This window comes from Diachasmimorpha longicaudata, chromosome 8 (genome assembly GCF_034640455.1).
Source record: "Diachasmimorpha longicaudata isolate KC_UGA_2023 chromosome 8, iyDiaLong2, whole genome shotgun sequence".
NCBI classification, from domain to species: Eukaryota; Metazoa; Arthropoda; class Insecta; order Hymenoptera; family Braconidae; genus Diachasmimorpha; species Diachasmimorpha longicaudata.
In genome coordinates this window covers 2,730,795-3,600,280 of record NC_087232.1, presented here as the reverse complement: position 1 = coordinate 3,600,280, position 869,486 = coordinate 2,730,795, and the positions used below count along the sequence as shown (strand labels likewise).

At 37.4% G+C, this 869,486-nt stretch overlaps 90 protein-coding genes, 6 long non-coding RNA genes and 3 other non-coding genes across 246 annotated transcripts; 54 read left to right on the top strand and 45 right to left on the bottom strand.

Moving 5' to 3' along the window:
• Positions 1-16,145: 16,145 nt before the first annotated feature.
• On the bottom strand, positions 16,146-24,919 carry LOC135165122 (regulator of G-protein signaling 17). 2 transcript variants are annotated; one of them, XM_064126097.1, is made up of 5 exons: positions 24,779-24,919; positions 24,302-24,609; positions 22,769-22,777; positions 21,849-22,263; positions 16,146-21,465 (listed from the first exon to the last, which is right to left on the bottom strand). In XM_064126097.1, exons 1-5 carry the CDS (start codon positions 24,785-24,787, stop codon positions 21,217-21,219), a joined length of 990 nt encoding a protein of 329 aa, XP_063982167.1. In that variant the 5' UTR covers positions 24,788-24,919; the 3' UTR covers positions 16,146-21,216. The 2 variants fall into 2 exon arrangements, with proteins under 2 accessions (XP_063982167.1, XP_063982168.1); XM_064126098.1 differs by lacking the exon at positions 22,769-22,777.
• A 424-nt stretch (positions 24,920-25,343) lies between these two features.
• On the top strand, positions 25,344-36,162 carry Chn (charlatan). Of its 5 annotated transcripts, none has more exons than XM_064126077.1 (9): positions 25,344-25,484; positions 29,368-29,388; positions 31,101-31,325; positions 31,405-31,587; positions 32,053-32,354; positions 32,817-33,343; positions 33,659-34,024; positions 34,349-34,438; positions 35,335-36,162. In XM_064126077.1, exons 3-9 carry the CDS (start codon positions 31,226-31,228, stop codon positions 35,633-35,635), a joined length of 1,869 nt encoding a protein of 622 aa, XP_063982147.1. In that variant the 5' UTR covers positions 25,344-25,484; positions 29,368-29,388; positions 31,101-31,225; the 3' UTR covers positions 35,636-36,162. The 5 variants fall into 5 exon arrangements, 3 of the variants coding, with proteins under 3 accessions (XP_063982147.1, XP_063982145.1, XP_063982144.1); XM_064126075.1 differs by having other exon boundaries at positions 25,358-25,484; positions 31,097-31,325; XR_010299428.1 differs by lacking the exon at positions 25,344-25,484 and adding an exon at positions 35,099-35,217 and having other exon boundaries at positions 29,146-29,388; positions 31,097-31,325; positions 35,335-35,474.
• Positions 36,057-44,364, bottom strand: LOC135165114 (putative fatty acyl-CoA reductase CG5065). 3 transcript variants are annotated; one of them, XM_064126080.1, is made up of 9 exons: positions 44,127-44,363; positions 42,338-42,656; positions 39,345-39,560; positions 38,782-39,176; positions 38,028-38,137; positions 37,558-37,756; positions 36,963-37,202; positions 36,586-36,843; positions 36,057-36,494 (listed from the first exon to the last, which is right to left on the bottom strand). In XM_064126080.1, exons 2-9 carry the CDS (start codon positions 42,338-42,340, stop codon positions 36,329-36,331), a joined length of 1,587 nt encoding a protein of 528 aa, XP_063982150.1. In that variant the 5' UTR covers positions 42,341-42,656; positions 44,127-44,363; the 3' UTR covers positions 36,057-36,328. The 3 variants fall into 3 exon arrangements, with proteins under 3 accessions (XP_063982150.1, XP_063982151.1, XP_063982152.1); XM_064126081.1 differs by lacking the exon at positions 42,338-42,656 and having other exon boundaries at positions 44,127-44,364; XM_064126082.1 differs by lacking the exons at positions 42,338-42,656; positions 44,127-44,363 and adding an exon at positions 40,942-41,156.
• A 6,059-nt stretch (positions 44,365-50,423) lies between these two features.
• On the top strand, positions 50,424-52,953 carry LOC135165111 (transcription factor TFIIIB component B'' homolog). Its single transcript, XM_064126073.1, has 2 exons — positions 50,424-51,270; positions 51,344-52,953. The coding sequence occupies exons 1-2, from the start codon at positions 50,425-50,427 to the stop codon at positions 52,454-52,456; spliced, it is 1,959 nt and encodes a 652-aa protein (XP_063982143.1). The 5' UTR covers position 50,424; the 3' UTR covers positions 52,457-52,953.
• A 924-nt stretch (positions 52,954-53,877) lies between these two features.
• On the top strand, positions 53,878-55,569 carry LOC135165125 (pleckstrin homology domain-containing family J member 1-like). The gene is made up of 2 exons (XM_064126103.1): positions 53,878-54,308; positions 54,463-55,569. Exons 1-2 carry the CDS (start codon positions 54,218-54,220, stop codon positions 54,942-54,944), a joined length of 573 nt encoding a protein of 190 aa, XP_063982173.1. The 5' UTR covers positions 53,878-54,217; the 3' UTR covers positions 54,945-55,569.
• On the bottom strand, positions 55,279-62,389 carry LOC135165107 (protein Aster-B-like). Of its 8 annotated transcripts, none has more exons than XM_064126062.1 (8): positions 61,921-62,389; positions 61,755-61,861; positions 60,132-60,498; positions 59,540-59,723; positions 59,028-59,308; positions 58,499-58,648; positions 57,629-58,275; positions 55,279-57,405 (listed from the first exon to the last, which is right to left on the bottom strand). In XM_064126062.1, the coding sequence occupies exons 2-8, from the start codon at positions 61,799-61,801 to the stop codon at positions 56,796-56,798; spliced, it is 2,286 nt and encodes a 761-aa protein (XP_063982132.1). In that variant the 5' UTR covers positions 61,802-61,861; positions 61,921-62,389; the 3' UTR covers positions 55,279-56,795. The 8 variants fall into 8 exon arrangements, with proteins under 8 accessions (XP_063982132.1, XP_063982133.1, XP_063982136.1 ...); XM_064126063.1 differs by having other exon boundaries at positions 61,948-62,389; XM_064126066.1 differs by having other exon boundaries at positions 60,132-60,450; positions 61,921-62,387.
• On the top strand, positions 61,886-64,548 carry LOC135165126 (succinate dehydrogenase [ubiquinone] cytochrome b small subunit, mitochondrial). The gene is made up of 5 exons (XM_064126104.1): positions 61,886-62,023; positions 62,480-62,716; positions 63,198-63,337; positions 63,441-63,628; positions 64,239-64,548. The coding sequence occupies exons 2-5, from the start codon at positions 62,665-62,667 to the stop codon at positions 64,423-64,425; spliced, it is 567 nt and encodes a 188-aa protein (XP_063982174.1). The 5' UTR covers positions 61,886-62,023; positions 62,480-62,664; the 3' UTR covers positions 64,426-64,548.
• Red (red Malpighian tubules) lies at positions 63,733-67,697 on the bottom strand. Its single transcript, XM_064126101.1, has 3 exons — positions 67,317-67,697; positions 66,818-67,092; positions 63,733-65,731 (listed from the first exon to the last, which is right to left on the bottom strand). Exons 1-3 carry the CDS (start codon positions 67,491-67,493, stop codon positions 65,488-65,490), a joined length of 696 nt encoding a protein of 231 aa, XP_063982171.1. The 5' UTR covers positions 67,494-67,697; the 3' UTR covers positions 63,733-65,487.
• Positions 67,698-68,102: 405 nt separating this feature from the next.
• LOC135165116 (F-box/LRR-repeat protein 14-like) lies at positions 68,103-73,665 on the bottom strand. Its single transcript, XM_064126085.1, has one exon. It carries the CDS (start codon positions 73,051-73,053, stop codon positions 71,635-71,637), a length of 1,419 nt encoding a protein of 472 aa, XP_063982155.1. The 5' UTR covers positions 73,054-73,665; the 3' UTR covers positions 68,103-71,634.
• A 1,834-nt stretch (positions 73,666-75,499) lies between these two features.
• Positions 75,500-78,959, top strand: LOC135165127 (ubiquitin-ribosomal protein eS31 fusion protein). Its single transcript, XM_064126105.1, has 3 exons — positions 75,500-75,619; positions 78,012-78,339; positions 78,742-78,959. The coding sequence occupies exons 2-3, from the start codon at positions 78,019-78,021 to the stop codon at positions 78,889-78,891; spliced, it is 471 nt and encodes a 156-aa protein (XP_063982175.1). The 5' UTR covers positions 75,500-75,619; positions 78,012-78,018; the 3' UTR covers positions 78,892-78,959.
• On the top strand, positions 75,502-77,658 carry LOC135165123 (ribosome biogenesis protein NSA2 homolog). Of its 2 annotated transcripts, none has more exons than XM_064126099.1 (2): positions 75,502-75,619; positions 76,783-77,658. In XM_064126099.1, the coding sequence occupies exon 2, from the start codon at positions 76,803-76,805 to the stop codon at positions 77,580-77,582; it is 780 nt and encodes a 259-aa protein (XP_063982169.1). In that variant the 5' UTR covers positions 75,502-75,619; positions 76,783-76,802; the 3' UTR covers positions 77,583-77,658. The 2 variants fall into 2 exon arrangements, with proteins under 2 accessions (XP_063982169.1, XP_063982170.1); XM_064126100.1 differs by lacking the exon at positions 75,502-75,619 and adding an exon at positions 76,670-76,691.
• Positions 78,960-79,182: 223 nt separating the features above from the next.
• On the bottom strand, positions 79,183-83,572 carry LOC135165113 (acetylcholine receptor subunit beta-like 2). 2 transcript variants are annotated; one of them, XM_064126079.1, is made up of 9 exons: positions 83,390-83,572; positions 82,727-82,984; positions 81,760-81,920; positions 81,620-81,664; positions 81,419-81,528; positions 80,740-81,205; positions 80,283-80,614; positions 79,915-80,158; positions 79,183-79,485 (listed from the first exon to the last, which is right to left on the bottom strand). In XM_064126079.1, exons 3-9 carry the CDS (start codon positions 81,898-81,900, stop codon positions 79,255-79,257), a joined length of 1,569 nt encoding a protein of 522 aa, XP_063982149.1. In that variant the 5' UTR covers positions 81,901-81,920; positions 82,727-82,984; positions 83,390-83,572; the 3' UTR covers positions 79,183-79,254. The 2 variants fall into 2 exon arrangements, with proteins under 2 accessions (XP_063982149.1, XP_063982148.1); XM_064126078.1 differs by lacking the exons at positions 82,727-82,984; positions 83,390-83,572 and adding an exon at positions 82,176-82,520.
• LOC135165117 (2-amino-3-ketobutyrate coenzyme A ligase, mitochondrial) lies at positions 82,811-85,086 on the top strand. The gene is made up of 5 exons (XM_064126086.1): positions 82,811-83,090; positions 83,434-83,720; positions 83,815-84,021; positions 84,312-84,682; positions 84,792-85,086. Exons 1-5 carry the CDS (start codon positions 82,869-82,871, stop codon positions 84,944-84,946), a joined length of 1,242 nt encoding a protein of 413 aa, XP_063982156.1. The 5' UTR covers positions 82,811-82,868; the 3' UTR covers positions 84,947-85,086.
• LOC135165109 (methylcrotonoyl-CoA carboxylase subunit alpha, mitochondrial) lies at positions 84,949-88,902 on the bottom strand. Of its 2 annotated transcripts, XM_064126070.1 has the most exons (9): positions 88,512-88,902; positions 88,383-88,452; positions 87,846-88,230; positions 87,301-87,635; positions 86,925-87,221; positions 86,521-86,730; positions 85,933-86,427; positions 85,341-85,526; positions 84,949-85,257 (listed from the first exon to the last, which is right to left on the bottom strand). In XM_064126070.1, exons 1-9 carry the CDS (start codon positions 88,547-88,549, stop codon positions 85,129-85,131), a joined length of 2,145 nt encoding a protein of 714 aa, XP_063982140.1. In that variant the 5' UTR covers positions 88,550-88,902; the 3' UTR covers positions 84,949-85,128. The 2 variants fall into 2 exon arrangements, with proteins under 2 accessions (XP_063982140.1, XP_063982141.1); XM_064126071.1 differs by lacking the exon at positions 86,521-86,730.
• LOC135165121 (odorant receptor 46a-like) lies at positions 88,879-91,751 on the top strand. Of its 2 annotated transcripts, XM_064126096.1 has the most exons (6): positions 88,879-89,569; positions 89,627-90,191; positions 90,335-90,730; positions 90,789-90,993; positions 91,065-91,220; positions 91,275-91,751. In XM_064126096.1, the coding sequence occupies exons 2-6, from the start codon at positions 89,827-89,829 to the stop codon at positions 91,326-91,328; spliced, it is 1,176 nt and encodes a 391-aa protein (XP_063982166.1). In that variant the 5' UTR covers positions 88,879-89,569; positions 89,627-89,826; the 3' UTR covers positions 91,329-91,751. The 2 variants fall into 2 exon arrangements, with proteins under 2 accessions (XP_063982166.1, XP_063982165.1); XM_064126095.1 differs by having other exon boundaries at positions 88,879-90,191.
• Positions 91,752-93,343: 1,592 nt separating this feature from the next.
• LOC135165120 (odorant receptor 46a-like) lies at positions 93,344-96,271 on the top strand. 4 transcript variants are annotated; one of them, XM_064126090.1, is made up of 6 exons: positions 93,344-94,422; positions 94,533-95,044; positions 95,186-95,581; positions 95,640-95,844; positions 95,920-96,075; positions 96,130-96,271. In XM_064126090.1, the coding sequence occupies exons 2-6, from the start codon at positions 94,680-94,682 to the stop codon at positions 96,181-96,183; spliced, it is 1,176 nt and encodes a 391-aa protein (XP_063982160.1). In that variant the 5' UTR covers positions 93,344-94,422; positions 94,533-94,679; the 3' UTR covers positions 96,184-96,271. The 4 variants fall into 4 exon arrangements, with proteins under 4 accessions (XP_063982160.1, XP_063982161.1, XP_063982162.1 ...); XM_064126091.1 differs by having other exon boundaries at positions 94,492-95,044; XM_064126092.1 differs by having other exon boundaries at positions 94,480-95,044.
• Positions 96,272-96,424: 153 nt separating this feature from the next.
• Positions 96,425-98,261, top strand: LOC135165411 (odorant receptor Or1-like). Its single transcript, XM_064126675.1, has 3 exons — positions 96,425-96,973; positions 97,231-97,626; positions 97,976-98,261. The coding sequence occupies exons 1-3, from the start codon at positions 96,438-96,440 to the stop codon at positions 98,259-98,261; spliced, it is 1,218 nt and encodes a 405-aa protein (XP_063982745.1). The 5' UTR covers positions 96,425-96,437.
• A 158-nt stretch (positions 98,262-98,419) lies between these two features.
• On the top strand, positions 98,420-108,693 carry LOC135165410 (uncharacterized). The gene is made up of 10 exons (XM_064126674.1): positions 98,420-98,853; positions 98,917-100,155; positions 100,238-100,612; positions 100,859-101,063; positions 101,588-101,750; positions 106,025-106,400; positions 106,901-107,296; positions 107,918-108,122; positions 108,179-108,334; positions 108,554-108,693. Exons 2-10 carry the CDS (start codon positions 99,791-99,793, stop codon positions 108,605-108,607), a joined length of 2,295 nt encoding a protein of 764 aa, XP_063982744.1. The 5' UTR covers positions 98,420-98,853; positions 98,917-99,790; the 3' UTR covers positions 108,608-108,693.
• On the top strand, positions 101,777-104,931 carry LOC135165118 (odorant receptor Or1-like). The gene is made up of 5 exons (XM_064126087.1): positions 101,777-102,938; positions 103,430-103,825; positions 104,154-104,358; positions 104,417-104,572; positions 104,705-104,931. Exons 1-5 carry the CDS (start codon positions 102,511-102,513, stop codon positions 104,756-104,758), a joined length of 1,239 nt encoding a protein of 412 aa, XP_063982157.1. The 5' UTR covers positions 101,777-102,510; the 3' UTR covers positions 104,759-104,931.
• Positions 108,694-109,397: 704 nt separating the features above from the next.
• Positions 109,398-112,498, top strand: LOC135165119 (odorant receptor Or1-like). Of its 2 annotated transcripts, XR_010299429.1 has the most exons (6): positions 109,398-109,802; positions 109,988-110,383; positions 111,401-111,605; positions 111,661-111,816; positions 112,170-112,293; positions 112,375-112,498. XR_010299429.1 is itself a non-coding variant. In XM_064126088.1 (5 exons), exons 1-5 carry the CDS (start codon positions 109,435-109,437, stop codon positions 112,221-112,223), a joined length of 1,179 nt encoding a protein of 392 aa, XP_063982158.1. In that variant the 5' UTR covers positions 109,398-109,434; the 3' UTR covers positions 112,224-112,356. The 2 variants fall into 2 exon arrangements, 1 of the variants encoding a protein (XP_063982158.1); XM_064126088.1 differs by lacking the exon at positions 112,375-112,498 and having other exon boundaries at positions 112,170-112,356.
• A 539-nt stretch (positions 112,499-113,037) lies between these two features.
• Positions 113,038-121,868, top strand: LOC135165106 (anillin-like). Of its 4 annotated transcripts, none has more exons than XM_064126058.1 (10): positions 113,038-113,316; positions 113,389-113,489; positions 113,983-114,112; positions 114,228-114,422; positions 114,949-115,304; positions 116,269-116,749; positions 116,867-117,144; positions 117,786-118,757; positions 119,141-120,042; positions 121,317-121,868. In XM_064126058.1, the coding sequence occupies exons 2-10, from the start codon at positions 113,472-113,474 to the stop codon at positions 121,426-121,428; spliced, it is 3,444 nt and encodes a 1,147-aa protein (XP_063982128.1). In that variant the 5' UTR covers positions 113,038-113,316; positions 113,389-113,471; the 3' UTR covers positions 121,429-121,868. The 4 variants fall into 4 exon arrangements, with proteins under 4 accessions (XP_063982128.1, XP_063982130.1, XP_063982129.1 ...); XM_064126060.1 differs by having other exon boundaries at positions 113,038-113,489; positions 116,269-116,495; positions 116,583-116,749; XM_064126059.1 differs by having other exon boundaries at positions 113,038-113,489; positions 116,338-116,749.
• Positions 121,869-123,311: 1,443 nt separating this feature from the next.
• Positions 123,312-124,735, bottom strand: LOC135165103 (endocuticle structural glycoprotein ABD-5-like). The gene is made up of 2 exons (XM_064126052.1): positions 124,588-124,735; positions 123,312-123,793 (listed from the first exon to the last, which is right to left on the bottom strand). The coding sequence occupies exons 1-2, from the start codon at positions 124,597-124,599 to the stop codon at positions 123,485-123,487; spliced, it is 321 nt and encodes a 106-aa protein (XP_063982122.1). The 5' UTR covers positions 124,600-124,735; the 3' UTR covers positions 123,312-123,484.
• Positions 124,736-125,641: 906 nt separating this feature from the next.
• LOC135165172 (uncharacterized) lies at positions 125,642-127,053 on the top strand. 2 transcript variants are annotated; one of them, XR_010299436.1, is made up of 4 exons: positions 125,642-125,849; positions 125,938-126,261; positions 126,412-126,637; positions 126,711-127,053. It is a non-coding gene; the product is annotated as an uncharacterized LOC135165172 (long non-coding RNA). The 2 variants fall into 2 exon arrangements; XR_010299435.1 differs by having other exon boundaries at positions 126,412-127,053.
• Positions 127,054-131,212: 4,159 nt separating this feature from the next.
• LOC135165096 (flexible cuticle protein 12-like) lies at positions 131,213-132,238 on the top strand. Its single transcript, XM_064126046.1, has 2 exons — positions 131,213-131,353; positions 131,836-132,238. Exons 1-2 carry the CDS (start codon positions 131,345-131,347, stop codon positions 132,172-132,174), a joined length of 348 nt encoding a protein of 115 aa, XP_063982116.1. The 5' UTR covers positions 131,213-131,344; the 3' UTR covers positions 132,175-132,238.
• A 3,731-nt stretch (positions 132,239-135,969) lies between these two features.
• LOC135165128 (larval cuticle protein 65Ag1-like) lies at positions 135,970-137,209 on the top strand. Its single transcript, XM_064126106.1, has 2 exons — positions 135,970-136,026; positions 136,731-137,209. The coding sequence occupies exons 1-2, from the start codon at positions 136,018-136,020 to the stop codon at positions 137,064-137,066; spliced, it is 345 nt and encodes a 114-aa protein (XP_063982176.1). The 5' UTR covers positions 135,970-136,017; the 3' UTR covers positions 137,067-137,209.
• A 1,999-nt stretch (positions 137,210-139,208) lies between these two features.
• Positions 139,209-140,017, top strand: LOC135165409 (larval cuticle protein 65Ag1-like). Its single transcript, XM_064126673.1, has 2 exons — positions 139,209-139,217; positions 139,703-140,017. Exons 1-2 carry the CDS (start codon positions 139,209-139,211, stop codon positions 140,015-140,017), a joined length of 324 nt encoding a protein of 107 aa, XP_063982743.1.
• Positions 140,018-140,255: 238 nt separating this feature from the next.
• LOC135165570 (uncharacterized) lies at positions 140,256-142,334 on the top strand. The gene is made up of 2 exons (XM_064126982.1): positions 140,256-140,370; positions 140,869-142,334. Exon 2 carries the CDS (start codon positions 140,957-140,959, stop codon positions 142,265-142,267), a length of 1,311 nt encoding a protein of 436 aa, XP_063983052.1. The 5' UTR covers positions 140,256-140,370; positions 140,869-140,956; the 3' UTR covers positions 142,268-142,334.
• Positions 142,335-142,388: 54 nt separating this feature from the next.
• On the bottom strand, positions 142,389-145,024 carry LOC135165571 (NSFL1 cofactor p47). 3 transcript variants are annotated; one of them, XM_064126984.1, is made up of 5 exons: positions 144,746-144,964; positions 144,544-144,661; positions 143,503-143,962; positions 143,110-143,395; positions 142,389-142,832 (listed from the first exon to the last, which is right to left on the bottom strand). In XM_064126984.1, the coding sequence occupies exons 2-5, from the start codon at positions 144,550-144,552 to the stop codon at positions 142,496-142,498; spliced, it is 1,092 nt and encodes a 363-aa protein (XP_063983054.1). In that variant the 5' UTR covers positions 144,553-144,661; positions 144,746-144,964; the 3' UTR covers positions 142,389-142,495. The 3 variants fall into 3 exon arrangements, with proteins under 3 accessions (XP_063983054.1, XP_063983056.1, XP_063983053.1); XM_064126986.1 differs by lacking the exon at positions 144,544-144,661 and having other exon boundaries at positions 144,888-145,024; XM_064126983.1 differs by lacking the exon at positions 144,544-144,661 and having other exon boundaries at positions 144,746-144,990.
• Positions 145,025-145,619: 595 nt separating this feature from the next.
• On the top strand, positions 145,620-147,234 carry LOC135165573 (probable ribosome biogenesis protein RLP24). 2 transcript variants are annotated; one of them, XM_064126988.1, is made up of 2 exons: positions 145,620-145,779; positions 146,651-147,234. In XM_064126988.1, the coding sequence occupies exons 1-2, from the start codon at positions 145,699-145,701 to the stop codon at positions 147,089-147,091; spliced, it is 522 nt and encodes a 173-aa protein (XP_063983058.1). In that variant the 5' UTR covers positions 145,620-145,698; the 3' UTR covers positions 147,092-147,234. The 2 variants fall into 2 exon arrangements, with proteins under 2 accessions (XP_063983058.1, XP_063983059.1); XM_064126989.1 differs by lacking the exon at positions 145,620-145,779 and adding an exon at positions 146,036-146,287.
• Positions 147,235-147,384: 150 nt separating this feature from the next.
• On the top strand, positions 147,385-150,248 carry LOC135165572 (3-ketodihydrosphingosine reductase). Its single transcript, XM_064126987.1, has 3 exons — positions 147,385-148,391; positions 148,987-149,416; positions 149,626-150,248. The coding sequence occupies exons 1-3, from the start codon at positions 148,275-148,277 to the stop codon at positions 150,078-150,080; spliced, it is 1,002 nt and encodes a 333-aa protein (XP_063983057.1). The 5' UTR covers positions 147,385-148,274; the 3' UTR covers positions 150,081-150,248.
• Positions 150,249-150,672: 424 nt separating this feature from the next.
• LOC135165569 (protein sidekick-2-like) lies at positions 150,673-163,662 on the top strand. The gene is made up of 18 exons (XM_064126981.1): positions 150,673-150,812; positions 151,132-151,284; positions 152,313-152,936; positions 153,291-153,440; positions 153,875-154,171; positions 154,454-155,083; positions 155,160-155,789; positions 155,866-156,495; positions 156,906-157,529; positions 157,801-158,097; positions 158,380-159,009; positions 159,525-159,632; positions 159,713-159,876; positions 160,257-160,431; positions 161,233-161,387; positions 161,822-161,990; positions 162,098-162,282; positions 163,104-163,662. The coding sequence occupies exons 1-18, from the start codon at positions 150,773-150,775 to the stop codon at positions 163,290-163,292; spliced, it is 5,850 nt and encodes a 1,949-aa protein (XP_063983051.1). The 5' UTR covers positions 150,673-150,772; the 3' UTR covers positions 163,293-163,662.
• Positions 163,663-163,907: 245 nt separating this feature from the next.
• LOC135164932 (lachesin-like) lies at positions 163,908-184,360 on the bottom strand. The gene is made up of 5 exons (XM_064125731.1): positions 183,796-184,360; positions 178,498-178,649; positions 175,413-175,623; positions 174,671-174,970; positions 163,908-172,941 (listed from the first exon to the last, which is right to left on the bottom strand). The coding sequence occupies exons 1-5, from the start codon at positions 183,881-183,883 to the stop codon at positions 172,751-172,753; spliced, it is 942 nt and encodes a 313-aa protein (XP_063981801.1). The 5' UTR covers positions 183,884-184,360; the 3' UTR covers positions 163,908-172,750.
• Positions 184,361-205,423: 21,063 nt separating this feature from the next.
• Positions 205,424-209,706, bottom strand: LOC135165102 (receptor-type tyrosine-protein phosphatase F-like). Of its 2 annotated transcripts, none has more exons than XM_064126051.1 (6): positions 209,554-209,706; positions 209,368-209,442; positions 208,311-208,940; positions 207,527-208,156; positions 206,123-206,298; positions 205,424-205,679 (listed from the first exon to the last, which is right to left on the bottom strand). In XM_064126051.1, exons 1-6 carry the CDS (start codon positions 209,600-209,602, stop codon positions 205,515-205,517), a joined length of 1,725 nt encoding a protein of 574 aa, XP_063982121.1. In that variant the 5' UTR covers positions 209,603-209,706; the 3' UTR covers positions 205,424-205,514. The 2 variants fall into 2 exon arrangements, with proteins under 2 accessions (XP_063982121.1, XP_063982120.1); XM_064126050.1 differs by having other exon boundaries at positions 206,123-206,301; positions 209,554-209,705.
• A 2,393-nt stretch (positions 209,707-212,099) lies between these two features.
• On the bottom strand, positions 212,100-218,829 carry LOC135165094 (fibronectin type III domain-containing protein 1-like). The gene is made up of 8 exons (XM_064126044.1): positions 218,693-218,829; positions 218,085-218,237; positions 217,309-217,620; positions 216,385-217,008; positions 214,529-214,764; positions 213,588-213,768; positions 212,621-212,740; positions 212,100-212,374 (listed from the first exon to the last, which is right to left on the bottom strand). Exons 1-8 carry the CDS (start codon positions 218,730-218,732, stop codon positions 212,313-212,315), a joined length of 1,728 nt encoding a protein of 575 aa, XP_063982114.1. The 5' UTR covers positions 218,733-218,829; the 3' UTR covers positions 212,100-212,312.
• An 8,999-nt stretch (positions 218,830-227,828) lies between these two features.
• LOC135165616 (unconventional myosin-IXa-like) lies at positions 227,829-243,528 on the bottom strand. Of its 12 annotated transcripts, XM_064127077.1 has the most exons (9): positions 242,736-242,880; positions 240,619-241,238; positions 239,680-239,983; positions 237,310-239,132; positions 237,002-237,062; positions 236,776-236,823; positions 235,351-235,536; positions 230,300-234,306; positions 227,829-230,064 (listed from the first exon to the last, which is right to left on the bottom strand). In XM_064127077.1, the coding sequence occupies exons 3-9, from the start codon at positions 239,970-239,972 to the stop codon at positions 229,967-229,969; spliced, it is 6,516 nt and encodes a 2,171-aa protein (XP_063983147.1). In that variant the 5' UTR covers positions 239,973-239,983; positions 240,619-241,238; positions 242,736-242,880; the 3' UTR covers positions 227,829-229,966. The 12 variants fall into 12 exon arrangements, with proteins under 12 accessions (XP_063983147.1, XP_063983139.1, XP_063983141.1 ...); XM_064127069.1 differs by lacking the exons at positions 236,776-236,823; positions 242,736-242,880 and adding an exon at positions 243,353-243,528 and having other exon boundaries at positions 235,351-235,686; XM_064127071.1 differs by lacking the exons at positions 236,776-236,823; positions 242,736-242,880 and adding an exon at positions 243,100-243,335 and having other exon boundaries at positions 235,351-235,686.
• A 640-nt stretch (positions 243,529-244,168) lies between these two features.
• Positions 244,169-245,916, top strand: LOC135165621 (enhancer of rudimentary homolog). Its single transcript, XM_064127088.1, has 3 exons — positions 244,169-244,397; positions 244,520-244,607; positions 245,553-245,916. Exons 1-3 carry the CDS (start codon positions 244,395-244,397, stop codon positions 245,771-245,773), a joined length of 312 nt encoding a protein of 103 aa, XP_063983158.1. The 5' UTR covers positions 244,169-244,394; the 3' UTR covers positions 245,774-245,916.
• On the bottom strand, positions 245,906-247,458 carry LOC135165622 (uncharacterized). 2 transcript variants are annotated; one of them, XR_010299549.1, is made up of 2 exons: positions 247,106-247,458; positions 245,906-247,044 (listed from the first exon to the last, which is right to left on the bottom strand). It is a non-coding gene; the product is annotated as an uncharacterized LOC135165622 (long non-coding RNA). The 2 variants fall into 2 exon arrangements; XR_010299548.1 differs by having other exon boundaries at positions 245,906-246,929.
• Positions 247,459-247,606: 148 nt separating this feature from the next.
• Positions 247,607-261,208, top strand: LOC135165619 (phospholipase DDHD1-like). 4 transcript variants are annotated; one of them, XM_064127084.1, is made up of 11 exons: positions 248,243-248,426; positions 248,536-248,686; positions 248,812-249,105; positions 252,546-252,719; positions 252,848-252,976; positions 253,186-253,327; positions 258,168-258,359; positions 258,913-259,110; positions 259,337-259,554; positions 259,634-259,872; positions 260,036-261,208. In XM_064127084.1, exons 3-11 carry the CDS (start codon positions 248,844-248,846, stop codon positions 260,297-260,299), a joined length of 1,818 nt encoding a protein of 605 aa, XP_063983154.1. In that variant the 5' UTR covers positions 248,243-248,426; positions 248,536-248,686; positions 248,812-248,843; the 3' UTR covers positions 260,300-261,208. The 4 variants fall into 4 exon arrangements, with proteins under 4 accessions (XP_063983152.1, XP_063983155.1, XP_063983154.1 ...); XM_064127082.1 differs by lacking the exons at positions 248,243-248,426; positions 248,536-248,686 and adding an exon at positions 247,607-248,008; XM_064127083.1 differs by lacking the exon at positions 248,536-248,686 and having other exon boundaries at positions 248,275-248,426.
• Positions 261,209-261,342: 134 nt separating this feature from the next.
• LOC135165620 (lysocardiolipin acyltransferase 1-like) lies at positions 261,343-264,894 on the top strand. 2 transcript variants are annotated; one of them, XM_064127087.1, is made up of 4 exons: positions 261,343-261,840; positions 262,285-262,504; positions 262,642-262,849; positions 263,104-264,894. In XM_064127087.1, exons 2-4 carry the CDS (start codon positions 262,331-262,333, stop codon positions 263,832-263,834), a joined length of 1,113 nt encoding a protein of 370 aa, XP_063983157.1. In that variant the 5' UTR covers positions 261,343-261,840; positions 262,285-262,330; the 3' UTR covers positions 263,835-264,894. The 2 variants fall into 2 exon arrangements, with proteins under 2 accessions (XP_063983157.1, XP_063983156.1); XM_064127086.1 differs by having other exon boundaries at positions 261,348-261,840; positions 262,325-262,504.
• Positions 264,895-264,926: 32 nt separating this feature from the next.
• Positions 264,927-268,620, bottom strand: LOC135165618 (ribosomal RNA processing protein 1 homolog). The gene is made up of 2 exons (XM_064127081.1): positions 267,923-268,620; positions 264,927-267,545 (listed from the first exon to the last, which is right to left on the bottom strand). Exons 1-2 carry the CDS (start codon positions 268,173-268,175, stop codon positions 265,801-265,803), a joined length of 1,998 nt encoding a protein of 665 aa, XP_063983151.1. The 5' UTR covers positions 268,176-268,620; the 3' UTR covers positions 264,927-265,800.
• Positions 268,621-269,082: 462 nt separating this feature from the next.
• On the bottom strand, positions 269,083-275,458 carry LOC135165593 (ATP-binding cassette sub-family C member 4-like). The gene is made up of 6 exons (XM_064127032.1): positions 275,363-275,458; positions 274,521-274,767; positions 274,323-274,433; positions 273,751-273,885; positions 273,244-273,671; positions 269,083-272,653 (listed from the first exon to the last, which is right to left on the bottom strand). The coding sequence occupies exons 2-6, from the start codon at positions 274,598-274,600 to the stop codon at positions 269,307-269,309; spliced, it is 4,101 nt and encodes a 1,366-aa protein (XP_063983102.1). The 5' UTR covers positions 274,601-274,767; positions 275,363-275,458; the 3' UTR covers positions 269,083-269,306.
• A 2,068-nt stretch (positions 275,459-277,526) lies between these two features.
• LOC135165598 (uncharacterized protein) lies at positions 277,527-340,858 on the bottom strand. 2 transcript variants are annotated; one of them, XM_064127038.1, is made up of 12 exons: positions 340,722-340,858; positions 339,141-339,279; positions 332,743-333,832; positions 288,768-289,051; positions 287,791-288,314; positions 287,034-287,296; positions 286,107-286,401; positions 283,909-284,040; positions 281,298-281,485; positions 279,813-279,956; positions 278,485-278,609; positions 277,527-278,361 (listed from the first exon to the last, which is right to left on the bottom strand). In XM_064127038.1, exons 3-12 carry the CDS (start codon positions 332,904-332,906, stop codon positions 278,258-278,260), a joined length of 2,223 nt encoding a protein of 740 aa, XP_063983108.1. In that variant the 5' UTR covers positions 332,907-333,832; positions 339,141-339,279; positions 340,722-340,858; the 3' UTR covers positions 277,527-278,257. The 2 variants fall into 2 exon arrangements, with proteins under 2 accessions (XP_063983108.1, XP_063983109.1); XM_064127039.1 differs by lacking the exon at positions 340,722-340,858 and adding an exon at positions 340,669-340,688.
• On the top strand, positions 318,401-318,593 carry LOC135165682 (U2 spliceosomal RNA). The gene has a single exon (XR_010299555.1). It is a non-coding gene; the product is annotated as a U2 spliceosomal RNA (small nuclear RNA).
• LOC135165615 (uncharacterized) lies at positions 321,812-330,701 on the top strand. 2 transcript variants are annotated; one of them, XR_010299547.1, is made up of 5 exons: positions 321,812-322,176; positions 322,285-323,839; positions 327,104-327,231; positions 328,306-328,967; positions 329,034-330,701. It is a non-coding gene; the product is annotated as an uncharacterized LOC135165615 (long non-coding RNA). The 2 variants fall into 2 exon arrangements; XR_010299546.1 differs by having other exon boundaries at positions 321,812-323,839.
• A 133-nt stretch (positions 340,859-340,991) lies between the features above and the next one.
• On the top strand, positions 340,992-358,425 carry LOC135165609 (uncharacterized protein KIAA2012 homolog). Its single transcript, XM_064127058.1, has 10 exons — positions 340,992-341,350; positions 341,409-341,502; positions 342,656-342,822; positions 344,850-344,951; positions 354,314-355,487; positions 356,113-356,421; positions 356,640-356,775; positions 357,096-357,245; positions 357,806-357,935; positions 358,003-358,425. Exons 6-10 carry the CDS (start codon positions 356,160-356,162, stop codon positions 358,198-358,200), a joined length of 876 nt encoding a protein of 291 aa, XP_063983128.1. The 5' UTR covers positions 340,992-341,350; positions 341,409-341,502; positions 342,656-342,822; positions 344,850-344,951; positions 354,314-355,487; positions 356,113-356,159; the 3' UTR covers positions 358,201-358,425.
• LOC135165597 (arginine-glutamic acid dipeptide repeats protein-like) lies at positions 346,797-354,333 on the bottom strand. The gene is made up of 9 exons (XM_064127037.1): positions 353,848-354,333; positions 352,122-353,296; positions 351,590-351,698; positions 349,376-349,563; positions 348,661-348,992; positions 348,193-348,517; positions 347,451-347,535; positions 347,247-347,376; positions 346,797-347,027 (listed from the first exon to the last, which is right to left on the bottom strand). The coding sequence occupies exons 1-9, from the start codon at positions 354,066-354,068 to the stop codon at positions 347,001-347,003; spliced, it is 2,592 nt and encodes an 863-aa protein (XP_063983107.1). The 5' UTR covers positions 354,069-354,333; the 3' UTR covers positions 346,797-347,000.
• A 443-nt stretch (positions 358,426-358,868) lies between the features above and the next one.
• Positions 358,869-365,938, top strand: LOC135165612 (uncharacterized). 7 transcript variants are annotated; one of them, XM_064127061.1, is made up of 6 exons: positions 359,138-359,286; positions 359,836-360,025; positions 360,560-360,839; positions 361,597-361,639; positions 362,161-362,265; positions 364,073-365,938. In XM_064127061.1, exons 3-6 carry the CDS (start codon positions 360,642-360,644, stop codon positions 364,117-364,119), a joined length of 393 nt encoding a protein of 130 aa, XP_063983131.1. In that variant the 5' UTR covers positions 359,138-359,286; positions 359,836-360,025; positions 360,560-360,641; the 3' UTR covers positions 364,120-365,938. The 7 variants fall into 7 exon arrangements, with proteins under 7 accessions (XP_063983134.1, XP_063983137.1, XP_063983135.1 ...); XM_064127064.1 differs by lacking the exons at positions 359,138-359,286; positions 359,836-360,025 and adding an exon at positions 358,869-359,004; XM_064127067.1 differs by lacking the exon at positions 359,836-360,025 and having other exon boundaries at positions 359,127-359,286; positions 361,597-361,615; positions 362,372-365,938.
• On the bottom strand, positions 364,826-371,198 carry LOC135165614 (uncharacterized). Of its 3 annotated transcripts, XR_010299545.1 has the most exons (5): positions 369,345-370,367; positions 369,112-369,257; positions 367,242-367,546; positions 366,861-367,133; positions 364,826-366,704 (listed from the first exon to the last, which is right to left on the bottom strand). It is a non-coding gene; the product is annotated as an uncharacterized LOC135165614 (long non-coding RNA). The 3 variants fall into 3 exon arrangements; XR_010299544.1 differs by lacking the exons at positions 369,112-369,257; positions 369,345-370,367 and adding an exon at positions 370,624-371,198; XR_010299543.1 differs by having other exon boundaries at positions 369,112-370,367.
• LOC135165592 (dynein axonemal heavy chain 7-like) lies at positions 366,548-385,076 on the top strand. The gene is made up of 21 exons (XM_064127031.1): positions 366,548-366,940; positions 367,671-368,115; positions 368,262-368,410; positions 368,620-368,773; positions 369,090-369,236; positions 369,570-369,758; positions 370,030-370,406; positions 370,648-370,869; positions 371,379-376,905; positions 377,016-377,245; positions 377,721-378,504; positions 378,596-378,768; positions 379,060-380,386; positions 380,888-381,068; positions 381,662-381,850; positions 382,099-382,696; positions 383,010-383,220; positions 383,640-383,877; positions 383,967-384,118; positions 384,226-384,507; positions 384,857-385,076. The coding sequence occupies exons 1-21, from the start codon at positions 366,729-366,731 to the stop codon at positions 385,061-385,063; spliced, it is 11,994 nt and encodes a 3,997-aa protein (XP_063983101.1). The 5' UTR covers positions 366,548-366,728; the 3' UTR covers positions 385,064-385,076.
• A 332-nt stretch (positions 385,077-385,408) lies between these two features.
• Positions 385,409-408,611, top strand: LOC135165590 (dmX-like protein 2). 5 transcript variants are annotated; one of them, XM_064127026.1, is made up of 20 exons: positions 385,409-385,670; positions 390,939-391,136; positions 391,261-391,414; positions 391,493-391,573; positions 392,538-392,750; positions 393,338-393,473; positions 393,663-394,042; positions 394,357-394,475; positions 394,588-394,681; positions 395,145-395,334; positions 395,701-401,192; positions 401,388-401,525; positions 401,772-402,854; positions 402,938-403,758; positions 403,840-403,938; positions 405,606-405,692; positions 406,886-406,946; positions 407,107-407,678; positions 407,868-407,951; positions 408,083-408,611. In XM_064127026.1, exons 1-20 carry the CDS (start codon positions 385,584-385,586, stop codon positions 408,197-408,199), a joined length of 10,206 nt encoding a protein of 3,401 aa, XP_063983096.1. In that variant the 5' UTR covers positions 385,409-385,583; the 3' UTR covers positions 408,200-408,611. The 5 variants fall into 5 exon arrangements, with proteins under 5 accessions (XP_063983096.1, XP_063983097.1, XP_063983100.1 ...); XM_064127027.1 differs by having other exon boundaries at positions 385,410-385,670; positions 395,184-395,334; XM_064127030.1 differs by lacking the exon at positions 391,493-391,573 and having other exon boundaries at positions 385,410-385,670; positions 395,184-395,334.
• LOC135165611 (uncharacterized) lies at positions 386,427-389,202 on the bottom strand. Of its 2 annotated transcripts, XR_010299541.1 has the most exons (5): positions 388,629-388,961; positions 388,340-388,508; positions 387,561-387,823; positions 387,252-387,376; positions 386,427-387,005 (listed from the first exon to the last, which is right to left on the bottom strand). XR_010299541.1 is itself a non-coding variant. In XM_064127059.1 (4 exons), exons 1-4 carry the CDS (start codon positions 388,697-388,699, stop codon positions 386,999-387,001), a joined length of 510 nt encoding a protein of 169 aa, XP_063983129.1. In that variant the 5' UTR covers positions 388,700-389,202; the 3' UTR covers positions 386,427-386,998. The 2 variants fall into 2 exon arrangements, 1 of the variants encoding a protein (XP_063983129.1); XM_064127059.1 differs by lacking the exon at positions 387,252-387,376 and having other exon boundaries at positions 388,629-389,202.
• A 2,502-nt stretch (positions 408,612-411,113) lies between the features above and the next one.
• Positions 411,114-414,133, bottom strand: LOC135165600 (asparagine--tRNA ligase, cytoplasmic). Its single transcript, XM_064127045.1, has 3 exons — positions 413,883-414,133; positions 412,584-413,319; positions 411,114-412,190 (listed from the first exon to the last, which is right to left on the bottom strand). Exons 1-3 carry the CDS (start codon positions 413,911-413,913, stop codon positions 411,290-411,292), a joined length of 1,668 nt encoding a protein of 555 aa, XP_063983115.1. The 5' UTR covers positions 413,914-414,133; the 3' UTR covers positions 411,114-411,289.
• A 178-nt stretch (positions 414,134-414,311) lies between these two features.
• LOC135165613 (uncharacterized) lies at positions 414,312-420,462 on the top strand. The gene is made up of 3 exons (XR_010299542.1): positions 414,312-414,835; positions 414,917-415,384; positions 420,024-420,462. It is a non-coding gene; the product is annotated as an uncharacterized LOC135165613 (long non-coding RNA).
• LOC135165594 (DNA repair protein RAD50-like) lies at positions 415,417-420,015 on the bottom strand. The gene is made up of 2 exons (XM_064127034.1): positions 419,855-420,015; positions 415,417-419,743 (listed from the first exon to the last, which is right to left on the bottom strand). Exon 2 carries the CDS (start codon positions 419,693-419,695, stop codon positions 415,607-415,609), a length of 4,089 nt encoding a protein of 1,362 aa, XP_063983104.1. The 5' UTR covers positions 419,696-419,743; positions 419,855-420,015; the 3' UTR covers positions 415,417-415,606.
• Positions 420,463-420,770: 308 nt separating the features above from the next.
• LOC135165608 (terpene synthase-like) lies at positions 420,771-422,923 on the bottom strand. The gene is made up of 8 exons (XM_064127057.1): positions 422,775-422,923; positions 422,457-422,657; positions 422,112-422,266; positions 421,810-421,954; positions 421,620-421,740; positions 421,365-421,504; positions 421,074-421,176; positions 420,771-420,970 (listed from the first exon to the last, which is right to left on the bottom strand). The coding sequence occupies exons 2-8, from the start codon at positions 422,514-422,516 to the stop codon at positions 420,771-420,773; spliced, it is 924 nt and encodes a 307-aa protein (XP_063983127.1). The 5' UTR covers positions 422,517-422,657; positions 422,775-422,923.
• A 124-nt stretch (positions 422,924-423,047) lies between these two features.
• Positions 423,048-427,938, bottom strand: LOC135165596 (nonsense-mediated mRNA decay factor SMG5). The gene is made up of 7 exons (XM_064127036.1): positions 427,491-427,938; positions 426,878-427,100; positions 426,494-426,658; positions 425,849-426,295; positions 424,086-425,694; positions 423,501-423,836; positions 423,048-423,373 (listed from the first exon to the last, which is right to left on the bottom strand). Exons 1-7 carry the CDS (start codon positions 427,559-427,561, stop codon positions 423,306-423,308), a joined length of 2,919 nt encoding a protein of 972 aa, XP_063983106.1. The 5' UTR covers positions 427,562-427,938; the 3' UTR covers positions 423,048-423,305.
• A 2,409-nt stretch (positions 427,939-430,347) lies between these two features.
• LOC135165604 (odorant receptor 22b-like) lies at positions 430,348-434,529 on the top strand. Of its 2 annotated transcripts, XM_064127052.1 has the most exons (7): positions 430,366-430,491; positions 431,344-431,794; positions 432,854-433,139; positions 433,196-433,297; positions 433,777-433,888; positions 434,002-434,157; positions 434,294-434,529. In XM_064127052.1, the coding sequence occupies exons 1-7, from the start codon at positions 430,459-430,461 to the stop codon at positions 434,342-434,344; spliced, it is 1,191 nt and encodes a 396-aa protein (XP_063983122.1). In that variant the 5' UTR covers positions 430,366-430,458; the 3' UTR covers positions 434,345-434,529. The 2 variants fall into 2 exon arrangements, 1 of the variants encoding a protein (XP_063983122.1); XR_010299536.1 differs by lacking the exon at positions 434,294-434,529 and having other exon boundaries at positions 430,348-430,491; positions 433,196-433,295; positions 433,782-433,888; positions 434,002-434,035.
• Positions 434,530-435,784: 1,255 nt separating this feature from the next.
• On the top strand, positions 435,785-438,837 carry LOC135165601 (uncharacterized). Of its 3 annotated transcripts, XM_064127048.1 has the most exons (7): positions 435,786-436,257; positions 436,477-436,927; positions 437,569-437,854; positions 437,909-438,017; positions 438,100-438,210; positions 438,481-438,636; positions 438,695-438,837. In XM_064127048.1, the coding sequence occupies exons 1-7, from the start codon at positions 436,234-436,236 to the stop codon at positions 438,743-438,745; spliced, it is 1,188 nt and encodes a 395-aa protein (XP_063983118.1). In that variant the 5' UTR covers positions 435,786-436,233; the 3' UTR covers positions 438,746-438,837. The 3 variants fall into 3 exon arrangements, with proteins under 3 accessions (XP_063983117.1, XP_063983116.1, XP_063983118.1); XM_064127047.1 differs by having other exon boundaries at positions 435,785-436,257; positions 437,918-438,017; positions 438,481-438,782; XM_064127046.1 differs by having other exon boundaries at positions 435,785-436,257; positions 438,481-438,782.
• An 878-nt stretch (positions 438,838-439,715) lies between these two features.
• Positions 439,716-448,621, top strand: LOC135165408 (uncharacterized). The gene is made up of 20 exons (XM_064126672.1): positions 439,716-439,846; positions 440,006-440,456; positions 440,842-441,127; positions 441,192-441,291; positions 441,375-441,485; positions 442,255-442,410; positions 442,467-442,477; positions 442,574-442,592; positions 443,080-443,530; positions 443,894-444,179; positions 444,249-444,350; positions 444,431-444,548; positions 444,734-445,028; positions 445,838-445,896; positions 446,440-446,890; positions 446,964-447,249; positions 447,418-447,517; positions 447,625-447,735; positions 447,794-447,949; positions 448,009-448,621. Exons 1-20 carry the CDS (start codon positions 439,811-439,813, stop codon positions 448,057-448,059), a joined length of 3,636 nt encoding a protein of 1,211 aa, XP_063982742.1. The 5' UTR covers positions 439,716-439,810; the 3' UTR covers positions 448,060-448,621.
• Positions 448,622-448,815: 194 nt separating this feature from the next.
• Positions 448,816-452,632, top strand: LOC135165605 (odorant receptor 94a-like). Of its 5 annotated transcripts, none has more exons than XR_010299538.1 (8): positions 448,816-449,388; positions 449,451-449,901; positions 450,317-450,545; positions 450,615-450,715; positions 450,796-450,914; positions 451,100-451,255; positions 451,317-451,967; positions 452,509-452,632. XR_010299538.1 is itself a non-coding variant. In XM_064127054.1 (7 exons), exons 1-7 carry the CDS (start codon positions 449,365-449,367, stop codon positions 451,365-451,367), a joined length of 1,188 nt encoding a protein of 395 aa, XP_063983124.1. In that variant the 5' UTR covers positions 448,816-449,364; the 3' UTR covers positions 451,368-452,055. The 5 variants fall into 5 exon arrangements, 1 of the variants encoding a protein (XP_063983124.1); XR_010299537.1 differs by having other exon boundaries at positions 450,260-450,545; XM_064127054.1 differs by lacking the exon at positions 452,509-452,632 and having other exon boundaries at positions 450,260-450,545; positions 451,317-452,055.
• Positions 452,633-452,777: 145 nt separating this feature from the next.
• On the top strand, positions 452,778-460,285 carry LOC135165406 (uncharacterized). Its single transcript, XM_064126671.1, has 12 exons — positions 452,778-453,329; positions 453,388-453,676; positions 453,730-453,829; positions 454,021-454,131; positions 454,238-454,393; positions 454,655-454,699; positions 458,350-458,785; positions 458,866-459,154; positions 459,213-459,312; positions 459,456-459,566; positions 459,642-459,797; positions 460,150-460,285. The coding sequence occupies exons 1-12, from the start codon at positions 452,789-452,791 to the stop codon at positions 460,198-460,200; spliced, it is 2,385 nt and encodes a 794-aa protein (XP_063982741.1). The 5' UTR covers positions 452,778-452,788; the 3' UTR covers positions 460,201-460,285.
• On the top strand, positions 454,719-458,275 carry LOC135165606 (uncharacterized). Of its 2 annotated transcripts, XM_064127055.1 has the most exons (8): positions 454,719-455,421; positions 455,503-455,611; positions 455,747-456,197; positions 456,274-456,559; positions 456,625-456,724; positions 456,812-456,922; positions 457,139-457,294; positions 457,357-458,054. In XM_064127055.1, the coding sequence occupies exons 2-8, from the start codon at positions 455,588-455,590 to the stop codon at positions 457,405-457,407; spliced, it is 1,179 nt and encodes a 392-aa protein (XP_063983125.1). In that variant the 5' UTR covers positions 454,719-455,421; positions 455,503-455,587; the 3' UTR covers positions 457,408-458,054. The 2 variants fall into 2 exon arrangements, with proteins under 2 accessions (XP_063983125.1, XP_063983126.1); XM_064127056.1 differs by lacking the exons at positions 457,139-457,294; positions 457,357-458,054 and adding an exon at positions 458,062-458,275.
• LOC135165603 (odorant receptor 13a-like) lies at positions 459,812-463,920 on the top strand. Of its 4 annotated transcripts, XR_010299535.1 has the most exons (9): positions 459,813-460,744; positions 461,271-461,715; positions 461,775-462,096; positions 462,159-462,258; positions 462,333-462,443; positions 462,762-462,917; positions 462,991-463,057; positions 463,129-463,661; positions 463,786-463,920. XR_010299535.1 is itself a non-coding variant. In XM_064127051.1 (8 exons), the coding sequence occupies exons 1-7, from the start codon at positions 460,736-460,738 to the stop codon at positions 463,039-463,041; spliced, it is 1,194 nt and encodes a 397-aa protein (XP_063983121.1). In that variant the 5' UTR covers positions 459,812-460,735; the 3' UTR covers positions 463,042-463,046; positions 463,129-463,724. The 4 variants fall into 4 exon arrangements, 3 of the variants coding, with proteins under 3 accessions (XP_063983121.1, XP_063983120.1, XP_063983119.1); XM_064127051.1 differs by lacking the exon at positions 463,786-463,920 and having other exon boundaries at positions 459,812-460,744; positions 462,991-463,046; positions 463,129-463,724; XM_064127050.1 differs by lacking the exon at positions 463,786-463,920 and having other exon boundaries at positions 459,812-460,744; positions 463,142-463,724.
• Positions 463,921-463,929: 9 nt separating this feature from the next.
• Positions 463,930-472,931, bottom strand: LOC135165595 (protein expanded). Its single transcript, XM_064127035.1, has 8 exons — positions 472,798-472,931; positions 471,934-472,033; positions 469,260-469,339; positions 469,108-469,187; positions 468,035-468,981; positions 467,453-467,728; positions 465,191-466,956; positions 463,930-464,899 (listed from the first exon to the last, which is right to left on the bottom strand). The coding sequence occupies exons 1-8, from the start codon at positions 472,909-472,911 to the stop codon at positions 464,432-464,434; spliced, it is 3,831 nt and encodes a 1,276-aa protein (XP_063983105.1). The 5' UTR covers positions 472,912-472,931; the 3' UTR covers positions 463,930-464,431.
• On the top strand, positions 467,611-489,803 carry LOC135165599 (putative sodium-dependent multivitamin transporter). Of its 7 annotated transcripts, XR_010299532.1 has the most exons (12): positions 472,949-475,651; positions 476,003-476,224; positions 476,669-477,009; positions 477,084-477,203; positions 477,938-478,252; positions 479,306-480,084; positions 481,613-481,755; positions 485,816-485,924; positions 486,975-487,118; positions 487,191-487,361; positions 487,496-487,592; positions 487,675-488,710. XR_010299532.1 is itself a non-coding variant. In XM_064127041.1 (7 exons), exons 2-7 carry the CDS (start codon positions 475,538-475,540, stop codon positions 479,871-479,873), a joined length of 1,680 nt encoding a protein of 559 aa, XP_063983111.1. In that variant the 5' UTR covers positions 467,729-467,746; positions 475,030-475,537; the 3' UTR covers positions 479,874-480,211. The 7 variants fall into 7 exon arrangements, 4 of the variants coding, with proteins under 4 accessions (XP_063983113.1, XP_063983111.1, XP_063983112.1 ...); XR_010299533.1 differs by lacking the exon at positions 481,613-481,755; XM_064127041.1 differs by lacking the exons at positions 481,613-481,755; positions 485,816-485,924; positions 486,975-487,118; ... (1 more) ...; positions 487,496-487,592; positions 487,675-488,710 and adding an exon at positions 467,729-467,746 and having other exon boundaries at positions 475,030-475,651; positions 479,306-480,211.
• Positions 489,804-490,211: 408 nt separating this feature from the next.
• On the top strand, positions 490,212-499,622 carry LOC135165416 (WD repeat-containing protein 26). The gene is made up of 7 exons (XM_064126684.1): positions 490,212-491,176; positions 493,063-493,293; positions 494,978-495,308; positions 495,505-496,131; positions 496,424-496,569; positions 496,663-497,063; positions 497,387-499,622. Exons 1-7 carry the CDS (start codon positions 491,163-491,165, stop codon positions 497,440-497,442), a joined length of 1,806 nt encoding a protein of 601 aa, XP_063982754.1. The 5' UTR covers positions 490,212-491,162; the 3' UTR covers positions 497,443-499,622.
• A 432-nt stretch (positions 499,623-500,054) lies between these two features.
• LOC135165419 (tubulin-specific chaperone C) lies at positions 500,055-504,656 on the top strand. Of its 4 annotated transcripts, none has more exons than XM_064126687.1 (3): positions 500,055-500,446; positions 501,295-501,454; positions 503,359-504,656. In XM_064126687.1, the coding sequence occupies exon 3, from the start codon at positions 503,477-503,479 to the stop codon at positions 504,512-504,514; it is 1,038 nt and encodes a 345-aa protein (XP_063982757.1). In that variant the 5' UTR covers positions 500,055-500,446; positions 501,295-501,454; positions 503,359-503,476; the 3' UTR covers positions 504,515-504,656. The 4 variants fall into 4 exon arrangements, with proteins under 4 accessions (XP_063982757.1, XP_063982759.1, XP_063982760.1 ...); XM_064126689.1 differs by lacking the exon at positions 500,055-500,446 and adding an exon at positions 500,687-500,706; XM_064126690.1 differs by lacking the exon at positions 500,055-500,446 and adding an exon at positions 501,005-501,020.
• A 1,089-nt stretch (positions 504,657-505,745) lies between these two features.
• Positions 505,746-535,389, bottom strand: LOC135165415 (protein numb). 4 transcript variants are annotated; one of them, XM_064126682.1, is made up of 11 exons: positions 534,894-535,389; positions 534,622-534,819; positions 513,295-513,462; positions 512,832-512,903; positions 512,191-512,409; positions 511,285-511,471; positions 510,259-510,513; positions 509,766-509,786; positions 509,349-509,525; positions 508,659-508,931; positions 505,746-508,474 (listed from the first exon to the last, which is right to left on the bottom strand). In XM_064126682.1, exons 3-11 carry the CDS (start codon positions 513,430-513,432, stop codon positions 507,999-508,001), a joined length of 1,818 nt encoding a protein of 605 aa, XP_063982752.1. In that variant the 5' UTR covers positions 513,433-513,462; positions 534,622-534,819; positions 534,894-535,389; the 3' UTR covers positions 505,746-507,998. The 4 variants fall into 4 exon arrangements, with proteins under 4 accessions (XP_063982752.1, XP_063982749.1, XP_063982751.1 ...); XM_064126679.1 differs by lacking the exons at positions 534,622-534,819; positions 534,894-535,389 and adding an exon at positions 521,331-521,739; XM_064126681.1 differs by lacking the exons at positions 534,622-534,819; positions 534,894-535,389 and adding an exon at positions 513,532-513,679.
• Positions 527,923-529,967, top strand: LOC135165421 (uncharacterized). Its single transcript, XM_064126695.1, has 4 exons — positions 527,923-528,271; positions 528,399-528,602; positions 528,991-529,278; positions 529,422-529,967. Exons 1-4 carry the CDS (start codon positions 528,230-528,232, stop codon positions 529,692-529,694), a joined length of 807 nt encoding a protein of 268 aa, XP_063982765.1. The 5' UTR covers positions 527,923-528,229; the 3' UTR covers positions 529,695-529,967.
• LOC135165681 (U1 spliceosomal RNA) lies at positions 530,821-530,987 on the bottom strand. Its single transcript, XR_010299554.1, has one exon. It is a non-coding gene; the product is annotated as a U1 spliceosomal RNA (small nuclear RNA).
• A 650-nt stretch (positions 535,390-536,039) lies between the features above and the next one.
• Positions 536,040-538,792, bottom strand: LOC135165420 (cytoplasmic dynein 2 light intermediate chain 1). Of its 3 annotated transcripts, XM_064126692.1 has the most exons (6): positions 538,644-538,792; positions 538,467-538,581; positions 538,084-538,185; positions 537,151-537,635; positions 536,595-536,838; positions 536,042-536,388 (listed from the first exon to the last, which is right to left on the bottom strand). In XM_064126692.1, exons 1-6 carry the CDS (start codon positions 538,658-538,660, stop codon positions 536,317-536,319), a joined length of 1,035 nt encoding a protein of 344 aa, XP_063982762.1. In that variant the 5' UTR covers positions 538,661-538,792; the 3' UTR covers positions 536,042-536,316. The 3 variants fall into 3 exon arrangements, with proteins under 3 accessions (XP_063982764.1, XP_063982762.1, XP_063982763.1); XM_064126694.1 differs by lacking the exons at positions 538,084-538,185; positions 538,467-538,581; positions 538,644-538,792 and adding an exon at positions 537,878-538,077 and having other exon boundaries at positions 536,040-536,388; XM_064126693.1 differs by lacking the exons at positions 538,084-538,185; positions 538,467-538,581; positions 538,644-538,792 and adding an exon at positions 537,878-538,077 and having other exon boundaries at positions 537,151-537,640.
• A 394-nt stretch (positions 538,793-539,186) lies between these two features.
• LOC135165412 (vacuolar protein sorting-associated protein 54) lies at positions 539,187-544,549 on the bottom strand. 2 transcript variants are annotated; one of them, XM_064126676.1, is made up of 5 exons: positions 544,302-544,549; positions 542,970-543,448; positions 540,973-542,787; positions 540,624-540,840; positions 539,187-540,411 (listed from the first exon to the last, which is right to left on the bottom strand). In XM_064126676.1, the coding sequence occupies exons 1-5, from the start codon at positions 544,394-544,396 to the stop codon at positions 540,150-540,152; spliced, it is 2,868 nt and encodes a 955-aa protein (XP_063982746.1). In that variant the 5' UTR covers positions 544,397-544,549; the 3' UTR covers positions 539,187-540,149. The 2 variants fall into 2 exon arrangements, with proteins under 2 accessions (XP_063982746.1, XP_063982747.1); XM_064126677.1 differs by having other exon boundaries at positions 544,414-544,533.
• A 533-nt stretch (positions 544,550-545,082) lies between these two features.
• LOC135165413 (kelch-like protein 10) lies at positions 545,083-547,743 on the bottom strand. Its single transcript, XM_064126678.1, has 6 exons — positions 547,523-547,743; positions 546,542-547,310; positions 546,094-546,457; positions 545,758-545,916; positions 545,429-545,633; positions 545,083-545,353 (listed from the first exon to the last, which is right to left on the bottom strand). Exons 1-6 carry the CDS (start codon positions 547,741-547,743, stop codon positions 545,083-545,085), a joined length of 1,989 nt encoding a protein of 662 aa, XP_063982748.1.
• On the top strand, positions 545,561-550,052 carry LOC135165422 (uncharacterized). Of its 5 annotated transcripts, none has more exons than XR_010299513.1 (5): positions 545,561-545,680; positions 545,764-545,979; positions 546,103-547,345; positions 547,493-549,804; positions 549,879-550,052. It is a non-coding gene; the product is annotated as an uncharacterized LOC135165422 (long non-coding RNA). The 5 variants fall into 5 exon arrangements; XR_010299516.1 differs by lacking the exon at positions 545,561-545,680 and having other exon boundaries at positions 545,692-545,979; positions 546,103-546,713; positions 546,788-547,345; XR_010299515.1 differs by lacking the exon at positions 545,561-545,680 and having other exon boundaries at positions 545,691-545,979; positions 547,493-549,808.
• On the bottom strand, positions 548,763-551,405 carry LOC135165418 (mitochondrial basic amino acids transporter-like). The gene is made up of 3 exons (XM_064126686.1): positions 551,263-551,405; positions 549,918-550,045; positions 548,763-549,714 (listed from the first exon to the last, which is right to left on the bottom strand). The coding sequence occupies exons 1-3, from the start codon at positions 551,294-551,296 to the stop codon at positions 548,833-548,835; spliced, it is 1,044 nt and encodes a 347-aa protein (XP_063982756.1). The 5' UTR covers positions 551,297-551,405; the 3' UTR covers positions 548,763-548,832.
• Positions 551,406-552,620: 1,215 nt separating this feature from the next.
• Positions 552,621-554,724, bottom strand: LOC135165417 (uncharacterized). The gene is made up of 5 exons (XM_064126685.1): positions 554,499-554,724; positions 553,819-554,354; positions 553,464-553,691; positions 553,018-553,388; positions 552,621-552,935 (listed from the first exon to the last, which is right to left on the bottom strand). The coding sequence occupies exons 1-5, from the start codon at positions 554,562-554,564 to the stop codon at positions 552,877-552,879; spliced, it is 1,260 nt and encodes a 419-aa protein (XP_063982755.1). The 5' UTR covers positions 554,565-554,724; the 3' UTR covers positions 552,621-552,876.
• A 1,146-nt stretch (positions 554,725-555,870) lies between these two features.
• LOC135165178 (amino acid transporter heavy chain SLC3A1-like) lies at positions 555,871-562,550 on the top strand. 3 transcript variants are annotated; one of them, XM_064126212.1, is made up of 8 exons: positions 555,871-556,105; positions 557,138-557,220; positions 557,715-557,928; positions 558,203-558,345; positions 560,044-560,237; positions 560,468-561,503; positions 561,576-561,844; positions 561,926-562,550. In XM_064126212.1, the coding sequence occupies exons 2-8, from the start codon at positions 557,146-557,148 to the stop codon at positions 562,149-562,151; spliced, it is 2,157 nt and encodes a 718-aa protein (XP_063982282.1). In that variant the 5' UTR covers positions 555,871-556,105; positions 557,138-557,145; the 3' UTR covers positions 562,152-562,550. The 3 variants fall into 3 exon arrangements, with proteins under 3 accessions (XP_063982282.1, XP_063982283.1, XP_063982281.1); XM_064126213.1 differs by having other exon boundaries at positions 555,871-556,457; positions 558,206-558,345; XM_064126211.1 differs by having other exon boundaries at positions 555,871-556,457.
• A 713-nt stretch (positions 562,551-563,263) lies between these two features.
• LOC135165405 (uncharacterized) lies at positions 563,264-568,825 on the bottom strand. Its single transcript, XM_064126669.1, is given in 12 exon segments — positions 563,264-563,777; positions 563,858-564,013; positions 564,077-564,187; positions 564,251-564,350; positions 564,419-564,704; positions 564,767-565,211; positions 565,458-565,591; positions 566,370-566,532; positions 566,854-566,964; positions 567,261-567,360; positions 567,423-568,213; positions 568,547-568,825. Coding segments are annotated over 12 exon segments (2,547 nt in total). The 5' UTR covers positions 568,643-568,825; the 3' UTR covers positions 563,264-563,723.
• A 139-nt stretch (positions 568,826-568,964) lies between these two features.
• Positions 568,965-576,975, bottom strand: LOC135165187 (odorant receptor 2a-like). 3 transcript variants are annotated; one of them, XR_010299447.1, is made up of 7 exons: positions 576,841-576,975; positions 570,841-571,285; positions 570,496-570,781; positions 570,332-570,431; positions 569,868-569,911; positions 569,156-569,311; positions 568,965-569,086 (listed from the first exon to the last, which is right to left on the bottom strand). XR_010299447.1 is itself a non-coding variant. In XM_064126245.1 (7 exons), exons 1-7 carry the CDS (start codon positions 576,853-576,855, stop codon positions 569,033-569,035), a joined length of 1,167 nt encoding a protein of 388 aa, XP_063982315.1. In that variant the 5' UTR covers positions 576,856-576,975; the 3' UTR covers positions 568,965-569,032. The 3 variants fall into 3 exon arrangements, 2 of the variants coding, with proteins under 2 accessions (XP_063982315.1, XP_063982316.1); XM_064126245.1 differs by having other exon boundaries at positions 569,801-569,911; XM_064126246.1 differs by having other exon boundaries at positions 568,965-569,311.
• LOC135165184 (odorant receptor 13a-like) lies at positions 571,164-576,345 on the bottom strand. 3 transcript variants are annotated; one of them, XM_064126243.1, is made up of 6 exons: positions 576,206-576,345; positions 573,544-573,829; positions 573,196-573,295; positions 572,881-572,991; positions 572,661-572,816; positions 571,164-572,506 (listed from the first exon to the last, which is right to left on the bottom strand). In XM_064126243.1, the coding sequence occupies exons 1-6, from the start codon at positions 576,222-576,224 to the stop codon at positions 572,453-572,455; spliced, it is 726 nt and encodes a 241-aa protein (XP_063982313.1). In that variant the 5' UTR covers positions 576,225-576,345; the 3' UTR covers positions 571,164-572,452. The 3 variants fall into 3 exon arrangements, with proteins under 3 accessions (XP_063982313.1, XP_063982311.1, XP_063982312.1); XM_064126241.1 differs by lacking the exon at positions 576,206-576,345 and adding an exon at positions 573,960-574,673; XM_064126242.1 differs by lacking the exons at positions 571,164-572,506; positions 576,206-576,345 and adding an exon at positions 573,960-574,673 and having other exon boundaries at positions 572,677-572,816; positions 572,881-573,011.
• LOC135165186 (odorant receptor 13a-like) lies at positions 574,888-576,717 on the top strand. The gene is made up of 6 exons (XM_064126244.1): positions 574,888-575,377; positions 575,451-575,736; positions 575,795-575,894; positions 575,951-576,061; positions 576,210-576,365; positions 576,571-576,717. Exons 1-6 carry the CDS (start codon positions 574,888-574,890, stop codon positions 576,622-576,624), a joined length of 1,197 nt encoding a protein of 398 aa, XP_063982314.1. The 3' UTR covers positions 576,625-576,717.
• Positions 576,976-578,347: 1,372 nt separating the features above from the next.
• Positions 578,348-581,112, top strand: LOC135165183 (odorant receptor 13a-like). 6 transcript variants are annotated; one of them, XR_010299445.1, is made up of 8 exons: positions 578,348-578,488; positions 578,551-578,679; positions 579,143-579,458; positions 579,535-579,832; positions 580,098-580,197; positions 580,256-580,360; positions 580,662-580,828; positions 580,955-581,112. XR_010299445.1 is itself a non-coding variant. In XM_064126239.1 (8 exons), exons 1-8 carry the CDS (start codon positions 578,462-578,464, stop codon positions 581,009-581,011), a joined length of 1,188 nt encoding a protein of 395 aa, XP_063982309.1. In that variant the 5' UTR covers positions 578,348-578,461; the 3' UTR covers positions 581,012-581,096. The 6 variants fall into 6 exon arrangements, 4 of the variants coding, with proteins under 4 accessions (XP_063982309.1, XP_063982310.1, XP_063982307.1 ...); XR_010299446.1 differs by having other exon boundaries at positions 580,098-580,210; positions 580,296-580,360; XM_064126239.1 differs by having other exon boundaries at positions 580,673-580,828; positions 580,955-581,096.
• Positions 581,113-581,270: 158 nt separating this feature from the next.
• On the top strand, positions 581,271-638,074 carry LOC135165182 (uncharacterized). 10 transcript variants are annotated; one of them, XR_010299442.1, is made up of 4 exons: positions 581,271-582,453; positions 588,190-588,254; positions 635,713-636,047; positions 637,882-638,074. XR_010299442.1 is itself a non-coding variant. In XM_064126234.1 (3 exons), exons 2-3 carry the CDS (start codon positions 588,233-588,235, stop codon positions 626,521-626,523), a joined length of 1,557 nt encoding a protein of 518 aa, XP_063982304.1. In that variant the 5' UTR covers positions 581,877-582,453; positions 588,190-588,232; the 3' UTR covers positions 626,524-626,899. The 10 variants fall into 10 exon arrangements, 4 of the variants coding, with proteins under 4 accessions (XP_063982304.1, XP_063982305.1, XP_063982303.1 ...); XR_010299444.1 differs by lacking the exon at positions 635,713-636,047 and having other exon boundaries at positions 581,274-582,453; XR_010299440.1 differs by lacking the exons at positions 635,713-636,047; positions 637,882-638,074 and adding an exon at positions 631,957-632,087 and having other exon boundaries at positions 581,274-582,453.
• On the bottom strand, positions 584,967-604,932 carry LOC135165177 (dystrobrevin beta). 12 transcript variants are annotated; one of them, XM_064126209.1, is made up of 17 exons: positions 604,779-604,932; positions 595,745-595,913; positions 595,415-595,631; positions 595,173-595,255; positions 594,935-595,086; positions 594,752-594,860; positions 594,206-594,372; positions 593,741-593,868; positions 593,492-593,672; positions 592,635-592,673; positions 592,410-592,531; positions 591,962-592,127; positions 591,376-591,698; positions 590,034-590,179; positions 589,117-589,153; positions 587,341-587,400; positions 586,404-586,544 (listed from the first exon to the last, which is right to left on the bottom strand). In XM_064126209.1, coding segments are annotated over exons 2-17 (2,091 nt in total). In that variant the 5' UTR covers positions 595,905-595,913; positions 604,779-604,932; the 3' UTR covers positions 586,404-586,543. The 12 variants fall into 12 exon arrangements, with proteins under 12 accessions (XP_063982268.1, XP_063982274.1, XP_063982272.1 ...); XM_064126198.1 differs by lacking the exon at positions 589,117-589,153 and having other exon boundaries at positions 584,967-586,544; XM_064126204.1 differs by lacking the exon at positions 589,117-589,153 and having other exon boundaries at positions 584,967-586,544; positions 590,034-590,167.
• On the bottom strand, positions 605,735-627,619 carry LOC135165179 (collagen alpha-1(IX) chain-like). Of its 12 annotated transcripts, none has more exons than XM_064126218.1 (18): positions 626,962-627,619; positions 621,802-621,891; positions 621,063-621,130; positions 620,514-620,796; positions 620,202-620,418; positions 619,653-619,826; positions 618,288-618,359; positions 618,146-618,223; positions 615,747-615,818; positions 615,559-615,666; positions 614,850-614,925; positions 614,364-614,534; positions 610,282-610,391; positions 610,043-610,184; positions 608,957-609,037; positions 608,716-608,874; positions 606,840-606,902; positions 605,739-606,493 (listed from the first exon to the last, which is right to left on the bottom strand). In XM_064126218.1, exons 2-18 carry the CDS (start codon positions 621,819-621,821, stop codon positions 606,387-606,389), a joined length of 2,001 nt encoding a protein of 666 aa, XP_063982288.1. In that variant the 5' UTR covers positions 621,822-621,891; positions 626,962-627,619; the 3' UTR covers positions 605,739-606,386. The 12 variants fall into 12 exon arrangements, 11 of the variants coding, with proteins under 11 accessions (XP_063982296.1, XP_063982290.1, XP_063982284.1 ...); XM_064126219.1 differs by having other exon boundaries at positions 626,966-627,619; XM_064126221.1 differs by having other exon boundaries at positions 605,741-606,493; positions 620,514-620,721.
• Positions 621,538-621,610, bottom strand: Trnar-acg (transfer RNA arginine (anticodon ACG)). Its single transcript has one exon. It is a non-coding gene; the product is annotated as a tRNA-Arg (tRNA).
• Positions 630,560-635,525, bottom strand: LOC135165181 (ATPase family AAA domain-containing protein 2-like). The gene is made up of 9 exons (XM_064126231.1): positions 635,372-635,525; positions 634,512-634,930; positions 634,026-634,217; positions 633,421-633,602; positions 633,167-633,353; positions 631,959-632,144; positions 631,744-631,885; positions 631,288-631,461; positions 630,560-630,855 (listed from the first exon to the last, which is right to left on the bottom strand). The coding sequence occupies exons 1-9, from the start codon at positions 635,523-635,525 to the stop codon at positions 630,560-630,562; spliced, it is 1,932 nt and encodes a 643-aa protein (XP_063982301.1).
• Positions 636,076-644,301, bottom strand: LOC135165174 (ATPase family AAA domain-containing protein 2-like). Of its 3 annotated transcripts, none has more exons than XM_064126192.1 (7): positions 643,830-644,301; positions 643,515-643,754; positions 640,419-642,927; positions 640,091-640,276; positions 639,552-639,587; positions 638,198-639,062; positions 636,076-637,964 (listed from the first exon to the last, which is right to left on the bottom strand). In XM_064126192.1, the coding sequence occupies exons 2-7, from the start codon at positions 643,687-643,689 to the stop codon at positions 637,884-637,886; spliced, it is 3,852 nt and encodes a 1,283-aa protein (XP_063982262.1). In that variant the 5' UTR covers positions 643,690-643,754; positions 643,830-644,301; the 3' UTR covers positions 636,076-637,883. The 3 variants fall into 3 exon arrangements, with proteins under 3 accessions (XP_063982262.1, XP_063982261.1, XP_063982263.1); XM_064126191.1 differs by having other exon boundaries at positions 643,515-643,695; positions 643,830-644,300; XM_064126193.1 differs by lacking the exon at positions 639,552-639,587 and having other exon boundaries at positions 643,515-643,695; positions 643,830-644,299.
• Positions 644,302-645,437: 1,136 nt separating this feature from the next.
• Positions 645,438-649,250, top strand: LOC135165189 (uncharacterized protein). Its single transcript, XM_064126250.1, has 5 exons — positions 645,438-645,990; positions 646,736-646,874; positions 647,150-647,244; positions 647,339-647,700; positions 648,020-649,250. Exons 1-5 carry the CDS (start codon positions 645,942-645,944, stop codon positions 648,338-648,340), a joined length of 966 nt encoding a protein of 321 aa, XP_063982320.1. The 5' UTR covers positions 645,438-645,941; the 3' UTR covers positions 648,341-649,250.
• Positions 649,251-650,045: 795 nt separating this feature from the next.
• Positions 650,046-660,386, top strand: LOC135165180 (bestrophin-4-like). Of its 3 annotated transcripts, none has more exons than XM_064126228.1 (8): positions 650,046-650,529; positions 654,430-654,798; positions 655,034-655,168; positions 656,051-656,375; positions 657,262-657,492; positions 657,569-657,801; positions 658,161-658,298; positions 658,691-660,386. In XM_064126228.1, the coding sequence occupies exons 2-8, from the start codon at positions 654,620-654,622 to the stop codon at positions 659,391-659,393; spliced, it is 1,944 nt and encodes a 647-aa protein (XP_063982298.1). In that variant the 5' UTR covers positions 650,046-650,529; positions 654,430-654,619; the 3' UTR covers positions 659,394-660,386. The 3 variants fall into 3 exon arrangements, with proteins under 3 accessions (XP_063982298.1, XP_063982299.1, XP_063982300.1); XM_064126229.1 differs by having other exon boundaries at positions 654,415-654,798; XM_064126230.1 differs by lacking the exons at positions 650,046-650,529; positions 654,430-654,798 and having other exon boundaries at positions 655,033-655,168; positions 656,038-656,375.
• Positions 660,387-660,401: 15 nt separating this feature from the next.
• On the bottom strand, positions 660,402-671,144 carry LOC135165176 (repetitive organellar protein-like). Of its 3 annotated transcripts, none has more exons than XM_064126197.1 (15): positions 671,054-671,144; positions 665,683-665,792; positions 665,381-665,548; positions 664,969-665,169; positions 664,634-664,738; positions 663,857-663,919; positions 663,634-663,780; positions 663,202-663,405; positions 662,886-663,120; positions 662,529-662,805; positions 661,472-662,318; positions 661,159-661,311; positions 660,837-661,036; positions 660,660-660,735; positions 660,402-660,532 (listed from the first exon to the last, which is right to left on the bottom strand). In XM_064126197.1, the coding sequence occupies exons 2-15, from the start codon at positions 665,755-665,757 to the stop codon at positions 660,464-660,466; spliced, it is 2,820 nt and encodes a 939-aa protein (XP_063982267.1). In that variant the 5' UTR covers positions 665,758-665,792; positions 671,054-671,144; the 3' UTR covers positions 660,402-660,463. The 3 variants fall into 3 exon arrangements, with proteins under 3 accessions (XP_063982267.1, XP_063982264.1, XP_063982265.1); XM_064126194.1 differs by lacking the exon at positions 671,054-671,144 and adding an exon at positions 666,148-667,080 and having other exon boundaries at positions 665,683-665,829; XM_064126195.1 differs by lacking the exons at positions 663,857-663,919; positions 671,054-671,144 and adding an exon at positions 666,148-667,080 and having other exon boundaries at positions 665,683-665,829.
• Positions 667,201-705,901, top strand: LOC135165188 (homeobox protein TGIF2-like). 3 transcript variants are annotated; one of them, XM_064126248.1, is made up of 5 exons: positions 667,201-667,223; positions 697,388-697,653; positions 699,321-699,556; positions 700,012-700,179; positions 700,822-705,901. In XM_064126248.1, exons 1-5 carry the CDS (start codon positions 667,208-667,210, stop codon positions 701,075-701,077), a joined length of 942 nt encoding a protein of 313 aa, XP_063982318.1. In that variant the 5' UTR covers positions 667,201-667,207; the 3' UTR covers positions 701,078-705,901. The 3 variants fall into 3 exon arrangements, with proteins under 3 accessions (XP_063982318.1, XP_063982317.1, XP_063982319.1); XM_064126247.1 differs by lacking the exon at positions 667,201-667,223 and adding an exon at positions 682,548-683,408; XM_064126249.1 differs by lacking the exon at positions 667,201-667,223 and adding an exon at positions 682,556-683,294.
• Positions 705,902-707,112: 1,211 nt separating this feature from the next.
• Positions 707,113-720,130, top strand: LOC135165191 (uncharacterized). Of its 3 annotated transcripts, XR_010299449.1 has the most exons (6): positions 707,113-707,554; positions 714,587-714,844; positions 715,394-715,736; positions 716,124-716,261; positions 716,345-717,351; positions 717,582-720,129. XR_010299449.1 is itself a non-coding variant. In XM_064126251.1 (5 exons), exons 2-5 carry the CDS (start codon positions 714,592-714,594, stop codon positions 716,460-716,462), a joined length of 852 nt encoding a protein of 283 aa, XP_063982321.1. In that variant the 5' UTR covers positions 707,113-707,554; positions 714,587-714,591; the 3' UTR covers positions 716,463-720,130. The 3 variants fall into 3 exon arrangements, 2 of the variants coding, with proteins under 2 accessions (XP_063982321.1, XP_063982322.1); XM_064126251.1 differs by having other exon boundaries at positions 716,345-720,130; XM_064126252.1 differs by lacking the exon at positions 707,113-707,554 and adding an exon at positions 712,508-713,816 and having other exon boundaries at positions 716,345-720,130.
• A 1,782-nt stretch (positions 720,131-721,912) lies between these two features.
• Positions 721,913-743,851, top strand: LOC135165623 (guanine nucleotide-binding protein G(o) subunit alpha). 2 transcript variants are annotated; one of them, XM_064127090.1, is made up of 10 exons: positions 721,913-722,497; positions 722,701-722,814; positions 724,829-725,330; positions 728,176-728,218; positions 729,154-729,295; positions 731,111-731,271; positions 733,989-734,117; positions 734,643-734,772; positions 736,588-736,741; positions 737,375-743,851. In XM_064127090.1, the coding sequence occupies exons 3-10, from the start codon at positions 725,213-725,215 to the stop codon at positions 737,560-737,562; spliced, it is 1,065 nt and encodes a 354-aa protein (XP_063983160.1). In that variant the 5' UTR covers positions 721,913-722,497; positions 722,701-722,814; positions 724,829-725,212; the 3' UTR covers positions 737,563-743,851. The 2 variants fall into 2 exon arrangements, with proteins under 2 accessions (XP_063983160.1, XP_063983159.1); XM_064127089.1 differs by having other exon boundaries at positions 721,913-722,814.
• Positions 743,852-747,389: 3,538 nt separating this feature from the next.
• LOC135165404 (uncharacterized) lies at positions 747,390-751,255 on the bottom strand. Its single transcript, XM_064126668.1, has 3 exons — positions 751,157-751,255; positions 750,845-751,064; positions 747,390-749,159 (listed from the first exon to the last, which is right to left on the bottom strand). Exons 1-3 carry the CDS (start codon positions 751,231-751,233, stop codon positions 747,390-747,392), a joined length of 2,067 nt encoding a protein of 688 aa, XP_063982738.1. The 5' UTR covers positions 751,234-751,255.
• A 3,812-nt stretch (positions 751,256-755,067) lies between these two features.
• On the bottom strand, positions 755,068-785,344 carry LOC135165309 (sushi, von Willebrand factor type A, EGF and pentraxin domain-containing protein 1). 2 transcript variants are annotated; one of them, XM_064126472.1, is made up of 13 exons: positions 785,206-785,344; positions 766,768-766,882; positions 766,064-766,212; positions 765,208-765,991; positions 764,122-764,369; positions 763,873-763,995; positions 763,128-763,385; positions 762,615-762,794; positions 761,534-761,659; positions 759,804-760,028; positions 758,288-758,539; positions 757,119-757,243; positions 755,068-756,026 (listed from the first exon to the last, which is right to left on the bottom strand). In XM_064126472.1, the coding sequence occupies exons 1-13, from the start codon at positions 785,282-785,284 to the stop codon at positions 755,916-755,918; spliced, it is 2,775 nt and encodes a 924-aa protein (XP_063982542.1). In that variant the 5' UTR covers positions 785,285-785,344; the 3' UTR covers positions 755,068-755,915. The 2 variants fall into 2 exon arrangements, with proteins under 2 accessions (XP_063982542.1, XP_063982543.1); XM_064126473.1 differs by lacking the exons at positions 766,064-766,212; positions 785,206-785,344 and having other exon boundaries at positions 766,768-766,873.
• Positions 785,345-791,411: 6,067 nt separating this feature from the next.
• Positions 791,412-797,570, top strand: LOC135165328 (protein henna). Of its 2 annotated transcripts, none has more exons than XM_064126524.1 (8): positions 791,412-791,601; positions 793,657-793,785; positions 793,874-794,028; positions 794,278-794,460; positions 794,789-794,985; positions 795,971-796,233; positions 796,700-796,929; positions 797,054-797,570. In XM_064126524.1, the coding sequence occupies exons 1-8, from the start codon at positions 791,518-791,520 to the stop codon at positions 797,214-797,216; spliced, it is 1,404 nt and encodes a 467-aa protein (XP_063982594.1). In that variant the 5' UTR covers positions 791,412-791,517; the 3' UTR covers positions 797,217-797,570. The 2 variants fall into 2 exon arrangements, with proteins under 2 accessions (XP_063982594.1, XP_063982595.1); XM_064126525.1 differs by lacking the exon at positions 791,412-791,601 and adding an exon at positions 791,960-792,696.
• Positions 797,571-798,313: 743 nt separating this feature from the next.
• On the bottom strand, positions 798,314-804,939 carry LOC135165313 (circadian locomoter output cycles protein kaput). Of its 2 annotated transcripts, none has more exons than XM_064126480.1 (5): positions 804,472-804,939; positions 802,335-802,379; positions 801,882-802,030; positions 801,710-801,801; positions 798,314-801,575 (listed from the first exon to the last, which is right to left on the bottom strand). In XM_064126480.1, the coding sequence occupies exons 3-5, from the start codon at positions 801,982-801,984 to the stop codon at positions 799,827-799,829; spliced, it is 1,944 nt and encodes a 647-aa protein (XP_063982550.1). In that variant the 5' UTR covers positions 801,985-802,030; positions 802,335-802,379; positions 804,472-804,939; the 3' UTR covers positions 798,314-799,826. The 2 variants fall into 2 exon arrangements, with proteins under 2 accessions (XP_063982550.1, XP_063982549.1); XM_064126479.1 differs by lacking the exon at positions 804,472-804,939 and adding an exon at positions 803,071-803,645.
• A 2,638-nt stretch (positions 804,940-807,577) lies between these two features.
• Positions 807,578-839,585, bottom strand: LOC135165312 (LON peptidase N-terminal domain and RING finger protein 3). Its single transcript, XM_064126478.1, has 9 exons — positions 838,416-839,585; positions 814,464-814,582; positions 813,703-813,825; positions 813,331-813,552; positions 812,846-812,945; positions 812,531-812,733; positions 811,997-812,298; positions 811,599-811,806; positions 807,578-810,903 (listed from the first exon to the last, which is right to left on the bottom strand). Exons 1-9 carry the CDS (start codon positions 838,969-838,971, stop codon positions 810,541-810,543), a joined length of 2,196 nt encoding a protein of 731 aa, XP_063982548.1. The 5' UTR covers positions 838,972-839,585; the 3' UTR covers positions 807,578-810,540.
• Between the last annotated feature and the right edge of the window lie 29,901 nt (positions 839,586-869,486).

Here is an 869,486-nt window from a genome sequence, read left to right as displayed (position 1 = left end):
AGTTGGGCTTCGCGATGGGAAAGGGACGAGGAGGGGCTGGGGAAACGTTCGATAAAAGGGAAATTTGGGTTTAAGTGGGTGGATTTTGTTGAACCTTCCAGATTATTTCTTGTCCAATTTATTTCGGTTAATTCTTGGATTGAACATGAAATCGATAGGCGAAGGTGATGGTGGGATTCCAGGGGTATGAAGGAGTGTGGAGAAGAATAGGTGGACAGTAAAGAGTAGGTGCATTACAATGTAAGGTTAGCAGATTCAAGATGGTGGTGATGTTATAAAACAGATCAGAGTGTAATCAGAGGATCGACTTTACTAGGTCATAGGCCTTATTGGTAATAACGACTGGAGTCAGTGGAATGTCAATATTCAGAGATGTTTTTACTATTGATGATTGATCATATGTCAGCTTAGTCTGAGTTAGAATCGAAGATTGAGATTGAGACGATCTCAACTTCAATTATTGGAGGCACAATCTCAAGTTGAAGATAAGGTTTTGGTAGGATGTACCTTGAATTTTTTATAAATAGTATTGACAATATTCGTCGGATTTTTTAAAAATTATAAGGAAGTGAACTTTACAATTTCCGAGATTCCTAACAATTAAAGATGAGGTGATTATTATTCTGCCAATTTTTTTTTAGAGAGAAAAGGTTGACTATAAACGAACAACTTGTAGGAAGTAAAGGCCAAGTTTGCAAAAACAAAATGTTTTTAATGAAAAAAATTATATCAGTACGTTTGTATGGCCTTGAATAAATTACGGTTTTTTCTCTTCCGAATAAATATAGAAATATAATTTCCCGAATAAGAATTTTATCGCAGGGGCTGTCCCACCCGAATATCTACAAGATTTTTAAAAAATGACTGGAGATTTGGTGAGTGTATACGGTGACCGTCAGAGAGGTGGAATTAAAAGCTGGAAGATGTGTTGGAGAAAACTACATACAAATGTGTGGCGCGAAGGATAGAGTGGGTGAGCCAAGTGATGAGGGCGATGGGAGGGGTGGAGGAGTGAGGGAGAACTGGTGAAAAATGGGTATCCAGTGAGAGAAGACAGCCTCGGGCTATGTCCGAGGCCTAATGCGGCTCTTCGCGGCAAGAGTCGGAATATCCTCGTGGAGAGGCAGGGAACCAAGCTGCTGATCGTGTGGAAAATTTTCAATTGAATTGGAAGGCCCCAGACTCCAGTGATCGGTATATTCGCGGGAGGATTTCATTCACTCGTTGGTTGCCGATGTGGGGCAATTTTATTATTAAATTTCTCTTGGATATGCCATGTAACTGCCAGCAACAAATCCAGAGTCATTTCAGTCATTTTAAGAAGACAATTTTCACTGGTTGTGGGGTATGTGAGAGGAGATTATTATTTTTTTTTTAATTTGAAAATTGAAAAGTTGGAACATTTTGAAAACATTGTTAAAACATTTGTAATGTTTAACTGACTAGTTATTGACCACATTTACTGTATATTAATTATTCTACAATATTTTTCTCCGTTTGAAGGAAATATTGACATCAACTATTTAGACTTTAAAAACTTAATTACAGAAATGTTGTCGTTGCGTTTGTGGAGGAAGAATAATCAACAATTTTTGAGGGGAGGGAATAATGATATCACATCTCTCTGCGGTTGACACGTTAACCCACTGGGGAATACTTGAGTGTCAAGGACACAGTGAGGTTAATGATTGGTCGTGATCATTCATTTTTCTCTCCATTTATTTATGGTATTGTTTTGAACAATTGTGTGATTGACATGAAAACCACATACGCTCTTGGCACACGGGATAGTATTGATGGACCGAGATTGTGAGGTATCTCAAGGTCATCTCAGCGTCTGGAAAATGTCATTTTTGAAATGATGGCCATTTCGGAGATGATATTGTTTGTGTAATTGTTGTTGAATGATGAGAGTGACTTCTGGTACCAACATTTAATCGAATTCAATGTGGCCTCAATGCACATTGCCTGTTCGCTCGTTCGAGTCCCTGAGTCTTTTTTCGGTCCCCCTCCCAGCGGTAACAGCCATACGGTTCTCAACCGCATTGAAACCCTTCATTCACGCCAATTCGTCTTATATTTTTCGTCTGTGTACACTAATACAATAGGCGAAACGATTCAGTTACTGTTGACGAGACTTCTTGGCTCTCATTATTAATATTAATATCCATCGACTGTTACTATTAATATTAATATTATTATTAACATTAATATTAATTGACTGTTAATATTAATATTAATATTAATATTAATCGACTCTTATTATTAATAACTGAAAAGTCTCACATGCAGAGAAAAATTCTTAAAAAATGACGTGTCGATTCCGTAATCTGTCAGTCAAAACAGTATCCAGCAAAAATTACGGAACAGTCACGCATTCTTTCGCTGAACGTTTTGGACTTTTTCCTGAAAGTTCACTGAAAAAGTACGTAATTCTTCAGTAATTTTCACTGAATATTGTTTTTACTGGCAGATTACGGAACAGACGCGTAATTTTTCAAGAATTTTTCTCTCCGTGCAGCAACAGCTAAATTCCCCGTTAATTACGGAAAACATTCCAAAATTGTTAATTACGGAAAACAGATGGAAATGATCGAATTTGTAAATCACTTTTTTTCCAATTTTGAGTCTTTTTCAATGACATAATTCATGACCTCGTCAACCGCTGATTGAGAATGGCCTCCAGAAAACTTCCCATAAGCTGATTGTTCAAAATTAGAGTAATCTAAATTCTCAGTCGATTTTCCAAAGGGTAAAAAAACAGACATCTCCCAGAACCCCTCGTCTTCACGTAAAATTCGAACAATCCACTTCCCCCTAAAAATAATCGTTAAACTAATTAATACTATTTCCTCCTGAAAATGGTCAATGTTCACATATCCATTTATCCCGGCCTGTGAACATTCCAGACTATACCTTTTTCCATTCCGAAGAGTCTGACCTGTGAATTTCGAGGCATCAAGGGGATGAATTCCATCTCCCCCTCCCCAAAGAAGATAGAAGACTCCCCCGATTTCTCAAGCTGAAAAAAGACGAAATATAAAAAACGTCTAGACCATTATGAGAATGCATCACAGTATGGGCCTGAGATCATGCCCGAGATACACCTGTCGGAGTCCTCCATCTGAAAAAAGAACCGTCAAGACCTTTCGGATAAATTTTTTTTCTTCTACCTGTCGTAAAGCCATCCCCCGATGGCCCATTCATTTGGAAAAAGGATTTTCCAAACGCCTTAAGTATCACATGTCAGTGCTGTAAAAAGCCAGTGGAAGGTGAAAAAAAGTCATAAAAAATAATCCCCCACCTCTCGGTACTAAATTGGGATGAAACTTTTGTGAGTTTATGGGCAGGATTTGAATGATATAGCCTGGTGGTATTCGATTGGTTTCGTCCCTGCAGTTTATTTCAAAATATGTCTAAAAATAGAATTCTACGCGGAGAGAAATATTCGGTAGTAATGCCCTAAGACCTTCAAAATTATCCGATATTTTCCGAGAGGGATAAGTTTTGCAGGTTGAAAATCCCGAGGGTTTTTCTGCGAAACTTATCCCGATCGGTACTACGCAGGGAAACTGGAGGAAAATATCCCATTAATTTTGAAGGTCGAGGGATATTTGGCTGGATTATTTTTTCATTCCAATTTCAAGCAATTAAATGTGTGGCATTTCACGTCATATCGTATGGTTTTTCACTGGTAGTTGTGGCTTCCAGCACATATTTTCTGTCTGCACAAAATGCCGAGAATAGTTTCCAAATTTTGGCTTATCTCTTCACCATATTATTAGGAACATTTTTTTTAATTTTTTGATCAATAATGTCCAAGGATTCTCCTCCAAATCTGCTCATGTCGAGGTAAAGTCTTTGAACTTGATTTTTTCTAACGACAGTTTTGGGGTTTGAAACGCGTACAAATTGTTTATCGGATATTTTCATTGCTTAGCAACAAACAGGGAAATATCCGAAAAATATCCGAAGTAAAACTCTCTTACTTGTACCACGTGACGGGAAATGCCACCATTTGATTGGTTGGAATTGGGATGAAAAAAATAATCAAGAAAAATTACGTATTTTTCCCGCAATTCCAGAGCGAAATAATCTCATCAGGAATTTTACGGAACTGCCCCGCAAATTTTGGCTGAATCAGTTCTGAAAAATTACGGTACTGTCGCATAAAACTTCCCGGTCTATTCCGTAATCACTGATTAAACTGCGAGTTCCGTAATTTTTACCGAATATTTCTCGCTGTGCATAATGAAAAGTCATAATGAAGATTCATAAAACTTTTAAAAATCATAAGGGCTGTAAATTCTATATTTCATGTCACCAATAAGATCTACAAGGGCTTCTTAAACATGAAACTCGAATGATTTCCGCCGCAAATTCTTTTGTTTTTGAAAAAGCATTTTTCAATCGCTTTAAATATAACATGTCAATGCCGTGAAAGCCATTAAAAACTATCCCCCGCCCAAGTATTAAATTAGGATGAAAGTTATGCGAATTTATGGCCGGCAATTGGATGATAGGCCAGTGGTATTCGATTGGTTTCGCTTGAGTTGGCATTGCCGATTGCACATATATACTGTGTTGTATATACAGCTAGTGCGGGGCGGGAGGGGGGGGGGTGGAATGGGCTTTCTACTATTTTGCGGTAGGTGGCACGACTCGATAAATCCCCGGTGTACCCGATTAAGACGAAATATTATATCTCGACATGTAGACTAATATCGAGAATCTGGTTGTTAAATGCGTAACTGGCAGCTCAATTTTATATTCTACACTTGTCTTAAAGAATCCTTACGATAAAGAATAAAAAATAGAAAATAAAAATCCGTATAAATAATTTTTCGTAATAATTTCTTTTTTCAATTCAATAAACATTTTTTTTTTTCGAGTGATCTCTGATAGTTGAAGATATTATAGTTTATGCATAAACTGAGCTGTTATTTTTAAAGAACAAAAACTCGAGAGTGCTCACAAGTGGACAGTAGTTATGTATAAACTAGTGCTATTAAATTCCATCGCTGTCTCGCTTATGCATTCTTAATCCTGAAGAAGACCCTGAAGATTCGCAAATATTATAATCTAAGAGATGAAGGCCAATATCGAGAGGCTGAATCAATTCAACACAAGTTTATCATTGCAATTTTGCAGTTTTGCAAAAGGACATTTCATAATTAATATTTGGTCTAGGGATTTTCCTTTTCCCTTGAAAATAAAAATCCAAATTATCTATGAAAATGCATCGTATCTAATCTGATTTTTAATGAAATTAAAAAAAACAACTTTTAGAGGCCTCACGGGCTTTATAAAAGCCCTTATGAAGGGATAAGGCCCTTAAACCTCATGGAAAAATAAAGGTTGCCTTAAAGGGTCCCGTAAACTTCGTAAAAGTCGTAGAAAAATCACAAAAATTGAGGTTTATGAAGCCCTAAAATGACCCCAACCCTCACAAGAATCATCCGCTTTATATGACGTCCGTCAGGTTCATAATAATTTCAAAATTACAGCCATTAATCCCAATCCTGGACGGAATTCGTAAATGTCTAACGCGTGATTAAAATATTTTTCAAAAATTGAGATACCAACAGCTTCGTCAAAATATATTTTTTTATTTACACATAAAGTATTGTATTTTATGCACAAAGTCATTCATTGCATAAAAAATGGCAAACACACGTATTCATACAGTAGTTATGTATAAACTAGTGTGTTTTATGCCATTAAATCCCCTCACTATCTCACTTATTCGTCCTTAATCCTCAACTTGAAGAGGATTCACACACATGTGTAGTATGTTCACAGCCTCAAGGATTATTTTTGTCCGAGTTGCTTTCTCGTCGGCTGATATCACATAGCCATATATATAGTCACACTGTGTGTATAATACACGCGACGAGATTGCGTCGAATGAGTTTTCTAATTTACCTCCTCCGGGCAGGAGGCGCACCATAACCGATCCTCACTGAGACTGTGCGTGGCGCCGATTTACCGGCAGATAAGAACCACCGTAGAGGAAAACGGCTTATCGTCACACCGCAACTTGTGTGCGAAAGGGGGGAGGGAGTGGTATTGGGAATACGCATGTATCAATTCCGCCTTTTTAGACATATTTACTGTTATTTTTTGTCCGTCATTATGACAATTTAATTACTCGTCTTAACGGTTATTTTTTATTTCTGTAAAAGGATTTCACGAACCTGATCAATTTTTTGGGTCTCATTGGGCCCACGCGGAGAGAAATTCATGGAAAATTACGCGGCTGTTCCGTAATCTTCCAGTAAAAACAATATTCGGTCAAAATTACGGAACAGTCGCGCACTTTTTCAGTGAAACTTCAGGAAAAAGTCCAAAACGAAACGAAACGCTCCCGAAAAATTATGGAACGTTCAGTAAAAAAAATGCGGACGTGTTCCCTAATTTATATTGAATACAGTTTCGACTGTCAGATTACGTAATTTTTCAAATAATTTTCTCTCCACCGAGTAATTTAAACCCCGTGAGGCTCTTTCGAGATCCGCCAAACTCGTGAAAATATTTTCAAGGACTTCACGGCCCTTACGAAGTTCGGTGAAGGCTGCATGAGAACCTCGGGGCTGAGAGGGCCCAAAGACGGGCCCATGAGCGACAAAGTCAATTATATCACAGGCTCATGCAGCCTAGCAGCCCCATGAGACCGAAAAACTTCATAAGGCCCCGTAGTCATCGACCTCACGACCATTGTGAGCACCGGAGTGACAAAGACTCCATCACCTTCATCACTATTTATTTAACAAATCTCCTTTGACTTGATTTTCGCCACTCGACTGAACCATTCGTTGACAGCCAACGAATTTCGTTTCGAATAAACAAATCGCTCTATTAGTGATAGGAGCCCCGAGGGCCTCCTCATAATTTTTTATTGCAACTAAAAATTTTTGGGTCTTACATTATGAGGACGGGGAGTGCGTGAATGTTTACATGCCGCACTCATCAAAGGCCATACTCCTCACGAGTGAGATAGAAAATATTCCTGTATTAATGAAATGTACCCTGCCGATACCAAACGAACGAGTTATGATCGGTAGCTGGGATTTCTCGGAAAACGACGCCCCGTGGAATCGTCTCGCATGCCTGATCATAATTAATAACGCCGCATGGCAATGCTCAGTATATTTGTATATAGTGAGTCCTATCCAATGCTCTCCTGGATATCACCCGGGGAAGAGACGTAGGCGCCCACAAAGCTGTCCACGCGGTTAAAATCCGCGTGAGCATGTCTCATGCCAATTCGAGATAGTGCATTTGCCGCCCTTACGCCGTATACGATATACCCTTGATGATGCTTGCTTTATTTATTTAGAGAATTACTTGGTTGACTTATTTTCAAGTAGTCAAAATGTAATTCATGGGGAAAATAAAAGGATTAACATGCCTCAGCGGAATTTATGGAGAAAAATGTGAGACTCATAATTATAACATTATTAATCATTAATTATTCAGGATTTTGAAGACTCGGGAGAAGCACAATGACTTTTAAATTCATCGATTTTTTGTCGACGTTTTTTTTGAGTGATATAAACATTAATTAGTTGTTTTATTCTTAGGATTTTGTGAATAGTTCATTACTACATTTGATTTCGAAGTCCTTGAGACACGGAGATATTTCAAATGCAGTGGGTACGAGATAAACATGAAATAAGGAAAAAAATAGTTATAAAATTGAAGATGAATCGCTCGAATCGTCCAAAACTTTCGCAACTTGTCATTAAATCCTAGAATTTCGCAGACGGTTATAAATTCGTATCTACGAGAGAATTTCGCCACGGGGTACGACCTTTTACATTTCATTAATTAGTGGAGAAAAATCTGAAGAAGCTTCGACGTCTGAATATTGCTTAAATTATTGATATTGAACTTGTTCAGTATTGAAAAATTACAGTGCGCTATTTTTGAATTTGGGATAAAAAAATATAAAGGTGAAAAGAGAATTGAAGTTTTTTGGGAATTTAAGTGATGCAGCACTTTTAAATTCATTTAAGTGGGGGTAATTAATTATTTTCATGTATTATATGGTACAGCCGAAATAGAAATCTCGTGGGGTGAAGAGGTGGAGATAAACCCAAACTTATCGAGTTGAGAATATATATTCTCAACTCGAGTTCAATATATATTGAACTCGAATGATCATAGAATCTCTCGCCGCAACGACATAGATTTCTGAATAGCTAATAAAACCATTTAATGCCGTGTTTTTATTTTTATATGCCTGTTTATGGGTTTTCTAGTGCCATTTCAGACTTTTTAGTGTTCCAACGAAACTGCTGGTGAGTGACGGATTGCACGTATTCGATATTTACTTATGAGGCGCTGTCATGGGGCGATGGAAATTATTTTTACGAATCTACTGATGGCCCTTGTATGTTGATGGGACTATCGGAAATTCCTTGGGGATGTGTCTAGGGAGCCATTACGTTCACGTTCACGCTTTTTACATTTGAGTGCTGGTGGCGCCTTCTAGTGAGTTAAAGACAAAGTCTAGGTAGATGTGACGTCACGTCAGAACATTTCGGAGGGAAAAACGTTATTAAATCTGAGCTGTTAATAGCGAGTAATTGGAGACCAAATTGGGCAGAGGTACTTGAACATCTGAAAGTGTGGGCATAGTTTAATATAGGGAGAGAAATAATTGTTTAAACATTACATACCTGTTCGGTGAGTTGCCAGTCAAAACAGTATTCAGTACAATATTTTTTTCATCCCAATTTCAACCAATCAAATGGTGGCATTTCTCGTCACGTGGTGCAAGTAAAACGGTTTTACTTCGGATATTTTCCGAATATTTCCCTGTTTGTTGCTGAGCAATGAAACTCTCGGAAAATATCCGATAATTTTGAAGGTCTTGGGGTATTACTACTGAAAATTCATTGAAAATGTGCGTAACTGTTCTGTAATTTTGACCAGATTACGGAACCAACACGTAATTTTTAAACAATTTTTCTCTCCGTGTAATAATATAATTTCATACCAGTGCGAAAATGCACTGTTAGGGGTTGGGATCGTAACAGGTTGATACATAACAATAAACCAATAATTTAAATTTTACTCGGAGCTAAGAGTCAATAAAAAACAAACGAATTTGTTGAAAATATGCCCATTACCTGAAACAGCGGGCATTAACCATAATTCTAATCTGAGACTCGGCACTCCGTCCAGTTCTCACCAAATAAAACTATTTAAAATCTCGAGGTTGAGGGGTGACAATATAATAAAATCCAAAAAGATCACGTACACCCATCACAACCCAAAGTCCTCACGGAAGACTCTGGACGCGGGACAGTGGTAACTCACCTGGTGCACGTAAAACTGACCACTAGATCCGGTTTAGCGAGTTTCCGGATTCCAGGGGTCAGGCTAACTCCCGCGGGCCAGGGCCTCCCCTTTTATTATTTCCCATATACGTCCTGGAACGGGGGAATCCTCCCGTTCGGTCACCAACGGGGCCACGACCTGCTACTGTCCACCAGTCCCAATGATGGTGTATATTTGGCCCTTGGAGCCAAAACGAGATTTTCTCTTCCTCCTTTTTTCCACTGTCCATTCTGCCCCCTCATTCAGCCCATCACACCTACCCCCATTTCAACATTCTGCGAATGCCCATTCGCATATATTATAAAATCCGGTTTTTTTTTTTATTTTGCGAACAGTGGAAAAAGAACGGGGACCATTCGTAGAATGGAATTCGCATCACCTTGCATTTTCACACAGGCTTACTTAGGGTTGATGTGTAAGTTTATCTTGATGGCCATTTGCGATAAATAGCTTTACACTTTTCAAATTTTTTGCTTAATTTATCAGAAGTCTTTTAAACGACTTCCGCGTGACAGCTTTTTGGTTCGTTGCGAAAATTCAAATTTGCAAAAATTTTTTTTTCTCAATCCAATATCTTCAAGGACAAATACTATTGTTTATATCGCTGAATGCAAAATTGTTGTTATCGAGGGGATATTTGTAAAATTGTGGAACGAAAAAGTGGGCTCAAGGAGAGAAAAGTTTTTGAAAATTGTTAAATGTTGAATGAAAAAAAATGATAATATTTTAGAATATGCAAATTAGCCATTGACCCAGGCACCTCATTCAGGTGTCCACCCCGTGCGCATCCCGTTAGAGGGGATGACCATCAGCCACTGTCCGAAGGGGGGCGCAAAACTTGTCCACGTTTTACTTGATGATATTTTTTTAAGCAACTGCCCTCTTCGATTTCCTGGTCTTGTCCGGTCGGTGGGAACGAAAACCTGATTTCTGGCAGTTTCGTTGTTGCTCGGTAATATGCAGAACATACAGTAAGTGAGCATGTATTCTTGAGAATGATGTCCGTTGAACGAGAACTAGATGGTATTATTTTTTTGAAAAACCCAAACGGTTTTTTAAAGACAAGGCGTAGGGGTCAGACGATGGGAAAAACAGGACTGGTCAACTTTAGCGGATGAATCCTGTTTTCTTTGAGTGAACATATTGCGCACCTCCATCTCACTATTTATCTCTGACAATGGATTGAATAAATCAGTTTAACCGACGGATTGTGTCCCATCCACTGACCGTTTTATATTTTCCCTGGGATTATTTTATTTATTTCTACATACCACGACGGGAGATAAAATTTAACTAAAGTTGGCAAAATTCAATCAAAGGTTTCCTATTTTCATTGTAATTTAAGCCCCACGGCCCAGTAAACGCTCAATATTTCGATAACTGAGGGAAAATTAATGCGTAAATTTCCAAATTACGCAATAACTTTCACAATCATGTGCATTCGAAAACAAAATATTCAGTACACCAAGACCTTCAAAATTATCGGATATTTCGGGAGAGTTTCGTTGCGTAGCAACGAGAGGGATAAATTTTGCAGGTTGAAAATCCCGAGGGTTTTTCTGCGAAACTTATCCCGCTCGGTGGTACGCAGGGAAACTGGAGGAAAATATCCAATTAATTTTGAAGGTCGGGAGCTATTTGGCTGGATTATTTTTTTCATTCCAATTTCAAACAATTAAATGTCTGGCATTTCACGTCATATGACATGGTTTTTCACTGGTAGTTGTGGCTTTCAGCGTATATTTTCTGTCTGCACAAAATGCAGAGAATTGTTTCCAAATTGTGGCTTTTCTCTTCACCGTATTATTAGGAACATTTTTATTAATTTTTTGATCAATAATCTCCAAGGATTCTCCTCGAAATCTGCTCATGTCGAGGTAAAGTCTTTGAACTTGATTTTTTCTAATGACAGTTTTGGGGTTTGAAACGCGTACAACTTGTTCATCGGATATTTTCATTGCTCAGCAACAAACAGGGAAATATTCGGAAAATATCCGCACTAAAACCGTTTTCCCTGTACCACGTGACGGGAAATGCCACCATTTGATTGGTTGAAATTGGGATGAAAAAAATAATCACCAAATATTCCCCAATTCAACCAAATTTTCATTACCCTAATAACATAATACGTAAACATTTTTTGTAAACTACCGATTTTCAAGAATTTCAGATTTTCATACTTGAAATTTACGGATAAATTTTCCATCAGTGTACAAATTACAGCAGTCGCTTCCCCATCGAGGCCGAACACTGTATCTCCCTCATTAAACCCTCTACCGATTTTCCATTAAAAAAAATAAATAAATCCCCGCAAAAGAGTAATAGTGCATAAAAGCGACCACACGGTAAATGTTAATTTTAATTGGTACTCCGTACACTATCCACTCAAAAGGTTACCTCATATATTTTCATTATAATATAAATAATGTCCCCCATCCAGGGGGAGGGGGCGGCCGGGGAGGACAAGAGAGAACACAGCGTCATTTACATTTGTCAAAGCGATGGAGTCTAGTGGAGTTGAAAAATTTTAATACGATCCAAATACGATAATCATTAACGATTACACGGGATGAGGATATGAGACCAGTTGATTTAACAAACTATCGAGTAGCCTGGCTTCGGTTAAGGGGTTGTTGACTTCCTCCGGTGGTTGGAAAAACCATACGACAGTATTCCAATGTTTTCTATTCAATAAAAGTGTGTGTGAGACGCACAGAGAGTAGTCAACACAGTCACGATATAACCAGTTCAGCGAATCGCCACGCGCGTCCTGATCTTTTAACCGTTTTGCTTCGACGGAGTTATCCATCGTCGTACGTCTCCAACTTCTGGTCGCGTGGTTGTGGATAATTCTCATCGGATGCTGCAACCCGAGGGGCTATTTTCCTTTACTACTTATGGTGCGCGGTCGTCATCTCAACGCACCGAGAATTCGATGAATTGGTGATCATATGGCGGGGCAGGGGGAGGGGGGGCGACGACGCACTGATATGGAGTGGCATTACTGCCCCCAGACAGGAGAACTGTCCTCTTGGATCGGACATTTTTCCGGGACTTTTAGTCAATTTACAGGGATGGAAATGGGGATAAGATAACTTTGATGCTGCGGAAATTTACCCGACGTCGGTGAATAAAATACTGCGGAGAAGGGAGAGAAAAATTCTTTAAAAATCACGATAATGATAATTACAAAGGATATTTGGTAATAATTACGGAACAGTTAGGCAGTTCCTTTAGTGAACCTTCAGGAAAAAGTCCGAATGGTTCCAGAAAACGTCTGGAACGTTCGGTGAAAAAATGCGTAACTGTTCCGTAATTTTTACCGATTATTTCGATTACGAAACAGGCACGTAATTTTTTAAGTGTTTTTCTCTTCGTGAATATTTACCGGAAATCTTTGGATGAAGCTTTTGAAGATTATTCCACAGAGCTTTTTGGCTTTTCGGTGACTTCAGAAAGACTTAAGAGCATTCTTCTTAAAATTATTTGTTGGATTGTCAGTAGTGATATGCTAAAAATATTGAGATGAAATTAATAATATCGAACGGATAATTACATTCAGGATCTAAATTTCAATTTCAATCCTGAACGTAAAGGTTTGAACAACGTTTAAGTTTACAACAGAGATGGAGCTATTTTAACGCACAAAATAATAAATAAAAATGTATGCTGTCGAAACATTTGATTGAACTCAGAAACAGTGGCATTTTCATGAAATTACGAAACCCAAAATCAACAAAAACAAAACTCGTTCGCCTGTCGCTCTGAAAAATCGCTCGTCCGTTAAATACCGTTTTTTCTCCTGCCAAAAACTTAATTAATAATTCCCTTATCTCCTCGCAATCTCGATAATTCCCCCGTAAATTCTCTCCGCCAGCACTAAATATCCCTTTTTTTTCATAATTATGACATTTGAATTCCGCAAGAGTATCTCCTCAATTCGGCCATCCCCTCAAAAACTTTAGATAATTTTTTTTTATCACCAGAGGACATTTCATGACGGCAAAGAGAAAACAAAAAAAATAATAATAATCTTGAAATTGATACGCATGTATGAGGGTTGTGCGTACCTTTCTCTTTCTCACTCGAGCTAAAGATCAAGCATATAAACCGAAGGCTAAAACCGACAGCCGCCGAATGGCTTGGGTGGAAGGCCGTCTTCGGGAGCAGAGACGCATAAGCGGGGCGTGGCTGCATCCACAGCCGCATTTATTTCGCGTTGCGAGAGATCCCACATACATTTATACAAATCTACAAGTGTGTGTACCTTCCTATACATGTGTTATAGCCCCCTTAAAGTCACATAACCCCGAGAATGTGTTGAGTATATATCTTACTGTACTTGCAACTGCGTATGTGTGAGTAGCGAATAATGTGCGTGTGATGTACATGTTTTTCTGCCTATGTACGCCTGCTATGTACGCTTGTGTACTCCCATTCATGTATTATTATGCTCGATTGTATGTGTTTAATTTCATATATTTTATTCTCATGTGGCGCATGTGTGTATCTGAATTACCGTGTGTGTGCGTTTTTCCAATACATGTGAGCATGTGCATGCGTTTGTGTGTGTGTGGATGTGTATATGGATGTTTCTGTGTGCGTGCACGTGTGTGCCTGTGTGTGTGTGTGTGTAGTTGCATCGTTACATGCCTCTTCTTATGCGTCGAAAGTTATTTAATGTATGTGTGAGTTTATATGGGTGTGTGTGTGTGTGTGTGCAACCCTCTCCTCTAGTGCACGTCCGCACTCTTTTTTACCTCTTCCCCCCTCTTCCGTAGTTTTCCAATCGGCGCTTAGAAGAGACCACGTCTCATCTCATCGTAAAGTCGTCTCACGCATTCTGTATTCGAGACGAGAACGGAAGCAGCAAAAAGCGCGTGCCCAGGCATCCCCTCTTAACTCCTCCCTCCACCCCCCCTTCCTCTCACTCGCCCTTATCGGTTCTGCCCCCCTGGTGGATAAGTCGTCGCTATTTTTATTTTTGATTCGATGGGGAATTTTTTTTTTTTTTACTGTTGGAACGTTCAGGTATTTTTACCCATTCGGACGTTTTTTTTTGTTTATTGGGGATTATTGCGGGGGGAAGAACATCTCGCGGGTACAGTTTCATGGATCGAATTTCACACCTTTACTTTGTGGCCGGGTGGGTGAGGGCAATAGCTTCGCGGTCGGATGGTGTTGGGTATGATGTGTTGAATTGCGGATTGAAGGAGTGAGAGGGGGGTGTGGGGGGAAGAATTTGAATGCGAATGAGATTCTTTAGTAAATTAATTTAATGTAACGATATGAATTGATGAAGAATTTTTAGAGGGAGAGGGAGCGACTTGGAAAATTACGTGCCGGTTCCGTAATCCGACAGTCAAAACAGTATTCAGTAATAATTAGGGAACAAGACCGCATTTTTTTACTGAACGTTTTGGATTTTTTCCGGAAAGTTCACTTAAAAAATGAGTAAGTGTTTAATCATTTTTACTGAATACTGTTTTGAGGGTAAGTTACGGCAGAGGCACGTAGTTTATAAACAATTTTTCTCTGCGTGTAGTCTTAAGATTATCAGTAAAAAATATTGATTTTTTTTAAAGTAACGGGATCATTTAAATTCCATGCAAAAGTATGAAATTTTTGTTACGACGAATTTATATGAAAATCGTCTGGATTTTGTCATTAATGGGCGTATGAGGAAGGAAATAATTAAAATATCAGGGAGCAATTAGAATATTAGGATTTTACATCCAGCTGTGATCAGAATTATTCAGAAGTCTAAATTACTCTGAGAAATTATTTTTTAACCATTTGTTTTTATTCCGTATGAACCCACCTCTGCTGTCTTACCCTCTGTCTATGAATTGCGCACAGTCGGTAAGGAAAGTCTCTGAGTATTATCACCGCCTGGAGAAAACGGAAACTCTCTATTCAGCGGCTCATAAAATTAATTGTTGACTTGAAAAATCCTGAATTATGACCCTCGGATAAACTAAAACATCAGAAGCATATTTTTTTCATTAAAAAAAATGTGGGCAGTCGAATGTTGAGGTGGATGGCAGCAGTTTTTTAGGCGAAAAAACTTAATCCCTCACCCTAATCGAGACATCGATTACTAGCCCTAAGCGTCACAGGGGTAGGAAATACATCTCCCCGACCACGTCCCTCTCCGTGCGTGACTACAGTCCCAAAGGGGAAGTTGGTTTTGGAATATAGAACTGGGGGCAAATTAGGCCACTTAGACGGCGAGAAGGGACAACCTCTAGCTATCTCTTTTTCCAATCTCCAGCCCTTATAGTTCCCCAGGACCACTCGAATAGTTGCTTCGGCAATCGTTACCGCATAATTCACTCCCTCATAAAATTCGAGTCAAACAAAAATACTCAATACCATTTGTTAACTATTAACAAATGAACATTCGGTTAGATCGAATCAATCCTCGCTTCCAACGAAATCCATTTGGCATTTATTTTCCAGCAGACCTGTACGTAAAGTTCAAGCTTTTCTGCCCAGGACGAAAGTACTCACTTTCCTTCCGCTCGTCACAGCGCACGAAAAATTACGAACTTTCTGCGCAGATATAGTGAAAATATAGATAGTTAACTCTCATAGACTGCCATAATTTATTGAAGAAAAAATGTGGGTGCAGTCGGTACCACAAAAAAAAAGATTACTCGCAGCCCCAATTCGTATGACTTTCAACTGATTGCATGAGTGCAATTGCCTGAAAAAATCACCATAATTCTCTAAAATCGTTCACATATTTTATTTGGAAAAGGCGCAAGGTGAATAATGAACAAATGGCGTTTCAGTTTTAATGTTAGATCTCACTTGATACTTGAACGTTTTTTTTTTCGTCATCAACTCTCAAATACATTCATTTACCATTTCTTCACAATTTCATTAATTACTCTTCAATTGATGTGGAATTTTTTTTTAACGCTGAGAAAGACAGGTCAACTATTTGCGCAATTTTTTCGTCTTTATCGTTAACAATATCTCACAGTTTATACGTAGGATTTCGTAATTACCATAGTTATTGTTTAATGATAGATAAATTTTTATTTATCCAGTGTATTATGATTATTTCAAGCCCTCGGAGTGCCGTTTATTGACGCTGGCAGGTGCTGCATATATTATACTAATTAGCTCTCTCATTAACGTGGAAAAATTTTACAAATAAATACAAACTTAGTGAATCTTACAATTTACTCATTTTCACTTTATTTATCTCATATTAATCGTGAATTTTAATCGTTCAAATCTCTTCATATCTGCATTTAATCGTTTATAATATACAATAATGACTAGTGCTTTTTTTAATCAAATGCATTGCATTCATTTGAAATTTCCATGAAGTCGAGTCATTCCTCATTAGTCAATCGATCATCGAAATTAATAGATGAATTAATTTATGACTTAGGTGTTCCCGTTGCTACTTGATTGATTTTAATATATCATTTATTATTAAAAAATGATTTTTTCCACGTATACAAACACCACTCGATTAATCAACTCTGATGGACAACAATTTTATGACCCCATGCATAACACTATAAACATTATAAATGGCTTTATACATTACCACTGGTATTTACACATGGGCATCGTACATATTTATGTATATATTTATATGTCTTTTGTCGGCCTAAACATCCAATAAGAAATAGAGTTGGTCCGTTTGGGAATTAATGGGAACTTAATAATGAAATGAGAAATTATAACTGAGAATTTTATGTTTTTCAGCGGCGAGTGATGCAGGGTGCGAGTGATGGCGTGTTGGACTGGGATGAGATGTGCAGAGACAGCTAAAACTGAGAGGAAATACTTACCTTTGGTGATAGTGAAGGTGTGGTGGCATCAAATTTTTTGGTTCTAGAGGGTGGGCAGAGGACAGCGGAAGGAGATTTTTTAGTGAGCATAAGAATATTTAAGATTAATTAGACTTCGAGAAACTGGCACGTGATGAATTTCAAAATTTCATTATTTTTTCTTTCACGATGAAAAATCAGTGAACTGTGATAGCATCAAAATTCTCAGAGGAATTAATGCGACGTTTCCGCCTAATTAATCTCAAAATAGTTCTTTGTTATTTACTGAACTGGATTATGAATTTACGAAATTTTGGAGAAATTCAACTTTCTGAAGACTCAATGATTAAGCCCAGTAATTGCATCATAGAAAAATTAACACAAAATGTTCTATTGGATATGAGAATATTTTGCGGATTTTTTCAGTTGAATATTTATTGGAATAAATTTTTTGCAGACTTCAGAAAGCTCAATACCCGAAAAATTTCGCAAAAGGGTTTCTCAGAGTCTTCACATGACAAAAATTGCAGGGAATATTCCCATTATAAAACTTTCATCAAACCACACTGCATTATCACTTCCAGGGAAATTAGGCCTAGTAAAAAAACCAAAAAATATCTCCCGTGCAGTTGTGAAAATTGACAATTTTTCTAAATAAATAAACGTGGGATCCAGAGTTGAGAAAAATTGTGCGTTTATTCAACGAAGACGTAGAGCTAGCATACGTATTTTTCATAAATCCCCAACCTCGATTAAATGAGATTCCCAGTCAGTGTTATTCACCAGAAAACTTGACAAAATTCATTGATTACTCATTACCCTTTATTATACCTCATTCTCTCACTCAACGAGTATTCGCACCCTGCACTCGGTGTGCCATTCAGTTTATATCCTCCCACCAGTTTCCACAATATATCTCTCACCAAACATCCTAGAGATAATTTATAATCCCGAGTGAATTCCCCAAAACCTTTCGAAATCAGAGAAAATACCTTCGCAATTTCGAAGATCGAGAGGCATCTCTCCACAATTTCACGTTAACCATCACTCAAGGCCGCACGACAAATTTCACGTAGTGAATACGTCACGCGACCTCGACTGTTGCCTCCGGATCGACCCGAAATTAGGAAGCCAAATAATTTAATTCTCATTAGCGACGTATTTTTACATGAACTTCCTGATTAAGGATATCCAAGTAGTTCAGACCATTTTTTACTGGATGAAATACTCTCCAGGGCATATCAATTACATCAAAAGTATTTTTCATTTTGCCCAGTAATTTTAATTTCAGGCCATTTTTCTGAGAAGAGGTTTAAAACATTCAGTTCAATAATCATAGTATCAGCACAGTTTTGCAACACAAGGCGGGATAAACAAATGAATGTGAAATTGGATAAAATAGTATTCTCAATATTAATGGGACAAATTGGCTAAAAATGTACTAGACAAAGAATGAGTTGAAAAATAATAAAAATGGGAAACTTTACAAATGAACTTGTTACTTGAAAAACAATGAACGAGGTGCTTGGATATCCTCAATTTTTTGTAACTGCTTGCACTCGCCTCACGCACTTCATTTCCCCTACGTTAAATATAATGAAATTGAAATGAAAACTTCATTTGTCCCAATAACGACAGCTTTATACCCTACCTATTATATCTACAAGGGCAGTAGTCCAAATTCTGACTGATACTGCAAGAATTACACGTTCTTCCACACCTGACATTTCATGTATTTGTTTAATGCCATATATAATATAGTAATTCGTGAACCGAGCGAGTTAAAACGTAACCGATGCGCAGCTTTTTCTTCATTTTAATTATCCCCCACTTTTAGTTTTTTTTTTATTGAAAATGTTTATAGATTTTTAGTTTATTAGTTTAGGGATAATTGGTTTTTTGGTTTTCTTATCACTCCTCCTTTTAGGGTTTAATCTAATCATTTGTTTATCAGTAGTAGTTTTAACGATAATATTTTATCAATATTCATTAGACTATTTTTATGCTGTTTTCATCATTTTTTTCACGGAGAGAAAATTCAACGAAGAATTTTAATAAAAATTATGAAATAACTATTTTTTCACAAAACATTACATCAAACGAGACAATTTAGCCTTCGCGCCATTTGTTTTCTTGATTTTAAATAAAATCTTTGGAATGCAATTTTATTCGTCATTTTTGGGCGATTTTCTCCCCGCGTGGGTTTTCGGTGTTTCTCGCTCTTAGACTTCACTCGTGCAATTTTTTATTACTTTTTGAATGTGTGGTGGAGGAGTGAACTGGGATGTCATTTTTTGTACCAGATCTCGTTCAATTTGATGAGACTCATCAACGACCAATGATATTTAATTTTATTTAGACATTTCAAATGAGCCTCTCAATAAATATTCGCGAAGCTATCGCAGATAACGAATTTTTTATAATATCTTTTTCGTAGTGGATTAAATTCTTTAAAAAAAATTTAAAACAAAATTTTAGCCATTTACGATTGCCGTCCAGGCAACCACGAGAATCAATATCAATTGAAGTCGACAATTAGAATATTTTATCAAGATAATTATCCAATTTCGTTAATTCTTACCGAAGAACATTTGAAACGAATGAAAGCAATTTGAAATCAATAGGTTTATTCCAGTGAAATATTCAATTTCTCTGGATGCATCCCAAATTCCCATCCACCACAAAATAAATTAATCATATAATTGCATTCACCTCGCACCATCATACTAGAAGAACGACTAGAAAGAAATTCGTGTGTTATCACACCCCTGGAGTATCATTGTACGTGCGCGAGTGTTAGGACGCGGGGGGCCGCGCCCCTCCAGGCGTCATAACCTCCTGTACCAGTCCCCCATCTCTGAGAGAGAGAGAGAGAGAGAATATTAGGCCTTTAGCACGGTAGCTCGCCTCTCCCCATCATATATTTATTAACCTTTTTTTTTATTTAATTCTCAGTTCTTTAGGACTTACATATCTTCCACTATCATTTAATTAAGTACTAATTCATGTAATAGCTTCTTCTCTCATAAACTTCCACTCTCACTATATCTCTCTTGCCATAAATTCGATAAAAACACAACGATCGCACGGTTGAGCTGAACGTTTACGTAAATGTGATTATTCTGAATATTTTATGAGTTCTTGTTGTTCATACCGGGCGGAGGGAAATACCCCAGTGAAAAATAAAAAATACTTTTTCAAAATTTGTGTGAAAAGTAGAAAAATGAAAATTGTGCCATAATAGCTTGCAAAGCGCATTCAGCTCGAATGCGATAATTGAAAAATCGATAAATCTGCAGTGTCATGTTTCACCCCGGGACATATACATCGGATTGTCAATGGTTTAATGCTTGGTATGAATTATCATTCTCCATTTTATGTTTTTTGTGAATTTTTTTTTTTTGGTATTTAAATCATTGAGCGACTTATTGGGGAGTGAATCTCGCTGGTCCTGATGTCAAGGAGTTCATGCGGGGTGAAGTGGGGTGGGATGAATTTCTTCGAGATATTTTGAAATTTCTAGGGTTGGTTTTTTGGGGTGATTTTTTAGAGCAAATGGAGGATTTAAAGACGAAAAACCAGAAGAGATGACTAGTCAACCCAATTTCGAAGACCTTTTGAGATTTAAAGGAGATTCAACGGACGTGGGAGGAGAGAATTAAATAATCGTAAAGGTCAAAGGGCAGGTTTTTTTACCTTTATCATTATGCCGTGATAAGTAGTCGTCAAACAACAGTTCATTGGACCCGGCATTCTTAACATTTTCAATACTTCTTTGGCCGTTGAATAAAGAGACCAAAAATCCGCAAAATCGATCAAATAGCTGTTTCTTCTGGTGTTCCATTTAGCCTCGACCTCCCGCAAATCAAGAAATACTCCCAAAGAAATTAGATGGACATCTCCTGTATTCCCACTTCACTGTGCTGAATTGTTACCCCCTCCCCGACCCAGGGACATAAATTTCCGTCATTGTTCGGTATTTTCATATCTTGAGTTTCTTCAAACGAGTATTCGTAATTACCAGCAATTGTTTATATTGAAAATTCAAGTTCTTAATTAAGTTCACGATTAATTACGTCACCGATTTCTTGGATTTGGATTTACCACTGGGTGGGCCATGATCGGATTCGGCGTTCGTTGGACTAGGTGGTCCACTGCCCAATCTAGCTACTCTACGGAATATATCACTGTTGACAAAACGTGGATAAGAGTCACGATGCATCAGTGTGTAGATTTGAAGTTGTGCTTCGTCGAATGTGTGCGGTGTTGGCTCTACCATATTCCTATTTACGATCTCACGGACTCGTGAGTCCAAACTCACCTGGAAACAGAATAATTACCTCATCAGCATAATTTTTTTTGAATTAGACATGATTGAACATGATGCCTAAACCTCCAATTTTGCCTGAATGACAATCTGTGCCTGAAGTTGTGCAATTGCAAGTTATATTTCAACTTGCAATTGTGTCTAACCAGGAAATTTAAATAATAATTACTTTAACATTTTTTTCACTTCTCGAAAAACTTTTTTGTAGCCCATAAAATTCTCTACAAAATAGTCGTGACAATAAATTCATCATCATTTCAATTTCATGAAAAAACTCTCCGAGAAATTGTATTGGCTCATTAAAGTTCAAAATTGTGCTTCTGAATTTCAAATTTTTGCTTTGAATAGTTAACAAATAATATAACAATTGCTCTTACTTCTTTAGGCGAAAGTATCGATATGTAATCCTCATAGATGTACCGTGCCTTCTCCTCAATTTTCTCTGGATTGCTTTCACGCTTTAATTGTTCGCACGCCAACCAAAATGCAATATTCTCCTCGCTGTATTCACTTATTAAAAATTCACGAAATAGTTTTCTACCAGCTCCACTTCTCATTAATTTATCGAAGGACGAGCCCCACGAACGTACTTCTTCTAGGCCACAACACTCGGGTGTACTATCGAGGCCATCCAACCCATCAAGACCATTACCAGCACTCGATACTGTCATATCACCACCATGACCACTTGTTACAATATCACCGCTCGCTATTCCACTGTTTCCCCGTTTTTTTCCGGCTTCACCACCACCACCCGAACCACCACCATTGCCAGTTCCAACAGCCGCCAAACTACACAAAACATTTGCATTTGTTAAAATTCTACTCTGAATCGACCAATTATTGATATTTCTTCGATTATTGAATTTCCCAGGGATTTAACGGGCCACAAAATATCGCCGTCATCCATATTCAGTAGTAACTCAATTAGTAACGGGGACTCATGTCATATAGTGATTTTAACAAGTACGAGAATTTGATTATTTATTCACATTTGAATTTTCATTTTATTTTTAAATGTCCATGGAAATATTTCCGAATTTTTTTTCCTCGTGTTATTCAATTACTGATGACGTTACTGACTACAAAATTTGTATAAATTTGCAACTAAACCAACCCACTGCCTATTGATATCACCTCCATCGTCCAACTCTACCAGAGAAACCTCCTTTCAATAACCAATAAACCAAAAATTAAGAAAAAATCTTTAATACCAAATTCCAGGAAAATATATAATGCGCAAGTATATTGATTCCCACAACCCAGAACCCCATATTACGACCTATAAAAGCCTCACCATTTGTTCCTGTATGCGGCATGAAACAAGTTGAAAAAAAAATTCAAATAGAATATAACATAAACGTATACAGCAAGAGTGCACTAAAACGTTGATATACATGCGACAAACAACATTTAGTTACAGAGCGCAAGCGTCCCACACGCCTCTCCCCGATTATCCACACTTCCTTTCAAAAATCCCCATCCCCCCATCACCCTTCCGCCCACAACCACCCCCAAACCCACCCCACGAATCTCGTTCGGCGACCCGAACGATTCCTGCCACGAAAACGGCCCGTTTACTCTCTCAACCGTCAGCTATTCATTCTCATGGAACAACTAAACATTGATCAAAGCCAGTTTTTTTCCAATTCGCTATTAAATAATAATAATACACAAAATAAATAAAAAACGTAGAAATGAAAGTAAAAAGTTTCCGATGACACGGATGGATTTTAAAATAAACTGAAAAGTAGTGCAGAAGAGAAAGGAACAATACCGTGGAAATAATTCCCATTTCCATTTGGAATTTTTTATAAACACGAAAATTGGACGGCCGATATGACAGATATTTTTAAAAAACGAGAAAAGGTGATTTCCATGAATATAATTGGTTTGCGCCTAATTTCCATAAAATCAGTCCTAATGACTTAACCGATCAGTTAACTTCGCTTATCTTAAACTGAAAACGACACGAACGGAAAAATTCGTTAAAAATTACGTGTTTGTTCCGTAATCTGCCACCCAAAACCATATTCGGTAAAAATTACGGAAAAGTTACGCACTTTTTCAGTGAACTTTCTGGAAAAAATCCAAAACATTCCAGAAATAGTAATTTTTTAAGAGTTTTCCTATCCCCACAGCCCTAGAAAGACCTAAATTGCAATTATGAGTATACGAACACGTAATTTAGCACGTGAATAAATTATTTATTGTAATGTGACAATATAGCACCTTTCAAATTGATGCATACGATTCCGATCGGCCCACTCGTTAATTCCAATAGCAACGATTGTGACTAGTTAATCTTCAAAGGGTATAAACACCCCCTGATGGCGCTGGTTGAAAAAAGTATGAAACCCGCGTGAGCTGCGACAATTTGAATGATTTTCCCACCATCGCCTGCAGGATAAAACCACTATTTTGCCCCTCCCCTAACGTTAAAAACCATTTCATCCAATTTATATCCATATTTTTTTTCTTATCATGCATCAGAAGGAAAAATGAGGACGAGTGCTTGGGCTTAATCCATCAACAGCCTTGACATGGCATTCAAATTCATCATGTGCAGCTCCATTGTGTACGATTTACGAGGGTATTCAGTTGTACGTAAAGAAAAGTGCTTGTACTTATTCATGAGTATTATTGAGAGGATCTTTACGAGGCAAATGAATTCAACCATAAAGTCGTGAAAAAGGATGAGATGATTTTTCGAAAAAGTCTTAAAATGAAATTACCCCATCCTACATCTCAATTCCACGATAAACCACATTAACACCCCTGACAACATGAACAATTCCACAGAAAGCTACTAAAAGAACGTCAATACCACGAGCAACTGCAGCAACAGCACCAGCACAAGCAGCAGTTATCCTTCTTCGATCTGCCACCGTGTCCAACCCTCTGTTGCTGTTGGCTCTGCTCCTGTTTAACTTGTTGCTGTGGCTGAACATCCTGTAACTGCGATGACTGCTGCTGTTGATCAGATTGCTGGCCACCGGTCGTTGATCCCTGATTGGTTGTTTGCTGTTGGGACACCTGTCCCTGACTCGATGCACGAAGACGACAACCACCCTCAGCTCCACTGCCACCGTGACTAACACTAATTCCCATTGCAGTCGCACCGAGTCCGCTCGACATCTGAAAATCCCAAAGCAATCACACCATGGTATCCCACCCCAAATCATCAAGAATCGAGGCCACTGATGAACCGATAGGCCAGTAAACATCACGATCATCAGTCGTCCTATTTACCTTACACCTGACCCCTTCGACAATCAGCTATTAATGATCAATAATTGATGCTCACCTCCAACATGATCCATCCGCTTGAGAGCGAGCTGTGCTCGCTTCTCGCCAAGATCTCACTCAATTATCCCAAATCCTCTTCCCCAACTCCTGATCCCTCCTTATCAGCAACCTTCTCCAGTAATCAGCGTGTTGCAGGTGCAGGTGCAGGTGGGGAGGGGGTGAGCATACGTAACACACTCCTTCGAAACAATGAAAGACCGAGCAAATCCAGATTTACATCAACCTGGGTCCAATGGGACCATCTAGCTGGGCCTCGCCCGAGCCCCGCATGCCCCCTGCACCCTCCGACTCTCGCCCTCCTCTTATCACTCAGCTCTATGACTCCCGATAATTCTCTTTGTTCTTTATTCCACTTTCTCAGTCCTGTCTTTGTGCACAGCAAAAATTCTCTTCCTCCTTGTGTCCTCTCTCTGTCGTTTTTTTTTTGTTTCTGTTACTCGCTTTCGTAATCTCCACCTACGCCACCTCACGATCACTGCACCAGCATCCCATAATAATTAACGATGATACTGGAGTCCTTCTGCGCATGCTTGTCTTCATTTCCCGCGCCCGATTTTTGGTGAAGATTAATTCCTTTTGTCGGATATTTTTGTTTATGAAATTCAGGTTGTGTCCAGGACTTTGTGATGGCCCAAGTGATGTACCTCAATGACTCAGGACAACAGATGGTCCAGGATGGGACAGTGAAAAGGCCGTGACTCAAGGTCTGCTCACAAATCACCTCAATGATACCTCTGGTTTAAAATTTCTAAATGACAATTTGGCATATGAACCCTAGTCGTCAATCAGCGATGCTGTCAAATGTCCCCGATAACATTTAATTGTTAAACAAATATCTCACTGAAAGGGAATGGGGTATTTTTGAACCCCATTCGTGTGCGTGCCAGACAATTTACCATTCAATACAGGACCGCAGTAAATCACTCAAAATGTTTCCAATGATATTTCAACGGATAAATATCTCACTGAAAATTGGAGACTCAAAGCGCAGTCATTTGGGTGCCAGATAAATAATTATTCAACAGACCACAGCATAAAATCTCTGACAATCTTGATTTCCTATTGTTAACCGGCTGTCCACTGACTTCCTCCTCGTAAAATGGATTTGATTTGAGTACAGGTGCTGCCACCCAGCGTAGAAACACCCCGTAAACGACTAGTGAGCTTGCGTCGAGATATATATATTGTATATATATATATAAAGTTTCGAGCTTGCGAATAGGAACTACCAAGAGTGGTCGGGGCCGTGCCGTATTGATTGGCGGGCGTACGACCTCGTATGGAGCCTCGAACTCACTCTACTTAAACTTTTTTTTTTCCACGTTTTTAATGATTTTTTTTGGTCTTTTTCTCACTGCACACAATCTTCAATTGATGATGAAAATGTACAAATTCCCATTGTCAATAGGCATTCACTCGTTCCACAAATGGATCGACTCACTGATTCGGCCGTGTTGAAGCTGCTGTACAAATACATTAAGCTCGACTTAAATGAGGGAAAAAAATCACTTTCACTTACACACCGAGTCAACACAGTGGCCCCCCAATCCCCTCACATGTTCAACAGAAATAATGGCATTGAACTAAAAAAAATGATCAACTGTATCAATGTTCCCTCATTGACACACTGGGGTTACTATCGGTGTCACTCGCATGATTATTCCTCAGTCGTATTTACCTTCAGTACGTTAAATTCAATTTTTTACTGAATCCATTATTACTATTTACCCTGTTACACGTAGTCATGGTGCTTGTACGGTCAGACCCACTGTCACTTGGGTGTCTTGTGTGCTCGAACTACCCTCATCGGTGAGGGCACTCTGTACGCCGATCGTTTCTCCTTTTTTCCCCTATTTCATGTAGTACAAATAACTCCAGGCCAATTGTTGTTAACTGAATTGCACAAAATAAAAATTTTCTCGTTCCTTCACTTGAGAATAAAAATAAATGATGGGCGAACGAAGCGAAAATATTGCCTACAAACTCTTTATTAAATATCTGCAACGTGACCAGATCATTTGATTGGCCTTTTATACTGTGAATGGTGTCGCCGATGATTATTTTGATGGTGAAACAATATTTTATCGCCCCGAAAACTGTTATTTTCCTTGAGCCCCTGGTTATCCTCGTGAAAAAGGTCTTGCGCGCGGGGACCAACCCAGGGCTCTTCTCTCTGGCAACACACTCGGCGCTTTTCTCCCTTCCTTTTTATTTCCTCCCTTCCGTTTCCTCGATGTGGTGGACACCGAAAATTGCCAATATGGCGGTCCGGCGGCACTGACGGCCTGGCCCTCCACTGTATGCTACTCTCTGATGGATCCCCCGCTAGGAAAAATAATAAAAGAAAAAGTGGGTGAGACTGTAGCGCCGACGCAGCTTGACGCTTTCCCACTCCAATTTTCTTTCATCTCTTTCCTTTATAGTCTGTCTTTATTGTGGTATGATTCTTATGTGTGTACGCAGAATTATCACTGCGCGCACGAGACGCTCATTCACTCGAGACTTCAGTGTTTTTACCCCCTCATTGGGGATCCATCAGGAGGGGGTTTATGCTTTTGACTCATGCTAACCTAATTTTCCGATGTGTTGGTTGGAATAAGTCATGATGTTGTTGGGAAATCAGTTGAATGTATCAATTTTTTGGCTTGGGGAAGAAAAAGCTCCGAATGAGGTCAAATTTCAACGCTCTGGTTCGAAACTATTTTTCATTAGCACCACCCTTTAGGGGTTACTGCTGATGCCTTCAAATTTCTTGACTTTTTTACTAATTTCTGAGAACCGGTTGATTAAATTCACGTGAAAAAATTGGGACATCAATTGGGATCAGTTCAACATCACAGCGAGACGACGAGGGTGATGATGTTGAAGTTGGCCGGGGTGCTACCCCTAGGACTAGCCGTGAAACACTATTTTGTGACAGCTGCTACGTTCAGACCGCGTCGAAAAGTACCTCTTAGTTTGCCTGTAGATGAAACTGAACATAACAGCACTGACAAAAGTATAATTGGAATATAAGGGTGAGGGGGTGGCATCGAAATAGATTATTTTATCACTTGTAAAATTCCCCATGCGTTCTTCAATCAACCCACTATTTTGGGCGACAATTATCTGTAAATATAGATCATAAGTAAATAATAAATGTTTATACATCATTGGGAACAACCCACCAATTCAAAAAGTGAACAACCCTCAGGCCACCTCCACTCACCCTATCTTACCCTTCGAAACCTAAAACTTCTGTTATCCTCAAAAAATTGGAGCTTTCCTCCCCCCTATGAGAAATCGAAAATTCCATCTCCCGTCAAAAACTCCCAGAAAAACCCAAACCATCTGCTAGCGACATCTCCCCTCCTCAGTTGGTAGACTACCGGCAGATATCCGGTAAACTAGCAACCTCCAACGCCACCCCCGCGTCGCCACTAGCGTCCTCTTCCCCACCAACCATTACGTCACACCCAGAACAAAGAATTCCATAAAAAAACCTCTCACCCCTTCCCCCACCCCCTTCAAAAAACCCAAATCCCCAGCACCCAAAACCCCTGAAAAGCCTTCAAAATTTCCCCCGCCTCCAACTAAAAACCCTCACTCATAGTATTCATACCCCTCCATCTCCCTCCCTCTCCCCATCGAAAAAAACCTCCACTACCATCCATTCTCGCTGGAACACGTGTGCGGGTGGCTGACGAGGCAAACTAAGAGGAGAGACAGAGAGAGAAACTAATTCCAACAAGGAAGGAATAGTCAAGAACAGCCGGCCCGGAGGAAAATTGCCAGGAGTGGGAGGTGGTCTGAAGGAGCGGCATCGGGCCAAAACAGCCGTCTGCGTGGGAGAGGCCGGGGGGGAGGAGGGGAGGGGAGGGGGATGCCAGAAGGTAGAGCTGTCTACGAGGAGGGGAGGGGGTCCAAGTACGACAGAGAGATGAAGAAGCTCAAATTTACTGAAGGATATCCCCTCCCCCCCCACACACACACACATTCACACGTGTATCGTCCACCTCTCGTGCTCGTCTATACCCCCCCCCCGCCCCACACGTGTAACCCTCCCCACCCCACCCACACATGTATAAAGCAGCCTAGGTATCCTCTTCAAAAAACTTCAGAGTCCAATTCCCTTTCCACGAATATAGCCTCATTGAATGGGAACAGAACAGAACACAAAAGCGTAGATGAAGGAAAAGAGGTGGGGGGGAGGGGTGGGGAAGGATTGGTCAGGGGACAGGGAGGAAGGAGGGCGGTTGGTGGAAGGGAGGTAGGCGAGGGGCGGAGGGTGGGGTGAGAGGGGCGGGGGGGAGGGGGAGCAAGCTCCCCTCACCCGTCTCCATCCCACCCACACTGAAATGTGCCCACCCGACACCACCCACTGGGGCCACCCGGCCACCCCGCCTGCCCACCCACTCGCCACCCGACAGCCGTCGAGGAAACAACCTGCAATTCCTCGGGCACAAACTAAAACCCGGCGTCAAATATTTTTCCCGTTATTTCGTTGATTTTTAATTGACGATATTGTTTAGGTATTTGTTGGCACGTGATTTGTTTTTGTGATTGTAAATTTTTTTTTTTCTCGCCCCTCGGAACACGTGAGGACAGGAGAGTGACGAAGAGCATTGGGTGAGTACTCTGGTTATTTATTTGTTTTGATGGAGTAACTGCACGATTTTGTCACTGGGTGGTACTTCCTGGGATTTTTTTTTTGGTGCACTGAATGTTTTTCGAGGGAGAAAAGCGCGAATTTGGGGGGGGAAAAATTGTAGGTGGAGGTGGTTTTTTGAGTGGTGGATTTTGGGAGAATTTAGTTTGATGAGAGTTAGTTTTTTAATTTTTTCAATAGAGATAAAAACGTGGTAACTGTGGAAGTAGTTTGTAGAACGGATGACGCTTGGGTTGAGACGGGCCACAACAGGGTTGGCTGTCTCTGACCTGAAACACAAACCGTTCGGGGGATAGCTCGCATCTCTCTTTTCATTTTGCCTTCATCTCTTTTTAGAGGCTGTTATGGGGATAAACTTGGGTTTCATTCTTTCTCACTCGGTGGGGGCTCCTGTGTGCGCATGCGTCGGGGGATTGAACAAGGGTGGCCCAAGGCCTCCCCTTTGTGGAATATATTCCAACAACAGCTGGGGGAGACTGAAAATTCCTCAACTGCGTTTCAAGTTTTCTCCGGACAATTTTATTTTTCGTCTTTTGATTTTTCTACTGCTGAGAAAATTAAAATTTTTTGAAACTTTTTTGTTTTCCTGAGAAATAGTTTTTGGAAAATTTTGCATGTGTTGAGGGGTTTGGGAAAGGAGGAGTACTCCACTCGGTCTATCGTTGAAGGGAAAATATTGATTTATCCGGCAGTTTAGACGACCCTCACCCCCCTGTCTTCGTCTTGCCGTGACCCCCCACCCCTTGTTACTCGAGTTCACTTCCCCTAACTAGTTGTGACGATGTTTCCTTCTCCATCGTGCTCTCGTTTTGGTTTACAAAGGCATGACAACGGAGGATTCAGGGAGAATATCGATGCCATGAGTTGGCTTTCAAATCTTGGATGGGTTTATTTATCTGGGGGGTTTTCATTCTTTAGGGAGGGCTGACGCTTGCGTACGGGGTGAGGCACTGATCGATAGGATATTGATCATTTAATTTTTTCGTCTTAGAAAGGAGTTTAGGGGCTCTTCTTCCAATTTAGGACTTCAGTATTTTTTGTTTTATATCCACGCGTGATCGAGACACACCGGGAATTGAATTTCTGATTGGTGCGAAATGAAGAACCTTTTTTGCACATTTCGTGCTCTCAGAACTACCATTTTATCACCAATATCATAAAATATCGAAAAACTGCACTCAACTCTGGGATCCTATCGTTACGTCGTTCCACCCCCACATCAACACTTGAAGGATTGAATGAAAAATTATTAAAAATGCTTTTGATTGTATTAACACTGAATATCTAATGGTTGAAGGCTCTCCAACGATACCCAGTTGAAAAAAAAACTATAATTAATATCTACCATTGCTTATGTGTACTAAAAAATTATCTACGCCATTTAATTATATATAAATGCATTCAATAAGGTAGTGAACCTCATTCTGAAACCCTTACACTTACCAAAAAATACTTTTTTTCATCTGCCATATAATGTACTTTTGAAAAAATTTCCAAAACCCGTGTTTCTGATTTTTTCCAAATTTTTTAATCTACAAGAAGCAGAAGCCACCCCTCAATTCCCCTATTACGTAGACCCCTAAATGATTCCTCATGGAATGGAAAATTCTTTAAAAAGGTCATAACGGTAAAGCAGTTTTAATCGTCAATTGTCCTTGAATGATTCAGGTAGTGAGCGCCAAAGATCGACCCTCGAAGGGGGTAGAACCCAGTGGCCTCGGTCCCTCCCAGGGGGCTGCCAGCTAAACGTCCCCATTGGATTTCACATTTTTCCTTCGCTTTACCGAGAAAAACACCATGGAAAGCGGTACAACAGGTATCGGCAGGCTGGATTGCTACGAGGATATGTTCAAAGAGATTACAAGAAAATTGTACGGCGACGATCCTGACCACAGAAGTAAGGATAATCATATTTTAACGACTTGAGTATTACTCATAATGCTCTTCTTCTTCATTTGGGCCTTTGTGTATTACAGCTTCTAGTGTACAGAACGAATTTGAGACTTCGGTTTCGTACAAAAATGATGAGGACACGGGAAATGGTACTGATTCGGACGATGGAAATTGGACTTGCGAAGAGGAGCCACTTAAAGGAACTGACGGTAGCCGGATAGCTTCTTATCACGCGGGAAAATCTACCTGGCGTTGTTACGAGTGTGGTAAATATTGTTTCTGTTTCATTCTATTAATTTCAAAGGGGAATTTGATAAATTCCTTGTTTTTAAATTTTGTACGAGGTTTTCAATTCAAAGCCAAATTCATTCTAGCAACGGATAATAAGAGAAATCATCCGTTTTGCTTCTCTAATTTGGAAATCCAAACCACAAACTTTAAGTTGTTTTCTTTTAAGTAATTCACGATTCAACTATTTTAGTTAATAAATCAAACTGAATGAGATTATCTTATTCCCCACAAAAATAGTGAAATACAAATATTGAAATATTTTTTTTTCATTATCGACAGAAATAATTAAAATTATATTTACTTCAATTTGCATGGAAATACAATTTAATCTGCCAGGAAAAGACCCATTTTTCCTTTTAAACTACGAACCCAAAAATATCACCCAGTTGCAATTTCGATAATAACCAATCCGCTATTTGTAAACTTAATTTTTATTTTAGGTGATTGTATGAACGGTGGACCGAGAGATATAGCAGAACATTTTATGGAGCTGCACTCGTCGAGAATTCTGGATGATTCACGGAACCGTCATCACTCGCCGAGAAAGGATTACCTGCAGAGCGATGTGAAGCTTGAGGATATTCTTATGTACCTGGAAAGAGTGCGTGACAGGGCAGAGAGGCAGGCACCACCCTCTCGAAGAACGCAGGAGACCCAAACAGTCCCAGCTGCGCTACTGCCTGCCACCACCCCCTTTCTCCTACAAGAGCTGCCGAGCACGCCACCACAGCATTTGCACACTGTGAGTATTTTGTGTTTCATTTTTTTCGTCCTTGTACATTCGATAGTAAAATAACTAGTCGCTTTACGGCGCAGTAAAGGCGCAGAAATATATCAAAACTATTATTTTTCAAATAATTTTCTATGATTCTATAGAATCTTAATGACCAATCTTCTGTCCAACAAATGAGGGTATCACAAAGGACGGACCGTTAACTTAATTTTTTTTTTAGTTATGAAAAAAAAACATTGTTCTGGTGTTTTCTTTTCAAACAAATAAAAATAAAAATTATCTTTATGTTGCTCTAAATCGCCAATGCATATATTTGTCATTTCCGGTAAATAAAATCGAAGAAAAGTCGTAATTTTGTCGGCTCCTGCATTACCTCTTAAAGCGCCCCGCATTTAATTTTCCTCCCCCCCCCCCCCCAACCATCGTCACCAATCGATAAACGAATGTTAAAAAAATAAAACGAATCTACAGAGCCCCCCAACAATGTCTACCTCTTCAACAACCTCATCAAGTGGCAAACGCTACACCTGCCCGTACTGCCCCTACGGCACTGACAGACGTGATCTCTACACACGTCACGAGAACATCCACCGAGAGGAGAAGCCCTTTCACTGTTACGTCTGCTATAAGCCCTTCAATCGTGCCGATCACGTGAAGAAGCACTTCCTCCGGATGCACAGGGAGCACACGTACGAATTGGCCAAGATAAGACGAAACCCGACTACCAATGGCATCAAGACAGTGCACGAGAGCAGTACCAACAGTACAGGTATCAATGGCACTTACACAACAAACTACAACAACAATAAGAGCTATCAGCTGCAGACGACACAGGCGACAGGTGTTGCTGGTGTGACACCAGCCATCTATCAGACTGCCAGTATGACAAGTGTTGTTGGGGTCATTCAGGATAGCAATTGCAGTAGAAGAATACAGAATACTGGTTGTAACAGTAAAAGTCATGTCAAAGCTGGCTCCAAAGGCGCTCAAGAGAGAAGGTAATATTTATTTTTTACTTTGACAGAGGGAGAAGGGGAAGATTTTATTTTTTCATTTTTATTTTTAACTCTATTTATTGCATATTCTCCCGAGAACTTGCCACTAGCCATCGCCCGTAGGCCTTCAGCCAATTATTTACATAATTTATTCGATTGATAATATCGAATCCACCTCTATTACGTTTCATTAAAACGTTCATTTAAATCCAATTTTATTGAGAGAAAATTGTTTATCCTCTCAAAGGAAATAATTCCAAAGACACTGCAGTGAACGATGGAACTGTGTGTGTTTATTTCTACGATTTTACTTGCCAGATATACCTGCTGCTACTGCTCGTGGAGTGGAGTCGACAATTGGTGTCTTAAACGTCACCTGAATACTCACCTGAAACCCTTCGCCTGTGCCCTGTGTGAATACAAAGCAGCTCGGGCTGAACGTTTGGCCACTCATGTACTCAAAGTCCATAACAAACGTCAGTGCTCGAGATGCTCGTTCCTCGGTGAAGATGCAGCACAGTTGCAGCTTCATCAGCTACATGTACATCGTATAAACACGGGGAATTCGTCAGGTGGTGCGTCGGCGCCGGTCACCTCAGCGCAATCACCAGCGATAGCCAGCCCAACTGCCCCAGCTACTACGCCTGCACCCGCTCCAACGATAAACAGACACGATTCTGTCCAGTAAGATATCACTCTTAATAAATTGATAGTTTAAAAATCTTCTCTAAATTTTCTGCAGCAAATTTTGGAGATTTTTACTGCATCGCAGACGTCAGTGTCATTAGAAACGGTTATTCAAGATGATTCATGAAAGATTAGAACAGTAATAGAAGCTGTATTTTAAACAATATTTTTTGCCATTTAATTCGGGACCTGTGAGTTGCTGAAGTGAAATAACCACAAACAGATTTTTATTATCAATTAAAATTAATGTCCCCTCAATCTACCTCTTTTAGCCAATTTATTTATGATGATAATAAACAATGTCAAAAATAATGTTTGCAGTCCTGCGGGCGGTGGCAGGCCTCCTCCCGGACCTCCAGTATTCCCAGCCCCTGCAGCCGCCGTTGTGCCACCACCGACGACAATCCTTGGGTAAGTAAATTCATCACAACTTAAAAAAAGAGGAAGAAAATAAGTTCATGTAGCACTCTAGTCACGTACAGCCGAGCTTGCTTGTTGGGTAGTTTACCTATATCCCATTCCAGGTTGTTCCTTCCCCCTCGAATATATTATTTGAACATTTCTTTTGTCTAGTTATTATGCACAATTTTATCCAATATTTACATGTTCGCGAGTTAATTTGAGTAATGCAACACTTGGTTTTTTTATTTTCGTTTTGTATGCGTTTTTATTTTATTTTCGCCTTTTTGATTATCATATTGTTGATCATTCATGTAAACAGCACGTTTGTTCAGAGTAATTATCTAATATTTTTTATCTACGTTTTGAAGGAGCATTGAATGATGAATCTGAGGAAAATTCATATATATATGGGATTTTCAAAATTATTAATCCTAAATATTAAGTAAGCTTTCTAAACAATAGATTTTCATCTTCAACAACTCATGAATTGATCATTTTGTTATTAGTTAAAATTATAAAACATGACTGAATAAATTATCTCACTGGATTTTTCTCAAATTCCGTATGATCTTCAATCATGAAGTCTCAATTTTTTTTCTTACGTACTCATGCTTACACGTTGAAAAAGTATATAACAAAGTAACTGTAGATTCTCAAATTATATGAAAGTTGTGTGAAAACAGTGCCGCAGTGGTAGCAGCCACGAGATGGTAATTGTGATAATCGCCGAATAAGGCTGTAAAGAGCAAACAACGTACACAAAACGAGGATAATTGGACATACATCAGGTGTGACAAAAATTACCTAAATTAACATCCTGAACAGCCTTAACTCAAAAATCCTCGATGTTCCCCAATTATGTCTCCCCTAAGCTAAGCATATCTAATAATTCCTCCCAAATCTAGTGAATCGAATGGCCGAAGCAGATCTCGGAAGCAGCGAGAACCTAGAAAGATCCTGACCCAAGCAGAAATCGAAGAGGAAGAAGAGGAAAAACGTAAAATTGAATTAAAGAAGCGGAAAAAACCCGCTTGCTGTGCTACCAAATATCTCAGGTGTTACCATTGTCCAGATGATGCCACAGCTCGAGCACACAAGCCCTATCACACGAAAGCATCACTAATGCTGCACATGCTCTGGCGACACAATCGTCAGATGAATAAATCTCACAAACATTTGAGTTCTAAGCGACTTCAAAAGAGATAACGATTAATTAGAAATTATTCGTCAATGTTTCACATCATTTTAATCGAGTCGTGCAATTTTCTTCTTGTCATTAGGCTCGATTAGCCGCGACTCTTCGAACCCAATAACACAAAATAGTGTACGTCATATGGTAATAAAAGTATCATCTCACTCTTGTAATTATGAACCACACTGGTCAGATGATACGTTTATCGTCTTGTGACATAATGTACGAGTTCAATGATGAAATACAAAGAGAAAATTATTGAAATTCAAAAAACCCACACCGAGGTCCAAAAGTTTTTCCATAATTTTTTATTCGTAACTAGAATTAAGGTATGAAATGACCAAGGATATTAGAATACAAGGATTACTCAGTGCGAGTGATATCCCATCAATGAGATTGCCCTAGTGTTTAAGGTAAATAAAGATAAATCACTCGTCAGGAGAAATTTTTTTATATTTCCTAAAGAATGAAAATACTTGTAATTTGTAAAGAAAATTATCTTGTTTACGTTGTCAACTTGAAATATATTATATCTATTATATTTGGAAGTAATTTCAATGTGTAAAATAGATGGTTTTGTACAGATACACTTTTGTCGATGGAGCAATTATTTTTATTATTGTTTTATTTGAAAATTTACTCGATAAATTTTGGTTTTACCTGGAATATTGTATGTCAATTAGAATTTCAGAAGTTGCGGCTGAATTTTATGCAGGAGCAGCTTTATCTACGAAACGGCCGAGAATCGGTAAGTATTTCATCTTTTCGGTGACTAGGTCGAGACAGTACCTAGTGAACTCAAAGTTTTTTATTATAGTTGAGAGAACGAGATAGTAGAAACCGTAGACTGCGATCAAGTGGATGACGTAGAGCCTAGAATAGAAGAAACGTCAGATTTTTTAAAGAATCTCTTCTATGAAATTAATTATTGACGAAGCTTCCTTGATTAATTTTCTTCACTCACAATTTCAAGTGCATTCGTGCTCTCGGCAGATTTTCCATCTTCTCCTTCATACAGTACTGTCTCGCTCCCAGAATTATTCTCTTTATGTACTCCAAATCATCAATACTGAGAAAATCTATATTAAACAGTTGTTTATCTCGCGGACTCATCTTCTCCCACAAATTGAGTAAATTCGTATTATGGAAAACCCAATCCCTCGTTGTGAAATATTGCAACACCTCGAGGCCGTCAGAAATTCTCCTCTGAATTCGTACCATACTGCAATAAAAATTAAAAAGTCATGAAAATATTTCTCACTGGATAATTAGGTTTTTTCTCAGCAAATGAAAAGACTGAAAATTGAAACGCCAATTTACAAATAACTCTGTAATACTTACAATCGTTTTTGCCTGAATATTAGCATGAGGAAATCAATGAAATACGCAGGAATAATGTGAAAAAAAAAGACAAATAAATTGTGCACAAATTTACTGCTCCGAATATCCCCGTCTGGATACCAAATTGCACCGTCGAATGGGAATTCGTATGCAACCGATTTTCCTTTCTCCAGCACGTCAGCCCATGTAACTGGAACCACTCGACTCTGAGTGATGTTGAATACAGGCATATTTGGAGATCTGAAACCCTCAATTACTTTAATTTCTTCATTTGGGGAAATTTCTTCATTCAGTAGCCATTCACAACTCCTCAAGAATGGAAAAATCTTTTTTCGTTTCCAACAATTTACAAACTATTTTGTTTAATGCCAATCTCGATTTTATTCACCCAGAGGAGGCCCTACATCTCTTCATCTGAATGAAGGGAAAGAATGTCCACTCTAGGTTTTTTCTTCTCATTGAAAAATCACCAATGGAACGTTAAAACTGATTGAACTAATTGTTGATGATAATAGATACTTTGACAATTTTGTAAAATACTTTATCCATTTATTTTTTATTTTCTAGTTGGCTGGCCCAAGTAGAGTTGCCATACCTGCTGCTGGCGCTTGCAACCCTATGTGCAATAGCAATAAGAGCATTAATGGCGAAATCAACGGAAACGACTTCAGCATGGTAATTTCCATTACAGTGCATTGATCTGATCACTCCTTTACCAGCGCCAACAATAAGTCCCACCGGGCCATTGAGACTGTCCACCCAGCCTGGAAGAGGTTCCTCCCATGCTGGTGTAACTGAAAATTCAATAATTATATTTATACCACTCCCATATAAATATGATTGTTGGGAACGCTAGGTAAAATGAATCCCTAATAAAAAGTAATATTTTGTATTGTTAATTTTTTTTTCTTCTTGTAACTTGAAATTTCATTTGAATAAATTCATTAAAAAATAATAAATGTGACTTTATTGTATCTCCTCTCTTCCTTTCCACGGAATAAGCAAAACGAAGAAAATTCTTGAATGACAGGATAATTCGAATCCTTCTTGACCTTGACCACTCACCGATTGAAGGTCTCGCGATTACGCAAGGCATATTCGGATACTCATTGGCCACCAATGTCTCTGCCAATCTCTTTGAATATGTATAGGTATTCGGATGGGGTTCCAAGAGTCTGTAAAGAACGAGACCATTAAATAAAGTAATAGGAGTTAAACGTTCTTCAGTGGAATATTTTTTGGAGCGATTAATGAGTGAATGACGCGGTATTTTAATTACTGATGAAACAAGAATGTCTCGTTATATTTATGAAGCTATAATGAAGTTCATGATCCTTGCGGGAACAGGTTTTTTTACTTCGTGTGACGTGTTCATTTTCCCTGTGTCACTAAACGTATAATTATCTCGAGAATGGGAAAATGATTTGTGAGGTACGCCGAGAAGCATATTAATTTTTGTGATTCATTTTTATACCATTTTAACATTGAAATTAAGTCTTTACAAGAAAATCAAACGACTGAGTGTTGTGTGAATCTTAAAAAAACTATTTAACCCACGACCACAAACATCCATTCCACTATTATATCAGAAAACGTCAACATAATTAAGGATCACGTTACTCTCAGGGCTACGTATTAAAGTTCACACCATCGTAAGATCCAACGATTTCTCCCCACATTATTATTTTACCAGACAAATCCTCAATAAACCAATTAAATAAATTTAGCTCTTCCACAATGACCTTGAAATTCATTGCTTCCCATAAAATAATGTTAATGACCAGTACCAAAACCGGGGAAAAAAAAATGAAGCACTAACTTGGGAGTGACAAGATCAAGAGCATCCTCTTTGAACCACCTAACGAGCCTCATGACCTCGTGTGGATTATCTGGAGCATCATAAACCCGCTCATGTAGCTCCTCCTGGTCTACATGACAGAATGCTGTGCTCAAATGTACAAAGACCTGGAGATGCTTCATACGTCTTGCCAGTTGTAGCATGGAATCCGTCCCAATGGTATTCATCTCAATGGCGTCCTTGAGCTTGGCCTCGAGTTTTAATGTCGCTGCACTGTGAAATACGATTTGCACTCTGTCCGCGAGTACATCACGTTGGGCTTCCGTGAGTCCGAGATTGGGTAGAGTGACGTCACCCGGTAATGGTATTAATTTATTGACAGCGTCTGGTTGAACTTTCCGAAGTCTCTCGAATAACTAACAACATTTTTTAATCGCTGTATTATCATAATTGTCAGTGCATCCAAGTATTATGATGTATTATTAATTATTGATCATCATGATTATTGATTATATTAATGATCTATTAGAATTCCATAGATAATTACTCGGAGATCGAGAGAAGCATCGGGACAATATACCTACAGGAAGTTTAAACATATCCTCGACTCGTTGCTCCGGTGTTCGACCCCGTTTCGAACGCAGGAGAATGTAGATGCGGTCTAGGCCACTGCAACTGTACAGAAGCTTCTCCAGGAGTACTTTCCCCATAAAACCCGAGGCCCCAGTTATAAATATCGTTTTGCCCTTGTAAAACGATTGGATCTCACTCAATTCACCATCGTCTTTGATGCCCGCCATCTGAAATTCATGGTGTCAATAGTGTTGAAGGTACTGATGAATAATGACTGCGATGGTCATCCAAATTTGATGAGCGTAAAGAAGAAATTTAATGTTCCATGTAATTTATTTATGAAAAATAAAATGAGAGGGATTGAATTACTGGTGGAGTTTATATTTATGAGGGTAATCCAGGGGGTGACGAGAACTATTATATCATTTGGGGGATAATTTTTACTAGTGGAGTGGGTTGAACCAGAAGCAAGAACTCTCATTCAAAGGAAGAACTCTGCATTATTTCCCCGGAACAAAAAGTCCTGTTTATTAAATACTAGATGGAAAAATATTTTAGGTAAAAACTACCCTCCCAAGTCTGATTTTTCCAACAAAACTTGACCTAAAGAGCGGTTGAATGTCATTTCATCCCACGTTTGGCCCTCTAGGGATCTAATTTTTATCCAAAATGTCTTTCCGTCTAGAACTTGAAATACAATCAAAGTGTTCGTTATTTTAATTTAATAATTCAGTAAAATACAATCGAAATATTGATTTGGATTTGAAAAATTGTAAAATAAACCGAGTCTACAAATAATCCTACTCCCAAGTCTCGATTAATCTTCGTCAATCAGAACTCGATATCGGTTGCAAAATTTCTACATTCGCCTCTCACTTGTCCTGAAAAAAATCATCAATGGAAAAATACCTCAGCCCCTGCAGAGATCGAATTTCTTCCGTGGAATATTCCCAAATCCCATTTCTAGATGTGACACCCATAGCAAACCCACGACATGACCCAACATTTACGTAATACCACCGACGAAGCCTGATAATGACACTAGATGACGAAAAACCCCAACGAAAACGGAGTAAAAATCTGCGCCCCTTGTCACATTCATCCAAGCACCCCTTTCCTATTTTTGCGAATAATCCTACCCCACATTAATATCCACCACCCACAGTTCAACTTTTATTGGAAAATCCCTAGGTTCACTTTTCGCTGCCCCCCAAACCCTCGACAAGATATTCCTGTCTCACCACACCTCCAATTCCTTCCTTGGAATATTCCCAAACCCCATTTCCACATATCCCACTCACATCAACCCCCCAACATGACTCAACATCCACGCAATATTCGCACCGAAGCAAGATAATGACAGTAGATTAGCCAGCGAAAATTTCAGCTGCACTTGTCATGTTGATCCAGTGAAACGCTTTCTGATTAATATCTGATTGCGTCTTGGGACGTGACCATTAAATAGCTGAATTCTTTCTACCCTAGATAGCACTTGCGTAATTGCAGCAGTTCAGGCGATATTTTAAATCAGGCATTGCACTGATATTAATATCCAGGTGAATTTATTCATCCAGTAATAGCTGCTGTTCGTCTAATGCTTGTACGTACATGGTGATTATGAGTCTAGCCTTTCGCTGCTACAACGAATCAACTTCACTGAACATTAATCAATTTTGTGTACAATATTTTCTAGGCGAGGGGGAGGAGCAGAGGGAGATCACTTGATTCTATCTGATAAAAATTTCTGGTACTTTCTCAGTAAGAGACGAGCGAAAAACCACAATCTTTGGGACAGAGACATTTTTCGACTGACAATGAAACATTTGATTCACCTCGACGCAACCAGGGGATCAACAGACCGTGGAATTGTAGTCTGTTATTCGTGAAAATCGGTTGAAATTGTCGGTGCAAAAGAAAATACCAGGGATGAGCTGGATTTTCTTTGCGAAAAATTGGATTTTTCTTCTGGTTTTATTGTGGTAGTGATGGGATTGATGTGGTATTGATGGAGGTGTTGAGTGTCGAATGGTTGATATTATGGAATATCGATGGTATTTCCGGATAGAGAAATATTTGCCAGTTATATATTTCATCTTATTTTTTATTATTTGGATTCAATTTTTATATTAACACTAGACTTGACGAGTCTCTGGCATTCACGAGGCTTTTAGTTAGCATAAGTGTACGTCAGGAAGGATAACATGACCTTCCACCCTTTATGTGCAATATGTCATTAATCACCAACTACATGTAGTTCTTAGAAAAATTGAATCCATTTGGTGTTTCGTTAATTCTTTTAAGGAATTGATACTGAGCGGATGTGTCTTCCGACCGCATTAGTACATAATAAAGTGTTAATTCAATTAATTCATCATCATTACATTAGTGAATTTAATTAATAATCTAAGTAAACCCACAGCTTGATAATTTTCCAACGAGAAATTCTCGGAAATTTGTTTGCGAAAACATCTTCTGGCATATGAATACTCATTGGATAAAAAAAGAATCTGCTGGTCTATAAGACTAACAAAAAACGCTAAGGAATTCCCGCTCTATTGCGGCAATAGAGAAAGGAAAATATAGAATAAAAATGCCAATATTTTCCACTAATCCCGACGAGTTCTTCGCCCATTCATCATCATTACCGTCATCACCATCGATAAGACCCTCCCAACAATTAAACTAAAAATACGTGAAGCAATTATCCCAAGGGGGCCAACTTCGTTGATGATTTCCTCAGCGAACCGTAAAACATCCCAGATCAGTCTTTCCTGAATATCTCGAAATCCGCAGCAGGTAGCAAAATTTTTGTCATCACCTCTTTTGTAGAGCTCCTTCGGAGCTTTAAATGTTGTTCTGACAAAAATTTCGCCATCTCTCATAGATTCGGAGATATTTCGCGAAAACTCATGTGAGAATTTAGTCGAGTTGAATAGGACTAGTGCTAATTTCACCGCTGATTATCCTCGCGGTCTAAAAAAGACGAGAGTCACTTGGCACTTACCATAATCGACTGCGTTTCTCGAGGTGGTCGTGCACTCACTAGTGTTGGTTCATCAGGAGTGACCACTGTTCAGATTGAAGTTAAGAACCTAGCACAATCCTGGCTCCCCACCTTTTATGAATTACATGTGTCCAGAGTTTAAAAACCCATCGGAGTGCGAGCGAGCGAGAGAGAGAGGGGGATAGAGGAAAGGTAGACGTGCCGGGATACTTTTTCTTCTTTCACCCGTTCACCTCGTATGTTTACGAAGCGCAACTGTTGTTACTGACCCACCTCTAGTCACCGGGCGATTCAACTCGGTGGACGAATTCGACCAATCCTTGAAATCAATTACGCGTCATTTTACGGCGATCAATCAGGGACTTTCTGAATAGATTTTTGAGGGTAATGATCTCTGTTAATTGGTTTGGTAGCACGGGTGAGTGGAAATTAATTATTTTATACTGTCAAAATACACATCGACTTCTGGTGAGAATAATCGCAAAGACGATTGCCACTTCATTACTGCGATTGCGGCAGATGAGCGCATCATTGGAAATATAAAAAATTAATTACTATTGAATGTAAATTAGCCGCCTAGGATTGGTGCAAATCAATGAGAAATAGTATCGATAATTATCCGTTTTAGGTGCATGATTTTTTTTAGAATAAGAAGGTTGTTATGTGTTATGCTGTGAATCGAGGTGGAGATTTCCAGAGGAAGTTGTTCAACGGGGAAAATCGAATTGTTTTTTTTTGGACAAATATTAGAGACACGTCTCTTTGCGTCCTGCGTTGGACTTCATGGTTGAATGGTTGGAGGACAAAGTCCTGGAAATTATTTAAATAACCGGATATATGCAGTGAAAAATGAAATTCTTCTTCTAATCCTAACTGGATGCAACAAAAACGGTCCAACCCTCCAGTTTCAACCGATAGATTTTCATTGGAGGCTGAAAAAATCATCAAAACATTGAAATTAAAAATGTTTTTCATGCTTTGACGAAATCCTGTTTTCTAAATTTAGCCATGAATATTGGTGAATTGATTCTCTCCGCGCATATTGCGTGTTTTTCCAAAGGAAATTAACACTCTCAAAATAAATACATATGAGGAATAAATTCTTTCGCAACGGTATTATGATAATTCTGATTCAATGTTGATACGTAAGTTAAAAAATTCCCCCCTCTGGCAAATTTGTGAAGATGGAATTGATGTGAATGGGAATAGTATCGTATAGAGAGTTGCAAAACTCATTAAATCAACTGGAGTTTTATGCATTTCTTTCACAAACGTCCTCTCACTTTTTTGTGTCCTACATTCTCGAATATTTTTCTTTACGCCGGATGAGAGTAGTACAAATGCGGAAAAGCCTCACAACAAGAATTCCGATCAATAGTTTTCAATGAATTTATATCAGACAGAGAAAGTGGGAATAATTTAACTAATTGCGATACGTTATTTCTTATTTTTCTTCACCGATTACTGACGACATAATTTTTTCATTCCAACATACGGATCCTCAAAATATAAATAATGAAATGATTCGATGATTTGTCAGTATTGCAGCAGTTGATTGACTGACCCACGTAGGAGATGAGAACTGGCCCAGTGTCGGCCAATACTGGCCGAGCCTCGGCCCACTGTTGGCCGTTCGTCATCTCCTACCAGGGAAGTGAATTGATTGAGTCTTCTGTTAATTTGTCCACGAATACCTCCAAATCTTAGGGGACAACCCGACAGAAAAGAAATCAGAAATCATAAATCATAAATCATAAAAATCCACGAAATTACAAAATTCCATCTTCACCTGACAAATCACTAAAACTGAAAAACAACACCAAATCAGCTGTCACCACTTTAATGTACACTTGTTAGCGCGTTCTCCATGAACTCTTCATTACCCCCCAGTCGTTAATCACCTCATTGTATTCCTCTGAAAAACACCGCGATTTACCGAGAATTTATTCGAACCGTCTAAAAGGACAGGTACGAGCATATCAAACATAAATAGCCTCTATCATAAAACGATCATTTCTACGTTTGAATGCATAGTCCACAGTCCGGTGAATCGGTAGAGGTCAGGTGCACCTTTAAAATCCTGTGCGTGCGCACATCCATTCATATCCCCTCCTTCCGTAAAGTGAATCCATTGGTTCTCCGGTACATAATCAAAATTAATAACAAGACAGCCGTTGTCATTTTTTCACTTTTATCCAGTATTTTCCTGGAATAATCAATGTCCCATCTAATACCCTGTTTACTGCACGCAGTGATGTAAAAATTGAATAAACAACCCCGAGAGAGAACGCGTACGGAGTACTGGGGTAGAATGGGCACTCATTAAAGGAAGGAATTTCTGGGGTTCCCGGTAGCTTAGTCGGTCAGGTGGGAATCCGGGAAACCCAGCTTCGGTTTCCGGTCTAGATTCAATCGAATTTTTTTCTCTTCAACTGCAATTCTTTTAGAATTTTTTTTCAACTTCACATTTACTCTCTTAATAATTACACACCTTCTCACAACATGTTTATCGCTTAAAATATATGAGGTTTCGCAGTTAAACTCCTTCTGGTTAACCGTCATTTTTTCACAATTAATAATAGCAAGGAACGACTCGTGGATAATTATCAACCGGATAAAATGACAATTTTTACGTTTGAATGCGCAGCCCGCGGGAGGTCACGTGTCCCTGATGAATCGTGTGCGTGCGCACATCCATTCACATCCCCCTTCCCTTCGGTAAGTGCATCCATCAGTCATATTGTCCGAGATGAAATCAAAATAAATGCCGGGACATCATCTGCTCTGATTTTCTCAATATCACTTTAATCATCATTACCGAGATAATTATTCCGTTCTTCTGTCTGACATTCACCAAATGTATTCACTCTAAATCAATCATGTTAAGGCTTCGAATCAACGGTCAGACAGTAATTATGGAAATGTGAGGTTCTAATTTGTTAACTACGTGGATTTCAACTGACTGATGATGTTTCGATGATTGTCGAGCCTCGATAATAGTGCAATTGAAGGAAAAATGTCGGATAATCGAGTGAAGAGTAATGTAAATGATAAGATGATTGCTGAGACGACGAGAGACTATGCGGCGTATCTTCAGGTGGATCTTCCTGGTCAGGTAAGCATTTGCTTATTCTTCCGAAATTTCCTCAGTCGCCCCAGGTCCTAAATAAATGATACCTAATTTTTAAAAACTATTATTTCCCATAACTTCCACATAATTATTATCCTCACACTCATTTATCGCTTGCCATTATTATCGCACAATATTATTATTGGAATTATTATTATTACAGGTATATATATTTATTCTTTCTTCCTTTTCAATTATCCATCAACACTGATGATAAATGATGGAAATCATCATGTTTTTATGCCGAATGGAATCATAACCTCTTGTACACCTGCTGGCAGACGAGAGGAGTGCACGAGGCTGTGGATGCGATGCTGATTCGTCTTGAGGAGTTTGAGTCGATCGTTGGAATGGTCAGTAAATGATGAGGGGCAACGGGAGGGGGGAGGGGGTCAAAGGTCTCGGTGAGCAAATATGTTGCAGAATAATTGATTTTTATGGAAATTCTAGTTGGTGAAGGGCATATGACATTTGCGGGAGCTCTTAAGAGTGTATTCCCGATTTTATTGCGTGGAATTTGAAAAATTGGAGGGAGTAATTGCCCGTTTTTTGAGTTTGAATAGCTCGTCCAGAAATCAGACAATTTGATGAGTCAGGCCTCGGTTTGAAAGTTACAAAAATGTCTTGAAAATGAAAAAAAACTCGGGTTTCACGTGTGGGCGTTGAATATCAATAGCTGATTATTCATAGATTTTTTTAGTTTCAAGGTTTTGTGTCATCTTGAAAATCATTATCACGATATTTAAGATAAGATGGATAAGCGATTAGTGAGCAGTAAGCAGTTGATTAGTACAATTCGTCGAAAAAGTCAGATTCAAGAATATAAGGAATTAGAAAAGTTGTCTATATTCACTTTTAAAGGGTGGAAAAATCGCCATCCCCTGCATTGAGAATTTATTTTACAATATATATTTGAACTAGATGGGTAAACAATATAAAAAATATTTCTTCACCAGTATTTAATGGACGTAATTAATGGAATAATGGCATGTTGATATTTAGAAGATTTTGTTGATGTTTTGGCTACCGAGATCAGTCAGTTTGCGGGTAGTCCCCAGCTATTCAAATGATACTCATTCATATTCACGAAATGATAATTAAAGGTGCAAAATTTACGAGCCGAATGCACGTTTGAACACCTGGTGCGCTTTCGTTCAGTTCATCCAGCCCTGATGGAGCTGTGCAAACGCATTGACGCACTCGAGCGCGTCGTGGCGAGAGCGAGCGTTGACCTGGTGAGCTTAGAAACGGCAGTGGAAGCAGCCGAGGCTGCATTAGGTGGCAACGTGACAGTTTCCGATCGTCTTTTTGGTATCCTCAATCCACTTTCACTCTTTGTACGTAATTTATATGTAATTGGTGAACTTCTGGAACACCCGATAGGTCCAGTATTGCTGAAAGTAGTTGTGGGAAACGGGGTGTAATTATTATTATGGAGTTGTTGATAGGACAGATTTCTAATAGTTTGCATTAATTTTTTGAATTTTTATAAAATATCTTTGATGTGAAACAATAGGTTTTAATGAGAGTCAATCTTAACTTAATTCTTTATCGATAAAATCAAATTACTGATTGTGTTTTCTTTATTGGATCTGGCAATGACGAAATATCTGTAGAACTTGTTTAACGCCAATGAAAGGCCCAAATTTATTCATCTATAGGTGAAAATTCAGCAGATTATTATCAATAACTCCTCTTCTTTCTGCATAAACAAAATGAAAACAAATCCGAGTCCAATGAACCCAGAATTCTGGATCAATCCCGTCTGGAAGATCATTATTCAAACTGATAGATTTTATACAGAAATCGAAGAATCAAGAAGCCCCTCTGTCACCCGCCGTCAGCCCTTCAGCGCCTAGACAAGAATCCCTTGAACTACCCACCATATACAGGACAGAGGACGTGTTTAACACGAGTCAATAATGACTCTGGAACAACACTTATGGAGAATCGTCTGAACAGTCAGAGAGATAGCATTGCTTGAGCTGCGCCTCCTTTTCCCCTGGAGCACAGCCTCCGGCCACACAATGACGCCATCGTGACACTTTTCCAGGTCCACAGGATGTGCTGCAGCACGACCACTGGCCCCACTGGTCCCAAATCTTCGGTTTACCATCTTCACCGAAGAACAAAAATTAATTTTTTGTTGTTAGATGCATAAAAATACTGAAGTTACGAGAAACATAATTTTTTCAGCTAAATCATAAGCTATTGAAGTGTAAAAATCAAACAACAATTCAATTATTTGATTAGCTTGCTACTTTATTGTCTTCGTGGAAATCCTTGTAAATATTTTTTTCCCGTCATTGATTATGTGAACTAAAAAATCTACAGTTTTGAATTTTCTGAATGAAGAATGATAAAAAAAATGAAGAAATAGAATGATTATTGAGTTGATATATTTGCAAGTTTTACTCTCGGTGACATAGAAATTTAGACTCTTGACCAATACATCAATTGAGTAGGTGCGATAAAGACATTAATTCGAAATGAATTGTTACAAGGCGAAATTCAAAGGTTGCAATTAACGATTCGTTCCGTTGACTAAAAACGACTATTTTCTGACGATAATGACGTCATTAACCAACCATAAAAATGGTTACTCAATATTTTTCTTTATTCTGTTGACAGAAAGATAGTGAAGAGTCCATGCAAATATTGAAGGATGAATAATTCATAGTTTTTTGTTTTCCAAATTCTGAGAATAGTTAATTATTTACGCTTCATAATACTTTAGGAGTTAATTGTTTTCTGCTATTTATCTTTCATCTCGTATGTTCTACAAAAGGGAAGATTTTTTGATAGACTTCCCTCACGATTAATTCCCTGTTGAATTTCACATTCGAGTAGTCGAATGTGAATTCCTTCAGGCATTTTATCTTTCTCTCAGTGTTAACTTCGTACTTTCTCCTTTTTATTTTTTTTTTATTCACTCAAAAATTCTTCGTGGAATTTGGTAATTGCTGAAAAACATGATTTTGTCATGAAGTTTTCCCTTTGAAGTCTTACATTTCGAAACTGAAATATATACGTCTCTGTTACATTTTATAAATACCGACACCTTCATATAAACAAGCTGGGAAAGTACAGGTTTTCAACTGCTGCTCCTTTTCCCCCTGGGAGCAACCGCCAGCAATGCAGTGTCGCCATCGAGACAATTTTCCAACACCGCAGGTCACGCTGCAGCCTGACCACTCACTCCACTGGTTCCACATCTTCGGGCCCTGGCGACCGACTCTGCGGCCTGGAGAGAATTAACGAAGCTCTCGATAATGAAGCGGAGGCTCCAAAAGGGAATATCATGGCTCATTAAACCGTCATTTATCTGGCACTGCCAGAACAAGCTAATTACGTCAGTCATACTTTAAGGTGATTTTTTTCAAGGTTTACACACCCAGACAAACCATTCCTTTGAATTTAATTAATTTTATCTGATTATAATGAGTCATGTCACGTTAATAAGCTGCACTAAAGCTTTTATTTAAATTTGATCTTGAATTTTTTTCCACAAAAATCTATTACTCACTATGACGGAATATTTTTTTGATTCATTAGTACGTAAAGTGAAATTGATGTAATACACTATTTCATACAACGTAATAAAATATGAAATGTGTCGTATTCAAAATGGTAAGAAATAAATCATGTCATAAGGGAATAATTTCTAAACTTGCCAATATCTTGACGACGGACGTCCAGGCTTCTTGGAGAGTGCTTAGTCCTTTCCAAACTGTGGCTTGATGAACTTACAGACAGATATACGAATGTCATGACTATCATCCAGCGATTCATACAAAAATATTAAATTTTATTTTTATTACTGAAGGATTGTTCATGAGGTTTGAGGAAATCGATGGTTATGCCAATTCACAAAATTTATCTATAATATGGGGCATATTGTCAACTATTCATTTGTTTGGGACATTCTATTTGAATTTGGAGCCTCGTTCTTAATCTAGCATTCATAATTATCCAATAATAAACGTAGGGAAGATCCTCTGGACTCAGAATAATCTCTGGATACATGTAAATTTAGTTAAACAAATTAAACCTCATGTTGGATCAAGGAAAATTTTCTACCGGAACGTCCACTATTTTTTATTACGACTCAGAGGATCAGTGTCACTTTTTTATTTGATTTATCCTGTGGAATTGTCATTTAAATATATGATAATGTAATGACTGTTATTTGTTATTGATTCTTTGGGTTAGAATGACAGTGAAGGAAGGAAGAATGGACGGTATTTGTGAATTTCGGCCTTGATCATGTTGACGTTATCAAGATAAGGCTTCCTACATCAGAGTTATTATTCAGATTGCCATCATCATCGTCAATACATCCATCGTCCTGACTAGATGCTTGGTCATGTGGCTGTCATCAACAGTTACATTTAACATCATGCGATGAGTTTGCAATATTTTTTCATATTCAAAAAAAATCACTAAACACATTGCTCTAGGGAAATTTTGATTCGTTCAGATGTTTCACCTGTTTTCTCCACCGATAAAAACTTCCAGCTTTTCTGTCAGTTGAACGGTGTTGAAAACAGCTGCTTTTGTTATCGTTCGTGATATGAACGAGGCATGGACCCGAGGGTGTCTAGTACCGAGCATTTGCCGTGAGTACCTTTCGTGACAGACTCAATGTTCTTTAATCTCCGGAAATAGCGAAAATCTATCATAAACGACCGCTGAATTTATTCACTAAAAACAATGGTTTTGTTTTACAGAGAGAAACAGAATTGTTTAATTCAACCTAACCTCACGAGACATTCGTCATGCAGACAAAACGCTCGGAAATTAATTATCAATAATTAATTATTGATAAATTCAATGATAGATTGATTGTTGGCTGTCAATTGATCATATTTCTGGCAGGAAATATTATTAATTATTCCCGATTACTTCATGATAATCTATTATATTCACTGATCTTGTGGTCAGATAAAAGATCACGATGAGACGTGCGAGAATTAAAGTCACTGCTTCAGTCCCTTTACGAAGAAAAGCTGTCAAAGTCGAGGATCCTGAGGAAATTTCGAAGGAGCCTGATGGGGTTAAGGAGCAAGTCCCTACAGAGGCACCTCAGGATGAGCTGAAACCAGAGATATTAAATGGGGAAAGGAAATTAACCTCTGGAATAACCCCCGGAGGAGAGCAAGTTGAGGATGGATCCCCTCATCTCAGGGAGAAAACACCTGAAGTGGAGAAGGATGGGGGTGAGAAGGCCCCCCTGGAAACTAGCCCAGAAGGCCAGAAACCGGTGGAGATTGTGAAGACTCCCGTTGAGGGCTTCTCTCGGAGAGCGAGGCTGATCTCGGAGTCTTCAGACAAGGGCCAACTCTCAGGCAGTGAAACATCACTAACAAAAGTCCACATCAATCGCTCGTTCACCCGTCCTACTCCACGTCTCGACGGTTCGACCCGAATACGCCGTAACAGCATCCAAGGTTCCGGAGCGAGTGCCAGCGAATCCGAGGACGATTCTCGTCGTCATCCACCTCCCCCTCATCGCCCACCCTCTCCTCATTCGTCCCAACCCTCGCAGAATTCATCTCATCCTCCTCCTCCTGGCCAGAATCCCAGTCAGAGTCACAGCCAGAATTCCAAACAAAAACGAAAGGTGCTCATTTCAGAATCCGCTAGGAAGCTGGCGGAATCCCGTCGGGAATTTTTCCTCAAGCACGAACACAAGCAGCCGGACAGAACAAAACTGACCATGTACGATTTAATCTATTACAACCCCGTTACAAACCCTATGAAGAAGACTGTGACTTCTGTAGTTCAAGACGAGCCGGAAGAGGTAATTAAATTAATAAAAATGCATGGATGAAATTAATTAGTTCATGATGATGGAGTTATTTATTCTATTGAAGGTTACTGAACCAGAAGAAGAGGATGAGGACTCTGCAATGCCAGTTCCCCAATTGAAAGTGGGGCCAAACGGAGAGCTCGTGGTGGATGAACGATCTCTGGTAATCGAAAACACTGCCCTGAAGAGAGATCGCGAGGCGGTGGCTAAACGTCGAGTTTTGGTGGACGAGGAAGGTGCGATCGGTGGGTTCTACAAGAAGCGAGTTAAGAGCAAAGACTGGACGTCAGTGGAGACCCTGAAATTCTACAAGGCCCTGAACACAGTGGGCACTGACTTCTCTCTCATGCAGACCGTCTTTCCGAAGCGAACGCGTCACGAGTTGAAAATGAAGTACAAGAAGGAGGAAAAGCTGAATAGAGCCCTTGTGGAGAAGGCCCTAATGTACCACCAGGAGTACGACATTGAGACACTGAGGAAGGAACTGGAGAGCTTTGAAAATATCGAGGAGAAGAACAAGAAGACGAGAAAGTCGACTGATGTCTATAGAAAGAGGATCGCAAAGAAGAGGAATGTGGCCACTAGTGTGAACATGCTGAGTGAGGATGAGGATGATCTTGAGGAGGTTGCGGATGATCCTGAAGAGAAATCAAAGGATCCGGAAATGAGTGACGCCGAGAGGGAAAATGTGCCCAGGGAGACGAAACGGAAGAGACCCAGAGGGAAAAAGATGACGGAGCCTCATTCATCGGAAGATTCACTCAGTGGCGATGACTTTGAGGTTTACAAGGTGAAGCCCACGAGATATGGACGACTCCCCAAGAGAAAGAGGCCGGTATTCAATGCTACCAATATTCTGGATGACATTTTTAGTGAGGAGAAAGAACAAGAAACAACTGCCGATGGTGAGAAAGAGAATGAGGAGAAGGGGACGAATGGACTGGGAGAACCCGTGGAGGGACTGCAGGATGTTGAACCTGGGTCTCTGGTAATTGTGTCCAAGGAGTCACCTGATGAACCTGGAAAGACGATTGTTCAGGTGTACATGGTAGGAAAGGACTTGAATGGAGGCGAGGAGAAAATGACACCGGTGAATCTTAGCTCAGAATTACTCTCTACCGTTACCAGTGGACTGAACAATCAGGATGTGTCGCCGATTAAATATACGCTGGAGTAGACTGCGATGGGGGATGATGAAATTACTGGGATCGTCTTGAGGTTATGATCTGTATGATAATGGAAAATTTTACGGTATAGCAAATTTATTGGAACCGGACTGCAAGATGTTGTATTAATAATTTGATGAATCTGAAAAATCTGTTTCCAAAAAATTTGTTTCCTATCAGAAGAACCAGGTGACATTTTGAATTTGATTTCTCAAGTATTTCCTTGATTTCAACAATTCGCTAGGTAAAATGAAATTCATTGAAAAATCATTTGCAGATCATTTCGGAAAGACATTAGTATGAAATCGGTATGAAGTGCTCACCGTTTCATGATTTAACTAGTAGAAAAATGTCTTGCTTTTTTACGTTGTAATAATTATAGTTGTATTTTTGTAAACGTTGAGATGATAACTATCTTAAGGTTAAGGAATAGCTTTTTTTTATAAAAATTGAAAATCTATGTATCACAAATTTTAATAAGATACATAAATATTTTCTCTTGTTTTCATTCTTGTCTTTTGTCGATTTTCAATGTTAACATTTTATTTCAACCCATCTTGTACATTTTACCATAGATATTTCAGAAGTGCGGGGAATAGTACTTAAAGGTGCTTCGATCGTCAATTTTGTGACCTGAAAATAATATCCATTATTAGTTTAGGAGTCAAATGGTTAAAAACTATGTCAATTAATTTCGACATTTTGGCACTCGTGGAATTCTCCATATTAAAAAAATGCTATGAAAGGGGTTAATTTTTTTTCTGATTTACAAAATCTTTTTTTAAATGACATGAACACACTGCGGATATTTAGGAAAAAAATTTTTTTTCACCAAAGAATCTCCATAATTAACCCTAGAGTTATCCAAATAACCTGACCTACTTCTCCCATTCTAATTTCCTAATTAAATGATAAATTTACCTGGTTCCATGAACCTCTCAGTGATCCTCGCTCCATAAACATACCATGCACAGAATATCATGAACACAATCGTCACCAGAACTGACACAAAAATCTTCAGCAGCTGCCACTGGAAGTAGTCAAACGCCAAAAATTCCGGAAATTGTCTGAAAAAATCATCGACCTCCAACAGCAGTGCATCACTCGGTTTTATCACACTCGTTAGATCCGAAACTCCAATTGTTTCAATAACATAATGTACTGCTGCCAACGAATATGTCTGAAGTACTTCGCCCACTCCTATTATCCAAGCATTCGTATTTTCAAATATATGTTCCATTCTCCGACCTTATCAATGTTTGTTATTCCATTAACATGGTTATTTCCATATTCGATGGAATTGTTTTATTCCATAAATTAAATATTTAATAACCTCCTTCCTTTATTTACTCCAATGTCCACTAATTTCCTTTTGTTTTGAAGTAACAGCTGATTCTAAAAAGGTTCAGGCGGTGGCGTAGTTGCTGATGACAAGGGGAAGGGGAAGATTTCATTGCGTCAGGAGCTCAAATGAAATTTCAAGAATTTCTGAGATTAATTTTGACATTACTTTCGATTGTTGTTGTTGAGACTAACCCAAAGTATCCTAAGGTATCATGAAGGATATTGAGTTATCATAAACTGAAGGGGAAGGCTTTATTTTCGAGGAAGAAGAATATTTAGTTTGAACGTTTTATTTTGGATTTAGACAGAACATATGACGATTATAGGTTATATTTACGAACGTGAAAGGTACGGTACGGAAAGTTGATGGGACTTTAGGGCATTGAGAGTCAATTTCAAGGGCTTAGGGTGATAATCAGGGGATAAAGATGAAGTGTAATGACAGAGAATTGGTGGATATAAGTCGAGGACTGCCGCAGATGGAGGGCAGGTTGCAGCACAAAAGGGCCCATAAATCTGGTGAGATTGGCCGTCTCTCGATTCACGCATGAAATAAGCTAATAAGAAAAAACGTAACGCTTTCTGTCAGAGATTTTTCTATGGGGTTTCTGTCGAAAGCCTGCAAGAACTCCCTTGAAACCCCCTCAATGAATTCTCAAATTATCTGCTTCAGTCTTCAAAGAACGCTGGTTCAAACTTCGTAGCAATCTCCTCTTCTACTTCAACATCACCGAGCTCGGTCAGCTTGATGACAGACAGCCAGCAGGAATAATAATTCTCGAGAACTGCAAGATAAACGCAGACGTCATATCCGAGGGTGCCTTTGCCTTCAGTATAGTATTTCGTGATGAGCACGAGAAGAGACACATCCTCACAGCGAGAACAGAGGGCCAAGTGAACCAGTGGGTGACAGCTCTGCGCCAGGCCAGCTACGAGTACTGGAGATCGCGGTTAATAACCCTTCAGGAGAGATTGTTCGTCAGAACTGGAACTGATCCTCTCCTCATATATCCTAGGAATCATGGAATCGTGAGGGACGAGGCCTGGGGTCACACATCGAATTTTCGATCTCACATTCGTGCATTCACCAGCACAGCCCCCACCATCCCCAGCATTGTAACAAAGGAAACTAAGAACCTCATAGAATTATTGTAGTAATCATGAAGTATTTTGATGTTTAATATATTTTTCATTGAAAATCCTGTATCATTAGAGCTTCAAAACCTTTTGAACTTCGATTACAAACTACGTAAGCATTCAGCCTTGAAAATGTTGAGTTGTAATCGTGTGAGGTCAGTATCACATAACCTTTAAATTCAGAATTGTTAAAGCTGTTTTGACGTTAAAGGCCCTGTCATCTTTATTTCCGCATAATTCTAAGGGTGGTTTGGCCCTCAGGGTCATTTGGTACTGAGATCCAAATGTTCTGATCCTCAACATGACGAGAACCTCAACTTAAACGTCATCGATAAAAATAAGTTATAACAAATTATTTTTCAACCCAAATATATTTATTTTTGTCGGCAATGCTGCATCATGTTTTCTACTGTGAATTCATTCCTCCTCGAGAATTGTGCGGATTTACATGATCCATAACTAATTTACATATATTTCACAACTTTTTCGTTTATTTTTGAAATTTTTTTTCAGCTCATAGGGAAATGGTAAAGGGGAAAAGGCTGAGGAATACTTTTGTAGGAAACTAAATGCCGGCAAAAATGTAAATAAAAATGTAAATATAAAAGGGGAACATTTTTTAATCCTCAAGTTTAATGTTTCATTCAATTTTTATCATTTATGTTGTAATTTTTTAGAATCTACTTGGTTTACGAGAACATATCAAGACTTTCTCATGAAAATTCAATTCTCTATAGAAAAAATTGATATTTTTTCTCAATTTTAATGATTATTTTTGTCACACATATTAACCAAAAATTCCTAAAATGCATTTTGGATATGCATGTTAATTTTTTTCTATCCTAGATATCTTATTTTGCGATGTTTTCGGATCTAAAGGCTTTGAAAGCAAATGCCACAAGTTATTTTTTATAAAAACATAAATTATTAAAAAGAAATAGCCAATCATGTTCCTTGAAACCTCATTCTTTTAGAAGTATAATCGAAAAAAATGCCTTCTGGTTTGTAATGGTTCGTATCTTCACCGATTATTTCTTAAATATTTAGACATCTAGTAGTTTCGGGCGGAAACGTCTTTAATTTTCAATTTGAAACACGCCCTGGGAATGCATTGAATTTAGACATTCATCTTTACCATTTCACTACAGTTTTTTCCTACCAATAAAGCAAAGAATAATTCACCATTTTTTCCTGAAGATAATTCTGCAGTAACCTACTACCGATGGTTTTCATTGAAGCTACCTAATGAAATCGTAGAATGTAAATTTATCAAAACAAAATATTTCAACTTACAAAAAATATCATCAGTGATTGTATCCTGAATCAAAATAAACGCAATTAACTTCATCCATCACTGAATAGCTGTACCCTAAACGAGGTAAAATTGATAGAAAAAGAATAATAATACTTAGAATTAATTAATTCGTTAAATAATTACAAATAATTACAAGTCACTCGGTGAAGTGGTGGAGTGCAATTTACTCGTAGACCTCTAGTGCATTTCTCGAAAAGATCTGTAATGATTTACCAAATTGCTGCACTGTCCACTTAAAATTAGAAAAATATTAGAAGAAACGACTGCTGAGTAAATTTCCAAAAACATTCTTGTCTTTGGTTGAGGACCAATTTGGGCCAGTTGACCCTCCACACTATTAGCTGCAAATCCAAATATCCTTAAGAATCCTTTGACCCTCACATATTCGATCCATCCCTAAGAAAATATGCAGACCAGTCATTTCTTGTAATACTTCAAGCCTCAAGAGACTTTTCCGATTTCTCCCCCAGGAAATGCTTCTTAAAATTTTGCCTTACACCTCGCCCTCTCCAAATGCTCTGATCCCCACCACTTCAAATACTACCCCCAGCCCCTCAGACCTCGTCGCGCTGTCTCTGGGCTCCCTCGCCACCGTACAACCCCTTCAAACTCGGTTTGAGCACCGAGAAAATCTTGTCAGTCGCCATGGGATGCATGCTCTTCTGCAATTCTGTAAGTGACTCCTCAGTCTGCTTCAGTAATTGCGCTGCAGTCTGTAGAATCCTCTGCCAGCGACGCATCTCCACATTATGCAGGCTCTCTTGCTGCTGAAGAAGGTGAACCCAGTCCTCTTCGGTCTTGGGAGTATTCCTCAACACATGAAGATCCATCACAGTGTAAGCAGCGGCATCCTCAAGGCCCCACAATTTATAGTAAAGCAGGCCATTAATAATCATCAAACACAGAACAGCAATCAGTAGAATCCAGTTGATGATGGAGATAGGCTCCTCTCGCGGCTTGATTATCCCAGAATTTAATGGTAATTCCGTAGCTGCAGATGTCAGATTGAGGGGCAAAAGATCTGGTGGATGTGCTTGAAGGACATTATTACCAGGTACAGCTCGTCGTCTCCGTTTCGTTTTCCTCTTTATTCCACTACCAGCTGAAGCTTCCTCGCAGTTGACACTCAATGCCTTCACGAGACTGGTGAAGTACTCATCCAATCTATGGGATTTGAAATGAAAATTTCATTATACTATTTAAATTGAAATTTTTTTGAGAATAAGATGATTAAGAGTCCTTTTCATCACAGAAAAACGTCGAAGTCTCCCCTTAAAATTTCCCAAAAATGAATTCCATAAAAATTTGTAAATTCAGTCAAAAACATTCAAAATCGTTTGCAGCAAATTAATAATATGAGGAAAGAAGAAGAAAATTTATTACAAACCCTGCCCAGCAGTTCTTTTCGATTAATCCTCTCATCACCGCCCACACGTGCTTCTTGAATTTAATTTCGGAAAATATCTGAAGACTTGTTTCGCATTCCGACATGTATGCAATGCAGAAATGGTTGAAAACACTGAAGGAGTCCGCATAGGGTATCCCTGCGTTGTTTGTCTCCACGTCAATGCAGTAACGGTGACCTGGACGACTGCAGGGCAGCATAATCTGAGTCTCAGTGACCTGAGACTTTCTGGGACCAACTGGCTGAGTCAGTGAGACTGTCAGAGAGACTGTTCTCATCTTCTTGTTGGTTTCGGAGTGTTGGGTCCACTCGGACTGAATGAGATCAGTGGTTTTTCGGGCTCTGTGGAAGTCGAGGAAGAACTTGGAGGTTGTAAAGAGAAGAGTGAATAGCTGGTCAATGTGGATAGGAAGGGCTGTGTTTATTATTGTTCGACCCTCGTGGGGCGAGGTGCAGACCGAAGGGGAACAAAGACCGAGACGAAGGTTTTGCTTTTCTGCGTCGCTCTCGGTCGTGTCACTCTGATCTGTTGCCTCTGGATTCAGGTCAGCGGTGGAAGTAGGCGGAAAGGATGGAGAAGTCGTGGGTACGGAGGGAGAGGTCGGCTGATCGGGGGTCGGTGGATCAGGCTGAAAATAGATGAGTGATTAATTTTATATAATTTTCGTTGGGTGTTCTAAATGAAGGTCTGACAGGGTCATAAGGATCAAACGGATCTTCATGACGTGGGGGCCACAAGAGTGAAATGACCCTTACAGTTAAAAATGGAATTGTAATTTCTAACTGCTCTACGCAGTTTGACATTTGACAGACTCAAATCTTTTACTTTAAAAATAATGAAAAGTTAATTACCTCTGAGAGCGACTCTATTGATAATCTCGACGGAATTTTCTCCTCTTCCTGTGCAGAAGGAGATATATAATCCTCATCGTCGGATGTCAGGCCCAATTCCTCTCCGTAACAAGTATGGACTAGCTGCCACATCTCAGTATTGCTCATGGGCTAAAATCGAAACAATAATTACCGACGTTGATTGCGAAATTCAATTAACATTGAATGACATTGAATGACATAGCGATAAAATGCTTGAAAATCAGACATAAACTTTTATTGCTTTCGCGTTTATTTGTAGAGAAATTAGTTTTACAAAAAAAAGTTCTCTGAACACAATCCAGTTTGTTATTAAAACTATATGTAACATTTTTTTCTTTTATCACACATTATCAAAAATATCACGTACAAGCATACGGAAAATAGTTAATTGTTAGAAATGGAAATTTCAACATTTTTAAAATTTTGGAAATTGTTTAGAAATGATTCATTTTACGAGGAGTGTTTTGAGTGTTATTTCTAATAATATAATATTATTTTTAATAGTTACCTGACCAATCAACGCGTTCTGCCAAATTTTAAACAACATCATATAGCTCTTATCCCTGGCGCCAAACGTAGTCAAGAAGAATTTATCGGTTTCTGTACATATTGATATTGCATTTGGTATAACGAGAGCTGTCTTTTCTTTGGTAATTGAGGCAACGTCTTTCCACCTGAGAGAAACGATTGTCTCCCACGTGAATATATTAGCATAGAAGCAAACGTAGTTTTGAGAGACATATAAGCGGCCATGAACCAATATTTCTCTTTGTAAGGCACAGGAATAATCTGAAAATTGAAAAAAATGATTGAAAAACGATTTAATTGCGCTGGCATACAAAGTTTTTCAATGATCCCATGACGATAATAAAAGAGTAAAGAGACAGCAGGGGATCAGGGGTCTCATAGACTCCCCAATCATATCATAAAAGGTAAAATTTGAAAAAGTGAATTAGCTTCGATATCCAATTCTGTCGCTAATTTTTGTTTTTGGTAATTATGGACTTGGATTTTACTGACCTACTACGAGACGTTCATCGTCTGGAACATCCTTGAAGATCCTCTTAAAGTCCTCAGATCGAGATTTGTACGTGGGATAGAGGACATTATACCAGGATGACTTTTTCTTTGAACGCTCGCTCTTGCGGACCTCGTTAACAGGGCGACTGTGCTCGGTAGAATCGGACGAACCCTTCGCAGTCTCCTTGATACAATTTCAATAATGTCCTCAGAAAGATATTTGGGGAAAATGAACGTCAACTCTTATTTTAATGGAAAGAGAAAAAAAAAATTTTTCACCTTCAATTTTTTGCAAATATTTAGAAATTGAACGGAAACAGCTAAAATTGACTGGATAATTTTTTTCGATCTGATATTGCCAATTACAAAACATTTCTTATCAAGATGTTAATATTTCTTGGATATTCAACATCCATGAAAAAAATTTCCCATTCATTCTGATTGTCCAATTACTCGATTAATCAGTGGTTTTGCAGGAAAATTGTACAAGACCTTTCTTGCCACCAATTTTCAAAAACATTTTCGTCAAAAACCTCTGGATACTGAGATTATCTCCCCCAAGGGGGAGACAAAAAGGGGAGTGATGACTCACCGTGGACTGATCGTCAGTCTTCGTCGAACTATCAGTGGGGTCATTGCTCCCCGACTTTCCACTGCTCGAGCCTTGACTTTTCCAAGGGAATTTCTTGCTCTTCGTGTTCTTGGGACTGGGCTGGGGCGATGCATTGGGACTCGCCCCATGATTTTTCTCGTGATCATTGTGGCCTCGACCGATGTTATCGTGACGACTGTCGTCCTCATTTCCATGATCGTTATGGGATTTTGATGATGAAACACTGCCCATGGAGGAAGAGTTGATCGAGCTCAATACTTCGTGGCTCGAGACCAACAGATTCTCGACAGATTTATTCCTTAATTCAGAGGAAAACCAGTAAAAATTGGGTTTTTCATAACTGTGTCTAAAATGAAAAATGGAATTTTCTTAGTGATGAGTGATTCTAAAAGAACATGTCACAAGATATTTTTCATCAGAAATTACCTCCTCCATCAAAAATCACGTTTATCTTTTTTCTCTACAATCAATCGTTTCTGGATAATTTTTAAATGAACCAAAAACAAAAAATTTTCCAAAGTGGTTGATCTAACATTTCGTTACTTTTTTTTTATTTTTCACAAAACTAATAGGTGTCTAAAGCTTAATAAGAGAATGTGAAACCTTTTCTTCTACAATAGGTTTACATTCTACATTTTATCAGGTAAAGAACTTATTGCCACTCAATACGCAATTGAACTTTGATTGCACAGACGTTTGAGAAAGTTAAAAACAACTTGAATACATTTTACAGATGATTAGACTGAAAAACGTTGGAAATTCGATCAAAAGAGCACACAACTTCTGGTAAAAAATATCATCAAAAATAGTTTCCCAAACTTCTTTCCTCTCCCAAGTTTCTCCCACTACTAACAATGCCTCGAGCCTTTTGGACCCCTGGAGCTCCCCCCTTCCCCACAAACATAGAACCCCAAAACCAGTTGCATTGTCAGTATTAGATCATCTCGAAGTTCCAAACGTTCCAAGAATTCCAAAATGGAGTCCACACAATATAGGACTTTTCTAAAAACGAGGGGTTTTAAGAGAAAATCACAGAATATTTTTTATCAAAAATTCCCTCCTCTACAACCAAAATCCCTGTCTTAAATGTGCAGAAGTCACCCCTACGTAACCACGAAAAACAGTGAGTTATTATAGGGGTGAGGTCTTTCTATTTACCATTTCTTTGGTCACTTTTTTGTAGTGTCTCCTGCTCTCACATTAATCACAAATAAATCAAAGCTCATTTTTTGGGCAGAATGAAATTTCCGATAAGAAATAAATTATTTTTTGAACGCTGTTGGGTTAGGAAAGAAATTAGAACCATCCTAGACTCCAAATTTCCATACCCATCCCTCGCTCGAGATCCATCTAATGATTAACAACTCCAAATCAATCATATCCAGCATCGCATCCTCCCCCTCTCAAAAAAACACTAAAATTACTCATCCTGATGACGGCAAGACACCTGAAAGACTCGACGTCAACAATCCCCTCCTCCATCTCATATTTTTCGTGACATTTACCCTTTCCCCCGCACCATTAACAAAGCTCTAACCGTCATGGACCCCTTGAAGATCCCCCAGCCACCAAAACAATGATGATACCCCCAAAAACACTCACATATTCGATATCGGATGGTCCGTAAGCGTCTCCTGCCCACAGTACATGTCCCTTCGCCAGGAACCGCAGTGAACGTTCGCTTTACTCTTTCAGAATCATTTCTTCACCTACATAATCAAATCCCAAATTAATTTCTCCAATTAATCACTGATAACCCGTCACCTACAACGCAACTAGAGTTGATAACCATTACAACTGAAGAGGAACGAAGGAAGAGGCCAATCACGCAAAGATCGAACGTTTGATATTCGCATGTAGACAGCCGATAGGTAATTGCTTTTCTCCGAATTGACTAATTCTATCGTTTGTACTACGTTTGTACCCGTTTGTACAAAGCTCAAAATGTTTCGTTATTTTCTCCTTAACTTTTAAATAAATTATTAAAAATCCACCATGAGGGTGGCCAACAGATTAGTCAAAATTGATATTTTTCAGTAGTTTGACTCCATATCGATAGAAAATTGTTTGTAGTTCATTAATTCATTTGTCTAATTACTGGTTGAAGTGAAAAAAGGCACACAGTAGTCACTAATTACATTATTTATTTGATAGTCAATGAGAAACTAACGAAACATGTTGAGCAGAGTACTAACGAGGACAACTCTAGTACAAACGATAAAATGAGTTAGTTCTGCGGAAAAAAATCACCCGTTGGCTGTCTACATACCGAAAATAAAATTTAATGTTTTCGATTGTTTTCATTACCTGTAAATATCGACGCTCAGGAGCCAATAGGCAGTCTGCGGCTCTCGATAGTCCTCGCTGATTGGCGGAAAGTTCGTTGGAAACGCACCTCGGAGAGATGTGATGGGAGATCAAAGCCGCATGGGAGCTGGATCTTATGGCGGTTTTTACATAATTCGCGATTGTATTGCACTTGACAAGTTTGTCGGAGGAATTTTCCGGGGTCATGGCTTATTTGGCGAGGTGTCAGGTGCCCAGGGGAGTTCCAGCTATCTCCAGTGAGTTGCTGAAAGTCTTTTTACTTGATGAAAATGCTGGGAGGGAATGTCTATGTTGGATTGTGAATTTTGAGGTTTTATAACCCAGGGATTACGTTTTGAAAACAACTTTCCATTCCAAGAAGCGATGGCTAATAGTAATTTATTGTATATGGAACGCCACACCAATTAAAATTTTCAGCTGATTTAAGGTCGTTGATTTTTCTATTTTCCCTACCAAAAAGATTGTCATGAAAATTTCGGCATTTCCTACAATTTTTGTGATGGTCATTGGAAAACAAGATTGCAGATAGGTTACCTGACCTCATTTCACCAGTTAATTGCAGAAATAATCAGTGACATTTGAAGAATTATGTGTGTGACAGTTGACAAAGATTTAGTTAATTAATCCTGACATTTATCGAATAAAAAACCAATGAAAACGTCCCAAAAAATTCTCAGAACGATTTATATGGCGTGAGTTTCTCAATTTTTCTAACAGAAATCATCAATGCAAGTAGTCCAGGAATTCTCGTGGGCCAAAGAAGCCTCCAAAATGTAGTAAAAACCTACTCATCGCTCGTTAGTAACGTGAGAAAATCCGGAGTCACCGCTCTGAGGCCTTTCAATCAAAATGGCAAGGTAAAGGAATTTTTTTTTTTAATAAAGTGGTAATACTTAGTTTATTTTAATTAGAATTTAGTTGTTCATTGTCTTCATTGAAAAGTTTGAGAATTTTTTTTAGATCGGAAAGGTATTGATACCTTTCGCCAATCAACTGAGAGCCTCTAGCACTGGAGATCATGTGAAATTATGGCAAATGGAGAGAGTTGTGGCTGCTGCCTTTATTGTTCTTCTCCCTGGAGTGCTAATGGTGCAGAATATCATCCTCGATGGGCTCTTTGCTGCTCTGTTGGTCATGCACGCCCATTGGTAAGTGTAAAGACTAAAATGGCAAGCAGGACTAAGGCCCAGAAATTTGATGATTTTACGATCGACTGAAGGGTGCGATGACAATGATTGGGAAATCTTGGGGGTATTCTCAATCAATCAATGATTTATTAACAGTCGATAAATATTCTGTATTTTATTGTACAGATAATGAGGGTAGAGGCTGACAAACTCAATTAGTTTAACAATTTCTTGATGACAACAAATTTTAAATTCCTCTGTCATTTTCAATAAGAAAAATACGCAAATAAATACTTTAACGTAACAAGCAAATGCTCCTCGCAGTGGTATTGCATAATTACAATAGCAGCTTTTTTTAAATAATGAGTGTTGGAGAAATCAGGAGCTGAGGGATAGAGAACCGAATCTAATAAGCTTAAAACAAACCCCATATAAATTATTTAGCAAATATCGTATAAAATGTCATGAAATTTCAGCTCAATCATTCGAAAGCTTCCGAAATTTTACAGAAAGAATCAGTTTTTCATACCAATAGAAAATTTGTAAAAATCTAGTTTGCAAGATATCTGTGAGATAATCTGCTCTCTACCTCTCCTCTACCCAAATAACAACTCACATTTTCAATTCTCAGGGGCCTTGAGGCAGTTATTTTGGATTACGCAAGGCCAGCTGTGGTGGGCCCACTTCTCCCGAAAATATTATTCGCTGCCCTCTATACAATGTCAATTGTAACACTGGCTGGACTCCTAGCTTTGGCCTACAACGGGCCTGGAGTTGGTGGTGCTGTTAAAAAATTTTGGGCTATCGGAAATAAGTAATTAAACATTAATTGACAAAAAAATTTGTCCCGCGATTTACTTAAGACTAATATAATCTAATGTATAAATTTTCTTCGTGGTGTTTCGAATTAATTAGAAAAATAAAACTAAGTAAAAACGAAAGATAGACGTTTGTCTCCTTTTTTTACTAGATCGATTAAAAAATAACATTTGTGTCTGTATATTCTCCCCTTGCTTTGTTCTTCCTTGTTCTGTCACTTTCATCATTTGCAAGTCGTCATGTTAAGCATGTCTCCAAGTGATACAATCCCTGCAGGGATTTTATTTGCATATATCGGAATGTGAATTATTGACCACAAAAGTTGTTAAGTATGCTTAAATGTACAAGAAAATCCATTAACAATAATTTGTTTTCTAACATACTTTTGCTAGTGAAATATTTGTGGCATTCTATTATTTGAAATCAATCATGTTTTCAAATCAGATGACTTTCCAAGCGCAATATTCAGTGAAACTAAAAATTACTGACATTAATTTCTGGGTGATCTAGGTAGCTAACAGGAATTTAAATGTCTTTGGAATACATTGTGCAATGATTATGAGCGTTCTATTAGTTGTACGCAACTTCGCTGCCAATTCCCTCCTTTCAGAGGTGTCTAATTTTTGTAAATTATATTATAAATTTCTATTTAAATTTAACAACGCATAGCACGACAATTATATAACAAATCCTATCAATCTTCCGCTTTACTCAACATTCGCAACGTGAACGCAACGATTATTTGAATCTCAAAAAGCCAAAACAATAATGTTAAATTGATGAAATCACATTCATTTACTTTCATCCAATATTTATTAAAATAGCAATACTATTCATTAAAACTTCAAAACACGAACGAATTTATGTTATCTACTCCTTCAAAATAGTAACACTGAAACAATGATTGAAAATCGGAAATTTCACGTAGTCTTTAATAAATGTTTATAGAAAATTCATTCGACTGCAGGGCTTGGACCGCTTGGAGACCCTCAATAAGTTGTAAAATTAAAATAAACTATACAAATGTCATTTGATATCATTCCAGTGAAATTGTTCATTAGCTACAATTGAAATATCTCATCCTGCTGCTGTTGTAGCTTCTGGAGGGATGTTTTCAATTTTTTTCCGTGTGTCGTGACAACGGCTGATGGAAGATCGCGAACGTCGTCCTCGGACGACGATCTCATGTGGTGGTTCATCGATGAATCTGTTGAATTTATTGGAGGGGATGAGTGGGTTAAACTGTGACGTAAACTCCGAGTTCCCGGTCTTCGTTGCACAAAGATTTCGTCGTCGGACATGAAGCTGAAAATAATACAGACAATCGTTAATTACATGTAATCAATATAATTAATACTAAATTGATCGAGTCGGACGATAATTCATTCTTTAAGGTTTTTGCAGGAAGATATTCCCATCACCTTAGAACTTCGTGAGCTATTAAATACTTATTCAGGAATAACGCGAAGAATATTAACAAATGGAAAATTATTATTGGAGAAAAAACCTCAAGTCTGTTATGAGCGCTCTACGCGCGGAACAATGAGCGGAGTTCTGTTTCACCTTGAAATTTCTTCTCTACGTATCACTCAATCATTATCACTCAATCCTTATCATAGAGTGTCGATAAGCCCCTAGGAATTCCAAAGCCTCCCAAAACTGACGTAATTTTTTCTAACTCATTCGAATTATCAATAATCAATGAATAAACGGTCGCGATAACAAAGAATCTCACAAGAACTTCTGAGTATATTTTTTTGTGGAAAAATTTGTGATTTACAAGACAGATTCAATAACATTTTTCGTTGACACCTTTGGATCTGTGATAATCATTTAATTAGCACCTTCAAAATCCAAATATTTAAGCTAAGTCGTCTTACAGTTTTATGTGATAATTAATTCCTTGAACTCGAGACAAACTGCATTGCATTCGTATTTTGTTTGTAAGAAATTCGCATAACAAATCGAATTGAATCCCTACAATGCCATATTGAATAATTCAGGGGAAGTAATAATGCAGGGGAAAAAATGACTCTTTTTACTCTTTAATAACTTCCGAATGCCTGCGTAGAATTTTAGAAAATCCAGATCATTTTTAAGATGATTTTTTACTTCGATATACGATGAAGATTCCCACAGTTACACTATTTGTTTAGAAAATACAGAGGATTTCAATGAAAATGCGAAAGTCCGCATCTTGATCCTGATGGAGTTACCGCCATTTGAGAACGTTCTCCGAAGGAAATTTCGTATTATTTCTTAATAAATACTAAAAGATATCTTGTTATTTTCGTTTGGTAACCTCTATTTATAAGATGACTTAAGAATTGCCAGTCACCTCCTCTCCTACCCTAAATTATAATTTTCCCATTAAAAGAGTCCTGTACTTACGAACTCTGGCCCTGGACCTTTTGAATCTCCCTCTTGACACTAGCAATAGACGAGTCCATTTTAGCTAAAAAATTGTCCACAGAACTATCATCCCTGCTTGTCGATGGTACATGCGTTGCACTTGCTACATCACAATCACCCCTCGAATTCTCCCTAACAATTCGCTCGCTAAATTGTTGCGTATTAAAGTCCTTGGGAACAGGTACTAATAAATATTCACGTAAAAATAGACTGTCAGAAGCCCACAATCGATTACTCCTCCTAATTTGTTCAGTCTGAAACAAAAAAATTTACACATCATGAGTCCTTGAACAGAAACGCCTCCTTCAGCGCCTTCAATCCTCAATATATCATGAACTAATGACCAGAGTAGCTGGAATACACGCAAATTTCAGAGTTAACTAATTAACAAAAAATATTGAAAATTTACTGTGCCAATTTCGAGATATCGACAATTAAGAAAAGACAATAGGTTTTCAAATATTCATTAATTACTTACTGTAACTCCGTATTTCAGGGCAATACCAGCTAGTGTATCACTTTCAGATACAAAATGTTTAATTAGATTTTCATTTCTTATCAAATGTTTCGAAGTGCTTCCGTATTTTTTCAACTTTCTACTCGTGTCACGAATTGAAATACGCTCTTCCATTTCTCTGCACAAACCCTGATCCATTATTTTATTGCGAATATTTGTAGTATTTATTATCTACACTGATATACATATAATTAGTGTCACCATTAATGAATGTGATCAGTTGTCACTTCTCTGGCCGACAAATCAAGTAATAATGAACAAATAAAGAAAAAAAACCGTCGAACGGTGGTTTATTTATGGATAACTCAGGATTGCTATTGAATTGTGCTAGGGGGTGACAAATTAATGCTCCAGAGCTAGAGGAATTCTCATGTAGCGATCTTATTGAAATATTTTCCGTTGGAGGGGGGCTATTCGCCCAATGGGAACTACTTGGGACCACGTGACGTCACATGTGTCCCAGTTACTCTCGTGACTCAATTTTGAATTAGGTAGATTTTTTTTAGCGATTGTTGTAAAGAAAAGGATGTCGATGCGAATTCATTTCCTTTTTTATGAAAAAAAAAATGCTTCACAATTTTGTTGTGCGGAATTCCTGGAGCATATTGAGAAAAGGAAGAGAAATGTGGGAATTGTTATGAGGAGGTAGCAAACTAAACAATTTGCAATAATTATTTTCCTACATTTTGAAGAATAATTCATAACAATTCTTCAACAGAGCAGTGAAATAATAAGACAGACCATCGATTTCTATTTTATAAAAATAATATATTTCAACAAGGAATTGTACACAAAAAATATTACATGGTTTATTTGCCGCACTTTTTTATGAATGCAATTCGATAGAATTCACTCCTCGAAAGATCATCGAGCATTTGTGAAACTTGAGAAAAATTTTCTTTTTCCCTTTCTTAGACAAAAAATGCGAGCACATCCCTTTCATGTTCGTGTTGAAATTTTCAGGCAACGAATTAATCAACAAATAAACGTCCCTTATTGTATTAAAAAAGAAGTAAATGTTCATACTTTTAAAAAAAAAACGTGATTTCTTGTTTCGTGACCTCAACATTTTCATTTCCACTTGTTTTAAAAATTGTTAAATGCACGCTATAGATTCAATGCGATAAGGCCACTTTTCTAGATGATATTATGTACGTGAGTTAAACCGTTTATCTATCATTTTTTAGTCTAAATTTCACTTACACTATTATAAAATTAAAAATTCATGTCGTCTTTATACACAGTTAAATCAAGATAGTGTTGTATGTTTTATACATAAAAAATTAGTCATCTATAATTATGGCAAAAATCAGAACAGTGATAATGATTTTCAGTGGTTTAAATGTTCCTGTTTTACTTGAAGAATTGAAATTTTAAAGGGGAAAAAATCAATTGTCACAGAAATCGGTGATTGCACATAATACACGATTTACATGCTAATTAATTAGTTCGATATTTAACAGTTTATTTGATTTTCCTGTGGAAAAAGTTAACGAAATGATCCAGTGAGGAAGCAGTGGTATGTAATGGTTAGAAGGAAATGTCCTTAGACACGGTTCGTGAGATAAATTAACTTTTTGCAAAGTGCAGTACTATTTATGAAAAATAAAATTCAATCTGATATTTTTACTAATGATGCATTAATGACGTGACTTTCCAGCAAAAGATATTAACTGACATTTTTTCGCAAGCTTACGTATTACGGACTTGATTTTGCATGTAAGATGTGAAAAGTCGACTTCCTCTATTTCACAACATATCACCACTTCCTGTGACCCCTGTTAATTTTATTTACTACCTTACAGTACTCATCGTGCATACAATACATACAGTATCATACAGAATAATCACTCCCCTCACTCGTGAGCGTCGGCTCTCAATGACTTAATGTTTCCCGTTACAATTATAAAAAATGTAGAAAAAATTACATTTAACCAAAATTACGCTTAATATCCCCAAATTCTATTCATAAACTTCACAACAATCCTTGGATGTGTGAAGTACCTCGTGAATTTGTTCATGGAGATCACATTCGACCTATGTTACAATTCGATTTTTCACATTGAGTTATAAAAAACGATCGTGAACAGTAAAAGTAGAGACATTTGTATTCATCTCTGTCGGTCAATTAAAGTCTGAAGAATCGAATGATTTTTATCAGTATTTTCATTCCTGGATTTCTCAATCAATCAATAAAAAAATTGTCTCCTTTAAATTTAGAAATATACTATTAAGAATCCAACTTGAGTGCAACGAGACTCGTATTTTCTATTTTTATCACAATCATTCATTTGTTGCAAACTGAGCAAATAATTTTTTTCTCATTTTTTTTTTGCAGTCAAAAGGTAAAAACGAATAATACAGGGAAAAAATTAATTACAAAACAAAATTGTATCACAATTCGTTATGTTGTGAGGACATTGTTCATTTCTTTCATGAGGATAAAATAATAAACGAGGTAGAAACGATTAATGTCTAGTTCATGGAAAGAACGAATGAACATTTATGATTCACATTTTTTTTATTCCTAATACGCAGTGTTTTTCAAGGATAAACAATGACTCCGCATTAACGATTCTTCAATCGTCTAGGAAACTATCTCTATAATTAATTAATAGATGAGAACTAACAGAATGATTTTTTTTCAACTTAAAGAGGATATGGGAAACAACGAGTAAAGAATGACGATTAACTAACAAAAAAGTGTTTTTTCCAAACAAAATTATCGTTGAAGCGTGGAGATGCTCAGTACGAGTGTCGTAAGTACAATATGTTGTCGGGGTTTTCGGGCGATGGGCGGATTTTCTCTTGATGGAGGTGAGACGAGTTCAGTAGACAAGTGGAGGTTCAGAGGATTTTTTTATCTCATCTGAAAATCTCTGGTGAAATTATTAGATGAAATTCTCATTAGAGTGAGAGATCAGATTAGATTTTCATGTGGCACTTGACAATGTCCTTGTAATTGCATTCTACCATTTTTAATTCGCGGATTCAAGGAAATTAATCAATGAAAAATGGCAAAGATACTTTTTCCAAAGGAGGAAATTCCTAATAAAAAAGATTTTCGACATTTTTCTACAGTTTTAAGGGGGGGAGCCTGCTTTAGAGGCCTCAAAAAATCGATTTTTTTTGCGTAAATCACTTCCTAAACTATCCAAGAATATGTCTCCAAAATTTCAGAACAAAATTCGGATTATTTCCGGAGATACAGACGAAATAGTGAGCAAGCGTCGAGCAGGTATACGAGCATCACGAAAACTTTGACACGCGATTTCTCGGATTTTCATTTTTATGATTTTTTCAAATTGGCGGGCAAGATAGGAAAAAAAGTAAACGTCCTATCGAAACGAATCAAAATGCGTTGTATTTGGAATTAAATCCTCTTCTAGGTGAACCTTACATATCTTAAGAAAGTTAACATTAATCCGGTTTTTAAACGATTTAAAGTAATTTTTTTTTCAATGTGCGAAAAATTGTTGAATATTTCATTTTTTGTTGAATTTTCGTCGTTCACCTAGGAATTACACTATTGAAAATTAAAAATTTCTTTTGTTTTTTTGTTTCACATGAAAATTGCGACCTGCATCTCGCCCGTCACACAGAAATTGCACACTCGAGGCGCCTCCGTAAATTTCTTCAAACATGAAAAATATCTAATGTATAATTAATAAAAAAATTTGAGAAGACTCTTGAAATATATAAGAATAAATCCTAAAAGTTTCATTTCAATCAGACATTTCTTTCCTTTTCAAAAAAATCCTTGAAAATATAGATTTTTTGAAGCCTCTAAAGCAGAATCCCCCCTTAAAAATGGAAATTTTGTGTTTGTACTACAACTTTCACCTGACATTTTCGTCAATCGCTATTGTATCTCGTGAACTAGTAATTTATGCCAAAATTTCAAAGATACAATACAATAGACGTCGTCTGACATTTGCACAAAAACAATTCCCTTATGAGATAATTCAGCGTTTTAAATGAAAAATTATTGTTTATTCAGTAATTATTTTTCGTTGAGCAACATCTCCCCCAAAACATGTCTCCTATCATTTACTGAATAAACAATTTCTTCATGAGATATTACATGCAATATCCCAAGAGATCTGCATGTGCATCGAGAAGAGCATCCACGATTTGTTGTTTTTTAACAACCACCCTCTACTGACGTCGCCTCCAACCACTCTCTTATCTACCACAATCCCTGCCATAAAAAACAACAACAAACATACCCTAAACCAATTCGCGATCGTCCCAACCTATATACACGAGTCCCCCCTCATCACCTCACATGCCACAATCCCAAATTCAACGTAGTGATATGCGGCATCTTCATGATGACGTCGAGCCCAGTAGTAGTGATCTTAGTGCATCCATAAAGATCGATGTACTTGAGTTGTCCCATGCTCTCACCAATGGTAAACAACGCCTTATCAGTGAGCCTGCTACACTGTCCAACATTCAGAATCTCCAACTCATGAAGTGTCTTGGCAATTTTGCATATTCCTTCATCATTAACTTGGCAAGCACTCAAAGAAAGACTTTTGAGATTGAAAAGCCCTTGAGAAATGTAAACCAGAGCAAGATCTCCAATTTTATCGCAGAACGAAACATCCAAAGACGATATTCGGCTTCCTCCTTCAGCCAAATAAGCCATTCCTACGTCGGAGATGTTGTCACAAGACCTCAGGTTGACTTCTCTCAGGCTGGACATCTTGGCGAGATGTTTGAGTCCAGCGTCAGTGATGGAAACACAGAAAGAGAGATTAGTCGACTTGAGACAAGTGAGTCCCACCGATATGTACCTGAGAGCTTCATCAGACACTCTCTGGCAGTCTTGAAGTCCAAGATGTTCGAGTGCGAGATTTCCAGCGGCAGTTTCTCGGCTCATACCAGCAAGATGACCGATACCAGCGTCAGATATGTGCCAGCAACTCCTCAAGTCCAATCTCTTGAGTTTCTTCAAGCCCCAAGCAACGAGCAAAAGCCCAGTATTTGTGATATTGCTACAGCCCCCGAGCTCCAATGATTCCAAATTCTTCAAGTACTGGGCAATTCTCCCCAGCGAGTTGTCAGTCACCTGTTTGCAGAGCGACAGATTGAGCTCTGTCAAGGAGGAGTACTCGGCGGAGATGGCGCTGGTCAGGCCAGTGTCTGTGATATTGTAGCAACCGGATAGATTCAGTGATTCCAAATTTGTTATTCCTTTGACAACGTCCCCCAAGCCCCTCCTCAGGGACAGTATCTGGACCCTCTTGACACCTCGTCTCACCAGGCTGGCAAAAACAGATGGTGCTTGTTTCCTCAGGTGCAGACGTGCCTCGATACCACGCCAAACGGATCTGTGATAAGCTGCGTCCCTCCAAGACACGCACACCTGGGCAGCCCTTCCCTTATCCCTGACACATAAATAAGTGAATATGTGGGCGAGGATTTCAGGGTAGAGGCTTGATATGTGCGTGCTTGTTGTCACATCTTCGATTGTTCTCAGGTCTGACAAGTGACGGGCAATGCCGTAATTACTGCAAAGCTTTTTCGTGCTCGGATGATAGTGGGGCACAGGTGTCTCGATTATTGTACTTGGGGGGTTGCCACCCAGCGCCAGGTGCGGCTGGTGCAGCTGGTAGTAATGACCGGACCTGTGGAGAATTCCTCCTGGCACTGGCAACGGTAGCTCCGTCATCAGGAGGTGATCCTCCATTTTTTACAAATAGGTCTCTGGATTTTCTTTACCTTTTGGTGGTGGCTCACGCAACCTCTAGTTTGATGATTACGTTTCTCGAAATTATTTCGAGCTCAAGAGATTATTGTACTCCATTTTGGCAAGAAGTCAGTCGTGAGGGTCCTCCGGCACTCGACGCACGAAACACTGGCGTTTTTATTTGTTTTTTTCGGTGGTTTTGAGGGGTTTTTGGGGGAATGGATAATCTAGGGGTTTAGCATCACTTTGGGCATCACTTGGCGGGGCAGGGGGAGGGACCTTGTTAGGGGGTGCAGGAATTTCGGAGATCGATGAGAGATTTTTGATGGGATTTAAGTTTTAGGACTGTTTTGGGAGGGACGAGTTCTCTTTGGGGGATTGGGCGTCTTCTGGGCGGCCGTAGGGACACTCGCGAACGAGGTGAGACACTTTTTTTTTGGCGATATCACACAATTGTCAGGAAGAGACCTGGCGCGCTTAGTGGTGCAGACTGCGGTGTAGCGTGTAAAGTTCTGCGGGAGGGGGGCAGAGGAGGTTATAGAGGGGAATATGTGTGAGACTTTTTCGTGTGGGATTTGGTTGCGTGGGAGCGTCACGAAGTTGGTTAGGCACTGGCCAATGAGAGGTGGCCGTTTTCGGGACGAGTGGAGGCGGCAGGGAAGGGGGTATGGAGACCCCAAGGAAACCGCTTAGGCCGCGTTCGCATGGAGCTGCGGGCAACAAATGAGAATTTTTGAGGGAAAATTCAATGAAGTCAATGAGGTTAAGGGGTTATTCTCATGTGAGCATTTCAAAAAATCGATTTTTTTTTTTTTTAATATTTTGACAGTAAAACCTATTGAAAACATGCTGTGAAAAATTCAGACCGAAATTCATAGTATTTGATAAGTTACAGCTCATAGTAGCCGACGCGTCGTAAGCGATTGTCTACCAGGCTTTAAACTTTAAACGCGTTTTTCTCGAATCATCATTTTCTGAAACGGTCAAGGTCCTACAAGAAAAAGTATTCAACCGATTGCTTTAAAGTTTACATATGTTGTTCTACTCATTTATAGTTATCGTCCCTACCACAATTGTTTATTTTCGACAATATCTTCATATTTTTTTTAAACGATTTGTAACGAAAAAGAACGAGATTTTCGTGATTTTTTTTTTGAAGTTCGATATTTTTTTTTGTTTTCAATGAAATTGATTATATTTGGTAGGGACGATAGCCACAGATCTACTGAATAATAATCCATTCGATTTTTTTATCTCAGACAACATGAACAGCCGTTATCATCTTGACCAGTGAACTACCTTTTTTGGTTGGGGACTACTTTGACTTAAAAAAAATATATGTTAAAAACGTAAAAAACGCCAAAAAAAAATTTTTTCGTATATTTCAAACTACAAATAAAAATATATTAAAAAATCAACATGATTGAAGGTTGTTGTCGCATAAAAAAAAAATTCCGAAAAAGTGGTAAAATATAGGCGTTCACATGAGAATAACCCCTTAATATAATTGGAGGCAAAATGCATTTTGAAGAATCGTTTATTTTCAGCAATGGAAATTAGTTATTCGTCAAAATTACATTGACTTTATTTTGAACGGAAATTATGGATTAATGAAAATTAAAAAGATAAATTTTTTGGCGTATGAAGATGAATAGAATTTCTCTTTTATTGTTAATTTATTCATTAATACTAATTTATATTAATTTTAATGAATGTTAATTTATATTTATATTAATTTATATACGGGCGCCAGGGGATAGTTTAATAACTTGTGTAAGAAACTGAGTTTATGCTGTCACGAAATATTCCCTTTTGGTTAATGTTGATCATTTTACAGAGTAACAACTTATAAAAATTCTTATTGTAATTTTTGAGTTACTGTCGATTTCAACCGATTTTATCTCCGTAAATGGCAGTTCTGCCCTTACATCTATCCTTGAAATTATTCCTAGTCTCGCTAAATTCTAATCTCATCCCGCTGAAAGACGGTGGGGGACCAATCAACATTCTCACGTGGTCAACGGGGTTGGTCTCACACCCCCACAGTGGATTACGCTGGCCCAGCCCCTGAGACTATGGGCTCACGTGATTTGAACAATAGGCCCAATCTGTGGTGACGAGTAGAGGGGGTAGATACTTGGATTACACTTCGGTAAAAAATAAACTGTCTCCAGGAAGAGACTTTATGATTTGAACGGTTTACAGTTGAGTTCTGATTGCAATGGAAAACCTATCAGAAAATTAATACGACAGGGGTGTCAGTTTCGGACGGTCCAACTACCCTAGGGTCAGCAATTTTATCAACGACTTGCTGTTTTCCCAAGTTTTCTCCAACAACGACAATAATAATGCGTAATAATAATAACCATATTACGACCGATTTGAATGCTAGTGATTTAATTTAATGAAAACATGACGGCCATAGGGACCCTATGTCCTTACTAGGGGAAAATGCGACAACAGGATGCTGGTGGCGTCATCTAGGGAGTCGTCGAAGCAGACGAGGCGATTTATCGCTTGTGGTGTTCGTGCACGATCTTTTCGCTGCCGCATGGTGTGACTAGAGGTAAGGAAAAATTTTGTACAGTGTTTTTTGGAAATTTCTAGCGTTTTTGGGACGCGGTAAGAGCATTTTTAGAGTGAATCGGGTACGATTAATATTCAGTAATTTATGGAAACAGTTTTTATACGCTTTTTTGGAAATTCGAAAGGTTTTTATCGACGATATGTAATCACGGCCTGACGCCACGTTTCTGCGACGTTTGGGAATTTTGACGTTAGTTTTTCTCTTAGTAACGGGAGAGATTGTGAAAGAATCTGTAATTTTTTACTGTTATAATTCTTGTGTCAAGAGAAAATTTGCGGTGGTTGGACTCAGTAAGGGCTCATGCTCGATCTCGTTTGAGGGATTTCGAGGGAGGGTTTGAGGTTATTTTGCCAGTGGAGGCACCACGCGAGATGATCCATTGACACCGAAAGTTTATTTTCGTTCTTAACAATTTAGTTGTGGATAAATCTTACGATATTGCTGATGATTTAAAGATTATGTTCGCGAATAAAACTATTTCTGAAATTTGGGAAAGAACATGTGAATCTTAGACTCACCAATTTCATTGATCATTTATCAATGAAATCGGTAGTTTATGATTAATCTCGTAAACAACAGATTTTTGCAGGAATTATGACACATTTGAAACTATTACACTATTAGTCCTTCGACGTGTTACAGCTCCTTATCGAAAGCTCAAATCGTTTAGCCCTTTAAGCTCGACGCAGACATATCTCCACATCTTTTTATAACGTCCACAATCTCCAAGAAATAAAAATGTCTATTCAAAATTTCCCTTCTCATGCTTATCTACCTTCCGAAGCCGCGAAAAATGAAAAACTCCACTTTTCTAACGCGCAATGCAAATACCCCCTTCCAAAAAGTGAACATGTGTGATCCCTAACGAAAAAGTTAACTTACGTCATTCATCTCTGTCATTATCCAAATGACGTCGGAAGAGTTTTGATAAAGCGAGAAGAGCCACGAAGAGATATCGTAATAATAAATTTCTTCAAAATGATGAACGCTTTGTCGTCATGTCTCCCGCCGTGATCGAGATTCGAGTCCAATTCGAAATATAATGAATGAGGTAAGTTGACTTTGGTTATCGCCCACCCTAGACGATCTCAAAGGCCCTTACATCATTCACTATATTTCACCTTGGCCTCATCTCGTTTCAGATTCCGCAAAAAGCCACAAAATGCCACAGAACGAATACATCGAACGTCACCGTAAACTGTACGGTCGGAGGCTCGATTATGAAGAGCGTAAACGTAAACGAGAGGCGCGTGAGCCCCACAAGAGGGCCGAGAAGGCACGCAGCCTTCGGGGTATCAAAGCCAAGATCTTCAACAAGGAGAGGCGAAATGAAAAGATCCAGATGAAGAAGAAGATCAAGGCTCACGAGGAGAAGAAGGTCAAGGAGAAGAGCGAAGCAGCACCTGAGGGTGCTCTTCCCGTTTATCTCCTGGATCGTGATGTCACACAGCGCTCGAAGGTCCTCTCCAACATGATCAAACAGAAGAGGAAGGAGAAGGCAGGCAAGTGGGACGTACCGATACCCAAAGTCAAGGCACAATCAGAGTCTGAGGTCTTCAAGGTTGTTAGGTCTGGAAAAACGAGACGAAAGTCGTGGAAGAGAATGGTCACAAAGGTGACGTATGTTGGAGAGAATTTCACGAGGAAACCACCGAAGTTTGAGAGGTTCATCAGGCCCATGGCGTTGAGATTCAAAAAAGCACACGTCACACATCCCGAGTTGAAAGCCACATTTTGTCTGCCGATTATTGGAGTGAAGAAGAATCCGAGCTCGGCGATGTATACGTCGTTGGGAGTTATTACTAAAGGAACTGTTATTGAAGTTAATATCTCGGAGTTGGGGTTGGTGACGCAGTCGGGGAAGGTCGTCTGGGGGAAGTTTGCCCAGGTTACGAATAATCCGGAGAATGATGGCTGTATTAATGCGGTTTTACTGGTTTAGAGATAAGGCTTTGTAGAATTTGAGTTTGTAATTAATGCGGAGTGATGGAGGTAATAAAAAGATGGTTTTATAAGAAGATGACTGTTTGGATTTCCTTTGACATCGTTGGAGCACCTCGAAGGACTAATGGTGTACTAGGTTTTAAGGTGTAATAACTACTGCAAAAATTTATTTAATACGAAATTGATGCATTTCGATCAAAATGGGTGAATCGTAGATTGTTGTCCAAAAAAATCTGCGAATCTTATTTTTGGTAAGAATTTCAAGTGTGGTGATTTGTTAGAACATTGTCCTCCAACAAACACTCGTTTTTATAACGTCACTTGAATGATTTTTGGAGTGGACATACTTAGAAAAATGTTCCGCAAAAAATGAAGTCAGTTTTGAAGAATTTCAATGAATAATTTTGTTATTTATTGTGGATTTCAGTTCCAATATGCAGATCTTCGTAAAAACCCTAACCGGGAAGACCATCACCCTTGAGGTGGAGGCTTCTGACACAATCGAAAATGTCAAAGCTAAAATTCAGGACAAGGAGGGTATTCCCCCAGATCAGCAGAGGCTGATTTTCGCTGGTAAACAGCTGGAGGATGGGCGCACCCTTTCTGACTACAATATTCAGAAAGAGTCGACACTCCACTTGGTCCTCAGATTACGTGGTGGTGCCAAGAAACGCAAGAAGAAGAATTACTCGACACCAAAGAAGATCAAGCACAAGAAGAAGAAGGTCAAGCTCGCTGTCCTCAAATTCTACAAGGTATAGTATTCCTTGACTCCCTTGGATAACAATAAACAATATCCCTCCATTAAAAAATTATCAATGAGGTGATGATAAAACTGGAAAGAGGTATTGACGAATGGTTTGCTATCTCCGTCACTTCTCGGGGTAGTCATCTAAAATCGATTCCGAAATAAATTTTTCCTGTTTCAAATTGTGGATTCACGAACTTTTTTTTCTAATAAACAACAACAAAATTATTTTTAAAAGTTCTTCAAGTGAAAAATGATTATTACAAATTCTGTATGAATCATTGGTGGCTCAATGAAATTATCACAAATCATTGAAATGGCTAAATGTGAGAATATTTTGGGCAAACTTTAGAAAAAAATTTTTCACAATACGAAGAATTTGATGATGAAATAATTTGTTTTGTTTAAGGTCGATGAGAATGGAAAAATCCATCGTTTGAGGCGAGAGTGCCCATCTGAGCAGTGCGGTGCAGGTGTCTTCATGGCAGCCATGGAAGATCGTCACTACTGCGGCAAATGCGGCTACACACTCGTCTTCAACAAGCCCGAAGACAAGTAACTGCGCAATTTGTTATTAAGGCTCATTGTACTGTGAATGGTACACATTAAAATATTATTTCCAACTGATCATTGCTTGTTTTATCATTGAAAAAACCTCACACCATTAAAACAATTTTAGGGAACAGAAGTTATGAAAATTTATGCAATTATTTCGATAGAGATGTTGGAAGAATCCCAAGATCATTTTGCAATTAATTTCAAGTTCATCGAAATAGACGGGAGTGTCCACTCGGAGGTCAGAATTTTTTGTAAGTTAATGAAATAAATACCTCGAAAATCACTCATTCAATGGCGGGGTCGCAACGTGGATTTTATTGAGGTAAATTATTATTGAAAACAATTATAAAATTGACAAATATCCTCATGTTTCATGAAAAATAATGTCGAGATCATTGACACCGAATGTTCGCACATCTCGTCCACCAGGTATCGGTATTCCTGGTGTTCGTTGTTCATCGAGTGAGGGTCGAGTGTCGTACAGACTTGGTGCTTGGAAGATTATTCCAATAGTGCCACCGGTGCAGGCCAGTGTGAACAGGCAGAGGAAAAACTTATCTAAAACCATTGCAGCAAATTTCCAGTCCTCTATCACCTGAAAATAATGCGTTTTCTTCAGGATCGAATACTCAGCGAATATACGGTACGATTTGAACGAGAGTGAGATTATTTTGAAAGTTATAAAAAAATTGAAAAATGAGAAAAAGGTCAAATTTCCTTCAGTTTAGCGGATTCGTGTCTTAAAAGTCTAAGGACCCTCAGAATCCTTTCAAACGCGGTCGAATAATTTTACGAATTGTTGGATTTGGATTCCAGTATTTGAAAAGTTAATTGACCCTTGAGGACAATCTGTAGCTGAGGTTCAATTAATTCTGAGTGTCAAACGACCTTTAACGTTCCTGAAACTGCGGGAAACAAATGATCCTCAAGTTTGAATGACCCTCAAACTCTTTCATAGTTGATCGTCGTAAAAAACAGCTAATCGTGAGTCATGAGGCTCGGAAGAGTACTTCGGGCAACTCACTTCGTTATCCTTGTCTGCGTCTTTAATGTGCTGGGCGATGAAGCATACGCCCTTAAGAGCGGAAATAACATCCGGGGAAGCGTGCCTCAGTAGAATATTGTCGTGCTCGTGGTCCGAAGAGACACGGTCGTGGTGATGATGCCCATTGTCATCCTCCATATTCTTGTACGCGAGAGTTACTCTGTCAAATTCGTCCGGATTCTCCTTCAAGTCTGATGTGTATTCGCTTACACTATCCCCATAGCTGAAATTTTTTTTAAAGCGACCCAAAATAATACCCATTTTTTGAAAATAACATTTATCAAACTTGAGAAATCAAAATCTGATCATCGAACAAAGAATCAAATGTAAAATTTCCTGTAGCTCACCTATAGTCGGCAATTTCGTTGGAATAACCAGTCTCCAAGAACATATCACTGTACTCAGGTGTTGAATAAGGGGTCCTGCGTATTCTCAACATGCGTGGCATCCAATTGAGAAAAACTACGCGAACCCAATGGGACATGAAATGTGTTGAGGGCGATCGAAAATGCACATTCAACACGACAACTGTTATCCAGATGGACAGAGTCACGAGGATCATGGTGAAGAGCAGATATTTTCCGAGGAGTGGTATAGCCAGTGATGTCGGTGGGATAATTTCGGCTAGTAGGAGGAAGAACACTGTGAGAGACAGTAGAATTGATGAACACAGTGAAACCTGAAAGTAATTACATTGATCATTAGTTTCAAATATGTAGATTAAATTTACTATTTGTTTTGTGAGATTGGAATAAAATAAATCGGAGTGGAATAAATCTAATAAGAGAACTGTGACTAACAAACCTTTTCACCGGAGTCACTTGGCAGATAGAACACCAGAACAGTGAGGAAAGTGATTCCCACACAGGGAATAATCAAATTAACCGTATAAAACAACGTTTTTCTTCTCATTGTAATGTTAAACGTAACGTCGGTATAGGGTTCAGTGCAACAAGGATAATACTCCTCATTTCTTGCTGCTGGCACCTCCAGGATGTCCCACTCCACGGACATGTAAAAATCGCTAAGATCGATCCCCTTCTCCACGAGATTGTTTCCACTGGCCTGCAGCATATGCCTCAAATCCACTTGGGCTCCGTTGTATGTCCAGGATCCGAACTTCATGAGGCAGGATTGCTCGTCGAAGGGAAAGTACTCAACGTTTATCTCACATGATGACTTGTAGATTGCCGGGGGCTTCCAGTAGACCTCACCCTCCCATGTCACTGTAGCTTTTGTCATGAGGGTCACTTCGTAATTGCCATCAGCGCTAGAATATAATGGTAAATTAATGAGGTTCGACGAGTATTCTTGTGGTGCGGTGTTGAACGCCCAAACGTTTCGAATGTTTAGAATTGAAGGCCGAAAGGATTGTTTGAATCTAAAAGTTGTCAAGGACTAAACCCTTTGACGTTCACGAATTTAATTTTTTCTAATGGATCTAAAGAAATTGATAAATGAATTAGTGGGTAATGAGACTTACTTATTATATAAAACAATATCTGGCAGCCAGATATTTTCTGAAGGAACATACAACATTTTTACACCACCGTATTCGTCAGGATTCCATTGAAGTTTGTAATCGAACCATTTCTATCGTAAGTAAAAAATGGATAAACAATTTATCTTCAATGATTACTTTGCTAATTGAAATAACGGGTACGAAAATGGTACAAGATGTTACCTGCTCGACCCAAACATTTGTTGTCATCACTTGATTCTTCAAATTCTGTAAAATAATTGTCAGCATTTTAGGATTTACATTTTTAATGTCAAGAAAATAATTGCATTTTATGTAATGTTTGATGTATATTATTCAGTTACCATTTCAATGAGCTGAGATAACTTTAATCCTAGCCAAACGATCAATGGCTGAGTATTATTAGCGACTGGTCGAATTAAACGATTGTAATTTGACAGTAGATCGTCGTAAAGTCTTTTAGTGTCTGGATTAGCTTCGAACATTTTTGGTCCTGGTCCTATTCCTGAAATTAATATTTCGGAATTAATATTATTCATTTGAGTTCGATTTCGGTGATAATTGATGTACAGAGAATTGTTATAAATCATTTTTTATTGAAAATTAGTTCAGCATGAAAAAAGATGATGTGATATTTCTTTATAGAATGTATAGCTTTCAAGTCTCGAGTGTAATTCAAAAGGAAAGAAAAGTCTTTTGATCTATTTGTTGTTACGCCCTTTCACTCTTCGAAGGAAATATGTTTTGATGTTGGACTCACCCTGTGAGGCAGTTTGCCACAATATCGTAAGTATTATAAAATTTATGAATTCACACTGCATCGTAATATCAATATATTTATAAAAACAAAAAAAATATGTGTTATAAAAAGTTTTTGGGTTTTAGAATTTATTATTTGAGCCTTTATGGTTTGTTTAACAATTCTCACACTGCAAATTTATGGTATGAGCTTTTGCGGTGGTCACTACATACTGCAGAGTATGTACTGCGCGAAAGAGCTTGCACAGCATCCGTATATTTACGAATTGGTAAATCGATAATCGGCGCACGCAATACTGTCTCGCCCTCCTTTGAACAGATACCGGGAAACTTTACTGAAATATTTTTATACCAATCATCCAATGACAAATCTGTCATCACAAATTTATTATTGCGGCTGAACTATTTCCTCGCATTTGTCTTAATTTTGTTATTCCCTGCGAAGCGAATCTCAAAGTTCTTGGGAATTTTCATGAAAATTGTGTTAACAGAGATATTTGTAATTTTTTTAATAAAGTTTTGTAAATTGAGACAAAATATTTTCAAACAAACCGGTAGTATCCTAGGATAGAATATCCCCCACTGATCCATTTTGAAGCCAAACCGGTTTCTACCTGGCGATCTCTAGTGCCTGCTGTCAGCAGTCATTCTATCGATACCAAACCTCTGGAGTCAGTATATCAGACATCAAAACATGTTCCGCATAAATTCGAGGCTCATTACCGCACGTAAAAATTGCTTTGTATCGCAATTTAGTTCTCTTCCGGAGATACTGACGTCTGAACTAGACGGAATCAAATCGGCCGGCACCTGGAAAAATGAGAGGGTCATAACATCTCCTCAGAGGACTGAAATTTCTCTGACGAGTGGACAGGAAGTGCTCAATTTTTGCGCTAATAATTATTTGGGACTGGCGGTAATTGAGTGAAAATTATAATGACATTTTCGTTAATTCATCATCATTCCATTTGTTGAGGATTTTTCGATACGAAATGGAATTCATTTTTTTCTGGCTAAGTCATTTTAATTTCAGGAGTGAAAGTATGATTTTTTTAAACTTTGGTCCATAATGACTTCGATTATGAAATGCGCTGGATCTGGTATCTGTTTTAAACAATTTTTTTAACCGAATGTTCAATTTTTAATTTAAAACTTATTGTCGTGAAAAATTCCATTGGAAATAAAATTGCTCATGTGTTATCACGAGTCTATTACCTGAATTACGATGAAAGTGAATTTTCTTCCGTTGTTGTTCTCAGAATAACAAAGAAGTGGTAGCAGCAGCGAAATCTGCCCTCGATAATTACGGAGCGGGTCTCAGCTCCGTGAGATTCATCTGTGGAACTCAGAGTATTCATCGGGACTTGGAGCGAAAAATCGCGGAGTTTCATGAACGTGAGGATGCAATTGTATACGCTTCTTGCTTCGATGCTAATGCCGGCTTATTTGAGATTCTTACGAGCCCCGAAGATGCTGTTATCAGTGATGAGTTGAATCATGCTTCGATCATCGATGGAATTCGTTTATGCAAAGCGAAAAAATTCAGGTAAAAAGAAAATTCGGAGTCATTAACACAATATTAACATTCTTGTGTCTAGAAGGGCTCATATCTCTCATTCTGAGGGTTTATTTTATCACAGGTATAAGCACAGAGATATGAAAGACTTGGAAACGAAACTCGAGGAGAGTAAATCCTGCAGAATGCGAGTGATAGCGACTGACGGAATTTTTTCTATGGACGGAAATATAGCACCTCTTCCTGAAATCATCCAATTAGCAAAGAAATACGACGCCATTACCTTCGTAGATGACTGTCATGCAACTGGATTTTTCGGAAGAACTGGAAGGTAACGGCTTAAGATCCTGAAACGATTGATAACGTCAAAAGAAAATTTCGAGTTACATCCGATTATTTTATTAATGATTAATCGAAAAAAACTTTATGTCAAAATTTTTAACTTACGAATTTGTCACTAAACATTGCGTATTTTTACGTTGAGAAAATTGTTTGTATTAACAAATTAAGAAGTTCAATATGTGAATTATAGGAATGACTTGCCAGTCATATATTGTCTTATGTCACATTTTACGACATAACATTGAAAAAATCTATAAAAAAAACTTTAAAAAAACCCAGAGGAACCGAGGAGTACTTCGACCACCTCGGGCAAGTCGACATAATAAACTCCACCCTGGGAAAGGCCCTGGGGGGCGCAGCCGGTGGATACACAACGAGCTCCAGCGCTCTGGTGGACTTGCTGCGCCAGAGAAGTCGTCCTTATTTGTTTTCAAACTCCCTCCCACCCCCAGTCGTAGCCTCGGGGATGAAGGCCCTTGAGCTAGTCATGAATAGTTCAGAACTCCTGGAGCAGTTGAAGGAGAATACCCAACGATTTAGGACAGCCATGACCACTGCAGGATTCGTCATCAGTGGGGAAAATCATCCAATTAGTCCTGTGATGATTGGAGATGCAAAATTGGCGTCTGACTTTGCTGACAAGATGCTCGGTATGTTATCATTTCCTTAGTAAATTTTTCTGAATCGATGATCAATTGAATGGAATTTTAATTCAATAGTGTTTAATTAATGTGTTGATTGGATTTTTCTCCTATTTAGAAAGAGGCATTTATGTGATTGGCTTCAGTTATCCAGTTGTACCCAAAGGAAAAGCGAGAATTCGTGTACAATTGAGTGCAGTTCATACGAGAGAGGATATTGACAGAGCTGTCAATGCATTCACCGAAATTGGCAAAGAACTGAACGTCATTTAATCACAGAATTCAATCGCAAAAGTCTTCTCTCCATTTTATAAAATGAGTTATTTGGGCTGTTTCATACAATTTTCCCCGGGTAATATGGCAAAAATGAGAAGTTACAGTCTTTGTAATCATAAAAGAAGATAAAAAATAAAGTCTGTCTTTATAATTCATCCAGTGGTTCATCATGATATGCATTAATCACTTTCACTATTTTCTGATTCAATGTTTGATATTCTTAGGAGGAGACGATCTTTTCCTACTGTACTACCAACAGAACATAAGATCTCTTCCACGGCTCCTGAGGACGGCGCTCTAATTACATGCTGTAACGATATAGGACAATGAATAGATTGCTCCTAAAGGTCTTTTATAGAATTCAATTGCTTAATTAATTTTAAGAACTTACCTCCATTTTCATAGCCACAATCACAACCAGAGGGTCCCCTTTGCTCACAATATCGCCTTGCGACACCAGAATTTTGTCTACAACACCTGGCATTGGTGAAACAGCAGCGCCAATTGAATCGTTACTTGCATTTGATAATTGTTTTATGTAATCGGGCTTTGGTATGATGAATTTCCATGCTCGATCCTGGAAAAATCCAAATTTCAGTGGATTAGTGCAGGAAAATCCGTTCAAATAAATATTCGAAGACAGATAAATAAAGAAATAATCAAAATAAAGGTCATTTCACGTAAATAATTTTCCCACTGTGAGCTAATTATCTAACATTACCATAAACAATTTTTTTTTATTTTCAAATTCTTATGAGATTTCAAATCATCCGACACTTGTGTTGCATTCGAATGTTTCAGTGGAACGGAAATTTGCGCGAAATAATTTCCATTGTTCAAACTCATCAAAATTGTTAAATAATACAATTAAGCAGAAAAAAAATATTTTCTTTCAATTTTACGAACAAATGAGTACAGCTCAATAGCTGAGTATTCAAAGCTAGGATAACAATTTAATAAAATAAATAAAGGGCCATAATTACATTAGTAAAGACATGAAGTTCATCGTCAAATCTACAGAGACAGGATTTATTTTTCATCTCCTCGACAACACTCCTGAGGACAAGATCATCTTTCTCCTGCGTCAAAGTTCCTTCGACCTTTCTCCATGGTCCGAGGTCATTAACCCTCATGAGATAGATATCAGGCTGTTCATACTTGACATCAACTACGAAATCCTCCTCCATAAAGTTCAATTTGAACCTCTTCGTCAGGGAGTGGTTTATTCTCATTCCCAGTTCTGTTTTGAAGGGATTAAAGGGGTCTTTGGTGTTAAGGGCAGCCTTCAAGGCAGCCATATCCTCAATGAGGATTAATCCGAGAACGCCCTGGGCGAGAACAGCACTTGGTGGCTTGAGTTTAGGAAATAATGAGTCCAGATTCTCGTCGATGAAGCCTGTGTGAACGTCACCAGCTTGAAACTTGGAATGACGAGACACATCTTTTACGAATTCTACGTTTGTTTCTACTCCAGCTATCTAGACATATGAATTATTAATACTTACTAATTAGTAAATAATAATTTAAAAAAATTAAAATAATTAGCAAGAATATTCTGATATATCATTTACATTATACTCTGACAATTTTGTTCGCAATATATCTAGTGCTTCAGTTCTGTTGCTCCCCCACACAACTAATTTTGCAATCATTGGATCGTAATGAACAGAAACTTCGTCTCCTTCCCTCACTCCAGTCTCTACTCTGATATTCTCAGATGTTTCTGGAGGACTTAGGTGTATCAGGGGACCAGCTCGTGGTAAAAATCCACCTCTTGGGTCCTTGAAAAAGACAATTTACCTCAGTTTTCCATGTTTCATGAAAGAATAATATTCTTCAATTACTTTGGAACGGAAAATGCCCCAGAAAACATTCTCAATTTCCAAAGTCTTTCGAATGAATGGTACATCTTCAACAAATTGTTCTGTCTTTCTTGCGAATTTTTTCACGATCGACTGAATGATTTTGGGAATACCTCAGCATAAATCCTAGCTTCAAAAGCGTGTCCATTGATGCTGATCTGATCCTGAGTAAGTGGAAGTTTCTCTCCAGCAGCGATGTTGAGCTGCCATTCGACCAAATCGAGTCCAGTGATGGCTTCTGTCACCGGATGCTCGACCTGCAGACGAGTATTCATCTCCATAAAATAGAAACTTTGATCGTTCCTATCATAGATGAATTCCACAGTGCCTGCACCAACGTAGCCCACTGCCTTAGCTGCTCTCACTGCTGCTTCCCCGATTTCTCTTCTGACTTTGTCAGACAATCCTGGCTAGAACATAAGGCATGGTCTTATGCACAGTAAAGGGACAATTTCAAAGAACTAAAATAAGCTTCAGAGAAGTGGATACCGCAGGTGCTTCTTCGATGACCTTTTGGTGTCTTCTCTGCACCGAGCAGTCCCTCTCGAATAAGTAGACAGCATTGCCATGCTGATCAGCGAAGATCTGAACCTCCACGTGCCTCGGGTTCTGCACGTATTTCTCTAACAGAACATCAGAGTCGCCAAAGGCCTTTTGTGATTCTGTCCGCGCTGACTCCAACGCTTCCATGAAACCCTCCTTATTGCTGGCTATTCTCATTCCTTTGCCGCCACCACCACGTACTGCCTTTATCATGAGAGGAAAGCCAATCTTTTCAGCCTCTGAGAGGAGAGTTCCGTTCGATTGATCACTAGAATGATATCCTAATAATAAAAAAAAGATTCCTTTTATTGTTGACGATGGTGATGTAATCATTTTTTTCAAAGTTGCATTTGTCAATGGATTTTTCTACTCAATAGAACCAATCATCACGTCTAAAGTTCACGTACTCGCGAGCATAAAATAAAGAATGCAAGAAAAATCGATATTTAATCTCCAAGCAATTAATGAATTTCCAATAGTGTGGTAAATACCAGTGATAATTGGGACCCCAGCGCGACTCATAATATCTTTCGAGGTGCTCTTAATCCCCATATCTCTAATAGCAGTGGCTGGAGGTCCAATGAAGATGATATTTTCTTTCCTGCACAGATCCGCGAATTCCATGTTCTCGGATAGGAAGCCATATCCGGGATGAATGGCCTGGCATTTTGCCTTTTTGGCAACATTTATTATTTTATCCTGCCTGAGGTAACTCTGGGTTGAGGCTGGGGGACCGATGTGGTAAGCTTCATCGGCGAAATCTACGTGCATTGAATTAGCGTCTGCATCGCTGTATACCGCCACAGTTTTCACTCCAAGTTTCTTCGCAGTTCTCTGAATTCGACAAGCTATTTCTCCCCTGTTGGCTATTAGCACCTATTTGTGTCAGACATATGGAAAATTTCTATTAAATAGGAGATTCTGTATCTGTAATTGAAGATTGTGAATGATATGTTCTAAAGTCCGCCAAGATTAGAATAAATGAGAAAAAGGAGGTAACAATGGAATGTAGCTTGACAACTATTTACCTTGTTTATTCTTTTGTTAAATGGCAATTGAGTAGCAAATCCACGTTCACTCAAAGGGCTGAAGTGATATCTACAAAAGAAAGGGAATGAGCAGTCTTCATGAATGATAAAGTCCACGAAATCTTTTACCTCTTGGCCAGACCTTTGCCCAGCTGATGGAACATCATGACAAGCAGATCAAGATCAATTTCGCCACATGAAAAATCCTACAATTATCCGCACTCACACCCAATGAGTTTATAATTTACAGTCAATCTGATTTGCAGATTGATGCGGCGTGAACAATACCTTTTTACATTCAATGTAAATGATGAAATCGCCATGGCGATAGCCCGATGTGGGCACTTGTTTACATAAAATTTTCGTAACTTGATAAGATATCACGAATATGCATGTGTGTATCGTGTGTTACAATCCCCCACTGTTTTACCAGCTGATGATCTATCGCTCGAGGAATCCGTCGATTATGATTAACAGGTCAGTGAACCCGCTTTATTCACACAGACTCATACTGAGTAAAGATTCCGTACCAATTTCGTACTTTTTATTGAACCCTTTGGAATTTTTATCGGACCTTTGGTTTCACTCGGGAATTATGGAACTTTCGCGTCAGTTTTATTGACCTGGTTCTCTCTGTGTACGACAATTTCTGCTGAATTTTTCTCTTCAGGGAGTTTGAGTGAACGCAGGTACAATAAAATGCTCTTCTTCGACTGTTGACTATTTTCGTCAACTGCATATTCGACAAGAAACTCTTCATCGTAACACAATGAGAGCAAAACGATGACATATTTATAATAGATTAGCAATTATGTCAGGACTTGAAAGGGGTATAAACGACAGCTCTTTGTCGTGAATATTTCTCCCCTTTTTCACTGATGGAGAGAGAAACCGGAAATGGACAATCGACGTCTACCGATAATAAGATAATGACAGTAGAATATCAAATGAAGCACGATGGAAGTGGTTCAATGTCCATTGCGTCATACTAGCAGGTTGAGTTGAGCAGTTCACATCATATGGTGGAGCGGTGCTTTTATGAACGAGGACGACTACCACACGTTGAAGGGAATTGAAACAACTGAGAGCTTCATTCACAAGCTGCAGTAGATGGCTTTCATTCGTAACGATATGCAATGTTGTGAGGGATAGAATTACGTCTCTAATGAGTACATCATAATCAACAGGTTATATTCCTCATCATCTTTTCATTAATATCTTTTCATTAATAATTTCGTGAAAAGTCTCTTGTGAAGGTCCTCGACAGCCAAATAATCAAACCAACAACTTTGGTCAACGACAGTGTCTGGCTTCGCTTGTTTTTCATATTCAGATGAAACTCTGGCTCGGGGAATCGCATAATACGCAGATATTTAATCTACAATAGCAGCCTGAAGTATGAAACGACATTACAATAGTGCATTCCATCAGAGGAGTTGAAAGAATGGGATTACTCCAAGAGAATTTCATTTACCTACGGGTGAACGGTCTCTGGTCACCAATTGAGTGGTCATCGAATAACTGGAAGTTACAAGTTTACCGGCTGTACACCACATTCCTAATTACCGCGACTTATTGGTTCGGCATAACCGAATCAATTAATTTGTTCATCATTGTCGACACGATCGAGGATTTTTCGGATAATTCTTTTATGCTGCTGACGACGATAGTTATTTGTGTCAAAGCAAACATGATTTTGTCAAAAAAGTGGGAAATAAGAGCATTGATTGCTGCATTTGAAGGGCATCCTCACAAGCCAATGAATACCGACGAGGAAATGATCCAGGCTACGTTCAATGCTCGCATCAGGTAAGTCACTCTCTCCATAGAAACCCATCAAGAATATTCAATAAAAATGACGTATATCTTTTACAGTATTTTAAAGCGAAATATGTAATCCTTTTAGACTTCCTTAGAAACTATCAAAACATTTTTAATTAAATTAATACCAGGTTGATCTCCTGCATTTTCGGTGCAGTTGCAGAAATTTCTGTACTGATAATGACAGTCTCCGTATTCTTCCAAGGAATACCTTATGGTGAATTACCGTATAAAGCTTGGATGCCCTACGATTATTCGGAACCTCTCATGTACTGGTCGACATTTTGTTTACAATTACTCGTTGTCATCTTTCTCGCTAACGCCACTATTGGCTTCGATACACTTCTCATAGGGATGTTCGTGCTGATATGCGCTCAGTTCAATATTTTGAAATATCGTTTGGAAAAAGCAATCGATGAAGTCGAGCGCACATCGATATTGACATCTGATGAGAGGATTTCGGATGTCATGGAAACATGCGAACGTCGAATTATCGAGTGTGTTAGATATCATCGAGAAATTCTTAGGTACGTTGATGTCATCGAGGTGATTTTGAGGCGCATGTAATATCCCAAATGATTTTAGAATTTCTAAGAAGATAAATTCTCTGTTCGCGCGGGTGATTATTGTCCAGTACGCAGCGAGTACAATTATCATATGCATCAGTGTCTTCATGATATCACAAGTGCCAGTCTTATCAACAAAAATCCTGTTCATCTCCTCTTATCTCTTTGGCATGCTGGTGGAAATTTTCTCTTTATGTATTGCTGCGCATCAAGCAACATTTGAAGTAATATTGACTATGAAATTACACAGAAGTTGATGAATTTATAATTGCACCTTCTTAAACATTTTGTTTAGTCTCAACAACTGTTGATCGGAATTTTCAATCTAAAATGGTACGTCTTGTCGAATCGTGCAAGGAGCTATTTAATACTAATGATGGTTCGTACTCTGAGACCTGTTGTTTTCACGAGTGGTCATATAGTCGTTCTTTCCGTGGAGTCTTTCGGCACTGTATGTTAATAACTTCTATAACTACGCACTTTGTTAATAAATGTTTATTTTCAGCTTCTGAAGACATCGTACACGGCTTATACAGTCCTCCAGAAGAGTAACAGCTAAAATAATTCATTATCTTATATGTTTAAACAAATGTTAAAATGTTGACGCATAGGTACGAGAAATACACCGCAGGGAATTGAATATCAAATGATGTTCATGGGCTTTTTGCTTCTTGACAACTGTCCATCATATGGGGAGGGATTGCACAGTCCCCACTAAGGGTCGCAGTAGGATATGATATATATTGAGACTAACTCTGTCAAAAAAATATCAGTTGCACTTCTGTCGTCGTTACTAGCCCTAAAAGGGCTGCAAAATGTCGTTTCATTTTCCGAATGTTCTCCTTTTCGGAGACAGGAAGGAGAAGTCGATATGGGAAATTGACATTTCCAAAAAGAGGATAATGAGCCTAGAATATTGAATGACATCCAACTAGGGTATGCCCCGTCGCAGTATACCGGTGCATACGGGCAAGGGGTGAATATCATGGTACTCCTTCGAGAGAACTTCATTCAACTTCAGTATGTCGGTCTCTGGCGGCTGCCTTGCTGGCCATCCGACATCAGATCGCGAGTTTATGGGTTCTACACAATGTATTTACTAATTATATTTCATTGTTTCACGCTGTCTGAGGCTCCTAGTTTGTTCACTGTCGTCGAGAGCATTGAGGACTTCTCGGACAATTGTTTTATGTTACTGACAGTGCTCGCTATATGTGTTAAATCAGTGGTAACACTTGCCAGGAGATCAGAAATTATAGATATTCTCACAACACTTGATACGTATCCATTTAAGCCGATGAACATTGATGAAGAGAGGATTCAGGAATATTTCAATAAGCGAATTAGGTGAGTCAATATTGTTTTAACGTTATACACTCTGGTATACGTTGCGACCGATTATTTTCAGAAGTGACTCTATCATTGTTCTTTCTATAAACTCCTTCAGCAATGTACGATAATCCGTAATTTCCTATGGGATAAAATTACGTAAAGCAAGCTAGGGAATTTTTTAGAAAATTGCACCAATTTTTTAATAAAATTAAAGTATTTCTTGAATTGACTTATATTGGAAGTTCGGAAAAACAAGAAATTAATTCATTTTCTACAGAATTCACCAGGTTGTTGGGTATAATTTTTTCATACTTGTGAACGCATTTCTGATCGTGAATTATTTCCAGCTCTTGAAACAATGCTACTCAGCTTACACTGTCATTCGTCAACAGACTTTGAAATAAGACTTGCCACTAACATTAAGTCGGTTAAGTTATACTAAGAATAATGGATTAAATATTCGGATGATCAGGTTGAATCACTTGATGGTGACCCATCTGACGACAATTTAAAGGATCACATTTTTTTAAAGAATGTGGAAAGTTCTGTGCAATTTTCTTGATAAATAATAAAATATGTTCCTTAATTTGAGTTGTTTACAAATAATGATGTACATTTTTATAATAAAAAAAGATTCCTATTATTTTTGACGATGGTGACGTAATCATTTTTTCCAAAGACGCATTTGTCAATGGAATTTTCTACTCAATAGAACTAATCATCACGTCTAAAGTTCACGTACTCGCGAGCATAAAATAAAGAATGCAAAAAAAATCGATATTTAATCTCCCAGCAATTGATGAGTTTCCAATAGTGTGGTAAATACCAGTGATAATTGGGACCCCAGTGCGACTCATAATATCTTTCGAGGTGCTCTTAATCCCCATATCTCTAATAGCAGTGGCTGGAGGTCCAATGAAGATGATATTTTCTTTCCTACACAGATCCGCGAATTCCATGTTCTCGGATAGGAAGCCATATCCGGGATGAATGGCCTGGCATTTTGCCTTCTTGGCAACATTTATTATTTTATCCTGCTTGAGGTAACTCTGGGTTGAGGCTGGGGGACCGATATGGTAAGCTTCATCAGCGAAATCTACGTGCATTGAATTAGCGTCTGCATCGCTGTATACCGCCACAGTTTTCACTCCAAGTTTTTTCGCAGTTCTCTGAATTCGACAAGCTATTTCTCCCCTGTTGGCTATTAGCACCTATTTGTGTCAGACATATGGAAAATTTCTATTAAATAGGAGATTCTGTATCTGTAATTGAAGATAGTGAATGATATGTTCTAAAGTCCGCCAAGATTAGAATAAATGAGAGAAAGGAGGTAACAATGGAATGTAGCTTGACAACTATTTACCTTGTTTATTCTTTTATTAAATGGCAAGTGAGTAGCAAATCCACGTTCACTCAAAGGGCTGAAGTGATATCTACAAAAGAAAGTCAATGAGCAGTCTTCATGAATGATAAAGTCCACGAAATCTTTTACCTCTTGGCCAGACCTTTGCCCAGCTGATGGAACATCATGACAAGCAGATCAAGATCAATTTCGCCACATGAAAAATCCTAAAATTATTCGCACTTACACGCAATGAGTTTATAATTTACAGTCAATCTGATTTGCAGATTGATGCAGCGTGAACAATACTGAGTAAAGATTCCGTACAAATTTCGTACTTTTTATGGAACCCTCTGGAGTTTTTATCGGACCTTTGGTTTCACTCGGGAATTATGGAACTTTCGCGTCAGTTTTATCGACCTGGTTCTCTCTGTGTACGGCAATTTCTGCTGAATTTTCTCTTCATGGAGTATGAGTGAACGCAGGTACAATAAAATGCTCTTCTTCGACTGTTGACTATTTTCAATTGCATAGTCGACAAGAAACTCTTCATCGTAACACAATGAGAGCAAAACGATGACATATTTATAATAGATTAGCAATTATGTCAGGACTTGAAAGGGGTATAAACGACAGCTCTTCGTCGTGAATATTTCTCCCCCTTTCACTGATGGAGAGAGAAACCGGAAATGGACAATCGACGTCTAGCGATAATAAGATAATGACAGTAGAATATCAAATGAAGCACGATGGAAGTGGTTCAATGTCCATTGCGTCATACTAGCAGGTTGAGTTGAGCAGTTCACATCATATGGTGGAGCGGTGGTTTTATGAACGAGGACGACTACCACACGTTGAAGGGAATTGAAACAACTGAGAGCTTCATTCACAAGCTGCAGTAGATGGCTTTCATTCGTAACGATATGCGATGTTGTGAGGGATAGAATTACGTCTCTAATGAGTACATCATAATCAACAGGTTATATTCTTCATCATCTTTTCATTAATATTTTTTCATTAATAATTTCGTGAAAAGTGTTTTGTGAAGGTCCTCGACAGCAAAATAGTCAAACCAACAACTTTGATCAGGGACAGTGTCTGGCTTCGCTTCTTTTTCATATTCAGATGAAGCTCTGACTTGGGGGATACCATAATACGCAGATATTTAATTTACAATAGCAGCGTGAAGTATGAAACGACATTGCAATAATACATTCAATCAGAGGAGTTGAAAGAATGGGATTACTCCAAGAGAATTTCATTTACCTACGGGTGAACGGTCTCTGGTCACCAATTGAGTGGTCATCGAATAATTGGAAGCTGCAAGTTTACCGGCTGTACACCACATTCCTAATTACCGCGACTTATTGGTTCGGCATAACCGAATCAATTAATTTGTTCATCATTGTCGACACGATCGAGGATTTTTCGGATAATTCTTTTATGCTGCTGACGACGATAGTTATTTGTGTCAAAGCAAACATGATTTTGTCAAAAAAATGGGAAATAAGAGCATTGATTGCTGCATTTGAAGGGCATCCTCACAAGCCGATGAATACCGACGAGGAAATGATCCAGGCTACGTTCAATGCTCGCATCAGGTAAGTCACTCTCTCCATAGAAACCCATCAAGAATATTCAATAAAAATGACGTATCTTTTACAGTATTTTAAAGCGAAATATGTAATCGAATTGGACTTTCTTAGAAACTATCAAAAATTTTTTATCTATATTAATACCAGGTTGATCTCCTGCATCTTCGGCGCAGTTGGAGAAATTTCTGTACTGATAATGACAGTCTCCGTATTCTTCCAAGGAATACCTTATGGTGAATTACCGTATAAAGCTTGGATGCCCTATGATTATTCGGAACCTCTCATGTACTGGTCTACATTTTGTTTACAATTACTCGTTGTCATCTTTCTCGCTAACGCCACTATTGGCTTCGATACACTTCTCGTAGGGATGTTCGTGTTGATATGCGCTCAGTTCAATATTTTGAAATATCGTTTGGAAAAAGCAATCGATGAAGTCGAGCGCACATCGATATTGACATCTGATGAGAGGATTTCGGATGTCATGAAAACATGCGAACGTCGAATTATCGAGTGTGTTAAATATCATCGAGAAATTCTTAGGTACGTTGATGTCATCCAGGTGATCTTGAGGTGCATGTAATATCCCAAATGATTTTAGAATTTCTGAGAAGATGAATTCTCTGTTCGCGGGGGTGATTTTTGTCCAGTACGCAGCGAGTACAATTGTCATATGCATCAGTGTCTTCATGATATCACAAGTGCCAGTCTTATCAACAAAAATCCTGTTCATCTTCTGCTATCTCTTATGCATGCTGGTGCAAATTTCCTCATTATGCATTGCAGCGCATCAAGCAACATTTGAAGTAATATTATTTGACTATGAAAGTACACAGAAGTCGATGAATTTATAATTGCACCTTCTTAAACATTTTGTTTAGTCTCAACAACTGTTGATCGGAATTTTTCATCTAAAATGGTACGTCTTGTCGAATCGTGCAAGGGGCTATTTAATACTAATGATGGTTCGTACTCTGAGACCTGTTGTTTTCACGAGTGGTCATATAGCCGTTCTTTCCGTGGAGTCTTTCGGCACTGTATGTTAATAACTCCTTTGACTACGCACTTTGTTAATAATTGTTTATTTTCAGCTTCTGAAGAGATCGTACACGGCTTATACAGTCCTCCAGAAGAGTAACAGCTAAAATAATTCATTATCTTATATGTTTAAACAAATGTTAAAATGTTGATGCATAGGTACGAGAAATACACCGCAGGGAATTGAATATCAAATGATGTTCATGTGCTTTTTGCTTCTTGACAACTGTCCATCATATGGGGAGGGATTGCACATTCCCCACTAGTCGCAGTAGGATATGATATATATCGAGACTAACTCTGTAAAAAAAATATCAGTTGCATATTTTGTCGTCATTATTAGCCCTGAAAGGGCTGGAAAATGTCGTTTCATTTTCCCCATTTTCTCCTTTCCGGAGCCGGGAAGCAGAAGTCGATATGGGCAATTGACATTTGGCGAAAAGAGGATAATGAGCCTAGAATATTGAATGACATCCAACTAGGGTATGCCCCGTCGCAGTATACCGGTGCACACGAGCAAGGGGTGAATATCATGGTACTCCTTCGAGAGAACTTCATTCAACTTCAGTATGTCGGTCTCTGGCGGCCACCTTGCTGGCCACCCAACGACATCAGATCGCGAGTTTATTGGTTCTATACAATGTATATACTAATTATAATTCATTGTTTCACGCTGTCTGAGGCTCTTAGTTTGTTCACTGTCATCGAGAGCATTGAGGACTTCTCGGACAATTGTTTTATGTTACTGACAGTGCTCGCTATATGTGTTAAATCAGTGGTGACACTTGCCAGGAGATCAGAGATTATAGATATTCTCACAGCACTTGATACGTATCCATTTAAGCCGATGAACATTGATGAAGAGAGGATTCAGGAATATTTCAATAAGCGAATTAGGTGAGTCAATATTGTTTTAACGTTATACGCTCTGGTAGAACGATTTATTTATTCCAAACGAAATTCGTTAGATTATTCGTTAAATAAGATTTAGCATATTTACAATTGTTAACTATTTAATGAACGTTTGGTGGAGTCAGTAGACCCCGACCTACAGCCAAAGTCCCTTCGTTTCTGATAAGTAATCGGTTGTATCAGTGCATCATATCAAGTTGATTTAGAAATTAATGAGATTATGGTGGTTGTGTGATTTAAAGAGTCTTTACGTACTTGTATGGTGGAACCGTAGAATTTTCCGTATGGATCATGAGTATTTCTGCTTTCTTCCAAGGAATACCTTTTGGTGTCTTGCCTTATAAAGCCTGGTTACCGTATGATTATTCAAAATCAACTGTTTATTGGTTTACATTTTGTGCGCAACTGGTCATTGTCATTACTGTAGCGAATATTTGCATTGGTTGTGATACCGTAATGCCTGGATTTTATACAATAGTCAGCGCTCAGTTTAACATTTTGAGGTGTCGATTGGAAAAGGTCATCGATGCATTTGATGCTGAATGTGCATTGAAACCGCGGGAGATGATTTCCATCCATCGAGAACGTTGTGAAAAACGAATCATCACTTGTGTTCAGTATCATAGAGCTATTATTGAGTAAGTTTTTTTGCTATTTATGATGAATGGGGTTTCGGTTGTTAGCGTAAAATATCATTATAATAAAATATTATTAAGAGCACATTTACATCAACTTAACGAGTTTAGTATTGTAGAAAAAAATAAACGATCTGAGTTTGCGATGAAATTTTCACACGAGAAAAAAGTTTCTGAAATAAAAAAAAATGAATCAATTTGAGAAACTTCTTTTCTGGACATGAATCATTCGTTCACTGATGATAAATGACTTTATTTATTTTTTAATTACCTATCGAATGTTGAATTAAATATAGAAGTATTTAAAAGGAAAGGGAATTTCTGAAATTTCATAATATTTGAATGATTTTAGAATTTCTCAGAAAATAAATTCCATCACAAGCAGTATAATTTTCGTCCAGTACCTGGCAAGTTCTATCATCATATGTCTGATTATCTTCATACTATCGCAAATGCCACTTTTTTCATCTCAGTTTCTCTATTTTGCTGTGTATCTGACGTGTATGCTGTTTCAAATTTTCTTGTTCTGCGCTTCAGCAAACGAAGCAACTACCGAAGTAATAAAATCATCACACGACCCTGAAAAAAAAACAACATTGAAGAATTTATTGGTTTCCTTTTCTAGTGCGAAAACTTGATAATGGGTATTTACAATACAAAATGGTATAATCTCAGTCATTCTGCCAAGACTTATCTGACTCTCATGATGGTTCGTACGTTGCGGCCAGTCATATTCAAGAGCGGTCATATAATTGTACTCTCACTCAGTTCTTTCAGTAATGTATGCTGTGAGTTGTAGCACATGATTTTTTATATATACTGATGAGGATTATTTTCAGCTTCTCAAACACTCCTATACCGCTTATAATGTGCTCCAGCAGAGCGCGAACTGATAACTGCAGTCAAAAAATAGTAATTATTTGTGAAGAGGTGATTTCAATTGCTGCCTAGTAATGTCCCTTAGTTATTTGCCACCAGCGTAAGTCACCTACACTTGTTTGGACGTCTCCTTCCTACTCATTCGAACCCCAATCAGCGATTCGTAATTACAGTATTTATTTGGATGTCATACACATTTCTTGATTAACATTTACTAATTACAGAAAAATTATCTAAATTTTTCGTACTCTTCGTAGTGGACTAGAAAATTAAATGATAGATTCAAAATTATCATCTTCCATTTCGGAAACTACCAAGGAATTTACACGCACTTACAGACTACGTAAATAGGTAGGTAATTTTTACTCATAATATTTCTTTGTGTATGGATTAAGCGACTCACCGAAATTGTAGGTTTTTGTTGTAGATTGTTCAACGTTTCGATTTCCAAGTTCCGTATCACATTTTGGAAAATTTGTATTTTGTTCGATTTCCACCACGAGGTCAGGACATCCTGGGATTGAAAAATGAAATATACCACTGCATTTCTGTTTAAATCTCCTAAAAACAAATAAAATATCTGATTATCTCGATCAATTATTCTGTGATAATTCAGAAAAATTCAGGGAACATCTGAAAATTCACATTACTTTTACTTTAAATATTCGTGTTCCACTAGGAATTCTGGGAAAGTGACAATTTTTCGTATGACTTCTGTTCAAAATTCATGGATTTTCTCAGATTGTTCCTGGATTGTTTCAAATTCAATTCATTCCCATAAGAATTATTGTCATAATTCGCAAGAAATTTTCATTCACTTCAAACCTGTATTAACTTTTTCTCACATCTCAAAGCGATGTTCCACTAAACCCCCGGCCAATATATGATGCACTTGTCTCTCTGGATATCTCTCTCCACCTCGTTCGCAGGGAAACATTTCACATGGAAATGAAAATAGCAGAGTTGCATAGGGGAACAAAAATCGAACAATTGAAACTGTCCGCTCGCAATTATGTGCAATTGGACTTGTTAAAGAATTCTACATTCACCACAGCAATCAGCTCCAGTCACTCCATCAATAATAGATGAATCACCCTTACGCTACCCGGAGAAGGGATGAAGAACACCGTTCACGTTTTATTTCGCAAACCGACACTGAAAATTCCTGTGGCATATCGACATCTGGCGAAAATAGGATAATGTCTCTAGAATATTTAATGACTTGAGTTGGCGACATTCTGCCGAGGGTGAGGAGTACACCACTTCGTAGAGTTAAGGGGTGAACATCATGGTATTACTTCGAGAGAATTTCATTCAACTCCAGTACTTTGGTCTTTGGAAGCCGCTTTGGTGGCCATCCAATAAATTTAAATCACGAGCTTACGGGCTCTACACCATTCAGATATTAATTATGATGTATTGCTTCACCATATCTGAAACACTGAGTCTCTTCGACTCCATTGATAATATCGAGGATTTCTCCAGCATTTGTTTTATGTTACTCACGATGATTGCTACTTGTGTGAAAGCCATGGTGATTCTACTGAGAAGATCCGAAATTATCGACATTCTCAAGACCCTCGAAGTCTATCCCCACAAGCCAATGACTGTCGAGGAGGACAGGATCCAGGAAAAAGTCAATCGACGTATCAGGTGAGTAATTTTTTTGCTTGCATTGAATTATTTTTAAATCATTAATAATTTGTGGAAATTATTAAGATAATTCCATGTGAAGATTCTTTACCCTTTTTTATGGTGGAGTCATAGAATGTTCGATCTGGACTATGAGCATCTCTGCCTTTTTCCAAGGGATACCCTTCGGTGTGTTACCATGCAAAGGATGGATCCCTTATGACTATGCAAAACCTGAGTTGTACTGGTTCACATTTTGCCTACAACTGTTCATCACAATTATTTCGGCGAATACTTGCATTGGAAGTGATACAGTTATGCCTGGATTTTACACCTTAATATGTGCGCAGTTTAACATTCTGAAGTGTCGATTGCAGAAGGCAGTTGATGAATCGGAGTCTGAAGTGAGCACAAAATCATCAGAAATTTGTGAGAAGAAAATAATCCATTGTATCCAGTATCATCGCGCCATTTTTGAGTACGTACCATGTTCATTTAGATTTTTTTCCAAATCGGGGCTTGAAAAATACCGCAGGTTTAAACATGTCATTTTATAAAAAATTCCAAATCCAGAAGCAATAGAAGAATTTTCATGGAGAAATTTTGTTCCCTACAAAAACGGTTATTATGAAAATTGTGTAATCAGCAGTAACTTTTTAACTCCTAAGTATTCGTTTAAAATTATTTGATAATGAATGCGTGTATAACTTACCAATCATTGCAGAATATCTGAGCGAATAAATTCCGTCTCCAGCGGCATAATCTTCGTTCAGTACTCAGCGAGTTCATTCATCATTTGTCTGAGTATCTTCATGGTATCACAAATGCCGCCTTTCTCCACCCAATGGCTGTATTTTACAGTATATCTCATGAGTATGATGCTGCAAATTTTCTTATTCTGCGCTTCGGCACATGAAGCAACTACGGAAGTAATATAGTTGTCTCACTGGGGGTAACAGAAAGCCACCCTCTTCTCAATATTGTCAAAAAATTTTGAAGTCAGCTTGACTGCTGGTCATCATCATCTTCTGGAGAATGATGTCCATTGATTTGTATAAATATTTCCGGCGTTCAGCCGGAAATTTGAAAAACCAGTTGCATTCTGTTACCTCCCAAGGGATGACCTGTGCAAATTTCGAAAGTCCTCGGTTGAGCTGATGGCACATTCAGCGAGTTGTTGCATAGATAGTCGTCAAATTTATTGATTCAATAGACCAATCGTAAAACAGAAACTTGTCTTCCTTTGTTGGAGTCTAACGTACAGTTCAGGAAGAACGAAAAGCCAATTCGATGAAATTTGAAAAAAGTTGTTCTTCGTATCTGACAAAATGTATTTGAGCGATCATCTGCAATCGTTTTATGAGCCTCTGAACTCTACCGATGACCTTGGAAATTCACCGACAAACGAATGAACGACGAACCACTGAATTTAAATATTTATGATTTGTTCTAGTGTCAAAGCATAATACTGAGTATTTACAGTACGAAATGGTACCATTTGGGTAGGCGCGCACGAAGCTATTTGAACCTCATGATGGTGCGCACGTTACGACCGGTGATTTTCAAAAGTGGCTCTATCATTGTTCTTTCTATAAACTCCTTCAGCAATGTACGATAATCCGTAATTTCCTATGGGATAAAATTACGTAAAGCAAGCTAGGGAATTTTTTAGAAAATTGCACCAATTTTTTAATAAAATTAAAGTATTTCTTGAATTGACTTATATTGGAAGTTCGGAAAAACAAGAAATTAATTCATTTTCTACAGAATTCACCAGGTTGTTGGGTATAATTTTTTCATACTTGTGAACGCATTTCTGATCGTGAATTATTTCCAGCTGTTGAAACAATCCTACTCAGCTTACACTGTCATTCGTCAACAGACTTTGAAATAAGACTTGCCACTAACATTAAGTCGGTTAAGTTATATGAAGAATAATGGATTAAGTATTCGGATGATCAGGTTGAATCACTTGATGGTGACCCATCTGACGACAATTTAAAGGATCACATTTTTTTAAAGAATGTGAGAAATTTTGTGCAATTTTCTTGATAAATAATAAAATATGTTCCTTAATCAGAGTTGTTTATAAATAATGATGTACATTTTTATGAACGAATCAATGAAGGACGATTTTTACTTCTTAAAAAGCTCCAAGCTTTTGCTGTCCATTTTCACTGCAAGAGAACTGAAAATGGTACGTCGTGGAAGAATTCTAAACCAGAATATTCCCAGTAAATTGGCCAATCATAAAATGGTCATAATGTTGTGTCACTTGTCATACAATTGTGGAAAATTGGATGGCAATATGAGAGGGAAAAGTTGCGGGGAAAATCGACATCTGGTTTAAACGACGTACACCGCCTCGAATATTAAATGAGATACGTCGACTTTACACGAAGCTCTCTGCACCATAGCACCAGGTGCACTCAGGAAGGCAACATGGAATCACTTCGAAATAGTTTCCTTCTCCTCCAGTACTGTGGGATGTGGCCGTCACATCATTGGTCTCCCAACAGTTTCAAATTCCGGATTTACAGCCTGTACACTTTTTGTATACTAGCTATGATCAATGCATTTGTCGTGTCTGAACTGTTTTGTTTGTCAGCAATCAGAAGCATTGAAGACTTCGCTGATAATTGTTTTATGCTCATGTCTATGGCAGCTGCAAGTGGAAAAGGTATTATCATTTTGATGATGAAAGATGAACTTATTACCGTACTCAATGCACTGGATCATTACCCACACAAACCTATGCATGTGGACGAAGAGAACATTCAGAATATGTTTACTCGACGTATCAGGTAAATACTGTACAACTTTTACGAAACTTTTTTTTTCAAATTTTGTTTCTTTCTTTCCTGTTAGTGCTTTCCTTCCTTTCATTTGTGGAGTGAATAGAGAATTGGACTAATTTCTTGATAAACTTTTGTTTACATAGTGTAGTGGTGTAGTGGTTATACAGACTGACAAAATTTATGTAATTAAATTAATATATTATATATATTAAATCCTTAAAAATTGAACTAGTCGCGTTGGATAACTTTTATTCCGGTGATGGTGAATCTGTTTGGGGAAATTGAAAAAAAAGTGGTAAATTTTCAAATCCCTCTATAACTACTAATTCGAAAGTTAATGAAATGATAATCTACACACCAATTGGATTAGAACCAAATTATAAAAAAATGGATTGTGATTCATAAACAAACAGCGAGAGCGGATTCAGATTTACACTAGTGAAGGGAAGGAAAAGTCAGAATTTTGTAGGGATGTCTTATTAGCGAATGTGATGGAGGTTGATTTTTATACTTTACGCTGGTCAATTGGAGATTGGAGTATGGTTTATGAGCATCTTCGTATATCTGCAAAAATTGCCCTTTGGAGTTTTACCGTACAAAGCATGGATACCCTGGGATTATTCAGCCCCCAAAATGTATTGGTTTCTCTATTGGTTTCAAATGATTTCTGTCATTATTGGAGCGAACGTTGTTAGCGCTTCTGATACTCTCATTTCCGGATTTATGATACTGATCTGTGGCCAGCTTAATATTCTAAAATGTCGATTGGAGAGGGTAATCGAGGAATTTGGGATCGAAGCAGACTCAAAATCGAAGAGAATTCGATCAGATTTAGAAAAAATCTGCGAAAGACGAATTACGGCTTGTGTCGAGTACCATTGTGCTATTTTTGAGTAAATCAGTTATAATTCGATATTTATTATTGTGTGCCCAACACACTGAGAGATTTCTTTTCCTGTCAACGAATAATATGCTCTGTCCAAAAATATTCGATGGAGTGGGATAGATCTACTTGAACTAAATTAATTCAATAGAATAACTAGTCTAGAATTAAATAACCATCAACAGAATTTTCTATAATTCGCCATATTTTTCTAATAATATTTTTCGTGTGGGTTTTATGCAAACTTTATTCTTTGGCAGAATTTTTTGGAAGAACAAATGGTTTCTCTCAATGTCTTCAATAGCCCAATGAAATTAATGTTTCAACAATGATTTCAGAATGGCCACTAAAATTAATTCCCTATTCAGTATCGTCATTTTCCTTCAGTACACGGCCAGTTCAATAATTTTGTGTGTCAGTGTTTTGATAATGTCGCAGATACCAGTGTCATCTCCAAAATTTATGTCCCTTTTTTCTTACGTCTGGTGCATGATCTTGGAAATTTTCATGTTATGTGCGTCCGGGAATACAGCAACTATAGAAGTAATATTTATTATTCTAAGCATCAAAATTTATAGCGACTTGAAAAGTACTATTTCAGTGCGAGAACTTGAACCAGGATCTTTACTGCACCAAGTGGCATCGGTTAACTAACCGGACGGAGAAATACCTGTTGCTCTTGATGGCCCGCACACTGCGACCGATAGTGTTTGTGAGTGGACACATTGTCGTTCTTTCGCTGGAGTCTTTTGCCAAAGTATGATAAAACCTAACGTGCCATTTTTTCACTTATCCGTCTTTCGAAAGAATCGAAATAAAAAAGAATTTTTGCATATACAAGAGTCTGTATTTTTATCATACAATTATATTGATGAAGAAATATTTCCAGCTCCTGAAACTCTCATATTCTGTTTATACTGTGCTTCAACATTCTATGAAGTAATGTTATTAAATAAGAACTCGTCATAGTTTGATAGGTGTGATTTGTTGTCCAAATGATAGTATCTCAATAGTGCAGTGTTAAGACGAGACGTTTGGGGTAAAATGAACCCCTACAGTCACAAATAAGAGAATAAATAATGGATTGAGAATATTTCCGCTGTATATTACGATGTAAAAAATAAAATAATGAAGAAAAAGCGATAGTGATGATGTGATGTTGTCCCTCGATACGATGGATTTCTAGGTCCTATTTTTATTAACACCTGGAAGGGTCCGCTTTATCGTCGGAAAATTTCGCGAATTTTTATATAAGTTGTATTAGAAATGGGAAAGTTATTATGATTCAAAAGTGTGAATGTTATTTTATTCTCTTTTATTTTATACGCTCGAAAGGCACAACCGCTCTGGTTCGTTTCCTTAGAGGAATTAACTAAAACGACTAAAGGACTACGACACCCTGGACTTGATGAGCCACATTAAGAATGGTCACACTTATGCACCTCTGTTTAGATCCGATAAAATTCAGCATACACATCAGGCCCCAAACTTATCAGAATTTTCACCAATAAAAATGTTTTCCAATCTCAAGTGGAAACACGAGAATAAAAGAAATACAAATCGTACAAAGACCTATTCAATCCACTATAAATTAATTTTTGATAAACGGTTTGAAATGTAAACTCCAATAAGTTGAAATAATTACTACTGTTATCGTATTGATCTTTGATCTCGATTACGAAACATTGGAACGAATTCTAAGAACTATCCTTCAAAGAACTCAGTACATGTTTTACGCTGATAAACCCAAGAAAAAGATGCAGAAAAAGAGCCGGAATTGTATTTAAAAAAAATGTTTGCAATAGTCGCAGCAAATAAGACAGTTTTTTTGTGCAATTTCAATTCATCCCTTGTACCAAGAAGATTTGCCACTAATTTCTTCCACCCCAAGTGCGCTAAAACCGATCTGTCGTACAAAGAACCGGGAAGTTGAATATTTCCATCAAAGTCTTCAGTAATGCACCCCCTTTTGTCCGCTGGAGCTTCACATTATGAGAGGACAGGCAGAGTTAAACGAAACTCCGTCAATAATACAATGAACGCGCCGTTGTGTCTCCTATTGCACAATGCCGATAAATTAGATGACAATATGATGGGAGAAATTTGCGTGGGATATCGACATGTGGTTTAAATGACATGTAGTGCCTCGAATATTAAATGAGGTGCGTTGGCTTTACACTGAGTTCCTCCCGTCATAGCTTCAGATGAGCTCAAGGGGAGAACATGGAAGCGCTTCAGGACAGTTTCACTCTACTTCAGTACTGTGGCATGTGGCCTCCACTTCATTGGTCCTCCAATAGTGTTAAATCCAAGATTTACCACCTCTACACCATTTGCATACTGGCTATGATCAATTGGTTCATCGTGACTGAAGTGTTTAGCTTGTCAGAGATTGGAAGTGTTGAGGATATCGCTGATAATTGTTTTATGCTTATGTCTATGATAGCCGCGAGTGGGAAAACAGCTATTATTTTAATCAAGCGAGAGGAAGTCATTGACATACTCAATGCACTCGATAACTATCCACACACATCTGTTCACGTGGATGAACAGAAAATTCAAAAGAAATTTAATCGGCGAATAAGGTAAGTACATTATAATTTGTCGGAAAATTGTGGAACATCACGCACGAAAGCATTTAATCGAAAAACTTGGTGAATTCGATGGAAAATTTTACTGGATTTCTAATGCACGTTTGTTGAAAATTATATTTTTTTCGGTATAGTTTAACACAAAATTCTACAGGTTCACAAAGTATTAGTTTTTTCACGAAAATATCGAGTATAAAAAATATTTTATGAAAAAAGCGAAAGTTAAAATAAAGAAAAACGTGTAAAACTTGAGCCAAAAAGTAAAATAAAAAAAATTCTATTTTTCTATAGAATGACATTGAATGTTTCAATGCGATCGACCGATAGCAAATGATACCTTCAAGAATTCAGTGTAATTATCGGTGAAATTATCTCTGGAAATAATAGTTATCGATAATTACTAGTAAAATTTTTTCGTGCGTCGAGGGCTCTATGAATAACGCTTGGCTTAATAGTAAATCAATGTACTGTATAGTCCATAAATTGTAATGGAGATTGATTTTTCTGTTCTATGCCGGACAATTTGAAATCGGAGTATGGTTCATGAGCACCCTCGTATACATGCAAAAATTGCCCTTTGGAGTTTTACCGTACAAAGCATGGATACCCTGGGATTATTCAGCCCCCAAAATGTATTGGTTCCTCTATTGGTTACAAATGACCACTGTTATTGTTGGAGCGAACGTTGTCAGTGCTTGTGACACTCTCATTTCCGGATTTATGGTACTGATCTGTGGCCAGTTCAATATTCTGAGATGTCGATTGGAAAGAACAATTGCGGAATTTAAGATAGAATTCAGCTCAAAGCCTGACAGCCTTCAAAGGAGAGCAGAAAACATCTTCGAAAGGCGGATTGTTGCTTGCACCAAGTACCACTACGCTATCCTTGAGTACATTAGTATTCAAATTTAATGTTGATCATTGTCCCCGCATATGAAATCCTGTAATTATGGGATTTTCCAGACGTGGGACGTGCGCAAAGCCCCATTTTTTACTCAGTGCAGAAAAATATCGTTTGATACTCTTGGAAAAAATTCCTTATGTAGTGGGAGCATATCACTCGCCCTCAGCTCATGCCATAAACCCTTCATGAGCTAAAAAGTATTTTACATCACTCCAGGCAGTAAACGGTGAATTACGCACCGTAGCACGTGCGTAATTCTTCTCTTACGCAGGGAATAATGTAATATTCTATATGAAACACATGTGCTATAGATTTTCTGACTCGTGTAATTGACAAACACATAAGCTCTTGCTTCGTAATGTGTTATTTTTTGCATTTGTATCGAAATGTATAATATTTGAGGACTGACTCACATTTCGAAATCCGGTGATTGTTCCCCAGACTGACAACAATGAAATTCACTATGAAAAAATATTGTACTGTCGCATTGCTACTGGGGTTTTCGATTTCTGTGATTGACATTGCACTTGTCGAAAAGTCCTGTGGCAAGTCGATGTAAATGCTATACTACATTCTAATGGTATTAATGCTTATCATGGTATTCCAGAATGGCACAGAAAATAAATTCCATATTCACCATCATAATTTTTATCCAATACACGGCAAGTTCAATAATTCTGTGTGTCAGTGTCTTGATAATGTCACAGATGCCAGTGACGTCTGCAAAATTTATGTCTCTTTTTACATACGTCTGGTGCATGGTACTGGAAATTTTCATGCTATGTGCATCGGCAAACGCAGCAACTGTCGAAGTAATCGTTGTTGGTAGTAACTGAAAAATTAACTGACACTAATGATAATATTTCAGTGCGAGTCTATGATCCAGAATATATACTACACCGTGTGGTACCGAGTTCCTGAAAAGGTGAAGAAATGTTTGCTTCTCATGATGGTCCGAACACTGAGACCGATCCTGTTCACGAGTGGATACATAATAGTTCTCTCCTTGCAATCTTTTACTAAAGTATGATGCATCGATCACCTGGCGAAAACTGTGAAACAAGACAAATGTATTTTTACACGTTAAGAAATTTTTGAAGAATCGTGTAATTTTTTAAAAACAAAACTCTAGAGAATTCTTCGATCTTTCAGATTTGTCGAGTTTTCAATAATTTTCCAGGATTATTTCTTTATGCTTCTGAAAAAATTAAATATAATGAGATTGATTAAATTTTATTTTCAGCTCCTGAAACTCTCCTACTCTATTTACACAGTGCTTCAACAATCCATGAAGTGATATTACGCATTAAGAACTCTAGTCTTAAACCAACATCACCGTAGGTGCAGTTCAGTTCCATTGGAACGAGATGATATTGATTTTCTAATTCATTGATTGTGATACATTTGTAAAGGTTACAATGAGGAAAAATAAAGTTCGAGGATAAATAGATTTTTTTCCTATCGTAATCCTAGACTAACCCTGCAGACAATTAGCATATTAACAAAAAAAAAACAAATTAGCACTGAATTACACTATTGAATCGACTTACATTTCGATTAAAATACTTGCACCTTAAATCTCCGCATTCCACATAAAAACAAATGTTTTTTGCACCTTCCCTGTGATATGTTTCATAGCCCCTCTACACGCCCTAAACCTGCTTCAGCACTGACCACTTGGACACTGGGGCTGAGCTCCAGTCAAGAAACCAGGCAAATTATTTCTGAGGAAATGTCTCAATTCCCTGTGCACCCCAGTCCCTGTCTATAGTCGCCAAAACAACAGCAACAAAAGGTAAACTACGAACCCAATGGGAACAATGAAAATCACCCCTTTGCTTGACCGGAAGTTCCCTCAATTTCCGAGTACCCGGTCTTTCTCCCCGAGGAAAACCCCCACTTATATTCTGAATATTTGCGAGACCATTGTCAACTCTTCTGTCCCCAGAGAATTCCCAATATCGAGCGTTATTATATCGACAATAAACAAAGGATTGAGCGTGGAAAACGAACACACGGGAAGAGTGACAATCGAGAGGGTTGGAGAATATTAAATGATGCCCCCAGACTTGGCGGAGACCGGCATTCCCTCATGCTGATGGCGGCACTGGAGAGGTGATTGTCATGGTACTCCTGCGCGATAGTTTCTTAGCACTTCAGTGTGTGGGTCTGTGGCCTTCCATTCTATGGGACTCCAGTGGCATCAAGACACGTATCTACGTAGCATACACCATCTTCATGGTGATCATTATCCACTGGTTCACATTTTCGGAATCCCTTAGCCTCGTGACCGAAGAAGTTGAGGATGTTCAGGACTTCTCCAATAATTGTTTCATGCTGTTGTCTATGATAAGTATTTGTGTGAAGGCCATTGTAATATTGTCCAGAAGATCTGAAATTATCGGATTGCTCACGGCTCTGGAGATGTATCCTCATAAGCCAATCAGCAGGGAGGAGGTGACGATACAAAATGATTTCAATCAGCAAATCAGGTATCGTAGCATTTTGATTAGGTCTTTGATTGTATTCAGATGGAAAATGGTTGCGTGGAATGAAGGATAATTCGACAGAAAATCCCATGTTTTCCAAAATAGAAAAAATGAAATGAGAAACTAATTTCCCAGACAATTTAAACCGAACGAAAATCTTTCGGTTCATAACGGTTTTTCTGTTGAAGGTTATACACACTCCTCTACGCTGGACACTTGGCAGTATTTGCTTGGCTCATCAGCATCCTGACGTTCTTTCAGGGAATACCCTTTGGGGTTTTACCGTACAAAGCCTGGATACCTTACGATTACTCAGATCCCATTGTGTACTGGTTCACGTTTAGCCTACAAGTGTTCAGTCTCTTCGCTGGTGCGAATATGAACATTGGTTTTGACACTGTTGTACCCGGATTCTTCATGCAGATCTGTGCGCAATTCAATATCTTAAAGTGCAGACTAAGAACGACTATTGATGAATTTGAAAATGTAGTTCTATCGGTTCCCGAGAAGACCACTTCAGAGTCAGCTGATGTTTACGAGAGGCGAATTATTGCTTGCGTGGATTTTTATCAGTCTGTTCTTGAGTATATATGCATACATTAATATTAATATTAATTTTGTTTCAGAGCATATTGTTTTTTAATTTCGATTTTTTCCTTTCGTTCGTAATCTGATGATTTTTTTGCGTTTTTATTTTAGAAGCCATTTGCTCGTCAATTTTTCGGTTTTATACACAACGATTTTGGAACGTTCTTTAACATTAACGTTGAAAGAAAAGGTAAACGGAAAAGATAGATCAGGAAAAAACAGGCCACACATCCAAAATGAGTTAAAATTCACAAAATGTAGCAGATTTCCCTTGATCTATTTTTGCGATGGTCAGTCCCCCGTCAGCCAAAATCAGGAGTTCTGCCTTACCACTGCCTACGGGGAACCTTTACCCTCAGTCCTGTGAGAGTCGACAGGAGATAATAAAAAGGTCCAATGTATGTACGTTGACAGTAGTAATAGGATTTATTTGAAGGGTCCGGAATTTATGAGGCGCAGTAAAACCCGTGACGACTAGTACTTCTATTATATATGCAAAAGACGTACCATGGGGTCCAGGTAGAACCCTTTTTAAAGAAAACACTTTTTTATTGCTCCTCACAATCGTCCGTTTGACAGTATTGGCTGACTGGGTCCATCCCTGACCCTCACGCTTTTTCTGTAGACGATTTTTGAATGTTCGAACAAAAAGTTATAGCTAAATAGCTAGAGCTTTTTTAAAGTGATGGGCAAATTCTGTTGGATTCCTCTAAATGGTTGGAAACGTCGGCTGTAACTTTTCAAATTCGAGTCATCTTTTTCATTCTTTTTGTCCCGAAAATCAAACAAAAAAATTAGCAAATTCAATTAACTTTTCTGTACACTAAAGAAAAGCACTGGTAGAAAGTCGAATAACAATCCAACAGAATAGTTTAGAGAACTCATTAGGTTTCTCTTAAATGTCTATAGGTTTTTATGACATGTCTTGTAATGACTGTCAATATTAAAAAATGTTATCACTACTGATGATAATTCTCAATTGACAATGTGTAAGTTTAGATTTTCTTCTTCAGGATGTCAGAAAAGGTAAATTCCATCTTCAATCCCATAATTTTCGTACAGTACTCGGCGAGTTCAATAATTATATGCGTCAGTGTTTTCATGATATCCCAAGTTCCACTTTTTTCACCGCAATTCATGTCTCTATTCATGTACGTTTCATCGATGCTCCTGCAGATTTTCATGCTCTGCGCATTTGGAAACGAAGTAACAATTGAAGTAATGTCATTACCATGGATGATTGGGGAAAGAGCATTAATTATTTATTTTTCAGTGTGAAAGCCTGACAGTCAGTATTTACAATACCAAGTGGTATACCTTGACGAATCGTGCCCAAAAATATCTAATTCTCATGATGGCTCGAACGCTGAAACCAGTCGTATTTATGAGCGGACATATCATCACTCTTTCATTGAACTCGTTCCGAAATGTAAGTAATAACATATGAAGCAAAATAACAATTAAAATTTTCACTTTCTCTGTCGATCTATTATTCTAATGCCTGCTATTTCCGCTATATGTTCTTAGCTTGATTAACGTATGCGATACATTTGATTCCAAAGTAAATGTTCTGATATGAAAGTATCGGACGATATATTTTTTAATAACAATTTTCCCAATGACTTTGTTCCCTGACTATTTTTTCCCGCGGTAAAATCGTTACCGACGAATTTCATTACACAAAAAAGAAGTTCATTAGAAATTGATCCTCTCGAACGTCAATTTTTTATGAACTTTTATTAAGAGATTGAAGTAATCATTAAATTAAAATGAATTTTTCAGCTCCTGAAACAATCCTACTCGGCTTATACGTTACTCCAACAATTTTCTGATTAATTATCACACGGGTTTGAAAAACTAGAGGGAGATATTGTTATTAATGAAACATAGACGAATAAATGCAGAAGTAACTGTTTAACAATTGATAAGTATTAATTAACACGTTAATTATTACGCAGTAATTTTTATAAGATCCTCAATCGATTAGACTCGTCATGTTTCCAAGTTATTCCCATGTTGTTATACAACAAACGACATAACAAATCGCAAGGTCCAGTGGCGAATTTTACATCAATGTATTTCTTCACCTTATCAGCTCTGCGTTTGAATCCCGATATCATAGGCAGACAACATTTAAGGAATCGGTTAAAATGTTAAGATCATTTTCAAAGGAAAATTGATGGAATAATTAAAAATAGTGTATCCTTTATCAAGGGCGGAAAGTCTTAACTTTTCAATTGATAAATTTGTTGATTGAAAATTATTGAATCGATGGTATGATCTATACCAAACCGTGAAAGACCCTCGACTACTTCTAAGTGTGTATGATCTTCAATCAATATTCATTCGAATTCTTGATTATTTTCCGGAAAATTTTTCAATTAATTTTGATGAACTAAAAAGGTCTATGCCGCTGGTAATAAAGGGATTAGTATTATCTCTCGTAATATTCCAGGGGAAGGTCACACACATTGGAGTAAAAAAAAATAGGATGTGGTTACACAGGAGGCGCGATGGTAAATATCTTTTGTGTACCCCTGCGCCCCTCGTACGGAAGGACCCGAGTCCCCCTCCCCGTTAAATCGTGCACACTCGTGAAATGCTGCGCGTTCGCTGTTGACAGTCTCGTACGCCACTCGCGGACGCTTGGTTTTTCATATTTAAAAAACCTTTGAATTTTCATCGATTTTCATCACTCTATCAGCCGCGAAAAATCTCACCGACTCCATAAATCTTTACTTTGATTTTTGTTCGGGTCTGGAGATCGGTTGAAAGGCGATTTTCAAGGGAAATCGGCGGGGTCTGCGAGATAAGGCCAAGTGGTCCTACAGATGAACTTTTGGCGTTGAATCGACATGGCGGTTGCATTTGAACGTAACGGTCGTCAACGGTGACAATTTCGGTTCTACCATTCAGTTGTCGTTCAAACGTAAGCCATTTCAGGTTGGACCGTTTCTCGGAGGAATTTATCTATTTGCAGTGTCTTTCCGAAATCCATTAGAAGCAGTTGGTGCACGTCAAGACAAGGAAACGGAGTGAAAGCTGGTGATTGCTGATTTACCCGAGATTTTGGAGTTTTTTGACATGGACCCATTCACGCAGGTAAGGCGTAGTTGTACTCTGTATTTTTCCGATTTTATTTCAGCAGCTTTGAGGGAGAAATTCTTTGGGGAAAACGTGGTGATGTAGTTTTGCTACAATTTGGCAGATGAGAGTAGAAAAAGGGGTGGAGATTCTTTTATTGGTTTTGATAACCAGATTTTTTTTGGGGGGTTTTGTAGGTATTGGGAGGAGGATTTTGGGTGTATTGGAGTCTGATCTAAATTGTGGACGTGATTAAATTTTTTTTTTGCGATTTAAAACAATACATTTTGCGGGACACTTGACGAAAAATAATTTTTTTCAAGACTAGGAATTTGGAAGGCAAATTTCGTGTGACCCGCACAATTCTGGATAAAAAATTCTGTACAATAATTTTTGGCAAATGGCTCATTAACAGTCCATTTAAATCGATGCAATAGAGCCATAAGAAGTTTCAGTCCGAGAGCCCTGAAACGAGAACTGTTCAAAAATACATCATCTCATTCAATTGCAGCGGATGCTAGAACGTGCGAAAGCACGAAGAGAAAAGTTGGACACGAAATTGTCGAACGCAGGTCACAATGTTCAGCCCAGGAGAAGTCCACTGAAGGACGCCAATGCCATCAGTGCTTTACAAGCTACGAGTAAGTTCATATACAAAAAAAAATCTCTTTTTTCTCCTGGTTTTCCACGATATCCATCTGACATTTTCTCCCTCTCATGATCAATTTTGTGAGTGTAATAAGGTTTATTCATCAGGAATTTCAGAAACAACAAAATCACATAAAGAAAGGACAAGTGAATCATCAGATTCAACAGTAAATGCCATTAAGTCAATGCACAGGGTCTCTGAGGAGATAAACAAACGTGATGTCACTCCTGATAAAGAAAATGGAAAAAATCAGCCGAAGAATGCCAAATCTAAGCTGCAGAGATTGGGAAAATTGTATTCAGGTAAGGTGAACTACTGAGTCATCGAGAAAAAACGAAAATGTACATGAACTCGTGCTGAAAGTCATATTGACAGTGAATTAATGATAGATAACATAAGATAAGATGTGCCTTTAAGATGTTTTCGGGTCCAGATGCAAACGATTAGGGGATTACGATCAGAGCTCAAAGAGTTTTCAGGCTCACACAGCTTGTGAGAACGTCGATTTGAGACTGAGATGATCTTTAAAAAAAATTGGCATTGAGGGTTATACCCGTCTTAAGAAAATTGAGGATCGAGATTCAATTGTCAGAGAGCCTCGTATTGAGGGCCAAAAAAAGGGGCCCTTGAAAAGTTCGCGATTAATTTTTGAATGGTCCTCCAGCCTCCATGTCTTCGAAAGTCGTTTTCAGGTTAACACAACCTCATTCTCAGCTGAAGGCAAAACAAATCTGTGAATTTTACTTTGGTTTTTCCCATTTTTCTAATATTATTTTCATAAAGATTTTATCTAAAATAATTCGTTTAAATCAATTCCACTCTTTACAGACGATAGTCGTGAACTGAGTTCTCCAATTCATCGAACAGAGGAGCAATTTTCAGCAGAGGATAACACAACAGAATCAAAGTACCCAAAGAGGGGAGCCAGATTGGACAGATTGGCCGCTCTAGCATCAGAGATAAACAATTGGGAGGACGATTTGTCCCATCCAACTTTAGTGAAAAAGGGTGAAAGTAAAGCTGAGAAGATTCAAGCGAAGATGAACGAGCAGGTGAAGGCTGTGCCCGATTCTCAACCCAGCACCAGTGGTTATGGAAAATGGAAGAGTAACACATATACGAAGAAGAAAACCGCGAGTCCCACGAGACAAATGAAATGGGATAAAAATGTTCTAGATAATTTGGTAATTATTAGTTTTATCATACACCCTTTATTGTAACTTTTATCTTCCATAATTCTCACATCTTTAATCATTTACACAGTCCGTGTAAATGATTTTTTGATAGAACGAACTAATACCGAAAATCGTACCATTTTAATTTCTAGCGGCACTATGACGTGAAAGAATTCACGATGAAAGTCGTAAAAGACGGTTTTTAGAGAAATCCTTACTAATGAATGAGCATTAATAATAATTTATTTAACATAAACTGTCACTGTCAACTAGTTCTTCGGGATATCGATTCAGTAAACATTCTCCCATTAGTATTTTCGTAATTAGTGTTTTGTGATTTATTCAATTTCAGTCTAATGAGTTCATGCGTTTCAGTATTTTAATGGTGAAATTATCTCTAAAATAACCACGGAGGGAGATAATGTCATAGGACCTTCTTTTTTTTATCAATTCTCTTCGAGATAATTGGCGTTATCAATGACAAATGATAGTGTATATTATTTCCTTCCCGAAAAAAATTACAATGCAAAATCATTCCTTTGTAATCGATGAGTAGAGAATCTTGTAAATACCATTTTTTTGCGAGAATCCGAATCGCGTGTGGGTTTTCCTCATTTTCGGGCGAAAAAATTTTACCGTTTATATGACGATAGTTGTGATGACTAATGGTGAGACCTAATAATATTCCAATTATCGTAAAACCGCGCTTCCGTCAGGAAGATATAATTTCCTCGAATCGAAAATTAATACTTTTGTCATTGAAAAATATCCCCGAACTGTAGCAGTCGTTCGTGTCCACAAAATTCTAATTAATTTGTGACAGAACTCCAAAAATCCCCGATGTCCTCTCAAACTGTCTGTTTCCCACTCAATCGACCAGTCGACCACTAATAATTATTCACAGAGGTGTAACACGAAAATATCCAAAAAAGCCTCAGCAGTAAATAAGAATCGTTCGAAAAAACTTTTCCAGGAGGCTCAAGGCTATACCCGTACAAAAAGCAATTCTCGCCTAGTGTATGACTACAACGCTTGTTCCCAGGAAAAGGAAGGATCTCCAAACCGCGAAAGCCCATTGAGAAAGGCACCCGGGGTAAGTTCCTCCAGTGAAAAGACGGCCTCGCCTTCAACGAAGGCCAACGGTTCGCCATCAACGAAGACTCCAGAGACGTCCAAGGGTATCACCAATGGGAGAAGCAGGTTTGGTGGTTACAATGGTTCTCCTAAAAGTACAGTACAATCTCCTGGTTCAGTTCTTAGCAAAGCTTCGTTATTTGAATCAAAAAGTGTAGCTAACAAGATCAAGGATCCCGCTGAGATGACACTTTCGGAGAGGATGGCACTGTTTGAGAAGAACAAGGGAGAGGCGCTCATTCCAAAGGCACCGTTGACGCTTTCGGTTCCTGCTAAGAAGCTGATGGAGAAAGAAAAATCATCGTCTAATGTCAGTTCAGGTGAGTGAAGGCGAATAGTAAAACTAGTAAATAGATGAGCAATGAAAATTATTCATTGTATTTTATTACATCAATGCATAAGTTTGAGTTCTCTTTTTACTATTCTTCTCCCTTCAGCTGTTTCAGACCAATCAAATCGTAATGGCGCTGGGAAACCTGCATTTGCAAATCGCCATATTTTTGAACAAGGTCCTCCTAAACAAGAATTGGAGAATGACATATTACGCGACAGTCAGGCCGAGAGAAAAAGGGAGTTGGAGATGTTAAGATCTCGGTTCAATCAAAATAAGGAAGTGGCCCAAGCAGCAGCTGGTTCCTGCATCCGTAAAAATTCCGAGTCCAATACATCGCCGAAGAATTCACCGGTTTGTCCTGTGAAACCCACTCCTGCTACGGTAAACCATACTTCAATGGTATTATCATGTACAGTCCCATGAATTATTCGTGTGCAAGTCCCATTTGCATCCAACTACATGAATTCATTCATTATAATCAAGAGTGAAAATGAGAGGTTTTTTTAAATGACGTGATAAATATTTTGTGGTCAATTGAATTTTGAGAACAAAATTTTATTTTACATTTCCGATCTATGAAATATTGAAAACCTCTACGTCAGAGGATTTAGGTGCTGTCAGTCGCTTTGAAATTTCGCAGAACTGCAATTGAAACTATTATGCTAACTGATAGCCCATCCTCACGTCGTTTAGCCTCAAAGTGATGAGGATAATTCTGCGAACCGCTCAGGGTAGATCACATTACAACACCGTGTGCACATAAATATTAAAGTGGTATATGATTTTATCTACCTCTCATTTCATCATCTTTATTCTTATACAGCTTGTGATATCTTCCATCATCACATGTGTTTATTTTGAGGCATACCTTCGAAATGATAACTTTCTGCCGGGAATTCATTCCAAAATTTGATAAGCTAATCGTATGCTATTACCCTTCAAGACAAACATTGTCTCTCCCCCTCTCCAATGCGACTAGTACCGGGGAAAGACCCCTAACTAACGGCTCTCATCTCCCACAGGAGCACGTGCCGCCAGCGCCTCCCTTTCCTTCTCCCAAAACGACCCCTCTCTCCAGCCGTGGGCCTCCCGCGAAGCGTCAACCACCTAACTCGCCCCCTCCATCTCACCCACTGCCCCCCAAGCCGATCTTCACAAACGTGAAACGGATAAAAGTATCCCCTCCTAAACCAGGTCACCTCTATCCCGACCTAACGAATCTCGAGTCCTCCGAGACAGAGACTACGGATACGGAGTACACTCTCGGCACATCAGAACAGGAAACTGCAACAGTTGATGAAACCTCCGATGACGAGGATGCGACTTACGAAGGCAACACAAGCTTCGAAACGAGTATCCTCCGTGTAGTGACGCAAAATACTCCTAAGAAACGAACAATCTCCTCAGATCTGGACTCCTCGACGTCCGACATATCGGTTTTAGAGGAAATGGATGAATATCTCGACGAGTGTCTAGCTCTCCAGGACTCCACACCAGGTCCTACCCCTCCAAAACAAAATCGTGGAATTGGGAGTCCCTCGATGACCTCCACCAGCTTCAAATACACAACTGGATCAGCCTTGAGATCACCTCTGAAGGTCACCCCCTCGCCGAAGCGTACAAACGATCCTTACATTGTCGATGGTGACAGTAAACTTCCCCTGATGCATTCAGTCAGCTTGTACCGAAAACAACAATCGCAAACCCCGAAAACACCCGCCAGAATGGTTACCAGGGTGATTGATTGCGATCAAGACTCGGAGAATTATGATTACAATAAACAAGAGGCTCTTCTCGTGCAGGAGAAGCTTAAACGACTGAAGGAGGAGGTGTGCAAGCAGAACACTATCATTGGACAGTCGAGTCAAGCATTGAATCTTTGTAATGCTACGGTTGAGTTCTGTGGATCCAGGGAACAGGTCGAGGGGGAAAGACTTCTCCTGGTGGCGACCCATCGCCGTCAGGCGGCTCACAACGAAATCCAGAGGCTTAAGGTAGGTAGATTTGGTAAATTTTATTGCACACCCGCTGTTCTTTATGAGTCTATAAATGTATTATCTCAATGCGCAATGGATACACATTTATTTGGCATGAGCCCACGAAAATTATATTTATGGACTGGGTCATCCCCTAGAAATTAATGACTCTAGTAATTAGAGAGTCATCATGGTCGCAGATTTGATTTTTGTATTTGGATTTGTCGCAATTTCGAGCATTCACGATAATTTAGTATCTGTTTAATTGCAATTCCTTATTAAGTCAGGATAAATTTTCTTACTGTTGTTAAACAACAAATTAATTCAGTTTCCTCCGAAAATTCAATGGAACGGTTACACTTATCTATTACCAATTGTTCTCGGATTGTTGTACATAATAGGTCGAGGGAACATTAAGACCGAGTGTACCTGGTGCTTCCGAGGTACAAGAGAGTGGATCCCTGACAATTTCCGCAATCACGCTTCCTCTGAACAAGGATCAGATCAGAAATATGGATTTATATGTTCGTCTTCACTTTTTATGTCTCGTCAAGCACCTCGATATCGTCATTGCCACGCAGGTGGTGCAAGTTGAGCCCGGTGACTCGTGCATCAGGTTCCCTTCAACGTTGAAACTCGAGGATCTTTACAGTGATTTTAAGATTAACGTAGAAGTTTATTCATTTCAAACGCGAGCTGAGATACTCCCCCATGAGGTGAAGTACCATATTCATGGGGGTTATTCTGGAGGTGGCAATGCAAAGAAGGGGATCAAGACCCCAAAGAAGTTCCTTAAACAGGAGAGCAGGCTGATAATGCCTTCTGTCCAGTCACCAGCTGGACCAAATGCGGTACGATCTCCATCCTTCGCCCTCACGGGATATGTTGTATTCAGTCTGAAGGAAGTTAGCAGACAACAATTCACCCTGAACAAAGCTCCCAGGAACTCAGTGCTTGAGGGCAAATTGCAGATGCATGTGGGATGTGAGTTGTCAGTGTCGGTAGACTACAGGGGCTTCTTGACAATGTTCGAGGATGTTTCTGGATTTGGGGCTTGGCATAGGAGATGGTGCCTGCTGAAAGGGGATACACTGTCTTATTGGAAGTATCCGGATGACGAGAAGAAGAAAACCCCCATTGGTAGTCTGGAACTGCAGGGGGTATCTACGCGAAATGTTGGTCTGGTTTCTCGGGATATTTGCGCCAGACCTCATACTTTTCTGCTGGAGACGGTCAGAGAGGCACAACCGGGAGATGTGGAGAGTCTGACAGTAGTGAGGAATGGAGCGTTGACAACTATTAGGTAAGTGTTTTTTCATTATCAAATTTTGCTTCAGAATAAAAGTTTTTTTTTATTCGTCATGGAAACTTTGGGAAGAAGATTTGTTTTCGGTGATGAAAGGTCGTTTCATGATGTTATTAAGACGGAAAAAATAACAAACATTTTATGTCGATCGAACCCAAGAAATAGATAACTCCTGAGGGTTTGGTTTTTTTCGTTTAGTTATCAATAGTAGCGCAATCATTTATCAAAGCTCTGACGGGGAAAATAGGATGTAAGCTCAGATAGTTTCGGAATTTTAGTAAATGAGTTTGTCTTGTGAAAGTTTTGACAGCGATTCTCCAGACCCCTAGTGCAATGTAAAGGTTAATAGTCTTTGAAGATAGCTCCATTCACATTAGTATTTACATTACCTACATTAGGAGAAGGAATTCGAAGGGTCATTATTCGAAAAATTAATTGTAAAACAATCTAACGCAGCAACTCCAAAGGAAAAATTTATAGAGCAAGAAATCAAATTATTTGTAAATTTTTCAGGTCTTTTTTTTTTGAATACGCATCACGGCGATGGTGTAGCTCATTACATGCATTGCATAATAGCACATATAACCGTCGTGATACAATATATATAAATAGTATCCACTATGGTAGATCCATGAATAAAACCATTAATTTTCAGATGTCATGTCCAGCTAATGAACCTCGTTATTCCCAATTTTCTATCCACGGCTGTCAAATCGTATCGAGGTAGAATCTATCTGATCAATAAATTTGAAACATGTTCCTTTCAGAAGTCTAATTCTCGTGGACATTAAGGAGAGGAGAGAATTCTAATTTTGAATTTAATTAAGTTTTTTGGACATAAAATACAGCCGTACTCATACGTTGTAGCTAAAAAAAAAACATTTAAAACGATAGATCTCCAAAAAATCGATGACAAGGGATCAACTTGTTTGTAAAATTTTCTCCTTTAATTTTTGAATCCTCACCGTAGCAACCGATTAGTTTATTACGAGCCTTGTCTAATAACACTTATTGTAGCCGTGATATAATCCATACAGTACTCACTGCTGTAAATGTGTTAATAAAACTTTCAATTACTTTGTTATCATGTCTCGCTAATGAGCCACATTACTACAAATTTTTTTTCCGAGGTTGTCAATGCTTCCTGAAACAAAGTCATTATCTGGTCGAGAAATGTGTAGGATTTTCCCTTCGTGAAGGAGAATTTATAATCAATTAATTGAACCCCCACGACAAACACTTAATCACCATATCGCTTCCATAAATTTCAGACACTTAATTTCTGCGGACACCAAGGAGGAGCGTCTGGAGTGGTGTTCGAAACTGAATCAGACTCTCAACTTGATACGTGCCTGGGGGGGGATGTCATCAGCAGTCCCATAAATCATCTCTCCAACGTAACACTTAAACAATTACTGATGAACTTTTGGTAGAAAAATACCATTATTATCACCATGGAAGTACATTTTTAACCGAATAGTAAATTAGAAAATTTTAGTCCATGACTTCCTTGATTACGATAAATAACAGATCAATGATAAATTACGATAATTTCTATTTTCTTTTTCCACTATCTTCGTCAATTCGTAACAGAATTGCCCCATTATGAGCAATTATTGTAAATATAAAAATCGTATGATTAATTATCTTATACACGTAACAGTATTTATCGTAGATTATGTACATGTGTTGTATCACCGGTACGTCTATTAACTATATATGACTATATAGATGCCTAACATTTTCTTACGATTTTTTATACTGCATTTATATTCTTGTATTGTGTTGAGCAATTAAAACAATAAATATTATCGTACCTCTTATTCGATGCGTATTTGTGATCCAATATCCAGTGAGAGATTAAATCACATCGTACTTTTATCCATCTTTGGTACATGATTTCATTAATTGACGAGGTGAGAGGTGAGTACAGGTGGGGGTAATGTGAGTGGAGATGGGAGAATGGTAGTCGAGTCCATTCAAGAAGGGATTAACAAAGTTCAGGTTTGACAGGCGTTAATAAATATTAGATTTATGGATAATGGGAGAAAAATTGTGCTTTTTTTCCAAAAACAATAATTATAAAGTTCTGCAAACTTGTCCATTCATCAATACATTTTTCAAATAATACATGAGTTATAAGTAATTATTATTTCATGCCAGTATTCTATCTTGCCTTAAAATTTAGTTCTAAATGAAGAAATACCATAATTTATTCATTTTTTTAAAAGGAGAAATGGATTTGTTTACCAGTTCCAATGCTCCTTGCTCAATTTCACCAGGAAATAATTGGAAAAATCTCTCGGAGACGACGATGTTGTAATAATATAGCCAGGGAAAACTCGTATTTTTCAAAACATAATTATAGAATTTCGTAAATCTCTCGATTCATCACTTCATTGGCCGAAGAATACACATGAAAAAACAACTCTTTAACATCATTTATTCATTAAACACGTTCCTTTATTTCTAATTAATTCATTCACATATCCAAAATGGAAAATTGATTTGTTTATCGTTAGAATTAATTGCTCAATTGCACCCGGAAATAATTGAAAATATATTTCAGGGACAATGATGTTGCAATGATAGAAGCCACAACAGAGAGAAGATATTCGACGATGGCCTGAGGCAACAGAATTATCCAATCATAAAAAAACAGATGAAGATAATCGCCCAAAGGTGTAAAATTGTGAAGAGAAACTACGAAAAAAAATAGTCTCATCGGTATTACATATTGCAGATATCTTTCATCGAGACATCATATCCCGTAACTTCTTACGTAATCAATTGAAATTTATCAGAAATTACCAAACTTCTGGATGCCTTCATCAATCACGACTATTATTACCGGTGAATCTATTTTACAACAAATAATTTCAATAAATCAATCAAGGTGTGAAGCATGTCAGTTGATTATGCAGCTGATGAAACGTCTCAAGAAAAAGTTTTCTCGATATTTTCAAATATCAGTAGCTCGTTTAAGTCAATTTTTACTATTTTAACAGTTTGGAATTTAACGGAGGTAGTAAATTTTCTATTACGCTCTTTTTTATGGCTCTTGATAGGCTCCAAAAACGGTAATTACATAAATTTTATTCTCTCCCATAGATCCGAAGATTTCTGTCGAAAGTCCCGCTCGATCTTACCCCTTTGCGACTAAAACTATAACTTCACTTGACATATATTCTCTCAAGAAAAAAAAATATGCATCAATAGTCAACGATTATAATTATTTGTGTAACAAACAATGAAACAAAACCACAAATAGCTCAAATTTTTTTAATGCCATCAACAGAGCCTCGCAGCTATTCTGTTCGACTCCATCAAAAAAAAAACAGATACAAAATACATCAGAGAAACTTCTTGATCCTTCGACCAATGGCATCGGGCCCGACGATTGCTCCAGAGCATGAAGCGGCGTCAATCAGACCCTAATTTATACGAGCGTAATTGTCGGGTGGAATCCATTTTCATCGGCTGTGTAATCTACCCTGTATGTCTTGCCATCGGGTCCCCTGTACTCAAAACTTCCAGTTACGGCCATTGCCTCATTCTCAGATCCCTCGTTCTTAAGTTCAGCAGTTTCCTCCCTCTTTTGTCCGTCACTCTGCTCATAACTGAAATGATAACCACCAACGCCAATACTGTTGTTCTCCTCAGCCCTGACAATCGTTATATCTTGGTTTGGATTGCCTTGTGGTGCAGCATATGCAGTTGCAGCTAGTGCAATCAGTAGAATCAATATCTGAAATTTGTTATTCATTTTGATAATGTTATACGGGTTTTTCGACATAATAGAAAAAAATATTGATATATCAACATCTGGATAAATATTCCGACGTGACAATTATTATTTCGATGCATTGATATGATATATTGATACGTTAATTCACACTATATTCTGGTATCGATATTCCGACGCTCTTCAAGTTGCGATGGAGTAGTTGTTATATTCTAAGTAGCGAATATATTCAATCTATTAGAAATATATTGGACGTGTTCATTTCGACGTTATTTCAATCGAATATGGATTTTTAAACTCGATAACTAACAGTTCGAGAAGAAAAATAAAACTAGTAATTAATATTAATGACCAGTAAAGTCCAATGAATGACATATTCGATTCATTAATATTTGAAGTACGAAAATTTTACAGAAAAATAGATTATAATATAAGTACGCAGGTGAAATTTTGATACCAATGAATTTGAAACATTAATCGCGGAAAAAAGTTGTCGTTGCAGAGATTTTCAACAAAAAATAATCCCAAAGACCGAATCACTAAATTTATGATAATTCCACTATCGATTGCCGTAAGCCTCCATGAAATTTAAACTTTAAAAATACGAGGAAGATGAAATAAGGCGTCTTCACTTTCACCATTGCGCAAAAAATGGGTTTTTTTATGACGGCCACTGAAGGGACCTTCTCGAAAACTTGCCCGAAGGACGACCATTCAATTTTTTTTTATGTATTTCTCTTTTTATTTTTCATCTGAGCAGAGCGGAAATTCCCGATGCAGGCGATAAGAGGACCCACCGTTTTATCCATGATTACACCTTTCGTTGAATCAATCAAATATACAGGGCAACAATTGTCGGTTTTTTTTTTCACTTTGTAAAAATATGTAGGCAGACCATCACTGTACAGAGGATTGCAGGCAATCGTTACCTTTATATACTCGGAAAATGCATAATCCCCACCATTGGGATGAGGTGAAGAGATTACGAGATGTACTCATCCCAGGTGCATCTTCCAACCGCTCGGGGATTACGGGTATGACGGTGTCGGTTGCTATTGGCGTGGTGGAGGTAACCCCTGGTCTTTCATTCCTCAGTGACGAAAAATATTAAACAAAACTTTTCGTCTCTGAGAGTTCTCATTGTCTTATATATAATTTTTTAAGCAAACTTATTTAAATGAGTGCGTAAGTAAATCAGTCCATATACTTCGATTTTGTTGTTTACCTAATTCTAGTGATATATTTTACAGAGAATTTCTGCGGCTCATAATTTCGAAGTTTTTTCATTCCTTTTGAGAGAAGAAAATGAAAATTGATGTGATGAAACCTCATGATTGTATATTGTTGGAAAATTATTGTCACTTATGAGTGATATAAACAATATATTTTTACGTTTCTAGAAAGGGATTGAAGGTATTTTTCCAGTCGGTTATCAATAGACTTCTTAATCACGTTTCTTCAGTTCAGTGCTAAATCATTCTTCGATTAATCGAAAACAATGATCGTAAACAAGTCATCAGACTTCCATCAATCTATCATCCCTTCCATCATCCGTTTCATAATGCATCTGAATGATGGCACATCTGCACGGTAAAATAATCATGAAATCCGAGTCATTAAAATGGGAAAAATGAATAATTAGAAGAAATTAAAATACTTAATAGTGTCGAGAAAGTGTCAAGACACATTTCTTGTCAGTAATTTACTCAACTTTAAACATCTTTCAACGACTTCTCATAAAATCGTGAGTTTCTGGGATATAGGACAATCACGAAAGCTATAAAAATCAAGTGTTTATCAGATCGTCGATTTTTTATTCTGTATTTCAGAAACAAAAAACAAATTGCTAAATTTCCATTAATCTGTCACTCATTGGGTTAGTAATGCCCGTAAATCATTACACATTTCCATTCCAGTCATCACCACATTGACAATGGTGAACTTGACACACAAATCAAAATAAAAATCTCCACCGACAGTTTGTATCGTTTTTCACATTTTGATTGATTCTAGAGAATGGAAATTGTTAAACCTTTCATCATTTACAAAGACTGCGTTTGTAAGGGAAAAATGTTATAAACAATTTTCTCGTAGATCCACTCGTTGCCGAGATAAATGTCTAATTACTGAATCTAAAAAATATCTAGAGCATCGATAAATTGGAAAAAGCCATCAAATTTCCACCCCTCACTCAACCGAGAGATCGATTAATCGTTCATCTTCTTCACGAAAATCACATCGTCGATGATTCTGAAAAAGCTGCAGTGCACCTCGACAAATGTCGAAAGAGGGAATTGTCGACGTTGGGTCAGGGCTCGACTTGGCGGAGGGAATCCACAGTAACCCCTGACCCGGGAAAGAGTATCGCTTTGACGCGCCTTAGAAAGTTTAAAAGCCGAGTAAACCATCACCAGGTCCTCCTTTCCTCTGACATATCAGCGATACCGGCGAGTCACTGGAACACCATTCAGGTGGGTATGACATAATTGATCAATTGATTGACGACACGTCTCTCCTCTTCCCTCATCTAGACGGTGAGATTAATAACGTGTACTGGGGTGAATTTTTTTTTTATTCCCTGTTATTCATGAATTTTTTTTTTCATTCTCTTATTTATTCAGGCAGAAGGCAAATCACGCTTACGTCCTTGCGCACTGTGACATTTGGATTTTACGGTGAATTCTCTTTTACCGCAGAGTGGAGCCCAGCGGGCACATTGGCAAAGCCACGAGGAAAGTTTGATGTTACGTAATTTTTCACCATACCGAGGCGATTGGTGACCTTGCCATTTGGAGATGCTACCGCTAGAGAGAAGGGGGAAGGAGGGAGGATGTTGGATGTAAAAAGGTGGAGGAATTCATGAAGACAAAATTTTTCACGACGTCACTTTTCATTTTTTACACGGAAATGTACGTTTCAGAAAAAAAAAAATGCCAAGGGCGGTTTGTTCCCCATCTCACCAGACAAATGTTGAAAAAATGACTCTTGACGTTTGCCATACAGATGTCCACCCCTTCGTAAAATGTCCTAGGACAATTTCTCCTCGTCGGACATCCTGAGACAACTAATGCAAAGAACTCTTGACATTTCTCCAGCAAAAATTCCCTCTGAAGCGCAATTTTGTTTGCATTCAAGTGAGCATTTATTGATGAATCTCGGACTAATGTAATGTAATTTGATTCTTTATTATGAAAGAAAAATAATAGCCGCTGGACTACTTAAATATGCCCCCAACAGATTTGCCCTTTTGGTGCAGATAAATAATTCAGAGGAGGTATCAATTCTTCTTTTACTCAAATGGGGGAATTATGCTAGGGGGTCGAGGGGGAGGGGGATTGCGTGCATGAAATTGGCCTAGTTGGAACAATGGTTGTGAATCGAGTTAGGATGAGGTGAAGCTGTAATTGAGAAGGCAGTGGACCTGGACGAGCTTCCGGAGGAGATTCTGCGGAGGTTTTCAGGGGATTGTGTAATATTCGGTGAGACCTTTGTGGGATGTTTGGGTTTTTGCGAGGAATGGGGTGATATTGGAGTTGATTTACTTCATGTTGACGCTGTGAACAAATGCGAATTATTTAGTCAAATTTTTTCGAAACAAATTTCTGATCAAAACAAGTTTTTTTGGTGGGACGAAAAAGGCAAAATAATTTTTTTTGTGCTTATTATTAATTATTTAATCGATATTTTCTTGCATAGGAGATAACAATCTTTTCAGATTTCCAATAGACTTTCTTGATTTTAAAAGGTCAAAACAGGGAATGAAGTTTCGGCCTTCAAAGTTCGAATAATAAAATCATTGAAAAATTGATTGCAATATTTGCAAATGTCATTTACAGATAAGTTTCTCTTATTTTTATTTCCACGTATGCATTATCATATAACGCAATCAATAAACATCTCAACAAATGGTTATAAGTCTCCATCGGTGCATCAGTCCGAATAAATCGTTGGAACTTGTCGATAAATGTCAAAAGGAACGCATTGAACTCAAGGGCAATGGAATCGAATGAAATGTGTCTTGAAAATAATTCCACAGACCGAATCATCAATGGCATTATCGAAAATGTTAATAGTGTACCATTAATGTTTGCATGTTCCTGATTTTTTAGTAAAAAGAAAATGTTCATTTCATCACGCCAGGGTCTGCAACTAATTTTCTTTCATTTTTTCAAATACCAGACTTTTCACGACCATTAAAACATTCTCTTTTCGGTAAAGGAATAAATGTCACTCGTTAATTCGGCCCTTCGACTTATCATTCAAATCATGCAAATAAATAAACCCCTCATCGGGATCGATGAGCTCGTTAGTGTTTAAACAATTATCCGATAATTACCACTTTTTACCGACCAATTTGCGACGCACACGTGTCAATGCATATAACCAATGCCTATAAATTAATTAATTATCCAATCTCAACCCCACATTTTTAATGTTTTCTCCACACAGTGTAAATTTATGTTGGAATAAAGTACGGTGACATCAGTGATTGCATCAAATTTATTCAAACCTCCATTTGGTAAAATCAAATTAAATAAATTTTCCCTCAACTATCGATTAACCCGCGAATAAAAACGAATTGAAACAAAGGTTAATTTCAAACTAAATGTTTATAGCGGTATATTCGATTAAATTTATCTCATTAAAGGCGACTTCATTTAATTGAAATAAATCATTCTTGAGTGTTTCACTCCAAGACGACGATGAATCCTCGAGTGAAGTTATCCCGCTAAAGGATACGAACTTATCCTTCTGCAAGCGGTTGAACCAATGGGTATAAGCGTCGCTGAATGGTGACATTTAACGCCGCAGTAGGGTAGACAGACGGTACAACAGGCCACCAACAATATTACGCAACATTACGGAATTCTTGGACGAACGGAGCGAGTTTACAAGTTTGAGAAACATAGCTCACCGATTTGAATATCGAACTCGCGCCCAGAACTCGGTCCAATCCGCCCCCTCCCCCCCTTCCATCCCCGAGAACCGGGAGAATTTGTATTTTTATTTTTTAGATAAAAGATTCATTTTTTCTTCATTCAGACGTGTTGACTTACCCTTTACCACCCGCGCGTCTGGACGCAGAAACGTTGAACTCTCACTTCAGAATATATCGATGGAGTCATTAGCATATTAGCGAGCTCATGGGGCCTTACGTAATATCTCTACTTTCTTTATCTTGCCCATGGACCAGAGATCCTCTTCTTCCTCGGCATCATCATCATCGTCCGATGCGTCTTTTAATGGTTTTATGTTTGCTTTAATGGCAGGAGGGTAGATGGCTGGCTGAGTGGGACAAGTTTTCTTTTAAATATGTCTGGAGTCCAAGAAGACGACGAAATTTCCGTGAGAAAGGTTTTGGATAATGGCATTGGGGTGGGAAAAAAATTTGAAAAATAAAAAGAATTTAATTACTCTGGGTTCCAAGATGTTTTGCAAAAATAGTTGTTAATGACGTGGTGACAGCTTTTTTCGAAGATGAAAAAAATATTCTGATGTGTTGCCACTGTCTTTGTCTTTTTTGTATAAAGAAATAAATTTGAGATATTCATAAGAAATTGAGACGTTCTTTTTATCCCTCGATGACTGATTAAATTTATTGTTCATTTACGTAAAGTTTTAAGGACTCACGGACAACTAGTCACTAATAATGCAATATAGAGAATTGATGGGACTGGTGCAACCGCTTTAATCATTTGTAAATGATTTTTAAGGTGAGTGGAGGACAACTGTTGCAAGAAAACTCGTTTGTTTGAATATGGTAGTCAAATGAGAAGGATGAAAGGGAAATTGTGATTACGAGGCCTTTTCTCATTTACTATTTATGGAAAAATTAATGCCGAATGTCGGATGGGATTTGTTTACGTTGCTGGTGGCATTCCTATGCATTTATTCTTATCGTTTTGTCGCGATGGTGTTTCGTTGCTGATTTATTGAAAAATTATGCTCATGTTCTAGAAAATTTACGGTTGGAAATTCGTTATGGGTAATGATGATTCTAATTCGGTTGGACTGAGTTACTGCATTGATTTGATGGCTAATATTTTTGCAATAAATGGAAAATAATTATTTTTCAGTCGCTACTGGCTAATAAATTTATTATTATGAAATATGGGTACATAACGACTATGTTTGTCGCGTCTATAGGTTGTGCATATCAAATGCAATTTTTTGATGATTCTCTATTACTTATGCGATGCATTTCACAAAAAAATATTTAAAAAATCAGCGATTTATTTGTTTCAAATGTCGTGAATTGATTCGAAAATTTCTGGAAAATTTGTGTTTAATTTTTTTAACGTCGAAAGATATTTTAATAGACATTGTAATTTATTTTAGTTGCATTGCAGTGTTAGTACGAGTATCATTTGATAATGAAATAGCTCAATTGAACAAAATAATTGATTCATCAATTAAGTAATAAAAATCCCTTTCTACTAAGCTAATTCCTCACTACGTCTCTCCACAAATCAATCTTGAGTTTTCTCTCTCAACACTCACATCAGACACCCATCGGGATTCATTCTAATGTTTTATGAGACATCTAATTTCCCCCATCTCTCATTAGATCGCAATTAGCGAATTACTTCACTCCTGCATCACGAACAATTTCCAATCCCAATCAAATTTTCAGCGACCTCAATTACGCAGGGCGTATTAATTTGCGAGTAAAAAAAACTGAAAATTCCGTGAATGACCACTCAACATTTCTCCCCGACTCTCATGACTTCGCGGAAGAAATATCTTGAATGGAATTTCTCCCAAACCGCGAGTATTCATTACGTGTCACACTTGACATTCACGGATGTATTGAAAGTTTTGTGTGCCCTAAAGAGGCTACGAATGAGAAATGGTTTGTCGATGGTCTAAAAATAGATTCTAAGATTGAACTTCAGACTAGATGACTGAACAATTAAATTAATTAGCAATTAAATTTCAACTCGAATTACATTTGAGGGCATCAAAAAATAATGTGTAACAATTGCAAGAACTGCAATTGTTTTTTAATTTTTTTCTATTTCGTGAGAAACGATATTGTTCGCTCTGGGTTTTTAAAAATATTTATAATTCTTCATTTGTTTGCAGTTCAGGCTTGCTTTTTTAATAGTAGCATGAGGGAGTCTGTGTCAAATGACATTTCATCACAATTGATAATAGGAAATTTAATTTCCATCTGATTTTTATCATATGCAACCATCGAATCTATCCTATTCCCTTAAGAGGAAGGAAATATGTTGTAAATATGCCGTAGGTTGTGTCGAATGATTTTGGTATTGTGTGTGATCAGATCCGTCCGCCAATCTGTTTTTTCACTCACTCCATTGGAAAGAGAGAGCTCTAGTGGGAGGTGACGGGCGGTATTTCGAAACATCTGAGAATTTCGGCAGAAGGCTCTTGGGAAGATGAGTGGAAGAAGGATTAAATAATGGGGGTATGAGTGGGGAACCCGATTAAATCGATTTTTTGGGACTATATAAGGTCCAGCCTCTGCCATCGAAAGACATCAGTTCTCTCTCGACTCAAGTTAGTCACATAAATTCACCAAAAATCAACATGAAGATGGTTTGTGCCTCGGAATAATTTTTATTACTGTTTTCATTAGAAAAGTGATAAATCGAGTTCTGAAGATTCATTATCAATTTTCGCTATCTGATTCTCGGGGTGATAAGTGGTACCAGCCGCTAGTTGTAGAGAATTGTTTTATCAGCGGGAATTCTATCAGTTGCACCAAAAATATTCTATTCGTCTCTAAAATCACTCGACACGGAGATATTTGTGGAATTAACAAATCAAGTGAACTGTCGATTCTTTTGTCACTTAGTGGTTCGAAAAAAATTTCACGGATATATTTATTGAAATATTTCCATATCCAGTGATTTTATGCGAATATATCACAGAAGATTTTTAGAGTTTAGTGCTACCACTCATATTTCTCGAGATATTCTCCAAAAAATCGAACATAACTGTTCTTCTCTATAATTTAATTTATCAATCGGTGACTAAATCGGTCCCCAGTGCTCATAGTTTTTTTTTTCATCCCCCAGATCATTGTCCTCGCTGCCCTCGTGGCCATCGCAACCGCTGCTCCCCAGCGTCCCCAACAATCGGAGGTTGTCATCGTGAAGCAAAGCGAACACAACAACGCCGGTCTCCCAGAGCCATACAACTACAATTATGAATTGTCTGACGGGAGCCAGAAACAGGAAGAGGCCTCATTCGAAAGCGCCACCAATGAGGAAGGCAAGCCCGTCCCAGCCATCGTCGTCAGGGGGAGCTACAGCTTCGTCGGCGAGGATGGAGTGACCTACACCGTTACTTACACCGCTGACAAGGACGGATTCCACCCAGTCGGTGATCATCTTCCTGTTGCCCCGGTTGCCTAAACTTGCTTGTGATGAAAATGGATAATGCATTTTAAATTTTAATAAATTACGTATTTTATCAAAATCACGAGTCTTATCTTTATTTTTTTCTCTGTGAAATTCATGATATTTGTTACCTTCTACCTGCAGATTAGTAAATAAGGAGTAATTAGGAGATAATGCTAATGCGTTGCTAGGAAATGCTGCCATTCAGCAGTGAAAATATTGAAAAATTTACTTTTTCACGTATCAAACCAAAATTCTTAAGATAAAGGGACCAGATTTAGGTCACAGGTTGTTTGGAATACTTTTCTGGTCATTTTTTAGGTGTAAAGGTCTTAAGACCTTTATGACGTAGTCAGGAAGAATTAGCAGAGGCAATGCATTGATGACTTTTTATGAATGTGATCTTTGATTCAGTGAAAAAGCACATAATAAAACTGAGGTAGCCCAGTGACCAGCTTATCACTGGTCACTGGCCCCACTGGAGATCGGAGCTGTATCCTGCTCAGTCCCAGTCCTCAGCCAGGTTTTTCGCAGGTAATCCCTCATAATATTCCTATGATTGTCCTCAGGAAAGAAGGAACTAGGATCCGAGTCGTGGAGGATGTCGACTCGAACCTAAATTTGGGAGATTGGGATTACCCAATCACGATTGTCCCTATGTGACCGGCTTTGCCAGTGTTGGGTCGACGTTTCGTAGGAACTAAAGACTAAGTGACGGTTCAGTAGTCGCAGAGATCAGGTACAAATGATTAAACCGATGCTCATAATGCTGATAAAATACCTAATTTATTTTAATTCAAGAAGACAATCAGCAGGTGAGCACTGCCCTCGTTGCTGGGCGAACTGACTCGATCTCCAGCCCTCCCTGGAGATGGTCAATGCTGCGTCTGCGTTGATCATTTGTTCAGACGAAAATCTGGCCCCACGACGCTGAAGACATCTGACACTTCACACTTGTTTATGGGATCACTCAGGTGGTCCAGGCGTACAGAGCCGTCTTTGTTTCGACTCTAAGAAAAAGCCTGTCATAAGACATCGAAAACATTGTCCCCCACATAATGAATATATCGAGAACTCGTTCTTTAGGGAAAAAATTGTGAAACTTGTCACAGTATTTTTTAATAAAGCTATCTAGTGTAAGAAATAAATGTCTCCCACTAATTAATTATATGACACGATCTTCATTCAGTTTTTAACATATGCGTTTTAGTGAAAGACTCGATATAATTCTAGCTGGATTGATAATCCGATGTGGTTAACTCGAGAGACCGTTCGAGAGTGACCCTAGCCCTTGGTTCGTCCAGGGTGAGAGGTATGAGCCAACGACAAGGCCCTTTTGTCTATTGGATTGTTTAGGTCATAAACGGCTGAATTGTTTGCTGTATTCTTCGGTGACGTTTATAATGGGCCGCTTGTTCGAGCTATTTCCAAAATATTCCCCATATTAGCGTTAAAGTATTAACAGTAATTAATAAAGGAATTGTAAGTCCCTCAATTTATGTGAATATTTTTCGAATATTTTTAATTGGCAATTATTGGATTATGGAATTAAAATAAATTGCACTTCAGTTTGTATTTTATTCACTATCGTTTATTCTCTTCTGCTTGACAAATGTTAATCAGACAAGCGAGTAATAAAACTTTTCCTCCTTTTTTATATATTCGGGGCCCTACCGCAATAAAACTCTAGAACATATTTCCAGAGGAGAAAGAGTGAATTTTGTACTTGGGGAAATCTCCAAAAATTCAACAGCAATCAATTCTAAGAATTCAATTAATCACTTTTATACTAAATTCAATAATAAGTCATCTCGAGGCACACACCATCTTCGTGTTGACGTTCGTTGAATTGAGGCATCTGACTTGAGTCAAGAAAGGGTTTGATGTCTTTCGATGGCACAGGCTGGACCTTATCCACTCGCAAAAAATCGATTCAATCGTGCTACTCAATCGTACCCTATTATTTAATCTTTCTTTCACTCATCTTCTCAAGAACATTCCGCCGAAATTCGCAGACGTGTCGAAATACTTGTCGTCGTCCCCTCCCCCCCCCCCTACTATCTGATCAAAAAATCCGGTCGGCTGCTGAAAATTTCGGAAATATCGTATTGATAATTGACTTGAGATTGGAGGAAGCGGCGCCAAACTCCAGATATTTTATTCCCACTTTCAACGAGAACTTTATGTCCTGGGGCTGATCATAACCGGCGAGTACGTGCCATTTCCGGATGACAATATCTCTCGAGAAGTGAAACTCAATGATAAATATTTCGCTCGAAGTCACAGAATAGCTTTCACAACGTCATTGTTATTATATTTAAAAATTCATTGCTTCTATTTGGGATTTTGAATGGGCGAAATGGCAAACAAATAGCCACTGTTGAATTATTCATGCAGATTTCTCGAGTCAAAAATATATTCATCTGGATTTTATATTTTATTTTCTGTTTGCATCCAACAAACATTTTTTGGGACCAAACAGGTATTCGAAGACATTGATTGTTCGGTAGGACCAAATGTTTGAGAATAGGGAAAGTGTGCGGTGAGGTCAGCAGGTAAATGTCTGAACGAGGGTGAGTTTCTCCACCGTTTCAATTTTTATTAAATTTCTTTTAACCGATGAAATGTCGTACAGGAAAAAACGGCCAAACTAAATTGGATTAAAATTCAATTTTTTCATAACGACTGTAAAAAATTATAGGAGTCACAATTTTTTGAGGAAACACACCACCATTGGCCTGTAATATCATAGGAAAATTCTAGTTTATTTGATTTTTTTTTCTGACAAAATCTCACTTTCAAAATTATTTAAACTTTAGCAATTCTCGGTTGATATTTAGTTTTTTTTTGGTCGGAAAATAATAATTTCTTAAAATGATGTCATTCATGTTGAGAAGGTTGTGGATTTCTCGTAAAAATGCTGCTGTTAGTAGTTCAGAAATTAAAAAAATGGTAAATTAATTCTAATTTGAAGGATCTCCAGAAGTCCCAGAAGAGAACTGCTTGGACTAGAAGGATCCTTTCTGAACTGAGAATATTTTCGCTGGATCGCAAGTGGATTTTCACCACTTGCACTACTACCCGATCTCCGGATGTTAATGAATCATCAGAATAAATTTCTGCGAGTGCATAATTCAATTTTACAACTCCGCACAGATAAATTCAACATTATTGACCCCAAATACCGGAAAATTCGATTCCACAAAACATTATCGGGATTTTTATTTGCGTTTAATGATCCTATTGATCTTTTAATCCGCCGAACGAAAGCATCGAACGATGAATTTGTGGAAAAATATGGTTACGGCTTTTTTTATGATTAAAAAAATTGTTTTCGATGGGAAACCAGAGTAACATAGTTACTGCCTTCGGAATGTGCATTTCTGGAAATTAAAGTCCCCGTAGAAGGTCATTATATTGATGACGGTGGCATCTTCAGGTATTAGACTTCAAGGCTCCCGGTGAAATATTCAAATGTTTCGTTTCGGTTTCGAAAATTGTTGACATTTTGGTGGGAAAAAAAACTGACATTTACCTGAAACTCTTGAACCCCCAAAATAATTCAAATCACGTGCTGACACCGTGTTGGCCCTAACGAACGTCTTCGTGTTTCGAAGATGAGCCGCATGTGGCCCTTTCATTTTCGTAGGTGGGCCGAAGAGGGAGGGGAAAGGGTGTCGAAATAGATGATAATTTTCCCGTAGAAATTTCTAATCATCATGGGCTCACGGTTGAGAATGTGATAAAAAATGGGTGGGGAATAAATCGATTTTTTGCAGTATATAAGCTCCGAGATGATGATCACTCAGCACCAGTTCCTCTCGACCCAAGTGTCTCACAAAAACTAGCAACGTCAACATGAAGATGGTGTGTGCTTCTAAATAATCAATTGAATACTAGAATCATAATTATTCATAATCATCGATTGATTATTCGGTTGATTAAATTTCAAACTCGATAAATTGAATTGTGACTAAAGATGAATTTACCGTCAATTACGGAATTGATAAGGATTTAACGAGTGTATCAATGAGTTGCTCAATTCATTAATTATCCAGTGAATAAATACAATAAATGATATAATTTTTAAGGCTTTTATGGCAATCGGGGAGAGTAAAAAACGGTTGAGATGTCGAGGATTTTCTATAAATATGATCTTTGATAGATCAGAAAACCACGTGATAAATCTGAGATCGTTCAGGAGAGTCGTATGAACTCTATTAATTTCTAAACTAGTCGGTCATGCATACCATAAAATAGGATATTGATAATTCTACCGTTTTCCCTACATTATCGACGTGTCGGCAATATAGGAAAAATCGCGGGTACGTCGATAATGTAGGAAAAATGCTAAAATTACGGCCGTCTCGTTAAAGCTCATGCATAAGTCGAAACTTTAGAAATTATTTTTATTATTATAATGCTCGTCGTCCTGGAAAAGTCCGAAAAATGTATTTACAAAAAATCAAAACTTCTGGATTTTATCAAATTTTCATTGATCACGTCATCAATACTTTAAGCAGCGGGAATCCCCACTTGCTTGGAATTTATAAAGCTGTTGATTTGTTCAGATCATTGTCCTCGCCGCCCTCGTGGCCGTGGCAGTCGCTGCCCCTCAACGCCAGCAGCAGGAAGTTACTGTTCTGGAGCAGACGGAGCACAACAACATCGGTCTCCCCCAGGATTACAACTACAAGTATGCACTGTCTGATGGAAGCAGGAAACAGGAGGCCGCCCGCTACGAGACCGCAACCGGTGAGGATGGCAAGCCCGTCCAGGCAATCGCCGTACAGGGGGAATACAGCTTTGTTGGAGACGACGGCGTCGAATACACCATCAAGTACGTCGCTGACCAGGGCGGTTTCCGTCCAGAGGGTGCTCATCTTCCCGTTGCTCCTACCGCCTAAATTACCATGTGATCAAGCGAATTCCCGTTAAATTAAATAAAAGACCATATTTTACTGACATGTTCTGTTTGACTTTTATTATTTATTGATGAAATTCATTACATCGAGAGGGGAATGGGAATTTTCGGTATAATTTTTATTTCTTCTGCGGCATGACGAGACATGATTAACACATTTAATTACTTTTTTTAATTATTTTTATACGAAATACTGTGGGGAATATTTTGACATTAACTCGAACAACTGACACAGTGTGAACGTCACCGAGGGATATGACAAACACTTCGGCCGTTTAGGACCTAAACAATTCAATAGACAAAAGGGCCTTATCGTTGGGTCAGACGTCTAACTCTGGACGAACCGAGGGCTAGCACTCAGGGTTTGCACTCTCGAACGATCTCTCGAATAAACCACATCGGATTATCAACTCAGAATTATATGGAATCGTTCACTAAATCGCATGTGTTAAAAACTGAATAAAGATCGTGTCGTATAATTAAATAGTGGAGATATTTATTTCCTGCAATACGAAATTGGTAATTTTTTTATTCTATTCCAATCCTCTTCCATCACTTCCTTCTGTTAGGCCCCTTGCCCATACAATTTGCAATGGGAAATCATTTTTCAGTTACTTTTCCAGGAATGAAAAAGATTAAATCTGAAACGTTGCTTGGTGCTTGGTATGTGTGGACAAAAATTAATTGTATGTCCATAGCTGTTCTCAGTCCATGTCAGTATTGTATATTTTTTCTGAGAATAGTACTGAAAGGTTTAGGATAGTTTTAATAAGCCGAAGCAAAGAGGAATGAATAAAGAAGGGCCTTTTGTTAAATGGGCCCAGAGTGTAAAAACTCTGGTCACTAAGAGTCAGTTGATCTGGAGACATAATAGGAAAAATTTACCTTCTGCGTGCGAATCGTTTTTATATTATTTAACAATCTCTGTTCATAATCCAATATCTGTGATAAATAACTTGGGATTTTTCATTGAGTCGAAAATGCCAGAAATATTATCATAAGACATATCTCCAACTACCTCACGTAGTTGATATATATGATCATTTTAGAGTTTGACCGGTTTCTTCATTTCAAGGCCTCATTGTAATTATTACCGGGATCATTTAAATTTGAAAGCATTCAGCTACTGCTCATTATACTCGGGAGATTCTTATCTTCATCCTGTTAGAGAACGATCCGTTTTTCTCCAAACTATAAGACCTGATGAAACTCCTCAGTAATTATCCTACCTTTTTATAAAAGTGTATCGAAAGTCATCGTTTCTCTATTTCAATCGTTACATCATGTGTCCATTTCCATATTTATGAGGTTGACGTTTCATGTAAAATTTCGTAGTAATTGTTAGGAGAGCGATGGTAAATTTGGTTTATGTAAGGGGAGGGGGCATAACTAGATTCCAAATTTTTTAGCCGCAGGAGAAGAAATTTCCAATCCACTTCAATTTTCAATTTCTATATTACATGAATTATAATTTTCATTCTAAATGGGAATATCCAGAACGTAATGATGCAGTATCTTCGATTTGTCAAAATATAATTTTTTTCTTATAAAAAAAAATTAATTGAAGATTTTTCTTAATTAAAATTATTTTTCATTATTTTCTAAAGTAAAATTATATAAATTGTTTTCTTCTTACTGAAAATTAAAAAAATTGATTTCCTCGAAATTCTTCGAAACGGTATCAAATTAATGTTTCGCACGTCAAATTTGATAATTTTTTTCTCAATATTTTATTCCCCAATTAATTGACCCATGATGATTCGCTGCAACAGCCAGCACGTCCTTGCATGACTAAATTATTCCCTCCTTATTGTTACTCGATCGAATTTTTCGGCATTTCGAGAACTTCTGAATGCCGAGAAGAAATAACGAGATGAGCAAGCACCTGTTCTATTCCTCACTCTCTCTGGGCAATAGATGGTATCGCATTACACAATAATGAATGTCCACCCATAGAAATTTGGTAGAATGTAAGGAAATGAAAAACTCATAATCATCCAAAAATAACGAGTGGGGAAATCATGTAATCATTTTTTAAAGGTATATAAAGTCCGTTGAGATACTTATTCGACATCAGTTCTCCTCGATTTAACAGTCAGTCAAGACTAATTCACAAGAACTCAACATGAAGATGGTGTGTGGATCTTAATTATTAAAATTTTAATCACTAGCTTGCGAATCATCTATCAAACACTAGACTAAAAGCAAACCCAGTTTTCGCAATCATCAGTGAAGTGCAAACATCATTTGGGAAAAAATCCAGTCCAACTGGTCTCGAGCCAAATCAGTTGCTATTTTTTAATTAAATAAAATTATTTTTTTAAAAAACACAAAAATTAATTACAATATTCACTTAAATAAAATCCTGTGGCTGATATTTTGTTAAAATATGCAAACTTTGATCAGACCTCTTGACTTTATTGATTATCAAATAATTTCCCATTTTATTAACGATAATTTTTGCCATTAGTGTCTATTAATTTCGAAAGACGTGTACCGACTGAACTGATCGATTCATTAGCTGTTGATTAATCCAATTGTTTGAAGAGTCGAGGAAATAATCTTTATTTAATGATTATCATCAGGACACATTGATTAATTCAGAGTTAATTTCTGCAGATCATTGCACTCGTCGCCCTCGTGGCCGTCGCCGCAGCTGCCCCCCAAGGTAATGTTTACGCAGTCCGGGAGAGTCTCCATGACAACATTGGTTTGCCCCTGGGGTACCAATACGGCTTCGAACTCTCCGACGGCACCGTAAAAGAGGAGCAGGCCGATTTCAATCAGGGCATTGACGAGGAAGGCAAACCCGCCAACATCATATCCGTCAAGGGCCGCTACAGCTTTGTCGCGGATGACGGCCAAGTGTACACAATCGAGTACATCGCCGACGAAAACGGTTTCCAACCACGTGGAGCTCATATCCCCGTATAATTAGCAATTAAGATCTTTATGTTTGACTATTGATAAGTTTCAAATAAAGTGACCAAATATTTTTTTTAATCGCTACTTTTATTTATCAGATTTATCGACCTTTAGTGTTATATTTAATGAAAAAACTTTAGTTGAATTGTCTTTAAAGGATTCACATAGTTTAGTTTTTTTTTGAGAATACGGCTTTCGCCAACAAACGAAATTCAAAACTCCACCCACGCATGCGCACATCGAATAGTGAATCACGAGAAAGAGAGGTTAGAATTCTCGCGACGCACAGGATCTGCCGCACAACAAAGGATGTTGCTCCACCACTGGGGCTTGTGATTACGCACCACAACCGGAGCACCGAGGTCAGTGATCACCCCACCCCACGCCCTATTCTATTGTTTTTTTTTTCGAATGACTTATGGTTTCATTGGATTGGGCTCTATCTAAAGAAAATATTAATATACCCAGAGTGACTTTTATCTTTTTGTGATTTCGGAGAAATTCGTTCTGATTCCCGAGAAATGATTTTTATGATCGAAAGTATATTGCTCATAAATTATTTATGGAAAGAGTCGTTAGAATTTTATCAATCTTTCTAATAAAGGGAATTTTCTAGTTCTTTTTCAGATTAAAAAAATGCTTTCTACAGGTTTAGTAAATAATAAGATCATTGTAAAATATTCGGGAAGCAAGTCAGCAACAAACACAGAAAAATGGAATCGTTAAAAATTGAATACTGTCCCTATTCCATTCTTCTAAAAATTTCTAAAAGATTCCAATAGAACTTCATGCGAGGGAATGATTTTCCCATTAATTTTCTCATCTACAGTTTCACAATTAATTCTCTTTTCCCTTTGCAGGTGAAACATCCAAACCACCCTGAACTCACTGCTGATAAGTCCCTTAAAACCTTAAGGAAAAGGAGAAAGTCCAAGCCAGTCCACAAAAATGAAGAAATACTATCAAGCAGCTCTAGCCCTGACGGCAGCACTCAGTCTTATCGCCCTTCTCTTCTACCGACATGAGTACAACAAGCTCAGATTCGTCCTCCAAGTGTTCAACTACTTCGGCACACCCTCGCAGAACCCAGCTAACGAAAGTTGTTCAATCTCTACAAGTAAATTCCGCTCGGACTTCTCTGAGCCCTCAGCAACGTGGCAGAGACTATCAGACGATCTCCACGTTTTCTCAGCCTACCACATCGACGAGGAAGTCCGAGCTATTGCATTCGGCAGCACTGATTACCTGAAGAACAACGTGCTCACCTGTGCCATCTCTACGAATGCAGAGAATCCCCGGAGAATTGTGGGAAATTTCGCGTACGAAATCACGTCTGAGAACGACTCCATCGACGTTGCCTACGTCAACGGACGTAAATTCTACGGTCTCGTTCTCTTATGCAATGGGGCAAACGTCTCGAAGCATGAGAAAATCACTGGAGTTCAGTTTTCCGGGGGTGAGAAATCAAAAGCGATCATAAAAGTCAGACGGATCGCCGAGACAGGGAATAAAAACGATTCAGTAATCTGTGTTGCGCCCCCCAATTTGAACAATGACGAGCCCCTGGGGAAGAGGATGGACATGATATCGTTCATAGCATTCCACAGGAACATTGGACTGGATAATTTTATCGTTTATGACTTTGGAATTCCCGACGTTTTTAATGTAGCGATGAAGTCCCTGTCTGGAGTTTTGAACATGAATTTCACGTACTCAACAGTTGCCTGGAATTTTCCTTACGAGGGGGTGGATTACAAGGTAATCAGGCACCTTGTCGAGTCTGACTGCCTGTACAGGACCTTTGGAAGGGCGAAACTGGCTGTGACCCTGACGTGGAACGAATACATCAATTTGAAGTACCATTGGACGTTGTCGAATGTCATTTCCGATTTCAATAAGGCAGCGGGGGGTTCCATGTCTGGGGACCCCTTCGGGGTTGAAACATTTGTATTTTGTGTCGACGGATCATCTGGAGACTCCCTGAATTTTTCTACTCCAATGATATTGTCGACGACCAAGAGACTCAGGGGGCAGGCTAATAAGGAGGATAGACACATTTATGAGCTTGAGGACAAGGGCAAGGTATTCAGGAAGAGAAACTTTCGGAGGAAGTTGGATGATTTGGTCGAGGTTTATAAGTACGAGGGATGCGGTGGAGATCAGGAAGTAGTAGAGAACCAGGTGCTGAGGTTTGCTGAGAATACTCCAGGTTCAACGGTCTTTCAGTATTATATCACTGGGGGGTTGTTCAGTGATTGAGATTATAGAGCATTGTATGCTTTAGAGATTTTTGTATCGAATAAAGTTTTTTTTGTTTTTAAATAATTATGAGCTTTTGGGATTGTTCATGCCCTTAAAATGCGCCAAATATTGGAAATGCTTTTTGTCGTTAACCAAATTCTATCTTTTTATTGTTTTACCGATGGAAACGTGAGCTTAATTACAATACGAATATTTTGATAGGTAGCAAATGTGAAAGATCAGTTTCTACTTAAGGCGTTGCATAAGAGCTGAATTTTTGAGACCAGCCTCCTCGATCGTCTTGTCCTCTTCAATAAGTTCCTTAGTTGGATAAGCAGTTAGAAGACTAAAATCCTGAATTGCGTAGTGCGGTCTCATAGTTGTAATGTACCTCCTGATGTCGCCGACTGTGTGAGTCAAGTTAAATTGCTCACGAATGTTCTGACCATCTGCTAGTCTTATTTGAATCGTTGTTGTGGGACTATTTGTGTCGAGATTCAGTTGACTACGAGCTTGGGACTCATTGGCTGCCTGATCTGCTGGATCTACTGGCACTGTCATCCCTACGGTGGCTGGTGATGGGCTAGAAACAATTTTTTTTATTCATTCAGTATTTCATTAAACTTCGTGACAATATTTCGAAGGATATCGTGATGATCATTCTATTTTTGCTGCCGAAAATAATCCGTAACTACAGCAAAAGTCGAGACACTCAAAACAAAATGCAACCGTTGTGATAATTATTTTCCATTCCCTGGGTAATAATCGACAGTAAACGCGTCACCTGACGTGTGTAAAAATCAAAAATTTTGATGATCTGGTTCATCGCCATAATATTGTAGTGAATTAAAAGTTATTACCTTCCCAACTTGTGTCCCTTGCCAGCAAAAGCCTTGACTTTGGGTTTCGGTGGGACATATTCCTCATGACGATGATCCTCCATAGCTAATCGTACCTCAACCCCCTGCACTTCCTCACGTATCTCAGGGGGTATTTCACCCCTCTTAATTGCATCCAAAAATTCGCGATTCTGGGGGTCAGTGTATGATCGTATTTCATGATCATTTATAGTGAAACCATCGCGCCACAGTTTCAGAGTTATCATGCCGGCGTTTCTGGACTGATTAGATGGTGATGCAGGAATTACTAATAATGCAAAAAAAAGAGTGAGATAACAATTACAAAAATCACATTGAATAGTTTTTTGACGATTAATTCTCGTGAATGTTGAAATAATTCGTGTTCGTAATTACCTTCAGTGTCATTACTAGTCTGTCCTAATTTATACCCAGTTCCACTGAACGTATTGGGTCTCTGCTGATGTGAACAGTGGCTCTGGGGCCTCTCCTCCTCAGGCACCGATTGGTCCTGGCAAGTCTTGAACATATCGCTGATGATGTCCGTCTTTTTCTTGTTGGGTCCCAAGATTTGCTGTCCACTGGTTGCAGAGCCCCCAGCGTAGAACGCCTGTCCCTCCTCGTCAGAGCTACTTTCCTGATTCTGGAGGGAGCTCAAGGTAGCAATGCGCGACGTTGATTTGGGCTTGGATTTAGGCTTCTGTTGAGAAGGATCCATAGTCGTTGATTCGGTCACTTCTGGTTGGGATATTTCTTCCGGAGAGGATCGCTCAGCTGCCACGTCCACGGGAATTATTTCTGAGGGTCCTTCTGGGGCACCTGACTCTCCGTACTCGTAGAAATTACCGAGAGCAACCTTCAACGTTTACGAATTGTAAGCAAATGAACTATTCGATATATTTAAAAGATTTCGAGTATTGAACAGATTAAAAGAAATCAATTAATAAGGTTTCGATGTTTTGGAGTGACTTTTTTATAATGAAAATGTGAAAGTGAAAAGTCACTGTTACATTGAGAAAATCCACATGAAATAATCATTACTAAGTGTTTTTTTAAATTAACGGTTGGATATCCAGAAAGCCTCACAAGGAATTTTCAATTTTTATAAATATAATTATTAACTTCTTTTCACAGGGGCATTTTTCATTTAAAAATATTTGAAAAATACAATTACATATTCTCTGATAGAATATAAAAATGCAAATCATTATAAAAATAAAATGGAAGATGATTGAACCCGCATTTTTAAGGAATACATTCAATTAAAAATGGATATTTCGAAAATGATGCTTTGAGTGATTTTTCTACATATTTAATCAAATTTACGATTTCATATTCACGAGAAAATCATGAAAATTCCACGGTTGAGATAAGCTCACCTGGTCAGATTCTCACTAAAATGATAAACAAACTATTCAAAAAAATTAAACTATTTACCACAAACATTGAAATTTTCCAATTTTATAATGCAAAAATGGCTTGGCAGACCACTTGAAACGGAGAAGACCCACGAAAATAGAGAAAATCAACCGAAAATCCACACAACAAAACCCTACTAAACAATTAAACATAAAAAAGCAGTTGAAATCGATGGATAATAAACTGATAGCTCTGGTTGTCTTTAAATATGCTGTCTCACCTCTAACTGCCAAGCTGACGAGGCGAGATAGAATTCGGCTCTTTCTCGTTCAACCCCGGTTATATCCATGAATTGTGATATAACATCATCCATGGTTATTAATTTATGAATTTAAAACAGAGGAATTTAATATGATTATCACCTTGTGTTGCTCCGGGACGTCTTCGTGAACGGAAACAAAATAATCAACTGAATAGTGCGAGTGGACGTTTTTTCGATGTCATAACCTGATAGGACAGTTCGAAGAAGTTTACAAAATCGTTTCATTGGCAAGTTTGCCTTTTCGGATACTAAAATCCCTAGGGGAATCGATGACGTCAAAAAATAAATCCGGGAGAAATTGAATTTCGTTGTGTAAAGTTAGTTTGTCGATCAATTTTGTGATTGAGGATATCGATGTATTATTTATAATTTGGTATAGACCAAATCAAATAATAATATCTAAACAATCCTTGCAAATCATCATATTTCTCAATTAAATTGCTTGAGAAAACATTAGAAAACCAGTAAATATTCATAGAGTCCTCAAATTACATGTGATAACACTATTATTAAATTAAAATTGTCTTTTGTTTTTTAAAATTATTATTGCTTATTTTCATTGTAAAATCTGCAAATCTTACAGATGTTCAAATGATTTTTATGGTTAACAATATTAATCAACACAAGATACCTGAGAATTATAGTTTTTCTGTTTAATTAATTTTAAGGAAATATGTTCTTCATTAAAATGATTAAATTTAAGAACAAAAATTTATGTTCTGATTTTTGCAAATTCTTCTGTAGTTACGCTGTGTACTGTGTGTTTTGCATGTGGCAAACAGAGGTCGCCACTTATAGAAACCCTGTGGCGAGCAAATTCCCCAGTTCAGGAAGAGAGTCAGAGAGGTCAGTGACTGACAGAGACAGAGAGCAGATTATTCCCTCACGTTTTTGTTTCATTCTTCATAAATATGAGGATTGAAACGTGTTATTTCTGTTCCTCCAGGATATATCCGGGACACGGAATCCAATTCGTCAGGAACGATTGCAAGGTAAAGTGTGATGAACCAAATTGGATGTTTTTTAGTCGGTTGTTTATAAGCACACGTGTTTGGTTGACAGCACTTTTAGGTTAGGATTGTTCATAATGTTCTATTTCAATTCACTCGACAATTTTATTACAGTAAAACATAATATATTGTATTCGAATATTCTTAGCCCGAATTTCAATTCTTTTGTTTGGTTTTCATGATGAAAAGGGAATAAACATTAAAAGAAAAGCACTTGGAAAATTTGAGTCCAGTAAATGTTATTGAATTTTCTCGCAGAACATTTGGCCTTAAATGTTTCAATAGAAACTGTCATAAGCTAATAACAAGTTCTATAACGATAGTTTTGTTGTCTAAAAATACAACAAAATTATCTCAGTTTTTCTATTAGGGGCGGGTGGGGTAAAACAAACATTTTATTATTTAAACTGGTATCCTAGGAATGAACACTAGTCAATGACTGTTTCGGACTACAGAACACCTATACAAAGGCAAAAATATGTTGTTGCAGGTGATTTAATTACCGTCACAGTAAATAAATAATGCACGGCTTCAAAACACCGACTGTTTACTAATAAAATAAATTTAGTAAAAAAAATGGAGTTGAAGCATAACCTAAAAAGAACTTTAATACACTACTTGAAGATGTGTTCCATCGTTGTCGAGTTCGTTACATATTTGTTTAAAAATCTACTAAATGTTAAATATCTACATCTATTTACATTCGTTCGACATCTACAAAATTAAAAAACTTGACAATGAAACCCTCTTTTAACTCACCTATACTTTGTCTTGAAAAGACAAATGGCAGTGTACGAATTTTCTCATTGGACTGAACTATATTAAAGAAATATTTCTCTGCTTTCCTTTCCAGATATTCAAATTCTGCAGATCAAAGTGTCATGCAGCGTTCAAGAAGAAGAAGAACCCAAGAAAGACCAAATGGACAAAAGCATACAGAAAAACCGTCGGCAAAGAATTGGCAGTGGATCCCGCTTTCGAGTTCGAGAAACGTAGAAATATTCCAGTTAAATACAACCGAGAGTTGTGGAGCAAGACGGTAGAGGCCATGAAGAAGGTCGAGGGCATAAGGCAGAAGCGATCCAACACTCATATCATGCAGAGATTGAGGAAGGGTCGTGTGCTGGAGCAGGAGAAGGACGTCAAGGAGGTGGAGAGAAATCTTTCTCTCATCAGATCACCAGCTGCTGGCTTGAAGGAGAGGAAGAAGATGGAGGAGGCAGCCCAGGATGACGAGAAGATGGAGGAGTCCGATGAGGAAATGGAGGCGGAGGAAATTGCCATTGAGAATTAATTTATTCGATCTTGATACTATAACGATTCACCATCAATAGATAATTCTCATATTATTGTTGTCTGTGGGTTTAGCGATTGGATCGGTGGAATCCCGGATGCTCTGAGTTTTTTTTGTAAATAAACGACTGTTCAATTTTTAAATTCATCTTCATTATTAGTAGGAACACGATGTTTTTGCACTGATACACCTTCTAGACAAAAAGGGACGAAATAGTCCGTCATATCGTACATAATTGCAGAGTATGTTGATTAAACATATAACAAACGAAGAAATGGTCTCGTATTGAATAAACTATAGTTATTTTTACTAATAAATTAGTAGTACACGTCTGAATGATTATTTAACACATGATTTCATTCAATTATTTCTAACGTATTGTTCATCTATTTTCATTGACTTAAGATTTAATTTCAATCCATTGTTTCAAATTCTCAGCTTAATTGACTGAATTATTATCATTATTTTTATTGTTTCTTTTCTGTACAAATTCTTATGGGTCTATCTCGACCCTTAATCGTTCAATGAACATTACCCCCAGTAATTTTGGTTGTTCAATTGCTCGAACCGTTCAAAAACTGCTCAACGAACTTTAGAACTTCTTTTATTCGTCACAAACACTAGTTGAGAAGATATGCGATTAGGATATAATAGAAAAATCGTAGTTTTTCACACAATAAACCTTGAACCATTGTCCGGCGAACATTCATTGTTGTTGCCTCCCACTCTGCATACGATATAAAAAAGTATCTCTCCTGTGTTGAATTAGTTCATACACTAGATGTGCTCTGATAATATTCCTCGATTACCAAATTTTTAAATAGAAATCTTTTGAATATCATTTCAATAATTTCATTGTTACTGTGGCATGGCGTTGGCAACAGTAATTGAATAATGTTTATTATTTTGATAGAAAAGATTGATGTCAACAGGTGCTTTTGCACCATTTAATAACTTTCTGGGTTAATTGATTTTTGATCACTGACTGCGTGTTTTTTAGATGTTTTGGGATAGTTGTCTTCGTCGGTATTTAATCAGCTGTCATTAAACGTTAATTATCGATTTTTGAGTTTGCCACGAGGACTTTCTAACCTCTGGCCACTCACGAACATGAGATACTGAATTTTGTTAGAATAAGTAGACAGTCGTTGGATTTGTACAGATTGTATTAGATTTATCCATTATGTCAGCAGTATTAGGAATTTGTTTAGTGGTTTTTGTACTTGTGCTGGTGATTTTGATTGCGAAACAGTTGTTGTGGAGGCGTCAATTGAGGAGTGTGGAGGGAAAACATGTTGTGGTAAATATAATTTGTTTCACTATTTGTAATATATTTTAAATTAAGTCCATTTGAAATTCGAATTTATTGGATTCCTTTCTTTCATTTCATTTTTTATGGAACGTTTCAATAGGATTAGTTGGAAATTAATAAAAAGTTCCATAGAAACTCCATAGAAATATTTTTAAAGAGTTCACTATTTTTTTTAAAGAAAGTATTGGATTATGGATAGGGATTGTCTCAATAATAAAAAAAACGATTTAACTATTAACTTTAATTCTTTATTATCGTACGCAGAAGGTACATCTTTCTCGTATGATGCCTCCAGATCAACTGACTCTCAGTGACCAAAGATTTGAGACTCTAGACCCATTTGACAAAAGGCCCTTGTTCATTAATTCCTTTCTGTTTCTGCTCTGGTTCTATTTATTAAAACCATTATAAACATTTCGGTACTGTTTGGAGAAAAACTATAAAAACTATAGCATACTGAGATGGACTGAAAAACAGTTATAGACAAATAATTCATTTTGGTCCACACGTATCAAGCACTTCCAATAGGAAGAATCGCTCATTAATTAGGCCCACTCAATGAAAAATATTTAACTAATTGTAGATCACTGGAGGCTCCAGTGGAATAGGAAGATCCATAGCCCTTCTAGCAGCAAAACATGGTGCTCATGTGACATTAATCGCTCGAAACACAAAGAAACTTGAGGCAACGAGGAATGAACTCGTCGAGGTTTCCAAAAATCGAGAAATTCAGAAACATGAAATTCTGTCATTGGATATAACTGTGGGCTACAATGCCGTCGAAAAGGCCTTGAGCGATGTAGAGAGAACAATGGGGCCTATTTATATGCTTGTGAATTGCGCGGGTACTGCCATTCCTGGTAAACTAGAGGACACAACTCCCGACAACTTGAAGTGGATGATGGATCTCAATTTCATGGGAACTTTCTATTGTATTAAAAGCGTTGTACCAAAGATGAAGAGCGCCAGGGAGGGAATCATTGTCCTAACTTCGTCACAAGCAGCATTACTTGGTAAATATATTGTTGGTATTTACGATTTGTTAATAATATCTGGTGAGAAAAAAAATGACAGAAACAATGTCCATAAAATTATGAAGGGGGGAATTTTATAAACTATATCATGTATCACACAATTACTTACATCATCAAAAGGGTCACAAGCTTCATCTGGATCTATACTGAGAGAAAAAAATTCCCTTATTAATTGAATTCATTTTCAGGAATTTTTGGATACAGTGGTTACTGCAGCACGAAATTCGCCCTCCGAGGTCTTGCAGAGAGTCTAGCGATGGAATTGAAACCCTACAATATTTTTGTTACCCTGTCAATGCCTCCTGACACTGACACTCCTGGTTTCGCGGTCGAGGAATTAACAAAACCTGTTGAGACGAAATTAATCTCAGGATCTTCGGGGGCAGTCAGTCCCGATACAGTAGCTAGTCAACTTTTTGAGGATGCTTTGTCTGGGAAATTCTTCTCTACAAGTGGAATCGACGGATTTATGCTGACTATGTTGTGCAGTGGAATGTCTCCAGTCTCATCATTCACACAATTGGTTCTCGAAGCACTGCTCATGGGCCCCTTCAGGCTCGTCGGCGCATGCTATTTGGCCTCTTTTGACAAGATTATCAAGGATTACATGAAACGTCGAGATCAAAATAAAAAATCTGAATGATTAGCAAATAAATAGAAAACAAGATGCATGTACTTGATGCTTTTTGTTATTTTTCGTCAATCTTAAATTCAGAATAAAATACCAATGAAGGCATTTGAACGATGACTGTACTCGTGAGAACTTGTGACGGAATTCGTTAAAAATAAATATAAATATGTCGTACCCATCCGCACGTATTTCTATCAGTGTTTATCAATAATCACTTAATGTATCTGCAACTTCACACATTGTCTTCATGTTATTGTTTATATGAATAAATCTCACTGATTGCAAATAATTTAGTATAGTACGATTAAAATATCAGTACAAAACGTAAATGGCAAATCATTTACTGATCTTTCGGTCAGGCACGCACGATTTCGCAAATATTGACATTAATGGTATCACAATGACTTCTCACATGTATATTCAACTAATCTTTCTCTTCTGAGTGTGTAACGACTATTTATCTGAAAATGCTGACATCGACAGAATCAACCGAATTCTTCAGATACACGTTAAATCACACTACATTCACTTCTTTTAAAATTGCAAACATAAATCGATATAAAATGAGCCAAGCGTGAGAAACAACACGTATAGACAGATTACATGGGTCATATACTTTATGAGAAGTGGGTTTTTCTTCAAAATTACTGTGAAATTAGGCGACTCCAGGCCTTAGTCAGATAAGTCATTGCAGGACCACGAAAATGTTTTACCAATGTATCGTTTTGGTTGTTCTCATCACGGGTGAGTTCACTATTGAGAATGTATCAATGTTACACTTATTATAATATTGAACACTCATCGAAATATCAATTTGATTTATTATTCCTAATTTAGGGAATTGTTGGAATTTTTCCCATTGAAATTTTACCCAATCAAAATGTATCTATTATCCATGTGCTTTTATCCATATAAATCCACATGGTCTTCAACTAATTTTTTTGTATAAGATTGCGAAATTTATGAAACTCCTCATCAAATCCGACAACGCTATGCATTCGAACAAAACCATGAACAAAACCAATCAATTCATATGAGCCCTATTCTCCATATCATTTTTCAGTGATGGAAATTGAAACACAGTGCAGCCCTGAGGGAACTTGCTCCTGCATTGATGTCGAAACAGCCGTGATAATGAGAAATAGATGTGATTGCTCACGACGTTGTGCCGTCAAGACACCTGAGCTATCGACCACACCTCCCCCATTACAACGAAGTGAGTTCCCATTACGAATAACTCCTCCATACGATGATCATGTTCAAATGTTGATGGTAAAATTCAATGCGACATTTATTGCCTCACCTCCTCCCGTAGGTGTTATCTATTCCTGAGAAAATCTGAAAAACCCTAAAAATTATGTCAAAATATCAATTGTAAGTGAGAATTTAATACACAATTCATACGTTTATTTGTTAATTTTGTTAAGACAATGGGTTATTTCGATCAGAAAGTTTTCTAAATCATAATTGAAAGCATTATTTATAACGATAATTACAATCTTTTTCCTATCCCTTCTGCAAATAGTGCCCTTTCTTTAAATTTACGTGAAAATTCTTTCTTCATATATCGCATATCAAATTATTATGGTATGTAAATTGTAACAAATTGATCATAGTTATCCTCACGAGAAACCCAATGTTATTAAAAATCTCTAGTCTATACCAGATGATGTCTATCCACTCCATAGAATTACATTCTCGTAAGCCCCTCCTTTGAGCTCTTGAGCTGTGTAAATATTGTACATATTGACTGTTTCTTTAAATAAAAATATGGAAAAAAAATAAGTGTAACATACCGTCAACCTGGAGGATATTGGTTCGACTCCCGTCTGCTCATATTAAATTTTCTTCGATAACTGATGTCCTTGAAATTATTAAATCTTCTTCGGTAGCTCATCATGTCTTCATAATCTTCCGGCTGTTGGGGTGAAACTCGACGTTTACTTCGAGTCTGAATACAGGCATTCCCAGAGGGAACACCCAGTTGCCAAATGCCGATTTTTCTGAAAGTCTTATTGATCTTCCACAATCAGTGTTGATGAAGTAAAGTCGAGAACGCGAATGATGAACTATTTCCAAATTAAATCATCGATATCTTATTAAAAATACGCTACGATGCATCATATCGTAAAAAAATTTTTGCCCAAAACTGCCATCTGTCAGGCACTAAGACAGTTCGAACGGAAGCCATTGGTGCAAAATATCAATTAGATTGTGAATTGTGATCGGTGATTTATGTTCCAGAACCACCGGATGCCCCCATTGACCTCAGGGTAACCGATGTCACGTCAACAAGTGTAGATCTGTCATTCACGCCGGGTTTTGATGGCAATAGTCCAATTCAGTGCTACACCGTTCAATATACTGCCTTGGGATGCATTGACTTTCCGACCAGCGTATACAAGACCAGAAGATTTGTGCTAGACCATTCGAATGTCATACACCTCGACGGCCTCGAGCCAAACGTCGAATACATATTCCAGGTATTCGCCACAAATGGTATAGGCAGTAGTGATTCAAGTCCTAGTTTGAGGGAGAAGACTGACGATGTACCACCACAAAAATCACCACACGGCATTTCGGTTGACAATTCACGCCGAAAGAAATTGCTTCTCGGATGGCAGCCACCACTTGTGGAGTCCTGTGCTGGCCAACCCCTTGGATACAATATCACGTGGTGGAAAACATGGGAATCGGTGGATGAGGTTGGTGAGAGGCAGTATGCATGGATTGTAGGAAAGAATAGGACTGAGTTTCTGATAAAGAGACTGAGCTACGCTACAGAGTATAATATTGCTGTAGCAGCGTGCAACGACATGGGTTGTGGGCCATTCAGCGTTGATGTCATTGCTACTACTAAGAGACGAGGTAGGTGCACAGATAAATCATACTTGTGAAAGTTTAGAGATAAACTGAAGGGGTGGGTTAGTGTGGGAATCCCCGTGCAAGCATATGCAGCATCTATGTCATCACTACAGCCAGTAAAATTTGTTTGAGAAACGTAGCAACATTTAAAAGTGTGGGCATTATCGAAACTGCTGGATAACTTTATAATAAATGAAAAACTATTTAGGCAGTACCTGGAGACTTCTGGGTATTGGATAATTTTGGAGATTTCTGTAGGAGATATTTATCCCTGTAAATTCTAATTCTGCCTATTATTGTGCATTGTAAAATCCAATAATCAATCATGTGCATGATATTCTGTATATTATTGTCCAGCGAAAAGGAAGAGATGCGACACTGAAACATGTGACAGTCAACAACTCACTGTAACCCAGAGGATTTCCACTGCCGACTGTAATCTCTCTAGTAGTGATGACAGCGGGGCAGGAACAGAATCGAAGACCGACACTCCACTACAGCAGCTAAGTAAGTTTTCCTTATTCGGATCTGATTCGTGGGAAAAAATCTTAAAAACAAGACAAATGTGATCTGCAACTTTATGATCTTCGGGGAACTTCCCCCTCCGGTAAATCAGCGATGTATGGGCTACATGTGTAACGATAGGAGTTGTGAAACATGAAGTAATAAAGGGAATCACAACAAAAATGAAAATAGCTTCAAGACAAAAAAATTATTTCTTCTATCATATCTAAGACAGACCAAGGCGGATATCACAAAAACAAGATGGGTTAAGCGTATGACAACTTAAACTTGGTGTATGTAGACAAAAACGGCCTATTATCTATATCAATTTAATAATTTACGTAATGGCCATTCATTAGTTGATGCATAACTGCATTACCGTGTCACTCCATGAATATTATTTGATAGTTGATGGCATCAATTCCTATTAATTTCAGAGCGACCGAAGATCACTACTCTAAATTCAGAAATCGTAATACATCTCGGGAGTCCACTGAAGATCAACTGTACGTTAAGTGATGATGATGAAGGGGCGTCATTATACTGGTTACAGAATAATCAGACTATGAATGGGACAAGTCTTCGTGTACATTTCAAAGAGTACACGAACCATACCCATTTAGTGTCTGAGTTGTTTATCCCGAACAGTCTTAGAGATGATGCAGGAACTTATCGGTGCATTGCTTCGACTGCCTACGGACAGACTGACTCTATGTTCAATGTTAAAATACAAGGTAAATATGTAGATTAAGTGGCCTCATGTGACCATTCAGTGGCTCAAGTGAATTCAGTCATGTACTAGTTAATTCCAAAAAACTGGCATCTCCCAATGCGCCCAAACTCACGACGAACGGCCGGATAATGATTCCATACTAATAAAACTTCATTGATAAAAACCCGAGAGTAATAATAAAATGGTCTGACTTCTCGTCTGGAAATCTCAGGAACCACTGAATGATTGAGAAACGACAATACCTCACATTCCGATGTATACTAGTTATTCATTGCTATTTCAGAATGTCCTGGTGTTCCCACCGATTTTATGGCAACATGGGCCACATCAACATCAATAGGACTATTTTGGAAGCAGCCTTTCGATGGCCACAGTCCAATCACAAATTACACCATTGCGCACACGGCCAAAGAGTGCAGTGTGCCCGGTATCTGGGAGAACTTCAGGACTGAAACGAAGGTCGTTACAATACCGAATTCAAATGATTCACCAATGAGTTATGCTATTGACAATCTTCAGCCAAATGTTAACTACGATATCACGATATTTGCAACAAATTCGTTGGGGAATAGTAATGTTAGTTATGTTATGGAGACGACTCAAGATGATCGACCCAACACGCCACCACACGATGTTCAGGTCTTTGTCGTAGGCCGTGGAGAGTTACACTTGAAATGGCAGCCACCATCTAGGTATTCCTGTGTTGGAAAATTCCTGGGATATACTGCTACCTGGTTTGAACTCTCATCATCTGGAACTGATCATGAAAATTCCGCTAAGATTGAGAGGGATGCCACGGATTTCACTTTGTCACAATTGAAAGACGACACACGATATAATATTTCTCTTTCTGTCTTCAATCACGTTGGTCATGGACCTGCTACTTCTGTCATTGAAACTACTTGGAGAATAGGTGAGTAGAGTCAAAATGACATAAGGTAATAAAATCGCACGTTCAGGTGTATACTTGTCATTCATTGCTATTTCAGAACGTCCTGGTGTCCCCATGAATTTTATGCAAACACAGAGCACCTCCACATCAATAGAAGTAGCTTGGAAGCAGCCTTTCGATGGCCACAGTCCAATCACATACTACACCATCGTGTACACGTCCAAAAAGTGCAGAGTGACCGGTACCTGGAAGGATTTCAGGTCTCAAAGGAAGTCCGTTACAATACCGAATTCAAATAATTCACTTATGATGTATACTATTGAGAATCTTCAGTCGAATGTTATTTATGATCTCGAGATATTTGCAACGAATTCTTTAGGGAATAGTAATGTTAATTATCTTGAGGGAACGACTCAAGATGATCGACCCAACACGCCACCACGCAATGTTCAGGTTTCGGCCGTAGGCCGTGGACAGTTACGCTTGGAATGGCAGCCGCCATCTAAGGAAGCCTGTGTTGGAGATTTCGTGGCATATACTGCTACCTGGTTTGAACTCTCGTCATCTGTAACTGATCATGGGAATTCCACTAAGATTGGGAAGGATGCCATGGATTTCACTTTGTCAAAATTGAAAGACGACACACGATATAATATTTCTCTTTCAGTCTGCAACAACATTGGTGATGGACCTGCAACTTCTGTCATTGGAACTACTTGGAGAATAGGTGAGTAGAGTCAAAATGACATAAGGTAATAAAATCGCACGTTCAGGTGTATACTTGTTATTCATTGCTATTTCAGAACGTCCTGGTGTCCCCATGAATTTTATGCAAACACAGAGCACCTCCACATCAATAGAAGTAGCTTGGAAGCAGCCTTTCGATGGCCACAGTCCAATCACATACTACACCATCGTGTACACGTCCAAAAAGTGCAGAGTGACCGGTACCTGGAAGGATTTCAGGTCTCAAAGGAAGTCCGTTACAATACCGAATTCAAATAATTCACTTATGATGTATACTGTTGAGAATCTTCAGTCGAATGTTATTTATGATCTCGAGATATTTGCAACGAATTCTTTAGGGAATAGTAATGTTAATTATCTTGAGGGAACGACTCAAGATGATCGACCCAACACGCCACCACGCAATGTTCAGGTTTCGGCCGTAGGCCGTGGACAGTTACGCTTGGAATGGCAGCCGCCATCTAAGGAAGCCTGTGTTGGAGATTTCGTGGCATATACTGCTACCTGGTTTGAACTCTCGTCATCTGTAACTGATCATGGGAATTCCACTAAGATTGGGAAGGATGCCATGGATTTCACTTTGTCAAAATTGAAAGACGACACACGATATAATATTTCTCTTTCAGTCTGCAACAACATTGGTGATGGACCTGCAACTTCTGTCATTGGAACTACTTGGAGAATAGGTGAGTAGAGTCAAAATGACATAAGGTGATGGACGCAAAAGATTATTCACGCTGCAATTCTGCCAATCAACGGTTGTTGTTCTATTTTCTTTAATTTCCTAAATTAATGAATTCTAGGTGTTTTTACATTTATTCAAATTTTTTACCTAACATCTGTTTTACTTGGATCTCTATTCATCTGAGGGCAGTCTTCATCACTCGAGTCGGGCAATGGGTTGAGAATTTTTCAGTTATAAGCGAGCAACAAGACGATCAATTTTTCATGAAGCGATACTACGATTGAAAAGAAAGCGATAGATGAAAAAATCGACAGCTAAATGTCTTATTTGCTTGAGGGTTATGCAAAAGCAATAGCAGAAAATGGGGAAGATTTCAGGCAAAGTTATTCTGAGCGTAAATTGATTTTTCAGATCCTCCTGACGCCCCAACCGATCTTACAATAACGCACATCACCGCAACAGCAGCTAATCTGTCATTCACGCCGCCTTTAGTTGGCCATATTCCGATTGACAACTACACCATTCAATATGTCACGTCCGGGTGTGACACCTCGAGGAAGACCGAATCGAAGAGGAAAACATTTGTTCTAAAAAATTCAAATTTGATCCATCTTGACGAGCTCAAACCAAATGCTGAATATATATTCAGTATATTCGCCACGAATTCGGTAGGTAGCAGCAGTTTCAGTCGTTCTGTAAGGAAGAAGACTAACGCTGTGGCACCGGAATATCCACCGAGAAATATTAGCGTTGAATCTACGGTCCGTGGGGCGCTGTACATAAGATGGGAACCACCATTTCCGGAATCCTGTGCTGGCTATCATGACGGATATAATATTATGCGGTCAGAACTCTCAACATCGACCTCCCAAGTCATTCAGACAAAGAATATCACGGTTGAAGGAAAGGATACGAGGTATTACACCGTATCATCATTGAACGACGGCACGCGATATAACATTTCTGTAGCGGCGCGCAATGACATTGGTATCGGACCGTATAGCCGCGGTATTATCGGGACTACTCAGAATGGAGGTGAGTTCAGTAAAGTCAATATGGAGTTTTCACTACGAGTATGTATCTATATTGTCTCACATTGGGATGATGAGGATTAACTAGCACAATCATGTAGGATCCAATATCTTGGGCCTCACACACGAGCAGTAGCCGAAGGAATTCAAAGAATCAACTTCCGTTATTTTGAATAAAAACGCACTATTTTCTTTGATACGAATACAACTGCGTTATCCTGTTTCTTCATGAATATTATTTGCGAATACTTGCGATTAATTCCGATTAATTTTAGAGCGACCGAAGATCACTACTCCAAATTCAGAAATCGTAATACATCTCGGGAGTCCACTGAAGATCAACTGTACGTTAAATGGTGATGATGAAGGGGCGACATTATACTGGTTACACAATAATCAGACTATGAATGGGACCAGTCTTCGTGTGCAGTCCAAAGAGTACCCGAATCGTACCCATTTAATGTCTGAGTTGTCTATCCCGAAAAGTCGTAGAGATCATGCAGGAACTTATCGGTGCATTGCTTCGAATGCCTACGGACAGAGTCACTCTATGTTCAATGTTAAAATACAAGGTAAATATGTAAATTAAGTAGCCTCATGTGACCATTCAATGGCTCAAATGAATTCAGTCATGCACTTTTTAATCCCAAAAAACTGGCGTCTCCCAATGCGCCCAAATTCACGACGAACGGCTGGGTAGCCATTCCATACTAATAAAACTTCATTGATAAAAATCCGAGAGGAATAATAAAATTGCTTAACTTCTCGTCTGCGAATCTCAGAAACCACTGAATGATTGAGAAGCGACAATATCTCACGTTCAGGTGTATACTTGTTATTCATTGCTATTTCAGAACGTCCTGGTGTCCCCACAAATTTTATGCAAACACAGAGCACCTCCACATCAATAGAAGTATCTTGGAAGCAGCCGTTTGATGGCCATAGTCCAATCACAAGTTACACCATTTCGTACACGTCCAAAAAGTGCAGCGTGTCTGGTACCTGGAAGAACTTCAGGTCTCAAAAGAAGTCCGTTATAATACCGAATTCAAATGATTCACTTATGATTTATACTATTAAGCATCTTCAGTCCAATGTTATTTATGATCTCAAGATATTTGCAACGAATTCTTTGGGGAATAGTAATGTTAATCATCTTGAGGCAACGACTCAAGATGATCGACCCAACACGCCACCACGCGATGTTCATGTTTGGGCCGTAGGCCGTGGAGCGTTGCGCTTGAAATGGCAGCCACCATTTAAGGAATCCTGTATTGGAGATTTCGTGGCATATAATGCTACCTGGTTGGAACTTCCGTACTCTGAATCTAATTATAAAAATTCCGCTAGGATTGAAAACAATGCCACGGATTTCATTTTGTCGAAATTGAAAGACGACACACGATATAATATTTCTCTTTCAGTTTTCAACAACATTGGTCATGGGCCCCCTATTTTTGTCATCGGAAATACTTCGAAACCAGGTGAGTAGAGTAAAAATGTCATAAGGTGATGGACACAATAGATTATTCGCGCTCATATTTTGTGTCTCGACGGGTACTACTTTTTTCCCCTCAATTCCTCACAAGACGAAGAGCGCTCCGCGGTGTAATACTAGCGATTACCTCTCCTCGAAATCTGTCGTTGGTATAGGCTCCACCAATGACTAGGTTGACCGTTCAGAGATATTCTAGGTTCCCCTAAGATACGAGAATGCGAAATGAGAGCTCTACAATGAAAACTGTGTCACTGTTGTGTAGCAAATTGGCTCATTGAAAAACAGGCGCTGTAATTTATGAAATGGAGGAACAGTAGAAAATAGTTCAAAGGTCAATGCATAAACCATTGGACCAGAACATAGACCCTCAGCATTCAATCGACCAAATTAAATAAACATCGTCACGCAAATTTCTACTATCTTTGATCTATTTGTTCTGAAAACCCTTCATAACGGCAGCGGGGAGTCATACATTTAGTTGATGCTACATCTGTTTTTCAGCTCAAGTTCCTGCAACGTCAAAAGTCGATAGTAACAATTCATCTCCGCCGAATCAACCAGACAGTCATATTCCCTCACATTGTGAGCCGAAATTCACAAAACCGGACCGTAAGAATTCCAATTTATATGCCAGATTTTGCAAAGTTTCTAATTATTCTGACCCTAAATGCATTTTATTCCATTTCCAGCAAAGCCCCCGTTTACAAAACCTCTCACAAATTTTCCTGTAGGCCGGGTCGGGGGTAGTGTTTCTGCTGACTGCATTGTGGACCTCACTAAGATAGACATTTGTTCCATTAAAGAGATCGCATGGTATAGGTGGGAAAACCATGTACGGCGACAGATAACTGAAGTAAGAGAATATTAATTTACTTCCATTTCAAAATAATTTATTTTTAATCCCATTTTTTTCTCCATTGATTCTAAATTAGTAATGCCAACAATAGCTCGTTATTGATTTCAACAGTTGTGATTACAGGGGATAAGAACCTAACACATTCAATTTTATCAGTATCAATTACTCATCTTGTGATTTCAAATTGTTTTAGTTCTACCCTTTCCGGCAGCATCGTCATCCCCCATCATAACGGCACGCAGCTGTGTAAAACGGAATGTTTGGCTTTTCCCTCTTTATACTCCCAACGATACGTTTCGCGACTTTGGTGTCGGAATGGGTTAATTGTTGATCCCTCTTATTTTCCTCTTTCAATTTTCTTCTTATCTCGTTTTCAGGGATATGGCAATAGTGGCAACCGAATCGAGTTGAGGTATGAGGTGGTAGACAATACTAAATATCGACGTATAGTGATTGCAAATCTGGCACTGTCAGATGCAGGAATGTATTCCTGTATCGTATCTACTGCGAATAACACGTATGCTGTGGGCAATATCACGCTATATGTGAAAGGTAAAAGTTCATACCTATTGATTATTATGTTTAAACTAAATGAAAACTGAACTATTCGGTGATGAACCTATTCCGGGTCGAGCGATTACAAATCAGATTTCATTAATTCGAACACTGGAATGATGAGGTTTTTTTAAAGTCATTATGTGGTGATTATTTGTAATAATCCCAGGGGGTGATATGCTTATTATAATCGAAATTGTTGGCCAACGTAAAAAAGAAAAGTAGATTATTTCGAAAAAGAGTTGCAAGTTAACGTATGATCCAAAGGAGACGGTCGAATTGGGTGGAATAAAGAGACCGATAACAAAAAATGTGGAACTGCTTTTTTAATAAAGGATAAATTTCGTCATTTAAATAATAAATTTTAATTATAATATATTTTTTATTAGTTTATACCTTAAACTTTCGTCAGCTTCCACGCAAAAAATCTTGTCCATTTTAGAGTCTAGAGAGATGTTTTGACTTCATATTCAGTAATTAATTCATATTAGAAAATTCTTTTATCGCATTGAAGGATTGTTGACACCTCTTTACTAGATATATGCATGCAGAGCACTTGGTGTTTTCTAGTTTGTTAAAATTTTGTTGAATAAAATAATCGATTTGAAAGAAATAGAGGGATCGACTTGCATGAGGGTAAACAGAATCCCACTCAAAGCAAAATACCGAGTTACTTCTCCCTACATGTGACTCAATTCCCACAGCCTGACTTGATTCAGAATGTTTTCTGTTGAGTTGTTGTTCGTCTCCTGTGAAGCTGTGATGAAAGATAATTATTCGTTATTATTGTTTTTTCAGACAGACAAGAACATCTATATATATACCTGAACAAGGCAGATAAAGGGTTAACTTGTGGCATACATACTGGCAAATCACCTGGCCGCAAAATAGATACCATCCGATGGTTCACATATAATAAGTATGGAGCGTCGGTAAACATCACGACCATTGCTGTAAGAACATATCTGTTTATACTTTTACAGTACGCTCATGAGGGAGGAGTAAATGCATCACAAACAATCAATAATGGAATGAAAATTGAAACACTTTACGATTAGAATGATCTATTGGGCACCAAGGGAGGAACACTGGACATTCTAGCTTGCCTGTTGATCACTTTGTTACTTGTTCAATAGATTATTCTGTCAAACGCAGCCATTTTTTCCTTTTCTTTCTTTCTCCTGCAGTTGTCAGGAATAAATTAAACTAGTACTGGTAGCGACACGAACAGGCTGATATATCCTGAACAGGAGGAAAGGGAACACTTCACGCCCGTGGGTGGAAAGTGTCCACTTTTCTCCTGCTCTGGATACAGCAAAATAACAACTTTCCTCTGCAGACTTGTTGAAAAATAAATTTCCTAATCGGTAATAATTTTATTTTCCAGGATGTTCGGGTCAAACAAGTCAATGAATATCAGGAACGATTGATCATTAACCAGTTCTATCATAATGATGCACGGCAATATTGCTGTCTTATAATAGCCCAAGGTGAAGATCAAGGTATTCGTAACCAAGTTTGTGAAGAAGTAGAGGCAACTGGACCGATACAAAACCGTAAACATTGATTTTATCTACCATTACAATTAAAACCGAAAACGAATGAAGTAGAGAGGTCATTACTTTCGTAATGCGTCTTTACATTTGCATTTTCTTTTTATCAGGTCCCAACACTCGGCCTGCTTTTATCATAGCAGGGAACCAACCTCAACCCCGAAAGGAAGGCCAATCATTGGAACTAGTTTGTGGTGTCAATCTCAAGATGATCAATGTGAAGAGAATAACCGGCATACAATGGTACAAGTGGATCAATAGCACCTCGGCATACACACAGATCGAGAATACTCCAGTAAGATATAAGTATTGTAGTCGTACAGATGTAGATGTGCAGCACTGACAGAAACCAATTTTCCTTTCCGGCGGGCAATAACATAAAGCGAGGAAAATCTGACTGCGCTTACGCCGGAGTGGAAAATGATGTTCTGACCACGGGATGTAAAATAAAGGATCTCTACCCGTGAGGTGATCCATCTCTGCACATGGATGGGGCTCCTTTATTTTCACTCCCTACCTGTCAGAAAAATACGCCTTGTCAACCAACACATGGCTGGTGATTTTCAATTGATCCTGGGTTGGAGTTAATATCTGTTATCTTCTCTCGAGACACATTTGAAAATGTCACTAGTTCAGGATTGTAGTTTTTATGGCTTGTTGTTATCATCTGTTCATTGATTTTATTCAAAATTTACAGTTATTCATAGAACTAAGAATCATTTGCAAGAATCACTTCTATTGCATGTTATTTGAAGTAGATTATTATTGAACGGATCATTTTTTACGGCCAATCAAGATGAATATTATTCGACGGGAAATTTTGAAATTCTAGTGAAACAGCATTCAGTTGAAAAAAAATCCTGTTTCGCCAGTTTCCTTCTTAGTATACAGCCTGAAAAGGTTCGATAAAATTTACGTGGTCTTTCCATAATTCGCATTCGTGAATGATGGTCTGATAAAAAGTAAGCAGTACTCCGCAAATGAGCCACAATCAAGTACGCAATTTTTACAGAGAGTTCGGTACTTTCAGCTAGACCCTCTTTATATTTATCGCACTTTTGTTCTCACAGATGAGTTATGGAAGTTTTATGTAATTTGTAAAATTTTATTTTTCAGGATTGCACAGCTGTCGATCGTCTGGATCTTGACCCCTATCGTGAACACAAAAGTACGTTGATCTTTAGGAGCCTGAACATCCTGGATAGTGGTCATTACAAATGTGACATTATGATGCACGACCATACAGATCATAGCGTAGGGTATGACATAAAAGTTGAAAAAGGGCGAAGCAGGTATCGCCAATGATGTATCTTGCGATTTTTTCGTCATGGCGCATACAACCGGAAGCGAAATCACGCGATGCAATTTTAATCTCTTCCCCCCGCCCCTTCTCGCCTTTATGTTATGATGGACTATTAAGTAATAGCACATCAGAAAACTGACGAACTTAATGATAAAAAAAATAGTTCATCACTAGGCCGAAAAGACTTTTTTGTCACTAGGGCGTAAGAAACTTTGCTGGTAATTGTAAGTTTGTAGTCCGAGGCAAATCCAAGGACTTCTGGCTCACAGTAATATGTGGTAGTACTCCAAATATGTAATTTCATTGGAATAATATATAGACCTCTTGTTGTTATTATGTTCATGAAAAATAAATTAATGGAAATTTCTTACATGTGAGTGTGTTCACAAATTATTGATATTAAACCACTGGAAAATTCTCATAGTCTTAAGGGCGCGTATGGACAACTGAATATGTTTTAGAATTCTAATTCATTTTTATCAAAAATTTTTTTAGCGATGGTCTCTTCATCATTGCATTACGTACGTGATATCTTAACGTGGTGCATCGTGAACGTGGATAGATTTAAAAAATGGATGTTTAGAAAACTTAAAAAGGGCTGAAATCATCAACTCATAAACAGTTTTGGCTTACTTTTATTAGTATTCCATAATTTTCCACTTTTTTTTCATTTCTTCTTGTTCATAGTATAATGTTCTTCATTAAGCAGTATGTTCTTACACATAGAATGGGCGTTCTTCTCCCTCCTCATGAATCTTCTTATATTTGCCACAATATTCCAAATAAAATCCAAGATATCCTCGATCGCTCATATTCAGTGTTAAGATATTTAACTCTTTAATAATTAAAAATATCAATCGACGAATCGAGTCTACCAGTCAAGCCACTCCATCGTTAATTTCAATTATTGTTTGCTCCTTCCTTTAAAAAAATTTAAGAAATTAAAAATCGCGATTAAAGGGGAACTTGCGATGGAGGAGAGGCTAAAGGTAGAGTCTTAATTCATTTAAAAAAATCACTCGATGTATCGAATATCAAATGGCATGGAAATTATTTTCAGGCTCTTAACAAAGTGAATGAAGTGAATATTTTCATTTTTCTTTAGCGAATGCAGTGATTTTCATTCAACAATAGATTCTCATCCATTCACTTCCTTCACACGTTACAAATTATTATTGTAATTTATAGTTCATTCTCTCCATTATTTCAATTTATTCTTCTTATATCATTCGCTAAAAACCGAGAGTCTCAGTGTCACCTCGTGAATTTAACCGTTAAAATCCACGAGGCAAGACCGCTTCGAGTAGCCAATCAACTGCATTAATTCATTATTCACTTAATCATTAGTTTATCAACAATTTTTCCCACATGATCGCCCACTTGACAATTTAATTCCATTTATGGTAAGGATTCTTCAATTGCTGGGAGGGGGGGGGGGGTGATTTTGGAATTTATTCAATTATTCGAATAATTAGTGAGAATAATCGAGCAAATCCTATCGTCAAACGGTCGAGGGTAGGAAAAATCTCTCGGTCAATGCAGATTAACGATGTTTTGAGTATCGTAAATATCGTCAACTATTAACTTCTCTCGTCTCGAAGCTCCAGACTCAGGATTCTGGGGGAATTTGATTTACTTTGTGACATTACACCTCGGTCAATGGTTTTGTGAGCCAGGGTGATATGATTTTTCGACGTATACTCGTCAACTGTACGAGGACACGTCGAATATTTGAATCTCATTAAGTCAGACTGGGTAATTAATGAAATCAGTATCCGGAGAGATCGAGTTACTTTGTGTATATTTTTACATCTCAGAATGGATGAATGATAGAGAAATTTTTGTACGGACTTTTTCTCAATCGATGAAGTTGTCAATAAAAGAGTTTTCAAGAAAATGTTTTCGCTTTCACCTCGCAGTGGATTTTTTTCGATAGATCATTTTGTTGAAAATTCTCAACGGACTCTCTTCATTCTAAAAAAATAAATAATACTCTTTGGTAGATACTTGTCTAGGAAAGTATGAAAAATTGAAGGAACTGGAGAAATTCAGTGGCTGAATGTGAAATTGTTAAGAGTTGATTTTTAATCCTTTCAAAGAGGAGGCCGGAGCGAAATTTTTCGAAAAATTTCATTTTAGGTAAAGTTCGAATGGTATGGAGGTGCCTCGATTCTTATGACTATTGTAAAGGTCACACAGACCTTGAGTTTAGGGTCAAATGATCCTCAGAATCATATGATCCACAACTTGTACATTTTTCACGGTCATTTGAACCGTGACTTCCTCTGAAAGATTTTTCACCGTAAACTTTTTCAATAGACCTTTCATTTTCAAAATCACGTGAGCCTGAATTGTACATGTTGGTATGGGTATTGTGGCCCTTATGATCGTTTAAAGCTCCACTCTCAATATTATTAAGCGTTTTTAACTTAAACGATTATCCAACATTCACCTTAAAACGTCCAGGCTCATTTGATTTTATATTTTTATGTAATTTCCATAAAATATTGAGGATCCTAAGGGCCATGTGACTTTGAGCACATCTTGTTTTTCAATTGACCTTTGACCGTCGATTGTAGAGCTCTTCAAGTTTCGTTTAATTCTCAAAGCCAAAAAAAAATCAACAAGTGCCTTTCATCTTAATTTTATATTTCGCTCCACCTTCTCGAAAATGTTGACTTGTCTTGATAACAAATAATTTTTGTTGAAAAATTGTCACCAGAAACGGCTCTAAGATATTTCCTGATGAAAAAAAAATCTCGAGAAAAATGGAAAATTATTTTTAAAAATCAGAATGTCTGCAATTACGCTTCCTCATTTCTAGAAATTGTTTTTCCAATAATTCATAAAGTATTACTGTACTCCATTTATTTACAATGATCTGCAATATTAATAATAGGTTTAAAATTATTGAAATACTCCCATTAACTAAAGCAATGCGCTTCTGTACAATTATCGAGGCAATCAGTGGAGCAATTTCGACGTATTCTCGCATACACACATTTTATTTTTACTTCTTAACTTCGTTATACTCTTGAGTATTCGTCGAAGAGCCTGCGACACAAGACGGATCGTAGTGCACGTGTTAAAGGGAAATAAATTTATCTTCAAATACATCAGTCGATCCCGAAACTTCGCACGACGATATGATTTTTTTACTCTTCACCATCTCTCTGTCACTCTCGTTTTTATTAACGTTTTGGGAGAAAACGAACGAGCGAGTTTCGAGCTCCAAGCACGCAGTAAAGAAAATTGAAAGAAATGAAGAAAATTGATTCGGGGGTAGGATTTTCACACTTGCTAATTGCTCATTTTTCTACATATTTAAATAATAAAATCATTCATTGACGAAGCATCGTTTGAATGGACAAACAACACAAAAGTGAATTTTCGCAAATGTATTTTTGTTATATTTGTTAGGTGTCAATTAGTCGTTAAAAGAGTAATTTTAGAGGAGAATTTTACAAGTTTTTTCACTCAACAGAAAATTTTCTTTAAATATTCCTTAACATTTTTTTCATAAAACTGAACTTTTTAGGGAGAAATAATAAGTCGAGGTGATAGATATTATTCACAGTCGATATTTTTCATTTTCGCCATTATATTATTATCTTGATGGTGAGTCGTTCTATGAGAAAATTTCATAAAATTCTCTACAGAAATGATTTAACGTATCGTCTCCTTAAATATTTCACCGCTGAGATGGGTTAACGTTTAAAATATCCCAAAAAGTGACAAAAACAATATACTATTTCCCTCCAGTTGTTAATCATCTCATGATAACTCACTCTCGGAGAGAGTTTTCTCATAGTTAACAAATTTTCCACAAATAATCTTACTTGTTCCATTCACCCCCGGAATCTCCTCAAATTTCTCTCAATTTTGTCATGTTATAAATTTTTCAATCAACAGAAGGCGGTTTTTAATAACTACAATAGACATTGGTACAAAAATTCAATGCTGCTACGATACCCTAGACGAATTGTTTATATATATATTATATATATTTTATTTATTCTTCATTAATTCGTTTCAAAGGAGTGACAAGGACGATTCACTGGTGTTTCCCAGGCGTTCTCGTGTGGCATACGCTGGGACACCATCCCACGGCCACCCAAGAAAGGGAAAACTCTGTGTAAATAAAGGGAAAATAATTGAATTGGTCCAGGTCACACCTTTTGTTCACATTGATGTGTCGTCATTCGACCAACGATGACGTCAGTCCAACAAACTTAGTTTTTTTTTACTCTTCCACTCTAGTCCATTATTTTTTCATCCTCTACTCTCATTTACTCACGCTGGGCAATATCGGACAGTATTCAGCATTTTCTCTAGTTTCTCTTGAGTTTTTATTTACTTAGGGACTAGGCTTTAATTAAGTGTTACGGCTAGAGTGTGTGGCCGGCCCGTGCTATCCTCAGTCGTTTTTTATGACATTTTAAATTTATTTTCTTCTCAATTTCTCTGAGAAATCGTGGAAATTTTGGGGAAATTCTCATTGAGGTTTACGATTTTTATTTAATTTTTGGACGCAATAATAATATTTTTTTAACAGAAATTTAATCAGCAAAATGAATCTGAATGTTCGTTAAACAATTCATCAATCGATTAAATTTCTATTTTTGTTATTAATTAGCAATAAAATTATATTTTGCAATTATATTAGTTTCACTCGCATTTGAAACCACTGAGCATCATCAAGAATTAAGTGAATTTCTATGTCATCGTGTCAATCATCAATCGCACCATCAAATCAATAACTCTCGAGTCGTTTGCATGGAGCAAAATACAAGCCACGTCTTGGAGACAAAATCTGATCAAACAATCACAACATACAATGTCATCTCCTCAAGTTGAAAATAAAAACCAAAATTTCCAAAATCATGAGCATGACCTCCTTTAACAACAATCAACAACAATCAATACTTCTCAAGAATAAACGTATCTATGAATAATTAAAACCTCACAATACTTTAAGCTGATATTATCGGTTAGCACAGGCGGCCAGACATATTTTCATTATTATTCCCATTTTACGTTATGATAGAATTATTATTATTTTTAGCCTCTCTCAAAGTTCATTTCCCCCCGAAAAAAAAACGTACGTTCACCTTTTATACGATTCAGAAATTACACATTAACATTAGATTTAGTGTAACACGTACGGTATATCGTAATTAAGTTAATGGTAGTTATAACTAATTATTTACAGACAATCACATGAATCCGTAGGTAATCTAAATATCGTTCGTATAATGTTCCTCATTTTTTTTTTTCATTTTTATTTCAGATGTTGTTCTTCCTTGATTATTTTCTGGCACGATTTCTACCTCCGAGGCACGCAAAACTCAATCCCTTTTTTTAATGGAGAATATTATTATCATTATTATATAAATTGGAGATTTTTCGTGGATTTTTCTCTATTTAAAGAGGTTTTTTCTCTTCTTAATTTACGTCTCTCGCGCATCTCTGAGCTGAAACTTGTTCAATTTTCCTGGTGGCACTCGACTTATATCTTTCAAATTCCTTCTCGCGATAATTAATTATTATGCAATAGGTTTTTGTATATATGATTTATCAAAAAATTCGCAAAATCTCGCGAATTGATGGTAATATCACGTTAAGTAAATAATGCAGGGAAGATTCGACGGTTTTTTGAGGGGGACGATGTACATTTGTGGAAGTGAATTTTTGAATAATTTTGTTTATTATTTTTCAGGCTCTTTTATACATCAAAGAACAAGTTGCGTAGTAGGAGATTGAAACAATACGATTCCGGAGAAGAAACATTCCCCTCCCGATTCGCGAAAAAATTTAAAATGGTTAGATGATTCATTTTTGAATAATTGACGATCAATTACTTGTTTTGATAATTTTTCAATTCTGCATCATTTGAAAGCCCTCAAAATTAATTCTCGACCCGAAACATCGATCGAAATCGTTTAACCCTCACCATCGTTTGACCGTGAATTAAAAAATGTAATAAAAAATTCTAACATTTGCTTCGATGTATTTCCCAAATAATTGACTACAATCACTTTGAACTAAATCGTAAATAAAATTACGGATATTCTCCACCCGCGAATAAACATTTATATTCATTACGTTCCTCCACAAATGCAACCCCCTTGTGCATCCCAAATCCTCTAGCATTATCCCGAATATCAATAATGAAATCCAAGTGTGTGACGTAATTAATGAATCAGGACTGTTGAATTACCATTAAACAAAAACCTGAATACAACTCAATACTTCATCCCCTATTTACGCTGGCGTCATTGACACCCACTTTCTCGCATATTCACCAGTTAATTCATCCCTCTGTGGACATTAATTCAATACAATGGTGTATAAATGCATAATGAGGATCAACGTGTGAGAATGTACATACTCAATGGTCATTTCATAAATGAAACATCGACCACAATTTAATGCTCATCGTCTCGAGTTTATTAATTATTCAATTAATCATATCTGAGAATTTTTATTGTCTCTGACGGTGATAAATTCCTCGAGATGTGATTAATTCGTATTTTTTAAATAATTTTATACTTCATTTATTCATATTTTCTGAATTCATTAATCAATTCAGTGGTGATTAATTTATTTTATTTTTCTTTTATTAATTACTAATTATTTATTCGGTCGAGACGACAAGCTAGGGTAGTGGACGTCGAGTAGGTACACTGCAATAGTTTTTTTTATATTTTCTACAACAATTATAATGTCAATTATTAATAATGATCGAACAAGTTTCAATTCTCCAACGAGAGATGATATTTTTATTTAGGGAATTTTATGATTCGTATATATCTGAAAATGTTTCATCGATAAAATATTATACTCTGTAAACAACCCCCTGGGCATAAGTATTTTTCCATCGGGTTATCTTGTTTATTTACAAGTGGACAGACTAGTAATTTTATTCATTTCGTCTCTGTTTATGTTGCTGTTGATTTTAGGGCGGAAATTTTTTATTTGAGGCGAATGCAAATGCCATCTTAAATTCGGCTTTCGGATCGATGTGAAGATTTTATAATCTAATTTAAATAAATTTAATTTTTTGCTGAATATCTCGAATTGCAAAAAATCATAGAATGGAGAGACAGAAGTATTTCACGAAGATTTTTCTGGCTAAAATTGATTTCGAGATATTGAAGATTGAGAAGTAACATTTTTATAACATTTATGTTTTTTATTTCCTCAATGTCCAAAGTGAGTTGCTCAAAGATAAATATCTCAGAATTTAAAGGCAATAGCGAGATCAACCAGCCCACATTTTTTGTATAGAATTTCGTGAGCTACGAAAAATATTTTGACACACGTTCGAGATATTCTGCAAAAATCAAATTGATTTTTTTTCTATTTCCATTAAATAATTTACAAATTAAATGGAAGATTTTTCAAACATTATCTCTTCCTCCATCAGATGATCAGCATAATTTTTTATGTATTCACGCCCAAAAAAATATTCGATTCAAATAAATCATTTCACTCCCCTATATTTGATATTCAGAAACACAATCTCTCCAGCTGGACTTCTCGATTATGCCGGTTTGTGATTCAGCAAATATGATAATAAAAAAAAAACCACCAAAGACGAACGTTGAGGGAATAATAAAGAATTGCAGAGGCGAGTAGATTGAATGTGAAGCAGCGCATGCGAGGGCAATATCAAAATGAAAAATTACACTCGGAAGACGAGGAGAGGTACTACAAGTAGAAAAAATCAACTGACGTTTCAGGATCAGAACCGAGGGGGAAGTAGCCTGCTGCGATTACGTCGAGACTCTGCACGCGAATCCCTTAATATCGATGAAATATCGAGACAGAGGAATGGGACATAATAAATGACCCACATGACAGCTTGTAAATGTTAAATAAACCGATGTAATTGCTTGACCAATGCTAAAATACGTGTCATCAAGTTTGAAATATTGCTTTATTTTCGAAAAAAAAATAATGGAGTGAAAAGAAAAAGTTTTTTGGTGAAAACGGATTTCTTTCCATGAAATTGAAATTTGGAAGATCAGGGTAAAATGGAATTGTCTGCGTTTACTTGACGAGCACGAATAACAAAACGATTAAAAAACATTGTTTGAAAATGGATGTAAATTATATAAAAAAAACAAAACTTGTCTTCCGTTTAAGTGATAAAAGATCTCGCCGAAAAATTGAAAAAAATAACAGAAATTCAGCTTTTCCCATGGGAAAGACATGCTTTATATTAAATTTTTGAGCACCTCCCCCCCCCTCCCCCTCAAATAAAAGTTTCATCGAAAAAACTTTTTAACCATTAAAACTTTCCCCGCTCAGGCATTCGCGATTTCTTATTCTATCTAGTCATTTTAACTTATTCCCAGGGATAATGTCCGAGGTCTCGAGTTTAAAACTGAAAGTAGTAAAGATCCCTTCCTCGTATTCCTTCTTTTTCGAGGAAGTGTAGGTGGAATTGAAATGCCCCCGGCGTGTAACGGAAGCCCGGCGCGCCCGATAGCAAAATCGATGCTGACTTGCGATGGTGGTTTCGTGAGAGCTAATGCCGGGGAAGACATTTTGAGATATAAATTGCGGGTGAGTTGGGACAGAAGATAATTTCAATGACTTCCTCCCTGAAATTTTGGATAAATTTGAATTTTCAATCGATTTTCAAAAATTTCCAAACTTTCATCTAAAAACCATCAGCACCATTTTCTCGTATGTTCAGCAGATATTTCCCTTTATTTCCTCTGCAATTAATTTTTTTCTCTTAATTACCGTCGGAGATTGCACTAACAAACGTTTTGGTCCAGCAAATATCCTGGTGACTGGGGGAATTTATTTCCAAAATCAAGTAAATGAATTTGAAAATTATAAAGGCCTTTTAAATGAATTTGCCACGTGGAAAGTTGTGACGATATTTTTTTTGAAGTTCGATACTTCGAAATCTGATCAAGATAATTCCAACAAATGATAATATTTCCTTCATTTTCAAGATATTTTTTCATACTTCAGAATCAGCCACGTGACTCATTCAAACCACATCACTAGTCCCGAAGTTACTGACAATTGAATCCATCTCCTCCTTAACAATTGAAAAACAAAATTCTCTCAACAACAACAAAATGATCTTCTGTCCCAAACTCATGATTGACACAATCATCTAGGAGTTTTGCATATTAACAGTATGTCGACGATAATTTCCAATGAAACAAAGAAATTCAGGGCTCCAAATCCCCATTGATCATTCAGCGAGCCTCGGCGACGTCATTAGTATCCAGAAAGGGAGGAGCGTGTCGAGGTGAATTTTCATCACGTACCTCCATCAATAACAACTCAACGAAAATTGTGGACTTTTTTTTTCTCCCTGATTACTCTCTTCCTTTCACCCCTCTTATTTTTCTTGTTCCTCTTTTTTCTTGAGTTTCTAAAGGTTCAATCGTGCAGGATTTATGGGGCGCAGGGGGAGGTGGGGGGATGATTATCGTGTGATATAGGCGAGCCGGATTGATCTCTGATAAGTGAAAAGGGCCAATGATAGGAGAACGAGGAGAACAAAGAGCCGTCTACCCTGGTTTGAGGAGAGACTCACGGATCCTGCTAGCCACCAAAGGGCACGACAACCACCTGGCGCTGCACTTATGCCTCTCTGGATCGCTGCAGGGTGCTCACCTGGAATTTATATGCGAATCCATCAGTTTTATTTTCTATTCGGAAAACTGGAGTACGTTCAGCGCCCTTCCACGCTCCGTTACTCTATAATAAATTTGAATTCCACATCATAAATTAATGTCAACCAATGAAGAATAATTTGGTGCCTTCCAGACGGTCACGTGATCGATTTTTTTTTCTAATTGCAGAGAAAATAATTCTTTGATTTCTATGAAACTCAAATTCGGACCCTCAGTTATGATGCCCACACATTGAAAATTATGTTTAATCAATATTAACTAATTATGTTGATGATGATTAGCAAAATCAATTTTTCTAATCATCATCAACATCAACATCAACATCAACATATCAACATATCATCATATCAAGAGTAGGTGTAAAACAAAGAAAACATTTGTAACATCAAAGAAATAAATTGAATTGAATGGAATTGAATAGAAAAATCAATCTGGTCATGTGACCCCTCTGGAAGACGGTTCTTAATATAGGATTAGTAGAAGGTTTCCTGTTACCAATCATTTCCGCCAAGACATTTCATGCTCATGGAATAAGAATTCTAATTTTAGCTGAGTAACAGCTCATTGGAAAATGGCCGGACATCTAATGTCAAATGGAACTCAAATGAAACGTGTGCTGTTCAGCGATAGAAGTAGAAAATCATTTTAAGAGCATATTTATATCATAAATTTCGAAGATGAAAATCTAAAGGAAATTTTAACCGGAAGTTGATATAAATAAACACATTCTAATTCACACTCTAATATTCGTGATTATTGTGAATTTATCAGTTCTAAAATAACACGTAGTGTTATGGAAAAATAAACATTTCCTTCACTGGAAATAACTGTTCAAACTGGAAATTAATATGACAATTTCATCCCTTGGCCATTAATTCTCTGCAATAGTTACTGAGACTTATTATGACTTGATGGTAATTTCTTGTCATCTCGTGAAAAATTGAACTTTTTTGTTTACCTCGTTTACAACGCTAATCTCCCAGTTCCCAAAATTCAACCTGTAATCCCTTTTTGAACTGACGCTCCCTTGAAACGGGGAAGTGAAACTTTTTCAAGCTCGGGAATTAACTTTTCAATTTCGCATTACGAATGACGATCAAATTGGACGAAATCCTACTGAATAATATCCTTGTAAATTGCTGGGCTGATAAATCACAGGATCTAACTGGAATGCTCATTTTCACTAGAGTCAAATGTTCCGTGAATTTCCGAAGAAACAAAGAGGCAATTAACTAGCTGAAGGTACCTCTTGCATTTTTTAAACATTAAGATTCATGAAAAACCTTATCCAAGGCATAAAATTCGAGATCAATTACGGTAAATTGATATTAAATTACTCCCTTTCCCTGGGCTGAGCGACGAATGTTGAATCTTGTGTTAGAAAATTTCTGTAAAATTTTATTCTTTCAGAGAAAACTATGTGATAATTTTCTATTATCGTAAAAAATCTCTGAACGTCCAACATCAAGCAAGACATATGGACAATTACGCGTCAGAAACTACCACATTAATCATTTCTGAAGGAAACACTTCCCCAGTATTTTCATTAAAAAACAATAAACTCTACGTTTTTTGAATAAATGAAAGTGCCCTCAGTGCACGATAATAATGGAGATGTATCACTGGCAGGACAGTTTGCCCATCCATCCATCGAATGTTATTTATGGCTGAATAATGTCTCCAATCCTCAATGAAAAATGAACAATTACCGTTGAGAACATGAAGGATGATACTGGCACTGTCGAGATTACTCGGACTGCAGGTATAATTTCCCGTGTCCTCGAGTCTCGCATTGTGTATAACGAGCTGACTGTCATAGCCGTTCTCGGTAGGCGTCGGCTGATGAATGACTAGTTTGCCATACGGATCATTCAGGAGCCTTTTGCCCCGGTGATACCAGAACACGTAGGACGGTGCCTCGACAGACTGATTTATCACACAGTGGAGTACTACTGTACTACCAGTCCTCACGAATCTCTCACGGTCACCCAATATTTCAATTTTTGGCACTGCAAATAATTTTTTACAGTCACATTAGGCTATTTGTTGTCCAGTATTTTTTGTAAAAGCTATCAATCTCCAAACCATTGCATAAATTACTTGATACTCGTCTGTTTCAACTGATTAACTTAATCATTATAAGTGCAAGCATTTAATCAGTGCTGCGGTTTTAATTTCCTGATTCAGCAATTTATTGTCAACAATTGCATATCTGTATAGATAAAAATTTTTATTTGCAAGTTAATATTTTTAATTTGTCAAATTGATTGAAATGTACGTTATCTGATGGGATAAAGCTTTTAATGGAATAACTGAATAAAGTTTTGTTCAAATATCTGACTTTTCCACTCGCCATTGTTGTCATCATCGTGATTGGGATGTCATTTGTAGGGAAAAGAATGTATGGTGGTATTTGAAATTTCATGAATAATTATAATTTTTTATGATTACCGATGACACTGAGATACACGACATGGCTCATCTTCTGTTCGGTGGATATCTGACACTCGTACTCCCCCTCGTCTCTCGCCTGTACATATTTGATCTGTAGTGTCCACGTATCAGATCCGTCGACATATATCGTCTGAAATCTCTCATCGGCGATGAACATTATCCTGTCAACTGACAATATGTGAGCATCTCTACGTCGAATCCATGATACCTGCAATTAATCATCAATGTGCGGATTAATTGTTGCAGGTCAACTTTATTTCAGCGTGAAAGCGAGCCTTAATTAATTATTCAATTTTTTTTTAATATTTCAAATGATCAATATTGAATAGACTTCAGAATAGAATATTCATTCATTTTTTACGTGATTCAGAATGAGCTATTCTGCTTCATATTGCGAGAATATTCATGAGTATCAAACTAACTCCGGATCCTATTCACTTCATTACCAAAAACCAACAAGGGAAATTCAATTTTCAAATTATCGAATCCGTTGAGACATTAGAACCCGAACGGACCCATTGAATACCCTTTTACCCAATTTAATTGAAAGAAGATGTCTAATGGATTGGAATAAAAGGATAATGGATTTATTCAGTTTTCCCTCCGTATTCTTGCATATTTTATGACCCGGGAGAACAAAGGAGCCCGAGGGAGTACGATGAAAACACCAGAACGTCTTTCAGCTCTGAATATCTTATGAAACAATTTCTGGCGACTCAAAAAATAAAGAGAAACGAATTGTTTCAGAATATCGAGAGTCCACTTTTTCTTCACCTGAATATTATTTACAATAAAATCGTTTGAATTTTTATGAGCAACAGTTTTTAAGGTGCCATGAAAATTAGTTGCATTTAAATATTCAAAATATGTCTTTATTCAAGCGAAGATTTTATTTATTGACATCAAATCACGCTTCGAAGATGGGTTAATTTATCGTCAACAATTATAAATAAAATAAATATTGGAAATGGGGTAATTTTAAATGATTAAATTTATAGGCTCAGGGTGGCACAACATTTTTGGTTCGTCTCCTTAGAGGAACTGACTAAAGGGATGCAGTGGACCCATTAATGTACCTCCTCTTAGACCCAAGAAAACAGAGCATATACACCATGCCTTAAACTTCCCCAAATTTCCACCCATAAAAATGTTTTTCGATTTCAAGTGAAAAAACAAGAATGAAACATATATAAATAGTTCAAAAACCTATTCAATCCAACCATAAATTAATTTTTGATAAACAGTTTGAAATATAAACTTGAATAATAAATATTTATAATACGAACATTAACTTTAATAATTAGTTCTACTGATATCAAATCGATGATTTATCTGAGTGATCCTAGTCTGATTGATCAACCAATTCATCATCAATCTTCATTGATTCCTTTTCCCTAAACCTTTGAGTTCTATAATTTAAACTATAAAAGTGACCCATCGAATTATCGATCCGCAAATTAGCCCTTAATTTGTCCCAATTAAATTGCGAGAATTTATCAACCAACCGGAAGCCATTAGTGTAATTGAGCCATCGTTTATGGCTAGTGTGGCATTTGTGTCACTGAGTTTATGGCAGTGACACGAACGACATTTCATTACCGCTGCATCCCCTCACCCCTTCCGCTCGTTATGAAAGTCAGATTAAAATCTAGGTGCATTCCCCAGCGGGGAAGACTATGAAAAGGAATCGGCGGTTAACAAAGCTCAATAGTGTTATTAATGAGATTGTCTTCAATCACTGGAAGTCTGCACTCATTCGGTGCAATAAAGCAAGATGATACTTTAGCTGAGATATTTGAAGGGCTGGGGAGGAATTGAAGGACCTTGACATGGAGGATTTTACTGTCACAGGGGGATGTGCCACCGACTCCAAAGGTCAAGGTTTTCCCTCTCAGGGGTCACCAATCGACAATCAATTAATTTATTGACTGGTTAATTTGGAAGTCAACAATAGCTTCAAATTAATTTAGATTTTTTTTCCAGTGAATTATTCAAAAATTAAATTCTCATTGTTATTAACTTGATTGAAGCCATTAATTTTCCCTGCAATATTACCGAGATAATCAATAAAAATAAGAAATGATGAGTTGTACTACCCCGCGACAGCCCTGGTCATGGGGGAAAAATCAAGGCTAAATTCATCATCAACTGGTCTAATCTCCCCATAAATAACCACACTTAAAATTCAATTTACAGTCCGGTTGTATAACTGAATCTAATAAACCAAATAGTCGACTTAAAAAAAGTCAAGAACGTGCTGGGTTGAAATAAAATACCCATGATAAATGTTTGAATATTAAGTAAAACAAATTAGTTGACTTGGAACTGTTTCAAATTACGGTTAAATTACGTTAGAGGAATAGCTGTTGTCACAGAGAACAGTCTCCACTGTTAGGCCAACTCGTTGTCTCACGCGATATTTCTAAGGGTGAATGTTGCACCATGCACGAAAACTTTTCGTTTCTAATTGCCATAACGTTCCCAATTGTCGGCAGTCGTTTGTACTCAGGGCTAAAGTGCTAAGAAGATACGAGAAGTTACTGGATAACTAATTTTCATTTCTCCCTATTTCGTGGCTCGCATTGTTGGAGTTATCTATTACAAAAATTTTATCTGATCATGAAATATCACTTTGACCTGAAGTATTCCAATGATCTTTGATAAATCGTCAAGGCATGTTCGTCAAGTATAAAATTTAAAAACTTGTCTGACCAAAGAAACAGTTTTCACTTGTTTAGGTGCGAGTTGGCATTCACAAGCCAGTGTCAGTTGTTCAGGTTTTTTAAAATTGTATAATTTTTTATTTCTTCATTCAATTTTTACAGCTGGAGTCCTTTTAATTAAAACATCCCAACTTTGAGGATTTATCTCACAAACGTGAGACGGAAGTTAAGAGACTGTTGGAGTTGATAGAAATAAAAAATATGGTGGGTAATAATGGAAGGAAGGAAGGAAGGGCAATGACAGGATGAAAAGGATGCAATTTGCCGGGAGAAAACGTGACATCGTGAAGGAGGTTCAGTGACAACTGGTGAGGATGGAGATATTGACAGAGTATTTGTTATTATATTTTTCAACTCACCGATTTGTTGCCCAGCTGGCGCACTTTGCAGGGTAAGAAGGCGTTTGTTCCCAATTGAGCGGTGCAATTTTTCGGGCTATTCTCGTCGAAATAGGGACCCGGGTATATGCCAGCAAATCTTCGCACTAGGGAATGCGATCTTGTGCTCACCCCTGCAATAAAAAATAATGACAACTTGCTGATGATTAGACATTGACGATGGCACTAATGCTGATGATGAGGGTTGAAGTGAATGCCATCATAATGCTCGCTCTGCCGATCATTTTGCGATTATCGTACGAGTCACCAAATTGTTGCCGCACTTGTTGCATAAGAATTATTGCAATATCTGCATATAAGGTGCATTTTTTATTAGTTTGGAATTTTTTCGCGCGTGAGAGACGAGAAAAAACCGAGGGGAAGCCGATGATGTCCAATATTGGGCCACTTTTAGCCAGTTTTGGCCCATTTCTCGCTTTCTGTTAGGCTTATACCTTCGTCCATGCAATCAACCCCTTTACCCCCACCCCGCTATTATTCTGAGCGAAAAGTTGAGCAGTTCGATAGACAGAATGAGTCACTTGTGCGTGCGAAAAAGGTGATCTTTACCCACTAATTCATTATATTTGTTTTTATTGTAGTGGGATAAAAGAAAAATTTTTGGACGCGTTTATTAAGTTTCGTACTCCACGATTAATTATGAGTGATTAGAATGAAATTTTGAACAGCTTTACGCAAAAATATGAAAAAAGTTTTTTTAAATTTGATTTCTAAAATCAAAATATTCTTAGGATTCAGTAGGAAATGATCTGAATTTTTTAAGAAGTTTAGACAGAAAATAATAGAGAATTTCTATGAAATTTTTCTATGAAAATAGAAGAAAAACAATTTTTTTTTAGCTGATTCTCAAAACTTGACTCTGAAAATCATCTACGAAAGCTTTTGCCTCAGTTCCCAGGTGAAAATAATTCAAGAAAAAGGAGATTTTCCAGTAAAAAAAGAATTAATTCGATCTTTCCGCAATAATAAAACAATTGACCTCATTAGATTCACCGGAAAAATTTCCGATCCTCCAGTGAATATAGTCTGAGGAACTTCTGAATGTCAGACCCTTTGTTCTTCCACCTCCTCCTCCTCACCCCATCTCACCCAACCGGTATCTGGAATAAGTGTCCTCTACACGCCCACCTAATGACCCTCATTCATTCAATCACCTTTTGCATCGCCCCCGAGTGACTGCACACACATCAAAGGTCACGTGGGCTATTTGAAGACGGAAAATCTCAGCAATAAAAACCGTAAATGCACGCTTTTAAATTACCCTCAAGCGGCACGTACACCTTCAGCATTACGTTGTTATTTATTTGTAAGTTTTTTTTTATCGGATATTTTTACATGCAGATAGGGAGCATTAATGTTGCTCAGCATTTATTTACTTCTTATCGGGAGAACAAAGTGAAACATTATCAAGATATGTGCACGCACTAAACGTCACTCGTAATAATCCGTAATTAAACTAATTTATTAGAGAATTTTTCAGAAAACTCGAGGGAAAAATATGATTTTTAATGATTACTTTACGTTAATGATGTTAAATGACTAGATATTGACCAATATATCTTGACGAAATGGTGAATTAATGTTTTTTGCTGTATTTCAATTTTAGGATATTACAATCAACATTCGTTAATTATTTTTAGCATATGTTAATGATGGGACAAGCGACTGTTGAATAAACTAGACACCAAAATTGCCTCCAATAATTTAATTACTTCTATGCATGTAATGTTTTATGGATTGATTATTGCAATTATTCTCAAAGGAATTTTATTTATAATTTTGAAAAGTCCTGTGAAACTCAGAAATTTTCTGTCATTTTTTCATTGAATATATTCCCATCTGAAAATGTTATAGGAAAATGGGCTCTGCGTCTCCATAAAACTTGTCAAAATCCTGACGGGACAATAACAATAAAAATCTGAATTTTATTGACATCCTATAAAATCATTAAAAAAAACAAAAACACTTCTCGTCAAATCATCAATTCATTCATATTTTAATCCTCAAACACATCGTCGTATTCGCAAAAGTCTCATTGAAAATTCGTAAATAATAGTGGGAAACAGATAATAACTATTTCTCAGTGGCGCATGTCTGTGAGTGAAAAACTTTTTGTTTGAAGTAGCGGGTGCCAGTGATATTGTTTGAACATTCAATGAAAGAATTCATCCAGGAAAACAATTGCATAACTCGGGAAACGAATACGTGGATGATACGTGACGAGAAGACAAATGACGGTCGAACGATATTGATTTTAACTTATTGGAGGCTTTCCATGAATTGTGAATTCGTCTAACTAATTTGCATTTGGAACTTCCTGTTTCACGCAGTCTGTTGTTGAATTTTTATTTTGGAAATGATTGCTGACTGAAAATTATAACATTTTGCGATTCTATTCATTGAAAATGAAAAATAGGTACAATTTTGCGAAGCGTAAAGAATTTTAAATTAACATTAATATGAAATATATTGTTTTAGAGATTTAAAACGACAAAATAATATAAAAATTGAATAAAAAATTTTTGCAATTTTTGAAAAATACTCGCAAAAATTATGAAAAAATGCCGGTTTAAGCCAATAAAATTTTTAGTGTTAACACTACTAATTGGGTGGGTTATAACATCCAAAACGTATCAAAATCCACCCCCATTAGCACATTTACTTTGGTCTATATTTCAAGGATTCCTTTTTCCCCACTAGCACCAGAATTTTTCTCCAAAATTTCTCCAAATTTCTCTCCCTGCGCTATATGCATAACATCCCCCGATTTCCCACCTATTTTTCCACAAAATAAATCCTGAGATATCCTCCGCAAATAAGTACAACCGAAATCGGCGATTCCCTTCGGCCCATCAAAATTCTCCTCGACTTCTAACTTCCAACCCCCAATCCTCCCTGTAAATAAACTTGCACTTCATCCAGTTTAATAACGACATCACAATTCCAAAAAAAAATCAAAATAACACAAGACCCGCTAATCAATTACCTCCCTGACAACCCATTCCCCAAACCCTCAAGTCATTCAAAAAAAAAGACCCGATAGGCATCAGAAAAAGCCAGACATTTGGCTACAACAATGTAAACTTCCCCCCAACTTTTTTTTCACTCTAAACATTAATCTGATACCAGAGGCCTTTCCCGGTCACCGGCCAAAACAAAAAGAACTCCAGGGTGTCACGGGAGTCGTGTTCTGCCTCATTCGCCAAATGAAAACACGAATAAAGAAGAACGACAAGGGGGTGCGAACACTTGACGGATCCGGGTCACTGGAATTATTGAAAAAAAAAAAGGGAAAAATTGATCTTGGACGAAATCAGTTGTTTGCCCTCCGGAAATAGTGGTTGATCTTTCAAGATGGGTGTGAGGGAGGAGTTGGAGGGGTGATCTGGCACCCCAATGCAGAGAAAAGAGTGTGGAATGATCAGTTGCACCCTCTGGTGTCGGTTTCACTTTGATACCTCACCTCTCCCATTGCTTTTCGTTTTGTGATTGAATACCTCCCCATGGAGTTGAGATGACAATGACAACGAAACGTTTGGCCCAGTGGAAAATGATGGGGAGTCCTCAGGACTGGAGAGCCGAGGCGGGTGAGCTTTTGATTTAGGGAGGGGTAGGAATGAAGAACTGCTTGGGTAATCAGTGGGGAGTAGTTTTTTAGGGGGCCAAGAAAGAGGGTGGAGGAGGAGATGGCGGTCGCTGGGCGGTCGGAAAATACGGAATAATTTTTTTAGGCAACTTCTGAGTGAGCTGAACTGGGGGAATGGGATTGCCAAGTGGCTGGGGTCATAGACGAAGTTGTTTTCATAGACGTGATTCGGAGGGCTTTGTGGACCGTGAGCAGTGGTAGTAGTTAGTACTACATATCTTTGATAATCCAAGGATTTACGAGTTGCATTGAGTGTGATCTGAATAGAGGGAAAGTACTTTTTCTAGCGAAAAAGTAAAACCAAGTTGATTCAAATTTTTGGTCAACTTTGGAACTTGATTATCCTCCGATTTTAGCCTGGAAAAAGTACAACTTTCATCAAATCCATTTTCTATCTATTTACAGATAATCTATAGAGAATGTTTATTAATAAACAATCAATTGAAAAAAGTTGGAGCAGAATGTCTGATGGAAATCAATTGATAAATTTTTTCAATTTATACGTAAATTCCCATGCACTCAACAACTACTTGTTCATACGATTTATTGGCTCTCACACCCCCCCCAATAAAAGTTCTCAAACTTGAATTTTCCCCTAGTCCCGGGATCACCACAAATCTGCGATTTTCACTTGAGATTAAACGTGCCCTCCCTGCATCCAGTCTTCCCAGCCCCCACCCCCTGAAAAGGTCATCACAAAGCTACCTCTCCCCCCATGTTGAGAACGACTGAACAACTGCCCCAAAAATCAACTTCCTCCATGCAATGTCGCATGCCACTCTTGAAAAAATAAATTATTTCAGCCCTTCACGAGCAAAATAAATAAACCGAACAGAGCTCACGGCACTTAATTTACCCTCACCCCATAAAAAACGCCAGTGGACGATTCAATTTGGGCGAATATAGAGGTACGAGGGGTAAAAGTAATTAAACCCATGGATTAAAACTGTCACCTCTATTACATTAATCTGTGATTATCTCCCATTAAAAATCCCTAAAATTCAAATTTTCAACTTCACGACAAATCGAAAATTATCACTGCGCCATATTTTCCCGAATTCTCCTGCAATTAAACAGATCTTTCTAAAAACAGCCCCTACCTATATTCAATGTGATCGACTTCTCAAAATTTCCGAAAATCGCGTGCCAAGAAAAATCCCTTGAACCCTCCATAATCCAAATAAATCAACTCAATGTAACTCACTAGTTCCAATTTACCCTTTTCCAGCCCTCAAAATGGCGCAACCCCGAACCTTCCCTGACCAGTTATTCCGTAAAAACCGATGGAAAACCCCTCCCAGCGATACGAAATGAATAAAGGGAATGTGACCTCTGGTAATAGGAATTGAAATGGACCCTATCGATCCACCGATAATACACCTTGTGACCCGTTACAAATTCGACAATCCAATTCTTCTGAGCCATTCACCTCACTCACTCGGTTATTTCCAGATCCACTTAGCACCTTTTAAATCCCATTTTCATAGCCTTCAAACAGCTGGAATTCTTATCATCGACAGCCACGCAATTTACCCCATCGCCCCTAGTAATTTTCAAACGAGACTGAAAAATTATTCACTTGTGGGTTAACGGTGAATCGGGAAATATCTTACCGGTTATTCCGAGGAGAATCCAACAGACAAGACATAAAACGTAATAGTTGACGTAGGAAGGTGTCCTCATGGTAACGACGAGGACCATGGCTGGGCTAACATCTCAGTGATAACACCAATGCCGACACATATTATCAATCCCCCACTGACACATCCGTTTCATCCGTGATTAAACATTAAATTCACTCGTATTTTCTTCCTCATATCATGACATCATGATAATCAACAATCACATAATCCTTGAGAGTAACGCATTGACATCCGTAACTTGTTATCTTGTGACACTACAATCATCACTTGCAGGTGAGAAAAAAAAATTTATTCGGATAATTTTAATGAGATATCAGACTTTAGTTTTACAACAATATTTTGGGGAATTTAGGGGAACAGTTGGGAGGAGGATTTTAACGGGATTTTTTCGGGAGAATTTGAAAAACTGTGGGCTTGTGGTGCTAGTCGTCCCGACGTCCCGGGCGAAGCTCTGACACAGGCCGGGCTCCAGTGGCACTGCCCGCGCCCGCCCGGGCTACGCGCAAGCGTTCTCTTCGTCTACACGAATCACTCAGTGCCCTCTTCTTTCTGGCCTTTTTCCGCGCGTCCTCACTTGTGCGACGATTCCTTCGAATACACTCCGCGTTTCACGACTTTGTTCGGGGCCTCGGGGAGTGGTGTGGGGGGTGGAGGGGTAGGAGGAGAGGGCTGGACGACAACCACGAGACGAACAAATTTCAGGGTTTTCTTGAGGGGCAAGGGACTGAAGGTGGAAGATGTTCGGATTTCAGGAGTTTAGAACTGAGGGAATTCGGTAATGGGCGGAAGGAATCGAGGGAAATTGATTGATTCGAAAGTTATTCATTGTAAATTATGGGGTACAGAAGGGAGTAATGGTGGAGACAGGGGATTCAGGAGGTGTGGAGTGCACAACTACTTTTCTGCACTGAGAAAAAAATTTTTTTCTGAAATATCTATTTACTTGAGGAAAATAATTATTTGTCAGTTCTTTATTTTAGCAATCGAGTTATTCCGTGATAATTCTGATGGGATTTGTGTTAATTATCGCATATAATACCACAAGAGCTCCGAAATTATCGGATATTTCCCGATAGGTTCGTTGCAAACAAATGAACGTGTCAAGTTTTCCAGTTTAAAAATCACGAGCGCGAAGCGCGAGTGATTTTTCTGGAAAACTTGACAAGCTTATTTGCTTGTAGGGAACCTTGAGGGAAATATCAGATAATTTCGAAGTTCGAGTGGTATTCGGGGGATTATTTTTTGGATCCAAATCTTGGCCGATAGAATTGCACCATGAGACATAATTGTCAACGAATTGCCATTTAATCTGTCAGATACAAGTGAGGGTTACTTCATCGTTTGTTTTTTTTTATATAGGCAACATGCAAAATTTCCAGTGAAATTTCCAAGAATATCCGCTGAAATACCGTGTTGACTATACAAAATAACGTCGAATGGTGCAATCCTATTGGCCAAGATTTGGATGGGAAAAATAATCGTGTTAATTATAGACTTGAGTGAACATCTGCAATAATTATGAGCATTAAACAATTCAGCGAAATTTTTCCCTCGAGAAAATCAGAACTTTAGAAAAATGAAATAATCGTGAATGGAGTTCGTTCACGATTACGTATAAAAACGTAAGTCGACATTCATCGAGGGTAATTAGACCGAAGATACGTCATTTAAAAAAATAAATACTTCTCTGAAGTAAATGGAACACTCGTAATTATGGAATTTTAAGGAATCAAGGATCTCTATAAATGCAGAGATGACTTGGAAGAGAGGAACGACGGAAATAAGTTTAAGAATTCATTGCCCCTCACTGTATGTGAGGGGGCGGGGCAGAGGGAAATAATGACACGGACATCCAGCAGATATAGTTGCGGATGTCAGTAATAACAGCAATATATATTTTCATGTACTCATTTGATCCTTTGAATCCCTGCGTTGACGGAACCGCCCGAGGAAATTATTCAAAAGTTCATCTTTCTGGTTTCCATAGGGCCATCCGGATGATTGGTGTTTCCGTTCGTTAAAATAAAGTCATAAAATATTCCTCCTATCGAGTCTGCGACACGAATCCATATAACGTATTTCTTTCAAACCATTTACTCGAGCCAGTTTTACCATTAAAAAAAATCACCGAAGTGTCCTCAATACCCAGAATTTTCTACAAATATTCCGGGGAAATAAAGTGAGACAGAAAAATGGAGTAATTTAAATGAGCATTACCTTGATTGAAGTTTAAACTGCACATGCACATAAATTTTCAGTTGAATTCCAGTCCATAATACAAGTCTTCAACAATTTTTGCAATTAACTATATCGAGAGTGCTTGATATGTGGGAACAAAAATGAATCGTCTGTCTATAGCTGTTTTCAGTCCATCTCAGAATGTTATAGTTTTTATATTTTTTCTTCGAACAGTACCGAAATGTTTATAATTGTTTAAATGGAGGGACATCATCCGAGACAGATATACCTTCTGCGTGCGATAATACATAATTAAAGTTAATAGTTAAATCCTTTTTATATTATTGAGACAATCCCTATCCATAATCCAATAAACTAATTATCATAGAGTAGAAGTGACGTTCGTCCAGTCAGACTTGAAAATTTTTCCTGGAGTACTGTCCTTCCCCCATTACGCAAAACGTCACGAAGTGTCTGTCACCCAGTTCGTGACGGGACAATCTCTGCCCTCATTTAAATTTCACTTACCCCTTCCTGAGCCCTCATAAAATCATTTTTCCATAGAATGAAAAATTGTAAAATTTCTTATTCATTACATTCACTCACACCAATGAAAGTGCCATCTCGAGATAAGAGCGGGACTGTTGTGGCGTTCGTACGTGCGAAAAAGATAAGAGTCCCCCCGCCCCTCCTGGTATCAGGTATACAAGTCCGTTGGAGGGGAAGTGAACAAGAGAAAGATGCAGATAGACGGGAATTGCATTCGCCGGCGAGGGTTATTGTCGACAGAGTTTGCCTCGTTGTAAAGAAAGAGTGCCGAAGAATAAAGGAAAAACAAGTAGATTGAATCGATAATCGATCGGCGAAGGGAGGGGGGACTTCTGGGGTATCAGTTGTCTCGGTTGTTCCCATTGTTTGCGTTGAAAGAGTGGACAGAGTGAGGGGGAAAAGACTTCTCTCTGCGTGCAACACGGCTATGGTAAATAGACCAGGCGATACGAACATTGTTACCGACATTTGCGATTTTCCATCGCGCTCTTTGATGGTAATCGCAAAAATTGTAGTGGAGAGAGAACAATCGGGCGGTGGGAATGAGGAGAAATTGTTTTGTCTGGAAAATTTTCTGGGATTTTCGAATTTGTTGATTGTCTTGGGAGTTGCTGAGTATCGCTTTCATAGAAAAAGCTCGATGTAACAGTTTGTTGAGCTGATCTAGGGTTACACTGTCCAGGGGTGAAGGCCGAGGGAACGTTAGAGCTTTTTAAAACTAGTTCGACGTAGCTCTCGTGCCCGAAATTGAATTTTGATAATTTGGGAATGACTCAGATGAGAGTTCAGGGAGAGAAATATTCAATAAAAATTATGGAATGTTCTAGAACAATTTACGGAAAAGATACTTAATTTTTATGGAATATTTTGGAGATGTAGGTTCCAAATGATGTTTTCTTCTGGTAAAATTATCAAACAAATATAAAAAATTGCGATTCAATTCGTGATTGAATGTGTTGCAACATCGATTGATTTTAGTACCAACATATTTTCACAAAAATAATTGAAAAATCAATGAACCACACCTGCTATACTTCCACCAATCAGGTAATTATTTACACACCCCAATTAAAATTATCGTTGAAGTGATTATTTCACCCAAAAACAACATGTGAATGAGAAATGCAAAAAGTCTGAATTATCACGCGTGCGCCGCCCCAGGGGTTTTATCAGCTCCGTGATTCTGCAGTGAATCGAGTTTCCGTTACGATTCCTGCTCGATTTGTCGTGAGCAATTAATCGTGGCCAACGATATCGGTTTCGCCGTTATCCTCTCCCTCATCCGCCCCATGCTCTCACCCACCGACCACCACTGCCAGAGGGCTGTAAGATGAATGACTGTGAGTTTCAGACAACTCTTATCCATCAGCATTCAAAAATGTATATTTTTCGAATTAATTCAGTGCGTCAGACGAAACTCATGTGTATTCCCCTCGATATTGGACCAACGCGCTCACAAATATACCGATATTACATACATTCATGCATGAATCACTGATAGATGTTGGAAAAAACAGGGAGAGTCGACGATGTACTTTTTAATTTCAAAATTTTTCACGTTTCCTATTCATAAGAATAACTCTTTCAAAATAGAGGTTGGGAGTGTTCGTACCTTCAATGATAAATATTCGCAAGTTCGAAACATTTTTCATTGACGTCAATACACGGAAATAAATTTTAGGTAGAAATTAGACCTCCAGGGGGTGAAACAAAGGGCGAAGGTTAGTTTTATCACAAAAATTGGCCTCCGAAGTCTGATTTTTCCAAAAAAACTTGACCTAAAACGTGACCGATTGTCATTTCGCCCCACCTTTCGTCCTCTAGAAGTCTAAGTTGTATCCAAAATTTTTTTCCGTGCAGTAATCAATATAATCGATTAATTCAATCGTATTAGCCATCAGAGATGACTGTGACTCATTAAAAAATAATTGTTTCATTAAAAAAATTGTGCATAATATTTCTAATTTAACAATTGTCCTTCCGATGAAGCTTTTTTTTAATTTGTGATACGAAGCAATTGCACTTCCGTCAAAATGAACATGTTCATTAACTTTTTTCCTACCACCTGTGATTTCATTTGGGTCCGTTCATCAAATGAGCAATTTCCATAATGGAAAATGCAGAGCCTGTGGCAATCAAGCTGTAACAGTTTTTTTTTATTCTCCAGGGATTCAGGAATTGCGGAGAGAAAATTGAAATGAAAGGGTCTCATCAGCCATTTATGCACCTCTGGACATTCAGTTGTTATTCTTTTCCGGTTGTTCTGTATAATTTTTATCGGACTTTTATTCTCGCTTTCGTGGAAAGGACAAATTACGCTTCAAGTCAATCACTTGCGTGCTACATTCCGCAAGACTTCTCAGCTAATAAATTATTATCATCTCCTTTGTTGTCGAGAAAAAGCACCAGCCGTTGCAACCCAACTTAATGGCTCGAAAAACGTCTGGTGTGTTGAACAAAGCGCGTGAAAAGTTTGTCAGGGCCCCTCCGTGTTACCGTAGGGTGTTATCGAATTAAATACGACTAGTGCTTCTGCCTCTCCATACTCCTGAAAACGTTAATGCTACTAATTGCGTTCAGCCCCATTCAACCGGGCGTCTGAAAGTCTGGTGAAACTTTCGATTGGCCGTTTGGAGGCACTCAAAATTTTATAACTCGGGGGATGAGACTCTACTTGTAAAAACGATTGAAATTTTTTTAAACAAAATCAGGAGCTTTCAATGAAGACCATGTGGAGCATAATCATTTTACATTTTAAAGTAATTGTAATACTTGAAAATGAACTCGGAGTACCTGGGGAAGACTGACCTGAAGAATTTCTGTTACTGATGAGTGAGGGTTGGAGTTCCAATGACGAGAATAATTTTTCATCGTTCGAAAAATGACTCATAACCTGTGGAGTCAACTATAAATTAACTGGTGGAAGGGGTTGTCAATAGAAAAATAGGAAAACATTTTTTGTTATAAGATAATCAGGTAGGGGAAGGTGTAATCTGCGACGAAGGTCTCAGAGAGAAAAACCCGGTTGTTTCGCACTTCCAAACAGAAGAAAATACCTGCACCCGAACTACCCCGACCACCCAAAAGTTTGTTATCGGAAATTGCCTTACGACACCCGTCTTCATCCGGTGAAAAATCTGCGAATCCCTGGGGATAACTCCGGAATAGGGAATAAAATATGCCGAAGTCCGGAGTATTCTTCCGGATTCCGGAATACAATATTGCGAATTTCCAAATCCATCTGAATCCGGTCTATTATAAAGCCGATTCAAGATTTTCGTTGTGTATTTTTTATTGAAAAAATTATGGCGTCCTGAAATATTGACTGGAATTACAATTTTCTCCAACTGTCTCCAAAATTGCAAATTTCGACAGAAGTTCGATGATCTTCCAATCCCAGAAGTCCTTCCCAACTCCCCCTCCTGAGGATAAAGTTAGCACGTCCTGATTTAACAAACAAAGAATTTCAGAATTAAAAAAATCGATTTGAAAGTAAAAAAAAATCCTCCATTTCCTGTCAATCTCCACAAAATTGTTCGTTAATAATCAAATAAAAGAAGAAAAATTGGAATATCTGAACTAGAAATAGTCAAGTAAAAGTAGTCTTGGATCCAATGAAATAATCATCCTCACCTCTAAATTTACAAATTACTGGTGTCTAAAAATAAGAATAAAAACCTGATAACCGTATTATCAGCCTTCTCTGCAACCGGTTACAATCGATTGAATGCAAAATTGTTAATTGAGCCTGCGCAAATTCATCGTACCCGGTGCCTAGGACTCTTTTGTAAAATGGGAACAGAGAAAAGTGAAGGGTAGAGAGACTTTGTTCTCTTGAATATAATGATCTTTCCATTATCCACCAATGTGCCTCATCTGACTGAGATTATCCACTCGGTCGTTCGCATTATCGTCCTCCTCCACCCTCACCCTCCCCCCCTCTCTCTTGCCGGGCCACTCTACTGTCTACTTTGGTGCCTATCCCTTCGATCGACTGAGCCTCCGGGTTCGCTTGTCTTTGGAACTTTTTTTTATTTATTCAAAGAAAAAATATCATTTTTTATCTATTTAAAGTAAAATTCCCAGACGTTTTATGGCACTGAACCTCCAGCATAAATGATTTACAGAAATCAGAAGTTATTTCTGAAAGTCATCGATATTGCAATAACAGATTCATTACAGATTATTAAATCCAACCCTTTCATTACCAAAATTGTGTGGTCGTAAATAAAGAATTATCTCTTAAACCAGACGTTCATAGCAATAAATTCTTTAACCTTTATAGAACAGACGAATTGTCAAATTCTAATGTTAATGTTTTTTGTCGTGTAAAGTCATAAAGACAGAAACAGACATATGTCAAAGAAGTCCGTATGTCAGAAAAGGAAAAATTGGTCAGACTTTGTCAATATTTAAACGAATGTAAGTTAACAATTGAGTATTACATCGACAGTGTAAGTCAATTTTATGAATAGATTTCAACACTTTAACTAATAATAAAAAAAAGACAGATTCATTCTGAAATGTCATGTGAATATTCAACATTGTATTGAATTGAATTTCCACTAAGTTAGTTCAACGAAATAACATTTATAAGTTAATTCAACCAGCAGTTGGTCAATCCTCAATTAACACGATTTGGAATTATTTATCAAATTCCAATTCAGTCATTCGATGGAGAATTTTAGGTTGAATGCTGGGGAAATTAAACACGCGAACCCGACAAATTTACCTCATCAATGTAGCCCGAGAACTGATGAATTATGTACCCAATTTTATCCACACCTTAAATTTCCCATGTCCACCGGATGGCCGTTCGCTTTTAAATTCCCGTTATTTCCTGTTTCACATTTTCGCTTGTAATTTTCATGTTTCATTCCGCTTGCATACCTCCAACCTTTGATGTGGAGTACCATCTACACACATAACCGAGGGCATTCACGTAAATACAACTAATTAGCTACAAACGTAATTACATACTTGATACATGAAAAATAAATTTCATAAATTTTCCGGAATTTTTCAAATGTAAATGTCATGCGTGATGAGTCGACATTCATATATCCTCCACGCTGCGATAAATTCATCGTGTTTTTGATCTCTTTTATTTCTAATTTATTACTGAACTACGTGAAGCTACGGGAAAATGTCTTTCACTTCGTGTCGTTCGGTTGTGCACCTCCCAGGAGGTGTATAACGCGGTGAAGATCGATATATTTACTTTGGCAAACGATTCCAGCAAGCTTGCCGCGCATTTTTCTCTGAATATGAAAGAAAATGGAAAAATATCATTTTCTGAATGACAATCTCAACTTTAACAATTGCATGAAATTTATGGTGTAATATGAAACAGCCAGGGATCAGGTTTTTATTGTGTGGTATTGATTTTTTTATTCTGTTGCTTATGAATCGGTCTAATTGCAATTTAATTTACCATACCAACCAACACAGCAATTAGAACCTGCAATTTTCCAGAAAAATTTTATTGGATTATGGACAGGGATTGTCTAATTAATATCAAAACAATTCACCTATTGTAGGAAATAAATATCTCCTACTATTTAATTATACGACACGAACTTTATTCAGCCCTCGCCCTCGGCTCGTCCAGGGTGAGGTTTGACCCAACGACAAGGCCCTTTTGTCTATTGGGTTGTTTAGGTCATAAACGGCCGAGGTGTTTGTCGTATTTCCTGGTGACGTTTACAATGAGTCGCTTGTTCGTGCTAATGTCAAAATATTCCCCAGACTATGAACTTTAATTCTTTATTTATAACACGCATTAGGTATATCTTTCTCCTATGATGTCTCCAGATCAACTGACTCTTGGTGACCAGAGTTTTTGCACTCTAGACCCATTTAAAAAAAGGCCCTTGTTTATTCATTCCTTTCTATTCCTTCTCTGGTTCTAGTTATTAAAACTATTCTAAACATTTCGGTACTGTTCGGAGAAAAACTATAAAATACTGAACTGAACTAAACACAGCTATGGACAGACGATTAATTTGTCTCCACACATACCAACCACTCTCAATAAATTCTCATCTTTTTCCTTTGTTTATAGTCATTAATGGATTACTCTCTACATGTGGGCGTTGACATCAAAAGGTTCCTCCTAGTCGATTTTAATCTCCAAGATATTCGAATAAAGACTAATATCTCTTATTCATCGCAAGATAAAATTCGCCAATTAGCCTGGTGATATTCACTAGCCAAAAACCTTTTTCATTTTATTCCCCATCGCGTTCACTCTTTTTCAACTTTCCCCCTCGGGCAAAATGCAAGCGTTCCCCCGTCGTCAACAGCGATTCGACGGGCGATTAACGTGACTTAGTCACGTAATGCTCTCGTTACGGACAAATCTCCTCGCTCATTCCTTTTTTTCTGTCGCTTTTGATTTTCTTTTGATTGGTTTCCATTTTAGGTCTTCAGTCGGTAATTAATGATGCAAGTTTTCTCGGAAGGCTAGAAATTTCATGTAAGATTCAATCAGCTAGATTGAACATCTGACTTAACCCATCGTGCCCCCACGTCAAATGAATAATTTTCAAAAATATATAAAAGTTAAAAATGTAGAAAATATGTACCAGAGAATAAAACTTAATAACAAATAACTGAAGAGTTTAATTTTCTGCTGTTGGTGATGTTTTCTAAATTACTACAGAAAAAATTAACTTAATTATCCGTAATGTCTAATTACCAATTTTACGATCACTGGTTTAAAGGTTATAGGAAGGTTGTGGGAGAAAAAAAAATGACGGATGACTGGACGAGAAGTGTCTGAGCTTCAACGATCTTTTTCCCTTTTTTTTTTTCGACCGACGAAGGAATGAATCGAATTTTTCTGCCCGTCCCAAGGCTGATCTCATTCACTTCATGAGGGGGCGAAGGAGTGGGCGACGTGAGAGTTGAGGGGAAAGTAATCCCGGTGAATGCGAAGATCACCAAGAGAATTCGGGTGAATCCAAATTTCCGGCCAATTGGCGTGAAACGCGAACGATTCCCCTGTAATCCAGTCTTTTCCCTCGCACTGGCAGAGAAAACGGATGACCATTTCGAAAACGGCTGAATAATCGATTGGCCTTCCATTTGGAGATCGGTATCGGATTGAGGGTGTTGATGGGAGTATTGTCAAGGGAACACTTGCAAATGCATTGCCGAAATTTAACGTTTGTTACTGGTGGTTTATTTGTTTATTTATTGGGATGTTGATTAGTGAGCGATATCGAAGCCCAGGTTGAGGGAGGATTTATCGGACGGAGATTAATATCGTTAATATTGGAGGTATTTGAAATGCTGATGGAGGAATTGATACTCATTTAAATGTGCCACATTGTTAAAATTAATGTGTAGTAATTTCGAATTAATAAATTGAGAAAATAATTTCTTTCTGTTGTTTCCTATTGAGAGTGCTTGGTATGTGTGAACAAACATTAATGGTTTGTCCATAGCTGTGTAGACCATGTCAGCGTTTTATGGTTTTTCTCCGAATAGTACCGAAATGTCTAGAATTGTTTTAATAAAAATAACAAGAAAAAGAACAGAGATGAGGGAATGAACAAGAGCCCTTTGTCAAATGGGTCTAGAGTGCAAAAACTTGGTCACCAAGAGTCAGTTGATCTGGAGACATCACAGGAGAGAGATATACCTTCTGCGTGTTATAAATAAAGGATTTAAGTTCATAGTCGGGAATATTTTGACATTAGCGCGAACAAGCGACCCATTGTAAACGTCACCGGAAAATACGGCAAACACTTCGGCCGTTTATGACCTAAACAACCCAATAGACAAAAAGGCCTTGTCGTTAGGTCAGACCTCTCACCCTGGACGAGCCAAGGGCGAGGGACACTCTCGAACGGTCTCTCGAGTGAACCACATCGGATTATCAAGCTAGAATTACATCGAGTCTTTCACTAAAACGTATATGTTATAAACTGGATAAAGATCGTGTCGTATAATTAAATAGTGGGAGATATTTATTTCCTACATTTCCATAATTATTTTTTATTATTTTTCAAATAGTCAATAATACTTCAAGAGCTGGTTTTTCAGGTGTACTAATTCGGAATAATTTAGAATGGTCTTTCTTGTTTGAATGCAGCGGACATTGTTCTGAAAATTTATTCCGAAATGTACTCCATTAAATGATTTAGCTTAAGCAGGTCGAGTGCATTAATTCCCGTGAATTGATCTGTTCTTAAAATTGAAAGCACTCCAAGGATTCATTCAAATTGATTTAACCCAATAACCTCCGCCTGATCATCATCGTCAATACCACTTGAAGTAATGCCCTCCCCCTGTCCCGAATATCGATGATTGTGACACACAATGGTTCCTTGAAACATTGGAAGAACCAACAAAGTTGGAAATCTTCTCTCCCTTCCAAATCTAATTGCGAGGAGCGGCGATAACTTTCTTCACGAAGTGAAACCAACTTTCTTTTCTCGAATTACTCAAGAGAAAAACGGATCGCAAATTTTCTTCGAGATTTTCTTGTTAAAGTAAAGATACAAACTGCGCCCAAGAATTTCCTTTATTTCCTAATGTTGTAAACTCCGATGGAAATCATCGAACTAAATACACTCCACCAGTGGACGGATACTTTCCGAAGAGATGCATTTCATACAGCGCAGAGGAAGGAAACGAATTGTCCCTCTCACACGGAAAGAAAAGTCTGAAAAAATTACTGTGCTCGGGACTAGAATCGAGACACAAAATGTTAAAATACTGCAATGTAAAAATTCCCATCAATACCATAAATTTTATAATACATTTTGTAATTAATGATAAGTAGCTTCCCAAAATTTTCAAAATACCACTATAAAATTTTAAGGTCTATCATTCTTTATTTGAAGTTGAATGAAAAACTGATAAAAATATTTGTTAAATTTGTTGCATTCCCGGATAGATGATCAGGGCGAATGGGACTGAGAAGTGATGAAGTTCGATGAGGGACAATGATTATTTCACACGTGATTTAGATGAGTGTCCTGATTTTATTTCAATATTACACACGTATGATCACTTCGCAGATAAAATATTATACAACTTGATTAGTGGACTGTATTGATAATTTTCACTGATGAGATTCCCGATTATTGTGATAACTTCCGATGGTTTTTCCGTTGAATTTCCTCGCGAGAATACGAAACACGTCTGAACCTGATGATTTTCCGTGATGTACTGACCACCGTAACGGTCCCTAAGACGATCGTGACCTCTCGTTACTGTTGTCAAAGATAATTGGTTGTTGTCATTGGGCAGTTGACCGCGAGATTTTGAACAATATTTTAAAAATTCCTAGGTGAGTTTATTTTATTTGATTTTATTTGTGGGTGAGTTTATTTTATTGGGCCTTACTTCATTTTTTACTGTCCCACACATCCATTTTTCGTTAGCTAATTACGATTGGTTAACGATGAACGCCGAACGTAGCAGATTATTGCCGACGTGGGACTTGCTCATGCGAAATGTTACATGAGACTTTGAATTTTTACGAGGCCGATATAGAAGTTTTCCTAAGCCGATTACGAAAATTTACTATGCAGCATAGTAATTATCCTCAGGCCTAAAGTTTGTGCCGCGATTGCAAGGCAGAACAGTAATTTTTATCGAAACAAAACTATAAAAATCTGCATTGATTTTGACGAGTTATTTTAGTTAAATGTTATCAACTCATGTTTCAATTCGATTATTGATTATTGATGCAACGAATAAAATCATGTGGACGGGGACGGCAACCGGGGAGGGAGAGGAGCGTGGGAGGGTGCACTGGAACGATAACATGACGAGTTGAGTGACATGAGTTCTTTCGTACACGTGGAAATTCACCTCAAAACTCGTATTTACCATTACTCAGCACTACATGACAAACATTTGCGCGTCGCTGGGTCCTATTTCGCTCGACTGAGATAACATTTAACCCATTATGTAAATGTTGATTTTCAAATTATTTTGACACGGAGGAATATCGCTTTCAGAGTTGAGAAAATTGTTTATGACTCGTACAAATGGGTTTCATTCGAGGAGCTAATGATATCATTTCGTGATAATTGTGAGGAACCTTGAGACCCGTCAGGGGAGCAATAGAATCCATTTTGAATGTGTCTGAGGGTTCAATCGCAATACAGTATTTAAAATTAGACGAATTTTAAATTAAAAGAAATTTCTATTTTTCTTACCCTTTAATATACATTTCCAAAGAGCTTTCAGATTCACAAATTTCGACCCTCGTGGCCCTCAAGTACAAGTGCACAAGTTAACACCTTCATGAAGATCTCAGTTGAAAGGATGGACTGCACGAGGGTTAAGAATAAACTCCCAGTGCTTGACCTTCAGAAAGAGTTGACCCTCATAATGATCGACTCCCCGAGGGCTTCCAAATCACAAGGGTTCGGCCCTCATAAGGACCACCCACTCTGTCATCTGACCCTTACCATATCCACAATTCAAATATCATGAAAACAAATGGTGGTTTTTAAAATAATTTTATGGTTACAACCTAGTATTGATGTTAACCCCTCCGTGATTTTAACGATAAGGGTTGAAGATTAGCCCGAGAATATAAACATCGTAAAACTTGATAAAGTGCCTATATCATTGCTATTGACCATTGAAATGTCAGTAACGACCCACTTCCGTGAAAATTTACTTGTCCCCTTTTGAAAGCTCCGTAAATAAAAAATATTCGTCAGCTACAACTAAATCATTTTGATGTGCCCATCACCACCAATAAATAAAATTCCCCTTTATCCCGTATTTAATTCAAATGTTATCCCCTCGAAATTCATCAATTTTTATCGGCCTCTTCTTTTTTTATTCCTTCATCATTGAATCCACGTCCTCGCCATAAAATCTCTCAAACCGCGAGTCTCCGTCGCAGAAATAAAGGCATAAAAAACAGGAGGAAAAAAAAAAAAGAATCTTTCGACGCTCTTAAATCTCACAATATGATCGTAAATTCGTCATCCTCGACATATACCAAGATTGTAACGGTAATTAAACCCGAGTAATTTTTCGTTCCTTTTTTTTCCCCTTGAAAAAATAGCTCGTATCGTTAAATTCGCCCTATCGGCTCGACTTCCGACGTTTCTACTGATGGAGGGTAACAAGGGGCTAGGGGAGTAAAAAAAAACATGAGTTGTTATTGTTGAAGAAACGGAATACGAGTGAATGGAGAATGAGAAAAATAAGATGCTTTGATTGTGAGAGAGAAGAGAGAGAAAGAGAGAGGAGGGGGCAGGGGGGGGCTTTTGTGCTTTCCAAAGTTCCCGGGTTTTATTCTCCTTTGGACTGTTCTCTTTAATCCGGCGAGTTCTGCAGGTCATGTGCCATTCCTGTATATCCGAAAATCCACCATCACTGAGAAATTCCCGGCAGTGGAGGAGAATAAACAGAATGCATTTATTTTAGCGATTTGGGACAAAAGGCTGCACTCTACTTGATAGAGAGCTACGAGTTTAGGATTATTTTTTTTAAGGGATGAACTCGAAGTGGCCAATAATTGAAAAGGTCGTACGGGGAGGTGTTGCTATGCATACATGTGTGACAAACAATAAGAAATGGCAAATTTATTTTTTCAACTTTGATATGGACTTAACGATCGCTATGAGGGTTATGCTTTTAAGTTGAAATGTCGGAAATTTCTCATCGTTAAAATTTTGATCCCTCGTGGACATCAAACGTACATTTTATGAGAGTTCACTCTCACATTACGATCTTAATGGTAACATTTCGATTCCCCTTAACATCTAGTGCTTGCATTTTAATTTTGAATCCTGCGGTGGTGAACTACCGCTAATGATTCATTCCAATCAACTATCATCATTATCATCCTCACCTGACATGTATTCTGACAAATTTGATTTTTTTCATCTGACACAAAGAGAAAAATTCTTGAAAAATTACGTGACTAGTTCGCAATCTACTAGTCAAAACGCTATTCAGTAAAAATTAGGGAACAGTTACGCATTTGTTCCCCGAACGTTCCATACTTTTCTGGAACGTTTCGGAATTTTTTCCGAAAGTTTAGGATTACGGAACAGGTACACAATTTTTAAATATTTTTTCTCTCCGGGGGAAGACAATCTCGATGTTCAGAAGTTATTGATACTCTTAACTGCATAATTACCGGAACGGTAACGCAAACTTTCTGAAATATAGTTTGCGCAGAAATAAAGGTGATTGATGGACAATTAACTAACGGTTTTACCAAAATAGCGGTCAACGCGTACAAAACTAGATATATCATATGATTTTGTCCACCGGCTCACGCAAGACAGCCACTTGAAGCCGAAAAAAACCCTCTTCCAATCCATTTTCCAATAATTAAAATTGAGGATATATCTGTCAGTCACTCGGTAAATCGATTATTCCCTTTGAAAGTGTCAATTTTCATGAACGTTCCACTGACCTCGTTACTCCCCATGACACATGAATAACTTCACCAGCAGAAAATATTTTCATTTTATTCCGTTTCTGTCGTCAACTTTTCACGAGTCTGATTAAACGAGGCAGTGACTACTTGGTGGGGCTGTCCAAGCAGTGTTGAGAGCATATTTCTCCACTTGATAGGTCGTTTGAGTGTAAAACGGTGAACCCCCCAAGTGTCTGGGGTTACTTCAGCTCGCATGGCTCCGCCTCGTGTGCCCCTGATACCTTAATGATGATATTTATCGTTATAATAACCATACTAAAGTCAAGTACAACGTTGGAGAAACGTATCGCTGTAATGATACGGTGCACGTGCATTTTACTGTGTAAACTACTGTGGAAAATTATTTTTTGAACTTTACGATTTAATGGGAAAGTTATTGTAATCGGCCGGAGGATCAAAAGTTTAAGGTACATCGTATCTTGCGTTTGACGACCTCCGGTGTCTTTTTCCAACGTTTTTCGAGAATGAAAAGTGGTGATAATTTTATATGGATCTTGTGACAGTCACATGAGGGGCCTCATGAAAGACAACCTTATTGCGTCAAAGGTTCAATGCCCTGGAATAATCATAGCTCTAGTCAAAAATTATGGACAAGGATTTTCTAAATAATATAAAAACCATTTGGTTATAAACTTTAATTCTTTATTATCGCACGCAGAAGGTACATCTTCTCCTATGATGTCTCCAGAGGAACTAACCCTTAGTGACCAAAGTTTTCACACTCTGGACCCATTCCACAAAAGGCCCTTGTTCATTCATTTCTTTCTTTTCCTTCTCTGTTTCTGTTTATCAAAACTATTCTAAACATTCCGACACTGTTCCGAGATAAACTATAAAATACTGACATGGACTTAACACAACTATGGACAGACCTTTAATCTTTGTCCACACACACCAAGCACTCTCAATAGTTCCAGTAATTTTTTCTCTTCTGAATTGATCCTCCTCCAGAAGGTAACTACCCCAACATCAGTAGGAAATTGCGGCTTTGTTCAATAAAGCATTCACAGTCCTCAAATTATCCACAATTTTCAAGTACTTTATTCATTCCCTTCCGGGGTGGCCACCTGCGATGCTCTGGAAAAATATCCAACCGCTGGAAGGAGGATTATGCAAAGGGAATGATTAGCAATCGAGCCACATTGACAATTGACCGCTCGACGTAACAGCGTCATTACTGAAATATGAGAAAAGACTCTACGGTACAGCTATTTCGGGGGGAAAAAAATTCATAAAAAGTTCATTGACGTACAAAATGGAAAAGCTGCACAGTATTTTTGTAGGGAGTACTGCAACTTCATTCGCGATTCCATCAAAAAACTTTCCAGGTAGACAATGACACGGAAATAAAATTTTTCCCTTTTTCACACGAGAATTTACTGGAGTGAATAGGAGTTTAATTGTTACTGTTGACGAAGAGCCTCTGTAATTTCACTTCAGTAGATGAAATTTGGGCTTTGACATGCGGAAAATACAAATGACCGGAGGAGTCACTCAGTCTTGAAGCATCGAAGCATCCGGAGTTATACATTTCCTAGCCGAAGTGTCACTAGCCTTGCACTACTTGCGTAGCTTAACTTTAATTGTAAAAGTATTTTAAAATAGTATTGTATAGCGCAATAAAATAGTGAGTGTTTACTATAAATGAAAGAAGAGCAGACCAGAGAAAATATATGACTACACAAATTGCTGACTAAAGTGTCAAATTCGATGATGAAATCGATTATGTTAATAATTCATCATTAATGGAGCTGCTACAAGCTGATTAATTTTTTAGCTGGAACCATTTTTTACATCGTCTTTGTCGACTCCATTCACCCACAGAAATAATTCTCCAACTCAACGAGTAAAAGAGGTTTCTTTACTCGTTTCCAGAGAGTATTATAAAGGTATTCTGTGTAAGCTGCCGTAGAGTGGAGTGTAGGATTGAATACTCGAAGGCACTCTTGACTACATCCTTGCCAACATACGTAGTATATATACATATTGCATGTCGAGTGGCTGGGGTTCCATTCCAGATGGCTCCTCGTTTTATTTTTAAATAGCTGGCACGGGGAGGGGAAAATATAAAGAGGGCAATGGAAGATGTCCTCCAGGTCAGGGAAAATTAATTCAGTTTGGATGAATTTAATTAAGACTTTAATTCATTCATGGAAATGATGGACTAATGACGTGAGTCTATGATAGTTTCATGAACTCTTTTCACCGAATACTCTGGCTTATTTTTTATTTACTGCCTGACCTTGTTCGAGTTTACAAACATTTTTAATAATTTGTGGTAATGATGATGATGATTTCATGTTCCAGGATTGAAAGGTGGTAGTCAATGATCAAGTAAATGGAGTATTTAAGTTTTTAGGAATAATATCGACATTTTATTCATTTCAATTGCCTTTAAGACATTCATTCATCTCATTCAGATAGAACATTAATGAATATTGGAAATGGGTTAGAAGAAATAATAATTCAATAAGTAATTTAAACTATTTTATTCTTTATTATTCAACTCGAATAATTATGCTCTCAAAGAGTCCTATTCATTGCACTTTGTATACATATTTAAATCAAGCCTAAATATCATACCTCACACTTCTCAGAATTCAAACCCATAAAATGTCTTTCAACACTCAGAAGAGAATAAAATTGTTCTTTATTTATTTCATGAAAAATCCAACAATAAATGAGGTATGATTTTTAATACGTTCGTACAACAATGTCTAGGCACTTCACTGTCCTGGCACTATTGACCATAAGGGCATACCTGAAATTCGTTCATTACAGAAATTGACCATCGCATTCGATTGTATCTTGAGGGCGTTGGATATTCTGGGGAATTATTGGTTAAATCGTGAAACAAGGTACAGCCCTATTCTTGACTATCGGCGTTTATTAGTCAAATTTATATTCACCAAGAAATAATTTATTGTTGGATTGAATAGGTCTTTGTACGGTTTCCATTTCATTCTCGTGTTTCCACTTGAACTCGGAAAACATTTGTATTAAGAGTGCATGGCATGTGTGGACAAAAATGAACTGTCTGTCCATAGCTGTGTTTAGCCCATGTCAGTATTTTATAGTTTTTCTCAGAACAGCGTCGGAATGTTTAGAATAGTTTTAATAAACAGAAACAGAGAAGGGAAGAAAGAAATGAGAGAACAAGAGCCTTTTGTTGAATGGGTCCAGAGTGGGAAAACTTTGGTCACTAAGGGTTAGTTCCTCTGGAGACATCATAGGAGAAAGATGTACCTTCTGCGTGCGATCATCAAGAATTAAAGTTTATAGTCAAATCGTTTTATATTATTTAGTAAATCCCTGTCAATCCAATAATTTCTTTGATGGAAATACTGAGAATTTTGACGTATGGTGTGTATGCTCTGTTTTCTTGGGTCTAAATCGAGGTACATGAATGGGCCCACTGGTAATTTGAGTCATCAAGGCCATTTGAGGTCCAGGGTGTCGTATCCCTGTTGTTACTTTAGTCAGTTCCGTTCCGAGCGCGTAATAAAATCAGTAAAACATTTATTCACAACTTTTAATCATTCAAAATTACCCCATGTCCAATATTAATATATATTTTCTTTATTCCATAAAAATATATTTCTTTCAAAGAACGTTATTGGTTTCTAATTTTCCCATACTTCTTCACAACGACAATTTTTCGAAAAAAATTATCCTACGGTTCTATACAACTATCCAAGCACGGGCTCCCAGAAGAACAAAAAAATCTCAACCCTGAGCTCATAAAATCCTGAAAAACCTCCTAAAACCCTAAAAAAAAAATTTAACGTCACCCGGAGGCATGAGCTTGATGTCTACGTCGTTAGAGCTGTAATGACACGACAAGTCGCCTTCCGTGAGTCAATTTGCCGTCGTAAACGATGTCTACGGGATATACAAGTGATTCGGGTCAACGAATGTGGCTGCATCTGCCCCCTCCGCCCTTTTGCGTACTATTCTCATCATTAGTCCGTCTAATTTTTCGTCTCCATTCGGGAATCCATAATTATAGCTCACACAAGTGACAATTGATTGGGCGGTATTGAATACAGACGAGCGAATAATAAGACAGTTGATATAAATAATTGGCCGGACACGTCCAGACACGCGCGCTAGGCAGTTTGCGTCAGAGCCACCACACAGTCATATCCATATATAAGTATATATATATATATATGCGCGCGTGTGTGTGTTGCTGGCCCCAATTCCTGTAAGGGATCGATGGAAAACGAGCTGCTGCGCGACGAGGTGAGAGTTTAGGTGACCGGGTGACGATCCACTCTCTTCTTTCCTCTCCATCTCACATACCTCTTTAGGTCTATTGACTTGAACTCGAGTAGATACTCAGAGAAATCACCCCTCATTCCTGCTTTCAGATGGTGAACTCTCTTGAGACAATACAGGAAAGATGAAAAGGTATTTTTAAGCTTTTTCACAATTCCTCCGTCGATTTGTGGATCCATACAAAGGGGGTAAACGTCACGATATGCGCGCCGACTGTAATTTTGATGACTCGGATAAGGGGGGGGGGGAGGGGAGGGGGGACGACACGGTCGTCATCGCGTGAATGTGTGGAGTGAATAATCCGGTTTAAAGGGTATTATGAATTTTTTAGGACACGTCGGGAAACCCTTGTGGAATATTTATTTTCGGGGAATTAAAGGGATATCTGATGGGAACTTTGTTGATTCACATGAATGAGGCGGAGAAATTCTTCAGCTTTACCTTTGGATTAATGCACTTGGTCACGGATAACGTGGCATTCAATTTTTTGTGTCAATGAATGATATGAAATGATGAATGTGCACTTCTCAAATTTCATCGTTTGAAATACCTAGGAGTTGATTGGTTGACTTGTAACTGACATATTATTGATCGACGATTCTCATGACGATGTAAATTCCATAATTATTTCGTTCTGATGACCTTTAAAATTTTAATTGCAACTTTAAAAATTATGATAGGGATAGTTAGGCATTTGGAAGGTCAATATTGCGATTCAGAAAATGGTTAAATCTATTGTATTGATGTGTAAGGCTTGTGAGGGCCAAGAGTTCGAGGTCCGCCACTGAGGGACAATATTGTTATATCGTCTAGTGATGATTATAAGGGTTGTTTTTATTATTTTAGGGGTCAACAGGGAAATTGCGATTGAAATGTATGTTAATAATCTTCATAATGGCCAAAGGGACATAATTGTTGTTGATTCTCACGATTGTATGACTTCATTGTGATAATTAGTGAACTTCGTTTTGAAAATTCATTCGAATTGCCCTTGGATTGATGATTTATTGCAGTCATATCAGTGGATGTAGTCAGACTAATTGACGTTTTCATCAAGCACAAAAAACAATTCATTGAAACTGATTGAAATTCATCAATGCTATTGTCAATGCTATTGTTCATGTGCAAAAGCCCTGCAGATGAGGATAATCCCCCAAAATAGAGATCTAACGTCACCAAATTAAATCAAATTCTCGGGCGAGCTTTTAAAACAAGAAAACGATCTTAAGAACATTGTGGAACTGTATCAGCAATTATATTGCTACACCCTCGAGTTCATTTAAGCCTAGAGTCAGAAATTAGATGCTCTCCATTGAATTTCATTGAAATTGCACACTCACAGGGATTACACAAAGGATTTAATGAATTTCCAGTATTCGTGGAGCTGAAAAAATGAATAACAAGGGTGGATTAAATAGTCCCGTGATTATTGGCAATTTATCAGGATATGTCAACACTGGATTTTTTTTATTTGCTTTTAGTAAACCGTGTCACCTACATTCTACTCTCGTTCCTTCCTCGAAGTTGGGATTCCCCTAATTATTTAATGGATATTATTTAATGGATGGATAAAGGACAATTTTCCAATCACGGAAAACTCCAGCTCAACAAATATCGAGGTTTATTAACAAATACTGCAGATATCTTACATTAAACATTTTTTGAATAAAAAAATGATTTAGATGGAATGGTACTCATTTGCGGAGAAAGTTGTCACCAGTTGTGTCCCTTGTTAGTAGATTTTATGTGCCTAACCCATACATTTAAAATGACTAATTAAATAATCATGGATGTACGTTAATTCAATCGGTGTGGCCCCCGCGTTTGGCCAGTTTATTGATCATTTATTTGAAGAGTACACGGAAAGAAAAATACAGTGAAAATTACAATACTCGTCCAGGAACATGGGCCCAGGCTTTTCCAGGAGGACAATACTCTCACCCCGTCGCACAGGAGCTTGTTTTCCATCGATTCCTTATAGGGATTGGGGACAAAAACGAAAACACACACACACACGCATACTCATTGTACCATGGATTTTTTTCTGCGTATAGTCTGATATGGAGCCCTTAGACTCGTCCCATGGCATCCTACTTCCAAAAACGTTAGACTCCGAATTGATGAAATCACTCATTAAATACCAAGTCAATGGAGTCTCATTTAAATCATTATTTTATTTTCATTGTAATTGAAACAAGGGTGATGTTCTAAGATTAATTCTGTAATTATTGATAAGAATAAAAATTTAAAGTGGGTGTTGTAATCCAACCTCTTTTTTGTAGAATTTTTCCTCCGACAGCATTGCGAGACATATATAATCTCGTGCATCTGACGGCTGGAAGTTAGTAATCGTCAGTGTGCTTGCATCCGGAGCAACTCGTGTGATGTAAATTGGCAACGATGGGTTGTTCTGTAACCGAAAGTTGATGATAATTTTGTAAGTATTTTATTATTAATTTATTCTACACGGAAAAAAATTTTGGATAAAAATTAGACTTCTAGAGAGCGAGGGGTGGGACGAAATGTCAATCAACAACTTTTTCGGGCAAGTTTTATTGAAAAAATCTGACTTGGGAGACTAATTTTTGGGGCAAAACTAAACTTCGTCCCTCGTTTCACACCCTGGAGGTCTAATTTTTACCTAAAATGTCTTTCTGTATACTTATTACGTTAAACAATTTTTTTCTATTGGATCGTAAACTTTGCAGGCAAGTCGAAAAATTACATCTATCTAGTGGTAAAAGTTTGAATCACACCTAGTGCGACTTGAAGGAAGACACAAAATCGTCTAATACTTCTATCTAACAATAGAAAGTTATGGACATGAAGGAAAATTGATAGACTTTTTCTTACTCTGTTTTCCGAAAGTTCTAAGGCCTCTCCATTGTCCTTGTACAGCCACCACACAAATACGATCGGATCGGTGGATTCGATCTGAGTGGTGTTCAGTCTACAATGCAATTTAACTGAGTCACCAACAACGAAGTGCCGTGGTGGTTGGACATAAATGTTTAAAGGATTGTCCGACTCTTCTGGAAGAAAAAACGACGAGAACTATTAGATTATAGACAGAAATTTACTAAATAATATAAAACGATTTGACTATAAACTTTAATTCTTGATTATCGCACGCAGATGGTACATCTTTCTCCTATGATGTCTCCAGAGGAACTAACCCTTAGTGACCAAAGTTTTCACATTCTGGACCCATTCAACTAAAGGCTCTTGTTCTCTCATTTCTTTCTTTCCTTCTCTGTTTCTGTTTATTAAAACTATTCAAAACATTCCGGGACTGTTCTGAGAAAAACTATAAAATACTGACATGGACTAAACACAGCTATTGACAGACGCTTAATTTTTGTCCACACCGACCATGCACTACCAATAAGACCGACTAATCGTATCTCCTAACAGTTGCATAAGTGAAGAAAAAATGGTGAAAAAAAAATCTCTTGAATCAAATTTAACAGAATCATGTAGGGAATCAATATATCCCGTATAATGATTGATCGCACCAATCGATTAGCACTTGGAGGGATCGTCGCTTGTTACGTTCGCTTAATCAGAGTTTGATTCAACTTGATTCACTGACATTTATCATAAAAGAGATTAACAGTGATTCATTGTGTCGATCGTTAATTTTTAATTTATCCTCCAATTAATCGACGGATTCCATCTATAGTTTTAGCGAATGGGAAATTATTTTGTGTTAAAAATTTTCATGTATATCCTATCTTATGTCTATGGTATGGAATCAAGGGAAGAATTATTCTGACGTGGAAAGGCGATTTTTAGGTGCCAGAGCGCCCTTATACTGAAGAAAAAAATCTTTACAGCTGACGCCCCTGTTCCTATTCCTGTACCTGTTTAAAATTTACGTGTAAAAATAGTATTCAGTAAAAATGAGGGAACAATTACGCATTTTTTCATTGAACGTTCCATACTTTCTATGAAACGTTTTGGACTTTTGCCTGAATGTTCTCTAAAAAAGTGCGCAACTGTTCCATAATTTTTACCAAATATTATGTTGACTGGCAGATTAGAGAACAGGCACATAATATTTAAACAATTTTTTTCTCTTCGTGTAGGAGGTGCTGCGTTATCGCCCCTGATCTTTTAGTTTTTTACACTGTCCTTTGAATCTAATGCCATTTGTTTATAAATTAATGAAAAAAACATGACAACTATTACTGATTACCGTAAACCACTGACCATACATTCACATGTGAATCAAATCAGCAGTTATCGTGCACTCACCACTTTTCCGAGTCGTTCCCCGCGTACGAAAGCTGAAGGGTCCTACACCCGCATCGTTATATGCAGCTATCACAATCTCATAGGTCGTAGAGCTTTCGAGCCCTGCTAAAATGTACTCGCCCCTACTGGATGTCTCGATTTTATCATCTTGGGAAAATCTATTGGATGTGACTTTCTTCCATAGTATCCGATATCCAAGGATTTCATGGACACCCATTCTCTCAAGTAGTGGGTCCCACGTGATCTTCAGCTCCCCAAACCCTGCAGGGCGAACCTGAATATTCTGAGGTGTCTCTGTCGGTAGCTCCATGTCAGTCATCACTACCACCATATTACTTGGCGGGCTACTGCCTGCATCATTTGTCACAAACATGCGAAACCGATATGATGTTCCTGGCTGAAGTCCGATGATGTTTATCTTCTCATGACTCGGCTCCGAATCGTGGGCCACTGTTAATTGTTCGGCCTGGGAAGATCGCCACTCTGGATCTAGATCATCGTATACGGGGTAGTATTGAATAGTGGAGTTCCGTATTTTTTTATCCTTTCCGAAAGGTATCTCCCACAATGCCTGTACAGTTCTTGAAGAGAGCGGAATTACTGCGAAGTTGATGGGGGCGACAGGAGGTTCTAAAACAGTAACCGGTGTTTATAATGGAATGGACCAGAGGTTAGAATTCTCCCCCTATTGCTCTACCGAGCTATAGCTAATTAGTAATTATCAGGCTAAACTACTGATTATACATTCACATGCGGATTAAATCTGCAATCATTGGATACTCACCAAGTTGGGTAGTGTTCAGCGATATGGGAAAGGTGGATGGTCCTAAACCCGCACTATTGTATGCGGCTATTGAAATTGTATACAGCGTAGAGGGTGCTAGCCCCGTCAAAGTGTACTTTGTGCTATGAGATATGTGTCTGACAATCGGAAAAGGGTGAATGTCGTCGATGGGACTTGTCTGGGGTAGTATTTGATATCCAAGAATTTGGTCCGGCCACAAGTAGTCAGATGGTAGGCGCCATGTGACCTCCCACTCCCTAAATCCTGAAGGGAGTACTTTAACATCCTCCACCTGTGGTGGTGGGTCTATCTCAGTCAGCACACGCACCATATCACTTGGCTGACTACTGCCTACTTGATTTGATGCCAGTATGCGAAAGCGGTATTCAGTTCCTTTCATTAAGTCGTCGATAACTGCACTCTCCTGTTCAACCGAATTCGTTGATATAAATGTTATGTTTTTAAAGTCCTGCAGGGCCTCCCCCTGATCCAATAGTCGGTTCGTTATGGGGTAATATTGAATAGTGTATGTCATTGCTTGATTATAGTCTTCTGGTGATACGCTCCAGAACGCAAATACTGAACTCGTAGAGATCGGGGTTACGATGAAGAGGGGGGTGTCAGGAATTTCTGAAACATTAACCGGTGGTTATAATTTAATTGACTAGATATTATAATTATACGGTTACAGATTTGTTAATGAGCATTCATGAAGAAGGATTTTTCTGATTTTGTTTGGGTTGGACGATTTTTTTTTCGAAAGATTTTGATAGATGTGGGGTACAGACAACTCGGTGGTAAAAATGATAATAAAAATCACATATCCTTTCAATCAATCAATCAATCAATTGGATCAATCAAATGGATCAATTTTTTGTGCACGAGTAATATTGTTAAGAGGGGAGACAAGCAATACAATTATCATTATTTGGGGCGTATTCAATGGTATTAAATCGTCGTTATTCAAAAATTCGCCCATTAATTTTACATTTTAACCTAATCCACCGATTTGTTTTTTAATGTCAACAATGTTTACTTGTTTATAAAGACAACTCACTCTGTCGTGGTGATTCCATCACGAGCTTATCGGACATCCCCGCATCACAAGTGGGCAGGAAAGAGGCTTCAATTGCTGAAAAATAATGTGTGAGAATTCATGTAAATGAGTAATTATTGATTTATTGGTATTGATAGTTACAAAGTTAATGATGATATACTTAAGTATTGTCGGTAGTACACTCACCTACGCTAACAGCAGCTAAAATGATGAGTCTATGCATTTTCAGTTCCATTACCCTGACGTTTAATTTCAGACGTGTTCGTTGGCACTGATTTATTTTTGAAAAATGTCATGGGTTATATTGCATACGTAATCTTGATGTACGTGTTAAACCTCATGTTTTAGGCAATTGATTTTATGATATGCTGACCCTTGTTTTCAATTTTACAGAAAAACAAATCCAGAGAAAGTATCAATTCATATTAAAACAATGCTAAATAGAAATTCGTATTGATCAGCATTTGTACGTGACGATAGGCTCTCTGATGGTCGTAATCATTAACATTTACTCTCTTCAGAATAATAATCTACCTGCTGACGATAACAGGCTGCATGTGCAGGCAAGAATTTCGTGGTGATACGAGAAATTGGGACATTTGTCAAAATTTTCGTGACTTCGATAACAATTAGCGAATGATTATGAAAAATTATCCGTGATGTTCGCGTTTTTATTATCATGCCAAATCGTGCGAAACAGCGTAATCTCTCGTAATCAGAATAACGCCCTATCACTGCGGAAAATTTGTCCACTGCTTGATAAAAGTTATCAAGACGGTTGAGAAAAGTTATCTGAGAATTTGGTAAACTTAACAAACATCTAAATACCCTTTACTAAGCGCTACGGTAATTTTCCGGGAGCAGTATTAGGTAATTTGTACTGAACTTTCCCCAGTCGGATTAACAAGATAAATTGCATTGGAGAGTAGAAAAACTTGAATTTTTCAAAAAAAAAATCATAGTTTCAGAAAAATCTTAATATGAAACTGAAGTGTTTGTATCAGTATTGGATGATGGACAGGGATTTTATAAATAATATCAAAACGAGTTGACTATAAACTTTAATTCTTTATTATCGCATACAAAAGGTATATCTTTCTCCCATGATATCTCCAAAGCAACAAACCCTTAGTGACAATAGTTTTCACACTCTGGACCCATTCCACAAAAGGCCCTTGTTCATTCATTCCATTCTTTTCTTTCTCTGTTTCTGTTTATTAAAATTAATTGACTATTCTAAACGTTTCGCCACTGTTCTGAGACAAACCATAAAATATTGACATGGACTAAACACAGCTATGGGCAGACGGTTAATTTTTATCCACACATACCAAGCACTCTAATAATCAACATCTATTACTCGCCGATAAACCTCTGCAAACCCTAGGGAAAAAATTAAAGTCCACTGGAAGGCAAAATCATGACCTTCACATCATCAAAGGGGTAACGACACGACAAATCACCTTCTGTGAGTCACTTTGCAGTCGTAATCGACGTTCACGGAATATATACTTCTGTGAATCACTAATATACCGATTGGGGTCACCGGGTGTGACTACCCCTCTACCCAACCCGGCCTCGCAGCCCCTATTTTTATTATTATTCTCCCTTAATTTTATTCTCCGGTCGTGAATTGGTAATCACAATTAAGTTACACAGATGTCAATGGATTGTGTGCTATCAAATTAAATGACGAACACCAAAACACCCGAGTAACGAGAATTCTGCCAACGTGGAATTGTATCGAAATCATCAATCGGATTAACTAATCATCAGTCTCTAACCTACTCAGTTAGAGGAGTATGAGTTGTGCAATACTGCCATGAAATAAGCTTATCAATTGACAAATCTGCCTCATTAGATTTTTTCCAGCGCTGCCCCAAATCTTGAAACTGACCCCAGTGGTCATTGTTTGCAATCAAAGTTTTAATCTTAATGTGCCATCCTCATGAGAGTCACAAGATTATTTGATTATTTCACGAATTGAACCAGGTTTTATTTATTATTAAAGACATTCGTATGATTTAATGGAACTTCCTCAAGTTAATTTTGTTCCACATTTGTTTTACGACATTCTGGATGCCCTTCTTCATTATTTACCTTAAATCATGTTATGATTCTCTGGTGACGATCATCTCCCCGTAAGAATTATCTGAAATCATCGAATTTCTGAACGATCTTTTAAAGAAAAAAAAAGGAGAAGAAGAAGACTGTAAATCGTCGCAGCAATTATGTCGTTACAACCTCAAGTTTAATTAACCCTAGAGTCAGGAATTAGCTGCTCTCCACCGGATTTAATTGAGACTGCGCACTCACCAGGATTACACCGAAGATTTACTGAAGTTCCATTATTTATGGAAATGAAGGATGAAATGAGAAACAACAGGGGATTAAATACTCACATGATTATTCTTTATTCATCACGAAATGTAAATCTTAAACGTTTCAATTTTTTCAGTGATTCGTAAGCTGCATCCTACTCTCTCCTTTCTGACATTGAAATGTCCTATTAGTGGGTGTTGAAATGAGAGATTGAGAAATAATTATCAGAAATTAATGCTCCGTTGAAAATTTCCATGAATCATTGATGAAATTCGAATTGCTGGCCTCGTTTCAAATTCGCATATCTGATTTTCAGTACCTGTACTTAATCCATTAATTTTATTTCTACTACTTATATAATAAGCGATGGAAATGCGATATAAAATAATGAAATCATTCTCGAGTAGAAGTCCCATGAAAACATCGGAATTTATTATAAATCAATACAGTTATTGTAAATTTTTTTTTACGAAAAAAAATAATTCAATTATTTATTTCATGATTAGCAGAGGAGTCACACATTTTTTTTCTATATTGCAGGTTACTACTGATACAATTGGAATCATTTATCAATTGAATAATCCATGATTTTTTATTATTTTACTTTGTCGAGCTTTATGCCTCTAAGTACATAATGCCTGTGGATTGTTAACACTTCCCGGAGGCGGATGCCGTGTGCCCGGTTCTAGAAAAAAGATATTAGGGATGAATATTTGGTGTTCCCACTGTCAATAATTTTTCATCATGACCGACCCAATGTTCGTGCACAAATTTTGTCTCTGGTTATCAAGGAGACAAATGCAACATTGCGCCCGTAAAACGACGAAAAATTGTTTTCCAAGACCGGAAGGTAAATAAAGGAGTCTTATTCATGGTCACACCTTGATTTTTTAGTTGTCAAGGTTAAAAATAACTTATTAAGCATACTCACTAATAGCGCTTGGAAATGGTGCACTAGGTTGAAATGAGTTCCCCTCACTTTGAGGCATTACACCTGCTGGAAATTGCGGTGGAACGGGCATCGGGTAGACTGGTGGTTCCTGCGGCGGAACTAGAAGAAAAAACAATGGATTAACGAAAAATTTGGTTGACCGATACTTGCAGAGAAAGAGAACACACTTATAAGAATTCGCGACAAGACGACTTTGATCACCTGCACGGTGCATCGCCGCCGGTGGTATTTCGACGGAAACGTTATTGGATTCCAAAACAAAAACGTAAAACATATTATCAAACTCAATCCGTGAGAGAAGTCGAATTCAATGAAAATTATAATACCGAAATGAACATTTATGTTTCCGTCATGTCAACTTTACGCAGTTTCCTAAACATGAGTCATTCATCCGATGACTCATGGCTGGAGGAAATGAAGCAAGATTTTTTTTTATTGAAAGCAATTGAATAAGTGGCAAAAAAGTATAATAAAATATAAGAAAGAAAAACAAGTGTATTTAAAAAGCCATTCTTGTTCTAATAATTTCAACACTTTTTTGGAATACCACACAACATTATTTCCCTCCAACAAAGCCAACGATCAGCTGCCCCCCCCTCACCTAGACAGCCCAAAAATGCTCGATCAGTCACGAGGAAGATATAGCCCGTTTATTCAAAAATTTATGTATCACGAAAGTTACGCGCCAGTTCCGTAAAAAGTATTCAGCGTCCAAGAATTCTTATATCTGGCACCAATGGCAATAATTCTACAACTCTCAGATAAATTTTACTGATTAAAAAAAAAACTGCGTATCTTTCTCGTTCTTTTTCAGTATGTCAAACCACTGGAATAGAAATAGACTAAGCATCGAGCGAAAATAGATCGTTATTAACTTAAATCAGTATTTTATTCGACTTTTGAGATGGATAGTCTTGAGTAATTGTCAATTATAATTAATTTTTACCTGGTTGGTCAACGAATTCATTGACCATTCCGTTTAATGTTACTTCTCTTGTATAGTCCTGGCCGTCAGCGTGGAGTTGACATATGTACAATCTCTGATCTCTGCTGTCAAAATTGTGGATCCTCAAGACCATTCCGTACGAGGTATCGTCCGTAAAGAACTTTACATCGAATTTGTCTGACTAGAAAAGAAAGTCATTGATCATGAATTATTTTCCATTTTTATCACCAGTATTTCTACCCTCTATATTCAACTCAGTACTCATAAAAACTAACAAATTAGTGACATTTTTTTAATGGAAACATGATAAACTTAATATGCAGCGATTTCAGTTGAATTTTAGATTTGAAAAATCGATTGCCAAACGATGTAAAAGGATTTCATTTGTATATAGAAATACAACAGTAAACTCAAACGCAAATATGAAAATAACGAATGGCTGTACCCATCCTCTATGTACAAATTCCTAAGTTATTTATATTGAAAACGTATAGAATAATAAAATAGTACATGAGCATTTAATTTATAAATTGTGATCTAGCAGTCACAACTTTACCATCGATTAATCTATTCACAATTGAAAGAAGCACTTTTCATTCATGACCCAACTAAAATTGAGATATTTCCAATTCGATGATGATTTACATTTCATTTGATTTTTGACTTAGAATAATACTCTTTTTTTATCCCAAAAATACACCGATCTCAGCTTCTGGGTGACCCCATAATTATTGAGGAATTGATAAATAAAATCGATCATGGTCATACGCAAGGACAAATATACGAATAGCGGCACCCCAAACGGACTTACATTTCTCGATTACCGAGAAAAAAGACACATATTCCTGTTTTCAAGAACTGGTAATCCTAACTTTGTGTAAATGCAAACATTCCATCCAAAAACAGAAAACAATGTAGTTGGATACTATAAAGTTTCTTACCGGAGGTACATCGTGAATGTTCCCGCTGTCATCGGACATCAACCACCGGAATTTACCTTTATTTTCCCGTGGTCTGTTCTGGTAATCAACGGTACAACTTAATGATACCAAGTCACCTGCTTTTATCGAATCAGGATATCTAATGTGTACTGCCCCCTCCGGGATGGAAACTGAACCGCTATCTTGATTGGGCCTCTGTGGAAAATCATCATTCGCTGGGTTTTCCTCGAAATCAACTGAAACACCGACGTTTACCTGATTCAATAAAACCAAAGTCTCTGTGGTAACATCACAGATCTCTTCTAAAAAATAATTATTTTATGATAGCCGCGGACGAGAAAAACAGGTGCCCTAAAAAAGTGTCTTAAATCAATTCAATAAATTGACCTGAACAGGACGGAAGAACGTAGGACAAAAATTCCCCTGCTGGCAGAGTAGAAATGTTTCGGTTTCAGGATTAAAGCACAGCGATAATTGTCAACTCGAAATCCGTATCAATGTAATCGTTTAACCAACTGCTTTAACTATATTCAGTCTAGTCCCAGTCTTAAATAAGACAATATTCGAAATCTATTATAGTTTTTTTTGTACAGACTCTAAAAACTCGAGAACCTCTATAGGCCCAAATTTTTCAAATGAAATTAAAAAATATCACAACCATTGTTTTTTATACTAGTGTTTAAGGCTGAAAATATTGGAAATTGACTATTTTTTTTTTAATAATAAAACTTGCTTTAAAAAACTATATTGAGTCTAGTCCTTGCTCTAGTATTCCTCCTTTACTCAATTATCAAATGATATCGAGTTGTCGATTAATTTTGAGATTATAATCTTGAAATTATGAAACGCAGTGGAAAAACTATTATCCACTTTAATAGTCAGCCGTTCAACGAACTACAGACCCTTAATTACCTGGGCACAAGGCCTCCACCACTAGCAAAGAGCATAATCAGGGTTTTTTGGGATCGGTGTGTTTATCAATTTCATCATTACATTATTACTTCTTCAACATTTATCGAGAGCCTTGAGGGCTATTGCAGAAGTCTTGACAAAAATTTGGAGACCCCCACTAGCTCAATTCAAATAGTAACAGACCGCCCTTCTGAACATATGCATCGGATTATTACGTGGGTCTTCACATTTCCTCAAAAATTGATTCCTTTGAAAATATATAAAAAAATTATTTCAAAGTGGGGGGTCGATATCTACATCTACCGAAATATTTCTGTAGTATCGCGACTAGTTATGGGAAAATCCCCATTGTAGAAATAATATTTTAGACAGATGTTTTAAGGATTTTGTTAAGATAGTCTAGAGCCATAAGTTTATATGATAGTTTTAGCGTAGGTGCTATTTGTCGGGAAACCCCGCAAATAGACATAGATTGGTACAGGAATGCAAGCCTGTACCATAAATGCACTTAGAGGGTCTGTGGGTTTATGAGGCCCACAGATGTGCCAGGCGGAGATCGGTGCTGCCAGCGTGGTCCAGGGATGCTAGGACCACGTGACTTGATTAGGGCCCAGTCCAGGGTTACGAAGACGGACAGGGTCAGACTCGTGTTTGGGCAGTGTTAGAGGATAGCCGTTGGACGTTAGACGTATTTTAGATAGACATAGAGTTAGACGTTTTTGGTGTAACTGTTTAAGAGTGAACCGTGAATTAAGAATAACGAATATAGTGAATTTAGTATTAGAATCATTTGTACACTTTTCATTAAAAATAAACTGTTAAATCTTTTAAAAAGTAACCCTACATTTCCTTGGGGAACGATTTACAGAAGGGGGAGGGGGTCATTAGTTATAAAAGTCGAAAAATCGTACATCATTATCCACCCAATGCTTTGCTCGACTCACCTGGTATCGGATAAAGATAACTGGGGGGGCCAAGACCCGCCTTATTGCGAGCCCTAACCGAAATAGTATAGTGGACGTCATGTTGCAGGTTAGTCAAAGAGTAGCTCGTCCCGTCCGTTAGGAATGTTTGTCTACAGACCAGAGTGTTGTCGTCCCGCACACCTTCGACGGTTATAGTATATCCAATAGGCTCTACATCCCCGGGATCCGTCCATGTGAACTCGAATGCGCCAGATTGACTCCAGGACCCGTCAAGATTCCGCGGTGGTAGTAGCGCCGGTTCTGGGGGAGTCCTTACTACCACGGAATTACTTGGCACACTTTGACCCCCCGGACTTGATGTAATCACACGAAACATGTATTCTGTGTTTGGTTCAAGGTCTTTAATATGTGTGTTCGCCTTATGGATGTGACCTTGAGCTCCGTGCATAAGTACATGATCCGTGGTGGAGAAGTATTCCCACTTCTGGGTAGTGTTGCTCTCTAAGACACGGTATTCAATGATGGCCTTTGTGATTGGATTCTCGGGACTGGAGGACATCGTCCAATTTAAAAATACTAATCTTGGACGGAGCGCAGTTGCTTGCAGGTCGGTTACCGCGTTAGGAGGTTGTGGAACAGAACCTAAATCCATCCCATCTTTGTTTATTTAAATTGCTGTAACGGCTATTAAAACCGTGGAACATCGTTCTCGAATCACAGAATAATTATTGAAAATATTGAGCGCATTATTGAAAATCATTTGATTGTTATCAAATGTAGTTGAAATTAATCTATAATGATTAATTTATATTCTAAGCTATAGAAATTTTATTGGAACGCACATTAAATTTGATCGAGTTAGTATTACTCATACAATTAACGAAAATTCTGGAAGAATTGGTTAATTTCCAATAATCGCCGTTATACCATTATTGCACTTACCTTCTGGTAGAGTTCTTCCAATAGCAGACACGGAAGGTCCGAAACCTTTCGCATATACCGTAGAAACATAAACTATATAGTCCGAATCTGCTAGGAGCTCTCGTAATATGTACTGCGTCGTCCTCCCTATATTTTCCAGTGCCCGCAGGTTTCCATCACCTGATAGCCCCCACGCAATAGAATATCCGCGAATATCTCTGTTCGCGGAGCTCCCAGCAGGCGGGTCCCATTTGACTAGCAGATCTCCGAACCCTGCAGCCTCGACCCTGAGGTTCCGCGGTAACCGTGAGTCATCTTCATCGGCGATCGGCTCTATAATTGGTCGAATCGCAATGTCCGTCACAAGTAAAAATAGATTAAAAACCCCAATAAAGTTATTAATCATCATTGATCATTTCAGATTAATTAAGTTTTTTCCATGAAATTCTGTTGTTATTTAAATATATATCTGCGGAGTTTCATGATAAATCTATAGCTCCAAAAATGTATGCGTCTTCATTTTTTTAACTATTTTTTTAAATTGAAGAATTAATTTATGCGGGCAAAGACATGGTAAATAATATACTGTACAATACTATACAGTTTATCTACATTGTTTGGTAAGAGAAAAAATTGAATTGTGCGGATTGTAAGTTCAAACAATAGAAAAATAAAATATAACAATAATTAGAATGAATTATTTTTGCCATCGTAATAGTCTACGAGGAACGAGACTGAACGAGACCGAACTTTTCGAGATGTGAAGGTATTTAAATTCATCTATGACAGAAACTCACCCCTCCTGGGCGGATTCACGGAGTCAGAAGTTGCTTTTGTGCTGGAGTTACAAAAACGATCGCAAGCGCAGCGGGGTACGATAATCACGTCGCATTTGTCCTTATCGCAGCAACACGTTTTCTCATGGTCGCATACTGACGTTGCCTCTATGACTGAAAAGTAATATGTAAAAAATTATATAAATGTTTGATGATTGAATTCGTCAATATATCGTAGTGGTATTTGGGAACAATTCAATAACAATAATCAGGGTGGTACATTATTTAACAAATGTGGTAAAGATATTCTGAGGACCGCGAGGATTGGCAAACAAGCCCAGACGAATTTTTTCATTAGACGAATCAGAAAATCTGTACCGCAAGGGTTTCGTACTCCGCGTATTAATTGTAAAACAAGAAAGGACGAGGATTGAATCATCAATGAATTAATCATCGTTAGAGTAGAGGAGAGTACGAGTTTTTAATAATTGATAACTGATTGAGGTATTGGAATTGATCATTGGAAAATTTATTTGATATCGAAAACTTAATCAAATTGAAAGTAATCGGGCGAGTCGACGTAACGATTATAATAATTGCAATATTGGAATATGCCTTAGTGAACTGACCCACAACGACAACAGCGAAAATGATGAATTTACGCATCATTTTCGACTTCGTTCAATAAATTTTTACTTATTGACCAACTGATCGATGTTTACTGTCGGATGTCTCTACTTACAGTTGTATATTTTCGAAAAATTGTCGTTGAATATATTTCCTATGTTATCGTCTCATACGTGTTTTATCTCGCCTTTCGACATTTTATTCCCTGACACATAACTCACGTATTCAAATTTTTAGGAAACATCAGCCAAGTGCGATTGCCAGTCAGCATTCGAAGAGTTTAATTCCACAGTTGGAACCTCTGAATTCCTTAGATATCAGCATTTACACGAGTCAATCTGTTTTCAAACAATCCTAATCAGCACGACCAGCTCATTGAAGAATGATAGGCTGCAAACACTTGTCAGAATATCATGTGATATGAGATTTATATATTTGTCAATTATTTCCTGGCTCTGCGAACACTTGTAAATGATTGTAAGAGTTATACGTGATGTTTAAATTATTAATATCAATTATACAAGATTCGGCATGAAGAAATCACCTTCAACTGGATAAGGACACTGAGAACAAAATTATTTTTGTCAGATAGCCATTTAAATACTTCAGAATTAATTTTTTTTATTTGGTCGAAATTCAAAATGCAAAATTCATCATCTCCCTAGAAAGACAAAATATTTCGAATATAACTCATTCAATACTTCCATTCAGAAGCAAATACTCTGAATAATGGACATCGACAGTCATCCCCTAAGGGTCGTCCACCCCATCCCCGTCAGATACATCGCGCAGACACCAACTTTTCCCAAGTTGCAAAAAAAAAACTCTGGAGAGTCTCGTCTAGTTGCGACGTAAACTTTATATTTCTTGACTTTAATAATTTCATGTTCGTCGTGTGGATAGTACGACCCTCTAGTTGCACTCAGCGGCGCCCTCGGGGTTGTAATTAGTTTGTGGCTGGCTTCACCGAGTCCGTCACCCCCGTCGACTGCACACCCACAGTCTATAGAGTTTCCATCATCCCTTCTTCCCCGCCTCCTGAGCTCCAGTTATTTTCGCGAAAGAGATAACGTCACACAATAATTTCGCCATTTTGCAAAGAATACGTGGACAGATTTCCGAGGATTCATGAAAGAATGATCGCATTGATGATGACTTAATGAAAGCAAGAAATTAGCTGAGTATACGTGCACTTGGAATGCAATTTAAAATTTATTTTTATCAATATAAACCTAATTAATGTATCCAAGTGTGTCGAATTTAATTAATGTAACGAAATGCTACTTGTTAATTGTATTTATCTTCAAATAAATCACCAGTTTTATCTCGTTAATTTTTAATTGGAATGGAAATTATAATGAAGTCATTATTTTATAAAAAATGGTAATCTATCAATAAGAAAGACAGCCCGATTGCAAAAAAATCGATCACTTGCATCAAGGTATTCCATTTTGCTCTATAAATAATGAATAATATTAATAAATAGTATTGATAGCAAACTACAAACATATGAGTATTCTTATCAATGATGGGAATGAAATTTTTGGTAAAAATTAGACTTTCAGGGGGCGAAACAAGGGACGAACGTTTGTTTTATCAGAAAAATTAGCCCTCCAAGTCTAATTTTTCCCCTAAAACTTGACCTAAAAAATAGTTGATTATTATTTCGTCTCACTTTTCACCCTCCAGAGGTCAAATTTTTATCCAAAATTTTTTCCGTATACCTGATTTCAAAAATCTATAACCGAAAATACAAATGTCAAACTAACCGAAGCGACATCGCTCAATCTCGCTGGCTGTGACCCCAGTCTATTGAGTTATCGTGCATAAAATCTCGTGGCTTATTGCCGAGTTGTCCAACGAAGTGACGATGATTGGCGGGATAGAAAATCGAAGTGCGTGGATAAAATTCACGGTGATAGTGCCCTTAGTATCCTATGAGAGTAAAGGCTACAACGTACGATGAATCACAGCTTATTTTCCCCACCATTGAATTTTTAAATTTCAAAACCACTTGATTTAGGGAATAAATAAAATTGTAGAATCACGAGGACAGCCCCTACAAAGCATCCCTGTGGGCTAGATACATGATAAATTTCCTTTGACAGATTGGCCCTTCCGTCTTCAATGATTTCCGCCTGCTGGGCACGAACCCCTCGTGTGTATTCACGCATGAGATAACGCAAAAAAGAACAATGAAAAACAATTTCTATTTAAGAAACAACAGAAAAATCGACAGTGAGACGGGGAAAACATCTTGGAATTTACGCATTCCAATACTGATTATAACACCTGGTTGGATAAGCCGTAATGTGGCAGCGTAAGGCGAATTTATCGGGCCCAGCGGCGTCAATTATTATGGTACACAGTAATAAAATAATTATCGCACTCATGCGATGAATGTTTCCATAATAAAGAGCTGAAAAATATTGAAAAATCGAATGTCACGTTCGTCAGATAATGTTTTTGTTGGATAACGAACTTTCGCGACAGTGATTGGACCTGTCAAGGCAACTGTAACAAATCATCCCCCTGCATTAAATTACCCTTGACTTTTTTTCGAAATTTTTCAATCCCCCTGTTCTCGTAAGCCCTTATCAAGCGATTTTAAACCGTACAAACTTGCCGGTTATATCGAACTGGTCTTTACGCTTTGCCTCACAAAGCACGGAATGGAAAGTTTCTCTCTCGGGTTTTATCCCAGCCAGGCGTGAAGCTGAAGTACAACGTGAAACGAAGGGTGGCAGGAAAGTGAGAGGTCACTTCTCTGTATGTGTGAGAACCGAGTTATATTCATGACGACAGAGCCAGATGTGCACGCCGGTACTCCCTGGACGTTCAACGTCCTGCTTTTGATATTTATGTTCCTTGGACGTTAAACTCTACGACAGCGAGTTGAGTTACTTCGAGTTGGAAGGAAAAAGTCTTTTCAAATCTTTTAAATTTGAATTTCTGGCCTGAAAAAAAAATTAGTGAAAATTGTTCCTAATGAATTATTCGACGAGAGAGGAATGGTATGAAATAAGAATTCATTTGATTTCAAAAGTTCAAATTTTACAGAAAATTGGTGGAAATGGTCATTTCCAACTGATGATTCCACGCAAAAAATTATATATATATATATATATATATATATATATTAGTCAATAGAATCGGTCCAAAACCTTTAACAACAATTTCTGCAATACTCGACAGATTGTTTTTTGCAAATAGTACATTACACTCATATTTGTGACATTTATTGTCGTCGAATTATCAATTAGTTGAAAACCGTTACACTATCAATTGAGTTTATTGCAAATGGGTCATTAGAAATAATAATTCTGTAGGTAATTTAAACTATTTTCTCTCTTTATTATGTAACTCAAATAATTGTGCTCGGAAGACACATCCGCTTTGTACCGATTCCTTAGAGGAACCAACTAGATCTACAAAGGGAAACAACACCCTAGACCTTCTAGTCACATGCTCTCAAAGAGTCCTATTCATTCCATTTTGTCTACATACTTAAAATAAAACCTAAATATCATACCTCACACTTCTCAGAATTCCAACCCATAAAAATGTTTTTCAATTTAAATGTAAACACTCAGAAGAGAATAAGATTAATTTTTGTTCTCTATTTATTTCATAAAAAATCCAACAGATTAATGTTTTTCCCAATCACTGCCAGTTAAAAATAGTGAATAGAACTCCGAGAAATTGCAATTTCGTCATTGACGAATAGCTCTCATGTCAGTTGAGGCTGTTTAGCAAAAAAAATAAATAAAATGCCCTCTCCAGTCTGAGACAGACGACCTACCCTCGAAAAATCCTCATCGAGTATCTCTCCGAGTGGTGTCTCTCCATTTACAAGTGAATGTCTGGCAATTTATTTCAAGGGCAAGGACAAGAGTGAAGACTAAAGTACCCAAAGTCTGAAACCAATCTGTTGAATTAGTCTTCAATTATTAAGTCGACTGCCGTCAAAACAAAACGCCGAAATCGAGGGAAAGCCGAGTGAGGGACGAGAATAAACCCGAGAGACAAGAGATTCAGGGCTTGTGGTGGTGAAGAAAAACCTCATGCTAGTTCTATCCCCCCATGAATCTCTCTTTATGGCCCTTTTGTCACGTATTTCTTGAAGTGCGAGAGGGGAAAACCTGCCCTCCAGCTAAGAAACATTGACTTGGCAGTGGCCACGCATGGACAACGCTGCAGGAACTACCCTCGTAGATTCACATCGAGACACGTGAGACGAATATCAGGTGCACGGAGAGAAAAATTATTTAAAAATTACGTCTATTGTAGGGAAATATTCCCTGAGTGTCAGGAGTTTGAAATAAACTAAAACCAATGCCTCTTATTTTAAGAAGTATTACATTAGTCGATTATATTAAATAAACGATTGAATACAGCAACTCCGATAAATTCCGGATTAAATGGAACAATGGATGTAAAAAGAAATAAGTTTGGCGATGTGCTCTCGGTTAAGTCGTGGAGCGAACTGTCCTCCACTTTTCGTAGCTCTAGGGACCTCAGGCCCACGTAGACCCCTTTTGTTTATGACCGGAAAACAGCCAACGTTGCCAGCGTCCTAATGTTTTCCAGATGAAAATCCGGGGTGTCGAGTGGTGTACACACAAGGGCCCCCTTGTCCTCTACTACGTCATGTTAGTTGGTCCAACGTATTATTGTTTTGAAAAATTCCCTCACACAAATCGTTTTATATTATTTAGTAAATTTCTGTCCATAATCCAGTGAATGCGGTAAATATTCTTTAATTATTGTGATGATTGGAAAGGGCACCGCATGCGATATTAATAACCACTCAGAAAGTATATTTTACATACATTACAGTAAATATTTTCTGACTTTCTCTCGAAAGAAATCCCATGGATTGAAAAATAAATTCTGAATCGTCTTTTTTTGAGAGGGAGAGAGAGAGAAATAGGGTGCTGACCGAGAGCGATTCACCTATGTTTTAATGGAACATTGTAAGCTTTAAAAATCGAAGTCTGCTCATACTCCTCCAATCCCCATTCCTCAGATAAAACGAAAATTCCGTTAGAACTGGAGGCAGAAACGTAAGGGGAACGATTGGAAACTTGATGTTAACCGTAAACCCGTGAGAGATTACACTGAATTACTCGAGTCGAGTGGAAAGCGAAGAAATTTCCTATAAAACGTGTGTCATCAAATTTCATGGCTTATATCCCTAAAGGGTACCTCCACAACTTCAACGGAAAGTTATCTGAGTAATTACAATTATCGATTCTGTACTTTCATCTTTATTTATTATTCTATACATAAGCAAGGCATCTTTTATTATCTCAACGATTTTTTTTTTCATCTGTAAAGAACGTTGAATTTTATTGTTTTCAATCCTCTACCATAGTATTTAATCCTCAACGGTCACAAGGGTCAATATTTTTATTTTATTATTAACAATCCATCGAGAATAACAAAAATATTCTGTACAAATTTCGGTGTCTTACTTCAAGGTTATCTGATGTTCACCGCAAAATCGAGCCCAAAAATCTAGTCTAAGAAAAAAAATCATCTCAAAAAGCCCACTCGACCTAATTCACCCATTTACCCCAGAAATGCACCATTAAAACGTAATAGTGACTAGCGAAGTGATCTCGAGCATCTGAGATTCTCGGTGGTAATTAATTCGTCGACACAGTGGGCCCACTGCACTTACACTTTCTCGAGTTACCCCCGAGGAGCCAAAACATCGAGCGATAGCCGCTTCTCCGCTCCCTCAACTTACTTTTATCACTGACGAAAGCCCAAGAGGTTTTTTCTACCCCGTCTCCACTGATTCTCATCCTTCTCTTCCCTCCCGTGTCATTTATCCTATATCAGTGAGAGGGAGAGAGAGGCCATCTAACTTTACTGGAGATTTAACTAGGACTTGTCTATCGACCTGACTCAGAACTATACCCTGTGCACACACAAACCGGTGTTCTACGTCTGCGTTCTTGCTCAAAGGTTCTGCCCATGCGCCCTGATCAATAGTTTCAGAATGTCGACTTCCAACACACCATATCACTCACACTTGAAGATCGAAAAAATCATTGCGAATAGCCATAGACGTTAAAAGCTCATTTCCCGGTGTTATATTTTTTCACTGACAATTATTTCAAATTAAAAATAAAAATTAATTGCAGGTTTATCGGGTTAACATGCCAATCAACTTGTGAATGTTGGTAGTGTTCTAATAACAATCAACGTCTTCGTTGATACGCCGGGTTACTACGGGTCCATCTCGTGTGTTGGACTACAATTTTTTGTTTAATTACTCAATAAAGTTAATGCGAAGACGTGAAATTGAAGTTTTTTCACACCATAATTTTTGTAAGGGGCTATTGATCATCACTTACACTTTCTGTTGACTTTGGGAAGCATCAAACACAGAATTGGGAGTGAAAGAATAATCCGCAGTATTTATTAATGAATTATTCATCACCAAATCGATATCGAGAAATTATAGAGGAAATAGAGGAAAATTCCAGTCAATACACATAAACGATGTCCTTGTCGCGGCAGTTATATAAATAATGGTTACAAATATCAACCGAAGGAAAGGCGAATAGAAAGTTAACAATCAAAACTAATTGTCATTAATTGTTGATTACATTTATGATGAAGGATATTAAAAAATATGAGAAATAAATCACAAAGAAGTTGAGGTATAATACCTATTATTTAATATCAGGTAGATTGTAAATAAGACTTCATCATTTCATATTTATCATCTTACAAATGTATCATATAAAATTACAGTCAATGGCAAAGAGTTTTCTCGTGTTCCATCATCTCTCATCTACCATTTCCCCGCCCCCTTCCTTCCTCCTTTATTTATTTCAAACTTTTGCAACACTTTGCAGGCTCGCATTATATAGAATCGAGACACGATATTATTCCCAGAGTTTTCACCCTCGCGTAAACCAAATGGAGGAAAAAAAAGAAACAAAGACATTGAAGGAAGAGGTGCGAGGAAATTTTTCCTTCATTCGCAGACACACACACAGACGTTCTATATATGTATTTTTTTTTTCATCTCTTGCCCCGACGCACATCGCTCTTCGCAACCGTGTGAAACTTTGGAAGACAGATCGGGTAATATCTACTGCAAATAAGTGGAAGAGGTCGGCTGCAGTCAGACAGGGGGGAAATTTTATGAAACGTCGGGTTTTCTCTCAGCTACTGGGGGGAATAAAAATCGAAGGGTTGGAAACTGAGGGTTCGAGACAGTTTTATGCATTGAGTCCTCGAGTTGAATATGTGGGGATGCGAAAGAATAGAAGAAGAGCGGGTGGTGCAGTTCGAAGATTCTACACAAGTGCATGAAAATTGAATTGAAATACGTTTTGTGGAGGTAGAGAATGAAATACCACGTGAAATTGTTATTTTCGGTCGGTTATTTTCACTAACTCAATGAAATTCACTCATCTGCATTATTAGAACTGAAGTGAAATGGTATTTTTAATAGAATTTACTGGGAGAAAGGTATAATTCTGCCCATCAGACATTCTTCTGATAAGAATTTAAAACCAGTTTTTACATAAAACTTTTGGGAATGGGATTATGCACGTGGAGTTATATGTTATCCTTAGTCGAGTATATTTTTGTAATGCAGAAGTAAATGAGTAAAAAGGATAAAAAATTACTCTATCGTTTCTAAATTCGGAGATATTACTTGAAAACTCAACTTATCTGCTTTTACCACGTCACTACTAATTTTATATTCAATAATTTTCAATGATTCAATTACCATTTCATTTCCAATGCTTTCTAAAAAAAATATAAATGTTCGAAATAGAATTGGCCTTTCTGGAAGTATTGAAGTGCAACTACAAAATTGAGAATGAAAAATCCGAGCAATGGATGAAGAATGAATAATGTGATTTAAATAACAATAAAAACCGGTCTTCCCCAACCTATACATATATCGCTCTCAACCCTCATCATCAAGATCATTAAAAAGATAGTATTCATTTTGTAAGCATAATATTTATACGTTTCGCATGTATTCGCTCTCCCGAAAAAAATAATAATTTTTTTATACACCTATGAGTGTTATCACTATCGTACTTACAATTAGTTCAACGCCGGTACAGAATCGAAAAGGGCATTAATTATTTTCATTTGAATTCTTGTCACATCCACCCATAATGTGATCAACGAGAAGGCGTATCTCCGACATACTTCGCAATTTATATTCTAAGAGTATGCAAGTATGTATTAAAAGTGATTACAGACTGCACTAGAGATTTAATCCTTATCAATCACCAAATTATTCGAGTAAAATGCGTGAAGAAATTTTTAAAAATTATTATATTGCAATTTTATAGATCTTTTAGCAATTGTTCAGTAACTTAAGTCATGAGGATAACATTTCACTGGAGGAAAAATACTCGAAATGTTTGGAAACCCTTAATTGAAAAAGTCATCGTAGAAACAGCAAATTTTGGATGTCTGAATAATGAGTACCTTAAGCGGTCTCTCGTCTATCTAGCGATTGAGAAAATTATACTCGACTTTTAACTCTATCAATAGTTTTGTAAATTCATCGTCCGCTGCCCTTTGCAATTCTTAAGATTAACACAAAAATAGGTTGAATCACTGCTCACACCTGATACTCATTTGAATAAAGCGTAATGTAGCACAATTGAAGCGTATGCGTTGTAGCACAATTGAGGCGTACGAATTATAAAGGGTTAATCCTCTACATCTCGCCCTTTACCACTACACTTCAATACAAGACTTCTCCTCTGGAGGAGTAATCTCAAATCAAGAATTCCATGGAATCCCTTCACATTGTTCCAAAACTCAATTCACCGCTCGAAAACCCATTTAATCAGGACATTTGCACCCTCGAAATCCAAAATATCCAATTGAATTCATGCATGCACGTCACACCCCATGAAAACGTGACACCGAACGTCTCCACAATTAAACGAAATCCACATAATCAAATTGCAAAAACTGCCAACTACTCATAATAAACTCCCATTAACTGAAAAACTACTTACAACTTCATCGCTCTAGAATCGTGTTGTAGCCCACCAGTACTCTAAATTTACCGTCTCCCATACAGAATAAAATGAGTACCTACCACATCAATGGCAAATAAAAAAAACACGTTGATTTTGTAATTGATTTGACATTTTATTAATCTCTAAAATCAATAGAAACGACTTAAAACATTGGCCGATTAAAAAAGAGCATAAAATCCATTATTTTCAGTCGACTCTGGTCGATTGACTATTCACACTAAATAAAAAAAAAAGTGATTTATATATAAGGAAAAATGTAAAAAATATATAAATACGCATTATATTGTTTATCAACGCGTGAATTATTATCAGATGAATATCGAAATTATTTAATCCCTGTTTTCGTAATGAATAAATCGATAATAAAGAGAAAAAAGGAATAAGCGAATAGAAAATAATAATAATCAATACGAATCGATGGCAGTATGAACAAAAAAAATTATTTGTATACAGTGTCAGTCGAATTCGCAGGAGAATATACATAAACCCGCTCGAAGAGAATAAAAGATGTATCAAAGCGCCTCTCCATAAACGTTTTGTTAACATACATTGGTAAATTATTATTAATGTTTTATCATCATTTGTACACCACTAATTTGTTCGATTAACTATAAATAGCACTGGGTAGTTATTAATCGTTATATTGGGACAGATTTACAGTAAACAAAATAATGTTATTATTAATTAATATTTTATCCTCTTTTCTCTCTAACTTTACGTGTCGTGTATTGTATTCTTTTTCAATCATTTTTTTTTCTTCCATCATGTGGCGAATTTCGAACGTCATGCGTTCATCGTCGACTTATTATAATTCATTACTTTATCTATTTAAATCTCTCAGACACAGGGTTGAATTAAATGCAATTAAAATGTTTCTTCCTTTTCTTCTGTACACATTACGTGTATCTAACTCTACTATTCAAGATTCATTTCCCCTCTTTTTGCTTAAGTTTAAAAAAAACAGAATTTGCAATATAATCATCATCTTTGATAGTGGAGAACGATATTTCGTACAAGTGAAATTGGCGCACGATTGCTTTCATTAGGAATATCGAATTAATTTTAGTTTCATTTTAATACCTAAAACGATATTACCAGCAAAAAATATAATCTTGGTAACGTATTTGATAAACGTAACAATAATAACAGATTAATTATCGGTAATAGTTTTGTTAAATATGTACAGGCTAAATTTTGGTTTTTATCGTAGTTTTTTTTTCATAATTTGAGTTCAATCATCATTTTTATCTCGATAAGGAAGTCAGAGAGGTCGAGTCGTTTCAGTGCAAAGATTTTTCGGGCTGTTGAAGCCAATCTATTCCCCAAATTTTGCTCGCTGTCAGTTCTATTATTATTAAATCATCCCATCTCCATTAAGCACTTCGTATTCACACATTTATATTCCTAACGAAATATACGATCAGTCGATCAGTAGGCGAGTAACAAAAATAACTTTCCAGTGCCTAAGACGGCACCACTTTATAATCCCCTTAAATTCCTTCTTTCAATATTTATCTGTTTCAATAAAAAAAAATGAGAGAATTAATTCATAAAATCACGTGTCGCTTGCCCTCGAATAAGGCGGAAAAACTAGTAATATGAACTAAAAAAACGTGAGACAATTTTTTGCTGGAATAAATCCGATACATCGAGATCTTGATATAAAATCAAAGATTTAAAATTGAAGAAAAATATAAAATCGAAGACTGACATTTAACAGTTCTCGATTGGGAATGCATGAGCCTGAACGTTAAATTATGATAATTCAATGGGCCAAGTCATGAGAGTGATCTTAAATATACCAGAAGAGAAAATAATAATCTATGAATTACCATTAATTAATCATTCAAATAAATAATATAATTGTTATTGTTGCGTTAAAATTTTGGTTAACGACGTGAGAATAAACTTTCTTTTTACTCAAATTATTCATCAGTATAATGATTGAGAAGAAAATTCACTTGTGAATAAAAAGAGAATATATTCAATGTATCGAAAACCGATAACTCTTTTTGTCCCTCCACACAGAGCTGAATCATTATATAATTGTCGTGAAAAATTGGTGGAATTGCTGAGACAATTTTTCAGTGCGAGGAAGTATCCCAAAGGTCTTCGTACAGATACACGTACACATTTACATACATTCGGCATTGCATGGGTGATTCACATGGAAAAAGTATTCTGTTTGAGGCACGGACTGACAGAAATTTCATGGGATCCTCTGACAGGTCATACCATCACCATGTCCTCATCCACGTTAATTATAGTTGGGAAGGAGTTGTCGGTGGAACTCTGTCGATGAACCGCCTTTTTTCGAGCCAAAGCATCTGAGAAATTAAAAAAAAAATTATTTGTCAAGTTGTTTTTATTTTTCGAGTATTCAATCAACTGAAGCAACATTTCCTGATATTTTTTCTCAACTCACTCAATTTATGTTCGATTTCATCATCTCAATCACTATTCATTCAAGAACAAAATATCAGAAGAAATATTCCTCACAATCATCGTCATTCATATCGAAAAATTTCCCCAAAATCGCCACAAAAATACCAATATGCTCACCAGCAGAAGTAGGCAGCAGATCATCAAGCGATCCATCATCGAGGTCTGTCGCTGACAGCAGCAAATCATCATCGGAAGAGGCCCTCGTCAAGCTCGGTAGGGTCGACGTCAACAGAGCCTTCTCCTTCTGAATCGTCTGAATGTGCCCCACTAAGAGTGCCTCCTCTTCATCCCCCCTATCCCCACCCCCCTCATTGGTACACCTTCCCAATGTGGTGCTCCCTACATTGAGTTCCTCAGGACTAAATATCTTGGAAGACCTCAAACTGGATAATCTATTCGTCGCCGCATGGCACGCGGATTCCAAAGTACTGATATCAGCAAGCGTTGTCTTAACAAACCTCAGCTTCTCCTGAACAATAGTCTCAATGCACTTGGTCTGCCTACCAACATCCTGAAGAGAATCCTGGGCAGGAAGTACCCGATTGGTTCTCAAAATACAAGGAGCAAAAACAATAGCCAGAGCAGAAGGTGACATTCTGTTATCAACCTCGTGCAAAGCAACCCTGGCTAAATGAACAATCAGCCTCTCCATAAGATCAAAATTGGGCTTCGGAAGTTTCTTCAATATCGCGAACAAAGTGCTAATTCTATCGTGAGGATCAGTGAGATTAGCAGCATGGAGAAAATCATCATAATATTCGAATGTCATTAAGGGTTCAGGCATGTCCCTGAAGAAGCTCTTCAGAACTGCCGCCAAGACATGCACCTGGTAATTTTCAAAGTCCACCTTTTCCAGATCTCCCTCATCCATCTTCACCTTGAGCTCTCGCACCTTGGAGCTAACACCGCTCTTCCTATAAAGCCCTTCTGTATACAAACCATGCATCTCAATAGTTGTGATGAGTCTGTCGACCACAAGGGGCACCTTTCCATCTCCACAATCGAGCTTGTACAGAGGAACATTGAAAACTTTTCGACAATTACTATCATTGATTCCGTCCTTGCCGCACTCAGCGACAGCCCTGGTGTAGCATTTTTTGTGACAAGTGAGCTTGCAATTCTGACAGACCAGACCTCTCTCTATGGGCCACATGAAGAACGATGTACAGACCTCGCAAGCCGTTGGAATGTTGATGATTGTCAATTGGAACATGTGATTACCATGTCTGATTGGTTCTTCCTGCTTTCGTTTTTTCTCTTTTTTCCGTTTGCTCTTGCTCGCCTTCTCCGGCGCTTCCGTCTTGACTAGTGTCATGAACTCATTCATAAAACCTCTGAAAGCATTAACTCCCATTGTTACCGGGAAATCCTCCCTAGTGTTCTCCTGCTTGCAGACAGTCTCCATGACATGAAGGAAGTTTGCAATGAGATCGGTGTACTTGATGTTACCTTCGACCCCCTGCTGAATAGCCAAACTATAAGTGATGACGAGATCGTCCTTGAATTTCCTGAGAGCTTGCTTGAACACCCGATCAACCTCACTCGGTTTTTTTCCTTCCTCCTGCACCTCCATCGCATAAATTTTCTTTGTTATGAAGTCCTGCATGAGTGCTAGCTCCTTGGCGTCGGAGATGATTTTGTCAGTGCTGTCCGAGAAAGCTGATGTACCAGTTAAACTGAACTTGGATTGAACTGTTTGCTTGACAGCTTCGTAGGGAGTTCTCATGGGCTTTCTGTTTTTTCTTCTGCTGGGGGTATTCGCCAGGGGACAAGGCATCTTCAGAACTCCACCATTTTGAATACACTTGACGTGATAAAGTTGTTTGCAGTCATTGCATTTGTATCCCTGGGTGACAAACGCGTCCATTTTCTCGTGACAACAAACACAGACATCTTCCTTCGTAAACCTAGCTATTTTTCTGAACCGGTGGCCAGCCAGGGTGAACAAATTATTGCTTTTCCACTCCAGCAAGTTCATACCAGGAGCCAGTTTCAGATCATTCGACGAATCTGATGATTTCTCGTCTAGGCCTGAGACCTTCGTAGCTGGATCAGAGTTTCGTCTCCTGAGCTCCAACGTTGTGATGGCATTAGATCGAACTCGTTTGCCAATAGCTTGGGGTTTGTAAGAGCCCTCAGACTTGACAGGCCAATCAGTGACTGTCCTCGATGACAGTTCATCCTTCTTCGACCATATCTGTGGTGTCTTCAAATCGGATTCCTTGATTGTCCCTAAAAAGATATTCCGAGCCTCAGGGGGATTATTTTCAGGGACTGATTCACCCATTGATCGACACTGTACCTCTCTCCCTGGGCGGTTCCTCCTGGCACTGCGCACCGGCACATCCGGTTCAGTCTTTTCCTTTAATTTCAGATCTTCATCCCTGATCTTGTCTAGAATGTCGATTTTCAAGGATGTATCTCCCTCAGAGTTCTGACGTTTCAAATAGTTGTATTCTTTGGACTCACGCAAATGTCTTGATGGTGAGCCAAGCGTATCATAGCGATCGCCAGTCGTTTCTGACAGTCTTCTGACTTCTCGAGGACCAAAGGATTCATTCTTGTTGTACCTGTCATTGGTTTCTAATTTTATATTCAAGTTTGTGGCTTCATTCAATCTGTCCAACTTGGCGTGCTCCAGAAGACTCTCAGTCAAATGCTTGCACTGAGTTATATTTGGAGATCTGGTGATCAGCGACTTGTGGGGAGGTGGATCCTGATAAGTAAAATCGGCCCTTCGCCTCCAGATTTCAGTCTGATGACTATTTGGAGGGCCTATATAATACTTCGTTTCCCGTGGACTCAAGGAGGCTAAGTTCGATGCTGAGAGACTATTGAAGATTGGCGAAGCACTTTGAATAACGTTAGGAGTTTCCCCATCGGTATCACCATCACTGAATCCAGTGGATGAACTGTCCGTTCTCTTGCTCACGGATGACGATCTGCTGGTCATATTCATGATGCTGTGGACAACGACAGTCTGATCCGTTCGTTTCGTTCTAGCTGAGGGAATGGGTTTAGAGTTGGAATTCTCCTGGGAAAAGTGGCTCTCCGCACTGTCGACACTCATTTGTGACTCATAACTTCGCAAAGAAGCCAGTGACTCTAGGCTTCCCTTTCTCGTCTCCTCTGTCTTAAATGTCTCCGTCTTTGTCTCCGGTGTTCGAGAGTTCAGAATTCGCTTGTTGGTCGTTAATTTTCGTTTCGAGTAGGAACTGCTCGTATCAAGATTTCCCTGAATCTCCAATCGAGTGAGTAATCGTGAATCGTCTTCAAACCTCAAATCTGATTTGCAGAACTCTCTTTTACGTTTCTTGAGCTCTAGGAATTCCTTTCGTGATTTGTTACCCCGAATTCTCGCTTGAAAGTGGATCAAAGAGATTCTAAATTTCTTAAACCAGGTCTGCTGTTTATAAGCTCGCCAGGTGGATTGAATGTGAGTTGCCGCATCTATTCTAGTTCTTAGATTGTGAGCCATCTTCTGGGCCATGACCATCCGCCAAAAAGACTGAATCAGTACTACTGCGTTCTTTATTCTGAGGAACTTTCGACGTTCGAGACAGGCTCGGAACCACTTTTGAATAGTGGTGATACTTGTGATGATTTGCTGATGAAGTTCGATATCCAATTTTATTTTTTCAGACTCTCGGAGGAAGACTTTTGTTTTTCCCAGTTGGTAGTTGTCCTTGTTGAGGTTGAGGGTAAGAAGAAAATCGCGAACGTCGTTTTGCGAGCTCAGTAGACCGTGTGGAAGGAGCATTCGATACAATTGAATGAATTCTTCGTAGGTCAGACGGACGTTGAAGCCTGCTTGACGAATCCTCACGGTCTCCAGCATTCCTGTGTAACGGAGCTGGCGCTGAACCGTCTCCTCATCAAATTCGTTGGGAATTTTGTTCGAGTTGGACTTGATACAACGAATGAAGAAGGGGTTTGCTTGATTCAGGGTGTCCATCAGGCTGTGGAGACTCTGTTGAAACTGTGCTGATACCGTCATAGGTTGCTTCCTTGCTTTTCCAGGACCTGTCCCATAACTCTGGGTTCGTCCAGCCAGAGTCTTCACAGTTTGAAGATTCTTGAGGCCCTTCTTTCCTCGCTCACGGGGACGAAATGATTTGTTCTTCCTGGAAAGGTCCCCAGTATTACAAATGGCTTCAGGAGAGGATCAGAGAAGGTTGAGCGAGAAATTTGCAAGTACTGGACTACAAGCGAGGCGAAGGTTGAAGAATTGACGCTTGCATCATTCTCGAAATTGAGGAGAACTGAATATCTTAGGTAATATGGATATTTTTTAAGAATTAAAGGGGTATGTCTCAGTACCAAGCTATTCTCCATTGGTTAGAGTTGGCTTTGTGTCATAATCCAATATTATCTGGCAATTTCACCTTCTGGAATGTTTTAAGAAGTTGAAAAAATTCTAACAATGTAATTTCACCGAATCGGTGCTCTCAAAACTTTAGGCATATACATCAAAATCTGTGTTGTGGATCGGAAATATTATGGGAATGATTTTCATCTTAATGTTTCAACATCGACATCAACTTGTAAGTTTGGCTACTGAGACATCCACTTAAAATAATTCTATACACGTAAGAACACAATTACCAGATGATAAAAATATTCAAATCTCCGCAACATCAGATAAATCGTAAATTAGCTCAAAGGCGAGATTCATAAATTAGCGAATATACAATGTAGTGTCTATGACCTTATATGTTCTTTCTTCCATGAATAATTACCTGCACCCAATTCCAGTGTTAGAAATATAGTATTGGTGATTTGAAGGATAAGAAAAGTGCAACCTCAGCAGTTATAAAGAGTAAAAGTAAACCACTATTAGTAGTTTAGTGAAAAAATCTAACTAACATTCACGTAAATCTATACAATTTGCATGCTCTCGTGAGATGATGACTTGATGATTTAATGAATCCAATGAGTGATTATGATTTTTCAATGATATCTTCTCGATTATCGGTTTAATTAATGAAAAATCCTTTTGTCAATTTAGAGAAAGTGTAAAAAAAAAAAACCTTTTACCCATCAGAAAATATTGTGAAAAGCCCCGCACACCTTGAATTGCAAAAAGTATTGAGTACATTTAACACTTGAATTATTCATATTATCTTTTTGATTGTGATTTTTTTGGGAATAATTGACACTTTACATACATGACGATCTGATTGGCACGTTCCATGACATTAGCCTCGTCTTTAGGAAGTACCCTCTCGAGTGGCGTATGTGTATCCCTTCTGAATCTATAATTACTATTTTGCTGCTCATCCCTTACTCTTAATACGTAACCCTTGGGCGTAGATATATTCGTCGTGTTGTGTTGTTGAGTCTGATTGACATTTCTAAATTGTGGCCATGATAATCGGTTGTTATTAACACTATCGGTGTTTTCAATTTGTGGTGGTGATAATGTGACAGTGGCTGATGTTGATGATGGTATACAGACACTTCTCTGCTTCTGATAACTTGGTGGACGTATTTGTTTTTGAGGGCTGGAAAATATTTCTATCATGCTTAGCCAATGATACCACTTGTTGTTTTTCTTATTATGGGGGAAATTCTATTACATTTTCAAAATTCAATGAATTTTTCTTATATTATTGAGATGTGAGGAACATCTGTGACGTGAATATTTCCAAGGCCGAGGAAATAAGTCTAGGAAGAAATATCAAAAGACCTTTTTCGTTGAAAATTTTATCTCCTGCACAGCAGGTAATTTTATATTTAAGATATTGGAACATGGTCCGCTCTTGAAAATCAGTAATTTCTTCGTGATCCCAGAATGGGATTGACAGTGGATTATTAGTCCATAAGAGGTAATTGTATCATCTCAATAATTTCCCGAAGGATTCAATAATTGGATATCAGACCAATATCTCCAAAAGTCAGAGATAGATAAACAATGGTCAGACAGCATTTATCCAGGAGAATTTAAAGTATCCTGTCTTTTTTCTCAAACCCCACCAATTCCGTAAATAATTACAACATAAGCTCCTGAAATTCCTTGAAAGATTATCATCCCTGCATACATTATACCTCACGAGTTGCCAGACGCACCGAATGATTTTATGAATTGATGATGAAATGGAAATGAAACCTCGACGATAAAAAAATACATTAAAGTTTGTAGTTAAGAGAAATAATTCTCTCAAATTTTTTTCTGAAGAAAAAAAAAATATTTTTTCGATCTTATCACTCTCGGGGTGAACTGAGACATTTCATTATTTCACTTGACTACATACCTCCGTTTGGGGTATGACAATGATCATGTAATTACACGTCAATTTTCAACATTGATAAATAAATTGTGCCAAAACATTACTGCAATTCAAACACTGAAACAATTCATTCATGGATTTACAAAATCCATGAAAACTTTTGGTTATATCCAACTGCGTAAACTCCAACTACTATTTATTCAGTGAAGTGACAGGTAAAAGTCGGGATTTGTCACATCGAGTCATTGTAAATCCATAATTCACAACAAACACAAGAATCGAAAAAATTGTTAATGAAAAATAAAACAATTCAATAGAATGAAAAATAGTAACATGTAATAGTGGATCATCAGGACCACTTACGCAATTCGGTTAATAGTTAGATTAACAGCCGATAACGTCACAAGATGGCTATAAACAGGGAGAAAAAATGATAATCCAACTAATTTTAAAAATTATCCTCAGGATTTTTTTTTTGTTTGCTGGTCGTCTGGCTTCGTTATCGGCCTCTTTAATTTTTCGATAATTTATCTTGTTAGTTTATCGGACAACATAACAAATTCAAGGCTTTAGCAACAGATAGACTTACCTAATTAAATTCTCGTTCGGCGTTCTATATCGGTTTTGCACTGAATTTTTGTTTCCATCAGCTGAAAGAAATAATTAAGATGAAATCGCAAGATTTTGATTTTGAAATTGTTATTGTTGTTAAATTTGAGAACTGAATTACTTTGCAATCTTTGTAACATGTGTGGACAACTTTCAATCCATGCTCTTCCACTCATAATTTTCACATCGAATATGTTCACAATAAAAGAATAATTTCTGCCCTGAGATTTTGAAAAATGTACCCAAGATTGATTAGCCCCCAAAAGAGGCCTTGATCAAGTGTCTTACCTCTTCCATGTCGATGTGCCCGCCCGGCCTCCTGAAACGCAAAATGTGCCCTGAAGAAGGCCCTCAGTATGGCCCACCTGAAGACAGCAACCGGATCAGCTCCCACCAGCTCTCTGACAAAAGCCAAACTCGAGTTCTTCAACACCCCAACTACTCCATCGGGTCTCATCAGATCAAGATTCTTCTCTCGCATATTGGCAGCCTGATACTTAACAGCCCCAGCATAATGCCTGACGACAAAAGCTGCTTCCCTCCTTTGAGGTGTCTCATAGAACTGATTCTCCTTATGCACAGAATTAAATTTCTGCAGCAAAGTCTCATTCGTGGCACCAGGAAAATTACACTGATCGTCAAGAAGACAAAGCAACCCATTGGGCTTGCCTTCGATGAGATTGAGACACCCAGAGTTATCACTGTATCCAATATCAGTCCACCTGATCCCCTGCTTCCTGTACTCCCTCTGTTCATACTGAAATACATGCTGATTGAAATAATGCTGCAACTGTTCATTAGCATAATTGATGCACAGCTGTTCAAAGCTATTGCACGTCTTGAAGTCCTCGAAGCCAAATATATCAAGTACTCCAATGCTGTGGCCCTGATGATCCCTCAGTGTGTCCTTCTTCGATAACAAAGCATGATTGACCTGAAGGACAATCCAATCGAATAGAGCGCCATAAAGGCACTTGGCCATTGCATCCCTGGCAGCAATGGCTTCAGGCAAACGATAGTTTATCACCAGAGTCTCGCCAGAAGCTCTCGCCCTCTTGGCTGTCAGTGCAGCAAGAAGGGTCTCCTGCTTCACCCTAAGCAACTCCGAAATAATGGCCACCACCTCGGGATTCTTCACCCCCACAGCTTCGTCGTGATGGTGATAAGACTTTCTCGGTTGAAACTCAACATTTCCTAACAGCAATACAGCTGAGAGGACTGCGAAGAGTCTTCTCTGTTTTTCAGGTGTAAATCCCACCATCTCCATTGACTGCTTCAGTCTCGAAAACTCATGGCGTTCATCTATATTCTCGAGACCGTAACAACCGCTCTTGTTTAGGTAATTGTAACGATCGGGTGACTCAAGGTGTAGGACTTGACGCTCTTGGTCATTAGCACCAGCGAGGAGGTAATAGAAGACATGATAGTTACGCTCATTTTTACCTTGAGAGACTATCCTAGACTTCTCGAGAAGATACTTCTGTACAACAGCACCATGGACCATTCCATTCTCCTTATAGTTGACTTGAATGAATTTACCAAATCTACTGCTGTTATTGTTGTGAGCTGTCTTGGCATTACCAAAGGCCTCAAGTACAGGACCTGCACTGAGAATCGTCTGCTCTACTCCACTTCCATGCGATCCTTTCTGGCTCAATGCTGTCAAATGATGCAGCAAAAAATTCGTAGATTCGGTTTTTCCTGATCCACTTTCACCACTTATTACAATACACTGATTCTTCTTTTCCTTCAACATCGAGTGATACGCAGCATCAGCTATCGCGAATATGTGAGGAGGAATGTCAGGGCCCAGTCTCCGGTTTTGGTATAGTTTTACGTATTTTGGATTATAGATGGGATAAAATTTAAAGGGATTCACGGCTATGAGAATGCTACCCACATAAGTGTAGATGTTACCAGCGAGAAAACGCGCCCGAAGATTGTCTAGAAGAGTTTGTTCGTTTAAATCAGGGAGCTGACAGAGGTCGGGATATTCCTTGTCACGGGGCTGGTACAGGAAGCGGTTGAAGTAGTCCTTCAGAAGTTGCGGGTCCATTGGAAAGCGGCTGTCCGACCAGAGGTAGTCCGGCTGCTTTTTTCGGAGGTAAAACCTGGGGGAGGGGCGAGGAAATTATTTTGGAGAATCGGTCACATTTCCCTGGAGACGACCTCTGAGATGTAATTTTCCCTCTTGAAAATATCTCGAAAAAAAATTCAAGGAAAATGTGGGGAAAGTAATTCAGTTCAAGTTAATTGAGCCTAACTCTCCGCTGATTTCATGAAGAAACTTTAAACATCTCCAGTCAATAGAGAAAATGCCACTATGGCATATTTGTTGAAGAAATTGAGAGTTATAAAAATATTTGTTGGAAATTCACCAAACCTGAATTCAACTGTAATTAATTATAACAGTTAGGGGTTGAATTTATCAATTTATAAGCACATAAATAAAAAATGGCCAGTTTACACATAATTTTCTTCAACTGTATAACATTTTGCGCGTCAAAAAACTAAAAATAGGATATACTATTTCAAGAATATTCTCTAAACTCTAGAATTACACACAAATTATTAATAATGAAGAACGTCATCCGTTACATTTCCTACAAAAAATGTCAGGCAAAAGAAAGATAAAAAAAGTGCGTTTGAAAAACTCACCTGTAATACTCCTGTTGTGCTGAATTTTTTGGCCACAGTAGCATGAGCGCAACAGGACACTCAGAGGGACCAAGCCTTCTCTCCTTGCACTCCTGTCCCACAGAATTGCCCACTACTTCAGCCAACTCATACCCATTCATGAGATTAGCATCTCCAAGACCCAATCTCTCAATGATACATTCAACAATTTCAGCTGATGTTGTTTGTTTTGTTGCTTTTATTGACAATGCCTCGTATTCCGGGCTCCATTCACCCACGAATACTTGGACGACACCAGATACACCAATCTCCATGTCGTTCAACCCTGGAAATTGATTTTTTTTTCGTATCTAATGAACATTGACTAATAAATGATCGGATCGAACTCAAAGTAGATGCGATTTTCGGAGATTCTTGATTCAACTGCGGATATTTCGCTTTTTTTTCCCTGTCATGTGAAATTTTAAGCAGCTGCGGAGGTAGTTAAAAATAAACTCACGACTAGGATACCAAAATTTTGAGCATAAACATAAATATAACGGGAGGAAAATAAGAATTCTGATCGAGAATATTCGTGGCTTCATTTAGGGCTTGAGACATGATTCATTTCGCTGAGATTAATTGTTTTGATGCGAAGTAATTAATGATCTGTCAAGTCACTGAATCACAAGACATTGATGAAGTCATTCATCGTAACTAAATGAATGCAGAGACTAATTCGGGTATTTATCGTGGATTTTAGGTAATTTTTTCGCATACAAGCTAACTATCAATGTTTTCGGGAAGAAATCAAATTTTCTCATAAAAACTCAAATTATTCGCAGAAAATTTTTTAATCTGAGTCCAAAATTTGTTTTTCAATGGTGATACATTGAACTGAGTTATTCATTCCATTCATTGAAGTTGTAAATATAACTCATCGAAATAACAAATGAGTAGTAAATTACTAGCTTTATTTACCTTTTTAATGGTAGGGTTAATAAGCCTGTCCTCTGTCGTCCATTGAACACTCAAAACCATCTCCATCCTTATCTCCCCATTTCGTTATCCTCACATTAAGCCATCCTCCCACATGTCTCAACCATTCTTCACACATTTTGATTTTAATACAATTTAGATTTGGTTTTTTGCTCCAATAAATCCCTAATAAAAGTCCTAATTAACAAGTCTTGCTTCATAAATCTCCCATTTGATTAGGCAAATAACAAAATACATTTCATCTAACAATGAAAAATGTATGAATCTCAGTGGTACGTCATCTCTCGATTTATCTCATAGTTTTGATCATCAGTTTCTATTTAATGGATTTTATTTGAAAAGTGTAATGAATGATTTTTCCGCTTAATCGAGTCGTTAATGAATTACAAATGTCGAGTTGTCGAGATTTCACTGCTGTTTAAACTATTGTCATGGCATTCATGTGAGTCCATTGAAAACGATATTCTATTATCAGAAGGCAGTAAGTTGCTTCAGTGGAGCTGAGGATATTTATAATTTCCAATAGTCTTCCAATTTTTTTCCTTCAACTTTCCCCACTGTCTTCGTATTCTTCAGATTTTTTAAAACTTGTCGTCAATAGTCTGGAACAGAATTAATGGAAATCAATTTAAATGGCTTTGTAGGAAACACTACGTGGGCGAACGATTACAATAAACGTCAACATCAATTATTGAATTGTTATTTACAAATGAGTGAAAATAAATTACTTCTGAAACTTTGTTATTTTAGATTTTCATGCATTTCTTGTCCTTAACATTAGTTTTTGTCAATTTGTTGATGTTCTTCTGTGACTATTCAAAGAGAAATTAATTATACAAAAGCTTAGATGTTCGAAAATTTCAATTAACAAATCTTTAAAGGAAAAAAAAACAAAATATTCCGGAAAATTCGCTCCTATTTATCAATCGAATGGTCAATCCCAATCTTCACAGTGCCACGGGCAACACGTTTGCCAATTTAAAATGAGTAATCAACAACTTCAAGGCTCCTCTATACCACCAGATTCCTTAATAGTATCAGATTACTCATCGCGAAAGGAAATAATCACCAAAACTGATAGTGTTACCCTCATTCTCAACAAATGGTCCCCATTTAGCACCAATAACTTTCCCCCCTCTCTCTCCCAATAGCGAAAAACTGAACCTCCAATTCCAAACCATTGAACTACACTAGATTGAATCAGAGCGTCATCATAGGTGCACCGGATCGACTTGGCACAATCATTTATGAATCACTTAGGGACCTCCAATAAAAAATTCCAATAAACCAACGTTCAAGTTCCTCGTCTTGAATTCCATTCAGATCAATCCCAAGGGACAAAGGAGTTCCAAAGATGCGGTTGACCATCGCAATATTCCAATATGATCTTTACTTTTTGGCAAATGTGATTCTGCATTCTGGTAGAAGATACCGAAAATTGACGCTTTTTTTGAAATGGGAAAAAATGAGAGCTGCAAGAAACCTCCCATGAAATTCTGTTAATCCTAAAGAATGGAAGAATAGCCCTAAAAAAATACCTACATTAATTACTGTGAATTTCTTTCTGAAACGATATCAGTGATATTTTAGTTAATCTTACTGATTGACAGGAAGCAGAAAATAGATTCTCAGAAGATTAGTTTCTCTCTAGCCCTCAAACGCTCTGCACATCCTCCAGAAATCTAACAGCTGAAAGTCCTCAACACGAGCCCTACCCCACTTGAATAATTCGCACACATCTACTGATTCAAACTATAACCCCTATCACCCTCAAATTCTATCTCCAGCAATCTCCCCAACCTCCCAAAGCCCTCGTCATCTAAAATAACCCTAAGAGTCACCCAGTCCTCACACAAATAAAAAAAAAACATCTCGCCAGCCTTTCCACCAACACCTGAACATCATCAACACGAGTTTTTCTTCCCCAAAATTCCTCGCATACACCTGATGCTCAAAGCCATGCCTAACCCCCCGTATACCCAGACCCATCTCCAACAACCTCTCCATCCTCCCAAAGCCCTCGGCATCCACAATAACCCCAAGAGTCGCCCAATGCCCCGGGACCTCTCAAAACCAAAAAAAAACCCTCAACAACTTACACAACACTCTCTCACACAACCTCACAAAAACCACCTAATCAATTAAATCCAGTCGCCTTCCTCATGTCCACGTTATCACTCGCGTATTCCTCGGTATCCCCATGTCCTGTTAATTCCATCCACCCCCCACCACTCACCAACACTAACCAACATACCCTGTGCAACAGTAATAATGACTGATAATCCCACTCGATCCACTGAATAAACTCATGAATCTTCAAAAACTCGACCAGATTTTTTCTCGCCTCTTCCACCACTGAAGAAACAGGCTCGAGGGGGTGGGGGCTCTTATCAATGCACTTCTGTTTTGTGAAAATTGTCACGAGGGGGGCGAAGAGAGGGGAGAGGTTTGTAACCCGCGTACCTGTTTTTCCTGTTTCACGAGGGCAACCAGGAGAAAAGGAGAGAAATTTCGGTTTCCGAGACTCTTGCACTCGGGAAAAAATCCGGAAAACTCACAAAATATTTACGAATTATTTTGGGTAGTTAATCCGTGAGGAAGGGAGGGAACAGGGAGGAGGGATGGCAAAAAATGGCATTCGAGAGGAGAGCGGATGTTGAGAAGAGGTACAGAGGGAATTTATTTTAATTGTTTTGACACTTAGGGAATAACTCACCGGCTGTCACGTTTTCGGATCGGTTAATCTCGGTGATGAGTGGGGAGGGGAGAGGAGGGGAAGCAATGGTGACGGTTATCACAGGGTGATAATTGATTGGGTCGGTGGGTTTGGCGTTTTTTTTATTCGAAAAATGCAGGCGACGAGCTGACGATATACGGGGTACAGCCTCAGTGAGAAGTTCCATGGATTTTTGGAGGGGGCGAGGCGTGGGGAATTTTTGAGGGGACTGTAGGGCGTGACGTGAAAATCCCTAGGTCTGGGGAGTTATCACGGCGGGATTTTGAAATTTTTGAGTGAACGGGTTCTGGGAAAAAATTATGGTCTTTCAATTAGTTTTATTATGTGATTTGACAATTCCATTATCAGTGAACTAGACAAAGTCGGCGCATTTTGAATAGAGAATTTTTATGCTGAATTAGAGAATGAAGAAGTCTTAGAGGAGGTTATAAACATATGACATCAATTTCCATTATATCGGATAATATTAATAATTTAACATAATTTATTGCAAGATAAATACGCTATAACTGTAGAAAATGAAAGCAATAAAATTACCAATTAAAAAAACCATAAAATTTTATTGCCATCACATAAAAATCTGAATAACTTTTTTAATTAAAATTATCTCATCTCTGTTATTTAACTTAAGCTTTTTATTTTATAAATAAATCGATTAAATCCTTTTGAATATTTATATTTTTGAAACATTGGTTAGAGAAAATACTATGCTTAACGCCAATAAAATAACTACTGCTGTTATCGCCACTCATGAAAATTCGACCAAACACGTCGACGAATCACAATAGTTCCAGTTTGTTGGTTCAAATGAATCGAGATCCGCCTCCCTCTGCGCCCCTCATTCACTTGTTTAGTTCCATCTTTGTGGTTAGAAATATCGTTTTGGAGCAGACATCCGAATTGTTATCAACACTTGGGTAACTGCAAATATCCCAGAAGTATATCAAAATATTCGAAGTAGGGGGTAATCTTCCTAAAGCGTCGAACAGTCTTTCGGAATTAGGAAGAATTCACGACCAAAATGGTGAGCAACCAATCGATATTTCCAGGACTGTAAACACATTTGACTGCGACCTTTCGAAGTCTGTTTACGTGTATCATTTTTCACTCACAATATGGAATTGTTTTTCATTTCATTTTTTTCAGGCACACACCATTCTGTTAATTCAACCTGGAAACAGACCAGAGACCAGGACTTACTCCGATTACGAAAGCGTCAATGAGTGTATGGAAGGTAGGATTTACCGGATCACTGTTTTGCTACATTTTTTCAGAATTTGTAAAAGATTTTTTTTATATTATACGTGAAATACAAATTGGTTTTGCAAATTAGACATTTTTATTAAACAAAATGTGTTTTGTCGCTGACAACGTTCTGTCGTGAAAGAGTGGAACGGCACATAATCCACTAAAAATAGATTATGGTAAAGATAATTAATGGTAAATGATAATTATTGGCAGTTAAGGGAAAATGGGATGTAATTTTACTTGTCACAATCTTGTGAACAAATGATATAACTTTCTTTCAGTAATTTTCAATTTTGAATGTTAATAAAATCTTTTGAAAATGTTGGAATATGAGGAACAAAATAATGGGAAAACACACACGCTTGATTTTAATAGTAAACTTTAATATATACTGTTTGGACTCTAATTGTCAAGAGGACACTGTACACTCTATGAAGTTTTAGAAGAGACTGAAAACTGAATTGTTCGTCAGGCCCCGATTCACCTCTACTTATAGAGGGCAATAAACTTTGCACCCCCTGAATCTCCATTACGAGATTCCACTTGGACCAGGTCTGGTCACCACATGGTTTTTGGGGAAATCCCTTTGGAAAAGTGCAGTAATGAAAGTCCCAACTAAAAGGCTCTAACCACAATTTACCAATAAAATGTTTCTTTAGTATTAAATATAAAAACTCTGGGACGAGTGAATTTTGTATCTGGGGAAAACCCCAAAATTCAACAGAAAATTATAAAAAACCCAGAATTGAACCAGTGACAATAAGAAAATGTAAAACTGCTAAAATTCGTTTGGAACAACGGCGGAACCGTGAATATGACTAGTTGAATTTACATGTCTTTCCCTCCGCACTGTCATCGGTGCTGATAAATCTGAAAAATGCCCCTGACATTTATCAGAACTAATTCTAATTTAACTCTAATATTTCGACAGGTGTATGCAAAATATACGAAGAGCATCTGAAGAACAGAAATCCAAACACCCCAACGATCACCTACGACATCAGCCAATTATTTGATTTTGTTGATCAACTGACAGATCTGTCCTGCCTGGTATATCAAAAATCAACAAATAGTTATGCGCCATACAATAAGGACTGGATCAAGGAAAAGATTTACGTTCTCCTGCGCCGGGCGGCGGGACACAGCGAGTAAGGTCTCGAATATCTGCCTAGGATCCAAAAAATATGAAAATACACAAGAATATCACTTCTAGATTACCTTTATCATACGTATTAAGTTAATGATAATTCATGGTGTCTCTACTGTTTATAAAATATAAATTGATTTAAGGATTACACCAGTTTTATTTGAATATTCTCGTAATAATCAGAAGCCGGTGATAAGCCACCCGGTCTTGGCTTATTTTCAAAATACAACTTAATAGAATTCAATTCTTCAGAGTCATAATTTTCACGTTTATATTTTGATTATTTATTTTAATTTATTTGCCCTGATATTATTGTTCTTTAGGCCATGTGAATGAATTGCATATTAGCTATTTCAATCTTTCGATTTCATATTACTTCTATAATTGAAAACCTATGTTGTATAGCATCATATGCAACGAATTGTAGATGATCCTTAGATACCCTTCAAAGCCTCGCTGTGAAATTCAATCGAGGAGAGAGGATTTTCCCGGTTGTTCTTCCAAATTTCACTCACTTCAGGGAATTTTCGGCTTCATTGGACGGCTTTCAAGATGATGAAAAGTGAGAACTCTCATCCTTCCAGGAGTTCGAGTTTTCTCTGATGTGGTCGACTGAAAAATTCACTTTTCCGCGGAATACTTCTCCTCACTTGTCGGCACGAGTGACTGGTGCCTGACGTCCTTTGTTCTAGTGTCTGTTCATTCAAGAAGATATTCAGACAGAAAGAGGAGAAAATTACCACTCCGTTGGTCGCACTAAAGTTCCAAACGCCGTTAGCTGTGCCGGCAGCATCTTTTCTCTGCCATCGAAAATGTTCCGAACGTGAAAAAAAAAGTTATTAACGAATCAATCATCAGTTTCTCTCATTCACATCTATTTTTTATATCCGCCGTGCTCCTCCTCGTGAATTGCGTATTGAAAAATCTCCAATGATCTCTTCCGAGAAAAAAACAAGTCTATCCCCGACATCTACTGATATGTCATCATTTTGATGCAACAGTCAGCGTCACGAACGTTGCAACAGGCACGTGTGTTCAATGCCCATGGTAATTGCTGAATTGGCATTAGATATCTCTCATTCATGACCCTTCTACTTCACTCTCGTTCCTCTCCTCCCGTCCTTGAGAACATTCGATAGAAAGAAACGAAGGAAACCAAAACTAGGAAAATAAGCAGGTGATGGTATTTTTGAATACGTGACGAGTATCACGGTCAACAAAAATGTGGAGAAAAACATTCCGAAAAAAGGTAAAACTTCCAGAACAATGATTCTTCCTAAAATAATTTTTTCTACCATTTAGATAAAAAAAACGATAAGTGTGCAGATAAAAATTACTTTTATGTTCGTCGAAACGTGAATTATTTCCATGTAAATTTTATCCCTTATTGACACCAATCACATTCTGATAGAATCAAGAGGGTATTCTTATCATTTCTTTACACCTCGAATAATTTCATTCTGATGACTATTTTATGACTGATTATAAAAAACTCATTTTTCTATATCAATTTCTTCGCATTTCTATGTTAAACTGAATTTTAATTAATTTCAACGATATCAGTTAATAATATCTATATACATGAAAGAACACAATGAAATTCCATTAGATATGTATTTATATATCCACACGAGTTCCTCTGGCAATAGAAAAAAATATGTTACATAAACGATAGAACTGCAGGCAATAGAAGGAGATGGAAATGATACATAACGTCCACGGAGGGGGTCACAGGAAGAGCACCGTCGTGGGTGGGGATGAGAGGGAACATCTGGGTGGAGGGGTTAGTCGTAAGTCCGTGCTTCAACCAAGTTTTGTATGCGTAAATAGCAGTTGCAGATAAGAGTCTGATTGTGAACGAGCTGCTGATCGAGTGAAAGCAATTTAAATGATTTCATGTTATTTTGATAAAAAATTGAATTGTTTAGAGTTGATTAAACGCATGGTGTGTGAGTGGTGTTTTAGGGACTGGGGGGAGTAAAAAGTGAAGTGCAATTGCAGAAGGTTTATCGCGCGTGACAGTTCTAGTTTTGCTTGTCGTTGGATATTCAAAGGGACAATCAGAGTACTGGGGACAGCCAGAGGATTTGTGGAGGATTATTTTCGGGTTTTTGCATTTGGTTGGAGTTTTTTGGAAATTGTTGAGACTTGATTGGGCTTTGGAGGAAAAATGTCGGGGAAATTGTTCACTGACGTCGAGCCATTCAGTGAAACAGCTCTGGAGAATCCGCGGATTGAAGGTATTTCGGTTTTTTGGTTGTTTATTTTTTAAGGAATTGTTGATGGGATTTAGCGGGGGTTTTACGAAATGGTGTGGGGTTGGGGGGTATTCAAAGTTTATTGTTCGGATTTTAGGTTAGTTTGCATTGTGGTATATCGAGACATGACATCACTCGAGTATTATTCACTCAGTTGGGGGGAAATAGAAGTTGATGCACTGATAGTTGACAATTGGTTTATTGTTGGGGATCGATTAGTCGATCGAGGGAAAATTCCACCTGCTAGTTGCTCGAGGTCTCAGCTGGGAGAGTTGACAGTTCTCACGTGCCGCACACGTGTTTGAATATTTTATTATTTGTTTTTGGGAATTGTTGGAAGGAGTTCTTTCTGCGGTGAGAGGCGGTTTAGACTACTCAATATCAATGAATATCTCAGCTGGTAAGGGAGATGGTGAATTTTTTGCGATAAACTTTTTTGTTGAACGCATTGAGACCTACGAGAAAAGTCATGAAAAAAAAATTCATTCTTATTTTTTTAATTAATTTAGAAGATACAAATGAGACAGAATCATTCGAGAGAACGATTTGTTACGCAAGAACATTGTTGTTGATGTGTCGTTACATAAATTTAAATCTCGAATTTGTTGCTCAAAAATGTTGATCCATCCTTATCGAGATCAAGACAGTAACAATTTTGAGGTAAAAAAATCTCCTACTGGTAAACATTCATCTTTTGGGCAGAATTAATTTTTGGTCTCGTTGTAGTCTATTGCTCAAACGCCCCTGATTTCCATCCCCCTCATATATTTTCCCTGATTCACCAGATATCGAGGCCGAAACCCTAGCGGAGAATGGAATGGACATTGGTGAAGAGGTACCCTATGCCGAGCCCCTTGCACCTGAAGAGATAAGATGGTTTTACAAGGACGGCGTCGACAAGAGATGGGTGGAATTTTGTGGATACGACAGTCTGAGGATTGAGGAAGCGTGGAGAAAAAAAATGGAAAAGGAGAGAAATGCCAACGAAACGAACGACGATTGCGAGAGGGTCGTTGTCAAAGGGGGAATGTATGACGTCAAACTCGATGACATGAAGTGTGTTTCCATATTCTGGGCAGGTAAGTTACCTTCACTTCTATTAAAAAATTCCGATTCTACGAATCAACAAATTGCGGTTGTGGAGTTATTCATTTGCTGCTAGCTTTGCTTAACATTATTGGAAATTCTTTTGATATTGAAGAAATGTAATATTAAGGGGGTACTCTCATGTGAACGCATACATTTTACCACTTTTTAGGAAATTTTTTTTTATGCGACAACAAAATTCAATCGTTTTAATTTTTTAATATATTTTTTTTTAAATCAAAGTAGTCCCCAACAAAAAAAGTAGTTCACTGGTCATGGTGATAGCGGCTGTTCATGTTGTCTGAGATAAAAAAATCGAATGGATTATTATTCAGTAGTTCTGCGGTTATCGTCCCTCCCAAATATAATCAATTTCATTAAAAAAAAAAAAAGTCGAGCTTCAACAAAAAGTCACGAAAATCTTGTTTTTTTTTTCGTTAAAAATCGTTTTAAAAAAATATGAAAATATTTTTGAAAATAAACAATTCTGGTAGGGACGATAACTATAGATGAGTAGAAGAACATATGTCAATTTTAAAGCAATCGGTTGAATAATTTTTTTTTTAGGACCATGACAGTTCCAGAAAATGATGATTCGAGAAAAATGCGTTTAAAGTTTAAAGCCTGATAGACAGTCGCTTACGACACGTCGGCGACTATGAGCTGTAACTTATCAAATACTATGAATTTCGGTCTGGATTTTTCACATCATGTTTTCAATAGGTTTTACTGTCAAAATATTAAAAAAAAAATCGATTTTTCGAAGTGATTACATGAGAGTACCCCCTTAAGGGATGTCTATAGTCAAACAACCCTCAACAATATTGAATGAGAAACAATCGAATTGATGAGTCAATGGACTGGGTGATTTATCAATTGGTGTCATCCCGAAGACACATTTTGTCTAGAATATTGCAAATTTAATTCAGTCTTTGAAATGTCAATGAGGTGGCTCGAGCCTTGGACTCACGCTATTGGGTCATAATTATCCATAATTTCAGTTAGATCAATGCGTGGAATGAAATAATGCGGAAAAATATTCATCCTCCTGAAATTTACATTTCACTTGGTATTTTCACTAGCCACACATGATGTCTGACTCGAGGCAATCGTACAAGCTGATAAGAGCTTTTATCGGACGGTGCTAGTGAGTGTGTGTGAATGTTTCTAAGAAATTAGTTTCTATTTCCTTGCACATCGCTTGGGCCCTATCTAGAGATTACTGTGCCCTTGAGGTTATTATTGTCAATTTCCTTCGGCGTGCGTTGGCTGTTGATATAACTCGGGTATTTATTTGACAAATGCACCGTTCCTTATTCATTGAGTTAAGAGACCGGTTCTTTTTTTGCCCGAATGGACGTTGAGATTTTCAAATGTCAATGACAATTTCTTGTGCGAGAGAAACAGGGAATAAAAGTATGCGTCGCACACGGTGGGTAAAAAAATCATATGACGTTTTTTACACGACGGAGTGGTATAATAAAAATATATCTAAGACGAAAAATAGTCAAAGGAAATAATGTCTATCTCGATCTGATGAGCATTCATATATATTCATAGTAGGCTTATGATTTATTGGTATCAGGTTATTGACAGATATTATTCGTTCAATATTGGAATTCTCATTTAATGGCCATTCATTCATTAACTGGTCTATTGTACTCTTTTTATGCTTGAAACCGGTGTTTTTCATTTGTCGTACGTCTAATGATTCTTGAGGAGGCGGTTGATGTTTCTGAGTTGATAAACACGAGGAGATAATCTCATGAAAGTATATTATGATTTCAGATTTTTTAATCTTATAATTGAGCGTAATTGACGGAACGTTATCAATAAATCCCTTGGAATCTTCTGGAATATTTTGTTTCGTGTAATTAAATATATTTGACTTAATATGTTTTTTCGTTCCATTTATTTGTTCTCAAGGGAAATTGAACTTGTTGAATTTTATCTCCCATCTGGGGAGAAAATGGATTATTAATTAAGTCGCTGTTCTCCACTGTCTCAATAAAAATGACACTGACAAAAAAGTCACCCTTTTTTTGGACTTGTGCCTTTGTGTAGAAAATGAGTTAATTCAAGGTGATTCAAGGAGAATGAGTCATGAGTCCCTCACGAAAATTGTCTTCTCAAATTATCGAATTTCGTTTATTAAAATTTCTCTAACCAAAACACCATCTCCACGGATCACTCAAAATATCTCGTAACAAATCGCTGAATTGATGAAAATTGAATGTCAAATTTTGTATAAAATTTTCACTAAAATGACAGAATAGACCTGAGGGACACTCCAGGGACCACTTAATGTCAATTTTTTTCCCTTGATCTCAGTTTTGGTCCGTCACTGAGAATAAATTATCATTTTTATGTATTCGAAATGGTAATTATTAAGTCGAGAATTAACTACAACATCAACATCCCTACAGATTATGAAGAACTCCACAAATTTATACCGAGTTTTGTTTTTATCTATCTCGTACTAAGGACGCGGTACGCCAGATATGTGAATGGTTTCTCTGAGCATCACATCTTATAAATTGTCTGACAAACGTAAAGGTCTTACGAATTCCATCCTTCCTTGATGAAAAAAAAAACTTGAGCAATATCTCGGGTCGAAGATGAGAGCTCGACCCTAACGGGTATCTTGAACGAATGGAGAAAGTGAAACGATTTTCATAAATACTAATAATAAATAATCTTGCGTCAAATTTCCATGAAAGTCGCTGGACAAATAGAAGAAAGTTGAACACCATTCCAGGAAACATGAATAAACTCAACCGAATTGTCCAGACTATTTAGGTCAGCGGAAAATAGAGTAATTCTACTTTCTTCAAACTCTGGTGATCGCTTTGTGTCACACCTTTAACAATTTTTAACATTAACCAGCAGTAAGGGCTCAGGAAAAATGGAAAAAATCCGTTTCATCTCGAAGGGTCTGAAAGTCTCATCAGACATTCACATATTCTTTTATAAATATCGCAAATTGTTGCACTTTCAAAATCTATTATAAGCAAAGACATATTTTTAGTTAGCCCCATAGGCCATTGACTAACTTCCTGCGTAAAAGTTTTTCCTCATTGGTCAATGCTTTCGAAGTGGAAAATTCAAATAGGGCACGTGGAGCACGCATTCGGTCTCGTTTTATTTATTCTAAAAGTTTGGGCTTAGCGATCTGTGCAAGGAGAATGTGGAGAAAAGCACTGCAAGTTTGCGTTTGAAGATACAGGATGTCTTAAAATGATTTGTACAATTTCGAGGAGGAGAGTAGAATAATAACACAATACAATTAATTCAATGATAAAAATGAAAACAAATAAAAACGAGCAAAAATTGCTTAAATTAATCTAGTGACAGATGAGAAGTACCAATTCGCATCTTAACAATAAATACTAAAATGATAAATCTTTAATGGGTTGATGTCGCATGATTCCAGGTGAAGAATGGGAGATAATGAGGGCAACATGGTATTACGAGGCGAGTTGGATACCTCTCGAGTTAGAACACTCGAGGGTAATAGAAGAGTCCCATCTGAAGCTCTTCGAGAAGCGAAAGGGTTCGACTGCCGGTTCCACCCCCGAAGAGGCATCCCCCTCTCACTCCTACAGAGGTAACAGCGCATTTCGACACGGCGCTAATTATCCTCACGCAATGGTTATCATTGACACGCAGCCAATGATCCAATTTTTTTCCATTTTTTATTTCTTTTTATTTTATTTTCCTTTTTCCATCTCGCAGTTCTACACACTGAGCGTTTTTCCGAGTTTCATGTCGACTGGCACGCGATTAACGATGTAGCACTTTACAGCGAGTACACAACTAGTAAATTAATGCGGAGTGTGACCTCCAGATTGGGATTCAGCAAGAGTAAGTAGTTATTTAACATCTTACGTAATCTTTGTGACAATCACAATTTTAGGAGGCATTACAACTCGTTAAAGTGATGCAGGATTTTTTTTTAAGGATTTGAATAGATTTTCATTAGTTAATTACTATTTTATAGTTTTCTTCTACTTATTTAAAAAGAGATCTCCCAATGCTTCATTTCAATATCCCTAACTTCCATTTAATTTCAGCAAGTGGTTACCAACTAAGAAGAGGCTATAAAGTCAACGCCTCAATATCCGACAAACCCAACGACATAGACCATCTGGTCTTCGTTGTCCATGGAATTGGACAGAAACGAGATACCCAAAAAATCATTCGCAATACTGCACTGTAAGTGATATTCTCGATTTAAGTCACCCGATCCACTTCAATTTTTTCTCGTCTCGATGTTACTTTTTGTTACTTTTAATTGATATATCAACCTATACTAGTCTAATTATCCTGGATCTAGTCTTAGACCTGGATCATCTTTGTTTTCTCAAAATTGAACAGCTCATTCATTATTATCCACTGCTCTCTGCACTGAAAGACTAAAATTTCACACAAGTCTATGTTTGGTTCATCAAAACAGCATAAATACATAAGCATAATTGCACAGTAATTGCTCTGCTCTCAAAAGAATAATTATTCGGTTTTTCCAGTAGCACATCCAATAACTTGAACGTTCTTTTTCTTGCGATGAGGGTCGTTATAATTCAATTGAAAAAATTGGTTCTGATAACAGTAGTTCATTCACTTCAAATAAATAATTCCACGATATCACCGAATTCCATCTCAAATCAAATAAGGCTTCTATCATTTCAATATCTAAGAGATGGAGAAAACTAATTAATTCGCTATTACTACACTCTTCAATGGCAAATTGATTTTTAATGAATTGTGGGAGTAGCCATCACTCAGATATTTCATCTGTAATTGAAAGTTATTGCGAAAGGTACTCCAATCATGTTAATAAATGCTGATAATCAAGGAAAATAGAAATTCGGTTTTGATCAGTCTTATAAACACGTTGGCGCACTTTCGGAATTGCATCAATCATTCAAATTGGTATTATGTGGACTTGTTGTAGTTGAACAGAATTTTTATGGAATGTAAATTGAGTTTTGTTCCTGAAAACATTTCCAGTTATTGAGAAAAATAGTCTAGTGGAAAATTGATTATTCAATCGCGATTGCTAATTCATATCTTCGAATTTGAGAAAGATAACAAAATGTTTGTGATGATTTTATTTGTATTTCCTAAATCGTTCTAAAAACGGAAATTTTTCACCATTAGATTTCGAGATATTCGTACAAAACCGGCGATAAGTAGAAATCCATGTAACTCTGACCAGCTATTTAATGAATTATCAGTTGAATAGCCTACATAATAGTCTTATCAAACAAAGTAGCATCTCCCCATCTCATGCCAGCAGCAGATATAAACCTAAGCTCATGATTCTCAAGGCTAACACGAGGAGATATTGAACAAAAAATCAGACTACCATGTCGAATTTCTAAACAATGTTTGGTATTTGACGTTTGATCTCTACAGGGGACGTTTACAAGATAGTTTATCAATAATCGAATCATTCTTATCAACATATTGAACGGAAGGGAAATATAAAAAGAGATAAATGACAGAGCTCCGAAACAATACTTATTTGTGAGGACAAAAACTATATTTAATTATTAAAAATTATTTTTTGACTCGTGTGAGCCTTAGAATACGAGCCAAAGGTGAATGATAATATTTTGCAAAGGTTTTCGGACATATCCCCAATGCCTTTTTCAGATTTCGTGATTGTGTAGATTGGTGTAGAGAAAAGTACTTCGCCTCAAGCTCCCATCGAGTTGAATTTTTCCCAGTGGAATGGCGTTCCTCGTTGAAACTTGATGGTGACATAGTAGATGCAATAACACCGTACAGTGTCCTGAGCATTCGCCACCTCCTCAACTCTTCTGCCATGGATATTCTGTACTATACAAGCCCCCTCTACGGTGGTGAGGTGCGAGCTGGTCTCCAGAGAGAGTTAAATCGTCTCTACTGTAAATTTATCAGCAGACATCCAGACTGGAAGGGCAAAGTATCTGTTCTCGCTCATTCCCTGGGCTGTGTTATTGTTTATGATATTGTAACTGGTTGGATGGGACCAGATACACGACCACCATCACCAGCTACTCAAGAGGTGGCCACTGATGGATTAAAATTCACTATTGAGAATATGTTCTGCCTTGGCTCGCCACTCTCAGTATTTCTAGCCCTCCGAACTCGTACACCCTCGAATAGGGTCGATGTTATGCCACCGGGCTTATGCAAGAGATTCTACAATATTTTTCACTGGTCTGACCCAGTTGCCTATAGGATGGAGCCACTGCTGGTGAGGGGCTACAGGAAAATTGATCCTGTTCTCATTCTTCCTTATGGTGGGGTCGATGGACAGCAGATTGATACACCACCTGCATCGTTGGCGAATGGAGAGGGAACCATACCTACTTCAGGTATTTTTTGAGAGTGTACTATTTTTGGTAATGATGGAACAAATGCCAATGAAAAAAATCGCGAATTGCAATGGGTCTCAAGAGCGCATGAATGCAATTATTGAATATCTCTTAATGTTTCCCTTCATAGATAATGAGGAGAGAGAAGTCGAGAGCCCTACGGAGACCCCTAACAGAAGTGTTGAGAGGGGTTGGAGCCTGTGGGGGCTGGTTAGGGCTGGATGGAACACTAGAGAAGTAGATACCACGGACATTAATCCAATCCGTCCTGACGAAGGTAATTTCCCGCATTATCTTTATAATCTGTTCTGTGTGTTGACATTTTTTCATTGACCCATTGAGATCGTAATTTTTTAAAAGGATCAATGTTTAAACTATATATTTTTTAAAATTTTTCTCCAAAAATCCTCAAGGTTTAGATAAAAAAATTATGGTAAAATTTTCGTTAAATAGAACTCGCATGAAGGCTCTGATGTTCGATTATTAATGTAAAGTATTTTATGGAAGAAAAAAGTAGACAAATTAATTGGTAAATTGAATTAATAATTTTTTATAAATTCATCGGAAATGTCCGCCACGAATTTCCAACAATTTTTCGAATAATCAATCAATGAAATGGATTACAGAATTGGAGCAACGACTTGATTACGTCCTGCGGGCAGGTGCGATGGGTCGAAACTACTTATACACAGTGAGAGCACACACAGCCTACTGGAATAACTACGACGTTGCCTATTTTGTTCTAACCCGCTTGTTCCCGAACCTGGAGACGTGATGTTGGCTTGACTTATCCAACACCGATAACAATCCCCCCGGATTGTAGTGCACAATTATCCCCTAGTCCGCGGTATTTGCGCCTTATTTACCCCCCTAATAAACTCTGTGAGAGGAGACAGTGGGTTTGTCGCCAAATGAGCTAGAATACAAACAAATAATTAACCATTTCAAAAAGCAGACGATGAAAAATTGATGAAAAAAAACCATCTGTGATAACGGAAAAACGATACAATAAGCTGATTACTTCGTAAGCCTAATCAATCGATTGTCGCGTAATTTTTGTATTTGAAAAAAAAAAAGTGTTAGGCGTTAGATTTTCAATTATACAATTTATCGAACGTTGATGAGAAATGCACTAATCGTGTCAAATTGTTTTTATTAATTAGTAACAAAAATTGTACTTTATTGGAAAGACTGTCCCTCCATTGATCGAACAATTTGTTCTCTTTCGCCTGGGGCATTTCATTGATGTGAAAATGACAAAGATTTTATTTCTTATTTCGAAAATCCACGAAGAACTATTAGAAGTTTTTTTTTCCTATTTCGCTTATTATGTGAATTTTCCATTCTTTAGTTGATCATTAGTTATGTCAGTTACAAGGGGCCCTAGGTGAACATGTTCATGAATTAATGAACATGTGTTCATGAATTAATTTTTAGTGTGTTAAGACTCACCTCACATTTCAATCTATTTAGATTTATTTTTAAAAAAAGATTAGTGAATAAATCGTTAATAGTCTATCTGAAAGTGTCATACCGTCACAAACTAGGAAAACATTAAGACAATTATCTTTATTTTTCAATGCAGATTTTTGCATGACAGCACCAACGTATACTTTGTTTATCATCGTTGGTTTGTTTCCGAATTAACTAGTGGAATCCAGTCATTTAGGGTAAGCGCGAGAACGAGAATGGGATGGAGTGATTAGAGAGAATTTTTTTCATATATTAATATCTTTGTAGAATCAATGATATGAGAAACGTGAAGTTTGAATGAAACTGTAGTTACAGCACATTGAAGGATCAATAAAAATGATCAATGAATTATTCAGTTGAGTCAATTTATTTTTTTGTTACGTCCTCTCGAGTGTCTCATACATCTTATCTTTGTTGATATTCGATATTTTTGGGATTACAATGATTTCAGATCGTTGAGTCGGTACCTCACACCGAAAAATCATCAAACAAGTGTCACATGTTTAACATGATCATGAGAATGAATCATCCCGATAATTCTCAAAATATTTCGTAATCTCCCGCGCTACCCTCTGCACCAGGTCGCGTGATCCCTGTCAGATGGCAGTCAGACATTGGCAGCTGTTTCAAACATTCCTCCTCGAATTAACCGTAATAAAATCCGCAATTGAAGGTCGAACAAAGCAAAGGCCATAAAATTGAAATTAAGAATCCCTCGTCGCATTTTGTCAATAATTGTTGTCCGTCAACTTGTCAATTCTGCATTCCAATTACTGTGATCAACTCAACACCTACCCTAACCTCAAACAAGGACTGCAGTGATCAGTGGTGACGATTCAAAGCAGTTCGTCTCCCCATAATTTATCAATTTTTCGTAGATAAATTCGTCACCCAAATTAATTACGACGACTAAAAATGATTTTCCCACCATTTATTTGACGATTGCCTGAGTGTATTTCATTAATAATTCACCTGTCCAACGTGTATGAGGATTACGGTAATATGCCAGTGATTTTAATACATATGTAAAGGGTTCTGTGCATTCTGAGTGACGAAGCAAGTCAAAGTTTAATGGTTATACATTAATTACTTGTTACTGCCTGAGTTTCCACATTAAAACGTAAGACAGCTCTTTATTTCGCACCAGAAGTCTTTGAGGTACTGTTCACTACAACTTTTTCTTTTATTGATTTAATTTCTCTTCCCATCTGCTCCAGGAAAATGAGTAATCTGCAGAATCCTCATGTGGTGGCTATCGCCCTGGGAGCGACAATCGGGGTAATTAGTGCTGCTAGTTTATTCATTTATCAGAAAGTCATCGAGCACAACGAAAGAACGACAATGTTGAATAATTTGGAGAGTGTTAACAGACGAGTCTCTGAATTGCAAGTAGAATTGGAAACTTTGAGGTAATTATTCGCATTATGCTTATATATAATGCATTAATTTATCCTGCACTGATGAGAATTTTGTCGATTTTTAAAACAATTTATTACGATCGTTTTTGCTATTAGTCGCAGTATTCGAAGATAAGATATTCGAATTCATTCAGAGAATTTGTGAAGAATTATTGGTATTGAAGATAAAAGCAATTTGTGGACTCTCAGCTGGTTATAACTATCAAGAGATCTTTAACCTTTTGGAGATGATTAAATGCAACAGTGACTACGATTCATTTCGTGTCCTCTTTACATTAGTTAAAATCAACCAATCATACGATCGCGTGGATTTATTTTAGTATGTGGTAGCCACAAACGTTATGGGAACAGTTTATGAGTATTTGACCATTGATTGTTTCCGAGAAATAATTTTCACCCAATGCGCACTTTTTTATGCCATTCGATTATGGCAATTGCAAAAATTTTGTTCCAATTGAATTTTTCCAAGCATTCAAACATCAACTACACCAAACTGTTATCAATCTTTGCTCTCAATTCGAAATAATGAATTACCTAATTTCAGAACTCAGCAGAATCAACTTAGAGCGAAGAAATCGAAAAATGTAACTCGCAGACGAGTGGCCTCCTCAGCAAGTCTGTATTCAGCAGCAGGAACCGACAATGAAATTGATGCTGTTTCTGTCACTGAAACCGATATGGACGATGAATTTTATGACTGCTCTGATGATGAAATCACTACTGTAGACTTTGAAATTAACGGGTTAGTTATGCTACTGCTTTCGTTATCAACCAGATCACAATGCAAATTACAGCTAAGGTTGACTATTAAGGACTTGAAAACATACCGACGATGCAAAATTGGGTTGTGGTATCATTTTCGATGTCTGTCTTCAATTCGTTTTGTTATTTATTTTATCATTTGCCATTATGATGTCTTCTCTCACTCACACCATGAAGAACAGATGAATATATTTGTAGTGATGCAGGACAGCTGGAGTAACGATGGAATTAACAAGACAACTCGATAGACTAGACTGTAACATGGAGAGCACTGAACTTCAGGAGGAGGTTCTCTGCGATTTGAGGGCACTGGCTATTTTTCATGAGAATAATATCGATGTTGCCTGGAGGCTGGCCAAAGCGTGCTTCAAAAATGCTTCTGCTTTGAGTGACACCTCTAAGCAGGATCCATTAATACTAGAGGGTAAATTTATTATCATAAAGAAATCAATCTGAAGTTATTTTGACTTGAAACAATATTGACCGAACCATGTAATTGACAGGTATGAAAATATGTGAAAACTTTCTCGAAGAGGAGCACGGAGAGCTCCACAGATGGTATGCCCTCCTCGCAGGTCTCAGATCTGAGTATTTACCCACGAAAGAGAGGCTCAAGGCTGGAAAAATCTTTGAGAAGCACTTGAAACTTGCTCTACATCTTACCCCCGATGATCCTGTGCTAAATCATCTGTTGGGGAGATTTCAATACACTGTCGCGAGCCTCACTTGGATCGAGAAGAAGGTTATTATTTACACAATTATTTTTCATTAATTACAGAAAATCAATTTTTATTCTAAGAATCAGTTCTATACAAAGAGAAAGTTTTTCATACCTTGATCGATAAATCAAGATGAACTAAATTTCATTGCTTTCATAGTTTTTCGAAATTTTCTATGTGATCCAGATTTGTGCCACACTTTTTGGTGAAGTTCCGACCTCAACATACGAAGAGGCAATAGAATCCCTCGAGAAAGCAGAGAAGCTCTCAAAAAGCCCCGATATCGAAAACAAGTACTTCCTCGGTCAGGCGTATGTGCAAGTGAAGGCCTACGAGAAGGGCGTGATCGTGCTAAACCAGATTCTGGATCTTAACCCTAAGACCGTGAAGCAGCGGGAAATGCAAAAGGAGTCACACGGCCTTGTAGCTAAATATTTAGCTCACTGGTGATAGATGATCCCTAAAAAGTCTTCGTTAAAAATTTAAGTAGTTTAGGAATTAAAATTCAGGGAAAGCGAATTAACAGAGGTAAAATTGACTCAAGAAATTGATGTGGGATGGAGCGCCTCAGGTTTGTCTACGGGACAGTCAGTGCCAATTTTCAAATTTCATCCGCCATTTAAATTTGTTACATAGTTTTTGAGCAGTAATCGTCTGTTTTGTGGAAATATTTCAATGTTTTTTTTTCTGGGTGAAACAAGAGTCTAACGATCTCGCGAAGTTTATTTTGAGAATATCTTGAACTCTAATCGATATGGAGAAAGAAGGCAAAAATATCTTTTGTTCATTATAAAATTTTCGACCACAGATATTTTCAAAAATTTCATTCTACTGTAATTTATTATCAAAATAATCAAATGTTAGTTGAGCAATGGACAATTGAAGAATTATATTGTACGTGTGGAAATATTTTTTTCTCATTTCTTCAAGAGATGTTCGCCAAGTAATTTGGGGAAACGTGATGGGCAACATTATGGGGCACCGTTTTTACAATTTGGACACATTCCGGTTTTTATCATATCAAGACGGTTTTGATTGCAATTGAATTTTATCCTTAAGTACAAAGAGAGTATATATATTTTAGCCAGACGATCGGGTGCAGCTGATGTTGCAATATTATGTATATTTTATTTAGCCGTTGTAAAATTCACTGTTATTTTAATTCGTGAGTGGCCAAGAAAATATCTACTAAGGTGCTGGTATAATGTGAGGGCATATTTTATGATGAAATGAATGGATCAATGCAAAGTTATGAATCATTGTAATTAATCGTTAGATGTGATGTGGAAGTCATAATTTGATAATGCGCAATGTGGTTCGAATAGTTCTTTTTATATTTCAATAAAGTGTTGTCCATTACTTTCTCTTCAATTCATTGATTTCCCAGTTAGAAGTCCAAGAATTTTCCCACAATTTTTATGACTGCATTTACTAAAAATGAAGGTTCCCATCGGGATTGGATAATTCATAAATTCATCATCATCATCGTTTGCTAGTCGCCGATGATACATTTGTTTTCATGTTTTTCCTTGCATTCTATTCTTTGCTCTTCTCATGATCAACATGAAAGTACATAATTTAGCTCATTTTAGCTGATTATTTTCTATAGAGATATTACGAGTCTCTAAAAATCTGCGCAAAACTTCTTGATGAATTACTATCATTATCAATTAAAAACCACTAAAAATCCGAGTTCATTCCCCCCATTCTTCCCCTCGTCCAAGGAGCCGTATGGCTGCTGTTTCCGACGTAGATCAATACCGGTACAGCCCAGCATCCCAGTGGGTCTCGTCATGAAGGGGCGAAAGTAGGAGGGAGGTAGTCAGAGAGAACTACAAAGGGTGGAGTTGAAACGTTAGATAAGGGTGTAGTCGGAGGGATGTCGAGACACGAGAAAGAAGCCCCGAGCGGTTGAAATGCTCGTACGGAAGCCAAATCAAGAGCATCATCTTGTCAGTCGGTTAGTCAACGCTCAGTGCTGGTAAAATGAGGTACAATCCTGACTGTTTAATACGCAAATCAATGATAAGATTACTTTCAATCAATAAAATATCAAAATTAATTATTTAATTCTTTACAATCGTTAAGACAAACGTGAAAGAAATAGTTCATTTTTTTACTGTGAAAATTTGTAGAATGATATTCATGAATAATTCGTTTGTGGAAACATGTCAAAACATTTATTCTAGACTTTAATGAAATTTTATTTTCGGATTAATTTTGTTTAAGAAGAATGCGAAATTAGAGAATTAGAGGGGTCGAGTTGAACTTTTTAGGCTTTCAGAGTTCATAGAGAAATTAATTTGACTTCGGTAAATTGTAGATTATCTTGATGATTAACGGGCGTACAAGAAAACACTAGAAAATATTTTTTAAAGGAAATGTTGAGAGTTTTAAAGAAGTTTTTGTCTGTTGACATCCTTCTTATTTTTTAGGGCGTAAAGAAAATTAATTTGATGATTTATTGTTGTTGAGGCTGGAATGCTGATGCGCGAGTTGGTCTGTGGCATTATTTACTGTGCCCTGTGGTACGGAAGTATCGTCGCTGGATTTCTCTTCATCGCTTGTCCCCTACTTCCACTTTTGATTTTATCACCTCCGAAATTCCGAAAATGTGGGGATCTGCTATTTTCGTATTGGGAGCTGTACCCCACAGTGAGTAGAGATTAATCATTTTATTGGAAATATCGGTTCATCTGTGATGAGTCTGATTGATTTTGATTTTATTGACTTTGATTTGTTTATTTTCGCCCCTCGAGAATGACATATAAACAATTAAAAATCATCCTCAGGCACTACTGAAGATGTTTGGGGTGAAGGTGATAGTATCGGGTGACCATATATCGCCCAATGAATCAGCCATCCTCGTTATGAATCATCGGACTCGCGTTGACTGGAACTTCCTCTGGGCGGCGATGTACCAGGCCTGCATGCCTAGCATCGCTGCCCATAAACTCAAGTTCATCCTCAAGGACCCCATTCGCCACATTCCAGGACCAGGTAACAAAAAAGAGAGCATCGTCCCGAAATGATAAATCATTTTTTAGTGATAAAATCGGACTATTTCCCTATTACATACACATTTATATCACCTACTGAATATGCAACGAGAATGGATAAAAATCTCAACAACTAGCCCTTGATCTAATAAACTCACTGAATCATCCCATCAACTTATAAATCCGCAGAAAGAGCCCAACATCCCTGTCACTCCCCCTTTCAACCGCCAATTTAACTTTATCCAATCCATTCAGGTTGGATAATGCAGATGAACGGTTTCCTTTACATAACTCGTCGCTGGGAGGAGGACAAAGGTCGACTGTCCCGAATACTCGACTACCTGGTGGCGCTCCAGCGTCGCACCCAGCTCCTCATCTTCCCCGAGGGGACAGACCTCACTCCCACTAGCAAGAAAAAATCCGACAAATTTGCAACTAAAAACAATTTCCCCCTTTACTCCCACACCCTTCACCCAAAGACAACAGGCTTCATCCACCTAGCTCGCCATCTTCAAGACTCCCAGTACTTGGACGCTATCTACGACCTGACCATAGGCTACCCCGACTACGTACCCCAATCGGAGATCGATCTAATCCGTGGACGAATGCCGAAGGAAGTCCACTTCAACGTGGAGAGAATTCCATCGCCTGATGTACCTAACGATGAAGAAGGACTGAGAAAGTGGCTAGAGGAACGGTGGAGTGCTAAGGAGAAGATGCTGTCAACATTCTCGGAGGAAAAGTATTTCGTCTCTGATCCCTGGAAATTCCCAATGACAATTTCCCTGAGGATTGCCTTTGGATTTTGGACGCTCTTGACCATCACGGCTGCCCTCATGCTGATCACCTCCACTTGGTTTCAATTGTGGACACTCGCACATACTATTTTCTTTGTCTGTCTATCGATATTCAGTACTGGGTTCAGTCAACTGGAGATCGGCTACTACTGGAAGTGGAAAAACTTTTCGAAGGCTAAGGAGAATTAGCTGGGGGGAGAATTAGTTCAACTGGGGTAAGTTGGTTTGGGAATTCCTAGGCAGCTGACAACAGATGCTGATAATTTTCATTTAACTGTCTATTTGAATTTGGTATCTTTTAAATCCTAACAAATTTAATCGTTTGACTCATCCCGTTACACTGGGCTAAGTTATTTTTGGTCATGAAATCCTACACCTGTAGGAGACCTTGTGGCATAGTAGCGTAGTATTGATGTACATAGTTATAGGTTTATGAACAGATATAGCAAGAAACGCCAGTACCCAAAATACTAAGTAAGGAAATTCATTTTTTAGTAAATGAAATTTCTATTTTCCTGTTGCACAGCGATTGTGATAATCGACAAAACCATTTGTTTAATCAATCAATCGTGCATTTTGATGCATAAAAAATATTATCCAATCCGTAATTCAAGAAAAATAATTTCTACAATAGAAAATGAATTAGAAGTAGAATCGATCCCTAGAATAGAAAGTGGCCACAAAATTTTTAATCGCAATTTCAATCAGTGAAATTTGTCTCCAGTCCCCCCTTTTCGTTAATATTTACACGATATTAACGATTGACTCTAAAATTAGTTGATAAAGAAATAAAGATGCTAGATTATATTTTTTCTGAATGTCTAGGAATAATTTAGAGTTAAGAAACATGAAACTGTGAATTCACGTGCCAAATGCATAAAAATTAAAAAAAACTTCTGATGAAGTTGTCGTCTCCAGACCGGAGATGTAATTTACGATTAACTTAATTAGTCTTATGTGATTAATAATGTCCCTATTGATAAATATATTTCCGTTTTAATCGGTATTGTAAATAATAAAAAGTACCTTTGATGTTAATTGAGAGGATAAAACTGTCGGAAACTATACAAATCACTATATGAAAACAATCCTATTGTCGATGTAATGAATAATCATCGTGTACCTTCTATAGACTCGTGTGACTGGAATAAGTACAAGTTAATTTAATTGTAGCCCAAATATCTGTCAATAGTGTAATCGTGTAATTATCAGGAAAAATGAAACAAATATATGAAATATTTAGAAGAAATTCATTTATATAATTAACATTTTCTCACATCGTATGGTCTGAAGTAGATATGGTTTTATTCAACTGTACCTTGTGAATGACAAAAAAAACCTTTTTCGTCTACAAGTATCTGGGAAATGTAGGAAATATCTGCAAATGCCCTTAAAGTATTTTTTATGACAAGATATAAGTTTTGGCGTTTGAAAATATTTTCGATAGAATGTTTTTCTAATTTTTTTAACGCCGATTTATGTTCGAGATTTTTATAAGATACCACTTTCCGTTAAGAAAATTTATTTTCCTTCCGAATAATACTCTATCTCGAGCATATGTCGAAAGATTCCTTTATGCAGAAAATTGTGTTGTGAAAAAAATTCCCTGTAGACTTTCCCAATACGCTCCAGTATTAACACCATTTTCTCATCTGGAGAGAATATTTTTGTTTTAAATAGGTCATGAAAGAAATTTCCTCATCTCAGGACTAACTTGCTATCTTCCTAATATTAAAATCAATTTCCCTAAATAACGAAACCTCAGAAAAAAAAGTTGACATTTTTCCCTGAGTGCCTACGTCTCATCTCTAAGAGTGAGAAAAAATCATTTCCCTCCAGGACCTCCCTCTCTTTTCACCCTAAAATCGTGCTCATAACGTCTTTTTTTCGAAGTCACCAATTCTGTCCATTAAAGTCTCACCATTGAAAAACTCTTCACTTTCTTGAATTTGTTAGCTTTTTTTTGTACCTTCCTCGATGACAATTTCTCTCAATGTTCGGAAGCTTCTTCAGCTTTGTAAAAACTTCCTTTAAGCACTTCTGTGAAGATTTTTCAATGGTAATTTCAGAACTCGATAGTCTTTCACTTTGAGAAAAATAATTTTCCTCCAGATTCGATCACTCCTTCACTTAGCAAAACCTCTTTACAACTCCCTCACAACTTCTTATAGAAGGGGTTCACAGGACTTGGCAGTGGGCTTGGTTTCAGCACTCCTGCTCCAGGTTTCTTATTAGCGTCGTAAGGAATTCCAGGACTCATCATCAACTGCTTGAAATATTCTGACGTGTGTTGAGCCGTGTTCTTCTGCAGCATGATTTTGACCCTCTTCTTCGTAGAAGAACTAACCTCAGGTGTCCCAGAGGTCTTAATGGGGGTCTTGACGTCATCTTCAAGTTTCTTCGTCACAGGCTGCAACCAAGGTATGTCCGTCACTCGAATATTCTCTATGATAGAAGGCTTCCCCGAATTTGAATTCAACTTTTTTCTTTCAGGAGACACCACCTTCGGGGACTTCGAAACCTTGGGAGTAACAGCTGGTGTCGGAGGAGCTGAAACTTCACTCGTCGACACGTCCCAACTGTCAACATCGCACTTAATGTCCTTGGATTTCTTGAAGTTGACAAAGTCATCGATTCCGTCCATCAATTCTCCATTCAAAGCTTTCTTCACTTTCTTCAGTTTTTTAGCTTTCGTTTTCGTTGTTTTCACTTTAAACTCCTTTTGCAATGACTTCTTTTTTGGTGATGATTTCTCTTTAATGTCGTGAGAGTTGTTGACCTTCTGAGAGACATTATCCGGGCCCTTTACTGACTCTTCTTCAGTGGAAGTCTCCAAATCCGACGATTTTGCTTCTTTGATTTTTAATTTCTTCGATTTCTTCTCGATGACATCATTTTTTCGTTTTTGCTTCCCTCGATTTCTCGCTGAATCTGCGTAAAGTTGATCTTCGAACGCAATGAACCTGGCGGCCGCTTTCTTTGGATTCGTTTCTGGGGACTTCCTACGGGGAATCTCGACCGTTTGAACCCCTAGAGGCATCGTACCCTTGGAGAGTTTAATAAATTCATTGATGAGCCTGGTGATTCGCTTACGAGTTTTGGTGGTGGACATTGGGTGGAACTTATACTGCTTGATGAGATCAGCGATTTGAAGAGAATCGAAGGGGATCTGGGGGAGATCGACGTTTACTCGACCCGCTCGAGGGTCCAGGGCTGATGACTCGGGAACTTCGTTTTCAAGTTCGTCTTCTGGTTCTGACACATCTTCATCTGAGACCTCTACTTTTTTCATCGCTTCAATACTACCCGTGGGGTATCCAGCCTTACTCCAAGCATCGAACTTCTCCGTGTAGTCAAGACCGACATCAGATTGGAATATTAAATGTCGAAAAATATGCTGAACGACATTTTTTATGTGCCTGTCGTCGTCTGTCGTAGCTAGGTAGACGGCGAAAGGTCTCAATAATTCGGTCACGAGAGCCTCTGGGATTTCCCCTCCAGAAACCTTAGCCAATTCCTCCATAAAAATCTCTGTGATATGGAATTTAAAGCCTAGAGATCCTTTAGTGTCCAATAAAAGCTCTTCAATAACTTTGGCAACTGCCTTCGTCCCCTCCTCATTCCAATCTCTCTTCTGACACATGACGAATGTTTGACGAAGAATCCGCCTTGCCAGCATTTGGAATTTATCGAGCCTGTAGTGGTCTATGCCGAACCACTCAGTGCTAAGTGTCTTCAACGCACATTGGGTGTAGAGAATAGCGGGTTCCATTAGCTCGAAGCAATGAACCAATTTGCTGATGGATTCTGCTAGTTCCTCCTGTACTAGAGGCTTGTCGGACATCCACATGCAGTAGAATAGACCTTTCCAGAGTCTCATGAAATCTGTCTCTGTAAATACTGAAATAAGAATAATAATTATTAAATTACTTTGGTTAGAAAATACAAGAGTTTGGTAACTCCAAGGCGAGGGTAAAACTTCTGTAAATTTTCAGCTAATTTGTTTGATTTGATTTGAAAAAAAATCAGTAAAAATGTTCTTGTCACAAATAGAGACCATAAACTGGGTACATTTTAGTACACTAAAGAGTTATAAAATATAATATTCGCATAAATAAACAATTTATCGTATTTTGTTTTGACTAGAATGTAAAAAAGGTTAAAGACCATGAAATGATAGAAAAATAATTTTTGTCATGATTATCAACGTGAACATAACTGGCAAATTTATACCGAAAAATATATAAGAAATAATAATAAACATTTTTAGCAATTACCAAATGAACTTTTGGAGCGTACAGTTATCCAAGCTGTAAGTTTCTTAAGCATCTTGGTCCTCGCCTTCTTATCATTGCTGGCTAACATCCTGGCAAATTTAATTTCTTGAGCAATGACAAGAGTCTTCTTTTGCTTTGGTCTCTTGACACTGTTGACTCCATCATTATTCACGAATTTTTTTGGGCTCCCAGGTGAACCCGCGTGTTTTTTGCGTGCACGTGTGCGCTTGAGGAGCTTCTTCACAGCCATCATTAAACCGATCACCACCACTAATTAATTAACAAACTCCTTGTCCTGTTCACTATTTATTAAATCGCAGGTGAAAATAACACTTTTGGAGATCAGTTCCTCATTTTATATGGACTTGGGTATAATTAATTGTGAGGTCAAGTGGAAGGAGGCACACTGGTCAACAGTTGGATTGTTGGGACATGCGTGTAGACCCTAACCTAACTCTCGAGCACGCCGTGCGTGGTTTCCCTCCCTCTGCAAAATTGATGATATCGTTTTCCATGGCGCTGACTGTGTTGTCTCGCAGCCGTTCGGGGGGGGGGGGGGGGCTCCGTTCGTACTTGTTCAACTGTACACAGAATTTTCAGACGATGAGAGCACCACTGTGCAGGCATTCAACTGTCGAGAAAAAAAAACTATCAATCTCTACCTTGTCCACGTGGTTTAATCGACCCTGCGCCGCATGTACAGATGTGATTCTGCCTAGTTTTTTCTCTCGACAGTTGAATTCCTGCACAGTGGGGCTCTCACCGTCTGAAAATTCTGTGTACAGTTGACCATTTGTATAGTTGAACAAGTACAAACGCACCCCCCCCCCCCCGCCGTGGTAGTACCTTACCGACAGGCACATTCACCGTCGTAGTTCATGCGCCACCTCTACGAAATGTTGCTGTTGAAGCCACTCCATAAGCGTCAGCAATCTCCCTTATAATTTCTGGCAGATAGTCGACATGCCATTTTTTGTCTCAAAATATTTAGTTTAAAATCTTGATAGGAACGTGCTATGTTCCATGTTCTATGTTATGCTATATGCATAAAATTTTTTTTTGCTCTTAGTTTCGTCTCTGAGCGCTTTGTTTATATTTATGGGGCCCCCAAATGCAACATAAACCCACTCAGCTGAAAAATTCGTTAGTAAGCAATTACGTTCTTTAAATTTTTTAAAATTTTCTCATCTTTTTACTCTGAGACAATGACAACAGTACAATCGACAACGATGAAACATTGGTTTAAAAATTGATATTGGAAAAATTATCCTATTATCCTATTCATAGCAACCTTCATAATGTGGCGTCAGAATCGCCATGCAATGGTTCCATCAAATAATTTACAATTTAAGTCCTACCCTATTATCAGTAAATCTAATGACATTTATGCATATCTTACATCCATTCCTTCAAATGATTGTTTCGCTATTTGTGCTAAGTTATCGCTCATCGCATGTCCAGTTTTCTGTACAAAAGAATAAAACTTTCCATGTCGATTTTTAAGTAACACGTAAGGATGATCAAATTCCACAATACGACCATTATCCATAACAATAATTTTATCACTATCCATAATTGTATTTAACCTATGTGCAATAGTTAGTACTGTACACGCCATGAATTTCGATCTAATAGTTTTTTGTATCAACATGTCTGTATGAGGATCGACATTGGCAGTAGCTTCATCAAGCACTAGGATTTTATTATTTCTCAGAATAGCCCTCGCAAGACAAACCAGTTGCCTCTGCCCAACACTAAAATTGCCGCCCTTATCCACCACTTTGCTGTCAAGTCCATTTGCTTCTTTCACCACTGTCTCCTTCAATTCGACTTGTTCCAGGGCAGTCCAAAGTGCATGATCGCTAAACTCGTTGAAAGGATCAAGATTCTTCCTCAGAGTGCCCGAGAATAGCACAGGCTCTTGAGGAATAATAGCAATATGACGTCGCAAGTCCTCCAAGGTGACAGTCGCTGTATCAATTCCATCAATCTCAATGACTCCTTCAACCTTCGTCAATCGAAAAAGAGCTGATATCATAGATGACTTTCCCGCTCCAGTTCGTCCAACGATTCCTATCTTTTCACGTGGTGCTATTACAAAATCCACATCATTTAATACAGCAGGCGTATCATCGCTGTACCTCATGAAGACATGTTTGAACACAATGGATCCTTCCGTCGGCCAATTGACCGGCTTCGACACTGTTGATTTCTCATTTTGTTTCGCCTCTTTTCGTATCTTTCCTCCCTTCGCAGAATCAACATGATCAGCAGTGTCTTCTGGTACCAGTAAAGAATACTCGAGAACTCTTTCAACGGACATCATCTGATTGAGTACTTCTGCATACTGACGAACCCCCCATTGCAAGAGACTCGTTATCGAAGTGATCGAGGTGATTGCCAAGCCAACCTCTGGCCCACTGTATCCACTGGCCAGCAAAAGACCAAACGTCACAATGATCGTCAGGATCAAGCAAAATACATCGAGTGAAAAACCAAAAGCAGAACTAGTCGCCATGAACATGAACCAGGCAGAAGTATGGCCGTCCTGGAATCGATCAAATTCACCCAACAACAGTTCCTGACCACTAAAAGCTCTGATTGTCATCAAACCATTCATGGTCAAGTTTAGGTGAGTGAAAACAGGGGCTTTCATCACAGCTTCGAGTCTCTTGAGATTTTTGCTAGTCTTCACGTAAATTTTGGCCATCCAATAAAGGGCGTACGTGATAACAGCGAATGGAGCGAGAAAGATTGGATTGATGGTGCAGGTGATGACAATAACACCGCAGGTTATAGTCATAGCAATAGCAGCATCCTGCAGGGTCTTCGGTAGGAGGTCGTCAATGGCATCGATGTCTTTTGAAAATCTGTTGAGAATTCTCCCACTTGGGTTCATACTGAAGAACTGCATGCCAGTTCTTATCAGAGCGCTGAAAGCGTTGTCATGCAAGCGTTGACTTGATTTTATACACACCACGTAAAAGAGTATCGATTGTGTCATACCGAAGACAAAAATTGATAAGGTGATTCCGGTGTACGTGAAAATTCCTGTGTAGGCAGGTTCGATATCATATTCATCTGCTTTTGCTGTCAATGAAGTGTTGCTGTCTATCATTTTCAAGTAGTCGTTGAAACGTTTTTCCTCAACGCTCACCAGTTTTGGGAAGAACATATCGTAGGAAGTAACGGCGACTTGGGTTACAATGAGACAAAATGCAACCGCCATAATTAGGAACCAACTGTTGCCACTTTTTAGGTAATTAATGAAGATCGAGCCTGCTACGGTGCCTCGTGATGTCTTCTCCAGGGAATTAGCGATCTCCATACCATTTTCATCGTCCTCCGCTGCGGAATCATCAGCAGGTATCTTTGGAATCTGACTAGCTGCAGTTTCTACATGCACCGATGCTTTTCTTTCTGCAATTTCCGGACTGTCAGTGTCAGGTACAGCGGTGGAGTTGCATGCCAGGAGCGTGGAATACTCCGATCGCGCTGACAATAATTCATCGTAATTTTTAAACTTCTCGAGCTTTCCATTTTCCACCAATAAAATCTCATTGGATCCACTAATATATTGCAGCTGATGGGTGACCAGAATTCGCGTTGTACCTTGTAAGTACTTCTCGATACACTCTTCGAAGAGATATTTGCCAACCTGGGTGTCGACGGCGCTCAAGGGATCATCGAAAATATAGATATCTGACTTTCGATAAACCGATCTCGCCAGGTTGATTCTGGCTTTTTGTCCTCCCGACAGTGAACTACCTCGCTCTCCTAGGATTGTTTCATCTCCCAAGGGAAATTGTTTGAAGTCATTCAACAAGGCACAGACTTTGACGACTTGCTGATATTTCTCAGGGTCATATGACTGCCCAAACAGAATATTCTGGCGTACAGTTGATCCGAATATCCAAGCTTCTTGACTTGCGTAACTGATACTTCCATTGACATCTACATGACCCTCAATGATTGAAATTTCTCCGAGGATCGCTGATATCAAGGAGCTTTTCCCAGCGCCAACAGCACCAATCACCACGTAAACTTTTCCTCGTTCGATTGTAGCATCAACATCTTGTAATGAATTACCGATTGCCTTATCATCCCATTTGGCTGTCAAATTGACTAGTTTTATAGAGACATTTTTTCTTGTATCAGGTACATACTTCGCGTTTCCTGCTTCTCCATCATTGCGGATAAATCTCTCTACAGACATGTCCTCATCCGCCTTCCCAACACCCAACTTCGAAATGCGTTTCGATGTCAGCATCTTCATGGCTGACCACTGCACATGAGTCCGAAATTCCTTTGTCATCAATAAACTTTCAAGTCTCTTCACTGTTACGATGCACTGAGCAATCTCGGATATACCTCGTGAAAACATGAAACCCATGACTTCAGCAAGAACCGAGTAGTACGCGAAGAAGACAAATACCTTTTCGGTGGACAGTTGTTGGCCAAATAAAATCATTCCAACTAGGGTACAATAGAGTGCTGTGCGAGGTACGAAGAGATAGAGGGTCATAAAAGCTCCGTGGATCCAAGCGTTATTGCGAATTATATTGAGCTCGAGCTTTCGAATGAATGCTATTTTTTCGCAGAAGGGCTTTTCCCAGGCGTACATTTTAATCACTTGAACACCCGAGATTATTTCATTCATTACACGAACACGTTCGTCTGTCTTCACCGTTGTTTGGAGACGGTATTTCGCTGATAGTCTGCCTGTGTATGCTGTAAGAAACATTGAAGAAAATGACAATTAGTAATTCATCGGTAATTAAATCCCCTGTGATTTGCATAAAATATTAGACCGAGTGCAAATTGAACTGGGACATTTTCTGCTGATGGTTAAGCACAGACTGAATATCGATTTGGCTATTCTGATGAGATATTATGAATTACGATCAGGTCAACTGATGCGAAGGTTGTCGCACCAATAAGTCTGATAATTCTGATTTTGTTCTGACCAGTTGCATTATCGTCTTAGAAATTTGAGGAGCCTTCGATCTAGATAAACGATTAATTTAATTATCTCTGAACTTGCTAACGTAACATAAAAAAATAAATATTCTGATGTTGCTACGTCAGCATTCGACATGATGAAGTAACAAAACAGAAAAATCATATCAATAATGAAAAGTTTCCATCCACGATTGATTGGTTTGTTAACAGCTTAACATCACGATATTCAAGTTCATGCTGATCTGAATGACGCTTGTTATTTTTGCTCCGCAGGATCAGGTATGATACAGCGGCCACCAATTCAGAGATCATTTCAATTTTCACTCGGTACATTCAATCGAAATGATCGTATAATTTACATTGAATTGGTACGATGATGGATATCACCGCGATGCCGATCAATCCGCTGTAACCAGCTTCAGTCCACAAGAAATATCCAACAATAATAGACGCCAATGGAGCTGACCATAAATAGTGAATGAACACAAGTATGAGATCAAATCTATTGACATCGTTAGCGAGAAGATTAACTATCTTTCCTGGTGTTGTCTCACTCAAGCTCGTGACATTCAGCCGCAGTGCCTTCCGGTAAACCAGTGAGCAAACAGCAATGCGAATTCTTCCACCAATGTGATAAACTTGATACAACCAGTGATTCGCGGCTATTGCATATAATGCTGTGGCTAAGCAGACACCAGCTGCATACATCAACGTTTCATCGTAACTGATGCCTTTATCTTCCCGGAAATAGCGCAGTAGTTGGCCAATCAACATTGGTGTTCCTAATCTGTTGTACAGAGCAAAAAGACATTAAATATTTGGTTGGAATTAGAGAACAACTGTTACGATTGTTTGGAATGATTTACCGTAGAAGGAATTCGTTTATTGTTTGCAGTATTCCGAGAAAAACCAACTCCCACCAGAAACATTTGAATAATACTTTTGTGAGACTCGGTGATCGACGATGCTTCGCTGCTTTCTCACATTCTCCTTCCCAATACCTATTTGTTTTGAGAATTTTTAGTTATGAGGATCACAATATATTGAACTTGAAGATTTAAATGAGGTTCAAGGTAAACTTGTGCTGTGTTGTTTGATTTAAGACAGTCAATATTGAGATTTTTCTATACAGTCTAGTGTCTGAAGAAGATATTTTTGTATAAGTCGAAAAAGGGTCTAGAAGTCGGTAGATATGAACTGAATTTCGAAAAGCTAAGAGAATTGTGAAGGAAATTAAATTCATTCATCAGTTTAATCTACGGGCTCGGGCGACCACCACGTCCTTTTCAGATATCTACGTCAATAGAAATGAAAAAAAAACCGGTGAAATTATGAAAAACTATCTGTTGAAAACCTCAACGACTTTATAAAATGAAACTTCACTTGTGCACTGGTTTTTCCTGAAATTTGAAGGGTAAAAAAACGCGACAAAATTTACTTGTCTATCCTGTCTCCCAATGAATTTGATTTGTCATCCTTCGGTGCGTTATAGAGGTCCTCCCTCGTTAAAATTTTGCTGTATCCCAATTTGAAGAACTTGATAGTCCACCTTGATCCATAGAATACATTCGAAACCGTAATTAATAACACTAAGAGACAGTGGATTAACGAAAGTGATTGATTATCAAAAACTCACGTCCAGAATATAACTCCAAATAAATTTGCAGTTTCCCGAGGATTCGCATAACTAGAATTTTTTAGCACAGACATTCCCATCAATTACTTGTCACTCTATCAGTGCAAAGTGAACATGAGTTCGATCAAAGTTATCAGCAAGTGATGCTCCTAGTTTACGACTGTAGTCTCTCTTACACGGAAATGGAATCACTGTGGCTTCGACGATGATTTATTAATTAATCCTCCACCATCACGTAATCATTGCCCTGTAAAACATTGAGTTAGCACGTGTAACTAATTATTGACGCGAGGAATAGAGATAACGAATGATTATAAATTCAGAACTATAGCTACGGGAAATAATTATTTTTATTTGATAATTTTTGGAGATGGGTTAATGACTCCATTGCTATTAAGTAGCACTAAATTTAGATAGAAAAACACTAAATTTCGGAGGAGTTATTTTTTCCTTATCTCCACAATTACTGATATAAAATAGACCGTCTGTTTCAGTCAAGTAAGGAAGAGAGCACAGTAATTTCTAGATGAATGATGAGTGCTCTGCACTTGGGGCAATATCTGAAGGACTCATATGCCAGGAGATGGACCGATGAACTCATGGATCACACGATCTCAAAATTTTGATTCCCTATGGAATAAACTGGTCCAAACCCCATACCGTACTCGTACCCCATAAAATGTCAAAATTTTTCCACCAATTTTCTTCACCACTGCCTGAGCATGTGCATAGCTGCACTTTTGCGTGTATAATCATTAATTAGATTTTGTGTAAATCCCTTTATTTTTATACCAACTGATAGGTCTACTCTTGATAAAATGTATGCGTTCTTAGATAAATACCGCAGATATCGAAGAAACATTGCGCTGATTTTGGGTTACGATTGTATGACTTATCCACGAGAACCGGGTGACACGGAATCCCGGAGGAGACTGAACACTTCAAACGGGTCTATAATACACTTATAATTATAAAGATACACACACACATCACCAAGGATGAACTACGCACATTCTAAGTGAAGCATCTATCTTCGTGCACGTGCTCCGTTTTTAAAAAATACAATCAAGTCTCCATACATGGGTAGAATGTACATGTATACATTTCGTTGGATTCACGATAAATAAATAATGAAAATTATTAGCTCGATATACATATAATTAGATTTTTAAAAGAATGTACGGTGGTGTCATCCCCCGTTTCTATCACAAGTCAACAAATTATTGTAATGAAGCTTATGCTCACAGCGATTGCATACATTCATGAAATAATCTGCTTTCTTTAATAGCATTGCTAATTGAAGCTAGGCATGTCCTCGGTGACAGAGACAAGGTTCTGATAATATATCAATTCTGAAGTGCCAGTCCCATTGAGAGTTGAATTTTTTCCCCTAAATTATTAGGAGAAATCGACCAATCAGCGTTGCACAATATTTACAACAATTTGTATTATTTCTCTCGACCTGCATGCTTGACAAAGTGATAAATCTTCATTGACCTGATAAGCCCCAGAAACTTGTTGATTCATCACAATTACGAGTACTGATTGATACTGATGGGTGAATTCCTCGTGCCTCCATCGACACCCTTCCCTCGTGTGATAGTTTTCCTTGAATTATCGTTGACATTGGATAGCTTTTCAATTGATGAAGAGTGTTTGTTCCCACAAAATTAAATTTTTAACAACGTCAATCATTATTATTATATTGGTAATGCGTATTGAGTTTGAAATTAACTAGCGACCACAAGAGACGCACAAAATTCATCCTTGACTTTTCAACTTGAAGCAGCAACTGTCATTGTACAAAACAAGTTTCTATCATCAATTAGGTCACTTCGAAGGCAGGAAAAAATTCGAATGATATTGCACAGAGAAAATTATTTGGTGAATTTTAACTAGCGGAAGATGAAGGTCTGTAGTGGATCACATTTTAGTTGACTTGATGGATTTCAGAACTCATTGATCATTGATAAGAATTGTAACATAATCTCTCGATGAACCAGAAATAATCTATTCCAATCGAGTGAACAATCAAACATTAGAATTTCAAGATTTATTACTTTATTTTACAAAAGATACATTAATGGCTCTTTTTACAACTTAAAGAAAACAGATACACTCATTGCGTGCTTATGTTATGTACAAATTGCAGTTAAAATCGATGTTAAGAGATACAATATACAATTTGGAATGGAATTTCATAATCCAGGTGTGTCGTGTAGTTCCATTAATCCCTAGAATTGATGACACGATTGGGACCAAAATTCTATTGCATAAATTTGGTTCACAATGCACGCATAATTTTGAATGAAATGACGAGGTAATTTTCACCAAGTCATGATCATGGAGTATTCTTAAATGTAATACAATTTTTAGAATATACATAAGGTGTTATTGTTTCGTATGCAACCATCCAAGGAGTAATGTATCTGGGGCCTTTCTTCATCGCTGGTTACATTGTTTAATGAAGTGGAACGAGACGACAAAATTCAATTTCTTTGAAGAATATTTCGAAATATTTTCGAAAATATCACGAGATGGGGGAATTTAGTCTGCACCATTGGACAGTGAGAAACATTTCCAGTTCACAACGCTGATAGTAATTTGTTCCAATCAAATAATTGAAAAATAAGAATCAGACGAGAATCCTCAGGTTCCCTTCACCTGTGCTGAAGGATTTCTTAGCCCTCACCGCCATTTGACCCTTAACTACACCCAAAAAAATGTGTAAATTACTATAAATAGTCGTGTTTATCGATACCTCGAAAATATCGGGTGAAATGTGTTCTTAATCCGCTTTTTGAATCGGAAATTTCCTCAGTTTTCTGGTGTGATCATTTTTATTCAATTGTATTAATTTTATAGTAATTATAAAATCTAGCGTCCGCAATCCTTGGAATGGGAGTCCAATGGACATTGCATCATTGTCCCATAGCCTCATATAGATTCTCTAACATTAAAAAATTACGAATTAAAGCATAGTAGTCAATGGAATCCATCAGCCAATTTATAAGGTCAAATTCAACAATTTAATAACGATTATAATACACGGAATGGTAATTTTACATATCAATCACTTATTTGACGGATTTAAATGACAGGAACCTCGCATGATTTTTTAAAATTCATTTCTCAAGTTTATGATCAGAAAGAGACATTTTTTCTTCATGAACGTTCAAAAAATTTATAAATCAATAATTAATTTTAAAAACCCATCTTTCAAACGCTATGACGTCAATGACGTCATAATATCGGTGTGAATGTTGAATGAATCACAGAACGTGTTCGAACTAAACTAATCTAATCTGTAAATACGACTTGGCACCCACGCAGCCAATGGCGAATTAGTATTCTGTGACGTTCGTGACGTCATGATCATGTTAATCTCAAGAATGAATGATATGTACGTATTGTTATACATTAGGCCAACAATTCTTCATATTATTTTTGCTCTTCATAAGAAAGAACGTATAAATAAGGGATTTTGAGAAAAATATTCTGCATGCAGGTTCCCTGTCATTACGATTTACTTGAATAGAGAAGAAAAGAAATTACTCTAAGAATTATTTTGTTCGATCAACGTTAAAATACTGCGTATTCTTCGTACCCCTTTTCAATAAATTTTCATCGCAAAATTCTAGGCAATTCGTCATGGCAGTTTCGAAGGAGAGATAATCTCAAAATTTAAAATATTTTCGATTCTCAGTTTGGGCGCTTTATTGTCAAGAATTATTTCTTTATTGTTGAGGTTGTGAGATTGATACTAAGCTTCTGGGTTTTATCATCATTGTTGCCTTCTTCAGAGTGTAGTCCCATCCTCTCCAGCGGAACCAGACGATTCCTGCGACGAAATAAAAAGAATTGAAAAATTTTATGAGTGTTCACATATTTTCCATTAAATGTTTCATGAATTTAAAAAAATGACATTTTTGTGAAATTTAGTTTTATTAAACGTTAGATCTACCTTGCCGAGCAGTCAAATCTTGAGGATCGTGGAGGTAGAGACCGTTGAGTCCTCTCCCGCACGATTTCCACCACCAACCGCCCTTCAGCATCGATGCACAGTTCAATGATGATCGATCGTTATCTCTGGAAAAAGGAATAATAGAGGAAATTGATATTGAAAACCGTCATTTTCATGACAATCGCTATCGACGATTGTGCTATTTAATTATTAGAACTGTTTATAAAAATAATTTACTAATGATATTTACTAATAATTAAAACATTAGGGATCGGTCTCTTGTAAATTATGTTATCGAAGGACTTTCTCTAGGTTTTCGTCAATTATTTTAGCGCCTGATACATCGACAAAATTGCAACTGATAATTAATATTCAGATCACGAAAAGCTGAGAACATTACAAATTTCGACTGCTTAAAATTAGTAGCGATACAACACATGAGATAAATCGATAGGATGTGAACGAAACGTTTATGTGAACCCATTATCTGATGCTTTCAACCTCTGAGAAATTGAGACTTCATTAACAATAGGCAAAAGTCCGTACTGACAGCCACAAATTATTACGCTTTACCACAACAATGCCCCAGTAATAGCGGAAAAATGATCTTCTTCTTGCATATGCATATTGCCTCCGCGTTTCACAGGTCTTTGTTCATTGCATAATGTGCCTGTAAGACATCCTATAATTTTTCTAACCGATCCCGGAAGTCAGAACTGGTGCTCAAGAACTGAGTTTTTTTAATGGGACCAATGGGTAGCGGTTGTTTAGATTTTCTTGGACAGATGGACATTCCAAGAGGATTGATCCAGCAATAGTTGTTAATGATATTCTTCGATTGCGGTGGACCACGTAGTATACGGTCCATTCAGCAATGGAATTAATTTATATACCATGATAAGACAATTTTTAATGAAATTGGAATGAAACTCCAATGAAATTCCATTGGAATCTATGCCTTTTGGAGCAGACGTAATGTCGATAAATACGATGGGACTTTGTTCGACATTTGCGAACCATGAGAAAAATATTTCCATAGTTCAATTTCCTTACTAATGCACAAATGGATCGAACGTCTTTTTTAAAATAATTGTTCCTCTGTAAATTATTGTCACATATGGTGAACAAACAAAAAAGTAAAAATGAAAAAAAGAAAGATAATCAATAATCATTGATTATAGTAGAAATAATTCTTGGTGGTTAATGAATATTTATAAAACTGGTGTGTGACATTCCGAGATTTATTTTCACTGTGGAGTTGCTTGTTAAATTTTCATGCTTTTGCAAAATCAAGCAGGATTTTTCCTTCATATTCATGAATTTCTCACCTGTTGTATGTGGAGAACGGACTGTTATTGGAGCCATACCAGGGGTCATTCAGTGAATCGCCAGCATTGCCCTCGTATCCGTCAATCTCGAGTTTATAGTATTCCCCTTCTGAATATATTTTAAAGTGAGAGTACTGAGCGTACCTGGAACAATGAAATCATAAACTTGTCATTGAAGATTAGAGAGCGATCGATTGTATTCAACTACTGACTGAAAGTAATGGTTTTCTCGAATACAAGCAAGTCGTCCCAAGAAGTATGAACGAGGTTTTCCAGTTTTTATTAATGGAATTGAGAACCTCTGTTGTATGTCTTTTAATTTATATAATAAATTTTTCACTCAGAACTGAGAAAATAAATTTCAAAATGAGAAGTACAGATTTTTGCAGAATAGAATATGATAGACTAGAATCATCTGGCTTAAACCAAATTCAAAATTCCTATTCCATGACCATAACATGACTGGAAGGAATAGATCGTTAACAATAAACGTTTTCTCAATTTTTTTACTAGTTAGTAAGTCTTGTTTGACACAAACGAATCTGAAATAACAAAATTTATCGGAAAAAATGTAAAAATTGACTTGGATTAAAGACAATTGTGTTCCCTGTACAAGGAAACCAATAATTCATGTTTGAAACTTTCGAGCTGAAGTTGAACGAATTTTCGGAAATAATTTTTAATTTGTAACTTTTTTGATCCAACAAGAATTGTTGAAGAGCATATTCGCTTTTTCGTCCAATGCTGTATGGCAACACAAGTTCAAAACCAGTTTCTCATTTTGGTAAAAATCAATGCGTGGGAATATTTTATTCACTCATTGTATTATTTTTATCTCACAAATTGTATCACACACGATGATTCCACCTCGAGTGGGGAAAGTATAATCACAGGTGACTTTCGAGCCTCGTATACCTGACTCGAGGCGATGAATCCATCGTCACACATATACATGCATTAAACAACCCAAAAATAAAGATAAAAAGAATTGGTTTCACGTGTAACACAGCCTGGCGTTTCGCATGCTACGATCTCATTTATCAAAAACCTGATCTCTGCCTGTGTTATTTATGTAATAAAGGCTCTTTCGTTCACAACTTCACCACCTTCCTGGATTCAATGGTTTTTCAATCTTTCATTATGGACAATTGCCGATTATTTTGAATTAACCCTAGAGTGACTACCATCCCGAGGAAAACGCAGCAGCAGATCGTTTTCCTTCAATTGCCATCGGTTGACTACCAGGAAAAATGGAAGAATGAATTTTTCTCTTTCAATTGAAGTGTCTAAAAAATTACGATAGTGCTCTGAACGACATAATTTTCAAAATTTGTGAGAAAATAAATAAACTATTTCAGACGGATTATTTTTTCGCACTTGATGTGAATCTTTCGGCACTTTACAACGGTCTATCTCGTATACTCAATCAAGAAGTTCTTAATTTACGTGAAGGACGATTTAGTAATAATTTTGTGAATTAATTACCTTTTATTGCCCTCGAAATCTTCCAGTTCAACTCTCAACGAATAATCCTCGTTATTAGTTAACATGTAAATATTCTCATTTCCAAGCCAAAACTCTCGGGCAGGGTCACCAAATCCATTTTTATAGTCAGCCCAGTCTCGGTTGAAGTTTTCTCTCGGCTCTCCAAAATCATCACGTCTTTGAATTACCTGAAAATTGAGTTCTATAATGGTAGAAATGTAATCTTGAACAAAATTGAACTAGGTCACCCGATACTAAGGACAATTAGAATGTCTCGGATGCCCTACAAGGTTATTACATCAGTATTTGAACGAGAAATATTTTTAGTAGAATGAAATTTCATAAAACTAAGTGTTCATTTTTTTGAAAATATATAGAAATTTTTGGAACGTTCGACACAAGAATAGAGTACTCTCTTAAAACATCAGTGATCATCTGGAAAGCTCCCAGATTTGGCCAGTTAAACTGAAGCAATAAATAAGGAAACATTGATAATTTATTTTCTTTAGATATTTTCTATGAATTTCGTTGGCTAAATTTTTCAATTTTTTTTCGTTCGATTTTTCGTTTAATACAAATCGCGTGGGGTCCATTACAGCAGTTTTCGTGAAAATTTTTTGGAGAGCAGTGATTAAAATAAAAGGTTGAATCTCAATGAACCCGTTGTCCGTCCACCTGAACCATTCCGTCCTACTCCACTCGAGTAATTCTTTTTCTTTTCTCATTTTTTTACGCATTATTACGCGAATAACCTTCGGACAAGTTATATCCCACTGCGTTCCACAAAATGCAAAAATCCCTTTCACCGATATACTTTACAGCAGCGGTATATCAAAGTAGAACGATGACGTTTTTCATTTAATGGGAATAATTGCATACCTATTTTTTACATGATAATTTTAACATCTCTTTCTGTACCTGACACTTCACCTCCTTCCCAAAGCTATGAGAATCAAAACCCTTGAGAATATTCAAGTACTTGAGCTTTAACTCTTGAATGGCATTTTCAACTTTCAAAGAAAAAAGAAAAAGGATTTATTTCTCTTGGATTCTGGAACATGTCTAGAAAATTAATAACCACTCCAAATAGGCAGGATTTTTTTTTTCGCTTCGCTTCTGAATTAGAAATTCAATTTTGTAACGCAACAAAAAAAAATGACACAATTACACCCTCACAGCGTCCTGTCGTTGAGTAATCTCTCCTGGTAATGCTACATACTTGACAATTACGAGAATAATAACAGTAGAACTAACAGCGATCACACTTTCAAGGTTTTTGAATCCTCACAGAAAGATAGTCTGATCCCAATTGATATTTCCACTTCCTCGAGAATTTATTGACGTGAATATTCATAGTGCCCTGGACTTGATGATCAATAAAGCGTGTAGTTATTTCAAAATGGAATGCGGTTGATATCAGATGGAGAGGAAAATTTCTAATGTAGAATGATCGACAAAATTGTTCGTAGGACATTTTTTTCCCTCGGGGAAACCGTATTTTTCACGCATTTTTCGACACGAGAGATAATATCCTTAGGATCCTATCTATACTCATTCGATAAATTGTTAATTCATGCTGTTGTGATGAAAAGTAACTGATAAAATATGTACAGGTACGTTCTCCACGAATTATTTGATTGTGATGAATGTGTGTGAATCTCCCTAACTGCTTCAGTCAAAAAAAAAAGTCTAGGATTGTGACATTCTATCAGCCTGCATTGTTGCCACTTTCTTTTCATTCAATTTTTTCTTCATTCCTTTCTCCGATGACTTCCTGGGTTCAGCTAAATGCCCACACGAATTAACTCGAAATGAAAGTGACACAAAACACTCGACACTAATTTCCTGATATCTGAGTAACAATAATTTCAGCCATATTCATTTATCGTTTGATGAAAAAATCATTATTTACAGAGGATTGAGTGAAAATTGTCGGCGATTCGGTTGTCGCAAGACATGTTGTGACATCAATCTGGACGTGTAATTGGTGGTTGTGACGATTGTCATTCAGAGAAACTTGGAAGTGATGGGTAAAAGTTACCGGTTAAGAGCTTTATGTTGTATTAGGTGATGAGACGTGACAATTGGGTAGCTGTCCAAATTTCAATGACCATCAAAGTGCTATCACACTGGTAAAATTGTTTATTGTAATCTACTTCGAATTCAACATTCCCTGATTGAAAGTCCTCGGGTGATGGCCGCGTTGATAAGTTAAATCTTGCACCAAAAAATCGGTGAAATTTGGAATTTTTTAGCTTTGAAACGAAAAGAGATATTAATATAAAAAATTGGTCTCGACTTTGCTCCATCCAGACCCGATTACTATTGATCGTGATTAATGAGAAGGGGGAAAATAACCATTTTATGAGAAAAATAATATTATAAAGTTCAAGTGAACATTCGTATCTACAGCTGCCACCAAAAATGATAAAAAAATTAATATTCTGTACTTGATATGAAAATTATAATCTGAGTTAAACTTTTGTAATGAATAAGGAACGTTCAAAGGCTCTTAAACAATAACAGATCGTCAACAACTGTTTTTGTTTCACGAAAAATGTTTTTAAAAAATGGGTTTGATGTTGAGAAAGAAATAATAGTATTTAATTACCGTCCATCCTCCCTCAACGATTTCCTGCTCGCAGAAGACCTTCAGGAACCAATAGGTTGTTCCTCTTATTTGGAGATAGTACACCCCGCTCTCTCTCATTCCTGCGTTGAGTAAATCTACACACGAGTAACCCTGAAAAAAATAATATCAATATTTATTTCTATTCCTTTTTCTCCATGTAAAGAATGTATGGAACTATGAGGAACCTAAATTCGTCCTTCAGTCTAGGTCTCACATGTAACACGACTGCTTATCATAATTTATTTCCTTCTAAATTGTGCACTACAAACAGCTGAAATTTGTCTCATTGTCAGTATCTGGGGAAATAATTCGAAGAGAATTAAAATTAGAGAGAAAAAAAATAGTATAAGTATTGGCCTCGAAAAAGACGAGGACAATCGTCCGAAAAGTCTGGATTCTACGTATATTTTTTATTAAGATAAGAATAAAAGAGCGGCATGAGGCGCAAAGGAGGAAATAAATTTCATGGACAGTGTGTAAGGGAGAAGTCTTGGAGACGTGATATCGAAGCCGATCGACACGCGCAGCAATTTTGCGGTCAGATACAAAGCGACGCCCATGGGTATATGTTTATTAAGAGTACCTACGGTACCATCACCAATGTTACTCCCCCGGGGGATTCTCACACGACACCCATAAACCAGAACAGAAAAAAAACTCCTTTCTCCCTAGAGCTTCACTGTCCATTCATATTTAATTTCTCTGATTGGGAAAAAAGTTGCTCTTGATGTCTTATCGCTGGTCCTTCTATTGTACCCAGAAGGCGCAATCCCACGAGTGACAGCTGCCGGCAAAACTTTGATTCCCCTCCTGGCGTCATGTCATGACTTTCACCACTAGTACAAAAAGAATCGATATACGTATGTCAAGTGACAATACATCAGCCCACAGGAAGAAAAGTCAATAGAATTTAACGGAAGTTCTGGGCCCGTGACATTTGACTATTTTCGACGATAATTCACTACCGAGTGAACACTATGTTTCGAACCCCGGAGGTGATAAATACTTTCGATTTTTGATTTCACTTCTGAAGATGTAGAATAAAAAATTATGCATCCGACCAGAAAAACTGGAGATTGGTGAGATTAATATCCCAATCATTTTCCCACCTCTCTTCTTTCAGATGATTAATTCATTCGAATTCACCCGAGTTTTTTGAATTAACGGCTTTCTTAATGAGTCGTTAATCAAAATTGACGATGCATTGCATTTTTTTTTTCACTGCAGGAAGCAAAAAGTAGTTCTGCTCCCTGCAACAATTGACTAGCGCATTCACAAGGTTCCCCATGGCCTTGATATTTTCGTCATAATAAAATTGATCGAAAAGTGAAATAAAATATTGTATTGAAGTCCTCGATATGAAATGAAAGTTGGCATTTTGAATCACACATCGACATTGATAAATTACCATGGAATTATATTTCTTCAAATTTAATTGGCAAAAGTACATCTCGTCGAGTAAAACTGATGATATAGAAGGAAAATTATAAACCATCATCCGAAATATACCAGGAATACGTAGTGGGGGGGATTGCATATCGTTTCAGATGCTGTTTGTGAGCTCTGTAACGAGTGAAAATTCAACATGAAAGGCCGTGGCACCGACCGCCTGTACAAGCGGCTTCTATAATGTTTCGATGTCTGTCTCATTCTTCCAGTGGTCTTTATCTCCTACCTTTTCCCCCCTTCTCTTATTGCCTTATATACAATCTCAAATGCACGCACGACTGTCGGGCATGAACGTGGATATGTACTCGAGCACATATTAATTCACTTGGGCAATTACTGAAGTCATAACTCATATTCATGAGGATGATGAACATGGGCTTTTGGGTGAGAATATTTACAAGGTTTTTTGCGATGATTTAGGTGAATTTAGGGGTATTTTCATTTCTTTTACTCCCACCCTTTATGATTGGTTCTTAGTAATGTTGCCAAACAAATCAGAAAAGATTTCACAATTTCATTATTTTTTTCATTAAAAAAAATGTTGGAATTTCCGATTCTATTGATTGAATGAAAATTAATTAATATCATCGATTATCGTGAGTTCTTACACGTCACAGTTGAAAGTATGTTTTATTGATCAACCCCGTAGGTGAAGGGTTGCGGTCAGCGCACGCGGTACAGTATAACAGACTAATGAATTCCAAAGTAACCCTAGAATCCCGACTTACCTTGACGTCTCTGTAGTTAACCAGCAATGAGTCAGTGGTGAATGTGGAATTTGCAGGGCTGGGTTTGTTCTTAACGCTGGGAAATATGACACCCCGATTGCGCGTTGCTGATCGCTGCGAGGAAGTACCGGGGCTCTGTGTTGAAGTCGATGAAGTGGATGATGTTGTCATGGGACTGGTAGCAGGTGGATTAACGGAGGACGACGCCTGTAGTGATGATGTTGTTGGTAATGGTGTTGTTGTGGTGGATGGAGGTGGTGTTTCCGTTGTGTATTCCTCGTTCAGAGCAATGTAACTAGAACAATTTTTAATTCAATTATTTTCATTGGTACTACCTTCCAGTGATGGATTATGTTGAATAAAACATCTGCATTCTCTGTTTGCCAGATTTTTTTAGATAAAAAATGTGTAAATCTGTGTTATATCATCTCTCACTTCCAGAATATCTCTATGATCCACGAAATCATCACTAGTGATGTGGCGAGAGACACCACAAGATATCGCGAAAGACTATTTTCCAGGAATTGTTTTCGTCTCAGTAAATACGGGAATTTGATGTCTCATTTCAATTTCGAAATACCCAGTAAACGACTCCTGTCGTGATGACGGGGAGTCAATTTATTTCATCTTGGTTACCAGTTTTTCGGATTTTTTTTTATATATAGAAGACCGAGGGAAGACGACAGGAGACAGAAAATGAGATTTTTAATTTTATTACAAGAAAAATTTTCCTCCCACGTGAGATAAATTGAACTGGACTCATCGCGAGTGTCTCAGGGCAACACTAATCTTCTCCAGATAATTACTTGAATTTTGAGTGTATCATGGAAATATAATTGGCTTATGAACTTATTCGTCCGTTGATTATCTGTTTCATATATCCTTTATAAAGGACGAAATGCAACGCAAAGGGAGAAATATACTCACCGGCTTGGATCGTACTCAACAAGCCGATCAATCGTAGGATCCAACAACAATTCCGCTGGTATCGGACGCTGAGCGAGATTGGCCACGTCATCCTCCTGCTTCTTGAGCCTACTCTCCACTCCCTCGAGATTCTCAATTATCTTGTTAGTCTTGGATCTGAGATCCGCGCCTATCTCATTAATCGCTCTCTCCTGGCGTTGTGTCTGCGTCAGCAATGCATCGGACTTCGGCAGGAGATGATCGACTGAGCTCTTGGTACCCACCTGCAGGTACAACATAACGGAATTCATCAAATAACGTTCTTCCCTCTTGTTGAGACTGACAAGATTTTTCTACTCATTAGTTACAGGAAGATTAATGTTGTGGATGTTCGTAGGTCTGAAAAATCATATTTTATATCACTAGCACAGAAAAATCACGATTTTCCCTTCACCTGTACTAAATTTCCTCGTGTCCAAATGGTTATTTCCTCAGTTATTCATCAGATAGTGGCATGATTACATATATTTTAGGTACATGATTACATACATATTTATTTGGGTAAATAACCACGACTAGAATATCATCATTAATAATATGTTTAAATCGAATATAATTAGTTGCGAGGCAAATGCGATTTTTTTCGCATATAAGTAAAATAAATAAACGTATTAGATCAGTACTAATTGAAAACAGCTAAAAAAGAAAGTCAGCAGTTAGCAGGGAACTTAGTGGGCCAGTTGTTGAACCAAAATGAGCAAAAAATACAACTACTTACAACAACATTCCAAACCTGGTCCATCTTCTCCGAAACAGTTAGCATGGGATGAATCTTTTCGACAAGTCGATCGATCTTACTCTTCCTGGTAACCTGAGGCGCTTGAGTGCTCGTTGTCGTCTGATTTTGGTTTGAAAGTTGGCCCTTGTCAACAATCGCTTCGTGAATGTCTCGAGTAAGCGTATAAACAGTTCCCAAAGTGTCAGCCACCAAATTCATGTGAAATTGAAGCTTCCTGTCAACGTTACCCGTCGCTTGACGTAGATTTTCTATCTCTATTGACACATGATTCATGACTTCGTTGCTCATTGCTTTTGTTATTTCTATGACATTCATGCTTATGGGTTTTTTCTCGCTCGCTTCGGCATTTATATCATCACTTGGTAGGAAATTATTGTCAAGTTGATTCTTCAGGTTCACGAGTTTGTCGTCAATGTCAGAGACCTTTTGATCCAGAGATAGGAGTTTATCACCGAGGTATTCTGGATTCGGTCCGTCGTGATGGATCAGACGAATCACGGGCACTGAATTGTTGAGTTAATTAGTTGTAATTAAAGTCATTGTGCAGGGAGACATTCTTTTATAATTGGACAGGATTATCATTTCGCTAATTGGACATTTGTTTTTTTTCAGGGAAATTTTCAAGGACAGTCTTTACATTGTAATTACTTGTTGAAGAATGCGAAAATAGTTTTTAGCATTGAAAACTTTCGAGGAGAAATATTATGAGGACAAATGCAGTAAAAAATTCGTCATATTGAAATTTTCCAATTTGTTCAATGACAAGTGGGATATTTTTCTCATTTGCTAAATTGCAACGTTCAAGAATGGGAGCAGTGAGAATTTATTCAAATTAAAGGATAAATGTAATTTGTGCTCAATCAGTCTCAGAAGATCTTGAAGGTAATGATTTTTTTATAGTTTGCTTGTCTTCTGAAGGAACATTGGAATAGGGATAATGAAAGAATAGTAATTACCAGTATCGTCATCTTCATTACCGGTACTACTGTCTACCGATCGTGCACTCTGCCCTAGCACTTCCGGAGGAAGTGTTGGCTGTGCGTGAAACAACTTCAGGTCCAAGGTCCTCAGTTTCGTTATAACTGCATCAGTTTTATCGATATTATCGTTGACACGAGAATCCAGAGCCTCAACCCTTCTCATCAGGTGCTCCACAGCCTTGTCCAGGTTCTCGATACGCTGGAGCTTCGACTCCAGGGTCGATACGATGACATCGAAGACATTGAACAAATATTGTTCCCTACAACAGAAAAAAACGACCAAAATTTAGTTCTAACTATTTTCAATAAAAAAAATTCAGATGTTACTCCAGGACAAGAGGCCCAAAGTCATGCTTTAGAAAAAATTCCAGCGCTGGTACTGGAAAATATCTCCCCATGCACCAACGTCGGCCACTAAGATTGGGGCAATGTCGGCTTCAATCATAGAAATTAACTTTATTATCGTAGAAATTCCATTCCAAAGGAAATTGTTGATTTTTTAGCCAACACATGTTAAATGTGTTTCTCTCGCAGGAATAATCTCCTCTTTTTTTTTATTAATGACAACAATTTTTCGGTGGATTTTGTAGTATTAGTGATCTTTATTCCCATTGAAATTCACGAATGAAAGTGAAATTTGGCTATTACCTAACGGGTCCACCGAGCTGAACCAGTTCATTCGCTTGAGTGCGGTGGCCCCCGGAGATGTAACGAAATAAGAAATGAAAAAAAAAAATTGGCAAAAGAGAACTGGGCGGAGTTGCGGTGTGCAAGCAAGAGAGTAATACACGTGGCGGTAAAGAATGAAAGCAGATATGCCAGCATGAATGGAATGTTCGGGAACAGTTCTTATTTAACTCCTTGGAATCAATTCGTCCAGGGTACAATTAATCCATCATTCCATTTTTGAGGGATCGATTGGCAAATCCAATTAGTTTATATAATTATTACCCAGTTGATATTATTACTCCCTCTATTCTTCATCAACAACCTCCTTAAGAACAAGTCACAGCAACTACACAATGGTTTTCGAAGAAAGTTCCATTTTTGGTTCAGATGATTTTGGAAAATCATGACAGCGAACGAGGGGTAAAATACATGAGTCTCATTACTGAGAATATTTTCAGTAAAATCCGTATTTTCAGGCTAATGAGCTATCGACATTTCAAAAGAAGACAGAATGTCTAATTGTGTGTGCCGGAGCAAACAGTAGCGCATTGGAGGATAAACTGTATAAGGAATAAGACGAGAAAGTACACGACCCAGAGACCCGCAGCTCCAAGCTCACGACGGTCACGCGACATCCACGACCTCCATCAATTATCAAGTAACCAGCCTATTCCACAATTTATCTAGCTATTAAATACTTCGAGCGATGAAATCTTTGATTTTTGTAATTATCTGGTAGCGTTTCACATGCCACTCAGCAATTATTCCGTGTGAACAATATCATTGTTAAGGTGTGTGGATCGATAAACTCAAGTTGAGTCATTGATGTTAGAAGAAAAAATGCCCTAAAAAATCCTATCTATCACCGATCATTTTTTTTCCAAAAAAGATAACTTTGATGAGTTTCAGTTCAATTATTGAGTTAATGATTTTCTTAAAAAAATCTCTTTCGCATAGGATGTCACTTAAAAGTTTCCATTTGATTTCAATCAGTGAGTGAATTATGGGCTTTTTAACTTTTACATATATTTTTTATTTTTTTATTTGCGAGATGGGACACGAGTACTCAAAAAGAACGTTTTTTAGTCTCTAGAATTTGTGTACATAAATTTCGAGAATTCTCTCCAATAAAAATGTCCTCAACTGTTGCCAGAATCCTTGAAGCGTGACAACTCACACCTTAATTATCCTCTGTATTCATCGGTGTCACTGAACCCCAAGGATTAATTAAAAATATATATCCACGTTAATTTACCATTCTGAGCGACGTAAACAGGTTAACACCCCAGTATTTATCTCCTTTTATTTTTAACAACTTGTCCAGTATTTATGGTAATTTGAACAACACTTTTTGTTCTCACGAAAATTACCCAGCGTCAATCTCAGGTGGGATTTATTTGTGATCCATTGTCAAGGTAGATTGGAGGAATTGTTTGAGTCTCGAGGGAGAGCGATAGCATTTTCAAGACTCGACAGAGCGTAAATATCTTTCTAAACCACGAGGTTGACCATTAACTTGTTTTCATATGGTTAAATTCATTGCGCTTCAAGTGCTACTCCAGTTGTGATCTATTACGTTGTCTTTAAATACACCACACAATTCAGTCTTAAACATAAATTATATTTACGGTTACAAAATTTGTGAGAATGTGCTCTCATTGAACTCTCATTGAATTATTATCCATTTTGCAGAGGAAAAAATTTCTCCACTTCGCTCTAAAGCTCTAAAGTGAATAAAATGAATGTAAAACCCATTGCAATTTGCGCTTTAGAGTTTTTTATGGTGGAAATATACCTTAAGTGGGGAAAAAATCGTTCAGACCCCCCATGACGAAACGTAAAACATATTCTGTTTAAAATAATGTGACGAATACAACATAAGGAAGTGTCACAATTTTTTTTCCTCAAAATTCCAAATTTACCAAGAAAACTTTTATATTTTTATTTACGAGATAACTGTTATTGTCAATTTCATTCACTTAAGTTCATTCTAGGTGGTGTGAGGTTCTAGTTATGAAAGAGGCAACAAAATTTTTATGCGGACGAGAAAGAACATGAGTTAAAAATAAATATGTCTTGTGAATAAATTGAACGTTTAGAATTCCTGGTGAAATTCCACGTGTATCTTGCTATTTTCCGTTTCCTGATATTTATCCAGTGCCCACCAGTGTTATCATGAAAGTAAACTGCTACTTCTTGTTCCATGCAATCGACTCGATCCATCGATTCCACTAATTTCTTAGTGCTGATGAACGTCGGATTATCGTTGTGAATGACTGGAATTTATCAGTCTGATTTTTTAGAAACAATTCTCGTTGATAAATGAGTTGTTATGTAATGATAGGCGTGGTGATACACGTTCAATATTATTAAGGATTTCCAAGTACACTGGATAGTTTTTTTTGCAACAAAGTAGTTTTATAGTTTTGCAATCGAAGGAAAGCTTTTCATTTTCCATACCTTAATTCATTTTTTGTTTTGGGTGTGCGACAAATGGAATGTGATGAGGTCTGAATGATACAAAACAGTTATTGTAATAATAGCATATTCATATTTTCTATTTTTTATTTAATCATTTCAAAGGTTGCAACACAAAACGAAAAAATATATTCTAGTGAAATTTTTATTGTTTCTCGAACAAAATAAATTTTCAGCAGTAATTGATTCACACAATTGATAAAATAATGATGTTCCAGGGAGACTTGTCTTTTGGGTATTGTAAATGGAATGATTTTCATAATGAAGATCACAAAATGTACAAAAATCCAACACGAGAATGTGTAGGTCAGCAGTTTAATCAGTAAATCAAAAAAAAATATTCAGAAGTTTTGTAGATGTATTTTCTCCATTTAGACATCAATAATTCTATCTCTGATCGTAAAAAAGTAGAAAAACGACGAATTAATCTGCCGGAGAATACTCACAGTGAGCCAATGGAATAATTCAACGATTTCTTTTTTTTTCCTTTATAAGAAATATCAGCGTCGCGCTGTCTGATCATAAAGATCAGCGGCCAATGAACCCACACGTGATATTGTCCACCCACAGTGGTCCCTCGTCACTGAACGACTATTTGAGGTCAATAGGTGAGACTGCGGTTGAATAATAAATTAACGATTTTTTAATGTGAGCAAAAATTGCTAAAAGGTTCATTATTTATTATGATAATTTATTTTATTGATAGAGAGAAAAATCGCAGCCAAGTTCAAGAATTATCTGGGTTTCAGGTCACGTTTGAAAAAAAAGTGTTAAATGTGGTTTGCAATTTTTCACGGAAAAAAAATTAATAGTCACAATTGCAATGTATAAATTACATGTACATTTGTGGCTTCGATATTAACTTTTGTACGTAAAATAATAAAGTCACTTTCACTGAGAATATACCCTGTACTCCACTTCCGCTACACTTCAGTAAATCACGATTAGGCCTGCACGACTGCCTTCCAGCAGATGTCAAACGAAAACCCACACTCGTATAACAGTTACTTTACAAATGTATCGAGATAAATTTTTTATCGTGACTTTTTTATTTTCAATTCCCTCGGGATTTAATCTAAGTGGGATTCTGGGTCCCTGGGAGGAGTGAAGACGCACCTTTTCGATTCATTTCACTGCATTTTGGCGATGATAAGGTGCTGGGAATTGTGGGTAGAGGCCCTGATGGATAAAATTGTTCAATATTTTTTTTTTACTTCCGATTTGAATTATTAATCGTTTTAACCCGTAGAAATTTATACTGGAACAACGAAAAACTTTTTAACATTTCGAAAACATTGATTTTAAGGGAATTTTTCCCTTCAGAATCATTTGTGATATGAAATAGCGTTTTTGCAACGAGTTGAACAACTTCAGCAGTTCTGTAAACCTTTTGAATAATACGTCAAAATGATAAACAATTAAAGTTGAAAGAAAAAACTCATTCTAACGAATAGAAAAAACTATGTCAACAAAAGCGTTAAAAATTATTTTTCACAACTGTAATGCTTTTGTATTAAAAAATTGTTTATAAGAAAGAGGATTTAACAGTTTATTGAAATTGCATACCAGCATGATTATTGAATTCCTCACTAATTTTATTGTAAACAGTCGGTAAAAAGTTTTGTGTAATTAAAATTATAATTGAAAAAATTATTCAAATGAACTCATAAATATCTCTGCTTGAATCTAGACGAGTAAGTCGTTGGTCGTGAAAAGGTCTTCAGTTAGCGACAAAAAATATTTTGCCAAAAAAAAATAAATGTTCACCGCAAAACTTTCTCGACTGGGCTCCAGTCGGCAGTTTATAGCGAATTATTGTGTGTGGGTTGATTGTGGAGACCTAATACCGGTCTATGGTGCTTCCGATAGGACTGCGATTGAGATTGCAAATGGGAAAGTCCTTGAATATTTGTATTGTCATGCGAGGAATATCGATCTGCAACGTTCTTTGAGAACGTGTGTTCGGCCGGATTTTCTTTCTTAGAAAGCTGACAGATTGTGTCAATTGACGAATTAAATTCTCGTCCCGTGTTCCCCCATTCTCCAAAAATTTACAGCATCTTCATAATTACAAATTAATGAATAGAAAATTATTCTCGGCGTTAAGACCTCGTGTTCTATTGGCAAATACGTTCCTAAATAAGGCACCTGTAATTGAAAAAGGCAGAATAATTTTTTATTCCAGTTAAATACTCATAAAAATGAGAAAGTTCGCTACTATCCATTTTTAGTCATCCCTACCGATACGAATCAGAAGCCAATCGGGTCTATTATCCAGCGTTACTTTCTTCACAAGTCACTGTACGTTAGACAACAATCGAAATCGAAAAATACAATGAAAATAAGCCTAAAAGGAGCGATTGAAAATAAATTGACTATTGAATAACAGTTCTTCGAAGTCTCAACGGCCATAAAAAAAACTGTAAAATTTTATTGAAATTGCATACGAGTATGATTATTGAATTCCTCACTAATTTTATTGTAAATAGTCGGTAAAATGTTTTGCGTAATTAAACTTATGATGATAATCATACCAATTTCTATTTGGTTACGATAGATAATTGACGAATTAAGAATATGCAAGAATCTTTTATTGGTGGGTATAGACTGCGTTAGGGACCACTTTTAATCATCAAATTTGCTAATTGACTTGCGTAAAAAAAAAATTTACTTGCGTAATTCAATTTATGATGATGATTATACAAATTTCTGTTTCAGTCAGTTAATTGACGAATTACGGATATTTAATTATGTGTTAGTGTTTGATACGGACCACACGGAGAGAAAAATTGTTGAAAAATTACGTTCCGTAATCTTCCGGTCAGAACAATATTCGGTAAAAATTACGGAACAGTTACGCACTTTTTCCATGAACTTTCAGGGAAAATTCAAGAAAAGTTTTACTGAATCTTGTTTTCACTGGTAGATTATGGAGCAGGTGCGTAATTTTTCAAGAATTTTTCGCTCTTTGCACATAACAGATTGCCTCCGTTTTAATCAGTAAATATGTCAATTGAATTGTATTTGTTTATGACTTGCTAATTAACATTGTTCAGAGTTTTACGGAGTTGTTGGCAAATTTTCAATAAATCTGAATCGAATACTCTGAAATGAATATTCTGATGTTAACTGTGAAAAGGAAAAAGTTTTTTTCTAATCGGAAGGTCTTTTCTAATTTTTTCAAATGTTCTTTTTTATCCCACAAATTGCGGATTTTTTAATCGGCAATTTGTGGAATTGCGGATTTTTAAATCGGTAATTAGTGGGATAAAAAAGCACATTTGACGATTTATAAGTGATTCTGTGATGGATTATGGCAGGAGCCGAGGGCGACTCCAAAAATCTAGAAAATAACGAGTTTCCTTCAGGACGTACCGTGATTATTACATGAATTGTGTGAAAAATTGCGATTCTCCAACTTAAATTTTGCGAATCGATTACGTAATCAGTGAGAGGCCCTCGTACTCCGTAATATTTACTGGACATTCCCTGTCTCCCGATCTCCCTGTAATATCGAGCAATCATTCACGATCACGAAAATAATGGCGAACAAAGTTTTGGCATAAACTATCCTCTGGTTCAGAAAAAATTTCCCAGGCTAATGGGAAAAAATCCCTATTCGTCCCGCAATTCCTCCCCGACATAGGGTGCAAAAGTAGTGACTACCGAGTTCGTGTTTTTTCACTCGACTTATGCAGCAATTTTTGTTCAGCTTTTTGTTCCCGCGGAGGGGAAAATCTCTAGAAACTCCGAGAAAAAACTATAATAGCAGGAGAACGAAAAAAGAGGTAAAGACCGGGCGGAGACCGGTTTATGTACACCGAGAGGCGAACAGCCTTTTTCCATCGTCAAGATACTATTACAAATACTTCCGTTTATATATTGTTTTTCTCTCCCTAGTCGGGATCGCAAATTCGGTTATCATTTCTTTACTTGTTATTTATTTCAATAATAACGGATATTAATCGGCAAGAAATATTCCATAATTTTTACGAGAAATATTCCAAAATTTTACGAAATATTCCGTAATTTTTACGGAATATTTCTCGCCACGTAATTCGTAATTTTCCGCCGTAATATTTCACCATAATAGCCAGGAATATTCCGTAAAAATTACAAAAATATTCCGTAAATTTACCAAAATATTCCGTAAAAATTACGGAAATATTCCGTAAAAATTACGGAAATATTCCGGAAAAATTACGGAATATTCCGTAAAAATACGGAAATATTTCGTAAAAATTACGGAATCGATTGGAGAATTTGACGCGACAGCATCGAAATTTTTCACAGTCGATTCAGCGAAAAATTTCGGAAATGTAAAAAAAAATTCCGTTGCAGTTTCCTAAACTTCCGGACTACCGTATTTCGCCCCAGAATTAGGCAAAAGATACGTAATTTCTCCTGAATATTTCTCTCCGTATAACTGTCCCGTAATTTTTACCGAATATTGTTTTGACTGGCAAATTACAGAACACCCACATAATTGTTCAACAATTTTTCCCTCCGCGTAGAATTCCCCGCGAAGTCGACGAATCCAATATCGAATGACTTCTCGACGATCAGTTGGGTCAATCAACAGTGCCCTCGTTACTTAGAGACGCGCTTTGTGACGACTCGCAATTTTGGAAGCCTCGATCCTTAGACCAATCACAACGGAGTTAACGCATTTTAACCGGTGGTAAAATTTCCACCAGAGGCAAAAGCGATTGCAGTGAATACGAGTGAATTGTTCCCATAAAGGCATCAATCCCTTTGAACGATTTTAGCGAAAAACGGATTGTATAATACCATACAATCCACTCCCAACACCATTTTCGTAGTTGCTTTAGATGAAATACACCTGAGTCGAGTATCTCAACAGCCGCCTTAGATGGACGCCCGAGAAAATTTCCTCGTATCAGGGAAAGTATCGGAATTGAAGGTGCAATCGTGAATTTGTAAACTCTGGTAGTTGAGGTTTTTCCTCGAGATCAAGTATTACTCACACATAACATAACCAAAACAGCCCATTCTCCAATCGATAAAAACGCAAAATCAGCACCAGACAATTTGAAATAAACCGACAATTCCATATTTCAATGAATGACTTAATTACGATTAATTGAGAAAAGTTATTAATTTGTTCCGAAATATTTTTATTAATTCTGAGTTCACCTGCTCTATTTTTTAATTACTATTGCGTAAAATAAATCATTCTCCTACTTCATAATTACGCAACAGCTTCAGTAAACAATATCTTTGTGACGTAGGGTCATAGAAGAAGAGGAATAAAATATTTTCTTTTTATTCCGAATGGAAGCATTGTTCGATCGTTTAAATTTAAGTGGAGATTTTCTTTGTGTTATAACAACCTAAGAGGTTCAATAAATTCATGGAAAATTTCAAGTATCGCAAGTTTTTACGAATTTATTAGCAAAAGTAACTACACAGTATACAATAGAACACTAATTGGCGAGTTTTTTAGACAAAAATAATTGAGAAGCCATTTAAATATTATTTCGGAATTACATCTTGTGAAGAATATAATAAACAACTCAATGAAAATATTACTCCATTATTGCAACTCCCATGACATAATACCGTACACCTGTACAACTCGATTATGATCATTGTCGAGCAGTGATAAAAAGCAAAGTGTGTCGCATAAAGTTTCACTTGACTTTGAATCGTGCACAAGAGTGAGATTCTTACATGCTCGGGCAGTGACATAACCCCTCGGGTAAACACGTTTGGTGACCAAAGGAGAATAAAAAAAAAAATAAGAAGGGAAAAAGTCAAGCCACATCGTAATCGCAAAAACGGAAATCGCGTGAACGCTCTCCTCTTCGAGAGGGTGAATCTGTTTTTGACAGATTTAGATCAATCGAACGCCTCGCCATAAATATTTCGGTCAATCTGACTTTTAAATAATCTATAACCAATATATTGAAAAGAGAAAAGTTCTTGAAAAATTACGTGCCTGTCCTGTAATCTGCCAGTCAAAACAATATTCGATAAAAATTACGAAACAGAAACGCACTTTTTGGGTGAACTGGACTTCTGAACGTTCTGGAGTTTCGGGATAAGGTCCAGAACGTTCAAGAAAAGGTATGGAACGTTCAGTAAAAAAATGCGTAACTCTTCCGTAATTTATACTGAGTACTATTTCGACTGGCAGATTACAAAAATCGGCCGTACTTTCCGTATGAACCTCGAGTTCCTCTTTCTCGTGTTTGGTTCATATACAAATAGTCTTTAACAATATTGAGTCAATAGACTCAATTTTATGAAGGACGTTAAAGATTCTACAAAGATTTATATACTCTATCTGAAGGACGGAGATCTACTCAGCGATATTGTAATTAGTTTGCATTTCTAATTTAATTGAAGAATGTCAAAGGCCGAGTAGACTATACATGACAATCCCTAAAATAAAATAAAAATAGAAGAATTTTCGTCGAGACTTTATTAACGTAAAAGAATTATTATGAAGATTTTGTTGTTTCCTCTAGTTTTTAAAAATATTCATCAGAAAACTGGGCTAGAGATCCATCAACTTATCGATCTTATCTCATTTTAAGTGACTTTGATCCGAATCAATGCTCGATATGGAAAATTTTGACTCGTAACACCCTCAACTTTTTTAGTTAAAAATGATTTGATTGGGCAAACCAGGAAACATCAGTTCTCCAAATTCCTCTCACCAGGATCGAAAAACAAGGCTCAGGCACCTGGTGAACCCCATGGAGATATTCATTTAAACTCTGAAAAGGATCTATTACAAGTCTGACACTGAGAGAGAGAGAGCTAGAGTGAAAGAAAGATGAAAATTGCTCAACTGCAGTCGTCTGTAATCACAGAGTCACGCTGAGCTAAAAATCCTCTTCAACATCTGAACCCGAGGCATTAGAATCTTCAACAAATCAATCATTGCCTCGGCTATTCATCTTTTAAATGCGAAAAATTCCCCTAACACTTTTCACTTTTCATGCTGCCTTTATATTTCCACTCACCTGGAAATCAATTAGAAGTGCATTCAGTGAATTACAACTCGACCATTTACATGAATTGCGAGTTCAAGGCGCCTTTCGTTGGCACATCATCATGTCATGAGCTATTTCCTCCAATGGACGAGATCCCAATTCTTTTTCAGATAGACGTGGGGATATTAATCTGTCGAGGTCGAGATGAAAGACTGATAACTTCCTTCCACAACGTTCGTTAATAATTATTGACACAAAAGAAGGTAAAAAATTTCGTAGGCTAAATCAATTTTTGTTGAAGAGTTCAGTTAGTCAAATCGCTATTTTCATGGCTATTACCTGCTTTGATTTTTAATTGTGTATTTTCATTCGAAATTTGTAATCAGTGGTTCCAGAATATTTTTTATCACGTCCCAACATCCAGCGATTTCGGTCGAGGCCACCACCGATACTGTTACACCATTCTAACTCATTAATTATAATTGCCTGCTACCCACGTCTATCTGAGTATCCTAAGGACCCATTAGACGAGGATAGCTCACCAGGACTTCAGATAACGTACCAGGGTCCATGGTAATGCATGATCCTACTGCTAGTAGGTCTAAAAAATTCTAATGATTTAGCATTCTCGGATTAATTGCATTTTTCAGGCCGAAAAATCCTTTGTTGGGGAAAGATAATCTTAATAAGATCAATGACTATTCTTGATACATAATTAGGAAGGCGAGGCCAATGGATATTTCAAGATATTTACCTCAATATTTTAAACAAAAAAAATTGACATAAACTTTTTTTTTCTCAGTGAATTACCAAAGGGTAAAAACAATAATGAGTGGAAAAAAATGTTTACACCCCCACATTAAAGTATTCAGTAAAATCCCTGTTATTGCATATATCTGTCAACTGACATTCCATTTTCTTTCCAGTTGTGCTTCATGAAGAGCGAAGAGACTGGCATCATTTCAATCTCTGTCCTTCCTCCAACATTTTGATGGCTATAACCCTCGTGACGAGAAAGCATTGAATTATCCCGGGTTCAATATATTTAAAATGAATCTAGTAAAAAGTGAGAAATAAAAAATTCTTCTCTCACGATCTCACGGGGATAACAATAAAGGAAAGGGAAAATACAATTTGCGCATTCGTGGCCGTCGATTCGGTCCATTTGAGCTGAACGAAGCACACAAGTGTTGGACGGACAAGTGAGGACTGCGGTTTTCCATAGTGATTTACTTTCAACTACACCATAACACGCCTATTTTCGACTCATCATATGTTTTTTCCCATGATGACTCGAGGGGAAAATGCAAAATAATCGAAGTGAGCGGCAGGTGACGAGGATGGTAATCATTCCCACCTTTCCTCGTTTCTCTTCCTCGATTGTCAGGTTTCAAGTGATACTTAAGATGTTTGAGTTTAGGCGAACAATTTGTCTTAGTCATAATGATAATTTTTTCAAAATTTCCGGGTACAACTTATTTTTAAAAATCGTTTCTCGTCTCGATTAATTTTCCGGCTTCGCAACGTCCCCTCGAAATTTCGATTAATCGTCTGTTACTAATGTAGCACGTTCAAGTTCGGAAGGACGAGTTAAACAACTTAAAACTTAAACAAAAAACGGAAATGATCCATCAAAAAAAATATCCAACCACGTCCTTCAGAGCTAACGTGAAGACAATTCAAATCGCACTATCAATTTCCCAACTTCCAGAAAATTTCAATCAACTTCGATGACTCCATAGGAACCTCCCACTCCAATTAATAATCAATTACGTGATGAAAAAACAAAATGGAAATTAGTCAGTCTCTTTGACGAATCCCGTATCCCTTGGTGAGACTCATTCTCTGGATAAAAAAATCCCAGTCATCCGGTGAATGTCCAGAGACAATTAAAATATATCGTAAACCCACCAATCGATTACAAAAGCACACAACCATACTTCAAACCTTCGAGAATGCTCACCTGAATATTCGACTCCTCGTGTTCTCAATCTGCCGAAGAAATTAACGCCAATGTTACTTGACTCTGGCGATCAAATGTTGCAACCCTGGACTACCACTGTTGCGTAATATATCTATAGACATGGTGAGACCGCGCCTTATTTTCGTGAGATAATGATCTTCATTCCGGTGTATTTAAAAAAAAAACAATATACATGGCATGACAAAGCATTTCATTCCGATTCTCTATCAAATATTTTTACAGATTTAGCATTTTTATGTCATTTGGGACAATAAACGCGGCTTTCGGGCCCAATAACACGAGATAGTCTGTCATACGGTGATAAAAGTGTCATTTGAAGAATGTGGCTTTGTAATCCGAGCCGAAGACCAGGATTATAATCACATGAATCAAGTCACGACACTTTTGTCGCCTAATGGCATGATCAACATATTATTTTTTAATTGTTATTTTTGATTGTCATTCTATTGTGGGGAACATTTGATATTAGTTCGAACAAGCGACCCATTGTAAACGTCACCGAGCATGCGGCAAACACTTCGGTGGTTTATGACCTAAAGAATCCAATAGACAAAAGGGCCTTGTCGTTGGGTCAGACCTCTCATCCTGGATGAACCGAGGGCTAGGGACACTCTCCAACGGTCTCTCGAGTGAACCACATCGGATTATCAATTCAGCTAGAATTATATGGAGTCTTTCACTAAATCGCATATGTTAAAAAGTGAATAAAGATCGTGTCGTATAGTTAAATAGTGGGAGATATTTATTTTCTATACTAGGTTGTTTTAAGATTACTTAACGTATCTGAAAAGTTTCATGTATAGAATTAATACACGAAGAGAATAATCTGACAATTTTTGTAGGGTGATTCCGGTAAGAATTACTGTCCTGCTTTACAATTTCGGCGCAAATTGCAGGCCTGAGAAAAATTACTATGTCGTCTAGTAAAGTTTTTTTATGGGCTTGAGAAAATTCCTATATCGGTCTCGTCAAAATTTGAGGTTGATTGATGACAACATTTCCCATGACAAAGTCCAACGTCGGCAATAATCGGATACTTTCGGCGCTCATCGTTAACAATGACAATGAGGCACCCAAAAATTACTGTGTGGCAGAGTAAAAAATGCGGTAAGGCCTAATAAAATAAACTGACCTAGATAGGAATTTTTTTAATATTTCCATCAATTTTTAATTTAACCTCAAATAAAAAAATGCTAGATCTTCAAATTTTATAGTGCTGTTTAGTTAATTTTACGAAGCTACATATCGTTAATTCCAAAATTTATTATAAAATTTACGGTATTGATAATAATTTTTATGTGTGAGTAAACCACGTTTCAGTATTTTATCATTTTGCACCTCGATTCTAGTGCCGGCGCAGTAATTTTTTTTCAGGCTTTATTTCCGTGTAACGTGTGATTTTTAATCAGAAACCCAAGAAAAATGTCGCGAAAAATTCTCAATAACTCACGAAAAAATTACTGCAGAACGGGAAACCTTCGAAAAAATCAGCAGAATCTCCAAGTAAAATTTTCTAGGTTTCATTTTCCATAATAAATTTCAATAGCATTATTTAAATGGCACCATAAATATCTATCCCATAAAAAAGCATATCTCCATTAGACGGCGCACGAAGTTTCCAATGAAAGTAGACGTCTGTCGCTCGGAAAATCGGTAAGTACACGAGTTCATCAGTGAAATACATATAAATGTAAATGTACAAACTCCTGTCGCCCGATACCTTTCACCCTGGCGTTCCTGATGCTCGTACAGACGTCCTCCCGGGGGCGGTCTGATAATATCTTGATCTACCACGCAGGCGTGCGCGTGAATCCCCCCTCCCATCGATCGATTGATGATCATTGGTGTATAATCCATCGATACACAGGTCGTAGGCCAGGTGTCTGCACTTCATCATCCGTAGTAATTCTCAGTAATTACTAAATGAAATGTTTACAACTGTTGAACAAAAATTTTCACCTTTATAGGAGGTCTCGTCCCCCCCCCCCCGCCCCGCCAGCTCCCTGAATGTTCAAAAAAATTTCTTCCAGCCTCTCTTTCTGAATAAAATATATGTCAAAGGTCAAATATCCTATTTATAATTCATTAAGAAATTGGTATTGATATCTCGGAATATTTCACAATTCAGATGATCGATTATCACTTTCATTAGTGACACGGTTAACGTGATTTTGCCCTATTAATTAAAGTTATTTTATTGCTGAGGGGCTTTAAAATGCAAAGACAAAATGTCGACGAGTATTTTTATGAAATATATGTATATGTATATCTGTGGCCATCAGAATAATTAGATTGAGAAAGAATAATTAAATAATTAGTTTTAAATGCGTAAGTTTTTGATAAATGCTAATAATCTCGTTATTCCATACATTCTTTAGTCCATCCACCATTGGCTTCTTTGATATTGAGACGAAAGTCCATCTACTGTGACTGCAGTCAATTTTTTATAATTTAAATGACTAAATTGCTGGATTTTTCATTATTCAAATCTGTCTTCGTTGACAGTGCGCCGGTCCAAACTCGTTAGCATCTAAATTTTGAAGAATTGTGAAGGACTAATGAGCGCGTTCTTTTATTACAACGAAATCATAATTTAGAGGGTCACCTTTCTTAGTGAGATGTCCGAATCTCATTACTAAATCCAGATGATTGATTACTTATTCAAGATCAATATTTTCATGATGAAGTGATGTTACCGTAAATACCATTGAGATCAGTTCGTTCATGAACCGTCAATTTCCTGGACGTTCCTCCAGGATATCAAGGAGATTCCAAGGAAATGTTTCATGACATCAGGTTGCCAAATCACATGACAACATGATTGTCTATGCATCTTCATTCATGTTTGGAATCAATATGGAGGGAATAATTCTTGAAAAATTATATGTTTGTTCCGTTATCTGCCATTCAAAACAATATTCGGTAAAAATTGCGGAACAGTTACACATATTCTCACTGAACTTTCAGGAAAAAGTCCAAAACGTTCCAGAAAAGATGTGGAACGTTCAGTTAAAAAATACATAACTGGTTTTACTGAATATTGTTTTGACTAGCAGATTATGGGACAGGCAGGTAATTCTTAGAGAATTTTTCGCTCCGTGGAAATACCTTTCAAATTCATTTAGATGTACACGGAGAGATAAATATGAGAATTTTTATAGTCTGATTCCGGTAAAAATTACTGTGCTGCCTTACAACCTCAGCGCAAACTGCAGACCTGCGAAAAATTACTATGTCGCATAGTAAAACTTCCATATACTTCTCGTCAAAATTTTAAGTCTGATTCATGACAACATTTCCCATGACAAAGTCCAACGTCGGCAATAATCGGATACGTTCGACGCTCATCGTTAACCAATCACAATTAGTTACCGACAAATTGCTGTGTGGCATAGTAAAAAATGAAGAACGGCTCAATAAAATGAACTGACCTAGATAGGAATTTTAAAAATATTTCTATCAATTTTTAATTAGACCTCAAATAAAAAATGATAGATCTTCAAATTTTATAGTGCTACTTAGTCAATTTTACGAAGCCGCATATTATTAATTACAAAATTTAATGTATTGATAGGATATTTTATGTGTGAGTAAAACACATTTCACTATTCTACCATTTTGCACCTCGATTCTAGTCCCCGGTACAGTAATTTTCCAGACTTTTCTCCTCGTATCAAGTCTGAAAAATATCTACAAAATGTGTTTGTAATTGAGGCACTCGTTTTTACTGTTAATTACACCAAAATATATTCATCATCAAAACCTCAATCCTACCTAGCAATTACATCGAGTAAAGTCATCCAGATTGCATGATGCAACCCTCGACTTCCGCATCAGGATTAGAAACAAATTCGCCCCTCCCAACCGCCATAAACAATTTACAACCCGATTTCAATCCACGAATGAGATAAATAAAACCGCGCAACACTCATAACCCCGTGCAAGAAAACGTTACCAGTTGTACAACCTTGATGCCATTCTTTTTTTCCCATTTTTCTCTCAAAAGAGCCTTTCTATCCGGACCTTTTTTCCACCCGACAATAATATTTCGATTATGAAATAGAGATTCAGATGTTGTATTATTTCACGGCTATCGCTAAGCAGGATGATCCACACATTTTTTTTCCACTCTTGCATGTTCAATTCATCGAAGTGATGTACATGTACAATTTCATCTTTTCAAGAATAAGGACGTATTGTTCATTGTGTGAAGCACCTGTTCTACCGGAACGAAATACAATTGTTGACTTGAGACTCGGTACATCCGTTGAGGTATCACCTCCGCGTGTTTCGAGATTTTTTTAATCGCATTAGGTTCGGCTCTCGGAAGAATTATCCATAGCTGTCCTGCTGCTCCCTCTTCTGGATCACAAAAGGATCTGGAGCGGTTGACAGTCTCCATTTGTCGGTGGTAAGGATTAAAATGGTAGTTCAATATTCATGGGGTCAAGAATTTTATGCCTTTTAACTCTAGATTGATTGTACTACGAGTGATTTATATGAATTGCCTGGAATTGACTGATCGAAAAAATATAAAAAGGACTTTTCTAATTAAAGTGTCTAGAAAATGAGCGACTTTAGAACAACATAAATTTTTAAATACCAAATATTGGAGTTTACATTTCGAATGTTTATCAAGAATTAATTTACAGATGTATTGAATAGGCCTTTGTACGATTAGTATTTATTTTGTTAGGGTGTTTCCACTTGAGATTGGAAAACATTTTTATGAGAGAAAATTGCTCTGTTTTCTTGAATGTATACAGAGGTGCATGAGTGGGACCTTGTTGATGAGAGACATCAGGCCCAGGGTGTTGTAACCCTTTAGTCTTTTAGTTAGTTCCTCTAAGGAAAGGAAGCAGAGTCGTTGTGCCTTTCCAGCGTATAAAATAATAAAAGAATAAAACGGGAGTCACACGTATAAATCATTTACAATTATCCCATTTTCAATACCAAAGAAAATAACAATTGTTTCGGAGAATGGATTTTTTCCTATGCTAAGTGATTGATCCTAAGCTGCGACGTAGGTCTAGTCGTGATAGGAATGATATTAAACAATCTATTGAAAAACGAACATCGAATCTGACAGAAAAAACGTATCGACACTTCAGACACTTGCGGCGGTCGTACACAGAGAGAAAAGTCTGTGAAAAATTACTGTGTTGAGCACTAGAATCGAGGTGCAAAATGGTAGAATAGGGAAATGTGTTTTACTCACACATAAAAATTCCTATCAATACATTAAATTTTGTAATTAATAATATGTGGCTTCGTAAAGTTTCCTATACACCACTATAAAATTTCAAGGTCTATCGTTTTTTATTTGAGGGTAAATGAAAAATTGATGGAAATATTTTAAAAATTCCTATCTAGGTCAGTTTATTTAATTGCGCCTTACTTCATTTTTTACTATGCCACACAGCAATTTATCGTTAACTAATTGTGATTAGTTAACGATGAACGCCGAACGTATCCGATTATTGCCGACGTTGGACTTTGTCATGGGACATGTTGTCATCAATCAGACTTAAAATTTTGACGAGACCGATATGGAAGTTTTACTATGCGGCATAGTAATTTTTCGCAGGTCTGCAGTTTGCGCTGAGATTGTAATGTAGCACATTAATTTTTACCGGAATCGTACTATAAAAATTCTCATATTTTTCGCTCCATGTAGGACTCACACGTTGATGTGAGTCAAGTCATACCTTGTAAGTATGAAAAATCATATTTGACATGGATTTTTCTATAAAACGATATAAAAGAACTTCATCAAGATCCTTTTGAACGACCTCGAAAGTACGTACACTCGAGTAATCCTTTCCCAACCGACCGTTCACCGGAGTCTCAATGTCAGGTCGACTCTGCTGAAGTACTTGGAGCCGACAGTCTTAAGTACAACTGTGATGACATTGCCGAGACACAAAGATCTGTAAATAGAGCTCAATGCCTCTCTACCCGATCAAATAAATAAAAAAAACTAAAAGCGAGAATTATAAGTTACCGCACTTTGCATGAGGAAACTCTCATCAGTCCTCGAGATCCTGAGGAATTTATGCGTTTTACGCTCTGAAGTGAGGAACCTCCTGCATTATTAATGAGGTGACACCTCAGCTATTCTTCGGAGAAGTGAAAAAATTGATCGAGAAGAATAAAATTCTAGAATTATTCTTCGTTCGGTCGTTTGTCATTCAATTTGAGAGCATAGTTATCCCTGATAAACCATCACTTTCTCCGATAGCTTCCAACTCAAATAAATTCGCAACACCGCACCTGATACAGAACCTGTTTTCCATTACAAATGAGAGAATAAAAGAGCAATAAATATTCTGAAATTATTCAGCGAATTTTTCATATTTAGAATAAGAGCAACCGGAAATTAATAACTGGTGATTAATGTTGAGAGATGTCAATAGTCTGAACCGGGTCATTACACGATTTTATTAAATTAATTAGACGATTCTTTGGGTTATCTGATTTGAAGTACGAGTGACTGATTTCGATCAGTCATTTCGATTGGAAGGTGCCAATGGTAATTCATGAGTTATTGTGGAATTGAAAACAAAATTATGAGTGCGGATAGAGGAATAATGTTAATTGATGACGACAAGTTGATATTTTTGACAAATTTGACCTCAGAAAATGTAAAAATTACCAATTTTCCATATCTCACATAAAAGAAAAAGAACCCCAGATTTCCAAATTTGATATTTGTCCTAAAAATCAGGAAAATTTGTTAATATCAAGAAAACCACTTTTTAAGTCAATTGAAGTGATTTCTCTTTTATCACTCGAGAGGTCTAAGCGAGACAATCGATTGGTGCTCAGAGACCCTTCATAACTCTCAAACTTTATTATCCGGATAGTCATCAATTTAGCCTCACCAATCGCGACTATTACAAGGAAGAGTGTGCCAAAATGGACCAACGGGGCAAGATGAAACAATGAAAAGTGACTACTTGACATAATCCAAGCGGAAAGGAAAACATTTTTCTCACATCTCGTTTAAATGACCTTCTGTTGATTTATTGTCTCATTTATTTATTCTGTTTTGTTAATTATAATTTAATTGTATTATAATTTACGTTTATTGTAGATGTGAGTCCCATACCACTATCCGAAAACATGGAGACCAAAATATTTAGGAGATCATGAAGAGGGCAGAATATTTTTCAGGAGTACAAAGAAGCTAAAATCCAGGTTCTAATCGATTAAGGACTTCTTCAATCCTCGTATTAGAGTTCCAAATCGACTCTGGGGCCTGAACGTAGACTAAACAAGAGTATTAAGGGCTAGTGAGGCGCAGAAATGTCAACTCGAATGATTAAATTAAATTTCTCTTCACATAAAAAATTGTTTCCTTGTCATCACAAAATTATTTTTGTCCTTGAGACAATCTCAGAACTTCTCAGCATTATTTTTTTTCAATTGTAACATAATTTTTAAACTGTTTACGATTTTTAACAGAAGAATGATTTCAACGAATGAAGCAGGGACTAGACTGAATGATCAACAATACTACAGCTGAAAAGGTTAATCAGTGATGGATAAATATAATTATACGCAGCTGAAGGGCAACAAAAAAAAATCACTACCCATACCAGGTAGTTGAAATCCACCAACAACGTGCCAGTTTAGATAACTAGTTAAACTATTACTCAACATGTTCATGTTCACCTTTGAGTACGTCCGGTGGACACGTTGCAGTGTATGCAGATTGGAGAGCAACGGACTTGGATAATTCTGGGTCTAGTGGTGCGGTGAAAGGTGACAACCTCAAAAAATACAGACAAAAAATTGTCTTCCAAAGCTAGTCTGGTCTCTCCACACGACCTCGCAACCGACTATCTCAGGTCTCAGAGTTGCCGAATTCACTCTGTGTAATACCCGGGTAATTTGATTTAGCACGTTGAGCAAACAAGAGTCTCTTGAGCCATAAGGTTTTAGGTGAATCGAGAAAATTTATAGCTTGGAAATTTCCATGCATAGTGTATCTCATACTGAGGGAACTAATGTCTATATATTTACATTAATATACGCTATACTTGTCCGAAAGGACGAGGTCAATTAATTGATATCAAGAGACCGAGTTTTCAAGTGAAACGAGCGATTTTTGCATTTTAATATTTTGTAATTGAGAATCGATTGCGATTGAATAAATTCTATTGAGAGTGCTTGATACGTGTGGACAAGAATAAATCATCTGTCTATAGCTGTTTTCAGTCCACCCAAACCGTACCGAAATGTTTATAATGGTTTTAATGAATATAACTAGAGAACAAACAGAAAAGAATTAATGAACAAGAGTCTTTTGTCAAATGGGTCTAGAGTGTGATATCTTTGGTCACTAAGAGTCAGTTGGTCTGGAGACATTATACGAGAAAGATATACCTTCTGTGTGCGATAATAAAGTATTAAAGTTAATAGTTAAATCGTTTTTATATTATTGATCCAACCCCTATCCATAATCCAATAAATTCATTCAATTGAAATCTTCATGAGAAATTGTGCTCGTGTCATTATGAAACTGTCAGAGATTCTTTTTCTTTGAGATGTAGATTTCCCTCATGAAAATTTTGAAGGCACCATATCGTTGATCGCAGCCATTTTCTGTTGAAAATAATTTCAAAGCAAAAATGAAATCCTCATTCTTATAATTTTAACAGGAAATAAAATTCGTTGCTCTTTGGGGAATATTTACATCACAAGTAGATATTGTAGACAAATTAAGAATGCGTTTATAGTCCGGGAAATTTTCTTTAAACAAATTCAACAGTGTGTTCTTCTAATCGTCATCCTTTCAACGATATTTCCACAGTAGTAATTAAATCCCCACCCCCTCGATTTCCATAAAAATAAAACACGTTGGCATTTCACTTTCATCAAATCTGAATGAAGAATTTTTGTTGATCACCCGTTTAATCACCGATTTACCCACTAAAAAATGACTAACACGACTGTCAATTGACTTTCAATGTCCCACATGTTTTAGACTGGTTTTCCGATTGAAAATAAAATGAATTTTCGAATAAAAAAAATGTCACACACTTTCGACAAGTTTTACGACAGTCGGAATAGAAATCCATGCTGATGATTCTATTTACAGACCACCGATAATTAAGGATGAAATAAAAATCGTCAGATCCACAGACAGTTTCACCCGGCGACAGTTAACCGCAATGTCAAATATTTCAATTGCAATCTATTGTGTTATTTCTTCGCAGAATATTTTCCTGCAAATGGCTTTTGACGAGAGGTGGATGCCAATGCTGTACAGCAGAAGAAAGAGGATTCTGAAGAGACATCGCAGACTGGAAATTCCGACTCCTTCTGGTCTTGAAGATGACAATTAAATGGAAACCTGGCGAAGTTGATTCGACCTTGAGATGCCACTGACATTGTTGAAGGTTTTACTGATATTTCCATTTTAATGTACGAGTAATTCGATGCACTAATTACTCGTCATTAATACTAATGTCATTCATTTTTCTGGGTATAGCATTGCCCATGAAAAACCCATTGAACCAATCGAAGTGATAATATTTCTCAGCTCTATAATTTTGAAAATAAATTCTGCATCTAATGCAACTGCTCAAGGCCACTCATAATTATTCAGATTGATTCAGGTATCACTGATGATAATCTGACTGGTCGATAACGATCGGCCTTTCATTTGCCCTCCGAGAAAAGCCGGGTCTCACCCAGCCTCGATCCAGGGCGAACATCTAACGCTGGAATTAGCCTGAGAAGTGAAAAGCCAATAAAACGCTTCAGTTATAATTTATCTAATCAGCTATATCCACAGTGGAATGCACTGATGCTCGTGATTCAAGTGAAATCATTTTGCTGGTGGTTCCCGGTTTTATTGGATTTTTGGAATGGTGATTTCTCACCCTGCTCACTGCTATTTGCATAATGAGGATTGCGATGCGTCGGAGAGGGGAGTTGCAACATCAGAATGAGAGAGGGTTTGATGTTTTAGCCAGTCACGACTCTGGGTATTGATCCAATTCCAGAGATTGGGAATTGCAGACGTAAATCAAAACTTGTGAATTATTGCCAACGTTCATTTGCATCAGAATTAGCGAAAAAATAAAACAAATAAGGAAAACGGTTCAAATGAAATAAAATGTTATTTGTTGTTCGCACAAAAAAAATTTTTTGCAAATATATTCTTGCACTTTGAGGATAGGAACACTGAATGCTATTTGATCCCAAGAAATTCTGAAGTGTTCAGTTTTCGTGAGGAGTCAAGTTCAGTGAAATTTCCAATTGAGAAAAAAATTTTTGCTCTCAAAATTACGGATCATAGAAAATTAATTTAGATATATTTTTCGCGGAAGAAATTCTGCAACGAATTGTTTAACGAATACTCAACATTTTTTCCCCCCAAATTAGAATTCATTATTTCCCTTAACTCTTAGAGCGAAAGCCAGTGTTGTTAGTTCTAAATATCCCATACAATTACTTCCCAACTACACCCAGTAATTTCTGTACCAACGCCTCTAATAGGTTCTGCTCCATCGCCCCGTGATGAATCAATTAGGGAGAGAGACATCGGTTCTTTATGTTCCTCACCAATTTAGTGGACATAAAAACGTTCGGTTTCGTCACTTCATAAAACAAGAAAGTCATTATATTAATTAAATTCTTCCTGCAGGTATGCCATTGTAAGATCAATTTAGATCACTAAATTGGCAGGTATTAATCAGCTACATATTGCGTTGATTCAAACCATTTTCCCATTTTTCTTCATTAATTCAATTTATAAAAATGAACGTTCCCACACGGAGAGAAAAATTCTTGAAAAATTACGTCTGTTCCATAAGTTGCCAGTCAAAACAATATTCAGTCAAAATTCCAGAACAATTACACATTTTTTCACTGAACCTTTTGGACTTTTCCTGAACATTCACTGAATAACTGCGTAACTGTTCCGTAATTTTAACTGAATACAGTTTTAACTGGCAGATGATGGGATAGACACGTAATTTTTCAATAATTTTTCTCTCTGAACATAAAAAAACATTTTCAACTTTGGAATGATTTGTATTCATCAACCGTCATCCACAAAATCCCGAGTGATTAATGATATTGACATCAAACAGATGCCCACGCAAAAAATCATGAGTTCCAATAACTCATGAGGTCCACTGATTTTCCAATATTTTCACGTGGGACTCGGTTTTGTCATGGTAAACTCTACTTCTCACCGGAGCATTCATCTGTATGAGAATAATAAACGCACTCGGGGCACGGGTTAAGTGAATTGTTCCTAATTGATGCTGGTGATTTAAAAGTAATTATTCTTTTCGTTATAAAACGAATTCTCCGCGGCTAATGAAAATCACTTCCTGTATTCGGAGAGATGCTCGGGCTTATGTGTGAGGATCAATAATTAAAGTAAAAATATAGGAATATTAAAAAATTTGTGGTTTCTTAATTGAGACTTTTACTTTTGCGGCATTATGTGAACTTTCACCGGAATTGATGATTTATGCTTAGTTTTTAACTTATTTATGCGAATATTTTATCGGACTTATTATAATTTTTTAACTGTTGAGTGGTATTTCAAACATTCCTCATCATTAATTGAGGATTATTTAAACAATGTAGCCTTCACGTCTTGTTAAATATTTATTGAATTAGGGGGATATGAAGGATTTGAATGGTAAATCTGACGGATACATCGCGAGAAATATTCCGTAAAGATGACGCTCACCGATTACGGAATCAACGAGGGAATTTGACGCGATAGTATCGATATTTTTCACAGTCGATTCAGCGAAAAATTACAGAACTTTCAGGAAAAATTTCCTGGAAGTTCCGAAAATTTCTGGAACATCGTATTTTGCTCCAGAATTAGGGAAAAGTTAGGGAAAAGTAAAAGATCACAAATATTTACCGATACATTAAATTAACTATTAATTTTGTGCGATTGAAATGTCGCGTTAATTAAAAGTAATTTATTGAATTTATTGATTTACGACTGCAAAATTAAGTTACTACAATAAAAATTATAGTCTCATAATAGTAATAATAATTTCCTTTCTATTATAATTATCGCAGTAAATAAATGGATCCATTTTTAACGTTTCATTAAACATTGAATAACATCGATAATGAGTCATTTTAGGGAGTAATCGGAAATAATAATTAGAGAATAATCATGAATTACGAATCCCAATAAATGACTACGTAAAAGCAGTTTTTCTAAACAATGCAATGACGTAATGAACCATTATGTAATTGATTTAATTATGGGATTTTGAAAAAAACGTTTCTACGAAGAGAAAAATTTCAAAAACATTTCACAATAACAAAAATTAATGCCAAATGAGAATTCCACTTTCCCATAACGACTGATGTACCCCATAAAAATTATGACCTCACGATCGTGATAATAAGCCTCTCTCCACAATAGCAGTAGCTCTCACAAAAAGCCTTAGAAGTGCCTTAAAGGGCTGGGGAACCTTGATCGTCCAGACATATGAATGAGCCATTAATTATCGAACTGATCAAACAACAGCATCAGTGGTAATATCCTAGCCCCAACAGATGAATAAAAAAATGGAAAAAAAAACTTCTGAGAATTCGAATAAATCTCCTATTGTTCCTTCCAATATATTCGTTCATCGAATAAAACCGATTTTTAGTGGCTCTCGAGCCTTAAACTGCGGTTGAATATCAGGAAGTTGGCTCTGGTGACATGTTATTACGACTTTCCCCAGACAATTTTGATAGATAGGGAAAAAATAATGGTTTTTTTACGAGATATTATGAACGTCAGTGTGCGATCAGAAGCTGTACCGATGGATCCATAAGGCTCTACTTGGAAATTAGTGTCAACTGTTGGTTTTCTGTGGCACTTTCAGTCCATTCTCGTGTTTTCTGCCGTTCACTTTCTCACGAACGCGGCTCGCCCCGTAATTTATGGAGTGCTCTTAGAAAGAACAAATTATTGTCCTACGGTGGACTATCCGTGCTAACCGATTATGATTTTTGTTGATTGGTTGAAGTCACTGAGGAAAATTAATTCTAGCTCCAGTGAGCCATGGGAGTCAGAATGCACGCAACAATTACTATTCATCATGACGGGTGAATTAATAGTAAGTGATGGTTTCGAGTTGTTTACAAAGAGGCGGATTGAAATAATTCGGTCTGGAGTTCTTCAGTTTAAAAAATACCTCAGAAGGTTTTTTTCGATCCAGTAAATTCAGTTGAGCATCGTAGAACTGATATTTGCTGTGGTTGGGAAAAAAAATTCAATTCCAGGGACAGTTGACTTGGAATTGTCAGGAGGGTGGCATTGAATGTGATTTAGGGATTAAAAAATCATAATTTGTGATTTTGTGATTTATGATATTTTCCATTCAAAATGTGAAACTGATATCATTCGAACTGAAAAAGTGTATCACGTTAATTCTCTAATTGATCTGATGCTTTAATAAATTAATGAATAAATAGAAAATAAAGAAATTAAGTTGAAAAATACGGAGGAAGAAAGTCTCGTTTAATTTTCTCTTGAGATCGTTCACAATATTCCAATTAAAAATTCAAGACGTAGCTTGTCTTAAATTGGCCTTGTCAATTATTCCAAGCAGGAAATTATGCTGCTCCATGCAAGGACATTTATTTACAATGGGCCGAAATCAATGCAACTAAAATATTAACAACATCAATTACAGTAATTTGCGAATCATCAATCTCCCGCATGAAGTGCACCATTTTTCCAGTATTTTTTTTATAAATTAATAGAGAAGAATGGAGTGATAGAGGATTGAATGGACTCCTGAGACTCGGAGGTCTGATTTATTGATTTTCTTATTGACTCTCGGTCTTGTATCACGGGTGTGTCATTGAACACACGGTAATCCGATCCCATTGACGTCCTTCGGGGTTTATCCTTTTGTTTACGTGACACTTATTCGCAAGTCACACTTGCAGGTGGAATGAGAATAAATTCTGTGGTTGGACGGAGTTTTGACTTTTATGAGTTACTGCAGCAGCAGATATTTATCTTTATGGACTACAATCGTCATTAGGATTCATTGTTATTGGAGTAATTGCAAGCTTAAGTAGACGGAGCTCCAATTATGGGGTATTGTGAGTTGAAAAGTGGCTTGACGCATCCTCCCTTCACTTTTATTGAATAATTTAATTAATTTCCAGGTATAACTTTCATCATTTCCAAGAAGAAAAAATTAATGAAACTCAGTTCACGAAATTTTCAGTCAATTTAAACAATACGAGTCGTAAATTTTACGAAGATTTGCGTTATTGGAGTAGACATTTTGTTAACATTCGGAAAATTCCAAAAGTACAAAAATTGCTGGTTTTTTTTTGCGTGAAAAAAGTGAATAAATGGGAAATATTAAGTGTATCAATTAAAAACGAATGATACAAATTTAATTTTCATTTACTTTCTCATGTTCTTGAAATAATGACTATGCAAAAACCAAATTATTTTCCTCAATTAGACCCGGCCGCCAGAGCCAATTTTTTTTCTCAAAAGAAACAAAGAAATTCAGGAATAAATTTCTTTTCCCATCAAAGACACATCAAGAGAATTCTCCTCCCACTTCTAAATTAATAATCCTCCTCCAGTGCCTCTCAATTTTTTCATATTTACTTTGAATGAAAAAAAAAATGAACTGGAGTGAAACTAAAGCCATCAATCATCATTACCCCATTGTTCAGCGTGATAATTATTTCACACCTCCCGTTGAATATTCATCGCAGGAAATGTCTCAATTTTTTTTCTCTTCCCTTTCATCTTCGTAATAATGACATTGACCTCATCTTCAAATATTAATACAACCCATAATTTGCTGTGGAAATCATCCAGTGGATTTCGCATACAATCACCCATTCAACTCGAGAAGATATAAAAAATTTCGAATTATCCTCGATAAACAGCAAATTGCTCGAGTGAATTATTTTTTCTGAAGTGAAAATTGTGGATTCACTGGTAAGTTACAGGAAGGAAATAATCAGTGTGTAGTAAAATTATTATGGAATACTTTCCATCACGTTTGGAGGTAAGATATAATGCTGCAGTGCATTTTGATGCGTCGGTGTACGTAATAATGAAATTGAGGTACCTCGTGAGCTCGGGGGCATTTTCTTTCTGTTGGGAAGTTCTACGTGTCAGGCAATGACACATTAATGACAATGAAAATATTAAATATTTAATTACCGGGCGAATTTTCTATTTTTTCATCAATAGTGTGGAAAAATGTAATATTTAAAAGAATTTATAACTTTTTGATCGAGAGTAAAGTTATTTCTTCCTTATTCCATCAAACTTTACTTCCTAGGATTGGAAAACACTCTCATTTAATACAACCAGAATAATTTCAATAATAATATTCTACATTAAAATATGATTATTATTATTTATTATTATAGGATTGAAGAAAATGTTCTCACGGAGATATACCTAATGTGTTTTCTCCCCCACATAATCTCAGGAATTTAATAATAATAAAGATCTACCACTTCTCGCGTAACATCAAAACGCGTGGTTAATGAACTGCACAACTAATTAATCCATAATGGATTGTGAAGTGTCGGCGCTTCCTACGGAGCCGGTGCAGGTGGAATTATTCAACGTTTAAAATGCGTATGCAGAGAACGTTTCCTTGGAAATTCCACCGACAGTCTCTTGGGAGTGTTGGGGCGAGGGATTTTTTTTTTCACGTAGATTATTGTATTTCTGAGGGGCTGTGGTTTGGCATACTAATACAGGGGGAGGGGAAAATCATGCGAAAAGTATTCTTCAAGATCCCCTCAGGTAAATGTTGAATTTGCATTGGATATTTACACGAAACAGAGCCAGACCACGATGGACCCTGATTAATTGAGAATTCACTCCGTAGATCAATTAATCTGATTAACCCCCATGCAGTATTTTTTTTTCGAAAATCTAATAACTCGGTCCTCTATATGGAGAGAAATATTCAAGAAAAATTACGTATCTTTTCCGTAATTCTGGAGCGAAATACGGATGTCCGTAATTTTTACGGAACTGCTTAGGAATTTTTCCTGTAAGTTTCGTAATTTTTCGCCGGATCGACAGCGAAAAATTTCGATATTGTCGCGTCAAATTCCCCAGTCGATTCCGTAATCGGTGAGCGAACAGAGAAATATTCGGTAATTTTTACGGAGGATTCCGTACAGGAAATATTCCGTAAAAATTCCGTACAGGAAATATTCCCTATATTTTTACGGAATATTTCCCTATATTTTTACGGAATATTCCGTAATTTTTATGGAATATTTCCTACAAATTACGGAATATTTCCTAAAAATTACGGAATATTTCTCGTCATGTGATCTAAATTTATGAAATATAACCATTTCAATATTTTCGACATCAGAAACTCCCCAGATTTTCCAGTTGGTCCGATAAGGGTTAGCAGAATAACAGCGTTTATAGACAAACCAGTGTTAGAAGACTAGAGCAACAACGTTCTATTTCACTGAGCACATTTCCTCACGTGTATTTGTCTTTACCGGCATGCACGGTTCACTTTCACTATCGGTGATTCCGTTTCGGTTCAAACTCGCTAAAGTTTAATGTATAAATTATTGTAGTTTCTAAACCCGAACAAATTATCAAAGGCCTTGTGGACTGAAAAATCCCCGCGACAATCGTAATGACTAGACAGAACTTGAGAATTATCGCAGAATTTAGAAGATGAATGAAAATTATAATATTTGAATTTCTCTCAGCTGTGTAAATAATTCAATGTGTAGCGTCCTTATCTCTCCGTCAATATGGGCACTCCCTCGGAGTCGATTGAATACGCAAGGGAGATAGGGAACACGTCGACGAGTGAATTAATCCGGTATTCCCATGCGTTTATTGATTCAATGTTACTACGATTGCATATGAATTCGATATCGCACATGTTGCGACGGCAAATCGCTTGAAAAATTGGGATATCAACGGCGTTATCACCGCTCTTCTCCCTACATTCTACTTTATCATTCAAAAAACCTTAGTTTCGCACGCCTGCGCAGCCGTCACCAGATTATAGCAGTTACGCGCAACAGTATTACGTAGCTGCGCGGTGGGTACCCCTAAGCTATACTTGGATAGACGACGATTAGAAAATGTTGATAAGTTGTTCTTTTTCGATCGCTTTTATCATTCCTGATTCTTCTATATCTCCTACCAATTATGCAAATCCTGCCCCTCGTAACTAATTGATCCAATCGAAAAAGGAAGACAATGAAAAAAAAATTCAATGTCTCGAATGCAAAAGAATTTTTTTCAATTTAAAAAAAATGTTTTGCTAAATATGAGAATCGTATTAATGGGATATTACGGATTACTTCTAATAGAGTGGCTCAATTGAAGACGGGGGTTGCGCGTCATACGGTGAACACTTCGCGGTCAATCATTAAATTTTAGTTTCCGTGCTCGCCGGTAGATGTCATCAAGTTTCTCCAAGTGACATATCATTTAAAAACTGATAAATACTCGTTGAAAACGTGGCAAAGGCATCGCTTCTCGGCTCATTGAGCTAAGATCAAAGTGTAGTATCTGTTCTTATCAGCTTAATATCTGATACGCACTCCATTGGAGTGCCAGAATATTAAACTGATTTTTGGAAATAGGTGGATGCACGGAGCTTGCTCCGTTTCTACCGCAGGTCGACCCGGCATTGCAGTACCGCCGGGACTGGCCTAATAAACTTTATTCTAAACATAATTTTTTTTTTATTAAGAAGGTCTAATCCCTGGGAATTCTACACAATTTTTTTTAATAAAAAAATTATTATGTTTCCAATGTAATTCATTCGCAAAAATCTTTCACCACATCCCCACCGATGCCTCCCGCACCCAGTGATCACCAGACACTGATATCTCATACGACTGGAAGGTCATGGATATACTGATGAACAATTACGATTTAACTGACTTGACCTCCCCTTTTCGGCGGTTCTTTTATCAAACTTTCATTCTTTCACTTTTAAACTCCTCTCACTGATATTTTTTTGGAATATCCGCAGTGTAACCATAATTTCTTTTCGATTTCATATTTAAATGAAGGAAAAAAATGGTTTGAAAACAACGATCTGACAAATAAATAAATAATAAATAGTTCGATTAACTTCCTAGGTATTGACCATCGATGGATAATGAATGGATCAATGAACAGTCATCAGGAAAATTGAGTTAAAAACTCGTATCAAAGATGTTTCCGAATGAATCATAAAATGTGGAGGAAATTATGCTCAGGTCATCATTATTACAGTAGTTCAACGATCGCATAATTTTTTATATCTTCACAACAGGTCATTCACCAACCATTCACAACTCTAAGATGTATGTGTGGCTAACCACGTGGATTTTCCGTTGGTTGTCGACCAAGTATAAACAACAGAACGTAAACTCTCTCCAGAAAAGAGAAAAGTTTCAAACAGTCAAGACAGTAAAAAAGAAAACGGAAGGAAACCTGAGAATCCGCAAAAACTAAACAAAACACTGGAATCGTCAGGGCGAAAGGAGAACAGATACTCCAGTATTTAAAGGAAGAAACGATCGGATTAGATCTCAACGAGAAAAAAATCAGTATTTGTTTCCTCGGGTGTTGTAAATTTTTTTCTCAATCATTTTACGCATTCGAAGATTGTTAAACAAGACCCTTTTGATACTTTTGTATTTCTCCTTAATGTGAAACCAAATTTCTACACATTAACTCACTTAAACTACGAAAAACGGCTAATGAATTGGCAATTTTCTCAGCCATCAAGATAATTTTGGGCCATAAGATTGTTCTTGTGATCCTAATAATGACGTATTTGTTGTAATTTGAGGATAATATAATTGTGTTGTATTTTTCATGCACGTACTCGAGAAAGGCTATACAAATTTAATGCTTCATAAAATTGAAAGAAATTGTTGGAATATTGTGCCATTACGTTTTTCCTTCAATTGAAGACATAACCGTAATGTTAAATGGTGAGAATTCAACTTCAATGCAAAGTCGAGTCGTCCATTAAATGTTGTATTCCTCTAGTAAATCAAACAAACTCTTATTTATAAATTTAATCGAAACGTCGTGGTGTTAGAAACACGTGAAAAATACATTTTTGAAGGATCACCATCTCCTAAATTAGTCCATTAAATCAAACGATATTCCACTCTCAGGAAAAATCCCCTGTCCTGCAATCCGTGAAAAAGAAAACATTTAAAGAATTCAATTAAAAGTCGAAAGAGAGGTCCCACGAAAAAAATAACAGTTGCACAAAGAAACCGACACGTAATTAACATTTTTTTAAAGCGAATTTTTTTCCAGAAATCGAAATTCCGGCCACGGGATCGACTAAGGGTTAATGAACTTCAAATAAGGGTCACAGAGGTCAAAGTGCGAGTGTAGTTGAGGGCCGATCAATATTTTATCATCTCCCTTGAACCGCCTGAGTGAATTCCAATTATATATTTGCCCTTTCCAATTTGCTACTATAATCACCACTCAGCGCAATAAATGCGATAATACACGGGCACAACTCATTAAAATTCTCTCCGTCCAGACGGATTCCAAACAAGTCGAAAAAAAAAAAACATTCGTCCCGAGACAAGCAGAAAAGTCAACTATATTCCGCTGGTATTATCACGAATTGAGTAACATCTTCAAATGCTAACGGTCCCCGCATCAATAATATTCGAACGCAACTGCAATTTTGTCAATTTTCTGAACGCAAAGTTCACATGATTATCAAGATGATTCGAAGCAAGTGAAGCAGAAGGCGTTCGATAATTTGGATTCTTCATCGAATATTCGTGATGATAATTAATCTCGGGATTATACATCCTCACAACTGTCTTATGAACTTTTCGATAAGATTCAGTGATCATCAGGTGGTCGAACTTAGTTACGTAAATGAAATGAACTTTAACTATTAGCGTGAAGTTATACTGCATGAAGTGGACTGTAATGATAGGTCAATGGATCGTGTGGATGAGAGACTGTTCACCAAACTCGGCTAATCATCGGGGGAGTTGGTGCCCTGTTCCTGGGGAAATTATGGCGCTAGGTGATTTCGTAACACGTATTCGGAGTGAGATAATTACATATTTCCAAGTAGCAATAGGTTTTCCGTCATGAGAGTATTTACGCATATCCTAGCACTTCAGTCCCTTTTTCTCCAGTGGTGCGCACTTCTAGCTATTGTAGTCTGACATTGGAGCTGTCATTCCAGTTATTTGCACCCGGGTAGACATTTCTGGGTGTCACTAGACCTCAATGCTCTCGTTTAGTCTTAATTCAAGCCTCAGAATCGATTTGGAACTCAAATACGAGGATTGAAAGAGTCCTTAACCGGTTAGAACCGAGATTTTAACTCTTTGTGCCCCTGAAAAATATTCTGCCCTCTTCATGGTAAATATTTTGGTCTCCATGTTTTGGGATAGTGGTATGAGACTCACATCTACAATAAACGTAAATTATAATACAATTGTATTGTGAATAACAAAACAGAATAAATAAATGAGACAATAAATCAACAGAAGGTCATTTAAACGAGATGTGAGAAAAATGTTTTCCTTTCCGCTTGGATTATGTCAAGTAGTCACTTTTCATTGTTTCATCTTGCCCCAGTGGTCCATTTTGGCACACTCTTCCTTGGAATAGTCGCGATTGGTGAGGCTAAATTGAGGAGTATCCGGATAATAAAGTTTGAGAGCTATGAGGGCTCCCTGAGCACCAATCGATTGTCTCGCTTCGACCTCCTGAATGATAAAAGGGAAATAACTATTTGCAGGTCTTTTTGAGGCTTAAAATCTAATATATTTCTTCGGTCCAATGGAAGATAAATATGTTGACTCGGGTAGTGACCTCTGTACTCAACCCCAAAGCTATTTAGGTATTCTGTCATTGGAATTTCATGGACAACTGATATTGTCAGCAAATGATATTTCAAATTTTAAGGCATTTGAACTTCGACGTTGAATTGAGAAAACGTTTAACGAATGTATTATAACATTTATTTTATTTAGCATTTCATCGCAAAAGGGTTTCATGCGTATGAAGAATATTTTTAGTAAAGAAAACTAATTTTTTTAATCCTGTGGAATGTGTGCCATCTGATATTGCTCCGGGGGCAACCACTTGACGGCCAAAGAAAGCATCAAGATGCGTTATGTAATGACCACCTTGTTTCAGGTATATTTTTTTGCTTACTCCTCTGATTCCTCCGACGCGTTATTGATTATAAAACTCGATACAGGCGCATGTCGCGTTCGATGACCACCGAGCAGTTACGTACACCGAAAGGTCAGTGAAATTTATCGATAAACTGTGATATTCACACGAAATGATAGTTATTCATAAAATTAGAAAAATCATAGAGATAATATGTATATTTCGTCACTACATTGATAGAAACTTCTCTGGCAAATATGAGTTTGAAGCTCGAACTGGAGACGACAGATGCAATAGGAGTTGGACATAGGCCACGAAACACCACTTCCACCGAGAGTGACAATACAAAGAGAAAAATTCGGTAAAAATTACGTGTTGTATACCCCATTATTTTAATTATCCTTAATTATTCTGTTCCCATGTAATTCGCTAGGGTTCTCCAAATAATCCCATGGACTTCACCCAAACCATTTAATTGTTATTTCCGACATCTGTTCGACACTTGGGACAATCTACACGATCATAAATGAACTTTTGGGTTCTTCAGTACTTCAAAATATCCAGATCATTTTATTCTCTCCCATCACTTCCTTCAAATTTGGTCTTTAGAGCTAATTCCCGCCACTAACAGAAATTCCTGGGTCTGCCAAAATCGTAATAAACCCTCGGAAAATCTGCAGAAACTTCCCCATGAACTCACAACACAACCTTCATGCTTCCTTCAGCCCCTCCTTTTTCCTCGCACCCTCCGGTGCCTCAAAGTGCACCGGCCACTTTGAGGCAAAAAAGACGTGATTTTTGTACATCTCAACTTCGTTCCTTGAAGAGAAATGCATTTATTATTCCTCGGAAAATTCTGATTTAGACAAAGAAAATAGATTGAATGATTCAACAGGTGTACACCTATCTCAATGAGGTAATCTTGGTGGAACATCACACATGCACAGACAGGAGAAAGAGTATTTATAATACCGAAACATGCATAGGTATGCAATAGTTGCATCAAACATTTGGATTCCAATCGGAGATTTGCTAGGCGATAATTTTCGCATCCCTGTCATTCGGTATTATTCAAAACATCATGGACACGATTCCAAGAAACCGAATAATACAGAGACTACAACAGATGTAAAATACATTTGGAAAATAAATGGCGAATACATGTAATAAAATTTAATGAAGGAAAAGCAATTCGTGTCGTGCCAAATAGCGAATGTTACGTGAAATTCCATAAATCTACATTGAGTTCTCACAAAAATACCTTTATGAAATAAATACATAAATAGAATAAATCATGTCCGTTTATGTAACTGGAATGTAAGAAAAACAATAATTCGAAATGTTAGGAATTTCGAAGAATAATTCTATCTATTGTTATTTTATTTATTTTTCCAACAATCCTTGGTGTTGTTTATTCCCTTAACTCATGAAACTAGGAACCGTTTACTCCGACGAATGGATGAATGAGAAAGCAGTAAATAAGAGTGATGAATTTCTTTGAATTATGAAACTGAATTAGTTCAATAAAAAATAGTAATTCCTCAATTACAGGAATTGAGGTCGGAAGGCTATCCCCACTGATCCAGACAGATCATGCATCCAGTATTCGTAATAGAGAGTAATAGTAGCTCATCTATATCAGACTTGAGGGGTCGTGCATTGCAGAAATACTCGTCTGCCTCCTCTTCATGTTCGACAAAAATTACAATCACTATCTCCAGTCTTTCCTAACTCATTCACCCAAGTACATCGATATTTCACCGTTGGCGGGATCGTTTATTTATGGGTACAAAAGGTGGATCGATTGAGTTACTGTTAACGAGACTTTGTGTGTAAAAGAAATGAAATAGAAAAACTTAAAGAATTAGTTGGAAAAATCTTTAGAAACTTCCTGGAAAGTTTATTCAAATTCTATTAAAATTTGAGGGAAACTCAACTGAAATTTTTTTTTATTGCATTTTTTATTGGAGAAGGCTAAACTGTTGATTTTTCTATTTGTATTTTCTATTCTCTAGTGTTGTTTTTCATAGGAATGCACATGGAGAGAAAAGTCTATGAAAAATTACTGTGTCCGGTAGTAGAATCAAAGTGCAACGTGCTAGAATACTGAAATGTGTTTTACTCACACATAAAAATTCCTATCAATACCGTAAATTTTGTAATTAATGATATGTGGCTTCGTGAAATTTACAAAACAGCACTATAAAATTCGAAGGTCTATCATTTTTTATTTGAGGTTAAATGAAAAATTGATAGAATTCTTTTAAAATTTCCTATCCAGGTCAGTTTATTTTATTGACCCTTCCTGCATTTTTTACTGTACCACATAGCAATTTTTCGGTAATTCATTGCTATTGGTTAACGATGAACGCCGGTTATTGCCGACGTTGGACTTCGTCTTCAGAAATGTTGGATTAGATTTATAATTTTTACGAGACCGATAAACAAATTTTACTATGTGGTATAGTAATTTTTCTCAGACCTGCAGTTTGTACAGAGACTGTAAGGCAGCACAGTAATTTTTATCTGTCAATTACACTATAAAAATTGTCAGATTTTTCTCTCCGCGCAAGAACCTAAATTTTCCAAGTTAGTTCCACTCATTTTACACTCAATAACAGAATACAGCAGGAAAAAATAGAAAATTAAGGTCCAGCAACAGTAATTGAAATGTAGCATGTCAAAATATCAAGAATTACTGCTTCGAAATAATCTGAAATGATTTATTACCCGACCATATTTGAATATGGAACAGTTTTCAATATTTTAATTTGATGAAATCTCATTCAATGGTATGATTTCTGGAACCCAAACAATTATTAAAAAACGGAAATGGAAGTAAAATGATAATTTTCAGGTAATCAACGATGGTAATTTCCTCAGTGATTAGGTAATCCATTTTGTATAAAGTACTCAGGAAATTGGGGGCTGCTCTCATAATACTCTAGAAACAAAGTTTCCTGTCATAAGTTATACATCAGAGCGGAAAGACATGAGTGACACTCATCAGCTTTTATAACAGATCCAGTGCCCTTTCACGAGGGAAAAAGTAAAAGGGGGAAAAAAGCCGGACAGTAAGTCGTTTTTTCCTGTAGTGCAAGAAACTAGCGCTCGAAGGCAAAAGTTAACAAAAACTTTCTGAAAAATAGTAGCTCCAGGAAACGTAACTCGGGGGCATTGGAGCCATTTAATACCGGAAACATTCAACTGGACTTTCTTTATTCCAAATTAACAATATTTCGTGATCACCAATAGTATTTGTACAATTGTGGAAATTCAGGTGGAAAATTATTCTGGCAAACATGAATTTTTGCAGAAAATAAATGTTTGTTAAAAACAAAGTCCCCTTCATCCTGGGGGCGCGAACTGAACAGAGGGGCCTCAACCCTCCCCCACAGTTAATGAGTAAAGCGAAGGAAGGAAATCTTTGGTTTTAACGAACAAAGTGATCACAACTATTGAACATTCTTTAAAGCAATTTTTATCGTAAATTATTTTAAAAATTATCTTTAAGATGCTCATCGTACCTAAAGAAAATATTAAATTATAATTTATAATGTGAAGGTAGTAATGGAGAACCGAACTGAAACAATTGTAAAATTTGATTTATCGCAGCCAAATTCTTACTCCTGACTAATTAAATTTTAATTTAAATCTGCCCCGTTTTATGCCAACGATTCGCAATTTTTACGGTGTTCAACGGTAAATCCTGAGCGTAGAACGTATCGTCCTCGATTATTATGAATCGGCCACTTCAGACCTGACATAAATTGTTTTAAAATTTATATGTAATTAAATACAGTTAACCACCCTTGGCTTTAACGAGAGAAGTTGATCCGAGGGATGAAGTCTCCATGGGTTTAGCGAACGAAGAAAGAACAATCTAATTATCTCCTGCTGATTGTTGTCAGTAAATGTCAACGTGGTAATGGTCATGTGTTGTGTGTAAATGTTGAAAGTCGTCAACGTAACAATATAAAAATAATAAAATGTTAATCATATCCACTGGCATAATTAAATCACAATGTTTTCGATGTATCTCATAATAGTAAATAGGACCTATTACAGAATTACCTCATTTGAATTCTCATGCGTTTGTGTACATGACGCGAAGGTCGAGCGAATCAATTCCCGGAGGACTTTTCCGCTCACGACGTTACCACTATCTGATCTCCAAGAAGGCGGGAGGGGGGGTTGTGCCTCTATTATGTGACATTCGTATCCACCAGGTTTATGTATTAACGTGGGCATGTACCGGTGCCCTAAAAACTGTAGACTAGCAGGAGCGAATACAACAGATTTTCCCTTCAATTTCTGATTTCATGTTTTTACTGGCAGACTCGACATTTGTTGACTATTTTTCTTTGAAAAATTCGATTGATAAATATTGAAAATGAGTTATTAGAAATAATGATATCCTGGAAATAATTGTAACTATTTTTTTTCTTTATTATTTAACTCAAATAATTGTACTCGGAAGACACATCCGCTCTGTACCGATTCCTTAGAGGAACTAACTAGGTTTACAAAGGGAAACAACACCCTGGACCTTTTAGTCACATGCTCTCAAAGAGTCCTGGTCGTTCTCAGAATTCCAATCCATAAAAATGTTTTTGTATTTAAAGTACGAACTCAGAAGAGAATAAGATTAATTTTTGTTTTCTATTTATTTCATGAAAAATCCAACAATAAAAATTTTCAAAATTAAATTTGACAAATTCAAAAATCAGTCGTTTGGTTTATCGTAAAAAATTCAATTTCCATAAACCACTCTGTGGATGCAATAGAGAGGATAATATTATTCACGTTATGCAATAAAAATAGCTCTTTTTGTATTTTCTTGCATATTCCAGACTATTTAGAGTGATGGAAAAAATTACAGTGGAACGAAATGAATCGCAATGTCTTAAAATTTTTTGTTCCTCCCCAGAATTGAAATAACTGCATTTTCCTTGTACGGTATATGTCTGTCGAATTCTCTAGAGAACTATTAAATACAAAATAAAATCTCGGGTGACTTTCGCAATGGACAATTAGCAATGTTTTTTGAATGTTTCAGATGGAAAACACTTCGCTTTCATCAATCTGACGTTTTTTTTGCACCCCAGCGTGTGCAGTATGGGCGCAAATAACTCGGTAAATAAGGAAGTAGAAACTGGTGTCCAGGGGCTTTTGTGTTGAGTGATGGTGAGTTTACGTGGTTATTCAAGTTGAGTTTACGATAATTGTTTGTCTCTCCAGGGCATTTAGACAGCTGAATAGAAACTCGGAAATATTTCGTTTTGTTGTTAAAAAGGGAGAGATTTTTTTGTGTTGAGCGATATTTATCGAAAAGTTTCAACAATTTTTTCGTGAGATTACTCATTGTTTTTCATTTTTAATAGCTAATATCACAATTATTAATTCAGGAATTAAATATAGAAAGAACAATTTCAATCGAAACAGAATTATTAGTTCTAAAAAAAACTAAAACCATTTAAATTAAATCCATTGTAGTGAGCAGACAAAATGAGATGAATTTTTCTCTGAGTGATAAATCTATTTGTATTTCTTTATTATTACAACCGCGATGAAAGATAAAAACCATCTCCAAGGTAGTACGTTAGAAATTGAATGGAGAAAGAACAACGCACATTCACTGTAGACTACAACTTGTAAAAGAACCACATTTCATGAAAAAATTGATTGTCTTCAATAATATTTATGTAGTAATTGTGCAACTAGTCAGTAAAATGCAAAAACATTGTGAATGAATGAATAAAATATAGGCGATGAATCGGGGGGAAATTCAAAAAAATGTTTGTCTACATCACTTGTCCATAAAATCTCCTTTCCACTATATTACTGGGACATATACTCAGAGAAATGACTCATTTCAATCAAACAAATGGGTGTATCTAATGGGTCTAAGTATCTCGAAATAAAATTTTTATTCGTACTTAAACTTTACTTTTATTTGTCTTTTTATTCGCATCAAATGAACAGTTTTTCAAACTAAAAACAAATTTACCATTCATTCCAACAAAAACTTGAAAGTCAGAGATAGACCGAGGCTTTACGATCACAGTTAGAGATGAAATCATTGTTTAGTTCCAGAAAAAGGTGAATTCTTTATACCATTAAAATATCGATAAGTGAATTTATTTATTCCCACGAAAAATACTATTGGACTTGTTGGAAAGAAGCGAAGTCATTTTATTTATAATAAAAAAGGGACCATTTTCCTTGAAGAAATCAAAAATCATTTTTAACGAATTTCAGACGCAGACAAGTAGCAGAGAAGAATGAGTTCTAATTTCTCCGTTGTCCCAAATCTTGTAGAACAATTGGGAAAAGGATAAAAAACAACATCTGAAAAAGCACTGATTCCGCAACAGAATTACTGTTATCACCCTAAACATACCAACCACGTCGATTCCCTGTCAACCATGACATGAACTGGAGCATTACAACTGTGATGACCAGTTGTCCAAGAGAATTGAAAGGAGGAAGTTAAACATTCGTTTTTCCTCATGAATTTGTATTTGCTTTTTCGAAATAACTATCATTGGTAACATTATTATTTTTTTGGTGTAGGGCATGAGCATTTATTCGCAATGATTTTCCAATAATTATCACCCTCCAGTACTCCATGACGAATTTGTTATTCCACATTAACTATTTGCAACTGTTCAAGTACGATAATTTTTCCAGCAGATTAAACCCCACAATTAATTCGAAATTTTATTCATTAACAACAAACTGAAAGTGGCACAATGCGTGGCAGTGACAGTTATTGGAATATTGACGGTATCAGCTGTCACGAGAATATTGGAAAAAATTGTCTACCCAGAACTTCACGGGTTCAGCGTAACTAGAAAAAGCATCAGAACCCACCAACTTTCTACTCGCAGAGAAGATCACCTTTCGTCCAGAGTATTTTGGTATTTATTTTTATCTCAACGTTGCGCGAATATGTAGAAAATATTGAAAAAAAAACTTTCTTTCAGCACTGAATATCAAGTCTTAATTTGCATTCAGGGGACAAGTCATTGTGGGAACAGTCCCCCGGAGCACTTCAAATTATGACAAAAAGAAATGGTAACGTAATGTGTCATTCCGGAACCGGTTATAACGATCCAACACGCAGGAAAGAAATTTATAGAAAAACCTAGCGAATTTTATTGGAAATTCTATTGAATATCGCTAGGAGCCATTTTTGCGGGATTCTATCGAAAATTTTGACAGCTTTATTAACGTTTCTTTTTTTTATGTGCCACAGAGTGGATTTATATAGAAGGCCGACAAAAATCCATTTTTAACACTTTTTGCTTCCGAATAAAAGCATTGGATTCATCAAATTCTAAATTTTCAATTTTTTATTACTCAGAATTACTATTTCAATCAAAATTCATAAATAATCATGCGAATTCGATCGATTTTCATTTATTTTCACTAAACAAAACTTGATATTTCAATCAATTTAGCTATTGCTAGACTGAACTGCACTAGAATCCTGTCAATTTTTCCTTTCCCCATGAGTCAATTGTTTAGTCTACGCCAATAGTTCTATTCTTCTCGATGATATCAAGAAATCTGTCTTTTTTATAAAACTAAATCTCGTTTGAGGAAATATAAATACCCTCATTAATCTTTCTTTTCTTTTATTTATTTTTATATTTTTTTCTTGCAATTATCGTTGTGCTTTTTTTTAACACTAACCGTTAATTTAATTAATGTTTAGCACAATAATAATTTACATTTTATGTGCAAATAGTGATGAAAACTCCCTCAATCTTAACAAAAACCAAAAAGATGATTTTCTAATTTGTAATACTTTAAAAACTCAAATTTTCATTATTATTAAAATAGCATAAATCATTATCTTTTTTATACTATTTTTTATGGTTCCAAATATTGCAAATACTGTTTGTTTATAAACAAAGAAAAACCTGGTTAAAAAAAAATTTTTCTCGATGACAAAATTCAAAGGATCGAATCGACTAATGATAATGAGAAATTTCGATGGTTCATTTGAACCCTCAGTGAAATGCCGCTGACCACATAAAACTGAAAGGTCATCTTGATGCTGAGAATCCTAAAAACCTCATAAATGGAATTTCGAGCAAAACAATGCATAATTATGGGAATCTCGAAGGATGAAAGTAATTATTAATGAAAGGACAAGAGGAGACTTGATGATTCGTTTGATCTCAAGAATTATTGATCCTGAATGGACCATTAGCCATTGATCGCCCTCACTTAATTGATTCCACATGAATCATTGATTGAGATTAAATTAACGAAGAGCAAAATACATTGATAAATGAATTTTCTTCAATGATCAGCCAATTTATTCAATATAAGTTGTAACGACTCATAAACTAACTATCGTCCAGAATTTTACTTGTCGACCCTATCCATGAGGATAGGAGTGAAAAAAGCTGGATTCACGTAAGAGGTCAATCGATTCACGATGACATATGATGAAAATATTCAACGAAAATCATATTTACAGTAATGCTTTCACAAAATCAAGCGCCTTATCAGCAATCACAGTCATTGATTCATAAATTATGTCAATATGAGGAAATCTCTTCACAAGTAAATTGATTCCAATAGCCGCGCCATATGGTCACTGCACATGATTCGTATCGGGGTATTTAACATATCCCTTATCACGAGTCCCTCATGATTTTTCATAAAAATCTATAAATATAAAATTTTAATGAAAAACATGAGTGACTCTGATGAGTTTTAAATGATTTGCAAAATCAATTCTGTAGTTAAAAAATGAGAGAACCTGGACTATTCCAACATTTCAAAATCAACATTTTTTTGTGCTAATCATTCGTTTCGAGATCTATATAATCAATCGTCACTGGAGAAGAACTCTCCCTGCGATATCCTCCATGGAGAGAAATATTTAAGAACAATTATGTATATTTTCCGTAATTCCGGAGCGACATTGGATTATCGGAAATTTTACGGAACTGTCACGGAATTTTTCCTGAAAATCGTAATTTTTCACATTCGATTCGAACCAAAAATTACGGAATTTTCAGGAAAAAATAATTAATTACGTAATTTTTGATTGAATCGACTGTGAAAAATTACGATTTTCAGGAAAAATGGCGTAATTGTTGATTGAATCAACTGTGAAAAATTACGATACTATCATATCAACCTAAAATCGTCGATTCAACCAAAAATTACAGAATTTTCAGGAAAAACTTCATAATTTTTGATTGAATCGACTGTAAAAAATTACGATACTGTCGCGAAAAATGTCCCCGTCAATTCCGTAATCGATGAGCACACTACAAGTTCCGTAATTTTTACGGAATATTTCTCGCCCTTTATGAGTTTAAAATTCCGTAGGAGTCTCCCCCCCTCCCCCCGCCCAATTCAACAATTAACAACATACAATTCCCAATGCACCTAGTACCACAAAATGTTAATTACCCATCAAACGCACCAATCTTCCACTGCCCCCGCGAAAACAATTACGTGACAATATTCCAAAGGAAACCGATCGAAATAAAAACCTCAGTACGTGCTCACCAACAAGACACCCCGACTAACACAATCCGTCGAGGCTGAAGAGTCAACACGAGTGAAGAAGGCAAAGATAAAGCTTTTTGCACAAGAGCCAGAAGACCGAGAGGGACTAGTCATCGCCTCTTATCCATCGGGTTTCGTCTCTTTTTTTCGCAAACGATAAAAATATCGATATATTCGGTCTAAAGCCGAGAGTCTTGAGCAACAACTCCTCTCCTCCCGGGTTGTCTTTTGAGGCCAACGAGGGTTTTTTCGCTTCCCTAACGAGGCAACAACGTCTGTAACCATTGGCAATTTCACCGCGAGTTGGGACAAACAAAAGGAGACCCTCGGAGGTATTACGAGACAGTTTTATATAGGTGTAAAATGTGAGCTGAGGATCTTGAAGTTGGTACAATTGGAAATTGCACTTCGGTGGTGATCGTTGGATGGAAGTACAGCCAGAATTGACGTTCAATGGAGAGCCTTTAATCAAGGGGGCCGGTCCTTGGTAAATCTGTCGGCTGAATTGAAACACCTCTTGGTAGTGGGAACAGATCAGAGTCATTTGACTTTTATCGGTTTTTTGGTTGAAGTCAATGCTGATGGTTTTATGAATGCAACTTTCTTGCCAATCGCTGGGAAAAATAATGCGGACACGCCTACGTCGTTATTCATGTGCGGGTGTAATAACGTGGTCGACGGCCATGGGTCAGACATCACCTAGACGTTTGCTGGATAATCCTGAATCGATCTCTATACAATTTCTCCACAATTACCAATAATTGACTCGCGGAAATATCGGAAAAATTGACGTTTTAACTTTTATTTCAATTGAATTGAATTTAATTTGTTGGGAGTTCGGAGTTATAATGTCGCAAGGGCGGAATGGTATCGATGAGATTAGCAATAATTAAGTTTAATGGAAGGAAAGGATAAAAAATCTGTTAAATTGAAAAGTCTGAAATAAAACGTAATGGAGTTGTAATGTTCAGGACAATTTTCGATTTTCCTGAATTTTCAATCCACTGAGTACGAGAGAACTGCAATTTCCCAGTAAATGCTCCGATATAATAGATATACCAGTGGTGATATACTCGAAAACCTATTGCTTTAATGGTTTATAAAAACGTTTCATTTGGTAACGAAAACCCCCTAAAAATGGAATGACCAACTCACCGATTTCTCTGGGAGCCTCTCGTAACAGGTGGCAGTAGATTCCCCGTGGTATTGATGTTCTGAGCATTCCTTATACTCCTCTGATCCGCGGAAGTCCTCGGCAGCCTTGGGCTACCACCCACAGCGAAGCCCAAGAGGCAAGCGGTCAACACCGCCGCTCTCATTATCAACGAATTTTCCACACTTTGTTAACAAACTCCACTATTCACACTTTATTACACACCTTTCTCCCGCAGCACACGACTGCAACCACTTTTAATCTGTCCGATGGTCCAGTTTGTCAAAGTGAAACAAAGTCAAATAGTTTGATTTAAATCACCTCACTTTTTTCAGAATCGTAAGAATTAATGAATTACTTCCAACCTTTTTCCCTGGTTTATTTTATTGACCTTATCTAGATGTTAATCTGTCGTTAAAAAGATATGTGGTCCATGACAGAGTTGAACCGTTAACTAGTCTCCTGCCGATTAAACAAAATAGAACTCTCACGTTCTCCACAAAACCGTTGTCTTGCAGCTGACCCACTAGTCAACTTTAAAAGAATATCCACTGATGTCTCAATCTCCTAATTTTCGATGAATAATTAATTCGCACCAATAATTTTATGTAAATCACTTGAACGATCTTCCAAATTTTTCTTTCTATTGAAAAATTGTCACCGAAATTTCACTCATTTAGGCCCGAATGCTAATTATAACTTGGTGAACAATCGTGAATATTTTCAGTGAATGATAAATCGATGATTTTTGCATTTGACGTTTACATTAATTCAAAAATACCGAACGCCGGTCCCGCGTCCGCACTATGACTTGGCTGTTGGTGGAGTGTCGGTAGGTGGTGGAACGTTTGCGGTGTTGAGGCCCTGCCAAAGGCCCCGTACCACCACCCCATTCCGTACCGGTAACCGGGAGAGGCACGCGTTGCCAGTCATACCTCACAGCTGTCCCACAATCCAAAGACCAGTGAGAAATTAGTAAAAAAAAATTCCGCTTCCCAGTAGTCGCAGCCAATAGTTGCTTTCCTTATCCATTCAGAGTCAAAATCACTTGACAACAGTCTGTTCTTCATAAAATTTTTTCTTGCCCTGAAACTGAAAGAATTGAAGAAATTGAAGTGCGAGATTCGTACTTTCTTCGTCGATAGTAAGAAGTTTACTTTCACATGGAAAAAGCCTAACCGAGTGATCGTCCAGCATTCGTGTTATGGATATTGCCGGTTCACCAGTCGATGAGGACAAATGACCGCTGGAATAATTATTGAGAAGAAGAAAGGATCAATGCGAGGATCACGTGTTCGTAGATAGATTTGTCCCAATAACGCGATGGCTTTACGATTTTTCGTCCAACTTTTGCCATTGATCACAATTCAATATTTTAAGTTTATAATAATAATGTAATAACAGTAATATTTTTCATATGACAGGGATCAGTATTTTAATTTTCATATTCTGTTGAATAATTGAAAGAAAAATTGTTTTCAACGCCTATCGAATTTTATAAAACTAAATATGAGAAGAAGTTTTCTTGCTGTTCTATATAAGCCAAACATTTCCAATGTCGATACAGCGTTTTTTCGTAGGTGTTCCCAGCAGTCACCACTTCACTTAGTGACCACCAATGCTGCTCAACTTTCCAGAGCTCTAACGAGACTGCAATATGCATACACTAGCCCCAGGGACTACTTCAGTGCTTACCATTTTTCTTATTTCTAGTATCAGTCGCAAGACTATCTCGAGAGTGCAAAAGAATGTTATGACAACTGTAATTGTGTTTAGAAGCAATAAATTATGGGTTTCTGGGTCATGCTCCGTATGTTATTATTCGCCATTTTATGGATATTGGAAGAAATTAGTTAGTACAAAAATTGAAAAAAAAAACTATAAGTGGGAAGGGTGGAGCAGCATTGTTTCCATTTAATATTCAGTAATTCCAAGTCGTCAACTTGAATTTTTTACTGTTCAATTATAAAATTATCCACTCAATTATTGATTTCGAAAAAATAAAAAAACCTAAGTATTTATATCAGACGCCGAAGTTTTTGAATGGAAATGACTCAAAGCAGAGTGAGGATAGAAAAAAATGTTTAAGTACTTCATCGTAAAGAAAATTTACTCTGCTGTAAAAACCGTTTACCGATATTTTGCTCGAGAATAATAAATAATGGTCCGCTGATCTTTTCACTTTTACAGAAACTTGCATTTTATCATCAGTTATTTTCTTCCTGTTATAGATCTTCGTTGATTAGCGGATGAATAATTATTAGAGCCATAATTTCGATATTTTTAATATTTCCCTTCACAATAAATCACATTGTCAATAAATATTTAGTACTAAACTCGAATCTATGTCGTCATGATTTATATTTCCTATTCTGCAATTTAAATTACTGATTCGAATAGGAGTATCAAGAGTTACTGACGCGAACATATAATCATAAAAAAATATATTTCCCGAGCTATGAATGTTTAAAAAAATCTATTGTTCATGACCTCAAAATTACGAGACAGTATAGTTAAATGTAAGTGGACAATTGCAGTTTTTTTCCAAATGAGTATAATAATTTTTGCTCATAAATCAGCAGTTTGTTGCAGAATGGCGTCTCTTTTTGAATTTTTCACTAAAGAGTTATTCAATTATACTATTCTACAATTTACTTCAACTATTATTTTTTAATCATTCAATCAACTATTCCCTTATTGCGGAAAATAATTGCATAATTAGGGGGCGGTTTATAGACTATTACTATTGACAATGAACTTAATCCCCCCTAATTAAAGTGATTTTCTATTGTTGCGATTGCGCTGTCGATTAAGCGGGGAATATCGGGACAATGACAGTTTTAACACCCACGGCTGGGCGAGATATGGAGTACCTTTCCATACCGCACTCGCGCCAACATTTCCCACTCGCCCAGACGTCAAGGCGAACGTTCTCGTATTACCGTTTAACTCAGTCCGAATGGATTGTAACTATTATAATTCCTCATTTAACGAATGCCTCGTGTCCAGGATCGACGCCCTCCTTTTAATCTGTCCGAGGTGGACGTGAGTATGCGATTCAAGTTATGCAAGCGATTGATTAATTAATCGGATGATTAAAGTGTTTCATCAACCGAGCTAATGAAACACGAAAAGGTAACGTTTGCTTTCTGTGGATTGGATCATTCGTAATCTTTCTAGCTCAAGTTTTTGTTTGAGTTTATCATTCTGTGTTGTATAACATGGGCAGAGGATAAATTTGCAAAAAGTGTAAAATCGTAATAGTCAATGTAATAGACATTTAGGTAATTTTTGATGATGTTATTAATAATTTTTCACATTGCTTGTAGTTAAAAAATAAAATATCGGTTGACCCATGTAAAGTTGTATCGAATATGACAGATTGAATAAATATCAATCAATTAAAATTTTATGAATAATTAATCCCTCATAGGATTATCAATTGTTACCATTGATAATAATCCTATAAAATAGTTGTTTAAGTGTCTTTAAGTGTAAAATATGCTTGGCAATGGCCGACTTTGATCATGGTATTAAAAGCATCAGGTAATGTAGTCCTTTAGTTAATTATGTATAATTGTCCTCATTCCAAGAAGCGATATGGCTGATAAAAATCACATGTTTCAATTTATTAACTGATGCATTTTAATATCACAATGCATGATTCTAATAAAGATTATAATTCCATTTGTTCTAGATCACCACCAAGAGTGTGAGTTCCTGAAATTCAACCTTCCTCAATATTTCGATAAACGTGGATTATTTTTTTTCGATTGAAGGCAAATGCTTTGAAGACAAATAACACACCCTCACTACCCGAACAAATTCTGTACAAATTTGTATGATCTGCTCTCGGTAATGTCCGAGTAGTGAGAGAGGGCTCTCGCAGGTCATCGCATATATGTCAACTGGCTTCATTGACCATGACAGCTTATGTGGGTACCTCACAAAATATTTAATGGGGCAAAAGTCTAAATGACAGTATTTCTTACAAAATATTGAGTCACAACTTCCTTTTAGTTGAATCAAAAAATTTATCCCGGGGTAATAACGTTGTTTTATCAAAATGAAAACATCGATTATGAGTTCAATATATCGAATTTAGATTATCTGACTGTTAATATAAAAGATGTTCGATAATATCACATATCCAGCGATTAAATCTAATCAACTTCATTCGATGAAAACGTTAGTAAACGGAACATTAGGAAAGTTGAATTAATTTATTTTCCTCTGACCTGAATGATCTGGACACTTATGCCTTGTTCATTCATGCTTCATGGAATGCTATTCAATTCGAGTTTGATCAGTAGGTGGGCTTCGTGAAAATTTGACCCAAGATGATTGTACCCATGAAAACCGTCTTACTTTCTCTCTCCAGTTGAGGTCTTATTTCAGGCCTAACGTGTCCATGTTTGCTTTTTAGAAAGACAAAAGTTGACACTGAAGATATATCTCGTAATAGAATATATATTCTCTCAGTGTAGAGTGAAGTCCCCAGTTCCAATGTTCAAAGTCAAAACTTCATGGCACTTTAATGATCAATAAATTCGGGTATTGCAATTGTGCAAGGCCAAAATCATCGAATCATGGAGTGTCCAGGCACTTTACGATCCATCGCTTATGAATTATGCGCTGGTTGAGCCGCATTTTCGAAATGACAATTATGTCATTTGGAGTGTGCTACTGCAGGTTGGAAACCTGCTGAGCATGACAATGCGTTGGGGAATAAAGAAGAGGGCGTTAATGCGCGTTCGACCCCATCCAAGTGAAATTGTGTTCTCCTTTGAGCGTCAGATTCATTGAAACTCGTGATCGAGCAATAAATGGGCTTGTCTGTTCTGTGGCCTTTGCCTTATACTCCAACTCTTTGTTGGTCTCCTCTCGGCGCTCTGCCTCTTGACAAGTGTACTCACGGCCTCCAGACACTAACCGCCGAGGTCAGGGTCCTACTTCTTCGGTTGTATTTCTACGCGATGAATAAACGGAAATCATCTTGTTCATGTTAGTTTTATATCTGCAATTGGGGAAATTCTTACGCTTCCGAAGGTAATGAGATTATTCCGCTGGACTTTGTTCCTTCCAAATGAGAATTTTCTTTCGCTCAAATTGGAGTTCAGCATTTTTGAGTTCTCATGATGTCAAAGCTTTCTTCAATCAACTTTCTTGATTCTCTTCTATTCAGCCCTTTTTCCCAAACCGACATTCCTTTTGTAATTAATTATTGAAATTGTGCTGTTTCATTATTCACATAATTTCAATAATTTAATTATTTAAAAAATTCATTGGCGTGACCCACACAATAGTTTTACTTCTCACAATGTCTTTATGTCTGAATCAACTAATATTTGTTACTATAATAAAAAATATATATTCGTTGTGAATAAAAAGAATTATATAACCCGATGAGAAACTATTTCACCAAAGTCGAATCAATTACAATTAAATTTAGATAAAAACTGTTCTGTGTGTATACGCGTTTTATTCCCTACATTCTCCGCGAGAAAAAGCGTGGAAAAGATGTCATGACAGTCACATTGCACCTGTAAACCTCTACTTGATTAATTCGGAATTCCTCGTTGACCTTTCCCAACTTTTGATTTATCAAGTCTCCGAGTTGTTCAGACATCAAGAAATTGAGAACACATTGACACAATCTCCTCTATCGTGATAAAATATAGTGCTTAAAGTGAAAAGAAAATATTTTAATTACCAAAAATCACGGCGGCAGAAAATTGTTTTCAGTTCCATGATATCAAAATTCAAGATCTTTTAGCATTCGAAAATGAGAAATTTTGGAATACTAAAGGGCTCTCTGACTTATCGCCTCACATTCACATTTAATCACCGATGAATCTCAGTGAGTTCGAATAATTAACACACCTGTTTCACCTAATTTAATTCGAACACTAACGATTCAGGATGTGCAGTCAAAATCTTGATGATTACTTTTACCGCATAAAACTACTGAAAATTATATTTATGTAATGTGAAGCGATCGTAGAGAATTTTTTCTTGAGAAATAGTGAAATAGTGAAGAACATCTTAAATCAGAAAATGTAAATGTCAGAATTTTTAAATTGTCACCGTGATAGATAATAAATAACCGCTTCTGGAAAATTCCGTGAGAAGTAATTTTTTGCGCATTTGAAGAAATCAAAATATACAACAGAATTTTTTTCAATTGCATCGAATCGAAAAAAGAGAACGTCAATGGAATTTGTTTGCAAGTGCGTTTAAATTTTTTATAAAATATTTACGAACGTGTAATAACGCATTTTCGGTAGCCCCTCCCCTACTAAATTTCAGTAAAAGCCACCTGGAGAAAGGGTGTTACGTGGTAATTGGGTATGACGAAAATTCTAACGACACTAAATAAAAGTTAAGTAATAAGGTGTACCTATGGGTTCTCTTTCTAATGCCGACGTGCGTTGTTTTCCCGTCATTCAATTGAGGGTAGATTATACTCCTCGTTGTACAGTACAGGAATCTAGGATAACGTGTGTGGTAAGTTGTTTTTCTATCGGATGGGTATACACCTGGAAATGCAAAAATCGTTGTTAATTCTAGGAATAAGATGCGTAATTCATGTCACACCAAGATAGTAATTTTTACTAACAAAAGAATAATAAATTTTCAATTTGTGATTTTCTTTTACTACAAAAAATTAAAGCTTCATTTACTTCTACTAAATTAAATGATGCTATTTTTCAATTAATTTTTTCCAATTTTAGCCTTAGTCTTACTATTCATAACTATGAATAGTATTTATTATACTAATGGGATATTTTTTGTTATCCAGGATTAAGTTCTTCCGTTTTGTTTAACTCTTTTCTAATTGTAACTTCATGGAAAATTCCGGACTACGCCTCATAATTAAGACCAAACTTCTGAAAATGAAAACTTTCTTTCGATATAGAATTCCAAAAGTTCTGTACAACTGTAACTAATAATGACATTCTGAATAATTCCGGAAGTATTTGAATAATCAATTTATTCACGAAATTAGAAAAGTGTTGATATCATTAGACTTTTTAATTTTTAAAATATCGGCAGTAGACTCATGATTCCCCCATTAAGTGATTATGTGAATGACATTATCCTCATCGATAAAATCTCATTCATATTCTTCAAATTAATTCCGAATATCTCCTAAATGATTATAAAACAAAATTTTGGAAAATCTCTTCGCTTGGAAATCTCCTCAGGCACTCTAACACTTTCACTCTTCCTCTCTTCCAAAAAACCATCGCAATTGCGTTTTGTAAATAAATATGTTACCAATGGGACTCCCGACTGAAGCTTCGAGTGTGTTCTCCACTGGGGTTTAATGAAGGTTCCACTGAGGTTCAATCAGAGCACATCCAGGATGTGATCAGGGTTCAGAGCCCGTTAAAAGTTCATGGGGATGAGAAATTAATATGAATACGTACACGGAAAAAATACACTAGAAAATGGCGGAAGGCCCTTGCGCGACAGCGTATTATGAGGGAGTGATTTGCATGTTCCTTGCAATATATCTATGACCTGACTTAACCTACTTGACAAAAAATGGCGCACAACCCCACGCAAAAAGGACATGATGTCCATTTCCTTGGAGTCCATTTTAAAAATGGACTCCAAGGGTCTCGAGGATGCCTGTTTAACGTATTTTTTAAATAAATAAAGACTAGGGAAAAAAGTATCCAAAAAGTTCGATCTAAATGATGTCGGCAAGTCCAAGTCCTCCCGCCCCCCTATTCCCCAACTCAGATTTCAGATTGCCTCGATCCTTTCCCATGTCATTTCCTTAAGACTCCACCGTCTTCATTTGTTCAAAATAAAAAATCGATTAAATTCATAAAAAATGTGAATCCAGTTTCATGTCTCGCCAATGGATTTCGAAATACCAGATAAATACCTTCCATTGGCATGAAAAATCTACCCACCATGAAACAGTTTTCCTTTCATTTTTCACATCGCGAAAATACCTATTTCATACCGTGTGAATTTTTACAGCAACACCACCACCGCACAACGTTGTGTTACAACCATGCAGAAGGTAAAATAAAAAAAAAACAGTTCCCTCTCGTCCGCAGAACGACCGGATCACGACAATGAGAAAAAGATATGCCCGATTGTTGTTGTTATGTAATTCACCGTGCGGTTATTATTGTGTCCACGGAGTATGAGTAACGCCATCTCACTTTATGACACCGAAGAAAGAGTGGAGATGGAGAGCCATGTGATATGCTGGATCACATCAGGTGAGAGTGCGCCCCCCTCTTTGCCCTCTGGCCTCCACTGCGCACCACCGTGCAGCCCGCTATTTCCTTCTGAGGAGGTGCAACGGTTTTATGACGTTTTTATGAGCCGAGAGAGAGAGAGAGAGGAAGGAGTGGGAGAGCGAGATAATATGTGAATGGGGGATTGTGTCTCAAATGTGGCATTAAAAAACGCCATGTATATGGTGTGTCTGAGAGCAAGGGGTCGTACTTGTGCCAAAAATACTGAGGCCAAAGGTCAAGTCTGCCAGCCAGAGGTTCGGAAAAATCGACAAATTGTGTTAAGGTAACGATAAATCCGGTCAAATAGGAGTGACAATCCTCTTGGAGTCAGGTAGTAGGTCAGGTAAGCGAGATAATAAATTTATTCAGTAAAAAAATTGACAAAAAATAACGTTCATTAGGTGTCGATCACTGCTGTCAACAGAAGGGATGATCGAGTGGTGGAAATTAGCCCTTGGTAACGTGGCAAGTGGAATTTCTCAAAAAAGCAAAAACGTAGGTATCGCAAAAAATCGGTGCCACTAAAGGTTAACAATTGTGTTACACTATTTTTCAACGGCGTTTTTTCAGTTGTTAAAAATGACGTTATTTATTCATATGCTATGATGAAAATGAAATGATTCGTTCGGAAAAATTAGACTCGGCCTGTTTTGCCCCAGACATCTTCCGAAAACGTTACTTCGCACTACAAAGGCGTCGTAAATCATCTCGCCCCTTTTTTACCAAAATGATCACCTGCTGGATCCATTTTGAAATGTACTCCACCCATTTGCACGTTGTAAATTTTAATGGTGGGTGTTAATGCAATTGCTAAATCATAATGCCCATCGTCTCTTTTTTAATATTGCCGTTAAAAAAACGATAGTTCTAATGTGAATTTAATTACCAGAATCTCCGTTTTACATGACGTTTCATAAAATGTTTTCCATAATTAATGTGACGAATAGGAAATGTCAAGTAATTTTGGTTAATACAGAATTCTTCTGGAGTTGCATTACATGAAAAACAATTATTATTATTTACGAAACCTTGACCAGTCTATTTCGACGAGTTTCATGAGCAATTTAATTACAAAACTCTATGATTATAGTGAGAGAGATAATTACCTCTATCGAATTTTGGGTTTCTGTAGAACTAATATACTTATCCAAAAATAGGCAGTTCATAGTAAATTGAAAAATTAATGTTTGAAAATATTTTTTAATGTAGTTTAGAGTGAGGGAATCTATGAGTTTTTTACAGTACATAGATTACATAATTTTTGAACCAAAGTGATATTACGTTACATATAACAGCAATTAAATTTTCAATTTACAATTTTGGAAATAAATGTGTCCGCACTCTGCTACTCTGGCATGAGATTTGGCATTCCGTTGGTCCTATTGTCAACGATAGGCCGAGACTCGCCCAGTTCTGGCACATCCCTGGTTGATCATCGGTGATTCACTCACCTTCTGTCAGGGTAGTTCGGGAAAAAATTAAATTATCAACCATTTTATTATTTTTAAAATTTCGATGAAGATAAACAAATCTTAATTATTGTAAAATCCAATTCTTTATAATATTGTAATTATAGTGATTCATGTCAACTACTGAATGCTTCACGAGAACGATTACGGAAATTACTACAAAAATGATTATGTTTCAGGGGAAACTTTCTTTTTTCTCGAGAAGTAAACTGATTCAATGCGGCAAAGGTCTCTTTAGAGGAACATGGAATTTTTCAGCAGAACTAGTTTTTTCTCTGTGTAGAAATCTCCGAATTTATCGTGTGATCGGTACGAAGCTCGTAAAGCCATCACAATAAATCATCAGGTAATTCTGAGTTGACGCTTTCCACAATTAGTAGAAAAATTCTAATAATTTCTTCTAAACGTAGCCATTAATTATCGTTTGACAGCTAAATAAACGACCTCCCATATCTCTTCACGAACTCTAGGAAAAGTTTCAAGTGTCAATCCCGATCATTGATCGTCTAGAGCTCCATCCAGCGCAGCACTTTCCTAAAACTTCCAATTTATTCGTCATAAATTCGTCAAAAAAAAAAATAACCAATGATTTTTGAAAAGCGAAAGCTCTGTAGTGGGTATCACCCAAGTTTCACTCATGCGAATAATTCATCCTGTGTGTTGAACGGATAGTGCCTACTGACTCGACCCGATAACCGAGGGATGACCGTAATATACTACAAGTTTATCAGAGCGTAAAAAGCCGTCAAACTACGTTTCCCAGATACCTCTCATCCAATGAGTGGCTTCTCAGTGTATCGCATAAATGCACTTGTTACATTTCATGTAGACATTTTAGCTTTTGATATTTATCCGTTATAATATTGACGTCACCTGGGATCTAGAGTAAAAATTTACCAATAGAGTTAATTCAATTTCAATTTTCAATAATTTCCTAGTTAATATTCTTGTAACTATTCAAGTCTTTTTGGAGACAGCGTGAAATGTCATGAACAGCTGACTATTAATGTTCAGGACAGTAGAATGCGATTTGAGATGCAGATTACATTAAATTGTCAACATACATGGTCCCCTTATTTTTCATATATATATGCTTATGTTACCGCGGATGAAAAACCTAGCTGCATTACAAAGTTTACGAGATAATAAATTATGAAATGCGGCCTTCTAACACGCGAAGCATAGACCAAACGGCTTATAGGTCCTCTCGAACTCGATTTTTTTTCTCTTACGACCAAACGTTTTTTAGAACATTTTAAAGTAATTACCGTACATTTTGTATAAAATTCTGTACATGTCGTGTACAATTATCTTCAGATGGTGTCTGTCACGTGTGGCCCTAAAAATGCAAATTTCCTGAAATGATTTCCAAATACTCATTTTTTTCCGAAATTTTTTCCTTATAAATAAACTAGAAGGCTAAGAAAGGGAAGGCGCCGTGCTCAGCCGCTCACCAAATCCAAAATCTTCATGTTCGTGCGCCTAAAAAAATATCCTTGAACCCATTTTCGCATAATCACCACCGGATGCAATGAAACATGTGATGCATCCAACGAGTTGAATGGTCTTGTGAATCTTCATCTTCTTCCCCAAGAATCGTGACTAACTCTTGGATTCATTCCAAATAACATTGCAGGATATTCATGAACCGATGTATGAGTACGATACCAACAAGGCACCGTACAATTTATTCTTCACCCAGTGTCTTAACACTTTCATTGGCTAACATGTGCCCCCCTCTTGTCGAGCGATCCGATTCCACCGGTGCAAATGCAACTATCGAAAACCATTTGATCATATTCTTAACGCGTAGGAGAGAACGTTAAGTGCGTTTATACATTTATATATGGCGCATTGAAAGTCAAACGCGTTGTAATGTGATATCATATCGAATTAAACTACCTTGAGCATACCAGCACGACTTCAAGTTATAGATTTTTATTTACTCAGTTAATTCCCTATTTCTATTGCTTCTTGATCTCTAACAGATTTTTAAACGATTTCAGTTATGCTCGATGTTCTTAATTCGGAGAAACGCTAATATCTTGTTTTATAATTAGTCTTCTGTGGATATTAATGATTATCACTTGTTGGAAAGGATATTTCATTTAATGATACTCAGTTGAGCGTGTCAAAGTATCTTGCAAATTGCCCTAAACGATCCTATAAATTCACCCATTTTCGATCCTGAAATTTGTCACTTAGTGGACAACTTATTCTATTGAGATAATTTCTACGAAATTTCTCCGACTCAACATCTCCATCTACCTCTGTATTTTTTATCGTTTCTCAGACCTATTGTTCCCCAATCTGTTTCACAAAGTTATAACTCACTCATCGCTATATAATTTTACATAGAGCGTTCATTTTCAGGTAACTGAAAATCAAAATGCGCACCTTCACTGCCACAGATGCGGACGTGAAAAAAAAATCTACAAAAAATTTTGTAACAGGTGAAAGGCGAGAAAAATTAAGGTAAATAGTGAACATACGTTACTGCATTGAGCAATTTTTTGTATATATCTTGAATGTATTTTTTGCCCCAGCATTTTTTTTGCCCCCGAGGTACCCTGCCACGAAAAATGGATCAGTTTTACCGGAAATAGCGTTTCACGTTTGTTCTTGATAAACGTACAAGACACACACATACATAAGTATTGGCTACTTTAATTGGAGAAACGATTACCTCGGTCCTGCTTAACTGGTATTTTCTCATATTTGTGCCACAACCAATGTTTTTAACAACCCGAGTGAAGCATTCGAACAACGAGGGGCTATTTAAATCGTAGTCCGTGGCTTGTTTACCGGACTTCACGCTATATTATTCTCAACAAATTTCAGCTGCTTAAAAAAACTTCAACTGTTTGTGTTGGCTTTTGGATGGGTAATTCTGTAATAAAGTATAATGTTCATATTAATTGTGGAGTAAGGGTTGTTAGAATTGTGGATGAAAGGATAGGTAAATTATTGTAATCAAATAGGATGCCTTGCTAACTTAATCTTCATTTAATTTCGTAGTAAAACAGCTGTACTTACCGGAGGGGACTGTAATTTTGTTTTTATTTCACACTTTTACTGACATTTTGGGAACTCTCTTTGTTTTCTCTCTGCCAGCGGAGAGATCTCGGTGTCACTAGTTGAAAGTGAGAGCCAAAGACTAGAGCGTAATATGTTTAAACTAAACATTAAAAATAATTGACTAGTCTTTTAAAAGATTCTGCTAACCACGTATTAAGACATGTAAGACTGAAAAAATTAAAAAACATATTTCTTAACGTGTAATATATTTGTATTCACACGTTAAAAATTCAGATATTCATGACTCCATTGATTCATTAGCGAACAATTGAAGGAAAAGTCTGTCACGCACCGCGCGGATGCGAAATGAAAAATTATATTTTTGAACATTTTGTGTAATAAAGGGCTAATTCCCTAACTCACAAAACTATAATCCTAAATGATTAGGAAACCTTCATTCAACAGGAAAAAAGAGCAAAATGAATTATTACGGTTCCTTAGTCCAATATATTAACTTCAGCTTTGCATTCACTTAAAAGTAATGTTTGAATTAAAAGTAATAAAGGTATGTTTACATTCAAATTTTCCACGTCTCCCAACGGAAAAAGAAATTCTCGAGGTAAATTCACATGAGACTCTCCATATTAAATTTTTATAACTTACAGTGGAGGCGATGAAATTAAGAAATCTTAACGAGCTCGTTAGGGATTGAATGGGAACCACTCTACACTTAAAATGTCGAAGGTTCTCATAATTGTTAGAAATCAGAATGATCTTGAACTGCTGGTTGTCAAGGTACGGAGCGACGCGCAGATTAATTGAAATACACGACAATTAGTGGGGTTAGTCATTGACCTAGAAAAAGAGTGCGTTTATAATTAGTGAAGAATTGTCTTGCAACTTTCTATTTCTTGGGGGATCCTGATAGATTATACATGAGAAATTGGGAGAAGAAAACTTCATTCCAAGATTTGAAATTTAATCCGTGTCATCGACCTCCCTCTATTAATCACCTCATTTACTCTTGTTTTAATTTTCATTTCATTGCCATTGCGGGACGTAATGAGGCAGATAATTGATGACATAAACCATCGAGAATGAATGAGTGTCAGCGACCCTTTTCATGTGTTCATCAACTGAATTACATCTATTCACATGGAACTAAAGCAATTAATGTGATGGGAATTATGGAGTTTTCTTGGAATTTTTCATTGATAGACATTTTTGATGATTTTCGTGATATCCATTGATACTAGTATCAATCAGGGTATTATTGCGATCAGTGACGGATTGAAATCACCGTTTTATAAACAAATTCATGTATTTGACAACTTGCGAGTTGTCAACAACATAGATAATACGATACAATTCTTTAAAATGAACAGATTCAAATCATAAGATATATATAAAATAGCATTGTCTCACTTTGATTCTTTGATAGAAAATTTGATACTCGCGAACGAATTTATCATACAAAAATTCACGACCGTGTGATGCTGGATTGGATCAGTAGTAAGGCCTTCGAGGATTATTCTGCAACAAATGGAAAAATAATGAGATTAAAAATTGTGATCTCTCAATTCAAAAACAAATTCAATTCTCTATAAAAAAATGTAGTTTTCTAAAAATCAATAGTTTTTTTTTTTTTGTAGTATTTCATGTGTTTTAACCATCATAATGGAATTTTCATGGTTGAAATAGCATATGCATCGAGAATATTGATGAATATCAATGAAAAAAGTCATTAATCACCAGCGGATTCGGTCTAAATCGATATGCGAGCATCATTCTCTTCCTATATGCATCAAATTCATCATCATCCCGTGATATGTTGTCCGGTCTTTCAGACCCTAGCCCAGCGCTGTCCAGTCTACTAGTTGCCCTAGAAAACGTGCCTTTATTAGATTCCAGACCCTTCACTCATTGCATTGAGAAACAATAAAATTGAGAACGTACTTATTTACTGGTTCCACACGTCCACTCCCCTCACTGCCCAATCCTTGACCTTCACTCCAGCCCAGTTTCTGTAACATCTGAAAACCTGGACAAAAAATGAGCACAAATTAATTTCAAGTCGATCGATAAATAAATTCAGTAAAAAGTAGAGGGAAACGAGGCTAACTGTCTTCACTGGCCAATACTTCGAGATAGAGTGAAAGCCAATCCTTTTTTTTTCTTTTCAAAGAATCTTTTTCAACTTTACAATGAAAAGAAACTTGTGAGCAGGCATTCGAGATTGTAAAGTATGAAATAGTGGAATAGAATAAAAGAATGAACGTATCAGTATCATTCTACAATGAATTTTCGTGAGAATGAGTCTTAACAACAAAATTTTCACTGATGTTTCTTGTGAAATATTACTTCTCTACTATAAAACTATTTCGTTTTCAAAACAATTTCATTCCGTTTATTTTTTTTTTGAATTTACGTCTCCAAAACTGCTCTTCATCAATAATATGATTTACTAAAACAGAATATTAACGCTCTTAAGGCATAATACATCGCTTTGAAGTTGGAAAATCCATTACGACGTAATTAATATCATCATAACCATGGCTTTACAGATAAATGACACTTCAAGTTCTGGAAATTATCCTAAATATGGCAAGAAAAACTCGACGTAACGAGCTAAGGCAGAACATGACCCTAGAATTAATCTAATGGTTTCATAATATGGCATAATACTTCTCATCATTACCTATATTATCTTCCTTAAGTTTGTACTCCTTGTAATCACTAAGATCAGGCTCCTTTCCTTGCTTGAGGGCACTGTACTGTTCCATAAACTTCTTGAGCTCATCTGGCGGCAAGAAATCGCCAATATGATGTTTACCCTCTGCCTGAGCTGTCAGCTCGTCAGCCCATATTTGCGTCGCCTCCATCTCAGCTGATCTTATTTTATGCTCCCATGTACCACCTTCAGTCTCCTCATCACTGTCGTATTCATATTTATGCTTTCCCTGGGATTCTAAGCGTTTAACTTCTTCTCGTTTTTTCAATAAATTTTGATATAGGAGATTGATCTGGAAATACAATTGCAAAAAATCAATATAAAGATGGTTGAATTTGATAATTAAGACTGACAACTTATGGCAATCATCAATTCAGTTCGTATCAACTCAACTTTTCGGAAGGATATTAATAAACTGAAAATGTTGGCAATTACCTTGTAATGATCCTCAGCTTTTTTCCACTGCTCTTCACCCAGATCCAATGTTCCAAAGGTTTGTCTGGCGTACTGTATCAATGCAGGATCATTCCTACATATTTTCGTGAGCATGGGATTCTTCCCTTTGGCATTCTGTCCTTTTGGTGGCATAACAGATAACCCTTGCCCCGGGACTACCAACCCCGGTGGGCGAATAGGTATTGTGGGAGGTACTCCAGGGATAACTGATGGAACAATCACCCTGGGAATAGAAATTTTATTATCTGGCTCACTCCAGCGACTCCGTCGCTTTCGTTTCCGTTCCTCTCTGCTTTCTTCTTTTGAAATATCTAAATCCAAACACAAAATATTTTTTAACGAACGTGAAGAACGAAGAAAGATAATTAATTGATACATTACACCTTCATTCCGTTATAAACGTGACATACGATGAGTAAAAAACAGTGAAAACAATATTTCTTTTATATAAATGAAGACTATGTCAATTAGAAATGAATTAGTTCTTTCGATACTGAAGAGGACTCGTTACTTTGGATACAATCAATTAATTACGTTTAAAATGAACAAATAAATTTGAAATAAAATCGTCTCATGCTGGAGACGAGCTCCTGAGAAGACCATGCAGGAATAGGGGTTTAAAATAAATAACGAATAGGACAAATGAAGAACAAAAGTGCAATGACCGAGTAATAATGAAAAAGGTATTCCTCACCGTTCTGCGATAAACCTCTAATAGTTGTTTTATCAATATCATCATTGTCACTGAGTGCCTCTTCCGGGCAGTATGGCTCTGCACCAGGACCCTTCTTACTCCCATCTTTATCAGCCTTTTCAGCACGAAATTTGGCCACCAACCCCCTGTACTGCAGATACGCTGCACTTTGCTTTTGGTGCAGAAACCTTGATTAAAACAATACTTAAAACTCTGTCGAGTGAAATTTACGCCTAATGAAGTATCCAAATTACTGATTTTATTCTTTATCAATCATACGATTACGAGAAAATGCCAAAATTTGATTACTGTACCAGAGAATATTATAAAAAATTTTAAGTACAAAACGATACATAAATTAATTATATGAGGCCCAAGTTAATGATCTTTCGAACTCTATCTCAGTTACTTTCTTCATTTCGATAATCTGATATGTTCTTCAACTTCCAATTTGCTTCATGAACATATTCAATGGATTTTTTTATGAATAATATAAGGAAATAAACTGGCTCATTCTTATCTCATTGTATCTAATTGCTGTTATAGTATTAGTAGCCATGACAAGTTATACATTTAGAATTCCCTCTCTATCGAACACATTTCCTAATTGTCTCTCAAAACGCTCTTTGGGAATATTTAATTTTATTTGATTTTCGCTTCCAAGTGGGAGCCTAATTTCACCTAGAAATTGTATATGATTTCATGAAACGTGAGATTATAATCTCCATATTTATCCAACAGTTCATTGTTTCCGACAAAAGATATTATTTTGACAAAATGTTTGTATGTATGTCTGAATGCCTCTGCAAATTTGTCGGCATTTTTCAAATAAATTTACATAAGAAAACGAAAAAAGTTGAAACGCTAAATCTGGAATTCCCTCACATAATTGATTCTACCGGTCAAGTATTTTATAAGATACAGCAATTTCTCAATAACTTTTTTCCTTCAATATATCTAGCACTGCGTGACTGAATTGAATTATTTTAACGTCAACATATTCCTTGTGATAATATCTATCAAATGAAATCAGTCGTGTGTTTTAGGGACTCTTGCGTGACGTAAAATGCTATGGAAAACGTGATATATTTCAGATTACGAAGATAGAAAAATAATCGAGATACCGTTCGAAAGACAACCCACCTAAGGGTCAAAATACGGAATGGAATGGTTTTTTTATGAATCAATTCTCGAGTCATTCTTTTAATTATTTACGTGAGTGGTGAATATAATGAGAACAATTTAAGGAAAAAATGGAAATAATTCATACAAAAAACGAAAATAATAAACAACTTCATTATAAAAATTTGAAAAACACTTGAGTTTCTAAAAACTTATTTTTTAGCAATACAATCAGCGATCTTCCAATGAAAATTGACTGGAATACTAATTCAGACTTGATTTTCTGAACCTCTGGAAACCTTGGACAGGCCCCAATTACATAATTGTACTAAAATACCGTCTAACAGTAGCAAAAACGTTTCATTATCTAATTGAGGTCGCAAAAAAGCTTAACAAGTAAAGTAAGCAAGAAGCTTAGAAATAAATTCGGTGTGAAGTCAGTGGGTATACAGACGTATGAAGAGAGTGACATTAGAAGCAATGAATGAATGTGGAATAAAGGATCGTGAGCGATAAATCATCATTCCAATTAATCCATTAAAGACGACTTTTTGCTCAGAATAATATCTAATTGGACGTCTTTACAATGTCATAATTTTTTTTGACATTCTATCCTTTCCTTAATTAGGAAGAGTAACAAATATCATCCAATCATCAATTTTATTGATGTGTTTTTAAATTTTGGTTGTCAAGATGGGAAAAGTAAGACAAAATTCTCCCATTTTATTGTTCAAAATAGTTCTCATCAATTTTAAGTAGGAAAAATAAAAGCAATTGTCGATTAATTTTGATCTAATAAATTTAGATATTAGTAGAGAAAGGAAGACAGCCATTTAAACATAAATACGTTTTTTTTTTCAAAATAATAAGAACTACGAGGAATGAAGATTCTTGAAATGAGAATTAATGAGAAAAGATGGTGTTCAAAGACCATTCATAATGCCTTATTCGAGGAAGTGGCAATTTACAAATACATTGTGCATTCTGTGGATTTAACTTGTTAGTTGAACGTGAAGTAATCCGTGTGTTAAGCACAAGAGGAAATGAGGAATTTTAATTCATGCTGAAGGAGTCAGTGAGGACAGTAGTTACCATAGCTTGGGATCTTGGGCATTCTTCTCGCGTACTTCTTGCTCAATGGCATCACCACAATCAGCCACTATTCTCGCCAATTGTTCAGCTTCTACCGGAAAATTACGACCTAAAGACAGTACCAAAATTCTCAATAATTCAGTAGAAACGCTGCTTTTTGCAAAGCAATTTGTTAGTAAAAAAAATAATTATTTGACGCCAATAATTTAGATTACTGGCAGTCTCGATAAAATCATTAGATGTAGAGAATATGGAACGTTGTACTTCAACGTTTTATATAATTCTACTTTTCCAATTTTTTCACACTATAGTACTATCACCAATGGAAATCTCATCAAAACTCAATCGATTGTTGACTTAATTTTTAAATAATAAATACAAGTTGACAGATTGACGTTTTTCTACATTTGAACAGAATAACTTTGTCTCTCAATTGGAAAAGGAACAAATTTTTTCAAATCCATATTTTCGAGTTTAAATAAACATCCTCAAAACTACCATTGAGCAGTGAGACCTAAGAACAGTAATTTACCTGCAATGCCTCCACTAATATTGGCCGCCGGTGCTCTTGCCGGTGGTGGAACCTGAACATTAGCCACCGGGAATCCCGGCCCTATCATACAGCTAGCACTTCCATTCCCTTGAATGATTCCGGGTGGCACACTGGGCGGTGGAACATTGAGATTGGGTGGTGGTACTGTTGGAACAGCATTCATCCCCCCAACTCCATGGACGGGTGGAGGTGCCGAAATGATAATCGGTGGCATAACTGGTGGTGGAATATTAGGGACACTAGGAACACTGGGAACACTTGTCACTCCGATGGTGCCGGACGTTGTTACCAGGGGATTCAGCCCCACCATGTTCGGTGGCATTTGAGTCATGGGTGGTAGAAGCCCTGGAGGAGGAACATTGGTGGGAATATTCGGTGGAATTGGTCCCGGGAGCCCTAAATTACTCATTCCCCCGCGGGTTTGAGGGACTAGGTGTTGAGGTGTTGGTGGAACTTGTGTCAGATTTTGCATGGGAATGCTCGGTGGTGGAATCGTGGTATTGGGAACAGCTGGAGGGAGCCTTATGGGTGGAGGTGGTGGTCTAATCATGTGAGGAGGCGGAAGAGACATCTTCGGGGCCTCCACGGAGAAGCCCTCGGTTTTCATGGGCATCTGAACGAGAGGAGCCCTTGGAACATTGACGGGATTGATGTGCCTGAGAGTTGGAGGTGGAACTTTAGTCATCTGGATCATGGCGGGAGGCACGAGGGGGGCCATCGCCTGTGACTGCAGGCTCTGGTGACAAGGAGGAGGAAATTGGGGACGGGGACCGTTCATTTGATGATAAGAGGGCCTTCTAGGATCTGGAGATGGTGAGGATCTGTGCCTAGGGGGCGATGGGCTCGAGGAAGAGCTTCTTCGACGCTCAGAACTCCTACCCCAGCGGCTCTCGTTTCTTCGTCTGTCTCTTCTCTCCCAGTCTCGGTTTTTGTCACCGTTCCATCGTCTCTCGCGGGTTTCGTAGAGTTTTTCGGTTCTCTCGGTTCTGTCTCCCCGGTCCGATCTGTCTTCTCGCTTTTCTTCCGGCTTTTGGGAAACTTCGGGCTTTGTTGATGGAGCTTTATGCGCTATTTTCTTGAATTGGTCTAGGAAGCTACCGTCGTTGGCGAATAAATTGACGGTGGGCTGGGACGGTGGCTTCTCGTCCTCTTTCCTATAAATAAAACTTATCTCTAATCGCTGGTGACCTAGAGGCTACGAGGGAATCAGCTGAGTGATTCATTTCGAGGGGGTTGAGTAGGTGGGTTGGATTCACGATTGGAGGTGGATTATTTTTAGGAGGTAATAGCCTGTTATCGTGACATTGGGGGGGCGGGGGGGTCTGGAGTCGGCTGGTTTCTGCGGTATGAATGCCATTTTATTGCTTAAGGTATTGGAAATGGCAATGAAATAGTTGACTGAAGCTGTACATGAATCAGAAAATATAAATATCGTTCATTATCCACATAATGTCACAGGAAAAAAAATTTTGCAAGTTGTAAAATGATATAATTCGTTAATGACGAGTTATTGAATATTTAGGTTAATCCACTGTTAACCTCATCTCCTCTCAAAGTAAAATGGGTAAAGAAAAATAAATAATAAGTTATGAATGAACCATGACACGTTAAAAATTCGCTAATTTGTTGACTATCTTCATCGACCCATCGAATCGGCATTGAAAGCTTCAAAAAAGCGAATCGAATGCAGAAAAAAATCACTCACTTGACAGCAGAATTATTTTCCCCAGCAGGATTTTCACTGTTCGTCGACGATTTTTTAACAGTCTCACTGGCCTGTTTGCTCTTCATCTCCTGCATTTTTGCCTGTATTTCCATTTTCTTCTGCTGTATAATTTGCTCCTGCTTGGACATTTGCGCAAAACGCTCATTCCTGGAGGTTTTTGACACAAATGGGTCGGAGCCCTTCACCCCACGATACGCCATGTTTCGTATTTTTTTTTTCACTGATTTTTATATTTCCATCAAATGTTTTGGATGTTTTTCGTAGTCTATCAGGTGACGATTGTGGAGACCATTGATTGGATTGGTGTGAACTCAGTCACTGCCCATTTAGGTCTCGTACCTCATGAGTCGCACTTAATAATCTCGTCATTGTGCAGTTGTTCTCTGATTACTTTTTTCGAGTGAATGAAAATGTTGAAAACTTAGTTTTATTTTTGTCTCAATAGCACGGATGGCAGGTTACGTACTGCAATGAGGATCACTGATAACCACCGTAATGCTTTTTGGCCCTGGGAGAAGACGCGCATGCTCTCCGGGGCAGCACTGGTCACGTGACCTGTAGGCGCATGCGCCATTGATCGGCGCGGTGAAAACTTTGACGGGGGCTCTGGTAAATTCACCGGAGGAGCTATTTTATTTTCTGTTTTTGGGGCTGGAACGGGGAGCTTTCTTCCGGAAAATGAGGTGAGATGGAATTAATTGGACGAGTGCTGAGGTAATTAGGGAGGCGCTGTATTTTTTAAGCTGGAACAGGGGAGGGGTTGATTCTCATTGAGAACATAAAATATTTTGAGAAAGTTTATGATTTTTTTTTACGAATTTGAGGCCAACGGAAATACTGATTTTTTCTTTTGAAAGGATTTTTATTATGTGAGAAATTGGGTCTTTTGGGAAATTGATTTATTTTCATTTGATTCTAGGATTCGTTAATTACGTAGAATTGTTTGTGGAACTTAGATTGTATATTGATTGATTAATGGGTTAGGTCGATTTGTTTCCGGTTGAGAATATTGCAGAATGGAAACTGGAGAATAGCTCTGTTTTGGTGATTGGACAGGAAGAAAATGAGAAGGTGGAGGATTCAGGATTTTGGTAATGAATAAAAATTTATGATTATAATTTTTTGTTAATTTTTGCTAACACTGGAGGAGGCGAATGCTCAGGACTTCAGTTTTGGCGATATAGGAGGGACTTTTATGGAAGAGAAAATGATTTTGAGAAGCAAAGCAATTAATCATTTTTTATTCTAGATAATTTTCATCACAAGAAAATCTTTGTTTGGTGAATTAAAAATTCATTCGGGAAAATCCAGGAATTCTGAAATAAAGCAAAAATGCAATGATTATTAGCGACGCATGAGGCATAGATCTATGACATAGATTATGAATATTTGACGAGACCACAGTATGTCCCACCCACATCACGGAAACTACACTTATGTCCGACAAACCAGGCATGGCCACTTGTTTGATCGTTAATGCTACTACTGAAGGCAGTAACTGTACGTCCCAATGTAATCACCTCCAGTATTGAATATGCACCGGTCACATCAATATCAAGTTCATATCCCTGGTGCTAGGTAAAGGATCTAGGAAAAGGACAGGAAACGCAGTTGGTAAGGTAATGAATAATTAAGACTTTCAGAAATGGGCAAAGTCTTCAGGTACTTTAGTTTACACTGCGTATCGCTTGGGAATGATTAGGTGATTTTAGGGGACAATTACCTGACAGTTTGTTACTATCGACAAAAATATCTGACAGCTCCATAAAATTTTTTACAATCAAACTTTACTCGAGAATTATGAAAAACATATATTGGATTAGGGAGAGGGATGATCTAAATAATATTAAGACGATTTGACTACGAACTTTAATCGTTTATTTATCTTTTATCTTTTATTTATCGCACGCAGAAGGGATATCTTTCTCGTATGATGCCTCCAGATCAACTGATGACTCTTAGTGACCAAAGATTTCACCCTCTAGACCCATTTGACAAAAAGAGCCCTTGTTCATTCATTTCTTTCTGTTTCTTCTCTGGTTCTATTTATTACAACCGTTATAAACATTTCGGTGCTGTTTGGAGAAAAACTACAAAAACTATAACATACTGAGATGGACTGGAAACAGCTATAGACAGATGATTCATTTGTATCCATACATATTAAGCACTCTCGATATAAAAAAAATACAAATCGTACAAAGACCTATTCAGTCCAACTGTAAATTAATTTTTGATAAACAGTTTGAAATGTAAACTCCAATACTAATGATCTCGGGTGGGAATACAATATGGACCGTGACGTATCAATATGCAGAATGCGAACAATTATCACAAATTTGACATCCCGAGTCCTCGAATCAGTCAATACATGCGGTCATGAATATACCAAAGAGGATACGACAGATTTAGCGAATTTGATCCAGAGTTTGAGACAGTTGAGTCGTATCATTGAGACCCGAATGAGAACATCACCCCGAGAGGAACGTGAGCGAGCAACTAATTTGGCAGCTGCCCTCGTGAATGAGAGGAAAGCTCTCCAGGAAGCTGAGGGTGAGTTTATACTCGTATAAATCGATTCTTCGAAAATTCCATTGGATTTTATTTTCCGACACGTTTCATTAAAAAATTCTTAGATCATCTCAAAAATCAGATAATTCTTCATTCTATTCGAACGTTAATATTCTGTTGAAAATTAGTGCTTCTCTATCAAATGAATTAGATGTCTAATTATGTTTCCTTATAAATTGTTCGTGGGTATTTTCTCAAAGTTTTGAGAGGAACTCTAGAAGACACGCGGCGAGAACACCGAACCTCGGTAGACCGAGTTAAGGAAGAAATTAACAGAGAGAGGGAGTTGTTAGAGAGAATTGAGTTGCAGCAGAAAGTGAAAATGACAAAGAGAAGGTAAGTTTTATACTGTTCTAATTGAAACATTAATCAAGAAATTCAGTAGAAATTCACTTGGAGGAGATCCAAGTGGAGCAGTCCTTGGAGTTGAACAAATTTGCAAACTTCTATTAATATAAAATCTTTTACTGCGAGAGTTTTATCTTTTGCAAAAAAAGGCATGATATATTCTCCTAAAATTACCGAATAGCTTGTCCCCACAGTGATGAGTCATCCGACGAGAGTGAATTTTTACGAAATAAATTATAGAATTTACCTTATGCAGGAACTATTTGCGTTCTATTTTCAATTCAATAGTTTTATATCCTTTACGTCAGAGAAGCATTGGAGGTACAGATGAGGGCGATAATGGATGAGACACTAATTGAGAAGCAACAGATAGCGGCTGAGATTGAATTCAGAGAGATTGAATACCGTAGAACTTGTGCAGAAAATTTGAAACGGGAGAAGGATGTCTACGTTACGAGGTGAGTTGGATCATTAAAGTGCTTTATCTCTTATTTTTTTATTAAGGTGCGAGCGTTCCCCTGGGTAACTCAACCGGAGAGGTACATTATTTCTCCCGAATGGATTCATCCGAGACGGGGGATACATCCCACATATCCTTCGACAAAATCTTGATTTGGTTTCCAAGACACTGACAAAAGAATAGAAATTTATTGATGAAAGTGCAGACATATAGAACGTTATATGCACTGAATTGAATTAATTTACTTGAGACTTTAATAGATTCTATTCATTGGCATAAATTGAAATGTAGTTTCCTTCTATTTAAAGTGTTGAAACCTGTATATTAGATTTATTTACACTGTTGAGATCATACTAAATTTTCAACTTACATTCTCTGAAATATTGACAACCTTTTGTGTATGTTTATAGTATGTTCCATTTGCAAATTGTTTACTGTGCAAAGAGGCGTAACGTTATTTGCCTTTCCTGAATGAAGATTATTTTTCCCATCGCAAGCTCTAGGATTATATGTTCTCTACTACTCCCTTCAATTGATTCTTTTATCCTCCGATCTCAGAAAAGAAGCGGAGCGATGTTACCTCAGTATATTATCTAAATACGACAGCGAAGTAGGTGGATTGCATCGAACAATGGAGTCTCTGATAACGGAATCGGATTTGTTGGCAAATAAACTGAAGAATCTCCAGGTACTCCCTGATGCACTCTGAAATTGAACTAAAAACAATAATAATAATATTTTTTTGTCGACAATAGGAAACCCTCAGAATTCAAGAGATAGAGTACGTAGAAATGAAGAATGAACGAGAGACAACATTGCGCAAAGCTTTCATGGAGAGTCTCAACGGTTTTATGAGACAACGTGCGGCAAAGCGGATTCAGAGGACGTGGAGAGCTTATTGGGAGCGTCAGCAATTGCGAAAGAAGAAAAAATCGAAAAAGAAGAAGCAATAGATTGTCATAAATTTTGTCAACAATTTTTAATATTGCTCAGAAACACAACCAGTCTAGTCGAGATATAAAAACAGAAAAAGCTCTTCACCAAATCTAAATTGTTTTCTTTTAATAAGTAATATATTCCAAAATACAATCGTAAAGATAAGTATTTTAATTGCACAATTCAACAAACACATGTCAATTTAACAGTAACATCTATATACACAAATTTTCATTGGCAAGAATAAATTCAATCGATTTTATCTACATCGAATAGCCCCATAAACCCATCACACCCAATCGATAGAACAACCCCTCTCCTGCAAGAAATAAACGAACCACTTCGCCTCACCCCCGAAAAATTGGATTCCCCAATTCCTCAATTCCATAAAAAAAACGCCTGACGCAGACAACACGCAATAAGCTTCTTCTTGTTCATTTTTTTTACACTGACTGAACTCAGTAATGAACCGGTAAGCCGAAATAAGCCGATTTATCTCTCAGTCGAGTTTTCGAGCAATGTCTGCGAATCTAAGGTGGAGAGGGAAATTTTCATAATTACATTTGTTGCAGAATTGAAGGTGCTGTAGAAAACAGGGCATAATGAAATTTTGATGGATTCGAACGAATCAGGTCTTTCAGGAGCAACTTGTTTTTGAAGGCAGACTTGCTGCTAAGCCGAGGATCGCACCAGCAACAAGCTGTCTGCAGCCTCACGTACCTACTCCACTCAGCACCGCGTCATCACTCCCCCTGCACGCAGCACCCCCCACCAAGGCGAACAAAAGATCGCGGAAGAGTATAAAAAAAAATAGAGAAACAGTGAGTGCAAAAAAATAAACTACTCGATTCCCCGACACATCGGTATCATGATTGCGCATGCTCGGTAAATATATCTGCGGGTGAGTTAGAGAGGGGGTGAGATATTCAGTCGGGCAATGCCAGGCTCGAGGCGGCCGATCATTACAAGGTATCCGGGTCGCCGGGAGTTTTCCTCCAAACAAAAACGAAAATTCGCGATTTTTTGACTGAAACGAAAAACATTGTTTGAGCTTTTTTTTTCTCAATTGGGAGTCTCATTGGCGGGTGGAATTCAGTGGAGAGGTGCGTATTGCTGGCTTGTGGAGGTCTTGACATTGTCCCAGAAGGGAGATGGAGTGGGTAATCTTCTTTGTTTGACATGTGAGCCGGTCTGTCAGGTGTTAATACATGTGGTCTATTGCGTTTTTTAAAATTCTAATTCCGCTGTTCCCGTCGGCAAATAAATGTGTGCCACCTGTGGCTGAGTTTCTCGGGCTGTTGCCACTATTGGCAATGGACCAGATCAGGAGAATAAGGGGGAGAGAACGATTGTTCAGCAGTGAATTTAGGGAATCGGGATTCGGTGGAGACTTTTTCACGATAATTACCGTAACGTGAACAGTTTAGTCGGCATTTTCGGGAAAGACTTTGACAAACAACCAAACAATGACATTGTTAATAAAGGAGTGTAGCTATTACTGATAATGAATTGACAATTAGCTCGATAATGACTTCTTTTTCTAATTTATTTAATTATTCTTTTCTTTCATTTAGCCCTGTCATATTGTCAAAACTGTCGTTAACTGAATTGTCACTCAAATTTGAGGGATTATTTACTAATTTCTGTTGCAGTTTGCGTTTAATGAAAGGTTCACCTCGAAATACGATGTACATCGAAATTTTAATCAAATTGTCACTTTTAATTTGACGCTTTACCGATAATTGAAATCCCGCTGAACTTTGCAGCATTTGGGGCATAAAAATTCTGTTCGACTTCCTAAGAAACGAAGCACAACAGTTTCCTCCACTAGTTAATTCATAGGTAAAGTGGTAAAGCCCGATAAGCCCAAAACTCACTTGAATATCATTTTGCAAATATCTCCGGGGGTTCTCCCAGACGGTTCTCCCTCAAGAGACCATTTTTATCGTCAATCTCAAGGTCTATGAATAAAAACGACTAAGGAAATTCTCGAAAAGGGAATAAGTACGTGAATTCATCTTTTCAACCGATAGTCAAGAAAAAATTGAACTATTAAAATAAAATAAAATTTTTTATAAAAATAAATATGAGGGCAAAACGTCCCATAATAGTTTGTCATGATGGTTCCAACAAATACTAATCCCTACTATAATTGCCGGATATAAGTTCCTATAGACTAATGAAATTTCAACTACTCTGCATGGTAATAATGACGATAAAAGTTAAATTAAAAAGTCATTCGGCTAATTGTTATGGTAAAGTTCACTATATTATAACAATCTAGATCATTCACCTCGGTCTGCGTCCAGTATCTTCAAACTATTCGTGTCTGCATCCAGTATCTCCAAACCATTTCGATGTATAATTTCATTTCAGACTTTCACTAGAAAAAATATTCGGAAATCTGAAGATGAAAAGCTAAGGATTTGACAGCCCTGGTATCGAGAAGCCGGCGGGTATGAGTCGAAAAATGACACTGTCATTTCATTCACCGGTGATGGAGGAGCACGAGAGTAAACTGATGACCGGGAATCTCGAGGAGAGGAAGCTGGCTTTTAAGAGCGATGAAGAGCTCATGAGAGAAACGACTAAGTTTGTTACAGAAGTGATAGAGACGGCAGCAACTGAGGCGAACAGGAGAAAAGTTCAGGGCCAGGTTTGTTTGCCACATAAAGCTCCTTTCAATTTGACGTTTAGCGTCAAATAAGAAGATTCATAGCGTGTTCATGACCTCCCATGTTGGTAGAAAACATTTCATATTTTTTTAGCGCTCGCTACGTGGACGGGTGATTAACATTAACATAATTTTCAAAATTTTTCACCCAAAGTGAGTGGATTCTGGAGTGTCTGGGGCATTTCTTACCACAATTTTATCTGAGGTATACTCCTCCAATTTCGAGATAACTAATTAAGATAAATTGACCGCTCGATGGGTTCCGGAAACTAGAATTTCCCTAACCACTCAAGGTGATGATTTTCAATACCCTCACTCTTCCCCTCTCTTCAGCCCTCAACGAATCTTCTTATTTAATGAATCTCCGGACGTAGAAATTTAATTTAATTTCAAAATCAACGAGCATTGATGAGTGAAAAGATAGTGATACCTTTTTTAAGACAGTGTGGTCGTCATCTTTTCTTATAATAATGTGTTTCCTTCGGATCGCAAACACCTACAGCAATTCATCCCACGTTAATGATCACTCGTTGATGCTCACTGATTCGACCCATTAGTGCCATCAGAATGACTCAATGTTTGTACCCTAGTTTAAAAAAAAATCCACGCTTCATTGATCGCTTTGTTCAGGCACTAATGAGTCATCCCTGCGAATCGCTGCTGTAGGAATTATTATTTCCAACGCTTGGACCCACTAGGCTCATCCCCGTAACATTTTTCCTATTCACATGTGTTTCAGGATGGCGCTAATAGTGAAGGTAATTTAGAGCAGCTTCATATAGGTAGGCTGTACCAATTCTGCTATTTTCGATTTTTTTATTTATTCATCAGTGTTTTATCCTGGCGCTTAACGAGTAGATCAATTTGTTAATTTTCCAGGGCCAACAAGTTTTACCTCACGGCCAATTATTCTCGAGTCGTTATTAATTTTAATCAGATTTGTTCCTCATTATTTTTGGTTTCATTGAATTATTTTTCATTTCTCCATTTCCGTTGTTTTACGCGCAAAATAACACCAGAGATATCTCCCTAAATCAGGTGGAATTGAATGCACTTCTGTTGTTGTTTCCTCATTGTTTTTTTTTTCTGTTGAAATTGGAGCCAAGAGTCAGATTGAAACAGTCGGACTAGTTTGACCGAAGGCAATCTATATTTGCACTAAATACAAAAAAAGCTTACACTACCGGAAATGATAACTTTCATGCCTGAATGACAAAAAAATCAGATTAAATCCTGGAGTTATTGTAGTCTAGGGGGACTGCACGTCCATAAATTAACAAAATGCGAATGCATGTTACTGCAGGCAGTAGATTGAAAGGTGGAGATATCATCACCGGCTGGAACAACCGTGCCCGTGGCTTCTGCAACCGGATACTGAACGCTCTGTGTCCGTGCTTCACCAATACCGGTAAATCGTAGAGACTGATTGTGAAAATTATTACCTTTCATTTTGCTACACTATTTTATTATTCTTTAATATTTTATTTATTACTGATGTTGCTACGTTATGGCAGTTGACGTTCAAATAGTTGACGCGCAAACTAGTGTATAATGCAACTGCCAAAAGAGACTGCTGGCTGTCTCACAATTGGTCCGCAGTCTCTCATTATCCAACCATCATCATCATCATCATCATCATCATCATCATCATCGGCATTCCATGATCGTCACATATCACTTCCCGTCACTTTGAGGAGATTCTTATCACATTTTACGTCTTGTAATGATAATAAACACTCAAATTTCAGCACTTTTTCTCACCATGTATATATTTTTGAAAAATACGAAATGAAATCATTAATTTTCAACTGTGAAAAATGGAAATTTCGCCAAATTCTTTCTTGTTGATTCAAGTAAATGGTAAGAGGAAATTTCTTATCGCATTTGAACAACTATTGTTACCTTGATTACAATTCATTACGTGAGACTATCGTTCGGATGACATTATTGTGTGGGAATATACCTGAACTATTACCTGAATTTAGTAATTGGCCGTCGTCAATAAAACTATTAGAATGTGGAATTATGTGGATAACTGTATAATGTCATTTTATTTCTACGTAACAAAGTGAAGCCCTTGATTTATTAAGTATCGATACGTATCAGTATCACCACTGCCATATTCACCACATCATGCAACAGAGGTCACGTACATATAAAATAGAACTATTGTCAACTTTCACATCCTCTGTCTCGTATTCCACGGCATGATCCACTGTTATACAACAACGAAAAATGAATGATGCAACGGCAATGCAATTTTACGGGCCATAATTTTTGATTTATAGTTGAAAAAATGGAGTGGAAAGTTGGAGAGGAAAAATTATCGTTTTACATTTTTGCATTTGTATGAATAATTCTAGTGGATGACGTGAAAAATATATTGATTCGAAGCTACTATTTTAGGGATTGATGCGCCCATGAACAGCTCCAATATAAAATTTAATTTTGTTCCTCTCCCAATGTAAATTACTCTGAAATTTTTACTCATATTCGAAATTTTTTTAACTCGTTGATGAAAATATTCGTTTGGGGAATTATTTAATAGTTCGGTAATTTTTCGTGAGTGGATACATTAGAACGGGATTATCAAACAGGTCATTTCTACTGAACTTTTCCCTCGTTGTACATTTCTTTCGACATAAAACGTACAACTGTATTGATCATTTTTCCGAGTGCAATGCACTGGAAAAAGTGATGAAACGGCGGTTAAAAATTGTGATAAAAATACACACCGAGAAAAATTCAATAAAATTTGCGCAAAATGTTTGCCAATTCTCGCGTCGAGTGTCATTCAGATAAAAATCAGGAAATGAATGAAATTTTAATATGATATTGCAGAAAAATTCTGTGACTTTCGCGTTATTTTTCTCCAACGTCCCATAAAAATTGATGTTCGTTTGGTGAATTACTCTCAATGACATTTCGCTGATCAACTTTTTCGGTAATTTTTGTGGAACTTTTCCCTCCGCCTGTAACAACAACAGTCTTAGTTTGCTTTTCTGCCCATATTATTTTGCGACAGCTTACAGTACAGATAGATCACACTCCAGATCCGTCTACCAGCACAATCATGCAAAGCAAAAAAAAAAATTGCGTGGCTTCCAACAGTTCAACCTAGAAAATTTTTGCATGTAGATTAGATCAGTAGTGTTTGGGTTAAATCGTTAAAATTCGGTTGATAGTGACAACCATTTATGTATTTATTTTCATAGAGTTATTCGCCTGGACACCGTACCGGTATCGCTTCACGAGACCTTAGCCCGATGAGTAGTCGTCGCGATAACTTGTAAAGAATTATCTGCGATGCGCATAAAATAAAATAAAATATGGAGGCTAAAATTATTTATCTTTCGTGTAAAAAATGGAGTGGAATGGAATGAAAATGAGATGCTTCCATCGTATGCAAGTACGCCGAACATACATCACAACCAAAGGGTCATAAAAAATCCCATTAGTAACTTAAATTATGTAAGGCGAAACAAAAATTAATTGTGCGAATGAATAAGCAACTCAACAATCTCAAAAAATACTTAATATATGTGTACATTTTTTTTACTATTTTTTGTTATGAATATAGTTTTAAAAATCAAGGGAATATCAAAGTAATAGATAAAATGAGTAATGAATGTCATTCCATAATCATTGTTAGGAGAATTAATGTAATTTGATGGGTTTTACTGATTCATCAGTGAAGTTAGACATTTCTTCGACTTATACATATAAAGCTCGGTCGAGTTTCCCTGAGTATTTTCTAAAGTTCTATTCTTACGGGTGGAATCATTAAAAGTTTCGAAAAAAAAATTCTAAAGTGATTGTTTATATGTCAAAATTATTGAAATCTGTTGTACAAGTCATGAGCATAGTAAGATAGAATACCTCATCCTCTAAATTTACATGTCATTCGGAAAAGTGTTTTTGTTGTTCTGAGGGTAGAAGAGGGCATTATGGACTGTTTCTAGCCGATGTCATAAAAATATTCTTCATTGTACGACATGAAAAAATTTTTCTGGCGCCTATGTTCGTAACGAGAAAAGCTTTTTTCGGTTTAGTAACGAAATATACTATCTACAGATTTAGAAATAATCAATTCGAAAAGCAGGCGTTCAGAGTCGTATGAGTCGGTGTGACGCATCGACTCGATAGAGAAGTGGTCAAGAAATGGATGGATGGCCATGAAGAAACGTGTCAGGAGAAGAATTTTGTCTGAAAAAATCGAAAGAAAGTACTTGGAAAAAAATATGGCAAAAATGCGGAATCATAAACGTCGAAGTTTACAGTGGAATGGAATACAGTAGAACAGTAGAAAAATCATGGAAAATTGTTAAAAATTTGGGAAAATTAAAGATCATGAGATAATGAAATACAATGCTCCACTTTATACGTGAGAGAATGAAAAAACAGGTGAAGCACCGAGTTAAAAAGGGTGACCAAGGAAATCGATAATTCGGCATTTCAAGTTATTCACCGGTGGTCACTGGAGCTCACTGCTTGTCTATTGTCCTACATATTCTCACAATCGAATAAATCTTTACCTCCAGCGGTATTTACTTCCATAAATACGTGATTTAAACAAATTTATTGAATGATAATCCCATGGATGACAGTTTAAAAATAAACGAGCGAATGAGAAAGAACTGAATAATCGAGAAAATTAGGCACTTTTTTTTCTCATTTTTATTAACATTCTGTACGTATAGCTAAGATGATGGTATGTGTGTAAATATGTATTTACCCCGATTGCTGTAATATTTGTCATATAGTTTATACACAAAGCGTTATATTCCTAGACCATATGGAGAGAGAATGAACCGATAAATATATCGCGAAAAAATTAGAGAATTTTTAATTATACGTGTCGATTTAAGTCAAGGGATCAAGGATTGTTATATCATATTGTAAACGTGACAATCAATGTTATTGGAGAGAATTATCAAATCCCTTCACAAGTATTGACACTGCATGTAATTGGAATCGGGGGACGAGAATTAATCGAATGGCAGAGAAAACGTTGATGGAAGCTGTGTGGACATTTTTGTGTATAAATCGATGTACAATATACAAATTTATTAATATAAACATTTGAATGTAATTAATGCATTTTCATTTACTATCCTGAACCTACAACTACTTTTTTTAGTTAACTATTGTTTATTTCTGCATTTTTTAATGATGAAAAATTGAATTAGAGTTACTATGACAACCAAAAACTTTCTAATATTGAACTTTCCAAGCGGATTAAAAAAATTATGAACAAAAGGCGTTCTAGTGAAGGGAATAATACATATTTAGTTCATTGTTTGGGTGACTAGGCGACGGACAGGCGATAAACAGTCAATTTAGACACTAATTTTGAGGCATATATGATCAATCGTGAATTAATGCCAAATCTTGCTCCAATAGTCAGTGTCTTTAAAAGCTCATGACAGTGAAATCCTTCCTTTAACTACATATCAACGCTGTTGACGAAGTTAATATTGAACGACCCCTGGTTAAGTCCACCAGCTAATTAATCCCGTGAATAATTGAATGTCCATCGATCGATATTAACCACCAAACAGCGGTTAATTCTGGAATAACCGAAGCACATTCAATTCAAATACATTCATACCCCTGGCAACCGATGAACAATGCCGCTATGGAAACCAAGTCGGTAAGATCAAACTCCAAGAGCCCTTCGTCGAGTAATTTTCATTCAACTCCTCCTTCACTCCGAGTTGACGCAAGCCGTTGTCAGCTGTGAAGTTGCCACGCTGATTAATTACCTCGGGAAATTCAAATTTAATTTTCATCAGCAGATTAAAGCGGATGAGTTGGAGCATTTTCGTGTCCCACTGGAGATGAATTCTTTGGGCAGATAAATATTGAGTTATGAGTGAGGGCTTTAGGGGTAAGAAGTTAACGGTTAGGTACCGTGACAGTTTGAGTCATGAGAAAAGGGAGAGCGAAAGGGGAAACAAGAGCAGGGAGATTGTGCAAAGTAAAAGGAGGAAAATTACTCACCGGGGAGGCGGATTTTATGGAGATGGAGAGAGTGTTCTGGCTCCCCCGACATCAATATTGGATGATCCTAGGAAGGAAAGGTAATTTTAAGGGTGTTTATGGCTTTTAAGAATGCCCAAGTACTTTAGCCATTTTTCTCTGGTGCAACGCTCTCTTACTTTTATGGAGAAACATTGGAGCGTTTCCTTGGGCCTCATTTTACACCGAGGTCCCAAACATTTTGCAATGCACAGAGAAAAAAAATTGACTTCTTCAACAATATTAGCTCCATGCCTAAAAATCATAATAATAATAATTTATTTTCTTTGGTGTTACCATCATATGTTTTACACCTCCTTCTACTCCTTTCTTAAAATAGGTAATAGACTATAAATAACTGACCAAACTTATTACTGATATTCTAATATTCTGGTAGTGTAGATATTCTCTGGGACACTTGGTGGTAGTACGCTATTTGCTTATTTATTTATTTGTTTGATTTTATTTTGCACCTCACACTTTCTCCATTGGCTCTCCTTTTCTCTTGTCCCTACTAACACAGACCATCCCTCCCCACGTCCTCCTGAGTATTTATAATTATTCAGTCTATTCGCTGAGTTCCTATGAGCTCCTCTCGTCCCTCTGTCCTCTCTTCTCCTTTCTGCTTCAGGATCCTTTTTGTCTCCAGTAGTTTCGTGCACCATCTTCTGTTCCAATGCCAAAGATTTTTTTTTTCTTTTTAATATCTGCGACTAACCTTCTTTGCGATTTGTAAGAGTAATCTCTATGTGTTTATCAATCTCCATAACCAAACATTGGTATATGTATCAGAAGGCGAAAGCTTTCGCCCATGAAATTACGTCGAGAAAAGGAGGAGGCGTTCAAGATGAACTGCTACACAACCCTCCGAAAAAAACGAGAGCAATTTCGTCGGAATCTGGTGAAAATGATTCTCGAGCAAGAGTTGGAAGAAGACCCGGGATCGGATATCAATGAGTACAAAATAACTCATGCTGAGGGCACTGAGGATCTCCTAAAATACTATTATTACATTATGCTGGGGATTGATGACGTTCATGTAGCACCCATAGATTCGGATTTGCTCGATAAAATTCTTAATTTGGTACCAGCAAAATGGAAGTCCCGGTTCAAAGATACCCTGTCTACTGTTATTGAAAATGCGAGGGAGGATTATGCCATGAGCTTGAAGAAATCTATTGTCGATTTTGTACTGCAGGATCCGTTGGAAGATGGAATAAAATATCATGACGAACAGGTATTACGATGTGAATAATCATCAAGGAAATAAAGCAATTCAAAGTTTCACTTACAGTATGAATTGTATATTTGCTTTAGATAAAATTACAATATTCATGAAGAATCGTTCTTCACTTTAATCCCAAAAATTATGACTTTTTCCAGGATATGACACAAGAGAAGTACGAAATCAAGAATTTCCCTCCAGCATTCTCAGTTAGATACAAAAAATCGAGGTTAAAACTGCAGAAAAATTTGTACCTCTACCATCCATGCATGAGAAAGGCTCTAGAACTCTGGCATCAGGATTTTCGGTGAGTGAATCCCTCATCGTAATTTATACTCAAATATTTTCGCTGAATAATCCACCTACCTTATAAAAATGAATTTTTGCTCAATGTTTGCGTCAATATTTCCACTGTAGCATCTCCTGGGCATTTGATTGTTTGAAGTATATTTTTTGATCATAAGAAATTTTTTCCTCAAGGATTAAATATTTTTCTCTGCAAATGTACTTGTTCAGGACCCTGAGATTGATCGATAAAAAGGAATTGCTAGCCTCGGTGGAGCCCTACGACCTCTCGACTTTTGAGTCTATATTCAATTCGATGGTAAAAAGGACAATAAATACATTGTGTAGAGTTTGGCTGCCGAAGTTGAGGAACATCGTTACCGTGGTAGGTAAGAATCCGTTGGCTTTTTGAAAGTATATTTCCTTTCAATTTATCATCGATATGATGATCAATTAAATTAGTAAGAATAAACGTGAAATTTTATAGATTAAATTCTAAATTGAATGTGATTTAACTGATTGAAAATCCCAATCAAACAAGACTGAATTGCATTTTTCCATTTGTCAAAGGCAGACAAGTGATTATTGCTCTAAAAAACATCGATGAAATTTTTGTTTTATTTCTAAAAAGCATCTTATATATATATTTTCCCTTCCCATGTTCAACGCTTTAACTGAAGTAAATTCGTACGACTTTAAAGGCAAGAAGAAGAGGGCAATTACCAAGTGATAGCGATGAAGCTAGAATCACCAAGTTCTTTAATTGTCTCGCCATTGTCATGGAGAGTCAGCTGTGCAGTCTATGCCTTAATTCGATGGAGGATTACCTGGAGTTTCTTGAGAAAGTAGCCGTGAGTAAAACTTTATGACTAAAAAATAATAAAATCATAATGAAGGATTATTCATTAACTAACTCAGTACACAATCACCTGATGCATTTAAATTATAAATCTTACCTAATCAGAAATGATTAAATGTCAAATGTATAATTTTATGCAGACTAGAGGATCTAGGCAACAATTAAGCGTAAGTAAAGGAGTATAAACCAGTGGGGTATACGTAAATATAAAAGCACTTTGATGAAAGTTTGATGCACTCGAATGAACTGAAACGAAGTCTGTTTGAATAATATAATTAAATCGAGGGAATGATGGTTTCATTTCTTCGTTTTCTGATTTAAGCACATGAAATGCAGTTTTAACGTGAACGTGGTGGTCAGGAGTAAAACCGTTGGATTTGATCCGTCGTTCAAAGCATTCGCGGATACATTTCTCTCATTGCTGGCATCTCTCTATCAAGCTGTTTGCGGATATCCACGTATAGAGCGGAAGCTGTATGACAAATCTACTCTCGCCAGAGGAATTCTCAAGGTCTTTCAATTACCCCATAATAAACTTGTATAAATTAATTTCTATTCAATTATACACAACCTGTGAATTCATGAGATACTATTATTTATGAAAAATCTTCTGTTTGAAGCACGAAAATTTCGGAAAGTTCAAACACTGTAATTATTGGTTGCCTAATTGTTAATTTATTCGCATCACGTCTTCCTCTCTGAATTTTCATGCATCCTGTATTGTCCTTCGGTCAATAATCTCGCACCAGAGTTAACAATCGATATTTATGATACATTTATAGCCAATGATCCTCGACGACATCTTGAACAAGTACAAAAACCAAATAACGGAATTGATTCAAGAACACAGAATAGGTCCCGAATTGCAGATTCAGAATTTCGACAAATACGTGACATTAATCAATGAGAGTGACGAGGACTTGGTGAAAAAGTTTCTGGCAGTAGATCCGCCACGTCCCTTCGACGAATACGCCCAGCTCATTGAAAAATACGACAAACTCTCGAAAAACATTCCCGTTGAGTTCGATCGCACATTTTTCAGTGGAATTTTCGATGTCCATCGGGAGGATTTCATGGAGTACATGGCGAAAATTGCGAATTTACTCAAGACCAACTTGGTCGCCCGGATGATTGAGGATTATCAATGTAAATCGAGAATGTAAGTAATCCAAACAAGTGAAATAGTTATTAATCGCCCACTATTAAAGTATTATTTGGTGAATATTCTCATCTTTGGAAAGTTGGCGTTCGTCTCCTGCAACTCTTAGTATTTAATATAAAAATCAACTTTTTCAAGATACATTAAATTTTTCAAGAAAGAATATATTGGCGCACTCGGCCATAATCTCTATTGGCTCGTAAAACGTTGTATTTACCGAACAAATCCTTTTATGACACAGTATTGGTGAGGATTACGAGAATATAGCGGAGAGAGCTCTCGGCGTTCCTGCTAACACAAAAGAACTAATGGCGCTGAAAGAATTTGTCGCGAAAGCTCAAACCGAGATGCTTCTCGACTTGGAAAATCGATTGAGGGGAGTGATAAAATACGTTCAATTTCTGTCGGATTATACACTGCTGACTCCCGTTGAATTGAAGACCAATAACTTCGCATTCGGGTGGTAATGACTCATCGATATCTACACGGAGAAAAAGTTTGAGAAAAATTACTGCACAGGGACTTTCTTTTTCTATATCGGGGGAAAATTGCCAGATGAATATGAAGGTAAATTGTGGGGAAGGGATAAAATTGATCTTGCGGTTCGATACAGGGGTATGCCAGTCACGGAAAGTGTTTTTTTACTTTTCCTAATTCTCGATCAACTGACTACAAGAAAAAAAAACCAGTAAGTGCAGGCAATCTCACTGTACAGACAAATAATTTTTACGTTCATACATATACTTTTTATTGATGAAAACATGCAATATCCTCTGCAAACATAAATTTTTATTGTCACTATACCGTAGATTTCAACGTAATTTTTATCAAACTTTCCTCTCTATGTGGACAATCCAATCAAAAGTCGTCATATTTTCATAAGAAATATCGAGGAAACTTTTCCTGGGAAGCGAAAAGCGGTTTCATTTTCCGTGTTATCACCTCAGATCGATCTCACCATTGAATTTCCAGGTATCACCGTATGTCCTCCATATTCGAAGACCACTTGAAGATAATCGAATCGAAAAAAAGTGAGTACCAAGAGGCTCTCCTGACTCGTATCGAAAAGTTTCACAATGACTTAAAAATCTGGGAGAAATACTGCGATGAGATGCAGTACTGGGGGAACGTGGGTGAGATATTCCGTTACAAGAAAAAGGCAACGAATCTGGAGAACCGTCTGATAGGCGCCATGGATACAATCGACTCGTTCAACGAAGAGGAACAGATGTTTGGCTGGGAATTATCGCAATATCCCCTTCGAAAAAAAATATCTGACAAGTTGTCGCCCTACAAGAAGTTCTACGACGTGGCATGTGAGTTCATATCGCAGCATGAAACTTGGATGAGTTCGATGATAGGTAGTCATGATCCGGAGGCAATCGAAACCGATTCTGGCGCCGCTCACAGAACAGTCCTGAAGCTGGAGAAGATCTTCCAAGAGCCAGCTGTACGAAAGCTAGCGGAAACCGTCCGAATCCAAATCGAGGAATTCCGGGAGCACATGGCATTGATAGCGAATCTGGGAAATCCAGGAATGAAGAGCCGACACTGGACCCAGGTTTCGGAAATTGTGGGATTTCCAATCAAAGTCGACGAGAACATGACACTGGCAAAAATTATAGATTTTGGTCTTGACGAATACGTCTCCAAATTCGAGGGAATATCCGAAGCTGCGACCAAGGAGAGCAATCTTGAGAAGGCTCTCCTCAAGATGCATGACGACTGGACGACAATCGAATTTGTCGTCAATCCATACAGAGACACTGGGACCTACGTGATAGCAAGTGTCGATGAGATCCAGCTACTTCTGGACGACCACCTGACGAAGGCCCAGACTATGAAAAACTCCCTCTATATTAAGCCATTCGAGAAGGAGACGTTAGAGTGGGAAGCAAAATTGTACTTACTCCAAGACATAATGGACTATTGGCTGAAAGTTCAGGCAACGTGGATGTATTTAGAGCCTATATTCTCATCCCCAGACATCCAGCAACAAATGCCAGAAGAGGGTCGCCGGTTCAGCGCTGTCGACAAGATATGGCGTGATATAATGAATTCAGTCATGCACGACCCGAGAGTAATGTCCGTTGTGGAGATCGATAAGATGTTGGATCGTCTGAAAAAGTGCACAGGTCTCCTTGACCTCATCCAAAAAGGTCTCAATGACTACTTAGAGAAAAAACGACTCTTCTTTCCGAGATTCTTTTTCCTATCGAACGACGAACTGCTTGAGATTTTGTCCGAGACAAAAGATCCAACGAGAGTTCAACCGCACTTGAAAAAGTGCTTCGAGGGCATTGCAAAATTAGCATTCACGGAAGATATGGAGGTGACGACAATGGAGTCCTCGGAGGGAGAATCGATAGTACTTGAAGACAAAATTGATACGGCTAGTGCGCGTGGGCAAGTGGAGAAGTGGCTTGTGGAGTTGGAAACGGATATGAAAAAGAGCATTAAGGCTCAAGTAATTCGGGCAAAAGGTGCATACCTTGGGAAGAAACGGTCTGAGTGGGTGCTTGAGTGGCCTGGACAGACAATCCTGTGCGTTGGTCAGCTTTACTGGACGTCTGATGTCACTGAAGCTTTTCCTAAGGGGTTGGACGCATTGAAGGCTTACGTCGACGTTTGCAATGAAGAACTGAATAAAATAATTGTTCTCGTACGGGGAAAGCTCTCGACTCAGAACCGAACGACGTTGGAAGCATTGGTGACGTTGGATGTCCACTCACGGGATGTGACGGTTGACCTTTGGGAGAAGAACGTGACGAAGGCAACTGACTTCAAATGGTTGTGTCAACTGAGGTACTACTGGATGGAAGACAACATGATAACGATGATGATAAACTCATCTTTGAAATACGGTTATGAATACCTGGGTAACAGTGGACGTTTGGTCATCACACCCCTGACTGATCGATGCTACAGAACTCTCTTTGGTGCATTGGCTTTAAACCTGGGAGGCGCCCCAGAGGGGCCTGCTGGCACCGGAAAGACGGAGACAACGAAAGACTTGGCAAAAGCCATTGCAAAGCAATGCGTCGTTTTCAACTGCTCCGATGGTCTCGACTATATCGCCCTGGGGAAATTCTTTAAAGGTCTCGCTGCCTCGGGGGCTTGGTCCTGCTTCGACGAATTCAATCGTATCGATCTGGAAGTTCTCTCGGTGGTTGCACAACAAATTTTGACCATTCAACGGGCCATTCAAGCGAAAAAAACACAACTTATTTTCGAAGGAACGGAACTGAATTTGGATCCCACTTGTGCTGTATTTATCACGATGAATCCTGGGTACGCTGGACGGTCTGAGTTACCGGATAATCTGAAGGCATTATTCCGATCAGTTGCAATGATGGTACCAGATTATGGATTGATAGCAGAAAATACTCTGTATTCTTATGGGTTTTACAATGCTCGTCCCCTCTCGGTGAAAATCGTGATGGCGTACAGATTGTGTTCAGAGCAACTATCGAGCCAGAGTCACTATGACTATGGAATGAGAGCCGTCAAGTCGGTCTTGGTAGCAGCAGGAAATCTCAAATTGAAATATCCGCAGGAGAGCGAGGACATTCTGATGCTCCGCAGCATCAAAGACGTCAATCTCCCTAAATTTCTGAGCCACGACTTGCCTTTGTTCCAGGGGATTACGTCAGATCTCTTTCCCAACGTCGTCCTCCCGGAGTCCGATTATACCGACCTCAATAGCTGCATCTTCGAGGCCTGCAAAGCCGCCAACATCCAGTGTGTTCCGGTATTTCTGGAGAAGATCCAGCAGATCTACGAGATGATGATTGTCCGGCATGGGTTCATGATAGTTGGCCATCCCTTTGGTGGTAAGACAGAAGCTTACAAGATGCTTGCAGCCGCTCTAGAACTCTGTGAACAAAGAAATCTCATCGACGAGCACAAAGTAGAGATTACGGTTATTAATCCTAAGGCCATAACAATGGGCCAACTTTATGGACAATTCGATCCGGCTTCTCATGAATGGAGTGATGGTGTCCTAGCGATAAGCTACCGAGCATTTGCTGTGTCGACAAACACCAACAGAAAATGGCTGATATTCGACGGACCGATCGACGCAGTCTGGATCGAAAATATGAATACTGTTCTTGATGATAACAAGAAACTTTGCTTGATGAGTGGTGAGATTATTCAACTAGCTAAGACTACAAATTTAATCTTCGAACCGATGGATCTGGAAGCAGCTTCACCCGCTACAGTGTCTCGTTGTGGTATGATTTATATGGAGCCAATCGCTCTCGGCTGGGAGCCACTGCTGCAATCCTGGTTGGAGACTCTTCCGCCTCTTGTCACCGATTTTTTAAAAACATTTCTCTACGAGTCCTTATTTCTCCGGTTCTGCAAACCACTGTTTCATCTTCTGCGGAGGGGCGGATTAAAGGAGATGTGTCCCATGCCAGACTCGAATCTTCTGCGATCAATAACGTACCTGATGGATTGCTTCATTGATGACTATCGAGAAGACGATCCGGAGAAGGAAACAGCGCTTCCTAACGAGCTTGATCTGAGAGCCCAGCTAGAGGGATCATTCTTTTTCTCTTGTATATGGGCAATGGGCGGAACCCTCGAGGCAAATCATCGGGAAAAGTTCAGTATATTATTCAGAGGACTTCTCGAGAAGGAGTTCCCCCCAAGTTTATCAGAATTATTCCAACTTCCAGACACCGTTCAACCCCCAGCAAAGCCTTATATATTCGTAATGCCGAAAGATGGGATGGTGTTTGATTATCGATTTATTCGAGAAGGAAAAGGCAAATGGAAGTTGTGGTCCGATGAATTAATGAATGCACCCCCCATCCCCCGTGACGTACCCGTGAATCAGATTATTGTGCCGACGGTGGAGACTATCAGATATACCACACTGTTCCAATTACTCGTACAACATGGGAAACCTGTGTTGTTTGTCGGTCCAACTGGCACCGGAAAGTCGGTCTACATTATTGATTTCCTGCTCAAGAGAAATGATACTGTAAAGTTTAAACCACTATTCATTAACTTCTCGGCGCAGACGTCTGCAAATCAAACGCAGGATATCGTTATGAGTAAATTGGATAAAAGGAGGAAGGGGGTTTACGGTCCTCCAATTGGAAAACGATGGGTTGTCTTTGTGGATGACGTATCTATGCCGTTGAAGGAGACGTACGGAGCGCAACCGCCGATCGAACTTCTCCGGCAATTGCTGGATCATGGACAGTGGTACGATCGGAAGGAGAAAAATCCTCTGAAACTCATTGAGGTACAATTGATGTGCGCGATGGGTCCTCCCGTCAGTGGAGGTAAGGACGTCACTCCGCGGTTCAAGAGGCACTTTTTCACACTCGCCATTTCAGAGTTCGAGGAGCAAGTGATGATCACTATCTTCAGTAAGATTGTGCTCTGGCATTTGGATACGAGAGGCTTCAGCAAGGAGTTTGACCCGTGCATCGATCAAGTTGTGATGGCTACACTGGATATTTACAAGGAGAGTCTGATCAATCTTCTACCGACACCATCCAAGTCTCATTATCTATTTAATATGAGGGATTTCTCCAGAGTTGTCCAAGGTGTCCTGCTGTCCGTCCCAGAATCTATGCCGACGCTGGCGAACATGAAGCGATTATGGGTTCATGAGATTCTGAGGGTATTTGGAGACAGACTGGTTGACGAAACCGACACTCAATGGTTAATCAAACAATTGAGAACAACCGTGGAGACTCGAATGGATGCCAACTTCGACGGCCTCTTCGAAGATTTGGGTCAAGCACCTGTTGGAGAAGTTGAACTGAGAAAGCTAGTTTTCTGTGACTTTTTGGATCCTAAGGCGGACACTAGGCTCTACCAAGAGATCCCCGACCTTGAGCTTCTTCGATCAATCGTCGAGGGATATCTCATAGAATACAACTCGATGACGAAGAAGCCGATGAATCTGGTGCTCTTCAGGTTTGCTATAGAGCATTTATCGAAAATTGCGAGGATCATCAAGCAGCCGAGGAGTCACGCACTTCTGGTCGGCGTTGGTGGCTCTGGGAGACAGTCATTATCGAAATTAGCTTCTCACATCTGCGAATACGACCTCTTCCAGGTGGAGATCAGTAAACAATATGGTATTCATGAGTGGCACGAGGACCTCAAGATGATCCTGAAGAAGACCACAGCAACCGAACTCCACTCGACCTTTCTGTTCACCGACAGTCAGCTGAAGAAGGAAAGCTTTCTCGAAGACATCAGTAATATGTTGAATTCTGGTGAAGTTCCCAATCTCTTCAACGCAGACGAAAAAGCCGAGATTTGTGAAAAGATGCGACAGATAGATCGTCAACGAGAGAGAGCAAACCAAACGGACGGCAGTCTCGTCGCTCTATTTAATTTATTCGTGCAAATAGCACGTGATCAATTGCATATAGTTGTCGCCATGTCACCGATTGGTGACGGCTTTCGAAATCGAGTGAGAACGTTCCCCGCTCTTGTCAACTGTTGCACAATCGATTGGCTCCAGGTAAACCCCTCTCATCCCCTAATCCAATAAGACATGTTTACATTATATTTCTTCCAATGCTGGAATGTTCCAGTCGATATAACACTCATTGTTTATTGGAATTGTGATAGCCATGGCCGGAGGATGCACTGTTGGCAGTTGCGACGAGATTCCTGGGGGAAATTAAACTGTCGGATCATGAGAGAAAGGCCGGCATCGATATGTGTCAGTTCTTCCATGTGTCTACACAGACATTGAGTGAGGAGTTTCGAATTAGATTGGGGAGATTTAATTATGTCACTCCCACTTCGTACCTAGAGATGATCAATACTTTTAAGGATCTTTTGCATAATAAAAGGAAGTGAGTGGAAATTACTAATCAATCCTGTGAATAGAAATGCCCACCTCACACCCTAGTGCCTGGTGGAGTTCTTTTTGCCCACTTTTATTTCCACGTTTCGTTATTTTGTATTGGTGGGTGTCAGGAAGATAACAAAATGATTTTGCTTGCACGATAAAATTGGCTCATTTTGACAGTGCCAGACAAAGTCATAAGTCAACACCGAAATTTATGGTGTGTGAACGTGTTACAGCGTTCGTGCAGATGCACGATTATGCATTATGGTGTGCGAACGTGCACATGCAGACGATTGTCAACATTAGTATTCGGTTGAGTTAGAACAGCGAAAAAAATCGAAATGTTCTTAGCGAGAGAAAAACTATAATATGATTTCTTAATACACAATTCACTTTATTGTATGAATTTCCTTGATTACTGAGTTTTTAATTTCATTTTCTCGTCGATTCACACAATTTTAACTTGTCTTTGTCTTCAGAGAAATCATGCTGGCCAAAACACGATATGAAGGTGGCTTAGATCGTCTGGGCTCAACTCAACACCAGGTAACCGAGATGCAAGAGACACTGAAAGGTCTCCAACCGCTCCTGGTTACAGCCGCTCAAGACGTTCAGCGAAGTGTGGCCACCGTCGAGAAAGAATCATCCGAGGTGGCAGCAGCGGAGAAAGTCGTCAAGGTAGACGAAGAAGCAGCAACGGAGGTAGCAAATGCTGCTGAAGAAATAAAAGCAGATTGCGATGCCAAATTGGCTGATGCCTTGCCGATTCTCAATGCAGCCCAAGCTGCCTTGAATACCTTGACTCCTGCGGACATTTCCATTGTGAAGACGATGAAAAATCCACCAGCCAATGTCAAACTCGTCATGGAGAGTATCTGCATTCTGAAGGAGATGAAGCCCGAGAAGGTTCAAGGACCCGATGGCAAGTCAATCGATGACTATTGGAAGGTTTCGATGAAGATCTTAAGTGACGCCAAATTCCTGGACTCCCTCATCAACTTTGACAAGGACAACATCCCTGAGAAGGTGATTGATAGGATCAAGAAAGATTATCTGACAAATCCCAACTTTGATCCAGAAAAAATTAAAACATCGTCGACAGCTTGCGAGGGCTTATGTAAGTGGGTATACGCCATTACGGAGTATGATAAAGTTGCGAGAGTGGTTGCGCCCAAGAAAATAGCTCTTGCCGAAGCTCAAGTGGTTCTCAATGAAGCTACGGATAAACTGAATGCCAAACGGGCGCAGTTGGCTGAAGTTCAGGTATTTTACCCCAAAAGTGAAAGAATTAAAGGAGAAGCTCAAAAGGTAATTTAATGAATCCAATTTGCTCAGTGATATTTGTATGTCATAGGCAAAACTTGCTGTCCTTAAAGAAAATTTGGCGGTGAAGAAGGCTGATCATCAGAAAATGATTGATAAAGCTGCGGATTGCGAGCAGAAACTTAAACGAGCTGAAGAACTGATTGGGGGGCTCGGGGGAGAGAGGACGAGGTGGTCAGAGAGTGCTAAAGAGTTAGGAGAAAGGTAACAAAAGATACTAATTATTCGATCAATAAATTGAGTTGAGGGAAGAGATAAGTAATTTTTGGTACCGTTATCTTGGCACACATGAAACGACTTTAGTAATTAAAAAAATCTTAAAAATATTTGTTTCCATCTATCTAAATTTAAAATATAAAGCATAAACCTAATATTTCTCCTTGGATGAGTGCTACATGCATACCCTCTCCCATTGGTCTGTATTACTTTTCGAAATCTAGGTCGTTACGAGAAACTTTGTTGCACATGTTTCAACAATGACCAATAATTTCACAGATACGAAAAGTTGACGGGTGACGTTATAATAGCTTCAGGCATTGTAGCTTACCTAGGGGTCTTCACAACTCCGTACCGCATAAAACAGATAAAAATCTGGGTCTCCCGCTGCAAAAACCTAGATGTCGTATGCACCGAAGATTTCTCCCTGAAAGATGTCTTAGGGGACCAAGTGCTAATTCGCTCCTGGATCATTGCGGGTCTCCCGAGCGACAGCTTCTCCATAGACAACGGTATAATCATAAAGAATGCCCGACGATGGCCCCTGATGATAGATCCCCAGAGTCAAGCCAACAAATGGGTGAAGAATATGGAGAAAACCAACAACATGAGCATTATAAGACTGACCCAACCAGACTACCCTAGAGTCTTGGAGAACGCCATCCAATTCGGACAACCGATTCTCCTGGAAAACATCCCGGAGGACCTGGATGCCATGCTAGAGCCGGTTCTTCTTAAGCAGACGTTCAAACAGGGCGGCGCCCTCTGCATAAAGCTAGGTGATTCTGTAGTCGAGTACAGCATGAATTTTCGTCTCTACATAACAACGAAGCTGGGGAATCCCCATTATCTTCCGGAGATCGCTGTCAAGGTGACGCTCCTTAATTTTGTTATAACTCCCAGTGGTCTTGAAGACCAACTTCTGGGAATTGTTGTGGCAAAGGAGAGACCTGACCTGGAGGCAGAAAAAAATTCCTTGATAATTCAAGGAGCAGCGAACAAGAAACTCCTGAAAGAAACCGAGGACAAGATTCTCGAGGTCCTCTCGGTCTCCGAGGGCAACATCCTCGAGGATGAGGAAGCAATCGGTGTCCTAACTTCCTCCAAAATCCTCAGCAATGATATTCAGGCTAAACAAGCAGCTGCTGAAGTCACAGAGAAGTCCATCGACGCAACGAGGTTGCAGTACACCCCAATCGCTGAATACTCGACAATTCTCTTCTTTGCTATCGCCGTTCTTTCGAACATCGATCCCATGTATCAGTACTCGCTGGTCTGGTTTGTCAATCTCTTTAAAGCCTCCATTGATAACACTGGACAATCGGAGACCGTCGAGTTGAGGCTGGCAGATCTACGGAAGCACTTCACATACTCGCTGTATGTTAATGTATGTCGATCCCTCTTTGAGAAGGATAAGCTACTGTTCTCCATGCTCTTGGCGATTAATCTTCTGGATAAATTGGGATCTGGGATTCCCCCCGTTCAGTGGATGTTTCTACTGACTGGTGGCGTCGGGCTGGATAATCCACATGCTAATCCCAGTAGTTGGTTGCCGGTTAAACTGTGGGATGAGCTGTGTCGCCTGGATGACGTTCAAGGGTTCAAGGTGAATATTGATATTCGTATTCAATGACGTGATTTCAGTAATCATCCCAATGAAGATTGATAACTGATGTACCACGATTTAATGTGTTTGTCCCTAATAATGTATTTCGATGCAACACTGATTTTGATATTTGTATTCTTGACAGATTATTAATTTGTTATGTCCTGATTTATTGACAACGACAGTGAGTTCCCATGCAATTTAAAAGGAAAAAAATTAACCATCAGGTTTATAACAATTCGAGAACTACAATTGATGATTGAAAATTTCTAAAATTCTTTTTGTGAACCATAAATAATAGTTATTTACATGTTGCATTAAATGTATTCAGAATATACAGTAGTGACTTAATCTCTTGTGACATCTTCAACGCTAGTTCGATCAATACCTAGAATACATTATGCTATTATTAACCATATTCCAAGACTCTCGCGTACTTTGCCATTTTAAGGAACTGAAAATATATTTCATAAATATTTAAATTTACGAATTTATCCTCAGGGAATCCGAGAGTCATTTATCAAGAATAATAACGCTTGGAAAGTTTTCTTCGACGCTAAAGAGCCACAAACGGCCCCAATTCCTCCCCCTTTCGATGAGTTAACGGGGTTGGAAAAGCTTCTGGTGCTGCGCTGTGTGCGACCCGATAAAGTTGTGCCCGCAGTGCAGACATTTGTGGAGAGTGAGTTGATTGATGGAGATATTGGGTCAAGCTGAAACAATATGACATCAGCTACTAATTATTAGTATTTGTCTGGGGTTTTTACAGTCAAGAAAACGTGTTGTAATCCATCATCTTTACCTTTCCATTTTTTGGGGGTTGCGGTAATTAAATGTGATCTCGAAAAATTGAAATTCTCCAAGAATTTTGTTAAAAGGTCGCGCACACACAATTTTGGATTTTTTCCAATAGTTGAGGCGACAAATCGCATCAGTATGAGCAGTGGAGATTCACATCTCCTCAAATCCAGAAAATTGCGTTCATTTTTTTTACAAAATGAATGGAACAGGATGGATCAGGTATTTTCTAGAACAAAAAAATCTATTGAACTTTCCCATATGAGGATTTCCTGATGAATGTATTAGGTTTCTTAAATTAAATGTCATTGATTATATTGAGAGCCCATATGATTAAGAGCCCATATGAGCCGCAAAGAAATTCCTATTGCATAGCGACCAGTTAAAAATTTAATATCATAGTCATTGGGATTCAGTTTGATCGAAGTTGGAGGAGACATTAGAGAGAAAATGTGCATTGAATAAAATTCGTTTCAGCGGAGCTCGGCCCTCGATTCATCGACCCACCACCGTTCGATTTGGTGTCATCCTACGCAGATTCAAACTGCGCTGTCCCTTTGATATTTATATTAACCCCGGGGGCTGATCCCGCCCAAGTGTTATTGAAATTTGCTGATGACCAGGGATTTGGGTCAAGTCGATTGTTTTCGTTGTCGCTGGGTCAAGGTATGCAAAATAATTCTTCACATTTTATTTGAATTTTTTTCAAACAATCTTCTCCAGATGAATTCGCCTTTCCATGGACCCATGGAATTGACTTTAATTCGCAAAACAATAACATTGTTCTTAGCCCAGAAAATTTATTATCTTTGTTTCAATATATGCCAGGAAAGACTCCACTTATCACCAGAAATTTTATAATTTTATTGTAAAGAAAAATCGTACAATTAACAAAAGTGGACTCTCTCCGATAGGTCAAGGCCCAATCGCAGAAGAACTAATAAACAATGGAGTCCGTTACGGTCACTGGATAGTCCTCCAGAACTGTCACTTAGCGAAAAGTTGGATGGGAACGCTGGAGAAAATATGTGAGGGTCTTGTACCCGACACAATTCATCCAGACTTTCGATTATGGCTGACGAGTTACCCAGCCGATCACTTCCCAGTAACCGTCCTCCAGAACAGCATAAAAATGACCAACGAACCCCCAAAGGGATTACGAGCCAACATCATTAGGTCATACCTCAGTGACCCAATATGTGAACCTGATTTCTTCGAGTCCTGCAAGCAATCGATGGAGTTCAAGAAACTGCTGTACAGTTTGTGCTTTTTCCATGGTATTGTGCAGGAGCGACGAAAGTTTGGGCCCATTGGGTGGAACACACCCTATGAATTCAATGAGACCGACCTCAGGATCAGCGTATTGCAGTTGAATATCTTTCTGAATCAGTACGATGATGTGCAGTTTGAGGCACTCAGGTACTTGACGGGAGAGTGCAACTATGGGGGAAGGGTCACTGATGCCTGGGACAGAAGGACTTTGAATACGATCCTAGGGAGATATTACTGCGAGTAAGTTATATCATTTCAGTCTATCAGGATTAGGGTTCCACATGAACGTTTTTCTCGTGTTAGATATGAAAGTCGTAAAATTAACGAGTTCAGGGGGATTAAAAATCAATCACCAGGACATTTTTTATTTTTATTTTTTGTTTCAAAATGAAAAAAATTAGTATGTGGTTTTTTTATAAAACTTTTTATATTTTATCAGCTCTTCGAATGAAACAATTCATGTAACAACCCCCTGTATATTCATCATATTAAAATTTTTATTTTCCTATCGCGATAAACTCGCGATTTTATTGGACTTTTTTTTTTATTTTAGTGAAGTTGTTGGTGAAGATAAATATTATTTCGACGAAACAACAGACGTCTACTACTGCCCGACAAGTAAAGAATACGACGCGTACATCGATTACACGAAGAAATTGCCTCTAATCACGGCACCAAGTGTTTTCGGGATGAACGAGAATGCGGATATTGTCAAGGATCAACAGGAGACTGATTTGTTGTTCTCGTCGCTCCTTCTCACTCAGGTAATCTTCCTCATCCACCTGTCAAGTTGGTCTACATTTTCAAACCGCTATTTCAATTCTTTAATTTATGTTTTTAAATGCGACGGATAGGAACGCTCGGTAAGATAATTAAATTTCTAATTTTATTTATCAAATTGACGAATTTAATGATTAAATACTTTTTTTACACAAATTACACTATACTAGGATTTATGGGAAATTAAGGTAATTATTCTAACTCAAGGTGACACATTTCATTGCGTCTCTCAATGTTATTGTGACAACAAGTAAATTAATTTTTACAATCTGAAACTTTGTTCTAACGCTTTCTGAAATATTAGTTGAAAAAGGTGAGATGGAGTTTTTTCGTAATTAATTAGTGATGGATTATGAACGACGAGTGAAAAGGGAAATTTTAACATACCATACTTGCCATTCAGGAAACATCGAAAGCCACTGGAAGTGGTGAGATGTCTCCCGACGAGGTGATATTTGCTGTAGCTGGTGATGTACTCGGTAAACTCCCTGAGAACTTCGATTTAGTCGAGGCACTCGAGAAATATCCGACTTCGTACAATCAAAGCATGAATACAGTATTAGTTCAGGAGATGGGGCGGTTCAATAAGTTGCTGAGTTGCATCAGAACCAGTCTTGCGAACGTGCAAAAGGCCATCAAAGGCAATCATCTATCATTTTAGTCCGGCTTATTCAAATATTTCATAATTCACTCGAGTCAGTCACAAAAATGGAGAATTGATTGCTTTCAGGGTTGATTGTCATGTCGTTGGAGTTGGAGGAAGTGGCGGATGCTATTTTAAAGGGAAAAATCTCAACTCTGTGGATGAAAAATTCTTACCCGTCTCTGAAACCCCTAGGAAGTTACGTCAATGATTTTCTGCAGAGATTGTATTTTTTGCAGGTGAGTTTCTCACGTGACACTTTTTTCAGTCGGTGATGTTCATTTCTAAATCCACTGACTCGCTATTTATTGTTTATTTATTGTTCAAAATTGTTCTTTCTTGTTAGAAATGGTTTGAAGAAGGACCTCCAGCCTCCTATTGGGTCTCAGGATTTTACTTCACCCAAGCGTTTCTCACAGGAGCCATACAAAACTTCGCGAGGAAATATCACATACCAATTGATCTACTGGTTTACGATTTTGTGTTCCTCAAGGAAACTTCCTTCGATAAGCCACCAGAAGACGGTGTGTACGTTTATGGTCTATTTCTGGATGGTGCCAGGTTCGATAGAGAGAAAATGGTAATCGAGGAAAGTTTCCCGAAGATACTCTACGATGATGTTCCTTTTGTGAGTACAAGATTTTCTCTTGTGAGGGTCAGGTCAGTAGTAAACCGAGAGAATGTCGTAACTTGCTTCTACCGACCCTTCAGCTTTTATTGATAAAATGTTTGTCATTGCTTTATGGGGCTGTGAACACGTCAGATGTAAACAACTGAGATAAAAGACCAAATTGAAAGATTATTTCAAACTGTAAAAAAATGCACATAACCCGGCTGTAATCGAAATCAATTTTTTTTCTCAATTAAATTATTATTTTGGTTTTCTGATGACATTCTTTGAAACCTAAAAAAATATGATTCGATCTCGGTAGTTTATCAATGGAAATTGATGGTTTAATATTCTTCTTTATGAACAGATTTGGCTGGTGCCTATGAAACGCGGAGACCTTCCACCTAATCAGACCTACACAAGTCCAGTATACAAAACCAGTGAGAGGAGAGGTGTTCTATCGACCACCGGACACTCGACGAATTTTGTTATTGCAGTGCGAGTGCCTACCGTGAAGTCAGAGGAGCATTGGATTATTCGGGGGGTAGCGATGCTTTGTCAACTGTCTCAATAAATTTTTCCATCTCAAAAAACTTTTACATTCTCTTCTGCATTATCTACGTGACTTAATTTTCCAACTGTTCGAATCAGTCTTTGATCAGAATGCTTGAAGAGATTGAATAAAGGCACTTTCCTAAGTCGATAATATTAACCAAACAACTCTCCCTCCTCCTACGCCCCTTATTTTTAATGAAATTGAGAAATGATTGTTTCACGCATTCGAGTAATCCGCCAGAAGATTCTTGCGTCACCATCTTCCTCAGAACCCTGGAATTCTACTTTACCGGCATCGAGCATCAATCTCTCCCCTCGGTACTGCAGATCGCCACCTCCTACAACCTCCCATTCGTTAGGCTTGATTCCATTTAAAGATGGCCGCTGCCCGACCGCTGGATCACTGTGTCACGTCAATTTTCACGAGTCCTTGAAAAAGTGTATCACACGGATGTTGGTGATTGTGTCCCAGAGTGATTAAAACAGTTAAAACCTTTCAGTAGTATAACTTCAATGATAGAATAATGAACTAGGGAATAATGAATTGTCATCAGATATTGAGTGGTGCCTGCAACGCAGGCGACCGCTGCTACGCTGTCGGCTCCGTCGAGGGAATATCGTTCACCGTGAGTTTATTGAACGTTTTCACACGTTTTTTTACACGGAATTGTCCAATATCGGGTGCTGTTCTCGATCACCCTCAGCCGATTTCTCCTTCGAGAAGTATTTCTGGGGGAATCATTCATTATTGCAGTCAATCGAATTTGATGCACGAGATCGTCCGCGCGTGCTACGCACGCGCCATCTTTTCCAAATCATAAGAATTGAAAACTCTAGAAAATGAATGCTCTTATTCTATCTTCGAAGTTAAAATTAAAACTCATGGAAAAAGACAATTGGGAAAATCTTAATATATTTCGATTGCTCTAAGATTGCATATACTATACAGTGCGAGGCAGCATACGGTATACAGAATCGAGAACATTTCCGCAAATTCGAGATTTAGTTATAATAGCGACAGCAATCAGTCAAGTCAGGAAGAGGGCGTTCTTAGTCTCATAATAATCTAATCTAATAATTAAAGATTTTCTAATTATTTGTGAACATCAAATTATGCGATTGAGATTATTTATTCCCTTCACATAACCAAGAACATCGCTGCTTGCGAATTTTTTTTCGTGAGTAGTAGTGCAGGAGACATTGTTGCCGCACCAAGGTGTATACCTGCGACTTACAACCGTAGGGAAGGTTCAAACTGAATGTCTGCAAAAAAATCGCGTTTTAAATTTTTATTAATGAAACCATTAACTCCAAATCTATGCCACTTGCGTTCAATAAACATTTACAGGAGTGGGACGGATTTTGAAATGAAAACAAAAATAATGTTCCAACAATTATAATTGACATTACAACATATGTTAAGAAATATGAACAAACATTAACATGAATACATCCTTTGTATCACTTATCTGTGATTCCGGAGAGCTTTATCTACTTTAATCATAAAATTAATTAGTCTTCAGTTTTCTCTGTTATATATAAAAAATACAAATGTTTAGTAATACTTTTTCTTCAAAAACAGGGCCATATATTGAAATAAATTCTGAATAAATACTAATGTTCATGAATAGATTATTATAATTCCATCTGTTTTGGTTGTTAAAGCTAAATGAGTATTAACCTTACTGCTATGAAGTTGGCAGTCTTTAAAAGTAAAAAATCAGATTCTTAAAGAGCTCAAGCTTGTCAATGTTTCATTTTTGTGTAAAAAAATAACAGTATTAAACTTGTTATAGAATTAAATTTTTGCGTAAAAAAATAACAGTGTTAAACTTGTTATAGAACTCAATTTTTGTGTGAAAAAATAACAGTCTAGAACTTGTTATAGAAAAAATTTTCAATTTTGCAATTGAACTTCCAGAGTAAATAGCACGTCATTAAAGCTATTCAGCTTTCAGTTTCTGAAACAAAAAAGATTATCTGTTCTTAATAACTGTTTAATGAATGATTCAATGCATTTTCATTTATATTTCCATAGAAAATTTGTTTTATTAATGTTCTAATGAAAATATTATACTGAATTCTGCTTGAAACTAAGCCAACATTAGATGAAAATATTGCAATATTCTCTTGCATTGAAGGGAGAATAGTGAAAAATTAAAAGTAATTAAATTTGGATAACCATAACCATTAATAAAAAAAAGTACCTTATTCGCGACGTCCATCGCCTCTCCAGATGCAGATTCAGCTGCCCCTCGTTTGAGAATGAGAGGAGGTGCTTCGACAGCATCATCCAACTCATCTTCATTGAGGGCTACATCCTCAGTCAGGACTGCAATGTCATCCATGCTGTTAATATTCAGAACAAAACCATCCCCACGACAATCAACTCGACCTTTAATGGTCATTTTGATTCCCTCGATCAAATCTTCTCTCGGGATGTATGTTACCACGTGAATGGTCATGCGATGGACCCTTGTGCAAAACATGCCAGATCCATAACTCGAACCACTTACCGTGGTAATGCTTCTGAATGGCTCTTTGAGCCATCCAGTGATCTGGACTGGCCCGCGAGCAGCACAAACGTTCTCCATCTCAATTTTTTATATGAGATGACCTTCGACCTTCCATTGTCAGCTCCATTCGTAATGTTAAATGTGCCAAAGATGTCGAAAGTGCTCCTACGTGCAAATTGAAATTCTTTGTCGCTCACAGTGTCCGTTGATCGCCGATACTGTGGATTGGCCGCTTTAATAATCCCTCCAGTGATTTTTATTATCTAAAAAGTAAAATTTCAAATTTTTCATATATTCTCATAGATATTCATTCAGATATTCGCATAGATATTCATATAGATATTCATTTTGTTTCCAAAACAGAAAACTGACCTAGAAAACTGAACTGGGCATTTATGTTATTTATTCGTTGATATTTTTTTTCCCTCAAGGTTCCCTACAAATAAATAACGTACGTTCTTACGTTCATTTGTTTGCAACGAACCTATCGGGAAATATTCGATAATTTCGGAGCTCTTGTGGTATTATATGCGATAATTTTTTCATAATTCTGCCGGTAGGCTATATATAAAAAAAACAAACGATAACTTAACCAAATAAACCTCTCTTCATTTCATGGCACAATTCTCTTTGCCGAAATTTGGATAGGAAAAATAATCTCCTGAATACCACTCGATCTTCAACATTATCGAGTATTTCCCTCTAGGTTCCCTACCACTCTTGTGGTATTATATGTGACAATTTCACTTTTTTTCTTTTTGAATGGAAATCACCTGTACCTGATACATCTTGATCTCATCCTTGTATTTGAGAGCATCATCCCCCGAGCAAAGTATGCGAACCCTTCTGCCATCATTGTTATTTAAAATGCACTTGTAAATCCACTTAGATGGAGACTTTGGCAACTCTCTCAGGTCTTCAATGCTGTCGACGTAGCCGATGATTTTCCTAAGAAAAAAAAATGAAATTACTCTCCGAACACGTGTCAATGATAGGTTATGATGATTGAATGCATAATAAATTTTTGAAATATGTTCATTTTTTAAAAATAATAATAGGAATACTTACATGAGTATAGCTGCAACATTGAAATGATCAATGGCTCTGTTGGTCGTATATTTAATAGGTGGAGATGTCATGATGTTTCACGATTATAAATTATCTCCTTTTTATAATAGGATAAAAACACTCAAACACGTTGCCAAATGTGATGGTTTTTACCGGTTCATTTGTTCCAGCCCAATGTGCGACTAATATAATCGACAGATGTCGCTTCGGTTTCTGTCTTACGCTTACGCATTTTCGAGATATTTCTTCGAGAAATATCGATATCGATCTGTACACGGGTCTCCTTTTTATAATAGGATTAAGTCAGCTGATTAAATGACACTTTCGTACACATCAGACTTCACTATTTATACTTAACAGCCTCCACTTGTCGTATGGGACTCGTGCAGGTGTGCGTTGTTCTCGTGCATTATCAGTGGTGATGGATATTATTCTTTTTTCATTTTATGCATTTTTTTCATTTAGCTCGGTGGAAAAATTGATTATCTGCGAGTTAGAGTGATCTATTTTTAGGGGAAATAAATGATTATCTTCGGTGAATAAAGCCTTATTAATTGTAAAATGTGTGGGTAGTTGGGAAAAGAACAACAATTTATCAAAAATGTAATATTCTCTTTCATTTTGAATAAAACTTTTCAGAAGTTATCATTATGCTGGCCCAAGCCTCTTGGAAATATTATCGATTGAAGAATATTTTATCGTCTTGTTGTGGGGAACGGTTTTATGCTCGACACACACATTTTATTTGTTTCTTTTTTCTAGAACATCCAGCTAATTCTTCTCGTTCCGTGTAACTCTGTTAATCGAATAAATGATTAAGTAAGAGTTGATGCAATGGATTTTGAGAAAATGACAGGGGACTGTCGTCGGTGAATAATAGGCTATCGATTCTAAAATAAGTTCGCTGAGAACGAAATTTGCATTTATGGGGGTTGAGGAAAGACCAAGAATTTTAATCAATGAAAATTTTTTTCGTAGTTTGTTAAAGGAGAATTATCTAAAGGGGAATATTTTATTATTCAGTTATGGGGAGGTTTTATTGGGGTTGATGAATAGATTTCGTTCATTTTTATCAAGACCACCCAACAATGTTCACTTGTCGCATACAACTGTTATTATTCTTTCGATAAAAAGTGATTAATGCTCATGCCATCAATTTAGTGGGGAAAATACGGAATTATTTTCGGGGAACAAGTCGTTGTGGACTGCCAAATAGAAAATATTCCCGAAAATTTCAGCTTAAATTACGATCACTCAAAAATGTTCCAATTTTTCTTTAAAGAGAATTGTTTTGCAGCCCTTAAATATGCCTGTCTTATAAAAAGGTCGTTTTAGAGTGAAATATCGTCGATTACCTCGAACGGCTTTAAGGATCAAAAACGCATGACCCACAAGCGCATTTCCCTTTTATTTAAAGAGAAATGGAAATAACTATCCGCATTTCTTTGTTATCTCAAATCCCTTTTCATGAACATTCTTAATTGTCATGAAACACCAATTGAATAATTATATTAATTGACTAATTAGAATAATTACTTTAACTGCACAATCAATTGCAAACATTGTCTTCATCGATAGTAGCACTTCACTACTCGATAATTGTTTCGACTCATAAATAAGAAAAATGAACAGGGGAAATATTGAAACTCGCTTCCAGTTTCCGTCGAACGCTCGTTGCAAACTCCATCACGAGATGAATTTTCTCAATTTTTTTTCAGCCTGGTAATCAATACACATACAATAAATGCAGTAGAAATTGACTGACAGGGGTATTGTTTTATTCGCGATGCTCTTTTCTCATTTCCCTTCCCACAACCCATCACTCTTCAACCCATTAATAACACTGCGTTAATGAGATCAGATAGTGATATCTCAAAATTGCACCTAAAAATACTTAGCACTCGTTAGTCATAAATTTTTACATGGACGATGTTTTTAAATTGTTGATGGTGGCACTCGTTGGAATGTTTATAGGTCGTTGCGACGGTTCTACCTGATTGCATTATGTAACTCTTGTAGCAAGTACTGACTAATGTGTTGCATGCTGACGATTATTTGAGATGTTAAATAAACTGTTTTCGGTAGAGCAGTAAAATTCAGGGTACAATTGAGAGAACTTTTTTTCCTTCATTTGAGGATCGATGAACGATTGCTGATGTTCGTTTAAGGGTCAAACGATGATTCGCCCCTATGATTCTCAAGGCCCTTCAGTATATCTCACCTCGTTTCACCCTCAGACTCATTTGAGCATCAACTCCACACTGAATGCTTACGTGTGTTTGACGCGAATATGTTGGTATTTATGTGCAGGCCTATGCTGCTGGCTGCAACATTGTCATTCTCGCCAGCAACTTTGAAAGAGTTCAAATAATACCTGGAGCTGTTCACAATTATATCAGAATCAGCTGCTTGGACTGCAGCACTGACACAGGGAAGATTGCTGCGGCGTATGAGAATCAAATATGCATATTTGAGCCAACTCCGCTCATCCACAGTACTTGCTCACACGTGAGTAGATCCATGTGTCAGCATTTCACATAATCCTTACTAATAATGATGTTTGAAATAATAAGTTTTTGTTGAAAAGTTGGATTCATAATTCGTTCCCATAATTTTCCCATTTTTTTTAAAGCAATTGGAGTACAGATGGGTTCAAACCGGGAGTTTACAGACAGAATTCAATATCACGTCTCTGTCATGGAATCTAGAGGGAACTCGTTTGTTAACTGGTGGGGAACTACTGCAGTTGTGGCACCAGAACATCCAACCGTTTCAGGAAGAAACCAGTAAGTGAGAATGAAATTTATGATTTTTTCCTACAACTTCAAGAATTGTAAAAAAACATTGTGAAAAAAATTGTACAGCAAAGACGAAAAATCCACCCACAGAAGAAACTCCAGCGCCAGTGGTTGAGCAGAATCCACCAGGAAACTCCTCCCAAGATCGTGAGTTCATTCCTATTGAGAATGAACATTTATTGGAAATATTGTTGTGCACGATTTATTCTGTTTATTTTATCTCACAAGAGCTTATTTATTAATTTTAATGAGGCATTTTTGAGGACCACAATGTCGACCAAGGCGATTGATATTGTCTGCTTTGTGAATTGTCTAATCACTTGTTATTTCTTTTATTTTTCTTCTACTCTTAATGCGGTTCTCTGATTTAATCATTACCATTGTCATTTTTTCAAACAGGAAGCTTCACCAGGGCTCCACCATCGCAACTGACTTTTTATTATAATTAATTGTTATGATTTCTCATTTATTTTTGAAGATATTGGTATGCTACAAACATTGACAAAATCCATTATCGAATCTAGTTTTCCCATCGCTGAGCAGTCATTATCTTCAGTAATTGTAATGATTCATTTGCAGAAACTGCTTATAATAGACAAAAAATTCTCCTAAAATCTTGTCACATCAATCAATCAATGTAAAGCATCATCATTTGGATGATGATTCACCAACATCTTTCAGCGAAATGTCTTAAGAATCAGAACAGCTAGTGAACATCGTCAAAATATTTTTTTTGTAAATAATTTCATGGTCTGTAAAAAATTTCATACCACATTTTCTGGTAAATTCACTGATTCTTGAAATATTCGCAAAATTTTCAACCACTTTCTTGATTTTTTTGGGCTTGTAAAAGTGTTTAAAAGTGAATAGCTTTTAATTTTCTCTAACTCTCGAAACAATTCTATAATTTAAACATTTTCATCATTATTTATTCACACAGGAAGCTTCAACACCATTCCATCATCGCTAATAATATTCTATGACAATTAATTGTTATGATTTATAAACCATTTGTGCAATCATTTGTTCGCTGCGACCACTGAAAAAAAAACAATTATCGAGTTTAATTTTCCAATACTCCTGCGCTAATTATTATCTCTGATGGTTGTAGCTGGGGTGGTGACGTTTTCCATCGGCGGAGAGGCGGAGAGTCCCGGTCCAGGGGACTCCAACTCAACTAATGAGCCTGGGGGCTGGAATTGCGTTTGGAAATGTCGAACGGCCACACCGGTTCATTTGATGAGCTTCAGCCCTGATGGTACTCTGTTCGCTACTACGGGACTCAATGATAGACTCGTTAAAATATGGTTTGAGAACAAACAATGTGAGTGCAACCTCATTAATACAAGAATACCATTAATTGGCACTTATGTAATGAAACATCATTATAGTATTTTTCTAAATTTTTGTCACAATTCATCTAATAAGATTCTTAATTTTTGTGTGATCATTTTTTTTCCAATCCTGGCCTGCAAACCACACAATTATTTCGTCCGAAATAATTATTGAAGTTACTTGCTGCAAAACATTAACAATGAAAATTCCCGGTAATAACATTAAATCCTCTGCAACACAGTTCGCTCATCTGGATAATGAATCCCGCACGTAAAATCCCTCAATAATTTCTGAATCATTTCAAAACGTATTCCATACCTCAATGCAGCCTGAAATTTCCGATTCAATAAGCAGCTTTCATCGCTTTCTACTAAATCCCACATAAAACTTCAAAGCTGTATCAACAGTGCTGCATAAAAAAATGTATATTCGTGCTATATTTATCCTGAATTTTCCCTGGCTCTCGAAACTCTCGAGACTACACCACTTAAGCTCCTCAAAAGCTTTTTGAATATTTCAGAAGCCCCTCGAGAGATGGTAAATTAATGTTGAGTGAACTGTTTAAACATTTTACAGTATTTCCAATCAGGAGCATGGATCAGACGGGCTTTGGGCAGTCGATACCCAACGATAGCTACGGTTTCGTTTATGTGGCACATCCTCGAGCTGTAACGCACTTGTCCTGGAGAAAAACTAGTAAATACATGCCGAAGTGAGTGCATTTATTACTTGTATAAGGAATATTGGTAGAAAATTAAGCATCAGGAAGAATTGCAAATTAGTGGAAGAAATTTTATTCAGGACAGTTTTCAAATTGAGAATATAAATATACAATAGGCAGCAACAGATCAGTTTTCCAGTTGTTTCATTCGAAGTTTCATGAATATAATTATATTTTTAGGGGATCAGTATCAAACATGCTAGTGACATCGTGTCGTGACAATATCTGTCGAGTGTGGGCTGAGACAATACCCCCGGAAATCGAGGGACTGGCCAACATGAGCCAGTTTGAAGGCTCAGACAGACATGGTCACCATGGAAAACATCGTCACCACAGTATGCATAAACACAGATTTATGCAACGACTCAAACACATGAAGACATGTTTTCACATTCGACGCCATGCTAAACAACAACAGCATCAGAATGGCCATACTGCACCCACACTTCCAACTCTACCCTCTACATACTCCGTACATGATTTTCACAATAATTATCAGGGCGCTGGACATTATCCTGGGATGCATTTTCATCTTGCTGCGAGTATTAATGCGGAGACTGGTGAGTACACCTTTTTTTTTCAATTATTACGGAGTGCTACTTTTTTGCGTATGATTTTTCATTAACGTGATTAAAAAAAAAACATGTGTTAAACACTGAATTGGATGGAACTATAATTTTATTAAAGTTTTTTTTCGTTCTTTCGTAATTTTTTTCTCTGGACGGATTATTAATATATAGTTTCCAAGTCCTGACTTAATTATTGGTGTTAGTGGTGTTCTGGGTGCACTTGCACCCAGGAGTATTTCTTTCCATTCGTTTTTAATGCTGAAAACAATCATAATTGACAAACGTAGTATACATTTATATCATAGATATTCCCTTGGTACCGAGTCTGGTCACTGGAGACCCTGAGAGAGAACCTAATTTCATTCTCCACTGGTTGAATAACAAGGAAATGCATTTCACAATGCAAGCTGAGAATATTCTTCAGGTAAGAGAAAATACAAGAAAATTGAAGATCACCGATCGCCCACGTCTATTCTCAGAGAGGAGTAAATTAATGTATTATAAAATTTGTTTATTTTTCCTTCATAAATCACCAGGAACTAACCAGAAAAGTAGTGGAAAAAGAGGAGAGCCTGCAGCATCACGATTCCGACCACGCTGAACACGATTCAGAGGACGAACATACACCAAGTACGTTCATTAATTTTCACAATCGTTGAAATGAGAGCCATTCAATCATTAGGTAGATGTAGTGAAGCATCAACTTACTAGTTAAGTAGCTACTAACGAGCAATACATCATTAGTTGTTGATAATAATTCTCGCGAGGGAATCGCAATGATGTGATATTATTATTTGGAGAAAGCACCATCACCCTTAACAACCGTTTATTCATTAATTCACCCAAATCTCCACTAATAGGCAATCACTTAGAATTTATTTTCTAGTATATCAATTTCTTTGAAGAAGAATCTAACAAATTTATTTCAAGTACTCTAGAATTTCTGTTCCTTTCCATTAATTTCCATTAATTTAGTTTCCATTAATTTTTGACGAATTCTACTGGAAAAAATCTGCGTTCAGGAAATTAGTTAATAAAATAGTTTAGTATTCGTAAGGCATGATTGCATGGCTAGCATTGTTATATTCATCAGGCAGCGTCTTATCATGTTATGGTCTGGCGCGTCCTACAGAGAAAGCCCCAAGGCATCAACCCAACATGAGATCAGGAGTTGGTCGTGGTATGAGTCAGGAGGACCACAGCAGTGATGAGCATCACACACCTCACACGGGATCTTCTCATCACAGTCTGCCGCACAGTGGTCACTCCCACCAGAGTTTAAGGTGAGTGAAATCTTTTATTTCCATCGAATAAATTACGTTCTGAAAAAATAAGATCTGATATGTCCAGAGGCCCATTTCGCCATTTTTTCCGTCCAATAATTTAATTGTTGTTGGACGCAATCTTCGGTCAGTGTGAGTTCTGCAGGAATAAAAGTAAGAGACCTGCTCCGCTACTGACATAATTCTCGAAACAAGTCCCTCATCGATTTGCCTAATCTATCTGTCTATTGAAAAAATGTTAGAAGAGTTCTACATGATATGTCGTCGTTTCTCATAAATTGTGAAACTAAAATTTCTATGTCAAAATTGATTTGTTACTTGCACAAAAATCCGGTCTCTCATCAATGAACATTCTCCAATTTTCAGTAATACAACCTCAATCAACTCAATAGCCACCGACGCCACATCGACTATAAACCACGCGCCCGATTCACTTGACACAAAAATCGAGACCCTCCTTCGAGATTGGCACCACAATCCCGACCTTCTCTTCTCAATCCACCCAATAGACGGATCATTCCTCATCTGGCATATTGAATGGTTAGATGAGTACCATCCGGGTTCCTTCCGTCAGGCTCAAATTTCATTTTCCACGCGCATTCCCAACGCCTTTCCCCTAGGAGATGCTTCCACAATGAGCCACAACGTGTCCATGTACTCTCATAATACTGGTGGTCCTCTCTTGAGCATACGCGAGGTTGCCAAATCCTCGACAAAATCAAATGATCATCTGGGCAATGAAGTACCCACCCCTCTCCCGAGTCTGATCGAACAGGACGAAGACCAATCAACCCTAACGTCGAAGGCAGGCCAAGAACTTCTGCAAAGTGTGCAAAATTCTACAGATCAGAAGCCCAATTTTCCAAATCAAAATGGTCCAGTTACAGGAGCAGATCATGCTAAATCTACTCAAGAAGCAGTTCACGACCTCCTTGCACACCCCAGCCCTATGGTCTCCATGGTTTCCAAACACTCCAACGGAACCCTCAATCTCTGGCAGTTAACATTTGCGGACCGTACAAAGTTCTCGCAAGTTTTGTCTATCGGTCACGCCTGCCGAGCCTCAGGCCATCGCTTCCGAGTGAATGACATCACCTGTCACCCAGTTCTACCACTCTTAGTCACAACTTCTCATCACAATATTCCAGAGTACAATCCAAAGAACTCAACCTCCCGTAACCCAGAACACTCCGATCATCACAATGATTCGGCTTACAAGAAAGAGATAATGTCAGCTACTGGATTCTGCAGTGAACTCATCCTCTGGCGAGTGGACGCAGTTGGTCCATTGTCCAAGAGTGGTGGAGTCTCAGAATTGGCGAGAATAAATTCACCAGAGATATCAGCGTTCAGTAATGTAGCATGGATTCCGACATTACTCCCTTCAACGACTCTTGGAAATCTTTCTAATTCACCAAGCGCCTGTTTCGTTGCCAGTGATGGCCAATGCCTCCGGGTGTACCAGGCAGTGATCGATGCAAGGACATTATTAGCAGAAATATCGATATCAGAAAGAAGAAGTAGAATGATGGACTCTATGGCGAGCCTGTCGACAGATATATCTTCGGACGATGAAGTCCGACATTCATTACACGACCGAATTAAGATCGTATCACAACAATCAACAGCTCGCCCAGGCTGCATCATTCAGTTGGATGCTATATCAGATGCCACTCATGACTGGCAAAACACCCAATTTCTGCACGTGTTCCAAGAGCAATTGATAACAGGAGAGAGAAATGATGAGAAGCAAACTGGAGTGGACAGTTCAGCCAAGGATTTAGGCCTGATGGAATCCACTTTGGATGCCATGGTCGATCTTCAGCAGTCCGCCATATTTGAAGAACCCTTTTACATTGTTGTCCTTGAAAGAACAGCAAAAGGCACCACTGTACATATGTGGAGATTAGTCATAGCTTCTCAACCAGAAACAACAGATCTGACTGGCTCGATGATGTACGTTCCAGATTCTCATTTAGTGCAGGATGAGGATGAGGAAGGTACACCCGGCAGACACTCTGATGGCAGAAGATCTAGACGACCGAGCCAAACTGGTGGTGGACGAAGTAGAAGATCGTCACAAGCTGATTATGACTCCACTTACCTCCATCGAAGACATCACAACAGTCACGTCTTGATAAAAACAACGAAAGTATGTACTCAAGAGTTAGGTCTGCCTGATGGTGTTGAGGTTGTTCATGCTGCACCGGCTGCTGGCCATCTGAGCAGTTCATCGATCTATCCCGCATGTTTTGCGCCATATATCGTTGTAACTGCTTGCAGTGACAGCACAGTGCGTTTTTGGAAATGCAAGGTAACGAAAGGTGAGGATGATCAACTTCAGTACGAATGGAGGGAGTGGGAGATGATCAGAAAGGATCAAGAGTCGACTATTGATATATCCGGACAGCCTTTGAACATCAGTGCTGCTTACAGTGGACGAATAGCTTGTGCTTACAAATATGGAAAATCATTCACAAGACCTGGGAAAAACGATCCTGACTCGAGGTATGTGAATCTATGCGTGGCTATTTACGAGTGTGAGAGCACTGGGGGAAGCGAGTGGATTCTTGAAGACACGATTCATCTAAAAAATATCCATCTACCGAGGGTTCAAGTAGATCAGCACTTGGATCTGAGTTATCTTTACGACAGTAGATACCTTCAGAAGAAACAGAGATTGACTCAAGTGCTTCAGACCCTGTCTCATGAAGATATAAGATCTCCTAGAAATGGAGAGAATGGAGAAACTAAGACGAACGCTGGCCTGCTTGCCGTACCATCCTTCAGTACACTTCAATCACTTCGGAAATCTATAATAGAGAATGGAAACACTTGTCCACTGACGCAAAAACATCTTGTTCAACTTGATTGGGTATCTAAAGAAGATGGTTCTCATATCTTGACGGTTGGTGTTGGTTCAAAGGTTATGTTGTTCACACCGGTCTGTTCAGATCTCGCTCAAGCCAACATGAAAGCTATGAAGGAGTCTCAAAGTACCAATCGGCCGATTCTGAGGAAGATGTCATCATTAGCTCAGCCTCAATTTGTTGATGAAATTCGGTGGATGAAGTTGAGAAAAATACGATTGACCACTGCTGATGGTCTCCCACCACTTCCTATGCAAATATCTTGGGTGAGAGATGGTATTTTAGTCGTGGGGATGGACTCTGAAATGCACGTGTACTCACAATGGAAACCAAATCCTAAGAACGAATGCTTTCATTCGAATCTCCAGCATCAAGAGTCTGATGAGTTTCAAGCCAGTAGAAATCTTCGGGATGAGGATCTCAGGACTCTGGCCCAAGAAACGTCTCAGAGGAGGTTAACTAATGTCTCCTCAATGCCTCATCTTTCTAGGGTCAGCAGCATAAACTTAACGATGTTGGATGCTAAGAAGAAACGAGGTATGCAGAATGATTCAGTGAGCTTCGACTACATGCCAGATTATGGTCTTTTCGAAGCATCTCGAATCGCCTGCCCAGTTCTCCCTCAATACCATCCAAAGCAGCTGATGGAGCTACTCAACTCCGGGAAGATCCGATGGGTCAAGGCAATCCTCGCTCATCTCGTCAGATGTATCACAAGTTCATGTTCAGTGAGAGCTGATGACGAGAATCTAATGAAACAGCGAAGTGGTTGGACCAGATCTCGAACAATGTCAGTGAGCTATACTGGAACAACATCGCCGTTGGAGCCTAGAGGTTCTACCACTCAAATACCTGAGGAGTTAACACTAGATTATGCGGAGATCACTTCGATATCTCCTCTCCCATTATGGACTCTACTCATTGCGGATAAAGAAACCAGTGCCGCACAGATTCAGAATGAGGATAAGCAGGATTATAATGAGCTCTTTGATGGCCACATGGACGAGGGTGAATCTCTCGATGACATGTTGGACGATAATTACGAAGGCTCACGTCAGAAAGACAGAAGAGCCTCAGTACCAGAGCGTCAGGGAATCTCTCATTTCGGTCCTCGTCAAGGAAGACTCCTGTCACGATTGCTGACCCATACTCATTTACCTGGACTATCATCCCTCGACCAGATGCACCTTCTCGCTCTAGCTGACACAGTATCTACTTGTAACGTAGATTTTGCTGAGCGATTTGCCATTGATGCTGCTAAAACAGCAATCGCCAAAGAGAATCTCACGGGAATTCCTGACGGAGAAACCGTCTCCACGGACTCCCTCGACGATTGTGGACTCCGATTCTTACTAGCTATGAAGCATTACAACTATCTCATCAAGTGTTTGCCTTTAGTCCAGCGTGCACAATTCCAGAAACAAGGAGTTTCTACTAACAATCTAGTATGGGCTTTCCATTCAGAATCTGAAGAAGAACTCTTAGCTCTGATTCCTTCATACGCCAAGGGACAGCCAAAGTGGTCGATCCTGAAGGAACTGGGTGTTGGCTGGTGGATCAGAAGCAATACAGCACTGAAGACTTGTGTCGAAAAGATCGCCAAAGCTGCTTTCCAACAGGACCAAGATCCTTTAGACGCTGCTATCTATTATCTGGCCATGAAGAAGAAGAACATCGTCTGGGGGCTCTTCAGGAACAAGAGGGACGAGAGAATGACTGCATTTTTCTCTAACAACTTCACCGAGGATCGGTGGCGGAAAGCAGCTCTCAAAAATGCTTACGCATTACTAGGAAAACAGAGATTCGCACATGCTGCTGCCTTCTTCCTACTAGCTGGAGCTCTTCGAGATGCCATCGACATTTGCCTCCATAAATTGAATGATATCCAACTCGCTATGATCATAGCCAGACTCTACGAGGACGATATGACGTCTCCGAACTTCAAGCGATTACTCTGGGAGGAAATCCTGGGGTGTGATGAAAATGGAGAAAATCCTGACACCAATGCTGCTCACCCTGACCCATTCTTGAGAAGCATGGCTTTATGGCTCTTGAAGGATTACTCTGGTTCATTGAATACTCTGCTGTTGACCAATGTCGGTAGTCTTCATCCACAATATAATGATGAATCTGAAAAGCCTGAGGGTACAACAGCAAATCCTAACGTCTTTAACTTCTACGTTTATCTGCGGACTCATCCCCTTCTGATAAGACAATACATAGCATCAACTGCGCAGGACAAGAAGAAAGGAACTTCAGTTATGTTATCAGGATTTAGTTATGGAACCGAGGGAAAAGGACAACCTGATAAGCAACTGTTGTTGGAGGACAGCATAACTCCTTTGGAGAGACAATTGTACTTTACCACCGCCCATGCACATTTCAAAGCCGGATGTCCAGCTCTAGCTCTCGAAGTACTATCAAAACTTCCGAATAAGGTGATGGATACCAATGGTGAAGATTCTCCCAGTATTTTGAACAGTCCCGTTAAATCAAGAACGAAGGATGTCCAGATTGATACTGGAATGATTAATTGGGATGTGCAGGATAGTGGAAAGGAAAGTGCTAAAACAGATTCTGGGATGGATTGGGGTTCATCGGCAATAGATTGGTCACAACCCGTCAAGAGAGAGGAGGATGAGTTGAAGTTGGATTGGGATGATGATGAACCTGCGGAAGAGCTTGACTCACCACCGTTGAGCATGAAAATGGATAGGAAAGAGGAGAAGAGTGATAAAATTGAGGAGAAAGAGGGAGAGGGGGTTAAGCCTATGGCACAATTGGATATTATGGCGCAGCAGTTGAAGTTTGTGGCTTGTCTGAAGATTCTCATGGAGGAATTGTCGACTTTGGCCACTGGATTTGAAGTGGACGGTGGTCAACTGAGGTATCAACTTTATGTCTGGCTTGAGAGAGAAGTTGACGCTCTGAGACAATTGTGCAGCTACAGTGTTAATTCAGATGGAGATGTCACCAACGTGATCGAATGTAAGTGATATATACGATTTTTCAGATTTTTCTTAATGATTTTAATGATGATTTGAGAGTTGATAATGATGTTTTCATTATTTGGCATTAACTAAGCTAAATGTTTTCACTTTAATAACTGGAAAATCTCGGTTTTATCGTGCTGATACCGTTATTGTCTGTGTTACGATTTTTTTTTTCAATGTGCATTTTCAGACGAAGGTGGTATGGTTGATGACGTTGCTCCGTACAGACCTGGTGAGCAGCCAACGTTGCATGAGATTTTAGTTGCTGAAAAGCTAGATTTTGAAGCTAAAGTGCAGAGAGCCGCTAGACGGAAGAAGTGGCTTAAAGGTAACTAACAAAAATATCTTTAACGTTAAAATTCATGTTTTTATCCCATGAATAAACTTAAGAGTGGTTGTCTTACTTGAACGAGCAGAAACATTCAATAACCTTATTTGTTTACATTGTTTGGTGGAAATTTAATTAACCAAACCAGTTGATATTTACTGTCTGTCATAAATCCATCACCATTATAATGGAGTTCATCAACATTTTTTTTATTACAACTAATTTTATAATTCGCTCTTCCCCCAGCAAACGAGACACTCCTCCGCACTCTGCTCTCCTACTGTTCTCTTCACGGTGCATCAGGCGGTGGTCTAGCATCGGTTCGCATGGAGCTCGTGCTCCTACTCCAGGAACTCCAGCAAGAGAAAACCCAACAACAGCTTCTCTCTCCACTTCCCTTCCCCACCACCCTTCCACTTTTGTCTGCCAGCGTTGCTTGCAACAAAACAGTTGTAGCAGATCCTGTCCGCCATCTCCAGTCCCTGGCCCACGATATGCTGCAGACCCTCGTGGAATTGCGCTCTCCACCGACACCCAATCGTAACACTCACTACTGCGAGGTCTTCATAATGCGCGACCTAGCAGTGGCCCTGAGCGCTTGCATTTACCAGTCATTGTGCGATTCTGATACCTTTGTGATGAAGCATCACCAGCCAGACAGCTTTCCAGCAGTTGCTGAAGTCGAATCTTTCTCGGGTGGTCATCTAGTCGCTTCTAATCGTTACCACCGTCGTTATTCCACTGATGAGGGAGTGATAATTACAACTCTTCCCGCCAAATGGCCGGGAGTTACAAATCTTCGAGCCCTTTTAGCTAGAGAAAAGGACGAGGACACACCTAAACTTAATATTCTCCTGTGCGAGGCTTTCGTTGCAACATTTATGAGCCTATTTGTTTATGCTTTATCGAGCTGTGACAGTCACATACTCTACCGGCTTGTGGGTCACAGATTTGACAATAATACATGGGCCACTCTGTATGGTGGTGGTGTTAAGAAATTAGTTAGGATAGCGAGCACATCGAGTAGACCATCGAATATTGTGGTTGAACGTGCTGATAGTTTTTCGGGTGAGCTACAAGCTGCAGCTGGTGGTGTGTGGAATACTATGACATCGTTGACTAAGCAACGAGTCAAGTTGAATATGAAATTATTAGGGCAATTCACTGGACAACAGCCCAATATCAAGGAGGATAAACCGACTTATCGAGAACAATTTGTCTCACCTCAGATGAGCATGGTATCATATTTTCTAATGAAACCGAGGATTCAAAGCGAATATGCCGATGAAATAGATTACGATTCTTCGGATTCTGCTGTTTCAGATTTAGGTGGGTAAATTTTATATTTCATTGTGTAAAAAAAATCTTCCTTTATTGTGTGGTAACTCATAAATGTCTTCAATTATCACCAGGTTCATCTGAGGACGAAGAGGATGTTTTTGATACAAATGTTAAACCAAAGAGTAAGCCAAAGGATAACACAGAGCACTCAAATCCTACGTCATACAGTTGGTGCATTATGAGATTAGCTATTGTTAAGATACTCCAGCAACAGCTCCAAGATTTTCTAACTGTTGCTGGTATTGAGATGCAGGAGTTGCCAGTGAGTAGTCCATTGATTCATGGAACATTGGGAATAGCTGCGCAGTGGCAAGAGACATTGAGAGATGAATTGGAGTCCAAAGGGCCACCACCTATTCATTTTATTCCTGGTTGTGCGCCTGATCCTACACCAACGCCAGGAAAGCCAGCAATTCACAAGTACAGGTCACTATTGGAAAAGGAGAATACACCTTTTAACACGAGATTAGCTTCAGCTGCTCCTGCCAATAGACTCTGGTCCTATTTAGTGAGACAAGAGACTGTTCAGGATATCTTCATTCGTGCTGTCTTTGGGAAGAGGAGATCGTTATCAGCTGTTCTTGAGAATCAATCGAATGTTGATGGAAATACTAGGGGAGAGGATAAGGGCAGTGATTCTGGAACAACCAGTCTTCCTGAGCCAGTTAGGATTATTCATAAAGAGCAGGATAGTATTAGTGCCTTCTGTCTCAATCAGGTTAATCCTGGTTTGATGGCTCTCGCTACACCGAGAGAAGTACAGGAAATGGATATATCATTGCTGCTGGAGCTACCGAGCTGGCTGGAGGATGAGTGCGAGTTTGATATTATTAATTTGAATAAACAGGTTGATGCGGAGCCTATACCACCGACAAGTTTTCTAGTCATACAGGTGCGTTTTTTAAATTTTCAATTTTTGTAAAAAATCGAATTTAATGAATATAAACAAATTGTCTTGTTCGTCTTATTTCAGACTGCTGCTGATAGACCACTATTAGCTCAGAGTCCCCAATCAAATAGCCCTCAGCCCCAATCCGGAATAGCGAGTCAAAGTGGACGTGGTGCAAGTGTCGTAAGTCATCCCATTTATTCTCTAAATATTAATAATTATAAATATTGTCTGAGAAAGTTCATATGAGGAATTTTGTGTGTAATTACTCACGTTTATGGTGACTCGTGGATAAACGCTTTACACGATATAAAGAAGCTTAACGCGATGATATTCCCCACGTTGTATTCAATGAACGAAAATTTTCTATTGATTAATCATCCTAAGGTTTTCAAAATTTATCTATCTATTCAATATTCTGTATTTATCATCGAAGAATACCCCGTAGGAGTAATACAGGATAATTATAATTAATAACTGTAATCCATAGTGGCTTTAAATTTCTGTTTAGACCCATCACACCATATCTATCAATTTATTTGAATCGACAAATGAGCACCTCTCAGTGACGTTATTTGTCTCAATCATTAACAGCACTAATTACACTAACTAATATGTAATATAACACGGAAAAAAATTAAGTGAATGATACGTTAGTAATCGTTATTCTCCATCAGAGTAAAAATCTTTTATAGTTGAGAAAATAGAATTCTGTACTGATGTGATGAATTGTATTCATTTCTATTTTGTTTTAGTTAATTAAGGTTATCTCAAAGACCAGAAAAATCCGAAAATATATTTCATTTTATTTAGAGCGTGAAATCATCACCAGAATCTTGTGACCACCGTCACTCGAGGGTCTTCGGCCCGATAGAGATATTTTTTTTGCTTATGAATTTATTTCGGAAAAAGTCTTTCCATGAATTTTTTTAATACTTTTTCGAGTTTAAATAAGCGAAATTACGAGATTTGATGTACTTTATTTTTTTCCGTGTCCCTTCCAATTGACGACCTCTCTCTTTCTCTTTCTTGCTCTCTTTCTGTACTAATTACATTTTGATTTAACGTTTTTAATCAAGATCATGTGTATTGCAACGGGTATGAGATTAATGAAAAGAAATAATCTTGTAAAAAATAATATTCATTCATCTCTGGAGAGTTGCATAAACACTCGGGAGAGGTTTCAGCTCCTGGGGTTAATTATCGTTTCCTTTCATTGGTTAAAAGTCTAGCATTACAAAAGTAGGTAATTATGGAATTATAGGAGTGTTAGGTAGGGGTGCACTGTTAGAAATTACATTTTATTTTTTTAATGAAAATTTGAATCGTTAGAAAATTAATTTTGAAATCCTATATTGTATTTTCTCTTCATCATGTTATGGTCAATATTTTTTTTTGCAAATAATATATAATCATAAGTGGAGATGATTCTGGTGAAATTAGAAGAATCTTAAAGAAGAAAACAAAAAACAAGAATTCAATTTTATTTGTTTTTTTTTCCTGAATTTTTTTAATGAAAAATTAAGAAAATGTAATACTTTTCTTTCATCCAATTATTCAACTAAAATTCCAGATTCATTTTTTCTTGTCTCATAATCTTTTTCATTTCATATTCCGGATTTAGAAATTTTATTGTTTGTTTTGAAAAATTGTACATTTTCGATCGTACCGGGGTAGTAAAAAAAATATACGAAATTTCTAACAGTGTTACTTTTTGTTTATTACTTTAAATAAATGTGTTTGGGGGTAACGCACAAGTGGTGACGGAGACAATGTTGCTTGTTCAATGCTTGCCTAACATCCATAACTTGGTCTGCGTCACTGACCTGATGGCTCACGCGCTCGTACAGATGAAGGGGATGCCCGCTTTTCCTGGCTCCCACGACCTGCGCTTCTGTCAGTTTGTCGCTGATAGGAGTAAACACTTGTTGAAGCCGGTGAGACTAACAATCTAACGAAACAAACAAGAAAAAATAACAAACAAGATGAAGATAAAAAAACATTAGAAATATTTTTGATACTCATTAATTATTTGTTATCACTCCTTTATTTATTACTCTTAATTGAAAACGAGAATCAGTTATTCGATTAATTGACTCTGAATATGAATCAGTGAACATTATTCCTATAATATTGCTGGTGCAGATGCAATTTTTCACAACAAAAGGTATCTTGATATTTACTTTAAAGTTGCAGTCAATGAAAATTCAACATAATCGATTTTTCGAGTTTTTTTTTCAATTCTTTCTGAAATTAACTGATTGTTTCAACAAAATATTACGATAAATGTTTATGAATTGTGGAATTTCAGACAAAAAAAATCTTTGAAGATTTTTTTCTTCCGGACAAATTAAAAAGTCACAGATCCTTCTGAAATTTTTATAAAAAACGTGAAAACTGAGAGAGTCACATGTTTACCTCACAATTCTTCAATGCACCATGAAATTTTGAAGGATAATAGATTAATTACCTCATGTTGGCATTAAAATGAAACGATATGAGCCAGCAAAAAATACAAAAACGCTCGCCTTTCTATTATTATTATCACTAATTAAATTAAAAACTGGGCGATATTAGTTCAATATCTCGGAGTCAACTAATGGAGAATACAACTGATTTTTTATTAATTTCTCAAGTTCAAAGTTAAATAAGAACAATTCATAGCAATTTCATACCGCTACACATTCACATGTACAGTAAATAATAAAATTCAGTAGCTTGATTAATGTTGATTTCTGTCTTTTGTATTATATTCCTTCAGCATGAATGTTTGGTTTTATAATTTCTGTGACACTGTCTTATTTTGCATGCTCTGTGGGTCATCTTGCTAGTTTAAAAAGTCACTCACAGCTGATATCATATTTCCGTGGATAACTGCCTCGTTCTCGATGAAATCTGTTGAATTACCAATTACGATATATTTTTATCATTAAGCATGAGCTCAATAAGTGGTCATTAATCACAAATTATATTCGAACATTCGTTCCCTTCACTAGTGAATTTCGTATTTGGTCGAGTTTCCTGTTACATTCCCGTTTATTTTTTCAAGTTTAATATTTTAAATGTTTAGCGTTATAATGAATTTGCATCAACAATTGATAATAATTACGCTGTTTGTTTTTCTGAGCAGATCCTGAAACATAAAATCGACGGCATTAGGAGAGTATCTGCGCATCCACTTCTACCTTTGTGTAAGTCATTCTCTTTTTCTTGTTTCCCTAATATTTTTTCCATTGATCAAATGGAACGAAAATTGCAATTTTTTCAAATTCGCAAGCATTTATCAGACATTTAACTCTCCACTACCTTGTGGGGTCTCTCACAAACTCTATAACTTGGCTCGTGTTTCAGACTTAACTGGATCTCAAGATGGCTCAGTCTCTCTTTGGGAGTGGGGCCACCAAACAGCCGTGGCAACCCCTCGTCCTCCAGGAACTTTTGCTAAAGTTACCAGAGTCCGTTTCGCTCAGCACGGAAATAAATTTGGTGTGGCTGATTCTGACGGTCACCTCTCGCTCTTCCAAGTCGCATGCAGAGAGGGCACAGCCAGGCCCTTCTTCAATTATCAATGCCATAGCAAAGTAACCGCAGACTTTGTGTTCCTGGGTGCTTGCAGTCTTGTAGCAACAGCTGGTCATGGCTCCGAGGGCCGAAATGTTGCTCTTTGGGACACCCTATTGCCCCAGAATAAGTCTCTTGTTCAGGGATTTACGTGTCACGATCAGGGAGCGAGCTCGGTTATTCTGGCTCCACAGCATCAGTTGTTGATCAGCGGGGGGAAGAAGGGGGATATTAATATATTTGATGTGAGACAGAGACAACAGAGGCACAGGTTCCAAGCCCATGAATCGGCTATCAAGTGCCTGGCGCTTGATCCTCACGAGGAATTTTTCGTGAGCGGAGCTGGCGATGGTGATATCAAGGTGAGACGTTACATTTACTGTAGCTTTACCCAGCGAGGTGAATTAAACGATTGTTAAAAATTTTCGAAAAAAACAGGCAACGAAATTGCAGTTGCAATCGTATTTTTTCCGAATTTAATTGCTCTTCGATTTTCCGAGGAAAATTAACAGTTAAATACCGACCATCAATTTTTAATGTTTTTCGTTCAGGTTTGGGGCCTTACTGTCCATTCTCTGTTGTATTCCTTCCCTGGTGAGCATCCGAGATCCAGTTTCTTCAAAAATATTGGTCAAGTGAGTATTCTGAGATTTGAACTTCTTAATAAAAGAATTGACCGCTTGAGTTGAAAAAAAATGTCAAGATATTCTTCAACTGAATTATCGAATGTCAACCCATTTGTAATCCCGAAAATCCGTCATTCCAGGGGGTGACACAATTGCACGTAGATTCAGCAGGTAGACTGTTCTCGTGCGGTGCAGACGGTTCGATGAAGGTGCGTCAGCTTCCCGAGCGTGACTGTGTCGTCCACACCCTCTATTAATACCTATAAAAAAATGGAGCAAAAACCCCCAGAATAATTCTCCCATTTTAGTAAGTAATTGACCCGCAACCAAAGTCACGCATTAACGCCGAGCAATGGTTACACTCTCCACGTCAATGTACTCGCACAAATCCTCATTTCAAAGTCCCTTCTTATTATTTTTGCCGAAATATTGACGACAATTTCTTCCTTTGATTAAATCCAAACGTCACTGCCAACCTGTTTCCACGTCGAGCAGACGAATAATTCCCACAATTAAACTGACACATTGTCTATAATTTTTTTAAGAGTACATTTGTGGAATGCAATCTTGAGTGAAACCATTGCTTATCGACATAATAAATGCTATTCGCTAGCTTCTTAGGGGCGAAAAAAAATGTTACGAGTATTTCAATGAAGGAGTGCAGGCGAATTTATCTTTCCAAGCTCTAGAATTCAGTGAAGAAGTGGTTAAAAGTGCATTGATCTAAGAGAATCGGTTTTTATTTTATCGACTGAAATTGTTTACATACTTTCAAAAAAATCAGAAGCCAATGCAAATGTTTCTGTTAATTATCGCTGAATTTAAGGGGAATAGCAGAATTGTTCAGACCCTTTTGTAGAAGTTGATATTGAAAAAATTCAGGTATTCCGAAGAAAAATTAAATGTATAGGACATTGATTATGGAATTTTAACCGCATCTTGCCTGAGTATTTTTGTTATTCAACATTCTGCTTAGAGGAATATTATTTTTTCAAATATAAAAACCAATAGAGTAATTAATACCTCATCACTGTGAAGAAATAAAAAAAAAAGAGTTATTTTTCTTCGAACTTTCAAGCGCATTTGAGCTAAATCGAATGGCCTATTTTATCAATCTCTCCACTGAATCTTTATCCTAGACATAGCTTTTTACTCTACTCCCCTTGTTTTTCTCTCAATATTTCTATTATGAATAAATAATATATGTCAACGTTAACTCGTTTTCGTATTGACTTTGTATAAATAAACGTACAGAAGCATATGGAAATACGATAATAATGTGTGTTGAATAATCGTGCATTCTCGTGGAAAACCAGTCGACGTTCCCAAAAAAAAAGATATTGAAGATATTAATTAGCTTTCTTATCGGCAAGAATGCTACAATTGATTAATCTAAATAAATCTCATGTTTATCACAAATCTCAATGAAAGTTACGACATGCGTCTGTCCGTTCACTAGCTTCAAACGAATGATTAATATATATTATACTACCGAAAGCTCCCCTATACGTGCACATATAATTTACAAATATTGAATGGAATATTTAAAGCAAAAGAATTGATAAAAACATCGTCTGATGTGCAATGGGAATTTTCCCCCGAATTTCATTTTTTGATTAATTTTGATTAATTCCGGCGATATCAAGTTTTTTTACACTGAAGAACGTTATTTACGGTTTGTTGTGATAATTAATTATTGTGCTACTTAGATATACTGAAATGGTGAATTCGGCGGTGTCTCAGCAGCCAGCGATTTTGAGCAACTAAATTCCCTGAGTGTCTCAATATTAACGAAAGTAAATATAAAAAATAGTGAATGTATGGATTTTTAGTCCCTCAAAATTGAACAGACATCGCCGAATTGTATATTCGCTTGCTTGTGCAATCAATCACTTCATTGATTCATATCCGTGCTGTTTAATATTGTGGAAAATTATGTGATTGAAATATTCGGTGTTGGAGTTGGGAAATTAGTCCATTCCTAACACTTTGATCTTTTACAATTAAATATTTGGCAAAAATAACTGACCATTTGAAGTCATGCCCTTTCAGAAAACTCCATTCAAGTGAGAGAGAAGAAAAAATACAAAAATTCTTTTCGACATAAGAAAATTCTTTTGGAATACAATTTTAATTAATAAAAAATACGTTTTTCTTCGAATGGAAGATCTTTCATTAAATTTCATCATTGAATCTCTAAATCATTTTAAAATATGGGATTCACTCCTTCATCACTGAATAATTCCCGCATAGATTGTAATAATTTTCCACTTTGCTTTATTTATTTTTCATTCAATGAACGAAAATCTGAGAGCCACAGGCAGGCAATCCAAACGACAAAAACTACCACAATCATTACGCTTACATCATCAATTAATAGTAGACTAATAAAAATTATGAACTAAAAAACAAAATTAGTAGAGAATTAATCGAAGCATTACTGCAACGCAGATCAATCGTGGAGGGGGGGTAGGGAGGGGATGGTATAACGAGGTATGAAGATTAAAGCACCGACTCGGCGAAACAATAATTCAATGATCGATTGAGAGAGGACAAATCATTAGAATATCTGCACTCGGTCTTGATCAGTGATTGATGAAGGCAATCCTATTATTCAGGTAATAAATTGTTGATGATGTTATACAAGGTTATTTACATGTTAATAAATATATCTGTGTATGTATATAATATAAATATTATGTAGAAATGAATAATTCATGTAACAGAAGGAGTAACGAAAATAAAAAGTGCAGTATGGTATCATAATATATTGTTAATTATAAAGAAATAAGTAATAAATGCAATTGAGAAAATTGAACACAAATGAATTATGTAAAACGTTGATAGGTAATAGTCAATTCACAGTATTGTACACATTTATTTCGGATTTTTATTTAAATATGTGGAAATATTTTAGTGATTTTGGTTGTTTTGCTTTGGGTGAAATAATCGGCATAAATCACGATTAAAATTTATGACTCCTTTGGAGAATTATTGGACTGTGGAGGTATAAGAGCATGCAGCGCGTTGTATACTTGACTATTCAATTAATGATTAATTGTATGTAAATTGTAACTATTGAAAATGAAAATGAAAATTCAATCCAATTTGCGTAATTTATTTCCTGAAATTCTATCAGTCAAAGTTCTGGGGAAAAATTATGGCGAAAAATAAATTTTTACATTTTATTATTGTAATTCCCAGTACATAAGTATTTTCACATGTCTAGATCTGATCGTAGGCATTTAAATGCATGGGTAACTATTATTAGGTTACGAAAGAGATAAAAACCTAAAGAATAATGCAGCCCAAATGAATATTGCAAAATACATGAAAAAATATTTCTTTTAAGGACGACAGCGTTCCAGGAAACGTGGATAGAGACAAGTCTCACGTATATGATATCTGTTCAACAGCCAACAGGCAAATCTCTCGAGTCCTAGACCATATCCACCATGCGGGCAGGTGCCATATTTACGTTGATCAGTGTACCAATAATAGGCGGTAGGATCGATGCCCTCTCTCTTATATCCCTCCAGCAACTCGTCATAATCCCAGATACGCATAGAGCCTCCGACAATCTCTCCAACATTTGGAAGGAGAACATCCACAGATTCAGTGAGACGTTTGTCCTCTGGGCACTTCGACATGTAGAAGGATTTTATTGCCACTGGGAAGCGACAGAGCATAATGGGCTCGTTGATTTGATCCGTCATCTTTCGTTCTGGCATCTCTGGTATGTCCTCACCAAACTCATAAAAGCTCCCGTCTTCCTTCGTAATGCCATGTTCCTTCAGATAATCAATAGCCTCACTATAATTCATCCTCTTGAAAGGCCTCTTGGGTGGTTGGAACCCAGGGTTGAGCTCGTGCACCATGTAGCCAAAAGGAGACTTCAATACCCTGTCAACAACATCGCACACGAGATCCTCGAGCCGATCTAACAAATCATCAAAAGTGATGAAGGGGCACTCAGCTTCTACATGGCTGTACTCAGCCAGATGCCTTCTGGTCCTGGACTGTTCAGCCCTGTATGACTGTGCAACGCAAAAGACATCCCCCATTGCAGGAATACAAGTCTCCAGATACAGCTGAGAGCTTTGAGTTAAGAAAGCTTCTTCACCAAAATAATCAAGCTTGAAGAGGGTGGATCCTCCCTCCACCTGTGTCTGCACCAGAGTTGGAGGTGTCACTTCGCAATATCCTCGAGCCGAATAATGATCCCTGAACGCTTGCAGGAGAACAGATCTGTGGGAATTTGAAAATATTAAGTAAGTAAATATTTTTTATGTGAATCTAGTCAATTGTATGTGGTAAAAGAGGGCGTATTGTTTCTCATAGGTTCTCGAATATTGTTACCCCTTCTCCTTATTTTTCTCTCAATGATAATACAGGAAAAATTAATAGTATCACCAAATTGTTTTACATCGAGAATTGAATCGATGAATAATTTATGCAAAATTGTCCTGATTCATCTTTTTCCTTGTTCCTCAGATGCTTTTTGCGTTGGTTTTATTTTTAACTTATAATCCTGCTAAGCCGATCGTGACCTTGGCTAGATAATTTGCTGATCAAAAATGTATCGCCTACTTTTTTATAGAGGATCTCTTAATAAATTAAATATTAAAAATTGTTACAAACCTCATGATGAGCACCTTGGAGGTATTCTCTCCTCGAATCATGATGTGCCTGTTGTCCAGTTGCACGTCAGGATGAGCTTCTTCATTAAGAATGGAATCAGCCCCCCCTGGAGGGGCATTTCCAATCAACCTCCAGTAGTCAACAGCCAATTCATGGCCACCAGGTGCTGTTTTCCCTTCAGGTACTATCATCAAGGTGCCGAATAGCTCGACAGAGGCTTCAGTATTCAAAGTCACTGCATCGTAAGTCTGGCACAATTGATCGTTCAGGACACACTGGAGAAAACCAGTACCATCCCTGAGGGTTATGAACATCAGAGATTTCCCCTGTCGTCTCAATCTGTGGACCCAACCGTAAATCTTGATTCTTTTGTCTCTGAAGTCCTTCCCTGATTGAATCTTTATTCGTGTGGCTGGTGCGAGGGACTTGTTCTCCTCGATGACAATGGACTTGGCTTCCTCTAGGTTTTTCAAGCGTTTTTCGTCATCCTCCTGCAGCTTCTTCTCTTTATCTTGATTCTTGTATTGCTCCCGCTGCCAGATTTTCTGAATCTTCTTGAGTTGGGACTTTGCCGCGGGCTCGTACTTCTTGGAGTCATCCTTTGAATCCTGGAAAATTGTGGGGAATGGCTCTTTCTTAGCGGAGCGCATCGCCTGGAGAATTGTCTTGAAAGGCTTTTCCTCGGTGCCATCTCCAGTCTCGTCGTCCCCAGTTTTTTCGGAGGTGTAGATACCACCTGTTGACACAGAAAATTTTTATTTTCTTTGCAACACAATTATTTGATAATTAAATAGTTTTTATTTCTGGAGTCTTCCTGAGCTCTTAACACGTGAAATCAAAAGGGACGTCGAAAATTAATGACTGCCCCTCCATTATCGACCTATCAGAAATGAGGAAAAAATACTGAAATTGTCAATGACTCTTTTTTGATCTTCCATTGGGTAATCACCTCTTTTTAAGATAAACGAACGATTAATGTGGAAATTTTGGAGGGACTACTGATTATTCTGTGGGGACTTCGTAAACTGGGAGATTCAATCACAAAAGTCCCAATATCTAAGAGAAATTATATTTTATTAGTAACCTTATAAATTGTATTTATGAAGTCAAGGGAAAGCAAGTGATGTCTTGCAGTAATTAATTAATCATTAGATGATATTCCACTTTGATTTGTTATTCTATAGAATGAAACTTAATATCAGCATATCATATCATGAGGTCAGCACATATTGATTGAATGCCCTTATTTCCCTTGAATTATACAGGCTGAAATGAATATATTTGACATATTAATATTACCTAACGTCAATTTTGAGATGTCTTCCGGCATTTTTTCACAATACACTGGAAAGTGCACTGAAATATGGTTCAGGCTGAACTTATCACTTGGAAATATTCGTGACTATTAGGGGTCTTGTAATCTAGCAGTTTGACAACGGTACCGGCTGTTACAGATATAAATGAAGAGCACGCGGGGCCCTCAATCACTTCTTACTCAAACAATGTAATTTTCTGATGTAATTGTGTTCCACAATATCGACAGTAGAGTGAAGTGAGTGATGCCGATGCACCGCACGATTAATTGGCAAGGTGAGGTTATGTATTTCGTATGTGCATAGATAGCCGACAGGTGATTTCAGCCAAATGAACGAATTATTTCGTTTGTATTAGATTTGTACCCGTTTGAAATCAGCTTAAAAGATTTCGTTAATAGAAACTAGTTCATCCACGTGCTATTATATTCAGCAGTCAAGGGCTGCTTTCGCATTTGTTCAACTTATATATAAGTTCCCTAACTTGCATGCAGCCCAGATTTGAGAAATAAATGTATTAATAAATAGTTTGACGCCTATGGAATACTCTCCAATGAAAAATGCATTCTAACTCATTGCAGTTTCTTTTTAACAATCAATCGAAAATTGCATAATTTTGAACCACGTCTTAACGCTCGTGACGTCATCAGGCGGTGACTCCGGGTTCTTATCGGAGTCGCTAGATGACAGCAGTGATGTTTTTCTAAATGCAGCCGGTGTCAACATACAGCAGAGGTTATATTGTTAAATATAAATAAATAACAGTTTTTACGTGAAGTGAATTTCTTTGGTGCTGTGAAAAATGAGATCGACAATGGAAGGGAATTTTGAAACAGCGTCTTCTCAGAATCTACCAAAAGTGGATGTTGAAATGCTCGCAGTTTTTTTAAGATCAAATTTGTGTCTGAGTGCGGAAAACAGAGGTGTCAAAGCCGGCAGGTACGTTTCGAGGATTAAATAACTCATTGCTAAAAATACTAAAAATGTAATTATACGTTCAATTTGATATACCGACGGTAGGAGTCTATGATCCGGTGGATGGCACCACATGAGGAAGTATAGGACCCACCTGATGACGTCATGAGAGCTTTTGGAGCATTTGAAAAAAAAATTAAAATTTTTTTTAATTTTTTGAAAAATCGATAATTAATTGTTCAACGATTTTTTAAATGTTTTTTCATGAAAAATCTATTATTAGGACCATTAACTATGTAAAAAAAATTTTTAAAAATCATGCAAGTTCGGGAAATGACACTAAGTCTATTCAAATCAAAGCTGAGGCTACTTCCACGAGTGGAGTTACTGACAAGAGACAATTTAACTACAAGTTGGTGTAGATCAAGCATGGTGTCGAGATGGAAATGAGAGGCCGGTGCAGTGCTGGTCAGAGGGTACTCGCCTCTATCATTATTCGATTGGCTTTGGCTGAAACACTGTCCTAACAATGTGGAATCCTCGCCCTCGACGAACCAACGACTAATTATGAAGGTAAGAATGAATGCCATAAGAACTGAAGAAAGTTAAGAATAGAATTACAAATATTTATTATTTACTTTGTAGATATACAAACGAAAATTAATATCAATATACAAATTATTCAGTTCAGAATGCTTTGATGATGAAAAGGCACTGCCTCTTCTCAAAACAAACATCTCCCTTTCGATTTCTCAATAGAAATACAAAATTCAGTGACAAAAATAATAGGTATTTTTAGAAATCAAGTTCAAAGTTGTACGGCTTAGTTCGTGTCTGGGTGCGTCCATCGCCAGCGATGGCTCTCGTCCTGGATCCTGATGGCTGCGTCTCAGGTCCATTCTCAGGTTCCTCCTGTCTTCCTACTCCCTCGACCTCGTTCTCCCTGTTTAGCAGCGTCCTTTTCACACTAGTCAACCCATTATCCATCCTGTAGAGTTCCTGAGCAAAACTCTGTGACGTCAATTCACTCAAATCCCTGATAAAATTTTCATCATGGGTGATAACAATCAGCTGGAAGTTCTTCTCATATTTTGCCCTGTAGGTGACATATTTGTAAAGAGCATCAGCGAGTTTTGCCGAATTAATGGCATCCAAATTAGTCGTGGGTTCATCGAGAGCGAGGATTCCACATTGTTGGGACAGTGTTTCAGCCAAAGCCAATCGAAGAATGATAGAGGCGAGTACCCTCTGACCAGCACTGCACCGGCCTCTCATTTCCATTTCGACACCATGCTTGATCTGCACTAACTTGTAGTTAAATTGTCTCTTATCAGTAACTCCACTCGTGGAAGTAGCCTCAGCTTTGATTTGAATAGACTTAGTGTCGTTTCCCGAATAAATGAGCTTCCAGAGCTTCTTCATTGCCGAATTAATGGTATTTAGTCTCTCCTCGTGAACCTCTGCTGTGGCTACGTCCAGTACTCTTGCATACGCTATGACATCATTAATAGCTTGTCTGGTAACAAGGACCTCGATATTTTTGCGTCGGTGAGCTGTGCGAGCTGTTTTGCACTCTTCGGTATTCAGATCCTCATTCAACTGATCTATATTTTTCATAATCTCTCCTCTGATCCCAGAGGCCCTGTTTATCTCTCCCTCTGACTCCTGGATGTCCCTCACTAACTCCTCCTGCTCTCTCATGACCTCCTCGTAGTTCAGGCGATTAATTTGTTCCTCTCGGTGTTTACGAGTCTGTTTGAGCTGTGCAAGAGTCTTCTGGTATTTTCGCAGTTCTACGTTGTCAGTGAGATTCCTCTTCTTCGTCTCGTGGCATGAAATGTCCTCTTTAATCTGGATCAACTGGTTCTCCTTCTTAGATCTCTCTTGTCGCTTCTCCTCACAATCCTTTTGCTGAACTTTCACCTCATGATCGAGATTCTCCAACTGGCTCTTCACATTGCGAGAGTCGAAGAGGGCGATCTTTTCCTGGAGAGAGTTGAGAGAATCCCATTGCTTTTCGTAATCTTTCATCAGCTTCCTGTCTTTCTCCTGGTCGTTTTGATTTGTGAATTTCAAATCATCTAGTTCTCTCACAACCTCGCTGCGCTGCTCGTCAGCTACCATCAGCTGCTGGCGAAGTTCTCGAACTGACGACTTCAAAGCGCCTTCCTTAGTAATCATGTCGTTGAGGTCGGCCTTCAGGTTTTGCAGCTGCTGAGCTTCTTTGTGAATTCGTAGTTGTTCCTCCAGGCACTTAGTTCTCATTGCCGTTGCTTTGCGAAGCTGTTCATTCCTACTCTCGAGGGTACTTGTCAATTCAGCGATCTTCTCACGCGTTTCTTTCATAGATGTTTTCAAGGACTCTCTCTCTGCCTGAATCTCTCCCATCGTTTTGGTGCTAGTGTGTCCTCGAGAGGACATCTCCTCCTGGAGATCGTTAATGCCAAAATCAATCTGTAGGAGATCCTGAGAATAACGATCCCAAATTGTCACATCTGGGATCATCAATTTCGCCAGTTCAATTCTCCTCTCAGGCTTTCGTTTCGATTCCTCCAGTTCTGTTATTTTTCGCTTTAGTTCGAAGGCATCCTGCTCCTTCAACTTGATTTTTTTAACCATATCTTCTTTGTCAACTGCTTCGAATTTAATAATTGCTTCAACCGTCGATTTTATTGAGAGAAGAGTATTATATTTCTCCTGTTCGATGCTTAATTCTCTGTCACATTCTCTCAATAAGCTTGGGTGGTCCTCTATTCCCTTTTTCAATTTATTCAGGAGCTTCTGGGCTTCTGAATGCGAGTCAAAGTCCCTCTCACATAAGGCACAGCAAGAGTTCCTGTTGAACTCCTTAATATAGGTCTGGTATGCTAATCCCTGGTGCGCAATCACCCCTCTCTTATCCTGTAACTCCTTCAGTTTTGTCTGCTGATCTAGAAGGACTTCATCGTACTTCGTGTAATTCTCGCAGTGAGCTTTCATCTTTTCTTTCTCACATTCGTTGTTTGTGATTTTTACATTCAGTTCCTTCTTGGCGTGGGTCAGGGCTGTCTCCACCGTCATCAATTCGTACTCTTTTGTTTTAATCTCTTTGGATAATCGTTCCACCCTCTCTGAAAAAACTTTCTGGGCCTCCTCGATGGTCTCTTTGAGGTTGTACTCTGGTACTCGATCCGTTTTCAATAATTTTTTTATATTCTCCTCGTGCTGTGACTTCAGTTGTTCAATATCTTTACTCTTCGCCTGAAAATTTGATTTCAATGATTCCAGTTTCGCGTTTAGGGCACTTTGATTCTGCACCACCATCATATCCTCCTCAAGCTTTGTATATCTCTCCTCGATCTCCTCGAGCTGCCTCGCCTCCTTCGTGATTTTATCGTGAAGATCCTCAGACCCCATCAACTCATTGATTTCCTTGATCTCCTTATCCATCTCTGCGAGCTTAGCATCAACAGAATCGAGTCGTTTGACAGAGTCACCAGATTGTTCAATCTTCAATCGAGCCTCCGTAATCGTCCTTCTAATCTCCTGTACTTCTTTCTCACTCCTCTCCAATTCGGAATTAATGGCCGATCGTTTGTCACGAGCAGCTTCTACTTTCTTCTCCAGCGCATTCTCCTTCTGATTTTGCTGCATTCGTTTATCGGTAATAGACTTCTCAAACTCCTTTGTTTTAGTTTCAATAGAATCGATCCTTCTTTGAACGTCACCATCAGACTCAAAATCCTCCATGGTCTCCAAGCCCCAAATGGTGAGTGCTGTGTTCAGGACTTGATTCCTCTCCTTTATCTTCTTCCCCTGATCCTCCATTTGTTGTCGCAGAGTCCCCATGCGCATCCTGTGATCTCCTAGGACTTTTGAAATACTCTGTTCCCTTCTCAAAAGATCCTTAATCTCCTCCTCGATCCCAGCGATCCTACGAGTCTTCTGTTGAACTGTACTCCAGTAAGACTCTATTTCTTTATTCAACTCCGCGTCATTCCCCTCGTAAATCTCTTTCACCCTCGACTCCAATGATTCGCACTGCTCATGAGCCATTTTGTACGCTATTTTATCCTTCTCATCTTCAGCTCTCAGTCTTGTGAATTCAGTCTCAATTTTCCTAATCTTCCGCAGTCTTTCGTTTATCGGTTCCAACTGAGAGTTTATCCCCTTTATCCTCTTATCAATTTCACTCTTCCTCTTGTTAAATTCATTCAGCTTCTCCTCCTTGGCCATGATCTCAGCAACTTTGTCAGCACATCTTGCTTCCTCGATTTGCGCGATCTTCAGGGCGGTTTCTTTGGACTTGGCCAGCTTTCGAAGATTTTCTAAAGCTTTATTGTAGTTGGTCGTCTCCAGGATGGCATCGAATCGCTCCTTGATTATCTTATTTTCATCCAATGGCCAATTGGCGTCATCTTGATGACAGAAGATCACGTGGTTCAATATCGCTTTTGACACCCCCAGAGAGTTCATCACTTCGACGTCAACGTCGGCACAACGATTCGTCAGCTGCGTCTCCTTTCCAGTCTTCGGATTGAGAACGCTGACAGCATTGTCGAGGGTCTTGAATTTCAGTTGCTTCTCGTATCGAGAGCACTCGATTGTTCTCGTCACGGTGACAATTTTGCCCTCGTGATCAATTATTTGCCCTTTTACACAACCTCGTACTTGCACTGATGTCTGGTTCTTCAAAATAGGGTCGTGAATAAAAGACTTGCCCCTGTCTGAGCCTGGGGGAAATTCTCCAGTTGTTATGTAGCGGAGACACTCGATAACAGTTGTTTTACCAACGCCATTGAGACCTGTGATAAGGGTCAGGGGACAGCTGAATTTTATCGTGCATTCCTCTGTATCAGAGAAATTGCGAATTCCACGGATCGAGAGTTTGCGAATTTTCGACATGTTTGGTGAAAATTTTAACTAGGAGGCAGTCAGTGAATAGTCTCTTATCTGAAAATAATGAGAAAAAAAAACACAATAAAATAGCTTATTACCGTAGGTTATAATGGTCCATGAAAACCAAGGATAATAGAAAAAAAAAATCTCAAAAATGGTAAGAACCTGATAAAAATTTCTACACATCGGAAATCTCAAATCTAGAAGTTTCCTCAGGCAAATATTCGAAGGACTCTCTGCTGCTACTATTACTGTATTGAAGACACCGTTACGAACCATATAGAATCGTTTGTATGATGAAACGGCTAATTTTTCTTTTTCTTGCAATTTCTAGCAATTTCGTGAGTGAGATAAAGTAGTGACCGATTTGATCGACCCCTTTCAATGGCGCCACCAGAAACTTCTTGTAAGGTTTCCATTGGACGGTTGAAGCTGCTCCATAAGTGTCAGCAATCTCCCTTATAATCTCTGGTACTATACATGGGTAAAGTTTACCCATGTCAACAGGACCGCACCGGTATCAACAGAAACTTGTTCCTGTTGACAGCGGTAAGACAGAAGTCGTGATTTTGCCTAACTGAAAATTATTTCAGGTACGAAGACTTTGAAGAGATGATGTCAATAGTGTAAAAATGTCTTTCTTCTTATTCAAGTTACGAATGTTGAGACATATTGCATGTCAGAAGAATTGACACTTGCATTTTCCAGAATCGAGGATAAAACCATGAGGATTAGAAGAGGAAGAGAAGTATAAATTATCCAAAAAGACATAATCAGAGATTTATTTTCTATATATATTTGTTATTACATATTTCTCGGTGGTCAATCAAACATTACATTATCCGAAATCTATCCAGAACTTTAGCGACTGTAATGACAATATTTAATGACTCATCTAGCATTCAAGGCCATGATATAAAAATTTTAGTGTGCAATTAAGCTTGATTGATCACCCTCCACTGCTCCGCTATCCCATCATCCTACGGGGAGGATAACTTGGACATCGTGTGGTATTTTAGTGACAGAAACGTCGTCAATTACACTTTGCAAGACCTATTTATCTTTCTCAGTGCCCCCGGCACTAAGATTCTCGCCAATCGAGTGATTCGTCAAGCAGTTCAATTAACAGCGGATTTCCACCCAATCTCTCCACCTCGTCGCGAATTTTTTTGTTGACGTCCTCGAGGACCCCTCTCGTGTACGTGAATGCGCCACATTTTTGAAGGAGTGACAGGCCGCGTTGCTTCGTTTCTCGGTTTCGCGTCCTTTGAGACAGTATATCTGTTAATAACTACTAAGAAACTATTTTAAGATTCAATCTACTGGATTACTACTAAATTAACGATGTTGGTCATATTCATTATATTATTTGGTAAAAGGATACTCATAATTTCTTTGCCCTCCGGTCCACTCTGGATGGCGTAGATTATAGGAAAACTAAATTTACCTTCTGTTAAATCTTCGGCGAAGCCCTTCTGGTCTTGAAACTAGAGAAATCAAATTCATCAATTTTTTAAGGCCTAAGAAGATTATTTCTACATTAGCTTTTGATGAATTCTCTGGAAACATTTTTTTCTACTACTGATTGTTACAATAGTTTTAGCTACATTAAATTATTCCATCAATGAATTCAATTTAAAAATACCTGATATGCCCAAACATTCTTTAGTTTTACCTCTTGCATGCACAGACTACCGTAGTCATCTCTGATCTGAAAATAAAGTCCGAGAAGTTCAGTGAGCGTGGAAAAGTCTTGCTTGCAATTTGAAAACATTTGTTTGAGTCTAGCATCCAGTTTGAACAAAGCTCCGAGTTCTACAAAGGAGAGAATATTCATTGTACCAATGATAAATTTGTAGATTCACAAAGAATCAACGTACAAATAGTATTTTGTGTAATTTTTTCTGTATCAACTAGATGTTATAATTACTTTGTACAGCCATATGTCTGTACTCATCCTCAGACGGACAGATGCAGTTGTCACGCCAGTATATCTCGATTCCTTGTCCTCTGGCCAGTTGTAATAATTCCTCTACAAACACATGAATTGCCTGCAAGCAACAAAGACACCAAGAGGATTACATTCTTGTTTTGAGATGACACCAGAGTCTTCCACTTACCTCGGGTTTATTAAGAGCTAGTACTCTTTCGATTGCCATGAATAAAGCATAAAAAGACGCGTTAATTGTATTACCAACACCAAAGATCGTGTGAGCAGTTGCGATTCCTCCACGTAAGGTCGCGTTGTCTTGAATATCATCTACTCTGCCACCAAATAGTTCACATTGTCACTGGATTTTTCTCAATTTTTTGTCCGTAATCACATGCAAATGGTAGTAAAGGACAGAAGTTTCAGAAGTCATACAACAAAAATTTTTGAGTTTTCATGAAATGTCTTATATACATTTGTGTTTCTACTTACAGTAGACTGGAATAGTGCATTATCTTCATTATATCACTAATCGCCTCGAGCTTTTCCATTGGAACGTTCAACCAATAGTTCATAGCAAGCGTCAGTTTTTCACGTGGGTGCCCACCCGCTGCTTTGTGTAAGTATGTTACTGGTTGGAGAAGGACCTGAAAGCAATGGTCTTCTTTGATTCGTTCTAATACTTGGAACTGGGACTTTTTCAATTATTTCAACCACATTTTTTGGTGAAAAATTTATTCATTCGACACCACTGATGACTCTGGTCATTTCCCTGGTGAAGCAGCGATTTTCAAGGGGAGTAAAAATGGTTTATTCAATTGATGTTCGGTGACTCACCTCGTCGTGATCCTTGTTACCGTGCAATAAATGCAGAATACAATTTTTTTTTGATGTCATTGTGCTTTTTACGTGACAAATGTGAACACACCGAACGAAATTTCTACTGTCATCTGCCAATTGGTGTCGAGAGATCAGTCTTTTAATGCACCGTCAACAGCAAATGGTAATGGGTTGCCATATGATTGATTCTAAATGACCCTGAGTAATTAAAAATAAATTATGCGATGGAATTCTTTCACAATCGTGAATCGTTTCTACATTGTCTTAAACAGAAAAAGTGGAGGCTATACTTCGAACTTCCGTGATTGTTATTACCGTTACTAGTGTTTTTCTTCGCATTTCTCGTCTTTGATTCGGACGCCAATGCTACACGAAAAAAATATCGCATCGTAGCAACCTGGACCGGTCTATCCCTCTGGATATAATATATAACACAAAATTTGAAATAGTAAATTTGGTTCGATGTTGACGGTTTTGGGCTCGCTTGGATTTCACGACAGTGAACACAGTGAAACGTTTACCGCAGTCTTCGGGGATTGAATGCTAGTCATCTACTTATTTGATGAAGAATCAGTTGAATGCAAAAAATCCATCAAAAAAATATTTTATTATATCCGTAGAGAGAAACACAAACAGAATAATCAAAAAATTATTTCCACCGAAGATCGTTGGTTGATTCCCCTTGGGTTTCCAACCCACTGAACCCATGCGTCGTTACCAATGTATCACCATCGCGCGTGATATCTTTCAACGAATGATTCAGTTGCTCATAGCCCTCTTGGTTGTTTTTCCAGGACTTCTTCACATTAATTGTAGCCAGAACACCGAACTGTTGATAGAATTTCTTCAACCGTGGCGTTTGCTCCATGTTTTCCATTTCATATGAAAGGATTCGATGTGTTCCAGATTTATTCCTGAAAGATTAACAATGCACATTAAAAAACCTAAATATAGAAGGGTAAAATAGTCAAGACAAATGAGAATTCTTCGTATAAACTACGTAATGATTTTCTCGCTGTTGTCAATAGCAATGAACCTTACCGGCTGTTTTAGCAAGCCCATCACTGCTGAAACTCGTTGATTTTCTCTCTTCGACACTGGTCCCTGTCAAAAATGTAACAACAGGTGATCCAGCTCCAGCACTAAATCCCACATTACTTTGTTGCGTTAGATAGTGACAGCACTCGATGATCTGAAAGAACGACCAGGCATCTTTGTCCTTGGGCTTTGGTCCCTTGATATAAGGTAGGGCTAGCTGTTCGTGAGGTCTCTGGGCTCGAAGGAACCTAGATCCCTTGCGAAATTGCGACTCTAGCCATCTAGTAGCTTCACGCGCTTGACTGCTAGTTCGTTTCATCTCGTCCAATGCTTGAACAACTGTAAAATCACTTCATTTAATAATGATTCAATGACAATGAATGAAGAAAGGCCAATATGTAAATAATAACTAAATAAAATAATTTTATCTAGCCGGTAATTTATTAGTGTGAATACTCCATTAAAATAAGAAAACATTAGTAATCTGAAGGTACCATTTATTGTGATATCACAACAAATTGTACCTTTTGTAATAAAAAATAAAAGTCTGAATTTAAAAAGACAGTAATTCAACCCAGAAATACTCACCGATAGATGGGATGACAATAATGAACTTCTTCGCATACACGAGCCGCTTCAGTATGGGTGTGAATTTGGCAAGAGCCTCATGATCAGGCACCAGATATGCCGACATCAGCTTAGACCTGAGACTACTCTCCAACGCCCGGACTTCGGCCTTCAACCACAATTTTCCCATATGTCTCATCAATTTACCCTTCGACTGATCCTCGTTTCCATTCTCCTTCTCCTTTTCACAGCTCCTCCGCTCCTCCTCCTCCTCTATCACCTCTAGAATCTTGGGATCACCTACCAAGAAGACCTTTTGAATCTCATCGAAGCTTACCCCTGCCTCCTCCACTCTCGTCAGATCTTCACTGAAGGAAATAATCTTTTGAGTTCTGAGTAACACCTGCTCAGTCCTGGTGAGGTGGAAATTCTTCAAAATTCTCCAGTCTAAATTCTCGTGCGAACGTGTCAGCACGTCAAGACCCTTCAAATCGCAATCCTCTGGCAGTGGAATTATCCCCACATACTTTTGAAATTCACTTTGCTCTCTCAGAACTCCAGAATCCTTCTTCAGGTCGATCAATTCAGAAACATCGATTGTCAATAAATTCGATAGAGCGACAATCCTGTGTAAAAGTGTCCTCGAGCTCTTTGATATAATTTTGATGATCTCTGGGTGACTTTTTACCCAGTCGAAGCAGATTTTAATCGATTGCAGCAATTCCTCTTTGCAGAAGATCCCCAAAAGCTCCCTAGCATTGAGGTTTTGCTTCTTCAATTGAGCAATGAATTCCCGATCCGGAGATTTCCTATCACCATTGCAAATATTGTTCTCATTTTCTTCAGCAATTTGGTTTATCGGTGGGTTATTCTCATCTGGCAAACATTTGTCGCCCCCCTGATCTTTTTCATGACCATTTGTCTCGATAATGGGGTCTTTGGAATTCTCGTTCTCGGTAATTGGATCATTTTCGAACTCCTCTTCTGATGGATCGTCTTGTCCCTGGCTCAACTCATCCTCCTCTTCAGTCTCAGAAATGTCGGAATTGAGTTCATCACTGGAAGAGGCTAACTCAAGAGGATCCATGTCACTCCCGTCTGAATCTGAACTATTGAATCTTTTTCTAGGTCTTCTTAATTTGTGCAATAAATATTTCGACTTGTCTCGGGATTTCTTCGCATTTTCCTTGACATTTCCATTTTTTTTATCTTGTGGTGGTGATAATGGTCGCGTATTGTCGTTGAGATCTAATCCCTTGAGATCATTAATCTCAATTTTTTCGATGGTCTCTAAGGAAATTATGAGGTCGCCAACTTCACCATTTGATGATGCCTCGATAATGGACTGTTGAAGATGAACGATCGTAATTTGAATCAATTTTGATAGGAGGGAGAGAATAAAAGCGATCGCACTCTGGACGTGGAGAGACTCCTTGGACTGCAGTTTTGAGATGGACATGAGACAAATCGCAACCATTTTGAAGACGACATTTTCAGTTAGGTGGGGCGACTCTTCGGTTTTGGTATTCAGAAGAAATTCTTCAATAGTGTCGCCTTTCACCGGTGGATTTCGGGATGGAGACTCAGTTTTTTCAAGGTTCAAGCAATTTTCCATCTCGATTAACAGATTCTGTAAGAAAAGAGCGTTTGACAACGATATTCTATTTTAAAATCAAATATTTATTAATTTTGGGGGAAATTTATTTACTGTTCAGCCACTAAAATGTAGCAAACATTATTTTCCAGAACAAACAATCTCACTCTCTGAAAATTAATCTATTTACCTCGCAATCTTCATTTATCCGTTCTACACTCGAGGAATCCTTATCCCACTTCTGCAATAATGTAAATAGTCTAGCAGCGCAGCGTTGTGATGGCAATTTCTCTTTGCCATAATAAAAATGAGTAGAAATGACTCTCTTAAGATTGCCCTCAGTTCCTTCGAAGGGTTCTGAACAGAGAGTGCATCTCAAATAGTGATAAACAGCATCGATTCCGTAATTTCTATTGCCTGCCAATGTGCCCAACTGATTGTGGGACATTCCAATATTTGGATCTACTGCTATTGCCATTTTGTAGTATCTCGTTGCGACCATGGGATCCCAGTTGGGGTCTAAATCCAATTTGTAACGGGCCAAATCGCCCAAACATATCAAACTTCTATGAACTATTTTCATGGCACATTGACGTGATTCTTCTGAGTGTAGCTTCAGTGGTGGATTCTTTTCTCTCTATGATAAAATTAAACAGATGATTACCTTGTTATCATGATACTGTAGAAGGAAAATTAAAATTTGGTGGATACTTGTAGTGATCAATATCAAAAAAGCAAAATTAAAATTCTATTAAAAAAAAAGTAACAAAATAAATTCGTCTAGTGAATTAAATTTTCGATGGAATTAAATGAAAATAATTATGTCATGTCTTACAATCACTGTGATATCTTTTCTCTGAGGAAATGCAAAGTCCACGACCCCCGGTAAATCCAGACCGCATTCCTCTTGTAATCTGAATATCAAATGATGGTAAAATCCAACACCCACGTTAATATGAGTGAAGAGCAAAGCTTTTTCCGTATCACTCCAGACATTTCCCTGTAGAACGATCAGAAAACTATATAAACTCTCACATGTAACAAAATCCACACGTCTTTTACAACTAAATATAACAAATATGCAAATTACTCGACGAACGTCATTCCTGAGACCTTCGAGTACAAGATTCTATTATGCTTTTCATTACGTGATTTTTCCCAAAGGAAAACATTATTGCAAAGCCATTCAAATTATCAGTACAGTGAAAAAAATGATTACTTTTCTTAGTTTTTTGGCAGCAGCAACGACATCGTAAAATCCCCTTCTCCAAAGCAACTCTTCAATTTTCCTAGCATGACTCACGGGATCCTTCAAGACGAGTCGTTCGCAATAATCCTTCAATTTAGCCCTGAGAACCTCTCCCGCAGGTGTAAAAACATCAGATACTGTCAGGGCACAGCTTTTCTGCTCGTCCAGTCTCTTCGCAATATCTGTTGCTCCCCTGAATCAAACAAATGAGTGGAAAATTATTTGTCTATTGTATAAAGTCTAGTTTTTTTCCTGATACATCAGGAATATGTGTTTATGGATTTCTTTTTAATTTAAGTTTGTTAGATTTCCAAGTAAATTTGATAACTTTCATTATTATTATTATTTTGCTTTACTACCATCATATACACTTCATGATAGTATATGCTATATTATATAACATTAAATCATCGAATTAAATTTTATTTACACATCTCCAATTCAGAAGCGAAGTGACAAAAAAATTATAGGTTATGTCATTATCTGATACCGAAATTTAACTCGTGTCAACCATGAAAGTGTTCAACAGCCTCAAGGAATGATATTCATAAGAAAAAAAAAATATTCAGTGTATTTAGTTCACCTGTACAATCGTCTCGTATCTTCGAGACTATCATTACTCCTGTCGGCAGAGTTACCGTATGATCTTTTCATTTTAATCACTCAACTAACATTCACCTTTCCTCGTCGTATCAACTCATCTCTCCATTCATGCAATTTACTCGTCTCCTTGCATTTAACATTATTACTCATCTGCCCGCTGCCTCCTGACCTGCGTATCTTCGTCTCAGTAGATTTGTCAAACACGACATTCGACCTTGTGCCCACTTTCTCATGTAGAATTATTCTTTTTAAAAATATAATCGACCGTCTATTTTTTAATCACTTTTATTCAATGGCAAGTTGACGTAATTATTGTGCGCATGCACTGTGGAGGTAACTGTGTGCAACTGCGTGAACAGCGAAGATGTATGGGGAGTGATAAAAATTTTCTGTCGATTACACCTGGAGGAAATACCAATTACACGATCTGCGGGCGGTTGACCACGGCGCCATGTGTTTTTCGAGTCGTCATGACCGCCGGCCATCTTGTGCGAACGCACGTTGAGGGGACTGCCGCAAGACGGTAGCGCCATGACACAAGGCGGGAAAGTTCAAATGCTGGAGTTGATGGTTTAAATTTGAAGATCAATTAATTTGGTGATGAGCTGCTTTGCTGATGCTTTCGGTGGGTGATTTGAAGGGCATGTGACCCATTACACGTTAAACTGCCGGAGAAGAAATTAAATAGCGGAGGATCGAAGATTTTGTCGCATACAAGAAAAGAAAGAAAATAAAGAAACCGTTTCACTCATTTCGTAATGGAAATTTATGGGCCTTAATGACATAAATTCAATCTTTCAGGTTCAGCGTGACTTGTGTTCTGGTAAAACGTCAGAGACCAATGGGCCTGCCATAAGAACCGCTATCGCGTCGGCGGTTGCGACCCAACTAACTCGGGGATTCCCCTTCAGTAAACGCAGACCCCCACTACTGCGCGAATCTATTATTAAATCAATTTTCACTGAAGTTCATGCGATTTTCCTAGCACTTTGCTCTTGGATTTAGTTTCAAACTTGCTATCTATAATCGCAAGCTCAGCTCCGTTGACGGAACTCACCCCTCCAGAGACAAAGGGACAATAATATTTACTGTCCCGCCTCCAGGTGTTATTTTCTCACACGTCGGCTGCGTGTCTCGCGCCGAAGAAAACTTTTGATCTGTGGGGGAAAAATAAAAAGGGAAACCTCAGGGGAGATTCGTGGCGCTTTTATTCATCTAGGGTGCATAATCGAGAGGAAAAAGTTTTTCCTATATTTACAACAGCGGACAATGTTTCATCGAAGCATCGATGAAACATTCTCCCCTCCATACATTACAACTTTTAGAGTTTGAAAAGTTTTTTTTTTCCAGGAGTTTGTCTCCAACTTTTTTTCTACAATTTCACCGAACTAAGTAATTTTTTTTTGTGCAACAGTAGCTAGGGGAAAGATAATAATATTTACTGTCCCGCCTCCAGATGTTATTTTCCCGGACGACGTCTGAGTGTTCCTCGCAGGGGAAAATTCGTGATCCCTGATCGAGGGATAAAAAAAACTTGCGAGTGATTCGCATTGATTTTCCTCACCGAGGGTGCATAAGCTAGAGGGAGGAGTTTATGTCACGTCTACGCTGTGAGTACGTCAATTTTCTATAGACGTGTCCCTCTGTGTACAGCAACAAATCCTCCAATAACAGAAGTTTTTTTTTCAGCAATTCCTTCCCAACTTTTGTTGCTGTGATTCTACGCAAGTGTGCAGGTGCTGACTGCGGTAATACAGGGGTGAAAGAGGGGTGTTATTTTTAGATGTATTGTCATAGTCACTCGTGAAAGAAAACTTTTGATCTCTGACCGTACGGTAAAAAAAAATCTCAAAGTTTAGGCGCCTTATTTTTCATTGAGGGTGCAACATCGAGGGAGTTTGCTACTTTACATTTTCTCCACAACGAAGAAACTTTTCAAAATAAAAGTCTGAGAATTTTTATGGGGGTATTTCATGGTTTGTATGATTTCAAAGTTCATTTAAAAAAGTCACAATCTCTCGGTTGTGAAAAAATTTCATGTTAAATTTCTGAGAAACTTTCATAGAAGTTTCACATTCACAATTGCAAAAAAAAAATTACATTCAAACTGATGGATATTCCAGTGTCCAGTGAATTTCCAGAATTCTGATGTGGTCATTACTTTGCACGTCTCCCCTTCTCCCCTCCCCGCTCTGGCACCAAAATTTTTCATAAAAATTTTTCTTTTTTAGTATTTGTTGGAAATTTAGAACATAGCTCTTCTGTTTTTCAACAAAAATCACTCCACCAGGTTTATGATGTGTTTGAAGGAGTCTCCAGAAAGCGACTGATTTATGATCTGCTGTGCTATGAACTTGAGAGCATTGTAATCCTTATCAGATGTGGTATTCAAAGGAAATTCTGTCCTCTGTAATTATAAACGTTCTATTGTTTTTTCTGTTAGTAAAGATTTTTCATAAGAAGTTGGTCTCTGAACACCAGTCCTCTAGGTCAGTCGTGCCTTCCTCGTGCCAGTAATAAAGAGTTCTATTAAAAGTAATTGATTGTATTGCTACATTTATTTATTTACTTCTACCCATATCCCATATCCATAGTACTAAAAAAAATGTCTACAAAAGGTATGTGAAATCGAACCATTGGCTGTCTTGGCTGTTCAGCTCGATCTCATTATGTTCTCCAAGTATTGGAGATGGCAGACCTCTTCACTGGTCACTCCCTCATCATCAACTATTCTGTTTCAATGACTCGACCCGTGCGCATGACTAAATTTTGATCGATATTCGCGGTAAGTTTTTGAACCGCAATTATCGATTACTAATGCATGCCTAATATCGGCAATTGGCCATCATTATACTCCCCAAGCTGCGCAAGAGCGAATTCAGGAGGCACCCCAATTCTGTTTATGTAGTTTTATTGTAGTTTTTACTGTAGTTGTAATCGACTCCACGATGCTATCGGATACTGAACTGGAGCCTATAAAAGTATCGTGAAGGTTTTTTTTAATGAGAAAATAATTCTTCATAATGATTTCTTTTGTATATAAACAATTATCAACGAGGAATATTGTTTTACCCATCTCAAAACGTCTTTTACGCACATTAAAAAATTGAATAGAAAAATCTAACGGATTCGATAGAAAATTCTATCAGATTTCTGTCGAATGTTCTGAAAATATCTCGATATAATAAATTCTATGGGAACACATGGAGAGAAAAATTATTGAAAAATTACGTTACTGTTCTGTAATCAGCCAGTCAAAACACTATTCACTCAAAATTACGGTACAGTTACCCATTTTTATCCAACGTTGTGAACTTTTTCTGGAAATTTTACTGAAAAAATGGGTAATTATTCCGTAATTTGTACCGAATATTATTGTGTACATATTATTACCTATTATTTTATTTATTATTATTATATTAGTACATATTATTGGATACGTAATTTTTAAAGAACTTTTCTCTTCGTGCACAAAATTCAATTCAAATCAATTCAATTTATTCATCTTTGATGTTACAAATGTTTTTCATTTTACATTTTAATATTTTAATATTTTAAATTTGATTAAATTTCAATATTTCAACAATTTGATATTAATAAATTAACAACGTATACGGTTTACACTGGGTTTACGTGGATCCAATTCTTTTGAGTCCTCCCATTAAATATTATCCACTGACTGTTCCAACATAATCGCTTTTAAATTATTAGAAAATTCACAAAATTAAAATCGAATTGTCTAACGAAGTTGGAAGATTTTCCTATTCAGTTGGTCTCATTTGTCAACATCGTGTCTGAATAATTTTATTTTATCGAGAATTGTTTATTTATAGGAGAGATTCATCAGAGCGCAGAATGTTTTTAATTATGTCAGTCAGCCAATTGCATTTATGGGAATGTGGCCAGTCAATGTCACCACTGGCACTCGAATAAGAACTTTATTTTACTATATCTATCATCTTTATCGGATTGGAATGGAGTTGTTTGAGTTTTTCATGGTCTTTCCGAATCTTGGACTTGTCATCGAAAATCTTGCAATGACAGGTGTACAAATAGGACTCGTGTTGAGGCTGTCATTGATAAGATTCTCCGCAGGGATGCACCGGCTGCTCCACATATTCAAAGATTTACGTCAACTTGATAAGTTCAATGATATGAGGGAAATTGAAATATTTCTCGACTACAGCGAGAGCTGCGAAAAATTGTACAGAATTGTTCTGTGGCCAGCTGCTGTTGCTTGTAGCTCGTGGTGGTTTACACCCTTTCAGAATTATCTTATTGCTAGTGAGTAATAGTTTCAGATAGGATTATTATTAAAAATGGGGAACGGAGTAGATCCATCCAACTTGGTCTGTAGGGAGAGAAAAGTCCCCGGCGCGATACTGGGAGACGAGGGTTTGATTCCTGGTGGAACCTGGTTGAAGCGAAATTTTTGTCTAATTATAATTTTCATTCGCATAAATCTGAGAATTTTTATATTGTTTTCGATAAACAATACTGTGCTGCCTTACAATCTCGGTGCAAACTGCAGACGTGAGACAAATTACTCCGCCACCTGGTAAATTTTCTTTATTCGAAAAAGAAAATTTATTTAGTTATTTATTTGGTTTTATTTGTTTTTTTTCTTTATTGGGAATTTCTATAACGACCTCGTCAAAATTGAAAGTCTGACGCAACATTTCCCATGACGAAGTCCAACACCGGCAATTACAATAAGTTACCGAAAAATTGTTGTGTGATAATAAAAAATGAAGGAAGGGCCATAAACTAAACTGACGTAAACAGGAATTTTTAAAGGATTTCTATCAATTTTTCATTTACCCTTAAATAAAAAATGATAGAGCTTCAAATTTTATAGTGGTGTTTAGTCAATTTTACGAAGTCACATATTATTAATTACAAAATTTATTACAAAATTTGAGGTATTGATAGACATTTTTATGTGTGAGTAGAATACATTTTTAATATAATATCATTTAATCATAATTTTAATTTAATCATAATTTTTCAAACTTTTCTCTCCGTGTCGATGGGATTAAATAATTTGATGAAAAAAAAAATAATATTCACTGTGGGAATCTATTTATATTTTCCTAGGTAATGATCAGGTACTATAATAATTATGTTAATTATTTCGGTCTAGACCATGATCATCTTCCTGTCATATCGAGTGACATCGTTCAATAATCACGAACATTAAGAAATTCATTTAAATTATTCCTTGTAGGAAATCAGAAAGTTAGAATTAAAGAATGATCATTAATGGAATTTCTCGAAAGTTCTGATTGTCATAATTAAAAGCTTCCTATTCCTGTTATTAATAGACAATCTATCCTTTCTAAGGGTTTCGCAACCGCACATTTGTATACGAATCTCCTTGGCGGATGCCACCGATTGAAGCTATGGAAAGGACCGACGTAATTGTGATAGTTCATGTCATTGAATTGCCAGTAGTGTACATTTCGTTCTGTTACATGATGACATACTGCATATATTTTTCGCTGGTGAATCAAATTCGCTGTCAATTGGTTATAATTAATCACAAAGTACGGAATCTTCGAGTTGATCAGGGGACCAATGTGGAGGGAGTATTCAAGCCCATTGTTGAAAGACATGTCACAATATTTGAGTAAGTGCCATGATATCAGTCAGGAAGACCAATAATAATCGAATATATTATCTCAGACTGGTAAAATCGCTAAATGATTGGTCTCAAATTACCCTTATGTGTGAACTTCTTGTCGTAAGCCTCACACTTGGATTACTTATATACAACATAATGGTGGTAATACAATTTTACATATTACTATTAGTCACCCTTTTCATCCGCGAAAAATTCTACGATAAAATAAAAAAAAAACAGATAATTTTCATTGGTAATTTCATTTTTTGACAGCTGATTTCTTGACAGTGTATCCTTCAGACATTATATCTGTCGATCCATTAGATAATAGTTCATTTATATATGTTCGGATGAGAAATAATAGTCAACGAGAATTTCCGATAATTCCTGGGGTGAATTATAAACCTCATTTTTTTTTATGTTTCATTTGACAATGAAAATGGAAAATTTAATGACGAAGATTTTATGGCTCGAGAATAATGGGTCTGAGGAGACTGTCAATGAAAAAATTATGGAAAGTTAATTATTTCGTTTAACATTTATCCGCGGATGAAATATTGCGAACTCATTATTATTATTATTAGCTGATTCGAAATTGTAAGTTTTGTTTCTCATAACAAATTTGTTTTGTTAAAAAACATGTTTCAGAAAGTTCACAAGACTTCTCTAAAGTCATGAACTTTGGGTTCTACGTATTTAATATGCTTTCCATCATGTTCACAAATTGTTATATGGGTCAGTCCTTGGAAGACGAGGTACATTTATTAATAATTAATTTATTTGATGATATTACGTACAATGTAGCTTTCTACGTCCTGCATCATCTCCAAGAGTTCAGCTCCACTTTGTCTTACGGTTATTATTTTAGGCTCTGAACCTGGCTGATGCATTTTATGATCATGATTGGACCCATTTACCGATCACATGTCAAAAATCGTTCGTGATATGCATGATACGGTCCCAAAGACCGTTGCAATTAACAGCCGGAGGCTTTTACAAATTCTCGTTGAATGGTTTCACAAGTGTGAGTATTTTTTTTTTAATTGACGAATTGGTTTTACAAGTGTGAGTATTTTTTTTAATTGACGAATTGGTTTCACAAGTGTGAATATTTTTTTTAATTGACGAATTGCCGATCTACTTCTGAGTATTTATTACAGATAATTAAATCAATAGCGGGATTCTACTCAATGCTGAGGGCAACGACTTGAACTCAGTGTGTTATCGCCACATTGTTCACTAAAAGTTTAAAATACTATATTATATAAACTCACCGAAGGTATCCGACCTGATTATGACGATTGTAACTAATATGATTTATTCTCATCTTATACACTAAAGATGTCATGCAAAATGTTAAAAATAGAGCACATATTTTCCTGAAGAAGAGCCGACTTGACTCAACATTCCTTGTCTAGATAATTAACGATTATTTTTCACATGACTTCAGGACCTTTTCTCAACTTTATCAAAGTAGATTTATCGAATCTATTCAATCCACTCGGCGTTGATGGAGTCCTCGTCAGGAATTTTGAATCCGTTGAAAATCGATTAGACTTAATTTGATGTTTAATTAGACTAGTCAATTTCTATATCGGGGAACCTCCTTCATAATTCGAATCCAATAATTTAATTTATCGTTGATCGATGACGGGTTTTCAATTGCTTCAAGAAGATTCTTCTAGTTCTTTGTCTGAAAAAAATCATACGATGAGTTGTCGACTGAATACATCAAAAACGAATGTGAATTTCAAACATAAATGAACAGGTTTAACGGTCGTTTATTTAAAATGCTTTGGTTTCACGTGTAAGTAAAATCAGCATGTCGCCTAGTTAAAAAGAAATAAATGTCAGCCAGTTCGTCAGTCTGGGCCCAGGACTGGTGGAGACACTATGAACCGAGGCTGAATGAACCAGACTTTTCCCAAGCTTGGCACAAGCTTGGTACCTATGTTTGATATCAGGGAAGGATCCAAGCCTGGCTTTCTCTGGTGTGACTAAGATACCAAACCTGGTGGAGTCTAGGATTACCAAAGCTTGGTCAGCCAGGTCTAACCCACAGTTGGCCCGGGCGTGAAGCTTGGCGATTCCTACCTGGCATGACATGGCATTGACATTCATAGGCATGACATGCCATTGACATTCATAGAACGTGATCCTATCCGAGGAGATTGCTAATTTGCATAATATATACTCAATCTCCTCTGACGATGACAGCAGGATAATTCTACAAATTCTCGTTGGAGGGTGAATATGTAAAAAGTTGACAATTTCTAACCCAAAATTTTCTTACACTCGTCTTTGCAGGTGTTAAAATCATCGATGGATGTTATCTCAATGTTAAGGACAACAATATAAAATAAAAAAATCATCAATATCCTGTGTGTCAAACGAAAATGAAAATAATAGTTGCAAAGGTTTCACTGTAATTTCATAATCAACTCGATGAAGAAATACAAACAAAAATGATACGATAATATCAAACGAAGTTGCAATTGACAAAATTAGCATTTGTTGTTTTCTGTCTAATTCCGAGAACTATCAGATGACTTTTTTATGACTCACTAAAATCCCCCAATTGGATGCTGTGGACACCCGAAGCATGATGAAGCTTCACTAACAATCGATTGTTTTCTGACCTCTTTTTATTTGCATGACTCAAAATGATAATTTTCATCATAAGTTCTGCAACACATTCTCCAACGCATCTGCATGTGTTGTAATAAGACTCAGAGGCGATTTTTTAAAACAATTCACAGGGTTTAGTGACAATAAAAACTTCAGTGTGAACATGGAATACAAGACGAACATTGTTCTGCTCAAAATGTTCAATGGAATTTGAATTCTTAACTGTTCACATTCCCATGAACAACTGACGGGTGCACAAAGCCCCTGATTTTGTGCGCATGTCTTCACTTGGTCGTTGAGGGAACGTTGTGACCAGGAACTCAATTGCTAATGCAGGAGATTTGCAGGAAATGAAATGCATAAATAATGAACTTTTGGGAACTCTATATCACGCAGGTGCCGAGACTAGATTCCTGTACTGTCTGCCTACATCGGCATTTCTGTTACTACTTCAGCTGCTATTCACTTCACGATGACACCAGATGCTGAGTTAGAGGTAGGACTCTCACGAATCATAAATCGATTGATAAATTGTATCACATGAAATGATCAATATTTCAAGTGAGCTTAGAAATTTAAATTTCCATTCGAAACTCAGGAAATTCAAATGCAGAACATTGAAAAATCCGAGGACATTGGAACCTAAATTTCCATAAATTTCTAATGGTGCTGATTGTCCTGTCATGTGAATTTAAAAAATTTGTCTGTTCTCTAGAGGAGATTCCTGAAGGCGCAGAATGTTTTGCATTACGTGAGTCGTCCAGTTGCCTTTTTGGGAATGTGGCCAGTGAATGTAACCACTGGCGACCGAATAAGAATGTTTTTATACTTCACATATCACATTTATCGAATGGGGATGGAGTTCATCGATCTCGTCATGGTTTTCGGAAATCTTGGACAAGTCATTGAAAATCTCATGATAACAGGTACCCAAGTAGCCCTCATGATGAGACTCACATTTCCAAGGTTCACTACGAGTATGCGTCGAGTGCTGGACGGATTGGCTGACTTGCATCAACGTAACAAGTTCAATGACACCAGAGAAATGGAGATCTTCATCAAATACAGCGAAATTTGTGAGAGATGTTACAAGATTGTCTTGTGGCCAGCGACCTTCACTTGTGTCTCGTGGTATCTCACGCCCATTCAAACCTACTTCATCGTGAGTGAGTAATAATTGTAATGATGGTTTAATCTTGCTGCATCCTTCACCATCTCCAGTGCTTCCTGATATCCAACTAAAAAACTAGCGTCCAGTCTTTAAGAGACCGTAAATAGGCTCATGAAGGGTGTCTCAGAATGTTTTTCGGTTTTAGATGTTAAATAAAATTTAAAAACGAAAATCATTCTGAGACACCCTTTATATTGAAGAATATTCAAGGGTTGCTAACCGGTTGAGACAGACCCTACTGTTGACTCCTTCACTCTCAGTAATTATAATTCGTTAATGACATTGCGTGAGAAACCTGAGAAAAGTAATGAATATCGTATGTCATTCAAATTACATTTTCTATATAATTATTATTTTCATTAGAATTTTCGGGTTTCAAATTTAAATATTTCTCTTAATTGAAAATATTAAAATATTAAATTTTCAAAGACCTTTTTTCATTAACTATGAAATCGATTTTTGAGAACATTTTCTACATAAATGAGTCATTAAAAAAAATCCTTGTAATTGCGTACCAATTCATCGATGCTCACAGAATATCGAAACTGGATCAGGAAATATTTGTGATGGATGTCAGGAGCAGATAATTTATCTAAGATCATTATGGCTCCTAACGATTTTTTTTTCTATTGAAAGAAATACAGAATGGAACATTCGTCTATGCATCCCCATGGCGAATGCCTTCGTTCGAAGCTATGGAGAAACCTGAAGTAGCAATCCTTCTACATCTTATCGAAATACCAGTGACGTATTTGACTGCTTGCTATTTGTTAACTTATTGCATATATTTCACTCTCGTAAATCATATCCGAGGTCAACTAGTCATCATGAGTTATAAAGTCAAGAATCTCAAAATAGATGGTGCAAAAAATATCAGAGAAGTGATCAGTCCCATTGTGGAAAAACATATCGCAATTCTTCAGTAAGTGATACTGTTTATGGTACAGAACTAAAAACAATAAAAAAAATGATAAAGCTTTTCCAGTGTAGCAAAATCCTTGGACGACTGCTCCCACTTTTTCCTGCTTTACGAACTCCTCAACACGACTCTCACTCTCGCATTATTATTGTACAACATAATGGCGGTAATATACACCTTCGGACGTCATAGAACAATCAAAAATCCTTAATGAGCGATGAAAAATTAATCTTAAAAATATTTTTCAGAACATTAGCTTGAGTGAAACAGCTTTGATCATCAATTTCTCATTTTATATGTTTAACATGACTGTGCTTGTGTTTGCCAACTGCTACATGAGTCAATGTTTGGAGAATGAGGTGCATTTTTTAATCAATTAATCGCATTGATGAAGTTATGTTTATCCAGCGCCAGAAATAATTAATTCTGTGAGAAATTTAATGCTTCAGGAGACACTAAAGGAAAAGTACTTTGAAAAAATAACAGGCTCTGCTCAGTGATACAGCCATAATTACTGTGCTCCCCTAATCAATTGATTTATCACAACCAAAAATCTTTTGAGGGCACCATATCAATTGCCCGCAAAATTTTTCTTTTCCAAGTATCACTTTCTATAATTATTATTTCAGGCTGCGAACCTGTTTCATGCATTTTACGAGCACAATTGGAACGACCTGCCATTGCCATATCAGAAAGCATTGATAATATGTATGTTACGTGCTCAAACACCTCTGCACATCACAGCCGGAAAATTCTACAAATTTTCATTGAGTGGTTTTACAAGTGTTAGAATTTTATCTCTTGCCATCCTCAATTCCCAATTCAATCAAATTTTTTTTCCAGATCATGAAATCATCCATGGCCTTTGTATCAATGTTGAGAGCAACGCTTTGAAGTCCATTTACGATTTACTCTATGAGTACTAAAACATTTAGTATAATTATGCAATAATGAGTGTGGAATCAGAACTGACTGTTAGAATTGTAATAAACATAAACGAACAAACAGGTATGACATGAACTATGAAGTAGATCAGTCTCCAGCCCTCGGAAGTGACTGGATTATGAGTAACTGTCGCTCAATCCTATCAAGATCCATGACAGTTCCTTCAGCCTTCCCATACCTGACTTCCCCCTGTGTACAGTATTTATAACATCAAGTGGACATCACTGTCAAATGATTTATCATCTCCAAAATTTAATTGTTCTAATATTTTAATTAAAAATGGGATCGACTATAGTCTGCTCAGAAAATAGTGTCTACTGATAATCCCATGATCAACTGCTAATAATTTAATTCGAGGAGTTCACCTGTAGTTTTTTAAATCACTTACAGTTTTCTGAGCGTATAAACACCGAAATCTAATTAGATGAAACGAGATTGAACTCGTGGGTTTAGAATCTACGAGCAAAAACGTTTATATTGTTAATGTAGAACAGAGAAATGGTATTATTATGCATCTTAAAAAGTACCTTACACAAAGAGAAAAATTTTTGAAAAATAATGTTGTTGAAAAATAATGTTCCGTAAAATGACGGAACAGTCTCACGCACTTTTTCAGTGAGCTTTCAGGAAAAAGTCCAAAACGTTCCAGAAAAATTATCGAACATTCACTGCAAAATTCCGTAACTGTTCCATAATTTTTATTGAATACTGTTTTCACTGGGAAATTATAGAACAGACACGTAATTTTCCAAGAATTTTTCTCGCAGTGTCTTCTGAAAACCAGACCATTCATGGTTACATGAGCAACTGACGAGCTTTCAAAAGCTCTGAAGTTGTGCGCATGAATGGTTTTCCGTCAGCTGTGGAAGGGGAGTTACGAGTGAAAATTCAATTGTTAATGCAACACATTTCTGGGGAATCCAGTACATAAACCATGGGGCTTCGGGAACTCCGTACGGCGCAGGAACCAGAGGGCTGTCCGCCTATAACGGTATCTCTATCACTTCAGATAGAATGCAGTTCGCAATGACAGCAGACTCTGAGTTAGAGGTAGGATTCCCCGCTAACAGTTGCTCTTTTTTCCTGCTGAGAATTGTCCACCAAACTCAGACGAGATTTCATCTTGAAATATATATGTATAACAAAATGAATGAACTTATTCTGCATAAAAAATCATGTGTCATTTTTCCATAATTTTCTGTTATTCAGGAGAGATTTCGTAAGGCCCAGAATGTTTTGCATTACGTGAGTAGGCCAGTTGCCTTTTTGGGAATGTGGCCCGTGAACGTAACTACTGGCAGTCGAATAAGAATGATATTGTACTTCACATACCACATTTATCGAATGGGAATGGAATTCATCGACCTCTTCATGGTTTTTGGGGATCTTGAACAAGTCATTGAAAACCTTATGATAACTGGAACCCAAGTTGCTATCATGATGAGACTCACATTTCCAAGATTCACTACGAGCATGCGTCGAGTGCTGGACGGATTGGCTGACTTGCATCAACGCAACAAGTTCAATGACACCAGAGAAATGGAGATCTTCATCGAATACAGCGATCTTTGCGAAAAATGTTACAGAATAGTGGTGTGGGCGGCTACTTTTGCGTGCATCTCTTGGTACATGCTACCGGTTCAAACATATCTCATCGTAAGTAAGTAATATGTACAGAAATATTTATTGGTGATCACTCTAGCCTCGCAATCAGACACCAAAGTCTATTACTAAGGTGCCTGAATATTAATTAATTGAGGACCACCAACTGTTAAACGAATTTATTTTCAATTCCCCATTTTTCTATCGATCGGCGATCGACTGGGTGTCGATCAACAATCTATGAAGATTGACAGATTAATTGAGGGTTCACTAAACATCACCTACTAGGTGGTGGTCAACGAATAGTCAGACAATGTCGATTCTTTTGAGATGATAAACAATATTTAAAAGACATTGTTATTTGACGCTATATCGGAGACTTATTATCGTCTTAGGAGACAATTTCTCAGGCTAATAATCTATATTGAATTTTTTTATTGAAGAAATTCGCAATGGAACATTCACATACGAATCACCTTGGCGAATGCCTCCGTTCCAGGGGATGGACAAGCCCGAGGTGATAATGTTACTTCATCTTATCGAGATACCAGCGGCATATTTGACTGCTTGTTATTCATTGACTTACTGCATATACTTTACCCTCGTAAATCATATCCGGAGTCAACTTGTCATCATGAGTTATAAAATCAGGAATCTGAAAGTTGATGGTGTGACAACAATGAGGGAGTTGTTTAATTCAATAGTCGAAAAACATATCGAAATACTCCAGTAAGTCAGAGTCACCGTGAAGTCATTCGAAAGAACCAGAAAATAATGAAAAGTATTTTCACAGTATATCAAAATCGTTAGACGATTGTTCTCATATTTATCTGCTATTTGAACTCCTCAATACCATTCTCACACTTGCATTACTATCGTACAACATAATGATGGTAATATAAACTTCCAGATATGAGACATTGTTTTGAAATTGTGGCTGATACCACGATGAAATAATCTTAAAAACCTGTTCCAGAACATTAGTCTGAGTGAAACAGCTTTAATCATTAATTTTTTCGTCTACATGTATTTCATGACAGTCCTCGTATTTGCCAATTGCTACATGAGTCAGTGTTTAGAGAAAGAGGTATTATCTGTCAATTAACTGCGGATGCCTTATCAACTGGGTGATGTTTCAACTCCCAAATGTTCAGCCGATGCAACCGAGGGGCTACAAACTTTTTCATGGTGTCAGTCGATGATGAAATCAATTAGAAGTCGATTTGAAATCAAGCGTAGTCGCTAAAATCAGGTGATTTCAATTGATGAATTTGACTTTGAAGTCATTCCTGACATCAATTAAAATCAGTCAAATCAATTGAACTCACTGAAATTACTTTCAGTCAGTGAAGTCAAGTATCGATTCTATATCGAATGATTAGGAGAACAAAAGAAACCCTCTCATGTGATTCCAATGACTTCATTTCAATTGGAATCAAATGAGCTCATGTGAAGTCATAAAGTCATTGGTTTTGTAGTTTGAAGTCACTGAAATCGTGTCCTCGTTCCAATCACCGAAATCATGACTCGATTCATCTGAAATCGACTTCAAAATGAAGTTGTGGTGTCACTCAATGTGGGACTGAGTAGTCCCTCGGCTGCAATGAAGAAAAATATATTTTTGACAAATAACCATTGACTTCCGAGAAGTAATTATTTTTTTAATTCGCTCTAAAAAATATCACTGAAATGTCGTGAGATTTCTCAAAATATACTGATTTTACTAAAATCGTTGGTACGTCGTATGAAAATTGATGACTTTGGTAAAGACAAGTTCAAATATCGCAGTTGAAATGCTACCTAGTTGAAACATTGGAACACCTTATCCATCGATTAATTGTGATGCATTAATGAAGGCTGTGAATCTATTTTATGCGTTCTACGAACACGATTGGAGTAATCTACCTCTGCCATATCAGAAAGCATTTATAATCTGCATGCTGCGTGCTCAAACACCCCTGCACATCACAGCCGGAAAATTCTACGAGTTCTCCTTGAGTGGTTTCACGAGTGTAAGAATTTTAACGTTATTTCAAATTAACGCTCCTTAATTTCTGATATTTTACAGATCATGAAATCGTCAATGGCCTTTGTCTCGATGTTGAGGGCAACAATTTAGAAGCCGGAAATTCTAGTGTCACCCATAATATAAGAATGCAAAATCTCTGGATTCAGCTGTGCAACAAAAATTGAAGTTGAGTGCTAGAATTTTTATAAATTGTGATTATTTTGTAAAATTGTTAAAATGAAAGCAGTCCCCAATCGGAGGTTTATATCTTTGAATTGTTCTTCGGCAACGAATACAAGGGGAACCTACGTGTCCTTCGCTGATGGGTATCATTACACTTATCAAAAGGTTCAAACTAAAGCACTCTCACTGTTCACATGCTCGCAATGAACTGAAGATTGTTTAAAAAACTGAATTTACGCGCATGATCGAATTTCGATCGAGGGTTGAGAAGTTTTTCAACAGCAATTATCGATTATTCATGCAGTGGAATACCAAATACAGGGTAGTTCTTGTGACCCCACAACTCGCATTGCGCACAAGCTGAATAGCATTTCTATTCTGTTGAAGTTGTCCTTTACTGCACAATGTTATCGGACACAGATTTAGAGGTGAAGTTCTATTGCTGTTGGAGTATCAATCGGTTTCATGTTATAAACATTACTCTTCTTAGGGGAGATTCATCAAGGCGCAGAATATTTTGGATTATGTGAGTCGACCTTTATGGCTGTTAGGAATGTGGCCAGTAAATGTAACGATGGGCAGTCGCATTAGAATGGTTATGTATTTTATCTATCATTTTTATCGAATTGGAATGGAGTTGATTGAGTTTGTCATGGTTTTTGGGAATCTTGACCTAGTCATTGAAAATCTTATGATGACCGGTTTACAAATAGCTATGGTCTTGAGGCTGGCTTTACCAAGATTAGCTGGCAGTATGCGTCGAGTACTCGAAACATTGAAGGACTTGCATCAGCGGAATAAGTTCAAGGACACGGGGGAGATGGAAATATTTATTGAATTCAGTGAACGCAGCGAGAGATGTTACAAAGTTGTATTATGGTGCGCTACCATTGCTTGTGTCTCCTGGTACGTGTCACCCATTCAGAACTATCTTCTTGCTGGTAAGTGCCAATTAAGTAAATGACTTGGATTAATTTACCTTATCATCATACCCAAGAAAACACTTTATTATACATAATCTGCATTTAATGAGGCGCAGTGTCTTCCCTACGCGAAGGGCTGAAAAAATTTATTTACCTTTAAAATTTAGTCTCATTTATTGAAATTAATTTATGAATTCCATTTCACTAGAACACCACTCATTCGCTGAATATTCTCCAGTTATTTTCTTAAAAGTTTTGCAGAATTTGATTTGAACTGTTGATAAAATTGAAATATTCCATTTCACAATTATCACGCTATTTCTCTTAAAAGTTGTTCCGCTAGAAAAACTCTGTGATTGTGTCCAATTTACCATCTCCAAGGAGTTCGCAACGAAACATTCATATATGAAGCTCCTTGGCGAATGCCTGAATTTGTGGCTACCGAAAGACCCGCGGTGGCATTAATAGTTCATATCATGGAACTACCGGCGGTGTACATCTCCTATTGCTACATGATATCCTACTCTGTATATCTCACGCTGATAAATCACATTCGATGCCAATTAGCCATTGTAAGTTACGAAGTGAGGAATTTTAAGGTCGATAGAATGGGTCATACGAAGGAGGTGCTCAGTCCCATTGTTGAACGACATATCACAGCACTTCAGTAAGTAAACCATCATATTGCGTCATGATATTACACTGAATAATCCATAATAGCTAAATTATTTTTCAGTGTAGCAAAATCATTGAGTGATTGTACTCATATTTCCCTTCTGGCTGAGCTGTTCGCCGTAAGTGTCACGCTTGCATTGCTGATGTACAACATAATGGTGGTAATACAATTAGAAAGAAGTGCTTAATTGCTCATTATAAATTTTATATCTCATCCAATATTTCCCTCTTTAAAAAACATGTTTCAGAAAGTGCCAGCTCCCAGAACCGCATTAAAATGATAAACTTTGGAATGTACGTTGTGAATATGCTCCTTATCATGTTTGCAAATTGCTATATGGGTCAGAGTTTGGAAGATGAGGTATAATATAATAAGTATAATACTTATATGTGGCACTGGATTTTAAGCTGCAATTATATTTTACGAATATAACAGATATATCTCGAATATATGAGATTTTTTATTTGCTTCGCCTCAATAAATTGATTAACATCGTAAGCCAGTATTAATTAGCGGATGATCTACTGTTGTGATTATTATTTCAGGGGCTGAATCTATCCGATGCATTTTATAACAACGATTGGACCAATCTGCCAGTCTCAGTTCAGAAATCATTTGTAATATGTATCATACATTCTCAAAGACGATTACAACTTACTGCTGGAAAATTCTATAAGTTTTCTCTGAATGGTTTCACAAAGGTTAATATTTATATTATTGCTTTCATAATGAATTCCCTCGACTCATTGCCATTCTTTACAGACCATGAAATCAATCATTGCGTTTTACTCAATGCTGAGGACAACGACTTAAACTCAGTGGATTATTGTCTTCGCGTGTGTTAAATGTCATATGCTAAATTCTGAAAATGTAATGATATAAAAATACGAGCAACGGGTTATAGCTCGGTTATAAAGATTATAATGAATTATGAATAGCAGGGTAATAATGTAATAAATATTTTCTTGAGTACGAACTGATGCATCGAGGGAGAGAGTAGAGTGAGAAAAAAATTATTTTTGTCAAATATTCATTTACTCGAAAAAAGGGCTTTTTTTCAAAACTCAGAGGGTCTGAGATTATTATTCATTACTATTGTTCATGAGAATGACTATATTTCACATGAACTTGAATCAACCCCGTTACCGATTATTTCTTTTTCCTAAATTTCTTATTCTTCAATGGGAGAATTTCGATGAATGTTTTAACTTTCATGGAAGGACTTCACTCGTTTAAATAAAATCTTTGAATGGGGCCTCATTCCAATAATTTTATGAAACTGAACTCACTCAAGATATTGTAAAATATATACTCCCTGGGTGTTGGAACCATTCCCATTCCCGTTAACTATTAAAGCACCTCGGGTCCTTCCTTGTCTCTCCTTTTTCTCGCATCTCGCAGATGATTCCCCAGCTAATGTAGTAATTTTCCATCGTCTTTACTGTTGGAAGATTCCTCTATGACTGATAGGTTTTCCACAGCACGAAAAATTTGTGCGCATGCCAGCTGATCGATCATTGATCAGTATCTCCCCACTATAGCTACCTGAGATTGCAGATTGTTAATGCAAAAGACGTTTCAGAAAATGGTCTGCATAAACTATGGGCTTTCAGCAACAACTAGTCACCCAGGCATTTGAGTTTTCCCAGTGTTCCCCCTGTTTTCAGTCTTCATTCAATCGACAATGACACCGGATAGTGAACTAGAGGTGAATCTCTGCCGGAGAATATTGACGATGTCGGAAGAGAATTTGGGAAATAAATATTTTCAAATTATTTATACAATATTTCGTAATCGGAAAAATTATCCTCGCGATTCCAGAATATTTTTCGTTAAAAAAATTTCTACATTCCCTTCACCTTCTGAAAAATCTTAGATTCCGGGCAGTTTTACGGAGTGAAAAATTCTTGAAAAATGACACGCGTGTTCCATAATTTGCCCATCAAAATAGTATTCAGTAAAAATCACCGAGCAGGTCCGCATTTTTTCCAATAAATACCCATAACTGTTCCGTCATTTTTACTGAATACTGTTCTGACTGGCAGATTACAAAACAGGTAAGTAATTTTTCAAGAATTTTCTCTCTCCATGTTCATACTCCATTAACGAATTATTTTTCATCCCAGCGAGTGCCAAGAGACATTTTCTATCTAAATTACACCTACACTAAAGCAAAAATATCCTTCTAACCACGGAAAAATAAAGGGCTCCTGCTACCGTGAGAAAGTTCATTTAGATCTTTTTTTTTCAGGAGCGATTTAGACAGGCTCAGGACGTATTGTCTCAAGTGAGCTTGCCATTGGTGCACCTAGGTCTCTGGCCACTACATCCGACAGTTGGCAGCCGGCTAAAACTCTTCATCTACTTCCTATATCATGGGTCCCGCATGATATTCGAACTGATTGAACTAGTCACAGTTCTTGACGACCTTCAACAAGTCGTCGACAATCTCATGACGACAAGTACTCAGATAGTTTTAATGTCACGAGTAACGACATTCCGGTTTCACTGGCTGAGTCGTAAAATCATCAACACAATGAACCAACTTCATACGTCAGACAATTTCAATGATTCCATGGAGACGGAAATTTTCATTGAACACAGAGAAAGTTCTAAAAGCTTCCAGAAGTTCATGCTGCCACCAGTGATTCTGTGCACCGTCTCCTGGTACATGACACCCTTGGGTTATCACATTATTGGTAGTGAGTGAGAATTTTCCATTGCGGATCACATGTCCCTGAGAATTTTCGTGCTAACAGTTGTCGTTCTTCAAAGTCCTACAGAATACGACAGTTCCTCTCGTGGCACCTTATCGCATGCCAGCGTTCATTGACATGTCCAGGTCCGATGTGGCAGTTGGTGTCTATATTTATGAATTACCAATGCTGTATTCTGGTGTTCTCTATCTAACAACATACAGCATACATCTCACATTCATCAACGACATCTGTGCCCACTTGATCATACTCTCTCATAGAATCAGAAGTGTCAAGATGGACAGGTCGTCTGATATTCGGAAGGTGATTGGTCGTTTCGTTGAGAAGCATATCGTGATCATGAAGTGAGTACGAATAAAAAAAAAATTATCCTTTCAATGAAGGCATATCCTTATAGAGAACGTATTTGTCTTGATATTATAGAGATCATATTTGTCTTGATATTCCCATGATTTTTCATACTCTCGGTGTTGGTAGAAAGATGTGGTGATAAAACTATTATATTTCTTGAGGGTAGCAAACCAATTGGACAACTGTACGAGTCTGTATCTGCTATTTGAGCTTTTCAGCACAACTCTCCTGATTGGATTGTGCTCGTACAACATCGTGGTGGTAATTTGTGACACATCTATTGTGAACATACTTTAATTACATAATTATATTTCTATGAAATTGTATTCTTCATGCACCATCGATGATGATTTCATGATTAATTTCAGAATATTAGCACCAGTGAAAAGGTATTACTTTTCAACTATTTGCTGTATATGCTCATTATTGTATTCCTTGTCTATATCAATTGTAGTATGGGTCAACGTCTAGATACTGAGGTACGATGAACAGTCACAACATGTCAAACATTTTGTCAAACTAGTGTTTAATTAACAGGCGGCGAATCTCTTTGTGACTCTCGGAGAATGCGAATGGCACAATCTACCCCGATCGTTCCAGAAAGCTCAAATAATGTGTATGTTACAAGCTCGAACTCCGTTACAAATGACAGCCGGACATTTCTACAAATTTTCATTGGAAAGTTTCACCAGTGTAAGACTGTTAGATTGCGAGCTACTTCACTTTCACTGATATTTTTTATTCTTTTCCAGATCTTGAAGACATCCATGGCATACGTTTCAATGTTGAGGAGAATTATTTAAAGAAAATTATCAACTAAATTGGAAGCTTGGAAAATCAAACTTGAAGAGTGTAGGCATATTTTGTTTATGAAAATAAATGGTACGGTTTTCAGTGCACGCTATTGAAATCATTTCGTGTGAACGCAAAGGCTCTTGTACTGTAGTACGAGCCTTGTGCCATTCCACATTTTTTGCACACGATGACAAATAGTATATTTCGATACAAGTGCGACAGGCTAGCAACGAGTGTGCAGTTGGCAGCCCGAGGTGACGCCGAGATTCCAGTAATTTATTATTATCATGTCAAAAATTCTGAGTAGTCCCTCGGTTGCAACGAAAAAAAACATATTTTTGACAAATAACCATTGACTTCCGAAGAGTAATTATTTTTTCAATTCGCTCTAAAAAAATATCACTGAAATGTCGTGAGATTCCTTAAAATCCACTGATTTTACTAAAATTGTTGGTACGTCGTATGAAAATTGAGCACTTTGGTAAAGACAAGTTCAAATATCGCAGTTGAAATGCTACCTAGTTGAAACATTGGGACACCTTATCCATCGATTAATTGTGATGCATTAATGAAGGCTGTGAATCTATTTTATGCGTTCTACGAACACGATTGGAGTAATCTACCTCTGCCATATCAGAAAGCATTTTTAATCTGCATGCTGCGTGCTCAAACACCCCTGCACATCACAGCCGGAAAATTCTACGAGTTCTCCTTGAGTGGTTTTACGAGTGTAAGAATTTTAACGTTATTTCAAATTAACGCTCCTTAATTTGTGATATTTTACAGATCATGAAATCGTCAATGGCCTTTGTCTCGATGTTGAGGGCAACAATTTAGAAGCCGGACATTCTAGTTTCACCCATAATATAAGAATGCAAAATCTCTGGATTCAGCTGTGCAACAAAAATTGAAGTTGAGTGCTAGAATTTTTATAAATTCTGATTATTTTGTAAAATTGTTAAAATGAAAGCAGTCCCCAATCGGAGGTTTATATCTTTGAATTGTTCTTCGGCAACGAATACAAGGGGAACCTACGTGTCCTTCGCTGATGGGTATCATTACACTTATCAAAAGGTTCAAACTAAAGCACTCTCACTGTTCACATGCTCGCAATGAACTGAAGATTGTTTAAAAAACTGAATTTACGCGCATGATCGAATTTCGATCGAGGGTTGAGAAGTTTTTCAACAGCAATTATCGATTATTCATGCAGTGGAATACCAAATACAGGGTAGTTCTTGTGACCCCACAACTCGCATTGCGCAAAAGCTGAATAGCATTTCCATTCTGTTGAAGTTGTACTTTACTGCACGATGTTATCGGACACAGATTTAGAGGTGAAGTTCTATTGCTGTTGGAGTATCAATCGGTTTCATGTTATAAACATTACTCTTTTTAGGGGAGATTTATCAAGGCGCAGAATATTTTGGATTATGTGAGTCGACCTTTGTCGCTGTTAGGAATGTGGCCAGTAAATGTAACGATGGGCAGTCGCATTAGAATGATTATGTATTTTATCTATCATTTTTATCGAATTGGAATGGAGTTGATTGAGTTTGCCATGGTTTTTGGGAATCTTGAGCGAGTCGTTGAAAATCTTATGATGACCGCTTTACAAATAGCTATAATCGTCAGGCTGGCTTTACCACGATTCGCTGGTAGTATGCGTCGAGTGCTCGAAACATTGGAGGATTTGCATCAGCGGAATAAGTTCAAGGACACGGGGGAGATGGAAATATTTATTGAGTACAGTGAACGCAGCGAGAGATGCTTCAAAGTTCTATTATGGTGCGCTGCCGTTGCTTGCACCTCCTGGTACTTGACACCCATTCAGAACTATCTTCTTGCTAGTAAGTGCCAATTAAGTAAATGACTTGGATTAATTTACCTTATCATCATACCCAAGAAAACACTTTATAACACATCATCTGCATTTAAGGAGGCGCAGTGTCTTCCCTACGCGAAGGGTTGAAAAAATTTATTTACTTTCAAAATTAAGTCTCACTTATTTAAATTAATTTATAAATTCTACTACTCAGTCACTGAATATTCTCCAGTTATTTTCTTTGAAGTTTTGCAGAATTTGATTTGAACTATTAAACTATTGATAAAATTGAAATATTCCATTTCACAATTATCACGCTTTTTCTCTCAAAAGTTGTTCCGCTAGAAAAACTCTGTGATTGTATCCAATTTACCATCTCCAAGGAGTTCGCAACGAAACATTCATATATGAAGCTCCTTGGCGAATGCCTGAATTTGTAGCTACGGAAAGAGCCGAGGTGGCATTAATAGTTCATATCATGGAAATACCGGTGGTGTACATCTGCTATTGCTACATGATATCCTACTCTGTATATCTCACGCTGATAAATCACATTCGATGCCAATTAGTCATTGTAAGTTACGAAGTGAGGAATTTTAAGGTCGATAGAATGGGTCATACGAAGGAGGTGCTCAGTCCCATTGTTGAACGACATATCACAGCACTTCAGTAAGTAAACCATCATATTGCGTCATGATATTACACTGAATAATCCATAATAGCTAAATTATTTTTCAGTGTAGCAAAATCATTGAGTGATTGTACTCATATTTCCCTTCTGGCTGAGCTGTTCGCCGTAAGTGTCACGCTTGCATTGCTGATGTACAACGCAATGGTGGTAATACAATTAGAAAGAAGTGCCTAATTGTTCATTATAAATTTTATATCTCATTCAATATTTCCCTCTTTAAAAAACATGCTTCAGAAAGTGCCAGCTCCCAGAACCGCATTAAAATGGTAAACTCTGGAATGTACATTGTGAATATGCTACTTATCATATTTGCAAATTGCTATATGGGTCAGAATTTGGAGGATGAGGTATAATATAATAAGTATAATACTTATATGTAGCACTGGATTTTAAGCTGCAATTATATTTTACGAATATGACAGATATATCTCGAATATATGAGATTTTTTATTTGCTTCGCCTCGATAAATTGATTAACATCGTAGGCCAGTATTAGTTGGCGGATGATCCACTGTTGTGATTATTATTTCAGGGGGTGAATCTATCCGATGCATTTTATAACAACAATTGGACCAATCTGCCAGTCTCAGTTCAAAAATCATTTTTAATATGTATCATACATTCTCAAAGACGATTACAACTTACTGCTGGAAAGTTCTATAAGTTTTCTCTGAATAGTTTCACAAGGGTTAATATTTATATTATTGCTTTCATAATGAATTCTCTCGACTCATTGCCATTCTTTACAGACCATGAAATCAATCATTGCGTTTTACTCAATGCTGAGGGCAACGACGTAAACTCAGTGGATTATTGTCTTCGCGTGTGTTAAATATCAAATGCTAAATTCTGGAAATGTAATGATATAAAAATACGAGCAACGGGTTATTGCTCGGTTATGAAGATTATAATGAATTATGAATACCAGGGTGTTAATGTAATAAATATTTTCTTGAGTACGAACTGATGTATTGAGGGAGCGAGTAGAGTGAGAAAAAAATTATTTTTATCAAATATTCATTTACGTGAAAAAAGTACTTTTTTTCATAACTATATTTCTGCGATGGAGTCATCCTCAGACGGTCTGAAATTATTATTCATTAGTATTGTTCATGAGAATGACTATATTTCACATGAACTTGAATCAACCCCACTACCGATTATTTATTTTTCCTAAATTTCTTATTCTTCAATGGGAGAATGTCGATAGATCTTCTAATGTTCATTGAAGGACTTCACTCGTTTAGATAAAATCTTTGAATGGGGCCTCATTCCAATAATTTTATGAAACTGAACTCACTCAAGATATTGTAAAATATATATTTCCTGGGTGTTGGACCAATTCCCGTTCCCGTTAACTATTAAAATACCTATCTCGTTTCAAAAAAAGTATCGTAAAAGTAAGTAAAAGTATATTAGCACTTATATAGGTAATTAATAACTTTCACGTTTCAATCGAAGGTCACAATATTTACTCCGATTTGGTCACAAGCAATTTTTAGGAAAACTCACGTTAAAAGACTACTGGCTTGAAAACCCGTGTGCTTTCCTCGAGAGACCGTTCCACAGTGCCTCCGCCCTCGGCTTCTCCAAGGTGCGAGGTCCGACCCAAAAATAAGGCCCTTTTGTCCTTTAGCTTGTCCACGTATTGGGCTGTTTCGGTCATAAACCGCCCAAGTGTTTCCACACTTTCCAGAGACGTTTACAATACGTTCCTTGACTACATTTCAATGTCAAAATATTTCCCACAATAAATTTAGTTAACCCTGTAAAATAAATAAATCCCATCCCTTCATGATCTTGATCCTGCATATATGACCGACATACGAGCTCCATCATTTAAAATCTCTATTAATTGCCTAATTAGTTCACTAATTCAACTAATCCTCGGTTTATTCCACTTATTAAATAGAATAAATAATTTAAATGCCTCGATTTCAGGAATATTGCAAACGTTTGGATAATCCGGATATTATAGCGCTTTCTAAGTATAGACTGAATAAAGCGCGAGGGCTAGCAAAAAATCCCCAGCAGGACAGGTGCAGAAGTTCCCCGGGGGGTAAAGATAATTGTGCAATTACCCTGATGGAGGCTTTTAATTGCCCCTACTCTCCTGGCTGCGTACGCAGTGATCGGATGGCTCGACCTCTTCACTCTCTATACCATTGTACCTCCAGCAGTCGCGAGGTAATCCATCACAAAGAAAGTGAATTTGACAGCAATGTCAAGTGGCCAAACTCAAGCGAGAAATGGCTGGATTCTTAATGAAGACAATCATCATCAGTCTTTTTCTCAACACAATCAAGAAGACTTTGATAAGGCAATCAAAGTATTGAAATGGAACAAATGGCTGCTATCAGCACTTGGGCTGTGGCCACGAAATCCAAATAGTATAATTTTCGTCATAAATTTTGGATATTTTGTCTACAATATGATGTGCGAATATCTTGATTTGTTTCTTTTCATTGATAATCTCGAGCACGTCATTGAAAATTTGACAGAGAACATGGCATTTACCCAGATCCTTGTGCGTATGGCGATGCTAAAATTATATAATCGACAACTCGGTGATGTTATCAATGAAGTGTTCAAGGATTACGACGCGAAAACCTACAGAAATCCAGCGGAGAGTAAAGTTTTCCTCGATTATATGAATAAGGCAAAGTTATTTGTCAAATTATTATGCGCATTCGTGACGATGACAGCTGTTTCATATTATGCTAAACCGATAACGAGTCCAGCACCTCTAGCGGAGAATGAAGGTAAGGTTGATGGAGAAGGTCTGTTGTGATAATGATATTGAAGTGATTTTGGGAATAGATAGGGCAGTCAACGCAACTATGCCCTTTGTACTGCCATATCAATTCCACGTTTTCCATGAAATTGACGATTTTCGGACCTATGCCATCACCTATGCATCACAACTCCCATTCGTTTTTGTAAGTGGATTAGGCCAGACAGCGGCAGACTGTCTCATGGTGACTCTTGTCTTTCACGTCAGTGGTAGACTGTCGGTTCTTGCTATGAGGATATCCTCTGTGAGGACAGATGTGGACAGGTGTAGAGCCGAATTGGGAGAAATCATCATCGAGCATAACCGATTGTTGAAGTAAGATAATCCATTCGTGATGATGAGTATTTAATTCTTCCTTTGCCTTTCAGGATGGGACAGAACATTAAGGAAGCATTCAGCGAAACATTGTTGGCACATCTGGTAGGAGCAACAGCTCTGGTCTGCATCATTGGATATCAGTTACTAGTGGTATATTAATTTCCGCTTCTCTCGCTTTCCGTAATTATCACCAAAATCAAATTCTTGATTAAGTTCGGGGTCTTTGATCTGGGTGGGATTAAACTGGGATTTAGTTGAATTTACTGATTTTGAGAAATGTTGTTTTGGTGTTTTGTGATGAGATATGAATATGAGCATTGTGTGGAGACATCTGATTTTAGAATTACGCCAAAGGTCAGACTGCTGATCTCGCAACATTTTTTGTCTTCATATTCCTGGTCTTTCTGGTGCTGTATTCCCATTGTGTGGTCGCTGAAAGCTTAGTTACGGAGGTAACATTCCAAATTATTCTTCAGCTTTAATTGTAACTTTGACTTCGATTTCCTCGGATAAAGCTACAATCGCTTTGCGATAAAAACGAGGGGTTTTTTTTTACAGAGTAACAAGGTGTGTGAAGCATATTACGACTGCTTATGGTATGAAATGACCCCGGAAACAGCAAAAGTTATTATTCTGTGCATGGCAAGGTCCCAGAAGTCTCTTGGTTTAACAGCTGGAAAATTCGCGTCATTTGGTCTCAGGACTTTGACAGATGTTAGTATTTTTCGCTTTAACTAACCAGTGAGAAAAACAAATATTGTTTGAGAGAAAATAGTTTCGCAGATTAACTACAATTACCACATTCTCGTGAATCTTTTTTATCACAAGAATTGAGAATATTAGATTGATGTTTCAAGTTTGTTAGACATCGAATCAAAGAAAAGATTATGAGAATACAGTTAAACCTCGAAATCTATTTCTTTCTCTTTCTGAATAAACTTAAAATTAATGATCAGTTTCATTTTTCTGATTCAGGTGGTGAAAACTGCAATGGCTTACTTATCGGTTCTACGATCTTTTCTCTTAGAATGAAGTGACTGAGCATTAGAAAATTTAATGCATTACAATTTACAGATCTGGTGGGAGGGGAGGTGAAAAGTAATTGCCATTTGAAAAAAAAACAGTGATTCAATAATTGCTCAATAAAACTTATGTGAAAGTTCCGTAATTTCCAAGTGAGAAAAAATGCCTCATAGTAATTACGAAAAGTCTAGTTAAAGGTATTGAATGCTCGGTAAAAATAACGTATCCGACTACAAATTATTCAATTTATTGTTTAATCTCTATGTAACACTTTTATCAACATGCGAGCTATTCAACGTGAGAAATAGTTTAATTAATTTTGCAATACTCACATGACTCTAACCCATGATCCATCGTCTATCACAATCGACACGAAATTTTTTTGAGAACACCAGACCCATCAAATTTAGTTCATTGGGATCATCATTCACTTATTCTTTTAAAAATCAATTGGTTACTAATGAGTAACCCACTGGAAGGAAGACAGGTACTGGAACATTTATGTTACTATTCTGATAGCAATGATGCAGAACGTTTTCAGGAATATTATCAATAATCTCTGGAATTTTCTATTATAATCTATTTTACGTGAAATTTTCAAAATCGCAGTCTTGATGACTCCAACCCCACCAATTGCTGATTCTTTATACACTGAAGAGATTTTTAAAAAAATTCTGGAATACGCATGTCCACACGCAGATCGATTATCGAACGAAAATGTATGAAAAATTCTGTGAATTTAAGAATTGAATCTACATAAGTTATGAACTTTTAAAACTTTTAAAATTTATAATGCGCAGGTCACCCAACGCAACTTAGTCGCCCTTCTGTGGAGTTGATGCCACTTCAGTTCGGATTTGATCAGCATTATTTCTAAATTCTACAATGATGCCAGATGCAAAGTTAGATGTAAGTGCTTTCATTGATTAATAATTTAATTTTAATTTCATTTTAATTTAATTATTCTCACTTTTATCAATAGCAATCAGAGTAATACTTTAGTACACAAGTATAGGCTTGATGTACCTCATTTTTACGTTTCAGGAAAAATTTAGGAAGGCTAAAAAGGTTTGGCACAATGTGAGTTTATCACTAGTCTGGATGGGCATGTGGCCCATAAATGTGACAACCAGTGGTCGCATCAAACTCACCGCATATCTAACATATTGGGTGATTAAATTATCGATGGAAATCACTGAATTACTCATGGTCCTCGGAAGTCTTGATACAGTTATTGATAATTTCGCTGTAACGGGTGTTGAGCTGGTGGGATTTTCGCGGGTCATTACCTGGCGTTTTAGCTCAGTAATGTACAAAGTTATCAGAGAAATTGAACAATTTCGTGAGTATTCGAATTTCAACGATTCAGTGGAAATAGAAATATTCATCAGACACAGTCAGAGCTCTCAAAGATTCCATCGATTTCTGATATGGCCAATGTGTGTGTGTACACTCTCATGGTACTTTACTCCACTTATGGATTATCTCAGTGCAAGTAAGTTCTGTTTTTACAGATATAGGGATACCGACAGTTTGATTACATATTTTTAATAAAAAATTTATTTTCGAAGGTCTGCACAATGAGACGATTCCTCTTCAGCCGCCCTATCGATTCCCGCCAATCTTCGATATCTCGCAAAGTTATATTGCTATAATTGTATATCTTTTTGATTTTCCCCTTATGTACACCGGGCTATGTGGTACATCAACGTACTCCACGCATTTCCTATTGATCAACGAAATTTGTGCTCAATTATCGATTCTCGCTCACAGAATCAGGAATTTTGATCCTGAAAGATGTACAGATATCAGTGAAGCTGTTGGTCGGATTGTTGATAAACATGTTACGTTGATTCGGTGAATCTCAATTTTGGTATAATTTTTTATGTGTAAGAACGTGAGTAATAAACATTTCTCCAAAGGGTCACGAAAAATCTCAATGACAGCACGACCGTTTATCTTGTAATCGAACTGCTCAACACAACTGTTCTCATCGCCTTATGCTCATACAACGTTCTCATTGTAATATAATAATCTATATCTGTAGAAAGTATTCATTGGCAATTGTGAATTACCGTGATAAGGATCGTCATCAATTTTGTGCTTTAGAATCTTAAAGACTCCTTCTTAGTTGGCCTGATCACTTTTGCATCATTCTTGTTGGCTCTGATGATCATGATATTCACAGACTGCTACATGGGAGAATGTCTACAAACTGAGGTACGTAATTTTATATAATTAATTGGATCGACTTCTGCATTGAAAAAGTGGAAAAGACAAGTTACAGATTAAATTGTAAAATCATAACTAATTTTGTATTAATGTATTATGTGTATTACTCGGGACAACGAATGTGAAATTCGTTAGTTAATCGTCGTTATTGCATGAACAACAGTCATCGGCTGAACTTTTATGATTTTACATAAACTTTTTCAGGCTGTAAATCTTTTTCAAGCGTTTCGAGAATGTGATGTTCACAAGTGGCCAATGTCTTGGCGAAAATCATTGATCATTTGCACACTTCGAGCTCAGATTCCTTTGGAAATGACTGCGGGAAAATTTTTCAAATTCACACTAAGCGGTTTCATAAACGTGAGAATAATGAAAAATATTTACACTACACTATTTCATTTTATATTGTTAATTTTCAACAGATTTTACGATCGTCTATGGCGTACATTTCAATGCTGCGAGCAATGCTCTGATGAATGGAAGCTACTGCAGTATTTCGTGAATATTGAAGTCACGTAGTAACAGTTAATGAGTTAAAAGTCTAACATGACTGATTACAGAATTAATATGGACAGTTTAGTAATTACCGACAGAATAAATTAGTATTTGTCAACGTATTAGTTATAAGTTAGGGCCTATGAGGTTCACTAAACCTTGATCCGTTGATAGTTAACGAATCTCGTCGGAAATAAATAAATCATTCTATCATGTGGAGGTAGTCGTAAGGTCTATAAGTTCCCTAGGTGGATAATTCATTTGAATTTGATAATACAAAACGACATTATAGGAATAAATTATTTGCAAAGTGTCCAGTATTTAGCATATCACTAATATATTAGTAGAAAAAGAAAATTACATGGAAAATTATTATTTCAGATATTCCCCCAGCAATAACTAAATAACAAATTAATTTTACCGTTCATTCAGGAGTTACGAATGTTGTTGTCTCCTTGTATGACAGCACCTTTATATTTTTTTTTTACACTCCAGAAACAGAAGCCAATAATTCCGAGAGCCTGGAGAATATTTAGGAATTAGAATCAGAACTTTTTCCAGACCTGACGTATATATCAGAAAATCAACAGAATGTCACATAATATACTTCCACCAGGTAGTTTTCTTTTCAGACAGATTGAGCAACAGCAGAGGAGACCAGCCCGATTCCACTAGAAAGCTATAAGAAAATTGCACAATGAAAGGCCTTTTAACGTTAATTCTGCTATACATACAATCATGTGACGACGATTGTATCCATTCGACGTTCCCACTGGACGTGGAAGAGTCATATCGACAGGTGCCTCTTGACTCCAAGACGGTACGATTCAGCGACTCGTGAACAGCATGGTTGACGTGAGTACCAAGACCTCCAGTAGCAATCACCTGAAGGGATGACTGAATTTATAAATTTTTTAAAGGAATTATCAATAAGATCAATCAAAATACTCAGATGGATGAGATGGACAATGTCAGCTATTGGTGTTGGATCGAATAAACGGAATTTCAAATTCTATATTTCCTTCTTCTGCATCGGTTACCAATGGATTTTGCTGTTTGCTGATATTGCTACTCATATGGGAAATCCTGCGTATATAATTGATAATTTAGCTGACACTATTGGTGTAATTATCGTGGGTCTGTGTTTCTCAGTGGTGTGCCTTCACAAGACATCGATTCATAATGTTATCGAATTTATTCAGAACAATTCAGAGAACAGGGGAAACGACAAACAGAGGGTAATAGTCGATATTTATAATTCAACGATTGAAAAATTATTTGGAATATTACGTGTTTACATGATACCGTGCGCTATATTTTCTGCTCTTCTTCCAATTTTGGTTCGAAGACCAGCAGGTAAGTTGGAATAATAATGTCTTCAGATATGAGGAATGATGAACTCAATGGATTATTCAAATGCTTGCCCAAACATAAAGATAATGCAAAATTATTGAAAGAGTATCCTCTTCCATTACATCTTTACGAATACTACACAATTACCAACGAAGTGACATATTTCGCAACTTATATCTTCAGAGTTCTGTTGATAGTCATCGATGTTATTGTACGATTGAATCTAGATTTTTTGTACGTCATCACGATATTCTCTTTGAGTGGGCAAATAGCAGTTTTGGTAAATGACATTGAAAATTTTGAAACCATTGATCCACTTCGGTTAGAAAGTGCAATTGCAGATGTAACTGCAAGCTACCAAAATCTCATACGGTAGATTTTTTTTTTATTGTCTGTGATATTTGTTTTATCTATTAATTTTGTCCCACAGAATTGGCAGAGAAATACGGAAAATTTTCAGTTTCTATTTGTGTGGATCTCTCCTCCTTTCGACGTTCATTCTGTGCCTGACAAGTTATCAATTATTAGACGTAGGTGATAATTTTTTATTGTTCACTTAGAAATGGTCGCACTTATGCGGCACCTGGTTTTTATATTTCAATTGAGGAGGATTTAGGATATGAAACTGATTTCTTGCTGCACAATAAATTGCCTTTTTTCTTGGAAATTTCAGAACATTATGAAAGGGAATTATTTTGACGCTGCTATGAGTTTCCTATGGTCATTTGCCATTTTGGTTGAAATTCTAGTGAGTTGTGCACTTGGAGAATACCTCATTGCTCAGGTAGATAAATGATGATGAGATTGATTTTGTAATCATTTTGCGGTGACGAATTTTGATAATTTGAAAACTCTAAAGAGCTCCGGTTTAGAGACAGCGTTTTACAATTGTCAGTGGTATGACGCATCTTGCAGCTTTCGGAAAATGCTCGTCGTGTCATTGACAAGATCGCAAATACCACTGTCTTTGAGTGCCGGGGGATTCACAATCGTTGGCTTCCCTACCTTCACAGCCGTGAGATATAATTACAATTTTTTAATATTATCGTTAAATACACGCTAAATCGATCAATTCTTGGTCGAAATTTTATACACATTAAAAAAAAAACTTCGGTACTCTAATTTGCCAAAAATAAAAATTCTTCATATAATTTTTAAATCATGTTCATGATGTGTCTGAAGAATACATCAAATAATTGAGTGAAGAATGTTTTCGATAGTACAATTAACATTTTCCAAAAGTTTTTGGTAATTTTTTTACGAACAATTGGACCTGTCAAATATTCGTGTCTGAGTCTCTCATGACTGTCAGGAATTGAACGATTTAGTATGAAATGTTCAATGTGTATATTGACTCTTTGATGTAGGTCATGAAGACTACAGCAGGATATCTATCACTGTTAAGAACTGTTATGTAATCCAGAGGATGTACACCATTTGAGTATGTAATAGGACGCTTGTAGTGTGAAATTGATATAAATCTCACTTTTCGTTAAATCATTTCACTCAAACGAAACAAATCCACTCTGGACTCAAATTTATTCGAGTAACAAAGGGCGAATGTCAACGTCAGAAGTGTCTCTTCCGTAATTTTTTTTGTTCTCCATAATCAAAATCAAAAAATTTTCATGACAGTCTTTCGTGTGCCATTTACTTGAAGTTGAAGGCGTCCACGCAGATGGCAAAACAGCTAACAAATAATCGCATTGGGTGAAAAAAAATCAAAACTCATATCTCGTAGTCACGTGCGTTCAAGAAAAAAAAGCGACGTCTCGAGTCGCCTCCGAGCGCTATAAGATAATTACATAATCCAGCAGAACTGACTTTCTGGTCTGTCTGGTAAATGACCACCAATTGTAACATCATAGTATGGGAAAAACTGCGAAATGGGGGACAGAAAAATTGTCATTGCAGACAAGTCAATAATAGAAGGCTGAGCGATCTGTAAGCGACATGGCAGACGTGAGTTTCAATGAGTCCTCAGGGTATCAGCACAGCCGAGTTCCCTCTATCTTCCCAGTGTTGGATTTAGAACCGGAGTTTATTTCTCCGAGAAAAGTTTCACGGATAATATTCCTCCAAAAAATAACTCCAGAATTTACCGAACAAATTTTTCCAATTTTCACTGCTTCCTCGTTCATTTTATAAAGATTATCAATTGCATTTAGTTTAATTGAATGTGTTTTGACGTGACTAAATGATGATATTCGTGTTTTTAAAAAATTCTTTATATTATAGCTTTTGTGTTTTTAAAAAATTTGTGCAATTGATTGATGGATTTTTTAAAAAATTCATCATAGAATACAGGAATTTTTTATTGGAGAAATAAATTCCGGAAATACAACACGCGTAACGTTAACAACAAAAATACGAAATGGATAACAAATGAGCGAAGAAGCCCAGAGAAGCAGGAAAGATAAAGAACGAAAGTGGAAAATAAAGGAAACTCTACTGCAAGTCCAATTTATATAATTATCAATTCCCAAAGGATGCGGCCTTTTGGAAAAAATCATTAAAAAATTTTGAGCGGATGAAATGGATGATGTCCAATATCGGTATCGAAACGAGTACCTGGGGTGTGCGGTTTTACGTGTCATTATTTGGTGTCGTCTATCAAGTGATCATGACATATACTAATCTCTTTGTTAACATCAATGATATTGAGTATGTTTTAGCTATTTTGATGGATAGCGTAGGTCTCCTCACCTCGGCCTTCTGTCTCGGATCTTTGAGCTATTACAATGACAGCATAATCACCATAATCGAAGTTATGAAAAATCAGTGCCATCCGAGACACTACAAACATGCCAAGGAGAGAGAAGTATTGGAAAAATATAATCTCGTTATTGATACATTATTTACAATAGCTACCTATTACTTGGTACCCTATCTGTGCTTAGTCTGCATAATACCAGTTTTATCACGTTTGTCAGGTGAATGGTCTCCAACAAGTCACAGGAAATAAATTTTCATAATTTTTTTTGAAACGTAGATGCTTCGTCTGTCGATTCCAGTGTCAACTCCAGTGTTACGAGCTCATCAAAAACCTATCCCCTACCATTGGACCTCTATCAACTCTACCATATCAACAATGAATGGACATATTTTTTGTCGTTTATATTTATAGCACTACTGTTGGTAAACAACACTTTCATTCGCGTGAATATCGATTTTTTATATATTCTCACGATATTTCATCTGTGTGGACAAATATCGTTGTTGTCATCTCGAATTGAGAATCTATCAACCAGTGATCCCCGTGCTTTGCAAAAAGACCTTGGACTAGTTATAAATCATCATAACCAGATCATCTGGTAATTTATTACACGAGTATATGCAATTTTTCTGGCTGTCATTCATTGTCAACTGTACTCAGGATGAACAAAAGGATTAGCAGCATATTTAGTTTTTATTTGGCGGCATTTCTATTAACTTCAACATTCCTCCTGTGCTTGACCAATTACCAAGGGCTAGTTGTATGTTGTCAAATGAGAAATAACATTTACTCGATTATTTCACAACTGCATGATTTTAATTTAATTATCTTTAGAACATGCAGCGTGGTAATTACGTCGTGGGCACCAGATGTTTTGTATGTACATTTGTTATTTCGGGAATGGTCTTTGTTAACTGTCTGCTTGGAAACTTTCTTGTTGTTGAGGTAATAAAAATACATTCATTAGTGAATTTTAACATCTCCATAAAAAAGGAAACAGGGAAAATGAGATCGTAGATAAAAATTATGGGACAATTCGTGTAAATTGAAATCGGGAATTGTTGTCCGATTATTTTAACAATCATGCAGTTCTCCAGAAGATGGAACTAACAGAGGAAGCGTCAGGATTGGGGCTGTGATAGAAAAAAAAATTTTGTTTCATTTTAATTTTTCAATTAATTTTAAAATATCTACGATCTCCGTATGTTCATTGTTTCTTTTTATTGGACAATACAATAAAGAAAATACTGGGATATATCGTAGAGTCGGAACTTGGAGAGAGCATTCTACGATTGTCTATGGTACAATGCTCCAGCCGCTTTCCAGAGAATAATTTTAATGTGTCTTAAACAATCCCAGACTTCATTAAATTTGAATGCAGGAGGCTTTACGATCGTCAGTCTGGCTACATTAACAGCAGTAAGAACTTGTCATGTTTTATATCCCGTCACAGGATTGATTTGTTGATATGTTTATGCAATAATCAATGCAGGTCATGAAAACTAGCGTAGGATATCTGTCGTTACTACGCGCTGTTATCTAATCAACGTAATGCAGTGGTGATTGTTAATGACAAAAATAGGTGGGATGCATTTTATGTAATTAATTCAGATGTTTCCCAACATTACAGGATGACAACCCAGAAAAAAAAAGGATTCACTTTGCAACCATTGCAACTTCTTGAAAATATGGACCGGATTATGTCTACTATTGATGCCGAAACTAATACATTTCTATGCCATTATTTTTGCACGTTCTTACTAAAGTTTTGTGGTTTTTTTTTTAATTTGATAAAAACTTGCATTAAATGATGATATAGTGAAAAAAAATATCCTTTTTCGTGTCCATCTCACCAACCAATTTACCAAAAACATGACGAGTCGAGAGATATGGGCTTGGGATATAAGTCCCTTATTTTCGCTGAAAATATTAGTTTGGAATTTATTGAAACTAATTAAATAAGTTGCGATGAGCTGGCCACGAAGGAGTATTCAGTAATTAATTGGAATGATAGATTGTACCGTAATAAGGGGAGTTGAACCGGAATGTAAATTGTGAACGTTGGGACTTTCCCTTCTTAAACATTCCGGAGAGTTCAATGCCAGCTAAGGAAGTGTCTAACGATCTCCTCCATTCTTCAGCCGATAGGAATCGTTGTATTACGTAAGTTTGTTTTTTAGAATTCTGGCCATTCCCCAGGTTGCTATATTGTCTACATCGATAACAAGACGCAATGGTTCTCCTAGATATGTTCACGTAATGTAATGCATATCCTTTGAGATTTCAGCTTCAGGTGTATTGATTTCGTGAAATTAAGTAATCTAATCAACGACGAGACCTACAGCTTCTAATCTCGATTTTTGGAGTACTATAGTACTTTTAGGAGCTGCTGTGGGCAGTAGATTGGAAGGATAAATAAACAGAACGTGACTGTAAAAAGGTGAATGGTTCAACTATATTTTTATCTTCATAGCACATACCAATACCTAAGTAGTCATAGTATAAAAATACATCTTAAACCACTACAGTGAGAATCTTTGCACGTTATGAATGAAGCAACGACCTCCCAAATCGACAAAAATTAATCCGAAATTATTTAATACATATATAAAAAAAGGAAAAGTACGTTGTCACAACGGTACTACATAATGTTCTGTCATTCATATTTTTTTCGATAAAATAGAAGACAATATTTCACTCATCATAAAAAAAACAATCATAGTTGAATTGAGCAAATGACAGCAGTGTCACTGTAACAATATATTTAGTTCATGATGATAGTTTAATGGAATTGACAATTGGTCCCATCTGACATGAGTTATAGTGATTACGATCATTGAGTGAGTTTGCAATGGCACCCTGAGTTGAAGAAGCACGGCTAAGGATTAATTTTTGAACAAATTCAGATAATTCAATATCTCTAATCACAATTTTCATGAATGTGATAATCTAGACGGTTCTTTCTTAGCGGACAATCTAGTTGTTGAATTAACTTGATAAGCATTACCCTTGACTATTTCAGATGGATGTCTGTGAGCACTTGTTAATGCCTTTTTTGGTGGTTTTGTTATCTGTGTAGATGACAAACCACTGACAGGATATTTTGCTTTACTACTAGTGCAACTATTATTCGTGCTTCTTGGGCTTTTTGTTGCACCTGATCCAGACGCATTGGCCTCATCAGCTGGATGCTTGGGCATGACAAATGCCTTTGTCTGTTTCAATAGATAACGATCATTGCAGAGGGCTGAGATAAGGGGTAGATCCAGATTTTTACTCTTCTCACGAAGACTTCGAATGTCAAGCATCACTTCTTTGTCGTTCTGCTCGGGTTCGGTGGTTGTGCTGATTGGTTTTGACTGGGTGGGCAGTGAAGGCAGTGGGTAGTTCTTTTCCAGGCTCTGCAAGAACAAAAATTAACGTCTTGAATTCGATCCGAGTTGTGAGGATGTTGTTTGCATTGAAATATGAGATATAACCACTTTCCACCCTCTGAGGGTTGACGAAAGGTCAACTTTTGAGACAGAAATCGCAAAATAATATCATCTTATCCCAATATAAAAGTAAGAAGTAAAAAGATGACAAAAGATGAGGTGTATCTATTCTAATGTATTTAAATAAGTGAAAAATTGCAAAGGCTCAAGACAGTCTTGTACATCAACCGGCTTTCAGCTCAAATTCAGTGACTGTACCTGGATTTCATAAGGTGGTGGTGGAGGTGGTGGTGGAAGACGTCGAGTGTGCTTCGGCTGAATAAGCATTTTATTAGGCGTCTCAAAGCACTTGAGTATATTTTCATCACTCCTCGTCCTCGAGAATGCCTGATTATAAGGATGTGCCGGTACAGCGGGGGGTTCCCTTCTTAAACTGTGACTACCGATCGACGACGAACAAGTCGCTCCGCTGTATAATGAACTTGTGCTTGCTGCGTAATGACTGCTCAAGTTACCATGAATCGGATAATTGTTCAGGCTAGTGTCACTAAGATTCAAATTCGAGGCGTATTTGGAGGTCGACGAGAAGGAAGATCCAGCGAGATATGGAGTGCTTCTGTACACCACCGATGATTTATTATTGAAAGCTGGATAAGGCGGTGGTGGATAGGCAGCACTAGCCAATCCCGAGAGCAAAGAACCTTGCTTGGCGTCGATGTACTCTTGTTTAGAGACAGCAGGATCTTTCAGGGGAAACATTACGTAGTCAACGTCTGAGTACAACTGCTGTCTGTACTGCTCTATTTGGGACCTTGCGACTTGACTAGTGTAGACTGTCGTTAGGTTTCCAGTATTGGATGCTGGTGGAGGTGGTAGGGGTGGTGGTGGTGGTGGGGCAGTTGAATTAACAGGTCCAACACCCCTGGAAGCATGAACGTCCAGGTAATTATTTGGTCCCACTACTAGGGCAGCAACTGGTGCATGGACAGGTGTTGGCTTCATTTTATCACCGGGATATGTAGGGGGTTGTATTCTAGGGGGTGGTTTTGGTACTGGAGTTGAAGACATTTGATTTGTCGTCAATGCTGATGTTTTGAGATTTGCCAATCTTGCCATTATCTCATCCTCACTCTCCGGATAAAGGGTTGTAATCGCTTTTCGTCTTTCCGCTGTCATCTCTGGATAAGGAGGTGGAGGAGGGGGTTCACGAGGGGTTATCGCATCGTTGCGAGGAGGAGTTGGTGGAGGAATTTGTATTATTTCTCGGGGGGAGTTGTACGGTGGTGGAGGAGGCGGTGGTTCACTTCTTCTAGGGGGTAGTGGAATGAAATCAGCTCTGGGGGCATTGTAAGGGGGTGGGGGTGGAGGCTCCCTCTCGGGCAATCTCTCGGGAATGATTTTACCGAGTCTCGATGCATCAAGAGCGTAACCCATTGTTGAAGGATAGGGAGGAGGTGGGGGTAGTTTTCTCTCATTGCTGTCTATTCTAGGGGGTGGAGGAGGCGGTGGCATTGTTACGTAATCACAATCGGAGTCCATCGAGGCACTGATTGTCTTTCGTGGTGGATAACGACCGACAATTAAATCTGATAGTTCATCGGCTGAGAGACGGGGACCGATGTTTGAGGGATCGCTTCCATCGCCTCGGAAACTACCTGTACTGAGGATACTATTACTCCGGGAACGTGTGTCCTCGATACCATTCATATTGCCTGACGAGCTTGTCACACGAATGTTGTCGTCGTCACCCTTGCAGATGCTGTAAATCGGCTCTTGGTCTTCGGGGCTTGTGTCGGTGTAGACATCACTGGTTTCGGAACGTAGACCACTGTGAATTGTGTAGAAGCCAGAGGTGACGGAGGCCTCGTCGGTTGTTGATTGCGCAGAGCACTCGAGGATTTCGGAGGGTGGGTAGAGCTCGGTTATGTGTTCGTCTTGAATTGCCGAACTACGGAGAGTGTAGATACCACTGGTTTCACTCACCATGTCAACGCTTGCCATTCCGTCGTCGACGGAGGTGATATCTGAGGAGAACAGTGAGGTTGAGAACTTTTGGAGATACCTGAGATGGTTTTTTTTATTGAAAAAAAACAGCGGGTAGGATTTAAAAAATTATTTTCGAAATAATTTGAGGCTTGAGTTTGCTAGAACTTCTGGATTCAGATGAACAATTAAAATATAAAAGCATATGTGCCTTATTGCGATATTCCTGGGCGTAAGTCTACACGCAAAATAATTGCAATTAAAAACATCTCGTTAAGATATATTCATTCAAAATCATTGGCTAAAAGCTCGACATAAAATGACCCGCTAATGACCCCTGTTAGAATGCCTGAAAATTCTAACTTGAAAAATAACGCTGATTACAAGTTGATTTATAGAAAATTTTCACTGCGATGAAACGCTAAAGATTCAGTTTCTATCTCATGAGCATCATCATCTGAATTTAGACCTAATATTACAGAAAGATGAGCATTCATCAGGCAGTGTAAACCTTAAAGGCACCATAAAACTACTTACCTTGAAATTTCCCAGTTTTTTTACACCGGTCATAAATAGCTCCTGGAAAACTAGCAGCTTCTGAGGAAACAACGGAGTTCTGAGCGGTGTGCGAGTATCCAAGCTCGAGGCTAGAACTCGCTGATGTTCTTCGATGTCGATGAACGCTAGATCCCACGTGGGGATTGACAACAACGACTGTACTGCAACTACTGCTGCATTGAGAGCCCTCAGTTCCAACGGTCATAGTGGGATTACTGGGGACGGGTCTTCCAGGAGACCCATTACCATCGACATCTTTGAAAAGAAATAATGGTAAGAAAATGAAGAATTCTATTACATTTTGCCTGTAGCAGTAGTTAAGACGATGGTAAAAAATCCCCGAAATGTATCTTATTTCACCACTTTGCAATGCTAGACTTTCCGCGTTTCTTACCATCGATATCTCAATACCCTCAGGCTTATTCTTCACAGGGTCACAGCCATGTCAGGCGGATAATTTAAAATCACAATTCATTAAATTTTTTAAATGTCAATAATGACCTTGATGAACAGATAGAACGCGGGGGGATTCGTGCAACATTAAAATACATAAGAAAGTACCATCATGTGTAGAAATTGGTGACGGTGCCCTGGAGTGTGTCTGCGATAGATTTAGCGTCTCAGCAAGTCTCGCAAGGCACTCTGTCGATGCTGGCGCCGTATCAGGCTCATCCTCGCTGTGCACCCGATCACTAACAATACCGGAAGTTGTATTGGATGATGTAGTTGATATAACGGATATCCTCTGATCTCCCCTTGTACCCCTACCAGTCATACTTAATTTACACCTAGCTGGATACATGTAACAATCACGCAATACTTTTCTCTCCTCTTCCTCGCGTTTACGTGCCTCCGTAACTCTGGGAGCTATTGCCATTGAAAATTGATGTGTATCGCGACACAAACCAAGTAGTAATTTACTCTTATCATCGCAACCACTGTACAATGTCAATTTGTCGGGCTGATCGACCGCGCGTATTTCAAATTTTTTACGATCGAAGCACAATTTACCAATGTTATTCCACGCAAATACACGGGGAGTCTCCTCCTCGGTGTAAACACGTACACCACGTGCACATATTGCTAGGAGTATACGTCCAGGTCCTGGCTCATTTTTTGTACGCCTGAGACGATAGAGGTGAGCGTTGAGCGGCGCCTCCAGGAGAATCGCCTCGCGAATGTACTGGAGTTCTGCCTCCTCGCGTGACAAGCCACGATTGTCGCGGTGTTGTGACGCAAGGACACCGAGGACATTTGCCTCGACGCACATGTGAGGGGGTAGGTAATCGGTGGATTTGCAGTATCCACCAACTGCGTGAGGGCGGTGACGCTCCTCGGCAAAGTCACCCAAGTCTGCTTGAAGGGCAAGGCCTGCCAGGGCCAACAGGGGCGCCACAATACCCGCTGTGTGAAGGGGGTGGTGCGGGTGGAGGCTGTCAACACCTCCTCCGTGACGGACCACATTGTCACGGAGCTGGAGGTAGTAGTGATGCCGGGTTGTTTCATCGCTGGAATAATTGTTATTTTGTAGTCAGTTAAATAGTAAATGGATTCGAGCTCGATGGACTCAGCTTTCATTTTGAAAAATATCTTTGAAGTGAAGATTCAATATTTATTAAACACTTGCGCTTTACCTTAAAAGTAATGGGGTATCGACGTAGTATCGTACCCTAAAATAAAGTACAAATGCTGGTCGTCCACTGCTATCGAGGCCCTGCAATAAAAAATTTCATTAGTATCGGTTACGTTAATCAGGGACATAAAATATATTATATTTTCAACTTACGTAAGTGTGTGAACTACGCCAATTTTTTGGTGCGTATTTACTGAGTTTACTCTCGGGATCCACGAAGAGATACTCGCCGTCTGCAAAGAGAATAAAAATAAATAAATAACATAAATAAAAAGGAGATAATCAAAATGAGAAAATGATGGACGAAAGAAAAGAAGAAATTGAGGCACCTGTGTTACCCGGGAGGTAGATATATGCATAAGCCTCGCTATTACTGGGGAATGCAGGCCCCAAAGGGGCCCCAAAATCACGGCCCTTCATATCCCCACCACTCGATCATCTCAACCGCTAATTCCATTTCTCGACGATACACTCATACATGTTTTGGTTTATAATAAAATAACTAGATCGTGACAAAAACGTGTAGGATGTGAACGATCTCCATGGTACCCACGCGTTTCCCAGAATTAAACAATGGGGGGAATAGACATAGTGTACTGGCAATGTGCCGTAACCACAATTACTACCCGTAATGATCTCTTCTCTCCTATACCTGCAGCCCATCACCGCCTGCTCCGGTCGCTCGCAACACGAGAGATTTTGATTGCTCGTAGGAAAGTACCCGGAACAGAGAAACGATGATCTCACATTAGTGAATTCGTGGGCCAATCGAACCTTTAATATTTCAGATATTTATACCACAAGAATATCTTCGCATCGAAAAATTAATCGCCAATTGAGAAAACAACAGAATAGAATTGATTTTAATTCGTTCAGTTTTTTTAAAGATTTTCTTCCATTAGAATCGATGAAACAACATTGCATTGTTAATATTGTTGTATAGCAAAATAACAATCTCCCTGAAAGTCCTAAGGCCCATGAATTTAATCATTAACTTTACTCGAACGCACCCCCTCAAGCTGATGCGTCCGTAAAGTAGTACTTTTGGCTGAAATGGTTTTTACCCATAAAAAAAATCCTCAAATATGGTATTGTGTATGAATTATCCCAGTGTGAGGCAATACCCGGCAGAAGGCGTTGTTAGTGGAAATGCGAGTGTTGTAAAAAAAAATATGAGAAAAACTTCAGTTCCAGAGGCTTCACCATCTTCAAATCGTCTCGTTCTCCCTCTGTCGCAGTTGTGGCGCGTTAAGCACTTGGGCTTTTGCACCAACGTCCGGACTTGCTAGGCCCATTTTCCCCCACCCTCACTCCCCTTCAACCGCTCTGGGGCCTCACTTCTCCCCCTCCTCGCTCTTTCCCCACCAGTTGGTTCACATACTTGGGAACTCTCACCCTCCCACATTCCACTGGGGCCCCAAGAAGTCGGAGAGTCGAGTGAAGTCAACACGAGCACTCTTCCCCCTTGTACCATCCGATGAGTATTAAAGTGTAACAAAGATGGAGAGAGAAGAGGTGGGAGGTGGAATACGAAGCACCCTATACAAATCACCGGGGCTACTGTCTTACCCGCGAGGCGTTTTCTCATTCTTATTCTTCCTCTTTTCACCTCCTCAAGTTCTTTCAATATTCTTTTTTATTCGTATTCACTTCTTTTATTTTTTCCACAACTCATCGACGCCCAATCTTTTGCCGTCGCTCCCCTCCCCCTCCTTTCCACCATCCATCCGAGGCTAATTGAAATTTTCCACTGGACATTCCAAAAGTATTCGATTCCATATTCTCCGAGAAATATTTATGTTTACATTTTTTTTTTTCCCAATTTCCGAAATTCTGGTCTGAAGATTCTGATTGATGGTAAGGGGATTGATCGTGAAGGTCACGCATGAGAAGGCAGCTGGTATGAGGCCCCTTGAGGCCCCCAAATAACTCCCGAGGGGCCCGTTTTTGAAAGACACGACACCAGGCTTTTCCCTCTCTCTTGCTCTCTCTTCGAGTTTCTCCGCTTTTTCGCCTTTTTTTTCTCCACAGGGCCCAAACCCATTGCACATTGGGAAGACGGGATATGCCCCAGGAATCGGCGATTTCTATTTTTAGCCCACCAGTTGCCTCATGCCACATAAGAGGAGAGATGGGACCCTCTTATATGATGGCTCTCACTAGGGCCCCCATTACAGACCCAACTTGTACACTATAATTCCACGATTTTTTTCCCAATGAGTTGGACTCCATACAAATTACTCATGAGAAGAAAAAAGAGGAGAAGACGAATGAGAGTTGATCAAAAAGAAATTGAAAGCAGCTACTTTGAAGAGAATAATAGCGGCAGAAATGGGCCTTATGAAATTTCAAGGGCCTATCTCCGATAATTCTGACCTCATACAAAGTTTGTACTTGAAGTATTCGTTAAAAATTCCATACAAAGTACAGTGTAATATCCTATAGAGGACAAACGTGCCGCAAGGCTGCTGGCAGGAATGCAGGGGTGGGAGGTAGGGGGGGGGGCTGTTGAAGGGTGGGGAGAGGGCCCATCGTTGCAGCGTCGGCGATGCGAAGCGCGCGGTGTACAGTACACCAACCGAGGAAGAGGAGGAAATGATGTTTGTTAGTGAGATGAAGAGGGACAAAGGACAAGGGTCTGCTTGTGGCGCACCAGGAGTACCAGTAGCGGTGGACAACAGTGGAACCAGTTGGGGGATTCAAGCCAACCGGTCTCTTACCCATTCAGGTACCAGTGGAAAATAAGTACTGAATGATTTCGAATTATGAACGACCAGTTCATCTTTTAAATGTGAAAATATTTTTTTTGTCAACAAGAAAAACTCACCTGAGAGTATTGCCAGGCCAAACAATTCGCAGTCTCGCATACCCTGTTGTCCTAGGATTGTACATGTTTGGGCGTAGACTTCCTTTACTCGTGATTTTGACTGCAAAAAAAAAAAAAATTTCAATGGTACGATGATTTTTCAATGGTACAAATTGCAAGGGTAATGCTCACTCTAAAATTACTCTCTTCTGAGTTCAATATCTGTTTTTTTTTATTTTCAAAAAATTTTGTACTTTTTTTTCTCGCAAGGAGTCTCTTAATTTTTTTACTGCATTACACAAGATTTTTGTTACTTAGAAAAAAATGGTAATGATGATTTTTAATGTTGATAAGAGCAAATGATTTTTGTTTCCCGTGCAGGCACTTGTGGTCCGCAATTTTGAATGAGTAACTGGCAAAAATATTGCCGAAAAGTGTAATTTGACAATTTTAAAATGACGAGAGCCCTCAATTTAAGTGAATTTATCGTATCTCGTTTTCTGACATTGCCGGCAACGTCTGCAGCTGCGCTTGGCATTCCACGGGCGCGCGCGCTCCTCGTCTGTCCTGAGGACACACGATGCACCGCAAATCTCTCTAAGACCTGGCCCATAAAACATCCCAACTTCTACCCAACAACAAACCTGCTGTCTCTCGATTTACAACCGATCCAATCTCTATTCTTCCTTTATCTCCTCTATTTTCCATACTCGCATCTTTCGTCCGTTGATTTATCTTTTGTGTATCACAAGTCCATTTTGGTTGGAAGAAGGGGAATAGGATTTTTATTTTTCTTGATGATAATGGTGGAAGGAGAGGGATAAGTGCAGCAGGGGAAGAAGGCAGGTGCAATGGGGGATAAAAAGAAATCATGTAAATACTGACCTCGACGACGAAGTAAAGGGGATCACCGGGGAGGGCGTGAACGGCGAGATAGCGGCTAGCGGACACCAGGGGTTGAAGGCAGGACCGCGCAGCCGTGACACCGCTACCACGCATGCTGCATGCTTCATGTCGTCGCCGCTACGCCCAGCGTTCTCACTGCAACAAGTTTGATGAAAAAATTATTTGAGTTTTTCAATTATCCAGTACTTCATTTCGACTCGTGAGATATTCTCAGGATAATTCCTAGGGGAATTTTAGACAGGAAGCGGTAGATTTTATCAGTTTAGCTCGGAATATCAACAGAACGTCTCAACAGTCTCATCCGGACTGCATTTGGTATTGTGAACAATTGTTTTTTTAACGCGGGAGAAACAAATTTTTGCTTTGCGTTCAGGTGCGACGATTTTTGTGGATTTGTGATTCGAAAAGGACTTTTCGAACAAAAATTATTTCGACTCGTGTGAGTGGAATAGTTGGTCTCGTGTCGGCAGCCCCCACGAGAAAATAAAAAGTTGTGGGGGTCAACTAAAATTCCAAATAATGACAAAATCTTTGAACTGATCGATTGAACAAATTCATTTTACGGTACTGGACGATATTTCTTGTGGAATTTCTTCCTCCGTTGGGAATTATTTTTTACAACCAGCTGTTAAAGCCACAAAACGTAATTATGTAGAGAGTGATCAAGATAACAATATTTTTCCCATATGCCTACTAATTCTCGAAGAATTTCCTCTCCTTCTGGAATGTGCTGATGAAACACTATTCTTCTCTTAAATGCATGGTAGGAGTGAGTAATAAAAGTAAAGGAAAAGAAATCCACTTGTCGCCTTCACCGAACAAGTCAGGCATTTTGAGATAATTATCAGTGACCTTGAGACGGCATGTTATTCATATGTTTACCCACTATTGCTCCTCTATTTTCAAACATCGGTGAATATCAAAGTCTGGAGGATTATGTCGCTTATCAAATAAAAATCGACAGTGCTGGATTCCATCATAAAGATGTGAGGAATTGATGCTTTTCAAATTTAATCGGAATTTAATGGAATTCAAAATTGCTGAAGGTCGTACACCAAAAATTTTCATTTCACCCGAAAATTCGAGGTAACAAGTGTCAATACTTGTGTTGGGGAATTATTCGCGGGCTGAAAAGTCGGAAAAATTACTGTGCCAGGGACTAGAATAGAGGTGCAAAATGCTAGAATAGGGGAATGTGTTTTACTCACATATAAAAATCCCTATCAATACCGTAAATTTTGTAATAAATTTTTTAATTAATGATAGGTAGCTTCGTAAAAGTGAATAAACAGCGCTATAAAATTTAAAGGTCTATCATTTTTTATTTGAGGTTAAATTAAAAATTGATAGAAATATTTTTAAAAATCCTATCTAGGTCCATTAATTTTATTGGGCCTTCCTTCATTTTTTACTGTGCTACACAGCGATTTTTCGGTACCTCATTGTGATTGGTTAATGATGAGCGCCGACTACAGCCGATTAATGCCGACGGTGGACTCCGTGATGGGAAATGTTGCATCAGAATTTGAATTTTCATTGTAGTAATTTTATAGTAATATATCTCAGACATAGTAATTTTTTACGAGGCCGATAGAGAAATTTTCCGAAGCTGATAAAGAAATTGTACAATGCCGCATCGGAATTCTATTCTCAGGCCTTGAGTTTGCGCCGATATTGTAAAACTGCACAATAATTTTTATGGGAATCACGCTATAAAAATTGTCAGATTTTTCTCTCCGTGTAAAAAAAGCAAAAAAATGTTTACTAAAACAATTTACGCAAATTTCATTTATAAGCAAACGATGGAATACTTTAATTCATAATTTAAATTATTGTTTTAGAAAATTGATAGATCGGTTTTTGATATATTGAAATTAGAATTTACAGGAAAATTATAAATTATGAATATCTCGTACGTTAGTACTTCTGTATATCTCATCAACACTCGCTTTCTCATTTTCATGACTCCGCTGATAAAATACCCCTCGAGGGCGTGGTAAATAATGATGAAGATATCAGGTATTGAGACAGTCGTGATCGTACGCTCGATCCTATCATTTCTAGTGGAAAAATATTACACGCGATCGACGGTCTCCGAAAAAAATTTGAGTGAGAGATCATTTTAATGTCACTGAGTGTCTTTTATTCGGGATAAAAATAAATATGAATGTCAGCAAAAAGAAAAAATATTGATCAAAGTCAATGTTTCAGTTTAAACTCAAATTCAAAATTCTCTCGACAGGGAAATATTCAATCTTTCACTGAAAATTGTATATTTCCTTATAAATGCGACGGGGTGACAACGGGTGTGAAGTTAGTGGCCCGAGACGAACCCGAGGACTGCAAACCACACGAGTTAAAACATCCCATCGCAAGAGTATTCGAACTATACTTTGTGTTAGTGATTGTTAGTGTCATTTTTCGTTTACAAATTTTGACTTTTCGTTTACAAGTAAATGAAAAGACACTTTTCGACAAGGGCTGAACATAGCAGCAGCGACAAAAATAATATTTTGAAGACAAGTTCTCAAAAAATTGACTGAACGAAAAAACAAATCAATGAACGATCTTTTTATTTACATTTGTGAACAATAAAAATAAGCAAAGAAAGATTGGATGAGTGGATTGGTCGAAAAATTCTCCACCAATAAAACTGACTGTTCATTAGATTTTTCTGCTTTAGTGACATTAGTAAACAAATTACTCGCAATTTTCAAACATGTCCGAGACATTAGTGTGGATTGATTACGTCATAATAACGTGTACACTGCTAATCAGTTCAGGAATCGGATTGTATTACCGATTCTCCGGTGGACGTCAGAAAACTACTGAGGTGAGGGCAACAAACTCCGCAGAATGAATCAGACAATTGAAAGAACCTGAGAGATTTTTTACCAAACGATTGGTTTGAGGATATTCAGGGACATTTTTAAATTTTCATACATATTTATCCAGATTTTACATAATTACATTTATCAATTAAATTGCGTAAAAAATATTAGAAAAAAATTGGAAAATTCAGTGCAGTTTATAATTAGATTTATAAAAAATCTCAAACTTTCAAAAATCTATTTTTTTTAAATCAATGGAATTATTGCTTCAATCTAAGTAAATTGACCGATTAATTTAGTGTTTAATCTATCGTGTGATTAATTACTTGTTTTTAATGGTGAACTTTTTTTAGGAATTTTTTGTTGCTAATCGAGATATGGGAGTCACGACAATCGCAATTGGTCTTATGGTGTCACTGTTATCAGCTGTTAGTCTGCTGGGTGTCAGTTCCGAGATTTATATGCATGGAACACACTATGTAGTGATCGTTTTGGGATATGCCCTTGCTACACCGGTCATTGCTTATTTTTATCTGCCGGTGTTTTTTAATTTGGGAGATACCAGTGCATTTCAGGTATGATCGAATAAATATTTACATAACAATTTTTTTTATTTTCACCAGAAACTGCCGACGTTGCACTTCTTTAATTCTGTTGGGAAATTACATACGAATGAATTAACTTTATTTGATAATTAACTCCAGGAGAATTAAAATACTCTAATAAATTACGAGATTTCTATGACAAATTTTTCTTCCATCAACATTCCATTTTTTTATTTTAACTTTAAGACTAACCCTCTGACAAAAAAAACCCTTGAAATTTCCTCAAATGTTTTGTAATAATTTTCCAGATAACAATTATTCGTCTGTAATATCTAATTTTAATTCATCAAGTCAGTAAATCGTTACAGTTTCATTGTTCATTATTTCTTTTTGTTTTTATCCAACGATAGAAATTACCGATTTCCTGTCTTTAATTAAAAATATTTAATATTCAATGCTGAATTTGATTTTCAGTATTTAGAGAAACGATTTGGAGTGAAAACACGACTAGTAGCAAGCACAATATTTCTCGTACAATTTCTATTGTACAGTGGGGTTGTTTTGTATGCACCTGCACTTGCACTGGAAGCGACCACCGGTCTCTCTACGACAATAAGTGTCATCATTATCGGAGCCGTTTGCACTTTTTACTCCACCATCGGAGGAATGAAGGCAGTTTTGATTACAGATGTTTTTCAGGGAATTTTGATGATTGCCTCGGTCGTGATTGTCATTGTTACGGCTGTTTTGGACGTTGGGGGGATCAATAAAATTTGGGACATAGCAGTCGAGGGGAAGAGAATTGATTTTAACAGGTACCATCCGATTCCACAATTGTTGTTTTACTTGCTCCGATGATTTTGTCTAATTGGGTATTATTTGTTTTTAGCACTTCATTTGATCCTACCGTCCGTCACACCTGGTGGAATTTGATAATTGGTGGATTCTTCATATATTTATCGCTGTACGGAGTCAATCAGATTCAGGTCCAGAGGGTATTGACAATCAGGTAAAATATTGTGTGTAAAAAATTGGTGAAAACTGAATAAATTCAGGAAAACGTGATTACGTTCGGAATCGTAATTTATTAATTCTCGTTAAAATCTATCTACACAGAGAGAAAAATTCTTTAAAAATTACGTGACCATTTCGTAATCTGTCAGTTAAAACAATATTCGGTAGAGATTACGGAACAGTTTTTTGGTGAACGCACTTTTTCGGTAAACTTTAAGGAAAAAAAAATTCCAGAAAACGTATGGTACGTTCAGTGGAAAAATGCGTAATTATTCTGTAATTTTGATTGAATACTGTTTTGATCGGCAAATTACGAAACAGATACGTAATTTTCAAAGATTTTTTCTTTTCGTGCACAATTATTCATCATTAGAAAGAAAGGTTGGAGAAAATATGAAAATATTTCGAAATTTGATGAAGATATCACAAACAGACATATTTTAATTAAACTCACGAAAAGAATTTAGAAAATTTGAAATGTGAAAATATTTAAAAGTCCTCAGTCCAACCAGAAGGTAGAGCTACTTCAACAGATTTTGTGAAGCGTTGATTAATAACCCGCAGACCTCACCAATGACTCCTGGGAGTCATTAGTTAGTGGTCCCTGGGACCCCTTTTCTTGCTTTTGAGAAGAAAAGGTTCATCTCCATCGAGTCATTAGCGAACCATCAACGAAAAATGTCTGCATGCACATCCGGAATGTTGAAATTTTTTGATCGATTATTTTAGAAATTTGAAAAGAGCGAAAGCAGCGGTCTGGCTCTCTCTCCCCATCACTGTAATCCTCGTCTGTGGGATCAGCTTCTCGGGACTCGCTTTGTACTCGAAATACCGCAACTGCGATCCCAGAACAGCGGGTGCCATCGCCTCCAATGACCAATTAATGCCTCATTATATCATGGAAAATTTATCCAAGTACCCGGGAATTCCAGGGCTGTTCATCGCGGGAATATTCAGCGCTGGACTCAGCACAGTATCTGCTGTACAAAATTCTGCAGCTGCTATAATATTAGAGGACTATGTAAAGCCTGTTTTCCAAGCTCGGTAAGTAAATCATCGCAGAATTTTATCAAACATTTTTTCCCCGAACTTTGAACATGTTCGATAAAATCAAAATTAGAATTCTTGAACAATTTGATGTCAATAGAATAGAATAGAAACTCATGATAGTCAACATAAACAAATAATTGTTACGTACATTTTGCAGTCATTTGTAAATATCCAAATGAAATAATTAACGAGGGAGTAATTTCCAATTTTTCTTCACAGACCATGACTTCACGTTAATTTTCCAACAATATTTTAAATTGAAAAACTGATCAAGATTTCAAAGAAGTTCGAAATTTCCCAATTCACTCAAATCCATTTTTTACATAATTAGTTACTCCGCAAATTAATCGTTACGTAAATATTAGTAATTAATTTCTTTTTCATGAACTATTGAGACATGGAGAGAAAAGTCGGTGAAAAATTACTGTCCCGAGCACTAAAATCGAGGTGCAAAATGAACACTGAACACTGAAATGTGTTTTACTCACACATGAAAACTCCTACCCACACCGTAAATTTTATAATAAATTTAGTAATTAATGATATGCAGCTTCGTAAAAGTGACTAAACATCATTATGAAATTTGAAGGTCTATCATTTCTTCGTTGAGGTTAAATAAAAAATTGATAGAAATCTTTCAAAAAATCCTATCTAGATCAATTAATTTTATTGCGCCTGACTTCATTTTTTACTGCGAAATTTTTCGGTAACTCATTATAATTGGTTAACGATGAGCGTCGAAAATACCCGATTAATGCCGACTTTGAATTTTCATAGTAGTAATTTTATAGTAATATATCTCAGGCACAGTAATTTCTCTCAGACCCACAGTTTGCGTCGAGATTGTAAGACAGCACAGTAAATTTTATCAAAATTCTCCTACGAAAATTTTCAAATTTTTCTCTCCAGTAATGAAGAAATTGTTCTCTACAGTAATGAACCATTGACAATCGCAATGATTTTCCTGTGGACTTCAGCCTCTAGTAATAAAAAATTCTTCTGAATTTTTAAGAACTCAACTGAATTCATGACTCACTCTGCCCTCAGACAAAAAACATTCACCGAGGATCAATCCGCCTACACTAGTAAATTCCTAGCATTCCTGATGGGTCTGGTCTGCCTAGCGGTGGCCCTCCTAGCCCAACAGCTGGGTAATCTCCTGCAGGCCGCTCTGACAATATTTGGAGTGGTCGGTGGGCCTCTCCTGGGTGTTTACACACTGGGAATGTTCATCGAGTCCGCCGACGAAATAAGTGCAATCCTCGGACTAATTGCCAGCTTCAGTCTCTCCCTGTGGATCGGCTTTGGCGAACCGAAGCCAGAAATTCCAAAGCTCCCAGTTGACGTCAGTGGTTGCAACGTCACAATGACCGACAGTACAAATAATCGAGGTAGTGCCACCGATGATGACATATTTTACCTCTATCGGATATCCTACATGTGGTACTGTGCACTTGGCTTCGTCTGTTGTCTCCTCATCGGCCTTCTAACATCCCTAATCATCAATTTATTATCTGAGAGGATAAATAACGAAAGAAAAACATTGAATCCCGATTTGTTCACTCCGTTGATCGCCGCTAGAATACGAAAACGACAGGAGATGCGAAGGTATTAGGGTGTTGAATAATATTGTTGAGTCAACATCGGTGAAGAAATATCCTCTCGTATTCATCCATCGAAGAACATTTGCGGTTTCCGGAGTGCTTTTGAAATTCTTCGGCGTTGCCTCGACCTCAAATTATTCCAGTATTTGTCGGCTTTGTGTGGATTCAATATTGACAGTGTTGTATTAGTACAAGTGCTTCGAGGAAAATCACAGACTATTTGTGAGTATTTTTCTTTATGGGTTTTTAGGATTTATGGTGCATTGAAGAATTTTGTTGATCGACGTCCAATGGTTTTTCCAATGGAAAAATATGTATAAATCAGGAAAATATATTTTTTCAAATTCAACATCTCTGCAATTACGTAATTGTGAATACCCAAGTATCCGACAGACAATTGTATTCGGTAACGAATCATTAGTTGTTTAAAAAAAATATGCATCAGTCCGTACAGTATATATAATTATTAATCTGACTGATTTCACGTTTCTTCAACATTTGTACAGCAATTCGAGATAGTTACGTAATAAATAATATACCCTATTTTTTATCCACATTCTTTCACAAATTCTTTGTCAATGAATGATTTTAAATCCAATATTGGTAGGTACAGTTGAAAATTTCCAAATACAATGATAAATATTAATTAGGATAAATACATCCAGATAAAATCATTAACTAAAAATTCACAATGCATAAATATTAAATATTCTGTACCCAATTACGCTGACCTCTCATAACCGAATAACCCTTTCATTTCCGTTATTCGCCATCAATGTTTTCTCGTATTCAAACAAGAAACAAATTCTTCGGAAATGTATTAACCAACAAACAATAATTACAATACCGCAATAAAAACTCGAATTCCTCCATTCAAATGAATAAAAAAAAACTGTTTCCCCCCCCCCCCCCCCCAACACACCCAGTGCCATTGAAATGAATATCTCTAATCAATAATTCATCGTATCGTGAGTAAAAAACAACCGTCTACGTAATAATGTTCGATTATACAACATTGATTTCGCTCGATTTACCTACTAACCCAGTGAGTCACGAAGAGTCGTAGCGATCATCATGGCTTCCCTGAAAACGTCTGCATACCGATCGTGTATTACCCATGACTCGTATCATTCATCGCAAGGAGAAATAAAAATGTAATCACAATGAAAAATCGGGAGACAAAAATGCTGAATCAAGTGGGAGAATAAAAATCGAGACGCATGGGTACAGACATTTATTTATTTATTTTTATTTAACGACGAATACGTAAATGGAGAGTTGTACTCAAACCGCTTAACTCGCCATTGCACGTTTCATACGCTCTGGCGAGAAGGGATTTATATGTATACCGAAAATCACTTGGCAAATCACGATGGAATGCCGTCAGACGGGTGTGCGCCGTGGCGCGCCATACAGTGCGACATATACACATACATTGGAAAAAAAAATTGGAAAAAAAAAATTAAAGAGAAATAAAAACGGAAGAGGGAGAGAGGAGGAAAGAACCATCAGTAGACACGGCAATGCGACCACGCTGGAGTTTATCCAGGAGGCAAGACCGCGCTTACGTAAAACACAACGTCGACGTAATGCTCTGTCCGCTCAGGGTATGCGGGAAACATTGAAATTAGAGGTGTCGTTATTATTTATGAGGGGTGCCAAGGAATTTTGGGAAAAGAACGCTATTGAAAATGGCCCATATAAATGAATACTAAATTTCTAAATTTTTTTTTGTCCTTTTAAATGACAGGAAGAAGAAACGTCTGGACTCTACGATCCTCCCCACAGAGAAAGAAATTTCGGATGAAAGTTAGACCTCTAGAGGGCGAAACGTGGGAGGAAATGATGATCCATTACTTTTTAGAGGAAGTTTCGTAGGAAAAATTAGACTTGGTAAGGTAATTTTTGTTATAAAAATAACCTTTGTTCCTTGTTTCACCTCCTCGAGGTCTAATTTTTACCTAAAATTTCTTTTCGTGCAGAAGACTAATAGCTTGTTACAAGGAAACAACCCTCTGTTCTTTCTTCTTCAGAAAACCATTATAATAATTAACTCATCACAGGGACATTTAGTGATTAACGAATGCCTGAATATGCAAATCAATCATTCGTTATGAAAAAAAAACAATAGTAACCGTCAAAATAATGGTTGACTTTGTATTCTAATTTTCCGATTAACTCCGCAAAAATATACATAAACGTAATAAACAGTAAACTCTTAATTAGCTACCAATTAATGCTTATCATCTCCGTCGGCCTTTTTCTACAATCGTAATATAATTTCACCATAATATGAAAGTGGAAACGACTGATCAGCTCATCTGAAGTCTCACCTCCCAATTCGACATTCCATTGGGAAAATCATCGCAAAATTCCCATTTTTTGCGCATAACATTCAAAAAATGATATTTACTTCCGTCATAAATTCTACTCTCAATCCCACACACGACACGGCTACATGTCTTCCCCCCCGCTCTGCCCCGTGCAAATGGTGAAAAATTTATCGATCAATCGATAACAGTAGAAAAAAAACAAGTAATAGCCCTCAAAATAATGGAGTAATCGGATAACTTTATTTTTCGGGTGGGTGTGTGAGAGAGTATACACAAGAGGTGCGCTACTTAACTGGCTCATCGGGTGGACTCTGCTCACGGTGGAGTGTACGAAGGACGCCCGCATTCCTCGTCTTTGAGGCCTGCTGTAATACGGGGAATCGTTTGCGAGCCAGAAAGGGATCGAGAATGGCTCAACTAAAAATGATAGCGAGAGAGAAAGAGCCCGTCACAGGGATAGCGGGGGCGATGGGGCATTATTAATATTGAGAGTGGATGAAGTGGAAACCTTGAAATTCTACCCAACTCCCTTCGATTATTCTGCATCAAATAATTCCAGACGTCAGACACGTGGGATGTTATTGACAATCTTAATATTTTTTGCAAATCACTTTTTTTTTTTACACTCGCCGTTAAGTAATGATGAAATTCCATTCGATTGCGCAATGGCAGTGTCCATCGATCATATGTGTTATTAAATTTTAACTGGTCGTTTCGATTTTTTTTTAATTCGATGGGGGAACTCTCGTAAAATTCTTTCATTTTTTTAAAACTCCAGATCATGACCCCGATAAAATATTTACCATTCGAAAGTGTAAGTACACGTGCTTCACGTCACGAGATTGACAAGCGCTGAACCAATCGCATAACGTACTCCGATGAACCTAAACTAATTTGTGTTCGCACATTGTCCAATAAAAATCTTTACTCCTCCCATTTTTAATTGTCGGGGGATAAAAAAGGTTGGAGTCAATTTTGTGACGTGGTGAGTAATTAAGTTATCGGAGTAACTTCAATTTTTTGCCTCTGTAGGACTGAGAGGAAAATTAATGGTTGATTAACCATGAAAAATTGAATTTAATTACAAAGATGAACGATAAGTAAAAGATTAATGAATGAATCTTTGATCAGTTTCCTTTCTCTTTTCAAATGAACCCAATCAATGCCGGTAATTGTTGAAATATAACGGGAATGTTATAAATGCATTTCCTATAAAAGATTTTTTTTTTCTCCAGCGATCATGAGATATATTTTTCTAGAATTTTCTAACAAAAATCTAACTTCACGTGACCTATTGGCGAATTATACTTGAGGGCTAGTGGGGAGAGCTTCGATTGTTATCGATATGAAGTAACTTTACAAAACTGTAATTTTCAATAGATAAGAAAAAATAGCACGCAGAGACAAGACTGTTTTATATTTATCATTCAGCTCCAGTTAAACAATTTCGTAATTCTACAAATTTAGGGGGGTGAGCTAGAGATAAATTAATGGACACAAGTTATACCGACTACAAATGCAGTCGATTGTTAGAAAAGAATTTAAAGATGAATACAAATGGAATCTGATAAGAGAAATCGTGCAGTTTTCCCAGAAAAGTGAAGAACGAAAAATCAAGGAAAAAGGTCACGTTCGTAAAAATCCCTAAATAATAAATTTTCCATTTTTTTTGTTCTCTCTCAACAAAGGAAAAATAATTCACGTAACCCTTGTCCAGCAGTGGATATTTTTCTGGAGCGTAAAAAATTTTTTCGGTCCAGATTATCACCGACTCCATCTCGTACGCTCTGGCATCCAGAGATACGTGACCACAGTATCAATCTTTATGACGCTATAATACGAAATACCAAGTGTTTTCCGCACTGACTGTACCAGCTGCCCCATACCAATGATAATGTCAGTTTCCAAGGGTTATTATGGTGGAAAAATTGTACGATAAGTTCTCCTGAGAAAATTCACCGAGTTGAAGGACACGGGGAGGATGGATAAATTTTCATAAATCGGAAATGCATTTCGTGATGGGTAGAACGACGAACTCTTGTGTGTTTATGAGCTGGGGAGGTCGTTGACGAGGATGAGGAGGGTGTTTGCCTCGGCTCAATGGCCTCCAACTGCTCGTATCGCATCTCATTATTCATGCGCGATTATTTGTGGAAAATTTTCTGCAACAATTCTGTGCCAACAAAAAATAAGTGAGATCCGCGTCTATCTCAGGTGTAATTTGCACACTATTGCGAATATTTCGCGTGAAATTGCTGATAATTGTGTAGAAGCTGAGTTTTACGAAAGAGAACGGGTATTTTTTCACACATTGAAACCCGTTAATATCCAATAATTTCATCTAAATCGAATTCCATAACAATGTCCAAACAATTACCAAAATGAAAATTTTCCAACTCTTGATGTCCTAAAAAAACATCTGATAGCTACTCATCTACGGACAGTTAGAAAGTCGACTAAATTTTAGAAGAAATCAACCCGAATCAACTGATTTTCATCGATTACCTTTCGAGATATCCCGTTTATTCTCAAAATTTCATTGAAACCATAAATTCTCTTCGCTTATTAGAATAGACCCGTTTCAACGGAATATCTGATTTTTTCACTGCTGAATAAAAAAAAATTGTCCATAAAAATTATGCCATGGAAACGAGTGAAAATCATAAAAAAGCTTGAAAATTATCTAATCCTCCTGATACACAGACCTACAGAATACCCCCAGCCTTCACCCCACCTCTCCTCCCCCCGGGTTCATAAATTATTTCTTCCTCCATAAAAACTAATAAAGCCAGCGTTTTCCAATAAATTCCAGCGGCTGAAATGCTATAAAAATGAAGAGAACCATTGAGGAAACGTGGAAGAAAGTTTTTGAAAGTTGGTGATAGATACCCATACAATGTAGATCACTGCCTTTAAACGGCACATAGAAAATGAATAAACCCCAGAGCGAGAAGCCAGCCACAATACAAAATTGTTGGCGCTATTATGCACTTGACTATTTTCGTACATAATCGCTTTAGGTGAGGCCTAATCGAAGCACCAACGGAATGCACTAGCAGCCACGGTCGTCCAATGAATGTTCCGGATGATGGTAACAGTGAGAGAGCCCCTCAACAATTTCATAGGTCATTAATTTAACGAGGGCTTCCCCGTTCCTCTCGACTCTTTTTGCGCAATTTGAAGAATCGTAAAACTAAACCTAGACTCCATATGTCAGGACGATTAAATGAGAGGAATTTCAAGCGATGGAATGGCGCTGGCTTTCTTTGTTTTAGTTGGAGATTCAGGAGAATAATTTTTTGTTTCATCGCAAATTTTTTCATTCAACGGGAGACTTTGTAAGTCACCCAGGTTTAAGGTTCGATTTTTTTTTTCAGCCCTTCGAACAGATGAAAGCCGTCACATACTCGTGAAAAAAGGGACTATATTTTGTTCAGAAGAATTATTTTTATGGGAATAATTAATCTGTGTCGTTTTTTCTAACATTTGAACGGATAAAAGTCGTCACATACCAGGGAAAAACACCTATATTTTGCTGAAAATAATTATTTTCATTTGGAATAATTAATTTTCATCATTTTTTCTATTTTCCACTAAAACAATCTATTTTTATTTTAAAGGAATAAAATTTAATTGTGACTGAAATATGGAAAGGTTTCACAAGGTCTCATTGGGTTGATGAACAGTCACTGGATTAAAGAACTTTTCCGCAATAAATATGTTAATTAGGTAAATTACTGGAAATACAGTAAATATGATTTTTTCATTCCCAGTGCGTTAAATGGAATTTCCCGCACAGGGGCATTGGATTCTGGACAGGGATTGTTTAAATAATATCAAAACGATACAACTATGCACTTTAATTCTATATTTATCGCACGCAGAAGTTATTTCTTTCTCCTATGATGTCTCCAGGTCAACTGACTTGGCTAAAGTTTTCACACTCTGGACCCATTTGACAAAAGGCCCTTGTTTATTTATTTCTTTCTGCTCCTGCTCTCTGGTTCTGTTCATTAAAACTATTCTAAGCATTTCGACACTGTTCCGAGAAAAAATATAAAATACTGACATGAACTGAACACAGCTATGGACAGACGATGAATCTTTGTCGACACATACCAAGCACTCTCAATAAGAAGAATCAATTTATTCTCAGATACTTCATACAATTGACGATTTCGGAATTAGCCCAGTAAATAATGAATCAAATTGTTCAATAAAAAATTTATCTCGACAAAATGCCCGAAAACTAAATTTGGTATTTCAACTGAAAAATACCCTTAATCCATTCTGTGTGCTCAGAATAGAATTTCCTTCACAAATAATCTTTGATCTACTTGGACATCCTTGAAGCCTCATTAATCTCCTAATTTTCCCCCTAGAATTTAATTCCGTAAATCGAAATAGTCGCAGAGTGTTGAGCGTGTTTGGTATGTGTGGACACAAATTAATAACTGTGTTTAGTCCATGTCAGCGTTTTATAGTTTTTCTCAGAACAGAATCGACATGTTTAGAATAGTTTTAATAAAGGAACACAAAGGAACCAATAAACAAGGGCCTTTTGTCAAATGAGTCTAGAGTTTGAAGACTTTGGTCACTAAGAGTCAGTTCATCTGGAGACATCATGGGGCAGAGATATACCTTCTGCCTCCGATAAATAAAACATTACAGTTCATAGTCGAATCGTTTTCACATTATTTAACAATTCGTGTTCACAATCTAACGCGGAGCGCGCCAAATTAAAACTTTGACTGTATTTTTTTGATTTTCCTCACTCAGTGCGCGGATATGATCTTGAAATTAAATAATTGAGCTGTCACAAATTCCACTCGCATCTCTACTTTCATTGAGAGTCAAGAGAGAGAAAGAGAGTGGGAAACGGATGACTGAGGGAGATGGAGTTATCACTGGTGGAGGCCACTGGTGTGTGTAATACTGGAGTTATCCGATGGTGTATATGCCCGCATTAACATTCATGCCTACTATGCCTTTTAGAGACCGGTGATGCGAGGCCTCTTACAATCAGGCACACTATTCTTTTACTGTTATAAACACACCGATGTACGTACGCTCACCTAAACCTTCCAACTTGTACTCAATTTTCATTGTCATTAGAGAGAGAACAATAAGTTGGGGGCGGGAGGACTGAACGGCTTTAGAAATCAGGTGAGATTGAAAATTCATTTTCGTGAGATGGAATTTTTTTTGAGGACGTGAGAATAATAGCAGAGTCACTCAAAATTTCTTGTCGATTTTTTACGATGAGTTCTAACTGAAACTTTCATTATTGTTTTTTTCAGTTCATTTATTCGATGGATGCAGAAGTGTTAGGTGCCTGTAATAGATTCAGATTAAAGTGGTTTTGAAAAAGAGACGATTTTATTTAATTAATTTGACGTAATTATTAATTATGTTAATTATATGTGACGATTAATTATATGTAATATGAATTATAAATAATCCTTGACATTTTTCTCAGGACAGAATGCTAACCACCAGTGCCTCCAACCATGATCGACGGTTCCTCAGAGAAACGCATTTCGATGATAATAAAAATTTAATAACTTCCTACAAAGTTCAATAATAAATTTAGAATCGAGAATTCAGGAACACATTTTTAAACATTTTCCACACTTTTACGGATTTCCGTGGAATAAGTGTCCTTTTAGTATCGATTTATTGTCCGACTAAATTGTTGTTTTACAATGGGAAAAATACTTTAAAGTTTAGTCAAAATGTCATTTGATAAAAATGCCTGAAGAAAGACCAAAAATTTTTACAAAAAATCGTTTTACATTCCCTTAATAAAAATCAGCATAATTTTTTAGTTTCCTCTCTTCACCATTGTAGACATCAAGGATTGTCGTACATCATTCACAAAAAAATTGCAAATATTTAACACATATTCGCATCCGTTTTACACAATGTAACAACAAAATCAAGGAATGCGGAAATGCCAACAAGTTCTCGCAACACCAATATTCCCACCTAAAAATGCATTTCGATAATAAGACAAATCTCTAATAACGTCCCGAAAAGCCCGATAAATTCATAATCGAGAAATTTCTCCTTTGACATAAATAGCAAAAAAAACATTTTCGATAGTCATTGGAGATTAAACCAATATCGATAAAATTCTTTGATATGATTTTCAGCCACGCGGAGAGCGTCTCATACCAGTAGAATCGGAGTGAGACTCTCCGATGTGTTTAACTCATCTATTGCGCATGCGCACTGGCTCAGTAACTGTTGGAATGCGCGCGAGGCGTCCCTTTTCGTTCCTTTCACTGTCTCTTTCCCACTAACGCCGATATTGCGTGCTAAATACCCCGGGGAATTTCAAAAATATTTGTTTTCCCATTTTTACGAGAACTCTACCCCCACCCCCGCCGCGAGCATAATGCGCCAGCAATGACAAAATCGAAAAAAAAAAATCAAAACGACTGGGCACTTGGAAAAAATTTGAAATTTTTCCTTTAACGAGATGAGCATTTGAAAATTAATTGCAACCAATGGTGAGATATAATTAATGAATTTTGTGGGCTTTAATTACCTTTAATCTTTTCTCGTGATCACCGAGATTTGAATTATCTCGTGAATACCGGAGGCATCCCGTGCAAATTGTAATCCAATGGAATTCACAAAATAATGAATAACTCACTCGAAGTAAAATTTCACACTAAAAAATCACAATCACTAAAATTTGTGTAAAAAAAATATTCTCTCGCAAATATGGAATTCCTCTCGATGTTTCGCCAGCACTGAAACGCCGTTTCGAGCCGTTCTCGACTCAACCCGAAGGAGCAAAGGAATGAGAGCTCACCACGACTCCTCGGCGACTGGCGCGTTTTACGTTTCACTTGTTATTTTTTAAAATATTTTGTACGACCTATTTGCTTTTGAAAAACTAGACGCTTTGCGTTTGGCTCGCGGAGTTCAATTGATTGGTGACTTGAAAAGATTTTTGATTATTTGTGATGCAGGTGGAGTTGATTCGGATGAAGTATTGGGGTGATGTTGTGGATACAGGAGAGACGAACTTTGAAACGTTCTCCACCGGTGGCCGGCGAGTGACTGCAGTCGGTGGAGGAGGGAGGGTTAGCCCTCTCGAAGTGTCGGACTCTGTCGAATGCGGGGATCTCTCACTTCCACCAATAGCCACACGGGAATGTGGGAGATCGAGAAATCGATGGGGGGATGGAATGCATGTACATACCTATAGACGTGACTCCATCAAAATTTATCATCTCGATAGTTTTGGCGGCTGCGGCGTAGGGTGAGGCGATTGATGGCGATTTAATTGGGGAATTGTTTGGGATTGTCCGAAGGAAAATTCTCTATAATTTTCTCGTCTATAATAATGAAAGTTCATGATAAATAATGGGGAATTTTAAGAGAACAATTGATGCTTTGGTATCAAGAATCTTCTGGGACGAAAGTCTTTGACTATTAAATTAGGAAAATAATTTTGTAAGTCATGCATTGGCTTTTTTAATTACCCAGATGTGGAAAGAAATTATCTAATAATTAGATCATTTAATAAACGTGAAAGAGCTATGTGACGCTTTCTTGACTTGAATGTTTTATGGACAATAAAAAAAATATTTTATTTTTACGTATATGTACAGCATTCAGTGTTATCAATTGCCCAAAGGATGGTCTACTATCCTAATTACTTAATAACGAATATAATAATTTAGGATTGGATTACCTAAACTGAAAATGATGTCAATACCTAAAAACTCGGAAATTGACCAACAATTGCCGTTTACGAATTTTCCTACTCCCGAAGTTCTATCATGAAATCTAAAAAATGGCGCTAATTTTTCATCTCAAGCTCTACCTTACCTACTAACAACACAACTGTCTTCCTCTACCGTCTCCCTCGCCAACTACTCCCGAAAAAGAAAATGCCTACTGCAACGATCGGCGCTGCTCGCAGCGACCACTCCGGGCACTAAAAACCTCACGACCGATCTCCAACACGAGCCGTTCAATCACGATATTCGTCCACAAATTCAGTTGCAAAGCAATCGCGACCAAGAGAGACAGAACGAGAGACCCCGATCCAGTTTCCCCATTACAATCCTTGCCCATACAACACCAAAATAAGGAGCGATAGAGAGAGACAATAAACCCCTGAACAATAATCTCGGAATACCCTAGCGAACCAAGTGAGCCTAGGCTGGTCCCAGTCGAGAAGGAGTGTGTGACGTAAAGCAGCGATCCAAACAAGTATCAGCTGTGTGGCAGTCATTGTTCGTTTCGGGATATATTTTTTTTCCCTTCTGGCAGTAGTACAAGAATAATAAATCATTCAACTTTCCATTATTTTTACTGTATCATCCCCCCCTTCCATGCTGAGAGCCGATAAATAATCGATATAAAGAAAATAAATCATCGAATTGTTGTTTTTTTCCTTTTTTCTTTTGTTAATTAATTTCATTGAAATAACGGTGTTATGTTCAAGGATAAAGGAGAGGAGGGGAAAAAAAAGGGAAAATACAATCGGCGGTGAGAAAATTCGGTGACGGGGGGGGGAGAGGTGTCTCCCGTGGACAGAAAGTGACGCAGAAATTGCATAATAAAATAAGGAAAATTTGTCGAATTGGAGAAAATATTTTGAGCGTGGGACTTGAGGGAGGGGAAGTGGACATTTTCTTTTTTTTTTTTTTTCATTTACGTGTGGGGAAACAACCGTGGATTGAGGAGTTGGAATCGAGTCTGGGAATAATTTTTTTAGTGCTGGAGAGAAATACGGATTCTGGTGATCGGTGGATTTAAGAAGGTTTGACCCAACGCTTTGGTGAAAAATAATCGTGTGAAAAACGGGGCGGTACGCGCATAAGCCTGGCCTCGAGCGGCGAGTCGGACGACGGTGGGCTCGCTCCGCCACCGCGCAAAAGGTCCCGTAGTTCAATCTCAACTACCCCAAGACCAGCGGACGAGTACCACAACAGCGCAAACATGGATAATTATCGGTGAACATTTTTTTAAATTTAGTTGCATTATTTCCAGGTTTTTCGGTAGAGTATTGGCTTCTTGAGATTTTTTTTTTGTATTTTTTGAATATCTGGCGAGTTGAGCTGAGTATAGAACCTTGGGGGAGATGAAAATATTGTTGAAATTATTTTTGAGATACAGCTGGGGTCATGGGAAGTTTGTTTTGGAGGACTTCCAGGACAGGAGAATGGATGTCAAGTTGTGGGGAATTTTTGACGTTGCGGAGGGGTGCGACGTTTGTTTTTGGAAAGAGGATGATTTGGTTGAGGGACTTTTGGGATTGTTTATTTACAGTTGATTTTTTGAATTATAGCAACTGTTTATTCATCGTCGATTTTAGAATTTTTGTGGTCATTTCTAGGATTTTTTGATATATTTTTTAGGTAGGAGGCATTCTGAGGAAATTTTGATTTAAGAAAATCTATGTTATAAAATTTGGTACAGACTTTGGTAGAATTATTTTTTTCTTCTAAACAAAATGTTTGCAGGTACATAACTAAAATTATTGGAAAGTTTGAATCCGTATTTTATAGACATGAAATGATTTTCTGGAAAAATTCTGAATAGAACTAAATTTGTAAGGATTTTGAACGAATAATTTTGATTGTTCTTTCAATTATGAGAACGGCTCATGAAATTGAGATTAGCGAAAGTTTGGTCAGCAGACGCTACGATTTACCACAATTTAGAAGTGCACAAATATTTGAAAAGCATGTAAAAAACTCTTTGGTGGTTAAAAAACAGTTATGATTTTTCTACTCTCATACCTTTGGAAATGTTCTAAATTTAAGTCATCGCTGGCGAATATTCCACTTGCTTCAGCGTTATACTTATTCATTCATCATTGTTTCTTAGTATTACTATTTTTATTTCCATTTTTTTAGAGTCTCATGATTATTCCTAGAAATACATGGAGTAGCTGACCAAGAGGATTGCTAACATTTGTGTAGAGTTCTCATAGTTGGTGAAAATTCGTCATTGATTGATTTTTGGTTGTTTGCTTTGTGGGACTGTTAAACGTCAGTTTGGGTAGTCACGATGGGCTTGACGTTTGTAATTTCTTTTTGAAATTTTGCAAGTGGAATTCACTGAGTCCAGGAATTTTCCTTACAATGTGTGTTATTTTTCATTAATTATTGTTTTTTGCCATTTTTTGAATTTTCTATTTATCACTCCGTTTTTCCATTTACTATAAGAATTTCTCATTATTCCTCTTCTCCTGGTCCCGGGTGTTTCTTCTGAAGACTGGGAAATAATAATTGGCTTTGTCATATAATTTTTAGTAATTTATCTCTTTTTTATTTGTCGACAGATTTTATTGTATCCTTTGTCTGCTATTTTGAGTTATTTTCAACTCAACGTTCGTAAAATTATATTTTTCGGGCTAATTAAATTGACTGAAGTAGCCAAGAATTTGTTAATGCGGCATTCCAATTTGTAATGAATAATTCACTAGTGAAATCATAATACGTAATCACTTCTTATTCCTATCGTATTCCTATTCTTCAACAATTACTCAAATATTCACTACATATAATTTAGAAAATTTGCTGTGCAAAATATATCTCGATATTTTTTTCTAAAACTGCTCGTGTGAATTTTTTTATTTTATTGATATGAAGTTGATTATTATTCCTGTTTTCACATGTAATTACCGTTATCCTCCATGATATTAAATTCAATGGATCATTCCATTCTAAAATTCATTTCCATTCATTAAAGATATTCATTATTACTGTAAAAAAATCTTAATTAAACATTCCTAATATTTTTATATGTTGTTTTCATTATAATTTTAGTACGTCTATTGTTATTCACTATAATATTGAATTCAATTGATTTTTTCCTTTCTGTGTCAATGCAGTATGATGCAGCAAGCCACAAATGGGGCGCCAGTAACAGGACCACAGCAGAATGGTTCAACACCAGACACTGGTGGTTCCCATGCCAATGGCAATACATCACCACGATGCGATGGTGATATCAATGGTGTCAATGGTGAGAGCCAAGCACTGGGGCCACCAAAGATTATGGATAAGACTAATCAGGACATTGTGCGTCTCATCGGACAGCATTTGAAGGCGGTTGGACTTGAGTATGTGTGAAACAAGCAAATAATTAACTAGAAGTTAATGAAAAAAAAAGCTGACTGATTGAAGGGTTGATAGAGTGGACTCATTCAGTCCTCTTGACGTACCTTGTAAATAAAGGGGAAGGGGTGGCACTTGCGCCATTGGAGAGGCAGGAGAACTTGCAGTTCAGTTCACTACCGAGGAAACCTCCTAAGATCCTGAGATAATCGAAAGATAATTTAGGAAGAAATGATGAAATGTAAACACTTGAATGAGCTGAGTTTCTCGGGGTTTTTAATATTTAATTACGTCATGATGAAGGTTTTCCAGGAAATTTCTTTTTCAATAGAGGAAGCAAAATGTCAACATTTTGTGTTAGAATTGACAGGGTGTGATACCAATGGTAAAAATCCTGTTGGATTAATTCTCCTGTTTTTTTTTTAATATCAAATCCTGCTGATCATAATATTAGACCACTTTCCTTTCAATAATTATTTTCGTTACACAAGAAAAATGTTCGAAACTTTGTTGTAAACTTACATTTTTGTGAGAAAAAGGAAAGAAAAAGAAATTTGCAAGATATCTTTAGGTAAATTCAGTTCTGCATAAATAAATGGATGGTTAATATGATCTATGTCAATTAGCATGTCTCCAAATAATTGCAGAAAGATTGAATTTGCAGCACTACTAAGTTATCTGGCAATATATATATATTTTTTATTGTGATAACTAGTCGTTGTAGGAAAGAAACAATCAATAAATCAAAAATTTAAGGAGGGTAAATTAAAATAATCTGTCTTTGAAGTTGGGAGTTATTAAGAAATTACGCCACAGGTCATGGAGAACGTAATGACCCTCAAAATTATCGAAAATCGTTACGCGAAAATGAGGTCATTGGCAGTACATGTAAGTGAATTTCTCATTTGAAACTGTGGAAAATATTGTTCTGAGCTCCACCAGTTGTCAATATGTGCAATGATTTTCGAAATACCAAAGAAAAATAAGAAATACAACAAAAAAATGACATGTTCATTCCATACTCCACTAATTGAGTGTCGATATCAGATGGTCTTTCTGATCAGTGATTAATTGTGAGGTAATTTTAATAATTAAATGACCTTTCAACGCACTTCGAGTTGAGGGTCAAAATATCTTTAATAACGACTGGATATCATTGTCGCAACGTCTCGAGGGTCAACCTGTCGCTGAAAACGTTTGGAGCATCAAACGACTCTTGAAGACATTTGATGTTGAGAGGCTAGTGCTTTTAACAATCCAGCAATCCTTGTCCCCAATGTTCAGGGCATTCGGAAATCAGGAATAGCACCTAAGAACCTTTTGAGTTGAGGATTAAATGGTGTTGATTGAGTGGCTCTCAAGCCTGTTTTACCCCTAACGAAAAGACAAGAACAGTCCTCTGTGTTGGGTTAAAGACTGGATTTTCCTGGTAATTCATCTTGCCTCCCTCTTCCCTTGCAAATCAATAAAAAAAATCGAGTAAACGGGGTCAAGACCCTGTTGTTTAATCCATCAGCCTCACCTTTAAAAACACTTACACTGACTATCACTCTGGCCTCGAGATAATGATACATTTCTTTCTCTACAAAAACATACGTCAAAGATAAAGCAAACATATTGAACAAAATGTGTGAGTCACGATGATAAAAATTCACTAACAATTTTCTTTGTTGCTATTCTCCTTCACAGCCGCACAGCTGATTTACTCATGCAGGAGTCTGGCTGCCGTCTGGATCATCCAGCAGCTGCTAAATTCCGCCAGCACGTGATGGATGGTGATTGGAATAAAGCAGATCATGATCTCAATGAGCTTAAGCCATTTCTCAATAATCCTAATCAGAGTCTAGTTGAGATGAAGTTTTTGCTGTTGGAGCAGAAATATCTCGAATTTCTTGAGGAGGGTCTCGTGTTGGATGCCCTGCAGGTGCTGAGAAATGAGCTGACACCCCTGGGACACAATACAGGACGGGTTCATCAGTTGTCTGCATTTATGATGTGCAGTGGAAGAGATGAACTACAGGTACGTTATTATTTCTGCCAGGGGTGGAGGGGAACAAAGTGTGGGGGGGTGGGGAATACATCTACGATATGCCGAATGATGATGAATTTTGGAGTAAAACCGTTCAAGGAAAATAGGCATTAAATTAGCTCTTTAATTGCAAATTTGATTCGGAAATAGCATTCGAGCATTAATAATAATCTCAAAATGTTAACAGACACGTGCAGGATGGGATGGCAAGGGTTCTGCCTCTCGAGCCGCCCTGATGGATAGACTCCAGAAGTATCTTCCCCCCTCTATTATGCTACCACCACGACGCCTTCAATCACTGCTGAGTCAGGCTGTTGAGATGCAGAATCAACAGTGCACCTATCACATTTCTCCTAATCAGGCGACACTGGAGAGTGTCTCACTGCTGGTGGATCATAATTGTGGAAAAGAGCATTTTCCCTGTCACACAACTCAAGTGCTCAATGATCACTGCGATGAGGTGTGGTACTGTAAATTTTCACCCGATGGCCTGAAACTAGCCACTGGCTCTAAGGACATGACCATCATCATCTGGGACGTTGATCCTGAAACGTTGAGGGTCACTCACAGAAAAACACTGGAGGGGCACACATTTGGTGTGGCTTTCATCACTTGGAGCCCTGATAGCAGTCATCTCATTGCTTGTGGCCCTGAGGATTGTCCGGAACTGTGGGTTTACAGCGTCAATTCTCGTGATTGCGATCTGAGGATCAAATTCACGCAGAGCACTGAGGACTCACTCACTGCTTGTGCCTGGCACAGAGATGCCAAGAAATTTGTCACTGGGGGAATCCGAGGACAGTTTTATCAATGTGTGAGTGAAGAGGCGAATTTTCTTATATTTTATTCATGAACAAACAAATATTCTATGTTATGAATAAACTAGGAAAACTTCAGCTGAAGTATTTCCATAGGAACATTGATCTCGTTTTCTGTGGGGAACAATAAGCGCCTTAGTGACGGACAGGCGTATTTTATCGAAAATCTATATAATTTCCGTGCTGAAGATCAAGTGTAGAATTTTTAAAAAACTTTCAACAGCTCTTCAGAAATCAGGATTTAGAAGCTGATGCCATAATTAAGTCAGATTTTTGATTCTCTTGTAGGATTTGGACGGAAACATCGTTGACTCTTGGGAAGGAGTTCGAGTGAAGAGCCTATGGTGCAGAAGTGATGGGAAAACAGTACTAGCTGCTGATACTCATCATCGTATTCGTAGCTACAACTTCGAAGAATTGGCAGATTTCACGATGTAATGATCATTTATCAATATTTTTTGTCTATTCGTTCTGTGGTGAAATTAAAATTTGATTTATTGAAATTGGTAACTGAATGACGTTACAAGGTTGCAAGAGGACCACGCAGTAATATCCTTCAGTGTGAACAAAGCCGATCGCCTGGTTCTGCTGAACATAGCGAATCAGGGAGTCCACATGTGGGATCTACAGGACAGATGCCTTGTGAGACGCTTCCAAGGGGTCACCCAGGGGCACTTCACCATTCACAGTTGTTTTGGGGGAATAAATCAGGACTTCATAGCGTCTGGAAGTGAAGACAATAAAGTATACGTATGGCACATCAAACGAGAACTGCCAATAGCTGTATTAACTGGACACAGTAGAACTGTCAACTGTGTGTCGTGGAATCCTGTGTACCATCAGATGATGGCTTCCGTTTCTGATGACTGCACTGTTAGGATATGGGGTCCAAGGGCATCCTCTCCTGATAGAGCGGATACTAAGACTGGTATTTAATCGTTCTAAAAATTTTTCGAGCTTTATATTCTATCCGATTCATTTTTTTCCATTTTCATTCTGGATGGAAGTTTTGTGATCGCTCAAATTTTTATTTTCCATTTTCTGCAATATCGTGCTGAAGGTCGAGAATATGTCTTCTCCAATTTTTTCAGAAAAACAAATCAATAAAATTTAATGAATTTTTCGTGACTATCGATTTGTGAAAATTACAATGTAACTGGGCTCGATCAAAACTTTCTGACATTTTAATCCCAAACTTTCTGCCAAAAATATCAAACGAAAAATTTAAAAATATCTTATTTCAACTTGCAGTATCACCAGAAAGCAACTCATCAAACGGCTCTGGCTGGCACGAGATGGTGTCGTAGCAAAATACAACCTAGCCATAACTCCCATGACCCCATGGTGTTCAAAAAGACTGTCCGTATGACCGTCATGTTGAGTCTCATCACTCTTGTGCCCACTAACAAATCTACAAACGATGAATAATCGAGAACGATATAACTTGAAGGGAACTAATAACAAAATCAATAACTTAACAGGCAATGCTGTAGAAATTGATGTGAATTACATATGTGCAGATAATGTGCAGATGAATAATCCACAATTCACAATGTCTGGCTGTCAATAGCTGAATTTATCTCCTTCGATTTTACCTAGAGTCGATTTAGGTAAAACATTCGCTGGACGATTAACTCTGCGGGTTGTTTTTATTTTTATCATTCTCGTTAACAAAAAAACAACAAATGATTTACCCAATTTGTGGGATTGATCATTGCTAAATTCAATTGTCTCGTGAATTATTATTTTTGTGAGATGAACGTTAATATGGGTAAATCCGTTCCAAGGCGTTATAATAACTCTGAACTCATCGAGTTTAACGTCTTACGATAAATCGAATTCGAAGTGCATAATAACGATTAAATAACGATTTTAATAGATAAAGATTACATAGGGTAGATGGAGGAGATGATTGAGTAGATAATCGAGGTATGATTACTAGGATTGGAGTTTATGGTAAGAATGATTTATAATTTTCATCGAGTTAAGGAGAAATGATTTTTTGTTTGCTTTTGTTGTTGGGTGGAATGAGTTTTGCAATTTTTGGTCGATCCTGGTGGGATAAGTAGTTAGAGAGGGGGTATTGGCTGTGGAGCGAATCTTTTAAAAAAAAATTGAAAGGGTAGAGGAGAAGAGCGAAATTTTCACGATTAGTTGATTTGTTTAATTGTTCTTTTTTCGAAGTTATTCTTTATTATGAGATAAATTCCTGGAGGGGTTTGTGCAGTCCTCATTTTGAAGATCGTGAGGAACCATGTTCTTTGGTTCCACTCAATAACAAAGTTTTTGAGGTCATAAGCAGAGCTTTGTGGGAAGTGGGGAAACATAATTTTTTTCTACTCATTTTTTAATATCTCGTGAGATATGAGTTGGATGACACTAATTTCCACGAAAAGTTTTTCATTCCTTTCGGATTCAGGGAGACTCATCATATATTAAAAAAGACTTCAGTGTTTGAAAAATATGTCTAAATCCAAAAAAGAACAATATTTTTCTGAGATATTTTAAAATTGAAGAGAGACAAAAAATGTTCACAACAACTTTCCATTTTTTCCTTATATTTGGAGATATTCATAAAAAACTAAAGTTTAAAAATCCGGAAAGTCATTGCAATTTTCATTTTGAAGTATATAAGCGTCTGTTTAAAATCCCAACATCGAGAGAACATCACGGAATGTTTGTGGAGGTTTGGTCTCCCCATGATAAACGCTCACGAAATTTTCAACCTCTCCCTTAGAAAAAATACTTTGAAAATCTAATGTCAACATAATATTGAACTAAAAAGTTTCTCCACTTCCCAATGAATAATCATCCAATATAATTTGAAGGAGGAGAGCATCTTCGATTTTTTTTTCGATTGAAATTGGTTCATTTGGTTTGTGCCGATCACCTGTAACATCAAAATTTCGCGAAAATAAAAAATTTGTTGCAATATGGAACATTGAATTCGCACTTTTAAACAAGAAAAATCTGATTAAAAGAATGCATTAAATAAATTTCTATGCAAAATTAAAGTGTAATTATTCGGTCGTCGACTTAAGAGTGTAGATTTTATTTTTTAATTTAGAACGTAGGAAAATTTTATAACGAAAAAAAAAAACGGTAATCGCAAAACTTAGTGTTTTAAAAAACGGTAAATAATGAATAAAATTGCATGCGTTACCCTTTATTAATGATTAATTAACTGCCAGCGTATTTCTATGAAATAAGAGACGAATTATCATTTATCGTCGATTGTTTACGAATAACAAGAAAACACGATGAGTTTATTATCAGTGGGGCAGACACCACTTATTAATTATTGTAAGAATTATCGAAATGATCTTGAAGATGTTTTCATACGTGAAGTCTAATTTAAATTACAAAGAGCGAAAAATAAATATTGCAAATATGCAAGAGAATATTATTGATATATTAATTGATATATCGAAAGATGAGTGGAGTACATGTACAGATGAGTTTTCAATAAATTACACTAGAAAGCACATTTTTATTGTATAATGCTCTGCCCCGACACCCCATGAGGTTCGTGATCTCCAAACGATTTTCTACAAAACTCGCTATCGTTCAATTACCAAAGCTGATTTAATTAATCTGATTAAGCTGATTAATTTTTTTTCAGGCCCACATCATCGCCAAAATTAAAATGATGATTATAAATTACCCACGAGATTACAAAAACAATGAATACATGTACAATGGTGTACTAACGACATCGATTCATTTACATTAGTTAGTTTTTCCATTTGCAGCCCCCCACTGGTTAAGTATATTGGGGTCCCAATTTGGAGCAATTGAATGGATGCATATCAACGATCTCCATTTATGGTAATCGACGGGTACCCAAAGGGAGACGGAAAATCGTTTTTGAAGAGACAGAGAGTAGGTGGCGTTGTTCCCCACCCATATGAGAGTGAGACAGACGAATAAAAAATACTCGAAAAATTAATGAGTGTAAGGGGGACACGTGCGCCCACTTAATTGTCATTGAGGCAACAAAAGCTGAAAAATATTGAGTGGTGAATTTTTTTTGTGAAGGTGAAGCTATAACAATTCCAAATTTTCCAGTGTTTGGTCCCATTTTTTACCCCTCATTCATCATCTCATCGAGTGATGCCAAGATTTTTGGGTTATTTTGATATATGTTATCCAGTATCATTTGTTATGCCGACAGTGCAAGCATGCTAATCAAGGAACCAAAGAGACAATCATCTAAGATATTGTGGACGTTCGGAAAGGGATTCCTTCTGGTGGACTTGACATTTCTTTGGGCTTCTTATGTCGTTTGGACGCGGATGAATCGGTCTCAAGGTCAGTATGGGCTGTTCATCCCCCAAATTTGAGGTTAATGCTTGGTATATGACATCAGGGAATACTCTGGTACCTACAGACGACTTGATTCTGCTGTGCAATTCGTCATTTCAACCCTTAGTCTCTCTTTGTGTTCTTTGGTTTCTACTCGGACAATTCTACTTGAATAATTCACAACTTCTCAGCCATTAACCAGGAACAACACCAGGAAGTTCCTCCATCAACGAATTTCATTCATCAATTGTCCCAAAATTCGTGGGGTGAATACACCAATACTTGGACAGTCAAAGCATTAAACTCATAACTTAAATATTGAAGATAAAAATCTGAAATTAAGTTCAAACGATAGCTTTTGGCCATAAAAAAGTTCTAGGTCCGTTGATGTTCAATCAACACTCCAATGTTATTGATAATAATTCATTTAGTAGTTAAAAGAAAGTACAAAGTATTTCGAGGTTAGAGGAAAACTTAGAATGTAGAGAAAAAAGAAAATTTGAAAACAGTTACGATTTTTGAGAATCAGAATTTTGGAAGTCTTTCAATGTCCAGATACTCCAATTGAATTCAATTATAGGTTAGAATGTTTGTTTCAATTCCACCATGTTGTACTTAAAAGATAATTATGATATCGGTTTCAGTTAATTTGATTTTTATGACGATTACTGAAACCGTCGAATACCTCGAATTACCCCAAAAGTGAACTTTCGGACAATTTTTCAAGTGCGGGATTCCAAATACACTCACCCATGATCTCCAAAATAACCATTCAAAAGCAAACTACTAATTTATTAGAAAAAATGAGTTCTGTAAAGTTTTCATTTTCATTTTGGTTTTTGTCTTTCCATTAGATTTTCGACACTACATGTCCGAGAATTGGCCGAGGATCCTCGAAAGCTATTACATGATCGGAGAGACGATCAGCAGTGAGAATAATAAGATCAGAGAGTTTGACGAGTTGACCTGGAGAAAAACGCAGAATTAGACCACAAATCATCCTTTTTTCGTAGCGTAAGTAGTGTAATTAAACGAATAGTTTAGAGTTTGGGACTGAGCACACTGTATAGCCCACCATTTTCAATTTCCAAATTCGAGAATGACATTCTATGATGAGAGATATCAGGTCCAGGGTGTTATATCCCTTCAGTCTTTTAGTTAGTTCCTTTCAGGAAACGAAGCAGAGAGTTGTGCCTTTCCACCGTATAAAATAAAAGAAATAAAACGGGATTCACACGTCTGATCATTTACCCATTATCCCCCAGTGGTTCGGAACCCACTTAAAAATGTAGGTCCACTCGTGTTCTCATATGAGGATACGAGGATTAATAAACATCACAGCCAAACTATTGATAGTATCTACGTGGAGAACCCTAAAACAGCAAAAGAGCAAGTCGATGAATGAGACAAAACAAATGCTGGTATGCAATTGCGAGGTACAGCATAGTCGAAAGCTTCACCTAGTGATGATTAGGAGGCAACTCTCTCTCTTTTTTTTTTTGTTTTCAACCATTATCCCATTTGCAATAGATCTGTCCAGAATCACACTTTTCAATTGATCTACACAAACCAGTAAATAAATTGTGTTATACCCCTATCGGCCACCTTGGAAATGGGGTATTGAGGGTGGAACAATGGGGTTGAAATAAAAAGGGGCAGATGGATTCAGAATCGTCCCCTGACTCGTTCCAAATACACCTGTGAGTAGATTTTATTATTATCCTTTCGACTTGGAGAAGGGGTAATAAACGTGGAAAAATGCAGTGAGGGTGGAAAAGTTGGGCTGAATTTGAGAGGTACAGATCGACTCAGAATCACCCTCTGACTCGACCTAAATACACCTGTGGATAGATGTTTTCATTAGCCAGTCGACTAGCTTGAAAAGGGGGTAATGAGGGTAGAAAACTGGGGTTGAAATTTACGTGTGGATATGAGGCTCAAGATTTTTTGTTATGACCGCATGACACCATCTTTGAAGGTGATGTGAGGAGTGGAGAAATGTGGATGACTTTTTCGGTACATCATCCCCCTTTTCTGCCCACCCGCCCCTCCTACAGAGATAACGAATTGTCCCATGAAATTTCTATATTGAGAAAAAATGAAATAATTTTTGGGGGCCCCTACAAGCCCCACTTCGATATTTGGCCCTGGGGTTCTGCCGATTCCGCGGTTACCGACACTGTGATAGTCGGGCGCCAGGTTCGTGCCTCGACCGCAAAGTCGGAGGGCGTAAAATCGCTCGGGAAAAAAATCCCTCCAACCGGGCTTTAACCTATTCGGAGAATTTATATCTCCATTTTCGACCTCAAAAGGTCTGAATAATTCCGCCCTTACAATAATTAGCGTGTTGGAAGGGTTTAATTAATCGATTAATGACTGTTTCAATTGATTATTCGAGTTAATTAATACAAATGCTTCATGGCTACCGGAAAAATATTGCTTTTGGTGGGTAGTGGTACTGCGGTCGGTTATATTTTGCTGAAATTATTTACTCCGGACGACAAAAGTCTTCCTTTCGAGGTATGATTACCAAAAAACTATCTCCTATGGCCCTTTTTATGTTTATCGTTAGTTTGCTTATGTTGCATTTCCCATTTTCAAAATGTTACTGTGTGATTGCATCAAATGGTGAAACGGTCCTTCGATCTCATTTTTTTAGAGCCAGTTAATGCAGTGAATAGTTTTTTAAACCTAATTGCTCTCTAAATTATGCTCTCTAACGATTACTCCAAAAAGTATCATTCATTCCAAAGAAAAAGCTAGATAACAGCATAAATTTTTGGTTAAAAAAATCTCCGAAGTACATAGCTATCCTCAGAAAAGAGAAAAATTGCCCTCCGTTGTCTATCTTTGTCTATAAAAATCCAGGCAAACCCCTTCATGCTTTAATTCACCCCTCTTTTACCTCTATTTTGCAGCAATACGCGAAGCCTATGCCAGATTATCAGCCCCTGGTGAAAAAACTGAAACCTATGTCAGCCGGCGGTCCCACACCAGCGTCTCCACCGATCCCTGGAAAATAGCTGTCACCAAATAATGGAGTCCTCGAACCTAATAGGCACCGACAGCCTTCCGGAGCGCATCAACAAGCGTGACCGGGAGCGTAAGACGATAATTGAGCGCAGAAGAGAGGAGAAACAACAGCTAACTGTTGACAGCGAGCAATTGGGTTATTTCCAGGACGCCTTCTATGCCTCCTGCAGTAAGATAAAATCCCTCCTGGAGTCAGCCTCATCAACTCCAACTGCCTCCCTCCCAAATCTCTTCGACAAAGCCAGTAAAGAGATCCTGACCCTCAAGAATTACCTCTCGCAGTCGAAAATATTCCTTAAGGTTTACGACATAAGACGCGCCCAGGAGAGTCTTCAACATCTTGAGACCGAAACTGCTGAGTTGGAGATGAAGCTTCTCCCAAAGAAAAAATTTGGCTTCAAAAATAGAAGAGTATTAAAAAAACCGTCAGACACGAAAACCATTGATGTCACTGATGGCCTCAAAGACCTGACCCTCTCTGAGGGCATGGGCAATGGCACCACGAGACAGAATAACGATCCAATTGGCAAATTCAATGACAGTTCGAGCACAATAACTGGAAAAACCGACGAACGATTGATCCTCGATGCTGAAAACGTCAATAAAAATGACGTTTTACTATCTGATCTGAAGAGATGTACTGTTGTTATTTATGGTGCACCTTCAACGGTTCATATGGTCAACCTGAAACAGTGCACAGTCCTGATTGGACCAGTATCGTCATCAGTATTTGCCCACAACTGCACACAGTCGACATTTGCATTCGCCTGTCAACAGTTTCGACTCCACTCCTCATCGGACTTGTCCATTTATCTTCATGTGACGAGTAGAGCTATTATTGAGGATTGCACCAAGATAAGGGTGGCACCTTACAACTGGAGTTATGAGGATCAGGAGAGTCATTTTAAACTAGCTGGGCTGGATATTAAAATTAATAATTGGGACTCGGTCGATGATTTTAATTGGTTGAGTTATGAGAAACAATCGCCAAATTGGGGAATCATAAAGAGTGAACAAAGAGTCAAAAGTTGGGAGGTTTGAGGACAGGGTGATAGGTCTATTGGATTTTTTTTATTATCATGGAGATGTGGCAGAGATGTTGATTTAATTATGTCATTTACACGTGTATTTTTGCGCTTTTACAGGAGATTAATAAATGCACGTAATTTATGAATTGACAGAGGACTGGTGTTTTTTCATTGGAATTCCTGGGATGTTTTTGATAAATTGAGTAGAGCAGAAATTTCAGCGAGAAATTTGTAATCAATTGGAATGAAAAACACAAGGGATGAAGTAAAGAGACAAATAAATTTTTCATAATCACAACAAATGTTATAATAAACCATATTTTTACAGTCGCTGTTACATTGCAGAACGAACAAGTTACATTATTCGACGGAATTATCTCATCATCTATTATCCATTTTTCAATTATAAAATAATCCACATTTCTTAAACTCTCTCACACAATTATATACACCGACTCTCCTCTCCTCTTCCTTCAACAATCCTGACATTGCTCCTCCCAAGTATCTCAGTACCAAACGAGGAAAAAAATATGAGAAACAGGGAGAGAAAGGAACTTCTCTCAACCACGAGGAAAAAATTTCAAGTAGAACGTAATGAAAATAATTTGTACAGTAGACGAGTTAAAGATACCTTCCACTAAACTCTCAATTCTCCAATGGCAATAGTCATCCCCCCCTCCCCATTTTTTACATTTACTTATGCATCGTCCTTAAGTACACAAAGTCGTAAGTACCAGTTGTGCTTAAATGAGTTATTCTTACTCCATTTAATTTACTTTTGATTTATTGTACGTTTTTTTTTGTTAATTCACCTTCCAGTTCTCCCGCCTAAAATCATCCATCCGATGAATCATTACAGCACTCCTCGATAATAATTTAATTGTAATTAAACTAATTAACAATGAGAGAGACAGAGAGTGATTTCCCTTTTTTTCTGTATGATTGAAAAACATTGTTTTTCATACCTTCATTCTCTTTACTTCACTAACAATGAAATATTCCCGATGATGAGCACACGAGCCTCATCATCGAGAGGAATACTATTTTCGTTTAGGAATGTAGTAAATAGGTGCAATAGCGTGCTCAATAAGGAACTGAGAGAAATCATAGAACAGACGAAACATTTTTGCAGAAAAATTCGACAAAGTCAATAAAATTTTTCTCTGTAGTTCTGTAGAACTGCTATTGAAAATTTTATTAGCTTTTAATTTTTCATTAGGGTTTTTGTTGAAGAACCCTGCGACTTTTCTTTATTTTTTTTAATGGAAAATATTTAGGGAAAACGATTTTATGGAGAAATATCAGTAGAATCTGATTCTACTAATTTCATCTCCATAATATGTTTCGCTCTGTTTGCTATAACTTTTTGCCCACGTGAAGAGTAAAAAACTGAAGTTTAATACCTGCATTATTTTAATATGTATTCATAGTCTCCTTTAAGTCTTACCAGTTATCATAGGAGCACAGCAGCTCGGGTAAGTACATGATAAATTTATCGCTCTTTTAAATTGAAAAAATCTCATCATTCATGAGTGATCTGCCATTTCTCCGACGCTTAATTCTCAATTCTTGAGTTTTCCAAATAAATTCCCCGTAATGTACAATCATTTAATTTATAGTTAATTAAATAACTAGTTTTTCTATGTACAATGCATATATAATAAAGTTGGGAAGCGTCCAAAAGAAATGGAATTTTTTATCTAAAAAAAATTCACACTCAGCTTCTTTTCCACTTGAGGCAATCGTTCATATCCACCATACATTTTGATCGTCTTCTGCATCACTTTCCTTGCAATTTCACCAGATTTTTTTCGATAAAAAGATAATCCAAAAAGGTGCGTCCCTAGTTTTATTCTCTGGGTAGAAAGCCACGTGACGCCAATACTGATAAAATTTGCGTGCATGTTGGGGCAAAATGGATCATTTAAACATTTTTTTGATTCATAGATCGGTCTGACAAAAATGTCGAACAGCATGAAGACGTTCCGGGCCTGCTGAACATTCATCCAAGATTTTTTTTTAATTCAATGGAAAAAGCTCCTGATGTCCATTGATTTTATTAAACAAATGTTGATTTATTTTTATTGGTTTTCAATAAAGATTTTTGATAGGATGATTTTTTTCAATACGGATTATTCAAAGAAAAAGAATTACTGTTGAACAATATCTATTGCTGTTGATTCATCCTATACGCAATTTTTCTCGTTTCATCTATTTTATGAAAAAAAAATTCAACAAGTATAATGAAATGTAAACAAATGTCCACAGCATGCTCTAGAAAAATTAATTGTCCTTTGATCTTTGTCTATGAAATATCTAGTAAAAACTGGCTGAATCTAGCTTTACAACTTTTCATAGAATTTGTCAAAGGCAATGGCATTATTTGAGAAAATTTGTTTCAAGAAATCCCGACTCCTTTTTCACAAGAAATTTCATCGATGGTTTTTTTTCATTATTCCGCGATCGAAGTTTTGAATCATCTCTGACATTTTTCTCAGCAAACAATTCCATTCTACCCCATCCCCCTCACGACGTCATTACTCATTATCTTCATATATAATATATATTTGTTTTTGTTTGTAACAATGAGCCCAACGGTTAATAAATCGATTATTGTTAACTCGATCAAATACTGTACGAGTGTTCTCTTTATAATTTCATTTCCATGCCTGTAGGTTATCAACTATTTATTTATATAAATCGATTTTCTAGGAAGGAAGCCTAAGTACATCATTATGCATTCTCCTTTTATCAATTTTTAATAATCAACGTCGTGCAGAGTTTTTCTTGATAGTGCATATAAATATAATAATTCCCCCCCTGTCATTTTTCCATCATCGCAAAAGAACTGATTTTTCAAATCAATTTCTCCTAATTTTTCTCGCCTCATTTTGTTCATTAATCTCTTTTTTACATATCCATCAGCATTATATTTTAATTATTTAGTACACAAATGCGGCATTAAAGCGTAATATATCAACAAGTGCCGCTCATATTCGACTGAAAGCGGTTGGTCATAATATCTCATTAGTCGAGTTTATTTTTTCTCGTTCTTTATTTAAATTTTTTATTAAGTTATTCATCTTTAGTCGTAAGTAACTGTGCTTTTGTGCGCTTCTAGGACTAGCTCAAGAGTATACCACAGTGCACGGTTATTTCGGATTATATTCATTTCGAAAATGAGCTTTTTTTCATCACTGAGGTGGCAAAAATTGCATTTCAACGAAAAACTACTAATCGACTTGTCTGACAAAATCGCTAGGTTTTTCTCATCTTCTTCCAAGCCTGTCTATAATCACAATTTTCAGAGGCCCCAGGCCAGCGTCAAATTGAACGGGCAATCGAGGAAAATGTCGAACAATAAAAATATAAAGAATAACCAGGACGCGAAGGTCATATTTTTAAATTTTCAATTTGCCACCTCAGAGAAGCCTCCCCTATTCTTCCTAAATAAACTTTCTGTAGAAATCAGCGATGCTGTTAGTAAATTCCTGACGCTACAATTGCACCTGAAAGGCTTGAGTTGCATTGGGAACAATGAATGGATTGGTAGCAGCATTGGCTTGTCTGAGATTTCTGGCTGCTATTTCTGCCCATTCGGCGTCAAATGGATCATTGGGTCTAGCACCAGTAGAACCGGGTACATTTGCCGAGCCCAGTGACAACGCTCGTGCATGAAGAGGTGGTGCTCTTCTGGGTGTTTGCACAGGTGCCACAGCACCAGTGACACTGCCAAGCCACTGATCAGGTCTCGGTAGGTCTGTCGTAGTGATTTTTTCAATGGCGCTTGTATCGGTGGAGATTGTTGTCGATCCACTGACATTTGGTGAACTTGTCACTGGAGTTATTTGATTCATGGGGATGGGGGATCTGTTGGCGGTTGAGGGGATGGAACTACCCATGGAGGAGGTGGAAGCTGTGCTGAAGGCTGGACTGCCTGTTGGGGGAGTACCGAAGGGACCCACTGCACTGCCTGAGAGAGATAAAGGATTTTGGGATTTAAGTAGAGTTGAGAAGAACAGTTGATTAGAAAATGGAAAAATCGACGAAATGCCAGACTTCAATGCGTAAACAAGAGAGCGATTAGGGATGCAAAAAATAACAATCTACTTTCTAGGAAAATATTTTAAATAATATGATTATTCCAATGGCTGTACCTGAGAGGGCTGGTGTCGATACTAATGTCGTGGCGTGGCTTCTGCTCATTATTGGTGTCAAATTGCAGGTGGAGTTGAGAACTGGAGTGAGCCGGGGGTTCGTTATCACTGGGGACTGGCCATCTCTCCAGGTCACTTCAACTTGGGTTGTGCTTATAGTGACGTTCATGTCCTCGTCATTATTATTTATGTTTGAATTCTTGTTTATGTTGTTGTTCAAAGTACTCGAGTCGTTCTGAAGGTTCAGATCGTCGAGGGATGAACTGGTTTTCACTGGAAATTTATATACTTGTGGTTATAAATTATTCAACTCCAGCTGGAAATTTGACAGCCTTTGAGAGTTGACGAGGTCCCTTTAAACCTAATACCTAATACCTTCATTCGTTTCTTATATGCCAGTTTTTTACGAATGAATTATTTATCCATTATTTATTCATTCAGTTAAAATTGATTATAAACACCATAATTAAATATTACCATTAAAATAACTGGATGAGCTAAATTATAGTTGTTGAGACTGTTGAAATAAATAAACGAATGACAACCAAAAAGTTGTGCTCATTTGAATACGTCATTCCCCTGACTTTAGTTGTTGCGAGCTTTTTAACAACTCATCCCCACCATTTGTGTAACGAAAGCAACTCAAATTCCCGAATCTCTCCGGCGGCTTTTTCTGAGTAAACCTATTACCTTGTGCTGTAGTAGTGGATGTGAATAGTTGCTCTGTTGCAGAGTTCAACGCCGAGTTTGATGGCAGCGGTCCAAAGTCATCTTGTCTCGATAAAAGTTGGAGATCATGGGATATGTGTGCGCACAGTGCTGAGAGACTGTCCTGTCCACTGGGCGATATTTCAGGTATCGGACTCACTGAAATATCAATGAATAACTGTTGAAGCGAGACATTATCACTTCCTTTGAGTCTCATTGACTTGGGAATAAATGAAACTATTATTCTTTCATACGAAAGCTAGTACAACGGTTGCTCTCAGGGTGACAAAATTATTGGGGTCAAGGATGCTTTGCTTACTACTAGGTACTAATACAGGGGGATGCATTTCTTAGGATGACTTAACATTGAGGGAATAATTAGCGTAATGAGAGAATGACCTTCGCCATATCCATCAAAGTCTGCTTTGAAAGAAAAATCGAAGCATTATTTTCAACATTTTTTTTTTGCAGAATTAAGTCTTGTGACACAACTTTGTTAATTAACATGTCCATGGAATTTGTGATTTTTTACATCAATGTGAGGATGCTATGAGTATTAGGTAGATAGTTTGTAATGAAATTGATTCATTTGCATAAAAGAGATTCTTCCTAAAATATAGTGAATTCAGTGAAAAATTTTATTCGATTTTCTTTGAGAATTCCATTTGGTCGTGACTGATTCTATAGGACGCCGTTTATTTATTGTTGTCATAATAAAAATTAGTATAGAATTTGTTTAGTTGTTTTATTGACTCTGCGATATGTGTCATGTTATTGAAGTATTAAAAATGGATAAATCCCATTCCTGTGAAGTACCTGGTGAGTTCCATGAAATCGAACCATAACATTATTGGTTGTGCATAAAAGGGGGAATGATTGTAACGATGTTTACCTGGAGGTCTAAGGGGCATTATGTGCGGCAGCGGTGGCAGACGTGTGAGATCGGTGGGTTCTAAACTATGGCTACGTGTCCGTTCTAAATTGCTGGGAAGATCATTGACGCGCAGACTCAGTTGTCGTTTGAATGGTGATGCCTGATTCAATTGATTAAATCCACGGAATGACCCCTGGCGTTCCAGCATTGATGGGGTCGCATGTGGCCGTTCTATTGCAAAGGGGTTGTGCACTTGTCTGACTGGTGGAACATCTGCAATTGCAATAGGAAATAGTCATTAGGTATTTGTTGTTATAGTCATTCTCAATAATAATGACGAGGGGAAGCTGCAGAATACATTTATTTAAACTTCCTTATCGAGGCCAAAAAGTCATTCGGAATTCACTTGAAAGCATATTGCTAATTTATTTGGAAAAATAATTATATTATATGCAATACAAGAGCAATTTTCCCACTTCCCTATTCTATTTACGCTTTTCCATTCCTCTAAAGCGAACTAGACTTGCTACGGTCCCATCCTACTCCGTATTCCTTATTGCGGTATCATGGACCGACTACGCTGCTCTGCTGTGTCGCATTGCACACCAGGAGATCTATATACAGACTTTCGTAATCGAGTTTTCTGCATTTTTTTTCAGTTCTCCATAGTCTTTAAGTTGGCAGTCAGCGTAGAGCCACTTTAAAATATTTTACCACTTCTCAATTGAATTTTAAGTGGTCAGAAACTATTGGGATTAATGAAAAATTAAGGGAACATCAAAATCATTTCGACCTGGTGTACTGCTTCACCAGTTATTTGTTTGTTTTTTTTATAATTCTTTGCTTCTACCCCAAAAATACTTAATAAACATGAACTATTATTACATTAGTTGAATAAGAATAGCTATGCTTCTTGAAATATAAAGTATGGATAGAGTGTCTGCCCAGAAAAGCCCCTCAACACCGACATTCGTTGACTTAATGAGAATACTGGCTTCCTTTGAGTTTGAATAACATGAATGCTGAAATATGTAGTCAACCTACCAACTGCTCTTTCTCGACTATCCTGCAGCCTTTCCGTAAGACTCGGTTGCCTGAAACTGCCACTTCTCGTGAATGTCGAGGTCCGGGTGTCAAAGGTCATGGTGACACTGCACTCCTTGTCCCTACGTTGTTTCCGCTCCAAACAAGCGGCGAATGCACATCCCACAGCGTGGCTTAATCTTTCTCCCTTTATACCAAAATTATATAAGATTGAATATAAGTACATTGTGAGAACACTCAATTTACATAAAATAATCTGAGACAAATATTCTGCTCAACATCTTGAGCGAGAAAATTTGTTTTTTTGTTCTGCTCTATTAAAAATTAATGAAACCTTGGTAACTGATAAGCCTGATAGGTGAATGATACAATAAAAAAATCTAATCCCATAAATGTGGATAATGTTTCATAGGATGTTTCATATTGATTTATTTTGGTCATTACGTCCCAAATTCGCATGAACACTGGGTGGGACTTTAAAACTGCATTGGATCGTAATCTTTCTTGCTCTTGCAGGACAAAATACCCTGGCCAAACCTGTCAAATCTCATATCTCATTCTTGATTATTTCTGAACTGATTTACTCAGGATAAAAACCGACCAATCCAGTTGTTCCCCTTTGATCCATCAAAATCTCGCTCATTGAACAAAATTTTCCCAAGCAACCTGATGGACAACAATCTATCCGGTGACCCTTTCCGAGAAAAAAAAAGGCAACATGAGAAGGGAAAAATACAACAGATGATGTCATTTTTATGCCCCTGGCACGTAAAAAACAGGTGAATGTTAATTTATCAGAAGTACTGTTGAATCATATTGTCTGAACAATAATGAGCGGTTTCTCCTGAAGAGGGGCATAAGAAACGCTTGTTCTCTATTGGAATCTATCTGAAATCGATGACTCACCGTCTCTTTCAGTGCCAAGAACCCATGACACATCCATCGCTTGGTGGTTCCATCTCTGCAGATATAGCTGAATCCTTTCTCGTGGTTTCTGTCAGGTGCGCAGAATGAAACTTTCTCGATAGTTTGATCGACAATGAGACCTTTAGTTTCATCCTCAACCACCCTCAATCCATCACCCGAGACATGCAGTATCGCTCTCACGGGTCTTCTTCTCGAATTCTGCCGAAATTTAAAGGACAATGAGAAAATTGAATTCAATTCACGTACACTAGGAGAACACAAGTGGTTTTCAGACAAATCTTACTTAAACTAAAAAAATAATTTGTCAAAAATAATCGGACCAGATTTTTTTTGTACCGAATATCTCAAAATTAAAACGTTAAGCGTTGTGGCCACATTTTTGTCAGGAGCTTTTCTATAGCGCTTCGTTAGTTCTATAGAAAAATGTTATTACGAAAATTTCGCTCTCTTCTGCATTCAGAGATATTTCTCGAAAATTGAGCTGAGGCCTTAATCGATTTGAACTGTCTTACCACTTCGTTACTGATTTATCTGGGTGTAACTGGGATAAGCTGGATTTCATTGATTTTAACCAGTTTTAACTGAACAATTTTTTGCTAATTATGTTAAATGATTCTCACCCTCAGTACTTTCAGTGCCTCCTCGCAGACCTGCATTCCCCTAGACTCGAACACTTCCACACAACCCAAATACTGGAAGAAAAATCAATTGAGTTGATTAGGTCCGGAAATTCAGGGTCAAATGAGGTTCAAATCAAGACACTAACGTCCAACTACACAAATAGAAAATCATTCCACGAATCATCTTGAATACAGAGACAAGTACTTGATGACACGGAAAGAACTTCTCAAACCAAAATTTAGTTAACTCATTTATCTATTCTTCACCCTCATTTTTAAATTCATTTGAACTATTTTAATTGATTTAAAGATAATACTCGGAAGTTAAATTTATGGACTTTTCAAGTGTAAAATTTTTTTTGGTGTAACTGTTTTGTGTACTTGAGAACTTTTTCATAAAACAATTACGTTTATGCCGTAAATATATATTTTTACAAATAATCTTATCTTGTAATGTACTTACTTTAACATGAAATGCACAAGTAGCAGATCTCACAGCACTCTCATCGGACTGCCACTGATGGGGTTTACTAGACTCCGGAATATGTGCATCTTTCCTTCTCCGAAAGCTGTCCCTGAAGCTTCTCCTCAATCGATCCATTCGTTTTCCCGGTGATCTCTTCTCCCGTTTCTGCAAATAAACGTGAAAAGAAATATTCAGTATAGTTTTCCCCAATCACCCCGATGAAGCGGAATTTACCATTCTCACAGTGTCCGGAGAATTCTTTACAAATTCTCCCAGAGGGTTCAGAGAGTACGGACGAAGGGGATATCAGAGTCTGCAGTCGAAAAGCCTGTGATCGAATCTTGAGGCTAGTTCCCAAAGAATCTTTTTATAATGGGTTTTTACCCCTCGGGGGCTTTATGAACGACGACCAGAATCTCCCCTAATTCAACGACATATCAAGCCCCCCTCCGGGGCCAATGTCGGGGGTAACCTGCAATGCTTTGCTGGGGAAGTCGCGGCACAATCCCGGGGTAGTTTCATCATCAAAGACGAAATATCAAGCGCATTCACTTTCATTAAAACTTGAGGGGATCAAGATTGTTTGTGGCAGGGCCCTGGGAGTAATGAAATGTGTGATAAAATATAAACAGTATGATTTATCAATAATAAGGAAGCAATTTATCGCATCAAGCATAATTTAATGTCAATAGATTTTTCCTAAAACAAACAACATAGAAATCAATTGTCCTCATCTTTTTGAAGAATCTACAATTTCTTAGTGGATTTTTTTTTATTTTAGCGTCAGCTATTGTGCGCTTGGTAATTTTGCAACAATGAATTTAGTCTCAAGAACTATTGTCTTCTGACTGTAATATCATCCCCATTACTCATCGTATAGTGTAAAGTCCACATTCTGCTATTCAACCTTGTGATTTGCTCATTTTAATATATGCAATACTACAATAACATGTGCCTAGTCTGCCGAGATAATTTGTGTAAAATTTGTTTGGTTTAATTTGTACAAAGTTTTCCAATTAAATCAACGAAAAATTAATAGAATTGTCAGGAGATCCAACAGGATTTTCTGTCAAAGCTTTCTCCACATTTCATTCTGTGCATGGAAAATGAACATTGTCAATATTGCAAAGTTCACGCATTATGAATCTAGTTATAAACGAACACACTCACATTAAAATCTTTTTGTAATCAGTCTTTCGTGTTGTTATTTACAAATTGTTTAGGAAGAAGATACTCATGCCAAACATAGTTGGTACTTTCCTTCCACTTATGGAGAGATACATGTACTTTCTATAATAAAGTTTCTTGAGACATGTCAAGTTCTTTTTGATGACTAAAGGAGATGAGTCAATTTCCAACTTGTAGGACTACTCCTATTGATTCACGTGAAAGTTCGGGGGTTGCATTGGAGGCAGTTGAAGGAGAACGAGGCAAAATGAATATTGTTGAAATTAAATGTTAGAGTTGACAAGGTGACTATCTTTTCTAAATTTTTCTTTTCTAAATATGCTAATCATGACGCAGCCATAAGAGGAATAGTTTGAAAGATTCGCACAATTTATGCTACAGGAAATGATGATACAAGCTTCATGGGAAAAGAATTATTGGAATTTCACAATTTTATAGAAAAATCTGTGAAAATCAGAAAGTTGAATTTAATATTCCGAGACAACTGACAAAAAATTCGAAGATGTCAAGAGATGTAAAGGAATAACGTGAAAATTGCCGGCAATTTTTATTTGCACTTAAACACTCACGAAAAACACAAAATTCTTGTTTATCTGCCATAAAAAATGAAATTTTACCTGAATTTTTCCGCAAAAATTGACATTTTTTAAATTTATATAAAGTAAACAGACATTTTCAATGGCACCTATTTTTCAGTCAATCGCTTCTGACGAATAAGGTCTTCTCTGCAGATGAAATCGAAAACTTCAAAAATATATATGTAGATAAATCAATAGACAGCGTGCCATAGTGTGGAAAAAGGGAACAGGTATCAAAGGTAGACTCTCCGTGTAAAGATGTCAACTTTGTGACCCATAACGCAAACCCTCACAAGGCTGCTTTATTTATAAACGAAATTGATAGAGCGGACGTAAGAATATGTGAAGGCACTCCCTTCGAATAAATAATTCCATATTAACACACGTGGAAACAAATTCGTAGTCATTTCCAAAAATACGTCGAACCATGTTTTTCATAAAACCGATCCCTCGATTTTAATTTTTCCGTCACGCGTGATCACGTGGTTTTTTAAAACTAAACTTTCATTCATTGTCTATCAAGTTTTACTATGGAATATTTAGAAATGAAGTCAGTAATTAATAGAAAAAAAATCTGATCATATGATTATCTACAAGTAATAGTATATGAAAATGTAGAAATTGGATTTGATCATTTATCCAATTTCCAGCGGAAATGACGATTGTCAGAAAATAATCTCCATCCAGGAATTGACGTGTTGAGTCTACATGTGAAAAAATCTTATCACCGATAAGATATTAAAGTTCGTGATGCAGATACTCTCTAGTAAAACCTGTGCAGAATAAATTGCTGACAAAAAGCATTATATAGTTCAATTAAACGGGGATTCTAATAATGACTGTATTTAAATTGATCCAATCCAGCGATTTACCACAATAATGAGACCTGAATAAACTTGGTAAAGTACAAGTGGCCAATGGAATAATCTCATAATCCCCTGAAATCCCCATCGCTCCTGAACGATCACGCGTTCATCTACGATAATAAAAGCCTCACGTGTAGCAAATCCTCAGAGAAGTCCTCTTGAAGAGCGTTGTCAATGTAACGAAACAGAAGTTGTAAACGGTGAAAGCCTCACCGGATGTTAAACCATCCCACACGCGTCTTCTCATCAGTCCCTCGAATCCATTCACCCGTTACCTCGATAATCAATACGAGACGAGGTGGAGACAACTAAACGCTGATGTCCCTGATGTGAACGTAATTTTCGTAACTCATTAGTGAGTGGGACACAAAGTACCTCAAGCATTAAATTGTTTCAGCATTATTATATGGAGTATGCATTATTCCTCGATGCCGCGTTAGTCACTCAACGAACCCTGGTGATGACTCAGGACGTGAGGAATTCGGATATCGGATGAATGGTGAAAGAAATTTTAAACGGTGTGAGGAATTTGAAAATTTAATGTTTCGGGGCTACAGTTGCTGAGGGAAAATATGTTGTAAAGATATTTTTACAGAGGTTTCAAGTAAATGTCACGATAAGCGATAGATTAAATTGTCACGATTTTCTAATGATTCTATTATTAAAACTTTGCAGGCCGAATTTTTAATTTTTTACTAAAAGGATAAAAAAAATTTCTAATCTGAAAAAAGATTATATTTTTTTTATAGAAAGGGGCTGCTAAAGTACTTTACCAACTGCAATTTTTTGAAAGTTTGAACTTTGTTAACAATCTATCGGCAATTTTTTAAATTTCGATTATTCGATACCAATCCAAGAGACTATTCGATATGGATTTCCTTTTGGATTATTATGCCCACAAATTGTCGGGTCAAGTCTCACCGAGAAACGTCCCTTCAAAAAAATACACTCACCCTACACCGACTGATGATCAATAAAAATTACGAAAGAAACAGTTGACTAGTCAATTACGAAATTGAATCGGAAAATTAATGCAACTGTATCGTAATTTTTCAAACGCGATTCCGATAAACACCCAGAACACTGAAAATATTACGTGCCAGCTTCGTAATTTTCCTTTAACCCCACTTGACTCTACAAAACATAAAAATTTATGTAATTTTACTGAATATTTCTCAATAACTTTTATTGATTATTTTTTTCATCCCAATTTCAACCAATCAAATGATGGCATTTCCCGTCACGTGGTACAAGTAAGAGAGTTTTACTTCGGATATTTTTCGGATATTTCCCTGTTTGTTGCTAAGCAATGAAAATATCCGATAAACAATTTGAACGCGTTTCAAACCCCAAAACTGTCATTACAAAAAATCAAGTTCAAAGACTTTACCTCGACATGAGCAGATTTGGAGGAGAATCCTTGGAGATTATTGATCAAAAAATTAGAAATAATGTTCCTAATAATACAGTGAAGACAAAAGCCACAATTTGGAAACAATTCTCTGCATTTTGTGCAGACAGAAAATATACGCTGGAGAAGCCACAACTACGAGTGAAAAACCATACTATATGACGTGAAATGCCACACATTTGATTGTTTAAAATTGGAATGAAAAAAATAATCCAGCCAAATACCCCTCGACCTTCAAAATTAATCGGATATTTCCCTCCAGTTTCCCTGCGTAGCACCGATCGGGATAAGATTCGCAGAAAAACCCTCGCGCTTCGCGCTCGGGTTTTTTAACCTGCGAAACTTATCCCTCTCGTTGCTACGCAACGAAACTCTCGAGAAATATCCGATAATTTTGAAGGTCTTGGGGTATTACTACTGAATATATAAAAGAGAAACCGAAAATTCGTAAAATGCGATAATAAAAAAAATCGAAAAGAAAAATGTTGTATCCACTCGTATAGCTATATGTAGAGTCTTTAGTAGACCACATAGACCATATACTACATAAACTCATACATACATACATATGTACATATGCTATAAAGTGTATAGACCATATGCAGATATCCACATAAAAATTTCGAACATACATAACAACGATGACAAAGCTTCCATTAGAAAGAAAAACGAGTTCATCTCCCCTAAACAGAAATTTCAACACTAGTGAATAAACTAACCCGCGCCATTGCAGTACTCTGTACTCCATACATGTGACACCGACTCACTGTAATAATCCTTTCACCATTGGTCTTGGGTGAGCAGGTGCAATGCATGCGAGAAAGTTAGTACAAAAGCGGAATGCTGGAAAAACACATTGCCATATGAATTGATGCCATCAGTCACAGTAGTTTCCATTGTCAGAGTGCCCCAGGCAACCACACGTTACATTCATTGTATTGTCAACCTCAACCTCACGAATGAAACACTTGTTCCAACGAATTGACATTTCACTCCTTCATTTAACGTTCGAGAAGTACAGGAGGGGTTTAATGAAGAGCCCTCTCTGATAAATCATGTAGATTCCAGTACATAGATACCAGTTATCCTTGAGTTGAATCCCCAGGTACGAAAACCTGTTGCGAGAGCTCGTCGAACCGTACCATCGAGTTTTACACGTTTTACGATAGTTTATGTACCCCAATGCGTCTCGGACGCGATTCCCCACTATCAGTGTTGCTCATGAAAATTCTGATAAATTCTCAAACCGTCTTTTTACATTTTTCTATTAACCTCTCTGCGCGAGAAAAAATCGCAAGATTTTTTTTCTAGGAAGCAATTTTTACATTAATATTCTCAGAAAATAGTGTCTCGGCAACAAGTGCGATAAAGATTTTCTGACATGAGGGCATTACTATTGACAAAGTTTGTCAAAAAATATTCCAAATAGCTCATTCACTTTAATCTACTAGTTTACTAGCCTCATTAAAGGGGAAAAACTAGACCAACTTGTCTTTCATGAATATTTTTTCAACTGTTAGAAAAAAATTTTTAAAATTGCACTGTCATAAATGCCTACATTTTCTTGAACAAAAACTCATCATAAAAAACCGAGAAATAAAATTCTCATCCTCTTAAAAAAAAATTGCACAATCGTCCGGTATCTACGCAAGTCGTTGCATCAAAAATTGCAGTACCCATGCGCATCACGCGATGTCACAAAACTCAAGATTTTATTTTTCCTACAATTATCTCCTCTCCGTTATCAACGCTCAGATTATTTTCCAAATTCATGGGGAAATGACAAAATGTTGGCTTTTGTCTTACGTCGTACAACGGAAATTGCATCGGCACACGTGATTTTTTTTGTCATCAAATTCCCCTTCTTCTGAATTTTGCGAATTAATGTGAGGTTTGTTGACTGAATAGTGGGACGAGTGGAGAAGTGATATTTTTGCTATAACTAGACTTTAGTGTCCTTGACGTGGGCATAATGATCTGACTGTCGATTGCCTAGTGGACGGGGTGTGTGAAAAACTAGGATTATTGTTCTCTGTCTACGCCCCGCAACCTTTTCACTTGACAATATTCCTCTTGGAATTATCTTTTCTTTATTCCACGATCAATTTACATGTACCATCTATAATCGACATAGATACCATTTACCATAATAATAAGCGTTCATCAAAACTAAAAAAAAATATATGAACTATTTTATTAATTTTCCAATTGATTGCGTCAATTGTTTCCTCAAATTTTGGAACGAAAATTCAGCAGATTTTCCGGGTTTCAACGATTCATCAGTTCCAATTTTCATTCATAATCGTATCGTCATCATCATTAGTAAAGCGATTTTATTAATCAAGTGATTTTATTATTGTTCAATGCTGCTCCTTACGAGAGATAATTCAACAGAAACTGTTCTTCCATAATATTTTTTTTTAGATTTTAATCAGACATTAGTGTCCTTGACGTAGTTATAATGATCTCACTGTTGATTGCACAGTGCACAGCGTGTGCGAAAAAATAGGATTATTGTTCTCTACATCCACCTCATTACTTTCCACTCAGCAGGATTTCTTTTTGCATTCTATTTTTTCATCCAACAATTTACAAATTTTACGACGAAAGGGAACAACGTAATGGGATTGCACACAATAAGAGAGGAATTTATTGAGTTTGTGGAGGTGGGTTGAGAACCACTGGGCTGAGGAACGTGAGGACCAATAGGGAATACGAAATAAAAAAGATGTGGACAATCTTTCTATTTCGTATTGCCTGGTGGGACTGAAATTCCCATTAAAAGGATATCAAACGAGATTTTTTAGTTTCAAATGAGAAGAGATGGAATAAAATTTCTAGGGGAAAAAAAATGACAAAAACTTCTCATCCTGTTGGGGTGGTTTTGGTGAGAAAATTTGGATCCTAGCTTCCGAAAAAAAATCATGAAATTACCTCGAAAAGGACTCAAATATTGAGTGACGGAAGCAGGCATTTTCCGGAGAAAAATTCAGGAAAAAAACAGATGGTATCAGAGACTTTAGGCTGCACAGCTGTCTCATCTTCACCGGCACACTTCAGAGGACATCTGGAAGGTACCTAATATCTCTCGGGACCCAATAAAACCCCCGACACACCCTACAGTTCTCTACGTAATCAATAAATTCCTCTCTTAAGGGTTGCAATCAACGTATTGGATTGTGGAAAATTCATCAAAACGATTGTTAAAGCGTGAAAACTGTGCACACATCGATAGTATGTGTATTCTGAATTGTTGATCCTACAGATGAGGCCACGGGGAACCATAGAAAATACCAATGGCACGTGGGGTTTCTTCTGTAAATAATAAGTTCCTTGTCGAATGTGGTCACCAATGGGCCGTTCGGGGCGTCACAAAACTGCTTATTCTTCACAATTGTGAAGGATTTCTCTACTAAAAGTATAATGACCATAAAAAGGTAGTGGAAGAGATTAACGTGCTTCAATTTTGAACAATCCTGACAACTGTTTCTAACAAATGATTGTGAGAATTCGGAGAAATTAAGAACTCGTCCCACCTCAAAATGAGTGTGAATTTGACCTTCATTTTTATGTCACGTTGTCAAAATTTAGCTATGATATTCTTACACAATTTTTACCAAATTTTGATTAGTAGTAATGGTACCCAAATATCGGATATTGGCTTTCCTCAAAATCAAAGAATTGTTGGCTGCAATTACAAAAATCAATGACGTCACGTGAGTCATCTGGCCCTTGATTAGAAATTCGCAGTGACACACCTCACAGGATCATATTTCTTTTTGCCAACAGTTCTTGTATTCTCTCAACTTTATCCCACTTGAAATCACACCTCGACATTCAGTTACGTTTTTCTCCAAGAGCTCCAACAACTCTCATTTCTCATCTCCCCTTTCTGAATCCCCCTGACGCGAAGATGCAAAAAAAAAACGTCGACGATCCCCCGCATCTCACACCCCACAATTTCCAAATATCTCCAAAAAAAAAACATACCGATAATCTGAGGACATTTCCCCCGTAGCTGGTGGCCCTCTCGAGAGGCTGGTGGGCGGAGGGATGATTACCCATGTCGTATTCCAAATAAACCACCCCAATTAGCAACTTGTATCCACCAAAAGCGTCCCCGTTAATCCACCTCCGTGTAACTTCTCACCTCGTCGAATGTTTTCACAACGTTTAGTAACTCTCAACAGCACTATAACCAATATCCAATGAAAATCCACGATTTCCAGTCGCAATCAACGCCCTTCGATGGCACAACTCATTAACAACAAAGCACTCGATAATTCCATGTTATCAGATACTTTTTAATCCAACTATTTATTATCCACAGTCTCACTGACAGATCACTGATGATTAATCGATGGAGGACAGACGTCCGCCGCCACTCGGACGTGCACTGATCCAGTGATCGTTGCACGCGGTTAGTGAAGGCCTGCGCAGGCCCAGAAGATCTCCCCTCCTATCAGAGAGGACTTAAAATTTCAAAAAATCCCGTGACAACACTGACAACAGATTATCCATTAACAGCAGCGAATAAAATCCCTATCGATAATGGACGAATTTGGAGGAGTAGAATTTATTGAACTCCACAAGAACAAAGGAAATGTCTCGACGACCGGCGAAAGTCATAAAAGGACGTGATCAACAACAGGTAGAAAACCTCTTGTGCATTATAACAGTGATATTCTCTCCTCTCATTCGGTCAAAAACTGGTCATACTGCTTCAGACGATGTTAAGCACCAGGTCTAACTGACGTCACGCCCTCAGTGGAAGGAGTGGGATATGACCGGTCTCGCCCAACGGACTCTCTCCTTGTCTTTAGCGTTCATATTCCAAAGCTGGCCCTCTTCATTCTCCTGCTGAAGCCCTTGAAGTATCCGGGACTCGTTTGACTTCACTCATTCTTTCGGACGATAATTATCCAATATTTTGATTCCCTTCAGATTTTGATTTTTCAAATTCAACTGTTATTTTCCGTGAATTATTCCCCACGTTCCCACGTTTTTCCGTTGAGTCTGTGCCGTCACGCTTTGGCTGCTTCCGGTGACCCCACCGGAACCCAAAGTACGTTTGAATTTTTTAATACTTCGGGGCCTTTAATTGACGATTTTCACGAGTTTCACTTCACCATTTATTGAACTCCTCGAGCTTGAACTTGAAAGTGTCACTGGTAATCATCAGTCGGTTGCAACTGTCGATGGTAATTTCGCGGTGACGATTTCACGCGAATTCGCGGGACATTCGGGAGTTTTTTAAAGTTGCGAAGGTACAACAGTAGACGGGGGGACTTTTTGAATTTACTCCTGACAGGGATTTCATAAACTTGGAGGACGATGAGAGTCAGCGACAAGGAACTACCCCCAGACCCCCTCCCTCAACGATGCGACAAGAACTGGCTGGAGTTTTGTGAATAAGTACGAGAGGCCTGAATACTTGGAGAGTTTCACCCATCGCGACTCGGCTGCAGGGACGGATGCACTTGGTGGTGCGCCCTTGTGGTGCGACCTCAATTCCCACGGGGGGTTCCCGGGGTATATTGGGCCCGTGAAAATTTTATTGGGTGTAAGGGTAATAGAGGATATTCTTTCTTTTATTTTTGGGGGGAGGTGATAATTTTTGGAATTTTTAGCGGTGATTTTTAGAGACTTTTCTTGGAGACTGGGGGGGCTCTACTCCGTCGCGCTGCCAAGGGAGGGGGGAGGAAGACGGCAGGTACGGGGGTTGCAGTTTTGAAAAGCGGCGGTAGTGGGGAGTGCAGCTGCTGGGGCAAATGGGTTTGTACATCTGCTGATGAGACACAACGAAAATCCGATGGATAGAGTATGGGGGTTTATCGGGGAAAATTCAATGGGAAAATTCAGCGTTCATTCAGCGGCATTCCACTGGATAAATTTTGAATTAAATTTTTCATGTTCATCGTGAACTTTTTTGGGAGTAAATGAAATTGTAGAATTTTCACAGTGAAAATAAACAATTTTGTTACAGAAATGTTGTTACAGTTGTTTTTACCAAGTACTTTATTTATTTTCAATTTCATTCATTCGAGCGAGTGTTGAAAATTTGAAAAAGGTCATGATACTGCATTTTTAGGTCAATATATTTTAGATCGTGTTTATATTAAAATGGGTGATGGAAAAATCTATATTATTCTTTGAAGAAAAACATTACCATAATGAGGCAATTTTTTCAAATTATTCTCACAATCATAAAAACTAGGTGGCGATATAACTATGAATATCCAGCGCATGAGTAAACGATGAAAAAATATTCTCACGAGGTGCCATATGGACCTTCACGTGCACCTAGCCACATGACACGCTATGTAATCCCTCACTTGGGTTGATTGTCACGAAGCGGTTACATAGGTAACAGCCTCAGTTGAATTCTGCTGATGTAAACGCCGCGCGAAACGATTGAGATTGGTCAAGTACCGGGGTCATGCCCCGCGGTTGTCAACTACATCTGTTTTGATTGAGCCAATCGTCTCGGACACGCGCTATTGCACTTCAACGCCCTAACTCAATTAACGAAAACCTGAACTTCATGCCATTGTATAAGTGCCGGTGGAAATCATCTGATTTCGTCGATAAGAAATTTGCATAATTTTTTAAATTTATCACAACATTATTATCTGAAAAAATAATTTTTCATTGACAAACCTTTAGAATGTCCCTCCTAAACAAAACGGATCCAACGATTTTCAATTAATTTTAATACAATTTCCCACTTCATGAATTTTAATATAATTTCTAAAATGAGTTTATCGATTCCCCAATATTATTATAATTACTTTAAAATGTTTGTGAACCCATCCCCTTTAGTTCAATCAAAAATCACTCAACTAATAATTCCATAACCCGAGAGGAGTTCCATTTTCCGCCCAATATTAATTTCACGTAAAAGGTAAAACGAATATTTTGTAATTAAATTGCAGGTGAAAGCCTCGATAACATTCACCTTCCGAGCAATTTCTCACTTGCTGAAGGTGAATCGATAGCCCTAAACACACATGGAGACACATGTATTCCCCTTTGCGCTGCACCAACGGCCAATTGAATTACTCACAGGGACAATCGAATTACGTTTGACACGATGGAGTGGCTCTGGCCTTTGACGTGGTGATAGGAATATGTATCACAGGTCTTAGGATCGGGGTAATTAAGTACATGAGACCTTGAACTCGGTCTTGGGGTTTTTTTCTGGGGCAGGCAGCATCGTTTAACCTTTCCTTCCGGTGCTTTACTTATTCAGAATGCACCCATGGAGTTGTTTATAGCCTCATGCATTGCTGTTATTTGACAGTTTTTCTATTTAAAACTTCACTCATTGAAACAATTTATTTATCGTCAACGAGGGAACACATATATCGGCAAACGTTAATTACTTGCGGTTAATGAACGACAGGTTAAGAGAGTAAAGATAATGGGGGAAATATTTAAATAACGAGTAGACTGAACATTCTTCAATTGTTGAAAATTTTTTTTTAAGGAAAAAACGTTGACAAAGGTGCATTAATAATTTATTAAATAGATGAATTTGGAGTTGTCGTAGTAACAGTCCTGTATCTATAGCTATTTTAGTCCACTTCGGTATTTTATAGTTTTTCTCCGAACAGTACCGAAATAAATAAATCAATGTTTAGAATAGTTTTAATAAACAGAACCAGAGAAGGAACAGAAATGAATGAATAAACAAAGGACTTTTGTCCAATGGGTCTAGAGCGTAAATACTGGTCACTAAGAGTCACTTGATCTGGAGACATCATAAGAGAAAGATATACCTTTTACGTGCGGTAAATAAAGACTTAAAGTTGATAGTTGAATCGTTTTGATTTTGTTTATCCAATCCCTGTTCATAATCCAATACTGTAAAATGGTAAAATGTTTATTATGATCGAGCTTCGATTTAATAGCGGTAAACACAATTTACCAATTTTACTTGTCAGATTGATTGATCCAATTATTGATTGATCCAACAGTACTGAAATGTTTAGAATAGTTTTAACAAAAATAACCAGAGAAGGAAGGGGAAGAAATGAATAAACAAGGGCCTTTTGTCAAATGGGTCTAGAGTGAAAACTTTGGTCACTAGGAGTCAGTTGATCTGGAGACATCATACGAGAAAGATATACCTTCCGCATACGATAAATAAAGGATTAAAGTTCATAGTCAAATTGTTTTGCTATTATTTAAATAACTCCTGTCCATAATCCAATAAAAAAGAATCTGAAACGTCTACTTGTTTAAAAAAAAAAAATTCACCACCTACAATTTTTCCCTTAGTTGGTCCTTATTTTTTAGGGGTTACTAATACATCTGAGTTTAATACTTCCCTTGACAGTTAATGTCGAACTCTCATGAATTGTTGAATTTTTTAAAAGTCCTTCGCCTACTTATCTGAAATACCTCAAATGTGAGTAATTCCAATGGTTCATTGGGGGGTGAAAAAATGATACTTCATCCCGCACCCTTCTGAAATTCGATTATCCCCATGACAGCCTCGAACCCGCGATTTGTCTCGGAATTTGTTTTCGAAGCGCCACGTCTTACTCGAAATTTATTAACACGCTGGTGTTAGTTGATCGTGCTGGGGGGGTCAGATGGAGAGGAGAAAAAAAAATGACTGGGTTCATATCGAGTGGTGCGAGGAGAGTTCCCACGACACCCCGTGTTACGTCTACCTCGCTCTGCGTATGGGAAACTAAATTCAGGGGGGGTTGGAATATTTCTGTTGTACAACGGCACGGTCAATGAATCGTATTGTAACCGGTTGGCGCTCCAATTATTCGGTTTATGCGATACTCCTCCTTAAATGGTCAATTAGACCGGATTTTTAAAACAACCTTTTAATTGCCATTTTCTCATTTTAATAATAAATGAATAAACCCTATTGCGATAATTAAACGACTAATTAGATTTAGCTCAATTTTTTTATTGGAACTGTGGGAGATGGGGTAATTTTGAATGATTAAAATTTGGGAATAAATATATTGAGAGTGCTTGATGTGTGTGGACAAAAATGAATCGTCTGTCTATAGCTGTTTTCAATCCATCTCAGTATGTTATAGTTTTTATAGTTTTTCTCCAAACAGTACAGAAATGTCTATAATGATTTTAATAAATAGGACCAGAGAAGAAACAGAAAGGAATGAATGAATAAGGGCCTTTTGTCAAATGGGTCTAGAGGGTGAAATCTTTGGTCACTAGAAGTCAGTTGATCTGGAGACATCATAGGAAAAAGATATACCTTCTGCGCGCGATAATAAAAAATTAAAGTTGATACTTAAATCGCTTGTAAATTATTGAGACAATAATCCAATAAAATAAATATTTTACTTTTTTTCTAGACGCTCGGAAAGGCACATTCGCTCTGGTTCATTTTTTCAGAAAAAATAACTTAAGTGATAATAAGGGATACAACACCTTGAGCTTATGACTCATATTAATAATCGTCTCGCTCATGTACCTCTGTTTGGACCCAAGAAAACAGAGCATACACATCATACCCCAAACTTCTTGGAATTTTCACCCATAAAAATATTTTCCGATCTCAAGTGGAAACATAAGAATGAAAGAAATACAAATCGTACAAAGAACTATTACAACCGAACATTAATTTTTGATGAGAAGTTTGAAATGTGAACTCCAATAGGAACGGTTGTTACGTACTTCTGGCGACTGATCAATTATTTCTGATAGTTCATTTAATGTTCAGAAGCATCTGAAAAATGTCCTGATTTTAGTAAAAGGGAAAAGTTCAGTCCGTGGTGGTATATCATGGAAATATAAAATTCATCAGATATCGATTACGTGGAATCCCAGAATTACGTCATAACCGTGAAGTTATTCATCGTTTCAATCGATTGATCATACAAATTGGCATAAATTCAGATTCACATTGAACTAATATTTACCGAGATGAAGGTTACGATGGTTTGCTGATAATTTAGCAATTTACTCTCAAATATAATTTCTACAACGAATGATAGATTGAATTTCGTGGGTTATCGAAGGAGTCAGTATTGGCCAAAATATTTAAACTCATTATTGGATTTATGTAAATAAATCCAATAATAAATAACAATAATATTTAATTTTATAAGACCAGTATGAAGATCGCAACCATTTAGCGTGTGTAAAGCTGCTATTTTCTGCACGATATGTATAAATTCCGAGAATCCGTAGAAATTTCCGAAAAAAATTGTTTGATAATAAAAAATCTTAAAAATAGAGGGATCAAGATTTTCGACGAAATTGAAGGAACTGGGTCATGCTCAAACACAGCTATCATAAATCACCAAACCGAATTTACTCCATTCCACATGACTTTCGCGAAAAATTTCCAAATTTTAGAATATACCAAAGATAATTTTTCATTTACAATTAAAAAATACAGAAAATCGACGGATTTGCTATCAGAATTATCGAAAAAGCAGAATTTTTTTAATCAGACTGAATTTCTTTGTGACTCCAGTTGACTTCTGAGATGTTGACATGCGTGACTACCTCTGAATCACGCACCTTGGTCTTCTTCACTGCTAAATATCTCGAATATTAATCCAATAATAATTAAATTCCTGACTCGGTGAACGTGAAATAATCCAGAAATTACTGCGAATGGCTGAAATATTCCAAGTCGTATTGATTTTTACCAGTGAAAGTGGTGCAGAAATCGTGTGACTTAATTAAACAAAAATTAATTATCAGTCCTTACTATTTAACCACGCATTTTTCAGCGAGGTTAATTGACACAGGTGGTGGGATATTCAGTGAGCATTGCGGATGCCAATCTTACACCAAAATGGGGTGATATCAATGTACTATATAAGCAGAAGTGTGAATGTCGTCAATGCTAGAGTTGACACGTCGTCGAACAGTTCGCAGCAACAATGAAAATCGCTGTTATTGTCTGTGCAGTTCTCCTGGTTGCGGTAAGAATTGAATTACAAATGTACATTGTAAATTATTGAATGGACCATCAGCGAAACAATGCGACTATTGACTGGAATTGTTAATTCCATTTTTCTTCACTGAAATAAAAAATAATTATGATTTTAGGGAGCACAAGGTTCTTTCGTCAGCGAATCTGTGACGGCGATTCAACAGCGAATCGAAGCTGGAATCGACGCTGGTCTTAAACAACTTGAAGAGACCCTGCAAAATGCTCAGAAGAAGGCAAAGGAAGTTGGTGAAGAGTTGAAGGAGAAGGCTGAGGCGATTGCCCAGCAGACATACGAACAAATCCGTGAGAAACTCAGACAGGTAATTAGCTTTTAATCGTTCGAGAGTTATCGATATGCAGGAAAGTTCCTTTGGTTCAAATAATTTGTTTATTACATATCTATTTCACTGTTTAATTTTATGGAGTAAGTGGCTAATCTCTTCCACATAATAAATTACTGGATGTCCATAACTTTTGTATTTAAACCTCTTCAGTTCTAATTAATGAAATCTCCGAATGAAATCGCTAAAAGTAACAGAAACCCAACATGATTTTTCAAGATATTTTCTAAAATTTTAAAGAAATCCTTTTTGCACGTGACAGCTTTATTTGTTAGAACATGTTATTGGAATGACAAGTTGATTAAACCCAAAGAGATCAATCTCTTCGCTACTAGAAATTTGATAAACAAATAAATTATCAAACTAGATCGACGAGAGAATCGTTAACATCACCACCATTGCCGCTGGAGTCAACGTAGACGAGTGCATTCAAGTCGGCGAGACCCTGGAGCCCATCGTTCTGGCTGCAATCACCAACATGAGCTCATGTATTGACGATAAAATTGAATTAGGAAGTGGATACATCGAGAGCATCATCCTCGTTTCCAATGATGCCATCCAGAACCTCAAGAGTCTCCGAGACGAAGCTAGAAATTGTTCCAACGGTGTCGAGGGAATCGGGGGTGCTGTTAAAGCTGTTCTCTGCGCCAATGTTGTAAGTATTTTCATTAAACTTTATCACTTACTAAAGAATATTCTGTTAAAAATTTATTACATGTCTTCGCGATAATCGTCACAAAAGCTGAATTCACTCAACTCCATTGGCCACTTTGCTACTGATTTGTATCTCTTCCTCAGGCGGCAGCTAAAGCAACATGGGCGACAGCCAAGGGTGTCCCATCAGTTACAGCGACAGTCACCAAACTCTCATATCTCTTGAGTACGCTCCACATAACTCTTCCCCACTGTACCGCCCACCGTGGATTTATTTCTTTGGTACGTGAGTCTGACCGAGTTGTAGCCGAAGTGCGAAGCTGCGTAGACCGTAAAATAGCCGAACACCAGCAGTCTCTCTCTCCCTCATCATCTCCACAACCAGAACAAAGCCATCAAGGCCTGAACGAGGTCTAGGGCGAATTACATCTAATCATCATTTGTCGCTGATTCCAAGTCGTTTCCGGATGTTTCCGGGTAATGCTCACTATAGCTTCCACGACTCATTCCAATTTAATAGAAAAACAGTATTTGTTGAACAATTATGTTGAATTTCTATTAAACAGTTCATATAATTTTTTGGTAATTTCCGACCGATTTGACTGAAATGTTCGCTTCCATTTTTTTTCTGAAAACCTCAAAGCAATTGTTGAAATAAACTCATGCAAACACTGTGGACGGTATACTTGACATTATCCATGTTTCTTTGTATATTACCATTCCCCATTTACGTAATAAATGATTGTCCACGCCTAGATGGAGACTTGACCTCGAATTCATTCTGTTATTAACACTGTGATCATCAGATTTTTTTCGTTCCCAGGTGAATCACATTCGGAGTGAGTTAGTCATCGGTGAGTAATTTAGTTCTTATTTCGTTTTTAATTATCGAGACGGTGATCGTGGGGGATATTGTTCTAATTCACAAGAATTAAAATTTTTCCGGAGGTTAATGATTTGGAGATCATGATTGTAAGATCCGACAAGTGTTTTGGGAGACTTGGAGTAGATTTTTAATATTTTAAGGATAACCCTTCCATAGATAACAATATGTCAAAGCAAAATAAAATTAAATCTCGTTTTTTGGTGAAATATTTTATTTTGAAAATTTTCTCACAAAAAACGGGATAAATTTAGCGATTTTTCGAATAGAGTCGTTGCAAAATTAACAAAAGTCAATAGGGACTTGACAAAATCGTCTAGTCTCCTGCTTTTCGTTGACATTGTTCAATGTTTCAATGTTAGAGCCAATAAAAAAATAGAGTGTCTGGAGCCGGTAACTCGACGATTGCTGTGAAATTCATTAGGAAGTAGAATTCCCCCCGGCCGACAATTTCTCTGTCGCTTCCCACTCCCTAGACGTTTTATCGATGACAACCTACTGGGGTGAGTTTCTCTGAATTAATGGGAACACTGAATTAAGCATTTGACCTAACCCCAATAGAACGAAGCAGAGTTTGAGGTCAAACGATCCAAGACCACTTCCAACGATTGTACCAACAAAATTACTATGAAATTCAGATAGTTTTTGCGGGCGAATAATCCGGGACAGCGCGAACGCCAGTCCCGACTATCAAAAATTATGCGCACGATATACCCATTTTGGGGTATTCGCAAGGTCCAGCCCGAGCCCATGGTGCAATGGCACGGGCCTCGCCCAGAAGGAACCGCCTTCCTGATCACGGTACATCCTTCACGCCAAGTAAGTTATGGTTTTTTCTCTTTTTGACGTATGATTTATCAGTTTTTTAATTGTTTCCGGTGGTGGAAAATTATTAAAAAATAGAGGACTCTAGCGGTGAAAGTATTAATTGATTTTGTATGTTCTGATGTCGATTGGCATTTGTTTTTGACATGCCTACACGATGGTAATTTTACGCGACATTATCGTAATTTTTCACAGTCGATTCCGTCAAAATTATGGAAATTTTCGGAAAACTTTCGTGAAAAGGTACGTGATTTTTCTTGGAAGTATTTCTCCGTGTAAGCATCGAGCTTGAATTGTGTTTTTTAATAATCGAAGTTAATTTTCAGGTTTTTTAGTTGATAACAAGACGAAAAAATATCAGAAAAAAATGTGAAGAATTTGATTTTTTCTCAATCAGATTAAATTTCGGCAGAATACGTTGATAAAAATCAATACAGATCGATTATTTGTATAAACTATTGCGAAATTCATAAATTTTTCGACTTGTAGCACTAAAATTATTTTTCACTAGTACAAAAGAATTGATTTATATCCTTTAAAACAATGGGAGAAAGAGCGATAATTTCCAATTCAACGTGATCTTTTAATTTGATTCTCGTGGAAAATAATAAAAAGTTAACTGGAACAAGACCCTCATAATGTACCCATTAAATTTAATTATGAGAAAATTCAGGCGATTCATTACGACGCGATGAAGGCCGTCGGTCATATGGCTAATTAAAAGTCAGACAAGTTGTATTGTCAACAGGATATAAAAAATTGCAAGCATAACGGAACAATCAAGCGTGAATATTAAAAACTCGTTAAGTAGTTTGATTTTGCTCAATCAGTGCAGTTCTGCATTTCCACAAATAACAAAATTTGTTTATTCCGAATTTAGTCTCCCTCATTTATTCAATTTCCGTCACGCTTTTACGAGCCGTTGCGTCACGAACTCGGCAACGTGACGGTAACTGTTTCGTAATGCCAGACACGAACGCATCGCAAGAAAAACTAAACCGTAACCAGAGTTTGTCTATCGCCATTAGAAACAATTCTCGAAATAAGTTAATTAAGTGATTTCAAGCCGTAAACAGTAAACGATTGGATGGAGAAATAAAACAAAGAAGAAAAGTCAATGTACCCTTTAACTCAGTATATTATGTCAATCAATTCCAAATGACAAATCATGAATCATTCAGTCCTGTTCTATGTTTAATGAATAAATTATCGAAACGAGATCCGGTGCGATTGTCTCAACTTTAATTTTTTTTATAAAAATCTCATGAAAAATATTGGAATCGATTGAACAATCGATAGAATGCTGCATCGCTGTGGGAGTACGTCAACATAAAAACCCAATTTTGCAACGTGAAAATGAAGATTGTTGATTTCCGTCTGGGAATAGTCCCTCAGAAATTCAATCTCAACCAGTTCGGCTCGAGTTGCGACTGACTGATCGATCCATATCCGGCACACCTCAGCTTTCTCCGTCCCACCGAACTTCCGTCAATATTTATCCGTTTGGTCACTGAGTTTTCTACGGATTCACGAGTGACTATTTTCAGTTCATTCATATGATTCGATTCACAAACTCAATTTCCAAGTCAACCCGGAAGTGGAATTCCAGGAAAAGTCGATCTAACGATTTCGGTTTGTAAACAGACAAAAATAGTTTCAACTTGCCAATGCCATTTTAGAACGCACGAGCACATGTTTTTTTACATCACTCGCGTGTAAAATAGAATTTTGGTGCGCTGTGCCGTAAAGTGCTCTTATCACACGCCCTGAGACACGAAATTTACCGCACGCTGTGCAGAGACGGAATGTTAAGTTTTCGAAAAGTCCCCGCGAATGATGTACAACATTCATGGATTATGAATCCAATTAATTAATGAATTAATTAATTGGATGAATTAATTCGTTCATGGACACCATGGATTCATTAATCAACAATTATGATCACTGTCATGCTGTCATTATGACTGCCAGCGTTATAAACGTCGGCCCGAGACGAACATCAAACACACCTCAAATTTTTTCGAAACCTCTGGTCTACGGGGATCGATACCGCGTCGAATCCACCGCACCACGTGGGTCACCAATGACGTCACATGACGAATAATCCACGATTCCAGGATCAAGGTCAGCACTGCGGCAGAACAAAATAGCGAATACCCCCGAGGTTTAGTTAAACAAATACGAATGTTACTTCGGTGCGAGTCTTAACTGTCCAAGAAGGTATAAATGATCATGATTCGACTGTTATTTGTCGTGGGGACATACGGGAGTAGCAGGAAACGCGTCACGCTGTCTAGTCGGGAATTTTGTACGCCATTACCGTGACGGGGTAGCTGGCCTCGCTGTTAACATCTTTGTAGAACAAATAATCAAAAGTATCGGGATAACAGTCGATTGAAAATAGAGGGTTACTTTGAAAAGTGGAAGTTTACGATTTCCCGTTGACAGATCAGGTGTTACTGTCATGATAGGGACATTCTTAAATCGTTGGTGATAAGAGTGACATGTGACAAAATTCAACGGGGAAACAGAAAGTCATTTTTTCTGCTCCTTGCAAAAAAGAGAAAAAATTAATTTAATAATTTTGAAATTTTAGAAAACAAAATAAGTTACGGAGAAAAATCGAATCTTATGAAGTTTTTTTAGAGAATATTTTAGGAATTTCTTTGGTGTTAGTTCGATAAAATAGACAGCTAGTCGTTAGTTTTTTTCATTAAATTCTTCAGTCCACAATTATATAGAAATAACATAAATAATAATATTTGCCAATTCAATCGTTTCCCACCAAGAAATATGTGTCACGCCCATACATTATTTGCGTATATTTTCTTGACGTGAAAATACAATTGATTGGTAGAATTATATATTTCCTGGTAACGTAAATGTCAAAATGGAAATGGTATACAGTGCTTAGAGTTTTAAATATCTGAATTATTTGCCTGAGTACCCCAGGGCTTTCTTTAGCTATTGGATTCAGTGTGAATTTCAACACCGCCCTCTATTTTTATTCATATTTTTAGAGTCCACCAGCAGATGAATTATCGGTTCGGAAACAAATTGTACGAGAGCCGGTCGATGAACACAAATTATTAAGTGGGTTTGAAATGTGACTTTATCGAACGTGAAAAACAATTCAAAAATTCTTCTATATGTTCATTAGTATGTACAAAGACGATTTGTTTACCGCCCCCCAGTAACTTAATAAATTCATGCCTTCGAAACGATTAAAAACCCCCAAAATCCTCGGCTATTCCCGGAATTAATTCCGCAAAATTCTCAATCTGGCGCCTCTCATTATCTCTGCTAATCAGAACCCCAGCAAAAACACGTGAATGTCCCAAGTAAACGCCCAAGGGGTGCACTCCCAACCTGTCTCTCGCCCTGTTTAGCCGGTAACAAGCCATGATCGATAACGCTTGGGGAGCAGAAAATACCTTCAGGTAGGGCACCCCAAAAATACCCCAACCCTTCCCCAATATCCTCAGAAGCCCCCCAACGTGACTCCCCATCCCAAAAAAACCCACACCCCCGACAAAACGTCACACTATTTCCACATCAGAATTTTATTCTGATCCACAATCAGCAGAAGTCGAATGACGGCCCCCGACTAATTAAAAAACACCCAAAGACACTTACCTGCCTGAAACTCCAACGGAGATATCACTGACACGTCAATGACGGCAGTAGTCAAGTAGTATCACGTCACGCCTCCCACCCCTAAGCTATCGAAACCCCCAGGAGTCACTTAAAAATTTCCAAAATCTCGTCACTTCTCCCAAAACTAAAAACTCAGCAGTCACTCAAACGCTGGTCACCGGTGCAATGTGATTCCTCCTGCCAGAAATACTTTGTCGCTTTAAAAATCATCGGCGCAGCAGGTGAACAGTAAAAAAAAAAAAAAAACTCACATCACAGCATAAACTGATCGGTCTGACCACACACTTTCGTACCTACTGAATACTGTTATCACGCTTATAATCACGGCTAACAATCACGTGTTAATTGTTCAATATCTCGGTTGAATTAAAAGCCTCATAATTCAACAAATCGTTCGGCGCATAGTAATTCACCGATTTTTATTTTGACTCCTCTCATTCTCGTTCCCCGTTAACATCAATTGCGCCAAAGTCTCCTCTCCCACGCACATCGAGAGCGTCTGATCGTTCGCTCAACCCCGGCCACCGGATCCACCGTTTTTCGTTCGAGAGAGAGTTGTGTTACAGTGGTAAAAAAAAAAAAATAATAATAAAAGGAGAACAGGAGAGTGAAGCCAGTGGAGGAGAGAGAAAAATAAGACAACACCTTCACTGGGCGCCCGCCGTATCGGCTTTAATGTGGGCGCATGCGCTACGAAAAAGCACCTAAACTAAACTTCTCTCCTTGGCGCACACGCGTCAAAAACGCCCAACCTACTACGGTTCGGCGAGTTTTCTTATCAGTACAAAATTGCGGTGGGGAATATCGTTCGGAATGAGAACATGTGGATGTGGAGGGTGGGGGGGGGGATGGGGAGGGGAAGGGGACCGGAGACCGCGGGGCGGGGGAGAAGAGGTTTACCTATGTTTTTTTTTTTTTTTCTTAATAATGAATGCTTTTTTTATTCCACTTTCTTTATGATCAGTCGTCCAACCGTTTCAGCGGTTGTGCAAAATTGAGAAGTGAAGAAAAAGGATTTTTTAAAAAGTTCAGAAAAGTCGGGTGAAGTTGTTCTGCAATTCTAGCGGATTTGAATTTCACTGCCAAGATGATGATAAATTGTTTGTTTGTAATAAGGGGATCTAGGGATCGGTGAAAAAATTCCGTCAAGAGGTCTCCGGAACGTGCAAAAAATTCGCCAGAAACTCCGGCTCCATTCGTTATTAAATTCCACTGCGAATTTTCTTCAGGGAAATGAAAGAAGAATAATGATCTGGGGGAAACAAAAAAATTGTGGGGAAGAATTTTTATGGAGAAATCAACTTCTATAGACTTCTTCATAAATAGTAGTCAATATGCATGAAAAACGGTTGAATTATCAATGAATGTTGTCAACATTTGAATGAATTTTCAATGGACTTTTTTCATTTGTTCTTCATTTTTCAGATGACACCAAGAAAAATTATTTATTTGGATTCAGTATATAAGTTTATTTAAATAATACAAAATTAAGCTTTTGTAGAAATTGATGTTTTCTGCATTAATAACGTTCATTTCACACGAAAAAGTTATAATCGTTCCAGCAATCAAATTTATTAAAAAACAATTTGAAAGACAAACACATGTTTCATTATGAAATTTTATTCTGACAGTATTACCTCTTTTTATCACTTACAAATTATTAATTCCCTAATGTTAATACGGGTCAGGTATGATTATTTTCGGGGAACGTCCTTCCATCATATCTCGCAGATTCACGGCGATTTCCTGGAATGATTAAAATAACAGACTTTATTAAAAATTCTGTCGACAATTCTACGACAATTGACACTTGTGTTGATATCTATCTTCCGCCCCAATGATTTCACGGAACACTGAGTATTGCGTATAAAATTCGTTACGTTTTTTATTACATGAATTTCGTATGTCTATTTAATTGGTAGTTCAATTGACCTTTCCTGATTGTTATTTACCTCCTCTCTCTGCGATCTCAGCCGATCGATTATTGCTTCATTGAAGTTGGGATCATTAGCTGGATCCTCGAGGTCGATCTCGTTGTATCTTTCGATGGGTGGAAATTCGGCGAGATATCCCTGTTTTATTGTCTCCAAGACGGAAGTTGAGTATGCCCCTGGGTATTTCAAGTCTATCGCCGTGAATGAGTCAGCTCCCGCCGGAATCAACAGGGCCTTATCTAAATCACTACAAATCCCTTTCCTGGAACATATTGAACCTTCCAATTTAACTCTATCAAGTTCGAAATCAAAAACAAAGTTGGTCGATGGAAAACCCCATTACGTCAAGGAATTGTTTTAAAGAATTACACTAATTTCTCCTTTGGAATATAGCGAAGGGATATTCCCAAATCATTTGTTAATTTTAAAATATCTCTCGTCACTAAAAAGAAAATGGAGATGGAGATGAGCAGATAATGCAGGTGGACCTTGAAGGCACAACTTAAAACAACTTGAAATGGAAAACTAAAGATAAAGTTTAAGCAATTATTTCTTGTTCTGTTCAACCACTTACACTGGATGATTGTTAAATCCATGCCAACTGAGTAAATCCTTCATTTTCCTGGCTAGTCCACTGTCCTTGGACGAATAATACTGAAGATCAGCTCCAAGACTGCAAGCAACTGCTCGGAGAGTTTTCCCAATCATTTGCTTCTTGCCCAAGTCATAATCCTTAAACTCATCGTATTTTCCTCCCACAATGCATAGTTTCATGGGAAATGGATCAATCTGCTTCTCTGTACACTTGCGGAAATCATTAATTCTCCGCTTCTTCATTTCCTCGATAGTTTCATCGCTGAAACTCATTTTCATAGCGCTTCGCGCAGCTGCCAAACTCTCCTCCAGGGTTGACCACAGAACATCTGGTAATGTCAGGTCAAGGATCACCATGAGGGTCGTGTGATGAGCTGAGTGAGTCACTGAAGCGCCAGTCATTGCAGCTGAGATTAGGGAGGATGCTAGGTGGCCAACTTCCCAGATGTGAACTACATCTCGCATCTTTTCTTTTGGAAAATTTAAAAAGAGAGTCAATATTACGAAAAGACAACATTTTCGGAGAAGTCACATATGAAAAAAAAAATCAGGATTGCATTTGTCTTTCGATTAGTGTTGAATTTGTTTTCTTGATCCAATCGAATACATTTTTTATCTAAATTATTGGTGTTTAGTTACCCCTGTGATGAATTGAACTGTTGAGATCAATTTAAAATATGGTAATTAGTCTTGTCTCCAACCCTCACCCTTGTCATAAAATTTTTTGCGGTCTTGCGACGAAAAATGCTGTTCGTCATGCAGTAGAAAAAAATTGCTGCATCCGCCGAAGCGGACAAGCCTTTTTATCGAGATATCTGGAGGTTTAGAACAAATGGAGATGCCATAGGGAAGGTTTCGATTTCTTATTTCAATCAATGTAATGGAAATTTTAATTTTCATTCGTTCAACTGACCAAACTCTTGCCAGCTTTTCTTCCGAATGAATAATCCATGGCCAGCGTTGGTTTAGGAGTTTCATCCTTCTCTAGAAATCTGTAGATCATCGTTGTTTTTCCCTGGGACATAAGCCATTCTTCAATTAATTTTATTTCAAAAGGAAAAATCCCATTTGTTTGCGCTGTTTGAATAAACCATTTAAAAAATAAGACTTGGGAACAATGAAACATTCAATAGAAATTAATTATTAGAACCCGGGACTTCATCCATTAAACCATTCATCCCCTGAAGCAATTTTTTCAGGAATAATATGAAAATTCAAAAGTTACTGGAAATATATAATATATAGTTTTAAATATATGGTCTTCCGTATGGAATATACTTTCTGGAATTAACTCACAACTCCTTTACTTCCAATAATAATAATAGAACGCTCTCGCGTGTCCTCTAAATCGTTTTTTTTCCTCTTCTCCTCGTCCATTGACATTTTCACAGCCGCGTCCCTCATACTCTGCCTGAAAAGCCCAAAAATATCCTCGTAATTAATTGGTTGGTGTTGTCAGTTGTTGTTACTTACGCACTGCCACTTTTCATTGTCGAAAATTCATGAATTAATGTCAATCCACGAGCATTCCCTGAGGTTATACTTCTGTTTATATTTCATGTAGCCATGGCAACAATCCCAAGGGGGCTGCGGTATTTTTCATTCCAGAGCTTCATCACATCTCTTGAATTTTAATAACATCAGTAGAATATTCTCATACTTCATTCGCCAGATTAAGGTGGTAACTAATGAAATTCACCAGCGAAAAATGTAATTAATCCGCGTCAATTAGACTGTTCTTCAGCAGCGAGTTTTTGTTGAACCTTTCCATGGTATCGTTTGATTAATCAAAAGTTTCGTAAAAAAAATTACGTTTTTGAATAGAAATTCTAATCGAGTTTTTTAATTTTTAGTGTCATGCTTATTGGAAGAATGGCGGTTAAATTTATTGAAGGAAATTGTTGCCTCGAAGTTGAAACAATAACTATTTACTGGAATAATGCAGTCTTTGAAAAATGAAAAGAGTGAAATTCCATAGGAAAGAGGCGGAAAATGGTTAAATAAATAAAACCACAATTTGTTCAGATATGATTACAGTATAATTGCGATATTCATTAGTATCTACATGTTCTTCTCGAAATAAATAAACAACATTTCATATTCACTCCATAATTTCGCACTCTCAGTTGCCCAAAAAGTTATATTGCATAACTTTGCACACCTCAGTAACTCCCGAAGCTCAAATAAGAAAGAACATGTGTTTAGTACACTCTAGCTGCTCCCCCATTGCATAAACATTATGTACAAATGTCGGACTAGAACACTGGAATGCAATTTCTCGAAATTAATTGATTCATTTTGATAACTATCTACTCCTTATTTCGTAAGCGGATTAATTTGTTCACTTTTTATTTCACATTCTTCCTTCCTTGGAGGTTTCCAAATTCACTCGTTCAATTTTATCCCCCATTGTTGTATTGAATAGAGTAAAGAGATCAGACATTAGGTATTTCCAAATTCATGGCACCGTTTTTGGTAAATAATTTGAAGGAATTCAATGGTAAAAATATGGAATTCAAAAATATTTCACAAATAAGTTTTAATTGTTCACCACGATTTTTTCTCTTATTGTAGTTTCTCGAGCACTTGGCAGTCAATGATACATTGAATGAAAATGCAAAGTAATTGCCGTATTATGATGATTATTAAAGATTGAATATTCGAACCAATTTATTTTCTATTTGATCTCAAGTGTATCTGAACTCTTGTTCTATTCAAACTTTATCAATCAATTGCAAACGTAATAACTTGTGATTGCAGTTGTATATTTGGATTAATATAAATTTGGCCAATGGAGTGTGGCAGTGTTTTCAGGTGTTTGAAAATCCAAAGAATCCCAATCGTCCTGATCGTGAAAAAAAACAATGAATCAATCAATATTACATCGATTACCAGTCGATGATGAACAAATGGCATTAGTCATCTCTTCCTGTGATGCCTCATAGCCTCTAGGAGACAGTAAACCACACGCTCTGCATGTTATCTAGACCAAATGTCAGACATCCACTCGTCATTCAGCTCGTCCGCTGGTAGTACCTTCAGATTCCTCAGTGCTTGAAGGTAAAAAGTTAACTCCGATGTCACTACACCATGTTGTGGTCCCCCATTGTTCACAATGTTCATTTTTACCAATTGTTCCCTGAGTTTTTCTTTGAATGATACATTCACTGTTCGATACAGCACTTGGACTTCAACCGGCGGCAGAATTCCTGAGACCGCTTCGTGTAGTTTTATCAAATGTCTGGAAATTGAAAGGTATGAAGAGTTAAAAAAAGGAACAATAATTATGTGCTAGAATAATAATTATGTATAATTTTGAAATAGTAGGTGACTTCATTCAACATTGAATTCAAACATGAAATTTTCTGAAATTGTTCTGCAAATTGAAATTCTACGAAGGTCTTTTGAAATTAACATAAGTCCAATTCATTGAGTACTGAATAGTCAATTTGCCTCGAGATATTCCTAAATGACTGTGAAGGTACTGGAGGTCTTGCATCCCAGCTAGAGATTTGTCCCCCCACGAGATTATCCACAATCGTGAGAATTTTTCCCTCAATCTCCCGAATGTGAGAACGCACATCTCTTTCAAGAGAATCGAGTAGCGCCACTCCTCCGGTGCCTCCTGATGAGCCCATGGCACTTCGATTCGCACTATGATTCGCTAATTCTAAAAAATAAAATATAAACATTAATTATAAGGAAAAAATTTTGACTTAAAACAACACAATAAAGAATAATTCCATTCAGAAGTAGCTCAACGTACTTCTACTATCGACCCATCAACAACACTTGAACTCACCTTGAAAATGTGCTTTAACAAACGGCATGAGCCACAACACAAGCTTCAGACTCCTGGCTGCAAGTACGAGAATCGTACTGGTAATAGTCTTTAACCCAGCGACATGCATAGCCCCAGCCCCGAGAACAAGCTGACAGCACCTCGAGTTATAGTGTCTCAAAAGCTCTGCCAGTTGTCTGCCGACAGCCCCGGAAAGTGCCTTCAGCTCCTCAGCAGTCCTACAGTACTCGTGAATCATCTGGATCAGCATCAACACCGTCCCCACAACCGCAAACTGCTCTTCCCCCACAAAAATACAGCTTCCAACTTCACCCTCTCCCGTATACACTTCCTCGGCCATTGGAAATCGTCGATTTTCGAAGACAAACGTGACAAGTCTCTGGAATTCCTTCGGCACTTCCGCCTGCTTCCATCGTTCCGACTCCAGTAGAAGTCCCAATTTGTTCTTTCTCTCATTGTGAAATCGTTGAACAAATTTGCTGGCTTGTGCCTTGAAGGCAGACCTCAACGCCGTGCACTGCTTCCCACATATTCCTTCACAAGTTTCAGTGAATCTCTCAACCATACCAGCGAGCTGACAGACCTGGGACGCAGTGGCCTTATCACTCAGCCAGGAACCCTTCTCACTCCAGCCCTCCCTCTCCCCTTTCCCCTCTGGTGTCCTCTCCCTATCAATCTGCCCCTTGTCAGCATCTCCTCCAGCTGCCAACAGGTTCCCCAACCGCTCGTGACAGTAGTCGCAGACAGATGTCAACATATCCGAGAGTTTGGTAATAACCCTCGAGTATTCTTCCGTTGTCAATCGTCTGTCCAAAATGAGATTATCTTCAGCAGGGCCTACTGACAGATCCACTGTGTCCTTCATGACTTCATAGACAGCTTTAACTCGATACAACAAATATGTCAGTGATTGGATGGTACTCTGGAGGAGTGCTAACCTTTCAGGAAGGGACAGTCCCCCCACCTCGAGGGCAGCTGCCTGCTGATCACTGCAGCAATCACTGGCAGCGAGTGCCTCGATCACCCTCTGCTTCGTCACAGCTCTGATTGTCGTTATGGCTTCCTCCTTGTAAGTGTCAACAAACTGAAAGTGCTTCTGTCGTAGGAGACCTGAAATTATCGAGACTAGTTTATCCCCATCGAGGACTGTTGTGTCAGATGTCAAAGGCCGATTCAAATCAGCTGTTGAGTATCTCTCGAATTCGGTGGAGAGCATTTTATCGACTAGTCTCTCCATTTCTGTCAGCTGTGAGCTCAAGTGCCTGAAGCTCTGAATGCCATTGAGCTCCTGGTGAAGGATCTCTTGGGTTGTTGAGATAAGGTCTAGGGCTGCCACGTAATCTGGGGTTGACAGGAGCAGCTGAATCATGGGCTGACTCTGGTGGACTGTCGCCATTAGCTTCAGCTTCTCGTGAACGAGCAGTCGATTGCAACGGGATCGCTCCAGTCGCAAAATGCTGAGGGAATCTTGGACAAGGGTCTTGTCAATCTGGTGGATGTTACTTCGAAGAGCTTTCAGGACTGTGATTGTCTGGGTTAACTGTTCCATCAAGGCATCGTGGGATGTCATGGCTATGAAAAACGCTTGGGATTTGGAGGCTACTTGCTCGGCTATTCTCACCTCGACGATATCGAGGTAGTGACTTAATTTCTCTTGTAGATTTTTCACGTGAGTCACTATGTTGGTCGACGGGTTCAGGAGACCTGATGTAGTGAATGGGAAGACTGTGCTGAATGTCGAGGGATGGGAGAGGTCTAACGAGGGGGTCAGGAAGATCTTTGGGATGCTTCCTAGGTCGAATTGAGAGGAACGCTCTGGAAATAAATTTTTAAACTTTAATTAGGACGAACGATAAACTCCAATCATTGCCAACATTTCCTTTATTTTAGCGTTAATTTGAAATGATTTTTTTAAAACTTCCTCGAGTAGTATCATCGAATTAAATTTCTGTCCCTTGAAAAGGCATAATGACATTAAGAACTAGCGTAAAAATTACCTAATGATTTTGCTGATTTTTTCAATGTAGAAAAATTCGATGTATCATTGTTGGGTGAATTAGGCCGTCCTCCACTGCTCCTCGAATGTTTCCTATATCTTCTAACAATCTTTTGCATGTAGCTATCAAAATGATGGATCGTGATATCGGGAAGATACGGACTTTTTGGAATATCAACTTTTTCAATAAATGCATCGCCCCATGTTTTCGTCAGAAAATTACTCTGCTTCCCTTTACGTGGATCATTGAGTACAGCTGGTAGATTCTGCACAGCTGAGTAGACAGTCCACTGTGACAGGGAATCGTTAATCTGGCCATTGGCTTTACGCTGCTGTTGGAGGGCAGCATGTTTTGTTGCATGCATTATGTAATCCTTGTCGGAGACACCTTCCAGGGGTAATGATGAACACACGTCGTTGTACCCATAACGACAGACGTAGGAACCACCTTCGATGGTACAGTGTTGCTCTCGCAAGTGCCTGAAATCAACAGGTCGGATTTTTCAATTTTTTGACACTTCTCAAATCAGCCAACTAAATTGTATGAGAGAAACTAGAAAAATATAATTTCCATTCAGTATGACCCAGAGGAAATTTAACAGGAAATAGCTACTTTATCAAATAGTTATTCATGATAAATAACTACTAGAACGTGCCGCAAAATCATGAATTTAGGGATCTTTTCAAATCTAATGAAAAAAACCAAATTATAAAGGTTAATTGGAATGGAAATATTGACTTTAAGATAAAACACTCATTTGAACCCTCATTTCCTCTTTGAAGAAATTTAAAAAATAATTAAATTGAGAACAAAGTTGGGATTGCTGATGGGATCTAGTTTTGTGAAATTTTCAATCTTGGATGAATCTATAAATTATTTAAACACCAGAGCTATTTCAAATGTACTTCGATTATGGAAAATTCACTGGACTTTTAATTCTTCTCCAGATGATGGCCCCAGAGTGCATGTAAATTTCAACAATTGAATTATTCAACTATTCAGCATTGTTCTGTTTCTTTATTACAACATCCCAAATTATTTTTATTGCCTCGAATCCAAAGATGAAAAGAATGAAATTCGGCGTGATGATGGAAAAAAGAAAAGGTTCGATTGAATTTTCAATCTGAGTCTATGAATGCGAGAGAAGAACAGCAAATACTTTCATTTCATGAATTACTTTCCCTAAGTTCGGTGAAGGATTTTAGGTTATGAGAACTCGTCAAGAGTGATTGTAGAACCCAAGATCGAAAACTCAATCATTGCCATATTTTTTTGAAGCGCAATGATGTAGCTTGTTATGAAGTTGTTTGACATATGTATGCAATGGCCCACCTAACGAAATCCTGAATACGCTTGAAGGTTAGGTGTGAGCAATATTCACATATAATAGTGGCGATTGTCTCCGGTGTTTTCACTATTTTTGCCATATCTCAAGGATCCTCACCACAATATACTTCTTCAACTCATTTGGTGTAAGAATTATTTTTCACTCAATTTACATTTTAGTAATAGGGTGCGATAAGCACACGTATGTTCAGATTATCTGATGTGTGCACATGACCAATACATGCACAAGTGAATGGAAACGTCACCTGGGTGCGTTGGCACCTCATGGCCGACTGATGGTAATTACAGCATCTGGCTCACGACACGATTCGGGTCATAAAACCCTTCGGTTTTATGAGTCTCACCCAAAAAACAAATTTTCTATTCTGGCGCATTTATTAGACATTTTCCCTTAAATTTTCGTAGGTCTTTTCCAGAATTTGTAATATTCAATTTAAAATGCCACAAAAAATCAATGGAATTCAATTTTCTGTACAATTTGCTCCGTTAGAATATTATTTTGTAATCTATGAGAACCAAAATTTTACGTTCGCCAGTATATTTTGCTTAAACCTAAATATAGAATTTTTTCACGGTTCATAAAATTCTGATCCTGTTATAGTAGAAATCACCTGCGATTCGGAAAGAAAAATGTACGTTACAAGATATTACTCTTGTATCGTACTCCTTAAATAATTTACAATATATAATAATTTATAATTTTCTCTCAAAAAAAAAATCTATCAAAAATAGAAAAAGCAGTGCTCTAAAAAACCTGAAAAAAATATCACAACAGTGAATTATTATTGGCATCGTCATAGGGATCGGCACCAGTGACGGTTAATATCGGTGGATTTGAGAAAAAATTTTCACGGTCCTGTCGAAATTGAAAATTTTGTTGGTGATATCTTTGAGTCTCCAAAGCTATCAATTTCTGTCGTTTCTCTTCCATGAGTCTATCACGATGTTTGTGGATAAAATCGTAGATGTTCGGAAGGCCCATTATGACACAGGCGGCGAGTCCCGAACGGAAGAAATTCATGTCAGTGGCTTTGTACCTGCAGATATTCGTGCAATTCGTCGTTAGTGTAGGGAAAACTGTAAAAATGACAGATGAAAAATGTAAATATCACCATTCGTTGGTCCTCTCGTCGTAACATTCAACAAGAAACAGTGAATGCAGGCCGTTGTACCCGCCGATAGCAAAAATCATATCATCAATCACTGCAATTGCAAAATTACTCCTGGGATTGTACATTTCAGGAATATATTGCCACCTGTTGGTACTGGGATTGTATTTTTCTCCGCACTTTTTTCTCGCATGTCCAGCAAAGCCTCCTTAATTAATATAATTATATACATTCATCAAAATGGATGGAGAGTTGGTAAGATTCACCCCTAATTTCATTTCACCAGAGAAAACTTGGGCTTTGATCACCTCCGTGGGGATTGTCCCTCTTACCTATAGCATAAACATGGTCGTGGTATGAAATACAAGAGGCTCCACACCTGCGTGACCTCATCGACGCTATCATAGTCCACTGATCAGTATCAGGATTGTAAACTTCAGCTGTGCTCAGGCACTCGTGTCCATTGAACCCTCCCACGATGTAAATTTTATCTATCGCCAAAAAACCGGAAAAAATTGAGTTGCAGGACAATTGCAAATACGTCATCAATGCAGGTACCAGAAAACAGAAAAATCTATCGAATGAGCTGGAAAATTCTAGTGAATTTTTGTGATCACATTTTCCAACTCATTCACGCATTTCAATGAGACTCGAAAAAATAATTTAACTGTTTAAAGTTGTAGCACTCCCGTCAGATCTCTGTCGATTCATGGAGGCAATGAGTGACCACTGGTTCTCCTTGTAATTGTATCTCTCCACACTATTGAGCCGACGGTGTCCGTTGTAGCCGCCAATTGCATAAATCATGTCATTCAGAACAGCGACACTGACGTAACATCTTCTAGAGTTCATAGGGGCAACTTCCCTCCAGGTTTTCGTAACAGCATTGAAGCACCGACAACTGCTGAAGTAGACTTTAGCTTCTATGTTCGTTCCACTGGCATTGTCGAAGCCACCAATGACGTAAATATTGAAGCCAATTGCTGCTAATCCGTGATAGGCACGACCTCCAATTGGATCCATCTCAGCTAACTTGAAAAAGGAATGTAATTTCATTTACGGTGTGTTCAATGTGTGCCATTAAATGAATAGATTTTTATCAATGATGACACCCACTGGAATCCAGCGATCGGCCCTGGTATCATAAGTCTCTATAGCAGAAGTGGTTTTGTTAGCCCTCCATCCTCCAATAGCGAACAAGATCTCATGAGGAACCCTCGGTCTTGCAATCTCCGGAGTGGCCAGCTGTCCATCCTTCTGGGTAATCATCTCCAGATCGTAGAGAAACGTGAGGGTCTCGATGATGATCGGTCGACATGACTCGACCCCAGCTACGTAATGATGCTCCTTCACTCTTTCCAGAAAGTACTGGGTGTCCAACAAGCCCAGCCTGATAGTCTTCAAGAGCTCTGCAATGTACTGCCTTCTCTCCTCAGGATTGTGATCAATCCACTTCACCACCAATTCCCACACGACATCCTCGCTCTTAACGTTTAGCTCATCAGCCCCCACTAATGGCAAAAGTTTGTCAATCGACAGCTTGAGGATGTCTTCATTCCTCTGAGCAATATCAACGAAGTTTTCCATCATGAATCTGTGTGCATCACGTTCCAATTCAGTGCAGAAGTGCTCTTTACCGAATATCATTACGGATATGCAGTTCTCGGGGGTCAGGTTCTTCTTCACGTACGCACAGCAGAGCTTGGTTATGCCTGATATGCAGAGGTAGTTGGATGTTATCAGAAGTTCGCAGACGTTGTCGTGAGTTACTTCCAAGGAGCGCAGGTAGGCGTATTTTAGGATGAGTTCCATTATCTCGGAGGTGACACCCGGAAGATGAACTTCCGTTTTTTCATCGGTGTAGAACGATGTGGTGAACAGAGTCCTGAATTTTCGGTCAGAGGGACAATGAAACAATGGGTAACGTTTCTGTTAGTATTTAAATGATAAATCATAATTTATAAATAATTAGAACAAAATGAAACATTGGGCGGAGAAGAAAAAAAACAAAAATTCTTTGCAATTCACTAGAAACAAAAATTAATGGAATGTTGTTTTTATTTCTAGAAAAATCGAAGATTGGGGAATGATGAGAACCTGAAGTAATTGCTGCATGCTGATAGTATAGCTCGATGAATTGAAAAGACTCCGCCGTCTTCGAGATGCACGACAGCGTCACAGAATAAATTATTCTCTCTTAAATCGTAAAAAGATTGCATAGCTTGAGTACTCATGCAACGTCCACCGTATTCAAGGACCATCCCCTCGTCATTATCACCAGTTCCATCCTTGCTCTTTACACTGGAATTAATCTCCATCTTTTATGCAAGAAAAAGCCCAATTTGAAGCCCTAGAGTCCCGATATCTTGTATTTTTTATTTTTCATTTTCTCCTCTTCAATTTCTTCTCTCTTTTGCTGTAATTTTACACTTCTTCGGCGTTGAACATACAGGTGGGGTTAAACTTGAAATTTTTCGGATACCTTTTGGTTAACGAGAGAATGAGAAGATAGGGTTGAAACGGTTGATGTAGTAACGCGCAGTAACAAAAGACAATAATCAGTCAACTGGGAAAATATTCAGGTACTAATTTATTGGGGTGGGGGTGGTGACAGAACATTATGGTATTTAACTGTCAATCATCGCGGGGATTATTTTGCAGGTCCTATCCATAAACAAATGACGTTTATATTTTTCAATTCAATTTCTCAAACTGATTTCGTAATTAGTGAGGGAAAGTTGAGCTCTCAAATGGTTTCTCAATATTTATCTGATCGATGCAACTAGCAAAAAATCAGCGACTCCAATAAAAAATCCCAAGATGATAAAAAATTCTCATGAATGTAACCGTTTTTTCTATCATATGTTGTAATGGGAAGACATTACTTTAGTTTTAAAATTAAGGGACCTGAAGAAGCGAGATACTGTTTACAAAATCGTTTATTTTAGAAATGAGATTCTAAAAAATTTTAGAGGTGTTCAAAGGTAGGAGAGTGATTTGGAACAGGGGCTATGTGAGAGTTCCTCTAGGGAACAGAAAAATGGTGGAAATGAGGAGATTGAGGCGTGAGAGTTCTGAGAGCGCCCAATATCGGGGGTCCATCTAAATATTGGAAATTAAGGAGAATGCGGACTTATTTGGTTTTAATGGAGAATATGTTTGAGGATTTGCAGGATTTCTGCATATGGGAAACGAGGAGATCAGGAAGGTACACAACACACATTTCCTACTTATTTCAGAATATTTCACCCGATCCCTCGGTAACTGCCTCAAAGTACCCCCGGGGAACGAGCCCCCTACACTTCCCGGGGCGAACAGAAATAAACTCATGATCCGGTTTAATCTCAGCACAATTTTTATTACAAAAAGACATTCGCACATAAATAGATCACCGTAAAGAGGCCTCACTAAGAAGCACTATCCGACTCGACAATGCCACCCTTTCCCCCGCCGCCGCCTTCCTCAGCAACAGCAGCAGAATTACCTCTGGCAATCGCCAGGAAGAACGAATTAGCATAGGCATCACCAGTCCACATATTAACAAAAGTGTTCCATTTATTGCTGACACTCTCCTGTGTCTCCTGGACGACGCTGATCCCCAGGCCCACACTCTCCTCCTTCTTGTGTCCGTCCTCCTGACCGCACAGTCTGAAGGTCCAATGGACAACAGCAAAAGTTGCTGCATTTGTTGGAAAGGCCCGAAGGATGGTAGAGTTGAGGCCCTTGAAGAGGCAGGAGATGCCCTCGTCTCTGACAGACTTCTTCAGGCAATCGATACTCCCCAGGAATTTTCCATGAACGTCCGCCTGGAGTCTAGACTTTATAACATCAATTGGATAAGTGAAGATCCACGAGGCTGTCCCAGCAAGACCACCAGCGATGAGCATTGTCCCGGTGGACGTTGGTACTGTTGATTCAGTCCTTGTGAGTGCCTCGTACGTCAAAAAATAAATTCCGTAACCCGGGGCTTCTCGGAGTGCTGTAATCCCAAGACCTCGAAAGATACCCGCGAGTCCTGCTGCCCTGTAGATGTCCTTGAGACACTGAATCGGTCCTGAGTACTGGCTGGGTCCTGTCGATCGCAACTGCATTCGAATTTTTGCGAGTTCTAGGGGAGCTGCTACGGGAGACTGTGCTAGACCTGCTGCAGCACCTGCCAGGAAGTGGGTGGAGAGGTCGTCCGGATTTGAGGACTGACGCTGAGCTTCACCGTAGGCACCAAAGATTAGGGCGTTTATGAAGGTCACACCTGCCATTGGGGAGGACATTCCGCGGTATAGACCTGTGATCTGGAATTTTTTATTCATTTATTTACCTGAATGGTGGGAGAAGCCCATATCATTCAGTAGATAATTCTAGGAAAATTCAATAGGATCCATGTAGGTAATAGTGGAATAATACGAGAATTTGGTATATTTTGGTGTTGGATTGTTATAGAAAATTAATTTTCCAGGTATTGATGAAGACACTGAGGATAAAAAAGGTTTCTCACCGATTCCTTTGCCAGAATTGACCGGAAACAGTGCCATGTCCCTCTGAATCGAGGGTTTTTGCTGTCTTGCGTTTGAATATGAACTTTTATTGTATCCAAAGGATATCCCACCACAAGACCGGCGCACCCTGAAAATGTATTTTTTCAATATTAATAGAGAATTCGACTTGTTTGATTAATTGTTGTGGATTGTTGGATGTTCACAGACGTCGAAAATGACAACGACAGACCCCCAGGGCCCCATAATTTGTTAACTGCGAAATTTTCAAACAAAATTTTCGAAAAAAATATGTGTATTAGCAGTTATGGGCCTCAGGAGGATTTTTATGATTGAAGCGCACTATTACTAATCAATTTGATTAGAGGAAAACTTCAATCGTTCGTAAGTAGTGGCTTTAGATCGCATTTTATATGTTTAGAGAGTTTTTATCTCTAGACCTTTAACTCGACATGGACAAATGCCCGCCCGCGTGAACTTTTGATAAAACCCTTTGCCATTAGGTAACTACGATTATCTTTGGATTGGCTAATGCGGGGAAATTATGACATCGCCAATGATTTATTGATAGCACAGCACAATGGTTTTTCCTCGTGATATTGAAAACAGACATTCGCTGTTTCCTGAAAAATTATGAAAAACGTAACAGATAACGAAGAAACTTGATAAATCAGTCTAATGTATCTTCGGGCGAGAAAATTCCTTTGAATTGATATTGAACTTCCTTCGGAAATTTCTCGAGTTTGGTCCTGATTATGTTGACTTAATTCACCGTTACTTTTCCTGTTGTTGTTCAAGAAGATCTGACCTTTCTATGTGGCCTTCATTATTCTAGTGCCCAGGAAGGCAATTGACTGGTAGTAAAGTGGACCATTTTTTTTTTAATATTCGGTAAATTTGAATTTTATCGCTGCTATTGGCTGGAAAGGATGTTTGCCTGGTGATAAGGATAAGGAAAGGCTCGACTTTGTTGATTTGAACCCTCAATATATTTACGATTTACTTGGCGCCACTTCTGGTCAAATCAATGATTAGTTATTTGACTAATATTATCTAGCGACGTTATTCTACGCATTACAAAAATGAAGAGAAAAAGGTCGATTTAGTAGATAACTCTACTGGAGTTAACATTCTACTGGAGTCAACTTCCTTGTAGTCGTCTTTCTACCAAAAAAGTTAATAGAATTCGATTTTTTATGCAAGTTTTTGGCTCTATATTTTGCTTTGTTTTTCATTATTATTTTGTTGAGTTTTTCTATAATTTTTTCTTATGGACGAAGTACTGATAAAACTTTTAGTCAATAATTTGAGCAGTGGGTTCTGCAAAAACAAATTATTCCTCATTACCTCCAAAACAACCGGCAGCGAAGTCAAGTGCCATTGTGGTGTATTTACACTTCCAAAAAACGTCAAGCAACTACGTGATTTTCTCCTCAAAAATGACTCTTTAAGTTTGACAGTTACGTTTAAACATGATTTACAGTAGTGTCCGGAATCCATGAAAGTGACTGAGAAAATTAATGTAAAAATTTGTTGCTTTGTTTAATGAATCCGATCAAGTTGGAGCCGATCAACTGTCGAACACTCGAACGATTACGAGAGGAAATTCACTAATGAAAAATGGTCACTGGTGTTCAAGTAGTACAAAATCATTGTTGCCCGAATGGATTGTTGAAAAAAAATTGTTAAAGTGCCAATTATTATTTGTAGGAACACAAACTGGACTAAACCATGGCGTTTCTAGTTGAGTACTGATCCTCAAGCTTGAGTTGGTGCTTTCCAATGATTCCGGGGAGCAAAGATCATTGAATTTATCGTTAAGACCAGTAGAAAAAAAATGCTCAATGTTGAAGAAGAGAAAAAGGCGACGCCTCTGGCGCTAATCGCACCCGTACAGGGTAAAATTGATGTCTCAAGTTTTCCGTAGGCACAGCAGGTCAAAAGGGCAGATGATAACAAAATCATCGCGGCCGAATGAATTTCATTATTCTCTCGTGTTCTTTTTTATTTATTCGATTATTTTTTTTAATGGAGAATACAATCGCAGATTCATGCAAAACATTGTTGATTGTCAATATTTTGGTGACGTACGATCAGGGAGAGTGTTATATTTTTGGATAATGATTATTAATGTTGGCCTTGGAAATTGCAATTACTTTTGTAGAGCATTAGAGAGTGATTAGACTTAATTGATTTATGCCATTGGATTTCACGTTATTTTGCTCCCAATTTACAAATAGATCAATCGATCGATCCGAATTTTCAAATGAGATATAATCCTCCATCACTGAGAAGCATTGCAATCGCGAATTTATTAAATGAAAGGCAATATGCGAAAAATGAAAAAACTTTGCAATTTTGAAATCAATTTTATTGAAAATTCACTACTTGTAACATTTGAAAAAAATTTATGTGAACCTCTATTTTGGAAATTCTAGTCTTCCCAACACTTTTAGTAATCTTTTGATTATTTTTTTCAATTTTCCAGACACTAATGAAACACTTTAAAACAATTCCCGTTGCTGAGAAAGAGGCCCTGAGTATTTTCTTCTACATTGTCAAAACAAATGCCAAAAAACTCGACCAGAAAAATGGCCTCAATAATAACGCAACGTAACCAATACTCTCAGTGTTACAATTAAATTCATCCCCATCAATAACATAATTATTAAGATTTTTATTATAATTTTAACGTTAATTTTTTCGTCTTCTTCCTCGGGGAGGTGACAACTGAATCATGTATGAATGATTATACAAAAAAAAAATTGTGAATTTATTTGAAAGAATTTTTTAAATTGTTGATAGACGGCAGTATATTTTATAAGAATTAATTATTTATATTTATATTATATTTTATTATAATATTTATATTATATTATATTATTTATTTATATTAATTATTTTATAGAATAAATTATTTATTGGACACTCTTTCTTTACTCGTCTTTTGATATTTTTTCATCAGCGTAAATCACTCGTTGAGACTGTGCACGTGGTCTCCTCTTCACTGTCACTCAGTTCTAGATGAATGAAAAATAAGAAAATTTATTTGAGAATAATTGAATAAATCTTTTTACGAAAAATTGTAAAACCATTGATTACCTATGTTATCCAAAACCTTCTTCTCCGGTTTCTGGACTTTTATGAGCTCAATTTCTCCAGAATCATCATCATCATCGTCATCCTCCATGGCTTCAGGGTCTGAGGAGTCCCATGTGCTCTTCCCTCCTTCTCCAACAGCTAAATTACTAATTGTTATCAATTCTGCTGACCCCTTACCCACTCCGGCAATCTTAATGTCCTGCTCGTCCTTCATCTCGATGTCCAAAGAATCTTCGAGTTCCTCTTTAGCATTGTTTGTCGATTGCCATTTGGAGAGTCGTATGTGGATCCTCTCGGCCATCATTGAGGTGATTTTGTCGACTGCAATAGCGTCTTTGAACCTAAAAGCCTTCGCTGCTTCTTTTTTGTACCTGGGAATATTTTAAATGTGACAAGCATTTAATTGAATGCATTTTTTTTGGGTGGAGTCGTTTCATGACTTTTACCTGGATTCGACGTCTATCTTGACCGTTTCCTTAATTTGTCTCACCAAATTAGTCGCATAATTGACAGCATCTTTCATTGCGAGAGACAGGACATCAGTGGATACTCTGCTGATTGATGTGTGATCGAAATGCAGACAACAGAGTTCTCTGTAGGCGTTTAAGCCCATGGTCAGCTGAGTCACCCCCAGTCTTTCCTCTACATATGAAGGATCCATTACAGTCGTTCCACTGAGAGTATAAGATGAAAAAAAAAAATTCATAATAGAAAATATTAATTTTATTTGGTAAATTAAAAATCCAAAATTAAAGTAGAAAATCGAATATGGAAAATTCATAAACGACAAAAAAAACTCACTTCTCAAACGTTGTAAATGAGACACAGATTGGTTGATGGAATAGAGTCACAGGCAGAGGATCCTTTTCAGCGAATGAGTGGATAATGACTTCATCTCCAGTGGAAGTGACATCCGGTCTGTGGAAATGGAGCAGAGCAGCTAGGGTAGCAATACTAGCGCAATCCACAAGATTGCCATCATGATTGATCACATTGATATCCACTCTGAGGTTCCACACTTTCTTGTCAGCCACAATGCAGAGGGACTCTAGGTCAAGGCACCTCGAATCCTTGAAGCATTTCTCCAACTGTCTGGTGAGAAGAACCGCCGTCTCTGACTGTCTTCCAGCTTCGAAATAAGGAGCTGCCAGAGGTGTTAATTCGACGTTTATGTGCACCATTCCCTCGTTGGGTCTGGACACTTTTGGAGGCTGAACGTCGCATGATACATTTGCTAGTACTTGGGTATGGCCTAGGGCTGTGAGACACCTGCCCCAGGTCCCTCCAAAGTGCAATTTCACCTTTCTACCTTCGAATATTCGTCTACCATCGAGTCTCTGGAATAAAATTAATAGACAATAGGCAAAATATATTTTGTCCTAAGGACTTAAAGAATTAAGGTTAATAAACAAGTTACAAGTCATTTGGTCAATGGAAATTGTGGGACGATTCATCTTATATTGAATTCAATTATTACTCACTATTTCCTGCTCCACTGAACTATTAATGAATTCCCTCTCACATCTCGCTAAAGGAATTTCTCTCATCTTTGACAAAATATTCTCACCCTATTTTAATTACTAAAATATACTAATTAGGAATTGGAGGTTGAAGGTTCAGGCTGAACTCTGGAGTGTATAATTATTACTATCAACACAGGACACGTTGCCGAATATGAGGTTATGTCCGCACGTGACTGAAAACAAAAAAGTTGTGGAGTGGTGGGGACGAAACGCTCATGAAGAGAAGACGGGGGGAAGAAAAGAAAAAGGGGGGGAAGGGGGGCGATTCCTGGAATAAATTCGCCAATCGTGCCCACTTACTACTATTGTATATTCCTTTCTTCCCTTCATGTTGCTTTAAAAAAAAATCAAGTGGAGATTGAAAAACAGAAAAAATTGATGGTTGGATCGAAGTTTTCTGAAAATTGGTTTTTGTACATTTCTATAGGGGGAGGGAGAGCATCAAGGACTTTTCTCAGAATATAGAGACACGTAAAATGTTTTGGAATTTTATGATCGACTGGCGGGGGTGGGCCGGAGAAAATAAAAAAATTAATTCTCTCCTATCTCTGGAGATTGTGGGGGTGGAACTGGATGGTTGAGACTTGTATCACTAGGGAGAGGTACTTTACGGGGGATTCGCAGGATGAAACAGTGATCTCTGCTTCTTGGTGGGAATCGAAAAGAACTTTCAATTGAATTACAATGAAAATCCATGTATTATCATATTTATGTTTATTAAATTGAAATTTTTTCAATTTCATAAATTCTGGTTGTTTTATTGAATATTATCCTATTACAGAGCTTCAGTTAAGTGATTGCTTCTACACCTAGTCCTTCTACTTTCAGTATTTTTTCCTATCATTAAGAAATAAAACAGAAAAATCTAGCGATTTTGCCGATACGAGCGATTGTCTTACAGAGGTTCAGAGAGTTCTATAGCGAATTTGTTAGGGTCTTTACATTAATTTCCTGGACGCGTCTGTTATATAGGCGTTTGACAGGCGTTTTGACAAAATTTGGAAATTAAATTTTCGATTTTTATATTAAATTATGTCAACACCATCTTGACATATTAACTCCAACAAAATAAATCCTTCTCCTCCCACATTGATCATCTGAGTTTTTAACTATAAATATTGTTTCTCAATTCTCATTAAACACAAATCAGGCAACATTTGAGGATTTTGAATGAATGAAGCTTTTCTTAATGAGTGAATGTCAATAATATCTTAACTTAGTTTCTCAACAAAAGTATATCTTTTGCGCAGAATCGCGTGATGATAAGGTCGGCATCCACATTGCCATTGCCCTCACCACCCGCGACATCAGTAGTATTGATCGAATTAAATAGAACCGGCGCGAAGAGGCGATTCCACTCCCTTCGAAATTCTCACAAAGAAGTCATTCGAAAATCCAACAAAATTCAAGATACCCAGAAATAAAAAAATATTCTTTCCGGCTAAAATAGTTGGCTAAAATTGAAATAACGGACTGTACAGTTGGCACATCAAACATGTAATTGTCAATCGATCAAATAAATATTGTTCCAAGATATATCGACTCTTGCGCAGAATCGAGGCTTCGTAAGTATCAGGTGTTGGGTAAAACTGACTACTAAATATATACGCCGAGGCACGCGGTCTTGCTACCAATTTGGATTTTTAGTAGAAATCCCAAAGCCTGCAGTTACAAAATATCATTTCCATTCTCGAATAATGAATCGTCCAATTAAGAACAATCACCACTGAATTACTCGAAAATCAATGAATCTAAAGTACAATTAATAAATTCCAGTTAATATACAAGTTAAGTTAATTTAATTTATATAATGAATTGAAGTGTGAAGTGATTTGTGAAGTGATTTGACCTATCAATAACTCACCTGTGTCATCAGTCAATTTTTTAAGGATTATCGGTCAGGTATTAAATGTCCAGGTGAGTGAAAGTCTATTGACGATTCCATGGCGCGTGAATCATCACGAGGGTGATAATTTTTAGCTGTAGACGAGTCAAATTTCAGAGGACAACACATGTACAATGTGATGTAACAATTACAGAGAAATTTCATTAATCCTCATTAATCAAACTAATGAACATACTTCATCCATCGAGCCATTCAATCATTCACTTCATCATTTTAATTAAATAGACTCGTCCTCAAAGACTTTATTGATTAAGGTTCGAGTTAATTAATGTTAGTGAACATAAAGTAACACGATTATCATGAATGAAAAAAAAATTCTTCACATTTTGTTTGTTCTTCCTTGTTTCAGTTATTTATTTTTTTGTGGGAAAATAAAAATAAAAAAAAATGTTGCATCAACATTTTTCTCTGCATTGAGATGCCCTTGACTGAATTATGATCTCTATTCTCGTGTCTCCTCAGACCACAGAACAAGTGTGTAATCTATATTTTTTCATTGCGATGGAATAAGTATCTAGTTTATCTTTTCTTCCTAAGGCATCCACACTGTGAAGATAAAATAAAACAAAATCAACTACACAATAAAGGTCTGACTACTGTATTGAATTACTCGAGGACATATCGGGTGTAACTGAGTACATTTTTACCGATTAATACTGACCCACTCACTCCACGTTATTTTTAATTTCAGAATAAATAATGGATTTGACAAAGTCAGAGACATTAACAACGTCACCCCTCACCCAACGATTGTTCATCAAACAAGATCCACAGGTAGTGATTGTTATAATTTTTTATGATGGTAGGGGCGTGATTAGCTTGATAAGCTCGTGGCAAGCGTTTTAATGAATCTATTGAGCTCAATTGGACGAGGTATTTTAACTGGCGCATTAATTGGATTTCAAGTATGACGAGAAGAAATCATATTAAAGGAATGAAAAAGCATAAAGAAAAATTCTGAAAAAATACTCGACATTCTTTTGGATAAATTTTCAGTCGCAAGAGTTTGCATACGTCATTTTGAATGGATTTAACTGAAAAATATAGTTTTTATAAGATCATGTTCATGCAGGCACATTCCATGAGAAACATCGACCAATTTCAATATTTATTTAAAACTTATTCCATCAAGAAATTTTTTATAAAGTGAATTAGGAGTTTATACGCCTCAAGCGAAGTGTATGCACAAGAATGTATTTTACGCATGTCATGTGCACTTCGATTAGAAAAATTTTAATTACTGTCAATTTTCTTTTTCAAATAATTAGGATGAAGAGGCATCAGATTGTCCACTTCTAACGCCAAGCCCTCCACTCGGTACCACCCCAGATCCTCTCGAAACTCCAACAATGTTCAATCCCCTCGAGGACACTCCCTTAGAAATGACACCAACGCCCACTTTGGATAATTTAAACTCTGAAGAAGGTCTCAAGGCATTCATCGACATTGTCAACAGCAGCAACAAAAAGCACATGATCGAAGGTAACTTCGCCTTTTTGAGAATCAAGAATCGGTCCTCAGAGCTTGAAATCAATGACCGTAGGAATTCGAATTGATGAAGCCAATTTCATGGGACCGATTCGAGATATTCTTACTCACTTCAATCATTCGATTGACCTTATGTCGCCGAATCATTGAGGCGCGACGCAGTGAGGCAAGATCATTGATCAGGCCAATAGCTAGAGCATAGCGTGTTCGATATTCTAACAAAGACAATAAGCATTTCTCGCTGTAATGGATTCTCCTTGTTTTCAAGAAGAGCCTAGTTCACGTGACCCCATGGTGGAGTCCAGCAGTAGCGAGGAGAGCAGTAGTGTCACCAAGGAACCAGTTTGCACGCAATTGTTGACGCAGTTGAACACTGCGTATCAACATTTAGCTCCAGATGCACAAGCAATCGTGAGTAAAAAATAGTAATAACTGGAAACGTCAATTATTTTCTCTCTGATTGTCTCTTTTCTCTTCTAAAAATTTATTTACAAAACAAAGAGACATTGAGCTGACATCGCATTAATGGGGATGGGCTGAACGCGATGCGCTCGATTGTCTCAATCAATCATCGTATCATCGTATTTTTAGAATTATTCAAATGACATTGTAGTAAATGGTTAGAAAAATTTGACATAAAATTCACGTCTCAGGAAAATATGACAAGTTCTGAAATTTATTGTATAATAAAAGGCACAGATTTTTGCGATTGAGCTGTGGTGCATTAAAATTTTTCAAACGTTGAAGGAAAAAAAAATTTAAAAGGATGTTCTACATGATAAACACTGAATTCTCATCTGTTAGCTGAGAAAATTTACGAATCGCGAGGGCCATTTGTGTCGACACTGTCAAATTCATTTCGCCTTCCATAAAAAATTATCCCAATGAACCTGAATGATTGCTCAATATTTTGTATAATGGATCGTGATGAAATTGAAATTTCAATGTCCAGTGATAATCATACAGAGTTGTATTATTTGAAAATTTGCCAGCCAGAATCATCTTTTACATTGTCGAATTATTTTCCGCTTGTTGAAAAGCAGAAATATTTCTGGGAGAATAACTTGAAATTCATAACATTTACTAAGTTCAAGATATTTGTGATGAATCATTTTTGCAAGACGTCGCATATTGTTTGTAATGAATACCACTGGGTTAAACATTTTTGAATCGCTCTTTACTACTTCCAAAAAGGATTTTATTTCTGCAACTAAATATAAGACAGAAATATATTAAGACATTCCTTTTGTTTTTGTAATACAACCAGAAATAGTTGTTCAGTCGGCTATTCAGCATTCACCAATAAACAATAGTTTACAACCTAAAATGGGGTCTATTAAATATTACGAATATCATACGCTTTTACAGCTTGAGATATTAAATTTGCATATGGCTATTTGTAAACTTCTTTTTCCTAAGTGCGATGTAATATTTGATGAAGTTAATATTTCAGTGTTCTGTAATGATGATGTAGCAAAGAACATTATTTGAAAATTTGCCAGACAATATAATCCATTGTATTGTCGAATTAGTTTCTTGTCGTGAAAGACAACGAAAGCTTCTGTACGAACATTCCTTCAAACTCACACCAATCTTCAACTCCTAGAAATTTATAATGAATCATTATTACAAGAAGTCTCATATTGCCTGTAATAGGTATTATATCCAAACAGTTTACGATGCGTCCAAAGATGTCAGAAAAATTCTAGAATCGTTATTTATTATCTCGTAAATTTTTTTCATCTCCGCGAACAAATAAAACAAACCCAAACAACAAGGCTTTTTGTCTCATCTCGATCTCCACCGTAAATATTTTGGCACCTTCAGAACTTTAGCAAAAATATGTATATATTCCATTGTCAAAGGTGGACACAAAGCTCAATGAAATTGACGACCATAAAAAATGAAACGTAAATTCAATACGATCGAGCTTCGCTCACAACAAATCATTGCCAACTCCATTACGCCGTAATTTACGCGGATCTAGACAGCGGTCAATGCCAAGAGACCCTACACGTATTATATTTATAGTTGAATTCACATTATTTCTTGTATAGTGCTGCCTACATACCAGCAACATCATAAATCTGCTAAATCATTCATTTGCAGTTTTACAATCAGGAGACAAGTGGTAAACCACCACTGGTTGGAATTCAACTGGTGGTGCCAAAGCCACCAAAGGATTACAGTTTCACGAGGTGGAATTGGCCAAGAATACGTCAAACATGCTTTTGGTTGATGGTTTGCCTGATGATATTGAGCACAGGACTTGTCATCAGACGAATTGTATTGATGCCCAAAAAGTAAGTTTGGAAATTGATATTTTCATTCAACAAATCCAATAGCAAGTTATCAAAGGCGACGTAATAAATTTATTTACAAATAGAGAACCCCTAAGACGTCGAGAAATATTTTTTCGATAATAGTCTTGTGATAATATAGTTCCATAAAAAAATCTGAACGTAATATTTCTCCTATATCAGACATCCAATATTTATTTTTCTCTGTCTGATACGATATATCGTCTTTCCAGATGTGCACCACCTACAGAATGGTGGCAAGGTAAGCTTTTCTACGAAATTTTTCCCGGGTCCTTTCAAGACACCACTCGAAACGGTGTTGGTGACATACGCGGCATCATAACACGCATGGATTATCTGAAGCACTTGGGCGTCAAAGCAATCCGCTTGAACTCAATATTCTCCTCGTCCGGGTATCCAGAGCACTACCAGAGTATAACGAGCCTCACAAAAATCGACCACAACTTGGGATCGATAGAGGATTTCGAGGAGCTAGTCAAAGCTCTGCATAAAAACGGAATGAGTGTGATTCTCGATTTTCCTCTTCACCCTTTTGTGGCAGAATTGAGGGGGGGATTGATGAAGAGGACGGAGGCGAAGGCTCCAGCAATGGAGAAGACAGAGGGAAGACGCAGAAGGAATATTGCAAGCGAATCTACGACAACAACCCCAAAAACAGAAGGATATTCTGTAGTTATGAAAAACGAAACGACAACAATCCCATTGCTACCCCATAACATCACCAATGATGAGCCAAAATCCGAGAGATACGTAGCTTCCAATTCTGTGGATCCAAATCAAGCTGAGCACGAAGTGACAAAAGCTCTGAAGTACTGGTTACGAAAAGGAGTAGATGGATTTTACTTAAAGGGACTGGAGCACTACGTCAACGATGTTCACTTTGTCCATCTCCTGGAGGACTGGAGAGACATCTTGGGATATCAGAAGATCTTAATATGCAATTGGAAGACTCTTCAAATGGCGAAGTCGGAAATCGTTAGGAAAACGATCATCGACTCGATGAATCTACTGGACGTGACGTTGAAGGTGTCTAATGGAACGAAGGATATAAAGCGACAGGTTGAGCTAATTACAAAGAGTGATTTGTTGAGAGAGCCTGGTATCGATCATCCTTGGATACACTGGTCAATTGGAAGTGTCGAGACTGATAGAGTTATCTCTAGTTTACCAGTGAAAAATGCCAGTGCTGCTGTTACTATGATGGGGATGATGCTGCCGGGAACGCCTAGTATTTTTTACGGTGATGAGGTAATGATGAAGAACAATGCAACCTTGGCACGCAGTACTGCTATACTTAACTGTAATGATACTATATTTCAGATTGGCATGAAGGATTGCAGTTGTGAAGATCACAGTGACCTCCAACATCGCCACAATATCCCCCCGATGGCCTGGGAAGCTGTGAAGGACTCCATCGAGAGATTCTCATCGTCTAACGTTATGCCCTGGCTCCCAGTTACCCCTCCAGACACCCCCAGCAGCATGACCGAGGCAGTAGTGGTAATGTCCCACTTGCGACAGACGACTACACCTATTTTCGTCGATACAGCACTCAAGCATGATCACACCAGCGTCAATTGCAACGTCAGGTGATTTACCCTCTTAATAGTTCTATTAATAAAATTCGATAATTTGCTGAGATACGAATTACCGCATTTGGTGATTTACAGATACGCTAATGATGAACTCATCGTGATCGAGAGATGGTATCCTCGTCAGAATACTTATGTTCTTGTCGTGAATTTGGGAAATGTGATTCAAGTGAAGGATTTATCATCACTTTATTACGATGGAAGAGTGGTCAGTGGTCCCTCTAATAAATTAAATCAAAGTATTTACTTTCGCGAATTCGTCATTGCACCTGGCGAAGCATTTTTAATAAAACTTGAAAAATGACCCGTTATTTATATCTAAAAAGTTGATTTATATTGGACTCATAATTTTGTTGACCGGTCAACACAATTTGTTACGATGGCACAGATCAATGATTTGCTCAATTTTTCCGTAATAATCTGATGATCAATACTGTACGATGCAGTGATAAAGCAGAGCCAACATTTTCATCATTATGATGCTGTGTTGGAGCTCAATCAAGGTGACATTGATTTACATTTTTAATCTTTGCATTATATTTTTTTACTGATGAACATTTTAAACGGAAAAACGATCAATGAACCAACGAATATCTCGATACTTATCAGACTTGATTGTTCGATAAAATATCTGTATTTCTGATGAACCATTAATTTTTAATAGTTTATTATTACGAAATAAATTGAACTTGTTGATAACAAACATTTGGTGTGATTTCTTCCATCAGAAATATTACAGGTGCTGGGAAAAGTGAATGAAAATGGAAAAAATATATTTTTTATAAAAAAGGAAAATTTATCTCTCGTTGACATCCAAAATATAAATTTGTTAGTCTCATTTGTTAGTCGCTTTTGATGAACTTGAACTCATTAATTTTTTCTTAAATTACAAATTTGCTCAATTTTGAATTAATTTAAATTTGACCTATTTATTCTTCCAAACTAAATTGAACTTGTTTAAAAAGAAATATATGGTGCATTTTTTCGGACAAAAAGAAGGTCGGAAATGACAGTAAAAGTAATTAAACGATGAAAGTAATTTTCTCGCAAGCGCTCTTGACAGTATGAATTACTCTATATAAGACCTCCAGAAAAATATTGTTTGTTCCTTCGAGCCGCACCACGGAGCCACTTTCTGAGTTCTTAGTAACTCTAAATCTAGCTCTGAGGAAGGTCCCTGGATCCCGGACAGAGAGTGTCGTAGCATAACTGCTGCTAGCCTCCGCCGTCATCTCGATTTCGGATGGGACGTTGCGTGTGGTGGTTTCTCATGACTTCCACGTGTGACTGATCTTCGAGATGGGTGAGAGAGTATTGGTCAAAGTAAAGTAATGTGCGCATCGGTCGTTCGACCGGTAACTCAACAGGGCCTCTTACGGGGGAACTTTTCTTTTATTTTTGGGCACCAAATATCCGATCGCAATCTATTTGGCCGGGGGGGGGGGGGGGGGGTTGCATTCTAAGTAGGAACCTCTGTATGCCACGGGCGTTCCGAGGTATTTGTACGTTGTTTGGCGAAAAGGATAGATTCACGCAAAGGGCATGCTAATGTTAGTACCGACCCCGGTGGTGAGAGGCGCCACCATCGATCCTGATGGCTGGGGGGTGAGTTGCCCGGAAATTCGCTTGCTCATTAAAAAAATGTCTATATGTCCCTAATCAACATTAAGCAATGAAATCAACGCTGTTCGCGGGAGGATTGAATTCTCCTTGTTCAAGTCGAGATTCTTCATTTCTTTTCTCTCTTTTACCATAAAAAAATAATGAGTACCTCCATCGTCACGCTAGTTCAACAACATTCAGGGGTGCTCACCAAAATAGTTTATTGCACCTCAAGCGTACAATAATAAATACCGGGTAAAAAATGGTAAGACATCTACAATACAAGAGTTCGCAGCATCGACACATAAGCCATCGCAGTTTTCATAATCTGAAGAATAAAAAAATGATGAAAAAAATGATGAATTATCCCCGATGATGTTTTCATGCTGAAACTAAGCAAGTACATACGCCCATGAATCCTGCCATTGAGAAGGTGTAAAATTTACCAGCCCTCAACGTCAGAGGTTTCTCCGTTCCAATTAAACACAGAGTTAATGATTTGCGATAACTCGATGGTAATTCAGGCCAGTCACAATGATAATAAGCGTCATGCACGTTCATGCTCTGTACGGAAAAGTAATCATTAAAGAGTGTGCAAATTGAAAATGGCGATTGTCAATTTCGTACCTCGGTGATCAAGTATTCACCGGCGAAACAGTATCCGTAAATTATGAGTAACATTGTGAAGACGTACATGACGAATGTTATAAATGTCGTTGTATCAGCAAGATCTGCATTCTGCAAGACACCACAAAAAGACGTAAAAGTTGTTGATGGGATCGAACAATCACAGTTCATTACCACTAGCACATTATATGACGCTAATCCCAGACAGACTGTAGTTGTCACTAATTCTTCGAGGAGTATGAACCGGAAACTTTTATCGATCAATTTGGCAAATCTGCAAACACATAATTACAACATACCACATCAAATGAGACAAGTTCATATATAGATTGTTTATCACACCTGACTATTTCCAGATATCGCCGGATGGAATTCCCTAATTTGAGTTCCATATTTCCGGAACTATTTGGCTTAATGCTCCTTATCCGTCTGGCCAAAATAGCTAGATGACCACAGGCACTGAGTACTAGAGTGATGAGGAAGCAAACAGCTGCCGTGTGAAACGTATGAACGTAAATCATCGGGGATTGATAGACGTAAATTAAAATGTAAATCGTCATGTCCGTGAGCTCGAAGGGGAGATGCGATCGATAGGGCAGCAACAAAGGTACTGTTTCGTTGGCTAATGCTAAGTGATTAAATAATAAGTAAAAATGTTACTCAGTGTCATCATTAAAAAGGTACCATTACCAGCTTTCAATCGAGTTTCCATAGGTTTCAAGTGGTACAATATGGCTGAAATAAATGCAAAAGCAACCGCCCACTTGAAGAACTTCTTGGCAATTGCATTATAAAACGTATAAATCGCCTTTTCTTTGGGTTCTAAAAAAATGTCCTCCATGATTCCATCCTTTGCCATTACCACAGCTTCTCGAAGAGTCCCTGAATACTTGAGTACAATCATTTTCACGATTATCATACTTTCTAAGGCCGTTTCAGAAACATTTTCAACGACCCTGTCGAGATTGCCAAATACCAGCACCAAGTCTGTAAGACCCATGAAGAGATGAAATGCAAAATACACAAGCCAAGCGTGAAAGAAACAAAATGTTGGTTCCAATGGCCATAATCCAATTATTACGAAGACCATTCGATTCCAGGCGAATAATTGCTTCACTTCTTTGAGTTGATCTTCCTGGAAGGATTATTACCAAGCAAATGCATAAGATGTCATCACAAGAGTGGGGTAAAAAAACTATTATATGATGGTGGGTGTCATGAAAGAGTTTGTCTTATCTGCTTCACTTCTAGCCATTTCATTTTACAACATTTCATCCCCTGTAGGTACAGACTCCAAAATAAAATGGCCGGAGGTGAAAAAGTTGGAGGATTAACTGTACAGCTATCATTCGACGTTTGGTCATCAGATTATTTCACTTACTACCATTATTTGTACTCCAGCCAAAAGTTGATGGCACCAGCGATTATCAAAGACTAGAGAAGCAGACTGTGAGGTTGGTCTGCCAGTCTTAAAAATGCATGAGAACTTGAAGAATACCATAATGCTTCTAATTGCTTGCAATTATAAAAATCGATCCCAGATAATTTGTACAATCAATTCTAACAAATCGAGGAGACACGCAAGTCTTCTACTGGCCTGTCTGAAAACACCAGTGGGGATTCCACTTTTGTTGATCTATAGTGTTATCTACAATACGTCGGTCAATTCTGGTGGGAATCATTATCAACATTTGTCTGCTGCCAAGTGATCAATAAATATTGTACAGAACAAAGCAGATGTGAAAGTATCGTGTTTGCAGACAATAATTTGATTTAAAGAACATTTTGGACGATGAAATGGACAATTATATGTGAGTAATTGTAAATTCATTGGGAATTTTTCCTCAGCATGCAGAGGTGGCATGAAACTTCTTTTTTTTTTATTTTTGGACGCATTCTTTCATTTAATTGTACTATCTGATCTCGTCACATAGTGATCCATCGGTTTTAGTCTTCCGGATCTTACGGTTACGCTCATTCGAAATTTCAAAATATTTCGATACCTCATGTCCTTTCTCCTCTTTACCATTGAGAACTTTCACTAATTCTTGGAAGCATTCGTGGGATTTCCGGATTTCACGAAGGTATCTGGTGATTCAAGAAACTACATAGGGGTACAACAAACCTTTTTTATTCCACACCGAACGTAAAATAATAAATTACAGAGAAGAAAATTGTCAAAATCTACAGTACAAGAGTCCGCAGAGCTGACACGTAAGCCATCGAGCTTTTCATTATCTGGAAAAAAATTAACTTAATCTCCAATGATTTTCTCATACTTAAATTAAGGAAGTACATACAGTTGTAAACGCTGCCAATGAAAATGTGTAAAACCCACCAGCCCTCAAAGCCAGAGGTTTCTCCGTTCCAATTAAACATAGAATCAATGATTTCCGATGACTCGATGGTAGTTCAAGCCAGTCACAATAATAATAAGCGTCATGCACATTTATACTCTGTAAGAAATCGCAATCGTTAGAGGGAAGAAAATCGAAAATTGTCGTGGAATAGGATTTAACAAACTAGATTATTTAGAAACTTTAATGAACAGTATTGAACAATCTCTGTCATTCATCCCTAATTGAACTTAATTACCGTGACTTCGCTTCTCTAAAATTTCACATAAGGTTGTTAACTGTTCCCAATATTAACAACATACGTCTCGTCAAGTGATACAAATACAATTGATATGAATCCGCAACAGGGTCACATGTGAAAATAAAATATTGGAATTTTCAGATTCATTCACTTTCCATTATTTTTGCTCAGTAACGTACCTCAGTAATTAAGTATTCACCAGCGAAGCAGTATGCAAAAGTTAAAGCTATCATCGTGGAAGCGTACATGGTAAATGATACGAACGGTGTCGAATCCTCAAAGTCAGTATTCTGCAAGAAGAAATGCCATAGTATAACGAGATCTACAATTGTTATCAGATGACCTCAGCTTTGATGCATCAGATGCAAATTATATCAAATCATCAGATTATATGCAGATGCACAAGGAACGTATAAATTGATATTTTAGTTAGCAAATAGACGTCGCAAAGAAATTTTTTTATTAACCGATTATTCATAAAGGAATGCGGGGTAAACCGACACCAGACAAAAGGCATAAGATTTTTTAGTCTTCGGGTTTTTCTTTCACCTTGAGTATGTCAGCTCTAAAAATCATAGTTCCTTACCACCAGAAGATTATACGATGCTAACGCCAGACACACTACAGTTATCACTAATTCCTCGAGAAGTAGGAAGCTGAAACTTTTATCAATCAATTTGGCGAATCTGCGAACACACAATTACAACAAAGTAAATGAAATGAGACAAGTCACAATTGTTTACTGTACCTGACTATTTCCAGATAGCGCTGGACCGAATTGCCCACTTCGATGTTCCAATTCCTGGATGTGCTGGGTTGAATGTTCCTTATGCGTCTTGCTAGAATAGCTAGATGTCCAGAGGCATTGAATACTAGAGTGACGAGGAAGCTAACAAATGCTGTTTGAAATCCGTGAAAGTAAATCATTGGAGCTTGATATACATAAACGAAGATGTACGTCGTCAGCTTCGTCACCTCGAAAGGTAGATGAGATCGATACGGTAGTGACCAAGGTAACGTTTCATTGGCTAACGCTGAAGCAGTTAAATAATAAGTAAAAATATTATATTATATCGTTATTCATTGCATATTACCGGCCTTCACTTGAATTTCTATAGGTTTCAAGTGATACAATGCAGATGAAAAATATGCGTAAGGCATCGCCCACTTGAAGAAATACATAGCCATTCCATTATAAAATCTGTATATTTCTTTCTCCTTAATTTCTAAAAAATGTTTCTCTTTGATTTCATCCTCTGCCATTATGACAGTCTCTCGGAAAGTATTCGAGTGTTTCAATATAATTATTTTTATTATTATCATAGTCTCCAAAGCCGTTTCTGTAAAATTCGCAATAATCTTCTTGAGATCGCCAAATGACAGTGCTAAATCGACAAAACCCATAAAGAGATGGAGCGTAGAATACAGGAACCAAGAGTAGAAGAGCCAAAACGTTCGATCCAATGGCCACAATCCTATTATTCGGAAGGCCCTTCGATTCCAGGTCATGCATTTCTTCACGTCTTTAAGTTGGTCTTCCTATAAATACAAGAAATGTCATCAGAAGAATTCAGTAAAAAACTATCAGTGGGATTTAACGAGTGTCATGGCAGAGTTCGCCTCGTACACTTTATCTGGAACCATTTTATTCCAAATGTCAACTTGGCTGTTTCATCCCATCAAATTAAATATAGCTGAATGACAATACAGGGACTACTCCTATATAATTTGATGCTAGAAAGACAAGAGCAAGGACTAAGATGATGTGGAACGACATGGCTTTTTGATAAAGTGGACTAAGGTGAAGAAATTAGAGGATTATCTGTCTTTCTAGAATTCAGTGTTTGATCGCGTGATAAATTTATATATTACCATTATTTGTATTTCAGTCAAATGTTGATGCCATCCAATGACGATCAGAGACTGAAGAATTAGACTGAGGTTGGTCTGCCAGGCTTGAAAATCCATGACAATTTTAACAAGTATAATGCTTCTAATTGCTGACAATTATGAAAATCGACCTTAGATTATTTACACAATTGATTTTTACAAATCGCCGACATTTTACTTGAGGAAACCCTGGAATTATTTACTGGATTCTCTGAAAAAAGCGGAATGGCAATTCCTTTTGTTTATTTATACTATTATCCACCGACCTCCGGACAATTCTAGGTGGATTCATTATTAATATTTGTGTGCTGCCAACTTATCAATAAATAATCTATAGAACGAAGCGAATTTTCGAATTTCATGAAGGTATCTATCTATTGATTCCAGAAAATACACGAGGGAACAGCAAACCCACTTTATTCCACACCAAACAGAATAATAAATTAGAGGTAAGAAAATTGGCAAAAGTTACAATACAAGAGTTCGCAGCATTGACACGTAAGCCATCGCGCTTTTCAAAATCTGCAACATAAACATGGTAAAATTAATTTTTAATGATTTTTCTCATACTGAAGTTAAGGTAGTCCATACGTTTGTGAATCCTCCTAGAGAGAAAGTGTAAAATCCACCAGCTGTCAACTTCAGAACTCTCTCCGTCCCAATTAAGGATAGAGTGAGTGATTTGCGATAACTCGATGATAATTCAAGCCAATCACAATCATAATAAGCATCATGCACATTCCAACTCTGTATGGAAAAGCAATGATTAAAGAAGGTACAAATCGAACATTGCCATACTGTCATGATGTAACTTAGTTTATCTTATGATTAAAAAATTATGCGACCAAAAGTTCTTTCCACCGTACTATTCCGGGGAATTTTTGGCCAGACTAGAGAAAAAATCCATTGTGATCATTAGTGAATTTCTGTAAAAATGTTCGATAAGAATTTAAGATCAATGTAACCGCCTTGTATCCTACCATTTGTATGCAAATTAAACCCACCAGGTTTAAAAATGCCTAATAAAAAAAAAATCGGTACGTCTTCATACTCAGTTGCCGTTGATACCGTTGATTACTTGTATAAAATATTTGAGGAAGTATTCAGCAATTTGCAATATAAGCTTCGATAGGTAGTGTAAGGTTGATAAGAATACACAACAGGATCACGGGTGGAACTAAGGGATTGGAAGACCCCGATTGATTCATTTCCCATTATCATTATCCAATAACATACCTCGGTAATTAAGTATTCACCAGCAGAACAGTATGCGAAAATTATAAGTAACATTGTGAAGACGTACGTGATGAATGTTATAAACGTCGTGGTATCCACATGGCCTGCTTGCTGAAACACGAAATGCATAGTATAGCGATCTAGAGTTACTATCACGTTGCATCAGCTTCGATTCTTCAGCTACAGAGTGGCTTAAGTAACAATATATGGGGTATTCCATGTGAAATTGATCTGTAGTTGGCCTTGAGTACAAAGATATGATTTTTTAAAGCTTTCTTAATTGTTCTAATATAACTATTCCTGACACCCAAAACATGGGAATGGCAAACAATGAGGGAAAATTGAAGGCATTTGTGAACATGAGACTTTCGATTATTTTAGAAAAAATTCTCAAAATTTTGGAGTTTGAAAACAAATTTATTGCGAGCTGCCGAAAAGTGGTAATCAGTCCAGATCTGTGTCATTTCCATTTGGTCTCCACGTCTGGCTTTCATCACAATTACGTCAGATTTAAAAATCATAGTTCATTACCACCAGCACATTATATGATGCTAACGCCAAACACATTGTAGTTATCACTAATTCGACGAGAAGTATTAACCGGAAACTTTTATCGATCGATTTGGCAAATCTGGAAACACACAATCAAAACTCAGTAGCTCAAATAAAACAAATCAATCAATTTTTTACAGTACCTGACTATTTCCTGATAGCGCCGGACAAAATTACCTAATTTTACTTCTAAAATCTCAGAAGTATTTGGCTCAATGCTCCTTATCCGTCTTGCCAAAATAGCTAGATGACCACTGGCATTAAGTGTCAGAGTAATGAGAAATGAAGCAGATAGAGTGTGAAACGCGTGAACGTACATCAGCGGGGATTGATATAGATAAACCAAAATGTAAGTCGTCGTGTCCGTTATCGGAAAAGGCAGATGAGATCGATATGGTAATAACAATGGTATTGTTTCATTGGCTAAAACTGAGCAATTGAATAATAAGTAAAAATGTTATATTATGTCATTAATCATAGTATTATACCTGCCTTCAATACGGCTTGCAGAGGTTTCACATGGTACAATACAGATGACATAAATGTGAAAGCAGACATCCACTTAACGAACTTCATTGCAATTGCACTATAAACAGCATAAATTTCCTTTTCTTTAGTTTCTAAAAAAAGTTTCTCACTGATTCCATCTTCTGCGAGTATCAGAGTTTCTCGGAGAGTCCCTGAATATTTAAGTAAAACTAATTTGATTATTATCATACTCCCCAAAGCCGTTTCTGTAATATTTGCAATAACTCTCTCGATATTTCCAAGTGCTAGCACCAGCTCTACATAGCCCATGAAGATATGGAATGCATCATACAAAAACCAGGTGTGAAAGAGCCAAATTGTTGGTTCCAATGGCCATAATCCCACTATTCGAAAGGTCGCTCGATGCCAGATGAACAATTGCTTCGCTATTTTAAGTTGATCTTCCTGGAAGAATTATCACGAAGCAAATGCATGAAATATGATGACAAGAATTGAGTCAAAAAATTATTGTACTTTGCCGAGTGTTATAATAGAATTTGTCCTGTCCACGTTATTTGGAGCCATTTCATTCCCATATCAACCTGTCTATTCCATTCCATTAAATCAAATAGGGCTGACTGGGAATGAAGGACAACAAAAGGACTATCCCAATTACTTGATGGGCATACAAATTGCAGTTGATGAATAGACATACATATTAATTACTGTTACACAAATCATCATAAAATTAACTCCTACACGTTCGGATACATTCCAACTATGAAGGAGAATATATGAAGTAATTGATTGAACAGCATTAAACACAATTAAAAAGAATATCTCTTCACTACAAGACTTTCTCTGAAGTAAGGGTGAAAGAACTGTAGATTGAAATGGGCTAGAGGAAAGAGGAAGGGTTGAAGTTACGTGGAATGATATGGCTCTAAAATCAAAAGGCTAGATCATTAACTGTCCCGATAGCATTCGACGTTTGATCGTTAGATAAATTAACATATCACCATTCTGAGTATCCCAGCCAAAAGTTGTTGGCTTTAACGATCATCAAAGACTGAAGAATCATACTGAGGTTGGCCATCAGTTTTGAAAATCCATGGGAATTGCAGCAATTCCATAATGTAATGTCATAATGTTTCTTATTGCTTGCAATCATAAAAATCGACCCGGGATTATTTGCCCAATCGATTCTTACAAATCGCCGTCGTTTCACTTGACTAAACACATATTTTTTTTACGGGGTTCTCGGAAAAATGTGCATGGAGATTCCACTTTTGTTTACCTGTAATGTCATCCACGATACTTAGGATAATTCTGGCTGGAATGATTATGAATGAGACCGAATGTGCGCTTCGCACACCCTATTTGGATGTTTCGATCCGAACACATTAACTAATGGAGAAAAAGTTTTACGCAGGATGTTAGCAGATGACCTACGTGGCTAACTTAATTTATGTACTTGGGCTGTCGTAAATCGGGTATTTGTTTGCTCCTGACTTATCAATTAATGATTAGAGAGCAAAACAATTGTGAAAGTATTGTGTTTATAGAAAATAGTTTGAGTGAAAGAACATTTTGGACGACAGAATTGATAAATATATGTGAATAATTGTAGGCTCATTGTGAAACTTTCCTCAGCATGGAGACATATCCCATTGCAGTCTTGAGAATCTGTATGGAAAAAATTACTGAAAATTATTAAATATACGAATGGGTATCGACTAAACAAAAACATCAATTTTCAATCCCCAAACATCGATGTTCTCATCATTAAGCTACCAAAATAGTTCATTTTTTAGTAAAATGTCATTGTTATTGAACTCACATCTGTAAAGCCCGTTAACGAGAAGACAAAAAATTTTCCAGCTGTCATGCGAAGGGGTTCTTGCGATGAAAGCATACAGATCATGAGAGCTTTCTTGAAGTTGGCTGATGATTCGTACCACATACATTCGTAGTAAGCGGCATGAACTTTGTTGCTCTGTATATTTTGATTGATGAATTCGTAAAGACTTGGATTTCAATAATCGAAAGTGCATACACACCTCGGAGATGAGGGACTCTCCTACGATGCAATAGCCATAGATAAGAAGAAGAGTTGCAGTCCCAGCGATACCAAAGACTGGCCCGGTTGAACTTTCCACCCCTCCGTGTCCCTTGAAATTGGAAAAACAAACTTACGGAATTTTGATAACCAATTATGTCTATTGTGGATCCAAGAAGGTGGATTGGAGTCTTAAGGAAATTTGTGTAACTTCCGGAAGATCCAATTGAAAAAAGTTACTGAATTTTGATCATCAATGATGCTTTTTTTATTGCTTTTAATAATTTGTAGGGTAATATCAAACACGAATACTTACAATTATGATAACGTAAGACGTTAATCCTAGTAGAAGAGTCATGACAATGAGATCCACTAAGAGAATGAAATGAAAACTGTCATCGAAGGTTTTAGCCATCCTGTTGATGGGAGAAATCAATTTGTAAAACGTTTTCTAGTTGTATGTACATGCAAACAAGTACATAAACAGAATATATTAGACACATGTTCAGATTGTTTCGGAATTTATTATTTATTGTTCACTTTGTTTAGTAAAGCTCTGCAACAACGTATTGTACATAAGAAGTAAAAATACTTTCTTTCAGAGCTATAGTTGTATATTTTTGAGCAGTGAAGTAAGGAGTGGGTGAATTTTGAATTCACATACCAAATGGATTTGCTATGCCGATCAACCAAAGATTTAAATATTGCATGGCTTGCATCATGATCAGTTACATGCACAATGTTTCTTATTCTGTGCTCCACAATCGACAATTGTCCGCAGATATGCAGTTGAACTGTGATGAGAACGCAAATCCAGCCGTTGTGACACGCCAGTAAATATATCATCGGTAACAGATAGGCGTATGTCATCCAATACATGCGTGTGTCGACGATGGTATATGGTAATGTTATTCGAAAGGGAAGTATCATGGAGTCATTGCTTCCAAAATCTGAAATCAAGGTAATTATTAAACTCTCTTGTTGATAAAAATTTTCAAATTTTATACAGAAAAATTCAGGAAGAACGTTCTGATGGTATTAAGGCTGATCGATGTGGGAATGACATGAAGACATACTCACTGCCAATGAGAAGCGAAGTGACGATAGGTCTCATATAATACACAGATGCTGCCGTCATCACATACGGAATGGAAACTTTGTAGTACAATTTCGACAGGGAATTGTACTTCAGGTACAACTTCTTCTCCTCATAATTTTCATAAAGACTCTCAGCTAACTCATCTTTCGTTGCGTCAATCAACCTTCGTAGCATTGGACTATGCCGGAAGACAATCAGCTTAGCATATACCATAGTTTGCATGCTCACTTCAACCACACTGAACACCGTGGCATTAAAATTTCCAAAAGCTGCAAAAAGCTCGACATACTCCATCACCAAATGCAATGTTAGATACAGTGTCCAAACGCCAGCCCTAATGTACGTATTTTCGAGGGGCCAGAGGCCTCCGATTGTGCAGAACCATTTTAGCCATTTTAACAAATTGCCAGCGGCCATGAAATCTTCGTCAATCAGTTTATTTTCATTGATATCTTCGATTTTTGAGGGCATTTTGAGATCATTAACGGGGACAACTTCTTAGGATTTGACATCGAGGGAGTATTTCACACGTTAGGTGTCTAGACACAGCAGCTCCGCTCCGCAATATTGATCCCTCATAATTCATTATTCATGAGTGATAAAGAATGCATTGAATAATACTATTCCTGAAATTATCCTGACACCCGAATATTACGGAATATTATATAGAATAATTTTCTACATAATGCGACGGTGGGGGAAGGAGAACTTGTCAGAAGTCTCACATGCATTTGAACGACAATTTGATGGTTCATTGGTGGGCAAGTGATGGAGGCTCTTCTACCATGTTAACCAGTAAAACATATTGTGACTGCTCGACTTCAACCGGAAAAGCAAAATCTTTCATTAAATTCTACAAATAATTTTGAAAATTTACATAATTCACTTCGACTTCACGAGTGACCAGAAATGTCTTTACAAAATGTAGACGTTAACGAAAAGGAAAAAATAGATGAAGATTTCAAGGCGATTGACAATCTAATAATATGGCAAAAATATTTTTTGACAATTGGAGGACTTTGGCCATTGGAAAAAACGTACTCACGTGCTGGTGTTTGGACAGGATATCTAGGCCTACATCTGACAATGCAGTATTCGAAACTTTTCACCCTTTTTGGTAATTTCAATACCCTGGTGATAAGTGTACTTGAATCAACCATGCAGTCCATGGTATTCACGAAACTCATTGTCTTCCGGCATAGTAAGACGTTGTGTGAATTGTTAGAAGCCATGAAAGAGGAATATTCTGGAAATATGTATGAAAATCATGAGGAAAAGAAATTATACCTGAAATTTCATGACTTATCGAAGTGGTATTATAAACTCTCTGTCCCGTATATAATGTGTGGGGCCAGTTTGTACTATTCGAGACCTATTCTCGTAACTCTACTTACAGGAGGTACGTAGAGAACGTCCAAAATTGTTCATCAATTTATTTCTTCCGTGCTAATGAAATCCGTGTCGTTTTCCAGGCTTCGGCACCAACAATTCTATGACCTTTCCCTTCCAAATTAAATTACCATATACTGTACTCAGTATGCAAACGTACGCCATGACATACGCCTACTTGTCACCAATGATCTACTTGTTGGCATGTCAAAATGCTTGGATCTGTCTTCTCATTACTATACAACTCCACATCTGCGGACAATTGTCAATCGTGGAGCACAGAATAAGGACTATGGCCTCCGAGAATGACAACCAGGGGAGCAATACGATTTTCAAATCGGTGATCGACTTACACACGAGGTCAATCTGGTATGTGGATATGACATTAACTTTTCTAATAGTCGTATATTCAATTGTATGTTGACAGGATGGCCAAATCGTTTGATGACAGCTTCAGTTTCGTTTTACTAGTGGATCTCGTCGTTATGACTCTCATGTTGGGCTTAATGTCATATATTATCATTATCGTGAGTATTTCTATCGATCAATAGTAACCTGAACAGTCAGTGTAAATAACTTGAAGGGAGAAGAAGTCGATGAGGGCGCGATTGGTCCTGTGTACGTTTTTTGTGGCCTTGCAACGCTTGCCTTGATCTACGGTTATTGCATCGTGGGAGAGGCTCTTATAAACGAGGTTTTTTCAGTTATTTATCGTTTTCTAATTAATAGGCTTCCGTAATTTTACATGTTCTTCCCGCGATGTCTGGATCAAAATAGTCATGGACGTTGATCAGGCAAAAATCCTCAAATTCATGAATAAATTGACCTGTTTACTCACATAGAGCAGTAAGATCCATACGGCCTGCACTGAATGTATGTGGTATGAGGCATCACCGAGTTTCAAAAAGGGAGTGATGATTTGCTTGCTGGAGTCTCAAGAACCACTTCGCATGACAGCTGGGAAATTCTTTGTCTTCTCATTACCTGGTTTTACAAATGTAGTGTAAACAGTACAACTGTTGATGGACTCCTGATGGTTGCAAAGTTATGATACTGGTAAGAGATTTCGATTGTCAGTCAAGTCTCACACCTCGATCACTGGGGAATATATCTTAGAGAAAAGATATGATGGGACTTTGCAACTACTGGGAGTCTTCTAAAATCCTAGAAATTTTCAATTAGTTTGCAATTATTTGTTGACAGGTGATCAAAACTGCAATGGGATATCTCTCCATGCTCAGGAAAGTTACACAGTAAATTTATTATGACATTATAAATAATGATAAAGTGTATTCTATCGACATATTCGTTCACGATTGTCTTGTTCTCGAGGTTATCAATAATGATAAGAAGGAGGAACATTGATGCCTTGATGATATTTATATTCCATGATCTTAAAAGTGATTTGATAATAATTAGACGTTACCCAGTCATAAAAATTTTGTAGATCTTGGTTAAGGATAACTGACTTACAAGAGACCTGGTCATTGTCCTGGTTCTTCTTGGTCTGTTTTCAACCTCTCGTTTCTCTCAGGAACTTATTCATAATCATCTCCCGTTGACCTTTATTGCCATTTGCCTTGTAGATTGTTGTTTCAGCATCTGTTTCTAGACGACTTCGATTTGGCCCTTACGAGACATGACCCTTATAAGATTTGGCAAAATACCGATGGCAGTGGGTTCCCGAATTGTGCTCTTTACCTTTAGATATTGTGGATGCCATGGTGAAGAAAATTGCTACATTGAAAAACAGGAAAATGAATATGGAAAATTGAAAATCAGGTAAGTTACAGTAAATGCGTCTGTTCGACCTCATTTTTCGCTGAAAAAATTGATGGAGAAAAAGAGTCAATGAACCTCACAGGGCAAAGAAATTATATCGATTCCTCAGAAATAAAGTGAGACTATCCAGAGATTATTTCTACTGCAATTTTTTCCAAGCGAGACAGAAATTGCTGACATTATCTCAATAGTTTTTCCAGAACTCAAACTGAGGCACGAAGAAGAATAATTGTGATCACTGCAGATAATAGCGTAATGGCCGACGTCAGACCCTCTGCGTGTTTTTCGATAGTGCAATTTTCGGGGGGACAATTCAATAGCGGCATAAACGGTGATAAAATATTCACGTGCAGTGAGCTTTCTTCGGACTATTACTAATTCTTTGTCAACGCTGTATCTTCAATTAGGAAATAGCTTTTACTTGAGAGATTGGTGTAGTATAACATTCAATCGTGGTGATTTATCATGATATATCGAACTTGAATCATTTATAATCAGTTCTATGGAATGTTAAAATCAATGAGTCTGGCAATCTTCTCTTTTAATTTTGTTGATGACCAAGATGACTTGGTACACATATTCTTTTGTCGAGAGTGCTAGCATTGTCAGGTGTTATCCTCTCACTTTTAATGATTTTTACCTCAATACTAATGCAAAAAAAAAATTATCGTCTCAATGAAGTTTCTCTAAACGAGATATCGTATGGGTTTTCATCTCCAGCATATGAACTATGAGGGCTGCTGATTGTGCGAGTTGAAAAATATCTGCTGCAGATGTATCAAATTATATTTGTTGATCAGTCATGTGACGTTATTAAAAATATTTTTCATTCATCAGCAAAGAAAAATGTACTTTTCAGCACGAGGCGAACTTACCGACGTCATCATAAAAAATAAATGGGTATCGTTGTTCCCTAATTGATATTCTAGCATCACTAACGAACTGGTGGTAATCATAAGAGGACTCGTGTATCTCCTGAATTCTTCGCAGAAACATTTTCACTTTAACGTCTCGGTCACAAAGTATAGCGAGCTGGTAATCCTCAACAACATCACAATAAGATCAAGTGCCAGCGACGACGAGGCCAGCACCACTGGAAGAATGAACTGCAAAAATCGATCCGGTCTGGCAGACTCTGCAATTACAGCGTGATAGCTCCAATCACCGAAATTGTAATTGATCCGTCGAATTGCAGAGAGAAGATTCAAATATTCACGACTTAAATTGTGAAGATTGAAATCCAGGGTTGCTTGAGAAATATCGAGTCCTTCAGGCCTGGCCAATCCATCAGAAACCATTCACTAGATCAATTATGATAGAATACGTTGCCAACGTTAATGTAAGTAGCAGTCGCAACTCTCATTAAGTGTTTTAATCTGAAAAAATTTAATTGTATTTTAGGGAGGAACTTTTGAAAGTGCTGAAGACGTTATTAAGATCCTTCATCCAATTTTGAGATTCGGGGGTTTGTGGCCCTTGGATCCACCAGGTTTCCGCTACCTCTTTTTTCTTGTGCCTTACATTATAACCGTAAGCTTAAACAAGCGTTGTTTATGCCATCATCAGCTCACTCATCATCATCATCTTGTTCAACATCGTCTCGTTCATGGGCCCCTCTTCAAGATAAAAATTGCAGTTCTGAAATTGAATTTATTCGCGTCTTTGCGAAAACTGGCCGACACTAGTTATCCAAATTTCTCATTTTTTCGAAAACACTTTCTAGTGCAGCATTCTTGATAAAAATAGCAGTGCACAGTAACAAAAACTGTCTGGACTTCCTGATATACCAATTGGTGTCGCAGGAACATCAGCTTTTTTATCATGCATCCTCCTTGAAAATTAATTTCAAGTGATAAGCATATCATAATCAAAAACCCATAATTCGGGAAGAGCAGATAGGAGTATACATAGCGTTTCATATCATGTGACTTCATAAAATATGTAGTAATTAAATCAAAGAATATTTTCAATAACTGAGATAACATTCTCATAGAAATTCTTTGGATTTCTCGACCTCATTGATGTTTTCGGAAAACTCGAATTGACCATCGAAAATATCGCTGAAGAGACGTTGGTGATTGTGACAGTATCAAGACTATTGTGGGTGAAATTTTCACCCCTTCTGCCGAATCTCATTAGCACGGTTCGTGACGGCATGCGAGCAGAAAATTTTGATTCTGATGAGGAGCGACGTCTTTACTTGGAATACAATGTTACAACAAAAGTGGTAGTGAAATTCGTAATTGCAATGGGAATGGCTGGTACCATTGCCTATCACGTGAGACCGCTTATCTTCAGGATGTTAGCAAGTCAGCAACCTTTATCGTTATTAATTACACTTTGACTGTTAATTAATACATAATTGTAATTACCCCATCGAAACAGGTGTCCAAGGACAAACGAATATCTCCTACGTATTACCATACAGAGCACAAGTTTTCTTCGATTACCAAGATCCCAGACTCTACTCTTTGGTCTATTTTTTACAATCCATCACCATCTTCATACATTTTTTCGTCACTGCTACTATCGGATTGCTGTTTATGCTTTGCTTTCACTGTTGCGGAGAACTGTCTGCTTTACAACATAGGATAAAAGCAATTAGTTTCGAGGCAAAGAACGAAAGGCACAGCCCAGAATTTATCGTTAAGGACTTTGTCGAGCGACACATGAAAATAATTGAGTAAGTATCACCTTCCACTGATGTCTCACTTTTGTCTTGATGTCATTTTACTGTACTTCAAGTAGTGATCCCCGAACATTTGTAGCAGGAGCTAACGTTTTGATATTTTCCATATTTTTGTCAGTTTTTCACCTCTCATGATATTCAAACATATCTTTTGACTTAATACAGGCTGATTTTTTTTTGTGTGAGAGGATCATTCGTCCAAATGGAATTACCATATTATAAACTCATTCAGCAGTTACAATTAACCATTTTCTTCCAGAATAGCCAAGAATATCGACAAAGCCTCTCAAGTGGTGCTGTTAGAAGAGCTAGCAACAATGACAATCATTTTGGCTCTCTCTTCCTATTGCGCTATGCTGGTAGATAAAAGGTATTTATGCGGCGACTGTGAATAAAACAAAATATTGGTTGTTGCAGAACCTGACCAATGCCGAAGTTTTTCTGTCCTTTTCTATGTGGTGCACGTCGACGTTGAGTATTATCTATGCATACTGCTACATCGGTGAAGCTCTTATAACTGAGGTATTTGCTAGAGATGAAATAAGCTTGATTTTTATTTCGGTCCTGGGTCCGTATGCTGAAATAAAAATGACTGTCATGACCACATCTTCGACTATACACTATTGGAATAGAAAAAAAATCATAAACTGTTCGCTGGTAATTTTGAGAAAACTGCCCACTCTCACCAATACTCATTACCAATTGCCATTGCTAAGAGTCAGAATCGATCATGATGATACGATGGTCATGGACAGTCCCCTACGTCGCTTGCATCTCTACTGCTTATTTGATACAATATTTCGAGTTGATCCAACTTTAGAAGTCTGTTTACAGAGTGACAACGTTCACCAAGCTTATTATACTTCAAGATGGTATGACTTTTCTGAGGAATACAAGAAATCTTTGACAATATGCATGGTTGGATCAAGCAGACCTTTGTTGCTGACAGCTGGTGGTTTTTACACGTACTCGAAAGTCAGTTTTACTGCTGTGAGTCCATTATATTATCGAAAATTGAGGTTTTGCGTGTCAATTTCGTGGATTTGAATATGAACGTCTAATGGAAAATATTAAATACATATTAATATGTAATATCTTTTGGCATTAACATTTCAGATATTAAAATCGGCAGCAGCCTACCTATCAATGCTGCGTAATCTGGCAGAGTCTTGAGCAGATCTGGAGTCTGAAGACATAAAGAATAGAGTCCAGCAATTAGAACTAATTTCTAGAGATGCGTAACTAATTTTAATGAGAATTATGGAGTGATTCTTCTTTCATTGACGGTGTGGTCTGGATAGCAATGGGACGACGTAAGTACAGGGACTCAGTATACTATTTCTGTAAATACTAAAAGTTTAGATAAATAAAGAAAGAGAGAAAATAAAGTGAAAACTGAGAAGTTATCTTTATGTACTTCCTGGACTTCAGTTTACTTCGCAGTACCGCTAAAATTCTTTCATTGTTCTGCAAATTTATCAAAGTAATTACGTTTACTTAATACTTCTTTCATCGATAAAAATAATGGAGGTTGTGTTGAATATGGCAAGAAACTCGAAAAACTTGTCGACAAACTCGTAGGAAGAGTCATACTGATATCAACACTTTTCACACGATTTATCAGAAAATCCATAGAGATCCAATTAAATGGTTACAGCATCCATACACAGATGTCTCATTGTCTATTGTTGAAGGAAGTGAGATCACGACTGCCCATTTTTGAGATTTTCTTATCAATCAACCATCGAACCATTGTCTCTATTAAAATCCATTGGTGATCGACAAAGGACGAAAATATAAATCGATACGTAGATACATAGATCGATAAGTAGGTACCTCCTGGAGTACTTTTGAAGCAACATTTTCGGGCTAAAGACTTCGTCACGAAATATGGTCTTCCGTTTTCACCTGAAGTGGCCCGAATTCTCCCCACTTCCATGTTTAGAGATATGGACGATAGAAATAACAAGATGGTGGGGGTAAACAGTGGGGACACTACGAACCTGATATTTCAGCCAATGAGAACCATGCATCTATTCCGGCATCACCGATAGAGATGCATGGCTGTGGTTGGTTGAATGTCAAGATTTTTAGAACATTGGTGTGTTGACAGTAATTTACCTACAAGTTATTCACGATTACGATTCATAGTTACAAAGGCTGTGCGTCGATTTGCTCTGTTTTGGGACCACAGGACGCCATTTCAATAGTTGTGGTGGTTTCGCGTTTCTAATGAGATTACATTTATGGCCGAGAGAGCCGAGTCACCTTGACGTTGGCTACCGTGATAAAGAGTTCTTTGACTCCTGCTTTGTTTCTCTTCGGATTTCACCGGTTTTCCTGAATATTGTCCTGAACTTTTACGAATAAAACCCCATTACAAAATAACAAAAAATAATATTGCGACTGGTAAGACACTGTCAGATCGACGGAATAAATCAACATGGTGGCGAATCAAAGAGTGAGTTAAGTCTAACGGAATTCGTGCCTGAGGAGTCTCTTTTGTGTTGTGATAATCAGCGAATTTGTGGGGAAAAATCATTCATATATCATTGATATACAGTGTTTAAGTTGAAACGAAGTAATTGTGCAGCGACCTGAGACCTACCGAGATGGTGAGTAAGAAAACATAACTTAATTTCATTCGTTGATTAAGTATTACATTTATTGATGAGGATACTTGCGTGGACTATGTCCTGAAAGTTATTCCTCCAGTAGTCGACGAGAGTATTCTTAACAGTGGCATTATCAGGAATAACGATCAACACCCTTTCGAGATCGAATTTCAGAAAGTGGCGTTTCTCAGAACACATTTTAAAGCAATAAATATGCGATAGTGCTGCGTTCACTAATTCAGAGGAACAAGAATATTTTGATGATCAGTTTGTTTTTGGACGAGTTGTTTGATTACGCAGTACTTTCCGTTGAATTCCTGGGAAATCATACCTCCAGAACCTGAATAGTTTCTTGTATGGAGTGTTCTGACTTCTGAAGATTTGTCGAGTGAATAGAAAAAAATTGCTGACATTCTTTTATGGAAAATGTCGTCAGATGTGAAAATTTGTTTCACATTTTTCATTGAAATCTTATTCTGGTAAATATTTTACGAAGTGTCGGGGAGTATCGAAATATCTTTATCCAAATAATTCTTTCAATTCACAATAATGCTCGTGTATTGTACGAATTTGTGCAGAGTTGATTAACAAAATAGTAGTAAACATGAATGCAAACAGAATTGTATTGATTCTAATAAATAATCGATGGAAAACCCTAGTTGTGTTTTCGCTCGCTTTGCTAGGTGAACTAAATGAAGTGGATCTTCAGTTCCTGGTGATCTTCAACCCACCATTCATCATCTGTTTATATAAAACAATCCCAGGCAATCTCGTACTAGTCCCAAGGATTGTCTCTATGTTTATTCGGCTTCGCCCCGGGCCGCCCACTTCACACTAGTTACCACCACGTCGCATTTGTATCGAAATAGAGTCTTCTACACTTATAATTTCGACTTGGTTTTCGCGAATTTTTTTGAGAAAAACAACTGTTCTGAAAAAAATAATAGAAAAAAAATGGAAATGGTATAAAAAATCCTTATTGACGATAAATGAATAGACCCTTTCGTTCTACTTTACTCATAATTTTATTTAGTCTTTCTTTCAATCAATCAAGTATACTTATCTCAAATATGATCTACACAATTTTCATTTATTTATTTAATTTTTACACAACACTTATATCGAATGATAAACTAAACAATTTGGCGAAAATCAATATTTACACGACTAGCGCGCGATTTCAGGCTTCATTGGCTAATTGATATATAATAAATATGTATATATAATAATCTCACATTTCCTTTTGAAACTTGTGCTTTATCTATGATTGAAGACCACCGGAATGAATCTTGGGTAGGAACTAAATAGGGAAGGGCGGGGCAAAGTGAAACCTCAGCTAAAACAGTGCAACAATTTTTATGAATTGATAGACACTTAGTTTCAAGGGCGGGAGCGGCGTGAAGGAGCATTCAAGGGTTATTTACCCTTCGCAAATGGACGTCGGTGAGCTTGATCTTCAACTTCGAACATTCAGATAGGTACAATTGACCTTTTCAAAGTTCGGTGACAAAAATTAAACAAAGCTCCCATAATTTAACGGAAAGTTGTTGTTTTTCCTAGTGTTTCACTCAACCCCCCGGGCATCCCTAGTCTGATTTTTTTTTCGGGTAATGAGTACAGTCAGATGAAGAGTAAAGAATGACAATTTTCCAAGCATTTTAGTCGCTCCACTGCGTTTTTTAATGACGATTACACGCAGATGGATACTTAGGCCCAAACGAAGTTGTTTAATAGTTCTCATAGGTTTATGAAGTTTCTTCTACTCATTTATTAATATTCTGAATTTTTCATTCTGGGATATAGACTGCTGATGAATTCCGTACATGATGCAGTTTTATATACAATAATCTATGATTGTATCTCTCGTAATTCCTAGAAGCCCATTATCAATTAAATCATCACCAATCGCTTTACATTTTGATAATAGATATATACAAAAAAATTTGCGATGGAAATGAAGAATTCGGTGGTGAAATGGCGCAGATTAAAGACGAAACCAGGACTCTAAAGGACTATTATTTACTTGAATATATCTCTCATTTTTTTCAGAAGGGATTCTCTGAAGGCTTTCTTTCCTTTTCGTACACCCCTTACTAGTCTTTCAACCATTTATCAGTTTGAGGAATGATAAACAAGTTTGTGAGCAAGATTGTGAGACCCGAAACTGAAATTCCGCAAACATTTTGTTTTTCAAAATTCTGGTGAAATCTTCAAGAGATATTTCAATACTCATTGGTTTCTGGAGTTATCTTCTCACATTACCACAACACAGCAGAATTCGTAAAAGTGAATTCTATAAATGTAGGATTCCAAATTCTCTCAGTGATGCAAATATTATCGCATTGATCAATTAAAATCGAGCATCAGGCGCTATTGTCAGTTCAATTTATAATTTTTTTATCATCGAAGCGTACCCAGATACAGTTCCTTGGCATTTTAAAAATTGTACTTCAAACGATCGAAGTGATATTGGAGTATTAAATGGTATTAAAAAATTCTGGGCAGAGTTGGAAGGGGGGGAGGGGGTACAGGGGTTGGGGATTCAGTACTACGAGTCATCAAAATTGACCCGATGATTATTTTATGATTTTTTAAAGTAGTCTGTGAACATGGATATGTATATGATGAGGCGAAAAATGAGGACTGATTGGTGAAACTGTACGAACATATAAAATCTCTTCAGAACTATTAATTATGTGAAGTGGCAGAAGGAGTCGAGTCAATTGAATTATTTTAGCGATCTTCATAGTCCAAAATTATATCAAAAATTTTTCTGATTATTTCGATCATATCTCTAGAAGTTATGGGTCTATAATTGAACGTGATAACAAAATTTATCCATAGAATTAAATTTCTCAAAAAAATGTCTCGTGACACTTTATTCTAGACCACTTTTCTCTTAGATATTCTCGAAATAATCGTTGTAAAATCACTGGCCCACTCGAGGTACTTTACCACTTCACTTAGGGATCATGTGAGGAAGTGAAATAAGAAGATGAATAAGAATTTACCTCACCCTGGCTAATGTTTTGGCACCTACAACCCCAAAATCATCATCTTCTCCCTTCACTTCACCCCAAGATCGTGAATTTCTTGGTTTTCATTCTCGAAGCTCAAATTTCAAGTTAAAAAAATCACGAATTATCCGGATGAATTCGTGAATTAAATATTGGTCAAAAATTCGCAGCATTTTTGAAGTTTTAGGATATCCAAGGACTTTGGTTCGTTACATAAATTTCTACTTTTACAGTCGAACATCAGAGCTGTCATTTAAGCCCCGGTCGACTCTACATTTCCGTAAATTTACAATAATTTCATTATTTAACCTCTGCAGGTTTAAATTTGTAGCTCGATATCGAGCCATTGATAAATTAATCATACGATTCTTCAATATTCACCGGGTATTCGATTCCATTTATGAAGATGTCAATAAACTCGTGGAATTTACCAAATCGTTGAATAATCGATATTTCCCGCTAGCCAATTAAATTTCCAATTGATGAATTGAATATTTAATAATATGGCACCATAAATTTTCACAACACCAATTTATGATTATTTTAACATTTAATAATTTAAGAATGTTATTAACAAATTGATTCCGTAAAATACTTGGATATCCTCAAACTCATTATTTCTCCTCATAAATTCCTCAGTATAATACTCGAAAAAAGTGTTAACCACTTTGCAATACGTATATCAATATCCATTAGTCGAAAAAACACTTTCGGAAGATTTTTCATCACGCGAAAGGCCCAAACAAACTGAACGAATGTCGTTGTTATTTTTCCTTCAATAATTTTTAAAATTTAAATTTTTACAATCGCTTTATCGATTAACCCATCTTTTGACGGCCTCTGCCCATTCAGCTTCGGCGTCAGTCTCCTTCTCCCCTTCGGCTTCCTCTCGCTCCGATCGCTCTTGCTCCTGTTCACTCGATGGCGTTGCTGATGGGGTCTGAGAGACATTTGAGTTTCTCGCTCGTAATTCGGCTAGGAAATCACTGTCCTGTTGATATCGCCGTTGTAGCTCCTCTCGCCATGAATTTCCACCCCCACTCGAGTCGTCACCATCCTCACCAGCCTCGAAGTCTGAAAAACAACGATTTTTCATTAATTTATTAGTTTTAATAACAGAGAACAAAAATAGCTCGTGATTTTTTTAAAGTGTCGATTGGTTCCTCTAACGTTTAGTTCTACAGTGCTAGATTACCAAAGATTGATAATTAGATCTAATTCTGGAGTGAAAAACTTGTGCTCAGATATGTAAATAAGTTTTTGGAGGTGATAAGGGAATGTTTCAGAGGATTTTTTATGTGATTGAATGAGATGATTTTTTGAAATGTCGGTTCCTTAAAAAGGATGTACTAATATCTGTTGGATGGTATATGCTCTATAGTAATATCTAACTATTCTTTACGTCATGGTACAACAAATTATGATTGTTCTTTTGTTGCGTGGAAAAAATTTAACAGAAAAATCCGACCCATTACCTGAGGGATTCTATTAAATTTTTATTGAAAAAACATGACAGTTATTTTCAAGTTTTAGTAGACCTTAGCTTTAAAACTTGACTTCACTTGATCATAAACCAATAAACAGTTCAATAGAAATCCAATAAAAATTGTTAACGAATTCGCATATTAGGCGTTTCTACTGAATTTTTTCGTGCGTGATGATGTCCTGAAATATTTTATTAAAGCAATTGTGGGACCCACATATATTGGATAGTCCTAGGTATAAATTCTTCATTTGCATTGATCAATTATGAATGCCAACCACAACAAGTATTACGAAAATCCTCTCATCCTATCTAATTCACTCACATATTAATAACAACTATATTATTCACCTGGTGTCGGTTCAGAGGGAATTACGAAAAACTTACCAAGAGGTTTTCGGATGATACGTCGGCCACTGCTGTGGGATTGCTCCTCCTGGTCTGAGTCTGCAAGTCACCAGGATACATTCACAGAAGGGGGTGCATCACATACATTCCGACACAACACGTCTATAGTGTTATTTACTTCAGTTTTTCTTTTTAATCTTGTATGTAACTGTCTTCAACGGTTGAATTTTATCAGAGTGATCATAGGAACGTGAAAAAATATGAACCGAAGGAGATATTGAGTTTTCGCTGTCAAAAAAATTCCTTGGAGTGTTGTTAGGATTTTAAGTCTGTATTTATCGAATTTAGTGAATTTCGTAATTGTAAACGTGATTTTTCTTTGCTGATTTTTTGATGACTTTTCTACGCAAACAGAAATACTCGATTTTTTAAATTTCTATTGAGGTTCCCTAAGAGGGGGAAACACACGAATCTCTTGAAAAATGTTATCCGTCCAGCAATAGAAAGTAAAATAAAATTGCGTTAAGAGCTTTAAGCTTTAGCTAGGAATATTTTTCTTCAATGAATGATGGAAAATTAATGCACGTCTCGTTGAAGTCAAATAACAATCAAGAAAAAAAAAGAAATTAAGGTAGAAGGTCAATTGAATTGTCAATTCGTGTAAAATTTGTATGAATAATGATTTTTTCTTGAGTTGATTGTTCTGTAATTGACAATTAATCAGTTAGTATCACAACACATAAATTAATGATAATGCACCAATGGAAATGATAGGTGGAGTAATTTTTAATTAACTGATTTAACTAAAAATGGGATGAAGTCGTGGTGTGATAGTGTCGGTGTTCTCTAATTAACGATTTATCTGATGATGAATTCTCTCATTTCTAGGTTCTAAGTTATTATGACTAGTCTAATTGGATGAGGTTTGGGTATGGGGAGAATACACATGACAGGTGAGTGTAGAAATGAATTCAGTCATGAGAAAAATGAAGTTCATTTTTGTTTTTCTAGTTGACATTTTTTCGATAATTATCTTAAATTTTGATTAATTTGAGATTGTTCTCATGCTTTCATCGATAGTGAATTGTATCAAGTGAAATATCGAAATGTGCATTCATGCCTGGATATAATGGGAAATATTGGATTGAATCATCCAGAAGATGAAGAAGATTTGAAAAATAGTACATTTAGGATTTTTTCGCCAATTTTTCATAATTTAAAAAATCCAAGATGTATTTTTTCGTTAAATCATGTGTGGAAGTATATCTTTTGTCAGTGATGTTACGTTCAACACGTGGTGAACGCAGATTTTTTTTGTGAGTGGGCTAAGAGGTAGTTTATGGCACTAGGCCTGTAAACTGTCATTCTCACCTCACTTCGCTCAGCTCACAATTTTTGGGGCCAATTTCATAAAATATTGTATGTGATAGGGGAATAAAAGAATTATCAGATTCATGTGGTTAGAAGACTAGTTGAATGCACCTGCGTTAGATAATACTTTTTATCTTTTAATGAGATAACACACGATTTTAATACAGGATGAACGTAGTAGCAGTGACAAAAAATATGTTTTTTCCTTCAGTGTATTAAATTCCCTCAAAAGTCTTATGGAAATGACGAAGGACGCTGATGATAAATACAGAATAATGAGCAGAAAATGCCTCATGCTCCACTGACAATGAATAATTATTATAAAAACATTTGAAATTTGTGACATATAATTCGAGGTAAAGAATAAAGTAAATGAATTTATGACAGATGTTCTTCGATATTCAGAGCAATGGATAGAAAAAACATTCAATAAAATTCTCTCACCTGTCTAGTATGTGTAATCGGTTGGTGATTTGGATATCTTAAAAGTTCAAATTGTAATGATAATATTCATAAATTGCTATAAACAGTCCATAGAGGAGAGAATTAAGAATGGCTCATGCTGGCAACGAATTAAATTTTTCGTCTTCATTATTGTCATCATCGTCATGAATAAATAGGTAGGATTGAATGATTGAAGACATTTTCAAGGATCAGGTTAGGGAGATAGAGGTGTAAATTTATCATTTATGTTGCCTACACGGCCATTTGGGTTATAATTAGGAATTATTTTGTCTAGAATCAAAAGACAATATACGAAACTAGCGAACTGCTCCTAAAAATCTACCCTAATATATTTTTTAACGAAATACTTGGCGATTTTAAAAAATATTTTATGAGGTATTTTATGCATTCTGATTGTCTCTGACCTCTGAAAGAATTTTTCCTGCGTTTAAAACCCAATAATACTGAAATCTATTGAAAAAACGGAATTGAAAAAAAATCCGTCGATATTTTGTTGATTATCTCGAAACGAAGTGACGAGCGGGAAAAATGTGAGAGAAAGTTGTCTGCGGAAAAGTAAATTCCCTGCAAAAAAGGTACTTTCAGATTTTTCTTTAGCATGCCCCATTACCGAAATAATTAATAAATTATCGAAATAAAATTAAAATGAATACGAGACTATTTGGTGAATAACTCGCAAAATTATGAGAGTTGTCGAACATTTCTCCGATATCGTCTTTGCGCGGAATTAAATTCTCTACAATAAATATTCTTGTAGCATCCATCGCCGAAACTCTTATCTTTCGAGATGTTTCGAAAAAATAAAATTATATAAATTAAACAAACGAGAAAACTAATTTTAAGGTCTTTCAGACATAACGAATGCACAAAATAGATAATTTTAAACTTCAAATTACCTGAATTAAGCTCTCTCACGAGTGTTGACATGGCATTTGTGACACTGTCAGCAGCAACAAGTAGATCATTTCTCAAGGATCTTCCCAAGCTATTGTTGGCACTGCTTGATCCACTCCCGGGTAGGCTGTTTGTCCTGAACGCAGACCTGACATCGAAAATCTCTATTTTCTTTGCGCGAAGAAGCACCAAATAACGAAAAAATAAATAAATCAAGACAACGAAAGATTTTCAAAAAAAAAAAATCATCACGACATTAATCTGAATTGAATTATTTATTGCAGTAAGCATGTCAACAATCTGTCGTACGTCTTCATTCACTTGATTTTCTTTACTCTTGTATTTTTTTTTCGCGAATCGAAGGGGCTTCGCATTACAGTAACTACGTGCTAGGTTTTCATTTACACATGTTTTTTATAATCTCCTGGTTATTTAGGTGAACTGTGAGGGCATTCTGGCTTCTACGGTTTACAATCGTGGTGGAATGAAAATTGTGCCACATTTTTTTTTTTTCATGGGTATAGTTTGGAATTACAGCCTCCATTACATGCGACATTCAGGACAAATTGGCAGTTTTATTGTTATTATTATTTTTCACTATTCATTAATGAGTCGAGCAGTATTGGGGATTCTGAGAGTACTTGGTGCACGTCGAGCATTCCGAAATGAAATTAAGCAAAATAAAATTAATAAATGAAACTTGTATGAAATTGTCACTTTTTGTTCCGTTTGAAAAAGAGAGAACATAGAATATGCCCTAAAATCCAACTGTGATTAATGGAATCGACTTTTTTTACAGACAACACTTGTTTACACAATTTTTTGATTCACTTTATTTAATTTTGAAATTTTTGAGAATTAATGATATTTGGTTGGATTCAGCAGGTATTGATTACCCCTTTTTGCAATATCAGTTGTCTGTTCTTAGTTAATGGACTCGATTAATTTGTTCCGCAATATTCTTTTGCCTCTCATATCAATCAAAAGATACCTCAAAATGAGAAAATAAAAATGAAAAAACCAAAATTAATAACTTAATAATCAATTAAATATTTATTTAGTCACATTGGTTCAATCGATAATTGATAAAACAAGCAATTTACAATTAATAATGAATGGATCATAAGAAAAACAAACATTACAAAACAACAAAATAATAAGAAAACTCAGGAATTATCTTAATGGGAGAAATCTACAGAATTAGCAACATAACGCATACAAATTAACTCCAGGCATTCGATTCATATTGGGTTATAACTTATGAGAAAGGAAAGAAAAATAAAACTTTGCGTATGATTTAATGTTTGAGTTAAGCGCTCTCAGTTGAATGGCATGCCACCCTACCTGACATCGCCTCCAACGCACGAGAGACTATCGGGTATGGGATTCTGTAGTGTTCCAAGCATCGCGTTCCCCTGCATGCTGCTACCTAGCACTGGGCTTTGATAATTTTGGGACATTTGTTGTTGATTTTGTTGTTGCTGCTGCTGCTGTTGTTGTTGTTGCTGTTGAATAATTTGCGAGCCATGTTGTTGTTGAGGGGTTGACAGAGGACCACCTGGGGTGGGTGGTGCTGATCGACTGTTTGGTAGTCCACCCGGTGGAAGGGGAGGTGATTTTGTACTCCGAGGTGAACTGTTGGGGGTTGAGCGAGGTGATGCTTGACTCTGATGAAAAAAATTATACCGAATTCACAATTTTTTCAACTTGACATTGTTCAAGCTAAAGCTCTGCAATTTCTTCGACTAAAAAATCGAAGCGCCATTTCTTGAAATAAATTCTAAAAATATACGCAGAGGGAGTAAAAAAATTTTTTCCAGAGATTGCTATTGAACATTATTCCCTAGAATACATTTTATAAAAAAATTAAATTCTACAATAATTTCAATACAGCGATTGATGTGCAATATTGAAAATCAGAATTATTCACCTTCAAAGTCTTCATTAATCCCTCGAGTTGTGCCATCAGTTGTCTTCTAGAGTCCTGCAAAGTTGTTAGGTGTGTTTCAAGCTCATCTTTCCTCATCCTCAAAGCCCTCAGCTCTGACAGTAGCGCCGGGTCTTGAATTTCAGCAGCTTCCATTTCCTGTTGCCTCCTAATACCCAGAAAAAAATGGGGAAAAAATCCAGAAAAAAAATTAATAAACATTTCGCAACCCCCGAACGCTCCTCAATGATTTTCATGAATAGAAAACTCTGAAATACCCCAAAACTCTACGATTTACCTCCACGAATCTATAAAAATTCATCAGCGAAAATAACAATAATAAGCTCGAATCAACATAAATATAAAGTATTCATGCATGATCGGGATGGTTTGATAGGATCATGGTGATAGGTCTGATGTTTAAGGGAATTTTTAAACGACACAGGTATACCTTAACCTTGCAATCTCCCTCATGATTTCCTTGTTTTTAGCCTCGAGCTGAGAAATAAGTTCACGCTGTGCTCGTGATGCGTCCAGTGAAGCCAAGTTTGCGTCTGACGGTACTCTCCCCTGCTGTTTCGTGTCAATAAGTCCATGGAATGAACAGAAGTAAAATTAATTAGTCACAATTCCATTAGGTGTTGGTTTGTAAACTGTTGGGGTATGCGGAACTCACCGATTGGTCAGCCTGAGACATTCTCGAGGATGCACGCGGCTAGGAACATTCATTAATTTTTTTTAATTTGACATAGATCATTGAAGACTCCTTCTATTCACGTGCAAACTAACCGGAGAGTTGTGACTAAAAGTTGGCTAGTACACTGAGAACAGGAGAGCTTCTAAATTTGCATCTTTACTTGGATCAACCAATTTATGATTTGAAAGTTATCAAGTGCGCAATATCTCTCGCTCAGAAAGATAATCTAACGTTTAGGAATTTTAGATGTGTTTGAAAGATCATGATAATTAATTCATAAGACAAGCTTTTCAATTAATTCACGTCGTTCTGAACGAGAATTTTTTTCGAAAAATTTCTCGTTCTGAACGAGAATTTTTTTCGAAAAATTTCTGGGAGAAACAACCACAAATATTGAGACTACCACTTATATTAAGTTACGTGCAATTATACTAAATGGATTCAGAAATAGCTGAACGTGGATTTCTATCGGAAATTAGGGATATCCCAGGGCTTTAGTGAATGTTTCTTCGAAAAACTTCATTTCAATTGTGCTTTAACGTTTTAGTCTAGGGACCTTCTACAATTATTTAATTATTCAAACTTTATCCGCTATTTTTTCTAAAAAGAATTAGATACTTTTTTCTTTCTCTCTCTGCATCCGCATGCGGTATAACAATTTTTTATTATTTCTATTCATATAAGAAATGAATTAATTCAGACAGGACTTTCTGCAGCTCATAAAATTTGCCTACAAAACCATCTCATGTGGCAATTTCTTATGAAATGAGCCCTCAACCATCTCAACCTTTCATGCGATAAAAAAATATAAAAAAAAATTGCTTTAGAAATTTTACCACTGTTCTTGCCTCTTGTGCCAGTCTCTGTGCATATCTGGCGATTAATTTATGTTCGTCATCGACTCTGGAGCTATCGAGACTCTTCAATGTTGAACGGCTATCCATTGAACCAGCGTCGAATGGCGCCATAAAACCAGGATCTGGGAAACCGTTGTGCGATGGCAGGGGTGATGGGGGTCTATGATACATAAAACCTTGATTAAACAATTTACTTTGAAAATGAGATATTGGAAAATCGATTCTCACACTATGTGGGATAGATCCAGGGTTTTCTCTGGCTGTTCAGGAAATCTTGGAAGACTATTTTTTCCCTTCTCTGGGACGCATCGGAAACTTTTGCGGAGGGAGTGACCAATTTGTTTAGATGGAGATTTCTAGAACAAATAGAATTGCAAATTAGTTGCGTAATCGCGGGGATTGTGATGAGTTTCTTAAAGCAACTGATTGTCTTGAATTATGTTTATCAGATAATTCATCGAGAAAACTACTCCGCCAACACGTTCACAATTTGAATTTAAAAGAAGTTATTTCACTCGACTTAGGCAAATTTGTATTTAAAAACATTGCAAAGGAATACGTTTCGAAGAGGTGGCAGGAAAAAATGTTGTAAGCTCATAATGTTTTCAAAGGGGAAGGGGCTGTTGGCATTCTCCGACCCTGAGATACTTATAAAACAATTGAAAGGAGTTAATGGCACTGTCAATGACTTACGAAACTACTGTACTCTCTAGTCTCGTGATCGTTATTGTGTCCACCGGATACTTTCCCACGCCAAAAGCAGTCCTGGCACAGTTGATATGAGTGACATTTTTGGCAACGATAACGAAAACCAGTGAAATTGTCCTTGTGACAGGCGTCACATACTATTGGATGAGTTACTGTAATTTACAAAAATTAAATGAGTAATTTACAGAAATTAAATGAGAATGAGTGAATGGAGCCTCAAATAGTCAATACATTTCCTCAATAATATTATCTATTTTTTGGCGTTTTTTGCTTTTGGGTGTTTTACTGGCATTCAGGGGGGCTACAAATGTGAAAAAAAAAATATCGAAAAATTTGTTCAATTTTTATGAACAAAAGAATCACATTAGATGTTTTAGAAATCAAGGGAGATAACTGAATGGATTGTACATAGAATATCCGATCTAAAGGCACATGAAGTATAGAATCTAATAGTGACCACTTGAAGATAACTCTGAATTGCAAATTTGTTGTCACAAAATTAAATATAGGAAAAAATTATATCTCAATTACCGGATTCAACAGCCGCCATTCTATGGTAAAGTGGCAGCCAAATGAGACAGTGAGGCCCGGGATCCGATAATAGCGTGTCGAGGAAATCGTTAACAGTAACTTTGGAATTCTGTAACGTCAAAGTTTCGATTAGAGTTTATTGTTCCAACAGAAAATTGGTAGAAATTGTTTGGGATAGTTTACCGGGGGGAATATCGTGGCAGATAGACCCTCGGAGTACGGGAAGGACGGCGTTTCATAGACAGCAGCCGTTAGGGATAAAACTTCTTTCAAATATTCTGAAAACCTCCAGTGGATCATGTGGCCATTGCTGTCCGATATTTGGGAATAAATATCTGGAAAAAAAGAAACAGTTCATGAGGGAGGAATGCAATCAGCAGTCATAAAGCAGATGACTACATGTGAATATTAAAAAACTTACATCGAAATTTATCCATCAACTTCCCAGCACAAATAGTTGCGAGAGCAACTTTAACTGAAAAAACTGTGATCTTGTTATTTTCCCTGTAACAAAAGACAAAATTTGTAGCTTAACTTTCGAATGGAAATTTCATTGACATTCTCAACTCTGTTTGTCCCTTGATTTCAGTTTCACGAAGTAGTAAAACTTAATTTCTCTGTTATTAGTATTGATTGACGAAAATTATTGAATTATCATCTCACCCGCTCGTATAAGCCGCGAGAAGCCAATTCATGAGCAATGCAGTTATAGAATCGACTTTACACTGTTGTGACACAGGTACCCTTTTATTAAGAGCGTGAAATAGGGAAGACAGTAAAGTTTCAAGTCGCGATACACCCAGTGTACTAGACGGCTCCAGTGTATTCAGACCATTTTCCCTGAATGCTTCAATCACATTCCATATATCAACGTTGTGCACTGCAATTAAATTAATAAAAATATACAAAACAATTGACAGTTAGTTCAAAGTTAATGGTTTTTGTCAGTGAAGTGATTGTTTTAATTAACTAGGATTATGGAGTTGGACTTACGGTGAACTTTTTTCTGTATAAATCTCAGTTTGCATGCAGTTCTGTACGATGCAAATCTGATGCTATCAAAATTCTGCTGACGCATCTCTTGGAGCAACTGGAGCCTACTAGCCTCACCACTGCTACTGCTGCCTGAACTGACAGCTCTGTCTTCTGCCATTTTTAATTACTGAAAATGAAGACATTATTATTATTTAATTATTTAATTTTAGTTAGTGTTTCGATGACAAAATTTGCAGGGTTTTCTGTCAATAGGAAACCCCACGAAAGTTTCAACTTCAATTATTATTTTGACTCCTCACGTACAAGATCGGTATTTCGCTCGTTTTCAAAATTGAGTATTTACGAAAATTTGGAAGATAATGTAATCGGAAAAACACAATTGAAAGATGAATAATTTTGCTTCAATTATATTGGCGACCTTTCGAACGATTTTGGCCAAAAACAAGACATTAGAATTAATTTGAATTAATCGGTTGAGAATTGTGACACGAGAATACTTGCTCGACATTTTATTCCTATGAAAAGTCTGACATTTTTTCTCAGATAATTCCCTACCGGAGATATTCACGATTTCTTGAACTCCTCTTCTCTCGCATAAAGAACTTCAACTCCTGCATCGCGAGTGGAGAGTTTTCTCCTTCGAGTATTGAGCTGAACTTCTCGATTCACTCAAAACTATCCGTGTTCGTAAAAGTGGAGTACCTTCCTAATTATAATCTCAGGCTCCAAGTAAAACTGGAGCTTCTCGTCTTCAATTTTCAGCTCAAAGATTTAATCTCTTGAGTTGTTCGGCATTAGGAGATAACGCAACGATTTACAGATGGAACTCGAAAATATTGTGATAAACAAATGAGGGGATTCGTTTAGAACATTGACAAATATTCTAAATTTAATATTTGTCAATATTAATAATAATATTATAATATTTGTCAATATTAAATATAGAATATTTGTCAATGTTCTAAACGATAGAACATCTTCAATTGTACGCGAATTATAAATGTCGTAAACATTTGTTGAGGGATCAGTTCAGATGAGTCAAGTCATATTTTAAAAAATTTTACATGACATTTTGAGACAATGGAGTGAGAGAAACAAGATGTCATGAGATATTACAATTGAAGGAATATATTTCCCTGAAAAGAAAGTGCATATTTCTCCCTCTGACGATATCCTAGAGGGAGACCCAACAAATTGAATATATTTTTAATGGCCAATACGTTATCCGACGCACTGCACGGTCTGGTAGCTTCGATAATAACCGTAATACATCTCTCCACTGTCAATCTCCATATCTGTACTTCCTCCCGACATTCACCGGTACACTCACTCGTACCCAATAAAATTCACGGGATAAATTATGTACCACGGTTGTTTCCCCTCGTACTCAACACTGAAATTACCGTAACACGTTTCATCGCGTGATAGCTCGGTGTACTGCACTGGTACTGTATCGCTTGTTTCGTGATACGAGGGCGTTGAGCTTAAACAGCGTGAAACAGACATTGATCTGTATTTTTTTTCTGCATAGGATGTGCTGAGTGATTTTTTGAGAGAACAAAATTTATTCAATTTATCTGTGGTGCGTAAAGTCAAACTGATTAAAAAGAAATTATTTTGAAACGTGTGCTTGGAAAAGTGCTTTTCGTGTATCAATTTTTGTGCGTAAAGTGCCACTTTTCATGACACTTTGAACTTGTAAATGAAATATTACTTTTTGTTTATCAGTTTTATTTTTAGTTTGCGAGTTTCACCTTTCGTTTACAAGGTGAGCTTGTAAACGCTTGAAAGGAACAGTCGCCAGGTTTCCGACAAATCACGGGTCTTCATTTTGGTGACTATGTGCGTAGCTGAAAACATTCATTTTGTCGTCTGAACGAAATTGCATCAGCTCGGTGGCAGCCATTATTGGCTCATCAATAAATCGCTGAGTACATTGAATCGTTTTTTAAAATATATTTATCTTACAGTATGACTTTCACACTCATCAATTTTAAAATAGTATAGTTTGCTACAAGTGCGATGCGGTGGTAACGAGTGTGAAGTTGGCGGTTCGAGGTGAAGCCGAGGGCTGCCAATGACACGAGTTAAAAGACCCTGTCGCACGTGTATCCGAACTATACTTTTTATTAGTCATGTTACGCTCAGCGAGTGGCGCACTGTGTCATTTTTCGTTTCCAAGTAAACAAAAAGGCACTTTTCAAGACGGGCTGAATGTAGCAACAGAGACAAAAAATTTATTACGAAATTTACGGTATTGATAGGAATTTTTATGTCTGGGTAAAATACATTCTAGTATTCTAGTATGTGGCACCTCGATTCAAGTGCCCGGCGTCAGGTAGGAATCGCCAAGCTTCAGCCTCGGGTCAACCGTGGGTTAGGCCCGGCTGACCAAGCTTTGGTAATCCTAGACTCCACCAGGTTTGGTATCTTAGTCACACCAGAGAAAGCCCAAGCTTGGATCCTTTCCTGATATCAAACCTGGGTACCAAGCTTGTGCCAAGCCTGGGAAAAGTCTGGTTCATTCAGCCTTGGTTCATAGCCTCTCGACCAGTCCTGGGCCCAGACTGACGAACTGGCTGACATTTATTTCTTTTTAACTAGGCGACATGCTGATTTTACTTACACGTGAAACCAAAGGGTGGCAATGTCCTATGGTATTATGCCTAATTGTTAACCCCATATTGTTACGCAAGTGTAAAGTAAGTTTTCGAATGTCACAGGGTATCTGGTTCATTTGTAATTTATCTGGATATGTTGAGTACTATAAACTGTTTGAATAAAACCTAGACATTTTTTAATATATGAGCCTGGAAGGGCGCTGGTTCGAAGGCCTGGACGAGCCTTAATAAGTTAGCTTGGGCCAGCCCTCGTCACCAGGCCTGGCCCCACGTTACATTCCAATGCTCATCCACTATTGATCCAGGCTTGGATGCCAAGCCTCCTCCAAGCTTACCTAGTCTTGGCAATAGCTTGGGTGAAGCCTGGGCCATTGATGATTTCCTACGACGAGCGAAGTGATTAAAATGGTCAAACGAAACACCAAAAAGCCCTTTGATTCGCCTCACTCTCCTGTTCAACATTTATAAAATTCCTTACCCTTTTTAATAAATTCTCCCACTTGGGGAACGGGAGATCGTGCGCCCCAGTTTTTCCGATAGACGAAAAAAGTTTATTAATTCTGTCACCCAAAAAGACGAGCAAAAAATGTGGAATAAATTTTCATCGATAACTCTGGAGGACTGCCAAGCTGCCAGTGGGACAAATTCTGGGGCGTGAGAAGCACAGATTTCGAAAACAATGCAGTGTAACTCACCCCAGTTGACAATGCCGCGACTCAACGAAACAATGAGCCCTAATAGAAAATGAAATTACAAAATGGAAAAAAAATTGAGGGACATTTTTTCTCCGTTGGTGCAATTCATTCATGTGGTAACAGATCGATTGAATAGGTAGAGGTGTACACGGTTCAATGAAAAGCCGATTGAAGCCCCCGAGTTGGCCTTCGAATTCACACGACTCGTACACCACCAGCTTTTTCATTCGCGTATTTTCTCCTTGTGCATTAAAGGATCAATTGGAATCTAGAAGTGGGTCAACGTACGAGTTTCCGCGTAATTCTATCACCTGTCGAGGCAGTTATTGCACCCAGACGAGGGAAAAATGAGGGAAATTACTTTTGAAAAGAATCAACGACTCATATCAGTGAGAGAAGTTATGAAAGTTTGATTCTGGGAATTATTTCGATTATTTCTCCCATCTCACGACGTGCACAACATTCACATGGATGCGTCAAGTACTTCCAGCGAACTTTACGCATGTTTGCACAAGGACCACTTTACCGCCCCTTTCCTTCTGAACCTAAATACCCACCAAGTCTAACTTCGATATCTGAAGTTGGGTTTCTACGCGGCGGGAGATATTCAAGAAAAATGACGTATCTTTTCCGTAATTCTGGAACGAAATACAGTTATCAGGAATTTTACGGATTTTTTTCTGAAAGTTCCGTAATTTTTGGGTGAATTGACTGTGAACAACTATAGGATATTGTCGCGTAAAATTTCTCAGCCGTGATCAGTGAGCGAACCGCGAGTTCCCTAATTTTTACGGAATATTTCTCGTCGTGTACGACACTTAAGAACGAAGGAAGAAAAATGCGGAGAGAGAGGGAATTTAATGGGGAATGAGAGGACTATAACGATTCTGAATAAATCATTCGATAATGGAATATTTATCATGGAAAACTCTGATGAAGTCATTGATTTTTCCAACATTATTATCGAACTATTATCTACATGGAAATTAATGGAGGTGAGAAATGATAGTTTTTTATTCTGACACGAAATTTCGTACCTGGGATGGAAAACATTAACCGCGTCGCTTATTGTAGTCGCAAAAAATAGAACGTGTTAGACGGAGGTACGAAAAAGTGGTCTTTGCGTACTATTTGACCACTCATTCACGAAGAGCAAAAAAAAGTCTATGAAAAATTACTGTGCTAATGACCCCCTAAGAGCTTGACCCTCTCTTCACGGAGGGAAAATTTTTTGAAAAATTACGGATCTGTTCCATAATCTGCCAGTCAAAAAAGTATTCAGTCAAAATTATGGAACAATTATGCCCTTTCATATTTTTTCTAGAACGTTTTGAACGTTTTCCTGAAATTTTACCGAAAAAGTGCGTCACTGTCCCGTAATTTTTACCGAATATTGTTTTGACTGGCAGATCACACAACAGCGACGTAATTTTTCAAGAATTCACCTCTCTTCAAGAATTATTCTCCCATTCAACCCTTTCAATAACACCCCCATAGCTCCATCTGGACCGCCCCGATGACTGAGACCAACTAAGACTTTCCGATTGTTTCACTCCATTGCACCCTCATTATACTTTTACCCACTTCCTCTGTTAAACGTTCATCACGATTTAAGCCTTAAATACACGAATGAGGGTTACAATCGCAAATTGAGCGAGACAATTAACACCCTCCTCCCTTTGATCCTCACGATCATTACTGCTCTCACTCGCCTTATCAAACAATCATAAGGGTCAAAGAAACGAGAGAGACTTTTTCATCAACCCGCCCGCCTCTCTCGGTTGACCCTCACCACCTTTTTTCCCTTCTCATAATTTCAACCGTCTCTTCCATTCATCATGATTTCACACGTGTGAACGCAAATGAGAACAATTGAAAAAATGTCTATAATTAAAAAAATGACTTCATCAACTCCTCCCCCTCTTCAGCCCACTCAGGACAAAACATATCCCTGCAATCAGTAATTTTCTGCCCCTGTTTTTGCCATGTAATAAAGATCCACGCGGTGTAAATATCGATTAGCCGGCGTCGGGTGCCTGTATGTTGATAACCCGCACTTGGTGGCACTGGCGGGATCGGGGAGTGGGGGAGGGGAGGAGGGGAATGGGATACGGCGTAAAAGAGAGTAGTGTGGAGTGCCTAGAGGTCATAGCGTGGCACCGCTCAGCCCATAAACATAGTCTGCTCCAGACCACCTCTCCCCCAGTCCCCCCCCTCCCACTTTACTCCCACCCACTCCTATTTTAATACGCAGACCTGCATTTCTTTGATCAAGATTATTCTCGAATAAAAAGCTCAAACGTTTTAGAAAATTTCGAGAGCAAGAGAATGGACAGAATGAAAGCGAAAACTGCGAATTGTAGGGGAGATGAAGCTCGAGTCGAGTAAAAAAGAAAATATGAAGGAGAAAGTGAGATAAAAGGATTCTATGCGACATGTGGTGGAGGTATGAAGCAGATTAGATTTTTTTTTTATTTGGGGAAAATGAGTGTAACGAAGGTAGAGGAATGCGCCGCGGTTGAATCAATACAATAAGTGGGCCAGGTGGGGGCGTGTAAGACGTCCAGCGGTGGGTGGAAGGGAAGGGGAGAGCCTAGTCTAGGTAGTGAATGAAGGGAACGGAGAACTGGACTGACAAAAGGCGCGGTCGATTTTGGATTTGGAATTTTCTTGGAATTATTCGAGTTGAAAATTAGTTTTGTTTTGGTGAATTTTTTTTTAGGTTCGTTAGGAGAGTTCATGGGGGGGGGGGTCATGTTGATGAGTATTTTTGATTGATTTTTTTAGTTGAGAATTTGGAATTTTCGTACAACAAAAGCGACAAGGAAATACATTGATATTTTAAATTTATTGATTCTTTACTAATCTATTATTGTTATTAGGAGAGCGGATGGATTTTTTCGATTAACAGTTGAATTCAGTCCTTGTGATTGTTTCATGCATTGGTCACGTTTCGCAGTAGAATAATTGATAATAATTTAAATTTTGAATTGACTAGTTGTTCAATAATAGATAATATGGAATTGTTAACCAGCAGACCAAACGCTCGTCAGCAATTCGAGTTAAATTATCCGTTGGTAAAATAGTCGAGAGTTTGAATATTCAATTGAAAGTTAATTTACGAATTAACAAATTGTTGAGTGCCACTAACTGATAGTAAAAAATTTAATTTTGTCTACAATTTATGATGTATTTGTCCTCGTTTACCTCTTACATTTTGTTGACCTTTTTAATGAATTTATCTTTCCTAATTAACCCCTCCTCCCACCTTTTCCTCGTACACTTAAATACAAAATTTCCTTTTTTTAAGAGCTCATCTTACCCCATATTCTCATTTTCATAATTAAAAAAATAGAACACGTTCTCACGTATGAAATGTGAAACCAAGATCAAATAGCTTTCATCATAACTTCTGACTCTAAGTAATCAAAATAGAAAAATGAATAGCGCGGTTTTTAAAAAAAGTGCGTGACGCATTGCGTTTTATTATTGTCTCCTCGAAGTTAACTAACTCTATTAGTTAATTTAGCAAATCGCTAATGAGTGCGAAACTCTCGTGCAATTGTTGATGCGAGTTAATTCGATTAGACCGGGTGAGATAGCTATCACAAGCGAGCCGTAGAGGCATAAAATAAATAAACGTTAGCCCTTTAATACCCTCACAGTGCTGATGATTGTGCCGCGATATTCCTGAGTTATTCTCCTCGTTTGTTTCATTATACCGCATAATTACTCTACGATGCATGAATTTCGCAATCGCAACGCGACTGTCAACGAGGAGGAACTAATAATAATTTTGCGTTCAACGAGGGGTTTTATTCGTTCAAACATTTGAAAAATATTTGTCAATGGTTTTTTACCTGCCGTCAACACTTCTGTCAAATTTCCCTTAGTCATATATTGCTCGGAAATTACGGAAAAGATACGTAATTTTTATGTAATGTTTTTCATCGTACGATGCTCTTGAAATTAGTAGTCTAATAATAATGTTTTTCTCCAGATGTTTTAGACCGATTATAACTTCAATAGTAAGTGGCCTAAGAAAAAATTGTGAAGGGGTGAGGAATGTGAAATTTTTTCTTAGCAACGGTAATTATCTGAGGAGATAATCAGGTAATTAAGTGAAATTTTCATTGAGTCATAACGTGTTGAGGGAAACTTGACTTTGATGTTCTCATCATTTCCGGTTTATTCAATGAAGGAAGATGTTATTGAAAAATATCAAAAATTATTTTTCGCACAGATTTTGAAGAGAATCGGTTTTTAAACTTTATCTAGAAAAACAGAAATTCGAACTGTTTGTCCCAAAATCTATCCTGGGGACATTTCCGAAATTACACAAGTGAAAACAACTGACTCATAATAGAACGCCCTGGGGAATTGAATACCCTGCAAACAAAGTCTCTTGATATTTGCTTTCAAAACTTGCATCCCTGGAGATATCCAAAATTATGAGACTGAAACAAATCTTCGTGACATTTCTTTTCAAATATCGTTCTACTCAAAATCATTTTAAAAATATTGAGCTAACAAAAATGCAGGACTGTTTCATTGCTCCTCCGATCAACAAATGAATTAATGAATTAAAAATGTCACGTCAAAGAAAACGCTAAGAGTAGCCATTCAACATTTCCCAAATAACGAAATCAGTTAAAAATCTTTCAGTACAAAAATAATAACTGAAGCCTGATCTTTCGTCAATTTTTAATTATCTCACCAACAACTCATTTCACAGCAGAATGATGGCAACTTCTCCGATGGAAAACTAAATTACAACTCGCCAGTTATGTTCCAAAATTACTTCTTGAAATTCCTTTCTCAACAGTCAATTCACTAATTTTAAAACTACGAAAAATGAGCTTTACAATTCCACAACGTTAATATACAATTTTATGAGGAAATGTTAATAATCGTTACCAGTAATCATTCGTCATCAACTATTACCTTCAAGGAATGTCGTTTGCCATTTCCCGTATTACGCCCACCCCCAAAATAAAATTGTTGAGACTCGGAAATTATTTCACCAAAACTTCCGCGTCTCAACAATTTATCTATCGCCAAGAAAAAAATAATCGAACTCGGAAACAATTAAACTTCGACATTCTCCCCATTCCCATTGACTCCCTCCCCCCCGCCCCTCTTCACTCGCCGTCACGAATAAAAACACCAGTAAAAGGCAAACTAGACTAACTGAATAAACACTTTGAAAACACAAGAATCCGGAAATAATTCTCTCGTTTTTTTTTCTCACTTCATTCCTCCTCTCGTCCGACATGATCCGCGAGCTGACATCACATGTGTTAATGAGTATTGATATAGGAAGATGATAATTAATTTTTTCTCCGCACGAGTCGCGTCAGCAGAATAATAAATAAAAAAATATCGAAAACCGATGGGAGTAACAGATTGAAAATAATGCACTAGAAAAATTATTTCGGATGATCGAATGAACGAAGTGTCGAGTGAAAGTTTTATTCGGAGTGTATTGACCTTTTCTGGACAAATTGTCGATATCCATTCGTTACGTCATCGATATTTTTTCGGATAAATTGGGAAGTTGAAATCTCAAGAGCTGTCAACTTTGTCCGGACAAACTAGCGGCTGATCCCCCTCCTGACTGTCTACAACTCCACCGCAAACCGGTTGTTTTTCTCAATGAAAATGCAGTCACGATTGTAAATAAATGATTAATTATTTTTACAGATGAATTTGTACCTTTCGTGCTGATCCGTAAATTGTTATAGTCACACTTGATAATGATTATTCACGATAAACAAGGCGACGGGAGCCTCAATGTGTCGCGCATCTTTGGCCCCGCGGCAGCCATCACTGGAGGGTTTCTGTTCCAACGGTTCGGTGTGTTCAACATTTTCAACTCCAGCCGTCGGTTTTTTACGCGCAGCCGTCGATGAATGGGGGAATGGCAGAATCGAAACGGTGCATTGAATTATTAGTCTTTGGTTACTGTTGCAAGTACGATAAACAGACGCGGGCGTTCTAATTTTTCAAATAATTTGTCATAATTTTTTAATGATTTTTTTCGATTATTATTGCCTGCGATAATATTTTATAGATATTTTTATTGTTATATACATTGTATCAGTACTTAAATTCTATCCCATTCAGATTTTATGGATTTTTCTTTTTTTTATTACTACATTTGTTCATATTGACAAATATTGTTACAGCTATTCCTCTTCAGAATTCAGTCGACATCTCTTTTATTTTTGACGAAGATTATTCATTAATTTTCTTGACATTCCGGGGTTGTGGGATATTATTGGATTATAGAGGTCGAAATAAATAAACACTTGGAGTGTTTTAACACTGAGAATTATTATTAAAAATGATAATAGTCGTGACAGTCAAGAGGTTCTTTACTGAACGAAGACTTCCAATGAACTGACTAAACATTACAGGTGAGGCCCAGGTTAAACTCCTCTCCAGAGGCAAATATAATTTTTCTTTCCATCCTTAGCCCTTGGATTTTTCTTTCTTGACCCTCTCTGGTCACCAGATGTATTTTGGGGAAACCCCGTGTTGGGATATGGGGAACAAAATAAATGAGAACAGACTGTGAATAATTATGATGCTGAACTTTAATATAACATTTGGACTCTACTAGTTAAGAAGGCACTGTACACTATGAAATCTTACAAGAGACTCATAACCAAGCTGCTAGTGAGGCCCCGGTTCACCTCTACTCAGAGAGGGTAGTAAATTTCGCACCCCCTGAAACTGTACAGAGAAATTTTGTCTTGACCATGTCTGGTCACCGAATGTGTTTCAGGAAAAACTTTTGGAAAGGCTTAGTAATAAAAAGGCCCGAAGGAAGGGCCTCACGACAATTTAGTTGTAAAACCTTTTCCTCAATCCGAAAATATAAAAACTCTGGAACGAGTGAATTTTTGCTTCGGAGAAAACCAAAATTCAACAACTCGCAGTGAGAAAATTTCTCTGGAACTTTCCCTTTTTTTGTTATAACATAAAGGAAAGGTCCCACAGCAACAAAGAAATAAATATTTCCTAAATGCAGAAATATAAAAACTCTGGAAGAGTGAATGTTGAATCTGGGGAAAACCCCGAAATCCAACAGATATTCTTGAAATATCAAAGAAATTTTCAATTCGAAAAGGGATTTCCTTGAAATTTTATTGATTTCTGGATTAATTTGGCACCGGAATACTTTCACATGTGTTTTTATTGATTTTACACACCTGAAGAGATCAGACTGACTAATAAGTAAATCAATTGTTTCAGTCAAGCAACTTTATTTTATCGTAACAGCAATTTTATCGATCATCCCTCATCGATTTTTCAATTCTAGCCCTTCTCGTCACTCGGTAGATATTGCATGTAGTTTCCAATTGGATAATTGCAGGGTTCGCACGAGCCAGGAGCACCCGGGAAGCCAGTTTTACCTGGCATGCCTGTAAAAACAAATGTATCTCGTGTTCAATTATGAAAATTAAAAAAAGAGAAAGGATTGCGGTACAAATTTCTTGAAAGCTGACAAAACACGCACATTAATTGATCCTCACATGTACTTTTGAGAGCCTTCTTTTTATCCAAATTTCAAATGTGCTAATTGTTTACACAAATAGAAGTATTATAAAAATGCATTATACGTAGATGAAATACTTAATTTATAGGAAAAATGGAAGATGAGAAAAAATTCACGAGTAACTTTGATCGACAAAGAAAACAATCATTTTTCCAAAAGTTTATATTTTATCCATCAGGACAAAAAAATGGCTTCGCAACTTTTGGACTTACCTGGACGTCCCGATTTGCCTCTCTCCCCCGGAGTCCCTGGTGAACCGTCTTCCCCGGGAGGTCCTGAAACGATATGATATTGTAATAACTTTTCGCAAACTGTAATTGCATCGCGATGAGTTTTCCGTTTTAGCATCAATGGAACTAGTTCTCAACTTAAAAAATTTCATGGCATATTCCGCATTTTTCGGATATCACTTTCTATCTCTGTATTTCAATGAATATCATTATACCAACGATAATCATAATATTTATTTCGAAAAATTGGCTCTTTTGACGCACAAAATTCGGCATTGATTTGCGTCTTCTACCGCGGTGAAATGAACACCCTAGTCTAATTTTGTTTTTAGTCATTTTTTTTATTATTATATTCCGGCCGTTACAATTTAATAACTATTGCTTCAAATGCCACAATACTGCATATATAAAATAATCATGTGCACACATGCAGGGTCCCAACCTACATGATAACGGGCGCTAGACACACCAAATCTCTCTTGATAAGACCCACAAGAAAGGGGGCAGAAGCATTGTTGGGCCTAAACCGGGCTAAGCTCTATGCTGTAGTGGGGCTTATCACTGGCCCCTGGCTCTGTACCTATCGAGAATAGGCAAAGGGACTGACCCTCTGTGCAATAGATGCGGGTTGACAGAGAAGGATCCTCATCACCTATGCACAAGATGCAGCGGACTCGATGAAGTCAGATGGGAGGTTTTCGGGTCCGCATGCCGCATGCATGTCCGCATATACATGTCGACAGGGACGGTATCAAGGGAGTCTACAAATTTGCGCGTAGGGCACAGATACTCGAGACCATCGACTAGACGGCTGCCTAAGGCAGAGTCTAAAATGACCGAAAGGCTGATTACACTTCTGGACTAATGAGGACCGTCTAGCGTCAATAAAAGTCAGGTCAACATGCATGATTAATTTACACTATCAGTTGTTTTTTAGACCATTATTTGCATTGTTTACATAGTAGGACCTTTTTTCCTTTTAAAATTTTTATTTCACCTGTTTGTAAGAACTGGGGTTCTGGATTTAACGGCCTTTAAAATGGAGGAAATCGAGTTTGGGACTGAGACCTTTATTTTTTCAAGGTTTCTCTTTAGCCGTGTCCTTTCTTTTTTGGGTATATTTTGGACAGAACCATAGTACATGGGCTATATCTTGAAATTCCTAGCCACAGGAGCAGCTCGCGTCGTCTACAATGTGACTTCTTCGAGAGGAGCACTTAGTAGTAGTGATTAGCTCCAGCCCTATTCATCCATGTGATAAGAGCTCTTTGGTGTTTAGTACCCTTATATTATGGTTGGAAGGGCTCACTGCAAAAAATCTAAAAAAAATACCACGCCCTCTTACATTCGCAGATTCCCTGATTCCTTTAATTGTATTTTGGTTTTCTTCATATTTATATTTGGCCCTAAGGTCCGTGTGGAATTGGGTCGTCGGTTTCGTTACATTCAAAGACGCAGTCTATTAACTTTCCATTATGGATTTGGAATATTGTTAATGAAGAATGTACGATCTTTTGTAACTTCTCACCCCTGGCTACGGAGTTGATTGTTGTACGCGGAGAGAAAAGGTCCAATAAAAATTACACAGAATTGCCCTAATTCACAAGTGAGACTAAAGGTCTCATAGAACCCTCCCTAATTTTTATCGGACCTTTATTTTCATTCGGGAATGACAGCGTCTTTACGTATTTTTTGTGGGACTATTCCTCCCCATGAAAAAAAATCAGTCCTTTAACTTCCTCAGGGGTTTCGAGATGAAGTCGCAAGGCTCGAGAATCGATCAGTGATTTAATTTACGATGTGGTAATATGATATTACGTGACTTGTGAGAATGTTAATTTTTCGTCCGGAAATTTACCTGGGAGACCTCTGAGCCCCGGCCGCCCCTCGATACTCAGTCCATCCCCCCCTCTCTCGCCCTTGTCGCCTTTGTCCCCGGGAGCCCCTGTCGATCCGTCCAGCCCTGGTGATCCAGGCAAACCGTCGAATCCCCGTTCGCCTGGAGGCCCTTGCTTACCTACAATAAGACCACTTATTTCAAGTATCAACAATCAATAATACCATATGTCGGTAAAACAGAACGGCACTGAAATATTTACCTGGAAGACCGGGTAGACCTGGCGCTCCGGGAAGTCCATACTTGGAGAAAACTGGATCTGGCATTAATTTATGAATTTCCTCTGAAAATAGAGGAACATAAAATGATTCAGAAATTAAATTGATGATCAATTGAATTTTTCCACATCCTAGTTTCAAGCAAAATTAAATTTAATCAATGGACGAGCCCAGGCAATAAATTAGGGGGGAACCCGGAAACCACGGTCGAACTGTTACTCGTTTTTGAGTTGTGTTTTCTTTTTGCAAATTTGATAAAGTAGATGTCGTATACGTGAACCATACAACTGAGGTCTTTTGTATTATTGAGTACAACGTATATTATTTAAGGAGATTTTTTTTTTCGTTAAAAAGTGTATACCCATACAGTGGAAATAAAACAATTCTATTCTATTAAATCAATTGTTTGAAACTCTAGGGATTATGTTTCAATAGAATACGATTTTTGTATTGAGATATTGTCTTATAAAATTGTTTATCGTATTTATTAACGAGGTGAGCAACAAAATAGGGTAAAACATTTTTGGGACATTATTCCAACTCAATATGAAAATTAGAGAAGATAAACCTACGATATTAAATCTTGGTAATTGTTTTCGGCACTTTGAATACACAACATTATTACTTGATCGTAATAACTGTGTTATTTGACTAATTACAGAGTTTACGGTTTATGTCTGCGAAAGAGTCCAATTCAGGTCTGGTTTGTACATATTCAAATGGCCTCTTAAATACTACACGAACTGCTTACGCTGTATCACTTGATCAGCATAATCTAGTTAAGCAAGCGAGTGTCATGTTAACAATGCTGTGTGCTCACATATTCAACAATAACGCAATTGAACAAATCTGGGGCATGGCGAATTCATATCGATCAGTTCTTGTATAAATTGGCTCAATAGAATGAGTAGCACATAAAGATAAAATTTTGAATCTCTCAATAAAATATTTTCTATTACAAATCCGTTTCCATCAAAGCACCGAAATTAACTATATTTTTTTCGCTGAGAAAATTTGATTGTTAGTTCCGTAACATTCATTGCTAGAACTCAGAATAATATTTTGCCAACCTCTCACAACTCGTCTGCAAATACTGTGAATCTCTTCCTCACTAACGAGTCCTTCGTGTCCGGAAAAGCCAGGTTCCCCAGGCAGTCCAGGAAGTCCTACAGGTCCTTGGATACCTGGCTCTCCTCTTAATCCCATTGGCCCCTGTGTATTTAGTGATAAAATTCGGATATTTCATTACTCTCTAAAATTTTCAAGTCGTAAATGGACAAAAGTATGGTGGATAGAAGAACTCAATTACCCTCAATCCAGTGTCGCCTTTTATGCCTGGGTAACCATCTCTTCCGGGATAGCCTGGCTCCCCCTTTTGTCCTGCCTGGCCGGGATTACCTGAGACTAAACCCGGTATACCTGAAAAAATTCTTGAATTATATTACCAGGAAAACGGGGAATTCGACCGCCACAAGTTTTTTCTTTCTTTTGAAGTTTTATTTTTACGAGAGTTTATTTAGTTCTGCGGAGACCGAAAATTTAGGGCTGTCGCTAAGAAATTCTTTTGAATTTTGGGATCTAATCCTATTGGAAGATGCCTGTTACATCTTGTGTTAATTCTACCAAACGAATGAAGTTTATTTGTTTAAATGAATATTTGTTCTATAGAAAAATGCGTTTAGATGTTAATTTCTCTGTTGAACTTATTCTGGTCGAATTATTTTTATTAGAATTCATGAGTATAATTTTTTCAAGTGTTTATTGTTCGATGTGATTATCGGAGAACAAATAAACCTAGCAAAAAAAAACAGTCGGAAAGTTCTGTACAAGAATTTCTATAAACAAATAATCTATTGATTTTTTCTACCGAGTATTCTCGTCCGAACACGATACAATAAAGTTTCTAGAACTTCAAGTTTGTAGTCAAATGCTTATAAAGAATTTCCAACAGACATTCAATGGAATTTATGGGAGACAGCGCTAGGGTTTTCACTTGAATTTTTTCCTTGTGTCTACATGTGGGCACCATCTGGGGAAATACATCTGTCCCCCTTTCCACCTTTTGCGTGTTGATTTTAGTCATAAGTCTGTAGACATTTACTCTTTTCGGACTTGGAGGACAGGTCACATTTAAGCGGATCATTTTTTCTCTTGAGGAATTCTTCCTTCTATTTTTTATTCTCTATACGATACGAAAAATATCCCTTTCCTTTGTGCCAAAACTGTCTCAATGAACTTGAATAATTGCAAAATATTTCCTCTGATTTTTTTGTAATAAACAATTATTTATTTTACTTAACGTATTTAGTCTGATTTTACCTAACGAATTTAGCTTTATCTAACAGGATAATTTTTGCATCCCATGATATCTATTAATTTATCGAATCATGATTGAATTGCAGCTCGCCCCTTGATTATATACCAGACGTTAAAATTTATCGCGATTTTCCAGGTAATTTTTACCGAACTTTTTGGAAAGCGCTGTGATGTCTATAGGCATTCACTCTATTCGCTTCCTGCCAGTCGCATGATTCCAGTGTTGCCATGAATTTTCAAAGCAAATATTTGAAGAACTGTTGACCCACACTTTTATTTGAAAGCACTAAAGAATAATTCCGATCATTCGATAATTTACTTCAATAACTTAAACATGAAAATGATAAACTTGAAATTTCTTTTTTTGGAAAACATTTGACGACTGTAAATATTAGTATAGAGTTACTTTGAATAACAAATACTTTGCAGACATTTCTGAGGTGTATGTCATTGTGACAATGTGTTTCCTTATTGTTCATGCCCAGCACATGCTTCCGTAAGCATATTCGTTGACAATCCTTGTTGGCTGGTCGTTACAGACCAGTGCATTGCACAAGCTACGTAATAAGCTGGTGCTGTGGAAGACTACAATAAGACATGCTGTTGGAATACATCAGTCTCATGTGATACTCAAGGAAAGTATTTGCGAGTGCAGCGATAACTCGACTAGTATAAACTTCGTGCATTAAAATTGTGAAAGAATTTTCCAGCTGAAGAGGTTAGTAAGGAAATTAAACAGTAATTATCCCTTCAGGTGACTATAGATTCATCAGTTTTAAAGGAATCGATTTTTGGAAGAAATTAATGCCCAGAAATTAATGATGCCCAGTTGGGCATCAAACTCACAACCTCCAAATTACCCGCCCATTACTCTGTCAATTGAGTTATCGGAGGTCGTCACCACTTCCGACCAATTTTTCATCGTTTTAAGCTCATGCTATCGCCTATCGTTCATTCGATAAATTAATATTCTTCTAATTAATTTCTGGCTGGTGAATCTATAGGTAATAATAATAATAAAGAGCAATTGAATTTTAGTTTTGAGGCTTTGGCGCTCATGAGTTATATTATTTCTGACTTCCGGATGGATGTCGCTTCTCCATTCAACGTTGTGCCGAAGTTTCGCAAATATTCTAGTTTGCATCTTCAGAGCTATGAACTCCGGTATCTGGGAGTATTCCACATATAGTTGGACAAATCTCAAGGCTATTTCGAAAGGAAATACCGAGAAGGGTTCGAGATCCAGAAAAACCCACACAATATCAACAGGAACAGAGGAGATGAAGGGCATCCCATTTGGAAAACTGTTCTCCTGGGTTTTTCATTTACTAGCTGAGCAATCAAAAACATGTGATTCGCTGCACCCCCCCCCCCTCCGTCATAAGGGAAGACATACACGGTGTCCGTTGGGTTGATGACAATTCAGAACCGACATGTTCTGGGGGTGATTCTGAACAGAAAAGTCCTTTTCCACTTTTCGATCGGACGCATCCTTGCTGAGATATGAGGGTGAAAAGAACGGCCAATGGGGCGCGAGCGTTACGCGGCTCTACGTCCGTGTGCCGCGGGTAAGCGGTGTGCGTGCTTCCCCTTGTCCACGGGCGAACGTTCCATTCTGCTAGGGGGTAACAGAGAGAGGAGGAAAGATATTTCTTTCTCGCTCATTGGCAATTTCAAGACAATCCTTTCAGGGGGGGGGGGGCAGGGGGAGGGTGAATAAAAACCTATTATTATTAAGATTAGGATTATTTATTAGAATACAAGAATAATCTGATCAGATCAAAAATTTAAATAATAATCCTCGATTATTAAATAAACTAAATAATTTATGCAATTGCCTGATCAGACATTTAATGTTTAAAATTGAATTCCCCACAAAAAAATGTTTTTCACAAAATGTAGGAAACCCATTTGTTTACAAGATAGTTGTCAAAACGCATTTCTTGGTAGAAACATTCCGAAAACCACGGGCATCCCCCTTGGCATTCCGGAGATAATTGTTTAAATGTTAATTATCTCATGATGCAACAGGCCTACAGTATTTTGTCAAAAAATCTTTTTCATTGTAAATTTAATTTACAACAATGAGGGAGAGAGAAATATCTTTCCCCCTCTCTCTCTCACTCACTAGCGGAATTCAATGTCCGCCCGTGGAGAAGGGGCGGCACGTACACCGCTTACCCGCGGCACATGGACGTAGAGCCGCGCAACACTCGCGCCCCATTGGCCGTTCTTTTCACCCCCATATCTCAGCAGGGATACGTCCGATCAAAAAGTGGAAAAGGATTTTTCTGTTCAGAATCACCCCCAGAACATACCGGTTCTTAATCGGCATCAACCCAACGCACACCCTGTACAGGGACTACGCTGAGGTTCTGGAGCTCAGAGTCGAAGCTCATCGCCCTGAAGATGCAACCTGCAATATTTGTGAAACGTGGGCACAACGTTGAATCGAGAAGCGAAGTTCATTCGGGCCAGGAAGAATATGGAATAATTGTATTGTTGTTCATTTGAACCTCTGCGAATTTGCAAGTATCTTCGCTCCCTCATTTTCCATGTTTTGGTATTTATAACATCGAATATTCTTGAAATATTTTACACTGACGCTTTACACTCATTTTGCGAGGGGATAACGCAAAATGAGATTCAAGTGAACACAGTGAAATTTGAAAGCCACAACTGGGGAAATGTGCAATATAGTTGAAGAATCTCTCTGAAAACGTATTAATCTCGTTGAAATTAATGACCTGCGACTGATCTATAATCATAGTCTGGACTAGCCAGTCGATTTGTCTACTTTCATTGCTTTGTTCCTTCAACGATTATCGACGCGAATTCACACTCCAAAGTAATCCTTTTCTTTGAATTCTACAAAGAACAATGATTTGCAGCAGAAATCCCTATCGAATTCTTTCTAAATGTTCAACCAGCAGCAGTCAACAATGAAAAAGTTTGAGAAATCCCAAAAGACAGAGGGTTGATCCAGGCAGGATTCAAAATCCTCTCACCCGTCGCATTTTCATTCTAAAAACTCATTTACCCCATGAAAGTTACCAACAGACTAATATGATATACCATCACGTCCTGGTTCCCCCTTTTGCCCGGGCAATCCGACAGGCCCGATCGATCCTGGCTCTCCATGGAGTCCTGTCAAGCCTCTCAGTCCAGTCAGCCCCGTGTCACCGCTCTCACCTTTCACCCCAGGTAATCCAGGAAGTCCTGGTAAGCCGCTCTCACCGCGCACCCCTAACCCAACACAATCATACCATCAGCATAACCAGTCAATATAAATGCATCTGATGCTTATCAAAAATTGGTGAATCTATCTGTCGAATTGATCGACACTCATCGATTCGATTCCAATCTTATCTCTTAGCCTATAAAACTGTCTCCGAATGAATTGAAGGAATTGATTTAGTATCATTCGTCGATTAGACGAAAGTGAAGAATTCAGGTCAGCGATCATAATTGGATAAGCGATTCTACCAATCAAGGTTGTAATTCAAGGACATCTCAATGAACCTAGATTGACAAATGGTTGCAGACTAATGTTGCATTGACCTTTTTCTCCGGGCTCGCCTTTATCTCCGAAGTTCTTTCCATCCACGAACATGGGACCCGGCAGTCCAGGTGGTCCCTATCATCAGAAACAGTTTTATTAGTAGATTCATTATCGACATATGTAATTCATGATTAGGTGACACAGCACCGAGAATATTAAATTACCAGAATAGAAAACATTCGATCGCATGCATCGATAGAATGATTTATGTATTCCGAACGAAATCGGTTAACTATTGACGAATGGTAGAGTTGAATACGACCAACTGAATATTCGTTAATAGTTAATGAATGGCGAAAGTCAAGTCAAACAAGGTTTATCTAATAAACATTTGTTAAGTATTGACGAACGAATATTTGATGGAACCTAATAGGCCCTGAGCAAGTAGCAAGAAATGTTTTGTTCGCTGATTTCGAGATGGCTATTATGATTTATTATTTCACTCAAGGATTTATTTCCCGTATTATTGTTTTATTGGGTAAACGAACTAAAACATTCTTTCGGGTTTCACATAGAACAAGAACTATTGGAGTGATGTGAAGTTAGTTTCCAAACTGTAATGTTCATCAGTGAGTCCTTGCGTCAAAATAAAAATTATTTGCAAAATTCAGTCACTTCAAGATCATTATGCCAATTAGAAATGACAGGACTTTATTGGTGACGTCATGATTTTATGTGATTCCATAGCAATACAATAGGTTGTCTCACTCGTAATCCCACAGGACCTCGCACACCATCAGCTCCTGGAATTCCCGGGAACCCTCGTGATCCAGATTCTCCCCTGTCGCCTTTCATTCCAGCCATGCCAATTTCACCCTAACTTGATAAAAAAGAATCATAAAGAAACTGAGAACCTGTTGACAGCGTTGTCATGCAAATGATTAACTTTTACCCACTTTCTCGCCCTTCAGACCGTTCAGTCCCATGAGACCCGGTGGCCCAAGATACCCTGGGAATCCCCGAGGTCCCTGAAAAAAAAAAGTATAAAAGAAACAAGTATTTGAGATACTTCAGACCTTTTCATCGGTGTTCGAGTGATGTAGATAATCCTTTTTTGATTCTTAAAGATTTTTATTGAAAAGTTTTACATAACTTTTGATTCCGTCAAATAACACGTATCCATGATTAATGACAACTCGGATAAGTTTATCAGAGAGTTTCTAGTTATAGTGTTGTATACCCCTATATTTTACGCTATATTTTATATTAACATTACTATTTTTCCCTCATTTATTGCTTGGGGCATACCCCAACTACGTCTGGCCCGAGTCTTAAGCCTACCATAAACGCTGGCGCCACGACGAATTTTCCCTGTTTCCCATTTGTTAAAAGCAATCGTCTGCATGCCCCAAATCTACTATGCCTCTAACGGAGACTCGTAACTTCGGAGTGACATGACAGTTGAGCGTTATTCATTATTTAAAGCATTATTCATTTTTTAGTATTTCGATTACAATTCCCCTCTCCCCCTTCGTCCGCCCCTTCGCCCACCAACCATAGGCCCTCGCAACGAAAACCAGATTATGGCACGAGGACGATGGGGTCCGATTGTGAGTCGTGTGAAGTTTGCAGCGCTCGGCGTACAAGTCTACGTCTCGACTCGCCTCCAGCGAGGCTCGACTTCAACTTGCCACGTCTCGCGCTGCAAACTTCACACTTCTCACAACTCACCTCCTATGGCCCACATGCCATAGTCTACTATTGTTGACTAGTAAACGGAAAATGACACAGTTCGCCACTCCCTGGACGTAACATCACTAATAAAAAGTATAGTTCGGATACACGTGCGACAGGGTCTTTTAACTCGTGTGATTGGCAGCCGTCGGCTTCGCCTCGGGCCGCCAACTTCACACTCATTACCGCCTCATCGGACTTGTATCGAAATATACTGTTTTGGTCTAGCGGTTAGTGCGCTCCTCCTCATATGCTCTTCTGGGTCCCTATGTCGGTTTTTGTTCCTCTTATTAAATATTCCTCTTCGTGGATAGTGCAAAATTTACAACTAATTCCAATTACGGAGCGCCTTGCTATTCTGTACGAAGTCTGGATTATTACATAAGAAGAAACGGTGCCGGATTTGTGACGTTTGAAGAGCGGTTGAGAGTTCGTGGCGTCGACAGTAAGAGGAGCTTGAACTCTTGAGAATTTACGAAGTTTAATTACGATCTGGAGAAATTTCAGAATAGTCTGTAGTTGGGAGAGTCGGGTCATGGGATGAGTCCCAGAGTTTCTACATTGTAGGAAAAAATGGGAAAAAGAAGACTCAAGGGACCTTTTCATTGGCTAAGCCTCAGATGATGTATTTTATAATCTATTGGGGCTGTTTGGTTTTATGGTGTTATGAGAGTGAGTCCCACAATTTAAGGATTTTGCGGAAACTTGTTATCAGTGAGGAGAAATAATATTTGAATGACCCTCTGCGATGATGATTGTCAAGGAACTACTTGAATATTTCTCGCCATAATTTGAGTTTATAATTTATCCTCAAAATTTGTCTTCACACTTGAACTTTATACTCGTTGAAAACAGAATTTGTGCCCGGATACTTTGATGTGCTGTGAAATCAGTGTTGGATCCCCGAATAATAAATTTCTGCAGAGTTTTATATTAAATAAACTGATATTTATTACAGAAATAATATTGAACTTATGTAGTATGACACTTAGATCAGTTGTTGATCAAATAGCGATTTACTAAAGTGGATGTTCTGCTGACTACTCTGGATTTTTAACTAACTAATTTTCGCATGCCCTCAGTTTTCCGTACCTGAGGGTGCAAGGAAATGTGGAGGGGGTGAAGGAAGCATGAATAAGGTTTGGGTTGTGACGTCAAGGGGAAATTCTCGGGATTTCCTGAGGTTTTATGAGGGCAAGGCCCAGGGATTTGAAGTTTGTTGGGGTAAGGCCCAGGAATTTTCTGTTAATGGAGCGACTTAGCTCGAGGGACTGCATTGAAGGAAGTGATGGGAGAAAAAGCAGGATCCGGATATTTTGACGTAATTTCGGAAACGGACCCAAAGGTTCTTTTATGATCGGGTAGATTGTCCCAAGTGTCGAACAGATGTCGGAAATAATAATTAATTAAATTGTTTGGGTGAAGCCCATCGGATTATTTGGGGAAAACCCCAGCGGATTATATATGAAAATTATAATTCAAGATAATTAATATAATGGGGGATGCAACACTCGTTTGAACAGTCTGGAAGAGCGGTTTTCAAAATTTATTGTCGACCGATGTCAAACAAACGGAACTGCCTTTGTCGTATCTAAAAGAATTTTAAAGGGCGGTTACTCACTTGCGTTCCGTTGGCGCCAGGAGGTCCTTGAGGGCAGACGGTGTTGCATGTTGCCTTTTTTTGCTCGTAAACTATCAACTTAGTTGGAAGTATTAGAGAAGTCGGGGTAACGTTACATATTCTTTGGAAATGGAGGACTTACCGGAAGCTCGTCGCAGCGTTCTCGTTCGGGTTTCGTCGGGTCGCAGTCGACGATCATCCATTGGAGGTCAATCTGAAAGATGTGAAGTTTTTGGAAAAAATTAAGATTAAAGACTTTAATCAAAGACTTGCTCAATGAAGATATATTTGAAAATCCTTTCGGTAAAGATAGATAATTTATAAAGAGATTCTTTCATTCTGTAATAAATATTATTGAGAGTGCTTGGTATGTCTGAACAAAAATTAATCGCCTGTCCATAGTTGTGTTCAGTCCATGTCAGTATTTTATAGTTTTTCTCCGGATAGTACCGAAATGTTTAGAATAGTTTTAATGAACAGAACCAGAGAAGGAACACAAAGGAACCAATAAAAAAGGGCCTTTTGTTAAATGAGTCTAGAGTCTGAAATCTTTGGTCACTAAGAATCAATTGATCTGGAGACATCATAGGAGAAAGATATATCTTCTGCGTGCGATAAATAAAGGATTAAAGTTCATAGGCAAATCGTTTTGATATTATTTAGATAATCCCTGTCCATAATCCAATAAATATTATCAAGAACAGCTACTTTGAGCTATTAAACACAAAAATATATCGTCTTGTAGATTGATTTCCAAAATCCCAATTTTTTTCAAAACCTAAATATTGAAAGTGCTTGATACGTGTGGACAGAAATGAATCGTCTGTCTATAGCTGTTTTCAGTCCATCTCAGTATGTTATAGTTTTTATCATTTTTTTCCGAACAGTACCGAAAGGTTTATAATGGTTTTAATAAATAGAACCAGAGAAGAAACAGAAAGGACTGAATGAACAAGGGCCTTTATCAAATGGGTCTAGAGTGTGACATCTTTGGTCACTAAGAATCAATTGATCTGGAGACATCATACGAGAAAGATATATCTTCTGCGTGCGATAATAAAGAATTAAAATTAATAGTTAAATCGTTTTATATTATTGAGATAATCCCTATCCATAATCCAATAATGAGAGTTTCTCGTAATAATACCCAACAGATCACAGCTTATTTGAATGAGTTACTCGAAGAATTATTTCCTCTTATCTGATCTGATCGAATCTGCTGATCTGATTCGATCTTCCGAGTTCTCATTCAGTTCATCGCATAAAATATTTCCAATTTCAACTGGAATGCTGACCGAGTATTGGTGGATGAATATGAAAGAAGCCGACAGTTTCTGAGAAATCCTCAGATCTGCTTACATTCCAACAAATGATGATTTGGGTCATCTCAACGTCTGATAGAACTCATTGATCGAGCAAACTCGTGATTGTTCTCATTCCAGTCATGCAGTTCACTATGATAACATTATCAGTGGATCTGATTAACATGCGTAAAAGAGAGACTTGCCGGCACTGTCTGCGGATATGTAATCGTTCGGGATATGGTTATACGTCCGTCGATGTCTATCGGCCACCAAGTACGTAATTCTGTTGATCCAAGGAGGTTACAGTCCACGTAGATGTCTACTCTCTCATGGAAGACGGACACCTGAAGTTTGTGCCATTGTTTGGTATCAAAAATCTGGAATCAGCGAACAAGAAATAGTCCTTTTTACGATGGCGATTTTTCCAGTTACATGGATTAACTCTCCAGTCCTGTCGCCTTATCCCCAGGAGCTGTACGTCATGTGCGGATTTAGGAATCAAGAGAAACTATGGAAAACCTTGAAGAACATCAACGTCCATCGACCGAGGATCATCAGAGAATATTTTTCCAACACTTTCTCATGATTCTCAGTGTCTAGACTAGCATCCGACGATTCCTCAAAGATTAAAAGCTCCTGCCCTAAAAGCCACCCTCAAACCCGCGTCGAGGACTCCACCATTTGGCAGAGCAGTTTAACCACTTTGGCCATCGTCGTCGGTTCCCTATTGATGATGATTTTATTAAACTTACGTTTGCATTTTCAAACTTGAAAGTCTGCGAATGTTTATCATAACTTCCAATAGTTACATCCAACGTTCGTCCTTTTGGATTTAGTTCGACAGAAAATTCCGGGATATGTTGACGATTGGATATCTGAAAGATATGCCAAGCTACACGTGGTGTTTTCCAGGTTCTAAATATGCTCGTGAAGCTGAATTCCTGAGGTAATCCGATCGGAAATAGCTGTCTGCAACAATTATTTATATCGATGACTCATCGAATTATGCTAGTCGCGACATTTATCTGAGCCAAGACATTCCCCAATGATTTCGTAAGAACTACCTTGTTGACAGCGTTAAGTTGGCATCCCTGTCAATGCGATAAGCGGTCTGCATGCGAGTGGTACCCCTGACACGACTGACGCCCGGATATTGTTTCTCAGTAAAATCCAATCTGTAATGGCTGATGACATCGAATAGCGTTTGGAGATCATCCTCTCCTGGTTTATAACCCACACATGGTACGCCGTGATATTCGGACTTTTTTTCTTCTACGATGGATTTTATAAAATATCGCATGACATTATTGTTTGCAGTGTGACCAATAGCATGCGGACATAACAAATCTAAATTTTATTTTAAATGAGAGCCGTAAACAATTACTATATCGAGATAATAAATAATGTTATTCAATTTATAGGAGACGTAAAGTGAACTGTATGTTTTTTTAACATTGCCAAGAGCAGTAAAACGTGTTAAGCACATACTCATGAATTTTCTAGAATTTTTGTGATTGACGTAACTGCAGTTCTTGGACTTTTTGAGTATTGTTGGTATTTGAAAATGATATTATTATTTTTTATGTCAGATGGAAAATATTTTTATAACTCACGTGCAATTGATCGTCCGGTGTGAGCGGCGAGATTGATCGTAATGAGTAAACAATATTTCCAGTGATATCTGTAACGAGAAAGAATATTTGGCTGCAGAATTATTTTCAATATTTCAACGACAAAAAATGCTTGAAGAACAACCTCTATCGAGTATTCTCTTTGCTTCAACTATTGCTATTGCAAAATTCTGCAGTTAGCGTAGAGAATTCTGAATCGTTCAATATAGTGGTCCAAAAACTAATGGCAATTGCTCTTGAATTGATGAGCTTTTTTCATAACATTTCGTATGTTTGAATAGGAGACTTAGACTTGGAAACTTGAATGCTCCCTAGAGGTAGCCTATTACGTAACTTTCGGTGACCGTGCTTTATACGATTCAAGTATTGTACCGAAAAAAGATAATTCTAAAAAGCCGCAGAAGTATTATGATCAGCATTTTCATCAAGAAAACAGCAAAAATAAAAAAAAAGAATTCGATCCTGCCAGGATTCGAACCTGGAATCTTCTGATCCGTAGTCAGACGCGTTATCCGTTGCGCCACAGGACCCGATGATGTACGAAAATCTCAAAAGCGTTTTAGCCGACTCGTGGCAGCAGTGTCTAATTCGCGGAAACGTTGAAGACAAAAGAAGCATTCATGGGAAAAAAAAATTCTCAGAACTTGTGATTCATCATAAATAAGAGATCAAAATACTCTTAGTTCAGCTCTACAAATTTGAATATCAAAAAAATACTCACACAATTCTCAATGACGTCATAGTCTTTTAATAGGAATGACATCTGCGTGAATCACGTGATGATGTGAGATTCTATGAAGAAAGAGAATACCTGGGAATGAGAAATGAATAATATATCGACAGAGTATTACAATATCACTCAGCCATAAAGCGCCCATCACAAAAGTCAGTAAGAACAATCTAGAATTCAGTGTCGGCTGTAGTGAAGAAAATAATACCCCCGACACAACAATTACCCAGACTCTACCTTGTGGGGGATAGGAAATACCCAGCTGCCTTTGAATTATTACAATTTAATATCATTATTCCCTTTGAAAAATCCACCCTCCGGCAAAGAGGAGGAATTCTCCGTGTAGTGTTGATCGTTTGTCGCCATAGTTGTATTGATCTCGAAGAAAGAAAGAAAAATTTACAAAAAAAAAAATCACGTTTGTTCTTCGACCACGAAAATTTTCAACTAACAACAATTTTATACATCAATTCCCCTTATTTCGCATTCAATAGGGGTTAAAGTTCTAACTAAATTGCGGAGCAAGTATCGATCATCATATCTCCAGGTTGGTAATGATGGTGTCAGTTATGGTCTTTTGAATATAACTTCCAGCTATAAAAATCATCTCAATTCCAGTGGGGATATTTAATATTCCCCCAGGGGTTATGATTCCCCATATTAACTGGAAAAATCACTATTAAGAAAGTCCACGTTAGGGTTTGGAGTGACAAAACGACATGAATACATCCTCTATTGCAACAATCTCCAGTGCCTTCCTTTGCTTTTTTCATAAATCTTCTTTTCGACGAGAATAGTTTGCAGCAAACCCACGCATTCTAACAAACCAATAAAAAAAACACATAAAAGTTTCAACCCCCGTTAAAACTTCCCGTCGACGATACTGTAAACGAATAAGATTTCAGAATTTTTCTGTTATATTGATATGTAGAGTTGCTGGTCCGTAACTTCAGCATTTTCCAAATTACATTAATGATTAATAAATTAATGTGGGGAAAAGTTTTTCGGGATTGTCAAGAGAGGCCTTTTTTTAGAGTCGAATCAAAGAGGGCTTTGTTCGCTTCGGCCACCCGAGCTATCCCATAAACATGAGTGAGGTATCGGATGCCTTCGGCGACGCTGGGCCAGATTTCGTCTAAACAAATGACGAATGCGATCTCCATGACAGGATGGAGATGGAGTCAGTTCGCCTAGTAACGAGGGCAAGTGCACATCCACATTAATTATCCATATATTGTTTAATTATATACCTGGTCTGGATACATCATAAATATTTGTTAAACCACCTACCTCACTGCTCTCCAAGGACAACTATGTTCATCAAAATTCAAGTCATCAAAAGACAAGTGTTTAACGAATTTATTCTGATATTACCCACCCAGTAAAAATATTTACGACAAACTTATGCTTCTCATGAAATGGAATATCTTGTTAATCACGAAATGCTCGAAACAATCCACCATCTATCGATGAATTTGGACTCCACAGCAACTATCCCTACTCCCTGCATCCAATCCCTCAGGAAACCCTCTACACTACCTGGGTCCCAGCTCATTGGTCGATGTGGGTGGCTCATGTATTCATGATTGGCTGGCGCATTCTGTTGTGAGGCTGATGCCTGGTGGCCCACGAGGCCAAGGATATTGCGCTCAGTATTCCGGTGCTTCCGCTCGTCAGACGCAGGCAGTAGCCCGTGGTAGGAACTCGTGTGCACACCTCGGTGATCATCGAGGAGGAAATATCTTTATTTTCATTTTCTACGATATATTATCATCACATTGACAAGGGGGAAGTGTTTACTTCATCGATATCGGATATCCGAGGTCACTCTCCCCAGCAATCCTGACAAATATTTTTCATTCGTTGTTTCTCTGGATCGTGTGTTCAAATAGTGAACAAAGCTCTTGCCAGAGGTGATCATTTTTCGCTGACAGTTGCTAAATAATCGACTGCCATGGTTAGTTGCAATAAAATAACAGACGTGATCGCATTTTCATCATTTTCGAAGATCAAGGATTCTTCGACGTATAACGAAGCTTGTAAGTTTCATATTATCATAATCCTGGTTTTATCTTCATTGTTGTATGCATTGTTATTCCACCTTTGTTTGAAATATTTCCATGAGTTTTGAACTGAGGGCTCCAGTCATATTTATGGAAGTTAAACAATGATAAATCCCAGAGCAACGACTTTACTTTTATTTTTTTTTACATTGTAAACATCAATAAAGAACTCATTGTATCATTGTGGTTCGGATTTCCGGGGAATTTTGTGGTAAATGCCAGTAGAAGGCAAAGTAGGAATGAGCCTCCACAAAGAGGGAGAGAGAGAGGAATAGGGCTATATCATGGAATACAGAAGAGCACATATGTGACTCAACCGGCACAGACTCACTCCCACACAACTTCATATGAGTCATCATTGTTATCATTATTCAATACTAAATATTATTATTATGTCGTCGTAATCCTCTTATTTCTGGGAAACAGAGACCATTTCTTGATAATCTACATATATCTTTACAAATAGTGAATTATTGAGTGATTCGTCGTCCAATTTCTGGTATATTCTTACAATTTTTCCTTTCTTTTCTTATATATCTTGGGTTATTTTCGTCGCAATATGTTTGTTTCGTTCACATATAATATTATGTGAATTATAAAGGCTCACGGTGGAACACGTGTCTGTCAAGCCAGAAGGTCTCATATAATAATGCATTAAATTTTTTACAACTAACAGCATGATTTACGGCGTCATGTGGTAACGTCAGTGAAAGGGGAGAGAATGAACAAACGAACTAACTTTTTCCAAAAAATGTCAAGAGGAACCAGTTCTTCTTACTAGGATGCTTGATCAAATTTCAGTTCGACATCATTACTTGATCTGTTTTTTTTTCGTAATTTTCCAATTGAAATTTTTTTCTTCAACCATATTTTTAACAAAAAATGTGGTATATCCCGGTGTTCATCAAGTTACGATATATTTGTCGTAAGAGAAAAGTTTGAGAAAAGCATACACATAAAAAATGTCTTCTGAGACACGGACTTGATGATATGCCAGTTGATGATAAGCCGCATCCTGATATTGCGATAAGATAAATATTAATTGTTAGTTAATAAGCGCAATTTTTTCGCTGAGAAAAACGGACGTACCATCCATTTTGTTCTGTTTCATTTAGACGATTGTACCAGAGAAGACGACAAAATGGCGCCTCGTTTCTGTACAGGGGGAGATCTAAGCCGGTATCATCTGAGAACACCAAAACAGAGACGTTCTCAGTCATCAATTGATGCTGCAACAGTCAGCAATAAGATCGATTTTCTCCGGTGTATGGGGCTAGATTTGTCAACACCACAAGAAGGATTCATCTGTGATTTGTGTCAACCAGTTGAGTGCTTTTCTGATTTAGGAACAAACGATGGGAATTTTATGACCATGAAGGATCAGCCCCAGTCGCATAATATTCCAGTTAAACCTTGTAGAGTTTTGATCATCGGTGATGAGTGTAAAGTGTGTAAGAAACTTTTTAAATGTGAAACTGATGTGCGGGATCATATGAAGAAGCGCCACAAACACCGATTGAAAGTGATCCTCAAACTCAATAACAAGACTGTGAGCACAAAGTGGATTAAACGAAGTCATCTGAAGCGTCGTCGAAGTCATTCTGACAGTCATGATGGATACAGGCAGGAGGGCAATCAATTGATGCAAAAGGGGATATCGACTGCTGCTGAGAATAGTCTCGAATTGCGACTTCGAGGTGATGAGTCTAGTGGTAAAATCTGTAGAAATGACAGTACAAAAACTCAAGATGATCGTCCCTGCTCAGCTCCATCACTTGGAGTCTCTTTTGATCTGCCTCTCTGTCGGGATAGCAGTTGTCGTTGTTGTGTCAGGAATAATGTGCATCCATGGGATGACAACAACAATTACCGACAGTTGTACTTATCTGAATCGTCTAGGATTCCTATTGTGAACCGAAAGAATTGCTCAGGAAGTACTGTGTCCTGCCAAACACCCCAATGGCTTCAGAAGACGACGACATCGATAGCAAGAGTTGAGGACAACGATGTCATACCTCTCAATGACTCGGAGGACATGACCAGCGACATCACTGAGATTCCTGTCGAGCCTCCGTGTTACGATCTCGACGAAGACTCCAGCGATCGATCTGACGACGAAGTGGAGAAGGTGCTGGAGGTCAGGAAAAACCAGTCACCCTTTATTACTATTAAACGCGAGCCCAGCGATTCTAGGAAAGATCTGCGCATATCTGATGCCATTAGAGACTTGATGTCTGCCGAAAATAGCTTAAGCTCTCAGGAGCATGAGGATCCTGAGATTGGAACACACGATTTCTACAATAATCTTGATAAGACCATGGAAAGTGATGATGAGGACGAGGAAGACAACTTCACCCTTCGTTTCGATGATGACGAAGAGAGTTGTACGTTTATAATTAAAGATAATATAGGTAATAAAGAATTTTTGAAAGGTTTTTCTGGCCGTTTTTTTGAAGACACTCACTTAGACGTGGCTGTAGATCATCATGATGCGTTGGAACAGTCGTCGGTGTTTTGGAATATGTCGAGGAAAATCGGTGAACGGTTCTCGTCGTTTGAAAGATCGATCGAGTATACCGGCAAATGCAACTCACTGACTGCTGTTAAGGAGGAATTAAATCTGGATCACTACTTGTTTCCTCGGGAATGAGGTCTTCGTGAACTCTTCGATTTTAACTTTAAATATTAGTATTTAATCATCAAAAAGGGGTTGTGATATTTGGTTAAGTTTAGAAACTACGTCTTTTGGAAAGTGATTCTGAAAAACTGATGTTCAAGACTTGCTTGCTGTCTGCAAACGTTTTTTCTGGCGTTGGTGTGCTCAGTCAGAAAAAATAAGCCTACAGATGGTGGTTCTTGGATGATGATCAATATGAGATAATATTGATGTTTAGTTTTACATACTTTTCGATAGTTGGACGTCGTTGGTGTAATCGCTGGACTATTGATGTTAAAATTTATTTTTCATCGTCAGTCATAGTCGCTTATATTGATCAATAAATATACATTTTTCTATGGTGTTTTAATTGCTTCGTTTTATTGCGCTTTTAGTTTAGTTATCGATTAAATTAGGGTGATTGTTACTCACGTACTCGGTGACTTGGACTGGCGAGTTCTTGCTTGTTAACGGTTACTTCCGATGCTAACACTAGGGAGTTAACTGGTGCACTGTGTAATAAGCTTTCAGAGAGACTCTGACCGCAAATGTCCACTCGACAATGAGTACGCGGCTCTTGATGGCATGCAGAATCATAGGGGGAAAAGCAAAAGACTTGAGATTAATAACGCAATTTGCAGATGCTTAGCTATTCCACTTTTGCTCGGTGCATTCTGCTCGGGCTTTTTGTTGACTTGAATTATATTTAGTTAATCGAGTTAACAGCGTCTGAATGCTCTTGCCGAGGGCTCACGTTTTTGTGTTGATTGGATGGAACTGTAATTTACGTTTGGCCGCGATTATTTATTCGGGAATAGAAGGAATAATGTGAAGGTAATGCCAAACAATTTTTCATTATTCATTTTGTTGCTGTTTGAAAAAGCCGGGAATTTTATTGAAAATCGCGATGGGCTTTCAGGAATTTTTGGCGATAAAAACGTTTGCCCTCAAATATTTAATTTATAAAATAGAAAATCGTGAAACATTTATGAAATGCAATTTTGTTTGTGAAAGAATTCGGTTTTATTTAGCTGGGGTTGTTGTACACCCCAATATTTTAATCCATATCTTCTGTATTTTTCTAATCCTGAAAATTCACAAAGTTGAATGACCCTTAGCGTACATACCTTAAAGGAAATTGCATCCAATAAAGTCTACTCCGCTGGGGAATTCCCAACATTTTAGATCCTACGACACATGTCTCAAAACCTTCCCCTTCCTTTTCCGCAAATCCTCAGATACATAAAACTAAGGACTTTTAATTTTTAGTTAGTAAAATCTAAATTGTCATGTAGCAAGGTAGTCACTCCGAGCTTTACAATTCTTTGTTAACGCGGTTGTTGAATAACTAGTGTCTCTCAATATTAAATATCAGTTTATTTTAAGAATAAATCTGTGTTGAAAATTTATTCATTGAGAATCCAACAGGGTTTTGAGATATTGTCTCTTCTTGATAGTCGTTAGTTGAAATATTGTATCGGGGGTGGGGTAAAGGGTGGATTTCATGAAACCCTTGATCTAATTTCTGGAAACAAAATATTTAAGGGCGAGAAATTTATTGATTATTTGGTCACTGACGCTACATTCAGCCCGTGTCGAAAAGTGACTTTTTGTTTACTTGTAGACGAAAAATCAAAACTTGTAAACCAAAAGACTTTTTATTTACTAGTAAACAACGAATGGCAGAGTTCGCCACTCACTGCACGTAACATCACTAATAAAAAGTACAGTTTGGATACACGTGCGACGGGGTCTTTTAACTCGTGTGATTGGCAGTCCTTGGCTTCGCCTCGGGCCGCCAACTTCAGATTCGTTGCCACCTCGTCGCACTTGTATCGAAATATACTATTTTACTATACGTTTTTATTGAATCATGTAGAAAAATTGGATTTTAAATTGAACTTTCAATTGAAGCAATTACAAAATGCTAGTGGCTATAAAAACTTTATGTTGGAAAATTCTCAATTTAATAGTACATTTCGATACAAGTGCGATGGAGCGGCGACTAGTGTGAAGCTGGCGGCCCGAGGCAAAGCCGAGGGCTACCAATTTCACGGGTTAAAACATCCTGTCGCACGTGTATCCGAACTATAGTTTTTGTTAGTGATGTTACGTTCAGCAAGTGGTGAACTGTGCTATTTTTCGTTTACTTGTAAGAGAAAAGACACTTTTCGACACGGGCTGAAAGTAGCAGCAGTGACAAAAAAAAATGTAAAAAGTCGTAGATTTCGGTATGTTTTTGTATTGATTGTACGGAACTCGAATTTTTTAGGAATCATGGATAGACGCTACGGTTTATTTGGGAGTAAGGGGAGCGGCCTAAAGTAATTAAGTTTAAGTTTATGAACAGGGAAACGGTTTTTTAGTTAATTAATGGGCGAAGTCGATTAAGTGAGTGCTCGGAGTGAATGGGGGATACTCCCAGGCGAATTTCGGAAATTAATAATGCTGAGAGTGACACATTAATTGAAATTTTCGTCATATGTTCCTCGCACATGGCGAAGAGTTCTTTCTAGTTTTCATTAAAAAAAAATTATGTTTAATTTATAAAATAGAAATAATTGGTAAACATTTGTGACCGGAAATCTCTCGGTGGACGGATTTAATTTTGAAGGTGACTGAACGTAGCTAGTCGTTTAGTGGTGATGTTTTTTTGGATTGGAGGTGGATTTAAAAAAAATCAAAGGATCAACCCGGTGAAGCAATTGGATTCACAGCGTAATTGAATACTTTCAATTCTGAGTTTTCAAACCACACGTGTCAAATTAATCATTTTTTTAACGAATGCTGGAAGTAAATAAAATCAATAAATAACAAAGCGATTATTTTTTTTCTGCTAGAGATCAATCCAACGGTTCAGGAAAACCAGCGATTTCATTGAAAATTGTAAATATTTTTCCAGTGTTTTCCGAGAAAACATTTCGGTAAGAAAATACTAGAGAAATAAAGGTAAAAAAAAAACGTAATGAACTGTGAAAAGCTCTTAGTGATTAATCTTTTCGCAGAATCCGAATCAATATATTAATTAAGAAATGATCAAATTAAATTTATCTTTTCAGATTTTCAGGTTATATTAATCTTTTCCCAAAATCTCAATCAGTATATTAATTAGCAAATGATCAAATTATCTTGATTCACTTTACTGACTATTTTTACGTAAAATAAGATGAAAGAATGTCGTTTTAATCAAATATCGTGGTTTTCCTATCTCTTGATACGTTGTGGTTGACTTAGTGAGGTGTCTTGAATGCCACGGCTAGACAAAATCGATTAGGCACCAGTGCCCTCTGAAGCGAAGCGCTGTTCGTACAGAATGCGTCAAAAGGTGAAGGGGTATAACATAATATTATATAAATAACGAAATAAATGTGGTATAAAAAATGAGTTTTTCAGGATTGCGCAAAGACAGTTGGGCTGTATATGGGGATTGTCTAGAGCAGGGGTGATATCTAATGCAGAACGATATTAATATTAATCGAATCCAATGAGAAAAATGAAGGTATATATGTTTGACTCTTGGAGGATCTAGTTTTGCACGAATATATCATTCAGATTCGTGATGATGAGAGCATATAAAATATAATATGAAATGGATAGACGTTCTCAATGTTCAAAAAAATGGAGCGGATTCGGTTAAAGGTTTTTTTTTATATAAAAATAAAAAAAATACTCGTGTCATATTTTTAATCAAGTTTTTGTATTCCATCCGCTTCTGTTCAATAACTTCTCGTGTCAAACCTGTCAAAAGCCATGAATTTCCCAATTATCCTTGTCAGTCTAGTCCCTTTTAATGCTGATCACCTCGCTCACTCCATCATCCGGCGTAAAAAACAATATTGATATAACATAGAAAAGATCTGTCGTTGGAGAAAGTACGTCAAAGACCTGGTGCTTTTACACAAAATTACCCGGAGCTTTGCCCCCAAAACGTTTCATCGTTCTTGGACCCCGTGAGAAAATCAATACACTTGAGGCTTGATATACGTTTACTATAGTGCAACCAAGAATTGTGGAGAATCAAAGTTCTTAATTAGTTATCATTGTTACGGGATCGTTGATTTTGTCGAAATCTCTCGAGACAATCAGCAACGGAAATGAAAGGGTCCCCGTGGGAGTTTCCGAGGACTCGCTCGAGGGATGCGTAGAGTGTCTCCAACTGATGACACGTCCAGCCGTCTGTGTAATTCACAGCTCGATCCAGCAAGTCCTGAACCTGTGCCTCGGTGAGACTCTCTATGGACGTGAGCCTACTATCTCCGGACGGTCTATGGCGTTTTGAGGATATTCTCTCGCCGGAAGTACTGTGGACTCGTTTCAAACTATTTCCTAATGAACATAATAAGGACGATGAAGATTCAATAGCAGTCGGAAAGGCATTGAAGGAATTGTATCTTTGGGACTGAGTGATTATCTGGCAGGTGAGTGACTAAAGGGAAAAGTGAAAGGAAAATATTTGACTTGGAAATATTTTAAAAAATTATAAACTATCAGATAACATTGAGCCTACAATAAAATACGATTTTTCGAACGTTAGTAACTGTTGTTTTTTCTGATTTTAGCCGCAGAAATTTTTTTGTGACGCAAACCACAATCAAAATATCATTTCATCCAACCATCGTCGTTATGAATTCATTCAGCGAAAAATTGTGTCTAGTTCGCCAAATGATTTTAAATTCGAGGGGAAAAAAATTCCTACAATACTCTACGCCCTGTCATCACGAAATCACCGCCATCAAGCCTCATCCCCACATAATTTACGTGTATTAGCCGTGTGCCCCGAACTTGTTGTCTGAACTGCACTCAATTTCATTCTAGTTTTCCCCTCTGCACGTCTCCTCGTCACGGGTGCCGCGATGATCTCCACCTCCTGCTCCTTCAATCTTTTCGGCTCAGTTTTAAATCTCGTCGGGCCAAGGACTTGAATAAAGTTCACTGCGACCCGACGCGAATCGGCAAAAATAAAGTTCATCCGGTTAGTATAATTTTTGAAAATAAATGGGAGAGTGATATTTTGCCTGACGTTCTTCTATCTCATTGACGACATACACTACATTTCACGGAGCTTTTCTTCACTTTGTGAAGCATTTTTCTCTGATATACAAGATTGTTAATATATTACGTGACTTTAAGCAAGAAAAAAAAATTAAAAATTGATAAAAAAACTATTTCAAACATTTAGTTGTGAATAAAATTAAAAAGAAATAAAAAATCAACCGTAAGAAGATCTGGTGGAAATGTTGTCAGATTTTCCATGAACTTTGGTGAAGATCTGTTGGAAATAGGCTAGTCTTTCCACAGGTTTCGGCGGTGAAATCTCGATCATCTCGTTCTGATGAACATCAAACAGCTCCAGTATCTGTACCAAAATATCAACAGTTTGATGAACGACAGCGGATGTTGAATGAATGCGAAATTTCATGTTTTCAGACCTCCACAGGTATGATATCAGCACTGCAGTGGATGGTCGAGAGGAAGAGCATGTGGACAGATCGATCCAATCCCTTCATAAGGGAGGTAAAAACAACACGTGCCGCTTCACCAACCAGATCCCACCACGCCAGTATATCCGGTACGTAGAGTAAGGAGGGAAGCGTATGTCGGGCTGTTTTCACTTTCTGCGGGGGAAAATCAATTGAACCATTTGCATAAAATTTTGTGAGGATGCGTGCCATTCACTCATTGATTATTTAAACTCATTTATTCGGGATATTCTGTTCGTTTTAGCTGACTCTGACGCCAGGAAACAATAGATTTTTGACCCAAAATATATTTTCTAATCTTTTATATTAAAGTTTACATTTCGAATGTTTGTTAAAAATTAATTTTCGAATGGAATGAATAGCTCTTTGTATGATTAGTATTTCTTTTATTCTGGTGTTTCCACTTGAGAGTGGAAACCATTTTTATGAGAAATAATTCTAGAAAGTCTGGGGTGAGGTGTATGCTCTGTTTTCTGAATGTATACAGAGGTGCATGAGTGGGGCCATTGATGATGAGAGACATCAGGTCCAGGGTGTTGTTTCCCTTTAGTCTATTAGTTAGTTCTTTTAAGGAAACGAACCAGAGCGGTTGTGCCTTTCCAGCGTATAAAATAAAAGAGGTAAAACGGGATTCACACGTTTGATTATTGAACAATTATCCCATTTCCAATATTTTATGATATTCAAAATGTTTTCTCGAGGGATACAGCAGGTCGGATATTCTTAACAAATTTGATGACGAAGAAATTTTCTGATACAGAGTGAAAAATTCTTTAAAAATTACGTATTTGTTCTGTAATCTGCCAGTCCACACAGTATTCCGTAAAAATTACGGAACAGTAACGCTTTTTTTCACTGGACGTTCCATAGTTTTTCTGGAACGTTTTGGACTGTTTCCTGAAACTTCACTGAAAAAGTACGTGATTGTTTCGTAATTTATACCGAATATTTTTTTTACTGGCAGATTACGGAAGTGAAACGTAATTTTTACAGAATTTTTCTCTCATGAAAAATTTCCAAGCTAAAAAAATTGCCAATGCCGGAAGAAATAAATGCTCTAAATAAGAAAATAAACTCTCAGTGGTCATTAAACTAATGAAATTGCTCCTCTCGAATCACTATATTCGGGGTAAACTCATTTGGGAAAGCAAGAATACCTGAATAATAGTCTCCTCAGCTGCCCGTCCTGTCTCTTCGAATAGCGCTGTAACATCAAGGACATGACACGGTAGATGCTCGAGATTGTGCAGAAGTGCCGGTGCCAGATGACGCGTATGACAGTCATCATCCCCGTGCAGCAGTAGTCTTGGGCATTTCATGGTGCTCGATCGAATCTCGGTGTCCCTGATATCATAATAAAGCTTACACATTTTAAATGAAGGACTGAACTTTTCGAAAATTAGTGATTTACGAATTTTCCGATGCCATCATTTCGGGTGGACATATCTCCTGGAGAACAGTGAGGATTGTGTATAGGGTATCTTGAAGGAGAGGATACATTTTGGGACTGAGGCACTTGATCGGGACTACTGAAAGGCGATGTGATGCTGGTACGATGCTCTCTTGGGCTTTGATAAAGTCTTGTTTCTCTACCTTCGATGAATGAAAAATGTTCATGAGAGAAGATGCAATTGTTCGTTTGAATCCATTGTAAATGTTCAAATGGGGACAAGATGTCCGGGGATGGAATCTCTCTTAATACTTCATGATCCAGAATTTAGAATTTTTTCTTATCGTTGTACAGTAAAATTATGTTTTTTATACGAACATTTCCATTTCTACTCAGTAACTAATTACGGGAATTTGACAAGAAAAAAAATGAGGACTTATTCCATCCTTGCCATCGTTGATTATGAAAATAGTATTTTTCCAACTTAGGAAAGAACCCTACCCACCTACAGAATTATCAGCTGAATCAAAGACGAGATTGATAACTCTGAACGTGGGCAGGAATTCATTTTTTTGAATCCTGTGATTAGAACATGAAATTTCCCTCGCGGTAAACGGGACCGATACCTTCAAAGCCCTCTCATTTATTTGGTGTTTAGTCTTGCACGTATAGATCTGTGGATAATGTCTTCTGACACAGGACATGACCGCCTCAGCACAGAGCGCCTGAAGATCACTCCCACAATATCCCACGGTTTTCGAGGCCAGATAAGCTATGAACTTCACTGCAGGTTTCTGCTTCCAATTTTTGACCTGTACCTGAAAAATTAATTCCAATCGGACAAACATTATAGACATTTCCATTGAGATATTCCTGATTTAAAATAATCACTATATAAACACTAAATGAAATAATTTCAACCTCAACCGAGTGATTTTATTTTATAAAAATCCCTAGATATTTTTCCGGTCACAAAAATGTAGCAGACAAACAGATTCTGAAGATCGCCTCTGGTATCGCCTTTTATTTATGTAATTTCTGTTTTTTGCAATATTTAATTTCTGATTTTCATGCCTGTAACTCATACTGCTGATATTAAGCAAGATCCTTACAGACAAAATATCCTTCCGGGCAGTGTAACACGGAAGCGGAAAATAAAGCTCCCTATCGAATCTACCAGGTCTCCTCAGGGCAGGATCGATGGCATCCAATCTATTGGTCGCGCCGATCACAATGATCTCCGAGTTGCTATCCAAACCATCCATCAGCGCCAGGAGAGTCGATACTATACTGGCATGAACGAAATCCTGTCGGCTGGTTCGCGCTGGTGCCAGACCATCCACTTCGTCAAAAAATATTATACAGGGTTTGCTCTGCTGCGCTAATGTGAAAACCTTTTGGAGTTGCTGCTCACTCTCTCCTACGTATTTCGAGAGACAGTCTGAACCCTTACGGGAGATGAAGGATACCTTGCGATCAGAATTATTGCATTCTACTGCTAGGGCACTTGCGACCAATGTTTTTCCGGTTCCTGATTTTTTAAAATAGTTTTTAGGGAGTAGAACGGATCATTTGTTAAATATGAAATCAATAGATGCAACTTCAATGTTCCTTGGAATCGTCAATTTTGATTCACAAATATTATGGAAATGAAGAGTCATTGGAGATATTCAGAGTATTTTTATGTAATTTGAATTGATTGGGAATTTATTGAGTTGTAACGTATGCGTCAGTGGGCGTAGTTCGGTATTAACTGTTCGAAATTAATTGAAGAACAAAAATTCCAGTGATTTAACGTGGAATGTTCAAGGGATGACGGATTTAGTCGAATTACAATTGAAATTTGATGAATTTATAGTCTATATGACATTTCCACTGAAAATACGTTTTTAATTCGACATTCATAATTAAAAGAAGGAATCAAAGAGATCTTTTTTGACTCGATTATTTACTGAAAGTACACAGAAATTACCTGGTGGTCCATAAAACAGTAAACCCTTGGGTGGTCTAAGATGAAATTTTGAATAAACGCATCCATACATCAGTGGAAACAACACCATTTCTTTAACAATTTTAATGTGCTTCTCCAATCCTCCAATGCACGAGAAATTCTTCTGCGACATCATCCTGACAATTCTTTCGTTGAATTTTTCTTCGAATCCAACTGATTTTTTTTAACCACAAAAATTTATGACTCTTCTTTGCTGTTATGAGTTAATTTTCATGACCTCCGAGATAGGCCTTCGAAACACCTTTTCTAAAGAATTTTCTTCGTTTTCTAACAATAAAATTTCATATTTGACGTTACCGCAGTAGTCAACCAACTTCAAGAAACACTTGAAGAGTGAAAACCCAGAGAGAGAATAAAAATAACGCAACTGTGTGGAACTTCAGGTCAGAGGAATTCAAATCAGCAGCACGGAAGGGCCCTCGAATTATTTTGCTCTGGTCGCGCTTAGATTCTTAAAGTCGAAGTCGAGGTTCCAACATCTCCTTCAGTCCCATTCCCGCCACCAAGCACCTGCAGGTATTCGGAAGGGGTGGACCCTCCATCCAGGCTTTAAAAACATTTTGAAAGTTAGAATATACTGGATCAACCTCCGAAATAGATCCAGGTTGAACCTTCCCCGGGAACACTGGGAATAAAGGTATAAAATTCATCAAAAGTCATAAAAATCAAATTATCAAATTCTAATGTTTATTCCTCGCCTTGGCTCCTTCCTTCATCCGCTTCCTCACATAACAAATAGTGTACTTATGTGTTACAATAAATAAGGCAGTGTATACACTTTTAACCGCATACAATCCGATTTTATACTTATTATTATGTAACGTTGTGAGTGAGCCTGTATTACCATTACAGTCATTAAACGCTTAAATTAGTCTCGAACAATTTCATTTACATAAATTGAACGTTCAATGACTGAATCAATTATTTTCGAGTTAATAATATTTTTGTATATCAATTATAAACTAAATACAGTTATTGAGAACAGAGAAAGTTAGAGAAAAATAAAAATTGCATCCAATAACAACGGCAGTGGTTGACTGGAAGCTCATTGACTTGGCATTATGTTCATGTCTTTTAAAAAATAAATTAATGATGTTGAGGTAACGAGGATGATTGGCTTCCACTCTTCCCTTATTTAATGATTACTCCCTTGGAATGATCGTGTGCCTTCATGTTAATTGATGAAGTATTCATTAATTTTTTTTTGTTTCTTTAATTGTGAGCTGAACGGGGCAGTGTAATTATGTGAATAATGAAAAATACTTAAATGAAAACAAACGAGAATTTCGGAAAAGTCTCTCGAATTGCTTTTCATTACTTTAATATTTTTTTTAGGTACGTTAAAACTTATCTTTTGGGTTCAATTTTATCGATTTATTTGTATTGAGATTTTTTCTCGACAAATCACTCGTTAATGTGATAATGTCACCATAATTAATGAACAAGTGGAGGCTTAGTAGTTAAATTACTGAAAAATTAGCGAGAAAAAAAAACAAACAATCGATTCTACACCAGATATTCTCATTATTAAATCCAATTACCAGGGAATTAACGATTTAAAATTTAATTTGCAATCCAATTGGTAATGAATTTGTTCTAATTATCGTTAATTGTATGTTAGGCTCCAAATGTAATGCTATCATTCTTCATTGCGAGACGTATTCGTTAGAAATGAATTATTTAAAATTTGACGAGACCGCGTAGAGAATCTACTCCACAATTGAATTCTTCATTTCTTTTGAATACCAATACTTGAACAATGATTCATTGAAAATTGAATTTGCGATTTAATTGGCAGCGAAATTGTTCTAATTATTATAAGTTGCCTTCACAGGAGTCAATTTCATACAATGATTTTTCATGACGCGACTTTGTCTCCAAAAATCAGTTGTTATCGAGATAATTTTACACTAGTTAATGAACGAAATTTCAATGTTCGAATTAGCGAAAATGTGATGACAAAGAATATAAAAATTGACTTTGGGCTAAAATTCCCACATTCTTAATTTGAACTATTAAATAATTAATTTCAAATTGAATTTACAATTTAATTGGCAACGAAATTTTCCTAATTATCATAAATTGACGTTTCGATCAAGACATTTGGTTTTTATAAGAAAAAAAAGAGAAGTAAATGAGTAAGTACAAGCTTTTAGAACTAAAAAATGATCTTACCGTAATAATAAAGATCATAATAATCACGAAAGTCTTAAATTATATGAATTGGTATTAGCATTGATCTCAATCGCCGCACAATTCATAATACGAAATGAAAAAGAATGAAAATACAAAAGTAAAGTATTATGTACAAATTCCATTGATAATGACAAAAACATTGTCGACGACGACGAGTAGACGGTAAAAAAGAATTATTCATGATTTCGGCAGTTTCGTTGGAACGTGTTGCGCAGCAGTGAGATCCAATTGTCGAAATGAGTGACACTAATGATACGTATTGAATTTTTTTACAGCTTTAACCGTTACATTCTCTCTCAGACTCGTCCATTGGGCTATCGGTGGGATTCTCGAATCTCTGAAGTTCCTTGAGCAAATCCTGCACATTGACGAGCAAAGAGGAAATTAATTTCATCTGCACATTAATAATCTAATGATAACGTAATTAATTTTGAATTCATAATATCCATATTTTAATCTAATGATACGTTGACCAATGATTTTATTAATTATAAATAAAGCTCGTTGAAAGTTCATGTCTCTCATTTGGCCTTTTATCTTAGGAAAAAATCCTACTTTCCTCAATCAATTAATCAATCAATTTAAACTCACCTTTGGCAGTGTTCTTCTATCGTAACTCTTATCGTATTTTCCAACACACCTGCTGAGTTGTACATAAATATCGCAAAGTACCTCAACAGGCAGTTCTCTGGTAACATCCACCGTGTGCCTCCACGCCTCCTGCAGTTCACCCTCATCAACCATCACCTTCTCCTCGCCCATCCTCTTTGGACTAGAATCGCAGTCGACAGCAAATGTGAGATCATCGGTGCTCTCCCTCCTGGAGGAGCTGTGTGACTCACCATTCTCCACAGGTTTCTCCTCCAAGGATTTCTCCTCCTTGCCCTCTCCCTCCTTCTCCCCCTTATCACCCTTATCACTAATCACCTCTACCTGACTTCCAATAACGACTTCTCTGTGATTTCCCTCGTTCACTGACTCATTCTCAGAGTCAGTGTTGTCGTAAATTGTTGAGTCCCCATTAATGACTACAGCATTGGCCTCAAACTCCTGGAATTTCTCCAGATCCACGACCCTGGTACCATTATTTCCCTTGGGTGGACTGTCGGTTGGATTCTCCTCGAACATGATCTTCTTCTTTTTCGTAACTTTCTTCACATATCCCCTGGCCCAAGCTGGTACTTTTCTCTTTCTTGAGGTGCTCAATTTTCTACCATTCAGCACCACCGAGGCCCCAGGACTCTGATTTTTCTCAGTCTTACTGTCATTAGTGCCGTTTTCGGTCTTCGTTGCTCGGATATTGCCCTCGGGTTCGAGGTCCTCAGGTGCCCGCCGATTTTTCGATATCTCTCGACACTTGTCCTCGAAATCGGAGTCGAGTTCGGCCTTGATGAGGGCGTAGGCGTTGTCACGAAGGGAACAGGCACGATGGCGAATCAGCTTGTCTGCTGGATCTCTGTTGAGGACAGATGCATTAGTCTGGGGTTAATCAGGGGGAGGGAGGAAAGTACTGAGAGGAAAACACGGAAAGATTATTCTTGATCGGGGGACGAAATATTGAAAAGATTAATCCTAGGAAATAAAAGAAATCCAGTAGAGAAGCGGTGAAAGGTTTCGCGAACTGAGTTCTTAGCTGGCACTTTTTGTAGAACAAAATGACAACTTTAAAGGATATTTAGAAAGAAATTTTGATGTCTCCCGGATTTCGAGATATTTGTTGAGCCGGGCAGGGGTGATTGGGCATGTTTATTGTATGCAATACAACAATGGGTTGCATTCATGAAAGAAAATGAATAGTTTCTCGAACTGAATTTTTGATCTAAGAATTTTCTTTCCGTGAAAGGACTTTCTAAAATGTTTTTCAGTTGCCATAGCGTACGATTTTGCAACTGAAAATCATTGCTCTACGATATAAGGCATCAGAGGTGAAATGGAATGAGACTACCTCTTCAGTATCCCAAGGGAGGGCCTATCGCGCAAGCTGAATGAAACAAGAATTATTCAGTGAGTTTCATACGTTTATTTTTCAAATGTCATCACTGGCGGTTCATTGGTTTTATCAAGAAGATGGTTACTCCACTTATGTAATCAACACTCAGATATTTGACGGGTGATTTTAGGGGCAAAAAACATAATTTCTCAAATTTTTCATAAAAAAAATTGAATTTTTTCATTTGCCACAATTACACTATCTGCAATGGTTTTCATGTATCTGAGAAAATACCATGTTTCAAATGACAATTTGGCAAAGTTTCTTTCTTCTTTCTCTATATTCATATGTTGGATTGACAGTCCCATTTATCAAAGGAAATTTAAAATGTCATATTTGATTTTAAAGCCAATTATGTGAGAACAATCACTGAAAAATTTGGACAAATCATCTGAAACTAATTGCTATCAAATAAAAAAATGGAGACCATCTCCTTCATTAGTTTGCTCGTTTATTATTGAATCGATGCAAAAATTTGGTAATTCTTTTCATACCTGTCGGGGTTGTACTCCAGTGCATTTCTACAAATTAGATCAACGTCATCCAGGAAATCTCGTGCGCATAGATAACAGTGCATATCGATTTTTGTCATCATAGTTTCAAGGTCCATGGGCTGTTTGATAATCGAATTGTAATCCGGTACTTCTTCTATATCCACTGGCTTCGTGAACATGAAAAATCTATAAAAACACAATAATAAATTTTATGGAAAAAATGGAAACCAAGGCAAATTCAGTTGATGATTTTTAACTCTATAATGTTTGCAATTTTCAGAAGCTAATCCAACAATTAAGATAAATTTTCTCCTCAATTGATACTTACTGTCGATTTCTCGCAAGCTTCGCGCAGATCTCCCTCAGGAAGATCCTCAATTCCCTCAACGAGACCTCCTCCTTCTCCCTGAGGACTTTCACCTCCTCCTCGCTCAGTTTCTTTGGCATAGGATCGGGCGCCAGTGGCAATTCCTCCATCTCCTTAACCTTTTCGTCCTTGACCATGGGTCCCTTCAGGCTTTGCTCCACAAAAATAGGCCTGAAGAACTCCTCCCTCTGCTCCAGTCCAGGACTCTTCATGGTATAGACCTCGCCCCTCAGCTCACTGAACAGATTCCTCAACTTGGACGGTAGTTCACAATAGTCTACATCACTTGTAGCCAGAATAAGAATAGGCAGACAAGGATCAAGGGCTGCAATTCTGCACATAAAGACCGCTTTAACAGTCTCGGGAACTAGAGGCCACCACTGGTCAATAGATCTGATATATATGATCGAGGGGATGTTCCGGGACGCCTCGTTGAATACTTGGACACATGTCTCTTCAGGTGATCTCGCACTCTCAGCGAATAAAGTGCTGACATCGAGTGTCTGCACTGGCACGTGCTCCATTCTATACAGCAGAGCTTGGGCTAATCTGGGACCTTGACCGTGAGACCTATCATCCCCGGTCACCAACATCCTAGGCCTGTGAATTCCCTTAGCCACCTTGATCTTCGCCAAAGCTGGATTGATTCCCTGAGGAAAGATGGCCTTCACAGCATTAATCAGATCCTCCAAGGCAGGTCCTAGCAATGGAATAAGGAAAGGCTGCAACTTTCTGCTAACACTGGGAGCCACCCTGTGCGACGAAGGCACAAGAATTGAACTCGCCTCGATAAAATCCCTCTTCTTCACCTCCACCCTCTGTGGATCAAGCAGTAGCCGATTGCTCGTTTTATATATCTGAGGGTAGGTCCTTCGCAGACCCTGGAGAACAGCTTCAGTGCACAAGGCTCTCAGGTCAGATCCGCAGTAGCCAGTTGTCTTCTCAGCAAGAATTTCCAGGAGTTCATCCGTGGGTGGAGTCTGCCATTTAGCAACATGAATTTTCAGAATTTCCAGTCTTTCCTTCATCGCAGGCAGTGGAAAGAAGAGCTCTCTGTCGAATCTCCCAGGTCGCCTCAAGGCTGGATCAATGGCGTCTATTCTATTTGTGGCGCCAATGACAATCACCTCTCCTCGATCAGACAGACCATCCATCAGGGCCAGAAGTGTTGAGACGATGCTAGCGTGGATCTGATCCTGTTTGGTGCTCCTCACAGGTGCCAATCCATCAATCTCGTCAAAGAATATTATTGAGGGTTTCATTTGTTGCGCTTGTTCAAACAAAAGTCTCAGCTGTCTCTCAGACTCGCCAACCCATTTTGACAGACAGTCAGCTCCCTTTCTCATGAAGAAAGCGACCTTTCTAGAACCTTGGGAGCACTCGTTGGCTAGGGCCCTTGCGATGAGAGTCTTTCCGGTACCTGGGGGCCCGTGGAACAGCACCCCCTTAGGCGGAGTTATGTGAAATCTATCGAATACGTCTGGGTACATCATGGGGAATACAACCATTTCTTTCAGACAGTGGATGTGGGACTCCAAGCCTCCAACGTCGTTGAATCTGATATTTGTATCGAGGGTGATGGGGCTGATATCTGCCTTCTTGTCGGGTGGGCCGCCCTGGGGGACAGCTGTCTGTCTAGCTTTCTTTCCCTTTTTCTTGTCATATCTTTGGGGCTCGGGATCATCAGAGTCCGATGAGGATGAACTCTTGCTTCTATGCTTTCTTCTGCGCATCGAGTTGGTTAGAACACTGCGAAGGGCTCGAATGGACCTTCTTCCAGGCTCAGCATTCGCCTGAAATCGGTCCACAGTCGGCTTCTTCTGACGGAGGCTATACTTTCGGGGCCCTGGGGAATCCGAGGACTCACTCATGTCACTCTCTGACATCTTTTTGCTTCGGTCCAATTGACGCTGAGAAGCCCTTCGTGTTCTTTTGATCCTCGTGTACATGTCCTCGTAGCCGTCATCATTGTCGGAATTTCCATTGTTCTCTGGTTTCTCGGACTCCTGGGAGCTGTCATCATTCCTCTCCTGGGGTTCGGTTTTCACTTTATCTTCTTTATCTAGCATCCCGCAGAGACGCGTCACCGGGCCCTCACGGAGGCGATTCGGACTGTCGGTTTTACGGGTTCGTACTATTTCTTTCTCCTCCGAGGGCGACTTGGAGACTTCTGATCGACTTCGGGTGGTGATTTTTGGGATCAGGTCCTTGGCGGAGTGCCGGGACTCCCGAAGATTCTTCGATTCTGGCTCGGTCAAGGAGGGACGATCGTGAGAAATTGGGGCGCGATCACGTGGAAGGGCCGAACGGTCGCGGATGTGGCGCGTCGACTTTGACGGTGGAGGGTGGTTCTCGCGGGAACGCAGAGGCATACGGTCACGAAGATCCCGGGGTGGATCATCCGCCATCTCCTTGTCGGAGGACGAAGCGTGGTTCTGGAACATCGGGTAGCCTTTCAGGGTTTGCGTGCCTGAAAGTGAAAATTCAGTGGTTAGGTAGTGACGATAGAGGTTGATGGAGTTGAAAGTCAACAAGAGAATTTCAGTTTTAGAAAGATGAGCTCGTGGGGAACTAGCATTAAGTTTGTATTTTTTATGGCAAATTTCAGTCTTGAGGATATCCCAATATTTGGGTTATTACCAATCATCAACCAGACAACCATGAGAATGGTCAATCATCAAAAAAGAGAACGAGGCAGTTCCATTTTTTTTTTCATTGTTTAACAGCTCTTATCAAACCCAAAATATATCTCAAGACCCTGCCCTGATAGACTACAGCAGGTTTTTGAGGACTACAGTCCTCAAAAGAAAATTCAAGACAAAACAAAAAATTTGGTCTCGGAACTTCATCATCAAAATTCTCCTCCCTATTATTGATTAACGTCGATAATAATTTCGCCTAAAAAGTTAGGACGTGTACATTGAAAAATTGTATTCTTGCCCAAAAATATATTTGCACATTTCCCTCGTAATCGTTAAAGGAGTTTTTCGACCCATCGAGACCCAGAATTTATATCCCGAAGTCAATATTTCAAGACCCATCCCAGCCCCAACTAACCTAGTATCCAACTGGTGTTCAAATTATCATAAGTCTGCATTCTATTCCTGGTGCTCCTCCTAACTCCAGGTTGTGTCCTCATGACCCTGTGAGTAGATCTACCACTAAGTCTCCTGGGTCTCGCGTTGAAGAAATCCTCGTCCGTGTCCATCGAGTCAGCATTACCATCAGACATTTTGTTCTGTTCGCCCAAAGAGAAAATCAATGCTCATTTCCACCGTTAAAATTATGCCCCATTCACTGAATAAAAAAATCCCTCATTCCACTAATTAAATCGAAAAATAATCCGAGACACTTGATTTATTTGTCACTTACCTTAGAACATTGACATAATCCAGAAGTAGTCCTCAATGCAAAATACGTCGATCGATTTTATAGAGCATAAATATCATCACCAATTCAACGAATTATCGCGACAATTAATCCTAGGAAATTGAAAACGTCTCCCCATTTTACGGGAAAAACCGTGGCCAGAGTGTTGAGGGGACGAAATTACTCAACACCTTCATCAACTAGAGTCCATTTTCGACTTGAGTGAATAGACGAATAGACGACTGGCGAGTGAACCTAGTTACGGCCGTTCGACGTGGAAATTATCGTACAAAATGACGGATCGATGAAAAATATATCGTTGGACGAATGCTAAAGAGCCTCAACAATGATTTTAATGTTGAATGGCTGATTCCAAGGAAACTAAACACTTTTTGCAGGGTCGTTAGCCCGTTGTACTCCCCTCAGTTCATCGTAGAACAGAGTTGTTGGTTTACCTTCTCTCACTGAGGCCTGAACATAGCCGTAGATGCATTGGTGTTGACCAGTGGCTCCCTCTGATCGATAGCAGAGTTTTATTTTACCAACCTTTTTTTGAAAAGTCTATTTATGTTATGAAGTCTCATAATTTACAAAAAAGTGAAATATTTGGCAAAAATAGTTAATTATCGTTTTAATTGCAAAATTAGTCATATCTCGGCGCAAATACCACGTTTCGATTTTCCGCGTAGTCGTGAATTATAATTTTTCGACATTAGGGGGTGAAACTTGCCTTGAAGAAGAGGACTTTAATTCTCCTACAAACAGCATTTGGTTTTATTCCTTAATGTTCATTAGAAATGTATAGAAATTTTTTTTTATACGCGGGGGAATTTTCGGGCAGCTCACACAGTTGTCAGAGTCGATGGTGGCGCCTCTCACCACCAGGATCGGTACTTTCATTGGGGTACACCTCTACATTAGTCTATCCTCTTTGTCAAACAACATACAAGTAACTCGAGACGCCATACACGGCGCTGCGTGTCCGCCTGTGGCACACAGAGAAATAAATTCATCCCTTAATCTAACAAATTAAAATAAAAAACCACGGGGAAGATTTACAAACGCTTCCTACAAACCTAACTATAGTCCAGTTAAAAAAGTTAATTTTTTGTTTTTATTTTTTCGGCCAACATCATGGGCAAAATTAAAATGATAATTATCACTTATCCACGGGGCTACAAACAAAATCAATACATGTACAATGATGTTCTAACGATGTACAATCAGGTACATTAGTTAGTATTAGTTAGTTAGGGGCCCCAGGTTGATAGACTAATGACAATGGACTATATATGACCTACAAACAATTTTCAATCCAATGACGAGGTTACTTTTGACCTTCAATCGAAAGATAAAAAATGGGGGGCTAACTTTCGCTTGAAAAAGGTTTCAATTAATAAAAAAATAAATATTGACTATCAAAGCGAATTGATCGAATATCAATGGTCTTCAATGGACCTTCAAAGGGCCCGAATGGAGAAACTGATCAATTTTTACCTATGTGGAATTAACTACCTGGGGCCTAATCCGCGTGCGAGAATCACCTCCATAACCTAACCTAATATCCGACCAAAAACCCAGCCTCACCTGACTCCTTCTGGACACACTTCAGACATGTCGGTCCCCAGATGTTGAATAAAAACAAGTTTGATTCCTTCAACAAAGAGTTATCATTGTTTCCTGGTTTCTCTCTCTCTCGCTCCTGTCATAATTATCTTCCCTGGTGGTTCTTAATCAATCGAGAATGATCGGCATCATCACTCTATGATTCGGCGCAACTAGCTGACCATCGGTAAATAGCGATGGACGAATATAAACACGTACAGGTGAAAAGAGAGATGAGAAATTTGTGTGCGTAATCGGTGAAAGTCGTGGATTTTTTTTCAACCGGTGCTCATGTTCTAGACTTTTTACGAGTGCTTCGAACGTTTAAAAGACGTTGAACTGTGGTTTCAGTGGGACATAACAATTTTCAGTGAATTCTTTCGGTATTTTAAATGCTCGAGGTATTTGTTCCTCTGGGAAAAATTGCGTTTTCGGTGGCTTGAGAAGTCTCTGTTGTTTATTTATTTCTTCAAGTTTCTGGAGGTTTATGAGGGCTTTCCAAGAGGGAGAATGTTCTCCGCAGTGTCCGATGTCTTAAAAAATTTTGAGGAGATTATTGGTGAGTTTTTTAGAGTTTTTTAAAGTGAGGATATGGCGAAGGGGAATTTAATGTATTTAGATTTCCGTTGAAATTTTCGGAGGATAATATTTTTTATCGTTGGAAATCTCCAATCCTTGAAGAGAAAACCCATGGGAATTCTAGTAGAATCGTTGGTGTAATTGCATTGACCTAACATAGCTATTGTTCTAATATTCTACACGCCGTAGATTTGATTATAACGTTACGATTTTGTCAATAAACATCGACATTAAATCCTATTTGTATTGAATATTGACGTTTGATGATGGCTCTGATTGTGTGAATTTAATGGAATTTTGGCTGAAACCTGATATTCCCAGAATTTCTCTTCCTCTGAAATAGATTAAAGTGTCAGTCTCGTATTAAACTAATCACCACATTTATTTTTTCAATAATTTTTCCATTAGAATTTCATTTGGGTTTACCAGAAAATTTCTTTTCGTTATATTCGACTCTCATTGACATTCTAATGTTCTATTAATGGGATAAATAATTTTGTTTGTATTCTAAAAGTATATTTCCTCATTCCACCCAACGATTTAACTGGATCCTGTCAGACCACTTTAAATAGAAGTAAAAAAAATCCACAGGACGTTTTGAAACTCCATTCTCCGTTGACCTTTAAATGTCTTCTTGCTTTAACTTAATTTTTGGAGAATTCAGGAGTTATGCAGGATTGAGGACAACCTGTTCATTAATTTTTGTTCTTTATGTGTGTTCACAGTTGACCACATTGACGTAGATTTTACACTATGGCTCTCGTGGTTACTTATGCCCCTGCTAGTCACGTTTTTATTACCTGTTGTTATTCTCCTACTTCTGTACATGACTGCGTTAATTTTCTACATTTACAAATTGCATAGGTGAGTTTTTAGAATCGAAAATTATCTCTGGAACTAGTAATTTCAGATAAAATATAACAAAATCTTCGAGTTGAAAATTTTCAGTTATCACATACTATGTTTCGAAATAGGGCCACAAAAGTAGTTTTTGGCTCGTGGATTATATCACTCGCTTTCGGATAGTACTGTCAACTTGTCATAAGTCAAAAAATGTTTTACGGTCTTGTTATTGATAGCCCCTTTCAACTGGCATCTTGTAATTTAATCTGGTTTTTAAAAATTTTTTCCTTTCCTAGAAAACGATTAAGAGAAGCTTATGGCAAAGACTGGAAATCTGCAGCGAGAAGTGTTGTTGCTGCAATATGGGATGTGCATGGATATATTTATTATGGTAAGTAATAAATCAATTTAACATGATAATAACTATGAAAATAAGGAAAAAAAGAAAATTAAATGCTGGATTGGACGATATGTTACTCTTTTAGGATACGAAGTTGTTGGAATCGAGAACATTCCAATGGACTCGCCAGTATTATTCATCTACTATCACGGCGCACTGCCCATAGATCTCTACTACTTCATAGCGAAAATTGTTTTACTCAACTCAAAAGTCATTCACACAGTGGCGGATAATTTTTTCTTCAAAGTCCCCGGTTTTTCCATCATCTGTCATGTCATGAAAATGATACCAGGTACGATTCAGACGTGCTCGGCTATACTGAGAGAGGGAAATATGCTGGCAATATCTCCTGGGGGAGTGTACGAGGCCCAGTTCGGTGATTCCTACTATCAATTATTGTGGAAGAATAGGCTGGGCTTCGCCAAGGTCGCACTCGATGCTAAAGTGGTACGTACAACCATTAATTGAATGTTCATTAGAGTTAATGCCACGAATTTGAAAGTATTAATTTTCTGATTTTCTTCATATCATAATGCTATCGTAAATTAAAATAAGATGAAACGTTTTTTATAATCGTGGTCTATCAAATAATTATAGTCTGGGTTTAAACAAGATGTAATGCAATCCGCTAGTGAGAAAAAACATACATATTCGTTGCCAATTAATTCATCTCTATTAATTAATGATTATTAATTAATAGAGATAAATCACTGGTATTAACACGTGTGATAATAATTGACAATACCTGTTTATTATTTTTTTGCAGTGTATCGTTCCAATATTTACTAAAAATGTGCGAGAGGCATTTAGATCCATGAGTTGGGGTCGACGAATTTTCCTGAGGATGTACGCAGCCACGAAAATTCCATTTGCTCCATTATACGGCGGCTTCCCTGTTAAACTTAAAACGTTTATTGGTAAACCGATGCCCTACGATAGTAGTCTAACGCCGGAACAATTAAGGGACAATGTGGCGAAGGCTCTCGAGGACCTCATCAAGGAGCACCAGAGAGTCCCTGGAAGCATAATGAGGGCTTTAATTGAGAGGTTCTATGATCCCTCGAGCTCGAAAGAGCATCACTCGTAGTTTTGAATAGTAGTAATTCCAGTGGATGATCAATTCTCTTCGGAATTAAATCATTTTCCATCAGTACTATTGCATGAAAGACGAACTTGTCATTTAGGTTAGTCTTCAGGAATTTATGTGGATTATTTTTTCGCTATTTTTTACTTTTTACTGATATCCATTTGATGAAGTCCTTGCCTTCCTTATCGAATCTCAGCGACTTAATCTTTAATTAGTGCGTTATTACACAGTATCAAGAGAACACATTAGATCAAATTTGGGAGATTCAATTGATTGCATGAGGATGATTAATTTACTTCATGAATCAGATGATAATGATTCTTCTTTGGGAATTTCTATAAATTTTGTTGAATTTCTTGATGAATTTCACAGTTGTCTAGACTTGTATAGGCTGTATAGTTGTATAGACATGTTTTTCAGCTGATGAAATTCCTCATGAAAAATATCGACAACCTCCAATTATCATCTATCGATTTCTGGTTTAACCAATTAATAATAGCTGGAAATTCTCAAACCTATTTATTAAAGACAGAATGATTGAGTTGCAATTCAGTAATTTCGAATTACATTCCTCAGTCGCTGAAAAATGAATTCCACTATTAGTAATTCATTTAATGAAAAGAGAGATTAAGAAATAAATTATTGATAAGTAGTGAAGTCGCACAAAAGTCAGAAGAGAATTTTGCTTGATGCAATGAGTATTTCCATAATTCTGTAATGTTTTCAGTATCGGCAATGATCTTAAGAAAAATGAAGTATACATCTGTGTTTTACACAATCTAGTAATAATATAATGCTCAGATTCTGAATGAATAGAAAAATTTATTTATTTATTTTATACATCGGTGGTTTTTGTTTAATTATAACATTCTATTGTTGGGAATAAAATCATTCTCATCTTTTCCTTAAATGACTCATTCATTCATTCCTTTTCCCGTTGATCAATGACCAAATGAATCAATTAAAAAATCAATGAATAATTACCAACACGTGGGAAAATTTTGCGTTGATTCATTAGCGTACATTTCATCGATTCTCTGGACTCTTTAGCATTTGTCGATCAAAAGAAAAAAATGAAAAACACGCAGCAGACGAATTTGCGAATCACCGCACCTTTTATTACCTTTTACTCGGCTTTCAGTAATTGCCCAAGACGACTCGTGAACTAGATCGAAGGCATCACGTGCAACTGACGCATTAATCTGAAATGGTTTTGATGTTCATCCGATGGAATTGACTTATAAATCAAGATCATTTTAACTTAATCACTCAATGAAGCCATTTAAATAAATGTAATCTGTTTATGGATCCTTCAACAATAGGAGTCTGGCTCTGGTAAAATAACTTGCAGATTTCGTAAAATTTTCTAGATCCCCATTTCGCTTTGCAATTACAGAGTAGATACTTTATTTCAATAACGAGGACTATAATTTCCCCTCAAATACACGTGCGATTAATTGGCAACAAGTACCGAATTATCCCCTGTTAATCACGTCATTTACAAAAAGGTTCCCATCTAGCTACTAAATTTTTTCTCTGAATTGAAGAAAGTTCATATATAAAAGTTATTTTTAAATTAAATTTAAAAAATCATTCACACAATTTCCAGTGCAACTCTACTTAATTTAATTTCTCATCAAACTTAATTACATTTGAATAATTTTTTTCTTTAATTGTAGTGCAAAGATGACTTTTATTCCGCGCTCAATAAAAATTCTTCCAAGTCTCTGTCGTCATTTGGATACTGATACAAATTATCAAAATTCTTCTTGAATGATTCTTCACTTGAATTAAAACCCCTCACAAGCTTAAAATCACGAAGTGCGCTTGACATTGATGAATTTGGGTCTCTGCCATCGGCTGCATATTCAACTCTAGATAATGTGTGTAGTCTGAAGTTAACAAGAAAGTTTGGACATGCAGATTCCCTGTTAGAGGGTGGGAAATAAACTGAAAGGAATAGCTGAGCGCCGGTAACCACACCGGTGTGCAACAAGAACAGTCCGCGGTTGGCATTCGAGTTGAACACTTGTGTACAATCACATCCTCTGAGCATGTGTTGAGTGTAATTAAAAGTGCGACGGATTAAATTGCGCCCTTCATTATAATTTGTCCGCAATAATTTTTACGTGACAGTGACTCGAGCAAATAATTCAGCGATTTTCGGAGCAGAACAACAAAATAAAATGGTAATCAATTTCTTTCATTTAAAAGGAACGACAAAATTTGTACCTTTATTAATATATCATATTAAAGTAAATCGACATGTGAAGGACGAGAAAATTAAAGAATTAGTCACGAAAGAATTGTTTTTTCCATATATTAAATTTTGAGATGTTGAATTACATCCGATTACTTGAGTGCCCTGAATTAAAAAATTAATTAGAAATGTCAATGGAAAAATCGCGCGCAAATTTACTCGACATTGGAAAAGGACAAATTATTTCACTGGAAATGTAACCAATATTCGGTCTGAAGTGCACATGTACTCAGGTTGAATAACATCTGTTTATTTATTCAACTCTCCACGAATTGGCAAATGCTTATTGGTCCAGTTGATGGCTTGATAGCCCCAGCCTGCGCCCGTATTTTACGCCCTCATAATTTTTTCGTAAATCATATTCCGGAATACATCGCGGTTTTCGGGAATTCACTATCGTTCACTAGAATGGCTTACAAGCAAATATAATCTTTATTTCCAGTTTTTTTTCTGCAAAATGAAGTCTGGTAACATTTCTTTCAAATCTGTTATTAATATGTGGAATAATTATTAATTATTTTGTTGTTAATTATTATTTGCTTTGTTGGAGAAATCTTGGCTCAAAGGAATAGCTGATTGAAATTATGTAAACTTTATTTTAATGGAATGTTTTGCCGTGATCCACATAAAGATTTTATTCGTTAAAAATGAAGTCATTGTTTAGATTGGCGAAGAACGAATTTATTGGCATGAAATAATTCTATATTTAACTATAAAAATACCCTTATTCGATGAAGTATTTACTCGGATTTAATAAATTATTCATTTCACATGCCGAATTTTTTTAATTTTTCCATTTTCCTGAACCGCTAATTATCAAGTTAATGATCAATTAAACTACTGAAATAATAAGTGAAAAATAACACTAAATCTACGACTGCAACAGCCTGAAAAAATACTATCTAGTTCACACAAATACATAGATTTCTGCAGGAAATTGAATTTCCCCCAGAACAGTAACTTGCCTGAACTAATACAGGATTATTTCCACAACTAATTACTATAGCCAAAAACGCCAAATTACACTTATCGAAACAAATAAATTTCCCACAAAAAAGTCCTCTACCAATTTCCTCTGAAAGCAATCGTTTCCGAAATATTCACCGGGAAAACGTTGACTTAATTTTTTACTGAAACTTGACATCATAATTTTGGGTTCGTCTGACGTATTAACATTTCCAACTAATGACGAAATTCAAAAGATTACGGAAAAGATCATGGACACGGTATACTGAGCAGACAGTGTCAGTTCGGGGTCCCCGGCTATATTTATCAACGACGATGCAACTGGTGCAATTGCCAAACACATTATTCGCCAAAGAAATATATAAGTCAACGAGTGACGACACAATTGTCACATTTTCCGATTTTTTTCTGATCCATTGGTTCTTCCGTTTCGTCTATTTTAAAAATCCATCAATTTTATTGCGTTTTGCGAGGAAGGGTGGGGAGAGTGCGGAGGGCACGGAGGGTTTGGTGCAGATGAATTCTTGAGGTCAGGTGGATAAAAAACGTTTGGGAATTTGGCTGATTTGAATGACGGGAAATTTGTACTTCGATGCATTCGCCAAATTACCATTTCAGGCCTTCAGCTATTTCCGGAAACATTTGAAAGCTTGTGCATTCGGAATTTTAGATGAATCTTGCGCATTTGATAAATTAAATTGAATCAAAAGTTCAAATTATCATATTGAAAAGAATAATCACTTGGGAAATTAGATAATTAATTAATTCATCAATTTTTTCTTAGTTTTTTGTAAATTCATCATTAAGAAAGAAAACCCTTCGCAAAGTAAAAATATATCCTCGGTGAGGAAATAGCTTCTGTCATTTTAATATTTAAATTTCTCTGTGTTTCATAACTAATTTTCAGGTAAAAAATGGGCGATAAATAATGACTGTTCTGCGGAGTAATAAATTCTTTGATTAGAAAAAATATCGTACACTGGGAATTTTTCTTTCGTCCAAATTTCTTCAATTAATAAGCATTTCTCAAAATGAACAGCAGACGAATTGTAATTACTTATTGAATGTTGGTTAAGCTTTTTTGATTGAAAATGAATAACACAGAAGATTATAAACAAATTTGTAGGAAATATTCCACTCAACTGGACAGTTCCTGAACCATCCACGAAATCATCCATATGATCCTAAGACAAATGAAACACACAGATAATTAATTAGTGGACTCATTATTTACGTGTATAACTAGAATAGAACAGTTTTGTTGTACCTCACTTTTTGATTAGTCTTTCCTCACAATTAACATAAAATATTTAAGGTGCATCGTACCCGCCCTGGATAAAGTAACACTGTGACATTCATCCACTGCGAATGTCCACATATACTGTGAATTGAAAATCCATGACGAGAACAATATGGCACTGGATATATAGGATTAAAACAATCCGTATAAACTCGTAAACTCGACAATGGTCTCGGGTATGAAAACCCCATGTTCTTTTTTTTTAGCGATAAGCCTCGGAGGAGAGAATAGGGAGGAAAAAAGAAACCTCACAATAGCGAAATGCATTTCTGGAACTAGGAATTGAGTCCAAAAGTCATGTGCTCATGATTTTGCGAGTATCTTGACGAGGAAAAGGATTGAGATAAAGTAACATACAGGAAAAACCACTCCGTGGTTTCTATTAGTCGACGTTTCGTGATGAGCGAGCATTTCGGTTCTCGTTAGCGCAATTTTCTGGTCACGAGAAATTCAACGGAAGTTGCGCGCCCAGGCCGGAGTTGTCAAGATAAAAGACATGGCGAATATTCTGCTCACTGTAGAGAGAAAATAGTATATTGTGCGTCAAGGGCGGAAATCATGTTTTTCCACCCGAGCTGCGAATGCTATTTCTGATCTCGTCTGCAAAGGAAAGTTTCCACCCAGGTAGGAAATCACCAATGGCCCAGGCTTCACCCAAGATATTGCCAAGACTAGGTAAGCTTGGATGAGGCTTGGCATCCAAGCCTGGATCAATAGTGGATGACCATTGGAATGTGACGTGGGGCCAGGCCTGGTAACGAAGGCTGGCCCAAGCTAACTTATTAAGGCTCGTCCAGGCCTTCGAACCAGCGCCCTTCCAGGCTCATATATTAAAAAATGTCTAGGATTTATTCAAACAGTTTATAGTACTCAACATATCCAGATAAATTACAAATGAACCAGATACCCTGTGGCATTCGAAAACTTACTTTACACTTGTGTAACAATATGGGGTTAACAATTAGGCATAATACCATAGGACATTGCCACCCTTTGGTTTCACGTGTAAGTAAAATCAGCATGCCGCCTAGTTAAAAAGAAATAAATGTCAGCCAGTTCGTCAGCCTGGGCCCAGGACTGGTCGAGACGCTATGAACCAAGGCTGAATGAACCAGACTTTTCCCAGGCTTGGCACAAGCTTGGTACCCAGGTTTGATATCAGGAAAGGATCCAAGCCTGAGCTTTCTCTGGTGTGACTAAGATACCAAACCTGGTGGAGTCTAGGATTACCAAAGCTTGGTCAGCCGGGCTTAACCCACGGTTGACCCGAGGCTGAAGCTTGGCGATTCCTACCTGAACACGTCTACCAGTAAAAATAGTATTCAGCGAAAATTACGCAATAGTTACACAGGTTTTCGCTAAACGTTTCCTACTTTTTCCTGAAAGTTCACCGAAAAGGTCCGTAACTGCTCCGTAATTTTTACCCAATATTGTTTTAATTAGCAGATTACGGAATAGACACGTAATTTTTCAAGAATTTTTCTCTCCCTGTAGATATAATTTACGAAATGAAGATGCAGTCGATGTAACCTAATTAATCAGTATTAGTTCTTATTGTTCCAGATACAAATGCAACTTTCCAAAAACCTCCGAATATCGCCGAACGACTTAACAATAATCTAATTGACGACTGAAGATAATGCCGCTATCATAATGAGATGGAAATTGCGCGTCCATTACTCGACAATGAAACATCGATACGCGACATTGTATCGGGACTCAATGGAAAACAGTAATCTAACAATTAGTAAATATGACCGTGTCGTATCAGTACGAGGTCGCAAGCTCGACCAGCGGTGGATTCACTCGACTGCTGTTTATGTGGCGGGGCTCCCTTTACAAACTCATCTACAGGGAATTGCTGTTGTTCTGTGTACTCTTCGGGGCTATTTCTGCAATCTATCGTCATATTTTTAATGACACTTACAAGAGGTAAATCATTCTCTCCTGTTGTGCTTGTTATCAACTGGAAATTAGTTTCTCAAGTTTTATAGTTACTTGAACTTTGATGGAATACGTTAAGGTCTTAATGATTGCTTTTACTACTTTTTTAATGGCTTGATGAATCAAAAAATAGCAGTTACTTATTCATGCAAATGATTCCTTTCACAAGATGTTTTGTATGACAGCCACCAGGATTGTCATGAGATTTTAATTTTAATTTCAGGACATTTGAACTACTAGTGGTTTACTGTGATACCTTCATCAGCCTCATTCCTCTCAGCTTTGTCCTTGGTTTTTACGTTGCATACGTAGCGGCACGATGGTGGCAGCAATACATGGCAATCCCCTGGCCAGACAAGTAAGCGTGTCCTATCACCATTTGTTCACATTAAGTCGTTGTAACAATTAACTGATAAAAGTTGAAAGTATATATATGCATTCCTTCGATCGTGCTGCACCTAATCAAATTGTCACCATCAATTTTCGTTGGAGTTCTCCTTCTGAGAATTGCATGTTCTGCGCGAAGATTGTGCGATATCTCTACCCCACGCTGAAGAGGAGATTTAATCGAACAAAATCCTTGAAGAGGCGCAGGGGATAGCAATCTTCTCCACCTTTCACGTGAAATAACAAATGGTACACCTGTCTAATTGAAAAATGAGTGAATGCATCTGCTGGTAAATATTGTAGTACAGAAAAGAAGAGATTTTAAGTTGCGCAAAGCTGAGAAATATGTGTTGACGAGAAATGCAATTTCAAGAATTATCTCCTCATTTTAGTGGTTCTGCAGGAGCTATTAAAATAATTTCATCACTTAATTTCTTTTCATTAGTCTTTGCATGAATACATTGCGAAAGTCCGGTGATTAACTACGTATTTCTAATTATAAATGTTGAATGAAGAATATTCTATGAGAATAATCGATAATTGAATTCTTGCAGAAGTTACTTGATTTAAGATTTTCGCAGAAAATGTTTGAAGTGGCAATTGTTCTGTAAAGTATCAGAATTTTTTAATACACTTTGTCAATTATTATTGCTGATAATAATTAGTTGGGAGAAGTTTAAGAGAATTTTTTGTCGTGTGAAATCGTGAAAAAAATCACTTTAATTTTGCAAAAATGTTTCCAAGTCTTGGAGTTTCTTTTCCAAAAATAGGAGAAAAATTCTCCATTTTGAATAAACTGCACGAGAAAATAATAACCATTATTCACTCTTAATGATAAAGCTCATTGTTCAAGAGTGATGCACAGTGTCGCCCTGTACTTGACGGGTAACGACGATTATGGACGTATGCTGCGTAGGTCATTAATGCGGTACCTTAACTTATCACTGATACTGGTTCTCCGGTCCATAAGTTCAGCCGTAAAACGTCGATTTCCAACGCTAGACCACGTCGTTGATTCCGGATTTATGACTGCGCTGGAGCTAGAACTGTTTCTATCGGTGCCCAGTGTTGAGTTTAATACCTATTGGATACCATGCACGTGGTTTATCAATTTACTCAAGGAGGCTCGACGGACACACAGACTACCAGATGCTCAGGGACTTAAGATTATCATGGAGGTAATGTCAAAGAAAAATTCACTGATAAACTGCATGGAGAGAATTTTTTATGAAAAAATTGCTGTATTGATCGGTAATCGTGTTGCATAAAATTATTGTAGTTCGGTAATTTTTAGTGAACTTTTCTCTCTGTATGGTACATCGAGATTAGTTAATTGATTTTGGGTTTTCCCCGACTATGAACCTCACTCTCTAAATATTTTTATGTTGGGGATTATTGCTATGGGGTCTTCCCTGAGAATATAAAATGGACAAGTCCTCTCGGGACTTTTACTGGAGGTTTTTCCCCAATGGGGATTTTTCCAGAGCTACATCTGGAAACCAGACGGAGTCAAGAGGAAGAACCGAGCGTTGATTCCGAAAACCACCAAAAATTATAAAATTATATTGTCCTGTTGGGACCATACAAACTAAACCATAGAACTCATTAAAAAAATCTGCAATGAAAGGAAAATTTAACATTTGGACTATTGGATTATGGATAGGAATTTACTAAATCAAACTATTTGGCTATAAATTTTAATTAACTTGGCTAAAAATTTGATTGGCGAAAATTTTATTATCGCAGGCAGAAGGTATATCTTTCTCCTATGATGTCTCCAGAGGAACTAACTCTTAGTGACCGAACTCCTCACACTCCGGACCCATTCAACAAAAGGCCCTTTTTCTCTCATTTCTTTCTTTTCCTTCTTTCTTTCTGTTTATTAAAACTATTGCAAACATTCCGACACTGTTCTGGAAAAAACTATAAAATACTGACATGCACTAAACAGAGCTATAGACAGACCTTTAATTTTTGTCAATATGGACAAAAAATACCGATTTTATGAAAAAATCACAATGTTTTTGAATGAAATTAATAATGAAGAATATTATTTCTCCCCAGGAATTCAACGATTTTCGTTCAAAATGTGGACTTCTCTGGAGTTACGATTGGGTATCGATTCCCCTAGTGTACACACAAGTAGTCACCCTGGCGACCTACAGTTTTTTCGTCGTAGCTCTGATAGGGAGACAATACATAGAAGGAGACAAGAAGCCCTTTCAAATGGAGCTCGACCAGTATCTACCAATTTTCACGATTCTTCAATTTTTCTTCTACATGGGATTATTAAAGGTAGTTGGCAGTTGGATCTTTCTCGTCTACCCCTTAATCCCCCTCTAATGATCCTTTCACTTTGTTATTACATCAGGTGGCAGAGCAACTGATAAATCCCTTTGGCGACGACGATGAGGACTTTGAGTTGAATTGGCTCATTGACAGACACACGAAGGTCTCATATCTGGGTGTTGATACTCTGATGAATCGGTGTCCACCCCTTGTCAAAGATATTTACTGGGACTCGGAGGACCTCATACTGCCTTATACTGAAGCCGCTGCTGCGTACAAACGGAAAACATATCGTGGCAGTGTCGCCAATATGATGTTAGTACTAAAAATATGTTTCTTGGTTATAAATCATAAGAACAATCTGGACAACAAATTAATCATCAATTTCCCTCGATGATACTAATCATTTTTTTGTAGAAATTATCCCACAGGAGAATTATTAGTTTTTCCTTAGTTTGTAGTACAAAAAATAGAATTCAGAATATGATTATCATTAATATCAGTAGATTTTTCAAAAGAAAAATACACTATTTTTTTTTAATTGAAAAGAAAAAAAACACGAATAATCAATCTGGTGAATAAATTAATTCGCCATTGCCAATTCGAGGTTGATAATTGATCTGTCGACACATTTATCACGATCCCATACCATAACGCTCTAATTTTATTTCCAGGGTTCCCGAGGAGAAGCAAACAATGTTCCTGCCAGAAATAACCGAAGAGGAAGAGTCCGAGCAGCAAACCCCCACCCCGAGAACATCCACCGCGAGTCTGACGACACATTCGAACGATAGTCCCCTCAATGGCAAGCGGTGAGTCCTTTCCCTTCCATAAATTACAGAAACTCATTATAAAAGTTATTGCAATACTCTGCATCATTGCTCAATATCTCATACATCTTCCGAACTAGGGAAAATATGAGACCGAATGCTCGCCCTCTTTGAATCCGCTTGGAGAACATTGACCAATGAGGAAAAAGTCTTACCAAGTCTTATCAAGTTAGCTGATGGCTAACTCAATTTATGTGCCTGTACTTTCATAAATAGGATAGGAAGTAGGATTATTTTTCAATTCATGAAACTATATGGAAAGAAAAGTTCTCTGAAAAATCTGAGAAAAATTTATCACGTAGAAGGTCCAATTTTCCCTTCAGTGTAGCTCTAACTCCCTGCAACAAGTCATCACGTGAATTCCTTTGCTCCAGGCAGATCATCGGTAATCCCTCAGCCTCGAAAGTCTCCCGAAATTACCCGGAGACAGTTATACCACTGGATCTCCACGAGTTTAACGAGATTGAAGGACAGTCTGTGTCGTCTGCCCAGAAGAAATCCGTGAAGTTGACTCCCAAGGTCGAGAGGAGAAGGTTCTTTCCATTTGTCCAGAAGGCTAACCCGAACATTCGACCTTGGCCTAGTGCCACAAATCTTGAAGAAAGTACTCTGACATATACGAGTACAAAGGAAAATGGAGAAACTGGAAATGCACATTCTATATCGATCCAGAGCCCACCACCTTACATAACTGTACGTAGTGAGTCCCAAGAGGAGCCCATTGAAGAGGCCCAGGGCTTCTTCAACTCTGCATTCTCTCAGGAGCATCTACCAGGGGTTAACGAGGTCTTTGATAGTACCAGCAACGTCGGAGATTCGCCGAAAATGAGGGCTGCTCCGAAGTTCCTGGTGAGACGACAGGGCTCTGTGGGTAGTAGCAGGAAGAAGAAGGGCATCAGGTGGAAACGACCGTTGGACACTCATGTCAATAGGAGAAGAACTGTGGACTCCCTTCCTTCGGCTAAAAAGATCATCTCTCAGACCAGCAGTACGCCGGATCTGAAGAGCTTTACGGTTTGTGATAATAGAGACGTTTTTGTTCATAAACGCGCAGTCAGTGAGGAAAAAGAATCGTAGGATTTTTCCACAGGAAGAGGAATGGAAGACATGTGTTCAGAGGGAAAATTAATGGCTGATTTGTTGGACACCTGTTGTGGACCTGTTCGACACCCTGACGTATTCTAGTACAAAGGGGAAATGGAGATTGATCGGTCAATTTATAAAATGATCAATCATTGCCCAGCTAGCTAGTGTAAGGAATTAACTTCAAACTCGTCAGTTTACTGGAAAAAAATATTAAAAGAACCTCTTTCCACTGATGAGTTTTTTACCAGGAACGTTGCTTGATCAATTTTTATTTCCATCCTAAAGTGGAGAACTTCTTGATGAATAGTGATGAAGGGAATTACGGACCATGATATCGACGATCCAAGATCGTTGAAGTGCCTGGGTGTAATTAAAAATTCCTTTTGATTTACCGACAATTTGTCGTGTCTCACTATCATTTTTATTTTGAATGATCCAGACACAGCCTGCGGGACTATTAGAATTACTTTTCTCAGATGTTGTGCAATCCCTTAATGAGAACACTTGCCTCAGGCTCTTCGCTATCCTTTTTTCGTCGAGAGTGAAAAAGAATGAGGAATGAGAAGGGAATTGCGAAGAATTACCACTGAATATGCTGCTTTCGCATTGAGTTTATGTCGCAAAACGTGAAAGAAATGCTCCAACAAATAATATTTTCCATCTGTTGGGGATGAATTCAAGATGTGGCTTTTTTTGATGATAAATATTGTTAATTAATATTACCCGAGAAAATATATTTTTTATATAATGATAATTATGATCCAGTATTACGTAATTTTATTCGATCCTCGATGGACTTATTGAAGAGTCTCTCAGGAGGACAGATTATTGTGTAGTGAATTTGGTTTAATTTAATGGTTAAACTTGTAAATATTGTAAATAAATCAATAGGGAAATCGTGGATAGATGCTAAACGATGACCGATCGATCGTCATCGTTATCATTTCAATGAAATAAATAAATTGGTATTCAAAGAACTCAAAATCAGTTTGATTATATCAACTGTATTTTTTATAAATGTGAAGTAAATTTATCGAAATCCCGGCCATATCTAGGTCATATTAATTATTGTTTTTCCGGCGGGCACTGCATGCTCTGATAAAATTCTTGTTTGATGTGTCGACCTGAAACTGAATAGAATTATTTCATATCAATGGAGAAATGATTTCTAACAGCTCAGGGCCGCTCTTCGTTCTAGTAAATTTCGTTCTCATCTGAATTTGTTTCTGATTTCTTGATTACAGAAAAAAGACTTACTGTGGTTTTGGATGCAGGTACATCGTGTAATTTAATATGATACTCGTATCTAGGCAGTTGAACGTCTTGTCCGTATCTGTGAATTGAACGCACTTTAGTAGCGATGAGGTACATCGATTCAATTCAATTTTGACTATTTCATTGATTTTCAATAAATATTAAATTTTATATAAATACCGTTGATTCATGGAGGCGGTGTCGTAGAAGGGAGCTCTCATATCAGATTGCCCAGATGACTGTATAGTTACTGGGCTCTTGATGTCTCGGAAGAACGTTTGAGGATTCCTGAAGACGGATACTTTAGGAGGATCATTGCTCACTGGCTCTGGCTTTACGAACAATTCAGATTTCTGTGGTACACTTTTCTCGATCAAATTCTAATCGTCGAAATAATTCTATCGTTATTAATTATCGTTCATCACCACCACTATCATCATTATCGTTGTTCAATGAAATTGAATGATGAAAGGCAGGTCATGATTTGTATGATTGCAATTACCGAAATCCAAGGTTTTGTGTCTGCTGATACAGGAACGTAATAGTGGCCCTCTGATCCCTTGACACTCTTCACCCCTCCGTAATTTCTTTCCAAATTCTCGTAATCTCCCTGGACAGTTTTTGGTGGAGTATCTTGCATGACAATTTTTCCATCCTGTAAAACATCCACTGTAAGTGATGATAATAGTTCCATTTTTTAATGAAACAAAAACCAATCAATAAGATTTGATTTCGGAGATTTTGAAAATAGTTTGGTAATTTTGAGGTGGATCTTAGGGAATGGGAAAATTGGAATAAGTCAGGAAAACTCTCACAGTTGGTCCTGACGACAGCTGTTCATTTTCCTGATGAATGCTCTTTCCCCTCTCATCGTCTCCCTTGAAATGAATAGGATGAAGTCCACTCTTAGTTCCCTCCATCAGTTGCAGATTTCGGTTGAAAAAAATTTCGCTCTTTCTGATAGTGGTCCTGTCGTTGCAATTCCCGAACAACTGACTCTGATACTCTTCAACATCGTTCTCCAGGCGATCGTTGCTCGGCCTCGAATGCTCAGTCCCTGAAGAGCTGCTCTGAAGACGTTTCTTCAGCACTTCAATGCTCTCGCAGAGTTTCAGCGGCAAACTCATAATATTTCTCCTATCAAAATTGTTAAAGGTCAATTCGTTGGACAAATTACTGATATTCTCCTTCATCTCGGCGATCTTATTCTGGAGGGACTCTTTCTCCTTTATTTTTTCGCTAAGACTCTCGTCCAGGGTTTGATTGGAGCTATGGCAGGTCTTGAACTCCTCTCGAAGATGTAAAATACTTTCTTCCAGTCTTTTCTTCTCCTTTGCATACTTGGTGATTTCCTTCTGCAGGAATGACAGCTGGTTTATGATGTCACTCTCGTGCTTGAGCACTTTGATCTCCGATTGGATTTTCACAGCATTCGCCTCGGCTTCTTTCAACTTCCCCTCGATTTCCAAGTTTTCACGTTTCAGAGAGTTGATTTTATCGTCTTTCGATTTTAATTCGATCCCAGAACTAGTGAGTCTGCAGGAGAGAGAGTCCCTCTCCGTCTCGAGGTTCATTATTTCCTCGTTTTTTCGACTCAGCTCACTGGTCAGGTTTTCGATTGTGTTCGTTAAGTTGTAGTGCTCTTTGTGAAGTTCAACGAATCTGGAAAAATTAGGAAATGGTACAGAGTATTGACTGTTTGCGTTTTGTGACGGAAAATGAGGCTGGATACTAGTGCCAATAGTCCTCTTTAACCTTTGAGAGGGTGGCACTAGCCCTCAGGTTGACCTACGAATATCCTATGATATTAAAAAAAACCCTTCTACTTCATGCAATGCCAAAAAATTAATGAGGTAACATCACGTTCTTTACTTTAATTCCATTTTGCTCTGAGATTTCTTCAACTCTTCAATGATCGACGATCTCTCGTCCAGCTTGTGTTGAGTCCCCCGCAACTGCTTCAACTCTTCAGACTGAACCTCAATAATCCTCTGACAGTCTTCATAACGATTGAGGTAGAGATTCGCTTCGTTGGTTTTTTTGACAATCTGCTCCTTGAGTTCTTGCATTGGCTCCATAAGTTCATTCTTCAGTTGCTCGATTTCGTTTGTTCCAGGGCCAGGGCCATCCCCTTCAGTGGATCGCAGACCTGAGGGCCAATGCAAAGCCAATAAATGTCAGAGACTAACATTTGCCTTTTTATTCTACATAGCCAGATGTTCTGATTACACTCGAAGGCCTCGGAAATTTCAGTGAATTTGTCAACCGATTTTTGCAGATACAATGACAATACTCTGTCAATATTTCCATCCTCTATATTTCGATCTGCCAGTGATTTTTGGTAGATGATTTTCTCTTCAAATGTTTTCAACATTGTTGACATTTTATCTTTGTATTCATCCAGTTTTTTATTCTTATTCCTCGACTCCATTTTGAGATTTTCAATAGTTTTCGTCAAATCGTTCTAGTTGCGTAGGGAAAAATGCAGAAATAAAATTTTGGAAATTGAGAAAATGAGAAGATTCGAGGGAAATGTTGAGCTCACCTCTCGTTCTTGATGTTGATTGCACATCCGGTCCATCAAGTGAGATAATTTGCCAATTTCCTCTTCATGGTCTAAACACTGCAGATGCCAGTTATTTTCAGATTCTATCAATTCCTTTCTCTCTCGTAAAATTTTTTCCAGTCCTTTTTCACTTGGTTCTACTCCAAAGCTTTTCAGTGATCGTAGGAGTTCTTGGAGTTTATTCTAAACCGAAGAAATTGAATAAATAAGCAGGGCATTGCTTGCAACGTCAGACGCAATAATAAGGTGTGTTTATCTTCATTGAACTTTGAGAATTAATAAAAAAAAGTTGATAATTTGAAGATTTTACGGGCTGTCAAGGAACTCGTTAAAAATATGGTATTATCAATGGCTCGAGAATTCTTTATTCTCGTGCAAAGAGAAGAAAAACAAGAACATGAATTCACTTACATTTAAATCGTCTCTCTCGGCTCGCACCTCGTCGTTGTTTTGCCTCTGGCGCAATTTATTTATTTCCTTTGACATTTCAAGGCACTGCTCTCGTTTTTCATCTAGCTTAGTTTTCAACTGATCGATCAAGTTTTTCCCATTCGCTATCTTTGAGTTGCAGGAATTGTCAGAGCAATAAAGATGTGATCAATTGTGTTTGAAAAAAAATAAATTGGTAAAATACTTTTTTGTATTCTTCGATCGCTGAATTGCGCTCTGCCATCATCTCCAATTGTGATTGCATACTCTGTCGTGAATCAACAGGTAATATGAGCAGAAAGAATAATTTTTTTGTCACAACTGAATATTTGTGTAAAAAATTCACTTTTGTCGGCTCTTTAGTCTCTGAAAAAGTGGTTGTTTCCCACAGGGTCTGCATAAACTTTCAAAGTTGTGTTTAAGTGGAGTGTTTTAATTACTTGGATGTACGGGGCGAAAAATTGTTTAAAAATTATGTGCCTGTTTCGTAATCTGTCACTCAGTAAAAATGACAGAAGACCACATTTTTTCACTGAACGTTCCCTACTTTGTCCGGAAAAAATGCGTAAATATTTCGTAATTTTTATTAATTATTATTCTGACTGGCAGGTTACTGAACAGAGACGTAATTTTTAAACAATTTTTTGCTCCATGTGTAAAGAGAAAATTTTTCCCACATTATAATGAAAAATAGGGTGCGATGATGCCCGTCAGTTGAGGTAAAATTTTTTTTTTTCTTGTCAACGGTTAAATTAAACTTTCCCCATGAGTGTCAAAGAAAAATTCTAGGCGTCATAAATGTCTTTATGCAGGCCATGTGGAAAATGACAATTGCGCGCGCATTACATGTGTTGGGAAAGTTCTTGTCGTAAAAGTGAAAATCATTACGAAAAATATTGCTTCTGACTTATGCCATGGGATTTTTTACTCGTATGGAGTTAGCGTCCCAGCCGAAGGCACTGGTCCTGTAATGTATTATTACCCTCAGGTGATCCTGTAAATTCTTATTTTTGGTCTCTCGCTCTCGTAGTTCTCCCACCAGGTTTCTCATTTTTTCTCGTAATTCTGCGATTTCAGCTTTTTTCACCTGAGAATTAGTTCTTTGTTTATAAATCAGCTGATAAAGTACTGACGGATGAATATTGACAGATGTACTCAAATACAAAGTGATCCACTATTACAAGGATCTTTTTGAAACAGGAATTTTGCAAAATGCATTCAGTAAAATCTTTTTATAAGAAATTTTCTTGTCCAATAAAAAATACCTTGGAACGAGTAAAGTATTTTTTCGTGCAGTGTAGATATTTAATTACTCACTCCTAAAGCATTCTCCAATGATATTATCATCGACTCGTTTTTAATTATCCTGGTGCGCTCGGAATCGATGGGCCCACTTGTCGATTCTAGACCTCGACTGTCGCAACTTCGGTTAGACAGCGTAACTTCCTCGTCTATTGTGGAGGAGTTGGATGGAACTTTGCTGGTTACGTCGCTGTCGTAAGTTTTGCTCTCTGGAGTCTTTGGGAAAAAACAGAACAGTCAGAAGCATCCGATAGATTGAGACTTAAAGTATTCAAGGACAATTGAAAAGGATAAGTGAATTGGAAATCGAAATAAAAATATGATGCGAATAATTTTTTCATAAACTGCAACAACTATTGGTCTTCACTTGTATCCTAGTAAAGTATTAATTTTGCGGATTTTTAATTTTTATGAAAATTGATATTACCAGACTTTCCGTAGATGTGAAGGACGAGTAACTGATCAAATTAGAGTTGTAAGGAATAGTCATATCCGAAGCTTCAGAAACGAGCGTCTCATCCTCCAATTCATTGATTTTGAAGTTGTCTTCAGTGGTCTCCATGTGTTCTCCTTCAATGAATCTTTTGTTTCTCATCTGAATTAATCGCAATGATAAGTAGGTGAGAAAGAAAGTTGAATGACAATAATGAAAGACAACCGTAATTTCTATAGAAAATATTTCAATTTAATTAAATCCATAATTTTGACTAAAGGAAAATGGTGACGAACCTTTTCATACAGCTGTTTCTCTTGCTCCGGTGTGAGTTCAAGGGATTTATATCTGTCGAGTTCCTCTCGCAGCATCAGCACTTCCGAATGTGTACTCAGATCATTGATGACTTCAATTAAATAATCGATTGGCACTATTTTTCCTGACTAGGAATAATTAAACATTACATCTTCTTCATTAATTCAATGTTTCTAGTTCCATTGCCTTTTTTTCTTTCTGAAATTCTTGAGAGGAAAGATCACAGACTTTTTATTATTAAATTTATTGTTAAAAAAAGGCAATCGAATTTGAATCTCTACACAAATTATTTTAGTGCGATATTTTATACAGTATTTCGTCGAATTAATTTTTTTTAATTCATGGAAAACAATGAAAATCTCTCAAATCTGTTCAATAATAACGTAAGTTGGTCTCTAGATTTGTTCCACGCGGGTAAATATCCGTAATAAAATTTTGAAAAGTACATTCTGATTTTCCGTGACATCCCGAAAATACTGGAAGGTCTCCAACTGCTTGGGGCTCCACGTCCGAATGTCCAGATACGAGTGGTACATCTTCAATCGATGACCGGACTTCACCTGAGCTAATTCGTCATCGCGTACCAGGAATTTTTCAGTCTTCAAATTTATTGGCATGAAAATTCGCGCACCGTACTCAGCGTACGACATTTCATCGATATTAACTACTAATGCAATTATGATAGAATAAAAACGACGCGAACTTCTGAATTTGTTAACCTAGAAGTTATTGATAAATTCATGACGATGCTAAGCATTGTTGAAGTATCAAAAAACAACTGAAATGATTTGTATTCATTTTTTTTATTTGGTCACATTATCTATCAGTAATATTGCCGAGTAATAGCATAATTTTTATCTGCGAATAATTAACCCAGAAAAACCAATGATGTGATTAATAATTAAAAATTAAATGTGACGAGACTAATTTTGGATATCAAAATTCTATCGAGGATTCAGCGCTGGAACTTGAGTTTGAAATGCTGTAGTTGACACCGCCTTCCCGAGCTGTCACTACTTCTCCACCAACTCAATTGGTAAAGAAATTTCGTTTGACGTAACACGTGATCCCTGGGGACTTTACATTTTCATTGACTCAGAATGAAGAAAATTTCATTTGTCAAAATCCAGAAACTGATAAATAATATTTTCAATAATGTTCCTATCGTTTCCATTTGTTGGAGATAATTTTTCTCATTAGGTCTTAATCCGCCTCCAAATAAACTAACGATCGTATTTTTTCTCCAGGTGTTTGACAACACTGCTAGTCTGTCATTTCACTCGCAACATCCGGTCATTTCAATTTGGTGTTTGTCACAAGTGCTGTTTTATTCCCGAATTTTAATCATTTAAAATATTCCATCGCCTAGCAATAATGAGTTCAGTCATTACTCCCGCCTTTCAACAAATTAATTGCCAGTGGGAAGAGGAAAACGCAAGAATTAAAAATTGTGTGACAGAAGACGAAAAGGATTTTGGGACTGAAAGAGAAAATTGTGAAAATGAAATGAATTTAAAAATGGGTGAGTAAAATTATTACACCATTTATTATCACACGTTCACAATCATTTGAAGAATTTTAACTCAATGACATTTTCGTTGAATTGTTATTAGAAAATTTTAGTATCGAAGTAGTGAAACGGTTTCAGTCAACTTTAACTGTGGATGTTTTAAACAATTTTAAATATTTACTATCGCATTCGTTGGTTATAAATAAACATCGAATGTCTCCAAAACAATTTTATTTAAATTTTCAACTATTTTGCTTAACAAGATCACAACCTCTAGAAGTACAGTAATAGTTATTTAGTAAAAATTGAATCATTGAAAGAAAATGGTCGTGATTCAAAATTCCACGGGTTGAATTTGCTGACAGTCAACACTACGAAGATAACATTTTACCCGTCCACTTGACACCCCGGGAGCAGTCGTTCGTCAGACGATTCCCTGAATATAAAATCGTTTTACGCTGTGCGGCTAGCCTTCACGTTCACACAAAACGTAGGCATTTTTCATTCAATACTTGTCCCCACCAGATTTTGTTTTATTATATCAGACCGACGATGTATTTTTATTCTTGAAATTGGTATGAGAATGCGCGCTGTGAGACAGAGTGGAGATGTGACAATTTGACGTGCGAGGGGTGATCGAATGGCTCGGAGGCCGGTGATCCAAAATTATCCTGACCGATCAGGAATGCTCTGACCTTTGATTGGCGTTCCGATTGTTTTATCGGTTCGGAATATTCCAGACGAACTGAAAAAACCAATTTAACAAATAAATGCACATTTCACTCCCACGGAATTACCCTAATTAAATACCTTTTTATTGGATTATGGATAGGGATTTACTAAATAATATCAAACGCTTTGACTGTAAACTTTAATTATTTATCATCACACGCAGAAGGTATATCTTTCTCCTATGATGTCTCCAGAGGAACTAACCCTTAGTGACCAAAGTTTCACCCTCTAGACCCTTTCAACAAAAGACCCTTGTTCTCTCATTTCTTTCCTTTCCTTCTCTGTTTCTGTTTATCAAAACTATTCTAAACATTCCGGCACTGTTCCGAGAAAAACTATAAAATACTGACATGGACTTAAACAGAGCTATAGACAGACAGTTAATTTTGGTCCACACATACCCAGCACTCTGAATACTTTATCACCAAGTACACTGCCGAGGTGAGTAAAAAGTATCAAATAAAGCGTACTCTTCCATTGAAGGGATTTCTTCCAACACATCTACTTGAGATTGAACATATTCTCATCATTGTTGCTCCACACATCAGCGCACTTAGCGTATAAACGTTTTTTAATAATTTTTATAACAAATAAAACGTTTTGTGTTTGATGTCAAGTTCCATCGAATTTTCCCCATCACGTGAACTTGAAATGCAATCTCATTTGAAATCCACTCCTCTCGGAGTAAACAAACATTATGAACGTCACTTATCATGGTGTTTCCTCAAGACAGTTTGCACAGTAACACTGGGGAGATACGAGTGAAGGGACGAGTGAGAACCTCAGCATTTTCTCAGATATATTTATTTGTACTTCAGTAAAACGCCTACACCGATAACACCCCCTCCCTCTCCCCCTTCTGAAGATTAAATAATCCTTTCAACGGGGAGATTAACAACACGAGCAAATATACCCGGAAATGGATGAGGTAAAATGCAACACTAAAAGTTAATTCATGTGAAGCACCGGAAAACAAAAAAATAATTATATGGATTATTGTTTCATTTATATTTTAATCAATAGCACTCTCTCTCTCTCTCTCTCATTTTTAGAGAATAATGGAAGTGATATTTGCAAGTCTTATTATTATGACGTATGAGATTCTGCATGTTAAATAGGGAAACTCCCTGACATTTTAACGAATCGATAATGCGATAAACGTAGAAGACAAAAAGCAAATTTTTCACATCATAAATTTGCGGAAACAATTTTTTATCACTGCAATATCTGAAACGCTTGGACATTCCATGTGGATTTAGAACTGGCTATGAATACGCTCTTGAGCTGTCTAGAGTTTTGTCGCCTTAAGAACCAATGGTAGCGCTATACTTAGACGAAGTTAATGTCGAGACTAGACAAGAGTCGTAAGGTGAATACCGGAAAACGATAGATAGGAAATAGATGGGTGAAAAAATTGTTTCAAGCTGGATAGGCGAGAGAATGATAGTTACGTGGCATTAAGAATAGTTCCGGCTAGACGAGTTTGACGAATTAAAAGTGAAAAATGGCTTGCCTCGACACCAGGTCAATTTTTTTTTATTAATAAATAGTTTATAAGTAAAACTCAATGATCCATTGAGCTACTGGAGTGTCACGATTATTTGAATTTTTTGGCGATTGGTTTTCCCCCGTCTGGAGACGAAAGGAATTTCAATGATTAAAAAAATGGCAAATGTTCGTGTAAATAAAAAAAAACGTTTATCTCGTGTAAAAGAACGAGAAAAATACCACGTAAATTTGGAAAAACATCGTTTCCCTAATGGCTACTGTGATGTGCATCACCAATAATAAATTTTTCTCGCAGTACCGGTGTAAACCAGTCCCCCGAATTTATTGTTGTACAAATGGACCAAACTTTGGCGCATCTTCAAATGCTTTTCCGGATGCTGATATATATAGAACCAATCGGGCTATCAATCTTGTTTATTTTCATTTTTATATCCAAGATTATAGCTGCGAGAACTTGGATTTTGGTCCATGGTATAATCCCCAAGTTTTACTTATCCTCGTTATGGTGGTAAGAATGAGAACGAACGAGAAAACCACTTGACGTGAATGAGCTAACGAGTGGGTAAACGGTCTTGCCGCTACGAAAGATTCACTGAAATAGTTTAGAAAAATAAAGCACAGGTTTATGCAAGCTATTTAGCGGAGATGTGCTAATTACCTTCCAATATGTGCTTAAGGATGAAATGCGGAGAAATTACGATCCCTGATCGATTAGATGATGAATGAAAATCACTTGTAACACGTTTCATTTGTAAAAATGTGATTTTGTGTCAGTAGGAGGTAGAAATGATAGTTGAAGAGATGAAAATTATTTTTTTGCGATAATTAATTGTGCGATATTTCGCACAATTACCCGATGCATAATCGGAAGGTCCCGGGTTCAAACCCCGGTCTGGACTATCCATTTTTTCAGTAATTTTTCTTGCAAAAATCATATGGAGAATTATCCTGTTCCCCTTCCTACCTCATCCAAAATCCTATCCAACGATTTCCTTTGACGTCACAAGAAATCTGGAACGCTATATAAACTTCCCGTCTTGATGATAAAAATGATAATAATTAATTGTGCGAAATATCGCACAATTAATTATCACAAAAAAATAATAATAACCATTGCAAAATGGTAGATGAAAGTAGTTTGAAAAGTAATTTTTTAAAAATGTAATCGATCTCTCTCTTATAGTCAAAATTTTCTATCACTTGTAACACGTTTCATTTGTAAAAATTTAATTTTGGTATTAATAGAGGGTAGAAATGACAGTTGAAGAGATGAAAATTATTTTTTTGCGATAATTAATTGTGCGAACAAACCATTGCAAAATGGTAAATAAGAGTTGTTTGAAAAGTACTTTCAAAAAAATGTAATTGATCGCTCACTCAAAGTCAAAAATTTTTAGTCAGTCAACGAGTCAAAGCTTTCTAGTTAGATAAACCAAAAGTTCATAGAAAAATTGTGAAAGATGGACCATTTGGTTCGGATTTTTTGAATTTTTCTTCCTGCTCCTACCCAACAACTCAACGGCAGTTTATTCATCCAACTTCAAACATTTCTAAACTATACAGAATATAGTCAACGACTCGAAGCCACATGACTCACTTACGTGTTCAACTATGTATTGGCAAAGACAACGTAGGTTGCGCCTATTTTAGCTACCTCGGGCAAGTGGTGAACGTTGTAATTTGCAAGTGCACGAGATACGTTGGATGAACCGCACGAAGACCCAAACGCATTATAAGAGTGTGTAATGCAGGTCGCGGTTACCCCGACGATGCAAAAAGAATGAAAGGTGATAGGGTACAGTGGTGGCATAGGCATGGCTTCGTAGGAGACAACTGTCTTTTGAAACGAAATGCTCTTTATGCTAAACTTAGAGACGAGATGATGGTGGAACGAGGCAGACTAAATTCAACGCTTGTAACGATTGTTCAACTATTTCGTACGGATTTTTTCAACTGTTTCACGATCTATCTGAGATGTTGGGGTAATTTTTTTTTGGTTGAGATATTCACAGTTCTCAGCAGCACATTGGATTTTTTATTTCATTTTTCCATTGGACTAATTTAAATGAATAAACTTTGTTAAAGTTGAGAAGATTTTTTAATGGCTCATAATAAATATTTTATTAGAACGTGAGCGTATTTTTATTGGCATTAAATGTTATGTTAGTCGCATAAATAGTTTTAGGAATGTAAACACATGTTTTATTGATTCAAATAAAAAAAAAATTAAAAAATGAAGTGATTTATATTGAGTACAAAGCCATTAATTGATATGATAGATGGAACGTTAATATACTTTACGAAAATACAATTTTCATTGTGATTTTGCAGATAAAAATTTCTTTAAGAATTTTAGAAAAATTTGATTTTGGGAAGAAAATTGTTATTTTGCAGGATAAATTAATTTTTTATTATTTATTTCCACCAACACCGTCAACGAAATGTAAAAAAAATCCGCTGTGAATAATCGTTCACACAATTAACTAAGCAAACCCCTCCATAAATTAATCCGACACCTACAAATCTCCCATTCAAACTTTCCTCCTGATATTACTCTCGTATGACATCATAATTGGAGATAGTAGTTGATGAAAAAATACATTAAATTACAAGGACCCTCTGTCCCGTTCCTCCGAATGCTCTTATCGCGAAGATACACTCGACTCTACTAGATTTTTTTGCCACCATACTAAATTAAAATGAATGTACAATCTGGCGACGGTGAGCGATAAGATAACGAACTAACTATTTGTCACTCTCATCTTGTGATTTTTTTTATTTCTTACAGTTTAGGAAAAATGTTTGGCGAAGCCATCGAACTCCAACTCGTTCAGTGGAATGAGACATATCTAATTTACGTTATGAGGATGTTGTCTTGAACGAATGATTATCAGATCGGCGTCAATTGCCGATGCGATCGGAGGTAATGAGTGTGATATTGGGAATAATTGCGCGAGGCCAGCGAACTACCGATCAAAAATTTTTTTTTTGCGCACCGGTCTTCACTTTTTTGTATGCGAGGATTTGCACTTCCTCGAGCCTGCGATAGTGAAAATCCCTGCGGAAAAATATCTTTCATAGTCAGTGTTCAATCCTTGGACATTGAAAAAAATCATACGATTTACTCTGATTATTTTTCCCATCGAAATTTCAGCCAATAGAATTGCACCATTTGTTGATATTTTGTCTACCCCGAATTTCAGCGATTATTTTTCCCATTCAAATCTTGGCCAATAGGATTGCACCATTCGACGTTATTTTATATAGTCAACACGGTATTTAAGCGGAAATTCTTGGAAATTTCACTGGAAATTTTGCATGTTGATATATATAAAAAAAAACAAATGTTGAAGTAACCCTCAATTGTATCTGACAGATTAAATGGCAATTCGTTGAAAATTATGTCTCATGGTGCAATTCTATCGGCCAAGATTTGGATGCAAAAAATAATCCCCCGAATACCACTCGAACTTCGAAATTATCTGATATTTCCCTCAAGGTTCCCTACAAACAAATAAGCTTGTCAAATAAGCTTATCAAGAAAAATCAAAAATTTTTAAACTGGAAAACTTGACACGTTCATTTGTTTGCAACGAACCTATCGGGAAATATCCGATAATTTCGGAGCTCTTGTGATATTATATGTGACAATATTTTCATAATTCGTCAAGTTATCGTACTGAGCAGATTGTTGATACCGTTCGATGATCTCTCCATAATTAGGGATCGCAATGATCATGGCTCCTATGAACCTGCAGTCATACCAATAATATATTCCGGTCCCTCATCCTGAAGGCGCTCGTACCTTTGCGATAAACGAGCGATTAACCCATTTTTCCCCATAAAATTAACGAAGGGGTGACAACCTACGTGCACTCAATTCAATAAGTTAACTATTCTCACGCTGCACTTTCATTCCGCTCAAAATGGATTTTATTCCCATAAAAATAAATTTAACGCAATGTTAAAGCGGTTTATGTGAATATTGAAATTAACCAGAACTAATATCGCAAGAGGACTACTTGCACAAAGGATTGTGCTACAACTCACGAGTACATAAATAAGTTATTCACTAGTCTCAGTCACTCCCATAAAAAATCGGTGATAATTCTTTGAGTATCGATGTTTTGCATAAATAGCAAGCATTAGAAAGCCACGTAAATTTGGTGAGTGATAAGGAAATGGGAAAGAAACTTAAGATAAAATATCAGTTCAATTTGAAAATGAAGTGAATTTTCAACTTTTGAGTAAATTTTCTAAAAAGTATTTTTCTTTGAATGTCTTCTAATAAAAAAAATCGATTGAAACAAACATCATAGTGGAAGTAACTAAAAGACTAAAGGGATACAACACCCTGGACCTGATGTCCCTCATCAACGATGATCCCACCCATACACCTCTGTATAAATCCAAGAAAATAGAGCATACACCTCACCCCAAAATTTCCTAGAATTTTCTCTGATAAAAATGTTTTCCAATTTCAAGGGGAAACACCAGAATAAAAGAAATACTAATCCATTTATAAATTAATTTTTGATAAACATTCGAAATGTAAACTCCAATACATCACATAACTTTTTATTGCAAAACAAATGTATTTCCTATTACTTATGAATTAACTTATTTATTTGTTTCAAATGAATAATTTATTTTGGGTGCACTATCGAAACATCATCGTCCCCTTTCCCACGATAAACAGAAATTGCGATCATCATAGTCAATATTTCCAAGTCCTGGTAGTACCTCTACAAATATTGTCAAATGAAGAAAGTGTTAATGTTAATGATGCTCTTCACCCTGAAAAAAAAAATCAATCATCTCCACTCATAACTTGGCGTCACTCCAAGTCCCACCTTAAATTAGTTCATGATATTCCCTCAAATCAGGTTGAAGTCCATTTAATTGTAACACAACAAGATTCTCAGTGTCTGATAAAGTTTCAGTAACTCTGATTACTAAATTCCACTTAATGCGTGAAAATTTATACTCAACTACTCCATTATCTCGGCGGTTGAAAATAAGTATTTAAAATTGTGTTATCAAAGATGGGAAGGAGTTTGACAGTTATTTCGATCAGCCCAGTGGCCCCAAACTACTTATCGAGTCTGTGAGGTCATGAGAACCGACCCATGATAAATTAGAGCTAAATCGTTATTTCGTAATAGTTTGCTAGCCCTTCGAAGTAATTTTGGGTTACAAAACTGATGAAATATCCAATATGGTCGGTGACTGTGTCATGAATAGAAAAATTTGTTGAAGGTTCCCCCGAAATTTCAAGAAGTGTCTGACGCACTAGTCTTTTGAAAATTTTACCTCATTAAATGGGACATTAAATGAAAGTGGAAAGCATTCGAGTGGTGGCTCAGCTATCCATTCTTATAGCAGTGACAGACCAATAATTCCCTCTGTTCCAACTCAGCAAATGTGCAATTAAAAATTTCTAATGTTCTGAGGAACCCCAGGTGGTCAGATTATACCGCACCTTTAACTATATTCCTACTAAGCTGGAGACGATCAGCTAAATGGCCGAATAGTCCAATGGTCCAACGTAAATCCTTTATTACTCCGAATGACCAAAATTATATTCGACTGTTTTTCACGATAAATTTTTGCTGTTTAAAATATTCTTTCATTAAGAAAATTAACATTTTCGTAGTAATTAAATAACAACGATTGCGATAAATTACAAAATTGTCATACAATTTTGTCAATATTCATCAGACCGGCTGACGAATCGTACTATTTTGTTGGATAAATCCTATCAATTATGAAGTTTAATGAAGACTTCGGAAGTTGTCACATAAGACGAGTCATTAGTCCCTCATATGACGTTATTTGGGATCCACACGGTTGTCGATAGATGACCGCATGTTGAAGGTCGACACATTTTATTGACCCTGGGAGCAATTGACCTGTGCCTTATTGCACAGACCCACTGTCTGGCCTTGAAATATTCCCTACCTGGCCTACGGCCGTTGTAAAATGACTCATATTTCCCGGAAAATTATAGATGGCTGAGTAGGATTTTAGGATTAAGTAGGCAGGGAAGCAGGGCTCATTTCAATGTAATTAGTCAAAGAGATATTACTCGAAAAAATGGATACCCCAGACTGGGTTTCGATCTTAACCGAAACATGAGTGGAACAGCCCGGGAAAAGTCTGGGGAAAATTACTGTGCCGGGTACTACAATCGAGGTACAACATCCTAGAATACTATCATGTGTTGTACTTACACATAAAAATTCCGATTAATACCGTAAATGTTGTAATAATTTTTGTAATTAATTTACATGTGACTTCGTAAAATTTACTGAATAGCACTATAAAATTTGAAGGTTTATCATTTTTTATTTGAAGTTGACTGAAAAATCGATGAAAATCTTTTAAAAATTCCTATCTAGGTCAGTTTATTTAACTGTGCCACACTGTATTTTTTCGGTAACCCATTGTGATTGGTCAACGATGAGCGCCGAATGTAGCCGATTATTACCGACGTTGGACTTCGTCATGGGAAATGTAACATCAGACTTTCAATTTTTACGAGGCCGATAGAGAAATTTTCCTAAGCCGATAAAGAAAATTCACTAGGTGGCATAGTAATTTTTCTCAGGTCTGTAGTTTGCCCCGAGATTGTAAGGTAGCACAGTAATTTTGATCGGAACCACACTACAAAAATTATCAGATTTTTCTCTCCGTGTAAGGGTAGAGCTCCTACCAACCCCTGTCTTGCACAGCTTCCGTTGCGTTTCGCGCTTGGTTGTGCAGAGAATTCCCTACCCCTCAATTTCCCCAACGAAGAAGATGTATTTTGCTATATCACCCCTCCCCCCCCCCAGAATTTTCCCAATGCGACTCGATCAACAAGTGGCAAATACTTCCGAAGTCCTCAAACCCCTATTTGATCCCCCAAAAAGAAATCTCCGGCAATAATTTATTTCTGCCACCCCTTCATTTTCAGTAGTAATACACCCCAGACCTTCAAAATTATCGGGTATTTTCCTAGAGTTTAATTGCGTAGCAATGAGAGGGATAAGTTTTGCAGGTTAAAAATCGCGAGCGCGAGGGTTTTTCTGCGAATCTTATCCCGATCGGTGCTACGCAGGGAAACTGGAGGGAAATATCCGATTAATTTTGAAGGTCGAGGGGTATTTGGCTGAATTATTTTTTTCATTCCAATTTCAAGGAATTAAATGTGTGGCATTTCACGTCATATGGTATGAGTTTTCACTCGTAGTTGTGAGTTTTCCAGCGTATATTTTCTGTCTGCACAAAATGCAGAGAATTGTTCCCAAATTGTGGCTTTTGTCTTCACCGTATTATTAGTAACATTTTTTTTAATTTTTTGATCAATAATCTCCAAGGATTCTCCTCCAAATCTGCTCATGTCGAGGTAAAGTCTTTGAACTTGATTTTTTCTAATGACAGTTTTGGGGTTTGAAACGCGTACAAATTGTTTATCGGATATTTTCATAGCTTACCAACAAACAGGGAAATATCCGAAAAATATCCGAAGTAAAACCCTTTTACTTGTACCACGTGACGGGAAATGCCACCATTTGATTGGCTGAAATTGGGATGAAAAAAATAATCAGTAGTAATACCCCAAGACCTTCAAAATTATCGGATATTTCCCGAGAGTTTCGTTGCGTAGCAACGAGAGGGATAAGGTTCGCAGGTTAAAAAACCCGAGCGCGAAGCGCGAGGGTTTTTCTGCGAATCTTATCCCGATCGGTGCTACGCAGGGAAACTGGAGGGAAATATCCGATTAATTTTGAAGGTCGAGGGGTATTTGGCTGGATTATTTTTTTCATTCCAATTTCAAACAATTAAATGTGTGGCATTTCACGTCATATAGTATGGTTGTTCACTCGTAGTCGTGGCTTCTCCAGCATATATTTTTTGTCTGCACAAAATGCAGAGAATTATTTCCAAATTGTGGCTTTTGTCTTCACCGTATTATTAGGAACATTTTTTTAAATTTTTTGATCAATAATCTCCAAGGATTCTCCTCCAAATCTGCTCATGTCGAGGTAAAGTCTTTGAACTTGATTTTTTCTAATGACAGTTTTGGGGTTTGAAACGCGTACAAATTGTTTATCAGATATTTTCATAGATTAGCAACAAACAGGGAAATATTCGAAAAATATCCGAAGTAAAACCCTTTTACTTGTACCACGTGACGGGAAATGCCACCATTTGATTGGTTGAAATTGGGATGAAAAAAATAATCTCTAAAATTGAACCTTTCATTATCCTCCAAGTGTTCATGGCAGCAAATTTCGTTACGATATTTTTTTTCTATCTCTCACTGGGACAAACCTGTCCGGATGTGTCTTACGACCTCACTAGCCTCGATTTTCTTTCCATGAACCAAGGACCGAACACACTGACTTCACATAAACAATTATCATTCACAAATGTATCATACATGCATAACAACATGAGTCGTAGCGTGTTTGCGGTGGTTATAACAGGTAGTTTGTATTCGCCATGAAACATTCTCGCAGTTAACGTGGAAAACAAGTGGCTTCCGCTGGGTTTCGTGGGCGTTGCTTCATTCATAAAACGTTACTCCAGCACACGCGGGATCATACTAGTACGTTATTCACTGTCTCACTCACTCGGTTACTTTTATATCGGGAATACACGACGCGTGTATTACGTATAAAATTGCGTTACGGACTGTGAACTACAAGGACAGTGAGAATGAAGATGAACCCAGTTTGTGGATGGGTTCTGTGTCAACCCCACACTGAGGATATGGCTGTACAATTGTTACATCGAGTGAGTCAGGGAATTTTAGTGGATGGAATATAAATAGTTCGAGGCTTGATGGAATCGATGATTTATTATTATGTAAATGTTACGTGTCATGTTATTTTTATTATTTAATTATTTCTGCGTTTTACTCGTCCTTTTCGTCCTTGCGGTCGATGATTTATCCACGCGGAGGAAAAAGTCGGAGAAAAATTATTAAATGAGACATAAACTTGTGGCGCAACTGTTTTACAATATTTTTTCAGATTGAATGGAAGGTACGGAATGAGCTGGGTACACGAAGAGAAAATTTTTTTTTAATTACGTACCCGTTCTGTAATGTCAAAACAGTATTCGGGAAAAATGATGGAAGAGTTACACACACTGAGAAAAACAATTATTTTTGACAAATATTCATTTACTTCAGAAAACTTTATTTTTTCAATCGTTTATATCTGAAATCGAATAATTACCTGGCAATTCTGATTAGATTTGAATTGCCTCACTCATATTGTTCTAGAACATGATCATGGTAATTATAACGTTGAGTGAACTCCTGCAATAATTATGAGCATTAAATAATTCATCGAAATTCTTCTGGGAAGAAAATTAGAACTTTGGAAAAAGGAAATAATTATCGATGGAGTTCAAATAAGGTCACGTACAAAATATTCATCCTCTAAAGTACTAGGATTATCATAATTTAAAACTCAGTCGATCCCCATGGGGAGTAATTAAACCGAAGAAATACAATTTTGAAACAATAAATACTTCTCTGAAGTAAATTGATATTTGACAAAAATAATTCTTTTTCTTCGTGCACTCGTTATGTGACCTTTCAGGAAAAAGTCTCAATATTGTCTCAATAATATAAAAACGATTTAACTATTAACTTTAATTCTTTATTATCGCACGCAGAAGGTATATCTTTCTCGTATGATGTCTCCAGATCAACTGACCTTTAGTGACCATAGATTTCACCCTCTAAACCCATTTGACAAAAGGCCCTCGTTCATTAATTCCTTTCAATTTCTTCTCTCGTTCTATTTATTAAAATCATTCTAAACATTTCGGTACTGGTTGGAAAAAAACTATAAAAACTATAACACACTGAGATGGACTGAAAACAGCTATAGACAGATGTTTCATTTTTGTTCACACACATCAAGCCCTCTTAATATTCAGAGTAAAAATGTGGACCTCTTCCGTAATTTTCTAAACGCGAAAATGATTTGGAACAATTTGGAAATTTTTTGGTAAATATTATTCCTTCAGCGAAAATTACGTGACAATTTCGTACTTTCTTCGGTGATGAATCGGAGAATTCATTCAGCGCCTCAGATTTCTCTTTTTTAATTTCCATAAAAATTCCCGGTAAACGATTTATTATTGCAGATTACGGGAAGTCTCATAATTAATATTGAATATTTCTGTGCGTGTGGTGACCGGCGTTCTATCACGTTTTTTCCCCTGATAGGGCTTGCAGCATACGAACAAATGATAAATGATCCAAGGAAGGTTTTCCTTTGGAAAGAGCATTGTGACATGAGATGCGGCTGGACATGTGCAAGCCCCGGAGACCCACAGAGTGTGTGACTTCTCACATGGTGCACATTTTTCGGTTTCGAAAATAAGAAAAGTAAGAAACAGTTTCCACTCATAAATGTCTGGTGCGTGCATTTGTCAATGTAGATATAGAAATACTTTCTTCATTGTCATCGCGTTGTTATTCGTCTCCTCTTATGACCTGCACGTTTCTCCTTCCTCCTCTCTCTCTCTCTTTCTCTCTCTCCAAAGTAGGAGATCGAAAAATTCTTATGTAACACTAATTTCCCTTTAATTTTATTATTGTATAGGTTGACCTGTCGGTAGCTGATGATTTGAAAATTGATTTTTATTTCCTAAACGGATTTATTCGCTCATCGTAGGTTTGACAGAAGCGTCTCGTCCGCGATTTCCAACATGAATGAGCAATTTTCGCATGTAATACCACAAGAGCTCCGAAATTATCGGATATTTCCCGATAGGTTCGTTGCAAACAAATGAACGTGTCAAGTTTTCCAGTTTAAAAATCACGAGCGCGAAGCGCGAGTGATTTTTCTGGAAAACTTGACGAGCTTATTTGTTTGCAGGGAACCTTGAGGGGAAATATCAGATAATTTCGAAGTTCGAGTGGTATTCGGGGGATTATTTTTTGCATCCAAATCTTGGCCGATAGAATTGCACCATGAGACATAATTTTCAACGAATTGCCATTTAATCTGTCAGATACAATTGAGGGTTACTTCAACATTTGTTTTTTTTTATATATATCAACATGCAAAATTTCCAGTGTAATTTTCAAGAATATCCGCTGAAATACCGTGTTGACTATACAAAATAACGTCGAATGGTGCAATCCTATTGGCCAAGATTTGGATGGGAAAAATAATCCGGAAAATTCCATTGAGGCTTCATAAATATTTTCCAGCGGATGATTTCGGCGGCACTCATGGGCCATTTACTCCAGGATAAATAGGCTTTACATAGTTTTGCACTGCAGGCCTTCTATCGATCGTTCAGGATTGTTCCACAGCCGCAGTGGACCTCATGTCACAGATTCGCAACGCGCCACAGCTAAATTCGATGGCATACTTCTCGGCATCAGACAGACGTCGAGGGCTCAAGTCCATGCTCCGAATTGTTTTGGTCCATTTACTCGTGTTCCATCATTTTGACTCAATCCAGCTTTCAAGAAATACAATGGTACGCGAAATAACAATTCCCTGAGGTCTGATATTTTTGTAAATATTCTGTTGTGGATTAATACATGAATAACAATTTTTTAAAAGAAGAAATTCTCATTGGAAAAAATTGCTAAGGGAATCCAGAGAATTCATTAGAACATTGTGTCACGTCCGTTAAACCAACAGGTCCTCTAAACACTTCCTGAGGGAACGATAAATCTGCACGTGTCGGATGATTCTGAGTCATAGAAGCTTAATAATCAGAAATATTTTTTGCCTGCTTGTATCCAAATAATTGATCCACATAATTGTTCTGAATGATTCCGTTAATTATTCTGCGAATTAACAATTTTTTTTCGGTATTCATTATTGTTATATAAAAATGATATTAATTATCAATTATGTAACAATTTGATTTTCATTCTTGTTTATTTTTCCCTCGAATTCTTCTCAACCGAATCAATTAATAAAGTATTGATAGTTGATTTATTTATGAGTAACGGTAATATCTAAATTTTGCTCAAGCTTTTCAACGACAAATTGGAGAATAGTCTCGACCACGTGGTCGAGTCTCGAAATAAATATGGCGGTGAAACGTCGAGCAGTCCCCACCATCAAATGTCTTAGCATCTCACAGTGGAACTCCAGAAATCCGAAAATACTCTGAGAACAGCTCAATTGCACGACAAATTGCAAATTGTTGCTGAAATTTCATCATTTTGTACAAGACCGACATCGCGAAGCACGTGAGGACAATTTACATAAATACACTGTCACTTGGGAGAATCACGTGTGCCGATATAAAACCACGTTGTCACATGCCAGTGTAATTTTACATACATTTTTTCCTTCAATACAAGACCGTGAAAATTCTATCTGTGATTATTCTATTTTTCCTCACGAGAAATTTCAAAAATATCAGATCTAATTTATTGCGGCATTTTAATTTATTTTTATCTAGAATTTATTATGAAATCGTACGAGAGGAGATAAAGAACAACTGGAGGCTATCACGTGACAGTTCCCTTGAAATCTCAAGTGGTTCCGCATATTCATCAAAATGAAGGAATTAATTTATTTGTGTTCTGAAAGGGGAATTTAATTTTTTTTCCTAATTAAGGGCATTCCACTATCTTTTACAATTTAACCCTTTTTAGTACCCTGCTAAAGTCCTGATGCTTGACTAAAAAAAATACAAAAGAATTTCAATACAGAAAAAAAAACGTTTTTGAATATCCTTAAAAATAATTTTTCCAATAATTTTCGATCCTCCCGTTTATCACTAGTGCGTAAAAAAGCAAAGTTTAACGCACTATCTACGTCCGTAAAACTATTTCCTACACATTATGATGATCTAGTGTTTTTCCCTACGAGTAATGGAAATATGTGTAAAAGTTTTCAAGAATCTCGTACAAAATCACCGAATTTATTCAAAAAATGGAATTCCAATAGACATCGTGTTGGCATAAAGTCTCATTCCCATAATTCCCTAAAAAAAAAATCCAAAAGTTCAAATTCCCAACGTTAAGAAGAACCTTCGCGCCTCTCCGGCAAAATCCCGAAGGGTTCTCACCTGGCGCCCCCTCGGAGTCCTGGTTTTGCGCGTGCAAAAGGCCCAGCTGTCATGGATACATTTTCCCGCCAACGGTTAATGGCGTTGTGCCGCCTAGTGGGGAGTGGGGAGTTTAAGTATCATCAAACCCCGCCATACTCGCCGCCTGACAAGAGGGGGTATATCCGAGAGAGGCAAGAGGAGATCTCCCGGCGTCCCAAGGCGGCCTGTCAAGCCGGCGTCGGCGTGCTCGACTCAGTCGCATTCTGGCATTCGAGTAGTTTTCACTGAGCGTCAATCGTGCAAATATTTCCATTTCCCCATTCATCGGCGTCACCCCAGTGGCATCTCCAACTCAATTATTCATCGATCCAGGAAGACACCAATGAAACAAATTAATAACGTCACAAATAAACGTTAAAAAAAAAAGGGCGCCACAACGTCAAATGGAGGCAAGCGGGTACGACGCCGACGTCCCGCGTACAAATCGCAACGTGCTCGAGTCAGTGTCACTAGTCTCCAACTAATAACGATCTCCCCATTACCATTAACATGTGCTCATTAACCTGCGTCAATTAATTTATCAACGATCGCGTGATTTTACAGTGAATATATCAAATTATTGATCGAGTGACAAGTGCACGTGAGTCGCCAGTCGTTGTTTGTTAATTGATTAATCAATTGATCAAGACGAAAACTGATTGATTCAACTGAACGTGTCGTGAGTGACAGTGAAGTGAATAAAGGACAAAATGCTTCCGCCAGCGGCATTGCACATGGATCAGAGGATAAACGGTGATAGGACAGGTATGCAGCAACATCATTCACACCATCATCATCATTCCCATCACTTGGATCATCGTCGTGGACAGAATGAGGGCAGGGACTCGAGATTTCACAGGCCGGCAGTACTGTCGCCAGGTAAGATCGAACGAGTCCCAGCTGTCACCCTTCTGCGATATAACAATAATATTATTTTTTTTGGATAAAGGAAAATTCATTAATTCGATTGTCAGTGATAATTAGGTTTGTCGCACTCGCTTCATCGCGAATTGTTCCTCTGGAGAATTTATGCTTCCGCTGGTTTAATGCCATTTTTTTTTTCATGTTGTTCACTCGCTTCAGGATGCTCTTTTTTTGTTGCGATTTTTTTTTGTTTTCGAGATTGTTTTTAGGAGCTCTTCTATTTGAGTTTCGTCGCTCTTGTTTTATAGTACATGCGGCAGACTAACGCGCAACGAGGCGGGCGCAGCTGTCACGGGGCATCTCTGTCTCCTGTTTTTCTGTTTCTGTCGGTTCTTTTTTTTTTTCTTTCAACTCGTCTCGCCGCATGCGAAAACGTCGTAATACCTTTGCATCATTGGGTTACATGATTCAAAATGGTTTTTGCAGATTTTTTTTTATGGCGATGCGCGACTTTCGGTGACTACGGGAGATTGAGGGCAAAGTTCAGGGGGAATTGGTGGGGAAAAAAAGCGCGAGGAATTTGCACGAGGCAAAGTCCGGGCTTTCGATGGCTCTAGGAGTGATTGTGGGTTAGGCTGGTTTACGGCGATCGAGGAGACGTTCAGGTGGATAAGGGGGACAGGGTAAAGTCGAAGGTTTCGGGGGTATAGAGAGGGGTATGGAGAGTGAGAGATGGTTGGGGATTTGTTTGGCTTTCAGGAGAAGAGGAATTTATGTTTCTAGGGGGTTTTTTTGGTTTCCATTTTCTGGGAGATTTCACGAGGGATTTTGGTGGAATATATCGGTCCTGGTTGAATTTTTATTCGATGTTATTTTTGGAGATTTTTCGCTGCGGTTGAAAAACTGAAAATTCGCATTTGAGTTTTCGACAAAATCATCTCACGTGCTTTGGAGATATCGATTAATTTGAATATCATGGCTGGATGAACAACTGAGAATCTATTTGACAGATGTCTCTTAACTCATAATTGAAGAGTATTTTGATAGCCTGAAATCCCCTCCACGAAGTTACTTGTCAAAATCCCTCTATTTGCCATCAGTTTGAGATATTGTAAGAAAACAGACCTTCAAGATGACAGCCAGCCCGTCAAATTTGACAGAAAATGGTTCTCTTACTCTAAAAAATTTTGAATTTATTTATCATCAAGTTTCTTCATTACACCAGTTTGGATCCAATCAATCTTTAATTGCAAATTCTGTATTTTTAATTGACATGTCAAGCCTGATAGTTAATGGTCCCACATTGTCTCAAAGTCTGTTGGAATCTATCACAGATAGTGAAAAAATTATGACCGCCTTTTTTATAGCCCTGAATCTCGGAAAAAATCCTTATCAATGTGTCTCTCTATCCAATAAAATCAAAGATATATTGCAACAACTCCATTATTTTTAATCGCAAAGTTTAAATATTAATAGACTCCACTTGTCAAAATTCTGAAGCGTCAAATTTTATGATAAACGTACCTATTCAAAAAATCTAATCTCCGTAAGTCTTACTATCGTCCTCAGATTACAAAACATCTGATCAAACAAATCTTCGATTTGACGAATAGAATTTATCAGGTTGAAATGTCAAGTCTAACAAATAAAACCCTGACGTTTTTTTTGTTCTAAACAAAACTCCGAATCTATTACACATAGTGAAAAATTTATAATGAACTTTTTTGTCATTTTCAATCTTCCCGATAGAAAGTTCCTTATCAATATCTCCCTGTGTTCACGGAATTCGAAGTTATCCGACAAAAACCTGTGGCGCATTAATTTTCCTCAGTTTCCTTCTCACGAAGACCCCTGAAAATTGAGATTTTTGGAGTAGGAAGGGGTGGGGGGTGCCAGGTGCATGGGATTTCTTTCATACAGGCAACCAACACCTTCCGTTTTTTGCAGACTGACGGCAACAAAGACCTCACAATTGAGGAACTGCCATATATTTTATATATATATTTTTGCTTTTTGCTCGACCTCTGATCTCACGAAATGGTGGATCGGATGTTGGCTGTCCTCGGTTATGAATAATTAATCTACCACGAGGTCGCATTAGATTCAGCGTGAACAACACGCCCAAAACTCCTCACCACGATGTCTCAGGTTTTCGAAAATACGCGATACCTAAATAGAAAGTTGGGCATTCAATCTATATCTATTTATTTATTTAGGTTTTTTTCTCTTTTTGTGAGAATTATTCATGCTTCCTGTTGGCGACAGGAAGGCAGAGAACTGGTTCAATTGCTGATGGATTTTTAGTGGTTGTTTTGGTGGATTGACACGAGGAGAACGGTTTAGTTTAACGGTTCATTATCATTTTTTTCGTCCATCTTCCAGCAGTTTCTCATTTACAATTTTTTAGGGTTTTCGCAAGCGATTCAAATGAAAATTTTGCAGCACATTGTCCAACACTTGATGTCAAATGATCGAAACTATTTTTTTTTGTGGAAAAATATGATAATTTTAATGGGCAAAAATTACTAGCGTTTGTTTATCGTTCATGCACGTGTCAAAACTCTAAATCGTCAATCATAGATTTTTCAAAATAATCAATCCTGTGCTGGGTGTCTAGTATTGCGAGCTCGAATTACCGTTTTCAAGAGGAAAGACATTTTTTTCACGAAGAAATGACAATTTTTGAAGGGTCAGAGAGGACTCTCAGATGTCCGACTACGTAACCGCGTGGTGGAAAGCGCGTTGGGGCATCGGTGTTGGTTCCGTGCGGTGTGCCTTGTGAACCCCGTGCTGCGTCAGGAATCCAGACGTTCGCCACGTGGTGATGGCTGGGGTATCGCTGAAAATCACAAGTTTCGAACGTTGTCTCAGGAAAATCATGTTCAGTCTTATTAGGAAAACACCAATTGTCGTTTTTTTTGTTCCTTTGTTTTGTTGGAAAAAAATTTTTCGAGGTGTATTATTCAGCTGTTATTGGTAGGTTTTGGAAATTTTTTTGACAGCTCCGGGGGATTAGATGAAACCTCTCTGGGTACAAAATTCATGACGTTTTGTAATACAAAAATTGAGAGAAGACATTGTTCATGACAATTATTATTCCTTGATGATGATTATTATATTATTTTGCTCAATTAACTCGGGTACTTGATTTAGTTGCAAATTATGACGTGACAAATTATTGATTTGTGACTTTAGAAATTATATTTAGTGCTTGGAATTTATAAATTAAGGAATGTAAATACATTATTAATACTTTTAAAAATTAAACATATCGTTTGTTCATATTTTCAATATTCTTTATTTTATTAATTTCATGTCACGTTATTGTTTAAAGTTTTTTTTTGACGGATGAGTTTAACGAAATTTTTTGTTTAGTGAATTTTTTCTCTTAATTTTATTTTATAAAAACATTCACTACTAAAAAAATAATTCTATCAACCACGTGGTCTTCATGAAAGACTAGGATCAACTCGCAGTTATTTAACAATGAATAACAATTCTGTTTTTTTAATTTCATTGTTGCTCGTGGGACGAATGTTGAATTAGTGAATTATTATTATTAAATATCTTAATGAATTTCGTGAAAATAAATGGAAAGTGGCAATTGGAGCAGGGATATATGTCGATAAAGAAGTTTCTGGTGACAGTGAATTTTCTGAACGCATGGTTGGCCATGCTGTGGTCGAACAACATGGTAGCACCCGTAGACTTTATTACCGCATGCTCACACGTGACACGAAGTTTTCTTCGTCTGGATTCTGGATAACGCCCGCGGCAAAGTACCCATTCCCTTCTAGTAAACTGCGCAGAAAAAAATATCCAATCGTTTATTCTTATATTTATTTCACGTGGATATGACAAGTCGAAACGTCACTGCATTCAGACAGTTGTAATAATCAAAAGAACAACTAACGTGGGAACTATTTGAAGTACGATCGTTATTAATTTTTATGATCGAGTTGAGAGAAATAGCCAGTTGTGTTTCAAATGATACGTTTTGTTAATTACAGACATGTCAGCAGAGATGAAATTCAGATGAAATGAAAAAACAGAACGGAATCAGAATTTTTTTCAATCGTGGCATTGACTGTAGAATCAAATTGACAATAATAAAAGGGAATGGATGGGATTTTATTGTTAACATTTTTTGGGATAATAGTTGTACACTAATTTTATAATTCTCGAAAAATTAATTCCGATTTTCTTGAACGATTTCCGAAAACACTCCTATTGAAACTATTATTAATAACTCTCTTGTATTATTAATAACAGTTCTATCTACAATAATATATTTCTCTTAAACAAGATATTTTTAGCTGCCAAATTCCCAAATATTTTCACACGCTGGTAGTAAATATTTTCATTTCATTTTAACTTCTATTGATTACATAAAGATAATTTATTGAACAAAGCCATTGTAAAAAATATTTCTTCTTTCACGACAACTGTTCGGATTAATCCATTTGCAATGTTCAGACGTGAGAATTTTTTCTCTTCCTCCATCAATTTTTTCCTCGTTTTTTTTTTTCATTAGACATTAAATTCACATTCTCCTTGTGTCGTAACAATTAAATAATATTATGAGCGTTCCGGGGATTTGTAATAGTACCTTCATTCACACTCGAGCGAATAATGTCATCGATGTAGCATTCAATGCAAAATATCAGTGATATGCGTGCGCAAACAGATGTCAAAGAGGTTAGTGCCAGTTATAGAGTACAGAGTGTCATTTGAAATGCTTTTTTTTTCTCTCTGTCCCTCTCTTGCCCCTTCTACTTCTCGTCTTGCTGGCGAACTAGTCCTGATTTTTATAATTAACGTGCTTATGTGGGATACATGTTAATTAGTAATGCATATAAATTTTGAAAAACTGCTGGAACATTTAACGACAAATGTCAAGGGTATTTTCTCGTGGAAAAGTGAATTTACTGAAAAATTGTGTCATAACTTGTTTTGAGGATGTCGAGGTTGAGGGTGAGGAGGAGGAGAACAATAATCTACTCTGAGAATTCGAATTAATCAAAGAGAAATCAGGATGAGGGGGTGGAAATAGCTGATTCTCGGAATATCTGACTACTCAAGTTTGGAAACTCTTTTTAATTGACTGCCGTATGACTTTGAGGGTCAAAAATCCATTAATGACTTTGGTAGCTGAAGGTCAAGTGGTCTTGATAACCTAATCACTTAGTGTAACGATGAGAAAAGTACTTTCGAACTTCCTCTGACATCGTTAATCGCTTAAAAGGCAACTTAACCGCACTCATAATTATTAATTTTTATCTGTAAATTTACAGTATACATCGATCAGTGTATTCCTGAGTCAATGGAGTGGTTTAAAAGAGTCACTCGACCCTCGACCTTTGCTCTTGACGGTTTCCAAGGTCATGCAATCCTGAAGTCTTCGACGGACATTACCCCCAAAGGCAATTTGACCCTCAATTGCTGATGAGTGTCAAATGTCCCCAGAAAGCGTTACTTGACCCTATCCTGATAATTTCAAAGAGATTGGACCGTTACGATCATTTGACCCTCAATCACAAACGGCACCACGGGTTGTTTAAGCCTCAGGATCGCTAGCCTTTAACAAAAAAAATTGTATTGTCATAAGTGCTCTTTCCCCAGTGCTTCGTTCTGCCCTGGTGTTTTTCTCTGGTCATTTCTACTTATGTAATTATCTCATTACTTGCTTACTGATCTCAAGAGATAAGAGTAAAAAAGTAAAAAGAAGTTTTAGAAATTTCAACAACATTTTCATATTAATGCAATAATTTGCAATACAATGGCAGAATTATATCATGAAAATTTTTCAGATCATTCATATTTTTAATGGATTTGGAATGGAGCAAACGTTTGAACGATAAAATTGGTGAAATTATGGCATTTAAATCCCATATTTTTATAGTTTTACGAGTGAACCAATCGAGAAGGTATAGGGCGCGATATTAAGTGTTGTATGCGTACTAGTCACCACGATTATCAAGTCAACTGAGTTCAATTACTTTCTCAGTGTTCCAGACGTGGAGCATGCGAGGTTTGCGTCCCAATGGTTGCCGCAGCTCACTGAAGGCAAACATTGATCCACTAAAAATCAAAATTCAAACCAAACTCTGAATTTAATCGAAATTGTTTATACATGGCCGACATACTTTCATTATTTATGTATTTATTTTATCAATTGCTTGTGTCAAGAAAAAAACGCCAGAGAACAGTTTTTGAAGCTGATAAAATCCTGTGAGAATAATTTAATTAACAATTGTCTCCTGACACTATCCATTCAACCAAAAATATTTTAATTAATGAAGTGAAAACTTTCCTCTTAAGAGAATCTTTTCTGTTAGCTCTTCGTGGATTTTTTTTTCTGAATTAAGTCCTTTTTAGGTTCAGAGATAAGTCGATTGATCACAATGTTAATCCAAACAAATTTTTGTTGAATTAGAATTGAAACATATGAATAGCGTGTCGTATAAAATTTAATCTCTTATTCAATGATAGAATTAATGATTTTTCTCTGAGAATCCAATAGAAATTTACTAGACACTGGTGTCATGGTTATTAATCTGCATTGAAAAATAGAAATAGATTCTTCGGGATTCGGTCCAAAAAATTCCCCGGCTACTGTATTCTCCTAGACTAGTTTACTTGGTCAGGAATTGGCAGTGATTTCAGTAACAATTTATTTATTTTTCTTATTCATTCATGAGTAAATGAAAATGACAACAGAACAAATGCAATTTCCTATGAATTTATGGCAATTTTGCTCCACTTAGAATCGGTCTGGAGCATTATGCTGAAGTGATAAGAGACATGATAATTTCCCTGAAATATAATCGTCAGAAAGTTATTTAGTTGAGACTTGAATAACGGAGTTGACGTTTGACACACGGAGAGAACTACGATAATTCCGGAGGCTCGATATCGCTATGTCATTCTTAAACGTCACTTTCTGATGGCAACAGGAGTGGGGATACGTACATCAAGAGCACTTTCTAGTACTGTAGCATTTTTATCCTCAATTAAGGGGATAATGCTGATTCCTTAATTTTTTTTCAGTAATTCATTCCACTATTTATAGTTTAATGTCAAAGATATTATTAAGCCCCGGTGGCGTCTACATAAACGAACATTTTGTGCTAATTTACAGGTTTAATTGTCCATTTTTGCTTGTTAACAATACCTTCGTATATATTCCAAGCAATTTTTATATTTTTTTACAGAGAATACAATTTCAATTTCTATAATTGGCTGTAAATTGGCAATTTTTTGTTCCAATTGGTTGTAAAATTTAGAGATAATTTTTATTTCAACTTTTTCGCACTTTATTTAATTAGCAGATTTTGTTTTCAATGCGATTAGGGAATTGGAGGAAACTCTTTTGAATTCCTATAATCTATCTCAAGTCAACGCTCGACAGTGCGACATTTTCCAAGGGGCAACAGTATCATGTAGTCCAATGCTCCGTTGACTAAGAAAAACAGTTTTCTGTGTGGGTGGAGAGACATTTCTCCACGAAGACGGCACATGCTCGCGAACAGAAATTATAGTGATCCAGAGGGAATGGCCATTTCTATGCGCTTTGGTGATGCATTCCGATGCACTTTCGATTTTACAAGAAATTTTTCTGTGTTTATACCCCAAAAATTAGGACTCGTTTCGTTCGAACTTCCAATTATGAAAAACTATTATTTTCATTAGTCCATGAATTCTTTGGAGAGATGAAAATTTCATTTCATTTTCCAATCATGCAGAATACTTCTACTCTAACAGACGTCAAACCTGGTTCTACAATTCCAAATTACCTCGCCGAACTATCTCATGGGTTAGCAGAGCTGGCTCAAACCATTGCCATCTGGTCTCCTCCATCCAACGTAAAGGATTGATACATTCTGCTTTTTGTAGATGGGGTCATCCAGTGAGGACCTTGATCACGTCCTCTGGAACTGTCCTCATCATGAGCAGCACAGACACCCCATGAGCCACGCTCTTCTATCGCTCGAACACTTGTCACTATACCAAATTCAATCATTTTTAAAAGACCTGAATAAGGACTGTTTAGTAATTATAGACAATTTTCTAAAGAAATGTAATATAAATGTATAACTGCCAACTCCTGAACATATCATAACGAAAAACTAAATTCGCCAACTCCAAATTACTCCGTTAAATATATATTTGTAGTTTTATAAACTTATAGGTTTCAGCAAGCTTAAATAAATAAAAAAAAGCAGAATACTGAGGTATTCCACCCGCGAAACTCCAAATTTTTTCATTATTTTATGATTTACAAACACTTGAAACGCAATCAGAAATAGAGCTGTGGAGCTACTAATCAAATCACTTGATAATAATAAATAAAATATAATCATGAATAGTTTACTTCAAGACTCACTGTTTAATCTTCCCACCGACAATACGTGACAGTTTGACGATAAATTCAGGTCACTAGAAATGCGACACTGGCAGATATGACGGATAGTGTTTGGTATTTGCCACTGTACCTCGTGTTAAAACCTGAGTCCCAGACTCTAGCTTAGAGCCTAAATTTATACAGAGGGTTACTGGACCTTACGTAATGATCATCAGGCGCTGTTCCAACTGCTTTCCTTCGATTTTCCCCTCGAGAGAAAGAAGAAATGTCACAAATTAATTCTCTACGATTCATTTATTTTTCCCTTCGACTCTAAAAAAATGACACAAAATTTGAAAAAGATGTTGGGATTTGAATGGCTCACGAGGTACTCGAAATAGCTTTCTGTAATGAATGGCCATCCTGATGGGATTTCTAAACCCTCTGTAGTATACGGTATAACTGTCTTCCTCTACATTTGGATCAGCCACGAGAATTTTACCGCGTGGGGTATTGAATGTCATTCCGCCTGTTGGTGATGACGTACGTGTCCTCTTCGCGCTCTCGGAACCTAGACTCACGGTTCCATATAAACACGCGAACTAAATACGGAACAACGAGGGCCGGCACATAACTGAGTTGATTTTATTTTTGGAATAAAACTGATTTTTTAAATGCCAGTGATCTATGAACGACATTAGGCTGCCTAATTGGTGGTGATGGGGTGGGTAAACGTAGGAAAATATTCAATTCATGATCTGCTCCTTGAGAATATTTCGTTATGAGACAAAGTCATGAGAATTTCCGTGATACAGCGAAAATGGTTCCAGTATTTGTTTTTATTTCTGCATCTGACATCCATGAAGGTTAAAGTTTTGAATACACCGACAGAATGATTCATTTATTCCAAACGAAATTCGTTAACTATTAACGATTGCTAGAGGTGGATATCATTGAATGAATGCTGGGCAATTGTTAACGAATGACTCATTTGGATGGTGAATGTAAAGTTATGTCAATTTTATCGAATGTAGATTCGTTGATTAGTGACGAATAACTTTTGGTGGTACGACATGGACCCTGAGATATGTCTAAAATCAGCTTATTTGTAATAACTAATCAGATCTATTCGTGTAGCGGACTCCCATAATATGGTCGTGTGGGTCAGGACCCCGATAAATGTTAGGAAACTCATGTGCGTCAGAAGGGTCAGGCTCCCAAGGTTATACGAGGGCCAGATGGAGGTTATTTGAGAATTGTCAACACGAATATTCGAGGGAGGGAAAAAAGAGAATTGACTTTGGCACAAATTAATTTGGCGAGGGCTGAGGAAGGGGATTAAAAAAATTGAGTTTATGAGGTTCTCTGCCATGAGATGGTCAAGCGTAAACTAATCGACGAATTATTATTAATAAATTTAGGTAACAAGCAATTTAAGATTAGATTACCGTAGTTCAGGAAGAAGAGGTCAAAAAACGTGCTGAGTAATGAAAATGTTATAAATTAATGTTGAGAAGATCATTCAACAGCTGATTGTCGTTGCTCAAAAGTAGGAAGACAGAATGTGTTAAAAATATTCCACATAATTATCGAAATTATCAAACCTGACATCATGATCAAGGGTCATTGATTGGCTAATTTCTAGCACATTCTCCTCGTAACATGTGTTACGTGATTAACATGCATAAGGCGTTTTCAGTTCATCAACTTAATTTCGAAATATTTTGACCGATAGAACCCTAGAGATGAACAATATCTCAAGATTGTTCTTAATGATTCATTAGAATTGCCAATATCATCTGGAAAAATAACAATTCGGTCCGTTACACTGAAAGTTCTCATCCAATTTTCACGGAAATGAATTTACGAGGGGCTCGACTGGGGCGAAAAATAGCCATAGAGTCTCACTAGCATTAGACCCGGAGTGTAATGACACTTGGGATGTGTGCCAGAAAATTTTCGGACTTTCAGTTTGGCAAACTGAACGCCGGTGGAGGTCTATGGACACACGAAAATCTAATCAAGTTGATTTTACAGACTTTTTTCTAGCTAAATTTTTTTCTCCTGTCGTCGGCACATCGTTATCGGACTTCAATAAATTCTACTGTCCATTGTTGAGTTCCAACTGTCGATGGTGTTCAGGGATCATTTTATCACATCTGTGGTCATTAGATAATATCTCTAGCTGATGAAACAAATTATCTAGTGAAATTCTTTGAAAAAAATCTTATGGACGAAACAGGACGATTCGGTATCCGCTTTCGACTGAACAAAATCAATAAAAATGATTTCTTATGAGTTCGATTTGAATCGACAATTTACCATTATGAAGAAGATATCTTCATTATCCTCAGCTTTCCATAGAAATCTCCATCAGATTTTCGGAAAAATCGTGTGAATGGAAATTATTTACGTTCATCACTTCGTTCTTCTGTCGAAAATGAGAATTTTCCTGGGGGAAAAATCGTTCAGTACAAGCTGCATTTATTTTTACAATCAAATTGTAATTATATGACGCTTCAATATCAGTAGAACATACGGGTCGAGTGATTTCAGACGTTGATGGCCTCGATCTCCCGCGTAGAGTCGAGTCTCTTGAGGAAACGTCAGACTTAAATCCACGTGCGATTCCAAGGCCTCAAGCATTTCGGGAGATCACTGACACTTTTTACATTTACGTAATAAAGAGTTATCACACTCGGTTAATGACATTTGCATCATCCAATGGTTAATCTATCACTTCTTTAATGGTATTTTGTTCATTAAGTCGAGAATTCCGAATTTATCAATGGGAAGAAATTTTTTAAATCTTGATAGGACCATTATAATATCTGGATGATTTTCCTTCAGATTTTCGTAATTAAAAACTACGTTTTGATTATCCCCCCTCCGTTTGGGGTTTTCAGGTCAATTGGACAATTAGGATAATTAAATTTATTATCGATCAAATTTTAATCATTGCCATGATTATCAATAATGATGATAATTATTCTTTCTTTCACTGCTTCCATTTTTTCGTCAGTTCGTCAAAGACAATTAAATCTGATTCAATTTAATTAAATTAGTGATGAAGGTGGGCCGGACTAATTTATCATAGCAATGATTATTATTTACTTCTTCACGTGTTCCACACGAAGAGAAATGTTCGATAAAAATTATGTTATTGCTTCATAAAATATAATGTTTCAGGAGAAAAATATCTAATTTTTATTAAATAGTTCTAGTGTGCAATTGATCAACTATGAGATTGAAAAAAGTAACAATTGGAATTCCTTAATGACGAAATATCAATCGATCCCAGTTTCGTTTCACAAATACTAAACTGAGATCGATGTCGGGGGTTGACGTATAGCGATACAGGTCATAGGTCGAGAACTCCCGGTTCCGGTGTCGGGTCTCTTCACAGTCCGTGCGACTTCTTGACTCCATTTCTGTATAAAGGTATCGTTTAAAATCGATGCCCAGAGACGAGCTGACACGTCTGGTTGCCGGAAGACTGTATTAAATTAATTCCTCCTTTTATCCCTTTTTTCCGTTCTCCATGGGCGTATACACTGTTTGCTGGGAGATACGATGGCAAATTATTTTATTGGGCTAGTAGTAATTCAGGTCGAGTGCGTAAGTCGTCATTTTTATGGTAGCGACTACCATGCTGGAGACGAGGTGAGATGGAAAGGTTTATTAGGCATCCGGTTAACACGTGCTGACACATCTGTTTCGGGTTATGTAACTGGTGTGAGATAATAGTTGTTGTTTGATACACCATAAAGGGAAGAGTGCAGGTTTTTTTTATGCAAATCGAATAAGTGGAGGATATTTTACAATTATTTGCTCAATTCTGGCTTCCGAATTGAAGCATTGACGGACTTTGACATACTTTGACGGACAGGATAACTAATTTGATTATTTTTGTATCAAAAAGACCTCTCACCTAAGGAGTAATTAAGCTAATAAGATTTCTGTCTTGAATTAGTGTACAAGAAGAAAATGATATTTGTAAAAAATTTATAGTGAAATTCATTCAAATATTAGTGGTAAAATCGAATATTCGCCTGTTGACAAATTCACCATTTTTATGGGTATGAACATGAAGTTATTGATTGGCAATCAGTGTTTTTCAGTCACTACGTCAAACTCCATTGAAACCCCTGTAACGATTAAATATTGAGAAAAAAGGGCGAGCAAAAGCAATTCTTCCAGACAGTGAAATAATTCAAAGATACCATTGTTGAACTATTCAAAGATCAACGTAGGGCTCAAAATTTCTTTGTTCTCAAAGGCTATTTCAATCCGAAGGGTGTGCGGATAAAACTTCGTCCATTCCAGGTAAAACGTGTAAATATATTCAGGTCACCATTGAATCCACATATTTAACGGTGAAAACTTCTCGACTCCCATTGTCACGTGGTCGTGAAGCACCTGCGGTGTCTTTCAGGCTCTATTTCATTGAAAAAAAAAAAAACTGTCTTCTGGTGGTCATTATTAAGGTTCGTCCATTCGTCCATGAAAACTTTAATTCATTGAGTGAATTATTTTCACACGATACTCTTAATTCTCTAAAAATACAAAATTTGTATTTAAATTCATGGATTCTTATGCTAATAAGCTTGATGTTTTGGAAAAATTGTGACGTGAACAAAAAATTTGACAAGGTCATGACAGTCAATGGGCAATGAATTTATAAATAGGTGTGTTGGAACAATCCGAAGGTTCAACAGTTGTCATCGTAAATATTGAATGAATTATTTTATTCTCGACGTAGGAATGCGAGTAATGAGGCGTAACTGCTACGGAATTTCGTGTGATTTTAAGGGGCTTATTAATCTTGAAACGAGAATTTTATGTGTGAATTTAGTGACAGACTACATATGAACCGGAGGACATTGGAATTAGCAGTACTTTCAATATTTTCCAATTGTTGTCTAGTTGTATTATTAAACGTTGCTAAGTGGATGGAATTAATTCTGAAAACCCTGAATTCAAAGTTGGAAGAAATATGAAAGAAAAGTGTTTGTTTAGGTGTCCAACCCTACAATAAAAAAAAACCGGAACTATATCTGTCAGTTTCCTATTTACATAGGAGAACAAAAATTACCGTAAAAGAATAAAATTGAGTAAATACATTACAAGGCTCTCCCGTGTCTATATTTACCCTGTAACTGTAATTTACATAGTGCAGCAAACGTTGTAAAAAACCAACCGCACGTTCTGAAGGAATTTTTTTATGTTCATTGTTCAGATAGGGATATCACGGAGGAGCAACTCCTTGTGTACTTCTTGTCTATCTTATTGATCAGGGTATACTGTTGGCCTAGTATCAAACACGATTGGTATGTTCTCGTTTTATATCTACTCGACTACTGAATCAATGGTAATCAATCGTATTCAATCGTATTCTCCATCAGTTATGCATCCGTTTAGATCAATTGCGGCAATTGATATTTTCGTTTCGGAGAAATGTGAAAATTACGTCAACAGAAAATGACAGTTCCATTGAAATTCTCAGGAATTTCCTCATCAAAAATTTCAATTTCTACCAAATAATATCTGATATTTTTTTGGGAGACTCTTTCCGATGTGAGAGACTTCTTAATTATGGTGTTAATTGAACTAATTAATCTAATAATAACCCTAAATATGCGTGTTACAGGAAGAGAGCGTTTTCCATCATCAAGCAGTACAGATGACGATCAGAGTGGCTCTGACGTTGAACACGATACCTCTGCAATTCGTGGCAAGCCCCACTCTGGTATTTTACATTCGGGTAATCACTCGGTGAGGAAGCGTCGTGGTAATTTACCAAAGCATTCAGTCAAGATATTGAAGAGATGGTTGTATGAGCACAGATACAATGCATATCCCAGTGACAGTGAAAAACTTACACTCAGTCAAGAGGCCAATCTCACTGTACTTCAGGTAATTATGCTTCATTATGTCTATCGTTCACTTCAACATGAAAAAAATTTTGCTATTTAAAGTTCATATTTGGAGGAATTGGAGAAATAGAGTTTCATTGTTGTAAAGATTTCCACTTTGTTTGCTATACTGTGTTATGACCAAAAAAGTAACGTTCATGCAGAAAATATTAAAAAGAAATGCTTTGCAAAAAAGTCGTAAACTGTTAACTTATGTTTTAATGTAATATGTACGACAAAATCGAGAAACATCTGAAATGGAAATGTGAATTTTTCTTGAGGCACATCTTCATCTCGAGTTGATGAAGTCACTGAGATGTTTTGCAACTATCCTATCGATATCGTGAGGGCTTAGCCTAGTAATTGGTCGGTGATAACACATCGGAAGTAAATAAGTTATTTATTGTTGCAAAATTGTAGGGAACTGGGACACTGGCGCCTTCTCGTGATTTCTATTTCCTTTTTTTCTATTGATGATTGATGGAAATAATAATATTGAATGAACAGTTACTGCTGGCTTGTTATCATATTGTTGCTAATAAATTGGAAATTTTTCGCTTTCATTTGGAAGCGATAATCATAAAATTATCCGAAATAGCCGACAAACAACAATAAGTGGAGTCTTATGTAATTCGAAATTATGTTTCAATGAACCTCGAGTTATCCTGGAATATTTCTATTAAATCAGTGAATCCATGATGCACTCACACAGAAAATGAATGGAGTTGTTGATCATTCACTGCCACAAATCGACTGATCTTTCTGTCAACTGCCGCAAAACTCGTGACTCGTTGACTGTTGCGTGTTATTCGGCAGTCTGTATTTCTTGATGGTATAGTAGTTATTCCAATCCGTGATATACGAGAGGACTATCTTTGTCAATGTGCGAAGCTACCAAACATCGATTCAATCGGTAATTGCAAATTTATTTTAAAGGATCAATTACTCCATTTCCATTAATTTAAATGCGACGAAAACCGTAATAATTCAAAGGGATAAAGTTTTTAAATTGTGAAACATGATTCTTATGGCCGAAGATGAATTGTTAAATAATTAATTTATTTCAATTGATTAGTTATTAAGTGCACTCTTCAAATTATTTCCTCAATTTTCCTGGAAAAATCAACTTCAATCGAAACCTGCAAAGTTTAAATAATATTTATTTATTTTTCCTTTGATGTTACAAATGTGTTGTTCGTTTTACATCGACTTCTGCTTCCCTTTCTCAATGCCTTCATATCTTCTTGCATTCCCTTGCCCTACGGTGCCATGAGACCGATTTTTTTCCCAACTGCACAACATGTCCACAAGGATCGAAGGAACCCATGGAAAACCCTTATCGTACAGTTGGCTGCTAGTGTAGAGTACCAGTGTACCCTTCTGTCGCACTGACGATAAGGGCCCACTGGGTCTCCGCACTCGTGCTTTCCCCGTAGTAATTTTTCAGTGAGCGCGTAATGTTCCTAAGCGGTCACCCATTCAAGTACTAACTCAGCGAAACACTGCTCAGTCTTGATGTCCGCCGGAGCAACACTCCACCCACCCAACCATTGCAGTCGGTTGTTTAAATAATAACTGCATTATAAAATATTCGGATACGTAGTCTCATTTTTTATTTGAAGAGGTGATAATTTCAATTCAATTAATTTTTTATTATGATATTTGCAGGTATGCAACTGGTTTATAAATGCAAGACGTCGTATCCTCCCGGAAATGATTCGGCGAGAAGGGCACGATCCTTTGCAGTACACAATTTCACGAAGGGGCAAGAAAATGCCCGGTGGAAGCCACCAACAGGCGTCAGGACTAAGCCCAACTGCCAATCAAGATTGGGATTCACTTGCCACGAATGTACCTGCCAAACGGCGCAGGGATCACGATTATGAGGATCATGTCATGTATAGGTGAGTCTTGTGTTCTCATTGCATAATGATGCCCGTAAAAATTCAATAGGGCATTGTTGATATGATAATTTTCATCGACAAGTATCTCGTTTATGAGGCATTTCAGGGAGCATTATCAGGCTTTTTGCACAGCATTCTCTTAGAGGGAAAGATATTCTTGAAATTTATAACTTAATTTATTTAGCTTATTTACTTTATTCAAACACCATTCTCACAGTTGTAACTAATACTAGGATCCACTCTCTACGTGCTCAACTTGGTAATGAGTAGATTTAGAGGAAAATTTGATAATAATTTATTATAGATGTTATCATCAGTTGGAAAAAATTCTTCTGGCTTGTTCTCTCGATATGACGTATTAACGAAAAAAATCACGATTAACAAAAGTATTGTTGCTCATTTGGCGTTTGTGATTGAGCGAAAATTCATTGTCGTTAATTTTTTTCTGTACGCAGGAGTGAAGAAGACAGTCCAAATGATTATGAGAGCAGTTCTCACAGTGAGGAGGAGCGACCCTCAGCACAGTGGCCAAGTGTCATTGTTTACCCATTTTCCGAGACTAAAGTCGAGCCATCGAATGAGCTAAGTTATGGCGAAGCACTAAATCATCCAGCCCGACGAGGGTACGTACAATTTTTGCTCATCTTCAAATATTTAGACACACATGAGAAATTCCGTTTCACAAGAATAATCATGGTACGACTGTGATAACATGTATTGTAGAGAAGAAATAACAGTTGCGTAATGGTGATACGATAAAACACTTGTTGCGAATCTAAAATCATGAACTATCAGAAGATACGAAAATCTAAAACTGTGGGATTTTTATAATTACTAGCTTATTCTGCATGATTAGTTACTATTCCTTCATTAGTTCAGCTCATTCTGATTATTATAGATATTGTGGTTTTAGGAGGAAATGTTGAGATCACTTTCCTTGGGAAATTTTCTAATGATTAATTTATTCGTAAGGAGTGCCTCATCTTTCGTGAAATGGTTGTGCAATTATCTCAAAACAAATAATGTAATAATGGACAATCAAATTTTCTGACAAAATTTCGGGAATAGAAATCTAGAAAAAAAATCTAGAATTCTTTATTCTTCAATTTAATTTTCTTGAAAGTTCAGTGGAAATTAGACGCGATGAAAACTTCTGGGATTTCATAAATTTGAAATAAATGAAGTTTTCAAGTGTGTAGACAGTTTATGAAACAATCTTGTCAATGAAATACTGACAATTGCTAACGATTTGCCACGATGTTTAGGGAGGAAGACAATACATCAGTACCAGAGGCTGCCTACTGGAGTGCACCACGCCAGCATTTATCATCAACCCCAGAAGTTAAACACGAGGCTGAGGTTTACAGTAACCACAATAGTCACACCCACAACGATGAAACACCACCGCCAACACCACCCGAAGAGGACAAGGACAAGTTTAAGTGTCTTTATCTGCTAGTGGAGGCGGCGGTTGCCGTCCGACAGCAGGAGAAGGAACGTGAGGCCACTGTAACCGTTTAACATAACATTTATATCGTCGAAAGAGAGAAGTGAAATCAACTATTGAAGCCATGAATCCCGTTGTACCTCGGACTTTGGTGTCTAGAGTCATTCGAAATTGTTGGGAATATTTTTGGTGGTTATATTCATCTATTTTACGATGTGGAGGAATTTTCTTTGACTTCTCTCGAGGTCTCGATGTTGCTATTCAGTGAATATTACGTTTGTGGAAGATATCGTTCAACTCTTTCATTCAATATTTTTTTTTTATCTGATCGAGTTATCAGGAGTAGTTTGACGTTATCGCTAGAACAGTTTATCTGTTTGTGGTTGTTAAGAGAGAATCTGAGAGTTTTTTTTCCAGAGTGTCTGGGAAAATTGAGAGGTAATTGATGGAGGGAAATTTTTGCATTATTGGGGATGTCTGTGTATGTTAATTGAAACAATGTGGTTCTTATATTGATAAGAAAAAAACCGACAGTTTAGCAGGTATTCAAATTCTTGTTCAAGTGATATGTGGAATTTTCTTACGAACGTTTTAGGATAAAATCAGATTTGTTTCGGAAATCTGGAAATTTCGGAGGGAAAGTACTTTGAAATTTTCTACTCGTTAGCCACATAACTGCATAACTGCGGAGAATTTCGCACATTTGGGGATTTTCTGGTTAGCAGAGGTATTTGTCGAAGAATCTTGAGAAAAAATAGTTGACGGATGGTTTTTGTGAATTGTGCAATCCACAAACATCTTCCGACACATCAAGAAAAAAGATCGATTTACCTTCAAAAAGCATTAGAAATTAAACGTTTCCGATATCTTCATATTTTGGTACTTAACAAGAATAAAACATTGAAATTATGTCCTTTCTGGAATGCAAATTAGAAGGCAGCGTTTCTCATCTGTCAAAATTAAAATTTATCGATTGCTCAACAATTTTTTGTGAAATAGTCTAAAAATGAAGACAAATCTGAAAATTTCTATTTAAATCATTTTTTCACCTCTCGATTTTCTCAACAGAAACTATTCCATCTCCAAAAATGGAGTTAAACCATCCAGATTCTTCATTTTGCAATTCAAGTAATGAATTTGCATTGAAAAACCACGAACAAATTAGGTGTCAAATTCCCAACATTTCGATAGAAATATGTGCCTTTGTGAGCGTCAATTACGAAACTAAAATTGGTAGAAAATTTCCAACCGCAGTTGAATAACTTGGAGTAATTATCAAAATGCTAACAACGATCAGTCAGTTTCAGCTCTCTGGAGCCTTTTGCCCTCCAGTTAAATTTCAACACAACTTTCTATGAATAAAAATGTTACTGTGACTATACAGACAATTGTGACAATTATACGTAATTCGGTTATTTAGTGCGTAGTTATTCAGATACTTGTAATAAAAAAACTGAACTAGGAACACTCCGGTTTATTTCTACCATGAAATCACCACAACCGAACGTTTACGCAGGATTCCAATGAATTAAAAATTTTCACAATGCCATATTAATAATTTTTCATGTTGTCGGTGGAAGCAAGTTCAAAGTACGCCAAAGCGACGTACTTTAATCGTATTTGACTGTTCCAATTCAATACATTTTCGTTTTTAAGAATCGTCAATATTTCCAAATTTTCCGCCTCAACATTACTCTTCCATACGACTAGCAACTTGAGTTAAAAAATATTTCAGTGCCACTATTATTGTTCTGGTGAATTGTAAAGGCTTGTAGAGCTTCCAACGATTTTTTCCGGAAAAATTTCATTTCGAAAAACATTTTTTGCCACCATTTATTAGTACAATAAATTCCCAGCTATCTCAAAGATTTAGATGAGTCTATTCATCCAATTTCACAATTTTGATATGTAGAAAATAGTCCTGAATCTCTTGAGGAACGAATCACAATTTATCGGCCCTCAGACGAAACATGCTCAAATTAAAATTCTTCTTTTCCTTCCCTCCCTCATCTCCATTTACCTTTATTTTTAGTGAACAAAAGAAAATCATTTATTCACGTTTGAAATTTTCTGCTGCTTCCCATTGAGCTAATGACAAATTACCAGAATACAAAGAATCCCTTCGATACCACTTCGCCCTGAGAATTCACGTGAGAAACAAATCAAAATAGAAAAACGAATGCAAAAAATATACTGTTATCCGTTATCAAAAATATATATCATGGAAAGATTGGTACAAATGCCAAAGACTTACTTAACTAATAGTAATTAACTAATTAATTTTTGCGAATTCAGTTGATCGATTGATTATTAATTTCGTGAGAGTGAAAGAGCATTAACATGAGTGTGATTAGTGAGTGACTGTTAAAAAACAAAAACCACTCCTTTTTAAAAATAAATAGACATTGAAAAAGAATAATTTTTTGTTTTGCAAACACGAAAAAAATCAAAATAGAGCAATTGATACGAAAAATTGAAAAATGTACAAATTAATCATTCAAATTATTTTATTTACTTCTTATATCAGTCTTCGTGGTCGTAGAATAGTTCCATGTAGCATTAAAAATTTATCTTCAATTTTTTAAGGAGCAAATTGCTCAATCGAAATTTGCATTTGCCATTGAAAATGCAGTCGATAAATGATAAATCGATAAAAACTAATCGAACACATCAATTTATCGTTTATTAATGTTCGAGTAATGATAGATCATCATGACTCTGGTGTCGTATACTTAAAATTAAAATAATTGACCTCAATAATTACCATCATAATTAATAAAAGGCAAACCAATAAATAAAAACGCTCAGAAAAGATTGAAAACAACAAAATGACTAATTAACATTAGTTCTTGATACGTTTTTAACAAGAGTGACGGATATTTTCGTAATAAACAATTAATAATCAATAGGAACGATGATAAAGTCATCTCGGATGTTGATGTTATTACTGGACAATTTTAACGTTAAAAAAGAACAATGTTGTTAACTATTTCAATAAACGGAGAGAACGTGATTGGGAGTCTCATAGGTACGACGAATAGTGTATAATAGTGCAAAATGTGCGAGTTCTTAGAGTTTTAAAACGTTTGTACAAAATTGAAAATGAGTAGATGAATGGGGAAATTTATCCATGAATAATTGATGTATTGAAGTGACCAAGTCTTTGTTAATTACCACCATACAGCTGTAACGTTATTCTACGTTAAAGTGTCGCGTTAAACTTAATATATTCATTCGACGAAATGAATTGCAATTGATGAACGGGGTATTTTGTTAATTATCCCGACAATTTTTTTTCTCGTGACTCATTAGTCAGAGAACTGTAGGATTAACAAAAAATTCATTTCACTTTTCCACGATTCCCCTTTCAAATACAGCTGTTGTAATTAACAATGGGATTAATCACGTTGGTACATAATTATTCCGAAGAAACAACCAGTTGTCACTGCCGCTTGAGCGTTCAAAGTGTCTTAATTAAAATTAATCTCCAATATATCGAAGAAAATAAAAAATGAAATTCGTATTAGAGTTCAATGGATGACGAACTCAATAGAAAGTGGCGTATTAACTCGAGAATTCGATGTTCTTGTATTCGTAACGAGATAAATATTAAGAAAGCTATAAATAGATTAAGAATATGCGTATAAGGGTGCCTTTGTTTACAGTTTGTTTATAATTTGTTTATAGTTCTTCCACAAAAGAAACGAATAATAAGAAGCAAATTTTCAATTTCTCAGATGAATGATAATGTGAATTGAGTGATTTACCAAGAGAAATTATTTGTTAAAAATAACTTTTCATTTTTGTTTAATGTAAAATTCATTACGAGCGTTAGAATTATTTGGTAAATCATTGATAAATAAGTTTTAAGTATTTTTTAAGCGATAATGATAGCTGCTATGGAATAAAGACGATTAAAATGCTCTTCCTGAATTATTGAGAGACTAAAGTGAATCAATTTATCAATGCAATTTATCCAGTTACATTTATTAATGCAAATTTTGTTTTTTTGAAAGAATAATGGTGAGAGGAAGGGGACATTGGTGTTGAACTACTTGTTTAATGGATTTTTTATACCGTGAAATTTTATCAAACATAGCGAGTGATGGAGTTGATTTTTCGATGAGAAATTTAAGCACAATGGCGGTTTTCCAAGGGATAATTGGGGAGTGATGTATAGGACATGATTCCAGGTACTTCATTTATCATTCTGTCAGTATCTTGAAAAATAGTGGCCTCAGGGAAAATAATCTTGACATTTCTTTCGTTAATCCACTAGTTTCTGAGATACTCTTGTAAAAAATAAAATCAGCAATTTGGAGTTATAATCTCTCATCATCATCACTTGGATCGAACCAAACGCAACAAGTAGAGACGCCTGATTTTATAATCTGCGTCTGGACATAAGTAAAAACTGCACTCAAATACGAATAAACTTACTAGTTCATAGAGCTATAGCAGGATTCAATTCTCAACGACATATTCATGCATAGACAATAATTCACACGTACGATTAAAATCTCTTTTTTTAGTTTTACTACGTAATGTACAGGTGCCATAAGTTAACGTACGATTATAATTTGGCCATTATTATCAACATGATTGGGTAATCATAACAGCGGTAATGATGTAATCCATAAGCAACTGTTTTTTGTTTCTTCTTTTATTATTTTTCTCTATTTTTATGGAAAAGAAATTGTTGCGTCGAGCAGCACATGATTTAAAGGCTTTTTCAATTCTTCGCAAGATTGATTATTGCGGGACGATGAGGATTAGACGGACAAGGGTTATCTTTAAATCATGGAAATGCTGGTTATTAACGTAATCTAAGAGTAATGGTATTATACTTCATTATTATTCGATTCGCAGACCTACAATAAAGCATGTTGTGAATTTTATTTTACTGGTGAAATTTTGATTACATTGAACCCGTGATTGATGTCCTTGTGTGATGGTGGGATGCTGATGGAGGCTGGAGGTTCCAGAGAAATTGATTTTTTAATGAGCTTTTTACATTGAAAATGGGTTCTACCCCACTGTATTACCGAACCATTAGTACAAGAAACATAATTATGATTCTTCGACACATAATAAGCCGCATTTTAATACTCCACGAATTTTATAACTTATAGTAGTCATCCATAATTCATTTCTACTCGTTACGCTCAACGTCTCGACTGGAGTTTACTTATACTACTGTGAATACTACTATTCTGAAAATATATAAAAATTGTTGCCTATGTAATTGCTGTAATCAAATCAGAATAGAATAGACTAGACGAGTCTCAAAATTTTTAGATATTTATGAATTGGAATTCTCTGAAGAAAAAGCATCGAGCAATTCTCGAAAGCTACTGAAAATTGACAGAGCTCTGAAATCATGCCATTAAATTCTGAATCAGTGACTGACAATTAAGTCGCACGAGCCGGTTTTACAGCCCCCGGAGCACCTGCCGCTGGTGGAAGCGCAGCATCTGGGTATCATCGCAATGTGATGAGATATGCGTCGTTAAAGAACGATGGAACTTCGTGATGCGATGCATTTTTCGGGAGGGGTCATTGAATTCATTGCAAAAAAATTCCTGTTCGTAATTCGGTCCGTGAACTGGATTACAGCTGATGACCGACCTTCATCTTCAAAATTCCCTTCACTAACTTCTCAATTTATTTCGATCTACTCTATTGCTCGACTGATAAAAGGAAAATCAGGATTTCTTTCCGTGAGCCGAGTTTTTGCATATTTATTTTTAGGGGAGTTCTGACCCAGCAGATATTCGTAATCACTGAATCACTCACTCGTTCATGTTGCATACCTTCACCCATGAAACCTACCATGAATTCTGAATATTCATTACTGAATGAAACTTGATCGATAGAAATTAAATACACGCACTTAATTGAAATCATACCACGTTCCACTGGGCAAGAATAAAAAGTCATGTATTACATACGTGACGGTTCGCCGGCTGCTCACGAGGAGGGGGTTTCGATCCTCCAGGGTAAAGTGGGGTGTTTGAATAGGATGACTCCAGTCTGAAAGCCGACGTTGTGCAAGACACTGATGATACCTCATCCTCCCACATCAGTCAATGATAAAATCACAAATTATTTCCCCTAAAACAAATAAATACATTACATTTTTAATTGAAAAAAATACAATCAATTTAATGACATGGTAACAAATCAACATAAATGAGTAAGAACGAATAAACAATAATTATAAAATGTATAAAAATCGGAATAAATTAATTAGCCAAATTGAAGAAATCCGATGCATTCAGTGACCGATTAATTAGGTTTGTAATAAAAAAACGTTATAGTGATTTAATTAAAATCATCTGTATTCTCCTCGCACAATAGTTGGTGAAAAATTTCATTAGACACGAAGTGAAGATTTGAAAAAATAATAGGGAGGAAGTGCGAGCCGGCGGGCAGCAATTATGCCATAGTCCTGGTTAGCCAGTGTGCATCAAAATTACTCCTTGCTTCGTCATAGACACTGCACTCTACCCGCTGTACCTACACCTATCAACTAGATATATTTTATTGAGGTGAGTTTACACTACGGCGCGACGAGCCGTAGACCATAAATTGCCATGTAAAATTTGATTTTCAAGATTCTTATGAGTTGTGTGGGAGTTTGACGGTTGAGGGATTTTTTAATGAGCACCGGGATTAAGGGTCAGTTGCTCCTTGGAGTCAAATCAGGGTTTGAAGTGGAGGGAGATAAGGGTCAAATGATCCTTGCACCTGCGTAAAAAATCTTCCTGATTACTCCGCTCTCATTTTCATGCTGAGCCTCTGAGTGGTGGGGTACAGTTGATGATCTTGAAAGTATTCATCATAAAATTGTTATAAAATAATCAGAGCATTGAGAAATATCGGATTCCTTTCAATACGGAAATTCTATAAGACTGAAGTATTCGAGTAATTAACTTACAGTTCATCCTCATTAGTGTCTTCATGACAGATCAACATTGTAATCAACATTTGTATCCATTTTACAATTTTATTCATCGAAGAATTCAATTTAAAAATAATAAATATCGATACGATTGCGGGAAAGTATTCTTAGGCTCGCGTACTCGTCCTATAATCCAACGAGTTTAACACGTCATTATCATAAGTTATCACTTGATCACCTAAAATCTAAAAAGGCGTAAGTGAATCTTCAAAGGGTTTTGGGCTGATATTCTCAGGATTTCTTGGTGAAGGAATAAATTGCCCTTTTACAATTGACATTGTGGTTTATCTTTTGAGTGGTTCAACACTATGAACACATATCTCACGCCTCATTGGCTTCACGACGACAATAGACTGAACAAAAAAAATATAAAAAATTAGACAACAACAATTTTTATCCTGTTTTTTTTTGTGGGATTCCCATGTCAAGGGAAGGGTACGTGCTATGATAATATACAAAGGGTGATCAACTCACGCGAAAATTCCGAGAGAATTGCAAAGTTCTATAGGTCCAGTTATAATTTCGGGAGTATTGAGGATGCGTAAGTAATGCCGGTTAGTCCCGCACATTGCTCTGCTTCCAGGGCACGTTTCGATGAACGATTGCGACCCGTTTTTTCTTCTCCTTTATTTTTCCCGGTGCAGAGCCAGACAAAACTGGAACGTGTTGTTCCCCACCCGGTCACTTGGCTTCTTTCGTCTCCAACCATTTTTTATTCATCGAATCATTCAAGGAATCGTTGTATTATGGTATACCATGTTGACTTTAATGGAGATCGGGAATTCCAACTGCTCACTCTGTAATGCATCTGACTTCACTGAGGTTTTTACGTACCATTGGAGTGAGTTTATTGAAGGATGAAAGGAAAACTGGCGGATTCAGGGGCTGATTTATAGTGAAAATAGACAAAATCAATGTGGATGATAAGGTTAATGATAATTGGAAGCGATTAATTCAGTAATGAAGTTTAATGTTGGAGAGACGAGGTAATTGAGGATTAAAACACTACTTATGTGGTTAGGCACCATGAATCGCGGATTTTCGATTCATTTTGCTGATTCTTTTCGGAGTTTATTACATAAACCCTTCAGCTGTTGTTACTGCGGAAAAATTAAGGGAAAATCAGGAAAATTTTTAAAATCACTTCCCTCCTGTTCAGATTCTTCTGGTTCTTTCACGAATTTTAGAGGAATTATTTATTTTGAATCTTTGAAATCTGCTGACTTTTTATGCGAATACTGTCTTTTTTAATTCATTAATTATTCTATCGATAGACTGTACTAATAGGGGTTAATGGAAAAGGGAAACAAAATGTAAAAACCCGAAAGGGTTTACATATGGTCATTAAATTAATTAATTATTCTATCGATATATATCCCTATATACCTTTGGATGTGTTGAATCTCTTCATCACCTTCGCCAGTTGGATTCGTGTCTCCATTAAGGATTAAATCAATAAATAATTGGGGTTCCAATTGTGATGGATGATTTTGTACAATGCCAAAAATATTTGAAAGTCAATTATCAATGAATTAAGAATAATGGTTCCAATAGTATAAGTGTCACTGGGTCAAGAATTCGAAACAATTTAACATTGTGCATCGTTAAGTTCCACACCCATATTTCCACCGTAATAAGTTGTACAGTCTGGGATAAATGAATGCAGAGTAGTGCGAAATGACGTTGTTATTACGAAAATTACAGTCCATGCGCATACGAGAACTTCCAATGCCCACGTTATTTTCATTCTTCATTTTATGTGAGCAGACAAACGCGGACAAAATTAATAAATAAGTCGTTTCCTTAGAAGAAAAAAAGCTAGTGAAACACCAAAATGCATCGAGTAAAGTTACAATAAACTCAAAAGGGTATGAAAATAATAGAACTTAATGACGACGGCATTTTTCGCCAAATTTTCCCCATTTTAATTAAATATAAATATAAATCCGTAAAGATTGATTTAAATTCACTCTGGGAGTCGCTCGAAGAGAGTCATATCGAGAGTGTCAAGTCCACTTTCTACTCAGAAGTCATTCGACCATTAAATGTTATGGCAAAAATCAAAGTCATGTGTGAAAAAAAACTAGAGGACTAGATGAAAAAAATTAAAATTCTAGCAAACGACCAGAAAAATTTAATTTCTAATAATTTTCTAATGAAATATTTTCAATTATTTAGAAATAAATATAACGAACAGAATGATGTAATAACTCGCACGATATAATCTCAATTTACCTGCAAGAAATTCAAAATCTTTTCTCAAAATTGAGTTTCTCCTACGATTTTTAAGAATTAACAAAGTAATTAATTCAACATACGAAAAAATCTATTCACAAGCGTTTAGTAATAACTAATAAAATGAGAAGAATTTAGAAAGCAGAATTCTCTTCATTATCTAAAAAAAAATATTTGCCCATACGGAAGACTTTTGCAAATTTATTCCTTCGATTCTCTATTCTCCAAACACTATCCGCATAAACATGGCAACAATTAACAGTCGATTTAAATTCAATAGGTATCTGGGCTACAAATTAACAATCGTTTAGAGTGTCACGTCACCTTATCGATAATGCTCGCAGTGTCGATTGGAGAGTAAAGGGGCCAATATCAGTATTCCGCCCGCACCTGACACCAGCCCCGCGATGTCTTCATTGTTGTCTTCCTGTCGGCGTTATTCACCTACATCCCTCGACGATACAACAATGCCAATGGGCCCCGGGGATATCTCCGATGTACGGTGAATTTTCCCTTCTTGGCTGAGGTCGCGGCGCCACCGCCGTAGATGGTGCATACGAAATGTCTTTCCATGCGGAAAATAAAATTTGCAATTGAATGTGATTTCGAGGCTAACTGTTCTCATGCCGATGGTGATATCGACGGAACTGTCGCCGGTGCGACACTCCGATGTGACACATCATAACAACAATAAAAAAAAATCTCCATTTAACGCATCCTCGTAGGCAAGTCCTAAGACAGTGGAAAATGCCGGAATAATGCGAAACTGTGTCGGGATCGCATAACATATATCTCACTGATAATTCCGATAACTCAAATAAATTAATCACTTGATGAAAAACTCCGCGAAAGTGAAGCGAAAAAGTCCGCGCTCAAATCCTTTCATAAATTATCCAGTCAAATTATTCAATAATCTGGAGTGCTGATTTCTTTTCAAAATTTCAGAACAAAAAGTAGCTAGTCTTTAAAACTTCATAAAGAACTGGGATAGATGTTCACGGTTGAAGCATAAACAACCGTAATTATTAAAATTGACATAATCTCGTGGATTACAGAGATAAATAAAACAGAAAACGTAACTAAACTTGTTCACCTCACTCAATAAAAAACTACTTCATCTAATTATGTAAGAGGTAAACTCAAATCTGGACTACGATCATAATCAAACTGATAAAACCCAGGATAAAAACTGCTTCGCGGTGTGCCACAGAAGAGTGACCGGGAACCAAATAAAATGGGACATTTAATCTGAAGTGCGAAAAAACGTTACACGCACCGTTTATTTTTATATCTACCAGGAAGAGGAAACCATATGCATCATCATGCGATTTTATGTCTGGTCTCGAAACTTAAGGCCCCCAAAAACCCGTTCTCCCCCCTCCCAAATTGAAGCGTCGGACCTGAAAATCGTCCAAAAATGTGACGATATTTTGGAATCAGTTCAACAAATTTTCTCTTTTAATTGAGTACCAGACTTCTCCCTCGCAATCCAATTACTTTTCGAATATTTGTTCTAAACAAAAATATCGGGAGATGATGCAATCGATACATCAAACTAGGATCTGACAACATTTCCGATTATGTTAATTCAGAATTGCGTTAATTTACTTAATCACTCCAATAATTTTCGGTTGTCGTCAGATCCATCGGTCACACACCCCCAACACACATTACCATTCGCACCAACATCCGGACGTTGTTTCAAATATCAGCAGTTCAGCCTCTTGAAGTTGATGTGAATGATGTTGACAAAAAATGCAAAAATTTGGGCGTAACAAATACAATCCTTCCAATCGGTCAAAAAATTGGTGCAACATCTCCAATCACTCCATCCTCCCTTTTAAATATTACCATCACGCTGTCCTCCTTAACACATTACCCAAGGATCGAAACATAGCACTATCAACGCTACTAATAACCAGTCGAGGCATCTAACGGTTACGTTATATCACCTGACTAATTTTCTGAAAACGCCGGAGTTGGTTGTAACGGATCGGAAAAATATCAGTGCCGTTGCAGTATCATACCTCAGATTGATCATACGCATATCATTTACATCCATATCCTCCTCAGTACCGAAAATTCCAGTTAAAAAATCATCAGTACCTGGTGTTGGCGCTGTTGGGAGGCCCCCAAGGAGCTGCTGGACTCCTTCAATTGCCATCGATCCCCCGGCGAGTGGGCGACTAGTTGATGAAGACCCCATGTGGCTGGTCTTTGCTGAAGGTCGCCGACGAGAGTTACGACTCGTGCCCTCGGTGTAACCAGGGATTGTACTGTTAACCATGTGCGCTCCATGGTCACTCGGTCAGGAGCATAACCAGTGTGCCATCGCGGTCACAACTACTTGTCGGGAAAATTTTAAATATCATGCGGTTTTCATGAGTTATGGACTGGGGGGTTTATCTGAAGTACATGGGAAGTGATAAGGAATGGCTTTTCATTTCAGTTTAGAGTAGCTAAACGAGACTTGAGAAATTTTAAAATTCACTTGTTGATCTCTGGGCGATGAAATAAAGTTCATGAATTATGTGTTCACTGAAGTGAAAGCTATTGAATTTTATGAATAAGTCACTTTTGTATTCGCCTTGAAAGAACTAAAAAAAGGAATATTCATTTTGATAATAGTTTTTTTTTCTTTATGATTTATTAGGCCATTGGTTCTATTGGATTATGGATAGGGATTGTCTCAAGGATATAAAAAGTGATTTAACTATTAACTTTAATTGTTTATTATCTTTCTCGTATGATGTCTCCAGATCAACTGACTCTCAGTGACCAAAGATTTGACAAAAGGTCCTTGTTTATTCATTTCTTTCTGTTTCTTCTCTGGTTCTATTTATTAAAACCATTATAAATATTTCGGTACTGTTTGGAGAAAAACTATAAAAACTATAACATACTGAGATGGACTGAAAAACAGCTACAGACAGATGATTCATTTTTGTCCACACATATCAAGCATTCTCGGTAGGTTCACTTTTGTAAAATTATTTAATAGCGAAATTAATCTTTTGTGCAAAGGAAGTGCTTAGAAATAATATAATAACGCATTTTTACAGAATTTTAATCTGTTAAAGTTTGATGAATGGACTGAGGACTGAGGACTTCATCCTCTAGTAGAAATCTCTAAATCCTCACTCTAATGTCTTCTAAACTTTTGCGAAAAAATGAGTTACGGACTGCAGATTTATCTGGACTGCACCTGGAGGAATTGGAACGGGTTTTTTCCTATCAGTTTGACGGCACTACGACGAGATAGAAGTTATCTTGAAATTATTCGTTGACATGTGTCGAACTGGGGACTAGGAAAAACACCCGGCGATGATTTCTCATCACAGTTAGATATCCGTAGATACGTTGATTTGAGATTGTTAAAACTGTTACCACATAATCTTATTACGGATTTCATTGCTAGCCATGCCAAGTGTGATTGATGTCTTTGCATTACGTGGATAAAGTTTCCAAGGGAATGAAGAAGTATGAAGCACGAAGTCCTCGGAAGAATGGGTTGAGTGAAAATGAAGGTTCTTCACTTTCTGTAACGCTTTCTAGATGGAATTATTAATGGTGGAGAGATGAGAGTAATTTTTTTTGCGACATTAGAGTTGAAGGTTATTGGAATTTCCTATACATTTGATCATTAGTGGAACTCTACGTCATTAGGATTAAAGATTAATGAATATTGGTGAAACATTTCCAAGTATTAATTTTTGAGAAAATGCGCATTTGTGATAGAAAAAACCGAATGAATTTAAAAACAATTTTTGGAAATTGGGTTATTTGAAATAATAATTCTGTAAATAATTTAAAGTACTTCTTTACTTTATTATTTAACTCAAATAATTGTGTTCGGAAGACACATCCGCTCTGTACCGATTCCTAAGAGGAATTAACTAGATTTTACAAAGGGAAATAACATCCTGAACCTTTTAATCACATGCTCTCAAAGAGTCCTATTCATTCCACTTTGTCTACATACTTAAAATCAAATCTAAATATCATACCTCACACTTATCAGCATTCCAACCCATAAAAATGTTTTTCAATTTAACGTATAAACACTCAGAAGAGAATAAGATTGATTTTCGTTCTCTATTTATTTCATGAAAAATCCAGCAACAATTATATTCTCTACGAAAAATTCCGTACAAGAACTGGACAAAACTTTCAAATGATTTAAACCGAAATTACGAGTATGGGATACTAAATACATAAGCGAAGGAAAGTGGTTATGGACGAGTGTGGGCAGACACACTTATCAGGCAGTACAATTTTTTCAATTGTATCCTACGCTAGTGTATGATACCAATCGAAGCCAATGTCTGCTCATATTATTTTTATAATTGATATTGTGATCCCGAAATTTACTCTCCTGTTGCAGACAACATGTTACGAACATCTCTCATCCTAGTCCTGTCTGTGTTCCTGCTGAAGAGCTGTCAATGTTCGCCGTCGGATAATGAAAAATCGGACGAACCTCATCATCGACAGAAGCGAGTCCTGTGGTTGACCAACGATGGACGGATAGCGTTGCCACCGGGAACTGTTATGACGATAACGCCGACCATAGCACTTCCGTTTGTTCGCTACCCACCTTACGGGTTCCTGAGCAACATGACGATCAGTCTGCCCTTCACAAGTAATTTACAATCACGAATTAGAGGCCGGTCTTCAAAAACAGTTCATGTTCTCTCGAATTAAATGTTTCCCTGGATTTTTTTTATTTATGCCAACAATATTTATCCCAACGGCGACAGATTTTTGTTCATATTGGAAATGGGATAATGATTCAATAATCAGACGTGTGAAATTCGTTCAATTATTTTATTTTATACGCTGGAAAGGCACAACCGCTTCGCTTCGTTTCCTCAAACGAACTAACTAATAGACTAAAGGGATACAACACCCTAGATTTGATGTCTCTCATCAACAATAGTCCCAGTCATGCACCTCTGGATACATTCAGAAAACATTGCATACACATCACCCCAAACTTCCTAGAATTTTCTCTCATAAAAATATTTTCTACTCTCAAGGGGAAAATCTAGAATAAAAGATATACTAATCGTACAAAGACCTATTCAGTCCATCTGAAAATTAATTATTGACAAACATTCAAAATGCAAACTCCAATAGTTCACACGAGTATGTTATCAATCCATAATCATTAATAATAAATTATTCACAGTTGATTTTGACAAACTCGGACTAACCGACAACGAAAATCCGTATGGTGCCCTTCCACCAGTATTCGACAGGGGAATGAAGAGCCGTCAGGCTGGTATGATGATGGCTGACTTTATTGCCTCATTCATCAAGCGGAGACTCCACAAACGTGATTTACAGGAGTCCCCACCGAAAAATGCATTTCACGGTGGGGAACGCGCACTTCTGTATGGCACTGCTGAGGATATGTTGAGCACCATGGGACTCGACGGGAAAGCATGTTTGTTAAGGGCTATTTGCGAAGTTCAAGGCCATCCGCTCAATAACTTTGGCCTGATTGGAGAAATGCTCAGGCTGTTCTTCACGTAAGTCGATGTAAACTCGTTTGAATCGGCAAACACTCCATGCGATATTAATTATCGTGTATTAGATTATGGATAAGGATTTACTAAATAATATCAAACGATTTGGCATAAACTTTAATTCTTTATTATCGCATGTAGAAGGTATGTCCAGAGGAACTAACCCTTAGTGACCAAAATTTTCACACTCTGGACCCACTCGACAAAAAGCCCATGTTCTCTCATTTCTTTCTCTTCTTTCGCTGTTTCGGTTTATTAAAACTATTCTAAACATTTCGGTAGTAATCTGAGAAAAACTATAAAATACTGACATGGACTAAACAGAGCTATAGACAAAGGGTTAATTTTTTTCACACACCATGCACTCTAAATATCATTTTTAATTTTCAGAGCAAGTAAATCACCATTTGCAAATTTATTGAAGGAATACGTAGAGGCTGAAAATCGGGGTAAACAGCACGGCGAGTGTTGGCCTTATTTCAAGAATTGTCCAAAATCGCTGTTTCTGCCATCAGACAACAGATACACGTGAGCATTCCCGGAAATTTATGTACTTAAGGGCTTGTCCCAATAGCGATATTATTCTCTTGTTTATGGATAATTTTTTTCAGGCGAGATGCTGAAGTAGATAATTTAGAAGCAGACTTCCCTGAAGATGTTAACGAGGTCTTCGACTCGAGAGAGGAAGACAACAGACATAGTAGGAAGCGGACGAGTCCAGCAATGTAAATTATAATCAACTCTGCTAGGTTTCTTATTAAATACGATTCAGCAGTGAAGTGGCTACGCAAATTAAACCCGAGGAAAAACTTGGCAATTTGCGCGGAGAGAATATAAAATTAATAACTACTATGGGAACATAGTAATCTAAGACTATACGGAATAACAAAAAATTTCTGTTATTTAACTAAATATTTGTGATTTAACACAGCAATTTTTGAAAGAAAAGAAAATGCAGGGATAGCAAAATAATTTTTATGAATAGTGAGAAAGTTCTGTTTTAACCGCTTCACTATCAGGTTCACAATTGGCTCATTTTCATGGTTCGGAGTGAGGTGAACACTTTGCTTGCAAATTGGAAGGAGACAAAACGAAAAGGCAGTTCTGCAATAGTACAAAAACTAAAATTCTGATAATAGTTTTTTGAATCATGAGCGCTGGATCTTTCCATGATTATGAAGTAGCACAATGTGTAACAGTTTTAGGAATATTAATTGCAGCAATTAAACCGATCATTTTACCACCACGAAGAGCGGCCCCAAGGATCGTATAAAGTTCCAGGGACAGTCGCGTCGCCATTTCGACGCATGGCGACAGTCAATCACCCGATGATTAACTAACGTATCAAAGAATTTTAACGTTCATCGTTACAAAGTCTGTCATCGGTATCTAGGCTTCGTTTTACGATTGAATTCTCAGTTTCCGATTTTATGTCATCCTGATATATGTAAGCAAGGTGCTGATGTCACTCTGCATAACAACCCATAACTCGTTCATGTGTCTACGCAGAGAAAAAACTTCTTTAAAAATGACGGACCTATTTCGTAATCTGCCAGTCAAAACAATATTCGCATATAATACCACAAGAGCTACGAAATTATCGGATATTTCCCGATAGGTTCGTTAATCTGTCAGATACAATTGAGGGTTACTTCAACATTTGTTTTTTTTTATATATATCAACATGCAAAATTTCCAGTGAAATTTCCAAGAATATCCGCTGAAATACCGTGTTGACTATACAAAATAACGTCGAATGGTGCAATCCTATTGGCCAAGATTTGGATGGGAAAAATAATCGCATATAATACCACAAGAGCTCCGAAATTATCGGATATTTCCCGATAGGTTCGTTGCAAACAAATGAACGTGTCAAGTTTTCCAGTTTAAAAATCACGAGCGCGCAGCGCGAGTGATTTTTCTGGAAAACTTGACAAGCTTATTTGTTTGTAGGGAACCTTGAGGGAAATCATCATCACTACATAGTATAAAGCAAAGTCGCTTTTTCTGTCCCTTTGTCCCTTTGTACGCTTTAATCTTTGAAACTACGCAACGGATTTTGATGCGGTTTTTTTTAATAGATAGAGTGATTCAAGAGGAAGATTTATATGTATAATAACATCCACTAAATAGTGGAGAAGTACTGTTATTTTTGAGGTTTCTAATGTGATGTCGTAAATAATTACATTTTTTCCGCTCAGGATTGCACCCGTGCGAAGCCGGGGCGGGTCGCTAGTATCAGATAATTTCGAAGTTCGAGTGGTATTCGGGGGATTATTTTTTCCATCCAAATGTTGGCCGATAGAATTGCACCATGAGACATAATTTTCAACGAATTGTCATCCAATCTGTCAGATACAATTGAGGGGTACTTTATCATTTGTTTTTTTTTATATAGGCAACATGCAAAATTTCCAGTGAAATTTCCAAGAATTTCCGCTGAAATACCGCGTTGGCTATACAAAATAACGTCGAATGGTGCAATCCTATTGGCCAAGATTTGGATGGGAAAAATAATCGGTAAAAATTGTAGAACAGTTACGCCCTTTTTCAGGGAACTTTCAGGAAAAAGTTCAGAACGTTTAAGAAGAAGTATGAGACGTTCAGTGAAAAAATATGGAACTGTTTCGTAAGTTTTACTGATTATATTTTTCATCCCAATTTCAACCAATCAAATGGTGGCATTTCCCGTCACGTGGTACAAGTAAAACTGTTTTACTTTGGATATTTTTCGAATATTTCCCTGTTTGTTGCTAAGCAATGAAAATATCCGATAATCAATTTGTACGCGTTTCAAACCCCAAAACTGTCATTAGAAAAAATCAAGTTCAAAGACTTTACCTCGACATGAGCAGATTTGGAGGAGAATCCTTGGAGATTATTGATCAAAAAATTAAAAATAATGTTCCTAATAATACAGTGAAGACAAAAGCCACAATTTGGAAACAATTCTCTGCATTTTGTGCATACAGAAAATATACGCTGGAAGCCACAACTACCAGTGAAAAACCATACCATATGACGTGAAATGCCACACATTTAATTGCTTGAAATTGAAATGAAAAAATAATCCAGCCACATACCCCTCGACCTTCAAAATTAATCGGATATTTCCCTACAGTTTCCCTGCGTAGCATCTTGAATATTGTTTTGGCTGACAATTTACGGAGCAGACAAGTAATTTTTCAAGAATTTTTCTCTCCATATATGTTAATCGTCATGAATTAATATTCTCGTCACAAGTTGGTGAAACAAAAAATGAAATAATGAAAGCAGTTAACGAGATAAACCGCTTCACAGCTGAATTTTTAATTCTATAAATGATGAAGGATGAAAATCTTTTTTCTCGAGAAAGATTTCACACAACCAAAAAAATAAGATAATGATGTTAGATAAGATTGTGATTCTGTCACAGGGAAGTGAGTAGTAATTATTCGGATAGTCGTGCTCTTGGGAGAAGTCAGAAGGCTCAGATAAACAGATAAATCGTGATCGATCTAAGCAATTGATAGCCATTTAGACGGTCGCAGGAGATGATATTTAAATCTTCTGAATGCTCTCGTAATCCGCAAAAAGCCTTCTGAATACCTTCTTAATTTAGCATACGGACTAAAGATGATTTAAGCCATTGCGGGCCGTAGTACACCGGGAATGTTGGTGTGATTGGTGCGCTATTCGAGGAGCCCAGTGGGGCCCGCCTACTGCTACGATAAAACAGGGAGTGGGGTACCGTGACGTGCCGCAATGGTTTAATGATACTAATGATAATTGTCTTTAATGACACCGAAAGTGATGTTAGATAATTGTCATACTACTTTATAGTGAAGAATATCCAATCCTAATTTACCTATTTATTTATTTATTCTTATGAATCCCGCGGAGAGAAATATTTCGTAAATTGACCGTATCGTAATTTTCAACAGAAACGTCAGAAAAAATTACCGAACGTTCCGAAAAAATTTTGTAACTCCTCCGTAAAATTTTTTTCAACCACATTTTCCATCGTAATTACGAGAACGATACGTCATTTTTATTGAATATTTTTCTCTGTGCACTACGAAGTGATTTCTTAAGTCAGTTTTAAATGAATGTCACAGTTATTTGTAGAGAGATTCATGTTAATATTCCGTACTGCCATAATATGTTTAATACTTTGTATTCGATTATCCAAGCATTATAGGGGAAGTGCGAATTCATTTGTACAGAAGTTTGTTATACATTAATGAGTGTCATTACTAGGTAGAAAATAAAAAATTGAAAAAAAAAAACGCTATTTAGTCGCGTTGCTGCCAGAATTGACGTTAGCGCCTGTCACCGCCGGGGTCAGTACTAACATTCGTCTGCACATCTACGTTAGTCTGTCCTCTTTGCGAAAACAGTATACAAGTACTTGGTGACAACGTGCGCGGTGCTGTGTACTTTGTGTTCCGCCCGAAGAGGATTGACTGAAGTAGAGGGTCAGTTCTGAGGGTTTGAGTGACACCAGCGGCATCGTAGTACCTCACCCCAGAAGAGACAGGGCGCCACGTGTAATGCTGGAGTGTCTACCCGTCAGCCGACTCAACAATTCCTCAGTCGCAGTCCCGCTGTCAGAGGAACTAGTTAAAAATGAAGATGTAGTTCTCTGCGTCACCGAAATGCTTTTTTTCCATTGAAATTAGATAACATTGGGACGAGCAGAAAGGAAGATATGAGGATACTTCATTTAAAATTAAGGAGATTGGGAAGACGTTATTCCCAACTCTACTACTGGGTTCGGTTCCACCATTTTTAAAACATTTTTTTGACAGAACAATCGAATGGTTTCTTGATTGGCGGTTTCAAAGAAACTCTGAAAATGAGAATTCTGTTTAGTAAGATAGGGATTAAGAATTAATTGCAATCAAAAATGGGCAGACATCGTAGCATTGCGTGTGGCGCCCTGCCTCTTCTGGGGTGAGATACTACGGTGCCGCTGGTATCACTCAAACCCCCAGAACTGAGCCTCTACTTCAGTCAATCCTCTTTGGTTCCGTATGTGATACGGAGAGGTCTTAACTTTTTGGATTTTTAATTATTCATTTAAAAATAAATGAGAGAATAGGGAAACATTTTAAATTCACTACAAACGGGCACAAATATAGTAGAAACCGCAGAATTGGTTCATGTTTCGAAAAGCAATCACTATCGGCTATCTACATATGAATATTATGATTACCCCATACTGCCAAAATCGACTGTGGCGCCTCTTGCCGCCGGGGTCATTACTAACATCAGGGTGAGTCACCTGATCCGCGAGATCATTAGTCTCTGTACCGAGATCTCCAGGGGTTTGACACTGCACTCCAATTTTCCCCGCGGCTTTTAATTTTTATTCACTGCGTTGAAGACATCAAACTTGTCCTGATTGAGGAGGATTTAATTCTTCTCTAAACTCCGTTGGTTTTATCCCTTAATATTAATTAAGAAAGGAGATATAATTTTTTAATTATCATGGGAATTTTCGAACCCCTCTGCGTGGAGATTCCATTGGGGTTGCCGCCGCGTTTCGCCCCGGCAACTATTTTACCATCATTCACCATTCGATTGCGGTCTTATAGCATATCGGATTCGTTAATTAACCTCAAACCCTCCGCAAATGGAGTGTAAATGATGCACCGACTCCCTCCGCCGTTAGGCGCCGGATAATAAATCGGAATGGGGAGCAATCGCAATTTTTATTTCATTGTATTCTATTACTGCCGTATGTACAAACGAGGAAACTTTCATATTCATGATCTACATACGATTTCCCACAAAATCAGCTACAGTTCAATCAAAACAGTTGATTTTTCATTTTTTTCCGGTCAGAATCATGAGGACAATTAAAATAATGATTATTAATTACCCACGGAGCTACAAACAAAAGCAATATATGTACAATCATGTACTAACGATCTACAATCATGTACATTAGTTAGTTTTTCCGTTTACAACCCCCTGTTAGGTACGTACATTGGGGTTCGCCCCTCTACAAACCGGCAGCGACTCGCCATCACCGTTTGCTGAAGGGCTGGAGGGGTGGGGGTCCCTGCACAGAGTCATCGATCGATCCCGATGCCCGATGACACAAGCCCCCACACACCGCACCCCTCAGCAATCATAAACACAGGGTGGGGCGGGGCGTGAGGTCGCTACGGTCGCGCGCTACCACCAGTGCGCGTCCACCGCTGTCAAAAGTTCACGAGTCGATTTGTATCGTTTTACCCGTGTGCCCGTCTCTCTACCGACGTTCCGAGCGGTAAGGAGAGGCACTTCTCCCCAGTGACTCGTGAACAATTAAACAATTGCCGGTGGAATAAACAAAAAAAATCATTGGCGAAGGAGAAAGCCAAATGGCGTAATATTTCAAGCTGATCGATAAATTCATAAATCGAAGAATCGGCTAGTCGACGGGGGTTGAATTGAACCGGAAGAGCGGTGAATAATCACCGCGGATAAATTTAAAAAATTGAGTGCTAGTGAAAATTGACATTTACTCAGTTAATCGCTATTTGGCCGTAAAATATTCGCTCTCCCCTCCTCCCTCCCCCTGCCGGCATCAGTGAATAGAATCGAGGAGGAGAGAAATAGAGAGAGAAAAAATTTTTCTCCCCTCGGGCTCCAGCAGCCGCCCGTTCTCTTATTCGCTCCCTTCTCAATAGATAGTTGGCCGACTGGGACGTAGCGGGGCTGTGCCGGTCCGGAGGTTCCTTCGAATTATCGATCAAATAGACACCAAAACCCACCCGGAGCATTCAAACAGGGTAAGAAGTCGGGATAATACCACTAAAATTTTCACGATATCGGAGTGATTATTATTATTTTCTTCAGTTCGGTTGATTGAGTCATTTTGTGATAAATGAACCGTTGCGCAAAGTAGCGATATTGTGTGAAGTTGCGGGATGTGAAACGGGTGAAGGGGACATTACGAATTCGATTATTTTTTTTTCCCATTGAATTGTTGAAGTGGTTCGAGCGTCTGGAGTCATTGAGGTGGCACAAGTGTATGTCAGAGTACAGAGGGAATCATTACCCCTTTTGGTGGCTGAGAGGTGCGATAAAGTGATAAGGAATATTTAGCGTGAGTATTTATTATCATTAATTTTTCGTTAATTTGGCTTTTTGGCTGAGGGGGAGAGGGGGTGGAGGTAGGTGAGGGGGGGGTCGGGGATTTGACGGGGTATTTTTTGAGTGAATCGGGGTGAACTCAAAGGTTTATTGGATTTCTTTGGTTTTCACTCATTTTCTTCGCCTCGTTTCCACTGTCGCCACTGTTCCTCACTCCCATGCGCACTGAATCTCACCTTTTTTCTGTAGTTCTCGGGATTTTTTTTTTTTTTCGCTTGTTGGCGAAGGGTATGAAAGGCCTTTTTGCGTTATGCCGTGGAAAATGTGTGCACGCTCGATAGATGCGGTCACGGGGTGGGATTCAACTAGACAGGGATGAGTTATCTGGGAGATGTTGATGTGCGGAGGATGGGTTTCGGGGGTTGGAGTCAGTTGGTGGATTTTTTCGGGGTTTGGTTGGGCGAGGGGAAGGGGTATTGATTAGGATATTTTGGTGGTGATGAGGAGGGCTCTTGGGGGAAGGTAGGGAGGGAGCTTGAGGAGTGGGCTGCAACAGGTAATGATGGAGAAGGCAAGTTTGCTGGGAGAAGAGGGTGGAGGGTTGAGGAAAATTTTGCAGTTTTTGATGACGCTGAGGTGCAAAGGGCGTATGCAGGAAAAATCTACTGTGAGAAGTGGAAAAACGTGAATTTTTCCGGGAACTTCGGTGAGAACTTTCCGGAAATCCCTGGATATTTTATCGGAAATTCCGAGTTCCTCCTCAACAACATCTTGGTTTAGATTTGTTTTTGTACGATAATTTTTATGGGAAACTTCTCCCCCTGTCCTGGCACCCGAATTTTCCTAGGAAAATTCTTTTCATGTGGGTTGAGAGCCTTTTAGGGGCTCGAAGTCAGTCGGTGAAATTTTTCGAGGGCTTGGTCACCCCAGGGGAGGGCTGTATTGATTAGGATATTTAAAAAGTGGTGAGGAGGGTTTTTCGGACTTTAGGGACCTTTGTAGAAGGTTGGATTAACAGGTAGCTGGAAAATCTATGTATCTAAGTTCAAGCATCTGGGGGTGCAATAAATAAATAACACAGTCATTAATTGGGATCAAACTAGTAAGCGCTTGTGTTTAAACTTTAAACGTTTTAATTAAGCAAAAATCAATCTTCTCTGATGGCCCCTGAGATGTTGAGGAGGTGAGAATTCCCATTTTATCACTTGAAGACCGACTAAATAATTCAACGATTTTATTATTCACTCGCCTGTTGAACTTCGACATCTGATAACAATTACCTGTCCCATTGATATTTATTCTTCGTTTCTTTCATTTTTTCATACCCCATCTTCTGATGAACTCGCTTTTAGCCGATTGATTTTTCTTTATCAATTCTGATAACCCTCCAAAGTATCCAGAATACCTACCGCCTACTCTCTCCCCCTTCCGCCCCTTTCCGGGTTATAAAATGCACAAAAATAGCGCAGTGAACGAATTTCTCATTGACGACGTAGAATGCGATAAATGCGTTCGCTCATCGTATCTCATCTGCTTTAGAATCGCTTCAGCAATTATTACTTCAAGAAATAAGATATCTGAAGACATTGGCTGACAATTTGAATGAACGCGAGCCTTTATTTTCCTCCGATCTTCAGATACTTCTACAGATTTTTTTTTAAAGAATTAAATGTTCTTTCTTTACGGCATCAAAAATAAATTTATGCTCCCGTTGATTTGTTTAGAGGTTTATGATGATGGTGAAAAAATGGGTATCGCCCAGAAATTCACGATTTTTATATTATTTTTGACTTTTACGTGCACTCAAAAAACCTCTTTATTTAAAATTTTTCTATTCATATAAAAAACTATTTCTGGTCGAAACTGCGGAAGTGATGGGTTTATTTTAAGGATAATTTTTTCATTATGAACATCTTATAATTGAGCTGGAGGCCCATCTACTTTCGGGTCTTTAATAGCTGAACAGCCAATCAAACGTATCGACATTGAACTAAAAATTAACAAAGTTAAAAATTAATTTGTTTCAGATTTCGAGTAGTTCGGCGATCGTTGTAAGGGTGGCGGCGTCAGGCGATTGGTCGAGGGGGCACTGTGTGCGGCGGTAGTCAGGTGGTGTGCGTGCATAACGCGCGCGTCCACTTACAGAAGGGTTAGTGGTAAAGAGTAGATAAAAAAAAAAATAAGGGTGCGAAAAACAACGAAAATAAAAGTGTGGAAAATAGTGTGTGGGTGAGTGTGCACGTGTGTGGTTTCACGTGGGTGAATCCAAGAGTGTTTTTGCATAATAACGTGTTGGTGGTGTAGAAGTGGCGGGGGGTATTTTGCCTTGCCCGTTGTAGGGGGTGGAAAGAAAAAGTTAAGGAGTGATAAAAAGGCGCGTGGTGGCGTTTGTGAAGGCAACGTGTAGCAAGATGGGCTGTGCCATGTCTGCGGAAGAGCGGGCCGCTCTGGCCCGCAGCAAACAGATTGAGAAGAATTTGAAGGAGGATGGAATACAGGCTGCCAAGGACATCAAGCTATTGCTGCTTGGTAAGATCTCATTTATTTATATCCCCAGAAATTTATCTTTGTGATGAGAATATAGTACACTGTGCAGAACAAGGGCGGAAAGTCAGGTTTTCCCGCCCGAGGTTCACACGCTATTTCGTGGCCCTTGAGATTTTATTTTTGGTTTCCACCCCCAGAGGTGTAGAATATCGTACACTCCTTGGAAGTATATAAAGGGTTTTCTGACTCGTGTGATTATAACCCTCGATTTGTAACGTGATAGGTGTCAAAAAGTTGTTTTACTCCCTAGGGACGTACACGAAGAGAAAAATTCTTGGGAAATTACGTGCCTGTTCCGTAATCTCTCAGTCAAAACAATATTCGGTAAACATTACGGAACAATTACGTATTTTTTCAGTGAAGTTGCAGGAAAAAGTTCAAAACGTTCCAGATAAACTTTGGAGCGTTCAGTGAAAAAAAAATATTGTTTTGACTGGCAGATTACAGAATAAGTCCGTAATTTTTCAGGAATTTTTCTCGCCATGTAATTTACAATTTCAATAATTATGGAAAAAAAAGGTTGTGTGAAGGGCGGGGGGAAAGAGTACTTTCAATAAGAGGGGGGAATAGGAGCACTTTCTGTGCAGATGTGTTGCAAAAATTGTTTCAGATTTTGGATTGATATTTTTGAGAGAAAAAAATATTGTTTACACGATTCCGTGTGTTACACGGCCAATTGCGCACGCTGACGCGTTAATTATTAACTGATAATTGAATATTAATAACTAAAAGACCTTCACGTTCGTCTCGCCTCTAATGTCAACATCCTTTTCATGAGGCAAGTCTCTTAAAAAAAAGAGCAATCTTATTTATTGACATTCTGACATTTTCGAATGTCTCGAAACTTCTAACTTGAAAGTGCACATATTGTTACCACATGTCGCCGTGACCCAAGGGTCGAGTCCTTCCGGTTGTGACAAATCTGTTCACACTATCCAACAATTCGAAACATGCCTTTTTTCCCTCAAGATAACGAAAGAAATTTATCTCTCACTATTTAAATGTTTTTCTGGAGCTTTCAAATGTCCATGTGATTTAACCATCAGTTTGTTTTCTTAATTATGGGCCCCCGACATGGGAAGTTGAGATGAAGTTGCGGTTATATTTAGAGCAGAGAACTGAGATAAATGTCTCTCTCCCTCACGGAGGCAAAATGCGAAGTAGTTTCGATAGATCAGTTTGTTTTCAACTTTTTTCAATGGAAAAATCATTGGATTTGCATTATAATTTATTGTTCTGACTGTGACGTCAAGGAACGCGGTTTCATTGGAGTATTTTCATCCGATCTTGAAGGCTATTGGTTGTCCATTACGCCAGTGGGAAATTTTCGGACTCTTCTAGTCGATTTTTACTAGAAATTTACGTATGAAAATTCGGAAACGGCCATGAATTAGGGGGAACAATAAATGTTACCAAATACATAGTTAACTTGACAAGAACTGTACTATGGAATCATCTTTTTTCAATTATAGAGTTCTTTAATTAAATTGCGTCGAAAAAGTTGAAACAAAGTAGAAAAATTCAGCGCCATTCAAGTTCCCTTTTTCATACAATTATGAATTTTTCGGTTATTCATTGTTTATAAATGAATAATTAAAATAATTAAAATTAGCGATAGTTTTGAAACATTTATTGTGAAGCGTGAAAATTCTCTCATGTGAATAATTTAAAAATAAATAACTTTATTTTTATGGCGGAAAATTAATAACTCATGAATTATTTATTCAGAATGTTAACAATTATTTAAAGCTACAGTGATTACATGCCTTCATTAGTTTTCCTTCACAGAATTTTAATTTTCATTTGGATCTAATTAAGAAATAATTGAGGTTGCGTATTCCACAAATTTTGAGAGGGTGGAGATGACTAATTTTCCATCAGTCACCCCAAAAAAGTTGGAATTAATATTTATTGACCGTACGCTCTGTGAAATTACACGCATCTGACCTCTTTGGTGCTCACGCGACTTTCCACCCACTTTATTCACGCCACAGAGATCCCAAAATGTAATATTTGATAAGGTGAACACAGCCCCCGTTGAAATAAAAACAGGGGGACAAGTGGAGCAGTTTTGAAAATTAATACGTATTAAAGCCCAGATTCCCATTATAGGCGGCTACTTAACAAAGAGCTTTGAAAGAGGGGGAGTGCTTGCGGTAAGCAGGAAAGCAAGTTCCCGTCACGTCATATCCGCTTATAAAACATTACGGACCGAGAAAATTTCCGAGCTGTGTTTCACCAGTTTTTTTCCTCAATTATATGCAAATAAAGGAGGAGATTTTGCATGAGAGGATTACTTTCAGTTGTCTTTATTCTAATTATACGGCGCCTGAATTCCATGTTCCAGAATTACCGGGACTTTATATTAGTCAATTAAATTTCAATCAAATGAACGGATGTAAATTGTAAATATTTTTTTTGGCATTTTTTTCATTTTTAAAAAAATCTTGTGGGAGTAAAATATTTAGTTGAACATCAGAGCTTTGATTTAAGCCTCATTTGAACTTAAATTCCCCAAAATTTGACAATGATTCTACTGATATTGGATGACAACATTTAATTCATCATATCATAATTAAACAGATAATTTCAAAAGCTAAAGCTTCAATTAAAAACCGAATGAGTATCTAACAAAGTAACTCTCCATTCAACAATTTAATGAATATGGAATGATGGGAAATAATATACTTAAACAACTGAAACAACCGCATCTGAAAAACCGGTTTAAAAATAAATTTTCCCGAATGGAATTTGAACCCAGGGCTGCGGCAAAAAAAAATGTACACCAATTTGTGTCAATTTAATGCAAAATTTTTTGCTCTTTCAGGTGCCGGAGAGTCTGGAAAAAGTACTATAGTGAAACAGATGAAGTGAGTATCAATGCTGGTTATAAATGTTGTAGTAAATCGAATGTTCCATGAACTTTTTACAGCGCGAATGAAAGAAATGGTTGAAATGGTGAAGATAAAATTTCCAGTGGCCTTCATTTGACGACCCTGTACTATGCTTTTGACCCCGTACACCCAGGGCTGATTCTAACAAACTGTTGCCTGCCCCGTTCTCTCTTTTTCCCTTCCTCAGTGAAGATCGATATTTACACGTTACGATAGAGAACCACTTGAGGTGAGCAGCTGTGAAGCATGCTCCCCACAGACACGCGACATCTACCCTTTTCGCCTCCTCTTTTTGTTTTTTTTTTGTTTTTTTTTTTTTTTGAAACTTAACTTGTTTCTTTTGATTCTTTTTTCGCCTCTTGTTGGTTAACGTACGTGCCTCTTGGATCGACTTCCTCTTCTTCAGTTACTCGGGTTCTGAATGAGTCTTTTCATTGAAATTTCCTCGACAAAGATTTCGCTGTCTTGTCTCAGGATTTTTATCAGTCGAGGTTTTCAGAAATTTCAGTCTCTTATCTTTTTTGACTTCCGGGTGGAAGTGCGGGAGTCATGCATTTTTTTTTGGGTGCATTCCGGGCGATTCAGAAAATAATAGTGAATGAACAATGATAAATCGTGTGGTTTGGGGCTGATTATTTATCTTGAGTCACGCACAGCGGTTGAATTTTCTGTTAATTTTATGATAAATTAAACAGTCATTCTTAGAAGAGGGACGTTGAATCGGATGTGGAAATCCGAAACATGTTCCGGAATATTTGTGACGAACACCTGAACCTAAAAAAAATATCTCGGTGGAGGTCAACAGACGAGAAGGTGCATGAGAGACTGAATGATCTTGAGAATTCAAATGCAACTATTGACTGATGTTTAAAAACATTCTGAAATTATAATGTTTTTTTCCTTTTTCCCAGGATTATTCACGAGAGCGGGTTCACGCCGGAAGACTTCAAGCAGTACAGACCTGTGGTTTACAGCAATACGATACAATCTCTAGTCGCCATTCTTAGAGCAATGCCCATTTTAGGGATTAACTTTTCCACGAATGAGAGAGAGGTGAGAACACTTTGACAATTTTTTCATTTTCAAGAAGTCCCTGTAAAGTACACGAAGAGATTTTTTTAATTACGCGTCTGTTCCGTAATTTGTCAGTCAAAACAATATTCGGTAAAAATGAGGGAACAGTTACGCACTTTTTCAGTTAATGTTCAAGAAAAAGTATGCGCAACTATTCCGTTATGTTTATTGAATACTGATTTGACTGGCAGATTACGGAACCGGCACGTCATTTTTAAATAATTTTTCTCTCCCTATAGTTCCTCAAAGGTCTCAGGTAATTAAAATCCCCGGAAGCTTTTGTATAAAATAAATAAGATAAAAATTCGTTGGAAGTTCACACGAACAGGTGTCACAACATGTTAATTAATTTTGAAAGTTCCGGTATTTGTTTGAATTTTTCTGTAAAAATCTTCATCTTTCTTTAAATTGTTCAAAATTTAGAAATCGATACAAGCAGTCGAAAATATACGTCATAAAAAATATTTCTGTGAGACTAATCTTTAAGGTCACTGGACAAGAATAAAAATCAATCATTTCATGATTAACGATCGTCGATAGTCTATGAGTGCGCCTAGACATCAGCGAGCGTAAAATCGCATAGGTGAAGCGCGGAACTGCAACAGGTGAGAAAATAATTACCTCGCACGAGTACATGGTCGAGGTTGCCAGGGTGGGTAAAGGTCTTCGGCCGTTTTAACGTGTTAAGAGGGAAGATAACAGAAAATCGATGGTGTCTTGATCCAGTAGTTGTCCATTAATTCCAAATGGAATCCTCCTTTGTTCCTGTTTAACGTTCACGTATCCACGTGCCCATGATTTCAAGCTCCTGATTTAATGGCATAACGTTATTAATCCAGTGCCGATTATTATGCGTACAGAGCCAAATGATTACTCATTTACTTTAACTGGAGTATCAGAGGGTATTGCGCACCAATGTGGATGCTATTTGACACGCCTCAACGATTATCTCATGAATGAGGCATTCAGTGGAGCAGACGGGGACTATTCGCTGCAGTTGGAGAATCCATCGTTTCACGCTGATGGGAGAAAATGAGAAGAAATGCTTCTTGAGTATTAATTAACGTGTCGCCGATTTTTAATGAGGTCATTGTCGTATTTCGCCTGGCTGTCGTGATGATTATCCGCGATATCGTTGTCCCTGGACAGAATAATTTCCAGGTTTTTGAAACCCTTGAACCGGTTCAAGTCGATTTTGATTATTCCACGAGGAGACAAGTTGGATAAAAATTATCGGTTATGATCATGCTCCGAGAGGCCCAAAGTGGTCGAGTGTTCCTCGAAGACGTTGTGGTATGCTAACGAAGGATTTTTCAAGATAAAATTGACGCATTGATTTGTACACGGAGATAAATTTTCAGATAAAGCTGGGGAACGATTGGGATTTGACAGGAGAATTTTTAGAAATTAATTATGAAATGTGTAAATAAAACGGTGCGATATAAAAAAAATTAGGCATCTTAATATGCTCTGCAAATGCGAATATGATAATGTGAAAGGAAGAGTTGTTTTCCTATTTTTTAATAGGAATAGGAGAAGAAATCGGTGGTGAATTCAGGGGGCGATTTTCGAAAGATATTCCAGAATCAGATTTTTTTCGCGAATACTTTATGATATGGCACAGGTAGTTCGATAATTATTTTCACCACAAGAGGATAAATAAGTCGTGATTAGGAACTCAATCAGGCCCCGAGACTAATGAGACTTCCCTTTCATGTCTCCCTCCACAGAAATGCAGCTAAAAGTTCTTAAAATCCAGGGAATTATCAACTTATCATCTTTTCACTGTTTTAGACGGATGCAAAAATGGTATTCGACGTCATCCAACGAATGGAGGATACAGAGCCATTCAGTGAAGAACTATTGGCAGCCATGAAGAGGTTGTGGCTGGACAACGGCGTCCAGGAGTGTTTTGGCAGAAGTAACGAGTATCAGCTTAACGATTCAGCAAAATAGTGAGTCCTTACTTGAGCTAAATTCCATCATTAATGTTGGCTAGTTTCTTTGTCTTTTGAAATTGGCTCGATGGATGTATGACCCGAGCTATCACGCGATGTCCCGGCACGAGCTGGCGGCAGGTAGTCGAGGTAAAACAAGAGGTATAGATCAACACCTGATCGGCCAGTAGTAAAAACTGCCTTTCACCGTTATAACAGCGACGATAAATTATTGATGGGTTTAATCGACTTTTATAAAATTCGTATCACCTTCTTTTTGCGAAGGTTGTGCAATAGTTTGTCAGAGGATTGTTACAATTTTTTCCACAAACAATTGTTTTTTAATATTTTAAGATTTATGAAATATCCAGGAGGAGGTGATGATCACAGGAAAATTGTGGACTGCATCGTCAAAATTAATTACCAATTAATTACAATTAGACCTCGAGACGTCTTAATACTGTCTTATTTTCATGAATAGAAATGCATGCGATAAATCTCAACAATTACACCCTCCGTGTACCGTTAAATAGAAAATAAAAAGTTCAGTGTTAAATTATTGTAGCATAAATCCTGACGAATTGTTATTTTAACCTTTTCTAAAACGAGAGAGCCCTTTTGACATTTGCTCCTTGTGACTTTATTCAACCAATCGATTCTCCACATCCTGTTGAATACCGAATGATTTAACTGGCGAGAACATGAAGCCAAAAATGCCAAAGGGTGTTTTTCCCTGGAGATAACCTCCCGGGCAATAATGCAGTCCTTCGTCACTTAAATGCTTCAAGGGAGATTGCGTGGAGCATTAAATTTTTTTCTTTAAAAGCCTGGATGAGTTTATTAAACTATTATAAACTGTTGTTGAGTGAACAGTGGATACAGAGTAGGGCGGCGAACTCCCATGCGGCACAAATTTACCTCGAGAAAATCGAGAGACGGTGGAGGGAGAAGGGAGACATTGAGTCTACCCATGGAGGGGGGTGGAAGGGTGAAAAGTACACAGGAAGCATGTAGAATGTAGAGCGTGGAACTCTCTATGTTGTATTGATCGTCAATGACGTCACGCCACGCCCGTGTCACGTGGGTTTGTAGGAGGGAGAGAGAGAGAGAGAGAGAGAGAGTGAGAGAGTGAGTGGCTGATGCTGGCGCCCCTCTTTACACGGGTTGAGGTACCCAACCTAAACCTGGAGAGAAAACGGGGGTTGCCCGCAATTTAGCCCTTCTGTTAGCTCATCTCCTTTGGTTTACAAATTTCAATGATTTTCGTTCTGCCGCGGCATGAACGATGAAATGATTTTTAAGGGGGAGAGGGTTTGAATGTCATAAATATATTGGAATCTATGAATCTATTAACATTTTGCAAAGGGAAAATTTTACGAAAATTGTTTCGGAGATTTTCCGGGGATTGGGGAATTCGAGGGAAAGCAAAAGGCATTTTGTGGACGGGAGAAAGTTCGATAGAAATTTGGAAAAATGTTTAGTTATTCTGGAGTCCAGGGTTAGGGAGGAAAAAATTACTGAACGAACTTTAATTTTTGTGTACCATTAGAAGAGAATTATATGAATATCACCGATTTTTTTCTTCAATATTATGCAAAAATTCAAGTTCATTTGGTAATTTTTCAAATTTTCTCTCTGAGTATGGAGACGGCTCTTAAATACTGTTTTTCATTGATTTTTATGATTATTTAATAGTTAATAATAGATTATGCGAAAGTTTACGTGGAGTTGTTGGACAAAAATAATGACAATTGGGACTGGTGAAAAATTTATCGAGCGACCTTGTTAAAACTTATTTGCCTCTACTATTTTAACAGGGAACCAATTGCTTTGGCCAGAAAAAAACATTTCCACTCCTTTATGAGTGAGAGAGAGAGAGAGAGGGAGAGAGAACGCGAGAAGAAGAATTAGAGAAAATTATTGGTCAATGATTTTCGCAGAAACATAGACGATCTCTAAGAGCTGGCAATTCTATAGTTTCGCAGGGGTTCATTGAGCAATAAGTAAATAACTAATAACTCAACGGCGATGTATAGCCTGTCGGGTCGTTATATTATCCAAAGTCATTCAGTACCGTGATTGTTTGACAACTAATAATTGATGACTCACAAGTTCATGCGTTGATTAGTCGACAGTGATTTCAGACATGAAGATTGTTGCAGAATTCAATAACCGTCTAACCTTCTTTAAACAAATAAAAACATTATTTGATGATGTCGTCTTCACAACTCACAGAGATTAAATTACATGAAAATTCATGTTAAAAACATTTGAGAAATAATATAGACTCATCGGTTCTATAGTTCGGTAGGGCTTCATAAACAAATTAATAAATGAAAAATTTCTAACTGATGAACCGAGAGCACATGTATGGGTTATTCCACAAATATCTAGAAAATTAGAAATTAGAGGCAGTACAAAAATACTTCTTGGGAATTACTCACATAATTATTATTTATCAAAAGAGAAAGAATTGTGGAGGAGCGCTCGAGAAATTTATAGAAAAATGGGGTCAAGAGCTCATTAATCATTAATCATTAATTTCATAGGTCCGCAGCGGTTCAGTGCGCAATAAATAAATGATAACGCCACTCCTATGTATAGCCTATTGGTTCTTTACATCGTCCATCAACCATTATCGGATGCAAAGAGATTAACGCCCGGACATTTTTAAAAAATTGCATTCACGTCCCTTTTTAACTGAAATGCGTATCATAATGGCATGTTTTTTTCAGCTTTTTGGATGACCTCGACCGATTAGGGGCGAGAGAATATCAGCCTACAGAACAAGATATTTTAAGGACTCGAGTTAAAACCACTGGAATAGTTGAAGTTCACTTTTCGTTTAAAAATCTCAATTTCAAGTAAGTACTCTCGACCATCTGACAACCCCTCTATTCAATGATCCGTCCCACTCTATCCTATTATTCACTCAGTGAAAAAAAGATGTTCTCGAACAGGTCTTGCCTGAGGTTAACTGTTTAATAGTTAACTAACTTGTTGACAAATTTATTTCAGAACAGTGATATTAACATTGATATAATCGGAATTAATGAATGAACAATTTTTAATTAATTGAAGATTTAACAATATAAGTGTATATTTTCCAGAATTGTCCTGATTGCTATGAGTACCATGAAAGAGACATAATTTTAGGGAATTTTTTTTTGTGTGTTACTGCAAAAAGGGTTGCAAATGAAATTCCGCAAATATTCATGGAAAAATACTAATTAAATTTCGTAGATATTTATTTCTGTGATGTACAGGGAACTGTTATCCCAACCATTGCCAATAATTAAATTCGATATTCCCTGAATAGTAGAAACGAAGTATGACCTTGAGATGAGAAAAGAAAATAAATCAATTAATTACCGAATTACGTTATACAGATTATTCGACGTGGGTGGACAGCGGAGTGAGCGTAAAAAATGGATACACTGTTTCGAAGACGTCACAGCAATTATCTTCTGCGTGGCCATGTCTGAGTACGACCAAGTTCTTCACGAGGACGAAACCACGGTGAGGATTGATTATGAAATTAATTATCATTCCGTGTTCAAGAGCCCCAGCAAACCCAAATCATGGAAAATTGGATAATTTTCCTGCTAAAATCCTTGCGACTCTTTGAATTATGTTAGTCCGAACTATATAAATTCAAAAATATCGAGACAAATGTGTGGAAATGTCTGATAAGGGATGCAATCCCTTCGAAAGTAGTCTCCAATGTTGTCACGCAGTTCGCCGTAGGGATAAACTCTTGACGTCTGCGAAAATATCTTATTGTAAATTTCCCCGACAATGTACTCATTATTAATATGCGCCTAAATGGTTACTTGAGAAGTGCGTCAGTAATATGGTACGTGTTTATATTAGAGCATACGTAAGGTCGAGTTTTGCAGTCGTTAAATCTGGTTTTTCGAGACTGATTTTACTGTTCTGTGCACACATACCCGCGGGCAATGAGATAATAGACATGTTAGACAATGAAGTTGCCTTTTGCGAAATGTATCTCGAGTTTCCACCTACTGTCGAGTAACTCCTATCTCACTTCTCCAGGGTACTTGTTATGTTAACGAGTTATATCGATTTTTTCGATGAAGAAAATGCTATTGTGGTTTTTGGAGGGGTAACGTAAGGTATAACGTAAGGTTCATAATTCAATTTGCATTAATTGCAAAATGTCGTGAAAACTAATTTCTCAAAATTCTTAAAACCTCAACAATCTGTTTGGTGATTATTCTTTCTGTCAATTTTAAATTCCTTCACGTCAACAGATGATTTATGAACGTATGAAAATTCTGTTCCTAGCTGCGACACGAAAATGTATTACTCTTCTCCGGCTAAAAAAATCTAAAATTTTCATACCCCACTTGAAGAAAAGTAATACAATAAAGCGATTAAAAAATATATTTCAATCCCCCCACCAATTTCAAAAAGTAATTTTTTCGCTGAAAACTTGCACATATTATACCAAATATCTTTGAAACTTTATCATCAAAAAATCAATATCAATGTAATCTAATTGTTAAGAGGTATATGATTCTAATCCCTTAAATATCTCGAGAGTTTGGAATGAAAAAAAATAGGTAATTGTTTCTTCCATCGATTTAAAATTCTTTCATGTCGACAGATTCAATGAAACGTCTTCTCAATGAAGTCAAGTAATCTAAATTTAGCGTAAGAAAAATGTTGACCTTTGATACACCGTGAGTGACACCCAGCCAACAAAACGCACCAAGAAAGGCTTTGAATGAACCAAATTAGAGGATCGTTGAAGCGTGGAAATGGTGTGTGTTCCCTGCCTAGAGAATACTGGGAATGAAGAGATCAATTAGTCGGGGTCACAATATGTGGGAAGGCTTCCATTCAATTTCGAGGCACGCATAAAATAATACTCACGTACGGAGCACCCTTGTGCACAAGTGTCAATGTGTAGATCAATTGACACCGAGTCACACGATAGTTTTCATTCAAGTCTCGGCGCATCTACTCAACTGTTTGTTATTTTATTGCTCCAAGTTGTGAGGTGCAGGGATCGGTATTAGGCTCATTACAGATTCGATTTTATGATTGGTTTGTAGGTGGAAAATGGAAATTGCTTCCAATTTCCAAGGCTATTGACAATTACTGATGTCCTGAATAACTCCAGATAATTATCATCATGAAAATATCATTTTTTGAGGATTGAATGCTAATTAAGCGTATTCATTCGAGATGGCATTTATCAAAGTCAGCAGAATCATCGAATTATTCAGTTTATGCCAATGTTCATTTGTTAATAAAACCATATAGTCGCAGTGCCCACGATTAATGTAATATTTTTCCAACTTTCAGAATCGAATGCAGGAGAGTTTAAAACTGTTCGACTCAATCTGCAATAACAAATGGTTCACCGACACCTCGATAATCCTATTTTTAAATAAGAAAGATCTGTTTGAGGAGAAAATCCGCAAGTCACCTCTCACCATCTGTTTTCCTGAATACGCCGGTGAGTGTGCGATTTCTTTACTATGAATTTGACTGAGGAAAGATGAATTTTTTGATGAAATGAAAATTATTTCATTAACCGCGTAAAATTGATTTATAAAATACCTTAACTTCGCCAAAATTCTTTATATAGAAGCTAGAGGCGGATGCGTAACCGTTATAATTTGAGTACTTCGACACCGTCACCTCTATTCTGATGATTTATACAGTTGCATAATACCTACGTCACGAGAAATGTCATAAAATTGAGCAGTAATCATAAAATTCTGAGTGCTTTGACATTGCTACTCAGTTGGAATGTGACAGTCATATGTTAATGTTCTCATCATTTGGTGGTGCAACAAAAGTCCTCATAAGTGGCATCAGCCAGGTGACGATTATACGACGTCTCGTTGACAGGTCACAAAATGTTTGCACATCTCTGATGCAGGCGAGATTATTCAGTTTTAAAAAAATTGATCCGTTCGTTTATTTGACAATAATCGGAGATAACTGATACTTTGAAAGCTCTCGACATGTTTTAATTAAAAAAATAAGAGTTTTCAATGGCTCAAGCCCTTCGTGGAATGGCCAGTTGTGAGTGAAATTGAAAATGCAAAAAAAATTAATTTTTGTCTTTTTAAATATGCAACAGGCGCTCAGGAGTACAGTGAGGCAGCGGCATACATACAGGCACAATTCGAAGCGAAAAATAAATCGACCACAAAGGAGATCTACTGCCACATGACCTGCGCCACAGACACAAACAACATTCAGTTTGTATTCGACGCTGTCACAGACGTGATTATCGCCAACAATCTCCGTGGCTGTGGTCTTTACTAGAGTTATTTCGTATTCTACATTAACATACAGAAAACTGAAACGTTACTGGACGAACGTTGTTTCCACAAAAAAAAAATGAAAAAAAATAATCACCGAAGGGAAAAATTATTTAAGAAAAAAAACAAATTACGAAAAAAAAAAAACAAAAAATTGATATCGATTGTTCGTTTCGGCTCGCTTCATTTGCTGGCTGAGGAGGGGTTTTCGAGCCACTGAAGACATTTTTTAAAGCGAAATCGATTGATTGAATCACTGATTTACTGTGCATTGATTTAATGAACAATCGCAATTTTTCGAGCAATGAAAATGTTGACTCAGTCGTGGAGATGAGCCGGAGCGGGTTTGAGGGGCCCACAGAATGTTAAAACACGTCTCGTACCAGTGGAAGATGGATAAGTACGATATTCGCGTCCACCAGCAAAGTCGTTACTTGATAATACCGACACGCCGACACCGAGTTGCTTCTTCATTAATTTTCGCACACTCTGATCGATCAAATCCAAAGGCCATTTGTATTATTTACTTTTTTTTACTTTTCTATTCTATGTGGGTGTGGGTGGAAGCATGTGTGCAAGGCTTGTGAGGCATGATTGAGACTACATTCATGGCATTTTTTTTTATTGCTTGTAGGATCGAGTCTGATGGGAATAATGGGCACAGAGAGATTTTTTATTGATGTTCGGAGACATGTCAAGTGTTTGGTGCCTCGATAATTTCTTGGGATTCGTCATTGTAAAATGTCGTGCATTACGATACCCAATAATCTCCTATTATTAGGGTGCCCGATAGTTAAATTCAAATTCAACGGGTCCAGAATTCTGTAATTTACTGATTTTGTCAGGATTTTTTAGTCACACGCAGAGTTGAATATGATCAATAACGAGAAATAGATTTTTTAAAATCATTGACGTTCCGGAAAATTGAAATTTCATTTACTCCGAAGCATTGAGCATAAATTTGAAAATAATTGACTAGTGTGCTGAGCTCTTTGAGAGGAGAGGCGAGGGGACTTTTATCAAAGAAAAACCTGAAAAAGAAGTAAAGAACCTTTTATTCTCGCACACAATAAATGTCCCTCAAAATTTTCCGTCAAACCCATCAGTTCAAACAATCTCCAAAACAATGAGCCCGAAGGTTTTTGACATATCTCCATTTCACCATCACTCCACTACAGATTCATATCACGCGACATTACAAATCGTCTAAAAATACCTAACGATCGATTTCACGAGGAAATTTAATCATGAACTGCGCTCAGAACGATATTTCATTCTCCCTTTGATACAAAGAATGGAATAAAACTTTTAGATTGACGACGCCATTTATTGATTCCAAGTGAACATTTTATACGTGAAAAACTAATCAGATAGAAATGACAGCAAACGTTATAAATTATATTGGAGTGGCAAAAGTCGAGAAACCAAAAAATCAACACATTTTTGTCACAAAGTTCTTGTTGCTTGATACGCACACAATACAATGCACACGCGAATTAGCTTAATTTCTCTCTCTCCCTTTTTAATGGGAGGAACATGATTTTGGGGGGTGGGTTTCAGGGAATTAGACAGGAGAATTACATTCGCACAATAATGAAAAGAGTTCCATTTGCAATCTCATAGTGCGAGTCATTATAGTTCTATTTTATTTGTATTGATATTGTTTCTATTGTTTCAATGACAATATCGAGTCGTTGGGGATTAAAGTTGGAGGTTTCGATGGCTCGAAATGGGGCGGGGAAAGTCATTGATGATTACTTCAGTTTCTGTTGAGAGGTGCTCGTATGCAAGAGTGATTAATGATTAAAGCGTTCATTGAATTATTGACACGAGTGAGGCATTATTTTTCATTCTAATGTCATCAGCTTTGAAGCAGTTTTTTTTCTCTCTGTCTTGAAATATTGGAAGCATTAATCATTGTAGCAATTTTTGTTCACGGTTGTGAGATATAATCGAAATAATCATTCTACAATTTCGTGAGTTTTGTTTAGCGTTGAATAAACATTGATATCAATCATTAATTCTGTTCAGAATAAGTAATGAATATATGTGAACGGAAAAATGAATAATTTGTTGTTCAGTGGAAAGAATAAATACTTCAATCGAAGGTTGTCACCTTCGAACCGTCAGTTATTAATTATTTAATCAACTAAATATTTTTGCATGGAATTCTACTGTCTAACAATATCTTCTCATATTTATCTATCATATTTACAAGAGTTGGTGTAAGAACCAACTGTTCTGGACTTTCTCAACGGTTTCATCACTTCACTACATCATTACAATCTTTTTCTCGTACCATTGAATGCGGCTGCTGATTACTAGTCAATGACTCATGACGATTGAACTTCCTTCAAACAAGAGAAACAAAAAAAATTGATGAATCATCAACGAGAAGTGATTTCATTGATTTGAAAAATCGCTCGTTGTCGATAGCGTGTACGAGTAATCGTGTAACAAGAAATTGAACTACTTGAGAGAGATTGAGTACGATGCGAATACTGAACGCAGGTTTGGAGGATATCAGCTGATGTCAGGTTGAAAATGATTTAATGTTATTGTTTCACAAGAGCAAAGAACTAGCGAAAAAGAGCACATGGAAATTATGAAAAATACATTGATAACTGACATTGATTTGTAAGTCTTGTAAGGATGAAGTGATGTCTCTGTGTATATCTGGAGAGAATAATATTCTAGTGAAAATTGTGAATATGAACGTTGAGTGAGTGATACTGACGGTTTTTTCATCTGCTGGAAATTCGTGAAATTCGATGAATGATCATTGATTAATTTATTTACTGACAGAAGAGCAAACTAATTGCAGTCGAGTGAGTTGACTCGTGATTCTGGCAGGAATCGGTGAGATGGAATAAATAATACATAATACATGGAAAAATTGAGGGGTGCCAGTATTGATGGAATGTAATAATGAATCAGAAGGGATGACAATTCTTGCGTGATTGTATTCATTTTTGAATGAGGTTCCCAGCTAAAATTTGTATTTTTTATTCTCACATTTTGTTGTAGAATCACTTTTCATCGAGATCATTCATAAGAGGAAACACGTTTGAGGGTATTTATCCTACGAACAAATGATTGAAAACTGTCATTGCACTTATTGCAGGTGAAAACTCTTGATATTTGCAAATATTTTAAAAATTTTTGTTCCTTCCAGTCATTTTTTACTGAGCAATTTTCATGAGACATGTTTATAGGGTCGGAAAGTAGTTTACTTGTTCATTTTGTGAGATTTCCCTCAATTTTCTTCAATTTTCTTCAACGTAACGGGGCCAATTACTTTTTAAATAAATAGTCATTAACATAAATTAGCCGATTGAAAAAAATCGGCCAACGAGTGAACCACATTTCACTATTACAAATAAACCTAGAAATATTTCTCATGAAAAATGCTGATGAATGAAAAAGAATTAGAGAATCAAAATGTAAATTTGAAAGTTCAGGATTGTAGTGCAAGTGAAGGTTTGCAGTTGTTTGTGGCAATATAAAATCATAAAATGCGTTGTTTCTCGTTAATTAATCTTCTCGACAAAAAAATATACATCAGCTGCTACCGAAAGTCACTTGGTATGAAAGTCTCGTGATTTTTAATGCTTTCCGTACCGCCTATCTAGTCTAAAAAATCGTTAAACTTTACAAAAATCCACGACTCATTTCTAGAAACCTATCAACAATAGCATTATGCATTTATTGATAAACCGTTTGCATCAAATGAGGCATAATAAATATGTACTGCGAGTAAACTGAAGCAGTTGTACAAAGTTTCATCGTTATCATTGCTGAGATGATTGCGCAGAGAGCTTGAATAACGTATTTTATTTAACATTGATGGGATTTTTAATTAGTCAATTAATTTTTAACGCGAAACTGCATGAGAGGAAATAATATTTTAAATTATTTTTTCTCGTTTTTCCTCGTGTACCCAGTGATTTCGATGCGATTCAATTGTTTGTAACAAATGTATTTGTCGTTGTCATTATTTTTATTTAATTTACCATTGAAGGAAGGGGGAACTGTGGTTTTGGTTGTGATTACGATTATGGTCAATGAATCGGAGACAAGTTTGGGGGGAAAATGTGGAGAAGCATTACTTTTTTTTTGTCAATTGTTATCTTTAAGAAATCTGACATTTTCCCTGAAAGCAATTTACAAAAAGAGTGAAAATATGTTCAATTTAATGGATAATAAGTAATGACAACATACTCAAACATTCCCCCTTCATTGCTTGATGCCATGAATTAATAATTCATTCATCGATGCCGAAGAAATCATGAATAATCTCTCGACAACTACAATTAGAATGATTTTAGCTAGTATTATTAATTTTTACAAACACGTTGCCATATTAAAAACCAACAGATGAAATTTGCTATTTCTAGATAAAAAAAATTATTGATTATTATTATTGTAAACAATAATTATGAATTAATGAATATTGAATTTAATTCGTACATATATCGTGTTTCTAGTCATATAGCCGAGAAATAATGAGAGAAAAATCATTGACACGCATACACTTACCCGCACATGCCTCTCCAATTGATACAAGTGAAATCATGCGCACAATTTAATTATTTTTCGCTCATAAAAATGATTTATTTTCAAATCAGTGCCGGCGTGTTTTATATTCACTGAATTTTATGATAACAATGTTTTTTTTTAATGGAACGTGATAATTATATCAGAGTTTTTCGCTGAGTATACGTGTGAGAAAACCATAATGGGTGATTTTTAATAATTACGATGAAAAATAGAGATTAATGAATTTAATGGAAAAACATTGTGGGACAAACTGTGAATAATTTGATGGCATGCCTGTCGTATGATAGCTGCGATAGCAAGTCAAAACGCTTGATCGGATATACTTTATTAACGGAAAGTGGCAAATATGAGGAAATTAATTTTGTGATTATTTTTGAATTGTCTGGTGGGAGGAATTGATTTAATTCGTGATGAGATTTTTACTGCATTTGTTTTCTTTACACCCGCATTCCTGGGGGGCTGCTTGAGCATCGTTTATGGGGCAGCTTGACATGTGATGAATACTGTTTCCCGTTTTGTCTTTAACTTCTTCGTGACTCTTTTACATTCCTCAGTGGGTAAATGAGGCGATTTTAATTCTCTCATTTGTGCTTAACTTCGTGAATTAAACACTTTCAGACAATTTGATAATACGTTTGAGATGTGAAAAACCTGTTTTGCCACTTTATGAGATACAGTTTCCGACGAAGACTTACGTCTCTCGACGCGGTGTTCAAAATAAGAATAAATAAATGAATAGGAAGTGGTGAAGGATCGATGTATGTGTGAGACTGGAATATATTTACGGATTATTTTATGAATATTTCTGGAAATAATGAATTTTGGAGGAAAACGTGAGAACATTTTTTTGGAGACAATTTTTTATCTGCAAAAGACATTTCATTTTTTCATGAAATTAGTTATTTTTCAGAGGATTTACTATTCAGCAATCGTTGAAAAATCCACTGTCATTATTTTTATTTGTTCAGTAATTGAGCATCTTGTTGATGAGGGCTTTTATTAAAAAATAATTACGCACCAGATTTTTTGGGAGAATTATTCGCAAAAAATGCGCTATAATTTTCAAAAAAATGTAGACATTTTTAAGAACAATTCTTTTGTCTAGAAAAAATGATTGCTCTAACGTTCAGATTTGCAAATGTAATAATTTTCCAAAATATTCAGGAAAATCATCTGGATTTAACTTTCGTCTTACCTCAACGGTCTTTTGCCACTTGTTTTCAAAACCAAGAAATGATGAATTCATGAAAAAACTATGAAATAACAAACAGAACATGAAATTCTGTAAACAATATTCACCACACACTGCATCATAACGTACTTTCTATCATTATGAATGAATTAATAAAAAATCAGTAATTAAATGAGAAAAAAATAAAAAAATTATAGCGTTATATCGTAATTGTAATAATTAATGGTAATATAATGATCATAATATTGAATAATTATTACAAAAAACAAATAATGTTTAATTGATCAATAACCAAGAGCGCACGTATTTAATTATTCATTTCTAGTTCGATGATCATTGATTTTTGTGAAAGAGTGTTGTGTAAGAGTTTAAGAAAGACAAAAAAATCATTAAAAAAATATTGAAATAAAAAAAAACAAAGTTGAACACAAAGTCGAATCTTACAAACTACACTAAGAGAAATTTCTCATTATATATAATTATTATGTAATAATTGTCCATACATCCTAAAATGTCGGAATAAACTAATACTAAAAAATTATTCATTGCCAGATTTCATTAATTTTATTAATTTTATTATAAACATATAGATTTATAGCACAGTATGTATATACTACATATACTATTGATGGAGTCAGATCTATGGATCGATTGATAACAGGCAAGCGTCTATGTAAATATCCATGTACGGAACTTATAGAAAAAATGATACTTTCATTTTTTTTTAATTCGATACTTTTACAATTAATACATAAATTTAAAAAATTTTTAAAAAAATCTCCTGAGAGTCACGAAATTTAAATTCTCCATCAAAAAGTCCACAAAGAGAAAATGAGAAACGTAGAAGACGATGAGGATTACGGCCATTCTGAATAATTATTCAACATCTGAATTTTCATTGTGAAACACTTCCTTAAAAGCATTCATTTGCTCTGCATTATTATTCATTTAAAAAATGAAAGGGGGTAACGGTGAAGTTAACATTCTGACACCCGTGTAACACGCCCAATGTAATGGTACATGAAAAAACTATTTGAAATTCAGACACAACTTTCACTCCGTTTCCTCAAATCAAAACCAGACTTCTCAAGGAAACAATTTTCTTCTCGCAAATTGAAAAACCTCTCCATCTGGAGAATTTTCCAGATGTGAAGTCATCGAGGCAAGAGACACCTGAACAACGGAGTCAACCGTGCAAATAATTCGTACATATGGCGTAAATGCACAAATAACAGTCGTTCATCACGAGACTCTAGGTACATACTATATATCTCCACCAAGAAATAAATGTTTCTTCCCTCGCACCCCTCCAAGTCCCGTGCACTCTATGGGGATATCCCTCGTGAACATAACGTACAATCGCGGTGAGCAAACGTACCAGAGAAAACGGTAATGCGGTTTGCACTCTCAACGGTGGAATAATTCTCGCGTCTCGAATTCTCGTGAGATCCTCGCGACGTACCTAGGATAGACGAGGGCTTTTCACCTACACCAACAACTTCCGTTGTGTCAACACAACTGGCTCTTAGATTTACACGAACAAGGTGCAGTGCTGTTGCAAAAAGTTCAACAATCGAGATGAATTCGATTTTTCAATTTATTCTGGTGCATTTCATTGGAAAAGACAATTTTTTATTGCCTCTGAATTCGATGGTACGACATTGATGATATTAGGCTGGCTTATCGATTTGCCGTCAGTGTCACTTTACTTTGACACTTGGAAACTTCAGGTCAGGGAAACCGTCAAAGTTTAGGGCTGCTCGATTATTCCGGAGACGAGGTTTTTATTTCGATTGAAATTTTATTGAAAGTTCTGGTCGGAATTTAATTCAATTTGCGGGTGAGTTTTGTTACCTTTAGTGAAATTGATCAGTATTTTTCCTTTCTGCGTGTAATGTGTCATAAAAATTTAGGTGTTCATTTTAGTGAGAGAATTGGTTACTCTAGCTTTCGGTGCTGACTGCTTTTTATGGGAGCTGAAGGTCGTAATATATCCCTTTGACAGCTTTAACTCCAACCGAAAAATAGAGGAACAAAAAAGTTATTTTTAATGAAGAAAATATTTTCACAGGAAAAGAATTTTTTTTTTTCCCGCCAGACATTTCCTGGTGGGTCATGTCTATCTCCAAATATTATAATTATGTTCAGGTAGAAGCTCATTATGCTCATGTGAGCTTTCGTAAAGACCTTTTATTATCTTTCAAATTATTTAAATTCGTGATTTTTAAATATTATATAATTTTGATAAGTGCAACGATCGAAATTATTCGCAAAGAAAAATGAAATGTCGCCCAAAGTCGAAGGACGTTAATAAAAGTGACTTGTAGGAGCTCTTTCATTGGGAAATAAAATCTCCAAAATCACCCAACATTTTACTTCATCATTTTTCTTCTATTGTGTTCTGGGTTATTGTACTTCTTTTCCTTTTCAGATAAAGGACTGCAGAGGTTTTTTCCAAGTTGAATTTGTGAGAAAAAAAAATATTGAAGGCACGTTTTTTACTCTACATGATGATGAAGCTTTGTTATAGTCGTTTCATTTTCGTCGCTTCTTCCATGGCCCTCGAACCCTGAGAGCGCTTCATCCAATATGCGCTCCGCTGGGAATTGGGAAGGTTTGATTCAACATGTGGAAATGATTGTGCGACGGTAGTTTGTTTGCTCTTTGTTCGATTTTGTATTGAAAAAAAAGATGAATGAAAAAATTCATTTGGGCTCTTGTTGGTCTCTTTTCTGTATAAAATCCAGAATCCACTGTAGTGGTTTTGCCTACATTGAATTTATGAAAAAAACAATATTGAAATTGATTTTTTAGAACGTAGTTTATCACGAAGTTTTGTTTTTAGACTCACTCCATTTTCATTCCTTTCTCTATTGGACTGGAACCTTCAGAGAGCATCATTCAGCATGTGAGCCATTGAAAATTCGCAAAGTTTGATTCCACATATGTGAAAATGATTGTGAGAATTCATTCCCTTTGCTTTCTGGTAGTTTACGTATTGAAAAAAGTTCACGACGGAGCGCGCTCTTTTTCAATTGAAATGAAGTTTCTGGTATATTCGGGTCATGGGGGCAGTCAATTTTTGCTGCTTTTGATGAGTCAAAGAGGAGAAAAATTTAATGAGAGGGTATAGTACGGGCATACAAGACCATTTCTACTTCGTAGCAGAAAATATAATTAATTTTTTACCATTCCAAATTTCGTAGTAATTAAAAAATTGTGCCTCACCTCTGATATGAACTTTGATACAGAACATGGCATATTACTGCATTTTCGCATGTATCTGTAGGTTTTAATTTCGTAATCAAAAAAAATTCTCTGCGATGAAATTTTTCCCTCGGGTTTAGAATTAATAGGACCAGGAATCGCCTCTGTATTAATTTACCTTCATCTCCCGAACAATGAGATGGAGTTTTACATATTAAGGAGATTTCTCTCGGACAGAATGTACCGAAAAAAGTAGTGAAAAAACTTTTCACGGAGTTTATATCCTGTTCAAAATCTTGGCGTTTCCGATTGAGGTCATCCTACGGGAGAGAAATTTTACCTGTTCTTGATGAAGCAAAAAATCAAAATTGAAACTTCATTCCCTACTTCCATCAATCATAAAAAATGAAAAAAAAAGCATGAAAATTTTTTTCCCTTTTCTTTTTCTGAAAATTTTTAAACAACACATGATACAATTAATCTCGCAATTGAGAGTCGTCCAGACACCATTTTGAAGAATCTGTCAACTGCCAACAAAAGTTCCTGTAACAATTGTTTCCATTCATCATTGAAAAGAATCAGTCACACAAACCGCAGTGGCTCTGATGCAAAAAACTGCAAATTTCAGATGCACCAAAAAAAAGTATTCCCCTTTGAAAAAAAGCATCGCCGTCAATTAAAAATCGTTACATTTTTGTAAAAATATTGAACAATATCCTTTATCAAAGACAGGTTTCCAAAAATAAAATTTTACACCAAACCCAGAATTTACCCAGCGCCCCATACAGCCAAATCGTCTGCAATCAATAGAAACCCTTTGCAAAAAAACGATTTCTGAAAAACAACCCAGAAAAATCTTCCAATCTTTCCAATTAACTCCCCTCTCCTTCAATACCGGATATTAATTTCTCCCTTTTCACATTCCCACTCCTCTCCTCCCCCTCCCCCTCACCCCCCAACAATTTCACTTGATCCTCTTGATTGGATGTATTTATTTCCCTCAGTTTCATCGACTCTCCCTCCCCCATTTCCTTTGTAGCCTCTCCTCCCATTGTTCCCACCCCCGATACCTCCTGATTACACTCACCAGTCTCGCCCCCATACCCCTTACCCAAAACTGCAGTTCTCTGTCCAAAAGAATTTCTCGAATTATCATCAATACCAGACTTGATCACAGAAGCAGAAACTTGTAGGGCAACATCTTCCTTTTTCCTCAATTCCCTTCTACTTTTATCGTTCGATTTTTTTTTCACAACTTTTCCGGTCTGCTCGCTCTGCCTGACAGGCAGCCTCGACTTGTGCATCTTCTCCTCAGTATTTCGAGCGTGGATAGCTGAGGAAGACTGATCCCTTTCACCCGTCACATCTTTCAGGGGATCCAGAAGGGGTGGAGGTAGCAGAGAGGCCTCAGACATCAGTTTGTCAGCCCCTTCTTTATTCTCCAGTGAATTTTCCTTCAAACTGGTGGAATTTTCAATGCTCCTGATGTCTCCATGGACTTCATGACGATGAATATCGTCATGAAGTCCAGGAGCAGTAGCATCAGTAATATCAACAGTATCCGAACTGTCCGGTATGTCCCAGCCGAAGAAGCCCCTGGATCTGGGTCTGGAGTTCACTCTGGACCGGAAATTCTTGAATGCCTTGGTGGAGCCACATGATGACGTTGGTCTGGAGACAATTTTCTCTGGTTGTTTTGAGGACGAACTGTTTATACTGAAGGCCTCGCTGGAAGCCACCGAGGGACATGTTATCGAGGACCTGTCCTGGACACTCTCTCTCTGACTCTTGACAAATAAATCCTCGGTCTTCTGTCTCGACGTTTTCAGAGGACTACGACGTTTGACCTCCAGCTGCCTCGGCTCCTTTGTTCTCAGGGCCTTGGGGGAATCATTAGACTGGTTGACAGGTGATGCTGGACTCGGTAGACTCGATGATGACTCCAATGGCTTCTTGGGTGGCTTGGGCGTGAGGATCTTCTGGACGTTGTCAGCACTGTCAGCTAATTGTCGTCGTCTTCTGGGAGATCTCGGGGATGTGGGAGTCGGACCCCGATCCTTGAAGTCGATCAGCTCCGGGACCTCGTCCATCTCCAACGACGGATCGTTCGTTCCAATCGATTTGTCCAGGTTAATGGAGTTTTTGGAGGTATTCTTGGGGAGGAAGAGATCTGTGGGACGGGGAAACGAGGGGTTCGGGGGATCTGGGTATTCGATAAAGTCGAACAAGTCGTTCTGGAATTTTTGATTCACTTTTAGAAGGATCTTCGAGTCGATAGTGCTCAGGTGATGGGCGTTGAGGACAACATTGCCCGGAACTCTTTCACCGAACTGCTTTTTCAGGCTTAACTCGATGAAGTTGTGCCGGTAGAACTCGTAGTTCTGGGTCGATACTTCGGAGGGAGCTTTCTGTAGGTGGAGAGACTTTTCCGGCTGCAAGGGGGCGAATGGAGCGGGGTGAAGCAGCTGCATGTCGAAATTCATCGGCTCGGGGGTGGGGAGTGATGGTGCGATTGGGCGTATTGTATCGAGCTGTAGATTGACGCTAATTACTGGCGTTGGCGGCGGCGCTGGGGTGGTCCGAGGGGTGTACGTCACCGGGAGCTTCCGGGGAACTGGGGGCAAGTAGTTCAACGGATTTTCCTGGAATCAGAATTTTTTGGCCGTCTGATGAACTTGCGAAATGGGGACTCGAGGGTGATGACTTGGAACTTTATTCTTGACTATGATAATGAGGGTAATTTAAAAATTGAACAAAAAAAACTTTTTTATAAATTGTATTTGAAATTAAAATTAATTAAAATAAATTATAATATTGTAATGAAAAATTAAAAATATTGTAAGTAAACTTCATTAAAATTAATTAACATATTGTAATAATGATGTCATAAAGATTATATTTTCAAATATTCCGTCCATTAAAAACGAAAGTTTTATTACGGTCAAAATTTGGATATTTAGAATATTTCTCAAAATTCAAAAACCTTTTTCCTTTTTTTTGTACCGCATTCCTTCGAATCCGGGAAAATATTTCATTATTCGCGCTTATTTATTGTACTTTTCTAAACATCCGAGAAAAATATTTAATTATTGTACACCCTCATTACAGTCATCAATTGTTTCTTCCTTTCAAAATCTCAGAAAAAATATTCAACTGCTTCAGAGCTCGGATCATTTATCACTTGATTACGGTGACTCGAATAGTTCAGACCCAGACACGTCCCAAACTTATGACGCCTTTTTTCTTCCACCCTCCCTTCATCTCATATAGATAAACCAATAAAAATGTTCTCGTATTTTTTTGACCACTTAAAATTCAACAAATTTTTCTGCACAGTCCACGCGGACTTTGAATATACAACTCGACCCTTTTCTCCATATTTTGCAGTATTCATTTTACTTGACATCGTAGAGTACCGACTCTTTTTCCGTGTATTTCCGTATAGTCGAATAGTCACATCGCGTCGGTTCTATTCAACACATAATTCCCCTCATTCCAACTCCGTTCACAGTCTATGTTTTATAATGTTGCAAATTAATCGGAAATTCATCAAATATATATAAAGTGTGGAAATATATTAATTTCTGAGTGAAGTTTTTTATTGAATTTTCTCTCTAGATTTTCCAACAATTTGGGTGGAAACAATTATTATCACCAGACTAAACAGTGGACAAAAATAATTCCTTTTTTTTCTTATTTCAAGAATCTTTTTTTGTTTTTTTTTTTTTTTTCATGTGATAATAGTATTATATCGGATGCTCCTGTATACGGATCCTCTCATAATCCGAATTCTGTTGCAGTCCGGGTTGGTTCAACATTATTAAGGATTTAAACTGTGTTTAACTTGGGTTTCATCAGAAGCTGAACCATTTAGATAAAAAGTTACGGAGAGTTAATGCAGTTTAATGCAGCCTCATTATCCTCTTAATTAATACTTTCAAGCAAAAAATTCATGACACGTCTTATACCGAAATTCAAAAGCTCGAAAGAACGTAGAAAACACTTTTGCAAAAGAGCCACGAGTTCCAGAGAAATTTACAAAAAACTGAAGGACATTTAGTGCTAGATTTTCCTTCAAGCAGATGTACCAGCATTGTCATCTACAGCAACATCATTATCTCGTTAATGAGTGACTCCACGAAAAAACATCGTCAATTCATTTCGGTGGATCCTTTCCTTCTCTATAAAAAAGTCTTTACCTATTTCCTCGTCAACCCACATGCGCTCGAGATAAACCCACAATTATGAATCATTCCCTGTTCAATCTCGACCGAATCCACCACTTTAACCCGCAATTATATCACCCGCTTAATGGGATTATACTCACGAGAAGCATTTGGAGACGTGCGATAAGCGGAATGGCCAGAAGAATCACGAGGACAAATGCAAGGACACTCTCCAGGAAAAAGGGTGGCACTGACTGTAGGGTTAACACGAATTTTGATGGGGCTGAAATACTCAACATTCCGGTTAGCGTGGGTTCTTTATCGTTGATCGTATCCAGACTGCTGTTGGTTTTCTGACCTTCATGATAACACCACTGGCGGCTGTTTAATCCAAAAGTCACAATTTATTACTTAATTATTCGATTTAATTTGTTTGACATATCGTCAAATAACAGCCGCCACTTTTTACGAACAATCGAATGTTAATTTGTTCTAAAAGCTGAAGACATTCACGTCGATAAATTAATTCCATATTTTCAATTTTTTTCATCTCCAAAGTTCATAAAAATTATTTTTCTGACGCACAATACATTTTACATTTTAATATGAACTATCGAGAATATATTTATTACATTGATATTTATTTTTAATATAATATATTTATTCACATGATAAAAAAATAATAATGATGAAGGTTTTACCCTCTAATGTTTAACCTGAATAACTGCAATATTGGAGGAATGACATTCACTTCAGCTAGACGACTGTAGACACATTCACTTTATCACATTTTTCAGATTTATTTAACGGAAAAATTCAATAGAAAAATCAAAGTCCATGAACAATTAATCGAAAACATTTTCTTTTCGTTTTTTTCTTCTTACGTAGCTATCAGTTTCCAATACCGAAGTGATGAAAAGCTGCGTTTGTATCCTTTGAAAATGTAAGACGCTGAGAGCTTCCTATGCGGGCTTCTCCATGAAAAATAAATGAATAAAAAAATATCAGTTAAAAATAGAAGAAAACTGCGAACAGGAATTCTCGTTAAAGCCCCTCAGTACCACTACTCCTTCATTTCCCATTTTTTTTCTCTATTGACTGATAGACTTTGCGCTCCACCTCTGTGAGAGATTTAAGATTATTACATCTTCCATTTACCTTTTATTTCCTCATGATAAGATCAGTCACTCGGAGCACACCGAAACAAATTATCGTTCCTCTTTATTTGATTTTCATCTCCTCGAGGCGTTATTCTGTCTCAAGAGGGTTGTGGAGACTGGGAGGAACAATGCTTCATCTTTTTTTTTTCCAGGGTTTTCGTCTCGTGATTTATTTATGCAACAGTTCAAGGGAGATTTTACTCAATTTATTCAGAAGAAGAAAATGAGAGAGGAGTTGAAGTGGTGAAATTGAATGGGAAAAAGTTTTCTTTGACTTAAAAATAATGACAATGCAGAATTGACCATGAGAAATGCACCGAATATTTTATTCTGACATTGAATATTTCATTTATTGTTTTTACCCATTTTAATATTAACTATTTCATTGTTGCATTGGATTAAATAAATAGATGTGCCAGGTCCCCGTAGCAATTAAATGGAGATTTGTCTGAATCTATTATACTCTGGGAAATTATATTAGAGAAGAATAAAATTGGAAACATTGAATGAAATGACGTTTTTTAAAACTTGTTGTAATTTAATATTAAATCACCTTGTGATTAAAGTTTTATTAAATGTTCGTTGAATAAATGATCAAGTTGTTACGAAGAAAGTCTTCTGAATGAAATTTGCTAAGCGTCGTCTCATTGTACCAGCAAGTCCCCATAGAACTTGCAGAATGAATGAATTAAATTCAAAGTCATAAATCGCAAAGTCAAGTTGAATAAAGGGGTAAGATGTATGTCGTGGATTTCTCTTGGCAACTTGTACCACGCTCCCCTTAAATGTATATTAGTGCGGTACAAAGTAGAAATTATATCGTTGTCCTTTCATTCTCATGGTGCATTAGGGCCACTAGTGACTTCCTTCGGCCATTTATTTTTCATTAAAAAATAAATCTAGTCACGTCTTGAACATTAAAATTGCAGCTAAGGGGTAATAAAAGGTTTTATGTCTAATTCGGTTTAGGGAGACTTAATTTATTGCTGGATTTCACTGAACGATAAATTCAGCACGAAGGGATCAACCAGAGTAAACAATGCTAATTGAAACTCCCCCATTGGTTGTAATATTGCAATTCATTGTGTGATACATCACTGATTTGCGTGCGAATAATTTTAAAAAATTGCGCTGTGTTGCAAAATATTTCTTATTCAACCGCGTAAACAATTCAAATTAAAAATCAGAGAGATCTATTAATTAAAAATGTTCAAAATATTATAAAAAATATTTTGAAAAATGAATTGAAAAAATTGAGCTTTTCAAATGAAGAATCAAATGACCTCTCAACTTTTTCCTTTCCCCTCAAAACTCATTGGTTTACAACAGCTCAACAACAAGAAGTTGAATGTCAGTCATGAATTGTCGTCGCATGAACACAATAGGAGACTCACCCAAGTGTTAATACACTGGGTAGTCGTTGGAAAGCTGAGGTTCAAGGATCTACCGTTGATGCTGGATACAGCGTGGAAACTTGTAGAAAAGCAATTTCCGAAGTTTCCACTGGCGCTCATGTCACGTTTCATTTGCAAGTCAGACTGTTTGGTCTGGATTTACGACATATCCTGTTACAAGAAGGCTTACTGCGTTCACTGTAAAATTTCTGATGTATCTCGTCACCCGGCGCCTAATCCCATCTTATCGTTGAGCTTCGGCGAAGTAATATTCGCCCTGGAAAATGAGTCCTTATATCCCCAACATTCGTTAATAATTATTCACTTGCGTTCATCATTGGCCACTATTTTGCAAGTAACTAATTGCAACGATTCTGCTTCTCAACAACAAATAATTTGTAAATAGGAAAAGATCAACACGCCAAATATTTAAAAACAAATTAATAATAACAAACAAAGGGAGTTCCATCTCGAGGACCAGTTCTCATGTTTTCTTTATTTTTCGTCAATGTTTTATACATTTTTAGTAATTATCCTATTACATTAATGATTAGCCTTCATTTATTCGGGAAATGTATTTTCAAAATTTTTAATTTGAATAAACAGATTCTTTTTTACTTAATTCACAGCATTTTTCGAAGAAATTATTTCAATTATTTCATTAGGACTTAATTACGAGTGTACAGTGCAAAAAGCCGGCAAATTGAGGGGATGATTTCAGTATTGGGCTCAGAATTACCGTGAAAATATGCCACCAACCAGAAAAGAGTTACCCGGAGAAGATGATCGGACCCCCGTCTCCAACAACGGGGGTTGGTTGGTCCCATTCACTCTCACGCTTCATCGAGTTCGCCGAGTGCGATGGCCGCGTAGAAAGTTCCACGCAGCCACGTGCGCTCTCTACAAAATCCAGTGGTCGATAGGTAGGATCACTCATTCGTATGATTTAGCGCTATACGGAATCTCTAATTAATGAAGTTGCCTCCGCTAATGACCAATTTACGTATTTCAATTACCCGCTGGACTGAATCAATGAATCTTCCTCTCGAACTGTTTAATTTGTCTGAATAATTTCTATGGATAATTGTGACTCTTCAATCTTCTCATTCCCCTCGATATGAATAACTTTTTTCATCCATTTTATTGCCTCACTTATTCAATGAGTCACTGGCAATTAATTTATGATTATTATTCACCAACTGTTTTCTCGCACATTTTATACTGCAGAATAAACTGATTCCTCCGTATTTCTGACGTTGGACATTGTAATTGATGTCAATTGGGAATAATAAGATCAAAATATATAGTCTTTTTTGTAAATTTTTTATACTGAACACTTATTTTCTGAAAAAAAAACTGCAGATGGACAAGTGGTGATTATTATAAAATTTCAAATTTCAGGAGAAATTCACTGAGAAATTCAATTCAAGAAATTCAATTCAAGTTTCAATGTTTCAGGGATTAACAGTTTTTTAATAAATTGGAAACTCGAGAAGACATTACGAAAATTTTTGTGAAATTAAACTATGACAGCCATTTCCAAAGAGTTTATTAGAAATTTTGGAAGTAACTCTCTTGACTGTATTAGATTTCTCTATTGAATTTGTTCATGGGTGTTGAATTTCGAGTGGGATATTGATTCGGGAATAATTAATCTGCGTATGACAGAGCTGAATTCAGTTAACTACACCTGTTGCAGATTCAGTATTCCAGGCAGAGCTGACGGGGCAATAACGTGACTTAGTTAATTTCTTGGTTCGAAGCATAGTCATCAAACTAGAGTCTGTATCCAAGCGGAATTGAGGGGCCTTGCTAATGGATTCTAGATTACCATGGCTTAAGCTATCGTATTTTTACATTATTCCTCGGCCTAACGAAAATATTAAAAAACAAAAAATTCAACGATTAATGGTCACATCTATTCTTCAATCAACTAAATACTTTATAAAACTGGTTAGTCATCTCGTCTTACAATTAATTATTTTTTAGATTAGGTCATCGTCAGAACATGAGAAATTCTGTGATACAAATGATTCGGTAACTTAAATTTACTTTTTCATTGGCAATGTTGCTATGAGGTTTGGTATATTCTACTGTCCTTACAACTGATGATCAATTGTTGACTTCAGTAGATACATAACTTATTCATCACTATCTACAGATCGACAGATATGCAGAATTTAATCAGTATTTTTTACGTTACCAAAAAGAAATTTTTCGAGAAAAAATTTAGTGGTTTTTCGATATTCGAACGCTTTGGCTATATTTTTCATCACCAAAATCATCGAATGATTTTATTCACAACGATTTCAATATTCAAATTTTGCAATCTCGCTATCGCATAATTTTAAATCATTGATGAAACAATTGAAAAAATCAATTAGACCTTAATTATTCGATTTCGAAAGTTCGACCAGAACTTCAATGACTAATGAAATTGTTTTTCTAAAAATTCTCACTCACCTCACATTAAAAATTGTAACAAATTCCCGAACAGTCAATGATAGCCTCTTCGTTGAATTGATAATAATTATTTTCCATCATCAATTCGTGATGAGACAAAAAAATATTACATATACGATGGGACCTCGAAGTCCCCAGAATTTCCATTTATATTACCTACGTTGTACCTTCGTTCTTCCCTTCGCCCTATATTTTTCTAATTCTAACGTCTAATTTTACCCTCGATGTATCGATACAGTGAAACTGCACACTGTTGACCATCCCGCATCGTCGCTTGCATTGTAGGTAATTTTCCATTCACCAATGTCAAAGGCTTGCTCTGGACTCTGTAACACGAACGACCAAACATTTTGGCCCTCAGTGATGTCAGACTGCATAGTTTGCATGCCCAAGTCCAATGGCATCCGGCTAGGAGGAAATAACTCGAGTTCTACGGATCAACTGGGGCATTCGCATCTATGAACATCTCGCATTTTACAGACATTTAGAGGATTCACAGACCATTCACAGAAATGAGATACTGTGAAAGAGACATTTTTTTGACGTAAAAGAGATGAATTTTCGTCTCAGTCATGAGGAAAATTACCTAAGGGATGACTTTGTGGTAAGAAATTTATTTCAAAAGCAATAAAAAAAAATGTTTGGCAAATTTGGGGAATAAATAGAGGACCTCCAGTGGATTTGATAATTTTTTCTGAGATGCTTCTAGGAATAAATTCATATGCTACTGAAGCATTAAATTTGTGAATATTCTTTGGCACGAATAGTTTTGGAGCAGAGTATCGAAAAATGTTTAATTAATATTTAATTTAATGACGTTAAATGTGTAATTATTTCTTCAAATTCAATACAAATCGGGAGACTTCCAGTAAATGTAATTTAAAATTGTCAATTAATTGGAAATTCAACGCCGAATGGTACAGAAGACAATTCATTCTTTCAACTGAAGACGTAAAGTTAAGAAAACAAGCTTTTACCGACAAAAGACGTGGACCGATTTCATACTGCTAATGCAGATATTATAATACTAAAGCGACGCAGAGAACAATTACGGAGCTTGCGTCGGTGGTTCTGCCACACTCAGCGTATCCTCCAGGCATTGCGCTCTGTCATTACTATTCGGTTAGATCGCTTCAACAAATTCTCATTAGTTCACGATGTCGAAACACTGCAAGTCCCCGGAAGTGTAATGGCAACTTTATCAACTTTATTCACAGGAATTCACAGGAATTCTGCTTTACAATCCATCAACCATTTGATGGATCAGAAAATGTCATTGAAAAATATAATAAGTTTACTAAAATCGATTATTCTACGCATCTCATAAAAATATATTAATTATTTATATATCATTTGCATGGGTTAAGTCTTCTGCAAAAGATATTGTTGTTATAAAGCTTATTCTAAAAAAAATATACCTGATTGTTTGTCACTTGAGTTACTTTGACATTATCTGTAAAAACAGGTTCATCCCAGGTGATGATGCTCCCGTTCCTCCCGCTGACATCATCCGGGCAATTATGGACCTTGGGAGGCTCGCCCTCTGAATAAAAAGAAGTCTTGGAATATTGATTGCCAATTTTTTTTATGTGAATGACAATTACTGGGCTAATCCGATCAATTGAACTACTTTCCAAAATTTTAGGACAGAGTAGGATCAATTTGGCTATACAAACAACCGAGGTAACACAGCAGAATTCATTGAATTATTGTGACGCGTGGAATCAGCGATCCGTATTAAACAAAATCCTTGAAAGCGCCTAATGCCCAACCGAGGTTTAATTAAACCACAACGCTCGAATTCCATTATCGCGGATTACTCCCGACGGGTAAGCCGATGGAATTTCTCGGACAACAGTAGTAACGTATCAATTCAGTAGTAAATTTTCGAAACAAGGTAAACCACATGTAAAATTTTTGTTAATTACATGATTATCTGGACAATTTCATTCATTTCAAGATCAAGTTAAAAGAAATGTTACAAAATTTCATATTGTAAAACAGAGAAACTTAATTTTAGAATAATTCTCGACCTCCACATCAGGACAGATAGATTTACCCACACGTTATCGCCAGACTGGTACCGGAAGCTCTTTTTGGAATAAACCCTTCGGGGTCCGTTGCTTTATTATCCTTGACATGAGGTCACGAGGTTTTCTTGGCCGAGGATCGACTGAATTATTCAATTGTGGAATATTATTTTATGACCACGCTAGAATTTCCTGCTCCTACGTATATGTTTCCAAATAACATTTTCTAAATCTTGATTTTTTGCAATGAAATTTGTTGATCGTTACTCGCAGGGCTTCAGACGTTTTTCAAATATTTTCTCTTCCAATTTATAATTGTAATAATCCTCAATTAAATTGGGCAGAATAAATAACTGATACAAAATGTTATATTTTTTTTTAAACAATGGGATATTTTTATGGAGTATATTCATACTCTTCATATGATACCATTTTACTTACTCTTGCAATGGTATAGAATTTTGCAATTTAAATTAATTGAAAAAATAATTTAAACCAATTTAAATTAATTAATTAATTAAAAAAAATAATTTAAAAATACTGAAAATATTATTAACCTTTGACGACAATGCGAAGGGTACAGCTCGACTGTTTCTTCGACACTGGATGCCTGGCCATGAAGGTGACAATGTGCAATCCGAGCTGTAGATTTGCCTCGAGTCTTGTACCCCAGGATGGCTTAGATTTTACGTAGCGAAACCAGTCTACATCGGTTGACGGTTGATTAAATCTCACGAATGCTTCGTTTTGGCCGGGAGCTAGCTCCGCAATTATGTCCTTTGGACATTCCAAGCGTGGCTTCAGATACTCTGGAGCACAGGGAAAGGATGCACTTTTGTTGATTACATGGAGTTGGAGTAAATACAGCATAAATCACTCAACATCGAGCCTCGATAACAAGGCAACGGGATTGAGCGGGGAAGTTTCAATCAGAGCAAATGTTTTATTGTGCCTCTCGTCGATTCGTTCCAGAACAGATGATTTTAAAGCAGTAAATGAAGATAATAACAGCCGTCAGTTGAATTTTCACTACTTCATGAATATTCATAAAACTTGTTTCCCAGAATATTTCGCGATATATTTTCATGAATCGCTGTGCTCAAAGTTAATACTGAATCAAACACTCTCTTCGATTAAAATCAATTTTTCCGTGAAAAAGAAATTTGAGGACTTTTTTTTGTAAATCATCAAATTCCGAAAGAACATTCTCATCAAGGAAATATTCATTAAAATGGAATGAAGCGAAAAAGTAGATTTTCGGAGCATAATGTTGATATTCCACTTAGAAATTAAATTAAAAAATTCCCAATATGATTGACTGTATTTACTACTTTCACATTAACCGCAAAAATTTCTTTTCAATATTAAAAAAACGAGTGTTTGAGGGGATCGAAAAAATATTATTGGAGTTTACATTTCGAATGTTTGTCAAAAATTAATTTTCAAATGGAATGAATGGATCTTTGTGCAATTAGTATTTCTTTTATTCTAGTGTTTCCACTTGAGAGTAGAAAACATTTTTATGAGAGAAAATTCTGGGAAGTTTGGAGGTGATGTGTATGCTCTGTTTTCTGAATGTATACGGAGGTGCATGAGGGGACCATTGTTGATGAGAGAGTCAGGTCCAGGGTGCTGTATCCCTTTAGTCTATTAGTTAGTCCTTTTAAGGAAACGAACCAGAGCAGTTGTGCCTTTCCAGCGTATAAAATAAATGAGATAAAACAGAATTCACACGTTTGATTATTGAACCATTATCCCATTTCCAATAAACATAAACATCCACGAAGAGAAAAGTTCTTTAAAAATTATCAGTCAAAACAATATTTGGTAAAAATTACGGAACAGTGTCACATTTTTTGCGTAACTGTTCCGTCATTTTTACTGAATATTGTTTTGACTGGCAGATCCTGGAACAGGCACGTAATTTTTTAAGAATGTTTCTCTCCATGTGATAGGATTTGTTGATAAGTATGAAAAGGAAAGGTAAAGAGGTTTGAAGTGAATAAAGAATATTTTGATCAATTAGTTATCGATTCAACGGAGCTAAATGAAGAAAGTAAGTATCAAACTCACTGACACAATCGGCATTCTGTGGCCCCAGCCACTCTCCACTTTCGTCGCAAGTGATCTGATATTCCCCAAGGATTTGATAACTCCGTGGGCATTTCAAATAGCACTTAGTGCCGGGCCGATTAACGGCTCTGTATGGTTGCCATGTATTGTCGTCTCCCTGCCGTGAGCATATTAAAGTACCTCGTTTAACTGGATTCACCGGTGGACACGAGATAGCGTTTATCTCTGTGAATTACAATGGAAATAAATCATGTTGGTGGATTATGAAGTACAATATTCACACTACCAAATGACGATTCACATTTTTTTACGATTACCCTTTAGTTCTCAGTCCATTAAGAATCATTACAATTCAACTTTTGTATTTTCTCAAAATAGATTCAGGAAATTTATTTTAAGTCTAAAGTGCCTCATGTTATGTTAAGAGGTAGCATTTTTGTATATCCCAATATTTCAATTCACATTTTCTGTATTTTTCTAATCCTCCTGAAAATTCCGCAATTGAATAACCCTTAGCGGATATACCTTAAATGAAATTGCCTCCAATAGAGCCTAATCCACTGGGGAATTGCCAAACATTTTAGACCCTACGACACATGTCTCAAAACCTTCCCCTCCGTTTTTTCCGCAGATCCTCAGACACATCAAACTGAGGACTCCTTTAATTTTAAGTTAGTTCTAATTTGTCACCTAGCTAGGTAGTCACTTCGAGCTCCAAAATTCTCTGTCGACTCAGTTGTTGAATAACTAGTGTTTCTCGATTAAAATATTAGTTTATTTTAAGAATAAATCTGTGTTCAAAATTTATTTATTGAGAATGAGGCTGGGCAGGATATGAAACAAAGAAAACTTTTGTAACATCAAGGAAATAAATAATAATAAATAAAAAAATAAATATTTATGGAGAATCCAACAGCATATTAAATTGATTGATTAGGAAAATTTGGTAAATATTTGTAAAGAATTGATAATTTTGCAAAGAATCAACATTTTTTCGTTCTCACAACTCCGTAAAATTTTGAGGAAATTGCTGAGACACGTGGAGCATATGTGATGAAATTCCGGGAAGTTATGAATTCTTCTTATGCTATTGTCATTGATGTAAGTATACAGATAAGTTTCGGAATTTTTCCCGTAAAATGACTCACAAACTAGTAAAATATTCAATAAAAATCCGACAGGATTAGCTAGCAAAGTCGCTGGAATTTATTGTAAAACTTTTCGTACGTGCGTTACTGAAAAATTATTATGAGCCAAGATAAACCGATGACAGTTTCATTTTGCCATTCCATTCAGTCCAGTTGTAAATTACTGTTTTCTACTGAATGAAAAATTTGGCAATAAAAGTGTCATTTCATTGCTTCACTTGGTTATCACTATTGTAGATTGATCTCTTCTTCTCCCAGCACACGACTATCGCTGGTTGTATTAAATTCACAAAGTTGTGAATGTCATTCATGATAACGTGGGTATTCCAAGACCATCAAAATTGATAAGAGACACGACCAGTGATGCGAGAACCGTCGGAATTGCCTGTTTGCCGTCCTCCAGTTCAATTTTGTCGCGTCTATCGGCTTCTCATTAAGGCCCCAACTCATAGATAGAGGGTAAACAATCGCCTCATCTCAAATGCGAGGCAGGACGATAATGAGAATTGCAATTCGGTTATGTAACCTCTCTATCTCGAATAATTGGATTTTCAGATATTTTTTTGCTTCGTTGGCGCTCACCTATACAAGATCTTCCGTCTGAAGAGACAATTTTCTCATCGCCGTTGCACGCACAGAAGTAGCTGCCTTCTGTGTTTTCACAGACCTCGTCACAGCCACCGTTGTTATCAAGGCATTCGTCTATATCTGATAAACATTGGTTTACAATTATTAGACTGACTATAGGAGGCCTTTGGATTGAAAAAATGAGTGATTAGATGAAGAAAATCTTCCTAAATTGTTCCATTAGTTTTTGCATTGACAGAATGATTCTTTATTGACGAGTTTCGTTATGTCAAGAGCAATCTTCTGTAAAAATTATGCATCTTTTGCGTAATTCTGAATAAATTTTCGGACAGCAAATAATTAATTATTAAATTTTGAGACGCATATTTGAAAAAAAAACTCTTGGAGTTTACATTTCGAATTTTTGTAAAAAATTAATTTTCAAATAGAATGAATAGGTCTTTGTACGATTAGTATTTCTTTTATTCTGGTGTTTCCACTTGAGAGTAGAAAACATTTTTATGAGAGAAAATTCTGGGAAGTTTGGAGGTGATGTGTATGCTCTGTTTTCTGAATGTATACGGAGGTGCATGAGGGGGCCATTGTTGATGAGAGACATCAGGTCCAGGGTGTTGTATCCCTTTAGTCTATTAGTTAGTTCGTTTAAGGAAACGAAGTAGAGCGGTTGTGCCTTTCCAGCGTATAAAATAAAAGAGATAAAATGGGATTCACACGTTTGATTATTAAATCATTATCCCATTTTCAAAAAAAACATTTCCATATTCCAGAAAAAGAACATATGAGATCTGGAAATTGGTGTTTTTTTTATTGATTTGTGGGAATTATTGATGTTTGTGTCTATCATATCCGGTCTAATATTTTAGATTTGCATCAGTGGCGTCGGATCATTGACAACTGGAATAGAAAATGTCATGATATTCGTATAAAGCGTCTGCAGTTTAGACATGAATTCTGACAACTGATACTTCAGTTCAAATAGATACAAATCTTCAAATTTATTACAACGATTTATTGGATTCTTCATGAATATGATTAAGTTTCGCTGAAATTGGATACTGTTTGGAGATATTCATACCCAAACACGTGACGACTGAAGATGCTCGATATCCACGAGGGCATTGGTTCCTCCACTTCTCGATGGCCGGTTGATCCTCGAGCTCGAGTGGATTGGCGCATCGATAAGAGCCCGGAGTATTGATGCATCCATATCTACATACCTCAGTTTGTAGTTCAGGAACAGCGCACTCATCGATATCTAATTCAGAATAACAAATATTGTATTGGAATAAAATAGGTTTACGGTGGTGGTGGTGTTTGATGAAAAATTTCAGTAGTTGTCCCGGCGGTGTTTCAATTACTGGACAACTCACTTTATTTGTCGATTCAATTTTTCCACCGCAGTAAAAAAACGTTCGGGCTTTGGGAAATTTCCACCACATAAAACATTTTCACATCAATCACGAGAATCTTGTAACCCACATATGGAACATTGTCGGTTAAACCCAGCATTTACCCATACATAAACCAAGGAACTTTACGACTGCTGTAAAAGCCAGCCGTAAACCTCATATTTGCTGGTGATACTGACCTTGACAAGTTTTCCAGTCATCTTGAAGAACAAAACCGTCGGGACAGAGACAAAAAATTCTACCAGCAGTGGAAAGACACGTGTGTGAGCAGCCAGCATTGTTATCGGAGCAATGCCCGGCTGTCTGACAGGTGTGATTGTCAGCCGAAAGAACAGCGCTGGGCAATCCCTCACAAGAACAAATATATCCACCCTCGGTATTACGACATCTGTCCTGACATGGCCCACGACCATTATTCTCCAAGCATTCGTCGACATCTGAATGTTCAAGTTATTAAATTTCGTCATTATTTTCAGGAACATTCTGCCTATGCATTTGTTCAAGATTTATTACGAGGGGGAAAAATGGATGACTTAATTATCCTCGAAATTTAAAAATTGTGAAAAGACAAAAGTTCAATTCAACAATTTTTATATCGTCAAATCTCTTGAATGTTTTATTCAGAACTCCAAAGATTTATTATGGGCCTTGAAATTCATCAAATACCCCTCCATCAATTTATCTCTCCTGTCCAAATAAATTCAATCGTTCTGACTTATAAACTCATAAAGTTTGTGATTTGAATTTGAACTGATCTCTTGCAAGACTGTGATTCACCATTTTTATACCTTCAAATCAATCTACACTAAACATTCAAAATACCCTCACATGTGATACTGATCCCTCAAAATCAATATTCCCAGCTATTGAACTTCAATCACCCTATTTTTTCCCCCTCATCTTTCATTCCCCTGATATCCGAACCTATACAAGTGAACTTGTCGTCTCCATATTTCATTCCTTCGGGGCATTCGCATCGATGGCTCCCTACAATATTGACACACATGTATTGACAATTTCCATTTTCCTCCTCGCACTCATCGACATCTGCAAGTACAAACCAAGATGTTGAAATGGTTCATGAAGAGGCTGGATATATTCTAATAGCATCTGAATGCACATAACATTACTGTTACTGTACGGTGATGTCATTTAAAAATATAAAAACTGTACCAATGCATTTATTGTCTCGCATGGTAAATCCTTTGTGACAGGAGCATTTGGCTATGCCATTGTCTACTGTACAAATGTGCTCACATTCTGAATGCAAACACAATTGATCAGGTTTTTTCCTGCAGAATGGCTGCTCGCCTAGCCATTTACGATTTTTACAGTAGAGCCGAGTGTTGTTTGACGACATTATGAAACCAGTGGTGCATGTATAGTCCGCTTCGAGATACTCGTGCTCAGGTTTTGATGACCTTGGAAAGGTAACAATTTAAATGAGTGGAAATAATAGCGCTAGGACAACGGGGATTGGACGTGGAGAGAAAAAAATGGCCAAAAAATATCTAGGATATCTCCGACAATTTTACTGCTCGAAAGGTAAGCGCATGAAGAAAATGTAATGCAATAAAAGTTCTTTGTGCGGAGGATATTTTGAGCTCCTTTGGAACGTTTGGAACGGGAAAAGTCGTGCGTGTAACATTCCCACGACCAATGACGATAATTTTTGCGGTCCGAATTAAAATTATGGAGTAAATCGCGCTGGAATGGAGATTGAGTAAAGAGTTTTCCAAAAGTTGTGGGAATATTTTGAAATAATTGAATAAAATTCGTGAATTTTAAAACATATATTGGCGGTAACGAATGAAGTTTGTAGCGGCAAATGAGTTTTGCAAACTATCCTCAGGGAATTTAACAACTGGCAACTTATTTTATAGGTGAAAGTCGTGGTTGTATAATCTTTACTGTTGTACTTTTACATTCTGATTAGAAATAAGACTAATGAGGCACTTTCATCATTCGATAGGATTCTTTAGATATCTTGTGGAGATAAAACACGTGGACAGCCGCTTGATGGCCCGGAAATTTCAGCCTCCGATGAATAAGCGTGACAGGTCTTTTTAAAACTTCAAAAAATTCCATTTTTAAATGCAACTAAACAACTAATTGTTTTGCATCAAATAACTCGTAAACACAATAAAATAAACTAAACAAAATTGTCGAAAATCGCCAGTTACGTTCCATCCCCTTAATCATCATCCCCAACGTTTTATTTTCCCAACCACCCCCACCAAATTATTTCACCCAACTTACTTCACGTATTTAATAACTCCATGGGGAATGTAAGGCGCAGGTACGAAGCTTCCATTCATGCAGGAGAGGTCGCCCAGCGACTCTAAATTATCAGTTCCCTCCAACAAATTTCGGTCCTCTCCAGACTCATTTGCAGGTGAAACAGTCTCCGTAGCACGGCCGAAATTATTCGATGAATTTATCGCATCGATATTCCCCCCATTCCTATCAGCATCCCCTCCCTTGAACTGATCATAATTATCCAATTGATTATTGTTAACGGAAACAGGAGTTTCCCGATGAGAATTCATGATCTCTCGGCCCTCATCAAAACTTCCACTTTCACTATCTAAAATTTCATTCTTCCTCAGCGATAGTTCAGCAATTTTCTCATCACTTTTTATCAATGCAAGTGGTCGTTCTCGTCTCATTTTTATGATTTCCTTTTCCAGATTCCTCGTCAGTAACTTCTCAACATTTCTCTCACTTTTTTTCTGATTCAAGAAGCTGAGGAAATTCCAGGGCGAACGATTCCCTCTCGAATTATTGAATAATTGAGAGGGATCCTCAGCGGTGAGGGCAGAAAGTGAATTTTCTTCATTCCATGGCTTCAATTTTTTAAATTGATTTCTCTCGTGTGGCCTCGATCTCTGGTAGCCCCTGTCGGATCCTTTATCAATTGTCATTAACGATTCTGCCCGCTCATTGGCTCTCGCGTGGGTGAAGTATTTACGAGCTCTCAGGTGCTTATATTTCTTATGATTCCGATAATCGTTTTTTCGTCTCTTATTAGATCTCCTCGGTGCTGAAAAATTCAGAGCCCTGTGTATTGGAATTTTTTGGGGGATGTTTTCGGGTAGAGAGAGAGTCTACTTACTAGAGTCTACTTTAAGATCAGGAATTTTTGAGTTATCATTGTAGTAATTTACCGAAGGGCCAATTGGTGCCTTGTCGAGGGGAAGAGTGGAGAGAGGTTTTGGGGCGGTTGGTGAGTGCTTCCGTTCGTTGGAGAGAATCGTGTCCCAGCTGGTTTGGAATCAATTGAGATGTTTGAGTTTGGGACAGATAAAAGTGATGTCACTATTTCAGAAATCGATTGCGGGAATTTTTCACAGCGGGGGGTTTGGGAATTTAATGGGGGATATTTTTTGCTGTGGGACATATTTGCTGGGTGAAATATTCATGATTATTGATTAATTGGTGGGGGAGTGGATTAAAAAATACGTTTTCGGTGTTGAAAAAATGGGTTACATGAACACGTCATGAATATCAGGTATTTCGTGACTTAATAAATTGAAAAATAATTAATTATTTTATTTATTTCGCTCTTGAAGTCAAGTACTTGATCTAATTGAAAAATCTTTCAAGGTATTTCGTAGGAGAAGTCCACATAATAAAAAAAAATTGAAGTTTGAGAACAAAGACAGTAAATCGAAACAAATTTAACAATTTTTCAAACCCGAAAATTCTAAAATATCGCCCCTAACGAAATGCATTTGATTTTAATAAAAAAATTCACTTCTCATATTTCATTAATTTGCCACAAGTTATGAAAGTTGGTGCATAGAAATAATAACTCACATCAATTGCTCCTTAGGGCTCTCGAAGTCATGAAGATCATTCCAACTGAGCTGAGATTCCACTTGATAGTGTGGAGTGCCCTCTTTGCTTCGGCTCTCAATGTTTTGGCAAAAACCTGAAAGAAAGATGAAGCAGAAACGTGAGAAGTGAACGTCCCATGTGCTTCACTCAAGTAGCCACCCCCGAATCCATCCGCAACAGAACACGAAAAGAAATGATTAACAATGAAAAAAGAAAAACTGTACAAAGAGGGATAAAGTTGTTGCCAACTCAACTCAATGACAATTCCAAAAAGTTTTTTTCCCGGGTCCTGTGTAGCTGGCAAGTTTTCTTACATCGGCAACGCAAGTTGAGCTTCAGTTTTCTGGGTACATTCGAAGGGTGAATAGAGGCGACGAGAGTTCATAGTAACGGCGTAGGCGGCCCGGTGATGATGGAACGTAGCAAGCGTTTCTTACCTCGGAAAAAGCATTTCTTCCAGCTTCATTTTAGCGAAACCCAGCTATATCGAACTTTTTTATCTGATTTTATACATTGTAAAAGTTTACTCAGTATTTTTACGTGTATATTCACGGATATAGCTTTTCCAATGCGAAGCTATCTTCGAAGTTGTGTGAGAGTTTGTCATTAAAAGTAGGAAGAAAGTGTGCCAACAATATTCCTTCGTTCATTCAATTTTTTTTGGAATTCACTTCGATTGGGAAAGAAAATTTCCACGCCTTAAACATTCCAATCATGTGAATATTTAGATATTTATGCAGAGAATGAGAAATAATAAAATCAATCGATTAATCGCAGTTGAATTCGCCGTTTGAAGAATGATCAACTTTAAATAATATTATCATATTTAATGTATAGTATATATTATTATACATTATTGTTATTCAGTGTTACAGTATTGTAGAATTCAATTTATTGAATTGAAATTCAATCACTTTATGATACACGAATATATGAAATGTTCGTGATATTGTTAGTGCAAAAGAAGCTTTTAAAAATCGGTGCGCTGGATTTTATAAAAGGGAAATATTTGATTGTGTATTTTATCCCATACTCGTATTGCTGTTTGCCTACCTGTCGCTCAATTTCAGCTGGGATAGTGAATCAAGGAATCCCCGGAATATCCTATTTCACCAAATATTAAGTTTCGTTTACACTACCGTGGCAGATAGCAGCCGTTGACATAGCAACATTCGAACTAGAGTATTGAAGAGGGAGTCGTACAAATATTATTGCATAATAGGCACACACGATCTTATTTGTAGATATTGTATTGACATTCCTGTTCCAATTTTGTTCCAAAAATTTTTTATTTTTCTCATATTGCCGGGTTGTATAGAAATATTTGTGCAGTAGTAGCGAATAGTGAACGAAACGAATGGAAAACATATTGTGAATGGAACAAATATAGACATTTTTCATTTTATTTTATTACGATGAGGAACTGGGTCATAATGAAAATAGCTGTAATATTTTCGGAAGATTCTTCCAAAAATTATTCTGAATAGCGTTTGGTGATCCAGAAAAATGTTCAGTTGACGAATTCTTTTTTTTTAGTTATTTATAGTCATGGAACGTATAATGTAGGTTATTTATACTGTCGATTTGTTGAATTTGTAATTCGCATTTTTTTTTAGGGGAAAATTCCTCTGTGAACCTCCCAGGTAGGAATCGCCAAGCTTCACGCCCGGGCCAACCGTGGGTTAAGCCCGGCTGATCAAGCTTTGGTAGTCCTAGACTTCACCAGGCTTGGTATCTTAGTCACACCAGAGAAAGCCCAGGCTTGGATCCTTTCCTGATATCAAACCTGGGTACCAAGCTTGTGCCAAGCCTGGGAAAAGTCTGGTTCATTCAGCCTTGGTTCATAGCGTCTCAACCAGTCCTGGGCCTAGACTGACGAACTGGCTGAAATTTATTTCTTTTTAACTAGGCGACATGCTGATTTTACTTACACGTGAAACCAAAGGGTGGCAATGTCCTATGGTATTATGCCTAATTGTTAACCCCATATTGTTACACAAGTGTAAAGTAAGTTTTTGAATGCCACAGGGTATCTGGTTCAATTTGTAATTTATCTGGATATGTTGAGTACTATAAACTGTTTGAATAAACCCTAGACATTTTTAAATATATGAGCCTGGAAGGGCGCTGGTTCGAAGGCCTGGACCAGCCTTAATAAGTTAGCTTGGGCCAGCCCTCGTTACCAGGCCTGGCCCCACGTCACATTCCAATGCTCATCCACTATAGATCCAGGCTTGGATGCCAAGCCTCATCCAAGCTTACCTAGTCTTGGGAATAGCTTGGGTGAAGCCTAGGCCATTGGTGATTTCCTACCTGCGCTATGGTCATATCAGTTCGAATTTATTTGTCGTGTAAGGTTCGGTGCAGTTCGTTCTCCCCAATCTTTTGAAGAGGTCTGACCCTTGTTGACTCTATTTTAGACAGTTCCATAAACTATGCTCTATGTCTTGAACTTCAGCTCCACATGGGCAGCTCGGATCATCAATTATCCCAACTCTTTCCAGGGAGGCCGCAAGGTGGTAACGGTTGGCCCTCGCCCGATTTACAGTTCCAATGGCTTATCTTTTTAATCCACAGCTATTATACTATGGTTTTGCCGAATCCCTGAAGTATGAGCTGAAATATTGGTAACCTTTTTCGTTTGTTACGTTTGACGTCTGAACTACGATTCTTGTTTTGGTACTGATGAGTTCCTCGCTTTTGAAGTAGTTCCTCAGGTTCATGTTTGGAACTCGGTAAACCTTCGACTTATCAGTATCCACTTCGCATGCTCTCCTATATATACTATCTATACTTTCGTTACTTATAATGCTACAGTGTGAGAGAATCTAATGAATGACAAATTCTTACAGAGATAATTTTGAAAGCTCCGCTGAGGATCATTTTCAACTCTGAAAATTGCATCGACGAAAAGTCCAAATCATCCCCCCTCAAGTTTGTCGCCAAAAAACCTCAAGTGTACGCGAATAAAATAAATTCCTGATACCTACCCATGTACTATTTTCTACATTTGGGTCACCCTGTCAATCTCAAGAAACTTTTCCAATCCTATTATTTAAACGAAACAGTCCACAGTTGTTGACCATTACCGAACAAATCGTGAAAGAACTTCAATCAACAAACTCCCCTAAAAACAACTGTTGAAATAATCCCCCGTCCGAATAAACTCCAGAGATACCAGTGAAGATCTCACGCTAATTCCTTCCACAATCCCAATTAAATTTAATTTCACCTCATTAATAATTTCCCCGAGTGACTCGTAATTCTTAAAAATATTGTTTACTCGCTCACACATTACCGAGTTCACTCTAGACAACAGTAAAAAAAAATAATCCCTCCTAAAATGTAAATTGGGTATCTCACAACCAGAAGACGCGTAATCTGTACCATAGGATTCTACTAATGAGGCAATTTTTCCTCCCTCACCCTCTCGACCAGACGCTTTTCTCTTTAACACCAGCCTCTGAATAAACTTTTGTCGTGATAGTTTAAGCCCAGTTGGAACTGACTTTTGTCAGTGCTTAACATTTCAAAGTGTCGGGGTTAAACCTCCCGTATTTACATTCTTTTTCTCTCCACCCTTAAACTCTTCGTGGAGGGAAAAAAAACTGCAGAGAAAAGTCTGTCGAAAAAAAATTTTAAAAATAGTGCAAAGCAAGTTTTCAGCATAATTTACGACTAGTTGGAAATAACAAGAAAATTGAATTATTACTTTTCGATACTCCTTGTATTTATTTTCGTATTTATTCTACACAACTTGCATTGTCTGCTTTATCGCACAGGTGGTGAGGGAGTGGAAGGTAAAAATAGTAGAGAAAAATAAGAAACTGCACGAGAAACCATTTATAGAATTTTTTAAAGGGGAGATACACAACCATCAGTATTTAGGGAAAACAGACCAATAGCTGAGCAGTTGGGGAAACTTCAAACTTCATTAAAGATTTATTTAAAATTGTTGAAGTAGCTGAAGTGGAAGCGAATGAAGAATGAGTTCTATGGAGTCTCAAAAGTCAATAATTTCCAGAAAAAATTTGTTGAAAATATATGTAGGGTTACTCTTTCAAAACGATAAAAACAGTTTATTTTCTATGAAATACGTATAATTAATAGCAAACACTACATCTACACTATGTTTTACGCAGCACTTAATAGAAACTTAAATTCTTCCGACTCGGATCACATAAAACAAAACGTCTAATTTTCCTCGTCTAAGTCCTAACAAGCCTAACGTTTAAGTCCTAACAATCATAATGTCCAAGTCCTAACAATCCTAGTCGTTTAACTACGCATCTTCTTTCGCCCCTCAAATTCAACTCCCCTCTTCGATTTAAAATTTATTTCTTGCCACCCCCGAGTCCTCCCACTTAGCCTTTTTCTCTCACCGCTGTTATTGGGCCCTGCTCGCCATTTTCTGTTTCTCGGAAATTTCCCAAACGCGGCAGAGTGGGTCAGCTAATGGTCCAGGCGTCGTTGGTGAGGGTGCTTGGGTTTTCATTTCAATAAAGTGATAAAACTACATCTAAAATTCTAGCCTTCCATCTTATCCTAATCCCACCTTAATAAAATACCGTGGACATCTGTCTACCATATTTGACAGAGTACCATTTTTTACACGGGGGATTCCCCGATAATTTTTCCCCGATACTACATATATATTATGAGTCTTATAACACATCGTATATATTATACATGATAATATAGGTTTTATATGCGAGGAAACTGAGCGAAACGATATATTTGAACGCTTCGTCTTGATGTAATGTTCACATGTCGCCCGACATAATTATACATAAATAGTATCGCTGATAATATTAATAACAATCCCTCCGGTTTTCGTTCTATTATTTATAGAATATTCCGTAGTAATACCCCAAGACCTCCAAAATTATCCGACATTTCCCGAGAGTTTCGTTGCGTAGCAACGAGAGGGATAAATTTTGCAAGTTAAAAATCCCGAGCGCGAAGCGCGAGGGTTTTTCTGCGAAACTTATCCCGATCGGTGCTACGCAGGGAAACTGGAGGGAAACATCCGATTAATTTTGAAGGTCGAGGGGTATTTGGCTCAATTATTTTTTTCATTCCAATTTCAAGCAATTAAATGTGTGGCATTTCCCGTCATATGCTATGGTTTTTCACTCGTAGTTGTGTTCCACTCGTAGTTTAGTTCCAAATTGTGGCTTTTGTCTTCATCATATTATTACAAACATTTTTTTTAATTTTTTGATCAATAATGTCCAAGGATTCTCCTCCAAATCTGCTCATGTCGAGGTAAAATCTTTGAACTTGATTTTTTCTAATGACAGTTTTATTTATTTTCATTGCTTAGGAACATACAGGGACATATTCGAAAACTATCCGAAGTAAAACCGTTTTACTTGTATCACGTGACGGGAAATGCCACCATTTGATTCGTTGAAATTGGGATGAAAAAAATAATCAATAAAAAACTGGCTTCATGTGAGCTTCTTTGCTAGGCGATGTTTTATCTTGTTTTGGTTTTAGTGCAGAAGAGAACACTCCATGATCGTTGGAAATAAACATCCATCTTCGGAGAGAAAACAACAGCAATAATAGCACTACCAACATAATGGAACTTTTCCATCAGTCTTGAATCCGCCACACACGCGAATGGAGTGAAACTCACACCATCGACCGGCGGTGGAGAGGCCTTTCATCGCGAAGTTCAGGGGTATTTTCGGATGAGTCGAAAGATATTGAGTGCACATTCCTGATGAGGAGATGATATGGATAGCTGCAAGAGGGGAGATTTTCTGCTGAAAAACTTTAGCTGAAGATTCCGTATTTTTCGGTGTACTTTTAACTGACATTCTACGGAAATGCGAATCGAATGATCATAATTCGGGTGGAAGATGGGTTCACTTTGTTTGGAGAGAAGCTGGAGTACTTCAGGATGAGCATGCTAATTCTTCGTGACCAAAAAAGTTTTTTTTGAAGACTAGAGCTTGATCGGCGCAATATCGGGGAAATGGTGGAACCGAATTTTAATATTTTTGATTCTCGAAAGAGTCTTATCCTTCGATCTCGTCCGGATCCGGGGAATCTCCCGGAGAATTCTTTTGGGTCACCAGGGAAATCATCCGAAGATCTCTGCAGATCTTCAGGAGACAAAAATTTTTAACACGACAACTTCGCTAAAAGAAGTGTCGGATCAAGATCATTAAGGGATAGGATTTATTTATTTTAAAGAGTCAACTAAATTTATTGCAAATAGAATACATACTCACTTATGAAAATGAGAGAGAAAGAGCATCCTCACGCGCAACCAGTCAAGTCCGAACTGATCTCACCCCGACTTTCCAAACCCGAAACGCACTCATTTTCCTTCTTTAATTTACACCAGTTTTCTCACTCAGTCTCACTCTTCATCAATACAAGCTCTGTCCCAAGGATGTCCTCATGTGGCTAGACAAAGGTCACTGTTATGGGACACAGAAAATTCTCAAAAACCCTGAACACAATCGTAATAAAACTGTCATGTCTCGCAAACACGTCTCCTTTCGCACTTACATTTCTTATGCTAAAAATATTGAAAAGATCAAAAACAATACGATCACATTACAGACCTATATAAGTTTATATTTATTATAATATGAGGTCATTATTTCTTGAAGAGGCCGTCTGTGTGGTCTTACGACAAAAACTCTAATGAATGTTCATTAAATAATATAAACAAATCCCTGTTTATGGAAAAAAGAACCCATGATGTCTATGCTCTGTTTTTTGAGACTTCGAGATCGTTCGTTAGTTCGGCGACTGGTCTCGAAGTGTGAACACATCTTACTTCAATATAATTCAATTGCTCTTACTTAAACGTCTATTCATTTTGATGATGGTCATGAGGACTAGGGACATAGTGACATGGGATTAGGAATTTTAATGTAGTGGAGATGATTTTATGAGAATAAATTCAAAAAGGAAAAATATGGCGTTTAGCGCAAATGACAGGAAATAAGTGGGGAAAATTGAGGGACAGATGTTCCAGTAATGAATTTTACAATCCTTATAAGACAAAAAATAAAAAAAGACCTAATATCACGACTCAACATTAACCTTTATTGTAAAAGTGTTTTAAAATAGTATTGTATAGCACAATAATAAATAGTGAGTGTTTACTATAAGTGAAACAAGAGCAGGCCAGAGAAAATATATTACTACACAAATTTTAACATTCAATCGCTGCACACGTGCACAATTATACAAAAGAATAAAACGTTCACTCTTCATTATTTCATCCATCCCACATGAGTTGAGAAATTTTTCCAAATCATTCTCTAATTTTTCTGTGAACTTTCTCTTGAAAATGACGACATAGCCACTTAAATTTCCCTAATCACGTCTGTAATCCGTAGTTCAACCAGAGTACCATAATTTTTACAGACTATTTCTCTCCAGGTGTCCCACTCTCTTCCCAGAAATTTAATCCGTAATGAAAACTGACACCGAGACAATGTTAAAGGACATCTTGAATCTGGGAAACCTGCGAAATTGTAATCCATCATTACTGGTTCGTGCGTCGGTACCAGCTCCTGAAGGGAATCGTATGGGAAATACAAAAGGAGGAGTGAATCGATAACCCACCAGCACAGTGAGCAGTTGGAGTGGTCAGGATGAAGATCGAGAGCATTAGCTGGTGCTGAAATGAAACTGCAAACGAAGGGAGTGCGGTCATCAATGAATTCAACATTTGCACTGGCCAAGATGTACGTTGCATTCGGCAAATGGAGGTTCCAAGGCCAATGGGAAGGGAAATACTATTCTGATTGAATTATGGAGTTCTTAGTCAAGTGCTTTCCGCGGTGAGTTCGTTCGTCTCGGTATTTTAATTGGAATTAAGCCGACTGAATCTACACGTAGATGTAGTTGATCTCCAGGACATGTCGCCCAGAAATAAATCACCTCTTTCCACTGGTCATATGGCGCCCTGGATACGAAAAAAATATGAATGGGAATAGTGATTGTAGATAGCGAACAAAAGCTGTGCCAAAAGTAATTAACACTTCACATTTATATAATACTTGGAAAATAAATTAACTCCGCTGTTGAAGTAAAACACATTCCTCCTGTGAGACAGGCGTTCACATTTGAATAGATCGATACGATGGATTAATTTCATACTTTAGGGCTTAATGCGACCGAATTACCACTGCAAGAATGATTGGCGTAACGGGGTCGAATATTTACAAGAAATGAATGGAACAATTGGAAAAGTAAATTTGGTTTATGTCATGAGTTTGACAGATATAAGATATTTTTAAATAAAACCACCGCAATGCCTTGATGTCTGTTGGAATATTTGAGTACAGTTCTTTCATTGTCCTACAAAGATCACTCGACACCTCTTTTACTTTCTGGCAAACAGCTCTATTAAGGGACTAATTAACGATCGGTTGTACTCCGCTTTCGAGACGGTTTAATCCTAAACATATGTTGAAATTTCAACAACGGACTGTGTTCCTTTGAGTCATAACACTGTTTTTCTTTTCCCTGAGAGAGTTTTCCCTTTGATATAGTTTTTGGTCTCTGGACAACGGTCCTCTAGCTAAGACGTGCCTTCCTCGTGCTAATAAAGAATATTCTATAAAGTATTTTCACTGTGTCTCTTGATTAATTTGTTCACTTACACCCATATTCCAATAGTGTCTAAATGTTTCAATTGAAAAATGGAAGATAATGATGGCATCCAGTACACCAGAATCCAATGAAAACAGTGAGTTTCTTGTACAACAAACAAATCCACCAAACTGATGGATAAAAATTTATCACCAAATTGAACTAAAGTTTTAACTCATTAAAAAAATCCTGTGACATTTTCTCGTTATCTCTAGTATGGAGTACCTCCTGCCAAATGTTTCGGGAAGAAACACCTGAGACCTGAGAAGAAATTTTCCATTAGTGTAGTGCCTCATTAAATATTCAATGCGCACGGCTGTTCCAAGTCTCGCATTCTCCAATGTCTCGATTAAAGTGTCACTTTCATTGGATATAATGGCAGTTCCATAGGTATTCGAGTGGTGCTGTATTGAGCAGCAAATATCGACGCAGATTTCCTCTAATGAGGTTCTTTAATCAAGAATCAGCGAACGAAAGCAGAAATCCATTTCAGCGCTTTCATTAATGCGTCATTATTTTTCTATTCGAAAGAGTGAATTGATATTGATATTGACAATCAATATTTGTTGAGTATTATTTGTTGTGATCAGACAGAGATAGCCATATTCCCAAATTACAATTGATGTTGAATTTTTAAGTAGTTAATTATCAGTGAAACGTTCAAGCTTTCAGTTACCGTAGAAATATTTCAACTCCGAATAATGGTATCAATCAATAATTCAGTTGTAAAGATTGAAAATTATTTGACTGATAAAAAATTCCTGTAAAAAATTAAGATATATTTAATGAAAATAAAATTTACGCCCCATATTATCAATTAATATTTCAATTTATCATCCACAGACAATTTAAAATATTAATTAGTTTTCGATTTTGATAGGGATATTCACATTACATTTAGTGTGACTGGAAAAGTCTTTTAGTATTGATCCCTCGAACTTTGTGGGCCATCTGTGTCACTTGATATCATTGTGGTGATCGTTAAAATGGTTCCTTTGCCTTTTCGTTGATAGAGAGGATCACACTAAGCACAATCTACGAAGAGAAATTTCTAGTACACCAGATCAATATGATATCAGCATTAAAAAAAGCTTTTCAGAAATATTTTTTTATAGACAGCAGAAGCGTTCTGACTTGAAAATTGATGTGACCAAAATATCCTCACACCCAGAGAAGAACCCTTTCGTGAAGAGATGTTGTACTTGTCCAGAAGACGAGGAGCAATTTATTCACCACAAGAAATCGACTTCTCGAACCAAAAGAGGTGATTGAAGTCAATTGCTTCAAGTGATTTTGCATAAAACGATTGCCATTTCAAAAGTATTGATTGAATTTTAAATTTTCTGCTATTACGCAATGCACCATCAAAGATTGTGATTTTTTACGAAACTCATTTGTCAATTTTCCATCTAAAATCGTCAAATTTCTTTTTTCACGTCTGTTTAATGCAGCTTCACGGAGTATTTGAAGCGGAAGTAATAAAAAAACAGGGATAAATTTACCGATAAAGTGAATGAGATACGAGGCAAAATCCTCAAACCTACTGAAATGACGAACGAATCTTCATCGATTGTCCTGTCTTCCTGCTCTCCTAGTTTATCCGCAATTACCATGCTAATCCCGTGATTTTCATTCAACTATTTTTTCCGGGCGTATGCTGTAGAAAAAAAGCTCCTCTGAAGTAAAAATTCAAGCACTAGCGTGGACGTGCAGGGTATAAATAAGCTGGAGTCAGGTACATGGGTCCAGAAGTGGGAGAATTATGAACACTGGACGAGAAAAAAAAATCATTCATAAAAAATCTCACCTCTCAGACTTATAAAAGTGTAATTGTTGCATTAAAAATGTTATTTCTTCAATCCTAGAATTAAGAGAAATCCAAGAGTCCCAGAGTATGGAACGGAGTTTTATGCATATGATACAAAGTCCTGGACCTTTAATACGTATTTATGAGGGCAATTGAATGGCCGTAAGATTTACCTCACTCTAAAGAACTTATAAAAGTTCAACCTCCACCTGCCTCCCGTCTAGTGTTTAATTGGTTACATTCAACAGTCTGAAAAGATTCCATAGCGAATTTCTAAAGGCCCTCCGTCAAGCCCTCTCTATCTCCATCAATCCCCAGATAAGGTATTCAAAGGATCCAATGGAAAAGGCCCGTAACAACGGAATAATTATCCCACGACTGAGTAAATAATTCGGTTGATGGCGATGTAATGAATTCAGCTTGTTAGAGAGTTATGTCTAATTCATAGTCAAATCCCTTCTTTGGCCTTTCAGCTGTACACTGAACCCTCTGACCCCCTTGGGTGACGACACTCCTGGCGTAATCCACGATCCAATCTCCGATATTTATTCTCCGGAGGTGGCAAGGGTACTCCTGGTTCCGATTGTTCCGGGTGAATCCCTGAAATTGCCTCGTCTCTCACTCACTCCTTCACACTTGTCCGGTCCATCCCACCGCCCTTTCCTTCCAACTCTGTTTGCGGTTCAACGGAATTCCGTCATGCACAATCGACTGAGCTCAAATGCCTATTACCATTTACGGATTGGTTTATTAAAATTTATCGTGGATAGGCAGAATTATTTATGGCCGGAGAAGTGAATGGAGGAAAAAAAAAAAAAAGGATCGATGATGGATGTGCCATCTTCTGTAGTCGCGGAGAAAACCCTAGGGACTGATAGCCCTGATACAGCAGTTAGACTCATTAGAGGAAGAAAAATAGTTCATTATACTGAAGGAGAAGATGCGGAAGATTGGCGGTTGCAAATGTTGGAAGTTTGATATTCTAAAATCGATAGTTTTTCAATCGATGATTGATGGAAATAAGCGACTTTTAAGTCATAAAGGGATTTAACGTGTGACAAAGAATAACGTGTGTGTGTTGCTCATAATTAAAACAAGTCATTTATACACAGATGTTCGCCCCTTAGCGTGAGCATGTGTTGTTATTCGTGTGCGTGTGCGATCCCATGCCCGTATTGTTGATGATGAGTCAGTCGCACCAGTTGGATGGGACGTTGGGTTTCACTACTGCCTAAAGGGCGTAGCTGCTCAGAATTCGGTTCATTGCATGGATTGCCTCGAACTGAATTTTAATAAAAAATATTTGAATATGTTGTTGTAAAAATAGGGATGAGATCATTTTGCGGGGAGAATTTCATAAGCTGTTATGCATGAACAAATAACAAAAATTATAAATCTCGCGCTAAAAAAGTCCAAACTTCCTCCAGGATTTAGAAAAAAATCAAAATAAAATTGTTGTAAGCAATTTATTTGATTAAATTCCAATGAATATTCGGGCTTGTAGAAATATTAATGAATTAATTGCTCTGTGAACTGTCATTTCAATAATGACAAAAGGGACAGAAAGAGAGGTTTCACCAAAGTTCACTCCAACTCTGTCCATTCCCATCGAAGGGATTGAAAAAGCTCAGAAAACTATTTCAATCGACTAGTTCGGTTCATCATTGTGTACTTCCAATTGCCCAGTATTGTATGCGAAATACATAATTTTAGATAGATGGAAATTAATTAATTTGCCAGAGAGCACCCCCACAAATTATATTCCCAGCGTATTGAGATCAAATTAATATCAAGCGTAATTAACTTCATGAAATTCCATGCGAAGTAATATTCCGGGGATTCGCATAGAATTATTTGAAAAAATTAATTGAATTTGGAAACATAGCATTGCTTACAATGAAAATTTACAAATTAATAAGTGATTCTGACCAAGAGGACGAACCCAATTAATTTTTCCATTATTACTATTATCTCAATTCACCCCTCAGCGGTCGGATTATTTTCCGGTTGAACCGCAGTCATTGCGATTTTCTCCGAAACGTTAATTTAAGAAATTTAATGAAAACACCTCAGTATTCATTACCACTTTATCAGATTTGGAGAGAACGAATGTTGCGGTTAACGAATTGTTCGTAATATTAACAGCACGTTTGCCATGTGGTGAAGCTATCGGGGGGAATAAAAATGGGGAAAAAAAATGAAATAAAAATAAAAGATCCAGTAATTCGAGCGTATTTTCTCCACTCGAGAGATCGTGAACGTGCAACATGATGCTGTGCTGTTGCGGTTTATGCGTTAAATTGGTTGGTGCGCATTCTCCCTCGTAAAATCACAGCTGTCGCCAGCAACGTACAGCATTAGAGAGCATGGAAACGTTAGCAATAATGTCGATGGGCTACACTGATATTTCTATTTGTGGATTGAATGGTTTATGGGGGATATGTGATGCCACGTACCATAATATTTTTAATCTCATATTTGCTGGAACACTGAGCAGTGATGAATTGGAATTCAATAGAACTGTTTAGTTACTTCAAATGAAGAATTATTACACGTTCATGGATTTGTACTTTCCTTTGTTTAGATGCTGATTCATGGAGCACTGCGAAAATTATGGTGTGAAGAAAACTCAAGTCCAGGTGGTTGTATTAGCTTAATTAAATTATTTAAAAAATTGGAATGCAATAAGTGGCCCTGCTTATCAATGAAGACCTTTTTTTTAAGCTTATCTAAACCTACAGGTAGGAAGTCACCAATGGCCCAGGCTTCACCCAAGCTATTGCCAAGACTAGGTAAGCTTGGATGAGGCTTGGCATCTAAGCCTGGATCAATAGTGGATGAGCATTGGAATGTAACGTGGGGCCAGGCCTGGTAACGAAGGCTGGATCAAGCTAACTTATTAAGGCTCGTCCAGGCCTTCGAACCAGCGCCCTTCCAGGCTCATATATTAAAAAATGTCTAGGGTTTATTCAAACAGTTTATAGTACTCAACATATCCAGATAAATTACAAATGAACCAGATACCCTGTGGCATTCGAAAACTTACTTTACACTTGTGTAACAATATGGGATTAACAATTAGGCATAATACCATAGGACATTGGCACCCTTTGGTTTCACGTGTGCGTAAAATCAGCATGACGCCTAGTTAAAAAGAAATAAATTTCAGCCAGTTCGTCAGTCTGGGCCCAGGACTGGTCGAGACGCTATGAACCAAGGCTGAATGAACCAGACTTTTTCCAGGCTTGGCACAAGCTTGGTACCCAGGTTTGATATCAGGAAGGATCCAAGCCTGGGCTTTCTCTGGTGTGACTAAGATACCAAACCTGGTGGAGTCTTCGGGCTTGGATACCTTGAGCAGACAGACAGATGGTTTTCGAGATATTCAGAGTTTGGGGCTTTTCAAAATTACGCATTTTATGGTCCCCTAAAATTGAGAATAATTTTTAAGAAGAATAAAAAGACCGTATCCACGATGGAACACTATTGACATTCTAATTTGAGAAACTTTCAAGTGATTTTGGTTTTAAATTTAAGATCATTGTCTACTTGAGCGCTCATGAGGAGGTCGACGCGCTCGGTGCCCCAATATGAAAATAATTGAGCTATTCTCGGGCATTGAGGTATTTCCCGGAATTTTGGGCCTCACGAGGTTGAGTTAAAATACACCTTTATCTTTTATTCACTCATGAACACTCCCGTTGAGTACAAAAAGCGTAATCTTTCGTTAATCACCTCAAAGCGTATCTTAAATGGGTTAACATCCTTGAAAAATATTCCTGGATTATGCTCGAAATAAAAATAAATCTTTAAACTGCGGAGGCGTTCATTCAACCGTTATTTCCGGTTACCTTGCACAGATTCCAGTTCTTCCTGTATGAGCTAGTTGATTGGATATATTCGTAACACTATTATTTCTCTAGGTCCATTGATTTTCAGAGGGATACAAAAAACGGGTGATTCCAGATAGATTTTTGCATTTATAAAGAATTCATTTCCTCTCACTTAATGGACTGAACAGTTTAATTAACGAATATAAATATTTCGTTACAATAAAATTCAAATCGGATTACTCCTTTTCTTTAAGTCTTTCTTTTCGTAAAAATGGTCTACAGGAAGTTCAGCGGAAGGGGTTCTTTTATGTCATCGTAAACATTTTCACCAAATAAAAAAACTCGATTTTCAATCTCCGATTTAAAAGCGTACATTAAAACAATCTTGAAATGTTTTTCAAAATTAAATCTTCAGCCAAATACTCAGACAAAGTTATTAGGTCAGGTCCACTGATTGTCCGGGAATAAAAAAATTGCGGAAGCTGAGGGGTTGCGACGGGTTTTTCTACTTTAAAATTAATCTGCTCTATTCATGCGCATAAAAAATTATTCCTAATAAAATTAATTATTCCGTTGTAAAGAAAATAAATAATGTAACCCTCAAGTTGTCTCGTAAAATTTAATTCCACATGAAGCTGCGTTAAAGATTTTTTTATGGACTCGTGAACAATTTCCCTGGATAAAGGATAAGGCATATTCTTCAACTTTTAACCTTAGAGCGTGGATTAAATCGGATTTACCATAACAGTCTCGACAACTACTACGAGATTATCCCCAGAATGGAAGAAAAATCCTTCAACTGTCGAAGTATTTATAGCTACATTAGTTGCGGCTGCATTGCACAGATTCTAGTTCTCCCAATACTTTTCCAATATTAAACACGCCATGTGTGCAGTGGACACTGCTGATGCAGGATTGCATTTGTAAACTTCATGGAAAGTCCGGGTTTTCACATTCACGTCAGCTACACATTTGCCCTTTGATAGCCCTTTCAGAAAACCTTCGTCACTAAGTAACACGTTTTACTGTAATTACACTTGCGATATTTGCCGAGTCTCGAGTTTTTAATTAGCTGAATGATAGAAGAGGGTCTGTTGGGAGCCATTAATTAAATTGACGGGTTGTGGTGGAAAAATCGTAAAAAGTACAAATTCAAGACAAAACAATTTCTCCACAAGTTAAATCGTTTCTTTGATGAATATTCTTGTTACGTAAGCGGAAATGGCGGCTTCTAATCAACGAGAAAAATCGTCTGTCCGTCCATTTCATAATTAAAATTGAGAATTCTGAGGCTCGAACCTTTCAATGGCACAATAATTATTTTTTTATTATTGAATAAAATTATTCTAATATTCGATGAAGCAGGAAATATCATAACATTTGTGTCCCGAAAAATTAGTAACAAACTAATATAAATCATAAATGAGTATTGTTGTTTATTTAAAATATCAGGAGTAATTTTTCATTATTAAAACTGTCCAATTATTTAAAATAATTTCCAAACCATTCAGAGTAAATTCACTGAATGTTAACAGAAAATCCTCTCAAAGTCGTCATATCAATGCCTAATAAAATAATGTGTAATTAATCGCATATTCATATTTTACAACTCCTCCCCTCGAGATATATAATAATTCAACCAGACCACTTAATAGTTAACCAATTAGCGATGAAGTATTCAAGTTCACTGCACTTGTTTCCCCGGATTCTCGTCAGTAACTTCATCGTTGGGAATTTTCGACAAAGAACCGCCACACTCTCCTCGTCTCCCGTGTAATCAGGTTCGAGAGCATGAATGTTCCCTCATACCCGTCATCCCCACTCCAGCTCCTCAATTCTTCCCCTTTTTTTCTCCTTCATTTTCCTTTTTCTATTCTACTTGTACACCACTAGTTCAATAAAGACGAGGATAGAGAGTGCAGGAACCTCCGCACTTTGTCTTCTAGAGTTTGATCCCAAAGTTTCGGAGCGGATCTTTACATTTAAAGGAAATTGCAGGGGGCGGTTTCGAACCACCTTCTTAACTAGGTTCGGTTTTTTTGACTAGTTTTTTTTTTTGGCGTGAGATGTTTAATTAAAGCGGAGGAAGGGGAACGGAGTGGATATTTTTTGGGATCTTTGGAATGTGTTTTCAGTTGGAAAGAGATCAAAAAGTGCAATCCGCCCTTAATAATTCTAGACTGAAGTTCTTCGTACACTTTATATAAGTTTTTATAACTCGTGGAAAAAGAAATTCCAGTAGAAATAGAAATAATGAACTGTTTAATCGGTTTTTCTTCGGAAAACGAAGAAAAAAAGAAAGTGAAGTCCACCACTCATAATTTTAGCTATTAATACCCGTATTCATCCCCGTAAAAAATATAAAATTCATGCAGATGAAGAGATCAATTTCATTTCCAAGGCAATACATAAACAATCATTCCGTTTATCGATGTGAATGAAGACAAAATATTATTGAACATCAATCAATTAATAGATTCCTCAATGTTTGAGTTACCATGCAAGAGTGATACTAATAATGACCGGTCATGTCAGAGGTTAAAAAGCAAAAGGGCGAGGTTTCTTGCGCGAGATGGGAAATAACTCGTCCAACCATCGCCGACGCGTCCGTTAATACTTCAACCTTTTGTAATCCTTTCTGGATCGACTGGCAACAGATATTTTATTTATACTTTTTTATTTTATTCTAATTATTTTTTGAATACAAAAACTAACATTTCGAAATCTCCAGGATTAAGGTAAAAATGTGAAAGCAATTTTTTTGCTGTTGTTAATACAGAAAATAAAAGTAGACTCGATGTGATCATCCTGGAAGTGCATAGTCCCTATCAGACGTAAAAAATGATAACGAAAATATCTGTAATTCAATGCAAATAAATGTGAGAAAATTGGATGGTGTTATCGTATAAACGCTGTAATGACTTCCAAACTTTTATTGCAATTAGTTTCCCTTTATGAACGGTTTCCAATTGTATCAACTAGAGAAGTTTGCTTGAGCATAGCTTTGGTTCCAACATCTGGATTCGTTATTATACAATTCATCCGAGGCTTTCGACTAATGGAAAAAGTTGACTTTCCACAAACTCGACAGGGTCAACATTCAAACGGTAAATTGGAATACATTGCCCAATAATCAACTTCTACTAATCACCGTATCACCTCGACATGAGTGAATATTGCATCAACTTGAGTAATTGTTCAGAGAAAACACCAGGCGATAAATTATTAATTACAATATAAAAACCGACTGCTGATACTTTCATCTGGTATAAGTCACTATCAATACTATTGCATAATTAAGACAAGAGTTGTGACTTACGACCTCAGAACGCGCGATAAAAATTATCAATTTCATTTACAAACAATTGTGGCCATTTTGGATAACCCCTCCAAGCAGAAAAATTGCCAAACAAAAACAAGTAATTGCGAGGCTGCTTTAATTTCCGGTATTTCTTCATATAGATATGTACACATAGATATAAATGTATATTATATTCTCAGATATTATATAATTTGCAAAAATCTATTTTATTAGAAATATCTGAAAGACGCGAGATCTTATTTTCGAAGAAAGTTCTTCAAAACAACAATTTAAAATATGTTGAAGGAGAATGTTTATCGGCACTTTTTCAGATCAATCAATAAAGTAAAGACGACGAACACATGAAATCACGTCCAAACATACACGGGAGAAACAACTTTCTTATATTTTTCAGAAGAGGCACAAAGGATAGACTGCAAAAAAACTTAGTTCCGTTGAAAAACTGTACGTTCCCCTGAATCCACCCTCTCTCGCCTTCAATCAATTTACTTGTGAGTGCAACAAACTTTCCACTGAGACGTAATATTTATTGCAGTTGTAATTGTTCTTAAGAAATAGTTATCAGACTTTCGGACGAATAAATTCACGCCACAAAATATTATATCAGACTCCGGTTTTATCAACTGAATGTTATTGACTGGTGACTATTTCGAAGAACTCTTTTATCCCATAAAAATCTCTCTCTCCACACAATCATAAAAAAGAACAAATTTCTCCCGATAAATACGCGAGGAGAAATTGTTTGCACGGAAACAATGTATATCATTCATTGAAAGCATGAGAAATTAACAGAATCAACACTTGATAATTAATAGTTGACTCACCAAAGGGAGCATTAAACGCAGTGATGATGAAAACGATGTAATTCACTCCCACAACATCATTAAAACGATAGTGAAACATTTCCGCGCGTTATCGAGTGACTTTTATATCTGATAAAGGACGCAAAAGAGCGGGGTACAGTCTGACGGCGCCGCTCGCGTGGTTCTGAGCGTGACTGCTCCTCAGTTTCCCTCGGGGCTCCAGCATCACAAGAGGCGCCTGCTCCGTCCAATATTCCCTCGAATCCCTTCGTAAGGGTTCCTACATCGCTCCCCCTCCAACTTGGAGAATTTAACGTATTTACAAATGTGGCTTTTAAATTTTTTTTGATTTTCGACCATTGTAGTTTTTTTTCAGAATGAAAAAATAAAGTGAGTGGAATACTGAATTCTCCAGGTCGCTCTTCTATTGGAGATATGAAATTGCATGAACAAATCAGTCATTACGATCCGAAATTGCCGGCCAATTCACGACGAGGATTCGAAGATTCAGGTGCAGCTGTGAAACACTAGAGTGAACATTTTGTCACTCGTGTGAAAGTTATAATTGGCACAGGCGTTTCAGAAACAGCATGATTTTAATTATAATCCTGGCAGGAAACTTGGTTGATGCTTCAAGTCCAATCGTAAGCCCTCAAGTCAGCCTTCTTCGAAATTTTTTTTTTATTGAAAAATTGCACAGACATAATAATAACTTATTTTATTATTGAATATCCTGAACGCAGTGACTGATGATGATTACACATATGCATTTTCTGAATACTTCATAATTCCGTCTCTCTTCATCCATTTTTTTATTTATAGTTATATTGGATTATGGATAAGGATTTACTAAATAATACTGTTGGATTTTTCATGAAATAAATAGAGAACGAAAATCAATCTTATTCTCTTCTGAGTGTTTATACGTTAAATTGAAAAACATTTTTATGGGTTGGAATTATGAAAAGTGTGAGGTATGATATTTAGATTTGATTTTAAGTATGTAGACAAAGTGGAATGAATAGGACTCTTTGAGAGCATGTGATTAAATGTCCAGGATGTTGTCTCCCTTTGTAAATCTAGTTAGTTCCTCTAAGGAATCGGTACAGAGCGGATGTGTCTTCCAAGCACAATTATTTGAGTTACGTAATAAAGTAGAGAAATAGTTTCAATTATTTCCAGAATTATTATTTCAAATAATCTATGTTACTATTAAAGTAGTTAAAGTAGAAGAGATTTAAGAGAGACTGGGGAGGATGTAAAGCTAAGAAAAACATTTGTAACATCAAGGAAATAAATAAATAAAAAAAAGTTATTTCAAATAATTGATTTCCAATAAATATCAAACGATTTGGCTATAAACTTTAATTCTTTCCTATTGCACGCAGAAGGTATATCTTTCGCGTATAATGTCTCCAGAGGAACTAACCCTTAGTGACCAAAGTTTTCACACTCTGGACCCATTCAACAAAAGGCCCTTGTTCTCTCATTTCTTTCCTTTCTTCCTCTGTTTCTGTTTATTAAAACTATTCTAAATAGTTCGGCACTGGTAGAAGAAAAACTATAAAATACTGACATGGACTAAACCGAGTTATGGACAAACGGTTAATTTTTGTCTACACATACTATGCACTTCCAATAAATTAAGAGAACACATTCTAGATTTTTTTTGGAACAGTGTGAATAGCGAGTTTTCATCAAATGCATTCATATTTTAGGAGAGACAAAGTACAAAGACGGCGCTCGTAAATTTTCATACCCCAGATAAAAGCAGTTTATAAAAAAAAATCACTGTTTTTTTTATTTAGTTCCATCAGTCGTGTTCTTTGAATTCACCTACATTTATGGCAGCCTGACATTTCTCGACATTTTTGAGTTGAGAATTTCGCGGATTTTATTTCCTCCTTGAAGGTTCTGTGAAACCCGGAGAGGCTGAATAACTGGGCTATTGCTCTCTTCCGTACATGTCCCTCAGCCCCAGAAAAATGCCTCGCCAATAAAAAACAGTAAAATAATATTCTCTGTTAACAAAAAAATGCCCCAAAATCCGTTTGACTTATTTCACTCCATCGTCAATGTCCCGTTGAAACGAAAATGACAGCTAAAATTTTCAGAGCGTAAATGAAAGCCGCTCACATATAAATAATTCTTTGTTTCAAACTTGACATGACACTCTATGTACTGAAATATGGAACCATTCCATTAGTCAGCGTAAAAATTACTCAGACGTGTGAATAAACTTTCAACCAACGAATTTTACCAGTTTATAGACTGGAGGGTAACAAAATAAATGGAAAAATACTTTTTAAGGGGTTATTCTCATGTGAGCACTTCAAAAAATCGATTTTTTTTTTTTTTATATTTTGACAGTAAAACCTATTGAAAACCTGCTGTGAAAAATTCAGACCGAAATTCATAGTATTTGATAAGTTACAGCTCATAATCGCCGACGTGTCGTAAGCGATTGTCTACCAGGCTTTCAACTTTAAACGCGTTTTTCTCGAATCATCATTTTCTGAAACGGTCAAGGTCCTACAAGAAAAAGTATTCAACCGATTGCTTTAAAATTTACATATGTTCTTCTACTCATTTATAGTTATCGTCCCTACCACAATTGTTTATTTTCGACAATATCTTCATATTTTTTTTAAACGATTTGTAACGAAAAAGAAGGAGATTTTCGTGATTTTTTTTTTGAAGTTCGATATTTTTTTTTGTTTTTAATGAAATTGATTATATTTGGTAGGGACGATAGCCACAGATCTACTGAATAATAATCCATTCGATTTTTTTATGTCAGACAACATGAACAGCCGCTATCACCTTAACCAGTGAACTACCTTTTTTTGTTGGGGACTACTTTGACTTAAAAAAAATATATGTTAAAAATGTAAAAAACGGAAAAAAAAATTTTTTTCGTGTATTTCAAAATACAAATAAAAATATATTGAAAAATCAACATGATTGAAGTTTGTTGTCGCATAAAAAAAAATTCCGAAAAAGTGGTAAAATATAGGCGTTCACATGAGAATAACCCCTTAATACAAAAAGAAGAACATTATTGACACTAATAGCAGAGAAAAAAGGAGTATCATTTCATTTTAAGGGTAAACCCTTTTATTATTACAGAATAATGCTATTATGGGACAATTCACCATAAATTTCCATTATGTGAACATTTCATTATAGATAACATTATTATTGAGACAATTGATCATTACGATATTTTATCATGAGAACATTTCATTGTTTTTTTCTATTATACTTTTAAAATTTTACATTTTAAATTACATTTACTTTTTACGTTTTAAATTTATTTACGTTTATTTATTATAATTTTTTTTTAATCTGTTGTTTGGTCAGATGGACAACATTATCATGGACTCACGTTGTGGGTAATTTCTTGGAGATGGTCGACTAGCTCGCAGTGATCTTTTCACTCTGTTACTAATTTACGAAGACGAGCATTATAATGCACATTTTTACTGCGTTTCCTTGGCGGAATTACCCAATCAGGATGGGGTTGTTCCCAAGCAGTTCTTGTTACCGATTGTTCAATTTGAATGGCATCATCATTGGATTTTCCTCTCTTATCAGTTGCCGCCCCTTTCTGCATGAGTTTCCAGATAAATATATCGTGTGGGTTTGTCCGCGTGATGAATCGTCCATGTAATGAATTTGTCCAGTGATGAGCCGTGTTGCGATGAATTGTGTCGTAATTAAAATGGATAATAAATTGTCCATTGTTGATTAGACGTAGATTCCAATTTGAAAGTTTATACGAATAAGACGAAAAGGTTAAAAAAATATAACATTTTGCAGTTATCAGTAATTCCTTCAAACAGATGGAAGGATTTATTTATTTCTAACGACATTCATTAACCATCACCGAATGATAGTATTTAATTTTATAAATGAGTAGTCGTTAATAGGTAACGAATAGCTCATTTGAATGGTGGAAGTCAAGTAAAACGAGGTTTATCAAATAACCATTCGTTAAATATTATCCAATGAACATTTAACGTGACCAAATGGACCCCAAATTGCAACCAAAATCCATTCGCTAATAACAGCTAATTCCTTCTATCAGTGGATGTAAACCTCTGTTCTCCGGATCCATAAATTGTCAGTTTCCTGTACATTTCGACGGAATAATGCAGCCAATTCAATAATCAATCCATCCGATGTGCACCATTTGCGAATATTAGTAAAAAATATTGGAATAATATTCAACATTGAGACAATGCATTAAATTTTGAATCGCTCTCGCTCTTCTGAAGTTCATCACCGGTTTTCCATTCACATTAAAATTACTTCAAAGTTTTCGGAGCGTAAATGTAATCCGTTCACTCATGAGTAATTCTTTCTATTGGACTTTTCATTAAATGGCCGAAAGCGAAGGGTGGAGAAAAAAAAATGTTGTAATTTTAGTATTCTATTCTCAGTGACGAAAAAAATGCCATTAATTTACTGAATTTTTAAACCTCAGTTTTAATGAACATATGGATAAATAAAACGTAATACATAATAAATCATAATTCCGTGCCAGTTAATCCTCCGTGTACTCGTAGATCCCCATAAACCCTTCAGCATGAGTTTGAATTCATCAAAATAAACGAGAAAATTGATGAATATTTTCCAGAATAATTCTGAATATTAAATTTACATTTCTTCTCGGAGTACTTTATCGCCCCCTCTCAGGAATTCTTTGACCTGTCACGACCATATAGAGAGATTAAAATCAAATTACACAGAAGCCCCATATGCGTTGGCCATTTAGCAGAGATAATGGGTTGATATAAAATACCTTTTGCCATTTATAACAAGCATAATAAAATCCTCATCATATTCACAGTGAAGGAGCATAAAAACATAAGTGCGTAACCAACCCGCAATTTTCCTATTCGTTACACATTTTTTTACAGCACAGCGTCCATAACAAGGACATCGAGGTGGGGCAGGATCGTTTGCCCATTTTAATTATAGATTACACGGAAATATTGTTTTTTTCAGTTGGAATGAAAAAATCATTTTTCAAGGATTTTTAATCACACTATATGTCATGTAATTAAATGCCATTAATATCGATATAATTTGTTTTCCATTTTACGAACTGTAATTCCCGTCCAATCAACAGTTTTTTCTCCCCATAATGTCAAGAGATCGCCCGTGCACATTCACTGCATGTATGCGAAATTGAGTAACAATTACACAAGCAAATGAATTATTAATAATGAAAATTGGTAATTAGGAAATGAATTACTTTCCGTAATTAATTTAATTGTAATGTTTCGTTCGAACATGGAGACCTGTTACTTCACCTTCTTCTCATATTTGCAATGTACGAGTGCTTCTAGATGAAGGATATATGCGCAGCTGAGGCAGCATTGTTTGATAATAAATAGAAGATACAGTAACCAGTCCCTCTGTGTTTGACGCTGGAGTAGTCCTTGCCAATGAGATTACATTGTATTACTTTGCAGAGAAGAGACTATATCGCTGGATTTGAGCACAAAAAAGCCTTTTTCCCCTTCAATTAAATTCTCAAACTGGTGTATAATTGCTCGAGTGCCCAAACAGTTATCAACCGGATAATCTGGGTTCGGTCCCCATTTCGATCGGGTCTTCGATGCTGACCTCGACGGGGTGAGGAGGGGGGGTGGAGGAGGAGGAGTGCGTTTGCACATGAGGCAAATGCATGATGAATACTTTTCATCTCCAGCTCTTATAGGGGCAGAAACGAATTTTAAAAAGTGAGAGACTCATTAAAGCCTCTTTTTTCTCAATCAAATATTTTTTAGAAAATGAAACGCGATGAAACTGCGCAATTCGTCGGAGAAATTGCCTCTCAAAATGTCAATAAAATTTACTCACGCGATAATGTTAACGATGCAAATGACTTAGTTATCCATTTGCTATAACTATCGGTATCACCATTTCCATTGAAAATAAAAATGGTTGAGAGCATCGTTTCCCCATGAAACAATGCCACCATTCAATAACAGAATTTCACTGACGCGCATCAGTCCAACCCCCAGTGTTTATTCCAGAATATTATGAAATATATTTTTAGCAATCACACGAAGTTTCAACTGATACTATCAATCAATTATTGTGCTGTCGAAGCACTGACGAAAGCTAACGCCATAAATATAAATACAATGATAACCCCGGTCTTTCAAAATGTCAATATCACTTAAAACCCCGTCTACAGTACGAGTTTATTAGTCGCTCATTTGACGGCACTTGATCAACTTAATTTGCCGCATTTAATTATTTATTGATTTCAGTGAAATTCGCTTTTTGTTTCACTTCGTTGAAGAGTGTGAGAAGATGTACAGCCAGCCGATTCCAAAGGTTCAGAAGGATGGAGGAGGCGGAAACGACGATTTTTTGAGTGGATCTCCACCTGACAAAGTGAGTTACCGTATACGGAAAGAAAATCCGTAAAAATTACACGGAAGGACATATTTAACTAAAAATAAATCCAACAGTTGAATCATTTTTCTCAGACGATGAAATCACAACGCGATTACTAAACATTATCGTAATTTATGCTGAACTTTTCTCTGTGAATATCAAACTATTTAGAAAGCGTAATAAATACTAATAATTTTTGTACCCAACGAAAATTCTCATCAAATTCAATTTTGTAAAATAAATAATGTACATTTTTAGATACAGTTCCAGAGGGAGAGATTTTTGATAAAAAAATTATTTCCCCTATTTCGTAAAAATGATAAAAATAACTTCCGAACTGTTTCGTTGGTGAATTTATCTCGATCATTCACAAATAAACTGATTAAAAGACAAAATTCTCGGTGTCTCATCAACTACGCACTGGAAATGCGTTCAATTTTTTTCTCAATTACATCCGCCCGACTTATTCAACACTGCGACGAAATTTCATCAGCCTTTGTGGACTCAAGACTGAAGGATGTAAAGTGCGTGTAACATACAAAAACCGCCTAATTGGTCTGGGTGAAATTAAGCGCTCGGCTGATGCAAAGGAAAATAACGATTGCAGGATGCTGAGTCGTTCACACTAACAAAAAAATCCAGGGAAGGGAAAAAAGTATTGACACTATTGGAGCGGCCGTGCCAGCTTCTTCGTAATTTTTAAGCGGCATGAATTGACCTGGTGGCCATCAAGATTGATTGGTGAAGAGGGAAAAATAGATAAATGCAGGTTGATGGAGAGATGGTAGATGGGTGAGCGATTGGTGGGGATCCTGACATTCTATAAAACAGCGTGACAACCTTAACCGCAATACCAGTACCACCAATTTGTTATAGATCGATGTACCATGGGATTGTGTTGCTGAACAATTCATCAATCAAATTCATTCAAGATTCCCAATAAAAACTATCACTTGTTCGTATTTATCAATAAGATTGAACAGTTGGAAGGAACACGTTGTGTTTTGTGGTGCTACTGATTTTGTTTTTAACTCCGGATTATTATTGTTATATTTTTGTGGTGTGAAAATGCCACCAACAGAAATAATCGATGTGAGTTTAATTTTTTTCAATGAATACAAAACTAATTAATAATTTTTGGGAAATACTTCGAACTTTTGAAATTAAATGCGTTTGAATGCAGATGACCGACTCATTGATTCGTTAATTAAATGGTCATTTGAGTAATTAATACTTTCACATAGTGAAAATTCTAACGTTAAAAGAAGAAATATTTTTCATCATTTTGTCGACTTGTAAACAATCTCTTTATACATTTCTCGTCAAACTAGAGAGCTTGCGATATTTTTAAACTAAGACAACTTAATCAACTTATCAATAACGAGTAAATTAATTATATACATCGGAAATATCGTGCCACACATTTGTCGAATAATAAAAAAAGTTTGGGAACAGTTTGACTGACGTGTGTTTCTAATGCTTCCAGCATCACGAATATTTCTGAAACAGTTGCCATTGAATTACCAACGAATTACTCGTTATCTGAATTTTATAAATTTTTAACGACCTCCGGCTAGACTCGCGTGTGAATAATTCAATCCATCAAAGTCACTCACCCGCTGATGTTGTAACTGTAACGAGACGAAAATGGAATTTTTTTCCGAGTGAAAAGTATTCAACTCAAATATCCTTCACCACCGCATATTTCGATTGTAGTTTTTCACCGAAAAATGGCCTTTCCATTGGTTTGTTGAATTCATTGAATGAAAAAGTTATTGATTAATCAAAGGTTGATTTTGATGAAATTCAAACGCGTGTGTAAGCGAACAAAAGCTGTGCTTGATTTAAATATAAAAGAGTAATTCAATTGGATTGGTTTCCCTTGGCATTAAATAAATTAAAAATCACGTAATTCGCCCTGAGCACCGGTAAAGAAACCAATAAAACCATTTAGTTTGTCTCCCTTTGATTATTTCCGTGTGCTTGAAATTTTCATTCGCCGCTTGATAAAATAATACCACCGGAAAATGGAAAAAATTTTGTCGCTTTCAGCCAAAGCTGATGGAAGGAGGTAATTACATAAAGGAAGGACGGGATTCTGCCAAGAGCACTTGTCTCATCTTCTCACCCAAGGACGAGGACAAAGTTGGATCTCTCGCAAAATTTCTCCAACTCTTCACCGTAAGAATATTTTTTAAAAACGGACAATTTATTTACCGTCGCCATATCTATTTAAAAATTTAACGTACTTTCATTTTCAATTCTTCAGGAGCATCGCGTAAACCTGTTGCATATTGAATCAAGGAGCTCATTACGTCAGGCTAATGGTTACGAATTTATGGTTGAATGTGCACCAGGAGGACATCTTGGAATTGCTGTTGAGGCATTGAGAAGTGAATGCAATTATTTCTCTATCATCTCGAGGTAACGTCATCGTGAAATTAATTTTTGATAATTAAGTAATCATCCGGAAAAATACCAGTGTTGGTGGGAAATGCTAAGGGTCCTTCATTCATACCTGGGGAAATTCCATACATTGGCCGTATTGTTAACAAAATTAATGGATAAATTCCGAAATTATTGACACAGCAATTCCCTCATAACGAATCAATTCCCGAGACTTGGATAGAGCGTGTGATTTTTTTGTAATTAATCTAATGAATAAACTTCCAGGAATCATAAGGACAATATTGGCACTGTACCATGGTTCCCTCGGCGCATCCGCGATCTTGATAAATTTGCCAATCAAATATTGACGTATGGGGCTGAACTGGACTCCGATCATCCGGGCTTCACAGATCCTGTATACAGAGCAAGAAGAAAGTATTTCGCTGACATCGCTTACCATTATAAACAGTGAGTAATCAGAACATCTGATAATATTCCTTTGACACCGTCGAAGTGTTTCATCTGGACTTCCCCGGGAGAGTGGAAACAGGAAATTCTTCAATTTTTTTCCAAGTAGCCATTTGAGTGTGCACTAAAACATTAGTTTTTTTTTATGAATAATTTATGATAAAGAGATAACACTATGTGTCACGTGACAACGGGAATACCAGTGAAGGGGGTGCAGTGTAAACTGATTTCCCGTAATTTTCAACAGTTTTAAATATTGATTTTCTATTGAGTTGGAATATGATTTAATATGTATTGTTTTATCGACGAATATTGTTTTTGTTTTCAGTGGTCAACCCATTCCCCGAGTCGATTACACCAAAGAGGAGATATCAACGTGGGGTGTTGTCTTTAGAAAACTGACGGAATTGTATCCGAAGTATGCTTGTCGCGAGCATAACCATGTGTTTCCATTATTGATTGAAAATTGCGGATACAAAGAGGACAATATTCCCCAGCTGGAGGATATTTCCCATTTTTTAAAAGGTATGATATCGAATGGTAAAACCATGCTCATTAATGTCCTTGACAATAATAAGCGCAGATCAATTAAGGGGTTATTCTCATGTGAACGCCTATATTTTACCACTTTTTCGGAATTTTTTTTTATGCGACAACAAACTTCAATCATGTTGATTTTTCAATATATTTTTATTTGTATTTTGAAATATACGAAAAAAAAATTTTTTTTCGTTTTTTACATTTTTAACATGTATTTTTTTAAAGTCAAAGTAGTCCCCAACAAAAAAAGGTAGTTCACTGGTCAAGGTGATAGCGGCTGTTCATGTTGTCTGACATAAAAAAATCGAATGGATTATTATTCAGTAGATCTGTGGCTATCGTCCCTACCAAATATAATCAATCTCATTAAAAACAAAAAAAAATATCGAACTTCAAAAAAAAAATCACGAAAATCTCCTTCTTTTTCGTTACAAATCGTTTAAAAAAATATGAAGATATTGTCGAAAATAAACAATTGTGGTAGGGACGATAACTATAAATGAGTAGAAGAACATATGTAAATTTTAAAGCAATCGGTTGAATACTTTTTCTTGTAGGACCTTGACCGTTTCAGAAAATGATGATTCGAGAAAAACGCGTTTAAAGTTTAAAGCCTGGTAGACAATCGCTTACGACACGTCGGCGACTATGAGCTGTAACTTATCAAATACTATGAATTTCGGTCTGAATTTTTCACAGCATGTTTTCAATAGGTTTTACTGTCAAAATATAAAAAAAAATCGATTTTTTGAAGTGCTCACATGAGAATAACCCCTTAAGAACGCTTTCCCAATCGTATGGAAATTGACGACTTGAGGACTCGGGTAGGAATTTCTAGCGGTGAAAATTAGTGAAACTTTGCGTTGTTGGCAGGAAAAATCCTGGCAAATATTGTTGAACCTTGTGAACTTGCCACATGATTGAATGTTCGTCTATTAAATTGATCTAATTGAATAATCATTATGTGTAGACTGCACCGGCTTTACTCTCCGTCCAGTGGCCGGTTTGTTATCGTCTCGAGATTTCTTAGCTGGTCTTGCCTTTAGGGTATTCCACAGCACTCAGTACATAAGACATAGCAGTAAACCACTGTACACGCCTGAGCCTGATGTCTGTCATGAAGTTCTCGGTCACGTACCGATGTTAGCCGATCCAGCGTTTGCTCAATTTTCTCAAGTTATTGGATTGGCCTCGCTGGGTGCACCCGACGAGTATATCGAAAAACTTGCCACCGTAAGTTTATTTGTACAGATACAATGAAAATGTCCGTTATGTTTAGCTTTTATATAAAAAAAATTCGATAAAACCTGTGATTCAATAAACACGAGGGAGAAAAGTGGATCACATTTACAATTGATCAAATTGGCCATTTTATGATGAAGAAAAATCATTGTCATTATATTCTTATCCGGTTATTGGAGGCTAAGTTTGTTGGAACATTTTTGCAAAGATTGTTTTTAAGAAAAGATATTGTGGTGGTTCTCTATTAATTCTCTGTGGAATTATTTGCATAGAAAAATCAAAACCCTAAAATTCAGAATGAAAAAATTTCAATTCTTATTTGCATTATATTCAATTAATTGGTATAATTAATGGGGGAATTACAAATGAAAAATAAATTTGGAAAAATTCCAATTTTCTGTATCTATCACTTTTTCAAATGGATTTGATCATTTAACATGTGTTTAATCGGTTTCAGTGCTTTTGGTTCACCGTGGAATATGGAATTTGCCGGCAACAGGGTGAGTTAAAAGTCTACGGTGCAGGTCTTCTCTCATCATTCGGTGAACTAGAATATGCCCTCAGTGGAAAGCCTGAGTTACGGGCATTCGATCCAGCGAAGACTGCATTGCAGAAATATCCGATAACGGAGTATCAGCCCGTATACTTTGTCGCTGAGGACTTTGAGGATGGTAAAGAAAAGATGCTGTAAGTATTTGAGGGAGAATTTAGTAAATAACGACCAACAATATCTCCAATATTCCATCGTAATTCCACATTCATTGAATTTCCTTCTTCATTTGACGTCGTAATTCTTGTGTGTTTCATCTAGGAAATTCGCACAAACTATACCAAGAAAATTCGGCGTCAGGTATGACCCATACACCCAGAGTATCAGCATCATTGACAGCAAATATCAGATCGAAGAGTTGGTGACTAACGTCAATCAAGAGATGGAAATTCTGATGGATGCGCTTAAAAAATTGAAAAACTGAGATTCATTTGCAGAGAGAGGGAGACAGAATTCTGATACTCTTGTTTACGCTCTTGTTTACAAATTTATTTTTATTTATATAGTTCCTAGTTTATAGGATATTTTGTAGAACAAGTCTTTCAAGATTTACTCTTGTGATTTTATTGAGGTTTTATTTACTAAGACAAGTAATTAGTAATTCATTACTTCCTTTGATGGAGTTAGAATAGAGTTTGTGTGAAAAGGCTGTTGATGGAAAAGATTTCCTTATCTTGGAAACCTACGTGATTTAGATTTGTTTATGTAAATTCCAGTATAGACATATTTGAATAGAAAAATAATAAAAAAAGGCCAAAGGTTTTTTAATTAATGATGATATTATTCCTCTTTATATGAAATTATTTTCTCCCGATGATTCTCATATGATATAATATAAGATATTATAATAATTAACAATTATTTCTATTGTTAAGTAACCCGTTGTTTCAACCTGATGGATGATATAGAACAATTGAATGATACTATAACAATAATCAATATTTATGCAAGCTCTACATCAAGGTAATGATCTATACATCATCGATACTTATTATTATTATTATTATTATTATTATTATTAATTTTTTTATGGTGCTGACTTGTGCTGTGTTGCCGCCGTTCATTACCGTACCTTTTATGTATATATTTTACATTTGAACAGTAACTGGGGGTTTGAAAAACTTTAGATCCGCGAGCGATAGTTTTGTCGTCGGCACTTTGATGTTGGAGTCGTGGCAGGAGCCTGAATGACCGACGGTTGAGCTATTACAGAAGGAAGCAAGGCGTTGCCCTCTTTTGGAGCACATCCGAAATAGGATGAATGAAAATCGTGTGCAGTTGCGTTCAAATTTCTCAATAAAAATAACAAAAGTTGAAAGATTTCTTACAAAAATCATGAGATTCGTCCATTAAAATCTTTCTAAATTTGCGCTGATACTTCTGTTTAAATTGCATAGGATAATGAATATGGAGAGGTTCTTAGACAGACCGAAAAGAAGAATATTATCCATTCAGTGAGCGCCGACAACTGGAAACAAATTAATTTCATGTTAGTTTAAAATAACGACTGGATTGCGTGTATTTAAAGGAAAAACAATTTTATTCTTCATATCGCGTATAAACCGTAAATTTTCCGACAAATTCATGTAACTTTTGGAATGTTTAATACATGGTAACATTATCTTAGGAGAGCATATATAACAGTTAAACATTTGTACCAAATTTTTTAAAATGATTATTCATTCTATTTCTCTATTGATTACTTGACGTACATTATTACTCACTTTAACAATACATTTCTATCCTATGAATTCTGTTGATTATAATCACTGGGAATGTTGATAGTTTCGGTGGTCAAAATAATTTATCATAAAATACAAAATATATCATTCAATAATTTAAGATAAATAACAGACTGTGAGATTTGTTTATTTTGATATTTATTCTTCATCTCCATACTTCAATACCGATTTTCGTACTCTCATTGTTTTTATTTAGTGGACCTCTGTTCATATGTGGAACTCAGAATGAATAGTAGAGACTTTCTTGTTAGAGCTCTCATAGAAATCTTTTGAAACGATTTGTTTTTGAAGAGAAACAATCTAATCTAAAAATCTATCATTGTCCAAAAAGTCCGCTAAAGTTTGCAATGCAAGTTCTTCGTGCAAGTAACTACTGAAACTATAATTGAAAAAAAAAACGAATTGATCATTAAAAATATCTATTTAGTTCTTGGCACTTGTTACGTAAAAACTTTTTATTAAATTACTTAAATATTGCTCCCATGTGATTCATTATCCATGAATCACTGTAAATCTTCCGTACTTCTTCCATTATTCAGTTACATTACTAAACACAACAATTATTAACAGCCCACTGACACTCAAGGATACATACAGACGTAATGGCTTCCGGAAAAAAATGGCACAATAAGATATTCGATAAATAAATTTCTGTTAATTGTAGAATAAAGTTATAAATCAATTCCCGATGTTTTCGTTTCTCAAATTCCGCCCCAATATCGAGTTGATCTTCAATTGTGCGTTACCATGGATGGCTGACGTAATCGTGTACATTATGCTCTCACAATGTACTTGAAAAAATATAATTCCTCATTTCACATAGAAAAATAATTTTCGCCCGAAAATTCAGCGGTTTCCTCGTTTCTTCGCATAAGTAATGAGGCATGGTCTATCTGGAATTCATTCTATTTCCTTCTAATTCTCAATACTATCATAATTATTAATAATAACCGACACTTGGAACATTTTTCATCGATGGAATCACGACAATAATCTATAGTGGCAATTGACTTCTATTATTTTTCAAATCACAATCAATTTGGCTTTTCCCCCAGAGGAAAGAAACCCAACAATTTGTAGAAATAATACAAATGTTTTTTTCTAATGCAATGAAACCATGATAATGCCGCAACTATTGTGAATTATTGTCCACATCTCGTCTAGCTCAGAACAAATAAAAACAACCGAACAACATTAACCGATCATTAATTCCCAAAACGAAACCGGAACATTGGAATGTATCATCACAAATTAGTATTATCAGCTTGTCGTAGCTTCAGGTAATGATCTCTCTAAATCCTCGGTAGCCTAAACTGTCCATTACTACTCCTCTCCCCACTATGGTAAAGAATGTCCGTCTGCTGACAAATCTGAAAAGGTATCTGTCCAGTCTCATGAACCCCTTGCATATGCATCGCTTCAGTCCTGCCTGGTTGTTGTACTCTTTGTTGCATAAACATCCCTTGACTTTGAACTGGTGCAGTAACCCCAGCCTCAACAATCGGGGCAATTGGAAAAACTGCAGTGCTTCTTTCAAAACTGTCAACAGGAACAATGGACACTGGTACCGTAACAGGAAGAGTGACGGCCCCAGTCACTCCCTGCACTGTTTCACCCCCAAAATGCCCTCCCTCACTACTCTCCCCCCTATTGCCTAGAGCGTTAACCCCATAATTGACTCCGACATTCATCAATGGTGATAGAATACCATAACGAGCAATGAACAACTGCTCAGAAACTCTCCTCAACTCCTCCTGCTGATGAACAATCAGCTGCTGCAACTCCTCGTGCTTTCGCTGCAATTCGTCCTGATTCTGGCTCAACGCAGTTGTCATAACGATACTCGGTGGATTCACCAACATTCCAGAAACAGTTATCGCTACTGCTGGTGCAGCTGGTGTCAGGAATTCTCCAGGAACTATTGACAAAACAGATTCACCGACTCCATTTTCATAGTTCGGACATCCTTCTATATTTCGTGATATAGTCTGATGAGGCGGATCCTGCTGCATTGATGATGACTTGACATTGGCATTGGCAGTTGCTTTCATTTTGAAAGACTGTGTCGTAGATGCTGAAGTTCTGGAGCTAACTGAGCCACCGGATATTGATGTATCTGAATCAGTGCCGTGAAAGTTTCGGATCGATCTTGATGGTTTTGGAGATTTTGGAGACCAGGTGGAGCGAGGAGTTTGACACGATGTTGGCTGATGCTCGGTGGATACATGAGAATCAAGATATTGCGATGCATCCTTGCTCTTCTTCTGCTGTTCTACAACTTCTGATGAATTCACGACAGTGTGTGTGCATACGATAAACTCAGGTTTGGAATTCCATTGATTGTAATCGATATAGAAACGAGTTTGGAGCCAGATCCACTGTTGTCCTTTGGTGAGGAAACGATAGAAACACGAGGTACCCTCTCCTTTTCTCATTAAGGATTCGTGAGAGGTGACGACATTGTCCAGATCATCCACGTGATAGTAGTCGTAGCCCGAAGTCCCCAGGACCTCGAAGGGAAGGTAACCGATTATTGGAGAGGCTCGTTGATCCAAAAACAGGAACTTCCACTCTAGACTGTGTTTCGAGACAAATTCCGATTTATTCGAGTCGATCAGCGAAACTTCACGGATCAGCTGGGGTGTGTGGACACGACCGGTTCCTACAAACACCATCTTCGTGTCGTTTGGAGAATTCGATGAGTAACGAGACGGGGGAAGAAGAGTTTCTATGTCGGTGTCAGAGCGGAAGTAGCCGACAAAATGAACACGTTCGTAGGTTACATTCTCTCCCAAGTCTAGGCTTCCACGCCTTATGTGGCATGTGAAAGACACTTGGGTTTCGGATTTTGGAGGGTTGTCGCGGGGAGTTGGATTCAGGAGGATGTTGTAAAGGAGAGATTGGTCGTCCTGATAAGTTATCTCATAAATTGTAGAGTTGGCGAGGTCCGTGGGTAGGTAGCCTAGGAGGGCGGTAACGCTCTCTGAGGCGTAGTAAATGCGACCGTTCGAGGAGAAGATAATTATGAAGCCGTCCAGGGCCTGGAAGAATATATCAATCGAGTTAATTGGACTCATCATTATATTACCAAGAAGGAATAGGGCGGTAAGGAACAGGTTTGTTTCCTATCATACCGTATTCAGACGTAATGGCAGTGACTATTGAGTGTATTTACCTCTAAAATAAGATGTGTGAATTCTTCATTGGACAGAAATGAAGGCTTCCAATCCTCCTGAATCTCGTGGACTCTTGAACGCACTGCGACTTCTTGAGAACCGATAAAAAAAGAAGTGTAATTATCGAATGAATTGTGGATATTGTGTTTAACAGTCAATCTTGATACTCACCATTGTGGTTCTTCAGGAATAATATTGTGGATTTAAGCACTGTCGATTTATCCATCTTTCTCGTGTTGGTGCTAACCATATTGCCAAGTTCATTGACAAGCATGTTGAACTGGTCTCGTCGTTTTTTCTCACTAAGATTTCTTGATTTTCTATCAGGGCATAAAAACAAGTTGTATTAACATTCTAAGCTATATCTAGATGATTTTCTCAATGAGGAAAATCCTGAACAAATATGGACGACACAATAAGGGAATGGTATCGGTTATGAGTTTATTTGGTAGAGAAAATATGAGCAGACATTTCTTGTGCCAAATTTTATTTGTTACAGAAAACTTGTCCCTGGATTTTATCTCCCAATGGCGTCTTTGACAGGTCATGCACAATCAATGAATTCAATTTGAATCAGTTTAATTCTTTACTGTTTCGTAGAATCAACAGCGAATTCTAACTCACCGTTTCGTGTCATCCTTGTCATCATTTTCATCATCGATTGTATCACTGAAATATTGAAACAAATGGATATTTTAATTGTGGATTCTGCAAATAAGTAACAGAAGTTTCAGCTAGAGAAAGAGAACTTGGTGCTGTTCTCTAAGTTATAGTTAGAAATTTTTTAATTAATGTTTCGTCGCCAATATCGTTGGAATTTCCCTAAAATTCATTAACCATACTAATTACTAATATCTTCGGACTTTCGGAATTTGCTTAAGTAACTTCAGCAACTGTCATCTGATACGCTATGAATCATCATAAATTGCAGAATCTGCTTCCCTCCATAATTACGGAACTCAAAATCCCCCCCACCTGATTCATCATTCATTCTCACGATGCTATAAATAATTAGATTTCATTGAATTTTTCTCCAAAATATTATCCCGTAAATATCTGAATCCAATTGTCTAAGGGCGCAAAAAATCTAGAAATCCAATAAAATTTTCCATCAACCGTCCCCCAAAAATTGACCCCAAATAACTCCCAATATGTAATCGTGAGCCCATGCAGTCGAGCGGCTGTTTTTGACGTAATCCGCGGCCCGAGAAAGCGCTACGTAACACCCTCCTCTCCCCCTGAAATATAGACAAAACGAAACGTGAATCCACATTAGGCAGCTGCTAAAAAATGTACACAAAGCCGCCCTCCGATGCGGTATAAATAAAAACAACCAAAACCATAAATATTTAAAACTCACTACGAATGCCGTGTTGAACTCATGCTTGTGTAGTTGGCCATACTCCAGGGGGATCAACTCTCTCAATTCAAATAAATTGCCTCTACGTAATTCGTAAATCAGTGCAGGTGACCATAATGGCGGCTAGGTACCAAGACCGATTCCCTGGCTATTGACAACTGGCAACGACAGCATGATTTCACTTTTTAGTGCACTCAGTAAAAAATTATTGCACTTAATAAAACTACCATCACATGTCACTTTATTCGGCACTATTTGATCCTCGTATCACTCATTATTTCGACTGATCAAACAGCAGCTGAACGTGACTGCTGCAACTGAATGAAGCGCATTACTGTGCAATAGATAATGAGACTATTAACATTAGATTGGAATCCTTGGAGCACTTCGGTCAAATAGAGTGCAAGAGGGTAAACCAAATAATTTGTTTGAACGTTTCTAGCGAATGCTATTGCAACTAGAGCTAAAAATCACTGGAATTGTTGATAACCGTTAGTGCTGTTCGGATCCCTAGAAATTTCCTAGTTTGATAATCCTTTGACTCGGTTAAAGTACGGCGGTACGTTCGTGGAATACAGGTACGACTTGATACGTTCTAAGCAGAGATTGGAGGAGAGATAGCCGGCCCCTATGGAGCGGCCTCAACAGCATAATTTCGTAGCGGTGACGCATGTACTACAATGGTGAATGTACCTGTCGATAAGGTATTTCCCCGAAGAAAGTAGCTAACTGGGCTGTTTTTTTGCTTTACGAGGTCCAGGAGACGAGGAAAACAGAAAAAACGCAGTAATGAGTTTCTGAATAATTCGGAAACTTAGAAAAAATCACCTCACGAACTGAATGTCGTTGGATTTATTACGCTATCTATATTATCTTCTGAGATATCCGTCAAAAACGGGGTAATCCCAAATTTGGGCTGTTTTTGACTGTAGGAGGCCCAGGAGCCGAGAAAATGCGAAAAATGTAGGAACCGACTTTCGAGAATTCCTGGAGCCCTAGAAAATCGCAAATTGCCTCACGATTTGAATGCCACGTACTCCGTGGTAATGCCCTTTTAGCAAGTTTTATGAAAGACTAGTTTTTCATTGCGAATTACTTAAAAAAATGTTTTGGAATTTCTAAATCAAGTGATAAGAATTTTTGCACCGATTCGTGTTTTTTTCATTTCCCTATCATTCATTTTCCATACAATTTTGTAAAAGAAAAAAGTAAAATTTCTGGAGTTGAACATTCGTAAGACATTTTTTGGGCTTATCTTGTGGATCTAAGAACTTTAAATAATTAAAAAATCCTTCAATCATCAGTATGATTTAATTTTTAATTTTCCATCAATCCTGTCGAATGATTATCTTTGCAAAAAATATCAATCAACAATCTCGTAAAAAAGAAAATCCTCAATACCTGATTCCTCCCTCGTAGATGTTTATATTTTTGGTGATGCACTAGATACTTCTGATTACATTCCGCTCCATACTAGCAAAGGATACTGGGATCCTTCACTAAATACCTCCAGAGGATTCACATTATTATCTGCTACATCCAACTCAACAACGAGATAAATAATCCGATATAACCAGGAGAATTTATTATTTCGATATTCACAGCCATCGTCCACAAAAAACACCGCGAAATTGCCTTGATTGAGGTTATGATAGCGTCTGTCATCTAGCCACTGGTAAAACGTAGGATACAGAGAGGTATTGTGAAAGCACAAATGAGGGGCAAGTTCCGACAGGTGCCACAGGGTAACGTAGCGGTCACTTTGTCCTTCTAAGGTATGATACAGGTGAATCCTTTTTGATACAGGGTGGTATTGTCAAGTCAGAAAAAGGGGACAAAGCAAAGAGGATTAAGTGATGTAGAAGCTCAGTTCTGGGGGAATTATTTGCAATTAAAAACGAGCAAACACTCCAGCATAGCAGGTGGTGCCCTGCCTCTTCTGGGGTGACACTACGATGCCCCCACGAACCCCCAGAACTGAGTCTCTACTTTAGACAATCGTCATCCTCTTTGGGATCAACCGGATCAACTAACGTAGAGGCGTACTCCTATGTTAGTCCTAACCCCGGCAGTAACGGACGCCACCGTCGATTCTGACGGTCTTCTAAATTTTCGATGATGATAAAAATTATGCAGTGATAGACATTCCCCGCATTCCATAATATTTGGTTGTACAGGATTCATGTTTTACAATTTATAATTTTTCGATTGAATTCCGAGTCGAGGATAATTGGAGCCGGATACTCTCCCCCGTAGACCTAAACTTTGTCTCAAAAACTCGGAATTGAGTAGATCGAATCTCCTTCTGAATCGTCGACTTTCCTGTCCCACTGATTGGCTACTGACTGATGCCTTGGTGGATTCAGAACTACGACCCTGAATAGAATCATCACTTGAACATTTTTTCTGTTTCAAATTCTTCGAAGTGGACTCCCTTTCTCGGTTCAGTTCATGGATCCGAGAGGATCGTCTATCGCCATTCAAGAGCTTTTCGTCAGCTCTCAATTTGTCTGCCTTCGTGATCCACTTGATGTCTGAGAGCCCAAAACCGTCACCAGGATCATCCCGAGACATTGGACCTGTCAACCAATCGAATTGAGAGGGAAAGACGTCCTTGGATTTCTCGAAATCACTCAAACTCTTTTTCACCGAATTTTCCAAAAGAGTTTCTTGGGTTCTCAGTGATGATACACTCGAGGATGATTCCTTTCCACGATTCCAAACCCTTGACTGCGCACTCATTCCTTTATTTTTGTCACACAGGTGCTTCGAGCTTGGAGCAGGAGTTGCTCGGAAGCTCTTCACCCTCATCGGCTCTTGCTCAACATTTTTTAAGTGAAGATCCGTTGACTGGAGAGTCAAAATGTTCAGGGATTTCTGATTTTTCTCCAATTGCTCGTCATGGAGTACTCCAGAGGATTTTATCATCTGGCGATTTTTATGGAGCAGCTTCGGTTTGTCTTCACGAGTGCTTTCGATGTTTAATGTCAAGGTTTGTACCCCAAGTGGGCTTGAAACTGCTTTTTTTGAGACTGATATTTTTTTAATGTCCAATTCGGATTTTGCCCGGAGGGGTTGGCTTGCTTTTGGAGGGTCTCCTCGGGAGGACAGAGGCTTCTTCGCTCGCACAGTTTTGGAAATGTGAGACTTGATCTCAATGTCCTAGAATTGAGAGAGTCATCAAGTTCACAACGACAGGAAGGAAACAGATTCGTAGAAAAATCTCTCAAATATCAACTCAGACATTGATTTCGGATTTAAAAATTCAACACCAGATTTCTGATAACATTGTCTAATAATCTATGGATTTTTTTCCACAGAATGTTTTTTACTGAGACGATAATCGTCACTTTCCTGAAAGCAGTGATTATTTCGAAATAAATCAGGACATGAAAGTAGTTGAGTAAGCTTACTTGAGTTTCTTTCAGTAGTTGCTTCCAACCGTAAGACATGCCGTATCTCTTTTGCGCGCGATGGAAATCGTCTCCTTTGACTTTTGTAAATATCAATTCCCACGTCTCTTCGTTATTCAAAATCTGTTCATTAACACAAAAAATTAGGCTTTTAATGGAGATTTGGCAAAAAGCGATTTACCTCGTAGAACGCCCGAGAAAGTGTAAATAGTTGAGAAATATCTTTCGGGGATAAAAACACCAGAATGTTTGTCAGAATTTTTCTTGGGAGTGTTAGCAAGGACCTCTTGTTCTCAATAAGATCACCCGTATACTGTAACCAGGAGGTGCCTATTTTATGGAAAATTTTGGTGATATAATTTGTAAATTATGATATTCATGTAATTTACTAATCTCATTATTGAATAATATTATCGGGCATCGATGTAGATGAAACCGATTGCATTCTGGAAAATTTTTCATGATTTAAAACCCATTTTCATAATTTTAGAATGTGAATTTCTTTTTATACCAAAAACCTGCTCAATTTCACTTTGCAAAATCGTATCTCTCCTCCAGTTACTGAAACTCGAGGTCCTTGTGATCGGAACCTTATGGGGTCGCTGACAAATTGGCCAGTGAAACAGTTTAACCTTCAATAGAATATACAATTACAATAATCAAAAGTAGAAAAATCATGTCATTGAACAGCTAATGAACTTCATTGATGAACCTCGTCTTCCTGGATTTTGAGACCGTAATAATCTCGACTAGGCGCAGGAGCCACTGTATATTTCTCCAAAAATGTTTGTGACATCTGAGCCAGTTTAATTCTAAACAAACAAAAAATGAAGAGACTGGAACTATCAACATCAATTGTTCTCTCCAACAGCCAACTTCAAAACTTCGAGGGAACTCACACAGAAACGCATCAAGAAAAAATGATGAGCTGATAATGACAAAATAGAAATCATTAGTTTGAACTTCACAAATTCAACTAACGACCCTATCGTTACTTAATAGCTGTAACTGAAAAAGTAATTTGCCTTATTGCAAATAAAATCGACAATTACTCCCACGCTTTAAAGGAAATAATTATCATAAGACATCAATAATGACTTCGACAATGTTTTATTATAACAGTTCGATATGAAGTAATGAAGATAAATATATAAAGTTTTGACGTAAAAATGAGAAGAAATAATAATGGCATCGTACAAGAGAAGTAGTATCGTAATATTCTTAATATGAAATGTACAAGGAAAGCTAAAGAGTAGTATCACAATGCATGATTCGTTTATAAAAGTGTCAAGACATTTTGAAGAGGACGAAATATAATCAGAAATGTGTGAATACGTATTCCAAGTTCAATTGCCATGAAGAAGAAGAAAGAAATATTATAAATATTGCGTGAAAACATTTTCTCGCGTAAATGCGAAATGCGAGAATTGAAAATTATTCGGCAATTCACCGATGAATCATGCATCAATCCGATCAGCAAAGCGATCAACCAGATGGTCAACTTCATTGCTTATGCATTTTTTTGGGACTATATCTCAGAACTGAGAGCCATCAGCGATATTCGGTGAAGATCTTGTTTGTATTTCAACATAAATTTTACTGTCGCACATCTATTTCGACATATAGTCCGGGAATACAATAAAAAGTTGAGTCGACTTAACCCGCTTGGTCAATTTGCTACATTATTCTCACCTCTGATTATGCTAATCATTAACAAATCGGATTATTTCAACCCCAAATATTAATTCGTGTGTACAAACGTCACTATTGAATACGTGATTGCATCATTGATATGACGTTTCTAAACTTTCATCGTCATTTTTCCCCTCAATTTTCCACTATCTCCGTTATTCTGGAAAAATTAGTGAAAATAAATACTACACACTACCGTATACGCGAAGTCTTATAGAGATGGAATCGGTTCTGAATAAAAAAATATTTACGTTCTTTTTATCGTATGAAAAATTTGTAAAACAGGTCCTCGTCTCACGAGCAACAATCGTTGTACCGAAGAAACAATTCACATCAACTTGGTCGGACTATTGTCTAGTTCAAGTGGAACTAAGAAAGAATTTCAGTGATTTAAGTGATAGGAGGAAATGTGTCCAATATGTTTAGGCCAGACAATTTCAGAATCACGTGAAAATAAATTTCACAGAAAAGCCTCATGCTTTATCTCAGAAATTATTTCTTGATTTTGATTCATGGTTTTATTAGTTTTTGGATGATTCCATGTAATAACTCAGAAACTTATCGGCGATCTGGGAATGTAAGGGAGACTGCGAAATTTTTTCCATCGCCTTTTGTAGAGTGAAAGTAGTCAATTGCTATGAAAGCTCGTTAGGAAAATCCACTGGAGTTTCATGAAAAAGACACCAAAAACTGATAAAATATTGAATACAAATTTCACACGCGTTTGTATGGAATTCCTTTAGTGTTTTTATGAATTTCCTTCATCCGTGACATCATGAGACATTGTTAATATGTCTTAACTATTGATGTTAGAAAACTATTTCATTATTTTCGAGTTTGATCTCAATGAAGTTAAATTCTTTCACTTGTCTTGTTTGCAAGAGATAACGTACACTAAGAGAAAGCTCTAGTAAAATGGAAGGATTATTTTTGTGACTCAGCACATTTAGTGGATTGATCGATAATTCTGAGAATTAGAAAGATGAACCTCATAATTCGATCTCTCGTATTTTCTGCACAATAGAACAATACAATTTTATTTTGATTTTGAGGAAAGAATAGTATATAGTTATAATACATACTCCGGAAAATCCACGATATGTTTCTCTCAGTGTAGTATCTGCTTGGCAATGTTTATGCCGCAAGAATCTAATGCTACCTACAACCACCATCTTGATTGTTGCAAAATTTACGGTAATGATTGCATCATAGTCCCTCGTTTCTATCACCTACAAATCTTGAATCTTTAAGCATCATGTCGGAATTTCATAATTTTTCCTTCAATAGATAACGTGAAAGCTGAATTTCTGTGAGCACTCAGAGAAAATGAATTTTCCATTGCGACAATTTTCAGATTTTTTTCGTCATAAATTTTCATACCTCTGGAATTGCTGATGTACGATTATTGAAATTCCATCCACTGTATGTAATTGTATACATAGAAATGTGTGTATATATATTATATATAGATATATATTATATACAGATAAAAGTAGCATATGTAATCATGGAAGAACAGATTTGTGTTTCCTTTTAAGAAGTGAAATGTCCCCTCGAGGATTGAAATCCTCCTCAGGATATGTCTTTCAAAATTTGTACCATTCGCATAACTCATCTACTGATAGTCTAAAAATATGAAAAAATTATAAACTTTCTGCTTCTTCATATCAGAATCCTCCTGGAGACATTTCAAAAGGGTCATGTAGAAAGCCAATTTCATTGAAAAATTTAGCACACGTGACGGAGAATTCTGTTGCACTTACTTTATAAAAAAAATACATCGAATCAATCAGTAAAATTTCACCTTTTCCTACGACGTCTTCTATTTTCCTTTCATTCTATTTAAAAAATCAAACTGAAAAAGTTTTTGTACTTGACAAAAGAATTCCTACGGGAAATATCTTGACAGAATAGGGCCAATATAGCAATGAAATTGCATTGGACATTTTTGTAGAAAAAAATGTGTCAATTTTTAATATTTTTCAATGAAATTTTTCCATACATGGTGTTTAACAATGAAAACTGCACTTGTCAACTTAACAAATTACGATTGACTCTTTATAAATGAAAAAAGAGGCCACTAAGAAATTGAATAAAAACATTTTTTCAGCGTAAGTTTTTCGTTCAATAGTATTTTTGTGCGTAAAGTTTTAAGACCAGTATTTAAGATTAAATATTGTGGATTATTCCCAGAGTTGAATCATTCGGTACATTAAATGGCCTAGAGCCATCAATCAATTCATCAAAATTATTATCAGTCTGATTATCGTGGTACAAACGTCTTAATCGATAGTCGGAAATAAAAATGTGAATGTTGTATAAAAAACATCCTTCATTACTTTAAAAACTATTTTTTACTGATTATTCATGAGTGGTGGACAATGGAGACTGTGGAGTTGGTGATATCGTTTCCATCGCTGCAGATGCTGGATGATGTCGTTGTGTCTTCAGCTGGTGGTGATGTTATTGTTAACTGTCTCTTCTCCATATGATTGAGGGTTTTCTCGATGGCTCTCAGTCGTTTTTCTAAGCTTGTTGTACCTAGTATTCCAACTTGAAGTTGGGGGCCGAAGGGCAGGATCGCCAGGATCCACCAGGTCCACGAGGGGCCGTCAGGCAGGCGCCACCATTCGTCCTCTGGAGTTGGAATTTTTCCGAATACTCGTTGAATCTCGATTTGTTGGTAGGGGGACACTGTTGACCACCATTGTTGTCCTTTAAGCCATACCTGATGCAGAGGAATCAATGATTACCTTTTTGGTTGGAAAGATTAAGATTAAACTTTTTATAGGAATACTGGTAATGTGATTCTATGTGATAAAATAAAGTCATTGTGAAATTGTTACAAAGCCTTTCTTTCATAAATCCAAATAAAATGTCTGAAGCAGACTTACGAAATTGTTCTCTACTAATTTCATCACATGTCGTTCTGACATGAGATCTTGTCAGACTAAATTACATAATTTTCATCTCTTTGAAAGAAATGCAAGGGAAGATGGTTCATTGAGTTTATTTGCTCATTCATTTAATAATGAATCATGTAATAGGTAAGAAAGTGAAGATCAAAAAGCAGTAGATATCGTTATTACTAGTCAGCCGTACTTGATGCAGAGCAATCAGTGGTAATTTTTAATTACAAAGATTAGCATTCTTAGACTAAAATTATTTGTGTTTTATTTTCCCAGTGAAGTACTAGAGCACGTTACTACTTTCCATTTCATCAAAGATTATGAAATTTTTCTGAAGACATTGTTTCATAAAGTAATATGTATAAAGTAGGTCGAAATGAAATTACTCTTCGGTATATTTCATCACGAGTTTAAGGCACCATCTTGCCAAAAACCATCAATAATTTATTTATTTTACTTGACTTCGATAGGAAGACAAATACAGATGTCCCAATGATTCTATTCATTTATTCACCTTATAATGTAGTTCATGTAAACTCGGAAGATGCTCCTGTGGTACAGACGAATCTCGTAAGAGTTCTACCTTAGCTGTGTCGTAACCATCTCTTTCACCTCCCGACAGAACTCTAAATCTTCTACCGCCAACTGTACTGAGTATACTACATCCGTCTTTCATCAAGACACGATCTCGAATTTCTAGGACGGTGCCATATTGAGCGTATCTAGTAAATCAGAGATTAAGAAATAATTATAAAACACAAGATGCCACAATTTGATGAATAAAAAAAAATTGTGAGATGCGAGAGGAATGTGAAATTCACCATCGAATAATGATTTTCGTGGTGTTAATTTTTTTTTCACATAAATATGGAGATACGATTTTTTAAAAGCAAATATATCGATGTTATTTACCTTTTACTACCTGTTGCATCCTTGTTGAGACAAGCGGCAATACCGAAGTGTCTGACGCCACTCTCTACGCATCTTCTAACCATCAGTCTGTATCTTGGCTCGTAAACAAATAATGGGCAGGCCACACACGGGAATGCAGTGGTACAAACAAAAACAGCAATCTGTTGACTTCCTAAAATCCCAAGATCTTGAACTAACTCGAGCCGATGGCTAGCTGCACGCGATGCATATTCCGTTGGAGCTATTATCATCAGTGCTTTCTCTACGAATTCGGTTACTGTTTTCTGATTACTGGCAAGATACTGGAATATTTGAAAAATTCAAATTAGCCACAATGCAACATGTTGTGTATAGAACACAAATAACATGAAATTATCAAAATTGTTACTACGCATTTTGAGCAATTGAAAACATCCATTGTTCATGAATTAATAATCGTTAACTTTCGATGTGATAAATGTGCTCTGAAAAAGCCTGTAGAGCTTTTTTTTAATGTTCATAGTAATATTTACTGTCCCCGTATATTTGTCTTACATCGGCTAGAGATGTGACACACAATGGACAGGCTGAGGAGTAGTCAAGGCAACGGTCCAGGCACATCCAACAGTATGTATGTCCACACGGTGTTGTCACTGGTTTCCAGAGTGATCGACAGCACAGTATGCAGTCTAAATCACTTAAACTTGTGCCACTTGATAACGGAGGTAGTAGTATTTCTGCCGGCATAGAGTCAATTCCTAGACAAATGAAAAATTGTTTTTGTTACAATATGCTCACCATATTTTTTCTAATAATGTATTTTTTTACCCATGGTCACTCCCCCCATTATATAATGACAAAATAACTCACTCTTTAATTTTTCAATTTCTTGATAAACCCGATCCAGGACGTTATGGAACTTGACATTGGTCTGAGGTGCATTTTTGAAGAGTAGCCTTCGGCATATTGCCTAGAATGAATAATAAAATCATCTATGAAAAAATACAATAAATAACAGATAGTGTAAAAATTGTGTATTTCCTTGGATTGGGATGGAAACGGTGCGGGTGATGGGGAAGAGAACGTGCTGGTTTGCAATCGATAACCTCGCAGCCGCGCACCAACGTCGGCACGTAAATGACACTAAATTACAGAATCGAGCAACAACAATTAATAATTAAAGCCGTTCTCCATTAAAAATAGTTGATTATCCACTTAGGGCTGTATGTATTTATGTGTAAGTCAAAGGAGAACGTTACGACAGAAGAATTAAAATTTTTTTGTCAGCCGTTGGGTGCCCTTTTTCTACTCAGTATTATGTAATTTTTGGGGGATTGTTGATAGGGGCTATTCACCTGTGTGAACTCCTCTTCGCTGCTGCTGTTGTCCTCGCAGTCTGATGAGTTTAGGGCTGGACGACGGTGACGCTGATTGGGACTCATCAGAGGTCGACGGTGGGGATAGTGATGGTCACGGTTTCTTCTCACGCGGACGTTGCTCTCTGATATGCTATAGGGACTGCGAGTAGTGGGCGGACTTTGTCGGCGGTGATTTGTTGATAATATGCGGTGCAATACCTGTGGAGGAATTGAGATTTACAGGCGGCTGGAATGAGGGCTGTCCTGGGATTCTTTGGACAGTGATGATGTGTAAATAAATTAGCAAAATAAATTCCGATCGAATGAACTATTCGAACGATTAAGGGTGTTATTGCTACGGTTACTTACCCTCATTAATTCATGCCGTACATTCTGCGTATTTTTCTCAATAGCAACACTGATACATAACGCGAGAAAGGCCTCCTCATGTCTTCCCAGGGCAGAGAGTGCAACTCCTCTTCTGTAATGGCCCTAAATTGATAAAATAGAAATAGTGATTATGCTGGCGTTTCTCGGTACATGTAATCAGTGCATTCCCCCGTACGCCCACATAACATTAAAAATTTCCACTTGTAAAATGTAAAACTCATTGTGAACTACAATCTCTCAATTGCATCACATCGATCGATAGCGCAATGAGCGATGAGGAAATGTCAACTAATGTTTTCAATTCTACCTGAATTTGTGATTTGTTTTTTCATTCTATCACCATCAATGTGCAATTACGTAATAATAATGAGAAGGAGGATGATCGACAATCGGATTTGATGGCGATGGCAGTTATGATGGAGGATAATTCTCTAATTTTTTGGCTGACAGCAGAAAGTAATTAAAATATAAAATCCCAATAGGATGAAATTTTTTTTCGATGACCAATTTTCTTTTGGCTGTGGAAAATGAATAGCTTTCTTGGGAAACTCAAGGTGAAATTTACCATCAACACATTACTACTGAATTTAGCCGATCAATGAAGTATGACTGAAGTATAAACGGATGCTCAGTTCAACAGGATGTTGGATATTACGACAAACCGGATATTCGCAATTCCTCGGGTAACATCGACTAATGTTTCTCTATAATAAAACAAGATGGATAGAATTTTTATTTACCTTGCCCCAATCCGGTCGCAGTCTGACAGCATGATCAGCGTCGGTCAGGGATGCCTGAGGTCTGTTCAACAACAGCAGTGCATGAGCTCGGTTGCTCAGGTGTAATGGACTGTTAGGTGCTATTAGAAACAAAAAAAAAATACTAATTTAGTGACAGTTCATCTCCAATATTTGACGAGAATTGAGATTTCAGATTTTGTATGAGGCATTTCAGTTCATCTTTTGCAATCTCTACCCAGCAATCAACTCCCCTAAAACAATCAGCGAGAATTTAAACGGCCAAACTATGCTTTGTGTATAATACTAGTCGACCATTGAGCGTGGAAACTTTCATAATCTACCGTATAACTTTGCGTAACAAACAACGGGTTTATCTTTTTTTTTTCACTCTGGTCCATGAAGTAGACAAGGCGAGGGATGTATTTCACAAGCCAGTATACCATGTACCCTATCGTCAATTACCGTTACGAATTTTAACGATCTTTCGTAATAAATTGACTGAGCAGAAACGATTGAGATAAAATTATTGCGAAAATTTGTTGATCAAGGATATTTAAATAAATTGGCTATTTTTTCTCTGGTGAAGTGTTTTCCTACTTTTCGTAGTCAAATATCAGACAAAATTTCAGTCTCGGTGGATTTCCACAAAATAATATACTTATTAATCAATAATAATCAATAAAATTCCATACTATGCTGCACTCATGTCAAAGTATAACATTTTCCGAAGTCATCTTCACTTTTTATTGGATTATGGACAGGGATTATTTAAATAATATCACAACGATTTGACTATCAACTTTAATTCGTTATTTATCGCACACAGAAGATATATCTTTCTCCTACGATGTCTCCAGAGCAACTGACTCTTAGTGACCAAGTTTCCACACTCTAGACCCATTTCACAACAGGCCCTTGTTTATTCATTCCTTTCTGTTCCTCCTCCGGTTCTGTTTATCAAAACTATCCTAAACATTTCGGGACCGTTCGGAAAAAAAATATAAAATACTGACATGGACTGAACACAATTATGGACAGGTGATTAATTTTTGTTCACACATACCAAGCACTCTCAATACTTTCCTTCATCCGCGGATTAGCATTGCCCTTCCTCGAACTGAAAAGGGTAAAAAAAACACCGGAAAATCCCTACAGCATTTGTTGGAATATAGCCTCAGTCTTCTACGAATTCATTTCTATGAGTCTATGGTTTAAAAAATGTATCAACATGGAGAGAGATATTGGGACTAGACATAAACATAAGCCATGAGGTCACGTGGCAAAGAAACTGGGGATCCTTTGTCACATTATAACGATTTTTCTTTTGGTCTCGTTGATCACTTTTAGTCTGCTGTGGCAGGTCGTAGTGAACAGACATTTCTTTCTCGTGCCATTTTCAATAAACTTAAATTAACAAATTAAATTCATTCTCTTCAAAGTTATTTCTCTGTCCCCCATATTCCATTAGCATTCGTCCTGGATTATCTTATTCCTCGTGAGAAAAAAAGCTTTTTTTGCACTTTTATGGCAAAAAAAATCAGTATATCAAAGCGTTATATATCCGGTACATTGACCAGACAGATTGACAGTACGTCGAACTCTCTCTCCGTCGCATGGTAGTTTCCCGCGAATGTCGAGGTCGATACTATCGAAGCGTTAAATCGATGTTACAGAAGCACAGACGGACAAACCGTGGGTAAACGAATGGTTCTCAAAGACATGGCTGAGTTTACTGTGATCTCAGACCATTGGATTACATAAGTCATACGTAGGTAAACGCCAACTATACTCGGTATTATTCCGGTCGTTGTTTTCATGTAAATTATATCAATTCCTTTATGGGTAACAATGGGTCTGCAGGATATTGTGAAAATGGGGTGGGACATTTGCCGCTCGGACTGTTATAATGGAAATGTTAATTTTGATAGTCCGGGACAGTTGCGTTGGACTGAGATTGTCAGATATGATAAATTTACTTAATCATTCGCCCTTGACACCCGTCCTATCGATCGAGTTGTCAACAACCCCCGGACAAAAGCGCGGGCAATGTTTACCGAAGGGGATGGAAAGAAATATTTAATAAATGTTACATATTACTTCCATAATTCCGAAGCGGAATGTGCACTGATTTAAACTATTTACTAACTTAACTATTACCTCAATCTGTCACCAACGAAAAAATCATGGAAATTACGAAGCTTTGTTTGAATTTAACTCATGAAAATCATCATTAAAAGCTGTCGAATCTATAGATATATAATTGATATCACCAGATACAGTCGTAGTTCATTTATTTCTCACTCATAAAAAATTAATTAAACACCAAAATGACAAATGGCGAGAAAAAAATGTTCTCGGCGTCATAAAAAATCCCGATTCATTAATCACTGAACGTAATAGCTTCTGAATCATCATAAAATCCCAAATGGTCTTCGGACAATGCCGAATACTGTCGGGCCAATTGACTATGTCAAAGGGAGTGATCAAGAAGCACGAAACTGTAAATGAATATGTGGCCGGGTTGACCGACCTTTACGTAACACAGTCGATGTTTGTTGCTGGCGTTTATACCCCTCTTTGCGATCTGTCGCTGTGCTGCAGCTGCACGATATTTTCCCTCTTTTCTACCCCTCCTCCCCCCTCCACCCCGCAGCAACGTTGGTGTTCTCGCCGCAGCTTATTATTTCAGTAGATTTTGTCACTCAACTGTTGTTGTTTGAATTTTAAGATTTTTATGGGCTATGACAAAGTGACAGACAGTCTGACAAACGTAAGAGGAGCTTTTGATTTATTTCACGATCGAAATTTCGGGACCAAGATTTATGACCACTTGGGGGAATTGGTAATGGGTTAACGTGGTGCAGAAAACGGAAGGGGAGTCTCATTGTTTTTAAGCTATTATTTACTACGAGAGTACGAAAATGTTAAAATAATTTAACATAGTAAACATTTGAGTGGTATTTTGAATGCTCATTTTTTTAGGAGACTCATTCATTCTTCCTCAACACATGTCAGGGTCAAAGTATTTTTATTGTATTTTTTAGGATTATTGAAACAATAGTAAAATGCATCAGAGGGGAAGCGATGCTACACACGTTATTGTGTGGGTTATTTCGAGTTGATAAAACTGCAGCGTGTTTTCTCTGCTTAGTTGTACGGTATAACCCAGAGATGCGAAATGACTCATTTTTGAGATCGGCGCATGTGACCGAAAAGGAGTCACGTGACGCATTAATTTTGCAATAGTGAAACGGACGCTGCGAGTAATTTTTAAGCGATTTAATGGCAAAATGTCTGTATGGATTCATAATGATGGTCGTAAGTCATTTTTGTTTTAAGTTAAAATACATAAGACCGATTGGTCATTGGGTAATATATAACCCCACATATTTAAGACGGGAAATTCAAAAAAGGACGAAGGACAATCAGTTTCGTATAATTGATTGGATTTCCATTGATTGAATTTTAGTTACAGAAAACTATTGTAAAGCCTCATGAATATATTTATAACGAGAGGGGGGAGGGGGGTGTTAAATACCCCGGTCTAATCCAATTGCCTATTTTTTTAATAGATCAACAGAGCCAAAAAATTCGAAAAAAACAATTAGAATGAATAAATCAAAGGCAGTAAATAATATTCTTCACAATCTATCGAAAGCGGAAGGAGGAAGTGTGTCGGGAGCAATTAGTGATTACAGAAAACTCGACCGTGTTATCGTGACCTAATCGCGCCTGTGTACATACCGAGGACAATAGTATTTTCGTGAAACTGTGATGAATACATCGAGTTGTTCACTTTATAAGTGTAATACTGCAGCTGACTCGCATAGCGTGAACGGCTGAGCACATGGGATGTGTTGAATCAGACAATTCGGAGTCATGGATTTTTTTTATTACTTTTCACGGTCAAGTATTCAGGGGGGTGGTGCAGCCTCCACCTCGAACAAGCTCCTCACTCCACTTTGATCATCGGGTATTCACTTCACGAATAACCGCGGGTGAGCCACTACTCCTCTGAAGGACACTCGTTGTTACCTCCTGACCTCAATACTCTTTGCTAAGACCTACTTTTGTGAATTGTTTTATTGATTCGGGAGCTTCCTCGGTAGTTGTCAATTTTATAGAAGTTATAAAGGTGGAAAAATATTCATATTTGGAATATATGTCTCCACCTTATGATGTCAGGGTGTTCCTTAAGACATTTAACATTGAAATAATTAAGGATATCGATTTATTTAAAAAAAAAATGAGATTAATGTATGACATACCCACTCTTGTTAATTAGGTATAGTGCAGATAAGTGTATATAACAAATCGTAATATCATATAACAAATTAGAATGTGCATTTTTAGAGCAGAGTAAACAAATTGGTTTAAAAATACTTAAATAAAAAAAATCTCTCGAAAATGTTTGGAACAAAATCTTCAGCGTTGAAAGACAAGTCATTTCCAAATATCTTCGGTAGACCCTTTATTTATTATTATTAAGTGTCTGAATAGTTGAAATTCGAGTGAAATCGTTGATATTCACTGCAAAGGTATAAATAAATGTCACGTAAGAACAAATAAATCAATTATTTGAATATCCGTAAATAAGAATTTTAGGATTCTCAAGTCCTGACTATTTTAAAACTTATCTACTGATGATTATACATTATTTATTATTGAAAGAGAAAATCTGGAGACACAGATGACAAGTCAGTTGCTTATGGCATTGTTGCAAAGCCCCACTGAAAACAAACTGGCGACTACAACCGGACACTTTGGCCCATCTCGATCCAATTGCATAAGTTTCACCGAGTCCATTGACTTCCCACCTGGGCGCTCTTTCCCTACTTAATTTCAAATGCCGTTTGTCGACTCATTATGTCATTTCGAAACATGGAAGCAGCTACCCGAGTCAAAATTTCACCGGGTCCCCCAACATAGCCTTAACGTTCTAAACTTACTTTTCTTTGATCTGCAATTTTTCCGCGGAATCTTCAGCATATTTCCAACCTACGTCAACTTATTCATACATGTACGTCAAAAATCCCTCAACTTCCCATCGTATACTCAACCTACCCTCAACGTCAGTAATTTTGGGAGTAAGTTGAGTATATTGTTAACTTACATTGGGTATTCTCAACGTCTAGATTAGGACTGGATTAAAATTCTCATTCTCATTCTCCTATCCTCAAGCCTCCAACACATCAGGTCCCTTCGAGTCCGGAAATCAGCACAGTGCAATATATGCAAAATCTGCAATTTTGCCAATTCCGAACTCGGAACAGGTTCTACCACCGCCGCCAAGTACAGAAACTTCGATTTTTTATTAATTATAACTGGGCGCAAACGAAAAAAATTAGCGAAGGAAGGGTGGGAAGGGAGTGACGATGAGGGCGGAAAGGGGGAAAGGGGAAGGTAATTGCCCCTACAACCTAATAAGTTGAAAGAACGTCAGGGGTAGGTTGAAGATCAACTTACATTCAACGTAAAATCCGGAATAAATGGAAATAAGTGACGATATGCACGTTGAAAGTAAGTTGATTCGTGAATTGAGCATGTACAGTTGTCAACCTGATTCCAACGTCGCAAACTGGCCCGTGGACGTTAGAACCATGTTGAAAACCTCGGTGAAATTTTGACTCGGGTACCATTACATGAACCCCGGTTGATACAAATCGCCTCGAGTTATTGATTTAATTAGCCACCGATGATTCCTAATATTTTTCATTTACGAACGACTGCTGACGTAATGGAGAATCGGTGATTATCGTGGACAATGGTCTTCGTTTCAGTTCACCTCAATTCTGTCCCATGTCGTTTTATCGGTGAGGGGGTGGACGGTTCAATTCAAGTCCACATACCAGTTGAAAATGTTTATTCAAGTGACAAGACGCAGTTACGATTCATCGGGCACGAGCTTATGCGTCGCGACTCGATCCCTTACATAACGCTTTTTTTTATTATGTAATTGGAAACAACGAGACGAACTTCTAGGCATTTGGTTCATCAAGCGAAATATTCAAAAAAGTTCAAAGCGAATTAAAAGTAATGACGCAAAGACGATTTAATTCTGATTGAAATCTCAACTGAACTGTTTTTCGTGTTTTATTGTTAAACTAACAATACTAATTCATTAATTAGTGGATATCTACTTCCTGGAGTATTAATTTCTTATGGGAAAACATGTGAAATTGTTTTTATATTTTTTTTGTATTTCGTTGGTGAGGACGAAGAGAATACAGTAAAAATTCACGTGGTCCCCCTTTTTTGAAAAATGCAAAATTTCACGTTAGATAATAATGATACCGAGAGTTAGATCAGCGAAATGTCTAATCTATTAAGACACTAATTAGTGCACTGATAGAAGAATGCCTTAAAAACCGAGTAAATTCGGTTTCATTTTGTGTTTAATTTACTGTAATGAAATACATATTTGTTTAAGTAAACTTTAAATATTATTAATTTAATAAAATATATTTTCCTACATAGTTGAAGGAATACCACGGTCTTACTGATGCCACATTATTCTAATTTTTATATTAATATTTATCGAATTTCAATTGATAGAATACGCCAATTCAAATCGACAATTCAAGTCTTCAATCTCAATTTTTACACATATTCTCATCATTTTAATTAATTATTAATTAATTGAAACTATTCAGTCACTATTACCGAATAGTTTGTCCGAATAGGCATCCCAACTAGCAACAAATATTTATTTTTTCTGATTCAACAGCACTATTTAGCAACGATTCCCGAATCTCGTTAACATCAACCGGATTCTCCCATCGCACAGAGAGAAACATTCAATAAATTAAATGGTCCCAGAAAATATATAGTACAGTTCGAAACAAAAGAAAAATGACAACAAACATTTTTACATTCTTAATATTTTTCAGTCCATAGTTTGTGTGGCATTTGTTCGTTGTGGAAGAAGAAGACAAAGTGAAATTTTCTATATTTTTTTTTTCACTATTTGGACAGCTTTTGCAAATTTTTCGAGTATATTACATTCTATTAAATTCACGTGGTCTCCCATTTCCGTTGAGTACAAAACTTCTCGTTAGATAATAACGACGCAGAGAGCCAGCCAGTGAGTTACTTGATGTATTAGTGCCGGCACACGGACCTGGGCCGCCTAGTGTCAACGTAACCATTTATATAAATCTATTGGGTTACGTAATTCCTGCTGATCGTTGTACTAAGATATATTCGGTTATAGTCTACCATATTTACGAACTATTTACCTCCGTGTGGATTTTTCGATGAGCTGGTGGAAATCATTGGACTGTGATTTTCATCATTCAGAGCGTCAATCTAATGGGATTTTCATATTAAAATCGGAGACCTTTGTTATTAAAGCTGAGTAATTAATCAACGGCCACTGAGTTAAATCAGTATTTTTAGTTTCATGAAGTCATTCTCGTGTTGCCGGACAATCATGACGAAAATGAAGAAACCGAATTTGGGTATAAAAATTTTATCATTTGTAACGATAGGAAACTCTAATGAATTATGGACTCACCTCGTGATTCATCAGTAAGAACAAAGAATAACTAAAAATACTATAGTATGTCTCAACTTTGTTTTGATGACACAAAGACTTAATGAATATTCATATCCCCTTATCAATTTCCCCCAAGAGGCAGTATTGTTCAGCCTCCACGAAGGGATTCCGATTATCACAATCCGACCTTGTTATACCACGTAATCTATAAATAACTGGATGTGAACTATGAATTCCAACTGCGATCCGAACTTTCTTATTTTCCCCATATTTTCATTCGCACGTTTGTCGGAAAAATTCAAAAACTGCTATAAAAAAAAATTTATTTCACAAACAAGAAAAAATAATAACAACTGGAAAATACATAATAATAATTTATATTTATATTTGTATCTGCATTTATAATTTGTATTCGTAAAGTTTAGTAGATTGTCAAGTTACATCATAATTCATCAGTAAAAGCCAGATATTAATTACCATATTTTTATAGATTTAAACTGTGTTTTGATGACACAACAGTCTAAAGTGAATATTCAAATGCTCTTATCTATTCACCTCCCCCCCTCCCCCGCCCCTCTGCCGACCCACCTAACGGCCGGAATTGTTCAACCCCCACGAATGGACTCTCATTGTAACAATGGGACCGTGCTGTACAACTTGATCCATAAATAGTCGAGTTTGGTGGAATTACATAACCGTATCGAGCCATGATTGCAGTATGATTCATAAGTCCGGAGTCCCGTACGTTTATACAATCTCGGCTATTGCTTGAATTCAATTTCACGGAGACTCGCCAGCGCATTGTGACACGGGGGCTATTTGATCTTCAGCCCAATAGAAATTCATCTCGACTGGTTCAACGGCTTTTCCTCTGTGTTTATACTTTCCGTAATTTAGTAATTGAATTATTCGACAGTTGTATGCTCATACATTTTATCTACATTTGAACGTATTTCTTTCTCTCGTCCAGCTTGTTTATGGATTCACATAAAATTTTTAAATAGAAGAAAAATTTTACGTAACCGAGGCCAGACGTAATACGATCAAGAGGATTGTGTATCCAGTTGAAAATGTCAGGGGATTTTTTTTTACTTGATTATTATTTTTTTTTAATTTAGTGTGCTATGGGTTCGAAATGGAATTACTAATTTTTCCGCAATTATTGATGGATAAATAAACTTTCTTGACTCGTGTTTTTTTAATTTTTTTTCTGTTTTAACATCAAAACTACTGGGGCATAAATAAAAATTGATTCTCCCTCGTTCAGTTGACCGAAATGTTCATAAAATAAACATTCGAGGTAAATATTTTTCCAGGACTCTGAGTTTACATAAGAGACGTATTGGTAATCGAATATCCACGTGACTCGTCTAATCTTATCTCCCTTTTTGTACACTTTTCATGTTTCATTTTCACGTGTATTTCCGAACAAGAGCACGTACTGTCATGTTTGGAGATGGAGTGAATCGATTACATATCCTCAAACGGAATTTTATCATTTATATAATCATCAATGTTGTCTGGTGAATTCGGCCATTGGTGATTACAATCGGCATTACTCTCTCCCACCTGTTTACGCTTATTGATGAATTTATTCATTGATTTGTGAAGCGACAATCGGCGGCTGATTTAAGTATCAAACGGTGTGAATTCATTTCTAAAATTACACAGTTACTTTCGTGAGAGTTACGTATCAAAATCCTTTCGTAATTATCAGTCGTACGGTTACGTCCTTCGGTGTACAGATATGGGATGTATTTTTCCAAGTTTCCTTTTTTGCTTCAGTTGATAATTATTATCTCAACAATTCCATTTAATAATGACATTGAATGAGGTAATTTACTTTGCATTTATTTTATCTATTCATTATTGTTATGTTTTTGTTACTCATTGAGTCCAATGCATTGTATGCTATTCTATTCCAATTTCAAAAGGTGATTAACTTTATTTGTTTCTAATAAAGCAATAAAATAGAGAATTTTAAGGGCTCGCATTTTAAAAAAAGGAAAAAATACGGGAACTTTTCTGGTTTTTTAATTGAAAAAGATAAAATAACATTTCTGCAAAAAATGAGATTTCCGAAGCAATGAACGCACGATCGCGCTTTTGGCATTGTTCCCACATACTTCGCACAAGAATACGCGAAACGTGGAAGACTTCGCTAGAGAGTTGAGAACGAATTGATCTGAAATATTGGGCATTGTGTGAATGTGATACTACAACGCCCTGAGTATGTCAACTGTCGGCTCGTTGACTCAAAGCTGGCTGGCTCTATTTCCTTCGTCTATTCATTTTTTATTCACATTATCTGGGTTATTATATAATAAAATATAAAACATTGTCATTCAAAAGTTACCATATATGCCACAGTTTCTCTATTTTTTTAGTATTTTATCATTTCGTTCATTTATTTATTTTGATTTTTCTTATTTCTTTGTCCATTAGTAGAAAACGCGAACACTCGAGGCCAATTTTGTGACTGAATCAGTAGATGAAAAACTTAATGACGTTGTTTACTCAAAAATAGATAGTTAAGTGTTGATGAAGACAACGTGATAAAAAATGGAATGTCTTTTCAAAATTGTTCTCCACGATTGAATTCCTTTTGACACGAATTGAACAAGAGAAACACCCCCAGCACCTTTTTTATCTTCTGAAAATCTATCAATAATTTTTCTGAATATTTCTGGAAGATCTGAGGAATAAGTTGCAGGGGAACGCATAATCAAGCTGACTTATTAATTTATAATATACATTACAATCAATTGAACGACGAAAAACTGTTGTCTCGCTCTTTTGGTTCTATTCATCGACTTTCCAGTCTCCCGTCCTTGATCAATCACCCAAGGACACTGCAGTTTTGGTGGAGTCCATTAATGTTAAACCAGGTCGTGGTATTTCACCATGACACAGATTTTTAAAACGCATATACTGTGTATAAATTTCGTCTCGCGTTACATAACACATACGTTACAAACCCTCATTTCCAGCGGGTTTGGCCGATCATTGGGTCGTTAATATGCTACTTCGTATTTTGAATACATAATCAATCTGGAAATAACCCTATCTGAGATGTATCAGAATTCTTTAGGGAAATTTCACTGTTAGAATTGTTTAAATTCCGACGACGGTACATATACCCCTACGATATTGTGATCGCGAATTTAATTTCAGATCCAAACGCTCTAGAAAGTTTTTCTTAAATTTTTTTTGAGCTCGCTTTCAATATGTTTACATTACGATTCAATTGTCTCATTTTTATTGGAGAACTGTTGTCATCAAATGTCCAGCAGAAGATTTGTAGACAGTTTTAAACGCGGGAATCAACAATTCGATTAGCGATTACCCTGTAATTTTTTCCGATGAAGTCATTGGAGCCAATGTTAATTAATCGATGATGATCACTGGATTTACAAGAATGAAGAGTGATTAATCATTCACAATTATCGAATCATCATTGATGCTATTTCGAATAAATACGGGAATTGGAGGTGAAAATTAGAGTGCGCTGTTATGGGACACCTGTTCTATTGTTCACATCCTCTTGAGAGATCCTTTAAATACGAAATAACGTCACGTGACACGGTGATGATATGTCAATCAATTCTCAATCGCAGAAAATCATATTCAATACCAACGGAAATCGGCATTCCACTCATGCGCGACTGTCTTCCGTTGCTTATACAATTGTCAGAAGAAATGGAATGAGACAACAAAGGAAAAAAAATATTGAAGTTCTCGCCAACTGTTCAATGCATAATGAGAGAAAATGATTACCGAACAAAAATTCACGACTCGAACAAAAACAAACTACTGATGAAACAAATTAAATCAGAAAATGTATGGTATTCTGATAATTGATGTCTAGACGAGTCGGTTGATTAATTATTACCCGTAAATCGAGCCTGGGCGGAGTTGGGGGCATAATGGCTCGGCATCCTATCCGAACGGCAAATCCCAGTCGTTGGCATAAATGAGTTGTGAACATGCTTTATAGAATTAAAATGAGAGAAAAAAAAATTACTTATTGTGGAGTACACGGGAGAGAAAATGTGGGACACCTGAGACTCGTGTGACTCACGTGCTACTGCAGCATTATCACGAAATAAAAAAACAAATAAAAGTAAAGGAAAATAACGAGTGCAACAATGTATACGTGTTAACGTATTTGATCGCGTAATTGAGGTGGCGATAGCGCTGATGATTATTTTGCATTCACATGATATTCTCAAATTTTTCTTTTTTTTTGCATCGTAAAGATAAGATGATAGTTGTGGTTACAGTTGTGATAGTTGAGGAGATTGTATGCACTGATTTAGAAAATGTCACTGCCCTTGAAGACCAAGAATATGTTTACCAAAATGTTTTTATTCGTTTCGTCCTGAAATCTGAGGAAAATGACACGTAACAAATTTTCGGCGTTTGTCACTATTGAGAGTGCATAGTATTTGTGGACAAAGATTAACCGTCTGTCTGTAGCTCTGTTTGGTCTATGTCAGTATTTTATATTTTTTCTCAGAACAGTGCCGGAATGTTTAGAATAGTTTTAATAAACAGAAACAGATAAGGGAAAGAAAGAAATGAGGGAATAAGGGCCTTTTGTTGAATGGGTCCAGAGCAAAATTTATAGCCAAATCGTTTGATATTATTTCGTAAATCCCTATCCATAATCCAATGGTCACGAAAAATTCAATTCTGCAAACATTGAAAACATCATAAAATTTCTGTTATTTCAGCAATCGGAGAAACGAATGTTGGGACAGACAGTTCATGCATGTGGATAAAATATCCAATTAATCGTTATTAAATATTATCAGCTTGTGCCCCTGAGATTCGCACATGTCTTGCCTGTACAAGTATTTGTTTATAAAATAATTCGGGAAAAAAAATACCGAAGAAAATTGAGAAATTCCTCGGAGCAATTTTTTTTTGCAGATCGCTTGGGAGAAGGAAAGTAGAGAGGACCTTAAATAATGAGACAGAACTACGAAGGGGAGCCGAGGCCTCCCCGACCTCTACCTCGGTTTTAGTGGCCATGACACGTTGCTCCCGTTCCTCTCGCGAATCATTCCCAATGCGAATTCGCTTCACTCACTGGCGGGTTCTTTTATTTGTCATGAGTCTTTTATACAAGAGGGGAAACGGATACGTCATGGAGAAGTTCCTCTGGCGGATCAATACCACGACGAACTGCTAATCGAGGATAAATGCCATTTTCAAGAATAAAAATCCATTACTTGAATCTAAATATTGGATTATGAATAGGGATTTATGGAATAATATCAACCGATTTGGCTATAAATTTTGCTCTGGACCCATTGGACAAAAGGCCCTTGTTCTCTCATTTCTTTCTTTTCCCTTTCTGTTTCTGTTTATTAAAACTATTCTAAACATTCTGGCACTGTTCTGAGAAAAAATATAAAATACTGACAAGGACCACGCAGAGCTATAGACAGACTATTGGATTATGGATAGGAGGGATTATCTCAATAATATAAAAGCAATTTAACTATTAACTTTAACTCTTTATTATCGCACGCAGAAGGTATATCTTTTTCCTATGATGTCTCCAGATCAACTGACTCTTAATTACCAAAGATTTCACATTCTAGACCCATTTGACAAAAGGGCCTTGTTCATTCATTGATATCTGTTTCCTCTCTGGTTCTATTTATTAAACCCATTCTAAACATTTCAGTACTGTTCGGAGAAAAACTATAAAAATTATACTATACTGAGATGGACTGAAAACAGCTATAGACAGATGATTCATTTTTGTCCACACAAATAATCACTCTCAACGCCAAACTTCCCTTAACAGTGTTCAAATGTTCCATTTAAATTTCCACTAACAAAGAGCTTATTATATTGCAATTAATTATGTAACTTATTTAGTTCAGTGTTTTCTGCGCAAAGGATTGTCTTGCGAAAACCGTCCAGTGAATCCTTTTTGATCACTGAGAAGCTGTTCCGAAAATCTCTCGGCGATTTTTCTCAAAATTTCCGAACGATATTCAGCAACCAAAATTTATTTGCAAGGGGCGTCATGACTCTCAAGTTAGTCAGTATTTAAATTAATGGATTTTGTTGATTAAAAAACTCTCATCCGCGTTTATTGATCAATTGGTAGTCGTCAGCCGGTCGTCAATTGGTAGTCGTCAGTCACTGCTGGCGTATCAATGATTTCGAAAAATAGAAAAGTGTTCAATGATTCAGTTTTATGATTAGTTACTTTTTTAACACATTTCTACCGTGCATTTATGAATGCGCAACATTTGATACATTTGAAATATTAACAGAGATAAGTCGGAGCTCCTCACAAGTCTAATGGACGAAAATCATTAAAGTCTGACTGGAGTTTTAACTGCAACTTTTCCAGCGTCTTTGACGTAATTCTGAGATTTCCTCATTTCTTATGGTTTTCAAAATGTCTTTATTCACGTGATTATGAAATTTTCCACATTATACAATAGATCTTCACCGCGTGTAAGATCAGTTTGATCTTAAATCAAGGTTGCATCAAGCCATCGTGAAATCTCTTTTTCGCAATAGCCCAGTATAACCCACGTAATGCTGTGTTGTACCACAAACGGAGAATGGAGATACATACTCAATATCCCTACCATATGGACTGTACAGCACAAAATTCCTGGAATATTACGTAACGCATTCTTGGAGACATATGGTCGATATCACGTCTGGTTATCGCCCGAGTTGGAGCCTCGTCCAAACATTTTCTTTTCGTGTTTGATGGAACGAGATTTTTCACGATGCAATTTGATGCACCCAGTGGTAGACATTTTTCAATAAAACTTTCCCTTCAACGCTTGGAAATTTCTGTCAAGGGACGGCCTAATTAACTAATTAAATCTCATAAAATTATTTTCCTTATGTTTGATGGAATCAAATTTTTTTTAATTCAAAATTTATGGAATTATTCCAACTATTGAATAAAAATAGATAGAAATCAGAGTAAACGTATTTTTTGGCTATTGGTTAATGTTATATTCTCAAAAAAAAGAATTGTATTTTATAATTAGAGAAACTGAAGACGTGGAATACTGTTCACAGAATAATTTATTCTTCAAGCGAGACTCTTAATTTGTTAGAAGGGTTGAAAGGTGAGAGGGTGATTTGGAACTGAGGCTAAGGGAGAGTTCCTCTACGCAAGATGAGTTCAAAAAATGACGGAATAGAGGATAATTGAGGAGTGGGAGTTTAGGAGGCACCAAATATCCTGAGGTACTTATTTGTTTAGGATGAGGAATGCGTTAGAGGATTAAGAATGGGGAAGACGTTAGAGGATTAAAAAGACGATGGGGAATGAGGAAATTAGGAGCGTATACAACATTAAATAAAAACTGGACGTAATAAAAAAAAACAACTCTTGCCTTGGTGAGGCTCAAAAGTTGGAATTCTATGGAGTTGTCATGGAAATCTGTGATTTCAGGATCTTCTCATCTACAACGAGTTTTAATCACGCCCTTGAAAATTATTCCTAAACTCTCCATCAAAGTCATATCCTATATTGGATCAACATCTCGGTAAACAAAATTTTCATCAAATTTCCATCAATTTTCCGGAGAACGTGGGTCAAAAATTAATGTTAGTGTCCAGCAAAATCAATTTATTGTCGAGTTCATATTGAGTTATTCAAGATTCATCAGAACTCGCTTCATCTTCATGTATAATTATATCCCCAGCGTTGAAGCTCAGTGTAACGCCTTGAGTTCACTTGGTGACTTCAGCTCGACCTAAACAGGTATTCATAGAATAGTCGCTTGAATTTTCGTGGGGGAGCGTGATATCCGGTTGAAGATTAAGTGAAGTTTATTCCCAGTGGGTTTGCCAACATTTATAACCGGTAAATTACACATTGAGCGCTCAATACGACTACCTTTCAACGGTCTCCTTTTCCTCTTCCATCAAAACTAACATTCTGAGAGCAGAAAAAACACGAATAGGTCCACTATTTACGAAGATATTCAGAGAATACTGTTTTGAGTCGAATGAAGGGCTTTTATACTGCCGAAATTCGTCGGGCAGAGTTAAGTCCCATTAAGACCCATAATCAGATGAAAGGCTGAATTTAAAAAAATAGTTTAGCAATTTTTTTCCAAATTAATCGCCGAAAATTATTAATTTGATAATTTTCGGCGATTAATTTGGAAGATGGAATTGAATCAAGATTCGAACGGGTGCAATGCTTTCATTTTGAACCAAAAATCGTCATCATATCTGGAGATACAAAAACATCCCTAAAAATATTCATCACAATGTCACCCAAAAACAACCAACCTCTCATCTATCAAAAGAAATTCTTCAAAGTCGTCATGTAAAAACGGTAACCCAACTCACTGTTGTGTTTGCCTTAGAAATAGTGAGCCATCTGGCATCCCAGCTACTTCATACCCTGCCAGATGCAACAAAAGTCAACAAGTAATCATCAAAAATCCCAGAAAACAGTGAAAATCGATGATTCATAACGTAATAATATGTCCTAAAGCAATAACCTTGAACACACTCATCTTCAGAATATAAAATCCCATAATTTTTCAACACCCGTCACAGAACACTTATATAATGACATTACATAGCAGTCAGTGAAGGGCAGGTGATACATTAGAGTCACGAAAGTGATCTCCATATGTGAATTTTTGGCCTAAGGACAGATGTAACATCCAGTCACAGTTTCTTTTCAACAAAAAAAAAAACCGTTTACGTAATTTGGAGGGGTTGAGGTTTGTGCCTCGAATTTCACGCCTCAGTTTCTTTTCTTCGTAAAAATTCTCTCTCAAGCCCTAATTTTTCCTCCACAAATGATCGGTCAAAAACATTCTTCTTCAATTCTCTGAATTTACATTTTAAAAAAATGAACTAAAAGAAAATTGGTTATGTAATTTGTTTGGAGTTGAAGGGGTTACATCAGATTACAGCGAACGGATAAAGCGTCGTAGGTATAACATTAAAATTTATAATGAAGTCGATGTAACCGCGTGTACCAAGGTCACATGAATTAATATTATGTAACGATGATCGAATTTAGCGTTGATTTTTCGACTGTTAAAATCGCTCTATGTGCGAGTGATAGTCATAATTTTTCTTGTATTGTGGCTTTCTAGGAGTAATTGGAGTTGTTTATGTTATCTGAATGGTCAGTCACGACTCTCGGAAAAAAAGAGATAGGAAAAAAAAAACGGCGTTTGTCAGAGGCCGATGACGCTGCGAGTTGTCATTGTTGTGAGAGCAATGAGTCGGTTGATGACAGGATGTGTGTAAGAGGCACCGTTATATCCTGGTCTTGAAATAAAAGAGACACTTACGAAGGTTGCACAAGTGGAATCCGTATCGCTGTTGTCAGACTCATTTCCCGGAATTTTAATATTTTTTATTATGCTCTCCATAGCTTGATAAATTATGAATCGTTATTAATTCGTTACTTGATTTATGGAGGGATTAACTATAAGCTCTAGTCATATTGTATTCAGATCTGACAGTAATTTTTATTTCTGGGGAATTTATACTGCATTATCGAATCTTCCGTTGCATCATCACTTTTTTATATAGCGATAATTATTATTTAAATATCATTATAGTAATAATCAGATGAAATCTTTATTTCTGATAAATTCTTGATCTCTGTCGATTATCATCATATCCTGGAAACCTGGGAGTAATTGATTGTATATCATTAACTAAATTAATACAATTTGAAATTTGATATTTGAATCTGAGGATAATATATTTGTAACTGATATATAAAGAGGGATGTTGATTACAAACTTGACACCAGGAGCTTTTTAAACCCTGACATTTATCGATTGCTGATAAATGTTGCCACAGGTGTCTAGGCCTCACACATTGCTGTTGTATTATTCCAAATACTTCTGGAAGTCATGAGAATGTTATATTTTCAATTTCAAGCCGAGTGCGATGAACTTACAATTCACAGATTACCCTTGACTTGCATTATCAATGAAGTGGGGTGGAATAAAAACAATGCAGCAACTTTTGCAATCAAGAGTGATTGAGGGGAAAGAAAATTAATAAAGTGCTTGTACTCAAATTTTTATAGACAAATTTTGTCGCTGTAATCTTGCAAGTGAGTACTTTTTCCTTCTCTTTTCCTTATCATTAACAAAGTGATGAATCGATTATACCTATCATCATCGATAATCAACTATTTTCAAGTTTATCATTGACATGCAAAAGAGTCTCAGTTACTGATTTAAAATCCGATTTTTTTTCATTTTGACACTTGTTGATGACTAACAAAGGTCTTCAACGATTTTTGGACGTCACACATATGTTATGTGTCTTATTAAAATGCTTCTGCGATACACACAATGTTGGTCTTCAATTTCAAGTAGAGTTGAATGACTTTGCAATTACTACATTGCGCATAAATGGCATTATCAATAAAGTAAGTTTAGAAAAAAATAATCAGTGCATGTTTGCTGTCAATGGCCAGGAGAATAATTAAAAAATGAATTAAGATTATGAAGGCGTTAATCAAAGCTTTATGAAAACATCCCCCCCCCCCCCAGCACAATTATTTACGCGTAATAAATTTAAATATAAGAATAGATGGCAAACAATGTGCCAACGAGTCTCAATTCTCGATTGAATTTATTACCGCACTAAATTAAACTTCGCTTCATTCTACTTTGCATTCCCGAAACTTCATTGGTTCACTGACTAAATATAGGAGAATCAACTGAAAACTTGAATATATGCGAGACAATTGTGAGACAGAAAACGATGAAGTCTTTTTCGTTCCTGTGGAACGCACAGGAGAGACATGTGTGAGTAGTAAAATATATATTTTTGAAAGTTAAACTGCGATCTTCAAAGTTCGGGAGTCTATTAGAATACGTGAAGAGTAGCAGACTGTTGTTCCCACTTTTATAAATTAATTATTATAAGAAATATGGGACTAACACTTGAATACAAAATGAATCAGAATTTTTTGTCCCATTAACTTCGTTCAGACACTTCGTCAACATTGAAGTTATTTTTATACTTCTTTAATAGCATATCGATCAACATGGGCGGATTGTTATCGCTGAAAATTGGTGATGATGAAGCGGAAAATTATTGACGATGTCGCGGGCAATTAGTGATAATGTCACTGATAATTTACGACAGAATAGGTCGGTGGAAAAATACATTCGAATAAAAATTCTACACAGAATTCGGTCGTACACAAAATGCAGTTTGAATTTTATTTGGAGAGTCAATAAATTATTTTTAAAACGTGAGAATTTAAGTATTAAAATTTTTTTCAGAGACGTGAGATTATTTTGCAAAAATCGGTCTCAAGTCGTCATCGAGGTGATTCAGGTCAGAGCGAACGGGTTATTTGACTCAAGTCGTAGCACGAATTAAATCAAGTCGTTCCCTTCTTGATTCACGTCAATAATTGCCTCCATTCAAGTCACAATCCCGACCGCGAACTCTGCAATCAATTCGGAACATGACTTCACTCAAACGAAACAAGTTTGAATCAGATCAAGCGGGACTTGAATCAAGTTGCAAAAGTCCCTGTGTCGATTTGCACTCTTTCAAGTGAGACTTCAGTTACACCTTTGACTGCGATATAAAATAAGTCGATATTGGATTATGGATAGGGATTTACTAAATAATATCAAACGATCTTTCTCCTATGATGTCTCCAGAGGAACTAACCCTTACCCTAGTAGGAGATGACGAACGGCCAACAGTGGGCCGAGGCTCGGCTAGTATCGGCCGATTGTCGGCCAGTTCTCATCTCCTACGTGGGTAGTGACTAAAGTTTTCACACTCTGGACCCATTCAACAAAAGGCCCTTGTTCTCTCATTTATTTTCTTTCCCTATGAGTTCCTGTTCATTAAAAATATTCTAAACATTCTGGCACTGTTCTGAGAAAAAATATAAAATACTGACATTACTCTACTGTCAGTAGATACTGTCTATAGACTCTGTTTAGTCAGAGCTATTAGTCAGAGGGTTAATTTTTGTCCACACATACCATGCACTCTCAATACTCGATACCGTACTTCATCCAATCCTACTCATATCAAGTCATCCTCATCCACTTGAATCATAAGCTTTTTTAAGTTCCCATCAATGTTGTATACCCTCCTGATCTCCTCATTTCTCATATCCAGAAATCCTTCAAATCCTCAAACGCACTCCCCATCCTACCCAAATAAGTCCACATTCTCCTTAATTCCTAACACTCACATAAACACTAAATATTGTGCGCTCTCAACACTCCCACTCCTCAATTTCCTCATTCCCGCCATTTTTTCAACACCCACCTTCCCAAGAGGAACTCTTCCTTACCCTCAGTTCCAAATCCCCTGTCCACCTTTGAACACCTCCGAAAATTCTCAGAGTCTAATGACTCCCACTTCTAAAATAAACGATCTTGTGAACAGTACCTCGCCTCTTCAGCTCCCTAATTTAAAACTAAAATTATTTCCTCGAAATATACCATCAAATCGTAAAATCAGGGCTTCAGAGCAATGAGAAATCCGAAAGAAACCTCCATAAATCTCCTCATGAAATCGTAAAAGGCTCTTGAATATACTCAAGAAAATCACGATATTTCAATACAAAGACTCATGTCACAATCTCCGATATTTCATGGTAGACCGAGCATTGAGTTCGTCGTACGGGTCTTTGTTGCACGGTGGGCGCCGAGCCGTGTCTTATTGCGGTGCCGAGGGGATCCGGAATAGTTTCATCTTCGGTGCTTGAGTGTACGCGCTGGTGGTTCTCTCTTCGTTACGTAACAACCCTCGAGTCTGAGACTGGCCGTGAACTTAGGCGTCGACCGTACCAAACCAGCTGCCCAGCCCTTTCTTTTTTACTCCACTCAGACTGGCTCGCGTCATTATGCGTGAACGTAACGTCATTCGGTGCGGTTGATGCGCCACTACAACTATTTAATTCGGGGGGGGGGGGGGGGAGGGGGGGACAAAGAAGTGCATGACGATGATATCTTGGGGTTCTTGGTTGTGTGCAGAACCGGTTACACGAGTTTTTCACTTGATTTTTCAACACTTTTAGGGGATTCAATGGATTCGCTTCGGTGGAGTTTATGTGGAGTGATTGAATGCAACAGAAATGGATTATTTTTCGTCTTGTACCGATAAAATGAATATATTTTGTTAATTAATTATGTCAGTGAAGGTCAGGAGTTGTGAATTTTTGAGGGAAAAGTCGCTCAAAGTTCAGAATATTCTGGGTAAATTTCCACTATTTTGAGACTTTTGAGGGGAAATTAATGATTCATTTGAATTTGTGATTTAACACTAGTTACATTGCCACATTATATAATTTTTGTCTTTCTTCATGAAGAATGGATGTTTATAACTGGATAATTACCGTGCGGATGAAGCGACGTTATTAATATCATCGAATGGAGTCAATGATTCCTAGAGCTTTTTTTAATTCTCTCAAATGTAAATCTGGACTTTGAAGCTTAGTGCGAATTAACGACTATAAAATTCTGGTGGTATTAAACAATCGGGGTGAAAATAACAAATTAAGGGGCAGTTTTTTGTGATTTTTCCTGGTGTGAAACTGCTCACACAAACGTTCACATGATTTTTCAACACTTTTAATGAATTTAATTTGTTTCAGTGTTACGTATTTTTTCGTTCTGAATGGATGGTTATAGTTAAATAATTATCGTGTGGATGGGGCAGTGTTATTAATATCATAGGATAGAGTCAATGATTCCTAGAAATTTTTCTATTCACGCAAAATTAAATTTAGATCTCCAATCTCTTCGCGAATGAAATATAATCGGAGGAGAGAGAATACCATTGATTTTTTTCTAGAATTAAATTTTAAACTTCATTACATTGGACATTCTTGGTGTGTTGGATTGCTCGGTAAAATTTTATTCAATTCTAATATATATAAAGATGCGACCAGACGCATGTTGAAATGCACAACAGTTAGAGTTGTGAGCGGTCTTTTATTTATGAAGAGTTTATTAATAGCAGCGTAATGATGATCAGGTGGGATTCCGCGTGTTAGTACGTTGAACCTACATTATGTATGATTATCCCAACTTGTCATACATGAAAACCAGACAATAACATCGGTCTACTCACTTCCAAGGCTCTTATCCAGCACTTAACACGGATTTTTATAGTTTTGGAAGTTTATACAATTTTTATCTTCGGGAGATTTTTATAATGCGGTTATCCTCGTAATACTTTTCGGCAGGGAGTACACGAACCCCGAGGAAATTGTAAATGTTCCGAGAAGGAATATCAACAGTTATTGACTGCGAAAGAAAATTCACAGAGTAATTACTATTCTCTTTGATAACAAGATAAGAATCGCAAACAACCGCTAAAATAATGGCTTCCTAGTCGACAACGAAATAAAACCATTGGTCCAAAAAAATTGGTTGCAAATAATCGGTCATTGAAAAAAAAAAAACCTCTTTGTACTTTATGCCATCTCCTAGAAAAAATATAGTCAAGCAATCATCAATAAATCGATTGCCTCAGGGAAAAAAGGGGTCACTGAATGTTGAGGTAGAGAGATTGTTTTATTTATAATAAATTTGAATATTTCCTTTCAATACAGAAATATAAAAAAATCAAAAGGCAGTGGTGTGAAAAGTACATTGAACTAAAAAACTTTTGACATATTTCTCAACCATAAAAATTAGATCTAAACAATTCGTTATTAAAAATATATTTTTATATAAAAAAAGGGATTATCCTCTCATAGTAATTATTCCAACAAAAGGAGCGCAATATTTATTAAAGTTGTTATTATTCCGACAAAAAGAACGGAATATTTATAAAAATTGTTATTTCATTTGCGATAAGCAAAGAATGTATGAAAGTGCACCAATGCAGTTGCAATGCCCAATTTTTCCCCAGTACTGACGTGATTTCACAACGAAATAAATTGATCTCGCTAAAAGTAATATCCCGGAATGCATAATCGCGCATGCGTGGGACTGTTCAGTGACTCAGTAGTCGTGCACAACGTATTCAATGCCTGAGAGTCTGAACAAAGAGCAGAGACTGCTGGGCAACGCACGCGCCTGCAGTTGGGGTCCATGACCGAGGCCCTGTGCACTCAGCAAGTCAATGATGAACAAAATTATCGCAAATTAATTATCACTCGTAAATAGACCAACAAAGTAATGACTGATTACGGTTGTGCTATCGTTTGATTCAATTCACGTGACTCGTTGATTGTTTAAATCTACTTATTTACGAAAACAATGCAATTGTTATTGACGGGCATTTACGGTGTGGAAAAAAATGCAAATTACAATGAAGAAAAATGGAAATTGCCTTTACGTTCTTATTTTCATGTGTTGCATCAATTTTTGAAGATTCTCCAAATTATTGTATAAATAAAAACAAAGATTAACGCAAAATTTAAAAAATTATGACACCAAACATTGAGCAGATAAATAAATAGCAATAAATCAAATGGAATTTTTGTCGATGGATCGGCCTCAGCGATACCTACATTTGAATAAATGATTAAATTCCATAGATTCATTAGCGAACGGTCAACGATGAAATTAAGCACGTACTCCCATAACAGACACATGTGTACAGAGTCCAAAATAGATTATTTCGATATGACTACACCGCACGGGGAGAAATATGCAATATAAATTACGGATACTCACCGTAATTTCGGTGCGAAATGTGATTGTCGGAAATTTTGCATAACTGTCAGGCTATTTTTGTAGAGTCATTCGTAATGTTTACCGAGATCAGCAGTGAAAAATTACGAGAGCGTCACGTAAATTTACCGAGTCAATTCCATAAGCGGTTATCAAACATTAAGGTCTGGAATGTTTATTCAATATTTCCCCCCATGGGAGAGAAAGAATTTGTTTTGTCGGACAATCATGTTTCGCTGACTACAACTTTTGGCGTGTTGAATGAATCTACTAGTGGCCAAGTAACAGTCTACACAGAAACATTGAAATCTTCGTACCAGTAATTGTCTGTGACAAAACTGTATTGGATGATAAATGACGTACCACAGAAAATGACATTCATAATACCATTTGGAGGGACATTGTTAATTTATCAACAAAAATAATTATCGCATATGATAGGAAAAGCAAGTTCCGACTTGTGTATTTATTTCGCGACATCGGAAGATACGAAAATTATTCTACCGGGTATTCCAGGAATTTCATGATTTATCATGATCTTCTTCCAGAATTCCTCACCTAAAGCTCTGTCGGATCTGAAGTGTCTAGTCCTGAACGCATATACACATCGCATTATAATAAAAAAAATCAATTAATTTATTGATCCCGACCTGCATCAAAATCAACTCCTTTATGACAATTAAAAAGTCACCCCTGAATCTTCGTGGAATTTTTTACAGAAAAAAAAATCCATCGATAGGGCATTCAACACGTGAAATACTTTTCTCATTCCCCCGACCCCAAACTCACCAAGTTTAACAGCAAGATTATATCGCTCTAGTGCCTGAGCCGGATGTCCATCCTTCAAAAGGAGATCACCTTCGTGCCTCGCCCTGCTGGCCTCGGCCTCCCTCGGCCACCACTTCTCCACAAGCCTCTGGACCAGTACATTAGTCTCCCCAAGCTCACCAAGTTTTTGTCCACAAGTTCCACAACACTTGCCCCCCTCATAACAACTCCTGCAATGCGTATGCCCACAATTACTCGTGACCGGTAAATGTAGTGTACCCTCGCAGCTAGCGCAATTGAACGAACCACCACTGATTTTTCTCTGTGTCAAACCAACAAGATCCTCGAGTAGAGCACTGGCAAGATGTTTGAGCCTCTCTTGAGGTACACCAGCTAATTCCATACACTTTGAATAAACATCAAATGCCTCCCTCACTCTACCACATCTCGCCAATGAGTCACCATAACCGAGGAGTCCCTCCAAATTCGGTCCCTGAATTTTCAAACTTCTCTCGTACATCTCCACAGCTAAACCATAATTACTCGATGCAAATGCCTCTTTCGCCACGTCCGTCATAACTGACAAATTGCCCTTCGTTGATATTAAATAACCTAAACACTTCTGTTAAAATCTTCCCTGTAAAATCCACTGCCCGATGATTTCAAAAAATTAAAACTTCTGTGCATTTTTTCACACCTCACAGCATCACTCGAAGTATCCCAATGGAATCCCTTCAGTTGGATCAATCATAAAGTAATAATTCGATCGATTGAGTCACTCACTTACGGAACACTCGTTTTTTTTTTTTTCCTTTCGGGTCACAGTTTTACGTAACGCAACTAAAATATATATCGCAAAACGCGCGCTACGTTAATCCGCTTTGACGATTTACTGTTTTTCTTTCTTCCCGGGGGAATTAATTGGCCAGGTCCTGGGGAATTTGTCCGTTGATCCCCAAAAATTTTTACAATTTTTTAATTTCAATAATTTTCCCCACACGGTTTACTGATGAACAATGTCTAGGTTTTGATTTGACAGTTGTGACCACGCGGCTAGTGTCAGTGGGCGTTGTTATGTTTAGCTGAAGAAGTCAGTCTACTCCCGGACCAGCTGACGTCTCGGCTGTCAGTGGCACACTGGCGGGCCAGTGTCAGACCGTAGCCGCGTAGACGTCGGCATGAGCCAAGTTGAAATCGAATGTTATAGCTTGGAGTCCAGTGCGGCGCTTCGGCTTTCGTAGCAGCGACATCTTTGCTTGATAGGGTGGCTTTCAATGGGGATTTGCGACGGGGGATTTTGGTACTAAGGACCATGGGACAAGGGGATATAGGAAGTGTTGGGCAAACACGCCCGACCACACCCCCTCTCCCATCACTTGGCAATCCGGGGACTGGGTTTGAGGATTTTTACGGGGGTTGGGCAGACGATGTGGAACTGGAACTCATTATATTTGGTGGGGGAGGCTGGGGGGGGGGAGGGAGGTTTTTTAGAGGGGTGGATGTTGACGATAAGGAGGTATTGTATATTATTTTGTGTGGGACGTTAATGTTATAAATAATTTTGGGATTAATTTGATACGAGTGAGGGGTCGAGAATTTTTAGATCTAATGATATCCAGGGTAAGGGTTATTTCGGTTGTTTTTATTTGATTGAGGGATATTTTATCTCATCACTAATTTTTCTGGTTATTAGTCGTGAACGACAAAGGGGGAGATACGGGTTTGGAAGAATATTTTATTATGATGGAGAGGAGCGGCCTTTCGTGATTAGTATGATTCGCCATTTTGATTCATTGATTATGGGAGAGGGCGAGTTCGACGGTTTTTTTTTTGAGGAGCTGTGATGATGGGGAAGTTAAGGGAGGGGAGGGGGGAAAATGTCGTGTCGTTATCGTAAAATAAAAAATCGCTTTTAGATTTGTAACGATTTTTGATGGTCTGAAATTGGATATTAAATTTTAATTTCATTGTGCCACAAATTATGAGGAGCATTTAACTGGAAAAATTTTAACTATTTTTTAATTTATAATAGAGTTCTTGGTCATTTTTTATTGATTTTGATAATAGTGCTCAGCCCCGGACCTCTCTATAAACGAGACGAAGGGGAGGGTTTGAGTCACCTACTGAGCGCGTCTCCAGGTGGCGGATAGGAGGGGGCCGGAGTATGAGTGGCACCTTGGGACCGGAGACAGGAGGCTGGAAAGAGCACCTGAATCTGGATTTCCGGGGTACACTTCGGATACCGGTCTGCGATGACTATAACGTCGACCTACGGAAGTAAAAACCCGTTAGGAAGACCCAAAGCATCGCCGCGGACCAGACTTCCCAAGCTAAGGTGGAAGTTATCGTGCCGAGGGCTGAATGACACTGGGGAACAGTGTCTCAAACGATACCCTTGGGGAACCAGGCAGCACCCCATTGTATGCATGCCTTACCTCCGCATCCAGGCTCTGCGGGGGTGGACCTTCTTTTCCTGGTTACTCGTGGGATTAACATGGACCCATTAAATAATAATAAAAATTTTAACGCCGATGACGGTGCCCTCTCTGAGGGAACGGCAGAGGCTTACAGGTCGGAGGAGAGTACGATCTGCGCTAGGGCTCCGGAAGGGGAACAAGCGCAGATACAAATGGAAGTGGAAGGGGAGCCAGCCTCAGAGGGGCCTACCAGTGGTGGGCCCGCTGTCGCTGACCCTACCCTGGCGAAGAGGAGGAAGGGTAGGACGGGCGCGGAGAAGCGCCGGGCCCGCCAGGCTAGGCTGAAAGCCGAGGCCTCGCGGGATCAGCAATCTCCGCAGAAAGGGACCGCGACGGAGGAGAAGGAGGAACAGGGGACAGGGCCCAAGAGGCCCAGGTCCTCAGGATCCACTCCCCCCGAAGTGGCCATGCCCAAGAAGAAGGCACGGGCAATGGAAGGGCTGGGGGCAACCTCTTTCAGAGAGGCGGCGAAGGGTGGAGGCAGGGTGGCCGTAGTGCCAACTGGCCATCCGGAGCTGTCCCTGACAAGGGAACAGGCCAACCTAGTCCAGGAGGCGCTAGTGGCGGCGTTGTTCGGGACTGACCAAGATGGTCAGCTCCCGAGCTTCGATGGCCACTGGTATGACGATGGCGTGCTGTGGGTGGCATGCGCGGACAGTCGATCAAGAGAGTGGTTGACTACCGTGGTGCCCACCCTGGCACCCTGGGAAGGGGCCTCCCTTATCCTGGTGGATAAGGAAGCGCTCCAGAAGCTGATCAGGGTTACGGCCTTTCTCCCGGGAAAACCCGTGGGAGCGGCTATGGCTCTTGAGAGGCTGAGGATGCAGAACCGGGCCCTCACCACAGGCAAGTGGAGGGTGTGGGACTGCCGGAGCGGGGAGGAGGGGCTCAACATGGTGTTGGGAGTAGACCCCAAGTCCCTAGAGGCCCTGAAGGGTTTGGGGATGGCCCCATTCTACTGCCTCGGCCGGGCTCGTTTCTACGAGACCCAGCGGAGAGCGGCGGGGGGAAAGGCGCCCCAGACGCAGCCAGGCCCAGGGAAAGTGGTCGCTGACCAAGGGGGGTCAGTGACCGCAGGGGAGGGGAGAGGGCAGGAGGGTGCGCCAAAGGGTCCGGGTGGACAGGAGAGTGCCCCAGTAGCTGCCAGGGAAGGCGCCCGCGAGGGAGGAGGAAAGGAGTGCGAGGAAGGCTCTCTCTTACAGAGGGACCCCCTTGCCCCTGCAAGGCCTCCGCTGAGCGGACGGACCAAGGGCCGAAGAGGTAGGCCGCCTCTGGTGAGAGGGGGCGCGGCGGGAACTGGGAGAGGGTCTCAAGGGACCCTCAACTGGGCCCTGCCGGGCTCATCCCACTCAGGGCAGGTTAGGGCGCCACCAGGCGACCCTGCCTAACGGCCAAACAATGGCCAGGGGGATAAGGGGGGAAGGAGCAGAGGGCAATAGGCAGGGAGACGGCATAGGCTCTCTGCTAGTCCACTGCTCCCAGATTAACTTGCAGCACTGCAAGGCTGCGACTGCCCTGCTGAGTCGCAGCCTAGCAGTAGAGCATACAGACATATGCCTTATACAAGAGCCCTGGCAACACGGAGGCTCGGTAAAAGGCCTATCTGGAGGCGAGGTGGAGCTATTCTATGCTCAGGGCGACCTGGGCCCCAGGGCCTGCATTGCTGTCAAAAGAGCGTGCGGAGCCAGGGGAATGGCCAACTTCTGCCACAGAGACTTGGTGGCGGTTGTCGTGAGACTTCGGGGGGAGGCCGGTGCGGAGGACATAGTTTTCTGCTCGGCTTACTTCCCACATGACTCGCCGACACCACCACCTACCAATGAGCTGCGTGATCTGGTGAATCACTGCAGAGCTAGAAAGTTGCCACTCATCATAGGTTGTGACGCAAACGCGCAGAACGTGGTGTGGGGCAGCGAAAGATGTAATGACAGGGGCACTGCTCTCCTGGAATTTATGGCAGACGTTGACCTAGAGATCCTAAACAGGGGCTCGAGGCCCACGTTCGTCACTTCTCGCTGTCAATGTATCATTGACGTAACCATGTGCACCCGCCGGCTGGCGAGGCGATGCAGGGACTGGAGGGTGGACCGGGAGGACACACTCTCTGACCATCGACGCATCAGATTTAGCATAGAGGGCTGTGCCCAACCGCAGCAGGACCGCCTGCGCAGAAACCCAAGGGCCACCGACTGGGACTCCTTCGAGAGGAACCTGGAGGAAAGGCTCGGGGTTGGACGCGTTAGGCCCTGCAGGGAGGACCGGTTAGAGGACGAGGTGGAGAGAATCCACGTTGCCCTAACTGAGTCTTTTGAGACGGCATGCCCGGCTAGACGTTGCAGGAAGGGTAATAAAGTGCCTTGGTGGAGCCGTGAGTTGGACAGGCTGAGAAGCCAGTCCAGGAGGCTCGGAAACCGAGCGCACAAATCGAAGAGGGCCGAAGACTGGACTCTGTACAGAAATGTGCAGAGAGAGTACAAGAGGCTCATAAAACAATCAAAGGAGCTCACCTGGAGGACATACTGTGAGGAACTGGAGGCGCTTTCAGGCATCTCCAGGCTTCGCAGGGTCTTCTCGGGGGGCCCTTCACAACGGCTGGGTGGAATCACGCTGGAAAGCGGAGAGACCATCACAGAACCGCGAGAGGTCCTTGAGCATCTGGTTCGCGCGCATTTCCCGGACTCTATTATAGAGCTTCCAGGAGAGTGCCTGGAAGTGGACTGGAAGCGAACAGGAAGCGGCGATCCCGACTGGGAGCTAGCCGCACGAATAGTAACGCTGGACAGGCTGCAATGGGCGGTGGACTCCTTCGAAATGTACAAGAGTCCAGGTCCGGATGGGATACATCCGGCCCTCTTGCGAAGAGGGGGGCCATTGCTCCTGCGCAGACTGATACCGGCATTCAGGGCCTGCCTAGCATTGGGCTATGTGCCAGGCAGGTGGCGGGAAGTCAGGGTTGTCTTTATCCCCAAACCGGGTAAATGCAGCTACGACAACGCGAAAGCCTACAGACCGATCAGCCTGAGCTCCTTCTTACTGAAGACGCTGGAAAGGCTGGTCGATAGGCACATTAAGGAGGGGGCACTGAGGATTAATCAGATATGCCCCTCACAACATGCTTACCAAGCTGGCAGATCGACTGAGACTGCGCTACACCACTTGGTAGGCACAATAGAAAATGCGAAGGAAAGGGGGGAGGACACCCTTGGCGTCTTTATCGACATCGAAGGGGCCTTCGACAATACCGCCTTTGATACAATGGAGAAAGCTGCGGCAGCGTTTGGGATCGAGAATTCGATCATCAAATGGATAGCCGCCATGCTCCGAACAAGAGTTGTCCACTCCACCCTTGGGGACAGTGAGGTAAGGGCTGCGGTAGGGAGGGGCTGCCCGCAGGGGGGGGTTATCTCTCCTCTGCTATGGCTCCTCGTAGTTGACGGCCTCCTCACTGGACTCGAGGAACTGGGGGTAAGGACAGTCGCATATGCGGATGATGTGGCACTGCTGGTAACTAGCAGGAACACGAGCATGCTGCACAGCAAGATGCAAAAGGCGCTGGACTATGTTCAGCAGTGGTGCACATCGAAGGGCCTAAGGGTAAACCCAGGCAAAACGGAGATGGTGCACTTCACACGTAGAAGGAGGGGTGCTGTTAAGGCTCCCTCCATTTACAACACAATGCTGAAATTCTCGAGTGAGGTCAAATACTTAGGTATTTGGCTCGACGAGAAGCTCAGCTGGAAAAAGCACATCGCCATGCAGACTAGCAAGGTCACCATGACTTACTGGGCATGTAGGCGAATGTTTGGAAGCACATGGGGTCTAAGGCCGAAGATGGTCAAATGGATCTACACGGCCATTATGACCCCACAGCTAACATACGCAGCCGCAGTGTGGTGGACAGCCTTGAACAAGGCCTGCCACAGGAAAGCGGTGGACAAAATAGGCAGGCTTGCGATGCTGGGCGTAACAGGGGCCCTCAGAACGACCCCCAGCTCAGCGTTGGAGGCTCTGCTCTTTATGCAACCTCCACACCTAATTATAAGGGAAGAGGCAACAAGAGCGGCCGCAAGACTGCGGCTACAGGGAACATGGAAGGGAGCTAGGAATGGGCATGCTAGTGTCCTCCGCGCGGACGGAGAGCTGGAAGGGCTACTGTCGCGCGGTGCTGACGCCTGCAGACCCCGATGGCACTTTCGCAGAAAGTTCTCGGTCAATCTTGGATGGGGGGAAACCCCGTCAGGAAAGGATGCGGACTGGGTGCCGCCCCGTGGACTAGTCTGGTATACGGACGGATCACGGGTGAGCGGACGGGCAGGTGCGGGGGTCTGGTCAGAGGGGCCCGCAATAGCGAGGACCATTGGGCTGGACTCACACGCAACCGTGCTCCAGACCGAGCTAGCTGCCCTAAGGGCCTGCGCCAGGATGATCCTGGAGAGGGGGGACAAGGGCAAAAAGATCTTCATCTACTCAGATAGCAAGCGCGCGCTGAGAGCAATACTCAGGTATGAGTGTTGTTCTAAGCTGGTGAGTGAATGCGTCGAGCTGATGGAGGAAATTGCCGTAAATAATCGGCTCGAGGTGGCCTGGATTCCGGGACACGCTGGCATCAAAGGCAACGAAAAAGCCGATGAGCTAGCAAAGAACGGTAGTTGCAGGGGCTTTCAGGGAGAGGTGGAGCACGTAGGCGTGCACACCGATTTTGTGAAGGACCTGGTCAAGGAACGTGCGGATAGGAGGATCGTGGAGAGATGGGACTCGGAGACGGGTGCCAAGCACACGAAATCCCTCCTAGGAGAACCCACTAGGAAGCTGGCAGAGACCCTGTTGGGCCTAAACAGGGTTAAGCTCCGTACTATGGTGGGGCTTATCACTGGACACTGGCCCCTGGCTCTGTACTTATCAAGGATAGGCAAGGGGACTGACCCCCTATGCAAAAGATGCGGGCTGACAGAGGAGGATCCTCTTCACCTATGCACAAGATGCAGCGGACTCGATGAAGCCAGATGGAATGTCTTCGGGTCTACTTGCATAGATATACATGTCGACAGGGACGGGATCAAGGGGCTCTATGAGTTAGCTCGTAGGGCACAAATACTCGATACCAGCGACTAGACGGCTGCCTGAGGGCAGGGTGTAAAATGGCCGAGAGGCTGATTGCACCTCCGGACAGGACCGTCTAAATATGATAAGTGATAAGTGATAAGTGATAATAGTGAATGATGGAAATTGAGTTCCATTGGAGTCATTTATTATTATCTATTATTATTATTATTATTATTATTATTATTATTATTATTATTATTATTATTATTATTATTATTATTATTATTATTATTATTATTATTATTATTATTATTATTATTATTATTATTATTATTATTATTATTATTATTATTATTATTATTTATTATTATTTATTTATTATTAATTTCGTTAGACCGTGAGAAAAAAGGGATAGAATAATTCTGTTTTAAAATTTATTTAATTTTTTGCCGTTGAAACAGGTCAACAAGGCCTGTTTGAATTCATGAATACTCTCCATTCACGTTTCAATAGCTTGAAAATATTATTACCGATTTGAAATCCTCCATTCATTCTCTCTCATGAATTAATTAAATTTGATGAATTCACGCAGTGAATTTGTGCTCCATAACTCACAACAAAGTAATCTCCATACAATTGTGTTATTGCAGCGAATATATATGCAAATTTTTGTTGACTGATAGTATAAAAAAAACCGTGTGCTTGACGTGAGACGATGTTGAGCATCGACTAGTCGTATTTTTTTGTTTTATATAACGTCTCGAATTTCCTCGTTCAAAACTAACTACTGTTATAACAGAATGATCACTAATATAATTAGATTCGATGTTACGCGAATCAACTTCATTTTGTTGCTGATAATCGTGACGAGTTATCGGGGGATATTCGAGGGGTGTTACCTCGGTGAATATCGAGTGGTCAGGCTTTAAATGCTCACTTGTGTCTAGTGGTTTGAGTCCTGTTGTCGGTGATAAGAAATTAAATGCTCTGGATAACGTCATAAAAATTGATGTATTCCATTATCCCAGAACAATGTTCTTATGTAAGGGTTAAGAGTATGGGTTGCGTCATGGCGCTGATATTGTTTGATTTTTAACCTCGTGAGTTGAGTTTTTCAGAGTGGAAAATAAAAAAATCAATGCGTCTAATCAATGAAAATCGATTTTTAATTATTCACTAAACGTAATTTTTGCAGGTGAAGCTAACATTCTTTTTATTTTCTATGATTTGTTGCTTCGCAAGGTGAAACTGCACACATAATAATAATTATATTGGGCTTGTTATTTCGGAAATTTTTGAAACATATTTTTTAATCCATCGAATAGATGCTACAACTACGGGAAATTATTGTCCATTAAATAGATTTTTCGAATCAAACTATTTTATCGCAGAAATGAGAAAAACATGTTGCAAAATTTTTCAATTATTCCATCGTATCGGATTTTCAATTAACGAAAATTCTGAAATTGGTCAAAAATACCAGTCACTAGACTGGACTTGACTATTCAGAATGTGAAGAAATAAAATTAATATTGCTATTGAAAAAGGCATATTGAGGAAAAGATATATTTTTTATGTTCTCACCAGGTGATTGTTTATGCAATTTAGCCTTCGAAAAACTCGATAATGTAATCACTCAATCCTCCCCCTCCCCTCGCCGAGACCTGGCATACGTTGACGCCTCGACCTTCCCAAAAAATGTTAATTCCCAACATTGACTTTGAAAGTTCTAAAAAAAATATGTAAACGCAACGTTTAATCTTAGCGAGCGCATACGTAGGATATATGTACGAGTGAGAATTTATCTCACGTTATATAAGCTATTTGTGTCGTACAAAGAGTCACCTTTGCCGATCGCAAAACAAATTGTTAATCATCGAAATAAGACGTATCTCGTGGATTACGTAAATGACATATTCCTCCAGGACACGATTGGAGCTTTTGTCCGCTATTCGAACAGGTTTCGCTTCGACTCGACAGCTAATTCGCTTGAAAATTCGCCGATTCAGTGAGACATAAGAAGAAAAATGAAAATCCAGGGTCGAGATGATATTTATTCGCCGTTCAATTCGAATCACCAACTGCGGAGCAAATCAATCGTCCAGCGATATATCTCAATTTATGTAACACCTTCGCTGTATTCAGTAGATTAATAATTTCAGCATTTTATTTTTCTTTCATAATCAGAATTATCTCAATCCATTTGCTCATGTTTTTCAGTGTTTGAATAATTAATGAGACATTGGAATTAACGTAAGTGAAAAACAAAAATTTTCCGGAATTTTTTCGGCTGTCTTTGTTGGGAAAATTAATGAGCGATAACAACGAGAGGGGGAGAAGAAAAGCGGGAGCTTTTTGTTTATCAATTGTATATGAATTTAAAGCACGAATACATAAAAATAATTTAATTTCTCGTATATAAAATTAGAGCAGGAATACGTAAAAATAATTAAATTTCTCGTTTTTCTTCTTAAGATTGTGAAGAGATATTTAGTTATTTGTTGCTCGATTTTATTAAATTTTATATTCCTCTTTTATAAGTACTTCCTCCTTACAATTCTAGAAATGAAAATTATTGGAAAATTTCTAACGAATTGCAGTTCCTGAATTTAATAGAATTATCAACATATGAAAAATTATGTAGTTAATTAGAACTGTTGTTGCACATTATTGAGTCATTCACTATTACGCCTCTTTAATAATATTTGAAAAATTACAACAATGCATTTCTTTTGATGAACGATATTCCATTTTTTAATGACAATGAATGTCATTGAACAATTATTTTTTCAACTACCGTTCTAAAATTCATTAAAAATAGTTATTCTGACTCATCCACATTAGAAATTTCCCATCTGAATTTTTTGGATTCGCAATAATTCCCAGGAAATGATGATTGGTTGGAATTTCCGAGAAAACTTGATGTAATAACCATTTCCGAAAATTCAACACAAAAGTTTTATTCAAAATTTGTAAAAATTCAATGAAATTACTCAATTTTGATTGAGCCCTTTGATTCACATATGATTGCGTAAATTGGCCGAATGCTGTCTTATAAGTGCGACTTCAGTGGCTCGCAAAAAGTCAGCAGCGTACAAAGCATCGCAGTACGACTAAAAATAAAACGGGACTCAGTAAACACCCCAGGGGGGAGATGGTGGTGCGGGAGAGGAGAGCCTTTTATATAATGAATGAGTGTGAATATCTCGTGAATATGCGCTTTGAGTTTGAGAGGGAGAGAGGCGCCGGTTCTGCATTCGGGCAATTCCGAGACCTATTGGCCGACCTGTTATTTGGCTGCACTCGGGATTAAGTTGTTTCATCGGCATTTCTCCGGTGGTGAAATAGAAGGGGAGTCCCATACTCAATATCTCAAATTCTAGTATTTAGAATGAATGGAAATAGGTTTTTCCGCCTGAGGGAGTGACTTTTCACTTATCTCCTGCTTATCGACTACGCAATCGATTCGGAAAATTACGGGACAGTGTGGGTTTTTCATTGGTGATGCGGGTAAAAATTGTGAAAGTTTTTGAGAAAAATTTCATAATTTTACGGAAAAATTACATCACTGTTACCGACGGCAGTGGCCGTGCCGTTAGAGTGCTAGACTCGCAAGCCAACGACCCGGGTTCGATCCCGGGCACCGGCGGTCAAAATTTTAAAAAATTTTATAGCGCTTTAATCTCACGGTTTCACTGTCGAGTGGTAGTCCTGTCAAAAGGACGACTGTACCAGGGCAGGTTTTCCCTCGAGTGAGGTTTTTCCCTCCCTTTCGGCAAATGCGGTACAGGGGGCGGCGGGGGGGGGGGGAGAAGAAGAGAGGCTGGAAAGGAAAGTTTAAGAGAGGCTGGAGAGGATGTAAAACAAAGTAAAACGTTTGTAACATCAAAGAAATGAACAATTTAAAAAAAAAAAAAAATTTACATGACTGTTTCGTACAATTTGGTGCAAAAACAAGATATGGAAAATTATTCTTTAAATTATCCAAATAATTTTATTCATCGTGAGGACAAGTACGATTATGTTTGATGAACGTTATTTTTTTCATAAAATTAAGGAGGTTGTTCTCGAAAAATATATTTTTTTCCAATAACCCATTATTTTTTGGGAGATGTGAACATTTTCCTAATTGAGGGTAGAGTAACCTTGGTTTTATAGTTAGAGACATTACAAAATCTTCCCAATTTACGTTTTTCTTTGACCCCAATAACCAGGGAAAATACAAAAAAAAACAATTTGAATTTTGGTACGAAACGCCTTAACTTCACTTCGGAAGGCTTTTTGTATTCCATACGCTATTGACGAAGAAACTATTGACTGAATTTAGACAATCGGTTGCAGAAGTTCCGTAACGAACTATTGAACTTCAACAACTCATTGTTGAAACACACTAAATAATTTTCATCGCGTTGGTTTATTTTGTTGATCAGATAAAATGGGACTGAATAAAGATCTTGTGACTGTTACCGCGGGGTTAACGACGGCCAACTGCTTCCGGTCTTTCATCCTGGAGTCGATTAATCTGTCGAGGCCGGCGGCCGGCTCAGCCTTCTTCATGTGGTAGAAAATTATGATTTTATTTTTTCAAAGATGAAAATAGTTGGCACAAGTTGCATAATTTTTCACTATAAGAAAAATCTCTCTCTAAATAAATTTTCTTTCGATGTAAATTCGATTAAAAATGCTCTAACAAGTAGCAATAAAAAAAATTATAACAAATAATAAAAATCTATTGTTGAATGTTTTATGAAATTGGTTATAACTGAAAATTTGAGAATATGTCCGTTGGACGTTTCCGAATTTCTATTAATTTTCCGCGAATAATTGACTATTCATCATTAACTCTGAAGGAGTGTCAAGTAATTTTGCTGAACATTTCAGTAAACATAGTATTGAAAAGAGCAAAACAATACGATCATATTACAGACCTATATAAGCTTATATTTATTATACTGTTACGTGTCCCCCTTCGAATACTCATTCATTTGTCTATGATCTGAACTTGGTCAAAAGAACGACGGTCTTTTGGATAACATCATTCTTGGTCGGTCTCTCGTTGGAGCTCTTCCATGACACCTCGTAATATTTCTTGTAATTAATAAACCGCCCAAACATTTACCAACCTGTGTCGTCTTTATTCTTCCCTGGATATAACAATACTATGAGGTCATTATTTCTTGAAGAGACCGTCTGTGTGGTCTTACGACGAAAACTCTAATGAATGTTTATTTAAATAAACAACATTAAATAATATAAACAAATCGCTTTTTTTGGGAAAAAAGAACCCATGATGCCGATGCTTTGGTTTTTGAGACTTCGAGATCGACTTCGATCATTTGTTAGTTCAGCGACTACTCTCGAAGTGTGAACACATCTTATTAAAATATAATTCAATCGCTCTGACTTAAACGTCTATTCATTTATTAACTTGGCTTCCAATGAAAATCTAATACATAGAAAACAGAAATTCAACATAGAAATTGTTTTTAAATGTCATATTGGAAATGGGATAGTTATAATGATTCTGAAGGTGTCAATGTAATTTATTCTTTTTATTTTATACGCTGCAAAGGCACAACCGCTTCGGTTCCTTTCCTTAGAAGAATTAACTAACAAGACTAAAGGGCCACAACACCCTGGACCTCATGACTCACATCAACAATGGTCCCACTCATGCACCTCTGTTTAGACCCAAGAAAACAGAGCATACACATCATACCTCAAACTTCTTAGAATTTCCACCCATAAAAATGTTTTCCAATGTTTTCCAATGTTTTCCAATCTCAAGTGGAAGCACCAGAATAAAAAAATATTAATCGTACAAAGACCTATTCAATCCATCTGTAAATTAATTTTTCATAAATAGTTTGAAATGTAAATCTCTAATTCGCCAAAATTAGCAAACTAATACGCAAATGTGGGTAATATTCTTGACATTGGAATCCAATCGAGCGACCCATTGTAAACCTCTCCGGCAAATGCAAACGGAATTATATTGATTCTAATAAATAATCGATGGAAAACCCTAGTTGTGTTTTCACTCGCGTTGCTAGTGTTTCATTGTAAACATCTCCGGGAAGTGCGGAAAACACTTGGGCCGTTTATGCCCGAACCAGCGCAACACATGGACAACCCAAAGGACAAAAGGGCCTTGTCATTGGGTCGGACCTCTCGCCCTGGACGAGCCGAGGGCGGGGGCACTCTCAAACAGTCTCTCGAGGAAAGCACACGGGATTTCACGCCACTAATCTTTAAACGTGACGTTTCCTAAAAATTGCATATGACTAAATTGGAATAAAGATTGTGACATTTGATTAAATAGTGAAAGTCATTAATTTCCCCTACAAAAATTGAGAAATAATTTAATTTTTTCAACAGCCGGTCAAACTCTCAGTGTGATAATTACCACTCATGACAGTGGTCATTGACGATAATTTTCGTCCCTCACCTCACTCCTTGAGAATATACTGACGATTATAGTATTATCACAGATGTGATAATAGTTTCACCCCCATGACAATGTCGGCTCTAGCGCTCACGTGCTACCACACCATCCCCTCACCCATGACGCCGAGTACCACGTGCAGTCCTCAGTCAGAGTGGCCGGCCGGCATTACACTCTCGATATTATTACATAATGCCACTTGCGCTGTTGCTGTCACCAATTTTCGTTACGCCACCCCAACTAACTCGGCAAATTTTCCAATGAAGTAGCGGTAATATTCGAAGATAGATGAAAAAATTCTCGGAGACACATTATGATTATCGTGGGTAATCGGTGATAATATTATCAATGAATTCACTTTTATGCAATTCAACTGATTAAATGGATGAATATTAAGAGGGGGGGGGGGGTATTTGATGAACTATTCGTAGACGTAATCGTGCACGAAGAGAAAATGGACAAAAATTGTGGAACTGTATTGCAAAAGTCTATGTTGAGTCATCGTTACCTCATTTCGATCTAAAAATTCTGTAAAAATCAATACGCAATCATTAGAAACAAATTTTAAAAAAACGTAACAAATGATGGATTAAAATATTCCGAAATGTGTAGGGGAGAAATAAAATCAGTAGATAAACGATCTTTTTTATATCTTTTTATTACTTCACAATTTCACCCTAAACCATTCGATTGATTAACATTTAATGAGAAACTATTTTTGGGGCCTCAATGAATCCCCGCGTTTGGTAATACCTCATTGTTATCGATGGGATCACGTAATAATATTCTCTCTGTCGATGATCAGCGTAATCAATGCTGCAATTCCCGGTAATCGATTGCATATGGACCATTCCATGCCACCTCGACGAGCCCGTGACCTCGACTCTTCCGATTTTCTTCGCGATTTTTTATGATTAATCTGCCCTCATTTATCCCAATCAATCAGCTACATTCATCCTATTGGATACTGCTTTTAGAATTAGTCATCCCGACCCGAAATATTACAAATTTCGAATTTGACAAGTACAATGCCGCCATTCAGACTCAAAAAAAATCTCGCTGTTAGCACGATTTTTTACCTCCGGCTAAATCACATGGCTTTACATAACCTGCGCCACATGTACATAATGATAATCCGTGAAAAACGACCACTCGACAATTCCGCAATTCGGATAGGCTCAATTATCCCCAATTAATTGTGGGTGAAATATTTTAAGCAATGCCAATTTCATTTCAATATCGTGAACTAATAATTTACGGTAGTATTGCAATAAAATAATCGTCATTTCTCAACCGATTTCAGCAATTTCTCGGGTGCGAGAGTGAGATACCCATTGAAGAATTATTCAACGCGCTCGTGTTGTATGCGCGAGGTTCACGGAGGCCACGTGGGTTTCAAAAACTACAACATACATAGTTGTATGGGTACAATCCCACCGGCGAGAATCAGAGCGGGGCTTTATGTAACCCCGGAGATTGTGTTAAACGGGTGTCTCTATCTATCTATCCTCGTTACACGTGGGTCCACGATTCTCGCGTAAGCTCTCTTCTCCCACCACCTGGTGCATGTAGGGGCCTCTCGAGGATATGTGCGATACGAGTATGGCTGTGCCACGCGGCGTATCCAACAACAAGTTATGTCACTCGAGACAGCAACAGACGTTAAGAATTTTTTTTAAATTTTTATTTAGTCCGGCAGTTAATTTATTTCGATGTATTGACATTTGGAATTCAATGCTCCGGGTGGCGGGTAAAAAGAGGATTATTTTATCGTCAAAAAGTTGCTCAACATTAATTCTAGGTGGGGGGTGTATTAACTCACCTCTGGAAATGATGAGAAAATCGGTATTGTTTTTATAAATGATCAGTTAATTACAACATTCAATTTATAATGAGCTCCGCTGAAAAACTCATCCAGATATGACAAAGAAAGAGATGATAAATTATCTCTCAATTTTTCTCTCGACAAATTACCGATGAATGGGTAAACACGATCAATTAATATCATGAATAATTGAACCGATCACGCGAAAAAAAATCTAATACCGTAATCCCATTAATACAGTGCGTAAGAGGTTGACCGAGAGTCTATTACGATCGTTTGTGGCTGAGTTGAATTGTCTGTTCCATTCCAGTCCTTCACCACTTACCGTTCACTCCAACACTAGTCAACATTATCATCCCGCATTTTGCGATATTACCAACGATAACGTAATATCAACATCGGTTATTCCGTTATTTATTAAATTATTGTTATTACCGAGAAATTAGTTGCAAGACGTTACAGAAATTGCATTTCATTTTTTTTCTCAATCTAATGGAAAATGAAACTTTCATTCTTCCCGATTATGTTAAATATTTATTAAATTAAAAATAATGAATGTCATATTAATAGGAAAAAAATTTTGCATTTTTGCGATTGAAATAATTGTTATTAGTATCAACGATGCAATAATCCACGACATTAAATAATTGGAATTGAAAAAATACGGTTTAATTAGTTTATTTATGTTTGGAATTTTAGTGTCCTTTGAAAATTCTTCTAAAATTGTTGATATATGTTAATAATAGACCAAAGATTAATCCGGACTCGGCTGAATCCACCCACATACCAGCGACTATTTGTTTACCGTGCAGCGTAACGAATGGCAATCGGGTGGAGGGAGGGGGGATTGCCGGTGCTTGCACAACGGTTATACCGTGATACCCTCGTAATAATGCAATTACGAAAATAGCGCGATTATGGCTCCTTAATTGTGTGTCTTCAGTTATGTACCCTATCGTCGAGGTCTCTTATAGCGACGCAGCACACCGAACTTTATCTGTCCATTACAGTGGGACGAAATGGAATTGCAAAGTCCCGATTGCAGTGTGGTATTTGAAGGAGAATAACCACTTGACTTTTAAGAATTCAAATCCCACACGAACACCAAAGAAAAGCTAATACGAACGGCAATCGCGTATTTCGGGTAATAATTAATTCAAAGGGGGAAGAGTGATGGGGTCGTATGGGAAAGTGGGATTGCACGACATTGGGGAGATTAGAATCTGGAGGGGATCGCGAAAAATGGAGAAATATTGGTGGAAAAACAATGGCCAATGTGGAAATTATGTTAGTGTTGAAAATGAATCGCAATTGGACTCCTGATTTGGAATATTTCACATTGAAAATTCAGAATTTTGGAGAAATTCCAACAATTGTAAATTTGCATTCGATTTTTCCCTGGAAATTAAATGAAGGAAGAAAGATTTTTAGACGAATCGTCAAAACGTTTTCGAAACATCTCTTTGGGGGACTAGATAAGATTCTTTGAGAGATTTTCAGAAAATAATTTTTATTTTCAATTATTTTTGGAAGGAAATTTTTGGGCAATAGGGAAAACTTCTGACAAAGTTATTCGACTGAAAGGGTTTAATTAGGTAGGCAATCAAAATAAAATTCCTCTAAGGTAGCGAAAAGATAATAATCATGTCCCACCGAAAATTGAAAATGTGCATTTAACAGCGAGAATCCCAACAAGATACGAGGTAGGAAACCCTCTGCATTCATTCTCTCAACTGCATGCTGTAATCGTGGGTGTAAGCAGAGGTGGGCTTACGTGATTCTAAAAAATCGGTTACGACTTTCATGAACATTGTATAAGTGAGAAGAACTGTAGAGTATTGTGTCTATTTACCTAGTCGAGTGCAAAAAAAATTCTGATCGCTTCCGTACCTCTTATCCTCTATTCAATGGTCAGTGAAACTAAAAATACATCGACGATCATTAAGCGCTGATCATCAAAACATGTTCCATATGATGATATGAAGAATAACAAGATTTGTATTATAACAATATTCACAATAACAATATTCACAATTTTTTCAGTTCCCCGAAAATTAATAGAGAGAAGGATAAGGTAATTTTTGACATTTGATTTTCCTGTCCAGGGTACAACGCACCTAAAATTATGAAAGATAGCAATCACGATGTTACCATAAAAAATCGAATGATTTATACCGAAAGATTTGATTTTTTTCTATTACAAAATGTCTCTTATAAATTGACAAAAAAAATTGAATAGATGTCTGATAGGAGCGAGGCAATGCTAGTACCGAGGTTACATAAGGTCTACTATTACGTGTGCGACCCACTTGACACGTGCAGAGACTCACGTAGTAACGCAAAATTCCGTATTTCCACGATTAGTCTCCCGACAATTCCAATATCAATTAATTTCTCTCAATTGATTAGCCAATTGATTATTGATCCAATGTCACCGAATAGTCATGCATTAATTCGGGATAATTTACGTGAATTAGAAGCTCGAGTGCATAATTCTGTTGTGTACTCCATGGAATGAAGACATTACGGGGGTACATTGCAGACGTTACGAGTGCGATGGGAGTTTTATAATTTCTGTCAATGGATTGTTAACCGAGTTGTGGTCTAAAATTAGTTTAACGGGAAAAGGAAACGAAAGTCGAGTGGTGTAAACTTGCGTCGCGCACGTGTGTTATAACTCGTTAGAATGGTAATTCAAAGTTACCGGAAATGAAGATTCTAAATTGGAGGCGTAAGACGTCTAATGTTATGGGCTCATTCTATTATTATAACTTAATGGGTCATGTGTGGGGGCACGGAGATGTTGAATCATCGATGGTATCGATTGTTTGCATTTTTCCAATGCGATGGGAGCTTTTTTCGTGAATGTTTGTCGAGAATGCTGGAGGTCAACTGTCGAAAAAAAAATAAAAATAAAAATTATTTTTATACTGAAAAACCAATGTCTGAATTTTGCCAATTTCGTCTAAACAATGAAGAACGAGAAGGCATTTAATTCTTCCTTTGTGTGTAGTTGTTTTTTCCTTTTCCGGCGTAAACCAATCTTGTCTTCCGCTTATCTTTCGGAAATCACTGGAAAAATCGCTTAAAGATTAACTCGAAGAGTTATTGTTGACCCAAAAGAATCTTTAAACGCTTATTTTTTCAGAGACTGTATTTTGTTAATTCTTTATCATTTGGTTTTTCGTTTTTTTAATTGAAATTTTTTATTAAATTTTTTTTCTACTGATTTTTATTGAATTTTTGTCACTGGAAAAATCGTCTAAAGATTAACTCGAGGAGTTTTTGTTGACCCAAAAGAACCTTTAAACAGTTATTTTTTCAGAGACTGTATTTTGTTAATTTTTGATAATTTAGTTTTTGGTTTTTTTAATTGGAATTTTCCATTAAATTTTTTTTCCACTGATTTTTATTGAATTTTTGTCTCTATGTATGACATTGTCCTTTTGTGGAATCGATACGTCACGTCGTCTCAGGACGATTATTATTCATAATCCTCCAAATTCCGTAAAGGTTCTTCCGAATTTCATTGCGTAAAGAAACCGGGTCATGGCCACTGACAAAAGTATGGGGTTCGCCTTTCTCCGTGAGCGGACACGAGACCCTAACCATTGATTTAGTTTATCCATTGTAATCCCTTCCCATGACTCTTCTATCGAATTACTCACACCTATTTGCGCCGATTACATAATTCTCTGGTGGATATTTTTCGCGTCATTATTCGACCATTAGGACTGTCAAATTTAGCCTCAAGAAATTAAGAATTAGTTGTTGGCGTAAATTTGTTTAAAAGATCCTATCCACAATTTCATTCCCCTTGAATTTGATGGGTCAACAATTATCGAGATATTATTGCTACTTTATTAATACAACATTGATCACAAATGCACGTGACCATTACCGAATAATAGGTCGAGATTTTAATTTAGAATGAATACAGGAGGTACAGTAAATCGAGACAATGACATTCGTCTTCTATGAGTAACAATTCATTATAACAATTCATTATATTTGGATACTTCGTTAAGGATTTCAACGTATTGTTCAGCATCTAGACTGAATAAACTGTTGCTCATTATTCTCTGCGATTATTGATTATTAGGTGGCTTGAAAAGTTATCTTCTGAATTCGAAAAATATAAAAAAAGTTAATAATTTCTCATTTGTGAGGATATTTAGAGAAAAACATCAATGAAAAAAATTTTCATTGATGGTCAATCGAGAAAAACTATCAGTCGACGTAGAGGAAAAAAAAAGTTTCTGCAAACAAACGATTACGGTGATAACTGACTTTATATTAGAAAATAGCGTTTCGTCAAATTTTTCGACAAATTTCAGTCTTTCCAGAATAAATTAAGAAGTGTCCGAATTCTAGAAAACAGTTTGAACGAACTGGAGGAAGGTCTCATTGAAATTCATCGCTTCCTCTCACCTAAAAATCGTCTTATATAATACATTTATCTAACATCATTCTTAGATGATTACCTTAGTGATTTAGTAAGATAAATTTAACGTGAAAAAAATGTGTTTTCTTGAAAAAAAAAATGGTAAATTATTATTTTTGAAAGTTAGAATTTTTCGGGAGTTTAAATATATTTGTTGATACATTTTAAAATTTTTCTAAAAATTCCCATTCTTATCGTTGAGCGTTTTCGACCTGCGGTATTCAACCGGAAGGAAGTCTTATCAAAATTTATCGCATTCCCACCACCAGAAATTCGTCTTAGGTAACAGAATTTGAGCACGAGAGCGACATCACACCGCAAAATGAGTGATGAAACTCCAATAAATGAGAAACGCTATTTTTTCACTAAATTTCTCCTCTCATCTCCATTGTTGTCGAGGCGAACAATAAACGAATGAGGAAAATGGTTGATTTTTTTACAAAGAGGTGAATTCGGCATTTGCGGTTTGGTAATAATCTATGGAGATTATAGGTTCGTTGTACTCGATTGAGAGTCGAGACTGTTGAACCTACGCTATGAATGTACGCTCCCCCGTGCAAGCCCTGCCCCGTATTTCATAATGCCCCAGTATGTTGGTGGAAACACGTAACCTTTCATGCGCATTTCTATTGTCGAGCGTGAATGACGAAATCGCAGTATGATGGGGACTTACGTGTTGGATTAATCGCAGCAGATGTGGTACAGGGGCTTTTCAATTAGATATTCCAATCTATCGATTTTTATCAATTTTTTTTTTATATCCCTTAGTTTTTGCTGTGACCCAACGAAACACGAAAAAATCCTAAATTAACACCCCCCTCCCCACACCAATTAACAATTTTCCAATTTATTAATCGTTTTTGAGATGTCTTTAAACAAATTTTTGAAAAAGATTATTGCAAAGGGGCTTTTTGGTAACCAGAGAATTATTCCTGATGATTTTTTTCATTCCAATTTCAACTAATCAAATGGTGGCGTTTCCCGTCACGTTGTTCAAGTAAAACGGTTTTACTTCGGATATTTTTCGAATATTTCCCTGTTTGTTGCTAAGCAATGAAAATATCCGATAAACAATTTGTACGCGTTTCAAACTCCAAAACTGTCATTAGAAAAAATCAAGTTCAAAAACTTTACCTCGACATGAGTAGATTTGGAGGAGAATCCTTGGACATTATTGATGACAAAATTAAAAAAAATGTTTCTAATAATACGGTGAAAACAAAAGCCACAATTTGGAAACAATTCTCTGTATTTTGTGGAGACAGAAAATATACGCTGGAAGCCATAACTACGAGTGAAAAACCATACCATATGACGTGAAATGTCACATATTTAATTGCTTGAAATTGGAATGAAAAAAATAATCCAGCCAAATAGCTTTGGACCTTCAAAATTAATCGGATATTTCCCTCGAGTTTTTCTGCGTAGCACCGATCGGGATAGGTTTTGCAGTTTTTCTGCGAACTTTCGTTGTTACGCAACTAAACTCTAGGAAAATATCCGACAATTTTGAAGGTCCTGGGGTATTACTATTGATAAACCTCCTGTCAGAGACAATTTACTTGACATTTTTTGTAAAGATGTTCGAATAAAAAATCGTCTGTTGGGAGTATTCAATAAACTTGTACTTAAAGATCTTTGAAACAATAATCTTTTTCTGGAATATTTGTTCTCTCGAGATAGTTACGACAATACAAACAATTGAGAATTCGAGGATAGCAAAGTAGTTCGGACAATTTATCCCCGGGGAAATCCTTTTTCCGAGTTTACAGAAGACAAATTACGTTCAACTTCAGTAAATTTTCTCGAGCTAGCGAAGAAAAATTCACTATTTGTCTTCCTCTTCATGATGAAGCCTTGAAACTAGATTCCACGCTCCTACCACACATCTTGTTTAGTAATTTTCATTGAACTTCTTCCTCAGCGAGGAAAAATAAAAATCTGGGAGGAGAAAAGGCGGAAAAATATTAGATCTGAGGGTGTCATTGTGACTAGTTTATCGAACCGATGCGACATACTCGTTAACATTACGAATTATATAAGCAAGAACAGCCAATAGTTTATGTAATGCTTTTGTAAGCGAGAGGTGATTCAGGATTACCACACGGATCAATGGATTTTGATGCTCAATCTTGGGGTAATTAATGAACATCGAGATCTTTCGGTGGAACTTTAATGCGTCCTTGTGAGATTATGAGCATTTAGTGTTATATCATCCCTATGTTCGTGGAAGGATTCTGGATTAGCGAATGAATCACCATGACAATCGTTATGTTCGAGAACTACGACGAAAGATAAAGCTCTCTCAAATGTGGCGAATATGGTAATTATTCAGGAGTTAATGGTCAGTTGATTTTGTCCAATTTTGTGACACAATAGGCTCGTTGAATAATCACGGAAATATGTGAACAAAAACACTGTAAATTAACTCATTTCACGCTCATAAATTTCAAGTAACATTCAACATTTTTTTTCTCGAGTATTTTCATCGTGAGCGATGGTTCTCCTAAATATTCGAGGATTTTCGTAATTGATAATTCAGCATATCATAAAAGTGAATTCATTCATTTATCGGATTCAGAAACGCGCGAAGTCATAACGCAGAATTGAAATGATTTCAATGATTACAAAATTAAACAATGGGACTATTGGAAATGGGTAATTAGAAATAATAATTCTTCAAGTAATTTAAACTATTTTCTTTCTTCATTATGTAACTCAAATAATTGTGCTCGGAAGACACATCCGCTCTGTTATGCCTTTTGGGGACACAACAAATTTTATTAGGAAGTGAATAATCACGAGGTTTGTTAGGGTTCGGTATTTAATAAATGGATAACCTGATATTTAATGAAATTTTTACTTTATTTTTAAAAACACATATCTTTTAAATTAATTTTTACACAATATGAATTTTAACGATTGTCGCGGAAATTAGTTGAAGGTTGTTCCGGATTGTTTTAGATTTGGAAGGAGACTAGCCCTTTGGTCGAATTTTGAGAGGTCCAAAGTGGTAAATTTGGGAAATCGGTGGGAGATTGTGTAGGAGGGGAGGGTCCGTTTTGGGACTCGACTGCTGGAGTAGGACGGTAAAGCTAAGTGCAATAAAAATGTCTCACGGAGGAAATTGATTTATTTTTGGGATTAGGCTGGAGAAGATGGTCATTTTAAATGTGTCCTGTTAGAAAATGAGTTGCTCAGATGTGTAGAAAATTGTAAACTGCAAGAGGAGATCAAGATAAAACCATAATCACGTTTACGGCTAGACAAATTCAACTGCTTCCCAAAATAGAGAACCGTAATAGAAGATTAAACTAATGGATTTTTCTCAAGTAGTTTTCGATGAGAATAAGTATGAAATTTAACAAAATGTAGAAAATTTGATTTTCCCGTTGAACATAAAAAATGTATCGATTCGGAACACGCTCTGTACCGATTCCTTAGAGGAACTAACTGGATCTACAAAGGGAAACAACACCCTGGACCTTCTAGTTACATCCTCTCAAAGAGTCCTATTCATTCCACTTTGTCTACATACTTAAAATCAAACCTAAACATCATACCTCACACTTTTCAGAATTCCAACCCATAAAAATGTTTTTCAATTTAAATATAAACATTCAGAAGAGAATAAAATTGATTTTTGTTCTCCATTTATTTCATGAAAAATCCAACAGCGACTGTAAAAATCGACAACATGATCTATGTAAAATTAAACAAGATGGAGACTATGAAAGAAGCTAAGCAATGCTAATGATGTTTTTTTCAATAGTTATTAACGTCTGTTGAAAAAATACAATAAATAGAATTTTATGAGATTTCCATCTTATCCCGCCATTACATTCCATTCCGTCTTTTCACCCGTGTCTCGGGTGCACTTTTTATTATCCATGTTTCTCGGATATCTACTGCGATTTCCCGCACTTCGAATGTAGCCATCCAGCCTCGTTAAAGGTGAAGTTGAGCCAGCAGATCCTCCCGCAGAGTTATTACGTGCAATGTCATAAACTGCAAAACATTACGAGGCCGTCAATCGTTTCGCACAGGTGAAATTCCCAAGAGCTCCACTAATAAAACTAATCTCGACTCCCCGTATTCTTTTCCCTAATTGCACGCCCCCTGCCCCCCCATTGGCGAATAAAAATGCTCTAAAATATTAATTGCAATCTCAACTTTGGACTGATTTCAAAATTCGAAAAATTGCAATCAACTTAATTTATATTTTCCACATATTTAACCCTAGAACGTTGCACTTACTTTTCTTACCCTAGAACGTTGCACTGGGGTACAAACGTACCCCACGCGTTAGACCGCAATTTTCACAGGTAAAAATTAAAATTGGAAAATATTGTTATACATCATTTTCTTCGTTTTTTAACAACGAATACGGCTGTGTAAGTGAAATTGCGGAATTTATTAAAATCAAATTGAATTATGGTTAGGGTCTCCAATCGATAAATGCAGGATTCTCATTTCCACACAGCCCTAAATATGGTGTGGGGTGTATTTGTACCCCAGTGCAACGTGCTAGGCTTAACATCACCTTCAGCTAAATCAAACAGGGGTAATTGTCAATCACTCAATTTCCACAACAAATCGCTAATTAACTTATGAAAACGAGTGGAAAAATCCCTTCGTGACAACGCAGCCCATATATACTGCCTTTCCTCCCTGTCAACTACCCTTACGACTGATCTTCTTCTTCCTCATCTTCAACGCGCGTTGGCCCCTACTCTAAATATTGGGGATTCCCCAAAATTTCGAACGAGCGCCTGCGCATTTCAGGCTGACATCACAGTGCCATTGATCACTCGCACCGGCAGGTCATCCCCTGGCGCCACCTGTGCTGGTCCCACCATTTGGAAGCTCACCGCTCCCTCACGACCATCGTCTCTTCCCACCGGTCGCTAACACAGATCTCTCCATAACCGACTGCGATCGGTACCACCGCAAGTCACCCTCATAATTTAAAAAATTGATGTTGCAATTAAAGCCAACATCGCAATCTGAACAGCAAGGGGCCCGTCTCCATTGTATTCGCGCAGTGAACCCGAATGATTTTGTTGACGTCCCCGGTTTCGTTATCCCTCATTTCGTCGTTCCGAAGAATTCCTCGGGTATTGTGGTATCCACGTTAACGTACGAATACACCACAATAATGGCATGCAATTTACCTGGATTAACAGCTATATGTATGTCCTAGGCGGCTTTATTCCGACACGAGACTGATTTTCGGTGCAGGTGTTGGAAATCCCAATGGAGTCAGAATTGGATGTTGGGTGGGCGCCGGGGACGTCGAGCTTCCATTCCTAGTGTCATTAGAACGCGGGACGTCGGCGTGTTCGCCTCGCGGATCCTCCCTACCTTTCAACCACTTGCACGTGTCTCAAAACATTTCCAACTTTTGGGGAGTGAATGTTGTCACGAGTGTTGTAACTAATAATATGTCAAGGATCTACGAGTGAATTGGTTTATGTTGTTTTTGTTGCGAATGGATACTGGGATGAAGAGCTTTCAGGGAGAAGTTCGTTGTTTTCTTTGTGGTCGGTGTGGACAGTTAACAAGTGGATAGTTCAGTTCACGTTGTCGGAAGTATTGAAATTGTTTGGATTATCGAGGCTGCGATGAACTGCCGATGGTGGAGGCGGGGAATTGTGCGAAGAAGTAGACGGTGGGAAATCGCGGGTTTGAGATCAGGGGTTCGGGGTAGGGCTGTCGGTGTTGTCAAAAGGAATGTTTCAATTCGGTTGTGAAGTGGTGAGACGAGGTAAGTTCGGTCATTTGCAGCCTTGGATTTTGGTGAATATCTGAGAGTGGAGAGAAATTCGTGGAGACTCCTTTGTAGGATTCGGGTTTTCGTGGGAAAAAATTCATTATCGATACTGCAATTTTTTGGTTTTTGAAATATTCATCAATAAACAATAAACAAGGTTGGATAATAAGAGATAATTTTTGTCTGCCGAAAATTTCAAGGTAAATCGTCAAAAGATCTCCGAACGATCTTCATAGTGATTGAGATAGATTTTTTAGGAATATGTCCTTAACTAAAATTCATAACATTTTTAAAATAATTATTTTTCGAAAATCGTCTAGGGAATCTTTTGAGATCACTATGGAGATATTCCGAATATTTATTGATGATTCTTCGCAAGATTTCTGGACAATCTTCGGCAGACCGAACCTTTTGTATACGGGTAACCCCTCGGCATAGACGAGTGACTTAAAGTGATGTAAATTGAATTTTAGCAGCCTGACCCGTCGTGATTATTTGAGCATAAAATCTTAGGCCAAATTGGTGCTTTACCAAAAATGTTCCCTCCCATTTTTTTTTTTGATTGGGGGTGGAAAAAGCGACGAAAATCAAGTTTCTTCCGTGATTACTTGACTTGTTCGACATTTTTTCCTCAACTTCTGTCTCTAATCAGCAGAAATAAATGAGGCGAGTGCAATAAGCCGTAAAAGTTACGAATCATTATCACAAATCTTCTGAAGGAACTTATAATGAAAGTGCACCACGACCCCAGCTGGACCGCAGTGAGATATAAAACAAAATCAGTAACAAGACACCATCACCAATTGGCGGCTCCCTCATCCCTCAAGAGCAGAAACAATTACTGAAACCTGACACTGCGGTCCATGAAATAACCCTCGCAACGAGCCTCACCCGATTCATCAATAAACCTTCAATTTTAATGACGTCATACCGATGTAGATGGCGGATGTAGACGAGTGAGGAATTGTCAAGTTACTGTTGAGAACTAGGACGCTGATTTAAATTCAGCAGCGTTGGACTCTCAGCCTTCAATTATACAGTCATTAAGTGAATTCTGAAGTTTTTCTTCATTAGCCCTCAACAATTGAGGCCGCCATTATGTTGCGTGGGAAGGCATCTTCTTTATGCGACGAAATTTTGTGGGGATCGGTGAGGTGAGCAGTGAGCAGCAGCTCCAGGGGACTGTTCATTCCAGAAGAAGACAATCAAACTGACATTGTGCTTTTCGATGAAAGTAATTTCCTTCGGGGCTTGTCGCTTTGACATTTCTGCAACTGTTATGGTAGGGGATGGGATTACACCACTGGATGTCGAGAAATCCTCTTTTTAATAGTGCGGTGCTACATTCAGGAAAAAACAATTTCTGAGCTCTTCATTCACTCGAAGTGTCTGAATAACAACAATCTGCCTGAAATTATTTGGTTCACGAGCTTTCGATCTTCGTATGTCTTTGAAGGTCGTCCAAAATTCTGTTTTTCCAGAAAGATGCTCGCAATTTTTTCATAGAAAATATTTTTAATAAACTCTCTACCGATCATATCTTTAACTAAAACTTGTCATCCACAAATAGTTCAAAGATTTTTTTTTCTTCTCAGGGGAATGTTCCAAAGATTTTCTGATGATTCATCTGCAGACAGAGATTTTCTATTAATTTCTCAATTTCGACGCTTCCAAATAACACAATATCTTAGAATTTAATTAATACCGAACTTCCTCAGAATTCTGATCGACGTGACACGTGATGGAACGCGGTAATTCAATTTCCTTTTGAAATGGCATTCCAAGGGATATCTTAGTATTGAAGGAACGTAGAACTCCCGGGATCTCCTTGAAGCCTCTCGATTTACTTCATAAAGAAGCTTTCCATTACAATATCTGTTTTCCTTTTTTTCCACTGTAATTTGTAGTTTCCGCGAATATGCCGATATATTTGCTGAAGGTGTGTTGACTCCCTTTCGCTCTAGCGCTTTGCCAACAGTTGGAAATCAATATTCTTGAGTCAACACTGATGACGGTTTCCCCTTCGACTTTGACGGCGATCAATAAAGGATCCGACGGCATCCACTTTATATGAAGCTCTGATGGATTACCTGATGGAAAATATTATGAATGAAGATGGCGCGTGACATTAGGTGCCACTGGGAATTTCACTCTGAGGGACACCATAGAAACCAACACGCACCGTTCAGCTACACGCAAGACAACAAATTCAGGGAGACTTACACCGGAAATGGTAGATTTTTTCCCTGAGCCTCTCAAAACAGATCGCCTGCCCCGGGTACAAGATTGTCTTCCAAGTCGAAGGGGAGAATGGTAAGCTGGTGGGGGAGGGTGATATGTATTTCGTGGTGAAGTGTAAACATTATTTTTCATGTTGTGGAACCTGAGCAGGCATATTTTCTTGACGTGTGGCATTGTCATTTAAAAACATTGTCCTTTGTGGGAAAAACGATTTTTACTCGGGAAGAAGGACCAGAATAATTTAACCGTCGTCTACCGGGCGTTGCAGGTCCAAATATTCGACGCTCGCCCGCCCAGACATTTGAATTGACAATATGAATTACCAAATCTTCGAGCGATTCTCTCTTAACTCGAGGGCAAAGGCTCACAATAACCTCGTTGTTCCACTAAGAATGTCAATTCCGAACATTCACTCCAAAACCATCTCCACCTGCGGATCAATACGCCCTCCACTGAAACATATCTATGCCGTGAATATTTCACGTCATTACCTTCGACAGGCAACAATCGCCTCAAACAAAGAAACTTCAAAGACTTTCATTCCTTCATTCCTTCAATTCGTATAAATCATTTTGCCGCCTCCGGATTGATCGCCTTCACTTTCTGGGTTTTAAACCGAATCATGTGCTCTCGAAAGCAGACGGAGACTATTGGAATTTGGGTGTAAATGATTAAATTATTTGCGACACAGTAAAATACTTTTGATTATTTTTCCCACCCAAATTTCAGCCAATAGAATTGCACCATTTGTTGATATTTTGTATAGCCTACCTCGAATATCAGCGATTATTTTTCCCACCCAAATTTCAGCCAATAGAATTGCACCATTTGTTGATATTTTGTATAGCCTACCTCGAATATCAGCGATTATTTTTCCCATCCAAATCTTGGCCAATAGGATTGCACCATTCGACGTTATTTTGTATAGTCAACACGGTATTTCAGCGGATATTCTTGGAAATTTCACTGGAAATTTTGCATGTTGATATATATAAAAAAAAACAAATGTTGAAGTAACCCTCAATTGTATCTGACAGATTAAATGGCAATTCGTTGAAAATTATGTCTCATGGTGCAATTCTATCGGCCAAGATTTGGATGCAAAAAATAATCCCCCGAATACCACTCGAACTTCGAAATTATCTGATATTTCCCTCAAGGTTCCCTACAAACAAATAAGCTCGTCAAGTTTTCCAGAAAAATCACTCGCGCTTCGCGCTCGTGATTTTTAAACTGGAAAACTTGACACGTTCATTTGTTTGCAACGAACCTATCGGGAAATATCCGATAATTTCGGAGCTCTTGTGGTATTATATGCGATAATTTTTTGAATATTTTGGTAAACAAACGACACTTAACCAAATAAACCTCTTTTCATGTCATGGCACAATTCTCTTGGCCGAAATTTGGATAGGAAAAATAATCCCCTGAATACCACTCGAGCTTCAAAATTATAGAATATTTCCCTCTAGGTTCCCTGCATACAAATGAAGTCGTCAAGTTTTTCAGGAAAAATCACTCGTGCTTCGCACTCGTGATTTTTTAGCCTGAAAAACTTGACTCCTTCATTTGTTTGCAACGAATCTATCGGGAAATATTCGATAATTTTGAACCACTTGTGGTATTATATGTGATTATTTTTCCCATCCAAATCTTGGCCAATAGGATTGCACCATTCGACGTTATTTTATATAGTCAACACGGTATTTCAGCGGAAATTCTTGGAAATTTCACTGGAAATTTTGCATGTTGATATATATAAAAAAAAACAAATGTTGAAGTAACCCTCAATTGTATCTGACAGATTAAATGGCAATTCGTTGAAAATTATGTCTCATGGTGCAATTCTATCGGCCAAGATTTGGATGCAAAAAATAATCCCCCGAATACCACTCGAACTTCGAAATTATCTGATATTTCCCTCAAGGTTCCCTACAAACAAATAAGCTCGTCAAGTTTTCCAGAAAAATCACTCGCGCTTCGCGCTCGTGATTTTTACACTGGAAAACTTGACACGTTCATTTGTTTGCAACGAACCTATCGAGAAATATCCGATAATTTCGGAGCTCTTGTGGTATTATATGCGATAATTTTTTGAATATTTTGGTAAACAAACGACACTTAACCAAATAAACCTCTTTTCATGTCATGGCACAATTCTCTTGGCCGAAATTGGGATAGGAAAAATAATCCCCTGAATACCACTCGAGCTTCAAAATTATAGAATATTTCCCGATAGATTCGTTGCAAACAAATGAAGGAGTCAAGTTTTTCAGGCTAAAAAATCACGAGTGCGAAGCACGAGTGATTTTTCCTGAAAAACTTGACGACTTCATTTGTATGCAGGGAACCTAGAGGGAACCACTTGTGGTATTATATGTGAATATTATTTTATTAGCACGAGGAAGGCACGTCTTAACCAGAGGACCGTTGTCCAGAGACTGAAAACGATATCAAAGGGAAAACGCTCTCAGGGAAAAGAAAAAACAGTTTTAAGAGTCGAATAAACATTCAGCATATGTTTAGGATCAAACCGTCTCGAAAGCGGAGTACAACCGATCGTAAATTAGTCCCTTAGTAGAGCGGTCTCCCAGAGAAACAAAGAGAGGTGTCGAGTGATTTTTGTAGGACAATGAAAGCACTGTACTCAAATATTCCAACAGAAACAAACAATTATTTGGAAAATGAAAAAATCGCGGAGATTTACTGTAACCGAAGGCAAATAATTTTTCAATTATTGACAATGATTTATTCACTATTTTCCTAGTCCTCTTGTTCATTCTTTCCTTCGGCGCAAAAGTATTTTTTAGGCGGGAAGTAACAACATTTGTAAGAATCGTTTTT

What these genes read in the sequence shown, in the direction of transcription:
- LOC135165122 (XM_064126097.1), bottom strand. An exon ending in CGATACTTTCGCCTAAAGAA is followed by an intron (nt 21,466 to 21,848) that starts GTAAGAGCAATT and finishes TTCTGTTTCCAG; the next exon opens with GTGAGTTTGGACTCACGAGT.
- Chn (XM_064126077.1), top strand. Translation starts at nt 31,226, where the DNA reads ATGGAAAGCGGTACAACAGGTATCGGCAGGCTGGATTGCTACGAGGAT. An exon ending in CACCACAGCATTTGCACACT is followed by an intron (nt 32,355 to 32,816) that starts GTGAGTATTTTG and finishes ACGAATCTACAG; the next exon opens with AGCCCCCCAACAATGTCTAC. An exon ending in AAAGGCGCTCAAGAGAGAAG is followed by an intron (nt 33,344 to 33,658) that starts GTAATATTTATT and finishes TTTACTTGCCAG; the next exon opens with ATATACCTGCTGCTACTGCT.
- LOC135165114 (XM_064126080.1), bottom strand. An exon ending in AGGATATGTTTAAACTTCCT is followed by an intron (nt 39,177 to 39,344) that starts GTAGGTATATTG and finishes AAATGTTGTTAG; the next exon opens with TTATTCGAGAGACTTCGGAA. An exon ending in GTTGCAAGCGCCAGCAGCAG is followed by an intron (nt 37,203 to 37,557) that starts GTATGGCAACTC and finishes TGAGGGTTTCAG; the next exon opens with ATCTCCAAATATGCCTGTAT.
- LOC135165111 (XM_064126073.1), top strand. Translation starts at nt 50,425, where the DNA reads ATGAGACGTGCGAGAATTAAAGTCACTGCTTCAGTCCCTTTACGAAGA. An exon ending in TTCAAGACGAGCCGGAAGAG is followed by an intron (nt 51,271 to 51,343) that starts GTAATTAAATTA and finishes ATTCTATTGAAG; the next exon opens with GTTACTGAACCAGAAGAAGA.
- LOC135165125 (XM_064126103.1), top strand. Translation starts at nt 54,218, where the DNA reads ATGAAGTGTAATGACAGAGAATTGGTGGATATAAGTCGAGGACTGCCG. An exon ending in CAAAAGGGCCCATAAATCTG is followed by an intron (nt 54,309 to 54,462) that starts GTGAGATTGGCC and finishes TATCTGCTTCAG; the next exon opens with TCTTCAAAGAACGCTGGTTC.
- LOC135165107 (XM_064126062.1), bottom strand. Translation starts at nt 61,801, where the DNA reads ATGTACTGTGGGCAGGAGACGCTTACGGACCATCCGATATCGAATAT. An exon ending in AGACTGACGATCAGTCCACG is followed by an intron (nt 59,724 to 60,131) that starts GTGAGTCATCAC and finishes AATTGTATCAAG; the next exon opens with GAGACTGCGAAGGGTTCGTC. An exon ending in CGATGAACGTCTCGTAGTAG is followed by an intron (nt 59,309 to 59,539) that starts GTCAGTAAAATC and finishes TTCAATTTTCAG; the next exon opens with ATTATTCCTGTGCCTTACAA.
- LOC135165126 (XM_064126104.1), top strand. Translation starts at nt 62,665, where the DNA reads ATGGCTTATTTGGCGAGGTGTCAGGTGCCCAGGGGAGTTCCAGCTATC. An exon ending in GGGAGTTCCAGCTATCTCCA is followed by an intron (nt 62,717 to 63,197) that starts GTGAGTTGCTGA and finishes TTTTTCTAACAG; the next exon opens with AAATCATCAATGCAAGTAGT. An exon ending in TTGGTCATGCACGCCCATTG is followed by an intron (nt 63,629 to 64,238) that starts GTAAGTGTAAAG and finishes TTCAATTCTCAG; the next exon opens with GGGCCTTGAGGCAGTTATTT.
- Red (XM_064126101.1), bottom strand. Translation starts at nt 67,493, where the DNA reads ATGGATCAGGGTTTGTGCAGAGAAATGGAAGAGCGTATTTCAATTCGT. An exon ending in CCCTGAAATACGGAGTTACA is followed by an intron (nt 67,093 to 67,316) that starts GTAAGTAATTAA and finishes TTTTTGTTTCAG; the next exon opens with ACTGAACAAATTAGGAGGAG. An exon ending in AAGGTCCAGGGCCAGAGTTC is followed by an intron (nt 65,732 to 66,817) that starts GTAAGTACAGGA and finishes TATTATTTTCAG; the next exon opens with CTTCATGTCCGACGACGAAA.
- LOC135165116 (XM_064126085.1), bottom strand. Translation starts at nt 73,053, where the DNA reads ATGGAGGATCACCTCCTGATGACGGAGCTACCGTTGCCAGTGCCAGGA.
- LOC135165123 (XM_064126099.1), top strand. Translation starts at nt 76,803, where the DNA reads ATGCCACAGAACGAATACATCGAACGTCACCGTAAACTGTACGGTCGG.
- LOC135165127 (XM_064126105.1), top strand. Translation starts at nt 78,019, where the DNA reads ATGCAGATCTTCGTAAAAACCCTAACCGGGAAGACCATCACCCTTGAG. An exon ending in CTGTCCTCAAATTCTACAAG is followed by an intron (nt 78,340 to 78,741) that starts GTATAGTATTCC and finishes GTTTTGTTTAAG; the next exon opens with GTCGATGAGAATGGAAAAAT.
- LOC135165113 (XM_064126078.1), bottom strand. Translation starts at nt 82,236, where the DNA reads ATGCAGTGTGAATTCATAAATTTTATAATACTTACGATATTGTGGCAA. An exon ending in GATATTGTTTTATATAATAA is followed by an intron (nt 81,206 to 81,418) that starts GTAAGTCTCATT and finishes ATTATATTCTAG; the next exon opens with CGCTGATGGCAATTACGAAG. An exon ending in AACGAAATTGCCGACTATAG is followed by an intron (nt 80,159 to 80,282) that starts GTGAGCTACAGG and finishes AAAAAATTTCAG; the next exon opens with CTATGGGGATAGTGTAAGCG.
- LOC135165117 (XM_064126086.1), top strand. Translation starts at nt 82,869, where the DNA reads ATGTTCCGCATAAATTCGAGGCTCATTACCGCACGTAAAAATTGCTTT. An exon ending in TTTTTCGGAAGAACTGGAAG is followed by an intron (nt 84,022 to 84,311) that starts GTAACGGCTTAA and finishes AAAAAAACCCAG; the next exon opens with AGGAACCGAGGAGTACTTCG. An exon ending in CTTTGCTGACAAGATGCTCG is followed by an intron (nt 84,683 to 84,791) that starts GTATGTTATCAT and finishes TCTCCTATTTAG; the next exon opens with AAAGAGGCATTTATGTGATT.
- LOC135165109 (XM_064126070.1), bottom strand. Translation starts at nt 88,549, where the DNA reads ATGATGTTCCATCAGCTGGGCAAAGGTCTGGCCAAGAG. An exon ending in TCATCGAAGAAGCACCTGCG is followed by an intron (nt 87,222 to 87,300) that starts GTATCCACTTCT and finishes CTTATGTTCTAG; the next exon opens with CCAGGATTGTCTGACAAAGT. An exon ending in TTGTGGCTATGAAAATGGAG is followed by an intron (nt 85,258 to 85,340) that starts GTAAGTTCTTAA and finishes ATATCGTTACAG; the next exon opens with CATGTAATTAGAGCGCCGTC.
- LOC135165121 (XM_064126096.1), top strand. Translation starts at nt 89,827, where the DNA reads ATGGGATTACTCCAAGAGAATTTCATTTACCTACGGGTGAACGGTCTC. An exon ending in ACGTTCAATGCTCGCATCAG is followed by an intron (nt 90,192 to 90,334) that starts GTAAGTCACTCT and finishes AATTAATACCAG; the next exon opens with GTTGATCTCCTGCATTTTCG. An exon ending in TATCATCGAGAAATTCTTAG is followed by an intron (nt 90,731 to 90,788) that starts GTACGTTGATGT and finishes AAATGATTTTAG; the next exon opens with AATTTCTAAGAAGATAAATT.
- LOC135165120 (XM_064126090.1), top strand. Translation starts at nt 94,680, where the DNA reads ATGGGATTACTCCAAGAGAATTTCATTTACCTACGGGTGAACGGTCTC. An exon ending in TATCATCGAGAAATTCTTAG is followed by an intron (nt 95,582 to 95,639) that starts GTACGTTGATGT and finishes AAATGATTTTAG; the next exon opens with AATTTCTGAGAAGATGAATT. An exon ending in CCGTGGAGTCTTTCGGCACT is followed by an intron (nt 96,076 to 96,129) that starts GTATGTTAATAA and finishes GTTTATTTTCAG; the next exon opens with CTTCTGAAGAGATCGTACAC.
- LOC135165411 (XM_064126675.1), top strand. Translation starts at nt 96,438, where the DNA reads ATGTCGTTTCATTTTCCCCATTTTCTCCTTTCCGGAGCCGGGAAGCAG. An exon ending in TATTTCAATAAGCGAATTAG is followed by an intron (nt 96,974 to 97,230) that starts GTGAGTCAATAT and finishes TGTGATTTAAAG; the next exon opens with AGTCTTTACGTACTTGTATG. An exon ending in TATCATAGAGCTATTATTGA is followed by an intron (nt 97,627 to 97,975) that starts GTAAGTTTTTTT and finishes GAATGATTTTAG; the next exon opens with AATTTCTCAGAAAATAAATT.
- LOC135165410 (XM_064126674.1), top strand. Translation starts at nt 99,791, where the DNA reads ATGGTATTACTTCGAGAGAATTTCATTCAACTCCAGTACTTTGGTCTT. An exon ending in AAATTTAATCGGCGAATAAG is followed by an intron (nt 106,401 to 106,900) that starts GTAAGTACATTA and finishes ATTGTAATGGAG; the next exon opens with ATTGATTTTTCTGTTCTATG. An exon ending in TACCACTACGCTATCCTTGA is followed by an intron (nt 107,297 to 107,917) that starts GTACATTAGTAT and finishes ATGGTATTCCAG; the next exon opens with AATGGCACAGAAAATAAATT.
- LOC135165118 (XM_064126087.1), top strand. Translation starts at nt 102,511, where the DNA reads ATGAGATACGTCGACTTTACACGAAGCTCTCTGCACCATAGCACCAGG. An exon ending in ATGTTTACTCGACGTATCAG is followed by an intron (nt 102,939 to 103,429) that starts GTAAATACTGTA and finishes AATGTGATGGAG; the next exon opens with GTTGATTTTTATACTTTACG. An exon ending in CGCTGGAGTCTTTTGCCAAA is followed by an intron (nt 104,573 to 104,704) that starts GTATGATAAAAC and finishes AAATATTTCCAG; the next exon opens with CTCCTGAAACTCTCATATTC.
- LOC135165119 (XM_064126088.1), top strand. Translation starts at nt 109,435, where the DNA reads ATGGTACTCCTGCGCGATAGTTTCTTAGCACTTCAGTGTGTGGGTCTG. An exon ending in GATTTCAATCAGCAAATCAG is followed by an intron (nt 109,803 to 109,987) that starts GTATCGTAGCAT and finishes TTTCTGTTGAAG; the next exon opens with GTTATACACACTCCTCTACG. An exon ending in GAAACGAAGTAACAATTGAA is followed by an intron (nt 111,606 to 111,660) that starts GTAATGTCATTA and finishes TTTATTTTTCAG; the next exon opens with TGTGAAAGCCTGACAGTCAG.
- LOC135165106 (XM_064126058.1), top strand. An exon ending in ATTGGGAAAATTGTATTCAG is followed by an intron (nt 114,423 to 114,948) that starts GTAAGGTGAACT and finishes CACTCTTTACAG; the next exon opens with ACGATAGTCGTGAACTGAGT. An exon ending in ATCGTCTAATGTCAGTTCAG is followed by an intron (nt 116,750 to 116,866) that starts GTGAGTGAAGGC and finishes TTCTCCCTTCAG; the next exon opens with CTGTTTCAGACCAATCAAAT.
- LOC135165570 (XM_064126982.1), top strand. Translation starts at nt 140,957, where the DNA reads ATGAAGAAATACTATCAAGCAGCTCTAGCCCTGACGGCAGCACTCAGT.
- LOC135165571 (XM_064126983.1), bottom strand. Translation starts at nt 144,838, where the DNA reads ATGGATGATGTTATATCACAATTCATGGATATAACCGGGGTTGAACGA. An exon ending in GACTAGTAATGACACTGAAG is followed by an intron (nt 143,396 to 143,502) that starts GTAATTACGAAC and finishes TTGCATTATTAG; the next exon opens with TAATTCCTGCATCACCATCT. An exon ending in AAGGGACACAAGTTGGGAAG is followed by an intron (nt 142,833 to 143,109) that starts GTAATAACTTTT and finishes AATTGTTTCTAG; the next exon opens with CCCATCACCAGCCACCGTAG.
- LOC135165573 (XM_064126988.1), top strand. Translation starts at nt 145,699, where the DNA reads ATGAGGATTGAAACGTGTTATTTCTGTTCCTCCAGGATATATCCGGGA. An exon ending in TCGTCAGGAACGATTGCAAG is followed by an intron (nt 145,780 to 146,650) that starts GTAAAGTGTGAT and finishes TTTCCTTTCCAG; the next exon opens with ATATTCAAATTCTGCAGATC.
- LOC135165572 (XM_064126987.1), top strand. Translation starts at nt 148,275, where the DNA reads ATGTCAGCAGTATTAGGAATTTGTTTAGTGGTTTTTGTACTTGTGCTG. An exon ending in TGGAGGGAAAACATGTTGTG is followed by an intron (nt 148,392 to 148,986) that starts GTAAATATAATT and finishes AACTAATTGTAG; the next exon opens with ATCACTGGAGGCTCCAGTGG. An exon ending in GTCACAAGCAGCATTACTTG is followed by an intron (nt 149,417 to 149,625) that starts GTAAATATATTG and finishes ATTCATTTTCAG; the next exon opens with GAATTTTTGGATACAGTGGT.
- LOC135165569 (XM_064126981.1), top strand. Translation starts at nt 150,773, where the DNA reads ATGTTTTACCAATGTATCGTTTTGGTTGTTCTCATCACGG. An exon ending in TGCTACTACTAAGAGACGAG is followed by an intron (nt 152,937 to 153,290) that starts GTAGGTGCACAG and finishes ATTATTGTCCAG; the next exon opens with CGAAAAGGAAGAGATGCGAC. An exon ending in GTTCAATGTTAAAATACAAG is followed by an intron (nt 154,172 to 154,453) that starts GTAAATATGTAG and finishes TTGCTATTTCAG; the next exon opens with AATGTCCTGGTGTTCCCACC.
- LOC135164932 (XM_064125731.1), bottom strand. Translation starts at nt 183,883, where the DNA reads ATGGTCCTCGTCGTTACCATGAGGACACCTTCCTACGTCAACTATTAC. An exon ending in GATTCTCCTCGGAATAACCG is followed by an intron (nt 178,650 to 183,795) that starts GTAAGATATTTC and finishes TTTTTATTGCAG; the next exon opens with GGGTGAGCACAAGATCGCAT. An exon ending in CATCCTTCATGTTCTCAACG is followed by an intron (nt 172,942 to 174,670) that starts GTAATTGTTCAT and finishes TATAAATTCCAG; the next exon opens with GTGAGCACCCTGCAGCGATC.
- LOC135165102 (XM_064126050.1), bottom strand. Translation starts at nt 209,602, where the DNA reads ATGGAACTGAAAATGCATAGACTCATCATTTTAGCTGCTGTTAGCGTA. An exon ending in GCTGAACACTACCCAACTTG is followed by an intron (nt 208,157 to 208,310) that starts GTGAGTATCCAA and finishes TTACTGTTTTAG; the next exon opens with AACCTCCTGTCGCCCCCATC. An exon ending in TAGAACTTTCGGAAAACAGA is followed by an intron (nt 205,680 to 206,122) that starts GTAAGAAAAAGT and finishes TTTCGGTTACAG; the next exon opens with AACAACCCATCGTTGCCAAT.
- LOC135165094 (XM_064126044.1), bottom strand. Translation starts at nt 218,732, where the DNA reads ATGATGCGTAAATTCATCATTTTCGCTGTTGTCGTTGTGG. An exon ending in TTTCGCTGTTGTCGTTGTGG is followed by an intron (nt 218,238 to 218,692) that starts GTCAGTTCACTA and finishes ATTACTTTTCAG; the next exon opens with TCATAGAGGCAACGTCAGTA. An exon ending in ACATTCACGATGTACCTCCG is followed by an intron (nt 213,769 to 214,528) that starts GTAAGAAACTTT and finishes TTTCTTTTCTAG; the next exon opens with TCAGACAAATTCGATGTAAA.
- LOC135165616 (XM_064127069.1), bottom strand. Translation starts at nt 239,972, where the DNA reads ATGGAGATTGGTGTATCTGGTGTCGTCCAAGTATTCGTGGGTGAATGG. An exon ending in CGTGCCAATCAGATCGTCAT is followed by an intron (nt 234,307 to 235,350) that starts GTATGTAAAGTG and finishes GGACCTTTCCAG; the next exon opens with GAAGAACAAATCATTTCGTC. An exon ending in TCTGCTGCCTACTTCTGCTG is followed by an intron (nt 230,065 to 230,299) that starts GTGAGCATATTG and finishes TTAATTTCTCAG; the next exon opens with ATGCTTTGGCTCGAAAAAAG.
- LOC135165621 (XM_064127088.1), top strand. An exon ending in CGTCAATGAGTGTATGGAAG is followed by an intron (nt 244,608 to 245,552) that starts GTAGGATTTACC and finishes ATATTTCGACAG; the next exon opens with GTGTATGCAAAATATACGAA.
- LOC135165619 (XM_064127082.1), top strand. Translation starts at nt 247,939, where the DNA reads ATGTCGGGGAAATTGTTCACTGACGTCGAGCCATTCAGTGAAACAGCT. An exon ending in CCCCTCTCACTCCTACAGAG is followed by an intron (nt 252,720 to 252,847) that starts GTAACAGCGCAT and finishes TCCATCTCGCAG; the next exon opens with TTCTACACACTGAGCGTTTT. An exon ending in CAGATTGGGATTCAGCAAGA is followed by an intron (nt 252,977 to 253,185) that starts GTAAGTAGTTAT and finishes ATTTAATTTCAG; the next exon opens with CAAGTGGTTACCAACTAAGA.
- LOC135165620 (XM_064127087.1), top strand. Translation starts at nt 262,331, where the DNA reads ATGCTGATGCGCGAGTTGGTCTGTGGCATTATTTACTGTGCCCTGTGG. An exon ending in ATTGGGAGCTGTACCCCACA is followed by an intron (nt 262,505 to 262,641) that starts GTGAGTAGAGAT and finishes AATCATCCTCAG; the next exon opens with GCACTACTGAAGATGTTTGG. An exon ending in TCGCCACATTCCAGGACCAG is followed by an intron (nt 262,850 to 263,103) that starts GTAACAAAAAAG and finishes CAATCCATTCAG; the next exon opens with GTTGGATAATGCAGATGAAC.
- LOC135165618 (XM_064127081.1), bottom strand. Translation starts at nt 268,175, where the DNA reads ATGATGGCTGTGAAGAAGCTCCTCAAGCGCACACGTGCACGCAAAAAA. An exon ending in ACGCTCCAAAAGTTCATTTG is followed by an intron (nt 267,546 to 267,922) that starts GTAATTGCTAAA and finishes TTCTTATTTCAG; the next exon opens with TATTTACAGAGACAGATTTC.
- LOC135165593 (XM_064127032.1), bottom strand. Translation starts at nt 274,600, where the DNA reads ATGGGAATGTCTGTGCTAAAAAATTCTAGTTATGCGAATCCTCGGGAA. An exon ending in TTGGGAGACAGGATAGACAA is followed by an intron (nt 273,886 to 274,322) that starts GTAAATTTTGTC and finishes CAAAACAAATAG; the next exon opens with GTATTGGGAAGGAGAATGTG. An exon ending in ATAAACGAATTCCTTCTACG is followed by an intron (nt 273,672 to 273,750) that starts GTAAATCATTCC and finishes TCTGTACAACAG; the next exon opens with ATTAGGAACACCAATGTTGA.
- LOC135165598 (XM_064127038.1), bottom strand. Translation starts at nt 332,906, where the DNA reads ATGAGAGCGGCGGTGTTGACCGCTTGCCTCTTGGGCTTCGCTGTGGGT. An exon ending in TAATGAAGATGACGATACTG is followed by an intron (nt 288,315 to 288,767) that starts GTAATTACTATT and finishes TCAACAATTCAG; the next exon opens with TGCCCGTGATTCGTCTGATC. An exon ending in TTAACTACAGAGACGTCAAG is followed by an intron (nt 284,041 to 286,106) that starts GTAAGTCGGGAT and finishes TATTTTTTTCAG; the next exon opens with GGTTACTCGTGTGTAGATTT.
- LOC135165597 (XM_064127037.1), bottom strand. Translation starts at nt 354,068, where the DNA reads ATGGCGTATCGTGGGGTGAAGGGCTCCGACCCATTTGTGTCAAAAACC. An exon ending in ACTTAAGGAAGATAATATAG is followed by an intron (nt 347,536 to 348,192) that starts GTAATGATGAGA and finishes TTTTTTGTCCAG; the next exon opens with GTTTTCAGATGTTACAGAAA. An exon ending in GATTTAGACCGAATCCGCTG is followed by an intron (nt 347,028 to 347,246) that starts GTGATTAATGAC and finishes CATTTGTTGCAG; the next exon opens with AATAATCCTCGAAGGCCTTA.
- LOC135165609 (XM_064127058.1), top strand. Translation starts at nt 356,160, where the DNA reads ATGGACCGTGACGTATCAATATGCAGAATGCGAACAATTATCACAAAT. An exon ending in GTGAAAATGACAAAGAGAAG is followed by an intron (nt 356,776 to 357,095) that starts GTAAGTTTTATA and finishes CCTTTACGTCAG; the next exon opens with AGAAGCATTGGAGGTACAGA. An exon ending in ATAAACTGAAGAATCTCCAG is followed by an intron (nt 357,936 to 358,002) that starts GTACTCCCTGAT and finishes TGTCGACAATAG; the next exon opens with GAAACCCTCAGAATTCAAGA.
- LOC135165612 (XM_064127064.1), top strand. Translation starts at nt 360,642, where the DNA reads ATGAGTCGAAAAATGACACTGTCATTTCATTCACCGGTGATGGAGGAG. An exon ending in TTTAGAGCAGCTTCATATAG is followed by an intron (nt 361,640 to 362,160) that starts GTAGGCTGTACC and finishes ATGTTACTGCAG; the next exon opens with GCAGTAGATTGAAAGGTGGA. An exon ending in TCCGTGCTTCACCAATACCG is followed by an intron (nt 362,266 to 364,072) that starts GTAAATCGTAGA and finishes TTATTTTCATAG; the next exon opens with AGTTATTCGCCTGGACACCG.
- LOC135165592 (XM_064127031.1), top strand. Translation starts at nt 366,729, where the DNA reads ATGAGTGAGGGCTTTAGGGGTAAGAAGTTAACGGTTAGGTACCGTGAC. An exon ending in CTCTGGCATCAGGATTTTCG is followed by an intron (nt 368,411 to 368,619) that starts GTGAGTGAATCC and finishes GTACTTGTTCAG; the next exon opens with GACCCTGAGATTGATCGATA. An exon ending in GCTAAAGAGTTAGGAGAAAG is followed by an intron (nt 378,769 to 379,059) that starts GTAACAAAAGAT and finishes ATAATTTCACAG; the next exon opens with ATACGAAAAGTTGACGGGTG.
- LOC135165590 (XM_064127026.1), top strand. Translation starts at nt 385,584, where the DNA reads ATGAATTGTCATCAGATATTGAGTGGTGCCTGCAACGCAGGCGACCGC. An exon ending in TTCTGCTGTTTCAGATTTAG is followed by an intron (nt 402,855 to 402,937) that starts GTGGGTAAATTT and finishes AATTATCACCAG; the next exon opens with GTTCATCTGAGGACGAAGAG. An exon ending in GCATCCACTTCTACCTTTGT is followed by an intron (nt 406,947 to 407,106) that starts GTAAGTCATTCT and finishes CTCGTGTTTCAG; the next exon opens with ACTTAACTGGATCTCAAGAT.
- LOC135165611 (XM_064127059.1), bottom strand. Translation starts at nt 388,699, where the DNA reads ATGACATCTCCACCTATTAAATATACGACCAACAGAGCCATTGATCAT. An exon ending in AATGTTGCAGCTATACTCAT is followed by an intron (nt 388,509 to 388,628) that starts GTAAGTATTCCT and finishes TTTTTTTCTTAG; the next exon opens with GAAAATCATCGGCTACGTCG. An exon ending in ATGAGATCAAGATGTATCAG is followed by an intron (nt 387,824 to 388,339) that starts GTACAGGTGATT and finishes TTTACTTTTTAG; the next exon opens with ATAATAAAAATCACTGGAGG.
- LOC135165600 (XM_064127045.1), bottom strand. Translation starts at nt 413,913, where the DNA reads ATGCCGGAAGACATCTCAAAATTGACGTTAG. An exon ending in CATCTCAAAATTGACGTTAG is followed by an intron (nt 413,320 to 413,882) that starts GTAATATTAATA and finishes CTGTGTCAACAG; the next exon opens with GTGGTATCTACACCTCCGAA. An exon ending in TCCAAGGTGCTCATCATGAG is followed by an intron (nt 412,191 to 412,583) that starts GTTTGTAACAAT and finishes AAATTCCCACAG; the next exon opens with ATCTGTTCTCCTGCAAGCGT.
- LOC135165594 (XM_064127034.1), bottom strand. Translation starts at nt 419,695, where the DNA reads ATGTCGAAAATTCGCAAACTCTCGATCCGTGGAATTCGCAATTTCTCT.
- LOC135165608 (XM_064127057.1), bottom strand. Translation starts at nt 422,516, where the DNA reads ATGACATCAAAAAAAAATTGTATTCTGCATTTATTGCACGGTAACAAG. An exon ending in ATGCACTATTCCAGTCTACT is followed by an intron (nt 421,955 to 422,111) that starts GTAAGTAGAAAC and finishes ATTTGGTGGCAG; the next exon opens with AGTAGATGATATTCAAGACA. An exon ending in CAGACATATGGCTGTACAAA is followed by an intron (nt 421,505 to 421,619) that starts GTAATTATAACA and finishes TCTCCTTTGTAG; the next exon opens with AACTCGGAGCTTTGTTCAAA.
- LOC135165596 (XM_064127036.1), bottom strand. Translation starts at nt 427,561, where the DNA reads ATGAAAAGATCATACGGTAACTCTGCCGACAGGAGTAATGATAGTCTC. An exon ending in GAAAAGATATCACAGTGATT is followed by an intron (nt 426,296 to 426,493) that starts GTAAGACATGAC and finishes ATTTTATCATAG; the next exon opens with AGAGAAAAGAATCCACCACT. An exon ending in TGGGCTTGCTAAAACAGCCG is followed by an intron (nt 423,374 to 423,500) that starts GTAAGGTTCATT and finishes TTAATCTTTCAG; the next exon opens with GAATAAATCTGGAACACATC.
- LOC135165604 (XM_064127052.1), top strand. Translation starts at nt 430,459, where the DNA reads ATGCTATCGGATACTGAACTGGAGCCTATAAAA. An exon ending in CTGAACTGGAGCCTATAAAA is followed by an intron (nt 430,492 to 431,343) that starts GTATCGTGAAGG and finishes GTTTATTTATAG; the next exon opens with GAGAGATTCATCAGAGCGCA. An exon ending in CGTTGAATGGTTTCACAAGT is followed by an intron (nt 434,158 to 434,293) that starts GTGAGTATTTTT and finishes TATTTATTACAG; the next exon opens with ATAATTAAATCAATAGCGGG.
- LOC135165601 (XM_064127046.1), top strand. Translation starts at nt 436,234, where the DNA reads ATGACACCAGATGCTGAGTTAGAG. An exon ending in TATTGTACAACATAATGGCG is followed by an intron (nt 438,018 to 438,099) that starts GTAATATACACC and finishes AATATTTTTCAG; the next exon opens with AACATTAGCTTGAGTGAAAC. An exon ending in GTCAATGTTTGGAGAATGAG is followed by an intron (nt 438,211 to 438,480) that starts GTGCATTTTTTA and finishes TTATTATTTCAG; the next exon opens with GCTGCGAACCTGTTTCATGC.
- LOC135165408 (XM_064126672.1), top strand. Translation starts at nt 439,811, where the DNA reads ATGCAGTTCGCAATGACAGCAGACTCTGAGTTAGAG. An exon ending in CAGCAGACTCTGAGTTAGAG is followed by an intron (nt 439,847 to 440,005) that starts GTAGGATTCCCC and finishes TCTGTTATTCAG; the next exon opens with GAGAGATTTCGTAAGGCCCA. An exon ending in CATTGGAAAGTTTCACCAGT is followed by an intron (nt 447,950 to 448,008) that starts GTAAGACTGTTA and finishes ATTCTTTTCCAG; the next exon opens with ATCTTGAAGACATCCATGGC.
- LOC135165605 (XM_064127054.1), top strand. Translation starts at nt 449,365, where the DNA reads ATGTTATCGGACACAGATTTAGAG. An exon ending in GATGTACAACGCAATGGTGG is followed by an intron (nt 450,716 to 450,795) that starts TAATACAATTAG and finishes TTAAAAAACATG; the next exon opens with CTTCAGAAAGTGCCAGCTCC. An exon ending in GTCAGAATTTGGAGGATGAG is followed by an intron (nt 450,915 to 451,099) that starts GTATAATATAAT and finishes TTATTATTTCAG; the next exon opens with GGGGTGAATCTATCCGATGC.
- LOC135165406 (XM_064126671.1), top strand. Translation starts at nt 452,789, where the DNA reads ATGTCAAGTGGCCAAACTCAAGCGAGAAATGGCTGGATTCTTAATGAA. An exon ending in ACCTCTAGCGGAGAATGAAG is followed by an intron (nt 453,330 to 453,387) that starts GTAAGGTTGATG and finishes TTTTGGGAATAG; the next exon opens with ATAGGGCAGTCAACGCAACT. An exon ending in CAAGTTATCAATTATTAGAC is followed by an intron (nt 459,313 to 459,455) that starts GTAGGTGATAAT and finishes TGGAAATTTCAG; the next exon opens with AACATTATGAAAGGGAATTA.
- LOC135165606 (XM_064127055.1), top strand. Translation starts at nt 455,588, where the DNA reads ATGATGCCAGATGCAAAGTTAGAT. An exon ending in TGCCAGATGCAAAGTTAGAT is followed by an intron (nt 455,612 to 455,746) that starts GTAAGTGCTTTC and finishes TTTACGTTTCAG; the next exon opens with GAAAAATTTAGGAAGGCTAA. An exon ending in GAGAATGTCTACAAACTGAG is followed by an intron (nt 456,923 to 457,138) that starts GTACGTAATTTT and finishes AAACTTTTTCAG; the next exon opens with GCTGTAAATCTTTTTCAAGC.
- LOC135165603 (XM_064127051.1), top strand. An exon ending in GAAACTTTCTTGTTGTTGAG is followed by an intron (nt 462,444 to 462,761) that starts GTAATAAAAATA and finishes GATATATCGTAG; the next exon opens with AGTCGGAACTTGGAGAGAGC. An exon ending in GTCTGGCTACATTAACAGCA is followed by an intron (nt 462,918 to 462,990) that starts GTAAGAACTTGT and finishes TAATCAATGCAG; the next exon opens with GTCATGAAAACTAGCGTAGG.
- LOC135165595 (XM_064127035.1), bottom strand. Translation starts at nt 472,911, where the DNA reads ATGCGTGGTAGCGGTGTCACGGCTGCGCGGTCCTGCCTTCAACCCCTG. An exon ending in TGGCCTGGCAATACTCTCAG is followed by an intron (nt 469,340 to 471,933) that starts GTGAGTTTTTCT and finishes TTCTCTTTGCAG; the next exon opens with ACGGCGAGTATCTCTTCGTG. An exon ending in ACCAATTTCTACACATGATG is followed by an intron (nt 467,729 to 468,034) that starts GTACTTTCTTAT and finishes TTCTTTTCAAAG; the next exon opens with ATGTCGATGGTAATGGGTCT.
- LOC135165599 (XM_064127041.1), top strand. Translation starts at nt 475,538, where the DNA reads ATGTCCGAGACATTAGTGTGGATTGATTACGTCATAATAACGTGTACA. An exon ending in CAGAGGGTATTGACAATCAG is followed by an intron (nt 477,204 to 477,937) that starts GTAAAATATTGT and finishes CGATTATTTTAG; the next exon opens with AAATTTGAAAAGAGCGAAAG. An exon ending in AAGCCTGTTTTCCAAGCTCG is followed by an intron (nt 478,253 to 479,305) that starts GTAAGTAAATCA and finishes CTCTGCCCTCAG; the next exon opens with ACAAAAAACATTCACCGAGG.
- LOC135165416 (XM_064126684.1), top strand. An exon ending in GAGGACAGTTTTATCAATGT is followed by an intron (nt 496,132 to 496,423) that starts GTGAGTGAAGAG and finishes ATTCTCTTGTAG; the next exon opens with GATTTGGACGGAAACATCGT. An exon ending in GAATTGGCAGATTTCACGAT is followed by an intron (nt 496,570 to 496,662) that starts GTAATGATCATT and finishes TGACGTTACAAG; the next exon opens with GTTGCAAGAGGACCACGCAG.
- LOC135165419 (XM_064126687.1), top strand. Translation starts at nt 503,477, where the DNA reads ATGGAGTCCTCGAACCTAATAGGCACCGACAGCCTTCCGGAGCGCATC.
- LOC135165415 (XM_064126679.1), bottom strand. Translation starts at nt 521,405, where the DNA reads ATGGGTAATCATCCCTCCGCCCACCAGCCTCTCGAGAGGGCCACCAGC. An exon ending in AGGCACTGAAAGTACTGAGG is followed by an intron (nt 512,410 to 512,831) that starts GTGAGAATCATT and finishes AAATTTCGGCAG; the next exon opens with AATTCGAGAAGAAGACCCGT. An exon ending in ATCGACACCAGCCCTCTCAG is followed by an intron (nt 508,475 to 508,658) that starts GTACAGCCATTG and finishes TATCTCTCTCAG; the next exon opens with GCAGTGCAGTGGGTCCCTTC.
- LOC135165421 (XM_064126695.1), top strand. Translation starts at nt 528,230, where the DNA reads ATGAAAATCGCTGTTATTGTCTGTGCAGTTCTCCTGGTTGCG. An exon ending in GTGCAGTTCTCCTGGTTGCG is followed by an intron (nt 528,272 to 528,398) that starts GTAAGAATTGAA and finishes TTATGATTTTAG; the next exon opens with GGAGCACAAGGTTCTTTCGT. An exon ending in TCCGTGAGAAACTCAGACAG is followed by an intron (nt 528,603 to 528,990) that starts GTAATTAGCTTT and finishes TTATCAAACTAG; the next exon opens with ATCGACGAGAGAATCGTTAA.
- LOC135165420 (XM_064126692.1), bottom strand. An exon ending in TTATTGGAAGTAAAGGAGTT is followed by an intron (nt 538,186 to 538,466) that starts GTGAGTTAATTC and finishes CTTATGTCCCAG; the next exon opens with GGAAAAACAACGATGATCTA. An exon ending in GGATTTAACAATCATCCAGT is followed by an intron (nt 536,839 to 537,150) that starts GTAAGTGGTTGA and finishes AATATGTTCCAG; the next exon opens with GAAAGGGATTTGTAGTGATT.
- LOC135165412 (XM_064126676.1), bottom strand. Translation starts at nt 544,396, where the DNA reads ATGGCAAAAATAGTGAAAACACCGGAGACAATCGCCACTATTATATGT. An exon ending in TGTTAAAGCACATTTTCAAG is followed by an intron (nt 540,841 to 540,972) that starts GTGAGTTCAAGT and finishes TTTATTTTTTAG; the next exon opens with AATTAGCGAATCATAGTGCG. An exon ending in TCATTTAGGAATATCTCGAG is followed by an intron (nt 540,412 to 540,623) that starts GCAAATTGACTA and finishes TTCAATTTCCAG; the next exon opens with ACATTTGATAAAACTACACG.
- LOC135165413 (XM_064126678.1), bottom strand. Translation starts at nt 547,743, where the DNA reads ATGGAGATTAATTCCAGTGTAAAGAGCAAGGATGGAACTGGTGATAAT. An exon ending in GAGTGCTACAACTTTAAACA is followed by an intron (nt 545,917 to 546,093) that starts GTTAAATTATTT and finishes TTTTGGCGATAG; the next exon opens with ATAAAATTTACATCGTGGGA. An exon ending in CGACCATGTTTATGCTATAG is followed by an intron (nt 545,634 to 545,757) that starts GTAAGAGGGACA and finishes ATATTAATTAAG; the next exon opens with GAGGCTTTGCTGGACATGCG.
- LOC135165418 (XM_064126686.1), bottom strand. Translation starts at nt 551,296, where the DNA reads ATGGCACTTGACTTCGCTGCCGGTTGTTTTGGAG. An exon ending in CGCTGCCGGTTGTTTTGGAG is followed by an intron (nt 550,046 to 551,262) that starts GTAATGAGGAAT and finishes ATACATTTTCAG; the next exon opens with GGTGCGCCGGTCTTGTGGTG. An exon ending in CAATTCTGGCAAAGGAATCG is followed by an intron (nt 549,715 to 549,917) that starts GTGAGAAACCTT and finishes AAAAAATTCCAG; the next exon opens with ATCACAGGTCTATACCGCGG.
- LOC135165417 (XM_064126685.1), bottom strand. Translation starts at nt 554,564, where the DNA reads ATGAGAGAAATTCCTTTAGCGAGATGTGAGAGGGAATTCATTAATAGT. An exon ending in GTTCAGTGGAGCAGGAAATA is followed by an intron (nt 554,355 to 554,498) that starts GTGAGTAATAAT and finishes ATTTTATTCCAG; the next exon opens with AGACTCGATGGTAGACGAAT. An exon ending in AAGATAGACGTCGAATCCAG is followed by an intron (nt 553,389 to 553,463) that starts GTAAAAGTCATG and finishes AAATATTCCCAG; the next exon opens with GTACAAAAAAGAAGCAGCGA.
- LOC135165178 (XM_064126212.1), top strand. Translation starts at nt 557,146, where the DNA reads ATGGATTTGACAAAGTCAGAGACATTAACAACGTCACCCCTCACCCAA. An exon ending in CAAAAAGCACATGATCGAAG is followed by an intron (nt 557,929 to 558,202) that starts GTAACTTCGCCT and finishes CTTGTTTTCAAG; the next exon opens with AAGAGCCTAGTTCACGTGAC. An exon ending in CTCCAGATGCACAAGCAATC is followed by an intron (nt 558,346 to 560,043) that starts GTGAGTAAAAAA and finishes ATTCATTTGCAG; the next exon opens with TTTTACAATCAGGAGACAAG.
- LOC135165184 (XM_064126241.1), bottom strand. Translation starts at nt 574,449, where the DNA reads ATGCCCTCAAAAATCGAAGATATCAATGAAAATAAACTGATTGACGAA. An exon ending in CACTTCGCTTCTCATTGGCA is followed by an intron (nt 573,830 to 573,959) that starts GTGAGTATGTCT and finishes CCTTGATTTCAG; the next exon opens with ATTTTGGAAGCAATGACTCC. An exon ending in CGTTAACGGGCTTTACAGAT is followed by an intron (nt 572,507 to 572,660) that starts GTGAGTTCAATA and finishes TTTTCCATACAG; the next exon opens with ATTCTCAAGACTGCAATGGG.
- LOC135165186 (XM_064126244.1), top strand. Translation starts at nt 574,888, where the DNA reads ATGTCTTTACAAAATGTAGACGTTAACGAAAAGGAAAAAATAGATGAA. An exon ending in TTACACACGAGGTCAATCTG is followed by an intron (nt 575,737 to 575,794) that starts GTATGTGGATAT and finishes GTATGTTGACAG; the next exon opens with GATGGCCAAATCGTTTGATG. An exon ending in TGTCATATATTATCATTATC is followed by an intron (nt 575,895 to 575,950) that starts GTGAGTATTTCT and finishes AATAACTTGAAG; the next exon opens with GGAGAAGAAGTCGATGAGGG.
- LOC135165187 (XM_064126245.1), bottom strand. An exon ending in GCAAGCCGTATTGAAGGCAG is followed by an intron (nt 570,782 to 570,840) that starts GTATAATACTAT and finishes TCAATTGCTCAG; the next exon opens with TTTTAGCCAATGAAACAATA. An exon ending in GTGAATACTTAATTACCGAG is followed by an intron (nt 569,312 to 569,800) that starts GTATGTTATTGG and finishes TTTTCCATACAG; the next exon opens with AGTTGGAATGTGCATGATGC.
- LOC135165183 (XM_064126237.1), top strand. Translation starts at nt 578,462, where the DNA reads ATGATAGAATACGTTGCCAACGTTAAT. An exon ending in TTGTGCCTTACATTATAACC is followed by an intron (nt 578,680 to 579,142) that starts GTAAGCTTAAAC and finishes ACATTCTCATAG; the next exon opens with AAATTCTTTGGATTTCTCGA. An exon ending in TATCTTCAGGATGTTAGCAA is followed by an intron (nt 579,459 to 579,534) that starts GTCAGCAACCTT and finishes CCATCGAAACAG; the next exon opens with GTGTCCAAGGACAAACGAAT.
- LOC135165177 (XM_064126198.1), bottom strand. Translation starts at nt 595,904, where the DNA reads ATGGCAGAAGACAGAGCTGTCAGTTCAGGCAGCAGTAGCAGTGGTGAG. An exon ending in CTAGAGAGTACAGTAGTTTC is followed by an intron (nt 593,869 to 594,205) that starts GTAAGTCATTGA and finishes TATTTGTTCTAG; the next exon opens with AAATCTCCATCTAAACAAAT. An exon ending in TGTCTCAGGCTGACCAATCG is followed by an intron (nt 592,532 to 592,634) that starts GTGAGTTCCGCA and finishes GACACGAAACAG; the next exon opens with CAGGGGAGAGTACCGTCAGA.
- LOC135165179 (XM_064126214.1), bottom strand. Translation starts at nt 621,698, where the DNA reads ATGCTTCTTTTGTCTTCAACGTTTCCGCGAATTAGACACTGCTGCCAC. An exon ending in AACGCTGCGACGAGCTTCCG is followed by an intron (nt 618,224 to 618,287) that starts GTAAGTCCTCCA and finishes CTTCCAACTAAG; the next exon opens with TTGATAGTTTACGAGCAAAA. An exon ending in CTGGCGCCAACGGAACGCAA is followed by an intron (nt 615,819 to 618,145) that starts GTGAGTAACCGC and finishes TTTTTTTTTCAG; the next exon opens with GGACCTCGGGGATTCCCAGG.
- LOC135165182 (XM_064126232.1), top strand. Translation starts at nt 623,765, where the DNA reads ATGGTTAGTTGCAATAAAATAACAGACGTGATCGCATTTTCATCATTT. An exon ending in TTCGACGTATAACGAAGCTT is followed by an intron (nt 623,850 to 624,988) that starts GTAAGTTTCATA and finishes TGTTTCATTTAG; the next exon opens with ACGATTGTACCAGAGAAGAC.
- LOC135165181 (XM_064126231.1), bottom strand. Translation starts at nt 635,525, where the DNA reads ATGATGTCGCAGAAGAATTTCTCGTGCATTGGAGGATTGGAGAAGCAC. An exon ending in ACTGTTTTATGGACCACCAG is followed by an intron (nt 634,931 to 635,371) that starts GTAATTTCTGTG and finishes TTAAAAAATCAG; the next exon opens with GAACCGGAAAAACATTGGTC. An exon ending in CTGATATCATACCTGTGGAG is followed by an intron (nt 631,886 to 631,958) that starts GTCTGAAAACAT and finishes ATTTTGGTACAG; the next exon opens with ATACTGGAGCTGTTTGATGT.
- LOC135165174 (XM_064126192.1), bottom strand. Translation starts at nt 643,689, where the DNA reads ATGTCTGATGGTAATGCTGACTCGATGGACACGGACGAGGATTTCTTC. An exon ending in AAGCTTGCGAGAAATCGACA is followed by an intron (nt 640,277 to 640,418) that starts GTAAGTATCAAT and finishes GTGTTTTTATAG; the next exon opens with ATTTTTCATGTTCACGAAGC. An exon ending in CTGGAGTACAACCCCGACAG is followed by an intron (nt 639,588 to 640,090) that starts GTATGAAAAGAA and finishes TGTTTCATTCAG; the next exon opens with CTTGCGCGATAGGCCCTCCC.
- LOC135165189 (XM_064126250.1), top strand. Translation starts at nt 645,942, where the DNA reads ATGTTCTCCGCAGTGTCCGATGTCTTAAAAAATTTTGAGGAGATTATT. An exon ending in AAATTTTGAGGAGATTATTG is followed by an intron (nt 645,991 to 646,735) that starts GTGAGTTTTTTA and finishes GTGTGTTCACAG; the next exon opens with TTGACCACATTGACGTAGAT. An exon ending in TCGCACTCGATGCTAAAGTG is followed by an intron (nt 647,701 to 648,019) that starts GTACGTACAACC and finishes ATTTTTTTGCAG; the next exon opens with TGTATCGTTCCAATATTTAC.
- LOC135165180 (XM_064126228.1), top strand. Translation starts at nt 654,620, where the DNA reads ATGACCGTGTCGTATCAGTACGAGGTCGCAAGCTCGACCAGCGGTGGA. An exon ending in GACTTAAGATTATCATGGAG is followed by an intron (nt 656,376 to 657,261) that starts GTAATGTCAAAG and finishes ATTTCTCCCCAG; the next exon opens with GAATTCAACGATTTTCGTTC. An exon ending in AGTCCCCTCAATGGCAAGCG is followed by an intron (nt 658,299 to 658,690) that starts GTGAGTCCTTTC and finishes CCTTTGCTCCAG; the next exon opens with GCAGATCATCGGTAATCCCT.
- LOC135165176 (XM_064126194.1), bottom strand. Translation starts at nt 666,351, where the DNA reads ATGTCGTACGCTGAGTACGGTGCGCGAATTTTCATGCCAATAAATTTG. An exon ending in AGAAACAGCTGTATGAAAAG is followed by an intron (nt 665,549 to 665,682) that starts GTTCGTCACCAT and finishes CGATTAATTCAG; the next exon opens with ATGAGAAACAAAAGATTCAT. An exon ending in CAGAGCAAAATGGAATTAAA is followed by an intron (nt 662,319 to 662,528) that starts GTAAAGAACGTG and finishes TAATTTTTCCAG; the next exon opens with ATTCGTTGAACTTCACAAAG.
- LOC135165188 (XM_064126247.1), top strand. Translation starts at nt 683,240, where the DNA reads ATGCTTCCGCCAGCGGCATTGCACATGGATCAGAGGATAAACGGTGAT. An exon ending in GCCGGCAGTACTGTCGCCAG is followed by an intron (nt 683,409 to 697,387) that starts GTAAGATCGAAC and finishes TGCGTGTTACAG; the next exon opens with GAAGAGAGCGTTTTCCATCA. An exon ending in AATCATCCAGCCCGACGAGG is followed by an intron (nt 700,180 to 700,821) that starts GTACGTACAATT and finishes CACGATGTTTAG; the next exon opens with GGAGGAAGACAATACATCAG.
- LOC135165191 (XM_064126251.1), top strand. Translation starts at nt 714,592, where the DNA reads ATGTTACGAACATCTCTCATCCTAGTCCTGTCTGTGTTCCTGCTGAAG. An exon ending in GATCAGTCTGCCCTTCACAA is followed by an intron (nt 714,845 to 715,393) that starts GTAATTTACAAT and finishes AATTATTCACAG; the next exon opens with TTGATTTTGACAAACTCGGA. An exon ending in CCATCAGACAACAGATACAC is followed by an intron (nt 716,262 to 716,344) that starts GTGAGCATTCCC and finishes AATTTTTTTCAG; the next exon opens with GCGAGATGCTGAAGTAGATA.
- LOC135165623 (XM_064127090.1), top strand. Translation starts at nt 725,213, where the DNA reads ATGGGCTGTGCCATGTCTGCGGAAGAGCGGGCCGCTCTGGCCCGCAGC. An exon ending in ACTATAGTGAAACAGATGAA is followed by an intron (nt 728,219 to 729,153) that starts GTGAGTATCAAT and finishes CCTTTTTCCCAG; the next exon opens with GATTATTCACGAGAGCGGGT. An exon ending in TTTCCACGAATGAGAGAGAG is followed by an intron (nt 729,296 to 731,110) that starts GTGAGAACACTT and finishes TCACTGTTTTAG; the next exon opens with ACGGATGCAAAAATGGTATT.
- LOC135165404 (XM_064126668.1), bottom strand. Translation starts at nt 751,233, where the DNA reads ATGAAAAAAATTGAAAATATGGAATTAATTTATCGACGTGAATGTCTT. An exon ending in GAACAAATTAACATTCGATT is followed by an intron (nt 751,065 to 751,156) that starts GTTCGTAAAAAG and finishes TGGATTAAACAG; the next exon opens with CCGCCAGTGGTGTTATCATG. An exon ending in CACGTCTCCAAATGCTTCTC is followed by an intron (nt 749,160 to 750,844) that starts GTGAGTATAATC and finishes TTCTGATTCCAG; the next exon opens with GAAAATCCGTTGAACTACTT.
- LOC135165309 (XM_064126472.1), bottom strand. Translation starts at nt 785,284, where the DNA reads ATGTTTCACTATCGTTTTAATGATGTTGTGGGAGTGAATTACATCGTT. An exon ending in TGATCTTAAAGTAGACTCTA is followed by an intron (nt 765,992 to 766,063) that starts GTAAGTAGACTC and finishes TGAATTTTTCAG; the next exon opens with CACCGAGGAGATCTAATAAG. An exon ending in GCGAGACAATAAATGCATTG is followed by an intron (nt 763,996 to 764,121) that starts GTACAGTTTTTA and finishes TTGTACTTGCAG; the next exon opens with ATGTCGATGAGTGCGAGGAG.
- LOC135165328 (XM_064126524.1), top strand. Translation starts at nt 791,518, where the DNA reads ATGTACAGCCAGCCGATTCCAAAGGTTCAGAAGGATGGAGGAGGCGGA. An exon ending in AATTTCTCCAACTCTTCACC is followed by an intron (nt 793,786 to 793,873) that starts GTAAGAATATTT and finishes TCAATTCTTCAG; the next exon opens with GAGCATCGCGTAAACCTGTT. An exon ending in TATTTCTCTATCATCTCGAG is followed by an intron (nt 794,029 to 794,277) that starts GTAACGTCATCG and finishes ATAAACTTCCAG; the next exon opens with GAATCATAAGGACAATATTG.
- LOC135165313 (XM_064126479.1), bottom strand. Translation starts at nt 803,111, where the DNA reads ATGGCCAACTACACAAGCATGAGTTCAACACGGCATTCGTA. An exon ending in ATTCCTGAAGAACCACAATG is followed by an intron (nt 801,802 to 801,881) that starts GTGAGTATCAAG and finishes TCGGTTCTCAAG; the next exon opens with AAGTCGCAGTGCGTTCAAGA. An exon ending in TCACACATCTTATTTTAGAG is followed by an intron (nt 801,576 to 801,709) that starts GTAAATACACTC and finishes ATATTCTTCCAG; the next exon opens with GCCCTGGACGGCTTCATAAT.
- LOC135165312 (XM_064126478.1), bottom strand. Translation starts at nt 838,971, where the DNA reads ATGACGGACGTGGCGAAAGAGGCATTTGCATCGAGTAATTATGGTTTA. An exon ending in TGCGACCGGATTGGGGCAAG is followed by an intron (nt 813,826 to 814,463) that starts GTAAATAAAAAT and finishes TTATCAATTTAG; the next exon opens with GGCCATTACAGAAGAGGAGT. An exon ending in GATGCAACAGGTAGTAAAAG is followed by an intron (nt 811,807 to 811,996) that starts GTAAATAACATC and finishes CTGATTTACTAG; the next exon opens with ATACGCTCAATATGGCACCG.